We start from the raw sequence: 994,077 nt of genomic DNA, 5'->3' as shown, positions 1-994,077 counted from the left end.
TGTCCCACCTTCTCCACAGTCCCTCTCATCTACCCCCCTGTGCCACCTTCTCCCCAGTCCCTCTCATCTACCCCCCTGTCCCACTTTCTCCTCAGTCCCTCTCATCTACTCACCTGTCCCACCTTCTCCACAGTCCCTCTCATCTACCCCCCTGTGCCACCTTCTCCCCAGTTCCTCTCATCTACTCCCCCCCATGTGCCACCTTGTCCCCAGGCCCTCTCATCTACTACCCCCTCTGTGCCACCTTGTCCCCAGGCCTTCTCATCTACTACCCCCCTCTGTGCCACCTTGTCCCCAGGCCCTCTCATCTACTACACCCTCTCATCTACTACCCCCTCTGTGCCACCTTGTCCCCAGGCCCTCTCATCTACTACCCCCCTCTGTGCCACCTTGTCCCCAGGCCCTCTCATCTACTACACCCTCTGTGCCACCTTGTCCCCAGGCCTTCTCATCTACTACCCCCTCTCATCTACTACCCCCTCTGTGCCACCTTGTCCCCAGGCCCTCTCATCTACTACCCCCCTCTGTGCCACCTTGTCCCCAGGCCCTCTCATCTACTACACCCTCTGTGCCACCTTGTCCCCAGGCCCACCTTCTCCCCTGTCCCTCTCATCTACCCCCTTGCACCATCTTCTCCCCTATTCCTCCTACTTGTCATCCTGCAGCCCACTTCCAGCACTGGGTTTATATGTATTTAAAAATCCAAATTTATATAGTGTATGTCGTGTAAAGTACAGGAAATAGAAAATTTGTCATTTTCATATTCATAATCTATGATTTCTATTTTCCTCCACATAGTGTCTATTGCAAAAAATACAGGTGTAGCCAAGGGCTCTTATATTTCTTCCCTATAGTGAGAGAAATTTGTATAGGTTACACCTGTATTTTTGAGGCTACCAACTACACAGCAATACAAAAGAATTCATTCAGTAAAGTGCTAACCACACCCCCACATTAGGTTGGCCACACCCACTTGGCAAATGTCACTCCCACTTAGATGGGGGGCGCCGGTCCCCTGTCTCGCCCAGGGCACTAAAATGTCTAGTTACGGCACTGAGTATTGTTGATGCCGTGGAATGGATTGGATGTGCTATTGCCATAGTGGAACCTTTAAATAAAGGTGACGATCCAGCTCCCTCCCTGGTCCCCTCTTCCGTGCTGTGCTCGCAGTGAATATCGGGTGTGACATCACGCCCAACATTCTCTGCGAGCACAGCATGGAGGAGCGCAGCACGGAGATTCAGTGAGAACCCATAAAAAAGAAGAGAAGGGGATCGGAGGCGATTGAAAGGTAAGTTAAGGGGGCCCCTATATATATGTAAAAAAAAGTGATTTTTATATATATATATATATATATATATATATATATATATATATATATATATATATATAAAGCCACTTATTTTTTTTACACACACATATATACATGTTTTTTTCTGGACACCGTTACATGACATGAATTTGTTACATAAATAAAGTAAAAAAGAAGTGATAACATAAAATGCAGCTGGTTAGGCCTTGCCAAGAGTTACGTTTATTTAAAGGTTCCATTATGACAATAGCACATCCAATCCATTCCACAGCATAAACAATACTTCTGTGTGTATCATATGCAGATATGTCTACTTTCAAAATTACATCTTACAAGTAACACTGGATTATAGTTAACATTTCTCCCATTCTTCCACCAAAGTAATAATGACACAATTTGCATAACCAGAGATATATATATAGGGGCCCCGGTGCACTGCTTTGCCCGGGGGCCCATGATGTTGTTAAAATGGCCCTGCATGTGAGCGTGAACTCTACATTTGAAGGGGGGGGGCACTTTTTGTGGGTTTGGTAGAAAAGCTGGGTAAGTTTTGGGTGTGCAACTGATAACAGGGGGGATTCATCCGTGCAAGTGGCTTAGGGCAGGGTTGGATAAATCCCAGCAGACAGTTAGACATTGCAATTAATTACAATAAAAAATACATAAATAATTAAAGACTTTTGTCACCTAGATATTTTTAGCAGGGGCAGATCTAGACTTTCAAGAGCCTTTGTGTAAACCAGGTAAATAAACAAGGAAAGTAAGGGAACACTCTGCTACTCACTTATTATCATCTCTGCTCCTCACTGGAAATTATTTTTGGCGGGTTCTATGATATGTAACCAATGAATTCCTAGGAGGCCAGCTACACATGCAACTTTTAAACTGTACTGCTTGTCCGAGAGGGAGAAACTGGTTACAGATCCAGGGGGGGGGACTTATTTTTTTTTAGGGGGGGTTAGTCCCCACTCTATCAGTAGTGGGCCGCCTGCGGCCGCACACTGTGTACAGGTCCGTGTCTGCAGGGACAGGCAGGCAGAGTATGTCATACTTGCCAACTCTCCCGGAATGTCCGGGAGACTCCCGCATTTTGTGAGAGTCTCCCGGACTCCCGGGCGAGTGTGGCAATCTCCCGAATTCTGCCCACTTCACTAGGAAGTGCCCCACTTCCTAGTGAAGTGGGCAGAATTAGATCCCAAACGCCGCGATTCCCGGTGAATCGCGGCGTTTGGCCCCGCCCCCGCTGTCAAATGACGCAATTTGCGTCATGACGTCACAGGGGGCGGGGCCGAAATGACGCGATTTCGGCCACCCCGCCCCTTCACGCCCCCCTCCACTGGCTGGCTCCCGGAAGGGAGCTGAAGAAAGTAGGTAAGTATGGAGTATGTGTTGAAACACAATCATAGGGCAGGATTGACTGTCTGCCTCTCAGCGGTCACGGACCTGTACATAGTGTGCGGGTGCAATTATGAAACAAGTAATTTATTGATTTCCAAAATGTTTTGTGTGCTCAATACAGCATTTCAGTCATAATATGAAACACAATGAACTGTTTATAGTACTTGTAATACCTCTATTTACCACCAGAGGACCAGGCTTTCCTCCTACGTCAATAAAAATAACAATAATATTTGTTTTTGTTTATATAACGACAGCATACTCTGCAGAGTTTCTCAATTAAAATATTGCAAAACAAAGCCTATCTGCTCTTCCATTAACTGAAGATAAAATGATAATACACTTTAAAGGATATAGTATTTATGGTTTCTGCATGCCTGTACAACTGGTAATAATTATCTTTGTACTAAATATTTAGGTAGGGGGTGCAGATCAATTTCCTATATTCAGGCGCATATATAACAAAAGCTTAGACCATCTATGTGGTAAACTACAAAGACATATTTTCCAGATGGCTTTTCTTCATTAATAAAACAAGGGCTATTTACTAACATTGGTGCAAAATTGCACCATACTATAGCCATACTTGCCTGTTTTCGGACCTCACCCCAAGAGATCCCAGAAGGGAGGGACAAGTGTGAAGGCCAAGATTATTATTATTATTATTATTATTATTATTATTATTATTATTATTATTATTAATTTTTATTTATAGGGCGGCACAAGGTGTCCGTGGCGCTGTACAGGGACAAAAATGAATTACAATACAAGGTGAGACAGCACAGTACAGTAAACATAAAGCACAGTAACTCAGTAAGCTCAATGCACAGCTAGTGAGGGCGGGGGGAGTATCCGCAAATGACGGGGCCCAAAAGGAGGGCGCGGAAGACAGGGAGACCCCCAGAGGGGGGAGGAGGGCCCTCGAGGAGGAGGGCAAAGTAGCTGGAGAGCAGAGTTAGAAGTGGTGGAAACGGGAGGAGAGATGGCCCTGCTCAGAGGAGCGTACAATCTAAGGATGACAAGATGATGAGATTCGCATCATTAGGACCCGCTTTTCACTGTGCAATAGCATAATACGCATCCTCCCACAGCAGGGCCGTAATGACACAATTTGCATAACCAGAACCCACCCACCACTGAAATTCAGACATTCTGGGCCTGATTCATTAAGGAACAAAAAGTGAACGCAATTTGTGTTTTTTGAATTGGACGGAATTTGCACTCAGGTGCGGCCGTATTCAAGTACAAGTGGATCTGAAGAAACGTTTCCAGTTGACTACGGGTATAAGTACGCTCTGGCTCTACATTACTTGCCGTATGCAGACAGATAGAACAGGCTGCAGGATACGCACAATTCAAATGTGTAATATAAAGTCACACCAGAATGCATGGGAAAAAGAATATTAAATACATTAATACCAGTTAATACTATGATCCTTAATAAAAAAATACATTTTAAAAAATGTTATGTTGTTTTTTACATGTAATACATATATCAGGATGTTCTTAAACATGCACCCTGCCCCCCATCCCAGCCTGCCCCTGCATAGCATCCAGTTTCCCCGGTGGTCTAGGAGGAAGTGAGGCAGGAGGTCTGTCCAAAAAACCCTACAGCACATGCGCAAACAGGAAGTTCATGGACGGTGATTAGGCTTGACGGGGGCGTGGCTTATTTGTCCCTCTTTCTGACCTCCAGATGTTGGGAGGCATGTCCTAATGCCTACTGTACATAAAAAGAATGTTTACAGTTCCACTTAATTACAAACACATGTTCTAGCATGTATACACTACTGTCATCACCGTCACTCGGTACTTACACCTGCCCTGTAGCTGGTGCAGGTGATACGGCTAAAAACCACGTACCACAGAAATACCCAGAGCTTGAATCAGACGGATGTGTGTGCACTCAACCATGTCACGTCTTTACTGCACATTGCCCACGTGCATACGCCCCTTCCCTGCCCCCCTTCCACCCTTCACATAATAGGCTGTCAAAGTGTCTTTTGTGTTTGAAGATGAGTTGCATGCACTGGCGTATAATCCGTTTGTGAGCATTTTTACACAAAGTACAGCACGTAACAGCATTTACGTCCCTTAATGAACCAGGCCCTGTGTAACTACTATGTGAACATGCACTAAACTGATCAAAACTATTTGCTGGTTGGTAGCTACTGTTTAATGCACTGCACAAGTTTGCATCTATGTTAGCAAAACCTCCACTGGATGTAAATTATGTTGTGGCTGCACGTGACTCCCCAAGATCATTCCATATTTATTTTCAGGTGATAATAAATACTACACCGATTCCTATGGATGAGTCCAATGCTGCATCAGCCTCTGGCTTTTTAAAGACTGCTTTCTTGGTCTATACAACAAGGAAACTGTTGACTCTTAAACATGCTTAGTTCAAATGTTTTCTTAATATATCCAAAATTCCATTTTTACCCATGATGATATATCTATTATCAAGAAAGTATTCTACAATTTCCCAATAATTTGCATATTACAGTTTCATTGTAATCTACGGCTGATATTTTAATTTAAATGGACAAATCAGTCAATGTCCATTCTGCGCAACATTGTCCGCATCCGGCCCTTCCTCTCACAAGACGCCACCAAAACTATCATCCACGCACTCATCATCTCCCGCCTCGACTTCTGTAACCTTCTCCTCACTGGCCTCCCTCTCTCCCACCTCGCCCCCCTTCATTCTGTTCTGAACGCGGCTGCCCGACTCATCTTTCTCTTACGCCGCTCCTCCTCTGCCTCCCCTCTCTGCCATGCCTTACACTGGCTCCCCTTCCCCTATAGGATCCTTTTCAAACTCCTCACCGCCACTTACAAAGCTCTCTCCCAGTCTACTGCCCCCTATATCTCTAACCTCCTCACCATTCACACCCCTGCCCGCTCCCTGCACTCGGCCTCTCCTCCACTCTGATTACCTCTTCCCACTCCAGTATCCAAGACTTCTCCCGAGCTGCTCCCCTGCACTGGAACGACCTCCCTCGCTCCATCCGTCTCTCACCCAGTCTCTGCTCCTTCAACACTTAAAACTCACCTGTTCCTCAAAGCCTACCAACCATCCTCTTAACCCTAACCTTCTTGCTCCTTCGCTAACCTCCCTCTCTCCCCTAGCCCCGCCTTTCTCACCCTTACTTTAATAGCTCCCTCTTGTGCCTGTTTGTTTACCCTCCCTTAGGATGTGAGCTCGTATGAGCAGGGCCCCTCTCCCCTCCTGTCTCCATACCTGTTCTTCTGCTCCGTCTTTACCTATATGTCTGCCCGGAGTTCTGAAGTATTGGTACTTTGTGTTTATTGTTCTGTACTTTGTCAGCCTGTATGGTCTACTGTTTGTACTGTGTACGGCGCTGCGGGAACCTTGTGGCGCCTAACAAATAAATGATAATAATAATAATAATAATAATAATGTGGCAGTTCCTACCTATGCAAAATAAATGCAGATAAAAAATAAGCATCTATTTTATGACTGTATGTATTAAACACTGACATAAAAATACTTACTTAAATGGAATCTGTATCCCTTTGAACTGTATACATTCTAACGCAGTTTAATTTGTTTCTTTAACTAAGCTTGTTATACTTTTATTTTTGGAACATTTAACTTGATTAAGGTAATTTGCTAATGAAAATCGCAACGCGCACAGCTTTGCTGAACCTTTCTCAATAGCAGCTCATTATCTAAATGACTGCAGAGAATATATTATTGCGGTACCTAATTCCTCAACAAAACAGGAGCACAGAAACATGGGATAACCGTACCACCTGCGTGACGGATGAATGCAATACTGCGCCAACCATTTGCCATTCATCTTGAGCTTAATGCATGTCATAAATAGATCCTAATGAAAAATTCATAATCGGTGATCAATTGAGATTGACAGGAACATGGCCAGTCTCTGCCATGAGACGTTCCTGCTAATATTTCCATAGAACAAGACACATTTATTTGGAAAGGTTAATGTGGCCGTGTTCGTTGTCTGCTAAACTCTAATTTCTCACCCTCCCCCGTATTACTCTTCATTTCTCCAGACCATCCACAGCTGATGCATAAAAATTTCATTAACCACTTAAACTATTATCGTACGAGCTACAAAACAATAGCTATTAATGACCTGATCTTCATTGCTTTCACAGTTTAAATAGATATTACCTCCTGAAGGCAATTGCAATATAAATGCCTAATTTGTCTTCCTTTATATCCTTTTATTTCTGCAATGGTTTCCTTCCAGTCTCTCGTCCTGATTTTTTTTTTACAGTCTGCAAATGTATTTTCTCTTCTACTCTAAGGCCTTGTTTTCATAATATGTTACATATGTATGCACAATATATCCTGTATGTTATCTCCTTTCAAGATTCAATACAAGATAAAAAAAACATCCCGAAACCCATTTGTTTTGTTGCTCTCTAATGTGACCTAGAGGCTCCCACCTCTTATTTCAGTAGTGCATGTTTTATGGCCCTCTCACAGGAGTCGTAGGAAAAATAATCAGCGTCCCAACGGTCCGATATATCCACCTTTGTTCCCGTCAGGAGATCTATAAAACATGCACCAAATTGGCCATGTTTTCAGGATTTTTTTGTATAAGACAATTTTAGATCATTATCTATTAACCCAGTCACATGGATGAAGTTACCGCTGTAAGATTAAGTATAATGCAGGTCTTTTGAGGGTACTTAGGGAGGGGTTTACAAATGTTGCTGTAGAACCAGAGTCAGTAATTTTAAAAGCCACTTTTTCAGCTATCGTGTAACCTATCAGATTAGTTTAGCTGTGAATATCCCAGGATACATCAGTTATTGGCAGAAAACATTCAGTGCCCAGGCACATGGTTCATGACAATAACCTGTACTGTACTATGCTGTTGCTGTAGTTCTATTTTATTAGAACTAGATGTAATGGGGAAAATAATAGGCTATGAAAAGCAATATCTATTTATTTTTTTATTATTACCATTATTAGTATTATTAAGATTTCTATGGCCCAGCGCTTTACAATTAGTAATAATCACAGCTATTAATCAATACTAGGTATCCTCTGCCCCCCCCCATGCCATGGTATTTCTATTTCTAACCCCTTTAGCTGTGTACAGGCAGGGGGGGCGGGGGCTGGCAGATTTTAGCCTGGGGCAAGACTTGACTCAGCAGCCAATTAGGAACATGTTAAAGAAGAAAAAAGAGCAGGTGGCCCAGTGACCAAGCCCAAGGTAGCCAACTATGGGACTGGACTGGAGGGCAGCCCAGCCTGCCCCTGGGTGCGGGGGGGGTAAAGATTAAAGATGTGACCTTTGCCCTCCCCTCTCCAAATGCCTATATAGGGGAATGATTCTTATTGATGACTCTATTTTCAGGTGACCTTTTCTGCAACATGAGCTGCTATACGTGTGATTCATTATCCAAGGACTATATCTGTACAGTGTCAGCTCCAAATTGCCTATTGGGCTTTCTTGTGCTTTTATTTACATGTATTCTACTGACTATGACAAGAGAGGCACTGAAGCCGAAGACACTTAAACTCATGAAGTTCATGCTCATGTACACAGAACACTTAAAGTCAAGTTTTTTCTGAGGCTCCTTCTAGCCAATGGGATCCATTGAGTGGGGTGTTCTGGGATTTTCAAAATCCCTCTCTGGCTGTTGTCCTGTCTCATTCGTCTGCACATAATCCCTGCCTTCTGCCCTTCTGACCGTGCACATTAGTTTTTATGGTTTTTAACCTGATACAGAGCAGGCACAGTTGGCAGGAAAGTACTGCGATCATTGACTGATACATACTGTGCTATCGCTGATTGGCTGCAGGTCACTGCCCCCTTCGAGGTATAGGTGTCTCTTGGTCCTTTTGTGTGGGTGAGCCCTTGACGTGCTTTGTGGGGGCATGTCATTGTGAGGCTAGAGGGGCTGTAGTCACTCTTAGCACTGGTCATTCAGTAAGGGAGGTTATCCTTGCCTTTGTGGATTTGGGGTCATTTGGCGATCCACTTATTTGGTTCCGTATTCAGTCTGTTCCACATTTTACTTTCTATGCCACAAATTTGCTTTAATAAACCTGTAAGTAATGGTTTGTGCGCTTCCTGACTGTCAGACACAGAAGGTAATTCTGGATTTAATTCCATTGTGCCCTCTAGATGTTCAACTACCGGCCTGCCATCTGATGTGATCACCGTCACAGTCGACCAATGTGGTGGTGTCTTTTCTATCGCTAATTTGCACCCTGTAGTAAACAGACCATGTATCCTCGTTCACTGTAGCAGAAACCCACTGTGGACTTGCCCCTTAGTTCCTTGCATGTACTAGATTCAAATACATAAAGACCAGAGTGATGATGAGAATAAGAACGAGTCCAGCGTCTGTTGTTGTTGAGGTTTCTAGTGCAAAACAATTCTTCAGACAATAAAGTAACACGTTGTGGCAGAAGGAATCGGGCAACATTTGTTGGCCAGTCACAACACACATCCTTCTTAAGCACCCTTGACTGTTTCACCCATCCACTCTGTTTGGCCATTTGCCTGTGAGCGATGATGGGCAATAGTGACAGCTCATAATAGTATGGTAAATTCCTCTGATACGAAGGCAGCACCGTTGTCTTACACCAGTGGTCAGGGAACAGGGGTAAATTACCACAAATGGAGTAAAAATGAAATTCCTGGGGGTAATGCTGCCGATTCACATGCTGTCAGTTGGATTGTAGACCCCTTTAAATGTGAAATTGCTGTTGTATCAGAAGAGCCTCAATGGTTGGCAGAGGCACTTCTTGAGCTTCGATACAATAATGAAGCACGTATTGCATTTGAAAACAAAGCAGATCTGTCATAATTTTGGATGTCAACAGCTGCAAAGGCATTCAAAATTGCACATGAGGAGGCAGTCAAAAAGTTGCTGCCTTTTGCAATAACCTACCTTTGCGAACAAGGATTTTTCACTCTAACGAACATAAAAACAAAGCAGAGAAATCGATTAGACTCTGAAGACTGTATCCAAATTGCTCTGACATCAAAATGCCCCAATATTGATGCTCTTGTATCAAAAATGAAGCAACATCATTTCTCCAAAACCTGAAGTTTTGAAGTTGAAGATTTCAATTTTTTTTTGAATAGATTCAATAAAATATTGAATTCCAATAATTAATAATATATGATTTCCTTCCTTTCAAATCAAGGGAGTAACTCCGGTTTCCTCCCACACTCCAAAAACATACTAGTAGGTTAAAATTGACCCGTCTCTCTCTCTCTCTGTCTGTGTGTGTATGTTAGGGAATTTAGACTGTAAGCTCCAATGGGGCAGGGACTGATGTGAGAGAGTTCTCTGTACAGCACTGCAGAATTAGTAGTGATATATAAGTAGATGATGATGATGATGATAGTGGCAAATACAAAAAAACGCCAATGTAGCCTATTAAACAAATCGGGCCCTCATCAGAAGTTCTCATTATGAAGAGCAAGAAGTGACCCCTACCAATCAGATACTGGCTGTGGATACATTCTTTTTATAAAGCATAATCCTTAAAGTTGATTGGTCCCTTAAGCAAAGAAAGTTTTCGAGGTTGGAGACAATTATCAGACAATTATGGCCTGATTCATTAAGGCACTCAAACTAATCTATTGTGCGTTTTTTTAAAAAAGCATGTTAATCGGGCATGCGCACATCCATGTTCAACAAGGAGTGGATGTAAAGATACGACTGTTGATGAATATGGGTCTAGGTTCGCTCTGCTCTAACAGACAATACACTGCAGGATACGTCTGATACAAATGTGGAATATAAAGTCCCAAAAGAACGCAGAGAATAAAAAAAACTATTAATGTCACGTGTTAATAATATTAAGAAAAGGCTTTTTTTACTCCCCAATAAACTACATTTATTAGGATGTTAGTAATGGCTACTGTACATAAAATGCATTTTTACAGTTGCTCCTGATTTCAAACACATGTCCTAGCATGCATACACGACTGTCATCACTATCACTGGGAACTTACACCTGACCTGTAACTGGTGCAAGTGATACAACAGAAATACACGTACCTTAGACTTGCAGAGCTTGAATTGGAGGCCACCGCATGCCCTCGTGCTTGGTACGCCCTTACTATACATGTCTACATGCATATGCCCATCTCCTCCCCATTCCACCCCTGACATCATAGGCTGAAGCAAGGGTCCTTTGCGCTTGTAAATGAATTGGATACACTTGCGTTCTCTGGCGTATGGTTAGTTTCTGGGCATGCGCAGAGCAATGTAACACAAAATACGTCACGTATCAGCATAGGCTTTCCTTGATGAATTAGGCCCTTAACATCTTCATGCCATTGGAACACTGTAGCATATACAGTACGTCCTAAATCTATTTGGATTTCACCATCGTAGAGGTGCTGTTTCTATGCTTCGATTATGGAGAATGTTACACTTATGATGGAGTGCATCTTGTGATCTATTCTATGTTGTTATTACCCATGAACTATAAGTTCTGAATGCCTTGTACGTTCCTTTATAACAATTGATAGACAGTTTTAAAGTACTAATTTGTTTCTAATATGGGAAAAAAATACGATATTAACTTGATGGTCTCTGCGATTGGATTTCAGAAAGTAACAATTACGCTAACGAATGAAATAATGAGTGATCTCATAATATATACAATGTATAAATGCATTTGCCTCTTTTATTATAAAGTTCGGCAAAGACAGAGCGTGTATTTTACAAAGAGTTTATATAGCGAGAATTATCTTGATTTAACATTTCATTAATCTCTAATAAGGAACAGGGTGCTTCTTCATCTGCTTCCATCCTGATGAGCAAGAAAAAAGGAACATTAGCCCTTCGGATTAATTAAAATGATGAATAGCTAATAAGAACGCTAATCAAACGACAACGGAATCAAATTAAGCAGTTTGTAAATTTACCAATTTGGTTTAATCCTGATTAGATCTCATTGAGGCTACGGATACACATTGGGTTCTCCCCTGCTCATTTCATGCAACACAAATGATGCTGGTACTTTGGGAAAAGATAATGAACTTGGTCACAATAATATATTTTCTTGCTGACAGCGTTGGGCTCTCTTATAATAATTACCAATCTAGCAGACAGATAGAAACTAACATACTTTTTCATTGAACTGCTGACAACGAACGGGAAAACATATAGAGCAGAGGATTAATTTACTAGTTTTGTTAAGTTAAATCATTGCACATTGTGGTTGTCATCCGTTATTAGAAACTTGAAGGGGTATAACTCGGGGGTATTGTAGAGAACGTGGCGCTGTACATTTAATCTAACTCAATAGCAAATGATGCATCTAGGGCCATGTTTCAAGTCTTCATTCAGCTAAGATAAATTTTCGACATAAAAGTCGACAGCTAGAGTGGAGGAACGAGAAAGTGGATGTAAGTAGAGGACAGGATCATTCATGATCAATATCTTTACCTGTAACAAAGAGAGAAACAGTAACCCTCTTAGAGGCATGTGGAACACAAAATTCATTGTATTATGTTATGTGGTGTGGTACAAGGAATTCATTCAAACATAGATTAAAATTTATCCCATGTCGTGATTAAGATGCAGTAATAGCACTGGACAGTGGGGAAAACAGGACATGCATAAAACAAGGACATACAAGGTAGACAATATAAAAGGAGACATGAAAACAAAGGGTAGAGAGGACCCTGCTCATTAGAGAGCTTACAGTCTAATTGGAGAAGGGCACAGCTGAAACAAAAGGAGTGAGTGTGCCTCGGAGTGAAGATTGGGACAGTTGTGAGGGTGCTTTAGTGTGAGCATTATAGGTTGGAGTAGGATAAGTGCTGCTATAGAGGTTTTCAGAGAGCATGTATAGGTTTGAAAGGCTGGGGGAGTGTCTGATCAGGTGTGGTAGGGAATTCCATAAGTGGGGAGCAGCACAAGAGAAGTCTTGTAGGCTGGAATCAGAGGTGGTTACTAGAGAAGAGGTGAGGCTCAGGTCATATGTAGATCTAACAGGGCGGAAAGGAGAGTATTTTAAGACTGGATTGAGGTATATGAAAAGGAGAAGTTGTTGAGGGCTTTGTAGATAATGGTGAGTAATTTGAATTGGAATTGGATTCTAGAGTACACGGGGAGCCAGTGTAAAGAATTGAAAAGTAGTGCAGCAGATGTAAATCGCTGAGAGACAAAGATTAGTCTTGTTGTGGTATCTAAGATGGATTGAAGTGGGGATAGATGGGTGAGGGGATGTCAAATCGAAGGAGGTTGCAGTAGTCAAGGTGAGAGATGATGGAGGTGACAGGACTGGGAGAGAGACAGAACGTGAGGAATAAAACAGAGGGTGGAGTTAAGTTGAGCAGAGCAGTGTGGGAAGAGGTAAGTGGGGAGAAGGTGGGGGTAGTGTAGATAGAAATTATAGCTAGGAGAGAGATCAGAGGAAAGATAATTATAGCAGGACTATCCAAGGGAGATGGCTGGTGGAACGGGCATTGGTGTATTCAAGTGTTAGAGGAAGATGACTGGGGCAGAGGTATTCAAGAGTCAGAGGAAATGTTTTAGGAAATTATATATACTGTATATCATGAATGGAAACCCCCATCTAAAAATCCTGTATTTGCCCCGGGACTTGTTTAGTAATTTTCATTTCAATAAAAAGTGATGTGTTGGAAATATGAAAAAATAAAACATGGACAATAAGCCAAAGGAAGTTGTTCTAGAACAGATGTGTTGTTGAAACTCTGACATGTTAAAACTTTGTAGCCAGTAAATTCCACACCTATAATCTGGCCTCCCCTGGGCTTTAACTAATCCCCTGGGCAGGATGTCTGTAATTAAACTCAACCTATCTATTAATCAAGCATCACATATATACACTAAACCTGTGCAATGTTAATATATGCATTATTCTTTTTTTTTTAGAATAGGTGTCAGTATTATGCTCCTGTAAACTCTACTATTGCTATCCAACTTAAAGGGCCATCTAGCCTACAATTAGACGTGAGTTATATTTTCAAAACTGTTACCTATTTACCTCTTTGCATTTGGACAAGAATGTGTGGATGTTGCAGTAGGAAATGTGTGTTAATCCTAATACAGCGCATAGTGTTAATGTCTTTTGTTTCCTGCACATGAAATGACCCTCGTGTGTATATGTGTCACTTTAACTTAACCTAAAATAAAGACACGGACACATTAATAACTTTGCCAAAAAGGTCTCAGTTTATTATTCATTTCAAATTATTTCTCTTTCTGGTGGCGGCGAGAGCAGGACGGTCAGATAACAACCAATCCTTAAACCAAAACAGTGGGAGACAAATCCTCTTACCACTGGACCAAGACTAAGGGCTAGATTTACTAAGCTGCGGTTTTGAAAAAGTGGGGATGTTGCCTATAGCAACCAATCAGATTCTAGCTGTCATTTTGTAGAAAGTACTAAATAAATGAAAGGTAGAATCTGATTGGTTGCTATAGGCAACATCCCTACTTTTTCAAACCCGCAGCTTAGTAAATCTAGCCCTAAATCTTTACTATTGGCTAGCGTTAAACTCTGTCATCAGCGTGACTGCTTCCCTGCTGGACTCCAACATTGACGTGTCCACACAAAGCCGCAAAGGGGTCCTCCCCACAAACGGACCAAGAGTCATGTAACTTCGAAAGGGGCAGTGATGTGCGGACAATCAACGGTAGCACCTTTGATTAACAACTGACTGCACCGCTCTCCCTCCTACTGCGCCTCCCCTGGTTAAACCAACCAAAAAAAAAGTGCCTGACAGAATACATAAACATATTCTTTAAGTGCCTTCGGGTTAAAGACCTCACTTGTCATAATAATATATTTTACTAATAACTAATTACATTAACTATATTAGGACATAATGTTTTTTTGCTGCTTATCTGCTATTTTCGTCACATCGCAATTACCTGCAAAACCCAGGACATCTCAGATGTTCTAAGCAAGCCTCCTTTTACTCAACCTTTTAAACATTCACCTTGTACCACTACAACTATAGACAGGGGGTCCCAGCTGTGACACTAGCGCGTCCCAGATAAGTGTCCGTGAGAGCTACTCACCTGATTCCTTTGTTTGACGAGGTTGCCCAGGTATCTCATATCCATTGTCCTTCACACATATAATTCGTACATACAGAACATTATAGTTTACCAGGCAAGGTATTACAAGATGTTACTAAACCACTCTCAGAGGTGAGTGCCGTTTAAATCCCAGTAATGTGTTGCTCCATTATGTTACTAAGTTACCTCCATATTTTATTAATCCTTAATTTGTGAATACATGTAACCAGTGGATGAAGTGAAGGTGTATACGGAGGTATGCCATACTGCCTTTCATTGTAAAACTATCAAATTCCATTCATTCACATTCCCCTTACATCTTTCATGGAACGCACTTGACATGCTATCAGGGTTTTTTACTTTTATGTTCCTGTTAGACCGACCATAGATGTCAGGATGAGCCCCAATGTTATTCAGTATGACTGGTTGACAGTGCTATTCAGTATGACTGGTTCGCTCTTGGGAAAGGAGGAACGTATGTTTTTTACCAGCCTGATTCCCCTAGGGAACTATGCTCCATGCGAACCAGGTTGGGGCTGGTATTGCGTTGTGACCTTACTCTACGGTTCTCCCTGGTATGTGATCACCCCAGCCTGACTGGGTTTTCCATGTGCAGGGAGTACCCATGCTTGTTGTGCTCCCGTTTTAGCAGTCCCAAGCCCAGGCTCTACTAGACGAATCAAGGCGTCCGCTTAGGGCGACAAGGTTCAGAGGGCGCCTAAAACACAGAATGACCGACGTAATGTCACTCATTTAACGTTTTTATTTTCCCCCTAGTACCCCATGCAGTGGGAAGGGCATGCATAAAAAAATCAAGGACTTTTAAGACACCACTAATAGAGACCATAAAAATTAATCTGTTTTATACAAATAGGCGCGTGTTTGTTTATCTGCTTGTTGTCTTTTTCTAGTAAGTGTTGTTTGTGTTATAAACATGCTACAAAAGGTATAGATCTGTTATAATCCACACCACACACTCCGAGCTTTTCCTTCATTAGTCTAATGACAGCCTTAAGTCTGCATTCTCTGTCTGGAGGTGGATATGAAGAACAGAGTTGTGGCTTATTATTACTGCCCTACTGAGTAATCTTAGACGAAAGACAAATGTAAAACGGATGCCTTCAGTTACAGGACCCTGCAGAAGTGTTTATTAAACCATGCCAGAGAAAATCTCCTTTGAAAGGTGAATTGTTCTTTTCAGCAAGCTACGTTTATAGTATAACATACACTTAGCATAGAGTTCACTGACAAACTTAAGTTATTATTACGTAATGGTCATGTATTTTTAGAATAAAATCTCTTTATCCAGTCTCTGTATACTTAAACCACTTAAATGGTGCCGGTCCTTATACTGTTTTAATGTTTGATTTGTGTTAACACACTCTTACATATTATTTGTATAGTATAAGTATATATAAGTTTATAGCTCTAAATATGTCTCCCTTGTTATGTGAAACTTTTATTTTTACTATATCAAAGATGGATGAGTCAAGTTTTTAAGCATTTGAATAGATAGGATAAGAGACCTAACACAACCTACAGTATTACATTATACTAAAGCTGTAGTTTTAAATCTAACATTGCAGGCTTTAGTCCATTTACTGGTAGTCTAAGAGCAATAAATATATCAGTCATTGCTATCAATACATGTGATTTAAAACAATAACAACATAGATTATGAATAATACCACTTTCCAACCTCACCTCTCCGCATTTAAGTATATTGCGAGATCAATAAGAAGCCATCAATCGGCGTCAGATAAATAATGTAAGGAAAGATGATTTGTCAATTGGCGTTCTGCTTCCATAAATTAAATATGAAATAACACAGGGCTGTGTGCCAGAAAAAGGAAGACGGATTTTTAATAGCGGACCTCGATGCTCTGAGAAGGAATGCAATAAAAAATGAATTATGTTTTTATTATGTCTTTCATTATGTCAGAATTGAACAAGATTAGTTAAGAATACAATATATTCACAAATATGTCTTAAAAATAGTTTGGTTTCTACAAGTAATGTAAAACAGTGTAGTGGTAGGATAAGGATTCTATGCTATTAGGCATACCAATAGGCAAACGCAGGATTTTTAAAGGGAGGTGTGAGCAGGCCCGGCGCTCCCATTAGGCAACCTTAGGCAGTTGCCTAGGGCGCCGGGACCTGCAGGGCGCCGCTGCCGCTGACTAGATTTGAAAATCTAGTCAGCGGAGAGAATGGAAGATAGGTGCAGCGGCGAGGTTTTTCAATGTCCGCCTCCACTGTCAAAAATTCATTCTGATGCGCCCGGGCTGCCCGGCGCATCGCACACCTGATCACTGACGTCAGTGATCAGGTGATAGGTCTTTACCCGGCGGCGCCTGCTGTATTATCACACTGTCTGTCAGTGACAGACAGTGTGAATAAAGTTCTTTCCAGACGCCCCCTCCTCTCCCAGCATGCATCGCTCTGCCTCCTGTGTGAAGAAGGTGAGGAGCAGCAATAGAAAAGAAGTGAAGAGAAAAAAAGAAAAGAAAAGAGAAGAGAAGAGGTTTGAAGAGCCCCCCTGCATCTACAGACCAGGTAAATAAAATCTAATCATTTATTTAATTATTTATTTATTTATTTATTGTGTTCGGCTGGGGGGGGGGGGCAGAGGCGGGTTCAGGAAGGGGGGGGGGTGTTTTGCCTAGGGCGCCGAAAACCCTAGCACCGGCCCTGGGTGTGAGGATACCACCCTTTGGCGGGAAGGCAGTTACCATCTGTGGGATTCAACTCACTCAGGTAGACCAGAATATATCCAAAATAAGGCTTTATTACGACAGTACAACACCACAAGTCGTTCACAAGATACAGGGCAAATGGTAACATGTATCCTCCAGCAGCCTCTTCCAGTCAGCACCCCAAAATAATAATCTCAGTCTCTTTCAGAGTCTTATCCTCCCGCAATATTACCACTACTGATGAGCTAGACAGTGACGGTGTCGCCCAGCCTGAGTTACTGGCTCACACAGACCCTGTCCTGCTAGGGTTTCCTTCAGTGGCACCACGATGCCCAGAGTCGTTTTCGCTGATGTCTTGTACAGCAGGATCCTACAACCTAGAATAGCTCTCTTGGCATTCTCCTCTCCCTATATTCTTTGCTGTATACACAGGGAGTCGGGTCAAATGTCTCAATCATCCCCTTACAGCAGGGGTCTATTAGTGGACACTTTAACTGTCAGACATACAATCTCTGTTACCTTAATTATACAATGGAATGGCTTGACTCAATTAGCTATTTGGTTGAATACACTAAACAAAGGGTTACACTATAATATCAAGGAATGACACTTCACGCTTGCGTGAAACAAAAAGACATTTCACACATGGTATCTGCAACATTACACAATCTGAGTCTGTGATATATTTTGATACAATAACATTTATATTGATACAAATTAATACATTTCCCAATGCTATTTCAGCCAGTATACTACTGTGGAGGCACATTGCATATCATCTAGATGTTTTAACCTAATTACCTCTCAGATTACCTGTTGACTTAGCTAATTAACATGGGCTGCCAGCTAGCTATGTCAAGTTACTCAGACATTGTTCTGGTCACAAACTAGATCTAAACCACACCTCTTAACAATGGGCATTTGAGACAAATGGTAATTACCTTAGCTATATACATATATATATATACACTAGAGATGTTCACTGACCCCTGTGTTTTGGTTTTGGTTTTGGTTATGGTTTTGGGAAAAAACCGTCCTTGTGTGTTTTGGTTTTGGATTTGGATCCCAATTTTTTCCTAACATCTCTATTTTTGCTTCTAAAATCAGATAATTTGGCTCTTTTTTTGTTCCTACATAATTATTAACCTCAATAACATTAATTTCCAGTCATTTTCAGTCAATTTTTGTCAAGTGACAAGAAAACTGCTACCCCTCCTGTTTCTGTATGAGCAATGGCACTGAGCAATGTCACTGGAGAATGGAGATGACAAGAACACTGCTACCCCTGTTTCTGTGTGAGCAATGGCACTGAGCAATGTCACTGGAGAATGGAGAGTGACAAGAACACTGCTACCCCTGTTTCTGTGTGTGCAATGGCACTGGATCTCCTGGGGAGGGAGGTACTTATGGAATCCAAAACCCGCAAGATCCGACAACTCAACAATGATGTTTTGCCTCAATTCAGATCCGAGTTCGAGCGAAAGTACAGAGCCGGCTCGTGAGCCTACTCGGATCCCCTAAGTTCGCGTGGATATGGTTTTTAGAAAACCGAGCCCGACATCTCTAATATACACCCATATAATGTTCCCCTCATATCACACCTCTTTTTCCCCTCATCGCACCTATGCCCCCCTCATCACACCTCTGCCCCCCTTCATCACACCTCTGCCCCCCTCATTCCACCTCTGTTCCCCCTTATCACACCTCTGTCCCCCTCATCAATCACACCTCTGCCCCCCACTCATTACACCTCTGTCCCACCTCATCCACCTCATTACACCTTTGTCCCCCCTCATCACACGTCTGTGCTCTCCTCATCAATCACACCTCTGTCCCACCTCATTAGTCACATCTCTGCCCCCCCTCATCACACCTCTGTTCCCCCCTCATCAATCACACCTCTGCCCCCTCATCACATATCTGCTCCCCCTCATCACACCTCTGTCCTCTCCTCATCAAGCACACCTCTGTCCCCCCTCATCACACCGCTGTCCCCCTCATTACACCTTTATCTCCCCTCATCACACCTCTGCCCTCCCCTCATCACACCTCTGTCCTCTCCTCATCAATCACACCTCTGTCCCTCCTCATTACAACTTTGTCGCCCCTTATCACATCTCTGCCCTGAACTCATCACACCTCAGTTCTCTCCTTAGCAATCACACCTTTGTCCCACCTCATCAATCACACCTCTGTTCCACCTCATCACACCTCTGTCCCCTCTCATCACACCTCTGTCCCCAGTCAATCATACCTCTGTTTTCTCCTGATCACAACTCTGTCCCACCTCATTACACCTCTGCCCCCTCTCATCACACCTCTGTCCCCAGTCAATCACACCTCTGTTTCCTCCTGATCACAACTCTGTCCCCCCTCATCACACCTCTGTCCCCCCTCATCACAACTCTGTCCCCCCTCATCACACCTCTGTCCCCCCTCATCACAACTCTGTCCCCCCTCATCACACCTCTGTCCCCCCTCATCACGCCCCTAACCTCCACCCAGCCCAAGCGGCCCACTTTGGCCATGCACGGATGCCAAGCAACCAGTTGTTTTTTTTACCTACAAACTGTTTAGAAACAAACAGGTAAAATATAATACGATTATACTATGTGAAACAATAAGAATAATAACATGGGTGTGGACAGCTTAAGCCAAACTATTAGTCAATTTTCATAATAATGTAGCATTCCAACAGCACAAGTAACGGTGTCATATACAGTGAAGCTAATGATCAATGTCAGTGAAATTTAAACAGAAATTCCACAGATTCCAGCTGTCCTTAGTGTGCAGAATGGGAAATTGGATCCCTAAAAATATCGCTGCTCCGTAATATTAATCATCTGCAGATAATTCCATATTGTTGTCTGTAGGCTACATACAATTCTTAATATACTATGTATGTTGTTCATCATGTATTAATGAGTGGAGGGTAGACAGCAGAAGGGGTTAAAAATATTGTACATTGTTTAAAAAATGCAATTGTTGGGAAAACAATCATAATTTGTTATTAGTATCCCTCATACCTTTCAATAAACAAACTGACAATAATGGCCCAGATTCATCACAACAGGTATTCTGAGTGATCCCACGTTCAGAATTATACTCACATTTTTAGGCTTTATGTACTCCCAGATTCATCAAGGTGCAGATCTCTAGACACATGTGCTTTTGAAATCGGGGTCAGGTCTGTTGTGCTACACAAGACGTCCAATACCTATGTGGATTATAACCTCACAAAATAACGCACAGGAAAATAATAAAATTATTGAATTAATGTCACCTTTTAATCATAAAAGCATTATTTTTTTTCCTTGAAATACATTTATTAGAATGTTGTTAATGTCTACTGAACATAAAATAAATTTTTGCAAGTACATGTAATAGCATGCATACCAGACTCATCTGTACTGATCAGGGCTTAGACCAGCCCTTTAGCAAGAGAAACGGCAGATGAACAAGTAGCTTTGAGACGCTGAGAGCTGGATTCAGACGTGGCAGCGTGCAGTTGAGTTTGCCTCGCCCCCACTATACAGTGACTAGGACAAAACGCCACTTCCCCGCCCAGTTCACTCCCCGAAATCGTAGGCTGTAGTATGTGTCCTTTGCGTATGTACTCGCAGTGGCAGGGCTTCGTCCTCTGACCTACCTCCCGGATCTGCTCATGCAGTGCGCAGAGTGATTTCGGAACAATACGCTCCAAATCAGCAGATACGTGCTTGTTGAATCAGGCCCAATAGCTTTTAAAAAAATATTAAAACCTGGGGCTAAACACACAATCTATAATTGTTTGATTACTTTCAGGATAATTGCAACATTTTATATAGTTATTAGTGAGGAAAATGTCAGGAATCCTACTGCTTACATTACAACAGAAGAATTATTTGTGAGAAACACTCTGTGTGTTGTAAACATTTTTAAAAGGCAAAGGAAAAAAAAAAAGATTCAGCCCCTCCCCCACCTTTGGGGCACATGTTCTAATTCAACAAGGTGTCCTTTCCATTCCTTTAAATTTACTGAAAATAAGTGGTGTATAAACAGGATCACTGGCGCCTCCTTGATCAGGTTTAATCCAAGTGCTGTAGGTTTCAAAGCTGGCAAGCCTTGCCCCTGAGTGACATATTCTAAAATGGGATTGCCAGTACTCTTCTCTTCCACCTTTTACCAGTAATAAAACAGAGACTGTGTTTTACTGAGGTAACAACACGAATCCAGGTTGTGGTACACGGTTTAGTTTTTTATATAGAATTAACATCCTGAAAGACGAGGGTTTTTTTTTTCCTTACAGACAATTCCAAATTGATCCCAAAGTGAGGGATTACTTGTCTAGAATACACACGGCTGAGCGAGCTGAATTTCTGGTCTCTCTTAAGTGTTGATTATAACATTGGTCAGCGTCTTCTGTGGATGTTCCATTAATAGAGGGCACTTATGACTAAATGCCTGATTTATGAATGCTGTGGGACGAAGTTCAAGTAGTTATATTGATTTAGAAATGTAGAATCATTGCGGGTTATACCTTTTAATAGAACACCAAGGGATTATTTGATGTATAAGGCAGACTCTACAGAACTGCCCTGTATTTTATTTGATGGGGGGTTGCATTTAACCCATGGAAAATGTATACTTGTAAGCTCTCTATAAATTAATAAATCTTTTTTTTTTTTATTACAATTGAAATCGCAATATATTTTTAAATCCCTCACTTCTAACAATATTTCAACACACAATAAGTGTAATTGATGTAATACCTGCGTGTAGCGCATATAACGTTTCTTTACATCATGTGCCTATGTTTGCGCTATAGCACACGTTTATACAGCTGAATTGTGGGGTCGAGATGGTGGCAATTACCAGTTTAGGAATTGATGCAGACGTAGGGAAGACATTTATCTGCTAGTGACAAACATGTAGTTATGTGTGATATTGATTTTAAACTATACACTTAGGGGCTTATTTACAACTGGATGTACATCAGTTGTTTTAGCATGTGATTTCCGTAGTGCGCATACACACCAAAAATGCATAAGCCTACAGCCTTATATACATCTTTTGCGTAGTTTTGACTTGCAACTAATTTCAGACAACAAGACGTGAATGCACCAGCAGATACGCCTTTTAGTTGGTGTAACTAGATATGGAAAATAGATCCCAAGGAATAACAATAGGCTGAAAAGTAAAAATTATGTGGGTTTGACCCCTTATTCTCTAGAGCTATTTGGCGTCATTCTACATGACCATCCTACTGAATATTTGGAACTGAATTGTACTTGAAGAGCAATTCACCGCTCTACGAGAACAGAGAGCAGTATTCTATAATGGGGAAGATAAGGACATTAAATATCATAATGTCAGCCCGGGTCAGTAGTCCCATATAGTAAAGAGAAAATTAAAAAAACACGCACACACACCAATTATAAAATATTGTGATATAAATAAAAAATCAATCATGCAATCCTTGCCATCTATAGTTCACATATAAATCCATAGGTATCCTCATCTTCTGATCTTCTACCCATAGGGATTTTCATCATCTGGGGGTAAATATATCGAGCTGCAAGTTTCTGTCGGGTTTCAAAAGTGGAGATGTTGCTTATAACAACCAATCAGATTCTACAAAATAATAGCTAGGATCTGATACATTTACCCCATGGTTTATAGCTGCCTTCATCTTCTTCTTTGTAGTCCACAGGCCTGAGTAAGGGGTATATTTACTAAACTCCCGGTTTGAAAAAGTGGAGATGTTGCCTATAGCATCCATTCAGATGCTAGTCATTATTTTTTTAGTACATTCTACAAAATGACAGCTAGAATCTGACTAGTTGCTATAGGCAACGTCTCCACTTGTTCAAACCAGCCGTTTAGTAAATATATCCCTTAGTCTCTGTGTTTCCAATGAAATATCAGCTGTTAAGCAGACATCACGTGCTAGAATAGAGGTAAATACATTTTATTCTTCAACACAAGGGCGGATTTCTGTAGCACAGTTTAGGGAGAGGACCCCAATGTGGTCTATTGTTAAACCGTGGAAATGTTGGTTAAAGCCTGTTTGCATTAAGGAAATCCACACACTGAAACTAATCTTTACTATTTTGTTTATTTCTGGTAAACCAAAGCTTGTGAGAGGGTTAACTGGAATAGGTTTGTGTCAGTGCCGGGTGCAGACGTCAGCATCCAACATCCTAATGTCTTTATTTTATTGATTTCCTTGGCATTGTTGCAACATAAACATTGTTTGTAGAAAGTGAGCGTTCGCTTTGTCACTGAGCTGCAAAAGATACGTTGTAGCACTTTTTAACATGTGTCAGTTTCTCCTGTGGAATACCGAGACAGACCTGCCCATGAGTTTATAATCCCCTAAATTGGTCCATTATTTGCCAAACCCATAACCCGAGGGCTCCCAGTTGTGTGATAAGTTTGCTGTGTTCACAAAAAGTAAAATAACTTGACTTGTGTTTTAACTTGCCTTTTACTTCTAGTAAATGATTGAAATATCATTTCGTATTAAAAATTCACGTGGATAAATATTTATTCTGAGTGGTAAAATATTCTGTAAAATTAAATGTAATTGTATTTCGTTTTAATAGAGAAATAGCAAATGTATATTTAATATTTCATTCTGCATGTGTTAGACACCTCCTAGCTGTGAGTGGGTTATTGACATTACGTCTGAGTGTCAGGCTATGAAGACCCAACACATCACATTGGAGGAAAGGCTTCTACCTGACATTCGGGTTTAAAGAGGAACTAAATCCCAAAACATTTTGACACATTGTAATGAAGAGTGAAATTATGCTACTTACACGCATTAGGATCTTTATGTTTTTGGATTATTTCTATTTTCAGCACATATATTGTCTTACGTTGCCCCCCGTACATGGTACACTTTTTCTTGGTGTCATCGGAAATTAATAGGATTACTATAATTTTGTTACTTTGTTATCAAAAAGGTTGCAAGATTACCCCCACACAATAATATTTTTGTCACATAGATCTACTAACTGTACTGAGAATCATGTAGAATCACTCAATTACAACACACTCTCTAAAGTGTAGTTGTTTCTTTTAAACTCCTAGTGATCTTGATTCCATTCAATCTAATCTTATATTTCTGATCAAATTGTATTGTGTGATCGCCACACAACTTTCTGTACAATCTGATTGCAATGTGTGTGGGTATCTTTAATTATTTAAATTTGCCCTTGGTTGTAAGATCAGTTTTATTTATTTAAAAATAATATAACAGTTCCTCAAACAAAACTAACAGCAAATGAATTCTACAGCACAAACTTAAAATAGACAATCAGAGCAAAGTTACTACCGTATCATTGCACTTTCTTCATGTACCGCACAGTCTCCCCCATCTGGAGAAACTCCATTGTAGCAGTCGCTAGTTGTAGAAGTGAACTAAGTCAGTTATTATTATTATTATTATTATTATTATTATTATTATTATTACTATTATTATTATTATTATTATTATTATTATTTATAACTGCTCAACAGTTTTCCAGGTCTGCCCTTGACGCTTATAATGAGACATCACCGTGTGCATCAGATACAGGTGTCTAATTCTCAGGCCCGTTAATTCTTCGGCTCTTAATGTTTCCAGTCCTCTCATTTACAATTCATATAGAAGCTGGAAAGGAGGATGAGCTGTATCATACTGTGTGGCGTATTCAATTGTTAGCGGTAACGCTGATAAACGAGCGCTCAAAAAATCTTACCGTTAATACGGTATTTACTCGCGGAATTTCAGCTCGCAGCCCCCTGAGCGGCGAGCTGAAATTTCGCGAGTAAACTACCGTATTAACGCTTTTCACGCGCTATATTACTGTATAAACGGTAATATTTTTTGAGCGCTCGTTTATCAGCGTTACCGCTAACAATTGAATATGCCCCTGTAAGTTAAAAAATAAATGAAAAGAAAATGCATTAGATCAGTGGTCAGGGAACAGGGGTAAATTACCACAAATGGGGTAAAATTGAAATCCCTGGGGATATTGCTGCCGATTCACATGCTGTCAGTTGGATTGTAGACCCCTTTAAATGTGAAATTGCTGTTGTACCAGAAGAGCCTCAGGGGTTGGCAGAGGCACTTCTTGAGCTGCGATGCAATAATGAAGCACGTATTGCATTTGAAAACAAAGCAGATCTGTCATATTTTTGGATGTCAACAGCTGCAAAGGCATTCAAAATTGCACATGAGGAGGCAGTCAAAAAGTTGCTGCCTTCTGCAACAACCTACCTTTGCAAACAAGGATTTTCCACTCTAACGAACATAAAAACAAAGCAGAGAAATCGATTGGACGCTGAAGACTGTATCCAAATTGCTCTGACATCAAAATGCCCCGATATTGATGCTCTCATATAAAAAATGAAGCAACATAATTTCTCCAAAATCTGCAGTTTTGAAGTTGAAGCTTTCAAAGAAATTTCGAATAGATTCAATAAAATTTTGAATTCCAATAATTAATAATATATGATTTCCTTCCTTTCAAATCAAGGGGGTAATGTTGGCGTATCTAAATATATTTTGGGGTAAAAGGCAAAAAAGTTCCCTGACCCCTGCATTAGATCAAAGCTACAATGTAGAAAGTGAACCATTTTACAAGATGGCCGTGTCTGCAGAGGACCAGAGTTTACCACAGGCCAATAGTAAGAGTTGGGCGGAGAGTACGGTGTAGGCAGATCAGTGCTCTATGTTTTGCAGAAAAAAATTCCTTTTGTGGTGAGTGATTACTGAGGTAAAAGGGTGAAAAGGGATCATTTTAAGTCTTTCCTTGCAGTGTGGAGGAACTCACAACCAGCTTAGCGCTAGCAGTATTTGAACCTCTTCCTCTATTCTATATATTGCACCTCTATTGAGTACTTGACTTCCTTTTTATTTCTGAGCAATTCAATAAAACACTTCACATATACCAGTATTGGCTAACCTGTGACACTCCAGGGGTAAATGTATCAAGATGAGAGTTTCCAGCGGGTTTGAAAAACCAATCAGATTCTAACTATCATTTATTTAGTACATTCTACAAAATGGCAGCTAGAATCTGATTGGTTGCTATAGGCAACATCTTCACTTTTTCAAACCCGCAGTTTAGTAAATATACCCCAAAGAGTTAAACGACAATTTTCTCAATTAAAAAATTTAAAATAAATAAATAAAATAAACTGTTGCCTACAGCAAGGGCCTCCAATGTGTCTTTTTATCATGTAACACATTTCCAGAAAACAAATTGAATTTTAAAATTATAACAATTGCAATTTTGATCATCTCATAAATGTTTAATTTCCCAAACTGTTGGCTTTAGGTCCTGTCATAAACCAATGTCATCCCTGTGTGAAGTTTGGTTAAATTGATGCACTATATCATAGCCACTGTAATGTAATAACTTATTGGCTGCCTGAGCGGTGGATCTGATGAGGCTGTCAGTGACTTGATAAATGATTTGTTAGGCTATCCATGCTTAGCATGTGATTAAAAATATTGTGATTTATTGAAGAGCAGGAATCCGTGGTTCAGTCTTATGTCAAGGGGGGTCGTTGACATTTATGGTCGGTCTGAATATTGATAATTATCATTGCACTCTAATGAATATTTTCTTTAATCTAAATTACACCATTGATTAGACAAATGAAAAGTGACTAATATTGCTAATATTGGTTGTGGTACTTAGCAAAATTGTTAAAAATTGTACTAAAATTTGTGTGTTAGACTACATACTTTTAGTCTGTATTGTGAACTATAGGGTAAAATATTAAAGGGGTTAGGCATGGAAGAGTTTTATTTTGGGTCTTTCCAAATGCCTACTATTTTCTGATCTCTCCTCTGGAACAAATCTTGAAATGCTGACATCATAGACGTGTAAGGACATAGGGTAGATATACTAAAGTTTCTAAAAAGGAAAAGTGGAGGTATTGCCCATAGCAACCAATGAGATTCTAGCTGTTATGTATCTAGTACATTCTAGAAAATAATACCATGGGGTATATTTACTAAACTGTGGGTTTGAAAAAGTGTAGATGTTTCCTACAGCAACCAATCAGATTCTAGTTATCATTTATTTAGTACATTCAACAAAATAACAGCTAGAATCTGATTGGTTGTTATAGGCAACATCTCCACTTTTTCAAACCCGCAGTTTAGTAAATAACTGTTCAAGGCCCTTTCTAGGTCTTATAGTGTCCAGTACAATAAGAAACAATATTGATGCATAAAATACCCATAAATGTCTTCTGATTCGGCCATATGACACATTTTTTCTATAGTTTTGCTAATTAGTGCATTTAATGAAAAAAACATTAGAGGCTCATTTTGAACAAGCCTCGCCCATTTGTGTCACATGACTAATTTTTATATCATTCCATAACAGAATGCTTAGCTTAAAACATACCTAGCTATAAGGAGCACCTCAACTTGTGTTTCAATTCTGACCCAAATACTGTAATATCGATGACACCCCAGCACACAATGGGCTAAATTTACTAAACTGCACGTTTGAAAAAGTGTAGATGTTGCCTATAGCAACCAATCAGATTCTAGTTATCATTTATTTAGTACATTCTACAAAATTACAGCTAGAATCTAATTGGTTGCTAGAGGCAACATCTCCACTTTTTCAAACCCTCAATTTAGTAAATATACCCCCTAGAATCTGTTCAGTTGCTATGGGCAACATCTCCACTTTTCATTTTCAGGAGATTTAGTAGATCCACCCCATAGTTGCAATACTTGCAATGAATACACAAAACTGACACTACTTCAATACCTAAAAAAGTGTTCACCCGCTCACAACAATTGCAGTGTGATGGAAAACCCTCGCTTCTAGTTATAATTAAAAATGTGCCTGGTTAAACGAACTTGTGACATTTCTGTGTGCCTTCTTCAAGACTTTTGTGATTTTCTGCTAACATGTCTCACCTCGAGACAATTTAAAATACGTTTTTATAAAATTTTATTTTTACACCTAAGAACAATTTAAAAAATGTATTAAAGTTCATGCAATCCTAGTCTTAAACAATATTCTATAAATTAGAGTATGCTGAATGAATATTAAGATATGGTCACAAAAAAAACACGTAAAATGAACACTGTGTTTTACGTTAAAAAGTCAGTACATTAACCATTATTCTAAAAAAGTGGGTTTAAAATATTAATAAACTTTGTTTTCAAAAGTCTTTTTTTTGAGTAAATAAAAATCTTTAAAACTGATTAAAAGTTTACAAATTAGCATGTGGTTTATAAAGTCATTTTGCAATATTAATTTTACATGCAGTTCTTATACATTTAATCCTGGCCCTATATGTATATACTGGGCATGCTAAAAACATTGGGGAAATAATTGATTAAGGTTTGTGATACATGATTTTGGTTTTCCTGACGCTATTGAAGTGACGATGGCAATAATGATGGGAAAGAACATTCTTTCACTATTTTTGCCTGTATTTCCCTATAAAATGGCCAATGTTTCAATAAAACAACCTGTCCTGAAAAATATAACACAATTTAGTTGGGTTACCAATAAAAAAATTAGAAAATTGTCTCTGGTTAGACTTGAATGTGGTGTTAAGTGAAGTATTATGAGGATGAGTAAAGAACGAAGGGCCTGATTCATTAAGGATCTTAAATTAAGAAGTTTCTTATTTCAGTCTCCTGGACAAAACCATGTTACAATGCAAGGGGTGCAAATTAGTATTCTGTTTTGCACATAAGTTAAATACTGACTGTTTTTTCATGTAGCACACAAATACTTGATAGCTTATTTGTACACTGAAATTTAAAGTTGATATTTGTGTGCTACATGAAAAAACAGTCAGTATTTAACTTATATGCAAAACACAATACTAATTTGCACCCCTTGCATTGTAACATGGTTTTATCCAGGAGACTGAAATAAGAAACTTCTTAATTTAAGATCCTTAATGAATCATGCCCGAAATCTCTTCTATCAAAAAGTTCAAAACCACATCATATGTAATCTATAGGCTTATGTAATAAAATGGTGTCATATCCTGTTACCCATAGCAACCATAGCCACCATTAAGATACCTGCTTTCATTTTCTAAACTGCACTAGATGAATGTCAGCTAGAATCTGATTGGTTGCTATTGGCTACAGCACATTTGTGCACTCAGGACAAAGTTCTTATATAAGCTTTATCATATTATTTATTGGTAGCGACATCCACTTGCAGGCCTACAGCAGAGATGCATCTATCAGCCATAAGTAGAGGATATATCAAGGTTGCAGTTTATGTGCAGACAGGTCAAGAACTTCCATTGCTAAAAATGCTTAACATGATATCAGTGGTTACAGTGATGTACAATGTATAGTTTAGCAAAATATGAAAGCAAGTGGGAGACTCTGGATTTCTTATTTAATTGTTTTACATCCCAGGATGAGGACATGTTTAATGAAAGCTGCCACCGCTCATTTTCAGCCGGGTAATTTTAACACTTCAGGGCATTCCATAATTGCACCTTTAATCACATACTTAGACTTTTGCAGCAAACATGGAGTTAACTGATAATCTGTACAACCCCCGAGGAATTATTATATCTCATGACCTTTAATGTGCAATTTCATTTTCTCCAGATGCAGCGCTGGTGGCATTTATATAAACACCCGACACTGCTGTGACATTTCATCTCAGGCCATCACAGACGGTGACTGACACTCAGAGAAATTGATTGTCCCACAGGAAGGTCACTCAATAGCTGTACGCTTGGCCCGGTGTATTAGAAACACAGGTCCTTTTCCCTTTAAATAACAAGATGACACTCTGATCACTTCTCCCCAGGGTAATAATCACACAAAAGGCTACAGTCGCTTTCTCCTGGAGTTCAATAGAAAAATAAATAAGGGTGATTACTGCAGGAGTCACGTCAGGGTAAGCTGGGAAGGAGCTGGAGGCTTCAGAGTTCATCTTGACAAGGCTGAAATGCTTTGGAAAAATGCCATCTGGTGGAGAATGTCTCTTTGTTTCCTCATTCGTTATGGGCATCCTCCTAAACAAGCAGTAAATTTTACATTCATAAGCATAACATGTAGCAACCCAAACATCTACTGTAATGAACTGATAGAGAGACTGCCGCTTGATGAACGCTAAATGGAAATGAATTTGTAAAGCAGTTTATTGATCTTGGCCTTTGTTTGCAGACCATTGTGCAAAAGATTAATAACATAGTGTCGGCAATATGTCAGATTGTTGCAGGTTTCATTTACTAGGTGTCCTGCGGTCTATAAAATCTATAAATTGATTTTGTTTTTATGTTATGATGGGGCTATATTAATAACAGATAATGATACCATTTTTATTGTATAATATAGTTCCCTTGAAAAAATCCTTACTTGTGACTGTATATGTTGTTGGATCAGGTCTCTCTACTCTTAACTATATTGATTAATCAGATATTTATAATCTTCAGGCATCACTGCTGCGGCCATACAGCAGTCCGCCATCGTAATGTATCTCACCAACCATGTGACTAATTTAGCCAATTAAAAACGAATCCATTGGACTGGATGGAAAATCCACTCGTTCAATGATGCACCTAGACACATGTATGGAGTCAGCTGCCAGTTGGAACAATAAAGTTTCTTGATGATGTGTCAGATCAGGTTGTTTGGTAAATAACCAGACATGTGCCAGATTGGCCACAATGTGGGCAGGATTCATTAAGGAACACGAGTCCATTTACCGGGTTAATTTTGCATATTATCTGTACCCAAAGAACCCAATTCATGTTCTCACGTAAATGACACGTCCGACTGAACGGGGGAACAGGGAGGGAAGAGGTGTATGCATGTAAGCAATGTATAGTAAGGTGTCACACGTGCCATGTGCGAGGGCACGCACCAACATTCAAGTTTTAGGAATTTAGTACGTGTTTTTCAGCTACACATGTAAGTGCCGATTGATAGTGATGACGGACGTGTATGCATGCCACAACATGTGTTTGCAATTAGGAGCAACTGTAAAAATGTCATTTTATATACAGTACGCATTGAGATCATCTAGATAAAGATATTTGGTGGGGAGAAAAAAATTTCAATGTGTTTTTCTTAATCATTATATTAACAGGTGACAATAATTGAATTTTATTGTGCGTTCTGCTGGTACTTTATATTGAACATATGTATTGTTTGTATCCTGCACTTTGTTGTGTCTGTCTCAGTACAGCAAGTGCCGTATATACAGAGCGTACCTACAGCCGTAATCAATAAGAATGCCTTAATGACTCCGGCCCTATACGTGGCCAAATCTGCCCCATATCTGGCCATTCTGTAAGATATTAGGCACCATACGCCAAAGACAATCCCTAAGTGCCAAGTAATATTGTATATATTGTATAAAAGGACCACTGACTGTACACACAGTGCATCAATTATCAATATTGTATATTATCTATGTCTTTTATTACAAAAAATGTTCATGTTTTATATGTAATTGTGCTACATTGGGTACAGAGGTAGTTAATATGTAAATGCATGTCCCATTCACAACATGCCAGAAAACCCATTACTGCATTGCAGATAACACGTACTGCGTATATAAGTGTGATCAAATACTTAAAAAAGGATAGTGAAATTGCACAAGGAAAAACCCATCAAAGGAAGGGTGACCATCCTCCTTAGTAAATATTCGTAGGTAAATTCCCTATATATGTCAGAGGGGTTGCTCTTCCAACAAAACAAATTATGACATCAAAAAAAGAGAAAAGGGCTGTAATCCCAAAAGAGTAAAGGCACTACAGTCCACTAATCCCATATTTGGCAACTCTCCCGGAATGTCCGAGAGACTCCCGAAATTCGGGTAGGTCTCCCGGACTCCCGGGAGAGCGGGCAAGTATCCCGCATACGGAACTGACTCATCTAAGTCATTTTTGCCCCCCCCCCCCCCCCCGACAAAATAACGATTTTGTCCCAGGGGTAGGGCCAAAATGACGCGATTCACCGCACCCCGCCCCCTCCCGCCCTCCAACCACGCCCCCTGACCGGGATCTCCCGGAATTGCCTTTTAAAAGGTTGGGAAGTAAGACTAATCCTTCAAACCAATTGTATATTCAATAAAATCATATCCAGAGCCAGGTATTTATTTATAGGGTGAAATATATTAAAAACTAGTGATAGTAAAGTATAGAGAAAAGATGTTTAAAGTGCTTATTACAACCAATAACCCTTCTGTAGTAAACGGGCCAAATCTACACAATATTAAGCCAAGAATTGCTCATATCTATATCAGATACTGGTAATTATTATATATCACTGATAACTCAGCCCCTCAGATAACTCAGATAACTTATATATCAGAGATAACTTCTTTGATAAAGACTACGGCAAAACATACGTCAGGGTCATGACATCATTGATGATGTCACTAACCCAGAAGTAGTGACCAGCGCCGGCTGCGTAGCCGCCTTTACCGCCATCTAGCAGTCAGTGTGGTAGTTAGATATTAACACGATTTAGGTATGTGACATCTATGTCGTTTTATAATAGGAGATCCCACTGGGGGGGCTGCCTTAGCTATTAGAGGGATAATAGATTCATCTATATAACAATCATTCTGACAATCAGGCAGCAATCACTAATGCTCCTCATATTCAATGGAGGTGTCATATACATACAGGGGTGTAGGAACCAGGTATAGCTACCAAATGTTCTATAATATAGATGCCTTAGTGTAGATTTAATACAGATTGATTGATTAGTTTATTTAAAAAAAGTGTTGCTTTCATACACATTTAATAAATAACCTGTATTGATGATGAACAACTATTCACTTTACGTTTACCCTGAATTTCGTGCGGTGCGTCCAGTGACAAACATTTCAAATTATAGCACATACCATAACCATCATCATCATCACCATTTATATATATAGCGCCACTAATTCCGCAGCGCTGTACAGAGTACCAGTGAGGCAGTGACTATGGATTTAAAAATACTCCCAATCAAATGAGATTAGGCTGCCAACCAAATCTGAATAAAAACTAGGTTAATGACTATGAAAAATGAAAATTTTTAAGATGAACAATTGAATTTATCTATCTTTTGTACTAATTGGTAATTAATATTAATAATAATAATTTAATAATGTATAAATATATTTTTGACCAACCCCTGAAACACTGACACAAATTAACATAGGATTGGGAGTCTTTGTATAACTACAGTCACTGTTACAACTGTCGTAAAACGAGATACCAAATGCAAGATAAAGGGGCTCCAGGCCCTTTAGTAGTCATTGGCCTTTTGCCCCTCCATGAAAATTTTCGTTCCCATGCCCCTGTATACATAGGCACCCTCATTTAGTGAATGAGATAAATGGTTTTCTCCTCGCTCTTAACCCTCATAGAGGTTTACAGATCTAATATTAGGTTTTGAATTGTCTGTGTGACAGACAGATAATATAATATAATCTGAAGATCCCATCTTATAAGATATATTATTCTTATGAGATATTCCACCTGGAATAACAATGCCTATATGTATACCTCTATGGGTAATACTGATCCCCATATTATTGTTAGAGATTGATAAGACTACAATAGTATATTAACAACAAAATGACAATTTGTATTCATGTACAATAAGACTCTCCTCTGGTCTACAAGCTTTCAAGCGTTCTCTGAAAACCCACCTCTTCAGACAAGCTTATAATATTCCTCAACCACCCTCTTAACCTGACTACATTACCCTATTACCACCCGTTATACTACTACCCCTTGACCAACATTGTTGTGTGACAGGATCATTTAGCTTATGAGTCACTTTTACCTTTTCTGTCTGGCTGGGCCGACTGCAAATGTAGACTTAACCTCATGTGTCAAACTCCCATTGTCCCATAGATTGTAAGCTTGTGAGCAGGGCCTTCTCATCTCTTTGTCTGTTTTACCCAGTTTGTTTATTAGTTTACTATGTTTGTCCCCAATTGTAAAGCGCTACTGAATATGTTGACGGTATATAAATAAATGATGATGATGATGTACATCTCTTCCAAATGCTAACTCAGAGTTATACTAAGAGAATTCTGGTTGCACTGAAACACAGTATGATCATCTGTAATAAATGTAAATTTGAGATATAAACACACACTTCATATGACAAATGTAAATCTGAGATATAAACACACACTTGATATGGTGAATGAGAAGTAAAATGTGTCCTATGCAGGGCCGTCTCTTCCATTGGGCACGATGGACAGATGCCCGGGGTCCCTGCAGGCAAGGGGGGCCCGTCCGAATCCTTAAAAAAAAAAAAATTTTCTTTTTTAGGGGCCCAGTACACTGCATTGCCCGGGGCCCATAAAGTTGTTAAGGTGGCTCTGGTCCTATGAGCATGTATTTGTAATATTTCTGAATTATAAAGATGGTGGTTTAAACACTTGTGTTGATATTATCAATATAGCACCTTTTGACAAGGATCTGAGTTAAGAGTGATATATAATAATCAACAGTATGAGGACATTAAAAATCTGCTACAGATATGAGCAATTCTTGGCTTAATATTGTGTAGATTTGGTCCGGTTGCTACAGAAGGGTTATTGGTTTTAATAAGCATTTTTTAAAGCTTTTCTATATACTTTACTATCACTTAATTGTAATATTTTTTCGCCCTATAAATAGCAGGTTCTAGATATGATTTTAATGAATATTAAATAAAATTGGTTTTAATATAATTTGAGGGATTAGTGGACGGGAGAGCCTTTATTTACCCTTTTGGAATTCCAACCCTTTTTCTTTTTTTGATGTCATGATCAAATACTTATTTTGAAATTAACTTTTAGGGGGAAAAACACATAATGCTAAACATGTAAGGCAAAAAAAATAGTAACTTTTCTCCTAGACAAAACCATGTTACAATGCAAGGGGTGCAAATTAATTTATTATTTTACACATAATTTAAATACTGGCTGTTTTTTCATGTAGCAAACAAATACTTTTATTTTTACACTGAAATTTAAAGTTGATCTAGGACATGCCCTACCCCAACTATAACTCTGTCCACAAATTTTAAATTTAGCTCCCCCTCCAATGCAACATGGTTTTCCCAAGGTGCAAAGTTACTCATTATTTTTGCTTTACTTTCCTTAATGATTCAACCCTGTAATTCTTACAACATACAGAGGGGAGAGAGCTTTAGAATAGCACTGAGACACAGAAATATTAGATACTTTCCATCTAATCAAAACCCAGGGAATCTATATATTCATTTCTGAACATGTTGGACAAGCAATGAATTATCCTTACAGGTCATAAAAATAGTATAAAAAAATAATATAAAAAATACATTAAAAAAAAACCTATAGGATCTGATTTATCATCATAAGTTCCCAGTACTTTTCTGAATCATTTATGTTATGTCATTTCCAAGGTTACATCACTGTATTATATCCTAAACAAAGCAGATGATAGACTTTTAAATATTGTGCATTTAAGGGTTTGTTTGTTTAATTCATGTATCACTATTTCCAGGTCACATTAGTAGAAGAGGTTACAGAATCTGTACTGCTTAACAGTAGCAAGGTTTAAATATTAAACAGAAAGGTAGGACATAATAAAGGATTATCTGAAAGACAACAAAAATAACTTAACTAAAGCTGGGTACACACTACAGAATTTTCCACCAACTTTTTATGCCGATCGATTTTACATGCGATCGATGGTCCGATCGCTCGGTCCATGGACTACATACACACTAGCCTTGTTTAGGACGATAAAGGGAAGATCGACTTTTTACAGCCATGTTGTCGTGAGCAATGACTGTAATTTCGTACTCACTGTCGTGGATCGGTCGGAAGTTTATACACACTACACAGCAGAAACGAGATTGGAACGAAAATATTAAACGGTACGACCAACCAAAGGAGGCGACAATCGTCCATTTGGGCAGACTTTCGACCATCGTGTCACTGCACACACTGACCCCACTTTTGAACGATCGGTCGTATGTCGGCTGATTTAGCCGATTATTGGATGAAAACACTGTAGTGTGTACCTAGCTTAACAAACACTTCCAAATAAGCTGTATAAATAGCCTAGTCATTTATTTGTTTTAGGTTGCCCTCTTGTGGCCAGCATTAGAATTCTTGGTGGTACACTATATTTATAGAGTGCAAATGTAAGGTAACAGGGTCCTATTTATCAAGGTACTTTGAACTGAAAATCCCCCGAAAAACAACCATATTATTAAGTATAGAAGTTATTTATAACTATAGGATCGCAGCAGATATCTGAAGATAGCCATTGAATCTATGGGGAAAGCATTGCGGTAGAGGATCTTAGGATCCCCCACTTCAGCTTACCTGGTCTCCCCTCCGGTCACTATCACCATATATATCTGCACATGCATGACCTTTGCCATAGTGACCGGAGAGACGAGACAACGGGAATGAAATCCTCGGCAGGACAGCATCCTATCAGACGTGCTGCCCCGAGATGATTTTTATCATTAGAGCAATGACAGATGATAATTACTGGGAAAAACTACATTAATTACTAAATTTGGAATTTTACGGCACCTAAGAACCACTTGGATAATCTAGTCTGCCCATTTTTTTTAACCTATGGTGATCTCAAGCCCAATGTAATCTTATGTCTATCCCAAACATGTTTAAATTGCTCTGCTGTATCAGCCTCTACCACCTCTGATAGGAGGCTATTCCACTTATCCACTACCCTTTCTGTGAAGTAGTTTTGCTCATATTTCCTCTGAACCTACTTCCCTCCAGTGTCAGTACATGTCCTCGTTTTGTATTACTTATTTTCCTTTGTAGAATGTTTCCCTCATGTACCTTGTTCAAACCCTTGATATATTTGAATATTTCTATCATGTCCCCCCTTTCCCTTCTCTGTTCCAAATTATACATATTAAGATCTTTTGTGACGCAGGCCATGCACCCATAGTGTGCAATCACCAATAACAGTATAATGCAAGTCAGATATTAGCAACACCTGTTATTACTATATAAGCTCCCCTCCCATTAGTAGCCAATTAACCTACCAGTATGTTTTTGGAGTGTGGGAGGAAACCGGAGAACCCGTAGGAAACCTACGCAAACACGAGGAGAACATACAAACTCCCCACAGATAAGGCCATGAACGGGAATTGAACTCATGACCCCAGTGCTGTAAGGCAGAAGTGCTAACCACTATAGTGCTCTCATTCTATTGAATATAGATCTATTATTAATATGATTTATTTATAAAGCACCACCATATTATGCAGCACCATACAGATAATAATTTGCTTTATGAAGTACCAAAATCAAACTATAAAACTATACAAAAATACCCATATTTTTCTTCAACTGAACTACAAAGTATTATTGGGTGGCAAAACAGTACCAAATAAACAAATAATTAAAATATTGTCTGAATACCTGTTGAATGGAGAAGGAAAGATAATTACAGTTGATTATTTTTGACATTTATTGGTCACTATTGTAGTATTGTATGTGCCGAACACTTTACAACATGCGTCTGTAAGTATATTATACAAAGCTGTGCTACCAGGACATGTCCCAGGGGTGAGGACTGACATTTTTATGGAGGGATTGTTTGAACTAAGAGAAAAGGGAATAGTCGCCAGTGTTAGGAGTGTTTTATGGGTAATTTTTCAGAACAATTGAGTCATTCTCACTGTAGTGTCAGTTTTACACATAATATAATAACCAGCAAATTCCTTGGATATTTTTTTCATGTTTGACGGTTCAATGTTCACCAAAGGAGGATTAACATGTAAGATGATTGATACACCTGCATGCAAACGTTTCAGAAGAAAAAGACATTTAAAGGTTCATTATACTTCTTAGGTGTGCCTGACTAGGGTTCAAATTAATTATTCAAAACTGGGGACACGGGTGCACAGGAGACAAAGTTGACTAGGTTCAAATAACCTGTAGCCAACCAGAGGCTTGGAATGTCAACAGCAGCACAAAGTATTTTACACCAGTCAACTCCTGCATGTTCATGTGTAGGCAAGTTTGAACTGGGAGGGTCTATGTTAGCGTTGACAACCCCGAGCATTTAAATGTAATCCACAGCACAGAATAGTGATCTGAAGATCCTGTCAAACTGGTGTGGGAAGACTGTGGTGTCAAACACAGCTCTTTATTATTATTATTTATAAGGCTTTTTAAAGCTTACCTTATCCCTGATGATATTATTTACACTAATACACCATAATTGCCCACTCTCCCGGAATGTCTGGGAGACTCCCGAATTCTGGGTAGGTCTCCCGGACACCCATGGAGAGCAGGGAAGTCTCCTGCATCCTGCTAGCCAAAATGGCAGGATTCAGAGTGAATTGTTTGGCCCCACCCCCACGACAAAATGATTTTGTCGCGGGACAAAAATGGCACGATCCACCCCGCTCCCTCCCACCACACCCCCTCCCCAGGATCTCCCAGATTCCAACTAAAGAAAGCTGGTAATACACTCACGCAACTGTCCCAATCTCCTCTAAGCCACACTCACTCCTCTTGTTTCAGCTGTGCCCTCTTCCACTTAGAATGTAAGCTCTCTAGTGAGCAGGGTCCTCCATACCGTTTGTTTTTATCTGCTTTGTATGTCCTTGTTTTATGTATGTCCTGTTTTCCCTACTGTACGGCGCTGCGGAGCCCTGTAGCACCTTACAAATCTATGATAATAATAAGGTTCCACGGATTCCGTAGCGCCGGATACAGAAGCAAGTAACAAATAGATGAGGTAATAAACATAAGTAGCACAGATGAGTAATGCTATAGGGACTCAGAGTGCAGCAAGACATGACAGGACGTACGAGGGAGTCAGACAGTAGACAGACATGGGACATTCCTGTTATTTTACATAAACCCAAGTGAAATATTGATTGTTATAAACTCAAATTATTTCAATAATTATCTTCAACTGTTATGATACCTTATTTTACTGACGTTAATAATAATTCAAGAATATAGGAATCTGCCTGATCTGTAATTTGAGCTGTTTGACCTCCATTGTTTTGTTTTTCCTTTAGAACCCGGGTGCTCTCTTATCCTAGTGGTCAAAAACACAAAAAGTGCACCAGAGTAAGGGCTCCTCCTCTATCCCCAAACCTGTGGCCAAAAGGCTGCACTGCGGGTATAGGTCTTTATACCCTTCATCATCATCACACAGACTAGGGTCAATTTGATAGCAGCCAATTAACCTACCAGTATGCTTTTGGAGTGTGGGAGGAAACCAGAGCACCCGGAGGAAACCCATGCAAACACGGGGAGAACATAAAAATTCCACACAGATAAGGCCATGGTCGGGAATTGAACTCATGACCCCAGTGCTGTGAGGCAGAAGTGCTAACCACTTAGCCACAGTGCTGCCCACCCTTCCAACATTTTTGAGGCACTTCTGTGTCACTAGTCTGTGGGCACATTGCAGCTACTAGCTCCCTGGCCAGAGGACTGAGACAACCTGTCCACGATCAGATGGGTTTCAGAACCCTCCTTATTTTTAGCTACAAGGCCCCCATTGTTATTGTGTCTGACTGATTGTACATTGCCAGGTTATCTCATGTTTCCAGCAATGGATGGTTCTCTATAAAGACTATAGTAAAAGAGACAATGACAATGGCCGTCTATGTGTATGTCATAGATCACAAATATCATTATTTCTGGTATATAAAAACAAATACACATTTTACAGAACACAATGTAAAGATTATACATTTATTTCATAGGTAATAATATTTATCAGCTAGGTAGTGATATCACTACCTTATGAAAAGATCATTTATTTGCAGACTTCTTCCTGAGGCCGTCGTCAAGCCGATAGTTTTATCACCTGTTTGTTTTTTTTTCATGCCTACCCAAAGGCTTCCACTGTATTTAAACATTGCTGCGCTCTTCTGCTGACTGTAGAATCTGGTAACTGACCAGTGTGCCGTCAGGAAAACTTATACCAGGGCAGGACTTATCATAATTACACCGCCTATGTGGAGGGGCTTATTGTCAGAGAGGCGGGTCTTGTCGCAACATATTCAATACCTGCTCCATCCCCAACCACCTCTGACAGACACCATTCAGATGTTGAAGGTTGCTGTGGAGGAAGCTCCACGACAATATTACTCAAATGAGTCTCAGCAAAGGGAGTACTGACGTCTGTTATCTCATATTACTGGAGCTGGGAAGATACTTCATATACTTCATAATACTGAACAGAAAATACACAAAGATAGTCCTATAGATGCAAATGTACAGCAGGAGAATATAATTGGATGGTTGTATTTATCTACAAATAAATCTGTCTTTATACGCCTTTACCTTTATAGATCTCATATTTTAGATTTTGAGAATATTGTATTTAAAGATTATTTTTATTTTTTTTAATAAAAGTGTCCTTTAAAGCAGCACTACCACATAGTCAAAGATTTTACTAGGGTGCCTCTCCTCCGAGACGGAGCCCTTGTGACTGCTCTGTGCCACCATTTTCCCAGAGTTTCCTCCATTCCTCTAAGAGCCCGGCCAATGACAAGGGAAGGATGGGTGGGGGGTGGGGGGGGTTCAATCTAACAATCACAAGCTGCAAGTAAGATATTGTAGCTTGTGATTGGTCACTCACTCCCTCTGCTGCCATTTATAGTTGGGTAGCTTAATTGAGTAATCAGTTCTGTGTTACAGCCCGGAGGATGAGGACCTTAAGCAACAATTTAACATAGAAGATAGTACAGTTTAATGAATAAAAAAAAATACTTTCTTTTTTAAGCAAAAAAGATATCTGTTAATGTAATGAAATAACAGACGTCGCAGGATGTGCAATAGTTATGAGACCCACTCATATCTGCTACGCCAGCCCCCCGAAAATGTTATTGTGGATCCCAGGGATTGTGCGTTATGCCCCTGTAATGAAATATTGTTTCAGAGCAAAGTTTTCTATTGCTTTCCAAATGATGTGCTTACGTCAACATTGGGAATTTCCATATACAGTTTGACCCTGTAAATCCTTACGCTGTATTGTATCTCACATAAACATAACATGACTATACAACAACTATGAGAACATATATGCAGGTGTTGTGTGCTATAGAATATTTAAAGCACATTTAGTACCAGAGTAAACAATCAGATTATTTTACTTTAGGGCATCTTACTTGATTCACTTTATATTTTAGTAACACAATTTCCTAGGAGAAAAACTACAAATAGTTGAGCAGCAGAAGTATATTTCCTTGTATATATAATGTGCGCCATATGTTTTCACTTCTCAGCTTCAAAGGCCGATGTATCCTCTTAAAGTATCGCTTGGAAGATGCCACCGGAATGTATTAAATTCGCCAGGAAAACACCAAACCAAAACAAAGTCACCTGAAACTGTCTGGTTATACCTGAGAAAACTGGGGGATATACCCACATGGAAAATACAATGTGTGTTAGCAGCTTATAAAGTGAATTGTATAAACGCCATGTTCATATATAGTCTGCTCAGTAAGTCTGGATTGGATGATCCGGGTCTAGAGTCCTTTGTTGAAGTAAACGATGTCTGTGTTTGGGTTCTTCTCCAGGATGCGGTCACGGACCTCCGGCTCCAGGCTGGATACTTTCATTGAGCTAATAAGAGAATAATAGGAATGTAAGATTTTTCAGGATTGCTCGAGTTCAGGCCTGGCCAACCTGTGGCTCTCCAGGGGTTGTGAACCTACAAGACCCAGCATGCTTTGACAGCTGATAGTCATCAGGGTATATTGGAACTGGTAGTTTCACAACACCTGGTGAGCCACAGGTTGGCCAGGCCTGTTCTAGTTGAATATGGATTATACCAAATCAAGACTAACTGTGCACTTCCTACAGTCCGAATTCCCTAGGAAGTCCAACTGCTGGTTTTGAATCAATGACAGTGTTGATTCCACTGCAGTGTGGTGGGTATAATCAGTGAGGACCTTTGCTATGCATAAGCTGATTGATCACTGGACGTGTACATTTCTCCCCATGAACCGGTATGCCTCTGCCATTCTGTGTGCAATATTGTTCAATGTTATTAAATATATTGCTCTTACTGATTTACTTATTTGCTCTATGAGAAGAGATAATACAGGAGAAGGTGAAGTAGATTAACATGTTATTATTTTTTCCCCCAACCACAGCCTAACAGACAGGATGTGCATACTATCACTTTGAAACATCCTTCTCAGAATGACTAAAGCTCTCCATTAAAGCTATGGATTAATCTACATTCTGTATACAGCTTTATTAGGCTTGTATTCTACAGATATTTACACTGAATACACACAGTACATGTTGATACATACAGACTATGGATGGTGATTTAGAGTTGGATGCAAGTGCATTGACGTGTTATAATTTTACATGCCACATATAATGTGCACCAGCATTTTATTAATCAGCATATATATAACACTTGTGTTTCAAGTGGTGGATTGGGGCATTCCCATGCAGTACAGTAAGGGCGTGGAGATGACCCACTGTATTGCGCATGTATTTAGGGTTATAGTTATTCCTGCAAATATGAACAGATGACAGTTTACAAACATACATACAACTCTAAATCACTTAAAATAAGTGTAATTGGATTTTGGCAACCTGTGATTTTATCTGTCATACCCAGATGCAATGAGTGCAATTCTGCTGCCTCTATGGCTCATGTGATAACTTCTCCCAGGTATTTTCCTGGGCAGGGAAACCTCTTGTTATAAAACAAGGACCAGTCTAACAGGACATTGTACTTACCTGTTCTGAGGGAACAGTGCACAGCAAAGAGGAGTTGCGAAGACCAGGCTAAAACAAGACAGGAACAAATATTTAATGTTTCATATTGTCTAGATCAGAGTTTCTCAACTTTTTTGCATCATAGTAATGTTTACCAAGTCGCCCCTATTGTGTATCAGTTCAAGTATCCCTTAAGGGGTTTAAAGTTATTCCAAGTACCCCCTAACTTGTAAACATAATTGTCAAGTAATCCTTTGTTTTTATATGTCTAAAATAATACCCAATCTATTTGGTTTGTTTTATTTATTAATTATTTTGAGTTTAACTTAGCTGTGAAAGTACCGCTTGAATCTGCCTGATGTACCCTTGGTAAGAAACCGTGGTATAGGTGGTTCATGTGTTACAATGTATAATCTTTTACATATCTAAGTACTCTATAAAATATTCAAGGGTATTTAGGTTAAAAAATGTTATAACATTATAACGGTCAAAGACATTCACAGACCTTTACTTCACACCTTTCTGCAAATTTCACTTTTTTATGGTCACCTTCGTCAATAATGCATCTTGATGGATCCATTTCCCTGATTTTACACAACTTTATCCTGCAGTATGTTCTACTGCAATATTGCTGTAGCATAGTTTTTTTTCAATGTATGTGTTCAGTAATTCATCCCTTAGTAACTCAAATGACTAGACTTTTTTTTTGAGTGGTGATTTAGCATAGCCCTGCCCCTCCTTGACTCTGATTGGTGGGCCCCGCTCCCTGCTTCACTTTGATAGGACCTGGCAGCTGAGAAACAAGCAGAGAATGCCACTAAGCAGGATCCTATGTCTGCCTATCAGCTGCCACTTAGACGTATGTAGGGGCAGCAAGGTTGCTAAGTGGTTAGCACTTCTGCCTCACAGCGCTGGGGTCATAAGTTCAATTCCCGACCATGGCCTTATCTGTGTGGAGTTTGTATGTCTTCCCGGTATTTGCGTGGGTTTCCTCCGGGTGCTCCAGTTCCTTCCCACACTCCAAAAACATACTAGTAGGTTAAATTGGCTACTATCAAAATTGACCCTAGTCTCTCTCTCTCTCTCTGTCTGTGTGTGTATGTTCGGGAATTTAGACTGTAAGCTCCAATGGGGCAGGGACTGATGTGAATGAGTTCTCTGTACAGCGCTGCGGAATCAGTGGCACTATATAAATAAACGGTGATGATGATGTAGTGTACTGCTAAGGTGACGGATGGATTCACCACTGACATTTGCTCAGATAAAGACATTTTTTTTTTTTTTTTTTTTCTGTTAGCATTTAATTTTTCTGTACAGATGTGTTATTCCCACTATAGCTCATATAGTATGTGACATTTTCCTTACACTGTAATGCTCCTACCTCTTAAAATGACAAATGAGGGGCGTGCACTGTATGCTATAAAAAGCAGACTTTTGCAAACTAATTATCACACAATTTGGCTTATACAGCTAGAACACTTGAGAATCATATGATAGAAATCACAGAATGGGTCCAAGTGTAAAAGGAACTTACCAAAGTCCAACCAGACCGACCTGTAGCGGGGCATTCATCCATGGGTAGCGCTGTTATAAGGGTACATGTAACACAAAAGTAATTTAGTGCTACAGAAATAAACATTATACTGCCTTTATTGCAGGTTTCAATGTACATACACTCTGGAATTTTTTTATAGATGATACACAGATATACTATAAATTACCGGTAGTTGCCAAAATATCAATGTGTATTTTAGGTGCTCCATGATTGTAGTATCATGTTGCACATGCCGTAGTTGTACAAGTACTGATTGGGGATTCAATTATCAGTAATTTTATGATTGGTGAAATGTTTGGCATTTGCTTGATCTCTATTTTGCAACACTTCCATGTTTATTTATTCCATATTTCTCTGTTCATGCAGAGCCATAAATGCCACAATTGTGCATTCCACTTCTTTTAAACAAACACAGAAAGAATTTGGCTTTTGGTCACTTTGATTAATAAATGCACCCTGTAGTGACCAATCAATTCCATTCAAACACCAATCCTACTGGATTACAATCATTGGTGTGGTGGAAACTCATTTGAACATTCACCCCATTGCAATTTTGCAACAAATTATTGTAAGTAAGAAGCATTAACAATCCAGCTCTCATTATAATGAGATCAATATTCTGTCTGGTAGAAAGGAGAAAGCAGCATGTGATTAATAGTTATAATAGTGAACATGAAATATAATCAAATTTTAACTAAATCTGAAAAATACTGTTTTGCCATATACTTATGTACACTGATGCACAAGCATAAAAAAGCTGATGTAACACATAGGAAACAATTAGATTATTACTGTTCTTTCTGTGTGTAGTACAGGTTAGAGAATGAAAGAGTTCATCTGACTGGTGGGTTATAGTACCTTTTTTGTTTAGCTACTATATATATATATATATATTTAAGGAAAACCAGAGTTAGGGTTTAGTATCATGAACATGGCAGACCTTTAGTGATATATTTTTATTACAGACCGATGAAAATGTCAGTACATTTATAGGTTTCTTTTAATACAGGCAGCATGTTGTGTTAGTATTTCGTATCAACATCTTACCTTAAGAAATGCTCTCTTCTCCAAAATGTTCATTATCACTGGAGGAATTGCTAAAAGAAAAAGTAATATTGCCTATGGTCACTCTACAATGTTTAGTTTAGATGTTTAGTTATAACACTACCCTAAACTGCTCGCCCCAAGATCCTATCACCCATATCCACAACATCTCCATATCAAAGTTGCCCAGTCGCCCTCACTTAAAACTACACAGATGTCTTTAAAATGGACATGTTTTATCCAGAAAATAATAGTGCAAATGCCCTTTGTAAAGAAAAGTTTTCAATTTTGTTTGACTATTTATATGAATGAGGGGTGGAGAAGGCACCTTTAGGGACACTGTCTCCGTATTACAGGTAGGAGCACAGACTTTTAAACCCAGCAAAAGAACTTGGATTTCTTGGCTGGTCAGATTTTCCAAAGGCTAAAAACCATTCCTATACTTTTCGTCAGGGGCACTTCAACCAATGTTATAAAAACATTCAAACACACAAAAGTGACTCATGTAATTGAGACAGCCTTAATGTCTTCTCAACTATTAAGGTTTCATTGGCTTTGCATTCTACTTGTTACTCAGACCTGCTATGCAGTTCAGGTGTGTCTCCCTCTGAGTGCTAATTGGAAGGCTGCACATTATAAGCTCTCACTTGTCCTGCATTCATTGCCAGTGATAGCGTTACACACTAGCTTCCTGGTTCCTTTATCTGTGTCCTGTGTGCTTCTGACCTTGCATCAAGAAGTTCCTGGTTCTACATTCATCAGTCTCCTAGTTCCTGATATCTGGCTGTGCAACCTATTGTCTCCTGTAGTGATGGGTAATTCACGAATGATTAGTTCAAATGAACTAATCTTCATAGTTCACAGCTCTGGCAAAGATTAGTTCACCAGGAACTAAAACAAGTGGGAGGAGTTAGAGATAAAGCCGAGCAGCCCCACTCACTGTCTCATTCACACTGGCTCTTTTGTTTCTATTCAGCTCTCATTTAATACTCATGAGTCAGTACCTCTAAACTACCAAAGGTGGCACTGCTGTGCTCAGACATTGTGTGAGACTCTGGAGCTGATCACTGAGCTATGAGTCATTCTCCTCACTCAGGAGTTCAATAGTTCATCTAGTTCATTTGACTCTTCGAATCTTTCAAATCATTTCACTCAGTAACTCATACGAGTCTTCAAATCTTTCCACTCACCGAATCATTTCACTCATTTAGATCATTTAGCTCATGAGTCACAGGATACATTACCTTCCCTGTCAGCTCAAGACACACTGCACTGCTGAGTGCTGCATGTTATATACTGTAGTTCTGTTTACTGCACCATATATACAGGGGAGATGTATTAAACCTTCAAGAGAGATAAAGTGGAAGCGTTGCCCATAGCAACTAATCAGTTTCTGTCATTTTATAGACTCTGCTAGATAAATGCTAGAGGCTGATTAGTCATAATTGCCAACATTATGTTGGTTACATCTAGGAGTTCCTGGAGCGGGGTATTGGTGTAGGGGGCGGGGCTTTGCGAATGGCGCAAATTTTGGCCCCGCCCCCAGTGACATGATGCCTATTTGAGGTCTTTTTACAGCTGTAAAAATTCCCCCTTAAGGTTTGATACATCCCCCCTATATCCTGATTGCACTGATTTCAATTTTAAAAGCAAAAAAGTGACACTTTTTTTTATAATACTCTGAATTTGGGTCTTCTTCATTTGCATATTATGGAAATAAAAAATAAAAATGAAAATGTAATTAACTTTGCAGAGCTCAACATGTCACTACTAGTTTATGTATAAGTGATTGCCCTTTTTAAAATATTAAAAATGATCTGACATATTAAACTTATCTGATCATTTTAACAGGACTATAACTCTAATCTAATCTAAGCACACAAATATCAACTTTAAATTTCAGTGTACAAATAAGCTATCAAGTATTTGTGTGCTAAAAAACAGTCAGTATTTAACTTATGTGCAAAACAGAATACTAATTTGCACCCCTTGCATTGTAACATGGTTTTGTCCAGGAGACTGAAATAAGAAACTTCTTAATTTAAGATCCTTAATGAATCAGATCCCTAGTTATTACTGTTGTTCTTCTTATTATTATTGTAGATTTGTAAGGTACCACAGTGCTCCGCAGCGCCGTACAGTAAGGAAAACAATATATACATAAAACAGGAACATACAAGGTAGAAAAAATAAACGTGGATATGCAAAACAAAGGGTATAGATACACAGATACTTCTGAGATACGATCTGTCCTTACCCATGTCTATCCATCTCTTTAAAAAACTACAAAAACCCAGCAGCTTTTACGTCACTTGTTCTCTATACTACTAAAGTCCCTTTTTCCAGTTTTATGGTTTCACATGTTCAATTGCTTCCCACAGAGATCTGGATCCTTTCTGTTTTTGTTTCAGTTTTATATATTGAATGTTATGTACACCTTTCCTTTTTTCCTTCGATTTTTGTGACCTGTATTATTTTATTGCTTTTGATAATAAAAAGTAAAAAAAACCAAATGTGGGCCAGCAGTGTACTCAACAGTGTATAGTCTCTGCATATTCCACCTACTTGACTGTATATAGGTGGCCCATGCGAGCGGTCATATATCAGATGTTGCTACATAACAGCAGTATAGAAGATATTCTTATCCATAAATATCTTGCAGGAGGACAGAGGTGCTGCCCCCCCCCCCCATCCATGACAACAAGTTATTCCTGTTAATGCTGTAAACAGCACCGTTAGCCCCCCAGGGCTGTACCAGCCATACCCAGATTATTGAGAACAAGTTGTTTTTGTTTTGTATGTGCGGATATTTGCCCTTAAATATTTTTCATTACAGGGGAAAATAACAAAAATCAAAAGTTGTATTATAAAGTGATTTGTGAAAACCGTGTCAGCACGCCGTCTCCAGTGGTATTTCATGACCTTTCCAGCAGATTACTCGTTTCATTAAATAAAAATAACCGTGAATAGATATGTACAACTTAAGTAGGTTATTTGAGCAATAATGACAATTTCGCCTGTGAAATGTCAGACAAGGTTGAAAGAGAAGTTAAATAAAGCCTGGACAATTTCTGGAACGTTCCCCATATATTTTAACTATGAACACTGACAGCAATACTTTTAATGCTTTTGCAAAAAGTCTTTATGAAGCTCACTTGTTCACCACAAAACACATGGGGCTAGATCTACTAAACTGCAGGTTTGAAAAAGTGGAGATGTTGCCTATGGCAACCAATCAGATTCTAGCTGTCATTTTGTAGATTGTACTAAATAAATGATAACTAGAATCTGATTGGTTGCTATATATACACTATTTCAAACCCGCCGTTTCGCAAATATACTCCAAGGAAGGTCCTCCCAACACCCCTTAAGGTACAAGCTCTTTACTCCTACAAGGTTATCTGTGTATGCGGAGAGGAACAACATATTTAAGAGATGCCCTGTGCAAAAGTGTAAACGTCACAACCAATCTCCTACCACTTTTGAATCACCATTTCAGTAAATAAATCTTTAACATGTTTCTCCAAAATACTGCTGTGTTTAGCATTATAATTAACTATGAAAGTGATGGAACATTAAAAAGGTTCTTTTGTGTTGTGTGTGTTTGTTTGTGTATGAATGTGTGTGTTTGTGTATGTATGTGTGTGTGTATTTGTGTGTATGTGTGTGTGTGTATATGTCTGTATGTGTGTATGTGTGTATGTATGTGTGAGTGTGTATGCGTGTGTATGTGTGTATGTGTGTGTATATGTCTGTATGTGTGTGTGTATGTATGCGTGTGTATGTGTGTGTGTATATGTCTGTATGTGTGTGTGTATGTGTGTGTATGCGTGTGTATGCGTGTGTGTGTGTGTGTATGTGTGTGTATGTGTGTGTGTGTGTGTATGTGTGTGTATGCGTGTGTATGCGTGTGTGTGTGTGTGTGTATGTGTGTATGTGTGTGTGTGTGTATATGTCTGTATGTGTGTGTGTGTGTGTGTGTGTATGTGTGTGTGTGTGTATGTGTGTGTGTGTATATGTCTGTATGTGTGTGTGTGTGTGTATGTGTGAGTGTGTATGTGTGTGTATGCGTGTGTGTGTGTGTGTGTGTATGTGTGTATGTGTGTGTGTGTGTGTGTGTGTGTATGTGTGTATTTGTGTGTATGTATGTGTGTGTGTATGTGTATATGTCTGTATGTGTGTGTGTATGCGTGTGTGTATGTGTGTGTATGTATGCGTGTGTATGTATGTGTGTGTGTGTGTGTATGTGTGTGTGTGTGTGTGTGTGTGTGTGTGTGGAGCTCTTATTAGTGCTTGGAGTGCACCTAGAAATGACTTATGTTTCCATAGTAACAAATGTAAATTGTACCCACCCATGGCAGGCGCCGCCATGCCAATCCGAGATACCACCACCTGGGCGATTGCTTGCTTGGCAGCTTTTGTAGACTCTCCCAGTCTATTTCCATTCTCATCTGTAATGGGGATTCCATATTTCAGTTCTCTAAAGAGACATCAAGGACAGTAGGATTAGAAAATAAAATCTACTTACTAATAATGAGCATTATACAAAAAATAGATAAGCAGGAACATTATAGAGAACATCAATGGGGGAAGGAAATCCCGTGAGCTCCTATATTATCTGGAAGGAAAGAGGGGGACCTTTGCCGGAAGGAGCAGAAGATTAGCCAGGAGAAAGAGAGATCAACCGGGGGAAGTCCAGAGAGCATCAGACAAATGAGTAATTATGGCAACAGGGACTTCGTACCAAGTGAAGATGATTTCAATGAAATTAACTGAACTATTGTGTACAGCTCAGTGTTCTATATATAACGGACTTAGTTAAGGGATAGCTTAAGACTAAAAGAAAAAATATTCTTTCCAGGATCAAGTATTGTCGTTTTATATTCTCCAACTTCGGTATCTTTTTGTTTTTGGCAAGAAGAGAGCATCACTCGATTTGGGCAGCCTGATCAGAATGATCAAACAATTAAACCAGTCACATATAAAACAGAAGATGCTTTATTTTACTTCCTTCCTCCCACCCACTCAGTGCTTTCCTATGATTACTATTTGCATAACCAATTATTATGTATCCATCAGTTATTCAGGACGTTGTTATAGAATGTCGACCCGCTATGCAATTCGAAGGTCGAGTTATTCAACAGTTTTTTTTGCTTTAAAGACACCTGAATATGGTGACACCGGGTTTGGTTTAGAGTTAAACGTAAAAATGCAACTTTTGCATAGTGGCAAAAATGTCTCTGTACAGTTTTATTTCTATGGCTGTATTTTCAGTTGCATATATCATAAGATAACTTTGAATCCAGCACATAGAAAGATTAAGTACAAAGGGGCAGCCCTCATCATTAACTAAGAAACTTGTACCAGGCCTATGGGACGTGCAATATACATTGCCTTACAGATATGTGTAAGTCACAATGGAACCGTCTCTAAAGCTGGGTACACACTACACTGTTTTTGTCCAATAATTGGCTCAATCAGCCGACATACGACCGCTCGTTCAAAAGTCGGGTCAGTGTGTGTAGTGACACGATGGTCGAAAGTCTGCCCAAATGGACAATTGTCGCCTCATTTGGTTGGTCGTACCATTTTATATTTTCGTTCCAATCTCGTTTCCGTTGTGTGGTGTGTATAAACTTCCGACCGATCCACAACAGTGAGTACGAAATTACAGTCATTGCTCACGACGATATGGCTGTAAAAAGTCGCTAAAGGGACGTCCACTCTTCCCTTTATCGTCCTAAACAAGGCTAGTGTGTATGCAGTCCATGGACCGAGCGATCGGACCATCGATCGCATGTAAAATCAATCGCTCGGCATAAAAAGTTGGTTGAAATTTCTGTAGTGTGTACCCAGCTTAAGGAGCATAGTTAAATGCCCTTGCCCACCTCTTCAAGTGCAAGTGGATGCAAGTATAACATTCACTCAACTCAAAATACAGATGCAGTACGGGAAATCATACGCTAGTTGTATTCTTAAGAGGCGGAAATGAACTAACGTCCAAGTCTAAATTAGGCCATAACTGTACATTGGATAGGTGTATTTTAAGAAACAAGTAAAGATCCCATCAGGACTGTCTTAAAGATGTCATGGAGCTTGGATTCAAGTAATGATTTAAATGAAAATAAATATAAAAATAGCAAAATAAAATTGCCTGTTGTTTGTTTTTAATTTAAATACTGTTTTTATTATTAGATTTGCATTCACTAGAATGATTCAAGATCTGTGTGTCAGAGCAATTAATAACATGGTAGGGCTGTCAATAATGTGTCACATACCTAAAAAGGTTGTAACAGCTGATTTAGTGAAAAGAAACGCCCTTACCGTTGCCTCATAAAGGGAATGTTGATGCAATTAGCAGCTGCTACGGCAGCAAAAGGCACAAATCGTCCAACTAGGGAGGGAAGATGCTGGAGACACAGAATAGGAGAGAACCGTTAGTCAATAAAAGTATACAGGAAACAGCTTAGAAATACAGAATATCACAGATTCACTGACGTATATGATTCTGGTCCCAAATCTACAGTAATGTCCAATAGTAACCCAACCGAGGCCAATTGGATCATTATCAGGAACGTTGGTAAATCTGGTCAGAAGACGCTGCTATTGACCTTGGTGTAAGGGTGACATCCGAATGCGTTACTAGGTCCTAGATGCAATGGAACTGGCTCTTGTCCAATCTGGCCACCTATGTACATGGCCAAATTGGACATTGATCCAGATGATCGATGCAGGGCTCATACGTCAGTACTGGACCTGTGTGGACAGACCCTTCCATAATACTTGTACGGCTACAAATTAGCTCCCAGTTAAACCTATATGGTGTAGCACATACATTATGGTAGAGCATTGTTTGATCATTACACCTGTCATCCAATCAACTCAACCTCCAATCAATAAACTATTCAGTGACCTTGTGACTTTAGCTTTCACTCTGTGTAATCCACAGGGCGGAGCCAGCATAACTAGAGTCCACAGGAGATTTAATTTGGAGGTAATTATTTGAATTGAACTGCAATGATCCATAATACATTACATTGTACACGAAGAGCAAAATACAAATAACAAATGATATGCAGACAACTCGATAATGCAGAACAAGTTATTTACAGGACAGTGAGATATTAATGCATTACTGAATATTTACTCAGGTGTCTGTAGTTAAATCAGTTATATTTACTACACCTCTTTATTTACCTTAGTCAGTGACTTGAGTCCTAGAGCAGTAACAACAGCTCCTGTGGTTGCACTAACATAGGCTGTCCCCAGCTGGCTGCATGGAAACAATAAACAAATATATAATACATACATGTAGAAGTGTCAGGACCTTGCCTGAATTTAAGACATCTAAGATAATTGAAGAAATGTCTTCTATGCTTAACAGACATCCTGGAGGTAAATGTATCAAGCTGAGAGTTTTCCGGTGAGTTTGAAAAGTGGAGATGCTGCCTATAGCAACCAATCAGATTCTAGCTGTCATTCTGTAGAATGTACTAAATAAATGATAGCTAGAATCTGATTGGATTTTCAAACCCGCCGGAAAACTCTCAGCTTGATTTACCCCCTGGAGTACTGAAAGAGCTGCATGGGGACACTCTGGACTGTTATGAAGAAGATTTTCCTGGGCACCTGTTTGCCTACAACTCAGATGCTCCTACATTAAACTGAATTAGGAGGAAAAGATCCTTACAATGGTGTTTCTGCATTTGAAACATGAACATTAATTATGGAGTGGCTTTTGTGAATTGAGAAAATGTCACGCTATAAGGACAGCTCTCTTTTCTGTAACAAATGAGTGGGTATTATTCCAGTTGTCACAGAGCACCTGATTGGACAAGCTGCAACATTCCATAGCTCATCCAATCAAGTAACTTTTGACAACAATTATAAGCCCTGATCAAAAGTCTTAAAGTAAAAAACAGAGAAAACAACAAACAGGGCTACACAGGGATTGATTAATTCAGCAACAACAGGATTCCTGGGAAAGGAACACTCGTAGTTTTACTAGTTGAGGGAAGAAGAAAATTGGGGCAAAATAATAGGAGAATAGAGATTTAAATAACTATATAACTGAAAATGTTAATTAGGGGTGTTATTTCTGGGTGTATGGCATGGTAAAATAGTTTATAAGTATCACATTTCATAAATAAATCTGAATGTTTCAGCCCTCTGAGATCAGATTGTGGGGTAAATGTATCAAACTGCGAGTTTCTAGGGGGTTTGAAAAGTGGAGATGTTGCATATAGCAACCAATTAGATTCTAGCTATCATGTAGAATGTACTAAATAAATGGTAACTAGAATCGGATGGTTGCTATAGGCAACATCTCCACTTTTCAAACCTGCCAGAAACTCTCAGCTTGATACATTTAACCCTGTGGCTCATTTGTGAGACCTACTTGTGATCCAACCATCTACTCGAGATACAAAGCTATAAGTCACAACTAAGCTTTGCCTGCCTGAAAGTGCCATAATTTTACTGTTTCTTTGACCCGTATATTGTTATTATATAACTCAGGGAAGTAACTGGAAAAAGGGTCTATTACTTATGAATGTTTAGCTGAAACCTATAAAAATGCAAAAGATATGCAATTCCAGTTTTTCTACAATGCTGCAAATGGTTAAACCAGATGAACTAGTACTAAAATCCAAAAGAGTAAATGCATATATTAATCATTAATCCCCACGTTAGCAGCATCTAGGTCTGACTTTGAGCATATAAACTAGCCGTACATATTGCTATATTAATTCTACAGTCTCAACGTTTACTGATTGGGAGCGGCTATGACGGTCTCTGTGAAAGTGGTCTATGCTCTGCTGTGCATGCTATGTTTCAAAGGTTTTTGGTTATTTAAATTAATGGGCACAACGCCTGTTGAAGCATATAGTAAAGCTGCTAGAAAGGCAGTTTGTATGTTCAGCAGAAGTCTGTGATTTAATTGGGATAGACTTTGCACGCTGCTAGATGGGAGTTATAATTAATACCTGAGAAAACAGTTGTTCTGCCAATAAAGTAAATTCATCCTCTGTTGTATCAAACTATATTATATAATACCATGTAACACATTTTAGCTAATGATAAATTTACAGTGAATTTTGAGGACTGTTTTACCCTGTTGTGATAGGTGCATCTCCACTTCTGTTGGTGTAATTCACAACAGCATTAAAGGACTGATTCACCCACTGCCAAAATATAACCGCTGGGGTAGTTCTGGAGGAAAAAGAGACAAGAATAGACTGTTACCCTAGCCAGTAACATATAGCAGTTTATACTTTTATGCTACAATTTCATAAATAATTTTTAAGTGAATGTATTTATTTTAAGAGACGCGGTCACCAAACAATTTCATGACATCATATATCTATTCTATTTTCAGTGAATAACAGTTTACACACTTAATTTTGGAATTAAACGTAACAATTTTGTAGAGCAGTAGTTGTGCGGAGCACTTTGACAAGGGAATTGCTCTGGTTTTTACAAGGAAACCACTCTGGTGTGACAAAGGAATCGGTCTAGTGTGACAAGGGAATCGCTCTGGTGTGGCAAGGGAAGCGCTCTGGTATGGCAGGGGAAGCACTCTGGTGTGGCAAGGGAAGCGCTCTGGTATGGCAAGGGAAGTCCTCTGGTATGGTAAGGGAAGCGCTCTGGTGTGGCAAGGGAAGCGTTCTGGTATGGCAAGGGAAGCGTTCTGGTATGGCAAGGGAAGCGTTCTGGTGTGGCAAGGGAAGCACTCTGGTATGGCAAAGGAAGCGCTCTGGTATGGCAAGGGAAGCGTTCTGGTATGGCAAGGGAAGCGCTCTGGTATGGCAAGGGAAGCGCTCTGCTGTGGCAAGGGAAGCGCTCTGGTATGGTAAGGGAAGCGCTCTGGTATGGCAAGGGAAGCGTTCTGGTATGGCAAGGGAAGCGCTCTGCTGTGGCAAGGGAAGTGTTCTGGTGTGGTAAGGGAAGCGCTCTGGTATGGCAAGGGAAGCGTTCTGGTATGGCAAGGGAAGCGCTCTGGTGTGGCAAGGGAAGCGCTCTGGTGTGGCAAGGGAATCGCTCTGGTGTGGCAAGGGAAGTGCTCTGGTATGGCAAGGGAAGCGTTCTGGTGTGGCAAGGGAAGCGCTCTGGTGTGGCAAGGGAAGCGCTCTGGTATGGCAAGGGAATCGCTCTGGTGTGACAAGGGAGATGCTCTGGTGTGACAAGGGAATCGCTCTGGTGTGGCAAGGGAAACGCTCTGGTATGGCAAGGGAAACGCTCTGGTGTGGCAAGGGAATTGATCTGGTGCGACAAGGGAATTGATCTGGTGTGACAAGGGAGATGCTCTGGTATGGCAAGGGAAAAGCTGTGGTATGGCAAGGGAAAAGCTCTGGTGTGACAAGAGAACAATATTCTCCAGTCACTTTAGTGTTACACTGATTGAAAGTATCATAACACTGTGGTTTCTTCATTAGAAATCGCACCAATCCGAGTTGCCCCGTGACTCTGCCCACAGGTAGCCAGAGTTCCACTTTTTAGCCACGCTGTGAGACGAACCATGAAGCCCCTGGAAAAACTGCAGCTTTAAATAAAATAAAACATTGAAATAACAACTTAACTTGACAATGTGTTTTCTACATTGATACAATTTACTACCCAATGGGACTGCTACATACAGTATGTGACTGGGCTGTAACTCTTTTTGTGTCCTAAAATATGTTACTATGTTAAACCCTGTGCATAATAAAGATCTGAACTTACTGAGACTGACATTTTCTGTTCCATCTGCAAAAGCCATAATCTTACTCTGCAAACTAATGCACTTTGGCACAAACCTAAGCGCACTTGCATTAATCTGGGCACACATATGATGATATTGACTGTGCAGTGGACATTTTGCACTTCATAAATGACCTCTTGTATATTTATAATAAGAAAAGAATGGCACAATATAAATGATTGCATTACAGCATTCCTAGCTTAATGCTGGGTATTTAGTTATTTGATAGGTAACTCTTCTATCCTAATTCATATGACAACAATGTGATGCTTTATCACTCATCTGTTCATATACTAGTACATCCTTAATGATATCTTCACAATTTTGGCTACTCCACCTTACTAATTCTCTTGATTAAATCAACAGTAAAACTCTTCACAAGAAAAAAAAAGCAGATATATTCTCCACTTATAGTACTATTAATTATACAATGGCTATTTGTGCAAGTTTCATTGCTTATCACCAGGAAAGAAGGCACATTGTTATTGCTCTGTGGTCTTTTGTTGGTTACTTAGATGGACGGAGACATACCTGTAAAATGTCAGCATGCAGCCGGTGATTGTCATGTTCATGGGCACCTGAGCAGACATCCGTCCTATCAAGACCATCTTCTCTCCGGTGTCTGGGTGGAAGGCGGAGTCGTAGATGTATTTTGCTCGCCATAGCTGGTCTTCAGTAAGGCCTGGTGTGGGTATTCCGCTTCTGTAAGTCGATTACAGTAAGTTATATTTGTAACATGCACACTACTAAGGCAACATGTAAAAAATAAATAAAAACAAAACTTAACATTTAACAACTCTGAAAAAAATCAAATCTGCACATCTTTACTCATTTATTGTGATGGTTCATTAATAAATGTAACACAATCGATTTTACACCGCACCAAGCTTTTAACCCCTTGAAGGTCAATTACATAAATAATGTTTAATCATATAGGGGAGGTGCTCCAATACTATGTATCAACTATTTGTTATTGGAAAAAGAAAGAAAGAAAGAGAGGAATAGTATTTTGTGGGCACTCTTTTATACAAATGGTTGTGATATATTGATATTATAAAAACAAATAAACTTTATTGTTAATTATGTTAAAAAATTGTCACAGCGAAATATTAAAAATGATGAATGTAATGTTGAAACCTGTAATAATTCAGTTAAAAGGTAGATTACTACCAAGCTGGCTTGCTGCTATTGATCTATGTAATTAGCGGCTAACGAGTATATTGAAGTACACTCAATTGGTATGAATCTTTAACTAGGAGTTCCTATAGTGGGTCTCTGCTGCTAAAATATCAGCAGGGATCCATGATTGAGGTTGATAAACAAAGAAATAGATCTATGATTATGATAAACTATTTGGCACGAATAAACCCTTCAATCCCTTAACTGGTGTCTATAAACCAAATTACTAGTTGTCACTTTGATAGGTTTAGCTTGATGATATATGAGAGCTAAAAACTTGTAATTGTCTATCCAATATATAATTGTAAAAGGCTGGTTCCTAAATGCTCCTGATAGAATCAGCCTAATATCTGGCTGCTAACGGAACCTAATCCTAATCTCCTAGCTAGAGGTGTACTAACTCTCAGCCTATATTGAATTATTTATAAAAATAGAGCAGCGAGCTCAGCGTAACGCCGACGCGCGTTTCGCTTCTGAGCTTTGACAAGGCAACCCGATGGACGGTTGTGGTAGGCTCTATAAAGGGGAAATTCCCGCCCCTTACGTGACGTACATAGGTCAGCTGAGCCGAGGATTCAGAGGCTCGCTATTACTATGAGTCTATGAGTGGTGCTATGTATCACATGATACATCATGTGATCCTATGACGTCATTTGTTGATATCACCATGGAAATAAGGGCTTGTTATAAGATTATTCAGCTGGTTTTCCGTATCAGCCACAATAAGATATTTAAAAGTTGCATAAAATATCTTATTGTGGCTGATACGGAAAACCAGCTGAATAATCTTATAACAAGCCCTTATTTCCATGGTGATATCAACAAATGACGTCATAGGATCACATGATGTATCATGTGATACATAGCACCACTCATAGACTCATAGTAATAGCGAGCCTCTGAATCCTCGGCTCAGCTGACCTATGTACGTCACGTAAGGGGCGGGAATTTCCCCTTTATAGAGCCTACCACAACCGTCCATCGGGTTGCCTTGTCAAAGCTCAGAAGCGAAACGCGCGTCGGCGTTACGCTGAGCTCGCTGCTCTATTTTTATAAATAATTCAATATAGGCTGAGAGTTAGTACACCTCTAGCTAGGAGATTAGGATTAGGTTCCGTTAGCAGCCAGATATTAGGCTGATTCTATCAGGAGCATTTAGGAACCAGCCTTTTACAATTATATATTGGATAGACAATTACAAGTTTTTAGCTCTCATATATCATCAAGCTAAACCTATCAAAGTGACAACTAGTAATTTGGTTTATAGACACCAGTTAAGGGATTGAAGGGTTTATTCGTGCCAAATAGTTTATCATAATCATAGATCTATTTCTTTGTTTATCAACCTCAATCATGGATCCCTGCTGATATTTTAGCAGCAGAGACCCACTATAGGAACTCCTAGTTAAAGATTCATACCAATTGAGTGTACTTCAATATACTCGTTAGCCGCTAATTACATAGATCAATAGCAGCAAGCCAGCTTGGTAGTAATCTACCTTTTAACTGAATTATTACAGGTTTCAACATTACATTCATCATTTTTAATATTTCGCTGTGACAATTTTTTAACATAATTAACAATAAAGTTTATTTGTTTTTATAATATCAATATATCACAACCATTTGTATAAAAGAGTGCCCACAAAATACTATTCCTTTCTTTCTTTCTTTCTTTTTCCAATAACAAATCATTAATAAATGTGTCAGCTATTTTGCTGTATATGACAAGAAACTTATTCTAAGTGAGTGTTATAGAGATGCAAAGGAGTCTAGTCTTACCGAAGCATTCTAATGCTGTAAATGTTCTACATGAGCATTGTAATATTACACTTCTCCTATGGAAGCATTCTAATGCTGTAAATGTTTTATATGAGCATTGTAATATTACACTCCTCCTATGAAAGCATTCTAATGCTGCAAATGTTCTACATGAGCATTGTAATATTACATCCCTCCTATGAAAGCATTCTAATGCAGCAAATGTTCTACATGAGCATTCTAATATTACATTCCTCCTATGGAAGCATTCTAATGTTCTAGCACTGTAAAATGCAAACAAGACTTTGCCTAGTTTTAATCCTGCGAGAGAGTCTTATCCTACATGACCGTTATCACGATCTGAGGGATGAGTCTCTCATATGCAGCAGGGTTGTGTTTGGTGTTTATACACCTAGTTAAAGGGTTTGACACAATGTTTACCCAATAACAATGGGACTTGTTTTTATATATCTTCTCCTAATGGTAGAGTCTGATTTAATATCCAAATGAGCAACACAATTTTCTTTCAAGGATCACCTTTATTTCTAATGGGGTCTTATTGCAAGATTATAAACTGTATTCTCTACAATGCTGTCAAGGACTAGAGAAATTTGAGAAACACCCCGAGTTAAAAAGGGCGGTGGTAACATCAGACAAAGGGCGCTATGTGTTCCATTTGTGAAGCAAAGCAGCGCCTTATTGACTACATATAACGCAGCTCTGGTCAAAAATCCTCCCCAGGATTTAGGCACATGGAAGAGGGAAAGAAGCAGCACACCCCTTAGCTTGGTGATGATTAATCATATTACCAGGCGTGCTCGCACTTGGTCCGCCATAACTCCTGCTATGACCACAACCATGAGGGACAGCTGCACAGAGCGGCCTTCTGGTAGCAATTATAGAGGAAGGAATGAAAATGGACCCTTCTTCTCTCCATATTTACTTTTATACACCCCAATAATAATATTTAGGTTACTGCTCTTTGTGAGAAAGACCACTCTGATAGGTCAGTATATAAGAGGGACCAGTATAATCTAGACACTATTACTCGGTGATACTACATGCTTTGATATCCATATACAGATGATTTAATGTCCCCTATCAATATTATCTTATTAAAGAGGCTGACCACAGGAGAACTGCAAAGCAGAAAGACAGTGGAAAGATTTAGCTGCCAGTTGGTAGACCTGTAGTTTTCCACTACGTTCTTTGATTCCTCCAGCACTTTCGGTCCAAGAAGGATATTGCGCGGATCTGTCACCATGAAGAAATGTCTGGCTCTGCCCTCGAACGTGCCCTGATCCCATCGCGGTTCCTTGATGTTAATGTTGAAAGGAAGCTCTTCAGACATTGTCTGTAACAGGAAAAGAGGACTGTTTGAATCATTACAATCTCAATAATACTCAAGGCCAAGGTAGTAATCAATTCTGATTAGTTAACAGTGTGTGTGTGTGTATACACATATATATATATATATATATATATATATATATATATATATATATATATATATTAGAAGCGAAAATAGATATAATATGGCGCTCTTTACCACATTGATAACACTAAAAGAAATATGTCACTGGTGTGTAGTACATACACACAAATTAGTCCCCATTAGAAATGTCCAGGAACACCTGTAACCAGATGGTCAATCTGCAGATACACACCCGCAAGGTTTGGTTTTGGAATACACGCTCAACACAAGAAAGATCCTTGCCAACCATTTGAGACGTTCTGTTTTTCAAGGGACATCTGGTACGCAGAATATATATATATATATATATATATATATATATATATATATATATATATATATATATATATATATACACATGTGTGATTACATTGGTGTCCTGTTTGAAAGGTTTACTATCATATTGGAGTTACATCTGGGTTAACACCTGAATTACTATAAGGAGTTTTGGTGTTGAAAAACTGTGTTGTCACTTCCACGTGGTGTATCTCATAATACATTACAATATTACACTGTGTTTGCCTTTTTCTGCATTATCCTTACATTGGGCTGAGATCCAGAGGAATAGTCCACCACATTCCAAAATTTCTTACCCTAACTTTACGGTACGCATATAAATACACTTCTTAGTTATATTACATATCTGGTATCACACTATGAGGCGCCCCGCCTGTCTCTTGTTGCAATATATATATATATATCTACTATATAAATGCCTAGTGGCGTGTGTGGAAAAAAAAACAAAACAAGCTGCAGCGCCACCTGCTGGGCAGTTATACACTGACCTATATATTTCTTGAAGGAGAAGTGACAGTTGGGAGTGGTTGGTGGTTGCCGGGGGTGACAGTGGGGAGTTTTTAACACCTTAAGTAGCTTGATGAAGGATGTGGCGATGAAGATGAAGGATGAGGTGATGGAGAAAAATGATGAGGTGGTGACATGTGGACAAAACCACGTTAAAAAAGGGCGCTTGCGTCGGGAAGTAACGCTCTTCCCCTGAGGAGGCCTGGGCTAGGCCCAAATGCATGACAAGAACCTTTTTAACACCTTAAGTAGCTTGATTTGACTAGAATGTATGAGTATCATGCACAGGTTAACTTATATATATATATATATATATATATATATATATATATATATATATTTGGATATATATAAATATATATTAATTGGTAAAATGGTAGAGCATCATTGGCTACTGGCAAGCCGAAAACGAGTATATGAAAATTTGGATGCAGCGAATCTATAAGTCTTTTTCTCATTCAACAACTGGAAGTCTTCTTTTCTAAAGTAGTGATTAAAAGGACACACTTCTATCAGGTATGATCTCTGATGCAGCTTTCTTCATGTAAATAATGGCTTGTGCACTGTAAAGTACTTTCATTCTTGTGATAGAAAAGCCTTATATTATTATTACATGGGCTTAAGGCTTGTTCCAACATAACAGTTCCTTGACCCTTGACACTCCATCAATATAGGAATATTCTCACAGACAAAACTAAAACTACGAAATCTTTTCAAATGAAACATTGCTATGTTCAATTATATTTTATTTGATACATAAAATAATACTTTGCTGATAGCTGCAATGTTGCTTTCAGGGGCTAGATTAGCAGACGGGTTCTTATAGGTAATATCTGCTCCACATTATAATAGGCTTCAGATTTCACATGAAGCCTAAACTGCAGAATACCTAAAGAATATTTCTGCCTTTTACCAGCAAGAACTGGAAATAGAGGCTCTTACTGTAAAATGTATCGTGTTTTTCCAGGTCTCAGCTATGTGCCAATCCCAGCCTGTTGACACAGTGCCCAGATAGTTTACACTCAAACTTTCCATTTAAATATGTAACCCTTTCTCTCTCTTTCTACTCACTAGTTGTATATCATCAACAGTCATATACACAGTTAGAGAAGAGTGATTTGCTGTTTGTTACAAACTCCAGTACAGGGGCAGGCTGGGCTGGGGAGCAGGGGGCATCCAGTGGCGCACGCAGGGGGGTTCTGGGTGTCCAGAAACCCCTCCCCTCCGCTAAAAAAGTGCCCTATATAGCTGCACTGTACTATACAGCAGCCGCGGCACTGTCAAAGAAGCGTCCGCGGCGGAGCTGTATTGTATACAGCACCGCGGCTGCTGTATAGTACAGTGCTGCCTAAATGCGCGGGCGCATGCGCGGCAGCTCTCGCTTTTTTTAAAAAAAAAAAATCGGTGGAGGGGAAACCCCCCCTTAAAAATGCTCCATGCGCCCCTGGCATCTGCCGGTCCAATAATGGGCTACCTTGGGCTGAGTCACTGGGCCCTCTGCATTTTTTTTCTTTAAAATGTTCTTAATAGGCTGCTGAGTCGAGTCTTAAATTTGCCAGCCCTCCCCTGCTCCAGTCACATTTTTGTTGTGTTGTAACAATCAATAATAATGAGCAGCAAGACACTATTATGTTTTACTTTAGCAAACTTAGTTAATCGCTGCTGCAATACGATCACTGTCTACATCCTGTGTTTCCATGACAACTACACAACTGTGATCGCTCACACACTGAGGGCGGTAACATATATAACATAACATAATTCCCTTGTTTGTACAACAAAGCAACATCATCCTCCTGTCCGATGATTAACATCTCTCCAGACAACAAACAACTTTCTTCATTAAACTGTTAACAGCAGAAAGTCAAGGGTTACTTTCTGGAGGCTGCTTTTATTGATCTGACTAATGCTGATAAAATCAGAAGAAATGCAGAAATCTGTATACACAGACAGACTAGGAGGTCTAACACCAATTGACTTTCACACATGTGAAATGCAAACCCCTTTTCTGCTGCGCTGAGAGCATACTATAGATGTCAGTGTGTATTGTGCTGACCACATTTTTATGAATAACTGTTTTTTTCCTTCAGATAATCTCACTCAGCAGTGCCAAGACCCCACCCTAACTGCTGGTACAATGCTGAAATATCTTTCTTAACACATTTCATCTCACAGCATTGTACTGTCTGGTAGAGAGAGAATCTATATATACTGTATATTGCACAGATGGAGTCAGGATTATTGCAGCACATGGGACCCAAAGGCACAATAGTAATTGGAGATCTGTCTCCTCTTAATCTTTAGCTATATATGTACTGTATGTGCCATGCATATGTACAAATGAAGCACAGACCAGTTAGCCATTTTGCCTGATAGATTTATTAACATGCATTTTTTAACAGTTATTAATATAGCACCTACATATTGCACAGCGCAGTACAGTGACTATTTAATAACTCACATCAGTCCCAATCACAGTGGGTCTTACAATCTATGTGCCCTACTACATATACACTAGGGTTAATTTCAATAGTAGCCAATGAACCTAGATAGAGATAGATAGAATGATAGATAGATAGATCACACAATACATTACAACAATTATGCTTACTATGGAAGTCTCCTTACATCTCATTGCCAGGGCTTTACATACAAAAGGTAATGTTTGTGTACGCCTAGGGGCTGCTAAACTGCCCTGGTTAATCCCTTCATTGAGAACAGCCCTCGCTCTAGGAAACAATGGATAAGAGAGGTGCTTTTCCAAAAATAACACTATTAGTTGCTTTAATCACTAGCGTGCAACCACGGCTGCTTAATCCCCTTCTCTGTTCCACCTATAGCGTAGCCCATTCAAAACTGTAAAAGCTGCTGTCTGGAAATTGATAGAAAAGCTAATAGAAATATGTCTACAAAGCATTAACTGTGCTGTTATAACTAGAGCCAGAGCCAAAACCAGCTATTGCATACAATGATATCTGTGCACTTACTCTGTTCTACGTCCTTGCTCAGAAGTCAAATGCTGCTATACAGTGACCTCTCAATGACATCACAAGCTTGTACTGGGAGGGAGGACAACCTAACCTGTAAGCCCTCCCTGCTGTACTGGCAGCCAATACATTAATAATACAGCACAGATGAACAAGAGCTGCCTGTGACTGGCTAAGCAGGTTTGCACAAGACTAGGTGGGAGTATAGAGGAGGGAGGCACATGGGTTGGCTGTCTAAGAATAACTGGTTCACATAGGGGGAGGAAAGCAGGCTAGGGCCAGTTATTAGCAAGCAACAGCAATGTCACCATTTTAAAAAGGAAGTTTTTTCCAAATAAATGACATGCTGATACATAGAGGACTCTTATTGATAAGTAACACTTCATACAGCAGTCATTACGGGCTACAATATTTGTATTTTGTGTGCTGTGTAGTAGCCTATTGGCAATGACATTGTCAAACAGAAATCAGCTGCACATCTTGGACGCAAAGTTCGTTTAAGAAGCGTGGGAGTGGGAGTGTGCCACAGCTTGGTAGGGTATTACGAGTGGCAAGCAACCTCAGTTACGTCTCACTCTTAATACCCTATGGAGCTGCGAGCAGTTCCTGCAGCTAGCTAACGCTTGCGCCATCTAATTCCTAACGCACAGCTTTAGCCCTGTTTTGACGTGTGTTGCGTCTCCGCCTCACTGCGACTAGGATGAATTTACATGGTCAGGCCTTCGCAATTCCGCATTCCTTCCATTCTCTGGTAGTGAGTCGCAAGTGTTAGTTGAGTCCAAGATGCAGTCGGATTTGGTGCTTTCTGCACATGCGTGGTAGTGTTTTTTTGTTGGATGTGCCTAAAACGGACTTTGCGTCCGACTCTCTAAATGAGGTCCCTTATCTACACAAATACAGCCAGTAAAAGTTGTAAGTCTTAGTAACTTTGCCCTGACTGCAGAAATTTCAGTGCCATTGTTGTATAGGATGTTGTATGTGAACAAGTGTTGCTTGCTATATGCTCATATTCACATGTCTCATAATGTATTTATTAAGGGAAAATAATTCAAGAACAGTGACACCATGAGAGTAATACAAATAGCTACTAGTTTAATATTAATCACCCTAAATTAATGTAAAACACTGTAGGTTGAAGAAAATAACCTTTGTAACATATTTAGTACAGGCAAAGTTAATATTAACACCCTGGGGTATATTTACTAAACTGCGGGTTTAAAAATGTGGAGGTGTTGGCTATAGCAACCAATCAGAATTTAGTTATCATTTATTAAGTACATTCTACAAAATGACTTCTAGAATCTGATTGGTTGCCATAGGCAACATCTCCACTTTTTTAAACCTGTAGTTTAGTAAATCTAGCCCTATGTGTTTTGTGGTGAACAAGTGAGTTTCCTAAAGACCTTCCTAATGCTGCGTTTACAACCGCCTTAAAAGTATTGCTGTCAGTATTCATAGTTAAAAAATATATGGGGAACGTTCCAAAAACTGTCCAGGTTTTATTTATCTTCACTTTCAGCCTTGTCTGACATTTCACAAGCTAAATTTTCATTATTGCTCAAATGACCTACTTTCTACAAAATGACAGCTAGAATCTGATTGGTTGCTATAGGAAACATCTGCACTTGTTCAAACCCGCAGTTTAGTAAATATACTCCTCTGGGTTTGTTCATTTGTAGATAAGACGGATTATGGAAATTGTTGTCCAGGACAATGGAGAGCACTTTCATCTGCACAGAAAGATGTTTGCTGGATCTTCTGTTCAGTTACTTATATACATCACTTGTCCTTTTCCCTCACATGTTCTGTGGTTTCCTGTTTCATAGCTAATGTCCCCTGACTGCTAAATCTGAGACCGGCCACTGCAGACATACGGATTCACCAACACAGTCTGTTTAGTAGATAATGGAGACTGCACCTCTGAATCTTGGTGAGGGCATTGTGCAGATGACCTTGTACCATTCTCCAAATTTATGTAACCCCCTGTCACTGTGTGTAGTGTGGGGTGCAAAGGGTACACAGTGCACCTCCTTCTCAAGCCCTGGCTAGCTGATGGGCATGGGTGTAAATGATCAGGGGGTCCCTGCACATGCAGGTGTTTCTTTGTAGTTAGTGGGACACAGGTAATGTCACTTTGGTGCAGTGTAATAGAAGTCACAATAATTTGGGCGCCAGACCATCTCTATAACAAACTCAACTCTTTATTTACACTCTTCCTCCAGCACGATAATCATAATGGTTGCAGCAATAAAGAAATATATGTACAGCTCCTTACTCTCTTGCACAGTTCTTAATGTTATCCAGATGTTATGTAACATAAATCATTGGTCTCTCTTACACTCCATACTCACTGCAGATACCCTTTCTGCAGGGGCACATGCATGGATGCTAATAGGCAGGCAGCCTCTCCTCCATGCAGCTCTGACACACTCTGTGTACCTCTCAACTGCAGCTCATCCCTCCTCTGCGGGGATGATGTCTCCTGTGCTCTGACACGTCACTCTGTGTACTCTCAGCCTCAGGATCTGACACTACAGCTACCAGGCCTCTTGTAGCAGCCCTCACTCCAGGGCCTCTTCCATGCGAAGTGTCCCCCTCTCTCTTGGGTTCTCTATAGTGGCATGGAGTTCTCCCCCTCATCCAGGGCACACATTCCTTGCCCTGGCTCAGTCACCATGCTCAGACTTCCAGGCAATGCTGGGGGAGCCTGGGAGCTTCCACCCCAGGTCCCCAGCTACAACTCTCCTCTTGTGTCTCCCTTCTCAGTTCCTATCCCCCCTTAATGACAGCCCCTCCTTCCTCTCACTTAGTCTCACAGGCTGGGCTGGGTTATCACCATGGTAACCAGTTTATGTAACTTTTCAGAAACTTCTATCTTACCCTCTAGGTGACCCCTCCTCTATTCACTGAGGTAAAGGTTTAACTAAAAAACCACTAGGGGGGTGTTACATTTAGAAAGCATCTTAATATTGCTAGAGAGAGAAAGAAGCACTCCAAAAACATACTAGTAGGTTAATTGGTTGCTATCAAAATTGACCCTAGTCTCTACCTGTCTGTCTGTCTCCCTCTCTATGTGTGTGAGTGTGTGTCTATATTAGGGAATTTAGACTGTAAGCTCCAATGGGGCAGGGACAGATGTGAATGAGTTCTCTGTACAGCGCTGCGGAGTCAGTGGCGCTATATAAATAAATGATGATGATGATGATGTAGCATATTCGGGGTCGAAGTGGAGCCCCGGAGTCTCTGGGCCAAAGTGTGGTCTCTGGGATGGAACCAGGCCCAGCGCTCCCATTAGGCAAGGTTAGGCACTTGCCTAGGGCGCCGGGCTCTGGAGGGCGCCACAGAACTGGAAATTAATTTTAAAACTGTGTGGCGACCGCTGACCATACCTGTCACGGCCGCCGCACAGCATTCAGATGCATGGGGAGGGGGGGGGGAAGAGGCTATTGCTCACCACCGCCGCCTCTCTGCTCCGTCTCCTCCCCTCCACTCCCTAGTGTCAGTGAGTGGAGGGGAGGAGACGAAGCAGAGAGGCGGCGGTGGTGAGACAAGGTAAGAAAAGACGGGGGGAGGGGGGAGGAGGGCGTCGATTTTTTGCGGGGGGGGGGGGGGGAGAGGACGCCGATTTTGCCTAGGGCGCCATGGACCCTGGCACCGGCCCTGGATGGAACCCAACATGTAGGAAAATCTTACTACGTTCATCTATGCGGTATACATAGAGACTCAATTTATAAATGTACAGGGCAAACGTTTGCATTCATCATAACATTGTAGCTATACAATCTAACACTCATGTTAATATACATTGATGAGACGCTTCAACTGCCCATTTCTTTTATTTCTTAATCGTTTCCACTGTCAGATTTGCTGTTGCACCCCAACAAATGAGGATGTTACCTGAGGAATACTGTACCATCCATCTCATAGGGAGAGCGCAGGACTGGCACTAAACAGTCAATAGAGAGTTGCAGGGTTTTGTTCATCAATGTTAGATAATAAAATAATTGTTTATTGTACATGGACGGAAAATTGTGAAAGTATTACATTCTAGAAACTGTTGTTGATGATTTAAGGTCCCATACAGAAATTACATTGTAAGGTCACTTGTAGACTCTCTTCCTTACCCTAACTGTCATGTACTGTCTGTCGAGGATGTGTGAAGGATACGGTGTGGAATTTATGCTATCATAATGGGTGTATTCTCATAAAAGTCTTCTCCAATGCCTGCACCTCCTCTCAATTTTTGCTAGATTATTCTTAGATGAGCTGAGTCCTTTTTCCTTGGGAATAAAGTCTATTCTGTCCCAAAGTAATCAGCCCTGGAAAATGATTTTCGTTGTGATGGTGAGATGCTGGCTATCAAACCTGGATGTGGAGCCTGTTTGATGGCTCCACATACATCTATAATAAACACAAATGCCTTTTGTATGTGACCATTTCTCATGGCTCTAAACACTGTAATGCCAAAACGCTCTCTCACTCCTTTGATCCCAATGACCTTTGTTATCAGCCATTCTTGTATTGTGGTAGCTATCTAGAGGAGATAGAGCTATTGATCCAGTGAATTTAACTACTAGTATTTAAAAGAAACAGGCCTCTTGTTGTGTAAGGGTAGGTACACACTGGAGGTTTTTCAGCCAATCAGCCGATGTACAACCGTTTGGTCAGATATCGCTTTAGTGTGGATACTTACATGATGAACGACAGTCGCTCCAAAGTGACGATTGTCGTTTTATTTGGTTGGTCGTACTGTTTAATAATCTCGTTCCAATCACCTTCCGATCCCGCAGTGTGTATTTACGATCTCCATAGAGTTTACAGAGTCCTGGTCTTTTCAGCTGCTGCCAGCAATTAACATGTCCCGGTGACTAAATGTAGAGAGTGCTGTAGATGGAATAATTCTTTCTGAGACTGAATATTTCATTTCAGAGTCACAGCAGCTAATGAAAGGACATGTGGATAGCTATAACAAGGCGGTTTTAATCAGTGTGACAGGAATGAATGAATGAGTGACTACTATGCTGTCCTTCTCTAAACGACTAGAGGACCAGATGAAGAGCACAGATCTGAAGGTAAATCGTGTATAGTGTCTACGCATGAATCGCCCGACTGGTCGGAACTTCAGTTGAAGGTACAATCATTGTAGATTACATGTCAGTCGGAAAATTCTCCAGTGTGTACGTAGCCCAAGCCAGATTCAATTCATAGTACAGTATGTATTCTTATTATCCATGCTGTATCAGGTAAGACTTACTGAAAACTTTTTTTTTAATAAATATGTTTCTGTTGTAATGTTATGTTCTGAAGTATATTGTGCGTTACCCACCTACACCATACTTGCCCACTCTCCCAGAATATCCGGGAGGCTCCCGAATTTTAAGGAGTCCATACGGACTCCCGGAAGAGTAGGCAAAGCTCCCACATTTGCCGAAATTCATGGCAGTGAATGGAGGGGGCAGGGCTTAATCTTGTCATTAAGCTCCACCCCCTCCTTTCAATGCTGCGAATTTCGGCTTTTTATAGTGTGGCCGGGGTTTTGGTAACGTGACAATGTCACCACGACCTCCTCCTACCCCATGTCACATGACTTGACCACCAGATCTCCTGGGGTAGAAATCTTAAAAGGTGGCATGTATGACCTACACCCACCTATACATGTGTTGTCTATAGATGTCTGCCCACAAAATGTCCACAAAATACTAGATGTTGCAAACGATGCATTTATATAGTCTCTGTAAACATTGATCATGTACTGTACATATATGCTATGATGGCAGACTTAGGGAAATTATTTATTATTAAAAGCCAACAACTTAGAACCATGTAACAGAAGAAAAATAATGCTATCCAATGTTAATCTTTAATAATCTAATAAACAATAGAATCATCTACACCATGTTGTTAATGCACTGCAGGCTTCTGCTATCCCACAGTTAGAGGAGGTCTTAACTTTTTGAGAACCCCTCCTCTTTATTATTCATCCTAGATATATGTAATAAGTTCTCCTCACTGTGCACACAGAACATTGACTAGAACCCTAATAGAATCATTACAGGAAAATCCAGAGAGATCAAAGAAGGACCATTTCATATATCAGAATAAGGTAAGAGAACAATTAAGACAAGCTTGTTTCAATTACCATTATTGCTAAAACTCAAATATATTCCATAGTGCTCTACAGCCGAAAGACAAATCACAGTACTGCTACATAAAACTTTTAGCTGATTAAATAAATGGTTTACTGACATTTAAATCTCTTGTAATTTAATTATCCTTATTAAGCCTGAAGCTAAGAGGGTTTTATCAGATTTAAAACAATTAATATCGCAATTCTTATGATGGAATTTTGCTCTGTTTCTATTTGAACATGATGTTTAGTGTGTATATGTTGCAATATAAAAATCCTCTATATTAGGATTTATGGAAAACTTTCTTCCAAACTATTGTATTTTACATAATGGGCACTTAAAGTATATATGCTGGTATAATCTGCCTTTAACTGTCCTGTCATGTGGAAAAGATGATATTTCTGTTATTATTTTTAATGTATCCATATAGTGTGTGTTTATCATATCAAAGGATAGAGTATTTTAGTTTTACTTAATGTGCTTTTAAACAAGCATATCTCTGCTAAAAATGCCTGTCAGTTCATTTATGTTACTGAATGATCTGGCCACTGAAGGAGCAAAGGGGTAACATAATGTGCAAGAAATCCATTATGCTTTAAATATATAAATAATTGGGTATCTATAAGGCCTTATACAGTAAGGCATATGTGGCCATAATACTCAGGGTATTTTAAAACGCTACTAATGGTCAACAAATGACACCCTGGACAGTTATCTGAAGAGACAACATATAAATAAAAATATGTTACATTTATTGTGGGTTAAAACTTTGTAGTTTACTCTTTATCCACACTTTTACATATCTGCATAAAGTTATCCATGATCTGGGAAGGCAAAAATATTCATCAGTATTAGCGAGTGTGCGACCATGACATGTACTGGCAGCAGTATGCTCACTATACTGCTGAGAAACATCCTGTGACATCATCAGGCTGCCAGCTTTCAGTACATTGGCTCTGTGAAGGAGCGACCGCGCTTCCGACGCAAAATGTTTGACTCAAAACTGTCCTTTGTTTCCTTCCCAGAGCTCTAATCTGTGTCCAGATCCAGTTATGTATGTCTGATAAAGGTCTCCAGAATACCCATGCATCTCTTACACGTCACTACACAAGTTCTAATTCCTGCACTCGTAATCTATTGACTTTTGCAATTCTCTTCTTATTGGTCTTCCCCTAACCAGAATCTCACCCCTACACTCATTCAATCTTGAATGCAGCAGCTAGACTAATTCTCTTTACAAAATGTTCTTGTACTGCTGCTCTGCTCTCTCGGTCCCTACATTGGTTGCCTGTACTGTACTGAATCAAATATACTGTATAAGATTTCTAACATACAAAGCCAGTAGCAAACTACACTGTCACGAACGCGCTCCCAGCTGCCGTGACTTTGGGGTGTTTGCTGTATGGGGTCACACACGATTTCAGCCCGCAGTCTCTCTCACCTATCACACAGGTTCTTAGACCTACGGAATCGCCCCCAAACACAGCGCTCTCACACCCCCAGACACTTCAGGTACAGCCACCACCTATTGGGTACGGGCAATAGGACCCCAATATACTATCCCACACTGGCACACAGGCTTCTAGTTCCACAAACTAGCAAGACTCCCACCAGCACACACAGGGTTAACTCTTCACACCTCCAGACTGTTACACAAATGTACATACAAGCACACACAGCTTGTTAATCAAATGTATCAACAAATCACACACTGGCATTCCAAGTGTTTACCTGGACGAGCAATCTCCTCTACAAAGGCTATGGATTATTTAGAGTATCAAGGACGCAACTTATTAAATTTTAGATTTAATATACAAAAGGTACAGGGCATTCAGATAAAAAGAAAAATAAGGAATAAACAAATAATTAATTTGACATAACAAGCAAAACAGTTTAAAATAAAAGAGATAACCTACAGAGCATTACTTACATATAATAATCTGTATGCCTGGGGCAGGCAGAAATAATGGACAGTCCTTCAATTAGATTGATCCCCAAAAGTCTGACAATTTGTTCCCTCAGAACACAGATTTTTAAGCAACCTCAAATGGGTGCGGCATTCACAGGGGCAGGGTTAATGCTAATCGGGGTTGTGTCCTGGGACACCTTTTCAAACCAAATTTACCTGTTGACTGATTTATTAACCAATTCTACAATGTGATATATTTGTCCTGGACAGCGTTACATCGATCCAATTTTATCATTTTTCTCTTTTCATCTTCAGGTATGTTCATCCATGCTGCTACTACTGCTCTGATCATTATTCTGTGAATTTCATCCCTGCAATCTGTGTTTAAGTATGTTCATCCATGCTGCTACTACTGCTCTGATCATTATTCTGTGAATTTCATCCCTGCAATCTGTGTTTAAGTATGTTCATCCATGCTGCTACTACTGCTCTGATCATTATTCTGTGAATTTCATCCCTGCAATCTGTGTTTAAGTATGTTATAGGAAACTGTTATCTGTTTAAACTTAGGTTGGCACAGTCTTTTATTGCTGCCTAATTTATGATAGGTATCTGGCCTCTATCCTTTCCCACAAATGTTTTCTTTTCCTTTGATTAGCTGACCAATTAGCACATCTGTAGTGTATTCCTAAATTAGACTGACTACATCTTAGCTTCATTCTATGGGGAGACGTATGTGGGGTTAGACGTGTGTGATTTCTACACTAAGTGGACGAAAATGCACAGTTAGACAACACAGTTGGACAACATTTGACTTGATTTAACTCCCAGCAATAAGCAACATCTGCCACAGCCTATTTCAGCACTACTTGTCTATTTATATGGAATACTGCTAAGAGGTAATTCTTAAAATACCCTTGCTTTTTGCTTTTACCCCTTTTATCACAATGTTTCACAAATTGCTTTTCTTAGTCTCATTTCATGGCATGATCTTTAGGACTGTGTCATCTTTCACCCCTCCACCAACACACAAATTTGTTCATATTGCACCTGCATTACTCCACTCACCTCTATTTAACACCCATGAACTGTTGTCCTATTTATTATCTCTAACAAGTACAGCCTCCACCTGTCGCCAGAAAATAAAAGGCCACACATCTTACAATCCCCTTGCCTATCTTTCGCTCACTCTGCTTCTATTAGCTGGTGATATATCACCTAATCCAGGTCCCCCACACTCCTCACACACACATACATCAGAACACTACCGTTCTATAGCAAACCTCAAACACATCACCTGTCTCCCCTCTCTTCCCAAGTCCTTTAAATGTGCCCTTTGGAATGCACGCTCTGTTTGTAACAAACTTACCTCCGTTCATGATCTCTTCCTCTCAAAAAACCTCAACCTTCTGGCAATAACAGAAACATGGCTTATGCAATCAGACACTGCCTCACCTGCAGCACTTTCACATGGTGGCCTCCATCTCACCCACACCTCCAGACCTGAAGGCAGACAAGGAGGTGGGGTTGGACTACTTCTCTCCCCACAGTGCACATACACAGTTCTACCAAATGTCCCATCACTCACGTTCACATCTTTTGAAGTACATGCTATTCGCATTTTTAATCCATTCTCCCTACGTGTTGCGGTGATCTATCGTCCCCCTGGAGCACACCAACAATTTATTGAGGATTTCTCTGCATGGCTCCCTCACTTCTTATCTTCAGACATCCCCACCATCATCATGGGTGACTTCAACATCCCCATTGATAACCCACCTTCCAAAGCTGCTTCCAAACTACTCTCTCTAACATCCTCACTTGACCTCTCCCAGTGGATTGAATCATCTACTCATAAGGATGGCCACTGCCTTGATCTTGTTTTCTCTAGACTATGCTCAGTTTCTAATTTTATTAATACACCCTTCCCCCTCTCGGATCATCACCTTATCAGCTACACTCTCACCCCCACTGCTCTAACCTCTCTACTGTCTGACTCAACCAAGCCTCCTCATACTCGTAGAAATCTTAATTCTATTCTTCAACAATTTTCCACCTCTCTCCAACACCTTCTCTCCCCTATCTCTACATTCTCATCCCCTGAGATTGCAGTACCTCATTTTCACCTAACCTTAGCAACGGCCCTTGATCAAGTGGCTCCAGCGACACTTCATACTACACGTCGACTTCGATGTCAACCGTAGCACACCAAAGCAACACGAAATCTTCAAAAACTGTCCCGTAAAGCAGAACGTCACTGGCGTAAATCTCGAAGCTCTAATGACTTCTTCACATATACTTCTGTCTACCACTCCTATCGAAATGCTCTGGACACTGCAAAACAAACATACTTTCAATCTCTTATCTATGCTCAGGCTTCTAACCCCAAACGCCTTTTCAATACATTTAATCATCTTCTCAATCCTCCCACCCCGAACCCTCCATCTACTATCAGTGCTCAGGATCTTGCTTCCTACTTCAAGGACAAGATTGACAAGATCAGACTAGAAATGGTATCCTCTTCCTCAACAAGCCATCAGCTCATTTCCTTCCCACTACCCTCTGACACCCTTTCTTCATTTGACCCCACAAATGAAGAGGAAATTTCTACGCTCTTCTTATCTTCCTACTCTACCTCCTGTCCTCTTGATCCTATTCCCTCGCAAATTGGTAGATCCCTGTCTTCTGTGCTCATTTCACCTCTAACTCAAATCTGTAATCTCTCACTCTCTACTGGCATCTTTCCATCACTATACAAGCATGCAGTGATTACTCCTATTCTAAAAAAACAAAACTCCGACCCAAACTCTCTCTCAAATTACCGTCCCATCTCTCAGCTCCCTTGCCCCTCCAAGCTTCTAGAGAGACTTGCCTACACTCGCCTCACACGCTTTCTTTCCGCAAACAACCTGTTGGATCCTCTTCAGTCTGGCTTTCGTTCTCAACACTCCACAGAGACTGCGCTGACCAAGGTTGTTAATGATCTGATCACTGCTAAGACTGAACGCCATTACTCTCTCCTAATTCTCCTTGATCTCTCGGCTGCATTTGACACCGTTGACCACTCTCTTCTCATACAAACGCTGCAATCCCTAGGTCTTCAAGACACAGTTCTATCCTGGTTCTCATCTTACCTCTCTAATCGCTCTTTCACTGTTAATTTCTCTGGAGCCACCTCTGCTCCGCTTCCCCTATCAGTTGGAGTACCACAAGGCTCGGTGCTAGGTCCTCTGCTGTTCTCTATCTATACCGCTTCTCTTGGAAATCTAATAAGTTCCTTTGGCTTTCAGTATCATCTCTATGCGGATGATACCCAAATCTATCTATCCTCTCCTGATATCTCGACATCTGTGTTGTCCCGTGTAACTGACTGTCTTTCTGCCATTTCATCTTGGATGGCCTCTCGTCAACTCAAACTTAATCTTTCTAAAACAGAGTTAATAATATTCCCACCCGCCAACAAGAGCATACCTGACATTTCTATCTCTGTTGATAACATGACCATAAATCCCACCCCACAAGCTCGCTGCCTAGGTGTAATCCTTGATTCACGCCTATCCTTTGTTCCCCACATTGACTCTATATCTAAATCATGTTACATACATCTAAAGAACATTTCCAGAATCCGCACATATCTCACACAAGACACTGCTAAAACCTTAATTCATGCACTAATCATCTCCCGCATTGACTATTGCAATTCCCTCCTTACTGGTCTTCCCAAAAACAGACTCAAACCCCTAAAATCTATTTTACATGCTTCGGCAAGACTGATTTTCCTTGCAAATAGCTATTCCTCTGTTGAATCACTCTGTATGTCTCTACACGGGCTGCCTGTCTTCTACCGAATCCAATATAAAATACTTTTACTAACCTACAAGGCCATCAACAAAGCTGCACCAACATACATCTCCTCTCTTGTCTCAAAATATCTCCCAACTCGGCAACTCCGTTCTGCAAAAGATCTGCGTCTCTCATCCACCCTCATTACATCCTCCCATTCCCGGTTACAGGACTTTTTTCGGGCTGCACCCACTCTATGGAACTCTCTCCCTCGCACAATAAGACTCTCCTCTGTTCTACAAACTTTCAAGCGTTCTCTGAAAACCTACCTATTCAGACAAGCTTATAATATTCCTCAACCACCATCTTAACCTCACTACCTTTAGCCTGTTACACAATTTCACACAAGACAACTACCCCCGGAATAACATTGTTGTGTGACAGGATCATTTAGCTTATGAGTCACCCTACCTTTGCAGTCTGGCTGGGCCAAGATGCAAAATGTATACTTAACCTCATGTGTCAATCTCCCATTGTCCCATAGATTGTAAGCTTGCGAGCAGGGCCTTCTCACCTCTTTGTCTGTTTTACCCAGTTTGTTTATTAGTTTATTACGTTTGTCCCCAATTGTAAAGCGCTACGGAATATGTTGGCGCTATATAAATAAATGATGATGATGATGATGATGATGATCATTAACCAATCCCCTATGACTTTGTACATCTTTTCATATCAAACATGCCTAAGTACAGGGCATTCGCAGAGCTTCCACTCCTTTTCTTCATTTTTCTGTGGGGCAGAATTCTTAATTTAACATATGAGCTGCCCTTCCTCATGCTATTGAGGAATAGGTGGTTGATCTCTGCTTTTATTGATTTTAAGTGGCATATTTTAAAACGGAATTCTTTCTGTCTATACAGTATTACATATAGGCTATGTTATCCCCTGGCCTCATTGAGCCAGACCACATGCTGAGCGGTACCTACAAGTCTATTCAAGTGTCACAAGCAAACAGTGCTATGTCCTGGAAGCTGCTAACAGTGGCAGGCTTATCTCCTCACACTGGGATGTAAAAACCTCCAAACACCATTACATCAGACTCTGCGTCTTTTACTGTTACACTAGCTTATCAATGGATTCATTTGATACAACCTATTTACCCTGCAGTTATGAATTATCCCTTGTAAATAACTGCAAGCTCTCTAATTTACACCTAGGGGTTAGTTTGTGTTTATACTACCTATTGAAGGGAAGTAAATTAGCTAGGGAAATACATGATCAAATACAATGGATGTCTGATCTGCATATCTAAAGCTGGTCTCTGCACAAAGGGTTTACCTAACTCAATTACCTGTTCCTGGGCTCATTCGGTCACACCTTTATCTGAATTGAACATCAGGTGAATTTAGGTATTCATGCAAAGATTTATTTGGGTCCTGACATCCAATATTCTATTTCAGCATATCAGATCTATGCTTTATCCTGACATACACCAACATACACCTCACAATATCTCCCAACTCGACTCCTCCGCTCTGCCTGTCATTTACACTGACTTCTTGCTCCCATTCTTGGTTACAAACGTTATTCAGGCTGCACTCACTCCGTGGAATTCCCTCTCTTGTACAACATGACTCTTCCTTAGCCTCCAAACCTTGTTCGCTGGAAAATGCTCCTCTTTTTACAAGCTTATGAAATGCCTGAGCCACTTTCTTAATCTCTGCTATTCTACCCGATTACCACCCCTGTACACACTTCTCTCAAATTTACTTCTATGCCCCAACAACTGACCCCCAAATCAACATTACTGTGTCTTACAGCTCCACTAAGCACTTCTTCCCATTGCAAACTAGATGGACCAATATAGGACACTTAACCTCCTGGCTCAAACTCCTACTCTATTTTCTTATAGATTCGCTTATAGATTGTAAGCTTGTAAGCAGGTAAATCTTACATCTTTGTCTATTTGTTATTATACAGTCTTGTTTTATTACTGTTTATGTTGGTACAAAATCTAAAATATTTTGCTCAGCTCTGCTTGTGTCAATCAGAATGGTACACATACATATGGGAGAGCAAGTTCAGATGTTGCCTTGTTGCCTGCTATTGTCCATTGTACAGAACATCAATTATAATAAAGTTCAGTGTTCCCGTTCGTCTTTGCTGTCTGAATGCCGATCACTGCTCTGCAATTAGAACAAATGTCCCATGGGGAATAAATGGCCAAGTGTTGCGTTGTTCAGCATAACTGGGTTTGTTTCAAGGGGCAACTTACCTAAAACTCTTAATGAATAGGACCATGCTGGGGTTCCCCACATTCCCAAAATCTGGAAACTTCTAATTTTGAATTCTCCAGATGTTGTTACCTAGACAGTGCTCTTTAATGATTGGTTGGTAATGTTGCAGAGGGCATACAACCAATCAAGTAAATCTATCTAAAGAAACAGACTGCTTCCAATTCAGAGCTGTCCAGGCAGCAGACTCTTAACATTTGGGGGTCCAGATTTCAGAGAAGGTGGTATCTCAAGGACAGGTCTCTCACCAAGAAGCGATTTAAACTAATTACAAAGGGAAACAGGTTACAATCATGTGTTAAAGAACATGGTTATGCTAATTGTTAAGCTTTATTTGGATATAGAGACATCCTGCTTGGATTATTAAAAAGTAACCTGTTTCTGTTTGAATAGAAATGATTCCCCATGAAACGATGAATGCACCAGTGATCTCCAATGGAGGGAATTCCTTCCAAGTTACAGATGTCACCACTAGAGATACCGCTCTCTCCCCGGATTCCCTGTTCTCCAGTCTTAGTATCAGCAGCCCAGAGAACGAGAGGGAGCCCTGGCACCACTCTGCCAACCCCAGAACCACCATTCTCCTCTCTCTACTCTACTTGGCTCTTCTGACATTTTTTGGCAGCGCAGTGCTACTGGCGGAGATGCGTCACCACAGCCAGCAAAGCCACAACGTACACGGCTTTCTCACCGTGCTCATGCTAACCTCCTCCGCCTGGATGCTTTGGTTTGGATGGACGTCCGCTAAAAATAAAAATATCAAGATGTACCAGGATCACCAGGCTGGAGCTAGCTGGTTAAAAGGTATGAATTGGCCCGTGCACCCTTCACTCTTATTTTCAACATGGTTAGGTCTAGTTTTTGTAACATTTATAAATACAGGTAGTAGACAATCCAGGAGAGTAGACAATTGGAATATATGGAAAATTGTATTGGAAATCACTTTATTTAATTTAGTTTTCAAACAGTGTACAGTGAGAAAAGATAAAGTACAGATCAAATGAAGGGATACATTTAGTATAAAGTGAACCTGATTCCCTTGACATGTCAATTGCTACCGTAATGTGGTGACCATGCAGACGTGAGTGGAGTATATAAGCACCAAGTACCCCCTGGTGAAGATCTTACAACAGTTGTCTCTTATAGCCACACTAATCCAGGTTTTGGAAACTGATGTATGGATTTTATCCCAAGTTTCTTCTCCAAGGGATATTCCTATATGGGTGTCTAATTCCGGCTATTGTGGGGCTAGAACTTTGTGGTAGAACAGGTATTTTGGACCTCTGCATCTGGGATTATAAGTGCAGGTGAGTTCAATTTGGGAATGGTGCCCCCATGAGTGACCTGGTGGGAAGAGGGGGTGTGCCCAAATAGGTGCAAGCAGCGAGTGACTTGACAGACAGAAAGGTGAATGGTTTCATTCAACCACTTTGGAACCTTAGGCAAAGCAGTGGAGCGTGTGTAGGCCCCTGCAGGTTAAGACCTTCTGCTTGGCATCCAGGCTGAGAATGAGGGAGAACTTAACTTGACTTGTCTTTCTGTTGACATTGGCAGCATTGTAGTGCCCAGTAATAAAGTATAAAAGTGTTATAGCAGCTTTAGTGCAAGAACTTATTATAAGCTGTAACAGATACTCGCTTGGTCCTGCAGGTGGATTGTGTCTCTTTGCTTTGGCCACATTGGTACTAGACTGTTTAACACTTGGATATTACCATGAACTGCATCAATGTACACCAGTCCTGGTCACCTCCTTTCCCATTGTGCAGGCTGTCTTCACCGTCATACAGGTGAGCGATAAGGAAAATGCAGGAAGACGTTAGGCCTGATTCATTAAGGAAAGTAAAGCAAAACAAATGAGTAACTTTGCAACTTGGCAAACCATGGTGCATTGGATGGGGGAGGTAAATTTAAAATGTGGGGACAGATTTATAGTTGGGGTAGGGCATGTCCTAGATCAACTGTAAATTTCAGTGTAAAAATAAAACTATCAAGTATTTGTGTGCTGCATGAAAAAACAGCCAGTATTTAACTTATGTGCAAAATAATCAACTCATTTGCACCCCTTGCAGTGTAACATGGTTTGTCCAGGAGAAAAATTACTCATTTTTTTTGCCTTACTTAATGAACCAGGCCTCTTGTGTTCTTCTTTTACTATTATGGTCAGTTTATTTTGAGACAATAAATGATGGGAAAAAACAAGTATTTAATCTATCTGATTTTTTCATGAAAACGGTGATGTGCAATTTATTTTAAATTATTACGATAATTTATGGAGCAGATTCCTTAATTCAGGACTCTATAAAGAGTGTTTAGGCTCTTGTCTTATAGAACCGTCAAGGTTTGATGCCTGAGGTACAGTAAAATTAGATTTGTAAAAGATGTTAAAGAGCTAAATCTGGGACCTAAGCTGGGGTCCCTGGGTTGTTGGCACTTATAACCACTGCACTTATACAGTAAATACGGTAAATAAAGACTTGACCTTGCAACTCTTTTCTCTAAGGCTGGGTACACACTACAGAAATGTTCTTTCTATGTTTTATCTATAACGATTTTACCAACGACTGATAATAAAAAGTCCCGATCAGCTTGTTGATTCCTGTGTACACATTATACACGTTTTACAAAATATACCTTCAGATCTGAGCTCTTCATCTGTCATAAACATCAACTGAAAAGATCATGACTCTGCAAACGCTATGGAGATTCTGACCTTGAGCGCGTATACACACTGCAGGATTGGAACAACATTGTTCCATTGTTGAACTTGATTTTTAGTTAAGTTTAAAAATCAAATGAAGTGATATGATAAGCTTTGGAATGATAATCGTTCATCATGGCAGTGTACACACTAATGCGATATCGGGCCGAACAGTCGTTTATCATGTGATTGGAATGATATTCAGCTAAAAACCCTGTAGTGTGTACTTAGCCATAGGGCCAGATTTGCTAAATTGCAGGTTTGAAAAAGTGGAGATGTTGCTTATAGCAACAAATCAGATTCTAGTTATCATTTATTTAGTACATTCTACAAAATGACAGCTAGAATCTGATTGATTGCTATAGGAAACATCTCCACTTTTTCAAACCTGCAGTTTAGTAAATATACCCCTTAGTCTCTTTTTATAAAATGTCTTGACTTGATGAGATTTCAGACACCTATACGCCTTCTCTGTTTTCTTTTCCTTACAGGTTTCTCTACTTTCATTTTATGCCAAAGTCTGCATACAGGAGAAGCAGCATTTGAATAGGTAACTAGCATTGTTTGTCGATACCCAAAATATTTATGTTTTGCATTATTATTATTATTATTATTATTATTATTATTATTATTATTATTATTATTCCTTATGGATTGGAGGCACCATAGAAGGACACATTGATTTAAGCCTCTGCAATAACACATATCCTCAATGTGGTCTCTGTTTCCTGCTACAGCTTTGCTCATTGTGTGGAGCAAAGATTACAGCTTCATCGTTCACAAAATAAGGAAAACTGAAATAATAAAATAAATGTCACATTTTATTGTTAGTGCACCATGAACACTCTGCAAGAAAAGACTTAATATATACTTTGGTGGGCCCAAGACAGAGGTCCCATTGTAATTTGGTAGTCCTGAGACTAAGAGATGCTGCACTAGTGCAATGCTTCTTAAACCTGTTCCTTGGGACCCCCAACAGTGCATGTTTTCCCTATCTCCTTGCTTTAGCACAGTTGTATTCATTGTATTCATTACTGACTGATTCATTTTAACAGGTCCATATTTGGTATAATTATTTTCCTTGTCACATGGAAAACCTGCACTATTAGGGGTCCGAGGACTGGGTTGGAGAAACACTGCTATAGAGCAGAACCCCCACCCCCCCCCTCCCCCTCCATCTGTTGACAGATCAGGCAAACTAGAGCAGTGGAGAAGATAGGATGCACAAGGATATTCTCCCAATCAGTGTTAACGCTGGTTTAGCAAGGTGCGCAGTCTAACGGCCTCCCTGGTCGTCACCAAGAACCTCCGCAAGGCGGGATGGACTTAGTGGCTGGGAGACCACACTTGGTTCAGCCCACTGACGTGAGAAACAGATAGGAGAAAGCGACTACCAGAGACCAATGAATAAAGAACGGTACCTGAGAGATGTGCAGTAGAGCTGTGCGGTATCCAAACTAGCCGAGGTCCGGTACACTTAACCAGAATCAGCAATGAAGCAGGCACGAATCTCAGGGAAAACAAGCACCTAATAGGCACAGAGGAGTCAGACGCTGGATCACCTGTTGCTCTGACACCATCCAAGTGTCAAAGTGATTCTTATATAGGAAGGGGAAATTCAAATTCCCCGCTGGAGGTCACATGACCACCAGAGCCGCAGACCCATATGTCCCCATGCGGCATACAGGACGGGAACAGGAGTGTGGATGTGGAGCAGGCAAGTCTCTTACAGATAGTGGGAGCAGTAGGCAACAGATGACAATGGCCTGAGGATAGGTGACCTTTTGCTGGCTGTGTATGTGTTTAGAGATTTGTGTGGACACAAAATGTTTGTTAAGACTCAGTATCATTGGGATACCCATGTACAGAATCTTCTGGCCACAACAGCAGACCCTCACATCAGTCCCTTCCCTGCCCCACTGGAGCTTACAATCTACATTCCTTAGAACACACACATAGGGTAGATTGTATCATAGTCAAATAACCTTCCAATATTTTTTTCTGCTGTGAGAGGAAACAAACACAAGGGGGTAAATGTATCAATATGCGGGTTCTTCAACACCCGCGTGTTCAGCCTCTTCCGCGATTAAATTTCAAGCGGCGCTGCATTGTAAAGGGAAGTTAACCCTTTACAATGCAGCGCCGCTTGAAATTTAATCGCGGAAGAGGCTGAACACGCGGGTGTTGAAGAACCCGCATATTGATACATTTACCCCATGGAGCACATATAACTCCACACATATAGTGCACTGGTAGGAATTGAACTCATGACTCCAGTGCTGTAAGGCAAAATTGTTAACCAATGTGCCACTGTGCTGCCCACGTGTGATGCCATTTAAAACCATATACTAGTCTCTTCTAGTCTCTTACATTGGGCAGTCTTTATCAGTGTAAGATTAGGCCTAGTCATCCAGGTGCCAATGCATAATGTATATTATTCATCTATTACAAGCTGCCATAGATGGTTGTATTCGTTTACTGTATAACAGACATATGTTGCCACTATATATATATATATATATATATATTTGTATTTACATTACTAGATTTACCAACAAGGTAGAATACACTAATTTATACTTTTTCAGCAGTACATATTTACATTTTAGCTGGTTATTGAGGAATTACTGGACAGCGTTCTAAACAACTATAACAAGTCACCATTGGGGCTAAAGTTATTAGAAATCAAGAGCCAATTTAAGACCACACAATAATTTTAACATTTGTTGCTAGATTACAAGTATCTAAAGCTACTCCACCAAAATTGTGTGAATGTTTCTCCAAAGACTCCTATCACCGTGTTGTAGTCTGCCATTTTGTTTTGGTTTTATGTCATAATAAAACCGATGTACAGCGCAACTCTTCTCTTCCTCATAGGTTTGGTCTGATGCATACACTTGCTACTAATATATTAATGTGGATGAGTGTTGTCCTGGACGAATCCATGAAGCAGCTGGAGGAAATTTATGATATCCAAAAGAAGAAGATGAACATCTTAGAGAGTAAGCTCTGTGTGCGAGACTAGGTTATATATAACTTTGTGAACAACACGTTTGTATTTTTATTGGTATAACGTTTTCTTTGCTCATTACTGTTGTTCTTTGGTTTTGTCTGTCAACTCGCACAGTAATACATTGGATCTTGTATTGACATGTGTAGTCACCTCTGTTCATGTTCCAGCTTCTGGAGTACATACAAACAGCTGTGTCTGCGCCACAGACTTGTGCCACATCTTCTATGAAGGAGCAGCTTACTTACATCCCTTCAATATTGAATTCAGCCTCTTCTCCTCCACCATGCTCTATGTCCTATGGAAGAATACAGGCAAGGTAACATGTACGGCCACAGTGTCAGGACACAGCAGAGGCACTCTTCACATCAATGGGGCCTTTATAGGTCTGATTTTGGGAGCGTTTGCCATCTCGGCAACTTTTGGTGTTATGATTAGCTTTGGCGTTCTGGCCAAGTCTCCCGGGACAGTTCCAGAGGCATTGCGTATCTACTACCTCTTCAACTCGGTGCTCCTATCCGCTATGTTCATTGCTTCTGTAATTGGAATTGTAACATGCAGACTCCAGAAAGGATTCCTATTTGATGACAAGTCTAAGAGTGTGGTTAGAAACCTGGACATTACGCTTCTCATGGGAAGCTCTTGTGGTCCATTGATGGTATCTGTGTTCTCATTAGTGGCCATATTCTTCTTGCACATTGAAGGAAATCTCTATGTCCTGGATCTCTGTTTTTCACTCTGTAAAACCGTTCAGATACTTGGCCAAAATCTCTTTATCACCGAGGCACTTTATTCTGGACCAGCTCAAAATAAAACTGCTACAAGAAGGGACTGGGTCTTTTCTATATCTCAAGGTTCAGCTAATGAAACCATAAAACATACGATAAGCAATGTGTCCACAGAGTATGAGAGCAGTTCAGAACATGGGGCCAGTGTAAGGAGCTCTAGAATCTTGATGGACATGCCTAAGAATCTACAGTCTAGAAGCAGTGTGACGGACCTCCTTCATACCAGGCAGGTATCAAAGGAAGAAGGGAAACAGTCCTTTATTACAACCAGAAGAAAGATTCTGCAAAACATATCAATCCTCTTAATTTGCTACAATATATCGGTAAGTCGATTTTTAAATAGGGAATAATATATGCCATACTGTTAAATAATATGGATATTAGTACTAGAGATGCTCACTGACCACCCGTGTTTTGGTTTTGGTTTTGTATCTGGATTACCTTTGGGTTTTGGTTTTGGTTTTGCCAAAACCGCCCTTGCGTGTTTTGGTTTTGGTTTTGTTTAGCTATTTTTTTTACAAAATTCAATTTTTTGGGGTAAAATCACATAATTTCGGTATTATTTTGTACCTATATTATTATTATTATTATTATTATTATTATTAACCTTAGTAATACTAAATTCCAGTGATTTGCATTCAATTTTTACCATCTCACAGGTCACAATATGCTTTTCATACACTTTCAGCCAAATACTGCAGCTAGCTGGCTGGATGTTAAGTGACAGAACAACGACACAAACACACTGCAGTTTATATCACATTAGGAGAGGTAGCATGTACAATTTATCAAGCCAAACAGTTCATCCACAAGGAGTGCCACTTTTGTGGCTGAAGTGCAAATCCAACATGGCCCTCCCTAAACAAGCTAACAATGGGCTTGTTAGAGTAATGGCAGAAACACACATCAGTGCCAGGAAAGATTGATGGTGCAAGATGGAATTGTCCTCCCACGCACCCATATGTTGGAAGTTACAAAGGACATGTACATTTTAACAAACCAAGCACTTCAGCGACAAGGGCTGCCACTTTTGTGGTTGAAGTGCTTGGTTTGTTTGGGCCCCCACTAAACCAGCTATCAATGCCCTGAAAGCAAGTTAGATCAACAGTGCTGCAAAATGAATTCTACACTGTCAAGATGTTGTCGTCATCATCTTCAGCATCATCCTCACCCTCATCAGTGTGTACATCATCATCACAGACTATTAATTCATCTCCGCTGGAATCCACCATTAGAGAAGTGTCAGTACTTGGATGTAATTGCCGGTAAAGGCTTTCCTTGTGGAAGATGTAGTTCATTTTGATGAACATCATCTTTTCCACATTTTTAGGAAGTAACCTCCTACGTTGATCACTGACAAGGTTCCCGGCTGTGCTGAAAACTTTTTCTGAGTACACACTGGAGGGTGGGCAGCTTAGGTATTGCAAAGCAAGTTTGGACATGGGTTTCCAAATTGCTAGTTTTTCCTCCCAGTATGAAATGGGACTGTCTGACATTTCGATTTCAATGAACTCTTGAAAATAATCCTCTACCATCCTTTGAATATTAATAGTAGGATCGGATGGAGTTATGGCCGAGGTCACACTTTTTTTGCTAAAATCTTTATAAACCAGACCAGATGTCAAACTGTTGTGGTCTGTCACCTGCGTCATCCCTGAGAAACTGAAGGAGGAGACGTCGTCAAGCCAACGACCAGTTGAGCGGTCAACTTGCTGACCAGGAGCTCCTTGCATCGGTTCAGATCTCGGTCAGCTGGAAGCAAAGAATCTACGTTGGTCTTAAACCTAGGATCAAGCACAGTCGTCAAAACATAGTCATCCAACTTCAAGATTTTAATAGCTCTTGGATCATTGCGAAGCGAATTAAGTACTTGATCTACAAGGCCAACATACTTTCCGGAATTACTTGCTTTCATCTCCTCCTTCAGTTTGTCAAGCTGCTTTTCCAAAAGTCGAATTAAGGGAATGACTTGGCTCAAGCTAGCAGAGTATGAACTCACTTCACAGGTCACAACTTCAAATGGTTTCAGCACCTTGCACAGCACAGAAAGGATTCTACACTGTGCAAGACTGAAATACATTCTCCCTCCTTTCCCAATGTCATGGCTTGTGCAATACACTTGTATGGCTTTGCGCTGTTCCTCCATCCTCTGAAGCATGTACAGGGTGGAATTCCACCTTATTAACACCTCTTGCTTAAGTTGGTGGCAGGGCAAATTAAATTGTTCTTGGAGCTGCTGCAATCTCCTACATGCTGTGGCAGCATGCCGGAAATGTCCAGAAATTTTACGGGCCGCTGAAAGCATCTCCTGCATCTCACGGTTATTTTTCAAGAAGCTCTGCACCACCAAGTTTATTGTGTGAGCAAAACAAGGAATGTGATATAATTCACCCAGCTGTAATGCTCGCACAATATTGTTGTCAGAAATTATATATCCTGGGGAGAGTCCAAGTGGCATAAGCCATGTATCAATGACATCCCTTAGTTTTCGTAAAACAAATTATCAGCTGTATGCCTGTTAGTGAAGCCGGTGATACAAAGAGTAGCCTGCCTGTGAGAAATGTTACTTAGTGGTGTACATGCTGCTGCTGTTCCTGCTGGTGAAGGCGAATTACCAACCCAGTGGGCTGTCACAGTCATATAATCTTTTGTTTGCCCACTTCCACTTGTCCACATATCTGTGGTTAAGTGTACAGTGGGTAGAATGGCATTTTTGAGCCCAATTATTACATTTTTATGAACATTATGGTACAGTTGAGGAATAGCTTTTCTTGAAAAATGGTGTCGCAATGGAATTTTGTAATGGTGACAAAAAACCTCAATTAACTGTGAAAAACCAGCTGCGTTTATAGTGGATATTGGATGCAGATCTAACACTAGCATAGTAGCCATGGTGTCTGTGATCCGCTTTGCGACTGGATGACTGCTGGAAGGAGTGTATGCACGTAGTCAATGTACAGTAAGGACGTTCCAAGCTTCAGCTCACAAAGCAGCATCCGATTCAAGCTCTGGGCATTTCATAGGTACATGTTTTCTGCATATCACTTGCATCAGCTACAAGTCAGGTGTAAGTGCTGATTACTAGTGATGACCGTCGCAAAATAGTATTTATTATTGTAAATTATCATTATCTACTATATAAATGCCTAGTGGCGTGTGTGAAAAAAAAAACAAGCTGCAGCGCCACCTGCTGGGCAGAGTTATACACTGACCTATATATTTCTTGAAGGAGAAGTGACAGTTGGGAGTGGTTGGTGGTTGCCGGGGGTGACAGTGGGGAGTTTTTAACACCTTAAGTAGCTCGATGAAGGATGTGGCGATGAAGATGAAGGATGAGGTGATGGAGAAAAATGATGAGGTGGTGACATGTGGACAAAACCACGTTGAAAAAGGGCGCTTGCGTCGGGAAGTAACGCTCTTCCCCTGAGGAGGCCTGGGCTAGGCCCAAATGCATGACAAGAACCTTTTTAACACCTTAAGTAGCTTGATTTGACTAGAATGCATGAGTATCATGCATGGGTTAACTTGTAATTATATATATATATATATATATATATATATATATATATATTTATATTATAATTCCATGTATTATTTAACGTGAAGTAAGTATTTGTAATGCACAAATATGCTGTATTTCTTGTATAGTGAGAGGCTACAAAATAATAAAACACCAGTAGAGGGCAGCAATAAATCACTAACATACCACTAGAACCACTAGATATTTACCTGCATTCACTCCTTAGGCCTGTCCTGTCTTTACCAATTGCAGGCACCGAAACGGCCTTTGGGCTACGTTTTTTTCACAATGGTCCTCTGACAAGTATTGTATAATTTTTTCTGCTGCTTTTTAATTATGGATTAAAATTTAATATTTTTTGCTACATTTTGGAGTGCTCGTTCCTGATCTCACACACTTGGTTGATTTGTTCTTATTGCTTGGACCGGACACTCTAACCATTGTAATATGCGGCTTTTCTATAAATTTACAGATAGATAAATAAATAGATAGATAGATAGGTAGATAGATTTTTTTATTTATTTTAAATAGTACCTTAAAGTAAAATATCTACTACTGCACCTCAACAGAGACATCAAAATCGTGTTTGACATGGTTATTTTATTGGAGTTTATCATTACATAAAAACATGTCTCAAGATGCTAGGCATACCTGGCCAATGATCTTGTCCCAGGACAGGATGTGAGCCGTCACATCATCAGCTTTAATCCTACACTGGGACGACACGGTTGGCCAGGTACGTCCCACTGCCGTCCATACTTTGTCTTTATTAAATATTTCACTTTTTCATTTGCTTCTTTCCTTTTATCACATTTTACGTTTTTAATTTATACGGAGTTATTTGCAAATGTGCAGTTAGGCATAGCAACCAATCACCAAGAGCAGAGATCAAAATAATCACAGGGGCATGGGGGAGGGCACATGCACAGTGATGGGGCTTCACTGCCAATGCATGAACTTCAGCAGGGACGGACGCTGGAGATCCCAGCACCAGCCCTGGTCATATTGTTTACTGTGGGCTACTGAATATGTACACCTCTCTCTGCATAAATAACTTACCTGCCAACATTTCCACCTGGAAAACTGGGACACAATAGGCCACGCCCCCAATCTCCCTAAGCCATGTCTAGATCCAGGCGTGCACTTAGGGAATGTTTTCTATGCTCAAATCCCCACCTCCTATGTGCTGATGGCTGTAAATTGACCTCGCTGGAGGACAAGGGACCACCAGATGTAGGCATTTTTTTATTATTAAATAGAAAACTCTGTGAATCCCTCCCAGTTCGTTCACTCTGACAGAGAGAGAGTAAAGTGATTTAGGGGTCTGTTTATTACGATCTGGCGATAGGGATGATTTTCCTTGACTATATTGGCTCAGAGCTGTAAGAGATAACTTACCGCTTCACCGGGTTAGCCGGCTCACACACGCGCAGTGGAACTGAAAACCCAAACTTAGACTTTCAGTACCACTTTGTGCACAGAGAATTATCAAAAGTAAGAAGAATAAAATATTTTTTCATTGATTTATTTTCTGCCATCGCCATGCTGAGATGGGGAAGCTTTCGCTGGTGAGACCCTGTGGTTATTACCACGGTGGAAGCTCTCTCTAACCATCCTTATATTGGTGAAGCCCTATCTCCAGGATAAACACCCATTGTTATCTGCTTTCAGTTACACTAAGGGGGGATTTTGTATTATTAGAGTTTGAATAATAGATTACATTGTTTTTAAAAAACTACGAATATTTAAAAAACAATTAATTAAAAAATGTATTAAAAAAATAAAGCATTTTTTATAAATGATATTAATCTGTTGACGCCATCCTGAGATGATGATAAATGAGCAGATATTGCAGCTGTATCATAACTAGAGATGTTCACTAACCCCTGTGTTCTGGTTTTAGTTTTGGATCTGGATTAACTTCATGTTTTGGTTTTGTTTTTTTCAAAACCGCCCTTGCGTGTTTTGGTTTTGGTTTCGGATCCCGATTTTTTTCTAAAATCCCTATTTGCTAAAATCACATATTTTTGCTTTATTTCCCCATACATTATTATTAACCTCAATAACACTAATTTCAAGTCAATTGCAGTCAATTTTGACCACCTCACAGATCACAATATTATTTTCATACACTTTCAAACAAAGACTGCAGATTTAGAAGACCAAGCCTGCCAGAACTATTATTTGTATTTCAGCAATCACAATTAGCAATGGAGCAATGGAGCTCTCCTGAATGTCACTGGAGACTTTGAAGAACACTGCTACCCTCCTCTTTCTTTTCTACCTATGACGCTGCCCAACTGCACTAGAGACTGCCAAAAACTGTGCTACCCCTCCTGTGTCTCTCTGTGAAATGGCGCTGGATCACTGCGGAGGGCGGTACTTATAGAATCCAAAGCTCGCGAGATCCGACGACGTAACAATGAAGTTTTGCCTTGTTTTCAATTTTGAGGGCTCGCGAAAGTCCCGAGCTGGCTCCAGGGCCATCTTTTCCATTGGGCATGATGGGCAGCTGCCCGGGGGCCCCACGGGCAAGGGGGCCCCATAGGCACAGCTCTTAATGAGAATAATAATCCTGCAAAAGAAAAAAACCTGCAAAAAAAAACTTCAAGGGTCACTGAGCAAGTACATCTATCTATCTCTATCTCTGTATATCTATAACTATATCTGTATCTGTAAATATCTATATATCTATATCTATATCTAGGGGCCCCGGTGCACTGCTTTGCCCGGGGGCCCATAATGTTGTTAAGATGGCCCTGGCTGGCTCGGCTCGATACTAGGATCTGCTAAGTTCGGGTGTGTTAGATTCTTGGGGAACCGAGCCTCAGCATCCCTAATCATAACTTACTTGTCAAACAGGCCTCCCCATGCAAGCATTTGGAAACCCCCCTCTAGAAATCGTGTTCTCCCCTGGGCGCCACTACAAACACATCCAGATCCGCCCATTTTCCTGGCATCTAACGCACCTTTAGTTACCTGTGGGAGACAGACTGGTGATTGCCCACAATGTGAAAAAGATCTTGTAGAACAAATACACGCAGACATTCTTACTCCTTTACTGATCCATAGTGGGCAAATTTAATAACAATAAGGCAGAGCAGCAATAGGGCTTTTTGTTTCAACAAGCGGTCCTATTCCTTGCAAGACAATATAGTAATGTCAAACAGCTTCTATCAATGACATGTTCCTGTATTTCCGAAACATTAGTTATTTATATGAAGTCACTTGCAACTTTAGTTTAGCTTCCTTTTATTATATATTTTGAATGTAAAATTAAATATTGTCTTATAATCTTCACAGGTTTGGATCTTATACGCCTATGGAACCCGGCCCCATTTGGTGAGCCAAATTGAACAGTCTTTCTATGGCTTCACACTCTGGGTGATCATTGTAAAGATCTCTCTTCCCCTGGGAATCTTCTACCGTATGCATTCTGTGGCCAGTTTGTTTGAAGCATACTGTAACATATGTGAGGCAGCTGCCTGCTAGGAAATTGCTGAACTCTTTGTTTTCAACCCTTGACAATCCCATCAGTGAGTGGTTCCATGTCACAGCAATGCCATCCGTCCCATGTACGAGATGACTGCTGCTTACATCAGTAATAATCGCTTTGTGAGAAAAACACGTTGATGCCAGAAACTGACTCCTCTGTTCTTCTGTATCTAACAAGAACTTACCATCATTATTTTAATGAAAAAACAAGACACCCATAGAGTTCGCTTACAACCTGATATGCACCCTATACTGTTCTACTTTCAGGGCCCACAGGCAAATAGTTATAGGTCCGCATACCCAGTTATACTGTAAATAAGACCATGGTATTGCATATTAACATGCGATATACTGAAAAAAGTATGACAAAATAAACAAAACGACGTTTTACATATACTGTATACATTTTATTAGGAGCGAAAACATACACCCAGCATCCAAAAAATACTAATCCTGTTAATATTAGAAGTCACGGAATAAAAGAAGTGCTGTACTTTGTGGGTTGCATTTCATGAGAGGAGATGTAGGAAGACTCACTGAAACCTGCAGTTCTTAGAATTTATTCTAATTTTTTTTCGCCATATTACATTGAAAACATACTGATTTCACTGTTAGAAAAAAGTTAGCTCTATCGAGCGTCTTGCAAACTCTGCAGAAAGGTGTATATTGCCTTTAAAGAGTCCTTGCAAGATGGTATTCACTTACTATACTTCATACTTGCCAACTCTCCCGGAATGTCCGGGAGACTCCCGAAATTTGGGTCGGTCTCACGGACTCCCGGGAGAGCTGGCAAGTCTCACGCATCTGACCCATCTGCCCACTTATATAAAACTAGTGCAGGAATGTACGAGCGGAGGGGGCGGGGCTTCGCGATTCGCGTCATTTTGGCCCCGCCCCAGTGATGTTATGTTTGTTTTTGGGTCTTTAAACACTGTAAAAAGACCCACAACAGGCATTACGTCACCGGGGGCAGGCCCAAAATGATGCGAATCGTGAAGCCCCGCCCTCTCCACCCATACACCTCTCCTGCCCTCCAAAAGAACGTACAGGAAAGAAAATAAAAGTATTCCATGTTTGTCACCTGTTACTAATGTAGTCATTAATGACAAAACATTAAAAAAAACTTTTTTTCCCATGCAATACATCTGTTATGATTTTCTTGATGTCTGTTGTACATAAAATGCATTTTTACAGTTGCTCCTTACACGTGTTCTAGGCTGTCATCATTAGTCGTTCCGCCCTTTAAATCGTAGGCTATCCTAAGTGTACTTTGCACTTGAAGGTGATTTGGATGTTGCTGCACTCACTGGTGGATGGTCATTTTATCATTTACAAAGTAAAATAAATGATCTATTCCTATTCTCATGTGGGGAAGCTGGATCCAGCCACAGAACATCAGTTGATAGTTTAAATAAAGTTTTCCTAATGTATATGGCTGCTTGCAAGGAATACCTTACTTCACTGTGGTATATACAGGCTTTTAATAAAAAACAATTCTACACAGAGTATTCTTGCTTCATCAAGCATTCTTAAGTCATGCAGCTACACTCATAGGCAAACCGAGGGGGGGGGGGGGATCCTAGTGCCTGGAAACCCCCCTCCAAGTCTGGGGAACTGTATAATTGAGGTGGCTGGACCCTGCTCCCGCTTCACACGGCTCTGCTTGAAAAGGGAGAGCTGCGTGCACCTAACAGTAGTGCATGTAGCTTTGCCCATGTATATTATAGGGATAGGAAAAGTTGGAGAGCAGCCAAGCACTGTCTAAAATTATAGCCACGCCCCCATGCATGCTGGTCACGGCCACCAGTGGCGTAGTGTAGAAACCCCCCTCTACAAATCCTGCGTTTGCACCTGACACTGATACAGTGAAATCCTAGATGTTCTTTGTTTCTGCCTTGTGATTGTGATTTGTTAAGTAAAGTTTGTTAGAAGAAAAAAAAATTTAACTTTTCAATTCCAGGAATGTAAATGATCCATTACAACTTAACAAGAAAAAAAAACATTTTTTTTATCATATGATTGGGAAATAATAAACTTGACATCTAAATGGTACCTTCCCATTAGTTTGATATTAATAGCCCATTGCTTTCCTGAATAACTTGTTATGTTGTGCATTGTGTGTTTGTGTCTGAGAATGTAATGCACTTTAGATCTTATTGGGAGTATGATGATTAATTCATTACCAGAGTCACTCATCCAAGACGCTGTAATCCAACTAATGGATAGGAAAAGTTAGTGACACGGTGCTTATATTACCATTACTTCAATGATATTTTACATGTCACAAATCTTTTTTGCCTAATAATAGACCTGGAGTTGCTATCCAACAATTAGACCCACAATGTGTTTCTGAACTTGGTACATTCTATTCGGGTGATGGATGTCTGCTGCCGAATTTAGCACTGATTATCTAACTGAATTAACCTGGGTTCAATTAATTAACATAGAAAATCCTTTTACGTCTCCTAATACACTGAGCACAGGTTCACTGTGGAAAAAGTCAGTGCTCAATTCAGAAGTAGACAAATAACTCCTGGGGTATATTTACTAAACTGCAGGTTTAAAAAAGTGGAGATGTTGGCTATAGCAACCAATCAGATTCCAGCTGTCATTTTGTAGAATGTACTAAATAAATGATAACTAGAATCTGATTGGTTGCTATAGGCAACAGCTTCACTTTTCAAACCCGCAGTTTAGTAAATATACCCCCTGGATTAAGTGGGTCATATTGACACATATGCTACTACATGCAAGATTAGTCTGTCATTGTCCACAGGGCCACCAAGAGGAGTTTTGGGCAAGTTCCTTCCGTAGCTGTGGAAAGGGGTGGGGCCACTACAGGTTGGTGGCTTCTCCCACTACACTGGCAGGCCTGTGGCCCCAATACTTTGTACCTGCTCCCCCACCCCCTCGACACCCCTGGTTGCCTTTACAGCATACAATCTAATGTGAGGTTTGAAAACTACTGGGATACACAATAACAGGGCTGGACTGGGAGTAAACATGGCCTGACATACATGTACACCAATGACACACAAAATGCATGTTGCCTAATCAATTTATAAGAAACAACAGGTGCTAGAAAGGGAGGGGTAATCCAGAGAAAAAATCCACACAGAAATTCCCCCAACACCCAGATATAAACCTGTCAACAAAAGCTGCCATTTTATTTGTGCATAACATGTAGAATTCTCAGTTACACATATTTGCAAATATGTATAAGTCACCACCACCAGGGGCTCATGTACTGTACTTTTCAGCAGCCGCGGCACTGTCAAAGAAGCGTCCGCGGAGGTGCTGTATACAATACATTTGTATAGTACAGTGCCGCTATGTGGGGCACTTCGTTAGCGGAGGGGAGGGTTTCTGGAGACCCAGAAACCCCCCCTGCGTGCGCCCCTGACCACTTCACAGCGTTTCTGCTAAGATTGGCCCTAACTCTAAACAATGAGAGTCGCTATATCACATCACACATTTATGTGTTTTTAAATTAGATTAAGGGGAATATTTATGACCCCAGCACAATAGCCATAATCATGCATCGCTGCACGTCGTAGCGATGCATAATAAAATACTGCTGTGATTTAGGAGCCTGAAGATGGCACCTCTCCTTCATGACGATATTGTACTACTCTGACACTGCCAGCGAATAGATGATGTGCTATGTGTATGGGAGAGAGATCCAGCGAAGCTGGAGAGGTCTCTCCTGGATCCCATTATAAAAGACAGGTAACCCCGTCTCAGGATGAATGACTAGTGCTGCTCTCCGCATAGATGACTTTGGGGACAGCAGTAAGCTCTGAGAATGGCACTAAGCATTTCTTAAATAACTATAGGCAGTGAAAAAAGCCTTTTCCTGGTTGTTGTGACGGCATTTTGATCTTCACCGCATACAAAATAGACCCCTAAGACTTCTGCTTTTTATGTACAAACAGAATGTACCAATCCACTGCTACCAGTGCAAAGTGCCCTCATCAGTAGAATTAGCAAATGGCTACAAAGTGTCACTTGTCTCTTTAGCTTCTTCCCTATATTGATATTTATGGATTATTCCCCCTTACCAGCATAAATATCCTTCAGTAATAACATTTAATTAGTCATTTACAAAACCACTGAACGCTTGTTAGGTCAGTTTCATCCTGATATTAAACACACTGTTTAATAACTGCACCCAGTCCTCTCCCACAGGGAAACCTAAACTATATCAGCAGTGGAGCAACGACAGCGCTGGGACCCTGGGGTGACAGAGCAGGGGGGTGCAGCATAGTAGAGCTGTGTCCACTGTGGCACTGGGTTACCAAAGGTGACAATGCAGCAGGTGGCAATAGAGGGCTGTGGGCAGACTACAGCTGTGGTAGCAGGGGTAGGCATTAGCAAGTAACAGTGGTGCAGCAGGATAGTAGGAGAGAAATAGGAACATGAGAGATGTATTGGCTGCAATAATCTCATGGGGAATCATGTGTACCCACACTACAACAAATTTATGGGCAGTACTGCCTCCTAGATGTTAGGTAACTCGGTGTGTTAGAAGTAGAGATGCTCAGGCTCAGTTCCCTGAGAACTAGAGATGGGCGGGTCCGGTTCTCCGAGAACCGAACCCACCCGAACTTTGGGTATCCGAGTACCGAGCTGAGCAGCTCGGTACTCTCCCGCCCATTCCGAATCCAAATCGAGGCCGAACGTCATTGTGACGTCGTCGGATCTCGGGGCTCGGTTCTCGCGATACTTCAACTTTATAAATACACGCCTCCACAGCAATCCATCGCCATATGACAGAGGGAGAGAGCAGGGTGTAGTCATAGGCTAATTAGAGCAGGGACAGAGAATACAATATTGTTCTTGCAATTGCTCTAACCAAACTCGCTAGTGCAGAGAGGAGGATAGAGGTTTATTATTTTTTCTTCATATTTGGCACTCCCCAGCGCTTTTGGGGTGTCCCCCATAATTGTGCATAAATATTTCTGGCTGTCAAAAGTCATATCTGTCAGCAGTATCTACTAAATAATTTTTAGCACTCCTCAGTGCTTTTGGGGTGTCCTCCCTAATTGTGCATTAATATTTCTGGCTGTCAAAAGTCATATCTGTCAGCAGTATCTACTAAATAATTTTTAGCACTCCTCAGTGCTTTTGGGGTGTCCTCCCTAATTGTGCATTAATATTTCTGGCTGTCAAAAGTCATATCTGTCAGCAGTATCTACTAAATAATTTGTAGCACTCCTCAGTGCTTTTGGGGTGTCCTCCCTAATTGTGCATTAATATTTCTGGCTGTCAAAAGTCATATCTGTCAGCAGTATCTACTAAATAATTTTTAGCACTCCTCAGTGCTTTTGGGGTGTCCTCCCTAATTGTGCATTAATATTTCTGGCTGTCAAAAGTCATATCTGTCAGCAGTATCTACTAAATAATTTTTAGCACTCCTCAGTGCTTTTGGGGTGTCCTCCCTAATTGTGCATTAATATTTCTGGCTGTCAAAAGTCATATCTGTCAGCAGTATCTACTAAATAATTTTTAGCACTCCTCAGTGCTTTTGGGGTGTCCTCCCTAATTGTGCATTAATATTTCTGGCTGTCAAAAGTCATATCTGTCAGCAGTATCTACTAAATAATTTTTAGCACTCCTCAGTGCTTTTGGGGTGTCCTCCCTAATTGTGCATTAATATTTCTGGCTGTCAAAAGTCATATCTGTCAGCAGTATCTACTAAATAATTTTTAGCACTCCTCAGTGCTTTTGGGGTGTCCTCCCTAACTGTGCATTAATATTTCTGGCTGTCAAAAGTCATATCTGTCAGTAGTATCTACCAAATAATTTTTAGCACTCCCCAGTGGTTTGCGCTCAGAATGGATTCAAAGCAGTCCACATATGATCTGAATGAGCAACCAGGTTCTGTCACCAGTCCTGATGTTAGTGTTCCCAGTACGTCATCTGGCCAAGGCGATGTCAAACAACACAGTGTTTCCAAATTAGTGCAAAAAACAAAACCCCAAAAAAAAATTACTGTATTGAAGCGAAAAAGAAGTGTAACTGAGCAAAAGTTAAGTGACGATAAAAAAAAAATTGCAAGCATGCCATTCTATACACGCAGTGGCAAAGAGAGAATGAGGCCTTCACCTTTGGGTATTAGTGGCAGATCCCAAAAAGTTACCCAGCCTACAATTGGTGCACAACTACTGTTACGCGTCAAAGCTGAGCTGCAAGATAACAGTGAGGCATTACAGGAGAATATTTGCTCTGATTCACAAATGACAACAATCCCTGTGGAGAGTCCATCCAACAGTGGGATGTCTAATCGTGAGCATTCTGCTGATGTGTGCCTTAATAGCCCGAGTGTAGCCGGTGATACCCAAATTGAGAATGCCACTTTGGAATTAGAAGAGGATGAGGGGGAGATTTGTGTAAGCGACGAGGGCGCTAATGATGATGTTGATGATTATGATGCAGACAGATACCAAATTGCCTTTCTCAATTTCTATTTATATTCTAGATTATATAACGGCTGAATAGTTTTCTATTTTACTCCTAGTGGAGAGAGGATCTGATGCAGACAGATACCAAACTGCCTTTGTCCATTTCAATTTATATTGTACAGTATATAACAGCTGAATTTATTAGTATTTTATACAAGTGGAGGGAGGCCTAGAGAGACAGAAACCAAACTGGCTTTCTCCATGTCAATTAATATTGTACAGTCTATAACGGCTGGATTTTTTGGTATTTTATACAAGTGGAGGGGGGCCTAGAGAGACAGAAACCAAACTGGCTTTCTCCATGTCAATTAATATTGTACAGTCTATAATGGCTGAATTTTTTGTTTTTTTTAAAAAGTGGAGGGGGGCCTATAGAGACAGAAAGCAAACTGTCTTTTTCCATTTCTTTACATATTTAACTATAAGTGTAGGGTGTAATATACATCCAAAGACGATGGCTGCATTGCCAATATGCATAGATGGAGAGGAAGACAATCTGTTTTGTGTGTAGAATAAATGAAGGCCTACCAACGAAGAATTAAACAGTTTTTTTTGGATGATTTATTACCTCAACAATTAGATTACTTATCTCTAAAACAGTTGGAGCACTAAATTGGGTTATTTTAGGCACAAAAACATGTATTTTCCAACAAAATAGCAAAACAAAACCAAACAAAACCAAAACCAAAACCAAAACACGCAATGGCGGTTTTGCAAAACCAAAACCAAAACCAAAACACGACGGTAATCCAGATCCAAAACCGAATCCAAAACCAAAACACGGGGGTCAGTGACCATCTCTACTGAGAACCGAACACACCCGAACTTAGCATATCCGAGTACCGAGCCGAGCCGGAATTGAAAATGAAGCAAAACGTCAGAGTTACGTCGTCGGATCTCGCAAGTTTTGAAGCCTATCAGTACCGCCCTCCACGGCAATCTAGCGCCATTTCACAGAGGGACACAGAAGGGGTAGCACAGTGTGTAGAGCAGTTGGGCAGCAACATAGATAGAATAGAAAGAGGAGGGGTAGCAGTGTTCAATAAAATCTACAGTGACATTCAGGAGAGCTCCATTGCTCCATTGCTAATTGTCATTGCTGAAATACAACTCCTAGGGCTGGCAGGCTTGGTGTAATTCTGCAGTCACATTCTCCTGTGTTATATAGGTAACACACAAATAGGGCAGGATTGGTCTTCTAAATCTGCCGTCCCATGATGCGCAGTGTTATATAGGTAACACACAAAGAGAAGAGCTCCATTGCTGAAATAGAAATAATAGGGCTGGCAGTGTTGTTCTTAATCTACAGTCACATTGTACTGTGTTATCAAAATGGATTCACAGCAGTACACAGAAGAGCAGGAGCACCAAGCAGCTGCTGGCACCAGTCATGATGATAGTAATCCCTCTACGTCATCTGGTAAAGCCTATGTAAAAGTATATAGCGTTTTTAATTCAGGGAAACAAAAATGTAAAAAAAACACCTTTCACCTTGGTCAAGAAAAAAAGACCTGTAATCCAGGCAAAGTTATCTGCAGAAAAAAATAAAATTGCCAACATGCCATTCTACACACGCAGTGGCAAAGAAAGAATGAGGCCTTCGCCTTTCTCTATGAGTGCTAGTTCTGCAACTGTCACTGAGGCATCTTCTTGTAAGGTCAGTCGTGACCAAGCAAGACCTTGTCATTCGGATTGCAAAAGTGGTGTCCAAATACTTTTACGTGTAAAAGCCGAGCTGGAAGAAAACAGTAAGGCATTAGAGGAAAATGTATGTTCAGATTCAGAAATGACACAAATCCCTGATGAGAGTCCATCCACGAGTACTATGTGTAATTGTGACCATTCTGATAGTGTACCCATAAAGAGGGCCTCTTTCAGCATTTCTGCAGATGTGTGCCTGAACAGCCCAAGTGTAGTCGGTGATACACCAATTGAGAATACCACTTTGGAATTGGACTTCTGTAATGGTGGATTCCAGCGATGATTAATTAATAATGTGTGAGGATGATGTACACACTGATGAGGGTGAGGATGAGGCTGAGGATGATGACAACAACATCTTGCCACAGTAGAGTTCTTTAACAGCACTGTTACCTTAGGTGCCTTAAGCCCATTGTTAGCTTGTTTTGTGAGGGCCCAAACAAACCAAGCACTTCAGCCACAAGGAGTGGCATTTTTTGTGTCTGAAGTGCTTGGTTTGTTAAAGTATGCATGTCCTTTTTAAGATCTACCATAAGTGTGGGTGGGAGGGCCCAAGGACAATTCCCTCTTGCACCACTTTCTGCCACTGCTGTGTGCCAATGTGTCCTAGATGTGCCAGGAACTGCCATGTGTTTGAGTCATTGCTCTGTCGCTTAGCATCCAGTCAGGTCGCTGCAGCATTTGTCTGAAAGTGTATGAAAATAATAATGTGACCTGTGAGGTGGTCAAAATTGACTGCAATGACTTGAAATTAGTGTTATTGAGGTTAATAATAATGTAGGAACAAAAAAAGAGCAAAATTATGTGATTTTAGCATATTTTAGGAATTTTTCTAAAAAATAAAGATCTAAAACCAAAACCAAAACACACGAGGGCGTTTTTGCCAAAACCAAAACCAAAACACAAAGCTAATCCAGATCCAAAACCAGTTCACGGGGGACAGTGAGCATCTCTAGTTAGAAGCATGCACCAGTCTATAGTCTATATGTCTGTGATCATATCGCATGTGATCATTATTATGAAATCAGAGTTGTCGCATAACACTTGCAACTGACTGTCAGACTAAAGGTATGATTTTTACGTCAGTTTAGCCGATCTGTGTTTGCTTCCAAAGTAATTTTGTAAAATGTAATCCTAACCTGAATGGGAAGTGAGCACCAATCCACCAGCCTGGATAGTAAATCAATTCTTACATTAAATATGACAGCTCAGAATCCCCATTCATTCTAGCATTACTTTAGCATGGTTAGTTGATATGTATGGTGGCACAGTGGTTAGCATTGCCGGTGTGGAGTTTCTAGGTAATGTAAGGTAATCTACCTAATGTTTTCATCTTTCTGAATGTCTAGCCATCAACCGCATATCCTGTTGGGGGACATAGCAATTACTTGGAGCATAAGGCTTACTGACACAATATGATCATACTTGCCAACTCTCCCGGAATGTCCAGGAGACTCCCGAAATTCGGGTCGGTCTCACGGACTCCCGGGAGAGCAGGCAAGTCTCCCGCATCCCGCAACTGTCCCGAATCGCGTCATTTTGGCCCCGTCCCGTGACAAAACGGTATTTTCATCGCAGGGGGTGGGGCTAAAATCACGCATTTGGCCACGACCCGCCCTCTAGCCACGCCCCTTTCCCGGACTACACTTGCCGAAAGTAGGCAAGTATGAATATGATGCATGGCGGAAATGAAATAATTATGAGTGTTTTAGTGCACAAACAAGCACTTTATTATTATTATTATTATTATTATTATTATTATTATTATTATTATTATTATTATCTTTTATTTACAAAGCTGCACAACTGGTCTGCAGCGCTGTACATGAAATTTACAGTAGTATACAATACACAGCAATCCATAATACATTGCATAATACATTATTAAACTAAACATAATTATACAAAGACAAAACATCTACTAATTAGCAGGTAACACACAGATAACTTGGGAACGCAGATCAAGTTATTTACAGGACAGTGAGTAAGACTGATAATAATGTCCAACATATACTAGGCCTGGGCTCACGAGACAGAGCTAGGCCTAGAGGTACAGAGGGTGATGGAATAGTAGAAGGAGAACACAATGAAAGAGGACAGAGAGCGTACATCCTGAAGGGGAGACACACATAGGGAGGCATCGAGTGGAGGTGATAGCCGAGGGAACGGAGTAGGAGAAGGGCTGATAATTGGGTAGAAGCCTATGGCTAGATCATTCCAGAGTCAATGGTGATTTTTTTATTTTGCCACTGGCTTAGATCAGTCACGTATGGTCTGATACCCTGGGGCTGATGCAGAGTTGTTGGAGAAAGAAAAGTGAGTGCAAAGCCTATATGCAGAGCCGTACACATCTCCAGATGTGGGCTTATCTGTGTGGAGTTTGTATGTTCTCCCTGTGTTTGCGTGGGTTTCCTCCGGGTGCTCCGGTTTCCTCCCATACTCCAAAAACATACTGATAGGTTAATTGGCTGCTAACAAAATTGACCCTAGTCTCTCTCTCCCTCTCTGTGTGTGTCTTAGGGAATTTAGACTGTAAGCCCCAATGGGGCAGGGACTAATGTGATTGAGTTCTCTGTACAGCGCTGCGGAATCAGTGGCTCTATATAAATAAATGGTGATGATGATGTGTCAGGCTCTGCGTCAGCAGCATATGCACCTGCTTAAAAACTGATCATCATCAGCGTGTGTTTGCACCTGCCCTCTAACAGGTGCTAGAGATACACCTCCTAACATGTTTTACAGGTCTGCATGATCTGCAATGGTGTGAACACCCCCTTACTCTATTTCACCTAAATCAGACCCCTCCCCCCGCCCCCTCCTTTCCGCTTCTCCAGTTGTAAGATGGAGCAAGTCTGCACTGGCACATAGGGGTCTATTCTCTTTACAGACAAGCAAACTGGCATAAATCCAACTCAGCTTCAGGCCCCTTTCTCAAGCCTTGTTTTCATGCCTAATTGCAGTATCCCATTAGCAGAACATTTAAAATAGACTGAAGTTCTCCCTGAAATATAATCCATTTTCTTGCCACAATCAGAAAAAACATTCCCTTTAATCACAATGGTAAAAGTGAAGAGGCATAATACATTATAAGTGTATACACACCAAGTTGTATAAATGTTGCACTCATTTGTTATACTTTTTATTTGCATCTATATATTTTTTATTAATGTTTGCACTGTGTCTATTTTTCAGAAGTGTGAATTGACCTTAAATGTATATGGAAACGTCTCCCTTCATCCCTGACACAAAGAAACTTCCCACTAGGGACCCTTCACCTTCCTGACTGTCCTCACCCTCTATCCATCACTCTATCAGTATAAAACATTAGTACAAACCTTCCCATACACTTCATGTATTGCCATTAGCCTGGTACAACAGGGTTCTCCTATTGGCTGACAGCAGCCACTAGAGGGCGCAAATCCTGACAAGTCATCTGACACACGCACTGTGCAAGCTGGTGATGTAACAGCTCATACCGTGGATGTAGCACAGCGTTAGATTATCCCTCTGCAAGGACAAAAGTACAGTAAGTCTATGTTCTACGTGCACGGTGCTGATATAACTGTTTATTTACTTGTAGGTAGGTTTGGAGTATTTCCACCTAAGGTCGGACATCTGTCTACCTTTGGTACCTGAGTGCTGACCTGGCTGCAGTGCTCATGTCTTCATGATTGTGCTACAGGTTGCGTCCATGTGATGTCTGTAAATAGCAGATCTGTAATGCATAGATTACATGTACATCGCTTAACTCATATGTTACCTTGTTACATGCAGGCTGCTGGTATTGTCTGTAACTTAGTATCTTACTAACATTTATTGTGTTATGTTTGTACTATATCTATTTATCTATTTTTTTTATCAATCCTGCTTGTCCATGCGGCTAGTTAGGGTGGGTAAAGGTAGCCAAGATCTCCTGTCTTATTAATTAAGAGGACTGAGAAGCGCAGTACCATTTGTTGATGGATGGGGGTTTACCAAAAAATAGTCACCAAAGCAATGAAAGTTCTGGTTACATCCCTGTCTACACAAGAGTGATATAAGCAGATTTCAATATGTGAATGTAAACTATTAATGGTATTTATGTATATGAATATAGCCCGTTCATCTTTGCTCTATAATTTTCAGTAAGTGGGACTTGTGAGTTAGTTGTGATCATGAGATTGGGAGATATTTTGCTACACACAATAGACTTCCTGTCAGGGATAATAATGAAGGATGGGACAGTCAGACCCCTATAGCCTCTCGGAGCCAAAGTTGGCTGACAACCAGGTGCAGGCTGAGGGGCAGGAGGCATCTGGACCCCGGGCCGGTCCCATAGTGGGATACCTTGGGAAACCTGCATTTTCTGTCCTGTAAAATGCTCCTAATAAGTTGCAGAGTCCAGTCTTGCCCCCGTGCTAAAATTTGCCAGCCCTCCCCTGCTAATAACAGAGCAAAATTAAATGCAATGTCAAGTTTTTAAAGTTCTGTTACGGTAAGGGGACATTAACCTGTAAGCTATGTGCAAGATATTGGTGTCTCTTTTACCTAAGGGAAACTTTTTTAGGTTTAGTGGCCTTTTAAAGATCAGTGAAAACTAAAGAAGTTGAAAAGTAATTGCTTTATGCTATATGTAAGATTCCAGCAGCCCAACAACCACCATGCATAATATTTTTTGTGAATTTCGATCTGACTTCTGTATTCAACAGTATTTGTTTCTTACAGTTTAATGTATACATAGTCTATGTATTGTACCGATAACCCTTTGTTGCTCCTCTCTTCGGAGAGTGAGAGTAGAATATCTTATGGGCAGGACAGTGGATATTTTCATATTGGCTGGCTTGAGAGGAACAGGTTAATCAGCATGCACATCCTTTGTGTCTGTTATACAGTGCTATGAAGTGTAACAGCAATCTGTCATATGATACCGCTCTATCATTCTGGTGAGATGCGAGTTTGCAGAACACAAAGCTTTTAACTTCAGCAGACAGAGCTATATGCGGCATGTGTCTGGTGTCCGTGCTGCTCTTTCTGAAGCTGATAAATATTGGTTGTTATGAGCCTTATTAGTGTATTTGTTATTTGTGTCCCCTGTTGATTTGCTGAAGGGAGTACTAGTATTTCTAATCCATCTCTTGTGCCTATATTACTATTATATTTTACTTTATTTTCTCTATACAGCAAGAAGTCAGGTTAGGATTAATCCTGTCACCCATGTGAATTGTAATGCACATTTTGGGACCCGATGAAACAGGTGCTTGTCAGCTCTGCTTACCAAGCACGCTGAGAAGGCCACACTCACCTGTTAATTATTCATGTAGCCAGGTATATCTTCCAGGAGTGCCTCATATACAGGTGACCCGGCTATTCTTTCAGAAGTGAACTCCGAGCACCTTGCAACAGATATCTGCCAGCCGAGATTGAATGAAAATATTCATGGGCAGGTTCTTGCAGCAACAGGACTGGTCCAGTAGAAGTCAGTCAGTTTTTTGCATTTTGTCTGGTGTCTTGTAAAGGCAACTGATGCTTCACTGGAAAAGTTATATGTGTCCTCTTATGGGTCCAAATGCCACTAACGAGGTCCCTGAATAAAATTTTGCTGCTCATCACTGCCCTAAAAGAATGGTTACAGGTACATAGATATAAGAGGTCAGGGGATAGCTATTGTGGACAACCTACTTTAGAATCAATTGACTGTTACCCAGTAGGGTTAAATGATTTTACTTTCTCTTCTATTCAGTGATCAGGCCTAATTGGCCTGTGTGCCCACTTGTGGCAAGGTGGAAGGGCTTCAGTGTCAGGGTTAATGGGGGCTACAATAGTGTCAATAACAATACTTTAGTGATATGCTTTTAATAGGTGGACAAAATATAGCTGTCGTGTAACAGTGAGCACTATCACTTCAGTGTAACCACCTGTCACTGTGTGTGGTCCTGGGGTGCGTAGGTGGATAATGTACATCCTCACTTGCACTTTCCTCTGCCCTGTCAAGCTCTCTGGCGTGGGTATAAATAACCAGAGGGTCCCTGCACATGCAGATGTTCAGCAGTGTCTCTTTAAGGTGCAGTACAAACAGAACGCCAGACCATCTCTAAACTCTTTATTTACACTTCTGATCACTCCAGCACGATACTTGAGTTACAAATAACACTACAATAAATATGTACATCTCCTTTCTACCCCCAGCACAGTTAATCACCCCTACTCTGTGGGGGGAACATTCCTTGGTCTATAACACGTGTTGTGCTCTTTCTGCCCCTCCTGGGATTCTCACACTCACTGGAATCTGCACAGGCTCTGACTCCATCTAGTGCACTCTCACCTTGCTGGTAGATCTGACACTCTCACTAGTGTCCTCTTGCAACCTCATCACTCACCCCTATAACACCTGGGGGTAAATGTATCAAGTTAGAATCTGATGACAGCTAGAATCTGATTGGTTGCTATAGGCAACATCTCCACTTTTCAAACCAGCCGGAAAACTCTCAGCTTGATACATTTACCCCCTGGTGTCCTCTCTGCCCCTCTGGGTCACATTAAACTCTGCAGCATCTCACTCTTACATGCTCTCTAGACATGAGTACCAGGGGCAGGCTGGGGGGGGGGGGGGGGGGCATCTGCCCCCAGGCTGGTACCATAGTGGGCTGCCTTGGGCTGGGCCACCTGCATTTGTTTCCCTTTAAAGTGTTCCTAACAGGCTGCTCCCCAGGCTAAAATTTGCCAGCCCTCCTCTGATGGGTACACTATATGGCAGAGCCTCAATGCTGCTACAATTAATTAGCTCCACACTTCTTTGGCAGTGACCCCCCCCCCCCCCCTCCCCTTTCTTTATTGGTATCCCCCTTTTTTACTCTCAGGAGTTCTTCTTTATTATGGGGACCCCTCCTCCTTCTTGTAGTTCTGTGAACTTAGGACTCCTTCCCCTCTTTATACGCAGCGACACTCTGAGGTAATTTCTCCCACAAATCTGTCCCACGTCCCTCATATTCTCTCAATTATGATGTACTTTTACTCCTCGTGGCAACAAGTACCAGGGTCCTGCTTCCCAGACTGTCAGGGACTCCTAGGACCTCCTCCCCTCTGTCCTGGGTCCCTGGCTCTCACCCTCTCCCTACACAAGTTACCCCCAGCTCATTCGAGCCTTAATAACTAAGCAACTCTTCCTGGTGAGTCTCCTCTGGGTCCTAGTGCTAGGGCCACACATTCCATCACTGGTGCGTTACATTAGTCACAACTTGTGCATCTATATAACTGTTCATTTGGGGCACCAATTGTAAAACACTACAGAATATTCTGGTGCAATATAAATAAATGTTAATAATAATGCCGGCAAATTCTGTTACATGTTGCACAGCCTGTACTGAAACACCCTGTCATAAATCCAGATAATTCCTCCCATGCCAGACAACATATTTGTTAACTATAATTAGTGTATTGCAATTGGCAATAAAATTAAGGTTAAACTAGACACTCAATGTCTTTGTTATTATTATATAGTCCTATAATTAAGGTGGGGGATGTCAAGAATGTGGGCGATGTTCTTGGTGGCATCCAGGGAGAGGAAAGGGCTAATCCTGGCAAGGTGGAGGTGACCAGATTGGGTGAGAGACTGGATGTGGAGAGTGAAATTGAGTGTGGAGTCAGTGATGACCCCCAGGCAGCGTCCATGGGGTACAGGGGCTAGGGTGACCCCATCAATCTTAAGGGAGACAGGAGCAAGGGATCTAGCACTGGGAGGTGCAAAGATCATAAGCTCAGTTTAGGATATGTTGAGCTTGAGGTAGTGTCCAGCCATCCAAGTGGACATGGTAGAGAGGCAGATGGATGCTCAGAGAGGAGAGAGATGCACGGAGGAAAGGTATATTAGTGTCATCATCATAGAGGTGGTATTGGAGCCCAAAGAAGTGGATAAGTTGACCAAGACAGGAGGTATAAAGACCTACAAGTAATGGAAGAGAAACTTGGGGGACCCCAATAGATAGAGGAAGCATAGGGAGAGAAGGCACCAGAGAATGAAACACTTAGGGACAGTCACAGAGGTAGGAGGTAAACCAGGAAAGTATGATGCCATGAAGGCCCATAGATTGAAAGTGCGTCAAGGAGGAGAGGATGGTCAAACGTGGCAGAGAGTTCAAGGAGCAAGAGCCGGGAGAAGTGGTCACCTTGGTAGAGTGGAGAGGGAGGAAGCCCGATTGTAAGGGGTAAAGGAGACAGATGGTGAGAATAAATGCCAAAATACTATCACAGAATACCAGAAAAAAATTGGTCAAGTTTGTTATCTTATTATCTCACAGAAGACGCCCTTTGTTCACATACAGTGAAAAATCAGTGACTTTGGGGGCGAATCCAGGCTGGCCCATCACAATGTTCTACATACCTTTAGTAGACGTAAAATAAACACACAGGAGAACTTATGCTTCTAAAAATCTTCCCTTTATTTTTGTTTCCGTTTAGATTATGAGCCTCTGTTGAATGGGAGTTAATACAATGGAGAGCACAGAATTCCCAGCCATGGCCTGAAGAGATGCTTCTCCTCAATATGTCCAGTATACATCTCTTCTGGTGGGAGATGACATGAAGGATATTCCCTTTTGAAAGCACAGAGGGATTTCTTCACCACAAGCATTTCTGGGACTCTAGAATCCCTATGACTTGGCCTCACGTTCCGCCACCATGGCTCACGCTATTGAAGTGGATGACAGTGAGATGACCAATGCTGTCTCGCCCGGGACTTCCAGGAGAGACTCTTCCGTCAGAACTCGGCACTTATTCCGGAGGTTGAACAGACAGGGAAATGGTCACCCCAAGGGGCTTCGACACACTTCTCCTATGGGAAGGGTCATCTTGATAAACTCTCCCTTAGAAGGTAAACCACAGGATATGGAATAATGTATTGTGCTGTTGGGTGTGTGCAGGGCTGTAACTAGGGCTGTACGAAAGGGGCGACTGCCCAGGGCACACAGCTGGAGAGGGGCGCAGGTGTAGGAATATTTTAGCTTAATTTGGCAAAAAATTGAGGGCTAGAGGGCGGCAGTGTTCCTTCTTGTCCCAGACACTAACACTTTAAGTTATGGCTCTGGGTGTATTTATACGTACAGTATAACTGCCATGGATGTGTAATGTGTATATTGGGCCACAGAGCAAGTGTTTTATGCAGTACAGCATGTTGGAAGCAAATACCTAAGTCATAGTTGCCTACTCTCCTGGAATGTCCGGGAGACTCCCAAATTTTTGGAGTTCTCCCAGACTCCCGGGAGAGCAGGACAACATCCCGGGTCCAGCTCACCTCGTTCGTAAAGTGGGTGGGGGCAGGGATAAATGTGTCATCCTGGCCCGCCCCCACCCACCAATAGGCTGAAATGGGCAAAGATTGACAGGGCGTGGCCTAATGGCGCAGTTCACGTGGCCACGCCCCCAAGATGGAGCCCCAACCCGGACAGTTGGCTGCAAAAGTTGCCAAGTATGACCTAAATCCTAATTAAATATTAAAGTAAAAGACTTGAGTCTTTTACTTTACTACTCGCAGCAGAGGTCGTCCATTTTGTGGGCGTAACCAATTTTGATAGGACGCAGACTTAATAATGACCACAGAGCTAGTGACATCACTCTGCCCGAATACCTCAGTGATGTCACTTGTTCATAATGAATTAATAGGCCCCTTAATGTTTAAAAGAAAGGCGGGGGGGGTGGGGTAGAGGTCAGTGCTATGATAATCTTAATAAATCAGATTAAAGGTAATTTTATACTTAGGTATATCCAATAAAAACATAATGATGTGTTTATTAATAAAATATATAAATTAAATAGAATCAATAACCAATTCATCAAATGAGATTAAAACATTACCATAATCATCTTGGTTCGCAGTAAGCTTAACTAACCCCCCTGGTGGTAGAAGACAGTTTGACGCTTCTTCATCTATATATCCTGAATAAGGGCTGGAATCGATGTGGTGGTTGAAATATGCGTTTTATGAAACTTTAGAGCACTTTGTTAGTAACGTTGACCACTTCGGTACAACATGTTGACATGTGAGGACATCCCCACCAAATGGGACACAAACATGTTATAAAAAGGGACACCAGCGGCTGCCTACACAAAGACATAGAGACAGCTGCACCGTGTGTCCGGTAAAGACAGCATCTGATTTATATCTTTTATCCATTTGTGGTACAAGGACCATATTTAAACATTATCATTTGCTTGTATCATTCCATTAGTATTTTTTGATGGCAGATCTGCTTTAATGATTGGAGAGGTGTATATATATCATATACATGTGTTTGATTGTATAATGTATATGTCTCACTTGCTGTTTTGAACATTTTGATGCATCAGCCATTGAAGATGTCTAGGGCCTCATGTCCTATGGCCTTGTATCTTCTACACAATGCATGCTAACATGGTAGTTTTTAGTGGATGGAGAGCTGCTGACCTTGGATATGACATAGCTGTGCTCCGCATTGGATACATTTGAATCCACAGAGCAGTTTTGTTCTGTATCTGAAGACAAGTAAAATTCCAAGGCTATGTAGGCATGGACTTTGAAAAACAACACTTATTAAGTATAGGCCATTTGACCTTGTCTTAGCTTTGGAACAAGTTAATTAGCGTATAACAGTAGGGCTGCAGCATAGTGTTCTGTGTACGTTACCTAGTGCTCTGACAGGACTTCCTTTAGGACTCTGTTTTATTTTACCTAGCGATTGTGAAAGCTGCAAGCAATATCATTAATGCAAGGTAAACTTAATGCTTGTCATAGACCATGTGTGTGCGGGTCCATTCTCTTGCGTTATTTTTTGAAGCCCCAGCATTTAACGCGGGGGTACAAACCCTTTGTCTGGATAAAATTGAGGCTTTGTTAGAAAAAAATAGGAGTGAACCCAAAAGTAGAAGTTGTACAATGTTCATACAAAGCAATAGAATAAAGTCATCTGAAGGTACAAGGAAGAGAAATTATTTCGCAAGTAGATTTGTGGGAACTGGTTTACGTTTTAACGTACATTTATATGTTCATAAACTATCAGTGTTATCACAGTACAAACGTATCTATCACTTTGCAGCCAACAGCGATGAGAGTGATTCCATCCTCGCTATCACAGTAGACAAAAGTCCTGATGGAAGGTTGGGGTTCAGTGTTCGAGGGGGCTCTGAGCATGGACTTGGGATATTTGTCAGTAAAGTGGAAGAAGGAAGCAGTGCTGGTAAGATAAACATTATTATTATGTAACTGACAGATGTGCAAATCTAACAGTGCGGCAATATATAACATATCAGTATTAAATAATGCATTTGTCTGTTGCTCGATTCTAACCCTGCACTACCACCAGGACATTCAGCACAGAGGGGCCAGTGTGTTATATATGAGCGTGTGTCCGGGTGCTGCTGGGTGAGCGTGTGTCCGGGTGCTGCTGGGTGAGCGTGTGTCTGGGTGCTGCTGGGTGAGCGTGTGTCTGGGTGCTGCTGGGTGAGCGTGTGTCCGGGTGCTGCTGGGTGAGCGTGTGTCTGGGTGCTGCTGGGTGAGCGTGTGTCTGGGTGCTGCTGGGTGAAGGTGTGTCTGGGTGCTGCTGGGTGAGCGTGTGTCTGGCCGCTGCTGGGTGAGCGTGTGTCTGGATGCTGCTGGGTGAGCGTGTGTCTGGCCGCTGCTGGGTGAAGGTGTGTCTGGCCGCTGCTGGGTGAGCGTGTGTCCGGGTGCTGCTGGGTGAGCGAGTGTCCGGGTGCTGCTGGGTGAGCGTGTGTCTGGGTGCTGCTGGGTGAGCGTGTGTCTGGGTGCTGCTGGGTGAGCGTGTGTCTGGGTGCTGCTGGGTGAAGGTGTGTCTGGCCGCTGCTGGGTGAGCGTGTGTCTGGATGCTGCTGGGTGAGCGTGTGTCTGGGCGCTGCTGGGTGAGCGAGTGTCTGGATGCTGCTGGGTGAGCGTGTGTCTGGGTGCTGCTGGGTGAGCGAGTGTCTGGATGCTGCTGGGTGAGCGTGTGTCTGGCCGCTGCTGGGTGAGCGAGTGTCTGGATGCTGCTGGGTGAGCGTGTGTCTGGATGCTGCTGGGTGAGCGAGTGTCCGGACGCTGCTGGGTGAGCGTGTGTCTGGGCGCTGCTGGGTGAGCGAGTGTCTGGATGCTGCTGGGTGAGCGTGTGTCTGGGTGCTGCTGGGTGAGCGTGTGTCTGGGTGCTGCTGGGTGAGCGTGTGTCTGGGTGCTGCTGGGTGAGCGTGTGTCTGGGCGCTGCTGGGTGAGCGTGTGTCTGGGTGCTGCTGGGTGAGCGTGTGTCTGGGTGCTGCTGGGTGAGCGTGTGTCTGGGTGCTGCTGGGTGAGCGTGTGTCTGGGTGCTGCTGGGTGAGCGTGTGTCTGGGTGCTGCTGGGTGAAGGTGTGTCTGGCCGCTGCTGGGTGAGCGTGTGTCTGGATGCTGCTGGGTGAGCGTGTGTCTGGCCGCTGCTGGGTGAAGGTGTGTCTGGCCGCTGCTGGGTGAGCGTGTGTCCGGGTGCTGCTGGGTGAGCGAGTGTCCGGGCGCTGCTGGGTGAGCGTGTGTCCGGACGCTGCTGGGTGAGCGTGTGTCTGGGCGCTGCTGGGTGAGCGAGTGTCTGGATGCTGCTGGGTGAGCGTGTGTCTGGGTGCTGCTGGGTGAGCGTGTGTCTGGGTGCTGCTGGGTGAGCGTGTGTCTGGGTGCTGCTGGGTGAGCGTGTGTCTGGGCGCTGCTGGGTGAGCGTGTGTCTGGGTGCTGCTGGGTGAGCGTGTGTCTGGGCGCTGCTGGGTGAGCGTGTGTCTGGGTGCTGCTGGGTGAGTGTGTGTCTGGGTGCTGCTGGGTGAGCGTGTGTCTGGGTGCTGCTGGGTGAAGGTGTGTCTGGCCGCTGCTGGGTGAGCGTGTGTCTGGATGCTGCTGGGTGAGCGTGTGTCTGGCCGCTGCTGGGTGAAGGTGTGTCTGGCCGCTGCTGGGTGAGCGTGTGTCCGGGTGCTGCTGGGTGAGCGAGTGTCCGGGTGCTGCTGGGTGAGCGAGTGTCTGGGTGCTGCTGGGTGAGCGTGTGTCCGGACGCTGCTGGGTGAGCGTGTGTCCGGACGCTGCTGGGTGAGCGTGTGTCTGGACGCTGCTGGGTGAGCGTGTGTCTGGACGCTGCTGGGTGAGCGTGTGTCTGGACGCTGCTGGGTGAGCGTGTGTCTGGACGCTGCTGGGTGAGCGTGTGTCTGGATGCTGCTGGGTGAGCGTGTGTCTGGACGCTGCTGGGTGAGCGTGTGTCTGGATGCTGCTGGGTGAGCGTGTGTCTGGGAGCTGCTGGGTGAGCGTGTCTGGATGCTGCTGGGTGAGCGTGTGTCTGGATGCTGCTGGGTGAGCGTGTGTCTCGCCGCTGCTGGGTGAGCGTGTGTCTGGCCGCTGCTGGGTGAGCGTGTGTCTGGGTGCTGCTGGGTGAGCGTGTGTCTGGGTGCTGCTGGGTGAGGGTGTGCCTAGATGCTGCTGGGTGAGGGTGTGTCTGGATGCTGCTGGGTGAGGGTGTGTCTGGGCGCTGCTGGGTGAGGGTGTGTCTGGGCGCTGCTGGGTGAGCGTGTGTCTGGGCGCTGCTGGGTGAGCGTGTGTTTGGGCGCTGCTGGGTGAGCGTGTGTCTGGGCGCTGCTGGGTGAGCGTGTGTCTGGGCGCTGCTGGGTGAGGGTGTGCCTGGATGCTGCTGGGTGAGGGTGTGTCTGGATGCTGCTGGGTGAGGGTGTGTCTGGATGCTGCTGGGTGAGGGTGTGTCTGGGAGCTGCTGGGTGAGGGTGTGTCTGGGCGCTGCTGGGTGAGCGTGTGTCTGGGTGAGCGTGTGTCTGGGTGCTGCTGGGTGAGCGTGTGTCTGGGCGCTGCTGGGTGAGGGTGTGTCTGGGCGCTGCTGGGTGAGGGTGTGTCTGGGCGCTGCTGGCTGAGCGTGTGTCTGGGCGCTGCTGGCTGAGCGTGTGTCTGGGCGCTGCTGGCTGAGCGTGTGTCTGGATGCTGCTGGGTGAGGGTGTGTCTGGATGCTGCTGGGTGAGGGTGTGTCTGGGCGCTGCTGGCTGAGCGTGTGTCTGGGCGCTGCTGGGTGAGCGTGTGTCTGGATGCTGCTGGGTGAGCGTGTGTCTGGCCGCTGCTGGGTGAGCGTGTGTCTGGCCGCTGCTGGGTGAGCGTGTGTCTGGCCGCTGCTGGGTGAGCGTGTGTCTGGCCGCTGCTGGGTGAGCGTGTGTCTGGGCGCTGCTGGGTGAGCGTGTGTCTGGATGCTGCTGGGTGAGCGTGTGTCTGGCCGCTGCTGGGTGAGCGTGTGTCTGGCCGCTGCTGGGTGAGCGTGTGTCTGGCCGCTGCTGGGTGAGCGTGTGTCTGGACGTTGCTGGGTGAGCGTGTGTCTGGCCGCTGCTGGGTAAAATTGCGTTGGGCGCTGCTGGATAAAATGTGGACAAAATATTTTGTATCATCTGTCCACAGCACTTAGCCTCCAAAAATGTCTGGATATTAACTTCTTTAACGTCGTAGGAAAGGTTTAATTCTGACAACTATTCCGCACATTCTTCTCCTGCTTTATAACAGCCAGTTCTCTCTCTTTTCTACACCTGATTTACCTGCTTAGAGGAGCTCGTGCTGTCTCACCTCAGGCACAACCTCCTGAGAGATTAGGGACAAAATATTTTTCCACCGGAATGATCTTCACCTGACTTAATCTAAATACTAACAAGTCAATGAAGTTTGTAATAAGGAATTACTGGAATGGCGCTCAAACATATGTCTTGTTTTGTATTTCAGTTTCTTAAAATTATTGAGTAAATAGTAATTGGACATTAAAATGCTAGAAGTGTAGACCCTAAGTCATTAAGGAGAGCAAGGCAAAAAAAGGTGTAAATTTAATCCTGGACAAACCATGGTACAATGCAAGGGGTGCAAATTAGTTTATTATTTTGCACATAAGTTTAAATACGGGGCTTTTTTTTCATCTAGCACACAAATACTTGATAGCTTTATTTTTATACTGAAATTTAAAGTTGATCTCTAGGACATGCCCTACCCCAACTATAAATCTGTCCCTGCATTTTAAATTTACCTCCCCCTCCAATGCAACATGGTTTTGCCCAGGTGCAAAGTTGCTTCTTTTTTATGCTTTGCTCTCCTTAATGACTCAGGTCCCTAAGTTTGTACTCCACTTAGGTTGTTTTAGCTGTTTTTTGCTTTCACCAAACATTTTACATACAAGTGTATTACTGTATTTATGCCAGGTGTTGTGGGTATATTTGGTTGGCATTGTTGATGAGTGTTGAAAAGATAATTGGGTGGGCAGGTCCAGTGACACTACCAATACATGTTGGCACTGCCGTTACATAATGCCAGACCATAATGTCCGGGAGACTCCCGAAATCCGGGTAGGTCTCCTGGACTCCCGGGAGAGCAGGCAAATATCGCGCATACTGGAATTTACTTCGCAAAATTTCCCGCCGCGGCGAATCGCGTCATTTTGGCCCCTCCCCCCGCAACAAAATGATCTCCCGGAATTCTCTTTTCAAAGGTTGGCAAGTATGTGCCAGACACTGCAGGTAAATGGGTTGGGCACTTCTAGTAAATGTTGGTTCCTGCTGGTTTGTGTTTGGCATTGTTGGCACAGGCTGGGCACTGTTGGTTTATTCCGCTGGGTACAATGTGACGGGTAATGTTTGTAGTGAATTTTACGCTGCTTATTGTTAGGAGTAATTTGCTAAGTATGTATTGTACAGTACATGGATGACTATTCATGTAAGTATGTAAGTAAGTGCAGGCACCACATTACAGCTATACCACCCAGTGTACATGACATATAACTATTTACTTTTGAATCTTTGACACATACATATTATTCTCAATGACTATGTTGGTTCTGCTTCTGTGTTCTTCAGAGCAGGTTTGGTCTGGTCATTAAACGTAACAAGGGATCCATCAGGGACCTAAACTGAAAATATGATAAGTTACTGAATGTTCCTTTTGCTTTCTCAATAAGGTGGATTTGTATTTTTATTTATTTTTCGTATACCCACTGTGTATATAACCTCCATTTACATAGGTCAGGCTGTGTATAAATAACAGCATGAAACACATATATGCAGCTGCTATCAGCCAATATTAGCCCGGACTGACAGCCTGTGTCATAATAGTGCCATAGTGCTTTCCAGGACACCATTACGTTTAATGAATGGAGTCCTGAGGGGTAAATTTATCAAGCTGCGAGTTTCTGGCGGGTTTGAAAAGTGGAGATGTTGCCTATAGCAACCAATCAGATTCTAGTTCTCATTTTTTTAGTACATTCTAAAAAATGATAGCTGGAATCTGATTGGTTGCTATAGGCAACATCTTCACTTTTTATATCCGCCAAAAACTCGCAGCTTGAAACATTTACTCGTTGTTCAGTGCATCAAAAGGAAATGAAATATACATGTCCCTGCGCATTTGCACCTCAGTAGTGAGAACACGTGGACATCAATGACCTGATAACAGTCACACAAGGCATTTTATCCTCTAGCGTAACTGGCTTTAAAATAGCAATTGCCATTTTGTTTGCCAGCCCCCTTTGCTCACAAGTCCACCATGTTTTTATGCAAGGACTGTCTTCCTATTTGTGCCTATGAGTCCTTTGTCCAGCTGATTCCGCTAAGTGCACATAGATGCTATCTTGGTGTGCATAACAATGAGCACAGCACAAATGTTTGATTTTGATAATGCATTACAAACATGCTTGCATCTGGATTCTTTGAGTCTTGGGGGCATATTCAATTAAGCACGAAGTGCCTCTGGAACGGACACAAAGGCACTTTGTGTTACCACAACAGCGTGGATTTCCGTTTGCACCCCATAGGGTTGTGAAGGGAAATCCGCGATATCGCGGTACCGTAATAACAAAGAAAAATACGCAGCTGCGATGTCGCGGCTTAATTGAATATGCCCCTAAGACTCTAATGCAGACGTAAGCAACCTGTGGCTCCCCAGCTGCTGTGGAACTACAGATACAAGCATGTTTGTAATTTTTGGAGTGATACTTATTTTTATGGCACCAGAACAAGTGGCCTGGATCCACTGACTGATAATAATATATAAAATATACAAACACAGAATGCTCTTTTGCACCCCATTGTATTTTAGCAATAGAGCAGTAAGTCCTACAAATCCACATGGTGTAACATCCTTTGTTTCTCTGCTCACAGATCTAGCCGGGCTGTGCGTCGGAGATAAGATTGCCGAGGTGAACGGTATCAGTTTAGAGAGTATAACCATGGGAAGTGCTGTTAAGGTGCTGACCGGAAACAACCGTCTCCGTATGATGGTGAGACGCATGGGAAAAGTGCCAGGGATTAAATTCTCCAGAGAAAAGACCACATGGTAAGCAGAGCCGTACTCTTCACTCACCTTCTCCAAGGCATTGTCAACGGTTCTAGGTAACCAAAAATCACAATGTGTCACCTCTATGGACCAAAGAGAGCGTGTCAGGTTCATTAGAGGATCACAGTATCTGCTTTCATCACAGTACAAGGACTCCTGTGACCGTGAACTCTGACCAGAAAACGCAGATACACTTCTAAGGCTGGGTACACACTACAGGGGTTTCAGCCAATTATCGGGCCAATCATATGATAAACGACCATTTGGCATGATATTGGATTAGTGTATACACTATGATTGTTCCAAAGCTCATCGTATCATTTCATTTGTTTTTTAAACTGAACTAAAAATGTCGTTCAATGATGGAACAATGTTGTTCCAATCCTGCAGTGTGTATGCACTCAGGACCAGCAGTGTCCATAGAGTTCTATAGAGTTTACAGAGTCATGATCTTCTCAGCTGATGGTTATGACAGATGAAGAGCACAGATCTGAAGGTAGAATCTTATAAAACATGTATTATGTGTACACATGAGTCTGGACTTTTTTTTTAATCAATCGTTGGTAAAATCATTATAGATAACACATCAGGAGAACATTTCTGAAGTGTGTACCCAGCCTAAGTCATTGTAACTCTTTATAACATATACAAACTTATTTAATCACATGACAATCAATCAGTAGCATTGATCAGAACACTGGAATATGTTGCGGAGACTTTGACAAATATTATCATTCCTAAAACTGAAAACTCCTAACAGTAAATTCACTGTGACTGTGCACTAGACTAACACATAGATTACTGTCTGAGTCTTCCTTGACTAGCAGCTGCCATAATAATGTCTTTCATAGTAGGTGGTGCAGTTCTGTATATACTGGGAACGAATGGAAATGCTGTTTCTGATTCTGAACCACCTTGAGGTATAAACGAGAACAATGTAAAGAAAGCAGATTACCATATACACTATACACATGCCAACAAGGTTGTTGAATGACCAGTGATCACATTGACACCCGGATAAAGAGAGGAAGTTATGGAATAGGTGATTAGAATTGGAAATTAAATTAATTGTTATTCTATTATATTTGATGTTTCGCCACCTCTGTGCTGCAGTAACAAAGCTAACAGGGGATGCGATCTTATAGCGAGCCTGCATTTTTCCCACAGCACAGAACTAACGACACATGTGATGATGGCCACACTTATTTTATAGTTTCGGGGACTTGAATGCTATTTTATCACTGCTTACTGTAGTCCTGCATGTAGGACGTTTTATTGGGCTACATTATTACTCAATCTGGATAAAATATTTCCTGTGATTTAGAACGTTGATGTTTCCTAATTAGGAAGCCCTTTACATATCTGTGGTCTAGATGTCCTAGATGATATATGAATGATGTACATCCCCGATTAGCTCAGTCTCTAATATTCTCTCTCAAACGCAATTATTGGATATTTTTATTGATATTATTATGTGTGTTGATCTATTCATTCGGTTGTGTTTTAATATTTATTTAAATTACATTTTGAATATTGTAAAAGTCAATTCTATGCTGTTTTTCATATGACTTCAGCCATGTGAGAGATACTTGTAGTTTAAGGATGAGTTTCCTGAGCACATAGTGTAAGCTCGCACCTTGATATTTGCTGGACGGACCACAGACTAGTGATAAACCAAGCTGTTTTAGACGGGGCATCCTGTGCACTTTATAAATGAGTTCCAATGTAGACACTGAGGGCTAGATTTACTAAGCAGCGGGTTTGCAAAAGTGGGGATGTTGCCTGTAGCAACCAATCAGATTCTAGCTATCACTTTGTAGAAGGTACTAAATAAATAAAAGCTAGAATCTGATTGATTGCTATAGGCAACATCCCCACTTTTTCAAACCCGCAGCTTAGTAAATCTAGCCCTGAGGGTCTTTTAAGAACCACATAAAATGTGGGACCGCACTGCCTTTTTATTTGCAATAAAAGAACATTCTTTCTTTTTTTCTAATGTTGAATGATGCTCCCTCTTTTATACCACTAGCTTAGAACACAGACAGAATGTGCATAATAATATGAATGTCCGGGTACTTTTATGCAGAGTGTATACCTAGCGGTACACTAGGATGGCTTTATAAAGTAGGGTATTCTAAAGACAGTTTACAGTAATCTCCAATTCATAGAAAATGAATTTCGTACAGCACATGTTCATGGTTTGATTGTTTATTCTCACATTGTCTAATAACTGTCTTCTTACTTAAGGGTTGATGTGCTGAATAAGAGACTGATTGTAGAGAAGGGCGGTTCTACGCCCTCGGACAGCAGTTCTGAAGATGGAATGAGAAGGATTGTTCATCTCTACACGTCCTCCGATGACAGCTGCTGGGGCTTTAACATAAGAGGGGGGAAAGAATTTGGACTTGGGATCTTTGTTTCCAAGTAGGTACAAAAATAATTGAAATGGCCCAAAAATACTTTTTGTCTTTTGGTTGTTAGAATTTGAATGGTTTGTATTTTGCTGTTGTAATCTCTAAACCTTGCTCTTTGAGCTCATTTGTAGACGTTTCTGGAGCTGCGGACAACCTGTAGACAGCTGCCAGCTCTTTAATCAGTTAATAGCTCTGAGCCGCATGTTTAGTAAACTCTGGTTGTCATGCACTGCATTGAGCTGCACACCTAAAAGTTTTTCCAAGTCTAGAAGCATTTGCATCCTCTGTATTGTTCGTCTCTGTAGTTCTAAAAATAAAACAAAGATCACTGTAAATAGTCCAGTTTGTTATTGTTGGTATGTTTCACCACAATGAATTAGCATTCATTTGTTTTACTTCTCTCTTCTTTTCAGAGTTGACCCAGGGGGACTAGCAGAAGAAAGGGGTATAAAAGTCGGTGATCAAGTTCTTGCAGCCAATGGAGTCAACTTTGAAGACATAAGCCATAGCAAGGCAGTCGAAGTGCTAAAGGGGTTAACTCATATCATGCTAACGATCAAGGTGTGTAGAATCGTGAGCGGTCAGAAATGCCGCTGAATTAGTAACGGAAACAGAAATTCTTTACAATTTCTGGCCAAAAACAGGATTAGGACAGCTGCATATTACTCTACCATGGAGAGCAGACTGCACACATATCATTGCTGCTTTTCACAGTAATAAGGGATGAAGTCCAGAGGCCATTTATCATATTAAAGTCATGCCGGGACAGCGCATCCAATAAGAGGCTGCCCCGGTGGTATTTCATTTACAACTCCGGGATCTGACCCGGAGACTTTACTTGGTGCAGAGTCGCTTTTGTTAGTCAACGCGGAGAGCGCGACTGCTGCCGGAGATCTTTCTGAAGATCCCTCTTCTGTGATGCTCTCCTCATAGGATTGGATGGCTAGCTATCTTTAGATGGCATTAGCCATTGGGGTCAATAATTTGCCCATACCACAGTCCCCATTGAGAATTATGGTGACTGCGGTATCCTGTGATACTTAGCCTAATGCAGGAGATGTATCCGATATCTCCTGTTTTTAGGCTTTTGTTAAATTGCTTACATACTTAAACATGCGGAAACCAGTCTTAATAATCCAGCTTAAGGTGGATGGTGACTGTGCTAGGAGGTTGGGGAATTGGGTGGTATAACTGTAATATAATTTCAGAGCTACTGTACTGAACCCATAATAAGAACCAATAAACAGTCCACCAAACAAGATTTTATTCTAGGAAAATTCTGGTCTAGTTTTATTATTATTATTATTATTTATTAACAGTAGTTTTATACTCTTAGGAAGGAAGCAGTTTTGCTTTTAAACAGCACCCCCGGTGCACCCACATTATGTATGGTTCATCAATACAAAGGTCTGTAGGCAGCTCCTCACTTGACTTTGGAAAATCTCTAAAAGTTGTTTGTTTTTTTTAAAAAATATGTGACCACTGCAATACTATGTATAGAGTAAAGTGTATATAGGTAATTGTGACACCTGCATCATGTAACTGACACTCATCATAGTAGGCTGCAGTTTAGGTTTCTGTTTGTATATATGGACTGCCTTACATACCATTTGATGAATTATTTTTTCTAAGTACGTTGAGGTGAGACAGAGGGCAGAGATCACTGATGCCAGAGTTTATGATTTTGAGTTGATCAGAAACAGAGAACAACTGTACCTGCAAAGGATGTTTGGGTGTAAACATAACTTATATTGCATTGTGATGGTAGTGGGGTTGATTTATGAAGTAGAGAAAGAGCTCAGAACATTGTGTATGTGTTGCTGCTCCTATTTTTTTGCTCAGTGCCGAAATATGTTCGCTCTTAAAAGGTAATTTTCATGGTCTGTGTGTGCCGTCATTTTGCAGATTACTTTCTTTCTTACTGTTACTCAGTTGCTCAGTTTTGCAGAACAGAATAACTTTTCCTGTTTTTCTCCCAATGAACGGCTTGTTTGATATTCTATGACGGATGACAGCAAAATCGAGAACATGTTTTACAAATGTCACACTTTTTACATGTTTGCCCAAGATCTTACTTCCTGTTTCAAGGATAAGATTGACAAGATCCACTATGAAATGGAATTATTGTCTCCAAACAACCATCTGCTCAATTCTTTTCCTGCACCCTGTGATACCTTCTCTTCATTTTATCCCATAGATTAAATATCTAGCTCCTCCTCCCATTCTATCCAATCAAACCTATCCCCTTACAAATCAGTCATCCCAGTCCTAAGTGACACATGTAATATCTCTCCATTGAAAGCCATCATTATTCAAACATGTGGCTTTTAGTCCTATCCTGAAAAAAAATGATTCTGACCCAAACAATCTCCCATGTCCTCCAAATAAAATCGACCACCTTTTGTGCAACTTAAATATTATATGGTCCTGTAAAATTGGAACATTTTTAAATATGAGCTCCCCCCCCCCCCCCCTTCTTAAAGGATAACCGAAGTTCTGCCAAATATTCCTTGTGGCATTTTTTTCTATATAATCAGGTTTAATAAAACCGTAGGTTCCATTGGTGATTAGCCCTCGTTACATAGGTTACACAGCTGGCTGGATGTACTTTCTGATAGAGTGTATATAATGGGACCTCAGTCTGTTAAGATCGACCAGTAGCAGGCTTAGTATGAAGACATGTATACGTGTCTTCCCGTCATCTGCCCCATGTCAGCGGGTTTGAATTTCAAATAGTGTATTCTATATCTTTTCTCACTGTAGAGTTCAGTCCCACTGACTTCTATATGTACACAATGTCCAGTGTGAGGAGAGATGACAGATGCAGGTTCTGCCATCTACACTCTATAAGTGAGCGTATCTAACCAATGGTGGAAGTGAGGTAAGGAGTTACGGCTGCAAAATATTCTGTTATAACATTTATCTATAAATAATGAAAGTCAATAAAGGTGGACTATTCCTATAACTTCGCCTGTTGTTTCCAATTCCCGTTGGGATACGAATGATGAGGGAAATGTTAAGTAACAACATATACGGTATAATGGTGAAAAGCGAAATGCAGAGCATGTGTCCGGGTAAGTGACTTACCACTAATTACCTCTGCACAGCAGGGACTGGATAATCAAGCATCACGCAGGCTGCGTCTCAAGGCACTGCAGGGTCACTTACTTAAGGCTCTATGTATAGTGTTTCATCTGTGAAGAGGGATGTATTATTCATCACACAGACCTATCAGGTTTTACTTTCTGAAGTTCATCTTGTATTTGCAGGTGTATTTTTGTTTTCTTTCTTTTCAATTCTTTGTTCCCACCCATATTTTTCAGGAGACTGGAATGTACCCTGCGTTCAAGGAGATGATTGCAGAGTATTGTTGGTTTAATCGATGTAAGTACTGAGAAGCAGAGCGGGATGGCGGCATTCTTAGGGAATCCCGGGACACGGATATCTCTTAGAAAATATATACTGCTCAGATATAAGGTTTCCTATAGCGCTACTGAATATTCACAACCCTTTCCAACCTTATTAAATGTACAGTCTAAAGTTTTTCAAAGGACAGTAAAAACAATACACAGAACCACAACAAAAAGAAAAAAACAAAGTACTGAGGTGTCTTAAAGACACTTTATTCCAACGTTATTTGGGATTATTTAGTTAGGAAAGGCAAATATGATTTAACCCATATTATTATCCTTCATTTATAAAGCGCCAACATATTACGCTGCACTGTACATTGACGTGATCATGAATGATGCAAATCAGTATCATACAATGACATGAAACAGAAGGTGAAGATAGCCCTGCCCAACAGAATTCAAGAATATAACAAAGCATCCCAAAGACAACTTCAGCACCCCCACATCACTCATCCCAATATTTACCTACTGGCCCAACTGCTCCAAACTTCCACAGACCTGCCACTTGTTCCCAAATAGCCCCACATGCCCTCAGACCCTTCCTTGTCACAAAATGCCTTCACATGCCACATGTACACTGAACTACCCACCTCTCCCCATGGCACTCAGACCTCACCACATGCCACTCAGACCTCCCTGTATGCCCCTCACATGCCACTCAGACCTCACCACATGCCCCTCACATGCCACCTCACCACATGCCACTCAGACCTCACCACATGCCACTCAGACCTCCCTCTATGCCCCTCACAAGCCACTCAAACCTCCCTCTATGCCCCTCACATGCCACTCAGACCTCCCTCTATGCCCCTCACAAGCAACTCGGACTGCCTCCCTTGGCACATAGACCGCCTCTGTGCCACACTCATAGGGACGGTTGTTCCTATGAGTTAACCAGCAGTTAGCAGCCATTAGCTGTCCAGAGGTTTTGCCTGCCCAGCTCAGCATCTATACTATCCCAAAATATGTTGATTGGGGTTCCTGGTTATTTTGAGCTCAGATGTGCTGCTGTTTGGGTCCAGTTTGGTCTAATACAACCAAATTGTTGTCCAGCTCATTGCAGGTGCATGCAGCTTTATTTGGTTATTGCTCATTTATTTAGAAATGATTGATTTATATTTGTTTCCATTCTCGCTTTACCAGTAACAAATGGCCAATTGCAGCAACTTTCTCAAGCCTCAGAAACCAGCTCTTCCATTTCTTCCTATTCCTCCGGAGCTCATCAATGTGCTATTAATGGGTATCATCAAGCACTTATATCCAGTCCAGCCTTGTATGAGCCAGGGATGGTGGATGTGGGCATTTCTACTGAGGCTTCACTTGAACCCAGGTCAGAGACTGCCATACAGGCAGATCTCCATGTGTCTTCGTCAGGGGTCTCCGAAGGACCTCACAAAATGGGAAAGATCATAAGTGAAACCCAGAGGACTGTGCACCCCACTCTTCTTCTTCAAGACACGGCCATACGAACGGAGAGCTTCCTAGAATCTCAGCTCAAGAAGAAGCAGAGGAAACCATACGGATATGTCCCTGGCTCAGAATCTCCAAAAACCGCATTACTGTTGGCACTTAGCAAACCCCGAAAACCTATCAAGAGGTCTCAAAGCTATATTACTCTTTGGGGTGAGGTTTTTTTTAATATCAGTTATATCCATGTTTTAATTATTTATTTTATAAAATATACCATACTATATTTATATATCTATCTATATATATATATATATATATATATATATATATATATATATATATATATATATATATATATATATAGTATATGTAAATTCATCCATCTGCGTAGAGTCAAGCTGCCACTTGAATAGTCAGATTCCCAATATCTTCTCTGTTTTTCCCTGTACAGTTGACCCAATGCTCTCAAAGCACCAGCCAGTATGTGGAAAATGTTTTCTCTCAAACAACCCATATCCCTACTCTGACATCTAGCACCTTCTCACTGAATATATTTCACAGATGTACAAGACACAGCTGCACCCTTTTGTACATAAGAAGTAGAGACAGGAATCCTCAATATGAAAGCTGTATATGAAGAGTAATGTTGGACCTTTGCCCTGTACCCATACCGGGCCTCGGAATAGGCCCTTTACGGGTACTTTGTGATCATCCTTGGCACTGATTTAAGTAAAAATACAAAATGATTGTGTCATTTGTGTCCTGAAGACCCCCTCCTGATTGAGACACATAAAAGTAATGTACCATCAGTGCAAATTGAAAATACTTCATTCATCATACACCTACTTATAGTCTAAAATATCCAGGACTGTTACTCACATACTAGCACACTATACTATACTATACTATACACCAGTGGTGGAAGTTAGGTGTATACTGTGGTATTGCCATACTGTCACTTCTCCTACTGCCTGCATTGTCAATCTATCAAATTCCATTCACTTACATCCTCATTACACTTTTCATGCCGCCACTTCTAAATTTCCACTCCGACCACTGCTATACACTAAAGTACGGTACCAATATACAGAAACTGTGCCAATGATTGTTTCTCTAGCAATACATTTGCCACCATTGATGTACAGTCTCTTCTGTTCCCCAACTCTGTTGCCTGGGCCGTCACCCTTGACTCCTCTCTCTCTTTTGCCCCCCACATTCAATTTTATGCTGTCGTTTTCGAACTGCGCAATATTGCCCGCATCCAGCCCGTCCTATCTCAGGATGCTGCCAAAACCATTATCCATGCACTCATCATTTCCCGTCTAAATTACTGCAACCTTCTCCTCACCGGCCTCCTCCACTCCCACCTCGCCCCCACTTCGCTCTATACTCAACGCGGCTGCAAGATTTATATTCTTTTCACACTGCACTTCTTCTGCCTCCCCTCTCTGCCTTACACTGACTCTCCTTCACCTACAGAATCTTTTTCAAGCTCCTTACCCTCACTTACAAGACCCTCTCAGTCTCACTGCCCATTATATATCCAACCTCCTCTCCACTCACACTCCCTCCCACTCCCTGCCTCTTCTCCACTCTGATCACATCATCACATGCCAGAATTCAAGATTTCTCCCATGCTGCCCCCCCTACTGGAATGACCTCCCTCACTCTATCCGACTGTTGCCTAAACTGTGCACCTTCAAACGGGCACTTAAAACTCATCTGTTCTTCAAAGCCTACCAGCCTTCCACCTAACCTTCTCCATGCTTGATGTCCTCTCTCTTCCCCTGTCCCTGTACATTCTCCTCTTGCGCGTGATCCCCTACTGACTCCCCCTTGTACCTACAGTCTGTTTCCCCTCCCTTTAGGATGTAAGCTCTTATGAGCACGGCTTTGTTCCCTCCTGTCTCTATACCTAATCTTCTCCTCCAACATACTAGCTATGCTTGGAGCTATTGGAGTCTTGGTTTTATTCATTTATAGTTCTGTATTGTCTTACCCTGTATGGTCAACTGTTTGTACTCTGTACGGCACTGCGGAAATATTGTGGCACCTTATAAATAAAGGGTAATAATAATAATAATACAGTTTTTTTTAGATCATTAGACTGGGTAAGAAACAGACCAGAGTGAAGCTGCTCAATTATGATTGAACAGATTGTAAATTCTGTTTTGATGATGAACCCTTTAGGATTGTGTGGTGATATCAGTCAATCCTATTTTATATGCTGTAATCAATACCTACTGACAGAACTCTCATAACAGATTGTTTTGCCTGATTCAAAATTGATAGAACCTGTATAATCCGTCCCTGCATATATGTCACCAAGTTGACCACAGCCATTCGCCTGTCAGGCCCTATGTCCAGATCGACCAGTGTGTGGGCAGCTCTCAAGGCATTGGAAGTGAAGTATTAGCATATGATACAAACCAAAAGAACCTGATTAGAGTTACTATATTTTGGAAGACAAATAAGAGTTTGCATTGTACAGTGCACAGATAAATGTAGCATTATGAGAGGAGAACTTCACCCAAAACTAATTGAAGGCATTAGAATTAAAACAAAAAATAAAAAAAAAGTGGGTGCCTTCCAGGTACTCTTCACCATATGCGCTGTGATCGCCAATGATCCCGCACTACGCTCCTTTCTATGGCTAACGCTTGGCTGTTTTAAACAGGCCCATAGTTTGTGTTGATGCCCCTTCCCTGTGAACTATCCATTCACCTACATTCTTTTTATATATATTTAAAACTTTTATAGTTCCAACCCAAAATACATTTTTAATTGTGGTGTTAAGTTTTTCTTTAAGCTGTGGACATTGAAAGGGAAGGATCCAAAACTTAATTTCAAACTATTGTTTTTACTCAGAATAATATAAACAAAGTACTTAATTGCTTTCTTTCAAAATGTTTTTTTCATGTAGAAGCCAGAAAGAAGAAGAAAAAAGAGAAACCCTCCTCTCCAGAGAGCGTTGGCTTACAACGGTCAAAAACCTTCATGAACTTATTTTTCAAAGGCAGCCGTGGAAAGCAAAATGGAGAGAAGAGTAAGGAAACCTCTACTCCGGATTCAAAGAGAAGAGCCAGATCACCATCACAGAGTGAGCCAGAGAAAGGTAAAAGAAATTCCCAAAAGTTCCTTAATATCGCCACCATACTGCTTATTGTCTTTCAGTATTTTTTAAATTGAAAAGTCCAAAGGGATACCTGAGTGGCTGGATTTGTCGTACTTGGTCATACACTGACATAAACATGTGTGGCCCAGTTTGAAGGATCTAGCTGAATCTCCAGATCCAACTGGGCACCATTAACGTGGTTGGTTGATGACCACATACGTGGTCAGATGCAGTCAACATCTGACCAAATGTATTGTTCATCCTTTCCATCGTCTGATAGATCCTGATCAGATGTTGATCGGGATTGGTGGTCTGTATCAGCCCTTACTTTGTGCCATATGAAGCCATTTAGGTTTGACACAGCCTGAATGATGGTTAAAATTGCATCACTTGTGTGCATGTGAACTTTGCTGATGTTGAATAGTAGCAACTCAACTGGGATCTCCATAACTGTTGTCATTAGCTGGATGAATTATTTTTCTATATAGCTGCCACCACCACATCCTATCAGGTGAAATCTAGTAAAGGACACTCCACCTACTTAGGTATTCTCAAGCAGTAATGCCTGGAGAGTCCAAAGATCGGAGAAAGATCGGCCCATAAAACTGAGGGGAAGGAAAGAAATTAGGAAATCCTCTGGGGGCATAAGTTCCCTCCTTTTGAGGATACTGACCACAATATTGCTATAACTATAAAGGCTACACTTTAAAAGAGAGCGTAAAAATAATTACCTTGCATTTATGCTACTTACTGGATGCATCTAGTTCTGCCTTTCTAAGTAATGCAATATCAGCAACTACGGTCTGTGCTGTCACAGTGTACCTTTAACAACATACAGCGGTCTTAAAATACACCACAATACTGTCACATTGACACCTTACATAGTGCTAAGCCTGACGCTAGTAAGAAGGATTTCGAGACCAATCCAATTTTTGTCTTGTAATCTGATCCTATATGTGATTGGCTTCCAAATCCTGTTTGGTTTACCTCTAGTGAACCTGACCTGACCAAAATAACATGGTTTCAGAATTTGCATAAACAAACACATTATCATCATCATTATTATTTAGATTTGTAACGATAATATTTAATATTAAAATCATAATCCAAGCATGACAATGGTAAATGAATGAAAATTATTCAAATACAACCCAAAGTTTTATCACCTATAATAATGAACATTTTGTTGGGATTTTACTGTTGGAATTTTACTCTTTATAGGTTTTAGTATGTTTTGTTTAAATCCTTTATTTTGGTTGGTCAACAAGAAGAAGATATTACAGTATGAAAACAGAATTAAGTGATTAAAGTCTATTAAAGTATATTTCAACACAGTGCAGAACAAATAGTCAAAGTAGAGGTATTTTTAAGTGGGAGTATTCATTAATGTGATAATTTTTAGAAAGGAATGGACTAATAGTAGGAATACAGTCTTCCTATGTTCTAAAATAAGGGGAGAGAAGGTGCCCATCAAGGCTTTTGGAGTTAAAAGGTATGTGTTTTGGGAGATTAGGAAGAAATATTCTTAAGTTGGGAACAAAAGCAAGGGGTAGACTCTATCATCAAGCATGGTCCAGGAAGTTGGGTCAAGGATTTGAGGAGGTGGGCAGGGGTGCACGCAGGATTTTTAAGGGGGTGTTTCCCCCAGCCAAAAAAAAGCAAGAGAGCTGCTGCGCATGCACCCGCGCATGCGCAGCAGCTCCGTTTCGGCAGCACTGTACTATAAAGCAGCCGCGGGGCTGTCAAAGAAGTGTCCGTGGCGGTGCTGTATACAGCACCGCGGCTGCTGTATAGTCCAGTGCCGCTATGTAAAGACACTTCTTTAGCGGAGGGGAGGGGTTTCTGGAGACCCAGAAACCCCCCCTGCTTGCGCCCCTGGTGGGCTGAGATCTGCTCTCAATGAAGTGCCATGGGGTCCAGACTTGTTGAAATATATGGCCGGTGTCGTTTTGAGTAGTAGACTGTTGAGTATTTTTTGGGCGTAGTTTTATTTGTATATATTTTTTTAAACCTACATGTCAATCATCACTAAACCACTCCTGTTTTGCAACATTTATGGAACCGGACATGTACAAGGGAGGATCACTAGATGAAATTAAATAGATTTTCTACTATTACTATACACCCTCCCTTCCCAATAACAGTACTTTGGTCGGGGTCTCTCCCTCAGGACGCCAATACTTGCTGTATTTAGCAGGGAGAGCTGAGTAACATTAAAGGTATTTAGAGGTCATAGGTATGTGGGCCCCAGTGCAGGGATCCCAGCAAATGTATATTATTGGCAGTTAGCAAGCTCCTTAAAGACACCGCCTCTTTACTGATACATCATTTAATTTCTTATTGTAGCTGCTGGATTCCCTGACTGGGGAAACCATCAGAATAGGTTGTGTCATGAGCAGGACCATCCGGCGCACTTCTCTTGCTCGCTCATGCGGTGCAGGAGATCTCCTTTTCTAGCGCTGCTGATATTAGAGAGCTGGCCACCACCATCTTGATTCTTTGGGCATGTGCGGTAGCATTCCTGTGTGTTACTGGTTAAACCATCTACCGGGGGCTAGTGTACTTGTATGGAGGGCTGCAACCTACGTTGGGGTAGCAGGCAAGTCCATACCTCCTTGCAGTGGTCCCTGGTGAAAACCTTCCCTTAATTAGACTCTGCGCCTCTATTATAGGTAGACACAAATCGGACTGACTGCTTGAATCCAGAAGTTCCTCTGTGATCCCTGACCGGCTCTGCTTGGCTCATGCAATGAGTCTCCCCACTGTTATGCAGGTTTATACACTTTACAAAGATTGCACTATGAGAGGCAATCCTTTTACATTAACTCTTGTCCCCACTTTCCGGCTCGTTAATAATGTTAGTTTTCTACTGTGGGTGATATTACGCTTAGATTTGGTTGAAATTCCTTACTTATGCTGTTCCTGTCCGTCGTCTGAACTTATACATGTTTATAACAATTGACTCCATGTGATGGCGGCTAGTAGTTTTGCAGTGCGCAGCCCCTTACCAGGAATAGTGTTGTCCGTAACAGACTCTGGTTACTTTTGATTCCTGGTTGCCATAACATTCCATGTGAACGTTGTGTACAGTTCAGTAGTCTGACATTCCATCCTGGTCAAGTGGAATTCTGTGTGAAGGTTGGTGGTGCTAGAGGCAGTGATTGTGTCACCACCTAAAGGCGGTACTTGTAGAGTTAATATAAACCCATTCTAAGGGTAGTTGGTCTGTTAGTTACTAATACATTCAGGCTACACTGAATTTACTGGCATTAGGGGAGAGGCTTATCTCAGTGTCTCCTGTTTAGGAACAAAGACAGTGGGAGAAAAAAAACAGTTGCAAAAAAGATTGAATTGTAATGTTAAAAAATAACTGCTGTTGAATCATAACATTAATGTTTTATAAATGACTGATGACACAAAGTCTGTTGAAAGATGTACACATTACGGACACTATATATTTATACATTCATAATCTTACTATAGTAGTGAGATAAAAGGTTATTATATTTTAACTTGAAGTAAAGTCTGATTATCTCTAAATCCAATTTTTTTTTTAGAAAAAAGGAACCTACTGTAGTTCAGTTATATAGACTTCTGTAGGCAAATTGCACACACTGTTTACTACTGCACTGTGGGTTGATACACTTATGTCTCACAACTGACTTATTCCCTGCACACAGATTATCATCCTTGTGATCTAAGGTTTCTCTGTAGCTCATCCTCCTTCTGTATCAATCGCTATCTTCTTAATCTGTCACAATACTCTCATTTCATACTTTATTGCTAAATTCTCCTCAATGTTCCTCTTCCTCGCCTCTCACATGTCCTCCTCCTTCTCTCTTATTCTCCACCTCTCAACTAACTGTCTGACCTTTTATCTTTTCTTCATTTCTAATCATACTCCTTTTCATTCCTTATCTCAACACATTCCTTAAACAATTTCTGTAACACTGGTAACATAAATAAACATTTTCATTAACACGAGTTACATAGATATATACTGTAGAAAAAATACATAAATAAAATGTAACTTGGAAAAAATTATTTCTAAACATAATTGAAGTGTGATCCTTGGCAGAGGATGCCAGCAAGCGATTTGTATTATATGTGGCTGTAATATTCTTTCCTCTTTTTTTGTAGTTAACATTGTTCAGAAATTTATGATCAGAAGCCTGAAAAAGGGTAATTGAGAAATGCTGTGTGTGGTGAAGATTTGTGTTGAGAGTCCAACATTCACATAAAGATGCATCTATCATATTCCTAGACTGCCAGCAGAGGGATACAGTGAAACAACAGAAATCAGAGAGAAATAGATGCGTGAAAATATAAGATGTTGTTTAGGTTTCCAGGTATATAATATATTTGCCCCGTTTGCTGAGGTAATAAACATTTGTGTCTATACTGTAGGTGCCCAAGTTAGAGCACTTTTGACTCTCTAAGCCAGTGTTGGCTAACCTGTAACACTCCATGTGTTGTGAAACTACAAGTCCCAGCATACCCTTCCAGCAATAAGCTGCTATATATTGGCAAAGCATGCTGGGACTTGTAGTTTCACAACACCTGGAGTGTCACAGGTTAGCCAACATTGCTCTAAGCCAACCCAGCAGGGGCACTCCCAGGCATGGGTTTAAAAGCAAAAAAATGTTTTTTTAAACTGATTGACTTGATGTATTAAACCTCCGGCCTTATGAGAACCCTTCAACGCCCCCTGCGAATCATCAATGAACAACTTTATAGGTCCAGTTTGTATACTGACTGTATAATGCAATAGATGCCATTGACAAAGTGGGCGAGAATAAAAGCGTAGCAAGTCACCTTGTCATCTATAATAGAGGTCCATCTTTGTTCACATTCGTTTGTCAAAAGCTAAGGGGGTGGATCACTGCGATCAAGAATGGTTTGAAGGAAAAGACATTTATATATCCAAATCCCAATAAAAAATAACTAATAGCACTATAGCAAAATAATAGACAACATTAATGATAAAACACAGACACATTTGGAGAACAAATATAGGGTCTGTGTGACTTTGCAGACCTTGATCCAACAAGGATTCACAATGAATTAAAAGGATTTAAGTCTTTGTAATAACACAAATATATATTTTCTTTTATCACCTTTATGCATCTCTATGTGGGTTGGCTACACTCTTTAACATTTTGTTTTAAAATTTTGATTCTTCTAAACTAACATATTCTGTGTGGGTTTGACTATCTTCCATGGTATGTCGAGATGCGGCTATGAATACAGTGTACAAATAGAATGATAATAGAATCTGGATAAAAAAGAGTTGTTAAAGTCTGACTTTTAAGTGCATGTGTCACCTACACACAGAAGAGGCAGACATTTTATGAACTGATCCAGTATCCATGAAAATGCAGCCTATTAATTTGCTAGGAACAAGTGATGTGTGCTTCAGCTATGTTTCTGCTTCTTAGGGAATTGATAGGCTGTGTTCTCAGTGATGTCACTGACTCTCAGAGAATTGATAGGCTATGTTCTCAGTGATGTCACAGGCTCTCAGAGAATTGATAGGCTGTGCTCTCAGTGATGTCACTGGCTCTCAGAGAATTGATAGGCTGTGTTCTCAGTGATGTCACTGGCTCTCAGAGAATTGATAGGCTGTGCTCTCAGTGATGTCACTTCCTCTCAGAGAATTGATAGGCTGTGCTCTCAGTGATGTCACTGATTCTCAGAGAATTGATAGGCTGTGTTCTCAGTGATGTCACCGGTTCTTGGTGAATTTATTGACTGTGTTTTCATGAATATAGATTCATCTCACGACATGACTGCTTCTGCTATTTGTAGGTGATATTATTTTTGCCAGTGCTGATAACGAGTGTTTCTCATCCTTTTTCTGAAATACCCCCAGTCTGCACATATTTTAAAAAATATCACAAATTACGATTACACAATTAATTAAATTATGTGCATGACCTGACTTATATATGTTCGTGTGCATGGTCTATATATTAGAAGATGAAGTCTACGTTGACCATCTGTTTTCTCTTAGGTAAACGGCGTAATCAGCCATTTTTCTTTGGGGCACAGAGGGATTTGAATGCAATCTATAATGGAGACATGTCTATGGAGGATAGGCTGGCTGTGACTGAAGATATGGCCCAGAAACTGCTAAATGAGGATGAGGTAGCGGCGGTCCTGCGACACTGTAGAAGGGTAGGCGTGTGATTTCTTCCTCTCTGCAAAGACAAGAGAAACAACAGAAACATGACAGATGTATGTGAGGGCGTACCTGTGTTCCAGAGCTAGATATGAACATAAGACACACTCAGCTGTGTTCGCCTATAGCAGTGTTTACCAACTCTGCTCCTCAATCCCCCTTAACAGCCCAGGTTTGAAGAAATCCGTGCTTGAGTACAGGTGACTTGGTGGTTAGTGCCTCAGTCATTTTGATTCAACCACCTGTGCTGAAGCATGGATGTCCTTGAAACCTGGACCGCTATGGGGGTTAGAGGACTGGAGCTGGGAACGACTAACCAATGGGTTTATAGCGCATCTAGTTATATGACTGCCTTCAATACTGTTTACAGCTAACTACTACTAAGAAGCATGGGAAGAGGGAGGCGACCTGTGGACAGCACAGGTCATCTACAGTGTGAATTCACCTTGTTGTTGCTTTGCTGCAAAATTTGGTAGACGAGGTTTTCTCACATCTGGTCAGGATTCAGGATTTTCCTCTGAGAATAGATGTCATTATTAGTGAGCCGGTCACCTTTGCAAGATTAAAACATGTCTTCACTTGAAAACCAGAGTTGAGAAACTGCAGCAGATAACATGTAGATTACATACACATGTATGTAAGGGATGTTCAACTTATTACACACTGAAAATCTTTTTCAGCTTGTTATGAGATTAGATTTTAGAATATTGCATGAGGGTTATTGGGGGGAAACAACCTAATAAAGGCGATTACATATCTGCAGTGTAGATTTGCAAATACACAGCTGGTGGATATTAACATGTTAAAGTGTAGAGCTTGCAAGCATCTTACATCTTTCTGTCTGTATTATCCAGTATTATTTTATTTCTGTGTCTGTTCCCAACAAATATTGATGAAAGTGAGTCGCAATCCAAAAATATTAAAAAAAAAAAAAAATGCTTTAAAATTCCATGTAAAAAATATCTATTCATACCAATGAAAGTAATAAATGGGGTTATTGTAGAATGGTCTTATCTATACAGTGTCAGCCACAATAACACCTTTTAGCAAGAGTGATATTGTGTTTACTGTAAAGTATAATGTTTTGCTCTGGGTATCTAATTTTTAGCATACATTTGGGCCAACACAACATTATCATTAGATATATATAACAGCATCGAAAAATTGGGTATACATATATTAGTTATATGGCCAACTTTCACTGTATGTTGAGATCAATTTGACATTCTGTCATATTGGATAATTATAAACGACATACTTCATTATGACCAGTAGGTGGTGCCAAACAACAGGCAACAATATTTAGATCTCAGGGTTTTTTGTCCTCTAGTAATCTCTTGCACAGTTGTGCCCAATCCGGAGTGGAATGTTTTCCACCTCTGTTATATATAACATAATTCTTGTGTCATATATATAGATATAAATAAAAGAAATTTAAACCAACACACGGACAACAGAATATAATAATGTACCTGCCTATCATGTCTAAAATTACAATTCTGTAAATGATCATCTTTACTGGTATAGCAAACTATGCCCCATTATTCCTATCCATACTGTGTGCATAAACAATCTGACGGACTACACATATATGGATCACTGATCCCTCGGTGTTACTAAAGTATGATGTCGTCACGGTCCTTGACATCTTGGCCAAGGAATGTTTCTTCATCTGCAACATTGCTTTTTCCTGGGATCTTTGGCCACCAGGTAGGTCCCAGATAATCCTAGGGCCACGTGCAGCCCTCTAAGCCTTCACCTGTGACACCCAGCTCTTACCCGCTGTAAGACTAGTCAGTCCTTCTCTCTGCCTGTCGGCCCTTGTTCTTATTCTCTGCTCTACTAAGAGCTCGGGCAGTGGGGGAAACAGAGGATAAGACTGAACTTGAGCTTATTCTGTGCTTTTTAAACAGATCCTTTATACACCAGTGTGGTACACAACTGGTGTCTAGTTTTGTTTCCACTTAGACATGTGAATAGATATTCTTTAGCTTGTGTTTAATTAGAAATAAGAAGCGCAACAGGTTGATAGATGGATAACTCCCTGCACAACTGATGTCTGCCTCTTCCAGCCTTACTCCGATCTTTCAACAGCTGGTGGAAATTCTGTTCACCCAGATGTCACATTCAGTTGTCAGATTTATTATAACTTGTGACACTTAGGTATCTTACATTAAAATACCTGCTGATATGTTACAACAGATCGGTGTTTCTTTCTTTGATAAAATGTATTGTTTTAACTGATTACTGAGGTTGTATAATAAGCCGTCTTTGACATGTATAAGGTTGCCCACGTCACAGTCATTACATTTTTATTGATGTCCCTAAATAAGGGACTTGTGCCAAATGTGGCTAGCTCCACTTAGTAGTAAGTCATGCCTCAGCCAGTGCACTAGTTCTTAGTAAGATTATAGAATGCTCTCTCTTTACTACTGGTTCAGCCAACAACATGGTCCTCCATTCCTCCGCTCTGTGGAGATGACACCTATACAGACCTGCACATATTAATGAGCTCGTAAGCCACTGTGTGACATCATCAAACTGCAGGTAGCCTATCGGCTTTCAGCAAATGGCTGGGAATAATCACATGAGGCTGTATCTCAGGAAGTTTAATCCACAACAGCAGCTAATTGTAATGATACTAGAGGCATTTTAGCAGGAAGTATAAAAGATAGAGAGGGGCACATAGTTATAATGGTTTGTTTACAAATAAAGTGATAAGAATGAATTAAATTTTCTGAATTGTCTTTATAGTATATCCAGGATGGAGGGATTGAAGATCTAGTTAGACCATTGCTTGCAATACTGGATCGTCCAGAAAAGCTGCTTCTTCTGCGAGATATTAGGTGAGAGTACTGACTTAATAATATGAATGAGAATGCAGCTTATAATGTAGAGGGTACAATACTCTTTGTTAAGTAATAAAACATGCACATACATCAATATAAATCATTGTAGGCTTATCTGGTACACTTGTTTTTAGAGTCCAAGGGCCTGATTCATTAAGGATCTTAACTTAAGAAACGTCTTATTTCAGTCTCCTGGACAAAACCATGTTACAATGCAAGGGGTGCAAATTAGTATTCTGTTTTGCACATAAGTTAAATACTGACTGTTTTGTCATGTGAACAAAAGTAAACATATGACAGGTTATAGTCACCCCTCTATGCTCTATATTACTTTATAGTCAGTGCTCCTGTGTTTTGTTGTTGGTATTATTTTAGGGATTAATAGAATTAGGTAACCAACTATTGTGTGGATGGTTTCACATATTAATTATCTCTTACGACTAGTTTATTTCAAGACACTACTGTGAAACCGCTTTAATTCAGGAGATTGACAGGAGCCTCACATCAGTACTCTGCTCATTCCCTCTATCTATCTCCCTGTAGTCACTGAAGTGGACAGATCACTGCCTCCCAAAATCAGTACACTCCTCTCCTGATGCTGTGAACTTTCTGATGATCTGATTGGCCACAGGTTGGCCTACTTTAAATGTTAAACCATCCAAGACAAGCAGGAGGTGAATATTGAATACAGGAAGGTGCTTTGGCCATAGCATAACGCATCTTAAAAATTTGTGTATGTCTAACCTCAAAGATTTTCCAATGCAAAAATACATTACTGTCCTGAAAAATAATGATACGGTTCCTTTTAAGCCTATATGTGTCGGATCTCCATAAGAAGCGGTAATCTTTATTTTAAGCCATTTTATTCGCCTTGGTTCTACGTCTGGTGAATGGAGCAGTGCTGAGACAACTGTCATGCACCCGCCTGTACTAGGTCAAGGAGGAACTTTTAGCCAAAGCTAAACCTCATGCACAGTAGTATCAACACAGGTTATACAAAAAAACTGGTTAATCAGAATACTGAAGGGGAGAGCATCATGGCCAAACAATATATTTAAAAAAATGCAATGATCATTAGCTTTAATGAACAATAACAATAGGTGCATAACACTTGGGGGATTTATGTATTGCACTTTGTGTGTACCTTGCAGAGGTTTGATCGCACTCACTGATCTTGGCCGGTTTGACAGCATGGTTATATCCCTGGAGATGGAAGCGTATGATGCCCTCAAGAGCAGATCAGGTAAGACAACTGTGACTGGATCACTGATAAATAACTTCTGGTATAAATTCATTTAAAGGAAATAGCGCAGGGCGCTTATTTATATAATTACACATGCACTTATTTTTTATATTGTGTATACTTTGGTAAGGGAAATCTTTAATTTCTGAGACCAGGAGAAGAAATTAGTTTCCTGTTTAACCTTGCTAGAAGAGATGCATTATTTCTTGAGGTATATATCTGATACAATAAGCCTATGTGGATGGAAGTCTTTTGCGTGTTGTGATGTTGGGAAGTGGCTTGTTTGGGGTTTGTATCTTTCTTTGGGAATGTGTATTCTGGACTGTCTGAAGAGGGGGCCCATGCTAATTAGATCTTTTGATGTGTGAAGGTCCAACATTGAAGGCAGGAACTTTTAATTAAGACCGGCTCCTAGATTCTCTGCATCTGAAAACTAGATGCAGGACATCACAGCATCTCTAGAATTTCATAGATAAGTGTAAATATTGTTGGCTTTGCAATGCATGCAAATCCATGTTTGTGTAAACACAATGCGTCCTGATTCTAAAAATAGCCTGTGTCCAAATCAGTATAAAAGCATTGTCTTGCACACTAAAATTTTGCTCTTGTTTCATCTGACCTGATCACTGGTACCTTCAACCAGTGTGAGAGCAAATAAACTTCACTTGCTTCAAAGACCTGCTTGAAAACATCTTCAATATTGCTGTATTCCTGTGACCTGCAGATTAGACCCTAAATCTAATCCATTCTTCGTCTGTTTCTGAGGTTGGACCCAGCTTTTCCGGTACCACCGCTCTGCCGCTACCCTGCAGCTCTGATCAGTGTGATGGGCCAGTGGGGATCCATCCACAGCACCCCTGATCCATAGTAAGAGGTCAGGAGTACCAGCCTAGGTACGCCAGTAACGGGGTACACTCGCAGCGTCAGTTACCCAGAAGAAACCCGGTACTGGATGCCGGTACGGAGTCCAGTGGTGGCAGCATTTGTAAGCCCCTCCTACTGCGGAAAGAGGGCGCATTTGGGATAACGAGAGGGAATGGAGGCAAAGTAAGCCCAGCCGGATCTCAGCAGCAACAGACAGGGTGGCATAAGTTGTCCATCCTGTCACAACAACATTTTATAATGAGTTGCTGCGTCACACAAGGGGCACATGGTCTACTTGGCACAATTAGGGAACATGTTATACAAGGCTGGAGTGAAAGCTGACTAGATGGACCACAGAATAATTGGATCTCTCCTCATCTTCTGCCTTGTTAGACCAGGTCCCCACCAGAGGTTCTCACTACAAATGAGTACTAGGGACTGCTGTACCTCACAGTTTTTTGACAGTCCCAAGGGCGGGAACCCCATCAGTTTAAGTCTGGGGTAAGGGAGGAGCTTACTATGAATTCCACCCATAACGTTATTCTGCTCATTTTTCTACGCACCTCTATGTGATACTTGGCTCTTCTCCATGGTAACCATATTGTAGACTTTATAATAAGAATGTTTTACTGAACAGCTGCCTCAGAGAGGAGTCCTGGTAATACATGGCACTGTATCGTGTAGCATGGAGACAATACATAATAGAGACAGAGGGAGGGGACACTTGGATTATAATGTGGGTCTACAAGTGCTGGGTAATGATTCCATATCGGTGCTATAAACCTTGGAGCTACCTCTGTCTTCATATTTGACCATGCATTTTCCTTGCTCACCATTCTCATTGCTAGATACACCTTTTACATCACACAGTCGGCCCCTTATGTTTGATTAATGTGAATCCTCATTCCTCAGTGATGTCACTAGTATCTGTGGAATTGATGGGCTGTATTGTCAGGAAAATTGATTCAATAAAATATATGTATGAGGGGACTGGCCCACATTAATGCAAAATTAGACACGTTTTTCTTTGCTCATGTATTATATTTACGTGATACCGTATTGTGGGATTAACCCCTAGTGTGTACATAATCCGACATGGTTAGAGTGTGAATGGAACGGAATGTACAACACCCACAACATGTTCCAGGGCCAGAATGTCCCATTAATGGCAGAGGTGGTTCCGGAACAGTCAGGATTTTCCACTTTGGCTTCTCACAATGTGTGCACAGCTGTCCGTGGCACTTACTACTCCTGCTAGAACATTAAGGTGAAATATCAGCGATGTGTCATAATTTCCATGCTGGCTAGTAACATAAACACACAGGTTTCTCCCTTATAATGTCAGTGAGCTTCGGAGGTGAAATGACAAGTGAAAAATAACAGAAGGGGGAGGGTGATTCCAATGCTGCAATCTGCAGAGATGTCCTGTGCATAGGGTGGGGCAGAGGCTGATAGGGGGAAAATGCACCTTTTTTGGTTAAATCTAAGAGGACCTATCACCAGGACTTTGGATGTTGTTTTTTACTTTACTACATAGTGCCTTATGTACCTTATTGGTGCGAGATAGATGTTTATGCGCTGTGATGTCTCCCGGGCAGACTCCCTCCAGACCGCACTGCAGGACAGCAGAATGGGACTGGAGACAAGATTTCAGACTGCACTATACTGAAATAGCACGAAATAGCTCTGCACATTCTCAGAAATGGACCTGATGCCAATGACTGCAATTCATGACTGAAAGCAGATGACACTTACGACTGCCTATAACTTGAGAGGCAGAATGGGGGAGGGGTGGATGAATGTCCGCCATGTTCAGTAAAGGGCATGCCGATGTAGATGCGGCTGATTCAAGTCCTGGGTTTTTCATAGTGCGCCTGGTTTCAGCCGTATCACTTGCACCAGCTTACAGGGGAGTGTAAGTGCCGACTGATAGTGATGACTGGCACGGCATAGTCTTTGTATTAAAAACTACACGTATGCGTGCCACTAGCTAGCACAGAACATGTGTATACAAGGAAGACAGACTATGAAAACGCATTGTATGTACAGTGCGCATTAAAAGCATCTTAACTTTTATGTATTTAATGTAAAACAAAAGTTTTTAAATCCACATTATTATTAATGATTAAACTATTAAGAGTTGTTCATTTATTTTACCATTTTATTTTCTTAATGTTTCTGATGTGACCTTTTCATGAACAGACGTTTGTGTGTATATTACACTCTGCTGTGTGCATAACGCACTCTGTTGTGTGCATACCGCACTCTGCTGTGTGTATACCGCACTCTGTTGTGTGTATTTTACACTCTGCTGTGTGCATACCGCACTCTGCTGTGTGCATACCGCACTCTGTTGTGTGCATACCGCACTCTGTTGTGTGCATACCGCACTTTGCTGTGTACATCTACATACGGCAATGAGTACTTACACCCAGATTCAAATGAAACGTATCTTGAATCCTCTTGGGTTTTAATACATCCGGGACTATGCACAAATTCTGTGCTCTTTTGTTTAAATGCTGGTTGCGTGTATCGGCTCCTACATGTCTAGTTTTAAACACGTGTTTGCTTCCAAACCAACCAAACTTATAGGAATGCAAAATCTTAAACAGGAAACTTCCACTACACCATGATTCTGCTGTTTCTACCCAGCATTATCCTAGAATTATACCCTGAAATACGTTTATGGACATACTGAAGGTGGCAAATTTATTAGAGGTTTTGTGAGGAGGGATGTTTGGTAAATCCTGTCCCAGGTTCTGCCTCCTTCCCCATTTAGGTGCAAGGCTAAAGTATTGACAGACCCAGGGAGTGTTGTCCTTTCACTTCCACAGGGTGATCTGGAAGACAGGATTGCAGACATAGCCCCCGACCATCACATAACCATGGTCAGTCCACTGCACAATGTACCTAGCTGGTGTCTTCTGGGTAGTGCAGGAAGTGATTCTTACGGCAGGCCATCAGCTGCTCCTGCAACGTGATTCCAGATGCCTCCCCTTCAGTTTATACACACAAATACTGTCCTGATCACCATTGTACATTTACTGAAAGGGTCAATGTAACTGTCGGCAGCTAGCTGTGATCAGTAGTACATCAACGTTACGTTAGGTATAATTTGTGTGGGATACTGCTGTTATACTCTACTACAGCGATGGTGAGTTTATCGAATGTTCTGTACAAAAAGAGAAAAACAGTACACACATATATAATGTGTCTGGAAGATGGTAAGGGTTATGTGAATAAATATGAGGGTTATGTGAGTAAATCTGAGGGTTATGTACGTAAATCTGAGGGTAATGTAGGTAAATCTGAAGGTTGTGTAGGTAAATCTGAGGGTAATGTATATAAATCTAGTTTTGGGTAAGGAGGAAATATTTAAACTAAACAATTCAATCTCTCAATAATATTTTATTGTTTATATCCATTCCAGTGACCCCTCCTGCTCTCCGGCCCCCCAGATACGACACCCTTCCCAAGAAGCATCTTGTCACTCCGGTTCCTGGTCAGTACTTGATAGAGAACAGAATTAATATTAAAAAATAAAATTTTCTTGGATATCTGTTTATAGTTAGGACACATTGATGATTTATCTCTGCCTCTTTTTTTTATTATTTTTAACTTTTTTCTATCTTGTTTTTTCCTCCAACATTGAAATCAATGGAAACAGTTCTAAAGAAAAACTGTCTTCCAATGTAATAATGTTGATGATGCAACGGTTACAATAATTAAAGGTTATGTCCTTACTTTTTTTTTAATTGAAATTCATATCCCTTATTTGATAATAAGATGATTTGCAAACATTTGTTATTTCATTTTCTGCTCCCTGTAGGGAGTGTATCCAGCCTTATGGATGGAAACTAGATGGAAAATGAATATCCAGTAAGGATGTACAGTTCTGCAGAGAATTGAACTGTGCTAGCTGCCTGCTAACTTCACTTGTAGTGGACAGGGAGGTGGTGTGACTATTTTTCCAAATTGAACTGAAATCTTCAGCTCACAAGTACATGGTTTAGAGCAGGATTTCCCAAATCCAGTCCTCAGGGAGCTCTAACAGTGCTGTTTTCCAGGTCACAAGTGAAATAGTTAGTATCAGACAGTAGTGAATACACCTGTTCTCCAAACAGGAGAGACAGAAAACCTGCACTGTTATGGCTTCCAGAGGACTGGATTGGAGAAACCCTGGTTTAGTCACAATGGTTTATGCAGCACCAAGATCAATAAAAGTAATTTGCAAATCATCTTATTATTGATGAGCGACTTTAAATGTTCAAATCATAATCAGTAATGTGTCCTATTTTATCTAATTTCTACTGAGTAGATGTAAAATGATGGTGATCATCAATATAACTTACATTATGAAACTTTTATATTCCCTATGATTGTAATTTATAATACATTTGACACGTGGTCATCCCCTAAGGTTAGAGGAGAGGAAATTTCACAACCAGCAAAGGAAGGGGTTCTTTACAGTAAGGGCAGTCAAGATATGGAATTCATTGCCAGGGAAGGTTGTGATGGCAGATTCAATAGATATGTTTAAGAAAGGGTTAGACAAATTTTTAGCGGAAAGGTGTATCCAGGGATACGACCGTTAATTTAAAATAAAGGATAGTAGTGGATATAGGGTAAAAATTGGATTGCAATATTGAGTCTGGGGGGATTTCCACAATTGAAACAGATTGGCGGTTGCTTACTCTGGATTAAATTCAAAAATAAGTGCAGGATCGCAGGAGATCCAAAATAGGTTGAACTTGATGGACTGATGTCTTTTTTTCAACCTCATCAACTATGTTACTATGTTATTATTCATTGTCTTAGATCACAGAGGAACCTTTCAGCTTAAGCTAGTGGATGATGTGAACAGTGAGCGGGTGCTACTTGGGGAAATGGAGAGGTTGCAGGTTTCGGATACAAAAGATGTAAAACGGACACATTCTAAAAACTTTACCCCACTTGAAGATGTGCCAGTCGATTCCTATGATGCCCAAAATATAACTTTAAAAAAGCCTTCCTCTAGGCCCGCAAGGCCAAATTGGCTACTTACCGAATCCACAAGGTTGTCTTCTGATTTATCCCAAGCGTCCGGTGATGGCTCCACCTCATTGCCCGGTGATAATACCTCTCTGCCTACAAGGAGTAGAAAAGATCAAAAAGACACAAGCGACAACTCAAAAGTATCCAGAACTACCCGTAGCAGATCAAGAGATAAAAAGGACACTGCTTATTCTGTGCTCAATAAACCCAAGAAATCCCGGCCAATCTTGTCTCAGATATTCCGAGGAGTTTCTCTCAGTCCATCAAACCTGGACATCAAGCTAAAGCCTGTGACCTTGGAGACAAATCACTTAGAAACTGGTCAGGTTTCCCAGAATGGCTTCAGCGATGAGAAAGAGGAGGAATATGAACTTGTGACAGTGACAATCTCCAAAATGAAACAATCTTTGGGTGAGTTATAATTCACAAGTTTATCGCAAACATTTGGTGCAATAATCCAGTTTTCTTCAATAGAAGTAACAAGGTATAGTTTCATCAATGTGAACGTTATACACATAAGTATTGGTTAAACAGAAAAGTTTTGCTCTGAGAGTTTATTATTTTGTCATGAATTGTAAAACATGTAGAAAACAATTTTCCTGTATTATATTTTGTTGTTGAGATTATGTGAAGGAGTTTCAGGGGAGGAGAAGGTGCAGATTCTCTGAGTGGTCGGTGGTGTTGGAAACCAAACTTCATTCTTTATACTTAGTGGAATATATTTTGCACCTTTTCAATTGCACTTTTGCAGGAAAATGCATCTTTCAGTTCACTTTAACCAGCATTATTTAAAACATCTAAACACACAAAGGTGACAACAAATGTAATAAAGACCATTCCAATGTCCTCTCAAGTTTAGATATGTGCCACATTCAATTAATGAAGATGGTAGTCCTTAAGGCATCAGTGGCATGAACTTTGTATCAACGTTTCTACGGTTTCCACCAACCACGTTTTCTGGAGTAACCACAGAACCACAAATGTAGGCACAGATTTGTTTTTTTTAAAGACTTCTGTTTTTAAGAGGGTACTTTCAAAGACCAGGTAAGTGTTTGTGCAGCACTATATATATATATATATATATATATATATATATATATATATATATATATATATATATATATATATATATATATATATATGTTATTTTTTTCTCAATATGTCCCAGCCTTATTGCCAGAGGGTGGAATTTGATGGCAATAAGCACTCAGTGACAGGTGTAGGCTGTCATCTGGAAAGCCGACAGTCTGCACATAACAGTCCGTGTCCTGGAGCGTTACTATTATGGAGAATGGGCTGCTGAGCATATCTCCCAACATTTGAAAACCAGGTATTAGAACAAAAGAAGACCCCCCCCATCCGCCCCACCACTCCGCCATTTTACTGAAGCCACACCCCAATCTTCGTAAAGAATGTCCTGACAAAAACTGGACTGTTGGGAGGTATTTGTGAACTCATTTCAGCCTATTGTCAACGGGTCTGACAGTGAAAGTCTGGGAGGCTTTAGGGAGGAGATGCGATGGGCATTAACAAGAGTGCTGGAGGCAGGGACCCAGTATCATCTCTTACATAACTGTAATGTCTCAAGTACTCATAGAAAAATGTTTGCTGACAAATTTCCTCCTAAAACAAGTTAGGTTTCAGACATGGGAAAATATCACAGGACAGATACATTAGGTCACATGGGCCGGGAGCTGAAGTGTAATTGGGTTATTGTTGGTGCTGAACTGGTTTTACTGTGGTCAAGCTGCCAATCGCAGTTATGTAATAATGGTTAATGATTTGCGCAAGAATGAGTCCTTTCCCTTCTCAGTAGCTGACTCGCCAGCTAAATCAGTCCCACAACAAAGGTAAGGCTTCTTTGTATCAACATGTTCCCTGGTGTGTGGGTCAGGTTTTTTTCAAGGGCATTTGGGACGTTTCTCATTTACACTCAGTAAGTGCGGCAAGTATTCTGTTGAGAGAAGAATAAAGCCTGAGATGCCGACTTGCAGTCGTCCAATGGATGTGATGTCATCCTATTATTTATTGCAAAATACTTGTATTATTTATGAGTTAGGTCTGTCTCAGTTAGTAATCAGGTTAAATAAATGATGTGAAGAGAAAGCCCATAGTTGAGCATTACCCAAGGACAATCCTGGTCTAAATCTGCTATTGTTCATCCTTATGTAGATCATAATTCACCTGTTTCCATTTGTTACAGGAATTAGCATTTCTGGTGGAATTGAATCCAAAGTCCAACCAATGGTCAAAATAGAGAAGATCTTCCCAGGAGGTGCAGCTTTTGTCAGCGGTAAACTCCAGGTAATAATAATAGGTCAACTTTCTCCTTCACTCAAGACATATTGACTTTTGGCAGCCGATACAATCACCCGGCTCCATTCTGGCCCGAGCGCCTATCAGCGCTGCCTGACAGCTGTTTGACTTCCTGTCTTACACTGAACCCCGATAGAGTATTGTGCAGGACAGGAGCCACGCTAGTAGCCCACGCTGTTTGCTGCTGTGAGTGGAACCCAAAAAATTGGATGGAATCATCGCAGGAGAGTTTGGTGCAGCAGATAAGTATACTTCCAGATATGGAACTAGCTATATCTCTGCACAGTACTTTTAGTAACAGATAAGGCTCTATGCATCAGTCTTGCCACTTAATCCTTATTATACACACATTTCAATGTTAACAATGCAAGATGCTTGTACAAGATGCTCCTCATACACAGTTGTGTTTTACCTTCACTAACAGTTACACATTCCAATTACCAAACATCTCAAAAATGAGTCGTAATAAGATTATATATCAACCTTTTTCTATCAGTGTGGCAGCAAAAATCTTTTCAAGCCCAGGAGTGCCAGTTGTACACACACATATAATAATAAAATATATCTATATATATATATATATATATAAACTGGCTCTACTAAATTTCCTCCTTGCCCAATGTGTGTATATATATATTTATATATTATTTTATCATGCTAATTTCATTATATTAATAATAATGTTACCAAGAAGTAAACGTCTATGTTATGCCACATAATAGTGCCCCCAGTTCATAATTTGCCACATAGTTGTGTCCCGTATTAGGCCTCAAACCTCTGCCCCCCAGTTTTATTCCACATAGTTGTGCCACCAATTCATGTTGTCTTATAAATGTGCCCTCATTCCTGTTAGCCCCCATAGTTGTGCCCCATTTCCTGTTATCCCTCATACTTGAGCCCCCAGTTCCTATTCTCCCTTATACTTGTGCCCCCAGTTCCTGTTGTCCCCCCGACTTGTGCCACCCCAGTTCCTGTTGTCCCCCAGACTTGTGCCACCCCAGTTCCTGTTGTCCCCCAGACTTGTGCTCCCCAGTTCCTGTTGTCTCCCAGACTTGTGCCCCCCAGTTCCTGTTGTCTCCCAGACTTTTGCCCCCAGTTCCTGTTGTCCCCCAGACTTGTGCCTCTCAGTTTCTGTTGTCCCCCAGATTTGTGCCCCCCAGTTCCTGTTGTCCCGCAGACTTACATCTGGAATCAGTATCTTTCGTTCCATGGGAGCTGCTTCTCTAAAGCAGCCGATGATGACAGACCCATCTTCGATATCTTTAGTTTGCGGAACTCGGCACCCCAGACAGAAGTGGCCCATATGCCACGTCTGCCACGCATGCTGGGGGTTGCCGACCCCAGTTCTATATCATAATATATATATAAAATACCTTCTAGCTGTCCTGATTTAAAGTGATAATGGAGAAGACTGGGAGCTGATGAAATCCAAGTAATAATTTGATTCTCCACCTACTTCTATTAATTATGTTTTGTCAATGTCAGCAATAATCTATAATCAAATTATATTGGTGCCTCACACATATTTTCTAATATTTCTAGGCTGGCTATGAACTGGTTTCTATTGACGGAGAAACACTAAAGAACGTAACGCACCAGCGGGCAGTGGACGTGATTCGACAGTCCTACAGCAATAAACAAAAGGAGCCAATGGAACTTGTAGTTAAAATTCCAAAGAAAAGCTGAGCGGAAGTAACCATATATTTCACATTATGATCACTGGCGCTAAAAGTTTCAATAAACAGATGAATGGCAACTTAGAGAACATGTATTCCACTTCTAGAACCAGTACTGTTATCACTACAAGTGCCTAATGCATTTTCTTCAGTCTTCCTACTAAACCCATGTGCTTACTGGAATGGGCGAACCTTTCTATATCTGCACCAAGAGCTATGCATGATTGTTTGTATATAGAAGCAGAACTGAAGAAAGACCATGATGACTTTTATTTTTGTTATTCATGTAAATAATGCCTTTTTTAGAATGTAACAAAGTTTTTATTGCACTAAAATTGTCAAAAAACAAACAAAAATAAATTAAATGTGACTTTGTCTATATGATATACTTTAGCTTTCTTGGTCCTTTGTTAGAAAATAAATCAACTTTGAATAGACATATTAAGTTGTATGACCAGGTAGAACTTGCTATATGATTAGTAGTTAATGTATATTAAATCATTACTAATATATATATATATATATATATATCTACTATATAAATGCCTAGTGGCGTTTGTGAAAAAAAAAAAACCAAGCTGCAGCGCCACCTGCTGGGCAGAGTTATACACTGACCTATATATTTCTTGAAGGAGAAGTGACAGTTGGGAGTGGTTGGTGGTTGACGGGGGTGACAGTGGGGAGTTTTTAACACCTTAAGTAGCTTGATGAAGGATGTGGCGATGAAGATGAAGGATGAGGTGATGGAGAAAAATGATGAGGTGGTGATATGTGGACAAAAGCACGTTAAAAAAGGGCGCTTGCGTCGGGAAGTAACGCTCTTCCCCTGAGGAGGCCTGGGCTAGGCCCAAATGCATGACAAGAACCTTTTTAACACCTTAAGTAGCTTGATTTGACTAGAATGCATGAGTATCATGCACGGGTTAACTTGTGTGTGTGTGTATATATATATATATATATATTATATATACTATATTTACTCATAATTCCTATTGCAGGATCAACTCTAAATATGGCCATGACTGGATAATACATTTTGGAGCCTGTAGATGTCACTGTTGTCGTCTATAAAAAGCTTTAGTTTGAAAAGTATGTAGACTTATTAGATACACCTTTCTAGTACTGGGGAGGATATTGCCCCCCCGAACAGCCTGAATTCTTTGTGGCATGGATCCAACAAGGTGCTGGAAATATTCCTTTGAGATTCTGGTCCATGTTGACTTGATAGTTTCATGCGGTTGCTGTAGATTTGTCAGCTGCAATTCATGCTAAGAATCTCCTGTTCCAGCACATCCCAAATGCTCTCTGTTGAGTTGATTTCTAATGACTGTGGAGAACATTGGAGTACACTGAAAATCATTGTCATCTTTGTGGAACCAGCTTGAGATGACTTGTGTGCTTTGTGACATGAAGCTTTATCCTACTGGAAGTAGGATAAGGCTTGGACAACCTGTGGCTCTCCAGGTGTTGTGAAACTACAAATCCCAGAATACCCTGCCAGGTATCAAGTAGCTATCACTTGGCAAAGCATGCTGGGGCTTTTAGTATCACAACACTTGGAGATCCACAGGTTGTCCAGGTCTGCGTTGGATGATGGGTATACTGTGACCATAAAGGGATGCACATTGTCAGCAACAATACTCAGGTAGGCTGTGGTGTTTAAACAATGCTTAATTGATATTAAGGGGCCTAATGTGTACCAAGAAAATATCCCCCACACCATTACACCACCACCAGACAGGATGGATCCATTGATTCATGCTGTTTATGCCATATTCTGATTGTACCATCTGCATTTTTCAGCTGAAATCGAAAGTTGTCAGACCAGGCGACGTTTTTCCAATCTTCAACAGTCCAGATTTGGTGAACCTGTGCCCGCTGTAACTTCCATTTCCTGTTCTTAGCTGACAGAAGTGGAACCCGGTCGTTTGCTGCTGTAGCCCATCCACTTCAAGGCTCAATGTGAGGTTTCCGTGGAAATGGAAGATATAATAAGATCCTTGGTGAATGTGGCAGCAGCACAGGAGGAGAATATCTGTCTTAACTGCGAGGAGATTGCTGAGTGGAAATGATATAGGGGAGCTCCACCTGCACCCACGCTGCAGAAATTAACTTCCTATGATGATGTGGAAGCTGTTAGTGTTTGAACGTGCCACCACCCGAGCCAGTTGGCCACTTAAAGGTTGGGCTGAAAGTCTAGCTCTTAAAAAGTGGTTGCAGCCAGAAAAGAACACTGCTGTCCGGATGATCGACATTCTCGCTCATTGTATCCGAGGTATGGACAAAGTTTGTGCATGGGCCAAAACCTGGTATATGGAACAGCAGACCGGGCATTGGTGAGTAAAGTTTTTTCAGGCCAACGTGCTTTGAGTGCGGAGAGCCTGGACATATGCAGGCACAACGTCCAACATTATTTAAACATATGTATTGTTCACTGACGCATGTAAAACCAATCTATCCGAGCTGCTGTACCATGAGCCCAGTTGCAGAGAGGTATTCCTTATTTTGCGTGGCCATTTTTGTGAATCACCCTCTGGTGCTGGCTCAGGTAGCAAACTAACCTTGGCTCTATATTACCAAAAGTTCTGGCTCACAAACTGGCCAAAGTAAAGGACCTCTGTGTCCACGGAACTGCAAAGGAATATGACAGAACCCTTTTGCTTGTTACTGTAAATAGAAAAACAGTAATAGCTTCAGTTGCCCCAAAACTGACATACCCTTGAATACTTGGCAGAGACTTTCCGCTGTTTAAACAGATCCTACAGGAGTGAGTCCAGCTGGACACCTCAGAAATTGAATCACCGGTCGAAGGTCCGGCTTTGAGAGACGAGCTTGAGGATAAGGTAAAGGATAAGTGTCATGCTTTGCTACGAAACTTGGAGCAGAGTGCAGTTCAGGAGAATAAAGTTCTGCCACCGAAAAGGATGGGGAAAAGACAATGGCAAGATGTGCAAGTCCATGCGCAAGACTTCGGGTGAAGGTGCCATGTCTCCTGACAAGGACTCAGATTATATAGAAGTGGAAGTTGCTCAATCAATTTATAGGCTCATAGCAGGTGCTTGAGAGGGTGGGATTATCCTGAAAGGTACAAACACAGAGAAAAACCCCCAGCACACTGCTATAGCCAGCACAAGAGCTGCCATTTCCACTTGTACATACAAATGCAAAAGTCTCAGTTGCACACATTTGCAAATGTATGTTCAAGCCACCCGCCACTGCACAGCGCTTTTGCTAATAGGGTGATCCTGACTCAGATTAGTCAGTGTTATCTAACTTGTTTCCACTGAGTTTAGTCGAGACCAACTTGGTGATGCTACATTACTGAATGTCTATGAATATGTCATTGAGGTAAGTGGTGTAGAGAAGGCCGACAGATCTACAGAAGGTATTGCTTATTATATCTTGTTGTTACCTCTGTCTGTATTACCCAGTATTGTTTTATTATTGTGTTTGTTCCTAATTGTAATGCGCTACAGGATTTTCTGGCGCTACATAAATAAATAAATGATGATGATAGAATTGCTAAAGTTCAAGATAAAATTGTAGAGTAATTGTTGGTGCCACAAATTTATGTGTCACTAATTTAAAGCTGCACAAACACATCTGTGTGTGGTACACTTGGGAAAATACAAAACCCAGGAGCGTATATTACTCAGGTTTTATTGGCCAGGGATGTTCATGGTGGTAAAGAGTTTTGCCGGACATGTCCGGTATTTCAAAGAACATGTCTGAAGCCAGACAACAGGTCCACGCTAGATCTCATAGTGCAGACCCATATGAGCGTATTGGTATGGATTTGGTAGGTACATTACAAAATTCAGCCCGTGGCCATCAGTTCGTGCTGGTCCGAGTGGATTATGCCACCAGGTATCCTGAAGATATACCTTTGCGTAATATAAAATCCAGGTATGATGGCAAAAGAACACCTCCTGTACTGCACCCGATTAGGTATACCCAAGGAAATCTTCACTCATCAGGGTACTCCCTTTATATCCGATCTCATGAAAGAGCAGTGCAGTTGTTAAAGGTAGAGACGTTGCACACGTCAGTATACCACCCGCAGACTGACAGGATAGTGGAGCGTTTTAGTAGAACCCTCACGCAGATGGTGAAAAAGGCAGTAGCATTGGAAAAACAGGACTGGGAAGCCTTTTTTCCCCATTACCAAGCCCATTTGTAGGTCTAAAAATAATTGTGACATCCAGTAAAAACAGACATACCTTCAAATATACAGAATTTATACCACCTCATTTACAGATCTAGACCCATGAAACTAAATCTTGTCTCTGTGGCTCTTTGTATGTTACCCAGCAGATACAAGTAAGATCTCCTATGCCCGTACTCCTGTCCTACCCATTCACAGCTGTAGTACTTGCTCATCCCATAACAGTAGCATCTTGTACTCCAAATGGATATGCAGTTCTTTGCATCTGGTAATTCTCAGTCATGTTGCCATTTGCAGGTCATCTTCTTAAATGACCCCCCCCCCCCCCTTCCTTTTCTAATTTGGCATGCTCCAAAATGACAAATATACTGCCTCGTGCATAGGTGGCATAGACAATAACTGGTGGCCTTTGCATGAAACTGATCATCTTCTTATTAAGACATGCAGGGCCTGAGTCATTAAGGCAAAAAAGGAGTAAATGTTCTCTGGGACAAACCATGTTATAATGAAAGGGGTGCAAATCAGTTTATTATTTTGCACATAAGTTAAATACTGGCTGTTTTTTCATCTAGCACACAAATACTTGATAGCTTTATTATTATTATGAAATTTAAAGTTGATCTAGGACATGTCCTACCCCAACTATGAATCTGTTCCGACATTTTAAATTTATCTCCCCCTCTAATGTAACATGGTTTTGCCAAGGTGCAAATGTTACTCCTTTTTTATGCTTTGCTCTCCTTAATGACTCAGGCCCGCAGTGTGCAATACTAACACTATACGTGGTATATCTTTAGTGAATAATGTAGGCTTAGGTGATCTGTGGCTCTCTAGCTGTTGTGACCCATCATGCCTTGCCAGCCTCAGTCTGCGAGGGCATGCTGCAAGTTGTAGTTCCAGAGCTGGAGAGTCTCAGGTTGTCTACATAAAAGGCTCTGGTAGAACATTGTGTGAGAATCTGTACAACAAATATCTGTGTTAAATATGATTTTTTGTTAAGGCCTCATAAGGCCTTTGTTCAGCCATTTTATTGTAACTTGTATAGAAATATTATTTGCTAGAAGAGATTATTCATTTTTCTGTTAACTTGCAGTTTTGCAATATGTGAGCCTATGGCCTTGAAGTTGAACTAATAGGGAACACCTGAAGAATGTAACCAGTTATGAAAACAATAATGAGCTTCATATCCAGCTGGTAGTATGGGAGCTGTATCCATGGTGTTACACATAGCATATCTCCAACTCCCCTTGAGATAAGAAATAATAGGCTCATCTGTCCTTAGAAGGGGGAGAAAAGTAAACACCTCAAGAATACGTGAGAAAGTTAATCAGTAGCGCTTCTCATAAACTAGTGGTATAAACTATTGTATGCATATGACGTAGGATTCATTTATACAGTAGCCTATAAAAACCTGTATCTTTGTATCAATAAACTAGAGAATATTCCTTGCATACAGAACTTGGTCTGTGTCAATTCTCTCCAGCTGATTGAAGCGCTTCCAGATATACTTGACACCACAGGCTGACTTGGGTCAGAATTTTAGATTTAACAACTTGGAGGTCCCACCGAGATTCGCTGTCCAGCAGGCTACAAGACAGACAACGGAGGTTTCCCAGCACATTGAACCCCAACATCCGCGGTCAGTAGATTTCTACTCGTTGGTCTTCCTAGTCTGGGTCACCTCATGTCTGTCTGAGGCACCTGACACGCGAATTTGTGAGTCTCAAGTATCATCTGATTAATATAATACAGTATTAACCCAATTTGTTTACTGTAATTGTATTGTTGATTAGATTTTTGAAAGATGATTGAATTTTGAGTGCATGTGTTTGTACCTATGTATGATGTATAAAGCATAAAAGTCACATAAGACATTGATCAAAGAAGCATGTAATGGAATAGAGGGATTTAGAGAGTTATTGTTTTGAACATTGAGTGAACATTTTAGACACCATCCCCAGAGGTATATCAAAGAAGGGAGATTCTGTAATCTGCCCAAATTGTGTAAGAGAGATTTCCAAAAGACCTTCGTCCCAGATACTGTCAAAGAAGCTATTTAGCACGGACATCCAGTACAAGGAGTCCACAGAACGGGACGTCCAGTGCAAGGACAACCCACAGAAACTAGATAAGAGTCCCGATTTGGACTCAACAGAATACTGTCAATACGAGTAATATAGATAGTAAACAAATGACAGCAGCTCCCTCATAGATATGATGCACAAAGACTAAAGGAAATGGGGGAGTAGAAGGTCTGCAGGGAATTTTTCAAGAAAGCGGGGATAGCCAAAGATATGTGTGGATGGAGAAACAAAGGTGTTGCAAGTGGTAATGTGACAAGAACAAAGGGGTATTGAGATCAAACCCCAAGAGATTGTTTGAGGTGGCACAGGAAAGTTAAGAGATCTGAAAAGTCGAAATATATGTGGATATGCTAAATGCATCGGAAGCTGAATAATGAATCAAGTAGGTTGTATATTATAAATGTATGTTTGATCCTGTGCAGCTGAATAAGTGAAATGTGCCCCTCCCTTATTCTGTGTAAATGATTTCAGTGTGTTGAGATAAGAAGCACACTGTTTTTTGTTTTTTGACAATGTATGTAAAATTTAAAAAAAATGTGTCCGGAGTGCTGATTGATGATAACATGTTGAAGCTAACTTGTATTTAGTGTAATGCTGGGACTTGTAGTTCCACAGCAGTAGGCTGGAAGATGTCAGTTAAGTTTTCTTTCTCTGTATGTGAGTTTTGTCTCCGTCTTACTGCGTGTGAGAGAGATCCGTGATAATTCACATTGTTTGTTCTCTGTCTTAGTGCTCTATAAGGGAGATGTTTGATTTACTTTAAATCACAATGTTTGTCTGTCTTGTCCGTTTTTTACAAGAGACATGTTTCAAGGTTGAAAAAGTTGTACATTCATTGCTTAATGATAAGCTTTTAAAAAGATACAAAAGAAGTTTTAAAATGTTTGGTCCGATTGCACGGACAAGATTGTAAATAATGTACATTATCACTATAAGTACTAGTGTCAGAACAAAGCTGGCTGGGATCCAACAAGCCGTTTCTGTATTTGAACAAAATAATTTTGTTTCTGAAGTTCAGAAATATAGCTTTCTCTTTAATGAAGTTGAGAATTGTGGGAGTGAGCTTACATGCTGTTTTTATCTGTGTTAAAATGGCGCTGATGAATGTTCTCAGAAATCAGGAGGGTTTGTTATGCCTTTAAAGAAATGTTACGAGATAAAATGTCGTCTGTGAGCGAGACTTAAGTGAATATATTTTTACTTTGAACACGAAAATCACAGAATCTAGAAATATGTGTGAATATTTGGTCACGGGAGAGAGATTTTGTTGAGAAAATGTTGAATGATTTACAGACACAATGTATTGTGTCTAACGAGAGTACTCTGATTTATGAGACAGTGCTGCTTTTAAAATGGTTGAATACTTGGAACCAAGATTCCAGATTGAATGTTTCTAAACCCGGAAATTTAATTAGTGTCATTTAAAAGGGCTGTACTAAGAGATGATAAGAAAGGAGTGGCTTTGAACACTCGCCCAGGTCTCGTCACTTTGACATTCTCTATTTGTGAAATTAGGGACTGCCCCTTTGAGGAAATCAAGGCATGGAACGCATAGCGTCACAGTTAAGCTTTTAGCAGCTGTTCACTGGTTACCTGATAACAGTATACACGCATGTTACAGTTACAGTAATTCCTAGTAAATAAATGTTAATCTCTATGCAAAAGTTTTTTTATTCACAGGTCTCCAGCTGCAAAGACCCATTAGGCAATCCAGATTGCATTGATTTAACTTCCAATGCACCATCTTTGCACCACAACAAACATAAGTATAAACTAATGAAGGATTTAAATAACGTAAACTCTTCTGAGTAATGATTACCTTGTTTTGGAAGAGATATTAGAGTTTATGTGCTATTCACATAGCAAATGCATGAACTAGGTGGTTTTTCTGTATGTGCAGAAAGCAAAAGGTTTTTATTTGTATCCTCATTACAGTTTTGAGTAAATCAGTGTTTGTAAAGACATTTATCATCATCATCATCATTTATTTATATAGCGCCACTAATTCCGCAGCGCTGTACAGAGAACTCATTCACATCAGTCCCTGCCCCATTGGAGCTTACAGTCTAAATTTCCTACTATAGACACACACTCACACACATACAGAGAGGGAGAGACTAGGGTCAATTTTTTGATTGCAGCCAATTAACCTACCAGTATATTTTTTGGAGTGTGGGAGGAAACCGGAGCACCCGGAGGAAACCCACGCAAACACAGGGAGAACATACAAACTCCACACAGATAAGGCCATGGTCGGGAATTGAACTCATGACCCCAGTGCTGTGAGGCAGACGTGCTAACCACTACGCCACTGTGCTGCCCTTATTTACTGTGCTATAATTGTCATATACTGTAAATAATTCTTTTTATTGTGGGTATGGTAATGCATTGATGGGAATTCTATATTTTTACAGAAATGAAAAAGATTTAAGACTTTAAGAGCAATTGTATGTGCTCCTGCATTAGCACTTCTGGATCATAGCAAGCCATTTATACTCTCCTCTGAGCAGAACCAAATGTTTAACCAATTTTAAGCTGAAATAACTTCAGCGCCAGCACTGGCTTTGCCAGATTATGACAAGCCTTTCACATTATTTTGTTATGAAGTCAGTGCACATGTACAAGGAGTACTGACACAAATACATGGTCGCAAGCTAAGGTCACTTGCATACTACTCTGCTTTAGTGCTTGAAAAGAGTATAGATATTGTGCTAGGACACCCAGTTACCTTAACGGTATCGTACGTTGTGACAGAAACCAAGCACAAGCAAAACATTTGTTACCGGCCAGATTTACTAAGTATGAAGATATACAGCACAAAGGACATTCCCTCCTATTGTGAAATGAGTGACATATAACACTTGCCGAGCGCACTGTGTATTTTCTTCCTCCCTTTCCTTTTTTATTAGAAGACAAAAAAAAAAAAAAAGGAAGCACAAGAGGCCCCAGAGCCTCTCATGTTCACAGATATATGTTAAGACCTTCAGACAAGGGGAATCTGAGTAAACTGTATTTTAAGTTTTTTAAAGGTCCAAGGGAGACCAGAGAGGGGAGTTCATTGATATTAGCAGGAGGAATATAGATTGCACGTTATTTTCCTTTGCTGTGCGCTGTAGATGTGTACTAGACTAGAAAGGAAAGCCAAGTTTGGAAGAACCAGACTCAGGCCCATAGTAATGTATAGATCATTATACATAATTAGAAAATTCTAATATGAAAGTTTAACCCAACCAAATAAAGAAAAGAGCAACCCATGACTACAGGGGTTTACACCCAATGCAGGAATGTGTTTGTGAGTATTGTGGCCCAACACATTATTATATACACTAATAGAACTGATGATGTGGCTTATTAACAGGTTATTTAAGCTAAGTGTTTCTCTTCCAGAAGAATTAAAGTTACCACATCTGTCTTAACCGTTGTACTGTACACTCCATCTAATGAGTGTAAACTTTGTGGAACTCAGAAACCAAGAACCTTTTCCTTGGATTCCACATGCTCCTTACTGAAGCCTATCCTAATGAAGTAGCACTGCTTACTCCCAGTAACGTTACACTTAAGCAGTGCACAATGTTGAATCCTGCTGCCTTATTGCAGCAAGTTTCAAAAGATGGGAGAAGTACCTGTATATATTGGGGTTACCCTAGGGATTTGGGGGAATTCCATTCCAGCTTGAACAGAAAGAAAGGAAAAAAAAAAAATGCAAACAAAATTTTTCTGAACATGATTGCATAGAACTAATGAAACAAGAATCTCTGGTTTTATCTCACATTAAAGATAAACCATTACCAGATGCAGACATCACTCTTTTTGTAGATGGTTCACACTATCACATAGATCCTGTCCCGTATACAGGGTGTGCTGTAACCACACACACAGAAATAGTGATTCAACAGACTCTACCGAGTCACATGTCAGCACAAGAAGCTGAACTAAAGGCCCTGACACTTGCATGCATATATGCAAAAGGACAAAGAGTAAATATTTACACTGATTCAAGTTATGCATTTGTAATTGCGCATGATTATGGCCCTGTATGGAAAAGTAGGGACCTTATGGGTTCAGCAAGCAAACCAGTCAATATGATGAACATACCAGGGCATTGTTCACTGCATTCCAGCTGTCCTCCAAACAGTGATGAAGATGAAGACACACACAGAGATACTACCCCCGAAGCTAAGTGAAATAGACCAGGCCGCACGAGAAGCCGCCATAGCCCCAGTACCCCAAGGGGAGTCTATTTACATGGTGACCCCCTGACCCCTGTTTGACCAGAGCACACTCCAACTTATGGAAAGACAAGCAACAGAAAATAAGAAAAAGACTTGGGCAATACATGGAGCACTAGAAGTGCAAGGAGTGGTGTAAAGGTCAGCGTTTGTGTCTGCCAAAAGTAGTTTATCCCATTATGGCCAATATAGCACACGAGAAAGTGCATCTGGGAAAAGATGCTATGGTTGTACTCACTAGCAGCTTATGGATAGTACCAGGGTTCGCCCAAGCAGCACAGTCGTTAGTGGCAGAATGCCTAGTCTGTGCACAAAGTAACCCGAGTAAGTCTGTCCTATGGAAAAGCACACCCCAGACATAATATCCCTATAAGAGGATACAGATAGACTTTATAACTTCCCAAATGCTCGGGCTTTGAGAATGTGCTTGTCTGTGTCAACTTCTTTAGTCACTGGCTGGAGACATGGCTGTATAGAAAAGCAAATGCTAAAGCATTAGCCAAGAAAATTGCGAATGAGGTAATCTGATGATATGGTGTACCAGAGGTCATTGTAAGTGACAGAGGGATACACTTTACGGGGCAAGGATTCCAGAAACTATCACACCCCCTACAGATCCCAAAGTTCAGGATGTATGGAGCGCCTTAATGGTACACTGAAATTGAAAATGCAGAAAATAATGGCTGAAACAGGTCTGCCATGGATCTCATGTTTACCTGCACTCAGTAAAAAATACTGCTAGGAAAGACACAGGTTTAACACCATATGAGATATTGTTTGGCACAGCAAACAGAACAGGCTGTTATTTTCCATAGCAACTACACCATGTATATAGTGATTTGTTGAATTATGTTGCCTTATTATAGAAACAACTAACTGAAATACATGGTCAAATATTCTCCTCCATTGCAAACCCTAATTTTGATACAGGTACCCATAAACTGCACCCTGGGGGGCTGGGTGGTCGTGAGAAAGCACATCAGGAGAAGTCTTGAACCCAGATACAAGGGTCCTTATCAAGTCCTGTTGACGACTCCCATGGCAGTGAAAGTACAGGAAAGAGACACCTGGATTCACGCATAACACTGCAAAGTCTTCAAATCAGGGGAGTCTTGTTCTGATAAATAGAAATGACTGTCTCATTGTATTGATATGTCTTGCCAGAATAATTGTGACTGAAGTAGGGATTAAGGCCTCCCTAACCCAGTATGAAACAGACAGTTAAGTGACATATTGCCTATGCCACTGTGAGAAACATATGGGAAGGAGTGCTCAACAATTTGCACTCATAGTAGAGTAAACTCTGAAAATGTCTTTGTGCAGATGCATAACCTCATTGGTAAAGTTGTCAGTAATGATTCATGTTGGATATTGGAAATATTGGCATTAGTAGCAAATGGTTTAGCAATCCTGTTGATCGTATAGGTGATAATGAAACTAAATATATGGCTGATTAAGAAGTTACTGACACTTGATTGTTGTCTCTCCAAAAAGGGAACCACTGAAAATCCCGAACCTCTGATGATCACAGAAATTACTTCTGAAACCTGACCAGACTATGAGTGTCATGAATTATTTGGACTAGCAAAGCCAAAGAACTGCAGAGTTTGCAACAAGAAACTACTAAAGATTGAACAAAGGACATGCAAGGCCTGCAGAACTACTATAGACTCATTAACTACCTACTAAGAAACCATCTTTTAAGAAACCATCTTCTAAGAAACCATCTTTTCTAGACATGGACATTTGCCAAAATGCATCTCCTCATAAATCAAGTTAGGACAGGGAGGATCACAGGCTTATTAGTGGGGGATGAGTTGACAGATTCCTAAGGGGACCAACTCTATGCATGTGGCCTCCTACATGTGTATAAGTACCTGCTTATTAAGAATGTGGTTCTATAGATAGGATTAGGTAGGTAGGAGGAGAAAGGGTCGAAAATTGAATAAAAGATGGGAAATGTTAAATATGATTTTTTGTTAAGGCCTCATAAGGCCTTTGTTCAGCCATTTTATTGTAACTTGTATAGAAATATTATTTGCTAGAAGAGATTATTCATTTTTCTGTTAACTTGCAGTTTTGCAATATGTGAGCCTATGGCCTTGAAGTTGAACTAATAGGGAACACCTGAAGAATGTAACCAGTTATGAAAACAATAATGAGCTTCATATCCAGCTGGTAGTATGGGAGCTGTATCCATGGTGTTACACATAGCATATCTCCAACTCCCCTTGAGATAAGAAATAATAGGCTCATCTGTCCTTAGAAGGGGGAGAAAAGTAAACACCTCAAGAATACGTGAGAAAGTTAATCAGTAGCGCTTCTCATAAACTAGTGGTATAAACTATTGTATGCATATGACGTAGGATTCATTTATACAGTAGCCTATAAAAACCTGTATCTTTGTATCAATAAACTAGAGAATATTCCTTGCATACAGAACTTGGTCTGTGTCAATTCTCTCCAGCTGATTGAAGCGCTTCCAGATATACTTGACACCACAGGCTGACTTGGGTCAGAATTTTAGATTTAACATCTGTCAGCTCAGGACCCAGACTTCTTGGCTCTCTGAAGAATAAGCAGCGTAAGAAAGTTTATACAACTGTGAGCGCCAGTTCTATTAAAAGCCCTGAAGATTTCAAGTGCATGTGTTAAAATCTACATAATGTACTTAAACTAGTTTACTTACTCAGCTCATATAGCTAGAAGCAGGTCTGTCTGCTCCTATTTCCCTTACACTAGCTGTCACTTACCAGATTTAATTATGTTTTTCCAAAAGACACACAAACTGTACGTTACAAAAGGCATTCGCCAATTTCCAAAAATAGCCCCATCAGCCCCAAGTAGAGAAACAGTTCGGATGAACTTGCGAGAGGAGCCCACTCCTGAGAGACAACACTGACTCAATATTTCCAGGGTCATAATAAAGAATAACAAGGCATGATTGTGGCTTTATATAACAAGGACACAGTAGAAAGAATCTTCATAGCACAAGCACAGCAGAAATGTATTAAAAGCTTGAGAACTTTTAGGTACTCAAGACTGTGACTTCAGTATTATTGTAGGATAACACGGGAGTCACGCTTGACAATTTTAATTTATTTAAAGAGGTATTTGTGACTGGATCACTTATAAATAACTTATGGTATAACTTAAGTTTATTTAAAGGAAATAGCGCAGGGTGCTTATTTATATAATTGCAAATCTACTTATATTTGATGTGTGTATTTGGGTAAAGGAAATTATCTTTATTTCTGAGACCAGGGGAAAAAAATTAGTTTTTTTGTTTTAACATTGCTAGAGGAAATGCATTATTTCTGAGATATATACCTGATGCAATAAGCCTTTGTTGAGGAAGTCTTTTGTGTATTTTGGTAGGGAAATTACTTATTTGGGGTTTTCTAACTTTTCTTTGGGAATGTGTATTCTGCAACTGTCTGAAGAAAGGACCCATGTTAATCTCATGTTAATTAGACCTTTTGATGTGTGAGGATCCAGCACCTGAAGGCACAGGGAGGTTTAATAAGACTTGCTGTTAGAGTTCCTGTGTCTAAAACAAATGCAGGAAATCACAGCAAGTTTTAAGATATCACAGATAAGTGTAAATATTGTTAGCTTTGCATTGCATGTAAATCCATGTTTGGGTGAACAAATTGTATCCCGACTCTAAAAATAGCTCAGACCTCAGGGGGCTGGCTTACCCTGTGAGGCTGTGTCCAAAACTGTATAAAAAGCACTGTTTTGTATTGAAAAATGTTTTTCTTGTTTCATCTGACCTGCTCACTGGTATCTTCAACCAGGGTGAGCAAATAAACATCACTTGCTTCAAAGACCTGCTTGGAAACTTGTCTATCCCGGTGACTTACAGATTAGACCAAACTCTAATCTGTTCCCGGCTGTTCTGAGATTTGGACCCAGCTTTCCTGTACCACCGCTCTGCCCGCTACCCAGCAGCTCTGGTCAGTGTGATAGGCCAGGGGGGATCCATCCACAGCAATCCTGATTCATAGAAAAAGGTGAGGGGTATCAGCCCAGGTACACCAGTAATGGGGTACACCAGCAGCGTCAGTTACCCAGAAGTAACCCGGTGCTGGATGCGGGTAAGGAGTCTAGTGGTGGCAGCATTCGTAAGTCCCTCCTACTGCGGTTAGAGGGTGCATTTGGGATAACGAAAGGGAACGGTGGCAAAGTAAGCCAAGCCGGTTCCCAGCAACAACAGACAGGATGGCAAAGGCAGTCCATCCTGTCACAGTATTAAACTATAAAAATTATTTTGGTATATTGTAGAATGTAGATGATATTGAACTCCAATCCTGCTTCCACTGAATATCAGACCAGTTCAGATTTCTCATACGTATTTGTAGAAAAGTCTGTCCCACATGCCAAATCAGTTACTAGGATGAGCAAATATGTTGTACTACTCAGTGCCAATTCAAATGTGAACTTGCCCTTGTCAAATACAATCACGGGGTAATGGGTGGATTGAGATACTATTTAATTAAAACTACACAAAAAACTTTATGTGCTCTGAACCCCTAGAACAGTGATGGCTAACCTGTGACACTCCAGGTGTTGTGAAACTACAAGTCCCAGCTAGCTTTGCCAGTAGATAACTAGCTGATAGCTGACAAAGCATCATCATTTATTTATATAGCGCCAACATATTCCGTAGCGCTGGGGCTTGTAGTTTCACAACACCTGGAATGTCACAGGTTAGCCATCACTGCCCTAGAACAATGCCCGATTGTGATGAGCACATTCCCACTATCTTACTATACTCTTCTAAGTCTATGGAATTAGAACAGTCGCAAGAAAATTAGGAGTGACAACAGGTATTCAGCCGCAATATACAGAGTTTTGTGCAATGTTGGAGCTTCAGTTTGGTTCATATATGTATCTAATAAGAGCTGACAAGCTTGTATATGGCTGAATGTGAAAGTTTTTTTTGCAAACACACACTTCCAAATAAGTATTTATTTCCTGACTGAAAGAGATCACTTCCATTGAATTGGTAGCAGAGTATTCTACTTATATTGGTGTTTATTTACCATACCTGGTAAAGTGAGGGTTGTCCTCTGAAACGTGCATGATTTTGTACTCACAATTGCTATTATATCATACACATCTTGAAGCTTTCAAATCCTTGAATGTTATTTTCTTAAGCCCAATAATATTTTTCCTATTATTTACTTATTCTATTATTTACCATATGAAATAGGACACTTTCAAGTAGGCCCATCTTCTAGGAGTGGAGGCAGCCACTGTGTAGACTGAAGCTAGTATTCAGTTTACAAGGGACTAGTGACATCATTGGAGAATTAAGCCGCTCCCACTGTGTGTAGCCAACAGATCCACTTTAGTGCTCCGTGTCATCATCACCATTTATTTATATATAGCGCCACTGATTCCGCAGCGCTGTACAGAGAACTCATTCACATCAGTACCTGCCCCATTGGAGCTTACAGTCTAAATTCCCTAACATACACACACACAGAGACAGACATAGAAAGAGAGAGAGACTAGGGTCAATTTTGATAGCAGCCGATTAACCTACAAGTATGTTTTTGGAGTGTGGGAGGAAACCGGAGCCCCCGGTGGAAACCCACGCAAACCGCGGGAGAACATATAAACTCCACACAGATAAGGCCATGGTCGGGAATTGAACTCATGACCCCAGTGCTGTGAGGCAGAAGTGCTAACCACTGAGCCACCGTGCTGCCCCACATTAAAAAAAAGAAATATAAAACAGTTCTACACTTGTCTTTGTTTAACTATGTTATTGTTGTAAAAATAGAGTTTGGCATTTGTTCCACAAGCCTCTGCCAGATCCAATATCTTGATGTGTTTGATGACTAAAAAGAGTTTATTGACCAAAACCCGATAAAAGTCTTCACAAAGCAAGATGAAAGGACAGACGTCAGATACAATCAACCGTTTTAATGTGCCAGGACACATGCTTAATGAGAGTGACTGTAAACACGAGCAGATCATTTGGCACGATAAGAGAAATTGTGTTCATCTCTAAATTTATTCTTGCAGATGGGAAAACGTGAGCGAAGTTACTTCAAACCATTACTTTCTGCTCCTGCGGAGAAAAACGCTGGTACAAAGTTGCTGTTTGCTGTAAACTACCATCTAATGGTTATTAATATTCCTTCAAAAGCTTTAAAACAATTAGTTTTGCTTTCAGAAACACATTCCTGCAATAGTAACTAAATGGGGTTTCCACTTAAAGAAGACTATTTTGTTGGTTTGTATATGTCATACTGCAACTTTTACTCATGTGCACTGCTTTTATGGTCTTTTAGGCTTTTCAGTCATGCATTTATTAATTCCGAGCTGTTTCGTTTAGTCACACCATTATAAAGCTGGTCTCTAAATACAGTTGTACAGTATATACAGCTCTGTTATGTCTGGAGCAACTTAAAGAACAACACAATACCTGATGAAATAAATACATGGCTGAAAAGCATAAATTAAAACAATAAAAAGATTAATCAATGTACTTAGAACTTGTATCACCAGCCCTATTGCAACTTTTACTTTTTGAGCGTCCACGTATTTTGTCCCCCAGGAACTCTTTGCTGTCCACCCGACTACCCCCTAGTTGCTATATGCATACCAGACCCTCTTTCACTACAAAATTCTGAGCTCTCCTGCTAAAAACAGACATTCCCTCTATTCCCTTCCGGGTTTCAGAACAATTAATATCTCCATTATGATAATCAAGATTCATCTGGAGGCTGGTCTATGAAAATAAGGCACTGCAAAAAAACGCACTATGAAAACTAGGATACATGGTACCAATCAGCATCACTACGGTAGAAGCGTATATTAATTTACATTATTAAACACCTCCCTCACCCCAATTGTCATCCAATTGTGAAGGGACGTGTATTTAATTTAAATCTCTGGCTGGCGCTCAGTGCAGATAAAAGATAAACACTAAGGGGTGATTCAATTAGCTGTGATGTTCCTCGGAATATCCCTGGCTCCATTTGTGCCAGTTCTGTCTACCCTCCTTTAGGATGTAAGCTCACATGAGCAGGGCCCTCTTCCCTCCTGTCTCCATACCTGTTCTTCTCCTCCGTGCTTATTGCATCTGCCTGCCTGGAGTTTCTGAAGTATTGGTATTTTTGTTTATTGTTCTGTACTGTTTCACCCTATATAGTCTACTGTTTGTACTGTGTACGGCGCTGCTGAAATCTTGAGGCGCCTAACAAATAAATGATAATAATAATAATAATATCGAGGAGAATTCTGTAAAAATAGCCGCGATGTTCCTCAGAACATCGCGGCTAATTGAATCCCCCCCTAAGGAAATGTAAATCCTGATACATTCCGTATTTTTGAGTAAAATTGTTCTGCACATGCTCAGAAACTGAGATACTGACTACACCAATAACTTGCGAGTTTATGCAATTGATCTTCGAACGCAAAGGACACCTCCGACAGCCTATTATTTAATGGGCAGAACGGGGGATGGAAGCGGCTAATGTACAGTAAGGGCGTGCCAAGGTGCACGCACATCCGTCAGATTCAAGATCTGGGCATCTCTGAGGTATGTGATTTTTAGCCGTATCACTTTCACCAGCTACAGGGCACGTGAAAGTGCCAAGTGATGCTTAACATATGCATGCTATGACATGTGCTTGCAATCAAAAGCATAGTTGCCTACTTTTCCGGAATGTCCAGGAGACTCCCAAATTTCCCGGGAAAGCACGCTAAGCTCCCGATTCATAAAAACCACAGCAATACAGTGGTGGGGGTGGGGCTTATTACGTGAATTTTACATCATCATGGCCCCTCCCTCTGTTCCATATGGTCCGAAAAGGCAATTAATGTTTAGAGCCAAATGATGCAGCCCGCTGGCCCCATCCCCACCTCCCACCGATCTCCCGGAGCAAGCCTTGCCAAAGTTGGCAAGTATGATCAAAAGCAACTGTAAAAATGCATTTTATGTAGATTAGGCATTAATAACATGCTGATAAATGCAGCGGTGGTAGGGAGGGGACTGGCTAAAGTGCCGGTGGAGACTGCAGTATTTCCCTGGATGCTGCTAGGAAACCCTGACCACCAATCAGATTGCTGGAAACACCAGGAGCCACCTGTGAGGTATTTTCAGTTAAAATGGAAAACTGGAATCACTAAATAAGGAATCATGTTTTATACTGTAAGTTCTACAGAGTTCCATAACCACATAAAGGCACGAGGCCGCATGTCGTACGATTTTATGCAGGTCATGGTAATTCAAGGTAACTTCTAATATGTGTAATCATTTATAGTAGGGCTTTGTTTTCCTTAGAATACACAAGTTTTCCTAATGAACAATTATGTGAAGGGCTCAGTTATAAACAATGATATCAACTTACATAGATATCATTTACAGGACTTTATACCTATAGTACCATCATTTTCAGAGTTGTACGTCACCAGCCACGATTCCTACAAGCAGGGATTAAATCGCCATTGTCTGGATCTGCTGTGAGATAATGCTTTAGTCATGTGATTATGTTGTGGTCTATGGAGGCTGTTTGTATTACTTGATGGTACATTTGTAAGACTGAATTCTTTCCAACACATCAGCATTTCTCGCCGGCTGTTTCCCTGTTCTGTTCACCAAAGATCCCGTACATGTAACCTCACAGCCATTACTTCATCACTTTAACTAAACACTGACGTGTATGTAACTTCAGATCAATTATCCCATATACCCCAGTAACCAAAGAATCCCTGAGGGGTAATCACATCTGAGTCAGACACTCGGAGGAGTAATAAGTGACTCGTATAGTGTATTACGTCATTAGAGCTTGCACCCACAATCCTGTCCAGCACATTTGTCTATTGTCACCACAAGAAAACAACATTTATACCCAAAGGCTCACAAAGGCGGAGTAAAAACATACATGTAAATACATCGCTTAGAAAGAACATTTTATCATCCAGTATTTGATTAGTCTGTACAACAGGCACGAGATCAATCATGGCATATATAACGACAAACATAGGTTGAACCAGGTTTTATTACGCTCACAAACAACCCATAGAGTATGTGGGATAAGTCACTCTTATTGGCTTTGTAAGAAAATTATACCTTTTTGAGATACAATCCAGTCCACACATTGTCTGTGTTATCATGTGATTACAATGGCATGTGTGCAGGTCCTCTATAATTCAGATACAGAAAAGTGACTGCTACTCATTTTTTTCACGTTTTTTCTTGCACAGTTTGGGCACTAGGGGGCGTAGTCATGTAATTAGTTCTTCTTTCACATAGGTGCAGTTTTCGTGGTGTTTCCTTGATTTTGGATTCAAATGTTAAAGGTAATAATACATTTCATGTAACACTTCTAAAATGCTATGCTATTGTAATGACATCAGGTAAATTAAGGAGGGGGGTCCACAAAAAGTTGTAGAACATTCTTTAATTCTCTCGGCTGCCAGAGGGGTTCTGCATGCGTCTCTGCTACGGTGTGGTGAGTTGTAGCCCTTCCAGGAACTAAGAGAATGAACAGTCTTTCGATATTGCAAAGGGTATTATTTGAAGTATTCTATGATTGTGCTCTAGCAAGTTGCCTACCTGAGATTGAAAGCGACTATTTTCGTCAGAGAGGAAGAGAGAGAGAGGAGAAACTGCTCGTCATAGTTTGTACAAAACCATTTCGCTTTGGGAAACAAAATTTCTTATTTTACATTATTTACAGGAGGTGACCTAAATGTACTGTGAACCTAAGCAAATGGCAGCTGTTATCCGTGACAGAAAACATTCAAAAATATGGCTACACTATTATTCATAACAACAAATTGAGAGAGAGCAATAGAACAGGTTTGCAGTGATATTAAATATAAAACTATTGCAGCTTTTATCTAACGGAAGCTTTTTTTTTGTTTAAAAAAACCCAAAGGTCTGTCCTGAGTATGGAACGGAAACAATACACAAAAGCTATAGTACGGTCTATGTTCCTGCCCCATGACACGTTGCTTTGGTCCTTTAGACAAGTGTGTGTGTCTGTGTGTAAGTTGCTTTTTTGGCAACAGCTGGAATGTCAAAGGTCCAACAAAAGGCATATGTGGTACGTCATTGGCTTTAGATTTCCGTGGCTGTAATTTCTTCAAACTGAATCTCTGCACCGTGCAGGTCAAAGTCATCCAGCTCCCTCGCCTCCAGCTCCAGGCTCAGCTGTTTAATGTCTCTCTCCAGCTCCCGGTTCTGTTGGTACATCTGGATATAGTTGTGCTGTAACTGCTTTTGATATCGAATCACCTTCTCTTTTTCCTCCTGCCATATGCGACGTTCTTCCTCAAAATTTTCCATTTGTTCCTGATTTCTCCTGCGTTCGTTCACCAGGGCCTCCCTGAGCCTCTCCATGTACTGCGTTAAGCTGTGCAGGTTTTCCGAATTCTGCCGCTGAGCTTTGGCCTCATCGCTCTCGTAAAGCAAGAATGGATCTTCCTTCTCTTGGCATTGGCACAGCCCGTGCCGAAGGTTGGCTACGGCTGCTTCTCTAAGATTAGCCACCTCTTGGTCCAACTTACTGGCCTTTTCCCGTAGCAGTTCTGCCTCGTTCTTCTTACGCTGCAGTTCGTTCTCGCAAACCTCCAGCTCCAGCGTCTTTGTATGAGCGTTGTCCTGAAGCTCCTGAACTTGGTCCTCACTAACCTGGAGGTCAGACTGAGCATCTCTCAGCTGGGAACGAAGCAGCAATAGGTCATTGGATTTTTGAGCCAGTTCAGCCTGGGCGTCCTTCAGCTGCTGTTTAAGTAGAGATATTTCACCAGATTTCTGACAAACCTAAAAGTTAAAAAAAAATGACCTGTAAACTATGTCCATGTACTTCTCTGTCCAGTTAAAGAAAATACTTTAAATAGGAAAAATTGTTTAAATTAAAGTAATAGGATTTTTTTATAATGACTTCTCCTGGTTTCATATGCTTATTGCTGTTATCATGATTTCTTAATGTTATGTTTGCTGTATCAGTTAAAATGTATTGAAATAAATGATTCATTATCATACTGGTTTTGCCAGTAACTAGGGAATTAATGATTATGCTGTGCTCTAATAAGTAATGTAAAAGTTTGCTCCGTGATTGCTAACGTTGCAGAACTGTCCCAACATCTTTATTATGTGATTCTAAACACAAACTTCCCAACATTTGTACATGTAAAATCGGGACAAAATAAGGGACCCAAACCCCGCCCCTAATCCACCCACTGTGACAAAACCCCACCCACTTCTATCTAAGTACCGTCACATTCAGGGTCTGTCCTGCGGAAACTGTCACAGTTTGGAGGTTTGCTAATCAGCTTCTTTAAAGGCAGAAATATTTTTAGTAACCTATAGTACATAGAACAGTGTTGGCTAACCTGTGACACTCCTTGTGTTGTGAAACTACAAGTCCCAGCATACCCTTCCAGCAATAAGCTGCTATATATTGGCAAAGCATGCTGGGACTTGTAGTTTCATAAACACCTGGAGCGTCACAGGTCAACCAACACTGACATAGAATAACACAACTGCTGACATTGTGTTGCTGATCTGCTGTCCCATGCAGGTCATGTGCTGCACATAAATAAGAATGCAAATGGTAATATATAGTAAGAATTGCATCCAACATACAGAATAATAGGAACTGTAATCTGCATTTGGTCAGTAATGAAGTTAATGTCTGAAAAGTCCTCAACAGATTGTTTTATTTGGAAAATTGCTTCATAGTTCATTTCCAGCTTCCCCCCAAAAAAACTGCAAGGATGAGTAATCAACTCAGTGAGACAACACTTTTTACTGAAATTATCCAACCCCCAGCTTCAGTGTATGAAACTAGTTGACTCTTTTGAGATGTTTCATGTGAGGAAAGCAATTCCAGTAAGAATAAGTAAATCAATGTCAATGTGTATAAGAACTTTCACTCAAGAGGTCTCCTACCCCCCCCTCTCCCCCCAAAAAAAAGACATTTGTAGACATGATTAAGTGATTATATGTAAAGTACCTCCCACTTTGTCTCCTCCAATCGTGGCCCAAGTTCCGTTTGTTCCCTCTCAAATGAGGCGCAGCGTTTCTCCAGCAGCTCCCTCTCCTGGAGGAGTTGGGAGAAGTCCTCCTGCTGCTTTTTCTTCTCCTGCTGCAACTGGAAAATCTGAAGTTGTAGAACCTGCTGCAGCCGCTGAGCCTTCTGGGCGGCCTGCTTCATTTTGAGGGCACAGGTTTGGCGGAGATCCTCCATTTCCTGCTCACACCGCTTCTGTTTTTCTTCATAGACCTGTGGATAAAAAAAAAAAAAAAAAATCTAATAAAAACTTTTCAGGCACATTACAAACTCAACTCCTGCAAAATGAAGTATATGTAATGTGTACTGATAGTCTTACAGATTGTGGAAGCAGACAACTGTAATATCAGACACTGACAACAGGGGGACTGTGAAAGCGTCACCAGCAAGGATGTCATCGCCGGTGACGCGTTCAAGAGCAACCATTATTATTTATCAGATTGAAACATCAAGGAATAGAATGTTGGGAGGTAACAAATCAGCTCTATGTCCAGCTTGACTTATTGTAACTGAAAGGGACAGGAGCAACCAGCTGCTCCATCATGGGATCTCGGGCCTGATTCATTAAGGATCTTAACTTAAGAAACTTGTTATTTCAGTCTCCTGGACAAAACCATGTTACAATGCAAGAGGTGCAAACTAGTTTTCTGTTTTGCACATAAGTTAAATATTGGCTGTTTTTTTATGTAGCACACAAATATCAACTTTAAATTTCAGTGTACAAATAAGCTATCAAGTACTTAACTTATGTACAAAACAGAAAACTAGTTTGCACCCCTTGCATTGTAACATGGTTTTGTCCAGGAGACTGAAATAAGATACCTCTTCATTTAAGATCCTTAATGAATCAGGCCCCTCTTCTGCACCACACAGGGAGGTCATGCAGCCCGTAGTCAGAGGAGTGCACAGTCTCCCTCCTTCCGCTGCGTACTATGGCCTGAGTAACAAGGTGAGTGGGAGGTCGGAGTGTCATGTGTAGTAAGTAGGGGGCCTGAGTGGCATGTGGGGTCGTTTTATGGCAAGATGAAGGCAAAGTGGCATGTGGGGGCAATTTTTGTACCAAGTGGGCGATCCAAGTGGCAAGGAGACAGTCTGAGGGCCCTGACTGATTTCTAGTTTATGAATTTAGATAACATTTTATTTTATTTTTGTTCTTTTTAAAATATAAAACTTTTGTCATTACAATGCTGCACTGTTTGTATGTTGAGTTTTGAATATCAATTTCAAGTTATTAAAGTAGAACTGAAAAGTTCCTGAAAAGGGCCAAAAACCAAAAACATGTCAGCCTGTATTAGATCACTAATGCAGGTAAATTACAGGAAAACTTGTATATTGTTCTAAAAACCCTGGTGCCTTAATCTGATACTGCCCCTGACAGCACATGTGCACAGTTATGAAAGTCACTGGTAAGTGGGAACATATATGAGACTGAATGTGTTGTACAAACAATATCTAGCATGTAAATTATATATCTCCATCATACAATGTCTGATACAACTCTACCCCAGACCTCAGCATGTGTGACACTTCTCTCCTGTCCACAGTAATGTACTACATATATATTTCACTAAGTGGCTGCATTATGGTGAATCCCACATCACAGCTAATGACCTATCGCTTTACACATTAAAATAAATGGTTGTACAACCGATTCTGCAGTCACAAATCTGTGCAATAAAAGAGGCGCTGCAATAAGACTGAAAATAGATCACACAAAGCATCCACCCATCAGTTCCTGCTGGTCTCTGACCCACACCACAGTGGTCCCACTTTCAAACACAATTGGCCATATTTTTCAACATGGCAGATTTCTCCTCACACCTCTATGGGGGATGGGAGGGGGATGGTTATGTTACATGGTGGCAGAGTGCCTTCGCGACCATTCAGGAGGCAGTCCACAACTAACTGGATATGCCCCAATGTGTCAAGGGGGTCGTCTGAACTCAATGAAGCGCTTGTTACTCTTGCCAAACTATGTTGTGCTTCCCATCAAAATTGTCAAGTTGTGGATAATTGTTCATCAGAACTATTGTCATAACCAAAGCGTGGTCCACTCATCACTGCAGGGTCACGGTAACGTACATAGCACATTTCAGGGGGTGCTAGTTGCAGTCTGTAGACAGGGACAACTACTAACTGCAGAATATGCAGCCCGCAGAGCATCGCACTATGCACTAATGCTTCAGTTTGTCCTTGCACGCACAGAGGTGCATGAAGACACTGCCCTTTTGGTAACTGGCCAATAAGAATTCCACGTGTAGCCTATTGTAGGTGAATTTGGAAATGGCCATAGAGGAAAAGCTTAGCAGCTTTCATTTCTCTCCTAACATACTGTTTATAGGAGCATGAAATATGTATTTAATAATCCATGTCAGTAAGCGCACTTCATCTTTATTTTGTGTGTTACACTTCTATACTCCAGTTCATTTTATTATGCTGACAGCACGGTGGCACAGTGGTCAAGATTGCTGCCTCACTGCACTGGGGCCATGGGATAAGAATAAAAACTATTATAATAATAATGCAGTGGAATGTGTGCCTGGCTTGTGGAAAAGCCACTCACTGAAACAACAAGAGGACATTCAAGTACTATCACCTCCACACCAGCCTAACCTGAGAATGTCCCTTTAAATCCGTAGGGTTTACCCGTTGAAGCACATTTCAATATTTTCACCCAGCACCCAAAACCCTTGTTTTTGCCCACAGCGGCAATACGCGGTGCAGTAGTGCGTCCAGCCCGCATTCAGCAAGGAACGCCCCTAACTGCCTGGCTCCTCCCACCAGAAAGCGCAAAATAAAAGAGTATTGGTATAGGTCACTGCTGTAAATGATTCTTAGAGAGCGGGCCCATATTTGCCATTTATTTATATACCATTTATCTGCAAAGATCTGCAAAGGAAAACATTTGAATATATCTCTAAAATTCAAAAAAGACATGGAAAAAACAGGGTTAAATAACCACACCAACATCTTCCCCTCTTGTTAAGTAGCACAAGTGGCACCTATACAGCACTAAGCGGGTGACTCTTAGTACGCAGTGATCTGCTCCATGGTGCGTGCACAGAGTGTTGTAATACACCACAAACCTCCCATATAGGATCTCTACTATTAATGATTCATTTGTTATTATGGCTGTGATTAATTCTTCCTATGCTGGCTAGGATTGCATAGCTCTATACGAGTCAAAGGTTCCTAGTATAATGTTTGCCTTGATTATTGACTGGAAATCCATATGTCTGCTGGTACAGCGTTTCAAATAATTTAAAAATAAATACAATTGTCTGTGAAAGATCCCACAATTGGTTAGAGCATTCCCAAACAAGAGCTTCATCGGGAGGATCAAAGACCATTCAAAGTAAATGTGAAGAGGGGGGGGGGGGGGGAATTTAATAGTAATTTTATATAATCTCTGCCCCTTTGGTTCTCTCCATTGTTCTCTCACCTTACCCCTGCAGCCTACCTGAGCCTAACACTGTGTTTTGTCTCCAACTGAAAGTCAACGCCAGTGATAATATGGTGTAATAAAGCCAGCAGTGCATAGGGTAAAGTGAAGAAACTCTGCATTCACTTACTTTTACCTGAACAGTTTGGAATAAGTTGGTCATTAGAAGAAATGTATTCTGAGGCTTTAATCATGGAACCTGACAACTAGCTTTGCCCATGTACAGTACTGAGCACGTGAACAATTACACTCCTCCCCCCATGTGTAACACCTGCTAATAAGCAATACTCTTTAATAATGCACAAGCCCTGTAGTAATGGCTGTATTGTGAGCAGCAGATGTGTATGGAGCTGTCATAGCTACAGGCTTCTTCAGCACTGTACAAAACAAACAGGAGCAAAAGTGATTAAATCTAATCTAGTTTTTTTTCCAATTCAATAATAATAAGAGCTGCAAACAAGTTAATAAGGCTAGATATAGTGCAATAAATGAGGACACAACCTAGAACGGAAAATTCTGTTTCGGGTGAGACTCAATAAGTTGAACATTAGTTCAGCATATGATTTGCTTGTCTACAATGGTTCAGTGATGCTCTCCTCACTCACTTGGTATTGGGTGCATCGGCCTTAATAAGTAGGGATTATTTTCAATTTATTTTCTATATTCAGTAAAACGTGTAAAGTCAGCAAAGGCTGTTCTTTAGGATGAAAAGTTTTTTCAATGCAATTTACTCTCTCAATGTTACATCCATTAAACTGGCTGGATGCTGGAATTAGGAATATGAATTATTCTAACCTGGCAAATAGCCGCCTCATTTTCATCTAGATTTTCTTTAAGATGCTGCAGTTCCATCTCCCTGTCTTTTAATTTATCCTCCAGCTCCCGGATGAGAATCTCTTCATTGATGGGGGACCTGTCACACGAGCCACTATCAGACGAGGGGTTCCCCCTCCCACTTAACGACCCTGTGCTCTTACTGGACGACGAGCGGCCACTGTCAGAGTTCGAAGGACGTGTCCGAGCCCTGGACGCTCGGTCAGAATACCCATTCATGTTACTGTGATTATCCAGGTTAATGTGGCTCATGGATATGCTGACTGGTTCTAGCTGCTGACTGCAGCTGGTGCTGTAGGTGGGAAGACTAGACAGCGAATTCCGCCCAGAGTCTGACATAGTTCCAGAGACGGAACTGTTGCGGCAGCTTAATGAGCTGTGCTTGTCACCTGTCCCCATCGAGTTTCCGTTGTAAAGGAGGTTCAAACTGCCCTGGCTGTCAGACAGGCTCGGACCTCCGTTCCGCTGAACCAGATACTGCAGAGAGGAGTTACGTTTTTTCGGCACCACTGGTTTGAAAGCTGTAGGTTTTATCAAGGTCTTCTCGATGTTCTGTAAAAAGAAAAAAGGTGGTGTAAATTTACAATAACAAAATACATGATTTGCACATTCTAAATAGCTATTCTCTTACTTACAAAGCATGATTAGGGAAAGCAAAATACAAGACATAGTAGCAATGCCACAGTGGGCTGAGGCGTGTAGAAACTTTTCCATAAACACTAAGGGCCTGACGTGCGTTTGCATCTAAAACCGCAGGAGATGACGCAAACGTGCGTTCGACGCCCCTCCCTCGTTCATTCCATCTCTCCAATCATAAGGAGACACATTTGTCGGACACTACCGACTCTGCATACGACCATATGTGTTCACTATTGTGTGTGGGCGTGCACACAGCAAATTAGCGGATTTTAAGATAATCCCATATGACCAACTCCGCACCAGTCCCTAAGTGTCCAGATTTTATTGTTATAGAAAGAACTCTGATTTTTTAACTATTATTTTATTATTACCGGAATAACTTCTGCACAGATAAGATTTACAAAAAAATTTCAGAAAAATAAAGTTACGAAAAATCCCTGTGACAATGAAAACAGTTCAGTATACTCCCCTTATAGCTGTAGCAGTAACTATGAGAAGCAGAGGCCTGTTTATCACTTAACTATTCAAGATCCCCAATTTACATGTAATAACAAATTTAAACAAGATCCCCTATGACAGGTGTCCACTAAAAGCTCGATGGACGCGCTACCAGATGCCTGAAAATGCCTGTCAGTGTCATGATGATTTGTATGGGGTAATTATATTTAACGAGGGAGGTTGAAATGACTGACTCGTCTAGACTAATGCACGTCAATACACAACGCAGCTGCCGACTACAGCATATGGTTATATGTATCGATAGAGCTTCTATGGGCAGTTATGTACCCCAGACCCGCAGGGGTTCACCTAGAGGAACTGCCAAGGTCAAGGTCAAGCTTGAAAAAGATTTTTAAAAGCTGGGTGTTAGAAAAAAGCGATTATCAATCACTGACATCATTTTATTGTTAGCTCTAAAACTGACGCACATCCAGTGGTTTCATGAGTCTTAACTGAACCAATTCATTCATAAACACATTATGGCTGAACGATTTGTACAAACAAATATTTAGTTCTAATAATTCTGTTCATTTGAATGAATACTTCAGATCTTGAGCATGCACATAACACAGATCGCTGAACTATATTTATTCTATCTAATGCAATTACAATTTAGGAAATGTTGAACTCTATAGACCTGTGTTTTCTCTTTAACAAGAACGTAACTACATAACTAAACCTGCCACACACCACAATCCAACAATGTAACTACATAACTAAACCTGCCACACACCACAATCCAACAATGTAACTACATAACTAAACCTGCCACACACCACAATTCAACAATGTAACTACATAACTAAACCTGCCACACACCACAATACAACAATGTAACTACATAACTAAACCTGCCACACACCACAATACAACAATGTAACTACATAACTAAACCTGCCACACACCACAATACAACAATGTAACTACATAACTAAACCTTCCATACACCACAATACAACAAAGTAACTACATAACTAAACCTGCCACACACCACAATACAACAAGGTAACTACATAACTAAACCTGCCACACACCACAATACAACAAGGTAACTACATAACTAAACCTGCCACACACCACAATACAACAAGGTAACTACATAACTAAACCTGCCACACACAATACAACAAGGTAACTACATAACTAAACCTGCCACACACCACAATACAACAAGGTAACTACATAATTAAACCTGCCACACACCACAATACAACAAGGTAACTACATAACTAAACTTGCCACACACCACAATACAACAAGGTAACTACATAACTAAACCTGCCACACACCACAATACAACAAGGTAACTACATAACTAAACCTGCCACACACCACAATACAACAAGGTAACTACATAATTAAACCTGCCACACACCACAATACAACAAGGTAACTACATAATTAAACCTGCCACACACCACAATACAACACTCTTCAAGTACCAGGTGATTAGAATGATAAAACCTGGATATTTCATTTTGAATGAATCTTTGGATCACACTGTACAATTTCCTATAGTCAGTGTGTCAGAGGTGGAACTAGTGGGCTATGGGGCCTGGTGCAGGGAAGCGGGCCCCATTATCTCCACGGGCCCCGTTGCACCACATCTGCTGCAGGAATGTTAGTTCCACCACTGCGGTGTACCACATGCACAATGATAATTGTATGAGAAAAAAAACATAAAAAGGCATTAATTATCTCACACACACTGACTGGCCCCGCCATTGTGCTAACTGGGGAAGAGGGGTTTACAGTTACACTTTTAACAGGGGTGGACATCAACAGATAAAAAATAGAAATAAAAAGAAAACGACATTGTAATACGGGCCACATAACGAACACAGTGTCAAGTTAAAGATGTGATCTGTGCTGTAATTATCAATGTGAACAACTGCTGAACCTGTACTTAGCCAATAAAGCCCAGTACCTTGGCTCTGCTACTATAGTGGTATAGATAAATTATAGTGCTACAAAGGTGTATGATCTTTGACCCACGGCCCCACCGATCCCATAGGGCAGACCCATGTATTGGCTAGTCTTTGGTGTCCTTTGGACTGCTAGGTAAGAAGCACAGGAACTGTACACTTTAGACCACTGCTGCAAAACACGTGGGATGTATGTGGCCCGAAGGACAGTGCAGGGACAGAAACACTACAGTAGTAAATTTGTCCTGGCTCCCCCTGTAGTCATCCCACACATACCGAATGTCACTGTGCCTGAGAGATCAGAATTACTGAGCTTCACTGACTGTTACCATCACAAAGGTGACAGTGTACTCTGTATAGACTGTACCATCTGTAAGCAGCAAAAGTAATATATATCTATGTTACAGGAGTGAGGGGGGACGACAACAATGTGTTACTAGAGGTGAAAGGGTGTTACTAACAGAGCTGATGGGGGATTGTTACATGGGGGGGCACAAGGTGTTACTAACAGAGATTGTAGGGGCGATGTTACAGGAGTCGGGGGAGGACAAGGTGTTACTAACAGAGGTGATGGGGGAATGTTACATGGGGGGAGGTGTTACTAACAGAGGTGGTGGGGGGATGGTACAGGAGTGGGGGGAGGACAAAGTGTTACTAACAGAGGTGATGGTACAGGGGAGGGGCATCACACACACTCCTATGTTGCATGTCCACACCCCCTACATGGGATGGCCACACCCCCACTAGTGGCCCACTGCCAAAAAGCGCACACACTTTTGCCTCCAAGGAGACATTGTAACAAGGATGAGAGGTATAGCAAGAAGCAGAGAGGTTTCTCTAAGCACTTTACATGTTTAAGCTCGTTAAAATACAAATTCCATTGTTCATGGGGGTTGACAGTGTTTACCAAAATCAGAAAACTGTAGAGAGTGAAATCTCAGATTAATATCTCACAGGGGAAAATCTACATTATATGGAAGTTGAATAAACGTTACGCCGATATGGAGATAATGTCACTAAGGAACAACACTACTCGTCTTTATGCTTTTCCTTCCTTACTAAGGTGCCTTAAATAGAAACCGCCATCAAAAGTGTCAATTGGTCGTCACTAAAAAAGTAACAAGTTTCAGAAACAAAAGAAAGGGAACAAGGTGGGAGGAGGGGGTATATATATATATATATATATATATATATATATATATTTTTTTTTTTTACTTTTGCTGCTTACAGTTGCTATAGATGGTACAGTCTATACAGAGTACACACGTAAAGACAGGGCATGAGGGAATAGGGTGAGAGGACAGAAGACGAATAGGGAGAAGGATGTTGGTACTGGGAGATTATTCGTGGAAATGAAGCAGACAGCTAAATGCTGCCCTTTTCAGTCATAATAAATACATACATTTCACTTGGAAAATACATTTTAAAATCTATATTTGGCAACCAGTTTGCTTTCAACTTAAACATTATTATCTTTTTTGTGTTTTGGAACATTTTGGGCTGCCTTCAAATATTCACTTAGCAGTACCCAACAAATAACATACAGAAGGGGAATGCTTTATCTTCAGTTGCTTCATCAACAACAAATAAAAACACCTAATAAATAGTATTTTAAGAATGACACTGCGACTAATATCTACTGTGGGTGATCGGGATATTTAACGCAGACATTGTCCCCACTAAATGGAAGTACCCATTTTAGCTTTTCTCCATTGTACTGCTAGAGATATCTCTGTGAGAATCTCAGGTCTAGTTTACAGCGATCTAACTTTCATGTGAATCAAAGATCTCATTGGCCAATAGAAATCATTATATTGAGGAAGATAATTGTAGCTCGTTACACAGATCATCACAGTCTTCGCATTTTTCATGGGCTGACCAGATATTTTGTAAAATGTATTCTTACTAATATGGGGGTTTGTTTACTAAACAGTGGGTTTGAAAAAAGTGAAGATGTTGTCTATAGCAACCAGTCAGATTCTAGCTGTCATTTTGTAGAATGTACTAAATAAATGACAAGTAGAATCTGATTGGTTGCTATAGACAACATCTCCACTTTTTCAAATCCACAATTTAGTAAATATACCCATTGATCTCACTAGAAGAATATGTCCTGCTACAACAGGTTATTGTGAGAAAAGTCCGGGGAAAAGCTGTCTGAAAGCTTTCCAGCCCTGACGCGGATGAGTGCTCCTGAAAGGATACTGTTGTACGTCCAGGAATATGGTATTAGTATGCTGAGTTAGCCATGAAGGCACTTTTTATTATTATTATTAATTTTTATTTATAGGGCGCTACTAGGTGTCCGTAGCGCCATACAGGGACAAACAAAATTAAAATACGAGGTGAGACAGCACAGTACAGTAAACAATAAGCACAGTAACTCAGTGAGCTCAAAGCACAGATAGAGGGGTGGGGGAGGGGAGAGGGGAAGGTCCGCCTACGACGGAGTCCAAAGGGAGGGCACGGATGACAGGGAGACCCCCAGAGGGGAGAGGAGGGAGCGAGAGGGGACGGGGGGGAAGAGGGTCCTCGAGGAGGAGGGCTAGATAGCTGGAGAGCAGAGTTAAAAGTGGTGAAGACAGGAGGAGAGATCACCCTGCTCAAAGGAGCGTACAATCTAAGCATTCTTCTTTAAAAAGCTCTGATTATGTAATGTGCACTGGCTATCGTTATGTGGACAATGGAAGACGCAAGCTAAGAAATGGAATCTGATTGCTGTTGTGAAGCATGCCACGTCTTCCGTGCCTTGTGTGTTTCAGGAGAGATTTGTAATTATGAGATATTAATATAATAGCTGAAACATTGTCTGTTCTGCTTGCCTTTTGTCCTGGATTATATTACAGTTCTGCTAGATTGGATGTCTTAGTCAAAAAGTTTAAAAAGCAAGCACGATGACGGAAACCTTTATAATATAATGTCACAGTCACTTCCTGGAGGCTGCAGGTCTATACATTCAGTTTATCAGTGTCCAGTTGGACAGGACAAAGAGAGCAGTCTATATATAGGTGGCTCACTAAGATTCCTATGTGGCATAGTGCATTCACACAGCCTGTAAATTAGGGGGTACCCCATGATTACTAGGGACCAATGAGCAGCCAACCGTAGATAAGTATGTGGCTACACTTAAGTGAACATGTGTGTACAGACTAGGGTGCTGCTTACTTATATAGTTGCCTCGTCCCTCTCCTATTTACCAGTGACAATGAATCAATATACATATTAGAAGATAACACGTAAAGATGGCCACTAAACCGGAGTTCCAATGTAATTGTGGAAGTTTTATCCTGTTTTAAATATAACATCAGTGAGATGAGCCCTTATTTGAATTACTAAGACATTATATTTGAAGTGGGGATGGTAGATATATAAAAACATCCCTTGCTAGACCTATGTCATGATATATACTTTGGTACCAGCTCTTTCAATTGATTCCAGTGTTGTGTGATACAATCTAGTGACATCTATTTTACTGTACCGCAGTCAGTAACAGGGCCTCAGCATGACCACTTTCTTATCCCAAGCTCCGATGGGAGGTGATTCCATCTATCCCAATTATCCGCTGCCCTTCCTCTGAACCTACTTCAGTTGAGCATGTCCTTGTGGTTTAAGAGAAGTATTAGAACACGAGGACATGCACTGAAACTGGAGGGAAAAATGACTTCACAGAAAGGGTAGTGGATAAGTGGAATAGCCTCCCATCAGAGGTGGTAGACGATAATACAGTAGAACAATTTAAACATGCTTGGGATAAACATAAGGACATCCTTACAAAGAACTAAGGATCAAATAGGGCTGGAGGTTACCATAGGGTACTAAATGGGCAGACTACATGGGCCAAGTGGATCTCATCTGCCGGTCAAATTCTGTTTCTATGTCATGCACCTCAGTTGATAACAGAATAAAACACTACCTTTTCTAGTTTGCCAGAAACAGGAATGAGTTTGGGTGGAGGTCCCCTTATGTTCCCATTGAGGGACCTGTCTTCCCGCATATCGTCCACGTCACTGTAAGGGCTATTGGGAGCTTTAGGTTCATGCCAGTCCTCTTTAAAGTCCTCATTGACATAGGTATAACTGCCGTTACTCCCAGTGGTAGCAGCGCAGGGTTTCTTTGTAGGCAGTCCGTTAAATAGTGGGTCCTGGGAGTTATAATTATTTTTCAAGAGTCCTTCCTGCTGTTTGAAAAAGTTTGGCATGCTAACAGGTTTACGGCACTTGTTAAATTCAGAGGCCTTGCACTGCTTGTCATGGTAAGGTCTACCAGAGATTAGACTGCTCACGCTTCCCATAGTGCCCTCCGTAACCGGTGACCGTGAGCCTGGCTGGCTTTGGAGAACGTTGACCTCGGCGTTCTGGTCAATGGACGGGGGAAAAGCCTGCACTGCAGCCATTGTGTAAGAGATTGGAAGACGTAGGTCTACATAAGCCACCTAAAGCAAGAAAAACAAAACAAAAGAATATGTTACATTTCTTAGTACTTTTAATCTCAAAGGAAAGTATTTGCTGTCTGGAAGCCGTCTCCAACAGATAACCACTGAGCTCGGTTTCACATGGCTGAACATCTCCCTACATTCCTTTGGCTCAGTGTGTGCTACTTTTTTCATTCCCGCTTTTCAGGACACAGATGAAAGCACTGAAATTAAGATTTAAAGTAGTTCATAAAACAAGTTCGAATGGTTGTGTTCTGAAGGGATGTGTTCCAATTATGTTCTGTGGGAGGGCAACAGCATTTTGCAAAAGAAAAATAAACAACATGGGAAAGAACATTAGCTGGAAGCAGTATCTTCAGTACTACATTTACTGCAACTTCTCTGGGCTGTTACCCCTACACAATAAGGTGGAGGCTCTCGCAGGGGCATGTAGCTCTAAGATGTTGGGTCCTACGGCTCTATTAATTAGGGGGAAGTGGGACACTGAATAAAAGAATAATAAATACATTAAAAAAACTTGCTGCAAAGTATGCGCAAATGAAAAATTATTTAAGAATAAAAAATAAGTATCTCAGAAAATGTGCAATAGGGGTGTATTAGTCATAAGAGAACTCACCGGTTATACAGATATTATTTAAAGGAGCTTATACAAATATTAGCATCACTTGTGTAGAATACCACATTATATTAAGATTACACTGCATAATATGCAGCATGCCTGCATTTATTTATTCTTTATTTTAATATTATAACCTTTTATTCATATGGTGTCAGCACATAACAATCTGTAGCGCTGTACAATAATGGATTACACTACTACACAAAGATTCAGACCAATACGAACATTAGAGGGCCTCATTTAGAGCAAGACAAAATTAGAGGGGGGGGGGAAGCAAGTCCTAGCTCAACTCTGAAGTGCAGTGTAGAAATAAGCAGACCGTATGCTCCCTGCATGCAAAAATAAAGCAATAAACTGAATCCATTTACATCTCTTGCATTGCTACAGGATTTGTACAGGAGTAAATTTGCACCTTTTTTTCCCCAATGAGGTGACTTACTATCCAGAGTAGGACTGAGCAATCTGTGGCCATCTGTTGTTGAACTGCAAATCCTTGCATGTGCTGATGGCATGCTGAGCCTTGCAGTTCCACAACAACTGGGGAACCACAGGTGGCCTGAATGTGAGCTAGAGGGAGGAAAAACTCTATGTTTATTTCCATAACTGAAAGCAAAAACAATAAGAGAAAAACAGACAGAAGAGTTTGAGGGGAGCAGACAATCCCAATCTCTAACATTCTAATGATTCTAAAGATATTTCAAGAAGAAAACAAAGGTAACCAATGGCGTAAACAGAGTCTACAAGCATTTTGTTATACATTAATAAATGGAACTGTAAATATTGTAATGCATTTGGCTTTGACAGTCGTAAAATAGTCTCACAAGTTACCACTCTTGAAAATTTCCATAATTACACAGGAATCTGAACTGCAGATCACAGTCAGACATTTCAATAAATCTTTTAACCAAACAGGAAAAATTGGTTTTCCAGAAATATACAATTTACTGGGTTATGTGCCAAAATAAATGGAAGTAATTGAATAGTAATATATCTATAAAGAGAAAGATTTATGTAGTGTCACTGAATACGAGATGCAGTAGGCAAATGTATATTCATTCCCAGGGAAGAAAAACAGAAATCTCACCTGTACAAAGAAATAATTATTGTCATTTATACACACACTAATTAACACAGTCAACTAATTAAAAGACATAAAAACAAAAGGAAGTTTGATACAAGATACTAGGACCTTATTTTTGCTATTTAAAATACAGGTAGATTTTTTATGGGCTTTACCCTTGATTTCCACAATAAATAAAATGCTAATTGTAAACAAATGGAAATATGCATAAAAAAGACAAGACACAAAGAATTATTAGCTGGCAATAGGACACACCCATCATCATCATCTATTAACGCCACTAATTCCGCAGCTCTGTACAGAGAACTCACTCCAGGCCCTGGCCCATTGGGGCTTACAGTCTAAATTTCCTAACATGCACAGACAGACAGACACAGACTAAGACAATTTGTTAGCAGCAAATTAACCTACCAGTAGGTTAATTTTTGGCGTGTGGGAGGAAACCGGAGCACCCGGAGGAAAACCCACACAGGGAGAACACACAAACTCCCCACAGATAAGGCCATGGTCGGGAATTGAACTTATGACCCCAGTGCTGTGAGGCAGAAGTGCTAACCACTACGCCACCGTGCTACCCACAGTCTCTGGGAAACACCAGTGAAATCATTCTGCTCCTAGATTTTATGTGTTAGATTAAGAGCGAGGAGACATCAGGATGCATTAATAATGTGTCGCTTTTGTGTGGTTCATTGTTTTGATTACATTGGTCAAGGTATGTGCCTAGAGATGCACTTGGCTGCAGAAGTACAAATGGAAGGTAAGAAATGGACAGGATTATATGTATAGGAATGAAACCTTGTGGTAAATGCAAAACTTGCCTTGAAAGCCATAACCGTTGTAAATTTCCCCTGCAAAGTTGCCAAATATCAGTGACTTGCAGAATCCGCTGATTAGTACATTCACCCCCTGATCTCCGAGATCTCAGAGGTGGTGGAGAATTCAAGGAATTTTGTGCTGGGAAAAATGGATGTGCAATGTTAGTAAATAATATCGCGTCCAATACCTAGGCGTGAGAAGAATGGGGAAGGGGGGTCTGCTTCATCCTCTATACCGATTGATGGCACTACAATAGCTTTTCCTTTTATTTCCATAAGTAATATTTGCTAGGGGGATTCCAGACACCTGTAACTCTCCAGCTGCTGTGGAAATGCCCCAGCATGGAAGGATCTTACTTGCTAGAACACTTTCTGGCGCTGCAGTATTTCCAGTGATAAAAACAAGCTCCAGCAGAGGGAACCAGGACAACTCTGGTCAGGAGTCATCTTTATTCAGCATGGATTATAGCTTTCAGCTGTTGGAACGTTATGCGAGATGTAATTAGACGGCCACAAAGAGACAAAACATACTAATAGGTACTCTGGAGCAATTACCCACATGTTTGGGAGGAAGAGGTGGAGTTTTACAGAAATGATTGATATAGTAACCGTAAAATATATGGAACAATATACTAAAAAACAGTACAACTGTAACTGCCAGAAGCTTGCTTCATTGATAAATACTGAGTATGGGATTTGTTTTACCCAGAATGCTTAGGACTTAGATTTACCTAAAATATACAAAATTACAGTTAATAATTAGCTGGGATTTTCCGACACTGTCCCTGGCATACCCCTAATTATTACCTTGTCTGGCATAATTGTGTTACCCAGCAGGTATGAAAGTGTTAAATCTTTTTCAACAAAAGACTTACATCCCATTTCTGTGCTGATACAGTTTATCTATCATCACCTAAAGTCTCTGTTAAGCAGCACAATACAGTTTATTACAAGTAAAAACATGTTACTCACCTGAGGTCACACAAGGGAAGTATGAATGGTTTCTCCTTGCTTATTATTAATACTACTAAACCTTTTATAAAGGAACAAGGAAACATTTTTTTTTAAAAAAAGGCAAAATACCTGTTTACTACTCCTGTGGTTCATAGAACGCCTAGAAAGTGTATAAGGCCATTGTTATCCCAATAACTGACCTTTTATTTTCTTTGTTTTTGCTAATGGTAAAGAAGCATCTCCTTGTATTCATGAACGCAAGAATACGGAATACTTAAGAAAGAACCTCCCCCTTGTGTCACATGATTTGTGTCATGGAAAAAGATAGTGTTGCCCACAGCAGCTTAACATTTATTTTGTAAACTACAGTATTTGCGCCAGTTTTCAGTTGCGCCCTACCATTGACTTGAAAAATGACATAGGGTGATATTCATAAACTGACATGCAAGCCCCAGCAACCAGATTCAATTTGTGTTATACCTTGGGGTGATCTAACTGTGGTCACTTGCTATAGAAACCTAACTAATGCATGATTCTTCAATGAAATAAATTGTTAAATTATATTTATCTTTCAAAAAAATATGTTAAAATCATCTTTTCACGGGAAACCTCCGTCAGCCTTCATATCACTGGTTTACCAGCATTTCTAACACTAGCAGAACAAATGGAAACCATTGTTTTCAATGACCCCGTACTCACCAGGGGGTATATTTAAGAAAGCACGGTAGTGCACTATCGTGCACTTACCGTGTAACTTAGGCCACGATGTGCTCTCCGCAAATTTATTAAAGGTGCATCGCAGCAGATATCATTGATATCTGCTGCTTTGCACACCTGATCGTTTTTGTGAGCAGTCACCATTCAACAGAATGGTGACTGCTCCTGGCCGCAATCTAACAAGTCCTGAAAAAAACATTTTTTCGGGAACTTGTTGTGTTAATGTACCAGCTGAGGCTGGCATACATCATCCGAAATGCTGGTAAAACTTTTTCGTTATGTCCAGCTCTGCTCCGGAGAGCAGAGCTGGACAGCGCATGTGCAGGGAGTGATCTTGCGATCCCTCCCTGTCACAGCCTCAAGCTCTCCGGACGGCACATGCGCAGTAGCAAGAAGATAAAGTAAGCCGAAGAGGAGGAGATCGGGAGACAGCGCGACCGAAGAGGCAGTGGTGAGTATGTTTTTTTTTATCACAGAAACAGCAGTTTTTCGGAACTGCTGTTTCTGTGATCCATTTTTCATAAATTTGAGAAATACATCAATCCTTATCCATGCGATAAGGATTGATAAGTATTTCTCGTTTTGCCCGATAAATGATAAATGTGCCCCCAGGAATGTTCCTCGTTACCGGGAACTTTGAGGCAGCATAGCGCTTTTCTGAGCTCTGGCTGCTCCGGTCACTCCACTGAACAGAAATTAATCTAATTGAGGTTTATAGGGTGACTTCCACTGACCTCCTGAACGTAAGTATTTATTCTACTTGCGTTCCTTTTGCATTTGACATGTGCACGCCTCTACTATACATCCGATCTGCCTCTACTGCTGTGCAAGTTGCACTTACCTCCAAACGCGGCTGCATTCTACCGCACACACACAGTGGGCCAAGTGCATTTTCCACATCCAACTCCACATCAGGCCCAATACAGTTACAATAACAAATCAGAAGGAAACTGATTCTCACAGTCTTCCTAACCAAGACCTGTCCCAGAGACTTCAGCTTATTCCAGTTTTCTGGGATCACAATTACAAATCAAATCCAATTAAATATCAGGGAATACGTATATCTTGATACTCTTTCACCACTTCTCGGAAACCTGGAACACATTATCTTCTAATGTGGTATTAAAATCAAGTTCTATCGCATCTCAAAGGATGAATCGACTCTCTGGCTTTTAACCTCCTCAATAAACATTCTGCTGCTGTCCAACTTTTACATCTGATTCCTGTACTAATCCCCCCTCCGCCTTCTCCTCTTTCATGTCTAAAGATTCCTTGGTTCTTCTGACCTCACTGTTGCTTTGAATAGGGATTTCTTTACCTCCTTTTCATTTGCTACTCTCTCTTTCTGAATGTTGCCAGGAGTTCAAGAAGCCTTTGCGTGACTAGTTCACATTTGTGGAAACACTAGACGCTGGGGCCTTGCGCTAATGAAAACCTTTGCTGCCAGTGACAGTAAGCCGAGAAATAACACAGACTCCTTTAACACTATACCCTTGATAGCAAACACCTGCCGAGTGCACCAAGGGCATCTGAGCCATTCTTCTCCTACGTCTTCACTGCTACGGCAGGGTCAGATATCACAGGCTGGGTAATGAACCTGGGGCAAAACAAACAAGTGAGTGCTTTTCTCTTCTCTGCCTGTTAGGTTACTATACCCATGCTGTGTGCAATAAAATGGAAGAAACTATAGTGGGTTTTATAATGCAAAATTATTTACTTTAATAACAATATATTATTTTGCATTACTACTTTTTGTGTGTGCTTCTTCGTGTCTAACAGATGCTTCATCCAAGCAGGTGTTCCACTATTTTACATGATAATCTGACCACTAGGGGGCACTGGGTTACTGCTGTCTGAAGATGATTTAATTGTATAATAGCAACGCTAAGTATGTTTTTCAATAATCTGAAGCAGTATATACTAAATTTAATTTTAAAATGACCACTGGCTTTCCCTACAATATCATTGACATTAACTGCTTCATTCAGTTGTTTAGCGGTGCTCCTCACAGTGACAGAGTATAGAAAGAGGAACCTGGTGATCATGTCTGTGTATGACATACTCACTAAGCATCAACATCTGTTTTTATTTTTTTCCGGTTTATGGAACTTTTGATTATTTGGGTTTCTGGATTAAAGATCTCATACCTGTAACTTTTAAATACTTATAGGGAATATTTTTGGTTTCTGAACGGTTATTAAACTTTGACGGTCCTGAGTCACTCTGAGATTGACATAAGGATGTATCAGCTTCCTTTGTCTTTCTATTCCTATGATATTGAAACAACTTTAGAAGATATTTTGAAACTAAGCTTCTTTTATAGAGTGGATCACCGAGTACTGCACAGCTAAGAAACTGTGATGTCACTTCCTGAATACGAAGCGCATGAATCCAGTTTAAGAAATAGTAGGTTGTCCACCCTGACAATAGTCCTTCATTCCCATGATGCACTGCAGCTCTACACACATGAATGGGAGGTAACAAAGTATTGCGAGGGAAAGGCTATAGTAGTTAGCACTTCAAAGTTGATAAACATTTCAGATAATTTTGTTTGTACACAGACAAGTAAAAAATGGATAAATAATAATTTCATGTTTATTTCTCCTATACAACGACATTATTTTGCCAAACCATAAGTGGGGAGGGAACTGAAAAGAGAAGATGAAGCAGAAAATACAATGAAGTAATCCAGTATAATCCACCTGGTATAGAATTAGCTTTATTTCCTGTTACCTGACTATACCTTGCATTCAACTAAATGTGAATTACCTTTCAGAACAAAAAAATAGTTGTTCTCCACAAGACCAATTAAATAACACAAGGGAAATCCGCTTTTCCCAGCATCGGTTTATCTGTAGTTTTTTTAAAAAGTATTTGGAGAAACGTTGCAGAAGAATTTAAAACTCAAATTACCAACAATTCCATGGACTCTATGCTGCTGGGCAGGTGCAGGGTAATTTAGGTGGTGCTTGGTGTACTACAATTCCTATTATGGAATGTTCATTGAACAAAGTTCTAATCAACTTTTTTGAATTTGCTCAACTTTAATAAATATTGGGTAAAGCTGGGCACACACCTATGCAATCATACTTCAGATGCAATGTCTAACGATTTCACCAATGATTAAAGTCCTGATCAGCATGCCGATCTATGCGTAGACACCTGCACAATTTACCTTCAGATCTGCGATTCCGCTCTCATAACCATCTGTTGAGAATATATCATTGCTTGCGATATTTAGGAAATTTATAAAACCAAATCAACAGATGCGATGTGCTTTGGTAGCATACACACTCTTTCAATATCTGAACAAACGGTCGTGAATCGTGTGATCTGCAGGATAATTGCATATATGTATACCCAGCTTAACTCGAAACATAGAAATACAGTCATGGCCAAAAGTTGACAATGACACAAATATTATTTTTCACAAAGTCTGCTGCCTCAGTTTTTGAGGGCAATTTGCATATACTCCAGATTGTCATCAAGAGTGATCAGATGAACTGCAATTAATTTCAAAGTACCTCTTTGCCATGGCAATGAACTTTATCCCAAAACATTCCCACTGTTTTTCAGCCCTGCCACAAAAGAACCAGCTAACATCAGGTCAGTGATTCTCTCGTTAACACAGGTGAGAGTGTTGGCGAGGACAAGGCTGGAGATCACTCTGTCATGCTAATTGAGTTATAATAACAGACTGGAAGCTCGGGGATCAAAACAGCGACATTTTGGGTCCATGGCCAGGAAACTCCCAAGACTTTAATCCCATTGAGAATTTGTGGTCAATCCTCAAGAGGCAGGTGGACAAACAAAAACTCACAAATTCTGACAAACTCCAAGCATTGATTAGGCAAGAATGAGAGACCATCAGTCAGTATTTGCCCCCGAAGTTGATTGATAGCATGCCAGGGCGAATTGCAGAGGTCTTCAAAAAGAAAGGTCAACACTGCAAATATTGACTTTTTGCATAAACTTAATGCAATTGTCAATAAAAGCCTTTGACACTTATGAAATGCTTGTAATTTTACTTCAGTATACCATAACAACATCTGACAAAAAGGTCTAAATACACTGAAACAGCAAACTTTGTGAAAAGCAATACTTGTGTCATTCTCAAAACTTTTGGCCATGACTGTAGATTGCATTTTAGAGGGACAAATCTTTAAAACCTAGGGGGTAAATGTATCAAGCTGACAGTTTTCCGGCAGGTCTGAAAAGTGGAGATGTTGCCTATAGCAACCATTCAGATTTTAGCCATCATTTTGTAGAATGTACTAAATAAATGATAGCTAGAATCTGATTGGTTGCTATAGAGAGTATGTTTTCCAGTGGGTAGCACACAAATATCAACTTTACATTTCAGAGTACAAATAAGCTATCAAGTATTTGTGTGCTACATGAAAAAACAGTCAGTATTTAACTTATGTGCAAAACAGAATACTAATTTGCACCCCTTGCATTGTAACATGGTTTTGTCCAGGAGACTGAAATAAGAAGTTTCTCAAGTTAAGATCCTTAATGAATCAGGCCCAAAGAGACTTACTTCAGAAAAAATGACCATGATTGCAGTGATTATGATATTTCATCCAATATCAGGGAGATAATATTCTGCCTGACAAATTTCCAGAACACATTTCCGACAGTACGGTGTTATGTTTTACAATGATCTCAGTTATCACCAGCACTTGTTTTGTCTCCATCCTGTCCTGTTTTTTCTGATGTATAGCGCAGCATTTATATTCACTCAGCCTCCAAATATTTCCATGGGGAGATCACTGGAGCAAAAGGTCATAACCCCCCCCTTCCCCCCAGGACAAGTCGTACAATACTGCAGGGATATGGTAACCAAAAACTGACAATCAGCCATAATTATCGGTGTATTATCACAAGACCAGTGAGAGTGTGATAACAATGTTTAGTCAAAACCCTCGCTATGGTCTCTATAGAACGGCATCATTTACATGTAGAATGTGATAGATTTATATTTTATATGTTGTTTAATAGTAATAATCATCAATTACAGCTACCTGTGATCTGGAATACTTAAGTTTTGCAGGGAAGTTTTTTCCAACAATGTGGAGTATTATGCCTAAAATATACAAGATTCATACTTAAGGGAAAAAGGAGAGTTGCGCATAAGTACCTAATAGGTTTTTAAAAAATATCAAACAGCTGTGGTTCTCTCTATATATAGGATCATATTTGTTTTCTAACAGTGACTGTGACAAGAGATTCCACTTTCTGGATAATTAACAGCATTTTCATTATTCCCTTGCACTGTTTGATGACTGGATAACATCTTTATTTGATCCTTATAAGGACAGTTTTTTGAAGATCTAAACTCCAATAAGAAACATCATTTGCATGTACATGTAATAGTTCAATTTCAACTGTATTTATATATTTGAAGAGCAAAAAGGGAAAAACAATTTCTCTGCCTTCCATATATCCTGCAGGATCCAATTAAATCTGGATATCCCAATTATATTTACCAGCTGGTGATAGATAGGTGTATTGGGTTGCATCACAATATATGTATGTATATACATGATTATGAGGTCATGTGATCTGTTTTTTATTGAGATCTATTTATATCTTTACATTTTTATTTTATTTGTTTCTTAGAAAAGCCAGTGTATACATAGTATACGTTCCACCTTAACTTTGTGGTTGTCAGCATGCGATACATGTATTTTACACAGCTGTTTGATATTTTTTTTATTAAAAACCTATTAGGTACTTCTGCACAACTCTCCTTTTTCCCTTTTGTATGCTTTGTTGGGAGGGTTAACACTACCTCCTTTTGAGAGCTGCTGCATTTGTTACCTGGTCAGAAATTGTGTTCCTTTACCTATACCTGTGATATTCATATTAGCGCCAGAGATTTCTTTCGTTCTGTTGAAGATTCATACTTGCCTAATTTCTGGACCTCCCCTCCACGGATCAGGTCATCAAGGCCCTGTCCGGCCTCTTTACAGGACCCAGGAAGGTAGCCTACTCTCCCAGGAATCCAGGACGATTCGCCGAAGTTGGAGAGTAGACAAGTATGACTAAATTACATTTAAAAATCACCCGTCTTTCCCAATAAACCTTCTGTATAAATTTAGGTGGAACGGTCTTGAATTCTGCACCTAAAAACGAATGGTCAGGACAGCATGACTTAGAGGCGGAAACCAGTGGTCGGATTGGAAATTTAGAAGCGACGGTAAGGAAAATGTAAGTGAATGGAATTTAATCGTTTTGCAGTAATAGGAGCAGGAGAAACAACATACCGCTGTATACACCTCCAATTCATAAAACAACATAAGAAAATCTGAATCAAATAAAAACAGTAAACCCAGGGTACAATAATAAAGTTAGTCTGGAACACGTTTGACTTCCATCTATTTTCCCCCATCTGTCGTGTAGAACAATGACCGTTATGCACACGTGTTGTTACAGGTGCCGCCGGCATCCAGGATAACATCTGTACGCACATTAGATGATTAGCAGCTACAAAACTTTGGACCTTGTGAGGGAAAATTATTTATAAAATTAATAACACGCTCTGTGATGTTCTCAGAAAGTCTGTAAAAATAGCTGAAGATTCCAAACATCATCAAAAGGGAGAGAAAGATAAATAACTATGTACTGTGGTCACACACACCTTGTGCTTCCTGCTCTGTCATTTCCTGTCACTCTGCCATTCTCCCTGCTTACTCAGTTTCCTTCCTAAATAAGAACCAGGCTACAAGGGTGTAACTAGAAGCCACAATGTACTACCCAGCTGGACCCAAATTTCCCTGTCCCTCTTCCCTTCCAAACTCTCTGTCATGTGATATATAGACATGTATAATCCAACCAATCAATGCACTCGATAGGTGGTGTGTTTAGAATGCCTCAACCTGACCAAGGCAGCAAGTTTTGGGAAAAAGCCAAACTCTTGTCAATGGATAAATTAGTGGTATTGATCTTGTTGGTAGGTCCACTAGTGATTAAATAGTGTGACAGACCTGTGTTAAGAGTATAGTTTTTATACTATGAAAGAAAAAAATAAATGTATTTTAATTTTACCTTTTTTAGGTTAAAGCAGGAATTCTGGAACGGATAGGGTTGACATTAATAATATTATATAATGCATAGAAATGATGTAACATAATGGTTTAATCAGCAATACGTATAATATTTCTAACTAGTTTTTGTGCAGGTCAAAGGCCTCAAAACAGCCCTCATGAACCTCATCTGGCCTGCAGCACAGCTGGTTTAGACAGCCAGATACAGCTATATAATAATATACTCACCAGACTGTACTGGACCTGCAATATATTATAATCCCCCACTGAACACCGTCCAGTAACGGCCTGATACCTGAGCAATGTTCTTGTTTATTCTCTTTCACGGTAGCTTGTTAGATGGTTAAACTTCCAGGAGGTTTGAAAGAGACAAACGCAGTTTGTGCTATTAATACCATTTGGCTGACACACACTGTAATGTAAAGACTGTAATTTGTGCTCTAATAGCTCTAACGCTTCCTTAACAGACAGCTTTTACCCTCCTCATACAAACTCTCTCTCACAAATACACATATCAAAGTTTCCATACCTTGCCAGAACTGGAGGAGTTTGGCACAATGCTGCAATACACAGTCTGATTGTGCAACGCATGCAAAGCACCAGCATCACTTACCAGCGTCTGATAGTCGGTCAGTGGACAGTGGACATCTGCTGCCCGGCTATAGAGGTATGCCTGAAAATTATCTCATTACTTCAAATATGATTTTTCTCAATCATTGCTCTCATTGGACAATAGCAACCACATTTGTCGCCAGCTTTACATTTTCTGTACAACTGGGTGTGTTACTGCTCTCTGGTATCTGTTATTTCAGACAGAGGGAGGATCGCTGATTGTGTCCTACCAGTGTCAGCGTAAACACCTATCCAGATTGACGCACCGCTCAGAGAAAGACACTCAACATTTGCTATAAAAAGATGCAGTTTTTACACAAGTGTATTCGCGGCAGCAATCAAATACATGATAAATGTTATTACATACTTGCCAACTCTCACGTAATGTCCGGGAGACTCCCGAAATTCGGGTCAGTCTCACGGACTCCAAGGAGAGCTGCCAAATCTCCCGGATCCCGCTACAGCCACCACTAAATGACGCGATTCGCAGTGAATTTTGCCCCCTCGACAAAATGGCATCTCCATCACGAGGGGGGCGGATCCAAAATGACGCAATTCATCGCGCCCTTCCCCTCCCGCCCTCCATTTACGCCCCTCTCCCGGAAAAAGATTCTTCAAAGTAGGTGAGTATGTGTTATTATGAATCTAGGAGCCAACCAGACACACCTAGGGGCTGTCTGAAATGACCTATTGGTTTTGCTGGAATCCAGATTTGAGGTTTTAATTGAATAAACCTGATGGAGGAGAAAGTGGGGGCCATTTATGAAGAAGTGTGATGTTGACCAGAGTAAATTATTCTGTCATTTTCTGGTTAGGTTTACAAAGTGCCCCTCAATATGTGTTCAAATGTAGAGATATTCACTCTTTGGCTCCACATGTGTTACCTCAGAGCAAAGTTTAATGGCGGCAGTCATTGCCATGATATAACTCCATTTTCTTCCTTAATGCACAACCACTGATAGCAAAATGGAGAACCCAGCTAAAATGAAACGGCTACTATTGTTTACCACACATGTCAAGACTATCATTATAGAGCAAATAACACCACCACTATTTGGCATTATCATATAGCAAAAGCTGAATAACATACATCAAATAATTAAACTAAGTAAATATGTCCAACAAGTTCATCCCTCTGCAGCAGGTTGCCATGTTGGAATGTAGGTGCTTCTCTAACAGAGCAGACAGAGACTGTCGTGCAGAAATGCTCTCTGTGGATTGTTAGAATTATACACAACATGAAGGTTAGTGATGTCACAGCAGCTTAAATGACAGCAGTCTCATTTTTTTTTAACCTCTATCAGTTCCTATCCTAATGGTGCGGCAAGGGATTAATTTCCTTTTTTAAAAAGCTGCAGTGGACTCTCAGGATGACATTGAAAATTGGCTTTTATTAACATGATACATATCTGAAATGTTTAATAGCACATACAAAGCATAGAGGATTTAATAGCACATATAAAGCATAGATCACTGCCTTTTACAATCATTTATATTTCCAGAACATGACAAAGATTCATGAAAAAAACGAAAAAACTACGTTTTGATCATAATTGTGACACTTCACAGTTAATGGCATGATACGGACATGTCTAGTTTCAAAATAAAAAGGGGGGATTTTGTAGACCATTTTGTGAACATTATTATTATATTATACAGTGCTTTACAGATAATATTTAATCATTCACGGTCCCTGCTCCCATTAGAGCTTAAAGCCCTAGGGGTATATTTACTAAACTGGGCAATTGAAAAAGTAAGGATGTTGCCTATAGCAACCAATCAGATTCTAGCTGTCATTTTGTAGAATGTACTAATTAAATGCTAACTAGAATTTGATTGGTTGCTATAGGCAACATCTCCACTTTTTCAACCCCCTGTTTAGTAAATATACCCCTAAATGTTCTACCACACAAACACACTAGGATTAATTTACTCACAAGTCAATTTTGGATTGTGGGGGGCAACCGGAGCACCCAAAGGAAACCAGCGCAAACAAGGGGAGAACATACAAACTCCACAGAGATGGGGCCTTGGTCGGAATCAAACACCAGGACCCAGCTGTGAACCAGCAATGCTAACCACTGTGTCACAATGCTGAATACAAGGCAACTGTACAATCCACTCAACATAAACAAGATGTATACATACAAATTATGCATTTTACTTCAACAACAACATTTACTCCTTGAGAATCATAGCAAACACTATGGTTAAGTAAATTATCAATAAAATAATATTCCTTGTGAATTCCCCCCCCCCCCCCTTTAGGGAGAGAGTCCTCTATCTTTTGGACAGATTTAGTTTTATTATAGTTAATTAAAAATAAAATTCAAAGAAAGAGCCTGAGAAATGACCCATGAGAAGTGGGTGAAAGGACGTAATGTATAACATGACAATGGCGCTCATTGTACCATCCAGGCCTCGTACAGGACGCTGGGGTCCTGTTACATGACAGCACTGTAGCCAAACAAGACAAACACACACACAAACGTCTGTCACGTTAGAGACATAAGTGCAAAGCCATGTATAACATAAATCCTATTAAGAAGTAAAACCCTCAAGAGATAGTCCCCACAAACATCAACTTTTCAGAAGGTTTCAATTGGCCAAGATCTGTTTCCACAGCAGGGTTCACAGCCAATAGGAAGTCTCCAAACCTTAACAATGACAATTCAAAAATTAAACACGAATTGGGGGAAATTGTTTTGTAAGTGTAAAAGTGAAGTAAAAGTGATATGAAAAATAGTTTTGGAAGATTCCTATAATTCGGTTTCATACATCCTCTTCTCAAAAGTCTTTTGACAGAAAATGCAGTTATTACAATTCAACATGTTTATAATAAGGGTCTATGACCCTTATTATAAACATGTCACGTCGGTAACAAAAATTAAATCAGTAAAAAATATGACATTTTGCACAACATTCACATATTCAATGCTTTTGGGTCATATATATTATACATATATATAATGTTTTACACACGATATTCAGCACTTTAAGTCCCCTGACCTGCCTAACAATGACAGTTTTCAATGCTGCAGATTGATTTCTACAACTCAGGTTTTTATCATGGTTTACAGACTGTTTATACAGCATGTATGTCCTCTGACCACCCAATCTGGTATCTCTGCTTACAATGCTTTTGCAAGGCCAATTTTTCTTTCTTTTCTTTACCCAATCTCCTGTTTTTGACTTTTGTGTTTATAACTGGTTGGTGCAAATCTCCCAAACAGCCACACAAACATGTCTGGGGAAAGAGCTCAGCAGTAAATGTTAGAATATATTATGTTACTGAAAGAGTAGAAGATGCTTAAAATAGACTTGTAGTTTAAGCAGCGTGAAAACCAGTAGGACAGGAATGTAAACATGCATAAGATACACACAGGTCTTTTCATTTGCTTATTAATCGATTATTCTCAGAACAGAGTAGATGGAAAAATTGGTCCTTATCTGCCATTAATATTTTAAGTTTCTGTATATTTTTCTATATTTAAATATACGACCAGAGGATTGCGAGGTATCCTCCTAAATGCATGCGTTTGTCTAGTCCTGTCACTCAGAGTCCAGGTGGGTCGGACTGTGAGGATGTATAACAATGGGCTCACAGCATTACTCTGTGGCACTGGTCTCCCTGCTCCTCCTACCATATAATTCCCAGTCTGGGCTTCTTGCTTGACACTGCCCTCATCCCATGCAGCCCTGACCTCTGTAACACACCAGTGGACAGGTCTCTCCCTCCCACTCATTCCACTCAGGTATGAATGCTGCTCGCCATAATAAGTGCCGTACTGTCCTAGGAGGGCTTAGAAACCCCTCCACAATGGACAGGTTACCTTGGTTGTCCGGCCAGGGGGCAGCAGAGCCCAGGATGCTTGTGACCCCAGAGTACTGATTTGAGGGTGTATGAAACACATATTGGCATGGAGAACGTAACCGTCTCAGTTGGGCAATATAGAGGGGTACCTGCGTTAACCTTCTTGCTGAGCAGAAAAATATCTATATTCCAGCCAAAGGCTGGGGACATAGGTCACAGCACTATTTATTTATTCACTGTTTATGTCACATGCGCTTCTTCATGTTTTTTCTCACGTATTGTAGGATGTAGTTGACCATTATGGGCTCCTTCCCATAGATCTAAGGGAGGTGGTGTTGCCCTGAAGCTCCCACCTCACTGCATTTTTGGAGGCTCCCTCTTAGGGGAGAGGTCTTGGTTCACTGGATGAGGCATTGGTAAATCCAAGGGTAAATACATTGGGCAGCACGGTGTCTCAGTGGTTAGCACTTCTGCCTCACAGCACTGTGGTCATGAGTTTGATTCCCGACCATGGCCTTATCTGTGTGGAGTTTCTATGTTGTCCCCATGTTTGCGTGGGTTTCCTCCGGTTTCCTCCCACACTCCAAAAACATACTGTAGGTTAATTGGCTATCAAAAAAAATAAATTGACCATACTCTGTCTGTCTGTGTGTGTGAGGAAATTTAGACTGTAAGCCCCAATGGGGTAGGGACTGATGTGAGTGAGTTCTCTGTACAGCGCTGCGGAGTTAGTGGCGCTATATAAATAGCTGATGATAAAGAGACCCACCGCTACCCCTGTGGAAAAGGTGGACCCCTGCTACTACTGAAGTCCTTTGGCCATGTGGCTCGGGCATAAGTGGGTTTTTCCTCTATGTAGGACGGCCCCCAGGACCACACCCCAGTGCGCTTGTGTGTTTTTACACTTTTTGGGCACTGGGTGTGACTGAAAGCATTTATCTGGGGCTTTCATTGGGGTGGGGGGATCTCCTGATGTGAACATCCTGCTGGTTAGATAATTTAATGGGTTAATAAACTGGATAAACAACGAGATACGGACTGAATAAAATAAGGTGGTCTAGTCACACACACACCTTAAAAAATACAAAATGCAAAAGTAGCACAATGACAGTAAAGATAAAAATCTATATTTATATATTACAGCAGAATCCACATGACTACAGCACAGGATTATGTTACACAGAACACTCCAGCGGTCGTAGCTTGAGTTTCACCATGACAAAAAAAATGCAGCTTGTCAGAAACACCAAAGTGGGAGAAAGTGACCAACTGGAACATCCCAGCTGTATAATTACTCTCTCCATCTCCTGTGCTTACTTCCCAACACAATTAAATACCAAACAGGCCATTAATCACCTGGGAAACACTCTGTTTACATTAGGCGAAGCCTGCATATACAGTACAGTGCCTTGCCGTGCTCAGGCCCTTATATAGTTGTCATTTGTTTCTAAACAAATAATTATAGTACCCTCAACATTTTTAATCAAGATGCTGAAACTGGAATTTATTTAAAAATCAGTTTTATTTCAGCAAGAATGGAAAATGCAGCTTGTCCTTCTAAACCAGGCTCCCGTATTGTGAAGCACTGCTTTTAAAATAGTATAGAGTACATGCACATGTCATGTGAAAGCAATTGGGATTCGGGGGAGGGAAACCAGCTGAAAATAAATCCCATAAAACAATGCAGTAAATTGGTGACCAATGACTCACGTCTTCCATGACTACTGACATAACACATTACTATCAATTACAGTAAGTGCCAGTCATATACTATGTAAGAATTGTGTATACAGCCAGTAACAGCAAACACACCAGATTAACAGGGGTTTGAGCATTAAATATGAATTTTGAGCTATTTACTATATATATAGCCGAGACCTTTGTCCACTTTTCAGAGCTCGGCAGGTTTCCCTGTAGCAGCACTGAGCAATGATCAGCAGAAGTCCAGGAACCTGCTAGGTAGGGACGGACCACCACCAATAACTATTATTGGGAGCAAAGGTGATTTAGTAAAATATCTACTGTGGAAAATCCCCTTGATGACTTAAAGGAGATACTTAACTAAAGATACAGCAAATAGTGGAACATTTATAAAAACGGAGCAAATAAAAAAAATATATGGTGTTGCCCATAGCAACCAATCAGGCACTTGCTCTCATTGTCTGCTCTGATTGGTTGCTATGGTCAGCAGTGGAATCTTTCATAGTGTCTTTTCTGTCAGCGCAGCAATTCACCAAAGAAATTATTTATTAAACGATCTTTGGATGCTGCCATTTTTCTGAGAAAGACAGAGCAGTTTATAAACTGCTATAATAGCAGGGATGTGTGCTACAGCAGACCTTGTATTACTAATCTCTAAACAAATTATAATTTGAGTAGAACATTTCCATATATATTTCCCAGTCAGCAAATGCTGTGATTGCAGGATAGATGCAAGTCAGCAGGACTCACTTACTAATACTGCATGTATGTGCAAACTTGCACTAAAACATCAACCAATCAGACGCTTGCTCTTATTATTTAACTTGTGCTAGTCAAATAAAAGTGAGATGCTGATTGGTTGTTGTTGTTCAGGGTAAATTGTTCACCTAAATGCAATATTAGAAAATGTCTGTTACTTATATTGAAAACCTGAATATATGAATTGCCAAATGTCTGACATGGAAACAAATAGAATATCATAATTTCATCTTATATTTAAGGCAAAGCAATATGTTTCCTGGTGCCTACTCGGGTGTACCTAAAATTGTGCATTAAATACCTTAATGGTGGCTGTATGTGGCAGAAAGAGGAATCCTCATCGCCACACAAAAACAAAAAGCCAAATTGAGACACCTGTCACAAACTGATTTACTGTCCAGACCACAGTAAAACAGACATGAACTTTCTGGTACTAAAAGGGAACTTCAAATATCACAGAAAAAGATCTGGATAGAAACTTCTGGGAATATTTGGCAGACTAAGAACAGGCCTCAGTTTAGCCTCTGTATTTATATAGTATACTAAGGAAATCTGCCCACACAAATCTTCTAAGGTCATTACCTCTGTGGGCCAAATCCAAATTAAAAGCCTCTAGACCTTCACACTCCTTGGGGTAAATGTATTAACCAGTGTATTTTGCAACTCGCCGATATTCATTGAGTTTGACAGCTGATTTTAAAACGCCAATGTGTTTAACGGCAAGATTTGCCTTTAAACACATTAGCAGTCAAAGTCGCCGAATAATGCGAGTGTCAAAATGGGCTGGTTAATACATTTACTCCCTTATCTGAGATACAATCCTGGTCGTCGCTGCTTCAAATTCAATATTTGGCTGGTTTAAGATTAATTACTCCACATTATTATCAGCTTTTATTTTTTGTATTGGTTAAACAAAGAAGTACATGTTCAATCAGTGTGTGTGTGTGTATGTATATTAATGTGATGACAAAAGGTAGATGATTTTGCCTCTTTGTGTTGAAAAGATGACCTAGAAGAGAAAGTCATATCAATTATTTTGCTGTGTATACCTCCTCTATAATGTCATGCCAATATTTCAGCCATATATTTAAACACAAATTCATAGTATTAGATCATTTTCACACACGAACGATCACCACAAGTGAAATACAGCCAGCCACATAGGCCTCTTATTTAATAGGATTTTTCCCACCGGATGATGACACACATGTTCCAACACAGAAGACGCGGTCATCTTGTCCGAGCTCAGATCATGTGACTTCTATACTGTCAGCAAGAGATCGGTAAACAACAATATTACAGCTGATATTTGGGAGCACACCAGAGAATCCTTTCACTTTGCTCTATAGAAGAAACATAGATATAAATGTACACAAGATGGATGATGTTTTCTTTCCAGCAGTGCCTGCAGTGAGTCATTCTAACCCCTGGCTCCGAATCCTTTCATCCATTATTCACGTGTGGGATTTTTTTTTATATAAGAGCCCTCATGTTGGGTCTCGGATGGAACAAAATAGATGATTGCAATCATGTCATGTGACTTATCAGCGCCACTAAATACCGATCATATCGTCAAGTAAGACCGCCATAAAACACAACTTGAAATAAGTCAAATGAGATCTTAAAAGGTTGTTAGAATACGGCTTCCTCTATTACAAAAAAAAAAAAGTAAAGTGTTATCTGAGAAATGATTACAGGAACTGCTGGATACAGTGGGAATTCCAGCATTCTCTAAGGCCCAGCTGCAAAACAAATCTGCAGAAACAGCATTTAAAGGCAAATAGTGGCGGGAGAGGAGAAGAAAACTCATAACAGGAAATGTTAATCAAGACAGGGCCAGGAACTTCAACGGATATCGTTTCAAATTTTAAAAAGAAACATTTTTAGAGCCATTTTTAAGACAATAGGAATGACCCTGGAAGACAGGCATAACGTCATGTTCATTGTACCATGTACAATTCTATACACCAATGTTTTGTAATGTGCCACTTTCCTTTAGCATCAATAATACCCATGAAAAGTGTTTTTTTTTTCTTGTTTGACTTTCATTCCCTTTCATCGGTGACCTCAATACTGGAAAATAATGAACACTGTGAATGTTTTATTCCCTGTGGCAATCTCATAATACAGTAGCCTAATTAGAAGCATACATAGAAATATGGGATTCTGGCTATGGGGCAGATTGCGTAGACGTGAGCGAGTGGAAAGAACGGCAGGAAATGGTGTTCCCACAAATCTGGCCAGTGGGTCAGCGTAGAAAGAGCCTATGTAACCTATAAATCTGATCTATTGCTCAATCTGTCGCCGCAAGAGCTCAACTACGCGCTTTGAACTAACCCACCATTGGCTGGGTCACATTTATTTGGAATGCCATGAAAAACACGAGTATGAAACAGGAGCCAAGAATAACTGATCACATGTGATATAAAATACAGCCCGTGAGCAATCACCAATCCAATCTAGTCCTATTTTAGGAGACTAGCATAACCCTAGTGTCAAATAAGTATTAACAGCTGGCTGATTAAGTCAAGACACAAACTGCACCAAGGAGCTTGCAATCTAGCTCGCAGGTGGGTGTCAACTTATGATATATGAGTTTCCAATTTAATTTCAGTCAAATGTTGCTCAGACTGGGCAGGTTACTATCAGACTATCAGCCTGCACTGCATGTGATTAACTGCTGGATAATATATGGGATGGACACACCTAATATAAAAATATTAAATACATATGAAGGACTGAAAATGAATCATACACTGTTAAACACAGACAGAGATAATTAACTAGTAAAATAAATATTCCTTCCCTAGTTCCATCAGTTACAACAAATATATTAGATAACAAAATGTAACGGTGGTAAAGAGACCAAAATTTCAACTATTTTCTAGCTAAATAAGTGTAGGTGAGCCAGGGACAGAAATCTCTCATATGTACAGTGCTCTCAGCGAAACACGGTCTCAGAATGGAAACTTGAGACAGTAAATTACTTTCTAATATGTAATCTTCACATACATATGCCCCCGACTCACATTTTCCAAAGCCAGATGACTTTCTTTGATTTGCACTTTTCTTAAAAGCTGCAAAGTTTGTGTAAAAGTCTCAGTCTGAAGGAGTCCAACATAAACATCCGGAGTATCTGTGTCTGGGATGGACAGGGGGAAAATGCAGACATTTGTGCAGGCTGCCTGTACACTACCCCCATTCAGTGGTCAATCTCTATGTCCCTGTATCCCACACAAGCCTGCTATCCTCACATGTACATGCAATGCTCTCTTACCTTTCCTTTCTTCCTCCATGGTGTCAAATATTTACCAAGTTCACCCAATGAGCAGACAATGCCTGACTGTACAGCTCGCAGATCCACAGCTTCTTCTCCTTGCAGATCAGAGGACACACTTTCCAGATAGCAATAGTCTTTGGCTCAGGGTCTTGTTGAACTGATCAAGTTTGAAAATGCTGCACTCCTCCTTCACTGCTGGCTCACTCCCACCCCATCCTCTTGTCAGGACATTCCCTCCGCCTCCCAGCACTGACTGTATATCCAGCTCACTGCCTGGATCTGTCCCTGCAGTGGCCTCAGAGGAAAGAACAGACGGGCTACTAAGACTAGTCAGTGACCACCAACAGTCGTGGCGCTGCGACATACTGTAGAACACAGCACATCTCTTGTCTCTAGTGACATAACAGTATGATACCGGCCTGCAGGGATTTCTAGTTTGGAGCTAAGTGTTGCACTGTGCTGAAAATCAGTAAAAGAATTAAAAATGTTGTCAGTAATATTTTTTTAACCATTTGGCAACTCTGGTTGTCCTACAACTATAGCTGGTTAGTCACAAACTGGATGAACAATAATATGTACAATTATTTTTATTTTTATTTTAAATTTGATCTAATTACAACAAAGACACCAATGTAGTATGACTCCTAGTATCAAGTATAATGATAGAATTGTACTGAACCATTAATACATACCTGCATCCTGAACATAACGCAGTGGCAGACCGGCTCTTTGTTCGCCAACGTCATCATCTTTGAACAGTGTGACACAAAAGTGCATATAGCAAACTGCTACAATTATGACGGGGGTTATATTTGCAAAACTGACCCTGTGTGTCCATTTTGCACATTTAACAACTCAGAAAATCCAGTCTAGAAAGCAACTTGTAAGATTCACAAATTCATATGGCAATGTTACTGTACCTTGATAGGCAGGGGAGGGCTGGCAAATTTTAGCCCAGGGGGCAAGACTCATCTCAGCAGCCTATTGGGAACAATTTAAAAGAAAAAAATTTGCAGGTGGCCCAGTGACTCGGCCCAAGGTAGCCCACTGTGGGACAGGCCCGGGGGGCAGATGCCCCCCAGACCAGCCTGCCCCTGATGATAGGAGAAAACTGCTCTGTCAGCGGCCATTTTAGGTTCCCCTGCTTTGTTCTTCAATAACATTACTGAGCAGACGCCTGGTATGCACAGAGTAAACAAGTTTTTATGAATGACATTTGCTTCCACATTTGTGCTCCTTTCACTGACTCTCAATCTGTCGTTCCGACACTGCCCTGACACATGCAGCCCTGTCCTTATTAATGAGTGGAGAGGCCATTGTCTCCCACAAGATCAGCACATTTATCTCTTCACACATTTTATGCTTCTACGAAAAGTCCAACCTTATGGCTACATGTTGTTCTGTGCCACCAACTCTGAAGCTGAGGACATCCTAGGCGTGATTAAATACAATAAAGTGCTCAGACCTAGCACCCTTCACCTCAAAAACTCATCCTCTATGATCTGTATAGGTCTAATGGCGCTTTAACAGTGCAATAAAAAACACTTGGGAGCTAGATTTGCTAAACTGCAGGTTTGAAAAAGTGGAATGTTGCCTCAGCAACCAATCAGATTCTAATTATCATTCATTTAGTACATTCTACAAAATGACAGCTACAATCTGATTGGTTGCTATAGGCAACATCTCCACTTTTTCAAATCCGCAGTTTAGTAAATATACCCCTTGGCCTGCAATGCTGTGCTTTCATATCATCTCAGAACACTGATGCAAAAGTTTGCTATGTACCTGATTTGTAGTATAAAACAACACAATTCTAAAGTGAATGGATGCAAGATGTATTGTGAACAAATGGTAAAATGCATCTGTTCCTATTCAGTGCACAGCAGGTAAAGAAAAATACATTGTTGTGGGGCCCAAAGCAAAATTTGGAGGGGGAGGGTGATGAAGGCCTTCCTCCTCTGCTCTCCTGAGCATGCCTTCTTTTGGCTTCACTGCTCTTGTACTACTATGATGGTGGATGCAGGCACTGGCGTAACTGGCGCCGTTGCACACTGGAATCGTCACAACTCCACCTTATGCAACAGCGAAAGTTTTGCCAGTGCAGGTAAGTGGAAACACAATGATTTACTCATACTTGCCAACTCTCCCGGAATGTCCGTGAGACTCCCGAAATTCGGGTCAGTCTCACAGACTCCCGGGAGAGCAGGCAAGTCTCCCACATCCCACAACTGCCTAGCCTAAATGATGCGATTTTCGGTGAATCGTGTTATTTTGGCCCCGCCCCCTGCGACAAACCGGTATTTCCGTTGCGGGGGCGGGGCCAAAATGCAGTGTTTCCCCGCGTCCCGCCCTCTAGTCACGCCCCTCTCCCGGAATACACTTGCCAAAAGTTGGCAAGTATGGTTTTACCGGCTACCACAACAAGGATCTATGGCAGTTCAGCTCACAATGATAAAATACATTCGCAGAACAGAAAACTCTGTACACAGCAACACATTAAAAACTCATTTAAAGTGACAGTCACTCCCATGCTGTGGATGCTGCTACGTTCTGAGGTGAACAGTGTCTCCTGCCTCGCTGATATCACTGAGTCCTGGTAAATTGATAAGCTGCATTCTTACAAACACAAAATAGTGGCCTTAAGCCTCCACTGTGTGACTGTGACAGGTGCTCTTTAAAATCAACACCAGGAAAACCCTTTTGTGTTATTTCAACTAGTCAGCCAAATAAATCATTGGATGCTCTTTGTACCATGCGTTACCTTTAGTTCGGTGGAACTGCCAGTTTCCTGAGAAATAACAGAGTAATTAAAATCATTAAAGCAAGTATTCAATTTTAAATGTATTTTGAAACTCACTTCGAGTTTAGTGTCGCACAGTTCAAATAAAAATTTACATTACAAATTTCTATTGTCTGGAAAGATAGTGCTCCACTTTTCAAAATTATCCTTAAAAACATAAATGCAGACTAAATGCCTATGATTACATATGGCAGTAATTACCCATCATGCCAAGATGTGTTATTATCTAATCTTCGCAGTGCGGTGAAGCCGTCACTTAACTACAGTGCAGAACATCTATTATTCATGTGGCCTAAAACACAGGAACGTATAATATAGCCCTGACTGTTCCTCATGATGGTGAACAACTATCACACACTGCAAAACAACCCTACAATCCATCTTTAAGTGTAAAGTGGAACTAAACATGATAAAAAATTAATAGACTTCGTTAAAGACATTTAAGGGCCTATGTATGAAGCTCTAAACCTTGCTGAAATGGCTTTTTCGCATGGTTTAGGCATTTGTAAGTAAAATGCTCATTTAAGAAAAGCCTAACGTAGGCGATATCTCTGATATCTCCTGCATTAGGCAAATTACGGCATTAAACCTCAGTCCCTATAATAATCAATGGAGACTGTGGTCTGGACAATTTGATCAAGGTTCGAAAAGCTAAGATGGCGATAGCCATTCCATCCTATGGGGAGAGCATCGGAGGAGAGGGGTCTTCGGATCCCTCTCCGGCAGCGTTGCTGCTCTCCCCTGCGCTGGTTACTGCAAGTGGCAACTGGGCATGTGTAGTAAAGACTCCGGGCCAGAAGCCAGAGTCCTCCTTAGAAAACAGTCATCTCCTATCGGACGCGCTGTCCCGACATGACTTGTTTATTAAATTGCCCACAAAAGTCATCTGTCATCATTGTGAGGAAAGATGATACTTAACAAGGCAAAAACCTGATAATAATTAAACAGGACCCTTAGTTATACCATATATGTTAAGCCGCATATGCACACCTATTATATCATCTTTACCCGTACATGCCCACTTTCAAAATTTCTCCCCCGGAAGTCATGTGACAGGGGTAGGAGGGGGCCATAGCCATAGCCCCGCCACCACTACAAAATGCTGAAATTCACGGTATTGAATAACGGGGTTGGGGCTTAAAGACGCCTCCGCCATTCAATGCCGTGAATTTCAGCGAATCCGGGAGGTTTGCCTACTCTTCCGGGAGTCCAGGAAGACTCCCAGAAATTCGGGGGCCTCCCGGGAGAGTAGGCAAGTATGTCTTTACCCTCATAGCTTTTGATGTCACATAGCTGCCAAAATGACGCGATTGGCCTCGTCCCGCCCCCTCCCACCCTCCAAAATGACGCGATTCTCGGTGTGAGATTGGGATGCGGGAGAAATGCCAGCTTGCCCGGGAGCCCGGGAGACTGACCCGAATTTCGGGAGTCTCCCAGACTTTCCGGGAGAGTTGGCATGTATGAGTATAGAAGTGATAAGAATGCAGCCCACAAGTCTCATGACTTTCTTTTTCCATAGCAGGATCTTTTATAATTGAACAGTCCCACAATATCCTTCCGACCTCCCAATACTGAAATTATTTGATCCTGAGGTATAGAACTAAAACACATATGTATAGAGCACCTTTGTATTAACATGTATTTTAGAACCACACCTATGTACATTTTCATGGTGACTGTATACCATACTTGCCAACTCTCCCGGAATGTCCAGCATTTCGCGTGAGTCTTACGGACTCCCGGGAGAGTGTGGCAATATCCTGCATCTACCCACTTCCTAGTAAAGTGGGCAGAATTAGGTCCAAAACGCCACGATTCACTGGGAATCGCGGCGTTTGGCCCCGGCCCCTGCTGTAAAATGACGCGTTTGCTTCATTACGTCACGGGGGCGGGTCCGAATTTTGGAGCCCCTCCACCCATCACGCCTACCTCCCCCGGCAGGCTCCTGGCAAAAAAACTTCAGAAAGTTGGTAAGTATGATGTATACAGACATTTAAGCCAGCTTCTTGTGTCTTAATTGGATGTGATAGTTGGGACAAATAAAGCAAACAAATATCCACACGTGACACTCGGTTTAACGTACAAACTAACATTCCTCCTGTGTTCCATTTATAAAGTTGTCTCTGTCTAGTAAGAGCCTGCAGGTGAGCGAATATACCCTAAATGAATATACCCCACATTGTCACGTCTCTGTACCCTGCGCGCCATTGAAGACTTACTCGCTTACTTCTTTTATTAACGCACCACTACTTTCATAATACCCAATGTTTAGCGCTCTTTCACTATTCTGTTAATCGTATGTTTATTTTTCTCCTGTATTTTTACTCTGAAAATGTAAAGTGCTTGAGTCCAATTGTGAAAAAAGTGCTAGATAAAATATATATATATATATGATAATTATGATGAATATTATTATTCTGCATGGTTAACAACGGCAAAGTAAGAAAAAAATAAAATAAAAGCTAAGTAAATAAAATGAACTCAATGGACATTTTAGTTCTGGGCCCTAGTAATATGTCTGGTTGGCCTATAACGCATTCTTGCCAACTCTCCCTGAATGTCAGGGAGACTCCCTGAAATAGGGGTGATCTCCCTCACTTCCTGAAGAATCTGGCATTCTCCCTGATGCTGAGCCAGTACAAGACGTGGTTGGCTTTGCCATCTGTGACATGATGACACAGTTCAGAAATTGTGTCCTATGTCCATGTATTGATGACTATGGAGGTGGCCATTTTCATGGAGACCAAGAAATAATCAATGACTGACAGGTAAGAAAACATGACTTCAGTAATGGAGACAGAAATGTAAATGACAGTTCAGTCTCTAGAGATTCATTGGCTGCTTTTCTTTAACACATAGTTGCCTACTCTCCTGGATTGTCCGGGAGACTCCCACATATCTGGGCAACCTCCCGATTCTCGACCCCGCAATAGATAAGTGGCAGGGGGCGGGGCTTAATGACGCAAATATCGCGTCATCTTAGCCCCGGGGGGCCAAAATGATGCGCTTCGTCAAGCCCCGCCCCTGCACGCCCACCTCCCCTGGGATCTCCCTGAAGCCAACAAGGAAAAGTTGGCAAGTATGCTATAACGTAAGTAGAAACCTACAAATAGTTCTTTTAACTGCAGGTGTAATAAAGCACTAACTATCACATAAGCACTATGGTTCTGTCACCATCACAAACATGTCACTGTACTTATCACCATGACAGGTCAACTCCTGACAGCGAACAGGAGGAAAGATCATACTGGGAAGCACCTGGTGTTGTTATTGGCGACATCAGCCATGGACTAATTATTACTGCTAAGAAAACATCTAGTTGGCAGACGTACTGCAGTAGAAATATCTGGAACAACGTTTCAGATGGGCTTAAAATGTATTTCACTATTTGGGTGTATTTTACCTATTAACAGTTCACAATTCAAGATTCACGGGGCAGAAAACGTATCAGTTTGGCTGTCATCGATTAGAAATCTTATAAACCATAAATAAATGGATCCTGCGCAGCCTAGCACCGATGTTTCAACTGTAATATCCGGAGCCACAGGACCTGCTCTCTCTTTCTCTCTGGAGGGTTGTAAGAAACACACTTGGCACTTGGAGTTATGTGTGGGATGTAAGGATGTAACGTTACAACCTAAACACTGCAGACCTGATGAAGGGAGGAGAGCAAGTTATGGAATTTCCGAACTAAAGTTTAATTAGTGAGGGAAAAAGTTCAAGGACAAGAAGGAGGTGATAAGAAAAAGAATAATAATAAAAAAAGTTAAGTTCATTCCAGCGGCATAGTTTTATACTATCCCTCTGCAAATTGCCAGCAAATTCAGAGGCTAGTGTCCGATATCGCTTGATCCCGTCATATTTGGTAATAATCATCATCATCATTATTTATTTATATAGCGGTAACATATCCCGTAGCGCTTTACAATTGGGGACAAAAAATATCTCATGCTCCACCTCGCACTATGTCAAATATTTCACTTGCTGCTAGTTATGCCCCTGACCTTGTATTTTGTGAGAGGATCACACCTCAAATTAGATTGACAGGATAGCTATGGGAGAAGATAAATGTATTTAGATAAAGAGAAATCAAACAATGGGAACTGTACTGAACAGTGAGCTCAGTAAGCAGACTTTCAAGCGTCATTACAGCAAGTCCTATAAAAAGAGATATTTTAAACAGTAATTTCTTAATATTTGCAATAGACTAAAAAAAAGGACACTAGAAATATAGGGTAACAGACTCCTTAACATTTGATTTTCAACCATCAGAAAAGTAAATTAAAGGTTTTCAATCGCTTTATTGTGAAAAAAGCATTTTTTTAAAAAAAAGTAGTGTAGACATGCTTAATTCTACACAGGAAACACAATGTTTCATCCTGTATGTGCTCTAATAAACTGATCGTCCAAGCTGATATTCTGCTTACGCAGCAGTTAAAAAGAAGTTGTTTGCATAATTCTTATTATCCGAATGATACAAAGAAGATGTGTAATACATTGCTAATTGTTCTGCTGCGCGCTGCAATTATCCAGGGTCATGCTGGACGTCATTAGCGTAGAGAACATCAGTAACTAGTTTTCTCAGTGACTTAGGAGAGTTATACTGTAGCAGACACAAGTGTGCTCACAACGGACTCAGGGCCGCCAGCCATTGCTTTTGCTTTTTCTGCAGATGTAGCAGCAGAAACGTGTTCCATTCATCAGGGAGGTGACTTCAAAGCATGGCAGGGTGGATTGTGTTGTGTTTATTGTCAGCTCCTTGGAGACAATGAAGATTTCCCAGGCTCTGCTGAGCTGAAAGGAATGATTTCTTTTCCAACCAGCACCAAATAATCACTGCCATTCTTCCCTTCACATTTTCAATTTAGAGACTGCTGAGAAATAGAAAGCAGATGAAGGAAGGGGCCTGGCAGCCTAAACCCCCAGTTTATGTGACCATTCTGGGCATTCATGCTCAAAATTTTGGTTCACATGAAAGATTTCCACACCCTCCCCCCAAGTGCTCTTTGCATTGTATAATAGACCATTTTATTGGAAGACGTTACAGCTAATCTGTTTATGCCACCAAGTTAATTTAAGACAGATATTATTGCGCACAATCCAGGCTTCACTGAAGAGTAAAAACATTTCCTAACAGAGAATCGCATGTGCCAACATTTCTGCCAACTCGATATAAAGATGCAAAGTGTCGCTGCCACTAAATCAGGAGCCTGGGAGGGCCGGCAAACCGAGCTTTGGTCCACTCTGGTCTGTATAGATGTGCTCTGAGAGGAGTATCGGGCTTCGTTTGATACTGTGATTAGTGCACTTGGCAGTATAATCACATATACCGGTAATTTATATAGCTGTGTACTTATGGTCTGACTGACCCCAGCAGACATACAGGAGATTTTCCCACAAGTCACCAGGAGAAAGATATAGGATTATAGAGCAGGAACACACGACTGCTCTCATCTGTGCTCATTCTTGTAATCACAAGTTATTGTGGTGGTACGGCTTCTGTGCCATCTGTCCCTACTTTCCAAGGACAGTCCCAGGTTTTTGAGATTTATCCCTGGACATGTCCCTAATTTTCAATATTGACCAACTGCACAATAAATTTCCTCTTTGTAGGCCTTAGATGCAAACCTTAGTCTATTCTCACTTGCTGGCTTTTATGAGGGGATTTTTTAACGGAGAGCATTTAAAATGCAAAAAAAGTATCAAACATGACATGATGGGTATTGTAGTGCACCAGGGATCCCCGTACAGGGGATGTGACCACCTGCAGATACCCAGTGCAGACCTTCTACTGAGTCATGGTGAAAAGCACAATGCGATCTGCCAGTAACAAAATCTATGCACTTTAAATGACATGAATACTTACTGCTTCCCTCCAGCCACCATTTGCACACTTATCAAGATAGGCAGTTATGTGTCCTCCATACGCTGTTACGGTTTCTGTATCAAAACTGCTTAATTGACTATTTAGTTTGTGGCATCTGAATAAAAAGCAGGGAAGGTAATTTTATACTTTATTCAACACAGCTTCCCCAACAACCCCATGCCCCCCCCCCCCCCCCCCCCCACACTCCCAAAATTCGGGTCAGTCTCCTGGGCTCCCGTGAGAGCTGGCATTTCTCCCGCATCCCGGAATTCCCTTGGTAAAATGACGCTATTCACAGAGAATCGCGTCATTTTGGCCCCGCCCTCCACAACAAAACATAATTTTATTTGTGGGGCGGGGGCAAAATGTCGCGTTCCGAGACGACCCACCCCTCCCGCCCATTAGTCACGCCCCTCTCCCGGACGTCGCCTGAAAGTAGGCAAGTATGATATTATGCATTTTGGGCAGTGAATCCAAATAAGAATGATGTTCATTTAACATGTCCCACATATAATGGGGAGTGAAAGGGAGGAGCCCATTATATATATATATATATATATATATATATATATATATATATATATATATATATATATATATATATATATATATATAATATAATTTTTTAAAATGCAACATTTGCCACAGTGGGAATCCTGTGAGGTATACTAAACGGAAGCGTTAAGAGTCCTGAAAAACATTAGTACATGTATGGCCAAAATTAGATCTAGGGGCTCATTCTTTCATAGGGGGAAGTGGAGCCTCAATATCACCACACCCAATATACATTATATTATCTTAAAAAGTATTTGTGTCTAAAACTTAACTGGATAAAGACACTATTTCCCCCATGCCTGAGAGATGTCTCTTTAAAGGTTATTGTTGGTAATTTGCTACTGTGAGCATTGTCCTGTTAAAGGCATCTATTGCCTCAGACATGCAGAGACACGAGGTGCAGAATGATTGGCTCCCTTATAGTTCACCGAACTTTTACAGAGAAATTATAGTCAAGCAAACCGCATCCTACTATAAACACAGCAGACTTTCCCTGGACGGCACTGATCCAGCTCCCAGGATACTACATCAAAGTCTGATTTTTTGGCAAGTACAGGATATATGAAAGTACAGTATATAAGCCCTTTCCATATGTTTTGGGACTATATTAGTAATGCAGAAGTTAGCTTTGTTTCCCTGCGATTAGCAAACACTTTAATCATTCTGTATTCTGCCAAGTCCGCTTTATGGAGGCACTTTCCATACACAGGCTGTCATTCATCAAATGTAAGTGGTCCTGAGTCACTCCAGGCTGTGTCTATTTATACACTATCTGCCATAATGCACCAACGCAAGTCCTTCAGCTACTTTTACCTCAGCAGACCTTCAGCGTCTGTTTAATATAAAACATACATAGCTGTAATGTTCCTGTAAATGTGTTATTCAATTTTAATTTACTTTATTTCTACAATTTAGGGAAGATACAAATAATCATAGTGATATGATAAGAAATAAAATACGGATACAATTGTAATTAGTAGACTAGTCATGTGACTATAGAAGCTCCTCCCCCATGTTAGCTGCACTGCCACATCTGCTAATTTATTTTAACACATGTTTTATTAACATACTGTAAAGCAATGGTTATATATTATTAATCTTGAAGTGTGACAAAGACTTGTAGTATGTTTGTTTTCATCAGCAACCTAAAATTCACTCCTGACTACAGTTTTGTATATATATATATATATATATATATATATATATATATATATATATATATATATACATATACACATATACACATATATATATATATATATACATATACATACATACATATATATATATATATATATATATATATATATATATATATATACATATACATACATACATATATATATATATATATATACATACATCTATATATATATATATATATATATATATATATACATATACATACATACACACCATAATCATCACCATTTATTTATATAGCGCCACTAATTCTGCAGCGCTGTACAGAGAACTCCTTCACATCAGTCCCTGCCCCATTGGGGCTTACAGGCAATATTATATATACTTTAAATATAATCATGGCCTTTGTATACGACTACTTAGCAACCAAGACCTATGGTAAACCAGTAGACTGTAGTAGCTGCATATTTTCGGAAAGTTGTCATGTACCAAAATGGCTGCACAACATATGGGCAGTTTAGAAGGTTACGCTTTTGGAAGATTTAAATAAAAATGCAGAACTGATACTCACATAATACAGCAGGCCTAAGAAAAAGTTTTATACCTCCCAAGAGTGGAATTATTAAAACATTACAATGGATGCAGATATAGTGACAGATGCAGTTACTATGTCAAATAGATTTCTAAGGTGTACCACTTCAGTTCTAAATATGAATACTTAAACAAAATTGTAAAGAAACACTGGACTATCCTAAAAGGTGATACAATTATTTCTGATCTTCTTTCAACACATCCTATATATATCCTAGTTTGGATAACTGGTTGTCTGACAACACAGAAGACTTTTTTCAGCATGGCAAATGTTATTGCTGCAAACGCGCACAGAAAACACCAAGTGGTAAATGTATCAAGCTGAGAGTTTTTCGGCGGGTTTCAAAAACCAATCAGACTGTAGTTATCATTTATTTAGTACAGTCTACAAAACGATAGCTAGAATCTGATTGGTTGCTATAGGTAACATCTCCACATTTCAAACCCGCCGGTAAACTCTCAGCTTGATACATTTAACCCCAAGTGTTGCCTCTTTTCCAATTAACTAGATTGTTAATGTTTTTAAAATCAAACAAAGAATCACCTGCCATGATAAGAGTGTAATTTAAAACAGCGCATTGCACATACAAAAAGAGTCTTAAAGAAGCAAATATATGAACATATTACGAACATCTAATTGTCTCCTTACTCTAACCCATTTATGTTTATAGGCACAGAATCTTGGACTCCTTTTACTGACGGTTGTTGTACGTCAGATTCATCCTTTTGGCCTTTTGGCCTCACAATCCATTTAATTCAGGAGTTTGCGGCTTTTGATTGGTTCTCCCACTCACAAACCCCTTCCAATAAGATATCAGTAGTAGTTGTGTTACCCAGTTATATTAATGCCAACTAATAAGCCACCATTAGGGGTAAATGTCATAGGCAAATGTCTAGTGCCTGGAAACTCCCCTCCATGCCTGGGGCACTGTATAACTGGGATGGCTGGACCCTGCTCTCGCTTCACACGGCTCTGCTTGAAAAGGGAGAGCTGCGTGCACCTAACAGTAGTGCACACAGCATTGTCCATGTATATTATGGGGATAGGAAGAGTTGGAGAACAGCCAAGCACTGTCTAATATTATAGCCACGCCCCCATACATGCTAGTCACGCCCACTGGCGACATGGTGTGGAAACCCCATCTACAAATCCTGCGTTTGCCCCTGAATGTATTAACTTTTGATTTGAGCAAGTTGCCGCTATAGTTTGCAGTGAAAATTTAAAGTGGCAATGGCTTTAAAGGCATTGTTTTGTAATGTAACAAAACACTTGTTAATATTAATTGCAATTAATACATATAAGTGAAAAGTGTGTTTGGTTAAAAGATGGAAGTTTCTCATTTCGTTTAACTTGCTTCCTGTTTAAATTTTAAGCACTTTAATACTATTATAACGAAAGATAGCAATACATACTTAGGCATGTTTTGGACCTCCATCTGCTGCTTGTAAGCATACTAATCCCTCTGCGATACTGCAATTAGTGTATATTTGTTTTATAAGCATACTGTAAAGCTTATTAAGCAATACTAACCTTCGCTACGGTGTTGTCTCAATCTGAACACTACAGCAATCCAGAGCCTAAGAAGGAGTAAGGTTTGCAACACTGGACCATTCGATTGGGGTTAATGCCAGACAAAAGACAAGGATAATTTTGTTTATTATCTTAACTTAATGAACTCCACCCAAAATGAAGTTTTTTATTTTGGGTGCAGTTATCATCAACATTTATTTATATAGCGCCAGCAAATTCCGTAGTGCTTTACAGTTGAGATCTTGTAAAGCCTTTTTAAAAGTTGTAGACAAGAGAAACATCCATTGTACTGTATTTAAGTAAAAAAAGAACACGATACAAACGTTTATATTTTGGTTGGGGTTTATAAACAATTAGGTGGGGATGTTTACGACATTTTCTACTTAAATCAGATACGTGTTTTAGAATAAACAGACACACTGATTCTTTGTAGGACTGCCCTCACACATTAGGACAGGGGAAAACAAAACACTTTAGTTTCCTATGATCACTAAGCATGCTTCACTTCCTCTAATTACCTTCTACAGTAAACGTACAACTAGAAAGTTATCAAATAGCCAAGGGTTGAATGAAAATAAACTGCCAAGAAAGACCAAAATGAGTCTTATCCCTAGTCCCAGAGAGAAGAAGAATTACAGCTCTGCAGAGACTTAGGGGCCTGATTCATTAAGGATCTTAACTTAAGAAACTTCTTATTTCAGTCTCCTGGACAAAACCATGTTACAATGCAAGGGGTACAAATTAGTATTCTGTTTTGCACACAAGTTAAATACTGACTGTTGTTTCATGTAGCACACAAATACTTGATAGCTTATTTGTACACTGAAGTTTAAAGTTGATATTTGTGTGCTACATGAAAAAACAGTCAGTATTTAACTTATGTGCAAAACAGAATGCTAATTTGCACCCCTTGCATTGTAACATGGTTTTGTCCAGGAGACTGAAATAATAAGTTTCTTAATTTAAGATCCTTAATAAATCAGGCTCTTAAACTGCAAATTGATAGGGTAATTAGTGATGTTTATCACATGACAAATAAGCTTGGAATATAAAATGGTCATTAGATCATAATGTGTACTGATATCACTGTTTCCGATATGATTTGTGTCCTGGCTTTCTCAGATGGAAATCTTGAGTCTGAGTATACCCATTTTCAGTTGGGGTAAATCCAGAGTGGATATAAACAGACTGTAATGGAATATAATCCGTAAAACATCACATTTTGAATGGCAGTTAACATAGATGTAACCAAGTAAAAGGTTTTCAGCAAAAGGGAAAAATGTTGGCTTGCTTTTATTAACCCATTGTGCACCAAAGCTAGTTTTTTAACTCTATAAAGCTCTGAAGGTGCAAGTGACGCGAAAATTACATATTAAAGCCGTAACAAAACTATAAACACAAAACTACTTAAAAAGATCCTTTTAGGCCTACATCATTTTACATTTTAATTTTAACTATAAAAACACCTGAAATATATAGATGCAAGTGAGAAACATAGAAAAACTGAAAATACTGCAAATCTAGCAATTAGGAGCCCTTTCCAGCTCATATATGGTCTGTCCCAACCAACTAAACAAATTAAACTTTATTCTTGTGTTTAAACATAATAATAATATATCACATACATATTCAAAATAACAGGTGCACATGGGTAGATGGTTAGTTTATTAAGTATATCTAGACACCACACTTCTTAAACTAAATAGCCTATTTGTAGTGGACATAAAACATTTTTAGGATTACCACATTGTGACATTACATCCTCCTATTGTTTTGGTGACTTATGAGCCGTTAATATTGATCTGTGCTGCATAACTGTTGTTTTTGAATAAATAATTGGATAACAGTGGTGCACAATAGGGAAATAATGGGGAAGATTTACTGGAAAGTTCTATGGTAAAAATATAGAATTAACACTGGACACTGCAGATGGAGGTGACTGGAAGGAGCGCTGTAAAATCCAACTTGTTTCCATTTATGACACTATGCATTCACAAGTTTATCCCCTCTATACAGAAACACTTTTTAATTATATTTCTTTGAAAAGAATAGGTGGCTTTTAAATAAAAAACAAAACAAAAAAAACAGCGAATGAAACCAAAAGAGAACAGAAATTATATTGTTTTTTGCCGACCCACCTCAGCCTAACTACTAGAACAATGGGGTCCCATGCCCAGGAGCATCAGAGTATGCAGTATAGTCAGTAGGCCATGCTCCTCCAGGTATAACAAATCACTATGTATTTTGTGAAGCTCTTTTGGAAAAGTAAATGCTAAAAATCAGTCGATTTGACCCATATATTTTTTGCTTTCTTTTTTCCTCATGAAATAATGTATGGTTCTCGTATTCATTCTCTGCCCTCTCATTTTTTTAATCAGTGATTTAAAAAGACAATCACTGGATCTATAAGCAACTCTTATTACAAGGTCCAATACACGTCAATGGTGGCGTGGGGCGGCTTGCTGCCTTTAGAGGAGTCACACGCACCCTTCTTCTGACTAGGGATGTTGGTCCTCTAGTAACTTTGACAGTGTGAGCAGGGAGCATTTATACAGTCAATGTAGCAGGTTAGGCTCTGATTGGAAGCTGTTATTTTTTTTGTTTAAATTAGCTTGACCAGTCCACTGTAGGTTAACCTGCAGCACACTGCTGGTTGTATTACTGTTTATGGGAAAGTGTGCCTGATTAATATTTAGGTTCATTACCAAGCAATATTCAGCAGAAACTACTGTCTTACAGACACAAGAAGCAGACAGGGCCAATGTTTGATGCTAATAAAAGTGATGGAACACAGTAACATGAAAAGAAGTCATTTATATCTATCCATTAACACGGATTCTTTTGTCTCTAGAGAACCTGGCATTACCAGATAATACCTGCTGTCAGTCACACTTGACTGACCAATCAGCATCAAGCGAATCAAACTTTATTAGCACATGAATTGTTGACAGCATACATCTGCAAAACGATCACAAAGGCCACTATTATGAGCTCATGGTAATCCCTGCATTTACCGGCTTTCCCCATTCATGCTATGTATCCATGGAAATGGCATATATTGATCAGAGTCTTTCATTTTGCCAGGTCATGAAATACTCACAGCGTTCACCTCAGCAGGCGTACACTTATCAATGCCATTCAATGTGAGAATGGGAGGCTAAACAAGCCCTGAAAGCACTGATCTGATAAACGAATTGCTGACCTTTACCCCAAAGTGAGAAGGCATTGTTGAAAAGGCAATAATATACAGATACAAGTTATATAAGTGTTGGTGCAAAGGAAATATAGCCGTGTACTTGGAAAAAATGTGTCTGCTGTGTTTAAAATATATTGCCAGGCCACATAGCAAAAACTCAGTTTAGGGCCAGCAATGCTGTTCTGGCCCCCCGATCTACTCTCTTCTGGGCATGCATACTCCAAGGGTCTCGTAGGGCTGCTGCACCCCCTATAGTTACACTCCTGGGAGGGGCAAACAGGATTTCCAGAGGGCGATCTGCAAATGCTTGGTTTCAGAAACACAAAAAAATACCAACTACTTGCTTCAATAATAATAATATAGAAAGAGCAATGTATATAGATATAATAATATAAGATAAATAAACAAACTGAGGTATAAAGAAGCTGTATAAAAAAAACATTAATATTATTCTCCTTTAAATAAAATATTCTTGGGCTTCTTATCAGAATGATATAATGTAATACCTTGTAAGGTAACAAAATAAAAACTAATCTCACACTAACTTAATGCATCACATCGCTCTTATCAGCCAAGAAACTGCAGAATATCAAGTAACTTAATTTTATTGCATTTTCCTTTTATCTAAAGTCACAGAAACACTAGAGCCAAAAGTGAGAACAATCATGGCGGCCATTTTTTTTAAGTCAAAGTGCATTAAAACATAGGCAGAGCCCCACAAAAATGGGTCTTAGACTGCAGACTATTATAGTGGTTTTTAAATACAGGAGAAGGAGGTTTCTTAGAAGCCATTTCCTCCGTCCAAACCACAGAACTGCTGTCATTCAAATGTAGGGGGTTTTCTCTGCAACTGTAAAACCCCCTTCCCTAAGGACGCCCTGCCCTACCAGCTTATAATGGTCACACACATTACAACGTGATTTATTATTTATTCAATTAGTCGCGATGTTCCTCATAACATCGTGGTTGCACATTTTTACCGTTATTATGGTAAAATTACTGCAAATTTTTCCTCACACCTCTATGGGACACGAGGAAAAAATCAGAGCCCATTTCTGTAAAGATATTGCGGCCGTGATGTCCCTCAGAACATTGCGGCTAATTCAACTACCTTCAATCCATTTGTTTTTTATTGAACTGTTAGAAAGAAAAAAAGATGAAGTTGTGTGTAGCTGATAATCCACCCAGCTTGAATAACAGTAGAAGGGCAAATCAACTGATACTCAAATATTCCACTCTGCACAGCTTGTCAGTGCTATTATAGAATTATTCAGTCATTGCTGCAAACAAGTAGATCTGCTGCTGTCTACAAGCAAAAATACATGGAACAGAAGCACCTTGGAGCATGAATAAACAAGAGCACAGGAGCAACAAGTGCACAATTACTGATTTAGGGTATATTCAATCATAGTCCCTAGGGCGGTGTCAAGAATGGACCTACATGTATTGGCAGTTATGGCACAACTAATCTCAGCTGCAGTTTTTGAAAGGAAAGTACAGCTTAAATGCAGGCATGAGACTGCTGTCATAGAATGTGAATGTTATTTATACATATAAATTAACTGTTGCAAGTGACGGTAATATAACTGCGTCATTCAAAATGGCTTTCAGACAAAATATAAAATGTGCATACCTTGTACATAGGTATGGAACGCTCATTGGGGTAACGTATCAACACCTGTGTGGTTGTTTTTAAACAGGCTGCGAGTGAAGAGAAGAGTGAGATTTGGAACCAGTATAGAGAATATGGACCCACCAGCCAAGAACATAGAGGGTAAATAATATTTCTTGGGTTTATTTTAATCTCACTGAACTCCACCCAAAACTACTTTTTTTTTGTGTGATGTTATTCTTTAAACGAAAACATTATATCTAATGTAATAATATGAACTACATTTTCCATTTTAACGACTTAAAAAAGCAAAATAGAGCCGCGGTTGAGGAGTCACTGGATCATGTGGAAGACAGCACTGGCGGTAAAGAAAGAACATAAATCCCAACTACAAAGTCAGAGGAAACAGGAGGAAAAGGTAACGGAGAGTTTATTAATGGAAAACTTGTCAAGCGCATTTGCTTTCTCTATCTGCATGGCTGCCTTCCAATTAGCAATGGATTTAAAGAAGTGTTTAGAAGAAGACACAGGGAGCAAATAACGTAGAGGAGCCAGTGGAAAACCAGCGAGCTGGCAGGAGAATACAACAAGCAGCTCATAGACAGCTCTGTGAATAAAGGGTTGTCAGGAACTCCAAAGGCGCCTTCGCTAGAGAATAAGATCCCAGAACCAGAATCAGAGCTGGAAAACGTCTTTATAAAGATCATTTTATAATTCCACATTTACTGGCACGGATGAGGAGTGCCTTGGTTGCAGCTGCATACAAGCACAGATAGATCTCCGCTGTGAGAAGAAAGTCCGTACTGTTCATCGGGCTAAGTGAGGTCTATCCATTTACTTGTGGTCACCCCGGGCAACGTTCTGCTCTTTTTGTGGCAAATGCTGTTCACAGAGGGGTCTGATCAGGAAAGCTTTCTCCCAGAACCATGTTCTTTGTTAGGTTAAGTCAAGTAAGCAGACCCTTGGCTTCTCCTACCCTGTGTCAACTATTCACCCCGCAATGTTACAAGATCAGACAGAGGCAGACAAAGAGCCCTATGACCTTTAAACCACAATTACTCTGCAGCTCTAGAATTCATATGAGAAGCGCTCAGCACCTAGTGCCTGAGTGGCCAACAGGACTTTTTTTCAATTGGACTCTTAATATTTAATAAAGGAACAATGGGTCTGATTCATTAAGGAAAGTTAAGCAAATAATTGAATAAGTAGTCTCCTGGACAAAACCATGTTGCAATGCAAGGAGTTCAAATTAGTTTTCTATTTTGCATATAAGTTAAATACTGTCTGTTTTTTTCATGTAGCACACAAATATCAGCTATAACCTTCAGTGTACAAATAAGCTATCAAGTATAGTTTAAAAAAATGGTTTTTAACCTATGTGCAAAATAGAAAACTAATTTGCACCCCTTGTATTGTAACATGGTTTTGTCCAGCAGACTACTTACTCAATTTTTTACTTAACTTTCCTTAATGAATCAGGCCCAATATTACTAAGGTAAATTACCACAGACTTCCATGATAAACCTGCACCTTTCTTCATATGGGGTTATCGGCATGTTAGCCATACTTTATTTTTCTACTTTACAAATGTATTTGTCTAATGGTGATATTAATGGATGAATGTATAATAATACATGGTTTTAATCAGCATATGTTTTTAAATGTGCAAAAAAGTGACAAATTTTTAACTTTGGAAGAATATAGCAATTACAGCACTGCAATAACTCATTGGAACACCTAAAGAACACCTCAGAAACACCACACATTTTGTTGAGAACGACAGTTTAAAACTAACTCAGCACCACAAAATGTTCACAGTTTCTCTGTGCGGCAAAAATATACCTCACTAACAGAAGACAAACTACAGCAAAAGACAGCAACAAATGTAAATGTTAGAAATAAACCGACAATTTAGTAGCTGTATGCTACATGCACATGGGCTATTATATTGTTATATTTTTTTTGCTTTGACAAAACAAAGGAGAGTCGGATACGAGAATAAAGATCAATGATCTGTGTGAAGTAACGGTCTGACGGACAGGGAAAAGTGAAAAAAGTTGTATCTTCCCCACCCTGTATTGTTGTTCATCTCTCTAATCGCTTATATGCATGGTCTGTCCTTCACCCTATAGAGATCAACGACCTCTATCCAAGTATCCGACTCTCCTTTCTTGCACATGACCTCAGAATACTATTGGGCGACAGTTAGTCCATCTAATGAAACTGATTGGCCATAATAGCTCCAACGTCTGAGAAATGCGATTTTGCTAAGCTGACGCCATCTTGTTGCCATTTTGTTCTATTATAGCTTAAAGACTGATTAGGTGCACCTGTTTTGTAGGAGTAATTCATTATTTGCAAGGCTATGCTTATAACCTTGGACATGGCAGACAGGAGATAAGCCAACCCCCCCTGGGGAGTATTCCTGTGTGATAATGAGAGAATATAGTAACATCTGTGTAAAGGGAGCATTTTCTGATATATGTTATTTTTGCTATATAGATATGGACTTGTAACTAATAAAGCAGAGTTTAATTTTACACTCAAACCATGCAGTGTATTCAATTCTCTCCAGCTGATGAGCTCATAACTGATAAACTGACATTTACAGGTGAACAATCTGATTTAGATTCGACAGTCATTTAAGTACCTAGCATATTAGGCCCCCACCTAATTTTATACATATTTACACATACACCACCTTTCTCGATTTTAGTAAGACCCGTGTGTATGAGATATTGACAACATCCATAGTGTCAGTGAACACATTGGACTAGAATAATATTTGAATCAAACTTTTCACAAAGTAAAAGCTTGTAACGTGCATTCCATACAGAGTAGCCCTGCTTAGCAAACATGTCCCTATTTCCATTTAACCAAAGAAATAAAAGGGTTTTCGTTCCGCAACTGAGCCATCAAAATAACCCAAATTAAATCTGAAAATGCAGTGGAAAGTTGCTGTGATATTGTATGACCTGAAAGATTATAATTTATTTATGAAAACATCCCCTGCTTCCTTTGCTGGTTAGATTCCAACCACAATAAAAACCAAATTTATCATCTAGTAAAGGATTCAATGCCAGACAAGGGGGCCCATCCGGCTCATTAAGACGAATATACTAGACTGATTTCAACAGACGGATGTAAAAATAGAACTTGTATATGTGCTGTCGGCCTACGAACGTCTCTCTTGTTCTGCTTGTCTGGAGAGAGCCGAGATTTTCCCTGCGTCCTATGAACTGACCCCATTGCTGTTGTACAAGGACTATTCTTTCTCAGAGAGCAATATGGTCATGAAGTGATTTATGGGTTGTGATTTTGTTTTGCTTACAGGGGCTACTTGATCTAATTTTCTACAAAAAAAAATAAAATGTGTTGCCTGTGCGGCCAAGCCTGGGAGAGCTTTCACTGTTCAGCTCTATGTTTATGTTTCAATCAGACAAAATATCTGAAAAGAATATAACCGAGGGCGCTACTGTTCAAGTCAGATTTATGCTAACAATACCGTTTCAGCAGATTTCTTTATTTTATTTTATTTTTTTTACGTCCAGAGGATACTGCATTGAGTTAATGGTATTTAAATAGAACTGTGTAAGTAAATGGGTGCTTACTGAAGTGAGGCTAATGTTTTCAAGGCTCTAGGGTTCATTACGTGCACGCAGTTACACAAGATGCTGATTGCAAAAAAAGTTCCCTACTGGAAAAGGGAGTGCTTTTATTCTGGGGCTTAACTAGAAATGGCTGGGTCCCTGACCCTCGAAGCCAGCCCCATTTAAATACATTCTAAGACCATAAGACATGGAGCACAGACGTTAATGACCACTCAGAAAATCAAAGCAATTATCAGATGTATGTTACAAATTTTACAAAAATAAATTTTGTGAAAAATACAAAATACGATTCCATAAAGGGATTAAAGTTTATAAATAAATATAAAACAGAAACATCAAATGAGATACTGAAAAATGAAACTGCTTAGCAAGAGCCTTAGATAGAGTATTGGGTCCTCTCATTCCTTCCACAGCAAAATACAAACATCGATCCCGTCGCCGGATCAGAAACATATGATTATAAAGAAACTTGACTTGGATGGAGCCAATAAGAGGTAATCGACTGATTGTTACAGGAGTGAGTTAGTAATGGAACACATTGAGCCACAATAGCCGTATGAGTAGCCACTGCAAAGCCTCTGCTCTGATCCCTTCCAACTTGCCAGGAGCGTATGATGGCAGAATGGATGTTGTTTTGGCTGATGCACAAGAGACTTTATCCAGAGCTTCAGACTAAGGGACTCAATTAGAGTCAGACGCAAAGTCCATTTCTGGCGCATCCTGCACATTTCCACTGATGGGCCTGCGCAGTAAGCAACAGTTCCCTGCAGTTCCGTCTGCTTTTCAGGCACAAGTGTACACTGCGACAGCTTGCGTCTCAGTACGAGGGAAAGGGTGGGGCATGGAGTTATGTAGGTGCGACCATGAATAATTCAGATACTACGGGCAAACTACCCGCAAAAACTACCCTAGTGGAATCAAGACGCAGGCGGAACACACGTCAACACAAGACTGAAAAAGTGCGGCAGGAATTAGGTGGCGCAAGTAGTTAGCTAGCTGCAGGAACTGTTCGCAGCTTGGTAAGGTATTACGAGTGGGACGCAATTGGGGTTACATGCCACTCGTAATACCCTACCAAGCTGCGGCACACTCCCACTCCTGCTCCTCCATGTAAGTCTTAGACGCACATTGCGTCCGACTCTAAATGAGGCCCTAAATGTGGACTTCAAGACATACAATATCATGTGGGTCTTGTGCCCCCGTTCTTCTAGTAGTTGCATGGTCACAATGACTATAGTATGTCCTTGCTTCTACAGAACCAACAAGGTAAGAGGTGACAGCACAATCTACTCATAGCAGTGACTCATGGACATTTTGTTACCGATATCCTAAAAGTACCCACACATATAATGATTGAAAGATCTTTTTTAGAAACAGTCTTTTCTTTAACATGAGCAAACTTGCACTCCAGCTTTGTAGCTACAACAAAGTAGCCTACACATCTACTCCTCATGACTAAACAATAGGTGACATAAGAGCAGGGAGACAATGCAGCAAAGCTATGGGGATGACCAACTATATGCTAGGTTGCATAGCAACAATAATTAGTAGCAGAAAAGAAGAGGTGGTGATGTCACAATTTCACAATATAGGTCATTGATGAGACCACACCGAGAATACTGGGTTCAGTTCTGGAGGCCATATCTCCTGACGGACATACATAACATAGTGTGGACAGAAGGGTTACTAAAATGGTGCATGGACTTTATCACACCTCCCACAAGGAAAGAATCCAGAACCTAATATAAAGATTGGACCAGTGACACCAGATATAATAGAAGTTTTCAAATATATCAATGTTTTTAACAAGGTAGAGGAGGAATCATTCTACAGAGGAAGAGAAGCATTAGAATAATACTTTGGGGTAGCAGGTATAGAGGAAAGCTGAGGAAGAATAACTTTACTGAAAGGGTTATAGATCGGTGGAATCCAACAGAGGTGATAGAGGTGGATACTGCAGATAAATGTAACCATGCCTGTGACAGACATAAGGCTATCCTAAATCTGAAAAAACTAAGGATTAAATAGGGCGAGAGGTTTTTAAGAATAAAAATAGACAGACTGTATGGACCGTGCGGTTCATAAATTTCTATGTTTCTATGTAATAAGGTAAGGATTGAAAGAACTTTGTCCAGCTTCAGATTGCGAATTTAACCTATATTAGCGTTGATGTTTCTCAATGATGGACATTGATCTAATGATCCAGATACACAGTGGTTGTGGTGAGAGAAAACGCCCTACATGCAGCACACCGTATATTGAGCTTATAGACAGCTATTCTGCTTATACACAGTGTTCTGTTAATTGTAGACTGACCAATGCACGACAACAAGAACATTGAAAATAGCAACATACTGCAGAAAGAGAATTACTTACAGAGCTAGATGCAATATCCTGCAGCGGAAGAATTCTGTTAACTTTATCTCACTTGAGGCATTGAGAAATGAAGTCTGCAAAAGAAAAGAAATAACAATGATTACAAATTAGAATGATTTAGGAATGCATCTTGGGTAGGACCCCAGTATTTCTGAAGCAGAAGCTTGGTCAGTCCATAAAAGACCCCACATGCTTCCTATAGGTGCCAAGGAAAACAGTTTTAGATTTACGTAGCAGAATCTGATCACTGAGATTCATGAAAGGAGTAAGACGCAAAAAAGATGATAAGTCAGGCACAGAGCACACTTGTGATAAAAGCACAAATGTATTTAACGTTAAGGCCTGTACCTCAGTAAACAAAATACATACAGGTAAAACATAGAAACAGGATAAATAAATAGATTTAATGACCATGGTCTGGAGGGAGATGATCTTGTTAGAGAGATAGCTCGCATATGTGTGTCCAATGGGCCAGGCATTGATGTGCTTGACTATCTATTATCTGTATAGCGCTGTGTAACAAGATTGGCGCTATATAAACAATTATAATAATAATAAGCAACCTTGTGATTGGAAACGCTAGTCCTGAACAATTTTTCAAAAGCTTTTTAGAGCCACAATTTCTCATATGGGTGGAAACTTCACTATCCGCTCCCAGCGTTACTTTGTGGTAAACACTCTAGCCCAATTCTCCAGGCTATTTCAGTTTTGCCCTCCCAAGTTTACACCCCTGACCCCCCGTCCTAGGACACACTCAACAACTGGGAAAAAGCCCAATCAAGCATTTCAATCATTCCTTCATACACTATTAATCACATTAACATTGAGGTAGAAAGCACATCAGCTATCATAGCACACCTAGACATTTCACTAAATAGTCAAACCTCTCTCACTGAATTTTAGGGGGACTAAATTCCGCCAATAAAAGATGGCTCTCTCTCTACAGACTACAAATATAGGAGGAGATGTGGTGGCTTAGTGGTCAGCACTTCTGCCTCTCAGCACTGGGGTTATGGCCCAGTGCTGTGTGGAGCAACCATGACCTTATCTGTGGGGAGCTTGAACGTTCTCCCCGTGTTTGCGTGGGTTTCTTCTGGGTGCTCCGGTTTCCTCTTACACTCCAAAAACATACTAGTAGGTTAATTGGCTGCTATCAAATTGACCCTAGTGTGTGTGTGTGTTCGTGTGTGTGGGTGTGTTAGGGAATTTAGACTGTAAGTTCCAATGGGGCAGGGACTGATGTGAGTGAGTTCTCTGTACAGCGCTGTGGAAATAGTGGCGCTATATAAATAGGCACCACCTCTTTTAAGAAGTAATAGATATTTGATTTGTTATACAGCCAATTTAAATGCAATGGGGGCTGCCATTCTAATCAGTTTGAAACTCTCTTTCCTCCTTCAATCTAAACTTGAAGATAAAAATGCTAGGTAAAAATAACAGGTCTGTTGGAGGACAAATGTGCAACTGTGGCCATGTCCCCCACACCTGCAACATGGCCAAGATGACTGCTGCAGCATCAAATGGGTTAATACCTGACGCTGCTACGCCTAATGGGTTTAACCTCGGCACTAAGAGATTAAAGGTGTATTAAAGGGTCTAGTTAGTAATGTAAATATTTAATGTATTGGCGCTGTGGTGCTAGTTAGTAAGCGGTGCGCAGTGCCAGAAAGTGCTCGGTCCCTGCCCAACCCAAAAATCTATCCATAGCACCTAAAGCACCTGTAGCATTACCTGTCACACAAACAATGGCTGCACATTTTATATTAGTTTGTAAACTTATAGAACTCAATATATGTTTATTGGGCTCAGAGGAGCAGTTTGTTTTGCTAATGACCCCAGGTGCTTATTGGCAGTGTTTAGCACAATTTTCTAATTTGATAATTAAGAGGCTATTTAAGTAAGGATAAAATGGAAAGAAAGAAAAACCTGAATAGAAATAACACTTTCTTTTTTTTTTTTTTTGTGATTATGTGTTCGACAACCACAATGATCCCATTTGGGCGCTGGAGGGGGGAGGGTATATGTGCATCTATATTTCATCAAAGTCCTGCCAACTCACACCTTAGTACCATTCCTTATGTAATGTGAACCTTAGCATTATTCATCTAAAATACTGCTCATTTAAGTCATATATTAGTAATGATAGTAAGCATCACTCCCAACATTTATACATGAAAAGCAGGACATACCACGTCCCGATCCGCCCTGAATGACTCCTCTGTTAATGGTCTGCCCATTTCTTCATAAGCTCCACCCCTTTACAGGTCCACGAATCAGGACAGTTAGGAGGTATGCAGCAAGGGCCCAGGGACACAGGAGGATATGCTGAGAGACCCCCACTCAGTGTAACATGTAGGTTATTGGGGAACACTGTTTAATCTTTCACACCATAAGGATCTCACTGTCTAAGCTCTGCATTAGGCGATGTGACAATAATAACACCACGGTGTGACAGGGGAACAGCATTTTTTGTTCTCTTCCATGTTACACTGAGTAAACATATCAGCGATGCAAAACCTGGACTGGTCCCACTAAAATAGGGGGACTGCGAGATGAGAGTATATATATATATATATATATATATATATATATATATATATATAAACCAGACCAGACCCAGGATTAGTGTACACTGAGAAGCCAACAGCAACTTCACATTCTATTTACATGGACTTGGCTAGCAGCCGTGACTTGGTTCTGCACAACAGACCTGACTTTCGTTGGGCTTTCCGACTCTTGAGGGGCTATTCTGCCACCAAAGGGTCTGATCTGATGGTTCATCAACAGGATAAAATTCCTGGGTGTATACAAGTTCTGTGCCTCAAAGTGAACAATTATTTTTATTTTAAAATTAGCCCAAGCTGGACTCACCTTTTAGTGGAACCACCAACTTATGACTTTGGTGCACAGGTGCAGGAACGCACCCATTTGTATAAGTGCTTAAAGCATCATGCAACAACCACAAATATACCGGGACCCGTAAAAAACAATCACACATGTAATTCCTCTGGTCAGAATTCCACTAAACTGACCAAGGCTCATATCTGACTGGTTGATATGGGTTAAGCCACATGTTTGACAATTGCACCATATTATAAAGTAATCCCTTTCCATCTCATGGCCTGATGACATGGCCTGATGACATGGACTGATGACATGGCCTGATGACATGGCCTGATGACATGTACTGATGACATGGACTGATGACATGGACTGATGACATTGCAATATGCCAAGACATCACCGGCTCTTCACAGGCTAAACGTTGCCAGTTATATTTATATCCGGAGAGGAGAGGAAGCGAATTATATTTGTTGCTGTCTGATCTTGATGTCTAGATGTCAGATACAGTGGTGAGTGATGTTAATTCTCTACTTAAGACGCTCTACATAACTTTGCCTCTGTCTTCGCCTTACAGGTTACATGTCTTGTTCTTTTTATTAATATCTGTATTCCATGCTGTGATCAATAGGGGATCTACCCTTAGTACCTCTGCTGAGTGTTCATCCCTTCATTACTGATCTGCCAGGTTTATTGGAATTCCATGTTTTATTCCTTAATCTAAACAATTAAATGTTTTGTGGGATCAGAATGTACTAGATAAATGATAGCTAGAATCTGATTGGTCGGTATGTGTAACACTTCCACTTTTTTTTTTTAGAAAGACATTAATTTATCGGGTAGAGAATCATATATATGGTATTCCTACTTAGATCATGAAAATATCTCCCAAGAAGCATCATTCACTACACCATATTTCACACTCACATACCAGTCTGTCATAGACTTCAGTCCATCCATTTGTTGTCATATCTCTGTGTTCTCTCTCACCACAAGATGGCTGCCCTCACCACAAGATGGCTACTCTCACAAGATGGCCGCTCCCTAACAAACACCGTACAACCTTCATCTGCTTCACCACCTAAGGCTTCAGATTGTGAGGGAGACTTAACTTGCCTAAGTTGGCAGTATAGTAGGCTTCCCATCACAGGACAAACCCCGGCAGTTCTGTGGATACTCACTTCTGCCAGTGCTGGTAACGGTCACGTCTGCAGACTGTCAGCTAACTTCTAATGAGTCCACCATTTGTTACAGACAGATTATTAAAGCTGATCTGACAGCTGCCGTGGCAGCACCCTTCCTATTAGCTTCATTGACACTAAACAGAGCAGTGTATTTATTAACAGAAGTTACAGTGGGCTTCTGCACAATTCCAGGGTCATAGACAAGGGCCACCCAGTGTGCTGCCAACTGAGAGGAGTTATTCTCTAAAATAAAGTTTGGACGCCTGCTTTAATATATAATACTTTCCCTAAATGTACTGCAGTTACCTTCTCAGTGAGATCTCACACTTATATGCTTTGATTGGTTAATACAGCCCATTGTGATTCCTGTCAAGCAGTTAGCAGCATTAATAGTTGGAAGGAATTATTGATTTACTAAATTCGATAAAATGTATTAAAATGCAGCTTATCTGCTTTCACAGAAGTTTGAGAAGGAACCGTGGGTGACTGCCTCATTAGACTGGTGCCTCAACCGTATCACGCGTGTAATCACCAGGAACATGCTGCAGAAACTCACGCAAGTGCCACAGAATTCTGTATCTCCCCTTTTCTTCTTTATTCCTGGTTTTTATATTGTGCAATGCTGGAAAGCTTGGAGAAAAGCAGTGCTGAGCCAGTAACATTACAGGTCACGAGCAGACAATCTGCTCCTGCACTGATGAGCCCTAACAATGGCGGAAGACCACACCCTAGTGATTTTTTTTATGCATCTCAGAAGTTTGTTCTTCTCAATAGGAGTCACTCCCCTGGACACTGCCCTCAGAGATTAGTCCAAAACTCTCCCTAACCCATTTGTTGTTTAAGTAAGACGGTCTCCATAGCCTTTCACATGCAGTCTGTTCTTCTTTCTAGCGTTTGCTACTTTTTAGATGTGTTTAATTTACATTATTCTCCTGCCACAAACATCTATTTTCCTTTTGAATTCCTCAAACTTTGGACCTGCTGGGATTCTGCATGAGGGCTTGTATGCAGGTATGTTAGGAAATGGGAGGAGCTTCAGTTATATATTAAGAGGTGGAGAGGTAAGACGTTACTACGGAGCTGCAGTAGAATGTGTGTTTGAAATAAACTGCTGTGCAAGATATCTTTCTTTGTCACATTCTGGCATTGCTAGTCATCAAACATATCGAACACATGTCACAGCGACACTGTGTTACAGCAATACTTACTGCTTCTCTGCTTCACTCCTCTCTTCCTCCATCAGACCTGCTCACATTACATGAAGTACCTCACTTGTATCTGGCCCTAGATCCTCTCCCAGGCAGTAACCTGTCACATAACCTTGCTGAACTATCTGACAGTTTTCCATTCTCTCATTAAGAAACACATAAACAACCCCAACATTCATCCCCCCTCCCGCCCCTCATCACACAGAATTAATTACTCCTCAATAAATGGAAATAAAAATACTAACTCTACTTTGTCAAGAACTACTGCTCATGTACTAAAAGGAATAATGTTAATTACCATGGACTGCTATTACATAGGTTTTGTTCATACCAAAGCACGTTGCTAATCAAATTGCAATGTACAAACCCCAACATGTAGCAGAAATGTAAGAAGAATGATTAGCAGAGAAATATATAAAAGAAAGCATTTCATTTTCAAAGTTTGGATAAAAGCAATGCTTTGTATATTGTATCAAATAAAACAACTTGAAACATTCCTGCATCAAACCAGTACAGGGTTCTTTCCCCCATCATGATACATTTAATAGAGTGAGATTAGAATTCCATCATGTATTTGTCTAAAGAACTGATACTTCATTTGACGGGTCATGGTTTCCAGCTTGCTCTTAGTAATGAAGAGGCCGCGTAGAGAGAGCGCCTGTAAAACGTTATGGACAACACCATGAGGCAGGCACAGAAAGATCGTCAGGCCGCAACGATCGTTTCCTGACCAAGCAGGCAGAGCGGGATAAAAGGAACAGGTTTTTAAGGAATATAGGATCTTTTCTAAGCCAGATAACAGCAGGTGTGACAGAGTATTGATGTTTGTGTGCAGGTCATCTAATTGTCCTCTCTGAAAAAAATTCCATGCCAGAGTCCAGCATGAAATCACAGATAAGAAGATAAAAAAACAAAGGGAGAAGACCAGCCAGCTGAAAAACAACACTGCTGACCTGAGATACCAGCCACCACCAGGCCTGATGAGGAAAATTAATCACCTGCTCGCCCCCCTTTGTGCACAGGACAAAAGGAGGAGTTTAAGCACATAGGCAAACCAGGGGGGGGGGGGTACCTAGTGCTTGGAGACCCTCCCCCACAGCCTGGGGCACTTAATGCTTGAGGTGGCTGGACCCTGCCCCCAGGACCAGTCACTTTGCAACTTGTGTGCAGATCTTTTTTATCTGCACTGTTCACAGCCCTCTCTCCCCCGCTGTGTGTCCTGCCCCCCTCTCTCCCCTGCCTGCATGTCTCATGCGTGTAGCAGGAGGGCACAAGACACAGCAGTGTGTGTGTGTAGGGTGGGTTATTATGTGCTTTTAATATAAGTGGAGGATTTAGCTCATTCGTTAACATAGGCTTGGAGGGACTTATAAGTGTGTGGGAGGGGATTTTAATGTAAGTGTAGGGGGGGGGGTATTTTATATGATGTGGATTGGGTGTGAAATATTAATTTCATAGTAGGTTGAGAGTGGGAGCTTTTAATTTATTGGTGGGGTGCAGGTTGGGGATATTTAATTTAATAGTGGGGTTATGGTGGACCTAGTAAGGGTGGGATGATGGGACTATTCATCTAATGCTGTGGTGGTTTGGGTGCTATTAATTGAATGCGTGGCTAAGTTTGGGGAGAAGGAGAGCTATTATTTAAAAGCAACAAATCGCTTAAAGTATCACAGTATCTCCTAAGCGATTAATCTCATGGGGTGTAATTGCAGAGACTGAAAACTGTGTGTACTTCAGGGCTTACTCTTCTCGTTGTTCTAGAGCCCAGAACAAAGGCTGACACATAGGTACTTTGCCGTGTGGTGTGCAATGCATTAAAATAATATTCATTTTGGCAGCAGGTCCCCTCTGTTACTATAACAAAGACGTGTCAATGTCTTTCCCATAGTGGGTCATTCTTCTGTTCAGCAGAAAGTGCTGCACAGTCTGTGAGTCACTCACTGACCTCAGGTTCACGCTGCCTCCATCCTACAAATATTTTCATGATTTAAGCAACGTCTTGGCAAGAATCTCTTCTCTTTCTATGGGCATATTTGGCTGCATAGTGTGCAGCCAAAATATTACTAATCTGTAGACTGTAAATGGGTGACTGCTAGAGAGACCATTTCTCAGAATGTCCCTCCAGTACTGTAGCTCACAGCCAGCGGGGATGGGGCACAGAGAGCAGTAAGCTACAGGCACCAGGACACGTTGTTAAGAATTAGCCTCTGACTGTCCTATACTTGCTGAAAAACCTATATGCCTTTTCACCATGATTCTCTTAAGTCTATCCTCAATGCTGCTGCCCGCCTCATTTTCCTCTCCCGCCGCTCTCTGTATCTGCAGTCTCCCTCCAATAGTCACTACATTGGCTCCCCATGGCCTACAGAATTAAATTTAAACTTCTCATCCTTACCTTTAAAACTCTTAATCAATCCTCCCCTCCCTACATCTCCAATCTCATATCTACCTACACTCCTAGCCGCCCCTCCGCTCTGCCTGTGACCGCCGCCTCACTGCTTCACTGATCACCTCCTCTCACTCCCGTCTCCAGGACTTTGCCCGGGCTGCTCCCCTGCTGTGGGACGATCTTGCACGTTCCATCAGGTTAGCATCTACTCTCAAAGGCTTCAAGCGTGCCCTTATGACTCATTTCTTTATTCAAGTCTATCAGTTCTCCTCCTAACTCCCTTGTCCAGGCTCTCTCCCCCAGTTAGTACCACCCTATTTGTGTCTCCCCCTTTCCTTTAGGATGTAAGCTCTCAGGAGCAGGGCCCTCTTTCCTTGTGTGCTCCTTCTACTATTCCATCACCCCCTGTACCTCTTGGCCTGCTTCCTTAGCCCTGTTTTCTTAAGCTTCGGCCTACTTCTCGCTGATTTCTACCATCATTTTCACTCATTGTCCCAATAATAATTTGATTTGTATTACCATGTTACCTGTGTCTGTGTACATATTTCTGTTCATTTTTGTTCTTTCTGTATCATGTTATGTCATGGCTCACTGTTTCTGGTATGTTATGTACGGCGCTGCGGACCCTTTGTGGCGCCTTATAAATTAAAGATAATAATAATAATAACTAAGCATTGTTATAGGGGATGAAGTCAGGCCACCATACTGGAGACTGTTTTGTGACTTCCGAGTGTGAGTCGGCAGCAGTTCTCACCATACAAAACTGTCTGATGGGCTGACTATAACAGTTCTGTTACACTGTCATGTCTATGGAGGTCAGGCAGCATGATTAATGCACCTTCAGTGTTCTCCACAGCACCTATTTCCCAAGTGCTCCACCCGGCTGTTTTTATTTGCCCCCCGGCTCTTGGAGCCCAACAGAGTCTTATTATAACAGAATAAACCATTGTTTCTCCTATTACAACACGCACTATGTGAGCACTACAGCCAGCAGCGTGTGTTAGACCACTGACCACCAGTCATAGCAGGTGTTGGCAACATTTAACAAATACTATTGCAAAGTTTTACATCGCCCCCACCTGGCTGTCAACATTTTTTAGGGAAAACACTGACCTTGGAAATAATAAGGTCCCACAATTGTAATGGGCCCTGTAAAGAAATTGGATCATAATCAAGCTATGAATTTAACCAATGATCTTCACTTACAGTAACACATCTTATATTAACCATCACAAAGATAGACCACTGTAAATTATACTGCATCTTAAACAGTTAGTAGGAGTCACCTTCTTCTTCAAAGGAAATTATGTGTGGAATGGAATATATCAATACAGCATATACTGATTGTGACACAGATAATTACTGTATCTAGCAAGAATTAAATCATACAAAACAAAGTTTGATGGGAAAGCGGAATTATAGCTCCAGAAATTGATCCAGTAAAGGAGCGCCACCTAGTGGTCCTGGAGGGTATAATTTCCCACAGAGTAATGAAACTGAAAAACTACCAGGAGGAATAAACCAAAGAAAACTGGAAATTTTGTGATAGGGAACTAGGAATAATGTGTTTCAGAGGGGACACAAGAAGATAAATCTTGTTGTAACCTTTTAAATACCGTTTGAGTTACTAAAAACAGCGTTATTCACTGTCCATTTAAAGTATATTTCTGCTATATACAGTTTACTGTCTCCTCTTTTCTTGTATTTCTTTTTACTTGATACTTTTATTCTATAGATCGAGAGAGACAACACAGACACCCAAAGTATATAGAATTTATTCAGCTCATTAAAACAACCTTATTACTTTCCAGTGTATAACGGTATAAATACTGGATTCTATTCCTGCGATTTCTCTTAATCTGTGTGAATCAGGTATCTGAATTCTAGGAAGCGCAAGATAAGTAATCACTCTATGGCACAGATTCCTCATGGGAATAAAAACACGGGAGCCCAGTGAATAATATATATTACATTTATAATCCTCATGAATTGGATTCTGATCAACTAGTAAACAAGGACCTCCTCTAAGAGAGAACTATGACGATTGTGCTTTGTTGCAATAGCAAAATATTTTTTGCACTCATCAATAGTTTTATGAAAACTTAACAGAGAATAAGAATAATATTGTTGGCTTTTTTCTGTTTTTTTTATTTTTTATTTTTTGTTTTGGTAAAATAGGATGAATCAGAAAATGTAACTTTTAGTTACCTCTAGCAATCCATCAGATATTCTCCAACACAATAATGGGCTGTTGAGAAGAAGGTTGTGGGATCTAGGAAGTAACTGTGAAAATAATGCAGTATATAAAAGAGAAAGAGGGGGGAGAGGTAATAAGCAATCAGATAAGGTAGGAAGATTTAGAACTAAGCAATAGTGACAAGTTCAGGTTTGGGGATTGTTGGGGAAAAACACTTTTTACATTTTTAAATTAGCTCAGGATATCGCTTTTCTCAAGCAATTCACTGGAAAAAGAAGAAATCAACAAGGGAGTCTCTTGTCTTCACAGGAACGCATGCTAATGGAGATCAACTCTATTTGGTCTTTTGATAATCATGTCCACCTACTAGGAAGAAGTCTGTTAGTGAGCTCATTGTCCTGGTGGGAGCAGGAAAAATACCCCTTTTCCCCTTTATTAAAACAGCATGTAATCTGATAGGTTGGGGAGCAACCTATCTATTGCTCAGTCAATCAGAATTGAATATCGCTTGCTGACCAATGGAAAAACAGAGCTCGTTGAACAAACAGTGCACAGCGTGATCTCTGATTGGTTAGGAATGGGCGGCTTCACACTAAGCCCTAGAGGCCAAGATCTTTTCCTAGCAGACAAACACGTCTGTGAGCATGGTGTGATTAGTTAGCTTCTGTGCGTTTGTTGTGTCATTGTGATGGGCATGAGTGTCTGCCTTTATGTGTAGGATCAGTGTTATTGTGTACGTGTTTAGGCCTCATACCCACTGGTTTTCTGGTCCTCTGGAAACCATAAAAATGGAGTTCGACTGTCCTCCATTTTATATGCATGTTTATGTCTTTCCTCCTAGAAAGCCTAGGGACTGCTTGCTTTGTAACTGGATCCTATACCTAGCCGTGAACCTGAGCTGAACCTGGTGACTTCACTGCACCTGCCCTAGATAAACACGGATCCTGGATCTACCTGAGCTCCTAGCTACCTTCTTATGAACTCTCTGTAATCATGACCCTGCCCAACAGACAGATAGCATCATACAGGACATGGCTCTCCGGGAGAGCGAGTCTGTCACCGGCCAGACAGAGTAGTACATTGTACTTTATGCAGTGGTGTACAGCTCACACCTATTACATCTACATCAAATGGTAACTTGGGGCCTGATTCATTAAGGATCTTAACTTAAGAAACTTCTTATTTAGGTCTCTTGGACAAAACCATGTTACAATGCAAGGGGTGAAAATTAGTATTCTGTTTTGCACACAAGTTAAATACTAACTGTTTTTTCATGTAGCACACAAATATCAACTTTAAATTTCGGTGTACAAATAAGCTATCAAGTATTTGTGTGCTACATGAAACAACAGTCAGTATTTAACTTGTGTGCAAAACAGAATACTAATTTGCAGCCCTTGCATTGTAACATGGTTTTGTCCAGGAGACTGAAATAAGAAGTTTCTTAAGTTAAGATCCTTAATGAATCAGGTCCTTGGTGAGGTAAAGGATGCATTAAAGACTGCTCTACTTGAAAGGAAGAGGACCCATTATACATCACACTGCACGTCTGAGATTATGGAGCAGAAACCTTAAAAGTGAAAATCTGAAATTTGTCTAAAATTATAAATATTATGCAAAATCCAATCACAAAATCAATTTACCACATTACCATATATATATGCTAGGAAAGTATGAATGACAGTGACTGAAAATGACAAACTAATATTCCTATAAGCACACATTTATATATCACCCTTTCTCCTACACACCCTATTGGTTATACCTTTTGATGTTTGTGAAAGGTGTCAGCGATGTTGGGTGGATGAGAAGCCACAGACGCTTTTAACATAACCATGGTTGCTGGTTTATTGAACTTGGTAACAAAAGCAGTTGATGCAGGTACTCACAGATGTAGTTATAGTACAGGAGTAGCAGCAGGCAGGTGTACAGCATTATGCAGGTTGTATACATGCAGGTATACTCCTATACATATATACAGATGCAGATTATTGTAATATTATGCTGCACGTCCATGCAGGTTATTGTGGTGCTCAGACGCTCCTATACTCATAGGGAGCTTCCGGCAGTGGCGGATCCATCAGGGGCTTGCTGCCGGCGGCTGCACACTATGTGCAGGTCCGTTCGGCAGTGACAGGTATGGACAGTGTGCTGCCCGGCCGCTCCGATTGTGTTTTAAACACAATCAGAGCATCCGGGCAGCACACTGTCCCTACCTGTCACTGCCGAACGGACCTGCACATAGTATGCAGCCGCCGGCAGCCTCAGATGTCAAAAAGGGGGCGGGGCCTAAATCGCCCCGGGTAGAAGAATTCTCTAGATCCGCCCCTGGCATCCGGTCAATCTTACTGGCACTTTGAGGAACTTTTATATCATATACAATACACAGCTATCACTGATGCATCCGTCTCTCACAGTGTCTGACAGAAAAATTGTCACACAAAGCCGAAGTTTTGGTTTGCGTTGTTCGCACATGCGCAGTAGCGCATTTCGGACATAGGCGCCCTGCCCCACTTCCTCCTACACTAGACCACCGGGGAAACAGGTAAATAAGGAGACGGAGCGCAGCACTCCAATTCTAACACACCATTGTGACAACATTCTTTCCTGGTCCACTTCTTACTTATCCAATCGCTCCTTCAATGTCTATTCCTCTGGCACATCCTCCCCTCCACTCCCACTATCTGACAGCCCCACAAGGCTTTGTCTGCAGCACTCTGCTTTTCTCACTGTATTTACTTGGTGAACTAATTTGCTAATTTGTTATCACCTCTACAATGATGGCAACCAAATCTCCAACTCCACCCCTGAACTCTCCCCTTCTCTGCTGCTTCATGAAACCAATTGTACCTCAGCTACCTCCACATGGATGGTCCCACACTACCTAAGGCTCAACATGACCAAAATATATCTTCATCCTCCCAGTCACCACCTCTCCTCAATTCTCCACCACCCTAAACACCACCACAATTTGATCAATCTAAGAATTTGATCAGTCTTCCGCTGCCTTGGTGTCACACTTGACTCCACTGACGGCTTTACTCCTCACATCCAGTCTCTCTCCCAGTCCTGTCAACGCACCTCCGAGAAACTTCTAGAATCTGCCCTTCTCCCATCAATACTATTCACATTAGAAGATCCTCACCGCTGTCCCAATCCACACTCCCTCATTTTGTCATACTTGTGCCCTTTCTCATCAGACTATAACCTCTCTTATGTGCAAAGCCCCTACCCTTTGTTTTCACATCTGCATTTATTTTGTCTACTTTGCATGTCCCTGTTTTATGTATGACGTTTTCCCCCACTGTCCAGCGCTGCAATATTTTTTGTCCTTAGTCATGTGATTTTACAAGAAGTAAAATTCTGATGTAGAAATGTGTTGAAGGGAAGTGAAGAGAGTCCAGCCTTTAATTTTCAACATAAATGTGAGTGCACCATAGTCATGCCTGCCAACATTTAACATTTTCCAAGACTGTTCCTACTTTCGATGTCTAACAGGGTGGGGCTTAATCATTTGGCGCAACCATCATATATAATGGTGAGGACCTGCACATTAGTTTTAGAATCAGATACATTACTGCACATTAAACTTGGCACCAGATATGTCTCTACTCCCACCTTAACGAGGCTTCCAGGCTTATTACATTAACTATACCTCATTCTTCCTTTTGTTTACCACCACTCAATGAACAGATGTTTTTTTGCTTGTGTCTCTTTAAATAGCAGCCGAAGCATCATCCATTACTGTGATGTAACCCAGATGGTTCCTGTTACTAAACACGGGGTTACTGATTGTATAACTTCATTTTATACTGAGATCAGAAGTCATCTGGTCACCATAATGAAAAAGAATCTCAACATAGTTCATTCTATTTCCAGACACTCACTACAACTGCACTGGAGGGAATAGGACCCTCTTCTTCAAAAGGCTTTTAGACTGTTTACTAGACTAAAGGACTGACATGGACACTAAGTAATAATCACCAGAAACACATCTGTTATTAATAACACAGTCTAATAGTTTGCAGAGCAGCGACCTTCAGCTATTACATGTAACTATATGCACGCTCAGGAAACAACAATAATTGAATAGAAAAATAAGCAGGAGAGACAAACACGTTTTAGTTTGCGCCGGTCTCTGTACAGCTGTACTGGAAACCGTTCCAGATTGCATCACTTACAAGTCCATTAACATCTTGGTGTAAAACACAGACGTATGACAGAACCAATAATATGTCAACACACAAATATAACAAGAAAAGTAACATGGATAATTATTGATGTCATACACACATCCGAATATACTACAAATCTGTGAGATCTAAACACAAAAAAATATCAAAATAAACCATTAAGGGCCTTATTTAGAGTTAGGAGTATATTTGCACATGTCATGTCTGAGCTAAACTCTAAATTGGAGTATAAAAAAAATAAAGCTGTACATCATTTGTGTACTATAAGCAGCCAGTTTTCCCTGCCTTAAAAATAAGGAAGGAGGAGTAAAATGTGCCTATTTTTTGCTTTGCTCTTAACTTTAAACGAGGCCCTAAATATGCATTAGCCCTATGAATAGTAAACTCTGTTATTGTTATTAGTAAAGCTAATTTCACTTGATTTAATTTAAATACATGTGCAGATAACCTTAATTCTCTGCATAACTTCACCCATTGTCATGTGTGGGGGACAGCTATGCTTATGGATTGCAGCATTAAATATCAGCCACAGACTCCAAGAGAACACCACTCAAGTGGTTACATTAACATAAATTGGACCCGCAGCCACAGGGCTACAACAAAATGACGCCGCTCATCGACTACAACTAGATGGTGGCATGGGGACTGCATGTCTGCTTACATCTCCCGGTCTAGTCTAGGCTGCTGAGAGGTGGAGAGAACAGCAGTGGAGGGTGGAGGAAGTTGGAGGAGCCCGTCTGCACCAATTACAGGAGGGGAGAACATAAATGGGAGGGGACTTTGTAGCCAATGGGAATGTGGATGGATGAACAAGCAATTACTACACCCAGGAGTTAACATCTGTACACAAATTTGTCTTGCCTGTCTACTACCCATATCTGATAGCAGTTCAATTACTCAATTTGGAGACACCATTTTTTTTTTTTTTTAATGTATGCGTTTGCTATAAATGCACTATTTGATTTTTACTTGCCCCCTTAATAGTTTTTTCATACTTCTACGTATTCACAGATTTAAGTGTTATTTTTACGATATTTCATTATGTGAAGTTGTCCTTGATTTCATACTTTCATGATGATGTCACTGAGAAATTCCATTGGTGACTCTGTGATGATGCCGTTATCCAGAAGGAGGACTCCACATTGTTGAGTTATGAAAGGCTCACACATTCATCACGTCACGTGAGCGCAATTTTATCACATTTTTGTGTTCATTTCAATTCATCACAGAATGTTGCTATATATGTTTTTATTTGTTTTTTTTTGATCAGGAGACAAATGTATATTGACTATATATATTGATGAATTTGGAAAAACATTATTTATGGTGTCATAAAATGCTGGTTTCATTGATGTGATTTTATACATATTAGAGGTCACGATTTACAATATCTCACTGTTGATACCTTGTGGTTAGTGCCAGTACCAGGACTATTTGGTTTATTATTGATGATTTTACAAAGGATTGGTACCTTGGTTCCTGGTAGGGCAGCTTGCCACACGGTTGAGCACCTGAAGTTTCCTTCTTTTGCACTTTATAAATAGGAGGCGATACAGAGAGACTGAGAAACAGCCATTTTGGAGGAGAGTCCAGCCCTTGTTTACGGGCAGATCACATGATTCAAGCATGGGGGATTTCTGGGCACCAGAAAACCTCTCCTAAGTGCGCCCCTGTTGAGCACAGTTGCTACATCGTCACCTCCTTCACAGAACCCTTCTGTTAATGGCAGAGGGGGGGAGCGGTCAGTATTGTGGCCAGGCTCCACGATCACAATACACAGCGTTAATACAAAATGTGAGGTTTATAATGCAGAAGAGCAGAGTGCATCCACATTCAATGAGGGAATGCTGTGACATTACTGCAATATATTAAGTCTCCAATCATTTTTAAATGAAAAACCGGAAGGCCCGTGTGACCTGAACTTTGGTCATAAAACTCTCCCTTCTTCCACATAAACCACCCCGATGGAGGTGCTATAGCACCAAGACATTGGAGAATAAATATTATTCACAACATTGATACACTGTGCCTCAATGTCTATTTATCATATGCCAAGCAAAGTAAGGAACTCTCCCCAGCCATCCTGTTACATTGGGGGCGTCTGCAGCATGGATAATGGGAGAATTATCATTGTCAATTAAGGATTTTTAGTGGAAAGAGAGGGCACAATCCTGAGTAAACTATAAGACATAGGAGCACTATATCAGACCCATCTACACTGAATATATGAGTGCTGGAAACAGGGAGGTCCATTGGAGTCTGCTGCAGTTCTGCAGTGAATTCCCTGGTATAATGAAAAGTAATAAATATGAATACCCTTTACTTCTGGCCCTGAGAGTATGCCATAGCAAAACTCCACTTTTCTGTTATCGGGAGAAGATATTAATTACAATTTTGGGGTAAAGTAGTAGAGATGTGCTGAATGACAGTGACCTTTGGCAAAATCTTAAACAGCAATATTTGTTCCTTATCTGTGTTAATTTTCCTGTACTTTAAAATACAAATTTGTCTTGTCTGGTATGTAATGTGCTACCGAAAAAAGTCTCATACATGTCGTCCCACCACCCAAAAACTTTACATTTGCCTAGAGAAGGTCAAAACTAAAAATGCACCCATACACACTGCCGTAATATAATATATATATATATATATATATATATATATATATATATATATGTACACACACACATACATTGCATAATATATATAATTATACATAGATATATATTACAAAAGGATTGCCGGTTCTGATGATACATATGAGAACGATTCTTTCAGATGTTCAACCAGGACAACTGGTCCTATCAGTCCATGAACGCATCTGACCGTGTATGAGGTCATTGTCTCACCACAATCTATGGGCTGGATTTACTAAGAATCTAGTTTGGCGGCGATTTTAAACCGTCAACATATTTTGTGTAGTGGTCCAAACGGCCACATTTACTATAAGGCGGTTTGAGTCTATCATGTAAAAAGGATGGCGACGTGTGGCGGATTGAAAACAGCTAAACCGCAGGTGGTTCTGTCCAAACCAACGGCGGTTTGGTTAAAATCACCATCCAAAAGACAGGACAGTACCGTTTTAATACTTGCTTCTGAATGGCTTGATAGCTCACACAGCACGCCATTCAGAACATAAGAGGAAGCACAATTGATATTTAAATTATTGGGGCAATCAATATTTATTGATTAAGGGACAAAATTATTTTAAAATTAACTTATGGGGGGCAAATTAGAATTTTCATAATATTAAGGGGACAAAATTATTGAATTATTATATTATTTGGGCACTATGTAAAGCCAAATTGTGCAACATAAATAATTATATCCGCCATTAACAATCGGTTAATATTATTATATATTCACATTTTCCCCATAATATTAAGCAATAATAGTGTCCCCTTAAAATAAAGAAATAAAATTTGCTCCCATGAGTTAATTTTAAATTATTTTTGCCCATTAATCAATAAACAATGATTGCCCCAATTATTTAAATGTCAATGGTGCTTCCTCTAATGTTCTGAATGGCAAAATAGCTCAAACAGCAGCACTTTGAGCAATCTCGCCACTCACAACCACCTCTTTTATTTGGCCGTTTGGATGGCGGTTTTGCGGCTTAGTAAATCTGGCAGTTTGTATGTTTATCATTGTTACAATTGGGATGGCAATTTGTTTAGTGGTGGTTTTGTATAATGCCAATTCTAGCCGTTTTAATGGTTGCTTGGGTTTTAGTAAATCTGGAAAAATGGCAGAAAAATGGCGGTTTCACCAAACATCCCTTTAGTAAATCTAGTCCTATGTGTCCTCTGTGACCTGGACCTATTAGGTTTATCCACAAATGTATGTGTATGCTTAAATCGGACAGGGACCCAGGTTCTGGATGGTCCAAACCAGATTGCCCTGTACATGGGTGAGGGCACTGTTGAGGTAATAATTGGACAAAGGTGGTAATCATTTTCTGTACACTACAATTGGTTGCAATGCGATTAATATGCAACCTAATAGTTATCGTAGCAACATGTAAATAAGCTTAATGTACTTCTATCATTTAATATAAAATATAATGTGGTGAAAAAGCTAATTAATGTTTCAAACATATTAAATGCACAGAGTTTGGTCTCATTCTGTTCGCATTCAAACATTTCCGGTATTATATATGTGGCGTTCGCACATTGCTAACGCTAGTTATAACTAATATTACTTTTACACACCAAATAGCATCTCTTAAACGGGTCCAGAGGAGGAAGCCTGAGGATGGACACTTGGCCACATATGGAAAGATGACCCCCACCTCAAGGAACAATGACCAGAGGGGCGCCAATGGGGCGTTGAGTACTTGGGAGGTCATGACCCATTGACCTATGAATGTGGACTTTAATGCTGTTACTGTGCATCTTTGTGATGTCACTGCTTTTTATGACTGTACAGTGCATAAAGTGTTCACCTCTGGCTTTGGAAGGCAAAGCAGAGAAGCTTGTTGTTGAAGCCAACCGCGCAGGCGTATGCATGCAATACTTTGCCCTGTAATATATTTGTGAAAATAAAACTTTTGTGCTTTGGAACCACATCGATCGCATCAGAGAATCTTTATTTCAGACGACACATCCGGACGTAACAATACTTTCAAATATGGATCACAATTAAACTCATACATTTGTTTAATGAGGGGATTTTACATATTATAAGAGTTTACTTAATATTAGTAAGGGGTAAAGCACCTCAGTTCATTAAAGGATTTACAATGCTGTTTTTGTTTCCATTCCTTGAACTACAGTACTGTCCTTAATTCACTGTGATTAGACACTTCAAAACTAAGTTTCATTCGTTCATTGGTTGAAAAAAAAAAAAAGAAGTCGCCTCTACTGATTACTGAGGCAGAATTTAAACACAAGACACTCTAAATGAACAAGATCGTGTAACTAAAGAAACAGATGTTGATCCTTCTTCTAGTCTTGCTGCAGACTCTCAACTTGAGTAGCCAACTTGGAAGCCAGGAAAAAAAAAATCTTTCCAACCTATTCAAGATGTTGAAGAGGGGGGAAAAAAAAGTCTGTGTGTTTTCAAATAGGAACCAGACTTAGGGGAGAGGCAGAGGAGGGGGAAGTAACTGAACCCCCACGTGCCCTCCCTTCCTCCAAGTATCCAGATGTTTCTGATACAATCTTCACAGAATTCTTTCCACTAAATTATTTCCCTCAACTGGAAATCTTAATGAAATGTGGCTGACTATAGCAAATCTCCCTTCAGTCAAAACTTGACAACGACAAAGTGTTAAAAAAAAGACGTTCTTACAAGACATGAAAGGACGGGAGAAGCCAGAGCCGGATAGGTCAGGGGAAGGTCTTCTCCACAGTCTGAGCTACAAAAACTAGACAGTTTAAAACACATATTAAGCGCCTCTATTGAATTACCACACTGACTCAAATAGCAGTACGTGTTCCTGAAAAGTATTTAACTGAAGAATAACCCCACAAGTAGTAATATATCCCTCTGTATTACCTTAAAAAAAATTAATCATTATTAAAAATGTATCATTTGAACGTTGACCTGTAAGATTATTCCCAAGTCTAAGACATGCAGTGTTCAAAAGCTATTGGAAGACATCAATGAGAATTGCTGCACAGGAGAAACAAAGACACAGACATAAGGTGACCTAACCCATAAGCTTGCACTTCAATGTGCTAAACACTGTTCCTGCTGAATCAAATGGTTATTTGACTGTTCACTTGGACCACTGTCTGTCGCACTTCCCAAAGTGACTGAATAAAATATAACAATAGTTTACTACTAAAAGTGGCCATAGAAAGTTAGAACTGGTAATTTGGCCCGATGGTCAGAAGATCAGATACGTGACAGATAAAACCATACACAACATCACAGAGTGATCTGATTTTCCATCCTGTCCGATATATGTAAACCCGATAGGACTTGATAGCCATCCACATAAGCGAACTTCACCCATAAGTGTTCCTGGCCACCTCATTGGTTAAGGGGCGGGGGTGGGGCTTAAGACGCGATCAACATGTCATTGTGGCCCCGTCCTCTGCTGTAATAGGCTAGAAATTGAGATGTCCGTTTAGGGGGCAGGGCCAAATGACGCGATTCACCGAGTTCCACCCCCACACGTCCACCTCCCTCAGATCTCCCTGAGGCCAACTTGCCAAAGTATGCAGTAGCATGAGGCATATTGCTTCTATAACAAATGACATGCATGAAATGCAGCTAGTGTTGTATATAATAAATAAGAAAATGGAAATATTAATTAATTATGATAACTGTTGACACCTCCCATATAAATAAAATAAACTATTGGCAGTTTAATAACAAATCTCTCCCAGCCACAGTTTCTCTAACCGTACAGACAGCTTTCTGCCTTAAAGTTTAACAGGAAAAGTCCTCATTTACAGCAGTGCTAACCAGTTCCGTATGTCGTCATACAGTGCTCCCTGCTGCTTTATTTCTTCACTTAGTAATGTGAAATCCTATATAAAAACCATTTTTAATTGCAGCTGGGCAATTTCACTGTTCATTCCCAACATCTGCTCTTCTCTCAGTCTGCCAGGTGCATCATATTTTCCTACCCAGTTTGCTCGTTAAATAACATTGAACGTGTCCAAAGGACATAACACCATTGTCATCCAATATAAAAAGCTGCAATATTGTGAATTGGGTGCATGTGTAGTGGAAGAGTGAAAGGAGGATTATACTATATACAAGATTACAAACAAACCTTCTCAAACGGCTCAAAACACTAGAGGGGTATATTTACTAAACGGCGGGTTTGAAAAAGTGGAGATATTGCCTATGACAACCAATCAGCTGTCATTTTATAGAATATCCTAAACAAATGATAACTAGAATCTGATTGGTTGCTATAGGCAACATCTCCACTTTTTCAAACCCACAGTTTAGTAAATATACCCCTATAAACGTATATGATATCACTGTTACTTGCCTGAGAGAAGAAATACTTCACTTAGAATAGCATTAAGTTGGCAAGGGTTTCAAAAATAACTGAAAATCTATCTACAACTTGGGAAAATCTAAACTTGTTAATTTTAACACTATTTCCTCACTTATGTTATTAAGGGGATCTCCTCAGTATGCAATGAGGAACAGACAAACCCCAAAGCATGACAGAATATAGACTATAAATGATAGTATGAGAGGAAAGAGATCTCTCACAGTGATACAGTGAAAAGTGTCATTTTCATTTTTTTTTAAGACGGTTCAAACTGTACTACAATATTATGAGAGCCAATGTGACTATGGGCTACTACAGAAGCTATGCATTTTTTTAAAAAAAACTTACTAAAATGACAGATGACGCTAAAAAAAATAAAAGTTGCTTTACACAAAGAGGCTACTAATAACATTCACAAATATATAAGTAAAAATGATTTGCACCTTGACACATTTATGGTTTAACAAGACTAGCTGCAGTCCTCCAGTAGATTACTGACAGGAAATTTGCTGTGCATAGAGAAAAAAATAATCCCCCACAATAACTCCAGGAAGCAAGCATTCCGTTTACTGTTATTGTCAACAAGTCACTTCTCAAGTGAAATGTACAATCAACAAATTGAATGCTCAGATTGACCTTACTTTTATCCATGTTCTGGTCCCTTTGCTGATAGATAATAATACAAGTCACGGGGATGGCATAAACATGGTATAGAGATATGAAGTAGCGAGACAGATTTTGTCCTGGTTTCAATCATGTTTTGTTCCATTGCTGTCGGTATCACTAGCAAGGGCGGTTTATGTGGACCGTGAGAAATGTCACTAGGCTCAGCTTGATGTTCTCCATGCCCTGGAAGCACAGAGATAGCCAACACACATACAATACCACATGGACTGGTTTGCATCTCTTTGTAGGGTCCGGAACATATAACATTCTGGTACAAGAAGTTCTTTCTTGTTGTAAACATGTGTCACACAATTGAAAACATTAAGGATTCCTTAATACCAAAGAGCAAATTTGCAGCAACTCTCTTTGGAGTGGGAAACTGAATGGACAAACTGGGATTTACTTATTCAAAAAGCTTCCCCAACACAGTGATTGGCAGATGAAGCCTGTAGAATGGTAGAATTGTTGTTCTTCTAAAAATGAAAAAAGTGGAGTGTTGTCCATAGCAACCAGTGTCTGTTTGGCTGCTTAGGGGGAAACTTCAACTCTATCTTTTTAGAGGCTTTAGTAAAAATACCCCAATATCTTTTGCCTTTTCTGGAGGTTGTCTTTTTTCTTTTTCTTTTTATTAAAGGTGTTGCTTGAAGAGTCTAATGCCCCCCCCCCCCCTGCCATTTGTGGGCCCAGTATAAAATGCACATATTAAAATCAGCAATGCCCAGTGGAACACATATCACTGTCGTATGGCCCTAGGGCAACAGAAGACTTAGGTCCATACATTTTGATGCATTGTAACTAATTCTTCTCTACTTGACTATCACAATCGCAAAATGTCCCAAGCTGTTTATGGCCTTTGCAATTCTTACCATCTATTTTTATAGAGCTCCACGGCCCACCATTACCGGTGTGGATGCCTTGGTTCAGCTGCAAAGTATCTGTGGAAAATATTTTCAAACGTTGATAACTATGTAACATGTCTTCCTATGCAGGCTATGAGCAAACTCGGAGGTTGGGTCTACCATCTCTTTGACTGCTCTCTATCACATTTTCAGCTCTTGACCCCAATTACATCATATCCCATCCCAATCAAGTCAAATACATCCTTTGCCACTAAGCCAGGGCCTCAAACTATGGTGTGAGAGGATTATCACATCTCAATGACGTGGACAGGAGAGTTATGGGAGGAGATAAACGGAGAGGTCTCTGCAAGCAGACTTACTAGCATAGGCTTACCAGCATAGAAACAAGTCATGTCCCAAGCAGCCCAAATCACATCCATACCCAGCCAAAACGAGCCAATGTCAGGCAATGCCAATAGGTATGAGTAAAATCCAATAATAAGAAGAATATTTTGTACATTCATGCCTTGATATTTGAATTAGACCAATACAGATGGGAAAATATAGCACCTTCATGAATAAAATTAAACAAAAGAGATGGTACGCAGAACAGCAGGATTTGAATATTTTTACTGGTATATTTAACTTTGTCCAAGTGCTCACAAAAAAATCGGTCTCTTCAGTGACAATTTATCACCAGCAAAATAAATCAGCCGTGTTCTCTCGCAGACCCCAAGATTCTGCTTCTGTATTCCTGACCTTGATGGGTGAGCCAGCGATGACTTCATCCCTGCTTATGATCACATCACCGAAAGATATGTATAATCATTCCCTTGTGACAACATTTATCTCTTCAGCCTTCCTGACAGATCTCTCTCTCTCGAATATCTGTCTTCATTACCACACACACACACTTAAATGTAGTTTACTGCAACAAAAACAAGTCATGTGGTCCAAAGGAGCCATTTTATATATATTCTGTTAACTTAACAGATTTTTTGTTATTTTTATTTCTCTGGCTAAAAGCATGACAAAAAACACACAACCAACCAAGTTGTAGATCCATTCCAAGCATAAGCTGCAGTGAAAATATAAACCTGGCCCCACACTACGGTATCAACGGCGTTTGAGGCCACTTGGCAAGACGAGTGCTTGGTAACAACCTGACCACCAACAGACTGTGCTTGAGCAGTCAACTTCCCCACGAGACCAGAAAGTGATCCCATCGCTCGGTTCTCGGCGGGGCAGCAGGAACGAAACGTGTGCTTCCCCATCACCATGGACAAAGATGGTCAATTCATTCTGCTATGTGGTGCGGTTGGGGGAGGACTGAGAACAAATTCCGTGCAGTAAAACGTGGGACATTTGTGGCCAAATTTGGAATCTGATATCTGTTGACAAATCATAAAAGATTATCAGTGGTGGGAGTGAAGTTACTCACTGATAACTCATGGGAGTATCTATTTCTAAATATGTACCTTAGTCTTTATATATGTAAGCTAGACACTCAATTCTATTCTTCTTATTTTGCCCTAAGCCAAATGGTGCGACCAAGTTCTAGAATATTGACGAGTGTTCTCAGCGCAAGTTCTAAGACGAAAAATGATTTCCAAATGCTATAAAGATGACCCAACAGACCTTTGTATGTAAGAAGTGTCGTACGGCCATGAAAAACCTCTACAGATGTCAGTGAGCAGCATATCAGGATGATAAAAGTACAAGTATGGCTTTCCAATGACCAAAAGTCCTGGGCATCTTCTTCTTCTATAACACCAGCATAATAAAGAGTTGCCCAATCAATTTCCTCAAGTTGCAGTATGGAAAATGTAAGTGAAATGAATGTGATAGTAACCAAATATTGCAACCAGCGGAGGAAGTCGGGGTGTATAGGGTGAATGCCACACCACCACCTCTCCTACTGCCTTCATTGTACAACTATCACATTCCTTTCACTTACATTTTCCATACCGCAACTTCTAAATTTCCCCTACGACCACTGATTGCAACTAAACGTATACAAAACACTCTTGATATTTTTATTTGTAGAGGATACCTGAATATTAGAGCGAGACGGACCAGCAAGGTCAATATATTCTTCTGGGACACCACTAAATAATGTTTGAGCAAGCTTATTTTAGAGTCAGAATACGGACATGTGATGCAATGTGTACAAAGAAAAATCAACAAAGTATTGTGCCCTGTACTACTTACAGATGGGTGGACAAATGTGCGGGAATAATAAACTTTGTGAGAACAAAGCATCAGACAGTTTTGTACAGCGCTGAACCTGGAAAGAACACAAATACAGCTGAGTACAAAACGACTGCTTGGCTTACTGACAGTGCAAGTAATTTGAAAGCAGCATGAGAGATCACAGTGTATAAGATATCCACTTATTACAGTAATAGGAATACCATGGGCTAAACCTGCTTCTTAAGGACGTCATGAAGCGAGACAATCTGCACAAGATTTATAGTGTAAAAACAATAAAATACACTCAAATTCTAGCTGCAGTCTTTAAAAAGAAACAAAAAAAAATTGCATGGAAATGCTCAAACTCTAGCACAACTAGATGTAGTTCAATGTTGATCTTATTTGAAAGTGTACTTAAAAAAAACATAGCAGCTGTTTAAGAAACAGTAATAACGGGAGAGAGGTCTCTCCGCTGCGTCCCTGGGGGCGTGGACATGCGATTCGCATCTTTAAGCCCCGCCCCTCTGTTAAACGTTACGAATTGCGGCAGGGAGCGGGGCCAGGATGCCGTGACTGCCTCACCCACTTTACTGACGAAGTTGGCAGAATGTGGGAGGTTGCCCTGCTCTCCCGGGAGTCTGGGAGAACTCCCAAAAATGTGGGAGTCTCCCGGATATTCTGGGAGAGTAGGCAACTGTGAATAACCGTCAAGTAACTAAAAGTATAATCCCAGTGTTTAATGAGAATGTTTCCTGTGTTCAGCTGTAGAACTCCCTGAACATTTAATATCTTCAGCAATCACTGTATCTGAATCAGACAGTGCGCGTCTGACAGACATTCCTTACTGTACAGCCCAGATAAAATCAGTTGTTAAGCATTTAAGTTCCTCTCCGCTTACAAGTACAGAAGAAGGAAAAATTGATTAACTTATGGGAATAATTTTGTTGCCAATCAATTCATGATGCTGCACATCTTCCGGGTCCAAGATGTAAAGGAACAATGTCAGAGATGATAGCATTGCTACTGCATTTGATTTTATTTCAAAACAAGCAGAACATATGTCTGAACAGAACTGATTAACACGAAGAGGAGTATTTTAAGCACTGGATACTGCATTGGGTGGTATTATTTACATTTATTCTTATTATTTTTCAATAGATTTTTCTCTGTTTTTGTGAGAGTGATTTTCTGATTGTACTTCCATGAGGGTATCTGAGATTTAGCAGTCATACACAAAGGTGTTGATAGTACCCCCTTCCCCAAAATTCCATCTCCATTTGGGATTAGCGGACAGGCCTTCCTTCTCTACCAAGAAATAAAGGTTCCCCCCCCCCCCTCAATACTGGGGCACCCATTTTTTCTCCCTGACAGATTTTAAACAAAATGCATTATCCTTTGTTCTAAGACAGGTGTTGTTCCTTCTAAGCATGTAACAAGACTGTCACCACAAGATGTGCCAAACATTAAATATAACATACATAGAAAATAAATGTATGTGCACGAAAAGCTGTTTTGTTCTACAAAAATGACAAAAATGATAATTGAGCCTCATTAATTGCTTATAATGTACACAAAAACATGTACAGTTTCCTCATATTTATGTAAATACAGAAAATAGTAACATATTAGTAATCCAGAATTGCATCAAAAGACAGGAACTGCATTGTGGTGTAAACAGTTATAGAGATCTATGAAACCATTGTAGGTTACAGCAGTGTAGTGGTCCTGGAACCAGAAAACAATGGGGTCCTCTAAGGGCCCCTTCAGACTAAAATATGACCTGTGTCATATGGACAAAACTATTAATAAACTTTTATAAATTACTTGTCATAACTTTATTAAACCTTTTCAACCAATCATCATCATCAACATTTATTTATATAGCGCCAGCAAATTCCGTAGCGCTTTACAATTGGGAACAAACATTGATAAGACAATACTGGGTAATACATACAGACAGAGAGGAAAGAGAACCCTGCTCGCAAGCTTACAATCTATAGGACAATATTACCAATGTCCTGTAAGTTAAGACTGGACTATGATTCGGCCATTCCAAGATGTGATATCTCTTCACTTGTAGTCCTTTTGTTAAAGAGGGACTTAAAAGTTGCACAGAGGCCCCAAACCACTGCCAAACTATAGCTGCTGTGGTTCATCATTGGGGTGATGATACATAGTTGGAACGCGAGGTTCTGTTATCTTCAAACCTAACATTTCTCAATTCAATTGATGTCTCATCTATCCATCGAATACTATTCCATATATTGTCTGGATCACTTTTTAGTAAACGTGTGACTGTCAGCAATGTTCTCTTGAAAGAACAGTGGTTTCTCCTTCAGTGTTCTCCCATTCACAATACTCTTAATTGGTGTGTTCCTGACGGTGGACTCAAAAACAATACAGATGAGTCAATCAATTCAAGTCCAGGAGTCGATGGATTTTCAATCCACAAATCAAACCATAGAACATTTGCTCATAGGGTGATATCTGATAAGTGGCATTAATAAAAAAAAACTTGTAGATGAAAATAGTGGATTTTGTCCACAAAATACGGTCTATGGAAAGAGTTTAATTCCAGAATCAATCTGCTGAATTATTGCACTTCTGGCCCAAAGTCCTGAAAGGCACAGTGCAACGAACTGCAGGAGATTTGCTTATCTGCTATGAACAGAAACAAGCCATTCAAATTATTAGCTGTTAACATTGGACACTGAGTGCTATACACCTGGTTCTTGGAGTGATTTTTGACTCCTGGGAGCACAAACAATGATTTCTCTGCATTTGTGCACATCTGCAAGACAGGGAGTCATTAACCCTCAGGTGTCTTCAAGAAGTTCTTTAGAGTAAACCACGATTCATTTCCACAAACCCATATCGTGATTGTCATCTCATTGACTTAAATGACTCCCTGAAAAGAGCTGATTATCTAAGAAGTTCACATTCCTTACTGTCACAGGATGGACCACCTATGCCACACTGTCTGTTACTTCTGAGGACTGGCTGGGCTTAATTTGCCACCGTTCCCTTTCATTATCCCAAATGCCACATTAGGAGGAGCTTACAAATGCTGCCACCACTGGACTCCTTACCGGCATCCAATACCGCGTTTCTTCTGGGTAACTGACGCTGCGGCTGTACCCCATTACTGGTGTACCTGGGCTGGTACTCTTGACCTCTCACTATGGAGCAGGGTTGCTGTGGATGGATCCCCCCTGGTCTATAACACTGACCAGAGCTGCAGGGTAGCAGGCAGAGTGGTGGTACCGAAAAAGCTGCGTCCAAACCTCAGAAACAGCCGGGAACGGAATCGATTTTGGGTCTAATCTGTAGGTCACAGGATTTTCAGCATGGAAGATATTTTCAAGCAGGTCATTGAAGCAAGTGATGTTTATTTGCAGTCACACTGATTGGAGGTACCAGTGCTAAAGTTCAGATGAAATCAGAAGAACAACTTTTAATACAAAACAGTGCTGTTTTTATACACATTTGGACACAGCCTCACTGGGTAAGCCAGCCCCCTCGAGGTCTGAGCTATTTTTAGAATCAGGATGTAACCTGTTTACCAAAACATGAATTTACCTGCAATGCAAAGCTAACAATATTTACACTTATCTGTGATATCCTAAAACCTTGCTGTGATTTCCTGCATCTTATTTCAGAGGAAATCTACTAGCAAGTCAAAGGGTCTAATTAACATGAATCCTTTCTTCAGACAGTCGCAGAATACACATTCCCAAAGAAAGGAACAAACCCAAAACAAGCCATTTCACCACATCGCAATACACAGAAGACTTCCACCCACAACGGCTTATTGTATCAGATATATACCTCCAGAAATAATGCATTTTCTCTAGTAAGGTCTGAGAAATATTCCTTTTACCAAAACACCCACAATATCAAAAATAAGTACATTTGCAATTATATAACTAAGCACCCTGCGCTATTTCCTTTAAATAAATGTATACCATAACTTACTTGTAAGTGATCCAGTCACACTTACCCAACACAGACAGTGAATGTGGGATCAAGGTATTCAACAGACAAAAGATAACAATTTGTTTCAAGTGATTCTCGTTTAATTGTTAGGTCAAATTAATAATTAATTGCCAAAATACAGACAATATTACAAGATTCACAAACTACATCACAACTGTATGATAGGCAAAATACTAGTGTACTGCAAGGTTATACATATAGACCACCTCACTGAATGCATTTATTCAAGCTCAGCATACTACTGAAAATAAATTAAGTTAAGTTGCTATGTTTTATATAGAGGTGCGTTTAACACCATAATCTTCCTGCAGCAGCATAACAGAAGCCTCACAACATTACTACACTTCGACCCCCTAATATAATCACACAAGTGGACAGCTTGCTGCTCCACACAAGATCAGCACGAGTCTGCTGAAATAATATGTGCTGCTGTGAGCATTCCAATGATCTGATTGGCTACAGGTTGTTCTATCCTGCTTACCTCAAGACTGAGACTGGTTGATTACAAACGCCTACATACATCCTTATTAAATACACATTTAGGTGTTTTTATACACTTTACTAATACAATGAAGTCTGAGGGGACAGGTGAATGTTTTTATCACCATCTGCCCAAAATAGTGTCAAATAAAGCAGCCCACACTCAGGAGCCATGTGACAGCTATGCACTGCCGATATAAACGATCAGTACATTAAGGCCATCTTTACCTTCTCTTTCGTGTCAGTGTATGTAACCTCTATGACGATCTCCTCAATGTACAGCTCTGCTTAATATGTTGGCGTATTATAAATAAAGAATAACAGCTACTAGACTGGGCTTCCCAGCTTAAGCCCTCCACACAAACATTTCTACATGTACATCTACCCATTGCCTACTCATAGCAGAGGAAGTCATTTCATAAACTGAGCCAATATCCGTCACAAGTTCCTAGTGCCACCACTGTATGCAGGTGATCAGAACAAGATACACTGAGCTTACAATATACATGTACTAGAACATCCTATACATCAGGGCTGTCAAACTAACGGCCCGCGGGCCGCATACGGCCCACATGCATGTTTTTGCGTCCCCGCCAGGGCCCAGCATTTCTTTAAAAAAAACAACTTATCTGACTCCGCCCCGCCAAATATCTGATGCAGCGCCCTCCTCCCTTCACACTGAACGTTGGGCGAGACGCCATCACGCCTGACATTTGCACTGAGGAGTGCACAGGGAGCAGCCACGAGAAGAGAAGAAAGCAGGCAATAGAAATATAAGTGAAGGGGAGCAAACGCAGCATGGAGGGTGCAGTGTGAAACAGGGGAGACAGGGGAAGGGGAGCAAACGCAGCATGGAGGGTGCAGTGTGAAGCAGGGGAGACAGGTAAAGGAGATTAAAAGCAGCATGAAGAGCGCTGTGTGAAACGGGAGACAGGGGAACGAGAGCAAACGCAGCATGAAGGGCACAATGTGAAACAGGGGAGACAGGGGAAGGGGAGCAAACGCAGCATGGAGGGTGCAGTGTGAAACAGGAGAGACAGGTGAAGGAGATTAAAAGCAGCATGAAGAGCGCTGTGTGAAACAGGGGAGACAGGGGAAGGGGAGCAAACGCAGCATGGAGGGCGCAGCATCAAGCATTGGGAAGAAAACATTAAACTTTATATTGTTTTTACTTAATAATAAATTGCACGAGATTGTTTCTTTTTCCTGCCGTCCACACAATCTTAGACTTATGATTATTTGGCGAAACTGAGGTGTTTTAGTTTGACATGCCTGCTGTCCTACTGGTGCCTTACAGTGAAGCTTTATAACTACATCACCTTCAGGTCAGAAATGTCAGGGCTTGAGAATGAACACAACAGAAACCACACACCAATGTTTGCAGTAACTAAAGTTTGTTTGACCTGGAACAAATGTTAGAAAGTGCAGTAAAACTCCAACTAAACAGGTCCATCATCCTACCTTTTCCCAGCCGTTCAGATTTATAGGCTACTTATTTCACAAGGATTCCAGAGCACTGAGGCAATGTTTAATAAATGAAACAGAAAAACACCCAGCTGGAATGCACACGGAATGCAGTGTAAACAGAGGCAGCTTAAGCCTATAGTATATACTGGGATCACTATGTGTCCTCTCACATGGAGTCCAGTTATAGTTACCCTTCCCTTACTTGGTCATGAATGGGGCCTTTTACCATTCAATCAGATTTCAAACATTAAACAGTTTCCTCAACATAATCTCCACCTACCCGGAGTTTAAATACAGGCCTGCCTGCTGCAGCAGGGCGGACGTATGATTCTCCAGAGATGTACACTGTAAACGTTGCTTTTCCAAGTCCCCCTCCAGCCGTCTATAAGTCGCATGGAAGAAAATGTCAATGGTGCCAGGCACCCAGGTCTGACACTAAAATATGAGTCGTCTGGCTTCATGTATGACACATCTGTGTACAGTACTATAGGTCAGTAATTAAACCCTGCCAATAGAATAAGGGACTGACATGTGGAGATGTACATATAAAACACAGAGGAAGCAAACTTGGGATAAATACTGTGCAATCTTAAAGAGAATAAGGATGAGTGAGTGCATGGCTTAGAACGTCAAATTAGTGGTGGTTTAGGGGTGCCAGATATTACTCCTGCTGACTGGGGCAAAACAGTGCAAGGCTCGGTCCCATAGCAAAATTTAGTAGGAGCCAAGAGATGCTGCTCCAGCCTCCTCAGTCCCCAACGTTGCTCTCAAAACAGCAGCGTGAAGGTGGGTCTACTGAACATGCGTGACCAGAAGAGGCGCTCAGCTCTGCTCTTCTGAGAGCTGGGGCCTCAGACCGGGTCTCACCATAGCAGCTGAACCTCCCTGCACCAATTATAGTTCAACCACAGCCCCCTGATGATCCTGGATGGATCAGGGTGTTCCTTACTGAATGGAGACCAACCCAGGCATGCCAGATACTGTGCCTTAATGTAAACGTGACATTTTGTGTTGTGAGATAACATCTTCTAAACAAATTCAGGAATAGGAGACTGCACATCAATAGGTCACAGTGATCAGGACTAAGCCATAACTTTCACCATGAAGCCTGTTGTGCCATCCTGGCACAGTTGGTGCTGGAGAGCACCCTTATATGCACACAGAACCAATGCAACTCAAAGAGGAATATGTAGAAATGTGACACGCCAGGTCCCCTTACTCTCACCTCTTAATTAAGACATAAGTGAGGCTCCAATGAGTAGTGTTTTAAGAGAAAAATAAAAAATCTGTAATTAACAAAAAGTGATAGTGTGAAGACATTTTTCCTTTTGCCTGCATGCATAGTCCTATCCTAGAACCTTACCCTGCAGCCACGCAGAGCTTCTGCATGAACGCACTTCTGAAAAGCCCAATTGCCAATTGTGGCAGACACAGCTGCCAAAGGGCACATTCATGCACAAAATATGTGCTGCTTACCTGCATTTAATTGCACTTTAAAAATTACCCTTGTTGTGAAAGAACTACCACCAGTGGGAGTACCATCACTTATCACAATCACTAGACCCGTTATAAGTTCTGTCTACATGTGTTATTTAGCACAAAATACTGGATTGTGGGTATTTACCAACTGAAACAAGTTATCTGGTATAACAGAACCGTTCTACCATATGTTGGCGTGATTATGAAATGATATAAACCAGTACTGCAGTGAACACTAGTATTACACCTGTCCAGTCTTTAGGGAGTCCGGTGTGGTTATCTAATGAATAAAAAACTAGACACATGAGAACTATGTCGTTATTGTCTGTATCAGAGTCTGAGTGTAATTAACTGGGTCCAGATGCATCAGTATACTGTCTAGCTAGGGGTTGATGTACTTCCATTCATCTACTGGACACTGTGGCTTGAACAATATTCTTGGGCAGCATTTATAAAGCAATACAAAGAAATAGGTAAAAAAAAGCTGACCTGAAAAAACGATGAACCCATATAAAGCACAGACCGCTCCGATCGACTGGCATCAGCCGTCAGGACTCCCAGGACACATGTCTATGCTCTCAGCACATAATCTGTTCCTGGATTCATTTAACCAAGGATAACGTGTGAACAGATCTAATATCGCTTAATACTGCAATGTGAATAAAAAATCCTATGTGCTTTTAGACAAAGCCGACAAGTTCATTGAATAATCACACAAACCAGTAAGTCAAAGCTATATTTCTAAAGCTATATTTATAATACACAGTTACCAACAAGTAAAGCAACTTGCCTGAGACAACAGAGCGCCAACAAGGGAATTGTACCAGATGCCACTTCTGTCTTAATCAAGGGAATTAACCAAGGTGATTTTATATATACCTACATGCAGTGCAATAAGACATTGCACTGTATATTGTACATTATTATTATATGTTATTAATATAGTGACACCATATTACATAGTGCTGTACAGAGAATATTTAGCCCCTGCCCCATTGGAGATTAGAGTCTAAATTCTCTACAACTTTATGTTTCTGATCAGTAATAAAGGTAATTAACACATCACACCTCCTGATTCACTACTAAATAATGCATTTTAATAAATAAGCCACCCTGCACCTGACTATGGGCACAGTGAACACTGGTTTATATCCCCCATCAGGTCCACTGTACTCTATTCTGACCCAGCGTAGGGTGTGGGCATTGCTAGTGGGGTAACTGTGGTGGACCTTGTGAAAGAAGAATACTCGTCTGCGTCTTAGAAGTTGTAACGCTTCTCGTGTAAACTTCCATCCCTTTTCATAGAAGTACACAGCACGTTTTGTGCATTCTGAACTGAAAAAAAAAGAATGTGTTTTACTAAATTGGGATTCACTGTCAGAGACACTTGTAAGTCTGTAGGGAGTATACAAGTCTGGCGTCTAACGAGGCAGTAATTTACAGCTCTATAAATAGCAGAGAACATTGCTTACATTCATTAATATGTCAGTGCTGTCCAAGTAATTACATTAAATATTATAAATATTTTAAAAGAATGATGTCATACAGTAAAGTCCACAGAGAAGGTGGAGGTCACAGAGAAGCCTCAGAGAGCTGCCGGATAATCAGGCTTCAGATGGATGGATCTTGTCTAATGGGACTGTGGGAATGAAGAGACACTCACAATGAGCTGGGATGAGCATCTCTCTCCAGAATAAGGGTACACATTGCAGAAAACAACATATATTTGTACCAAACACACAAATTCATGATATTTATATAATATATATATATATATATATATATATATATATATATATAAATATATATATGTGTGTGTGTGTGTGTGTGTGTGTGTGTGTGTGTGTGTGTTATATATATAAAAAAAATGAGCCCTTCATTGTGTCTCAGTTACACATTATTTTATTCTTTTCTATACTTGTAACAATGAAAAATATATATATTTTATTTGATTATGCTGTGTGATAAACAATAACAACAGCATACAATCATTGTGATTATAAATAATTGTCACCATATTACTGTAGAATAAAGAACAAACTGGAAGGAATAATAAATAAACTTAATACTGGCTACACATGATTAAAGGGTTATCAAACATTTTAATATTTCAAGTGGGCACAATAGTGCCTTAGCCATGTTCTTATACAAACATGATAAGCTTCATCAGGAGATACAGAGAACATTAGAAAGTAAGCAGCAGTGAGTGCACAGCGCAAGTGACCTTCGCTGAAGAGCTCCTGCAGTGTAACACACATCCTTAGTGCTGTCCAACTGGACATGGTGACAGGTAGGTTATTCCTCAGGAGCTACAGTACAACAGGCAGAACACACACAAGGTGTTTTTGTGACTGCCCTTGTTTATTGCTTCTAGGTGCCCTGACGAAAACTAAAACAGACATCAAACCTAAAAACAGGTTCTGACTGGTGACTAGTGACCACATCAATAAATAATATCGCTTAGAGGAAAAAAATCAAATTTTTTTGCTTTGTTTTCTCTCCATGAAATACATTTATTAGGATAAATTAGGTCTACTGAACATAAAATCAGAGGTGGAACTAGCGAGCTGTGGGCCCCGATGCAGGGATGAGGGAACCAGGTCCCCCCACCCTCTACATCAGACATGCAGCAGGCCCCATGGGCCCCGGTGCAGGGAGGAGGGAACCAGGTCCCCCCACCCTCTACATCAGACATGCAGCAGGCCCCATTATCTCCATGGGCCCCGGTGCAGGGAGGAGGGAACCAGAGGCCCCCACCCTCTGCATCAGACATGCAGCAGGCCCCATGGGCCCCGATGCAGGGATGAGGGAACCAGGTCCCCCCACCCTCTACATCAGACATGCAGCAGGCCCCATTATCTCCATGGGCCCCGGTGCAGGGAGGAGGGAACCAGAGGCCCCCATCCTCTGCATCAGACATGCAGCAGGCCCCATTATCTCCTAGGCCCCGGTGCAGGGAGGAGGGAACCAGGGGGCCCCACCCTCTGCATCAGACATGCAGCAGACCCCATTATCTCCATGGGCCCCGGTGCAGGGAGGAGGGAACCAGGGGCCCCCACCCTCTGCATCAGACATGCAGCAGACCCCATTATCTCCATGGGCCCCCGGTGCAGGGAGGAGGAAACTGGGGCCCCCCACCCTCTGCATCAAACATGCAGCAGGCCCCATTATCTCCATGGGCCCCGGTGCACAGTCGCTGCCGCACCAATGGTAGTTCCGCCACTGCATAAAATACATTTGTACAGTTGCTCCTGATTGCAAACAGACATTACAGCAGGCATACCAGGCTGTCATCACTAGCAACCAGGACTTAGACTAGCCCTGAAGCTGGACCAAGAGATAAGATAGAAAAACAAGTAACTTTGAGATGCCCAAAGCGGACCTGGTTCCTTACTGGACAATGACTAGGCCCTTTCCTCGCCCCATTACCTTCAAGAAATAGTAAACTATAGTAAGTGTCCTTTGCGTAAGAAGATAAATTGAATGTAGCTGCGTTTAGTTGTGTGTGGTCCGTTCTGGGCATGTGCAGATTAAATTTGCGGATTATACGCACAACATCGGCATACCTTGATTATTCAGGCCCTATATGTATAACAATAGAATTGAGAGACTTCTCTACTATGGAAACAGCTTTTTGAGCATTAAAAAAAATTGTGTTGTGTGTGAACAGCTTCAGCCTCTCTCCCAGTTCTCATGTTACAAATAAGCCTTTATTCTAATAGGAAAGATCTGTGCGTTGCACTCATACATTAAAAATAGAAAAAGGCTCATTTGTAACATGAGAACTGGGAGAAAGGGTAAAGCAATTGGATTATTCAACCTGATTTTTTAAACCAGACTGTTAAAGAACAGACACGTGTTGGTGACAATCTACAGAAGGGATGTCCAACAGGCGGCCTTTGGGCCCAATATGGACTTAATGTGCTTTTCTGGCAGCCTGGGGCATAAGAGCAGGGGAGGGCTGACACATTTTAGCCCAGTGTGGAAAAACTAGACTCAGCAGCCTATTGTAAAGGTGAAAAAATGCAGGTTGTCCAGTGACCCAGCCCAAGATAGCCCAAGGGGGCAGATGCCCCCTGCCCCCCCCCCCCCCAGCCACTGCATTAGAGTGACTGGTAGACTTCAGCATAAAACGTATTTTATCCCTTCCTCCTATGAGCAGGTAAAGGTAGGAGGGAGAAGAGACAGAGGGAGTAATACCCGAGTATCCAACCTATTTATAGTTAGTATCAGAATATTCAGTCTGTGGTGCTCTTATTACAAGTGTAGAAAAGGTGGGAATAAAGGCTAAATAAAGGCTGAGGATACTTTTACAGATTGGTGACATCATGCAATAGTTTTCACTTTCATCTGTCTGAATACAAATGAGTAGTCTAGAATTTCAAAACAACCTTATCCTATAAGAGTGCTCTCTCTCTTTTTATTCCTTAACTAGTGATGTAATCACCTTTGTGATGATCTCACAATACTGTGGTCACTCTGTATGTGCTGCCTCCGAGCGTGTCACCAGCTCAATAGATGTGGGAGAGGCTGAAAGGAAAGCAGTGGGTATATAGCACTGCAGTCCAGTACATGGACTAAGTCATAGATCTACATGTGTCACGTTCCTCAAAGAGAATTTTTTGCTTCAGAAATCCTAAACTTCAATTGTTTTCTTCAAATTCATATTTTCCTATAAATATATCAATATGGATTATGGGACATTGTGCGGAGAAAACATTTTTAATAAATTACAAACAAACAACGTCCTAAGTGCAGTGTACTTCAACTTACTATATAAGTGTAATGCTGGCGACACACCCTGCGATATCACAAGCAATTTACTCTTTGAGTACAAAGATTTCATGTGTAAAGCTGGGTACGCAGTACAGAATTTTCCACTAACTTTTTATGCCGATCGATTTTACATCCGATCGATGGTCCGATCGCTCGGTCCATGTACTGCATACACACTAGCCTTGTTTAAGACTGGTGATGGCTAACCTGTGACACTCCAGGTGTTGTGAAACTACAAGTCCCAGCATGCTCTGCCAGCTATCAGATAGTTATTATCAGATAGTTATCTACTGGCAATGCATGCTGGGGCTTGTAGTTTCACAACACCTGGGGGTAAATGTATCATACCCCGTTTTTCTCAACTCGCGGGAGACCTGCGTCTTCGCAGCTTAAATTTAAAGCGGCGCTGCCTTGTAAAGGGCCCCCCGCATCACCTCACCTGCCAGTTGCTGTGAAATACGGCCCCCTTACAAATGCGAGCACTCCTTAACCCTTGGATGATCTCTAAACATTTGCCAGTAGTACAGCAGCACCGCAGCTTGTGTACTGTCAAAAATGTCCGAAATTGAGCTGCTGCGCATGTGCAGCAGCTCCTCCTAGGCACCAAGAAAGTGAGCAGGTGAGTCGTCATAGTTTCACTGGGCAGTGGGCACATATTTAAACTGTGGAAAAACAAATAAATCATATATAAATAGATATCAAGAACACCCTTAATATGCAAAATGTGAACTGAATGATGACGCATATCGTTTATATGCGTTTTAAACCTGCATTTTTTTTAACACCATTGGTTAACAGGCCTTAGGTGGAACAAGGATTTGTCTGTTGTCATTTGCTTACCTAACCATTCCTGCCTTGTCAGTGAGAATAGTCAGTTCCATCGAACCTTTAATATCACTTAGAATTCAGAGAGCCTAGTTTTGATATTATTGTTACAACAGTGCACAAATGTATATATATTTGACAGGAATAAGAAGCAGGGTTTTTTGTGGTATTTTCAAAGATTGTGGCGTATGCAGATTTTTTTCTTTTCCTTTTTTATTCAGTGCTACTCTCCATAGCAGTGAAGGATTTATTTACACTGCCTTATGTAAATGGCAACAAAAAAACAGCTTGGTTTTATGGGCAGCATGGTGGCTTAGTGGTTAGCACTTCTGTCTCACAGCACTGGGGTCATGATTTAGATTCCCTATCAAGGCCTTATCTGTGCGGAGTTTGTATGTTCTCCCCGTGTTTGCGTGGGTTTCCTCCCACACGCCAAAAACATACTGGTAGGTTAATTGGCTGCTATTAAATTGACCCTAGTCTGTCTGTCTCTCTCTCTCTGTGTCTGTCTGTGTGTGTGTGTGTGTGTGTGTGTGTGTGTTAGGGAATTTAGACTGTAAGCTCCAATGGGGATTCTCTGTACATCGCTGCGGAATTAGTGGCACTATATAAATAGATAGATAGCGTGTGTTATCAATGGCATTTTTAATGTGCAGTATCATTGCTAGCATTATTGTGCAGTATCATTGCTAGTTTTAATGTGCGTTATCAGTGGTATCATTGCTGGTTTTAATGTGTGGTGTCAATGCCCATTTTAATGTGGGGTTTTGATGATTGTTTTAATATAAAGTATTTTAGTTCGTGGAAGTAATGACTTTCTTGTGCAGACAACCTAGGCGAGCCCTCTGGTGAGATCTGTAAATGTTGTACTTCTGGCTATAGGTGTTGTAATGCAGGATATGTCAACGCTTACAGCCTGATACCCAATGAAGACACTATGCTCTTAATTTGAGATCTTAGGGGCCCCCCCTGTTTTAAGTGCCCCGGGCCCCCCAAAGCCTTAATCCAGCTCTGGTTGTAAGTATCTCTCTCTCTCTCTTGACGTTATCAAATATGCCACAAGCTGTCAGAGGTGCACGCTGCGCAGTAAGCATGGCCCAGTTCAGAATACTTCACTGCATGCTCAACCCCAACTAGAGTCTACTCTGCAATCTGTACTGTGCTTGGAGCAGTCAGGTCAGTACATTTTTTTGTTGCACACAACTGTTCTTTATTCTGTCAATTATTAATGAGCTAAGCAGTGGCACAAGAGGTCTAGCCTTATTTTTCAAAAAATAGAGGGGGACTAGTACATCAATGAGGAAGTATAGGAAGGGTTACAAAAAGGGAAATGGACACAATATTAATACAGATACATTAAAATATGCAATAATTGATCAAAAATGGTCATAGATTTAAGTTGTTCCTAGCCATATTATGTAGATGCTGTATGTTGAGGTTCCATTAAATTGAAAGGTGTGGGGTCTCAGTATTTGCCAACATTTCTTGTTTACCTATTACACTCTGAATTAGTGGTGAACACCTGGAGTTTACATGACTATTGTAAAAACTGATTTTTATATACTCTGTACATTATTCAGGTCTTGTGAGTGCTTCATATCCTGTCTCTCTCTCTCTCTCTCTCTCTCTCTCTCTCTGCGTGTGTGTGTGCATATATATTATATATATATATATATATATATATATATATATATATATATAGAGAGAGAGAGAGAGAGAGAGAGAGAGAGAGAGAGAGAGAGAGAGAGAGAGAGAGAGGGAGAGAGAGGGAGAGAGAGAGAGAGAGAGAATTCTTTCAGTAAAGTGCTAGCCACACCCACATTAGGTTGGCCACACCCACTTGTCACATGCCACTCCCACTTAGTTGGGGGGCGCCGGTGCCCTGTCTCGCCCAGGGCACCAAAATTTCTAGTTACGGCACTGGGGACAGGCATCACAAATTTACATACACACGCTCCCATTGGAGCCCAAGAAAATATTGAACGGTTCGACCAACCAAATGAGGCGACAATCGTTCATTTGAGCAGACTTTCGACCATCGTGCCACTACACACACTGACCCAACTTTCGAATGAGCGGGCGTATGTCGGCTGGTTGATTACTGGACGAAAACCCCGTAGTGTGTACCCAGCTTATGTTACGCTGCATAGTGAATAAACATCATCTATAATATGAACGGAGACCTGCGGGTATGTTTACTAAACTGCGGGTTTGATAAAGTGATGTTGCCTATAGCAACCAATCAGATTCTAGCTATCATTTATTTAGTACATTCTACAAAATGACAGCTACAATCTGATTGGTTGCTATAGGCAACACATCTCCACTTTATCAAACCCACAGTTTAGTAAATATACCCCCTGGTGTTTTGTATACATATAAAGCTAGTTACTTGAACATTAGATTTTTTTTCTGGCTGAGGGGGTAAAAAGGGAAAAAGCAACCAGTGTGGAGAGACTTTATTTTCTCTAATGTGTACAGACTATTTTGTTTAGGTTGGAGCACATAAAGCTCACTGCAGAGACAAAGGTCTGTTATGTTATCTCAGGATATTACTGCAGACACACCCAGACTTCTATCACAGCCTACCCCAAATACAGCCAGCTTTCATCCTGCAAACCCATTACTACCGTCTGCTTTCTGACATATATGAATATATAGATGGGCTCGTTCATACCTATCCGGTGATCTTGTGCTTTTCAGCCGTTACTGCCTGAAAATCGTATTAAAAATAGGATGAATAGTTTGCTATGGGCTCATTACCACTATAGTGTTCTAAAATGTTAATGACATTTCCATTTTTAGATTAGTATTTCAAATGCAAATTACACTATAATCAAATTCAGTAAACATAACAATGGGGCTCCATTATCGCACATCACATGGATGTACAGGCTCAGCAGCAAAGTGTCCTGAAAAATATTTAAGAATTTGGCAATTATGGAAATTCTTATAGGAGCAATACAAACCAGCATTCAAGTTGCTGGTTTAAAACTGCTGCTGATAAAATTCCTAAGTGTGTATATACAAAAGTTACAGGAGTCTATTAAAACTGAAGACATTTAAGACTACGAAGAAGGATTTTTTGAACAGCCTTTCTATAGTGTAACTGACATTGTTCCGTCTAAGCTGGCTACAAAGTTCAAATATCCAACATCTACATAGTCACAAAATGGGCCCGATTCATTAAGGAAAGGAAAGCAAAAAAGTAACATGAGTAACTTTGAACACTGGTAAAACCATGTTGCAATGCAAGGGGTGCAAATGAGTGTATTATTTTGCACATAAGGAAAATACTGGCTGTTATTTCAAGAAGGACGCAAATACTTTAGAGCTTTATTTTTACACTGACAACAAAAGTTGATCTAGGACCTGCCCTACCCCAATTATAAATCTGTCCTCACATTTTAAATTCACCTCCCCCTCCAATGCAACATGGTTTTCCCAAGGTTCAAAGTTACTCATTCTCTTTTGCTTAATTTTCCTTAATGAATCAGGCACAACATTCCCCCCCCCCTCCTGCGCTCCCAAACAGATTAACCCTAATGCTGCCAGTCTAGGCTGACAGTAGCTAAATGGGGGGGGGGGATAATAAGAGTGGGGTCTCCTCGATGTAACAGCACTAGGCTTAGCCAGTCGAGGCTGGTGGCACTAAAGAATGGGAACCTACCACATGAGGTCCCCCACTGTAGTGACAAACCAGCCACAGTGCTATCGACACAGGGCTGCATTCCTAGGGAGTTGAGGTTGACTTGAATGTGGACGCACAGGAACACCTGTACTGTATATTGCCTACATGAATCTGCCCATTCCCCAGTCCATTCACTCCCCTAAATCATAGGCTGTAGTAAACGCCATTTACATTCCTAGATTATCCAGTTCTCAGACTGATTTGGCAGACAATATGCAAAAAAATGTCAGTTACGCTCCTTAATGACTCAGGCCCCCGGTGAATATCTAACAAACCGAAATAAAATAGTGTGTATAAAAGTTCTTGCATGAATTCCAAAACAGTTAAATGAAGCAGCATGTATACAAAGAAACACAATGAACACCGTTCACATACACAATTCATTGTGTAACTATGTACAATGGAGGGTACTGTATGGATCAGCATATAATGTATTGAAATATATACAGTATGTATGTCAGATGCACTGTCAGGAGCATTTATGGAATGTAGTGCAGAGGAAAACTCTGGTGTTGCTCATAGCAACAAATCCGATTCTAGCTGTCATTTATGTAGTGCAGTGTAGAAAATGAAAGCAAACATCTCATTGGCTGCTATTGGCAACCCAAAGTTTTCCTGTGTACTATTTTTCATAAATACTGACAAATGTACAATAACTCTTGTCCACCCTCATGAAAAAGTACCATGATAATCCTTATTAGAAAGACACAAGCTTACTGTGGTCAGTGACCATGAAAGTAATGGTACTTTATTTTGTAAGGGCAGAAGATACAGTTATATTCGTATATCACAGTAATACGTTTAGAAAAACATTAAGAAAACCAGCATCACGTACTGTGTAGGCCAAGTAAGTATTAAACAGGTAAGGCTCTTCATCACTTGTAGCAGCAGAAATAATTTCACAGACTTCTAGCAGAGTCTCCATATAAAGTAATAAGCAAACCAAAGCCAGACCTCGCAAAGACTGCTGCTAAAGAGAAAGAGAACTGATGTCTCATTCCACAGTAAATAATCTTTATGTCTCCCTGAGCTCTGGTCTAAATCCAATATAACAATCCCAAACATGGCACTCTCCATTGGTGGATTAACAGTGAGGTATCACAGTGAGGCATAACAGTGAGGCATCACACTGAGGCATCACACTGAGGCATCACACTGAGGTATGACAGTGAGGCATCACATTGAGGCATCACAGTGCGGTATAACAGTGAGGCATGACAGTGAGGCATGACAGTGAGGCATGACAGTGAGGTATCACTCTGGTCTTTGTTGGTGGATTAACATTGAGGTATCACATTTTACACCAACAGTAGCCAGTTTGGTTTCTGCTACACAGATTTCAATGTCTTGTAAAACTCATAATATTTCAGGACTTCATGTATCTCTACCGATCTCTGTGCTGGTCACGTGACATGGATGGAAAAGAAAAAAGCTTTAGCTTTTTTCCTATATCATTCACAAACCACAACAAGAATATATATGCACAAGATAGTACTGCAAAGATCTCAGTAAATAATGTGACTGAAGAGTAAGGAGAGATGAAAGAACATATGTGATTAGTCACTGATTTCTTGTTTTCCAGATTCTGCCCATTCACTTGCTGCTCTCTCTTGTATCACAAGACTGTTTTAAATCGATTTACAATGTAGTGTCTTAGGCTGCGTACTCAGTGTCCGTGTTTTATTTTGTCTAACAGTATTGGATATTGCTTAATAAAATACATGCCTCAATCCACTAGTGCCCCTGTGGTCTGGTACTGACAGACATTGCTTTCTAAGCCTATTCCTGTGAAAAAAGGAATTGACTCATATTGCTCATATTGCATGCGTGACTAGCTGGGCACTAGCATATGTTAAGCACGGCATGTATGTAAGATAAGCCTATCCAACTTAGATTATCTCAAGTACTGCTGATCACAGATCATCATGTAAAATATCTTTACCATTGACTTGGGCTTCCAATTCTAGATTCCATTAAAAAAAAACAAATGATTTAAAAAACAAACAAAAAAAAAATTAAAGAAAAAAAACCAAAACAAAACTACTTTATTTGAAAAAAAGTTAAAGCATTTTTCCCTTCAGTGAACCCCAGGTAATGGTATCCTGAGATGGCCTTAGCAACTGCAGGACAGTGGCGATACCTGTAACGTCGCTGTCCAAGCTTTGTATGGGGCAGCATTGCTGGAGGTCCTTGATGGAGACTACCGCCGTTGATAGTCTTCACCTGCCAGGGGGCTTTGATAAATCTGAAAAATCCCTAAATCTGGGGACTATTCCTTGTATGGCTGCAGCTAAGTAGCAACAAACATATTTCTGACAAAAAATACAGAAATGTGATAAATGAGATACATTGAATCTTTACACAGCATATGTCTTACTAGAAACACATGTTGTTGAGAAAATATTTAGTGAGAGAATCTATCTCAATAATTAAAACAGAAATGTTTTGCTACAGGAGATGTTAAATGTATCGAATAACTCGTAACAAATCTCTGAAGCAGAACCATGACATCTGCTGGGCAGAAAGCTATCTATGTGCAGTCTAGTATGTTGTGTATATGCTGTAAAGCTCCTGCTATGAGGCTGAGTACATCCTGCTTTTAAGATGTGTTAATTACATATAAACTACTGTAACAATAGAAAGATTGCACCAAATATAATTGCATATTTGCATATATTTGTGTAGCAGTGTTTTCTGATCGCTTCTTGTTCCATTCAGTGTGTCTGATGCACATCAATGCAGTATCTCAATGCCCACTGTAAACACATTGAGATGTGGTAAACAAGTGTCTATTTGCATCATCATCATCATCACCATTTATTTATAAAGCGCCACTAATTTCGCAGCGCTGTACAGAGAACTCACTCACATCAGTCCCTGCCCCATTGAAGCTTACAGTCTAAATTCCCTAACACACACATACACACACACACACACACACACACTAAGGTCAATTTGTTAGCAGCCAATTAACCCACCAGTATGTTTTTGCAGTGTGTGAGGAAACCCGAGTACCCGGAGGAAACCCACGCAAACACGGGGAGAACATACAAACTCCTCACAGATAAGGCCATGGTCGGAAATTGTACTCATGACCCCAGTGCTGTAAGGCAGAAGTGCTAACCACTATGCCACCAGCATCACCACATATGTTTGAATGGAGCAAGATAAGAACTGTGTTCTATCATAAACACACTTGTAGATGCATATCAAAAACGTACATAAATACTATTATATATTCTGAGTTTTACTTGCGTTTTAATGTGCAATAAAAAGCATTTAAAATGCCAGTGTGTATATAATCTTAATATTTATAATAATAATATTACAATTAATATTATTGTTGATTTGTAAGGTGCCGCAGTGCTCTGCAACACTGGACAGTGAGGTAAATAGTACACACATAAGACAAAATAAATGCAAACATGATAAAGGGCATGGAGGAGGCCCACATGGAGGGAGCAGACAGACAGTTGGTCACTTGAGACAGTGGGGAAGGGGAGAGGTCAGGGGACAAGAGGTTAGATATGGGTGTCAGCAGCGTAGAGGTGGTATAGGAGGCTGAATGAACAGATAAGTTCATCAACAGAAGAGGTGCACAATGAGTAAAGCCCAGGGATGAGAACAGAGCAGGGTGTGCTAAAATGCAGCTGTTTGACTGAACCTTTTCCTAACCTTTGACTGTGTCAGCTGGTGAACCAGTGCTTTCATCTCTTAATGATCCCATGTGTATGTCTACACTACTAAGGCTGGGTACACACTGGAGAATTTTCTACAACGATTGTACCTACTGAAAGTCCGATAGGTCGGGTGATTCATGTGTACACACTGACATAATTTACCTTCAGATCTGTGCTCCTCATCTGGTCCTCTAGTCGTTTAGAGGATGACAGCACAATATGCATTCACTCATTCCTGTCACACTGATTAACCGCCTTGTTATAGCTATTCACATGTTATAGCAAATTTTGTTAGGTTTTGTGACTCAAACGAAATATTCAGTCTCAGAACGAATTATTCCATCTACAGCACTCTCTACATTTAGTCACCAGGACATGTTCATTACTGGCAGCATTTGAAAACTCCAGGGAGTAAATGTATCAAGCTGAGAGTTTTCTGGCGTGTTTGAAAAACCAATCAGATTCTAGCTATCATTTATTTAGTGCATTCTACAAAATGACAGATAGAATCTGATTGGTTGCTATATCTCCACTTTTCAAACCCGCCAGAAAACTCTCAGCTTGATACATTTACCCTAGGATTCTGTAATCTCTATGGAGATTATGAACATGAGTGCATACACACTGTAGGACTGGTACGACATTGTTCTGCTGAACAATCAAATGGAACGGTGATCGGTACTTTGGAATGACAATCGTTCATCAGTTAAGTATACACACTAATGCGATATTGGCCCGAAAAATCGTTTATTGTGTGACTGAACCAATAGTCGGCTGAAAAACCTGTAGTGTGTACCCAGCCTTAATGACATGGTTTTACCACCACAATTTGAAGTCAACATGCATGTAAATGGTGGAGTACTGGGATACAGTCTACAGTTCTAGATTATAGTGCACTTGTGACGTACAAAGGACTGAGGCAGACCTATTTTTGTGCCTGAACCAAAATTCACGAGATTGCAACCTAATAATTCACTGGTGATGCTGTCCCTCCAACAATACCCAATTCAAGAGGTACAAAAATTTCTGTTCCTGATTTTCCCACTTAATTAACACAGCTCAATTATTGCAATAGAAAATTAACTGATGCATTTTGTATCAAGATAGATAGTCATGTTAAAGCATCAAGTGATGTCACTGGTTTTTAGTGAATTTACAGGCTAATATTCTCCTGAATGTTGGTTCAGCCCACTAAAAGTCTACATACACTGGGTTAAGTCCATGGTTGCACTTGAAGTACAAATGTAGTGTTGTAACTATTTGTAATCATATCCCATATACTCGTGAAGAGAATCATATAATTCATTTACAAGTAGCAATCTATTTAAAGGAAACTAAACTTTAAACAGGATTTTTTCTAATTTTGCTGCCTTCCAAACCTCCTTTGATCCTGGCTCCTTCGGTCATAATCCTCAATTAATGCCACCCTTGGCACCAAATTCCACTTCAGAGAGAGCCAGCCTGCAAGAACCATAGCCAATCTTTCCCCACCCTAACAGTCATGTGACAGCATAACCTTTCTCCTTGCCCAACCCTACAGGCAAAAAAAATGCATATCAAGCAGACATAATGATTTGGCCCAAAGTTGCTGCACTTATGGGCCCAATCCCTATAACATCTGGCTGGCATTATATAGGCATTGATAGAAAACACCAGAACATCAGACAGGTTGATGACTGTGATTTGCCAGCATGTGGTATCATCAGACATCTGCACTCTTGGGCCCCATGTGATCTGCAAGCTTGGAAAAAGCAGTCTGATCCATACAATCTGATCCTCTACATAGGTGGTCAAACTAGACAAAGATCTAAACGACCAGGTCTAGCAAATGGATCTACCCATGTATGAGCAGCTTTAGACTATACGTTCTGTAGACTGTACAGTAGCTGCACTGGACCCTCACCTACATATCCTAAAAATGATTTAGGGCAGGAGGTAAAAAAGTTTATGTGTGGGGGGATGGGCAGGTATAACATAATTTATTCATTAATCATTTTTAAATTTTAAACCATATGGTACAAATCCATGATTGCAAAGGTTGGAATGTAATTCACTTTAAAATAATGTTTTGACAGTGTGGGGATGTCCTACATTTAAAGTTTATTACATAAGAAATACAAGTTGGTCCTATATGAAAGGGCATCTTTTAAAATTTGCAATAGCTATGTACAATTTCTCATACACTGACAGAGCTGTAAATATTTATTAATGTAAACTTGTTACTGTATGTCACTTTTATGCCTTGTGATCCTCCTGTGTCCTTCAAGACAAAGCAGAAACAATGCCATGATCATAGAATTAACTTGAGGGACCCCTAACTTTACATTAATTATTTTCATCCCACTGCCCTGGCATAACCTACCCACATGTTGTGCAGGGCTTCAATGAAAAGCCCTGCTGGAGAAACACGGTCATCAATTTTATTGCAAATTGTAAATCTCTTTAGTTCTAAAAGTTCCTGATTCTTCTAACGCCCATTTCATATACAGAAATTTGTTTTTAAACAAGTGTTTTACAGAGTGCACACATTACATAATGAAAATGCCAACAAATGACACAATTGGTTTATCATGATTACTACTTTAAGCATTTAAAATAAAATAAATACTATTTGTGAGTACTCCCTAAATGATCAATATTATCATTGCTTGCTGTCTATTTGCAATTTATATCTGGTTACTGAATTCAAAACAAGCTCTGGAGCAATGCCACCTCCAGATATATTGTACTCACATTACACTCTGCTCGGAAACTGATTCTGATGTTGGTAAATTTCTGCATTCTTAAAGCCTGTTACCCATTATTTTAATTGAGGTGGCACAATACAAGGTCTCTTTTGTACTAAGCTCTGCAGAAATTGAACGCTGGTTTCCCACAATATTAAATGTTTATGGCTTAGAACAATCTCTGAGGTGCAAAATGTTTTAACAACTTGCAATAAAACAGCTACAAAAAAAAAATGAGCATGTGTAAAAAAATGTAGTAAAGACAAATGTAGGAATGCGGTTTCTTGGTGAATGTAACAGAAAAATATGAGAGGATCGCAAGTCATATATATATATATATATATATATATATATATATATATATATATATATATATATATATATATATATATATATATATATAGTGACAGAGTCACTGGAATGAGGCTAAATGGTAGAGATATGTTTCCAAGGCTTTCTGCCTTGTGTGAGTTAAAACACCAGGGAGAGAGTGTAGGTGTATGGCAGGGGTGGGCAAACCAGTCCTCAAGGGCCATATAACAGTTCATGTTTTTAGGATTTCTGTCTGTAGAAACAGCTGGGATAATTACTGACCCAGCCAAATAGATTAACTCAGCTGTGCATGATTAAAGAAATCCTAAAAACATGAACTGTTATATGGCCCTTGAGGACTGGTTTGCCCACCCCTGGTGTATGGGAAAATCTTCCCAGAGGGAGTTTCCCTGCTGTAACATAACATGGTGAGGGTCCCTGGTGTTATGTATGGAGAAAGAGAAGGGTGGGCTCCATACATAAGGCCCAGTCCGGGTCTTCTGGTCTGCCAGTCTCTAAGCAGACTGATCAGGAGTTGCACCTGTGAGGTGCCTGTTAAAATGCAGCTAGAATGTGCAATCACTGTCTCAGACCTGGGGAGGAGGTTGGTTGACTTTTGAAAGACTCTGCTGTGGTGAGCAATAATATGTGTTTAATTTGTGTGTGGGACATGAGGTCCTTCCCACGTGAGAGAGGGTATATGTGAAATGTGTAATGGGTGCCAGACAGGCAAGGCTTTGCACGGGCACCCTTCTGGTGGTGCACACATGGACATCAGTCACAGACAACTTCTTGCTGAAGACAGGACTTTTATTGTTCCTTCACAATAAACAGCATACTTTCATCAGGATGACACCAGTAAACAACTTCGAATTGCATACAACTCCTTGTGACTCTAATGCCAACTAACACAATTCAGCTGTCTAGCCACTGGCCGACTTGTTCAGCATCAGTCACAGCTTTGCACTGAAAAGACGGACTTAAATACACAAAGCTCCTCCCTTTGATCTAATTACACCATTAGATCCCACTCTTCACATGCCACATGTGTGTATTATACCTAGGGTTCTTGGTATGAAACAGCCTGACCCTTTCTGCAGCCTGTACCTGCAGATGATAAATGTAGTAGAAACATGCGGTGATGCATTGTATCATTACCCTTTACATTGTACCATAATAAATGAATAATTGTAACCTAAGGTCATTTTATTAACAAGACAGTCCCACTCTAGCGCAGAATTGCAGATCTGTCCAATCAGATACTGCTATTTGTATACAAATTCTCCCAGATTGCTAAAAGGCTGGAATGCCGTTGGGACAGAAGTCTCTCAAGCCCCATGGGTCCCTGGCATGATCCCTCACATTTCTGCTATGGGGACGTTTGTTAAAAAAAATAAAAAAAAATAACTTCATTAAATTATCTTTTAAGTTAGAACTGTGTCACGGGCACTAGGAGTCTTTACCCAGGGATCACCAGGTGATAGGCTTACCAGAGCAGTATAGGTGGTAATATGGTACTCTGGTAGCAGGGTGATCACGGAACAGGAAATAGCAGATGATGAGATGCTCAGGAAAGTCTATGACTAGCAGCACTGGCAATATGGAGGTAGTAATACACGAGGAACTGTATGGACAAAGGACACGTGAAGGTAGTCAGTGGTCTGCGGTAGCAAGTTGTACCACTGCTATAGTGAGGAGGAATGTCCAACAGAAACGAGGAGGTGATGAGAGTCAGCGGTCTGCGGATAGCAAGTTGTACCGCTGTCTGAGTGAAGGAATGGAATCCAAGTGGAGGTATCCGGGGAGTCAGTGGTCTGCGTTAGCAAGTTGTACCACTGCTATGTGAGAGGATACTGGAACAGGTGAAACTGTAAACAGGAGTCCGTGGTCTGCCACTAGCAAGTTGTACTACTGAATATATATGTGAGGAGGTGCACGGGGAGAGACTGCAACACAATATATACACGGGCACCTTGACTTTGATCCACAGTAATATGCACAATATAAATGTATAAATGACTGAACAACACTGCCAATATAGAAAGTCTCTTGAAGTAATCCGGCATGAGATAACACAGTCAATGATGGCAGTAGAGTCAGCAGATAGTACACTCCAGAGGAGAACCAACACAGTCAATGATGGCAATAGACTCAGCGGATAGTACACTCCAGAGGAGAACCAACACAGTCCAGCAAGGTATGCAATACACAGCACAGTCAATGGGAAGTATGCATACCGTGGTTCAGGAGAAGGCAGTCAGACAGGAGTGCAGAGATACCTGAAGGGCAGGAGGCCGGCAGGATACAAGTCCCTGGATGGGTGAAGCAGGGGTCTAGCAGGTGCAGCGCACAGGTAGGTAGACCAGCAGGGAACACAGGAAGGCGTGGAGAGCGGATCAGCAGTAGATGGATGAGTAGCGCTGAGAAGTAACAGCAGCGGGTCTCTGCGGGAACACGGAGGTAACCAATAGCAACCAGCAGGTGCAGTAACGATGGGACACCGGAGCAGAGTTGAACTGGAACAGATGATCACGGAGAGTAGCGGGTAGCAATAGTGGCAGCAGACTCAAGGAAACACGGTAGAGTAGACAAGGACTGAAGACTGAAGCGCACAGAGGCAGCGGATAGGAATCAGCTAAACAGTCACGATGAAACACAGACGGGTTGCAGGTTGAAGACTGTAGTGCACGGAGGCAGCGGATAGGAATCAGCTAGCAGTCACGATGATGAAACACAGACGAGTTGCAGGTTGAAGCCTGTAGTGCACGGAGGCAGCGGATAGGAATCAGCTGGCAGTCACAATCATGAACAGGTGAGTGGATGTGGTTGAAGCCTGTAATGCACGGAGGCAGCGGATAGGCATCAGCTAACAGTCCCAATGATACATGGTAGAGTTGAAGTGATTAGAAGACTGTAGTGCACGGAGGCAGCGGATAGGAATCAGCTCACAGTCACGATGATATAGTAGATGGTAGAAGTGGTATGGGAACCACAGTAGCAGAAGTGGTTTGGAAACCACAGAGGTAGAAGTGGTTTGGAAACCACAGGAATCAGCAGGGCTGAATGAACAAGGAAACACAGGAACACCTTCAGAGACTCATGGGGAATGAGACTCCAAGATCAGGCAACGTGGTGTTGACCACAGGTGCTTAATATAGGGAGGTTGCCTGATCTGCCAATTAAGTTAAAGGAACATACACTGAAGGTTTGGAAAGGGCTGCGCATGCGCAGTCCCTCAGGATAGAGGACGTCCACGGTTCCTAATAGTCCGGGAAGAAGCACTCACCGTCCGGTGAGTGACAGTACCCCCCCTTTTAAAGGTGGGCACAGAACGCCTGGAACCGGGCTTGTCCGGATTTTTGGAATAAAACTTCTTCAGAAGGGCAGGAGCATTAAGATCTTCAGCTTTGATCCATGAACGCTCTTCAGGACCAAAGCCCTTCCAATGAACGAGGAAACGGAGGACTCCTCGCGAAATTTTTGCATCCAATACCTCAGTAATCTCGAAATCCTCCTCCTGATGAACTTGAACTGGCTGCGGTGCTGAGGGAGGAGTCGAGAAACGATTGATAATAAGAGGTTTGAGTAAGGACACATGGAAGGCATTGGAAATCCGAAGATTCTTAGGAAGAAGAAGTTTAACACATACTGGATTGATAACTTGAATGATCCTATATGGACCAATAAAACGAGGGGCGAATTTCATAGATGGAACCTTCAAACGAATATTTTTGGTAGATAACCAAACCCGATCTCCAATTTTTAGTGGTGGAATAGCCCGCCTCTTCTTATCTGCGAAAGACTTATATTTGTTAGATGTCTTCTTTAAACAGGTTTTGACCTGAGACCAGATATTTTTGAAGGTCTGACAAGCAGTCTCCACAGCAGGAACTTGGGTGGGTGGGAGGGCAGGAAATTCCGGAAAAGACGGATGGTGACCGTAGACCACAAAGAATGGAGTTTTGGATGATGACTCATGGTACATGTTGTTATGGGCGAATTCAGCCCAAGGGAGCAATTCTACCCAGTTGTCTTGGTTGGCTGAAGAGAACATCCTAATAAAAGTCTCAAGATCTTGATTGACTCGTTCCGTTTGTCCGTTAGATTGCGGATGGTAAGACGATGAGAGTGCTAATCGTATGCCCAAGGTTTTACAAAGGGCCCGCCAGAATCTGGAAACGAATTGTACTCCTCTATCTGACACAATCTCAGACGGACATCCATGGATGCGGAAGATTTCTTTAATGAAATGTTCAGCCAGAGTAGACGAGGAAGGTAAACCGGACAGAGGGACGAAATGAGCCATCTTCGAAAATCTGTCTACCACTACCCAAATAGTATTGTGATTCTTACTTGGTGGCAAATCAGTAACGAAATCCATACTAATATGGGTCCAAGGCTTGGACGGAATGGGTAGTGGTCGCAGCAACCCTGCTGGAGTTCTGCGGGAGGATTTGAACTGAGAACATAAATCACAGGAAGCAATAAACTCTTTGACGTCTCTCCTCATTGAAGGCCACCAGTAACTACGAGAGAGAATCTCAAAGGTCTTATGTTCACCGGCGTGTCCAGAAAAACGAGAGGCATGGAACCACGAAAGGATTTTCCTCCTCAGAGTAGGAGGCACGAGGGTCTTCCCAAATGGTAGCATTTTGGTGGATGACGCAGCCAGAGAAATACATTTGGGGTCTAGAATAGCATGGTTGGGAACCTCTTCTACATCAGAGGACGTCACAAAAGCTCGAGATAGAGCGTCAGCTTTCTTGTTCTTAGCAGCTGGTTTGAAGGTTATAATTAATTCAAAACGGGAAAAGAAAAGAGACCATCTTGCTTGACGAGGGTTCAAGCATTGAGCAGATTGCAAATATGACAAGTTCTTATGATCCGTGAAGATCGTCACAGGATGGCGAGCTCCTTCCAACAAGTATCTCCATTCCTCTAATGCAGCTTTGATGGCCAGCAACTCCTTGTCCCCGATAGTATAGTTTTTCTCTGCGGGCAGAAGACCCCGAGAGTAGAAGGCACAAGGATGTAATTTTTGTTGCTCCGAGCGTTGGGAGAGAATAGCTCCTAAGCCCACATTAGAGGCATCTACTTCTAGGAAGAAGGGGAGTGTCACATCAGGTTGTCGCAGAATGGGAGCAGACGAGAAGGACTCTTTGAGGATTTGAAAGGCTTGGAGAGCCTCAGATGACCATTGCTTAGTATTAGCCCCTTTCCGAGTTAAGGCCACAATGGGAGATGCAATGGATGAGAAGTCTTGAATGAAGCGTCTATAGTAATTGGCAAAACCTAAAAAACGCTGGATGGCACGAAGAGTAGTTGGCTGAGGCCAATGTAGTACAGCATTTACTTTGTCTGGATCCATCTTCAGGCCAACTCCGGAAACTATATACCCCAAGAATGGAATCTGGGGTAACTCGAATGAACATTTTTCCAATTTACAGAACAATGAGTTTTTCCGTAGTCTGGAGAGGACCTCTGCCACATGTTGGTGATGAGAAGGCAGGTCCTGTGAGAAGATCAATATGTCGTCCAGGTAGACAACGACACATACATATAATAAGTCCCGAAAGATCTCATTGATGAAACCCTGGAAAACCGCGGGGGCATTACACAGCCCGAAGGGCATTACTAAATATTCGTAATGCCCATCTCTGGTGTTAAACGCGGTCTTCCATTCGTCACCGGAACGGATTCTAATTAAATTGTAGGCACCACGAAGATCCAACTTAGTAAATATCCGAGCTCCCTTGATGCGATCAAATAGCTCAGTGATCAGCGGAATGGGATACCGATTCTTGATAGTAATGGCGTTGAGTCCACGAAAATCTATACAAGGGCGTAATGATCCATCCTTCTTTTTGACGAAGAAGAACCCAGCTCCAGCGGGAGAGGTGGAAGGTCGAATGAACCCACGCTGGAGATTCTCCTGTATGTACTCAGATGTGGCTTGAGTTTCAGGTAACGAGAGAGGATAGACCCGACCCCTGGGAGGAGTCTTGCCAGGTAGAAGGTCGATCGGACAATCCCAAGAACGATGAGGAGGAAGACGTTCAGACTGAGCTTTATCAAACACATCGGCAAATGAAGCATACTGAGGAGGGAGTCCCGGGGAGGACGATGAGATGGAAGATTGCTGTACTTTAAGAGGAATAACTTGAGAGAGACAACGATGGTGACATTCAGGCCCCCAAGACGTAACTTGAGGGGTGCGCCAGTCAATCTGGGGAGAGTGACATTGAAGCCATGGAAGGCCTAAGACAATCGGACTTGTCGTAACAGGAAGAATTAAAAACGAAATTTCTTCATGGTGTAGTACACCAATCTGAAGGGTTACTGGAGACGTACTCTGGGTGATGAGACCATTGATGAGACGTGATCCATCTATAGCCGTCACAGTAATGGGTGTTTTTAAAGTGATCACTGGTAGGGACCATTGATTCACTAGTGATTTAGAAATGAAATTTCCTGCTGCTCCGGAATCAATCAATGCCTGTGACTCAAAGGATTTGGTAGCAAAGGAAATCGTAACATCGAAAGCGCAGACTTTAGATTTCATAGACAATGGAGAGGACTCCAGGGACCCTAACTTCACCTCTCCAGAACTAGTTAGGGCCTGGCATTTCCCGATTTCTTAGGGCAAGAACTGAGCATATGTGTGGAATCAGCACAATAGATACAGAGTCTATTCTTTACTCTTCGTTTCCTCTCTTCTAAAGATAATTTGGAACGTCCTATCTCCATGGGAATCACAGAAGGTGAAACTGGACGAAATTGAGGGTTTAAACGAAGAGGTGCTTTAGCAGAAGTTGTTTTCTCAGATTCTCTTTCACGAAATCTCATGTCTACACGATGGCAAAGAGAGATCAAATCTTCTAGTGACGAAGGAAGCTCTTGGGTAGTCAGTGCATCTTTAATTTTATCGGAGAGCCCCTGCCAGAAGGCGGCAACTAATGCTTCAGTGTTCCACTGAAGTTCAGAGGCTAAGATCCTAAATTGAATGACATACTGTCCTACTGTATGGGAGCCTTGTCGCAAACGAAGAATGCTGGAAGCAGCGGAGGTCACACGACCTGGTTCATCGAACACACTTCGGAACGTGGAAATGAATTTGGCACTATCTTGTAGAATTGGATCGTTTCTTTCCCACAGAGGGGAGGCCCAAGCCAGGGCTTGTCCAGAAAACAATGAGATAAGATAGGCCACTCTGGAACGATGGGTAGAAAAATTTTGAGGTTGGAGTTCAAAATGGACTGAACATTGGTTAAGGAAACCTCTACAAGTTTTGGGGTCCCCGTCATATTTTGACGGAGTAGGCAGGTGAAGCGTAGGAGCTGTAGACACCTGGGATGGCACTGGGGAAACGGAGGAAAGCACAGGAGCTTCAATACTAGCTGTAACAGTCTGTCCAGATGTTCCTTGGGAGGTTAACGATTGGTAACATTGAAGTAACAGCTGTTGGCGAGCATCCTGTTGCTCCACACGGCTGACCAGATGCTGCAGCATCTCTTTAGCAGTAGGTTCCGTATCTGGGTCTGTCATGGCCTGATCTTACTGTCACGGGCACTAGGAGTCTTTACCCAGGGATCACCAGGTGATAGGCTTACCAGAGCAGTATAGGTGGTAATATGGTACTCTGGTAGCAGGGTGATCACGGAACAGGAAATAGCAGATGATGAGATGCTCAGGAAAGTCTATGACTAGCAGCACTGGCAATATGGAGGTAGTAATACACGAGGAACTGTATGGACAAAGGACACGTGAAGGTAGTCAGTGGTCTGCGGTAGCAAGTTGTACCACTGCTATAGTGAGGAGGAATGTCCAACAGAAACGAGGAGGTGATGAGAGTCAGCGGTCTGCGGATAGCAAGTTGTACCGCTGTCTGAGTGAAGGAATGGAATCCAAGTGGAGGTATCCGGGGAGTCAGTGGTCTGCGTTAGCAAGTTGTACCACTGCTATGTGAGAGGATACTGGAACAGGTGAAACTGTAAACAGGAGTCCGTGGTCTGCCACTAGCAAGTTGTACTACTGAATATATATGTGAGGAGGTGCACGGGGAGAGACTGCAACACAATATATACACGGGCACCTTGACTTTGATCCACAGTAATATGCACAATATAAATGTATAAATGACTGAACAACACTGCCAATATAGAAAGTCTCTTGAAGTAATCCGGCATGAGATAACACAGTCAATGATGGCAGTAGAGTCAGCAGATAGTACACTCCAGAGGAGAACCAACACAGTCAATGATGGCAATAGACTCAGCGGATAGTACACTCCAGAGGAGAACCAACACAGTCCAGCAAGGTATGCAATACACAGCACAGTCAATGGGAAGTATGCATACCGTGGTTCAGGAGAAGGCAGTCAGACAGGAGTGCAGAGATACCTGAAGGGCAGGAGGCCGGCAGGATACAAGTCCCTGGATGGGTGAAGCAGGGGTCTAGCAGGTGCAGCGCACAGGTAGGTAGACCAGCAGGGAACACAGGAAGGCGTGGAGAGCGGATCAGCAGTAGATGGATGAGTAGCGCTGAGAAGTAACAGCAGCGGGTCTCTGCGGGAACACGGAGGTAACCAATAGCAACCAGCAGGTGCAGTAACGATGGGACACCGGAGCAGAGTTGAACTGGAACAGATGATCACGGAGAGTAGCGGGTAGCAATAGTGGCAGCAGACTCAAGGAAACACGGTAGAGTAGACAAGGACTGAAGACTGAAGCGCACAGAGGCAGCGGATAGGAATCAGCTAAACAGTCACGATGAAACACAGACGGGTTGCAGGTTGAAGACTGTAGTGCACGGAGGCAGCGGATAGGAATCAGCTAGCAGTCACGATGATGAAACACAGACGAGTTGCAGGTTGAAGCCTGTAGTGCACGGAGGCAGCGGATAGGAATCAGCTGGCAGTCACAATCATGAACAGGTGAGTGGATGTGGTTGAAGCCTGTAATGCACGGAGGCAGCGGATAGGCATCAGCTAACAGTCCCAATGATACATGGTAGAGTTGAAGTGATTAGAAGACTGTAGTGCACGGAGGCAGCGGATAGGAATCAGCTCACAGTCACGATGATATAGTAGATGGTAGAAGTGGTATGGGAACCACAGTAGCAGAAGTGGTTTGGAAACCACAGAGGTAGAAGTGGTTTGGAAACCACAGGAATCAGCAGGGCTGAATGAACAAGGAAACACAGGAACACCTTCAGAGACTCATGGGGAATGAGACTCCAAGATCAGGCAACGTGGTGTTGACCACAGGTGCTTAATATAGGGAGGTTGCCTGATCTGCCAATTAAGTTAAAGGAACATACACTGAAGGTTTGGAAAGGGCTGCGCATGCGCAGTCCCTCAGGATAGAGGACGTCCACGGTTCCTAATAGTCCGGGAAGAAGCACTCACCGTCCGGTGAGTGACAAACTGCCACAAGAGTTTGTTTGTGGACAGCTCTATAGATATCAGACTTCTATTTATAAAGAGCTCTGATTTCTGGAGAAGCTTGTCTTGATATATACATGTGTTCTATACGCTTGTGTACAATTTGCAGGTTTGGGCATGTATTTAATAACAGTGACGGCAGTCTTTACACTATTTATTGCATATGGATTTGAAGACTAACTGCAGAACTGATGAGTTGCTGCTGTTTATAGCATAATTCAGCCTAATTCTAAACTTGGATCCTTATTAGAGAGTCAGGGCCTATAAAGAGAGGGAGACAGACTGTAGATTTGCAGCTGTTTTCAAGCTGCATTGATCTCCAGCAGAAACCTTACAAAGCTGAGCTTTTAAGTACAATTTTCTCATGCTTACATAAGCATCTCCAGACACTTCTGAAATACACCATTTACGGTGCAGTTTTTTAGGTTGAATAAACAGATTTTCACCCAGAGTCTGCTCTGTACTATGGGGGTCATTATTGTAGGGGAGATGGTTCTGCTCAGTCTGTGAAATTCTGCAGTGACCAACACTGAAAACGTGTTAGTGAGACTTTTAAATCTTTCCTAGTAAGTATTTGGCAACAGACATCTCAGAACATCATTAACGTGGTAATGCACAGGTGTCATGTAAGTGGTGTTCTCCGAAATAATAGTTACTACAATGGAGTGGCTTATTTGCATATGATCAATGTGTAGAAGGTGAAAAATTAAGACAAATTAGTCCACTCCGCAGATCTGCCCAAATTACAACATGATATTTCATTCAATATTTACTATTGACGGGAAGAATGTCAAGCCATAAAAACATAACAATAGTCTACAGACTCTGTGACGATTGTAACGTAAAGGCTATATATATATATATATATATATATATATATATATATATATATATATATATATATATAAAGGCTATAAAGTACAATATTATAAAGGCTATATATATATATATATATATATATATATATATATATATATATATATATATATATATATATGGGATAATATATCTGTCAATGTTACATATGATATTTAATGAATGAGGGAGGGATAAGTGAATAACTATTTACATAAAACAATATCATATCAAAACAATACATTAGGATTTTACAATGATTTAAATATTAATATAAGTCCTGTAGGACTGGTTCTGCAGGACTGGCCCGGTTAGATGTAACACACACAGTGCTAGTAATCTCCTATTGTAACTTTTTATAAGGAGGTTCCCTTTGGAACCTTCCCATTTTACTGAGACATCATTCTTTAATATCACTCCTATGAAACAAATCTACTGTTACAGACATATGTGCTAGTCAATTAAACATGAAGCCTCAGTTAGTTCGTATTCTTGCATTTACTGCTAAAAATCTATTCGATAACTAGATTAACCACTTAATGACCAGAGTATTTTTAAACCTTCGGGACAGCCTATAGTTCAGAGTTTTCCTCAGTATTGGTTAAACCAATGAAAAAAACAATAAATAAAAAAAAAATCAGGTCGGTCAATCAATCAATGTACCCTGCAAAGTTGCCTAAATTAAATTGATTGGCCACTTTCAAATGTGAACTTTATGTGTGGAACGATTTAGTTATAGAGCCTATGAAAAAAGTACATGAGGTTTCTCCAAGTGTCCCCACTGATAGACATGCCAACCAATGCTAGATCCAGGTTACACCGGATCTGTCAGTGCTGGCAGGATGGAGAGATTCTGAAGTAGATGCCTCACCCCATGCAACATAGTCGCCAACATTTTAAAAAGCTTTCAAGGGACAAATGCTGCTGGGTTGGTTTATTCACACACGTGTTACTCGCAATATTGTCTTGGCAGACTTTGGATGGCTAGAATGTTTTGTTTTCTGTATTTAATAATAATATTGTACTTCAGTGCTTATGAAATGCTCTTTTTCAACTAGCCTAAGAACAAATGATAAGAATTGCAGATGAAGAAAAAGAGGCATTGTTTGTGCAGTTGGTCAATATTGAAAAACAAGGACATTTCAAAAAACAAACCATTAAAAACTGGGGTCCCTGGAAATTGGGGGCCATTAACATCTACGGAAAGAGCGATCCGAGGACACGTCCACATGCAGCCCAACTGGATTGTCCTAAACCCTATTGTGACAGGATGCGGAAGTAGCTGTTCCTGGACGCATCAATGGGGCCAGAAGCAGTCACTCCAGGTAAACTCGCTGTGTGCTGAAGCAAGCAAGCTTAATAATGGGAGGTTAAGAGCTGATAATGCATAGGAACAGGTTAAAGGGGATGTCAAACTTCAAAAACTTATGACAACTGAAAATAAAATACAAAAACCATGTACGTTTTCTAGCTTTTTATCAAAAACTGCTTGAACCAGTCAGATTAATTAATTAATGATTAATTAATATAGCATCTCCTGTTGTCACATAGCCAGAAGCTTACGCAGTCTTCATTTGTGAGTGACTGACCGTTAGGAATGAGATATTGGCTTACTTACACCACTACTTATTTGTGAATTAAATGCTGAGTATGCAGCTTCCTCGTTGCCAGCTGTCTGTCGTCTACAAATATCATGAATTATGGAGGCAATGGCCATCACAACTCTATCCTCTGGTTATTCTATCTACAGTACTACAGAAGATACTACATAACTAGGAATGTGTCAGCCTCAAGAGATTGTAGCTAAAATGCACTACACACACTGACAGAAAACCTTATCTTGCACTGAAGAGTCCTATCTATGATGTAACAGTCCATCTCTAGATGAATATTCTGCACCAACAAAAGCAGACAGTGGAGGTTCCTACCGAACCTGGAGTTACTGTGATATCATTGGCTCTGCCCCTGTGTATGAATCCACCAATCCACACTGTGCATTTCTATGCAGCAAGAATGCTAATGCTATCACTCACACTAAGCTCCTCCCACCGAACATGGCGGCCTGCTGCAGATGAACACAAGAGAGTAGGGTGGACATCTCCTTTAATTAGTCATTAAACCTAATGTTCAAGCAAATCCAATATGAAAAGGCAGATTTCCTTCTGAACTCCTCCATAATGCTTATTAATATGTCCATCAATATTCCTACACTAATTCATCCTGACATGCAGGATAGGAAGTCTGGAATGCAATAACTGCTCTTCTATAACTAACATAATTGTCCTTACTTGTAGGACTTTTAATTATGTGAACATGACTAGTTCTTTTTTTCATAAAGTTTTAAATTGTTAGTTATAAAAATTAAAATGCATGTAGTCATTTTTAAATAATGACCTTACTTTCATGGGACTGTAAAGAAATGATTTAAAAAAGCCATAAATTTTGAGTAATCTCTATCAACTTTACAGAGTGACAGTCAAATAACAGTCATAAAAGTTGTTTGTAGCAATGCATTAAGAAAAAAAGTAACTAAGTAATAAGCAAAGTATTCAAAGTGGATGCCCAATTTCATAAACTCCAGTCCCTCTCACAGTCTTGTTGTCTCCTCATCTGCAACAATGCTAAATGATGCCCATTCCTCACTCAGGAAGTAAGTAAAAACATGGTATACTCACTCATTACTTACCGCCTGGACTACTGTAACCCTCTCCTCACTGGTCTTCCCCTCACCTGCCTTTCCCCTCTACAATCCATCCTCAATTCTAGACTAATTCTCCTCTCCCACTGCTCCTTATCCACTTTCCCACTATGTAAATCCCTTCACTGGATCCCTAATGTTTCTCCTCCATACATCTCTGACCTTGCCAGGAGATACACCCCAACTCGACCACTCCACTCTGCTTTGGACCTAAACCTCTCTTCTCCTGTTATAACATCCTCTCACTACCATCTCCCAGACTTCTCCTACACCTATGGATCCCTTTGCCTCACCCTACTAGACTCATCCTAAACCTACAATCCGTCAAACGTTCCCATAAAACTCACCACTTCATGCCTGTCTACCCTACGCCATCCAAGACCCTCATGTCCACTCCCTTTTCTTCCTCCGTCCACCACATCCACTTGCATCCTATTTGCACTTGCAATTGTTTCTTTATACACCCTTCCTCTAGAATGTAAGCTCTTATGGGCAGGGTCCTCTCTACCCTATGTCTCAGGTCTGTCTACTTCGTACAACCCTGAAATCATGTCTTATGCTGAATCTTCTACAAAAAGATGTCATATGTGTGAAATAATTGTCTGACACTGCGGAATCATATAAATAATGATGATTATAATTAACTCCCCTCCTCCCATCTCACCAGTCCCCCTATATAGTAAATGGAGGGGGCACGCTCATGAAATTCCCCATCATCTGAAGGTGTGAGCCACTGGGATGTGACTGATCTGTGAGCAGCATAGAGAATCACACCCCCCCCGCCCATATCTCTCACACAGAGTTCAATAGAAACTCTAAGTTTAGTTTTATGGCAGAAGCATACAAAAAATAAATAAATATATGCAACTTAAAGCCCGTAAAATCAGGCAGGTGGATCGTGTCACAAATGTGTGGTGTTCAGTAAGTACATAGCTCTAAAATTAGATATGGCTGCTACCTGTAAAAATAAAAAAAATAAAAACAATAAAATAACATTTATAAAAGAGGGAGATATTTCCTTGGTGGTGGTTATTCATTGAAGAAACAGTTATGGATCGGCATTTTGTGCCAGAACATACAGTAACTTTCCAGTTGTTGTGGAACTCAAGTACTACTGTTCTCTGTATCTCTATTTTACCACAAAGCCCAGATCTATATTAGTTCCTGCAGTGGATACATAATCATATTTTCAGTCTGTAAGGGTATGATGGGACTTGTAGTTCCACAACAGCTGAGAGAGCAACGATTTACTTAAGCCTATGTCAAAACCTCTTCCTTAAACAACTCAAAACAAAACATACATTTAGATTTTTTTTAAGTTAAGATATCGAAATCAAACAGCAACACATAATACCTTGCAGTGCTCCTACAAAAATGCCTGAATAATAGAATAATAGGTCTTTCATACTGAAAGAGGTACAATCCTGTTTCCAGTCGATACAATAGTATAACTTGTAAGTACATAATAGCAGCACAATTATTCAAACTCACCCATGAGCTAAGGCAAATTAGTGCTATAAAGTTGGAAGTCACATAAAGCTCATTCACAATACCAGTTCATAAGCAGTTATGTTTTATGAAGCTGCACAGATTCCATAGGCTGACATTTAAAATCACATAACATTAGAATTTACAAAATGCCAGGCCAAAATTATAAAGTAATCTAGTAATGTGTCTGTGTCCTGAAATTTATAGGGGACAAGGAGGTATGCTGTATGGGTGGAAAGTGTTACTGGCTGTTGTAGGCAATCTGGTTAGTTACACTTATGCAGGAAAGCAATGGACTGGCAGTGAAATTTGTACTGGTTCTGCCACAAACATACCCTTTATACAGTAAAACCTAAATGAAACGTTTCTACCTGTTTTGCTTTCCAATAGAATCTCCAGCAATTGTTTCACAATTCTACAAGTTGTCCTCTGGACCAATGGGGCGGCAGATCAAGGTCAGCGGCTCTTCTCAAACTTTTTTCATTGCCAACTTTAGAAAACAATTGCTGATAGACAGACCTTCCCTTACTGACTGCCTGTTACGCTATACCAAAATGTTTCCAAAAGAGCAAGTAACATCAGATAAGATAGCGGCTTACAGACCACCAGTGTATCCCACACCGATCATTAAGATCAGTCAACAGTTAACAACCCTGAAGACAGAAATATGACATCCTATAATTGGCTGTTTGATGCTCATTTTAGCAGACAAGCAGAAAGTGTTTTATATTCACATTTAGCACAGACACTTGCATGTATAAATCACACTTATCACAGCCTCTTTAGCATAACTTGGCTTTGAGGAAAATGTTACATAATCACTATGTGAAGGCGGTTTCCATTCAATATAAATACATTGCTTCATAGTCACACCCTGAGCTATAACACTGGTGTGCTGCAGGACTGGTGTATAAATCCCATTCACAACAGAACCTTCCCAACAAACCAACATTCATTCTACTATTGTTATTGTCACTCATGTCATTTACACATCCTGTTCAACCTTATTACTGTTTGTTCCTGCAAACAGGAAAATGCCTCTTAATATTTAATGTACATATATTAGTCTACAGATGACTCTCATACAATAACCTTTCAATTAATACTTCATTATTCAAAGACAAAACTGAAAAATGTTTATTAAATGTATTCTAACACAGATACATATTTTAACTGTGATCGCACTCTTTCATATGTGACAGGATGGGCTTACATGTGGGGGGCTGGTTTTACAGATTGTCTTGGGGATTTCTTACAGACGATAACCTGCCGTTACTGTCCACTCCTACTGTGGCTGCTTGGCCACCAAACGCTCACTGGGCCTGAGTCATTAAGGAGAGCAAAGCAAAAACAGGAGTAACTTTTGCACCTGGGCAAAATCATGTTGCATTGGAGGGGGAGGTAAATTTGAAATGTGGGGACAGATATATAGTTGGGGTAGGACATGTCCTAGATCAACTTTAATTTTCAGTGTAATAATAAAGCTAGCAAATATTTGTGTGCTAGATGAAAAAAACAGCCAGTATTTAACTTATGTGCAAAATAAAAAACTAATTTGCACCCCTTGAATTGCAACATGGTTTGTCCCAGAAAACATTTACTCCTTTTTTGCCTTAATGACTCAGGCCCACTGACTGTGTCAACTTCACACTATTATTGTGCCCCAGCTGTAGCATAAAAGTCACTGCCACCCCCAGGGTCACCAGCACCTGAAACTGCTTGCTTCAGGGCGGTATCTGCTGCAGCACCTCTTTGCTGGTTACTCTGGCTAGATCCTCCCGACTGCATACCTTGGAGTGCTGGGCTTCCATCTAAAGTATTTCTATAAGTCAATCGGTGGTAAAATATGTCTAGCCCAGAACATTATTATTATTATTTATTTATAAGGCATCACAGATTCTGCATTGCCGAATACAGAAGCATGTAACAAATAGATGATGTAATACACATAAGTAGCACAGATGAGTGTGAGTAATGCTGGGGACTCACACAGAGTGCAGCAAAAGACATCACAGGATGTAGGAGAGAGTCAGACAGTAGACAGTCATGGGGCAATAGATCTGGAGGACCCTGCCCATGAGGGCAGGGTGGTGAGAGACAGCAGGACCAACTGGGAGAAAATGCAGATGGCAGACGAGGAAAAGGAGGTGATGGATAGAATGGTTAGAAGGTGGTAGGATAGGCAAGCTTGAAAAGGCAAGTTTTGAGTAAGCATTTGAAGAACTGAAGGTTGGGGGAGAGTCTAATGAGACGGGGTAGGGAGTTCTATCTAAAGATAAGGGGCAGCACGGCAGAAGTCTTGGAGGCGAGCATAGGAGGAGGTAATGAGAGGTGAATTGAGGCTGAGGTCAGAGGCGGAGCGGAGTGGCTGGCTAGGCATGTACATCAAGACAAGGTCATAGATTTAAGGGAAGAGGTGTTTGTAAGGGCCTTGTAAGTTAGGGTAAGGAGCTTGAACTGAATTCTGAAACGGATGGGGAGCCAATGAAGGGATTTACGCAGAGGAGAATCGGAAGAGGAGCGGTGGGAGAGGAAGATGAGCCTAGCCGCAGCATTCTGTATGGTTTGAAGGTCAAGAATGTGAGAGTCAGAGACGTCAGTGAGAAGGAGGTTGCAACAATCGAGACGAAAAATGATGAGTGAATGGACCAGGATTTTGGCTGCTTCCTGTGAGAGGAAGGGACAGATTATCGTGATGTTACGGAGAAGGAAGTACCAGAAAATATATGTAAATGCATTTACAACCACACTATTTTGATATATCTGTTAGGTAATATTCTGAATTATGTAGATGTAGGAATAATTGAGAATTGACAACTTTGTGGAGATTCAGTAAGGAACATTAGTTTTGACAAATCTTTATTCATTACATTACCAAAAGTACGTGGGCACCCGAACATTGTATTCATATGTGCTTGCTGAACATCTTACTCCAAAACCATGGGGGTTAACTTGGAGTTGGTCACCCTTTGCTGCTATAACAGCCTGCACTCTTCTTGGAAGGTTTTCCACTAGAGTTTGTATTATTGCTACAGGGATTTGCAACCATTCAGCACTAAGATCATTATTGTGGCCTGGCACTAATTTTGGGTGATAAGACCCGGCTCGCAGTCAGCATTCCTATTTATCCCAACGCTGTTTGATTTGGTTGAGGTCAGGGTTCTCTGTTCAGGCTAGTCACGTTCTTCCACACCAAATTTGGGAAACCATTTTTTAATAGACCTTGAGTTGTGCACAGGGACAATGTCATGCTGAAACTGCAAAGGTCCTTCCTCAAACTGTTGCCACAAAGTTGGAAACACACGTTTATTTGAACATCAGTGTATGCTGTAGCATTAAGATCTCTCTTCACTGGAATGAATGGGCCCCACCAAACCATGAAAACAGCCCCAGACCATTATTGGTCTTTCACCAAACTTCACAGTTGGCAGTATGAATTCAGGTAGAAAGCGTTGTCCAGGATTCCTCCAAACACTGATTTATCTGTCAGACTACCAGATGGTAAAGCATCATTCGTCACGCCAGAGAACGCATTTACATTGTTCCGGAGTGTAACGGCGGTGTGCATTACACCACTCTTAACAATTTGCATTGCACATGGTAATCTGAGGCTTGTCTGCGGCTGTTCAGCTATGGAAACCTAATTCATGAAGCTCTGACTAACAGCTCTTGGGTGCTTGGCTGCTTCCAGAGGCAGTTTAGAACTCGGTAAGTGAGTGTAGAAACTTAAGACAGTTTGTACGCACTACGTGCTCCAGCACTCTGTGAGCCGGTGTGGCCTATCGCTTTGCAGCTGAGCTCTGTTATTGCCCCTAGACGCTTCCACTTAACATTAACGGCACTAGGGGCAGCTCTACCAGGGCAGAAATCTGACATATTAACTTGATGGAAAGGTGGCGTCCTATGACAATGCCACCTTGAAAGTTACTGAGCTCTTCAGTATGACCCATGGCTATAGGCGTAATATTATACACCTGTTCGCATCGAGTGAGTCTGAAATGGATAAACACACTAATTAGAAGGGGTGTCCACATTACTCTGTCCATGTAGTGTATAATATGTGGTTACCCATGTTCATTCCAGAATAATGTAGCAAAGTATTTGTCAATCAATGTTGGTTAATGGCACATTGGTATACACCGAGATAAGTAAACCCACCAGAACTTCATTACTTTAACTCACTTTTTCCAGATAGTTTTGCAAACCAAAGAAGAGATGTGGAGAACTTACTGAACAGTCAATTTGTGCTTAATATTAATTATTTTTTTTAAAGCATAGAAATGAGTGGCCATGTATATAAAAGAGTGACATGTCTGGCTTTTATCGCTAGTTACATACATTTTCTGTATTTAACGGCTTCTCCTTACAAACACCATGTGAGCTGCGGAGTAACGGATATACAAGCGCCCCCCTGTCTGTCTCTTGACTTTACTACACTTTAAAGCAACTAGTGAGGAACAATTGGCACTGCATGTTTAATCACCTACTGATGCAAAACAAAGGAGTGTCCTATCTACTCTTACAAAGTCTGCATATAGGTCTACAATGATCTTAACCTGAAATGTCAAAGGAGATTTCACACTCACCCTAATATAGTGCGCATTTAATGATAGGTAAGCAGTTCTTTTATAAAAGATTAACCTTTTCAGTCTGAACTTCTGGTGAAAATAGAATCTAAAACACTAAAGCTGGGTACACACTACAGAAATTACGACCAACTTTTTATGCCGAGTGATTTTACGTGCGATCGATGGTCCGGTCGCTCGGTCCATGGACTGCATACACACTAGCCTTGTTTAGGACGATAAAGGGAAGAGCGGACGTCCCTTTAGCGACTTTTTACAGCCATGTTGTCGTGAGCAATGACTGTAATTTCGTACTCACTGTTGTGGATCGGTTGGAAGTTTATACACACTACACAGCGGAAATGAGATTGGAACAAAAATATTAAACGGTACGACCAACCAAAGGAGGCGATAATCGTCCATTTGGGCAGACTTTCGACCATCGTGTCACTGCACACACTGACCCGACTTTTGAAGGAGCGGTCGTATGTTGGCTGATTTAGCCGATTATTGGATGAAAACTGTGTAGTGTGTACCCAGCTTAAGTTAACACTATTTAGTACATTTTACAAAATGACAGCTAGAATCTGATTGGTTGCTAAAGGCAACATCCCCACTTTTTCAAACCCGCATCTTAGTAAATCTAGCCCTAAATGTACACAAAACAGACTCTACCATATCTTACAGCAGAAACCATTTGTCAACTGTATGTTTCTAAGAACAGGAGACCATGTTAATCTGAGACCTCTGACCTCAGGAAATTAAAATCCATAATATCTGGCTGTGCAGAGATGCAGTGATAACTTACATAACTGCATCCCTGATATATCTCTTCTATAATGAGCAACGTTACTGGTGTAAACAAGAGACAAGGCGGTTTCCCTTTCAGAGCTGGCTCTAATATATTATATCATAGTTTAGTATTGAATCTTTAACAGAGCCGACATGTGGTTTATCCAAAGTGCAGTATATACAATTTGCATACTGCAGTCAGATCTAAATTCCCACCCACTGCAACTATAACAATGTGGACACTGTTCTCTGAATTATATCAGAGCAGCAATTAGATTTCTCCTCCATAACTAGTTACAGTGGTCACCAACTCATCCAACGTCACCAATCTATCATGTTTTACCTGTCCGCACAGATGTGGTAATGATCTATTCTGGTGCTGTGCACAATCTCCGAGGAACAAATTCCCAATCACTTGAGGGATAAGCACCAAAAGCCACTTGTTGCCAACTGACAGAATAGATGGCTGAGAAACATAACTAGTAATAATCATAGGGATCACTGTTCCCTACAATACTACATACCTAAGGCTGGGTACACACTACAGAAAATGTCTTCTGATGCGATATGGATACCGATTTTACCAACGACTGAAAGTCCCGATCAACATGCTGATTCCTGTGCACACACTATACACATATTACATGATTTACCTTCAGATCTGTGCTCCTCATCTGTCATAACCATCTGCTAAAAAGATCATGACTCTGTAAACTCTATGGAGATCTGGCTACACTGCCGGTCCTGAGTGCATACACACTGCAGGATTGGAACGACACCGTTCCATCGTTGATTGAGATTTTTAACCTGTTTATAAAATCAAACAATACGATGAGCTTTGGAACGATAAAACATGATCATGGGAGCATACACACTAATGCAAAATCGGACCCGACAGTCGTCTATTGTGTGATAAGCACAATAATTGGGTGAAAAACCTATAGTGTGTACCCAGGATAACAGGCACTAGGGTCTGTCTGCATAACAGATCAACATTTTACACAATACAGCAGAACGGGACCAAAAATGTATATAAAACAAGCCTGATAGTTCCCTTATAGCTTAGTGCCCCAGGCCTTTTATCTGCATTCATTAGCTGGTCATTTTTATTATTATTATTATTATTATTATTATTATTATTATTAATAAGAACAACTTATTTGACATGTTTAAAAGTTGCATGACAGCATCACCAATACAGATATAATAAAAACAGGTGTCACCTAAAAATTAATAACAAGCGTTTGGTTGTGGGGTCTTTTGAGAATGTAGTTTTAAACCTTACTTTATCTTTTACCTATAATTAAATATTTTCCAGCACTCACATCAAGATAAGCCGTTTTGAACTAAAATGCCTATGCTACCATTCATAGAGTACAGAGCAGATATCTATAAGGCCACCTATGATTTCTGTTTACAGGGAATAAATGCATAGTAAACACCTGAGACAAAGAGACACTCTTAAACTATACAAATATAACCTTTTAAACTTTCCATACTCCATGTAGAATACACAACATTAATGTGTTCATTCACTTCAAATGGGTCATTTTTGGAGGGTTAACAAGTTAGTTGCTGGTTCATTTAATTAAAAGACTAAAGACAAATTAAGGCAGAAAAACTGAAAAAAACAACAAACCACATTGTTCACGTCACCATTAGTAGGTAGCGGCATCAATATTACACAAGTATTTCTCACCGAAACTTGTGCTGTATGTGAACCTATGTCTAAGTGAACTATCTGTAAACTATTTTGTTTTTTTAAGAAACATGTAAAATTTTACTTTGAGTACATGTTGTTCAATCACAAATATATATTTAAGGTAATTCTTCAACGATATTGTCCAGCGCTGCATCGCTCAGATTTTGGAACACACAGAGAATCGGCAGCGTATAGATAAAGTGTGACCAATCTAATCCTTAAACCTTAGGTGATTGCCTGGTTTTTCTAATGGTTGTACCAGACTCATTCCAGGCAGCTTCCCACTGATTTCAGTGTAATTAAAATAATTAGTCGCCAATACCTCTGAAGCTGCACGACCATCATAACAATTACCTGTATCAAGAGACAGTTATACATTTACCTGGCGGTTGCTTGGGGACAAACAGTACAATATTTACCCTCAGATTAGGAAGCTGCTTTAAATATAAAGATATGTTCAATGCATGAAAATGTTTTGGGGATGGACTGCCAGGTCTGACAGGTAGGTATGCATTACTATTAATAAGGGTCATTTTTGTTTTTAACTAGCCTTGGTAATTGGTTAGAAATCCACTGTATTTAGCAGTTTTATTTAAGTTTAATACTTGCTGTTTTATACATTAAAGCTGTCCCTGGGCCTTATAAAATAAAGAAAAGGTATACACTACAAATGATTAAACAGATATTTATGTATAGTAGGTATATATTGCATTTTGTGTTACCTGTACCTAATTAGTAATAGTATTATAATGAACATCTAAATGAATATATAGGTGTAATTCAGGGGCGTAACTTACACCTCTGTTCTGTCATCTGTACAGAGCAAAAGGAAGGGGGGAGGTGGGTCAAGTATATATCAGGGGAAACTTTTAATTGTTGTCATTAAGGACACTGCAGCTACACGGTAGTGTAATACACCCAGTGTGTGTACCAGCGGTATGTCACCCAGGGCTAGATTTACTAAACTGTGGGTTTGATAAAGTGGAGATGTTGCCTATAGAAACCAATCAGATTCTAGCTGTCATTTATTTAGTGCATTCTACAAAATGACAGCTAGAATCTGATTGGTTGCTATAGGCAACATCTCCATTTTGTTCAAACCAGCAGTTTAGTAAATATACCCCCCAGTGTGTGTACCAGCGGTATGACACCCAGTGTGTGTGTGCCAGTGATATTACACCCAGTGTGTGTGTCCCAGACACTTTAGGGAGTCGCATATCTGTATAGCCCTGCAAAGGAACATGGTTGGCCTGCCATTTGGGGATTATAGGCTGCTATTTTGCACTCTGTATATTTATAGAAGTATTTCAAACCATTCGTATGATCGAAAGTAAAGCACAGTCTGTGACCAAGGAACCGATTACACATTCATCCTCCCCATGCTTTATGTTTATAAATTAAACAAGAATCAGAGGATTTTTCTCTGTGAACAAATAAAAAAATAGCATTTTTACATCAGTAAGCAATTCCTGCAGCAAGTAGGATCAGATCCGTGTAACTGCTGAGAGGTGTTCTGGACTAACAGATTTATATTCCAACCTTAATATTACAGATTTAATAAGCAAGAGTATACCCCCACTGCACAATATTGTCCAATTTGTTGTTGTTCCGATAAATCTACTTGTAGTTTAAATGATTATAAAAGTGCAGTTTAGTATATGCTCACATACTAAAAAGAGTAGCAGGAAATAAACAACAAAAAGCACTTGGGTATCATCATATAAGACAATATGTTGCCCCAAAAGGTCATTATATGGCCCCCAAATATCCTTAAAAACATCAAACGACACTCTAAATAGAAAACATGAACAGCACTGATCTGAGCCTAATAATGAACAGTCATTTACATTGAGAGACATGCCCAATATCACAGACACACACTTCTATTGTGTTACAGTCATAAACATGAGACTGTAGGTGACAACAGTTCCCCTGACAATCCAGAGGTTAAAGGGCCTATACTGCAGAATTAAACACGCTAATATGTCTTTGTTTAGGATGTCATTAAAAATGTCACTGTCACCCATTCATGCAGCTGAGCCCAAAATGACATGTCTTGCTTGCAATGCAAATCCACCCTGTAAATAGAAAACAGCGGTTAACCCTTTGTTGGTTCAATGATTGCTAAAGTGCGTTGGGACTCCCAAAGGAAAAAAACCGCATAGAGGGTTTAAAGCTGTGATGGGCAACAGGCGGCCCTCAGCCTCCACCTGCAGCCCTCAGCTCTTTCCTACTTTATTGACAGATTTGTAGGTTAGGGCTTGTAACAATTCCTTAAAATGTCTGCTGACATTATTACAGATGTGGGTGTCTCTGTCTGTGATTAGATGTATTGTTTTAACTTATCACTGAGATTAAGGGTAACGTGTGGCCCTTTTGAAGGCTAAGAGAACCGCTCATGCGGCTCATGAAGTGTCAGGTTGCCAATCACTGGCTTAAAGTAAGGGGACAAAAACACCTCTGTATGTATAAAATGTCTTTGCAAATAGGGGCATTTGTCTTGCAAACAATGAGGGTGTCCAAAAACCTCTTGGCAGCACTTTGACATAATGAAGAGCTATAAATGTAATGAAGATCTGCCGCACATGATGTGTAACATGTAATACAGTCATTTGTGCACACTCAGCATAACAGTACTCACCACTGAAACACTCACTACTAGGCAGATGTGACCCCCAACTACAGCGGAACTTGGTAAATAACAAAAATCTGAAAGTGTATTGCACCCCACAAGCAGGCAGTTCGCCTCCTCTTACATAGCATGTAAATTAAAATCAGTTTACCCTACTCTTAAAAATCTGATCTTCAGCTCTATTCACTGTTGCATAATTATGTTGTAAACAAAGTGCTTGGTACTGTTTAGTATTACATATCATACAATGCACTGTACATTTTAAAACTCATTGAGCTTAATTGCTATATATATATATATATATATATATATATATATATATATATATATATATATATATATATATACATACACACACATTCATTTTGATCATTTATGCCATACAGAAACTATGGCTAAAAAGCTAAAGGCTCATGTTTATACTTTAACAGATTTTAAGAAATGTAACTGCTGCAAAGTCTATTGGAAAACGAGAGCTTTCCAATTGCCAGTTTGCGTTGCCTTCCCAAGAGGTTCTGCAGCAGCCGTGGCTTTATTGCATTATTTTCAACTGCCACCACAGTTGCTCCACATATGCAATTCATTATAAAGTGAAGCCAAACAAAGTCTGACACTGACCTCCCCGGACACAACGTATAAAGAGACACCAAGCTTACTTAGCAGGAGGTCATCTCCCAGGCGTGGAGTCCAGGAGCAGCGATAATCCAGCGGATCCCCCGGAGAGTTCCCCTGCTCAGTGTCCCCGGGACCTCACACTTTCAGCCGGTCTCGTCTTCGCCAGCGCTGCGGGATCAGTCACACAGCAGACAAAACCAACCCCCCTGTCTCCTCCCCACTGGCTGCAGCGCAGGACACGCCCTCTCCCGGAGAGCCCGCTCGCCAATGGGGCTCTGAGGCGGACATACAGCGGAGGGGGCCCAGACAGGGGACTGAGCGACAGCCGACCTCAGCTGTCCATAGATCACTACATCTAGAATTCAGACTCCAGAGTGTAATGAAAATTCCACTGAGAGACGAGATAAGTCTGCCCCGAGCACAGCAGACGGGTGAGGGCACCCAGTACATTCCTAGGGGGACTTTTAACCTAACGTGTGAAATAATCACTTTTTATGCACAGTTCTTAATCGTTCTGTCTTGTCCTGTACAGCCCGGAATGGAAACCTATATGAATGAACGTTTGCCTTAAAGGTATCAAGTAAGTAAAGAAAGCAGGTCTGTCACATGCTAAACATACACAGTCTTATCTATGGGCCATCTAGGTAAATGCCTTTGGCACTACTGTTAATGGTGTCAGCACAGAAAACAAGTTATATTAAATGTATTACTATTATATGTTTTTATGTGCTACGTAACCTTTACCAACTGCTCATTTTTTTGCAGTAAAATCACAGAGGAGGGAGTGTGGGACAGAGGGTGATGAGCATATAGGGTGTATAAATTAGGACATATTATCTCACAATGGACAATATGCCAACTGGAATTATGGCCCTGTCCACATACCCTTCCATTATGTCAAAAACTGGCTGCAAAAGCTACCATTATCTTGTTGTTAGCTTTAAAATTGAAAAATGTTATTATTCATGTGTTTCGATGTACTTATTGCCAAAAGTTTCTATCATCATAAATCGATGATAGGCAATATGATATTGCCTATCATCGATTTATTGCCAATATGATACACTACAGGGGCCTCATGAGTAGCTCTCTATTCTTCAAAAGTACAGACGATTACCCTTAATCTCAGTGATAAATTAAAACAATACATTTAATCAAAGAAAGAGACATCTGACTGTAACAACATATCACCAGGCATTTTATAGAAGTGTTACAAGCTATAACAAACAGATGAAGTCTCAGAGGGCTGCCTGTTGCCCATCACTGCTATAGAGAGTATGGCTAGCAGTATTCCCAACAGAAGCAATATAAAACTCCCCATAATTTATAGATTTAATTATAATTAGCTGAACTATAAAAAGCTAATCAGCAGCCAATACAGTGTTATGCTGAAAAGAATGTAAAAAAAAATAGCCTGCTACCACATTGCATTAGTCATGAACTTATCTATAAGGCGAACATCTAATAATTGTGAAGTATATCTATTGTGCTTATTCTACTACACACATAAAATATCTATAACCAATCACTTAATTGGAAAAGGTCATCAATAATCTGGCGAACCAACATCTACTACAGTCAATAAACAGCTAATGGTAATCGTTAAAAATTCTGAATCCTCACCTCCGAGCAAGATCTGACTGACATTTGTTCAGTTCTTATAAAACACTTGGGGCTAGATTTACTAAACTGCGGGTTTTAAAAAGTGGAGATGTTGCCTATAGCAACCAATCAGATTCTAGCTCTCATTTATTTAGTGCACTCTACAAAATGACAGCTAGAATTTAATTGGCTGCTATAGGCAACATCCCCACCTTTTCAAACCCGCAGTTTAGTAAATATATACCCTGGGGGTGACATTGGAATCACACTGAAAATCTGGATTAACTAAACCACCATTCGCCTCATTGCTATTCAAATATAGGTATTGATAAAGCTACATGAGTAGTGAACCAAGGAAGCCCATGACAAGAAGCATCTAAGGGCTCATGCATATGGGTAGTACTATGGTCCTGTGCATTAACCCAATATGTACACGGACACCTGACTGTATCGTTGTGGTCCATTTGTAACCAATGGAAAATGCCCCACAAGTGCACAGACCTATATGCAGCAGGGGTTAACACACTGGTGCATTAACTGAAAGCAAGAGCGCTGCACTACAAGGTACCCCTACAAGCTGTAATCCAGCCATTACACATGACTGCCAATAGACCAGATCAGTGAGCAATTTGGCAACTTCACCAGAGTGCAAGGCTGTAATGATATGTTGGTTCAGGTGCCAAGCCAAACAAGTGTTTCACAGTGTTTACTTTGCCACCTGTTCTTCCCGGTGGAATGATAGATACACACAGACATCGGTTGAAGGCCAAAATGGCACCGGTGTGGCCAGTTTATCAGTCCGTCCTTAGTTACATTGTGATGTCATTGTCTATACTAAGCAAGTATGGGACTAGCTCCCATAGAATATACCAGCCTTGATACCATACCAATACCATGGTGGGTCTGTCAGGGCATAGCTTGCAATAGGAAAACAGAAGACTTAAATTAAATGAAAACCCCCAAGCCATTCCACAATTATATCTATATTATTGTGTACTATATTATACAGTTAGCCTGTTACAAAAAACACAATACTATAAATACACTTTATTTATTATTCATTAACAGTTTTTTATATATAGCTCCTACATAGTACGAAGCTCTTAACACAAGATGTTTAAGTGATCAGTCCCTTCACCAGTGGAGCTTCCAATCTATACTCTCTATCACACACACTAGGGTTAAATTCATCAGAAGCCAATTAACCATCAGTATGTTTTTGAGGGTTAACTAGAGCTCCCGGAGAAATCCCAGGCAAGCATGGGGAGAACATACAAACTCCACACATACAGGGCTCTTTTTGCAGTTAAACCCCTCATCCCAGTGATGCAAGGCAACAATGCTAACTACTGTGCCACTGTGCTACCCAAAATACTATAATAATAAAATAATATACTATAATAATATTTTCATACAAGCAGTGGGACCTACATACTCCAGTCTGTTTAGGGATATTCTAACACCACATTAGTCAAATCATTTTGTATGCATACCCGAAGCTCCTGATTAAAAAAAAAGTTTTTGGGGCAAGTGACTGTTCCCAAATAACAAATAAAACAGTTTTGGAAGAGATACTCTAAACCAGGGCTGTCCAACCTGCGGCCCTCCAGATGTTTGTGAAACTACAAGTCCCAGCATGCCCTTCCAGCTATCAACAGGTTGTCTACTGGCAAAGCATGCTGGGGCTTGTAGTTTCACAACACCTGGAGGCCCGCAGGTCGGACAGGCCTGCTCTAAATGATGACAACTACATTCACTCCCTATTTAGTTCCAACTATAATCTCCACAGAGATGTGGTCACCTTCTAAAAAATTCTGCCACATGCCCCCATAGACAGATCACACAGCACTAGATTAATGGAAACTGCAGCAATATTTTAAATGGGACGCGGAATAGACATGCAAAGCATCTTACAGACGCTGTTACATAACCAGCAAGAGACAGCCAGCCTATATGAGCAAGTGATACAGGAGCAGGATTATCAGCTATTACATTACTAAAAGATTAAACGGTCTCTGGATGGCAGAGCAGACACAATGTGATTATTGAGAGTGAAAAAGAGAAAATTAAAGAACACAGTTCCCAAATGCAGAATATATATCTCTCTGATCCTTATCAAATTTTAATATGATAAATGTGGGATCATACTCTAAATAGGAGTCACCTTCGTATTATTATTTGGAGAGCATAATAATAGTAATAACAATTATGATATTTATCTAATTAAAGACATGAGGTTAAGTGCTACATACTGCATATTGGTCCAGCCAGATTGCAAAGGTAAAAAGTGCTTAGTGGATTTGCAAAGTAGTCTGGCAGATGTGGAGAGGCAAGAGAGGAAGATCAGTCTTGCTGTAGTATTTAAGATTGATTGAATTGAAGTGTGTTATAGGTAGGTGAGGGGATGCCAGATAGGAGGAGGTTGCAGTATTCATGGGGGGAGATAAATGGAGAAGAGTTTTGGTAGCAACTTGGGTAAGAAAAGGGCATATTCTGGCAACATTTCTAAGGTGGAGACAGCAGGACCGGGAGAGAGACTGATTGTGAGGTATAAACCCAGAGGGTGAAATCAGACTGACATCAAGGCAGCAGGCTTCAGAGACAGAAGAAATTTGGGTGGTGTTGATGGTGATGTAGATTTAAGGGAATGTGGGAAGAAAGATGAGAAGCTCTTTTTTGGGCATGTTGAACTTTAAGTAGCATTGGGGCATCCATGTGGAGCACAAAGGCAATTGGTTGGACAAGATAGTACAAAAGGGGGAGGTCAGGAGAGGAGCGGTGGATTTGGGTGTTATTATGAGGATTCACAACACTAGCTCCAGATGACAGCTGTCAGAAGACAGTTCACCATTTGGTGGACCTTCCCCAAGATAACTTTATTTTGGGAAAATATCTATAAACTTCTCAATGCAATGATTAAATACCCAGTTCCAAAATACCTGTGGATATTCCTCCTTTCTTATCCCCCACAAAATCTTTCTAGACACTCCATAAAACTGGTCTCACACATGTTGGCCACAGCCACGTCGCCTATTTCATCTTCCACGCCTCTCTGCAGGCAAAAACTTTATTTGGCATGTTGCAGGTATGGAAGAATTACCTATTACCTCAATGATACGAATTTAGAAAAGTTCTAGGTGCCAGGGTTTTATTGATAAAATAGGAATCACACTTCTGAAACCTAGAATCTTTCCCTGTATGGCGTCTTCTTGCCTTTACCCTTCCTGCCCAACCCTGCCAACACCACTGACCTCAGGGCCCTCTTAAGAAGCTCTTGGGCCCCCGGGCACAGCAGTGCACCGGGGCCCCTATATATACAAAAAATAAATAAAAATATTATATATATATGGGCCCTGCAGCCCAGGGGGGCCCTCCGGAGGCAGAAAAAAAAACAAACCTGCAAAAAAAGAAGAAAATACTTACCGTGCTATCAGCTGGCGATCCGGCTCCCTCCCTGGTCTCCTCCTCCGTCGCGCTCCGCAATGGATGTCGGGCGGGCGTGATGACGTCACGCCCGACATGCACTGTCAGCGCGACGGAGGAGGAGACCAGGGAGGGAGCCGGATCGCCAGCTGACAGCATGGTAAGTATTTTATTCTTTTTTTGCAGGGTTTTTTTTTTTTCTGCCTCCGGAGGGCCCCCCTGGGCTGCAGGGCCCCCGGGCACCTGCCCAGGGTGCCCAATGGGAAAGACGGCCCTGACTGACCTAGCAAATAGGTCTCTTCTTGTCCTGATCTTCTTCCTCTTACACAACTTTTAATTATCCATGACCCCCCCCAAACTTGAATTTTTTTTAACCTTGTACTTTGTATTCTTTCCCTAATTGTATAGCAAAATATGTTTATCTGTTACTTGTGTCCGTTGGAAAAAAAAAAGAAGAAAAAAGAATGGTTTACAATGACAGCTACAAACACCTTCTCTTCAGCTGGACAACTGAGCAGCTTTCATTACTCTGCAATCAGCCCTTCAGTGAAAAGGTCAAGTCAATCAGAACAATTTATCTCCCCTATTTGTAGCTTTTATAAAGCCCATCAGTTCTACCAAACCTTTGCAGGAACAAAAGCTTTGTTTTGTATTTCTTCGCTTGTGTTTTTAAAACTTGTCTTGTTGGACTGTACACCATTATCATCATCATCTATTTATTTATATAGCGCCACTAATTCTGCAGTGCTGCACAGAGAACTCATTCACATCAGTCCCTGCCCCATTGGAGCTTACAATCTAAATCATACACAGACCAAGAGAGACTAAGGGAAATATAATAGCAGCCAATTAACCTACCAGTATGTTTTTGGAGTGTGGGAGGAAACCGGAGCACCCAGAGGAAACCCCACACAAACACAGGGAGAACATACAAACTCCTCACAGATAAGGCCCTGGTTGGGAATTGAACTCATGTCCCTAGTGCTGTGGGGCAGAAGTGCTAACCACTAAGCCACCATGCTGCCCTACAATTCTACCTTCTCAAATCCCTCAACCTCATTTCTTCCCCCACTGTTCTACCATCTCCAATCCCTTGCATTTGGCTTCCTCCATCACTATTCTACATTCTGCAATCCTTTGACTTCAGCTTTGACCTCACCACCAGTCCTCTCAGAAGCAGCAGAGAGGTCCAGGATGGCTAATTGGGATATAATGAAATGGAATAGATGGGGTGTTTAGGGGGGCAGTGGGGATTATAATGAATGCTAATTCATGTTATTAAGGTTGGGACAGTGGGAATTATAAACAGGATTATCAAATTGACACACTTGGGGCAGTAGGGATTATAAATAGCACACTTGGGCTAAAATAGGAATTTACATGGAAGCATCGCAGAGATTAAATAGGGGTAGTATAGGGCATTAGATGTGGTATCAAAGGGAATAAGTATCAGACAGGGGAAATTGTAATAAAGGGATATTAGGGGTTAGTGCTATAAGAAATTTGTGAGGGCAGTGAGCAATAATACAGGATGTGAAGTTGGTGGGGGAGAAATAATTCCAATCATGGGCATCTACATGGATGTGTGATCAGCACGGTGGCTCAGTGGTTAGCACTTCTGGCTCACAGCACTGGGGTCATGAGTTCAATTCCCGACCATGGACTTATCTGTGTGGAGTTTGTATGTTCTCCTGTGTTTGCGTGGGTTTCCTCTGGGTGCTCCGGTTTCCTCCCACACTCCAAAAACATACTACTAAGTTAATTGGCTGCAATTAAAACTGACAGTAGTCTCTCTCGGTCTTTGTGTATGTATGTGTGAGTGTTAGAAAATTTAGACTGTAAGCTCCAATGGGGCAGGGACTGATGTGAGTGCGTTCTCTGTACAGCGCTGCGGAATAGCTGCACAACAGCCAATACAAGATAGAAACCAGAGAAAACCTTGTCCTGTCATCCCTATAATGTGGTAAGACTATACATTTTTACAGAAAGACAATTTATTCAATACCACCTTTATTAATTCATCTAATATCATTTTACATTTATTCATTATTTACCGTTTTATTCGATTTTATTTCTACTGGCTGATTAAACGTCCGGTCTGCAGAAAATAATAACAGAGAGAAAATGTGTTTTGTATTCCTGAACAGGAAGTCATTCAAACTACAGAGCTCCTATTATTTCATTAGATGAACATTGTATTTAATTACCTCTTATACACTGTTTCCAGAAAATAAGTATATAGTATATGACTATAGCGCTTTCACCATCTGGTGACAGAAAAATAGTCAGCTTCCTATATACTTATATTTAATGTAAAGAAAATGAGTGTGTGAACATGACAGTTAAATGATCCGCTATTCCCAAAAGCTTAATATGATAGAAACAGTTGCAGAATTATAGACAAACTGGAATCCATATTTATTTTCTTATATTTAAACTACAGTCTGTTAATCAGATCTATTGCAGAACCAGATCTATTGCTGAATCTAATTGGCATAATTAAAAACATATTTTAAAATAATTGACATTGAAAACATATTTTTGTAGATCTCTTCATGATGATTAAAATAAAGGTTTTCTTAATTCTAAGATTAGCAATAGGTAAACGTTGAAAATAATCACGTTTTTTTTTTGACATTGCCTCTGGTCATACATTGGTAAATGTGCACATCATATACTCATGCCTTTTGACTGGGTAATTTAGAAGGTTGGTAATAACCAGTGCTTCTTTTTTTTATAGAACTCACCGGAACTGAGTTCCGGCACCTTTTTTCAATGAATTTTCCAAGTTTTAAAAGTAACTTTTGAACATTTGATGTTTGGTCCACGTGGATTTGAATCACCCTGTCGAGCGTAGCAGGTCGGCGGCAAAATCATTATAATGGTGCATACGGGCTGCTTGTGTGTCGAGTCTGATGCATGCGCACATCGTTCACGCTGGTTGTGATGACACTGCTCGGCTTGTGACGCTGCTCAGCTTGTGATTGGTTGTGTGGTTGTGCGCTGAGAGCTTACTGCAGGCGGTGACCATTATGTTTCATTACACAACTCACGTGTGTGGGCGTGTATACAGTGATTGACTATGTGATGTGAGTTCTGGCACCTTTTTTCTTACAAAAAGCACTGGTAATAACCAAAGTATAAAAAAGTAAAGAGCATTAAAAGTGCAAAGAATTATGTATGTTGACTTTTTTTATCATAATTTAGTCTAGTTAACTGTTAGAATGCATATCATTGTATTCTACCTCCCTAAGCTGGCTACACACTGATACAATTATCGTGCAGATCACACGATAAACGGTCATTTGGTCAGATATTGCAAGAGTGTGTACGCGCCCACAATCATGTTTTATCGTACCAAAGCATATAGTATTGTTTGATTTGGTTTTCTAAACTCCCTAAAAATCACAATCAACAATGAAACAATATTGGGAAAATGTGGAAGGGTGTATGCACTCACGACCAGCAGCGTAGGAAGATATCTGTAGGGTGTACAAAGTCAGGATGAGGGGGTAACTGGCAGACTTTAGCCCGGGGGGGCAAGCACACAGCACAGGCCCATAAGTAGCGGCCCATCCTTAAAGGGTGTTTTTCGCTGCAATATATATTTATCAATATAAAAGAGGCTATTTTAGAGTTGCTTGACCCAGCAATACTTTATTATTATAAATTATAAATCTTAAATATTGAAAATAAATAATGCAACAAAAAACAATCCTCACTTTATTTTGCATTTTATTTTGTACATCTTCTCCCTACAGAACCATTTTTTACATATCTAGCTGTTTATATATATATACATACTAGGGGCCTGATTCATTAAGAATCTTAACTTAAGAAACTTCTTATTTCAGTCTCCTGGACAAAACCATGTTACAATGCAAGGGGTGCAAATTAGTTTTCTGTTTTGCACTTAAGTTAAATACCGACTGTTTTTTCATGTAGCACACAAATACTTGATAGCTTATTTGTACACTGAAATCTAAAGTTGATATTTGCTACATGAAAAAACAGTCAGTATTTAACTTATGTGCAAAACAGAATACTAATTTACACCCCTTGCATTGTAACATGGTTTTGTCCAGGAGACTGAAATAAGACGTTTCCTAAGGTAAGATCCTTAATGAATCAGGCCCTAGATAGCTATAAGATCACAACAGTAAGAGCAACAAATAACATATATGTCTGTCCCATTATCACACTGTGCCCCTCTTCACACGCCCCCCTCATTAATGTGCATCTCATCACACTGTCCCTCTCCATAAACACAATTATTTAATTATCTTCTGTTGTCTTCTCTGCTCCAGTCCATCATCACACTGTCCCCTTCATTACTGTGCATCTCATCACACTGTCCACCTCATTGCTGTGCCCCTCATTACTTTGCCCCTCATCACACTGTCCCCCTCATTGCTGTGCCCCTCATTACTTTGCCCCTCATCACACTGTCCCCCTCATTGCTGTGCCCCTCATTAGACTGTCCTTCATCACACTGCCCCCCTCATTACTGTGCCCCTCATCACACTGTCCCCCTCATTGCTGTGCCCCTCATTAGACTGTCCTTCATCACACTGCCCCCCTCATTACTGTGCCCCTCATCACACTGTCTCCCTCATTACTGTAGTAGTCTGGGGGAGGAACCCTGTAGCACTGTCATTCCAGACATGCAGACTGCATAGGCAGCCTTATCGCATATTTCTCACTGCGGCTACATCACCCATTCATAGAATATTGTACTACAAGTTGTAGTACAATATTCTATGCATGAATTATGTGGCCGCAGTGAGTAATATGCGATGAGGCCGCCTATGCATGGACTGCTTAGGCTGCCTGAACCACATTCCCACTGGACCACCAGGAGGCCCAAAATACATTTTTATTGTCCAGCCTAGTGGGCATATACAAGCCTGCCAAGCCTGCCTCTGGTCACAATCTTTTCAGCAGATGATAGCTGCAGATCTCAGCTCTGACGGTAGATCTTGTAGGTATGTACGCATGAATCGGCATGCTCATTGAGACTTTTAGTTGTTGTTAACAGAAACCGCATCTGTAAGATTGCGTTAGTGTGTACCCAGCTTTAGTGTTTATCTTCAAGCTGCTATTAATGATTTACTGATTGCCAAGTGTCATGCAATTACCATTTTTATTATATATTATTTATTAGGTGTCACAATGTATCCGCAGCGCAGTACAGAGAGTACAGATAGGACATATATGAGAATATTCAGCACAGTCATGGGTACTTATAAGAACAGTAAACAAAACATATGAGAACAACAGACATAATAACAGTGGGTACAGGCAAGCAGAATAATAAATGCATGTATGCAATTAGCAGAACAAATCACAAGACATACAAAACAAATCAGCATAAAACATGACAGGGACATATGGGATGAATAATGGACAGATATTAGACATGGGGTTGAGGGACCTGCTGGTGAGAGCCTATATTGTACAGAGAGGGGTAATGAAAGACATTAGGAGCAAGTGGGGCAGTAAACAAGGTGCAGATATCTGCAAGTTACTGAGGCCCGGGTGGTACAGAGGACTAGATGGGGCCATAATGGTGTAGGGCCAAGATGGAAGGTCCAGATGGTGCAGAGGTCCACATGGGCCAGGTTTAATAGATGGTGCAGAGGCCCGGGTGGTGCAGAGTCCAGGGTGCTGTGGAGGCCCAGATGGTGAAATAGGCCTGAATGCAGAAGTCCAGATGGCAACCACAGCCACATAACATATGATATAGATGCAGATTGTCTTTGGAGTGCCCCTCTTCTCAGCATGCATGTTCATAACACAATCCCCCACACCCTCTCTCTTTCCAGTGCTATCATATGGCTACTGAAGAGCTTTACTGACTTACGGTCTCTGACTCAGATACCAGGTTACACTCTCTTCTGGAATAAGCTTGAGAAATGACACCAAATGTGCTAGTTATATTGCAGTAGTAGCCGTAAAGCGATTTCGAAAAAAAGACTGAGTTATATACAGTGCTTTGTTTGTAAGTAAAAATGTGCCGGAGCTCACATCACGTAGTCAATCACTGCACACACACCCACACACGTCAGTTGTGTAAATAAACATAACGGTCACTGCCCGCAGTAAGCTCTCAGTGCGCGACCACACGACCAATGACAAGCTGAGCAGCGTCACAAGCCGAGCAGCGCCATCACAACCAGCGTGGACAAGGCACGCATACATCAGACTCGACACACAAGCAGCCCGCATGTACTGTTTTAATGATTTTGCTGCCGACCTGCTACGTTCAACAGGGCGATTCAAGTTCACGTGGACTAAACATCAAATGTTCAAAAGTTACTTTTAATACTTGGAAAATCCTTTGAGAAAAGGTGCCGGAACTCAGTTCCGGTGAGTTCTATGACAAAAAAAGCACTGGTTATAGGAGAAAGTCCTGGAAAAATTAGCTCCACGTTACAAAGGTGCAAAGCTTGTTATGGTTTTTTATGTGTTTTTTTGCACTGTATACAACTTTAATATAATACAATTTTTCAGCTCCTCCATGAACAGTACTGCTCCTGCCACAGCGTAACTTGCCCATATATGATAAACAGAGCACCAGTTATAATAGTGCCACATAAAATTTGTCTCTGGACTATATTTTGAGCAAGCAAGTGATAAATGGATATAGTGGTACATTTTTCGTAAAAATAAATCAGTTATTACATGATTAGTAGTATTTTTGGAAATGAGGTACCGTTACTTCTGAAATGCACAGGTAGCTGTGAAGGCACGACCTCTCCTGTGCTCTCACCACACACACTTGTGGTACATTTGTCCACGCCCCCACAGTGACATCATCATATTATGCATGCACCATAATTGCCCCCTACTGACCACTCTTGCCTCACACCATGAACCCTAACAATAAACATACACATAGTGAAAACAAAGACAAAGGACTCACAAAGAGCTAAGTAAGCAAAGGCGAAGGACACAGAAAGAGGAAAAGCAATCAAGGAATAGCAGAACAGGAAAAGTAATTAAATGGAAAGAAACATAAGCGGATAGCAGCATAGATAAGGATCAGTACACATATAAAACAGACATACAAGTCATAATATACAAGGGACAGTCTTGAACTGGAAGCTAACTTCTGGGAGTGGTTCGTTAGTATTATACATATACTGTGTGAAAGACTTTATTAGCGATCTATAGAGGATATTCTGTCATTCTTCTTTGCCTTCTTTGTTTAAGACTTTAGGGTATATTTATTAAACTGCAAGTTTGAAAATGTGGAGATGTTGCCTATAGCAACCAATCAGATTCTAGCTATCATTTTGTAGAATGAACTGAACAAATAACTAGAATCTGATTGGTTGGAACATCTCCACTTCTTTAAACTCGCAGTTTAGTAAATATACCCCTTTGTCTCCCATCTGCCTCAATCATTACTTTGGAACTAAACATTTTTATGTGATTTTGATTCTGTTCCCCACTGACTTTGGCTTTTTTTTTTACTACAAATTGTCTGTTCCTGTTCAGTTTTATGGTTCCTTATTAAACCTACTAGTGAAGATGTGGGACTTTGTGATTAAAACCTGAGGGCATCTGACTACCTGTAAACCTGCTTGCCTAATGGGAAAGAGGGATACTGTAGGTGAAGACGGTGCTAGCCTAGCTCCCAGGAGTTCATGTACAGGCCTGTGAGCCCAGATATTGCATTGTGTGTATGTTTTCATTTAAATCATCTATTGAGAGTACACATGGAAGAACTAAAATGAAAATACAGCTTGCTACAGCAAAATTAAGCAGTATGCACTTGATTAGACAGTTGACAAATGAGTCTAGAGAGGAACTTGAATGCTGGAGTACGTCAACTGGAAGAACAGCAAGCAGCTACTCACACTGAATACATTTTATTCTAAAATTAAACATGTTACTATAAATGTGGTTAGAACAACACCTATCATGTATAAATAATAATATAGTACAAGCTTCTTAAGTATAACAGAGTCATTAATATTTTGATGATTATATAAAATATATTATATAAATAAATAAATAAATACAAATTATTTTGTGGATTAACAAAAAAGCACTTGGGGAAGGCGTAGTTAATCAGTCTGAAATTAATTTAAAATACAGGAAACCCCTACTAAATTACATCTACCACACCGGGCTCACCTCCGGTGCAGCATTGTATTTATTTACTGTAGTAATTCTCACTTCCCAGGCTGATACTCCTTATACAGAGGCCTTCTGTAGCGCCACCTAGTGCTGAAAAACCAAGGGGTCCAAAAGCAATGTGACACATTTTATTGTACTCAGACGTGATAACAAGTCACATTGTACATACAATAGTATAAAAAACAGTATAAGTAGCAACACATGCCAATATCTCTAAAATACAGTGCATTATTAATACATTCACAGCCATTATCACCCATCCCAAAATAGGAAGGAGGACATACATTTTTAGACCACATGGGACTCGCAGCTCTATGTCTCATCCATCTCAAACACCAATAATTATTGTCTCAAAACTATAGGAGGGACGTATCAATCAACAATAGGTGGGTCTGTAGCTACCACCCATAGTTCGTACCAAGTTGTGTGTCTCTGAGCTTGATATTTAAGCTCAGCTGCTCACAGAGAAAGTAAACTGAGCATTGGCATTGAAACAGGCCACAAGGCCACACGGCTTAACCTAATGGTGTCTGATATTGTTAATTAGCCTGCAGAACCGACGGCTTAACAATCATCATCTTGAGCCCCTGCAAGAAATATATATACCTAGCTCAATGCAGCAAAGCCTAGCTGAAGAACCACTGACAAGAGAGTATGTTTTCCAATCCACTGTTCGTGATACCTACTCTTGGTTTATGCCCAGGTACAGAAAATTATAAGGTTGGACAATGCTCCTAACTCGTCTGACACTTCTGATCTCCTTAGGTCAACATGGACAATTAATGAATCTCTCTTGCTTGAAACTATGAGATATATTTATCAGAACTTCTAAAAGGTAAAGTGAAGATGATGCCGATAGCAACCAGATTCTAGCTGTTATTCTCCAGAATGTACTAGATAAATAATAAATAGAATCTGATTGGTTGCTATGGGCAATACCTCCACTCTTCCTTTTAGTGAAATTATGTCCCTCATTCAGTGTTTTAGGTGTCCCTAAACCTCGGCGTTATAGCCGCTAATAGGTTCACCCAGTGGTTGCACTGGCCATGCCCATAGCTTTGAAAAAAAAAATCCAGTACACCCATGTAACCTGAAGTTTGCTCAGGATATAAAACCAAGCTAAAAACAATTTTTCCAACAAAAAATGCAAGTGCAATACACATGCAAAATGCATATAAACGCTATACATGTGCAAATGCGTCAGACTGCAAGATGCACAGAGCTTTTTCCATTGATTTTCAAAAACCCATTAATTTCAAAGTGTTTTTCAACGTGTAAAAATCCATTGAAATGAATGGGCTGTTGAAATTACTGCAAGAAGCTCCGCTAGTAAATCATTTTAAAAATTGCCAGCATGGACTTCACCCACTCAAATTCCTCAAGCATTTTTTATGCTACCAACCAGTTAATGCCGGTGCTAACATTAGGTGAACCTATGGGGCTGCATACAGCGCCAGTGGTTAGGGGGTGCCTAAAACATTGAATGAGTGATGTAATGTCAGTCATTCAGTGACTTTACTTCCCCACCCCAGCATCCCCACATAGAAGCAGCCAGCAACTGACTTCTACTCCTCCATGTCAGTGTTACGCTTAGAGTGTCTGTGTGTGTGTGTGTGTGTGTGTGTGTGTGTGTGTGTGTTAAGGAATTTAGACTGTAAGCCCCAATTGGGCAGGGACTGATGTGAATGAGTTCTCTGTACAGTGCTGCGGAATTAGTGGCACTATATAAATAAATGGTGATGATGATGAGTGTGGCACGTGGCTATGATGTCACAGAATGAAAACCAACCTCAGACTAGACAGCCTGGCAAGACAATGTGAGATATCTATAGCGGACCCCTCCCATCCCACTAGAAAAGGCGTTACTACTGTCATAGGGGATGTGTCTAGACTACGAGAAATTAAATGCAATTTTTTTTATAGTTTAAATAAATGTCTATGCGGTCAGCAGCAAGGCCAGTGATTGTTACTCACAATGCTACAACAAGCAGTAGCAGTGTGGGTGGTGCAGTAACATGTTGCAAGCACCGATGATGAGTCTTAATGACAAAAATGCTGGCACGCTGAAATCTGACTGTAAACAAAACTGTTGTCCCTGTATGGAACACATAGTACAATAATAGATTATAATGGTACTTTACTATAAATATTTCTATATTCAAGTTACTCAGTTATCTCCTTTTTTCCCTACATACGCATTAAGCAGGCTTTGATTAATATTTTAGAAGTTAGGAGCCAGACACATTTTTATATGGTTTCAGCTAATAAATAGAAGACTGTATGCAAAGCCTCTCTCATTTTATACACAACACACTCTTACAGACATTACACCTCCTTCAGTCCACATCCTATCCTGTTCTATCTCCATCTTAATCATCTCTTTCATCCCACTCCTCCCCCCTCTCCCCAGTCTATTCTCTCTGCTCCCTTTCATTCCTCAAGACCATTCCCCTCCAACTCAACATCTCACGCTCAATCCCCTTCTCCTTCACATTGTCCCATCATCGTCCTCTCCTCCCTGTATCATCATGTCCCCTTCATCACTACCATTCTGCCCCTCTCATCATCACCTCCATGCCTCTATCGTATCCCCTTCATCACTACCACCATCCTGCCCCTCTCATCATCACCTCCATGCCTCTATCGTCTCCCCTTCATCACTACCACCATCCTGCCCCTCTCATCATCACCACCTCCATGCCTCTATCGTCTCCCCTTCATCACTACCACCATCCTGCCCCTCTCATCACCACCTCCATGCCTCTATCGTCTCCCCTTCATCACTACCACCATCCTGCCCCTCTCATCATCACCACCTCCATGCCTCTATCGTCTCCCCTTCATCACTACCACCATCCTGACCCTCTCATCATCACCTCCATGCCTCTATCGTATCCCCTTCATCACTACCACCATCCTGCCCCTCTCATCATCACCTCCATGCCTCTATCGTCTCCTCTTCATCACTACCACCATCCTGCCCCTCTCATCATCACCTACATGCCTCTATCGTCTCCCCTTCATCACTACCACCATCCTGCCCCTCTCATCATCACCTCCATGCCTCTATCGTCTCCCCTTCATCACTACCACCATCCTGCCCCTCTCATCATCACCTCCATGCCTCTATCGTCTCCCCTTCATCACTACCACCATCCTGCCCCTCTCATCATCACCTCCATGCCTCTATCGTCTCCCCTTCATCACTACCACCATCCTGCCCCTCTCATCATCACCTCCATGCCTGTATCGTCTCCCCTTCATCACTACCACCATCCTGCCCCTCTCATCATCACCTCCATGCCTCTATCGTCTCCCCTTCATCACTACCATCATCACCTCCATGCCTCTATCGTATCCCCTTCATCACTACCACCATCCTGCCCCTCTCATCATCACCTCCATGCCTCTATCGTCTCCCCTTCATCACTACCACCATCCTGCCCCTCTCATCATCACCTCCATGCCTCTATCGTCTCCCCTTCATCACTACCACCATCCTGACCCTCTCATCATCACCTCCATGCCTCTATCGTCTCCCCTTCATCACTACCACCATCCTGACCCTCTCATCATCACCTCCATGCCTCTATCGTCTCCCCTTCATCACTACCACCATCCTGCCCCTCTCATCATCACCTCCATGCCTCTATCGTCTCCCCTTCATCACTACCACCATCCTGCCCCTCTCATCATCACCTCCATGCCTCTATCGTCTCCCCTTCATCACTACCACCATCCTGCCCCTCTCATCATCACCTCCATGCCTCTATCGTCTCCCCTTCATCACTACCACCATCCTGCCCCTCTCATCATCACCTCCATGCCTCTATCGTCTCCCCTTCATCACTACCACCATCCTGCCCCTCTCATCATCACCTCCATGCCTCTATCGTCTCCCCTTCATCACTACCACCATCCTGCCCCTCTCATCATCACCTCCATGCCTCTATCGTCTCCCCTTCATCACTACCACCATCCTGCCCCTCTCATCATCACCTCCATGCCTCTATCGTCTCCCCTTCATCACTACCACCATCCTGCCCCTCTCATCATCACCTCCATGCCTCTATCGTCTCCCCTTCATCACTACCACCATCCTGCCCCTCTCATCATCACCTCCATGCCTCTATCGTCTCCCCTTCATCACTACCACCATCCTGCCCCTCTCATCATCACCTCCATGCCTCTATCGTCTCCCCTTCATCACTACCACCATCCTGACCCTCTCATCATCACCTCCATGCCTCTATCGTCTCCCCTTCATCACTACCACCATCCTGACCCTCTCATCATCACCTCCATGCCTCTATCGTCTCCCCTTCATCACTACCACCATCCTGCCCCTCTCATCATCACCTCCATGCCTCTATCGTCTCCCCTTCATCACTACCACCATCCTGCCCCTCTCATCATCACCTCCATGCCTCTATCGTCTCCCCTTCATCACTACCACCATCCTGCCCCTCTCATCATCACCTCCATGCCTCTATCGTCTCCCCTTCATCACTACCACCATCCTGCCCCTCTCATCATCACCTCCATGCCTCTATCGTCTCCCCTTCATCACTACCACCATCCTGCCCCTCTCATCATCACCTCCATGCCTCTATCGTCTCCCCTTCATCACTACCACCATCCTGCCCCTCTCATCATCACCTCCATGCCTCTATCGTCTCCCCTTCATCACTACCATCATCCTGCCCCTCTCATCATCACCTCCATGCCTCTATCGTCTCCCCTTCATCACTACCACCATCCTGCCCCTCTCATCATCACCTCCATGCCTCTATCGTCTCCCCTTCATCACTACCATCATCCTGCCCCTCTCATCATCACCTCCATGCCTCTATCGTCTCCCCTTCATCACTACCACCATCCTGCCCCTCTCATCATCACCTCCATGCCTCTATCGTCTCCCCTTCATCACTACCACCATCCTGCCCCTCTCATCATCACCTCCATGCCTCTATCGTCTCCCCTTCATCACTACCATCATCACCTCCATGCCTCTATCGTATCCCCTTCATCACTACCATCCTGCCCCTCTCATCATCACCTCCATACCTCTATCGTCTCCCCTTCATCACTACCATCCTGCCCCTCTCATCGTCACCTCCATGCCTCTATCCTCTCCCCTTCATCACTACCACCATCCTGCCCCTCTCATCATCACCTCCATGCCTCTATCGTCTCCCCTTCATCACTACCACCATCCTGCCCCTCTCATCATCACCTCCATGCCTCTATCGTCTCCCCTTCATCACTACCACCATCCTGCCCCTCTCATCATCACCTCCATGCCTCTATCGTCTCCCCTTCATCACTACCATCCTGCCCCTCTCATCATCACCTCCATGCCTCTATCGTCTCCCCTTCATCACTACCACCATCCTGCCCCTCTCATCATCACCTCCATGCCTCTATCGTATCCCCTTCATCACTACCACCATCCTGCCCCTCTCATCATCACCTCCATGCCTCTATCGTATCCCCTTCATCACTACCACCATCCTGCCCCTTTCATCATCACCTCCATGCCTCTATCGTCTCCCCTTCATCACTACCACCATCCTGCCCCTCTCATCATCACCTCCTTGCCTCTATTGTCTCCCCTTCATCACTACCACCATCCTGCCCCTCTCATCATCACCACCTCCATGCCTCTATCGTCTCCCCTTCACACAGGCACAACAGGTCTCCACCAATGCTCTTCCAATCTCTCACTATTCTCCCCCAATGCTTCTCTATCTCCCCACATAGTTCTCTCTCCCCCATGATTCTCCTCCACCCACATTTTCCATCTCTCATGCTCCTTTATCCCCGAAACCATGGTTCTCCCCCACATCCCCACCACAACAAGTTTCTCTGTCCTTCCTTCCCCAATCCAGGATGGTATTGATACAGCCCCTCAGTTATCTCCCACACCCTTCACTGTTCCATCCCCAATGTACTCCCCGTCTATGGTTTTACCTCCCCCTATTGTATTCTTTGTCTGCACACTTGGGTTTCCCTGTCTCCAACTCCCCTGCCCCCAATCCCAGTTCTCTCTGCATTTTTACTATAGGTCCTACTCAGAATTACTGTACTGGTGGGACCTTGGGTAGACTTCCTATCTTCAGCACAAACACAGATAAGCCTGTCTGTTTATTTTAAATGTGAATGTGATACCATCCGTTTGTATGTGCATTAAATCTTTATACCAAAGATATTACACTATGTTGGTTTCTATCTGATATTTATATTCAAGAATCAGCAATGAATATGTGAAAATACAACATTTATAAACAGATAAACGATAAAGTTCTACTATCTGGTACGCATTATCACCACTGGAGAGGCTTGGTGCTTTTGGGGAATGCATGAAGGTTTTTTTCACTCTCTGCTTTACTGTGTTCACAACCACACTGTCTCTGTTATGAGATTTGTATATTTGTATACTTATGATATGTGTGAAACACTTTTCTATTGGTACACGTATGTACGATTAGTATTGTTTGTTGATATAACATTACTACACTATTGTGGCGCCCTATATATATATATATATATATATATATATATATATAAACACATTTGTAAAAATAAAGAATAATTAAATAAAAACTTCTTGATACCCTCGTTCAAAACTTTATTTTTTTAAAAATTAATTCTTTCCTTTTCTTTCCATCGGGAACTTTTGAGTATTTAAAATCAATGGCAATCTTGCAGCTTTTAATCCAAGTAGAAATGTCCTTAATTTATAAAATAAGAGGAGTCACATTCTCCCTACTTTGATCACACATCAGCAGAGCTTAATTTAATCACTATTGATGTGGGGGGAAATGGTGCTGTGTAGCTCCATTGATGTCTATGCACCATTCATATTAAAGGAGTTTCTATATGTGTGGTTCACAAATCAGTTGAAATGAATGGGCCGTAGAAATAAACAGGATATATGCACCACAACTCTGGTTAAACCTCTTGTGTTAACCCCTAGAGTAAGTACACAATAGACATGTACAAAAATAGACTCTCGCAAGTGCAGCGCCATTGCTTTAACGTACTGAAATGGAACAAACATAGTCCAAAAAAACCTAACTATAATGCAAGCACATGCAGGTGCAAGTCTGAATGTAAATGGATAATATACTCATAAAATAGAAGGGGTTGTACTTTTAGATGATTATTATGTTTTATTTACAAAACTCGGACACATTTCGCAGCACTGTTAATTAAGGGGATCATGACATGACACAAACTACATACAATAACATGAAACAGAAGGTAAAGATAGGCCTGCCCAAATGAGCTTACAGTCTAAAAGGTGTAAGAGAACACATCACACAGTAGGTAGCGGAATAACAACTTGTGAGGGAAGTGAGGATGGCTATTGTTAGCAGTCAATTGGCAAATGGCATTTCTGTGCCAGTGGTGCAGTTGGAAAAAGAAGACACAGCAGATACATGAAACATGAACCAGTCACTGCAGAAATCCCAAAACAGTAATCTGCTGGCAACAGTCCCCCACCATCTATCACAGCTGAGCGTCCTTCATCTTCAGGCACTCCAGTGGTTGTCAGTCAGTTTGGAGTATCTGTGTAAGTAGCCTGGTATCCATTATCTTCACAGGCCCCGCTGCACGGCACCACTGACTGCAATCATTTCCCACTGCCTTCACACATTTATAGATGTTTAATATATGTATATGATTACGCGGGACGTGGGGCACAGAGCTGACCTAAGTTGAGCCATCTCCAGCTGCAGTCAGCGTACCACAAATTGAATGGGTTGTACTTTTATATCCATTACACTTGTGTTAAAAACATAAATCATATTCAGGATTTTAATGCCAGTGGGTAACCACCATAACACTTCCGTGTAGGTTCCAAGTATGATAAATCAGTTATAGGGACCTACTCATACTTCTCCTTTTAACTTGGATTCATTAGAATATTAAATCATTCCTCTTTTTGTTATCAATCGCATATAACCGTGCCATGCTGTATTTCATAGACCTAATGTACAGATTGAGGACTAAAGATGAGCACATTGATTTAGTAAATTTAAGGGTCATCCAAGATTTTTGTTTCTGTGCTTGAAAGCAAAACTTCACATAGCTCACTAATAAGTAAACAATCCTTCCAGTATGTGCCTGTCTGCGCCACGCGCTGCCACAGGGCACCAAACCATTACACACATCTAGTCTATTCAACACAGCAGAAGTATTCTGCTTTAATAGTGTCAGGCAGTCTGCAGTAATTCACAATTGTTCTGCATGTCAGGGGGATATAATAGTTCATCATTGATTAACTAAAACTTCCTATGCTTCCCAGCTGATGAATACGGTGAAAATGGGGAAAAAAGACGTTTTATGTTGGCACAAATAGAGCAGTGTGTGTGTGTGTGCGTGTGTGTGTGTGTGTAAGGTCAATGAAGTGACTGTGTAGTACCAGATAACCTGCATATGTGCATCTTATTAACACCCATTATAATACTAGTGCTGCTACAGTTATGTGAATTCTGTAAGATTTTAAAATAACAACAATAGTTAAAAATCATAGCATAATTTGCATGATACTTTAACTATGAATCATTCCTTATCACATCAGGAGCTTTGCCGGATCACAAAATATAAAGTGGATGACACTGTGTGCTGTTAATTGTCTAGGATCCTTGAAATGTATTTTATTTAAAGAATATTCATACACATCCAAACTGGTAGAAATTAGGGTTACTTAAGAAAGCAATGAAATGGAACTGAAACTTGTCTTTCAGCAATTTTTTCATTAAAAGATGGTCACAGTAAAGCTGGACGCCAGCGCTATGGAATTTGCTGGCGCTATATAAATAAATGTTGGTGATGATGATGATGATTGTTTATTACAATCAGACTTGAAGAGAAATAGGTGGCAAGCAGAAGAGAAGAATGGTTTAAGAATGGTTTATATAGTAGGAGAGGAGATGGTAAGCAGAAGAAGAACTAGGTGGCAAATCAGTAAAATAAGCTGGGAAGGTATGAAGCTTGCCCTCCACCAAGATATGGTAAGAGTGGTGCTGAGTCCACTACTTGGACCTACAGCATGTTCTAATGAAGCACAGGTGTTAAGTTCAGACTCAGTAACACATTCAGTTGTGTCCTGTGCAAATATATAAATCCCCAGATGGCTTCTTGATCTGCACAGATGCATTGCAGATGAGACAAGTGACAATCGCAGAGTCACACACGAAGGAGATGGTACCTGAGGATCGCTACCTATGTCATGGTGCACGTTCAGGTTCAGAGACAAGAGCAGTCCAAGTACTACACCCATCCATCCAAATTGAGAGGTCAGCGACAGGGGAAACAGAGCTTCATCCTCTCAACACTAGAGTGCTAGGGTCAGCACAACTTGACTGGCATCTCTAACACTTATGGTTCCTTCACCGTCAGCCTTATGCCTGGGAAACAAGGCCTCACTGTTTATAGACCTGTCCCATGTGTAGGCCACCACCATCTGTCTAAATAACAGGTACTAATATGTCACACATTGCATGTTTGCATCAGGCACAGTTGACAATGGCATAATAAATTAATTTATCAAGCTAACAGTTTGTTTTGCTAGTTATATATCCTGCGATGCTGTCACATCTGCCAAAAGCAGCACTACCTGCAGCAACTACTGAGAGGGAGGTTGAAGGAGGCAAATCTGCCACCAGTGGCCGAATCACTGTGAGGGGTGCAGTGACTATGGGGTCCAGAGGGGAAGGGGGCCTGTGCAATGCCAGGTCAGCCTCCCAAGGCCCTCGCTCAGTCCTCAAAAGAGCAGAGTGGGGGCTTCTTCTTAGCATGTGCAAGAAGAGCATAGCGGAGGCTTCCCTGAGCATGTCCTTGATCCACACATGCTCCGAAGAGGCTCCCGCTCTACTCTTCTAAAACAAATGGTGGGACTGCTGCAGAAGCTTTTTCCTACGTACACCTGCCAATGACATTTCTGCAGATGCCAAAGTCCATTCTCAATCTAAACCACCTGCCAGAGCTTACCATTTTAACATATAGGGGACAGTATTCTTTTTTTTTTACTTTTTATTTGTTTGCTTGGGGTTCAGCCTCCCTACCTCTCTCTTTATCCTTTCCTTGCTCTCTCATTTTCACTCTCTGTCTAAATCTGCTGCCTTCTTACAGTAGCAGTTAGTGTGACTGAACCTTTTACAGTGTGTTCCATGTGAGCAAAAGCAGTATGTCATAAGACGGAACTGACCAATAAAGGAGAAATCAGATGTGTAATGAGTCGATTATTCTATGGAACAATTTTCCTGACCTCCAGTGTAATAAGATCTATGAAAATGTATGTCACCCTATTATTTGCATATCTGCGTATTCTCTGCTATGAGCCATTTTAGGGCCAAAAAGAATGTCCGGGAGACTCTTGCAATCTGAGTAAGTCTCCCAGACTCCCTGGAGAGCAGGGCATTCTCCCGCATCTGCCCACTTCCTAGTGAAGTGGGCAGGATTTGGAGCCTCCATGACGTGACTCTCAGTGAATCGCTTCATTACGACCCGTCCCTCGCGGTAAAATGAGACGATTGCGTCACTAGCGCTGGGGCCAAAATGACGCAATTCACAGAGTCCCCTCCATTATCACACTCCCACCCTCCCAATGGGATCTCCCAGAGGGCAGCAGGTTGGCAAGTATGCTTATAACCAATGATTTATAGTCTGTAAGTTCTGATATCATCACTTCAGTGTTCTTTAGGAAAAAGGTATATATTATAAGGAACAATCCATCATCTACCTCTTTCATTTGTACTGTGCCCCTCAGTTGGCAGCCCTGGTGACATCATAGCCAAGCGCCACACTCCCAGAATAACACTAATGACAGAACAGCAGCCAGCACCAGTCTTTACGCCAGGGCCTGTGTGGGGCCCCTTCAGGGGCATAAAAACACTGGATTAGTGTCAATCGCCAAAGATCGTCTAATGGTAGCATCAGCCCTGAGGCCTAACCTGCACTATCAAAGAATTCCCCACATCTCACATTGAGCATTGTGCTCAATTGATCAGGGGCAAGAGGAACCAATCCTGCCTGCTCCCTGAGCCACTGAGTTGTCTCTGACAGACTGGCAGCATTAATTATCATTATCAATTATAGCAATAGGCTACAGGAACGGTACAGAAAGGCAGTGAGCAGCGGTGCAATAAAAAATAAACAACTAAGTAACCAAAACATAATTTAACACAAAAGTATTTAAAACCTAAGTAACTAAGTATTGTGAATATATAAAAGTAATAGGAGTCACACTGGGGTCTGCGATTCAAATATTTTGATATTTCATAGTAGGGGGTGTATTATATATATTTTTCTGATTGTGTCACTGCAGATATTTAACAAATATTTCAAAAGCAGCTGTACATTTTTTATAAACAACAGGAGATATTTATTGAGCAGCATGTTCCGTTTTAAGGAGCTCAGTACATACCAGGGGATGTAATTAGGAACCTTTCATGAAAGTTTCATGCAATTATTGTTCAGCAATGAACAGTTCACCAAAGGTACAGTGTTCAGTTAGGAGCTAGTAGTAATATCTTTGTTTTCTGAAAATAATCAGCACTTAAGTTCACTGTAATCATGATAGTACTGTATAACTGACAACTGCAGGGAAGAGTTTTATAAATTAGCACATTACAGACAATTTACTATAATCTGTGCTAATTATCTTGTATAAATGTTACCAGCAAGGAGATTTCTGCATTTAACTATATTACTAGATTGTAAAAAGACATATAGCTTTATTCATCCTGAAAACCATTCCTCCCAACTCTCCCAATTTAGGAAGGACAATTTGATGGACTGTCCCACGAGTTGACATGTTTGTACTGAGTCGCCGGGAAGTTGACATGTATGTCTCCACTCATGCCGTGACTAGGGTTGTGCCAGAGGGCGCAGGATAAATTATATTACTTTAATATAACTAGGGTTGTGCCAGAGGGTCTGAAGAAGGGCGCTGGATATATTATATTACTTTAATTACAGTTTAGGGCTAGGGGATGTCATTTTTCCTTCTTGCCCCCGGCACCAACATTTCTAGTTATGGCTTTGTCCCAACTCACCATGGTGGGTGGGTGCCAATTGTGGCAATTCAAGTAAGTTTTGGGGGGAGAGGAAGGGCTATAAGGGCTGCTCTAGTGGATACACCCTGGGAGATGTGGCCATGCCCATTATAACATGAACAAGCCCCCACGGTAACACAGTCACGCCTTCCTTTTCAGTAGGCATGCCCGTGCCCCAATTTAGGAAGCTTAAATGATGGGAGGTACCTGTAACATTGACACCTTTATTTATTCAGTATGTCTGACTTACTGTGCATCGCTCAGATAGCTATGTGTAAAGGTGACGTCTAGACAAACTTTATCTATATAACAATTGTCCTCCTGTAGACGCTGCCATCTTGACTCCCAGGTCCATACATTTCCAGTAAAACTGCACATTTATGCAAAAATAGGTGTATAACATCACAGAACAGCACTGTGGAGAGAATTGTTGTACATTGGTAAATTACCCTTAATTTCATGAGTGCTAACAGTTCATTTCTCATAGTAATCTGCTGATCACTAGATTAAAGATTGTGGAACTGCAAGACCCAGCATGCTATGCCACCTGAGGCTTACAGCCATGCTTGGACAAATCATTTATATTACATTTTTACCAGTGCTTTCCAACTTAAACAGCTCCTACATATTTCATCACTCACTCAAATGGCATCATCCACCTCTAACAATGAAGTGTTCTAATTAATGCTTTGGATTAGTAGATGTTCTGTCATCACCCTTACTTTGAATTTCAACAGTTCTGTAAAGCAAATGATACATTACTTATACTTGTAGCCAGCAGTGGATCTACAACAGCAGGGGGTGCGGCCCATATAGGGCCAGGCGTTGAGGGGGCGGGGCATGCCTGTGCATGCGCTGGCCAGGGGCATGCTCAGTAGAGCAGAGCAGGAGCTACTTGGAGGGAGGACCAGTATAATGTGCTGTATCTGTGCATCTGGTGGAGGGCAGTGGAGTTGGAAGGGGATATATTTGTGTTACAGTTTGTAGTCTCTGCAATATGTGGTTTGCAATAAGGCTATTTCTCTGCCATATTATATTTGCAGTGTGGTGTATTGCACTGCAATATGTGACTTGTAGTGGGTGGTATGTCTATGTAATATGTGACTTGTAGTGGGTGGTATGTCTATGTAATATGTGACTTGTAGTGGTGAATACTTCTCTGCATTAAGTGGTTTGCGATGAGGGATATTTCTCCACAATATATGGCTTACATGGTATAAATTCCATATATGTGAGTGAAACAGCGGAATATTCAGCTTAAAACATAACATCTGGGTGGTACGAGGTAGACAGACATAAGACGTAGAAAGCACCCTTCCTTTGAGAGCTTCGAGGGAGGGGGAAATGGGAGACAGTAGGTGCAAATAGGATATGGGTGGATGTGGTGGATGGAGGAAGTAATGTGAGTGGATATGAGCGTCCAGGTGGGGGTAGGGTAGGCAAGCATGAAGAGGTAGAGGGAGCATTTGAAGGATTATAGGCTGTGGCAGTGTCTGGTAGAGTGAGGCAAAGAATTGGTGGAGGAGAAGTCTTGGAGACGATAGTGGGAGGAGGTTATGAGAGGACAAGAGAGTTGAAGGTCAGAACAAGAATAGAATGGTCGTGCTGTGGTGTGTCTCATAACAAGGTCAGAGATTATGGAGGGGAAACATTAGTGAGGGCGTTGTAGGTGAGGGTGAACAGCTTGTACTGATTTCTGGAAGCAAGGAGGGCCAATGAAGGGTTTTCCAAATTGAAGTAGTGGATGAGGAGAGGAAGATTAGTGTAGGTAGCAGCAGCATTCAGGATGGATTGTAGAGCGGAAGGTCAGTAAGGAAGAGGTTACAGTAGTCAAGGCAGGAAGTAATGAGTAAGTGTACCATGATTTTAGTCCTGAGTGAGGAATGGGTGTATTTTGGCAATGTTGTCGAGGAGACAAGACTGCAGGAGGGAATGGATGTGATAAGTGAAGCTGAGAGCGGAGTCGAGGTTGATACTATGGCAGCGTGCTTGTCTAAAAGGGGGTAGGGTAAATTTGGCTGTGATGGATATGTGGCGTCGGGTAGTGGCATTAGCAGGGGGAAAGATCATTTGGACATGTTAAGTTTGAGGAAGCATTGGGTCATCCAGGTGGAGATGGCAATTGGAGACACAGAGTAGGCAAGAAGGTGAGAGGCTGGGGAAGGAAATGTAGACGGGGTCATCTGCTTAGAGATGGTAGTGGAGGCCAAAGGAGCGTATGATTTCATGTAGAGAGGAGGTGTAGATAGAGAAGAGTGGAGGGCTAAGAACAAAGCCTTGAGGAACACCAATAGAGAGAGGAAGAACAGGGAGCATCAGTCAGAATTAGAGACACTGAAGGAGTGACCTGAGAGGTTTGAGGCGAACAAGGAGAGTACAGTATCTTGAAGGTCAAAGAAGTAAAGAGTGTTAAGGAGAAGAAAGCGACAGTTTTGAAAGCAGTGAAATGGTCACTTTTGTGAGGGCAGTTTCGGTAGAGTGAGGAGGGCTGAAGCCAGTCTAAATTGTCATCATCATCAACATTTATTTATATAGCACCAACAATTTTGTACTACATTACAATTGGGAACAAACAATAATAGAACAATACTGGGTAATACATACAGACAGAGAGGTAAGAGGACCCTGCTTGCAAGCTTACAATCTATGAGACAATTGGAGTTTGATATACAAGGATAACTGCTACATCATATTGCATATTGGTCCAGCTAGAATGCAAAGGTAAAAAGTATTGAGTGGGAGGTATGTTAAGTCACACATCAGATACTCTAGGGAGATTAAGATGGTGGTTGAGGAATATTATAAGCTTGCCTGAAGAGGTGGGTTTTCAGAAAACAATTGAAGGTTTGAAAACTAGATGAGAGTCTTATAGTGCGAGGGAGGGAATTCCACAAAGTGGGTGCAGCCCAAAAAAGTCCTGTAACCAGGAATGGGAAGATGTGACGGGTGGAAGAGATACGCAGATCTTGTGCAGAACGGAGGTGCCAAGTTGGGAGACATTTTGAGACAAGTGAGGAGATGTCTGTCGGTGCAATTTTGTTAATGGCCTTGTATGTTAATAAAGAGGAGAGAAAGTGGGTCAGATGTTTGAAGATAAGTTTTCCAAGAATTTTGGAAGCAAAGGGGAGCGGAGAAATGGGGAAGTGGAGTGAGAGGAAAGATCAAGTAAGGGTTTCTTGAGAAAACAGAAAATAAGAGCATGTTTGCAGGTGGAGAAGACACTGGTGTCTAGAGGTTAAGGAGGTGAGGAAGATACAGACAAGCAATGGGGGAGAGAGAGCTGAGGAGCTTTGAGCAAACAGGGTCAAGGTGACAAGATGTGAGTGAAATAAAAGAAAGGAGAGTCAGGATCTCTGAATCAGTTATAGGAAGTGACCATAACAGGGTGGAAGCTGGAGATGGTGGGCAGGTTGATGGGGGTCTGGTGAGAGGAGATTTTAGGGTGAATATATGTCCATCTGATCTTAAAGCTTCACTACCACCTATAGTGGTGTTCACCGATAATGTCCACGGAATGACAATGTGACCATGAGGACAAATGAGAAGTTTCAGTATTGTGATTGTGGTTCTCCTTGGTCCTCCTGCTAATATCCTCCTTCAAAATGTCACACAGCCCCAGTTTGCAGCCTTTTGAAAAACTAACCGCAAAGTCTGGGGAAAACTGCTGCAGATTTATAATGCTCCACTTCCTACTTAGGTGGTGGTTTAGCTTTAAGGGCCATAGCAACTTTGTAGCCTTTATCTGCCTGTTTCTCCTTACACTGTACAATAGCTGTAATTTTTGCTTCAAATGTTAATAGCTCATATTGTTCTTCAAAATTGAAGTTTTGCAATGATCAATTTATTTATGTGATTATTCTTATCCATTTATATTGGGCTGCCATGGTTTGTCTGTACCTTGTACCCTTTATTGATGTCTGCATGTTTTGTCACTTCACCCACTGGGACACTGCCAGCACCTGAGATATATTAGATGACACTAGCTGCTTTGGTGCACTACAAGTCACATTGTTCTGCTGCAGTGGTGACAACTAGTGACTCCGGTGTTTGCGCTTGCTCTACTAGGTACCACAGGAGTGATTCATATGGCAACACAGTAGCCCATTTGCAATAACAAAAATATCTTTACAAGCAGTCAAATAGAACTCAGATACAAAGGGGTAGATTCAATTTGGGGCTGGGTGACGCAATGTGTCTCCGGACCAGTCCGTGGGGTCGCATCGCGTCAGGGTTTTTACAGAAATTATATTTTTCCTCGAGTCCCAAAGAGGTGCGCAGAAAAATGAGCGGAGATTCCTTACCGTAATAACCACCCTTCTATACAATTAACTGTTTTTTATCCTAAAATACTTCCTGGTTTAGAATAATTTATTGTTTAAATTAATCATGAGCATAAGGGGACATTGTCACTACTTCTATTACACGTGGCGCTTTTATGTGGTTGAGGCTTTATATTTGGAAAAAGAATATCTAGAAATGCGCTTCTCCACGGAGTCTTCTCTAATTGTTCTACATGGCGCAGTGGGGGGGGAAGCTATGGTGGAATATATAATTATTTAGGGAGAAAAAAAGCTCATGGTAGAAAAGAAAAAGATCTGGGGAAGAAAAGTGACATAAAAGAGAAAAGAGTGTGTAACATTAGATAGGGGTAGAAAAGAGAGCTGGGGGGAAAAGAGTGAGCTAAGAGGAGAAAGATGTAAGGATTGACTGTTGCGGTCTTATAGCAGCAAGTTACTTGGTTCTGAAATTAATCATTTGAAAACACCCCCTCTAGAAATCTGCATTTGCCCCTGCTATACGGTAACTTTTAAATAATTAATAATTAATCTTTTGGACATAATAGCAACCTGATATATATATATATATATATATATATATATATATATATATATATATATATATATATATATATAATTTAACAGCAGAAAATAAATTCAAGCTGTGATAAGTTTAAGTAACAATGTATCTATTACAGATCAAAGAGATTTTCACATAGCATTGGATATATATAATATACATTTTATCTCACAAGCACACTAATACTGCACATTCTGTGCTGTCTAATAGCTTACACAGTAGTCCTCAGCATCTCTCATGGTTACCAACTGCTGCTTACCAATACGTGGGCCCCTCTTTATTTGCATTGTCTTTTAAAAAAAATAAAAATAAATAAATAAATGAAATGTAAGGTAGGTCCCCAAAGAGAGAAGGTAAAAATAGGCTAGCCACATGGCTTCTAATTAAGGCAGATTTTGTTCTAGACTTGACAGCTAAGAATGGAAGTGGTTATAAAGAGAACACTAGAGATTCTGATTAATGAGAAAATAAGAATGTAAACCAGCAAAACTACATTGTACTTTCAGTCAAGCCTAAAGGTTAGTTACTAATACAGATGTTGAGTGGATTTTCAGAAATAATGGCATGGATTTGTATTTAATTTAAAGTTTAAAATGAACATGACCTACTGTAGATAAATCAGTGGTCTTCATAGAGTGATCTAAATAAAGAGAAAGCATTCACTCAGCACGGAGACATGTAGATTTAAAGACACAAATTTTAGTGTGATCTAGGTCTTATCGTGGAAGAACAATTTTACAATCGCTAGAGATGAACTAAAGATCATGTTTGAGATATATATATAAAATATTATTGATTTCATTGCAACACTATAAAATTCCATTCACATGCAATTGCCATTGGGCCACTTCTAAGCTTCTGCTTTGACCTATATATAAACTGCACACACACACACACACACACACACTAACACACACCAACTAACACATTGGTGATCTATGCTTTTAAACCCCAGGGAGATTGCTTTGTGTGGAAAGAAACTTCCCTAAGAGTCTGTTCAGTCTTAGTAAAAAGCTGGCAAGGGTCCTTGGGGTGGGTCTTCTTGTCTGCCAGCCTGACAGCAGACTGGTTAATGTGAGAGGCATTTTAAAAACCTGCTAGCTACTTTCCTCTCTCTCTCTCTCTCAGACCTGGGGAGGAGGTTGGTAGGCTCCTGAGAGACTCTGCAAATGGTGACCAATTACCTCTATGTTTTGTATGTGTGTGGGACACAAGGTCCTTTACAGTAGAGAGGGTGTTCCTGTGTGTTTAAATAGTACCAGACAGGGAAGGTGTTTACTTTGAAGTTTTTTACTTTTCCTGTTTAATAAAACTGTCTGAGGTCAGTTGTACCAAATCCCTAGACTTGATGATCTTTTAACTCCTTGATTTGATGTACGGGACAAAGCCCTATCGCTGGGGAAAACACCCATTTTTGTCAGACATAGGGCTTTTTGCTCTCTGATAAATAGTCCCCAGAGTTTTGTGCCTCAGAGTCGTCACTGGTTCCTAGTGAATCCATAGGTCATATTTTATGAATATTGAGCCCACCCATTAAATGACTGCCACAACAGGGGCTTTTCAGTGAGATCAGAGCCTTAGGACAGTTTCTTCCACACAGATTCCTGACTTGGATTATTCTGTTAGTCCAACTTAGACAATTGATGCATTGTATATGGGATATATACGCATAATATAAATTATAAGGATATTGCAAGTACCAGATGATTTTTGCAACCATACATTCTACTTAAAATTCTGGAAATGTATAGGCTTATTTAACATTTTAAGTCATTCAAATCAATGCTTTAATTTAACATCTGAAAAACATTCAGAATCAGGAGCTGGTCCACTGCCAATGTATTACAGTATTTTACCGGCTTTAGGAGGAAGACAGAAAGTCTATCACCAATGTTATGTATTTTGGTACAATTACTCATATTAATTGCGTTTTAATGGTTCTGTTAGTTCCACGGAATTTAATTTAGTGATGTAATGAAACAAGGGAAAGTGAACAGCTTTATGTATTCACATTGTCCTTATGTATATAATGTAATATTTTTTTTGTTTTGGTTTCTTAAAGTTGTAAAAGTGATAATTATTAAAAATTAACCACATCTTCCTAGCTATACATCCAGAAATTAGGGGGAAAAGAACTATACAACTCTCCCTCCTAGAATACTGTTTTACATTACAGTATTGGACTATCTTAAGTACAGTACTTTATTGTACACACAACATTGATTGTAGAGCTTAAGAATTTACATATAGCAACAAAAGTAACAATATTGTAGTAAATAGATAACATTACTTTTTTTTGTTTAAATCTTTTTGTTTAATGTTTTACAGAAAGGAGTTATTACTAGTACAAAAACTATTATCTGCTACTACTAGTGAAAATTTTGCAATACCAATGGTCAGCTGTACATAGACTTAAGATGTAGATACGTAATATTGTTTCTCGTACTTTGTTGTTTGCAGCATATTTATAATGACCACAAAAAATATTTTTATAACTGCAATAAGTTTACATCATCTTGTGATGTGGATACATTAATGTAGTCATATCGCATTGGTTTGAGAAGGGGATAAGAAAGTCTGGGGATATAGAAGAGGTGCAGAGAGGAAGAGGGGAAAGGTATGATAGGAGGGTGGTAGGGTAAGGGGGGGGGGGGGAGGAGGGGGGGCAGCCATGGGATGATTATAGTGTTGGTACTTATTTCTTTATGTGAAACCCCGTATCGGCCTGGAATGGAATTATATATGTACCAGGGATTCCAATTTTTGTGAAATGTCTTTATAGTGTTATTTTGGAGTTTGTTCTTTAGCACTAGTTATATATTCTATATTGGATATAAACCAGATGCAATTTATCAATATGTTGTATGTGTGTGTGTGTGTGTGTGTGTGTATGTGTGTGTGTGTGTGTGTGTAAGGGAGGGGGGGTCTAACTTTATTCAAATGCGTGCAATCTGGTGCTTGAGCTACTCAGCATATGTGCATTATAAATTTACCTGTGTGCCTGTCAGTATGATCTATAGGTGCACATATTAATAGCATAAGTACTGTCTAAGCAGGGCACATCATATATCAAACTAAAGGTCTGTAGATTTGCAGAAAAATATTGGCGTTATACTTGGCTGCATCATTTTGGAGCTATTTTGCAAAATGTCTGCTCGCCATTTACAACTATGCATTACCATTATCCTCTGGAAAATGTGACAGTTGGCAACACACAAGTGCAACTGCGGGTTGCTTTGGAAACTGTGACATTTAGTGAGCTCAACCTGTGCACCTGCTGGGTGACCTGGAAGATGTGACCTGCTGGGCGGTCTGGAAACTGTGACAGTTATTTGCAGTCACATATATCAGCACGTCTTGCAGGGACCTCAATCACCAACTTCTGTGTTATTTCATTATTCACTTATCCTCGCTTTGTTTCCAACAAACATGCCAACAAGGCGCCCTCTATTAATAAAGTAAATTAGTCATTACATTTCAGTTTAAGGCGGTTACCGCCGGGTTTCGCTAGTTTAAATCATATTTTAAAAGAATGTATATGATATTCAGTGGGGTAAACCCTAATCCTTCTCTAGAGTAGCATAGAGATCAGGGTTAATTCTTAACTAGATAAGCTAAAAATCCAGAACGGAGACTTCACTGACACGGCAAAATGCTGTACCCGAGCCCTTACCAGCTCAGCAGGGAGGTCAGGACGGAGCCATTAGGCCTGAGCTTAAGTTTAGCAAGCTCAGCAGGGAGTTGAGAGTTGAGTGTTCACTAAACAAGGAGAGAAGTCGGATGCCAATCTTCACATTGGTCACAAAATCAAAATCAGCAAATTTGCCATCTGCTCAAGCTCTTTTCAATGTAAAGGAGAGCTGTGTCTTTTTGGCTACAATGACAGCATCCCTCTAATACAATCCAAAAAACATGTTTTACCAGGGACAACAGCACAGAGGTGCATTTCCCAAATTGTTAAAGATCAAGTTGTGAATGTTACCTTTTAAATCATACATCAATATCCACAGGTTGTTTATACGGCAGGATTTGTAATTACTTGATAATTTCTGTAACATTATCTTGGTCATGCGTCAGTTACATCCTTCCTCTGTTAAATATCTTTGATCTGCTGTTCCTTTATTTGATTTATCGAAATCATAAAAGTAATAATGTTATGTTATTTGTCCAGGAATATTCCATTCAATCCTCATGTGGAAGATAAACTTGTAAACTGTAATTAGATTCATATTATTTTTTCTGCCTTAGAAGAAAGTCAGGAAGTGGTGTCTGGCGGGTGTGAATGCCAGGAAGACACTCGGAATTAGGGGAACATCTGTATTTTCTATCTTTGCAACCTAGTCAGATGTTGCTGTATTCAACAAATCCTAACATGCCACAGAAATGCATAAAGAAACCCAACTTTTCTGATTTTCAATCAGACTGAAATGGTTTTAAAGATTAACTTAAATTCTTTTTTTACTATGTTTGTACAAATTAAATTTAATGGGACATTCAATAGAACCCCCCCCCCCCCCCCGCACCTGTTTCAGAACTGAGGCAGTTTACTAAAAAGTGATGAACATGAAATTAGAAGCAAGTGCAAACCTGGAGGTGAACATTGATAAGCGCTGGTGAACAGCGATTAATACTTGTACTAAGCATCCTTCTCTGTGATGTCGCCTCTTACTAAAGTAGATGCACGGACAGTTTGACTCACCATGTGTTTCAGCCTCAGTGAACCCACAACATTTGTAGAAAGTGCAGGGGAGGACTTAGACTTTATTTTTAGGGGGGGCGATTTAGCATAATCACACCCCCTTCATTCTGATTGGCTGGTCCTGGTTGGCATCTTGGCAATGTAAAAGGTGCTGCTAGGGAGAGGATGTGATTGCCCTGATCGCCCTGCCCCCCTCCGGATCCGCCACTGAGAAGGTAGGTGGTGCAGATAAGCGATTTTCAGGTGGAAACAAGGTGTTGGGGCTTAGAGGAGGTGTTGGGTGGCTATTACTGAAGTGTAGTAGGATTGATTGGCAAGTGAAAGGGAAGTTTTGTAAGATGAAATGATCATCATCATCATCAACAATTATCTATCTATGCGCCAGCAAATTCCGTAGCGCTTTACAATTGGGAGTAGACAAATGATACATTTATATTGGTGGGAGGTATTAGTGAGGTTTACTCCAGTGGTGCTTAGCAGTACAGGACCACTTTCGCAGGTGGCGGGCCTGTTTGGTGTGCCGTGGCTGAGATGTGGATCTGTACGTGTTACCTGAAGCTGCATTGTCTAGAGCAAGATACATTTACATCTAGATACAAAACACATTTGCTTCTCTAGATACTCTCTTTATGCAACTACGCTGAAACATACTTGTCTTCTGTGTTAGCTTAACAAGCATTAGGCTGAATACAAAATAAAGCTTTGAAGTGTTTGTATTCCACATACAAAGATGGAAGAGCCTGAAAAACCTGAATCTTAGTTACATTTATGGAATATTAACATCTCTCTTGAGCCTTTCTATGCAGTGTAATCAAATCATATTCATTATTTCTGAGCATGTTTGATTACTTTGTTTAAATAATATAAATATGTAAACATCCACTTACATCTATTTCACATGACACTTCAGATACAAAGCGCAATGTCTAAGTTTATAGTGGTATCAGTGGCTGTTATTTGACTAGGTGTCAGCATCTTTGTGTGCCCACCTGATTTAAAGTGAGCCTGTCTCCTACATGCAGCAAAGGCAGCCATTTTGTTGGTTGACCCAATACACATATGCCTTAATACTATGCCTAATTTTTAGTGAATTAATAGACTGCATTTTGATGAATGTTGGTTAATCTCACAAAAGGCTGCCTCCACTGTGTGTAAGAAACTGATAAATCATCATCATCATTTATTTATATAGCGCCACTAATTCCGCAGCGCTGTACAGAGAACTCATTCACATCAGTCCCTGCCCCACTGGAGCTTACAGTCTAAATCCCCTAATATAGACACACAGATACACAGAGAGAGACAGACTAGGGTAAATTTTGATAGCAGCCAATTAACCTACCAGTATGTTTTTGGAGTGTGGGAGGAAACTGGAGCATCCGGAGGAAACCCACGCAAACACAGGGAGAACATACAAACTCCTCACAGATAAGGCCATGGTCGGGAATTGAACTTATGACCCCAGCGCTATGAGGCAGAAGTGCTAACCACTTAGCCACCGTGCTGCCCAAATAAATTTTATTACGTTTTAAAGAATATCTACCTATTTTAATTATCTTATTTCATATTTCTCTGAAGTTGGTCCTGTCATCTTCACATTTAATTACACAGGTGCCTTTAGAATTGCAAATAATGATTTGTCTACATAACTGTGCTAAAACATGGTAGGACTATACCTTTATGGCTGTCAACCATACCTTCAATCCTAAAGCTTAGAGCAGCACGGTGGCACAGTGGTTACCTTTGCTCCTTTACAGCAGTGGGGTCATGGGTCCGATTCTGGCCTGGGCCCTATCTGTGTGGAGTTTGTATGTTCTCCCTGTGTTTGCGTGGGTTTCCTCTCACTGTCCCAAAACATACTTGTAGGTTAAATGGCTTCTGACAAAGTGAAGCCTAGGGAATTTAGATTGTAAGCCCTAATGGGGCAGAGACTGATGTGAATGATTAAAAATGATCTGCACACCATTGCGTAATATAATTGGTGCTATATAAATAAACAGTGGTGGACATGGAAATTTAAAAGTCACGCTATGAAATATGTAATGGGAATGTAAGTGGATGGAATTTGATGGTTTTACAATGAAGGCGGTAGGAGAAGTGACAGTATTGCGTACCACCGTATAGACCCCACTTCCACCACTGTAAATAAATAAATAATAATACAAGTTTCAATGGACTATTGTTAATGCAGTGCAATACTTACTACGTCTGTCTCTACCATCTCCGTTGCATACATATGCTGTAGGTATTAGCTGGAAAATAGCACCTGGAAAGGTTAGAGATGGATTTAAATAAATGTAAATAGTAAATATGAAGGAAACCAAAAGTAAGTGATTAAACATAAACACTGACAGATATACTGAGACATGGGACCACTGCATGTATAATGAGATTATCAAACTGTGCGCCCTCTATTGTACATTGCACAGGAGACACCTTCAAAGGATGCGAATTTCCAGTAAATTAATCTGAGGAGCACAGGGAGCTTCAATCATGTAATTTACTAGAATTCTACTTACACCGACATTGTTGTTCTAGGGACAGTGGAAGATTAATTCTACCATGGACCCTGGGTGATGCTTAAACCAATGGGCCCAACACTACAGGTTCCAGAGCATAGTGTAGGGCCCAGGAGGCTAGAGTGGCATCACCGTGCCCTTCCCAAATTTTGCTATGGGGCATCGCAACAGATTGTTCTGCCAGTGTCTGCTGCGAATCTCGATTTGCACCATTTTTTGCAGTGTTTTCACTCATCACTAGGCTGGGAGAGATGTAATGTGGGGTGAATACCCAAAGCTACATGTAGTTGTTATCTGATTGATTGTGAGTTGTTGACGCCCAATGTGATGCTGCATCTACGTTATCCTGGCTGATTGGCGCCACCTGGGTGTACAACCACTTTAAAGAAGACAAATCACCTTCAATTAAAATTGTACAACTTAACAGAATTATATGTACCATCAGTTTCAGGACCACTTGTTTTCTGGAATGGTATGTAATGTAACTGTGTATGGTACCTCTTTGCCTGCTCTTTGACATATTTTCAGACATTTCTGGACTTGGCCTAGCCGCCTATATTACATAATCACTTAACCCAAAGATGTCACATATACCCTTTAGGCCATCCCCATGTTGTGAGAGAATTATTATACCACAATTAGGCTGGGTACACGCTACAGGTTTTTCAGCCAAATATCGGACCAAACACCTGTAAACCGAGTGTTCGGCCCCATATCAGTGTGTACACCTACACGATGACCGATAGTCTGTCCAAAGCACCAATTGCTGGTTCATTTGGTTGGTCGGTAAAACTAATAAACTCGTTCCAATCACCTTCCGATCCTGCAGTATGTATGCACTCATGATCACCACCTCCATAGAGTTTAGAGTCATGGGGCTAGATTTACTAAGCTGCGGGTTTGAAAAAGTGGGGATGTTGCCTATAGCAACAAATCAGATTCTAGCTTTCATTTATTTAGTACCTTCTACAAAATGACAGCTAGAATCTGATTGGTTGCTATAGGCAACATCCCCACTTTTTCAAACCTGCAGCTTAGTAAATCTAGCCCATGATCTTTTCAATTGATGCAGACAATGAACATCAGCTGCTGTCTTGGTAGAGTGCTCTCGGTGTAATAATTCATCCATCCGTTCTGAGACAGAATATTTTGTTTCAGAGTCACAGAAGGTAACCAAATTTATAAAGACATTGTGGAAAAGTCAAAAGGGTATATTTACTAAACTGCAGGTTTGAAAAAGTGGAGATGTTGCCTATAGCAACCAATCAGATTTTAGCTGTCATTTTCTAGATTGTACTGAATAAATGAAAGCTTGAATCTGATTGGTTGCTATAGGCAACATCTCCACTTTTTTAAACCCACAGTTTCTACAAACCCACAAACTCTAGTCCTTAAAAGCAACCCACACCAATCAGAGAGCTGAGTACTGCAGAGTATTATTTTTAGTATTTAGTATCTTTTAAGGTGCTACTGGTTTGTGGCAGAACAGTTCTTGATGTGGCTTGGGTTTCTATACCCTTTGATTTCTTCATCTACAATACAAGGAAATAAAAAAATGTTTACCATTTAACTTCTATATCTGTAATTTATATACAACAACATAAATACTCTCATTTTCTCACCTTTCACACTGCTATAGATCAGTTTATATTTTGGTCCCTGTGGCGAAATCGCAACAATAGCGGGCTTAACCTCCGAGCATTCTGGAAAACAGGCGCCATTTTGGTTATTATAACGGTACAGGTATGTGCCCAAAGCATTTAGCTTTATGTGACACTAGAATGAAATAAAGTCCTTCTAGCAGGTACACTACATGTGCTACTGACCTTTTTTAATGTCGTTGTCGTCCTGGTCCAGTACTTTTACCATCATCTCCACCTCTCTTGGGCTCATTGGATTTGCTCTTTGCTCTTCTTGAGCATCTCCATCCCCCACCTTAACTTTTCCAACATTTTTGGGCCCTTCCAGCACCATCTCTGACTCTATCTCCGTCTCCATAGCTGCAACCCCCGCTGACACCTTCTCCTCACCCGCAACCCCCACTGACATCTTCTCCTCACCCGCAACCCCCACTGCCACCTGCTCACTCGCCATCTTTTGACGCTCCTCGGCGCCAAACAGGTTCCTCTGTCATATTATACACTCAGACATGGGCGTTTGTTTCTGCTGTGGACCAATCAGCGATGATGCCCGCCGAGAATGGAGCATTCCATTACATACGAAGGGATTTTATTATGAGGGAATATTCATTGCATTGCACTTTAGCAGTTAAATGTTATTTCTAAATTAAATGTATATTACTAAACTTCTATTTTATAGAAATGAATGAAGAGACAGTGTAGTCTTCTCTTTTTATGCAGCTTTGGGTGTTAACTATAGTGAAAGCTCTGCCCCTTTATACTAATGCCTTTGGTATCTCGTTACATTTCCCGCAAATGTCGCTGCAGTGTGTACGAAATTAAAATCATTGTTCACGACAACATGGCTGTAAAAAGTCGCTAAAGGGACGTCCGCTCTTCCCTTTATCGTCCTAAACAAGGCTAGTGTGTATGCAGTCCATGGACTGAGCGATCGGAACATCGATCACATGTAAAATCGCTCAGCATAAAAAGTTGGTCGAAATTTCTGTAGTGTGTACCCAGCTTAAGCATGAATCACCGAACGGTCCCATCTTCAGTCATAGGTACAATCGTTGTAGATAACAGATTGCTCTGTATTGTGTACCTAGCTTAAGACTGTCTGGAGAACTCTGGGAGAAGATAAAGGGATTATGAGGAAGAGATCTCAAACACAACCCTATGTAAGTGTGAAGTTATATTACAAGAATATTTTATACAGTCATCCTTAATATTCATATTATACAAATACACATGGAATATAAAAAACATAGGGTACAAACATTTAAGCCAATGGAAAAAACTTCATACAAGTGCATTTATGGTGTCAAGTCAATGGGATGAATTTGGCATACGATCAATAAGCCCTGTTCACTTCTTATTAATAATAACAATGTAATTTCATATAAGAGGGGCATATGGAGATAGGGTAAATCTTTGTATTACCTATAAGGATAAGTAGGGCAAAGGTAAGGTTGGAGTTAAGAGGACACATGTGCCTAGGTGCCCCTCATAGACAATAAAATACAGAACTGCCTGGTGGTTTAGTGGTTAGCACTTCTGACTCACAGCGATGAGTTCAAATCCTGACCATGGTCATATCTGTGTGCAGTTAGTATGTTCTCCTTGTGTTTGTGTGCATTTCCTCTGGGCGCTCCAGTTTCCTCAGACATTCCAAAAACATACTGGTAGGTTAATTGGCTGCTAACAAATTGACCCTAGTCTGTCTATCTGTCTGTCTGTGTATGTGTGTGTATTATGGAATGTAGACTGTAAGCCCCAATGGGACAGGGACTGATGTGAGTGTGTTCTCTGTACAGCGCTGCGAAATTAGTGGCGCTATACAAATAGATGATGATGAACTGCGTATGAAAAATAGACAAAGCTATAATCCCAGATAGATTCATATAAATAAACGTGTTATTTTTCAGTTTGGCTTACTTCCGTATAGTCCACATTCAGATAGGACAGTCAGGGCTGCCAAGAGGAATTCAGGGCCCGGGTACAACAAATTCATGGGGCCCCCCTCATAGTCGACTAAGCGCAAAAAATTTCGGGGGTGTGGTCATACATTTAGGGGCGTGTCAATGTGCCGTTGGGGCGTGGCTAGCCTACCGACGGCGCAAAATTTTTCGGAGGTGTGTTCATGCATTTGGGGGCGTGGTAAATGCGCCATTGGGGCGTGGCTAGCATCAAAATCACTAGGCTCTCAATTCGCTGGAGCGTCACATATGTCCAAGCACTCCTGACTTTCAGGACATCTAGCACCACAGTGTAGTATACAAAGAATGCAGTGTGTACACAAACAGTTCAGTCTTGGCCTGCACCTTACATTGGGCACAACACTCACCAAAAATTGGTATTGTCCCTACTAGAATCACAACATTTCACACACTGTGCTGTTCTCTCCTACCTGTTCTTCTCACTTTCTCCACCTGTGGCTGCTGCTTTCTTTTGTTGCGGCTTGTCCGGATCCTGCAATGTTGAAGGGCCTATTTGGAAAAAATGGCTACATTTAGAAAATTACAGCCAGCCCCGGCGTTAAATCAATAGCACCCACAATTGATAATTAGGTCTTCCTCCAGCCCCAACATTAAAATAATAGTATTCACATTTAATAAATAAACCTATTTCCCTTCCTGCAAACAGCCCCAGCAATACCTATTTCCTGCAACCATCACTGCCATTAAATAATTCATAGTCACATTTAATAAATAGACCTCATTCTCCCTAAACTCACCCCAACATTCAATAGCCCCCAAACCTCCCCATCTTAAATTAATAGTCCCCACTATTAAATTGCCTCACCATCACCCTACAAACAAAATAGCACCTATTAATTAGCCACCACCTACCTCACACACTACATTGCAACAAGCCCCCTGTGCCATCACACACATTACTGTGCCCCTTCATTACAACTACACTGTGCCCCCTTATGCTCACACTGTGCCCTCCATGCTGCTCTCCCCCCTTCTTTTTCCCTCTGTGCCTTTCTCCCCCTTTTTTTCACTCTGCGCCTCTCTCCCCCTATTTTTTTTCTTTGTGCCTCTCTTCCCATTTTATTTTCCTCTGTGCCTCTCTTTCCCTTTTATTTTCCTTTGTGCCTCTCTTTCCATTTTATTTTCCTCTGTGCCTCACTTCCCCTTTTATTTTCCTCTGTGCCTCTCTTCCCATTTTATTTTCCTTTGTGCTTCTCTTCCCCTTTTATTTTCCTTTGTGCCTCTCTTCCCATTTTATTTTCCTCTGTGCCTCTCTTCCCATTTTATTTTCCTCTGTGCCTCTCTTCCCATTTTATTTTCCTTTGTGCCTCTCTTCCCATTTTATTTTCCTTTGTGCCTCTCTTCCCCTTTTATTTTCCTTTGTGCCTCTCTTCCCCTTTTATTTTCCTTTGTGCCTCTCTTCCCCTTTTATTTTCCTTTGTGGCTCTCTTCCCATTTTATTTTCCTTTGTGCCTCTCTTCCCATTTTATTTTCCTCTGTGCCTCTCTTCCCCTTTTATTTTCCTTTGTGCCTCTCTTCCCCTTTTATTTTCCTTTGTGGCTCTCTTCCCATTTTATTTTCCTTTGTGCCTCTCTTCCCATTTTATTTTCCTCTGTGCCTCTCTTCCCCTTCTTTATAGTACTGTCCCTTTCTGTTCTTTCCTCCTCTTGCCTCTCCATTTCTTTGCTTACCTTTGTCAGCTTCTTTCTTTTCTTCTCTTCTCTTCTGTCTTCATGCTGCTTTCTTCATGCTGGCTGCGGCGCTCCTCACTGACTGACGGGCGTGACTTGATGACATCACGCCCGACAGTCAGTGTGAATGGTGCAGAGAAGAACGAGGAGGGACGCGGCGCCGATCACGTGAGTATTAATTTTTTTTGGTTTGTTTTTTTTGTCCCAGCTCCCCCCACCAACGATCTTGCCGGACCGACCCCCGCCCCCCCCCCCCCTCCCCCTCCCGCGGAAAAAAAAAAATTAAAATGAAAAGACGGAAGATGAAAAAAAAAACCAACAAAAAAAAACAAACAAATTTGCAGCGAAGGCCCGGTCCGGGCCCCCTGGCAAGCCCGGGCCCGGGTAAAATGTACCCGCTCCCCCCCCCCTCTCGGCGGCCCTGAGGACAGTCCCTATATGAGGCGTCTATCCTGACTGTCAAAATGTTGGACGGGTGACCGCTTCAGCGCTGCTCTGCAACTGGTGCGCAGTAATGCATGTGAGTCGCCGAGAGATGACGTTAGGTCCTCACCAGCTCCAGCCATGTCCCCAGGAATTGGCCACACACCCATTGTGGTGCAATATCACATTCAAATGTAAAACCAGGCATGAGATCACGGGTGTACAATATAGAGGATAAGAGTCTGATGGCACCATGGAGCATAGTAACACTGACAAGGGAATCCCAAACAAGGCTATAGTCAAGTACAAATATGTAAGGTAACAATGTAGGGCACAAGCTCAACTATGTCAGTCTGCGCACTTCTCATATTTTCCCTAATTTTGACCAGTGCATTATTTTTTCATACAGTCACATGTAAAATACACGTTACACGGTCTCCTAGTGTAACTAAAGACACACAGCATGTATGTAAACTGCACTGTCTTTACATGACTGATCTGATAACCCTACCAAAATAGAGCCTACACTGGTGAGTTATGTCCGCCACAAACATCTCCGTAAGGTTAATCATTACATTAGAAACACACAAAGGTTTTGCAGTCCTAGCTTACTGTCTAGTAATAGAGGGATATACTACATGCTACATAAAAGTCACAGCCCTTGAAAAAGAGCAAAGTGAAGGCAGATGTTAGAAGTCAGATGATTAGGTTGTGTGAACAGAACTGGAAAAGTGCTGTTTTGCATTTCTTTTAATTACTTACATTTGGGTAAATTACCCAATAGTCTCCTCTCGCTAGCCATGTATATGAGCATGGAACTGGCATTTCCAAATGTTTAACTCAATATGTCTCCAAAGAACATTTGCGCAGACATAATCTTGCAGAAATAAAGCAAGTCACGGGGTAAAAGGTAAATTCCGCTTTGTAAATTGGTAATTTTAAAGTAAAAAGCAGCAACAATTATGACTATCTGAGAAAATGTTCTAAACATCCTCTAGTCCTTATTTCCTATACCTGCAGACAGCGAGTTATAGGCTATTTTATTTTGGTAGTGATGGGCCTGATTCATTAAGGACAGGTAAGCAAAAGTAAGTAAGTAATAAGGCAAAACCATGTTCTATTGGAGGGGGAGGAAAATTTAAAATGTGAGGGCAGATTTATAGTTGGGGAAGAGCATGTCCTAGATCATCTTTAAATTTCAATGTAATAATAAAGCTATCAAATATTTGTGTGCTAAATAACAAAACAGCATTGTATTTTCCTTATGTACAAAATAATAAACTAATTTGCACCCCTTGCATTGTAACATGGTTTGGTCCAGAAAACTTACTCAATTTTTTGCTTAACTTTCCTAATGAATTAGGCCCAATGTGTTTATATTATATGTATGCTGAACATATGTGAATGGTAAAACTGTTCTGTTGTTGTTTGAGAAATTAAGAAGGTAGAATATCTCTTGCACATCCAATGTTGGCTCCTGGCACACAAAAAAAATTATTCCGGGACAGCGCATCCGATAGGAGACTGTCCCGGCGGTGACTTTACTTCCCTAACAACTTAGGTTGTACAAGTGCTGAGCCATTTTCCGTTAAGTAATGGAGGGGAGAGAAGGAAGGCTGCGGAGAGGGATGTACCCTGCCATGCTCTCCCCGTAGGGTAGAGTGGCTAATGCCATCTTCGGGTGGCATTAGCTATTGGGGTCAAGCTCCGAAAAGGTAGGCTGGAGCTTGTTAAATTGGCCCAGACCGCAGCTCCCATTGAAAATTATGGGAACTGTGGCTTAATGTGATACTTAGCCTAATATATGATATCTCCTGCGTAAGGCTTTTGATACAGGTGTTACTTTGAAATGCCTGAGCCATGTGGAAAAAGCTGTTTCCGCATGGTGTATGACTTAATAAATATGTATGAGATAATAAATAGCCCCCTCAGTGTATTCAGAAATACATACACCAGACACCTTTTCACAGTGAAATCTTTACACACTTGTTTTCTAACTGAACTCCCCTATTCCCAGTTAATTATCTGGGATTAATGTCATTTTTAAGTCAACAAATTCAACACAGATTATTGCAATTGTAAAGTTAGTGTGACAAGCAGAAAACAAAGTATTATACCTCTGTGGAGTGGAGGCAGGTATGAGGCAGTCATATTTCAGGACAGCCGCAAGTTGCCTACCTCTGCTTTAGAAATTGTGTGTTTGCAGGACGCAAAGCAGTATCCATTAGTTGGACTCTGTAATTGATTCCTTTTGCTTCTTTCCTATAGTTGAAATGTTTACTGTCTTATACAGCATTTATATGCAGCAGCACAGATCCGCTGGCAGTGCAGTTTTCTAAAGAGTTCCACATTCTATGTTGGAATGTTGGCTCTGCCAGGGACCAATGAAGTGTTATTTCTGCCTGCAGAACAAAGCTTTATTACTACTTAATAGACACTGCTCTCTGATAGTCGAACATGTTAATTCATTCAGAGTTCATTTATAATGTAGATTAAGATTTAAAGAGGAACAGCCTAAACTAAGATTAAGAGATTACATTAAATATTTTTGAGTTTTTACATTTAAGCAATTTGATATAATACTGTAGGAACAGCCAATATGCTTTATTACAAACTATATTGTTTAATGCATAGTTACATCCAGGTCTACTTTGGGTTAGTGTCACAAGGGAAGAGTCTGTGTAGCATTTAAAACTAGATGTCTAATAATTTCTACATCTCTTTCACATAGCAATGGACAGGTGATTAAAACGTAATAACACAATGTGACATTAATATATCAAAGGCAGTGTAATACCGAGCTGAATAATATACATGAAATACTTGGGAGTGTTTATATATAACTAAACATGTCTATCATCCTCCATTACACTCTTCCTCCGCAGGAGGTTGCCTTGTTTGGAGGGAAGCGCATCTATAACAGAGCAGGCAGAATGTGAGTGACAGCTTGGCAGACTTGCCACACAGAAACAAATAGTGTGGTCTATCCATCCATCCATACATACATACATACATACATACATAGGCACAACCAGTGATGTCACAACTCAAAAAACTGCATTCTCCAATTTGTTTTTTAATGTGTATTAGATTTCAACAGGACCCCATCCTAAAGATGTGGGAGGAGCTTCAACTCTCTGTTATGAAGTATGGAGCTAACAGCTGTGCGTATTTCTGGACATGGTACCCCAATATTGTGGATTTTCCTGCGCGCCTTTGTGGGGTGTGAGGCAATATCTGTGATGTTGCATATCTGTGGAGCCCCCTAGACTGTTCTGGAGACACTCTGAGGCTCATCGCTGAGAATTGTATCCACCCCTATAACAGAACTGCAGTGCATCAGGGTAAAACTGAACAATATAAACATTACTTGTTACCAAGTGTTAGTTTACTAGTCTTATTGTAGTGCCTGGTAACCAGGGAGCAAGAGAACAGGAAGGACACACACAGTACCACACCACTGTGTCCAACATTTTGTAGACAAGAACAGTTTCTGTGAAATGGAAGAAAAAAACCTAATATTTAAAGCCCTGGAGGACACACCCTGGAGAAAGGTAGCCCTAAATTTAGTGAATGAGTTAAGAAATTGCAAGGTGTTGGGGAGACTCAAATAAGTACAATTATAGCTTATATTTTCTGCTGTAGTGTGCTATCTAACTAAGATCACCTCGTGTGTACAAAAATAGTGAAGGCAGCCATTTTGTGGGCTAAACCAAAAGCATATGTAATGACAACCTATAAATTCACTCTGTGCACACATGCTAGGTTCAGTCCACAAAATGTTTCACAATGTGCTCACTCATGTTGTAACGAGATGCTCTCCTGAAGCCAAAATAAAATATAAGTGGGGTGTATGGCTGCAAGTAGCCGCAGGGACTGGCTGTGCTGGGTGGCAGAGGGGCATCTGCCCACCAGGCCAGTCCAATAGTGGGCTACCTTCGGCAGTGGCTGATCCAGGGGGGCGGGCGATTGGGGCAATCGTCCCCCCTAGCAGTACAAGTCCTTTAAATTTAAGTCGAAGACAACAATCAAAACGGGTGGAGGGGGTGATGCCAATCACGGTTGGTGGGCGGGGTTTTCCTAGGCCAGCCAATCAGAATGAAGGAGGGGCGTGATTATGCAAAATCGCCGCCCCCCCCCTAGAAATTACGTCTAGGTCCGCCCATAACCTTAGGCTGGATCACTGGGCCTCCTGCATTTATTTTCCTTTAAAATAGGCTGCTGAGTCGATTCTTACCCCCCAGGCTAACACTTGCCAGCTCTTCCCGCCGCGCGCACTGTGTTACTGTGCACAAAACTGCCAATTACAGTAATGAAAACTTTGCTAATTTTTTGCTCGTACCTCATAGAGAAAAGATCATTACAAATAGATCACGCAGAAACACAATACGTGATGCAACTACGGGACCACACTGCTAATTGAACCGGCCCCGTAGATCTAAGTCAGCTGCTGATTATATTAAACAGAATTTATAACCTCTATCTCGTGTCTTCTCTTTCACTTCATCAGTCCGTCTTCCGCTTCTGGGGATAATGTGATGCTCACATCTCTGCCAATTTTCTGTGGGAAAATCTGCTGTACTTCAGGCTCTCTAGAGCCCATATGTTTTGACTAAGACAGCAGAGATTCCTGGCACAGGTTGTGTTTATTTTACCCTCTCTAGTCTATGCCGTTTGAAATTTTCAAGCCCTCATTCTGCAAGTACAGTCCTCACTACGCTTCCTGTAGCGGTGATAAAAAATAAATATGCATGGACACTGAATAATGCTGCTATTTTATTTGAAACTATCAAAGTTCTTTTAACACTGGTTACAGATAACATATTAACAAGTTTATCACTAAGGAGTTTGTCAAACGTTCTGCAAACTATAAGTCACAGTGGTGGACAAAGTCAAAAATTGCACTATTAAGATCCCAATTATTATTCCATTGAAATTTTGGAATTTATTATGGAATTAATAGATACAATAGCTATGAAAAGTATTCAACCCTTTGGCTCTGTTTACATTTTGTTTGCTTATATCATCAAAATTATTTATTTGGGGATTCTTACCACTAATCAAGACAAAATACGCGGTAATGTCAAGTAAGTGAACTTTCTTGAGAGCAAATAAAAAAACCGATTACATAAATTATTCAGTAGTTTTGGAGTCTGTCACATGTGTACAATTAAAAAATTAAAATGTTTCTGCAGGTTGTTAGGAACCCCTCCAGCCGGCACAACACAACCTGGAATCTACTCTGCCAATCAGGTGTTCACTGGAGCCCCTGATGGTGGGGACAGACTGGGCAGCAGACTGACAGAGGGTCGTGAAGTGTGTACCGGCTGGGGAGAACCCAGGCAAGCGGAGTGAGGTCCAGGCAGAGGTCAAGGGCTGGCAGCAGACAACAGTATCAGTAAGCAAGCTGAGGTCAGGGGTCACAGACGGATAGCAGAAACGGTAAACAGGCCAGAGATCAGGGTCACAGGAAACACAAGCGAAGTCCAATTCAAAGCCAAGCGTCATACACGGGAAATCAGTAGCGGTATCAAAATACAGGAACAGGAACAAGCATGTCAGCAGACTGGAGCACAGAAGCTATAACCGGCAATGAGTCAGCAGACCTCATTGCCTTAAATACAGACACAGACCAATCAGCAGTGGAACACACTCCTGCAGAGTAATTACAAGAATCCAGCAGGACTAATCAGGGCTTGTCCCTGAGCTACACAGTTGCAGTGGCTGTTAATCAGCCCCATAGACTGACTATTTATGCGCATGCACCCGGCTACCAGCACCGCCGGGACGCAGCGCTAGTGAACTAGCGTCCGGCCGTTGCCCTGGTGACGGCCGGACAGGAGGAGGAAATGACGTCCCGGTCGTCAAGGTGACGGCCGGGACGCTGGGGCGCATGAGAAGCGAGCCGTGGTGGCTGTGAGTACCGCCGCGGCTCGTGACACAGGTAACTTAAACACATTCATTCTCCTTACATCTTCTCTACGTTGCGTTGCTTGGTTATGTTTTTTGGATCAAGTAAAAATTCTAATATCTGACCTCTACTGATTTATAAATGAATACACCGGTCTGCAAAAGGTCCCAAAATTGGTTAAAGCTATTTTTCCCAAATCCCGTCCTCAGTCACAACATTGCATGTTTTCTTTTCAGAATCTACACATACATACATACATACATACATACATACATACATACATACAAAGAGTGGCATATCTACCATAGGAGCATTGTATGCCGTGTACACAGGCCCATGAGTAAGGCCGCCCTGTGACTTATAGGACCACCATACACACACAGTTGTACTGCTAAGGAGACAGGGAGTCCTGGGGCCCTGGTCAGACCTCCTCAGACTTATGGGGGCCAGTACTGGCATTGATAACCTTCCCGGGGATCAACCACCATATTGAATGTCCTGCTGCTATCAGCAGAGATCAGCCCCCTGTCCTGACTAACTCAGATTCCTGTCAGCTTAGTGCAGGAAGCCAAGGCTAACAGACAGGATGCACAGCCAGTCAGGGCAGAGGGCTGATCTCTACTTCTCCTCCCTGATGTACCTGGCTCCCCTCCACTTCATCTCTGCTCCTCCCTATACCTCAATCCTGTTTCACACCCTCCCCTATGCACCCCCCCCCCTCTGCTCCTAACCTTCCGTCCCCTTCTCTATATTCCTGTTTCACACCCTCCCCTCTTCTGCTCCCAACCTTCCTTCCCCTTCTCTATATTCCTGTTTCACACCCTCCCCTCTTCTGCTCCTAACCTTCCTTCCTCTTCTCTATGTTCCTGTTTCACACCCTCCCCTCTGCTCCTAACCTTCCTTCCTCTTCTCTATATTCCTGTTTCACACCCTCCCCTCTTCTGCTCCCAACCTTCCTTCCTCTTCTCTATGTTCCTGTTTCACACCCTCCCCTCTGCTCCTAACCTTCCTTCCTCTTCTCTATATTCCTGTTTCACACCCTCCCCTCTTCTGCTCCCAACCTTCCTTCCTCTTCTCTATGTTCCTGTTTCACACCCTCCCCTCTGCTCCTAACCTTCTTTCCTCTTCTCTATATTCCTGTTTCACACCCTCCCCTCTTCTGCTCCTAACCTTCCTTCCTCTTCTCTATGTTCCTGTTTCACACCCTCCCCTCTGCTCCTAACCTTCCTTCCTCTTCTCTATGTTCCTGTTTCACACCCTCCCCTCTTCTGCTCCCAACCTTCCTTCCCATTCTCTATATTCCTGTTTCACACCCTCCCCTCTTCTGCTCCCAACCTTCCTTCCCATTCTCTATATTCCTGTTTCACACCCTCCCCTCTTCTGCTCCTAACCTTCCTTCCTCTTCTCTATGTTCCTGTTTCACACCCTCCCCTCTTCTGCTCCCAACCTTCCTTCCTCTTCTCTATATTCCTGTTTCACACCCTCCCCTCTGCTCCTAACCTTCCTTCCTCTTCTCTATGTTCCTGTTTCACACCCTCCCCTCTTCTGCTCCCAACCTTCCTTCCTCTTCTCTATATTCCTGTTTCACACCCTCCCCTCTTCTGCTCCTAACCTTACTTCCTCTTCTTTATGTTCCTGTTTCACACCCTCCCCTCTGCTCCTAACCTTCCTTCCTCTTCTCTATATTCCTGTTTCACACCCTCCCCTCTGCTCCCCCTTTACTGCTCCTAACCTTCCTTCCCCTTCTCTATATTCTTGTAGAACAAGCCCATCATACTGAAATAGACTTGTTTTTTGGGTACTCTTGTAGCTAGATTAGACTGCAACTCTCCTGTGGATATCAGTTGCACAAGTCTCTTTCTCCCAGTTAAGTTGTTCCTGAAACAGGTCCAAATCCTGTTAGCACAATTGGTGCAGGTGATAGAACCACTCTCTTAAAGTGATGTCATCAGGATCAGCCAATCACAACACAGTAAGAAAGGAAGCGGTTGTCAAGGCATGAGACCTTGCTTTACTGTAAAATAAACCTACATCTGGGTGACTCGGATACTGTTCAATATGGCTTTGAGAAATGACTGACTGGAATTATACATCATTTTCTCCAACCCTGCATTAGGTAACTCACAATATTAAATATACAGTAGTCTCCTAGCACATATATAAGAATGCTTAATTGTAAGAGAAACTAAAAAGCAAACAGATCAATTATTTACACAGTATTGATTTCCATGTTGCACCTTCACACAGAATATTCAAGTCCATGAAACGTCAATCTAACCTATCATTTATTTATTGACATCAGCATAAATCCTACAATGCTGCAGCAGCACAAAATATTATGCACATGGTAGTCAGCAAATAATGTTGGCTGTTAACCAAATTCTAAACATAAATTAGTGACAACAATGTAAAAAGTAACCCAAAGCTGTACGACCAACACCACCATATTTTACTGACCTGCTGATTCCCCTAGTAGGATCCCTGAGGGTTGATTCATGCAGCCATTTTCCGTGGGGCTTCTTCTCACAGACCCGTCTGAAAACTGTGGAGTGGGTTGTGTGGGAGGGAGGACCAATCAGAATCCGCAATCCAGAAAACGAAGCTTCTGATTAGACCTCTCATTCTCAGTCCCCTCCACCACCATTTTTACAGTAGTAAAGTAAATAGATTTGCTGATTCTCTATGGCAGATGAGGAGCAGCCCGGAAGTGCCAGCTAGGGCTATCAGTAGATTAGTAAAATGTTGGTGATATATGCCAGTGCATCTTTAATGGCAGTACTTTATTTTTATATTTTTGCATACAGGGGCAAACGCAGGATTTGTAGAGGGGGATTTCCACACCACGCCACCAGTGGGAGTAATCAGCATGCATGGGGGCATGGCTATAATATTAGACAGTGCTTGGCTGCTCTCCAACTCTTCCTATCCTATAATATACATGGGCAATGCTGCATGCACTACTGTTAGGTGCACACAGCTCTCCCTTTCCAAGCAGAGCCGTGTAAAGCGGGGGCAGGGTCCAGCCACCTCAATTACACAGTGGCCCAGGCTTGGAGGGGGGTTCCAGGCACTAGGAACCCCCCCCCCCTCAGTTTGGCTATGGCATATGATATATCCAAAGTAGTTATGAATATAATTTAAACAAAAAACACATCAAAATCCTAAGCGCTACTAATTTATCCATAGATATTCTTATAGAACTCCAAGCTTATACAAAAAATAAATAGAAATAGTCACACCTTAAATAGGAGGGTGCCACCTCTCTTGATACAAAGGCAAACTACTAAACAAAGTAAGAAGCGCCAACTACATATTAATATGATATAAAACTGTAAAATAGTTCTATTACGTAGAACATATTGAATATGGCAGAAATAACATTCAACTCATTTGCAACATAATATGTTGATGCACAATAAAGAAAAAAAAATACTTCCCTCATTTAGTTATTTTCATAGAAATATAAACCTGTTTTGTAGCAGTACTTTACTATAAAGTCTTAAAATTATGCAATTGTTCAAAACAGTTTAGCTAAAAATAAATGCTTCAGGCACATGGCTAGCAGTTGTTTAAATCCCAGGCCTTTTAGACTTCTTGTATCATGGAAAACCAATAGTAAATGGCTATTTTGCAGTAAATATAATATTAATTCTTTGTATGTTGTTATATCTATAATACTATTATTGCCGGTGTTCTTTTAATTTGCATACACTCCTGTCCCAACCAATACTATGTAGAATAAAATATTCAAGTCTGACACATACCGTATATACTCGAGTATAAGTCGACCCGAATATAAGCCGAGGCACCTAATTTTACCACATAAAACTGGGAAAACTTATTGACTCGACTATAAGCCTAGGGTGGAAAAGAGGGCTAATTTAAAAACCTAAATAAAAATGATAGGTTCAATCTATGAAATAATTTTTAGCTAAACCATAAATAAAACAGTACATGACAAGGAACATTCATAAATTATTATAAAATCATTGGGTACAACCTAACCTAAATAAAGGGGTATATAAGGGGTAGGGATATAAATGTATGAACATTTTATCTAAAGTGCTACATAACATGGTGGCTGTATTGTTTGTTCATTATCTAATATAAGCTATGCAAGTTTGCGTTCCAAATGCCGAACTTCCTGTTGTTGGAACGCATATGCTGACGTTAACAGACGAGGGACCGGACACCAGGTAAGTTCACCCATGTATAAGCCGAGTGGCCTTTTTCAGCATACAAAAATGTGCTGAAACACTCGGCTTATACACGAGTATATACGGTAAATAGCCTCCTAAAAATGAGAAATCTGTACAATGTTATGTCAGGATATTGGTTTGAGAGGGTATCTTCCACATCCGGAATTCGTGAAGAGGGTGAAGAAAAGAAGAAAGCAAGAAGTAAAGAAAACGCACCGATTCCCGGATCCAGCAACGGAAAGTGCTTCTCCTCTTTTTTGGCAGGACCCGACGCTGATTCGCCGTCAGCCAATCAGCAGCCAGACAGGTGAGCCAGTCAGGACTCACCTCCGGCCATTCGGCGCCGTTTTTAATAGAGCGGTGTAGCCAAAGAGAGCGGATGACATATAGTAAGAGGCAAGTGGAGAAGACAGCCGGGTTAACTCAAAAAGAAGACAGCGGCTGTAGGGGAGCTCTTGTCTAGGCTAAGAGTGCACCTGCCAGAAGAGAAAAAGCACCAAACAGGAGAAGAGGCGCCACCGTCTGGAGGATCTGGAAGAGGCCCCAGCAGAAAGGCTGGTATCCTGCGCGGAGCAGGTAAGTATAGCTCCTGCTAAGTAGGTTGGGCACAAGGCCTGTGGCACCTTCTGAACAGTAGGCCAATGGACAATAGTGGGCGCAGGGCCCTTGCAATTTAGGGAAGTAGATAGGATTTCTTTTGGCCACAAAAAATAATTTCATGCTTTAGGCCTGTAGGGTAACTTTAGCCAGGGTCAAGGCCTGTTGGCAAAATTAGGTTTAAGCTCTAGGCCCGAGGTGAAAATTAGGTTCAGTCAATAAGCCTGAGGGGGCAAGTCATTCCTGATCAGTCTGTGGCAGCAGGACTACCCTGGGGTCCCAGTAAGGGGAGTCCGTAGTTCTTAGGGGGTATATCTCGTAGTGAGACGTGCTCGAGCTGTTTCTCCTGGTGAAAAGCTAGTGGCCATTTGTGTGGTGGTCACTGTATGTACTTTATAGCATAGCACTGGACAGTATTATGGGTGTTTTCTTTTTCTAATTTTTATCCAGAAGTCAGGCCCCATTAAAGGTAGGCTTTTGGTATCCGTATCCGTCTGCATTTTCTTTGCATTGGTGACTGTGGGGTTTCGAGCGAGGGCACCACACCTAGTTGTAGTAGCAGTAAAGTGACGCAGCCTCTGATCACGTACTTTGTTGTTAGTATCAGGGCATTGCTTTGTTGTTGCTGTAGAAAGTGCTAGTGTGAGCGGGTAGACAGCTCTGTGGTTGGGCTGTGTCGTGTCTCACGTTTCCTAGGCACCGGTTTGGAGGGTTGCAGATGAACATAGAGAGGAGGCAGTGACTATTCCCTGGTGAGTACCATTTTCTGATTGTGTCCCACTCTTGGTGGGGCCTTCACCCGTACAACGATGGGTATGGTATTCGGGGTGGCATTCTTCCCTGTTCCGAATATCCGTAGTCCCACACCTAGGCCCAGAACAAAACAAGATGTCGGCAATCGGGGTAGAGTGAAGTGTCTTTGCTCCATGTCGTAAACTCCCCTTCCATTGGTTATCCCTACCTTTCAGCAACCGGTCTGAATTCTTCCCTAGGCTGAAGTGCTGAACACTGAGGTTGGACCACGCGGTTCCTGGTGAGGAGTGTATGGTTTGTCCCACAGTCATCCCTCATGATCGGGTAAGTACCTGGTGCGTCGGGAACAGAATTACAGTTGGTATTGCCTTCATCCCTAGGCACCCTTCACTTTGTAGTAAATTTATAACTCATGGAATGTAAGACTCTGCCTATACTTTGTATGTGGCAGCAGTATCTCAAATCCACCAGAGGTGCTGCTGTTCTGCCTCTGAACTTTAACCATGCCTGTAGCTAATCTCTTTATCGGATTAGAACTGCACCTGTCTCACAGCTTCAAATACACTGCCTCAATCTGTGCTCTGTGCGGTGCATCGTTTATACCTGGCTGCTGCTTGTCTTTTATTTATTTCATGTTCGTTTTGATTTGCTGCTGTCTGATCTCCTGTTGTGACCCTTTGCCTGATTACTGGATTAGGCTTGTTTGCTTGTGACCCTGACCTCTGCCTGGCTACTGGATTCTGCTTGAACTCTTGTTGCCCTGACCTCTGCCTGGTCACTTAACTCAGCTAGTCTGTCTGCTTCCCTGGACTGCCTTGTGCCTCTGGCAATCTGGAATCCTGACCCCTGCCTCCTTAGTCAGAAGCCTCGTCCCTCCTGGCAATTGGGTAACTCATTATACTTGTCCCTGCATTTAAACTGTATTTTTCATTGCTTCAACCTGTTGCTTCTGCGGACTATTCCTGCCATTCATCACACCTGTTCATTATTGTGTATTGGAGTATACCTGTTTATTCTGCTACCTGAAATCTGCATATTCTACAAACTCAATCCTTCTTTATATATTTTGTCTAAATAAAGACACTTGGGGCTAGATTTACTAAGAATCGTGTTTGGTGGCGGTTTGAAACCGCCACTCATCGCCGGCGGTTTAGTGGTTCAAACCGCCGCATTTACTATAGGGCGACTTGAGGCTTCAATTTAAAATGACTGGCGATGTGTGGCGGATTGAAAAAGCTAAACCGCCACAAAACCGCCAGCCAAAAGACAGGACAGGACAGTTTTAATACCTGCTTCAGAATGGCTTGATAGCTTAAATATGCTGTTTGAACTATTTTGCCATTCAGAACATTAGAGAAAGTACCATTGACATTTAAATTATGTTGGCAATCATTATTTATTGATTAAGGGGCAAAATGAATAAAATATTATCTTATGAGGGAATAAAAAATTTTCATTATATAAAGGGGATAAAATTATTTAATTATTACATTATTTGGACAATATGTCATGACAAATTGTGCAACATAAATAATTATATCCACCATTAACAATCAGTTATTAATATTATATATTCACATTTTCTACAAAATATAATGCTATAACAGTGTCCCTTTAAAAAAAAAAATATAAAAAAAAATTATTTCATAAATTATTATTACATTTATTTTGTCCCTTTAGCAATAAATAATGATTTTCCAAATGATTAAAATATCAAAGGTGCTTTCTCTTATGTTCTGATTGACCAAATACCTGAAACAGCACACTGTTTGATCAATCTCGCTGCTCACAAGCAGCGCTTTCATTTTGGTCTATTGAATGGCGGTTTTCCGGCGGCTTTATAAACCCCCTAATAGTAAATCCGGCTGTTGGTATGTTGAACATTGTTGAAACCGTCATGGCGCTTTATACAGAGGCGGGTTTGAAAACATCATTTCTGGCCGTTTGGACGGCGGGTTTAGCCTTAGTAAATCCGGCGATGGCTAAACCGCCGCCAAACCCGCCGAAAGTCGGCGGGTTTACAAACACGCCTGATAGTAAATCTAGCCCTTGGTTTTTCTACTGCTATTGCCGTGTCCTAAATTCACTAGGAATCATAACAGATATATACCCCTATCAAAAGAAAAAATATTATTGCTTACATTAATAAGTCAGATCTCATTTTTGCAGTAAACACACGACTGATAGAGAGCATGATAAACAAATCATGCAGAAACAAGTGGTTGTTGCTTCTTTAAATTCAAAATCTAAAAGGAGCGTCTATATTGAGGGAAAAAAGCTTCCATGTTACTGCTTATTCTAGCATAACAGACTCTGCAGGCAGATAAATCAACCTAGTTACCGCTGTTAATGGATAGACATATGTATTATGCAACATATCTGCTCCTAATACTTATGATAAATCCTTCTTCCAGAACATTGCGGCCAAACTCCAACAATATAAATGACCATTTTGGTTGTAGGAGGGGTCTCCTAAATTGCATAGAAACCCCCACCCCCTAAAAATAAATGGCAGCCCTGGTCAGTATTAATCCAATTTGTAAAGCAGTTACATCCTGTAAATGTATGGAGCCAATGAACCCTACAGGCTTAGAGTATTCTTGTATGTCTACAGTACATAATACACTTGCAAGAACAGACTACTTCCTTACTTCATACTATCTGGCAACCAAGATGATTAACTCAGACTGCACATTTTGAAATAGAAGGTACAGTTAAAGGTTAACAGATCATTCAGCATGATGTCTCCCCAGAACAGTCCGCATAGGGACAGAAGCGATATCCGGCAAGGAATCCTGGCCCATTTTTCCTCATTCGCCATAGGGGTGCTCAGAAAACTTAGCAGAGATTCCTTACTATAATAGGCAGCAATGTGCGCAACCGGACATATATTTGGTGATATGTGGCGGCACTTTGCGATAATTTCAATCTGCCTCTTAGACAATGGAGATTTCCAAGTTACTTATCTGCTGTAATGAAATTTAGAAAACATGGCAGAAAATGCATGTCATTTGTATGTTCAAAATAATCCAAAGCACCAAGGGGTACATTTGCAGAAAACAGTCATTTGTACAGTACCAGTACCGCAGGTTAATACATGGACCCCCAAGACTACACGGTTTTGTTATGGCAGGCTGCTACAGCAGTGCTTAGAGGGGAGATTATTAAGTTTGTGGGATACCACAATAAAATATCACAATATTATTCTTATATGTACAGAGGGAACGGACAGAAGCATAACAGAAATTGAAGGACTTAATGCCAATTAACCTACCAGTATGTTTTTTGGAGTGTGGGTGGAAACCGGAGCACCCGGAGGAATCCCACACAAACACGGAGAGAACATACAAACTCCTCACAGATAAGGCCATGGTTGGGAATTGAACTCATGACCCTAGTGCTGTGAGGCAGAAGTGCTAACCACTGAGCCACCGTGCTGCCCCACTTTGTTAACCAATAAATTCAGAATCTGATACAGAGATCACAGACCCCTCTGTAATATTTTGAACAAACAATGAAATCTTTATTTTCCTTCTCCTATTTACAGGAGACTTTTCTGATACTAATCAACAGCATACATCTTCCAGGCACAGGAACCATATGGTAGATGCTGGCCCTGACTCTTTGACATGTAAATCTACGGATGCCGATTTTTATAACTTTTTTCTGAGGTGTGGTAAGATCAGGAAACTGTGGGACAATGTACTTATGTTTATAAACAATATATTCCAAATCTGACAACGCAAGAAGCAGGCTGCGATATTATTTTGTAATTTTGATGATCGCAGCGAACGCTTACCTCCTATTAACATTATGCATCTGACAATAATGGACCTTACCAAACACACTATTTATAGGGGAGTTAAAATGTGCAATCTTAGAAACAATGTATTTTGATGGGAGAGTGACTCTACCTGACATTGAAATGTTATGTTAGATGGGGAACTTATAGAGAAATTCTGCATGCTAAGAAATAGTAAGGGGCATATTCAATTGTTTTGAATTCCCGTGGCGTTAAAACTATTACCGTTATTATGGTAATTGTAAGCTGAAATCCAGCGAGAAAACTACCGTAATAACGGTATTTACGCGCACTATAGTGTGCGCGCCGCGAGATTTTTGCCGTTTTCGCCAACAATTGAATATGCCCCTAAGTCTCTGATGAATATCTGAAAATACTGAATGGTTTATCAGGTAGGTTCCTACCTCAATCCTGCCTCATATCTATGAAAATGGCAAATGCAAACACATTTCCCCATTTGCAGTTCACATATGTACTTTACATGTAAGGGACATGGGTAACTGTTATTAACTTTATTCTTAATAGAGAACACTGCTCACTGACCTGTGAGAGTGGAGCTGATGGAGAGGACAGGGCAAAGAATGCTGTTAGGACTTCACATAGCAAGTAAGGCTGCTATTTGACATAAATGTACTAAATCATTAATGGATTATTGGATTTATACACAGGTATAGAATACAGTGAAATCAGAACAATTCACTTTTAGCCTCATGGTTTGTATTCAGCATAACAAGTGCCCGGTGATAGATAGTTTCACGGTACTGACTACCTCGACAGAGAAGACAACGACATGAGGGGTCCGACTGAATAGTGCCAATGTTGAGACTGAATCCCATCTCAGCATGGAAGATTCCTGCTCAGCATGTAAAGCACTGATTAAGCCCAAACCAATAAAACATTCGGGATGTAGGTGGGATTCTGTTCCAGCAATAGCCCCGTCCATGTTCTGAATATCCTGTGAAATAATCACCCACTAAGGGCAGCCATATAAATGTTGTTCCTAGGTCCTACAATACAGTTGCTTATTTGACTATTGTTGAAAGATAAAAGGTTTACTAAAGATTAACTTGTGCTTCCAGATATCACTATCCATAGGACTGATCTCTACATCCACTGTAGCCAGATACCTCATCACCATCAGAGCTCTTGAGAATGAGCGTGATTTTTTAATTACGTCAATGCTTTTAAGTATTTTTTTTTAACAATTGAAGAAAGTTACAATTTCAGACAAACATGACAATACCAGTGTTACAGAACAGTCTTGTAGCAACATACAGTACCTACCTATATGCTTTAAATCCAAAAATACCTCTATGAAAAAAAAAACATTTGAGAAGACATTTTGTTTAGTTTTTCTTCTTTTTATTAGGGGAAAGGAATTTGGAAAATGTAGCAATGTCCTTCAAAGGCAGAGTTGGGTCCTGGCCAACTACACCCTTCTCACAGGTTAAAGGTTTGTTATTAAAGGATAACAAGATGGCAGACTAGGTCTTTCAAGACTTAGGGGTAAATTTATCAAGCTGCGGGTTTGAAAAAGTGGAGATGTTGCCTATAGCAACCAGTCAGATTCTAGCTGTCATTAGGTAAAATGTACTAAATAAATAACTAGAATCTGATTGGTTGCTATAGGCAACATCTACACTTTTTCAAACCTGCAGCTTGATAAATTTACCCCTTAGTGTAGGATAATATGCAACTATAAATTTAAGATAGAGGGCATAGCAAATAATGTAGGTAGTGGACAGTAAATCACAATTGTATTAATAAGCAATACCGCTCACCCGCAGTAGTCAATGATGGGCCCATGTACCTGAAGCACATTGAGGGATTACTTTCACTTGGTCAGATTAAACAATTCCAGGATTTACAAAATATAAAAGGCTATTTAGGATGTGGCAGTGTGTTGATAAAGATTGCTTTATTGCTAAAATTAGAGGTGGTCCAAAAGTGATCATTATCTCTAACCTCCTCTCCATTCACACTCCTGCCCGCTCCCTGCGCTCAGCCAATGATCGCCGCCTCTCCTCCACTCTGATCACCTCTTCCCACTCTAGAATCCAAGACTTCTCCCGCGCTGCCCCCCTTCACTGGAACGACCTCCCTCGCTCCATCCGTCTCTCACCCAACCTGTGCTCCTTCAAACGGGCACTTAAAACTCACCTGTTTCTTAAGGCCTACCAACCATCCACTTAACCTCTCATCTCTTCGGTTCCCCCCTTTGCCTCACTGGCTCTCTTCTGTGCCTGATTCTGTCCACCCTCCCTTAGGATGTAAGCTCGTATGAGCAGGGCCCTCTTTCCTCCTGTCTCCATACCTGTTCTTCCACTCCGTCTCTACTGTATTTGCCTGCCCGGAGTTTACGAAGTATTGGTATTTTATGTTTAATGTTCTCTACTGTTTTGCCCTGTATGGTCTACTGTTTGTACTGTGTACGGCGCTGCGGAAACCATGTGGCGCCTTACAAATAAACGATAATAATAATAATAATAATATCAGTCCTGATGAGAAATGCGGTTGTACAATCAGCTGTATTGGCCTGTGTGTGTATGAGTGTGTGTGTGTGTGTGTGTGTGTGTGTGTGTGTGTGTGTGTATCTTTTGACTGAAACAATAGGTTGTAATGGATCAAAACAGGATCGGCCCATGTGTGTCCATAATTCCTTCAAAGGGATTTACAGGATCGGGAACAAAGGTGTTATTCCATTATACAGGGTGGTCCATAAGTGTGGAAACATCCTTTTACAATTTTATAAAAATTAGAGTTGCATTCAATACGGCTGCCATACTGGCCACATACCCTAAATGTTTTCCACCACACCCAGATCATATGTGTAGACACTGGATTAATATTTCCTTATTAATTTCCATTTTAAAAGGGTGTTTCCACACTTATGAACCACTCTGTACTTAAGAGACATTTCAATGCATTCACTTGACATACTACACAGTGACGCAGTCTCTACAATATATTTTAAAATGTCTGTCCTACAGTTAACGCTCGTCTACTACCATACCCAAGGCGATTTTAAAGCCCTAAACCTACATTAGCCTCCATTATACCTCTATATGAATGTGATATTACATGATGCAAAATGTACATGGAGCAAAGAACAACATGGAAGACCTATGATAACCAGCTGACGGCTCCATAAGTCAAATGGTCTCTGCTGGAGGAGCAGGATCAAAGACAGGCTGGTGGAGAGGCCCATCTATGGGAACACATAGGGCTATATTCAGAGGAATGTTTAGCCAAGGTCTGTGCTTTGAAGCTTCTTATTTGCAAATATGAGTTGCTACTGTATGTGAATTATTTGTATACTAACAAATGGGTTACATGATACTATGGTTCAAACAGCTGTTACTACACACGGCTTTGTCTGTATATTGTGTATGTGTATATGTGTACATGTAACAATCAGGAACTCAGGTAACCGTCTACTCAAACACACGGATAAAAATCTCAACTTGCATTTTAATACCAAGTTTATATAAGTGCTATCTTATTAGCAACAATCTTCCAAAACTGGGAAGATAAAATATTACAAAAAATACATAGTATAGTCAACGATAAAGTCCAACTCAAATCAGGGACATCAAACGGCCAAAAAGGCAGAACAACACATCCCAGACAATCATTATCAGTAGTGTAGTCGTAGATTGAAGTGTTCACTCTGTAGCGTTCACCTGGCACAGGGCACTGCCCAGTTTGCCCAAAAACCTATTGAAATGTTACAAAACCATTAAGACAAATCCAGACAAAGGTGTTTTAGATTTTGTTGAGATAAAAGTGATCCCAGAAATGTTGCAGTCACACTTTCCTAATATTAACCCACGCTGGCTCTTCCTAAACAACATATAAAAAGTAAAGGAGTATAACACATGGCCTTCTAAGGCACAAATGGATGAATGTGTTAACTCAGAATTGACAGGTCCACAATTGTTTGAGATATAAAACTTCACAATCCTCGGAGAACGCTAGGCAGCCTGGGAGAACGTACGCCGTGTAATACAACAGGTCAGTCGTCTGAACCATTCTGAGAGGAGAGTTTCCCCGTGCCTGGACGTGTGTGTAAAGACGTCGTCACTCAAGTACAAATAGAACGAGTGAAATTAGCAGCAAAACAAAATGATTTCTCAAGTTTTATTTTTTGGAAGGAGTCTCCTCTGTCCCCTCATTCTCTTTGCTGAGTCTCTTCACTTTGGCCTTGCTCTTGGAAGAAGAAAAAGTCAGAGTAGACTTGTTGAATTCCAGGGAGAAAACCCCCACATCTCCGTCAAATCTGTTCTTAGCCAATTGTAGATGTCTCTTGCCCGGGCCGCTGGCCAGCTTCCTGTCCTGAAGGATGAGGACATTATCAGCCTCCTGGCTGGCCTGGTGTCAAGAGAAAAGAAATGCCTTGTAAATTGGCTTGTAAAATAAAACAAAACTAGTTTGACTACTAGCAAGGTATTGGATAGATAATAAACCTACTTTTGCAGAGCCAAAAATAGAAGATGTCTGCAACTCCTTGTCATCATCTTCTTTCCGCGGATGAATAACCAGAGTCACGTGACAGCCGCTATCTGTGGCAAATTTCCTGAAAGCCCCAATGATATAGTCCTGTACGGCAAACCTGAAAGCAACAAGTTCTTAAGTCAGTGGGAGTGAATGATTAGAGAAGCATTCTTACACTTCTGCTCTGTAGAATACATCCGTAACACGTTGTTTATGGAAAGTGCAACTGTGTAATGTACAAGTAGAGTAACATACAGCAATGTTATTATTCATAATGAGAAACAGGCAGGAAACACAACACCATGGACCTTTTGATTTGCTAAAGTGCATTTTGGAATGGAATACGATGCTGGATGTTTACAGCTGTATTCAGGTGAAAAGAATGTTTTCAATTCCAAAAGATCTTCCACCGGATTAGTAATAATACATATGAACTGGTCATAAAAAAAGATCTTTTCCTACCACAACAAACCTAGCTTCACGTACATGACTGTCAGTTTGAATGATTAATGGGGTGATAATTCATCTAAATACTACACATACTGTAAGCCAGACTTGTACGTGAACAACGTGACAATGAAACTTCTCTTACTTATCTGTAAACAAATGTTCCTGGCCCATCATGAACTGCAGATTATCAATGATCACGTGGTTAATGTCGTACATGTACGCGGCATGCTGCATGGTATCCAGCACAGACCTGTGGTGGGGAGGGAAAGGGGGAAACAAGCAGTAAATAAAAGCAGTTAGCATTGGTTATACACAGGAAGCCAGATGCAGCCAGGATAACGGAGCCAGATCTGAACTACATTACATAATGTTTATGAGAAGAATACTAGAAAGTAAGCTAAGTGGGGCTCACTATAAACCACAGTGGGCCTGTGACTAACATTAGTAATGACTGAGAGGCAGATCTCTAATGTCTCACTCTGTATAACCTTGTTCCCCTTTTAACAGCAAAGAAAGAGCTTTACTGTTACATTGTCGGAACCTGGGGTGGGGGAATGTTACATTAACTGGGGGAGGGATAATCCAAGGAACATGATTTCATTAGGAAGAGATGTATTGTGCAGGGTAGGGCAGGTATAGTTTGTTCTCTGCCAGTATCAGCCCCTGTTATGGAGATTTGTGAAATGTCAGTTAAGTCAACGACAGTTCTAATGTAATAAGTGACCAAGTGCACAATGACACCATCTATATTCTGTAATAGAATCTATTTGATATTCACTGAGTTCAAAGCTGCTCAGTCTACACTGAAATCTACACTGGTGGGTCATAAAATAAGATAAGAGACAAAGGGGAACTTAGATGCCCCTACAGTAAAAATATAAAGAAAGCAATTTTTTTTCTTTTAGCAGATACAACAGATTACAAGTGGCTAATGTAAGAGGACACTAAGGTTGAGTACACACTACAGTGTGTTCAGTCGATTATCAGGCCAATCAAATGATAAATGACCGTTTGGATTTAGTGTGTACGCTGCAGTGATGAACGATTTTCGCTCCAATGAACATCGTAACAAGTCTCGTCCAACGATCTCGTTCCAATCCTGCAGTGTGTATGTACTCACGACCGGCAGTGTCCATAGATCTCTATGGCGTGTGCAGAGTCACCATCTTTTCAGCAAATGGTTATGACAGATGAAGAGCACAGATCTGAAGGTAAATTGTGTAGGTGTGTGCACATGGATCTGCATTCTGATCAGGACATTTTTGTTTTTTAACTCGTTGGTAAAATCGTTAAAGATATCACAATTCTCTGTAGTGTGTACCCAGCCTCAGCCTGTGTGTGTAAAGCTGGGTACACACTACACTGTTTTCATCCAATAATCGGCTCAAACAGCCGACATACGACCTCTCGTTCAAAAGTCGGGTCAGTGTGTGCAGTGACACGATGGTCGAAAGTCTGCCCAAATGGACGATTGTCGCCTCATTTGGTTGGTCGTACCGTTTAATATTTTCCTTCCAATCTCGTGTCCGCTGTGTAGCGTGTATAAACTTCCGACTGATCCTACGAAATTACAGTCATTGCTCAGGACAACACGGCTGTAAAAAAATCGCTAAAGGGACGTCCGCTCTTCCCTTTATCGTCCTAAACAAGGCTAGTGTGTATGCAGTCCATGGACCGAGCGATCGGAACATCGATCGCATGTAAAATCGCTCGGCATAAAAAGTTGGTCGAAATTTCTGTAGTGTGTACCCAGCTTAAGGTTTGTAGTAACTAGCAGGGCCAAATGTGGGGCATTCCTGAAGGATGGATTTTTTTTAATTGATTCGGCTGTAAATGGGAAAAAATTAAAAGTGAGGGACCTGGGTCTTTTTTTCATTAGTGGGTTGGTGATGAGGGGTGGCTGGATGATGGACATATGACCCCATACAGACCCCAGTGATGTAAGTTTGACCCAGGGATGGAGTCACAGTTTTACCATGTTAGATGTATGGCAGCTGAATCCCATAAACCTGACCAAATAGTTCAATAAAATGATTCAGTAAAACTCGTCAGTATGTCACCGGTATACCTGGTTCTCCTTGTGAGTCATTAACATTATAAAATGAGCTACACCTAATATACATCGTAAGCAATATTAACAATTTTAAAATACCAGGACATTTATATAAAAATACATGTAAAATGTTACAGTATGTAAACAGCTTTTATTAAGCAGGGGATGACTTATTAAGCAGGAAGCATAATAAAAGTATACAGGACTATTCTACTTCATTGTACCTGTAAAATATTAGAACTGGGCATGACAACCATTATTCATATCCTGAAATATGATTTTAAAAGTCATGAAACTACACTTCCATTATAGTAGAACTGAAATACGCAGTTGTAGGTAGTGAGGTTCTACACACTATATGTATCTACACAATATAGAGTTGTCTCTACTGGGAGATTTTATATATATTTCCCAGTAGAAAGTGTGTATTATGTGACTGAAAAATATATATGAAATAACGGAGGTGTTTATATGTCCACCAAAGCTATTTTACCACTTTGCAGCAGCATGCCATAATAGTAGGGGGCTACTTCTCTAATTGAGCAGTCAGAGTGTGAATGGCAGGCTTGTAGCCTTGCTCTGTAGAAACACTGTGTTGATTAATGGGTTCATACAAAAGGGACAGAGCTAGTCATGTCACTGCATTTTAACTGATTTTACTGCAGTTTGAGGTTTTTGATCTGTATCTGACCCAAAAATGTGGCAAAGTGGTCTCAGCTGCCTGTGGAGGGGATAGAATACTTTAACATTTTATCGGGGCTGCAGCGGAATATCAGGGTAACTATATACACTGTATATTTCCTTCCACACATAGCTCTAGATTTAAATATTAGGGTCAGGGGTCCTTTAATGTTACCTTTTTAAGAGTCTTCACTTAAACTCTCTAAAACACATTTTTTTCAAGCTACAGTCATCAATGAATACTTATCACTTACAATGAAACTGCAGCAGTCCAGCTTCTTCTGCAGGCTTGTCTATTATCCAGCCTAACATTGCCTTGGCATTTCGTAGAAGGTCCCCTTTCTAATTATTTTGAAATCCACAGTAATGAGGGTAGCAGTCAACAAATGTACTGCTTGTCAATGCAAAGTTGTGCCAATTGCCGGACAAATATGCATAACAAGAGAAGGGATCCATATTTGTGGAGACTATAAATGACATGTCACAATGCCATTTTGATTGAATAACAGAGCTTACTAGGAGTGGAACAAGGCTAAATACAGTGTTATTTCTTAAGAAAAGCGAACCTCTCTCTATAGAAATGAGCCGGTATGAAAGTCAGATAGAGGAAATTCAATCCCCGTTTTTTGGTTTTAATTTGAACAAGCTTTTGATAAGAATGCAAGATCACCACACAGGTACCTCAATCCTGCAGAAAAATTAACATGTGCCCTTCACTTTACGGAGGCAGACATGTGGAATAAATACTTATAAGAATGCAGACTATCTATTCACTGGGAGCTAGCGACACCACTGAGACATAGGGGGCCACACAGCAAGGCTTCCTCTTGCCTCAGTGATGTCACAAGCTCCTAGCGAACTGATAAGCTGCATTTTCATGGGGGCGGAGCAAAGCTCACGCTGCAACCACTGTGCGTGGACAACGGGTACGATTTCTAATGTGAGTTTGCAATATGCTACTAAAGCAGCAAAACACAATCCTATTTGTGTAACTGGAGCAGCAGCATACAACATAGCTAGAAGTGGTTTCATAGTATGGCTCCAAGAGAAACCAGCCACCATCCACGCTTAAACTCACAGTTCTGGTGTCTTACTTTATATTTTGCTGTCCGTGGAAGGTCATGAAATACAGAGGCAGCTCTTCGAATCTATCCGCCCACTCGTCGTACTTGTCCAGCTGCTCCTCCAAGCGCTGCAGAGAGAACTGGGTCAGCATGATTTTTGCCAAGCGCACGTTGTTGAGCTCAAAACTCCCCCACATGGTGTTGATCCCTTGCATGCACAAGTCCAGGGCATATTCACTGATGAATGTTGTTTTTCCACTACCAGTTGGGCCTTGAAAGAAAACAGAACGTTAACAATAACAGGGTCAGTAATATACATCTGAGCGCATCACAGCTAAATATGACATCTGTACAGCGCCACCTAGTGATGAGACTTAACCCTGTACGAGATGGCAGGATTTCATCAGGTTTGGGCTCCCTCATATCCTACTGAATTATAAAAGAAAAGTAACAACTTGCGAACAAAATTAAATTTACTATAAAATTCAAACCTGAAAATTGTTACAATTCTAGAGTTGTCCATAGTTAGTGAATGCAAAAAGATGTGTATATATACATATAGCAATGTAACCAGTATTACAATAACATAAAGAAACATCTGTAAATAATATTATTATTACCATTTATTTATATGGCGCCATTAATTCCGCAGCGCTGTAAAGAGAACTCACTCACATCAGTCCCTGCCCCATTGGTGCTTACAGTCTAAATTCCCTAACACACACACACACACACACACACACACAGACACACACACAGACACACACACAGACACACACACAGACACACACACAGACACACACACAGACACACACACAGACTGACAGACTAGGGTCAATTTGTTAGCAGCCAATTAACCTACCAGTATGTTTTTGGAGTGTGGGAGGAAACCGGAGCACCCGGAGGAAACCCGTGCACACACAGGGAGAACATACAAACTCCACACAGCTAAGACCATGGTCGGCCTTAACTGTGTGGAGTTTGTCGGAACTCATGACCCCAGTTCTGTGAGGCAGAAGTGCTAACCACTTAGCCACCGTGCTGCCCCAATATCTGTATAAACAGCGAGTTCTGATGTCAACGCTTCAGTGAGCGTTAGAAAACGTTGTACAGCACAAGAAATAAGGCACTACCAGAAATGGCGGCCTCCCCTAAATGTAGGTAACTTTAAGTCAATCTCAGGTCCAGAGTCAGAGTATTTACAATCCACTCTCACAGTAATATGACCAAAGTGCTTCCTCTGACTCAGTAGGTTTACTAATCGGGTGTACATAATGATGAACAGTCAGCCTCTGTGCAATTTGTAATATATATGATCATTCTGATTATATGACAGTCACATACTAACGCTGTGCATAATTAAAATGACATTATAATCCAGCTCCATAACACATGGCTGTGCTAATAATGAGCATTATCAGATACTCATGCGATGGATATACAATGACTGATCCTATTGTGGAGCACGTGCTGTGATTCTGGTTATTAAAAAAAAATGAATAAAAGAAAAGAATCCGCATGACCCACATTGGTAATAATTACAGGGGAATAAAAAAGATAAGCTACTTTTACTGGCTCATTTACTGTGAACGTACATCAGGTTGGCTAACAATAAATAACTTGGATATTAGCACATTGGCTTACAAACCTCACTAGAAAGATAAGAATCCATGACGAATTCCTTAACTTCACACTAAAATGCTAAGTGTCATGCATTAAAATAATCATCAGCTATTTATATAGCGCCATTAATTCTGCAGAGAACTGGAGATTGTGTCCCAGGGAGTAGGGTAGCATCTAGTAAAGATACAGGTTTTGACAGAGTAATTATTTGAAGGCTGGGAGAGGGTCTGATCAGGAGTGGTAGGGAATTCCAAATGCAGCACAGGAGAAGTCTTGTAGGCAGGAGTAAGAGGTGGTTATCAGAGAGGAGGTGAGATGCAGGTCAGAAGTAGATCTAAGAGGGCGTGAGGGAGAGTATTGTCACATGAGCTGTATGAAGGGGTGGTGTAGGGGGCATTGTAGATGAGGGTAATAGGAATTGGATTCTGGAGGAGATAGGGAGCTAGTGTACAGATTTGTACAGTGGATGTGGAGCAGTGAGAAAGGAAGGTGAAGCTTGCAGCAGCATTTAGGAGGGGACAGATGGGAAAGGGGAATACCAGATAGGCGGATACAGCAGTTGAGGTGGGAGATGAGAGGATACAAAAGAACTAAAAAAAAAAAAAAAAAAAAGAGAGAGAAACAAAAAAATGATATTAATATTACCATCTGACGACCCACTTGACTCTAATTACTTAAAATCTACTTTTAAACCTCATTTAGACTTACATAGATTTACCTAGTGGACTCATTCACTCACACATATAGACAGTCACTTACATGATCTCGTCCTCACCTGCCTTTATCTCTATTTCTAACCTCACTAAACACTCAGGTTTCCTCTCTCAAGTCATCATTTGTATTTTTAAAAGTATATAACCTCTTAATTCAATCCACAATCAAAAGATAAAACTACCTGGCACTCATGTACAAAGTTCCACTACTAATAAATAAGGATTCCACGGCTAAAGTATCATGTCCGATTCATTTACAGCACGAGGTTCGGCTCAGGGAACTGTATCCCAAAAACTGGCATGTTGTGAGGGAGCCAAGTGCCTTGTATTCAATCACCAGAAACAGATCACTGAGTACAAACATACTTTTAAAAGGTGGTCTTTATTGGATCATTTGTACAATACATACATAGGACAAAAAGAATCGCAGCAAATAACCAAACAATTGGAGATTACTGGACTCATCTGCATGATATGATGAAGGCAGGAGCAGCCACTAGTCACTACTGACGTAAGTCGTTCTGTGTGTGGGAATCTACTACTATTTTCATACAGCTCTTAATTCCACAGGTTTATCAAAACCCGTCCGTACTCTCTCTTGTCTTAACCAGGCCACAGAACATCATAACCAAACATTCACATATGGTTTATATCAAGTTGCCCTTTCCACTCACTGGTGATACTGGTACTGCCAACTGCAACCTTGGCACAGCAAATATCCAAGTAAAACATATTCAAAATGCTCCAGGTCTGCTAACCCCCACCAGAGGAAGTCATTCATCATAAACACATTCTCAGTTTCTTCGCTTACATCCTTAACTAAGCAAAGCAGACCTTCTTTATAGCTTCTCATTTCCTCCTTGGCCACTAATGCTAAACATGCTCAGTACCTTCAACTTCATTAACACTAAGGTAGTCACACCCCACCAATCTCCCTGCTTGCGAACAGTTCTTACCAGTGACTTAGAGGGGAGAGGGGGGAAACTGCCTGGATATATTCTATCATTCTTTTTTCCCTATTCCCTGAAAACTATTATTTTTTTCTGCATCTACCTGCTGCCTTCCATAATGTAAGCCGTCTCCTACCCCTACAAACTCATAGCTACTTTGGCCTAAAGGACAGTGTGCTATCCTAGTTTCCATCACATACTTTATATTTTACATCATCAAAACACAAAAAGTGAGAAGAGTCAGGGCACTGAGGTAGGTGGTGTGACCATGATTAAATATTCCAATCTTTATTCATCAATGATTAAAATAATGTTCATCACCTCAACTGTGCACGTCCTCACTTGGAACACTCTCCTGCTATTTTGAATAGACAGCAGCAGTCTCTCAGCCGTCTCCTCCATCATGTACTTTCTACCTGAAACCTGGGGATGTATTTGATTCTGACCTGTCCTTCACTCCCCATTCCATAAGAAAACCATTAAATTCATGGTCTCATTATTTCCCATCTTGACAACTGTAACCCATTAATCACTGGCCGCCCAATAACCAAGGTGGCACTTCAACTTGCCCTGAAAGCGGCTATATGACTTATTATCTTCACTATTATATAAATGCCTATCATCCTCCCTAATAACCATATCCCCTTCTCATCTCCTTTATCCTCTCCTCCTACAGTTCCGACCTGCCCTTGCCAAACAGTCCTTCTTTAAGTCCATCATTTACACTCGGTCATCCATCACCGCCGCCTCCTTGCTACATTTAATCCCCCCACATCCCGTGCTCCCCCTCTCTGCCACTGACTTCACCTCCTTTTTCTCCTCTAAAATTGAGACCATCAGACTTGATATCTCCTCCTCGTCTCACCCTCAAGCCACCTTCATGGTTCCACCTTCCTCCAACAACCAACTCCGGCCCACCTTCTGCCCTACATTGAGCGATGAAGACCGCTCTCATTCTTTCCTCTCCCCCATCTACCTGCCAAATGGATCCCATCCCCTCTCACCTCCTTCGCTCTCCCCCCACTGCCTGCTTCCACCTTACACACCTCTTCAATATGTCACTCTACAGTGGCACTGTCCCCTCTTCCTTCAAACACGCACTTATCTCCCCCCATTCTTAAGAACCCCAACCTTGACCCCCACCTCTCTCACTAACTACCTCCCCATATCACATCTCCCCTTTGCCTCCAAACTACTCAAGCGTATTGTCTGCAACCGCCTCGCCAGTCACCTCTTGGTTATCTCCCTCTTCGACCTACTAAAATCTGGATTCCGCCCCCTCCTCTCTCCTGAAACCGCCCTGGCCAAAGTTACTTATGACCTCCTCTCTGCAAAATCCAGAGGTCACTTCTCGCTGCTCATTCTCTTGGACCTCACTGCGGCCTTTGACACTGTGGACCACCTCCTTCTGCAGACCCTGCTTTCTCTCTGCCACTGTCCTTACATGATTCACCCATACCTTGCCAACAACTCCTTCTTTATTTCCACTCCTGACTCATCCTCACCCCCCTCCGCCATCCCTGTTGGAGTCCCTCGGGGCTCTGTTCTCGGCCCTCTTCTTTTCTCACTGTACACTACCTCCCTGTGTGATCTAATCTTTTCCTTTGGTCACCAGTATCATCTTTACACCAATGACATTTAACTGTACATCTCTTCCCCTGAACCCCCCTCTCGTGTTTGTGACTGTCTTTCCACCCTTTCCTCCTGGATGTCTTCACTTTTTCTCACAATCAACATTTCTAAAACTGAACTCAATGTTTTTCCTCCTTCTAAATTTTCACCCCACCTCAGGGCCGGACTGGCCATCTGGCACTTCTGGCAAATGCCAGAAGGGCCGATGGCTATATGGGCCGGCCCGACTCCCCCTGTCTTCTTGGTGGCTGGAGGAACCAGCCACCTCTGCTGCGCGCTCCCCAGCTCCCTCCCCCGTTTTGCTGTGCAGCCAGTTACACTGGTGAGTTTGCTGTCTTTTTTAATTTGTTTTTTTTTTTTTACTGAAGACGGGGGGTGCCGCGATTTTCGGGGGGGGGGGGGGGGTGCCGCGATTTTCGGGGGGAAGGGGTGCCGCGATTTTCGGGCGGGGGTGCCCGCGATTTTCAGGGGGGGGTCGCGGGGGTGCCGCGATTTTTCGGGCGGGGGTGCCCGCGATTTTCAGGTGGTGAGAGCCAGGGAGTGCTGGGAAAGGGGGTGAGAGCCAGGGAGTGCTGGGAAAGGGGGTGAGAGCCAGGGGGTGCTGGGAAAGGGGGTGAGAGCTAGGGGGTGCGAGAGCCGGAGGGGGTGCTGGGAAAGGGGATGAGAGCCAGGGGGTGCTGGGAGAGGGGGTGAGAGAGCCGAAGGGGGTGCTGGGAGAGGGGGTGAGAGAGCCGAAGGGGGTGCTGGGAGAGGGGGTGAGAGAGCCGAAGGGGGTGCTGGGAGAGGGGGTGAGAGCCGAAGGGGGTGCTGGGAAAGGGGGTGCTGGGAGAGGGGGTGAGAGAGCCAGGGGGTGCTGGGAGAGGGGGTGTGAGAGCCGAAGGGGGTGAGAGAGCGGAAGGGGGTGCTGGGAAAGGGGGTGAGAGAGCTGAAGGGGGTGCTGGGAGAGGGGGTGAGAGAGCTGAAGGGGGTGCTGGGAGAGGGGGTGAGAGAGCGGAAGGGGGTGCTGGGAAAGGGGGTGAGAGCCAGGGGGTGCTGGGAGAGGGGGTGAGAGAGCCCAAGGGGGTGCTGGGAAAGGGGGTGAGAGAGCTGAAGGGGGTGCTGGGAGAGGGGGTGAGAGAGCGGAAGGGGGTGCTGGGAAAGGGGGTGAGAGCCAGGGGGTGCTGGGAGAGGGGGTGAGAGAGCCGAAGGGGGTGCTGGGAAAGGAGGTGAGAGAGCCGAAGGGGGTGAGAGAGCCAGGGTGGTAGGGGGTGCAGGAAGAGGAGTGAGAGAGCCGGGGGGTAGAGGGTGCAAGAAGACGTGTGAGAGAGCCAGGGGAGTAGGTGGTACAGGAAGATGTGTGAGAGCCAGCGGAGAAGGTGGTGCAGGGGGTTAAGTGAGAGGGACAAAGGAGAAGATGGTGCAGGGGCATAGGTAAAAGAAAGTGTAAAGGGAGAGACATCTTAAGAATGGGAATGTCAGGGATGCAGCCATCATAAAACACAAGTAGTAATGAAGAATGGAAATGCACAGAGGGGACAAGTGTTAAAAAAAATAAAAAATCAATCCTTCATACTCCATTCACTTATATTTTCTATACCCCCACTCCTAAATTTCTGCTTCGACCACTGCCCTCTATTCCTGCTCCCGACTGCCTGTGTGAGCTGACAGCTGCTGATCCCTCCTCGCCCAGCGCGCCCACTAGGAGAACAGAACACAGGATGCCATAATCAGGTAAGTTCATATATTTTCTCGTGTGCAATATGTTTTTAACCATCCTTTCTTGAACTGGGGACACTACAGCGTATCCAATAATGTTTAACACTATGTATTGCTCATTATTGCGCTGTAATGTTTTTTGCATATTTATCTGTACAGAGATTTTTAATTAAGAGGAAAAAACATTGCTTGTCATAAATTTTATCTGTAATTGTGTCAATATATCTATTTTTGTTTGCATTGTAAATGATGTATTAAGCTGCTCTTGGGACTCACACTCAGTATCTGATATGCTGTAGCAATTTTTATTTGTGAATGAGTTTTTATCTGAGCTTTACTAATGATTTGGGGGCACTACTATGCCATAATATGATTTGTGGGCACTTCTGCATGACCAAATATGAATTGAGGGTAATACTATGTGGCATAATATGACCTTGGGGCACTACAATGTGGCATAATATGAACTGGGCACACTACGGTGTGGCATCATATGAACTTCTGCCAAAGGCAAGTCTTTCATTGTTGAATATGACGGGAGCCCAAAGAAGTTGCTGTATCGGGGCCCAAAATTCCTCTTGTCAGCCCTGCCTGTGAGTCAAGGGGGTAGACGCCTCCAGGTAAATAATCTAAATGTTTCCTATCTAATCAAACTGATGGATCACATCCAATTATTTCTCACCCACCTCCTCTATCCCCCTTAATTTATATACTGTGTTATTTAAAATGAATAGAAAAGACGCATATCCAATTACTGTAGTAAAACAAAAATATTTTTCTCTGACATTTTGCTGTAGATGGAAATACTTTTAATGCGGCCGTGTGGATTCAACTGATCATTCAATAGTTATGTTTTTTTTAGATATATGTTAGTTTTATTTCATGTGGAATGATTCATGAAAATTCTGCCATTACTATTTAATTGAGGGAAAAGGGTACCTGTTACCTATATGTGTGTAAGTACTCTGTTCGTTGTTGCTATTTTGTGGGAGATTTGAAAAAAGCAAAACATTGTTTCCTACAGTGGCGTCTGTATAATTGGTGGTATTGCTGTAGTATGGGGTGGCGTGCTGGTGGCAGTGTTGTAGTGTGTTTGGTGCTTAGTATTGCTAATAAGTAGGAGAGGGTATTGCTATAATGTGGGGGTGATGCTGGATACTGTAATGTGAGGGGTGATGCTGGACGCTGTAATGTGGGGGGTCATGCTGGATGCTGTAATGTGGGGGGTGATGCCGGTTGCTGTAATGTGGGGATGATTGATGTAGTATGAGTGTGTGTGGGGGGTTATTTATTGCTGTAATTTGGGTACTAATAATGTATTGTCATGGTGTTTATTGATGTAATTGGGGTGCTAATAATGTAATGTTGAGGGTCATTAGGAGAAATAAATACCCCCCCCCCCCCACACACTCATACTACATCATGTTGTACTGCGCCAGCATCAGTGTGCAACAATATAGTGCATGGAGCCCACAACACGTGGGCCTGTGTGCTTTAAATGCCAGGGCTGATTTTTAGTCCCAGTCCGGCCCTGCCCCACCTTGATCTCTCCATCACCATTAATAACACTACCATCTCTTTTGTTCCCCAACTCCGCTGCCTGGGAATCACCCTCAACTCTTCCCTTTCTTTTGCCCCCCCCCCCCTTTTAATCCCTTGCCCAATCCTGTCACTTACAACTACAGAATATTGCCCACATCCGGCACTTCCTTTCTCAGTATACACCAAAACCATTATCCACCCATTTCCCGTCTCGATTACTGTAACCTTCTCCTCACTCCCATCTCGCCCCTCTTCATTCTAGTCTCAATGAGGCTTCAAGGATTACCGTATTTTTCGCTCCATAAGACGCACTTTTCCCCCAAAAAAAAGTGGGGAAAAAAGTGTGTGCGTCTTATGGAGTGAATACTGCAGAAACTCTCCGTTGAAACACTATTTTGATTCAATCCGGCACCCTTAGACCGGAAGTGGAGAGGTTTGCGTTCCACTGTGGAACGCAGTGTATCTGCAGATCTCCGTTTTGACGAGCTTGAACGCTGTGATCATCCCGCCCGTTCTGAAGGAGGACACTCGATCCCGCTCTTCTTTTGCCAGGCTGCATTCTCACGCATCTACAATCATATTTAGCGTGAGTCCATGTTTGACATTTACACCCGGAACACGGTCTTATTTTCTGATGCATTTGTATGTGTTTTTATGTTTTTATTTGTGTATCTCTGGTCTGTATGGCCATTTTGTTCAGCCATTAAATTTTAGATTATTACCTTTCCCTATTTCCAGTCATTTATGGGACATTCCCATTATCCCCCACTCTGTTACTATTCTAGTATAATTTTCATTCGTGTTGCATTTTTGATTATTGCATCCTATCCATCCGATTTAGTTTATAGTTTTTTTCATATTGCAAATCCGCTGACTGCCACCCCCCCCCCCCTTTTCTCTTTCCCTTTCCTTTTGAGGTTTTATCCCAAGCAAGTGTGGACATATTGAGACTTTCTGATTTGAGCTCCAACTGCCATTTCAGAGACCTATTCATGTGAACCACATGCTAGAATTCAAGACTTCTCCCGTGCTGCCCCCCCCCACTGGAATGACCTCCCTCGCTCCATCCGTCTGTCCCCCAATCTGAGCAACTTCAAATGGGCACTCAAAAGCTATCTATTCCTCAAAGCCTACCAGCCATCCACCTAATCTTCACCATCCTTGTTCTCCTCACCTGCCTGTTCACGCTCCTCTTGCGCTTGATCTCCTCCACCAACTCCTCTAATGCCTGATGTGTTTCCCCTCCCTTTAGTATGTAAGCTCTTATGAGCAGGGCTCTCTTCCCTTCTGTCTCAATACCATTTCTTCATCTCCAACGTCACTGTACTTGCTTTGTTTGGAGCTTATAGTTTTGGTTTTACTAGTTTTTCTCTGTATTGTTGTACCCTGTATGGTTTACTGTATTTTATTTTGTACGGCGCTATAGAAACCTTGTGGCGCCATATAAATAAAGAATAAAAATCTCCAAAGCTTCTCCAGTGCTGCAGCTATACTTTATATGAGGTAATGTATAACAATCAGGCTAGCCTTAAAAATTGTAAGTGTAACACAAAAATATGTATTTTAAGGAAAATATATCGGCTTCCCTAGGCACTACTCTATTATATCACTTAATTTAGTAGATAGTACCATCTCCTCACACCTAGACCTGCCCTGTACCTCTTATTTACCTACAGCAGTCCCACTTCACCGTCCATTTATAAACAGCTCTTTATATAGCGCCTACATATTACACAGCACTGTACAGAGAATCAGTCCCTGCCCTGGTGGAACCTACAATGAACACGCCTTTACTGTACTCAGTCCACATTGGACAGCTCCTCTCCAGCTGCAAGCAGGCACACATGTAGATATGTGCAATTCTGCATATGCGTGTAGCTGGTTATGTGGGCATGCACAGTGCAAATTTGCGGATTTTACACTATGCAAGCAGGGCTTACTTCCAACTCTGCATCAGCCACTGTGTATAATATTATGCTTTACATCTGTGTATCTGCATTTTATTTATGCAAGTTACATGAAAAATGATCTGATAACTATATTTGTGCTGAGGAATAGATTAAATATTACGTTTACCTGTAAATATTGTCAGTTCTCCTTTCCTGTGCCCCTTAAGTAGTTTATTCAATTCAGGGAATCTGGCCCATTTCACTCCAGCGACTTGTTCTAGATTTTCCAGCTGACCAAATACTTCATCCCTCAGCTGACGAAATGAAATAATAGATTTGTGGCTAGCTGGGAGAGAAGCCTTGAGAATTTTATTTAAGTTAAGCCCAAGATTTAATGCCTGCAAGGGGTTAGGTTGTTTGTCCCCTGGGCGTAAAAGTGAGCATCTCTTAATGTTTAGTTTTCGAGAAAACGATTTGGAAGCTTCCCAGGCACGAAGGTCGTCACCAAGCCACAGGGTGATGCGTTTAAACTGCTCAAGATATGGCAACAGAACAGGGGGCAAACAACTTATTCCACGTGGCAACGACACCGTTGTTACACCTGTTGCTTGGTGCACAGCTAAACTATCCACTTCCCTACTGGTGATCACCACTTCTGTATCCTTCTTGCCCGGTACGATGAGCCCAAATAAATTTTGGTACCGAGAAGGCCTAGGGTAAATGGTTTCAACGTAGTTGACAGTGTCCTCCTGGCACTCAGCCGATAACAACTTTAAACCATTCATGGAAGAATCCCTTTGGCTGTACCATGGAAACACTAAGCTTTTGGTCGGTTGGAAACACTTTACACCAAACTTCTTCAGTGTATTGTTGTTAATTTTAGAGATGCTGAACATGGCTTTAATTAGCTGGACATCCTCCTCCTCCATATCATGAAACCAAACAGCTCTGTTCCAGATTCTGCTGACCTCCAGGTCACACAATTGTCTTTCTCCATCCTCAGTGTCACTGTCCTCCAGGTAGCTGGCCATGGTATCGGGGCTCAGGAAGGCGCACCCCTCTTTGATAAGCAGCTCCATGCTGTCCTGGAATTCCTCCCAGGTGCCCTCTAGCAATGTATCCTTGCACAGAAAGCGCCCAGTGGTCTTGTCAATGAAGAGTCTGTTGTCCTTGTTGGGGGTGAAGGGGCTGGGGACATGGAGGCAGCTGTAGCCATCGTGGAAGGAGATGTTGTTTGTCCGGAGGTACTGCCGGATTTCTGTCACGGTCACTGGGGCAGAAGAAGAGTCCAGGCTGGATAAAAGGTCCTTCTTGAAATGTCTGCGGGAAAACCCTGCAAGAGCCAGATCCCCCTTACAGGCGGCGCCATAGTCCAGCCTGGCCTGTCTCCTGGCACCCGGGAAGAGCCGGTGTCCTCTGGCCGGGAGAGGTCCCCCAGGAACCAGCCTGTAGAATAAGCGCATCATCCTGTAGGGCGACATGTCCGCAGCTCAGCGCGCTGCACCCAGGGTCAGGCCGGCTCTGTCATAACATTACACATGTGTCTACCCAGGGCGCCGCCATGACACCTGTGACATGACCCACATTGGCGCCCAGATATAACTTCCGGTCACCCCGGAAGGTAAACAACCGCGTGAGAGTGGTTGCGGCTAAGGAATACGTGGGAGACTTCTAGTTACGTACATATCAGTATATAACCAGTGTATGTTATGTACACAGAGATGTGCCGTAATGTTCTTTACTTGTTATTCTATCTTATATGGGTTCGGGCACCTTGCCCATAATAAAAATGTCCGCCGCGTAAAAGCATGCCTGGCCGTTATGGTAGGGTTATCATCCGGGTCACTGGAGGGAGCTCTGGGTCACCTCATGACACAGGCTGGGACATAGACTAGGTCGGCAATGACAGCCCGGGGCTCCCCGAGCCGCTTCCTGCAGAGTGTGCTGCACAACGGGCTGGGCCGGTACGTGTGTCAGCTGAAGAGACTCACCCTGACCTTCAGTAAGGACGCCCAGCCTGCCCGGGGAGCCAGGTACTCGGCAGCACTCTATAGTACATGCAGGGAGGGGGTATGGCAGGGTGTACAAGTTACCTTTCCTGTCTAATTCTCTGGTTTCTGTAGTGATGGCAGAGATAAGGATGGGAGTGACGATATCTGTGTTATAGACAAGTGTCCACATATGTCTCTGTCAATGAAATGTGATGTTCTGGAGTTTACCTCTTATACTCAGCTTTTCCTATTGATTACTATCTGTGACAGGAGAGTGCTGTGATACATGTAGTGCTACTTGTGTAACCGTATCCAAATTACTGCTCCAAACAGGTATCAAGATATTATTTATATTTATTTATACAGAAAAAACTCTGATGAGCAATCTGATACATGTCAGAGGATGCACTGGTAGCCCTCTAACCTTATAAAAAGCAGTACTTTAACCATAATCTCAGTAATAAGTTAAAACAAAACATTTAATCAAAGTGTTACAAGCTATAATGAAAAATGTAACAACAAAGCATGAAGGAGCTAAGGGCCACAGGTGAAGTCTTGGAGATGGCCTGTGGTCCTAGGGCCTCATGTTGTCCAAAGCTAAACTAACATCTACTGCAGCAAATACATTGTTGCTGCATTTCATTGACTGGACAAGTACAGCTTTGAGAAATGCTTGTCGTCAGCCATAGTGTGCACCACGCAAATATATGTTTACATTGATTTGTTACAAGATGGCGTTTCATATTAAAACATCAACGCTGCCCTCCCACCTAGGAAAATTGCCACAACCCTGCCCTGGCATTCCACCAGCTGGTGCTCTGGATGGTTGCTCTGTGCATCCAATTTTTACAGGGCTCCCCCATTCCTCTTGTGATTTAACCTCCCACTCACTCACTCACCCCTCCACCGCCATCTAAAGCTTAATTGAGTTGCTGGTTCTGTTTTCCAGAACTGGCAGAGCCCCAGGTGGGTCCAAATGGCTCTGGTTAGAGGGAGGGATACTTTACTAAAATATGTTACTTATGATAAAGCTAAACATTTTGTTGTTGGAATGTCACAAGGAATACTCTATCCTAAAAGTTTACTTACATGTGTCTAGTGTTCTTGAGGACTGGTGTGCCCCCTTTCTTTCTGTAAATGCATTGATGCTCCTACAGGCAGTGTTATTGCACAATGCCTGTTATGGTGAGGAGTGTGGACTCTCCTCACTTCTGCCAACCAAGTCTTTTTTTTTTTCTTTTTCTTTTTTTCAGCCAAGCAGTGTGTTTTGTGTTAAGCACATAATAAACATCAAGTTCTACATGTGAAAAGCACCAACAGATGTAGGGGGCACAACCAGAAAGGTTCATTTACTAACATTGAATTTAGGTGTAAAATTTGCATTAAACCATTTCAACCAAACAACTTGTTTTCATTGTCTAACTTGCACTAGGCAGAGAAAAGATCATTGATTGGTTGTTGTGGCTCAGTGCAAATTGTGCTAATAAATGCAATGTTAGTAAATGAGCTGTAAAGAGTCCAAAATATTCAGTCATACACATGGCGTGCTAAAGAGGGTTTCAACCTTTGATTACTTTAATTGACTTACAAACACCCTCCTGCAACTTTTGATAAATATATTGCTTAATCTTTTCTGGCAGGTATTTAGATCATTATTATTAAGGTATTTACATATCATCATCACCATTTATTTATATAGCGCCACTGATTCCGCAGCGCTGTACAGAGAACTCACTCACATCAGTCCCTGCCCTATTGGAGTTTACAGTCTAAATTTCCTAACACACACACACACACACACACACACACACACACACACACACACACACACGTACGTCAATTTTGATAGCAGCCAATTAACCTACCAGTATGTTTTTGGAGTGTGGGAGGAAACCCACACAAACTCCATACAGATAAGGCCATGGTCGGGAATTGAACTCATGACCCCAGCACTGTGAGGCAGAAGTGCTAACCACTAAGCCACCATGCTGCCCACAATATTATGCAACTTTATGCAGAGAATATTTAATAGTTATCTGTCCTGCTACATTGGAGCTTAGAATATCTATTCCTTAAAACACACACAGACTATGGTTAGAATTGAACCTATGGCCCAAGTGCTGTGAAGCAGCAATGCTAACCACTGTGCTGCTATTGAGCAGCGTTTATTTTTGTGCCTTGAGATACAACACAAAGCTGATATCTGGGTACAGATGTATCCAATGCAGATCACTCATCACAGTGTCATATATCTGGTTATGTTATGGCCACCCCCTGCACACGGTAGCCTGTTGTGCTGATTGGCTCAAAGTCCCTTTTCTTTGACTTCCGCAATATATTTACGTGTTTTACTTATTACGCTTCATTTATATTAGCATGGATTTTTAGAACCTCCGTTGTGCAACATGTGTGGTCCTTAAACATTGACGCCCAGTATTCCAGTGTGTATGCAGAGTCTTCGGTAGTAAAGATGGGTATGTCATTTTGGATTGGTAAATAGTCTTCAAATAATGACTTAAATGTTTTTTTCCTCTTCTAATTTCAGAGAATTTATTGAAGAGAAAATAGTTGACTTTGCCAAGCAGAATCCCAGTATTGTTGTCTATGTCAGTCCCAAGCAAATCGCGGTACCCAAACTGGTGGGGGAATATTGTAAGTACCTGGTTATTGCAGACTATGCTGTAGTCTATTTCTGAGAAACGCCAACACTTGTAAAATCCTCACGCGGCCCCGTGGTGGATATAGGCTCTGCTATAAAAGGATTCACAAGAGGCTAGATTGTTATTCTTTATTTCAAAAGAATCACTTGGCCAATTACATGTTACTGCAAAGTACTTAGGATTTTGTCTCACCCGCTGTCTGGTCTATCTGTTGTGTGTAGCTGGCACTGAGCACCATCAGCTGATCATCATGATCAGGTCGGGAAGGATACAAGTAGATATACTGCGTTGTGTTAGCAGTAGTCGGCATTGACAGATCGTGTCTCCAGTAGTTATTGCAGAGGACAACTAGAGAACAGTGTATAAATCGGCTTCTAATTCTATGGAAAACGATATTTTGCAATAACATATATTGAAATATTTGGATAGACATCCTCTGTAACAAAGAACATGGGAGAGAAGCTGCAACTTGTATTGATACCCATATACCCGCCTGTGTCTCCACTGGTTATTTAGAGTACTACATTGACTCTTAGGATTTATTTGGGATTTGTCCAGAAGGAAAACTGTAGGCTGCTGTGTTACTATTCAGGTACAGCAGCGGAGAACAGTCTGAACATAAGTGTACAAGTCTGGGGACAGTGAGGTTCACTTTAAAATACTCCCTTAGGAACATCTGTAATTTACTAAAACAACATCTTTTGTTTTGTCAGTTGGCTAAATAAACAACTGCCTTGCAGTTACTTCTACGAGAACTATTTTCATACAGCGCTATAAATTCTGAGCAGAATACAAAAATACTTCATTGATGAGCTCCAAACAGGGTGACATGGGCTTCTCTGTCAGCACCTGTCTGCACTTAGAGGGCTGCCATTTAAATGGTTTCAGAAATGAGACATCGTCCAGACGAAGATGCTTATTTGCATTTAGTCTTGAGCATCCATTATTTTGAAACTGAAAACCAGGACACCCGTGTGACGGAGGAATGATAAAATCCCCCGAACCACTATCACTTTTTCAGCGAGGTTGTAGTAATGTCACATTACAGCAGGGGGCACTGCACCCTTATTTTAAGGCCATAGCTGATGCACTGTAGTTGTATTTCTGTCTAGAAATTATGTTTTTAAATTGTACATTTAATTTGTTTTTTCTTTGATCCCTTAATGGCTTTAAAGGAGAAGTCCAGTTTTAACAAAATTATAATTAGTAGTCCTAGTAATTTAATAATTGTACACTAAAATTTACTTCCCTGTTTGTAACTTTTCTAGCTGGTGTTTCAAGCTTCTAAATGTTGTAATGTTTTACTTATTGCAACAAACAAACATAGACAGTGCACAACTAGCTCCCTATACGCCAGCATGCTGATGGTGTGTTACCAATCACACTGTGGCACATGATGATGATGCATTCTAGTTGCATGCAGTGCTACTATCCACCGCACTACTGATGTACACTGGGTAACCCGGGGCCCACGCAACAAACGGGCTTCTTTAGCACCACGTCCTAGAGCACATTGCCAATGACTTACCCTGACACAATACTGATCTGATGTCTAGGAGGGAAAAACTTAAGACACCCATATATATGTTAACGTGATTTCTACACTCAAAAGAGATTACCTCCTATTGTGGACATTTTATAATTACATTTCCATTAGGCAGATGTAATCATTTGCTAGAATATAAATATTTTCATAGTAGTTCCTTTGCCAAATGTACTTTATACATAAATGGTGTACAGTAAAGTTTGTATACCATGTAACACATGATCTGATGGCCAAAATTGGTCTGATAACGCAACTCGTATGGACTCCTCAAACATTCATTCTGTACAATCAAAGCCCTGTTGTATTTAATGGGCCAGAACAGAAAATCTATCCTGCTGATGACAACTCCAGACACGTGCAAATGGGGATTATCTTGTAAAAGGAGCTACTTGTTGTTGCTTCTAATGGAAAGTCTTAATGTATTAACCATGTGTTGTATATAAAAGTAATTCTTTTTATGGTGTGTGGGTATGTTATGAGTGAACTTTGTTTTTATCATTCAGGCAGAGGAATATTGATGTGTGTCCAAACGGCCTTCGTTCCTGACGTGACTTGATCACAGCTCTGCGTGTCATGAACAATCTATTTGTTTGAAACACATTATGGCAATAAAGTGACAATCAATCCACTCAAATGGAACCACAAAGCAACATGCCTTATAGTTAGGCAAGTTTTTAAGCTGTGGGCAGATATATAGAGAGATTGGTTGTCATTAGATTTACACATTTGCCTTATCCAATATGATCAAATATAGTTGTTCAAATTAATAGATACTCTAAACTTCAGTGGAAAATTTTCAATCAAAAATTGTATTGTAATTGTACAATTAAATTCCAACAAGTCTGCAACTGTCCTACATTGTGAGTGTATAGAGGATGTCCTTCTGCTCTGCAAGATCAAAATTGTAGTGTGTGTGTGAAGTAATCCTTCATTTTTCGGCAAGCTATCTTATTAAAAATTATGGCACTGAGGATCTTGGGGTGTGTGTGACTGAACTCTATATTGTTGTGATTGTTCAGAATGGGAAAAGAAAAGTGATTCGGAAGCTTCAGTGGTTGTTACAACAAAATAATTAATGTTCTAAAAACTTATGTGAAAGATGCATTTTCCAGCCCTACAGGTTTTATCTGATAACAGGATAATACTAGATGGATATAAAATAACTGCTACTCCCTGTTATCTAATGCCTGCCACTGTCCACGTCTGATGTGAACACTTTACCTTTAGTAACCACGCACAAGGCTGGAAAGTACAGTGAGGGGGATTAGTTGCTGTATCCGAGCCGGACACAACAATTGCCCTGTGGCAGCAGAATATCAGAAACAAGACCCAGGGGTATATTTACTAAACGGCGGGTTTGAAAAAGTGGAGATGTTGCCTATAGCAACCAATCAGATTCTAGCTGTCATTTATTTAGTACATTCTACAAAATGAAAGCTAGCATCTGATTGGTTGCTATAGGCAACATCTCCACTTCTTCAAACCCGCAGTTTAGTAAATCTAGCCCCCAGTGTCAGACTGACCTGCAGTAAAGCTTTAGGTTAAGTCCATGCTCTAACTCCCCTAGCTCTGCTTATAACCAGAACATTCAGTGTTATCACAGGAAGCTGTGAGTTAAATGTCTTCCCGTGGGCTTCATTGTAGTCTAAATGGTTTTGTTGGTTAGTTGTCTGTGTCTCTTCTCTATGAAATCCCAGCATGAAAAACCTGTCACAGCTACTAGCTGTAAGACACTTACTAGCCTTTCAAATAGAGAAAAGTAAGTAGAAGAAAAAGGCATGGAGAAGCCAGTGTGTGCTGCCATGACAGGAATTATTTTGTAGTATTTGGAGCCTTATCTACTTCACTGCAAACACTTGTTCTCTTATCAGACATGTTGGCCTCTGAATCCTGGCCTGTACACAGCAATGGCGTCCGTGTTATAGTTACACCAATATTCACTTCCTGTCAGTTCACTGGAAATCTGTGCCTCTGTGATTGGCTGCATTCTCATGATTATTGGCCCCTCCCACAAAATGGCTCCCCTCACTGTGTGTACAGGTGCTCTTTTATAGGCTTGCGGACAGGAATTTTAATGTGTACAAAACAAGCCTTTCTAATAAAAAAAAAAAACCCACTTATTTTAAGGTTGCTGGTAACTTAAGAATATGAATATGGCTCTTCATAAATTGCATAGAGTATTTCTGATGTTGGGGAAAAATATACTTCACTTCCAAGACTTTAAGTCCACCCACACCTGCGTTTTCAATAAGGGAATCGGACTAGTTGTTGAGCAAGTGAGCCCTAGGTGAAAGGCACAACACGCTGGGAGTTGTAGCTGCTCATAGCGCCAGAGCCACCTCTGTACTAGAGAAATGTGTATTTGTACAGTTCATGAACGTTGTGTTTAATGATTTTCACTCTGGAGGAGATATGGTTCTGTGAAAGGTCATGCGAGTTTTATCTGTAAAGAAAGGTATTTCTGTTACCCACATCAGCTTTGAATCTTGTTTTGAAGTTGTAATTTGATATTTCACCTATTCTAGAAAACCCCACATTATCCTGTATGTCTAGGACATGACACCAGCTGTACGTGATCCAAGCTTTTGTATTCTATAAACCATAGTTTCTGTTTGTTTTAGGCGTATTTTATGTAAGAAAAGCTTAGAGATCAACTTTAAAGCTATAATCCCACAGAATTATTTTTATTGTATTTTTAAACGGCATGTTTCGTGCCTGATTAACAAGAAGCTAACTGTACATTTTATCGGATGTCCACCCATAACTTCCTTTTGCAAAATCTCTCTCTGAGGGAGGCGGATATGGCTGAGAGACTGTCTCGTGGAACGCATTTCAGCACTCAAGCTCATTCCTGAGGAGAGGGTCACCTGATCTGAACCACATCTCTCCCTCAATGTACTTTATGGAAGAGGAATGGGTCGATGAGGGGTTGTGCTACGAACGAGCATGCTGACAAGAGGGACTTTCCAAAGAGTATATGAATGTTGACTACATCTTATGTCATGTGACTGTGGTTGCCATGGTAGTAACTTAATTTAGTGATCTGTAAATTATTAATAGCTGATTAATGGTAAAAAGCAAGAAACAAAGATCACTATCATCTATATTTTGTACCATAAGACAGAATCCTGTTATGTTTAAAATAATCATGGGATTGCAGCTTTAATTGGACAGTTCTGTCTTCATATTGTAGCTTTGGTACCATGACTCTTTGTGATCATTTGAGAATCTGTTGCGAATACACCTGGTAACGTGTGTCATCTGTTGTATATTGATTGCATAGAGTGACAGACAGAAAGGATATTGGTGTGTAAATGATCTCTATTTGTGTTCTGCCTCCAGTGAATGGAGCTATCAGAGAAGAAGACATCAACAGCAAAACTGCAGAGGAAATAACTGAGCTGGTGCAGAAAATGGCCAACCAGTCTGGTCTGGATATCATCCGCTTACGCAAACCCTACCACACAGACAACCCCAGCATCCAGGGACAGTGGCACCCCTTTACCAACAAGCCGTCCTCTATTAATGTCAAGTCATTTGATGCTCTCAGCCAGCAGAAAGAATCCTCGCTGTGACACTCTGAATTGGAGAACACACTTTCTATTACGCCACACAATTAGCTGTGTGTGGTCATCTCTGTTTAATGCTGGGAAGACCAGTCTAACAGAGGAGACACCTTTTTAAGGTCAAATTCTCAATACTTCATATCTCTTGGTATTTGTAATCCAAACCAAGAGGATTCATTTACTTATGTCAGAATATTCTTAATGGACTATCTTGTGTTGTGGTTAGAAACTAAATAAAAAAAATAATTTTGATAGACGCTGAGGTCTTTCTGTGGATTAAAATGTCTTTGTTTAATCTGAATGTATCAAATATAAGCCTAGGCTAAAAATGTGACTCTCTCTATACAATAGCTGGTATATCTATATGGAGTTTATGTATGGTTTTTACTTTTCAGTCTTAACTGCCGTCATACTGATTACTTACAGTAGGTGTAACTCATGCCAATAGGTGTTTACAAAAAAAGTGGATGGGATTACCTCTCATCCACCCCCCATGGAATAAAAGGAGGGATGGGGGGGGGGAGTTTTCAATCCAGGACAGTCCCATTTAAAAAGCCGTAGTAGAAAAAGAATTGGAGGATGTGTGATAACAGATGAATGCTTCTGCTGATTGTCTAAAGGACCACTAAATCTAAAATTGTCTTCTATAAGATAGCTAGGAATATCAGTCACACACGTGCACTCAGGGGCCACTTTATTAGGTACACCTGCTTGTTAATGCAAATATCTAGTCTGCCGATCATGTGGCAGCAAATCAGTGCATAAAAGCATGCAGACATGGCCAAGAGGCTCAGTTGTTGTTCAGACCAAATACCAGAATGGAGAAGAAATGTGATGTTGACTGTGAAATCATTGTTGGTGCTAGATGGGGTGGTTTTAGTATCTCAAACTACTGATTTCCTGGGATTTTCACGGGTAACAGTCTCTAGAGTTCGCAAAGAATAGTGTGCAAAACAAAAAGCCAGTAAGGCACCATTCTACGGGGAAAAATGCCTTTTTAATGGGAGAGGTCAGTGGCGAATGGCCAGACTGGTTCAAGGTGACGGGAAGGTGACCGTAACACAAATAACCATGCGTTACATCAGTGGTATGCAGAGGAGCATCTCTGAATGTACAGCACGATGAACTTTGAAGTGGATGGGCTACAGCAGCCGACGCCCGGGTTCCACTCCTGTCAGCTAAGGACCGGAAACTGAGGCTACAGTGGACACAGACTCGCCAAAACTGGACCGTGGAAAAACGTCACCTGGTCTGACCATTTTATTTCTGCTGTGACATGCAGATGCTAGGGTCGGACATGACAATGAGTTTACTCTGTTGGTCTCTGCAGTCGCCAGATCTAAATCGCGAGCACCCTTTGGGGTGTGGTGAAACGGGAGATTTGTGGCATGAATGTTTAGGTGACAAACCTGCAGCAACTGTGTGATCCTATAATGTCAGCATAGTCCAGATTCTCTAAGGCAGGTCTGTCCAACCTGTGGCCCTCCAGATGTTGTCAAACTACAAGTCCCAGCATGCCCTTCCAGCTATCAACTGGTTGTCTACCGGCAAAGCATGCTGGGGCTTGTAGTTTAACAACATCTGGAGGGCCGCAGGTTGGACAGGCCTGCTCTAAGGGATGTTTCCAGCACCTTGTTGAATTTATTTTATATAAGCCAAATAGGTTTAGCAGTCCTTCCTTCATTTTTTGGGAGTAGGGCTTAGAATTGAAACCTGATTCATGCAGGAGGTTAAATTAGTCCATTACTGCTTAAGGCTGTCGCAAGCACAATTATAGTTACGTTGAGCGTAAATATAACTAAAAGCTAAACTGGCTTTTCTCAAGGTCCTTTTACATGTCCCTACTTATAATATTACTATGAAAGGGCTGCTTCTCATAGCCGTTCTTTCCTGCTGCGGATAAAATGTACGGGCTGGAGATTATCAAACAAAAGTTAAATAAACTACATCACCTGCAGATGCTGCTCTTGAATTGAAATCATCCTTCTAAAGAGAAGAACCTTTTAATATCTATGCTGCTACTTGATAGGGCTCATTTACGTAAGCATTAAATATCTTCTTTTTTTTTTTTTTTATTATGTTTAAGCAGATTTTGAAATAGAAAATAAAAGCATAAATTATACCAATACACAAACATAATGGCTTACCTCAGCCTCCCCAATACACAAGTATCCGTATAGTCTGCGTATAGCCCAGCAAAGGGTTAGTTAGGCCAAATGGAGCTCTCAAGCAGTACCAGAACTACAAGTCCCAGCATGTCCTACCTACCATTACTAAAACACTGTTTGGCAGAGGCTGTCATGATGGGACTTTTAGTCCCAGCAATGCAGGTGAGCCACAGGTTGCATTAGCTTTGTTAATACCATATTATAGCTTATATCCAAACAATTGAAACTAATATAATTCAATTAATGGTAATTCAGTAGGGCAACATTTATTCCTCTGTCTGGATTATAACCCAATCAGAATAATCATGAAAATAATATTGTAGTAATGTGGTCAGGTTATATACTACTTTCTGAATTTACTTTAGTCAACATAGTTTCCAGCAAATCAATATGTGTGATCAAACAATTGGTGAATGCTTTTTGATGAAGGAAACAGACATACATCAGAGGTCTAAAGTTCCTTTACCTTGGTAGAAAACATACTTGATCAAAGCAATGATTCCCCTAATACATGTTTGTGAAGAGCTCCGTATACATATGAAACCTCTGAAAGCAACAAGATAAAGGGCTAGATTTACTAAGCTGCGGGTTTGAAAAAGTGCGGATGTTGCCTATAGCAACCATTTAGATTCTAGCTTTCATTTATTTAGTACCTTCTACAAAATGACAGCTAGAATCTGATTGGTTGCTATAGGCAACTTCCCCACTTTTTCAAACCTGCAGCTTAGTAAATCTAGCCCAAAGTGTCCATGGCATATCTAGGGCCCAGCAGGAATTTATAAGGATTATGTATATGTTTTATATGTATATGTGCAGAATATCATACCATGTTTAGTTTAGTTTAATTAAGGCCAAATATCTGCTATGTTCTGGAAGAGAGTTATGATGTATTTTTGGGACCCTTTAATAAAACTGTTATAACAAACTTATTGTGAAATGGATTGGCATTCCAGCACACTTCTTTGGGTGAAACTTCAAGACTTTTTCCAGGTGGCAGCTTACATAAAAGAGTACTAAGGTTTGGTTCTTCTGTTTGTGTTTTATTTCTGTTTTATTTGAACAAACTGTTTTGCATTTATACTTACGTATGTCAATTTAGCACCATTTTGTTTTGTTTTTTTAAAATATTTTCCTTTTCTCAAAGTTACCAGGTCCATAACAGAACAGGTAATAACCACAACAATGAGTAAAGTCTATAACATACAATTGTAAAATCAACTATCTCCTTTCTCACGAAGGGTGCCCAACGGGGCCTGTCAATCAGGAATTTCCAATTTTAAAGGGGAGGGGGCATGAATGTCTTAAGTATGTCACATTCTATTTATGACCACAGCGAGAGTGGAAGCCACTGGCAATTTCCAATCTGTAGCGATCTGGCAGAGATCTAATAGGACAGATTAGCTTGGACTGGTGGCTAGTTGCCTACGCAAACATGAGTGGAACTAATTAGAACGTGGGGGTGATCAGAACATTGATTTGAAGGATTTTTTTACAAAGCGTCACATTCAAAATCACCATCCCGGTTATTTCAATTAAAAGAATAGTAAGTGCTACATTTATCAATGTGCGCTGTGTCAGACCAGCAGATAAAGGAGATGGTTGTGAGAGATGAGAGCTCAAACTACAAGCAGCTGATGTCATAAAATGCATGAGATTTAGGGTTTTTGAAACCGTTGTACATTTCCAGTGATTTGACTTTTCAGCCTCCAGACCACTGCATAGTAAATCTAGCTTGGACAGCAAAATTGCCAGTGATCTGCAGTGGTTTCAAACCCGCCAGAAAAATGACGGGTTAGTCAAATTACCCCCTAGTGTTTCATACACCAGATGTGGAGGAAGGAGCCTGGCGCTGGGCAAACTCTCCAGCATCTCTCTGATACAGCTGGGAAAATACTAAGAAGTCTGATTGGAACATAGTACCAGCTATATAACAACTCGTTTGTCTTTTCCTTGATTGAAACACAAATACTGCTAGTAGAGGAAATCTAGCACCATTTTCTCACGTGTAAATAGGCTTCGTTATTATATATATATATGCAGAGAACAATATGTTAGTGGTGGCAGGACTTAACAGTGAGATTTTTTTTCTTTTTTTTTAGATTTTTATTTTTTTTGGGGAGGGGTGTCATAATTTTTTAACACATCAGATGGTTTTGTTATAATGAAGCCTTTGACACCCACACGTGCCCAGGTGGGTTTTGTTGCGACGTCCATATAACTATTTGCTCTTGGCATAAAGTACTAGTGGACAATAAAACAACCAGGGGTGTCACATATGAATAAAATTATCTACCAATAGACAAACAGAGTCACAGTAGTGAAGAACCAATTTTCCCTGATAAATCTAATGTTAGATCAGTAGGTGACAGTATCTGAGGCTCATGTCCAAGGGTACGATACCCATCTTGTAGAGATTTAAAGGAGTGAAATGCAAAGAACTGAAATACTTTAAGAGAAGTTTAACATTAATAACAATATAAGAGTAGGGGCATATAGACCTTCTCCCTGTTATCAGTAAACGTGCAGTGTCCATAGATCTACCATTGGATGTGAGATTTGAGATCTAAGGAGCTCCAGTGAGGATGGCTGGTGAAACATTTTGAATGTACATGAGCAGCAGCCAGTAGCAGGAAATACGATAGTCTTCCAGATAGGGGTCCATCCACCCAGGCCAGACACGCTGTCCATAATAAATTCTAGGAACGTTTGAGATGGATCGTATGAATAGGCACCAAAATCCAACGGGGGTATCCCACTGGCTCTTCAGAGACTAAATATTGGGCTAACTAAACCAACAGAGGTCTACTTATAAAGAGATAAACGGAGGCAGATGTCTCGAGCATAGATGTCAACGTGACTGAATCCATCTGGGTGACGTTTGCCTGCACCCAAACCTACAATGGGCGAATCCTGAGCGAATTAAATTGGCTCCTTTAATTCATTGATGTCATTGTTTATAGCTAGTAATTGAGACCAGATTTATATCAGAAAGCTAGCACAACGTCCAGGAGCAGACATATATCTTGCAGATGAAATAAGCCAGGCTGGCAGCAAATCTTTAGGGGGCAGCACAATGAAGAAAAATCATTTAACAAAAAAATCCAATTTTCTTGATACAAATGTCTACAATAGTGATCATAAGTCTTATACAAATGTTTGTTATAGTTTGAGGGGTGGAAGGGAACCAATGCAACACTAGCTCAGACAGAAAACCAGTCATTTCAAACTCCAGTTTTGTTAAGGTCACATACTGGCTTTTCCAGTCTGGCCCCTGGCCCCCTCTCATCATCATCATTATCACCATTTATTTATATAGCGCCACTGATTCCGTAGCGCTGTACAGAGAACTCATTCACATCAGTCCCTGCCCAATTGGAGCTTACAGTCTAAATTCCCTAACGCACACACACACACAGACACGCACAGACCGAGAGAGAGACTAGGGTCAATTTTGATAGCAGCCAATTAACCTACTAGTATGTTTTTGGAGTGTGGGAGGAAACGGGAGCACCTGGAGGAAACCCACGCAAACATGGGGAGAACATACAAACTCTACACAGATAAGGCCATGTGGCTCCCATTTTTAATCTGTCCTATACATCCCTATTTTCCCTACATTTTCCATTATTTCGCAGTTGAGTTATCAATTCAAACAACATTTTTATTTACTATTGTGACTAAAATGCAGCGCATTTCACTCAACCAGATTATAAATGCAGTAATTAAAAATATACATTTAGTCTATAATAAACTACTAATTTATTGTTTGCAGCCCACGGTGGTTTTATCTGCTTAATTTGAATTCTGTGGCATTCGAGTTTGACATATTTTGAACTACTCCTTCATGTGAGCTTGATTATCTAGGTGCCTACAATATAAAGAGGCTAAAATAGATGTGAGTCCAAAAACTATAGGCAAAAGTGAGGCCGTAAACCAGTAGTTCCCATATGAGAATTTATCATTTGTTTGAATTAAATGTATTCAATCTCACACTGTTGAAATAAACAGGGATTTAATATTAGTTTTATAAGTATCTTATAAGTAACTAACAGCAGAAAGTTGGTGAAAAGCATGAAGTAATGTACTCTGAGCTGACTGACTGTGAGATATTGGCCAATAAACCTGATTTGTTCTGAGACATGAGTTATGCCAACCACACGTGGTACGAGCCTGGCGCTCACATATGTACGTGTACAATTGAGATGAGATCCGGCCATTTGGTACTTTGACCAAGCAGAAGGATCCTTCTGACGTCAATGGGACCTGTTAGCGGAAGATGATTGCACACAGGCCAATATTAGTTATGTGTTGTCATTTTCCGACTCCATTTTTTAATACTCCAATATACATCAATATGTCAAACTGAGTGATTTCAGTTGAACTGGATTGTTTTGGGACCAGACTAACGAGCATTTGGCAGATATTGCAGCATGTGATTAACATTAAACACAAGTTAAAAAGGTCTTACAAAGAGCCCACAGCAAACAATCTACAAATAGTAATATATGGCCGGCCCGACAAGTGGTAGAGCGTACTTCAGATATTGATCTGAAGTACGCCCCTCCCCCTCCCCCCCCCTCCCCCCCCCCCCCCCCCCATAATCTTGTTTCGGGATTTTTTTATTATTATTTTTAGCATGGACTGGCTGGAATCTTCTCTCCTAAAAGAAAGACAAACAAACCTGAGAGAGTTCCGCAATTTAGTCTGAGACTTGCAAGACCTGACAGTTTCCTTCTAGATTTTTCACTGATGGGAGATAGGTCCATTTTGGTCTCCATGTGTCTCATGATTGTACCAGGGGAACTACAAGCCTCACCCCTTCGAAGTTCTTTGAGTTAATACATGTGCTGTCTTTGTATTCTTAAATATTTAAGGACATCGATATCTTAGTGGTTGTGAGATTGTAATGAGCTTTTTTTTTTTATCTTGAAGAGTTCTGTCTCTTCTCTTTCCCTGTGTCTTTACAAACTAAATATGTTCTCTAATTATTTACAAAAGAAATCTTATTTTTCATAGATTCCCCTCCTCCTCCTGTGTTGTTTGCACTTTCATGTGTGAGATTTATCTTTGTAGTTGACATTGATTGTTATGAAAAATGCATGATGTTACTGTAATGTTGACTTGCTTCAATAAAGAAAAAGTGCAAAAATAAATGTAATGAAGAAAAGAAGAATAAGAACACTATGGCGCTGGTTTTTCCTTTTTTAACAATAAAATGAACTTTGCTCAGTACACAAGGCAACAATGGGTTTTAGAGTTGTGGAATGTTATCTAGAGATCTTGTAACTGTAAACTGCAGTACAAAGGTGGTTACAAGGTATACTAACAACGACTAAATGTACTGAGCAGAGATCCACTTTATGTTTTTAATAGGCAGTAAAATGAAAACAGAATGTTTACTGGTTTGGAAGAAGCCTGGGGCGCACGATTTAAATGAGAAACAGATAAGCTTCATTAAAAGAAAACCACAAATAGTTGCACTGCTGAAAGTCTACAGTTTAATTTGCTGAACACTGTCGTAGTGAAGTTATAGGCATCAACTTCCAAATTGGGTCATCCCAGAGCCCTGTAAACAAAAGAGCATAATTCAGCTTTTGTTTCCCCTTCAGTTCATTATTGAAGCCATTTATTCTTGTTTAACTAAACAAATCTTTTTACCTTCACATAAGCAATAAAATTGAATAAGGACTGAAAAACATTCTCCAAAGCTAAAGCAGCTCATCCATATATGTGAGGTATATAATGCACATACTGATCTGTAAATGTGATCAGCTCTGTACTCGTGTGGGAATTATTAATGGGATCCATTCCTTTACTTTTTAGGCAATTAGGAGTCTATTACCCATCATATTTTACCTCACGTTACTTATCATTTCTTATCGCATTGATAAGAAATGATTTAACGTGTCTATTTATTAACATTGTTCAGCTGGGATGGCAGCTCCGATAGTAAAAGTGCGATGACTTTACTTACCGGTTCCTATCGCCAGACAGAATTTGCAAAAGGGAGAACCCGAAGCCTGCCCGGGGAGAGATCCAAGGATTCCTTTCCTGCGATGCTCTCCCCATAGACTACAATGGCTAACGCCATCACCGAATTTCAGAGCTTGATAAATAGTGCATAATCACATTCCCCATAAACACCTATGGGGACTGGATTAGCAAATGATGAGGTTGGGACAGCAGCATAAATAATAATTAATTCTATAATCATAAATAACCTTGTTACGAATTAATGCAGTAATCCCCCCCCAAACATTGTTGTGTATGGGGGATTTTTCTCTTCAATAGTATTTTTATTATTAATTTTTCAGAAATTATGGGGTACAGAAAGTAGAAAGAGATTGGGGGGGGGTAAGGAAAGGACACAAAGTGTATGGGGGATTTTAACCTCTTCAGAGGTTGATAAATAGGCCAGTTAATTAAATAAATGAATCTATTATGCCCTGTCAAAGTTATGAAGAGTAAGTATATCCTTATGTTCCCAACAGACTATGGGACATAATCAATGAAGTCACAATATCGCGAATACACGCAGCTGCACATTTTTTTGTTATTACGGTAACGCAACATCGCAGATTTCGCTTTGCAACCCTACGGGGTATGAACGTAAATCCGTGGTGTTGCGGATGTGCCTTCAGATCCATTAACAGAGGCACTTCACGCTTAATTAAATATGCCCCAATAAATTAAATGTATGTACCTATTTAAACACAGGCAAGTAAGTACTAAGTACATTTAAGAGGCACATTTGCACAGCTCTCATCCATTCAAAATGGCCGAACAACAAATAAGTTGTTCCAACTTTTATTTTAAACAGGAACATAAAACACAGCTTACTATGCACAAAACACCCCCCTAAAATGTATTTTCTGGTGTAGTATCGCTCTTGGGATACCTGCTAGTTACTCAGTAGGGTCCTGCTGCATACAGGTCTAGGGGCATTTGTGGATTAGCCATAGTAATTATGTGTCAGTGCTTGAAGATGGAAGACAGGGCTAGAAATGACAGCCAACCTCTGACAGAGTGGCTGCAGCGCTCTTTTTATTTGGAGTTGGCCGTCTATTCTAGCCTGCTTCAGATCGCTCTGTTCTACAATGCTCAGATACTATTATGAAACCTGGCTAATAGAGGTCTTCCATAATTTTAATAGCCAGGAGTCTGCTGAAATGAACAAACGGAAGTAGTAATAGGGGAGGGAGATTTAAAAATACTTAAAATGGAAAACCTTTTCTCTTTAGGAACCAGACAGACGATTTTAGTGACAAATGATAACTTTATTCATAAAGGTTTATTAACAATTGTGACCTAGTATATATTTAGGTGCTCTTTCTATATAGGTCTCCAAGCATTGACTTCAGCAGCTAGAATCCATATTTTATACTGATGAGACCTAATAAGGGGTAACAGGATATGAGGTGGAATGATGTAGACTCTCTGTCTCTCGGCGGCAGGGGTGGAACCCCCTGGGAGAGCTGGACTCTCTCAGACTGATATCCCTCCCTTCTTCACAGTAAGTCAGTCAGCAACCAGAAGACAAGAACCTGGACATTCGTTGTTCCTAGCGAACTGTGAAGAGAGGGAGGGATTTCCATCTGACAGTGCGTGGTTCTACCAGAGGGTTCCACCTTCTGCATCTGTCACCGAGAGACAAAGAGTGGAACCCTAAGACTGCCATACACACCGCACTTGACCATTCATAAACACTGCATAAAGAACCTGGATTATAGAGACTACCATACAACTACCAGTAACATACAGTCATCGCCAAAGGTTTGGAGAATGACACAAATATTATTTTTCACAAAGTCTGCTGTCTCAGGTTTTATGAATTGCAATTCATTTCAAAGTTCCTCTTTGCCATGACAATGAAACTTATCCCAAAAACATTTCCACAGCATTTCAGCCCTGCCACAAAAGGACCAGCTGACATCAGGTCAGGGATTCTCTCGTTAACACAGGTGAGTGTGTTGGCGAGGACAGGGCTGGAGATCACTCTGTCATGCTGATTGAGTTAGAATAACAGACTGGAAGCTTTAAAAGGAGGGTGGAGCTTGAAATCATTGTTCTTCCTCTGTTGACCATGGTTATCTGCAAAAAAATGTGCCGTCATCATTGCATTGCACACAAAAAGGCTTCACAGGCAAGGATATTGCTGCTAGTAAGAGTGCAGCTAAATTAACCATTTATCGGATCATCAAGAACTTCAAGGAGAGAAGTTCAATAGTTGTGAAGAAGGTTACAGGGCGCCCGAGAACGTCCAGCAAGCGCCAGAAAACATCAACATTTTGGGTCCATGGCCAGGAAACTCCCCAGACCTTAATGCCATTGAAAACTTGTGGTCAATCCTCAAGAGGCGGGTGAACAAACAAAAACCCACAAATTCTGACAAACTCTAAGCATTGATTAGGCAAGAATGGGCGGCCATCAGTCAGTATGTGGCCCAGAAGTTGATTGACAGCATGCCAGGGCGAATTGCAGAGGTCTTCAAAAGGAAGGGTCAACAAAGCAAATATTGACTCTCTGCATAAACTTAATGTAATTGTCAATAAAAGTCTTTGACACTTATGAAATGCTTGTAAGTTTACTTCAGTATACCATAGCAACATCTGATAAAAACACTGAAGCAGTAAACTTTTGTCATTCTCAAAACTTTTGGCCATGACTGTATTTTTTTTAAATCAAACTGCGAACAGTACTATGCTTGAAGTTTGCTTCATGTGCAAACCTTCTCGAACATGTTTGAACCTGTTAGATTATCAATTTTTTAATGATTCTGAAATCTAAAAAAATCAAGAAGTCGACCTGTTCAAAAAATGAAACATGGCAGGGTTGAGTATCTCTACTGACAGCTCCAGCTCATCAAATGCTGAAACTGGATAACGGATATAAGTCATCATAGTTCTTATATTATTGTTACGACTGCCTTTGTTTTCTATCTGGCAGCAGTACCTATAATCCATCAAAGGTGCTGCTGTCCTGCTCCTGAACTCTGCAACATGCCTGAAGGAGTTAATCTCCTTGTCTGATGCTAATTAGAACTGCACCTGTCGCACTGCTTCAAATACCTGCCTCAAGCTGTGCTCTGTGCAGTTCATCCTGTTTGTTCCTGGCTGCTGCTAACATGCGCCTGTTCTGTTTGGGATTTACCTTCTGGATTAAACTTCTGTGTATGACCCCTGCCTGTACCTTGGACCTTGCCTGAGACCCTGATTCATGTGCCTGTACCTTGGACCACTCTGTTTTGCCTGTTGCCCTAATCTTTTGGCCTGACTTCTGGACCTCGCTTATTCGCTTGATCTCTGCCTGGGTATTTGGATTTGTTTGTCTGATCTCTGTTTGATCCCTGGACTCTGTCTGCTTTCCTGGACAGCCTTGTGTCTTCTGGACTAGGGTAAAACTTATAATACCTGTACCTGCCATTTATACTATACAGTCTCCTTATGAACCTGTTCTTATCAGTGGATCTGAGTTATCTTTGTGTATTTACCTAAATAAAGACACTTTGCTTTACACTTCTGTTGCTCTTCGTGAATGCACTGGGATTCATAACAATTATAAACAGTTATTCATATATATTATTGTCACATGAAAGAAAGAATAGATGCTTCTTACATGATTTTTTTTTTGTGTGGTTAATTCCACTCTAAATCTATACCCTAAAGCAGGCCTGTCCAACCTGTGGCCCTCCAGGTGTTGTGAAACTACAAGCCCCAGCATGCTTTGCTTTTAGACAACCAGTTGATAGCTGGAAGGGCATGCTGGGACTTGTAGTTTCACAACACCTGGAGGGCCACAGGTTGGACAGGCCTGCCCTAAAGGATTCATGTTATATAAAAATGTGTAAAAGGGGATCAAATCAGAAGAAATAATAGCAAAACTATTTGCGTTGCTTTGACCTACAGACCACCATCCCTTTTCCCTAACGTTTAAGAGAAGACGGAGTATTCAATATCCATGGCCTGGGACTGCATATCAGAAACAATGAGCATTGGAACAAATTTACCTGTTATGCAACCTAATTATTGACTACCAATTGTTGCTTTATTTATTTATTTTTTTCTTAGAAAAGGGAAAGGATGAAACAGAAAAACTCAATTTGCAATGCAAATACCTATATACTAAATAGCCACATACTTTCTATAGATCTAGACCCAATCTGCTCTAGGCAACTTTTGACTGTTGCCTGCACTATAGTATTCAACGCTAACTCAACGCCAATCTCTCTTTGAAATCATATAACCAGTGCCAGGACAAGGGCCAGGCAGGAGAGGCAGCTGGATACAATAAGTGCAAGAACTACTTTAGAATATCTGCTTAGAAATCTGCAAATGATTACCACCAGCAAGGGGGATTCATTTCTGTTCCAAGGCCATCAGAATACGCAGATGAGAGAGATGAGTAATTTTCTCTTTGCCTTGGATGCCGAAACATCTTGTTCCAATGCTGCATAGACGAATTGATGAGGACCCCATTGTAAAAGTTGCAAAGTAGTTCTACAGCTGTCTTATATTGAATTATGACCTCAGATGTATAGTATATTGCATGTCACTGTTCCCTATACCTACTGATAGTGTGAATAGCTGGTCTAGCGTGTCTACATACAAATGCTTGTGCACCGTCACTGATACAGAAAACTGAGAACAGGAAACAAAGCCACTTTCCACGACACTTAGTGTGGGGAGCATTGGTTAGATTTCCTGTACAGGATGACCGCAGGGCCCAGGCTCACCCCAGTGTGTATAGAATATGGTAAAATACATAATCAGCTGGATCTTGTCTCTGTCATATCCTTGAACTTTACAGTCATCTCAAGAGCGAATTCTTCCTTTAAGTCAGTGAACAAAGGAGTTTGTAAGAAGGGAAATAGTTCTGTTAAACTATGGCGACTAAAAGGAGGCTAAAAAAGGAAATATGTGCCTGTGTTTTGATTTTAACTTGTGCTAAATCTACTTTTCCTAACTCTGGATGGTGGCTGAAAAACAGCACAAAATAGTTTTAGGAGCAAGATGGAGTTTATGGAGTAGCAATGGCTGATGAGTTGGGTGCAGTGAGGGCATTCATTGTCAAGTAATGGCTCGCTGCACCTAGCTTTACAGAGCAGCGCAATAACCAGATTTTATTTTGCAGGGAGAGAATATTTAAATGTGATAAAGATAAGTGTTCTCCTTCCTGTGCAGAGGGACACATAATGTTTTCCAATCAGGATCAGGCATCCTCAGGGGCTGACCTGACCTTGCTTCTTAGTGTGGGGTGTGGCCCCGGGCTGTGACATCATAGTTGCGCACCACACCCCCAGCCCATTACAAACATGGAAGTGCAGCTGCTGCCCCTTAATGTCAGCCATGGCACTCAGTGTGAAGGCACCACGGTGACCATCAAGTCACTGAGGGACATTATATCACACATTCAGGGGTCTATTTATTAATACATGACGATACAATCAAAAATCACCTATTGCCAGAATTTATTTATTAAATTAAGATGCTGACCCAGAGCAGTAAGAGGGGATATGCGTATGCGTGATCTGAAATTAAAACCGTAACTGATTTAATAAAAAAAATAACAAAAAAAAAGTAAAAATAGATTCAAATATTTAATTTTTAAAAAAATATATTGGCCATTGTAAACGTATTTTATTCTAAAAATAAGGCAATTTTTCCATTCATTTTCTTCTCTTATCTCCTTATGGAGAAGGTTTCTTTATTTTCGTGATAAATAGACTTCCCCATGCTTTGCATGTTACCACCTACTATAGCACTGTTGGCGATACCTCGATGTACAACAGTTTTCACTGAAGTTAGGGCTTTTTACCCTATGATAAATACATCCCTCAGTGCTTTAAGAACCCAACACACTATGGTGCCCTAAGCGGCAGCCTAGGGTCTCCTAGTGGTAACGTCGGTTTTGTTTTCAGTATGCAAAAGGACTTGATTTCGGCAAAAGCTGAGATTGGGTCTCACCCTGTACCTATAATGGGATGCATTGTGTACCTTTTTAGTTCGGTGGAGAAGAACAATTCCAGACATACTTAGCCCAATGCAAAATAAAGATTCAAACATACAAAAGTGCCACACGTCCTGATGTCCCCTCACCCATAATTAATGAAAGTCATAAATTATATTAAATGTCAATATTTAAGAAGAGCGAAAATGTTTATTTTAATTAAAGAGGTAAATTCAAAATGCTAAGAGGATGAACTTTTAATGTGACATCTACACATATGCACAGTGCACCTCTTCTCCTTCAGGAGATTGTTCTGCCTCTGCGCACACCAAACTATCTAGATTACATTTTCCAAGAGTGGATGGCAGGGGTGCACCTTGACATAAGTAGAGTGGAGTGGAGGGCATGGGTGCACTTTGACATGAGTAGAGAGAAGAGCAGGCTTGCACCTTGATGTAAGTAGAGTGGAGGACAGCCGTGCACATTGATGTGAGTAGATTGGAGGGCAGGTGTGCACCTTGACGTGAGTAGAGTGGAGAGCAGTCATCCATCTTGATGTCACTAGAGTCGAGGGCAGGCGTGCACCTTGACGTGAGTAGAGTGGATGGCAGGCGTGCACCTTGACGTGAGTAGAGTGGAGGGCAGGCGTGCACCTTGACGTGAGTAGAGTGGAGGGCAGGCGTGCACCTTGACGTGAGTAGAGTGGAGGGCAGGTGTGCACCTTGACGTGAGTAGAGTGGAGGGCAGGCGTGCACCTTGACGTGAGTAGAGTGGAGGGCAGCCGTGCACCTTGATGTGAGAACTAAGAAATGATGAATGATAAATAATGAGCAAATTCCTAATTTCAGCAATTACTAGATAATGTGATTTTAAAACGCTTTGTTGACATTTTGCCATTTTTTTTTCTCATTCACTTTACAAAAAAAAGGCAAAAGCAAAAGATTGCCAAAGTTATCATGATATGTAGTACTTGCTTAGTAATTACATTAGTTTTATACATCATTATAAGGACGAAAGTTGACATTGATGAGGGCTGAATTGAGGACAAACAGGACAGAGAAAAATAAAGATGTGGGTCATTAAGGTATGTATCTGCTGGTTGTGAGTGTATCTTACGCAAAATCACTCAGCGCATGCCCAGGACCGGCAGAAACGTCTGAGCACATTCCTGTTCCGTGCACCTGTGAGTGCAAACGACACTTACTACGACCTACGATTTCGGGCAGTGAACGGGATGGGGAAGGGGCGTTTTGCTGTAGTCAATGTACACTAGGGCCATGCTAAACTTGAGTGCTCGCAGCCATGTCCGTTTCAAACTTTGAGCATCTCAAAGTTACTTGTTTTTCTGCCATGTCTCTCGCTCCAGTTAAAGGACTAGTCTAAAGTCCTGATCAGTAGTGATCACAGTCTCATATGCATGCTATGTGTTTGCAATCACAAGAAACTATAAACCTGTATTTTATGCTCAGTAGACATTAGCAGCATACTAATAAATGTATTTCATGTGGAGAAAAAAATAACAAACAATTTTTTTACTGTTATAACATTGATGCCTTTATTATTAACAGGTAACAATAATGCAAGATTTTTTTTTTTTCCTGTTCTTTTGCGAATTTATATTCCACGTTGCTATTAGAGGCATCCTGCTGCGTTCGGTGTACTGGAGCACAGTAGACCTGCCCACGACTTCAAAAGCACACACATCTTGAGATCTGTGCCTTGCTGAATTCGGTAGGAAGCAAGGCCTAAATACGTGCGTATAGTGAATTGAAACAAGAGAGGTATAAAAGTGAAAACTCCTATGTGAGTGTTTTTATCTTCTATATAATAAACCGGACTTTGATATATTACACGATTGGTTTCCCTCTCTTCCCTTTTTGTCTTTTTCCTCATATGTTTTTCTTCGATCCATGTGATGGTGGTAATTGAGAGGAAAGGACTAGGTGCATACAGTGTTTGGACTGAAAATCGTAAGGATCATACATGCCCTATGAACTTATAACGAGACATTTTTACAACAGCTCCATTTTAAAAAGCATAGCTTTCAAACCTGAACATTTTGCATTCAAACGAATGCGGTTATAAAACTTGTCATTATTATTAATTATGCTTATATTGCCATCGTTATCTATTGACATATATACACTTTAGTATTTTTTCAGTTTATTAGTGCAAACAAATGCATCATTGTGTTCTGTATTAGTAGTATTTCATCATATCCATTAACAAAGGTACTGGTCAATATAAGCATATATTTATGGGTTTTTTGCCTGTTTGCAATATGGATGTAGTTTTATACCTCTCGTTTCAATTCACTATCCTAGTGTATCATTATTCCCTTCCCTTATGCGCCCATTCCATACCTTGTTTTCTATTTGGAATTGTCAGGACATTCTCTATTTGGGACTAGTGGCAGCATCCCTCCCCCCTTTCCCCTACTATGATTTACGTCCACTAGGGAGCGCTCACCGATTCATGCATGTATGTGAGTTCATCATTACATGTTTTTTCTATATACGTGTGTATAGTACTGAACGTGGGTTGCTCTCCGAATACGTGGCTTGATGACTAGGCCCGTGGTGTTTTGACAAGTTTCAACAAGTGGGAGGCGTCACCAACCTGATGTGACTCTGCCCTTGTCGGAGGTTATGGAAAGGGCCCCAAGACGGTGCTGTACCAGGGCCCGAAATTTCTCTTGGCAGCTCCGAGTGTGAATAGGTACTTCATGATACAAATATCATCATCATTTATTTATATAGCGCTAATTATACCAGGTAAGTTGATGGAGAAAGTGGACACTAATATGCTTAACAGCCGGCAAAGAGCTGGTTATGGAAGGCATCTGAGGACCAACCCAGCCGAATAGAGGAGTGTTTCACACCACTCAAGTAGTAATTGTAGTTCTAGAATGTAGATAATGGGTAGAAACCCTGAGGGTGGTGCTGCCTCCTCCATGTTTCAAAGTTGCTCCCTCAGTACTAGGCTGCGATTTAGCACCTGCTCCACCCCAAACCTGGCTTCCAGAGGTGGTAGGGTTTCTACCATTACTCTGCCCCATACTCCATCACCATGGGGAAGGAGAGGACCCCCAGCCTCCTGCCTCCTCCTTATCTTATTCACTCTGACCAGCTGCCTCCAGGGTGAATATGGTAAATACCCCAAAGGGCAGAAAGGTTTTTGGTATTATTTCAGCTCCTCACTTTTATGCTGCCCCGCCAACACAAGAGGGGCAGAAACACTGATAATTTTTTTTTTATACATTTCCAGCCTCCACCTCACTGAGATGCTGTATCCAAGAGACAAATACAAAGCTGGTTAGTAAGAGGGGTTTTTGGGCCAATCACAGAGTGGTAAATATGCTTTACAATAAACCGGAATGACGACGCCAGCATCACATTTTTATTAAAGAAAAAACTATTTATTTATACTGCAATATAGTGATGATCCACCATGACATCTTAGCTTAGTAAGAAGACACCTAAATGTATGGACAATTGTACTGTACCAAGTCTCTTATTTTGCATACTTACTCTAAACGTATGGTCTCCTACACAGTATACCTTCTATTGTTTTCAATGCAGAATACAATACTCTGTTTTTATTTTAAATAAATGATAAACTACATTGTTTTACTTCACTTATTCTGTATGGTGGGTTGAATTCTCACTTTATTCTGTATATTTAGTGAACAGCACAGGCCACTTGTCTTCTTGTTATGTAGGATTTATTGTAGTGGCTCTTTTTATATTGTATCCTATATAAAACGTATTACAGTGCATGCACAGGACTGTTCTGCTCAAGGTACCTCCCTGCTTGACCTACATTCTGTTCAATGTTGAATTCAACTTATATAGAACTTTAAAAAGGGATCATAGATCCCTATGTTGATCACAAGGGCCGTTCACATGGTAACACAGGGTGAATGTTCTACATTAAATAGGCACAGCTTGCAGGAGTTTTTTTTTTTATCTATGCTCCATTAAGCATTCATGCGGTGTTGCCCCCAGTAGCATTTTGTGATCACCAGAGGGATCTATAATCCATTCGGTTCCATTTAATGCAAGTTAAAATGTAACACAGCTCAAGCAGAGGGGCAGCAAGCACCCTTAAATGAGTGTATCTGAAACACAATTATATTGGACTGTGATCATAGGCAGTGTGTGTGGTGAGGGGACATTAGTTTTCTAACTAGAGGGTGATTAGATTCACATCGCAAACAGAAAGACCCCTTGGTTGTTAAATCATCTGTTGATAAGCATAGGATTTCTTCCAAATACTCTGCATTCCCCCTGTGCCTCAGCAACACCAAGAAAAATGACACAAACATTATCAGAGCCAGTACCTCTTACGACCATTCATTATAGAGCAGGGTACATATTGTGCTGCGTGCGTATCAGATGGCATGCTTGATATACCATGGGAGATTTCTAAACAAAACTTTTGAAAGCAACAAATAAACTGCATCTGGAAGGCTGGAATAAAGATCTGTCAAATGCTATAGATCATTGAGAGCCGTGTACTGTTCATCAGGGATAAGCACAGCATATAGAAACCTTGGGTCTTGTGTATGTTCTTTGTGTATATTGTAGAACAGCACATACATCAATTATAGTCCCAACATGCTCAACCAGCCTCTATCATACTGCTGTACAATTTAGCCATTAAGCATACAATTTGACGGCAGATAAGAACCACCTAGTCTACCCATTTTTTAACCTATGGTAACCTCAAACCCTATTTGATCCCTAGTTCTTTTTTACAGATACCTATGTTTATCCCAATCATGTTTAAATTGCTCTACTGCATTAGACTCTACCACCTTTGGTGGGAGGCTATTCCACTTATCCACTACCCTTTCTGTGAAGTAGTTTTACCTCAAATTTGTTCTGAACCTACTTCCCCCCCAGTGTCAGTACATGTCCTCGTGTTCTAATACTACTCTTCCTTTGAAGAATGTTTTCCTCCTGCACCTTGTTAGAAACATTCAAATATATCAAGGGTTTTATCATGCCCCCCTGTTCCCTTCTCTGCGCCAAACTATACATTAAGATTTATTTTATTTTTCCCTATAAGTTTTGTGCTGTAGGCCATGTACCATTTTAGTTGCCCTTGTTTGTACAGTCTCCTATGTATTTATATCCTTCTGGAGACATGGCCTCCAGAACTGAACACAGTATCTAGATGAGGCCGTACCAATGACCTATACATTGGCATTATTACTTCTTTCTGCTACTGATTCCTCTCCCTATGCAACAAAGCATCTGACTTGCTTTTCTCATTGTTTTATTACATTGCTTACCTGCTTTTAAGTCACCTGACATTGTGACTCCTAGATCCTTTTCCTCCTCAGTAGTTTCCATTATTGTACCATTAATATTATATTTAGCCTTTGGGTTTTTGAGAACCAATGATTTTGCATTTTTTTACATTAAACTGTAGTTGCCACACTCTTGACTATTCCTCTTGTCTACATAGATCATCAATCATTTGTTTTACCCCTCCTGGTGTGTCTACCCTGTTGCATATCGTTGTGCCATCTGCCATTTGCAATGCCACCAAAAAATATATTAAAAAGGACTAATCCAAGTACAGATCCCTGGGGTAACCTTTCCCGCCTGTGAATGCACTCCATTTACTATAACTCTGTGTTTTCTATCCTGCAACCAAGATCTTATCCATTCAACCATTTTATAATCCAATCCCAAGCTTTCGAGTTTATTTAACAGTCTGCGATGTGGAACAGTGTTAAATGCCTTACTAAAGTCTCTAGCTAAGCTACATCTACAGCCCCTCTTCCTTTCATCTATTACTTTAGTCACACAGTTAAAAAAAGTCAATAAGATTTCTTTGACATGATCTCCCCCCAGTAATTCCATGCTGTTTGGGATCCTGTAAGTTACTGGACTTGAGATATTCTACAACTCTTTCTTTTAAGAGTGTTTCCATCAATTTCCCTACTACTGCTGTAAGGCTCACTGGTCTGTAGTTGCTCGCCTCTTCCTTGATTTCACTTTTGTGCAGTGGGACTACATTTGCTCTTTTCTAGTCCTGTGGAATTACTCCTGTAGCTAATTACTGGATGAATACATCATCATCAATTTATTTATATATATATATATATATAGCGTCACTAATTCCGCAACGCTGTAACAGAGAACTGACATCAGTTCCTGCCCCATTGGAGCTTACAGTCTAAATTCCCTAACATATACACACACACACAGATTAGGGTCAATTTAATAGCAGCCAATTAACCTACTAATATGTTTTTTTTTGAGTGTGGGAGGAAACCAGAGCACCCAGAGGAAACCCACACAAACACAGGGAGAACATACAAACTCCTCACAGATAAGGCCATGGTTGGGAATCAAACTCATGACCCCAGTGCTGAGTGGCAGAAGTACTAACCACTAAGCTAACGGAGTAAGCAGCACCCCTTCATGCATGCAATAGAAACTCTGTGCGATCCTATCACCATGAACAGTAAGTGCCCCACTGTACTTATCCACCCCTAACTGTAAGACACATTTATTTCCATATTTTGGATTTACAGACATAATTTCCAGCATTTGATTTGGCTAGAATGATATTTAGAAATATAACTTTTGTTAAAAAAAACCAAACACATATTTAACATTTCTTGAATTCAAACAAATGTATAAAACTTGTAAAAAATAAAAAAGTCTTTAGAAAGCTCACCATATTATACTAATTTACAAGTGTACAAATAAGTTTATAAACATTGGCTGTTTATTATCATAAGTATAAACAGGACTAACTACTCAACTCTATTTCATGTTACCAATAATCAGACTATGTTGTCAGAGACATTGTACAATCTCCTGTGTTGAACATTAGATATTTCAATTGCGATTATGAACTTTGCTTCACCCATTAGAGACACATTTGTTAACTCTGTTGCATAGTGTGTTTTTATTTGCAAAAGAGATCATATTTATATCATTTATGTTCTGGCCAGGATATTTGTTTGCCTATACTTGATTACTTTATGATTAAAATAGTTTACAGAACTCTGCCCTGTAAACAAATGATCAACTACACACCTCCCTTTCTTTCCCACATTCCCCCAGCGCCTACGAGTTTACTTTTACCATTTGTCTCCAATATTTATAGGAACAGGGGATCACCTGTACTCTACTCCATTTGGCAGCTTTTCCCCACACAATACATAAATGGAGCGCAGATAATTATACCATTTTTTTTATGTTCGATTACAGATTTTAGTTAGCGTTGGGAAGAGCCCAGGAGCCAGGGATCTACAGATTTGTGAGGATCATAATCATCATCACCATTTATTTATATAGCGCCACTGATTCTGCAGCGCTGTACAGAGAACTCATTCACATCAGTCCCTGCCCCATTGGAGCTTGCAGTCTAAATTCCCTAACATACACAGACAGACAGAGAGAGAGAGACTAAGGGCAATTTGTTAGCAGCCAATTAACCTACCAGTATGTTTTTGGAGTGTGGGAGGAAACCGGAGCACCTGGAGGAAACCCACGCAAACACAGGGAGAACATACAAACTCCACACAGATAAGACCATGGTCAGGAATTGAACTCGTGACCCCAGTGCTGTGAGGCAGAAGTGCTAACCACTGAGGTGGTAGAGTAGGAAGATAAGAACACAGTAGATACTTCATCTTCATTTGTGACATCAAATGAAGAGAGGGTGTTAGAGGGTCCTGGGAAGGAATTGAGCTGATTTCTTTTTGAGGAAGAGAATTCCATTTAAAGTCTGATCTTATAAATCTTGTCCTTGAAGTAGGAAGCAAGATTTTGGGCACTGATAGTAGTAAAAGGGTTGGGCGTGGGAGATTTAAATAGGATTTAAAAGGGATTTGGGGTTAGAAGTCTGAGCAGAGATAAGAGGTTGAAAGTATGTTTATTTAGCAGTGTCCAGAACATTTTGATGAGTGGTAGAGGGCAGTATATGTGAAGAAATCATTAGATGTACGAGAATTACGCCAGTGACGTTCTGACTTGCCAAAAAGTTTTTGAAGATTTTGTGCTGAGTTACTGTGCTACAGCTGACTTCAATGTTGACACGGAGTCAGATAAGTCACTGGAGCCATTTGATCAAGGGCTGTTGCAGGGGTTGGGTGAGAACAAGGTACTGCCATATCAGGGGAGGAGAATGTAGAAATTGGGGAGAGAAGGTGTTGGAGAGAGGTGGAAAACTGTGGAAAATTAATAGAGTTAAGATTTCTGCTGGTATCAGGAGGCTTGGTAGAGTTAGACTGGTAGAGTTATACAGCAGAGAGGTTAAAGTACTGGGGGAGAGCTTGTTGCTGATAAGGCGATGACCCAAGGAGGGTAAAGGTGTTAAGGAAATCAGAAACTGTTCATAGTCTAGAGAAAACAAGATCCAGACAGTGGCCATCCCAATGAGTAGAGGATTCAATCCACTGGGAAACATGGAATGTGGATCATCAATGGGGATGTTGAAATCACCCATGATGATGGTGGGGATGTTGGAAGATAATGAGACAGCCATGGAGAGAAATGTTCAAGAAATAGTTGCTATAGTCCAGGGGGGAGATAGACCACAGCAACACGCATAGAGATTGGGTTAAAAATCTGAATAGTGTGTACTTCAAAAGAGGTGAACGTGAGTGATGGGACATTTGGTAGAGCTGTGGATGTGCACAAAGAGGTGTGGATAAAATGGAGGCACCCACGTGAAAGGGCTGCAGGTGAGGCAGTGGCTGATTGAGTAAGCCATGTTTCAGTTATTGCCAGAATGTTGAGGTTGTTTGAGAGGAAGAGGTCATGTATGGAGGTAAGTTTGCTACAAAGAGTGTGTGCATTCAATTCATACTTGTAAAGAGAAGGGAGAAAAGGTGATGTGTGAAGATACCGGGTATTCTAGCCCAATTATACCCACTTCACTCTGGCTGGCCACCCACGGGTGCCTCCCTAGGTCAGGGAAGCCTACCCAGTACCTTCTAAGGTTCTTATTGGTCGCTCCGGCAAATGCAGTTAGAAAGTAAAGCAATACATTTATTGTGATACAATCACTAGATTATTATGTACACACAGTATATAAATATAAATATATATAAATGGCAGGCAAGTTTACCACATCATCTGTCCCTTACCCCACTAGCTTAAGGAGCTACATTCACCTGGATGTCCATGAAGTTCTTCTCTTAGCTGTAGTCCATTGGTAGAGAATGAAAACTCAAAACCAGCTACACTGCAGCTTCCATGACTCAAATCCCAGAATGAATATCACTTCCCCCCATGAAGCGGCTCCTTATATCTGGGGTCAAATTGCCACAGTGTTTTCCCCTCCCTGGGCAAACCTCTAGGCCTCTCCTTGTTAAACATTGGTGAGTCCTGGACTAGGGAGGTTGAAGAGGGGAGTGGAGATTAGCTGTACTTTCACAGAACCTCCCTTTCTAGATTGTAGACCAAATGTCTGGAGTAGTATTGAGAACAATGGATACTAATTAGCCTTCCCCCTCACCAGTATTTTGCAACTTGAACCCTACCCATAAACCCCCCTGGCTTCACTTTAAGGACAATGAATAACAACCTCACTGCCACATCAACAATATACAATAACCAATATACATATTTACAATGAGCTACAATGTCCCCTTATCCACATATAATTAGACACTGCAGTTATACTCTGTTGAGTTGGGGAACAAAAGCAAGGGCTATAAAAAGTACTTGTTATAATCCACATTATGTGAGAATGAGGGACAGGCCGGTTAAAGTGTTATCAAACTCATTTTGTCACATGATATGTTTTGAGGTTTGCTGGATTTCAGAAGTGTTCCGATATATGTGTATGGGGGATGTAAGGGGGACCTGGATTAGGTAATATATCACCCACTATTAGAGACACAAAGAGAGAGAGAGAGAGAGAGATAGGAAAGATTATTGTAAGATGTGTGACCTTTCATTTTCATAAATAGGAAAAAAGTTCATGAGTGTTAAATAGTGGTGAGTGGAGCAGGGAGGGGGCAATGTGGACAAAAGAGTGTGTTGCAAGAAGGGTGAAGGATGATTGGGATTTTGGAATAAAGGGCAAGAAACTGAGGCAAATAAAAACTAAACTAAACAAAAAGTGCAGAGTCAGGTTGTATGAGATGCAGCTTATGTTTAGAAGTCTTTAGATGTTGTTCAGTGTAGCAAACCCCAAACACCCTCCACACACTACACCTACAAAATAACAACGTTTAATTTTGGGAGAGTTCAATTAATTACCATTAAGCACACTTCTAAACCAATCACTGCTTCCTGGATTTGAATAATATTGAATAATAGTAAATGTAATTACTCAGCAGAGAGAGAATGGTAACTACAGACCCTTGTAATGGGAGAACAAGCAGTATCCAGTCTATTAAAAAAAAAAAAAAGAATTGTCAAATGAAAAGATGTAAGACCACATGGATTTACTACTGTCAGATCATGTCAAACAAATCTAGTTGAGTTCTGTAACTGGGGGACTAAAGTAATAGAAAGAAAAGTGGATATTACTTACTTAGATGTTAACAAGGCATTCAATACTGTAACAAACAATAAATTAACTGAGAAACTGCAAGGCTTATGACTTAGTCAAGGGTAGTGGAGCAGATAAAGTGTATCTGAAAGACAAGAGAAAGCATATTGATATAAATTAAATTACATAAATTCAGAGGAAGGTAAAGTTACTCTGGAGTAACTACATGGTTGAAAGGGGTTTAAAACAACTTAATTGGCTATAGGAGACCTTTATTGTCCGTGTCAAGAAGACTACCTGTCAATAGAAGAATTCAGTCAACTAGTTTAGCATTGATTTTCCCATCCCCCTTTTCCTATTATCCCTTACATGCAATAGAACATGATATACAACCAAAAATGTTACCACACTCTAGAAAAGAGGTCAGGACCCAAAATATGGTCTCTGTCCTAGAACATAATTCCTTGGTCCCTTGATCATCAAACACTCAATATGTTATATTGTAAACCAATTCCTTTGTTGCAGTTCCAGTGCAACGGCAAAATGACGCTTGGGGTCCCAGTTAATAAAAAAAAATGGGCACCACTGCTCCAGAAAATAGTTAAACTTTACAGCTGTAGAGAATATGATATGTTTTAACATTTTTAACCATAATGCAGTAATTAGTTTAATTCATAAATTGTTGCAGGCTTAGATATTTCATTTTTGGCATGTAGCGGTTTGCAATAATTTAAAAGTAAATACACGTATAATATCTGTTTTATAAACACTTTCTGCTGAAGCTCCTGCTCTCTTCAGGTTGCAGGCCGTATCGAGCCCCCTGTCTATGACAGGCCCCAGAGTAGCACAACTGTGTTAAAATTCAATGTTGTTGGCAAGATGGCAGAGGGGGCAGCTATAGACAGAGGACTCACTAAAGCCGGTCCCTGAAATGGCAGGAGCACTGAAACAGGAAAATGTCATATACTCTATTGTAGAACATGTATATAAAACAGTTAGATAGGATAAGGGGTATATTTGATAAATAAACAATCAGGGTCTATTTAGCACTGATAGGGCCTGATTCATTAAGGCTCACATTGTGCATTTGTTTTAAAAATACATGTATATGGGGTATACAAACGCCCAACAAGGAGAGGATGTGAAAGGTACATGTGGTGATGACCATGGGTGTAGGTCCACTCTGCTCTAGACAACACACTGCAGCATACGTCCAATATAAATGTGGAATAAAAAAAAAAAATCACAAGAGAATGCACAGGGAAAAAAAACTATTCAATTAATTTCATTTGTTAATAATATGGGCATTAATGATAAAAAAATAAAATAAAATGTTTCAATGAAATACATTAGTATGTTATGTCTACTATACATAAAATACATTGCTCGTGATTGCAGACACATGTAATAGCATGCCGTCATCACTACTAATCAGCACTTAGACAAGCCCTGTAGCTGGAGATGCAGACCTTGAATGGGGCACTACTGCGTGCACTCCAGATTGGTACGCCTTTACTGTACATTGACTGGACAGACCCCCTACCCCACCCTGTTCCCTCCCTGAAATCGTAGGCTGTAATAAGCTTCCTTTGCTCTCGAAGATGAATTGATCTTTGGTGCGTCCTGTGGGTTATTGTCCAGTTCTGGGCATGCGCATTATATGCACAAAATCGCCATCTGTGCGCCTTAATGAATCAGGCCCAGAACCGGCAAAAAAACTCCACAAAAGTGAAGTTATCCTTTAAAAGCTTTTGAAAAAGTTTAATTAGTGGTTCGAGCAATATTGGTTTTTATGGCCTTTGCACATCATACTCGTGGCTTTCATTGGTGTCTGTTGACAGCGCGTTATGTATTGAATTAACTGCACTTGTTATTTGAAAATGTTTCTAAAGCCACAATTCATTTTTAAGGATATGTTATTCAAGCTGGGTGTTGTTGTGTAATCAGTTGCTGCATGGTTTGTCTTCACTCGTCACTCTGAGAATCCAGATCAATGCCCTGTAGTACACACTTGAAATGTCAGCTGCCAGGATGAACCAAGGACAATGTCAAGTTGATGTTAGGAGTGCTGTATCTATACTACATCAGAGAGATAAATGTCAGGGAACGGTGACAGAGTGGCCAGTGACCTGTGTTTATGTTACACATAGTGACAGCCCGGTGTTTAAAGGGATGATGCAAGTACAGACAAATAAAGTTGACCCATTCAACATTTACAGCGCAATCAAATCTGTTACACAACACTTACAGACAAACAGAGTGTGCTTGGATCACCCCCTGAAAATTGGGACTTCATCTTCCAAGTCCTGTCGAGTGTCTCCTCCTCTTTTCCTTGTGTAAACAAGATTTGATGTATGGCACCTAGGCAGACCGATGCTTTGGATAGTCTTTATAATCATCTATATTAAAATGGAGAGTTACAGCCAATCAGGATACAGGCCTATGCAATGAAAGAAACAATGTAATATGTAGACTATAATCCAGACAACAACTGAAGTCAACCAGAGTATATGTGGGCTGTGAGGACAATCGCTGCTCCCACCGTATCCACATAGATGTAGACCCAACATCAACCAGTGATGTTCCTGTCTCATCAGTAATCACTGCAGCTTAAACATCCTCATTATGCCACATAAACCACCAGCATTAGCTGCTGCTCTCCAACTTTCATTAAAATCATTAAAATCCTTCAGTCCTCCTCTGCTCTTACATAGCTGAACAGTTACCTCGTTGTCCCATTTTTGTAAAACGTATTATGGTATTTATTTGTATGGGTACAAGAGTGCAACTGATTCTGTATCTGAGAGTGGGAATATAGATTTGTAACTGTGTGTGCCCCAATATCTGGCTAAGGAAGTATATGTGAACAGAAGATGTTGTGCACCAGGCTGTAGAACAGTGTGTGTGTGACAGCTGATGATAGTATCAACTAGCTATGTAGCTTTCTGAATCTGTGAATTTGTCTGCATGCCCTTGTGGTCGTCTCTCTTCACCAGTACACGTGTATCAGCCAACGATGGCATCATGTGCAGAGATGCATATGCTTGCAATGTATCATACAGGAGTTGGAAGCATTCCCTGCGGAGTGCGAATTAAGCAAAACTGAGATTTTGTTTTTGTGGGATAAGATGGTGTAACTAAGATAAAGGGGTGGAAAAGGCACTATTTTCTGGAAACTGTTTTCTAGCCCATCCACCAGTATTACACAGCAGTCTCCTGCGGTGTGGGATTCGTACAGTAAGTGAACACTAATTGGACACAGCCAGGCTATTGTAATTTAATTTATCATAACACTGGTTTCCACTCTTCATTTGATCTGTGTAATCATGGGTTTATTAATATTTAATACATTAAATAAAAGTCTATGAAACATTTAGAATGCTAATTTAGATTTAATTAGTGAGAACAGCAGCTATGTTCATTACAGTAGGACTGCAGCTAGTGAGTTTGTGCTTCTGATCATCCCAAAGAATATATCTATCTTTATAATCTGTTGTTACTGGAAAACATTCGGTGTCTGTAACCACTTAATAGCCTTATCACACCTGAGTGCAGTGGTGGACAACAGACAGCCCAAGCTTCACCTGTGGTCCACAGCAAGCTGTGCCTGATTGGAGTTATTTTCTAGTTTGTTATAAAGCAAAGAATGAGTGAATGGAAGCAGACGATTTCTGAATCACATTACATGATCTCCTCTACACAACACAGGGAGCTCACGCTCACGCAGTGTAGCAGGGGAGGGAGTGCAGTGTGCTCTGCACCGCGTGATCTCCCTCCCTGTGCGGGTAAGAGGGAGAGCAGTAGCTAGTTGAACTAAAATTGAAAATGTGGGATGTTTGAGGGACAAGCGTGTAAGGCGTAAAGGGCATGCGATGGTGTGTTGATGGACATATAGGGAAGGTGAGGGGCATGCAGGGGAGGCACGAGGGGCATGCAATGGCGTGTTGATGGGCATGTAGGGGAGGTGTGAGGGGCATGCGATGACGTGTTGATGGGCATGTAGGGAAGGTGTGAGGGACATGTAGGGGAGGTGTGAGGGGCATGCGATGACGTGTTGATGGGCATGTAGGGGAGGTGTGAGGGACATGTAGGGTAGGTGTGAGGGGCATGCGATGACCTGTTGATGGGCATGTAGGGGAGGTGTGAGGGGCATGCAATGACGTGTTGATGGGCATGTAGGGGAGGTGTGAGGGGCATGCAATGACGTGTTGATGGGCATGTAGGGGAGGCGTGAGGGACACGTAGGGGAGGTGTGAGGGACACGTAGGGGAGGTGTGAGGGGCATGCGATGACGTGTTGATGGGTATGTAGGGGAGGCGTGAGGGGCATGTGGGGGAAGCTTGAGGGGCATGCGATGACGTGTTGATGGGCATGTAGGAGAGGTGTGAGGGGCATGCGATGACGTGTTGATGGGCATGTAGGAGAGGTGTGAGGGGCATGCGATGACGTGTTGATGGGCATGTAGGGGAGGCGTGAGGGACACGTAGGGGAGGTGTGAGGGGCATGCGATGACATGTTGATGGGCATGTAGGGAAGGCGTCAGGGACATGTGGGGGAAGCTTGAGGGGCATGCGATGACGTGTTGATGGGCATGTAGGGGAGGTGTGAGAGGCATGCGATGACGTGTTGATGGGCATGTAGGGGAGGTGTGAGGGGCATGCGATGACGTGTTGATGGGCATGTGGGAGAGGTGCATGTGATAGCATGCTGATGGACATGTAGGTGAGGGGCATGTGGGAGAGGTCGGATGGACATGTGGAGGTCTTAGTGCATGTAAGTGTTTTGTGACAAGTGCTGGTTTGAAGCCATGTGGCACTATTTTGTAGGAAGTGGGAGGTGCTTTGGACGAATGACATGGGCGTGTCTAAGGTATTTTGTAGGCTGTTTTTCTTTAAATTAAGAGTAATGTGCACCCTTTTGAAGGTTTGAGATAAAGTAAATCAGGTTGTCCATCACTGCTTTAGTTTCTAAAGAAGTTTGAAATTTATTACCTGACTTAAAGGTGGAGATGTCTCTGACACAAAGTAGAGGCAGCGTTATTTTGCCTAAGTGTCCCTATACACCTATGGGTTTGGACACATTTTCTATAATGCAGTGAAACACAGGTAGATATTGAATGCAACACAATCCACTTCAAAGAACGCACTGAACACTGTGTATGGACACACTGATTATTTTCACAACCAAATTAATAAAAAACTCTGATCTCATGTGTTTAGCATGCAAATAACACATTTAAATGATATGACTAGGTATGGAATCTTAGTGATGGGCCTGGTTCCTAGTAATGCTTCAACATGCCAATATCACTGGCTAGATTAGCAAATTAGCCCCAAATCTCTGTGTATCATCCAGTATGTAGCTGAAAGCTGACCACGGACATCCATGTATTCAATACTTGCTCTATACAAGAACATGCCCATGTGATCTGGCCACTCAGAGCGCAGAACGGCAGAATCTGTCCAATGCGAGCACAGCGACTGGGCCTAGATGCAGGTTCAGGCTGTGCGACTATGTGTGACCAGCATAAAAGGTTAGATAGCATCACAAAATGATCACATTTGTGTGTGTAGGGCTGGTGTCATGCCACCCTTCCCTAAAATTAAGGCACAGGATTCAGATCACACCGGTGGGATATTCAGTGTACAGCAGGTATACCTAATAATGTGATCATTTGTGAAACTAAATAAATACTATTTATTTGATGTTAAAATATTATAAAAATATGTTATGACAAAATATCCTATAGAAACAATAAGGAAAAAATACAAATACATATATGCACTTTTGAACGATCACACCTGTTAAAATTAATTTCTCCTGCATTTCCTCCTGGAAAGGACAAACTTGTCCCCATGCCTTCAAGCTGGATAGACACTAGAGAAAATTTCTCCTGATGCAATATCTACCAAGAACTGAAAGTCTTGATCAGCATGCTGACTCGTATGTACACACTATATATACTTTACACGATTTACCTTCAGATCTGTGCTCATCTGTCATAACCATCTGCTGAGAAGATTGTGACTCTGGAAACTCTAAGATCTGCCTACACTGCTGGTCGTGAGTACATACACACTGCAGGATTTGCCCGGCATCTTTCCATCATTTAGAGAGATTTTTTTGGCCAGTTATAAAATCAAATGACATACGATGTGCCTTGGTATGAGAAAACATGATTGTTGGTGCGTACACACTAATGCAATATCAGACCCAACACTCGTTTATTGTGTGATTGGCACGATAACGGGGTGATAAACCTGTAGTGTGTACCCAGCTTTAACCTCTTCCTAATGGATACAGCGTTACGGATAGCAGGGTTACCATTGGAATAAAAAAATGTACTTTGTGTTTATGACGTATTTTTTGTTGTTTGGGAAATTTATTTTTACAGATCTGTGAAAAAAAGGCCTATAGCCAACAATAAATAAATACACAAACATTTACCAAACTTCTCCATTGATATAATTCACACCAGCAGAAAAAAAGCTACACAGACTAGTAAACAAGTATCTGAAATGGGCTATTCATTCTGTCACAAATGCTATTCATTCTGTGAAGATTGCATTTCATATCCCGAAGGTTTTGCTTTTTGCTACATAGAAACGCTATTGTTTAACAGTCCTATTTATAGAACCATTGTATCTCTAGAACAATTTCTCGTTTGTCAACTTCTGCATGTCAATTAATTTACTGCTTATAGTACGGCTGAGTGTTTGTAAACTTGTATAATACCACATCTGCATACACATGCAATGGAACACATAGTTCAAATTGTGTGACTGTTGGCAGATAGACGTTTTGTCAAAGTACCAGGCAGATAAGTTTTCTTTAGAAATTTCACAGGAAAATATCAGGCTTCACTGAGGTCCCAACATTCTGATTTTTTTTAAACATTTCAATAATCATTAGAACATTAGAAACCCATCTCTTATTTATAGGTATGCAGATAATTATGATGGCACAACTGAATAGCCATAGATCCTAGTGTAATGAAATTGCAAACTGGTGGCTAATGGTGTAATTATATAAAGTGTACACCACAAGAGGGCATCAAAGCAGTAGATGCTTAGGGGTCTATTTATAAAAGTGAGAAAACTCATTTTAATATTTTCTCACTAAATGCCTGCTCCCATGTGCTCATGTATGAACCCGTTGAGCCGGGTCACATCATCGCAGATGAACTCACACTGACAGCTTCCATGTGCTCATGTATGAACCCGTTGAGCCAGGTCACATCATCGCAGATGGACTCACACTGGCAGCTTCCATGTGCTCATGTATGACCGTTGAGCCAGGTCACATCATCGCAGATGGACTCACACTGGCAGCTCCCATGTGCTCATGTATGAACCCGTTGAGCCAGGTCACATCATCGCAGATGAACTCACACTGGCAGCTTCCATGTGCTCATGTATGAACCGTTGAGCCAGGTCACATCATTGCATATGGACTCACACTGGCCTCTGGAGTATCACTCAGTTGTTCCGACGATATTTTAACGAGAAATTGCAGCAATAGTAGATTTTCTATCGCTGTTAAAAACATACTTGCCCACTCTCCTGGATTTTCCAGGAGACTTCTAAACTCCAGATAGGACTCCTGTGAGAACGACCTCCCAAGCAGGCCGTTCTCCCGGGAGTACGGGAGACCTATCAGGTCATTATCCCCTTCCTAGTGAAGTGGGCAGGATAGGGGCTTCCACGACACGATTTGGCAAGTATGTTTATAAGCTACAAAAGACAATCTCAGCATAGTGATATACCCGCTAGTAAGGGAATATGTCTATCATTTTATCAGTCTCCATATTCCCACAAATTAATTTCATTTTTTAAGAATTTTTGCAGTAATTTAAGGATATTTTCCCCCAGTACAGAGCTAGACAAGACATATATCTGATAAGTACTGCTGATATCTTGACCCCTTTCCTTTGGCAGCTGATTACACCTGACGACAGACCTTTATAGTCTGGAAATGTGTCTAGACTGTGTAGACTGTGGGTAAGAAATGAAAAAGTACATAGGAAGATAACCTTGCTCTTTGTATAATCAAGTGCACAAATATTTGATTGATGCAGTTTTAAGGCACCAACATAGTTTAACATGCTGATTACATTTTAAGTTCATTGTTCATTCACACTTTGTAGATAACACAGGTTCACCAACTCCACACCGATATACTGTATCTTCAATGCAGTAGGTATAAGAAAAGAAAAAAAAAAAAAGATACTGGACATAGTTACTGAAGAAAAACACTTCGAGTTACATTACTTAAAAATAAATATATTTCAGTTAAACTGTACATATCACTTTACAATGGTAATGGGGGTCAGTCTTATTACAGTTCACAGAATGCAAGTAAGTGCATAATGAATACTGTACACATAGGGGGATAAACATCCAATACATAATATACATGTGGCCATAGATTAAACAATGTGAATATTTCTATATATATATTTTCTAGAAGAGTAGTTAACAAATCAAATGTCATTCTAAAGGGAGCCTACTACAGCAAGAAACACATACTATTTAGGTGGATTTATCAAAACTATACAGGAAAAGTGGAGGTATTGCCATAACAACCAGATCCTAGCTATCATTTTCTATACTAGATAAATGATAGCTAGTATCGGATTGGTTGCTATAGGCAACACCTCCACTTTGCTAATTAGAAGGTTTGATAAAAAATACCCCTTAGTGTTAAATTTACACATACTTTTAGCATAGCATTTGTTATGTACTTTGGCTTTTATTGCATTCTGTAACAGCCACTGTCAGACTTAAATGTCACATGTAATTTACTCCAGTCTATAGAAATGTGTACCTTACAAGTACTTAACACCTACACACAGTAGAGGCAGCCATTTTGTAAATTCGGCTAATATGAATGAGATTACAGCCTATCAGTTTATTACATACTTACCAACTTATGAAATTTGTTTTCCAGGAGCCTGCCGGGGAGGTGGGCATGATGGGGGGGGGGGGGGGGGCTCCAAAATCGTGTCATTTTGGACCCACCCCCATGACATAATAAATATATTACCGCGATTCCTGGTGAATCGCAGTGTTTTGTATCTAATTCTGCCCACTTCACTAGGAAGTGGGCAGATCCAGGAGATTGCCACACTCTTCCAGGAGTCCGTGGCCACACTCTTCCAGGAGTCCGCAAAATGCGGGAGTCTCACGGACATTCCGGGAGAGTTGGCAATTATGGTTTATTAGGAACTAATTGCGGATTGCACATCATGGCTAAGTGAAGCTAATAGTAGACTGAAATCTGATGAAACGGCTGCTTGTGCTACGTGTGGGTGACAGGTAATGGGAGAAAAGGAAAATAGAACAGACCTGTTCCCTTATTTTAAATACAGAGAATCATGTCAGGCTGCAGGAACTGATCCAAGCAGAGACAATTGTTTCAGTGACCTTTTATGGATGAATACTGTCAGTCTGCATTAATCTGGATAGTGGACAAAAAAACCCCTCAATTGTTCTTTATTCTCCATCAAGAACACTGGAAAGTTTCAGGCTAAAATATGTGTTAACCGTTCCAAACTTTAGGACACATTCACATCTATGTGTCAAGTGAACATACCAAAAACGCATAAAAAAGTATTTGTGGTATTGAGTTATCTAATGGAAAATGCAGCTTGATGCATTAGAAACAGGGCAAAGCAATGTATTATGCGGTTAATGCAAATATGTGACTGGTGCATCAGAAATTAAAGTATTACATTTTTGTGTCAGTTGTATAGCACTGCTGAATACCAACTTTAAATATGTAAGTATTACAAAACCGCACCATCTACACATATATAGGAAGTAGGCTTTCAAACTGTACAATAATGCTTCTGGCGGATAAGATTTACTGACACAGGCTGAAAAGTTTAGGATATGTAAATCCATAGGATTTATTTTTTTAAATGTAATATTATATTCAACGTACAATATCACATATTTGAAAGCATTAAACAAGCATTCTCAAAGTCTATTTGACACATTTTGGTAAGTATAGTCCAAAAACTAATGTAAGCGAATTGACCTGTATAAAAGTTATGTCAGGCATTCACTTTGCATCAATTTTGACTGTGGCTGTAGCGTTCTGAAAAATACGATGGAGTTTCTATGGGAACGCTCATGAAGAACATTGTACAGTACTCACCAGGGAAGCCTTGAGACGGTAATAAACATGCTTCAAATACTCTGTTAAAAGCAAGACAGTTGTCCATGTAACTTGTGTGGTTTTTCAATGCCCTTATGAGCCTATGGAAAATGTAAATGTCACTGATAATACTGTGTGTTAGCTGTTCCATTTACTAACAAAACTAAGATCTTACAAAGTTTTATATTCCAATATTAAGAATAGGATTAAAGCTGCAATCCCATATATTTTTTTTCTCTCTCGTAAGGTTTGTACTTTTATAATATGAAATTGAGGATGTCCTCCTATATCTCAATCTTTCCATTGCAAAATCTCTGTAGTGGAGATTGATATGGCTGTCAATGCACTATACTGCCTCTCAGCTAGAAGCATTTAGTCATGCTCTCCCTGAAGAGCGTGTAACCAGGTCACTGAGTCAGCCAGTCTGTCAGGAATCTCCTCAGTGGTCACATGATGGCAGAAGACAATGATGGTTGTGGGGAGGTAAAGTTGGTGAGCCAAGAAAGTGCATGGTGAGCAGATGGGCATTCCAAACCCTCTCTGCTCACTATATCAAATGTTATGTGACTATAGCTGCCATACTAAATCATATGACATTTAGCAAATTTTAAATCATTAATAGAAGCTTGAAGAAAAAAAAAATGAGGTGTCCTCTAACAGACAGCCAGAATGATTACTTTATAAACACAAAATCAAAACATGAATCCCTTTTTTGTGGGATTGCAGCTTTAGAGGCAAAGAGGATTTCATTTTGACATGAGAAATTCATCCCAGGTGGCACCATCCTATGGATGGCAGAGACAAGGTTCTCACCTTGCTACACTGGATTCCAATCTGTGTTTCTCTACCTTCCTTCGAACTGGTTTGATGGCCACAAACATGTTTGTAGGTAACTAGTAAGACCCCGTCCATGTTTGATGATGGCCATTAAAGCATGTCTTGGAGCATATCCAATGGTGACTGCCAGGGAGAGAAAAGCAGGAAAGGAAGTACTCTTCTGCCCATAGAGATGTCCTCTCCTCTCGCTGGGTGAGTCACATTGCTCACTCCTGCAGTGAGTGGCTTGTGAACTGAGTGATGAGATTGGAATGTACGTGATGCCTTAGTCAGTAGGATGCCCGTGGATGTTTCTGTTGAATGCGACTTTTACAACCATCAGGCTGAGGGAGTTGCTGAAATAAACTTGTGAGAAACAAGGGAAAACATGTTTTTCATGTTCTATGTGCACATAATTACATTAGAAGCCAAGAAAAATAACTTGAACAGCACAAATGTTTAGACAACTGATTGCATGTCATCATACCTAGGAAGGGAATATGTAAGTGTCAGTGAAGACAAAAAATATACTTATTTATTATATTGATGCTGATCTATCAATATGATATCGACTTATCCATGCTAAGATCTGATTCAGCAGCAACTATAGATTATAGGTACACTTTACAGTCAAAATGTAGAATTATTCTATATATTCCTGCAGTCATCTGTTATTACAATCAGATGTTTTAAATGTAAGTCATTAGGGTAAGAGGCAGATTTGAAGCCGGCTCAGGCATAGTATATATTTCTTTTGTAGGGGACTAGCTTAGTGTAGGGTTAGGGTGGATTTGGAACTAGTTTAATCATTGCAAACCCAATGTGAGACTCTGACTATAACCCTAACTCTAACCTACCTCCTGAGTACACCTAGTGATTGGGAAGAGGTGCTAGGAGAGAGGGATTAGGGAATGTGATAAAGCTATCACACATTTTAATGTAGTAGCAGTGTTTTTCATGGATTATGAATTTCATATGTTCCCTACATCAGTCCAAGCGCTGTCTGGATTCTACTTATTTCCATGCAGCATAAATATTGCTCAGAAAACAATTGTTATATTGTGAAATATGCAGTTTGTTGGGTGCAGTATATAGAGTAACAAGTCGCGGTGTAGCATATGCGATTGGTTGGGTGAGACTTTATCCATGGACGAATGGTTTGCAGGGATGAGTGTCTCTGTAAAATAAAGCTAAAGCAACACACCCGATTTAAAATTGAAAATAATTAAACAAAAATAAAGGTGTACACAAAAAAACAAATTGATTAATATTCTCTGATACTACTCTTCGTACTTGTGAGTTATTTACTATTCAATTTATAGCAATTTAAAACTATTAATATTTTTGCATCATTTATAGAGAAAAATAAATATCTGGTTAAAATTATTTCAAAACTCTTTTTTGATTCAATTGTACATTCCTATAAAGAAATATATATTTGTTATAGATACATTATTGTTTTGGATATGTATAGTCATTTACTCCATTTACAGGGCCACTATTGTGGAAAAAAAAAAAGTTATGATCCTAAAGGATAGGGTAAGATAAAAGGTAAATAGAACATTTTCCTCTTTCTTCTATTGATTTGGAAGTCACTGTATGCTTCCGGTCCTCAGCACCTACGTACAAAGTTAGTAAACAAGTCCTTAATATATAATGTGGTTCACTTATAGAAAATCAGACGACCTTAGCAGGTAGTCACTTTATAAATACAGTTGCACGGTGTAATTTTTGGAGGTTGTCCATAAAATATTCATTGTGAATTGCAACACTGTCACTACATCTTTGTTTTTAGAATGCCAATCTCTTGCTCACTATGATGCTAGCTAAAAAGTCTGGCGTTCTTTACTAGTAGTTGTGAAAAGCCTTTGTGGAATAAAATTATGATGGTCTGAAGATTACACGGATACAAAAACAACGAGATAATGCCTAATATATATTGTGAAACATATAAAGTGTTGATATTGGTAAAACAAAGTGAATTAATCTTGTACAGACATTATGTACTACTATTCACCGTTATTTGAGGTTAGGTGTAAGAACACAGAAACATAAATCGTTATTAAATACAACCTGTCGGATGCAAAAATTAAAAAATGCTTTTGAATACAGCATACCTCAAATAAATGTGTTTTTAAAGTTAATGTATGTCTATTTATTAATAGATGCTTCAGAAGAGAATGCTTGGAATAGCTTGGCTACACTTATACTGGCCCTATCGCTAAGATTCTGTTTGGCACTTTGGCTGCAGTTGTGAAACTGCTTTTGTTCTATGGTACTTTGCTACACTTGCTATTGAGTCACGCTACAGCATACTGTGTCAATGTCAGAGGTTCCGAGAAGATAGTGTAGCGCTTCCTATAGAGACTGGCGTCTATAGATGGCCTGACGGGTCTCATGCCATCATATGCTACAACCGCAGAGCACTGTCACAAGTGTAGCCTTAGCATAACTCCCATGACTTTAAGGCTTGTCTGGGGCAAATGAGCCCTGTAATTCAACAGCCACCACTTACAAATGCAGCATTATTTTGGCAAAACTATTAAAAATAAACCAAAACAGTCTGTGTGCTGAGAAAGGCTATGGTAAACAGAAGTTAGATCTTTCCGAGAGTACTTGGATGCAGAGACACTAACATAAACAACCTGTGGTTTCCTCGCAAAAAATAAAAGGGTATCAGACACCAAGCAGAGAATAGAATATTGACTCAACGTGCAAAAGGTTGACAAGCAGGGACCTCGCTTTACGAGTGACAATACCGCTGCACGACGGTGCTCAGTCGTGGTAATGCAGATGCCAGTGACACGGGGTGATTAAAGGACTGCGTGTTCGCTTTAGTAGCAGTATCGACAATCTAGTTCTGTGACATTTTTTCATTTTGTTTCACAGGAAGGTGCAATCATTATTCAAAAATCCATCACTCCATCTAAAGTGCTTTATTCAGCATTTGTGAGGTTTTCAAGCAAGCTGAAAAAAAACCCAGCAGATGTGTTGTGGTCCAGGGGCATTCTGGGAGATAATTCCTGCTTGTGCGTGTACGATTTTCTGACTTGCCATTGTCACTGGAATATCCTCGCATTAAAGTGTGTGCAATCACCCCAGAGGTATCAAGAGGACAGCTGGTGCCATTAGCCGACCATCTTGAATAATTAGCTTCTAAATCAGCAGATGCAGTCATTGACACTTCGTTCAAGTCTAGATTGTTTTATAATCACCACCACATTATAAAAAGCTCCGCTGCCACGTGCTTCCAATCCTGCTGCCATCTCCGCTTTTCAGTTTCCTCCTCTCGTGGCTGAATACTGTATGCATGTCCTTGAGTGAAAACAAACCCAAATCATTAAATCATCAATGCTATTAACATTTGTGAACATAGACTAATGCAAGAATGTTGTCTGGATTATACACTGCTTTTTCACTATTTTATTAACAACTTGATGACTGGAGGGTTTCCCTTCATGACAATACCAGGCTTCACTTTTTGGGATGTGTCAATTTAAAGTTTGCTAGTTTTGCTTTTAGAAGATACAGGTTTCTTTTGGCAGCTAATTGGAACAGATATACATTTTTATTCCATTGCATTACCTTGGAGAAAGCAGAAAAACAAAACAACCGTTTAATTACAGTAATCAGAGCAGCCTCTGAAATTACCAAATAAATGTACTTTATTCAAGATCTGGAGGTATATTTACTAAACAGCAGGTTTGAAAAAAATGGAGATGTTGCCTATAGCAGCCAATCAAATTCTAGTTATCATTTATTTAGTACATTCTACAAAATGACACCTAGAATATGATTGGTTGCTATAGGCAACATCTCCACTTTTTCAAACCCACGGTTTAGTAAATCACAGCCTGGGGCATTGTATGGGAGTGGTCAGTTGTGGAAGTGAGTTGATATACGGTGGTTTGCCAAACTTCCACTTCTCCTACTGCTTTCATTGTGAAGCTATCAAATTCCACTCAGTTATATTTTCCATACCGCCAATTCTAAATTTCCACTTTGACCAACTGGGAGTGGAAGGAAGCTACTGAAACTGGAGACTAAAGTTCTCATTTAAAGGGAAAATAAACTTTTGGACAACCCCTGCTGATTTAAGCATTCATCCCCATATAACCCTTCAGTGGTTTAGCCCATTTCCCAGCATTCAGCTTCAGTTTTGACAACATGCAGCAGAGAGCCCTGTCAGTGTTGGCGGATTAAACTTGTCTCAGCTATTTAAGCAACTGGGATGGGGTATGTGTATTGTACATAGCAGTTGTTTAGATTGCCCATGGCTCATCTGATTTAAACAGATATGCACCCTCTCGGTTGTCCTCAACTCTGTCCTCAGCAAGCTGTCAGCAGTGCTGGACCTGGAGCCAAACAACACAACAGTGGGGGACCCACAAGGTGGAATGGGGGATTCACAGAGGGATTTCACTGGATGAAGTGGGTTGTTGTACAATTACCAGAGGATGTCTAAAAGTATAACTCCTTTAAAGTTTCATAAAAAAACCCAGCAAGTTTCTATATGAACATATACAGTAAAGGCAAAATCTACAACAACCAACAAAAAACTAATGTTATATTTACACCACTCGGATTGGACAGGTTAACTCTGGACCCCCCAAACATCCCTGGTCAGGCTGCAGCCTCAACCATATCAGCTCCTGGTTTGTAAACCAAGTTTATTTGTCATTCCCTTTGAATACAACCACAAACTCGCACATTTGTTATCCCAAAGGAGTCAATTGTTGAGCAGGAAACTTTTGGCAGATCTAGTAGAACAAATTCTCTGGTTCTCTTAATCTCAAACAAACCCCAAGAACTGGAAGAAAACATTAAGCATCATTGGCATTCACAGTGCTATATAAAGATCCTGTTTTGTTAAGCTTTGGGCACATTTCTATGGAATAGTGATTTGTTTTCATGGGGTGAATCAGTAACAGTTAAATAGCGTTTAAATGCAAATGATTGTGCTAAGCAGAGTACAATAAAAGTGTATTTGCTGCCAAATACAGTGGTCAAAAAGGAAATGTAGAAGTGGTAGTAGGGAAAATATAAATGGATGGAGATTTTATTATTTATATATATATATATATATATATATATATATATATATATATATATATATACACATACACATACACACATAAACATGTACAAGTAAAGGGTCTGAGTTATTTCTAAATGTAGTCATTTAATACAGAGAATCTTATTTCTTTACATGTATTAGGTTTAAAGGGAACGACCATCAGGATTAATCCCTATTGAAAATTAATGTGACGCTCTTAGTGCTGTGGTCAGCATACAACATACATAGCATTATACTTAATGACCAGCATATGTATACACAATATATTATAAATATAGCAGGCAATTCAGTTTCATTGACTTCCTTTGCTGCTACCTACAAATGAAAATGTGTTTTATATATTATTGTTAAAAACCATAATAAGAAATTGGAGGCTTAATTTATAGTACACAATAGATAAAGAGAAGTTCATGGAGCCCACCCCAAATGTCTTACCCATATTTTGCATCCCAATCCATAGGTTGGGAATATGCAAGTGTAGACAAGCCCTAAAGAACAGCAAGCAAGTAACAAACATCTGAATTCGCTGGAGTGATATATTTCCCCCAACTTTTGCATAATTTAATTTCAAATAATTAATGAGAACATTTAATATGGATATGTGACTCTTACATACGGATCATGCATGTAGGAGTTACTTATGTTTAACAATAGTTTTGCCAATAAGCAATAAGTGAATTCAATTGTCTTTTTTACAGTGAATATTTGAATGAGCCAGCACAATGATTCGATGGATCTGTCCAGAGCGATGGAGTGAGCAATGATTTGATGACCTGAGCAGAAATGACTCATCTAATTTGCAATAAAATCATTCTGAGAGATAACTTAGCTTGGAAGATGCCCAAACTGGAAAGCAACGCTCACAATTTATATTTCACTGCAGTTGTTTCATAGGTTTTGGCAGAAAGGGAGCTGCTGTAACACCAAGTCCTAATCAAGAAGGGAGACCTTAGAGGACGCTTCTCACATTTTAATGTAAATTCAGCCTTTACATTGAGCTACCAGAACTTTATCTGTCAGAGGCAAACTACATTGAAGATACTATTCTTAAAGGGTTTATTCACCATGGAACAATATCCTAACTAATAAGTCTTCCCCAGCACAGCAATTCCTCTGGGACCTCACAATTACCAATATCTATTTCCGAGCCAAGAGAAGGTTATAAAACAAAAAAAAAAAAAAAGGATAGGATAGGATAGGATAGGATAGTGGTTAGCACTCCTGCTTCACAGCACTGGGGTCATGAGTTTGATTCCCAACCATGGCCTTATCTGTGTGTAGTTTGTAAGTTCTCCCTGTGTTTGTGTGCTCCAGGTTCCTCCCACACTCCAACAACACAGTAGTAGGTTAATTGGCTGCTATTAAATTGACCCTAGTCTCTCGGTCTGTGTGTGTAATTTTAGAAATTTAGGCTGCAAGCTCCAATGGGGCAGGGACTGATGTGAGTACTCTGTACACCGCTGTTATATAAATAGCTGGTGATGATTACAGGATACAGTAAAATTATTTTAAACATGTTATTTAAACTTGGAGAAAACTGAACATTGAAATTAATTTCATTAAAACAAACTTGGACAAATGTAATTATAAATTAGTGTTTTGTTATGTTACTCCGACCTTAGTTATGCTGTGATTTGTGAAGAGCCTGCGTTGTGGACTTGCAACAGGGACACTGGCAGGACAGAAAAATAGCCTGAAACATACTATAACATGGGTAAAATGGAAGGTTCTAGAACATACTTACCTACTTTCTTCAGCTCCCTTCCGGGAGCCAGCCAGTGGAGGGGGGCGTGAAGGGGCGGGGTGGCCGAAATCGCGTCATTTCGGCCCCGCCCCCTGTGACGTCATGACGCAAATTGCGTCATTTGACAGCGGGGGCGGGGCCAAACGCCGCGATTCACCGGGAATCGCGGCGTTTGGGATCTAATTCTGCCCACTTCACTAGGAAGTGGGGCACTTCCTAGTGAAGTGGGCAGAATTCGGGAGATTGCCACACTCGCCCGGGAGTCCGGGAGACTCTCACAAAATGCGGGAGTCTCCCGGACATTCCGGGAGAGTTGGCAAGTATGTTCTAGAATCTGGATTATTGGAATAAATAGGAAGATGTTTAAGTACACTTGGCACCCACAGGGAAGTGGCAACTTTATGTCAAATGAATATCCTTGTTTTCTTTTTTGATAATAAGAAACCTATATCATAGCAGCAGATACATGCACTTGCAGCAGGGGAGGGCTGGCAAATTTTAGCTCAGAGGTCAAGACTCGAATTAGCAGCCTATTAGGAACACTTTAAAGGGAAAAAAATGCATCTGGTCCAGTGACTGAGCTTATGATGGGACCGGCCCATGCAGCAAACAAGGCTGCTGCATGAAAATGTGTGATTAATATATCGCCTCCCAATAACCTGCTCTGTGCACAGCCCTTATTATCTAGACGTACTAAGAGATAAGCAGCTTGCTGGATTATCATCTTTTATATAAAATAATATGAAAAAAAACATTTTGGGTCACAGTCAGAGTTTCACTTTGGGTTTGAGCCAACATAAGTGGTGGTCAGTAATGACAGCCTAGAGTGATGGGTGTCATTAATGGAGCCACACTGTCAGCATCATCCTATGGGTCCAGCATGGGGACAGGAATCGGTTGATTCAGTTCCTGCTCTCCTGATCAGTTAAACACAGCGTTGAATGCGATGCCTGAGCGAATCAGCGTTCAGTGCTTGATAATTGCTAAGGAACCTGATCTCACTGAGAGGTCATTGGGATTCCTTGATATGTAGGAGTCAGTTTAGGAGGTACAAGTCATATCTCACCCCAACACCAAAGGCTATTAGATCCAGTGAACTTGCTGTGAATCGCTGCTTACATGTAAGCTGTTAGATCTATATAACAATCGATCTACTGGGGTGATCCACCAGACCCTCCCCTCCTCTCATTATAAAGTGTCTCCCATGTTAGAAAACTATAAAAAGAAATAAAAATAATTAAAACAAAACAAAAAAAAAAAATCTTACATTTTTAAAAACAAACTATACCCCTTCCTCTGCTAAAACCGCATCTGACATATTTTGTGATACTCGCTCATTTCACGTCATACTCGCACAAAACTGTTTGTGTGTTGTATAATGATGATTGCCCCAAAACCCCCCAATGGAGCCAGATCCCCAATACTGGGCCTCCTAATCCTGGATCTATCTTTACTTATCTCCACCCTATATATTTGTACATGTAGGTAAATTGTACCCGATATGCAGCGGCATTATAGCATCAACAAGACAAAAACATTAACATATACACCTCTATCCCCAGCCTTTTAATTGTATCAGAATATGTATATGTATAATGTAGACCTATTTGGTATTAATATTTCAGGTGAAAATATTTGGGATTGCATCATCTAAAATTTTTATCTAATAAAATATTAAAGTAAAATTTGCTAGTTTATAAAACCCATAAAAACAGATATACACAAATTTTCAGCAGCTTCAGGTTTTCCCTCGAACCAACATTTAACATTACATTTTTCTTTCTATAACAAAGAAGTTGGGTTTTGCCGAAAACGAACGTTAAACTGCTCTCTGGATTTAAAAATGAATCAACCTTATTTTAATCCCAGAGGGAAAAACAGACTTAGTCTATTGTTACAAATGCGTAAAGTACTTCTGTAAAATATGATGTTCTGCAAATTTCACTGAAGACAATGAGACAAGAGGTTCAGGGATTTGGCGTTGCTGCAATTTTACAATATATGAATTTTATAGCTTATGATTTATTTTAAAATATAGAACCACCTAGTGATTAAATACTGGCTATCTCATGGTACTAGAGTGGGTGAGAAGGCTCCTGAGGGTGAATGTCTGAGGTCAGGAAGTATTTTTAGGAGAAGGCGTTCAATTAATTTGCAAGTGAAGGATAATATGGAATTTTGCCATTTAGAACAGTTTGGAAGTTGCCAAAAGAAATTACAAATGAAAATGCTGGTTTAGTTTATTGGCTTGTCTTGGAAGAAGAGATACTGCAATGGTATTTAAAATAAACTGTCAAGAGAGATTATTTCCTGTAAAAAACCACTATCTGTATGGCCCACTATCTTCAAAATGTGGTATAATAAATTACATTATGGGCGAGTTCACACTTTAGTCCATTTGGATGACTCACTAGTAACCGCTAATCAACTATCGCCACCCTCCTCCCCATGCCTCTATTTAAGTACTACAGTCCATGAAGCATGTATGACTCAGCAGATCAGAGCACTCTCCACACTCGGCAAAAAGACAATAAAAAAAGGGATAGGTTTTTATGTAGCGTTACCATATATAAACATGACTCCATACTATATACTTTGAGAGATGATACAGCACCATTAAAATATACAAACATACATGATTCTAAGACTGTGTTACTGAATCACTTTGGAGGGACACATTATTTTAGTATAATACCCCACACCAATTATAGTCTCACTCATCACGTTGTCATTGTCAAGTAAAGAATATCTCCAGCCACAAATAATTTTTGCTCACCAAATAGAATTACAGGGTCATTTTCTAAAAGAACACACATTCAAGAAATGCTGCCCTAGATCTCAGTTGTCTGTATTGTCCAGCGGTAAGGCTGGGTACACATTACAGGTTTTTCAGCTGACTAATGGATCAATTGAGCGATAAACGAGCATTCGGGCCAATATCGCATTTAGTGTGCATACTTAAATGATGAGCGATAGTCGTTCCAAAGTACCGATCATAGTTTCATTTGATTGTTCAGCAGAACTAGAACTCTCGTTACAATCCTGCAGTGTGTATGCGCTCACAATTAGGAACTCCAGAGAGTTTACAGAGTCATGACCTTTTCGGCTGACGGTTATGACAGATGAAAAGCACAGATCTGAGGGTAAATCTTTTAAAACATGTATAGTGTGTACACATGAATAGTCATGCTGATCGTGACTTTTTTTTATTTTTTTCAGTCATTGGTACAATTGTTGTAAAAAATACATTGGTCAGAAAATTCTGTAGTGTGTACCCAGCCTGAAGTTGGGTACACATCTATGCAATCTTGAAAGTCCCGATGACCATGCTGATTCCTGTGTACAAATCTATACAATTTACCTTCATAGATTCCAACTTCGCAATATAGCCCGCATCCGACCCTTCCTCTCACAAGACGCCACTAAAACCATCATCCATGCACTCATCATCTCCCACCTCGACTACTGCAACCTTCTCCTCACTGGCCTCCCCCTCTCTCATCTCGCCCCCCTCCGCTCTGTACTCAATGCGGCTGCTCGACTCATCTTTCACTCATGCCGCTCCTCCTCTGCGTCCCCTCTCTGCCTTGCCCTTCACTGGCTCCCCATCCCCTACAGAATCCTCTTCAAACTCCTCACCACCACTTACAAAGCTCTCTCCCAGTCTACTGCCCCCTACATCTCTGACCTCCTCACCATTCACACTCCAGCCCAATCTCTGCGCTCTGCTACTGACCGTCGCCTCTCTTCCACTCTCATTACCACTTCCCACTCCAGAAGCCAAGACTTTTCCAGAGCTGCCCCCCTACACTGCAATGACCTCCCTCTCTCCATCCGTCTCGCTCCCAATCTGTGCTCCTTCAAACGAGCACTTAAAACTCACCTGTTTCTTAAAGCCTACCAATCATCCACCTAACCCCTCACCTACTCTGCTAGCTCTTCCCTCTCTCCCCTACCGCTCCCTCTCGTGTCTGTTTTGTCCACCCTCCCTTAGGTTGTAAGCTCGTATGAGCAGGGCACTTCTTCCCTCGTGTCTCCACACCTGTTCTTCTGCTCCGTCCTTACTCCATTTGTCTGTCCTGGAGTTTCTGAAGCATTGGTACTTTGTGTTTACTGTTCTGTACTGTTTAACCCTGTATGGTTTACTGTTTGTACTATGTACGGCGCTGCGGACACCTTGTGGCGCCTAACAAATAAATGATAATAATAATAATAATAATAATAATAATAATAATAATATCTGTGATCTCTCACAACCATCAGCTGAAAAGCTTGTGACTCTGTACACACTACAGATATCTGCATACACTGCTGGTTGTGAGTGCATACACACTTTTCACATTTGCCTGACATTGTTCCGTCATTGATCGTGATTTTTAGAAAACCAAATCAACAGTTTAGTTGCGTTTTGGCGCAATAAAACATGATGGTAGGACCATACACACTCTTGCAATATTGTGTGATCTGCACGATAATTGCATCCGTGCATACCTAGCTTAATGCATGGAGGTTAACTACAGCTGAATGGACAGCTGCCGAAAGGTGACTGTCTCTTATATATGTTCTCACGGCAGTTCTACTAGTTTATTTAGCAAAAAAAAAATTTGTGGCCGACTATATTCTCTAAACTTTGCCCGTGCAGATATCATTTCATGGTTCAATGCTACAAATCTATTAATAGCCTGGGAAATCGGAACCAGAGAGTGACACCTTTACAAATCAGATCACTGTGTATACAAAGTAAGAATGGGTGCTCTGACTTGGGCATACAAACCTACCTGTTTATGCTTTGGTCATAGTTCTTCCAAAACAGAACAGAGCAGAATTTCTCCACTAGGAGGACGTGTCCTCCTTCTAGTTGTCCATTTTATGGTCTAAATACCATGGCAGATGAGAACCCTGGAGCTTCACAGATAAAGGTGTCTAGTATAAGAGTTGTAGACCTTCACAGCGCTGGTTTAGTATAAATAAAACTATGTGGGAAGGCATGGGAGTAAATGAAAATATTATAAAAAGTAATTAGTTACAAAAAATATGTTCATTGAGGTAGCATTGTGATTTTTGTTCATTGTCTATTAGCAGTTTTGACTAAACAGAACTTTCATCCAGCTTTTCAACCAGCTGTGTGTGTTTCCTCTTCTCTAGGATCTTGCTAAGCTCTTCTGTGAAAGAATTGTACAAGGGAGAACTCGACTCCTCACTTTGTCTTAAAAGCATGTAACTGTTACCATTAATTTTCCTCAGCATGTTGGGAAGGGTGCTGATCCCATTGGTGAATTCTGAGGGCAAAGGAGGAGGTGGAGGCGGGGGAGGAGGATTTAGTTTTCTCGGAGAAGCTGTTGGCGCCTCGCCGGGGATGATCTGAAGACAACCATCAGAATAATTGTTGAGCTCCTCTGACTTGTCTTTGAAGTTTGAGGATACTGTCTGAAGCTCCACACTGGTGATCCGGGAGTTGCCCATTGCATATTTACCCTTTCTTTTCTGCTGGCAATAAACATACAGTAAAACAATAGAGAGTACTAGGCAGAGTCCACCCAGAACAGTAATTACTGAAATGTACACAAACTCCAGATTGGAAGAAGAACGTTGCGCTGCTGTTGGCAAAGGGACAATAGGAGTGGGGTCAGAGTGCACCACTTTTGGTAGCTCCAACAGAACAGTGACGTTATATGATGCAACTATGAACTGTAAACCACTTTCTTCAGAGTAACAACTGTATTCACCGCTGTGTTCTAAAAGAGCATCCGTGATGAGGAGTCCATCGACACCCACTCGAAGGTGACCTTCATCACCTTCCAATGGGTCTGTGCCATTTACAAGCCACTGTGCACTTGCCAGGTTAGACCGGAGGTCACACTGCAGTAGTACATCGTATCCTTTCAAAACTGTCTGCAATTTCATCACAGGAGCAGCTGAAACACATAAGGGAAAATATAAGTGGTGGCCCACAATCATTCTATTGCACAAGTATATAAGACAGAAAAATGTCACAATGCATTAATAGACTTGAGATAGAAAAAAAAATCAATAAGAGGTCTAGGGAGGCCATAGATATTTACTGTTCAATGAAGCATGAAGAATGTGTTTGGATTCTCTCTTCTATCCTTAACCTTCCTTCTCCTAGGCCTAATATTGATTTGTCAGATTTGATTCAGAAAATCACAGAAGGAAAAATTTGAGATGCAGAATTGTGCAATGAATAATAATAATTGTCGACTACTAATACACATAGTGTAAACAGTTTAAATTAAACAAGGCTGATATTTTACCTTTTAATCGAGGCGTGGACAACCTGTGGCTCTCAAGATATTGTGAAACTACAAGTCCCAGCATACCTCGCCAGCTATCAGCTAGCCATCTACTGGCAAAGCATGCTGGGGCTTGAACTTTCACAACACCTGGAGAGCCACAGGTTGTTCAGGCCTGTTTTAATCAAGTAGGGGTAGTGCTGGGTGGTCACATCACAAATAATTCTCTTTAAATCCTGACTTTGAATGGTGTTTTGGGCATTTTTGCATACTTGATCACAGGGTTAATCATCCATTACACATGGTTACACATTACACAGAGCTTATTTCAAACAACTCTCTCTAGAACTGAACTCCAGATTTATTTATTTTTACATTTTTGGCTATTGTGTTAAGACTTCAGGTGTAAACATGAATCACTACATATTTTATTCAGTGGTTTTAAAAACAAAACATGACTGTTTCAGCTAAGCACTGAAATAAGTCCATGGGGCTTCATGTGCATTGTCAAAGGCCAAAATGTCAGACAAAACAATGCAGCAATTTTCTTAGTTAAAAATAAGCAAACTCTGGGTACACTAAAAATAAAAAGGTCTCCTTTCTCCTTCAGAAATCTCTCACTTCAACAATGCAAGTAACCTTCACCTAGTTTGGATAATAACTTGGGAGCAATACAATATAAAACACAATTATTCATCACTCTCGACTAAAAATAGAATGCACAGTTCTATAAAACTTGCATGTACAGAATACTATTTTATTTCTTTATGAAACGATCCCTTAGAGATTAGTGTGTTATGTTATTACATATGTGTTTCCAGTATATATATATAAAACAGAAAGCTGTGAACGTTTCTATGTATGCACACCATTAAGGATTCCTGCTCCGATGTGTATTAGGACTTCCTATTTCTCCTATAAAACACTGCAGTGATTGTTCAGATGGTTTACACCTTCAGATTGTGATGTTTGTTAAAAAACTTTGACAGTATAAAGACTTCCTTAGATAGGAAATTTTAGGTAATAGTTCCCATACTAGCACTTTTTCTGCTTGATATTCTACCAGCTAAATCCCTACACAGAATGCATAAAAAACAATGCAAACCCCCCCATCATTAATTACATAAAGTGGGCAGAAAATCTAAGTGCACATTAGGTTTTAACTAGTGTAGCACAATACCACTTTCTCAGAGGCCTAGCGGTACACTCATTAAGTACCATTTTCATGCTAGCATGCAATACTGAAGTTGTAAAACAAACAAAGCATTTACCGTCGTCTGTGTTGTTTAAACATCCTCCGTTACCATTCTGCATATCCTGCGTCATCTGTACCCTGCAAGCAGCCAAAGACAACAATTCATGCAGTAAAGTGTGATGACAAGCTCAGACCTCAAGTAAATGGAGAGTTAGACAACTTAATAAAATAAAAAGCAATAAAAGAACCACAAGGGGGGGGGTGGCACAAGGTTGGGCTGAACACTTGATGACTTCAGAGGTAGTGGATAGATTTTCTCCCACATGAAACAGATTTTTGTAACAATTAAAAAACATACCTCATTATTTACACTCAAGTGAAAGCATCAGCCTGAAGTTTTACATTCCAGTTTTAATGAATTGAGTCATTCTCATTGTTCATTGCCAACTCGTAATTAGTCAATAACTTTCCACCGAATTTTGAGTGCAACAAAGGATAATGAAAAGCACAATACTAGTGCATTGAGCAAGCTATTCTTTTGAGATACAGGTTTATGTTTATAGAGATTTAAGGCTCCCATATTAAAATGTAGTATATTGTTTTAACAGGCCTTAAAGTGTACCTGTCACCTTCATAGAGTGGAGGCAGACATGAATTCCCGAGAGTCCGCAGTTAAGCATAGCTATTTGCAGCAGCTTGCTAGTAAAATGATAGTGGAAATATATATATAGACCCCCCCCCCCCTCCAAAAAAAATAATAAATTACCAATCTTGTGATGTAAGGGGTTCCCGACATGAATTTCCATCCCATCCACAATATGGGTTCCTGGCTAGGTGGCAGTCATAGCAGGAGGTATATTGGTTACAGCTGGACAACGATAACTGCAGGACTTCACTCTGAGCTCCAATATACAAACTATTCTGGAAAACAAGTCACCAGATGATGGTTACAAATCCTGTATAAATTGTTATTTCTAATTATCATTCTGGTAGAACAAGATTGCAATTTGCTACATGCAACAAACATCTCACTGACTTCCACATCTGCCAGACCTCTTATAATTAGAAGGGTCAGTGTGAATCGCGGTGCTAGATGTCTGTACCACCTTAGAATGGCTTCAGTACATTCCATCTACAATCTGATTGATAAAAGCAGTCTTCTCATAACTGGCTTTCAAGCAGTTAACAGGCCCTGAGAGAAATTCTTAGAAACGACTATTTTGTCTCACAGAAGGAAGGAACAAAAAAAATGATGAACCAATTCTACAAGCACATTAAATGATACGTGATTAGGAGACAATTAAGGTGTACATAAACATGCTGACATTTTGTGGGAAGGGAAGGATACATTGGAGCGACAACTTGTGACTTCCCCCTGATCACCTCCTCCCATGCGCGTATCCAAGACTTCCTCGCGCTGCCCCCCTCCACTGGAACAAGCTCCCTCCCTCTATCAGAACTTCCCCTAATCTGTCCAGTTTCAAACGGGCTCTAAAATCCCACCTTTTTCTTAAAGCCTTCCAGTCTCCCACTTAATTTCCTACCTTTTCTTCTACCTCTTCCCCTTCCCCTTCATTCCCCTTCCCTTATACTTATCTCTCCCTCGCTCCCCCGTCTGTCTACCCCTCCCCTTAGATTGTACGCTCCTCTGAGCATGGTCTTCTCTCCTCCTGTCCTCACCACTCTTAACTCGGCTCTCCAGCTACCTAGCCCTCCTCCTCGAGGACCCTCTTCCTCCCCGTCCCCTCTCGCTCCTTCCTCTCCCCTCTGGGGGTTTCCCGGTCATCCGGGCCCTCCCTCTCGGGCTCAGCCGTTTACAGGACCTTCCCCTCGCCCCTCTAGCTGTGCTTTGAGCTCACCGAGTTACTGTGCTTATTGTTTACTGTACTGTACTGTCTCCCCTTGTATTGTAACTTTGTTTGTCCCTGTACGGCGCTACGGACACCTAGTGGCGCCCTATAAATAAAAATTAATAATAATAATAATAATAATAATAATAAATACAACACCTATTTGGAGGCAAGATGTGCTCAGAGCTTTTTTTTTTATATATCATATGTTATATGTTTTATCTAGGAATAAATATTTTTTATTACATTTGTATTATTTATTGATTGTATCCCAGTTCAAGGGAACAAGTAATATCACAATTATAAGTTGATCCAGCGCTAGACATCCTTGTATATATATGTGCTCAGAGCTTTAGCCTAACAGCAATTATAACCTACAGTTTGCTTCATTGTGTAAAACAAGTGCTTAAATCTAATACAGAAGGGTGAAAAATAGAAAAAGCCAATCAGGTTGTGAATGTCAACAATCTGCCTGTAAAGTATGGGGCAGATGAGAGTGAGAATAATGAAATGAGATAAGGGATGAAGAGGCCACATTTTAGAGAAATTCCTTGGTGTGGAGAGTACCAGTTCAAAGCTTTGGAGTCTAGTTTTATAATTTTAATGGAAAACATTGTGCGTCTCCGTGTTGCAACTACAGCTGAGAACCACATTTCCAGGAGCACTCAAAGCAAAGTAAGAAAAAACTTCATACATGTAGCAACAGCAGCACCATAGCTCCCCACCCTCATGATTAAGTTAAGCAGAGTCTAATCCAGCAGTATTTTAGAAGTAATATGGAAGAGTTTATTTTATTGAAAGTGGTTGCACTAAAGTGGTCGGAAGTTGGACTTCTATACTGTTGCACAGTGCTCTTCTGGAGAGAGATCCTCCGATCTGCACACCTAGGTGCACTTCTAGACTACAAAGACCTCCCAAGATCAGAGGGTAGGTGAGCCCCTTTGATGTGGCTCTGGTCGGACCTTGATGTGCTCTGGTCGGACCAGGCACACTGTGCAAAACCAAGGCGTAACCTCCTTACCTACACTAAAACCCAGAAACATTTAATTTGCACACATGTTAAATTACTGTGGAAGATCACTGTTTTCACTCTATTCCTTGGAAGCCCAAAAATATTCCAGCATGATTCCAAGAAGTCATATAGTTAAGACCATTTCCTACCATATATAATTTTACTGTAAGATAAACATTTCTTTCTTGATACATTAATTACACCAGCTCTCTGAATTATAACTAAACATTTTTTTTCCAATCTAACATTCTGTCCCAGACTATCACAGATGTATGACCAGGCCTACAACAGCAATTCAGACCTGTGACTGCTGACCTACAATTTTAGCCTGCAGTCACATGCAAGCAATCGAGGTCTTCTATAAATTGGATGTGACCAGCATGTTTCATATAAGCCCTCCATTTTAGACTACCAGGGATAGTCCATCCCCTTAAATTTATATACTATCATCAAACACACAACGTAAGGATTTAAGGATCCTGACAATCTCATGCAGGAATATTAGACACCAAACTTGTTCCATCTGAGCAGGACTAAAGTCTAATCACGTATAGAAAGCCTATAATAACATGTAGCAACCTTTGAAAGGTAGAGACTCTAGCTCTAACAATGCAGCAGAATATACTTTATGGTTTCCGCTTAACATTGGAAATGGTCTGGAGAGATTACATTGCAGTAGGGCATAATGTATAATATTTACTGCATGTTCTCACAAAAGTCACAAAAAGACAGATGATGTAAAACAAGTAATATCCCCTCTAGCATTGAACTCAAAACCATTTTCTGGAAAACCAAATTACTGCATCTTGTAGACAAGACCTTGAGTTTGGACAGATGAAAGGCAAAAGGACGGAAGGCTTTTGTTGCGTTTTAGAACCCGTGTGGAATTGTATCTAATTCAAATGCTGTAGCAAAAATGTCTAATAAATAAAATATAAGAACCAATGTGGTGAGTTCAGTGACCATGTCTAGGTATATAACAATCCTATTCTCAGCACCTTCTGTAGCCACAGTCCTCACAGTGCCTATAGGAGAAGAGCTCAGTGACCACGTCTAGGTTATAACATTACTTTTCTCAGCACCTTGTGTAGCTGCACTCCTCACAGTGCCTATAGGAGGAAGAGCTCAGTGATCATGTCTAGGCATAATACAGTCAAGTCCATAAATATTGGGACATCAACACAATTATCATATATTGGGCTCTATACACCACCACAATGGATTTGAAATGAAACTAACAAGATGTGCATTAACTGCAGACTTTCAGCTTTAATTAGAGGGAATTTACATCCAAATCAGGTGAACAGTGTAGGGATTACAACAGTTTCTATATGTGCCTCCCACTTTTTAAGGGACCAAAAGTAATGGGACAAACTAAACAATCCTACATCAAACTTTCACTTTTTAATACTTTGTTGCAAATCCTTTGCAGTCAATTACAGCCTAAAGTCTGGAACGCATAGACATCACCAGGCGCTGGGTTTCATCCCTGGTGATGCTCTGCCAGGCCTCTACTGCAAATGTCTTCAGTTCCTGCTTGTTCTTGGGGTATTTTCCCTTCAGTTTTGTCTTCATCAAGTGAAATGCATGCTCAATCGGATTCAGGTCAGGTGATTGACTTGAGCATTGCATAACATTCCACTTGTTAGCCTTAAAAAACTCTTTGATTGCTTTTGCAGTATGCTTCGGGTCATTGTCAATCTGCACTGTGAAGTGCCGTCCAATGAGTTCTGAAGCAGATAATATTGCCCGAAACACTTCAGAATTCATCCTGCTGCTTTTGTCAGCAGTCACATCATCAATAAATACAAGGGAACCAGTTCCATTGGCAGCCATTTGGATCATGAGTAGTTCCTTTCCTTCTCCATACTCTTCTCGTCCCATCACTCTGGTACAAGTTGATCTTTGTCTCATCTGTCCATAGGATGTGGTTCCAGAACTGTAATGGCTTTTTTAGATGTTGTTTGGCAAACTCTAATCTGGTCTTCCTGTTTTTGTGGCTCACAAATGGTTTACATCTTGTGGTGAACCCTCTATATTCACTCTTGTGAAGTCTTCTCTTGATTGTTGAGTTTGACACATATACACCTACCTCCTGGAGAGTGTTCTTGATTTGGCCAACTGTTGTGAAGGGGTTTTTCTTCACCAGGGAAAAAAATTCTTCTGTCGTCCACCACAGTTGTTTTCCGTGGTCTTCCGAGTCTTTTGGTGTTGCTGAGCTCTCCGGTGCGTTCTTTCTTTTTAAGAATGTTCCAAACAGTTGATTTGGCCACACTTAATGTTTTTTGCTATCTCTCTGATGGGTTTGTTTTGATTTTTCAGCCTAATGATGGCTTGCTTCACTGATAGTGACAGCTCTTTGGATCTCATATTGAGAGTCGACAGCAACAGATTCCAAATGCAAATGTCCCACCTAGAATCAACTCCAGACATTTTACCTGCTTAATTGATGATGAAGTAATGAGGGAATAGCCCACCCATGTCCATGAAATAGGTTTTGAGTCGATTGTCCCATTACTTTTGGTCCCTTAAAAAGTGTGAGGCACATATAGAAACCGTTGTAATTCCTACACTGTTCACCTGATTTGAATGTAAATACCCTCAAATTAAAGCTGAAAGTCTGCAGTTAATGCACATCTTGTTAGTTTCATTTCAAATCCATTGTGGTGGTGTATAGAGCCCAAAATGAGAATTGTGTCGATGTCCCAATATTTATGGACTTGACTGTATATTTCTCTTCTCAGCACCTTGTGTAGCTGCACTCCTCACAGTGCCTATACGAGGAAGAGCTCAGTGATGTCTAGGTTATAACATTCCTCTTCTCAGCATATTGTGTAGCTGCACCCCTCAAAGTGCCTATAGGAGGGAAGAAGAGTTCAGTGACCATGTATAAGTATATAACAGTACTCTTCTATGCACCTTGTGTAGCCACACTCCTCACAGTGACTATAGGAGAAGAGCTCAGTGACCATGTCTAGGTGGCTAAACAAGGTGCTGAGAAAAGGAATGCTATACACACTCCTCACAGTGACTATAGGAGAACAACTCAGTGACCATGTCTAGGTAAATAACATTCCTCTTATCAGTGTACTGTGTAGCTGTACTCCTCACAGTTCAGTGATCATGTCTGGGGATATGATATTCAACTTCTCAGTACATTGCGTAAGTGCCCTCGTCACAGTGACTACAGGAGGAAGTGCTCAGTGATCATTTCTGGGGTTATGACATTCCCCATCTCAGCACATTGTGTAAGCACCCTCGTCACAGTGACTACAGGAGGAAGTGATCAGTGATCATTTCTGGGGATATGATATTCACCTTCTCAATGTCACAACCCTAATCTCAGTGACTATAGGAGAAATTGCTGTGTAATCAATTCTGGGTGTTCTACATTTCCTTTCTTCATACTGTGAAGCAGCACTTCTGACAAAGACCACAGTAGGTGGCACTCTGTGAATGGGACTATGACATTCCCCTCCTCGGTACTTTGCATAGCGTCACTCCTGACAGTGGGCTCTGCGTGATCATGTCTCTATGTCTGATTCAATCACTGAGTAGCAGCAATTATTTTTTTCTTCACCGTGGTTTTTCGAATGTCCTAGATAATGCGTCTCCAGATAAAAAATGTAATGCCTGAATACCACTTACTGTAGTCTACCAGTCAGAGCATGTGATCCTCTTTCCAGCAGACCTTATTTTGGGATGTTAAAGCCCCTAACCGTGAATCGTGAATGTCTCATTTACTGTATTTTATTTTAGGTCCTCAAATACTTTACATATGCCTACATTAAAATGAAGACATTTAGATTAAAAAAAAACCTGAAGAGGACTTCTATGAATTTCTAATAGGAGATTTAATATAAAATATTCTAGCATTCAACTAATCAAATATTCTATTTAACACCATATTCCCATATACTGGAATTAAATCTGGAGGTAATGTTCACTAATCAGTTTTAAGAAAAGCAATATAATTGTTACTCATTGAAAAATATTCCTTAAATATTCTAGCATACAGAATTTAATTTCAAAACCACAAAGCAATAACAGTCATGTGCTGTCAGAGCATGCTGGCACTTGTAATGCTACAAGTACACTAGATTTTTAGATTTTAACCCGGATACCCACCATCCAGGGGGAGCACTGGACTCTTATATGCAAGTGTAAAACCAGATGTTTTTAATCCGATTTTACCATGTAGTTTAGCTTAGATGCAACGCATCTATTCTATTTGGGAAGAAAAGACGCATCCGAAGTGTGCTGGTTTGCAAACAGCATACCAAACCGCTCTTTAGTATATCTACCCCTTAAGGCAGTGAAACCCAAACTTTCTCAGTTTGAGACAATTTTAGGGTCTCCATAACTTTATCAAGGCACCTCTAAGCCAAAATAATTACCAAGTAGTCCCCCCATCTTACATACCATCAGCCCTGGCCAGGGCACCCCAGTGAGATCACCGCAGTACCCAAGGAAAACGCAGCACACAGTCTGGGAACCACTGCCTTAAGGGTTGTTGTTTTTTAGCAACAAAATGCATGGGTTATTTTGAACTGATATTCAGGATCCTGCCTGTCTGAACACAAAGAAATGTTGGGCCAGAAAATTAAAGTTCTATGTTGTAAGAAATCATGCTGAAATTCCTGTGAATTTATGTGCAAGAGATTACTGTGAATTCCAGTCGTCAGACTACAAAATAATTACTTTCTTTGACATTTCTTGAGTCCAATATATATATATATATATATATATATATATATATATATATATATATATATATATATATATATATATATATATATATATACACATATATATATATATATATATATATATATACACACACTCACATACATGCATAAAAACACAATAAAACAGTGGACATTTGAAGTGAGCATAAAAATCAATTAACACAAATATTACAACACAACTGCTTCTTTTTTTTTTTATGAGAGTCCAATATGGAGATAAAAGCAAGAATGAAATCCATAATTGTAAAATGTAAGATTAGCGGTATGTATCCATACAAGTGAATGCAATAAATGTGTAACACTCTCTGACTGAGTTTTAGGGAAGAATTATCCTATGAAAAAAAAACATCCCTCTTCTTTACAATTAATAGAACTGTCAGGCCAACCCGCAGTTTGGGTCAGCACTGCCAGCAATCCAAATCTGCTTCTCCTGGAATTGACAATACAAATGGCAGGGAGCCACTTTCTAACATGAGTGCAGCGTGGACACAGACACAGCAATCAGCATCTTTGTTAGACAATAACGCTGTGCTGTTTTTACCATCCTTCTGAGGCTTGTTAGCAGGGGAACAGTGGTTGGAGCATCGGTAAGTAAGAACACTCTCAGATAGCGTGGTTTCTGGCACTGGACTCCCTCAGTTCTGCTAGTTGGTGAGAGTAGGGATGTTTGCTAAAAATTATTTTACACTTAAAATATCCTTTAAATAATTACCACAACCTTAACTTTTGTTGCCAGTGGTTTTCCAACCCAAATTATATCGGTGGTAATCTACTCCGACATGGACAAGCCCTACAAAGAAATTCCGAATTTATGAAAAACAGATTTGAAAATAAACAGACTTACCGTCAACCGGACGCTGGAGATGTCCGATGGGAGCACCATGTTGACAGCAACTGATTCCGAATGGAGAAGTGTTCGGCAGTGCAGGATGACGTCACCGCAACGTCTGTCAATAGAAATTTAAAGCGGCAATGTGGGGACCCATAAGGTTAAGTGTTTAAACACTTAACCCAACATTGCAGCTTTAAATTTCTAATGACGTTGCAGTGATGTCATCCTGCACTGCCGAACACTTCTCCAATCGGAATCAGTTGCTGTCAACATGGTGCTCCCATCGGACATCTCCAGCGTCCGGTTGAAGGTAAGTCTGTTTATTTTCAAATCTTTTTTTTCATAAAAACGGAATTACTTTGTAGGGCTTTTTCATGTCGGAGTATTGCTCATCGGTGAAGCGTACCCAATCCAATTATATATGGAAGACGATATGTAGCCTATTGTTTCGTTTTTTATTGAGACATTAACATTTTTCATTGCATTAAAGTTGTATTAAAATTAAGTTTATTATGGCTAAAAATAAATCGGAAAATTACCATAGAGCAAGATACATGTGAAATGTGCAGAAACACATCCAATCAGTGGTCAAAGTTGACAATTAGAAGTGGCGGTATGAAAAATGAAACGGGAATGTAAGTGAATGGAATTTGATAGCTTTACAATAAAGGCAGTAGGAGAAGTGGCGGTAAGGCATACCACCGTATACTTCCCACTTCCACCACTGCATCCAATTGTATTACTACAGCACAAATCTGCATTTTAAGCTCTACGAAATTTGTTGGCACTATATAAATATTGATGATTATGATTTTCAAAGGAGAGAAGCTACAATGATATGCGTTCAAGTCAAAAAGTTAGTGGTCACAATCTTCTTGGATAAATTATTCATGTAGGAGTTAACATGAAATATAAAAATGTGCAAAATGGCAATTATGGCTAAAATAGAAAAAAATAGGCTAATTACCAAAGAGAGTAAGAATGACGGAAAATTCTTCAGGCAGAACAGTAGCAAAAGAAAAGTTAAAAAGGACTGAATGGATTTAGCTATAAGATAATTGAACCAGGTGCTTCCATCCATGAGTCCTGAGGGAGCTTAATGCAGTTATTGCCAAATCATTAGGAGAGGAAACAAAGTCACACTTTCACTCAGGAAAGAGGTTCTTTATAGTAAGAGTAGTGAAACTATTAAAATCACTCCCACAGGAACTAGTGTTGGTTAACACTGTATATAAGATTAAAAAATGATTAGACATCTTCCTAACAAAATAGACAATGGACTACTGGCATTCAACACACACATATATAAATGAAAGCATCTGGAAGTACTGGAAATATGATAAGATGTTTAAAACTATGCAACTTACATATTACTTTATGTTATTGTAATGTTAACCATAGGTGTAGGTTAATGTTAATATATAGATATTTTTAGATTCTCTCTTTGATCATTTTGACTTGTATTGTAATTTCATGAAAACCATAAAAACAAATGTCCTCGTATATGATAGTGTGTTGATTTATGGAGTAGTATAATAGTCAGTATGGAGTCAGAAGGCCGCACAGCATTTAACAGCTTCCTTGTTAAGAACACTATTGGTTCAGAGCAGGAAGAATTGCAACACTATTGGCTAGATGGAGAGGGGACCTTCTTCCTCCCTGCAGCCTATAGGGCTGCTCTGAGCCAGTCATGATCAGAGCAGGGGAGGGGCAGAGTTACTGCCTAAGTGACAGTACTTGTTTTCACCTATACTTTCCCCACAACAGTCAGTGCATGGATCCTTTGGATATATATATGGTTTCCACGACCACGCTGCCATGCCACTTAGGGGGAACACTGACCACAAGATCTTAATATGTAAACTCTTATGCAAAGCTCCTTTTTCTGAAAAACATTTTGCTGAATGATAATTAAATGCAGTCCTTGATATGTGTTTAAAGCAATATTTCAAAACAACATCTACATGTAACTATAGATAGGTTCAAAAAGTAACATATCCTACCTCTTTCTTTGATATAACTAGATTTTCAACTGGCTGTGGCTTCTTGAAGACCTGGATTTCTTCTATTATATGAACTTTCTCATTGACGATTACAGCCTTGTGAATCCAACCATTATCTACATGAAAACAAATAGAGGGAAATCAAAAGTCTGATCGGAAGAGCATTAGAAGATTTTAACAGCTAGAAGAAAAAATGGACAATCATACCATTAGCGCACATCCAAATATAGCAAATTTTACTGTCGAATGTAGTATATTAGAGATATTGTTGTACTGTTTTAGCTTCAATTCCACATCACATTTTTGCTGGACAAAGACTAAATTATTTGAGAAAAGAAATTCTAGAGGAACGTTTTTTCCATACAGACCTGTCCCTAAAAACAGCACATCATATTTTTCCTTATCCAGAGCGGTGACTCTATCTACAGCGATCCGCGTGTATATTATATTCTTCTTCATGAGGAGTGGCAGCTCACCATCCGGCTTTACCTGCTCATACACTAGAGGATGGAGCTTCACAAAATCCAGGACATTATTGGGGAGATCCTGGGAAACGTTGTAGCCACTATTTCGGAATTCATTTGTAATGCACTGTAAGGACACAAAAGCCACGTAGGATATTACAGATTTTCAATTTATGATTTCCAGGAATATTTTCTGCTGAAGCTTTACATCAACAGCTCCTACTCAGACAACTAAAATAGTCCTTATATGGCAAACTCCAAATAAATATGAACAAGATGGAGGTGTAAAACTGTGGAATGTTCTGAAGGATCGGAAATCACAACTAAAAATAACTACAAGACAGCAACAGTTTTCCAACTTGGTTACAAAATAGACTGAAAGAAGAATGTCTGCATAGAACACAAAACTATTTTTATACATTCAGTTCTATTTTAAGGTTTCTACATGCAAATGAAGCCCTTTCATAACTACTCTAACTGCAATAAGAATCGGGCACAATACCAATGCAGAACATTTTTGTCATTGTTGTTCTTTATTTATTTGCTTTTTTCATCCAAAGGAGACCCAGATCAGAGTAGACGAGATGGGTCTTTTATTTTGTCTATTGTTAGAGAAGTTAAATTAGACAAAGATTACATCCTTGAATAATTAGCATTAGTAAAGATCTTGAGAGCATATTAATGGCCATGATGTGATGGCAGGAAGCAAGGTGAGGTCTTCATCCCTGGTAGCATTTAAGAGAAGTGGCAGATGGCATTTCTAGATGAAGCGCCATCTCTGACCATTCCTCTGCCAAGCGTTGGTAAGCAGAACAGACACAATGCAGGGAGATATAATGCATCTGAAGGAAAGAGGGCAAGATCCCTACTGGGTGGAAGACAAAGCAGCATTCTGAATAGAACTAACCCTGTTGCCAATACAGTGAACTGCATGCTTAATAGTGCACTTATCGCAACTGACTGTGTTAATCGGCCACTCGGTCTGAGCATTGCATCTCGGGAATTTGCACATCGACCTGTGATACAAAATTGGACCCTGTCGCTCAGTGGACAGAATCAGCCTCTGCGTGACCATTATTACACATACGCAATTTCTACAGATATAGACACTTACCGAGCCCAGCCTGGGCTTTGTATCTTGGGAATTTGGCCACTGGTTGCTTAGTGGCTAGGATCGGCCTCTTCGTGTCCAACACTACACACATACAGCTTCTACAGATATAGACACTTACGGAGCCCAGCCTGGGCTTTGTATCTCGGGAATATGGCCCAACATTACACACATACAGCTTCTACAGAGATAGACACTTACTGAGCCCGGCCTGGGCTTTGGAACGTCTCCTTTATATCTAGCCCACTTCCTTGTGGAATCTTGATATTCCATGTATGGCCCCTCAAATACTTTCCGGATGACAGATATGCTGTATCGACAAACAGCTGAGGCTTCCAGATTTCTCCTAAGCACAAGAGAAATGACAACAGTAAGTAACTAAGTGGCTCCACTAGTGGGCAACAAGTTTTTCTGACCATATTGACCATATTGAACAATACTATGCTACAAAAGGGAGCTATGACTTTACAGTAGATGTAGCCAGACAGAATGACTACACTAACATTCCCCATTCCCAGCTGATATAGGAGGATAAATAAATAAAAAGCACTGTGTGATGGATAACAAAAGCAAATAAGGCATATACACATATTGTAGAAGACAACAGAGGAATAACTTAAAACCAATATGTATTCATCAGACCACAGTGTAAAACAGCCTATTATTTTTTACCAGTGTTTCTAGAACTCTGCTAAAATGGAGTAATGTACATGGATTTGTTCTGATTAACAGAGAATGTAGCAAACAAGCAATTCTTTTGAGTGATTTTGTGTCCTGCATCTCTAATTCCCATTAAATAAAATTTACATATGTGTGAGCCAGCTTGTGGTTAGATTAGGAGAGAAATGAATGAATTACAAAGGTTTCAAATTCTGCATTATTGTGAGACAATTCATGGGCCGACTGCTTCAACAGACTTGAAAATGATTCCGATTAGTATGGACACATCAGGACATTGCTAACCATCACACTACCACCTGTCCCTGAGTTGCAGAGAGAGTCCAAGTTATTAAAGAGAAATCATCATTAATTTAATCTGTGTAATAAACACCCTCTCCTACTGTGATCGCTGGTCATGGTGTAACAAATGTTGTGGGTATCTGTTTCTAATGCGATAATGGACACCTCTGTATATATTCGATCACATATTACATAGTGGCACAAGACAAAACCAAGATGGTATCATGGACAGTAAGGGTCAGATTGAATTCAACGCGATATGACTCTGAACATCGCATTGATGGTAAGAAATCTCTGCTCATTTATCTACGCACCTCTATGGGAAAAGTGAGTGAAAATTTATGTAAAAACTCTGAAGTTATGTGTCTCCGTGGACTGTTCCGGGGACATCGCATCACCTCACACCGAACTGGATCTGCCTCTATGGAGGGAATTCAATAAGCCACAATGCCACTGGGTTTTTACAGAAGTAACACCATAGTAAAGGAAAAAATGTGCAGTAATTGAATTACCCTTATATGTCAACATAATGTATATTATAGTGGGCATACTTGGATCAGAACTGCAACAGTAAGATTAGTCATTGGGTGTGGTAATTGTAAGAGATGAGCAGGACCCATTCCTTCTAAACCTGCCATTTCTAGCACTGTGTCTTTAGGGGGAATTCAACAGACAGCGTTGTGTTTGAGAGTAATGCGGCCCGCTCACTATTACCATTAGTACGGTAATTGCAGCGCTGATTTTTGCTCGCAGATCTGAGAGCCACGGGCAAACATCAGCATTGAAATAACCGTATTAACGGTAATAGTGCGCGGATTGCATTATTCTCAAGCATAACGCTGTCAATTGGATTCCCTAGTTTGAATCATTTCTTTTTAGTTTATTCATTTGTTAGACTAGAGCAACATTTAATCAATGACAGATTTATACTGGGTTAGAAATATAGGGGCCCATTTATCAAGCCGTAAACCATGCAGAAACGGCACATTTAATTATCCAAGCAATTTAACAAAACCATAACGCAGGAGATATCTGAGGTATCTTCAGATCTAGGCCAAAAATCACATAATCCCACAGTCCCCATAATTCTCATCTGTAGATTGAATTAGACGTTCTATCTTATGGAGAGAGAAACACAGGAGAGGGACCTTCTGATCCTTCTCCAGCAGGATTTGTGCTCTCCCCTACATTGTCTAACAAAAGTAACTCTGCTACATGTGCGACCTATGGTACTATGGTGTGCGCAGAAGACTCCCAGAGTCGTAAATAAAATCACAATCATCACAGGGAAAGCCTCTTATCGGATGATTTTTTTGAAAACATGGCCCATGTACTTCATCCCATACTGCTGCGAAAAACGGTGATACGAAATGATAATGTATGTGACAATTTTGCAGTGAGTCTTAAATAGACCCCATAGTTAGGGCAGGAGTACAGCCCAGCTTATCTGCCCACTGCGAGAAAAAAAAAACGAAAATATTTTTACACTGTAGTTCACATTAAAGCAGTTCTACACAGACTACTGGATAGGGTGAAAAACACACCCAAATCGCCGCTCTCCTTACCAGAGCCTCCATGCAGCCGGTTTTCCTGGGGCTCAATAGTTCATTGTGTGTAACTGCGCAGAACAATACATATCCACAATCATAGAGACTGCAGCTTTTGGTCCTCCTGCTCACATCTCCCTTAACAACTATTTTAAAGTGGTGACCATTACAGAAATGCTGGAGCCCCGGTAATAAAAAGGTTCAAATTTAATTTCAACAAAGTGAAAGCTATTCCATTAATGGGGAACGCTCATTTAAAATAAGTGACAGCAGATATTTCTTTTCCTAAGAGGTTCTTCTAATAATCAGCGCTCCCTTTGTCTCACATATGCAAGAATTTGCTTTCTGTTTCTTTCCAACAAAAACTTAGCTCTCCATTAGAGCCAGGCAGTCATGTACCTCCTCAGTGATCATGTGATGGCCGAAAAAGGAGAGGGATGCATGTCTGCTGAGAAGAGAGGTGTTATAAAGCCTCTCCGCTTACTACATACATTGTTGCTGTCATGGTAATCACATGATATTGAGCTAATTCATTTATAGCAGCTTGAATCTTCATACAGGTAACCAGAGTGACTCATGCTACAGAAACACACCACATTTTTAGAGGGGGTTGCAGTTTTAAGCATTTGCTAAAGTCTGATTTTATAACCACGGATAAAATAAATAGTTGCTTTTTGTCTAAAGTGTCATACAATACTGCTATGTAATATTGCAATAGGAAAGACATGTAATAAGAAAAGAAATCAGTGCCTCTTTCTTAACACATATAGCAATCCCTCCAACAGTGTATTTAATTTTACTGACATTGATCTTCTTTACGGAGGTAGAATGAGAGAATATCTACAAGAGAGATTAGAACAGCTCTCTGTGGATTTTCATGCAAGAACGGTTACATGCAAAAATACAAATATAATCATCCTAAATTATTTACAATCTAACCTAGTGGAGACGATGTAATGGGAAGAGGTAAAACAATGACAAACATTCCCAGTATTACAAAGAAGACACAGATGCCATGAACAGTACGTGAGTACTATAACTCCTAATATCTCTGAAATCATGACAGTGTAAGGGAAATCTAATGATTTTATTTATTTAAATTTCAGAGGAGTATATAATGTAGACCGATTCTACTAGACCATTACTGCTGTCTTTAATATGCTGGAACATTAAATTCCGCCTTCACAATGCCATCTGATGGGTTTATCTCTCCCCACCTGGACTCTGCATACAAATATTTGCTATGTAATATTTCTTGGCTCATTTTTATATTATTAGCAAATTATTTGGTAAATAGACCAAAAATGTTATTTAGAAAATAAGATTTGTTAGTTTGTTGTGTTGTTGCTATATCGTGCCAAGTTTTCCTTCCAGCAGTCAAACAATTGTTTACAAACTAAAAATTATGTTTTCAATATTTGACTCCGTCGCATTGTCACTATGTGGTCTGATAGTTATTTAGTATCGAAAAGGTAACCTATGTAAGATTTGGCACCTTTACCTTGAGAGCTGTGGAAGATATTCACCAACAAACAAACATATAAATACACACACAAACATATATATATATATATATACACACACACACACACATTAATATTTTTTTTTAAACCTTATGCAGAAGACAAAGAAAAGTCAGCTAAAGCCAACCAGGAGACAAGATGAGACAGGGCATGATCCGAACATAATGTAGTGCCAATGAGAGCGCATCCCTCTCTCCACACTTGACCTGACATGCAGCCTATCCACATAACAGCGCTCCTGCATTGCTGAATATTACTGCTCCACTGTTGATATCTATATCCAACACAAAGTACAGCAAACAACCCTCATGGCCATTTCACAAAATTGCTAACAGGTGCATAAAATCAAGCACACAGTCATATAATCTCCATATTGAAACATTAGGAGTCCACCAAATTTGTGCCTTACTAGAGCTGCCCCGGTGCACTGTAAGTGCTGTTATTTTGAAGTGGAAACGTCTAGGGGCAACAACAACTCAGCCGCAAAGCAGGAGCCATGGAATCACCTTCTCTGGGTTAACGAATCATGCCTCACCATCTGGCAGTCTGATGGACGGATCTGGGTTTGGTGGACACCAGAAGAAGGCTTCCTACCCAAATACGTACTGCCAACTGTAAAGTTTGGTGGAGGAGGAATAAAGGTCTGGGGTTTTTGTTGTTGTTTTATAGCTTGGCCTGGGCCCCTTAGTTCCAGTGAAGGGAATCTTAATGCTACAGCATACTATGACATTCTACAGTATTGGGTGCTTCCAACTTTGTGTCAACAGTTTGGGGAAGGATCTCTGCTGTCTCAGCATGACAATATCTTCGTGCACAAAGTGAGGTCCATCAGATCATTAGAAATGGCACTATAAATGCATTTCTTTGCCAAAAACGTAAGTGTTAACGCATATTATTTTTGATGGAGCTCAAGCTTTCTGTAATGCAGTGGCATGGTAACACCTTACTTTGTAACAGAGCGGACTAACACTGAACAATATATTTTTCATTGAAGGTTCATACATGAAAATGTCAATATTCTTATTCTACAACAAAAATCTAAGTCATAGCTTCATGAATTGTTTAATCTCAGAACTCTGCCAGATTAATGATGCCAATTAAGAAAAACATTTCTTTCACACTGTTCCTCAATATTTACTTGAAAATTCACTAGATATCAGAAAACAAACCACCTACTGGCCAGACATCGTTCTCTACAATCTTGGCCGCATATCACATTGAGTTTTCTATCCCAGTAATTTTGTGTATCTTAACAGCGGCAGCTCCTATTCACCCACTCGCCCCCCCTCCCCTTTCCTGTTTCACGAAGAACTGAATAGTGTGTCACACAGTCCAGGTCCTTACTGTGCCTTTAACAGGCATACACCAGTAGTGGAACCATCCATATGAAAATAACACTAATCATTAGTCTAATCAATTATAAGTAATTCATGTACTCTCTAATGAGAATTAGTATGCTTTATATAATTTCCTATGTATGTTATCCAACTGCATTCTTAAACAGACCACAACTCCTTAAATACAAATTGATTTAGTATAAAAAGACATCATGTTAAAAATTATTTTGTGAAATGACAATTTAAAGTGTCCGAGTCACCTACAAAAATATTAGGCTGGGTACACACAACAGGTTTTTAACTCGATTATCGGGCCAATCACACGACAAACGACCATTCGTCCCGATACCACAGTGTGTAGGCTGCAACAATGAACGATTATCGTCCCAAAGCACATCGTATCAGTTCATTTGATGGAGTGTTGAGAGTCACAATCTTTTCAGCAGATGGTTATGACAGATGAAGAGCACAGATCTGAAGGTAAATCGTGTAGGTCTGTACACAGGAATCTGCACGATGATCTGGACTTGCAGTTGTTGGTAAAATCGTTAGCAATATTGCATCGGGAGAAATTTTCGGTAGTGTGTACCCAGCCTTAGGCAGCCAATATGTGGGCTGAACCATTATTCAGTCCATAATTTATACGGGAGCACACAAAGACCTCGGGTAATATATGCAAGCCTGTTTATATAGTGTGTTGTACAAGCCATTTTATTGTGGATTATTTTCGGTTCTGAAAAGATCAATGCAGGGCCACATATTAGACCTATCGATATACACATATTGACTTGTTTAGCGTTTGACATAAAGATGCATGTTTAGCATAAGAGTAAAGATGTACTTCCACACTTGCATCTTCAGGTCAACATCAACTTGCAAATCGGTGTACAGAAACAAATATACACCTCTTAAAAAGGCTCATCTATAGATAAATCTAACCCATCTAAATCTAATCTTGCATCAAATCCCCCTTTCTGTACTTTACTGCAAGTGAATGGTCCCTGACATGGCTCAATATATGGACACAAATTGTGCACGTGCACAGTGCCAAAATTTATTTAACATGCAAAGTTACGATGTGGAAATGCACTTATGTGTAGGGGTAGCCCATAGTGTTATATCAAAATGAGTTTTAGAATATTCACAAATGTACGTTCAAAGATTCCTATTCGAGAACGAGTTGTTTGGCCTGAATGGCAGATACACCCAATTTTATCAATGAGGCGTGTGGCTAAATTAAATACAGATCCAATCACTTAGCCATATACAGGCAGCTTTAAAATCAGCTTACTTCCCTTCTATATTTGAAAATCAAATATTTTAAAGAAAAACTACAACTACAATTAGAAAAAGTATATGAAAAAATATTGTGAACCTGTCAGAACATCCTTTTATCTTGCAGATATCATGTCCTGCAGAGAGGAATTATACATTTTAAGCAAACAACTGAATGACACAGCAGTGAGACACCCAGGGCCACCGGAAGGGGGGGAGGGGCGGGTACATTTTACCCGGGCCCGGCCATGCCAGGGGGTGGGCGTTCGTTGGTGGGGGGAGCTGGAAAAAAGAAAAAAAAACAAAAAAACAACAATACTCACGTGACCGCGGTGCCGCGTCCCTCCTCTCCTCTTCTCCATTCACACTGACTGTCGGGCGTGACGTCATCAAGTCACGCCCGTCAGTCAGTGAGGAGCGCCGCAGCCAGCATGAAAAGCCAGAAGAAAGAAGAGAGAAGAGAGAAGAGAAGACAGAAGAAAAGAAGAGAAAGAAGCTGACAAAAAGGTAAGAAACGGAGAGGCAAGGGGGGAAACAGAGAGGGACTATAAAGAAAGGGCACAGAGGAGGAAAAAAAAAGTGGGAGAGAGGGGCACAGAGGAGGAACAAAAAGTGGGAGAGAGGGGCACAGAGGAGGAAAAAAAAGTGGGAGAGAGGGGCACAGAGGAGGAAAAAAAAGTGGGAGAGAGGGGCACAGAGGAGGAAAAAAAAGTGGGAGAGAGGGGCACAGAGGAGGAAAAAAAGTGGAAGAGAGGCACAGAGGATGAAAAAAAAGTGGGAGAGGCACAGATGAGGAAAAAAAAGTGGGAGAGAGGCACAGAGGAGGAAAAAAAAAGTGGGAGAGAGGCACAGAGGAGGAAAAAAAAGTGGGAGAGAGGCACAGAGGAATAAAAAAAAAGGGAGAGAGAGGCACAGAGGAATAAAAATGGAGGGCGCAGTGTGAGCATAAGGGGGCACAGTGTAGTTGTGATGAAGGGGCACAGTAATGTGTGTGTGTGATGGCACAGGGGGCTTGTTGCAATGTAGTGAGTGTGAGGTAGGTGGTGGCTAATTAATGGGTGCTATTTTGTTTGTAGGGTGATGGTGAGGCAATTTAATAGTGGGGACTATTAATTTAAGATGGGGTGGTTTGGGGGCTATTGAATGTTGGGGTGAGTTTGGGGAGAACGAGGTCTATTTGTTAAATGTGACTATGAATAATTTAATGGCAGTGATGGTTGCGGGAAATAGGTATTTGCCAGGCTGTTTGCAGGAAGGGAAATAGGTTTATTTATTAAATGTGAATACTATTATTTTAATGTTGGGGCTGGAGGAAGGCCTAATTATTAATCGTGGGTGCTATTGATTTAACGCCGGGGCTGGCTGTAATTTTCTAAATGTAGCCATTTTTCCCCCCAAATAGGTCCTCCAACATTCCAGGATCCGGACAAGCCGCAACTAAAGAAAGCAGCAGTCACAGGTGGTGAAAGTGAGAAGAACAGGTAGGAGAGAGCAGCAGAGTGTGTGAAATGTTGTGATTCTAGTAGGGACAATGGCAATTTTTGGTGAGTGTCGTGCCCAATGTAAGGTGCAGGCCAAGACTGAACTCTTTGTGTACACACTGCATTCCTTCTATACTACACTGTGGTGCTAGATGTCTTAAAAGTTAGGAGTGCTGGGATATATGTGACGCTCTGGTGAATTCAGAACCTAGTTATTTTGATGTGCTAGCTACGCCCCAATGGCGCATTGGCACATCCCTGAATGTATGATCACACTTACAGGGCTTACTCGACTATGAGGGGGGCCCCATGAATTTGTTGTACCCGGGCCCTGAATTCCTCTTGGCAGCCCTGGAGACACCCAAGTGAAAAAACAATTGTCTGTACGGTCAAACTATTGCAAATGTCCCATATTATTTTATGGAATAGAACCCATTAACAAATATATATGTGAATGTTAAAGGATTTATTTTGTACATTTGTATGTTACAGCAGGACTAGTTTAACTGACAGATACAACTAGTTGTTGTAGAACCATATAAGGGCATATCTGAGACCAGGACCATGTTTTTATGTAGGCCTGTATTGTAACAGACAAGGAGACAATATTGTAGGTCTCTGCAGAGTTTTGTTGTGTGATAAACACAGCACATTGTTTAAGAATCTATCTATTTCCTCTATCCCAGAAAATTTTGTTTGACAGGTCGCACATCTGGAATATTTAAAACTGGAGGATGAGTAGTGAGATTTACACTGTAAGGAAAACAGCGTGCAAAAACAATCTGGTAACCAGTCACTGATTAGGAAACGTTGACAATATGTAGGACTGCAGGCAGTTAACCATTTGCAGCAATTAGTGACGGAGTTTAGCTTAGTCACAATGCACAATTCAAGTTTCTAGATTAGTGGCTGACGTATGTTTTATTTCTGCAGATTTAAGAAACAATAAAACAGCAAAACAAACAGGGAGGAATTGACCTATAGGAAGAGTAAAGAGAAAAATAAATCCATATGCTCAGACTTTATTCAGAGCTTCTGTCAAAATGGAAACTATATGGACAGCAAGGTTAGTGCGAAGTTTTAGAGATTTTTAGTTACAAATACATTATGGTTGTACTTTTTACCTATTTACCAAGTCCAGGAATAGCGATCGCCTAGTATCACTGGCGATATACGGCGATAGCTTCCCCATGTAAACCAGTTTTTTTTTATTCTTTCTTTTCACTTTTTTTTTTCTTTAATTTTTTATATTTTCTTTGAATCTGCTATTGGAACCCCAAGATCAGGTTTCCAGAGCAGTGGTCACGTGTGACCGAGCAGTGTCTGGTCACGCATGCACAGAAGGGACAGTGACTGGCCAGCAAGTGTCGCCGGGGAGCTGAGCTTTTATGATAAATAGCAGTGATATAAGATTTTCTATCAATACGAGATGCAGCAATAGAAAATATCTTCTATCACTGCATTTTGTTAAGTAGCCCCTGTGTCTTAAAAAGGACTATTCAATTTAAACCACATAATTGCCTTCCCTGGGATGAATGCTGCTCACTTTTGGCGCTGTATGGTCTCTGTTACAAAGGAGATCCAATGCAGCAGCTGGAGGTGAAAGCAGCTGCTGATTGGGCAATCCCTGAAGATGGCTGGCTATGATTCCGGCTATACGCATGTGTCACAACCTTGCTTAATACCAGAAATGGTGGGGTCCAAGACTAGGGAGCCCCACCAACGTACTACTCTCGGGAATGGAGAGCAATTATTTAAATAATTAACTGCCATGTTAGTATTGTTTTTGTCACTGTAAGAATCTTCTCTCAAACCTCCCCCATCCCCTAAAAAATCTGGCAAAATATGTAAACAAAGCATATCATGAACAAACTTAAAAAAAGATCAAATGGAAAATTATTTAAATATTTTTTAAAAATCTGCATTCTGGGGAAGTCTTCTTTGTATTGTTAAAGTGTATACGTCTCCCATGCACATTGGAGGCAGCCATTTTGTATCAGTGAATTCACTGGTTTCTAGTGACTTGATGGGCTGCGTTTCCATGGATACTGGTTCAGCACATAAAATGGCTGCCTCCAATATAAGTAGGTAACAAAAGCAGTTTGACAACAGATACAACAATTTAGCATTGTAGTAGAAACAGAAAACATACCACTGTAAAATAAAGGCACCATAGAAGACTGTTTTGTCCCAGCTCCCGACTTCCAGTGTGTACATGCTCTTTAAGGTTTCATAGTACGGCATGGAGCAGACTAATCTTGCTTTTAGGAATGATGTCCATTTCTTCTGCAAAATTTTCTTGCCTCCCATATCACTCTGAAATGGTAAAGAAACTGCTATGTTATTTTTTAATACATTTCTTGCAGAAGGTGAAGAGTATTCGCTTCATGGTTGATGACCCATGTATTCTAGTTTTTCCAAGGCAGCTTAGTTTACCACAACCAATTTGTCCAGTGATCAAAGTGGAAATCTAGATGTGGTAGTATGAAAAATGTAAGTGAATGAAATTTGATAGTCTTACAATCAAAGCAGTAGTAGAAGTGACGGTATGGCATATCACCGTATACCAACCCACTTCGACCACTGGGTATGCCCAAATGTTACTAAACAGCAAGAATGCAGGGCAAAGCAGGGAGTGTTCCCTGATTCTGGCTGCATTTCCAGGATAAACAATGACACTCTACGCATAATAATGTGTGTATACACTTCGCAAATTAACACCCGTATACACAACACTAAAAACTGCACACTAAACTTTCCTCATTCCCAACAGCAATCCTCCCCTCCTACACACACACTTTTAAAACACATATATTAGGGGGTGGATGGTAAGGACGCAAGGTGCTGAGGCTCTGGCAGCAAAAGGAAGCTACGGGTAGGGTGGCTGTGAATAGATTGGTGCGTTTTGCTTGTGGGCCAGTCTCTCCACCGGATAAACAAAATCACCAGCAGTGGCTTATTCACATAAGTGACCTTCACAACAGAGTTTCGAAAAAGGCCCAGGAACAACAACCAGAAAGCACTGATGAGGACAACAACAAGTCTGTGACATCCGAAACTTTGAAACCGGTGGCGACAACTACCCTCTCTAAGAGCTGGCAAAGGTGGCAATAAAAAAAAAAGGTTTAAACAAGAAGTCAGATCTAAAAAATAGTATACACAGAATCAATGTCAGAATAGTCACTCTACCTAAGCAGGCTGAAGGGTCTGACCAGCATTATGGACGCCAGGTTGCAGGAATGATATGGTCAAGACTTTTACTAAAAGTTCTAAAACATTCTTAGTGGAATGTCCTCACAGAGTATCAATTGGTCCCCATCTCCAGGCTCCCTACACAAAGAATTCTCAAGGACTTGGATTGAGATATTCTCATCAGGAAAGCAAGAGAAGTGAAACGGGTCATAGCTATTTTTTGCTATACTACAGAAGACTTCTGATTGATGTACTTATTAGTAATTACAACTGGAGGGGTCATTGAGTGGTGATATACAATAGGCAATTTTATATGTTCTGCTCAGTGAATATTACAATAGTTTAAAATCTACTTGAAATGACAAGTGCACATTGATCACTTCTCCTACTGGTTTGAATCTCCTTCGTATGCCGTTTATTCTGCTTTCATTGATAATGTCCTCCTTGTAATTTTGGTACTTGGAGTACATTTTGATACTTCTATTATGTGATTGGTGTTATGCTTTCCCTTGTTGTGTCAAGCTGTTGTATTATTTTTACCCTCCGTTGTTATTGTTAATTGTGTTATGTTTACCCTTGCTGCGCTACCACTCTGTATGGCACTGCAGAATTTTGGGGTGCCCTATAAATAAATTATAATCTTTTAAACTATAATTAAACCAGGGGGACCATAAAGTCCTGAAGGATCCAACCAGAGAGTCCTTTAACTTTTTCTACCATTTATGGACTTCATTGGACTTAGTGCTGCATTTTCTGAGTTTCAGCTTATTCTTATGCCATTTTTTCACAATAATGTTTACTAGTATGCATCACTAACCCCATGGCGTATGTGGCCCTTACTGAGACTGGTAGGATCTGCATTTTTCTCCTGATTTTATTGATTTATGTGAGTAATGGCTGATAAACACAGTTTATGATGTCTTGGAATGCTACGGGCTTGGATGATAAACGTGAAAGAACATTTGTGTTTAATTTTGTTTCACAACTATAATATTGATAGTCTGTGTTTACAAAAAAGCCATGGTGATTAGGAGCAGATTAAATACTTAACGAAACCTCCACCCCACCCATGCACAGTTAATGTATGTTCACCATATTCTCCAGGGGTGTCTATTCTAATTAGGAAAACTGTTGATTTTCAAAAAAAGGAAGAGGAAGAGAGATTTATTTTCTTATATGTGATGATGTCCCTATATAATAGCTGCCATTTATTTTCCACCTCCTTTTACCTTTGCAGTTTTACAAGCCTTTGCAACGTATGTTGCTTCTTAACCATTAACTCCCATATTAAGCAAGGATGACATGCTCAATGCTGACCTAGAATAGCCCAACCCTTCCACCCACAGACTGCCTCCCTACCGCACTCACATCCTCTCTCCTATGGGTTATTATCTACAGATCAAGCGCCTCTTCACATACCTAGATGCACAACCAACAAGGTTTCAGAGGCCTCCTTATACATGTCTCTCCTTACCTTACTCAATTTGTCAAGTGACTACCATACCAGTTTTAAGAAAGGTCACTGTGAGCAGCAGCTTACTGGCAGTCTTTGCATTGCTTTAATCCATCCAAGCCCATCACTTTCCTCAACCTAGGAAACCCACTGTTCCGATAACTCAAATCTCTCCTAACATGCCCCCTCTATCCCATCTTTTAACCCTTATTTCTGTTTCCCTACCCCTTCCCACTTCCCCTCATTCTTCTTGTTAAGTACAACATGGCACTACATCATTTTTTTAATCTTTTTTTGTTGTATACTTTCTATTGCACCTGTTATACCCTTTGTCTTTATGTATAAAATTTTCACTTGCAATGCCTTGAGTTGAGTAAGTGAATATCTTGTTGTCTTGTGTACTTTATCTGTGCTCCATTATATCATGTGCTGTGCCATATGAATACTTTTATATTTGTAACTTTGCACTCCCCAGATCATGCCTGAAGATAGACATCGTTATGCCTAGAGCTGGCACCCATGCAACAAAAGCAAATAAATAATGTACTACATACATCCTGTGACAGGTTTTTCCATCAACCAGAACCTCACAACTAGTCCAGGTGACTTTTGGAATATTCTCAGAAGAATTGGGTCTCCTAGATGCATGGAGAACATTCTGCTGATAGACTTTAATCTCCTTCTAAGAATCATACATACTTTATTAGAATGTCCAGGACTAACGACTGATCAAACATTGACACACAATCTATTACAAGTGGACTATGAGACCATAGGGATTTCTGATCTCTCCCTGATATTTGTCAAGTTAGTTACTTACTGCTCATTATAGGGCCCTTCAAGTAAGTGAGACCACAGAGGCTCAAGTTGGTATTAGCCACCATCTTATGTGGTAAATGAATACAATGCTGCTTATTTCAATGTGGTTTGCGACACTGTTCCAGCATACCTCATGGAGACTTTCATTAGCCAAATCGTGGATACGAAGTATCACAAACTACAGGAGATGATATGGCCAAATGTGTCTCTGTAGAGGCAGTGTATGTAGCAAACCCAACTAGAATGTGTCTAGGAAATTAGCAACATATGCAGTATTTAGGATATTTTACAACAAAAATCTCTATATAAACTGTTTTTCACACAATAGAATTATGAACATGGTAAAAATACTGGCACTAGAAACTACACTGCAAAATGCCACCTCCACAGAATGCTGCACCTCTACTTATTATATAAAGACTTGCTGCATCAGACATTTAGAGAGGTGAAGCGGTGGTAGTCATTACTGAGATGACTACATTTCCCCACATAAGTGTGACAGAATAATTCCGATGGCTGTAATGTTTTTTAACAAAGGCTTTCGCAATATAGAGCCAGCGGGTCCACACATTACCCCCTTAATACTAGCAATATAACTGTCGCCCTTTAAAGTGAAGTCACTCTGACTGCCGGCTTCTTCTACAGTCAGGGTTCACAGCGTGGTTGCCGGAACTGATGTATTTCACTTTCTGTGTAAGTCCCTAGTTCCAAACTGTCTATATTACTGCCATTGAAATTATTTTGTCGCTCTCACTTCTGTCTCGACATTCCAGCATTGCTGTTGTGTATCCCACCCAAGTGGAGTCCTAGTAAGAGATAAATGGCAATCACAGATGAACAGTTGCAGAGTGCGTGGAGCAGCATGGTGGCTCAGTGCTTAGCACATCTGAATCACAGCACTTGGGGTCATGGCCTTATCTGTGTGGAGTTTGTATGTTCTCTCCATGTTTGCGTGGGTTTCCTCCGGGTGCTCCGGTTTCCTCCCACACTCCAAAAACATACTGGTAGGTTAATTGGCTGCTGTCAAAAATTGACCCTAGTGTGTGTGTGTGTGTGTGTTAGGAAATTTAGACTGTAAGCTCCAATAGGGCAGGGACTGATGTGAATGAGTTCTCTGTACAGCGCTGCGGAATCAGTGGCTTTATATAAATAGATGATGATGATGATATAGATTATATATATATATATATATATATATATATATATATATATATATATATATATATATACACATATACATATACATACACACACACACACACACACACATACATACATAGATATACATCCATCGATATTAATGTATGTATAGTGAGCTTAGAATTCAATTATACTGTAGCACTGTAAGTAAGCGGAGGGTGTGATCTATGACTGCGGTCATGTGACCATAATATGTACATATAATGTGATCAGTTATAGGCAGTTTGTGCCTGCGGTTATGTGACCGCTTTGTTTATATCTGCCCCACACTGACTTCCATTTGTTTGAAAGCCCGCAAATTGGTCATATGATCACCCTGTCTACAACCAGTCACGCTTGATGCGCACGCAAGCTATGGTGTGATCAGCTCCATTGCGCATGCGCCAATATGGCGCTGGATACTATATCTAGGATGCCATTTAGCATTGTCATATAATAATTACTCCTGATGAAGTCTGATTACGAGACAGACGAAACGCGTGGAGGATTTGTGTGTCCTTATCTTTGGGACTTTGTTGAACCAACACTTTACTATCATGACTGGGTGCAGTTTCTGTGGCTGAGGATCAGCTGATTATAGCAGCCGAGCTAGACAGACTCCACCACTATCTAAAGGTCGCTACAAAGATACTCAGATAAGCATTTTATATTCTTTCTTATAACAAGATACTACAGAAGCATCACTAAGCCAACAGCTAAGCAAAAAGTTTTTCCACCTAATTCAGCAATGAATTTATGAAGAATCAACTGAATATACAGATAAGCGATAAAGATTTTATATCTGGTACGCATTTGCACTTTTGAAAAGGATTGGTGTCCTTGGGAATGCACAAAGGCTGTGTTCACTATTTGCCTTATATGTTCACCTTATCACTATACTGGCTATGAGATCTATATTTTTATATAATTACTTATTTGTGAACTATTTCTCCATTCCACTATCTGTGTGTATTTTATAGTATTGTTGATATAACGATACTACACTATTGTGGCGCCCTATCACATTTGTTTTACTATATTATATATATATATATATATATATATATATATATATATATATATTTAGTGTTACCGGGTTGGGGGAACAGGTGTCATTTACTGGGCAGACGATAGTGTACAAAAGCAGAGAAATCACACAAGTCCAAGGTTTTGATACAACTGACCTCAACCAGTTTTATTAAACAGAAAAAAAACAGGAAAACTTCAAAATATACACTTTGCCTATCCAACACTAACTAAACCCACCTGAACACCCGCTCTCCTGTGAAGGACCTTGTGCACTACCCACATACTGTACAAAACATAGAGTTAATCAGTCACCATTTGCAGAGTCTCTCAAGAGGCATCCACCCTCCTCCCCAGGTCTGAGAGACACAGAGGGCACTACCTAGCAGATTTTTAAAACACCTCTCACAGGTGCAACCATTAACCAGACTGCTGTCAGACTAGAAGAAAAGAAGACCCAAACTGGGCTTTTGAAATGGAGCCCAGCCTTCTCTCTCCATTTACACACCAGGGACCCTTTTCAGTTTTTCCTGAAGCTAAATTATACTCTTTGGAAAGCTCCTTCCTATACAAGACAATCTCCCTTTTTAGAGGAATCTTAGTTAACAAATGAGAGAAAGCCTGTGACATATACTCCTGCCACTCACCTCTTGCCTAGTGCTTCTGTCAATGTATATATATATATATATATATATATATATATATATATATATATATATATATATATATATATATATATATATATACACACATATACATACACATACACACACATATATACATATACATACACACATACACACACAAGTTAACCCGTGCATGATACTCATGCATTCTAGTCAAATCAAGCTACTTAAGGTCTTAAAAAGGTTCTTGTTATGCATTTGGACCTAGCCCAGGCCTCCTCAGGGGAAGAGCGTTAGTTCCCGACGAAAGCGGCCTTTTTAATGTGTGTTCATGATGTAAAATTACCTCACAAAAATGAGTTTGACCCCTCAACTCGTAAATTTAGCCTTTACTACCCCTCCCACGGGGGGAAGGGGGGAAGGGGGGATGATGGAAGTTAACTGACTTGACTATTCTAATTTTTTTTGTCAAATAATGTCAGTATACCAAATTTCAGGTCAATTGGATGAGCCCTTTCTGAGAAAATAGTTTTTTCCACACACACACACACACACACACCTCTACACATGTGTGTTCATGAGGTAAAATTACCTCACGAAAATGAGTTTGAGCCCTACCAAATTTCAGCCCTTTTTGAATTTTTTTCCCCACACACACTAAGAATTTAGTAGGTCAGTGTATAACTCTGCCCAGCAGGTGGCGCTGCAACTTGGTTTTTTTTTTTACACACACACACAGAGACAGACGCCACTAAGCATTTATATATTAGATATTTATATATATATATATATATATATATATATATATATATATATATATATATATATATATATATATATATATATATCTGAATTAATATAAACCCATAAAATGACCCAAAGTTTATTTACATTACATCCCCTGCAGGATTTCAGGATTTTTATAGCTCAAATATGGACTGTGTTAAATGTTATCTAGACATTTGAGTCTTCATTCACAAGATGTGGGGATAGCCCCTGACACACAGAAGGACATTAGAACTAGATATAGGATTAGGAACCCACTTACATGCAATGCATACTAGGGAGGTTACATTAACTCAATTCAGACAATGCAAAATTCAGATGTTGGGGATTCCTAACTGTTAATTATATAATGTTAGCAACTGTGTTTCTGTAATCTGAATGAGTAATTGTATTTGGCTGTACTGGTCTTTGCATTTTCAGTATAGCAGATACGATCTGTGTTACTCTAAGCTGCACTTGATTTTATTGATTTAAACATAACTATTCTGGTACGTACAAAGCCCTGGACTACATGGTGGAGATATTGGTCCTTATCTTGCACTAATTAGATTTTTTTAAGACTGCTGTCTGCAAATAGGATTTATGTTTCTGCATCTTTGGCTGTGTTTAGCTTAGTAAATGGCAGATCCAGATGCACAGTCAGCCAATAGGAGCAAGTAAGGAGTGATCTGCATGTTTCTACACACAATTCCCAGGGTGAAGTATAATCTTTCATTCTCTGGTTTTGTGGGAAAATGCTGTTCATTAGAAAAGAGATATAAGCCTGTAAATACATTCTGTCAAAAATACTCTGTTTTGCATTATTTACAGTCAAAGCTTCCCAGACTCATTTTAGCAAATTACATGAGATTTAGTTGACATATGAAAATACCCAGTTAGCAATTACTATATGATCTCATTAGTAAACGGAGTCATTCTGTGCAAACTGTTTAATATTGTGCACTATAAAAGGTACAAGTCACATTTCTAAAATTCAGTTCTACAAGGAATATTCTAAATAGTTCAGTGAATTGTACCAAGCTTGGCCCCAACATGTAATATTCTTATCTGACAATTGAGCTTCTCCACTTTATCCATAATTCTGCTCCAATCAGATATGAGACCGTTGAAGACATTACAGTGAAGCTCTAACTTGAACACACATACATTCCTGTCATGCCTCTATCTTGGAAAAGTATCAAAAACAAAAATAAAAGCTGTGAAGCTTCTTTTAAAATCTGTACAGGTAGAATTTACAAAATATTTAAATACTGCTTCAAAATATTTCTTCAATAAATCATGAGATTACTGGAAGATTTATTGTGCCACTATTGTACACCTGAATGCTTTTATCACACCTGGATGCAGAGGAGGGCTGGCACCTTTTAGCCTGGGGGCAATACTCCACTCAGCAGCCTATTTTAAAGGGAAAGAAATGCATATGAACCAGCCCATGTTAGCCCACTATGGGACCAGTCTGGGGGGCAGATGCCCCCTTGCCCCCAGCCCCTGCCTAAATGGTGTAGATTAGGCAGCCGTCTGGTCTCTTCCACCACCAAGGACAGGCAAATATTAGGTTGTTTTACAGGAGAAAAGGCTTTGTTCTCAGCTGCTAAAGTGGGAGTACACCCATAATTCTCTGCCCCTTGGAGCTCAATAAAATATCTTATCCTGCAATACTTATTTTAAATATAGGGATAAAGAGAGGTACTTCCCACATCTATCCCTGCTTTTAGTACTACTTCCAACAGGAGCAAAATCTTGCATCCATGCATTTGCCACCATCTTCACACATCTTTCAAGCTTCTGTATATTAATGTTCAATAAGCGGGTTATAGCGGTAGTCCAGCAGGCTGGGAAGAGAACAGAAGCAACCTGAACGTGTACGTGTTAGGGAATTTAGACTGTAAGCTCCAGTAGGGCAGGAATTGTGAATGACAAATATTCTCTGTACAGCAATTTGGAATTGGTGGTGCTATATAAATAAATGGTGATGATGATGAGTATTACACCAATATTTCCATACCCCACCCGGTAATTACCCAAGCTTAGTAACAAATTATAGATACAAAATTATTTTCAGGATAAAATGTCACACTCCAAAGCCTGATTGACTACACCACTTAAAGTGGGAGCGCAGTAACCACTATTTAACCCACTAAGTGCTGCAGTCCAGACATTGATATCAATCACTGGAATAAATACAACAAAATGTTTCTGGTGCCCAATAATCTAATCTACAGTACTGCAATACTTATGAGTAATCAGTGACTGTATCCATTGCATTTACACCAAAGTGATAAATTAGACAAAAGGTCACATTGATAACCAGAGAACAGGACATTTACTTCTCAACCTTATCACAGAATTCCTTTATGCCACTCCTTGTGTGGTGTTTGTATAGGGTTAATCTTTACAGAATGAATTGCTATAGCTGCCCACCAGTCCAGTGCCACCCCTTATTCACTGATATTTCAGTTCTCCATCATTTCTATGTACAATTTATTTATATAGCGAGACCAGTGAATACATCACTCTTCAAACACTCACAAAGGAATGGTGCAGAATAAAAGTGGAGAATTCATGTCACGGTAACAAGTAGAAATAGGGATTCCCTGTCCTGAAGAGCTGACAGTCTATTTCAGTTCAGAAATGTTTTAAATTAATTTGTTCAGAAAATATGTTGAGGTGCAGGTGACGGTTTACTTTTACAAACGTTACTATTCCTTTATGGTAATATGAACTTTTGACAGGTGCTGAACAAATGCAGCAAGGATTAGTGTAGTTATTTCAGTTGTGGTTTAACTTGGCTAGTAATGGATTACTGAAAAGGTAGAACCCCAGAGGTCCAAGTTGCCGAAGCCTAACCTGCGACAAGCAGAAGTGCTAGACACACAAGGCATCGCACCCACACTCACTGCAGAACTGCCAGCTCCCAGGCCTCCGCTCGTTTATATTAAATGACTATTCTGTGAGGAAGGGGTCCAATATCCCAAGTTATGTTCTGAAGTTAGCCCAAACCTCTGCAGGATTGTTAATGAATATCTGTTAGTCATCCTGTGATATGCCCTTAGAGTGTAAGCTCCCTTGAGCAGGGCCCTCTTTCCTTGAGTCCTCTTCCTCTTGTTTACCTTTACCTTCGGCTCCCCGCCTCTTATCTCCATATCGTCACTTGACCCCCCCCCCCCCCATCTCCAAATCTCCTCTTGCCCCGTGCCTCTGCTCCTCCAAATCTGCCCTGACCCTGTAAATGGCGCCCTCACTACTGGGCACAGGTTCAACTCCTCACTCACTCCCCTCTTCCCCTTCCAAAGTTCCAATTCTATCTGTACACTGAAATTCACTTTTACCTCTTTGCCCTATGCACCTTGCTCTGAATAGTTGGCACTTCAACTTATACTTATTGCACTTTGTCTATATACTTACTGCACTTTGTTTTACTGCACTTTGTTTTTGCACTACCCTGTACGCCATGTATTGTATCCCATGATCTATGTACGGCGCTGCGGACCCTTTATGGCGCCTCACAAATAAAAGATGATAATAAAAATAATAATATTAATATTATATCTCTGGCTTTTTCAGCCCATAAGCTTATACACAATGCACATACTGTGTGATGGGACCAAAGAAATAGCAAAGGAGTGCAGCACCTCCTATTGTACAGAAAGCAGGGGCAATAAGATGGTTGGACTCTGTGCTGTCTGACAATGTGTTGTGTGCAAACCCACTGACCAAGAGATCTGGTTTATATGGAGAGAGTGCAATACATGGAGGGTGGTCTTTACAAGGTATTATGTGTAATGCAATAAGTGTAAAGTGTCTCTCAAGGGAATAACCATTAGGACAAAGTTCTGGGATAAAAATACACAGGGGCACTGAGGAGATGGGATGGTCTGGCGAGATTGCTCCCCTGACTAGGGCTCCAACTGCTCATAATCCATTTAGATTTTAGCAAAAACTATACACCAGACACTATGGGTACAATCCCAGCCCACATAAGGCCATTAGCTCCAGCTATAACATAACATCTCTTCCTGATGCATGCTCCACTAATGTAGCAATCACCCTGTGAATACACTCAGCATTGTATATAAAGTATAATAAAGTTCTAACATATTTCACTTCCTACTTCCTTCCCAAGCAGGGTTAAGTTTTGGCCAATGAACACCATTCCCATGTAAAGTAGATTATCTCGTTATCTTACTGAAACAAGGCTTGTTACCAGAGTCACATGACTGCAACAACAAAAGTTCAACATACATTGACAATGTCTAAAGAACTGTTATGAATTCCATTTTCAGCAAGAGGAAATGTTTTATAAATTGATAAGAAATTAAGCCATTTGCCATCTGTTCACATTGCAAAACATTTTATCTGATAGTATGTAACAGAATACAAATGAGAATACAGAGAAAACATGTTCTGCACTAGTTTTTTTCAGATAAGGATTACACATTTATGACTTGTTTTTAAATTGGGCTAATGTGTGCAATTCTGTGATGTTTTAGGACAGCGGAAAAAATGGCACGTTTATTGCCTTCTGTTAATACAAGAAACAAGTTTGATAAACTGATGGTTTGAGACCATTTAGCTAAATATAAGAAGCACTTTAAATTCAATTTAAAACATCACTTTCAAATAACGGCAAGGACAGGAAAATGTACAAAAAAGAACCAGAATAGGAAGAAGGTTTACAACTTAGGTTTATTCCAGAAATCAAGAAAATAAACAGTCAACAAACGAGCTGATGCTAAAAGCATCTTTCTCAACTGTCCCGATTTACAGATGGCACACGGTGCAAATTGGTCAGAGCCACCCTCAAAAGTGGGCGTTTCTGGATGGATCAGGGTGGGACTTAATTCTGTCCCGATTTTGTATGTCTAGGGGGCAGATTGAACTCGACGCGAGGTGCTGGCGGATATCGGCTTGATGTCCAGCTGCGCAGATTGCTTATTCCTCGAATCTCTATAGGACGCAAGGGAAAATTACTGGAGATTTCAGTAAAACTCTGCGTGACGATTCTCCGCGGGGGCTAACTGAAATCTGCACCTATATGTTAGGAGATACATATAAATAGACCTGTCGTCTACACAAAGTGGGAGTAGTCGCAATGCAGTAGGATTTAATGTCTTGTAAATTTTATTATTAAGGCAGCTCCTCAGAGATGATTTCTAGAAGACTAATGCATATTGGCTCAGCCCACATAATGGATATCTCCACTATGAGTAGGTGACAGGTCCACTTCAAAGATGTACACAACAAATGTTACAATATATCTATGTCTGTAGGCTTAAACGACAGAAACTGAGTGAGGAAATTCAATTGACCGCGTTACTCGTGAATGTATCGCACCCCGCACACTATTACCGTTAATACGGTAATTTTATCGCAGATTTGTAACGCGGCTCTCAGATCTGTTAATGAAATCAGTTGAAATGACCGTACTAATGTAATAATGTGCAGTATTATCGTAGTAACGGTAATAGTGTGTGGGCCGGGTTACTTTCACGAGTAATGCAGTCAATTGATTCCCCCCCACCCCCCCCCCCTGAGAATACAAAACTAAAAATTCAATACATGTAGAGTTTAAATCCTCTATTACCTCCTAATAAAGGATGGTGGTGCTCCTACTCACAGAGCTTCCTGAGGAAGGGGGTAGGAAACCCCCTCCCAAAATGATGTGCATCTTTTTGTTACCCTCTATATCAATCTATAATAAAGCAGCTCCAATGAACATATAAGAAAATTTCTCTCCAGCGTTTGACATACCATCAAACACAGAGACATGCATAACCGAGACAAAATTAGGCCCGCCCTGATCCACCCAAGTGCCAGCCATTTTTACAAAATAGTTACTTTTTCTAGTAATTGATAGGACTGCATCATCATGCAAACGGACAACATTTCTTAAACGTAAACTTTACTTTATATTTTAGTTTCAGGTTTGCAGTAACAACAGGCACCGGTCACGGGCCCAGGCACTGGTCATGGGCCCAGGCACCATTCAAGTAATGTTGGGAACCTGTTTGAAGATTGGGCTGTCAAGGACAGCCTGGCTCAAGTGTGGGTGGATGGGAAATAATTCTGGAGAGAGAGCACAGGGTAGAAGTTAGGCAGAAGGTAGAACATGCTCTGAACAAGGGCCCATCACTAAACGTTTATGCCATAGTCAATTCTTGGTGACAACTGTGGATTTGGTCTGGATATTTCAAGTCTGGATGGCTCAAACAACTTTACTCAGTTAATATCTCTCCTTTACAAGTTTTAGACAGAACTAATTACAATGCAGGGACATCATATGCTCATGTTTTATAATACAAAACCGAAAATAATTAATTTGGAAAGGAAATTACTTTAGTAGATTTGACTATTCTGCCCAAAATAGCATGGTCCATACTGTTAATATTACCTGTTCAAGATCAACCTGAACAATGAGTGTTAAAAGCAACTAACCAATTTGCAAATAGATTTTTTGCAGCTTCACTCTTTTATCCAGTCTTTTCCCTATTAAAGAGTCACCCACACACAGCAAATCATTATGTGTGTTAGTTCACTAAAAAGCAGACAGATCACGGATGCCCTTCAAAATAGGAGAGCCACTTGTGTAGGCAAAACATTTACTCTGGATTACTCTCTAGCATTGGCAGATATGGTAGAGATGACTGCATTGCACAAAGCAAATAGGTGTGGAGTCATAAAACCACCCACACAAACTTTGATAAATTCTTTCCCAAGCATACACGAGTCCTTACTAATACAATGTCACTACCTCATAAAATGTTGTACAAACTCAGAAAAGGGTCCATAGGACATGATATTATTATGTGCCACAGAGTGCCTCCGGAAGAGTCATAAAGACACTCCGTGGTGATGTAACTTCACTGATTCACTGATTGAACGCAGTAAAACATCAACATGATGTCAGGCACCTAATTGCAGGGAATAGATTTCCCTTTTATGTGGTAGAAGTAAAAGGTTACAAATGTATGATGAACAGAAAAGCCTGATGGGTGCAGCGAGGCTTAAGGGGTGCAAAACCAACATTCAAATCTAAAATAAATTTCCCTCCAACAGTATTGGAGCAGCAGGTTCACAACCTTCCTTAGTTTACAATGTACTATCAGGACAATGCAAGGATGACAAAACACAAAGACAAATAAAATGGTGGTTGTCTTACGGTACTTATGTCCTGGATGACAAAGAATCTTATACCGCGATTGCGCAATACTCATACTGTCACCCAAGCCTGAATAAAAAAATTTTTTTTTTTTTTTTACATTGGTGAAACTTATGAGAAAACTGTGAAAAAGAGATGCTGTGATATAGCCAAACATTCAAGAAAACTTCATCATAATAAAAGGTTCTATTAGATGTAACTTGTTAGGATGAAATGGCCTCCTTTTGTGATACTGTTAGGTGTATTTGATATATGTTTTTAATTCTTATTTTGTATACTTCTAATATTCAGATTTTTTTTTTCTGCCGTAGTGTTTATTATAACGATATAAATGGTATATATTTAGAGAGAGATATGGTCATATATTATTGTATTTATCCAACGACTTCATACAGATAAATTAATTGAACACACAATATATGTGGAAAAATAAAATATTAAATCATTCACTTATGTCTTTTCTGCCTCTCATTATAGTCCCTTTAAGATTCTGTGTGTGCATATAGAGCTCACAGCTTTGCAATGGTGAACCGGTTTAGTGTAGGAGGAAGCACCCTGTGAGTTGCAAAATTAGTAAGGCAACCGGCTGACCAAACTTGCTTTTTACTAGTAAATGTCACTGATAAAGTTATCTACAACTTGAGTGAAGTTTCTCAGCTGTCCCCATTGGATACAGTGCTGCCTGGTGGAGGAGCCTCTACTATAGTGCTAAACAACCAGATATACTTCAGGGTCCGCATGGGCAGACCTTTAACCCTCAAAAAGGATGCACGTTACCCTTCATCTTGATAGTAACTTAAAACATTACATGTACTCTAAAAAAAATAAAAAAAATAAAAATGACAGCTATCTGTGATAACATATCAGCAGGTATTTTAAACAAGCGTTACAAGCTATAACAAACAATTCTGACATTAAAAGCAGGAAAGAGCTGGGACCCGCAGGTGAAGACTTGAAGATGCTGTACAAGTCAGTCTCCTTGTCTATTGATATACTCAAAGTAAGTTTATGATAACCAACTTTATTCCACAGAACCAGACAGTGAAGGAACAATCCTTACTATAAGAATTCTCAGTAGAAAAATGCAAACTGGCACTCCAATATAAATAAAACCATAGATTCAGAGTCATCAATCAGACTGGCAGACAGCTTGTCTTGAACGTATTAGAAATAATCAGCGCAAGATATGGACCAATGGCTTCAGTAATATAGGGCTTATCAGACAGACTATTTAGTAAAGTATTAACCCTTACCTAAGGTATTCTGGGTAGAAATATGCAAAAGCAAATTGTTGGTCTATATGAGCCAGTAAAAGAAGAGATTTACAAATGTTTGCACTGTAAAAGGCTGTTTATTATAAAGTAGCAATTCAATTGTGTTTTGAATATCATTTGTTTAATAAAAATAGAAACCATCACTACAGATGCACAATATAAGTAGCGACAATGGAAGCATACAAAGTTATTACCTTGCACACGCGGGCAACTCTTGCTACTTGAGTCTTGTCTAGAAACTCTGAGCTTTCTTCCATTACTCTTTCATTGAAGAAATAGTAGATTTTATCGTCATCTCCTACTGTGGAATTTAGACTTTCTCGAACCAGAGCAGAGGTCACAAACTCAGCATCTAGAGGAAAAACACAAACAATGGTCAGTGAGGGTCCACCATGAAAGGTATGTGCGCGGAACTAAAAGGTTTCAGTTTATAGCTCAGGATTACCTACGGAAACATGGGGAACGAGGAAAAAAGATTTACTCCGTTTGTGACCAAAAATATGTGAGGAATGGAGCTGATAAGAAGTAGATTCTGTTTGAAAACCATGTCAACATGTGTGATATGCTGTCATTTTCGCCCTTTCTCTGACATAATAAAGAATTTAATATAAAGTAATTGACATTCATAAGCAACAAAGATATATGGGATAACACACCCATACTGTGAGATTGCTGACAAGTTTTGTGACTGTAAAGGACTGCAGGAGTGGTGATTATACTTGTAAGGTCCACTATTGGCGTATTGTGGGAAAGGTAACCTGACTGCAGTAACAAAGAAGGAGGGGTTATATATATACTGTTATCTTTATCACTCTCTGTCATCAATGACGTATGTCTGATATTGGACACTGTAAAGAAAGAGGTTATACCCTTTGCCATACCCAATCATCTCTGGTCACCAAGATAGGGATATAGTTCACAGCTGTTTATACAAGTTCTAACACAACTCGTGTATGGCTATGGAAAGCACCACAGTGTAAAATATAATGCATATCCAGACTTCCTTCCCTACTGTAAGAGCTAAGCTCATTCTTTGTTAGTTTGGACAGTAGTGATGTTGGGGGACAGCTATGTGCTCACTCTATGAGGGGCAGACTGTTAGTCACACCAGATAGTGGCCAATGATGCATTGTAGCGTTTTGTATTCTGGGCTACATGTCCTGAGTAATTGGAAATTGTTGCACAGCATTTAACTGTGTGCCTGTAAAGTAGAGTAGGGCCTACAATCATACTGAGCTGGATGGTGTGATCTTCAGCACACCAAAGGGAAGACATACAAATAAAAGTTAAGTATCCATTCTGAATGGTTGACAAAACTTTGGACTGTTGTGAATAGTTGTGTTCATATTCTATAGTGAAGCTGAAGGTGCTGATAAGCAAATCACTATGGGCCTGATTCATTAAGGAAAATTAAGCAATAAATTGAGTAAGTTTTCTTACTTAAGTTTTCTGGTCAAAATCATCTAGCTATGCAAGGAGTGCAAATTAGTTTATTATTTTGCACATAAGGAAAATACTGGCTGTTTTTTCATGTAGCACACAAATATTTGATAGCTTATTTGTACACTAAAATATAAAGGTGATCTTGGAAAAAAAGCCAGTATTTTCCTTATGTGCAAAATAATAAACTAATATGCGCCCTTTGCATTGCAACATGGTTTTGTCCAGGAGAAAACTTAAGTAAAAAAAATATGAGAACTTTCCTTAACGAATCAGGCCCTATTTAATGAGAGGAAAAACACTACCCATCCCAAGTGGCATTACTCATTCATTGCTGTGCATGAGGCATATATTGGAGAATGACGTTGTATCGGTGTCCACAGGCTGTGTCCCATAGCCAAGTAATACGTGGTTTACTAGACCACTAGTATACTAGTTCTAGAAGGATAATCCTACTGCAAACTTTACCCTACATACTCTGAAGGGTTAAATAGCAAGGTCCTATATGCTTGTATAAAATTAGGCCCCTTGATTAAATAAAACCTATTCTAATTGCGTACTACAGAAGTGTTATTAAATAAACTTGCAAAATAATAATATCCTTTTTTTTTTATAAGAGATTCATACAATCCCATCTGGAAGCAAAATCTCTAGGTCACAGGAGAGAAAGGGATGAGAGCAGAGCTGGGAATCCAGACAACCTCACAGAGACAACAACAAGCTGCCTGCCATCTTGTGAAATGCCAAGCTGTTCCAATATCTGTGTTTACTGAATGTCATAATACAGAACGTCAGAGAATAGGCAGAAACTATTTCATATGTCTGCTGTGAATTATTTACAACTCTTCCTAAAACATGAACAAAAAAAAAAAACCAAAACGTTACTTGGGCACAGATTTTCAGTTTAGTAAACAAAAGGAGAAAATACATACAAAGACAACTGTGTGTATTGATGAAAGCCAGGATGCTTGCTCTGGGCATAGATGGATGAATTAATGACAAGATACTGGCATAACCTACCAAACCTAGAGAACATGGAATCAGCAAGGTGTAGAACAACAAGTGTATGAAAGTGATGCGGGTTGTAGTCGCAGAAATGACAAGGCGTTGGAGAGTAGAGACGCAAGAACTGTCCGCAAATCGTATATATCTGTCAGATTGGTACAAAAATTTGACCATCCACAAGAATTTTTCACATTTTAGAACAATTAAAAAAGTAAATAAAATTAAGCTAATAAAGCTAAATTCGAACAAGTCTTTTTGACCTTGTTTTAGCCTGTTCCACTGTGTGCAAACCGGCTAAAGAACATTTTAGCTGATGCACAAAACGGCTTTAATGTGTTTTTTGAATTTTAGTTGATGTATTTTTTTTTTTTTAACTTCAATAGTATTTTTATTATTAATTTTTCAAAAAATTATGGGGTACAGAAAGAAGAAAGGGATGGGGGGTAAGGAAAGGACACAAAATTAAAAGGGGAGGGTTGAGGGGGTACATAGTGGGGGGGAACACATTAAACAATTCTGCTGTTAAACCATATTGAACACATGAGGGAGGGAACCTAATAGGTTCCCTTCCAATTCGTGAAAGTTACACTGGTCGAATGGTCACCATGGAACTACTAATAGGGACATTAGGGAGCTTCGCTAAGTGTAGGAGATGCAGGTAGTAAATCAGAGTCTATTCGGTCTGGACGCGCTCCCTCTCCGTCCGTAACATAAGTTGATGTATTTTAAGTACTAAGGGGGAACAGCGAACCTCCAACTGCGAAATTCAAAATGTGAAAACTGTAGCATTTGCAGTTTCAATTAAAATAAAATGCTACAATAGTTTTTCTTATTATGTAAAAATATTATTTAAATAGTGTTTAAAAAGAAAAATATTTAAAAATACAAATTGTTTGTGGCCCGGTGAAATGTGAAGAATTATGAATCGGTTGGAAATTTGAGCATTTATAATGGAGAATATCTGCACACAAATGGTGGAACAGGAGTGACTGAATGCAATCATAGAACAGATTGAGACAAACAGGTCTCCTGTGTTATGACAGCACATGTAAATGTAACAATAGCAAACAGAAAGCATTGCATGGTCTCTTCATAACAGTGAAAATGGGACACAAAAATAATTGATGAAGCACTATAGTCTTATTTCATCGATATGTGATGTGCACTCAAATGTAATATATAATAATATTTAGGTGCTCTGAATAGGGATAGATCACCTTCTGTGTAATTATTCATGAGCACACAAAGACAGGCAACAAGTGAGGAAGGAAGTCAATCAAATCATTAGATAACATACAACCAGTAGCCAGGTAAGGCATTGGATAACATAGAGGCTTTCAGATCATCCAACTCCTGTGTAAGGCTGAGTACACACTACAGGTTTTTAAGCCGACTATTGGGTCAATCGAGTGATAAACGACCGTTTGGGCCTATATCGCATTAGTGTGTACGCTCCAACGATGAACGATAGCAGTTTCATTTGATTGTTCAGCAGAACTATAGATCTCGTTCCGATCCTGCAGTGTGTATGCACTCACGATCAGGATCTCCACACAGTTTACAGAGTTGTGATCTTTTCAGCCAAAGTGACAGATGAAGAGCACAGATCTGAAGGTAAATCTTTTTAAAACATGTATAATGTGTACACATGAATCGGCATGCTGATCGGGACTTTTTTTTTCTTCAAGTCAGTGGTAAAATCGTTGAGATAACACATTGGTCGTAAAATTTCTGTAGTGTGCACCCAGCCTAAGTTGGAAGCAGGCGCTGAGCTAGGCCAATACATAGTTAAACCAAGCTTCTCAGCATGAACAATAAATAGCTCAGAGTGGCGATCTGAGGCCCTGTTACACTGACACTATAAGACACTATATGTATGAGCTTCACTTTTTGTCGAAGTATGAAAACTAGAAGCTAGTATTTAACTGCCCGTGTGTATGAGTTCACCAACCACGCCAAGCAGCCAATCTGTGCCGACCTGTTAGAGAGAACCCTAACATTACAGCCCTCTGATGAGAAATGAGAGGGGACATTGGTGGACATATTTAGTGAAGGACAATTATTCAGTTATTATTAGACATACGTCATTGAGGATATTATCAGTATATTATTCAATACAGTATACTATACATATATATTCATGTGAAATATTTGCTTTACTTGCTCATTAAACAAGCCCTAAATTGTTCTACTGAGCAGTTTATACAGGTTTAATGATGCAAACTGTCCACTCACTTAATTATCTCATACTTCTACATAGGCTTAATATGTATAGAAACATACCTCTGGAATAGGAGAGCATTTAGTAAAATAAAACATTTATTAATACTGGTGAATAATACCATCGACATTCTCATGGAATTTAGAGAATGAAAACAGACATCTGGATGCTTGTGATGGGCAGTTGTACATTTTACATACTCATTCCATTATGCACATAATTCATAACGTACCAATAAGCCAGTGCAGGGGGGTTGCTTCAGTTTTTAACGTGGGTGGAACAATATCTCTCCTTATATCTGGTACGCTGTGGAACCCATAGCCGGAGGCTGTGTATAGAACGCCATCTGGAACCAACAAAACAACAAATACATTCACAGTGAACAGCTCTTACATTGAAAAAGTAAATATAAAACACATTACATTGATTACTAAGATTACAATAATTATACTTTCCTGTACAGGTGAAAGAAGCACCCACTGTAAGTATAGGAATACTCCTAGTTACTGGCACCTCTCAAGTATCCATACAATTCAAGTCCATTTACAGGGAGGAAAAATGACCAGTGGTACCTTATTAAAACAGGGAACGTTCCCCTAAATATGTCTCCTCTCTGCACAGATCTCACTTCTTGCACTCCCCAAGGGACCTCCTCGCATCCAGATTACCATCAGAAGATGAAGAGTTTTGCAACTCTGGAGATGCCATTATCCTTGCCCACCAATCCATACACTTCCCATAAACATTGGGTCATGTACACAAATGTAGGTATGCAGCAAAACAAAACAGCAATTGTGTTGCACTTACATAAATGATCCTTAGTAAACTAATGGGCCCTGACAGAGGTCAAAAAGCTGAAACTTCAGTCACCTGAGTAGTTGTAAGTTCACTGGCTCTGCCCTGCTGTATGCATTCACAAATACAGCGCATTTCTGTAGAAAAACCCGTCAATCTCTCTTCGCCTGCTCTATTACATAAGCACTGCCATGCTAGCATTCTTTAGTCAATGCTTTAAAAACAAAAACAGTCATTTCATATATAGTCTTCAGCTCAGTAACACATAACCACTGATACAGTATAGATTAATGTCAATTAGTGGCTTTCCTTGATCTTTAACTTGAATTCACTATAATGCCACCCAGCGATGCAGTTAGGCTGTATAACTTCAATTAGAAGTCCATGTGAGCCACGTTTAAGTTACTCTCCATTTAAAAAAAAAACAAAAAACACCCAGAGAAAATTACTATAAAACATATTTGCACGCTATATATGAGTCTTACCTATTAGAAGTCCAGTGTATCCTATGGTTGGATCATATGGACACTTATCCTTTTCATCTTCACATGGTTTGGAGAAACGAAACGTCTTGACATCCTGGACATAAATAAATACGTTTTAAGGTCAGACACAGATGGATTGGGCAATGGTACCAGATAAAAGCATACCTATGAAGTGCCATAGTAGAGTGTGTTATCGGAACACAAAAGGATTGTTTCATAAATAAGATTAAGATTCAATAAAGAGGAAAGCAAAACACCCTAAGCTTTGTAAAGGGTTTACTTAAAACACTTCCTTATATAATACCGTAAATTCCAAATGTGTTCTGTAAAAATCGTTTGTTTCCTATAAAAGTAACAGCAAGCAGATTGCTTTTCATTAAGAATAAGATGCACAGCTACAGAGGATGCAATAAAATCATATTAATTTCAAAAGTATAGTAAGTGACTTAATTTGGGAACATGCTAACACAATGTATGTCCCGGTTGTTGTGGCATTTTGTGCAAAAATGGTCAGAGATATGGAAAGTAAGCGCTCCTGTGTATATTATACCACTCAGCCTCCTCATCCCACATATATAAAATATTAGAAGAAATGAAAGTTTAATGCATAGTGAAATACTTGGAAACATGGAGAAACATGAAAGCAGATAAAAAGTACGCAGCTCATATAGTCTAAATATTTTTATTCCTAAAAACCTAAAATACTTGTTGATACTTAGTGGGTTTGTTTTCAGATACAAAGCAGTTGCTGACCACTGACAGTGGAGGTAGCCATTGTGTTCTCTGACCCAATATTTATGAGAACACAGTCCTCTATCAATTCACTAAGAACTTGGAAGGGGGCCTAAGTGGTAAGTTTGGGGATTGTGTCAACACAATTCTCATCATCACAGCCCCCACCTTGTTGTGCAATGATTCAACGTCCATCATCGTGCATCTGGGTCAGGGCTATGATGAGGTTGTTCACAGAGGGTGCGGGAGGCTGACCTTCCCTCCCAGGAGTCCATGACTACGCCCCAGAATGTGTGAGACTCCTGGATGTTCTGGGAGAGTAGGTAACATGGAATACTTGCTTGGGTTTGAGCATGAACAATAACAAATTAAAACTTGCTAATCCTACAGGATATAAAAGTCTTTACATCCTGAACATAACTAAGTTTAAGGACACATATCCAAACCGTGCTTTGCTTATTCTTGCCAAGTGTTTTATCTGAAGATACATGAACTAAATGAACAACTGCAATCAGTAAGAAATGCAATCGTGAAAGCATTTCCATAACTGTTAAAGAGGAGTTGCTAATGACATTGCAGATCAAACGAGGTAGGAGAACATACATCACAAAGAATTCCTAAAACCTTTAATTAATAAGCTAGAACATATTTACAGGTTACGCTAAATGTGTGGCTATAAAATGATATTTGCATCCCCACAGGCTGCCTCTTAAATGCAGACACTGAAATTCCAGCGTATTTTTGGAACTGATTAAATGTTTTGCTCTTTGACCAAATGACATATTAAGCAATGCTGGCAGGAGTACTAAAGTTTACAGAGCAACTAAACAGCCATGATATTTGTGACATAGTGCAGACCGAGAGATTTAATTCTGTACAAGCATTAAACTGTGATACAGAAACACTCTGACATTAAAAAAATGTGCCTGGAATCTAAGGACCTAAGTTCCCATTCTAGCAGAGGTTATGCAAATGGTAACTATTCAAGATAATGTGCCAAAAAGGATTTATCTCAAAGTGCAATTCTATCTTGATTTAAGTATACTTCATTTACCCGCATTAACCATTTTGGCACTTCTGGAACTAAAAAGCCACCATTAAGCTGCATCGACTTGACAGCCTGCGCAAAACTATGTACTGCATAGGCTTACTGATTTTTCTCTTGAATGCTGCCTGGTTGCATAGGATAACCATGTACCAAAACCTATGACAAATCTACTCTCAAGAGTTCAAGGAGGAGCTATTTTATCAGCAGAACTATTTAAATAGGTATATATTTCTGTCTGTGTAGGGAATTTAGACTGTAAGCCCTAATGGGGCAGGGACTGATGTGAGTGAGTTCTCTGTACAGCGCTGCGGAATTAGTGGCGCTATATAAATAAATGGTGATGATGATGATGATGATATTCCATACATAGTAGAACACTTTGCCCTGCAAACTAGAAGAATTTGGTAGGGGTCTGCTGTGCAGGGCACTATCCAATGAGGATAAGACATTACTAAATTGCCAGAGGGATGAGAATCTCCTGGTACCCCGGCCTTTCTGCCAATTGGGGGATAGAAGTATTGCACCTCCTTTTCTGTGTTCCTGAAGCATTTCTTTAATGCAGGGACCTATGAGCCTAATAAAGTCCTCCACATTTCTGCAACCTCCAGCTTAATATGGAGCGCTACGCTCTGACTCCCATCTTGGTAGTGGTGTCCCCAGTTATCTAGTGAAGACAGGAAGTGGGTCAGTCTCCAGTTGTCCTCATTGCTCTACTGAACATGCACAGACAGGAAGTTCAGCTCTCAGCAAGTTCTTCCAGTGTGTCACGTTACTGACTTTTGAGGATGCCTCTGACTGATATTGGCGCAACTAAACAGGGAGGCGTGGAGTCTAGCGGTCCCCCGGTATTCTCCAGGTATCCCCGCAAGGAGCTATGGGCTTGGCTGCGTGAGGTGCGCAAGTCGTGGTTCTCCAAGTTAGTTATCAGTGCAGCGGAAGAGAACAGGAATGGTGGTACGGTCCGGATCAGATGCCAAACGATAGTGCAGTACACAGGGGAAATCCAGAGGGACTGTCAGAAGCAAAGCCAGAGGGCAAAAGACTAATGGAAGGAGGTGCTTTACGTATGATTGTGTGGGCCCTGATAGGAGTCCGATTTTGGCGGTCAGATGGACCTGACCGCCGACTGCCAGGCGAAAGAAGCATCCTGTTGCCTAGCAATGGGACGCAGACCTACTGCGCATGCGCGCGCAGCGTACCCTGAAGATGTTTAGTTGCTAGGCAACAGGACGCGGCTTAGTAGAAGAGACAGGCGTCCATCCTCGGCACAAAAGGACAATGCGGGGATGGCGCCTGACACAGTGACAGTTGAACTGTAAAAAGATTATATATATATATATATATATATATATATATATATATATATATATATATATATATATATATATATATATATATACATATACATATATACATACATATACACACACACACACACACACACACACATACACATAGTTGCATCCTTTTTGAGTAAACTTAATTATAGATATACAAAGTGAGCGGAGGCACAAAATATATATGAGCAACCTGTTCTTTGACATTGCTCACAATACAAGCTTACTACCATCTGGCATATATTAACTATAATAGTGTTAAATATATTACCTGCATAAGCTTGTCATACTACCTGTCTGTTGCAGTCAGTATCAACTGTGAGCAACTGTGTATATATATATATATATATATATATATATATATATATATATCTATCTATATATCATCTGTTATGAAATAAAACCATCAAATTGGTCTAAAAGATTCTTCTGCCTTAACAACTACCACCAACGCCACTAACGCGTTAAATATAACTGCACAAGTGTCCTGATAATAGGTTTTCTACCAATAAAATGAATCTCAATTTCAAAAGATGTTTCACAAACAAAAATGGCTGCCAGACACAGGGGCATTGCACTCTGCTCACCACTAAATCATGTGACTGTGGTTGCCATGGTAATCCAGAATCATGAATCTTTAATAGCAGCCAGAAGGAAAAAACAAGGAAAATGTTAAAATTCCAACATTCTTCTTATAGCCTGCCACACTGATGTTAAAAAACAACAACAAAAGCACACACCTGATTTTTTCATGGGATTGCTGCTTTAACATCTAGAATTTATATGTTATTCAATGGCCCTCGCAAGCCTTTCGAATCATCCAAATCTTAATGCACCCTCCTCTACGGTAGTCCTGTATTTAATCCAGCTGTGTCACTCTTCACTAAACATCTGTTGCAAAATAATCTATTTATTAAACTAACAATTTAATTTAGTGCTACGAAGAAGAAGACTGCACTGAAATTTATAAGACAAATTGTGAAGCGCAATAATTTTTTACATTTTATACAAATATCAGTTTAACATCTTGAGCTGATGTTCTGGGAATACCAATTCCTTTCTGGTTCTACCAACAGACTTACAATCCAATAAAGAAAGAATAGTAGAAAATGGACATGTGCAAGTCATAATAAAAAGAAAATAGGTGAAACATCTGCAATTCATGGTTCATTCAGGTTTTTTTCAAATCTCAAACGGTGTACTAAGAGCTTCGCACATAAATACTGCAATAGGCACATACAAAATTAAAGCACCAGTCACTGACAAGCTGCCTCCCAAAAAGTACTGTATACAGCTTACATTGTGAAAAAGAAAATAAAGAATTCTTAATAAAATTGTAAGCATCATTGTGCTGACTCCGTACAATTCTATCATGAAACCGTATGGAGTAAGCTGACAGAGCAAAATTCAGCTCCACAAAACTCAGCGTGGTTACAGTCCTAAGAATTATTGGCAACGTTAATATTTTAAAAACCGAATCTAACAAAATGCGAGTGATGGAATAAAAATCTACAAATGTAGCAAAGTATTGGTTCTTTACCGTATATTACAACCACTGGGACAGTGACTGATGTGTATAATTAAACTCTCTCTTTAAAATCGGTGCATGATACTTTCTATAAAAGGTAAATAATACATTCTATGAACTCTCCTGGTTTTCAAACCACTCATTATTCTCCCTTCTAACGTTGTTACCAAGATTCCCCGGTTCCTCCCTCCTCAGTCCCCAACACTTAGACAGTATCTCTGAATATTTCAATGTTCTTTTACTTACCAATTTTGTACTGTAAAATTGTTTGTTGTTGTTGTTGTTGTTGTTGTTGTATAGTTCAACTCACCTTATGTATATTTTATACTCAAGTAGACAATGTACATCCTCATGGCACCACCCTCTTCCCTTCTATAACCACAACCTCCCCCATTGCATATTGTTGCAAAAACTTAGTAAAATAGGTTTATTTGGTTTTTGTTTTTTTTTTTAAAAAAAAGGTAAATACTACATTGTACATTGAAATTAGTTCAGACGTATGCAAAGAGCCTGTAACTGCTACTATGTCAGCATACAGCTGAATTAACTCCATTGCAGCACAGTAGCACGTGTATTAGTTAAAGTGACAAATTATCTGACAAATCTAGTGTACTGAAGGTCAAAATAATAGTCCGTCTCTTGAGATCTGAAACTTTGACTATGAATATCCATTGCACATGGTCTCATCGCTGAGTTGTAGCTGGTATTAAGAGCAATAAGCCAGCAGAGACGTGTGAACAGAACAAGCTACTTCATCAATTCGGTTCCAAAGTTAAACCAAAGAGAGATGAAGACGAACATCGCGGCTGTGATAATACATAGAAAAGTATTGTCTGGATATACAGCCTGTGCACATTTACAAAGCCATGTTTGTGGCATCCGTAAGGACTCTGAAGGGCAATGTAACCAGACAAGCAATAAATGACTGCGATAAAAGATAAATGACCTGAACAGCTGCACAACAGATATAAAAGTTTGCTTCTGCTGTAAGATATTTTTTTTCCTGCTTGACAGTGTGTAAAAACTAGATTAGGGTTTTACAGACACTGGAGATGACTAACATGGTGCAAAAATGTAGCAAGCATAGCGGGCATTATGTTGGCGACACACACATGCAAATATTGGCCAGTATGGCCAGAATCTATAGATGTGCCCAGGAAGGCCTGGATCAAGAACACCCGAAAATCTGGCTAACAGCTGACCAGTTGTGACTGGTATGTGCGGTCAAATGAAGATCGCACTAACTGGACCCCGTGGCCCTATTAGTACCGTTACTGAAATGTGTAGTTTTACTTGTACACAGGGCCATCTTAACAACATTATGGGCCCCCGGGAAAAGCAGTGCACCAGGCCCCCTACATATATATATATATATATATATATATATATATATATATATATATATATATATATATATATATATAGATTTATATATATAGATTTATACAGATACAGATATAGATATATAGAGATAGAGAGATGTACTTGCCCAATGGAAAAGATGGCCCTGCTTGTACAAACACAATCCGCTGTTTGGTTGCTATTGTTACATTTGTACCATGTTGGCAAACTATCTGCTTTTAAACAATTTTCTATAAAGAATGACCCCAAGGTGAATGATTTCTTCTCAGAAACTCTATTTGTGGTCTTTCTATTTTCAGACATTTTCCACCCAATTATCCTTTTCTGATCGCCACTTTATTCAATCAGCACAAACCATCCATAGCCAAAAGTCTGACATCTCCCTCAGATGTGGTCTCTGCTTTCACCCAAATTGTAAACAATCTAACAAGAGGCACAACCAGAATGCAAAAAGCACATTACAACTACATTGTCTGGCTGTAAATTGTACAAAACACTATAATATTATTCTGGACATGTGTATCCATGACGACAATCCAACGTAGCTCCCCGAGTTAGATTAATACTGTCATATTCACGTTATAACAAATACGCTGCCAGACATCAATTCACATCTCCCTGAACTACATTGTTATTGGGAGGCTTCTGTTAAAATGATTATACTTAAGGCTTCAATGTGTCCTAGTTTTATTTCCAGGCAGACTTGGAATTCTTAGTTTCAGAGAATTAAGATTAGTCATTCACCTAGATTTATATAATATATTTCTATAATAAAAGGGAAACGTTTGTTAAAAATAAACATTTCAGTAGTGTTTCGCTGGGGTGCTAGGTGTATTCAGCACAGAGGTAGACCAACCTCTATCCAGTAAGAACATTAGTGTAGAAAAGGAAGCAGACTCAATTGCAATAGCAAAATAATTGCTAACCCTTTTAACTGGGGAAACAATTATGAACGAATGCACTGCAATGTAGCATCATGTGATAACAGGTTCATTCAAGAGATGATATTATGAATATAATGTAGGGACTTTACCCCCCTATTCTATATATTTATGGTAGATAGGGTGTGTTTGGATGGATGGCATTAACAATACAACATCATAAGAAGTGTGCTGGAATCGGCTTTTCGGGTAGGAGACTTGCATAACGACTAAGCATATCCAGCGAAACGCGCGTCGGTGTTTCACTGGATGCTTTTTGCCTATTGCTTTAATTTTGAATGGAGGTTTTTCCCATGGACTTGTGAATTTGCTCAATTAAGCCCAGAGTTAGTGGAGCAGTGTTGAGGTAGTCAACAATACACCCCCCATAATTTGATTGAGCCGGGTGCTGTTCCTCCACTTGATTAACAATAATAGCCAAACATCATTTAGTTTGGTGGTTTATGATTATCCAGATAGAAAGGCTGTCTGGTTTCGTATCAGGATTTTTCTCCAATACTCTATATACAATTGAAGGAGGCTTATTATAGCGGTTATCCATCCATGGTTCTCCTTTATTATATATAGCTAGGCATGCATCCAGTTAGTTTTAATTATACATTGGTTTTAACTTTTGATATTTTATATATCTCGCTGTTTTAGTGGACTAAATAAAAGTTATATTTTAAGTTATTTCTGAACCCACTCTCTGAATTGGTGACATCTTAGCGAGCTTCAGTTGCACCCCAATTAGTTGGATATCAGGTTGTTTCCTATTTTTCATTTATATATTGGGTTGATGCTCAGCACTGGTGCTATCGAAATACTTTTTCTCCTCTCCTCTATCTAGCTCATCCTAATGGACTTGCATAACCTGTAAGAATAACAATACACATTTTAAAGTTTTTTATGCGAGTGATGCATTGAGTGTAATAGTGATTATTTTTACTATATGGTTTTATGTGAAATGAAAGTAATGCACTAGAAGAGACCTATTTTTATTCCTGTTTTCCCATTTATAATGAATTGCAGAAAAAAAGAAGATCTGCCTTAAAAGAATAAAGAATTTGTTTAGAAACTTATTTGGAGAAGACTGACGGGGATTTATATGAAGGGCGTTCATAGATTGTACACAGGAGTGTAATTTAGTGACATATTGTAAGCACATAAATTTTTCAACAGTATATGTCACTGTTCACATTATTTTTTTTAAGGGGCTATTGAACACGTGTGAGTGGTACTGGAATCAGGCTTCAAATAATCCATTCTGCAGGAAACAGAAGATTGTTTTCTGGAGAAGAGGTTCTGATCCAGTATATGGAACCCACTATAGCACATATATGTAGACTGTGTGTATATTAGGGAATTTAGACTGTAGGCTCCAATGGGGCAGGGACTGTTGTGAATGAGTTCTCTGTAGAGCGCTGCGGAATTAGTGGCGCTATATAAATAAATGGTGATGATGATGATGATTGTTTAATTATATCACACTATGTTGTTGTTTCTATTATTTCAAGGCTGTTTGCTGAAATTTTAAATCTTGAATTTCGGGTGAAAAAAAAAATAATTAAGTATGAGTTTCTCTTTATAATTTTTTTTTTGTTTTGGTATACATAACCCTTTGTCATGGAATAAGCACATAGTTCATTTTGTGTATGATAAAGCACTTTTGCATGATCACTGGAAGCAAAAGGGAGCACAATAGGTCAATTACTTTACATTTATTGTGTCTTTCTTTCCTATATGTGTGCATTTGGATATAGACACGCGGACCTGACTACAAGAGGTTTCAAGCTTGGAATTCCACCCAGTTGGAATTTCAGGTGACTTAAGACATTGGACATTCATCTGCAAAATATTGGTACCTTTTAAAATTGTGTGAATTAGAAGTGGATGTGCTTACTAAATTTCATCACAGATGAACCTTCTTTTGGTTGTCCTAATCACAGAGTCTTAACATTTATATAGGGGCTATGATGTGAGCTGCCACGTTGGTCTTCTAAGACACTCTTTATCATTTGTTGGTTTATGCCAATCAAAGCAATGCCAATATCTTGACCCGCAGGATTATATACAAAGCTGCCTCAAATTAAATGAAGATTTGTCTAATCTACACTGGAGCTGGATGACGTGTTGTGACAATCATGTATTTGTATTCTAAATTACTACCTTTAGCGGTCCATATTTATGAATACACAACCTGACAACAATGTTCCTATTTTTAATGTCTTAACAATCAGATACACAAGCGCAATGTCACACTATCTTAATAATAGCTTAACCTGCAATTTACACTGCGTGTTGTGAGGTTTGTAATGCTTCAAATGCAAACAAATGCATTGATGGAAAGTCTGATAGAAGCACCCAATTTCAGCTGTCAGTATTGCTTGTACAGTTTGTGGTGCTTACATTGTAGAACTAATTATACACTCGCTTTTCAGAAACACTGATTTGTAAGCATATACCCCTAGTACGACAGATGTGGAAACAAGCTGAACTGATTGATTCAGCCATATTGCCATCACTCAGTGAGGTTTGGGGTGCTGCCTTTCATCGTATGCACGGAACACAGCATTTGAATAGTTTACACATATAAAAGGGCACGTCCCTTATCAACCACCTTTGTTTTCATCTTAAACGTGACAAATTGCGGAACCTAGACATAAAATTAGACAAAATACAGACTGTATACACAGACAAGATGACAGGCGATTTAAAACAATAACTTACACATGCATGTTTTGGAACATAACCCAGAGTACATAAGGTATATTCTTACATTAATCAAAACCCCTTCTATAAGTAGGGTACATTTTACCCTTATATGGGCACTAGCACATCTGGCCGTACTTCTATACAAAAGAACATCTCTATACTTCTATTTATGTATGGTGCAATATCAGGATAAACAAGTTCTAAATGGAGTTTTATACCCCCCTCCCCCCCTAAAGCAGCAGTGATTATATTTCCCTTGAAACAAATCGAAACCTTAAATGCCACTGGCATCAGAGACAGGCTTTCAGCAAAGGCGCAAATAAAATGTTTATTAAAGTTAAAATGGAAGAGTTTCTGTAGAATCACTGGTAAGTTTTTTTTGTAGAACACTGTAGAACTGGATCTCTAAATAACTTTACATGGTCATTTATAAACTGGTGCCCATTGTGGACCATGGCTGTGCCTCAGGGGGCCTTTTTAAGAGCGGCTCCAGAATGAAGCATAGGTAACTTAGTAGATATAATGATATATCTCCCAACACTGCAGCTATTCAAATTGGGACAGAGAGGGCGATGGGGCCTGCCTACATCTCAAGAGGGGCGTGGATTGGTTATTTGGGAGTGGGATCTGGGTGCGTACTTAGAGCTTCTCAAGCACTAGGCAGCCCATTACTAACCACCCCTCCCTTAAATGACCATATAATTGCTGCGCGCATGTGGTATCTATTCGCTGCTGCTCTGATATGCAAGTTAGGTCTGTCCCGCCTTAATCGGGATAATTGGGAGATATGATAATAGTGACTGTGCCCCGTAATTTTCATAACCAGTTCTGCTGTATGGGAGACTTGTCTAAGGAAGACCATGGAATCCAACGATGGCAGCAAGGGCATCGGACCAGTGTTTTTGTAGGAAGATAATCATTCAATTGCCTCTAACAATGGCTTGTAGGGTTTGGCTACATGACAAAATTGCCACGATAAGGATGTCGGTGGGGGAGATCTACAAGTTTTTCTACTCTTCTCACATATTTCTTTGTGAGCTATCCAGGTAAGTAACAATGTTATTTTGCTTCCTTGGCTTATCTTGCTACCCCTGCTACCTCAGGAGGTATAGGAACTCCCACACCAGCCTCCTATTTTCCAACCTCCTATTTTTGAATAGTATGAGCACTGTGCAGGCAATAGAATAAAAAGCTGCTTCAACAACCTATGGCCTGTAAATTCTATTTAACCCTTCAGTGACATCTAGACATCCACAAATCACTGGTGCTAAATAGCTTGGTGCAGCAGGATTCAATGTGGGAATTGGGGGCTCTGATCTACAAGTAAGGGGATACCGGTGCTACAAATGTTTAAATCATTTATCAGTAGTTTCCATCTGTAAAACCCAAAAACGTAACTTAGGTGTCCTCTATTTAATAAAAGTTGAACTTAATTGCTGGATGTATGCTCTGATTTTAGTGCCAGATTTGCAGGGTTTTTTCACCACTTAAATTATATTTAATAATAGCCAGCATTTAACTTATAATAGTTGTTTTAATAACCCCTAATGAGAAACTGCAAAAGCAGTGACCCAATCAGCAATGCCTTTATATGGTCATGGACCATATAATATCCTTATAACTTAGTGTAAGGGATACATTATTCCATATATAAACTCTGATTAGAAAGAAAGAGGTTAAAACGTCTGAAGATAGTGTAGCTCTGATGCATTTAGATATTGATCTAAACTGGCACGTAGCCCAGGAGCGTACAATGGCAGTAATAAACCAAAATATACTTTTCCTACAAACAACTCACAGCACTGTGCCCTTCGGCTAATCTGCTCACATCACACTCTAACAACGCTTGGCTGGTTCTGTCACATTCTTGTAAAGCTCTGATGCAGCCCTGTTATTAGATGCAACAGCTTTGATAGCAGTGAAAAGGTTAATATTTGTGGAAAATACGCAACAATAAAAAATTGCCGTTCTCGTTCTTACGTCATACTGCTCACAATGACTCTCACTGACCATCTGGCTTTCAACAGATACACCAAATATTTATTGTTACCTGAAGGCACTGTGTTATGTCTGCAACTCCCTAGATATGTGTTTAACAGCTGCTAAAGACAACATCCCCAGACTTTGAAATCCATATCTCTAAATGTTAGCAAGGTGATAGAGAAAGTATCAGCTGGAAACAAAAACATTTTATAAATAGTAAGCAAATAATTGTATAGAATTTTGAGGACATGAAATTTATAGCAATAATAATAACAATAATAATAACAACAACAACAACTTTCAAAATTAGTCATGTAGCTTTGGGTTCTGTTCTTTTATTTGGAGGTCTGATGCAGGACAAGGTAGAAGAACATGATTTGTACCAAATGCAGGAAGAACGGAGAGGGAGAAAAGCTACCGATGAGTCATTATTGCTGTGTTTCAGATTCAAAAGACAAACAAATTTACTCTATCACTTGTCCATGTCAACTGCAATATCAACGCCGATGTCTGCAAATTGTCCAGATACTGCATGAAGTGTTGCTGAAAAACAAGAGTGATGCTGATAATCTGATCAGAATCTTTCAGATTGTTATTGGCCATGTCCGTAAATGCGATAGAAAGGCGCTCTGTACATGGGGTCATTTTCCGAGCACGTTTAAACACCCCACGGTGATCCACAAGTGATCCAGTTACTGCCTAAGGCTGGGTACACACTACAGAAATTTTCTCCCAGTGTGTTATCTATAACAATTTTACCAATGAATGATTAAAAAAAAAAAGTCCCGATCAGATATGAAGGTAAATAGTGTAGATTTGTACACATGATTTGGCATGCTCATCGGGACTTTCAAAATTGCACAGATGTGTACCCAACTGTAGGCTGGGTACATACTACAGAATTGTCCGACCAATGTGTTATTCACAAAAATTGTACCAATGACTGAACAGAAAAAAAAAAATCACGATCAGCATGCTGACTCCTGTGTAAACACTATACATGTTTTACAAGATTTACCTTTAGATCTGTGCTCTTTATCTGTCATAACCATCTGCTGAAAAGATCATGACTCTAATCTCTATGGAGATCCTGATTGTGAGTGCATACAGACTGCAGTATTGGAACAACATTACTCCATCGTTGCACAAGATTTTTAGTTCAGTTTAAAAATCAAATGAAACGATATAATGAGCTTTGGATCGACAATCGCTCATCGTTAGTGTACAGAATTTCAAAAGCCTGGCTAAAATGGAAAATAACCCACTACTGTAGATCAGACCAAGACCACTCTTATCATCAATTGTCCCTTTATCCGTGAACAGGCTGATTACCTGACCACTTTGTTTCAAATCATTTCAACCCCACCTACTAAGATATTGGAGTGAAAAAGAGGTTTTAAAGTCTGAGTGAGCAGAAAGACAAATATTTCTCACCACAAGAAGGGAGAAGTATAAAACCTGTCCCAAGTTTTGTCCAAATCAGGATAAAGTGTGAATTTTTTTGTTTAACCAACACTAAGAAAATGTGTATGAATTTTAGCTTTGGTTGGGCTTAAAAAGAACAATGCAAATCTCAGCAAAAATGTTCAAAGACCCTTCAACAAGTACAGCTACACAGGCCCACTGTTACTGGTGCTCTCACCTTAGAGGTCTGGAGAAAACATAATTAGGGGACAGAGAAAGTATTTGTCGGGTAGCAGAGGTCTTGGTGCAGGATCTAACAGTTTGGGGAAGCCTACCTTTTATTTCTGAGGCTAGATATCTCATTTGAAGTCTCATTAGGTGAGGCAACCAGATTTACTGATAGCTGTACAATATATTGAGCTGTAATTTCCAGGGTTAAAGCCAGAGTATAACAACCAGCTAGGATACAAATGGACAGATAGAGGTACAAAAACAGCAGATTTAAGAGCAGTACAAGCATAGCTAAGCTTCCTAAGCCTAGCAGCACTTCAATGTAAAGATTAACAGTATGATAAATTACATTATATATCTATGTTGAGTCTGAAGCTACAAGTATTTCATACTCATGGTATTTTAACTTTAAAGAAAGTGGATACCATGAGGTTAATCTTCCTAGCACACAATGTATGATGTTTTTAGGTAACTAACTACATCTGTGTTTACATCTACAGAGGCCAAAGTAAATGCAGCTATCAACCATGTTATCTGAGCATTGTCTATACCAATTATTTGAACCCGCACTGTTATTAATAAGCTAGTTTCTGCTGGAGAGGTTATCTGACCAAAGATAAATGGCACAACTTCGGACCATTCACTGTTACAAGTCATGTGGGCAGGCTGTCTGGCACTCCCATAGCCATTACTTAACTCTCCCACTTATTTTGACTATTTTACAGCTTTAAAGATTGAAACACAAGTGAGGATACAGCCTAGGAATACGAACATGTCATTAGAAATTGGTTAAAGATACAGAAAACCTAAACTATAGCAGAATGTCAATGTAAGAAGGTTTTAGAATATTGCTAAAAAAAAAATACCAAACTAAACCAAAAATTCAAGTTGTCTCACATATATAAATCCAAATGTTTGATTAGAAAAACTGTAGAAATTTGAGATGGAGGAGTTTCATTTTCCTATCCGTGTCTATCAAAGCAAAAGGGAACGTTAAAGAGCTTAAAATGACTAATAAAGGAGAATGTTTGCTACATAGCAAGTATACATATACATCCAATGTTAAACATCTTACAGTCGCTATATCATGGTGTATCTAAAGGATTGTTACATGCTTATTAGCAAGGTATAACAAAAAATAAAAGTCCAAGAACAACATATATGGTCTAGCACTGTTAATCCACAGTAAGATAAAACAAATCCCAAGAGAGACAGCTGCAATTTATCCTCACAGTGGGTTACAAATGATTTCCTGATCCCACAAATGGCAGTATGATTATTTTACTGGAACAAGCACCCCAATAATGCATTCTAATATTTACAAGTAGAAATAACGTTTCTCGTAACAAAGGAATCCAATGAGTGTAATAAATTGGACATTGCCACCTCCCTTGGTAAACACTTAGTCAGACTATCCTTAAATACATTTTTCTATATACAGTACCTCATATATATTTAATTGTAATACTTAGGTCACCTCTAAAGGCACTTTTTCCAACTTGGACAAGTTAATTTTGTCTATTTTTTCTGTACAATGTGAACTGTCTCAAATTCTGCTGTGTCCTTCTTTTAGACTGGTGCTCAAAATTGTACCCCATAATCAAGAAGTGGGCTGACAGACGCATGTGATTTAGGCAGAATATTACTAAGATCCTTTTAAAGCAACCCTGGATGTTATTCGCCTTATGAGCAGCAGAATGACACAGAGTGCTGCTGTTCAGTTTACCTAAATGATTTTCTATCCCAGATTTCCCCATATGTGTTCCAATTAAAAATGCAAGTACGCTTATATATTTAAATTCATTAAACGCCATCTATATAACAAAGGTCATTCATTACAAAATATTAATAATAATTGAGCTCAATACTAATGCCTGTAATACACCGCTAATAACTGTAACCAAGTGAGAATACGTTCCATTAATAACAAACCCTCTGTTTCCTTACACCAGTTATCTATACATGTACATATATATGATTTGAGGCCAGTAAGTTCTTTGAGCATAAAAGGAGAACAAAGTTTTGCGTGAACAGTGTAGAGGGGTTGTAATTGGTTAGAACAGCTTAGTGAGGTAAAGAAGGACAGTGAGGAATATGACAAGCTTGGCTAAAGTACAAGCAGCCAATGTACTGACTGGCCCAACATGGCTCCTTTATTGGGAGATATTCAGTATTAGTATAAAGGTTCGGGTTATATTGCTATAGCGAGCCTTGTTCAGTGACTAGGTGCCAATAGGAGACTGTGCCACCTTACAATCCGGACAATGATGAGCACAAGTGTTCAAAATAATATTTCAAATGTACTAACTGAAGTGAGCAATGACAATGACCTAATTTTGTATAGCAGGAACAGCCCTTGCAAATAGTTTTTTTGTAGTAAAGAAAAAAAATATTATTCCTGACTTGGAAGGAACGGTTTATAGAATGATAGAATGAAAGATCGTTGTCTGTACTTACAATGTAGCAGCATTTCGGGGCAAAGGCATACGTTCCACAGACATACAGGTGGGTTTGATTAAACCTCTGCAAGAGCCTTATATGGTTGAAACACTCAGTCTGCAGGCAAAAGAAAAATGAAATTATATTCTAACACTAGAGCACTAAATTCTGCTGGTTAGGAGACAAACTAAGCTTACATTAAACAGTAACTGGTTCACAGACTGATCTCATCAGAACGTTCAGTTCTGTGATCCACCTTGAATGTGGAAAAACTTAAAATAATTTTCCAGATAGTACATGTTCCTTAGACAGTAATGTGAATTCTTAAGCCATATACTCTAATAACATAGCTGAATAGGTGGGGGCGTGAGGTAGCAGTTTATATATTTTTAAAAAATATTGTACATTAAACATTTTGTAAAAATATAAACATTACATTAGGCAAAAAATAATGAGGGTCACTAACCTTTACTGTTGCAGCTATACAGGAGGACAGTTTCTGCTTTATTGAAAGGTAAAACATGCCTGGTACCTACACACTATTCTGTGTGGTGAACCAGGGTTCATGTGAATGCAGTTTATTAATCCAATGGGAACCAGGGATAACACTTCGGCTTTCAGTTAGGCACAGTGGAAGAAGGTCTTTTGAACTAAATTATTCAAAATGCAGTAATATCACTGGTTCCTAGTTCACGGAGACGCTGCATTCTCATGAAGATTTTGTACACCGCCTAACCTATTGTGCGTTTTAGATCTGTCTGGTATTTGAGTCTGTGGATTTTTTACATTACGTGAAATTTTTAATTACTGCTGAACCTGTATGCCTCCATGATTAATTTTGAGCAAGATACAGCTGGGTTTGGGTAAATAGTGATCAGCTTTAAGAGCGGTGGCAGAACTACCATTGGTGCAGCAGGTGCAGTGCACCGGGGCATATGGAGATAATGGGGCCCGCTGCATGCAGAGGGTCAGGGGCTCTGGTTCCCTCCTCCCCGGGCTCACAGCTCGCAGTTCCGCCTCTGTTTGAGAGATTCACAGAAGTTTAAGCATTTAAGGAGCAGCTGGAAACCAAATCAGATGCAGCCTCCTATAGTCTGTTCCCCACAAATGTCAAACCTTCCTTGACAAATCACTCCATATTTACCTTGAGGTATCTGTATAACTCCTTCAACCTGTGGCTCACAAACACTATGATCCCCCTTATTGAAATAAAATGCAGAGGCTGCTGCCTAGAACATTTTCCACTATTGATAAGCTGTAGGTCCTGTATGATGTAGAGGCCCAGGAGAGATCACAGTACAAAATACCAAAATAAGACAAATCTGAGTACCTGATTGTTTTTTCCTTTTAGCTGACAACTCTTGCTGTCATTATAGTTGACCTCCCAGGGTATCTAAAATAAATAGAAAAAGACATTCTTTAGATTTCTGACAAATATATTCAGGCAACATAAAATACATTAGTAAAGAATCAAACATCTGGCTAAGGCACAGGTGCCAATAACCCACTAATGGTGTCTTCAATGCATTGTGAACACTCATTAAATTAGCGTTTATTAAACCCTTTGGTGAACACTCACTATGCATGGTTACTTGCTGTGAATATGAGGCAATCTTTGGATTTGTGGCTACGTTGACTGACATGAGACACTTATAGAACTAGTTAGCTAGTTAGGACATTTTAGACCTAATTGGATGCAAATCTAATCATATGTGTTCACCAAAAGTACCGCAATCAAGGTCAACATCTGATGGAGAGCGATTAGATTTTGGTCAGTGTGAACGGTAAATTCATTCGGAATATGACTATCTGTGTATGTTGGCCATCATCAGACCACAGAAACGATGCCACAGCCGATCCGGTCTGAGTGCTGAAATGCAAGATCTTTCAGATATGGCATCACACACGTATGACCAAATCTGACAGTGCTCCTGCTGCCCAGGAGTCTAGCTATGTGGACAGATCAGACAGATATGAAAAACTCTACTCAGATTGTAGAGAATGAAGACTGCTTTTTCAAATGTAGAACAATGAGACATTGTAACTTCTGAAATCTTATTTACAGAGAGAATTAGCAATATGAACATATGAAAAGTAATCAAGGTCATCTGCGATACAGCACGTCATCAAAGTTGTAATTGAAGAAGATCTTTGATTTAATATAAACATAAGATGACAATTACATTTATTTTGATTAATATCAACAACATATGCCCATAGCTCATAATTTAGATAAGAAACTTGTGTTTAGAACATATTCACAACTACACTTACTACTCCGTTTTACACTGGTTACTTCTGGAGTGAGACCCATCACACAGCACACTAACACTGCAGGATGCAACTATTTTATGGGCTGAACAAATATTCAAACGTAGCCTAAAAGTACACTAGGTGAAGTCACTAGTTTCTAATTAACATTAAATATTGGTACTGCCCCCAAAACGTCTGCCTTCATTGTGTAAGGTAACATGTCCACTTCACTATACTCGCAGATGCCGTTAAAAATCACTGTAGTAACAAATTGGAACTTCTTTTGCAGATTTTAATCTGCCTTTTATTCGTCGTCATTCCTGTGAATTACACCAAGTACAATATTAAATTAAATTTATATAAACGCTATGCTTTATACTAATCATTATGCTACTATGTGTTTTCACTTGAAATTACACTTTTGCCACAGATCACAGAATGGTAATTAATAGGACACAATATGCTTCCAAACCATATTCTAGTCAATTAGAGGACATGAATTTAATAGATTTAATAAAGTCTCACTCAGAGACGAAAAGCATTAGGAAATCACCCAGTGGAAGGTGCACTAAACAGTGGGGAAGTCTCTCTGCTCCGGGCACATTGTAGGCTTTGTCCAGCAGAATTCATTTGTGCTTTAGAAGCATATTAATGTTACCCTGCATGAGACATCTAACGTCAGCTAGGTATTATGCTGGGTTATACTGCTTGAGGCTTAGGATTCAGAACCAGTATCGAACTGGGGCATGAAGGGCCCACCGGGGGACTGCAACGCTAGGGGCCCACCAGAGGAGGGTGTGGCCAACCATCATAGAGGTGAGACCAGACACTAGAGGGGGAGTGGTCAGCCCACGAAGGACAGCTAGCACCATGGTGTAGTATATAAAGAATGCATTGTGTATATAAAGAGTACATAGTCTTGACCTGCCCCTTAGATTGGGCAGAACAGTCACCAAAAATCAGGATTTCCCCTGTGGCTGCTGGTTTCTTTAGTTGCGGCTTGTCTGGATCCTGGAATGTTGAGGGCTCTATTTGGGGGAAAAAATGGGTACATTTAGAAAATTCCAATCAGCTCCGGCATTAAATCAATAGGACCCACAATTAATACTTAGGCCTTCCTTCAGCACCAACATTAAAGTAATAGTTTTCCCATCTAATAAATAAACCTATTTCCCTCCCTCCAAACAGCCCCAGCAATAAATTAATAGCATTTACGCATAATAAATATACCTATTTCCAGCAACCGCCACTGCCATTAAATAATTCATATTCACATTTAATAAATAGACCTCATGCTCCTCAAACTCAGCCCCACATTCAATATCCCCCAAACCAATCCATCTTAAATTAATAGTCCCCACTATAAAATTAAATTGCCCCACCTTCAACCTACAAACAAAATAGCACCCATTATTTAGCCACCACCTACCACACACACATTACTGTGCCCCTTCATCACCATGCTGTGCCCCCTTATGATCACACTGCACCCTTCATGCTGCTTTTGCTCCTTGCTTCTCCTGGCCCCCCTTTATCACACTGTGTCATTCTGCTTTTGCCCCCCTTTATCACACTGTGCCATGCTGCCTTTACCCCCCTTCACAGTCTGCCATGCTGCCTTTGTCCCTCTTCACAGTCTGCCATGCTGCCTTTGTCCCCCTTCTTCCTGTCATGCTACCTTTGCTCCCCCTTGGTTTCGTTCCTTCACTTACCTTTTCTATTGGCTTCTTTGTTCTCTTTTCTTCTCTTCCTGTTTTCTGTCTTCTTGCCGACTCCTCTCTGTGCCGCTCCTCACTGAACGTCGGGCGTGATAACGTCACGCCCGACATTCAGTGCATTCGGAGCAGAGAGGAGGGTGGAAGGGCGCTGGCGCCGCGGTCACGTGAGTATTTATTATTTTTTAAGGTACCCGCTCCCCTCACCAACGAAGAGGGGAGGCATCAGGGTCGGGGCCTACCGGGGGATACCCCGGCTCCCAAGTCCGACCCTGTTCAGAACAGGCGTGGGTGCTTAGCATGTTAGATTGGATGGGTGCATTGGCCCTAATTTAGCAAGACTGAGCCAGAAAAAAAAAATAGTCTCTTTTGCCAAAAAGATCACCACTCGGCATGAAGCCCACGTTCTGTGCAGTATTCATTAGAGAAATTGCTTATGCCCTCATCTTGCAGGATATGTTGTTTCCTCCTAAATCAATCTGTTTTAAATATATTTACATATGAGTTTTTCCTTTAGGAATATATATTGTTAATTTGTATTAAATGCATGATTCAATCTTATGATATAAGCTAATCCTTTACAAGTGTGTTATTCTGTGATATTGATTGTATATATATCATACATACTGTATATATTATATGTTATGAGATTAGTGCTGTTCCTGTGTTTCTTTCTAGGAAACATTTTTTAATGAGTATCTCCTTTAAGGTTGCTTCTTGCAGCAAGGTGAGCTTAGCATCAGAGTGACCGCAGCAGCAGAGATAATTAAGGACTTGGCATGACGCTATATGGCAGCGTGAGGCTATATGGCAGCATGAGTGAGCTATACAGCTACACATTTGCCATGTACATTGTAGAATATGTAGCTTTTAAGTAGGCAATGTGTATGTGGGGCACTGGGACTGTACTTGGTGGAACATGGAAATGCACTAAATGCACTGGACACTGCACTTTATGGACATGAACGCACATAATTTAATGAACACTATAATGTGCCCTATATTAACAGCAGTTTAGAAACTGTCTAAAGGCAGCAAGATGTGGCTTTAGCAGTTTGTTATAAAGGACTTAGGAAAAACTATCGCACTTGCCACTAATGGGCTGAAAAGTTGAGAAAAGCTAAAGCTAACACCCGCAACAACTGTGCTGAAGAAAGCAAGTACACACTTTATTAGTAGCATGAAGCAAAATTAGACCAAATATAAGACCGAAACATTCCCTGACCAACTAGACTACAGTCCCAGTACATTAAATAGGTATCTAGGGGTCACTTTCCCCCCAGCCAATATTTTATTATTTTATATAACCTACCAATATGGAGTGACCAGTAGCCTGTCAAGCTAAAGAACGGAATGCCCACATTCTGCTTAAGAATGGCTTTATCTAGGAGCAAGATCATTCCAGGCTCAATAAAACTAATGTCCTCATCTTCTTAATGACATATTAGGGATGATGAATCATGCTTGTATTATTCACAGTAGATACTGGATACTAACCCCCTTCCCCCACCCACTTTGCCAACATCAAGAGGAATGCCATAAGTCATTGTGTTTGACTTCTGATTCATTCCAACCGGCATACCAGGATGAGGTCCATGGGTGTTTACATATTATATATACACTCAGTGACTACTTTATTAGACACACCTTTCTGGTATTGGGTAAGACCCCCTTTGCCCCCAGAACAGTGTTTATGGCATGGATTCAACAATGTGCTGGAAACATTCCTTAGAGGTTCTGGTCTATGTTGTCACATCACGCAGTTGCAGTGGATTTATCTGCTGCACAGTCATACTACAAATTCCCTGTTCTATCACATCCCAAAGGTGCTCTGTTGGATTGAAACCTGGTGACTGTGCAGGTCATTGAAGCACACTGAACTCCTTGTCATGTTCGTGGAAGCTTGAGATGAACTGTGCTTTCCGACCTGGTGCATTATCCTACTGGAACTAGCCATTAGAAGATGAGTCTGTAGCTATAAAGAGATGAATATGGTCCGCAACAATGCTCAGGTTGGCTGTGGCATTTAAAATGATGCTCAATTGGTATTACGGGGCTTAATGTGTCCCAAAAAAACATTCCCCAAACCATTATACCAAAATGCACCGTTGAAGGCAGGGTGGACACATGCTGTTCACACCAAGTTCTAACCCTACCAGACTTTAGCAAAATAAATCAAGATTCATCAGCCCTGGTGATATTTTTCCAACCTTCAGCTGTCCAGTTTTGGTGAGTCTGTGCCCACTGTAGCCTCAGTTTCCTGTTTATGTTGACAGGCATTGAACCCAGTTATTATTATTATTGTAGATTTGTAAGGCACCACAGTGCTCGCGCAGCGCCGTACAGTAGGGAAAACAAGGACATACAAGGAAGACAAAATAAACGAAAACATGAAAACAAAGAGTATGATGGACCCTGCTCATTAAAGTGTTTACATTCTAAGTGGAAGACCCAGGGCTAGATTTACTAAGCTGCGGGTTTAAAAAAGTGGGGATGTTGCCTATAGCAACCAATCAGATTCTAGCTGTCATTTTGTAGAAGGTACTAAATAAATGACAGCTAGAATCTGATTGGTTGCTATAGGCAACATCCCCACTTTTTCAAAGCCGCAGCTTAGTAAATCTAGCCCCCAGTGTAATTCTCTGCTGCTGTAACCAATCCAATACAGAGATACTCTTTTACATACCACTGCTGTAAGCACGGTTATTTGAGTTCCTGTCTCTTTCCTGTCAGATGAACCAGTCTGGCCATTCTCCTCTGACCTCTCTCATTAACAAGGCGTTTTCACCCTCACAGCTGATGTTCACTGGATGTTTTTTGCTTTGTGCACTATTTTCTTAAACTCTAGAGACTGCTGTGCGTGAAAATCCACTTTTTCCGAGCTACTCAAACCATCCCCTCTGGCACCAACAATAATTTCAAACAACAACTGAACCTCTTGACCATGTCTGGATGCTTTTATACATTGAGTTGCTGACACATGATTGGCTGATTACATCTTTGGATTAACAAGCAGCGGAGTCGATAGGATAAATAATAACATGAAACAAATAATTTTGTAAGTAGCTTATATTTTTTAGGTTATGCTATTTTAACCATTACTTTTCACATTATAATGACACTTTCCAGGGATTGTAATTTGTACTCTGGTTCACCAAAGTCACATTGTATGAGTCACATTGTAAACAATTTGTAATCTGTCAAAATATTTTCTTGCTGTGGTTAGTTATTAATTTCAAGAAAAGCATAATCATTTACCCTGAGGCGACATTGAAAGATACAAGAAAGAGATGGAACCCAAAAGAAACTTAGATGGTCAGCAATTTAGTGCAAAGTGTCCCCTAATGAACCGTCTGAATTGGCAGAGAAAATAAAAGCAAGAGTTGGTTGTACAGCTGCCCTGAAGATACAAGGAGGAGTACCGTACTATCATCTGCTTAGTCAGAAACAGGTTGAGATCAAGGATCAAATACGTCATTACTGGTGTCAAAGATTAAATATCTTGTTGACAAAGTACTGATATTTCAGTCTACGTGTGTGTTCCTGACTCACCAACCTGCTTCAGGCTTCCACTCAACAAAGAAACATGTTGCAGTGTTGTGCCCTCCTTCCTTGTGTTACTCAGAGCACAGAACCTACATGGCAAGTTTCTTTATAGAAGAGCTACTGGCAATACCCTCAGATAAATAAATATGTGAAATGTTTGAGGAACTAATCAAAACTAATGAACAGGAAATGATTTTGTAAACATAGGGGGAGACTACTTATCTTACATATATCAAACTTCCTGTAAGCCTGCACAGAGCCTTTCTGAGCCTAAGATGACTGACAGCGGAGGACAAGTGCAGGTTCAATAAAACTAGTTCTGAGAGAGTACAGTAAATGTAATGGTAGGATGGGTAAACTGCAGATGTGGGTACTCTGTTGATTAGCACCCCCAACCCCACCAAATGTTAATTTTGTTTCTCACACTTTGTCCCAAAATCTCTCTGACCCAACAAAATTCTATTACTGTAATAGAACTTCAGACGACCTTTATTTTGATGGGCCAAAGTTGTCCGCAGACATGGATTTGCCCCCAGTCAGCCACGAACAGTGTGCCCCATGACATCACCGCATCACATCCTATTTGTAAATTCAAATCATTCAGCCAATGAATAAATCTTTGCAATATGTAAATATGTTAGAATTGATTTGCAGGGAGCTGGTCATCTAGCACTGTCACCATAGACATGACCATTCCATAAATCTAAGCCTGGCTGTTTATATCTGCAGGCTCCTCATGGCTTGCACTGCACTTAAACAGTGCCACCATCTAGAAGCAACTACCCAGTGGTGCCCAGCTAGGGCGACACAGAGTGCACATTGCTGGACACCTTCACAAAGCCCTGGAACCTAAATGGAAATCAGAGTTGTGCTACAATAACAGAAGGTACGTTGGGCATGGGCTGAAACGGCCCCTCAAAACCTTTTAACATTATGTAACTAGGTTAACAAGACAATCTGCAACATCGTCAGTGCAGTGTAATATAGCAAATATACAAAGTGAATAAACCACTCCTGCAACTGCAAATGGTAAGATTAATAAAGGGGATTAAAAAACAATACATTCAGCACTGTGAATAGACTATCTAGCCCAAAACTTACAGTTTTCTTGGACCCATGAGAAATGTCACTAAGGTTTAGAGAGAAGATGGCACCTCTCGCCCCCACATAGAGTATTCCATGTTCATCCTCCAAGAGTAATGTGTTGTAATTCTTTGCATCATCACTAAACTGCTTCACTTCAGAGAGTTCTGGGAAAAGAAAACAGCAAACGTTTGAAATAAAGTTTTGCAGATAACGCAGGCACTGTTCTACAATAAGCATGTAACAAAAGGCCGGGCAGAGGGTTGAACAAGCACCTAGGAGGTTTCAAATGCTGCAGAACCTTGTTCATTATATGCATTTTTATGCAATTTATTTTTTGATGGAGTTATGTAAAACTGAACAATTTGTTAATATGTTCTGCAATAATGATGCATGAGTATTTAACACACCAGCACCATGTATAACCTAAAACTGCTCCACATTTTCACCTCTATAAGACAGCATGAATAGAGACGATTTAAGAATAATATATAGTACAATAGAAAAATAATTTGCTGTAACCACTTAAAGCCGAAAGTGGCTGAAAAGAGGTACTACAGCTTGTGCAGAGAGAAAATGGTTAATACAATTTCATCTTAAAGCAGCGATCCCACATAGAAGTTTTTTTTATTTAAATAGCAAGCGAAGTACCTTTTAAGCATGCATGTAAACTAACCATCTACAAATCATTATCTCCTTATCAAAATCACTCTAGCGGGGAAAAGAGGTATGGCTCCCAGACACAGACTGTCAGCATGTCATGAGAAGGCAGAAGGAGGAGAAGGGGGAGTATGTCACAGTGAAAACAGAGCTCAGAAGGGCATTCCAAAGCCTCTCTGCTCACTACTTCATGTGCCATGTGACTACCTGGTAGTCAAATTACACTCAGGGAAGTCTGCATAATTATAAATCATTAATTGCAGTCTGAAGAAGCATAACAAAGAAAAGGGTAAATATCAAGTTGCTTCTTATAGCCTGCCACAGAGATTTATGTAAAAAAAAAAACAAACACACCTCACTTTTTAAGCTTTGTCATGGGAAAGGTGTGTAATAAAATGTTTATTTAAACTGAACAAACTTGTATTTTGGGTTTGAACCTATAAAGTTAAGTAGAACTGTTTAATATATATATATTGGCCCATGCTATTAAACCAGGTGTAATTTTCAAAGCTTTTAACAGCACTGTGTGTAAAAATCCCTGTCACGCTAAATAAAAGCCACATTTCTAGTCTTTGAACAGGTTTACTTATTTACTCTACTACTTATTTACTTACTTACTGTGAAGGTTATTCTTTACGTGACAAAATCCATATTGCAACATAACCTGAACTAGTTTACAAGATTGTTAGTGATGCTCATGCTACAGAGAGCTTTAAAGGTACACTGAACCCATGTTTTTCAGTTTGTATTTGTCCAACATAAATATTAAGAGATTAATGTATAATAATATTCCTGCTGCAGAACTTTACCAAACTTGCAGATCTTACAGTCTCAAATAGTACAGTCATAGTATAACTGCACACTGTCAGTTCTCAGTTATTATTCAGTTGAAATAGTAGTATGGATTTGCAACAGTTCTTTATTATTTAATTCTATAATTGTATTTGTTGTTTAAATATAAATGTTTTGCTTACATGATATCAGTGGCATTCTCTGCAGAAGAAATGGAAAAGGCAGACTAGAGTTAATCAAGTAGTTAAGAAGAAAAATTACATTGTTTCTTTCGAGGGATATATGAAAGTACATTATTATTACTTTTATGTATAAGGTGCCACAGATTCCATAGTACCAGATACAGTAAGCAAGAAAAAAAAAAAAAAGATATGGTAATATACATAAGTATCACATATGAGTGTGAGTAATGCTGTGAGGACGCACCCAGAGTTTAGCAGAAGACATGATAGGATGTACAAGGGAGTCAGACAGTAGACAGACGTGGGACAATAGGTAGGGAGGACCCTGCCGTGAGAGCTTACATTCTATAGGGAGGGGTGGTGAGAGACAGAAGGAGCAACTGGGAGAAAATTAAATTGGTGGGTGTAGGAAGAGAAGGAGATGGATAAAATGGTTAGGAGGGGGTAGGATAGAGGTTACTTTCCAATAGTAATATAATATGGCTGTGGGCTGAAAAAGTATTTACAGTCTTTGTCAAATTTGACAAGAACCTCACATTTGTGTACTGTTGCTACCAATTAGATGTATGGTTACATGTTGGTGTAGCCCCTCCCTGTTGCCTACACATGGACATGCAGGAGTTAGCGGAGCTGAAATACTCTGTGTTGCTCGTAATGTTCAATTGTTCTAAGTTGATCTTGGCATGCTCCAGTACAAGGTCAGTGATAAACAAAGTAATATATGGCTTGCAAACCATGAGTGAATCTGGCAACACAGGGAGAACAGCAAATACAACTAAAATTACTATATGGGTTTGATTTCTACTGTACACACAACAACCAACACTCTCAGAAATGAAAGTATTTCTCTAGTAAAGGGAGAGGTGCAGCTCAGACATCACAGCCACTGCCCAGAGGCTCACACAATAATGGTTGCTAAGCAATACTTCACTGACATATAGCCAGAGATAAAACAGCGCTGCTCTTTGTGCTGCCTGTCAGTCGCCATGGTGTGGCCGAGGGATACAAGACAGGTTATGCATTCTGCTCATCTGCTGACTAAGTATTAAAATCCCCAGGGGTGATTTACAAAGTAGTAACCAGAGGCTGCTTTCCTCTACCACAAAACCCACATCCAAAAAGCCAACTTTCCTGGCATGGCGAGGGAACTACTGTGACATTTTACAATGAAGGCATTTCTCAGTGACTGTGAAGATCAAACTGAAAAATTATGGTGGGGAATATATATATTGAATCAAATATAAAAGGGTATTTTGGTCAAACCCTTCCTCTTCTATAACTGTGTGTGGTTGAATGACACTAAAGATCATTTTACATCTTTATGGTGTTTACATGGTTTCAGCAATTTTCAATATCCGAAATATTAGAAGCTTGTACTGACCGACTCAGTGGTTGAATTTGGAATTCCTTGTTTATATAGGTGCATAGTCCCTACCCAAAGCTGCATCAGTCAGCTGACGTCACCAAGATAGCTGTGCATGCTGGGACTTTGAACCCTGGTGACATTGGATTAATTATGTACCATACAGCGATGTCCAGAATGGTTTCCCCTGGCAACCAGGGTAAGCCATGTGCCACCAAACAGTCACACATCAATAATGGATACAGGATACAAGCAAATTAATTGCTTCAGTCGGAAAAAATTACCTTCAGGGTTTATGTAATTCACCCATCCGCGTTATTAAAAATCTAAATAGATTTATTAGGGAATGATTGTATATTTATTTATTAGTAAATTTATGTAGCGAACTTGAATTTAGTTTGTAGATGAATAGGACAAGAAAGAAAAAACTTCTCTCTAGATATACAATAACATAGATTGAGACAAATAAATAAAACATGCTTTTCTTCATTCTTTAGACATGAAAATAGAATGAAACTGAAAATAAACTGTATTTAACATAATTAACGTTGCTGAAATTGGTCTTCATTACACATGTAGAAAAACCTGGCTTGAAATGATTTATTGCACGGAATGAACGAAAAAGTGATTGATATTTATAAAAACTGTTATATAATTACCAAAAAACAAAAAAGTGCTAACATTTAATAAATCAACATTAATCAGATATTTGCTTTAAATTTTCAAATTGTAGTAGAAAAATGAGTAGAAAAATGACAAACTGGTTATTATTACAGCAACAAATTGACTCTGCAAAGTAAATATTACACTTAGTTATTTTGGTGGGAAATTAAAAGATGTCCGAGACCCCAGACCCCACCAAAAACAAGTAATACTGCTACAGTTTCACAAGTTAAAAACTGATGGCGCTACAACAAAGCCATTCTTCCAGTGCTTATTTAACATAACCTTGTACACACTAGTGGGGGTCTTAAAGGAAGTATGCACTGGATATACTTCATGTCCTAAATTAATGCTTGTGTTGGCCCTGGGCATACATGTTTATGCGAATATTATATGTATACTCTGCATATATGAGGAGTTTTAACATGGTAGTTTTTTTTCCTGAGAGATTTAGAATCTCCAGAAGAAAAATTAGTTTGCTCGTAATTTAGTCAAGGTATGGGAGTTCTTTAATCACTTATAACGGAATATGTTTAAAACTAAATATATTTTCTGTACAGTATCGCTTTAATCAGAGCTGGCACCACTAACTCAGAAGTAGGCAAGCATGGCATGCTGGAAATTACAGTCCCACAGTAGCTGTAGAGCCACAGGTTCCCCAAGTCTGCTCTGACCATGTGTATTTATACCAAGGACACACTTGGAGAGCAGCACAGCTGGCTGTCATTTTGTGAGTGTACCACAATATGTGGAAAGATGAATAACTTGTTTGAAAGGGCAGCACGGTGGCTCAGTGGTTAGCACTTCTGCTTCACAGCACTGGGGTCATAAGTTCGATTCCCGACCATGGCCTTATCTGTGTGGAGTTTGTATGTTCTCCCCGTGTTTGCGAGGGTTTCCTCTGGGTGCTCCGATTTCCTCCAACACTCCAAACACATACTAGTAGGTTAATGGGCTGCTATCAAATTGACCCTAGTCTGTCTGTGTGTATGTTAGGGAATTTAGACTTTAGTCCCTGCCCCATTGGAGCTTAATGTAAATGACAAATATTCTCTGTACAGAGCTGCGGAATTGGTAGCCCTATATAAATAAATGACGACATCTTTACAAAATACCAATACATAAGCAACCGTAGAGAGCTCTGCAGATAGCAACTAAAGGTGTATTAAGATTTATAGCTGCAGGACAAAGCAATTAAGATAATGTAAACCGTTTCAAATGTGCTGAATTATAGATTCATGAGGGCTCTATTTCTCATCCCCCCTGTAATCCACTGGAGGGTACTTGGATAAGAGGGAAATGAGTAGAGATTTCTTCGGAAATCATTCAATTTTATGACGGCAGAAAAAACACAGTGGTGGATTATTGATAAATGCCCCAGGAAACAACTCATCTAATGGATACAATTTGTAGCAGAAAACTGTTGATGGTATGTAACAAGAATTTAACATACATTACTATCTTTCTCTACATTAACAAAAGAAGAAAAAAATTACAATGCAAACATATTGGACTGATTATATTATAATATATAGAAGGTCAATCGTGATAAACCTGTACACATTTCTTTTAGGCATTAAACGGGCCACACAAGTTAAGACCCAGTCACTAATTTGTATACTTTTTGGTGGACTGATGCACTGGCAGCCACACACACACACACGCCTACTGCATTATAAAATGGTTTTGATTACAATTTAGATTATTTCAATAGTTTTCCACCATAATTGTTGCAGGGTGCAGCCTTTGAGGACCGTCTTGGCCTAAGTTGCCCAACTTGGCTGACAAAACAGCCATGACACTTCTGAAAGACTGGCTACACACATGGTTAGAATGCACAGCGGAGGCAGCAATGTGATGAAAAACAATATTTATGAGAAAGCATTCCAGGGGGTAAATGTATCATACCCCGGTTTTGTCAACTGGCGGAAGTTTCCCTTTACAAAGCAGCGCCGCTTTAAATTTAAGCTGCTTAGACGCCGAACTCCCGCCAGTGATGTAATAGCTCCTAGCATATGGCTAAGGTGAAATTATACAAATTATTGCAATTATTATTATTGACAGTAATAAAAAAAAAAAACACACACACTTGATTGAAACAGACATATTACTGAAAATGGAAAACTTAAAGGTTTACTTTTACAAATTTTACATACTGCATTTTCAATAACCACCCACTGTAATAACTCTACACATTGCACCTTTTAGATACTATTTACACTACTCTTATTTTATGGTGTTTTGACACAGCTCCAGCGAATCAGAATTAGTCTCCATTGTAACAGAGATGCTGTAATGTGATTAGTGAACACATGCACACCTAGTTCACGAGAGAGGTGTGGTCTGAGCATGGCCTGAAGAATAGTCTGACACACTCATGGTATATTATGGTCATAGCATGTGAGAGTAGAATGGATGGAAAATATGCTGCAACACCATTTTAGGGGAAGGAAAATAAAAGTAAATGTAAAAAAAAGTCTGTTTAGCTCAATTTTAAGTGAATTCCGGGTTGCTACTGGAATTTACATGAGCTAAAGTTGCACAGAGTAGGTAACTGGGAGCTCTACTAGTGCACACTTAAAAACTTCACATACTGCTCGGCCTTCCCAAGTGTACCATCCGCTCCTCATTGTGCAAGATACAGACATACCTCTAGGCATAGTCTTTCATCCTGCTACACACTAGCTCACTGGTATTATAAGGGGACTTCGTAAAAGATATACCCCCACCCCCTCCTTAAGGGACCAGGGGCATCATGTACGGGCTGTTGAGAAAATAACAGGCAGCCCACCACCGTATTACAGCGATGTTGGAAACCTATTTTTAATCCCTCCGTCCAACTCCACCCCTCCCCCGATAAATAGGAAATTAATTCACTATAAAAAACACTGTTTCCAGAACAATGCATCTATATTCATGACTTATTATGCACTGGAATCCACACGAGAACGATCTGTAGTCCAGTGTAAAAGTCAGCCCTTGTCCATGCTAATCACCAGGGAAATACCTTCTGCTGCTACACTCAAATGAACCGGACCGGCTACCAGATATTCCCCAAGTGGATATCAGGAATTGGGTCAACTACTAGGTCAAAACAATGAAGTATTCCATGATACCGTTTGCATTAATTGGATCATTTTAGTAGAATTTTTTTTTTTTTTTTGAAGAAATAAAAGAAAATAGCAGCCCTGTTTTCCCAGACTGCATTTACTGTGTATGATTTGTAAAGCTTTCTTGTGGAAGGAATATAAAATAACAATATAAAATAACAATATATATATATATATATATATATATATATATATATATATATATATATATATATATATATATATATATATATATCTATCTACACACACACATAGCTTCCACATATAGAAGCACTCATTTACACACAGCAGAAGAAACAAGAGCACATATTCTAACGCACAGAGGGACTCCTACATACATTTGCAGTGCTGACGAGAGACAACACAAAAGCGTGCAGACATATTTACATGGTCATCCACAGATTCACAAAGCTGCATTGCCAGTTGTATGCTAACAACCATCTCCATAGCCAGTCACACAAACTTCTACAGCCAAATGTACAACCACTTCCTCTTTCAGTCGTCCGCTGTAACATTACACAACCTGTCAGTCAGGCAGGCAGATATGAGCGTACACTTCCACAAACCATCACATTTGCTTGCACAGTCACTCAAATACTTGCAAGGCCAATCATACACTCACACACAGTTACACGGCCAGTCACAAGCTCACTGGCACAATTTGTCACACAGTGGTCCACTTATGAAGAAGTTCTATAGTAAGAAAAAGGATTACCATGGTGCACATCAATGGTAATTTGATTTACTAATGTACATTTCCCCTTACGAATAAAGGCAAAGGATTACCATTTTCATTATAATTTGGTCATTTACCATTTCCAGATAAACACAGTAAAATAAATTTCCACAAACGTATACCCAGACTTATCACACTGAAGCCTGCATTAAGAAGCAGTGGTATATGATGATATGTTGCTTCCAGCGTACTGCAGCTAATTGCCCTAGTGGCTGCTTTTTATGTCCCAGAACATTCACCTTAGTATAGTCATGTGACATTTCTCTGCACCACAGGCAGCGGAAGTAGAGATGGTGGACATTGGGTTTTGTATTTCCTTTACCAGCACTCCAGAAATCACACGCATTGTGGCACCAAATAGTGGTAGATATACTGCATGCAATAGGCGATGTACAATAAGGGTGTGCAAAGATAGAGCGCACGCATATTTGTCCGATTCAAACTCTGGGCATCCCGCAGGTATGTGATATTAAGCCGTATCGCTTGCAACAGGTACAGGGCAAGTGTAAGTACAGACTGACAGTCGCGTATGCATGCTAGAACATGTGTTTGCAATTAAGAACTGTCATTTTATTTTATGTACAGCAGGCATTAACAACATCTTGATAAATGTATTTTATATTAAAAAAAAAACAACACATTTTTCAAAATGTATTTTTATTAATGATTATAATATTAACAGGTGTTAATGAATTGTTTTTGTATGCGTTGACAGGACTTTAAGTTGCACATATGCATTGTGTGAATCCTGCAGTGTGTTGTGTCTGTCTGCACTTTGCGTTCCTTGATGAATCAGGCCCACAATGTCTCTGAATAAGGCTACCAGCACCAGAGACAATCAGCAGGATTGCTGGGAACTTCTGGCCGCAAGAAACATCCATTTATTGGCCAGTGATTGAGAAAGAGGTAAAGAACCCAGGAGAGAAGGTTTTCATGAAAGCAGGGATCTAGTAAAAAGGGAGTAAAGAGAGCTGCTGTGTTCTTTATATGGGCTCACGGTTCCATCAGTGTAATGTGGGTATGTAAGGGAAGGGTGTCTCTAGACTTAAGTGACTTTCTCCTAGGCCGGATAATAATATGGTTGACTTGCTGTCTGGCTGCACAGAGTGAGGTGATTTTCCCCTGTGATGTAAAAACGGTTTTGTTCCTTTCCGGTCTGTTTCTTGTTTGGCCCTAACTGCCTTTCTGTTTGCATTCAGCAAAACTATTTTGGTGTATTTTCCAAACACTGAATCTCTAAGTATAAAAGGAGGTACCACAACCTCTACAGAGTACTGTACAAGACACATTTTTGCACATTTTAATGCATCATTATTGTTTATTTGCTGAATATAAGATAAAACCCTGCAAACTGAGAGCAAATGTGCCATGTGTAAAAGTTCAAGTACCTTTCCAGTTGAGTCATGAACACCCTTTTCTTGTTTTTGATTGGCTTAAAAGAGGATTGACTTGTTAAGCCTGGTGAAGAGAATTACAGAGTTGTATAAATACTTAGCCTCATAACCTCTCTGGATATGGTGCCTCCTCAACCATGGACTCCTCTAAACAGCTGTCTGAAGACTTACAAGGCAGGGGAAGGGTATAACATAATATACTATCACCATCATCACCATTTATTTATATAGCGCCACTAATTCCGCAGAGAACTCACTCACATCAGTCCCTGCCCCATTGGGGCTTACAGTCTAAATTCCCTAACACACAAACACACAGACAGACAGATAGACACATAGACTAGGGTAAAATTTTTAGCAGCCAATCAACCTACCAATATGTTTTTTGGAGTGTGGGAGGAAATCGGAGCACCCAGAGGAAACCCACGCAAGCACGGGGAGAACATACAAACTCCTCACAGATAAGGCCATGGTCAGGAATTGTGCTGTAAGGCAGAAGTGCTAACCACTTTATGAAACCCTTCCAGCTTGGAATTTCCACTGTCAGAAACATCATTATGAACTTGAAGGGGAACTGTTGAAGTATAATATGGAAGACTCAGAAAAATCTCTGATAGAACTGCTCGAAAACTGGTCCAAAATGTAAAACGGAACCTAGATATCACTGTAAAGAACCTGAGGAAAGATTCCCCTGACTCCTGAATACTAGTCCACCGCAGAGATTAGCTTACACAAAAATTATCTACATGGCAGAGTTGTCAGTAGGGAAGTTTACCTACAATCGCATTACACAAGCCAACGTCTGAAGCATGCAAAACAAAACATAGATAAGCAGTTACGTTTTTAGAACAAGGTGCTGTAGACTGATTAAATAAAACAATTATTGGACACAGCCACAAAAGATACATTTGGAGAAACACAGAAAACATATGAAGGAAAGAGCACCTTGCCAACCATTAAGCATTGAGTGGATCTATTATATTTTGGGGTTGGGTGGTAACCAGTGGAGCAAAAAATGTTGTCTGGGTGGAAGGAAGAATGGATTCAACTAAATAACAAATCCTAGAAGCTGAGAGTCTGAAGAAATTAAAGCTGAAAAGAGGTTCAATATTTCAGTAAGACAACGATACATAACATACCTCAAAATCAACCATGAAGTATTTACAGGAGCAAAAGGTGAAGGCTTTGGCAAGACTTTTGCAGTCCCCAGGCTTGATTAGGCAAGATCTCAAACATGACCTGCATGTAAGAAGACCTACGAATGTTTCTGAGCAAGAAGAGTTCTGCAAGTATAGAAAGACTGACTACAAAAAACATTTGGTGCTGTTAAGGAGGCTAAGAACTTGGGTACCCAAAATTTTACACATGCCACAGTCAGTTTAATGTAGGTTAAGCAAATCATCTTTTTGTGCAGAAATCAGTCATATAAGAGTCTCAATGTAACAGTATCTCCTATCCACTTAAGAGATCATGAAGCATGCAATCAATCAGACTGGGGGTGTTTAAACTTTTGAATACAAATGTATATATGCACACCTTATTTTCAGACACCAAGTCCCGTTATGCGTGCAGGTGTGTGTGTGTATACATACATATATATATATATACACATATATATATATACACATATATATACATATATATACATATATATAGTAAACACAGATGCAGAGCAGTGTAGTTTGTCATCACGTTTATGTTGATTATATTAGTTTCTTATTTCAAACAACAGGCTGTGAGCTCAAGATTGCAATAATTGGGTACATTATCCTAAAAAATTACAATAATATGCCTAATTACTTACAAGCCTTTAAAATGTGTACAGCTTAATAGGAATTACTTTTGTAATCTTTGCTGATCTGTTCTTCTCTGCTGATCTCTTACTTTCAGCACAGATATCATCTGAATAACCTTCTCAATTTGTTTCCATTAGGAGCCAGCTTACTATTTTTGTTCTCCCTCCAGGAAGAATTTGCCCTTGGTTGAAGTAATATATATTTTTCTATTAAGAATAGCAGTTTTTCAGAAGATGGATAGAAGACTTTTGGAGGGCACATATCTGTCTAATAACTGCCATTTCTCCAGAACCTTTATTTAGAAATCTTAGCAGCCTATGAAACACATTTTTTTTTTCAATCCTTTAAAAGAGCCACTAAACTTAAAGAGGTAGATCCATTATGAAAAGTCAACATTTAATATTCAGAAATGTATTTGTAAAAGTAAATCACCACCTCCCCCTTTCTCCCTGACAGAACAAGATATTTCACATTCTTGTGTACCCAATTGGAAGCTATTGCTTTCTCTTAGCAGCATTAAGCTCATGTGTTGCAACGTTTCAGAATCTTGTTACATTTGTTACTTGTAGATTCCTCCAGCCAAACTGTGATAAGGATTAGTAGTTTGTCAGCTCTACAACAGCAACTATGATGGTCACTATAGTGACCATTAGATATGCTCACAGTGCTTATTGTATTTGTTTGTTTCGGGAGCCAGAGAAGGAATATAAAACAGATTACCTAGTTAGTAGAAGAAATAAAGATGATATACATATATACATACATACATACACACATATATATATATATATCTATATCTCAAAGGGTGATAAAGTCTGGAGAGACGAAACACATCAGGAAACGACGGGCTGACTTAAAGCATTCACCATTCTTAAACTTTCCCGATTGGATGGATGTTAGATAAGCTGTTTATTATTATTATTATTATTATCCTTTATTTGTTAGGCGTAACAAGATTTCCGCAGCGCCGTACACAGTACGAACAGTAGACTAAACAGGGTAAAACAGTACAAAACAATAACAAAAATACCAATACTTCAGAAACTCCAGGCTGGCTGATGTAGTAAACAAGGAGAAGAAGAACGGTTAAGGAGACAGGAGGGAAGAAGGCCCTGCTCATGTGAGTTTACATCCTAACAGAAAAACAGACCGGCACAGGGGGGGCCAGATAAGGCAAGGGGAGAGCGAGTGGAGTTATGTGAAGGGGTTATGTGGATGATTGGTAGGCTTTAAGGAAGAGGTGGGTTTTCAGCGCACGTTTGAAGGAGCACAGAGTAGGAGAGAGCCGGATGGAAGGAGGGAGGTCATTCTAGTGAAGGGGGGCTGCACGGGAAAAGTCTTGGATTCTGGAGTGGGAAGAGGTGATGAGAGTGGAGGAGAGGCGTCAGTCATTGGCTGAGCGCAGGGAGCAGGCAGGAGTGTGAATGGAGAGAAGGTAGGGGGCAGTAGAGTGGGAGAGAGCCTTGTTAGTGGTGGTGAGGAGTTTGAAAAGGATTCTGCAGGGGAAGGGAAGCCAGTGTAAGGCGAGGCAGAGAGGGGAGACAGAGGAGGAGCGGTGTGAGAGGAAGATGAGTCTTGAGGCCGCATTGAGTACAGAGCAGAGGGGGGAGAGATTGGAGTGGGGGAGGCCGGTGAGGAGGTTACAGTAATCCAGGTGGGAGATAATGAGTGGATGATAGTCTTGGTAGCATCCTGAGAGAGAAAGGGACGGATGCGGGCGATGTTGCGTAGTTGGAAGCGACAGGCTTGGGGCAAGGGAGTGAATATGGGGGGCAAAAGAGAGAGAGGAGTCGAGGGTGACACCCAGGCAGCGGAGTTGGGTGACAGAGGAGATGGTGGTGTTGTTGACGACAATAGAGAGGTCATGGTGGGATTACATATTTATTTAATGTACGGGCAATTGCATAATTTGATTTTATTCACTTTTTATGATTAAATGTTATGCCTTGGACTCACTAGTCTGATTACTTGGCGTTTGATGATCAGGTGCGTATTACACTATTATTGGCTCTGTCTCTAAGTTACCGTTTCATTTGGAAATTTGCTCAAGAATTACCTGCAGGGGGGTGGCAGCCATGTCAGATTCTAACTAGCTGGGCAAAGGGAATTTAAGGTAAAAATTTGATGACGGGCGTTCTCCTGTAAGAAAAAAATCCATTCAGTTGCTCTGAAAATTACAATACTCTAGACCAGCAATAGGCAACCTGATACACTTCAGGGGACGCACATTACCCTTAATCTCGGTAAGAAGTTAAACAATACATTTAAGCAACGAGACGCCTCTATGTAATAATACATCAGCACGCTCTTTAAACAAGTGTTACAAGCTATAACAAACAAATCTAACAATAAAGCGGGAAGGAGTTGGGGCCATGGGTGAAGGCTCAGAGAGCCGCCTGTTGCCCATCACTGCTCTAGAAAAACATCTCTCTCTCATCTAGATATGTTCTATTAAAGAATCATTCAATCATACCCAGCAGAGGCACGAATTCATATCTTGTACTGATGAGACCTATTAAAGAGTTTTCCAGTTTCGGTAGCAGGAATAAAGTGTGTCCCGGGAGAGGGCCCATCCCGATTTGCTACAAGGGGTACATGTAAATATTCTAAAATATAGAGTATTAGAATTAAGGTCTACAAGTATGCTTAAACATAAAATGGACACATTTTTTTTATGTATTTGAGCAGCGCTAAATAAATTTAATTGTGAATATTTGCATGTCTCTACCCACAGTCATGTATACAAACTTTTAATCCTTTAACTGCTGATTCTATGTGGAAATGTTTTATACTAGCTGGAGACGGGAATTCCTCATTCATCCGGCATCATGTGGAGAGTGTGCAGTCACCTTTCATCTCTCCATAGCCTGTAGATGCCAAGCATAATCCTAAAAATAACACACACTGATACAATCTTGTCTCTTGCTGACAATACCAGAAATACTGATCAAATGTGGAAGCTCCAAGCTTGTTGAACAAGTCGATAGGAACCACTAAGCCTGAGGCAAAATGCGAATGAAATACTCCATGTCCATTTATTAAGCTTTAGAACAAGGTTTACACCAAGTCTTCTAACCTTCCCAAGAAATAAATTCCAAAATAGAACACATACAGAAGATGACACAATTGGGGTTACTTTTTTATTAATAAACAGTTAACTGCTAAAAATGTAGTGACCAGACCAAATTGTTAATGGGCTAACAGCACCCATCAACATAGCTCTAAATTGTACTGATGACACCGGATAATTAATTCAAAGTAAATCGGATCCTGTCTTTTCCTGTATCGCCTATTTTGGATTCCATTAACTCCAATTGCCCAATGAGCAGTAGCCCAGTATGTCTTGAAGGCTCTGCTTAAGATCTAACGTTTATGGAGTCGGAATTAACCAATACTTGCCAACTTTGGAGATCACCCCTCTGGGAGATCTGTCATTAGACCCCAGCTCCACTATACAATATCCACTTTGGCCCCCACCCACTTTACCAACGAAGCGGACAGAAATCGGGAGGTCGCCCTGCTCTTCTGGAATTCTAGGAGAGCTCCCAAAAATTTGAGAGTCTCCTGGACATTTTGGGAGGCTAGGCAGCTATGAATTAACCACTACATTATCAATATGAGTGAAGGTGTTCATTTTTGGGGGATTTCAAAAACACCATTTTTTTTATTCACATTGGGGAAATTTCTGAAAATTGGAGTTCAATTCTCCCCATGTGTTCATTGATTTTGAAGCAATAAATTACTCTTCATTCTCACATATCAGGAAGAAACACTCTAAAATTAGACAACGCATTAGTATTTAAAATGTATTTTTCAAACTTGATTTCCCGCTTATTTCCAGAAGCCAGTTGGTAGCAAAAACCAAAAGATGGGTTAAAATCTTTAGAAAAGTATAGTAATTATGCACAGCAATAGCTCACATTTTTTCAATAATCTGTAATTTAGCAGACAGGAGGTTGAATATCTGTAACTCTGCTACAAATAGAACTGTAATTCAAAGAAATCACATTATACTCCCATCAATATAAATATATTTATGCTGTGTGCATTTATATAATAATGATTCATTTCATAAATAAAACACACTAAGAAATAGAAGCTGCACCAACATAAAACAGATGGCAAAAATTATATAAAAAAAATAACCTAAGGGTGCTTAAAAAGGAAAAAGCTGAAGACCAGTGATAGGCAAAATGATACATTTAATTTATTCTTAGTAATAAGTTAAAACATTTAATCAAAGAAAGAGACACTTATTATTACTCTTATTGTAGATTTGTAACGCGCCACAGTGCTCCGCAGCGCCGTACAGTAGGGAAAATAGTACATACATAAAACGGGGACATACAAGGTAGACAAAATAAATGGAGACATGAAAACAAAGGGTATGAAGGACCCTGCTCATTGGAAAGCTTACATTCCAAGTGGAAGAGGGCACAGCTATAACTAGAGGAGCAAATGTGGTTCAGAGTGGAGAATAGGACAGTTGTAAGGGTGCATTACTGTGAACAGTGTTATCGGGAAAAAGTTCACCTCTAAAAAAAGAAAAAAAGAAAGGGAATTCCATAAGTGGGGAGCAGCACAGGAGAAGTCTGGTAGGTGGGAGTGAGAGGTGGTTACCGAAGACGAAAGAAGGCGCTTATCTGTAATAACAGATCAGCAGGCCTTTTAAAGAAGTGTTAGACTGGGTACACACGACTGTGTTTACAGCAGATTATCGGGCCAATAAGACGATAAATGACTGATTGGCCCCATATCACAATAGTGTGCATCCCGCAAGGAAGGTCGATTAACGTTCCAAAGCCCATAATATGGTTGAACATGATTGTTAAACTGAACTAAAAATCTTGTTCAATGATGGAACAATGTTGTTTCAATCCTGAAGTGTGTATGCACTCTGCAGAATTGGAACAGCAACTTAGCAGCATTGGACTCACATTTGACGGTGGGAGTAGTTCCAGGTTTTCTTCTGCAAGAAGTGGAGATTAACAGGTTCACCCTCCAATCACAGCAAGGCCGGCTACATCCTGTGCTCTCATTTTGTGCTGCGAACAGATCTCTTCCCCAGGACATCCCGGGCCCTGGGGATATTAACGGTCCTCTCCCTACCTGCCGCTCAGAAAGGACATGGGGCAGGCAGGATGTGCATAGAGGTACTAATCATCTTAAAGTGACATAAAATAGAGAGGGAGCAGCAATCAGGAAACAGTGCATCAATCAACACTGCAATTACTGCTCTGTACTAATGCAACGTGCTCTGAGAAATTGGACACCTCTACATAGATACCTTATGTGTGTGCATATAAGCTATACATAAACAGCCTGACATAAGGCCTTAATGGGGAATCCTCCTCTGGAACCTCCTGAATTGTACTGGCTTTATACTACAGGTACAAATATAATTTAGAGCCCGAGGAACCTGGCACTCATACTTATGCCTGCAGGTCATATAAGCGGCGGGTTCTGATGGCCAGGCTTTGGGCGCCTTCGTCAGTGTGACAGAATACAGCAACAGGAACCCAGAGATTACTCTGCAATGTGCAGCCATAAGTAGGAGAGAAATGCAGGCTCCTGGTTAGAGATATGGACGATGTGACAGCCCCGTAAATAACGTAAGAATGCCCTTATGATAATATATTTTTCAATAAAGTGGTAGCTATCAACTTTAGAGTAGTACTTTCTGTATTAATTATTGTAAAGTTTACAGCACTAAGCTTCATTATTAACCATTTCCCTCTGCCATTCTCACATCCTACCGATGAATTACCGACTGCACCAGATCACCCACTGGATTTATTACCTCCGTTTCTCAGGTCAAGTCCTCTCCCACTTCATTTTTTTTTTTATCCAGAACAGAATATGAGGAAGAATGGCCTTGTCACAGCTTCTCTCTCTCCATTCTCTTAATCTTTTTCTTCTACTTCAGTCTCTGAAAACCTGGCTCTTCTGCTGTGTGCTTTGTGTCACCTTAAGTCCAGTTACGGTCACGACATACATCCCAACATTTCTGTACCTGGAAATAGGTCAGGGCTCGTGGCTACACCATCAGAGGGCTTCCTAGCGCTGTCATGAACTAGGATGCCCCTTATAAATCTCCCTTCCTCGCCGAACACTACTGCACATGTTCACCGCTGAACGAAAGATACCTTCCACCATGTCCACAGGTAGAACAGTGGGGCAGAGCCCTAAAATCAGGACTGTCCCGCCGAAATTAAAACAGTTGCAAGGTATGTCAGGAGTAGACGACATGATTACCAAAGTGATAAATGAACCCCTATTTTCAATGTATTACAAGCAAATAAAATTTAAGAAAAACAAGCCCACACTAACAGCTACATGACCACAACCATTAGCATTTTATTTTCACTCAATATTCCACTACGAAAAAAAACCCTAACTCTCTTCTAAAAACCACTCACAAGGAGGGCACGGCCTACATTCACAGGTCACAGTACACGATGGGTATTGCTTTATTGTAAATATTGCAATACAGCATGAGAGATCTCACGTCCTCCTAGATTCAATTACCGCTGATATAAACGATGATATAAATAATGCACAATCCCCACACTAAATACAATACCTGCAAGGGCATACAGATGGCAGCGATATATTAAATGCCAAGTGACATATTTTATAAGACATTAACTTACAGAAAATACACTGTGTCTATAAAATGTTCAATGACATACTAGTTCAAGAGATGGAACACAAGTTAGCAGCTGCTGGAAAAATAAAACCGTAAGCATTGCCCAAGGAGTAAGACAAAATTTAAACATCCCCTACAAAACTGTGGAGGTGAATTAATAGTCCCAAGGAAGCTGATTTTCAATGCAATAGTTCCTAGTTGCATTCTCATGAACTTTCTTCAGTCCACAAAATGGTTGCCTACATTTTAAGTACACTTCAAAGCACAGATATTCATTTCCATTACTTCTGTGCCATGATAATAATTCAGATGTTCACTTCAACAGGATATACATAATTTTAATGATCTTATTTTCTTTAAGTTAGTTTGCAAGTTAGCTATTACCATCTTATAGACTACAAAGTCACTGTTGCTACTACGATCAATGGAGTAATACTTTCCAAATCTCCCAGAATTTCAAGGAGACTCCCAAAAGTTTAGAAGAGTAGGCAATTCTCCCTCATCCTGTCCACTTCCTAGCGAAGTGGGCCAGATGGGGCCTTCATGAAGCGATTCATCGTAAATTGCGGCATTTTGATCCCCGCCGCGTGCGGCAAAATGAAACAATCGTGGAATGGCGTCACGGTGGACAGGGCCAAAATAACACGTTTCCCGCCATGCCGACCCCCCTCCATAGTTGTGCTTTAATCACAGAGGGGACAATATAAAACTTGGGAAGAATAGCATACATAAGATGGCCATATGGACTCATCCTAGACTGGATGAATTTCTAATTTGGCCACACATGTAGATGACCAAGTTGAACAAGGCCGCCCAACCCTTCAGGATACGTGGCCAGATCCCAAGACGACAACACATACAGGCCATATTTACCATCATGCCTGATAATGATCAAATCAATTTCAATTCATATAATCAGACATTTTCAGGCCGCGACAGCAGGCTACCAGTCCAATATTGCATCGCTTATCCAGCATAAATTATTAGCTAAACATTTTTATAGGGACTAATATTATCAGCAGGTTATGAGTCTGAAGATGATGAGCTTCCAGCTCAGTTAACAATTTCCTCAGAGTGAAGATATAAATCTTAATATGTTAAGGTTCACTAAACCAAAAAGAAAGCCCATATGAATAAATGTAAATATTCACAATAACTGGTGTAAAAGTCTCAGGAGCCTATTAGGGCATCCATGTTTGTAATAATGCATTTACCATGAAAGAAGTTTTTACAAATGTATTTCAGATGTTCAGATATTCATTTTATGGGAAGTTGACCTAAAAAGTAAGTTACTTTAGAGAATTACCAGTAACACACAGAGAATCGTCACTTGCAGTCTGCTGGTAAAATGTGAATGCATGTTTCATGGAAATAATGTTTCCATAGTGACCTCTACATCATGCAGGTCCTAAAAACAATAGTGCCCCGAATGCTCACTACACAACTTTGGGCCTTGCAATACAGCGTGCAGAGATGTCCTGCTGTCTCATGGGTGGAGAGTCTCTGAGAGGACTCGGGAGTCTTTTGCAGTATGCCCTAGAGAATAGAGATATCTATTATCTCCCTCTACCAGGAACAATTAAATATTTATGTGTACTATATGGAAATACCGAATGGATACCGCTCAACTGTACCACGTTAGGCTGGACAGTTCCAATTTTAGGGCTCTGCCCTGCTGTCCCATCTGGGGACATGTTTGTCCTGCAGGTGGGAATGTTGGGAGAAGGGAGGTATCTAATGGGCAGCCTAGTCTTTTACTAGGCAGCCCTCTGGGGGAGTAGTCATGCCTTTTTATTACATAACCATGCCCACAGACAAGGCCACACCCACATAAAGACAAGGCCACGCCCCATATCCCTCTACCAGGAACAAACATGTTGGAAGGTATGCGAATGTCTGTTGCGGAGATGGTCACAATTGGCACTTGCCCTCCAGCGCAGGATGTTAGATGACTTCTCCCAGTCTGAGAGAACTTCAGGCGACTCTTGTTTTAGGACATATACAGTGCACTGTAAAATCTCCTTCAGCAGCAATACAAGTTATTCATAGTAATGATAAAAGGAATGATTTTTACAGGTTCCTGCCTTATGCTCAAACTAAACTTCTACTTAAAAGGATAGTCATGCCACACCTACAGGGGCTATAAAAAAAGGTTTGGTTTTCTTTTATTAGACAATGGCTTATTCAGGAGTTAACAATGATCAAGAAAAATACAAACAAAACACAATTATAGTGTTGAAATTGGTTTACAAATAAGAGGTGAGAGCTCCCACAGTTCCTACATTTCAAAATAAAAGAGCTTTTTTTCTGAAGATCAAAGAACATTCCAAGCAAATAACGATATAATGATATTGAAAACAGAGTTACATTCTTCAATGGCAGAGGAAGGTGACAGGAGAAAACCACTGTTACAGAAAACTCACACAGACTTTGGCAGAAAGTATACAGGAGACTCACATACCAAGTGAAGGAAGAGTCTATGGCCTGAATGAACCAAGATTAACCTTTCAGCCTAATCACTTGGCGGTATATTTGGAGCAAACCTATCACCACCCATCATCCCAAGAACACTATCCCTACCATGAAGCATGATATTAATGATATAGAGATGCTTCTCTGCTTCAGGGCTAGGAAATGTTCCATCTATTTTACCATCTAGAACAAGTTCTAAAAATTCTTGGGATGAAAACTTTCTGCAGTTTGCAAGTATCACATACCTCCCAATATTGAGACATTAGTACAAAATCAACCAAGCCCCTTACCATTGCCCTAAATTCAGCCTAGATCCTCTGGCAAAACTCCACACATTTATGAGAAAGCTCCACTCCTTTCTAAGTCCACAAATAAGGACAGTCTGACAAAAATCGTGACACTTGGGAGCTATGAGTAACATATAACATATGACTTGTGAGAAAATTTAGATGCCATTAGGGCAAGGACCCAAAGCATACAGCAAGCACACGTTAGTTATGCTTAAATAAATAAAAAATGTCCTGGAGTTACCCAGCCAAAGCCCAGCTCTCAGTCTCATCTGAATGGTTTAAAATTTGCCGTTCATCAACATTCTCCATCAATGCAAACAAGAATGGGTAAACATTGCAGTGTTCAGATGTGCAAATCTGGCAGCACAAATAGACTAAGGTTAGGTACACACTTGGGGTTTTTCAGCCAATCAGCCAATATATGACCACTTGGTCAGATATCGTGGTAGTGTGTATACTTACACGATGAACGACAATCGTTCTAAAGTGCTGACTGTCGTTTCATTTGGTTGGTCGGCATGTTTGATAATCTCGTTCCAATGACCTTCCGATCACGCAGTGTGTATGCACTCATGTTCACGATCTCCATAGAGTTTACAGAGTCATGATCTATTTGGCCAATGCCGGCAATGAATATGTCATTAATCAGTTTACATTACATAGTATTTTGGGTGAACTATGGTAAATTTCCAAATAAATCCATTTTGATTGCACAATGTAAGAAACACCAAACGGGGAGAAAACTTTTCTAGCCAATGTATTTCATACTTGCCTACTTTTCAGTTTGTTTTACAGGAGGTCCAGAAACAGGTGGGCGTGTGGGGTAGGGCTCGGAGAATCATGTCAATAAGCCCCACCCCAAGTGATCATCACAATTTTGCCCTATACCAGAAGGGGATGGGGCCAAAATGACATGTGAATTGCATCACTAAGCCCCACCTCCTCCATTTCACTTTCCAAACTGGCTGGGACCCGATAGGTTGCCCTGTTCTCCCGGGAGGATTCCCAGAACTTCGGGAGTCTCCCGGACATTCCAGGACCGTAGGCAACCATGATTTATTTCACATCCCCACAATGTTTAGCCTTCCTACATCCGTTACAGATATTTTATCTGTTTAATTACTTTGTACAGTATCTTTATATTATCTGCACAAACAGATCTTAAATCTCCCCATAAAACCAAATAATAAAGCAAGCAGGATTATTTATTCTGTGTACAAAATGGACATATTGAGTCATTAAGGTGAGCAAAGCATAAAAAAGAAGTAACTTTGCACCTGGCACAAAACCATGTTGCATTGGAGGTGGAGGTAAATTTAAAATATGAGAACAGATTTATTGTTGGGGTAGGGCATGTCCTAGATCAACTTTAAATTTCAGTGTAAAAATAAAGCTATCAGGTATTTGTGTTATACATGAAAACACAGCCAATATTTAACTTGTGCAAAACAATAAACTAATCCGGCGGTTCCCAAACTGTGCGCCGCGGCGCTGTCACTGGGGTGCCGCGAGCCAGACATAAAAAAAAAAACAAAGAGCACATAAACTTACCAATCCGCCGGGCGCCGGGACCCAGCAGCCTCCTCTCTCCCGCAGCAGCTTGTTACTGACGTCGATATTCAGTGACAGCTGCAGGAGAGAGGAGGCTGCTGGGTCCCAGCGCCCGACGGATTGGTAAGTTTATGTGCTCTTTGGTTTTTTTTTTTATGTCTGGCTCGCGGCAGAGGAGTGAGAGGAAGCGTGACAGCGGGGCAGAGGAGGGGCAGAGAGAGGGGCAGAGGAGAGTGACAGACAGAAGGGCACAGGAGAGGGGCAGACAGAGGGGCACAGGAGAGGGGCAGACAGAGGGGCACAGGAGAGTGACAGAGGGGCAGACAGAGGGGCACAGGAGAGGGGCAGACAGAGGGGCACAGGAGAGTGACAGAGGGGCACAGGAGAGTGACAGAGGGGCAGACAGAGGGGCACAGGAGAGTGACAGAGGAGCAGACAGACGGGCACAGGAGAGTGACAGAGGGGCACAGGAGAGTGACAGAGGGGCACAGGAGAGTGACAGAGGGGCAGACAGAGGGGCACAGGAGAGGGACAGACAGAGGGGCACATGAGAGTGACAGAGGGGCACATGAGAGTGACAGCAGGGCAGACAGAGGGACACAGGAGAGTGACAGAGGGGCACAGGAGAGTGACAGAGGGACACAGGAGAGTGACAGAGGGGCAGTGGAGGAGGACACAGCGTGAGAGGGGCAGTGGAGGGGAACACAGCGTGAGAGGGGCAGAGGAGGGGGGACATCGTGACAGAGGGCAGAGGAGGGGGGACATCGTGAGAGAGGGCAGAGGAGGGGTGACAGGGGGCAGTGTGAGAGAGGGCAGTGTGTCTGGATGCAGAGGGGGCAGTGTGTCTGGATGCAGAGGGGGCAGTGTGTCTGGATGCAGACACTTATTATAATTTTTTGACCCAACTACTTCCAAAACAGGACTGCTCAATAATTATTTTGGAGGGGTGCCTTGAAAAAATTTGGAGACTCTAAGGGTGCCGCGAACTGCAAAAGTTTGGGAACCACTGAACTAATCTGTTCCCATTGCATTGTAAGATGGCTTGTCCAGGATCAAACGTACTCAATTGTTTTTTTCTTTGCTCTCCTTAATGACTCGGCCATACAGTTCAGTTTGGAACCAAATAAAGCCATTGAGCTTATTTGTATTGTTCCTTTACAGCTGCAGGTTAAACACACCAGTCTGCCCAGCGGAGATAGACATTTTGGACCCTAATGCCGAGCTAATCTTCCTCTAGTTTGCGTGATGTAAATTGAGCAAATTCAAAACCATGCTCTACCATAATCTACTTATATTTGTTATGCTGCTGTGAGCTAGCTATAGCGCTCTCATGAGCCAATTAAGCTAAAAAAAAGTTGGCTGCATTGTTTGCCAATGAGATTACTGACAGGACATCTGCTGTGTGCTGGACAATACCCCCAACCTCCATGATCATAACTTGATCTAAAATATCTTTTGGCTCTTATAAGCTCGTACCCTCACCCCTAACCCACTGCGACCCCCCATACCCACTAGGTTTTCCCGTTGGGAGCTTGCAAGGTCTATTTTGGGACGCTCACTGCTCAATTTCCAACACATTTAGGACATAGGAGAGGTCTCTTTTGACCCCAAATCTCCCCCGACCACAAGCTCTTGTTACACTCCTGTTAAACACTATATCATTTGGTGTGTCTCTAGCGTTAAAGTTAATTTTTTAATGGAGTATCTTTCCTTTTAATTCAATGCCAATGTATAATTGGCCTTCTGTAACCCAATTTGTATTTTAGGTTTCAAAGGTCTTTAATATGTATAGCACTGTACAACTAAAATGAAAAAAAAAAAAAAAAACAAACAAACTATCATTACTTCTGATAACGAACTTGAAGCCTGAAGCCAAATAAATTGGCTACAAGCCACCTCTGTGTTTTTTATACACACAAAACAGGCCACTAATGGAATAATAATTTTTAATTGATTGTACAGCTGTCTAATGAGATAGAATAAGCAGCATTATTAAAATGAATTTATAGCTCACATCATAAGAGGCAGCAGGAATAATGTGGCTTTGCGGACGCTGATCTCTTTCCCTCCTTTGTTAGTGAATGTTTCTCCTCCACCTCCTTCCCTACTGGTTTGAAATTGGCATCATTACATCTTGATTAAGTGCTCAAAAACTGTTGGAAATGTTGAAGTTCTGTTATAACAAAGCAGATCTTTAAGCAAATTACAGGTCTCTGCAGCGTTCCACTGCTTTGGACGGCGGCCAGGAGTACATTATATTGTGCTGGAATGCTGGTCTTCCAGGAGACACTGGCCATTCTCGATTTCAGCTAAAATGATAAGTCATCTCCCTCTGACCCCCTCCTATAATGTAATGAGAAATAAGAAAGAAGATCACTTATCCCAGCAAGAAACAGATTTGTGTCTTTAATTACCTCACACCAGAGTAGATGGATCAGCCACCTTTATGCCAGATACACAATATTCTTTTTTAAATAGCAGTGATTAAAATGTCCTTGGTAGTTTAATTCATTTTTATATTACCAGTGCGTTTATTTGGCCAGTATTTAATGCCTTTTCAATTTAAAAGAGAAGTAGCAATTTTAGGAACATGCACGGCCTGATAAGCTGAGTACACACTAACGCAATCTTGCTTCAGATGTGATTTCTTTAAAGATTTTACCAACGGCTGAAAGTCCCCATGAGCATGCCGATTCATGTTGCATACCTACACCATTTACCTTCAGATCTGTGATCTTCATCTCTCATAACCATCTGAATAGATTGTGACTGCACACTCTGTAAAGAACTGCCTATACTGCTGGTCACGAGTGCATACACACTTCCGATATCGTTCCATTGTTGATTTTTAGGAGGTCTATAAAACCGAATCAACAGATGCGATGTGGTTTGGTGCAATAAAACATGATGGTCGGAGCGTACACACTCTTGCAATAAACGGTCGCTTATCGTGTGATCTGCAGGATGCATCAGTGTGTACCCAGCTTTAGTGTGGTGAGAAGCTGACTTTACTCGCGGGCGATGTCGGCCATTTTTCAATCATATTTACCAAAATATTCCATAATGATCAGATTGATTTAGTTCAGAAGTATGGATCCTCAAGACCACAGCATCAATTAGGCGAAACCTGGCAATAAAACCCTATAGCTAATCATGTCCCTACTTACCATCATATAATTTTGTGAGCAATTCAAATTTAAAAAAAACAAACAAATGAAACAAAGCGTTATTTATACTTTCAGCACAAAGGGTGAGCAAGTTCAATTACTTTAAAGAAAAATAAAGAAATCATCTTTCAGAAGGAACTGTTTGTATTTTTATATGTCCTAAAAATTGTGCATGTCACATGTTTCTTTCTTATTATTTCCTTCCTACAGACAAGTGGAAAATTCCAGTCTGCCTCTATAATAATTAAAATGATACGGTTTACTGCAGAGAAAGGCAAAAAAGGTCTACTAATTAAAAAGAACTCTTCATTAACCAAGCACAAACCAAGGACAGCTCATACAGAGATTTAGAAGGCTGCATAACAGATTCATTATTTAAAAAAAATGAAGGTGGTGTATATCCATATTTAATATAAGGTGACGTGGACTATGTCACTAGCAATTAGTCACCACCAGTGCACAAAGTTAGGGATGTGAGCATGACACTGCACACTAAATTATACTAAACACAACAAGCCTATCAATTCACTAGGAACCAGAGACATTGCTGTGGTATACAAAATAGCTGCCTACACAGTTTATAGGAGACAGTTAGACTTGATAATAGCTGCAAAAGAACAATAATATATTGAATACCTAACAAAACTGCACAATAGACAGAAATGACAAACTGCTGGCCTGGGATATATATGCAACATGACAACCTGCTTTCTTATGTGGTACGATTATTAGGAGCAAGAGAGTTTACAAATTAGCACACAATGTATGAAGGTCAACTCGCATCTTATAAGTGAACCGGGACAGTCCATTCTCCACCAAGGGGCTCCGAGATAATGCCCCTAGCTGCTTGTAACATCTAAATGGTGGACATCACTGGGTGCAAACAAAATGTGAGGGAGGAGACGTAATCTGCTTAAAATGAAGACTGCCATAGTCTCCTAGTTAAAAACAAACAAAACAAAAACAAAATAAAAAAAACTTTTTTGTGCATTTAGACAAATCCTTATATTATGTATTGTGTGGTTTTATGCAAGGATAAAAAGATAATAAGTTCACATTAAATTAAGTAAACCTGCAAATGATATATGTGTATTAGATCTATGCATTTTCTATACAAGTGTCAAGAGTTTAAACACCTTTAAATAAGGAATTCTGAGTAACTTGCTCCAGGACATACTGTATTACCTGCCCTAGAGGAGTAAAACAAGGCACCATTTAGGAATAGCACATATATTTGCAAGCAGGAATAACCATAAGTCAAAGCCTTTGAGGACTGGTTACACAGATTATATTTAATCTGATAATAGACCTGCAAACTGCATGTCCTAACAATCCACAACAATTTGTATTCTGACCAGGGCGAGCCTTGCAGATTTTAGATATGGCAATAAAGGTTTGTATTCCAGATGAAATGTACACAATTCTGTGGGCACAAATACAGCCATTAGTAATCTCAGCAAAACGGCAATATCCATAGCCTTTATATGATGATTTTCACATTGTTTTATTATCGGGGGTTGAGGGAAGGGGGAAAGGGACTGGTAGGCAAATCCATTTCTTTTATAATAGGAATAAAATATATCAGAGAACTGATAACAAACCTCTAAAGATCTACAGAACAAGGACCCAACTAATCCTTTAACATATAGCTAAAGATACATTTTGCAGGGAATCTCATAAAGCATGGATTCATGCTGACCCCTTAGGATTTCCGTACACAAGCAGTGTGGCCAAATAGAACAGATTCAGCTGCATCCTAAGAGCCGAACTAGAAATGATGGCCGATAACTGCAACAACTGTATTTCCTTCCATTCCCAATCAATTACTCCTGTCACATATTAAATCAGGATTAGCAGTTGTTCAGGACCGCCATGTGCATCGATCTGGGGTCATTTTGGCCTTAACAGGCAAAATAAACCACAAAATATGCTGCGTGTGTGGGCAGTTTTACTCTGTCTACATCTTCCCCTCCTTTTTACATTCCTAAATAATAACTCCTCTGTTCTTGACCATTTCAGCTTACTTGTGCCACTGGAAATACATTACCAACGGCATCTGCAGGGAGCCGATCTTATGACGGATTACACAATCCAATTTCGGTTCTGTCAGGGTATGGGCACCATCGGCACATATATTGCACGCGCCTTTGATCTTGTATATTGTAATTTGCATGAAATGTTCATAGGCTATATTCACTGATGAATGAATCTCATCTATTCTTGAGTAAATCAATATTATCTAGAATCTGTTGGTCTCAAAATTTGAATGATAAATATTTAATAAAAGTATACTGACCTTAGCTACAGATGTTTATTTAAGTGGGATTTTCTTTTTGGCATGAAACCACCACTATGAATAATCTTAGGGTCAGTAATTGCAAACCAGTAAATAAGTGACAATAACAGCAGAACACCAGGCGTAACATGTTTGTCCATTGATGGTGAAGATGGGAATTGCCACATATTGCACTGATGACAAACAAACAGAATACGATCAAGCAGCAAACTATGATAGTGCGACACTCAATATTAGAACTTCTGGGCCCTATTATGCTTCTACTCCAATACAGGTGGAGCATTAGTTATTCAAAATGAATCTACTAGGACTGCCGGAGCTAGATACCTCAGACACCATGCTGATCTGTAGATTAGATGGCACAAAATCTAATTTGGGATAACCAATATCCTTTTTTTATATGAATTCACCTTGCCCCCATTTTTTGTTCATCCTTTTTCTCATCTTCCTTAGTTCATATGCAGATAATATATTCTCTATTTCAGGACATCACTATAAAGCATCACAATTGATGGCTAATTTCTAAACATTATTGTGGAAAACGGAATAACTGATTGTTCCCAGGTAAAGATACCGGGTTATCGCGCCACAATTGTTATTTTATTCAACTTTACCAGATTACAAATAAATGCACAACTTTCATTGTCAGTTAATTATTGTTAAAAATAAATAAATAAGGAGACGGAAATGGCAATCATTCTCAGCTATTTAGTAGAATACAACTGAGAAACTAATTGGCCCAAGAAAAAGAGCATGGATTCATATGGAGATATATTACATTCTTTATCTAGGTTTTTCGGCTGCTATCACATGTGAATGAGTATGACAATGGAATCCACTGTTCTCGATGTTACCCAGTGGCATTTTACTTGTCTTCTTCTGCGTTACTTTCTTTTTCGTTGTGGTTTTCCGTACATTTCTTGCTCCATTGTATGCATTTAATGCAAGTTATACTCAATGCGGTCAACTAAGTAGCCTCCAAATGAACTCCCAAATGCAAGTAAAGGGGCACACAAACGTGTTTTAACCGTGTCATGCGGCTTCACTGGATTCTGAACTTGCATTTTAACCACGTAACAAGCTCCAGTGGGATAAGCCCTACACGATCATAACAAGCACCAGATATAAGGAATATAAAGCAAAAATCTCACCAAACCTAATAAGGTGAGAATGGAAAAATAGATTTAATGCAGGCACAAAACATTACATTAACATTTCCTATTCAGAAAATTCTCATAGAAAAGTCTAGAGGGTGGAATAATGAACACAAATAGCAGCATTTTGCGTTGAGACTCAACTTTATCCCTGCAAGAGTTAAAACAGCATCATGTGACACAGCTTTGTATCAGATAACGCTGATGACTTTGAGGACAGAGGCTGTGTCACCCTTTGATTGTATCATCTAATGGTGTTTTTGTTAATCTTGCAGGAAAACGGGAAGAGCCTGATAAAGCTTGTGATTGTCATGTGCATTTGTTTTATATAACTTCTCAAGCATCCTTTTTTGTGCAAACCACCAAATCTATCTAGTTCAGAAGCAAAAAAATAATTTTTATTTTTTTGCTTCATGTGTCATCTCCAAAAATCCCCCTTGTTAAGCCTTCCAAATAAAATGATAATGTAAATAATATAGGGGTATTCTAGAGTCCATCTAAAAATGTTCTCTGAAACACCTTTGATGGAACAACGATAACATTTCTGTCATGTTCTTTATTTAGGATGTAGAAGTGTGCTTTCTTTGACCCTTAGTAAATACAAAGCAGTTTCTTTGTGTGGACAGAAAAATATTAACAATTACATAATGTATGTTTTATTAAAATCATGTGTTATTGTGGCTTTAATAAATGCATGTACAAATTTTACTCCTTAAAATAAGAATTGGTAGAGGAATAAAAATATATGATATGGAGCGCACAAAGATAGACAGACAACCCACACATATATAAATTTGCCTACTTTTTGGAGGTATAATGGACAAATGTAGGGGTAGAGATGACGCAATTCAGGTCATCACAGCTCTGCCCACTTTACGAGGAGGAGAGGCAAGATCTAGGAGGAAGGCGCACTCCTCCTGGAAGTCCGGAAGGGCTCCCCAAAATTTGTGAGTTTCCCGGATGTTGCGGGAGATTAGACAACTGTGACACACACAATATTAAATATTTACACTCTGCCCTCTAGAAGGACGGGACATGACTATTGCACAGTATAATAACAAATCTTACATACTTCCTTCAATACACACTACAATAATGAGAACTACGTATAGTATAAAGAAAAGGATCTATTCATCTGGTACAAATTTAAAAAAAATTATGAAAAATTATACAAATTTTAAAACAAATAAGAAATGTCCATTTTAACCATGTAATGTTGGGAGATGCATAACGGCCTCTCTGTATATTATAAATCTACATATATATTTATAGCATGAAATATGAGTCCAGATGCACTATGTACAGACATGTGGATAGTCTGGAAGTTGCACAAGACATTGTATTACATGATTTATGGGGGCTGCTGCAAAATGTCTACAACCACAGAATATGCTACAATTTTTACTATCTAGAAACAGTGGAGAATGGGGGTTTGGTAGCAACAATGGATTCTGCAGAAGTCTTAGAATAGCAGTCGATATAGAGAGCATACTCTACTATCATATGTCTCAGCTGCTAGATTCGGGTCTATTGTTCGGTGTTGACTAATTATAGATCTATTACATCACTGTGACACAGCAGTGGTGGAAGTAATCAAGAGAAGAGCATCCTTATACTTTCGTGATGTCATTAGTTCCTAGTGAATAATTATGCTGTATCGTTATGTATATATTATACAATATTAAGTTTATCCAGTTCACATGTCTCCACTGTGTGTAGGCTACTGGGGTACTTTGAATGATTACCTATTCTATCCGAGATATTAGGTCAGTCACATTTTAAAAATGGAATAACCATGTGGATATGAATATAGATACTGAACATACCATAGGGTAGTAAATGTAGAGGTTATGCTCTGTAAAAAACATCTTTAAAGTGGACATAACTTGCAGCCTACAAGGTAATAAGGCCGACTCTGTTCTTACAGGTAACTGTTGTAGACTTGTAGACTGTCAAAAGTGTCCACTCAATGGAGTAATAATCACATAGAAGATATATATCTAGAGAAAAGAAATTGTGTCCAGCAATAAATAATTCTAGCGGTAAAGAATCAGCACACTAATTCACAATGAGATAATTCTTGATGAGCAACCAATCAGATTCTAGCTGTCATTTATTTAGTACAGTCTACAAAATGACAGCTAGAATCTGATTGGTTGCTATAGGCAACATTTCCACTTTTTCAAACCCGCAGTTTAGTAAATCTACCCCTAAGAGTTTGAAAGTCTCATATTATGATGTGTGTTTCACAGATTTATTATTGAATAGCGCTGCACGAGTTTGTTTTTATTCTTGTATATTTTATTGAGGAGGCTGGCAACCTCCTTTTGCAGCAGCTTAACTAGAGTCATTCATCATATCATCTATTATCATTATAGCGCCATTGAAGGTTTCCAAAATAACTCATCTGGAATAATTTCATTACTTTCAACTAATCCTGAACATTTCATGAATAATGTGAACAACATAGACCGGCGCAAGATAACATTCACTTAAACAAATACAAATGAAAATCCTCATTTCATATATACAAAATACCTGCTTACTAGCAACACTTCCCCTGAATTCATACGGAATTTGTTTAACAATAATTATGAAAGTTATTTATACATAAATGTTTTATTCTTTTAATAAAGTGTGTGGGTGAGAAGGCTTTAAAAAGTTATACTCTCCTCAGTGATCCTGTAATGTTCTAATTTCACTTATTTCTACAGCCTGTGTGCGTAGATTTATAACCTATATTGTTTGTCTCATTTTTGTGTCATCTTTTATATATCAATGCTGCTACAAAAGTATATAATACTATCTGTCTGTTAGCACTGCAGGGAAGGAGCCTGTACTAGCAGTCAATAACTCTTGCCTATGGAATAAACAGGACTTCATTTAATCTCATAACGCTTCACATTTTGAAACCACACAAAATCAATAAGTGATCTATGGCTATGTGCTACCATAATAAATGGAAAACAAAAATGCCACACACTTTCTCTATGACACGTAACCACAACATATTCTGTAAGAATCCCAATTAAACCACAATATTATCTATGTTTATTTTACGTAGAGGCACGAAGGATCCAGGATATGTAGCAGCTATGAGCAACATAATATGTTACATGGGACTTTTTGTTAATAAAAATGAACCGGGGGAAGTTTTTCAATATACCCACTGGAATCAGATACTATAATACAACAATTTGGTTACATTGACTGACCAAAAACTGCAATTTTAGGACGGTGCAATCAACTTATTTTAGCATACTTCTTTCAATATATATTCAATATATACTTTATAATATTTTACTTATAACTTTCAAAAATGAAAATAATACACACCAGCAAAGTACAATATTGCTATATATGCCAGTTCTAATTAGTTACCAAAGCAAATGCCTAATAACAAAAAACATATTACTGGGACAGTACAGATTAGAAAGTATTTCCTACAACCGCCTTCACTCTGAAATGAGCCATTGTATTATGTGAGCTCCGGGCCTCCCGGTTATAATCAGGGTACACGTTCCTCTTCCTCTACTTGCACAATTCTGGAAGCCGCGGCGTCTGAATATACATTCTCCATTGTTCGGACTAGTGACACCTTCTATAATACATGTTTATACAGCGATTTGGATTGTTCTCAAAACTAAAAATTATTAACTCCTCTAAATGAGGCCAACTATTTTTTCATTGTTTGTCATGATGCTGTAAATCATATGTACATTGCTATGAAGATTATAAGGACATCAGGTTACCATGAATTACAATTTCATTATTTAAAAAGTACAAAACACACGATTAAAGGGGAACAAGCATGAAATTGAAGACCATAGAGGTCTTAAAATGTTGCTGATGACTGAATTACACTTTCTATATGATAGATAGATATAGGATATTATTATTATTCTTTATTTCTAGGGCGCCACAAGATTTCCACAGTGCCATATAGAAATCAGACAGTGAACCACTCAGGGTAAAACAGTAGCGAACAGTAAACAAATATACCAGTACTTCAATAGCTCCAAACATAGCTTGCACAGTGGAGCTGGAGGAGAAGAATAGATAGAGAGACAGGAGGGAAGAGGGCCCTGCTCGTAAGAGCTTACATCCTAAAGGGAGGTCAGACAGGAGGTATAATAGGGAGTCAGAGAGGATCAATCACAAGAGGAGCAAGTAGAGGGACAGGGGAAGAGAGTGGCGAGGCGATCAAGCATGGAGATGCTTAGGTGGAAGGGTGGTAGGCTGTAAAGAACAGATGAGTTTTAAGTGCCCGCTTGAAGGTGCAGTTTAGGGGACAGGCGGATGGAGCGTGGGAGGTCTTTCAAGTGGAGGGGGCAGCCCAGGAGAAATCTTGGACCCTGAAGTGGGATGAAATGATCAGAGTGGAGGAGAGACGACAATCATTGGCCGAACGGAAAGGAGTTTGGAGATGTATGGGGCAGTGGAGTGGGAGAGGGCCTTGTAGGTGAGGGTAAGCAGTTTCAAGAGGATTCTGTAGGGGAAGCGGAGCCAGTATAAGGCATGGCAGAGAGGGCAGGAGAGGAAGAGGAGTCTTGCAGCCGAGTTAAGTATAGACTTGAGGGGAGCGAGGTGGAACAGGGAGAGGGTAGGATAGGGCATGGCAAAAATGTAGGCAGGAGAGGACAACAGACAGCCTGTGTTTGTGGTCATCTTCAGACCGCAAAGTAGCCGAAAGTGATCCGCATATTAGATTTCATATTAAACGGATGCCATCCTAGTCAGAATTCTACATAAATATGGGCTAGCCATGTTGCTCATAAGAGTTTATATATATTTTTTTTTGTGATATTCCATAGCTATCAAATTCAGAAAATAAGTTATTTAGCTGTAATAAATGAATAGTTTTTCAATATATTGCCCCAAAAAAAAGAAATCAAATGCTGGTCTGGAAAACCTGATGACAGCCAGTAGACAGTATGAGAGATCATCAGCTTATTACATTAATTGGACTCCATAGGATTTGGCCATTCGGCCCCCAGGTCCTGATCTCAAGCTACTAGAACTGCCGTGCGTCATACAATAAATTAATTACTATTGCGCAGAAATCAAATGGCAAAAATAAATTAAATGGTAAAAATAAATAAAACTAAAAACAGACCACCTGTGAAGGTGACCAAAAAAAAACGGCACATAGAACAGAGAACAAAACGTCCGTAGAGCTGTCTAAATATTGAAGAACTCATATTTCATTCAAAAATATTTTTGAGACACAATTTAGCTACTTGACATTTACATCCGGCACCAGTTCTTTAATGCACTGAACTAAAAAGAAAAAAAAAGTGCTTAAAAGGAAAGCTTGAAAATGGTTTATAAGCCTTTCTTTGTTGCTTTGATGGTTGTAGTTGGTGATTAGTTTTAATGGGCCGGTTGTTTACACATGGAGGAGAGAGCCTGATGTGACAGTCATTCAGGAGTGATCTTTGATCAGTTGCAGAGCTGTTACATTAATTCCTTATTTTCTATGTTCTGCTATTATTAACATGCAGAGTGACTTCATCATACCTGTGATATGTGTTATACATTTTAGCATTTAAAGATTTTATATTCATTTGTGTCTGCTGCTGTGAACTTTGTAAATTGGAGGTATGGGATCCATTATCTGGACTACTTGGTTTATGGTTTTCAGGATAAGGCATTTTTCCAGTAACAAGGAGTATAAATGCCTCGGGTATAAAACATTTAATAATTACCCCTATCTTCACCCACACTGCCCCTGGTATTCCCACCTCCTTGGCATGGTGATCACATCTGTATATTTGTACCGAGAAGCAGCATTTAATAAATTATGCCATTCAAAACTCTCTGGAAAATGGATTTCAGGGTAAAAGATCAGATATCTGTACTGTGTATTCAGCACAATATTTTAATCAGTAATAACTTGTTTTACTTCTGTGTGCCAAAATCCACTCTTCGTGCCGCTGGAATACAGATAGAAAACAATTCCAAACGAGTACATCACTCCAACATGTTATGCACATAAGGCAACTGGTTTTCTAGTCTACGGGAGAGGGAGAAGGAGAAGCACTGACCAACTTTATTTTGCACCTCTAGAATGCCTGCTGAATCTCGCTACACCTTTGATGCAGTGGAAAAAAACAGCAAAGCCTCTCTGGAAAAAATAGTACATCAAGAAATCCCTATGCAACTTACCTAAGTTTTATCGCAGAGTACCAAATCGCTTCCCATCTGTGATATACAACTAACCACCAAGCTCGCCCACACCATTACAATCAAAACAGAATTGCAGATCACTAGAAAACAAGCTGGCTGCTGACTGTACTCAGGATGCGGTCATCCGCATAAAAAGTTTCCAAGTGCTGGACCGGTACAGAGACATAAGACGTAGCGCTATCGCCATCTTTCAGGGCTATTCCATACATGTGCTTGGAGAATAGGTAAAAAACGCATGAAAATTTAAGCGTGCTTTAGGAATGTATTTTTTAACATGTTTTCCATGCACTTGTCATGCATTGGTCTTTCCCCAACAGTCTACTGCCCTAGTAGAGTGTGTTAATGCATGAGAAATTAGGTCCTGTAAAATGTGTGGTTAAAGTTTAAGAAGGCCATAGTGGAAACAGGGTCTTTGCTTCTTCCTAAAGGTTAAAAGTGCATAAAGAGCAGATAGTTGTGAATGAACCCTCAAGTTAGGAAAATAACAGTAACGTATCAACTAAAAATGTTATTACAGTTTAATACAATGTAAGATAAACAAGAGGCTTAGTTTTTCCACCTGTGTAAAATAGCTCTGTGCCAAGTCTGGAAATCACTGTTTGTGCGAGGGAACTTTCACTTTAATTTACTACTGAACTGGGCACATTCAGCAGGAATCTATTCCAGTCTTTATTGGCATTATAGGATAGAAGGAATAAAATATTGCCTAAAAAGGCAGAAACATTATCACAGACAGAGGGGATCTTTTATCACAAAGGTAGAAAATGCGATTTCTGCCAGGTGTGTGTTTAAGTGTAGGCTGGCGGCCAGTGACAAAGACATAGGCATTCTTGTAAGGAAGGCATGCACAACCTTTTGTGGGTTGAAAAGAGCATTGAGACATATTACTCATTTGCAGGGGCCACAATAAAACTTAAAACTAGTTTAAATATGTGAAGTACATAGAATTTACAACAGGAATTGCAGTTATGCCACACCTCTCAACATTGTTAAAAAGTCCCCATAGAGACATAAGTGTGTGTGAACCACAACAAACTGTTAGAGGGGGGGCACGACCATCCCATGTAGTGAATGTGGTCACATGACATAGGGTGCGTCCTAAACCAATAAGATTTCATAATCAATGGACAATACAGTCAACAATCTTTTTCACCGACATGTAGCATCACATTCACCTGTTATTTTCTACATAAGATACAGTGACCCTATGTACCCTTCCTGAGAGTATTAAGGAGATTAGAATTTCACACTGTAACATCATTAAAAGGTATAGCTTGGTGCTTTATAATTAGCTATTATGATTTGCAGTTTTAACCAAAGAAACTGAAGGTTTTGCTGTCCAAAAAGTACCCAAAACCCAGTTCCCCAGTGAAGCCTGAATAAGCCCGTTTGAGGAGCAGATCAGCATAGGAACCACCATAATGCTTCTTACCCCAACTCAGCTGTACTTGTAGGGCAACGGAAGCAACACTCCTGAGCTGACCTGTCACTCTCACAAGGAGGCAGAGAAGACACAGGCGAGGGAGACAGAAACTGAAGAGGAAATGTCACAGGAGGTGGGAAATTACAGTGGTAGACGGGGATTCATTGGGACTGCATTTTATCCTTCCACCTGACACCCTGTTATCGCCTCATGGATCTTGTTACCTGGCACAGACTCCTCTCTTCTGTGGGTTGTTTAAAATAAAAACAAGATAAACCCCAAATTATAGGCAAGTTTGAATTTTGCATGGAATATTTATTTAATTAACACTGGAAAACACAGATTGTTTGCTTATGGAAAAACAAAACTAAAATATTAAACATTGAATTGGCCATAAAACAAACATTAAAAACCAGAAGCCCTATAATAACAAAGGACAGATTAAAATATACATCAGAGCCTCTAACATTTCATCTTAAAGTCAACCAAAAAACGCTTTCATGAACAAATCATTCTATATGGAACAGTATAACCATGCATATGACCTCCCTCACACACTCTAATAATAGTTTTCATAGGTGCCCTTGGCAGTCTTCCTCCTTGGACTATATATTTCTAATCCGCTAAGTACTTGAGCATTTTTCTGTAGTATTCCAATTGGTCATATTTACTTTGTAGCGAAGGCTTTAATAAGAAGAGAAACACATCAGAAGCAGCGAGGACTAAAAGATTGCATCACAAAGTACTTAGTACAAATCATTGGTTACCAAACACAAGTATCTGCTAAATAGGACTCTACAGCAGTAGAACCTTGTGATTTGAGAGACTCGTTATTGTCACTTCACTAAACGTCTCTGGAAATGTACAGAGCAGATTGGATGATTATTACAAAATGATGGTACTACTGGTGTAACCAGCCTTTCAGGGGGTGTAACAGAGGACACTACATTCAGCCCTTTCCATTCAATTCAGACAACTTTAGCAAATAGAAGAGGTTATGGCAGTGGTTCCCAAACTGTGCACCTGAGATCTCACAGGGGTGCCTCGGCCAGGACCACTGCAGGAAAACCAGATAAGGTCTATTCACAGAGTGCATGTTTGAGGCTGGTGAGCGAGTCATAGGTCTCCTAGCAGACCTGTCTATCAGTGTCCTCGTTGTAGTAATACCCTCTTCTCTCCCACTCTATGAAAGGATAGGAAGCCATGCAGTCCTGAAACTCTGGATTCCCAAGTAGAGGAAGGTGACCAGAGACATAGGGGTTGAGATGAAACATATGGCGGAGCAAATGCCAAAATTTGTGTGTGGACATCAGCAAAGGAATATGGATGACATGATCCGGTACTTCTTGATCACAGAGGTGTAGAAACGCTATCCAATTGAGATCAGGGATAAAACTTTTTTCTAGCGAGGTACAAGTATAAATTTCGGTATTTTCTAACCTCTCAGGTAGCACAGGAGTGACATATTTTGAGGAATGATGCATTTCAATGGAAGCAGCAGAAAGATATTGGAATGAAAGATTCATGCCGTAAAATAGGTTCCTACAGAGCTCTACTACATAGTTTTTGGCCCATATAAATTTTCACAGGAAAAAATACTTTAATGTACATATACTAAGAACTGTGAACTAACCGATTATGAGCAACTCTTTGTATCTGAACATTATTACTGAATAACCCACTCTCAGGGATGGATTACATGTGACAAGCCTTTTGGCACCATGCTGCCATGTGTCTGAAAGAGATGTCACATCAGATTCACATGGCTGCAGTGATCTCAAACCATGTTTGTTTAGGCAGCTCCTGGCAACATGACCAGCAGAGAAAACCCTAATTTGTATGCAGCCCTTCAAAACCTGTTTACGGTTTGTAATTGGAACTATAGTTATCTCCATTCTAATGATTGATTGTGGTTAACTCACAATTCTACACCTACCAAGAATGATTCATGTGACTCACACTTGCATCTTGTTCAGATCCAAAGCTAAACTGAAAAACGGTCACACGATAAGGGAAAAAAATCATCATTAATGCTCACTGTACATTAGTCCTCAATTATATGACATAAGAAAAACAATTAGAACTCACTGCTGTAAATAATAAAAAAAAAAAAAACAAAACAAACAAACAGAAGACACAAAGAGACTTCTCTAAAATTCAGTGTTGATAGAGGAGTGATACACAATTTTCAATAAATATATATCACACACACATACATATACACACACACACACACACACACATTGTTTCTTTTATTTTATTTGTAATAGTCAGTTATTTTATTTGACATAGTTTGATTTAGGGAAACCACACTGGCCTCTTCTACTTAACTCTTGCTCCGCCTTTACAAATATTTGAAATGGTATTCAAACCTAATTTATACTTTTTCTATCTTTCCTCAAACATTGGTGAAGTATGCAATGCATACTTGCTAAATTTCTGATGCTCCCCCTCCAGGAGTGGTGGTCAGGTGGTAAGTGTGTGGTGCAACTAATAGTGTCATCTTCACGTGGCGAAATGCGTGATGACAGCATTGCATCACAGGGTCAAAATGGCGTGACTTGCCCCGAACTGTGTCTTTGAGGTACCCCAACAGCCCACTTCTCCAGGCAGTGGGTAGGATGCAGGAAGGTGGGCTGCTCGCCGGGTGAGGTACCCAGAATTCAGGAGTCTCCTGGACATTCTGGAAGAGGGGGAGTGGGCAAGGATGATGTAATGTGTACAAAGCGCTTCCTCATTTGTTAAACTGTTATTTTGTCTTCTGAAATCAAATATTTGAGTGAATGATGCAATGAAAACAAAATTACTGGAACAATGTATCCAATTCATTTGATTAATAAAACATGGGAGGTTCTATCAACTTTAACTTAAATATTTCTGCAGAAGCTCGTTATGAATTCAAACACATAGCTAAAACTGCATGTACCAGAACCAAAACTGACTATATATCACCCCCCTCATAATCCTGGAATGCGTTACCCTGTAAATGCCCTCCTGTCTTGTACAGCTACCAAGCCCTGTTATGTGGATATGGGTTACAGATTACTCAATACCAGTCTCTGTTCTAAAAGCTGAGATGAATCTAACACACTGGTAATATTTAATAGCAAGTAGACAGAACACTACATCTAAGTGGAAGCCATCATAATATTGTAACTCACCTTGACAGCTTTATATAAAAGATAATTATATATGTCAGGTGTTTGATATTGTTGAAGAGAAGACATATTTTAGAACGGTGCTTGATCAGTTTTCTGTCAGTAAAGATAAGCATGACCGACCGCATGTATAGATCTAACTTAAATTTTAATAGGCATCACTTGGGATACCAGACAAGTGGCCATGCTACTGGAGAGGGCTGGACCTCTGAGCCTCTATCCCTAAAAGGTCATAGGCAAAAACATATGTACAGAACAAAACACAGCTCACCTAAATACTGACAAACTGAAGGGAGTTAGCTGATTCTCCCATACACAGTGTAAATGAAATCCCAGTGTTTGACCTTTTACTACTACTAAAAAATAAAATAAAAAATAAAAAAAATAGCAGAAATAGATAAGAATAGGAAAAAATATATTTTATGCTATTAATGGGTTTGAAAAGATGCATTATTGATATAATAAAGTATTTTTTCCTGTTATCACCATCCTGAGATTGGCGATAACAGAAGGCTTGACTTTTACCACAGCGATCCTTGTTGAATAGGATTGCTTTGCAAGGGGAAGTTTCACTGGCAAGACCCAGTGAATCTTTACGCTGACGGGGGTACTGCCATCGCTGGAGGTAACCTCATGTTGATATGATGAAGCACCTGTTTTTGCCAGAGATAGGGTGTTCAAAAAGAGCCCTTATTCCCATTTTTTCCTTTAATCTGTATGCATGTGGATTCCGTAATCTGTGAACCAAGCACTGGAAATAGAAGAGGAGTGAAAAATAGGAGTACTAGAACAACCATTATGATACAATTATCAGTAAAAACAAGTAAAAAAAATAATGGCTAGAAGATAGAGGGTTCAGGGGAGATAACAGAATAATATAATTTTCTTTCTGGGCAATAGATTAGACAGGACAAGTTGCAGCATAATGTCATTTTGGACAATGGTTTATATAAAATGACCAGTGAAGCTGGAAAGAGCTCAAAATCAGCAATACAGTCGATAAGGAGGATTAAAGAGCTTCACTATGAGTTAAGGCTGGGTTCATTAGTTTTGTTTACTTAGAAAAAAGCCTAGGAAAATATAAACTAATTGTTTCTATAGATTCAAGGTCAGCAAGAGAATCTCCATCCACAATCTGTATAGGTTACATGAGATCAGTTCTTCACATAAAGATACTGAATTCACTTCCAATTACATTGTGCTGGTAACACAATCAGAAAAAGGTTAGACGCTACAGGGAAAATATACCTTGTTAAAAAAGGACCAGTCCAAATGCAACTTAATAAAATAAAACTCATCTTATTAAAGCAACAATCACATGAAAAATCAAGGGTGTTTATAACATAAATCACTGAGGCAGGCTATAATAAGAACGTTGGTATTTACCATTTCCCGTTTTTATTTTCTTTAGGCTACTATTAATGATTTATTATTCTGGCCTACCATGGCAACCACAGTCACATGGCACATGATGTAGTGAACCGAGAGACTTTGGAACACTCCTCTGAACTCTGTCTGCACTGTAACATCTCCTTCACCATCCTATGCCATCACCTGACATGTTGAAATCTGTGAGCTTGTGTCTGTGTAGTAGACTGACTCTGCCTGGCAGCCATTTTTGTTTGTCAACCAGAGAGCTTTTGAAAAGGGAGAGAGAGAGGGAGAGAGAGAGGGAGAGAGAGAGAGAAGGAGAGAGAGAGAGGGAGAGAGAGAGAGGGAGAGAGAGAGGGAGAGAGAGAGACAGGAAGGGAGAGAGGGAGGGAGAGAGAGGGAGGGGGGCAGGCATACACACATATATACACGCTTTCTGCAGTCATCACACTTTAAGCATTACAACTGTATTAAATATTTCTACAGTGATTCATCAACTATTCAAACTAGAATGATTAATGGCACACATTTAATTTGGCATACTTCTGTGTATTCAATCTTATCACATATGTACATACACCTACTTTCCTCCCCCAACACAATGATAAAACACAATAATGTAATGTATGTGTCAACAACTTGTGGTGTACCTGGAATGATCAACCACTTTATCACAAAGTGCAAACAAATAGAAACAAACATGAGCCAAGTGAATTATTATGACCTGCGTTAACCTGAAGAATTCACCAAGACTACTAATTATATAGGACAGGGTTACAGACATTCAAGAAAAATTGGGACGTTTATATACGTCAGTTAGGAAAAAAGTAGACATCAGTAAAATGTTGTGGTCCACCCAAAACTACTAAACTGATTAATGAGACACTAATAGATTGTTATCCCCACCTTTGCCTTGCTGGTTCCCCTTCTCCGCTGGATAACGTTACTACTTTTACTTTTGGTATAATACAACAATTTATTGGTAATAATCTTGTCATGTGCCGTGTACAATAATAACACCAACATCTTATGGGAAGTTAGAGGTTATAGCCCCTATTTCCCATTGATATTCTATACTTTTCTTTATATTGTCATGTTTCCTTGAATACCGATGTGATGAAATCACTATACATAATTAATATCGATGTACTTTCATCAGTTTAAGCATTGTAAAGTGAAATAATAAACACAAATACCTAATATACCCAACTTAAAAAACAAAAAAAAAACAGAAAAAAAACAAAGTTCTTTGTAATAAAAAAGAAAATCCAACCTTAACTTGACTATAATTTTTAATTTCATGCCAAAATAGAAGCTTATTTAAGCAACCAAATATTCCTTATAGCTCTAACCTGATTTTAGATTTGTCAGTAGCAATAATTACTTGGCTCCCTGCTTCCCTTTGGGAGACAAGTCTTAACACATCATTACCAACGGTGAAGAAGCTTTCAGAAAATAATTTGCAGCCTTTACATTGGAAGATCATCACAGCTCCTTTCTAGATAAGTGATCTGCATAAGGACGCTCATCATCATTAACAGCGACAATTCAATCTCCACAAACACAAAATGCTGTTTCAAGCAAGTGCCATCGCTCCGATGCTCATTAACCAGTCAATAGCGTCTGATGGATGCGACTGACAGAGGTCTATCTATAATCAGCATATCGGCTCTGTCTGTCTGTAATGCATAAACAATGCCAGGATTTCACTGGGTAAATGATTCTCAAAAACACCTCTCAACAGAAATTTAATAAACACAACATTACCATTATATTTTACAGTTATCCTGGGAGTCGCTTCCATATCCGTAGTTGACCTCTTTGATGAATATCCAATAATTATTGCGCAAAATACCACAAAGTAACAAATCACGTGTTTCTTCATCTTCTCTTGCAAGATCCCTGCATTCACCGACCACAGCTACCGAGATTTGATAATGAGCCACTCGGTGCTAGTAAGTTCATCCTGAAAGATAAAATCATGTACGTGAGAATATGGATTATTCTGCAATTCACCATTTTTTCATTGCAACTCGCTCGGAAAACTGTAATAACAAATGGCAATACTAACATATAAAGTGACAAACAGAAATACAGCAGTGTATAGTGCAAATAAAATAATAAACACAAAGAGCAAACAAACATGTCATAATCAGAATAGATACACACCGAATACATCACTGAAAGGCTACTTTACTACGAAAACGTGAGCTGCATGCTTAGGCCGGTGACCAGGTCGTTCAACAACTGGTTTGTACGGCAGATCTCAAGAGCTCTCGTGCAGCCTGATCAAATATGATCATGCCATTAGATGGCTTAAATACTATGGGCCCAATTCATTAAGGAAAGTAAGTCAAAAGAAATGAGTACGGGTTCTCCTGGACAAAACCATGTTACAATGCAAGAGGTGCATATTAGTTTATTATTTTGCACATAAGTTAAATACTGGTTGTTTTTTCATGTACACTGAAATTTAAAGTTGATCTAGGACAAGCCCTACCCCAACTACACATCTGCTATCACATTTTAAATTTACCTCCCCCTCCAATGCAACATGGTTTTGCCAAGGTGCAAAGTTACAAAAAAAAATTTAGCTTTACTTTCCTTAATGAATCAGGCTCTATATGTTCGGATGACACATGCAGATTTTGGGTCAATTGCCACTTCTGTGCCTAGGTTTACATTAATGCAATTTACATCACCACGGATTGATATTTTACTTGTTAGGGAAGACTACATAGAACCTCTCTTTTACTACCAGTGAAAATTTAACTGTAGAATGCCAATCTTACAGTGTCTTACAGAATATTGAGTCACGCCTTTCTGCGGGGATCACATTGCATTGTGGAACCCATATGCAGCTAGCTTAAAGACCATAAAATCACATCTGTGGCACCCTAGAGATTTGACGCTCCTATTGTATCCAAGCCATTCACTATTCCACAAGTTAATGGTTTCAGTTTAAAATTTCCCAAAGTGCTTTTCAAAATTAGAAGCTATCAGAAAGACATTCTGGTTTTAACAGATATGGATGATCTGTGATTTATCCATGCACAGTAAGGGAAAGTTTCTCCAATTTGTATTTCAGGATTTTCTTGTTGTTTGTATCAGGCTTATTGGTTGTGTATTGTAAAAAGTGGATACAAACCAGAAATGAAGTTAGTTGGTTAGGAATTAAGCAAGCCAGTTGGAATAGGCCAAGTATGAACATAAAGTTGGTGATGGTGTTACATAGAGCACACCAAAATGTTCATAGGATAAGGGGAGATAGAATCAACCAAAATGTACATCATCAATTATTTTCTTTGCTGGTAAAACGTTTTATTGAGCATTAAACTGCTTTTCTCACTCATCTTCTAAAGTGGACATAAAATACACTGCTCTTAATGCCCATCAATTTTATTTACATACAATTATACGTGTCGGAAATTACAACACATAATTATAGTATCTAAAGACTGAAAATACATTATTACTTTACTTATACCACGGCTGGAATATCCACAGAGGATCGTGTGACTATAGTACTTATTATTTTGTGACTCGCATACTATATGTCTACCCCTATAAATCCCATCTTTGGCTAGTTAAAAAAAAAAAAAAAAAAGCCAACTAGCTATTTGATATTTTAGACTGAATCCTACATTCTACGGCATATTCTCACCTCTGAGACATTACATAGAAGCTGGAATTGTTGGACTGTTACTGGTTATTTCAAAACAAGGATTTGTCCTACTGCAACATGTCGTAGCTATACTTAGCATGGTACCTGGAGGAGTGGTCTTGTCACATCCGCTACATGACTTAATTTGTCCATACACAGGCCGATCCAAGCACTCAGCCAATCTGCCAGGCCGCTGCATCTCACAGCTGGTCGTTGTAAACGGCTGGATCATGCAAGGTAAAATTACTGTTCAATGTCAACTAACTGGATTTATTAGCTATCCTGGCTGACATCTGAACAAATGTTTATTGGAATTGTCAATCTCCCCTCCCCCCCGTACACAAAGAGAGCTGCAGACACTTAGCTATAAAAGAGTCATCAAAATTAAGGCATCTATGGGCAGAACAGTGGCAAAGTGATTGGCAATTCTGTCTCATAGCATTGAGGTCTTGGATTCTGACCAGGGCCTTATCTGTGTGGCGTTTGTATGTTCTTCCTGTGTTTGCAGGGGGTTCCTCCAAGAACTACAGATTCCTCTCACAGCCCAAAACCATAAATGGCAAAATGTACACTAGAGTGTGTGTGGTAGACTGTAAACACCAATGGGACAGGGACTGATGAGAATGATTACATATTCTTTACACAACACTGCGCAATATGATTGATGCCATATAAATAAATCAGTAATAATGGGCACCATAACTGTGTGCACGTGGTGGTAACTTTTGCACAGTTATGGTAATACGGTAAAATTTAGGTACTGCAATGTTGGTGTTACGGTCAAACTGGAAATTTGTCAGTGTTTACATATCTGCATCTTATAGAAGCTAAACTAAATAAAACTAATACATTGTCACATGCAATATATGGGAAGCTGAAGCAGACCAAAATGGGGTGACTAAAGGATATCAATGGCTCAGCATAGAGATAATATAAAAGGGAAACCGTAGCTTGTTATTGTACATGAGATTTACGGTAACACGTTAAGTTTGAGTTGACAGGCATCTATATGCAATCTGGTACACTATTTACCCCAAGTTCCTCTGTCTAGAATGTAATGAGTCAGAAATATACCATTGCATGCACATGATTACTGAGACTGTCACATTTTAAACTTTTTTTCCCCTTTTTTAAACCACAGAAAGAGAGACAATACTTGGCAGGAATGAAGTAGCATAAACCTCTCTAGCTAGCTTTTCCTGTGCATGACATGATGTTAATAGCATATATTAAAGATAAAATCTCACTTTACAAGAAAACTCCTAATAATATGCCATAAACCAGCAATAAAGAGAGCAAATTTTACCTCTTCCACCCATAAACTGTCCATGTAAAATTCACATGAGGGGCAAATGTAATTTTTAAAAAAAGACTGCTAAACCCCAACATTAACAAGGTATGTAGGTAAAATAAATTGTTCAGCGATAAACTAACATTATTTTGCGACTGTAGTGAAAAAAGGGTGTATAGCATTATGTCCTCACTTCATTACTGCCAGCTGAAGTCCCACCCACATCTTAAGGTCAGTGACCTAATGGGATCAGAGACCGATCAAAAAGCGGACACTGCACTAATTTAAGCTACTGTGACATCATTGTCCTGCTCCAGTGCATGAATCCACACAGCGCATTTCTACAAAGAAAGAAAGTGGCAGTCATTGTGTCTGCTGCTAGAGAAGCATCTCCCTCATAACAAGCCAACCTGCTCCTTAGGGGTAAAAGTATGGTGGAGATAGTTATAAACAGAAAATAAAATGTATTGCTGGTGCTGATGCATCATGGAAGGCATGCAGACCAAGCAATATACTATGTAGGAGGCAGCAAGGACTAATTATAAAGGCGATCACATGGCTACTTAATAGGGCCTCAAAAAACCTCCTTATACTAGGCTGTTCTATTCTAAGAAGAAACATTCACTGGACTAAACTAGTATTTTAATTAAATGTACAATATTGCAGAGAAAATAATTGCAATAGATTTTAGAAAGCGCCATTTGCTTGAAATATATGGCGTTGGGCTCATCTGCATTCTAGACATGTTTTCTACACTCCATAATCAAGTGTTCTGCTATCTTAGTTGCTAAAATGTCAAGAAGCTTTTTAATGGTGATGTAAAACTACCAAGTATTCCACGTGGTCTAGAGCACAATCATCAGGTTAAGTTTTATACCCCCCTTCACAGGTTTCCTGCTCTAGGAGATGTATGTCCCCATTAATGGAACTTTATTAAGCCAATCTGGTGCATGCATAAAGCACAATAAAATAAAGCGAAAAACAGAGAATTAATAATCCATGTTTCATTAAGCAAGCTAGAATTGGAAAACGTTTAAAGACCTTTAACTACAAAGAAATGCAAGTTGGAGAAATAAAATGTGCTAGCCGCCTCTAAGCTGTGTATTATTAGAATTAGTCATTAAAAGAAAGTGAAATCTAAAATGATCATTAGATAACACAAAAAGGTGAGCTGCAGAACACCAGCTGTGAATGGACTGCAAACACCAACACAATCTGCAATTAGCAGGAAAAGCATTCTGGGAACTGCTGTTCAACCACCACCTACCGGTGAACGTACTCATCGCCTACACACAGTGGTTCCGAGTAAACTGATAGGCTGCTTTCTCATGGATATTCGTGCCTCAGTTATATCATTGCTTCCTAGTGAATTAATGGGCTGCACTCTCTTGAACATTAGTACAGCTGACAAAATGGCCACCTCCGCTGTGAGTGACAAATACAGTGCAATGGAAATATTGGAAGTTTATATATGTGATAATATTCAGGAACACCTAGCGCATCGCCTACTACTGGCAAACAATTAATCAAAGTGCTCTATATCCAACATTTTTACAATTTAATATGTTAAAACAGCAGTGAATGGCTACGTATTAAAAATGTACAAATCTTAATCTTCCATTTTATTTGTATAATGGATATATTGTGCCCTTTAGAAAATCACAGTAACCAGATAACTGTAAAACAGACTCTTGAGGGGAAAAACAAAACAAAACAAAAAATTAGGCATACTTCCTAATTCCTAAACATGTTTTCTGACAACAAAAAAAGTGATCTTTATGCTTTATTATAAATCAAACTCATTCATAGATTTTAGTGCAGCTGGGGCTATCATGATAAACATTCAGAACAGCCTACATTACGCCTCAGTAGTAAAAGTTGTTCAGCTTGTGACTGCATGGGTAATCGCTCTATGAAACGGCATGTATTTGTCACACAGTAATGGAAAACAAAGAGCTGTATGTATTAGTGTACTCTAAGGAGAACTACATAACATGACACTTTCCCAAATTTGGCCTTTTTAATGCAGTTGTAACTACATGGATATTATATATATATATATATATATATATATATATATATATATTTATTTTCTTTATTTTTATAGCTCTAGTCTAAAAGTCATAGATCTATGCAACATTGTCTGTCCTTAAGTGTCCCCAGTGCTACCCAACCACATAACAAAGCAGCAAGCATTAGCCCAAATTTCATAGACTGGAAATTCTACAAAAGGGGAACTTACTAATACAGCGATGACCATTATGTGTATTTGTGAAGCATAAGTAATTTAGGTCAGACAGTCACGACTCCCATTCACCCCCTGCTCTTTCATGAACGGGTGGTGATAATAATGGAGAGGTGTCTCCAGGAGACAGGAGTTGTATTGGGGGTGGCCTTTCAGAAATGATAAATAACCCTGCCCCCACATATGGCCACATCCATTATTGCGCAGACACACATTAGTGTGACAGTGGCACACCACTTTTAGGAGGGGACCTGGACATGTAACGATTTTTAAAAGTTAAACGTTGGCAGACGTGGTATTTTTGTAACTTTGCATAGCTGCGAAAGCGTCTGTGCTGTAGCAAAATTTCATAAGTTTGCTCATCTCTAGCTAAAGATATCCTTAGCCGATCTGAGCATACAAAAAAAATAGATTCTGCTAAATCTCGGGTATTAAAATATTCCAATTTCATACCATTTTGTAGGCTGATGAATTAGTCACAAGAATGCAGCATATCAATTTACCTTATTAGTTTAGTCACCAGCCACATGACAGAGTCACAAACAGGGTAATTTCTACTTTATGCAAACATCTGACTGCCCTGGTATAATCAAGTCATCTGGAAAGTCAACTTTCTTCACAATGTAAGGTATTATGCAGTCTTGTGAGTAATAACAAACAAACAAAGTTAAACATTCTCAAGACAAAAAGTAAAATGAAGTAGTATTTACGTTTTGTAAACTGGTAGACGTTACAAATCGGCTGATGTCAAAATTATCCAGCAGAGAATAGCCAACTAATTTCTGCACTAACCAGTTTTAAATGGTATAATTAGGTGTGCTTCTCGGCTAAGATCAGGTATAGATGCCCATGTACACAGAGGGGCTTAAAGGAGCCCCCTGTAGGCGATGGGCCGCCACCTGGTCCTCTGGCCATGTGTCCTCTGGTGGTGTTAGGAGCCTGAGGTACTGATGTGTCCAGGGTAAGTGCAGGATCAGGAAGTGCCTAAAATTTCACTGGTGATGGATCATGTGGACACCACGAGCACTAATCACTGGCCTTTTCAGCATCATCATCTATTTATATAACGCCACTAATTCTGCAGTGCCGTACTGAGAATGCACTCATATCAGTCCCTGTCCCAATAGAGGTTACAGTCTAAATTCCCTAACACACAGACTAGGGTCAATATGATCGCAGCCAATTAACCTACCAGCAGTTTCATGCTTTTTGTTGGTGTATCTCGTGTGGCACATTTTTTGAGGGGTTTAGTTATTGACCCTTATGATCGACCCTCTTCCCAAGTCATCAGAGGCTCCCCCTCCTTCTGGGGGGGGGGCTTTCTCACATCGGTAGGCCTTCAGAGGTGTGAAAGGGGCCTACCCGAGTCTTGCGGAGGAGGCCTGAAGACCCTTGCCTCTCAAGGAGTATTTTGGCCCCAGACGTCAGGGATGTTAAGGGGCTGTTTGTATCATCTGGACACTCCATTCTGTACACCGCAATCTATCAGCGGGACCGCTACGAGTGACTGACACCATTATCCACGGTTCACATAAATCGCAAGTATTAATCCCACCAGTGTGTGGGATACATATGAACCAAGTACAACTTCTCCATTAGGTATATTATTTATATTATACCTCCCGTTATCGTTATACTACTTTAACATCAGGACGTGACTATTCACGTCTATCCCTAATTTAGGATTCATTCGAGACATCATGCAATTGTGATTAAACCGTGGGCAATACTTCTGTCAAATAGGAACACGTTTTAACATCCGAATATCCACCCATTGGACTTTTAGACTGTATCTCTGAAATACGAATCTTGTATCCATTCGGCTGCACCACAAACAATTATCTTGGCATTGGACTCTTTTTAGCTCATTCAAGTATATGTAATTTTAATCCTTGGAATTAATTTATTGTCTCGTCATCTCTGACCTTGGTCTACCCAGGGCAGCACATGTACATGTATTTATATGTTTTAGAACTTATTCCATTGTCTCTTATCCTTTTCAGCTTACAATGTATAGGGATCAATAAAGAAGTTATTTTACGCCATAGAGTATTGTTCAATTAGTAGAGGCTACCCACTACCATACATCTGGTACACCATACAATACATATTATTATTACAATCATTTAGTCAGTGAGCGCACAGGAAAACCTTTGCTTCTAAGGGGCCCTCCCTAGCTTTAGTGAAGGGGGGCCCTCCCTAGCTTTAGTGAAGGGGGGCCTGAAGACCATTTTCCCTCTCTGGGGCCTTCTGGCTCATGGGGGATGGGGAGAAATAAGGCTCTTTCCCTTTAGGGGCAGATCCACAAGTCCCAAGCCCCTAGCACAGTCACAAACTGCTCTGGGTGATTTGGCGCACACACCTCAGGCTTCAATAATAATAATAATTATTAAAAAAAAATGGTGTGCCCATTTGAAATCAGGCATATAGTCTATACTGAAAATTACATACCTCCCAATGGCCTCTATTTTATGTGGGACAGTCTCTATTTGTCCCACAGATCAGGACTATTCTCCAGATTTGAGGTGTGTCCCTTCAAAGCAGCACATACTAGCAGCATTGTAGGGAAGTTTTTAGGGGAGGATAATAGGACTAGGCGCAGCCAACGCTTTTGGAAGCGCTGGACATTCCCCCTGGTGACATAGCACACCCCAACAGTGATGTGCTCTATAGATTATTTGCCATTCCATGTGCTATTCTGTAATCAGTGTTTTACTCATATAGCTATAAGTAACATATGTTTCCTTGTACAGCTACGAGAGCACCAGTTTAAATTCATGTCCCCAAATGTATTTACCACCATCAGTTCCTAAGTGCAGTACAGATCTACTAGTAAACATTCTTTTCTAGTAAAAGTAAATATTGCACAACTGAAAGCCCTCTGACATATACACAAGGATTTTCTAAATATGCACATTGTAAAATGTTATTACAATGGGTAAACATTCCCGCCTCATGGTTTGGGCACTTACCATTCTGGATTCAAAACATGCATGCATAATTATATATATATATATATATATATATATATATATATATATATATATATCTATCTATCTTTAAGTATACAAAGTAGACCATACATACAAACTTAGATAGCCTTAATTTAGGCTAAATATTTTGATGTGTGTGTGTGTAAGAGAGGGAGTTTTGGAAGGCCCCCTATACAGCATACATGGATTGTGGTCTGAATCTCCAACTTTCTTCCTTCAAGTTATTACATGTTTTCCAGAGCCGCAACACAGGATTCTTCCTGGAATCATCCCTCATTCTCAAATATTTTAGCATGTACATTGCAACTCCTGCCATATATAAATTTAAGATTTAAGCGTTAAAATTCTACGTTTAAATTTTAACGCTTAAGGCTACGTTTAAAGTGCACATTGCAGTGCACTTTTTAAAAGCCTATTTTCACTTTAGTACTTTTGATGTACGTCAACACAATTGAATTTTACATTCATCTCAATGGTACACAATAAGATGCAGTTATGAAGCGTTTATACATATGCACTTGGCTTGAACGAAAAAAATTCTTGTTTTGTCACAGCTGCAGGTTTAAAAAAAGTTGATTGAATACAGGTTTGTATACATATCTAAACACATAAAATACATACATCGACAGCTTATAGACGTTTTTACTTAGTTGTTTTTTTTAATTGCAGGTTAAAATGTAATTGCATAAGCCGATATGTGTATACGAACTCATAAGGTTTTAACGGTAGTTTAAACAGCGATCAACATATCATTATTCTTGTTAACTGCAGCCGTACACACAGGAACTAGAAAGAATATAGGTGTGCGAAAACACTTTCTTGGTTAATCTGTCTGCACAAATATATACGTATGAAACAGACATTAGAGCACACGTGAATAAAGAAGGTACTGCGCAAAATATATATGTAATAGTGTTCATACAACGCTAGAGGTTTTTCATTTATTTCTTCAAGGCCCTACAAGGAATTTGTATGTTTCGACCCTGTGTTTGTGTGGGTTCTCCATGTACTCCGGTTTCCTCCCAATGACTACATATCCTTTATACAGCAATGCACAATATGACTGTCACTAAATAAATATAATAAATTAATAATTATGACAACATGAAAAAAAAAAAAAATGCTTCATGGAAACCATAACAACATTTTTCACTCATCAGTGTCCTATGAAAGGAAAAGTTTTGGAATTGTCCACTTTAAATATACGTTCTGGGCCTGCACATTAAGACATAGATGTCTGCGGCCACAGGGGACGCCTTCAGCTGTTAGGACAAGGTGCATTTTATTTCAGTGAATAAAACTGAATCATCGATTTGATTTTTACAATATACTAATGATAACTTTAGGGCCTGCAACCTCAGGAGAAAAGTGACTGATGCGCAAAATTCCTAAAATAGAAGCACACTGATGTCACACTTGATGCAGGTTGCTATGGCAACAGTATGCTCCCTCTGGTGCTTAGTGATGCCCCTGAGCAGCATCTGCAATCTGTGTGTATATCCCTTCAGGCTGCCCCTGCAGATGTCCTCCTCCTCTCTACCTCTACAATGTGCACGTGGCATGTGGCATAGGAGGGAAATAAAATAACAGTGGGCAGTCATGTCACCATACAAAATTTTGTCTACAGAAAATTTTATCACTTGGCAGTAGGCAAATATTCACTGCTCTGTCAATTCCATGACTGTATCATTGTACATAAAACACTAGGGAGAGTTGATGGTGCTAGTTTAATTTCTGTGAGCTATAAAATACAAATTCTAATAATAAAAATAATTAAAAAAGCAAAAAAACAAAAACTCTCTACCTTACCGACAGAAAGCTAGATTATGGAAATATTTTGTGCGTCTGGGATCCTCAGGTTAAAGGAGCAGTGTCAGACAACATGGGATATGTAACATCATTCTGTGACTCTGTAGATGTCCATTGACTCTACAATTCCAGAGCCGCGTGTCGTCCAGATAGGACAGGTTCTAATGAGTTTGTGGTTTCCTGCTAAATGCTCAGAGCTGGGGAAGTCTACACTTCCTTACTACATGGTTTAATGCTATGATGTTGGGAGGATATCCTTACCCTCATGATTTGGCTTGGAAATGTGCAAAACTAAGGAGATGAAGGGAATCATGGGACTGAAGTTGAACCTACCCCAATCGTTCATTAGAACTATTTCACTCTCTCATTAGTATATGATTTTTCCCACAATTATTTTCCTCTCAACAACTAATAAATTCACTGTCCAAAGATTATACTAATTTCCTAAGAAAAAAACAATCTAATGTCTATAGTACCTGGGTTAAACCATATTTTGACTTTTACGAAGACCAAAAGTCCTTCCCCCAAGCTTCAGTCAACAACCCATTACACTTTATTTTGACTTTCGTTGAAAACATTTGGCCAATTTATGCCATTAGGATGGAGAGTCCCAGTAACAGATTATGGGCCTTATAAGAATACAGGAAGTAAATCTGTATTTCAATGTCATAGCTCTATCTGTAGTCTCGTTCAAAATAATAAAATTAAGTAAATAAACATGAGGTTCTTAGTACACATTATGAGGAAACTGTGGATGCACATGGGAGAGACGGTGTGAAGAAAGTCCTAGTGAAAATAATAATAAATCTCTCTTTACCATTATAATGTTCCCCCTTGTGTGCTTGTCTCCCTTACCCATGCTCAATGTGTTTCTTCCCTCCCTCCCCGTGAGAGCAGAAATAAGCTCAGGAACCCCCACCACGCATTTCTTAAGCTAATCTGTCTCTTGCACAAAAACTCTTTAAAACTTAATTTACAATCAAATTTCAGGCTTTTCCACTTTTAACTGAAAAAGTCAGTTGCATTACTGATGAAACGCGTCGATCTTTTCACATCTACCATTGTTGCAATACACATTGGTTTTGCTTAGGACTGGATTTTATTCTCAGCTTCTCTTTTTGCTCATCATCCTATTATTTGGATGCCATTATCCCTCATACAATATATGATGCAGCGACCCAGATTGTGGACATTATCTTTGGCTGCCAAGTTTTCCAACAAGGAAAGATCCTCCCTAACAGCCACCACAGCATATTGGGCGAGATTGAATTTAAACTATCTTACAGAACGTGCTCCCCATCAAGGGTTTATGATTGTGGGTCTCACTTTTTGACTGTAGACATCAGGAAGACAGGAACCTTTTCACCTTGACAGCCACTATGCACATTTGGCGAGATCGAACTATATTTTCAACTACAGAACAAGGCAACCATACATGAGAAGCTCATTTCCTCTCTTATTTCAATCAATTAGGACCCCTTTTATGACCACCACACAACGCAATAGCAGACTTTTGCACACTTAGTGGACTGGCCACTCACTGCGAGTTTAATCAACTACCATAAATGGTGTTGTGTACATAGCGGAGTTACATATGTATTCATTGGTCATGACATTTGATTATCTACTTAGCGGTCCACTGTGATATATAGTGTATATTTTATACATGTCTTTCATTTTTATTACTCATATTGATTTTGTTTTGCTATTTTACTAAATAATTTTAATTTGATAATAAATTATTTCAGACTTCATACAAGCATCCTGCAATTACATATTTTTTTTATTATTTTTGTATTATATATTGCTTGGCGTACCTTTCTTTATTCACTTTTAACTGAAAACGTCAGGAAAGCCCTCCAGGTGGGGGTTCTGGCTTTCCAATTAAAACAAAAACAGGAATCCCTAATTATAATGTGCCTTCTCTATATTGGAAGAATCTAGAGACCCTTTAATAAACCATTAAGATGGAACATTCAAAAACTTTACAGAAATCAAAATTACACGTTAATATTGGCTGTACCATCCACGGCCTGATCATTTCCGGTCTTGATTACTGCAACCTCCTCCTTACTGGCCTCCCCGGCACCCACTTCACTCCTCTGCAGTCCATATCAAATACTGCAGCAAGACCAGTCTTCCTCTCTCGCCGGCCTACATCTGCCTCTCCTCGGTCAAGCACTGCACTGGCTCCTCCTCTGCTACAAAATCCTCTTCAAACTCGTCACCCTCACCTACAAAGCTCTCTCTAATTCCACTGCTCCTTAGGTCTTCAACCATTCATTTATACTCCCTCTCGCCTCCTTCGGTCAGCTAATGATCGTCGTCTCCCCTCTCATCTGCTCACCACATCTCACTCCCGCATCCCTGATTTCTCCCGTGTTGCCCCAATTCTGTTGAATTATCTACCTTGTACCACCAGGCTATCTCACAGCCTGCTTAATTTGAAACACTCCCTTAAAACCTACGTGTTCAGGAAAGCCTACTCTTCCTTTGACGAACCCATCCCCTGCGCCCCACAACCTTCCCCTTCTTGATCAGTCATAATATTTCTCACCCTCATCCTCACTCAATTAATCTTACATCCATGACAAACTCCGCTTTGTGTCTCTTGTTAGTCTGTCCCTTCCCTCTAGATTGTAAGCTCCCGCAAGTAGGGCCCACTTATCTTCCTCCTTCTGCCACCTTTGCCCCCAGGTACCCCTACATCATTTTTACACCTAGTCACTAGGCTCCTGTCCTTGGTCTCATCCTCTTCCTTGCCTTCGCACTTGCATGCTCTGATCCTATTAGCTGCAGCCACACCCCAGGGCACAGGTTCAGCTTAAGACACCCCCCCCCCCCCTCTCCCTCTCTAGTTTCTTAGTGTCCTGGTCATCACAGATACCTCCGTGCCCGGTGTACATACTCTCAGCTGAGTTAATAATTTACTTCACTTTGTTTTTGGATTGTCCTGTATGCTGTGTACCATGTTCTATGTACGGCGCCGCGGACCCTTTGTAACGCCATATAAATAAAAGATAATAATAGTAATAACCATTAACAACAGAAAATCTATCCAGTATAATGTCTCATGCAGAAGCATGTTTACCTCCATGGCATGTGAGAATTATATTGCACAAATAAATGCAATTCACGCAGCTGTTTTATGATCTCTGTAGAAATCCTGGCTACATGACAAGTAACCGACACTGAACTTTGTATTTGCAGACATTGCTTTAACTCTTTACAAAAGAGTCCCTAGATATCAGGAAACCAACACACAGCAATATATACTTATTAAGGAAGGTAAAGCAAGCAAATGAGTACGTTTTCTCCTGGACAAAACCATGTTACAATGCAAGGGGTGCAAATTAGTTTATTATTTTGCACATAAGCTAAATACTGGCTGTTTTTTCATGTAGCACACAAATACTTGATAGCTTTATTTGTACACTGACTGACATTTAAAGTTGATCAAGAACATGCACTACCCATCATCATCATATATTTATTTATATAGCGCTACTAATTCCACAGCGCTGTACAGAGTACCCATACTATAAATCTGTCCCCACATTTTGAATTTGCCTCCCCTCCAATGGAACATGGTTTTGCAAAGGTGCAGTTTCTAATTTTTTTTTGTTTTACGTTCCTTAATGAATCAGGCCCATAATCTGTAATACACTAGCACAGGACCAGGGTATCTCAGCAACAGAAGGAGAGGGTACTCACTAGCTACAAAGAGGCCTGTCTTTTCAAGGTTAGCCAAAACTAACCAAATAGTGACACATTGCCCAATCCTGCCAAAGAGTGACAGAATCACTTTCTAACTTGACCACGTGTGTGACCACGAAGAGCCATGGCCAATAACAATCCAATCGTATTATTAATCACAGTCAGTCATTTTGGGACCACTCACACAGTCATCGGGACGAATGGCCAGGGATGTTGTCAAATGTGCAGTCATTTTAACTATGTAAAAAAATGGCGTAAAACGTGACCTGGACAGAATGTGGACAGTAAAGAAGCCATAGCGCAGCACTAGAGTCACTGAGTCATGTGAAGAGTGGGTGGTGCCTATATGTTGCATACAAACAGACTGACAGTTTGCACATGTATTTACAAACCATACCTGGGTGATGGCAGGGGTAGGGAGTATTGCTAGAGGCAAGGGCACTTGCCAAAGTTACCTACACATGGTGACATGTACTTCGTGGGCTGTACCAATCGTCACTGAGTCTTAAAGGCTGCATGCAAACTTTATTTTTCTCTTTTTGCCAACAAGTCGGGTGACTTTTGCACTAGAATTAGTGAAGAAAAATAACAAGCTATGCTGAAAGCCTTTTCCTAGCAGGAAAAAGTTATACCAAACTTTTACTAATAAGAAGGGATTAACACACTGGAGACGCTGACGTCTCAGTAAGAAACCAGAATGGCTGGACTGTACTGTAATATTTTGGCATTGATGTGATAGATCTAAAGCAGGAACTGAGACACAGCGCAGTGCCATGGTTGCTACAACACTGCTTGTAATGTCTCTCTCATACTGCATGTTAAACCTCGGCTTTGATCGTGAACATTTTTCCAGTTCATGCTTAATAACCCGCATCTGTTCTAGGTCACTTGTCACAAGAAAGGCTGCTCAAACGAGCAGGCACTTGTAACATTTACACATTCACTTTGCATGCACAATGGATGTATATACACTGGCTTTAAAAATAAATGATATAGAGGAACAAACACTATAAAACTCGTCAGGGATCCAAATGGCGACTAGGTGACCTTTATAGGCAGAAGGGCTGGGACATTAAAATGAATAATCATTTCTATGTGGTTATTTGCCAACAACGTTCTAATGTCCAGTAAACAAGAGCAACAATCAGTGATTGGCTTTGGTCAATCTAGTGCAAGTTAACTAAATAAAATAAACTGGTGAATGATATTTATGGGTACTGCACATGTGATCTGTGTTTGTAAATAACTCCTGTGATTTATCATCAGGTTTTTGGGTAGAACAAAATATACTCATGCTTTTGCAGACATTTTTAGCTTTGCATAAATAGAATTTGTCCATATGTCTATAGTTCCTTAACCACTGCTTGGTGAACTCGCAGCTAATAAAAAAGGTATTTAAAATCTAGCTCATATATTCATATTGCCATATTGTACATACAGACTTTTTATTGAGCCTGCTAGACCAGAAGTGCAGCTTCTTCTACTATTAATCTGTTAAATGCCAGTATATAAAGACGACACATGTACTATAGCAGATCTGGTCAACCTGTGGCTCTCCAGGTGTTGTGAAACTACAAGTCCCAGCAAAAGCATGCTGGAGTTTGTACCTTTCACAACATCTGTAGAGTCATAGGTTGGCCAGGCCTTTACTATAGAGGTCAGTGATCCCTATTTTTACCTCTGTATTTCACAATGAAGGATACAAGCATCAGCTAGAGAGAGTGAGAACAGATAACAAACCCAAAATCTGGGCCCAGCCATTGTGCAACCAGCACATGATTTGCAGTAAGAAAACTGCAACTTCACAGAAGGTGAAGTCAGGATAACTTCTGGTTCTGCTTTCTTGCAAGTTTAATACAATTAAATGGATTTTACAGTGAAATAACACTTGTATTATTAGTTGCACTCTGTTTTAATTATTAAAAGTACATTTTTAGATATGAAGCCAAACGCACTGATTAACCTTGCCCTAAATTTCCACTGTAGTAATCTTAACACATAAATTGAGAACCCCCCTTCCTCCAATGATAAAAATATAAAGTAACATTGTACATATCTTAATGTAGAACGATAAATAGGATGCAGGATAAAAAGCTGAAATGGCAAAGCATAGCATGTCTTTTGTGTGAGATGTAGAGAGAGGTAACTAACTTACATGAATAAGCAGCTGTTCGCACAAAGACTTACATTTTTTTGGGTTTGTTTTTTTTTAAAAAAACACCGCTCTCAGCATATAATCCACAGGACCAGCCACTTTGAGATATATTGTCATGGCAGCTCCAGCCAGAAATTGTAGAATTGATCAATTACAACTGATTACCCCTTTATCCATTGGACATGGCTTAACGCATGTCTCTTACACAAAGATTTAAAATATTTTTGTTTTGAGCTTAGTCCTCCCTTACAACGTTATATGCAAGAAACTTCTAATGATAGCCTATGTAACAGCACTGTGCATATATTCAAAAAGAACATAAAACACATGACATTGTTTACTCAGAAACATAATTTCACAGTTCAGATCGTTAATCAGCTAGGTAAGATATCAGCAAGCCATATAGAAAAACATTATTATTATTAAATCAATAACTGTCCACACATCTACATTAAGCCTTAAAATTAAAAGGCTTTAATAATACATTGGCGTTCTCTGTTCACTGTCCCATTACAGGTCTTTATTTAAACACCAACATATTGACAGATACACTATAATTTATGAAACGCTTGTCAAGAGATTTCCCAGTTGTTTCACTGTACTTAGTGGAAGAATGAGTAAAACAAATGTGTCTTATAAGAAAATAAGCATAACACATTTTAATTTCCTGGAATATTCTAGTTTCAAAGAGTAAAAAAATAATTAAAAATTAACTTTATATATAAAATACAAGACAAAAAGTGAGCAACACAAAAACCTTTTCAATGTAAACTAATGAAAAAACAAACAAAACAAAAAAACAAGAGGAAGGGATGATCCATCCGTAATATTACAATGCTGTATATTTACAGGTGAATCCATTAAATTGTAAGCTCCTAATGCCACGGAAACAATGTATCCAGCACACACAGTTATAGTTCTGGGGAACTTATTTGCAGTTTATAATGATGCTATTATTATATGAAATGAAAATGTTCTAATAAAACCCATATCAAATTTCTTTTTAAAAGTGTGAAAAGTGAATACGACTCACATTAGTGATTCCTTCACTTCTTTAAACGTGATAACTTTTAAGATTAATGGCATAAATAAATACTGTACCTACCTTAGAAATGTATCTGGGGATTTTATTTCCAGTTTATCAAGTTTCCTTTGCACATAGTCCCTGAATATTTAATTCAGTTTGAGGTTCACAGGAGAGTCGATTAATCTCATTCAATAACAAGATGCAGCAAAACCACCATCATACAAATTAGATATCTGAGGAATAATGTTTGTCATCAACATAATAATGTCATCATTAAGTGCAGTGTTGAAGTGGCCTGTCTTCCCAGCAGGACTAACATATACACATGTAATACTGCATAGCAGCTGGTCGTGTACATGTATTTCAGCACCCACTGTAATAGTAATTACATTTTAACTTGCCAAAATTGGAGATTCCCCATGAAGAGCGAGTCCAGACATAAATACAAAATGAAGCAGAGTTCTTCTCTCCCCCTGTTGTGATGACCACTCTCATATCTCCATCCCATAGACATGGCTGCTCTGGCAGAGGATTAGCTTTGGAATGCACTGATGAAGGGATTCTAGCATGCAACATTTCTAGATGAGAGTTCCCAGCATGCAAGGAGAAAAGTAGGAGTTTTGAAAGTATTTGGTGGGCTGGATGTGTCAATAATAGTAGTGGCTAAAAGTCATGAGGTGGCTCCTGTGCAAAAGTAGTTTTGGGCCCCCTTAGTGATGAAACTTCAGAGAAATAAAATGCAGCCACAACATTACTGGTTGGTTAAAGATGAAACAACAAGGGATGAAATTTTAGAGAATGTCAAAGGTTTACAGTTGTCAAAGTATGAATACTTTATTAAAAATGCTGCTTGTGATAGAGAACTTATTAATCTCAACATCCCAGATCAATTTCATCTGGCTGTGAGTCATATTGTACTTAATATACAGTAATACTGCATGTGTCTGGCCAGTACCACCCCAAACTGTTTTGTATGCACTAGGCCTCCTGTACCTCCCTAGCAGGATTCTATGCACTATGCCTCCTGTACCTCCCTAGCAGGATTCTATGCACTAGGCCTCCTGTACCTCCCTAGCAGGATTCTATGCACTAGGCCTCCTGTACCTCCCTAGCAGGATTCTATGCACTAGGCCTCCTGTACCTCCCTAGCAGGATTCTATGCACTAGGCCTCCTGTACCTCCCTAGCAGGATTCTATGCACTAGGCCTCCTGTACCTCCCTAGCAGGATTCTATGCACTAGGCCTCCTGTACCTCCCTAGCAGGATTCTATGCACTAGACCTCCTGTACCTCCCTAGCAGGATTCTATGCACTAGGCCTCCTGTACCTCCCTAGCAGGATTCTATGCACTAGGCCTCCTGTACCTCCCTAGCAGGATTCTATGCACTAGGCCTCCTGTACCTCCCTAGCAGGATTCTATGCACTAGGCCTCCTGTACCTCCCTAGCAGGATTCTATGCACTAGACCTCCTGTACCTCCCTAGCAGGATTCTATGCACTAGGCCTCCTGTACCTCCCTAGCAGGATTCTATGCACTAGGCCTCCTGTACCTCCCTAGCAGGATTCTATGCACTAGGCCTCCTGTACCTCCCTAGCAGGATTCTATGCACTAGGCCTCCTGTACCTCCCTAGCAGGATTCTATGCACTAGGCCTCCTATACCTCCCAAGCATGATTCTATGCACTAGGCCTCCTGTACCTCCCAAGCAGGATTCTATGCACTAGGCCTCCTGTACCTCCCAAGCATGATTCTATGCACCAGGCCTCCTGTACCTCCCAAGCATGATTCTATGCACTCGGCCTCCTGTACCTCCCAAGCATGATTCTATGCACTAGGCCTCCTGTACCTCCCTAACATGATTCTATATAATAGGGTTGGACTTGTTTTCTTTTAACAAAGATAGCAATTTCATATATCAAAAGCTTCTAAAGCTCAATTACACCTGCTGCTCCTTCTACAGGGGAAATCTCTTTGTTCCTTCTCCTGAACCAACAAGAGACTTCCTCTGCTTGCAGATTGTCAGAGGTACCAGTGACAGATCCCTGCTCTTGTCTTGACCCACTGGCTGTCTCCTATCCGATGCTTTATAACCTAACTCATAACATGACCATCGAGAAATCCAGCCAAAGATGCCTCTAAGAGAGCTGCCAGGTCACAATGACCAATGTGGCTTACAAAGTAAAGCTTTATAATTAAATATTTTATGAATATACACTATGTAATAAAACAAAAATCCATTCTACAACCCAGTGACCGGATCTCTTTAATTATGATTTGTGTATCAGGAAAAACTCCACTATACTAAAGTTAAAAATTCAGACTGATTGATGATGAAAACACAAATCAACTGTGGTGTTAGCCAATGTCTACATAGTTATTTTCAATCAAAAGAATAAAAGGTAAAAATAACATTAATCCACTCATTTTAGAGACTTTACATACACATAATGGAGGCAGCCATTATGTGGGAATGAGACTGCATTATATCAATTTGCTAAGAGCCAGTGATGCCACTGAGACAATAGGCCCTATGAACGACTGGCATTCTCATGGATATTGGTTCAGCCCAGAAAGGTGTACCAGTAAGGGACAGACTCAAGCAACATCCCATTATTTTGCTTAATCAAAACTGATATATGAGAAAAGTATAACAACCAGTATGAATTCTAGACGCAGGTTTAATAAAGTTACATGCACATAATATCAGGAATGAAAATAAATAGGACATCCTGACATTTGTTATCATTCCTCTACCTGAACTGTCATTTCCACCAAGTGTTAACAGCCTGGTCGGAAAGTCCCAAACTTTCTATAATGGAAAAAAAAAGCACCTGAAGATAAAAGAAAATTTATGGACTAATTTCAAAAGACACAGGGGACATTAACTCTATTAAAGCCTAGAAAAAGTAGGACAACCTCTGTAAATAGGTACAAGACTGCAGATTACAATCCTTATTTAGCTACATTAGGACAGGTTACTTTTCTATTTGCTATGAAGAAGACAATAGCACCTGCCTTCAAGTTCCTGGTTTTTGTATTAAAGTGTTGGGCTTCTACACAAACATGGCTAAAGTAAAAAGTATAGGAGAATACTCAAACAAGACTTATTCATAAGTTCCAGCTCATGAATTTGCCCTTTCTTGGTACTGGTTCTGAGAACTACAACAATGTTTCATATTAGTGGAATAGTTATATGCCAACAATTGACCAAATGAAAGACCACTAACAATTAAGCTATCAAAAGCCTGAACTCCAGCTAGCAAGGTGCACTCCTAGAGCTAGCGTTATTCCCTTGTAGTCCTCCTACACTTACTCCATTGACGACTGCCTCTTCCTTCCTCTTCCACCTCCAATGCGTTTTTCTCCCCCCCCCCCCCCACCCCTCACTGCTTCTCCCAGTCCTACTGCTAAAGAAGGGTTTGCATGGTTTTCAAGTGAAGTAATCCAACCTGTTTGTTTAACCTCATGTGTACTACACACACTTACAACACAAAATTATTTCATGAATTTTGATTCAATCTAATCCGTAAGAAATCACAGAACAATCTAAATACTTGTTCACAACGATCTCAATAATGTATACTTGAAATTGTGAGCAATGACAATGAAAAATGGGGTCACTGGTTCTTTTTTGTGAAGGATTATATATTCTCTGTACATGCTAATATTAGTATTGATAAAAAATTCCCACGCATTCAGCAAAACAACAGTTTTAAGATAATGAGTGATAAAATGTATCAACTGTGGCCAATCACATCTCTGGATACTTTTTGGAGTTTGATTATATTATTTTAGACCGTGTCACTAATGTCAATGTTTGTGGTGCAATCATATTTGAAGCATTTTTGCAAAGCACATCCGGGCATCTTTATCTCAACATCTGTAAGCTGAAGTGCAAAAACACAGATCTGTTTAGAACATGGCATATGCAATAAAAAAACAGGAGATCATCATCTCTGCATATCTGCAAAGTAATATTACACTATACAAAAAATGCCTCGATTCAAATCAGTAATAACCAGATGGCCACAGAGTTCTGCAGTCGGAATGGGGAGCTGAGCCATAATAAACAATAATTGCCAAAACTGCTCTTCCCTCATTAGCATATACATTAGAATAACCTAATAACAGTAAAAGAATTTAACATGAATGACCTACCAACATTCATAACTACATATATACAGTAAATGAGAGGGGAATCATTTTTTGTACACTGTTCCTTAAGTCAACTGAAGCACACTGCACAGAATCACTCTACGAAAGACTAAAATGCAGCTTGCACTATATGTCGGCTAACAATATAGCCTCTTCATATTGAATGAACGTGAATTGTCAGTTGCAGGACATATAACAAGTTTCAGCCCAGTATTTTGCAACACCACAAATCACAGTGATAGAGTACAGATAGGAACTGGAACTATTTACAGCTTACTCAGAGATCTGCTCACCACGATTCATTCACTGATGCTTGTGTAGTCAGCAAAGCTGCCAAGCATGACTAGTGAAATCCTATCAGGGGTGACTACCACAGCAGTAGCATGGCAGAGTCCATCAGATCTCTACTACAAATGTCTAAAGGAGAAGAAAAAAAATGGTTAAACAGCAAAAGTATTTAATTATTTTTATCCTTTTACTCCAATTAGTGTTTACATTTTCTTTACACACCATCACCCCTTTCTAATGGGAAGCTTATTGGAGTGGAATAAGAATCAGACACATACAATTGTTTTTCTTTCTAGTCGACAATGCTATAACTGAAACCCGAAAACAGCTCACCCAAACACAACTGTTTTAACAAGAACAATTATTATAAGTAATTGTATCATCATCATCAGCTATTTATATAGCGCCACTTATTCCGCTGCACTGCACAGAGAACTCATTCACATCAGTCCCTGCCCCATTGGAGCTTATAGTCTAAATTCCCTAACACACACACACAACCTAATTGTATGTTGTGCAGGCTGCTCTTCTCTCAGGCTTATTTACTAACCTAGATGATATACACAAATTTGCATGAAAACAATAGTAGACCTCTCTGGTCAATCACAATACTGCAACTGATCAGCTCAGATATTATTGCTTTCTCCACTTCCAAACGTGGCTAGTAAAACGTCTGTCAGACAACCTGGTGGCTCCAAGCTCATCCAGAGTTAAGCTGGGTACACAATGCAGAAAATTTCTCCCAATGCAATATCATTAACGATTTTGCCAACGACTGCAAGACCCCATAAGCATGCCGGATCCATGTGTACACACTATACACGTTTTACACAATTTACCTTCAGATCTGTGCTCTACATCTGTCATAAATATCTGCTGAAAAGATCTTGACTCTGAACTCTATGGAGATCTGTCTACACTGCTGGTCGTGAGTGCATACACAGCAGAATTTGTCAGACATCATTCCATCGTTCATAGTGATTTCTAGTTAGTTTATAAAATCAAATAAAATGATACAAAGTACAGGGTGATTCAAAAGTCGCAGTACACCCTTTTATTTCAAAAACTCTACAGGAAATTGGAAAACCTAAATACTGGTCTATCTTTTACGGTATGTACCAAACATGGGCGCCATCATGAAATCGGCCAATCGGCCCAATTCCTGTAGAGTTTTTGAAATAAAAGGGTGTACTGCGACTTTGAATCACCCTGTACTTTAAAACAATAAAACATGATCGTGGGAGTGTAAACACTAATGCGATATCAGACCCAAGTCATCAGGAAATATACAGAGGGAATTCAATTGGCTGCGTTACTAGTGAAAGTAAAATGGCCGGCGCACTATTATCGATAGTACGGTAATTTTAATGCGGATTTATACTTGCGGCTCTCAGAGCTGCGATCAAAATTCAGCATTGTAATTACAATACTGCAACTGAATTCCGGCCAATTGAATTCCCCCAACAGACGCCCAAGTAACTGGATTTATACAACTCTGCAGTCAGTGCAAGCTCACTGCAGTCAGCCAGGAAACCTTCCTGTCTAAGCAGAAGGTCAAACAGCTTTACCAGGGATCAGCTGTAGAAATAAATGTAAAAAGCCGTCTCTGATTATGTGTAACATACATTCAGATACACACAAAATACAAACTGATATTTTGGAACAAATATCTGATCCTAAAAATGGTCATAATAAGAGAGACATCTATTGCTATTAGCTTAATGAGGGTCTAGAAAAGGAATAAATGTAGTAATAAATAGACAGACGCCAGTAAATTAGAGTGGAGCAGAAGGCATAAGTGAACCAGAGACTTTCTGCCAGATGAACATGCAACGTGTGGATTTATACTGGATGTTCCTAACATCTTTATTGCAGCAACAGAGCCTGGCATCCAACATAACATGTAAATCAAACACTCAGGACTTGCTAATCTTTTTAGCGTTCCAACAACAAACCCGTAACATCACACAATTAATTATACCACCATACTTACATGTGACTGCATGAAATGCAATCCTTGAATCACATTATTTACTCTATAAATTATGAATCTGTTCAGCTATTTATGTACTTTCTCAGTTCTCTCCTGGGAACCCAAAGCTATATTCAATACGTATCCAACTGAGTGACTTAATGCAATAAATAGCACGGTCTCGAAGGGTTGCCCCCTCTGTTGCCTCTCCTATTTGCACTTTTCATAGAGCCACCAGCAGATCTTATAAGACGAAATCCAAAACATTAGGGAAATAGGTGTGATGAATGAGGTTTATAAACGGTCACTCACACTTCTTACTCTATCATTCCCCCACAATTCTCTCCAAAAATCTATAAAGTCCCAAATTCATACTTGCTATTTTTGGATATAAAATAAATTACTCCAAATCTAATAAATATTTGGGTATATACCTTCTATTCCTCTCAGTGTCAGGAACATCTCCTTACTCTCTTCTCTTTAATTGAAAAGGATCTACATGCACGGGCAGCATTGGGCAGCATGGTGGCTAAGTGGTTAGCACTTCTGCCTCACAGCACTGAGTTCAATTCCCGACCATGGTCTTATCTGTGAGGAGTTTGTATGTTCTCCCCGTGTTTGCGTGGATTTCCTCCGGGTGCTCCGGTTTCCTCCCAAACTCCAAAAATATACTAGTAGGTTAATTGGCTGCTAACAAATTGACCCTAGTGTGTGTGTGTGTGTGTGTTAGGGAATTTAGACTGTAAGCCCCAATGGGGCAGGGACTGATGTGAGTGAGTTCTCTGTACAGCGCTGCGGAATCAGTGGCGCTATATAAATAAATGATGATGATGATGCACGGAGTGGGTACATTAACTCCTGGTTTGGTCGCATTGTTTCTTTTAAAACTAAAATTCTCCCTTGAATTACTTATTTCCAACAATCCCAGTCCAAGTTCTGTGAAGTGTTCTTAAACAGGTACAAAACTTTATCAACAAGTTTATTTGGAAGAATAATTTACCTACGCTAAAGTTCTCATAAAAACTTAATTAGGTCAGCTGGTGAATGTGGTACGAGCCTCTTGAACATTTCTATATGTTCGTTTGCATTTCATTTGGCCCAACTTGTGGCCTGGTTCTCCCCCATTCCCTTTACCCTGGTTTCAAACTTAAAATTCTAACACCCGAGTTACTGATGCAACACTCAAACAGAAACTTCATACTACATTTCTGTATGGTCTGCTCTTTTGTGCCTTAACAATCCCGGATTAGAAGCACACTCTAGTAGACTAGTTTATCATATTTTAAATTCAGCCAAACCATCTAAAGCTTAATATTGGATAGGTTCATGTCCACCCCCCCCAAACATTATAGAAATGTAATGTAAAAAAAACAGGAGATATAAACCATACTTGCCAACATTTGTTTTCTGGCTTCCGGGAGATGCCGGCTGGGACATGGGCGTACAAGGGGCGGGGCGCCGAGATTGCGTCATTTTGGGGCCAAACGCTGCGATTTCGGGTGAATCGCGGCGTTTAAACCGAATTTTGCCGATCACACTCGCCCGGGAGTCCGGGAGACTCTCGCAAAATGCGGGAGTCTCCCGGACATTTCGGGAAAGTTGGCAAGTATGATATAAACAGATGATCCTTTTCATAACAAGACATTGCACAGAACAAAACAACAGGGGTATAATCTCCCAAAAAGAAAAAAAGTTGTATAGCATGCTATAAGGTTGCTCTCTGTTCAACAGTGTAAAATATTCTGTCATGTAAATTTTTTCTGTGGTGCATTTGCAGCCAATCAACAAGTATCAACTCTCCTCCACCCAGCTGTCAATTTCAAAAGCAAGGTCAGGCTGAAAACAGCAGGTGATATTACACAAGATAACAGTGACAGTCCACTGAAGTTCACTGATATGGATATTTTGCACCCAAAAAGAACTTAAATATTATTGTTTGCATGAAAGATCATTCACAATCACCCTGTGGGTGCAGGACAGGCTGTACCTTATACTGCATTGCAAAAGACACACTTCATGCACACACATAAAAAAAACGAAAAAAACAAACTTATCAAACCGCCAAGTAAATACCTGCCAAATTTTAAAGAACAGCAAAGCACTTGGAGGACTATTAGCTGGTAATGTTGGCATAAGAGGCAGCCATTTTGTTTGCTGGATCAATATCCAGCCTCCATCACTAGGTACGTCGCTGAGGCATGATTCTGCTTTCAGTCCACAAAATGGCTGCCTACGCTGTGTGGAAATGGATCCACTTTAAGACTGCCTTTATTTTTGATTGCTTAGTGATCAAAAAAAAAAATGCGTGCAACTTATGCTTAGTATATTCCGGAGCATTATAGAACAACACAAATTAGACAACTAACACGTATATGAAAGTATGCAGCTATTACCCTTAAAGGGAAGAGCATTATTCATAATGGAAGACAAACTGCTCGGCTATGCTCCAATCATTAGTGGGTATTTCGCCAACTCTTATACACTAAATCAAATTAGAATCAGATTTCAAGCTACACAAGCAGTCAATGTCCATTAAATCGCACAAAGTGAATTTAAAAAAAAACAAACAATAATTTTCTATGAGGATTTTACCCCAAATTACCAGTGCTTGGGTTTGGATTATATCCTCCAATTCTTATCCCCTGATCATGTTTTATCGCAACAAAAAACATATTGCATCTACAGAATTGGTTTTACAAACTTCCTATAAATCAGGATTAACGATGGAACGATGTCGGGCAAATGTGACCGTGTGTGTGCTCTGACGACCAGCAGTGTAGACAGTTATCTGTAGAGTGTACAGAGTCACTATCTTTTCAGCAGATGGTTATGAGATGAATATCACAGATTGGAGGTTAATTCGTGTAGGTGTGTACATATAAAATTGCATGCGCATCGGAATTTTCATTGTTAAAGAAATTGCATCTGAAGTAAAATGCAATAGTATGTACCCAGCTTAAGTCACTTTATAACTACAACAAGACAGAGAATAACACTTTCACTTTTGGGTTCACAGAAGCCAGAGCCCAGGGTTTAAACAAGTCATAAATATTAATTGAAAGTAAATAAGCTCATGTTACATACAGTTAACCTTGTCAAAAAGCAAAGTCAACATTGATGTAAGAAAGCCTGTTGCTGGCCGGAATAAATTGTTTTCTGTGCGAGGTTGTAGATTTTGTGGGGTCTGAAAAGTTCTTGGGCTTCCTCAGTACCATACAACGAAAACATAAAGACCGGAGGTTCCGCTATTCAGTACACAAGCGCTAAGTAGAAGTTGGAATATTCTCCCAGCGCCGACAAGTTTAGAACATGTTGTGTGAACCAGCTGAGAAGTTCACACAGGAATATAAGATTTTAATTGATACCGCACAACTGTTTTTGGCCAGTTACTTAATGGTGTTTGATTCGTATAACAATGATTCTGCATTTTTTCCAACTTCCGTTACAGGTGACTTCTTGTGTTCTAGTGGGATAAATCAATCAGACATATGCATTGAATAACATTTCTCTTCACAAAATAGTCTTCGCTATGTACATCTCAACCACTATATCATCATTACTTCCATGTGTCAGTTCATAACCTTGGGCCTGATTCATTAAGGATCTTAATTTGAGAAACTTCTTATTTCAGTCTCCTGGACAAAACCATGTTAAAATGCAAGGGGTGCAAATTAGAATTTTGTTTTGCACATAAGTTAAATACTGACTGTTTTTTTCATGTAGCACACAAATATCAACTTTAAATGTCAGTGTACAAATAAGCTATCAAATATTTTCTCAAGTTAAGATCCTTAATGAATCAGGACCCTTGTCATTTTTCTTTTATCCACTGGATTCCAGGAAGTCTACCAAAGAAAAACAAAATCTTGCGCAAAGCATGTTTTGATGTCTTACACAATGTGGTGCCATTTGCAAGTGTGTAACCTGTCAATCTTTTTATACATGCTTCCAGAATATGTTACACACTAGCTTGAAGACACTAAACACACAAGATCAAGCCACTAAATACATAATGTGCCCTACAGACTCCCTTGTGTACGGTAACTGTATAGGCAAAAAATTAAAAATCCAACCATATGACACAGCTGAAAAGCAAACTAAGAAGGGACAGATATTAGGGAGCAGACTTACTAAAACTTCTAAAAAGGAAAAGTGGAGATGTTGCCCATTGCAACCAATCAGATTCCAGCTATCATTTTCTAGAATGTACTAGATAAATGTTAGCTAGAATCTGATTGGTTGATATGGGCAACATCTCCACTTTTCCTTTTTAGAAGTTTTAGTATATCAATCCCCAGGTAATAACATTCACCAGTTACCGCTACGCATGTTTTCAACACATGGCTGTAAATTACATGATGCTGTGTAGCTGCTGTATTCTACACCAGAGGTGAACAAAATGTGGGTCCTTAAATTGCACACTTAGAAACTTTCTATTTCCCCCTCAGGGAGACCTTCACTACCCCGAAATCAGGAGCCGCCAGGGCCGATGCTAGAGTCGTTGGCACCCTAGGCACATTTTCAAAATCGGCGCCCCCCGCCCCATTTTCAAAATCGGCGCCCCCCCCCCCTCCTCTTTTCTTACCTTAACTTGCCTCCTCTCTGCTCCGTCTGCTCGGTGCCCTAGGCAAGTGCCTAACCTTGCCTAATGGGAGCGCCGGGCCTGGGAGCCACCCAGACATTCCGGGAGAGTGGGCAAGTATGCTAGTTTGTCATATGGGCAATTGCTGCTTGGTGGCACACAGACGCTCGGGGTGAGAGTGAAGTATTTTACTCAATGTAATAAAAGAAAACCGCGGTTCTACGGATGGCTGGAATGCCTATATACAGTGGACATTTCCACTTTGTGGGTTGAACCAATATTCAATCAGTTTACTAAGATCTAACATCACTGAGTTCCACTAGAGGGCTACCTGCAATTTAACAAGATTTTATAAAACCAAGTTTTATTCATGAATAATTTAATAATTCTTAATGTGGACACAATAAAATTCAATAAATCGCTCTGCAAAGCTCTAGAACTACAGCTGACCTTACATGGTGTGGTTTGTCTAACCTGGAAGTGAAAGGTGACCATGCAAGTACAGGCTGCCTGGACTATCACCATTTAACAGGTAGCTCTTGAAGTGCTATAATCTGCAGCAGCTATTGCAATGCATATGAACAATCTAGTACTGGAGTTAATACTTCTTCTGTAGGGTTCTTTCAGAACAGCGCAGTAACAGATCTGTCACAATGAAATATGGGACTCTGTACAATAGCATCATGAAGTCTTTTAGGAGAAGGTCAAGTGTCAAATGAAAAAAAAAAAAAAAAGACTTTTGTAGCTTTCTATTATGGGAAGGAAACATTTAATTTCATACATTACTTTAAAAGAATACAAATGCACACAGCTAATATTGTAGCTACTGTATATATGCATCAAATTATTAATGTGGACCAAGGTATGTACATAACTCCAGGTTTAATTTGTTGCTCTTGTTTTTTGTTGTTTTTTTTTTAAACAAACAACGCCAATGATAGGAAAGTGTTTGCGATGTCAGAAGATTGTTCTTCTTGGACTGTCCACCCACTACTAGAAACACCCTGGCTGCCTCCAATCAACAGCTGAGATTTAACTTACATGCAAGTTTAAATACTGATCTATCTATTTCACATATGAGAATAGATGCCTTTTACATTCAGCTTTAAAACCAGTCATTTCAATTTTTTAGTTCAACTTTAAGGCTTGTTAATCTAGTGCTTTGCAGTAATGCTGGTACAGCTACAGAATCTGTTATCCATAATGCTTTATAAAGTTTTTGAATAAGTGGTTTTGTAAACCTAAGCACCAGGTCTAAAATATAGTAAATAAAATGTGCATCCCACACACTGCTCCAGGCACTCCCCTTCTCATTAACCTCATTAGCAGTGCTCCTCACAGTGACTGTATGAGGAAGCGCTGCTTGATCACATTTGTTTCTGAATAAAAGGTCCCACACCTGTAGAAAAGTGCCTGGGGCATGTGTACATATTTTTTTTTATTTTATTTTACTTACGCAGAAAACACTAATACCAAAGAACACGTTTGTCAGCCTACGCACAGAGATTCTTACACTCTCCCAGGAGCAAAAGGATTTTCATTGAAGGTTAGTTCACACCTGTGCACTTTCACACACTCATAGTAAATTACAAAATTGCCGTCATTGCGTCTAAAATGGCAACGCTGTATGACCCATTTCTCAGGATTTGGTCAAGGCAGAACCTGTAAAGAACATTATAAAACTTGGCTAACGCACAGATTTGTTTTTATGTGCATTAGAAATGAGCCTTTAAGAATGCAATAGGTTAATAGTGGGGTTAAAGCAAAGCAAACTCTTAAATATGAAACATTTTCTGAACTTGAGAACCCCAAATTTTATGTATTTTGTTTTACTAGCCAGGCTCTACTATGATTGTTTATATGGCACACTCCTCCTCATTGAGAGATCCCTACCAATGTTTAATTAATTATATCTCCTGTATTGTTCATGTGCTCTCTGTACCACATGGTACACTGAGCCCCGCACATACCCAGACGCATTTTACCAGACAGGTATAATTTAACAGAAAATGCTGCACCTTTCTACACTCTGATGGTGTTCCTAAACTTTCTGCAATCTCAGACACACATTTCACCAAGACAATTTATTGCAAACAGCACTCTAAGAAAGGAGAGAGAAATCTTTGCTGGATCTTCCTGTACAAATCACAGTTCTTGGTACAGCACACTGGCCACCAGGCATAGTTTATAAGCAGGCTGATGTCTCTGCATTTAGCCCATGAATAAACCCTGCACTTAATAGAATTCAAAACTATAGGTTGACACATTGTGACTTAAGTTAAGTAAACAAGGAGCCTGGTTCTGTCATGTAAGATACAATACTAGTAGAAATAAAACAGCAACCTTTTGTCTCCTGTGAAACAAATTATTCTCCATGCAGTAAGATACACATTGATGCCACAAACATTTCCATTAGAGTACATATCTGCATCCTGTATCCATGTACAACTGCTCAATAAATACGGAAGCTACATGGTCCAGAGCTTCCCCTCCCCGCAAATTACAGAAAAAAAATGATTTCCAAAGATGCTGGTTGAGGCTATAAGGTTATAGGAGAAGAGTGACCTGCATGTTGCATTACTCAGCCACAAGCAAGGTACAAAACATGCACTCTAATTTAAAGTGCTATTAAAGCCACTATTTGTCATTAACATATATGAAAGGTTGTGTATTACTGAGCGGAACAATCTATATTAAATGCCTGGAGTGTTCATAGTTTAGTAAATAAATTCTACTGTTTCATACGTCCCAACTTAGGCAGGAGAGTCCCTCCATCCCGCCAGAGCAGTGAACGGGTGCCGTGTGCACTGGGGGCTTGTGGTAATGAAGGTGTTTGGAGGGGAGGGGAGTACGGGCAGCCTAGCACTCCAAAAAAGTTAGGCATGTCCCTGGGGTGTATGACCATGCCTCCATTGAGATGTGGCTACACCCCCTGGCCCAATACCAGATTCCCAAATGTTGGGAGGTATGCTGTCCAGCATGTCTTTGTCACTCATCTGCAGCAGGGTGCCATGTTAGAAAGGAGATACTTCTCCAACTAAACATGCAGACAGCAACAGACAGCTTGGCAGACTTGCTTTGCAGAAACGCAAATTGTGGATTGGTGGATTCATTCAAAGGGGCGGGACCAGTGTTTTTATAGCAACTCAGTCTAAGCTTTTTGACCTGCAAGAGATCCCATCAGGACATTGTCCTAAAGACAGGGGAAGACTTTCAGATGTCAGTAATGGAGGGGGAAGATAATTTACTTTTAAGAGAACTGCAGCTCATTAAATAATGTATTTTATTTTCATGGTTCCTATCGGAAAATTTCTATTTGGGGGTTTATTAATTATATGCAAAATAAACAGTTACCAAAGGTGACCTGCAATTGCTGGTTATCTGACCCGGGTCTAAGCTTCTTGCGGGTTTTCTGCTTACTCTACACAATACAACAAACTGTCTCCTACAATACTAAAGTTGCAGTGTCAACATAAATAATCAATTAGAAACTTCTGTTTGAGCCAAGAAAAGTTCAGATTAAACTCCTTCCACATCCTGTCATTCACAAATTTGCATCTCGGAGCACTATTTAGCTGGACATGAAGTTTGCCAATGTAACTTATGCAGCAGATGTGTTTTCTAAAATATAGGATAATAAATGAAAATGAAGCAGGATATTTAAACAAAATATAAAAGGATCAAATTATCATATAATGCTTCAATTATACAGAGCTATAAAGCATTGAACAGAATGTCTCCAAAAGATCAGAAATGGTCTGAATAGATTTTGCCTTCTAGGCCCCTTGTTGCCACCACGTCACATTGTATCTATATAAAACAAATTCTGCCAGTAATTTTCAGTAATTAGCATTGCTGCCTCACAGCACGCGTTTGATTCCAACCAAGGACCTATCTGTGCAGAGTCTGTATGTTCTCCCAATGTTTGGATGGGTTCCTTCCATGTTCTCCGGTTTTCCCTCACAGTGAAAAAATATACTAGTAGGTTAATTGGCTGCTAACAAATTGGGCCATAGCAAAGGTGTGGTAGGGAACTTAGAAAGTAAGCAAATGGCAAAAGATCACAAATTTTCTGTACAGCGCTGTGCATTATGATTAGCACTATATAGAAACAACAATAATAATACTAATAGATTTTTTTTGCTTTGCATACTAGTAGACATATGTGCATCAAAATACCATCTCACCCATCCCAGTTTTGTACAGATAGATATAAAATAAGTAAAAAAAAAGGAGCACAAACTGGTGGGAGAATCATAAACCCATGTAGGGACAAGTAGGTGATAAATGCTATTATTCCTACTATATAGATGATACATGGGAAGTAACGGATGCAATGCACCACGAATTTCACTAGTTCCTAGTGAATTCATATACTACATTCTGTTCTCATGAATGTTAGTTAAGCACATAATATAGTCACTCCATTGTGTCAATGTGCCGGTCCTCTCTCTGGTTAAGAAATTAGCATTATTGAAAGACATATTAAAAGTATTTCAGAGCTTGAAGATATGAAATTGATTTATTATGTGGAAGAAAACAATCTGGCTCTGTGCTCCCTTCTCTTCCATAGAACGGGAATCCCTACTGATTGCTTTCAAAGGCACTGCAGGAAGCCAATAAAAGTTAGCAGTAGAAAGTAAAATTGCTTGCAGTCAGCTATAACAAAAAGAAGAATTTCAATCAGCTTGAGAACACATCTAAACGTGCGAATGCTGGGTGACAGTAACTGAACAGACTACAAATTTAGTTGGTTCAGCCCCAACTTGAGTTAAAAATAAATAAATTCAATATGCCCAACTCTGAAACAACGTGTAGGATTTGGATGAATTCATCCTTGATGGAAGTTGCATATAAATAATGTTATGTCCTCTCTTAAATGGTGGCAAATGAATAATGGTTTTACAATGAAAGTTAACCTACTTGGCAATATACACAAATGATTAAGCAATTGATATTATGAATATATAGCTGATATGAATAGCAAATGGCCTGTCCTTCACAAACACATCAATAAGCATGTGCCACAACAATGAGCACAGCATTGCACTGCAGAAAATTGGACGCTATGTATCCTTATTGGCAAGCTTGCTTAACGAGTACACTGAAGCAATACTGGAACCTGAAGTCTGATCCAACAAAGTTAGCCAATGTGCGTGTGGTAACGAATATATAAACAATTATTAACAGTGATTGCATTTCCCCTAGTAAAGTGGAGGCAACGCTTGGTACACCATATTGCAGATTATAAAGGATCCAGACAGTGAACATGTTTGTGTGTGTGTGTATATATATTTTATGCTGCCTGTGTGTATTCATGGTATTGGGATCATTTCATCTAAACAGTACACGTGCTGCCATGCACAAAACAGGCCTTAAATTTAAAAAATAATAAAAAAGATCCAACATATTGTAATTATTTTTTTCAGGGCATATTCTTTTTATTAACCACTTAAAAAAATGAAACAAATCCCCTCAACTTCCACCAATCTAATTATACCTTAAAACCCAGGATCTAATTATAAGGCCAGTGAGGGTGGAAGATTGAAAAGAGCTTAACACTTTCACTGCTGCATTAGAGCCCTAGTGCATAGACCACACTGTGTGTACATTGTCTTGTCTTGCAGCAGTTAAAATCTTGTTCTCATTTGAGATTGGGATAGAACCTGACAGGTCTGAGCCCTGTAAGGGAGATTGCTCACCCTTTGATCTCCTGTGGAACAGCTAGTAGATGGATTTTTAACACTATCCTCACCATCCAGTGTGCTGTTTACTAACTACTACTCCTGGAAAGATTTGATCCTACCTAAACATATCATTTGGAGAATGCAAATGCATAAGCTGCACATGCAAATTAATTGTTGTAAATTATTAAATGTCCTCTGTAAAGTGAATACTGGTGTAAATACTGCTGTGAATCACAGTGCAGCTATACTGCCAAGAAATAGATTATACATTTATTGTTAATAAAGAGGTGTGACTAAAGCCCCCTTATTAGTATTTACTAGAGACCTAAGGTTTCCAGCACAATCATTTACCATCATTTCGCTCATATCTATAGCAAAGACCAGTTTTAACCCCTTTGCAGCTAGTAAGCTTTATAGCTCATGGAGGTCCTCTGGCATTTTGACAGGTAAGCACAGTCCTCCCTGGGTTATACTCAAGGGTTAATACGGCGAGATATCACAGTGCGTCAGAACCGGCACGTTGCTATAGCTGGATTAGCTCTAAGGTATATAACGCATGTTATGGGAATACATTATAAAACAAAGCAGCCCTTCATAAACCATATAGAGCATATGGGCTTCCATAACCACTAGCCTATATAGCACTGAGAAACATACAAAGCAGAAGAGCACGTTACAGCCTCATTGTGTCCAGCCCCCTTCCCAAGTGTTGCATGGAAAGACAGGAGAGGAGGAAGGTACCTGGCACAGGAGTAGCCTGATAGAATTCAATCTGAGAGCCACATATATATTACACAGGCAATTTGATAACAGCAATATTGAAAGGGTTACATGCCCAGCCAGGTAGAGCTATATAACACAGTGAGGCAACCAGGGAAAGCGAGATTTTAGCAAGCAGGGTTCAAAGGACACAATACTAGGTGAATGGTCCAGTGCACAGGTCAGTAATAATGCTCCATACATTGCAAGTGGCTAAACCCTGCTGCCACCTGGGCAGTGTAACCTGTTCTTACCGTGTCAGCGCAGGTAGCCCTCACAGCCTATATTCAGCAACCAGCCGCCGCCGCCAGGGTATGTCCACAATAAATCCTGTATGTACTCTCCACTCTTGCTCCGAGCTTTCTCTTGTCTGCTCAGCTACAATATGTGCGCAGGTTCCACTGTACTCACAAAGACAGCGCGCTGCTGGGAAGTGGTGAGCACACATTAGCGCACAGGTAGTGTCTCGCCGACTCCACCTAGTGGAATAATATGATACTACAAGAAGTTGCTGAAATACAGGCCCATATTTCCAAACATCTACAAGTCTATAAATATGCTTATAATCTGGATCATGATTTTGGACGAGATCTATACATTTGGCAAAGTGGATGTATTGCCTCTAGCATCATTGGGGATGGTTAGTTGGTTGGAAGATGAATGCTTGCACAAGCTGATAATTATCTCTTGACTGCATTTATTAACACTTCAATAGAATAATAGGCATTACTGTTGTTTTTGGGCCACACCTGACAAAATTGGACCAATTTTCCAATATCACTATCAATATCATAGCACCTGTGGACAGCATAATTGTTAGATACATTCTGTAGTAGAGCGTATGTAACTAGTGCTTTCTGTTGCAGATTCTCACCTAACTCGCATACCCAAGATCATCAGGTTTGCATGATTTGTTACTTGTGACACATCCATAGAGGAAGGGAAGCGTAGTAGCCAGGGCCAGCGCAAACATTAGGCAAATTTCGGGGGTTGCCTAGGGAGCTTAGGGGTCAGCTAATATGCAGCTTAGCTACATTAGACATATTGTCCAATTATCTAATTGTGAGCAAAGGTCACTGTGAAAAAATATATAACATCTTGTTTAAATTAATTCTAAGCTATTTTTTTTATTTTTATCTAACTCTAATAGTGTGTGTTTGGGGGTGGTTATATCTCTTAAGCATTCCAGGTTTGCACCATCAGAGAACCTCACATGCTTATATCACAGAGACCCTGGAGCTTCAAATCAAAACAACAAAAAAAAAGACAAATGAAAACTCTACTTGCAGATAGATGGTTACCCCGCTATCTGAAGCCGAGAGTTAGGGTGCACCTCAGTTCTTGACCCTGGAGGGGAGTCTATTTATAGGTCTACAATGGAGCTTTATAAAAGTCTTTCCATAAAGCTATAGTGGGAACCATGGATTAATTTGCAGTGTGCCCTTTTTGTCTGCCTAGCCTGCAGGGAAAGTGAGCGCTATTTCAAGCACTCCACCTCATAACTTCAAATAAAGCGGGAATCTCAGAAGGGAGACACAGGCTGACACACACTCAGACACATATATAGATGCAGAGTCACACACAGACTGGGGGCATGAAATAAAGTGGCTCCCTTGTAGAACCCTCTTTCTCCTCTCCAGCCTATATATAGGACAGTCCAGCTCCGCGGCTGAACATAAATAGCTGGGTTGGCATAATAAACAACTTGTAATTTGAGTGACCTGGGTTGTAGTTGCCCTCCTGCTTTCCGTGCCAGCCCGCCCCTGCTCACTTCTTACAGCATTTCATGACAACACAGAATTTCATGGTAAAGTTTGATTTCTGGCAGACATGGGGTGTGGTTCACTATGGTGGGATATGGACTGATAGCTTGGGTGCCATGATTTTTTTGGAATAGTGGGTAGTATGTAGAACAAATAAACACATATCCCAAGATTTAAAAGAGCAAAATCAGGACAAAATAAGCCTCTCCTTATTTTCCCACAATTCCCCCACACAACACCCATCCAAACATGCCCAGATTTTATTGAGGCTACACCCACTTTCAATAATGCCCACTTAAATCCATAAATAGACACAGTGCCACAAGAATTGTGATTACTGTGAGGTATGTAAACAAAGATTTGTATTAGTGATATATACACTATAAAACAAAGATTTTAATTATTATTAGACACACCACAAAGGTAGAAAACTGCTAATTAAGTCCTGTAGCAGAAAAATGGGAATTATGAATTTGCTACATCTAAAAAATAGTTACCTGAGACAGCTACTCTGTCTCCCTCTTTTACAGGTGCGCCCCTGCGTGTAGCAACAATTACCCCTAATGCTTCATGTAGGACAAGGTTCCAATGTACTAGAAAAACATCTACAAGGTTTTCCATGTCTTTTTACCAGCCTCTATTCTAAATAGCTTTGTACTATTTGTAAGGTTATCTCACATGTGACCTCTTGCCTACAGTACATGTAATGTTTACCAACCTTCTGCTTGCTTAGTACTTATTTGTGCAAATAAGCCAGTAACACAAACATTGAATGTTACTGTGTAGGCGATTGCAAAGGAAAACGTACAATTAGAAATATAGCCATTTGTCCCAACTGAATTACCTAGTATACTGCTTAGATCTTATGTAGTTCAGATATTTTACCTACAAATGCACTGAATCTTTCATAAACAGTTTTAAAGTGTTCATGATACCTACAGCATTGACCCAAACTGTACATATAGTATAAGTATGATTTAACAGGAGTTTGTTATTTCATTTATTGGTGTGTGCATGCCCTCCTGCAACTTTTACTAATATGCCATTTTTTTTCCTGCTTCCTTTGATAGTTTTTTAACTATGTATTTATTTAATTCGGCAGAGTTGGTTATTTTCGAGGAAACAACCCAGTAACAATTTAAAACTGCTACTGTCCAAGCCATGGGCCCACACTCCAGATACTGTTTCCTTGCTGGATCACCCTTTGCATCACTGTTTAATTTGTATTTGCACAGCACCAATTTTTGCTTGAATTGTTATTATAATTATTCTAAAACACACTTGCCTACTCTCCTGGAATGCCTGAGAGATTCACGTATTTCGGGGAGTCCATAGGGACTCCCTGCAGAGTGGGCCACACTTCCAGATCGTACTTCACTTTTTTTCTAAAGTGGTCAGGACATTGATAAGGTGATTCTATGCAAAACATACCCCTCAACTTGAGGGGTATGTTTGCCAAAACTACATTTAACTGAAGTTGTGCTTTGAGAGTTTGATGGCAAGAACGATCTTTGTGTGGTACTGTCCTTATTTTAGAACAAAGTTAATTAATAAGAAAATGCTTTGCCAAAATGCAGCCATGTAAAAGAGGTAAATATTACAGCTGAACAGTAATAGATTAATAGATAACAAGATTTAGCCTGACAAAAAGGATAAGGTAAGACAGTGCAGTTAATAATTTGATTGTTAGTAAACAAGGGTGGTGCTTCTCTATGTAGTATCCCTTCAAAATAGTTTAAAATATGATCATGGTCCGGTGGATCTAGAGTGGGGGTGTGGCCATGTTTGTCCCCACTTTTGGGTCTGGGATTGTGGTATTTAATGCTATCAACAATTAAAGGTTATTTCCCATGTATCCATCACCTTCTGTTTATCTTAATATTGGTGGTGGATTGTAAGCTTTGCTCCTTACATGCTGCATTGTCACTCATAACCGTTATGTTAAGGAGATATCCATTCCCATCAGCTTTTGGACAAGGTACGTCAAAGAACGTAATTTGTCATTTTATTTGATATTTAAAATACATTTTTATATAACTAAATTGAAACAAATATTACCACAAACAATATAAAGAAGACAATGTAAACCAATAATTCAACAATAAATGTGAATTAGCACACCCAAAAGACACCAACAGTTACTATAACTAGTGTCCTTTAAAGTTGAGTTACTTGATTTTTGGATTCTAAAGAGTGTGAGGCTTAAAGGTAAGTGGGGGTTGTTCCTTAAATGTCTATCCTCTACTGTCTCTACTCCACTAGCCCAATTTATGTGATCTTTTATGGCTTTTGGAATGACCTGGAAACTGTGTTTAACAGTCTCTCAGTGACTGAGTGATTTTTAAAGCAGAATCTCCTAGTTATTGTGACAAATTCAGTCTACCCAGGTGGATTCACCAGGACTCTGGGGATTGCTCCAAGAAGCTGTATTTCCTGGGGACCCCTGCTTTGTCTTGCAGCCATGGCTAAAAACTCTATGAAGCTGCAGAAGGGAGGTGTGAGTGAGAGGGCCAATCAGAAGCTGCAATAATGGAGACTACGGTTTCTAATTGGTCCTCCCTTTCACATTACCCCTCCCCAGCTATATTGAATTGGTGAACTTAAGAGTTTGCTGGTTCTACATTACAGAAACAGATAGGGGAGGGAGGGGTGGGGGGGGGTGCAGGTAAGTAAAGTTTAGTGATTATATGGTAATGCTGCTTGAAATACCAGATAAATAAAAAAAAAATTACACTGGTTTCTATAGGACTGTGAGCCTAGGTTTGATAAGCTATTCTCACTACAGTCTTTTCAGTATATACGTGAAATAAGGAAGGTTCTAATGTTTTTATCAACCATTGTAATGAACCCTTGTTGAACCAAATATTTCCTTGATTAAACCAATTATTATGAATGTTTCTGCTGTATAATAGATGAAAAACAAGACTACCTAGCTTATCTGCAGCACTAGGTCAGGGCCGTAACTAGGGCTGTGCAACAGGGGCGACCGCCCAGGGCGCAACAATGAAGGGGGGCGCAATTTAGGAATATTTTAGGTTAATTTGGTTAAAATTGACGGCTAAGGGGGCAGCACTTGTCTTTCTCGCCCAGGGCGCTAGAATTCTAAGTTACGGCTCTGCACTAGGTATTAACTGTTTTGAAGTGTGCAGCACCATTGTTTTAAAAAAAAAAATCAAATGCAGTTAACAAGGAAGAGGATATGTGAGAGCTCTGACTACTATATTTTTAAAGCAGTATTTCCACATAGAAGGTTTCTTTATTTTACTTTAAATTGCAAGTTAAGTACCTTTTAAACATGCATCTGATTTTTCTTAAGGGGGAGGAGGATTTTACAATCAGACAGAGCTCAGAGGGTCTCCCTCCTCACTACATCATGTGCCCTGTGACTGTGGTTGCCATGATAGTCCAGAATTATAAATCAATAACACAAGCCTGAAGAAACAAACCAAGGAAAATACCAAGATTCTTCTTATAGTCTGCCACAGTGGTGTATGTTTAAAATCATACACCTCATTCTGTCAGGGGATTGCTGCTTTAAAGTGAATTGATACATACAAGATAAAGGACCCAACTCATAATTGATATGACTAACTGCTTCTTTAGATAAGCTACTAGAATCAGACTGGCACAGATCTTTAATAGAACTGGTTTGTTTGGAGGTACTTGGATGTCCCCAGGACTTGGCTCTAAAGTAGTAGTAGCTTATCACAAACTAACCGTAGTGCAAGATGGAGCAAACCAGAAAACTGGAGGCGGGATTCAGCGACAGGCAGAAGGTCGTGGCTCCGTAGCAGGCAGTTATACCGAAAAACAGGCCAAAAGTTCAGGACATGCTGCAAACATGGAAAACCAAAGCACAGGAAGCACAGAAGCACAGGAGTTCTAGCGGGGTCCAAGGAAAAGCCAAATGTCACAACAGGAGATCAAATCAGGAATAACAGGATATTTACAACAACAGGAAAGCTGGTCAGCACTTTCTGCAGATCAGGAGCGCTATAACAGGTAGGGAAGCTAAGCCCTCCCTGCCTTAAATAGTAACGGCAACCAAAGAGAGTCTCAGGGTAACAGCCCTGTAATCAGCCACAGGAGGCTGATAATTAAACACGCCCCTAAAGGCCAATGAATGATAATTTATTAATCTGTCACATGCCCGGCTGCCCCTAAAGCCGGGACACGGTGCTTCTAAACATTAAAGCAGCATCTCGACCATTGCCTAGGAAACCATCGAGACACGGGAAGTGATGTCCCTGTCGTCATGACGACAGACGTTGCTGGTGAGTGAGACGCAGCGGCTTGGGGCACCGCGCGGCTCGTGACACTACCCCCCCCTCTTGAGGAGGAGTTAAGGAACCCTAACATCCTGGTTTCCTGGTAAATTGTTTGAAAAAGTCCCTGATAAGTGTGTTAGCATGTAAGCGCCTCCACAGAATCCAATATCGTTTTTCTGGACCGTAGCCCTTCCAGTGCACCAATAAATTAATTTGGCCCAGGACATTCTTGTAGTCAATCTTCTCCAAGAAATTTGTGGCGCCCATCCATGTAGACTGGCCAAGGTTTTTGTGATTTGTGAAACCTGAACTTGTTAGACTAGACAACGGGCTTCAAGAGAGAGCAATGGAATGTGTTCGGGATTCTTAATGAAGATGGAAGCTTAAGTCTGACAGCAACAAGATTAACCTTTTTGATAATAGCAAAGCATCCAATGAACCTAGGCCCAAGTTTCTTACATGGTTGTCTGATCCTAATGTTCCGGTGAAAAGCCAGACTTTATCACATACTTTGAGGGAACAATTCCTGCGTTGGCGATTCGCAAACAATTTTGACCGAAAGGAGGCCTGGAGCAAAGTGGAGTGGACTTTCTTCCATATAATAAGTCGAGAGGGTGTAGGACGTATACCAGGAAGATCAGAAGGAGAAATTGCAGAATTAGTCCTGGGATGAAAGCCGAAATTGCAAAAGAATGGAGACATGCGGGTAAGGAATGACAAGAATTATTATAGGCAAATTCAGCCCATGAAAGAAATTAAGATCAATTGTCATAAAATTTGGAGATGTATAGCCGAAGAAATAGTTGTAAGGATTGATTAACCCTTTCTGTCTGTCCGTTTGACTGCAGATAGCATCCAGTTGATAGGCTGATGTTGATGCCAAGGAGTGTGCAGAAAGATCTCCAAAACTGAGCGATAAATTGAGAACCATGATCTGAGACAATATCTTCAGGCAAACCATGGAGATGAAAAATATGGCAGAGGAACAGTGATGCCAAGGTTTGGGCATTCAGTAGCTTTGCCAGGGGAATGAAGTGGGCCATCTTGCTAAACCGATCCACCACCACCCAGATGGTATTGTGACAAGATGACCTGGGTAAATCTACTATGAAGTCCATTGAAAGATGTGACCAAGGTTTAGTTGGAATGGGCAAGGGCATAAGTTGGCCCGATGGATAGTTTCTGGCGGACTTGTTTCTGGCTCAAACCTCATAGGAGAGAACAAAATCTTTGGCATCGGAAGACAGAGGGCCACCAGACGGTATGCAAGAGGACTGCAGTGGTCTTGGAAATGCCTGGATGTCCAGCGACTTTATTTACGTGAGTGTCACTCACCGGACTGTGAGTGCCATTTCCCGTGTGTTCAGGAACCGTGGCCGTCCGCCATCCTGAGGGTCTGCGCATGTGCAGCCCTTATCAAGCCTTTAATACCTGTTGCTTTTATTTGATTGGATGATCAGGCAACCCTCCCTATTTAAACCACCTGTGATCATTACCTGGGGGCCTGATCTTGGAGTCTCATTCCCCATGAGCCTCTGAAGGTGTTCCTGTGTTCCTCGTGTATTCAGCTTCTGCTGATTCCTGTTTACTGCTATTGTGGTTGCCAGACCACTTCAACTCTCCTGTGTTCATCGTGCCTGCACTCAGCTGATTCCTATCCGCTGCCTCCGTTACTACTACAGAGTTCCTGCTCACTTCAACTCTCCTGTGTTCATCGTGCCTGCACTCAGCTGATTCCTATCCGCTGCCTCCGTTACTACTACAGAGTTCCTGCTCACTTCAACTCTCCGGTGTTCATCGTGCCTGCACTCAGCTGATTCCTATCCGCTGCCTCCGTTACTACAACAGAGTTCCTGATTGTCTCAACTCTCCTGTGTTTATCGTGTCAGCTCTCCGCTGCCTCCGTTACCACTACTACTGGATACCAGACCGCCTCAACTCTCCCGTGTTCATCATGTTTCCAGTTTCACTTACTACTGCTTCCTGAGTATTGCTTCTTTGATTCTGGATTACCTGCCGTGCGCTGCACCAATCTGATTACCGCTTCCACCCTCCAGTGGTCTCTCCTCCTGCCGGCCTTCAGCCTTCAGGTATCCCTGCACGTCGCTCTGACAGCCTGCTCTCCTGAACCGCGGTATGCATACTTTCCATTGACTTTGCTTTTGTATTGCATATCCATCTGGACTGAGTTGTGTTCTTCTCCGGAGCCTCCTATCCACTGAAGCTATTGTTACCATTGACTTTGTTTTCTATTGCCTGGATTGCTATTGAGACTTTGTATACTTCAAGCAGCGCTGGTCAGTTATTGTTGTATTGTGGATATCATCGTGGGATCAAGTTCTGTGTGCCCCGTGTATACTCTGCTTTACATTCATCTCCTCGTGCCCCTCCTCACATATATATAGCAGTGGTACAACTTGCTGACGCAGACCACTGACTTCCCCGTTACCTACCTTCACCTGGATTCCATTCCTTCACTATAGACAGCGGTACAACTTGCTATATGCAGACCGCTGACTCTCACTACCTCCTCGCTACTCCTGGACATTCCTCCTCACTATAGCAGTGGTACAACTTGCTATACGCAGACCACTGACTCTCCTTATGTTTCCTTGTCCATCTGGATCCTCGTGTACATTCATCTACTCATTACCAGTTGCTGCTAGTCATAGACTTTCCTTGAGCATTCTCTCACCATCTGCTGTTTCTCCTGTTCCGTTGTCACCCTGCTACCAGAGAACCATAATACCAGCTATATTACTCTGGTAAGTCCATCATCTGGTGATATCCTGGGCAAAGACTCCTAGTGCCCGTGACAGTGAGCTTCAGACAATATGGCCTTCCTGAGATGGACGGCTACGAACGACCTGCCTTTAGAGGTTTCTGGAGGTGCCAGTTTTTGGAATTGTTGGAGCATTTTACTGATATATGGGCTAACCCAGCATGAAATGAAGAAGATGGGAAGATGGAAGAGCTGGTGGAGAGTGGCTAGAAAAAAAATCTTCGGGAGAATGCATCAGCTTTGATGTTCTTAGAACCAGGTCTGTAGGAAATTATGAATCTGAAACGGGTGAAAAACAATGCCCATCGTACCTGCCTGGAATTCAGATGTTTAGCAGATTCATTGAATAACGAATTCTTAAGATCCGTAATTCCAGAAATCGTTTACACTGCCCTTTCAAACCAGTGTCGCCATTCTTCAAATGGCCATTTTATGGGCAGGATTTCACGGTTGCCCACGTCGTAGTTGGCCTCGCCAGAAGAGACTTTCCGTGAGAAATAGGCACATGGATGCAACTTGTGGTCACGAGGGTCCTTCTGAGACAATATGGCACCCGCGCCAATATCAGAGGCATCTACTTCCACCACGACAGTAGATCTGGCTTAGAGTATCTCAGGATAGGAGTGGAAATGAATGCGGCCTACAAAGTAGGCGATAGCATCAGGCGTCCAGTTAACTGTATCTGTTTCCTTGCAGTTTAAGGCCGTTATTGGCGCCACCAAGTCCGAGAAGGTATGAATGAATTTCTGATAATAGATTGTAAGGCCCAGGAATCTTTTCAAAGTAGCCTGAAACTTACTAGGATCCATGGAGAACCCAGTGAAGGAAATCACATACCCAAGAAAAAGACCCATTATGGACTTTAAATTTGCATTTTTTTCCGTCTTAGCGAAAAGTTGGTGTTTAAGAGGACTTGCTTGACATGAAGACGGTGCTGAACAAGGGTCTGTGAATAGAGTAGAATATTGTGAAGATATACCACAATGAAATGACCCAGGAATTTATTAAGTATGTCATTGATTAGGACCTGGAAAACCGAGGGGGCATTTCATAGGCCAAATGGCATTACCAGATATTCATAATGGCCTGACTGGTGTTAAAAGTGGTCTTTCAATCGTCGCCCTCTATGATGCGTACAAGGTTATATGCCCCGCGTAGGTCTATCTTGGTTAATACTTTGGCACCCCGGAGCTGATCACACAGAACTGATATGAATGGAAGCTGGCAGATCTTTTTTTTTTTTTTGTAAATCTTTTTTTATTGTACAAAGAAATAGGCAAGTTTACATCACGTCAAATAATTGCAACATAATTTCTCAATGTACAAATAACATTTTTCTTTTTCTATCACAAACATAAATGAGAGAGGAAAATAAAAAATAAAATAAAAGAAGGGGACAGAAATAGAATGGAAAAGAGAAAAGGGCAAGAAAGGAGACAGAGGAGGGGAAGAGAGAGGAGACTGAGACTAACCGAGTCACTGAAAAGTGTGTTTTTAAAGGTGATCTTTTTTAATCCACCATGACTAACGGCTCGTTTAGATAAGCTACTAGAACCAGACTGGTACAGATCTTCACCTATAGCAACCGCATTTCCTGTAGAACCGGTTTGTTCAGAGATACTCTAATGCCCCCAGTACTTGGCTCTAAAGTAGTAGTAGCTTATCACAAACTAACCGTAGTGCAAGATGGAGGAAACCAGAAAACTGGAGGTATCAGCGACAGGCAGAAGGTCGTGGGTCCGTAGCAAGCAGGAATACTGGGCAGCACGGTGGCTTAGTGGTTAGCACTTCTGCCTCACAGCACTGGGGTCATGACTTCGATTTCCAACCAGGGCCTTATCTGTGTGGAGTTTGTATGTTCTCCCCGTGTTCTCTCCTGCGTGGGTTTGCTCTGGGTGCTTTGGTTTCCTCCCACAATTCAAAAACATACTAGTAGGTTAATTGGCTGCTATCAAATTGACCCTAGTCTCTCTCTGTCAGTCTGTCTGTGTGTGTTAGGGAATTTAGACTGTAAGCTCCAATGGAGCAGGGACTGATCTGAGTGAGTTCTCTGTACAGCGCTGCGGAATTAGTGGCGCTATATAAATAAAATGATGATGAATACAGAAAACAGGCCAAAAGATTAGGACAGGCTGCAAACGTGGAAAACGAGATAGATACAAGCAGAGGTCAAGGAGTACAGCAGTTTTGGCAGGGTCCAAGGAAAAGTCAATGTCACAACGGGAGATCAGATCAGAAATAACAGGATATTTACAATAACAGGGAAGCTGGTCAACACTTTCTGCAGAACAGGAACAATATTACTGGCAGGGAGGCTAAGCCTCAAATAGTCATGGCAACCAATGAGAGTCTCTGGGCAGAAGCACTGTAATCAGCCACAGGAGGCTGATATTTAAACATGCCTCTAAGTGTTATAAATCGCAGGGCTCTCTGTCAGAATAAATAGATAGATATATACAGTGCCGGACTGGCCATCTGGCACTTCTGGCAAATGCCAGAAGGGCCGATGGGTATATGGGCCGGCCCGACTCCCCCTGTCCTCTTGGTGGCTGGAGGAACCAGCCACCTCTGCTGCGCGCTCCCCAGCTCCCTCCCCCGTTATGCTGTGCAGCCAGTTACACTGGTGAGTTTCCTGTCTTTTTTAACTTGTTTTTTTTTTTTTTTTACTGAAGAGGGGGGGGTGCCGCGATTTTCGGGCGGGGGTGCCCGCGATTTTCAGGGGGGGGGGGGTCGCGGGGGTGCCGCGATTTTCGGGCGGGGGTGCCCGCGATTTTCAGGGGGGGGGTCGCGGGGGTGCCGTGATTTTCGGGTGGGGGTGCCCGCGATTTTCAGGGGGTGAGAGCCAGGGAGTGCTGGGAAAGGGGGTGAGAGCCAGGGAGTGCTGGGAAAGGGGGTGAGAGCCAGGGGGTGCTGGGAAAGGGGGTGAGAGCTAGGGGGTGCTTGGAGAGGGGGTGAGAGCCGGAGGGGGTGCTGGGAAAGGGGATGAGAGCCGAAGGGGGTGCTGGGAGAGGGGGTGAGAGCGGAAGGGGGTGCTGGGAGAGGGGGTGAGAGCGGAAGGGGGTGCTGGGAGAGGGGGTGAGAGAGCCGAAGGGGGTGCTGGGAGAGGGGGTGAGAGAGCCGAAGGGGGTGCTGGGAGAGGGGGTGAGAGAGCCGAAGGGGGTGCTGGGAGAGGGGGTGAGAGAGCCGAAGGGGGTGCTGGGAGAGGGGGTGATAGCTGAAGGGGGTGAGAGAGCAGAAGGGGGTGCTGGGAAAGGGGGTGCTGGGAGAGGGGGTGAGAGAGCTGAAGGGGGTGCTGGGAGAGGGGGTGTGAGAGCTGAAGGGGGTGCTGGGAGAGGGGGTGAGAGAGCTGAAGGGGGTGCTTGGAGAGGGGGTGAGAGCGGAAGGGGGTGCTGGGAAAGGGGGTGAGAGCCAGGGGGTGCTGGGAGAGGGGGTGAGAGAGCCAAAGGGGGTGCTGGGAAAGGGGATGAGAGCCAGGGGGTGCTAGGAGAGGGGGTGAGAGAGCCCAAGGGGGTGCTGGGAAAGGGGGTGAGAGAGCGGAAGGGGGTGCTGGGAAAGGGGGTGAGAGCCAGGGGGTGCTGGAAGAGGGGGAGAGAGAGCCGAAGGGGGTGCTGGGAAAGGAGGTGAGAGAGCCGAAGGGGGTGAGAGAGCCAGGGTGGTAGGGGGTGCAGGAAGAGGAGTGAGAGAGCCGGGGGGTAGAGGGTGCAGGAAGACGTGTGAGAGAGCCAGGGGAGTAGGTGGTACAGGAAGATGTGTGAGAGCCAGCGGAGAAGGTGGTGCAGAGGCATAGGTAAAAGAAAGTGTAAAGGGAGAGACATCTTAAGAATGGGAATGTCAGGGATGCAGCCATCATAAAACACAAGTAGTAATGAAGAATGGAAATGCACAGAGGGGACAAGTGTTAACAAAATAAAAAATCAAGCCTTCATACTCCATTCACTTATATTTTCTATACCCCCACTCCTAAATTTCTGCTTCGACCACTGCCCTCTATTCCTGCTCCCGACTGCCTGTGTGAGCTAACAGCTGCTGATCCCTCCTCGCCCAGCGCGCCCACTAGGAGAACAGAACACAGGATGCCATAATCAGGTAAGTTCATATATTTTCTCGTGTGCAATATGTTTTTAACCATCCTTTCTTGAACTGGGGACACTACAGCGTATCCAATAATGTTTAACACTATGTATTGCTCATTATTGCGCTGTAATGTTTTTTGCATATTTATCTGTACAGAGATTTTTAATTAAGAGGAAAAAACATTGCTTGTCATAAATTTTATCTGTAATTGTGTCAATATATCTATTTTTGTTTGCATTGTAAATGATGTATTAAGCTGCTCTTGGGACTCACACTCAGTATCTGATATGCTGTAGCAATTTTTATTTGTGAATGAGTTTTTATCTGAGCTTTACTAATGATTTGGGGGCACTACTATGCCATAATATGATTTGTGGGCACTTCTGCATGACCAAATATGAATTGAGGGTAATACTATGTGGCATAATATGACATTGGGGCACTACGATGTGGCATAATATGAACTGGGCACACTACGGTGTGGCATCATATAAACTTCTGCCAAAGGCAAGTCTTTCATTGTTGAATATGATGGGAGCCCAAAGACGTTGCTGTATCGGGGCCCAAAATTCCTCTTGTCAGCCCTGCCTGTGAGTCAAGGGGGTAGACGCCTCCAGGTAAATAATCTAAATGTTTCCTATCTAATCAAACTGATGGATCACATCCAATTATTTCTCACCCACCTCCTCTATCCCCCTTAATTTATATACTGTGTTATTTAAAATGAATAGAAAAGACGCATATCCAATTACTGTAGTAAAACAAAAATATTTTTCTCTGACATTTTGCTGTAGATGGAAATACTTTTAATGCGGCCGTGTGGATTCAACTGATCATTCAATAGTTATGTTTTTTTTAGATATATGTTAGTTTTATTTCATGTGGAATGATTCATGAAAATTCTGCCATTACTATTTAATTGAGGGAAAAGGGTACCTGTTACCTATGTGTGTAAGTACTCTGTTCGTTGTTGCTATTTTGTGGGAGATTTGAAAAAAGCAAAACATTGTTTCCTACAGTGGCGTCTGTATAATTGGTGGTATTGCTGTAGTATGGGGGGGCGTGCTGGTGGCAGTGTTGTAGTGTGTTTGGTGCTTAGTATTGCTAATAAGTAGGAGAGGGTATTGCTGTAATGTGGGGGTGATGCCGGTTGCTGTAATGTGGGGGGTGATGCCGGTTGCTGTAATGTGGGGGGTGATGCCGGTTGCTGTAATGTGGGGGGTGATGCCGGTCGATGTAATGTGGGGGGTGATGCCAGTTGCTGTAATGTGGGGGTAATGCTGGATGCTGTAATGTGGGGGGTGATGCTGGATGCTGTAATGTGGGGGGTGATGTCGGTTGCTGTAATGTGTGGGGTGATGCCGGTTGCTGTAAATTGGGGATGATTGATGTAGTGTGAGTGTGTGTGGGGGGTTATTTATTGCTGTAATTTGGGTACTAATAATGTATTGTCATGGTGTTTATTGATGTAATTGGGGTGCTAATAATGTAATGTTGAGGGTCATTAGGAGAAATAAATACCCCCCCCCCCCCCACACACACACACTCATACTGCATCATGTTGTACTGCGCCAGCATCAGTGTGCAACAATATAGTGCATGGAGCCCACAACACGTGGGCCTGTGTGCTTTAAATGCCAGGGCTGATTTTTAGTCCCAGTCCGGCCCTGGATATATAGCTAGATAGTTAGGGATAGGTAGGTAGTTAGATAGCCACTGGGTATTTAGATAGGTAGTTAGTTTAGTTCTTAGATAGATTAGATAGATTAGTTTAGGTAGATCAGATAGATTAGCTAGCTAGATAGATTAGATAGGGTCAGTTAGATCTGTTCTCTGTCAGAATCTGCCCTCAATTCATGCTATCATTTCTATATTATGCCTCACCTGGCCAGCCTGTTTTTCCTAGCTCATTCACATGGCTTCCTCATTATCACCTGCAGCCTATTGGTTCTGCTCTCCTTAAATAGCCGGGTAATCCTCTGCAGGATTAGTGTTCTGCTCCCTTGTGTTTGCCCTGTTTCCTGCTCCTGTTGTTTCCTGCTGGCTTAGTGTATTCCCGTGTACCAGACTGTTTCTGTTCCTGACTACTATTCATTGGATTTCCCTGTGTACCGACTCAGCTCTGCTTTTGACTCTTCTCCTGTGTTGATATCCTGTGTACGAGACCTAATTCTGTTCCTGACGATTCTACTATCTTCTCACAAGTTCCAGTCAGCTATCTCCTGGACCCCGGTAAAGTCGTGCTCCCAAGCATGGCTCCAGCGTGAGCTGCAGCTCTTCTGCTCATCCTAACCTATACAGAGACGCAGGCCCTGCAGCATCTCTGTGCTCAGATTTCAACAATCTTCCTTTGGCTAGGGACTCAAGCTTGCCACAGGTACTATTGACTGTTTACATATATCAGCCTATAATTGTAGTTACCCCTGGCAACCGCCAAGGAACTATTTTCCTTCAATCTCTGGACTCTCACTGGTACTGTGGGTTGTAGTTACCCCTGGCAACCGCCTAAGAATTATTTCCCTAGAATCTCCGGACTCTCATAGGGGCAACAGTGAACACCGGACTTTTGGAGCAGACTCCGGGTTTTGCTGTTCTGGCTGGAGGGGTTCCTAACACTAAGGACTGATGAATGATTAATTATTAATCTGTCACGCAACCGGCTGCCCCTAATGTCGGGACGCGGGGCTTCTAAACAATAAAGCAGCGTCCCGACCATTGCCTAGGAAGTGGTCGGGATGATGTCGCATGCAGTGATGTCCCAGTCGTCATGACGACGGTAGGGGCATGGTTGATGTAAGTCACGGTGGATTGGGGCACCGCCACGGCTCGTGACAATAAGTAGATAGGCTAGAATCAACCTTATTAAGTTAACTTTAATATATGCTTAATTTTCCACTTGGAATCTTCTTAGTGATTAGGGAAGTGACAAAATTAAACTGTATTGTTATTGCAATGAAGTGCATTGATGTTGGTATGTAAATAACAATACACTATGCTATGAAGTTGTTATTTTAGTTTACCTTTAAGTCAACAGATTATCCAATGTCTCCTGGTACAGATGGCTCAGTAACACAACACAGGTAACCTCTGCTGCCAACGTACTTGCCCACTGACCTGGAATTTTTTGGAGACTGCTGAATTCTGGGAAGCACTCGAGGGAGAGCAGGCCATTTTCCCTCACCCTGCTCATTTCTTAGTTTGTCGCAAATCGCGTCATTTTTGCTCTACTCCCCACCCCTGCGGCAAAGTTATGTGATTGGGTCTCGGGGGCCAAAATAGATGATCCGCGGCTCTCCGCTCCCCTCCGTAGTTGTACTTTGCATCTTCTCTGGGATCTCCCAGAGGAGACAATTAAAAAGATAAGTATGGCTGCCACCGACATTACTCGGGGCATAAAGTCTGGGGTGTATATATACCTCCTGTATGCAGGATGCTGGGAGGCATGCAATCTGATCTTCATCAAGTAGCTGCTTACCTAGCTGGCAGTGAACGGGTTTAAGACAGGTGAGAGATGAAGATTGTTGCCCGTGCAAAAGATTTCTTAATGGCTTTTAATATTAGTAGTGACACAAGTGAAATTTTGCCAGGAAAATGAATAATGACTCAGCTGTGAAATATATTATGTTACAGGATAAATTAGCTGTCACACGAGTGGCTCACAGAAGACAGTCTCCAAATTATAGTTTATCATCCTGAATGAATTAGGAAGAGAGTATAATGTGGTCAGTTTGTCTAATTTACCAATTTATTCCATGGCTGGACATTCACCTTCCTTCCATTGGTCATCATTGCTAACAAAACATACCAGAGTTTTTATATAAATTTTACTGTCAATTAAAACAATATTTCACAGCTGTATGTGCCTGGTAAGGAACTTGTAGGAACACTAAATGAATGAAACCTATCTGTAGAATAAACATAGGTACTAATGATGAGTACTTGATAATGCTCCACTTCATTATGATAAACCAACAGCTTGTTGAGGAAACAAATGATCCTTTTTTTTTTCTTCCATTGTTTTATTTGTCACTGATGATAACAATATCCTTTCCAACAGGGAGATGTAATTCTGGTTTTAAGGATTATTACATGCAAATTGGTAGCTGTCATTCACGAAATGTGGTTTGTGGTTACATGCATATCTTGGTGTCATGTGATTATTTCAAAGGATGGGGTTTATTGATGGGAGGGGGACACATCCTGGGCTATCTGGGCTGGATCAGTGTTTTGTCAACACAGAAATATTCTCCTTTAGGTCCCATCCAGCGGCCATGTGCACAGGAAGAGGCTTCACTTACCTGACTGCCAGCTCCAGCAGACCTGATTTTTCTTTAAAACCTTTCCTAACTTCCTATTGGTCCTCTTTTGCTCTCCTACTATTTAAGTCACATCCAGGGACATGTTTGTCCCACGGGTGGGAATGTTGGAGGAAGGGAGATAGCTAATGGCGAGCCTACCGCTAGGCAGCCCTCTGGTGGTGTGGCCATGACACCCATAAAGACGTGGAACTTTTACATCTCCGCAGACGCTGCCTTCTGGATCCGCAAATCCAATGGTCTTTACTGTGTAAAACTAGATGCACTTCACCAGAAGTAAGCATGCGATTTCACAAAAGGGCAGTTTTACACTTGCAGTTAGTAAATTAGCTTTAATATCTGGTCTTTCAGCAGGAAAAGTATTTCACGTACACGTTCACTTTCATGTTGCTCTGTTACCTTAGTACTTATGTTTGCATATAATTTGACTGCGTTTATGAGGATTAGGGGGAAAGAACAAAGAGCCATTTAATTAAATACACCACAGCAGATGGTTTTGTTTTTTTGCTGCTTTGCTTTTGCCCTAAACAAAGATTTTGTTGTGGAAGTTTCCTAAATTAAAACAGCAGTCTACCACAGGGGCCTCATTAAATCCCCCTCCCACCAAGCAACCATGCTGCCCAGTTTTACTGTAGAGCAGTTCAGTGATTTTTTTGGAAGGAAAAGAACATTTCACATAACGACATTGATCATTTCAAGTGCAGCTCCTTCTCAACATGGGACCTCTTTTATACGTTTTACCCCACAGTTCTTTATTGAGCCCATAGTGAAGAGCGTTGAGCTACAAGACAACACTCACTTAATTTACTTTTCAGGCTAGTTCATGCTAGGCTCAGACTCAGAGACAATGGCATCACTATGACTTCCATTGCCCTAATAAAAATAGCTAACAGATACTAATAACATTCATAAATCTGTATGCAAATACTGCATGAACTTGTCAGAATTATGTATAGTCATGTAAAAGACTAGTAAATATAAAAATGATACATTTTTATCTACGCCACTTGTGCTAATCTGATAACTGCCTATGCTCCTCACTTGATGCAGGGATCTATTGGAAAAACGCATTTACCGTACACTAACTCTTATCAACACTTTGCCTGTACAGATGTGCAAGCACTACTTACACTGTGCAGTAGTGAAGCACTGCCATATATGTTAACAGTCCCCATTTTTTGGTGATTTTTGGCCTAGTTTCTTCCAAAATAGGTGGTATTAGCACCTCCAGCCCCCCACCCCCTACCTCCCCAGCCCTGTACCACAGGCTCCTATTTCGATCACTGTACTGTTCATAGCGAAGACTTGGATATTAAGGAGGCAGACACCCACACAGAGGAAAGACAAGTTGCATGCTGGTGGGGCGCCCATGTAAGTGCGGCCCTCTACTGCCACACTTACTGGGCTTGCTGTGTTCTGCCAGCCCTGTTTGGGAGTTTGGCTTATTTTGTTCCAAATTTCCACTTTTATAATCAGTGGTACTCCCCGGATGACCAAAACACCGACAACACTTACCCCGCCAACTTGAGGGTGACGCTGTCATTCCCAGCTCACTTGTAATGCCTACTGTTTGTAAAACTGTTGTGAAAGTAGTGCGATCACTGAAGATCCTGGCACGAGTAAATGACGTCACTCTGCGACGTAAGGGGGTAATGAAAGCAGTCTGTGGCTGTACAATGTACATGCTTTTGTCAAACAATATTGTACAGCCGCCGCCTGCTTCCATTACCCACTTAACAGCAGCAATAAGGGGTAAGCAAGGCGGAGGGCCTTACCGCATTCCACCAGCCCTGCTTCAGCCTCACCTTACTTCATGCCTCCCCTTCCCCCCTGCACCAAAATCCACTCGCACAGCAATGCCTAAATCCTCTTGACCCAATCCGCTTCTCATTTTCACAAATACTTTTTCCTATGGCTAAACTGTCCTGTCCTGATAAGGATGCCTCTTCCTACAACAAAACACTCGCTTCAGACAATGCAGCTCCAGCCACCACTTAGTCTCTGACAAACCAAATTCCAACCATGGCCCACCAAACAGGCCCACTACCTACAAAATTGCTCCCACACTGCTGAATGCCACTGGAGGAAATCTCATTTCTATCCCGATATCGTGCACCATAAATTCATCCTTTTCATTTTCCAGATTGCCCTTTCAATTGATAAGCAAACTTACTTCAAAGCTCTAATATCCACCCAGTCTTCTAACCTACAAAAAACCTTTTTGCCACCTTCAACTCTCTTCTCTGCCCACCTGCATATTCTCACCCTCCCTTTCCTTTCCACTTCCATGATTTTGCCACCTACTTCAAAGACAAAATTGTGCACATTTTTCCTCATTCCAAATTCCATACACTTCATCCACCTTCTCCTACACTTCCTAATCCACCCTCAGTACATTCTCAAAGTCACTACATTCATCTCATCTTCTCATCCTACAACCTGTCCCCTCGACCCTATTCCCTCCCAACTTCTCCATTCTCTCTCCCCCACTGCATGCCCACCTCTAGCTGACCACTTCAACCTGTCACGCTACATATTTTCATCCTCCTCTAAACATGCGCTCATTACACCAATTATAAAGAAACTATCTCTTAACCCAGCCTTTTTCCCCAACTATCTCCCTATTTTTCTCTTTCCATTTGCCTCCAAACTAGAGCGAATTGCGTGCAACCACCTATTTCACTTTCTCTCCTCTTACTCCATTCTTGACTCTCTGCAATTACGCCAACGTCCCCAACATTCCACTGAAACTGCTCTCACAAATGTGATCAATAATCTACTTACACCAAAGTCTGAGTCATTTCTCCACTAGATAACTCTACTGTTTTTGACACTGCTAATTACCCTTTTGTCCTACAAACCCATTTTTTCCTGATTTACTTCCTACAAATCGCTCTTTTTAGTGTCTCTACCTCTGGCACTTCCACTCTTCCACTACTACTATCTCTTGGAATACCAGAATGCTCTATTCTTAGCCCTTTCCTTTCCTTACCGTATACTGCTCCGCTGATTAGATCTCCAGTACCACCTCTATGCTAACAATGCCCAAATCTACCTCTCATCCCATTCTGTGCTATTTCATGTAACCAACTGTCTCTATCTCCAAATGTATGTCCCAATGCTACCTCAACATGTCCAAAACAGATGTTATCTTCCCTACTCCCATAGTCATCACCTTTCCTCAAATCTCCCTCACTCACTGACAACAAAATGTTCTCAGTCTCCAAAGCCAGTTGCCTCTGCTTTATTCCTCACATCCAGACTCTCACCCAATCTTGTTGGCTCCACCTAAGAAATATTACCAGAATACTCCATTTTTTCCCCCAAGATGCTAATAAAACTCTTACCTATTGTCTCACCATCTCCCACCTTGACTACTGCAACCTCCTGCTATCTGGTATTCCCCTCACCCATCTTCCTCTCTCACCACTTATGCAACACCGCTACACTGGTTCCCTGTCTCCTCCAGAATCTAATTCAAATTACTCCCCCTTGCCTACAAACCCTTAATAACACCACACCTTAATATATCCCAAATCAAAATACTCTCCCTCTCGTTCTCTTAAATCTACTGTTGACCTGCATCTCATCTCTGGTAACCACCTCCCATTCCCAACTACAAGGCATCTCCTATGCTGCTACCCATTTATGGAATTCTTTACCATACCCAATCAGGCTTTCCCATGGCCTTCAAATCTTTAGATGGTCCCTGAAGATTAATCTCTTTGTTAGAATTTACCATACCCCGATGATAATACTGACACTAATGCGCCCTCACAACTGTCCCAATCTCCACTCTGAGGCACTCTTTTTTCTTGTTTTAGCTGTGCCTTCTTCCATTTAGATCTGAAGCTCTCTCATGAGTAGGGCTTTTCATAATCTTTGTCTTCAGGTATGGAGTTACTTTTTCTACCTTGTACAGCCTTGTTTCATGTATACCATGTATTCTTGGAATTTTCATATAAAATAGACTTTAGAGGGTCCTTCAGTCATGGATTTGCGTCAGAAGTAGAGATTAATAACTCGTCACAACATCATGTTGATAGGATAGGGAAATAAAAAAATGTAGAAAGGATCTAATGCGATGTGTTTAGTAATCCAATAAATGCTTTATTTTTGCACTAGACATACATTCAATGAAACACTAAAAAAAAAGTTTAAAAGATATCTGAAAGATGTAGATACTCCTACCGGATACAAAGGAAAAGCTTGCATGTAGTATATAGATGATAATGCCTGGGGTATCGTACAGCGGGTCGCCTATGTAGATGTTGTCCAGGAAGAATGATCTGTCTCTTTTAAGATACACCCGCCGACACATTTCAACCCTTCTAGAGGGTCTTTTTAAATGAAGTGTACATTAGGTATGCAGGCTTCCATTTATAGTCATGAGTACCGATCACATGACTTTTATAGACATAAATTAACAAAAAAACTAAAACAATATAATTTCACAGTGAATATCATTCTATTCATAGAATTCCTAATACATAGAGCACCATCAAAATAATAGATTCTCACAAATCAATGGCAGATAATATCACAGCAAAATATATTTAATACCTGCATTTCATAAATTGATAAAAAGTAAATATATTCTAAATGCTAGAAATGACAGGGATGATCTAAAACAAGGTATGCATTATAAGGATTCCAAATAATGGGGGCGCGTCACTTGGCTTGCGTCCCAAGCCTTGATTTCGATCCTGTCCCATGCCAGACCTTGTTTCCAATACGGAGGTGTAGCACAATTGACATTTGCATACCATTTAAACTTGTGTTTAGTTGTTGTTGGGAATCTTCTAGCAACAATTGATAGTGAAGCGCTGAATAATAATTTACTACTTTGTTTTATAACTTTTATTCTACTGGAACTCTGCGTCCCCGGAAGTTTCTGCCAAAATAACTCTTGTATATAAAATTGCATAACATAACCCAACACAGTATAGATAGAGATGTCAAAATAATTATAAGATCCCGTTTATAAGCATATTACTGTGCAGTATCTATTCACCTAGACATTTATTCCCCATGATATAGTTCATTACTTTTTCTGTAGAATTGGTGCACATGAGGAGGAGTTCCTAATTTTTAAGTTACCTAGCGTTGTGCTAATTGCGGGTAAGTAAAACTCTGCAGCTTGCGGTGAGTTTCCTGTACACTTTAGAACTGGTTTTGTATTACACAAATTAGATGCTTTCAGATTACAAAATTTATTTTTAGTTTCCTGGGGTAGCTTTCTTTTTTTAAGTGGATGAGAAATGTGCAGTTTAATATTTATAGGCTTAGAGAGGAAGCCTCTTTACTGCAGGTGTTAGTGAACCGGGGACTTGGTTGCAATATCTGTATTCCTCAATTCTGACAGTTTTCATCCAACTGCATAGAGGTTTTTAACAGTTCCGTCCTTACTTAGCATGAATTATCTATAGTGGTTAACAGTTTTAATTGTCTGCCTGGAGTTCCCCTTTTCTATAAAGATTGGAATGAGTTATTTAGGGTCAAGTCTGGGTCATTTCATTTCACATCAAATCAACACACTTTCAGAAAAAATTCTACCTTACATTCTTTAATTTCAATTAAATTTGGGATAATAAATGCTGCCATGGGTGTAAAGAAAACCCCAATATCTTAGGCTGATATGTGCGCTGGTTTTGTATTTAATACCTTTAACACTGCAATTTTTTTAATGAAAAATTTGCTTTTAACATTTTCTTAAATTGCATTTGCAGCTCACCTAATTGAGCTAGAGCGTTGGACAAGGTCTCATTGTAAACCTCTTTTTATGGGATTCCATATGATATATAACACATCAGTATGTTTCAATAAAAATAAAAATGTTAACATTTTCAAAATCAAAATAGATTTTATTTTTTAATGTATGCACCAACTACTGCACAATAATCCTTGTCACTGGGACTAATCTGCACACTTTCCAGTTAGTGAATCCGTGTACAGTAAAGCTGTCAGCTGGGAGTATAAAGAAGGACTGAAATCTGTGATGAGATTGTTTATTACAGACCTCTCTGGATGTCTTCCACTCCTTACAAGGGCACCTTTCAGCAGGGAATCCCCTCTTCTCACTCCTAGCCCTGGGGTGCAGTCTGTGTCCCCCTGCAGGGTTCTCAGCACATCACACAAGTCCCAGTGCTCTTGTTCTCACTGCTGGGTGTCCCTGTGCTCTCAGCCTCTCCTCAGGCATCCAACATGGCAGTTTCCCCCCTCAGATTTTAAACTCTGAACTTTCCCGCCAAAACTCAGCTGCTGTCCAGTCGGCCTCAGGGGGTCACATGTCCAGTCGGCCTCGGGGGGTCACATGTCCAGTCGGCCTCGGGGGGTCACATGTCCAGTCGGCCTCGGGGGGTCACATGTCCAGTCGGCCTCGGGGGGTCACATGTCCAGTCGGCCTCGGGGGGTCACATGTCCAGTCGGCCTCGGGGGGTCACATGTCCAGTCGGCCTCGGGGGGGTCACATGTCCAGTCGGCCTCGGGGGGGTCACATGTCCAGTCGGCCTCGGGGGGGTCACATGTCCAGTCGGCCTCGGGGGGTCACATGTCCAGTCGGCCTCGGGGGGGTCACATGTCCAGTCGGCCTCGGGGGGTCACATGTCTAGTCGGCCTCAGGGGGTCACATGTCCAGTTGGCCTCAGGGGGTCACATGTACAGTCAGAGCCCCTCCCCCCTATTCTTATGTAAAGACTTCTAAATCTAATGTTTTAACTGAATTTTTTAAGCATTTTCTTCTATTGACAATTAGGTTAAACATACAATATTAAACTCAAAATCCATTGGCTATATCCCTGTTTCTTTTAAAGTACCACAAGTCACTTAATGGTGTATGTGTCATACCTGCCTACTCTCCCTGAATTCCCTGGAGGCTCCCGAATTTCGGGGAGTCCTCCCGGACTCCCAGAAAAGCAGGCAAAACTCCCGATATTTAGTGAAATTCACGGGAGTGAATGGAGGGGGCGGTGCTTAATTGCGTCCTTAAGCTCCACCCCCTCCATTCAATGCCATGATTTTCGGCTTTCCCATAGTGGGGGCGGGGCTATGGTGACGCGAAATGTCACCACGCCGTCCTCCTACCCCATGTGGTACCTCCACACACAATCAGTTTACATAAGCAATTACAACGGATAATAGAGGTAATTACAGCAAATTATGCAGTGAGATAAATATAGCTAAGTGTACACACATATATTTCTATATGTTTTTCATATATATGATTTTTATATATATATATATATATATATATATATATATATATATATATATATATATATATATATATATATATACATATACAGCCCGAGGGTCCTCAGGGTTTGGTTGGGGTATCACAGATACATGAATATAATTAAGCATAAATAACACATGCATAGATAGTCATGAGCTAGCAATAACTGTATGAATACAAGAATGACCTCCATACGTGTGAGTGTATAAACAGCAGAAGATTCAGCATAAGACATAAACCCAGCATCGTACGAAGTAGATAGGAAATAAAAACTAAAGATTTTAGAGTGTCATCTAATATACTATAACTAACAAAAATATTATTGAAATATTTGTTTTGCATAAATGGCTATAATTAAGGAAGTGGACAAACAACAACTATATACAATACTACATGAAAAGCAATTGGATGCAAGTTGCAGATATGATGAAGCAACAATAAGAAATTCATCTCGCTGTACTAGGAGATAAGCAAATAGCTGAAGCCTGTAACATACAAACTGAGATTTCCCAGCAGCATCTGGTAAATAATTTATACTAATATTTTGTTCCTCGCATAAATATTTGCAATCACAGAAGTAATTTTATTATTTGGGTAGTGGACAACAATGCTACATGTGAAACAATTGGCTTCCACCAATAAAATAAACAAAACTGAGTTTGGTGATATTAATGAAAAAATAATACAAACTTGTTACACTCAGTTTATATTGAATTGTGTATCAAATTTATTACTATTGATGTCTTCAATAAATAAATATCAGAATAGTATTGCATAAGTACAGTCATCATCTTTATCATTATTTATTCATATAGCGAAACCAATTCCACAGCGCTGTACAGAGAATATTTGCCATTCACATCAGTCCCGGCCCCATTGTAGCTTACAGTCTAAATTCCATCACATACTAGTGTTAATTCTTTTTTTTTTTTTAAAAAGCATAGGATTATGTTTTTGGACCATGGGCAGCAGGGTGGCTTAGTGGTTAGCACTTCTGCACAGCACTGGGGTCATGAGTTCAATTCCTGACCATGGCCTTATATGTCGAGTTTGTATGTTCTCTCTGTTTGCCTGGGTTTCCTCCGAGTGCTCCGGTTTCCTCCCAGACTCCAAAACTCCAAAATCATACTAGTAGGTTAACTGGCTGCTATTAAAATGATCAGAGTCTCTCTGTCTGTGTATGTTAGGAAATTTAGACTGTAAGCTCCAATGGGGCATGTGAGTGAGTTCTACAGCGCTGTGGAATTAGTGGTGCTAAATAAATAGCTAATGATGACTGGAGGAAGAGTGTCCAGGACCAAAATTATAACAGAGAGCAGGCAGATACCACACCCTGATTTTACTCATAGCTGGCACATGATAAAGTCATACATGTCTACTCTCCTGGAAGTTCCACGGAAGAGTAGGCAACCGGACACTTGTAGAGGCGGGGCTTAAAGACTTGATTGCGTAATTTAGCACCACCCACCGCTATTCAATGGAGTTTTGGCAAGTATGGATAATGTCCACCATGTACATTCCCCTGTGCTAGTCATATTTAAGACATGTTTTTTAGGCTAGTGTTCCTTTAAAGGATTACCAAACATATACGGTAAATAAAGGTTTTTACATTTCCTGTGCACTTAAATGCAAACACTTTTACAAGACAATATCTGCAAGAAGAAGCTGAGTGCAGTGCTCCTTATGAAATCACTGGCAGGAAGTCTGCTATGTGCAGAAAAATATCTCTCTGCTTTATCTCAAATATCTGCAGTTCTGATCTCTCGCTCTTGTGCTCGCTCTCTCTGTGAAATTAAACTTTTTAGGTAGAATCAGTGGTCGAAGTGGGGCTGTATACGGTAGTATGCCATACCGCCACTTCTATATTTTCACTGGGTAAAATTCTATTTGTTAAGCTGCACTGAACAGCAGATTGTCAATGCAGCCTTTCAGGATGGAGTTTGTAATAAAACACACTATTAACCATAGTTGTCTTGTCTCCCGGCTTAGGGTGAGACCCCCAGATTCCCAAGAGAGCAGGGAATTTTCCTGGAAGTGTTCTTACATGCCTGCAAGTTGAGCAGGTACATACCAAGATGGTGCACATCGGGTCATCAAACATCCTGCCCCACCCACATCCTTTTTTTTTTTACACCTCATGGAAGGGAGGCATTACAGGAGAGCACACGTTTTACATGGAACGGTGGTGCGAGAGGCTTTCATAGAAACAAAAGGAAAATACATGGTGTAAAACTTGGTCATTTTAATTATATAATAATCTTAATCCTTGTTGAAATTATCCAGTTAAAAAATGAGATCATCAGAAGGGGTCAAATAAATCTATCCACCTGTCTTGTTATTTAGGCAAGAACCACAACAACTCCCATAATTACCTATACCGGATCCTATGGAATCTGTACTTGAACAGTTAAATAGAACTAGGCCAGCATAATATATTTAGTTTATACAATCGCAGAGCTAAAATGCTTTCCTCTGTGCTTATTCACCAGACGCCGTCAGTGAAAGAAAATAGAAGTTCATTTTCCATTAAAAGTTATCAAGTAGACATTATTTTAACAACAACCAGAGTGGTCTTTGTAGAACCAGTATCATTGGGTCTGTCCTCTACATGCCATAAATGCCATGTAAAGTTGGAAAAAGTTGGCGGTATAGTGAGTGTATGTTATTAGATGTTTAATACAATGTTCTGGAGACCAACTTTGAATTCTCCTAATAAAATTTCTTCTTCTGCCAAGTGGTTAGTGTGACTTCTTATTTTTGCTTTTTGTATTTAATAGAAACACAAAGTGAGACAGTGAAACCCTTTCATGCATGCAATAAAAGATAGAACAAATAGAGTATAAACCTCATTTGTAACACCCGTCCTTGACATATCATGTTTTATTTCGCCTTCATAACGTGTTTTGTGAGTCGTAATCTCCAAAGGATCAGTTATTGCATTCACTTTTCTTCTCACAATCCTTCTTCAAAGCCATATAGGGATACTAAAGATTTGACACACAATACAATACAAGGTAATGACTCTTTCACAATGTGTAGAACATAGTGAAGCAGCTGGGTGCAGGGGGGGGGGGGGGGGGGGCATTTTTAGTTGCTATCACATTCACTGCCAAAGACCAATATCACACATTGAGCTATTGAGTACTCCTGGAGTAAGGTACAGACCAGTTATAACAATAAGCTGAGATGCGTCTGACAACGTAGAATACAAATAATATCAGAGCAACAAAATGTAATTCAAATATTGATAACTTAATTTTAAAGGGCAGTCAACAATAGCGGAATGGAGCTGAACAAGAGAGGAACTGAAATATCTCTCAAAATAATTAAATAGAAAACTAGGAAATAGTTTGCAAGAAATGTTCAGTGTACTTATCTAAATGTAATTAACAGCCAACACCCAATTTAATCACATCAAATTCATAATATTTAATAAAAAATATAAACCTCAATCACATCATAAAACACATTAAACACATGGGCAAATAGATTTAATTGTTAAAATATCAATAGAGTGCTAGGTACCTCAAAAGCCTATTGACTAATCAATGTATAATAAGTCTCTTGAGCTCTTGTTGAATAATGAGCTGCTATATAGTGGTCCAACAAACAAAAAAAAGACATGATCAAAAGCCAATGTTCGATTGCACCTTAAGACCATTGAATTGTTCTTAAGGGCTCGTAATAGCATATAGCACGGCCTATGCAAACTGTTGGCGCATGCTAAAAAGGCTAATATGGGCTTGGGCATTGCGTCATCATTGCTAACTCAGCGCCTCAGCAGCTATACTTTTCAATCAGACTGGTTCAGATCTTGCCAGATTATTGCATTCATGTGCCCTAGTCTCATGTGCCCAATCCGGCTCCAGACTACCGATGTACTGAATCCCGGACATTGTCTTTGACTAGGAATATGGACTAATCCCCGGCTTCTTGTAACTGCTACCAGCTTGCTCACTTCTGCATTGAAGTTTTGGCTATATTCCGGACTACAATTTCTGAGTACTCTATGGTCACCAGCAATTGAGTTCCATAATGCACATTAAACTGCAGCTAACGAGTTGCAGCTATCATGACATGTCAACTCTTGAACGTAGAACCTATAGATTGCATCATCAGAACTTCTCACCATGGCTTGTTCCAATGCAAAGCTCCATTCTTGTGAAATATCCCCACAATCTAGTTCATCCATAATATTAATAAACAATTGATACATCAAATATGTGGAATTCAATATGGGAGGTTTTTTTTTAGTGTATTGCAAAATCGTTCTCCTAGGTGCACAATAAAAAAATAAATAGGTTGTATATCTTGTCAAGCAATCAGTAAGATGCACAGGCTCACCATAAAAAATATTTCAAGGATTACTCTCAACCCCCCCTCCCCCTGAGTCTCTTTAATCTGTTTTGTAAATGGTATAGAAATACTGTTCACACCTCACTAGCTTTCCTTCCATCTTACATTATCTGCATTCCTGTCATTTATTTCAGAATCAGGATGTGATTCATAAAACAACGATCGCCCACTGATAGTCTTTGGGCATAAGATATCGCCTATGTTAACCAATGAATTTATTTTTAGCATCATTGAGCCTTGGAGGATAAATTACACATTTTTAGGCCTTTTTGATCTTGAGATATGTGCATTAAAATAATTAAATCATCAAACATTTTAATTAAAGGATGTTTTATTAAAAAAAAGTTACCCCAATATCTGGGATCGGACTGGCTTTTTAGTACTGTAAGTGTTTGCTGTGATCTGTATAGAATTTGTGTTATAATATTAAAATCTAGAAATAGGAGGGGTGGCTTTTGAGCAAGGGAGAAAGGACATTTGCCCTTGGCCCCCAGCATTCAAGGGGCCAATAAAAAGCGTATTTCCTCATTCCAATGTAGCTCCATATTGTTAAAAAAAAATGTTTTAATTAGATATGCTTTTAGTTAATTGTAATGTTTGACTTTTTTTTTGTTTCATAAATTAATCACACAGATTGTCAGTATTTGAAGCCCTTATTTTGTTTCTTATAACTACCATTCTGGGAAGTGGGGAAATGCTTGCCATGACATACAGTTTATATAGTTTTACAACAGAAGGTTTATAAGTTTTTAATTTATCATATTTGGAATAACAGGTTATGCCCGATGGAATAATATATGAATATGAAACTGGCGCTCCCGGTGGTTTAGGAAGCCTGTGGCGCTCCAGCCGTTATACAATACAAGACACAAATTGGCTGTAGCGAGCCCAAAAGAACATGTTTGGAGTGGAGTATAGTCTGGGCATCGCTGTAATTAGATGTCCATACAAGGAGAGCAGAATAAGAGGAGAAGGTGTGTTTGCTGTGGCTGCAAGTTACTGATCATTTCCACTACTACAATCACTGGGCCTACTACCTTTATTGATGGACATTACCACAAATAATTAACGTTTTCCTAGGCATTAATGGCAACTATCGGCATCCTATCAGATATACTGATAATCGGTATCTAATTGGGCATTACTTTTACTGGTGGGCATCCTCCTGGCCATTACTACTGCTAATGACCATCTTAATGGACATAACTTCTACTGATGGCATCATTATTATGCATTATAGCTGTTAAGGGTCAACTTTTGGGGCATAATTACCATTAATGGGCATCCTACTGGACATTAATGCTACTTATGGCTAATTTACTGAGCATTAATACTAATAGGCATTACATCTACTGTACTTTAACATTATTGGTATCACTAGCATGTTTGACCTGACTAGGCATTGTCAATGGCATATTAAATCTTGCTAGGTGCGCATTAATCACTGCATATTGTGAGTTGCTGGACAATAACACTCCATATTCAATGTGCTAGGAATTATAGATCTCAATGGACATTATAACCCGCATATTCGATTGGGCAGGAATTATCTCTGCTACATTGCAGGCTGATGGGAGTGATAGCTTATTCATCTTACTGGACACTCTCCCCGGCACACTAGATTTGGTGTGTGATCTATAAGTATTGTGTTTTACTTTTGGGGAATTTTATTGTTCTTGACTTTTCTTTTATAGGTGTAGCACCATCCCATAATTATTCTCACACTCCTACTTTTCCCCTGACAGGGCTGGACTGGCCATCTTGCACTTCTGCCAAATGCCAGAAGGGCCGTTGGTCATATGGGCCGGTCCCGGGCAGTCAGTGACAGGCTCCGCAGGAACCAGCCACCAGATCAAATGTGCCGCATGCAGGGTCCTGCACGCTGTCTGAGGAGTCGACAGAAGAAGACAGAAGGCAGAGTCAAGAAGAGAAAAGAAGATGAGAAGGTAAGTACATAGAAAACAGGGGGGGGGGGAGAGAGCAGGGGATGCCAGACAGAAAATGGGGGAGAAGAGAGAGAGAATGCCACACAGAAAATGGGGGAAAGAGGGAGGATGCCACACGGGGAGGGGGGGTTTGGGGCGGGAGAGAGAGAGAGGATGCCACAGGGAGGGGGAGAGAGAGGATGCCACACGAGGGGGGGCTGGAGAAGAGAGGTTGCCACACAGAAAACGGGCGGAGAAGAGAGAGAGGATGCCACACGGGGAGGGAGTAGGAGAGGGAGAATGCCACATGGGGGGGAAGAGGGGGACACTAATTGAAAGTGGGGCTGTCTGGGAAAAAATAACGCTAATTTATTAAATGTGAGTATGAGTTACTTAATGGCAGTAATGGTTGCGGGAAATAGGTATATTTTTTTAAACGTAAATGCTGTTTAATTTATTGCTGGGGTTGTTTGGAGGGAGGGAAATTAAATGTGAATACTAGTATTTTAATGTTGAGGCTGGAGGGAGGCCTAATTATAAAACATGGGTTGTACTGATTAAACAGCAGGGCTGGTTGGAGTTTTTTAAATTACATGTACAGATTTTTTTTTTAAAAAAATAGGGCCTCCAACATTCCAGGATCCAGACAAGCAGCAACTAAAGACACCAGCAGCCACAGGTCGTGAAAGTGACAAGAACAGGTAGGAGAGAGCAGGACTGTCTGCCAACTGTCCCGAATTTTGGTGACTGTCTCATTTAGTGAGATTTGGTCCAACTACAAGGACAGTTGGGAGGAATGCCCCCACCTTCATCACTCTGTGCCATGCTGCTTCCCCCCCTTCATCACTATGTGCCATCCTGCTTCACCCCCCCCCCTCTCCATCACTATGCACCATTTTCCCCATGCCTCCGTTCCATTTCTTCTCTTCTTGTCTTCTGTCTTGCTTGCTCCTCTCTGCACCGCTCCTCACTGAATGTTGGGCGTGAAGTGCAAACGCAACAGAGAGGATGGGCGCCAGCACCGCGATCACGTGAGTATTATTTTATTTTAGTCCGACCCTGACTGTGCCTACTACAAGAGTCCCTTGGCGTCAGGTTGGCTGACCAAAATGAACAAGACATATAACTTTGTATATACATGTGCTCCTGAATCCATAAGTCTATTTGGATTTACTTTACAAATAGACTTTCGTTGGCAGGACATGCAGGGAATTGTAGTTCATCAACAGCTGGTATGGCACTGGTTGACTAAGGCGTCTAGTAATATATATTCCAGCCTTGGCTATGTGCATTCTGTGATGGCACTATAATCCTTTCTAAACAACGGCAGAATCAGACGTATTTGCTGAGGTAAATGATACACTGTTTATATTCTTACCAGATGAATGAGCTATTTTTAAAGCATTAGTCAGCTGAAATAAACTTTAAACACACTTAAGCTTCAAGGGACATTATAGTAAAAGATTACTTCTTCAGAAAGTGATGCATGCTGTGTATGCCTCACTGATTAAGGCAAGGACTCCCATGCTCTAAGTGCAGATTCGCCTAAGGGAGGTATTCTACAGAAGGCATTGTTTCATCATGTTTGTGCTACTTAGTTATCCTCCATCCTGTCCAATAAGGTATGGAGGCAAGACGCCCCATTTGCACAGGACATTTTTATAAAAAATATTTTGAATATATACCCTAATTAATATTATCATATAATTATATAGTGGATGAAAGGATTCATTTACAAAGCTTTATGCTGTAAGTTTTTTAGCTTTTCTTTCCCATTAACATTTCCAAAATATGCTCCATCAACCCAAACATGCACAAAACGAAACCATACTGTTGGATGCAGGCCCGGCGCTCCCATTAGGCAAGGTTAGGCACTTGCCTAGGGCGCCGGGCTCTGGAGGGCACCTGGAGAATGAAAATTACTTTAAAACTGTGCGGCGACCGCTGAACGTACCTGTCATGGCCGCCGCACAGCATTCAGATGCCCGGGGGAGGGGGGGAGAGGCTATTGCTCACCACCGCCACCTCTCTGCTCCTTCTCCTCCCCTCCACTCACTGACACTAGTGAGTGGAGGGGAGGAGACGGAGCAGAGAGGCGGCGGTGGTGAGGTAAGGAAAGACGGGGTGAGGGGGGAGGAGGGCGCCGATTGTTGCGGGGGGGAGGGGGGCTGGGGCGCCGATTTTGTAAAAATGCCTAGGGCGCCATGGAGGCTAGCACCGGCCCTGGTTGGATGATTTAATTATATGCCACAAAGCTACAAGCCTAAATTTTAGTAGTTTGTACTAGAACTTGTAGTATAGTTCCACTATAATTAGATCATTTAAAAATGAAATTCTCACCCCCAGTTTCCCCCATAGGACTTACTTCCTCTATGCTGGCCAGAACCCAGGTGAAATTGGATCTCCACAAAAGGATGACCCGATGTGTGGAGCGCAACATCATTGGGGCATTTCAGTCCAACAACGTCATAAAAGTGTGGTAACTTTTGGAACTAAAACTTTAACTTTTTTATTAATTAAGTGGACTAAGGAGATGGCATAACGTGATGGAGAGCTGGTTTACTTGTGGCCAGCTCTCCATGCCGAATCTGAATTCACTCAGAGGGTATATGGTTGAAATCTGTATACAGCAAGCGTAATCAAGCAGCAAACAGGATGAAGCTGTATTCACATGAAGGGTTGATGGTTGAGATCTGTGTACAGCAGGCAGAATGAAGCAGAAAACAAACAGCAACTGTGGTAATCTGTAACTAAGAATGTGTTGCACTGGCAATTTGCTGAGTGTAGGAGGAGTCTCTTATAGTCTGCAGAGGAAGTTAATTGGTGGATGAGATCAGGTGTTCAGACTCAGCAGGATGTTTTTCAAATGTTTCACCAAAGATGGTAGCCTCCTTGCTCAATGAGGAAATGTTAAACTTACTATGTGTAGTAAATTTTTAGTCAAATATTTTCATGGTCTAGAAACAGTGGGCTTTTTGAACAAACATAAATGGATAATATCATATTTAATCTTATGCTCATCCACGTTATATATGTGTAATGAGGTACATATATATAGGTATATTCTATTTATTAACCTGTCTGTTCCTGCCCACTAGAACATAAACTTCTTTTATCAGTTCCCAGTTAGCCACTCTGTATTACCCTTAACGTTGCATATGTTATATTGAAAGCAGGGTGCGACAGGCCTATCAAAATGGCCACTGAGCTCCATTTTGTTGTTTTCATACTTTTGTATGTGTATTGTAATATGTTTATCTGATCAAAGGCTGGGCCGAGATAGCTCCACATATTTTGCTATGGTAGTGGCTTTCTGCATATTTGCAAAGAATGTATCTTTCTTATCAGTAGTGTACCAATAGAGAGTCTGAAAATCATGTTCATATCCTTAAATGTAAGTTGATTCTAAGGGGGAAATTCAATTGGCTGCGTTATGGGTAAAAGTAACGCGGCCTGCGCATTATTGTGGTAATAATGCGCACTATTACCGTTATTACGATAGTTTCAACGCCAGCTTTTTTGCTCACAGTCGGGTTAAAACTACAGTAATAACGGTAATAGTTTTAATGCCGCACAAATTCGGGGGGAATTGAATTCCCCCCCAAAGACCTTTTGTTCTCTGAGTATAAAAGCTGGAATGCAGCCAGAAAGACCATTGCCTCAGACTGGACTTATATGATGAAAGGTGCCAGAGTTTATCCTGATGTTTTTTACAGGTTTCATGTGAAAGTAGCGGTCCTGGAAATGGGCGGTTATTTGACCATATGAGATTCAATATTGGAAGCTAAGTATTGATTTACTTTCACTTTTATATTATGTTCATTGTAAAAATAAAAATAAACTTTTCAATAACTCTTGCAGTCATGAGTCATTAATTCTTTAAAATCAAAAGAACATTGTTCAACCTGAAACACAGGGCCATAACGAAAATGGAATAAGTGGAGTAGAGTGTGAAAGTGAAGGTAGGAGCAGGGCCGCCATCAGGGGGGTACAGGGGGTACCCTTGTACCAGGCCTGGGCTCACCAGGGGGCCCGGCGGCACACACTTAACAGGGGCCCCGCTATCTTCAGCCTGGCTGTCACTGTGACAGCCAGGCTGAAGACAGCAGCGAAGATGGCGGGACTGAAGGACAGCGGGCAGAGCCGTTACTGTAGCTTCAGCCTTAACTTCCGCAGTGGAACGCATGCGCGTTCCACCAACAGGAAGTTCGGCTTTTGGAACGCATTCCAATTGCCTAAGTCTGACCCCCTTCATGGAAGAAAGGACCAGGGAGGGAGCCGGATCGTGACCACAAAAGGTAAGTTGTTTTTTTCGGGTTTTTTCTACAGGATTTTTTTTTCCATTGCCTTGGGCCCCCAGGCACCTGCCCATCGTACCCAGTCGGAAAGATGGCCCTGGTTCATCGGGGTGGGGGGGGGGGTCATCGGGGGGCCCTGCCTGCTTCATTGTTTTACTGGGCCCCATTTATAATGGCGCCCTGGGTAGGAGCATGTCGTCACAAAAAAGCAGCTTACATTTTGGAAATGAATCCTAATGGAATTCAGTAAAATTCATTATTGCCAAAGAAAACATAACTAAGAAACTGTGCTCTCACCAACAGTGTTTGACGAAGACAAGGAAGTTAAAGACATCCCTGCCCAGATGAGGGAGAAGATCGTGTGGTGGTCTATGGTCCTACAACTGTGTTCCCATTACACAGCCTACTCTACTTTGGTCAAATCATTTTTTTTTTTCTCTTTTTTTGGAGCTACCAATATGTCACTAAACAATCTGATTTTTTTCCTTTGATAAAAGATAACTTTGAGTCTGCAGTTACATGACCCTCACAGACTGTGGTCAGCATTAATGACAGGAATGGTGTATTCCATAGAAAAATATATAACTCCAAAATCTTATCTCAAATATCTGATAAGATCCTAACTACTAGTATTAGGACTTTTATTTAGTTGTGCAGTTCTTTTACATTGCATTGCCCCTACACATCTCCAAGAACTCTGACTAATGTTCTTTAGTTTCCTTATGCACTTCTACTTGTACTTTGTGTCCAGTTTGTGGAGTATCCACTTTCTGGCACCTGGGAAATCAATTACACGTGAGAGTGACAGTGTCTTGTGTTTCTATCCCAAATCTAATGAAAGGGGGTAGATCAAGTGATATCCAGGCAGAGAATAACCTGCATTAATATTGTTGTAGAGTTCCTGAGTAACACCCAGCTATCCAAAGAAAGATCCGTTTTAATAGAAGAATATAACATATACAGTTCTTACATAAAAACAACATGTGACTGTATTAAAGCTCATGTTGCACCGGCATTGAAAGTATTGCAAACAAAGTAAAGTGAGTCAATGAACAGTATTAGCCATCATATTAGTAGTCTTAATTAGAGCACTGCAACAGGGTTCTCTATAGATGATGTCAACTTAATTTCCATTTTACTGAGAAATAAACTGGACTGTCTGGGATGTTGTTCAATCATTAAAGTCCCCAAACTTCCCTTACAGTAAAACAATTATAATCAAAAAACAATTTTTTTTCACTAAAGAGAACTTCCTTGGAGAGGGTCCAGAAAGACACTTAATTTGTTTTCTTTATAAGTAGATCTAGCTATCGAACCAAACGTCTCTTATATGATGAAGTAGGAGGCAGAGCTTGGCATCACTAAAACAATAATGTAAAATAATGACCTTGTTTCATCAATGTTCCTTAAATACCTGACTATAAACACATTACAAGCTACTAGATGATGATGATACCATAACTAAGCTGTTTTGAAACCTATTCCGTTTGTCCCGATTCCAGGACAGTTGGTAGATGTTGGGAGCCCTATCAATGAAGGGATGTTTTTAGGGGAGAGTCTGGTGGCCCAGCGTTACATGCCCCAACATGATGTTGCCATGGCGTCATGTAGCATGACACACACTGTCCCGATTCCAGGACAGTTGGTAGATGTTGGGAGCCCTATCAATGAAGGGATGTTTTTAGGGGAGAGTCTGGTGGCCCAGCGTTACATGCCCCAACATGATGTTGCCATGGCGTCATGTAGCATGACACACACTGTCCCGATTCCAGGACAGTTGGTAGATGTTGGGAGCCCTATCAATGAAGGGATGTTTTTAGGGGAGAGTCTGGTGGCCCAGCGTTACATGCCCCAACATGATGTTGCCATGGCGTCATGTAGCATGACACACACTGTCCTAATTTGAAACAACCACAAGTTGGGAGTCATGACTTGCATATTGGCATTGGAAGCAGGTGCTGCAAGTGCCACCTGCTATACACTGCTGTTGTATTCAGTTGATGTGGTGGACTGGCAGCATTCTAAGGTAGAACACAAAAGTAGAAGTTGGGTACAATGCCTAAGCCAGGTCTGGCCAACCTATGGGCACAGGTTGGCCAGACATGGCCTAAGCGATAACCGAGGTTGACTTGCGAGTATAACAGCTCTGTTAGAAAATAAAAAGGAATGACTTTGTAAAAGGACCTGTGGTAGCGCCTCACATGCGCACGCTACCCTCTAATTCTGTTCTCAGATACACTTGTTATAAAACTCGCACTTTTATGCACTTTTCCTTACACAGTGTTGCCTTACTCAGTCTTTTGACCACACTAAATAACACAAGCTTTACAGAATTATTTATCCAACAACCACTGTATCTCAGCAGTACTTCACAGTATATATTCGTTATAAATAACCAATACTCACAACATATGTATGTATTTAAATCAAAGTATTTTACTGTTAACACAGAAAAGCTTATATCATAACGTTAGTATATCAATATAAAATTGACCCTAGGTTCACCACATTTTTCTTTACGCTATCCTTGCTTTACATATATATCCTTGATAAGAATCAGTATTTATAATATTGATTTAACTATCACAGATATCAGATTATAGCTACACGGTTATATGGATATAAATAGTTAAATCCACATTACATACCCACATATAGCTTTATAGATGTATATTATCAATGATACTTATCAAGTCCTTGTATCCTGGATCCAATTCTTTATCTGCAAAGTAGGGAACGTTCCTGTAGTATAGAATCCTTTCCTGTAGCTTAGCATAGATTTTCTGTAGTATAATGTATTCCTAATGTAGTGTAATATAGATCCTTTGCTGTAATATATATATTTTCTGTAGTGTAATGTATCTTTTCTGTAGTGTAGTGTAATCCTATAGAATAGTATACTGTCTTTCCTTTAGTGTAATATATATCCCATAGTGTAATGTGTTCCTATTAGTGTAGTGTTCCTATTAACCCTTTCCTGTAGTGTAGTGTATTTTCTGTAGTGTAGTGCTCGTTGTCCAGGGGCAGGCAGGCAGCAAGAGAGAGAGGGAGGCCCAGGTCTGGCTTTTTATAGTCCAGACCTGGAAACTCCCAGCCTCCCCAGCAGCAACGTGTGTGTGGTGATTCACCCCACACACATGGAGCTTGTGGGTGTCCAGGGGTGATGATGTCATTACCCCTGGTGATTCTCCCCACTGTGTATGTGCCCACTTGAGTCGGCAAACACAGTGGGAATTCTACTATGCAACTGCGCATGCGCAACTCGCGCATGTGCAGTTGTACCCTGCATGTGCGCTCGACGCGCACGTGCACAGCGACTCCCCCTTCACAGACTTTAATTGGTTTGATTTTTTTTACAAGTTTTTAACATATCAAAATGAAATGATCCATTTCCTTTCAGCTCCAGGATCCATAAAGGTCATTGGGTTACAGGTATTTTTACATATGGAAACTGTTACGTGTTAGTGAACATCTAAGCAAACATGATCCAGACTCCTTGATACAGTAAAAGCTTATGAATGTCAAAGTCTATCAATGAATGTGAGCAACAAGACATTTGTCAAGCAAATATTTGAGTCTCATCAGGGAAAATGACTGACAACACCATTCAAGAGGCAGCTACACTACGTCTAGACTAATAATAAAACATGTAAAGAAGATGATACAGCGAATTCTCCAGATTACTGTAACACAGACCTTGTTGTGTTTACATGAAGTAAACCATTTTAAGCCCATCCAAATAACAAGTTTTGTCACCAAAGTACCAGACAATTCAGTGCTATTTATATGTCTGTAATATGAACTTCTAACCTTGGTTCATTTTTCTAAAAGGTCACAGGAAGCCAGTTCGCTTATAGGATGCAACTGAAGAGAAAAAGTTATGTAGCCCCTGTGCGCAATAAATGACTACAGCCATGTGAGTTCTCATGGAGGACATACAGTTCCATGTACAGACAAAGTGCCGTCTCCTGATGTGTGGGTGAGCCCAGTGTTGACTTCCAGTTGGAAGGAATCTGCACTGTTTCAATGAGGAGATGCAGTAAGGTAAGCTGCAGCTATGGATACATCCTAGGGGTCCACGTTAAAGATCTATGCACCTTTGTGGACATTCTCTTTATATAAATACATGTAACAGACCCACCTGGGCAAGCGTGACATGGGTACGATAGGGTTAATAAAACAAATCCACCTTGTCTGTCTGTAAATCACTAAAAGTCCTCAAAAACAACTTGTACTCAGTACTAAAGCCAAACTCCTGCCACCACTAAAATGTATAACACTACATTAACTGCGCAAACAACTTTGCCATAGAATAAGTCCTAATATTATTATAAAGGTACACTTCCTGAGATCTGGATTTTTTGTTTTTTCTTTCTAACACCAAATACATCCAGATCTCTGTGTCCTCATCTTCACATTACCCGATCTCCACAGGGACCAAACGCATATAAAAGTAGATAAGACACTTCCATGGTATAAAGTCACTTTCCATTTTTGTGTTTAATAAAATGTTACATGTACAAAATTGTCAGAAGTATGCAGGCAAATCCCAGCTCTTCAACTGTATAATCAGAAAGTCATTTTTGTCTTATAAACCTGTAAGGTTAGGACACTAAACTAAACAACTACAACTAAAAAATGTCAGACACAGACCCAATGCGTTTTGTCGGATGATTCCTGATGAAGACATCTGGCAAAACGTGATGGGGGTGTGGCTGACTTTTCTAGTTGTATGCTGTGTCCTAACTTCACGGGTGTATAAATCGAAAAGGATTTTCAGATTATACAGTTGTAGAACTGGGATTTGCACTCTTAGGAAATCTTCCGTTTACTTCCTGACTGATCCCAGAATGTAATTACAACCTAATTTAATCAGAGTTACTGTAAGCCAAAAAATCCCCCTCCATAGATGTAGATTCTTTAAAAATACAAAGACAGAACATCATTGAATGCGACTTCATATAAAAATCGCAATGCTTGTTGAGTAAAAATGATAACAAATTGACATACAGAAATATAAATGCAAAACACTTTCTATAAAGCAGAAATAAAACACAGAAACAGAAAAACGACACTCACATACATCTCAGGTAATCTGCCGACTGGGGCAAGGCTAGAAGGCAGATCGTTCCTCAGTAGCAGACTGATCCCCAATAACTGACAATTTCTAAAATATTTGCATTATTTTAAGAGGACCGATCTACAAATAAATGCCTCTTTTGGAACATAGCAGTGATATGGCTTTAATGCCACCAAACATGGTATCATTTGTCACATATATATATATCAAATATGGTTTTGTGGCATAGATTCATTGGGGAGATTCATTATTCTTAAAGGTTCCTTATAGGATCTGTATATTTTATTAATACATATTACGTGGAGAACATTGATGAAAACTGTGTTGCAGTGGGTGGAGCATAATGACGTGAATCATTAAGTTCCACCTGACTTCACAACGCTTCCTCCCTCATCTCCCGGACGGAAGCACAGAAAAATTGACAAGTTTGTTTCCCCGAGTAAACTGCCTTGTGGCTATGATTAAAGATGGTCAAACAATTTCCTTGTGTTAATTTTTCACTTTAAACCAGCAAGTGAACCAGGAAGAAGGAACTTGCTGATCCCATTCTTTTGTGATTTTTAATTCTCAGGACAGATAGATATTAAAACAGGTTTAACGGGAAGGAAAGAAGTCAGCTTGTTATTTGAAACCATTTTTTAGCTAGTATATTGCTTTATTTAAATTCACCACCTTTAATTTTGAAACCGCAAAACGGACTTCATCCCATAGACAACAGCAGTAGCTTCAACATATAAATATAGTAACGTTAAGTGCAAAATGCAAATCTATTCAGTATCTGGTAACACCTCAGAAATTAATTAAAAATAGGTGGCTACCTACCATTCTACATATCATCATCATCATCATCATCATTTATTTATATAGCGCCAACATATTCCGTAGCGCTTTACAATTGGGGACAAACATAATAAACTAATAAACAAACTGGGTAAAACAGACAAAGAGGTGAGAAGGCCCTGCTCGCAAGCTTACAATCTATATTACATGGGCCAGCCATGCCACATAACAAACACAGTTGAACATTTCACGGTGGCTCAGTGGTTAGCACTTCTGTCTTAAAGCACTAGGGTCATTAGTTCAATTCCCGACCATGGCCTTATCTGTGAGGAGTTTGCGCGGGTTTCCTCCAGGTGCTCCAGTTTCCTCCCACACTCCAAAAACATACTGGTAGGTTAATTGGCTGCTAACAAATTGACTCTAGTCTGTGTGTGTCTGTGTGTTCTCTGTACAGTGCTGCGGAATTAGTGGCGCTATATAAATGATGATGATGAAGTGTCTGTGGAATTTGGCTGAATGGATCCTGCACCTGACAACCATTGACAATCCTGCATCCTTTTAAAATTGGAAGCAGAGAATCTTTCTCCTACTTCCACTGGTACAAGTAATCTGCAGTGTCAGCGATCTACTATAGTATATCCCTAATCAACATATAAAAAAGTCTTTGGGGGAAAATTTGTGCCTCCCTCACTAACCTTGTATCACTTGTTTTGTTAGTTAATCTCAATTATAAAAAGGTGTAGTAGGGTAGCAATTGTTCAGTAAACAAAACATGTTTGGGTAGATTTCACAAACCTCTAATAAGGAAAAGTGAACGTGTTGATGATAGCAACCAATTAGATTCTAGCTAGCATTTAGTGCATTCTAGAAAATGACCGCTAGAATCTGATTGGTTGCTATGGGCAACACCTCTACTTTTTTTTTTTAGATGGTTTGATAAATCTACACTTGTCTGGATGTATTTTACATTACTTCACATCTTCTCAATATGCAATTATCAGTAATAACTCATAATTTACATAGTTTGTGAAAACTCGTTTCACCCCCCCCCCCCCCTGTAAATCTGTTTCTCACAAACTGCTAATTCACTAACAATACAAGATTTAAGTCTGCCAAAATAATTTGCCTCAAACACATAGAGCAGTTGTGATTAGATACCCTCTTGTGGCTAATCAGTATGTGAATATTAAAAGCACAGAAGAGTCGGGAGGCAGTGGCGTGGCCTGAGGCGTGGCCTGGTAGCTGCCATGTTTATTTCAGAAACTGGAGGATTTTTGCTCTACGTAGCACAGAGTCTAATGTGCCTCTGGTCTTCGCAAGGGAGATTGGGCTTAGCTGCGGGAGACACACAGGTCGCGGCCCTCAAAGAGAGTAATCAGCGAAGCAATTAGATGGAAGAGAGTGTCATGCAATCCGGGACAAAACCACACTGACAAGAGAGGAACTGAAGGATGATCCACAGGTGTAGTCAGGCAATCTGAGGTCAAACACAGAAGTATGTATAAATATCACCAAAGCCAAGAGGGATGTATCCGAGGCCAAAACACAGGAGCAGTCAGAATAGCAAACACAGGAAGCGCTGGAGTAAGGGACCCAATACTCTGGCACCTGTATGGTGTATGGTGTCAGAGCCGAGAATAAATAGAGAGGGTGAAGGACGTTATTACTGGCGGCGGTGACGTGGATTACCGCCGCCGAGACCAGGAACGGAGTCCTGTTGTGCTGAACCGTTCAGCGAGCCGCCAGAGGTTGTGCGTCTGGTCGCCGAGCAACCAGACGCAAGGAGTCAGACGCCTGTCCCTGTGTGGAGATGAAAACACAGGGGCGCTGCCTGATAGTAGCCAATATGGCTGGACGCACATACTGACAGTTCCTGTCACTGTGAGCTTGTTTTTGGGCTTAAAGTAGACATAGCCTTACAATTACCATCTGAGCGGTACCCATCTGGACCATGGACCCCTGGTGCTTCAATTTGAGACCAGTTTGACATCTCTAGGCAGTATTTACGCCAGTCAGTACCTAGAAGAGAATTTTGGTGCAAACTAGATGGAGCCTACCTGACTGTGTATAGACTGGCCTGCATTGTCTTTGGACCCGGTACCCGGTGCAGTGCTTTTACAGGCATACAGATGCAGCACAGCATCAGACCACACTGTAGGGGACCAACCAAATCCCCTTACAGTGAGACGCGGAGCAGGCACACTTCAGTGAAGCTCCAAGACGTGACGGAGTTCTGGTGCAGCCGCCACTACAGTCTGATCGCGGACAATCCTGTAACCACCGCAGAGAGCTGGATGCTGAGAGCGACGTATCCTCGGGTCAGTAGGATCATCATACACTGCCAGAGCGAACTGTAAGAGAGCAGGGTGTAACAGCTACTATATTCATGCCCACTCATTCATAGCCATCAAAAATGTGTCTGTAAGCTCTGAATTTTTTATCTACGGTGGCTTAGTGGTTAGAACTTGTGCCTCACAGCACTGGTGCCATGAGTTTGATTTCCGATCATGGCCTTATCTATGTGGAGTTTGTATGTTCTCACCGTGTTTGCGTGAGTTTCATCTGGGTGCTCCGGTTTCCTCCCACACTCCAAAAACATACTGGTAGGTTAATTGGCTGCTAACAAATTGACCCTAGTCTGTGTGTGGGTGTGTTAGGGAAATTAGACTGTAAGCTCCAATGGGGCAGGGACTGATGTGAGTGAGTTCTCTGTACAGCACTGCGAAATTAGTGGAGCTATATAAATAAATGGTCTGTATGTTAGGGGATTTAGATTGTAAGTTCCAATAGGGCAGGGACTGATGTGAATGAGTTCTCTGTGCAGCGATGATGAGGATGATGATATCTACTGATTTACTCAGTATAGTGACTCAAACTATAAATATACAAAGCATGTCTCTGACACTGGGGGCTATAAGATGCCCTTAAAATGTTGAAAGGATAAGTTGTATTGCCTTAGTACGATTTTAGCTTGTTCCCTCAGCAAACTATGGACTTTGCTGCCACCTGGTGGATATTTTGTAGAGCGCAACCACATTTTCCTAATTATTTTTTTTTTTTTCCGCCTCCTGATATTGAGTCCTATTTGTATTATATCAGGTGTGTTAACAATAGATCTGGTACTTGGGCGCAGCACTCTAGTCACCAGCCAGAGCTCCTGCTCTTTCTGTTTCCTGCCTAGTGCGGCTTACATGGCGCTCGAATCTCTGGGTTTGAGTTTCAGCCTCCTGGTCCTCGGATCACTTTCAGGCCCCTGCTTTCGGATTGCAGCACCTGGGACCACACACAACGCCCCGAACAGTGTGGGGGCCTACTGCACCTGAATTGGAGGCCCCCAAGAGCAACAGCGGTCTTTTTCTTTTACTGTATGAAGAGGTGTGGCCACACTAAAAGCAGCCATTGTGCAAGCCCCTCTGCTGGCCCCCAGGACAGCCTATTCTGCGCAGAGGAACAGAGAGTCTAGCATGGTTACCCATGCGACCTACGTGTGAGTAGATAACTATTCTCATACTCTCCAGCGTGGACAGTGTTGTGGCAATCTCACTACTATCTCCTCTGGGTTCCACTACATTGATGTGCCCACAGACTAATACAGAAGTGCAAGTTGCTCAATCAATTTATAGGCTCATAGGAGGTGCTTGAAAGGATGGGGTGATCCTAAAAGGAACAAACACACAGAAAAGTTCCCCAGCAGACTGCTATAGCCAGCAAAATATTTTTACTGTAGATAAAAATGCAAAAGTCTTAGTTGCACATATTTGCAAATGTATGTTAAAGCCACCCACCACTCCATGGCGCTTTTGCTAGTAGGGTGGTCCTTACTCTGTATTTTTATAACTGTGTGTTTGTTCCTTTTAGGATAACCCCAACCTTTCAAGCACCTGCTATGAGCCTATAAATTGATTGAGCAACTTCCACTTCTGTATTTGTCTGAGAGGCAAGTTGGTGTCAGTAGCTAAGGGGGAGTACTGGCGCTGATTTGCGGTTTGGAGGCTACCGAGGTACCTCTTTGGTAAGTTAGCTGTCAATTTAAAAACACATATCTATGGCCCAAATATATGGGACTCTCACTGTTTAGAGTTAGGACCACCCTATTAGCAAAAGCGCTGTGGAGTGGCGGGTGGCTTTAACATACATTTGCAAATGTGCAACTAAGACTTTTGCATTTTTATCTACAGTATTATTATTATTATTATTATCATTTATTTGTTAGGCACCAACTATACAGGGTGAAACCATACAGAACAATGAACAAAAAGTACCAATACTTCAGAAACTCCGGCCAGTCATATGCAGTAAAGACGGAGCGGAAGAACAGGTATGGAGACAGGAGGGGAGGGGGCCCTGCTCATACGAGCTTACATCCTAAGGGAGGGTAAACAGACCAGGCACAAGAGGAGCCAGTTGAGGCAAGAAGAGAGAAGGGAGGACGAGCTAAAGGGAGGAGATGGGGGTTAAGTAGATGGTTGGTAGGCTTTGAGGAAGAGGTGAGTTTTGAGTGCACGTTTGAAGGAGCACAGAGTAGGAGAGAGATGGATGGAACAAGGGAGGTCGTTCCAGAGAAGGGGGGCTGCACGGGAAAAGTCTTGGATTCTGGAGTGGGAAGAGGTGATAAGAGTGGAGGAGAGGCGGCGGTCGTTGGCCGAGCGCAGGGAGCGGGCAGGAGTGTGAATGGAAGGGGAGCCAGTGTAAGGCAAAGCAGAGGAGGAGCGGCGCGAGAGAAAGATGAGTCTTGCGGCCGCATTGAGTATAGAGCGGAGGGGGGAGAGACTGGAGTGGGGGAGGCCAGTGAGGAGGAGGTTACAATAATCGAGGGGGAGATGATGAGTGCGTGGATGATAGTTTTGGTGGCATCCTGAGAGATAAAAAGGACGGATGCGGGCGATGTTGCATAGTTGGAAGTGACAGGCTTGGGCAAGGGAATAAATGTGGGAGGCAAAAGAGAGAGAGGAGTCGAGGGTGACACCCAGGCAGCGAAGTTGGGTGACAGAGGAGATGGTGGTGTTATTGACGACAATAGAGAGGTCATGGTGGGATGGAAGTCTGGGCGGAGGAAAGACAATACAGTAGAAATGGCAGGTCTTTTGCTGGCTATAGGAGTGTGCTGGAGGAATTTTCTGTGTGCCCGCAGATTGCCTGCCCCCCTTTCCCCGACCCCAGCCTTCTGCTGCTGCTCATTCCAGTGCTCAGGAGCTGGCCCCTCCTTCTTACCTGCTCCCCGCAACCTGCTAGGGCGATTTCAGTCAGACCCACACTGAACTCATGCATGGACTGTACTGCCTTCAGGTGGCTCCTATTAGACAACACAACACATCCTATATGTGAAACTGTCTGGTGCATACTTACATAATCTAGTATCAATACCTTAGAGTGCTGCAACCTTCTTTTGTCACTCTCTCTCTTGATACATAGTGATTCCTCCCTACCCGAGAGTTCTGGACCCTTGCTATCCACACCTATCCCACCAGTCGGCGGCTCTCTGATCCTCACCATACCATGCTGGAACTTCTCCTAAACATACAACAGACCCAGCCACACCTTATATAACAGTCTTCTCCGGCATGGACCTGGACGGACAACGCTGATATGTTCTAAGACCAGTGTGTGGCCCCCTTCCTTCCTTCTCTATACCTCATCGCATCCTCTTTTGAGTCTTCCAGGATGTGGGTGACTCCCTTTGCATCCACAATGTCCAACAAACCATAGAAATCGACTCAGGGAACTTCTGCTAATTTATTTAGAACAATATCCAAAATTCCCCTTCTTAAAACTGAACACAATGAGGTGTCGAATTCCCCAGCTCCAATTGAGGTTGAGCTGGACCCACAAATCCAGGCTGTAATGACTAACCTCCTCAAAGGTGTCAAAGCTGTATTCAAGCATGAACTCTCTAAAGCCGTCAATGAGTTAAAATCTGAGCTGCCCTCATTGGGAAACAGGTCGGATGTGTTAGAAGCCGCAGTGATCTGCGGCTCGCCTCCTCCATCGGTGTTCACGCTGTCATGGCAACAGCCGGGATGTCACTTCCGGTTTCCGTCGTCCCCGACCATCTCCATGACAATGGTCGGGACGCTTTCTAAGGCAGCGCCATGTCCCAACAATGCTGACAGCCGGGAGCGTGCGCAGATTGGTTACAGCCTGCGGTCTAATCAATAGAGTAATTAATTTGTTAGGCAACCCCTGGGAATACTTGTAGGGAAGGGCCCTGATTGGCTGCCTTCTGTGTTTAAGGCAGGAAGGGCTTAGACTCCCTGCCAGTTACAGCGTTTCCAGTCCTGTGCTGTTGCTGACCTGCTGTTGGATTCCTGTCTGCTTGATCTTCCGTTGTGACCTTTGCTTGTACCTTGGACTTTGCGTGTTTGCCTGTGACCCTGACCTTTTGGCTTGTATTCTGGACTTCGCTGTTTCGCTACAGACCTTTGACCTCTGCCTGCTACTGACCACCCGCTCCAGTCTGGGCTAGCGCCTCTGGTTCCATCTGCGCTACAGTCATCATTGATGAGTTTTAACTACTCTGAGCTTAAGACCTGGGGGCATCGGAGTACCTTTAAGCATATAAAGCTCTATGGGAAAAGTGGCTGCTAATGGTGAAGACCTCTACTCCAATTGTTCTAAAAACTCATCTTGGTGGTCAAGAGCCCTAACAGGATGCCCTGAAAACAAAACAGGCGACTTATGTCGCTCACAGACTGTGTTGGATAATGAACTCTCTCGCCTCCATGACAAAGTAGAGGCCTTTAAGGAAAAATAAGAGGACTCTGAGAATCGCTCTTGAAGTAACAATGTCCACATTAGAAACGTTGCAGAGGAAATCTCTCCACTCTGTTAAAGATTTATTTCGCCATATTTTGCCTGATCTCTCCGACACGGACTGCTTCATGGACAGTGCACATAGAGCCCTAAGTGCTAAGCCTGTCCTGGTCAACTTCCATGGGATATAATTGTCCGTCTACACTACTTCTGCACCAGAGAACGGTTGTTAGTGGCTAATAGAGACAAGACGGTGAACCCTTTTAGAGAAATAGACATTCAACTGTTTGACCCTGTGACTTATTAATGGTCACAGCAAATGCCGCCTTCAAAGGGAACTGCCGCCGTCTTAGCTTAAACGGCAGTCCTGTTTCGGATGGACATAAGTCAATCCGAGGTATCATCACCTTCTCTCCTTCAGCAGAGCCAGTCAAAACTTCTGCTTGTATCACATTCGTTTTCAGTGCTGTCACTACTAATCGGGTGCCATTGCACAGTCCTCTCTTAACATTCAGATTTCTCAATAGCATAATAATGCTTCCAACTTTCAATCTTAATCTGTGCCTTGGCATTACGGAAGGAGCCAAGAGTTTGAGCCCTCAACTCGTAAATTTAGCCTTTACTACCCCTCCCACGGGGGGAAGGGGGGGATGATGGAAGTTAGCGGACTTCACTTTTATAATTTTTTTGTCAAATAATGTCAGTATACCAAATTTCAGGTCAATTGGATGAGCCCTTTCTGAGAAAATAGTTTTTTTCCACACACACACGCAACTAGGCTTATATATATTAGATAGGAAGAGTAAAATTGTAGACTATCACCTAAGTAAAAAGGTGGAAACAGGCAGGTAAAGAATATATAGATATCCAATATCTGAACGTCTACAAACATTGCATAATAGCGCAATTGAATATTAGGCGCTCGTGCAAAGTCTCACCCCACAGTGCTGTCAAATGAAGTCAGTATCCAATGTAGAATTAGCAATAAGAGTACAGTGAACACAATTACTAATAAGTCAGATCTCAATAATCTTACAAGAGAGAGAACACAATGGCTAGAAAATATCAGCACTCAATGACCCTGGAGGAGGGAGTACAGAGACAGAAACACATGGCTAAACAAGGTAAGCACTCTCGTAATATAAGGAGAGTACAGTGAGCAGTGCAAAGCTAATCAAGACCTTGCTTAATAACCCAGACAGGAGATTACAGAGATAGGAAACAGGGGCTAACCAAATCAGCATTCAATAATAACACAAGAGATTACCACAATAGAGCACAAGATAACCAAGTTAGTACTCAATAACCGTAACTTCAGAGACTATAGAGAAAGGACACATTAGCCAGAAGTCAGTACTCAATATCAATCGCATGGGTACAGTGACTGGACACAAGGCTAAATAATTCAGTACTCGAAAACCATATGAGGGAGCATATGCCATGGCAGGTGGACTTAGTCAAATTATATTACAATTTATTCATAATAGTCTGTACCATAGAGTCTGCGTAGTACCCCAAGGGTGTTGCAGCATCGGGTTTCTGGTAACTGTGGTGACAAGGACCAGTACTTTCCCCGGGGTCCTTATTATCAATGAGACGTGTTCCCCGTTGTCCAAATAGTTCACCCAGAACATGACTTCAGGGTATACAGAATACATGCCTCTTGTTTTAATTATTCACAGCTTCATAGTGCATGTAATATTGGAGATACACTTGAATCAAAACAGTTATTGGCGTAAGTCTTCACCTGGACCAGGCCTTTCTTGGGTTGGTCTCACCTGCAGCCTGTCTAGTCTAGCGGGAAGCCTGACAAGGAAGAGGTGCTTCGGCAGCATGGGGATGGACCTCCCTCCTGGGTCCAGCACTAAAGAAACCCTCCATCCCCAAGGCCAGAATCCCCTCTCACCAATGCCTAGTGAGGGCTGTCGCAAGGCACCCACCACCTCACCCGCCGCCCAGATGGTCAGCCCCCAGACTGTGTAGTGTACCCAGACTTCAGCACTCCTCTTCCCCAGCCAGGAGGGGGAGAAACTTAGTGTCTGCGGCTGCTGCGGTCCAGCGCTGCGGCATTGGATGGTGTATGAAGCAAAGGGGTTCCGGGCACACCTATGGTGGCATTGGACAGAACCCTCTGGAGGCAAACCCACGTTGGAAGCTGGTCACAGCAGGAAGCGGCAAAAAAGTCACCCACTCATTGTACATTCTAACCTCAAGCTGTCTTAATCTTGTAGTTTAAAAAAAAATAATATTTTTTTTAATGACATTGACAGACTAGGGTCAATTCATGGAGCATTTTATGTAGTGCTGCCAGTGTGTGTGTTAGGGAATTTAGACTATAAGCTTTACTGGGGCAGGGACTGATGCAAGTGCATTATCTGTACAACGCTGCGGAATTAGTGGCGCTATATAAATAGATGATGACAGTTTAAAAAAACAAAAAAAGAAGAGAAAAGAGAAAATATGGATGGAGGGGTATAGAAGGGAGGAGCTGGGATACAAACAAGTTTATAGGTTAGAGAATGCTTAATCCAGCACTTCATGAATGGGAAACTTGTTTCAATTGATTCAGGTATCACCACAATCTACATGGTTCTCTCACTGCAGAACACATTTTCAAGCCGAATTGACAAAAGACAGCATTTGTGGATTTTTTTTTCTTTTTTTAATATAAATAACCAACATACAAAATGAGGTATACTTAAAGTGCTATATTCTTGTAAGAATTTTTGTAAAAAAAATAACATAGTACAAACCTGGAAAAGCAGTTTAATACAGAGGACACATTGATTGCCTAAGCCTTGATATAGTTGAGCAATGGAAAGAATAGACAGATATATCTTTCAATTAACCTGCCAATAATTAACTTTAGTTTTGCTTTGACAGGGTTAAGTTGTTTAATAAGGGGGCTTCATAAATAATGGCTGTGGTCAGTAGTATTTTTGCCAGTGGTGTCTTGTAGCTCGTTTTAACCCAGTGCCAATTACAAACAGGTATAGGACTAAAGCAATCAAGACCCATGCTATAAAAAGTTATTGACAAAACAGATTAGGGGCTAGATTTACTAAGCTGCGGGTTTGAAAAGGTGGGGATGTTGCCCATAGCAACCAATCAGATTCTACCTGTCATTTTGTAGAAGGTACTAAATAAATGAAAGCTAGAATCTGATTGGTTGCTATAGGCAACATCTCCACTTTTTCAAACCCGCAGCTTAGTAAATCTAGCCCTATGTCTATAAAGCTAAAAATGTAAAATGATGCACACAGTGTGTTTGTAGTGCAAATTAACCATCCTAATAAGGATAACCATAAATCACTAAAAATATTTGTTTTTTACCAGTATGGTTCAAGTAGCGGTTCTATTATACCATCAGGGACTTTCAATCGGTTATTTTTCTATTAATCTAAAACATGTTTTGTTAATTTCTTAATGCAAAGTCTTCTCTGTAATCACATACTTGATATCATTATCAGTAATATAAAAAAAATGACATTTGAATTGTAAGAAAGCAAAATTAGAATGAAAGGTTTCGGAACAGCATTTTTAATATTATAGAAAAGATAGGGCTGTCCATTTAATTTTTGGGATGTCGAATGTCTGTTATACTAATCGAAATGTTTACGTCATTCACAAAAATGTTCCTGTGGTGAATTGCTGACAGTGTCTGGTGAACTGTCTTCAAATGAATCATCACACACTGGCTCCCAGTAATCGTGAAGCTTTCCCTATAATTAAAAAGGAAAAGAAAACATTTGTTAGAAATAAAGTATAGAAAATCCACAAACACCAACTTTCAAGACATCTGAACGTGCCTTTTAGTGTCAAGGAAATCGCGCAGAGGAAGCTTTACAAAAAGTTTGAGGAAGTTTTAAACTACACAACTGTTGTCTGCATGAATCACCTATAAGTATCAGTGTCTCCCACAATCTATGAAAGAGTCCTTGTTATAGTACTCAAACAAGATAAAGATCACCTCAACGTGGATTCATACCACCTGATCACTGTTACTATGTGATGTTAAGATACTAGGTAATATGACTTGGTTACGATAAAGGAAAATAAGATTTACAGTGCATCCTAACCAGATTGGTTTCATGCCGAATAAACCCACCAGCTTGGATATCGGGAGGGCATTTACAAGTTTTGCAGTGGCATATGAGGACATTGGCATGAGGGTGCTACTCTCACTTGATGATGCCAAGGGTTTCGAGTCTGTGAAGGGGCTCTACACTCAGCTGCTCTCAGGTTATGGTGCTTCCTCCATGTCCTGGAGGAGGCTCTATACCCCATGGTCCAGTGTCCCCCATGGACAAAGAGAAATGGATTTAATGAAAGTATAAAATCTAATATTTGCATTTCTCTAACTCAGCCTTTACCTGGTTAGTCATTATCCTATTTACTAATAAGCTATGTTCATATGACTGCTCAGACCTCTGTACAAAAGGGGCTGTCATGTGATGGCTACAATCTGGAATTTTAGCAGCAAGTTATGCTGATCCAAGCTGTTATATGCCCTTAAATGGGTGAAAGCAAAAGGAGAAATAGCTGTGACCTCCCTCCCAAAGCACTTTTAGAATTTTTCCCTTTGCTACTTTCACAAAATGTATCTAACCCATTAAATAGACCCTTTATTTTATTCTAAAACTTGCAATCTTACAAGGTTTGGTATATACATACACATTTTATTTATTTTTTTCACTTTTTTTTTTTCTAAATACCTGTAAGCATTTTATAAGCTTGTTACTTTTTTTGTATAGCATGTAAAATGTAATACCATACAGGCTGGAATGTCACACCCTAGTATACATTAAAGCATGTAATTGACTACACTGGCAGTGGCCTCCTGCATCGGACAGGCATAGAAGTAGATTCTATTCCATTTTTATTTTTTTTATTTAAAATGTAACAATTACAGAAAAATCTAAGATTGAAATAATTTAAAAAGGACTACTAAAATATCTCCTATCCCCTCCTCTAAAGGGGTTATCAACCATTCTTAAACTAAACTTTCCCTTACAGGTTAGCCAATAGGGGGAATAAAACAGTTATATAAAAATAAACATTTTTCTCATTGAAGTAAGAGATAATTACATTATTGTTTATGGTCTGGCTTGTTACCATCTCAATCGTATGAATATCTTTCCCTTAATCTATGACACCACTGCTCTACATGTGCAGGATATAAATAGAGACTGAGATCTTATTGCAATAATAAACTGATCCTGCTCTGCAGAGAGAGAAGAGCAGACAGAGTGGAGAAATTTTATTTTGTTTATGTGACCTGCGGCCTTTGGGTAGAGTATAACCCAGTCTGTGAGGTCTGTGGCCCTCAGTCTGGAGGAGACAGTTTTAAAGGGAAAAGATATATTAATAAATGAATTAGCGTACCTGATTAGGCCGAGAATAAAGGAGAAGCTCTTGCCATCTTCCGTGTATTCTTGCAATTAGATCCTTTACCTAAAAACAAAAGCAGCATATATACACACAAACACAATTATTATGCAGTTAAAACAACAAAACAGGAACACACACAAGTACACACACACACACACACACACCACCCATGCATGACTAATATCTGAAAAATGCCAACCTGTGTCAAAGACACAATGGACTAAATTAATAAACCCTACAAAAAATGATAACTGAATAGAAATAAACATTGTACCTTTGTTCTGTAAAATAACCTTGGATCCTCCCGTATATCACTCTTTATGTGCTTCTCCAGTTCGGCACACATCTTAAGCAAGTGTTTCTGTAAAATAAAACAAAACTCCACAAATTAAGGGACTCGCGGGTGGTTTTCACTCCATTATTCAATTTTGAGCAACACAGAAATTTAAATCATTAATCCACAGGAGTTTAAAAACAAACAGAGATAATGGGGTTGATGCAAGTGGACGCAAAATGAAAGTAAATTACTCCTTAAAATAAAAGAAGAAAGGAAAAAGAGCTAATTTCAGCTTATATGCATCATGAGAAGGAGTCAGCAGCTCACGAGTTTCTGCTGGTCAGCAAGAGCCGTATTTTCGTGAACAAGCCCGTCCCCTCCAGGCTCACATGGGTGAAGATGCCAGAATCATGCAAGTGGCCATAGCATATGCATGTGCTCACATTCTGTGCATGCAACACTATAAAAAAAAAAAAAGTTAGGTATGAGCACTCCTAAAGCTGGAAAAACACTGGGCTTTAAAGTGTCTTTGGGACACCACCATAAAGAGGGAAAATCCATCTTCTGAGATGCTGTGGTCCGGGAAGATTTGCTTTCTAATACAATTACACATCTGCTGGGTAGATCCAAATTGTATAAAAAAAAAAAAGCAACAACATGAACAAATATATAGCTGAATAATATAATTCTCTGAAGGTGGAACTTTCCCTTTCTCTAGCATTATCCATATTCCGAAAAAATGTAAACATTGGAGGAAAAACTAAAAAGATAAAAAAAATAAATCAGTAGAAAAACAGGATTGATGGACTTTACGGTCAGCATTATGCCCTGCCTGGAATTTAAACTGCCGTTTTGGGTGGTTTAAGTTAGGATAGAATGCATAATTCTACTTAGTGGAGATCAGGTACCGTGAGGGCTCCTACATTCCAGTGCTGCAACCCTCTTTCCTACTGAGCCTATCAACAACCATTCCCAATCAACTTTCCATTTGTTAGTGCAATTAGCAGTGGCCCTAACAACACTGCTGTATAACAGTACACCTTTGTAGCACTCAGGGAACCCTCCGGGAAAGGGGAATGCTGGTCCTCAGTTATACAGGATTATAGGTGTAGTTCTATTGGTTGCATTCACATTTTCACAATGCCTCCAGATTAGGAGGATACTTTCAGGCTCTGTCTTACAAGTGCCAATTTTCAGGCAGATCTGATGCCAGGTCTCCATTGTGCAACAAATAGAAGAGGGGCTGTAGCTCTCCCTCTACTGTCCGCTCCCGGGGTGGGATCAACTCCCACTCTTACTATGCACAGTTTGTCATCAAAAGTGAAAGAACATAAAGGAGAAGAACGGTCTAATTTTCCCTGTTTCCCCTTGCTACCATAATCGCATCTGAAAACCCGTACCTAGATTAAAATACTCATGCAGCCTCCTCAAATTTTTCCTCGACTAAGCTGCACTAATCAATCCAAAGAACAAATGATGGGCATGAACTTTTATTTCAAGACTCAAGTCTGCTCCAAAATGGTTGGGATTGGCCATATCCCAGTCCGTCGGAATAATTCCAATGTTTTAACAATTGCACTAGTCCCAAAGAAGGAACAGACTAAGAAAATGGTTCAATGTCCGTCACATATTTTTTTTGTGGTGCTTGAAGATTTTCAAACGTGGACCAAGAAACAGACCCTACAATGGATTAGACTCTGCTTCCGAGGCCTTTAAATCCCTAATGGAAGGTGATGGCACAGAGGAGAAGGGTTCATCTCCAGAGTTTTCCCAACCTACCACAATGTCTAAAGCAGGGGTAGGGAACCTGTGGCTCTCCAGGTGTTGTGAAACTACAAGTCCCAGCATGCTTTGCCAGTAGATAACCAGCAGATAGGTGGCAAGGCATGCTGGGATTTGTAGTTTCACAACACCTGGAGAGCCACAGGTTCCGTACCCCTGGTCTAAAGGATCTGTGGTCACTCTGGTTAAAGCAGTGCTGTGACAAGTGATTCAGACAGGAAGAGCCCATTCCCTGCACCAAACAAGTGGAAGATCAATTCTCACTTTTAATATTCTGACTATTAACAAATGGCCTGGTGGCCACATGATCTTACTCTGGAAGTAGGAGCAGAGTTCCTGGGTACACATCATTGAGTTTTGACAATATTTCCATAAACCTCAAAATATCCCCCAAGTTGTAATTTGTCAACAGAAAATACTGCACAGAGATAAGGTTAAACCCCTCATATGTGAATAGATGTATCAATATACTAAACATGAGACAAAGGGGAGGTGATCCCACACAGCTAAAGGTCTAGCATCACATCCTGAACATAGAGAAAGAAGAAAGTGTGTTGCTGGCGCACACTAATAACCCAAAAATGAATTATGTAATTAAAATAGTAAAAATTTATTATTTATATTTTTAAACATTTTTGAAGCAAAATATTAAAAAAGGAAAATAAAAAATTGACTGAAAATTCAAAATAACTGTTAAAAGGGTAAAAGAGTTTCTACCCAGCTGGCTGGCTGTCTTGTAATTGTATAAATCAATAAGATTCGTGGACTTGAAAGGAGTTATAAGTCTCTAAAAATTTTTTAGAATCAATTATCCTAGTGGAAACAAAGGGAGGAATTCTATTAGGCTGGTATAATAATATTATCCTGTTTATAAAGTAAATCCTGAGACTAATGTACATACAGTCTGAGTGCTATACTCCATTATAGTATCAATTGCTTATTCATAAAGCGTACTGGGTATCTCTGGAGAGTTAACAGCTAACTTATATGTTACAATGTAGCAAGGGACTCAATCGAATCTTTAGTTATATCATAATAACTTTCATCTCCTATATTCCCCTAATATGCGCATGCAACAAGAGGAACTAAATTAATATCACAAAGCTGTCAGCTCAATGGCTATATGTAATCATTAGATTATAGCCTAATAGTTTTAATCCCCTCTATTACCCTAATCGGCGTATGTAACACAGTGAGCCTCGTTTATATCACTCAGCTTACAGCCGATAGTGAAGTCCCTTAGTATAGCTACAATACTTTTCCCTCTAACTGAGACCAAGTCTGTGATCGTACTCCTTTATATGAAATCAGTATCGTAATTTAATTAAATTTATTCCACGAACACTCCTATTCAGAGTCTGAAATAAGACTCAATTTTCTTTAAATTAGATTTGACAGTCAGCGAGCACAGCATCCGCTGACGCGCGTTTCGCTTACTGCTTTCACAAGGCAAACCGAAAGCAAGCCTTCGTTCGTTTAAATACCGTGAAGAGACATACCCTCTAATCCCGTTGTTATGGCAGCAGCCTATCACAATGTTCGAGTCACATGACATGTGCGCAAAACTCTTAAGCCAAAGCTGGGATCTTTGGATACAAAGACATTGAATCTGTATAATTTAGTTAAGGTAAACTGTTAAATGAGTCTCCATCCTACGTTGTACAGGAGGAGCTCACTGTTAGAGTGATAGAGTGGGCTGTAATGTTAACAGTTACCTGTGTTCCTTCTGAGCTATGAGAATATCGTATTGTAGCCTTAATCCATATTGCACCTGTTTGTTTAGCTAATGGCCTTCCTCTCTTGTGCAAGTCATAAAGAACAATCAATGATTATGTAAAACCTCAAGGCTTTGACAGAATCCAACAGGTGGAGAGAGTCTCCACTGCCTAAGGCTATCCTAGGGCAAAGATAATTTCTTGGCGCAGATTTTGATACAACCTTGGAACGAAGGCTTTATCATTGTGAAAAACCAGATATGGTGACCTGGCAAAAGAGCGCAGCCAATTCAGACACCCATCTCGCCAAAGCAATAGCCAAAAAAAACAAAAAAAAAACAAAAAAAAAAAAAAAAAAGACACCTTTCAGGTTAGGAATTTCAAATAAACAGATTTTAGAGGCTTGAATTGTTGTCTCTGTAACCATCAAAAGGACCAAGTTTGGGTCCCACTGAACTCTCTCTCTTGGCCTTCTTTAGGATCCGAGGAAGCATAGGGATTGGAGGGCAAAGATATACTAGTTGGTACACAGTTATGGAATCCCACTATAAATGCTTCACATCCCTTGTTCTTGCACAGTACCATGATGATGCCTGGTTCAGTCAAGAGTATTTCATGTGGACCACCAGTTGATCCCACTTTCTCCCTGGGATGAAGGAGACATACCATACCAACCACTGTAATAGCTTGGCTATTTCCTTCATTGCTAATGGGCTCCTGGTCCCCTCCATGGTGTTTTAAGAATTCAAAAATTATATATACAAACATAAACCGCACAATAGCGCAAACAAATTTTTAGGGTGCCTGGAAAGCCCACTAGAACTGTCAATCAGAAAAGCCCACCAAGAAGGAAGTGCTAGTACTGGGGAAAAGCACCTCCCTCTGTTGGCCCAGTACAGACCTGGCGCTGCCAATGGGCCAGTTCCCCCTACTAAGTCTTTCTCTAGAGTGGGGATTCCCTTGAGAGTGGCCCCCTAAGGGATTGTGCTTGTTCTCTTACTGATGTAGCAGCTCCCAAAGTGCGTTCCAGTGCAGCAAGGTAGATGCTCATTGCCATGTCTCTGTTCTCCAAGCTGAACACCCCCCAGGAGCCATTTCACAAAGAGACAAAAATCGTCAGATTTGAAATGCTGAACTAGCACTTATGCCTGCCTCTATCTGACAGTGTTCTCATATAGAACACCCCTATTGCTACTAAATGTAAAATAAAAAATAAATAATAAAAAGTGTTCCTTTCTGGCTTAGCAGCCCCAAAGAGGGTGCACAAACTATTGGTGGAGGGGTATAGGTGGGGAGGAGCTTGAATTAAAATATCTTTATAGTTTAGAAGAAGAAAAATAACCTGTCACATTCCAGGGAACAAATGGTAAGAAAAAAAAATGTAAGAAATAACACAAGAACAAAAAAAAAAACCTGTGCCCACCCCAAATTCAGAGGAAGGGCAGAGAAGCAGGGGGTATTTAATAGGAGTAAATGTATTCCTTTCCAGTCAAACACGCCTCCTAGGGGGGGAAAACATAGTCCACTGTTTGTGTCCACATACTGCTAAAGATACATGTGACATACAAACACTATGACACCATGCCTACTAGACAGCTCTGATAAATACATACAACAGATTGAAGACAGATCATTCAGAAAAAAAACCACTTACTCTCTGAACAGTGGGAGAATCTTCTGAACTACTTGCATCATTAACCAAATGTAAAAGGCTGAAAGTCTGATAGTAAACCTGGAAAAAAATTTGAAAAGTTATTAAATTACAAGCTCCGAACACAAATCTAACTTTAAAAGTGCAATAGCAAATAAATGTAATAATCAATCATAAAATGGTGCAAGACCTTTGGCTCTAACAAAATACAAACTGAAAATCTTCTGCATAACTGTCTTCTGTCAACGTAACCATGCATTACCTCTGCATCCAGTTCAAAGAAAGTCTTTGACTCATTTTCAGGAATTCTTTCCTTGTTCTTTACCAATGCTGATGGCTTCATTTGAGACATAAGTTGGCACAGCATCATCATCTAATAAGCAAACATATTACAGGAATGTGTCATGGGACAGCTGGTATAAGTCACACTATGGGACAGTGATGTCCCTGGAAAACAAGTAGGAGAAGAAGTTTGAACTTCTGCCAGTAGTTACCTACCCGAGAGTCGTAGTCCAGAGGTAGATCTGTATAGTTTACAGAGAGGGTATTGCATATGCACATGAAGCTGACAAGTCTTCTCATCTCTCTAAAAAAAGAAAAGAAATGAAACCGGCGTGTTACCAATACTAATAGACAAGTATGGCAGTTATTCTGAATTCTTTAAAATAAAACCACAAAACAACTTTTTTCTTTTTAAAACCAAATGGTCATGGTCTTGAACCTCATAAGTATAAATAGGAGCAATTTTAATAATATATACACACACACACTATACACATTTTATTATAACAATCTAGATACATTCATGAAAACCACACTTATAATGAGGGGTTTCTCTATTCACAGGCACTCTAGTAACACTCCCTTTCAAACCAGCCACCTGATAACTATTCAGAACAATCCAACACTCTTAGCGGCAGTACATACATATAAATAAGGGTACCCAGTGTATCTACACAAATGCCTATCTAAATCAAGCGGTAAGAATAAAATCTGTATGTGCGTGTGTACAAAATATATACACATACATATATATATATATTTTATGAGGTTGAACATTATGGTAATTTTTGTTTGAAGATTTATAACAGGTGATTTTATAAGTCCTATTCAATGTGTAGAAGACATAATGGAATGTTAAGTAAAATAATAAAAATATCTACAAGCAGAAACGTCAGCTTTAGAATAAGATATTAAACACACACACTTTATAAATGATACATTTTCTAATTGTACTTGCACTCTTGTTCTAATATTGCCAATCTTGGTTTTCACCAGAAAATTTACACACTAAACTGCTCCACTAGAAGAAAAAAAAAAAATACACAACAGAACATTACCTTCCATGAACCTCATAAGTAGGAATGAGCCGTACCAGCTTAATAAAGTTGTGATGATGAGTGGAAAGCTGGCTTACTGCAATGCACAGTTTCGGCATCTTGTATAAAAAACAAAACCCGTCTGTTTAGTATTGTGAACATGGTTCAGTCAGTAAAGTATATACAATATTTCATGGTCTCTTACTATTGCTTCCCATTCTTTGATACTTTGAAGCAGGTTTTGCATGAGACACTGCAAATCCACCACATGAAAATCTTTCAGTTCCTTTTCTAGATGTATCTTTAAGAGTAACACTAGGAGTTCCAAGATCTCCAGATCACAGTAGCCCTCTCGGTAGACTCCTGTGCAAAAGCCTAAAAACTGTAAAAACACACACAAATTAATACATTAATGGTCAAGTACACACACAGATAATACACGTGTGCAGGGCTGGATAAGTCTGATCAAAATATACTTGTTTAGCAGTCATTATGCAGCATGAGAGTGTGGCTCATATTACCTTTGTCCTGGGTTTTGTACATGCATTCATACATACATACATACCTTAGAACTTAAGATTTGCCAAGGTAGCAATGAGGATAAAAGGAATGTATATATAGTTTAGGCACCTGTACCAGACCGTTATGGACGCAATTATTAAAATGCAGTGTTCAGGCCCCATAAACCTATGATATTTTAAACATTTTCAATGGAACACTGAAATACTGGCAGTTTTTGATAATGTTTACACTTGTTTACAATGTACTTCTAACAGGTCAAACACAATGAACACATTGGTTATTATCTGAACAACTCGAGTTTCATCCTTTCATAATGCGAAAAAAGGGGGTATTTTGTTCTTGCTGACAAATACTTTTCTCAGATACTTTGTAGACTTGTTCAACCTAAAGCTCAGAAACAAATGGTCCAGTAATGGACGACTACACTTGATGAAACAGACCTTAAACTCTTTGAGCACTGTTTCTCCCACGGTGGACTAAGATCGCCAAAACAAGACTAGAGCAGAGACATGCACATGGATAGAGGTCACAGCTAGCCCCCTTTCTAAGGCCACCATGCAAGGATCAGTCAGTAAAAGCAACCCGGTTCTGGATAGCCAGTGAAGGTGGGCTGGCAGTTACCTGGGTTTAAGTCTCACCAGAACATCACTCAGATAGGACACAGTGAAGCAGGACAGCTATGGAGATCATGATCTTTTTGAAAACTGATGTGGTCAACGAGTAACTGAAGAGGGAAATCTTAAATTGGAAGTGTGCCCTCTGGAAGGTATACATGAGGAACTAATGCTGGTATCCCAAGGGATGGTGTATGCATCCGGAAATTACTCTCCCCCCATCATCTGAACAACAATGACTCCATTTAGAGAAGTGGGAGGAACGTGTTGATGGACAGACACTCTTAGTTGCACTGATATGTTCTATTTGTATAGAAGATGACTTAAAGCCGCCCGTCTCCACTTTGCTATGGTGCCATGTGACATCTAGTTCTGCGCCTGGGCCTGTGTGTGCGCCAAGGAAGTACACACGCGTCAACCAAAGACGCTATATGAAATAATAAATAATACAGTACAACGTTTAATTGCGGTTGTGGACAAACCCTTTAATATAAAAGGGAAAAAAACTCCAATTAAAGCTGGCTTTCCATAGAACAGATCAAACCTAAAGAGAGCAAAGAAAGCTGCTCTAATTAGTGGAAACTGGAATATTTGGCAATAATGGCTAATGTAAAGGTTTGAGGACCAACAGCAATCCATGTAACAGGCATCTTTCACATCCCACATTACAACCATTGTTAGATCACCCCTTACTGTTTACTCTGGAATAATCCTCAGTCTCCCTTGTTAGACCATGGAAGGAAATCATAATTTTATCATTCTATAAGCCCTGTTCCACTGCTATATTTACAGGTATCTCACCTTAATCACATGAGTAACTTGAAATTGTGGAATCTGTTGAAAAATTTGTTCCGAATGCCTGTGTTCTGCCAATACTGGTGGTCCAGGCCCTGCAGATCTGTTAACAAAACATAATATTTATTGCATCATATATTTTCTTACATGACACACAATGCACTCCAATGTGGCTCTTGCTGTAAGCTCTGGGCCATTCTCCAGCTGGAATATAAATCTTGTCCAAAGACCTAGGACTCTTACAGACTGCATCATGTACAGTTTGCTCTCTATTTTGACAAGTTTTTTAGTCCCTGTGAAGCATCATAGTATTATGCTTGTTCCAAATACTAGATAACTTGTCTTATTGAAAGGTAATTTCTTTGCTGGAGACATGTATATTTATAGGGTGACAACTGTTTACAACAGAACCTCTGATTAATTCCTCTGTGGGTCATTCATTCTTATCAGCTTCGTTACACTTCATGCAACTTTACACATTAGGAAAAACACGCTGCAGACAGATCTAGAGTTGGGAGAGGGCCCCCGAGCTTAACTCTAAACCGCTGTGTAAAAATAATGCTCCCCAGTATGTGTGTGCTATAAACAAAAGCAGGCAATGCTTCCTGTATGCAAATAAAAATGCACCTTTTAGGTGGATTTGATTATTTATGGGCTCATCTACAACTTATATACTTTTCTCATTGATCATAAAGTTTTCAGCCACTGCTCACATGGCATCGCAGCAAAAGATCATTAAGAGAACCCGGTCACTGGCCCTCTGCGTAACTGGACTAGTGGAGAACTCAATCTTATTACTCAGAAGGAACCATAACAAAACCCTCCCAAATGAATGCACCAATTTGGCAATTATCCATAAACATGTGCCTGTGAGTTGTTATGGATATTACTGAAAGGGCATTCATTTTTCAACAAAAATATCAGTCAGTATGGAGAAACTAAAATAAAGTCCAATAATAGAATTGATAGAACAAGCAGTCTTTTGTTATGTGCTCCTAAACAGGAGGATCATTCCATGGCTCAACCATCTAAGCATCATATCCAGGTATCGTTCTGTGAGAAGTAGGATAAAAAGTGCAGGTTCTGTGGAGGCTGAATCCCTTCACGACCACCAGCAAGGGGGGGGGGGGGGGCGCTCCTTAAATGAGAGCTGGCCACGTCTCAGAGCCACCCTGATTGAGCTAGGTGGGCGACTCTCTCATACCCCTGCAGACTGCTTAACTATAGAAGAAAGGTGGCCTGGTTTGGACACCATTGTGAGCAGCAGCACTTCTATGGGGCTTTTTTACTCCGTTCTAGGGGATATATTGGATCCAATCCTTCCCTCATCACCACCCTACAACGTGTGATACTACCCCCACCACCCTGGTGTCGCTCAAAACCCTCTCCTTGTCTGCATGCAGCTAGGGCCTACAGTGTACCATGCGGCGGAGCATTGATTGGTCTGGCTGTAGCTCAAAAGAAGACAAAGGAAAAACCCACCTATCATAAGCTCTTAGTCTTGAGAGGTCACCTAAATTAACTGCTCTCCAAAACTGCAGCAAACACATTACAGTGGTTGAGACAACGATATTATGAGAAAGGCGATAAGATTTTGGGACTATTACACCTCTCTCTACAATCTCCCAATCCCTTCAAGTGACTCTGCTCAACACAAAGCCACATTAAATGTATACCTCCGTTCAGGTCACCTTCCCAAACTTACTATTGCCCAACTGGAATCCCTACACACGGAAACATCAGAAGAAATAACAGAAGCTATTAAAACTCTCAAGTGTCGCTCCGCCCTTTACTATAAGAAATTCAAGGGTTCTCTAGTTTCCATGCTTCTAGGCCTCTTTAATGCCATGCTTTTCAGTGAGAAATTCGACAGGGCTACCACCAGAGCGGGGATAGTGGTGATCCCTAAACCGGATTGAGATCCCACAGACCCTGGCAGTTACAGGCTGATTTCGCTTCTAAACACCGATCTAAAACGCTTTGCAAAAATACTTGCTACTAGACTCGGTGGGGTTTTGCCCACATTGGTTCATCCGGACCAGGTGGGGTTTTTGCCCAATCAGCAGGCCTCGGGTAATACGAGAAGGCTTATAAACTTACTACTTACTTTACATCCCGCTCATCTCTCCCTGCTCTGGTGGTGGCCCTAGACGCAAAAAAGGCGTTGGACAGAGTGGCCGGACCGGTCATGCAGCGCACCTTAGTAAACATGGGAATACAGGGGGCATTCTGCAGAGGAATTGCGGATCCAAGGGCCTTATCTCCACCATATACAAGATCGAAAGAATGGGCCAAATTTAGACAATCTGGCCAAAGCATCAATATCGGTTTGGGTCAAAGAGAACGTTCACAAGATCTTCTATATATGGTACTGGGTCCACACCCGCATTCGCTCAGTTTTCCCCACATCAGACTTCTGCTGGCAGGCCTGTGGTCAAAGAGGCACCCTGCTGCACATATGGTGGACCTGCCCAAAAATACGCCTCTACTGGCCTGAAATCCATTCACGCATATTCAATGTCACTGGAATTAATATGCCGCCTTCTGTATTGTATACATTGCTGCCCAGGCCACTCTCAGACACCCCTCGCCGTTTATAGAAACGGATCCACCACATAATAAACGCGCGCAACTTGCCTCATGGACGCAATCTGGAAAAACACCTCCTCACGTTCTCTCTCCAGCACTATTCCGAGCATATGGGTCACTTATCGCCAAATTGCACGATACCCCTACTACATTCTGGGTGTTCTGGTCACCTTCGACAGATCACTATTGAGCTACCCCTCTCTTAACTGCAACATACTCCCATTTGCTACAATCTCCCCAGCTGCCTCCATAACACTTCAGAATCATTGTGGTGCTCCACTTCATCTTTTCTTGCTTATGATATAGAGGTATAGTGGTATCTTATTATACATATTTGGCTGCACAATAAGTGAAGTGCCATACTGATTGGTATATTTTTTGCCTGTAGTTATACTTCAGAGTCATTGCTGCCTACCATCTCCCCTCCACAATTACCAAATAATCCCCTGCCCTTTGCTTTTTCCCCTCTCCAATGTTTGCCTTTGCATAAACTTACCCCGTAGTATAACTAGGTCTCTTACATCTAGTTAAGCACTATTTTTTGTACATTGATATTGTCTTGTTAATAACCACTGTACCACAACAACTGTTGATTTACTATTGGTTCTCATTTTTGTACCTTGACTAAAACCAATAAAAATGTTTAAAAAAAAAAAAAAAAAAAAAAAAAAAAAGAAGAAAAAAGGCGTTTCCTTCTTTCTTATTCCTCACTGGACAAAGTACCTGGGCAACACAACACAGGAAATCAAAACAAAAAAGCACCACCTTGAAAAATGTAGTAAATTGTTACCACTTACACTAGATCACTGGCAGCAAATGAAGGCTGGATATTTGCAAGAGGAAAGAGCGTCTCAAAGGGAATTCCCATATTGGCGAACACAGTCGATATGTCCAATAATGATGGAGTCCAGGGATTTTCTTTCAGGTTGGTAACTATCAGAACAGAGTAAATTGTGTTAGAACAATTAAAAAGGAAGACAACTGCCTCTCTAGATCTGCCCTGATGCCCCTCAACAAGAAGCCCCTTTGGCCCCAACAATGTGTCATAAAGCAACCAGTCTCTAACCATGGTCAAACATGATCTAATATGGTACACGGGCTAGATGTTTAGTTACTACAATAAATTATTTAATATTATAGTAACGTTTTCATTTTCAAGGTGGTAAAGGTCAATTAAATTTTACTATGCCTACTGCACACACAACGGTGCTCTCAGATCAATGCAAGCACACATTCACAGGCACCTGTACTCCGCACGCCCCACTAGGCAGGAAAGCCAATTATGCCAATGACTATACTTACTATTGTTGCACGTAATTTGAATCAAGGTGTTCAAAATTTTCACTGACACATTGTAAGATGGATGAATAGAAACCATCTGTAAGAAAATAGTTTTGTTTAAAAGACCGAATGTAAAACAAAGTATAAACACATATTTATAAAATAATCACAAGTATGTTCAGTCCCGCAGAATAAATATAAACTTGTTTGTTTTTTATTCACATCCTCCAAGTTACATTTTCTGTGGTATATATTTCAACTCTTTGTAACCTCTCTGCTGGTGAGATGGAGAGTTTAGTCAAAACTTTCACTCTGTTCCACTAAACGTTCCCTATTTCCCGTAATAAAGACTGTCCAGGACTAGGGCTACATGTCACCCTTTCCCTAAACCACTTAATGACCGAGTCAGTGTTTTAGGTTTGGGATGTGTCCATTTCTTTGCAAATAAATATCAGTAAACTTTCCATATTTTTCTTGTCCGGAATGATGGAGCTTTCTTTTGATAGCTTAATTTCTAGTCCATTAACGTGAAAAAATAATTAAGGGAAAAATATACAAAAACGCTGCATTTTGTAACTTGTACAGTTAGTGCATATATCACATTTAGCTTACAAGATTCCAATAGCACTACCAGGCATGCGAGACCTCCTACTACACTGTCCTAAGACTGCCTTTTGCTGGGGGAAGAATACGAGACATCTCTGCAGCGCAAAATCACAGGATTTCCTCTCCAGACGAGGAAGCAGAACATGGCGTTCTCCCTGCAATCAGGGTGCCAGGAACCTTATGAAACCGTTCCCGTCACCATCACAGAAAGCTAGGGCTAGTGGCATCTGCGCTTAAAGGAAGGCAGAGATGCCATTTGCCATCTGCAGATTTAAAATATCATGCAGTTGTCAATTGTTTAAAGCATAGATATGTTTAATACCCAAGAAACCCTCTCACCAACGAGCCAAGACACCAGTTATAAGAACAAGGAGTATAGTGACGCTCACCTGAAACATCCACCTCATTAGAACTTCTGGGCATTTCTTAAACCGATACACCATAGTAAAATACCCTTCCGTGGCCAACATGAGCTGATATTCTGAGTCACAGCTGTAGGATTGAATGAGATTAGGTGTAGGATCATTAGTAATTACAGTCCAAGATATATAGATATACATATATCAAACACAAAACATAAGAAACAAGCACATTTAAGCTTGTGAATAGTTGAGAACAATTACAGTAGACACCATCATTTTGATATGTACAAGATTGGTCTAAACCATTCTTCAGACTCAAGCAGCTCAATGCCATCACCTGTTTCACAATTACAGCCACCTGTTACATGAATTCATACTGTAGACAAGTGAAAGGGAGGAACACTAACAAATACCTGCAAACAACTGTGCAAATCAAACTCAAAGTACAGTATGAATATTTTATACCTTTTTAAACACTTTTATGAGCAGTCACATTCCATTACATTTTGTACCAGCTTGTAGTTTATAAACAGTCATTTAGTGTCAACAGCCTTTAGTTTAATGATTATATATATTTCAGTCTTGTAATGGAATTGACAGCAAAGATCTCTTCACCAGTAAAAGCATAAAAAGTTATTAGTGAGTGTTATTTCTAGGTATGTTTTGGAATAAACTACTTTGCAGTCTCAGTCACAAGCCTAGATATTTCATGTATTTTACCTGAAGTCGAGACTTTCCTCAGAGCTCCCACGAGATAATTCTGAATGTTTCAGGTGAAGTGTTTGGCAATTGAATATGGCTCCAGATTCAGACAAGTGGAAGATGTCCTCTCCCGGAGGCTGATCTGGTATAGCATTGGTGACTAGCGTAAATTTCTTTAAAAAGGCTCTGTTAAGTGAATTACAGAACAATGTTACAATGTAAAAGTAATACAATAGAAGTCTTCACTGAAAATGGGATCTTTATACTTGCATTAAATCATTTCTCAGAGTCCAATGTGACACACTGGATGCAGAGGTGCAGTACAGGTGCTTGGTCACAATAAATTCTCATGCTCCTCCCCCTCTATACTTATATAGTCTGCCAGTAATTTAGAATGTTTCTATTTATTTTTAAAACCGCCCCAAGGACATAAACAGGAGTAGAGAACACGAGAGGAGAGAGCCTAGATTTTTGAACAACAGGATCAAAAACCTAACAAGGAGAACGATGAAGAACAAAGACCAGAAACAAAAACAAGAGAGTATAAAAGGTGGGTGTCCAGTGTCCCCTATTGGAAAAGGATCTAACACAAGTATAAAAAAAAAATATCGGTACTTGTGTACTTTACGGACTCATTGCAGAGAAAGCAACAAATGTTTTGTCGTCTTTGTCCCAAACCATTCAGCATCTACTCTCCTCCACATTATTAGAGAACGGAGCAGCCCTGGCACTACAATCATATCAGATTGTTGGCGAGCTTATGCGGATATCGGTAACAGTGGTTTCCAGCATCTAAGCGTGAATCACACCTTCAACGTCGTGGTTCCCGAAACGCTAGCAAATACACAGAAGATTTAAAGGATGTGGGGATATGCTAAGTGGGGAAACAAAAAAAAGAAGAGGGACGAACAGGAATTTCCTTGAGTCGTACATGGCCGAGTTTATGTGGAGGAATTGCCTAAATAACCGTGATCCTTGCAAAGTGATTTTAGAAGATATTTCCCATTTTTGGCTGGAAAAAAAAAACAACAAACGAAGATCCAACAACCAGAGAATCGGAAGCAGAGCCGGATTAACATATTGGTCTTTCTGGGCAATAGCCCAGGGGCCTTGGGCAGCCGGGGGGCCTACCAAAGATTTTAACTTAATGCTGGCGATCGGGTCTCATTCATCCAAGTTAGGCAGGCACAGCTAACAGCAACTCTGATGCTGTTAGCTGCCTTGTTGTCAGTGCGGGCGCTGTGCATAGCGCGCTGCTTAGCGAAGAGGTCTCGTGAGACTATGACAGTCTCACATAGCCCTGCTGCCAGTGAGGTGCGCGCTGCACACCTCACTGGCAGCAGGGCAAGAAAGAAAGAAGAGGTGCCGCCTGGAGCCTGCAGCAAAGAGTACCAGGTAAGTTTCAATGTATGGGGGAGTGGAGGTGATACACTGAGGCTGAGGGCGGCCTTTACAAAATTACTGGGGGCCACTTAGCCCAGGGGCCCACATTGGCTTAATCCGGCCCCGATTGGAAGTAGCAGTGGACGTCACCGAAAGTTCTATATAATAAAGGTAATGAATCTGGAAAGTACACAAGTACCAATTAATCTCAAATTCATGTGGGGGACACAGGAAACACTGGGGGCAAGGCTGCACCTATGGGAGGGTACACTCACAAGTAGAGGTGTGCATTGTTAGTTTGTGACAACCTATACAAGATGATTTCTTTCACAAGCTAGTAGACTGCTTCTGGTCAAATTTCTGGGACTCTGCATTTTGGAGTTTCTCAGATTTAAATGGACACGATCATAAATGGTTTACAGTTTTTATTTATGTCCAAACACATACTTAAGGAACATACAGTTATCTATTAAGTAGACGTGCTGTTGGATTAACATGGTTTGTCCATTTACATTCAGCAGTGGTGGAGCTTGCTCTGGGTGGACATAAATTGTATAGGTCAAGTTTCCAATATTATGGCTGGAAACATTTTCATAGTTAGAAATGGGCACGATGCGACAAGCATAAAAGCCTAAAAGTTTTGTGGATTTGAACAATTACTTTGCACTCTCAAAAGCTGTGGAGGGATGTCTGGATTTAAATTAAAGTGTGAATGAAAATAAACAGTCCTGCTATGTTTTGCCATTTGTCTCAAATACATTTAGTCCAAATCTGCAGGCAGTTTGTTATGAAGGAGACCATAAGTATCAGTTTACACGGAGTATCTAACAGAACACAATCTAAGGACAAGCAGATCAGGTTTACCTGTGTTCATCTGTAAGTTCTCCGTCCATGTCCTCCATGTCTTCATCAGCGATTCCAAATCCCATTTCTATGTCCGCATTTAGTCTCTTTTCCATCTCATCTAATTTATTACACAGTCTGTAACACAATCATGAGTAAAAGCAAAATAAGTGTCACAATAACACAGCCTGAACAACTTTACAACCCTAAAAAACCTGATTCATTACTTTACTTACTTTTATGGGGAACACAAGAAAAGAAAAACACAAAAAAATAAGTCCGATTACATAAATTCTCAACAACCAGCAACATTCTATTGTGGGAAGGTCTGTGCCCAACGTTGGAAAAGAAAAAGACTTGTGAGAACCAAAGTCACTATACAGTAAAAAAAAAACAAAGAAATCAAAAAGAATAACAAAACCCTGGAGGCCACCTGTTTCTCAATAGACTATAGAAGTGGTCCCTACATCCAGTCTTTCAGCAGTTTGAGAGTCACTGGGGCATCTGGACATAGAGCCAATAAACTCAAGATAAGGTATCAATTCACTCCCACTCCTTTCTCCCGAACTGGCCAAAGCAATGCTTTCTGTTTATGCTTTCAAATAATTTGCTGTGGCTTCCATTTCAACAGAAACTTATTTCTCAGGGCCCTATCCATCACCACAATCTCAGGGCCCTAGCCTCTTTGGCCCCAATTCAGAAAAATTGGATATTTTATATATATATATATATATATATATATATATATATATATATATATATATATATATATATATATATATATATATATATATATATATCTGTTACAACATCAACAAAAATAAAGTGTCTATGTATCCTCCTACTGACACTAAAGCGGATTAGGAGGAAGTTTCTAAAACCGATTTCTACGTTCTACTGCTTATACCCCATGCGGTCAGTCTCCTCAAGTGATTCTTATATATGAGAAGAGAACATAAAAAAGTAGGTCATATTCTACAGACCATGGACTAGCCAATAACTGTGACCACTTTAAATTAAAACACAAATGAACAAATGATTTCAGGAAGCTACACAGAGAGTACATTAGTCAGCTATAGATAAAGGAATGAATGTTGGTTAGTAAGAGAAAAGAAAAAAAATTGCCCTTCGTTCACTGAACATCAGATACTGTGCAGCTTTGGATTCTTTCACTTTATCGATATTCACTGGATATTTAAAAACAAAACTAAACTAAACAAAAAACCAAAACAACACACACACACACACACACGATGGTCAATGTTTAGAGTAAGGATTCCCTTCCACTAAAACAACATTTACAAAACACAAATGTGCAGAACCCATAGCACAAATGCCCTTCTGTAACACCAAGCACCTACTTCTGCACAAGTACACCTCTGTTTCACGACAAAGTGTATGGACCTCACTGTTCACTCCTCTGCTGCAACCACTCTGACTGGCCACTTAATGCAATTCCCATTGATTGCACCAAGGATGACACTGTAGAATCCTAGAAAGTCAATTAATTACTCTTTCACACTACACATCCTAGAGATTGATAACTCCTCTAGTCCCCTGTACAGCGTTTGATCCAAGGGTCTCCTACTAACTATAAAATAAAAATATATTTAATATTTTATATGTGATAAAGCCCGCAGTCCCTGTATGCCACCACCAGCACAAAGAATTTCTGGGTTCTGATTTTACATCTACTTAGCTCCCATGACTAGATTTCAAAAAACTGACTGTTACAAAGACTACATGTTTTTAACAGAGAAAGACAAATATTAAAACTATCAAACATTTATATGCTTTCTCCATAGTTTATATTTTCCTATCTACAGATATAAACAGAGTTTAATTTCCATGATAATTATCTTTCTAATGAGAAAAGCTGTCCTCTCCTACCCTAAATTCCTCCCCCTTTGTCAGTCTTTTCCCTATTACCTCCTCGTATGTATTAACACTCAAAAATTTGTCACAAATTACATTAAAAAAAATAAAAAAAAGTATTGAATTATATTCATTAATACAATTGTTTCAATATATATATATATATATATATATATATATATACACACACACACACACACACATATATATACATACACACACATATACAATAAAAACAGTTTAAACAGATAGGTCACCGTGCCTCTAGATGAGTTTGTAGAGAATGGGCAGGGTGCTTTTAAGCTGGGACAATGAGAGCAGGAGGTCATCCGCAAATAATGAAATCCTTGAGTTGATGTCCCTGACCTGCCCCCCTTGGATGTTAGGATTAGATCTGATGTGTGACGAAAGTGGATCAATCACCAGGGGAACAACGAGTAGCTCCGTCTGGTGCCATTACGGATAGACACTTTGTCAGATGGATGCCATTGACAAACACTTCAGTTGCGGGACCATCAGAGAGGGCGAGGATGCTATTCAAAAAGTCTCCAGTAATGGCAAAAGACCAGAGAGAAAGCTGCATGAAGCCCTAGGAAATTTGATGGAAATGATTTTTCACCATGGAGTGAAAAAATAATAATGGGGATTCTCCAGCAACTAACAATATGGCCAAGGACAATGGCTAGTCTTCTGCATAACTGGTTTACTGCCAAATGATCAGTGTCAAGCCTCCAGAGACTGATCCAGAAGAGTGCCAGGGCATGTAAAGGTGTCAGACGCATGTACTTCTGTTAACTAGGATGCTCCTTTATGCAAGGATTACCCATTTCTTGTGATTTTAGCTAAGAATTAAAATTTTACAGTTTTATAGTTTACAATCGAGCTAGATGACCGATATCTAGAGGACGTCTGACTAATTATTAGGTATAACCTGCAGCTCTTCTCTTTATTACAACCCCAACACAAGAAGTTGCAATTAGTAAGAACCTGCTATTACTTGACTCCAATTTGCATAATTGCCACCATCAAAGACTAGGGGGTATATTTACTATGCAGCGCTTCCATCGAACCGCCTATTCCCGACGCTTTGAAAGCATTTTTTTTTTTTTAAAAAAAACCAGCATGGGTTTTGTCTTTAATAAAAGTGGCATTTTCAAAATTGCCTTCAAAGTGCCGGGAATTGGCAGTTCAATGGAAGCGCTTCATAGTAAATATACCCCTAGGACTCTCTCCTCTCACCTATCCCAACTTCTTCTTTCTCCCCCAAGTTTTGTTTTTGGTTTATACTTTTCTCTCTCCTAAAACAATGCTCAATGTTCAGTTGAGAAAGGGTCTCCTTTTACTGTGCCAGCTTATTAGAGCCAAACGGTTTATTTCTGAATTTACGATGCTTTTATCCGACATGGCTGTTAGGGCTTCACATGCCTGTTCCCTTCTTGTACTTGTAACTGTATGACCTTGTTATGATGCCCTTTCTTTTGATTGTTATTCTGTAATAAAAAGCTATTGCAAATAAAATACTGGAAAGAGAACACCAATCACAAACTTGTTTCTAGATATGAAAGTCTTTCAGACTTTGTAGTTCAAATAAACAAAACAAAAACATCCAACACACTTAATACCAGGTACTTGAAAATAGGTTTGCAAGATTTCTTCAAAATATGGAGGTCTCTATTACATGTCTTGACTTCCATCGCCTATTACACTGGCACACAAATGGTTCGACATCCTAGTTTTATAATATATATATATATATATATATATATATATATATATATATATATATATATATATTAGTTTGCAGGACAGAAGGTATAGTTGTACCTTTTGCTCTCCTCTTTCTCTTTTACAAGACGATCCAGGCTGTTAATATATGGAGAACTTGTCTGCAAACCATTTCTGGTTACCTTGAAAATGGAAACAAAAACAAAAAACACTTACAATGGACTCAAATCTAAAAACAAAAAACAACAAAAAAAAACAAAAAAAACTTTAAAAACCATTGTTATTAAAAAGACGCACAGTTTCCATCAAGAGACTGTATACTTACTGGCATTTCTGGTACTGGAGACTGCGATAAAGAATTGAAAGACAGGTTTAGGTCTTTCTGTGGGGTTCCTGGCACTGGCTGTGCTGCCATCTGTAAAAGCTCATCCAGGGGTTTGATTAACTCCTCTTCTTCATCGTCACTGCTTAAAGGTATAGCATGAAAAGAATCATCACTATCCAAACTATCTATAGCCATTCTACAGGGAGTTTCTTTCCTAGATATCTCCTTAGAACTGTCAGATGAAGGTCCGTCAAGATAAGTTGAAAACTTATTGAGTCCTGGAGATAAAGAAATTGCATCCAAAACTACATTCAGGTTTGGTTCTTTTTCAGAAAATGGAGAGTCTGACCTCATCAGACCGAGCTTGCTTTCATTTTCTGCAATTGTCAAACGTGAGCCATAAGCAAACAAATGTCCAGACCTTGCAGTATGCACCGGAGATATGGATGTCTCCAGGACGGAATGTCCGGCTTTTTGTTCCATCAAGCCACCATTTTGTATCTGGCCATTTTCTAGCCATTTGGTTTTAGTAGAAAGTGAGTGGTTAAGGCCTATAGAAATCGGGGAAATACGAAGATCTCTCTTTTTCGTGAGCGAGTTTTTGTTGTCAGAAGAGTCTGAACAAGTTTGTGAAAACAACATGCGTTTAAAGGATGAATTGCCATTTTCAGACTCTGCAATGGTACAAAAATTTACAACGTTACACACTTATTCTTTGCAGATTAAGTTATCATTTTACTAATTTAACTATTCATTCTTTAAAATGTAGAACAAGCAAGTGTTTATAATTGTAGGCAATCTTGCAGAAGAAATCAGACACTGCAAGATAACAAAAAGAATCTTAAGCTGTCTCATCACCTATTAGACTTGAAACATGTGGATTACAGGCTATAAAGCAACATTTTTTTAACAAATGATAACCAGCATAAGAAATTGCTCTTAATCAGTAACATGTCATCTAGATAAAAAAATTAAAGTTAACCAATTATTACAAAAAGGTTGCACTTCCCCTTCTACTTTCTATATCCAATTGACACATGGGGTGACATGCAAAAGTACACCAATTTAAATGCATAGCTGCCCCCAGTGAGCCATTTTGTGGGCTTAACAAATGTTCACAAGAAAGCAGTCCATCAACAGGAACCAATGCCTCAATAATCTTAGTTGTGAAGTGGCGCAGGTATGTTACTATTGAATTCATTAATTGCAATCGTGTCTTGGTTGATAAACTGGCTGCCTCTACTATGGGGATCGTCTCAAAATAAGGAAGTCCCCTTTTCATGGTCTACGGTACAATAACACACCTCACCGTCTCTTTGTACTATAGAAAATGATGCTAAAATAGCAACAACTGATGATTCCGTAGCTTTGCCTTTCTGCAAACAAACTTTTGCTAGGAATCAAAAATTCCTGTGGGGAAACCCGATTAGTGATGGCTGGTATGGGCTAGGACACAGCCATTAAATCTATAATGTTTACCTGAATCAGGCGTCAACGTGGAAGTGGACTTATTACTTAGTGATGTTCCATTGACCTACAAAAAAAAGGCAAAGAGACTTACCAAAATGGTATTATTTCAAGTAAAAAAATTAATTAAAGATGAATACACTTATAAAAGCTACAGAATAGGTTTAGGGAAATACACAAATGCAACAAATATTGAGACCAATGCTTTTCCAATCCCGTTAAATCCTTTTTACATGACATAGGAAAAGCTTGTGTCATAAGGCTAAATATTAAAGGTTAGTCCTCATAAGAGAAGAAAGGAAATTATATGACAGTCCTTACTTCCCAATAAAAGGATACAGTTAGCCTTTCCAAATAGGTGGGAGAATTTTTTTATTATTATAAACCAGAATTATTGCAGCTGTGAACCTGTTTCAATAACTGTTGCAAATGTGTTGTGTTTTCTTAGGATGGGGTGATCTTCCAATAAAAAAAAATTAAAATTAAAAAGGATGCAACACCATAAGGCATGAGTGATGAGAAGAAAAAAGAAAAAAGAATGGCATTACCGCTAAGTTACACACACGCCAATACCTGTGGTACAAACTCATTTGAGCCTGCTTTCCCCATACCAAAGGTCTGGTGCATGGCTTTCTTCTGCATTATTCCTTCCTGGTACAAGTCAGATGGTGCCTGTAAATCTGAACCAACTAAGGTAAAGGATTTCGGAGAAGAGTGTTCTTGCCCACTTATAGGGATCTGACCCTTAGTGTAAAACAATTGGTCACTCAGTGGAGACAATCTCATAGTTTTAGAAAGTGAAAAGCACTCTATACGTGGTGTATGTTGCAAGATATCATTGTTGGAACTATAAATAGCTTTAGAATAATCTGAACATACTTTATATACTCCATTGTCTTCTAATTCACCCTGCGAGTTGATTGGTAACTTTAGCCTCTTGATAACTACTCTTGGAGACAGTAAACTCATGCCACATCTTGCACAGAAATCTTGAGCATTTCTTACAGTTGCCTTAATCTCTCTCCTCCTGGACCTCCTTAGAAAGGCCTCCTTGATGGGGCTTTTGTTGGGGGTCCGTGCAGACCTCTGCCTCTGCAGTTTAGATGGGGTTGCTTTTATACTCCCACAACATTCCACACCTCCATTCTGCATCTTAAGGAACGGATTGTGGACACTTCCATTTAACGTAGAGTTGAATACATCTCTGTCTGTGGGAAGAATAGTCTTACGTGAGTCTGCAAAACTTAAAAAGCAATGACATTAAAAATTCAAGAGTGATACTGTCAAAGGCTAATCTGTAGGATACATCGTCCAAATTCCTGAGCACCCACTGTCTACAACATGTTGTTAGGACCCAACTGTAAATAACTACATAACACGACTGCAAGGTTAAAATGGCAACAAGATACAAAAGGACTCTAGCAATCGTTAAGAAATTCAAGTACATGGGGTTTTTCATCAGAATCACCGAATTTCAAAATTCTCCTGCAAAGTACAGCAGAATTAGCCACTGAGCTGCCAGAGGCGAATATGTGCCACATGACAAGGGTCCCAGACATCAAGCACTTGCTGTGTTTTTTTCTTCCCTTTGTGCCGGAAGGGGGTCTGATTTTCATTATACTTGAGTGTACACACCCTTTAAGATAAGAACTGAGCTTAAAAAGAAAAAACCCTCACAAAATGAAATTTACAGCCAAGGTTTAAAATTCTTTTATCATCATTTATTTCTATAGCACCAGCATATTAACATTGGAAGTGCTTTACAATTTTTGCATGTAAAATACTTTCAAAACAGAGCACTTTCCATGAAAAGCCAAACCTCTACAGTAAAATAAAACTACATTAAGAAAACAGATCTGGACAAACATCCAGTCCTATACAATATTTAGTAATGTTTAAGAACACTGAAGAGACTGTCCACTTTTAGCACAAAAGATGGTGATGCTCTGCTGGAAGACTGAGAGCTTATCAGTGGGATCCAATGATGGGGAAAGTAGCATCTACAACATTACAGAAATAGCAATTCAACTGAACACTAATTGAAGAATTTTCTATTTTATAAAGGCGAAATAAGACGCGTGAATAAATGAAAATATTGCACAGAGACAGATATACTTTAGCTTGACCTTGATTCCCAGAGGAAACAGATGTGTTATCTATTTCAATGTTCTTGTTTATATTCTTCCACATAATAGTAGCAACACAGGACTTTGTTTTTATAAACATATTGTACAGTCCTTTGTGGATTCAAATCTTTTCTCACTGGCAGCTCACAGGGTGGCTTTAGCACACACATGTACACCCAGTGGCCCCATCATGTAGCATTCTACAAGAATCTCTATCTCAACTGTCCTCTTAATTGCAGTATACATACTACCACTAGGTTAAAAATAATTAAATAAATCAGACACCATGGCCTGGATTACCACTGTTATACGTAACTTCACCTTTCCTTTGCATAAATTATTCTTAGAATACATGTAGCACTGGCGAACCAAGCAGGCCACACATGCGCTTTAGATACCTCCCCTGCAGGCAGAGAACTACATCTCTCAGCATACAGTGGGGAAGAGGAGCTTGTGAAGAAGCAGTTGGGATTCCGAGAGGGACTGAGAGCGAGATGCACAAGTTGGAAGAGGGGAAGAAGGAGCATGGAGGAGAGGAAACAGTACTGAGCAAGGGCTACAGCGGTGATGAGAGAGACCAGAGCTGTATAGGCAGAGGAGGGTGACATAACAGGAGGACTTAATCCAGGACACTACTCAACAAAAACCTTGGTGCGATTAGACTAAGGTGAAGACACTGCGCTACTATTTAAGGGAGAACGTTCAGACCACCCATAGACAGGACACGCGCACTTATACACCTAGCACTACAAAGCGGTGTTACATACATAATTGTAGTTTCTACGCAATCATGTACTGCACATATCAACATTTTTCTCCAATTACGTATCTAAATAGTCTGGAGGGGCTTAAAAACAATTTACAATATATAATCAGGGTAGAGCCATTTGAACTGCATGCGATCACTGTGTAAAACTGCTCTACAATGAAGTCATATATGCTTTGTTTTAATAAAGGAATGTCTTATGATTCAAAAGGCTACATTGACTCATACTGCCACAACTCGTGGCAGATTAGTGTACCAAAATGTATAATGGTCAGTATAGTTTTTATAAATGACCCTCACTGTATTTTGGTAAGCTTTGACATGTGTGTGAAATGTGAACAGCTCATGTAGCTGATGCTGAAAAGGGCCTAATGAAACATTTAATAAGAGGATCATAGAGGGGGAAACGGTCAAGTAAAGAAAGTAAATGATTGGAATTGAAAATAACTGTATTAACACTCATTTTTACAAATGTTAACTTCTAGTGAAAAATAACAGATACCATAATAAATAAAACATGCATACCTGGCTTGCAAGTTGGTTTGAAGAAGTCAGTAATATGCTGATTTCTAAAAAGAAAAGTAGATTATTAATTTGGCAAACTCTATACTATTGCCTGCATGCTAAATAATCATTCATCCAAAGTCATTTTTATTTTTTTTACTTCAATATTTTTTATTTAAACTCTTCAAAAGTGTATGGGCTACAGAAAAAGAAAACAAGGGAAAGATAAAAACAAGGGGAAACACATGGTGGTCACTATGTTTGGAGTCACTCAATTGAACCAGTGGCTCCCAAAGTTATTTTTGATTGAAAGTAAAAAAAAAAAAAACACAGAAGAATATTTTAGCAAAACGTAAAGAAGCAAAAACTTTCATATTAAGTTATATTCTCACTATTGTTCGTGCTTTACATATTTTTCCTTTTTACCTCTTCCCTCCAAAGGCATTATATGCTATTGAAACAGAAGTTCTAATAGTTCCACAATACAAAATGAAGAGAAAGAACATATTATACAAATTTCTATCATACAGTCAAATAAACATCAATATGGTTTTATATACAGATGACTAGTCCACTTTAAACCAATGATTTTGTGTTCAGCGACAGCTTACCGGAGTTAAACAATACACGTTAAAGTCTATAGCTATCGAAAAATAAATTAAAAGTCTGCACCAAAAGAATAGTCAATTAAAGTAGAGTATGAACAATGTTAGCATAAATTGTAAAGGAATTAAAGGAAATTGTTATGAAGAAACAAAGATAATGCACCAATTACAAACCCCCAAGACGAAATCAATTATTAAACTGAAAAGGTAAAGATGATGTATTATGAAAGAGCTGGCTGTGCATTATACAGCATATATAGCCAATACTTTCACCGTAAACATTGAGCCTTTAATGGCCCCTTATACTCACCAATACAGAACCAGCTTAGCGTGTTTAGTCCGTGGACCAATCAGACACTCTCACAGCTGAAAGAAAACACTAAAACATAGCAGGTGCCGGGCACTGTAGCAACAAGTTCCAGAATTATAAGCATACAGGGCTCACAGAATACTAGGCTGAGTTTATAATACAGAGGCATTGTCAATACTAGGCTGTGTTTATAATGGGCGATGAAATTACTTCAAACCCTTCAGCTTACCCAATCACGATGTAAACCTTTTCAACAACTGAAGTCACAAGAATAGCAACCATCAAACAAGAGTTTATTACGTATACTGAAGACAAATTTTAAGTGAAATAAAAAAAATGCATACGCTAGGCATTAGTTTCATGCTCTGCACATATTTTGGGCATGTGACAAATTAAATTAGCCAGGCTGTATATGACAAACTACCACTTTTACAACAGTCCTACAGACAATTGCAACAGTCTGACAAAGTTGCAGCACACAAATTAGGTAGACAAATGATTAAAACATTGTATTTTCTTTTAAATACTCCAATTGTTCACCCACCAGGGGTTCAACAAGCTATTTAGAAAGTACCACACACTAAATCAATGATCCCTCTCAGTCTAAGGCATTGCACACACTGTGTAAAACTAGAACATTTTATCTTTGGTCAGCTTTGTCTACCTCAAGGTGATCACACCAAGAACTCCAGTCACTATAGAGATCATCGATCTCTATGGTGAAAGTCACATCTGGGGGTAAATGTATCAAGCTGAGAGTTTTCTGGCGGGTTTAAAAAGTGGAGATGCTGCCTATAGCAACCAATCAGATTCTAGCTATCATTTAGTGGAATGTTCTTAATAAATGATAGCTAGAATCTGATTGGTATTTCAAACCGGACGGAAAATTCTCAGCTTGATACATTTACCCCCCTCACTAAGAGCAGGTCACACCTGAAATGCAGCATGTTCTAAGGAGTGATCCCTGCTCCTTAGCAAGTTTCAGGGTGCATTTACCAGAGAGATCACATTTGGACACAGCTGACTGCACCAAAGGTAAATCCCTTTGATGTTACAAACATCAACCTCAACACATGGAAAGGGAGGGTGAGATCAAGCAGACGCAAACTGCTATAGAAGTCATATTTTTCTCTCTTAGCGATAGCTGCACATAACTTAAATTTCTTTCTGATATATTCAGACTGCAGTGTTCCTAGGTGAATGCTGGCTAGTCACACCCCATATTGCATACAGGACTGTGTTATGGGACAAAATATTTAAATGAGCTTCTAGCAGAGACTCTGTATTTAGGGAGCCCATCCCACTAGTGGGTGGTTGCCAAAGCTTTTTACCTCCCACAAAATAACTATTTTAAACCTCCTCAGACAGTCAACAACTGTCTTCAGCCTAGGTTCCCAAAGGGATCTCTTTTGTATAATACAGGTGATCACATTTATTCAAGTGAAACAAACATTTAAGTGTACACATGAAATTAAATCAACCTTCTTCTCTTGATGAATTTAAGCTATAATTGGGTATCCTGTGGCATTGCACTTAAGTGGTTCTAATGGAGGTGTCACACTGACTTTTTAAAACCCATTAGAATAGTGTCTAAAATTATATATTTTTTGTCAATGACTCCCAACACCCACGTAGGCCGAAAGTGGCCAGTTCATTTGTAAACCAGCAACACATTTGATTACGAATCGTCATGCTAGTATTAATTTCATGCGTTCCAAGAGTCTCAGCTACCCAAATAAAACTGTATACAATCTCAACTGTGCTCCATTGAAGACCGCCCTCAGTATTCCATCCGTACATCACAAAACGTAATATACATTGTAACAGTTATATAGAATGCTCTGTGACAGAGGTGTCCAAGTTCAGTCCTCAAGGGCTACCAACAGTTCATGTTTTCAGAATTTCTGTCTGTAGAAACAGGTGGGATAATTACTGACCCAGCCAAAAATAGATTTAACTCACCTGTGCATGATTAAAGAAATCCTGAAACATGAACTATTGGTAGTGCTTGAGGACTGAACTTGGATACCTCTGCTCTATGAGAAGAAAGTTATTTTCAATAAAACTTATTTAAATGCCACAAATGCTCTACTCCCTGCTAAATTACACAACAATTTTGAAAATTAAGCTTCCTAAACAAAAACTCCAGTCGAGTCTCCTCCAGTGTAGCTGTCAAGTGGGAACACCTCCCCCTTGTATACACACACCCCAATTACCTTACAAACACTACTGAAACAGCTCCATTCAAACAATTGTCAATGGAGTGTGTGCGCTGAAAACATTTAAATTGGATTTCTGTGGCACTTGTCCAATCAGATCCAGTGCACGCAGGGCTCAGAAATGGCTCCTGTGATGATTGCAGATGCTTCTAGGAGAACAGGATGGTAAGGAAAAGACTCTCACTAGAACCTTATAATACTTTACCCTCTTGACGCTCTTTAAAAAATTACTGTACTTTAAAGAGAGTTTGACTAGGGCCAGAACCCCTATTTGGTTCAATCTTCAAATGAAGTGACACACAGAAGAAGTGGGTGCGGATTGCATATCTTGTAGCCAATCAGTATTTCAGTTTAGACAAGTTTGAATTGGACAATTAGAATAGTTTCTACCGCACTAGGTATTCAAAATCCCGATCTTAATTATAACTGCCACCAATGTAGTAGTACCTAATATCAGGTGGTACACCCTGTACATGTGTAATTAATATGGATACCAAAAAAGCAAAAGAGGAGAAACATGTTTTAATGGCGTGCTCTGTGACTTGTGTTTTTATACTTTGGTATTAAAAAATTATTTTTATTAAGTTATTTAAAATAAATATGAAGAGTGTTCCCAATATTGTCCTGAGTATTACTGGTAACAAAATAATAAAAACAAAATAATGAAAATGATAGACTTAGTTAAAAGATTGTCATAAAATGGCAACTATGCCGCCAGGCCTCTCTGCATATGTATTCAAACAATATATTGATTTATATAAGCATCAGTGTTACCTATTAGTATCAATTCCATTAAAGTCCTTAAGCTGTGATCAAATATATCTCCAATAAAGATTTTTTATCCATCTAAGTAGTCTTGTATCAGTTCTTATTTCAATGCACAATTTATATTAGGAGAATGTTAGCATAAATAGCCCATAAGTATATTGGCTTAAACAAGATACTCCTGAGAAATGTCTATGCATAGGATCTGACTAATATCAGGTCCATACACTGATATATTATCAACCTATGGTGGACAGATTCCCACCTAGGTAGATATCATTGATGGTAATACAGAGGGTATTAATGATGACTGAACGTCACTCAAAGGGTATAGGAGCCAGTTCTATTCAGCTAATGCTATATGTATTAGAAATGGCTGGCATACAATAATGACAGGCTCTCTATCTAGCTTAGCAAGCTGGCAGCGAAGACAATGTGAGGCTATCGTTCTAAAACAGCAGACGCTTAGAGTGGTTAAATCCTCCTCTACCTATTATTTATCAGACCCCCACATAGCTATTAAAATATTTCTCATGAAGACAACATAGGAAATCACATTCATACACATCACTTTGTTTTTATTATTTCGCTACTAGTAATACTCAGGACAATACTGGGAACACTCTTTTCATATTTTAATTGACTTACTAAAGATAATTTTTCAATACCAAAGTGTAAAAACACAAACCACAGAGTGCCCCATTAAAAGATGTTTCTCCTCTTTTGCTTTTTTTGGTATCTAAGTTTGAATTGGAATAGACTAGGTCAATAAAGTTAACACAGAGCCATTTCCCACACACATTCATCCATCACAGGGATTTCTGGGTTTAGAAATATGCGTGAAGGACTTACAGCTATAAATATGTACGTTAACAGATGTACATTTTCTGGATCTGTATTTGTTTTAAAATACTAGTTTTACAGGGACGAGAGTTGAAAAACCCACATCACTGACTGTATTGTATTGACATATGCACATTAATCATGAAGTGAGTGTTTACTCACAATTAATGAATATAATTTACAATTCACATTTTTGAAAAAAAATACATGTGTTAATTAACTGTGAAAAGGTTCATAGAGTAGTTATGTCAGGCTCTTGTCAAACTGGTGCAGCACTATTATTGCATTTAAATACCATTACATGAAACAATTTTCATACCTACTTTTTTGGCTACAATTTTAGTAACTTACTATCCTTCAATATCAAAGCCCAATTTGACAAAACAAGTTACAGTATTCCACATAAAAATATGTTGTACTAACAATATCTATTTACATTGTTACAACTGTATTTGTGCTTTGCATATGTGATGATGCACACAGCCCTTTCTCTGCAATCCTTTTCACATTATTTCCCAAATTCAATATGATGGGCTTATAATTAATTTGTATAAAACACATACAAAAAAAACAAAAACAAAGGATCACAAATTCAGCCAGGCTCTTTACAACTAGATAATAAGAGAGAAGGCAGGTACACAATATTATTACAAGAACAATTGGTGCGGGACAGCACTGGGTATGGTATACACCAGTAGATATAAGCGATAAATTACAGTCCGGATTACAGCAGGTACAGGCAGTGCTCCAGCTGGTGTGGGACTATAAGTCTCAGCACTACAGGTACAGGGGTCTCTGTGTCCCTCTCCCCCACAGATGAGTAGTAGTGACATACACCGTCTGTACGCCATGCAGGGGGAGCCTCACCTGTCATCACACGCTCTCTTTGTGTTTGGAGAGCGCACCTTTCGGAGCTCCATCCTGGGATACCTATAGACTAGGAGCACATCGGGTCATCCCCAGGTGTACCCCGGCCACAGCTGAGGTCCTCTCCCGCGCTGGGACCTAGCAGGGTAATGGCTAAATCTCCTACAGCCCAGTCACTCTGTGACGGCACAGAGGCTGCAGTAGGTCATGTGACTCCAGCAGGTCACATGGTACACAGTGCGGGCGGGCTGTTGGAAATCTTCCTGTTCCTGACTGTCCTGTGTAGTGGTGGAGAAGGGTTGATGTGATGGGGAGGGTACATGTATGGCTCAAGCATGTGGGCAGAGAGGTGCATGTGATTAAATCATACGTGTGACTAAAGCATGAGGGCAGAGGGGGGGGCATGTGTGACTAAAGCATGTGGGCAGAGGGGGGCATGTGTGACTAAAGCATGAGGGCAGAGGGGGACATGTATGATTAAAGCATGTGGGCATAGGGGGGTGTCAGGATAAAGCATAGATCTGATATGCTGAAATAGAATATTGGATGTCAGGACCCAAATAAATCTTTGCATGAATACCTAAATTCACCTGATGTTCAATTCAGATAAAGGTGTGACCGAATGAGCCCAGGAACAGGTAATTGAGTTAGGTAAACCCTTTGTGCAGAGACCAGCTTTAGATATGCAGATCAGACATCCATTGTATTTGATCATGTATTTCCCTAGCTAATTTACTTCCCTTCAATAGGTAGTATAAACACAAACTAACCCCTAGGTGTAAATTAGAGAGCTTGCAGTTATTTACAAGGGATAATTCATAACTGCAGGGTAAATAGGTTGTATCAAATGAATCCATTGATAAGCTAGTGTAACAGTAAAAGACGCAGAGTCTGATGTAATGGTGTTTGGAGGTTTTTACATCCCAGTGTGAGGAGATAAGCCTGCCACTGTTAGCAGCTTCCTGGACATAGCACTGTTTGCTTGTGACACTTGAATAGACTTGTAGGTACCGCTCAGCATGTGGTCTGGCTCAATGAGGCCAGGGGATAACATAGCCTATAGGTAATACTGTATAGACAGAAAGAATTCCGTTTTAAAATATGCCACTTAAAATCAATAAAAGCAGAGATCAACCACCTATTCCTCAATAGCATGAGGAAGGGCAGCTCATATGTTAAATTAAGAATTCTGCCCCACAGAAAAATGAAGAAAAGGAGTGGAAGCTCTGCGAATGCCCTGTACTTAGGCATGTTTGATATGAAAAGATGTACAAAGTCATAGGGGATTGGTTAATGATAAAATTGGATCGCTGTAACGCTGTCCAGGACAAATATATCACATTGTAGAATTGGTTAATAAATCAGTCAACAGGTAAATTTGGTTTGAAAAGGTGTCCCAGGACACAACCCCGATTAGCATTAACCCTGCCCCTGTGAATGCCGCACCCATTTGAGGTTGCTTAAAAATCTGTGTTCTGAGGGAACAAATTGTCAGACTTTTGGGGATCAATCTAATTGAAGGACTGTCCATTATTTCTGCCTGCCCCAGGCATACAGATTATTATATGTAAGTAATGCTCTGTAGGTTATCTCTTTTATTTTAAACTGTTTTGCTTGTTATGTCAAATTTATTATTTGTTTATTCCTTATTTTTCTTTATATCTGAATGCCCTGTACCTTTTGTATATTAAATCTAAAATTTAATAAGTTGCGTCCTTGATACTCTAAATAATCCATAGCCTTTGTAGAGAAGATTGCTCGTCCAGGTAAACCCTTGGAATGCCAGTGTGTGATTTGTTGATACATTTGGTTAACAAGCTGTGTGTGCTTGTATGTACATTTGTGTAACAGTCTGGAGGTGTGAAGAGTTAACCCTGTGTGTGCTGGTGGGAGTCTTGCTAGTTTGTGGAACTAGGAGCCTGTGTGCCAGTGTGAGATAGTATATTGGGGTCCTATTGCCCGTACCCAATAGGTGGTGGCTGTACCTGAAGTGTCTGGGGGTGTGAGAGCGCTGTGTTTGGGGGCGATTCCGTAGGTCTAAGAACCTGTGTGATAGGTGAGAGAGACTGCGGGCTGAAATCGTGTGTGACCTCATACAGCAAACACCCCAACGTCAAGGCAGCTGGGAGCGTGTTCGTGACAAATTGGTGGCATAGCGGTGGGATGATTTAATTTCTTAGAGTATTAAGTGCATGGTTTAAGCAATTAACCCTTGCACTTATAAACTGATTGTAACCTTGCGAGGAATACAATAGTTTTACAAGGACGAAACTCAGGGCTATAATTTTTGAAGACATACGTGCAAAGCAGTTCCCTTCCCTTCTCTCTTGTTTTTCTTTTCTATCTTTTATTTTGCAAAGTGACTGCAAGGATGGCAGCTGCTTACAAGAAAAAAGCCAAAGAAGTTTTAATTGCCCTGTGTGAGCAGCGAGGTCTCGACTGGACAGATAAAACTAAAAAGGAGCTGGTTCACGCATTATTGGAGGATGATGCAAAGAAGCAATGTGATATGGAACCTGAGCTGGGGAGCAAGACAGACCCAGAGGATCAAGGTGTGGATAATGTCACTGAACCAGAGGATCCAAGTAGGTACATTTTCATAAATCCAAAGAATCCACTTGTCATGATGAGTATGGCAGAGCTAATTGAAGAAGCTCAGCTGCGAGGTTTCTCCTGCCACAACAAGACACGCAGGGAGATCATCGAACACCTCGACTGGGAAGAGGAAAGCCCGATACATCCTTTCAGCGAGTATCGCATGATGGTCCTTATTCCGGGCTACACGATGAGTCTTATGGAACGGCTGGACTACCTGGAGGAGAGTTTTGAATACGCTCAGGAAGAGGTATCTTTCAGGGGTGGACTTCATACCCCATTCTGGCTAGATCAGTGTCGCCGGGTGGCTGACGAAAGGCAGCACCTGCAGCAGCTTCTTTCACAAGCTGGAGCAGTAATCGCCCAGCCTGTAGGGGTGGCCCACGAGGAAAAGTTACCCCTGCCAGCTACAGATAACATGGAATATGCTACCGAGATTTTGCATCCAGAGGCCCCTTTTAATCTGCTGGGGGAAGGTGATGATGCTAGCAGCATACTACCAGATGCTGCACAGAATTTGCTATTGGAGGAGGCTGATTTTAAAGAGGACATAATTGTTGAGAAGACTATTTCTGGGGGAAAAATGGAAGTGCCTGAAGATATTCCCACAAATGTTTTAGTAGTTACTGATCTTGGATGGTTAAATTCTCAGTATGTTCCCGCAAATGTTGTTCCTACTATCTCTAATTCTGTTACACCGTGTGACTCAGCCCAGGTAGTATGGGATAATGCTGAACCTGCCAATGATGTGACTTTGTGTAAAGAACCTGAACTGTTCTGTAATCATTTTGCATCTGGTGCTGTGCGAGTGAAATGTGATGATGAGAAGCTGATACGTGCCAGTGTTAACTCTGGCAATTATGATGATTTACGGGAAGAACCCGAGGTGCCAGGATGTGATAAGGAAAGAGAATGTCTTATTGGACCTACTGCCTATAATAAGGATAATGTCAATAACAGTATTGTGTTAGAATCCAAACCTGTTTTTACACTGACATCTTGTCATGGGATAGGGACAGCGGACATTGTTATTGCAGATGTTGGCATTAATACTGGTGTAGATAATATGCTTATTAGAAATGGGACAGATGACAATGTGATTAATTCTGTTGTGCTAGAGAAAGACAATGTTTCTACCCAGGTAATGTGCTCGGAAGATGCTGTACCAGGTAACTGGGAGGGAGGGCAGAGTGAAGATGTATATTCTGTGCCTGAACCAGCTGCATACAGAGCGATTGAGCATGTGGGGGAGACACATAGTCCTGACCAACGGGAAGTAGCGAGTGACAGCAATTCTTACTTTGTTGCTGGGACCTGTAGTTCGAATGTTCACCACTCAGATCTACATCTGAGTTCTGACCATTCGTCTGAGTTTTCCATAGAGACAGGGGGGTCAGTTGCTAGCCCACACTCACTTAGCCAGCCGTCTAACGGCTTAGAGGAGATAGATGAGGGGCCCATACTCCCGGCTACTCTACATCCCCAGATAGATGAGTCCAAGGGGGAGGGGAGTGTACTGTTATGTAGGCCCCAAGATAAGAAGTGCATAGGGTGTCCCACTGACAGGGAAGGTTGTAACTGGGGAGCAGGGCAGAGTGGAAGTAGGTATTCTGCTGTGCCAGCCTTAAGGGGTTCCCACTTAGAAGTACAGTATCAGGAATTCCTGGCCATTTTTTCCCTCAGGCTTTCACTTAGAAGACATGAGGATTAGAGACAAAGTGCACACTGTAACAGGGTTGGTACATGAGAACGTGATGCAGGCCCAGACCAGCCAGAAGCAGTGGTATGATTCCCCTGCCAGGATGATAGAGAGAAATTTTCATGATAATCGGTTGAAGGCTCATAATGACAGTGAGAGCCAGCTAGCAGCTATTACAGTGGACCCAGGGGGAAATTAGATGAGATGATCTTGGGCACTGACCTGTCAGTCAATGCCCATGCCATCTCTTGAAGGGGGGAGATGTCAGGATAAAGCATAGATCTGATATGCTGAAATAGAATATTGGATGTCAGGACCCAAATAAATCTTTGCATGAATACCTAAATTCACCTGATGTTCAATTCAGATAAAGGTGTGACCGAATGAGCCCAGGAACAGGTAATTGAGTTAGGTAAACCCTTTGTGCAGAGACCAGCTTTAGATATGCAGATCAGACATCCATTGTATTTGATCATGTATTTCCCTAGCTAATTTACTTCCCTTCAATAGGTAGTATAAACACAAACTAACCCCTAGGTGTAAATTAGAGAGCTTGCAGTTATTTACAAGGGATAATTCATAACTGCAGGGTAAATAGGTTGTATCAAATGAATCCATTGATAAGCTAGTGTAACAGTAAAAGACGCAGAGTCTGATGTAATGGTGTTTGGAGGTTTTTACATCCCAGTGTGAGGAGATAAGCCTGCCACTGTTAGCAGCTTCCTGGACATAGCACTGTTTGCTTGTGACACTTGAATAGACTTGTAGGTACCGCTCAGCATGTGGTCTGGCTCAATGAGGCCAGGGGATAACATAGCCTATAGGTAATACTGTATAGACAGAAAGAATTCCGTTTTAAAATATGCCATTTAAAATCAATAAAAGCAGAGATCAACCACCTATTCCTCAATAGCATGAGGAAGGGCAGCTCATATGTTAAATTAAGAATTCTGCCCCACAGAAAAATGAAGAAAAGGAGTGGAAGCTCTGCGAATGCCCTGTACTTAGGCATGTTTGATATGAAAAGATGTACAAAGTCATAGGGGATTGGTTAATGATAAAATTGGATCGCTGTAACGCTGTCCAGGACAAATATATCACATTGTAGAATTGGTTAATAAATCAGTCAACAGGTAAATTTGGTTTGAAAAGGTGTCCCAGGACACAACCCCGATTAGCATTAACCCTGCCCCTGTGAATGCCGCACCCATTTGAGGTTGCTTAAAAATCTGTGTTCTGAGGGAACAAATTGTCAGACTTTTGGGGATCAATCTAATTGAAGGACTGTCCATTATTTCTGCCTGCCCCAGGCATACAGATTATTATATGTAAGTAATGCTCTGTAGGTTATCTCTTTTATTTTAAACTGTTTTGCTTGTTATGTCAAATTTATTATTTGTTTATTCCTTATTTTTCTTTATATCTGAATGCCCTGTACCTTTTGTATATTAAATCTAAAATTTAATAAGTTGCGTCCTTGATACTCTAAATAATCCATAGCCTTTGTAGAGAAGATTGCTCGTCCAGGTAAACCCTTGGAATGCCAGTGTGTGATTTGTTGATACATTTGATTAACAAGCTGTGTGTGCTTGTATGTACATTTGTGTAACAGTCTGGAGGTGTGAAGAGTTAACCCTGTGTGTGCTGGTGGGAGTCTTGCTAGTTTGTGGAACTAGGAGCCTGTGTGCCAGTGTGAGATAGTATATTGGGGTCCTATTGCCCGTACCCAATAGGTGGTGGCTGTACCTGAAGTGTCTGGGGGTGTGAGAGCGCTGTGTTTGGGGGCGATTCCGTAGGTCTAAGAACCTGTGTGATAGGTGAGAGAGACTGCGGGCTGAAATCGTGTGTGACCTCATACAGCAAACACCCCAACGTCACGGCAGCTGGGAGCGCGTTCGTGACAGGGGGCATGTATGATTAAAGCATGTGGGCAAAGGGGGGCATGTATGATTAAAGCATGTGAGCAGAGGGGGCATGTATGATTAAAGCATGTGAGCAGAGGGGGCATGTATGATTAAAGCATGTGAGCAGAGGGGGCATGTATGATTAAAGCATGTGAGCAGAGGGGGCATGTATGATTAAAGCATGTGGGTAGAGGGGGCATGTATGATTAAAGCATGTGGTCAGAGGGGGCATGTATGATTAAAGCATGTGGTCAGAGGGGGCATGTAAGATTAAAGCATTTGGGGAGAGGGGGCATGTATGGTTAAAGCATGTGGTCAGAGGGGGCATGTAAGATTAAAGCATGTGGGCAGAGGGGAGCATGTATGATTAAAGTGTGAGGACAGTCAGTTTTGATCACCTCACAAGTCACATTACTATTTTCATACACTTTCGGACAACTACTGCAGTGACCCTGCTTATTGGTAAGCGACAGAGCAATGACTCAAACACACGGCAGTTCCTACCACATCTGGGACACATTGGCACACAGCAGTGGCAGAAAAGAAAAGTGGTGCAAGATGGAATTGGCCATAAGAGGTGGATTTTGTGGTATTTTGTCCAGGCATGACAATGGCCTTCTTATCACGTGCAAGAACTGCTTCCACCGATGCAGGACTTACACAAACAACATCATCCTCATCAATATCCTCATTAGTGCCCTCGCGGCTACACAAATATCCCCCTCATCCTGTTGCAATTCCAAAGTGGCATCCTCAATTGGTGTATCACCGGCTACACTCGGGCTGTTCAGGCACACATCAGCAGAAATGCTGAAAGGGGCCTTCTTTATGGGTACACTATCAGAATGGTCACGATTACACATAGCACTCATGGATGGACTCTCATCAGGGATTTGTGTCATTTCTGAATCTGAAGATACATTTTCCTCTAATGCCTTACTGTTTTATTCCAGCTCTGCTTTTACACGTAAAAGTATTTGGGCACCACTTTTGGAGTCCGAATAACAAGGTCTTGCTTGGTCACGACTGACCTTACAAGTCGATGCCTCAGTATCAGTTGCAGAACTCGCACTCTTAGAGAAAGGTGAAGGCCTCATTCTTTCTTTGCCACTGCTTGTGTAGAATGGCATGTTGGCAATTTTATTTTTTTCTGCAGATAACTTTTCCTGGATTACAGCTCTTTTTATCTTGACCAAGGTAAAAAGTGTTTTGTTTGTTTTTTTGTTTTTGTTTTACATTTTTGTTTCCCTAGCTTAAAAACGCTATGTACTTTTACATAGGCTTTACCAGATGACGTACAGGGATTACTATCATCATGACTGGTGGCAGCAGATGCTTGGTGCTCCTGCTCTTCTGTGTACTGCTGTGAATCCAATTTGATAACGCCATACACTTTGACTGCAAATTCAGAAGAAAAGCCTGCTAGGCCTAGTATTTGTATTTCAGCAATGACAATTAGCAATGGAGCTCTCCTCTTTGTGTGTTACCTATATAATACAGTAGAATGTGACTGCAGAATTACACCAAGCCTGCCAGCACTAGTATTTGTATTTTTCTGCAATGAGAATTAGCAATGGAGCTCTCCTGAATGTCACTGTAGACTTTGTTGAACACTGCTACACCCTTATCTTTCAATTCTATCTATGTTGCTGCCCAACTGCTCTACACACTGTGCTACCCCTTCTATGTCCCTCTTTGAATGGCGCTAAATCGCCGTGAAGGGCGGTATTTATAGATTTCAGAACTCCCGAGATCCGACAACGTAATGATGATGTTTTGCCTCGTTTTCGATTCCGAAAAAGCGCGAAAGTACTGCTAAGTTTGGGTGTGTTCGGTTCTTGAGGAACCGAGCATGAGCATCTCTACACTGACACTGACCAGCTGTTTTCTGATATTCCCCATGACACATGCTCATTATTTTTTTTTCCTCAAAGGGCCCCTGCCCACAATCCTGTCTCGCATGCCACTGCTGTCCACCAGCTTTTCCCTCACATGCTCTGCTGCCTCAATCCCGACACCTCTCTTACTTCAAAATGAAAAGAATCACCCTTTATGTGAAAACCACAACATCTATTTGCTATAGATGTTGTGATTTATCTTTTTCTTACTACAGTAGCTAGTCAGATGTTGTTTTCATTACAGGCTGCCTTTTTTTCTTTCCAAGTTATCTCCGCACTAAGGACTACAACCCTTCTTGAATGCTGCCCCTGGAAATCTTCAACAGAATGTCTGTCTGTCAATTTTTGTCTCTAACTGCTGGACCCTGCTGAAAGCTCACCTGTTTAAGCAAGACTTCAAATAGTGCTTGTGACTTGCCTCTCCCATGTCTGCGCTCAATGGGTGAAAGTACACGTGCTGGAGGACTGCTATGGGTTTTCTTCTTTAAAGCTCATCAAGAGATATTCGCGAAAGAGAATGCAGAAAACATAATAATGCAGACAGTTTATGAATTATTTTATTTGTACTCCAGAACTTCATGTTATTATCCCATCTGATAATGCCTGATTAAGTTAACTATCACTCTTGGCGTTATGTTGTCGCTTGTTATGACAAGGACCAGCAAGTGGAATTTATTGTCTGATATTGTAAATGGACATTATCAGACATTTGTGTGTGCTGTTGCATACTACGGACAGCTGAAGTTTGTAATATCTATTTGAATATTTTGTAAAAAGTACATAATTCGAATGGATTGGATAGAGACTTCCTTGCAAAAAGAGTCTAGAGTAAAACAATTTTTTAACACATGGGAGAGTTTTATAGACCTTTTACCTCACGCTATACGAACACAACTCTGGAACAGTTTCCATAATACTGAATGGTATGAGTTGAGAATGGTTTCTGCAGACCCCCCAATCAATATATCTATATCTAATGACAGTTAAGTCCTGTGGAAAGGGGGATTTTTGGAATGGAATGACATGTAATGGTGATTGCACATTGGAATGTTAAAAAAAAAAAAAAAATTGTGAATACTTACTTGTACTTTATAATGCATTTAATTGTACTTGACATATTTTTCTTTTTACCGCAATAAAAAAATTTTGAAAAAAAAAAAAAAAGTACATAATTTAATATGTGATGTAAACAACTTACTGAAAGCAGTTTTTTTGTATATTTGAGGGGTAAGAGTTGTTATAAAGTAGTTATTTATATCACCATTAAAATTACTACATCTTTATTTTTGGTTTGCCTGCTATACTTTCCTAAAAACCTCTTCATTTTTAGCATATCAAGTAGAGTCTACTTGATATACGTACATTGATGTATATTGATGTAATTGCTATGCCAACCAAGGTTTTCTCCCCGGCAGTGGAGGAACCAGGAGCGGGGGTGAGTGATCCAGGCAGTTGGTGCGCTCATTGTCTTGCACTGCGAGTGAACTAATTATTTCAATAATCTAGTTAGTGCTGATATCATGCCTCTCTGTGAAAATGGTGAAAATAATTCACAATGTACAGTAACTTGGTAGGACCACTGACCAAAACTTTAACAGAGACACTGCTTTTTATGTAGCACATTTTATTTTGTTTACAAGTCACCAGACCTGGAAGACAACCCCCTCCTCGTTTATATTAGATATTTGTTAAATGTCTATATGTGACCTGTGTGGAAGAGACCTTCACGCTTTCTTCTTCTGTCCTAAAAGCATGTCAAAATATTAGATAAATGCATAAAGTATAGCCACTCAACCAATCATTGTAAAACAAAGAATATACTTCTATATATTCTCTTAATTATCTTTTAAAAAAAGTCATGACATAATTTGCCAATATATTATGAGAACCATGTGCCGCATATTAGGATTGTTTATTTGAATTCCTACATTTTTTAGCCTGATAATCATTACATATAAAAAAAATTACAAAATGTCCAAAAACAATAATGTGTCTATTACACCACATCTAATTACCAGAAGGGTCCATGCATATTTAACTTCCATTTTGCACCTATATCAGGAAGAAGTACTGCATTTTGCAACTGATCTATAATAATCCCATTGGCCCACAGGCGCTTATTTGTATAGTGTACCACTAACTACATCTCTTTTCAGTGCGGGTAATTTTAACTAGTTTAATGTGCATCTCAGTGTGGTTAATACATCTCGACATCTGATGGGAGGTGGTTTATACAGCTTCCCATTGCTGCGGAGAGAGAGAGATTAAGATCTGACTCCCAGAGTAGGAATTGGAGGTACTGTTACCAGAATGTTATCCCGCCCCTATTGGAGACTTTTGTCAGTCTATCTAGCAGCGGGTCTGGGGGCAAAGACAGGGAGTGGGGGGGGCCTGGAGGCCGCTCCCAGCCAATGGCCAATTTGAGCATATTTAAATATGTCTTTAGAGGTTATGTCAAAACATTCCTGGAGGAGGGCGAAGAGAAGAAAAAGATCCTGAGCGTATAGGTCTTTGAGAGAGACCAGTCCCCTGGAGTGCCAGGATGCAAGATTAAGGTCCGGGATAAGTTTAGAAAGGGCTTGGAGGGATACATTGCGGGTAGGGAGTGAAAAATCTTTATGACGACCCGTAAGTCGGTCCCAAATCAGCAGAGCATCCGAGATGGAGAGGAGTTGGTGAGTAGGTACTGGGCGAACACCCCTGGGAGTCCACAACAAGTCTACTACGGTATAGGCCGGGGAGCAGGCCCGTTCCAGATCCACCCATGATTTAGTGTTGGAGAGGTGGGACCAGTCCCTGAGGTGTGACAATAGACATGCCTCGCTTCTCTGCCTTTTGGCTAAGATCAAGTGCACTTGGTCCTCTGGCTAGGGGGCTGGAATGCAGCTTTGAAAAGCTGGGACAATTGTGCATCCGAAGTGGCAATCCGGGGGGCCATAAATCATGGGTCAGGAGACCTTAATACAGATATAACGTGATTATGTTGTCACCCACACACCTTTGACCACTTTCTCTAAAGCATCGCTATATTTTTTGGCTGGGCAAGACATTCTTTATGCCCAGCCCTGGGTGAAGCTTCAGTGGATCCCAGGGGCTAAAGGGCCCCACCTAGCCTTGCAGCCCCCTAAGGGACCTTTTGGTTCCGGGGGTCGGGAACTAGGGCCCTTCCTCTCGAGGAGGGCCACGTACTGCATCCCTTGTGCATGTTTTTTAGGTTTTTACCTATTTTTTTCGTGCACAAGGGTACGAAAGTACTGATTTCGGGCTTTCAATAAAAAAAAAAAAAAAATTGACATGCCTCCTGGTATATTGCCAAGTTGGGAAGCATTAACCCTCCCTGCCACTTTGAGAGGGTCATAAGATGGCAAGCCATAAGTGGGCGTTTCTGTTTCTAAACATATGTTATCATTAGTTTGTACAGAACCATGTATTTTTTGGGAACAATATAGGATATAGTACGAAAGAGATACATCAGTTTTGGGAGAAGCATCATCTTAAAAGTAGTAATACGACCCAGCAAGGAGACCTTGTAATTGATCCAACTCTTTGTCAAAGCAGTAAGGTGCTCAAGTAGCGGGTAATTTGGATTCAAATATATCAGCAGAGGTGACAGGAATGTGAATGCCCAAGTAGAGCAGGGATTTTTGTACCCATACAAAAGGGAATTTCTGCTGTAGAAGCGTAAGAGTGGGTAGGGGAATGTTAATGGGCAAAGTCTCAGATTTTGGTGGTATTAAGTTTATAAAAGGATGCAGCAGTATAGAGATCCAGTATGAGCTGGAGGGCCACCAACGAGGTCCCCGGGCTGGTGACAAACAAGAACACATCATCTGCAAACAGACATAATTTATGAGAAGATGAGTATAGAGTGATCGGGTGCTGATCTAATTGTTTGGGCCAAGGGTTGAATAGCCAGGGTGAACATAAGAGGGGATAAAGGGCAGCCCTGTCTAGCACCATTTGAGATAGAGAAGGGAAGTCCGTACTAAAAATTCTAGCTGTTGGTCCTTGGTAGAGGGTTAAAATAGAATAAAGGATGTCCCCCTGAAAGACAAATTGAACTAGGACTTCTTTCATGTATAGCCAGTGAAGCCTATCAAATGCTTTTTCAACAGCTAGAGATAACAGGACTAGTTCTGTTGCAAAGTTCTGTACTAAAGCTGGGTACACACTACAGGTTTTTCGTCCAATAATTGGACAAATCAATCGACATCCGACTGTTTGGTCAGATATCATGTAGTGTGTATACTTACACAATGATCTAAAGTCGCCCCAAAGTGCCGATCATCGTGTCGTTTGGTTGGTCGTACTGTTTAATTTTTGCCGACCAATCACCTTCCAATCCTGCAGTGTGTAGGAATTCACCCGACTATCAGCCAATAATGTATCTCAGAGTGACAGGTCTCATTCACCTTGTCTGCCTGCTACTGATCTTGTCATGATCCACGGTTTCTGTCAACTGTCTGCAGCTGTTTTTCTTTAGAGAAAAGACTGATATTGATGGTACGGGCTGCTCCCCCCCTCTCCACCTGCATATATAGTCTTAACCCTCTGTGTGCTGGCTGGAACGGATAAGATTAGTGCAGTATGAGGAGATTAGAGCAGCATCCGTTCCTGGGGTTAAGCTTCAGCTGCTGGAGATAAAGCTGTCACACTGAATTTACAGCCAGCTTACAGTTCTGCACTTGGCACAGTGCTGTGTCAAGACAGGCTGCCCAATACAATTGCCGGGCTGAATGTCTCTCAATGAATGAAGACCTGAGCTGTCACTTTCGCCTTTTATGGACTACCTTGCAGTCGATAATTTTGACAGATGAAGAGCAGAGATCTGATGATAATCGTGTATAGTGTGTACACGTCAATCGGTATGCTGATCGGGATTTTTTTTATTTATTCTGTCATTGGTATATCGTTAATCGTTTACGTTTCTGTAGTGTGTACCTAGCTTAAGTCTATCACATTTAAAATACGTCTAGTATTATCTGATGCCTGACGACCAGGTATAAATCCCACTTGGTCCGGATGGATGAGGTGGGGAAGAAATGGGTTCAGCCTTGAGGCAATTAATTTGGTGAAGATCTTTATGTCTGTGTTGAGTAGGGCCTTAGCTCTAGTTTTAAATGCTTTTTAACACTATTTGAATGAAATGCAGAGACATATTAAGTGATAGCACCTACATTAGAGCTCTGTGTCCTCCACCTCTCCCATGGCACACATACATATACATATAAAATATGTTACGTTATGATAACTTTCCACCCCTCCCCCCTGCTGGGTACCATTAAAGGTTTACCAAAGTGCCAATTAATTAGGGCCAGGAGGTTAATTTCAGATTGTGTGCAGCTTGATGTGAGAATTAATGAGCTAAAATAGTGCTTGGCCTACATCACAAAACTTACCCGGATCAACTAATAAAAAGATATGTTACAGGTTATAAAGGAAATGAAAATGTTTCCGAGGGCGTCACTGTTGGGTAAAGACAGTTAATGGAAGAATTACATTTGTAAGTTGATAGTAAGCTTAAGTCTGATCCGCAAGATTGTAAATGAATAATGGCTCCTTGCCGAGAGAAGATACTGAGTCGTCTATTTATTAAGACCCCTCCAGTAACTATATTTTCTACCGTTTCTATCATTACAGCCACCTGTATAATGTAATGCAGGTGGTGGGTCCCACCATTGCCACTTTAAAAGCGCCGTTTTCAGTCTGACCATTACCAGTGATGTCATTTGAAAGTATAGATATTTGTCCAAGTCGCATTTTACAGATGGAAGTAATTAAAGGTGGCGGAAATTCTCCCTGTTTGTTAAATAGTATGTCGATATCTCTATGTTGTCAGTCTTACAGTAATCGCTATTTTTCAGTCGTTGTAAAGTGTGTCGGCATTCTCAGTGCCGATGACACAACTACCACCGGATATGTCTGTCTATATATATATCTTTCTTCCAATTGATTCAATTCATTCAGCCCATGAAAAAGTACGATGGCAAAACGTGTGTCAGGGTACACACCAACAATGTGTTTTCCACTCTAGTTAGTGCCCATTTCCAACAATGCCACTTTAATAGATTAGGTCAGAGAATGCTAGCTTTATTAACATATAGGAAGTGGAGAGTCAAATAAGGGAATTATTATTATTATTATTATTATTATTAATTTTTATTTATAGGGCGCCACTAGGTATCAGTAGCGCCGTACAGGGACAGACAGAAACACGATACAGGGTGAGACAGCACAGTACAGTTAACAGAAAGCACAGTAACTCAGAAGCTCAATGAACAGCTAGATTAGAGGTGAGAGCCCCCAGCGGGGGGGGGGGTAGAGACAGGGGCCGGAGGACCTCACGGAGGAGACAAGGAGCTGGAGAGCAGAGTTAAGGTGGTGGAGAACAGAAGGAGAGGAGGCCCTGCTCGGAGGAGCGTACAATCTAAGGGGAGGGTAGGAGGTAGGGTAGGGAATGAGTCTGTAGGATGACTAACAATCCCATGAGGATATGGTGTGTGAATGATATAACAGACTAATAACTGAATGGAGGCAGTTGCTTATATTGGTATACTGAATCCAAGTACATTTGACTATATTGCCCTCAGGTGGTGGAAGAAGAGAATAACATTACCATGGAGTGACTGGGAAATAACTTGTCTTATATAATACTATCTGTGATAACACACATCCACCAAGATATCATTCATTGCCCTGATAAGAAGCGTATACTGTAGATGCCATATTTGGCAGAGTTATATGATGATGATTTAATGGTATTGAATTGATCTTAAATTAATAAAAACTCAGTAAACATTGTGCGTATGACCTTATTATAAACATTCAACAAATGGAAACATACTAAAATTATTCCACATAAAGCGCGATAAGAAGTTGGATATTACAACAAATTAACAAGGCGCAACAGATCATTATATTTAAATTGTCTTTATATTAGAGTGCACAGAGCGTTTATTACAAGTTTTAATTTCGCTCTAAGTCTAATAGAAAGTTCGGGACATAAAAATAAAATGTTTTAAGAAATTAAATAACAATGTTATTTTAAAAGAATGTGGTCTGGATCAAAGAGTGCCCCAATCAGAACCTTCTTTCTTCTTCTTCATTATTTGAGTGATTAAATTGTTACCAGCCAGTTCAGCTATTTACAAAATGTCTTTGTGTTTTCCTACAGAAATAAAATATTCTTATTCTTCGCTGTCTGAACTTCAAGAAAAATGGCGAGCGCTTTCATAAACGGGGACAGGTGTTGTTGTACATTAATTATATTAATTTTTTTCCTGTACTTTTCCCTCTAAATAATTGATCTCTCAGATTGTCCTGCATATAAAGTAGAACAAAGGAAATTCAGTGGCGTGTTCAAAGTGATTGGCAGACTGTGTTGAGAGTCCGGGAGATCACCCACTATTTTTTGGGAGTCTCCCAGACGTTTCCGAGAGATTTGGAAAGTATTTTGCGCCCCCCTCAGTCGCTTCAAAATTGAACCGCTAATCCATTCACAAACCAATAGAAATTTGCAGCTTTAATATATCCACTTTCAACTCAACTGGAAGCTAAGTAAACAATACTCATTTTTGTTTAGTGCTCCTAATTCTAAACTAACACTAATACAATCAAAACTATAATACAATAGTTTGATATTTTTAATTAAGCTATAGAGGGGTCATATATAAGAACCTTCATTCACAGCCTTTCTATGTTTAGCAGTAGACTGTATTTGTTCTCAGTGCCCCTCCCTGGTTACCAGAGTTTGCGGTGCTGAATGATTAGCAGACATGCTAACATTTACTTTATCTTCTATTTGGTTAATGTCATTTATCTAACTTTGTTTCATGAGCAAACACCAGGCTGCTATGGTAAAATAAAAATATATGTGCACAGTTCACTACCTGAGATCAATCTAGACGGTCTTGTCTTAAGGGAAAATTCATATTTTATTCAGATACAATAGTAAAATACAGGAATTTTTAATTATGAATTGCCACATCACTGTTATGCTTTTGTTGGACTTTCACTAAGGCTGGGTATACACTACACAGTGTTTTCAGTCGATTATAGAGTCAATCACATAATAAACAATCGCTCGGCCCGATATCGCATTAGTGTGTACGTTGCACCGATGAAAGATTATCGTCTCAAAGCTCATCATATCGTTTCATTTGATTTTTAAACTGGACTAAATATGTTGTTCAAAAATGGAACAATGCTGTTCCAATCCTGCAGTGTGTATGTACTAACTACTAGCCGTGTCCATAGATCTCTATAGAGTGTGTAGAGTCACCATTTTTTCAGCCGATGGTTATGACAGATGAAGAGCACAGATCTGAGGGTAAATCTTGTAAAGCGTGTACAGAATGTACACAGAAATTTGCATGCTGATCAGGACTTTTTTTTCTTTTTATTGTCAATGTATCTACTTATGCAATTGTTTAATGCCTATATATAATTGTTAAAGGACATGTCCACCTACAGGGGTCTTATCTGTCAGCAATAATGCACAGCAATCATCATCATCACCATTTATTTATATAGCGCCATTGATTCCACAGCGCTGTACAGAGAATTCATTCACATCAGTCCCTGCCCCATTGGAGCTTACAGTCTAAATTCCCTAACACACACGCACACACACGCACACACACAGAGAGAGAGACTAGGGTTAATTTTTATAGCAGCCAATTAACCTACCAGTATGTTTTTGGAGTGTGGGAGGAAACCGGAGCTCCTGGAGGAAACCCACACAAACACGGGGAGAACATACAAACTCCACACAGATAAGGCCATGGTCGGGAATTGAACTCATGACCCCAGTGTTGTGAGGCAGAAGTGCTAACCACTTAGCCACCATGCTGCAATGTGATATTCCATTAATAGTTCCACCCAGCAAGATTTAATATGCCAGTGACAATGCCTATCAAGCCCTAATGCTATTGTTAATGCCCAAAAATATCTAAAATACTAGGGATACCGTGCAGCAAGCACTAATATACCAGTGAAATTGATATTGCCCAATATATGTAATGTCCATTAGTAACTGCAATGGTCAGTAAGATGTGCATTATTAGCAGTAATGCACAATAAGATGTTCAGCAGTAAAATGTCCTTACGTGCTCACAAGAAGCAGCAATGTCCAGTTAGATGCATATTATATTAGTAAAGGCCACTAATCATTAGCAGCAGTAAATACCCAATATCATGCCCATTAGTTACCCTTTAGCTGTAGTAATGTTCAGAGGAATACCCATCAGTAAATGTAGAAGGCCCAGTAGTAATAAGAGCCAGCATGATGAGTAACAGTACAGTACTCACTCCCTTGAGAGCGTGCACTATCACCTTCTAACTGGACATCACCAGTGGCAGTAGGCGCGCACTCAACTGTGTGATTTTGAGTGCCGCCAGCAGTTTGTTCCCCCCTTTCATCCCCTGGTAAATTATTCCAGTGGGTTGGAGTAAGGAACAAAGTAAGATAAATTAAGAAAGTTTAAAACAGTTTATCACAAACCCAACTCATAACACTAAAATAAACCTTGAAAGTAGTGATGAAGCACCAACTGAACTCGAGGGGCCTGATTCATTAAGGATCTTAAATTAAAAAGTATCTTATTTAAGTCTCCTGGACAAAACCATTTTATAATACAAGGGGTGAAAACTAGTTTTCTGTTTTGCACATAAGTTAAATACTGACTGTTTTTTCATGTAGCACACAAATATCAACTTTAAATTTCAGTGTACAAATAAGCTATCAAGTATTTGTGTGCTACATGAAAAAACAGTCAGTATTTAACTTATGTGCAAAACAGAAAACTAGTTTGTATCCCTTGCATTGTAACATGGTTTTGTCCAGGAGACTTAAATAAGATACTTTTTAATTTAAGATCCTTAATGAATCAGACCCCAGATTTTATTGCCATGTGTACCGTATTTCATCTACTACTCTTAGTTTTGGCAATGCAAGGGTAACCAATCATTATATTACCTACCCCTAAAGTACTATGTACTCGCGTTATATCAGCTGAAAAGACGACCACTAAATACTCGCTATGCAGTGGGACGGCTAATCAGCAGAAGCGCAATTAGATTCTGAACAAAATAACTGGTGTCTTTTATTTCTTTCTTCCGTGTCAACAGAAGTTGCCATTTTTTTAAATAAAATTGTTGAACCGGTATTGCTGGTCTTATCATAGTAACCTGCTGGGAAGTTATGTTAGTGAGATACACTGATGACTGGTGTCAAAACACAGGGCCGGACACAGACTCAACTAATGACAAACAACAACAACTCCAGAAGCCTGCTGAAATATGTAGAAAAATAAAATAACAAACAGGAGTATACTTAGTTATTTGCCTTCAATTCCAGGTAAGTATTCCACTCCGTTGACCATCCGTCTGTGATCGTTCGGGTAATACCATTTGTCTGGTTCCATAAATATCTATATCATTGTACATATTATTACATTATTATATATATTATATAAGATATTAATATTAATTGATGCATACATATGTAAATACACTTACAAAATAAGATAACTGAATAAATTACTGTAATACATTATGTGTTTGGGGAAGTATAGCAGGAACATGTCAAAAATATAGTACCCAGATTTGTCAGTGAGGTTTGGAGATGCAGAAATGTGCAGTTAACTTGGCTTATAACAATGTAGGAAGATGAGCAGGTTACGTATTAATGATCTTTTCTGCTGCGGACGGTGGAGGTGAATTGGACTGCCAATTATGTATTTGTAGATTGAATTGGTGCCAAAAGAATGAGTTAGTAGCCCAAAAGTCCAATTGTCATATTACTGGGAATGATTAGGACAGTGTGTGCAATCATTAACTGGGATTGTACCGCCAGGAGTGTGACGAAATTGGAATCAGATCTGGTCACGCAGCTCAGAGGCCAAGCGAATGTATCTGCCTGTGCATAGGCAGTTTAAATCAACATGACAGCTGCTATATTTGATTTTAGACTGGTAACAGTGTCTGGATCTATTTGTAAACGAGGAGAACATTCCTTAAATCGTGTCAAGTGTCCAGGAACACAGGCTGTTTTATAAAGAACTGTATAACTCCACCTTCACTGACGACTGGCCATGAAATATTACAATACCACAAACGGTGCACGTTTAACAATAGAACACTTTGATCATTTTTACACAATGCAAAACACGTAAAAAATGTAATTGGCGTCAGTTATATATGCTTAACTGATCATTGGCAATGGGGTCATGGAATTAAACTCTGGTATAAATGTCTGTTCCCTGTTGAGGTATTAATGAACAGTTTCAACGCCTGGATTTTCTCTTTCTTCTTCTGTTTTCTTTCTCATCCCTCATGCCATCTTCTGAATCTGTAGGAGTCGGCTCCCTTCGGATCACTTTCTTTTCGATAGTATACTCCTGCTCACCCACCTTGGGATCTCCCTTAACAATGTATTCACCATTCTGGTAGGTTATAGCAACGAAAGTCCTTGGGTAAGTACCGTAGACTCTACGAAGGTCGTCCTTGACAAAATCTGGGAGCTCACGCTTTATACCAAAAACTCTCTCCAGTTTTCCCCACTGAAGTTCTCCCTTCATAGTGAAGCCTTCTGGCCATACATTAGAAGCCGCTTTATGGTGAGTGTGAGGATTACTGTTCATCCATGGACCATATGCGGGCATTGCATTGAAACTGGGGTAATGCCAGCTTGGCAGAGAATATAAAGGGTTAACGCCATAGAAATGATGATATTCAACATGTCCGTTAGAAGAACTCTGAGGATAGTACGGTTCTCCAGAAAGGAAAGAGTATGGCCGGCTGCTAAAGTTGTGCATCTGTATAGGTGGAAATACAAATCCATTGTGCATTTCCGCATACGGTCCATAAGAGTAAGGCACTGGGGTATTTGGCTGAAGAAACATTATCGTATAGCAATCCTGAGGCCGAAAACCATAATGGTACATGCTCTGCAGACTTCTTACTGGTCACTCATTGTTACTCTAGAGGTTTCCAACCTGTTAATAGAAAAATAAAAAGTGTCAGGAGCTTACAATATTTCAACTAAGGTTTTGATTATAGGAGATGTTTTTGTACAGACCATCGGCCTGTAATCTCATGGAAGATGGCTGCGATCGAACACTACACTTGACGTGTATTTGTGAAGAAAAGGGAGGAGAAGGAAGGTGCCTAGTAGCATGTTGGGTAGTTGAAGTTAGTCTGCATGTAAATGCACTATACATACATGATGTGAACGCTAAGGTGGCTTATCTGTTGGAACAACAATATTCCAGCTAGTAGTAGATCGAAATGCTGTGACTTTTTTGCTTTTGTGTAATTGCTTAGTAAATCTCCGGCCAACTGACTGGCTTCGGTGACCTCGCCCACAAACAAACAGTCTTTTATTCTTCCCTCAAGCAGTAATTAACCAGTAAAGAAAATAACAAACTAATTACGCCCATGTGGTGCACCTGTGTGCAGCATGAAACATGAAAGCATGAGTGGGAATTTACCCGTCTGCAGCCTGTACCTGCAGGCTCTTTGGGATTTCACCTGTCCTTATGCATGAGAGGAGTGGCAAATAAATTTTTGTCACTATATATATATATATATATAAATAACATTGATTATCTCGCTACAATGACACCTGTCAAGGGGTGGGATATATTAGGCGTGGGTAAGCGTAAGGATCTGAGCGACTTTGACAATGGCCAAATTGTGAAGGCTAGATGACTGGTATCTAGTATCTCCAAATCTCCAAAATGGCAGGTGTTGTTTTCGGTATGCAGCGGTTAGTACCTACCAAAGGGGGTACAAGGAAAGACCACCAGTGAACCAGTGACAGAGTCATGAGTCCATGCCTCGATGGGTCAGAGTTGTTTTGGTGGCACGAGGCGGACTTACACAATATTAGGCAGGTGGTTTTATTGTTGTGGCTCATCCCTATATGGACTCTCCTACAAGAGATGCCTTGACGTTGGCAGGTGAGCTTATCCCCATAAAGCTATATAGTGCACAATATCCTCCTATATATGTATATGTGGATACATTGTGATATATAAATTTTATGCTATAGAGCACTGGACAACATTTTCTTTTGTTCTCACATACACAGAGGTCTTAATTGTCCTGGCTGCACTTTTTTATTGATTTTATTCATTTGTACACATTTAATTAACTTAAAGAAGTACACCTTCTTCTTTTTCACTAGTTTGTAGTTTTTTGGGTGCTGACCACTCAATCCAGGTGCTGCATGCTTTAGAAATTGGAAGTTCAGGGAAGACTTTAAATGTGACACCCTGAATATATATTTATTTCACGAGCTATGTACTCACCTACAGGAGATGACTTGACGTTGGCAGGTGAGCTTATCCCAAATATCTATTCTGTGCACAAAATCCTCCTACGTTTGTATATGCTGACACATAGTGATTTATATATTATATAATCTTTGCTTTAGAGTGCCAGACAACATTTTCTTTTGTTCTTTATTTATATATATATATATATATATATATATATATATATATATATATATATATATACACATACACAGACACAAATCTGTTATGTTTATAACAGTAAATAAGATATAGGTGCTGACATTGAGTACTAATAACAGCTTTCTATATTATACTCTGTGTGTTGTCCATTAAAGGAGACAAATTAAACATGTAGTGAAACACTACAAGTGCATGCATGTCTACATGTCTACAGCTTGCAATACACTTTCCATATAAAACAGTGCCACAATCTATAACACAATGACTGCCATGTGAACACATAGGACACCCCAGCATTCATGTGAATATGCGTATATAAAACAAAACTTCGCAACATATGGGTCTCCAAGCCATTTAGGACCAGTTCCCATGATCCTCCCTATGCAAACCTATTATATTCTACTAAGTAGTATGCTATTTACAAGTCATGTTTTAGTGTCACTATTGTAACATTTACTACTATTAATATACTTAATCTTAACATACTAGTTCCTAGGAGCCTTCGGGGGACCAACAAGATCACAGGAACTTTGCACCACCGGTAAGTTTACCTTTGCATTTTAGTGTAAGTCAAAACTAAAAATTTTGAGTTCTACTTGAGTGTGATATTTTATATTTTATGATGACCAGCTGCTGCTTATTAAAATTAGTGTTGCTTTATAGGAAAAAAAGTATTCAAAACATTCACAAATAGATATTTAATATAAATTCATAAATTTAATATAAATATTCATAAACTTACTAGAACAGAAGATATTTGAGACTTTCATCTAAATGGAAGCATTTTTCATAAGCACACCAAGCTTCTTGTTAGTAAGTGTATTGAAGAACAATGCTGGTAGCCTTAAAGCTCCTTAAATAACTGGGATAAATAGCTTGAATACAATGCCCAGCACATTGCCTTTTATGATGGTAAGGATATGTACCTATATATCTAAATCATATTGGATTAAATTGTACTTTATGTTTTGTGACGCTTAAATTATCACTTATAAATTTAAAATTGCAGTTTTAATGATTTTCATACAGCACACGGCGCATAAAAGAAAGTGCTAAAATACTGCAGTATTTCTTTTCATTGTAAGTACAATAAATATACACTATGTGACATTGGTTTAACCAAGTCCGGACTGGGACTGTAAAGCAGCGATGGCAGAAAATTCACACCAACCCTACATGGCCCTTACAGACATCCATTGGTCAACTCATAATTGTGTCTATCTATTGCCACCAGTGCTAAGTGCAATAGTACAGAGTGTGCACTGACTGCAACTCAAGGCCACATGATTTTATTAAAGGCAAGACGAGGAGACTGACAGAGACTGCAAATGTCATTTACAAATCAAATGTTTTTTGTTCGAGATGTATCGGGCTACTTTTGCACAAATGCACCAGTTTCGAGAGCCAAGAATGTGGCTTGTGCAGGGGTATAAATGTTTGAATTGTCAGAGAAAGTTCCAAATATCTGAGGAAACGTGTAGGGTCCTGTAGCATTAGAGAGCATTTTCATTTTGTATGCATTCCTCTCCATACCCTTTTAATATTTTGATATTCTTAAATTTTATAATTTTCTATATGCAGGCGCTTCCAGGGTATTTATATATTTTACTTGGCCCCTACAATTCAATATATCTTTGTCTTATTTTATTAATTTGTATGTAAAGCCCACACCTATGTATTGCACCCTCTTTTTGTGCCTAATACTTTTTATTTAGTAATCTGAGGCATGGAGTAGGACCATTGTCATCATCGAGTATGGATAAGGTGCATGAGTGCATCAACTTTTGCACCATCTTGTAAAACGAGAGTTTACTTTGCGGACAAGAATATTTAATTGAAATAATAGGAGCACTTGTACAGGGACAGTCCCAGCTTTTCAGGAGGGCAATTCGGGGTTTTTTCTGGCACCTCTATGTGCAAGAGATCAGATCTTGTCCTATACTTTTAATTAAAGGCATTTTGTACTTTACACTTGGGGGTATATTTACTAAACTGTGGGTTTCAAAAAGCGGAGATGTTGCTATAGCAACCAATCAGATTCTAGCTGTCGTTTTGTAGAATGTACTAAATAAATGGTGACTAGAATCTGATTGGTTGCTATAGGCAACATCTCTACTTTTTCAAACCCGCAGTTTAGTAAATATACCCCCTTGGACTTCTGCAGGAGTGCGCATTTCTAAGCACACTTCAACCAATGTGATAAAAATGATCAAAAGTGACTCAAATAATAAAGATAGTGTGAGGTGACATTGGGACTAATAAATAAACTGAATTAAGGTAAACTGCGCTATAATTTTGGAGAAAAACTGGAGAGTTTAAATGAATGAAGGGTGTCATCCTAATGTGTTATAAAATAGTTAATTAATTAACCAACAAACAAAATATATATCTACAGACAAACATGTTTCATATGTAAATGTACACTGCCCCCAATAACATCGCTGTACAGCAGGGAGTTAAATTACTGTAGCCACCTGTTATAGCTCTTCTGGTATAATGTAATATAAAAACTGATATAAACAAAATAAAAATTCACTATAACAAACATAAATCTTTCCTTAATATTGTATACCAAAAGTATCCCTACAGTTATTTTACTGTAAATGCACGGTGTGTTTGTATCATATTATGATCATACCTGTATTCAGCGAGAGATCTCATCTTCTGCCTCCAGTCTGGTAATAACATTATAACAAGCAGCAACGTGACTAGTAAACAATGGTGTTCAGCTCAATTGACTTCCAACTGCACGATGAAACTAGTGCCCTGAAGTGGTCAGTGCTCTAGTGATCCTGTCCAGTGAAACATGCTGCATTAGTGTAAGCGTCACACCCAGATAAAGCTGACATCCTCCTCCCAACTGACACACGGTTACCAGGAACACAAACATGTTCAGTAGCAACTGCCTGCAGCCATGGCAGAGCTAGAGATTTAACGGAGACTGCATTGTACCCATTAAGTTGTCATCTCACTTTTCTTATTATTATTAAATACTTGGAGAGTGCATACTAAGCTCTCACATAACATTCTAATTCACGTATGTGGGTGGTTCCAAAACAGTTAAGGTCACTAAGATAAATATGAAAACCTCTGTTTCTGTTTTCTTTTTTTAAATCTCATTGTTTAATTAAGCAAAATGAAAAAAAATAAACAAAAACATTAGTGACTGAATAAGGTACAAACATTAAAAGCAATTAATACAAGATTATAACCCCCAGTCCTTTGAAATTTAGCTGCATTACAAATGCGCGCAATGAGCTGTCCAGTTTCAAACGGGCTTTAAAAACCCACCTTTTTCTTAAAGCCTTCCAGTCTCCCACTTAACTACCTACCTTATCCTCTGCCTCTCCCCATTCTTTCCCCTTCCCTGCCTCCGTCCCTCTACTCTCCCTCTCTCCCCTGCGTTTCTCCGTTTGTCCACCCCTCCGCTTAGATTGTACGCTCCTCTGAGCAGGGCCATCTCTCCTCCTATTTCCACCACTTCTAACTCTGCTCTCCAGCTACTTTGCCCTCCTCCTCGAGGGCCCTCCTCCCCCCTCTGGGGGTCTCCCTGTCTTCCGCACCCTCCTTTTGGGCCCCATCGTTTGCGGATACTCCCCCCGCCCTCACTAGCTGTGCATTGAGCTTACTGAGTTACTGTGCTTTATGTTTACTGTACTGTGCTGTCTCACCTTGTATTGTAACTCGTTTTTGTCCCTGTATGGCGCCACGGACACCTTGTGGCGCCCTATAAATCAAAATTAATAATTATAAATAATAATAATAATAATGAGCTTATTCTGGTATTAGTTGATGGATTTCAATGGTTTATTCAACAATATCCTAAGGAATCATGGAATGTAGTGTATTAGACCAGATATGAGAAATTATTGGACATTCTCACCAGATGAGGAGAAAAGTTCCATCCTCGCCACAATTTTGTCAGCATAGATTGGAGGATTGAGGCAAGATATTATGGATTTTAGCAGAAACGAGTTACCATCCGGAATATATTTTAAATCATACTTGCCATGCTCCACTCTTGTTCAGGAGACCTTGCAGGGGAAGTCAATTGGCAAATGATGGGAAGCGTTGCGTTGCGATGCACGTCACTTTGGCCAAACACCCCGTGGGGCAATGTCACGATCGTGTCATTATGATTCTGGGGATGGGGCCAAAATTATGCAAATTAACGCAAATCGCGTCATCAAGGCCCCCATCCACAGGATTCTGGGAGCACTACCTGAAATCCAGGAATCTGTCAGACATTCCAGAGTAGTAGGTAAGTACATTTTGTACTCAATGTGTTGAGGGCAATAATCTAGACATACACTCCTTTCCCCTTTCTTCCCTTACTAACACCTTCACCAGCCCTGTCCTTACTTACTCTCCTAGACTTTGCTTACTGTTCTTTGTTGTTGTTCTGAGCTTGTCCTCATGTCCACGACCTTATTTGCGCTCTTCATCATTATCTGCGATTACATAATTGATGCTCAATTACTGCTCTCCAACTGGAGCAATTCAGGTGATATTGATAGATTGCTGTTATCCCCTCCTCCATCTGCTTACCCCCCACTTGCCCCTTCCCTCTTATCCTTTGCTCTCCTTTCTATTTCGTTCTATTAAGTTGTTGTTTTTCTTTGCATTTTGTAAAACTCTCTAAAAATGAATAAACACATAAGTGTTCAAATTGCGTTGGGCGATTTAATCTGAGTGTAATTGTGATTGTATGAAACTAAACAATTTTAAGCCATGAAAGCGGAGTGTACATGGTAGCTGATATTTTTCATGCATCTCTGTAAAGCAAGATGGTGCAAATTCTCCTAAAATGTTTTTGAATCAGTCAATGACTTTCCCGGCCCAAGGCTGTGCAAATTTAGTAGTATTTCCTGACTGAAATAATGGATGTTTCCATATTGGGGAAATCTTCAGTTGATTGTTAGTTTTGTCCCAAATTGAAAGTGTGAATTGAATTGTGGGCACTACATTGAATTGTGAGGCTGGCCTGTGAACCTTAAAAAACTTAAGCAGAGTCATTTTGTTGCATCGTTAATGTCCACCCATTTTTTAAGTCCCGGTTTATAATTCCAGGATTTAATATGACTTAAATGTACACCTTGGAAGTAATTATGAATCTATGACTGGTTTCTCTAATTTAGATATAATCAACCTAGGTTTTCTTTCCTCCCCAAATAAATTTATTACACAGTGTTTGTAGGGAGGGGAGTGCTTGGTTTGGAACAGGTATTAGAAGCGCCTGAAACAAATATAGTAACCTGGGTAAGATTTTTATGAAACAGATATAGTAATCTAGGCAAGATATTCAATTTAATTCAATGAATACTTTCAAACCATCCAATATACAAGGAACGCCACTTAGGCAGATCATGATTCATAGAATGAACTAAAGGAGTGTAGTTTACTTAATAAAGTTGGGCATATTCTTTGGTTATAGCCCCTCCAATATATTGTATTGCTACATGGCACCATAGAAATTTGACTTTCCACGCTAGTCCTTTTTGAACTGGATGGGGGAGATGGTGCACTAGAACTAGGGTTTAGACAGGGTTAAACTACATCATCATTAAATAGAAATGTTTTATATTGCAGAGAGCCATGAGGATTCTGTTATTATCCTGCTTGGCTCTAATTTTAGCTGCTAGCGGCTCAATACACAAAGTGAAGACAGAGGACACCCATGTCTACTGCCCTTACCCTACTTGAATGAGTCCAAGCTCAGAATCTTTGTCATGATCATAGATGTAGTATTAAAATATAATGCTTGAATAGCTTGTAGGAACTTCCCCTGAAACCCATATAAATTCAATGTACAGAACATAAAGGACCAAGACATACGATCAAATCATCCAGCGCTAAGATGAAAGAGCGAAGCTTCTTTTTGTTTATGTGATGAGTGAGGTTATTAGTTCTTCTAGATGTATCTGAAGTTTGCTTCATGGGGATACATTTTCTTTGGTCTGGATCAATCCAATTGGTCAATAGCATGCCTATTAACCAAAATGTTAGCAAATAGCTTCCGCTCTGGGTTCAAGAGGATATTAGACAGTAGTTAATATTCAAAGTATACAATCCATACATTATCTAAGAGGTCAGCCTGCACTGCAAGCTGAATATTGGCAGCTGAAACATTTTTCCATAGAAACATGGATAACACTGCATTGACCAAGTATGTAGTAATGTTTTAAATCACCAGGGTACAAAGTAAAGAATGTTATCAATCATTAAATATTCCCATTGCCCCACCTTAAACTAATCTGCAACACAATGGCTGCCCACACTTGCCTTCCTCTTTCCAACAACACCCCATAATGATTCTCTCAACTACCCATCCCTCCTTGGTTCTCTCTGCCAGTATACCCCCTCAGACACACATCCTCTTGGTTCTCTCCACCTTCACACCAATACATATAGCATATGCAAAAATAAAATACACAAAACTGGCCAACTATATCCGGATACTGAAAAGATCATTATCTACTTGCACCTGCAGCTTTGCTTAGACATAGCTTTGTTTCCTCCACAGCCTTTTATAATAGTGTCTCTCTCCATAACCTGCAAGAACTCACAAGCTGTCACCTCTGCTTAGGCAGAGGTCTGCTCATTGCCACATATACTGTCATAGCTAGGCCACAGCTATCACAAGTACTGTAATTCTGCCTGGGACATGAATGAGTATGGACTTGACTATGGGATGGATTACTAACGCCAACCTTTCACATGTTGTGTTCAGAGTTAATTGGAATTAATTAAATCCTTTTTCTGTGAGTGTTGCATGTTCTGTATTAAAGGTATTTGTTGGACTATCTGGGCCTATAAACAATACGTGGTGCTGTATATTTTTACGAACTGATATTGTAGCGCCCCCTCTCCCGATTTTCTATACCACCCCTACATTATTTACCTTACCATAGGGCTTCTTCACTCCTCTTAACTTCTTCTTCAGCAGGCTCCTCCTGGCTCCCTCCACTGATAGTGTCTAAGACGTGATCCAAGCATTAAGTGTATATTGACAAGGAAGCAGCAAGTGTTTAGTGATATGGAAGCAATAATGGTCTATTAATATGGAAGCAGTAAGGGTTTAATGATAAGGAAGCAGTAAGGGTTTATTGATACGGAAGCAGTAAGGGATTATTGATACGGAAGCAGTAATGGTCTATTAATATGGAAGCAGTAAGGGTTTATTGAAAAGGAAGCAGTAAAGGTTTAGTAATAAGGAAGCAGTAAGGGTTTATTGAAAAGGAAGCAGTAAGGGTTTAGTAATAAGGAAGCAGTAAGGGTTTAGTGATAAGGAAGCAGTACAGGTTTAGTGATAAGGAAGCAGTACAGGTTTAGTGATAAGGAAGCAGTAAGGGTTTAGTGATAAGGAAGCAGCAGGGCCGGATTTACCGCTAGGCAACCTAGGCACCTGCCTAGGGCCCAACGGCTCTCGGGGGGCACAGCTGGGGAAGCAATTTGAAAAATAAAAATAAAAAATAAAAAATTCGGCCTCTCCCCCGTCACTGCTGATCATCACCGTGCTGTACTCACCTTCCCCTACCGCCTCTATGACAACATTTTACCAGTGGAAAAGGAAGAGCGCTCCAGACTGCGTTACCTGACAGTGCTGTAGACCCATTGATAAAACTGACTAATATTACCCTGCCCGCCACCAGTCTATTGCCTGACATGTGCATCATGAAAGGACTACACATTCCAACGTGCAGTGCAGCATACTGAAGTGGCTTTTAACTGGAGAGTACTACATGTCCCAATGTGCAGCGCGACATTACAGTCGAGGGAGCGGATAGCGCTATTGTTCGTGATGGCGGCAGGATAGTCCTGGATGGAAGTCGCGCTCAGCGCTCTTCATCTTCTCGATCGGTAAATATACAAGGCGTCTCCTGGTAGCGGACATGTTAATGTCCTTCACATACCTTCTAGTGTCACTTCATGTGCCTGTCACTAGTGTGTCACTGATTGTCACTATTGTGTTTCTGTCCATTGTGGGTGTGTTATTGTGTAGATCATCAGTGTGTTACTTACTGGTGTGTTATTATGTGTTACCGGTGTGATTTAGCGCCTTTGTGTTACTAACAAGTGTGTGTTACTGATTTGCTGTGTGTTACCAGTGTGAGTTAGGAGTGTGTCAATGTGTGGATCACCAGTGTTAAGAACATATATTCTTAGCACACTCCTTTTTCACTGCTGGTGCAATAGGTACATTATATTTACTCTCCATACTACACATGATTGCGCCTGGGCCATTTGTTTTACATATATTCTGGACATGGAACTGGGAATATCAGTATACCCCTTTTGACAGCATTTGATGTGACATAAATTATTAGACATAGGGATAATTGGTAGAGGATGCACAGTTCCCTTCTTTTGCATTTATAATTCTCTTAGACATCGGCCTTTGATTCCATAACACCCCCTGATGAGTTGCTCAACTTTTCAACAGCTTGCCAGGAAATAGCTTTACAACATTACCAGAATAACTGTATGTAGTTTATCACACAGACATGAAATACATATATCAGGAAATGTCAATAGTCACTGTGTCGTGAATTTTCTGCCACTCACAGACTGTTTCACAGCCTGGCATGGAAGGCGAGGGGGCGCTGCGGGCATATTAGCCTAGGGCGGCCTGAACCCTTAATCAGGCCCTGGGTGGGGTAGTGTATTAATAGTGTGTCTGTGTGTATTATGTGTGTGTGAGGGGCCACTGTGTATGTGTGAGGGGCCACGCTGTGTGTGTAGGGGGGGGGGCCCAAACCGATATCTTGCCTAGGGCCTCATGAGGTGTAAATCCGGCTCTGGGAAGCAGTAAGGGTTTGGTGATAAGGAAGCAGTAAGGGTTTAGTGATATGGAAGCAGTAAGGGTTTATTGAAAAGGAAGCAGTAAGGGTTTAGTAATAAGAAAGCAGTAAGGGTTTAGTGATAAGGAAGCAGTAAGGGTTTAGTGATAAGGAAGCAGTAAGGGTTTAGTAATAAGAAAGCAGTAAGGGTTTAGTGATAAGGAAGCAGTAAGGGTTTAGTGATAAGGAAGCAGTAAGGGTTTAGTGATATGGAAGCAGTAAGGGTTTAGTGATAAGAGTCTCCATATATTTTTCAAGGCACCCCTAAGCCAAATTAATTACCAAGTAGCCACCCACCTTGCTTACAACCGGCCCTGGCTGAGGCACCCCTGGGAGATGGGCACAGCACCCCAAGGAGCCGCGGCGCACAGTTTGGGAACCACTGCAGTAAGGGTTTGGTGATAAGAAAGCAGTAAGGGTTTACTGATATGGAAGCAGTAAGGGTTTGGTGATATGGAAGCAGTAAGGGTTTACTGATATGGAAGCAGTAAGGGTTTACTGATATGGAAGCAGTAAGGGTTTACTGATATGGAAGCAGTAAGGGTTTACTGATATGGAAGCAGTAAGGGTTTGGTGATAAGAAAGCAGTAAGGGTTTACTGATATGGAAGCAGTAAGGGTTTGGTAAAATGGAAGCAGTCAGGGTTTACTGATATGGAAGCAGTAAGGGTTTACTGATATGGAAGCAGTAAGGGTTTACTGATATGGAAGCAGTAAGGGTTTGGTGATATGGAAGCAGTAAGGGTTTACTGATATGGAAGCAGTAAGGGTTTACTGATATGGAAGCAGTAAGGGTTTACTGATATGGAAGCAGTAAGGGTTTGGTGATATGGAAGCAGTAAGGGTTTGGTGATATGGAAGCAGTCAGGGTTTACTGATATGGAAGCAGTAAGGGTTTACTGATATGGAAGCAGTAAGGGTTTACTGATATGGAAGCAGTAAGGGTTTACTGATATGGAAGCAGTAAGGGTTTACTGATATGAAAGCAGTCAGGGTTTACTGATATGGAAGCAGTAAGGGTTTACTGATATGGAAGCAGTAAGGGTTTACTGATATGGAAGCAGTAAGGGTTTACTGATATGGAAGCAGTAAGGGTTTACTGATATGGAAGCAGTAAGGGTTTACTGATATGGAAGCAGTAAGAGTTTGGTGATATAGAAGCACTATTTATGGAAGCAGGGGTTTATTGGTATTTTTCACACATGGCTTCTTCATGTCTCTTATTTTTTCTGTTCAATAAATAATGACAAAAGTGAAATCTGTTATTTACAGATAATTTTAGGACTTGGTAAAGATTAAATGACTGCTCGTTAAATATTTCTTATATAATTATTTTCTTAAATAAATTTGAAAAAGTATGTACCTTCTTTTTCACATAACTGTACACCTAATTTACCTTTACTAAAACATTCATGTTATATATACTTGCAAAAGTGCACTGAGGCCAAGCCTGCAATTATTTTATATATATATTGTGAGAAATAAATGGAATTAAAAGACCTATGTAAGTATTGTATAAAATAGTATGTTGTCTGGTGACTGAAATCATGTTTACAAGCTGCTGAAAGTGGAACTGCCGATAATGGAAACTACAATTAGTGCAGTTACCCAATGCCCAGTTATTACCTCTCTGGCCAAGATTATTAATGTAAATGGATGGCAGCAATCCAAGTGCACAACATGGCAAGAGTCATTCTCTTCTCGCTATCATTACTGCTAGCAGAAGAGAAAACAAACCCATAGCAAAGTTTGTGACACGGAGGCCGACCCATATGCAGTGAAGCCCCATTTGGCCTTTCAGTCCTGGAATTGAAAGCCCAAACAAGATTTTAATGTGGATGCGCTGGCTCCCACACATGCCCAGAAGAGTAGAGTAGGTGTCCACTGGCATTGTGGGCACCTCTTCACCTCCCGGACCCATAGTCACCGTACCCTCTGCAATGGAGATAGTTCTACAACAGGGCTAAATTGTCTCTGTGGGCCCATACTTGCTGTAATTTGCAATCAGCTAGCATTAATTTAAACACCATTAAAATGCAGTTAAAATCAGTTGCACTCACCTCCCAGGTATAGGGATTTACATCTAACAAGGGCTGGCTTGTGAGCTACACCCAAATGAGCCTTACGTAGGCTTGATAGACAGCTGTTAAGGCAACATAAGGCAATATTTTGAGACAAAACCAGAAAAGAAATAAGACCACGCTTGGTATATCCCATATTATATATGGTACCAGCTGCATGGTATACACAGATATGCAGTGTTACGGATAAGTGCTGACAACTGTCTTTTTTGTATACATATATGTGCATTTATGGTGTAGTGGTTAGCACTTCTGCCTTACAGCACTGGGGTCATGGGTTCAATTCCTGACCATGGCCTTATCTTTATATATTATATATTATATTATGTTGAGTTTGTATGTTCTCCCCGTGTTTGCGTGGGTTTCCTCCGGGTGCTCCGGTTTCCTCCCACACTCCAAAAACATACTGGTAGGTTAATTGGCTGCTAACAAATTGACCCTAGTCTGTGTGTGGGTGTGTTAGGGAAATTAGACTGTAAGCTCCAATGGGGCAGGGACTGATGTGAGTGAGTTCTCTGTACAGCGCTGCGGAATTAGTGGTGCTATATAAATAAATGGTGATGATGATGATTTATATTGCCAAGGAGCTGTGAGGTGAGTGCATCTGATTTTAACTGCATTTTAATTGTGTTTTAAGCAAATAGGTCAGTGTAGGACCTGCATACAATGAGTTGCCCTTGTCACTGGAGTGCAGGCTTAAATGTTTTGAATGAAATATGAACCAATACCTCGTTTTCATTATTGCTAGATACACACAGATATGCAGTGTTACGGATAAGTGCTGGCACCCCGTGCATGATACTCATGCATTCTAGTCAAATCAAGCTACTTAAGGTGTTAAAAAGGTTCTTGTCATGCATTTGGGCCATAGCCCAGGCCTCAACCACCAACCACTCCCCACTGTCACCCCCGGCAACCACCAACCACTCCCAACTGTCACTTCTCCTTCAAGAAATATATATATATATTTTTAAAATCTTTATAAACACTTTTAACAATTAACAAATTAAATTAACAAATTAAAAACATCTTAGTATACCAAATTTCAGCCCTTTCTGAATTTTTTTTCCCACACACACTAAGAATTTAGTAGGTCAGTGTATAACTCCGCCCAGCAGGTGGCGCTGCAGCTTGGTTTTATTTTTTCCACACACACACAGACAGACTAACACACGCCACTAGACATTTATATATTAGATGCAATATACCGAGAGTGGGTTCATTTGTTCTCTAGTTTTAATTTGCCTTATTGACTGTGAAAATCGCAGCATTTATGGCCACCAATAAATGTAGCAGCCTTCATATTCCATATACAGTAACAGCTCTTGATTTATGAGCTACTATCTTTTGTCTCTGGCACCTGGGTGTTATTGCTATTTCCGTACAATGTAAATGGAAAATGATATAGGTCTACACTACTTGCCCTGCTAAATGTTCCACTAGATGGTGAGTCTCGGTGATTATTGAAAGGATTTTTGAATTTGAAATGACATGCAATCGGGTCTATGGGGAACAACATTGCTGTGTGAAATTGCATGTTTCTGATGACTAATTACCCATTCTGATGCCTGGGAAGAAACAGATGTCATACATTGCCTTTCCAGATCTTTATTTTTAAAACAAAATATTTTATGAATTTTTGCAAGTCAACATATAAAATACACACCATACAATATGTTATTGAAAGAGTGAACTGACAATTAAAAAGAAATAAATAAACAATGATGGAAGCTCTGATTTGTTACAAGAAAGTAGTATGTTACTACAACAGAGACATGTATTTTAAGGGAGACAAACGGGAGTAGAAAAGGGTAGGGGAGGAATGACAGGGAGATGTGGGAGGTTTTTTATATTTGGAATGATAATGTTGAGGAACGAATGCAGTTATATTCAGGAATGCAGAAGGCTATGTAGGTAATGTGTATACACCCTTCCAGATCTTAAAGCAGCACAGGGACAGTAAATAGTCCCACAGCACTTGAGTCATGAGTTTGACTCCCGACCAGGACCATTTCTGTGTGGAGTTTATATATTATTCCTGTGTTTGCATACTGGGAGGCTAATTGGTTGCAAACTAAACTGGACCCTAAAGTGTGTGTTGGGGAATCTAGACTGTAAGCTCCTATGGGGCAGGGCTGATGTGACTGACACATATTCTCTGTACAGCGCTGCACAATATGGAGGTGCAATTCAAATAATAATAACAATAACATCCTCCTTTCAATAGATACAGCGAGGTCCAATGAGCAAGAAGGAAATGCTGCTGAACACTCTGCAGGATATGAAATAGAACAAGTTACGTGTGAAAACAAACAGAAACATCTTCTAGAGGAGCAGCTGCATCTGTGTTCAGCTGTCACTCACAGAAACATCTCCTTGGCAACCACTGTCCGAATATTACTTTTTTTTTAGCCTGTAACAGATTTACATAATTGAAGTTTGTGGACAAGGCACATAAACATTGCTACCTTATGTGCCTCTCTATCCACAATCCACACCCCTACTCAGTTCTTGTTATTATTACCATTTATTTATATAGCGCCACTAATTCCGCAGCGCTGTACAGAGAACTCACTCACACCAGTCCCTGCCCGGCTCACAATCTAAATTTCCTAACATACAGACAGACAGACACAAACAGACACACAGACTAGGGTCAATTTAGTTAGCAGTCAATTAACCTACCAGTATGTTTTTGGAGTGTGGGAGGAAACCGGAGCACCCGGAGGAAACCCACGCAAACACGGGGAGGACATACAAACTCCACACAGATAAGACCACTCAAGACCCCAGCGCTGTGAGGCAGAAGTGCTAACCATTGAGCCACCGTGCTGCTGTTACTCAGGTGAACCCCCACCCCACCACTTAATTACAGGGAAAGAAACCTGCCTAATGCCATATCTGGTCCTGTCTGTAGCCTTTTAAAGCCTGCTTGGAGTTTATTAGTATTATTATTTTTCACTTTTATTATTACATGGTTACGTTGTATTGTACTGCCACTCAGTTCTCAATACTTTCTATTGACCTTGTTCCACTGCTTATTCGTAACATTTTAATCCTGCAGATTACCTGCCCGGCTGACTGTTTAAACCTCTTTTCTTGTTTCACACATAAGATCACAGCTGAGGCATCAGACAAACCTGGATTCAGCACTATCTAAATCTCAGGTGGTTGGTGATGTCAATATAATGACACAAACACTTGAGGTTGCCAAGCAAAACTGTTGTGGTGCTAATGATTTCATTGTTCTTCTCACAGATCTGTCAGATTCCTTCTTCTTCCAGTAATAAAATGGGAAAGGAATGGCAAGTAGTGCAAACCATACACTTACCTTAATACAAAACATGGCCTACCCCATGATATCTTAGATGGTACTGTGCCAAATGACATAATCAAGGTGACAAGGGTCAGCATCTGTTAACATCTGCTTCATTCCCACTTTGATTTGTTTCAGATCATTGTAAATGGCTATCATTCCACCATCCATGGGTTAATAATGGTATTGTAAATTCCTCTTCTGTTTTTTGCATGGTTACCCATTTAAAATAAGCACCACAGTGTGCTAACTGACTAATTTAAGAAACACTGGTCTAGACGCAATTCCTGTTCCCTTTTTGCAGAAACCAGATCCTAACAAGCTCTCCATATTGTAGACCTGCTTTGGGCATTTGTGACTATTTCAGATGAAGACATGTCAATGCATTTTTATTTTTTTTAAACAACTTTTTATTTGAGTTTTGTTTTTGTTTTTTTTTAAAGGGGAGTATGGGTACGGAACAAAGAGAAGGGAAGGGGGAGGGAGAGGGATCAAATCAAAACATCACCCCAAAGGAAAAAAAGAGAAGGGGAAATAGAAAAAAAAAAGGGGGTATAGGAGACATCCCGTCACATGCAATATTAGGGGGAAAAACAAAAAATGTAAAACATAAAACAAGCATTCACATGGTGTCACACATGAGCCCCATATCCTAAAAAGGTAAGAAGGGCGGGGGGGGGGGGGGGGGGGGGTTAAAATGAGGTAGCCAGGGTTCTTAAATCACCTTAAGTCTCCATTGAGAGTTATTAAGAATACATATTCTATGTTCCATTTTGTGTACAAATCTGATTTTATGGAAGAAAGGATGGGGATCTTGATTTTTCAACAGATCACAATTTGGCATTTAGGGGCTTATATAGAGTTGGAAGTAGCCTTATTTTTTGGTGTAAAATACACATTAAATTTCAAGCGGCGCTGCATTGTAAAGGGAAGTTAACCCTTTACAATGCAGCGCCGCTTGAAATTTAATCGCGGAAGAGGCTGAACACGCGGGTGTTGAAGAACCCGCATATTGATACATTTACCCCCTTGTGTCTAGAGAGGCGGATAGGGAGAGGGAATGGGCGTACAAGCATAGGTCAATTACAGTAATGGCGTATTCACATAAACGCTAATAAGTCTGTGCTAGACACAGATGAATCTGTCAGGAGGTGGATCATTTGCACCTGTTATAGAACTAATGGTAAATACACATTTATGATGATGAGAACATCATATGCTTTTGAGGCAGACCAGCATACTGCACAAATTATGTACGCGTTTTTATATAAATTGCTTCCACCTCTTAGTTGTTGTGTTTGTTTAGGAATCCTGAGGACTGAGCGAGGTAAAAAGGGTGAATCCAGTTTGTGCGCACTAGTTCTTTTATTAATCAGTGGGTTTATCTCAACCCACAAAGGGACCAGTTTTGGACATTTCCACCAGAGTGTTCTCCTTTCCACAGCCCCTTCAGCAGAGATTGGAAGTAGTAGGGTAGATCCTATACAGCCTTGAACGCATAAGGTACAATCTTAAAAATATCTTTAAGGCATTTTCTTTTATACAGACACATATCAAACACTTTGGGCTAGATTTACTAAGCTGTGGGTTTGAAAAAGTGGGGATGTTGCCTATAGCAACCAATCAGATTCTAGCTATCATTTTGTAGAAGGTACTAAAGAAATGAAAGCTAGAATCTGATTGGTTGCTATAGGCAACATCCCCACTTTTTCAAACCCGCAGCTTAGTAAATCTAGCCCTTTGTGTCATTCAATCTAACTCTGTCCCATTGAGAAAGCCAGTTAGTAAGATGCCTTAACTGTTCCTTTGGCGGTTTGCAGCCTTGTTTATTAATTATTCTGAGGGCACTTAGAGACTAGTTGCAAATGGTTCCACACCTCCTAGTCTATAAGTACAATTCACAGACAGGGTGTCAACATATACAACACAGGGGTGTCAACATATGTCTTTGTTCTCTTTAAAGCTTATATTTAACATTGAACAAATCAACTAACTTCTCTGTATACATTGGTCATGGTTGGTATACAAAAGATCCATGGAATCATACAAATATTAAATAGAATTACTGTCAACATCCTTTAAAAAATAAGATACCATGAGTTCTCAATCTGTTTACTTATTGGGTGTAACACAAACACAGGTGGTGTGTAATTTAAAGGCAATGCTAATCTTATGATTTAGATATTTAATTAGGCAAGTACATCAATCTCTAACACCATATCCTATTAACCCCTGCATTACAACATGCATACGAACAGTTCACAGTCTGAAGTAAACTTAATATGAGTACAAAGAAAAGTCTGGCTTCATAGTGAACAGCCTCCTAGCAAACCCGGTAAAGGTTTATATAGTGAGAATGTTTTTCTTGTTCAAAAAAGAGGAATGAAACTACAAGCAGTTTGGTTTCATAGTCTGCATCGGTATTTTGTCACTTGCTAAAATCAAGATCTTTGAGGTTTGTATAGATGATATATTGGCTCATTGATTGGCAAGATACACAACAGCTCTTTGATACTTATTAAACTCAAGGTCTAATGAGAAGCATAGATAATACACCTGCGTATTAGCGATATTTCTAGAAATACATTGAAATATCATTATACCCATATCTAATGTATTTTTTCTCTAGTCTACTTAGCCTTGAGATATGTACTTTGCTATTCGTTGGCATAATGCTATATATTATATGTATGTGCTATTGTGAAATGTCTACGAAATCTGAACTTCAAAAACTGATATCTTTGTCTTACTAAACCAGAGTTTTTGCAATACCAGACCTATGTGTGTTTTACTGACTCTCCAGCCGGCCTTATTAATCGGATACACCTTATCTGATTACTGACCAATAATCTGATACACCTTATCTGATTACTGACCAATAATCTGATACACCTTATCTGATTACTGACCAATAATCTGATACACCTTATCTGATTACTGACCAATAATCTGATACACCTTATCTGATCACTGACCACTCAAGAAATATCGCTGACCATAGTGCATTTCTATATCTTGCAATCCACACAGCACGTCACCTGAGATTGCATGTACATACTCCGTATAGCAAGCTATAATAACATTCAACAAAAAATTGATCTGGAAATTTTAGCAATCCTGTAAAGATATGGAAACACTTACCTATTTCTTTTCTTTTTCCAATGTTTGTTAGATTCTGATGAACACATGTTTAGATATATTTATGAGGCTTTCTAAATATGTAATCACCTGCATTTTAACAATAACTTGCCTGTAAAAAACCTTTTGCCTAGCCTATAAAAAAAAACTAATTTTATCTAAAAAAAATGCAGAGGTAAAAATCTGCTGGAAGAAAGGTACCATTATATACTTAGTCTGAGTTGTATGTATCCTAAGTTAGTATTAAAAATCAAAACTCTTCAAAGGTACACGCTATGACACCATGTTATTTGGCAATCTGTTAGAAAAATAATAATTGAACACCATTGTAAAGTAAAAAAAAAAAAAATCATGATTACAAAAGGAGCCAATTGGAGCTCCTCTTGTGATGTTGCCAGGGAGACCCGAGCAGACCCGTGTTCCGTTCACTGTGAACACCGTCTACCCGGGAATTTGCTGGGGTCCAAGGTGCAGTGTGAACGGGGGTCGCTGAGCTGGGATGCTCTGTGACATGGCAAAAACCCAGGAAATTGCAGGGGTGGCAATCTGAAAGTGGTATAATATGTGCTGATTAGATATAGCCTTGAAGCCCAGTGTAATCCTATAGCAAACTTGCAACCTGGGTAAATAGACTCTGAATGAGAGATACATCATTAGGGGCTCGATTTACTAAACTGCGGGTTTGAGAAAGTTGGGATGTTGCCTATAGCAACCAATCAGATTCTAGCTTTCATTTATTTATTACCTTCTACAAAATGACAGCTAGAATCTGATTGGTTGCTATAGGCAACATCTCCACTTTTTCAAACCCGCAGCTTAGTAAATCTAGCCCTAGGTGTTAGTAGTTTGCTAGATTATTTGTTTCTGATCACCCCTAAAGGCAATTTGCCAAAACATAAGTGGTGGAAAAAGCTGAAATTCATAGAAATTACAATCTACAGACCACACTAGGGACATTATACAAAACAACTATTATTACTCTACAAGAATTTAGGATGAACTAAATATGAGGGTTGAGTTATATTTATTAATCAATTGAATAATGGTGCAATAGGGACATAAACAATGAAGAACTGAGATGCACTAAGGGATTTTTATCAAGTAATAATCCTCTCATGTTATATTCATGACATATCATATTCTACATCATTCTGTAAGAATAGAGGAGGAATTTCATATGAGGGCTCAGTGATATATATGAATTGATTGAAAAGTAATACTATAAGTATACTACTGTAATACTATAGAGACACTAAGACCTACAATACTATATCACACAAAGGGACTTTCATCCCAAAGATATTCTTCTCATAATATGTCAACCAACAATAGATAATTAAGGTGCATGCATCCTTAGATTAATCATACAAACAAAACATCCATTGGTTTAGTCTTTTGATTCACAACATGGTCACATTTAACTTTGTTTTCTATTTCACTGCACAGTAATTTGGGCAAATTGATTATTTAAAACATATATAATAACGGTTATGTTTTAAGTTAGTAGACTCCTGAGTGCTCCGATTAGAAAATTCTTTCCTTCTTTTTGTGCTATGTTAAATGCATATGTTGCATGAAGATACATACAAAGCATATCGTAACTGGCGCTTGTCCTTTATTGCCATAAAATGGATAGAATTTAGGTATTTCTCCTCCAGAGTATCATATTCGCCAACTGGCCTGTTTTTCATTGGACCATTTTGTATATCAATGGCAAAACATAGGTGGGGTCTAATAATAAGTGGGAGTGTTTTAAAGATTAGGGGTATGGCCTGAGTAGACTAGGGGTGTGGCCAAAGTATTTCGCTTTTTACTTTAGAATGTTGAAAGATCTCCTATACAAACGGCTGAGTAAAAAAGTAACTGGCTTATTCACAAAGGTTTGATGTTTTAATTAGATTAGATTAGGGAACATCTCCTGGTTTTAAGGATTGACTAACAGTGGTTAACTCAAGACCCCTGGGCAAAATCTAAGCCAGGTACCTTAACCTTGCAAAAACATCACCTTGACCTCTTTAGTAGTCCTGAAATATTGAAGAAATGCTGCGCAGTGATGTTATCCCACACTATTCCTAATTTATAAACCTCATAACTGCTAACCAGGCCGTGATGGTGCTTCCAGAGTAGTAAATGGACAGAAAGAATCAAGTCTGTGTAGAATATTTGGGATACAGCGGGGCCCGAACATTCCTAACCCCAGTACAGTTGCCACTGCAGAGAATTTGTAACTTGTATTATTTGCTTACATAACATGTAACATACTGATACACCTATGTTAAGAAATTAGCCAGGAATCGGTTCCTATAAATGCTGATTCAAAATAAGTTGCTTTTATAGACATTATTAAGTTGTGTCCTGGCAAACTAGATTTACATCATTGTAACCTGCAGTTACAAAACCTTTGGCATCCTAAGTTGGACCCATCTGCTAGGCACATTATCTACACAGAATATACTGTAGCTCTGATGGTCTTACCCCAGAGCAGAATATACTGTTATTACCCAATGCAAATCATCACTACCTCATATAAACTTACATTCATTTTTCCCTTTCCATTAGTTAATTTTTGCATTGCTGAAAAATAAAAATAAAGTTTCACTCGCAGGCTTTGCAAGAACAGAGTTAAGTTCCTTCTGTATCTGGATTTTCTCTTTCAAGCAAATCGTAGTCCTAGTATGCAGGTCATGAGGGGAGGGTGGTTTGAATATCTACATTTTGATTTGTATAGAATTTTAGAGGATAATAATATGTAATGTCTTTGTGCAAAGAAGTGAATAAAGTTTATAACAATAAGGTGGTTATATAGGATTCTGCTAAACCAATATTTACACCCAGTTACAGGAATGTGTATTAGTGAGATGTACCTTTGTTTACATTACTGACTGCAGATTTAGATTACCCTTCAGCAACCAATATGCTCAAATGCAGTTTACCCCATCAACTTAAAAATTCACACTTTTAGTCCAATACACCACTTGATTTCCCGATTCATGTTCAACTGGGCCGCGTTATTCTAGGATTAACGCGGCCTGCGCACTATTACCGTAAGTACAGTAAAAGTGTGCAGTATTACCATTAGTACGATAATGTTACTGGTGATTTTTGCTTGCACCTCTCTGGGCCGTGAGTAAAAATCCAGGTTAAAATTACCTTATTAACTGTAATGGTACTAACACCGCGTTAATCCTAGACTAACGTGGCCGAATTGAATCTGCCCCTTAGGCTCACAATTGCTTTTATAATTATGAAGGCACTATGTTGGAAGTTTGATAAAAGTTATTGTTCATAAACATCTGCTGGGTTGGCAGTTGGTGTAAGACAAAGAAAACAGAAGGGTTAATACATTGTGTATCTTAATGAGCAGCAATGTCATACAGGTTCAGGTGCGCGTATCTGCGGCCTAAAGATCCAGTCAGTGAAAGGATACTTTGCCAGATTCTTGAGTCTTCCTGACCAATGTACCCGTGTTTTGACCCGGTTTAGTATTGACCATGGTTGTTTGCTGCTTGCCATACAGACCTTGATATTTTTCCTGACCACTACTTGCCTTTAGCTTCTTTTAATTTGGTTTTCTGGTTGCTGATCACCTGTGAATTTGTGATATTGTGTACACTATTGCTGTATAAACTATCGTCAATACTAAATGTTGCATGAACTATTGAAACTCACTTCTGATTCGGAGTGAATGTTTTACCTGTTTCCAGTGTATTACCTGATCACCTGCTGTATACATCGCTGTTCCGATGCTGTACTCAATTGCCGATTTGGCAACCCCCTGTGTCCAGACTTACTACTGTGTTTCTGGGTTCTGTGAGTTTACTAATGCAACTTATTGGTTAATCAATAGTGAAGCCAGTTTCTATTTTTATCTACTGTCACCTGTTCACCATTGCATAGCGTTATTCTGGTGCTGTATGCACTGACAAGTGAATGTTCAGTGATATTGTGCTCAGGATATTTCTTGCTGGGTTCAGGTGTATGAATTGCTATATGCATTTAACCTTGACACTGTTTAGACAACTCTGTTGCTGCTCTTTTTAAATGAAACTGTGACTTTATCCTGTACTTGAGCTGGAGATTGGAGATTCTCCCAGAATCCTTTGGGAATTGTATTTGAAAACAGCTGGCCGCTCTTTCTATAAATATTTTAGTAGGCTACAAATTGATATCTATAACCTATGGAATTTCAGTCCTACCTGCAACTGTGAACCAGACCTATGGTTCCTGTTCTTTCAAAAGTATTACAATGTATATTACTGCATTTCTAGAGACTGGTTAGTGGGGTTTAGAGGTTACTAGCCATTGGGGTCTTATCCAGCATGTATATCTTTTATATGTCCTGATTTTCACCCAGTTCAACAGGAAGACTAAACAAGGTACTGACGGCACTGGATGTCAGGTTAATGAGGAACAATTTATTTTACTTACATGGTTCAAATCTGAAAATGTAAATTTTGGGTTTTACTGGTACTTTAATATATGTCCAAGCTGGAGTATGTTTCTGCACATGTAAAATCAGGATTGTCAGCATATGCAGCATCCAGCTCTGCCAGTTCTATAAATATCTCATCATACAAAATTAAAATTCAAGTTTACAAATTTTGCACATGGCTAAGTGTATAATTGTGCCAATCCATTGGCAGTGAGGAATGACCCCAATCCAACCAGCGTCCTGTGCAATTCTCTGCACAAATCTATTACCAGGTCTGTAGAAATAGGTACGTAACACAAAGGTATGTAAAGCCTCTGATCTGCGTAGCCATATGTAAGACCTGTTTCTTAATACAACGCACCTCTGCACCAAGAGTTCCCCAGCAGATGACTGGATACAGACTGGATGCAAATATAAAGGGAAAGAGTGGAAACTTGCCTTAGCACATATTTAGGGCATTTATCCTACGCCTCTGGTTCACAAAATGCCCTAAAGAGGTGTCTATGCATAAGAAAGTTAATATTTTCAAAAGAAGACTTATGTGCCCCTCTTTGCCCTTTGGGAGTTGATACTGTGGTGTGTGCTGTGTTCATGGCTGCAATTAGCAGATTATTGCCATGATGGGCTCATGCACCAGGCATCACAAATGACCACTGCTGACAATAGCAGACATTTTCCCACTGTCCCCAATGCACATTGGACAATCCCTTAATAAGTTATTAAGCTTATTTAAGTATAATTTAAAAAAGCGTTTGCAACTTAAAAACATAAAAGAGCATCACAAATGCATATTACAGGGAATAAATTCTGTTCATACAGGTCTGCAGTATGTACCGGTATATATCAGTTCTGATCAGTGAAGTCTGAAGAACATGGCTGGAAGTTGCCAATGATTCCAAGAGGTTCTGCAGCTGCTGCCAGTCACACAGAGACCATCACTGCCGGTGACATTACTACACTAACACAGTGATTGATGGATGACTAGGTCTGAGTACGTGACAAGTAACCGGTGTCAGAGTGAGCACTATGCCACCGTGGCAGCCAGCTGTGCTCCGTGCTGAGCTGTATGTGAACACTCCGCCCCGCCCGCACTAGGCCGCAGCTCAGCGCTGCTCTATGGGGGCTCTGCTGTGTGTGTAAGAGAGGAGGAAGTGAGGAGATATCCGGATCCCGTGCTGCTGCTGCTGCTGATCCGATCAGTGCCTGGACCTGATACTAACATATGACAGGTTAGTGTCCCGTATGTTATATATGTGTTATATAGATGTTATGTCCCTGGGGAGATAGCTCTGATGTCCCTGTATCCCAGTGTGCTGCTCCCACCGGCTGCCCTGTACTCCTATTGTCTCCATATGGCTCCATCCACTACCAGGCTACTGAGTGTTCTCATTAGGCCAGTGTGAGATAGAGAGATAGATATAACAGTTCCTGTGAGGTTAATATATGTACAAAAACAATAAGAACAACGGGGGAAAATTATATATATAATCTTCCCCCCCATTGTTCTTATTGTTTTTGTACATATGTAAATCTCTCTTCTCTCTTTCTCTCTCCTCTCTCTCTTCTCTCTTTCTCTTTCTCTCTCTCTCTTCTCTCCCCTCTCTCCTCCTCTCTTTCTCTCTCTTTCTCTCCTCTTCTCATTATCAAAATGAATCCAAAATAATAGAAAGAGTATTTAGTTAAGACCACTGTGCAGGCTTCATATCAATAATTTGTTTTCATATGTTCAAAGTAGAACAAGCCAGCACTAGTGCACACAATATCAAAAGAAAACACAAATGTATTGCAAAAATAGAAAAAAAAAATACAATTTATATGTAAATGGGTTCTGCTTCTGCCCCTGAAACAAGTCAGTACTTCTGAAACAGCCATTGGGCTATGTCTCTGTGATACTTACTCAGTATGTATTCTATTTTTGTAATAAGTTTTTTCTTTTGAAATTGCTGGTTTGTTCTATATATGTAAGTTTTTTTTTCAGTCATAGTTTTTTGTTGACGCTTTCGTAGGACACAATATATATATAAACCTCACAGGAAATGCTTTTTCCAAATATTGCCACATAAAAGACAAAATAAAGTACTCGCTAACTGTTGCTGCTTCTAAGGATGTGTCACTGAAAGTGTCCCTAGTTCTGAATATTGATCATCTGTACAAAGTAATTTCTCCACTTCTGTATGCCTTATTATCATTGCCCTTTATTTATAAGGCACCAACATACATTGTAATGCTGTACATTCAACACAGAATGATCTTATAGAATGTAACCGCGGCTCTGCCCAAAGGAGTTTAAAACCTAACTAAGAAAGCAATACTCTGTTAATATTATTATAAGTACAGTTTTATTGATGGTAGGTGGCTGAAATTCAATAGAAATATATGATGGTCCTGTCCTGTTATATTAATGGGTGTGTAGTACTCTGTATGGTGTGGAAATTTTAATAAAGGCTGTAATCTGTCAGATTGTGACCTTTATGTTGGCTCTTGAGTTTTTTAATAATTGAAATGATTCAGTATTAAAATGATTGTTAGTAAGATAACTAATATTCCGACACTGATTTTATATTTGTATCAAAATATATTCAATCGCACCCATAATATGCAGTAAACTGTTTATTGCACAGCGAATGATTGATATGTGCTTCAGACAGATCAGCGACTTGTTTGTTGGTAATCCATAGACGTTTATGCGGCATATCTTCAGCTGCTACACTGAATAGAGATCTGAATACAGTATTTTGATCATGAAATAAGTGACACATGAATGGCAATCTATTAGAATTGTAGTGCCTAGTAATTTGCACATTATGGTTGCAAATTAATATATTTTGATAAAAATATAATATCACTATCAGAATATTATTTATCTTCCTAACCATCATTATATATTATCTAGCTCTTAATCCATATAGGGATGTAAGAGAGGATATTAACACCTGCTCTTTCTGGGGAGATACATTATTGAAACTCATACATTGTGATTATTAAGAGATAGGGTTCATTGGCAAATGAGAACAAATACAAACTACCAAGAACAATACACATTGGACCTGATTCATTAAGGAAAGTAAAGCCCAAAAATTTGTAACTTTGAACCTTGGCAAAACCATGTTGCAGTACAAGGGGTACAAATGAGTTTATTATTTGGCACATAAGGAAAATACTGTCTGTTTTGTCATGTAGCACACAAATACTTGATAGCTTTTTTTTACTCTGAAATTTAATCTGTCCCAACGTTTTAAATTTAGCTCCCCCTCCAATGCAACATGGTTTTGCCAAGGTGCAAAGTTACGCATTTATTTTGCTTTACATTTCTTAATGAATCGGGCCCATTGTGTCTTACTATTGTTTATAATTGAGAATCAAATATATAAATACAATCGATAGTGCATAGCAGTAATACTGCTATTTTAAATTCCGTTTGCACATTTAGCGCACAATACACTTGTATGTTTTTTAATATTTCGCTATAACAAGATTCATGTAGTTAGGAAGTTGATGTATACTTTTGAATGCATTACTAAAAAAATATTTTTAAACCTGATTTCATATCCCAGAGCCCCCCTAGCTTCTGTTCTTTATTTTTGTATATTGTAGGCATTGATGTGTAAACATGTATGTAACATGAGCCCCTGCCCAGAGTGCAAAGCCGAGGGGGGCGCTGGACACGGTTGAGGAGAGGGTTGGCCATTCCCCCCTCTGTCGTAGACTAGTGGCTGGAGCTTTGCCTAGAACAGGCTTGGCTAACCTGTGATACTCCAGGTGTTGTGAAACTACAAGTCCCAGCATACCCTTCCAGCAATAAGCTGCTATATATTGGCAAAGCATGCTGGGGCTTGTACTTTCACAACACCTGGAGTGTCACAGGTTAGCCAACACTGGCCTAGAATTACAACAACAGAAGGATACCACTTTACATAATGCATAGCTCTTGGCAGTTTTAGGTGACCTGTATATTAGAGATCAATCATGTTACTGGAGGCTTTGAAAAATGGATTGTCCTGACATGCAGGTGGCTGACTACGTTCTCCTACCTCCAGGATGAAGGACAGTGCATTTCTGTCAGGAAAAAATTCTTAGATGGCTGAATATATTACTTTAGTGTGTGGACACCCACATGTTATATAGCTTCACAGAAGTCTCACATCATATTAGCGGTCATAAATGCCAATGTAACATATCCGTAACCTACAATTATACAGGACTTTTTGAAATGTGTCTTGATGCTTCCTAAAACAACAGCACTCAAAGCACCTCTTAAAACGTGCATTTTGATATAATTTTCAGCCTCCGCATTTGAACATGGAAAACTATCTCTGCATCATTTTGTACATCCCTTAACACCTTAGGCACCACTTTCTATAGTCGTAAACTGTCTAGAATCAATAATAGTTCTGGAGCCTGAAAGTAGCATATAATATTGCCTGTAATCACCAATTACCCACAGCCAGCAACTAGCATCTGCGTGTAATCACCATTAATCTGCCAGGATCTAGCACATTACCTGTAATCACCAAATAACTAGAACTAGGGCTGTGCCTGTAATCTGCAACTGTCCAGAGCCAGAAACTGACTATGTACCTGTAACCATCAACTGCTAGATCCAGATAGCATAGTGCCTACATGATAGAGAAGGATGCCCTTTAGACCAGCTATGTGCACTATTTCCCACAAATCATCTTCTTACAAAGATCATCATCATCATCATTTATTTATATAGCGCCACTAATTCCGCAGTGCTGTACAGAGAACTCATTCACATCAGTCCCTGCCCCATTGGAGCTTACAGTTTAAATTCCTTAACATACAGAGAGACAGAGAGACTAGGGACAATTTTGATAGCAGCTAATTAACCTACCATTATGTTTTTGGAGTGTGGGAGGAAAACGGAGCACCCGGAGGAAACCCACGCAAACACAGGGGGAACATACAAACTCCACACAGATAAGGCCATGGTCAGGATTCAAACTCATGACCCCAGTGCTTTGAGGCAGAAGTGCTAACCACTAAGCCTCTCTGTTCCGGCTTTGGTCATTTATGGTCCTAGCTTCAGCCACCACAACTTCTGAAAACATGGTAAACAAGTGTCCTGCCTCTGTGTTCAACAGTGAGCATGATGCCAAATTCCAGGCACACAGCTATGACCTCTCAGATAACTACAGGAGTGCCCACACAGAACAAGAATGAAAGCAGAAGAGGAAGGAGGTTCAATTGAGATAAATGGAGGACAGTCATGTTTGCCAGCAGCTGACTTTCTTGACATTTCTACAGTGACATCTGTCATGTCTCTACCTCCCACTTTCTTTCCTCATTTCAACCTTATCACACCACATATAGCTACACAGAATTGCCAGTCGCCATGACTGCTTTAACATCGGTTGCTAATAATGCTTCTGCCTTACGTCAGTCATACACACTTCCTTAACCCCAAGCTACAGTTCTTGTCCTTCTACATTATGTATCAATTGTTCCCTGCACCTTACAGCAGTGTAAGCTCATCAGAACAGGTCTACCTTCACCTTCTTGTTCATATCATTGTATATTATGTATTTGTATCACGATCCCTCAGTGAACAGCACTAAGTAATATGTTGGCACGTTATAAATAAAGGATGTTATTTAATGTATCCCCACCAACAGCTATAGTTATTATTCCACTACCCTTTGTATCAAGTCTACCCTACACCTCTTAGAAGAAAAAGATCAGAAACGGGTATTAGGGACAGTTGTAGAGTTTAATGCACAATAAACCAATCTATATATTATGACCACACTTAGACACCATGCAATCTTTTCTTGATGGGTCTGTGATCTTCCAAATCTGTACTTGACTACCTAGATTATAGGTTATTGTTAAACAGTCTTCCTCTCATCTGTTTATAGTGTCATTGTTCAGTCTCGCGAACAAACAATGTTCTAACATATGCTACCTTCCGTGTAATTAAAGAGTCATTGGACTAAAAATAGAAGCTGATGTATTCTGAAACATCATCTTGATACTCACACGTTTTTGGAAATATATTGGCACTTTATAAATAAAGGATGATAATATAATGTATCCCCACCCTCAGCTATAATTATTATTCCACTGCCCAATGAATTAAGTGTACTCCACACCTCTTAGATTTTAAGCTCATTTAGGTGGGGCCATCTGTACCTTCTGTTTTCACCAGAAAATGTTGCAGGCCTGGTGGCATTAAGAAACAACCAGGGGGGGGGGGGGGCAGTTGTAATATTGGAGGCTATTATAAAGATTATAATACTTGGCATGTCTTATACTTGTGATTTGTTTTTACTATCAGTATTTTTTTAACTATTGTCTTCTGCAAATATGTTCATTCATATAACAATGCTTACGTTTTGTGTAAATGGATCCGTCTTTATGTTGGCGGCGTTTTGATTTCTCAATATGTGACCATGCTGCACGATACTTTTAACAAGTGGATCATCAAGAAAAAGATCATAAAATGGTGTTAGGACCAGTTCAAGAGTTTAGTGTAGAATAAACCAATCTTTATGTTATGATCACACTAGATTATAGGCTATTGTTAAACAGTCTTCCTCTCATCTGTTTATGGTGCCATTTTTCTTATGAACAAACAATATTCTAACTTCCGTGTAATTAAAGAGTCACTGAACTGAAAATAGAAGCCGAACTGTTCTGAAACCTCATCTTGTGACTCAGATATATATGTAATAAGTTCCTATAACAGAATGGGGGTTTAAAGGGGATTTTCTACATCAATATTTAGCTCTAAAAAAAGCAACTAAAATTTTTACTTATGTTCATGGAAATTATATTATTCGCTTCTTTAGATAAAGAAACTTTAAGTTTGTCTTTTAAATGTGTTTTAACAGCTACTGAGTGTAACAATGTACTGTGTTGGAATTTCACAGAAACACAAAAAGGGAAACACATTTGTTCCCACTAGCAAAATATTGTAACACTGTAACAAAGTGAATCACTATGAACATATATACACCAGCTTATCTTCACGGTTTTTCCAGGCAAGGACATTTATTTCACATTCTAGGGTTCTTTTTCAAGCTGGAAAGTTCAGCCTTTGTATTGTTCACCAATATGATATGCAGATGGGTGGCAGAGGAATTTGAGGCAGTTACATACTTTTTAAAAAATGTAATAATGCAAAACTTGCAATCTTGTGCAACTGGTCTGTACGTGTTCTTTCTCTGGTTGCTAGTTGGATTGCTAGAGCTCTTCGGGGTGACATATATTCTGTTCCAATAAGTGACAGTGCTGTCGTAATCGCCCATTATTGATTCTAGGGTTCATTCACTTCTCAGGTGATGTTTGCTCTTTTGATTCTTATAATCTGTTAAGTACTGAGCTGCCAGTGGTAGATCTCGGCAATCAATTGTTTTATGATATTAACAAACTTCTATTTTGTTTTGTTGTTTTAGGACGACAAATGTTGTGGCCATCCTGTGACAGCAGATGGTACGGATGACTGGATATGCTGAATAACTTAACATGGGCTTGAGAATTGTTGCAGCGGTTTTTCACCTCCCCACAGCTGTCCTCTATGGCTCATTGTCCTTCTTCCTCTCTGTCCTGCACAATGTATTCCTTCTATATTATGTGGACACCTTTGTTTCCGTTTACAAAATCGACAAGCTGTCCTTCTGGATTGGAGAGGTTAGTTACAAAGATGGTCTGTGTATATGTATGGTGTGAGATAGATAGAGATATATATATATATATATATATTAGTGCCTTTAGCCTTTTCATATGTTGGGAGAAAGTCAAATTTCGTTATAATTGCTTTGTTTTTAGGTAAATTATGCAGCATGAAAAATGAAACCGTGTATAGTAAAGAACAGTGCTCCCTGAGAGAGTCTGAGAGATGCCCAGTTCAAAAGCTATTGTGTGGCAGTAAAACATTACATTGTGGTAGTACCACGGAGGCACCGTGATACAGTGGTGGCACAGGCATTGCTGTCTCAGAATGCTGTACGGGTTTGACCCCAACCAAGTCCTTATCTGTATGTTTTCCCCGTGTATGCGTGAGTTTGCTCCAGATGTTCCCGTGCCCCTGCGTTTGTGCATATGCACCCATTTTTCTTGGTCAGGGCATGGATTTGTGGGCCAACAAGAGGGGCACTTTCCCATGGCCATATAGGGGCGTCCGTTTCTAAGTGTAGATTAGGTGCACAATTGTGGCTATGTTTGCACTTAATTGCAAAACGGTATTATTTTTAAAGATTAGTTAAATGATCTTGCTTGGGGGGGGGGGGCATTTTTGGAGACATTACCAAATTTACGGATACTGGAATTTCCCAACATTACCCAACGGATCAGAGGTGCCAGAGACCCAGTCTATACAGTTTATAGATGACCTTTAATGTATCCAGTTGGCGGCACTATTTGTATGAGAACTCCTACTACAGAGACAGGAGATTTCCTATCCATGTGATTTTAACGTATATCCAGTTTATAAGCAGGGGTTATATCTGTCCCTACAGAGAACTGTCATCTACTTGCATTTCCCACTTTCAGTGTAGAACACAGGAGATTGTAGGTGTGTCTCGCTGACTTGCAGAACAAGTATTCTGTCTCTAACGTCATCAGTCAGCCAGGCAGGTTCTTTTCATACACAAATGGTGACATAGTGTCTGTGACGAAACTTTGTCCCACTGGACTGGGGACTCTTTATTCATCACCCGTTTCGCACAGTTTCATGTACTTTTTAATCCTTGGTCCAGTCTAAGTATATACTGCAGAGCATCGGTATATTATGCGTATTGTTATTTCATGTTATTAGGTACATTTCGTCTTTGTTATTACCTGAAATATTGTTTGTATTAGAAATATAAAAACTGTTGCCATAGTGTGTGAAATAGCAGGACATCACATGTCATTTTGCTTGTGTTAGCTAAGGTAATTATCTAAATGTCCAGTGTTATGAGGTGTGGCTTAGATCTGGGTTCTTAGTAATGTAATCAGAATGATGTCTGAGTGACTGTTAAGATAGCTAGCTGGCAGCCCAAGCTAATTAGCTAGGTAATCTGGGAGGTAATTAGGTTACAACTTCCAAATAATTTACGGCACAGTACTAAACTGGCTGAAATAGCATTGGGAAATGTGTTAATAGGTATCAATATAAATGTTATTCTATCAAAATGTATCACAGGCTCAACTCCTGTAATGCTGCAGATACAATGTGTCAAATGTTTTAAAGTTTCATGTATATATGTATCTAGCCAAATAGCTAATTCAGTCAAGCCTTTCCATTGTATAATAAAGGTAACAGAGAAGGATATGTCTTAAAGTTAAATAAGTGTCCACTGATAGACCCCTGCTGTAAGGAGGAGGATTGAGACATCTTGACCCTACTCCTTGAGTAGACAGCCAGGAATATAAGGAAAGCAGTATGTATTTGGATTCATTCTATTTTGGAGGATCCTGGTGTACAAGACATCAGCACGAAACCTGCAGGGCCAGGAATCGCGGTGCCGCCAGAGGAAAACCCTACCAGGACAGGGTCTGTGTGAGCCAGTAGCCTAGGCACAGAAGCGATAATACTGCGGGAGGTTAAGACTGTGAGGGATACTGAGATCGTTACTTTAGAGTGCTGACTGCATGAGGCTGCTGGGGGAACACGCTCATCGCCACTGTGCATGCGTACAGCAATGTGGGGATGTTTATAGGGTAGGTATAGGGAATAGCCTAATGCTTCAGAGGGGCAAGACCTGCTGCCATTATTTAGTGACCAATCATGTGGCAACACCACTCATTGTTCATAATGTCATGATTGTGAAAAGTATGATTGTGGGTGGCGTGTAAATCTATAGTGGAAAGACAGACGAATACTATCATACAGTATGTTTTACCCTTTAGGTCTATATATGCAAATTCAAATTCTGGGTTTAGAAGTCCCTAGGTCCTTGCTATAGTGTGTGCTGCATTTTTAATGAGGGAAACAGCTTTACATTGTACCCACCACCGTCAGACACTAACTGCTTCCTTGTCCATGAAATGTAAGTTTAAATTTCTGGGGGTAAATGTATCAAGCAGCGATTTTGAATTTCCAGCGATTTTCTCGGGTGAGTTTAAAATTGCTGATTTATTATTAACCAGCGATTTGATGTAAAATCGCCAAAGATGTGTTCATTTCAAAATCGCGACAAATCACGCTCTCAATTTTTTTTTGGGGGACGCTTTAGCTATACAAATTGACAAATGTATGAAGCTGCAATTTTGCAAACTCGCCCGAGTTTGAATTTAAAATCGCCAGATGCAACACGCTTCTTCCTATAGGCGAGATTGGCAAACACATCACTATTATACTGCAGGCAGATGTTAATATAACAGGAGGCACAATGCAAGTTTAAATAAGACATCTTTTTTGTTGTAGAGGGGCAAAAATAATTATAAATTTTCATATAGGGGACAATTTATTTTAAGAATAAATTAGTGGCCCAAATGTAATTATGGATTAAATGTAACTGATTTTATATATATATATATATTTATTACTATTTCATCAGCATTGAGGCAATATTTATATTTTTATGATATGGCAACACTTAAAATTTCCTGTGTGTTTAATCCCTTGTGAGTTTGACTATAACATGGGAGAGATAGGTGTTTTAAATTTGACAGAAATCACCAGAGATTGGCTTTAGGAAAGTCAAAATCACTGGTTAACGCGTATGGCGATTTTCCACTTCAAATCGCCGGTTATGTCTCGCGATTTGCCGCAATTTTAAATCGCCCAAAAAAAATCGCAGCTTGATATATTTACCCCCTGCAGTTCCTAACCGTATTTCAGGAGCCTCTCACTGCTAACCAAACCCTGTGGATTTATCATATACTGTCTGCAGCATCTCATCCCTTCCTATCACATTGTCATTAATAATTCATTTGATAATGTTATGATTATTGTAACGATTCTTAGTATGGTGGAAGACAGATCACAGTTTGCAAGCAGTCTGTGATCCCTGGATCCAACTTCATATGATTTTATTCCTCTCATTACTTATGACAGACACCAGCCTAATCCTAATCTCCTTTTCACCCTCTTTTTTTTTTTCTTTTTCTTTCAGTTTGTGATTAAGTATTATATTTGAAATAAAAAAATAAAATGGAAACTGTTTGCAGCATAACATCCATTTAAAAGTGTTTCCCAGTAAAATGACTAAAAAGACAAATCACACTGCGATATGAGGAGCTCACCATCAAATTGTTAAAAAAAAAGTATTGTTCCTTTATTGCAGACCGTTTTCTTAATATGGAACAGCCTGAATGATCCTTTGTTTGGATGGTTAAGTGACCGCATCTTCCTTAACACAAAACAGTAAGTCTAACTGGTTCAGGAAAGTTGAAGACACTCAGATATATTAAAATGTATTTTTTTCAATATAGGTGCACTGTTTGCAAACTCTCCAAGCTCGGTATAGCAGAACGGTTAATCTATATTCTTCGCTGATGAGATCTAACAAGATTAAACCAACTATCTAAGTTTTATTTGTACCTCTGTTTTTTTTCATCATGATCAATGGTGGAAAACCAGCAATTCTGAATGCATGCTTGGTTGGTAAGCAGACAGCAATCTGTATGTCTTCTGTGTTAAAATACTATTATTTTTTTTTATGAACTACCTGTAAGCATGTCAATGCTATCTGTTAGTTGTAGTCTTTCTTGCATCATGTATTATGCAAAATTGTATTGACAATATATTTAATTAGAAAATAATATAAAACATCTAGTTTATGAGTCATTACGGAGAGCAAAGCATAAAAGGGAGTAAGTTTGCTCCTGGACAAACCATGTTATAATGCAAGGGGTGCAAATTAGTTTATTAAGTTAAATAGTAGCTGTTTTTTTTCATGTAGCGCACAAATACAAGATAGTTTTTTTTTTTTTTTTGGGGGGGGGATGGGGGTTACACTGAAATTTAAAGTTGACCTAGGACATGTCTTATCCCAACTATAAATCTGTCCCCACATTTCAAATTTACCTCCCCCTCCAATGCAACATGGCTTTGCCAAGGTACAAAGTTACTCCTTTTAATGCTTTGCTCTCCTCGATGACTCAGGATCCTAATGTTTTTTGATTTGCTGTTTTCCAGGTCACGGATTTGGAGAATTGTCAAAGTGAGTGGGACGGAGACTGGAGGTCGGTCACAGCCATCTTTCAGCTGTTTGTCCAATCCCTACACTTCAGTCCCGCTCACTACAAAACAAATCTACAGACTTCGAGGCCGAACAAAGTTTTACCTAAACCTATTGGGAGATTGGTCTTTTTTAGTAGATTATCCAAATCCAATTTTTGAAAACTGCTGATGTAATTGCTAAAAAAAAAAAAAATTTATTCTATATATAAAGCAAAACACGGCCACTATTTTGCCTAAACATGTTCACAACAAACAGTATTTTTAAATGACGATATCGATGAGTAGATTTTCTTTTTGCAGGTCCAGTGTTGATATCTCGACTCCCGAAGTGGTGCTAAAGAGGCTCAGCGCTTTGAGCAGAAATGGACCATTGTTTGCACTTTCATTCCTGGCATTCTGGGTATCTTGGGCGCACCCTGGTTTACAGTTCCTCATCTGCCTCTGCCTGTACGACAGCTTCCTCACTATGGTAGACCTCAACCACAACGCCTTGCTGGCCGACCTCGCTGTATCGGCCGTGGAAAGGACAAGGCTGAACTTTCACTGTTCACTTTTTAGCGCTATTGGTTCCCTATCGGTTTTTGCATCTTACACCGTCTGGAACAAGGAAGACTTTTACTCTTTTAGGATATTTTGTGTCATCCTAGCAGCAGTATCTGCCCTGGGTTTTACAGTGTCAACATGGCTACTTAGACAACGTTTTCAGACAGAAGGAAAAGCCTCTGGGGGCCAGGACTCCATATTGAAAGAGTAAGTGATGCATTATTATTGTAGCGATGCAAACAGTAAAATGTGGTTTCAAAGTCCAACTGATACAGTCCAAGTGGGAGATTTGGATCAGTGCAATTTAAAGTTAATCCATCTCTTAAGCTCAGTGGAGGAGGCTATTTTCCCCATGCATCAGTGTTTTCCCTCATCATCATCATATATTTATATAGCGCCACTGATTCCGCGGCGCTGTACAGAGAACTCGCTCACATCAGTCCCTGCCCCATTGGAGCTTACAGTCTAAATTCCCTAATATACACAGAGAGAGAGACTAGGGTCAATTTTGTTAGCAGCCAATTAACCTACCAGTATGTTTTTGGAGTGTGGGAGGAAACCAGAGCACCCGGAGGAAAACCACGCAAACATGGGGAGAACATACAAACTCCACACAGATAAGGCAGAAGTGCTATTTACTAAGCCATCGTGCTTCGTGATCCTAGTGAAACGTTGGCTCCATTCTGCTCAGTGTCAAATTTGAGTAGTCCAAATGCCACAATGCTGTGGAGAGCAAGTGTTTAATGATAACAATTTAGTTGCATTGTCATAGAAATGGAGATTGCTGTCTGCATACAACAAATTGACGCTTATTGAATAACATGGTGTACTGTACACAAATGTACTGTAACACATAGCAGCTACATCTTAACTGTCTATTTTTTCTAGTTATATAATACAAGTAAACATCTGATTAATTGCTATGGGTTACATAGTATTTGTGCACATAACACCATACTGTTACATAAACCCAAATGTCTGTCACTCATAACTCACTGTCACGTAGATTTTTATGGCATCTACTACTTAAGATAAGACAGCACTAGAGGTATGAAATGAATAAAATATAAAAATAAGCGTTCTTCTAGGGCTGGCAATACCATTAGGCAAAAACAACTTTCATTCCAATGTTTTATGAAACATTTTTGGAAAAAGGCGAAGTAAACTTTGGGGAATATTTCCCCTCTAAATGCCACCAGGTGATGTATGTAATAGTCCAGAGGCATTTTGTATTTTGTTTATAGCGCTAGCCGTTGGGTCCCTCTCCACTATCGCCCAGCACCACACCTTGGGGTGCACCTGAGGTGTTACTGTGAACCGCTTGACTGCAAAGCAAAGGATATTTCTTTACTCTACTCATCCCCACACTTGTCTATAGTGTTGTATAGAAGATCAGTCGTTTGTTTGCAACAGAAATGGCAATGCTTGAGTGGCAGAGCACACAGACACCTGGTTGCGGGAACATTCCCTCCCATGCCATTACCTGTGCTTTGTGCTGCAGAGAGGCCTCTTCACCAGGGTTTCCGCAAGAGCCATTATTTACAGCTCGCAAGAGAATAAAGCGGTTTCCAAGAGATTATAGCAACGCACACATAAAAAAACATACTTAAACTTTTACAATGTTGTGTTTGAATAAGGAGTTAAGCTTAGATTTCTACAACCTCCCCTAGAACCCAAGCTGTCTGTTACGGCTACCTATAAGTGACAGCCTAATCCTAGCGTATCAGTTGAACTGTACATTACACTCCTGCAAATGCCATCTCAAGAGCTTATTGATCTTAATATTTCAGACTTGTTTAAACTTACTCTTGCACAACAGAGGAATCCTACATGTATTAATGTGTGTGTACCCTGGCCACTTCTCCTCTTGAAGCCTATAGGGGGTATATTTACTAAACTGCGGGTTTTAAAAAGTGAAAATGTTGCCTAGCAACCAATCAGATTCTAGCTGTTAATTTGTAGAATGTACTAAATTAATTATAACTAGAATCTGATTGGTTGCTATAGGCAACATCTCCACTTTTTCAAACCTGCAGTTTAGTAAATATACCCCTAGATGTTTTTTTTATACAGTCAGAAAAGATCTAGGCCAGTAGTTGTCAACCATTTAATGCTCTACCACACTGACAACATGTTAACAGTGAAGCTGGTTAAAATTTTAAATTGTAGGAGTAACTTAGTACTAAGGCTTTCTGGTTTTTGTTTTTTGGGGGCGAACAAATCACAGTGCCCAGCCCTATTGGTATGTTTGGTGTATAATACTCACCTCCCCTCTGGTAACAACGTCTCATTGCCACCTCCAGTGTTTCTCCTGTGCTGCTCCCCATCGTTCTATCGGATTATCTCCTAGCTTGCAAAACTTCAAATGCTCCCTAAAAACCCGCCTCATTATAGGCTACCCAATCACAGCTTACCCACTCCCCGCCCCCCTAATACTTCCCCTTTGTTTCACGTCTATATAACCACCAGGGGTAGGCTGGGCAGGGGGGCATCTGCCCCTCCTGTTCCGGTCCCATAGGGGGCTACCTTGGGTTAGGTCACTGGGCCACCTGCATTTTTTTTCCTTTAAAATGTTCCTAATAGGCTGCCGAGTCGAGTTTTGCCCCCTGGGATAAAATTGGCCAGCCCTCCCCTGATAACCTCCCCTCTTTGTGTCACCCATTCTTATTTCAACCCCACTGAGCAGGGACCTCCCTGAACTTGTAGCTACCCCCCCTCCCACTTCCACTGTGTGCACATACACTAATATCTCATGCTCTAGATCTCACTTGCCCCTCCATTGATCTTTAGCATGTCTGCACTCTACTTTGTAACCTGTTACCCATGATTTGCTGTCTTGTCATATTATGTCTTGTGTCTTGTGACATGTCATGTTTTGTTATCGGTTTTGCCCTACCAATTGTACGTCCTAGTAATAACAATATCATGGACTGTAAGGATGTGGTTTTTCTCCCTTAGATTATATGTGAATGAACCCTCAGTTTCTCCTGAGAAAAAGATCACTCTTTTAGAATACCTCAAACAGCTATCAAAACACCGGAATTTTCTTTGGTTTGTCTGCATGAACTTGGTGCAGGTAAGATCAAATATTCTGTCATGTCAACAAGTGAAGTGTATGCTCTATATCTTCATTGTGTATGTTTTAAAAGTGTAAATATACGGTAATGTTATATACATAGTTTCCAGCTTTGTTCACTATCATAACCTATGTCAGATTGATGATGCCCAAGTCGCAGAATATGACAAAATGTGTAGGGTGAACCAATTATCTTCGGACATCAAAGATGCACTGATTTCTGTCAGACACAAGTGAATACGTGTGGTCAAATATGAATGACTTGTCCAATGGCCCCGAGCACCATAAGGCCTGGTGTTACGTTGTATGGCCAGACCGTGACTATATATAAGGTCAGCTGTAGTCATTGATCTCATTTACTATCCAACAACCAATGTCTGATAGATCCTGATCAAATGTTTTTTGGCCTCAGCAGCATTTTTATACCCATGTGTGCTGTAATTTGCGTTCACTTATGTTTAAAGTGACCTAATTGGCATCATAATTAGAGCACACATGGATATATACTTTTAAGTGAACTTTTGGATTTGTTAGAGAAATGTTGGAAATTCTGATTCGTTCAGCTAGCAAGATCCAGAAAGTTGGCTACCAGGTTTGGGAAGACACTGCCTTTTTATAATTTGTCAAAAATACACAATGTGCTGTATCTTATTCACAACCTATTTGTTAAATTGAAGCAACAGTATGTTTCTGAAGTTTCAACAGTTGAATTCATGCATATTTCAAACATCTGCAGTTATTCCTAAATTCTAGGGCCAGCGTAAGGATTTTAAGAAGATAATGTCCTTTTTTTTTATAGAAACCCACCCTAGTTAACTTCTTCTTTGTGAGCAATACAGCTTGGGGCTTTCAATGCAGCATCTGGCTAAACTGACCAACTAAATCATTTGAATAACTGGACACTTAGGACATGGTTTGCAGAGAGTTTTTTTTATGGTCTTTGCAGTACCTTATTGAAATCTGATGACCTAAGAAAGACTGCAGTTTCATTTGTAAATTAAGTAATATTTACATTGCAATTCCTTTACTAATCAGCTGCCAACCACTGCTTGTTTACTTTGCAGTAAGCACATGGGATTTAATTAGCCTGCCCTATTTCTGAATGAATATAAGTGAAGCCTGTGAAGATTGTTCTCCATTAAATGTAGGACTCGTTACTATAGATTATAGGCATCAAACTTACCTGGAATGACCCCATTTCCTCTCCTTTCCCTACAACTGTATCAATATAAAGGTTGATATTGTTTTCTCTATTGCAAAAGAAACTCTGATTTCCAATTAAGGAGTGTGTGCTTGAGCTGGTGTTTAAATTTGTTCTTTGTCTGCTTCTTAAAAAGACTCAATCAGTTTATTTAGTGTAAGGGAATATCCACAACCATTCTAGAATGGACTCTCCTCCAACACCTACAACTAGATTCCTATAGTGTCATATCTGCAGACACTACAATAAAACATCGGTGGAATTGCATTGAAGCTTATTAGTGTACAGTATCCATAACGCTGCTATCTGAAACACTGTAATACCATTATATACACACCTTGTTTACTTCTATCCCTGTATCTCTTTACTCAGGGTGTGTTCTGTTCAGACTCACTCTGCAAAATGCAATAAATGTGCTGTAATAAGGGCTGTGTTGCTAAGTTTCTTCTTTGTTTCACAGGTTTTCCACTGTCATTTTAACAGTAATTTTTTTCCGCTCTTCCTGGAGCACCTGTTGTCTGACAGAATCTCTCTTTCTACTGGGTCTTTTTTACTTGGTAAGTTTAACCTGCCCACTTGACTTTTTGATGCCGACCTGTATGGCTAAATAGAGGCAATGGGGCATATTTAATAAACTGCGGGTTGGAAAAAGTGGAGATGTTGCCTATAGCAACCAATCAGATTCTAGCTTTCATTTATTTAGTGCAATCTACAAAATGACAGCTAGTATCTGATTGGTTGCTGGCAACATCTCCACTTTTTCAATCCCGCAGTTTAGTAAATATACCCTAATGCCCTGTAATGGATAACAACACTTGCTGTTAGCGGCAGTTGATTTAGTTGTATCATTATATTACAGCACCAACATTTTATCAATATAAGTAAACATACAGTACAAACCCACTTCCCCATGAAATACATTCCGTCTCCAGATATTTTGCTCTAAAGAACTAATGCAGTATTCCAGAATAACTATATTTTAAAGCATCAAATTTATTCTGATCCAAAATGAAAAAATATGAAGTAAAATGATCATTAGGTCTAAAACAGTCCATTATCCCATATTACACCAAAGAAATGGAACCACATTCATCGAAACACTTTCAGTCCTATGTTACATTCTGTTTGCCATTTTGAAATGAAGACAAATAAAGCCGCCACTTAGCAGCAATGTGCCCGTCTTTATAATTTGGAGAACCGTAGTTACACAATTCTTTAACTTTGAAAATGGTTCCTGTCTTTTCCCACGCTAGCCCTGGCCGTGCCCTCCTCGTTGAATTGTTTTTAGGAAGAATCAGCGATTAAGGCTGTTCATTACATTATTACTTTACAGCAACAATTATTTTCTAGATTTTCTTTCTAGCTGGTAGTACTTTCTGGATAAAGTGTACCATATCTGTTTATTAATGCTTATTAAATGTTAGGAAGAGTAATAGTTTTTTTTTTATCTTCTCTTTTTAGGTATTTCTTATATAGCCCCCCATCTAAACAATATGTACTTCCTCTCGCTGTGTCAGAAATATGGCGTCTACAGTGTGGTGCGCTGCCTGTTCATTCTCAAGCTGGTTCTTAGTGTGGTGATGCTTCTAGCTGGGCCTGACCAGATATACCTGCTGTGTATATTTATAGCTAGGTTCGTGCCTAATATTTGCTTGATATTTGTGTAGAATCCAACATATAACAATCATCTTTTTTAAGAGCTAGTTTGACATAAAAACACCTGTGGCGCCTGGTTGACCCGTGAATCAGTTCATATGTACTGAATAATGACAGTTGTAGAAAACCTGAAATTGAAATAGGACCAAACTGAATTAATGCAGAATGTCATTGGAGGATTACAGTGCTGTCCAACTTTTTCATAGTGAGGACTATATAGGCCTTATATTTGCATGTGTGTCACACACAGTGTTAACACACTGTAATCTCAACAATTTTTTTTGCTTTATTGTGACCTGTATATGTTAGACATAGTTATATGCCGTCCTTCTCTACAGGCAGAGAGCGAATGAAGGGGGGTGAACCTGTCTGACCTATTCCTGCACTTTTTCATTATTGGTGAAATAAGGGGATTATGGGCTTTCAGAAAACTATGGGCTCTGTCAGAGCTGCAACGTAAAATTTTAACACCTGGGTCGTGAAACAAAAATGCCCCCCCCTCCCTAGTCCTCAAGTTTAACCAAATGAACCTAAAATATTCAAAAACTGTGCCCCCTTCAGCGTTGCGCCCAGGGCGGTCGCCCCTATTGCACAGCTCTACTTCCGGCCCTGGACAAGCTAAACTCTGCAATTACGCTTAGTTACACTTTTATTGATAAATAGGTGATAAATTCATATCTTAGAATTTATGACATTGAAAATAAAAATATTGGATTAGTGTGTCTTTCAAATGGTCATGTAATAGATGCTATGGATTTAACAGGGAAGATTAATAAAAAATCACTTTACTCTATGGCGTGTTTCCTGAGGGAAATGTGTTACAATGGGTTATGTACAAAGCAAGAAATCAACCAAAACGTATCCCTCTTCTGTTGCAGCAACCGTGTTTTCACTGAGGGAACGTGTAAACTACTGAACCTGGTGGTCACTGACTTGGTGGATGAAGATTTTGTGCTGAACTCCAGAAAGCAGGCGGCTTCAGCGCTAATGTTTGGAATGGTTGCCTTGGTTACTAAACCCGGACAGACTTTTGCTCCACTTTTCGGCACATGGTTGCTTTGTGTCTACACAGGTAAATGGTTAAGAAAGTTAAATGTTTCGACTTGGGGTAATTTTTATGTAACGCTCTATCACTTTATGTGGTGTTAAAGTGCCTGGATTAGGTAGTGCCCTGGCTAGCCCTTGGGCATGGGTGTAATGACCAGAGGGTCCCTGCACATGCAGGTTTTACAGCAAAGTCTCTGTGAAGGTGTTGGGACTTGGGTGTGCAGTACAAACAGATGTCTGAATAATGCGGGTGCCAGATAATCTCTATATTGCAATATGATATAAAAATTTATTTACACACCTAATCCACCTCAGCATAATATTTGAGCTGCAAACAGTAAAGCAAATATGATCAGCTCCTGTCCTCTCCAGCACAGTTCCTAAACAGGCAACATGGATAGTGGTGTATAGGACAGTCACATTTAAGATGGTGCCACAGCACACACCTATCTCTCAACAGAGTTTGTTACCCCTCCTCTGCAAGGTTGACATCACTTGTTTGAGCTCTGACACTTACTTGCTAGAGTTCTCTCAGCCCTGCACACCTCTCCTCTGCGAGAGGTGACTAGTCACAGGTTTGCTGCCCCTCTGCTCCCAGCAGGATGTCTTTGGTTTCACTCACTCAGATGCTGTGTCTCTCGGTCATACCGTTATATTCTGAGGTAATGCAGTATGTTCCACGACTCTGCTTTCCTCTCCTCTCTATACAGCCACATTCTGAGGTCCTTTCTCCCTCATATAGCAACTAGCGGCTCGAGCTTTAAACAAACTAATATCACAACGTCGTAATCGTAACTGGGTAATAGAGGTTGTGATATATACTGTGTATTGGCGGGTGTACTATTCTATTACATTGATGTCTTTGTATTGTAGGATATGACATCTTCCAGCGGGATGCTATGAATAATATAAGTACCGAGCCACAGATGGATTCCAGCCGTGTACTGACAGCCACTCTCCGGCAAGGGTGCTTTTATCTCTTAGTATTCATCCCAATAACTTGCGCCCTCCTCCAGATCTTTACCTGGTCCCATTTCTCTCTACGTGGAAAACGCCTCTTAGCTGTGAAATCGTATCGCCAAGCTCAGCCTCAGAACATACTCCCTCAGGACGTCAAAACTATATGATGGACAGCTGCATTACTATCAAGGCAATGATTATTTATTTTTTTAAAACCTTTGTCGGGCTCAGTGGTTAGAGGTGTCGGCTCTATATTTGACCCAGTAACTTCCTTACTATGGCACAAGGCAGAATAATACAGCACAGCCTTCCATGATACTATGTATCTGGCCTCCTTAAGGCAGATGAGCTTAGTAACCATTTCGCCATGTAAGCAATGGACTGGTCGCTATCCCGTTTTATATGCTACATGTTTTTAAATACAAAAATGGCAGAAAATCTGCCATTCACTCTATTTAGCAGAGTACTCTGCTGATCGGCAGAAGAGATCCGAGACAGGATCTACTGAAAAGCTAAGAGGTGTTTTGTCAGATCCGTCCTGTTACCGAGACACTCAACCGGCGCCGGAAGTCATCGGCAGTAGTCCTGGCAATTTGTGGAAACCAGGACTCTGCTACATAGAGTGAATGAGGAGGGTCCCAACAAAGTACAATTAATGGGAAGGGAGACGTTTTACTACAGGGGTTACTTGGAAGTGTAAAATCCCTTTAAGAAACCGCGTCTGTCAGTTACAAAATTATAGAACAAGTTGCCAAAACCAGAGCTGATATCTATCTGCTGGTACAACGTTCTCTGCCTTTATTAGATTCACATTACAGCAGACACTCGTGTGGGCCAATGGGGAGAACCAACGTTTCCTCTGGCACATACTGTATAATTTTTCCATTCCAAGGTTTTAGAATTTATACTATGTAACCTAACGCCATTATACTATTGCAAATAGAAGTATGAGTTCCAGGCAGGGAGCGAGAGATGAGGAACTGAGAGTTGGTGTTCAGCACGATTATAAAGATATAGACTACTTTGTATAACAAGTTGTTTTGTAGTAAGGACATTCCAGAGGTCACGTGTGATGTATCTTACTTGCTGGCAAGTAAGATGTCTGCATTGTGTGAATGATCACAGTGGAGGAACGTCAGCTAGGATTATGTTGACAAGGGATAAACCACTTGAATGGCGTTGTGATTATTTAACATGCACCTTAACTGTAGCCACTGCCATTATATAAGGATCTGAATCACCGGCTCATAGTGTGATACTATGGAGACTATCCAAACAGTTACCTGAAATCACCTTTACTAATGTGAGCAACAACTGCAATGTGGCTTCACCAAGACTATAATTACAGCATTCAAAGTCTTTTCTTATCTGGAACTGGACTTTCCACCAATGGTGCAGATTTCATTTTCTGTGTTTCAAACATGATCTATTGTTGGATAGATCTGCCTTAAAGATGAATGTAGGATTTGATGTTTTTATATTCTGGTACTAATATCAAACAGTCTATTCTACTGTGCTGCATTGTATGTAGTTACGTATAATAATTCACTACAACAAAATGGTTATCTCAGCATGGATTGGAAAACGAATCACCAGATCTGACTTATTATTTATTTTCCTACAGCAAAGTTTATGTAAAGTATTTACCCCTATTATGGAAAAACCCCAAAACATACTGATTGGTACGTTTGGTGCCACCTTACAGCATGTATGTTTGAAATGCATCATTTACTGTATGAATTTAATTATGACAACAAGAAACCTATTTCAAGATCACACTTAGGGCTAGATTTACTAAGCTGCAGGTTTCAAAAAGTGGGGATGTTGCCTATAGCAACCAATCAGATTCTAGCTTTCATTTATTTAGTACCTTTTACAAAATGACAGCTAGAATCTGATTGGTTGCTATAGGCAACATCCCCACTTTTTGAAACCCGCATCTTAGTAAATCTAGCCCTTAGAGTCCATTCAGACATTATCCAGAACGGAGGACGTCATGAACAAAGTGCTGTGAATATCACAGACATCGGTATCATTAAACCCACAATATTCATGTCTACTGCTCTGACAAGCAACAGTGAAATCAGCACTTATTTAAGGTTTGTACCTTAGGAGACAATAAACTACAGTGACATTGTGAGACTGCACTGGGTAAATCCTGCCAGAACTAGTAGTTTAATGACAACATTCAAGTTTTTAATACTTCCTACTCAAGTAACCAGTCTTAGACGTGTGTGAATGTATACCTCATTTCATCTCAGGACTCCCTTATTCTTATAATGGACCAGCTTCATCACTGCCATGTTCTAATGTGACCATAATTTACCATAAAAATAAAAGTATATTTTCTCCTCGATATTGTTGTGTCAGTAAATCCATTAGGCACGCGCTAGAACTCATCACACGACAATGGTTGAATAAGATTTTTTTTATTTTAGGATTCTGAATGTGTTTTTGGAGTCACCAGCTGACAGTTTTACTTGTGCACGGTACAGGGTCAGGCAGATATTACAAATGACAGAACTACAAAAAAAATAAAATAATAATAATTGCGAGCTGATAAAACGCTACTGACGGACATTGAATAGAGATTACTAGGGAAGGGCTCAACTGAGCACATGGAGTCAATTTAGGATCTAGATTCACCATAGCATGGATTTCACCTATAACACAGCGTACTGCCATTTCTTTACAGAAGCCCAGACAGTCATTCAATTTTAATCTTTACATTAATAAATAATAAAAAAAAAATTCTCTATCACCCACTGTCTAAAATAACTGGAGGACCTGCTCCTGGGGAGCTGTTGCGGCACCTGACAAATGTTGTTTCAAAGGGAGTCTACAGACAGCGTGTGTTTGGGGAAACGGTTCGGACGACCACTCTGAACAATGGTCCGGGCCCTGGCAGTAGAGCAAATGGGTTCCAGTGTTCACCTACCCCATTACTTTATTAATCCCTTGCTTTATAACAAGGGATTAAATAACATACCACCTGGAGTTATTCTTTATTAATGTGATTTCCCTTAACCGGTTTGAAATCAAAAACCAATATAATATACAACACAGCTGAACTAACATAAGGAAAGTAGATAGATGATCTCATTGAGATAATGAGTGACAGCAACACCTTCCCCGATGCTGCATTGTTCGTATGCAATATTATGACTAATATTAAACTGTGCTGTGCACTATGGATCATAAAGATCTGATCTAGTTCCGCAAATAAATTAAATACAGACATGAATATATTGTTTTTTTAGAATTACAATACAGAGGAGGATTTTGGCATGTACTTCCTTTTCCCATCTTAGATCAATATTACTTAAAAACCATTGAATATAAGGGTAAATAGCAAATTTATCACATGACACAGCTACGCCATAGGTAATATAAACCTTGCTGATTAGCGGTACTTTGTGTAAAGGTACAGGCATAAACTGGTGAACGCATTCCACGGGGTAAATGTATCAAGGAGAAATTTCTGTCGGGTTTGAAAAACCAATCAGATTCTAGCTGTGATTTATTTAGTACGTTCTAAAAAATGATAGCTAGAATCTGATTGGTTGCTATAGGCAACATCTCCACTTTTCAAACCCGCCGGAAACCTCTCAGCTTGATACATTTAGCCCCAAGTCTTAGTGCCGTACCACAAACCTCAGCATGTTCTAGTTCCACTGGGACTAATGGCATGTGTAAGCATCTCTTTACATCATAGCTTGCGTGGCTGATAAATGCTTGATGCCTACAATACTTAACACCATTAATACTGTTACATGCACAGAAATATTTAACAGGTCATGCTGGATGAGACTCCAATATCCAGAGAGCCAGCGACTTATTCTAAAACGTGAACAGGGGAAACCAATGTTCTATAAAAGGTGACAACAGCTGCTTGATATTCCATTTACTTCAACCTGACGTAGACAGGAAATGCACCTGAGCTCATGTGTAAAACTATAAAATGACCTCAATCTCTTAGGTGACAAGGCAGATTAATGTCCTGTATATCCTGTGACCCCATCAAAGTATGATAAATTATAAAGTAACCACTACAACTATGTACAAGGCAAACTGTAACTTAGCTTCAATAATATCCGTATTTAGTGTTGGAATATGAATGCAGTAGTTGGGTAATAAATACAAACATATGCAGTTACAGACACAGAAGGACATTGCTATATTATACAATTTAGTAGCATTACAAGATCACTGATGTAGCAGGTTTTGCTGGCACCTATTTGCTTTACAGTAAATTAGTCATTGGGAGAAACCAAGATCCCTCGGAGCAGTATAATATAAACTCTGCTGCTAATGTTAGGGAGAATCATGGTGCATGCCAACAGGTTATAATGCTCAGAAGCCTTGCTGGATTTGTGTTTCAGGAATATATACAAGAGAAGCTAGGGTGACGTAAAATAAAGAGGTGTACTAAGCGTTGCAGATAGCGTGTATGCTGAAGGGTCCTGTGTGTCAGGAGTCTGTATAGTGTCCTTATAGTTATATAGTAATGAACTACATTGATGTTTGAGGATTAAACTGTGGCTGAGACAATACAGTGAATGTGCTCTTTCTGTAGATCTGTACTTTCAACATACCACCAAATTACCCCTCACAGAGTTAAAAGAGATCAAATAAACAGTGATAAAGGCAAAGAGAATAAGATAAAGGCAGATATGTTAATAATTAAATTGTACATTTTCTAAATGGAAAATTTGCACTAAATTATAGTGGTTTTACTTATGTGCTTTAAAAAGAACAGAAAAAATAAAAATCCAATAAAGACACTAACTCAGAGCTAGGCAGTCTGTAGAACTACAAGTCCCAGCATGCCTTGCCAGAAGCCAGGGAATTCTGGGAATTGTAGTTCCACAGTAAGTGGAGTTACCAGATTTATTTATTTTTTTAGATCTGCTTTAATTACTAACAGAAGCAACAGATAATTACACTTTCCATCTGTATGGTGACCTACGTTGACCCGCAGAGGCTTTGTGACAAGGATTCCCCTTTATAACAAAAACAAACTCCAGATAACTATCTATATAACTATATACTGTGTTCTTTTATTATCATGCAATAGAAACATTTCCAAAAATCATGTCCCTAGTATGACATGTTACAACTTTGAGAAACTTTTCTTTTCTTTCGTAGAATCAAGTAAATGCAATTCTGGAGGCCTGTAAGGCAACATTAAGTGCAGGCTCACGTAACGGGACAGATCTTAATCCACCGCCACTTGGATCCTTAATAGATCCTATGTACGGTTATCTGTTATGGGTAAATTGGCTACAATACAATAAAATATTATCCGCAACAGACCATGTATGAACCCTGGTGCAACGTAATACACATAAATAGGAATGGGATAAAGGCTTTCCTCTCCAGGGATTTCTCTCATGGCCTTTACAATATCAGATCTTTCCCCCTGGTTTGACCACTTCTTGGCATGCTGGAGAGCGCATACAGACACATACATACACCCACCCACCAGTCACCTCCTGACGATACTCTCATACTCAAAAAGCGAGTTTTAAACTGAAGTGGACAGATAGAGACTTGGTCTTTCGGGATGTTAGAAGGTTTTCCTGTGGATCGCTCTGGGTCCATCCTCTTCATATTCCTTCTTTGAGACCCACATTTTCTTGAAGGTGTCCAGTGAAGCCAAAATAGATCCACTAGAAGAAGCAGAAATGTTTATTGTTACAAAGCAGCATTAAAGTGTTGCACAGCTCTGAGATACGCTTACAAGATGTTGGTTCGGATATTCCTTAAAATGTGTCGTACCCTGAGGTAGGTACGGTGCACACCTCACACTCAGTATTGTCACGGATTGCTAAGCCGCACCCATACATTAAAAGAGAACACAATGTTGGCAGCAATTAAAGGGAACCCAGTGACTGTACACGTGGAAGGCAGTCATTCCTGACAATGTAGCCTGTCCATTCACTACAAACCAGTGATATCACAAAAAACAATTGTCAATGTTCACAAGGTTCTGGTACCATGGATAGGTTGGTCTCATAAATGCTGCATCAGCTCACAAAATGGCCCGATTCATAAAGGAAAGTCAAGCAAAAAACTGAGTAAGTTTTCTTACTCAAGTTTTCTGGACAAAACCATGTTGGGTGCAAATTAGTTCATTATTTTACACATAAGAAAATAATAAACCAATATCTGTTTCTGGGTGGAGATCTATAAGCACCTACAGTGTGGAGAGACTGGACGACCAGCTTTACAACCACGGACCCACGTATTACCCATATTATGCTTAGTGGATATTACACAGTTAATTCTTGCTGCTTCCTACACTCCGGGTTACATTTATAAATGGTGGGCCTAAAAATCATGGTGGACTGGAAAAAAACAGTTGCTTTCTGTTTAACAAATCATGCACCATTTCCTCTGTTGCTGACCCCCCCCCCCCCCACCGGCCACAAGCCATTTTGTGGTGCTTCCACTAGTGCAGTTTTCATTAGCCGTGTATTGGTTCAACACATTTATTGGTGGATTGGAAACAGTTTTTATAACAGAACTCCAGAAAACTGGTCAGTGTTTGTTCGAATAAGAGAAATGTTCCCACTGAGCGGGAGATAGGAGCAGATGAACAGATTGTACTGATTACCACATACATTCACCTACAGTAGGAGAACGGCCAGGTAAGAACTCGACATTTATAATATATCCATGTTTTATGCCACTAATGCACCAGAGGTTTAGACTTACGGTAACAAAACTCCTTTTACGTGTTGCTATCCCAATCAACCTATTGCCTCAAGTTGACAAGAGGCTATATATAAATTGCTAACAAAATCTACATTATTTCATATTTAATATAAATAAATAATCATTAAAAAAAATATTAGCTTCTCCTTACCCGATCCATGTAGAATATAATCGTTCTTGCGGAGCAGATATCTATGGCGAAGAAAGAAAACACTTATGGTACAAAAAGACCAACTTCCAAGGAAAATATTAAACGTTATAAGTAAAAGTGGATACCAGAGAGATGTATGACAAGGATAAATCTGGCTATTGTTGAGGCCACTGGATACGAAAACAGAAAAAGCTCATCACAGGGTATGTAGCTTTGCGGGAGAGGGACAATGTCACATCTTCTATAATAAAACGCAATTCATTTCCAAAACTACATAAATAGGACTACATAAGACTGCTGACCGGTATGTTACACACTAAAACCATCAGAGAGCCAAGCTATTGAGAACATTTGAAAACACAACATACACAAATCGCACAACATACCCTTATTTTTACATCCTTTGGTGCTAATTTTTTCACTTCACTTAGAAGCCGGTCCCCGAAACCTGAAACAAAAATATCGTTATGGTGCAGTGCAAGACCTGTAGTTGCCGGTGTAACAGATGTAGAGGTTTTGTTCAGTTTTGGCAAGATTTAGGTTTTACATTTTGTATTTAATAGTATATGAAGTGGGATTGGTCTTCAAAAATGTATTATGACTATAATCCAATAGACAGCCGACTACAATGTGTACATTTCTGTAAACACCTATGTCATCTGGGGCTAGTGACACTCATGTCATTAACAAACGGCAAGAAACAAACAAATGCCGATACTGAAGCTTATAAACATCATATGACTTTCTGTAAAAGTACAAAAGAACCGTCAGAGCCCTTCTAATAACTCTCACTATCCCTATAACTACAACTCTTCTATACTCTGCATCAATGAATGTCCCACAATAAAAGTACATGTAGAGCAGCACTGTACTAATATAGAGAATAATGTACAACAGTTCTCAGTGCACCTTTAAATAAGGTGGATCCCCCAGAGAGCACTATGTTGGAGAATAAAGTTCGCCTCAGGTCCATGTCTGACTTCTGAATGGCAAAGACTAAGACTTCGTGGATTCCCTCACATTCCTCCCCGATTAGATCTGGCCGGAACAGCAGTTCAGGAGCTCGGAATCGGGCTGGGCCAATCTGAAACGATAAAACCATTGGAGCAATTTACAGGATTGGATATAGCAACATCTCCTATTTCATAAAAGTGCATCTGTCCTTTCTACCACACCCATTTATTACAAACAGTTCAGATGTCCACATCTTGTCCACGTCTAGAGGATAAACACTTCGGTGTTCCATTACAATTTCAACATTAGATCAGACTTGGAGAGCTACAACCCAAAAAAGCTGCTTTATGTAGAAGTGCTACTTAGCAAGATCCACCACAAATAAATATACGTAAGAGTCCCCAAACCTTGATAGGACGTCATATATCCAACACTGTATTTACATTTGCAATGCAGCCGACTGCAAACTATTGTTTTGTTAACAGCTATTTCAAACAAGAGGCTGAGCACGTAGCCTTTATTATGGTTACAACACAAAGCCTGGTATGCATTGGAGGATGAGAGAGGGGCGTCTCCAATATCACTATTATCTCTCAAACATCGTCATTTGTGATAAGGTGCTGAAATTATTACATATAGACGTGTAGATGTTACTTGGATGTTTTGTAAAGTTTGGCCAACATGCCATTTTATTTGCGTATCACCTGACTGCAAATATTAGCGCCTCAGGGTAATAAACGCTCCAAGATATGAACTCAGGTGTATGAGGGGAAAATACATACATTCATCAACGCACTTCTGTGTGTGTTTAATTGTCCACAATTTCACTAAACAGATGCAGCACTGTAAGACAACAAGGCAGAATAGAACGCAGACTATAAAAAAGACAAAAAACAAACAGCACAAAATATTCCCACTGATACTTCCATGGATCATCCAAGCACTTTGTAGATCTGCCAGTGACAGAAGCCCTGTTATTAGTCATTCTATAACTGCTGCAGAAGAGGTTTCTCTTCGTACCCTTTCAAATCTAAACTTGTAGCACAACTTTCATAAGTCATTCAAGAGGTGCAATAAAGCCGGATTTAAGAAATGTGTCAGTCTGCACAACGATGTACATACCTCAATAGTGCTTCCATCAGGTAAGTAATACTGAGCTTTTTCTGTCTCCAATGTCTCATCTTTTTGTGGATTTATGGACAGGTAACATGCGCGCTATACAGTTATAGAAAGGAGAGAGAGACAACAAAGTCACAACCTAATCAGTTCTTCTATTGTAGGGTCATACACCAATAGGGTGGTAAACACGAAGTATATTGAGGGCAGAAATATCCCTTTCCATTACTCTGTCTACCAGGCCTAGAGGAAGAGAAGGGCGATTCACCAGTAGCTTCAGTGGTGAAGAATACTCAGCTGCTTGCTGATGTTTTCTAAGAAATAGTGACTAAAGTGAGATTAATCAGAGGGAAAGACATTATCAACTAGAGCAGCGGTTTCAAACTGCTCCCTGCGGTGCCGTAGCGATCTCACGGGTGCCGGGGCCAGGGCTGGTGATAAGTGGGGTAAGCAAGGCAAGCTTATGGGTGCATCGAAAAATTATGGAGACCCTACAAAATTAGTTTTGGGAACCACTGAACTAGGGGATAATGTGGATGAAATAGATTTTGGGGCAGTGAATTAGGCAGCATATTCCACTAATATTAATAATACAGGGTGATTCAAAAGTTGCAGTACACCCTTTTATTTCAAAAACTCTACAGGAAATTGGGAAACCTGAATACTCCAGTAAGGTATGGGTGACGTGGTCTATCTTTTACAGTATGTACCAAACATGGGCGCCATCTTGAAATCAGCCAATCGGCCCAATTCCTGTAGAGTTTTTGAAATAAAAGGGTGTACTGCGACTTTTGAATCACCCTGTACACCAAGCGATTAATTTCTTGCGGAAGAATGGAGTCACCTCCAATGCAGTTCCAGACCCGTGTAGAATCTAGGCCAATGTCTCCAGGAGCTGTCACAGTGGCCAAGTGACCTAATGAGGCCCTTTTCTAGATTAATTTTTTTAGTAGTTACCTGTAGAACTTTTCATTGTACTGAATAAAGCACACACAAGAACAGAAGAAGACAAAGATCTGCACCTCTTTGATGGTTTTGACAATTTCAAACTCTGCTGATGTGTGGAAATCGTAGCCCTCCTTCCGAAGATAGAGACGGAGGAAGCGAGAGACGTCTCGGCCAGCAATATCAATCCTCATGATGGAGTGCGGCATGGCAAAGCCTTCATAAATTGGAACTGCATGAGTAACTCCATCCCCAGAGTCTAACACCACACCTGTTGTTCTCCCTGTTGCGTATCTAATTCCAAAACAAAGAAAGCCTGAGTTATATTTACTGACTGCTGTCAAATACAAAATGGCCAAGTGAGAAGGACATCAGTTATGTCATACACGAGAATAATGGAGTGTTTTCTAGGGGAATGCACCAGGGGGCGCTACACATTACATTTTCACAGCTGTATCATGCAAAGCGGACTCTTTCTCTATTTAAATAAGAATAAATAAACTTGTGAGCCTGTATGAGCTTGAGATCAAAAGGTAGGCGAGGAACTCATGTGTATTTATAAACTACCTGCTTGTTAGGTTTTATATTCTAGCAACATTTTTTTGTGACCAGACGGAGCATACACGCTGCAATATCAGTCAATATGAATTAATTAACCTGATACTGCAGAAAAAAGCAAAAACCTTAATGTCTGATGGTGACCCTAATTAGGTTGATTGGTTCATTATGTGGCTTGGAAGATATATAATTATCTTTTTATCCACCTAAAAGGGCAATGAGGGGGAAAAAAAACCAACTAAAATACAGAAAACAATAACCTGGGTATGGAAAATCATAACTCCAATAGCGAAAGCGGACTCATAGGGGAGCCGGACTGGCACTGTGCCAATGCCAGCTACACCAGAGGTCCACCCAGAAGACCCTATTAGACCTCAGACACGTGGCACTGAAGACAAGGGCCTACAGTATTCCTGAGCCCAGCTGAGATAAAGCACCATTGTGTGTGATCAGTTCTAGTTCTCTCAGTGCTACAACAGAGTAGAGGAATCCTTGTCACAGTTTATACTGTCTTTTGGTAAGTGCACTTAAATTTCATCCACTGCAATAACTAAATATAATTACAATTGAAATGGTCAGACTAGTTGTCAGTGGTAGAAAAACAAGCTAGATATCAAACAGCTTCACATAGATCTGCACTGGTTACATTAGACATATGTGCACATTTACTTATGGGTAAGTAAGAGACGCTGTAAAGTACTGACCCCTAGTGGACCTAAGTGTTTCCAAGTCCCCAGTCTTAGCAGCATGTCCGTGTTATTTACAGAAGTAAACATATATTTTACTGCCAGTAAAAGGTGCAATATTGGTTTTAGTGAAGCAACTACAAGAACAGAGGGATGCACCAATATTTTAGGATTTGGCCAAATCTTCAGAGATTAATCAATCTGAAACCTGAACCAAATCCTTTTAATGGATAAATGCAAGTATGGGGACAGCATCATATATAGCACACTACACCCAACAATGACCATGTTCTTCTTAGTTATTCCCTTATGCAGCAAATATCAGACATATATTGCACAGGGATAATCATTGTAAACTACAACTACATATTGCAGAGAAATACCTACTCTAATTTCAGACACCCTCGCCCCACGTCAGGCCCCGCGGGGCAGAGACACCCTCGCCCCGCGGAGCAGAGACACCCTCGCCCCGCGGGGCAGACCAACAGTTAAACATTAAAACTACATGTGCAAAATACTATCCACACCATATAGCTCGGCGGTTCTCAAAGTGTGCGCCACGGCTCCCAGGGGTGCCGTGGCGCTGTCTCTAGGGTGCCGCGGGCCAGCCATAAAAAAAAAAAAGAAAGAACACAAAAACGTACCAATCCGCGCAGCGCCGGGACTAAGCATCCACCTCTCTCCCGCAGCTGTCACTGAATATCGACGCCAGTGACAGCTGCGGGAGAGAGGTGGATGCTGGGTCCCGGCGCCGCGCGGATTGGTACGTTTTTGTGTTCTTTCTTTTTTTTTTTTATGGCTGGCGCGGGGCAGAGTGAGAAGGATCGTGACAGCGGAGGGGGACAGCGGGGCAGCAGAGGGGGGCAGAGTGAGAAGGATCGTGACAGCGGGGCAGCAGAGAGGGGCAGAGTGAGAAGGATCGTGACAGCGGGGCAGCAGAGGGGGGCAGCGTGACCGAGGGCAGCAGAGGGGGGCAGCGTGACCGAGGGCAGCAGAGGGGGGCAGCGTGACAGAGGGCAGCAGAGGGGGGCAGCGTGACAGAGGGCAGCAGAGGGGGGCAGCGTGACAGAGGGCAGCAGAGGGGGGCAGCGTGACAGAGGGCAGCAGAGGGGGGCAGCGTGACAGAGGGCAGCAGAGGGGGGCAGCGTGACAGAGGGCAGCAGAGGGGGGCAGAGTGCCTGGGGGCAGAGGGGGCATTTTTGTATACAACTAAATAAGTTTTCTGTCCTGACCTAAATACTTATTACAATTTTTGGACCCAACTACTTCTAAAACAGGACTGCTCAGTAATTATTTTGGAGGGGTGCCTTGAAAAAAATTGGAGACTCCAAGGGTGCCGCGAACTGCAAAAGCTTGGGAACCACTGATATAGCTATTAAATATACAAGTTTCTCAAGATTATGTTTACAAATACATTGACATTATATGATTTTGATGATCGTTCGTTACAAAACAAAAACATGAAAACCAAACAAAACATCTTGTAAACTACTAGTTTATATACAGACAAGCGCAGGCTGGGTAACGCTCCTTTTATTGCCCACGGCCACAGGTAGGGTGAAAAGGACACTCCCAGCCTGGCTCATCAGCGCACCATACTGTCAGTTTTTAAGATTAAAACGAAACTGTACAGAACATGACATTTTGAAACAACAGATGGACCCTGTAAGGAGTTCACTAAAATAAAGTAGAAATGTAGAACTAGCAAATGTAAGCTGTCAGTATAGTGACAAAATCTTTTGAAAGATGGTAAAAAATATAAAGACCGTGAAACATAAGGAGTTTGAATGCTCATTACCCAGTATATCTGTCACCATTAAAAGTTATTTATTTTGAAATTGGTGTGATTTCACAAAAGGGTGCAGTCATTTTGAGCACAGTGAAAATTTATATATCTGCTGCTTTAACTTACATTTTTGCCAAACTAGTATCCGAGATCAGGTCCCTTTCTATTTACTTTATCCCTCACCCTGCACTGTAACCTTCCACTAGGTGCTATATCCCTCACCCTGCACTGTAACCTTCCACTAGGTGCTATATCCCTCACCCTGCACTGTAACCTTCCACTAGGTGCTATATCCCTCACCCTGCACTGTAACCTTCCACTAGGTGCTATATCCCTCACCCTGCACTGTAACCTTCCACTAGGTGCTATATCCCTCACCCTGCACTGTAACCTTCCACTAGGTGCTATAACACTCACACTGCACTGTAACCTTCCACTAGGTGCTATATCCCTCACACTGCATTGTAACCTTCCACTAGGTGCTATATCTCTCACACTGCACTGTAACCTTCCACTAGGTGCTATATCCCTCACCCTGCACTGTAACCTTCCACTAGGTGCTATATCACTCACCCTGCACTGTAACCTTCCACTAGGTGCTATATCCCTCACACTGCACTGTAACCCTTCCACTAGGTGCTATATCCCTCACACTGCACTGTAACCCTTCCACTAGGTGCTATATCCCTCACCCTGCACTGTAATCTTCCACTAGGTGCTATATCACTCACACTGCACTGTAACCTTCCACTAGGTGCTATATCACTCACGCTGCACCGTACCCTTCCACTAGGTGCTATATCTCTCACACTGCACTGTAACCCTTCCACTAAGTGCTATATCACTCACACTGCAGTGTAACCTTCCACTAGGTGGTATGTCATTCATACTGGCACTGTGCCCTTCCATGAGTTACTATGTCATTCATACTGGCACTGTGCCCTTCCATGAGTTACTATATCACTCACGCTGCACCGTACCCTTCCACTAGGCGATACATCACTCGCGCTGCACCGTTACCTTCCACAAGGTGGTACGTCATTCATACTGGCACTGTAACCTTCCATGAGGTACTAGAACACTCACGCTGCACTGTACCCTTCCACTAGGCGATATATATCACTCATACTAGCACTGTAACCTTCCATGAGGTACTATATCACTCACACACTGAAAGACACTCACAGACTCAGGACGGCTTGCATGGAGATGAACAGCGCTGGAACATTGAATGTCTCAAAGAAAACTTCTGCCGCTCTTTCACGATTTTTCCGAGGATTCAAGGGGGCTTCTGTTAGCAAAACCGGATGCTGTTGAGAAACCAGCAAAACAAGTGTGAATCTTACAGAGTACAATCTGTTCACATTTCCTGTATATGGCTATAATTAAATATTAAAATGCAATGATTCTTATGTTTTATTAGTAAGTTGTGTATAATGAACCATAGGTCGACATATGCGGTAGAGTGAAGGGTGAGAAGGGTGACTATTAGAACAAATCACATTTTCTTGCTACCATTATTTGCATTATTGGCTCCTTTATTCATGAACAATACAATAAACAAACGTGATACTTTTCCTCTTTCACTAAACTATACAAATCGGTTTGTCAGGAAAATTAACAGAATTATTTCAGAGAGCTCCCAACAGATGCAATGTAAAGAGTGAGCTTAATACAACAACATTACCTATACCCAGGGCCGGATTAACCCTAGGACTAACTGGGCTACAGCCCAGGTGCCTCGGGCATCCAGGGGGCCCTTGAAGGTGCTGAGCAGCAGTATTGATCGGTCGGGGCGCCCCCGGCGCGATCAATGCTGCTGAGCACTTTCACTGCGGTCCTTCCCCGGCGCGCTGTAGTCTCCTTACTGAGGAGATCTCGTGAGTCTCACTCTCACAAGATCTCCTCAGTAAAGAGCGTACAGTGCGCCGGGGAAGGACTGCAATGCCAGGAGAAGGAGGTAAGTGCCTTGGGGGCGGCTTGGCTCACTGGGGGAGGGAGGAGCGGCTCGAATCACGGGGGGAGGCCCTCACGGGGGAATGGAGGCCCCCTTAGCCCAAGGGCCTCCATTCCCTTAATCCGGCCCTGCCTATACCTAATGTTTAAGACCAGTAAACATCATGAAATTAGAAAGGTTTACACTATAGATATTACATGATGAACACAAAATAAAATTTACAGAGGATAATTCCTATAAAAAAAAATGAATTACTTAAACAGTAATAGGACAGGCCAGGCCATGTAATAGCATCACCTACGTAGACAGTTTACATTAAGAAGCTGTTAATAGTTAGCTGGTTGCAAATACGCAAAAGCCAACAAACCTACCATGTATGTCTATGGAGTGTGCCAGGAAACCCATGCAAGCACATGGAGAACATGCAAATACCACACATAGGGGTCCTCGTCGGAATCGAACTCATGACCCCAGTGCTGTGAGCCAGCAATGCTAACCACTGTGCTGCTCTTATAACAGCTGAATAAACAAGTCCCAATTGTTGAAAATAAATGTTTTCCACTAGTAATTCTAAGTAAGAGAGACAGGCTTTTACTGCATATAATTATGGTTAGGCTGTAGGTATCACCCTCCCAAGCCTTACAACTGGTAACATTTCTCATTAACAGAGGCCAGTAAAACTGCAGATTTGGCATGCTACAACCTCAAATAATGATAATGCTACATTTACAATGGATGGGTGGAGAATGTAGTTCCTGAAGCTGCTTAATTGCCCCCTTCTTTCCTAATCTCTCCTGGGTGTAGGAATTACCCCTGGAACAAATGCAGTGGATGAATTACTTTCACTTATTAAAACTAAACCTTATATGAAACAAAATGTTATTCAACCCACGAAAATACAGGAATGATTTGTGTGATGGCAAGCTGATTATTTTTTCTATTAATTATGTTTTCAAAAACAACGTATTACACAAGTATGAAAATAAACCACACACACCTCTTCAGAGAAAGTCTGGAGCTGGTCCTTTGAATAGACATATTGCCAGATACGTTCCATGTCATTCCAATCCTTTACAATGCCATGTTCCATAGGGTATCGTATAGACAGCAGGCCCCTGTGTTCCTGAAGGTAAAATGTTTATAAACAACAATATTGCAATAAAATCTCAAAATACACCATGTGACTAAACTGTCGACAACATTTACCTCAGGTACATTCACTGCATAACTGACTAGATCCCCCCAACACACACCATTTGTACAGATATTAGTGTATGCTTCACATAAAATTATGTTATGGATAATGTTTTTATAAAATGTTGCTACTTACACATTAAATCACAGACACTGTGTTACAGCAATACAGCGTCATACAATATAAGTCAGCTACTTTCATCCTTTAGAAAATAGATACTCTAGTGTAGTAAATTGTGTCAACCTGCTTACTGCCTCACCTCTGCCTTTGGTCCGATAAATAAATCTCCTTCCAGGGCACCAGCCATGACTCGAATATGCTTAGGCCGCCCCACACTAAGGGGAAACACAAAAGAGTGTTAAACACCCTTCAAACAGCGCATAGACAGTGCACAAGCCAGCAGTGAATCAGTACTCACTAGTTGGGAAAACAGTATTTTGGTATCTGATCACCAGCAAATCCAGCTTTAATGACTCCGGAGCCCTAATGAATGAAAAAGTCACAATATAAGTACAATAGTTAAGTAAATAAAATACTATGTTCCACATAAATTTATTTTATTATTGTTTATTTATAAAGTGTCGCCAATATTAAACAGCGCTGTACAGAGGATATATAATCAATCAGTGCCTGCACCAGTGGAGATTACAATCTCAATGTCCTACCACACGCAGGTTTATTTTTGTAATCGGCCAATTAACCAACCTGTATTTCTTTGGAGGGTGGGAGGAAACCAGAGCACCCGGAGGAAAACCAGGCAAACACAGGGAGAACATACAAACTCCACACAAATAGGGCCCTATGTGTAATAGAACTCATGACCCCAGGTGCTGTGAGACAGCAATGCTAACCACTGTGCCACCATGCTGCCCTGAACGTTGTAAATTACAAAAAAGAGCGGCTCACAGGAATAAGGTGCACAATAGCTGTAAACGAAAAGTCTACTGATCCATCGGTTACTATAGAAGCCTAGTAGTCAAATAGTGCAAAAGTGTGATAACTAAAAACAATGCAATTAGGATATTCCTAAAAATAACTTAGTATTGTGATGTTGGCATTATGTGTATAGTAAAAGTGGTACAGAGGTGACAAGTCTCAACCCATGAGTAAGGAATTAATATTTTAGTCTAATAAATAAAAATATATAATTTGTAATACATATTCCAGACTGGAAACTAAACTACTCAGATGATCAATAATAATGTTATTATTACTAGTGTAATATTATATTATATTATTAACAAAGGTATGCAAAGCTGTATATAGATTAATCATCGGGGGGGGAATGTCCGATTTAACCAAGCAGCACCACTATTTAAATGAGCTTCCAAATTGGTGTTTGCGTGGATAAATAAAGAATTTGATTAACATTATATATTTTTATGGGGCTTATGATAAATTGAACAAGTTGACAACTGGATGCAAGCTGTGAACTCCAGTTACAGTTTATAGATCTTTCTAACATGGGAATGACATCCTATTAGTATGGAGATAATATGAGACACAAACAATTTGTTCTTTAAGCTGCCCCCACACAATAAGACATTGCTTGGTTAATTTGTACAAACGCTGTACGGGGTGTGGGAGCATCATATTAAATCAAAATCCTATCATATTTTGGTCCCTTATATAAAAATCCAGCTCAAGTGGCAATTCCACTATAATGTGTTTGGTGGTCATCAGTCAACCCGGAAACACAGATGTGAGCACTGTGCTCTGGTGTTCAGCATGGTGCACGAATGAACAGATCACCGCAATCTGGCCACAAATATAAAGCTACATTGCTCAACCAGATGACTGTTTGAGTTAGACAGTCAGACTAACGATTACTCAGTAATCTTCAGGGCCTGTACACAAACATTAATAATTTCCACGTTTCGGATATTCTGTTTTTGCCAGCAGAACGGAGGAGAAATGGAAACTCACAAAGATATCACTGATCTTTAAAACATATCAGTCAGTGCATGTGACTGTCTTTCTAAAACAGATGAGTAAAGGTAAATCACATTCCACATCCCTGCTCATTCATCCCACTTGCAAAGTATGGGTTGCACGATGCACCAGCATCTCTCCAAAGAGATCAATGATCTCTATCCCTCCATTCTGCTATCAAAAACATAAAGGAGGAGCGATGGAATTAATAAATATCCACATGCAGTCATTATGAAATGATACTAGGTCTCCAATTTTTTTACCCAATATTCTGCCGTCAATATTAATTATTCTATTTACAATTTGTCAGTATACACATCCTACATGTTGGCAGGTCTCATACATATAAAGAAGCAATTAGATTACTACCGGTACCTTTAATTGGTCCTGGAGATCACCAACCTCTTCACTGCCATGTTCAGTTAGGAAGCTAAATTGATATGGTGGTTCAGCCTTGGGAAAATGGCTGCATGTAGCAGACCTGAAGCTCAGGTTAGTGCAAAATATTTCACCTAGGTGGTAGTGCAGCTTTAACTACATATCTACCAAATAGAATATACAGCATTAATGGTCTGTCTTCCATTTACGTTAATGGTGTGTGCATTCAACAACTGTCTTGCACATACTCAATAATTGCAATGAGACCTATCTGGGCATCGTTCACAGTAACAAACTCTACACAGCCTGGATTGAACCACAACTGCATAAACCAACCAGAGATAGTCATAATTTAAATGGGATATTGCTACTGAATGTTTCTTCAGCTGCCAACTGTCCTTAATTTGCAGGGACAAGCCTTGGTTTGCTCCTGGAAATGTATATTTTCCAATATTGCCCAACTGCATAATAAAATATTTTTCTGAATGAGAAATGGGGCCATGAAAATGCTTGAAAGATTATGCAATCAAATTCAGTAAACATGACAAGTGTTCCTAGAGGCACAGGCTCAGCAGTCCTGTAAACTAAAATAACATTTTGGGGAACTATGGGCTTTATATTGTAAAGCATCTCAGGATCAGCTTCTTTACAAAGCTTCCAACTCCATCAATCAGGACACGTTATTTTGAAGTCCAAAGCATAGCCATTATGATATTGATTAGCAAATTCAATCTCCTAGTGTTGGCTAACCTGTGACACTCCAGGTGTTGTGAAACTACAAGTCCCAGCATACCCTTCCAGCAATAAGCTGCTATATATTGGCAAAGCATGCTGGGACTTGTAGTTTCACAACACCTGGAGTGTCACAGGTTAGCCAACACTGTCCTATCTGCAGCCAACCAAACCCATAGAAATAACAGGCTTGGCCTATTTACACCAGTCATCCCCATCCTTCCACACCCAACCAACATCTCCTCCCCACCCTAAAACGCACCTATCAGCCATTACACATCAGATGTCAATCAAACCCCTGTCCAATCAGCACGCCGGGTACGGCTAGCTGAGATCATCCAGATCCAGCCCTCGTGCTCGCTTTGAGTGACATTCATAGCGTCCAATCGGAAGACAAGAAATGCCGTCTGCCACGCCTTTTTGGTCCTTGAGGCGTTCTCAGTCACGGCAGCAGGTTAGGTTGCGTTCTCACAGCCTCATCCTCCCTAAACACCCGTCAAAAATAATAAACTGAATCTATATGTGTGGCTCCCGGGCAACGTGTCAGTCGCTGCCCGCGGTCCGCAGGCCCATGACTCTACGGAGCTCCACAGACGCTCCCGACTGTGTGACAGCAGGGGCGCGGTTGTAATGACAAAGGGAAAATTAATCCCCGTACCGCAAATCCGCCCCGTTCTTAGGAGGGCACGGCATAGGGACGGGTGCACAGCTATGTGGTACTGGTGGGGTCCTGCAGTTTTACTCACATTATCAATTACCACGGGCTGGTTCGCGATCACATCGTAGGACTCCATGACGGCTACCTCCTGATCAGGAGCTGTCGGGCCGGCTACAGCTGTTTCTGCGCCTGCGCAGCCAACGAATTGACGGGACGACGCTCGTAATCACATGAACATGCGTGAAACGCTTGGCATAGGCGAGCATGCGCAGAAGGATAAGTGACGTTAGTAATACTTCATGGTCACCGCCAGGCCACGCCCTCTCACGCTCATTGGCCAATTGGCCCGGTTATTGCTGGCTAACGCGAAAGGCAGTGCGTGAAGTCAGTCTGTACTGATGACGGCGGGTTCTAGTGCGCATGCCCAGGAAATATGTGATGTTGCTGCAGTGTACAGAGTACTGTGCATCCATAGTTGCCAATTGTCCCGATTTTCCAAGAACAGTTTTTGTCCCGTTTTTTTCCACTAAGTGAACAGAACAAATCCTTCTATTTTATATGCTTAATATATTTCACTGTCATTTTTATTAGAGCTCTGTAAGTTAATATTCATTTACTGCAGTATTTGAATATAATCCAGGTCTGTTCTTGATGGGGCGTGTAATACACGACTGCCTATCTGCCTAGACAATAGTGATTCTACTTAGATGTTTGTAATTGTAGTTAGTCAATCTTTAAATGCATATATAAACAAGAAGACTTTGATTTGTATTTAGCACCGGACAGATGAAAGGTATCCAGCATTATCTTATACACTTGGGGCTTGATGCTAAGTTAGGAGCAAAGAGAAGGAGCAAATTTGCACCCTGGCAAAACCATGTTGCATTGGAGGGGGAAGTAAATTTTAAAATGTAGGGACAGATTTATAGTTGGGATAGGACATGTCACAGATCAACTTTAATTAAAAAGATAAAGCTATTGGGCAACTATGTGCTACATGAAAAAGCAGCCAGTATTTTCCTTGCCTGCAACAAAGAAATCAATTTGTATCGCTTGAATTGTAACATGGTTTGTCCAGGTGCACATTTGCTCGGTCCTTTGCTTTTCTGTAACTCAGCATCGGGCCCTTATTGAGATGCATTTTGGTGCTTCCAGTTGCAGAGTGGTGAACTTTAGATTTCCCACTTTTACCCATACCTGCCTACTCTTCCGAAATTCTCGAGAGGCTCACAAATTTCGGGGAGTCCTACCGGAAGAGTAGGCAAAACTCTTGAAATTTAGTGACATTAACGGCAGTGAATGGAGGGGGGGGGGGGCTTAATCGTGTCACCAAATCCTCCTCCTGCCCCATGTCACATGACTTCTCCCCCGGATCTCCCGGGGGAAAAATCTTAAAAGTGAGCATCTATGCTTTTACCTCATGAATGGCTATCACATAGTGGTACTGGAATAATTTAAGGCACTTTGACCACTATATAAATACTCCAGTATGGGAGTTCAGACCCCTGATGAAGTTCACGGATGAAACGCATTGGTAGCTGTGTTTCTTGAACCTCTGGACTGCTCTTGCTTGGATGGAAGAGCTTCCACAGCAGTCGGAGATGCCACTCAGGTCTGGACCTGGGATACAGCAGTAACACAGTGGAGTTGCCTATATCAGTGTTTCTTAAACCTGGTCCCTAGGGACCCCTAACATGTTTGCCATAGCTCCTTGCTTTAGCACAGATGTATTAATAACTGACTGACATACATCACAGGTGGTATAATTATTTCCCTTGTCACCTGGAAAACCTGCACTTTTAGGGGTCCTGAGGACTGGGCTTGAGAAACCGTGCTCTATATAACAATTCATCATTGTCCAGCGAGTTTTAATATTTGATGAGCTTCTAAAATTAAAATCTGTGTTTGCTAAGTATGCGCATTTTAAGTGAAATTATTTAGCTTTTTCAAGTCTGGGGAAGGTACAGGTGTGGAGGGCACAGGACTGTGGGTGTTAATACAATTCCAATGTTCACACTCACGCTCCCTTTATACATTTAGGACAGAGTCTTCTATTTCTGGACAGTCTTACACTAAGGGGTAAATGTATTAAAGTCAGTTTTTTTTCAACTCGCCGGAAATCGGCGAGTTGACAGCTAAAATTTAAAGTGCCGCTGCCTTGTAAAGGGAAACTTGCCTCTACAAGGCTGCGCCGCTTTAAATTTTAGCTGTCAACTCGCCGATTTCCGGCGAGCTTCTGGCGATATCATTATCGCCACCCCAGTACAGGGTCCCTCTATCTTGGGCTTCCAGTTCCAGATTCAACAAAAAAAAAAATAAGTTATTTAAAAAAAAACAAAAAACTTTTAGTTAAAAAAATGATAAATGCCAGTTACCCTGTGGGCACCCATGGCTATTGGCATCCTGTGATGGCATTTGCAATCACAGGAAAATTTGTGTACTTGTGCTGCTGCTCTCTTGTTAAATATGCTTCCACATAGGAAGCTCTGCTAGACAAACCAGGCAATAGGTGGAGAAAGTGATCTCCCAAAAGAAGGACTTCATAAATAGGAAGAACCCCAGAATCTGACGAAAATGTCTATTTTTGCTGGATTTAGGGCCTGGCTTTTCACATACTTGCCAACTTTTACTAGCTCCCCTCCAGGATCTCCGGGAGGGGAGGTTAAGCACCAGAAACGGTGGGCATAGGCAAACCAAGGGGGGGTTTTCTAGTGGCTGAAAACCCCCCTTCAAGCCTAGGGCACTGTATATTTGAGGTGGCTGGACCCTGCTCCTGCTTCACACAGCTCTGCTTGAAAAGGGAGAGCTGCATGCACCTAACAGTAGTGCATGCAGCGTTGCCCATGTATATTATGGGGATAGGAAGAGTTGGAGAGCAACCAAGCACTGTCTAAAATTATAGCCATGCCCCCCATGCATGCTGGTCACACCCACTGGTGGCGTGTTGTGGAAACCCCCCTCTACAAATTCTGCGTTTGCCCCTGGTGGGGGGCTCAAAATTGCAGCATATGGTCTCACCCCCTGTGGCTAAATGCTGCAATCAGGGGCAAACGCAGGATTTGTAGAGAGGGGTTTACATGCCACACCACCTGTGGGCGTGGCCAGCATGCTGCAGGGCGTGGCTATAATTTTACACAGTGCTTGGCTGGTCTCCAACTTTTCCTACTTCCTATCCCCATCATATACATGGGCAATGCTGCGAGCATTACTGTTAGGGACACACAGCTCTCCCTTTTCGAGCAGAGCCGTGTGAAGCCAGACATATCTCCCAACTGTCCCTACAATCAGGACAAGTACTGATTGAGTGTGTTACAACAGTTGACAGACTGTCCTGCTCTCTCCTACCTGTTCTTGTTGCTTTCAATACTTCATCATCATCATCATTTATTTATATAGCGCCACTAATTCTGCAGCGCTGTACAGAGAACTCATTCACATCAGTCCCTGCCCCATTGGAGCTTACAGTCTAAATTCCCTAATACACACACACACACACACACACACACACACACACACACACACACATACACACGGACAGAGAGGGAGACAGACAGACAGACTAGGGTCAATTTTTGATAGCAGCCAATTAACCTACCAGTATGTTTTTGGAGTGTGGGAGGAAACCGGAGCACCCGGAGAAAACCCACGCAAACACAGGGAGAACATACAAACTCCACACAGATAAGGCCATGGTAATACTTGTTGGGGAGAGATGGCTGTGAACAGTGCAGACAGAAACGATCTGCACACAATCTGCAAAGTGGCTGGTCCCGGGACAGGGTCCAGCCACCTGAAGCATACAGTACCCCAGGCGGGGAGGGGGGTTTCCAGGCACTACCCAAAATGCAGGAGTCTTGACATTCCAGGAGAGCAGACCCCCTTATGTATGAATTGCAAGAAAGGGAAGACTTAAGTGAGTTGTTCATCTTAACGTGTATTGAAATAGGTAGAACTAACATTTTCTGTATTTAATACGGAGTAAAGTTTTAATACAGAGTATAATTTAAAGTAGCCATAAAAGCAGTGAAAATGTTTTTGGTGACTGTAGAGGATCAGTGTCTTTGTGTGACACCAGGTGGTCACACTCGCACCTCTTTTCAAAATCTATTCACATCCCTTTGCAAAATCTATCTATTTTGTCTTTTATTAAGAAATTCTGATGAACTCGTGAAAGTATTGTTTTTAATATTTCTGATGCTGCCATCGAATAGAACAAACTAGTAGTGTCTGTGTCTTCTTTGCCAAACAATATAAACAAGCGCTCTGACCGTGCTAAATTGAAAACATACATATTTTTTTATCAAACCATAAAGATGTCGCTGAGCCCCCTCAGTGGCGACGTTATTGCAGGCTCTCTCTGTGTGCATTGATTCGCTGAGACGTCGGCCAATGAGCAGCAAGTAAAGTGCGGGCGAACCAGTGAGCGGACCTAACGGCGCTGGTTATTGGCCGACCAATGGGGAGAGTCTCGCAGTACGGGACCACCGTCCAGCAACAAGCTGCGGCCGCTTCTCCGGATACTTCTCGCGGGGGCCGGCGGCGCTGCGGCTGCTGCTCACCCGGTTACTGAGCAAGAAGGACGGGTGTAGTGTTCTAGAGCGGGCCGTCCCCATCACTCTGTGTCCCGACGTTCTCTCCTCTCTGCTGAGTGTTCGGAGGGGATGGAAGAGATGCGGCCTAGCGGCGGCCCCACGCCCCAGACCTTCCCGGCTCTCTTCCCCCCTGGGCTGCATGCTATCTACGGCGAGTGTCGGAGGTTGTACCCAGACCAGCCCAACCCCCTCCAGGTCACCGCTATTGTCAAATACTGGTAAGATCTGTGCTGTCCCGATTTTATCTGCCCACCTCTTCTGCTGGAGAAAGTAAAATACAAGTAGTATCGTATATACCTCGGATTACCTGCACTGTGCTCCCACTCTGCACCGTGCTCCCACTCTGCACCGTGCTCCCACTCACGTGAAGGGTAATATATATGTATGAATGGCTGCTGGTGCTTTGTGTATTAACAACTTCCATCTGTCAACTCTAGGCAACCTGTGGCTTATTAATTGTAACATGCCTTACTACTGCCTTCCTGCTGGGACTTGTAGTTCCACAATAACAAGATCACAAACTGCTTGCAGCTTCCCGACAGCCATTGTTTTCTTCATTCATATGCGATATTTTTACATTGAAATGAGTTTTTGGAAAGTATTGCTGTAACTTTTCATTTACAGTGAGCTCAGCCTTGCTGGAACTTACTGTAAATGAAACTGAAAAACATTTCCCAATTATTACTACTGAGTGGGGGAGTGTTAATTGGGAAAGGTGGCCAAATAAGTTTCCTGTGGGCTTTGTTTTTATTTTTTGTTTAAAGCATGTATCTTTAGCGCACAGTTATATCTGGCTGTCCCTTTAATTTTGAGCTTTTTTTTTTTTATATGATATATGTGTCTGTCTGGCTATATTCCTTAATTAGTTACCAGACATTCTCTACATGGTTTCTAAGTTTAAAGTGTGAGGTATTATATACATGTTGTTCTGTGGTAGTTTGAAATGTTGGGAAGTATTCATATTTAAAGCATCTGGAGTGGCCATTTCTTATTTGACTATGTAAGTGGATGGTGCCCAAGTAACACCTCTGTTTATCTGGAATATAGGAGTACATACATCTACTTCTGCTTCCGACTGTGGACCTAATGAGGACCACTTTCTATTTTATTTTTTATATTTCTCTTTTTTTATTTAGACTCCGGGGAATATTTACCACTGAAAAGAAAATCTACCTAAAAATGCAACACAACTCTTTTTTTATTCACAATCTACCTGTTTGCAAGACAGTTTTGAGCAACAAACAGTATTTATTCTGTTTCATGAAATCATGGTTGGTTTATATGCAGAGTGCAATGATCTCTGAGACAAATGTTGTTACTAAAACAACTTGACATTAATGTGCTAATTATTAAAGTTGTGAGAGTTCAAAAACAGTGGTTCCAAGGCACAATACAGTCGTTTGCTAAGCAACTCTGCATAATGTGTATAACATATACTCAGAATGAGTAATTGATTTAATCCACATAGATATTTAGGGAAGGCCTGTTCTGTTAATGGTATGTGAGAACTCCTGTTGAGAATCTTGCCCCAGGATACTAACCAGTTGTACCTTTTGCATATGTCCACTATTTGAAATTTGAGCTTCTTAATTGTCACAGTTGGAGATAAATTGGCCCATGGTGATATATTTTGTGGCCAAACATAATTGAAAATCACATTTGTTGGATTCAGAAGTCTAATTGCAGCCAAAGTATATACGGATTTGAGCATTAGGGACTGACTTTCCTTATGCAGCGTAGGCTGCCTAGCTGTAAGAAGTGTTTAGGATTTATTTATTTATTTTGCCTGAGTAATGGAAAAATAATACTGTTTAGTATAATAACATTGTGGCATAAAATGTGTGTAAAGTAAATAAAATATATTTTTTACCCGATTTTAAGGATTCTTTTATTTTATTTTTTTATTTTTAAGAATTTCAATCACATTTCACCTCTTCTATGAATAAAAAGTGACAATGGTGTTCCATCAAGATGTGGCCTAATTGACCTTTCTGATTAAAATATAGGTAAATAAACGTTTAGGAGACAAAACAGTGTTCTACTCCAGTAAGGTGAAATAGTAGCTTTAGATCATAAGGCTTTTTTTTTTTTTGTATAATTTAGTGATGATTTAATTCATAGCTAAATATAGTTTTCAAACAAGAGGGCGTTGTCATGAAGATTTTAGATTATTTCTTTAAGTTTCTATTTTTTTTTAATATAACCCAAATAAAATACTGGACATGTTTAAGTTCCAGAATAGTAGATTGCCTGCCTCTCTGTCCTCCTCTCTCGATATCCTCCTTTCTCCCCTTTCCTCCCTGGCCTGCCCCAACCAGGCGGTCTCCCTCTACAATCACACCCTCACCTCCGCTCTGGACGCGGTCGCCCCTGCCCACTCCGTCCACCCCCGCTGCTCCAAACCCCAACCCTGGCACTCCAAATTTACCCGCTTCCTCCAAAAATGCTCCCGTTCCGCCGAACGTCACTGGAGAAAATCCCGCTCCCTGGCTGACTTCCTCCACTTTAAATTCATCCTTTCATCCTACAGCTCTGCCCTCTCACTCGCTAAACAATCTTTCTTTAAATCCCTCATCTCTTCCCAGTCCTCTAACCCCCGCCGCCTCTTTGCCACCTTCAGCACTCTCCTGGCCCCCACCCCCTCCTCCCTGACTGCCTCTGATTTCGCCTCCTTCTTCTCCTCTAAAATCGAGGCCATCCGACTTGAAATCTCCTCCTCCACTCTCTCTTCCACCCCTCCCACTCTTCTGTCCTCCCCCCCCAACCGCCTTCCCCTCCACTCCTTCCGTCCCACCACCGGCGAGGAAGTCCACTCTCTCATTTTATCCTCCCCCCCCCCCCCCCCCCACTACCTGCCCCCTGGATCCCATCCCCTCCCACCTTCTTCGCTCCCTTTCCCCCACCACCTGCTCCCACCTCGCTCACCTCTTTAATCTCTCCCTCTCCACTGGCATCTTCCCCCTCCTCCTTCAAACATGCTCTCGTATCCCCCATTCTTAAGAAACCTAATCTCGACCCCACTTCTCTCTCGAACTATCGCCCCATATCTCTTCTCCCTTTTGCCTCCAAAATTCTTGAGAGGCTCGTCTGCAGCCGTCTCACCTCCTACCTTTCTGAATACTCCCTCCTTGATCCTCTCCAGTCTGGTTTCCGCCCCCTCCACTCCACTGAAACTGCCCTGGCTAAAGTCACCAATGACCTCCTCTCTGCAAAAGCCAGGGGCCACTTCTCCCTTCTCATCCTCCTTGACCTCTCTGCAGCCTTTGACACCGTTGACCACCCCCTCCTCCTTCACACCCTCCAGTCTTTCGGCCTCTCCGGCCCAGTCCTGTCCTGGTTCACCTCTTACCTTACTCACCGTTCCTTCTCTGTCACCACCTCTGGGTCTCTCTCCCCCCCCCCATCCACCCTTCCAGTCGGGGTCCCTCAGGGCTCTGTTCTGGGACCCTTACTCTTCTCTCTATACACCTCCTCCCTGGGTGAACTCATCAGCTCCTTCGGCTTCAGCTACCACCTTTACGCTGACGACACTCAACTATACCTCTCCTCTCCTGATCTCTCTCCCTCCCTCCTCTCTAGGGTGTCCGCCTGCCTCTCTGCCATCTCCTCCTGGATGTCCTCTCGATTCCTCAAACTTAACCTTGCCAAAACTGAGCTCATAGTTTTTCCTCCCTCTCATACCCCATCCCCTTCTGACCTCTCCATCACTGTCGACAACACCTCTATCTCCCCTGTCCCCCAACTTCACTGCCTTGGTGTCATCCTCGACTCCTCTCTCTCCTTTGGCCCCCACATCTTCTCTCTTGCTAAATCCTGCCACTTCCAGCTGCGCAACATCGCTCGCATCCGGCCCTTCCTCTCCCAAGATGCCACCAAATGCCTTATCCACTCTCTGATCATCTCCCGCCTGGACTACTGCAACCTCCTCCTCACTGGCCTCCCCCACTCTCATCTCGATCCCCTTCGATCCGTCCTTAACGCTGCAGCTAGGCTTATTTTCCTCTCTCGCCGCTCCTCTTTTGTCTCCCCCCTTTACCTAGCCCTTCACTGGCTCCCATTCCCCTTCAGAATCCTCTTTAAGCTCCTCACACTCACCTACAAGGCCCTCGCCAACTCCACTGCGCCCTACATCTCCACCCTCCTCTCTATTCATGCTCCATCCCGCCCTCTCCGTTCTGCCTCTGACCGTCGCCTCTCTTCCCCCCTTATAACCTCCTCCTACGCGCGTATCCAAGACTTCGCCCGCGCTGCCCCCCTCCACTGGAACAAGCTCCCTCCCTCAATCAGAACTTCCCCTAATCTGTCCAGCTTCAAACGGGCCCTAAAAACCCACCTTTTTCTTAAAGCCTTTCTGTCTCCCACTTAACTTCCTACCTTATCTTCTGCCTCTGTCCCCCTACTCTCCCTCTCTCCCCTGCGTCTCTCTGTCTGTCCACCTCTCCCCTTAGATTGTACGCTCCTCTGAGCAGGGCCATCTCTCCTCCTGTTTCCACCACTTCTAACTCTGCTCTCCAGCTACTTAGCCCTCCTCCTCAAAGGTCCTCCACCCCACGTCCACTTTCGCTCCCTCCTCCCCCCTGGGGGTCTCCCTGTCTTCCGCGCCCCCCTTCTTGGGCCCCGTCGTTTTCGGATCCTCCCTCCCCCTTCCCCGCCCTCTCTAGCTGTGCATTGAGCCTACTGAGTTGCTGTGTTTACTGTACTGTGCTGTCTCCCATTGTATTGTGATTTTGTTTGTCTCTGTACGGCGCTGCGGATGCCTTGTAGCGCCTTATAAATAAATATTAATAATAATAATAGATTATCTTGGTCCTCTGTCTTGGAGCTATGTACGTTGCTCTCCAATGAAAATTGCATGTATGATGAGTACAAATACCGGCTTTCTCATAGGTTAGATTGCCATCATATATGTACCTCCATACTAGTTGTGTGTTTTTGTTTTTTTGTTTGTTTGTTTTTTGGTGGGTTATTTGATTGTTGAGCTCTTTTTTGTTTTTATGTTTGCACCTGAGTTGGGCTGTGTACTATCCAAAGAGTTACTGTATGTTTATATACTTTGGCATGAAATATCTCAACACACAAACGTTGTTGCCTACATCTGGGTTAAACTGTTTTTTATACTGCATAGTTAATAGAGCTCTAAGAGACCTAAGTATAAGGAATGCTTTATATAAACAGTAAAACCTGCAGTCCGTATACACTTTGTAGCAAAGTGGATGAAAATGAAATATCATCTACTATTTATGTCCATGGTGCCTTGTTTTAATATAGGGATCTGTGGTCCTTGATTTTGCTGGCTTAACACTCCGTTCACTTTGCACAGGGTTAATGAGGGTCCAAGCAAAGGTTTCTTGTTATGTTCTTTTTCTTGGCTATCAAAAGCATGTTGTGTAATAAATATGGCCTATTCCTTTAACAGTGTACATGACGAGGACCTGTTCCGTGCACCTGTAGTTTACATGAAATATGGTAAATCATTTTGCATAGCTAATTTGAAAAACAAGAATAATGATGGATAATCATTAAAGTGGGTCAGGGGCCAAGAGTCAAGGCCATGTTTGGAAATGCAGATTTATTTATCTGGCTATGGAATAGTATCCTATGTTGAACTGTTTGTCATACATCACAGTTGTTACTATGGCTTTTGTGTTGTTTTGCGTCTCACTTAAAACTTGTTTGGAATGTGACCAAATTCTGGGACCTCTTGACGAAGTCTTGTGCAATAAGCACACAGTTTATATTTTATTTGTGACAACCGTTGTTAGGTCTTAGTGCATTATCCTATTGCATTGAAAGATATGAGGACTTAACTGTTACTAAATGTTTATAGGGTTTTGTTGTATTTGTTTCTTTGCTATTTAAGACTACAATACCGACTTCTCATATTTGATAAACAGGTTTGCAGATAAGAGAGTATATAATGAATAGGTCAGTGTGGGAGATTGAGCTTTAGGGCAATAGATAAGGAGGTGACAAGTTATGTACTGATGGAAGGAGACTGGGGAGAACAGAGAAGGTAAACTTGCATATCAGTGGTGGAAGTATGGTAGTATATGGTAGTATGCCATGCTGTCACTTCTCCTACCTCCTTCATTGTACAACTTATCAAATTCCATTCACTTACATTCCCATACCGTCACATGTAAGTTTTCGCTTCAACCACTGGGAGTCAGGCAATCGGCAATACACTATGGGAGTTTGGCAGTGATGGTTCTGTAAGAGGTCCAGCCTTGGATGAAGACCAATGATGTAGTGTAGGACTCTGTGGTATAATATGTCCAACTTACCAAGGTGTGAAGTAGCACATTGGCTGTAAATAAAATCAGCATAGTCAGTTAAGGAAAGGAGCATGGGCTGAACTAGCTGTCTGACTCTAGTTAGTAATTAGTTTAACCACTACTTACTAACTACAGAGCCAAAAGACGGCTATCTGCGGCATCTGCTCTTCTTATAGGTTCTCTTCCAACCAGGGCCCAATCTGTGTGGAGTTTGTGTGTTCTCCCCATGCCTGCGTGGGTTTCTTCCCACAGTCCAGTAACATACTGTTATTATCTTTCCATTATATGGCGCCACAAAGGGTCCGCATTGCCGTACAGAGAGCATCTGACGAAATAGAACACTGCATACAGGGCAATACAGGAACAAAGCTTAATTGGCTTGTAACATACATGGAATCTAGTTTGTGTGTGGTAAGCTCCAGTGGGGCAAGGGGGACCTTGTGAATCATTACAAAGCAGCAGCTGGCCGCTTTACCTTCTGCAAAATATTAAGTGACTTGAGACCTATTAGGAGTAAAGCTCTGTATAAATAATACATTTATTATTAAGGCCCAGCTAAAGATAATTTCTTCTAGTCTACATTTTATTATGAACCTCATTGTGAATTTATGTCCTGTGCTATTCCGGTCTTCTGTTTGGCTATTCATTCTCACCCTACACTATGTCCCATTCTCCATTTCACTTTATCTCTCTGCTTTCAATCACCTCCTGTTCCTGGCTGCTGACATTCTCTGCTCCTCCTTTATGAGGATTTCATCCTCTCTAGGAGAGACTGCTTGCACCTGATGGCCTTTTTCCTTCACTTCTCTTCCACACTGTATGTGTCACTTCCCTTCAGCTGTTGTAAATAGTTTTATATTTATTACTGCAGAATAATAATTTTTTTTTTTGTAAACTCTTTATTTAAAGAGGAAACAACTGGAAAAATACAATCAACATATTGAACATGAGTATTAATATACAAGAAGTCTCCTCTGTTTTATACATTATATCAATAGGGTAAGGGGGCAAGAGGGAGAAGGGGTGGGAGGGAGGTAGAGGGGCACAAATACTATTAACGATATTGCTAATAAGTATACATGGAACATAGCTAGGAAGAACTAAACCAAACCATTAAATAAGTGATTAAATAACGAACATGTACTACTCGCCAACAGCGCGCCGTACCCAGCCTGGGGGATCCGGATGCGGCCCAAGAACTATATCCCGACTGCAGGAGGGCAGAATAAATATTTTAAACAATAAACTGCAGCTATTATAGCCAAATGCCACCCTCAAAAAGGTTCAAGTTAAAATTCTGTTTGCATAGCAATTGACTGGCTTTGTAGAAAATGATGTAGGTTGGGCTTGGTGACCAGTGTTCCCTACATCTATGGACATAAACCTATCTGTAAGACTGTGACTGCTTATGTTGCTGATATATTCTTTAATTTGTCTTGTTTTTCAGGTTGGGTGGACCAGACCCATTAGATTATGTGAGCATGTACCGGAATCTTGGCAATCCTGCGCTTGATGTTCCTGAACACTGGCATTATGTCAGCTTCGGACTAAGTGATCTGTATGGAGACAACAGAGTGCATGAGTAAGTGCTTAGAGGTTTTTGTTTTGTTTACGAAAACCACTTGGAAATATATATTTTTTTTATTTTGTGATTGGAAGTATACTTCCAAATTCTGTATTATATACCTTTATTACAGTAGAACCTTGCCATATGAGCCCAACAGAGTGTACTTTAAGTCAAAACAATAGGTGGTGTTATGTGTTTGTTCCAACACATTCTGCATTTTCAGGGCTGTCCAAGTGTTTCCTTGTGGTGGTCTCATATTTTAAATGAAATCTCAAGGGCCAGACTTCCGTTATCTGGTATTTTATCTATAGCTGTCTACTTCTATTAGCTGATCTCTCCGTGGTTGTCTTTTCTTCTGGAATGTCTGGGACACAAGGGGTCGAATACAAAATGTTAGACTAAACAATGTGTCATTTTACAGCAGAGTATATGCTGGTTTTCATTAAATTAATAATTTGCCAACTCCAGTGTGCTTGACTTCCCAAGTTGAAATTGTGCTTTCCTTTTGCAATTTTTAACCCAGAAGAGGGGGTGTGAGATCTGTGTGATGCTTTGGGACAACTTTGATCACGTTCTGCAGTATAGAAAAGACCCATGCTAACATTGTCGGTCTGAGTTCATAGTAATCATTGCCAACATTTAATATATGTGATGTTAAATACTTTTGTGTCAAAAAAGATAAAAGTATTTAACATCACATAAAGTGTTCTGGCTAACACTGTATTGCAAAAATAATTAAAAAAAATATATATTTTTGCTACACATTTCAACATTTAATAATAATTTGTAGAGATGCGTTTCTGCTGGACTTCTGTATAAATATCTAATGCATCCCTAGATGTAATAAATGTAACTGGATGTGATTGCAGTCCTGTTTCGCTTCGTTCTTAACTAGTACAGAAAATATTTCTGGGATAAATCTTAAACTCTTGGGGCTGTCCCTGCAATTAAGGGACAGTTGGCCACTGTTGCATATACAGGGATATGCATGATTATGTATACAATGTAACACAAGACCATTCATAATTATTTTATGTTTTAACTCTTAATACCCATTTCACATTAAGCAATGACTGTTACCTTTGCTAGTAGGAACAATAGTGCTACTGTTTTAATATACAACATTTTATATAATTAGATGCAGGCCTTATTTCTCTGATAGGGAACTGTGGGCGTCCTGAAAGTGAATAGAGAACCATGCAATCCAAGCCTGGGGATCATATTGCAGCTCTCCTCTTACTTTAGACCTCCTTCCCTTTCTTCTATATTGCCAGTACAAGTCTCTGTAGAGTTTATCTAACTGCTCCTAATTATGCTGAAATTGAAAAGCCTCTTCTGATAGCTTAGGGCCTTCATACATGACCATTGCATAATCTGTTTACCTTAAGTGGTTTTGAACACTCCTGGTGAGAATAGCGTTTTGCACTCGGAATTTGAAAGCTGCAAACATCAGCAGATACTGCAGCAGTGTGAGCTGGCAGATATTTAGGTCTGTGTGCCATGCCAGCTCCATTAAGAAAGGGTGCCTGACTATAGAAAATGAGGAGCCCTATTAGATACCGTCTGATGTGTGTCTAGACCACAATATAGGGTACCCATATGGTCTAATTTTCCAGTACAGTTAATTCAGACGAAAACAAATGTCCACAAAGGTGGGCATGTCGTTTTTAAAACCACCTGCCCACCAGCTTCTGGAACACCGTATTATTAGTATAAAAATGGTGGTCTCCCATCACCTTGTGTACCTGTGAGGACACTTCTTAGCTGACGAGACGTTTGGAAGCTGTGTTTTCTGTCAGGAGTTGTTACGAAGTACTGGCTGATCAGTTGCCCGAAGCTTAACACATGAAGCATTCAATGTTTGTACTTCTTTCAATCTGTGCAGAAATATGTTGGGGTTTAAGTTTGTACTCTGCGGATGTTGTTTTCCAGGGAGAGATTTCTAATTTTATTTTCACACTTGAATTCGTTTTTAAAATTAGACAGGCACTGTTACACACTGTGGACTTCACTCTGCTTCCCTTTCTCCCAGTGACATCAGACACAGTCCTGCCACCTGGTTACACCCCAAAACATTTTGTATTGCGAGAGGATTATCAGACGTGGGATCTGGAAGGGCTATGGAGGTTATGGGACAGATAAAACAATGGCTCTGAAGCATGCGTAACTCTTCAAGCAAACTCTGTAACATTATAACATTATACTTTCTCCCCATAAAATAGTGCACCTTCAGAGTTTAAAGGGGTTGCCCATTTTGTATTCAGTACTGCAACATGCTGGTAGTGATATTACCACATGTATATATCGCTTCTCAATGGATCACAGCCTTTCCTACAAGAAATAACTTATAATTAATAGAGGACATTATGGGGGAATTTATTAGATTGCCAATATTTGGGGTCAGGAAGGAATCTTTGGGTTTTTATTTTTTATTTTTTTCTCCGGGCTGTGCAATAAGATTTATTTTCTTTATTTTTATGTGCATAGTTCTATATAAAGTGGGAAAACCTCTTTTAAGGGAAAATCCTTCATATAGACTTGCTTCAGCTCAGGTTATTCCATTTAAAAAATAGCTGGGGGAGTATTGGAGCAAATCTCTGTCCTGGGTGAGATGTGACGTATTAGGAGGGATATGATCTTAAAACATGTAATGTTATGTCTTACAGCAGGTAACACAGTTGTATTAAGTTATTGATAATCATGAAGGTTAAAGTCTTTCTAATTAATATTTCAGATTTGTTGTATGTGGGCATCCCCCCCATCCTTTTATCTTATAGATATTTCTATACATGTGAATGCTTGTGTAGTTTAAACGTTGGCCGCTATTCCAGAGGTGTCTGCAGGGGGGAATTGCTGGGCGTTGGCTGCACCAGGTTCTTGTGTTCTGCAGTGAGTTGCTCCGTGTGTGTCTCTCCCCCTCTCAGAAACCTGGCACTCCTCCGCTGTCAGCTCCTACACAAAGCTGAAGAGGGGGTGTCAGATGTTCCTGTGCATTTCATGTAAATTGTTAGGGCTGCATACATATTGTAACATGATGTTTATTTTATGCTAAAATTTTTAACCATTAAATTATTTATATGCAGAACAGTAGTTGATCTGTTTTGCTTACAACCTGGTGGAATCAGAATAATGTAGCGTTACACCTTTTAGAAACAGGCAGCAATATGTTTCAACTAGCCCTTTTTGGAACATTGACCAATATGCTATTTCATCATCAGCAGCTATTTATATAATTCTGCAGCGCTGTACAGAGAACTCGCTCACATCAGTCCCTGCCCCATAGGAGCTTACAGTCTAAATTCTAGCACACAAACACCCTCTCTGAGGTCAATTTGATAGCAGCCAATTAACCTACTAGTATGGTTTTGGTTTGTGGGAGGAAACCAGAGCACCTGGAGGAAACCCACACAAACATGGGGATATTCCCTCCCAGCAATATCCCGAGTTCATATACCCGGAACGTTGCCTGGGCGGCAGTGTGAAAGTGGTGTAAACCACCGTGCTGCCCATAATTTTATCTGTGTGGAGTTTGCATGTTCTCCCCATGTTTGTGTGGGTTTCCTCCGGGAGCTCTGGTTTCCTCCCACACTCCAAAAACATACTGGTAGGTTAATTGTCTGCTATTAAATTGCCCTTACTCTCTCTCGGGGGAGTGTGTCTGTTAGGTGATTTAGATTGTAAGCTCCAATGGGGCAGGGACCGATGTGAATGAGTTCTCTGTACTGTGCTGCAGAATTAGTGGCGCTATATAAATAAATAGATGATGATGAGCTATGGTTGGGAATTGAACTCATGACCCCAGTGCTGTGAGGCAGAAGTGCTAACCACTAAGCCACAGTGATCCCCATTTTTTAATTTTATCTGTTTTTGTCTTTGCTTCATTTTAATTGCTATTGCTACCATTAATAGTAAGCACACTTAGTATTGGGGTTGGTGATCCCTATGCTTACAGCGATTTTTAGACGTTTCCTTGGTGTGTAATCTCTTTAGAACACGACATTGATGTAGGGATTCATTCTGTGGGTCTGTTTGAAAAGTTGCTTCGTCAGTCGCCCATTAAAGCCGTGATGACCTCTCCTGTTACTCTGTATCATAAACATTTTTAAACAAAAGCTGTTGAAAAACACAATATATAGTCTAGGGCTCAGGATTGTTTAGTGTGTGGTTTTGCTGCACATGTAACTGGACTCGTGCATAAAGACATACGTGTAGTGTTATCCAGGAGACCTGTGTGTCTGGAGTGTTAAGCACATGTTTTGAAGCCTTTTAATTACTTTAGGTTATTTTATTTGCCTTGACTGGAGTGCTAAGTTGTGTTTTGTTAAGGTGTTTGTGAATGTGAGCGTATTACATCAATAAGCCCCTAGTAAATGAAAGCTTTATCTTGGGAAGGTTTGGGAGGGGAATGCCAGGCACTGCAGTGACTCCTCTGTGCTGGAGGTAGACCTCCCCTGAAGAAATGGGTAACACATGGAAACCTTTTCCCTACAGTGTATTTGGTTTCAGATTGTGATTTGTTTGAGCTAGTTAACACCATCAATAACACTGAGGCCACCAACAGACTAAGACTGGCTTTTTATTCTGCAAAATGCTCTAATCTCAAAGGATAAGCGCTTTTCAGATCCTTCACAGAGCACATTTCTTCTCCCAATCCGTAATATTTCATGCACTTTTCAGCAGTTCATTTATTTTCTGCAATCCCAAGTGAATGATTAAGAAAACAAAACTTAGAATTGCCTATGTGAGGGGATTTCCTTCCCATGTACATATATGAAATAATACAACTTAAATCAATGGTTGCGTATTGTTTTGATCTTACAGAGAACCACTTCTTCTGTGTCTCTACCTGCATCACCGCTATCACGGTAACATGCACCACATCTGACATGACCTGTTATTGATTTCCATTGAGAACGGAATAGTCTTTAGACATTGATGATACTGAAAATACACTACATACTTTGTTTTTACTCTGTGTGGGGAGCCTTTGATTCTCACTGTCCCAGTAGCTGCACTATGTGGTACATACCGAGTACCAGGAACTGTGCAGTAAACAAGTTATAAAGAGAATAAAACGGCCTGTGTGTGTCCTTATCCACTGTAAAGGTTCTAAAATATTTTTCCTCTAGGGGGTCTAATACCCCCCCCCCCCCTTTTTGTTTTTTTAATTAAACATTCCTAGCAGCAATATATAATCGTGCTAAAGCCGAATGTCCACCCTCTTTCCAATCTGTTTTTACGTATTGAAACATAATTATTTAAGTTTCAGAAATCACATTTAACAGTAAAAAATTTTATGGGTTATATTTGTTATTCTAAACACCAAGTATACTCTTACTGCTCCTATAGGTATAGATAGTAATTGAAGCCAGGTGCTGCCACTCTAGTACACTTTTATTTGATTGTCAGGAAGTTCCACCACTATGTAGAAGTAGAATCCTAAGCTGTGCAGTCTGGTGCATTCGGGTTTGTCTCAACTCCATCCCAAGGGGAAAACACATCTCCAATGTTCTTAGAGCAGCAACTATTACTGTTTATCAATCTGAAAGGGAGTAAAAGGTAACTTCCAAACAATTTAAAGTCCATCGCAGGGTCCTCCTCAGAGAATTTTGCCAGCTGGTTGGCAGTAAGAAGTAGCTGGGTGGAGCAGTGTAATATTTTGCAGTAATATTGAAAAATGTTGGAGCTTATAGCCCACACCTGCTAGGACTGGTAGTCAGTGGTCTAACACACACTGCTGGCTGTAGTACTCACATAGTGCCTGTTCTAATAGGAGAAACAATGGGTTTTTCCCCCCATTATAATAGGACTGTATTTGGCTCCAGAAATCAGGTAGCAAGTAAAACCAGCCGGGTGGCACCAGCGTATCCAGATCCAAGCCGCCCCCCCCCCTAGCAGCTGCATGTTTTAAACACTATCAGAGTGGCTGGCCGGCAAACTCTGTCTGAATTGTGTGGCTGTCAAAAAAGGGGGTGGGGCACTAAATCCCCCCTCCGCCCTATCAAAATAGTCCAGGATCGCCCCTGCTGGGTGGAGCACCTGGGAAGTAGGTGCTGGTGAGAACACTGCATTGCTCTACAGCGGGAATATTTATTTGGAACTAAAGAACGCTAAAACAGTGGCCAACTTCGGTATGGCTCAGGTTGGTTAAGCTACATCTGAACAGAACACAAGACTCCTCTGGACAGATGAGACCAAAATGGAGTAATTTGTACTTAATGTAGAATACTATGTATGTCAAACAGGGTGTCGCCACAAGACTCTCATACCAAGCGTCGAACACTGTGTTGGAAGAGGTTTTGGAGTGTTTGTGTTCTAAGGTGCAGTGGGCCAAAATTACTCATATGATGTAGGAGGCTGATAAATTCTTAAACTGAGATTACTTTAGGATATTGCTGCTAATGGTGGTTGCGCAAGTTATTGAATCATACGGTGTAATTACATTTTCACAGATGGCTGCTTTGTGCTGGCTTTTATAAAGACAGTCAAATATTTTGTCTTTATTATTTTAGGACTTGGTGTGCACTAGATAATTGTCAACGGTGTCCTGCTATGTAAAGGCACAGGTTTGATAGAGGATGTGTTGTTGTTAAATTGTGTAATATATGAGGGTGAATGGTGGTGTTCCATACCGCTACTTCTCCTACTGCCTTCAATGTAAAACTATCACATTCCACTCGCCTATATTCTTTTTACATTTTTCATACTGTGACTTCTAATGTTTCTCTTTAATTATATTTATTGCACATACTCTATATGCCTAGATTGCAATGTTTTTATGTATAAATCCACCTCTAGGTGGACTACAAAACAAGCTGGTCACACAGGCTCTGGTTTTGTGTTGCTCTATGGTGATAAGTTAGAGAAGCACCAACCTCTTAAGCAGTTTATTTTTTTCCCATTTCAAGTGCAGTGCTATGCGCAATACAACATAATTGTAAATGCTTTAGCTTACAGACACACTCTCCACTATAAACAGCCCTGTGCCCACCTTAAGGCTAGGTACACACTACAGTGTTTTCAGCTGATTATTGGGTCAATCGGACAATAACCGACCGTTCGGCCCGATATCTCATTAGTGTGTACACTGAAGAGGTGGACGATTCTCGTCCCATTGCAGATGAGATCATTGAGATTTTCAAACAGACTTGAAAATCTCATTCAGTAATGGAACAATGTTGTTCCAATTCTGCAGTGTGTGCAGTCACAATCAGGATCTCCATAGTGTACAGAGTCACAGTCTTTTCAGCCAATGGGTATGACAGATGGAGAGCACAGATCTGAGCGTAAAATGTGTATAGTGTGTACACATGAATCGCTATGCTGATCGGGACTTTTTTTTTCAAGAAAATTCCTGTAGTGTGTGCCCAGTCTAACAAGGAGCGAGTAAATGAATCCGTCACCGAGACCGCTTCTCTTCAAAGTGTGTAGGACTAGGCAGCATTTGTTTTGTGTGTAATATTTAGCTTAGTTACACATGGGCTTTGGTCATATAGCAGTGGTGACATGTGACTTTATTCGGCTCTGTAAATGGTCACTAAACCTAAACAATTTCAATATGAAAGTACATTGTAACATATATTAAAATATAAATAAATTTGAAGTCACTGCATCCACTTTTCTACAGGTCAAGGTCCAATTTATTCATTTTACTATTTTCAATGATTTTTATTGCGGCTTAAAATTTGCTTTGGCAAGACATGAATTTTTTATATATATATATATATATCTCATACCCTTACCATATAATATTTAGGTCTGTTACTTGATGGTTTTTAAAATGACTGTCAAATGATACCCCCTGTATAATTAGCTACGCCATCAGATTACGGTATAACACTTACAGACTTTACATACGTTGGACACAAAGCAGGGAAGAGTAGCTGCAACAGTGGAATCTATTGCTTACATTGTCTAAATCTCAAAACTTAATTACTTTTTAGATACACAGGAGCGGATGGCCCAAGCGGTTTTGGTTTTGAACTTTCCTTTCGGCTGAAAAGAGAGCCAGAGGAATCGGCCCCACCAACATGGCCGGCAGAGTTGATTCAAGGGCTTGCAAGATATGTTTTCCAATCGGGTAAATATCAGTTGTTGTTGTTTTGTTTTTGGTTTTTTTTAGTTTCTGCTGGCTAAATTAAGACTGAGTGGTATGTACTTTGTAGTTTTCTTTGTTTTTTTTTTTTGCTTGTTTTTTTTTTAAAGAACATACCCACCTTTTCATTACCAGAAGCTTGATTTGTACTGGGTGCCTTAAGTTTGTATTCTCATGTTTCTGAAGTCTGTAGTCACAACCACCATGTGGTTCTACTGAACTGTAATAAGGCAACAGTTCTACATACAAAAAAACTCTGTGTCCTCACTTGTAGGACCTCTGCCCTCCACTTGTTACTACCTGATAACAGATACCGTCTACCTGTAAACTGTGCAGAATAGTAATGATCATCTAACTTGATTAGTTTAGACGTGAGTAAAATCACTGAAATGTGGTATGGAGTATCATAGTTAAAGCAGAGACATTAGAAATACAAATAACATCTGTCCAGTTTACAGTCTTTATACCCAAATTGGAGCCTAATTAACATCTGCTTAAAACCTTTTTATAGTGTAGACTGGGTATAGACTAACTTGGGCAAAGTTTAGACTGTGTTAAAGGGGATACAGAACCTATCTGGGTTTGAAAATACTCCTCCAGGACCTTCCTAGAGAACAGCAAGCAAGGCGGATGGTGTTCCTAGAAGTGTATAGAGTGGTAAGGGGAGCTGCAGTAACACTATTATTACTATTGTTTATAATAAGTGGTTGAAGTGGCGATATGGAAACTATAATAGGAGTGTAACAATGAAGGCAGTAGGTGAAGTGGCGGTATGGTATACCACTGTATACACCCACTGGTTTATATAGCACCCCCATATTACACAGTGCTTTACAGAGCTTAGATCAGTCCCCGGCCCACTGGAACTTACTATCAGTGTTTTCTACACAAACCCATGAAGAGACTAAGAATATAACAAAACTCCCCAGCGCTGTGAGGCAGCACTGCTAACCATTGTGCAACCGGGCTGCATCTGGTCATCAAATTTTCTGGAAGCTTGCAGCTCTGGCCTGGGTGCTAGCAGTAACTGTGAACGGTCTGTCGCCCTGTAGCCTCTTATTTAGAGCTTTCTAAGCTGGTGCTTGTGTCACATCAATAAATGTGACTGCTGTATGGGGGTCTTGGGCATTACACTTATTACATGTTGAGGTTGCTTAGTAATTTACTACACTTTAAGTCTGCGCCTGGGCTACTCTATTCCTTGTAGTATTCAGCATTCAGAATTCCATTAAAAATACACTTATCATTGTGTTTAGGATTCTAGATTTATGTGTTTAAATATAGCGTTAGAGATTATGTGGTTATTTATTGGCAGCTTTTTGCACATGCTACCTGTTCACTTGTTGAAGTGTTCTTCTGTAGTGTAGTTGTAGGTTTTTTGTTTGGGTTGTGCCTTTAATGTCTTCTCACTATGCTCAGGAAGACTGTACTGTCCCCGATCAGCTGATAGTGGAGTCTGCAGCAGAACGTTTTAATGATTAGAAGGATATCTAAACGTATTCAGGGGGGATTTGCATGCAGGTTTTATGAGTAGAAAGATCCTCGGCACTCGCTGTATTTTTTTTTTTTTCAGAAAACACCTTCTGCAGTGGAGATCATGTATCATGGCATAGTCCATTGGACAACAGTGAGTCCCGCATTCAGCACATGCTTCTGACAGAAGACCCTCAGATGCAGCCAGTGCAGACCCCGTTTGGTATTGTCTCATTTTTACAGGTGAGCATGTCCCATGTACACTTGTGCACACACTCAGACACCCCAAGCTGTTAACTCCTATTGTAACAATGTAGTTTAGCAGTTGGGTCTGCCCAGTCATAGTCGGTAGGGAGTAATTTTAACTTCCTTGGATATATGAAGTATATGGGTACAGTCACGTATACAGATTTAGTCATCCGTGTTTTGCATCATATGTGTAGTGAAATTTTGTACTTCACGTAATGGAAGTCCATAGATATTTGTCTCTAGATCCGACGTTGATTTTGTTGTCTTTAGTGACTTCTGATCCTCAAGACTTCTTGGAGTTAAACTTACACTTATCTCTCTGACACCTTCTTTGGACCCACTACCCAACACTACACAGAGACTGCACCGACTAGGGTGGTCGCTTCTAGTTTTCATGGACCCCTCTGCTGCATTTGACCATTATCTTCTCATAAAAACTATTTATTCCCTAGGTCTCCAGGAGACTGGCCTGTCCTGATTCACACTCCTTCAGTGTTTTGTTTCTCTAGATCCACCTCCTCTCTGCTTTCTCTGTCAGACTACTGTAAGACTCGGTCCCTCTGCACTTCTCTGTCCACGTCACTTCTGTTGGAAAACAAGAGAACCTTCTTTAGATTTCATTATCCTTCCTCTGCGGATGATGCCCTAATTTATCTATCCTCTCCGGATCTCTCGCCATTTGTGTTGCCACACCTTGTCTTTGTGTTATTTCACCTTGGATGTTATCTCATCACTTGAAACTCAATCTTTGAAATACTAAGCTAATAATATTACCACAAACAGAAGCTGCCTGCCTGACATCTCTATTTTTGTTGAAAACATAACCATAAATCCTAGCCCTCATGCTCGGTGTCCTCCTTAACTCAGAACTGTCCTTTATTTCCCACATCCAGTTTGTATCCATACATCTAAAAAACATTCCAGAAAATGCATCCATCTCCCGTACGACACTGCTAAAGCTTTAATTCATGTACTCCTTGTCTCCCGCCTTGACGGCTTCAATTCCCTCCTTACTGGTCTTCCTTAACTAAACTAATTTTCCTCACAAATCGTTCTTCTGGTTTGCTCTGTCAGTCCCTACTTTGGTTGCCTGTATTTTACCAAATCCAGTACCTCTAAAATACAAGGCCATAAACAAAATTGCATCTACATAGATCTCTTCACTTTTTCCAAAGTATGCCCCAACTCCACCCCCACTCTGAGCACAATCTGTGTGTCCTACACTCTGTGCTCTGTACCCACTCTGTAGATTTCCCTCCCTCGACCACGAGAATTTCCCGTTACCTCCAAACCATTTAAGTGTTCCAAGAAAACTCCTCTACAGACAGCTTATCAAGTTCCAGAGCCACCTCCTTAGCCTCCCTAGCTATCCCACCAGATTACCACCACTCTACATATTTCACTAAAACTTACATTTATTCTCCATCTGTACTTCAGACATCCAACACATCTGTAAGACTGGATGGCATAACACCACTTTACCATGGCTCTCTGGTTGGACCAATATATAATATGTGGCACTTTCCATCGTGTATCAAATCCCTATTGTCCTATAGATTGTAAGCTCTCGGTCTGTAATACCCAGTCTCATTTTATTACTGTTTGTTCCACATTGTAAAGTTTAGCAGAGCATGCTGGTACTGTAGAAATGCATGGTAATCCTTAGTTTCCTCCCATAGTAACTATATTAAGTTAGTCAGTCATCACTTGGCTTTACACATCCCATTTCCTGTTAGGTGTGGCCTCGCCCCCCCCCCCCCCCCCCCCCTTCCTACCTTCCAGCGTTTGCAGTTGGGAAAGCTTGGATAGTTTAGGTCTCGTCCCAAGTCTGGCTAAGACATGCCCAAAAGTATGGAGCTGCCCCTCAAATTGTAAGACCAATGCCCTCCCATCACTGAAATGAGGACTGTCCTGTGAGCAGGGGGTATCCTATTAATTTCTGCTTTATTGTCTTGCACTGGAGAGATTGTTATCCAAACTTGTAATGAAATCTCCATCAGAAATTAACTAACATATTGGCATATGGCTCAGTATGTTTGGTGTCTGTTCATGAAGTACATGCTGGACAATTGAGATATGTTTATTGGTGTAGTGTGATCAGAGGAGGACAAGAATACTGGGTTGGTGCTGCGATGTATGATCATGTCCTCTTTGCATGTTGGTTTTTCTGTTAGATAGTCGGTGTTTGCACTGAGGAACTACATGCGGCTCAGCAATGGAATGGACAGGGCATCCTGGAACTTCTGCGGACTGTACCTGTGTAAGTAAAATGTTCTGATCCGGAGGTACATTTTCAGGCTCCAATAATTGTTTGATTTTGCGCTACAATGTGTCCTTAGCTATTTAAATAAAATAAAGTACTTTTTTCCTTTCTCCCAACACATCTGTTTTGCGGCATTGTGGGTTTTTCGTGTATGTGCACATGTCTGTATTGATAGATGGGGAGAGAGAGAGCTCTCGCATTGTTTTGCTTACATCTTGTGGTGTTTGTGATGCATTCAGAGTGTTATTGCTACTTCCTTTCCCACTAAACTGAACTAAGCCTTGGCTGTAGTCACTAAGTCGGTGAATATTAAATCATGGTGACGGATGTACAGTCTGTGTACACCTAGTTATACAGTCTACGTAGTGCTGGTGTGTGATGGTGAAGGTGTACAATGGAGCACTACAGCTTGTGTGTTTTCTTTGTTAATGAATAGCTGGTTTTCTGATGTTGTATTAATGCAGATATATTATAATTATTTCCTTCACACATTGTACTGCGCACTGCTAATGATAAAATATTTTTCTCTTCAGAGCGGGTGGACCTTGGCTGATAACAGATATGAGAAGAGGGGAAACCATTTTTGAGATTGATCCTCATTTGCAAGTATGTTTACCTGCTAAGACCAGAACCGGTGGTTGTTTAGTTCTTTGGTCTGCGCGGTATGGGAAATCGCTGTCATCCCCTAGTGGTAATTGTAATATGTAACTGAACCTATCATTGCTCTTTACAGCATCTTGAATGCTCAATTCAAACTGTGTATATTTTAATGCAAGTTTCAATCAAATCTAGACCCCTTGAGTTACACTCCTGAAGTGATCATGAACCAGATGGGGAGGGGAGGGTAGCTTATTTGGATAATGTTATTGTTTTAAAAACATGGCCCTGTGACCACACCTGGCTGTGGCATCATGGAGCTGACATTGGTCTAGGACAGTGTTGACTAACCTGTGACACTCCAGGTGTTGTGAAACTACAAGTCCCAGCATGCTTTGCCAATATATAGCAGCTTATTGCTGGAAGGGTATGCTGGGACTTCACAACACCTGGAGTGTCAGAGGTTAGACAACACTGGTCTAGGAGAGCAGTGTGCTGTTCCCCATGTACACTCCCACAAAGGTATGGTTTTATTCCCTTTTATTTTTAAGCAGGAGAGAGTTGATAAAGGAATTGAAACAGAAGGCTCTAACCTCAGTGGCGTCAGTGCCAAATGTGCATGGGATGATTTAAGTCGCCCACCAGAGGATGAGGATGACAGCAGAAGCATTTGTATTGGAACTCAACCACGACGGTTGTCTGGCAAAGGTAGATATAGAATACTGTGGTGCCATAAACGTCGCCACACTCTGGCTGTAGAACACTGACCGCTAAATAATCAGTGAACTGTAAATTTGAGACATTTTCTGATAACTGGTGCACAGGATAAAGTGCTATCTCTCCAGCGGTCACATTAACCATGTTTCTAACACCGTCTATAAAATGAGTCGATTGCGGATGATTCACATAAGTTTCCCCTGTTTTACATATTTGCGTTGGTCTCTAAAATCTATCTCTTTAATTAGTTGTTTCTAAACTTGTACAATAATTTTCCTATTTTGTAAATGGTTGTGTTTTTTTTAATTCTATTACAGATACAGAACAAATCAGAGAGGCTTTGCGAAGAGGCCTAGAAATAAACAGTAAACCTATCCTACCTCCAATCAGTACACAGCGACAGAACGGCATGAACCACGACCGGGTGCCGTAAGTAGGCTCTGTAATGTAACGTCAGATGGGCTGTCTTTTTGTATTGTTTTTTTCCTATCCAATCCAGATGTGATTTTTATGGGTATCTACTAAATTGTATAAATCCCCAGCAGTGATATTTGTTGTGATTTGTATCAGAATACGCGTTTTGCTCCGCCCAATTTTTATTCTAAGTCTTCCTGTCCGTTTTACAATTGCGGGGAGTGGCAGCAAGTCAGAGTACGGGCGGTGTTGGGCAGGTGTCACTACTGACACACTGCAGCGGTGGGGAAAAGCAGCATAATCCCCCCCCCTTGTGACAGGAGGAGTGTTTTCCCTTTACTCTAGTGTATCAGCAGCAGAGCCCTGAACCCTATTATTACGAGGGCTGGAAAAGCATTTGTCTTGAACCCATGTGCCCAACTGTCAATGCAAGTAAATCGGATATTGTAAATCTGGTTTGCAGCACTCGGTGTGTTACTTTATAGTGAGGAAGAGACACGAGAATTATTGCTCTACCTCCGTACACCTCTAAAAATGTGTGCTCTCCACCCCTTATTTCAGTAATCCAACTCTGCAAGCTGTAATCTCACTTCTGCACTGCTATATAAATGTCTGCACACTGCAGCACCTACTTTGCAAGGAATAACCACACTCCACTCAGCTCTTCCCCTCTGCCCGTGCATATTCCTGTTCCTCCATAAACACTCTCCTATTGTCCCGCAAACTATTTGGACCCATATGCTTCAGTGTTGCATGCACTAATTGCACTCTGGATAGATGGACAGCTTTCAATTTGGCCAAAAAATCTCTGGACAGCTGCTTTTGTTCAGTACTGCATGCATGTGAATGGGCACAAAGAGCAGTAGCTGTTGTTTGGATTTGCCACTCATGATGAAGCAATGCTTAGATGCTGGTGACCTTTATTCTCCCAACCTGAACATTTTCCAGTGATGATTAAAGGCACATCCCAAATTATTCACTGAGAAATCGTTCCTTGGAAATCGTCCTTATTCAATAATGGGCAGCTTTTTTCACCATAAATTACTGATTCGGTTACTACGACTGCTTTTCTTCAAAGTATTTAATAAAAATATATACTTTTATTATCACAACTTATGTAGTTTTGTGTTTTGCTGATTGATCTAATCATCATATGTTTGTTTCATCTTAATTTGTCTGCTTACTAAGGAGCCGTAAAGACAGCTTGGAAAGTGAAAGTTCTGCGGCCATAATTCCTCATGAATTAATCCGTACACGACAGCTGGAAAGCGTACATCTTAAATTTAACCAGGAGTCTGGAGCACTCATTCCACTTTGTTTAAGGTGAGTTGCACCCCAGATTTAATATGTATGAAAGACTCATTATTCTGTTTTTATCAGCAACAGGAGCTGTATTTATAGATTATCAATTTAGTCACCGAAAATGTGGCTCTAGGCACATATATGAAGGTTCTAGTAATCTCTTCCCATCCTCCCATTGGTTCTCTCTCCTTACTCCGCCCTCTTATCTGCCGCCACATTTCTTCCTTTGCATATCTGTCCTGTTGTCCACACACAAGCCCAGGTACGTGGGAGGTGAAAGGGGGACTCGGGGGTCGTAGAACACAGAGGAAGGGGAATGAAACTATCATCCACGCACTCATCATCTCCCGCCTTGATTATTGTAACCTCACTGGCCTCCCTCATTCCTCCCTCTTCCCCCCCCCCCCCCCCCCCCCCCCTCCGCTCTATACTCAACGCGGCCGCAAGTCTCATCTTCCCCTCACGCCGCTCCTCCTCTGCCTCCCCTCTCTGCCTTGCCGTACACTGGCTCCCCTTCCCCTACAGAATCCTTTTCAAACTCCTCACCACCACTTACAAGGCTCTCTCCAACTCTACTGCCCCTTATATCTCTAACCTCCTCTCCATTCACACTCCTGCCCGCTCCCAGCGCTCGGTCAACGACCGCCGCCTCTCCTCCACTCTTATCACCTCTTCCCACTCCAGAATCCAAGACTTTTCCCGTGCAGCCCCCCTTCACTGGAACGACCGCCCTCGTTCCATCCGTCTCTCTCCTACTCTGTGCTCCTTCAAACGTGCACTCAAAACTCACCTCTTCCTCAAAGCCTACCAACCATCTACTTAACCCCCATCTCCTCCCTTTAGCTCGTCCTCCCTTCTCTCCTCTTGCCTCAACTGGCTCCTCTTGTGCCTGGTCTGTTTACCCTCCCTTAGGATGTAAGCTCGTATGAGCAGGGCCCCCTCCCCTCCTGTCTCCATACCTGTTCTTCCGCTCCGTCTTTACTGCATATGACTAGTCGGAGTTTCTGAAGTATTGGTACTTTTTGTTCATTGTTCTGTATGGTTTCACCCTGTATAGTCTACTGTTAGTACTGTGTGCGGCGCTGCGGATACCTTGTGGCGCCTAACAAATAAATAATAATAATAATAATAAATGAACTGTAGACAGATTTATTACTTTTTTACTTGTATATAGAAGAATAATACATTATTATCCTTATTATACAATATTGTAAGTTATATTGCCTACTGAGCTTCTTACTTTAATTGTTTTGCAGGGGTAGACTATTACACGGACGGCACTTTACATACAAGAGTATTACTGGAGACACAGCCATCACTTTTGTGTCTACAGGGGTAGAGGGAGCATTTGCTACAGAGGAGCATCCCTATGCAGCGCACGGGCCTTGGCTACAAGTGAGCAATCTACTTAATGCTTTGCTATAGAAGAATAAACCATTACAACATGCGCACCGTAGGTGGGATGTGAATCCAGCAGCGGAAAGACGCCACTTGCATAGGCTGTACAGAGACGTCTATAGGGCTCCAGGCTCCCTTTTTGTGGTACATTGGTCATGTTACACGCACATCCTGTATTCTCTTTCTCACACTCCATGGCAGCCCCCATGAATGAGTTAATCCGTAATCAGCTGAGTAGCGACAGGAAAATGTTGACACCCCCGGAAGGTAAATAGTGTGGGCCCCTTTCCTTCCTGGTTTTTTTTTTTTGTTTTTTTTTTTTACTTTTTTAGTCTCTCTTCAAAAGCCGAGTAAGGCAGTATAGCAGTACGGTCTTTATCGTTTTCTAACACAATAGCGAATATCCGGAATGGTCCAGTTTTGCTTCCACCGGTGCATAGGTTGGCTGCTCTCAATGTTACCCACCCCCCCTCCAAAATAAATAAATAAATCACCTACTCTCAGTGGAGGCAGCAGTTTTATGAGCTCAATGTTCTTGAGAATAGAATTAGGACCCAGTGACATCAGACATCTCTTCATGACCAATATACATGAGGCAGCGAGTAAGTAAACTGATAGGCTGTAGGCTCCATGAATATTGTCCAAAACATTGCTACCATCACCGTCCATAGAAAAAGGTGTTTTTTAATAAAATAGAGGCCTTGTTGTAAACCTACTGGCATACTTCAGTATTCTATAAACATCCCACTATATGTAGAGTTATTATGCAGTTTTTACTCCTGCCGACATTCACAGTGATATAAAATCCTCTCTGTCTGCAGAAAGGGAGAGGAAATGCCAATTACCTGGAAGACAAAATAAAAGGCTGAAACTATTTTCTCTCCTCAGATTTTGTTGACAGAAGAGCTGGTGGAAAGGATGCTGGAAGACTTAGAAGATTTAAGCTCTCCAGAGGACGTAAGCGCCAGCCTGTGTGAGGGGTTGTGGGGGGTGAAGGTTTCTCCAAACTGCCACAGCCCAAGGCTATTACATCAAACATGGGAACTTGCTGCAGTGTCATTTCCTGTATTCAGTAACCAACAATGGTTCATTTATTAACCCAACTTAAAAAAGCAATCTAGCTGGAGTCACAATCCTGGGTATTTTCTGAGCAGTCATGTTTAACAGAATATCTGACTGCTTAGGTAGCTCTTTAATGTAATCCAGCCAAAAATATACTGTATAGTTACATATCAATATATATATATATATATATATAACACACGCACTCATCTCCCGCCTGGATTACTGCAACCTCCTCCTCACCGGCCTCCCCCACTCCCATCTCTCCCCCCTCCGCTCTATACTCAACGTGGCCGCAAGACTCATCTTCCTCTCACGCCGCTCCTCCTCTGCCTCCCCTCTCTGCCTCCCCTCTCTGCCTCCCCTCTCTGCCTCGCCTTACACTGGCTTCCCTTCCAGAATCCTTTTCAAACTCCTCACCACCACTTACAAAGCTCTCTCCCACTCTACTGCCCCCTATATCTCTAACCTCCTCTCCATTCACACTCCTGCTCGCTCCCTGCGCTCAGCCAATGATTGCCGCCTCTCCTCCACTCTTATCACCTCTTCCCACTCCAGAATCTAAGACTTTTCCCAAGCAGCCCCCCTTCACTGGAATGACCTCCCTCGTTCCATCCGCCTCTCTCCTACTCTGTGCTCCTTCAAACGTGCACTGAAAACCCACCTCTTCCTTAAAGCCTACCAACCATCTACTTAACCACCTCACCTCCTCCACTCTCTCCCTTCTCTCTGCTGGCTCCCCTTGTGCCTGTTCTGTTTTCCCTCCCTTAGGATGTAAGCTCACATGAGCAGGGCCCCCTCCCCTCCTGTCTCCCTACCTGTTCTTCTGCTCCGTGTTTATTGCATTAACCGGCCTGAAGTGTCTGAAGTATTGGTATTTTTGTTTTTTGTTTTGTACTGTTTCACCCTGTAGAAAGTTTGTACGGCGCTGCGGAAACCTTCTGGCGCCTAACAAATGAAGGATAATAATAATATCAAATAGTCTATGCCAAAAGTCATTACACCTCTGTTCTGAATATAAAATTTAGCTAGCTTCTACTTCACAGAAACTCATTGTTATTGTAACCTGGCCTGCTGAGATGATTGGCAGGTAGTGTGTCTACACTAAAGCGATCTTGCATACATTGTTTTTCCTGTTAATATAATACTGAGAGTTCATAAAGATAGTTAATAATGAAGAGTGTTCTGCTGAATGAATTCACTACTTCTAAATTGTTCAAGCTTCTACAAGATTGTTTTTGACTGCTTGAATTTTTTTTGCCGTCCCCAGATGAAATTGCCAAAGGAATATAGCTGGCCAGAAAAGAAGCTAAAGATCTCCATTCTCCCAGACACAGTGTTTGATAATCCGCTGCATTGAGGACAGGGCAAGATGATTTTCCTGCTATACAAGAGCACCATAATGTACTCTCCAACGCTCAGCACAGTTTATTGCTGTAAACCAAAGGAAAGCAATTACTGCACAATCATGGCATCAAGAGACCAGCACTGATACTTGACATTTCCACTCTGATTCTGAATATTTAGAGTTATTGATGATTTGGGTATCCGCAACCTGTAGTACACAATGAATTAGAGGAACAATGTTCTTTTTAGCCTTGCAGGACTGTCCGACGGTTAATGGCTTGTTACACAAGTGCCATTCATTTGGGTTTGTTGTTAGCCCCTGAGTAACAGGTTAGTGTTCAACAAATGCTGTATTCCCAGAATACATGGTTTTATATACTACTTATGACACTGGAACCCAGGAGTGGCTAGAATGCTAACTGCAGAAAGGTTCCTTCGCTTTGTTTTCCACGACCAGTGTTAAATTACGATGGGTTTTGTTGAACATTTAATATATAAAGTGAGCGTGTTGTGGCCAATAGGGGAGTTTTATCAGTATTTTCCCACCCCTTGTTCTACTCATGGCTAGATTTTATATTTAATAACCCTGTTCTCTAGTACTTGTCATTTGCAGTAGAGATAACTTTTCTCAATATGTTTTAATATAAAAAGAAAGCTTCAAGATTTTTTCATTCCTTTTTGTAAATTGAAAAGTGTGAAATCTATTTATCAGGTATCCCAGATCGCAATGTTGTTTTCTATCCAGCAGTCATGTCACATAGCCAGTAGAAGCCTATGTGTGTACATGGAATGGTAATACTGTCCTCTATAATGGTGAGCTGCTGCCTTCTACAGCATCACATTCTATTGTCTAATGAAGCAACTCTATGGATCTGCTTGTTAATGTTTGGTTGGCAGCAGGGAACTTGCTGAACTGCATAATGTTAATTGTATGTGGGTTAGTGGAAAGGACCAAAGCTGTTAATTGTCCATCCAAAGTCCCTGGTTGATCCTCCAGATTTCATTACAAATACACACATGTTGTAGGGTATTGCAGGAGTGCCTTGGTGACCTCCCCTGTGCTCAATAGGCAAGGCAGCGGTGATGCTGGACGAAGCCACCAGGGGGCGAGTGTTAGTCGGTCTACGCAGCAGACATTCAGCATTTACATATCATTCATGTGCTCTGTCGCCATCTCTTTAGGTAAATAATGCAGAAGCCATAATTATAAAAATGACTTTTATCCATTTTATAGGTCCTCTTTACATCTACCACTCACAGGACCTCAGGTAACGTCCGCACAGTCCTTTACATGAGAAATAACCTACCCCTGACGGTGTGGGTATGTAACATTTACAGATGCCATTGTGGTACATGTTCAGTCTAGGTGACGTCATAATGCAAGTTTAGGGGAAGAAAAACACCTGAGACATCAGTATTATCTGTCTTGGAAGTTCCAGAGACCAGATGATGAGACATTTAACCTGTTTTCAGTTACTAATTTTTATAATAGAATGTAAATCTTTCTGTGCAAGACCAGCAACATTCATGACGTAGTTATATTTATTATGATTTCTCCTAACAGAACTCTGTATGTATTTTTCCTATAACCTCTTTATCTGCATTTGTAAAACTCTAAAATCTGACTATATTTGTTTACTATTTAAATCCAAATGCAATAGAGACCCCCCACAAAGTACTATGTTTTTATGGTATTAGTTTTCATCAGTGTGTAGTTTTATTTTTATTTTTTTAAAAAAAAGTGTGTATAATAGACATTATACTCCACGGACATGTTTAGTGCCCATTATATACTGTACTTCCAGGAAGAATAAATGGAGTATTAGTACTGTATTTTAGCTGGGCAAAGAATAAACTACGTCATAGTATAAAGGTTATGGAATGTATCTATAGTAAACTGTAAGAATGACACGCTAAAGAACTGCATACACCTGGTTAAAAAGTAAAGGAAGGGCTTTTATACACACATGATAAAAAGCTCTGTGTTGCAGAGGTTGGGATTGCTTTCAGTCACACAAAGGAACGCAGGACCAGGCTGCCTGTCTAGTATGGTGCCCTCTGCTGGACAAAGTGCAGTACAGATCAAAATGACCTTGCAGTTAATAATCATGATTTTATAAGCAACCAAGAGTAGATGCTGTAACTTAAACAATGAACCATTGCATTAATCATTAACTCCCTATACCCTGACACTAGGAAAGCCCGAATTGTTTGAATATGTGACGCTAACCTGCAACTTGGTGCCTATTAAGAAAGCTGAGCATAAGGTCATAGAGTACTCTTGCACTATAAGCATGACTTGGTTTAATACAGACTTAAATTTATGTAACATTTGATACCATATACTAAAACGTGCTTGCTACAAGAAAATGTAAAAAAATAAAATAAAAAAATTACTTGTAAAGTACTGCAAAATCTGTTGGTGCCATGTAAATAAGGGTAGTGGCAATCTAATCTACATAGTATTTAGTCTTTGGCCAGACCTGTAAACCATGGGAGACAGACGGGCACAGTTGCTGGAGCCTGCTTTTTCGTGCTACTGGCAGAATGATTGCAGCGTCCTAAGTATTGGCCAATTATCACAATTTTCCCCAGTTGCGGACTGTAATTTATTTGAGGCAATATGTTATTTACATGTAGTATTTCTCCATTTTTTTTCTATTTTTTTTATTAAAATTGTAAGTGTTTCTTTAACACGTAGGTGAACTGGCAAGTACAAGTTGTCTTCATAGAGTATTGCTGGCGTCACACAGGCTGAGTGACTAAATTGAACAATTCCAATAATCACGCGGCTTTCAGTTTGGGTGGATGGATCTTATTGGGACCTGTTAGTGTGGTAGGCAGATTACTGCACATAGTTCAAGTAGTGGCCATCTGGCATTGGATTTTCGGGCACACATGAGTATTACCTGGTCTCTTTCCATTGCATTATTTTAGGACATGCTGATCTTTTTGGGGCTTCAAACCCACTAATATCTATGCATGTGACTTGTGTTGTTAAAGTATATACAAGGGTTTCAGGAGTCTCCAGAAATAAAGATCTTGAGATAAAGTTCTGTTTTTGCTATACACAGCAGACAGCCTGGCGGTAATCTCATTATAGGACCTGTAGGCAGCATTATTTGGGTGAAAAATGGCTGATAATAGCGTACATATCCTGTTATATCAAGGTACAGAGGGTGCCTGTTTTTATCTTCGTAGTAGCTTTTAGGTAATGCTGATAAGTGTTTTTTTTTAATTGCCAAGATAACAGCGTTTTTAAATATATAGGATGGTTACTGTTTGTTTTGGTACATAAGGTCATAAGATGACCGCTGATGGCCTGTGTGTTCTAACCACACTAGCAGGCCCGGTGACTTCTAAAGGAATCCAACTGCTTGGCCAACTGTCCCGATCGTCTCTATTTTGCAAAGCCCTTCAGTGGGAAAACATTACTCTCAGTCATGGGGATACTGTTGTTTTTTAGTCCTTTTTTAAGATGAGATGGTGACCTCCTATGTTTAGAAAATAATTCTCCAGTAATAATTGCATTAAAAGTGCCCTAGGTACCAGTTTCCAGTGAATCGATAGGCTGCAATCTTATGATTTTTAGGTTTTCCCAAAAATGTCTGCTTCTGCAAATGTCTATATATAAGCGGGTTAGTTTTAAAAGCTCTTTTAGACAGATAAATTGTGCACTGTGTTCTACTAAAACGCAAGACCTTGGTATATTTCCCCATGAAGAGATAAAATATGAGCAACTTTGTCTGTACGTGGATATCTTGGTTATTCATGTCAGTTGTCGGCCTGCGTAATGTGCAACAGCTAGACGAGACAGATGAAAGTAATTTGCTGATTTAGAGCCAATTTTGCATCTTACTGCATTGTTGGTGAATGAGCCGTACTGACCAGCAAATGGCATTTCTGCTGTTTTTAACGGTCTTGTCTTCAGCTGACTTCTTTTAAAATGTGACTGCAAAATAATTTAGATAAAATGAATTGTGTGTTTTGTTTTGTATTTTCTTTGTCCTATCCATATGTGGATAACCATTTTTGAATGATTTGATTGAAAGGCACAATTGTTATTTATGATGACAGAAGACTGGCCATGTCAGCAGCCCATATTAGAGGGTTCTCCCAGACACAAATGTATATTGTGCGTGGTAGCTGTGGTTATTGTGGCCTCGGACTGCAGCTGTGGGTGACCTGTCCATTGAATCACTGCACTGTCAGATAAATGCCCCCAACTTATTAGTTAGGAGGACCACACTAACCTTAGCACAGCCTTACACTTGTATCACTTCATTGAATTAATTATGTGAAGGGTCACACACATTGCTGCATCTGCTGGCCTCTCTATATTAGTCAATCTGTTATCTATGTAGACTCTTCTTTCTTTCCTTGACTGTCTAGTATTGGCAGTTGAATATGCTAGACATAGTTCTCGGCTATCCCTCTGTACAGGATGGTTTGTGACTGCTTTCCCTGTCCCTCTCCTTACTACTTTATTTTCTCACCTCCCTCTATAGACTCCCACATTGTGGATTATCAGATGTGAATAATATGGATAGGAAGGATTATGGGAAGAAATGGCACTGTGCTGGCTGAGGTTTTAGCTTGGTCAGAGTTTCTAATACTGTTTTATAGTAACTAGATAAAGTCCTGCAGCATAAACCATTATTTATCACGTGTTGACAATTCAAAGGGAAGGTACAAAACTTACATTTGAGTGCCTTTATTTTCAAGTAAACACACAAGTGAAATTGGTAGTAGTTGCTGGGTAACAGATACACCCCTTAAAGGAGAGAGAAACAAATCCCAGGAACCGCCTCTGTTCTCTAAAAATCAAGGTCAAGTTTGTAAATTGTATTAATTGTATTTAATATCCTATCCTTACCTAATGGTATGGACCTTTCCAGCACACATAGCACTGTCTATGCATACATAATGCTGCTCAAGAGACTGACCTTACTAACATTGTCATAGTATTTTGATGAGACAACAAAAAAACCAAACTGACAAATGTAAAAGATCTCTGAATCTTTAGTATGACCTAATTTGGTAACTTTTTGTTTTGTACAATTTTTTTGTATTTTCGTTACTGTAGTTTTCTATTGTACATTCTCACTGGTTTAGACTGCAGGTAGATGAGCTTGTAAATTACTAATCTGTAATTTGCAAACCACTAAATTTATTATCTTGTTTGTAACCTAAATGCATTAAAGTGTATTTGTATGAAATATCTGTGTCTACAATAATATACTTATGTTTATTTCATAAAGAGTCGGAGAGCCATTTTTGCCGGACTTTAGACTTTTTCATTCATTTTTATTAAGTCTATTTATTGGGAGAGCCACATGGCTATAAACTGATGCATCTTTCAACAAATAATATGTGCATAGTAAACAAAAGCAGGTCGTTTCATACTTTACAACTTTCATCCAGAACATGGTATATTAACTGCTATGCTGAAGAAATATTCCATTTAAACTGAAGAACCAACGCGCTCTCTGTGATTTTAGACTTTCTACGGCATTGGTTGAACATCATGTACTCTTTCATGTAGCCAAGCTGGGGAGGGGGGGGGGGGGGGGGGTAGATATAGCTCTGTGGGTGGTGCTGGACATATTTAATTCAATTTAACAATTAAATTGTAAATACATTTGAAGAAAAAAATATTTTGATACATAGTAGATGGATTACCAATACAGAAACTTTGAGAGAAAGTGTGCACCTGTAAAAAAGAGCTCTAACTCATCTGACCCTACTAATCCATCACACTCCCAGACCTGGAAACAGACAAGGTGGTGGAGTAGGCTTTCTGCTTTCTCCAAGCTGCACCTTCTGAGTCATACCTCTGAACCCTCCCTCTTATTCTCTTCCTTTTGAAGTCCACAGAATCTGTCTATATTATCCTCTCCACCTTCATGTTACTGTCCCTTATCACCCCCTCCCTCAGTTCAGACTTCAGCCCCCAACATTATACTGACACTGTTCTTGTAAAAGTGATCAATAATCTACTTACTGCACAGTTTAAGGATCATATATCCATACTCCTTCACCGGGACCTCTCCTGCTTTTGACACTGTTGATCACCCTCTTCTCCTACACACCCTTCACTCCATTTGTCTTTGACACAGTTCTTTCCTGGCTCAATTCCGACCTATTGAACTGCTCCTTTAGTGTTTCTACCTCTGGCACATCCTCCCCTCCACTCCCACTATCTGTTGGGGTTCTACAAGGCTCTGTTCTTGGCCCTTTTACTTTTCTCATTGTACACCTCTTCTCTTGGGGAACGAATTCACTCATTCAGCATCCAATACTACTTCTACACTGCATACACTCAAATCTATATCTCTTCCCCTTTACATGTCCCCTTCTGTAATATCTTATGTAACCAACTGTCTATCTCCACATGGATCTTTTAATGCTACCAAGGCTTGAAATGTCCAAAACAGATCTTATTATCTTCCCTCATTGTCAAGAACACCACTATTTCCTCAGTCTCCCCAGGCTGCTGCTTTAGTGTTAAACTTGACTCCGTCCTCTGCTTTATTCCTCACATCCAGACTCTCCCAGTCCTGACTCCTCCACCTTAAATACATTACCACAATAAGTCCTTTTCTTACCTAACGTACTGCCAAAACTCAATAATTCGCTCATGTCTTGACTACTGCAACCTCTTGCTATCTGGCATTCCGGACACCCCTGTATCCCCAAATCTATCAAAATACTTTCCTTCCCGCCCACTTAGATCTACGTCTGATCTGCATATTGTTTCGTCCCTGGTACCTCTGCCTACAAGTCTTCTCCTGTGCTGCTCCCTAGTTATGGAATTCCCTAACCAGCCCAAACAGCCTTTCCTACAGCCATCAAAGCTCTGAGCTACACACTCCTATTTATTTTTTGTTTTCAGCTTTTAAAGTGTAAGCTCTATTGAGCAGGGTCTTCCATACCCCTTTTTTTTTTTTTTTTTTTTTTTTTCTCCTCCATGGCTGCATTTATTTTGTCTACCTTGTGTCCCCCCGTCCGTCCGTCCCCTACTCTATGAGGCGGAGCCTTACAAGTCTGCGATATTAGAGGTGTTATTTATAAAGCACCAATATATTCTGCAGCGCTGTATGTTAATGGGATCATGATATAAATAAATTACATACAATTACAAGGTAAAGGTGGCCCTACCCAAATGAGCTGCTGATTGTAAGAATTGCCTATAAACAGCGATTGTGCTCTTTGCTGCAATAGGTGTCAGCAGTGGTTGTGGTGGATGTTAAGCGTCAACACTTTTTTTTTTACGTTCTTATTTTTTTGAACAGTTTTAACTGATCAGAATTTCAGGTACTTACAGATATTAATAACAGTCAACAATTAGGTAAACACTTTTGTACATATAATATTGGAGAGCTTAAAGGTGCTTCTGTCTCCTCAACTGTCTCGGAAGAACAATTGGGAAAGCCAAACTTCCAGTCCGCGCATGTGTAGTAGCGCAATGCAGACGGCCGGCGGCTGCTCCACTTCTTGTCCTCATTAGACCACCAGGAATACCACCAAGGTGTGAGATGCCTTTCTTTAAATGGCAGAGCAGCACTGGCTCCTTACAAAAACATAGATGGAGGAAACCACGTCTATTGTTGCACAATGTTCTAGACTCTGCTGTGTAACAAACAGCACCACCACCACTTTGAGAGCTGTTGTTTTAAAGGGGGCTTTTCAGTATGGGGTCACTCACCCCCTCCTCCATTTTGCGCTAGTACGTCAATGTCTGTGTCACCCCTGGGCCGCAACTACTTTTGATTTGGTTACCAGGCTGGCAGTACATAAGATGAGCCGGGACCTCTGCTGGCCAGGAACTACGTAGTGAAGTGTATGCACTCTAACCGCTAGATTCTGGTGTCCGCACACAGACATCCAATTACAATCTGTTCACTCTCCTGTGCCATAAAATCACTGATGTTGATTATATATATATATATATATATATATATAATCTCACACTTATTTACCTTTTAATAAAGGGACATGGCTGGGCCCACCAGCCCATCACTGCCTTTATAGCAGCAGCCCCTGAAAGCTTCTATCTCTGCCCTATGGTGTCACAGGAATAGAAGAGACAACTTGTTCATACAAGACAGACCTAACATTAACTCAAACATCGCCTTGTACTACTTTCTGGAGAAGGCTTTATAAGCACTGCTTATTGTATACTGCTGCACGCTCTCTGTGTGGTACGGGGGCCCCATTGGTGCCATAATCAAATATCTGTCCCCTCATATTAAACAGTATTTCACATTGTGTATAAAAGTTTCCATAACTTGACTGAACCTTTGTTGGAAGGTATATCACAATGTCCTGGAATGTGCTCACAGAAAGCATATTACCCCCAAACTGGTTACTATACAGCCAATGTTGACCTACCAAATGCTGCCCCCACACTGCCATTCTGCTGGTCAGCCTGAGAGCTGATTGACAATTCTGCACCCAGACATAGGTTTCCCCCTCAGATCCGCTCCTAGGTAGACCAGGGTGTGTGCCACAGATATGGCCAGAAACCAACAGTAATGGGAGAGCTCTGTTCTTGTAGGGAAATCCTGTGATCTGATGCACAGCTGCCAGCAGCTTAGAACTGAATCATATGATTAGAAAAGTTTAAAATAAACCCTATAAGTATGTCGAAATGGTCATAAAGTATACATATTTGGTACACTCAGAAGTAAAAGCCATTACTTTTGTACAGGTAACTTTCTGTGATTGCATTACTAAAAATTACTTTGTGGGGTTGGGGGAGGGTCCTTGGAGAGTGTATTTTGGTTATTGTCTGTATACTGCTCTTTCAATAAAACAATATCAATATCTCCCTGTCACTTACATACACAACATAGTACGTTACTGGTCACATAGGCAGTAGCATGAATCTATCATAACATTACAGGATTATACATGTGGACCAAAGAAAATCAGACCTGATGCTAAGGTATGGATTGGTCCTCACAGCAGCCTTATAAAGCCACAAAGCATTCACTCCTGATCATCTTGTTTGCCCATAAGCTTGACATCTACTGGTGAAATTGAGGAACTGCTCCCCACTGCCTACCCTTTGCCGAGGACAGCGTGTGTTACATAATGGCCTTCTAAAAACATTAAAAAATATGTTTTGCCCTGCCAGTGGTATTCCTTGGAAACAATTGTGCTTCAGCCGGGGAAAATTGGGGTGCCCAGTAATGTGACCCTAAAGGTACCTCTTACTGTGGTCTGTAGCAAGAGTTCTTAATACTAAGCAAAGAATGACATTCCACATCCCTTGTTGTATTTGTAGAGTGATTAAAGCATGTGCCTGTCAGTTCCTGTCTGTACTAGAGTATTGCTATGCTCCATTAAATAAAGCATTTCTGAAACAAACATAACTGTACAGACATAACTTACAAGCTGGTAATATGTGCTTCAATCTAGTTTGCCCCCAGCTTTCATACAATGGTAGCTTTTCTGTGTGTAATAAATAGATATATACATTTCTATATTCTTACATATTAATAAAAGTCTCGATAACATATGCTCCATGAGTTCAACGACTGTCAGTAAATGTGATGTGAATAAGATAACAAATGCTGTAGGATTGTTAATAAGGAATGCCTTCCCTATTTATTCATCTTCCATGCAACGAATACTAATTACTAATGAATCCCTTCATTAAGTGAGCTGGAATGTGCATTCTTCTCTCTTTCCTGCCCAATGATGACATCCAGCACAGTATTCCCCATCGGGTCCTGCCAAGAGGAGAAAACAAACGTACCATCCAGTGCCCGGCCGGAGCAGTCATGATGACTTCACTTCTGGTAAATGTAATGAAAATGTATTCTTGTAAAAATAAGTACGACATTCCACTTAGCAGGAACCAAGAGACCGTGATGAACTTGGCTGCGTGAGCCCTCCCGTGTTATTTTATACAGGCCCTTTTTCTAAACAGTCTGGATGTTCTCCTGCTTCTTCTAAAGACTTGATAGAATCACAGTGACATTTCTGAGGTTTATTACTAACTAGTACATGATTATGTCTTATCAATCGTGTTTACAATCTTGTATATTTTTGCCCACGCTTTAAATGTATTGAATCCTTTTCCACTTTATACCTTTATCTCCAGCTTAAAATGGACCTATCCTATTGCGCTCCATCAGTATCTTACAATTTATGTTGGTTGAGGTGTAGATTCTACGCTATACTCGCCTTTTTCATGTCTTCGTGAAGTTCAGTGATGGAATTATAGTTTGAACCTGCTGTATAATGATGGGGGGGGGGGCACGTTCCCTGTGCTTCTATGGGGCCTTTAAATCCAGTTGGGAGATGATGATTATTGGCCGGTGTGTAGAAGTCATGTGGTATAGTAATGATCTAGTCGTGCTCTGGGGGTGTCACAAAAATATATCTCATCCAAGGTGGCCTCCTATGAACAGCGTAAGAGGAGGGAGGAGCATTGTTTTGATAATTATTTTCCTAAGAATTATTGCAATCAGGTTATTAATCTGTATTACTAATTTTGTAATGTGTGGCGTATATTCTAAGATTTCATAATGATGTAATAAGGTAAGTGAGCATAAGCTGTTCTGTTTTGCTAAATGCATTGATACATGAGAGGCCTTTTTTCCCCACATGTGTATGTATATCGTACATACAATGTGTACACAGACATATGAAGGTAAGGTACCTGGTCGAAAGTATTGAACGTAGGTAACAGTATTATAGGGTTAGGGATTATATTGTCAACCTAATAATACTGTCTACGTTTCACTTATCGACCTAACAATACTGTTTGTCATTACTGTATAGTATGGTGTTGACCACATAAATGTCGATCATGTAACTGTTGAACTTATGTATCACAGCCCATATGAAAGCCAACTACACTTGACATTAGTGTTGTACAGTATGCCATGATTCTTCACTAGGATAATCATCAAACCAAAGAGTCCAAATTAAAGACAATGGTTTGGAGGGTTCGATGCAGTCATTATAGAAAAAGGTTTTCTTTATACCTTGTTTTAGCTTGTGGGAGGGCGGTTAGGTACCTGTAATCACGCAGATCTGTCACCTACCCAGAACATTTCTCTACTACAATGTCCGTTTATTTATCCTGTTTATTAAATGATCTGGCCACTGAATGAGCAAGTGTCACAGACCACCAGTCCACTAAGCTTCAATGATATAAGTAATGGGGTGTCTAGAATACCCTGAAAGACTAACCTGGTGCATGGGGCAGAAGGTGATCTGAACAACCTATGAAAATCAGGAGTCATTTAATTCTTTAGTCAAGGTTCACTCTGTATGTACAGACACTCACTTTGAGTATGGGGCTCTCTATGGGCACAAAGCATTGTTACTTGTAACCTGTAAATTGAAAATGTCTTGTATTTGGGGCACCAGGAATGACATTCAAAATGATCACAGATTTTATCAAAAATGTAATTTTAATATCGTATATCCACTGATGTATCCATACCGAAATTATGTGGGCCATTGATTTACTAGAGAACTGTACAATTAGAGAACATTACTGACAGCGATTATTATTATAATTATTATCTTTTATTTATAAGGTGCCACAAATGGTCCGCAGCACCGTACAGTGAAGCCATTTGTAAACTGATAAATCAATACACCTTGTTACAATGGTTTCTTAATCATCAAATTGAACTGCAAAACTAGTATTCACAACTTATTTTAATAATACATAAGTATTTATGCCACTGAGAGGGAGGGACACAGTTTAGTACCTGGGGTTTTTTTCTGGGGGGGATTCGAGGAATCCCCGGTTTGAGAGCGCCATCTTCTCGCTTAGCACCAAGGTGCAGCCGCAGGGGGGGTTAACAATGTTAAATATACAATATATTTACCAACTCTCCTGGAATGTCCGTGAGACTCCTGAATTCCAGGTAGGTCTCCCGGACTCCCGGGAGAACTGGCTATTCTCCCGCATCTGCCTACTTCCTAGTGAAGTGGGCAGATTTTGACCCTCCATGATGCGATTCTCTGGGAAATGCATCACTTTGGCCAGCCCCTTGTGGTAAAATGTGTTTGTGTCATTATGTCACTGGGGCGGGGCCAAAATGATGTGATTCACGAGCCCCACCCCCTCACACCCAACTCCCCACAGAGACTCCAGGAAAGGTTGCCAACTATGCCTTACATTGTAATAAATGCTAGGGTTACACTGTAAGTGACTGAAACAGTCATCAATGCAACTACAAAATTCAAATCTAAATGGCAAATGAAAATATAAGTTTTCAACATCTACACAAATATATTTCAATATAAATAGTACATTATATTATGCAATCAATACAAGATCAATTTAGATTAAATCACCACTGAACTGTTCCTGTGATCTTGTTTTGTGCTTCTGTTTCCTACCGATAACAACTGTGACTTGAAAACCAGTGTAATGCATTCATGTACTGCCACTCTCATTGTGACTATTCATAGATGACATAATGTGGGAGTTACTTCCTGTTCTTTGTCTGATGTGAGTGACCTATCAGTACTGATTAGCTAACTCTGCATTTGAACCTGGGGATAACAACTACTTGGGTGGAGTTCTCAAACTCTCAAAATAAAACAAATGACAAATGGAATAATGAAAAGGACAGGTAGACAATGGTACAGCTTGCACATGGCCAGCAATTAATTTATTTCCCATTTGGTTTTAATGTGCTTCTCAGTATTTCCTATGTGACTTCAAAGGGCTAGTTTGCTTTCTCCTTACAAAGGCACATCATCATGTCACTAACTAAACATGCTTGTGCCACTGGCACTGTAGCAAAATGTAATATTATCAACAAAAAAAAAACCTGTCAATGCTCTAGCAACAAAAAGAAACATTTAGGAACAATTATCTCCCTGAAACGTGCACTGCAGAATATACCACTGGAATGTGTAATACTGCTGCAGTACCACTTGTGACCAGCATGCTGCAGTACCTGCTATTTCATACTGCAGAACTACCAGAAATGCTTTCCCTTTATATGTTTGAGTGTATTTAAACATTGTGCAGCACATCTCAAAGCAATGTCGCAGAGCGTGCCGCTGAAATACTTTTCCTTACCTATTGTATTTTAGTGAGCATTCATATAAGGATACAGATGGCACACAGATTCTTCTGTATGTCCTATTTTTATGTGCATTAAGAAAATAATCTTTTTTCGGGGCAGGATTAGCCAAAAAATATGTATCCTTAGTGTAAGGGTCAAGATAGCAATGGCAGCAGGAAAATGTACCATTTTAGATGGATTCCCATCTTTGCCTCATAGCATCATCCCGGAATATATAGATGTGAGTAAATCAGTTGTAGAATCTTGGCCTTTGTTGACTGGTTGCCGTGACAGCGATCTCTGTGGATGTGTGGGGTGGCTGTAATGTATTCTGAGAGCACAGAGGTTTAATGTTCTGCTCTAATTATCTATGTTTAGAAGTGTGACATGAAATCTGTAAATGAAGTAAAGGGTTTGCTGCAATGCATAACATTCTGCTCAAGGCCAGACAAAGGAAAGACAACTAAAACCTATTTACTAGAAAATATATCCAGCCCTTATCAAGTAATAATAAAAACTGACAAACCTTTGATTTTAATGCTAACTCATGCTCCTAATGAGTCTCATTCTGCAGTGTGTACAAGCTGCACTGTCATCAGTGTAATAGACGACAGCTGCATGAAAATAAACTGTATATATAATCTTGGACAACCAAAATGAGTTAAATTTGTACACCACCTAATAAACGTCACTCTTGAGACCATGTTACAATATGAAGGGAGCAACCTTCTAAAATATAACACATATATTAAGCACATAGAAGTACAAAAAATACACAATTATTTTAAAAGCATTTCAAATCTGTTTTGCTCATGTGACTCTAACATCATAAATGAATGTTCGTAATTGTGCCTAGCACAGGGGAATGTATACAGGGGGTAGCTAGAATGGGGGGCATGGGAGCATATGCCCCCTAGTCCGGACCCATAGTGGCCTAACTTGGGCTGGGTCACTGGGTTAGATGCATTTATTTTCCTTTAAAATGTTCCTAATAGGCTGCTGAGCCGAGTCTCGTCCCCCAGGTTAAAGTTTGCCAGCCCTCCCCTGAATGTATACATAAGATTCAACACTGGCCTGCTGCAAATCAGGACAACTTTTGTGACGGCGCCTATAAAAAGAGGTGTGTTCACACTGCATTGGGGGCTTAACACACGCTAGGCTGTCACCTACCCAGCCCCACCCCTGAATACAACCACAAACTTCTGTGTACACCCCTACACTGGTGCCGACTGGTGGGATGAATGGATGGTCCCCTCAAATTGGGACATTTGGGAAGTAGGTGTAAATGATAGACAAAGCACAATATTGAGGGAGGAAAGCCAGGCAGCATCTTGGAACAGGGAGTTTCCAGTGTCACTATATTGATGTTAAGCGGAGGTGAGGAGGAATCCTGCGCTCTCCCGCACTACTTCCTATTGCGCTCTGATGTGAGTAGAGCAGACAGGTATGGATGGGGTCACAGTTCTATAATTATAAAATGAAAGACTATGGGCGTACCTCCCAACATGGAATCTGGACAAAACAAGCCCCGTCCCGCTCAGCACAAACCCCGCCAAGAAACGCCCACTTCCCATCCAAGGAATGACCACTTTGGGGCGACAGTGGGGAGGAAGAAATTAGTTTTAATGGTTTTAGTTTTAGTAATGACATCTAGCATAAGCTCACTGTGAAGCCCTTCACAAAGTTTATTGACTTGAGATAGGCAGGAAACATATCAAAGTGAATCTGTCACCTACACCCAGTGGAGACATCCATTTTGTGGCCTGAAGCAGTATGCAGCCTGCCTGTTTGCAGAGAACCAATGACATAACTGAGGCCCTGTATGACTAAAATTCATGAGGCCAGACCTATATCCATGAGGTACTGGTTTCTAGCAAGCTGATAGGCCGCATTCTCATACTTGTTGTTGACATGTCCACTTTTAAGTGAGTACACAGGGAGCACAATATCTTGATAATGTTCAACAATACGTTCTGCTATTATCAGAAACACATTGATTTCCATTTTATTAGTATACAAAGTATTAGCTTAGTACATAATAAAAGTGGTTGACTTCCCCCACCAGGAAATTGGTGCTTTATACAAGATAGAATAATTCATGTTGGCATACCTCCGAACTGTAGAGATATGAGGGCGCTGTCCCTCTATCCCGATTTGGACAGCTTTGCTCTGATTGGTGGGAGAGTTGGTAAGCATTCTCTGTTCACTGACACTCTGCCTATCAGCGCAACAGTGAACAGGGGCAGCGCACACTAGTGCGCAGGGGTGGGGAGAATAGCAAGCCTGGCACTTCAAAAGTGCTAGGCAAGCCCCCGGGGTGCTTTCACGACCCCTGTCCCAGGGTCACCTTCCCAAATTTGGGAGGTATGATGTCAGTGCACCTGCCATCTAAAATTGTAAAACTTGTATAGTGAATAAAACCTCATATATATTTGGTCTCAATGGCTGCAACAACAAGCCAAAGAGAACAGGGATGTTTTTACCAATAGAAAGTTGTAAGTGCGCTTAGTGTTAGAGACTTGTGTCTCTATTTAATGGCCAAAAAAAGGGCTGGGCTACAAAGGGGCATGGCTATAGACCTGAAGAAAAACACTTGACTATGGAAGACACAAAATAGTATGTATATATATATATATATATATATATATATATATATATATATATATATATATATATATATATATATATATATATATGTTTGGAGAGTGCAGAGTATCCCTGTTTTCTTGTCTATACAATGTGGGCAACCCCCTCTTGCACTATGTCTGTTTTTGTTTATACAATGTAAGTCCCATGACTCTTGCACCCCATTCTTTACATTAATTAATTCCAACTTGTGTCAGGTGAGTCCCAGGTCTCCGATGGCTGCTAGTGCTAGGGAAAGACTTGCCTTTAAAAGCTGTGTGCAGGTAAGCCTTAAGCCCAGATAAAATAGCATAGCATTTGATCATGTTAGGACTGACCAGAATGGGAAGACTTTGGCGTGAGTTGGTCAGCTTAACATATATTGCAATATGTGGAACTAACATTCCCTGTTTTTAATATAGAACAGTACTTGATATAGCATTAATTATGTGTTTGGAGAGTGCAGAGTATCCCTGTTTACTTGTCTATACAATGTGGGCAACCCCCTCTTGCACCCCAGTCTGTACATGGTGAGTGCAGAGGACCTATGTCTGTTTTTGTTTATATATATATATATATATATATATATATATATATATATATATATAATATATATTTCTTTAATTTTTTTTGCCTCTTTCTGTGCTCTAAAGTTTTCCTTTGGGTTGTTTTTACAACGGTAACTCCCTGGCTGAGCCTACCATGGTTAAACTGTCATGGAGTGAGACAAGCGATGACTTGCATGCTGTTTTGTTCAGTAATGTAGGCTGTGTAAATCAACCATGGCCAGGATCCTAATGAAAAGAAATAACATGCCCGGATAGGTTCCTGTGCTTTGATGTGTTCAGCTAATAGTGTGCACAATTGATTTCTACTTTATTTTTATTTTTAGTAGTGTATTTCTCTGTCTTGAGTTGTCTAATAATGTGTTCCACTCTAAAATTCACCCACAAACTCCTTGTTAGGGTTTTCATCTCAGGCAGATTTTAAATGCAAAAATATACATGTCGGGATCAGATGCTTTTTTCATAACTGCATAGGTTCAAATGTGGGTATGAAGCAATGCATCTATATGACTTCCAACACTGCCATGTAACACGTATGTTTCCTGCGTGATTGTAAGTGTAACCTCATAACAGCAAAATTGCAATTAAAGTGCTGTTTAATGACATCACAAAACTAATGATCACACAATTGCTCCGGTGTTTATGGGAACTTGCATAGAATTGTAGGCCAGACATTTGTGCCGTCTCATGAGAGGAGTGGCACTGGGGTGGGCAGGAGGAGGCGCTAAGTGTGGATTAATCACATGCGTGTAATCATCTTTGCTCTGAAATAACAAAACGAGATTTCATTTTGCAGGATCTGATTATTTAAATGAGATGAGAGAGGACACATTTGCATCCCTGGTACATGCACAGCCTTTTCTCTCTGCAAAACAACTTGAATTTCCCCGCACTTCCGAGGTCTCGGAGAATGCATCTCAAACCCGTGCTTTAATTTCTTTGGGAAAGCATGTTTCCAAGAGCACCTCAATCAATGTAGTAAAAAGTATCAAACACACAAATGTGAGACATATGAAAGACAGCCGCAAGTGTTCCCTCACTCTCTCTCTCTCTGTTTATTAGACAAATGTGAACACTTTAATGAACAATGGAGTTTTCACCATATGTTTTATTTATTTTTTTGCAGCATCTGCCAAAGATTGTGAAGTGGGTGTGCAGTGTGAAATGCGCTGTGCTGTGCACAGGTTCACTTACATATCTTGCGGGTCTGCATTTTCTGTGTATAGTAAACGAGATTTGTTTTGTGTGAGGCACACAGAACTTTAATCCGTGAAACAGATTTGTAGTAAATACTATAGTACAGGAATAAAGGAGTGACAAACATCAGGACATGTATTGGTCATGCGCCTCATATGCCCAGCCACCCTCTCAATTCACCCAGTCACACCCCAACTTCCCAGCTCGGCCCTTGTTTTAGTAAAACCACACCCCTAAATCTGTAAAGCTGCTGACTTTCAGTCGTCAGACCTTCTTAGCATAAGGTGTTATTTACAAATTTGCGTAAAGTTTGATTGTAGACGCACAAAACAGCTTTTGAAGGAAAAGTGGTTGAGGCCTAAACACTGTCAATCAAAACTGAATATCTGAATCTAAAACAACAGTAAAAATGGTATCAAATTTAAATTGGTAAATAGACAGACGCTATGATACATTTGATTATTTTTGTGAAGAATTGTGTGACAGCAGCTTTTCCTGTATGAATGTAGTACAGGAGGGAGTCCCCAATGGTTCTACTTTGGATCCATTACATACTCTGCACGGACCAATAGGAAGTTCTGTAAGAAAGTTATTCAGTTGGTCTCAGTATATCGGTGCTCATTATACTCTATCGTTATGTGAGGCAAAATCTTCTCTGAATGCTTTCTACTTTCCCTGACACTGGAAACTACTAGATACTTGTTAATTAAAGTTTTAGCACAATATATAATGGAACAGCAGCGAAAAGCTACATCCTAGCTACCACGTTACAGATTAATGCTTACATTAATATGACACAAAAGGCAAAGTACTGCTGTAATATCCTGCACTAGGACACACCAGTGTGGGGGATCGGATGATTTTGTGGTGGGGGGGGGGGAGTGTGAATGTTAGAATACAATGCAGAGAATGGAAGAGATGGGTAGAAAGCATTTTTTGAGATTGGTGGAGCAAGAAAGAAACCAATATAGTTACAAGGAAGATTTTTTTGGAGGCTTAATAAACTAATAAATATTGTAAACTTTAATGTCATTTAGAAGCCGAATGTTGATAGAAATATTATTTTGTCAAGTAATATATATACTATTACTCCTCAATTTACCAGTTGGCAATATCATTTTATCCTGGGAAAACTCTATTCTGAACCTTGTTGGTGTCCTTTACGTTCTTCAATGTTTCCATCATGTCCACTTTAACCTTATTTTTTCTAAGCTAAAATATTACTGCTAGCCCCCCCCCCCCCTCCCCTCTCCTCTAAAAGCAACTACCACTGTTCAGCTTGATATTCTGATAGTTGGGTCCCCCCAAATCATGGTAGCTAGCCCAGGAAGGATTGTTCAGTGTATGGTTATAAGAAGTCCACACTGCTATTTTAAATTATTGAAATATTATTATTATTATTATTATTATTATTTTAGTATATTATTATGCACATATAAGCTGCTCATACATTTGTCATGCATTTAATATATTACAATTCTGTATGAAACAAAGTCTATACATTACATTACACAAACTTGCTAAAGATTGTGCTAGAATGCCAAACCACTAAATATTTTCATAAGGTGAAAGTAATTGCATTCTAAACTTTTTTGTTTAGTTTGGATGTTAGGAGCACTCTAGTTTGTTATACTTGTTTTCCCCTTATATGTGATTCTAGCGTGGGGAATACTTAGCAATACTTTGCTGGTTGTGACTGATGTAGTCTGACACGTATGGTATGTGGATAACGAGCAGCTGTAGAGATGATTTCAAACGCGTTGGTTAACTGGAAATTAGTGCATGTTCCAGCAATGTGGTGATCTGGCTACTAGTTATTCTGCACTATTGAAAATTGCCTGCATGCATCTGGGGGTAAATGTATCAAGCTGAGAGTTTTCCAGCGGGTTTGAAAAACCTATCAGATTCTAGCTATCATTTATTTACTACATTCTACAAAATGATAGCTAGAATCTGATTGGTTGCTATAGGCAACATCTCCACTTTTCAAACCCGCCGGAAATGTCTAAGCTTGATACATTTACCCTGATCTGTTTGCTAGGTAAAACCAATGTGGATGGAATTATAATAGTTCAATTTAAAGCCCCCAAGAGGGAATCCTGAAGGTTTTTTTTTAGCTGGAAGAGGACTTGTCACAAAGGAAAGTAACATTTCTATTTAAGAGCAGCTTTGAAATGCATTTGAGTCCTAACCCATTAGACGGCATGTTCACAGGTATGTAGGATAAAGATGCATAGTTTACAATTGCTGATTTATTTTTTATTTTTGCTAATTTATTGGGAGGTGGCAGCTTTGATTTGTTCTGTTTATATAACGTGACACACTAAAGATTTGCATAGGGTGAAGGGGGGATTACACAGTCCTTTAGCAACCTGGAAAACACCTGGGACCAGTAAAATACAGTTGCAGAGATATAAAATTAAGAAATACCAGGAATTGTTTGAAGGCAGATGGGAAAAGAGCCCGAGGACAGAGCAGAGTGGAAGGTAGATGAAAACAGGTATAGAGGCAGGTGAGGAATTTAATTAGCTAATAAGGGAAAATTAGTATTGCCCATATTTTATCCTTCTATATCATGTTCCTTGTACTCATGCCTCAAGTCTGAGCAACAGTGTGAATGTAAAGCTTTAAAATGTGTCAATTTAGCAGAAATTCCTGAGGATGACTTGTGTTCCAGCCTTGAATACAGATATTGGGCTAATCTGCTATGCAGAGAATGTCAGTTACTTACTTGTCATGCCTTTGGCAACCCGTAAACTCATGCATATGATAATTAAGACTGAGTCTCCTTAATCAAATTAATGCACAAAACATGACTACGTAATTGTCATTTTAATCACATGAATTCTCAAAATTTGTCAGGAAAATTATGTAAATGATATTAAGATTTATTGTTGCTTATCTCTCAAAAAAAAGTCTTCCTCCCAAAAAATTCTTCTCACAAGATTGTCAAGTACAAAATCAAAATAAGATATAGAGGGTTCTTGTATTGGTGGTATGTTGTGTGAGTTGTAATGATATAGTATTTTAAACCTCCTTACCTTCTGTGGTTTTATGGTGGCCCACAGGAAAATTAACTAATGCAGTGCTTGGCTAACATTGGCATGCGCTGGTCTTTGTACATCTGCATACAAGACCCCCCCCCCCCCCCCTTCCCCTGGTCACTACAGTCCCCCACAGAGGGCCAAATAACCATATACACTCTAATCAAATAGGCCCTTGTCACTCAAAAAGGAAAGTCTATATACCATGTCTATCCTACTAGGTAAGGTCATGTATGGACAATGTGATAAGTCTTGAGAAGTCAGAATGAGAGACCTAGTTGCACCAAAGTTGCTTTTCATCTACAAGAGTGCGGGGAGGGTGTTTGCGGCATGTGCTAAGTATTAGCTTATCTGTGCTAGTGTGACACAAACCCAGTACTCATACTGCAGGTTACCACAGGCTTCTGTGGCTGATGTGCACAATATGCCAGCCTGCCACTACCCTAGGAGTCGAGTATTACTTTCTCAGCGGCTGCAAATGCAACTGGCCCATGGTTCTGGGAGACCCAGGCCTACTTATACATCATCCATGCAGCTGCATGGATGATGTCAACTTTTAGATCCCGTAAGGGAGGTCATATGGCAAGTGCGTGAGGGTCGCCGTGGTGTAATCGCGTCACCCTGCTCCCACACCCTGATGCGCAATGCCACGATTCATGGCATCACACAACAAGGGTGGGGAATGATGATGTGGATTGTGTCATACAGCCCCGTCTCTGCCCAGGGTTCGGGAGGGTGTCTGCTCTTCCGGGAGTCCAGGACATTCTGTGAGAGTAGGCAAGTATGCCATTAATACCTTTTGATATATGTTTTCTATCATGTACATTTTCCCTTCTAAGCTTGAAGTCTATCCTAAAAAGTTTTGTTGTGCAGCACATACACCATTTTAGTAGCCCTTGTCTTATTTTTCTTCTACTCTTATTCAATAATAACCCTGCTGCATATATAATAAAATCATGATCTGACACTGGAATACCATGGATGCTCACTGCAAAGTGTTTTGGTTAGATTGCACAATGTGGCAATATGGTCCATGTAGAGAATCATTAGTTTATTTTATTTTAGAATGTTATGGTACTTTTGTTAAAAAAAAATAGAGAAACAATATATTATTGCCTTTACAGCAGTGTGCGTGGGATGAATTGTTTATAGGTAAAAATAGTTTGTATCACATACTAAAATATTTAAAAGGGTGTGTAAATTAATAAATACCCACAGGAAATAGGTTATTTTTTTCTGCAACTGGTAGATGCATTTAGAAATTATTAATTTGAATTTAAGCAACTTGAGATACAGAGAAGCATGTTAAAAAAAAAAGTGCCAGGAGGTATGTCGCGCTCTGATGAGTGGGCACTGCCTGCTCCTCACAATGGTTTATGTGGTAATACAGTTTTGTTGTAGTGGGTGGCCTAATGCTTTTTATGCACTAAAGACGTCCCCAAAAAGATGTTTACACGCCCCCAATGTTGTGGCCCTACCCGCTTTGGTGGCTCAACCCTGCACAGCGGCGTTGCATTAATGTATCGGAGGCAACTATGTAGGGGGCACCAAGCAATTGCTGTACCAGGGTCTAAAATTCCTCTTGGCAGCCCTGTGTACTGTATGCGGCCGCAGAGCTATAGATCCATTTATCTCCTACTCCCATTCTCTCTGTCCCTCTCGTAAGCGGAGGTATAGAGGGTTCACTCTCATTCATTGCTAGGATTTCCATATTTCATGGGCCTATGCTTTTTTACAAACAGGCCCCCAACATTCCAGGATCCAGACAAGGAGCAACTGTACTTAAGACACCAGCAGCAACAGGGAGAAAGCTGCATTAACAGATAGGAGAGAGCAGGACAGTCCGCCAACTGAGTCCTAATATTGGGTGACTTTCCCGCTCACTCAGGACTTTCTGACTGCAAGGACAGTTGGGAGGTTCGACCCGCTTCATTTGGCTCTGTTTGTGAAGAGGAAGCTGCTCACACTACTGTTAGGTGCATTGCGATGTATTTGTACTGGATGGGAAGGGGTAAGAGAAGTACCTAGCACTGGGCAAAATGAAAGCTAAACCCCTGACTTGATGATCATGCCCACACTGACAGCATGTCATGGAGCCCCCCTCTGTTTTCCTCCCTGTATTCAGTCGCACGAGACAATCAAATGATCCTTTGGTGTCTTCCAATTATAAGATATGTATAACCAAATACCTACTGTAGACTCTGTAGAATTATGTATTTTCTAGTACCAGCAGATGACTGACTACCGAAGACACAGGGGTTCAATTAATGAGCAGGGGTTAAACTGGTGCTGTATTCCATTTGAAAGTTAATTCCATCTAATTAGCTAAGAGCATTTTTATTTTCTGATTTGGAGATGTACAATGAATTTTTATGAATTTTAGAATAGAGTCTGCAGGGAGCCATTAGTACACTCTATCTCTGTAGTGGTATGAAGGAGTTTGGGAGCTGTCCAGGGCGGATCAAGAATTTTTCTTGGGGGAAGGGGGGCGTAGATTTAGTCCCCATCCCTTTTTTTTTTTACCTCTATCAGTACAAAGACGCTATGTACAGGTCCATGTCGCCAGAGACAGGCAGACAGAGTATGCTGCCCGAAGGCTCTGATTGCAGCACACCCCTGCTAGGAAGGGCGATTGCCCCAATAACCCCTACCCCCCCCCCCCCCCCCGGATCTATCCCCTGGGGACTAGGAACTTACCAGAGAGTGTGGATTGGGTGTAGTATTAGGAAGGACAGTGCTCTCCCAGCAGGGGTCATGGTGCAATCCAATTGGAGTCGAGCCTCACCATTGGGATTTCACAAAAAATGGAGAATTGGCAATGGAGCAAGATGAGCAAATAAATAAGTTAAATAAGTCAATGTATATGATTCTGTTTATTGAATTGTAATTAAAAGGGGGCAGACAATGAGGTTTTTCGGTAAGAGACGAGAAGGGTAACTGGGTCTTGATGATCACCTTCCATGGCACGGATGGTGGGATCTAAGGACTTATCCATTGTAGTGGTGAGGAGAGATGATCACATGTGGTTGAGAGAAAAGGAGGCTGGATTTAGGTACCTCGGGCAGGCGAGTAGCTGTTTGGATACGTAAACCATTCTCAGGTGTATTCTGTGTGTCCTTCCCATGATGGAGTGGGTAGAGGAAATCTATGTAAAGTGCAGCCTGTGCTTAGGCTGCAAGTGTGACTGTGTATGATATGGCCGTCACTTGGATGCTCTTTGCATTGTATTGTGGTCACTTAGATGCTCTCTATATTGTATAGTGGTCACTAGAATGCTCTCTGTATTGTATGGTAGTCACTAGAATGCTCTCTGCATTAGCTACAAGTCCCTACAGTGCTCTCTGTATTGTATGGCTCTAACTATGATGCTCTTTGAGTCGTATATTGGTTCTCACTATGGCATTCACTAGGATGTTTTCTATTGTATATAAGCCATTAGGATGCTCTCTGTATTCGGTGGAGGTCAATTTCACGGTACTGACTACCTGACAGATGACAGCACGACATGAGGAGTCCCACTGAAGAGTAGGCCGACCTGCAAAAAAAAGTACTTACCGGAATGCAGATGTGTTCAGATGACGACTCGCTGTGTTGCAGGCTTCCGGAAATGACGTCATCCTCAAGCGCGACTTGCCTTTAAGGCGCCAATGGACGGAGCCGCCTGTCATTTATGACAGGTAAGTACTATTTTCAGGGTTACGGGTGTTAGGGATATTAGGGTTAGGATTAGGGTTAAACCTAATGATTAACCCTAATATCTCTAACACCCCTGACTCCCTAGAGTGGAGGGAGGAGCTACACATGCCCTCCATGATGCTGGCCACACCTCCTCGGTACAGCTCACAATAGGACCTTCATCATTTTCAGCTCCAGGCCAATGTGGCCCTAAATCTACCCCTGGTTTAGCATCATTTATAGCTTAAATGAATCACAGGAGTGAGATGACATCAGAACTATCTTTATTACATGTGACGCTTTTATGTGTTTGAAGTTGTTTTTTAATTTTTCTCAACGTGTGTCTAAAAATACATAAAGTGTGTCTCTGCTGCATTACATACGGAAGATGCAATATCTGACCCAGTTCTGAGAAAAGGTTCTTAGGCCGTCTGCGATTGTGAGTGGGAGGTTCACCGTGGTAGCTGCTGCCTGATGGAAGGTTCAGCGATTCTGGTCCTGTAGAGTTTCCGTGCTCCAGCGGTATCGTAGCTGTGAGTGTTGTGTAGTTGGTTTTCCTGTGAAAATCCCAAAGACAAGGGGGTTGGGGATGTGTGCTTACCAGTTGGGTGTGTTGACTTAGGCTGGTCGTCTCTTATGGAGCTTCTTTGTATGTTAGTCAGGGTCTTTCTGGTCTGGTTGGGTGAACGATTCTGAGGAGAGAAGAGAGGGAGGGATGGGAGAGAAGAAAGGGGGACTTACCTTGTTGAGGTCAGTAGTTTAGAAAAATGAATTGGTTATCTTTGTGGGTAAGTTATTGTGCGTTTCTTTCTGGATAAGTATTTGTTATCCTAGTAACCAAATACACAACACTCACAGCTATACTACCACTGTGCCACGGAAACCACAGATCTACTATTTCTCAGGTGGTGCAAATATCAAGTGTTTTTTTACGTGGTGAAGTTTTGTTTCATCTTTGTGTGGAGACGGCACTAATTTGTCTTGCAAAGTGCAGAGAAGTCTGCTGAAATCTCAACTCCAAGGTAAGTGTAGTTTCAAGAGGGGCATACAAGATATTTAATAGAAATCAAGCAATCGTATAATAAAAAACGACCCCCTCCCAAACTAGCTTAACCAGTGAAGTCCCGTGTCTTTGTCCTCCACAGATGAAGAGAAACACACCCCTATTGACACCATATAGTCTTCCTGTAACACTGCATCCTCAATCTCCATCTGCATCTGTTTATATGCAAACTACAGGCTGTGAGTCCTGGGGGTAAATGTATTAAAGTGCGGATTTTGCAAGTCGCCGAATATCAGCAACTTTGCAGGGGAAAATTAAATGGACTTTAGTACATTTCCCCCCTGTGGCAGAGCATGAGCCTACAGGCGTGACCTAGCTGGCTTACTCCATCTCTCTAACTAGCACACCTGTCTAGCATCCCTGCAGGCAGAACAACATGCAGAGACTTGCTCACCTTGTCCTCTGCTTTTGGTTTGGTTGTCTGACCAGACTGAAAAAAATAATGGAAATAGTTGGTACACAAAAGAAGGAAGATTCTGACCCTCTATATTTTTCACTGTAAGAAAGGGAAAAATAAAATCTAGTTTTACATATGCAGTATATTCTAGGCCAACAGTGCAAATCAATGAGAATCTTTACTGTAGATTATCCTGATGTTTTGGACCCCACTGGGACTTTTTTCAAATATACAGTAGATGAACAGTGGGCCTGATTCATCAAGGGACGTATTCTGAGCGCAACCCGCATTCCGTACTGTACACAGTATTTAGGCTTTGCGTCTGCCAGAATTTAGCAAGGCGCGGATCTCAAGATGCGTGGGGGTTTTAAATCAGGGGGCAGGTCTGCTGGGCTGTACTACACTGGACACAGCTGGATGCATCCAATACCTATGTGGATTTCAACTTCGCAAAAGAAAGCACCAGGGAGGAAAAACTTTGCATTATTGTTAACTGTTATTATTAATAATAAAGGTATTAATGTTAAAATAGTAGGAAAAAAAAAGTGTTTTGTTTTTTTTGTTTTCTTCCAAGAAATACATTTATCAGAATGTTGTTAAAGTCTACTGTGCATAGAATACATTTTTACAGTTGCTTGTGATTGCAAACACAAGTTACAGCATGCATTCAAGACTGTCATCACTGCTGATCAGGACTTAGGCTGGCCCTTTAGCTGGAGCAAGATATACTGCAGAAAAACACAGACGCACAGAGCTGGATTCGGCTGTGTTTCGGACGTTGCTGCGTGCGCTTGGGTTTGCCACGCCCGTACTGTATATTCACTACAGCAAAACGCCCCTTCCCTGTCTACTTCCCGAAATCGTAGACTGTAGTAAGGGTCCTTTGCGTGTGCTGGCGCATGTGGCAGAGCTGCGTTCAGGCCATATCTCCAGGTTCTGGGTATGTGCAGAGTGATTTTGCTTATGATACGCTCAAAGTCGGCAGATACACGCCTTGATGAATCAGACCCAGTGTGTCACATTTAAATAACATCTCCACCAATTACTGACCAGAACCTATGGCTCCAAAATGATGTGCTCATAAGAGTATTTGAATTTCTGATGTCATTTGGCACCATTGGTTCTATTGTCAATTACTCTACAACTTGAAAAATATGGAGGTTATGTACACTGCAATATCACATTGATTTCCATCATTGCCCTGGAGTGCAGTCTCTACTATTAATCTACACCATTGGTAGGGGATGGATTTAAACACAAACGTCACATCTGGTCAGGGCCTGATTAAGGGTTCTGGCCGCCCTAGGCTAATACGGCCGCAGCGCCCCCCCCCCCTCCTCCGAATATATAGGTGTATAGGAACACTCCTGAATATGAATGTTCAGGTGTATTCTCCAGCATTCAAATTTAGACAGATTGTGCCATTGTCTCTTACCTGTCCTTGCTCTTCTCTCTTGCAACTTTGTTATCCTCTCGCTGGCTTCTGGAAAGTTGGCGTCCTTTTTTGAAAATGCAAAAATGTATTATAATGCAAACCCTGAATGATTAGGCCCTTTAGTTAAAACAAAACACTCCATTATGGCCAGCTAAAAGTACCCCATTGGACAGGCATATATAAGCAATATCTGAATATTTGTTGTCAATCAAATACAAACCTCTACCAGCCCCATCTCACTAATATTTAGTATTCTAGTGATTGCTGAGACCACCCATGTGACCACCACACAATCATGAGATTCTGCCCCCCAAAGCCGTTCTATTTTTTAAATACCCCCTGCAGCCATTTTCCTTAACCACAACCCCCCCCCCGCACAGCCATTTTCCTTAACCCCTGCTGCAGCCATTTTCTTTACCTCCCACCCTGCATCCATCCCCCTTGCAGCTATTTTCCTTACCTCCACTCTGCTAGCTAGCTATCCCCCCCCATCACATCAAAACACCCCCAGTCACATATATCAGCCCCCCTCCTCTGCCCTCCTTCATACATATCAACCTCTCTACCTCCCTATAGATTTTCATGGCAGCCCCCCCCCACCCTATAGATTTGTATGACAGTCCCCCTCTCCCTCCCTATACATATGCATGACAGTCCCCCCTCTCCCTCCCTTTAGATATGCAGGGTAGTCCCCCCCCCCCTCCCTATAGATATGCAGGGTAGTTTCCCCCTCTCCCTATAGATATGCAGGGTAGTTCCCCCTCTTCCTATAGATATGCAGGGCAGTTCCCCCTCCCTATAGATATGCAGGGCAGTTCTCCCCCTACCTATAGATATGCAGGGCAGTTCCCCCTCTCCCTCCCTATAGATATGCAGGGTAGTCCCCCTCTCCCTCCCTATAGATATGCAGGGTAGTCCCCCCCCCCTCCCTATAGATATGCAGGGCAGTTCCCCCCCTCCCTATAGATATACAGGGCAGTTCCCCCCCCCTCCCTATAGATATGCAGGGCAGTTCCCCCCCCTCCCTATAGATATGCAGGGCAGTTCCCCCCCCCCTCCCTATAGATATGCAGGGCAGTTCCCCCCCTCTCCCTATAGATATGCAGGGCAGTTCCCCCCCCCTCCCTATAGATATGCAGGGCAGTTCCCCCCCCCCCTCCCTATAGATATGCAGGGCAGTTCCCCCCCCTCCCTATAGATATGCAGGGCAGTTCCCCCCCCCCCCTCCCTATAGATTTGCAGGGCAGTTCCCCCCCCCCTCCCTATAGATATGCAGGGCAGTTCCCCCCCCCCCTGCCCTATAGATATGCAGGGCAGTTCCCCCCCCCCTCCCTATAGATATGCAGGGCAGTTCCCCCCCCCTCCCTATAGATATGCAGGGCAGTTCCCCCCTTCACTTACCTGTAGTTGTGCCAGCGTCGCTCCTCTCCTCAGATCAGCAGATAGGAAGTGAAGACGTCCTGCTTCCTGTCTGCTGCACAGCAACAGGCAGCCTGGCGATTGGCTGTGTGTTGCTAACCACTGACCACCAATGCTTTTGATCGTCGAGCCCTCCACCCCCCCGCGGCGATCCCCAGCGGCGACCTCCCCCCCTCCCCCACCCCGAAAAAAAAATGAATGAAGAAAAATTTTTTTTTTTAAAAAAAAATAAAAAATACCCACAGTGCAGCGCCCCCTGGGACCCAGCGCCCCAGGCTGCAGCCTGGTCAGCCTAGTGGTTGATCAGGCCCTGCATCTGGTATTCAGCTCAGGGAAACATCTGTATATCTAGAACAATAAACCTTTTGGTATGGCACTAACATCTTGTATATACATTAAATAATGTGAGGTTACAAAGCCGACAAGGGTCTATTAATTAAAACTACAGCATAGTTGTTTTGTTTAGATTTTGAAGTAATGTTCTCACTTTTCACAATATTAGGATGAGGGAGTCTTGGTGCAGGGCCGTAAATAGGGCTGTGTGATAGGGGCGATTGCCCAGGACGCAATGCTGAAGTGGGGAGCAATTTAGGAATGTTTTAGGTTCATGTGGTTAAAATTGAGGGCTAGGGGGGCGGCATTTGTCTTTCTCGCCCCAGGCGCAAGAATTCTAAGTTACGGCTCTGTTTGGGGTGAGTGATTATATGTAGAGAGAAACAATTATTTATCAGTCTAGCTCAGGGGGAGGGGCTTAATGATTGACAGCAAATTGTGTCACATCCTGCCCCCCACACACACTACATTATGCCTGAAAATTGCGTCATTGAACAGTTTGGGGGGCTTAATGACGCGCACTTTGCTCTATCTCACCCACGCAGTCAGGCCTAGGATCTAGAATGATAATGTCGGCAAGTATGCTGTGTGCATTTGGGGCCTGCCGTAGGCTTTTTTACAGTACTAACAGTAGTTGTGCAGGGTTATTAACCATAGCCATAGTACTTGTGGACAGTCTTCCCTAATACCTCCCAACTTATCAAGTGGGGGAATTGGGACAACCGAAAAGGGTGCATTCAGTGCTTCCAAGAAGAGTTGGCTTGACCATGTCATGTCGTGTAAGGAGTAATCACTCAGCTCAGTAATCTCGTGAGTGATGGAGTGTAGGCATTCTTAGTGTAGTATTGAGTAGACGCACTGATGCAGCACATTTTACAGAGCATTACAGAGATTTCATTTTGCAGAGTGAGAGTATTGTAATGGGAGAATCGAGTGGACACTGCACATATTCAGGGGCCTCATGTTACCGGACTCTCATGAATAATATAAGCCATAAATGAGTCTAAACTGAGTATTATTTTAAAAGAAAAAGGAAAACGATCTAGTTTCCGGAGGCATACAACTTGCTGGGTGGACCATCAAAAAACCATTTTGGCTGCCCCTTATAAATGACCTTAAGTGAATTTTATCAATACAATAAACCTCTTCCAAAAAGTCACTGGTAATTTAATGGGTAACTACTACTCAAGAGAACATGTATTATTAAATGCTGATGATCTGTATACCAGGAAACATGTAATTCACTGAATCCAGGAAACCAGCCCTCAAATAGTCAGAATAATCAAGAATAGTCCAAGATAACTTTATTGATACATAACGATAGCCAAGAGTACAAAGAGCAGGCAACAATCATTTCAGTTTGTCACCATTATCAAGGAAGGTTTTTTTTTCTAGCCCAACTCAGTGAGAGCAAAGACAAATCGTAGCTCAATTGCTCATCAGACTGCTGGATAAAAATGATATTTAGAACGCTGCACAAATGCATCATTAGGATGTAAAAAATTGCAGAGATTATTCTAAAATAAAAAAAGTAATACTAATGCATTCAGATTTTTTTTTATATAAAAACAAAAAAATCAGGACCATGATTTACAATTCAGACAGAGAAAACAATATAAACCCCTTGAGATATGAATAATTCCTAAATTACACTCAGCAGATATTCAGACTATGACCAACATAGAGAGAGAGCAACTAACTGACTTGTTTTCTTTAAAGTATTTTTTTTTAACACAATGCTAAAAGCAAAATGCAGATACCAAAGACCAGCATAATAGACGTTGTACAGACTACAGATCAGACAAGCTGAAATTAGTATAGCTCGTGTAAACAATGCAAAAAAGAACATAAACAGCAAGTTGTTGTCGATATCCAGCAACAGTGAGAAGGAAAAGCACATAAAACTAAATAGGGAGAAATGTGCAACAATATATGGGGGAGGGAGGGGGTAACTGAGGCCAAAGACTGGACTCACAGTGCCCAGAAGGCTACTCTGGGGGGAACAGAAATGGTTATATTTAAAAACTAAGCAGACAGTTGGCTAAGACCAAAGGAAAAGGTTCGAAAAGTCTTGAGAAGGAGCTTCTTTTTTTTTTAGGTATTGTTTATTACATTTTTTGCATAAATGTATAAAAACAGTAAAAATTAAGCTAAAATCTAAGGGAGAGGAGAGAGGGAAGGGAAGAAAGGAAGAAAAAGAACAGGAGGAAGGGAGAGGATACTAAGAGCCAAACTATTGGGTAGTAGTTAGTGGGAAGCAAAGTCATTTGAAGACTGTTGTAATGAGAAGCAAAGGCACAGATGTAGGTGAACAAAATCAAAGATATCCAGAAGCGTGAAATATCTTACAGACACCAGAAAGCCGATGACCAATTTGTGAGAACGTCGGGGAGGAGCGTTAGTAAGGGAAATTATGGGGAGGGCGAGTTTCCGGATTGGGTTAGAAGGGTGTCTTAGGGTAACACTGTTTTGTTTTTTAATGTCAATTGACAGCAAAGATCATAGAAATGTGGATTACTTTGATATAATTGATTTATGCACTGAAGACCAGGGACATTCCTGTTTGATTCCAAGGGCATCACTTAGAATTGGATGAATTCTTACTCTTGAATCTGTCAGTGCTTCCTCCTGCTCCTTCACTTACCATTCAGCTGGAAATACATTACTCTGTAATATGCCACCAGCCACGCACAATCTATAACCTACCTAATGTATTCTGGTGATTCTAAGCAGGCCAATAAGTACACGTGTGTAAGGTGTACTGACACAGAGGATTGCAACACTCCGACTCTGCAGTGACATAGTAAACAGCTTAGGTCTGAAAATAGAATAGAAATAATTCCGTGGGTTAATGCACCCTTTAATATATGTTTATTTGGTTACATTGTATTTTTAATAATTCTATTGTTTTTATGTTATCACTCAAAATTAAAAGAAAAAAAAACCACAAACTGATCCAAAGGTCAACAATGCTGATCTGTCTGTCATGCCCTAATCTAACAAAGGTAAGGCTGAGCACACACTACAGAAATTTTCGACCAATGTATTATCTATAAGGATTTTACCAACAGTAAAAAAAGAAAGTTCCAACGAGCATGCCGATTCTTCTGTACACACTATACACAATTTACCTTCAGTTCTGTGCTCATCTGTCATAACCATCGGCTTGGAATGTTTGGAACTTTTAAGTACGTCCAAAATGTCAAATAACTGCAGTTCTCTGAAGATATATGCGACTGGATCACTTATAAATTACTTATGGTATAAATTTATTTAAAGGAAATAGCGCAGGGCGCTTATTTATATCATTGCCAATGCACTTACTTTTGATATTGTGAATATTTTGATATAGGAAATCGTTATTTCTGAGACCAGGGTAGAAAATGTTCTGTTTTAACCTTGCTAAAGGAAATGCCTTATTTCTGATGGAAATATCTGATACAATGAGCCTTTGTTTAGAAAGTCTTTTGTGTATCGCGATGTGGGGAAATGAGTTGTTTGGGGTTTGTACCTTTCTTTTGAAATGTGTATTTTGCAACTGTTGGATGAAAGTACTCATGATAAATTCATATTAATTGGGCCTTTTGGCTTGCTAGTAGACTTCCTGGCTCTGAAATAAGATGCAGGAAATCACAGCAAGGTTTTTAAGATATCACAGATAAGCGTAAATATTGTTAGTTTTGCAATGCATGTAAATCCATATTTGTGTAAACACATGGCATTCTGATTCTAAAAATAGCTCGGACTTCAAGGGGGCTGGCTTACCCTTTGAGGTTGTGTCCAAACTGTATAAAAAGTACTGGCTTATAGTGAAAAAATTTTCTTCTTGTTTCATCTGACCTGATCACTGGTACCTTTAACCAGTGAAGAGCAAATAAACATCACTTGCTTCAAAGACCTGCTTGAAAATATCTTCCATGCTGAAAATAGTGTGACCTACAGATTAGACACGAAATCTTATCCGTTTCCGGCTGTTTCTAAAGATTTAGACCCCGCATATCTGGTACCACCGCTCTGCCTGCTACCCTGCAGCTCAGATCAGTGTGATAGGTCAGGGGGGATCCATCCACAGCAACCCTGATTCATAGTAAGAGGTCAGGAGTACCAGCCCAGGTACACCATCAAAGGGGTACCCCAGTAGTGACAGTTACCCAGAAGAAACCTGGTACTGGATGCTGGTTAAGGAGTCCAGTGGTGGCAGTATCGAACAGCGTGTGATGGGCACATTTACTGCAGTACAGACATCACAATGATGATTCTCAGAGCGTTCCTGAAGGTTTAAGGACACTGACCATAGTGTAGAGACGAGTCCACTGCAAGTCTGCATGAAGCTGCAACTATCATACTAGAGTTCTATGGGAGCAGGGAGAATGCGTGGGAAGCGCAGAGTTTGCTTGGCTCCCATGGAAACATCAGAGAGTTACGTTACTTTACTAACCCGTGTGGAACCCGCTCTCAATTCTGGACCCCGGATCCCACCAGTGACATCCTTCCATTCTTGATCGAGATTTTAGGATCAGTTTAAAAATCTCTTTCAACAATATTATGTACTTTGGAATGATAATCGTTCATCATTCCAAGGTACACACTACTGTGATATCGGGCCAACCAGTCATCTGAACAGCCTGATTCCCAGCCTAATGTCCTAAGTCTACAGACCACACTGTTTTTGATGAATTGTTACTGCCGTGTAAAACAAATTGGGACTATCGGGGATATGGCACTCAGAACATATTAAACATGCCTGTGGCAAACCAGTAGAAAACGAGCTTTTATGCTTTTGCCAAAATGTAATAATAATATCCAATTTCTCGTTGTACTAGACATACAGCATGTGCTGTATATACAGACTGGACAAGATTTGACTTCATCTTTTTATCAGTGTTTCCACATAAAATTGAATACTACAGGGTTAAATCTGAGGAATGGTGGTATTAAATGGACGAGATTTGCCTTCTTCATACAATACTATGCCACAAATATATCTGATGTAACTGAGGGTTTGGAAAGCAGAGATGGGTGTTTGTATCATCTGCCCAGAGAGGGTAACAAAAGGTTATCAATTAATTAAAAAAAAGAAGTAGTTACGTCACAACCGATTCACAATGCCGTGTTTCCGAATCCTCCAATTTAATTTCCAGTTCAAGAAACCTGTGCCAAATGAAATAATATAAAATCCTGATTTTGCAATAAAAAGGAAAAAGAAAGGGAGCAGACCATATTGTAAACGGGAAAATGGGTCACACAGGAGGTTATGGTAAAACATTAAGGCTGAAAACATGAGGAACTTTAACAGAAACAAGAGAGCGTGGAGATATGTTAGGACACATTGGATAGAGCGGTTGTGTGTTGTTGAGGAAGATAAGACCCAGGACAGGACTTTTTCACATTTTACCAGCACAGAACCAATTGTGATGGGGGAGAACAATAATTCTTATATCTCCTGTTAGTTTCTTCTGTCTTTCGCAGTGTCGGACAAAGAGCCAACGTCTGTAAAGGAGCCTAAAAAGGTGCCATTGAAACCCAGTGGCTTTACATGAGGACCTATGTATATATAAATAAACTTGGGGAGATATTATTGCTGTTTATTGCAAAACTCAGGCATGGAAACAAGCATGTAGAGAGACCCCATCATTTGAGGACTGTCTAAGAGGCTTAACTCACCACTTGCCTCTTACCTGCATTCACATCAAATACACCAGTTGCTGGTGTTGATAGGAAATGGTACATGAGGCAGTAGCAACTTACTAAATGGGTGATTATTTTTGCTTTGCACCAAAAAAAGAAAACTGTGTTTCAAGAAGCAATCCCATGAAATGAATTACTCTAGCAGGCTATAAGAAGAATCTTGGTAATTCCGATTTGCCATTGGTTTAATTCTTCCGGCTGCTACTGATTTATGATTCTGCAGGGTTTGCATAGTGTCATGTGACTACCATGGCAGCCACAGTCAAATGGCACATGATATAGTGAGCAGAGTGGCTTTGGAACATTCACCTGTGCTCAGTCGGCTATGTGTAGTGTAATATCCCCTCCCTCCTTCTCTCCCCTCTGCCATCAAATTAAATGCTGTAAGTATTTCTTGGGATCATATTGTGTTCATTCGGCATTGATATGTGACTTGAATTGTATCTAATTTTCCATATTAGCTTCAATAAAAATATTTATTTAAAATAAAACCGTACAGAGATATTTTGAAAAGGAGATAATGATTTGCGGGAGGATAGCTAAGAAACATCATATGCATGCTTAAAAGAAACTCATAATGGCAAACGTTACTCCTCTCCTCTCTGGTGGGTCCCGGAGAGGAGGTCTGGTGACCAGTGAGGAGGGGATGGGGGAACGTGGCACCACAATGCATGTTATTTTGGCCCTGCCTCCCCACCCGTGGTGGAATGCCATGACCGTGTCATCATGCCGCAGGGGTGGGAATGCTGCTTTAAACTGTTGCCATAAATGCTGGTATTTATTTGTTCTTCTTTTAAATTAGCATTTATATCCATGTTAAAAAAGTGTAAATAAAGATATGCCTACAAAGAAATATGTTTGCAGCTATGGGCTCTGAATTTGTATCTTAATTTGTGTATAATATTGGAAGATATGCAAGGGAACTTTGAACCTTGAAGTTAAGCCTCTCCTATTCACAATAGACTTCTGGGTTATATCTTTTACATCATAGTACAATAAACAATGTCTGTGATTCTTCTCATTGTTTCAGTGACTGTCTCTATAGCGCACCACATACTGGATATTACATGTGGATAATCTGTGTCACCACAATTCTATGTCATGCTCTAAATACCCAGTAGGCATTGGGCTGCTGTGTAAAAGGCATTACCCAGAAGACTATTTTCCTGAACAGGTGAGGTTAATGTACAAACAATTCCTGGGAATAGTAGTTTAAAAATGTCTTCCTTGTCCCTTTGCATTGTTTTTGTTATAATACATAGGATATAAATACAGAATAAAAGAGACATGAAGAAAAGATCTGTGTCACAAAGAGCTTGTAATCTATGTGGAAGAGGAAACACATTGAGGCACATAAGGAAATCCTTTACAAATGGTATGACTCCTAAAGTGGAACTGTGCATTCATAAGAATTCTGCCAGCAACTATACGATTAGTTCTGGCAGTGAAAGGGTTAGCGCACTGTTTTTTGTAGTCGCTGGCCGTAGCCAGGAGCTGAATGGTTCAGTTCCAGGATCTAGATAGACGAGGGGGAAATGCAGAGAAACAGTGCACTGTTATGGATTGAATCATTTGCTGAACTAGTCTGACCATAACCTGACACTAGAGCAGGAAATGACTCACTGCGCTCTGCAGCTGCCTTCTCATTTGCATAGAAAGAGCCCAATGGTAATAAAGGCCATTTAGGAGTGCAGGGTGCCATTCCCAGCGTCCCTGGGAATTCATGTGAAATGTGGACTATGTATGTAATTGATAGTTTCTATGTACGTGACAGAGTAATAATGTTATGGCAACAGTATTGTATTATAATTCACATAATATTTATTGAAGTGAGCAGAAAGCAAAATAATGGGCAATATTTTAGGGCTATATCCCTTTGTAATGCCCTCCCTGATGGCAATGTATACTATTGTTACTACGGATCGGGTTTCTAGGTACCCAACTGGTGATCTCAGCGCCCCTCTATTTATGGAATTGTACTTTCTAGAGATTGGACTCTCCCATCTCTGATTTATAGTGTCGGACTACAGGCAAGGAAGATGCAAGACCTATATCAGCAGACCCTTCACTCACTGCTGCAATGGAACACAGTGACCACATTCTAACCCAGTGATACAAACATTCTGCAGGGATTGGTGTCTGGGCATCTTCAGACAGTCAGACACAGGACAATCCTGATATTCTACGCCAGCGACTAGATTAATGTTCAATTTGGACCTACCCATAGATGGCCAAAGTAGACAAACTCCAGCTGTTGGGCCCTTGGTTGCATCAATTCCAGTGTCATTGGGGCCTATTAGTGCAGTGGGAACTGTATAAGGATTCTATTGTAACTTTATAAGGATTCTATTGATTATTATTATAGAGCCTGTGTTCTTAGTCATCGTCTGGCCGCATCTACATAGTGGCTTTAATATAGGTAAGATTTTATGGATACAAAATAAAAGCTAATTTTTATTTTCTATAATTTGTGTCCGGGTTGGTCATTAAGACTGATTGTAGACTTAGCATTTGATCTCTAACTATATACCTCTCATGTTAATACATTAGGGATACTTTGAGCTATAAGTAGTTCTTTTTCTTTGTTCTTGATATCAGATTATACTACTATGAGGGCACCCAAGTATATTGATAGACAAACAAGACAACATTTCCTGATAATTAGGGGTTATTATATTGTTACTACTGACTTCTAGTGCGGAGGGATTTTCTACACTTTTCTTGCATTATCTACAAGCTGATTAAGCTGTTTGGGCTGAGGGGTAGGGGGGCTGCCATTATTTCCATTTATTGCCTTTTTATGGTTTACATCTATTTATTTATGTCAACATTTCAACCATGTAAACATTTTGTAAATGTGTAAACATTTTGCATGTCGACATTTTGAATGTGTAGACATTATGAACACGTAGACATTTTGTTGGTTGACGTTATAACAGTGTAGACATTATCACTGTCGACATTATAGAGCATATTCAGTTAGCCACGGTGGGCCTCCGAACATCGCGGCAGCGCACATTTGCAGGTACTATGGGACCTCATCATCACAGCTTTCTGCTTGCACCTCTATGGGGGGGAAAGAAGAGAAATGTTACATCGCTGCAGAGTATCTTCGCGTCCTCTCCGGGGGTACGCTGCAACTAATTGAATATGCCCCTAGAAATGTGGACACTTCATAACCAACCAGTTATTTTCAGTGTCACAAAAATGTATCACATTGCATCTGTGCATGTCTATAGATTGTAAGCTTGTGAGCAAGGCCCTCTTACCTCTGTGTCTGCTCACAGTATCAAAATGTTTAGGACTCATTGGACTTATGGTAGGCATGAGAACCAGACTGGAAGTAAAAGCATTGCCATTTGGAGGCTTTTTTGGGTACCTCTTCATAAGTTAGATCTCAATTTAAAAACACATATATGTATGGCCCAAATATAGGGACTCTCACTGTTTATAGATTGTGAGCTTTTGAGCAGGGTTCTCTTACCTCTCTGTCTGTATGTATTACCCAGTATTGTCTTATCAATGTTTGTTCCCAATTGTAAAGCGCTACAGAATTTGTTGGCGCTATATAAATAAATGTTGATGATGATGATGTTTAGAGTTAGAACCATCCTATTGGCAGAAGTACCGTGAAGTGGCGGGTGGCTTATCATGCATTTACAAATGTGTGTAACTGAGGCTTCTGCATTTTTATGCAGAAGTAGAAATGGCAGCTCCTTTGCTGGTTATAGCAGTACACTGGGGGATTTGCTCCTTTCAGGATAAGCCCACCTTATCAAGCACCTGCTATGAACCTATAAATTGATTGAGCAACTTCCACTTCTGTATTGGAAGTAAAAGCCACCCAGACACTCAGCGCACACCTGTCCATACAGATGAATCCATCATTTACTTGGTACCTGCCAATTGTGTCTATATACTGCGCAGTGCATAGGTGATTACAATCGCTTTACTATAGGCAATTTTCTGGGACAGGCTTGTATATTATTATTATTACCATTTATTTATATAGCGCCACTAATTCCACAGCGCTGTACAGAGACCTTACAAACCTCACGCACATCAGTCCCTGCCCCATTGGGGCTTACAATCTAAATTCCCTAACACACACCCACAGACAGACACACAGACTAGGGTCAATTTGATAGCAGCCAATTAACCTACCAGTATGTTTTTGGAATGTGGGAGAAAACCGGAGCACCCGGAGGAAATCCACACAAACATGGGGAGAACATACAAACTCCTCACAGATAAGTCCATGGTCGGGAATTGAACTCATGACCCCCAGCGCTGTGAGGCAGAAGTACTAGCCACTTAGCCACCGTGCTGCCCATGACACAATTGACAGAGTTAAGTCATTTCTTACCATTGCATAAGAAATAACACTTAACTGGGACAAAATGTGAAGGGTAATAATATGCAGTCCTTGTGTTTCACTTCCAGACACTGACCTAGGCCCGTCGAATGGGCAGCAATGTATCACTTACCATATCCCCGCCTGTACACTCATCCTACCACTCCCATGAAGCAGATGGACTCTGTTATGTCCGGTCATGTTTCAAGTGTGCACTTTATGAAGGATGTTTACAAACCTTTTGTTCTAGGAACATTTGTGATCTAAATGCAATTTTTGAGCTTGGTATTGACTAGATTAGCTCTTTAGGGACTGGGATCTGGTTATCTCGCAGCTAAGTAATTTAATTGTCACAGTAATAATTCTTTCAGTGTTGATAGTGCTTCAAAAGGATTACTAGATTATACAATATGGGTAATGCAGTCAAATTACCATTTTAATGTGGGACTCATTAAGAATGCAATTTACATGTCAGTAATTCAGCGGTTTGCAAACCGGGCCTTGAACCCCCAACAGTACAGGTGAGGATTGGTTGGTCCATATGCATTCAGGTCATTTTAAAGACTCTGCTACTAAGGCTAAGTACACACTATAGAAATTTTCTCCAGATGTGATATCTATAATGATTTTACCAATGACTGATAAAAAAAAAAAAGTCGCGATCAGCAGCCGATTCATGTGTACACATTATACACGTTTTACAAGATTTACCTTTAGATCTTCATCTGTCATAAGTAACTATGGGTTGAAAAGATCGTGACTCTGTAAACTCTATGGAGATCCTGATAGTGTGTGTATACAGTCATGGCCAAAAGTTTTGAGAATGACACAAATAATGGGTTTTCACAGAGATTTCTTTTTTCAGTGTTTTTAGACCTTTTTGTCAGATGTTGCTATGGTGTACTGAGGTAAAATTACACGCATTTCGTAAGTGTCAAAGGCTTTTATTGACAATTTTACATTAAGTTTATGCAGAGTCAATATTTGCAGTGTTGACCCTTCTTTTTGAAGACCTCTGCAATTCGCCCTGGCATGATGTCACTCAACTCCTGGGCCACATACTGACTGATGGCCGCCCATTCTCGCCTAATCAATGCTTGGAGTTTGTCAGAATTTGAGGGTTTTTGTTTGTCCACCCGCCTCTTGAGGATTGACCACAAGTTCTCAATGGGATTAAGGTCTGAGTAGTTTCCTGGTCATGGACCCAAAATTTAGATGTTTTGATCCCTGAGCCAATTAGTTATCACTTTTGCCTTATGGCAAGGTGCTCCATCATGCTGGAAAAGGCATTGTCTGTCACCAAACTGTTCTTGGATGGTTGGGAGAAGTTGCTCTTGTAGGATGTCTTGGTACCATTCCTTTTTCATGGCTGTGTTCTTAGGCAAAATTGTGAGTTTGCTGTAGATGCGATGACATGATTATATGATCAAGGAGCCATGTAATAGTTGAACATGCAAAAATGCTAGTAGATTTTTATATGTACCAACCAAACATACTTATCCCATACATAACCTCATAATTATCCTTTTCAGAATTAACCATTTAATAATCTATCAGTTTTTTTTAAGACATCAGGGGGTAAATGTATCAAGTGGAGAGTTTTCTGGCGGGTTTGAAAAGCCAATCAGATTCTAGCTATCATTTATTTTGTACATTCTACAAAGTGATAGCTAGAATCTGATTGGTTGCTATAGGCAACATCTTCACTTTTCAAACCTACCGGAAAACTCTCAGCTTGATACATTTACCCCCAGATATCCATGTTTATTTTGTAGGGAAAACACATTACAATGCTAGCAAAAATACAGTACAATAAACAAAATATGTTTTTAGTCGTTCCTGTAATAGTTTTTTTTTTTTTTTACAGGAACTGTATTTGTATCCCTGTTTGCTGTAATTGCTGATGATATCTGTTTTAATAGGATAGGAACAAATGCACAATATCTCCCCTACAGAGGGCTGGAATTACCACTTGCCTATTCACATTATTACAAAATACAATATCTTCCTATCAATGTTTTTCTATTGTGAGAGGGTTTTGCTGGGTATCAGACATGCAGAATCTATGTTTAAAGCAGATTTTTCATTAAGAAAGAGCTAAAGGTCTGTGTCTGTTTATTAAGGTGGGGGAGGAGGTGCAGGGTTACACATAATCAACCAAGCTATCCCCTTGGGGAAGGGGGGGGGGTGTTCAGTTTCCTTTGTATTTTACTATCGCTCCTTTACAAATTTCGATATATTGCGCCTCTCTAAGCCGGCCCCTTTATTTTAAATTGCATTCTTGAAACTGCCTGTTACCAGCAGTGACTTCCACTCAAAAGAACCAAGACCATTGTGTCAATATTGGGGTTAGGCCTCAGTGTTTTTCTTTACACAGAAGGAGGCATTATTGTCTGATTCTTGTCCGCAATCTTATACAATACAGCTCACACTCATTGCTTATATCTGAGAACTTCAATAATTGTACAAAGTGCCTCAGAAAAATGTGCATGATCTGCTTTTCTAGAATCACCTAAGGGCCTGGGGGTATTTTTACTGAACTGTGAGTTTGAAAAAGTGGAGATGTTGCCTATAGCAACCAATCAGATTCTAGTTATCATTTTGTAGAATGCACAAAATAAATAAAAGCTAGACTCGGATTGGTTGCTATAGGCAACATCTCCACTTTTTCAAACCCGCAGTTTAGTAAATATACCCACTGATTTGTTTCTTTCATTTGAATTCCACACGTTTTGCCTGCATGAACTCTGAATGAAAAATAAATGATATAAAGGTCAATGGGAATGTTCACACTTGTGTGGTTACAGGTGAGCGGGTTGGGATTTGTTTAATTTAACTCTTCACACGTTTGCTGGTGGAGAATTTAAGTAATAAACATTTGTTCCATCATGGAGGGGGGGGGGGAAGTTTCCTGTTTTCTTGGCTGATTTGTTGTGTTTGGATCCAGTGTCAGCTCAGGTTGCTCATAATTTTCTTTTCATACTGTGCCAACAAGGTAAATATATTTGATCTGAAACATATTACCTGTAATAAAAGAGCCAGGTTAGCAGTGAGTATAATAGGTGGAAGAAAGAGACAGATGAAAGAGATAGATAGCTAACATATTTATTATAGAAATAAACCATTAGTCATGAAAAACTATAAATGCAGCAGTCTTTTCCTCCCCTCAAAAATACATGAATTATTTGTCTTAGAGATCCCGTCTCATCCCTATTGCTATAATGGGATGCACTTTGACCCTTTCTGTGGCACTTCTGTGGGAAAGCGCATTTCTTGGCATAATTCAACCAACGCAATAAAAAGTTTTAAGCACACAAAAGTGACACCTGTAATAAATACTCCATAGCTGCCTACTCTACCGGAATGTCCGAGAGACTCCTGAATTTTTTGGGGTCCCGCCCCCTGCTATAATAAGTCAAAAGCGGTATTGTATAGCAGGGGGCGGGGCCTAATGGAGATCTCTTGGAAGGGTGATCTGCAAAGGTGGCAAGTATGAAATAGTCTCATGATTCATTTAATAAAGGGGGTAGTTCTACAGTGTAGTAGATTAGTCTTCTATGTGATGTTTTTTAATCATTCTACCCTGGCATTTTCCAAAGTATCCACCAAAACGAAAAACCTGGCACAGATTGCTTTTACAGGCTGTATCCAAAGACCCTGAGCTGAACAGGTGGACAGGTTACACACATGCGCACTGAAAGAAACACAACCGGTTCAGATTTTGTGGTTCATATATGACTCTTAATAGCTGGGAATGACTAATTTAATACATACTTGAATACTTTTTACACTTCTCCTCTGGAAGATCCTGGAGGAGAAGTCATGTGACAGGCGGTGGGAGGGGGTGTGGTCACGTCATTGTGTCACCGTAGCTCCGTCCCTGCTAGGAAAAGTCGTCATTCATAGCATTTCATAGCAGGAGGCGGAGCTTAGTGATGCAAAATCGCATCATTAAGCCTCACCTCCATGAGGAGGCCTGCTCTTCCGGGAGTCCGGGAGGACTCCCTGAAATTCGTTAGTCTCCCGGAAATTATGGAAGAGTAGGCAAGTATGATTAATACAACAGTAAGGACAGCTTATATTTACAAACATGCGTCTCCTTTGGATTTTTCTTAAGGTAAAATTAATCAAAACTAAAGTACATTTTGAAAGGCTCAATGCATTTTTAGCACACAGATATGATACGGCTCTTCAACTAAGAGGGTCACAGAAATGAGAAACATAGCAACTCTGCCACAATTGCTCCTCAATTTGCATGAGAAATTCATCCATTGTTCTAGAATTGTTACTGCATTTAGTGCATGAAAAAAAGCACCACAAATTATGAGCAAGCCATTATCGAACAGCATAATAATTAATTATCGTGGTTTTTTTTTTTTTTAAAGACGGCGCTCTTTTTTGCTTCGGTTCGTTAATGACGGCGCCTCCTCATCCTCCATTGCACTTAGGGGCACCCCTCCCCCGTTGTCTGCGTATCTTTTCCCTCAGCCTCTACTTGGAGCTGATAAAATTCTCTGGGCTGGTCCTCCCACCTTCCTCATAATGCACTTATCTCAGGTAGCTCTGCAGTGTTTGCCCTAAACTAGTAAGCAACACTCTGCTGTATAATTTAACTGCTCCTATGCTGGAGAGATTAGCAATGTCAGCCCCAACAGTCCTATTAACATATGTGCACGCAGACAGACCAGCGCGTATGGATGGTAAATAATGCATTTATGTAAAACGTCTCCGTTCCCTAAGGAACTAGGGTCAGTTTTATTTCCAGTTACCGGCCTCCGTAAGACGAAACCCCAAGCTCCCTTCCATCTGCTACTCCTGAAATAACCTGTGGTCACCAAGCGATGTTCTTTATTGCACTGAAAATTCAAATTTATAGGTAACTGCCAATATAATTTTATATATAGCAAAGAGTGTTTTATAGTATGTTATTTGTGGTGGAACAACAAACATTTAGCTCTGTCAGACGCACATTATACTGCTGTACAGATTTATCCCCTTGTTAGTCAAATGACACCAGCCAATAAAATGCACATTAAACTCATTTTTTTTTTAAGCGTTGCCATATTTATTTGATGGAGTTAGAAGGAAATATATTTCTATAATCATTAGTACAGAAAATCTTTCGGTAAAGATATCTGCTGCTAATAGTAAATTTGAAGAAGCACCTTTGTCTCTGTGTGTGATAAAAATTCCCAGCATCACCTCCATCTGCAACACTCCCCTTTTCCATATTGCAGATCTAAGTACTTTACTTTCTCATAAAACATTTGTTCAGAGGGGAGGAGAAAAGCAGACAGAGAATATTGGGAGGAAGAAGAGGCCACCGAGGACCACTTGTGACATTCTGCTGTACGTAAACAAATTATCTCCAACAATAATGTAAAATTAAACATTAAAACAGTCAGTATTTTTTTACATTTAATTTCCTGAACATAATACAAATAAAGAAAAATATTTAAGTTAGTTTACCCTTAAAACATTATTATAATTATTATTATTATTATCTTTTATTTATAAGAAACCACAAGGCATCCATAGCACTGTACATAGCAAAGCGACAAAGTAACATAAGTACATAAGCAATAAAATAACAAAAGTACAGAAAGCAAACTTACATAACTACATAGTAAATAAAATAGACCCAATACTGTAAATAATGTAGACCCCAGTCTAACCAACCCATAATATTTATCCATGCTGCAATATACCTAAGGTAGAGGATGATTAGGTGCTGTTAACTTAATGGTGTCTGGATAAAGTTGAAATTATCCAGTTACTGACATTATTGTTGACATACTGTATATGCAGTATAATAGATTGTGAATCATGGCCGGCATGACTCAGTTTATAGAGAGGCGACATTTTCCATTTCAAGATAAAGGGAAACACATTGAGACAACAGCTACTGACGAATGTGCTTATACTTATTTCAGGCTTTAGATCTTTCACTGTAATATAGCAAGAAGAGGATGAGCTGCATATGGTAAGAGGACAGACAAGGACTTTGATTATGTTGGCAGTCAGTATAAAAACCAGAGCCTAAGGGTGTCAGCTCCGGATTCAGAACAAAAGCAGCATGGCAGAAAATACTAAAATACCCCTGTATATAAGAGTTACTAAGATCATTCACAAACCTATAGGTTAAGGTCCCCATACCTTGGCGGAACTTATATTTAACGCTATATTTACTTTTACTGTGCATCTGCAAATGCTTTCAGTTCTCATAAGCTTCGTGGAGCTTTTACCTATATATTTGTGAAGGTTATTGTTGTGAAAGGCAACCAGTCCTGCACATGTTTAAAGTGGTTACTTCTTGTTTGTATGGGCAGGATCTGTGGAGTCAAGTCAGCAAGGAACCAATGGGGAGAACAAGGTGATCCTGAATACCAAGAACCACTCCCTCCAGATAAGGCCAAGCAGTAGGAATCATTTTCTGGGGAAGCTGAGCCTGTTATCCAGGGAGCCATAACATGGGAATCCCAAGAGGTATAGGAACCTCAGCTCAGTGGGAGGTGTTTAGGTGTTATTCATTCTCTCCTGCTTCATATAAAAGAGGTAGAAGAACTCTACTCGTTGGACATCATCATCAGCTATTTATATAGCGCCATTAATTCCACAGCGCTGTACAGAGAACTCACTCACATCAGTCCCTGCCCCATTGGAGCTTACAGTCTAAATTCCTTGACATACACAGAGAGAGAGAGACTAGGGACAATTTTGATAGCAGCCAATTAACCTACTAGTATGTTTTTTGAAGTGTGGGAGGAAACCGGAGCACCCGCAGGAAATCCACGCAAACACAGGGAGAACATACAAACTCCACACAGATAAGGCCATGGTCGGGAATCGAACTCATGACCCCAGTGCTGTGAGGCAGAAGTGCTAACCACTGAGCCACTGGCCCAATTGGATTACACTGGAACAAGATGGGAAAAAGGTTTTAGGTAAATATTAGTTATGCAGGGGCCCAATTGTTTGTTCGTGTTCTCCCCCTAATAGAGAACTGGGCCAGTGCTGAGTTGCACTGTGCTTTTAGAAAATGGAAAGGGTAAATCAGGATGTTTTTATCTGATACACACACACACACACACACACACAGACACGATGGGACTGAAGAATGGCATGTGTAGGCATAGTAATGGCTGAAATAGCACAAATTCTGGGAGTGCTCAGCAGCCCTTGGACTATGTAGTGTATTAGCCTAACTGACAGAACTGCACGTGAAAAATATATATTATTATATAGTAATGTCAAGAATATAAAGAGGAAAATTGAAAAAGATATAGGGCCTCATGCAGAGTTCGATGTAATTGAAGCGCAAAATGCACCAAATCTTTCATACTGCGCATACGCAGTAAAATGGCGCACATCTGTACGTATATATGAGAACCAATCATAGTCAATAATTAAACATGGCCCTTTTCTCCAATAGCGACTTCTATGTGGTGGACGCCATCTTTCCTCGTGCGAGTCTTCAGACTCCTGCATTCCCTATTGCCAGATTATTGCAGGCACTGGTGTAATTTTACTGTTGTATTATGGCCGGCTGTAACCAGTATAGTGCAGTGACTAAAGTCTTGTGGCCAGATCCTTCTATTCATATAGCCATAGGACCATTGTGTCACAAGGTCCATGATGTTAGCCCATGGAATGGGTATGACACAGTATGTGAAATGGCGTGACATTGGTTGCTTGGTGTGACGTGAGTGTAAAGTGTTGCCTAGCCAAACCACATAGGTGGAAAGACAGAGACTTAGGGGCCCATTTATCAAAGGTGCAAAGCTCTGTTGCCGCCAAAAATGGTTCTTTAAGGAAGGATACTACTGGCGATAACTCTGCTGGTGTTACGTATCACCAGGTCTCGCCAGTGAAGGCACTCCCATGCATTTATTAAGTATCGCAGCAGTACTTGTACTGCTGTTACGGCTCCCACTGGAAGTCAGATAAACTCTTAGAACAAGACAATGAGAAGTCTTCATCTATAGCAAGCCGCCTTTCCTGTAGAAAGCGATATTCTCACAGTTACTCAGATGCCCCCCAGGACTTGTATTCAGAGCTTATCTTAGAAACAAGGTAGCAATGGAAAATGGAGCCTGGGAGTAGTAGTACATCAGACGGTATACACAGAATAACTAGTACCAAAGTCAAGGACAGGCAGCAAATAGAAATAACAAGGTCAAGTCAGAAGGTCAGGGCAGACAGCGAGCAAGAAGAGTCCAAAAACAAAGTCAAGGGTTGAGGCGGCCAGCAGACAAGGAGAATCCAGGTACAAGCAGGGACAGTTAGCAGGCAGTCAATCAGAATCTCAGGTTTAGCAACACAGCAGGCTTCGCGAGTCATGCAGGGCAAGAACACTATAACTGGAAGGGGAGGCTAGGCCCTACCTGCCATTTAAACTAATGAGGACCAATCAGACGTCTCATTGGGGTCGAGCCCCCCCCCCCCCCCCCCCCCCCCCCTCACAGTACTATGTGATTTTCACATGACTGCAATCGCTGCATAGAGCGTCCCAGCTGCTTGGCCACCACTGGGACGGAGAGGCAGAATTGCGACAACCGGAGAAAGAGTGCAGAGTCCAGGCTGCTTAGCAACAGCTGGTATAAAGAATTAGTGTGAGCCATCGCGGGTACTGCTGCGGCTCATTTCAACCGCCACAATGCCTGTTCTGTTATCGCCATCTCAGGGTTAATTAAATAATTTCTCTCAGTGTATTCAAATTAATAGGGTTTTTCCCCAGACCCACAGAAGATTATAAATAAAATATTTCCTGGGAGGGGGTAGATATAACATCATATTATATTATTAACAATATAACAATAATAATATGTGCAGTATTTTGTAACATATACATCAGTGCTAATACGCAGGGGTTATTGCAGACTGAACGGTAGTTAAAGAACAAAGTTATTCTCTTAATGAGGTTGTTTGGATTTCTGTGTTATATATTCTCGGGTAACCAAGGTTCTAATAACTGGTACAGAGCAATTTAGGGACCAAATTTTTGAAATGATTTCGGGTACTCACGTTTCCCCCCTTCAACATATGACTGAAAAATGGCATTCATTGATATAGTTAATGGAATGCAGCAGCACGAATATTGGGAGTGCTCAAGAACCCAAAGAAATAGCTCTTATGGTCTAAATTCCTTTCATTAATTAACTAGGCTGACTTTATATAGTCAGCCTGATATTTCAGCACAGAGCCCTCCGCTTTATGACTGGAACACGTCTCCCCTTCTCACACTGCTCTTTATATGTGCCATAGGTTGGTCCTCTCGGCAGTACAGACAAAACAACAATGCAGCTCTCTGGAGTTATCACTGACAAACTTCCAAAGTATATTGTTGATTGTCTGTTCCCCAGTAGATGTCCTCAGAAGCTCTCCACTGGTTCCTCTAAAAGTGCCCAAAACTTCTAATGCGTTTTGGGAAAGTTTCCATACAATTCTTGTTACCATTACTCTAGAATGTGCTACAGAAATCTCAGAAACTAATTACTCCTGTTAGTATTGTTGTGTTTACTGTGTCTAAAAGAGCACACTTAAGTTACATTATAGAAGTCTGTGAAAAAAACTTCGTAGTTTACCACAACACCCCTGATTTTTCCATTTCCCTTTCTTCTTGCTGCACTGGATAACTTGTCCCCTAGGCACCTACGTATCTTTTACCCAAATCTCATTCTCCATTGCTTTACCGATTCTTTGTATACTTACAGCATCCCATGCCCTTTCTTACTAGTATTATACCAACATCATCATCATTATTTATTTATATAGCGCCACTAATTCCGCAGTGCTGTACAGAGAACTCACTCACATCAGTCCCTACCCCATTGGGGCTTACAGTCTAAATTTCCTAACACACACAGACTAAGAGAGACTAGGGTCAATTTTGATAGCAGCCAATTAACCTACCAGTATTATCGGAGGAAACCCACAAAAACACAAGGAGAACATACAAACTCCACACAGATAAGGCCATGGTCGGGAATTGAACTCATGACCCCAGTGCTGTGAGGCAGAAGTGCTAACCACTAAGCCACCGTGCTGCCCACTACCAATTACAGATACCTCACCCCCTCTTTTCCCAACGTGTTACCCAGTTCTCTTCACACATCTCATCCTCTGTACTTCGCTTTGGTCCTTTTAAACTGTACATATTTCTTAGTGCTCTTGCATCTACTGTATATTTGTCTGTATATTAATGTATTGTTACTTGACTTATAAATGAGCTTGCTCATTGGACTTTGCCTGGATAAAGAATTTGAAGACACCCCATTAGACACACCAAGGTCATAGTACTTCATCTAGCCCCAACATAAATATGCCAGGCCACACGTTATAAGCAAGAGTGAGCCAATTACAATACAGGGAACTCCTGTCTGTATTGTTATTGGTCAATACTGGCTGTTTATAATCCAATAACAACTAGCTCAGCAATGTCTCATGTGCCAAGGGGAGGGAGGAGAGAAAGGTCCTTGGACCCATGACTTAGGCCTTTTATCGAAATTACTATTAGTGCTCAACTTTGAGTTTTAAAAAATGCTATGCATCGGGCATGCCTAACTTTTTAAAATTATATTATATGTATATATAAGTGACTGAATGCATATTGTGTCCACGTACACACTATGGCCACATGCCCATCAGTGCTCACATACATGCTGTACTCAGAAGTGCCAACAGACACATCATGCCCAACAAATGTTATGGTTTAAACTGCCAATGGAAAATTTGAAAAATGTACAGTATATTTTAAAAGGCTGTGATCAAATACAAGACAGGCACTTATTAGTACAGTATTCAATGGATATCCTATTCTAATGATCAATAAAAAATACAGAGAGCATTCTGGAACATCACTTGTAGTTTAATCTGCCAAACAAGGCAGTCACATGACAAATGAATAATACTGAGAGCATTCTAGTAACCAATCTGCAATACAAATAGAATTGTAGTGACCAATATACATGTCAGTACAGTGTATAGAGTGTTCAACTCTGGCTTTGGAAACCAGAGCGTTCTAATTGAAGCTTGTGTTGGTGCCAACATTGCAAGTGTATGCATGCGATACTTTGCTTGTAATCTATTTTGCAAATAAAACGTTTGTGCTTTGGAACCACAGCGATCGCATTGGAGAATCTTCATTTAATACAATATATATGAACATATCATACAATACACAGAAAATATAAGTGACCATTATATCCTCTAAACCCCAAATCTCTGGTGACTAAACTGTACTAATCTCCAAAGGGCTATGCAATTCAAGACCTCAAATCTCTGGTGGTTACAGCCAACGCCTAAATCTAAATTTATTCCATATATGGTACTAGACATTAGCAGTATTTGTCTCATTCTGTATTTGGAAACAAAATTTTGCATGATACCCCAGCATAATTTGGCTACACCACACAGCAGAATGATTTGAAAGTTGTCATACCAGCTCTATTTATAGACTATAAATTCAGTGAAATGTAAATTTACTAATACAGTGGAACCCAAAGATTGCATTGCTGCAAATGGCCCTTTCCTTTTCCAACGCAAACTTGATTTACGTGTAATTTCACAGCTATTTCACCCACATGTACTTACATCAACAAGCTAATTTAAAAGAAGATTATATAGACACAGTACTTATTAAGGCTCCTTTAATTAGGACCACAGCTATCACTCTTCATCTCCTGCACATCCATGTGATTCTGCAGTTCATCGGAATGTTCATAGCAGTACAGATGACTTTAGGAGCTCAGTGTGCTGATCTTGTCGGAGGCAGTGTCAACACGTGTTCGCATGAAGCTGCAGAGCTAGATATTGGAAGGAGCAGGGTCCTCCAACTGCATGACTAACTGCCCCTCTGTCCTGAAAATGATCAGAATAGTGTCAACCCATAAAAAATGACACAACACCAAGCAATGGAGAGAATTCGCCAAAGCCTTTATTTAAATTTCCAACCTTTTAGCCTTGAGGCGAGGGGTGTACTGGGATACCACGTGCCCCCCAAATGCCACAGATCCCTTAGCCAATTTTCAAGGGTTGTATACGTCATTCCCAAGCAGCTGGACACTTGATGCTCTATCTCAGTGAGCATGGTTAAATGTCCACCATCCAGGACACTACATTTCTTCAAGGACAACCAGTAAGCTCCCTCCCTCTAAATGCAGAACAGGCTTTGACAAACAAGGAATGTTTTGTTTGATTCTTTGGCAAATTCTTAATTTTACTTTGGCTGAGTAAGCAGAATAACAACTCTATTTACATTTAAGTATAGCCCAGCTGTTTGGGACATCTTTATCAAAAGGGTGAAATGCCCCATGGCTGGCAAAAATGGGTATTTTTGCCAGTGATAGGGCTTTACCCTATCATGGGGTAACCACCAGAGATAACACTGCTTTGCATGGGGAAGCCTACTTAACAAGCATTGAGGCGGTACATGGATACCCCGGAATAACATTAACACAAGAAAATTAATTGAAAGATCCTTTATTCTTCAAATAAAGTAATTTTTTTAAACGGTCAATATTTTTTAGCCCAAGCCTGGGCTTTCAGTTCTACTGTGCATGTGTGAACCGACAAACCAGTCAGTAAATCCTTACGATGATAAAACATCAGCCTTATCACCGAATATTGACCAATGGGCCCTAAGAGCTGGAGAACAGGCTACAGTTTGACTGCAACCTCCACGAGTCCTTGATTATAACAAGGGTGCTTTGTTGAGACTTCATGGGTATAAATTGAAAGCCCACCCACAGAAGGGGTCTTGATGTTGATAAGAGTTGTGCTATTGGAATGATTTATTACAGTCATATATGGTAGAGATCAGAATTATAGTGACAGATCCTGGTGCAAGCAGAACTAACACATCGCTCAGTAATAGTCAAAGCTGGCATCTTGAGTAAACCAGAATCTGAACCACTGGGAACCAAACATTTATAACACGAAATAAGCAGCCATTAAGGTTAGGGCGAGGTGGACCTAAAGAAGAAGCCAAAACATTTTCCCTTGTAAGAAATATGATAAAGCTGCCAAGTAGTGTCTCCAGTAGGTTATAACCAAAATATAGCCAAGCTATAGTGTACTACAATGTACTGATGTCCCTCTTTGGTACACATTTTGCTATATATTTTCCTCCTGTTCATATGGATTTCTATTTTGATTCTACAATTTACATTTACATAGATACACTCAATGGAATAGTCTATCATAATGATTAAGGAGCACCTTTCTTGGCCCAGTCTGTAGTATTACTATTGTTATTCTGCTACCTTATGTATCAAGTGTTCTCCGCACCTTTTAGATTGTAAGCTCATTTCGATAGGGCCATCTTTACTTTCTGTTTCATGTCTTTGTATGTAATTTGTTTGGGTCATGATCTTTTTTAAATAAAGATAAAAGACAATAATAATAATAATAATAATAATAACTCCAATTGTAATGTTTTTGATGGGGCAGTCACTATTTTCATCTAATCAAAAGGTGGAATGGTTGAAAGATTCATAGCGGAATGTTTTGTTGCCTGGAGAAACAGAGGTAGTGTCAATATCATCCTAAATTTTTAACATTTTGAAAGGTTTGTTGCTTTCTCATAAGTTGTACCACTATATGTGTTGTGATGCTATATACAAACCCTGAATTGTCCTGTGCCATTACATACGGCTAAGGGGGCTCCACTGTGTGTTGCACTGGGCCCAAAAACTCTTGTTATACCACTAACTAGAACAATAGGATATAATGAGAGAAATCCACAGTGAATATTTTAGTCTCTGCTACACTACAAGCTTTATGAGACATGAAAGCTGGATAGCAGAGTGAATACATAGTAACATCGACAGCATATTCAGCAATTCTCTCACATTAATTTCTTCATGGAGAATAAATGACAAAGGTATACTCTATGTCAGCTAGGGATGATATGGTTTGAATGACAGATGAAAGTTACAGAGTCTGCCTCTGGGGACACTTTCCGTTGCAAATGCTCTCGCCAAACAGAATGTGGATGTATCACAGCGAACTTGCTTGACGTACAAATATACATTGCTGTAATGGAAAGTTCCAGATAAAATAATAGAAGTATCGAAGAGCTGTTTGTTGCATTCACAAGTATGTGTAAAAATCTTCACATAAGATCTTTGCATATGGCATTGCAGAGATCTTCCCTTTTGTTGCTGGGGATCACGGGGCAATCGGAAGCACCATAAAATTGGTGCAATCTACATAATTTTATTATCTGTTCCCAACAACGCAAAATGTCGAAAAATTCAAAGGTTCTAATGGAGTGGATCTGACCAGAAAGAAACACAAAATAGGAAATAATTAAGTTTATATGAAAAGGTTTGTACACTTTCAGATGACTTGAACTACCTGTAACTTACTATATACATAGAGGTCTATGTATTATGTCAAATGTGGAGAAAAGTGTGGCGCATTTCCACTGTTTGTTGATAACTGCCTCCTGTTAGCCTCTTTGTTCGGTCATCCGCCAGGGTGCCAGGAGGAGGAGTTGGGGTTGAGCTAGGGTGCACCCGCATAGTAATGAGTTTAATCATTGCCATATGGTGTGTGTGCCTCTCTCCCCTCCTGATTCAGTGTTTTTAATGCCCCTGCAGCACACCCACACTGAGCGCCGGATGCCGACATGGAGAAGCAGCAAGAACCGACAGTTTGTGTGTGAAGCAATTGGCTGCTTCTCCACCATGTCTGTGATAAGCTGGGAGTGTGGCGCTTGGTTATGATGTCACAGTACAATGCCACACTCCCAATCTGAGGACAGACGCCTGAAAAGAAGCAGCAGGGGGGGCATGTTTGGGGGGTGCAAGGTTCAAGTGGGACACCGCACCCAAAGGGGAACTTCCACCAGCCAAGCATATGGGCCATTCTGCTCCAAAAACAGAGCACTGAGACTGGTTTCCTTTTGTGCTTTTCAGCTATGTCTTATTAGGCAGGGTGGATTTTCATTGCACTTGATTATAACAGAGATCAGTGTGGTTTCCTATTTAGAGGCAATGAAAATAAACAACACTATCTGGTGATATTAATGCAGGGCCGATAAGGACAGAAGGAAGATACAAATAAATTGAGACCTGTATTTAGTAAAAGGTGTAAGATGGCCTTTACAAGCCAATAAATAAAAGTAATTTAAAGATTGAAATCCTGTTTATAGCAACTCAATGTTCTATAAATTTCTTTCCATTATAAAAGCAGATTATTTTTCATTCAGAAGTCCAGTTTTGTTTGTGTCTAATACTGAATAGGGACAAACATGGCAAAAAAATTACTGAAGCAACTTTATTATATGGGTACGACCATAGTCGGATCATCAATTAGACAATCTAGGCTTCTGCCTAGGGACTAGTGGGCACTCAGTGGTCCAGGATACCCTAAATCATTTTTATGTGCTGTGTTTTTGTGACAACCAGAGAGGAAAAGGGGTCCCAAACCAGTATGTTGCCTAGAGCCCCCATGTGCAACGGAATATGATGGCACTATGTAAATAAATGATGATGACTTTTATTTTGTTTATTTTTTTTCTCTGTGCTCTGATTATCACTATACTTTATTTATATGACATTAATATACAACACTGGTGTACGAGAGAATTTTATTTCCCTACCACAAATATACACACATCTGGGCCAGTTTAGGAAGAGTCAGTTAATCATCTAGTCCAGTGGTCAGGGAACAGGGGTAAATTACCCCAAATGGGGTAAAAATAAAATTCCTGGGGGTAATGCTGCCGATTCACATGCTGTCAGTTGGATTGTAGACCCCTTTAAATGTGAAGTTGCTGTTGTACCAGAAGAGCCTCAAGGGTTGGCAGAGGCACTTCTTGAGCTTCGATGCAATAATGAAGCATGTATTGCATTTGAAAACAATTTTTGGATGTCAACAGCTGCAAAGGCATTCAAAATTGCACATGAGGAGGCAGTCAAAAAGCTGCTGCCTTTTGCAACAATCTACCTTTGCGAACATGGATTTTCCACTCTAACAAACATAAAAACAAAGCAGGAAAATTGATTGGACGCTGAAGACTGTATCCAAATTACTCTGACATCAAAATGCCCCAATATTGATGCTCTCATATAAAAAATGAAGCAACATCATTTCTCCAAAACCTGAAGTTTTGAAGTTGAGAAATTTTGAATAGATTAAATAAAATTTTAAATTCCAGTAATTAATAATATATGATTTCCTTCCTTTCAAATCAAGGGGGTAACGTCGGCGTATCTAAATACATTTTGGGGTAAAAGGTTAAAAAGTTCCCTGACCCCTGTTCTAGTCCCTTCAGCATGAGAATGAGCCTAAATAGGTACATTTGCTAACATTGCTTAATAAAGCAGATCTGCATTAAAGCCATAGCAACCAATCAGACATTTGCTTTCATTACAACTTACACTAGACACAAAAAAAGCTAATTGCTGATTGGTTACTATGGTTAAATGCAGATTTTATTTCTTGGCAACCGGTCCTTAAAGGGTTCAATACACTGCCACATGCAAATGTTATTATACTCCAGTTTTGCTGAAAGGGTAAAATAATGTGAAGGTCCGGTATGTTTCTTTTGTACCCTCTGCCATAATGAATAATGTAATCCTCACACCTTCTTCCCACAGTTTTCAAGGTTATACAGGAAATAACCTGCTCTCATTGTCTTGTCAAGGGCATGACTATGAGTGATGATGCCATTTTTTCTGATAGTGTCACCATATACCATGCTATACAAGGACAGACGGGCACCGTAAATCAATGCTAGGCAGTCACTTAACCCAAGTACAACACCAGGGGGTAAATGTATGAACCTCCGGATTCTTCAACTCCGGCGAGTTCAGCGTCTTCAGCGCTTAAATTTGAAATGGCGCTGCCTTGTAAAGGGAAACTTCCCTTTACAAGGCAGCGCCGCTTTAAATTTAAGCGCTGAAGACGCTGAACTCGCCGGAGTTGAAGAATCCGGAGGTTCATACATTTACCCCCAGTGGCGTAATTTTAGGAGTGAACCATGGCACATCTAGAAATGAACTATAAATAAGCACATGGGGGACAGGGGGGTTTCAGCTACAGCAGAACAGTAGAGTGCTAAATGGTACATCTGGTTTAGCACCATTGCGCCAACCTTTGTGCCTAGCTTGCGCTGTGCTTCATGCCCCAGTGCACATAAAATTGCGCTGGACACCCATTGCGTCTCGTGCAATGGGCTTCTTCTGCGCGAAAGAGGAAAAAGGTGGAGAGGACGGACCATGCATGGCCTATTTCTCTATTTGGAGGCCCCCTTCATTAAACTGAACTTTTACACATTTCTTTCAACAAACTACTCATATGACTCTCACTAAGGGACAACAAAACCTAAAATACAAATAACATGTAAAACTATATATGGAAATGTTTCAGCAGCTAATCAGATAGGAGATATTGGTAGTAAAAATGTAATCATGGGGAGGGGGAGATACATTTTTCTAAACTTCCCATCAATAATCCCTTTGTAAAACACAATCAACCCCTGTTACTCCCATTGGGAAGAACAGAACTGATAACAGAGAACAGTGGCATACTCTCAACTGCACAGCAAATGTGAATAGATTGTTAAACAACTCCAGTTGTATAAATGTGTGGGAACTTTTACCTATGTATTTGTGAATACTACAAGTGGCTTGTATTTTAGGTTTAGTGCGCCTTTAACTTAGAAAATTAGGTGAAAACAGGGCTGTCTATTTCAAGTGTCATATTTGTAGAATTTAAATATTATATATACTGTTTTATTTTATAGTGCAAATGGCGTCTCATTGAAAATAGTGGTTAAACATTACACTTGACATGAACTGGAGTAGACATGAAAAACGTGGTCTTGTCTTGCATTCGATAGTAGGGATCGGACCGATATCCCCACCTCTTGTAGCTCTTTTCAGTGGCAGATCCAGGGGGGGGCGATCGGGGCATTCGCCCCCACTAGCAGCAAAAAGCTAGGTCCCAGCCGCCGATCAAAACGGGAGGGGCGGGGCTAAGCGCGAGCGGGGGGTGGGGGTGGGGCTAAATGTGGGCCAGCCAAATCAGAGTGTTCCCAGCCGGCGATCACAACGGGAGGGGGCGGGCCAATCGTGGGCGGAAGGCGGGGTTTAATGCGGGGCAGCCAATCAGAGCAAAGGAGGAGCGTGATTATGCAAAATCGCCCCCCCTAAACATAAAGTCTAGATCCGCCCCTGGCTCTATTAAATATCTCAAGTATAGAGATAAAATCATTTTGTAATACGCCTATTGTACAATTATGAATAGACTATTATGCATATGGAATGCCATGTCTAAAGAAATGCTGTGCGCTTCAGCAAAAGTTGCCATATTGGTTCAACATAAAGATCCACATGACATTATAAATAAGAATATAGCTTCTGCACTCTGCTGCACTGTGGTACTCCACTAACTATTCTGTCCAAGAATGGTTCATTAAAACAACAAGCACAAAGAGAATACAAAATATGCAATATTTTATAACAAATGTGTAATTCATGTACTTTGCTAGAAATATATATATATATATACACATACACATACACATTGTGACAAAGCCTCTAAGAGAGGAGTTACTTGTTACATCCACAGTCTACAGTTAAAGGCTGTAAAGTATTTAAAGCTGTATTGTGCACTGTTGTAGGGTGACCGATGCTGGATAGTGGCCGGTGTCTAGACAGAAGGACTATGTGTAGTTAGAGTTAGGGTGCCTGGTGTCATCATGATGGAAGGTGTGCGCTTTATCTCTGTGATTGTGACTTGAACAATGAATGTATATATATATATATATATATATATATCTATATATATATCACAGTGCACAACCAGTCATCGCACAACTATCTGAGCTTTCCAGATTTTAAAAAAAATGGCTGCAGCCAGAGGTGACCGTGGTCTGCAAAGATGGGTGCTGCCGTTGGACCCACAGACTTATGAAGCACTTGCCACCATGGTAGAGAGATTTGAGGCTTTAAAGTAAATGACCAAAGCACCTACATTCATGCCAAAAATGGTGCCACGTCAAAAGCCAGGCTTGACAATTGTTGCCATGGCTCTCTATCTCTATCAATAGCAGTTTTACCGTTGGGCCAATGGTAGAACTGCTATTGATAGAGATAGAGGGCCGGTTACAAAGTTGTCTAATCCAAAGCTTCGAGGGGAAAAAGGCTACAAGGGGAAAAAGTAGAACAGTTAATGGTTCCTCAGGTTTATGTAAAAGTAGCACATACACATGTCTGTGGGGACATCTGGGGGAAGATAAAACATGAGACGAGTTCTGCTCAGGTTTTACTGGCCTAGTTACATATTTTGAATTAGTTCAGAAGTATATTTTTGGGGATGTAAAATACAAGGGAAGAAGGTTTCATAATAGAAACTTCATAATGGTTGCTCCCTTTGAAGGGTACCACCCTTCATTGCATCAAAAGAAAATCATCAAAAGAAACACTGTACAAGCAGATAAAGAAGCTTTACTGATGCCGCCAAATAGGGAGCAACATCACACAAAATACTACAAACATAGTAGGCTGATCCAGGGATGCCCTCCAGCATCTCCAGGAAGTGTGGTAGGAAAAATAATGTGTCTATGTGATTTATTTGCTTGTAAAATGTGTGTATGGTTCTTGTGTGATCATTTGGAATTGAGTGAAAGCCATCTAGGTCAGTATTTATCTACACTAGTCCACCATGCAGCATCTCCTTGACGTGAGGTAGGACAGGAAGGCATGTATCTGTTCATGTGATTTACTTGTATGCGAAATATATACATGGTTATTGTGTGATAATTTTGAAAGCTGTCTAGTTATTATTTAATTAGTTATTAGTCTATTATTTCTTAACACTGGTCTCAGGACCATTAATAGTACATGTTTTTAAGATCTCTTCATGTGCAGTGCAGAAGTTAAGAAAGCAGTAAATGAGGCCAGCTGAATAATGGTTAGCCAGAATGGTAACGGTAGGTATAGATACAGAAGACTAGTCTAGCATAAGGCAACCTGTTCCTCGGGCACTGTGCAGAAGGCTTTAATTAGCCAAAGCAAGTGATGACAGAAAGCTTGCACTCAATGTCACACAATGCACCTTGATTGGCGTTTTTATAAATCAGAGAGATGCAGATATGAGCAGGCCTATGGCAGGGACATGTCAGATGACAGAAAGACCTGGAGATGTATGTGACACAGCTTTACTTCAGATAGGAGATATAGAAAGCCTGCACTATTTGCTGGCCCTAACTGATGTTGTTAGATGGGTTCATCCTATAGAGGTCAAGTTTATTGCAGTTCAGTCATGGTTGTGGTCACTTAAGTAGTCAACTTTCACTCAGGTGTTTGACCAAAGGCATAACTAGAACTTTGTGAGTCCTACAGCAAAATATTGAAGAGGCCATCAAAGTCTCATGTTTAGCGCCACCCAGTGTCTAGTGCTGTTATGCTCCTCCTCCTTCACACTTGTATTATGCTTCTTGTACAGTGGCTGAACTATCATTGGTGCGGCAGGTGCTGTGCACCGGGGCCCATGGAGATAATGGGGCGCACTGCACAGCAGATTCAGAGGGTCAGAACTAGCGAGCTGTGGGCACTTGGGCCCCTACCTACACAACCACACACAGGAATAAAAATGTAAATTATCAATAACATCAAGTTTATATTTATTGGTACCTGCAACAAAAATCAGTGCTTAAACATTAAAAAACATACTGTACAGATGTGCCTTCATACATGGGTGAATAGATTTTTTTTCTATTGAGTCCTGTCTATGGGGCCCCTGGGCAACTGAACAGTGTGCCCAGGGGGAAAGACAACCCTGGGACCCACAGCTCACTAGTTTTACCTCTGCCCACTTGTATTAAGCTCCTCCTCTCCCCATCTGTATTATGCTCCTCCTCTCCCCATTTTTATTATGCTCCTCCTCTCCCCATCTATATTATGCTCCTCCTCTCCGCCACTTGTATTATGCTCCTCTTCTCCTCACTTGTATTATGCTCCTCCTCTCCCCATCTATATTATGCTCCTCCTCTCCGCCACTTGTATTATGCTCCTCCTCTCCCAATCTGTATTATGCTCCTCCTCTCCCCACTTGTATTATGCTCTTCCTCTCCCCATCTATATTATGCTCCTCCTCTCCCAGTCTGTATTATGCTCCTCCTCTCCCCACTTGTGTTATGCTCCTCCTCTCCCCCATCTATATTATGCTCCTCCTCTCCGCCACTTGTATTATGTTTCTCCTCTCCCCATCTATATTATGCTCCTCCTCTCCGCCACTTGTATTATGCTCCTCCTCTCCCAATCTGTATTATGCTCCTCCTCTCCCCACTTGTGTTATGCTCCTCCTCTCCGCCACTTGAATTATGCTCCTCCTCTCCCGCTTTTATTATACTCCACCCGCACCCCTCTCGCTTGATATTAACTTACTGCTGCCTGCCTCGGGCTTCCCTCATTGGCAGGCAGCTGTGGGTGACACATCCTTTCAGGGCAGTGGCTGCCCACACCCTCTGCCCCAGTGCTCACTCTGCCCCTAATGTCATTTTTCTTACCACTTGCTTGATGATTTATGTCAGTAAATAAGACTTTATCGAAGGTAAGTGGCTGAACCATTCACACAGTTTTCCCACCAGGCTCTACCACAGCAACCACAGTGCATATTGTAAAGTCATTGGCTTTGTGTATTACCTCCTTGAAGTTGATTATTAACAAATGACTGATCCATTCACTGTGTATGAAGATTTTTCAGTCACTTGATAGCAGCCAGCTTTTGTTATTGTTCCTCTACACTCCAGAAACTGGTAGAACAGGCTGCAGTGCTGACAGGTGAAGTAGTGAGGCACTGCACCTGTGTGGTATGCTGGAATAGTCCTAGGTCAACATGCAGCTCACATTTCAGTGGCTGCAAGTCATTTTCTGATAACTAAAATTAAAGATGTAAATGATGACAGATAGGGATGGCCCTTTGGGGACTGAGAAAGGAGAGAGCCCCACCTACATCCAGACACTTGGGACTTATGGTGAAATCACTAGTTTCCAGTGAATTTATAAACTATATTTTAGTACCACCAACTAAAAGACTGCATTCACTGTATGTAGGCGACAGGTACACTTTAAAAGCTTGTATATTTTTCCTACTTATAAAATAGATAAATTTGAAAGTAAGGCCATAAGTTCTGACATCTTCTAGCTTACATTACTTGGATGGACAGAGAATATAGCAATTTTGTGATAAACTAGCAATATGCAATAAAGCAATATGTGTGATTAAATTCCAGACCTGACACTACACATGCAGTACAGAAAATGTTAATTATCATGTTACAGCAAAAAGGATAAACTAATTGTAACAAAACAGTGAAAATATAAACAATAACTAATTGGGTGATATGGCTAAAAAAGGAAATATTATTTGCTGAAAAGAAAATACAGTACTATAAATCTTAATCCTATACAGATCAGTTATTTTTGTTTTATTTTGTATAAATATCAAGGTTTATACCTTTTGTAATATGGAGCTGTTGGCATTTTTCGAAGATGTTCTACTCTTACTTAGTTACCCATTGGCAAAATTGATGTGTGCCGCTGCAAACAATCTATTTCATGCATACTGCTCCCCAGGAGCGTGTAACCTGATCTCTGAGTGATAGCCAGTCAGTCACACAGGTACTCATGGGTCATGTGATAGCAGAGGACAGAGAGGCCTCTGTCTGCTGAAAAGAGGGACGTTCCAAGACCTCTCTGCTCATTACATCATATGTCATGTGACTGTGGTTGCAATGGTAATCGCATGACAGTGAGCAAACTACATCGCAACTTAAATCACAACTCAAAAGAAAAGAAAACAACATGTCTTCCTATATTTATGTTAAACATACACACTAATTGTTAGTAAGAATTGCACCTGTATTAAAAACCCCATCTATACATAAAACAACATAGGGCTCAAAGCAACTGTAATACACAAAAGGACAGCATTAATATATTCATAGTTGAGTACATTTATCAGATACATGCCTAAGGTGTAGATAACATGTGGTACATTTTAGCCGTCAAATTGTGGCTATGTCCGAACATTTGGGAGGTACGTTTTCTTCCCTGATCCACAAGCCCCACCCATATTTATGCAACCCCCACCTATTTAGCATTATATCACACCCCTTTTTTGTGGAGCAGACCATGCTAATTTTGGATGCTGAAATTTGGGACTGTCCCATGAAAATTGACAATCGACAACAGACGTTATTTTTAACAGGTGGAAGCTGAGGCGATTGGGCTATTTGACAAGAAGGGGGAATGTGGGACAGCAAAAACAGGCTAGTGGGGGAACACTGATGTAACACCAATAATTATGCATGGTGAAGAGGAGGATGGTAGTTACTGTTTTATCAGCAGCGGAACTTATAAGGGGTTATTAAATGAAATCCCTGTGGGCCTCAGTGTTGCTTGGAGATACGACTTTTTTCCTCTACAGCTCACCTATGGGGGGGAATTCAATTGGGCACGTTACTGCCGAAAGAAATGCGGCCTGAGCACTATTACCATTACTACGGTAATAGTGCACATTATTACCGTTACTACGGTAATAGTGCACATTATTACCGTTACTACGTTAATAGTGCACATTATTGCCATTACTACGGTAATAGTGCACATTATTACCGTTACTACGTTAATAGTGCACATTAGTACTGCTACTACGGTAATAGTGCACATTATTACCGTTACTATGGTAGTAGTGCACATTATTACCGTTACTACGTTAATAGTGCACATTAGTACTGCTACTACGGCAATCTTTAACGCTGAATTTTGCTCGTGGCTCAGGGAGGCGCGAGCAGAAATCCAAGTTAAATTTACCGTATTAACGGTAATAGAGAGCAGGACACATTACTTTTGGCAGTAATGCGGCCAATTGAATTACCCCCTATGAATATTTGTAGTAAAGCAATATATATGTAGTAAAGTTTTCAGTTTAAAGGGCTGCAGAGGTGGGGTGTGAAGGACCAATAAGAAACCACAATCTCTGGAATTGCGGCTTCTGATTGGCCCTACCAACCCCCACTACAGCACAACCACACAATCCCTGGAAAGAGCAGCCCAGGGGCACAGATAAATGTGGCCTTGGGTAAGATTATTTTTTCACCCTACCTTTGAGTGCTGCTTTAATGCAGGACAGACTACTTAAGATATATTTGCAGACTACCCCAGAGGTACTTAACCCCACTAAAACCAATTCCGCTGCCATGACGAACCTAGAGATTTGAAATAAGCTCTCGTTGGGTAGCTGTGAGCTGTTAGATTAACAAACAACAAAATGTCTGCATTAAACATTACAGTAATTATTTACAAAGTGCAAGAGCCAACCAACTTTAAATTTAAAGCAGCGATGGTCAACCTGAAACACTTGAGAGGCCATAGGGAGTGGCCCTCTAACCTTCAAAAAGGACCTCACATTACTCTTAGGGGTATATTTACTAAACTGCAGTATTCAAAAAGTGGAGATGTTGCCTATAGCAACCAATCAAATTCTAGTTATCATTTATTTAGAACATTCCACAAAATGACAGCTAGAATCTGATTGGTTGCTTTACACAACATCTCCACTTTTTCAAACCCGCATTTTAGTAAATATACCCCTTAATCTCAGTAATAAGTTAAAACAAGACATTTAATAATATAAAGAGACAACTATCTGTAATAATATATCAGCAGGCATTTTAAACAAGTGTTACAAGCTGTAACAAACAAATCTGACCAGGAAACAGCTGTGGGGGAGAGATGCTGGTGAAGGCTTGTAGGGCCACATATTGACCATCATTTATCTAGAGGTTTACAAAATTAAAGTGAACGTTGCTGTGGGGTACCTGCTGTTTTAATAGACACTTTTTACTTACATTTAATAAACTCTTAACATATATCCCAACATTTACCCAGGCAAAAACTGAACAAATTCAGCCCAGCCCCAAAATAATCCACCCAAATGATGCATACTTTCAAGCAAACTCCGCCCATTTCCCCTGTAAGACCCGCCCCTTTTGTAGGAATCCTCTGTACCAAAAAATCTAGACTATCAGTATATCTTAGGCCTTGATGATGCCATGTTTTTTTTTTGCATGACTCATTAAAATATGTTGCATCTATTTCTGTGACGTCAGGTTTAAGATAGAGAGGGGGGGGGGTTCTTTTATAGAGTAAAGTTCAGTGTATTATTTGCAATGATTGTAGTCTACAGGAAATTATTTGCAGACTAAATAAACGTGGCTGTCAGTATGCCTTTAAGATCACGCAGAGAAAACTGGCAGCTGAACTAGGAGCTCTGGCAGAACTGAAAGTAAAGACAGGGGGCGCTCCAGAGCCATGTTCCAAGCCTACAGCCCTTTCATTGCATGAAGTGGGGGGGGAGAGAGGAGGCTGTGACGCAGGCAGAGGAGGGTGGAGCTGGCTGGGAAGCAATCTGCTGCTGGAGAGCTCAGCTCTCTTTACAGACAGGCTGAGGCGGTGACACTGGTTCGATCCCCCCTCCCTCCCTTTGGATCTATCTGCCCCTGGCCTGGGGGGGCACATCGTGCAATCACTGGCATCTCACCGAGGTCTGCAGACTACCCCCGATTGTTACCAGGACGCTGCAGTCTTCCCCTGGAAGGAGAGGTGCAGGACTGGCTGGGGGTTTCCTATGTGACTGGACTGGGGGGCATTTAAATCTAAAGGAATCAAGGTGGCTGCAGGCAGGAAGCAGATGTGGATCCCCCTTCAAAATCCAACAAGGGAAGCACAATAACTGGGACTAATTGTCTTTCTGATCGTTTGGATGGAGGAATTGGATGGTCTGATTTTTACTCTCCTGACATTGCAAGAACCATAAAATACTTCTTTCTTTTTTCCTTTTTCTTTTCCAGATCTCGTTTTGTAAAAACTAATTTCTTTGGAATTGAACACAAATTACCTGCTGCAAAAGGAGTCTACAGAAATATAAATCTATAATATTGATCATTTTACATGAATCAGGAAGGGCGTTGTGCTTGTTTTTTTTTTATGTTTGCATGCTCAACCTACATAAATATTTTATATTTAAATATAATATATTTTTATTTATGATCTAGCCTGTTTTTATACAGCCCCTCACACGCTGACAAGCTCTGTTCAGTTGTTCGTCAATTGAGACGGTGACTTAAGAAGGCTCTTTTTTTTTTATTATTATTATTGTTATTAAACAAGAACTGGGAGGTTGGAAACCTTTAGATACTTTTTATATCACTGGGATAGGGAAATAGATATATTTTATTAAACGAATTAAGAAACAAGATGGCTGAAGGTAGCTGTGTGTTTTTTGTGATCTGGTGATAATGCCAAAAGACTCAGCAGCTGTGAGATCAGTTTGAAGTTTCCTTCATTAAACAGATTTAATCTATAAAAGGGGCAATAGAGTCTGAATTAATCCATTGATTTAAATATATGCATTTTTTTTTTGTCTTTTAATTGAATTTTTTTTTTTTTTTTTTTGCATGGTGCATTTTATAAGTTCATAACAAGAGCACTTAAATATTCATGGTAAGGATCAGTCTTTTTTGAGAACAAAATGTGCTAATTTTTTGTGTCTGTCTCTCTCATTGGCCCCACTGACACTGCCCTTGCAGATTCGATGTAAAATCAGAAATAGCTTTCATGTCAGGAGGGGGGAAGACAGATGGGGGGAGGGCAGTGATTAGCTGTTGAGAAATTCCTTTTCAGTTTGATCAAGGCATGCGTAGCCTAATCCACTGATCCCTATCCAACTCTTATTTTTCTCCTTTTCATTTTGCATTTTTATTTTCTATTAGGCTTGGTCTACAAGTGCTAAGAAATAAAAGGTATATAGTCTTTTATGGCCAGAGTTTCCTTCTGCGCAGAGCATAAAAGCAAATTTTGTATGCTTTTTTTTTTTTTTTTTTTTTTCCTCTTATTTGCGAAACAAGGAAGAGGTGGGAGGGTGTCTCTGGCTCTAGGCTGGAATTTGATCTGCAAGACTGAACTGTCTCATTCAGGATCACTCTCTATGGAAACAACCTCAAGAATCTGGTTGCTTGGTTAATTTTAAAGAAGTCTTATTAGATTTTCAAATGAAAATCTATGGTCAATGAACGGCTGTTCTTAAAGCAACGTGGCTTACATTTGTTTCCTTTCCTTTATGGGTACTTTTATATTTTTTTTTTCTATATTAAAAAACATTAAGTGAAGAGTCGGTTAAATTCTGAAAAATTCCCTATGAATGGAATATGCGCTGTTAAGTTAAAATATCCTAAACTGATTATCTCGCTGCCCGATGACTTTTACTGTCAATGATTTTATCACTGGTTGAACTTCTGTTAATGATCTGTGATTAAAGAATAATATATATAAATTGCCATCCGTTAGAATAGGCATTGCTATATAGGTTTTTGTTTTTTTTAAGGGGAAAAAAAACCCCCTCAATTTGCTTTACCCGACCTTGATTGGCTTTACCTGAATCATTGTGTTCCAGTTCGTAAGCAAATAACGTTATAGCGTTAGACTGCCAAGCTGGAAATGGCGGAAAATTGGAAAAACTGTTTCGAAGAAGAGCTGATTTGTCCCATTTGTCTGCATGTGTTTGTAGAGCCCGTTCAGCTTCCATGTAAGCACAATTTCTGCAGAGGTTGTATTAGTGAGGCCTGGTCAAAAGAGACAACACTTGTAAGGTGCCCTGAGTGTAACCAGGCCTACAATCAGAAGCCCAACCTTGAAAAGAACCTTAAACTCACGAACATTGTCGAAAAGTTTAATTCTATTAATGTAGATAAGCCGCCCTCTATCCTGCACTGTGTGTTCTGTCGAAGGGGGCCTCCGCTTCCTGCCCAGAAGATCTGTTTGAGATGTGAAGCGCCCTGCTGCCAATCTCATGTGCAGACCCACCTACAGCAGCCCTCCACTGCCCGAGGGCACCTCCTGGTAGAGGCCGAAGAGGTTCGGGCCTGGAGTTGCCCGCAACACAACGCTTATCGACTGTACCACTGTGAGGCTGAACAGGTGGCGGTGTGCCAATTCTGCTGCTACTACAGTGGTGCCCACCAAGGGCATTCGGTGTGTGATGTGGAGATACGCAGGAATGAGATCCGAGTAAGTACTTTGATCCAGTCCGCATTCTGTTAACTAACAATTATTCCACATAACATATTTGAAGTGGTGGTAATGTCAGTTAAAATAGAATATTGTCAATTTTTATACAGTGCCAGCAAATTCTATATCGCTTTACAAATAGCAACACACGCAGGAATAAAATACTGTATAAATGTTATTTTACATATTCTATAAATCAATCCTTTTAATTGTCCATATCTAGGTTTTCTTAAATCCTCCCAACTAAGAAGGAAATATGATTAGAGAAGTAAAAACCATATGGCTTCCATATTGTATTTTCTATATAGGCTTTGGTAGCACTGTTCATTGGTCAGCAAACTAATGGTTTTTAATTTTGCCGATTGGTTTTGGCCAGCTACCTTTCGGTCAAGACTATGGAGAAGGTGTTGTATCTCTGTCCATCAATAGCCTTTAGGAGATGTTTATTTGCAAAGACCTGTTTCAGCACAAATAGTAAGTACATTACTGGAAAACTGCCAATTAGTCTTGAATTAAAGGTAACCTAGGAATGGCTGCAGGGATGTGATTTATTAACTTCCAGTACACACAATGATACACAGTATTGTATTGCAAGATGTACTCTTTCTTTTATATCCTCTGTAAAATAATTCAGAAATGGTATCACAAAGGCACCAAGTAGTCATTTTATATGGAATTTGCTCAATTTTAAGCCATCCCCTCTTTGATCACTTCAGTGAGAAGGCCCTTGACAAGACTAGATAACCTATGCATCTTCTGCCAATTGTTGAGCTATAACTTGGAGCATGCTGGGGCAATCCTTTCTTTGCTGCTCTTTAGGCATATTTCTACCTTAATTGAGTGTAGTGGAGGTTTTATTAATTTTGTAGTCCTTTTAATTTAGTATTGTAGTTGCCCTTGAAGCAAATTATAGCACTTATCATATTGCAAAATAGATACTAGTATAGAAGATAATGGGTATATTCTCATCTGTAGGTTATAATCTGTTTCTCTGGGCATTAAGCTGGCCAGTTTAACATTCGTCTACGCAGCCTGATTGCTGAAAGACCAGATCTCTGCCTGTTTTGGCCACGTGGGTAGCTTGGTTGGAAAAGTCTGGTTGGTGGTCAAGTTTCTGATGGTTCCCCATTAGTGTAGTCTACCTTTGACTGCATTTTGAGCCAAGAACAATTAATTAGAATAGATATGTTTTTCCCTACTTGTAAAAATCCAAACAAATGGCGATTTGGGGCCAATTTAGTCTTCAGCAGACAAAAACGGCCTATAAACATCAGCTTATGGCTACTGTAAATGCTTGTACATATATACATTCTACGTGCTAAATGTATAGCCACGTTCTCTGGCCTCTCCTCTAGTAGTGTCCAGAAATCGTTAATGCTTCAACATATATTGATGTAGTAAAACTTTTCAATAGGCGGAAAATGTTTGCCCATAGATTGTCATAGCACTTTGCACATTGAGTTGAAATAAATAAATAAGAAAAATCCTGAAAGCCTTAAAAAGTACTGTATTACCTCAAGGATCCACTACACTTTAGATTGCTAAAGCTCCTCCCACCTGTTTAGCGCAGAGTCCTAATGGAATCTCGTACAGGTCAAAAAGCCGATTCTACAGGCGTTTAAGTTACTGTGACATCACCGGCCCTGCCCCTTTGTATCAATCAACCAATCCACACAGTGCATTTCTGCCCAACAAGTCTGTCACTCAGTCTACTTGCTCAGATAGAGAAGCACCTCCCTTCCGGCCCATTAGCCTACCACTCACCAATAAATATGATTTCATGTCTGTTATTCAGTTAAGTAGTACACAGGCTTTGCTCATTAACTGAAAAGTTCAGAGAGCATATAAAACACAAAGCTAATCGTTTTTGAATGTGCCTTTTTTATGATTATTTTTTCTTCTTTCATATATTATTAATTGTGTTTATAAATGTTACTTAGCCTATTGACCAATATTCATGTTTGGGTGGAGCTTTACTGTGTGTACTGGGGACAAATGCTCAAAACAATGCCTGTTTGTATGAAGCCGTCTCGGTGCAGGCTCCCAGAGGGGTACAGTAGGTATTATTTGTATGGCAACTGAAAATTTAACCTATACACCTCAACTATCCAGAATCTTGATTACCTTGACTACTTAGAAATCTGCAGAATATTACCATGTTCCGACTATCCTTTGACACATACGTATTGAACTGTTCTGCAGAGCATCCTGCTTAGACACTAGGAGCTGCCCCAAAAAGTTTATTTATTGTATCCCCCTTGGTTCCTGAACATCTGTGTGTTTCAAGGGAAGTTTGTTCTTGCCAGTAATTTGTTTGTTTTGAGCCACTTTATTTAGCTCATTCCCTTTTACTCCACTGGAAATAACCTTACTGCCAAACTGAAATTTGTTGTGTGAGTTGTCTCTCCAGCCTACATTACTCATACATATGGCTGAAGATCACATTAATGGGGGGGGGTATTTTCATTGTGTCAAATATTGGTAGGTTATGGCAGAAAGATGCACATAATTCCAGCTCAGAAGACTTTTTGCAAAATGGGTATTTGAAAGTAGACAGCAGTTTGTACTCTGCCCACATTGTGAGGCCTAACTGCTGTGCAAGAGCCCTTTACAGGCACAGTAGATCCTCCCTCACACAGTGTTTCCAAGTCAATAGCCAATTGGTTGTTGGTAACATTGATCTAGAAGTTGTTAAAATGAAAAAAAAAACTGTTTTTGTTTTTTTTAGTTTGTCTAGGGCGGTGATGGGCAACAGGCCCCAGCTCCTTCCTAATTCATTGCCAGATATTTGTGTTGGAGCATGTAACACTTGTGTAACATGCCTGGTGATATGTTGTTACAGATAGATAGGTGCCTCCTTCTTTGATTAAATGTATTTTATGTTGTTACTGAGATTAATGGTAATATGCAGCCCTTTATGAAGGTTAGAGGGCTGCGCATGCGGACTCTGAAGTGCATCAGATTGCCCATCACTGGTCAAGGGTACATGCAGTATGGATTAAACGATCCGTCCTACAAAAACTAAAGACACGTTCGATAGAATTAGGTGAGATTTGTAATTTATTTTACCTGGGCTTCCCTGATCCTGATGCTCCTGCGATGCCTCTAATGTATTGAGCAAGAATTATTTAAGCATTGTCATAGTCGTTTCCAATGCCTCTGATGGGTTTTGTTTTTGTTTGTTTTTTTGTTTCTTATTTTTTTATTTTTTTTATAACTTAAAAAGTGAGCCAGCTGGTCACAAAAAAATTGCACCTGAGGATTAATTTGTGGTGAGTTCTTGTTTCCCCTACTTAACTGTCATCCCTGTGCACCCTGCTTCCACTCTTCCATGCTGACTTAAGCATCAACACATGTCTCCTCCTCCTGGCAGCATCCTCCTTCAACTTTGTTACAAAATTCTTGCAAGTTCGCCTTTTATTAAACTATATCTAAATTGCTTAGACCCTTGGAATCATTTTAATCAATAGAAAGTCCTACCTGACCCCTTGATAAAGGGATTGGAACCTAGAATGTTGGCGTTGTCTGCAGTATGTTCAGCTAATAAATGCTGCACTTATATTAGGTGTGCAGCTGTCCGATCGTTAGTACAGGTTTCCCCGACTCCTCTTCTTTCCAAGAAGCACTGTTATAGAGTGTTTAGTCACTGCTTGTATAACGATGTTTTCAATGCGACCGTTTAAAGTGTTGATGCGCTCCATATACAAACCATGTTTGTGAAAGCTTTTATTACATTGGATGAAGTGTGCCTGGCAATATGGCCTTTTCCATATAAATCTAAAATAAATCCTTTTGTTGGGAAAAAAATGCTCAATGGCCTGTCGCAAAGCAAGAATTGACACCCTAAATCACACCCCACCCTTTGAGTCAAATTTAAATAATATAGTCCTGAAGATTGAAACCTCATTTTTGCATGTGGCTGTGTAGCTAGGCTCATCCATACTCCTGGCCTAATTCTGTGTAAGGGCAATAATGACGCACTGATCTACCCATCAGAAAATGCAAAACGCTCTATGCCTGGAGATGCTGCCATATTCATGTGTAAAATCGGGCACAACAGGTGCACATTTGCATTGTAGGAGACGTATCTTTGCACTTTCCTAAATGACTTTCAATAGGCACATGGCGTAGCTGGGGGGAGCTGGGCAATACTCTGCGTTCACCCACCTTGGAAATTCTTTTTAAAATAAAAATTAGGTATTTTATGACCGTTGGGGTCTCAACGTTTTAAATGTGTTCTTTAAGTAAAAAGTCTGAAGAAGCAGATAACACCGTCTCTTCTGCTTCTTACAGCCACTGTCACACCACTATGTAGTAAAACTAACTTGAATAGGGTAAAGGTAGAAGCCAACAGGTGACACAATATTTATTATGTCAATGTGTGTTTTTTACAATGCTGGTTATGGTGACATTACCACAATTAGTGAGTCTACAGAATCCCAGCTACATCACAGATACAGCTCATTTCCATGACCTGCCCCCCCCCCCCCCCCCCTAACTAGGTTTCCCATTTTCTTGTAAATCACGGTGATTGCTAAGGAAAGAAATTAGTTTTCCCATACCTTCGTTTGCAAATCTTGTGCTCTCTGAAATCTTTCTGGCTTTCCCAGAAGGGAGTTTTTGATTCCAGGAATATAGCGTCTCTGTTCTTTTTAAAAATGTTTATTTTATGTATTTTTTTTATCTTGGCTGTGGTCTGTATATTTCACTAGATGAGGGGCCTGTGAATGTAAGTATTGGAAGACATTCTACTTTTGGATCTTTTTAAATTCCCACACAGCTGTTAACCTTAATATCTCTCACTGCTACATGCTATTTAATGTTTAGGGCAACGGTTCCCAAACTGTGCGCCGCGGCGATCTCATAGGGGTACCGCGGCCAGGGTTGCTGGGTAAACAAGGCGAGGGACTACTTGATAATTATTTTGGCTTAGGAGTGCCTTGAAAAACTTACGGAGACCCTAAGGGTGCCTCAAACTGAGAACGTTTGGGATCCACTGGTTTAGGGTTCATTTTTGCGATGGAGTTGTCATGTACCATGTAACTTCACCAAGAGTTAGAAGTTGTATACTGGTATTTTTGCTACGTAAAAGTAAACCAGTGAAATATTTCTATTAGCATAGTACACACACACAATACAGTGAATATGTTGGGGGGGGGGGGCCTCTGGTACCCGAATACTTGAAAAGGTCTCTTTACTACCCTAGGGAGGTGTTGATAAATATAAGGTAGCAGTGTGTGCGCCAGGGAAGGGAACCGAACACATATTAAAGAAAAATGTTTCAAAGCTACGTATAATACATTGTAAGGGATAATTAAATATTTTCTAGATAAAAAGGCAAAACTAATGCCTATCAGTGTTTTTTAACTAGAACTTAATGTGGCCAATAGCAAATCCAAATTCTGTTGTTAAATCGCACCCACTCATTTAATCCGTCCAAAAATAATACTCTGCGCTGCAAAGCACTGAGAACATCTGACAGTTGTTTGAATAATACATATATATTGTGTATCCTCCGGTGCTGCTGCTTTGATGAATCCATATTCGGCCTTATGGAGGAGAGCCTTAGTTGCCTGTTGTTTGTCTCTACCTGGGCCCCTGCATGCTGCCAGGACTAATGGCAGTGGCATGCCCTGTTCTGCTTGTAGCTTTCATTAAATCCTATTCTGCATGAAAGCAGTAAGAAATAGTCAAAGCTCACAACCAACCGATGCACTTAAATGTCATATTTACATCCAATTCAAGTTCCCTGTTCTTACATGTTCTCTGCTGCTGGAGCTCGGGGTGAAAGAACGACCCCATTCCGACATTATGGCTCTATTTTTGTCCAGCACTTGAAGCTTGGAATGTGCTCGCAATATAGCAAGATTAGATCTTTTGTATATTTTATTTCCAACCGTGTGAACAGACATCTCCCATTGATATTCTGGCAGTGTCCAATTATGAAGCGTGGACTAAAATCTCAAGATGGACATTTTCTGTCCACCTCCGTCTTCGCCACACTGATTGAACTTCACTTTGAAGCCATAGGCTGTAGCTTCTGTTTCTTCTTTTGTGCTATAATATGCAGCCGGATTCCTGTAAATCTGAGGAGAGACTCTCTTTAGCATGCCGCCTGCTTCTTTATTCCCCAGAAGCCGGGGAAGCTTTGTACCCTGTGGAGATATTTGATTGGAGATTGCCATTAGCATTCTCTGTACAGCTGACATTGTGTGAAAAGTACCATGTATGTGCCTCACCGAGAGCCGACTACTACTGTCTGCATCTTGCATGTTGAATGTGAAATAATTTCCTCTCTGCCGTAACCCCAGAGAGAACCACAGTATGTTCATAAATATTCATCAGGATTAAGTTATTGTCCTTTCACCTAAGGCAGAGACCGTGTACATTTTTTGTTAATAAAGGTAAAAAGTACCTACGTGTTTTTTTATTTTTGTTTTCCTTTTATTTGTAATCCTTAAATGTACTGTAAACTACAAGAAACCTCATTGCTAATTATTTTCATGACTAAAGAGCACCTGTCACCCACAGGTACTGCAGGCAGCCATTTTGTGGCCTGTCACGCTTCAAGAATATGCAGCTCATGAATTCAGTATTAGTTGTTACTGGACATACATCTGTTTGTGTGACCCACTAACATGTTTATCGACCTGTGTTGCATGTGGGTGTGTCGTGTGTATGAATCTGTATGTATGTTTAAAAAGGAGTGTGTGTGTATATGTGTGTATGTATAATATATATATATATATATATATATATATATATATATATATATATATATATATTTATATTTTGGGGAGGGGGGAGCAGTACACAAGTACACTCTTTCAAACCTGTGTTTTTACATATCGGGGTGCGTTTAACAATCCTTCAGCTGTCGTCCATTTATAAAAGTCCAATGTTGTGTGACAGATAAACCATAACAGATATTACTTTGTAATTTATTGAACAAATCATAAGTCATCATGAAGAAGCTGTATGTGCGAAAGTACGTACACCGTATAATTCGGTTAGCATGGAGTCACCTTTAGCGGCCATAACTTGGAAAAAAGTGTTCTGTATGAGCATCACTTCTTCACCGTATTTGAGTAACTTTGGCCCACTACTACTTACAACATCGCTTCAGTACATTGATGTTTGAGGGCAGAGGTTTATGGATAGCTAGCGCTCCTGGGGTTGTGTTCTAGAATTATCTGGGGTCATGCCAAAAGCTTGAAGTTTTTTTTTTTTTTCCTTTTAACTCTTCGGTTATAGATTTGTTGGTGTGCTTAGGTTCATTGTCCTGTTACATGATCCAATTTCACCCAAGCTTCAGTTGTCAGACAAGCAGATGGGCGCACGTTTTGGTCTCTAAAGTGGAGTTCATGGCAGACTCAATGATTGTGAGGCATGTAGGTCCTGCTCCTGCAAAATAAACCCAGATCACCACATTTCCACCACTGTACTTCATGGTTGGCATGAGGGTCTTGTGTTGAAATAAGGTGGGTTTTTTTTGTTTGTTTTTTTTTAAAAATGTCATTGTACAGTAAGACCAAGCAACTCCACTCTGGTGTCCAAAATACATTGTTCCAGGAATCTTGTGTTTTTATGTTTTGATGCAACTTTGCAAACCTAATGTGTACTATGATTGCTATTTATTTTTGGAGAGGATGAGCTTTCTCCTGGCTACACTGTTGATGGTAATCTAACATTTGCTGTATTGTCAGCGGCCTGTAGATCTTTGGATGTAGTTTTGGGTTCTTTTCAATTTCTCTGAACATCACACAGTCTTTGGTCTATGATCTTTGGGTGAATCTGCTGGGATGCCCACTCTGGGAACATTGGCAACTGTTTTTTATTTATTTTTTATTTTAAATTTGTAAATCTTTCTCCGTGTAGGATGATGGACTTCCATTTGTTTGCAAATGGCCTTAATCTTTCCAGAATGATGGATCAGCAACAATTGCTTCCCTGAGATCATTACAGATGTCGTTTCTCCTTGGCATGGTGCTAACACAAACCTGAATGCTCCAGACCAAACTGCTAAAGATTCTGCTTTTATATACAAGTGGTGGCACATTCTGAGGATCAAATAGTGAAGCGCACTAGATTAGCAGCACCTGGCTTAAATAACATTCTTTATCGATGGAAGCATTAAGGGTGTACTTACTTTTTCACACGCGCGTTATTTTATGTTGCATAAATAATGACATTTTAAAACCTGTTATGGATTTTGGGTTTTTTCTGTCCCATCAGATTAGGTTTATGAAATTTTAAGACTTGGAGTGAACTAGATCAACCAGATTGCGCCCTAGTTTGTAAAAAGCAATATTTGAAAGAGGTTTTTTTTTTAAAGCCACAAATAATATTTTTACCTATGCATTGTTCTATCTTGACCCCGGGCCCCAACTGATACACACAGGAAGTATGGCTGTGTTTCAGAGCATGACGCTGCATCTTTTATACTTGCAGTTCAGTGGCAAACAAAACGGTTTTTGGTGTTTATTCAACCTTCTTCTGTTCACTTACATAGAGACCATCTTGCAGTTTCTACTCCACGTAGGCTTAGATGCAGGAATTTTAAGACAGGAAATTTCATTTGTGAGATGGAAGGAAGCTGAACCAGTTGCTTAACAGAGGCCTTGCAGATCAAGCAGTGGAAATTCTTCTCTGTGAGCAAAACAATCTCCACTGTACAGCTGTGTTTCAGTTAACCCTGTTTAAACAAAGGATATGGTCAGGGTTGTGGCAGTGTCCTATTGGTGGACAGCACACAACAACAATCCCTCCTTTGTCTGGATGTTAATGTTTTGTGCAGCAAGATGTCTCCGGCTGTATTGTGCTCATACCGGCATCTTTACAGTTTGTTTTGTGTGTAATGTTTTTGTAAAACGGTGACTGTGTCACATGTGTCGAACAATGACCCATGATTGAGTGATAACCATCAGCTATGTACCGTGAGTGGCAGTGGATCATGGGAGGAACAGTTGGTGATCCTGCCCTGGTAGAGAAGTTGCTTGTTTGCTTAGAAAAACATAGCTCCTTTCCCACTATATTATACCTCCAAATACAGCAAATGTTTTTTTGTTTTTTGTTTTTTTATATTATTTTGGTTTTTTTGTGAGACTAATACAATTAAGTTTTATTCAGTGTTTTAAATATTTTATTAGAATAAAGTCCTTGCTTGTTTTTTCTTGTAACATTTTGTTATTTTGATGCAATGTTACTCCTTTTGTACACTTTTATGTTTTGTCTCACTCAAACATGCCTGTCACTCAGTACATTGCTTCCGTCAGGGACAAAATATATATATATAATCTATCATCATCATTTTATATAGCGCCACTAATTCCGCAGCGCTCATTCACATCAGTCCCTGCCCCATTGGAGCTTACAGTCTAAATTCCCTAATATACACACACACACACACAGAGAGGGAGAGACTAGGGTCAATTTTTGATAGCAGCCAATTAACGTACCAGTATGTTTTTGAAGTGTGGGAGAAAACCGGAGCACCCGGAGGAAACCCACGCAAACACAGGGAGAACATACAAACTCCACACAGATAAGGCCATGGTCGGGAGTCGAACTCGTGACCCCAGTGCTGTGAGGCAGAAGTGCTAACCACTGAGCCAATATGCTGAGAAATTTAACTCCTTATAGATAATCCATTGTGTGGAGAAGTGCTAACCAGTAGGCCACTGTGCTGCCTATATATATATATATATATATATATATATATATATATATATATATATATATATATATATATATATATATATATATAATTTTTTTTTTATGAGAAGGGGGTGTCCTCAATGTTCAAAAGACTGAAATGGTGCCTAGAGCTGGTATTGTACCGCTATTATTTTCACAACGGCATAGTCGCCACTGTCGCATCCAAACATGTTTGTGTCTTTTGTTATGTGACCGTAAGATTGAATCCCAGTGTCATAGTTATCTCTATTCCTAGATGAAATTCCTGTGTAAAGGCTTATGCAGGTGAGTGTCACTTAGCTGTCCTGTTCTATTATAGCGGGAGTACATGGACAAAGGACTGTGCAGATTTGGCCCGTTTTCCAACCAGTCATGGATTCGTTACCCGCCATATTGACAGAACGCAGACCTCTCGTGTAACTGGCGTATTCGCATACTCCCTCAGTGCATTGCCCTGTTTGAGTTGAGTGCAGATCAAATTGGAATGAAGCATCATTTTGAAGGGGCTCACATATCAATATTTTTTTATTTTTTTTTTTAACTCTAGGAGTATAATATAAATTGTACTAAGCTTGGGTAGTTACTGTGGGGGGCATATCTCTAGGGCAGTTAATGAATAGACAGTTGGCTTTACAGAGTGTACAACATTTCAGGGGCTCGCCCCTTTCTTCAGTTGCCAACAGGGCCATCTTAACAACATTATGGGCCCCCGGTCAAAGCAGTGCACCGGGGCCACTAGATATAGATATAGACATATAGATATAGATATATAGAGATAGATAGATGTACTTGCTCAGTGACCCTTGAAGGTTTTTTTGTAGGTTTTTTCTTTTGCAGGATTATTTATTCTCATTAAGAGCTGTGCCTATGGGGCCCCCTTGCCCATGGGGCCCCCGTGCAGCTGCCCATCGTGCCCAATGGAAAAGATGGCCCTGGTTGCCAATAATCTATTAAACCCAACTGTCATGTAAACCAACCTGTAAGAGACCTTCTGAAACACAGGCTGTCTGAAGGTGTGCTGCCTAAACTGGTTATTTACATTGGTTTGCTGTTACTTGTAGTACCAGAGACACCACTTCTAAAGGAAGTATTCAACATCATCATCATTTATTTATATATGGCCACTAATTCCACAGCGCTGTACAGAGAACTCACATCAGTCCCTCCCCCTTGCAGTCTAATATCCCTAACAGACACAGACTAGGGTCAATTTGTTAGCCGCCAATTAACCTGCTGGTATGATTTTGGAGTGTGGGAGGAAACTGGAGCACCCGGAGGAAACTGGAGCACCCGGAGGAAACCCACGCAAACATGGGGAGAACATACAAACTCCACACAGAAAAGGCCATGGTCAGGAATTGAACACATGACCCCAGTGCTGTGAGGCAGAAGTGCTAACCACTGAGCCAATATGCTGAGAAATTTAACTCCTTATAGATAATCCATTGTGTGGGGAACATATAGTGTATTTATTGTCTATGGGTGATAAAAGGAGTGGAGTATATGGTGTAAACTGCAGGTGTTTATTCAGGGCCTTCTTTTCCATTGGGCACGATGGGCAGCTGCCCGGGGACCACACGGGCAAGGGGGCCCCATAGGCACGGCTCTTAATGAGAATAAATAATCCTGCAAAAGAAAAAAACCTGCAAAAAAAACCTTCAAGGGTCACTAAGCAAGTACATCTATCTATCTCTATCTCTATATATCTATATCTATATCTGTATCTGTATCCATCTATATATCTATATCTATATCTAGGGGCCCGGTGCACTGCTTTGCCCGGGGGCCCATAATGTTGTTAAGATGGCCCTGTGTTTATTAATGTTTGTAGAAGTATAGGGTGATGAGGACAGTATAATTGGGTGTCATTGTAAGGAGTTTGAGAGAGTTTAACCTACTGTTTATAGCGGTGTGTGTGTGTGTGTGTGTGTGTGTGTGTGTACAAGTATTGGTGGTGTAAGGTATAGAGGAAGTCTTCAGAGGTGATCTTACAGACTTCCTCTATACCTCACAGCTTTCCTGCTGTGCTGACTGAGGAAGCCTGCCTGGAGAGCATATAATGCATAAGCCTCTTTGAATGGAAAACTACCCTCCTGTGCTAACGAGGTTCCGGCACTAAAGAGGAAAAAAAAAAGTAACATTATACAACATAGCGATAGGTCTAATTTACAGTGTTCACAGGTCAACAAAACCAAGAGCGGATATATCACTTTTCAGTACATACCCTAAATGACCATACACGAGCCCTAAAGCAAACGTAATCGTGAACACAAGTAGCATCAGGCGTTTTGTTTTTTGTGCCGCTGTCCCAGTCATTCCTAATTCCTCCATGCTGTCTCTATTGTACCTTAAATACTCAGTTAACCTAAAATGCCTGTTTCAGTAGGACTTGTGAGTTCTCTGTACAGCGCTGCGGAATTAGTGGCGCTATATAAATTGATGATGACTTGTAATGGTCTCTCAACCTTGCAAATAGTGCAGTCCACTGCTGTGTCCTCCACTAAACATGAGGGTGGGCACCAAGAATGTAGGTGGAGATATTAGGAGATCACAGGGTGAAACAACTGTACATATTTTAGCCATGCGTCATAGCGCCCTTCTATTAAGTATAGTGACCGTCATACCTATTTCAAGCTCGTCTTGCACTCTTTTTACCCTGCAGAGTGTGCACTCTAAGGGGCTTATTTAATAAAATGGTGCTGTGTGTACAAATGTGTTCTAACCCTGAGCAGCCTCAGATGTTTGCTTTCAGTTCATAAACTACACTAGAAAATGTAAAATCATTATACAAAGCATTCACCTACACATTAATCTGGGGGGGGGGGGGGGGGGGGGGAATTGTTCCACTCATAATGCAATCCATTTTTTTTTTACATTATACATGGTTTCCAAATGGCTAATTTGACATGGAGGTCTTTGCACTTTTGAGTTAAAAAAAAAAAAAGCAGAATAGTTGTGCGATTGTACACAAAGACATGAGTAGGTGTAGGTAGAAAATAGTTAAATAGAGGAAAGATATATTTAGCCCTGTAATTTTAAGCAAAATGCTTTGCATGCGGGCTCTATTGCTTTCCCGGAGCTGGATCTCTAAGCAGTGCTGTGTTGGCAGATGTATGGTCTTGGACATGCTGTACAACTTGCATGATTGTACAAATTATATACCTTGCACAAGGTTTTGTATACGTGTTTCAAAAAAGGCGATAAACATTTTTCAATGATCTTCACAGTCTTTTCTCCAAAGCCACCACAAAACAGTAGCATGATGCACAGATAGAATTACAAAGAGCATGCTCAGGAATATATTATGAATGTCTACCAGGTTCGAATAAACAGGTGATGGGCTAAAGAAATGAAGAAGCTCACACACATCTTTAAAAAAAAAACAAACAAAAAAAAACCAAGCAGAAAATGTTATACAGGTAGGCCAGTTCTAGAATTAATGGAACAGTGACCCAGCTAAGAATTTTGGGCTTTTTATTTAATTTTATGTTTAGAATAATTAGAAATAGTCGTATTTTCCGCACTATGCATTACCTGAAATATTAAATCCTAATGCAAACACTGTACAAATGAAGTATTTAGAATACACAGCACTTTGAACATTGCTCAGTACAGGAACTTTTCATAATACTGAAACTGCAGAGACTTCCTGAGCTGTATACGAAGTCATGAACCTGTTAAGATCACTGTCGAGTTAGTATATTACTAAATTTTGTATTGTTTTGGCTGAATTGATTCTTATGTAGCTCCTTAGCATCTTATCAAAGGGAAACAAATATATTTTAAGCTGATAAATCAGCTTGTGGCAGCGGGGTTATATAAAATCATCCTTTCTGCAGTTTAGTACATAGGTGAGGGCTCATTTCCTTATTACACCCTTTGTTTGCACAATGCATGCCCTGTACCTACTATTGGTGAAGACCTTTTATGGAAGGCTTCAGTAAAATAAAAGATTGCCAAAGGATCACATGACCTTGTCCAATTAGTAGCCAGCTGGCATTTCTACCTGTACTGGACCCTCCCTCTTCTCCAGTGCTCATGTATTAGTACTGAGATTTGCCAACACAGTCTGCACTAATAGTAAGTATAGGACATTGCACTGTATGGAATGTTAATGCCTTGTGTAGAATGCATTGCACTTGCATTTCAGGATCACCTATTCAGATGTGCAATTTCCTATATGGAAATCTTACCTACTAATTAATACTACATTTAATGGCAATTTCAAATGGATACAATAATATGAGGGTTTTTTTTTCTTCTTTCCTTTTTTGCTTTCTCCCCTCCTCCTACATGAAGGTTAAAAGCTTGTAATATGTTTGTAAGTAGGTCGAATAGCAGCTAATCCTTTTATTTTCCTGCCTCGTCCATTATTTTGCAGATGGTAGAACTTGAAATTACCCTTAATTTGGCCTCTAGAGTGATGCTTGTTCCCGAGAAGCCACCAGTGACCTTTGTATGCTGAAGAGGGACGGGGGCAGGCTTTGACCCTGCTCTTGCATAAAATATTAAAAGCATTCAGCTCTGGTCTCTAAATGACCCCACCACATTATTATTCGCCTGTATATGCATTTTCCTGGCGTCTTGCACAGTGCAAATGAATTCATGGATAGATAGGTGTATAATAAAAAAAAAAAAATGCACATTCTGTGAGTCTTGCTGGAACAGCCAAATGCTGTGAAATTCAGACAAAGAGATTTGTTCTGTGCTCCTGTCCCTTTGTTCTTTGATACCAGCTCAGTGTTTTGATGGTGAAGTTAATTTGGCTTTGCTTTGAAAAGGTATTTTTTTTTTTAAAAAAAAAACATTAAAAGAAATAAGCATTTTTTGCTACTTTTTATATATTTATTATTATTTTCTACTTTCCAGGGCTTTAAGCATAAAACAAAACAGGGCTTGATGGAAATATCTTTTTGTTAATAATTAAAGGTTTTCTAATATGTAACTGTTATACTAAAGCATTGCTTTGTAGTTAGGTATCTGTATAGAGAGATCTGAATTCATCTGTATATACTGTACATGTATGTTTTAGCATGCATTTTAAATGACAGTCAAACTGGGACCCTCTTATGACTTACAATTGGTATTATAGCTTGTGATTGTACTAAATTCTATTCCTATATTCCTAGAGCCGTGTATACAGGAACGGATCGCAACAAAATAAAACCTGTTACATAGGTTAGGGGAGAATGGTGTTTGCTCCCGTGAATTTGTAATGAAGTGTTAATTATTACATAGTGCTGTACATTCACAACATCTCTAAGGGGAAGGTGGGCGTGTAGGGAGCGGGGCTTCGAAATTCGCGTCATTTTAGCCCCGCCCCTGTGACGTGATGACGCAAATCGCGTCATTTTACAGCGGGGGCGGGGCGGTGTTTGAACCGAATTCTGCCCACTTCACTAGGAAGTGGGCAGATCAGGGAGATTGCCATACTCTCCCGGGAGTCCGGGAGACTCTCGCGAAATGGGGGAGTCTCCCGGATATTCCGGGAGAGTTGGCAAGTATGGGTAACCTTATAGTAATAATTCAGTTATTCGTTTTAGCATTTTCTAGCCTTGCGTGTAGGTGCAAAGTTTACACTGAGCCACAAACGCACAGTTGGCTTTCATCTGCCAATGAAAGCGAGTGCCTGTTTGTGTAAATTTCCCACCTAAATGCAATAGAGGGCATATGAAAGACAACATATCCGGCAGCAAAAGCAGCTGCAGCGTGCCTCCATTTGTGCACGTGTACCCATATTTCCGCCGAGGTACATTGGTTTATGGAGAAAGGATGGTGTTTGAACAGCAGAGGGGAGGAGTTGAGTAAAGAGCAAAGTACGCAGGGGGCGGAGCGTGTGGAATTCTGGAGCAGTGCAGTATCAAAATTTGCTGTTCATTGCTGAAGTGTTCACAAGCTCACAGTTGGCACACTCTGGTCCTGTTCTGTACTTGTAATGGGCCCATTTACGGCCTCAATGTTGTACTTTGACAGAGATTATGTTCAGGCACACAATGAGCAATGTAAAAAAAATAGACAAACCCAAATTACGCACGCACACGCACACGCACGAACACGCCTCACGTAAATAAGACAGTTCTGATTCTCATGAAATTAATTTCGGCCATTAAAGAGACTATTCCCAGCAGTATTTTAAGAAAAAAAGGAAAGCTTTTGTTTTAGTAATCGGTGGTTTTTGTAAAGTGCTTGGCGGTTGGACTTTGCCGTGATGATTACACTTTTTGCACTTTTATCTTCTGGCGCTGTTTCCCGAGAGCAGAGGGTAGGTAGGAAGTGTCCTGATTGGGCCCCCCAGTGGCACCTATACAACTGTCAGGCGTTTCATGGCACACTTCGGGGAAAAATGTTTTCACTGGTTCTAATTGAGCCTTTTAACCTTTTGAATGTGAAAACGTAAACAAATATTCCGTTGTTGCTAATATTCATCGGCAATAACAACGTGTGACTCCCATACCCATCTGTTTGTGCACCTTTTGTCAATTGTTCCTTTTAAAGTTTTCCGCTATGCCATGTTAAAGAGTTAAAAGTTCCCTGTTCAGATGAAAGTGGGAAAACTGCTCAGGGCTAAAGAGTGAGAATATGAAGAGTTTGGGTTTGGTCTCTTTGTCTCTGCCAGAATTCTCTCCCTCCCACGACCATTGGCTTACAAATAATAAATAGCAATGAATAAGGCACCCTTGTTTTCTCAGACCTTGTTGTTCCCTTAAAGGTGGCGTTTGATTTTCCTAGAGAGGGGGTGGGTGCAACCTGCGCTATATCATGTACCGTAAACAGTGCCTACCTTAATGCTCAGCTCCCAGAATGCCGTCTGGGGAGATCAGGGTAGAATTGGATCGGATTCATAAAAACATTCTGGTTTTTGGTGGGGGGTTTTTGCGTGCATTGTTCCATTGTCTTCACCGAGTATTATATATGGCAAATATACTCATGCCATATAACTTAACTTTTTTTTTCTTTTAAGTGTTTTATATACTACACTTTATTTCCCCTCCTTATCCGTGTTTCAGAAAAGTAGGAGGTCGCCAATTTAGATCAAATGAAAACAGCCATAGTTCTAGTTGATTTATAGAACACCCGAATCGTTTACAAAGTAAGTAAAGTTTCTGTGAAAATATCTTCATCAAAATATGTCCATGTGCAAAATTGTAGATCACTAAATGTGGATGTGTGAGAGAATGCAGGAATATGGCTTAGAGGTAGTAGATATTATGTGGAGCACTTCATTTTACATATGTATCTGATATATTCTGTTGGGTATTTTGCGGGACACAAAACTGTCCACTTTCTCCAATAATTGGTTCTGTTTAGGGTAGAGATGGATTTTAGAATGGCTCCTGAATTCTACAATTGGAGAACTTTAGGAGCCAGCAAGATATTTTTAGGAGCTAGGGAAGATGTGCATCCAATGACCTCAATAGAAATTACTTACAAAAGTTTACTGTGAGCAGTAATTTTCTAGGCAAATTTGTTACTTGGCTCTTAGTTTGAGACCACACAGCAGAATACATTTACTGTCATTGTCTCTCTTCCTATTCATAGATAATGCATTCCACACAATGGGGAAGCAAAAGATTGTATTGTCAGAACTTTGCATTTAGCAGTTAGCTTCATGACAAATTGCTATTCATTTTATCTCTACTCTAAGGCAAACTATATAGAGTATATATTTTTATTGAATGGACTAATATTTTAGAGGAGCTTTTTTTTTTTTAAATTGTGTTAAATAAGGGAAATTGTAATATATAATGATTGATTCACTATGATAGTAAATATTTTTTATCCTGTAGCGAAGTCTAAATATCTGAGTTGGAGCAGGAAAAAGTCAAGTTAAGTAATTCCATGTGGTATTCATTTATAAGTTCTTCATTTAGTTGTGATTCAAAATGACCCCTCCTCTGTTTCTTTGCTTCCCCCGATCTTCCAAGCCTTTTATTCTTTCCTTTCTTAAAAATGGGCGCACCAACAAAACTCCCCTTGATGATGTCACCCCTAACATTATTTAGGGCACAGTGGTGTTGTTATGGTTATCCCTTGTCCAATCTCTAACGGCAGAATATCGGGAAGTGTCTGAACTGCAGAGTAATTCTTAGTGACATCATAAAAGATCTGCTGTTTCCTGAAAGCTCGGACACAGGGGAAATAATGTCATTGTTCATTTCAGGAAAGCTTCATTATTGCAACATAGCCAACATGGACAGTCAGAGTAGGAACTTGTAGCAACAAAGTCATATTACCAGGGGAGGGGTCAGGTGGGTAGCCGGGAATGGGTGTTCAGGGCATTTATTTAAAATTGAATGTATTTTATGATGGCTGTGTCCTATCCCAAAGCAGGAATTGGGAGTGAGTGCTGACTCTGTGAGACGTAGCCTTGTTTTGTTACAGAACATTGTCAAGGTTAATAATAAAAGCCTTTATCAAGGGCATGACGGTGTTGATGTTTTTCTATGCCTTGCATGAATGGCTGGTCTCTGCTTTTTATTGCTTTTAGCTGACTAGGCTGTGATTTATTTTGTCATAAGGGTAAAATAAAGGACAAATTAAAGCCTAGTTTTGGCAATATGAACTGAATGACATTAGCACTTTGTTCTAGAAAGCCAACGGCAACGTGTAGTCCCTATTTTAGTAGACAACAAGTATGTTTTAATTGTTGGGCTTTGATTTTTGCTACAGACCCCGGCGGGTTTAGAATTAAACATGTGGGGCTATGTTAATATTGAAAACACTCCCAATATTATCCCTTTTACTTGTAACTATTAACATTTAGCAGAACAGAGGCAGTAGCCATAACAAAGAAGGGGGAGAGACATTAAAGCAGGCCAACCTGCGGCCCTCCAGGTGTTGTGAAACTACAAGTCCCAGCATGCCCTTCCAGCTATCAACTGGTTGTCTAAAAGCAAAGCATGCTGGGGCTTGTAGTTTCACAACACCTGGAGGGCCACAGGTTGGACAGGCCTGCATTAAAGCATCAAACTTACTGATAAGGAAACAAATGATTGGTTGTGAGGGGTCACATGATAGCCTTACATCAAGTCACGTGATGCTCTCTTTGGCCTGATACACCTGCTGCTTGAATATTGCCCAGCTAATGGTATCATTACTTGGACTGTCTTGGTTGCAATGCCACAAGGAAAGTCAGAAGGTAGATATGCATATGGATTAATATATCTTGCTTACCTGTTCGACAACCACTAAACCTAACATAGATCAGTGTGCTAATATAGAGTTACTGAGAGGTCTTTTGTGTAGTAAAATGCCTCTGAAGTTTGGATAGGCTCTTAGAACTTTTAAATATATGTATGTGAATGTTATTAGTAGTTATTTTATACAAGGCAACTTGTTTAGGCTTAGTGATCATTAAGTATAAAGATGTATTGTTTTATATCGGGGATTGCCTGTATTTCTCTGAAAGGAAAATAGAGCATACGCATGTACATAGTTCTGGTTTTTCTCTTGGGACGTTATTACCTAAACGGGATACTGAATAAGAGTTGAGCAAAATGGAATAGACTGGACACATACTACTCTAGAGCTGCTAGAGTATTATTTGGCCACTCTAGAGTGGTGTTTTATACATTATTACTTATGGGTTCTATACCTTCCATAGAGAGTGCTTCTTTCAATATTCTATGGATGTGCTGTGTGCTGCCTAAAAGTTTACAAGCCCTTAACATTTTTAAATCAACCAGTTCACTAAATTAACTTGATTGCAATAAAATTATTATATTTTTAACATTTCAATGTTTTATGTTTTTCACAAAACCTTGTAAATAGCTCTCAATACAATGTTAAGAAGACTATAGAGGCATATTCAATTAGCCACGTTACTCTCAAAAGTAACGTGGCGTTAAAAGTATTACTGTTATTACGATAATTCTAATCCGGATTTCAGCTCCCAGCAGAAAGCCAGCCGTAATAACGGTAATAGTGCGCAAGCCGCGTTACTTTTGACACTAACGCGGCCAATTGATTGATTGCATTTTAGAATTCTTTAGGAAGAGAAGTTTTGTAAGTCTTGCTCACTATTACAACAGCAAGCGGTCACGGTTTGGTAACATTTTAAGCAATATGATTTCATTTCTTAAATTTTTTTTTAAAAAAAATGTAATACTTTTTTTTGTTTTTGCAGCATGTTAAAACTCTAACAGTCCCCTCCTCCCATCTAAAACACTTTGCCGTTTTGCCTACTGTAGACAGATGCAGTTGGCAGTGTTACTGAACAGCTGCTACATTGAAAACTCTCTTCAGGGCCCTTTAACGATGGGATTCATGAAAATTATAATCTATCTCTTTTGGAATTTTCAACAGCCAATCAAAATAAAATGAAACGAGAAAATAAAATTGCTTTATCCAAGCAGTTTTAGGTGCCAGCTGAAATCACTTATAGGAAGTCATAGGATTTTTACAAACTTGCTCTTTTTTTGTATAGTATTAACATGACTATTGTGTTGCATGTTTGTTTTTTTTCCCCCCACTTTATGCTCTTGCCTTGTGCATTTACATGATTTTTGTTGTGGGAAAGTCTGTATACATTCTATTTGCATAGTAATCGAGTAGGACACCTTACTAGTGAACGTTTCAAAGGTTATAGTAAAATCCAGATGCAGGTTGTGCAATTCACAGGGCTTTATGCAAAAAGAAAAAAGGTTTTTCTACTGAGTTTATTTCAGCAAATCTGGTCATTTGTTTACACTTAAGCTGTCAACTCAAAATGGTCTATTTATTATTCTACATCAGTGATGGCTAACCTGTGACACTCCAGGTGTTGTGAAACTACAAGCCCCAGCATGCTTTGCTAGTAGATAACTAGCTGATAGCTGGTAGAGCATGCTGGGACTTGTAGTTTCACAACACCTGGAGTGTCACAGGTTAGCCATCACTGTTTTACATGGATCTATTGGTGGTTGTTACAGAGTGTTATTTTAGAGTCAAGTTATCAAGATCAATAATGAAGCTGACAATTTTGTCCTCTCTTCTAATTTCTTATTTTTGTTTTTGAACACTTATTGATAGAGCTTGGGCAAAGCCTTATAAAGACCAAATGGGGCTTGTGGGCGCACCCTCCATCGAACCCCAACCACCCATTGAACAAAGCCCCCACCACCTGCCTATATTACATGTAGGTTCTAGGTCATTCAGTGCTATTAGATGTGATCTATGCAGATGATAATTCACTCTAAAAACTCCACACAACACATGGGTCCCATCACAGTTCGGGGCAGAAGTATGTTACCACTAGGCCTTCTGGGCCAGACCCAGAATTCAGCACTGCGTCATTTTAGTTGAGTAAATTAAATATTCTGCACAAAGCAAGTAATCACACTGTTGGTCTTTGCTACGCATCAGAGTTACTGAGCTGAATCATAGACCTTGAGTAAGTTTTGTGGTTTTGTCCAGTCTGCTGACTGATTCATGACATTGTTGGCTGGAGATGTGTTCAGAAAGCTACTTTAGTATAGTGTAGTTATTAGTATAGTACAGTATTTGGCTTTCACAGATTACCTTGAAATGTATCAATTATCGAAGCTGCAAAGTCGATTGATTTCTTTTGACACTTGCTCCACCGGCACCATGTAAGCTTTTCCTCCTTTGCTCCACTGATGAATAGGATTGGAACATCTTTTACAAAGGATCGCTGTGGATGCAACCCGTCCATATCACAAATATTGAAGTTGCCACCTCCACACACCCCATTTGCCTCATGTGACACTTGTACATAAATAAGGTCATCTTTCTTTGCAGTATGACCAGTAATGAAAACCATGCCACCCTGTTACCTGTCTCTTCTACCCGCAGCTCCGGTGGACAGAGCAACTGATTGTGCTTGGCACATGCCAAATGTGTCTTCAGCTGAATGGGGATAGACAAGAGAGCTGTGAGCTGCCAAGCCAACAGATGCAGCAAGATTAATAGCAAACTTGGCAGGTTCCTATGATAGGGAAACCTGCATTAACAGATAGACTTTCTCTGATCATGTGCCTGCAGGCGCCAGTAACATAAAAGGGTAAATAGACGGCAGAAACTGGGGCTGAGCAGTGCAGGGCCACAGTATTACGTACGAGTTCTACTTGCGGTGTCCGTTACTGGTGCCCATCAAAACAATGTACTCGTATAATGTCTTGTTAGTGTCATAGAGAACTCCGTTTTGCTTGTCCTGTTTAAACAATTGCTCTCGATTACATGGACGTTATAATGGAGCATTCATTATTTTTAAAACGGCCTTTTTTTTACAAAACTTATGATGAACAAGACATTTGTAGTCCGCCACTTGACTAATGGCAGGACCAACTGGGGAGAAAGAGGAGGTATCCTGCAGTCACCACTCTACCCCTAATATCCAGGAGGAAGCACATGGGGATAAGTGTGTCTGGGCACAGTCAGTCATTTATGGAAAGGAGGTGACTGCAGTGCCGCAGCCACTGAGAATGGAGGGTTAGGTGTGGCAGGGGCAAGGACGCAAGGTGAGAATCCCCTATTTGCTGCCCCTTAAATAGTGCTACCTCAGACAAGTTTCTGGCACAATGTGTGTGTGTGTATGTATGTGTATATGTATGTGTGTGTGTGTGTATATATGTATGTATGAATGTGTGTGTGTGTGTGTGTGTGTGTGTATATATAAATGTGTATATATATATATATATATATATATATATATATATATGTATATGTGTGTATATATATATATATATGTATATGTGTGTATATATATATATATGTATATGTGTGTATATATACATACATACATACATACATGCATGCATGCATGCATGCATGCATGTAATCAGGTGCTTGGCACTCAAAAATACATGTGTACATTACCCTGTTGCCTTCCTCGGTACTTCACTTGTATGGATAGTACAATAGATTCCAGGTGAGGCGGCACTCAAGGAGTTAAGACAAATTGTATTTTGTATTTGTATCAAAAGGGTGTATTTAATCCGTTCCAACATTTCAGTATAATAATTTCCTCAGGGATAGAGATATATATATATATATATATATATATATATATATATATATATATATATATATATATATATATATATATATATATATATATATATAGATATATTATCTCTGCTGCAACCTATGCTATGCAGTTTAAGCAGCAAGGATAGTAGGTGTGTAGAGACTGAGAAGGATATTTTAGCTCCTTCCTGTAAAAAGAAAATGCAATCTGGCAGCTGGAATCTGTTGGCTGTGACAGTCCATAGGGTGGGGCCCCTTCAAAGTATGAATGTGTAATAAAAATTGAGGGGTACAAAAGCTTTAATATAGGGTGTGTTTTTTTTAAAATGGGATATGGCTTTACATGTTTTACCATTTGAATTTATTTTCTGTAATAGAATATCTGTTTTGAAAGTGTTTGTACATGTCTGTGGATATTTCATTGAAACCCATTATGGTGTCTGTTTCACGGCTGTTTTCTAAGAACGTGTGATACGTGAATTATTGTAAACTGTAACATTAGACTGCATAGATCCTGCTGGATATTGCAACACTTGGGTTTAAAGCTGAGCTGATTTTATGGCAGAATCTCACTTCAGTTTGCAAAATGCAGACCGGAGATAGGTATAGTGCAATATCCACTTCATACACACGTAGATATTAATGCTTTCTTCATAGCAATGCAGTAAAGTTTTTGGTTTAATTTAAAAGTTCCCTATAATTTTCCTGTTGTGCTGCTCTCCTCTTAAGGTTGTCAGAGGCAGAGCCAGGTTGTCAGGCACATCCACTTAATGATTGACAATCTCAGCCTGCAATAATAAATCTGTTATGGATTCTGTCTACATCTGGTGTTGGAACCATGATGGTTTATCTGAATTTACACATTTTAAATGGAGAGTTTCCATCAGATTAGCCGTGAGACAGTAACTCATAGGTGGGAGGAAGTTGGCTGTTTCTGGAAATGCTAAAATGATTATTTATCTCTCATTTTGTTTGGACATTAAACAATGACCGGTATATATCTGGTTCCAAAACCTACTTAAACTAGTGACTGTAGCTGAAGGTTAACTGTGTCCTCTATTTTAGATGCCTTCTGCATACAGACGGCTGAAATGGGGGGAAAAAACCCTCGGGACCCTGATTCAGACAGCAGTTGCTTCAGGATTCCAAGAATCGTAGTTCAGCGACAGCTGCTATCACCAATGTAAAGGAGGAATTGGTGTAGTGTTTATAGTATTCACTACCAAGTAGTGTTGGTGTGTAGTACTGCTGTTAACTGGTTGTACAGATGTGAGAACCTTTTTATATTAGAAAGCAACATAAACTGTCACAATCAGATGCTCAGCTGATAAGTATTTCATTCTTGTGGCCATTAGCAGCCCATCCACACTCTTGCTCCATGTGGCTTATAGCTGGAGTAGAGAAGATAAAGGAGGCTGATATTTCCTACCTGTCCTCAGTACCTGTATACTTCCACTGTATGTTCAGTAATTAAACTATAAAAGTTGCTTACAAACAGTGAAATGTAGCCGTATTCTGAGTATTCATGAGTAGAGATGCTGAAATCCGTTGTGGTTCAATTCTGAAACTGGTTTGACTAAATCTTTCTAAAATTTGTCAGGCCAGGTGAAAATCAATAAAGTAAAATCGATTTCCATAAAATGTAAACATTTTTTTAAATATATTTTCTATGTTATGTAACGCAAAATTATATTTTATATATTTTAATTGTTTACAATAACCCCCCTCCCCCCTCAAAGGCCACTTGTATTAATGCGCATGCGAGGTGCACATTTTGAACTGCAAGTGTCTTTAGCCGATTGTACCACGTATTGCATTGTTTGTACAGTTGTCAGTGGTCCCTAATTTTCATGTTCTGTCAAGACTTGCACAGTACAATTCCTCTTGTTCTGCATGCGGTCTGCAATTGTTGTTGGGCCTTAATTTGTTAGACAATAACTTTGTGTTTAATGCCTGTTCATAAAGCCTATTAATTTTGCTTTGATGCTGATCAAAAAAGCAATATAAGTGAATCTGCCTTTGGACACTTTTCTGACAACTGTTTGCATTTTGGTATCGCCAGCAGCGTTCAAAAGCGTTAATGCTGGGTAAACTACAACTGGGTACTATGGGAATGATCGTTTAAGTGCATAGGGGGTGATTCAATTGCTGGCGATGTGTGGGGGGCAACATTGCAAAATCCACTGTGAACATTGCCAGCCATTTCATTAGGAATCCCTGCTAATTTTTCTGCCCCCTTCATGTTACAGGAAAGCTTTGAGACGCGTTAATAAACTTTTAACACTGTTAAAAGCAAGGACAAATTACAAGGTTAATAAACATGATTCTAATACTCTGTTAAAAGCAAGGACAAAGTAGAATTTATTTTTAACGTCATGTGCCTTTAGACTTAACTGTTCAGAATTAAATAACCGTTTATTGAAACCCAGTAGAATTGTATCGTGATTATATTCGTTGTGGAGCACATAGGCGCACCTGCCTAGCAAGAAAGTATTCATAGTATAACATATCTTTTCAATATTGTTAAACATGTCTTTGGCAGTGGTTGCAATACTGAAGGCTGTTCAGCCACTTTATGGAGGTAGCTTTGATCTGGGCAGTAATGGCTTAGGATGCAAGATTTATTAGTATGGGAGAAGCTTGGCTTGGTGGGTCTGGCTGCCTCACGCTCCCCACTGTGGAATGTTTCTCTTGTGGATTAGCAGAAGAGACGGTCTTCAGATGAGAGGCCAGCTGAGGTGTCTGCAAGACAATTCTGTGGCTGATTAGGAATTCAGATGTGCTCTGTTGGCATTCTGAAAGGGAACGCGTCAAAGCGTTGACATTGGCTGTGGCTGGTTTCCAGCGCTCCCAGCCCTTGCCACTTTCTGTAGGGGAAGATTGAACACCTGGGAACCCATTGCTGAGTGTGCTTTAGCTCCTAGCGCACAGTGTAATTATGGCAGGAATGTACAGAGGACTTGTAGTTTTTTTTGTATGTCCACTATTCAGTTCACAGACCCACACAAAATATACACCTTACATATACGTCTTATGGAAGACATTGTGTAGCAGATGGGAATTGTAAATAAAAAACGCCCAACTTGATGGAAAGATAGAGGTGGTTTTATGTGCAACTACTGTCTGTGGTCTTCTAGCTGTGCACACCTGCCCCTGTTAAGAAATAATATATATTGTCTGTGATCTTAGCTGCACAAATCCATATTTTAGAATTCAGTTGAATCACATTACAAAGGATTTTTCAGAATCGAAATCCTAATTTGTATAATGACACATGAGGATCCCTAATATTTAAAATCTTATTTTTATTTTGCTCAGCAGGAAGTAACTCTGTACTAGACAGTAAGTCAGCATTTGCATCTTAGGTATTCAGCTGAACCCAAATCTTTGCTAAACACTTAAGGTATTGAATGCACCTCACTCTTCAAGCACCACTATAGTGGTACCAATACTGCATCCAATAAAGGTATGCAGATGGGGCCTATGCTGTGATTATTCTCTGTAACGCTCTGTGTACAATTCCTTTGTGACGCAGCATTACCATAGAGAACAGCAGAGTGGGAGAGACGGCCTGGTCACATGACTTGTGCTTGGCAGTGCTGGCAGCTTGATGTAACCCTTGTCATGCTGGTAAAGCCGGGCAGTCATTCCTTTGCTGACATGATTTATCGCCTGCTTTTATTTGGCATCCTATTCTGTATGTGAGGGGAATTAAGTCTCATAACAGGGTGGAGCATTTTTTGGCTTCTTTCTTGAACTGTTCTCTTGCTCTTTGATATCCTTGGTGAGAATGTTTTTTAGCAGCATTATCAGTCTTATGCTCATTCTGCTATTTAGCATTTAGTAAAACAGAATAACAAATGTTTAGATTAAAGGGGCTTAACATTGGTTGGAGTTTTGTTAATCTAGAATACTAGGAACAGCTATGTAATTGTAATGCAGGGGTACTAAACATTGCATGCAAAGTCTGTTGTATAATCTACATTTTCCTTTGGAGACTGGAACAAAGACCTTCTACATACTTTCTGCATAGCCCTTGTACCCCTTGGTCCTGCAAACATTACCATGGTTACAGATCAGGTGACTAGCTCCCATATATTGGGGGCCGCGGGAACAGCCATGAGAGGTTAGATGCAAGATGGGAAGCAGAGGCGGAGCTAGCCAGCTGTGTTCCCCGGTGCAAGGAAGTAGGGAGGAGGGAACAGGGGCCCACAATTTGCTAGTTCCCTATGCAGCGACCCCCATCATCTCCATGGGGCCAGGGTCGGGCTGGGCAGGGCAGCAGCGCCCTCCCCGGGCCGATCAGTCTTACCGCTATTAGGGCCGGGGGGTAGGCCTGCCGGCCGTCCCCCGGATGCAATATACACATTTTCACTGGCGGCCGCATCTGATGACAGGGGATGCGGCCGTGTCAGCGCACAGGCGGCCGCATCACATGACAGGCGATGTGATGCGGCCGCCTGTGCGCCGCCCGGGCTGACATCTCCCAGCCCGCGCCTGCATGGGGCCCCATTACACAGCACCTGCTGCACCAATGGTAGTTCTGCCGCTGATGGGCAGGATTGTCCACTAGTAGAGTCCCTGAATGTCGTATATGCAGTAGTTTCCATTGCAAACAATCTGTTTTGGGGTTCCAGAACAATATCACGCAGACGCTTGGGGTCCCAGCTTAAAAAAAGCTTGTGCACTGCTGCACTAGTGTGTTTGGTTACGTACTTCTTTGATAGATGGCTTTCGGTTTCATTGTTCAGCCAAAAGAGGACCGTGCGTCTGCTGTGCGGTATGTGTGATGAGGTTTGTTAAGACAGGAGGGGCGAACCCTCTGATTACCACTGCACTGGTCATTACAAGGCGCAGTACTCTGGAGGACTGAAAAACAAAATTGAATTTTGTTACAGCAAAATCGTAGTCTCAAACATTTCATTATTCTCCAATATAAGCTTTCATATTTGTAGGCGTCCGAAAATGTAATAAAGGACCACTTTTTATTACCAGACTATAGCCTTTTCTGTGCACACGATTGATTCTATTAAATATTCTATAGTATTTTAAATATGCTGTTGAATATTAATGCAAAGATATTCAGCTGAATTATTTATTGAAATACTGAGAAAGTATTTGATGAATAATTGGAGAGTAGATGGTGCCCAGTCTAGTGATAAGGAGACCCTCTCTGTTTGTGTAGATGGAAGAAATCTCAAGTTCTTTTAAAACAAATACCATTGTTCTGTAAAAGAATATTATTGCAAATTTTGAAACTTTGAAGCATCTCTCATCAGTTCATGATATAGCTGTAACAGAGATGAAGCATTAATTCTAATTTTTTTTTTTTAAATCGCCAATTTTGGTTTAAAATAAATAAAATATCCGGGCTAAGGCTGAGTTGAACATTTGCTATAGCTGTACTGCTTGTTTGATTCCTATGCTATATGTTCATTAGTTTTTCTCACAAGCATATCCGGAACAGTATTGCTGATCCAAGTTGAACAATGTGGCCCATGTGTCATTATAAAATCCTCTTTTCTGAGAACAGACCCCTTATGGGCCATACCACACCTATCATATAGGCCTCCACATAGTCACATAAATTAAAATCATTTCCAGGAACATTTTGATGCTGAGCAGGTGAATTTAATCTTGTTACGCTCTGTACCGCCTTGCCGGACCGCGTGGAACGACAACCACATAATAACATACTTATTAAGCAAACTTTGTTACAATGTATTTTTTGTGGATTTTAGATATCCCTAAAGATCACATTATAAAGACAATAGAAAGGTATAATTCTGAGTCACATTCTCACAGCAGCTAGATGCTTAGTAGCCAAGAATTGGGAACAGCCAGACCCCCCAACTCTCCCAGCTCTAATTATCAATATTTGGTAGATCAACAAACTAGAGCATATAACTAGTATGATAAATAAATCAACCCCAACCACTTTCTATCGACCTGGTGTACTTATTTCTCTTCTTGATATCCTGCTCTTATTTCCTGACGAGTAAATGTTTGGAGTACTTGAACTCCTCTACTGAATATCTTCCTCCCCACTACTCATCTTCCCTACCACCCCCGCCTTTTTCTCTCCTCTAGTCCTCGCCCCTACTGCCCCCCCACATCACATGCACCAGTCTACAGTTTCTCGTTCGCAAAGACATTTTTTTATATTTAACTTCTCTGACTTCCACATAAATGTGCTTCTGTTTAGATTGCGGTGCTTTTCCCTTACTCCCTTGTTCCCATTTTACCTTTCTGTCTCCCCCCCCCCCCCCCCCCCCCATCCCCCTCATTTTTCCTGAAAAATCTTAATAAAACTTTATTTAAAAAAATAAAGACAATAGAATGGAAATAGTGAATATTGCATCTGCCTTATATATTTATATTGTACAGCGGTCACCTTTAGGTAATGGCATGGTTGCTGGGGATTGTATTTTACCTTTCTGTGCGCTGTGGTGACCTTAAATAAACACCACAGATAGCATGTCTGATGTTTGGCAGAGGAAAGGGTGCTGACCATTGTATGTTTGGTTTCAGCTTCATTACATGCTGGGTGAATGCAGCTCAACTTGTAGTATAAATAGAGTTGAAGGAAGTCCTGACCGTACACATGAGCATTCAGTCAACACTGGATGGACATGGATCCAACACGTCTTATGGTCTTACATCCATGTTCTTTCCAGCTAGCACTCTGCATTGTGTACTGTCTGCGCTTATTTCATAGTGCTCAATATGAATTTTATTTGCATTGTGACGTGCCACAAGTCACCAAGCGATGGATTCGGCTCAGACTGAATGTACCATGGCCACAGGAGACCACCTATCAGAGATGTGAGCGATATATTATTTCTTATAATGCACAAGCTCAGGACCTGTATAACATCACTCTGTCTGTGGCGTTGTGCCTTTATATACACCTGGAAGTCCTTGGTGACCTATAATATCATAAAATTTTCCTGTAGTGGCAGTACCTCATTCTAATTATAGTTGACATTAAGTTTGTTTTGTATAAAGCCACACACTCTCAGGTGCGTTGATAAATGATGCCGAACGTTAATTTAAAATATCCTTTTCTGGTTTAGATCGGGTGTATGTCTCTTATAATATTGGAGCGGTGACCTTACCAAGTACTAGCAAAGAGATGTTATTTTACTTGATTCTACTTTGCTAAAATAAAGTGTTTTGTGTTCTAGTAATATCAATTATTTTATCACACAGCCATCACTTGTACATAGCTATGTATGTTTAATTAGAGATATGTTGCTAGGGCGACAATCTTTTTACTCTACAAACGTGAAAAGAAAAAGAAATTCAATGTGGATATCCTAATGACAGAATCCCCAGTTAAAGAGCATTGAATTGAGGATTTATTTTTTTTTTCTCCTCAAAAATCTGTCCTTTATGTAATCTTCCAGAGGCACCAATTTTTTACTGGAGATATAAAAAAAAATCTCTATCTTTAAATATTGCATGCTGAACACTGTCAGCCTTGTGATGTATATTTATGCATTTTTATTTTTTAATAATGACATTGGGGCATTTATGCAGTGCCCAGCATTTCTGTGGCCCTTCTTTGTTCTAAGGCTTTCCTGAGAATACCTTGTTTTTTTGTGTTTGTTTTTGTTGTTGTTGTTGTTTTGTTTTTGTTTTTTTATATAATGTTATTGGAAATGAAAACATTGACAACAGCAATTGTGTTTTTGTGCTAATGGTTCAGCATTGATTCTAGAACACCCAGTGACACGCTTTAGGTTGTCAATGTGTTATTCATGGACACTTACAATATCTTGTGTGATACATGATCAGTTCTGTTCTACTTGCTATATTACGTAGACATCGCTCATCCAGCCACAGCTGTATCACTTTTATGTAACTGGTGTTCCCCCTCCTACATACAAGAGTCATACTGCGTAGTCCTGTACAGGCAGTGGGCGGTTGTTCCCATGCTTTTACTATTATTCATCTATGTGCAGAATTAAACAGTTGTTATTTTAGCCTTAGCACATGCCCTTTTCTTAAATAAACCCATTAACTTATCGTCTCGTGGCTCTTAACCCAGTACTATAGGACCTGTGTGCCTCAGTTTTGTTTCTGAGGCTCGAAATACTCATCAGGTTCTCCTTGGTAATTCTGTGACCTTTCCACACCCCATATGGAGAATAATTAGCAGTGAACTATTGGGGTGGGTAGGTATGTATGGTATGTATGTATGTGTGTGTGTATATATGTGTGTGTGTGTGTGTGTGTATAGAGATTGTTATTAATGATGGATATCTGATAAGTGGAGCAGTAAATAATTTAGAATATTTTAATTGCAAAATAAAAATTAAAAAGTCACCATGGCACAGTGTTCAGTGCTATGAATGCTAAATATTCTGTAATCGCTCCGTTAAACCAATTTGTGCATACTTTAAAGGGTGACAAGTCTACTACGCTGCTACAGTATTTTTGAATTATTCTTATGTAGTTGTCATACATTCGGCGCCACTTTCTTCTTGGAATTGTATTAAGAGAACCTGATATTCAGAAAGGGAGTAATTCAATGTAATGAAGTTATGGTATGACTGTGTCTGTCTGTGTGTAGACACATATATTTCATATAGTTTGAAGACCTGTAATGATAAATGGCTTGTGGCTTTATATCTGCCCATCCGGTGCCCTATTTTTTCAAGCAGAGCCAATTACAGTTATTATACCATTGTAGGTGTTGAAGAAGGCACAACTCTCGGTTCTATAACTAGCTGAAATCTGGAAAGATTTCCTCACAATTTTCTGTATATTTAAAATTGTGGCCTTCATGTTATTGAAATGCATAGTTGTCAGAGGTCTCTTTCAGGGCGCAATATTCTCTCTTGCAACTACACACGTTAAATTGAACAATCTACTAATATAACATATTTAAATTTTCCTTCGTCCCACTAAAGCTATTTCTTCACTTCTCTTGGGTGTTACTATCTTTTTATTCTTGATGGGGGCAGATGTTTACTTCTGACTGTAAAAATATCATAAACCCGCGCAATCCTTGGAGGTCCAAGTGGGAGGGGCCTAATTCTCACACCGTTCCCTCTATGTTTGACAGAATGATCCAATTTTATCTTTCTGGCATAGGGTTTAAGGTATACAATAATCTGAAAGAAGCAAACGTATAGAACAGGGAAGTCTTTCACCAGCCATTTTAGCTTCTGTCACATTTTTGGTAATACTTGTATTACATAGTGCATATGTGTGTGCAAAAATGGCGGTTTATCTATATTACCTCTTCAAGAGACAAGGAAGCTGAATGAAAGCCATCCAGGAGTGTGGGCCAACATTTATTTTTCTTTTTTAGTGCACTAGTCAATATATAAATGAATATTCCCTAAAATATCTGTTACCTGATTTCTGGAAACTGCATTTTACAAGAAAATACAGAATTAAAAATCAAAACCCATCAGTAGTTTGTGGAGCCAAAATGAACTTTTCATGACATCCTTTGCTTGAATGCCAATAACTCCGTTGCAATTTCCATCAGTGAAGCTTTTCTTGGAGCTGGAATAATTTACTGTCGTTAATAATCTCCTCAAATTTGGTCTCTCCCTGTCCTGCTCTCCCCTCCCCAGTTTTATTTATTTATTTCACTGTGCCTCCAAGCGGGTAACATCCGGTGCAGGCAGCAGCTTTCTGAGGGATTAATCCGAAGAACTTTATAGCAGATCTCCTCAGAATCTGCTGTGGGCGCTGTGCCGTGACAGACTTTGGCTGCGGCTGAAGCTGATTCTGAACCATGACCGAGGCCTACATTTTATTTTCATACCAGCCGTGCTGTAAGCCAAATTAAATGGAAGCTAATGAAAATAAAGATGTAGAGCAATGTCATGAGCTTATTCTAAATCCCTTTGCCCTATGCCAATGCATAATACCGATATTAGTGGCTGTGTGTGCAACGTTCTCTATACAGGACAGTTGTGTTTTTGCCTGAGTATTGGTCGGGATCTCCCTTGTGTCCTACTGAGTGATTGTATTCCTCAGTCATGTAAAGCACATTAGTCCATGTTTTGCACATTGTAAGTGATTGGAATGTGTCCGCACTGCTGTGAGGGTTTGACTACGTCGTCGTATTAATGGAGAAGCGCGCACGTCGCAATCAGAATGTTTGTTTTGCTATTAAAGGAGTATAAATGAGATGGCCGATTTTTGGATTCGTTTTAATATTTCTGTGTTAAATGTCTAGGTTGTATTGTCTGGTACTGCAGCCTTGTGTCCTACAGAGCCCGGCGTTAGAACATTGTGTGATCCTTTAAATAGAACTTATAATGAAATATTAAATTTAGCAGTGATAAATATGGGTAAAACAGTACTTCAAAGGTATTGTCAAAAAAAAAAAAAAGCTGGCTACCATTTCCATGAGACTAACCATACGTGTCCCAATGCCTGCTCTTATGAATAATGTAGGACTACTATAGTAAGCAGCCTTATTACATTTTAACCAATGTTTTAGCCATTGTAATGAGTAATGCATTTATCATATAGTTGTTCTATTTATTTATTTTTTTAAAACTATTTTTACCATGGTGTTGGTTTGGTATTCAGTTGGGCTGACCTTTTTCTAATAATTTTTTAGTAGCCACCTCATAATGTATTTCACACCTCTCCTTATCTCCCACACTGATCCCTTCCATATTGGGGGACAGCTAATGACTAGTCATCTTGTGGTTTAACGGCTTTCCAGAAATGCCGTTAGTGTTTCGCGCTCTTACGTTCTGACTAGAGATGGGCGGGTCCGGTTCTCCGAGAACCGAACCCACCCGAACTTTGGGTATCCGAGTACCGAGCTGAGCAGCTCGGTACTCTCCCGCCAATTCCGAATCCAAATCGAGGCCGAACGTCATTGTGACGTCGTCGGATCTCGGGACTCGGTTCTCGCGATACTTCAACTTTATAAATACACGCCTCCACAGCAATCCATCGCCATTTGACAGAGGGAGAGAGCAGGGTGTAGTCATAGGCTAATTAGAGCAGGGACAGAGAAAGAATACAATATTGTTCTTGCAATTGCTCTAACCAAAATCGCTAGTGCAGAGAGGAGGATAGAGGTTTATTATTTTTTCTTCATATTTGGCACTCCCCAGCGCTTTTGGGTTGTCCCCCATAATTGTGCATTAATATTTCTGGCTGTCAAAAGTCATATCTGTCAGCAGTATCTACTCAATAAATGTTAGCACTCCTCAGTGTTTTTGGGGTGTCCTCTCTAATTGTGCATTAATATTTCTGGCTGTCAAAAGTCATATCTGTCAGCAGTATCTACTCAATAATTTTAAGCACTCCTCAGTGTTTTTGGGGTGTCCTCTCTAATTGTGCATTAATATTTCTGGCTGTCAAAAGTCATATCTGTCAGCAGTATCTACTCAATAATTTTAAGCACTCCTCAGTGTTTTTGGGGTGTCCTCCCTAATTGTGCATTAATATTTCTGGCTGTCAAAAGTCATATCTGTCAGCAGTATCTACTCAATAATTTTAAGCACTCCTCAGTGTTTTTGGGGTGTCCTCTCTAATTGTGCATTAATATTTCTGGCTGTCAAAAGTCATATCTGTCAGCAGTATCTACTCAATAATTTTAAGCACTCCTCAGTGTTTTTGGGGTGTCCTCTCTAATTGTGCATTAATATTTCTGGCTGTCAAAAGTCATATCTGTCAGCAGTATCTACTCAATAATTTTAAGCACTCCTCAGTGTTTTTGGGGTGTCCTCTCTAATTGTGCATTAATATTTCTGGCTGTCAAAAGTCATATCTGTCAGCAGTATCTACTCAATAATTTTAAGCACTCCTCAGTGTTTTTGGGGTGTCCTCTCTAATTGTGCATTAATATTTCTGGCTGTCAAAAGTCATATCTGTCAGCAGTATCTACGCAATGGATTCAAAGCAGTCCACATATGATCTAAATGAGCAACCAGGTTCTGTCACCAGTCCTGATGTTAGTGTTCCCAGTACGTCATCTGGCCAAGGCGATGTCAAACAACAGAGTGTTTTCAAATTAGTGCAAAAAACAAAAACCAAAAAAAAATTTACTGTATTGAAGCGAAAACGAAGTGTAACTGAGCAAAAGTTAAGTGACGATAAAAAAAAAATTGCAAGCATGCCATTCTACACACGCAGTGGCAAAGAGAGAATGAGGCCTTCACCTTTGGCTATTAGTGGCAGATCCCAAAAAGTTACCCAGCCTACAATTGGTGCACAACTACTGTTACGCGTCAAAGCTGAGCTGCAAGATACCAGTGAGGCATTACAGGAGAATATTTGCTCTGATTCACAAATGACAACAATCCCTGTGGAGAGTCCATCCAACAGTGGGATGTCTAATCGTGAGCATTCTGCTGATGTGTGCCTTAATAGCCCGAGTGTAGCCGGTGATACCCAAATTGAGGATGCCACTTTGGAATTAGAAGAGGATGAGGAGGAGATTTGTGTAGGCGACGAGGGCGCTAATGATGATGTTGATGATTATGATGCAGACAGATACCGAATTGCCTTTCTCAATTTCTATTTATATTCTAGATTATATAACGGCTGAATAGTTTTCTATTTTACTCCTAGTGGAGAGAGGATCTGATGCAGACAGATACCAAACTGCCTTTGTCCATTTCAATTTATATTGTACAGTATATAACGGCTGAATTTATTAGTATTTTATACAAGTGGAGGGGGGCCCAGAGAGACAGAAACCAAACTGGCTTTCTCCATGTCAATTAATATTGTACAGTCTATAACGGCTGAATTTTTTGGTATTTTATACAAGTGGAGGGGGGCCTTGAGAGACAGAAACCAAACTGGCTTTTTCCATTTCTTTACATATTTAACTATAAGTGTAGGGTGTAATATACATTCAAAGACGATGGCTGCATTGCCAATATGCATAGATGGAGAGGAAGACAATCTGTTTTGTGTGTAGAATAGGCCTACCAACGAAGAATTAAACTGTTTTTTGGGATGATTTATTACCTCAACAATTAGATTACTTGTCTCTAAAACAGTTGGAGCACTAAATTGGGTTAATTTAGGCCCAAAAACATGGATTTTCCCAAAAAATAGCAAAACAAAACCAAACAAAACCAAAACCAAAACCAAAACACGCAATGGAGGTTTTGCAAAACCAAAACCAAAACCAAAACACGACGGTAATCCAGATCCAAAACCGAATCCAAAACCAAAACACGGGGGTCAGTGACCATCTCTAGTTCTGACTCACGTGGTTGGTCATAAACTGGTGGTTTCATGCAAGCCACAACGGTTATAAAGTGTGAACGAATGCAATAAACATTATTGCAGTTTGTTTGTGGTAAGATAATAGAAGTGACTTATGACTTAATGTGTTGTGCACTTATGACACAGCTTGAATGGCAAGTCCTAGAAATGATTCCCGCTTATTTAATCCTGTTTTTTTTTCTTTGTGATTTGTAGAAGATGCTCATGAAACAGCAAGACCGCCTGGAGGAGCGTGAGCAGGACATTGAAGACCAGCTGTACAAACTGGAGTCTGATAAGAGACTAGTGGAGGTTCGTACAATCACACAGGGCAGCCTGACAAACCGTAACGTGCATCCATCTCCTGCACACACTGAAGGGAGACATTTTGAGATTACATAGCTATTAAACCAGTGACATCACTTCTGGCTACTCACAAGATGGCTGCCGACACAAATTCCTTGGCAATATTACTGGTTTCTTGTGAATTGATTGGCTGCATTCCCATATATATGTGTTCCACCTGCAAAATGGCAGCCAGCATTGGCTGTCAATGACACATTACATTTTTAGAGTATTTTTAAGACTGCTTGAAATGAAATTGGTTAATGATATTCTTCAAAGTTATTTTTATAGAGTCTCCCGAAATGTAACGGCTTACGATGTCATGTGATTAGAAGCCCTGCAGACTGAACCTCTGGTTTATTCACTGGAATTTGCTTTGTGGTGGTTTTGGCTATTTAGGGGTGTTTTGGCAAACTACAGACAGCTATTGCACGCCCCTCCTTTGTAAATACATATGTAGGCCTAATCAATCTGCCGTATGAAATTAGTGTGAATGTGCTTCATGGAACTATGTTCATACTGGTAAAGCTAAACACACCTAATTATGAGGGTAGATACATTTACACAACTTTTTTCCTTTCTATAAAGTTCGATTAGATTCCTGGGGCTAAATGTATTCAGGTCTAATTTCTGAAAATCGCAGATATTCGACGACTTTGAAGGCAAAATGTAAAAGGACAATGTGTTTAAAGGCAAAACTTGCGTTTAAACACATTGCCTTTTTCTATTTCTTAAAATGCCGGTAACCTCAGTTTTTATACAATTGCAGAATACAGTGTAGTGTTATTTTCCTTAGTTACTAAGCTTTGTAGACTAGTCCCTCTTTTTTACTTCTGCACTTCCCTGACTGTATTTTGTCTTAGCCCCTTGCTGGATTGGGAACTGCAATCTTGTTTTAGTCTTATAAACGAACCCTAGAAAATAACATTTATTTCAATACTTCTCTAAACACACATTTTTCTTCAAAACGTATAGATTTACTGTAATGTCTAAGTCCTATAGAACTAGACTATTATTGCATATAGCAACAAAGGTGTAGATTTATTAAACCGGCTAAAAAGAAAAAGTGGAGGGGTTGCCCACAGCAACCCATCAGATTTTAGCTATCATTGTCTAGAACAGCGGCAGTTAACCTTTTAGTGATTGACTCCCCATTGAATCTCAAAAATAGGTTTTCGCACACCATTGAAAAATGTGTTCCAATTTTTTATATTTTTATTTGTCTGTTTGTGTGTCTACCTGCTTTATTGACGTTTGTACTCAGAGGGGGGTTTTAAATTGTCAGCGAGTTTTTAGTTTTTTTCCCGCAGCGTTAAAAAAAATAAAAAAATAATCTCCCGCGGGTTTTTAACTGCAATACCAACTGTTTTTAGTTAGCGCAACGTGAAAACTTGTGCAATTCAGTTGAAAACACTGCCCCCGCCCATTAAACATTGTGTTTGCGAGTTTTTAGTGGAGTGAAGGGGAGTTTTAACGCGGTCATGTATAACACAATAAAAAGGTTTTGCATTAATTTTCATACATTAGATTGCATTACACATTCATAATCTACATTACAGTACTTTCTTTAGCATATTTTTTAATTGAACTAATTTTTACCATGGAATCATCTATACCATGTCAAAACACATTACTACATTAATATTTGTACCAAAAACATATATAAATATAATTAGTGAATTTTTTTTTATGTTTATTTTATTTCATTATTTTTTCACAAGAAAATTAACTTTTACATGTTAAACATTTAGTGATAAACATAAGTTTAACTTTTTTTTCACATTATTACATGAATTCAAATACTTTTCAGAGGTTTTTTTTTAACACACTCCAAAGAGGTGCGAGATAAAACAGCATATTGGCCTGTTTAAAAAACAATTGAAAAGCTTTTAACGCGGCTGCCTCTCGCACACCCTATACTTTCAATGGACCTTCTACCGGAGCGCCAGAGGACCGTTTCATGAAAAAAACTGAGCGTTAAAAATGGAATTGAATCGCGGGTAAAGTTAACCCACTGGAAAATGATAAAAAAAACAGCGTTAACATGACAAAAAAAACCTCGTTGACAATTGAATACCCCCCAGAGTACGCAAACACGTTCTCATTTCTCACCGCACTGGCTCAGTGGCAAAAGTAGAGAGAGTAGTAGTGGGGTCATATTGTAGCGTTTGCCAGTATATCGTGGGTTCCATGAGTACATAGTACAGTCGAGTCAAATTTTATAATTTTATGTTGTAAATCTAAAAGCTATAAACCTATTGTTGCCACTTGCACCCCTAGAAATGCTTTCTTGCACCCTTACCCCTGGTTAAGAACCATTGGTCTAATACATGTTAGAATGAGATAGCTAAAATCTGATTGGTTGCTATGGGCAGCACATCCACATTTTCCCTTTTAGAAGTTTAAATAAGATTACAACAGTAGATATTGCAGTTTCTACATCATGAAGCTATTTTTGCTTTATTTTATGCAGTCCCTGGTCATTTAATTTAATAAAATGGTTGACCTTTAACTAGGTTTGATGGCAGAACTGTATACGTCGGCTGAGTTTCTGTTTTGTGTGTAGTTATAAGTGTTCAGTGACACGTCTCATTGATGTAGTTTCTGCAATTGCCTATATATCAAGACAAAAGTGCATGAACTAAAAAGTACCCTTCAAATAAATATCCCTTATTAGAGCATTTCTTTTATTCTTTCTAATGGTTTGGTCTTCTGTCATTATCATCTATAATTGATAGTGGTTAGCGCTGCAGACTGTTGTCTATGGGAACAGAAATGGGGCGTCAGCAAATTTGCTATTGAAATAAATGTGAATTGTGAAAAAGCAATTAATTTAACCTGTCACCGTTTCAATCGGGTGATTGCAATGGACAGATCTGTTTCTGGAAACCACTATACACGAGTTGTGAGGATGGGTGAGAAGAGCGTGGTGGGCCAGGGAAATGGTGTGTTGCTTGGGTCCTGCCCTCTCGGCAGTCATTGTCTATGCTTTTCTACATCTCCATTGTTCTATAGGCAACTGCTTCTTAGCAAGGCCCAGGATCTATCATTGTCTGTCTACAAATCTGTTGTCTCCCCAAATCTAAGAGAAAGATGACATTGATTTATTTAGGAATACAAATAACATTAGTGCATGTTTGCTACAGAACCCTCTATTCTGCATGTTACTTGGTGTGGAACCTGATGTAACTTTGGTTGCACACAGAGAAATTATACAAAACATGGATCATACACACATACAGATCATGTGACCACATTCATCCATCTGACACTGTATCTACAGAGAGAGCATCAGTCTGAGTGACCACATCTCTTGTGTACCATCTCAGCCACCATGAACTTCATCCCCAGCAATCCATGTCTTTGTGGGGTCTTACAATATGACAGCATTGTGTGCAGGGAAATTCTTAAGGCTAAACAGACTTTTATCAATTTCTGCCACCTTACTGCTTGGTATACATTGTAGTAGGGACATATACTGACGCAATTCTCCAGAGCTCCGACTTCTGTTGATATATTTAAGCTTTTCTAATGTTAGATTGTGTGGCTGACGGCGTATTGTCATGTGACAGGAGTAATGTTTATAATTGAGTCAAACCATTGCCCAAAAACTGTTGTTTTACTCCCAAGGTGAGTTGTTTTATAAAATAATGCAATGAGCACATGCAGTAACCCCATGCCTACCAACTTGGATCCAAGGGCCCACACACATGAGCGTTGAAAAACACGCTGCTTGAGCATATATGGCCTCACTTTACAAGCACCGAGACGTGTTCATTAGTGTATCTCAAAGTTGTGCTGCAGCACAATGTCCGTATTTTAGACCATATATTAACAGGTATTCCCAGCGCACTCCATTATAGTTTATAGAGCGCAACCGATTGTGTAAGCTGCAGGGCACATGAAGCTTCACGGACAGCATTGAGTGGATCGGTCCACTCAATGAAATACGTTTTTGCAGCCCTGATGTCAGAGAGCCTTTACGGGACTTTGTTGATACGTGGTTTAGGTCATTGATGCTCAACTTTTAGGGGACCCCCCCAAAAAATAAGATCCCTGTAGTATGTGTTGCATATCTGACAATGAGGGGACAGGAAAAAACATTCTGGTTTTGGTTGCTTTGAGTTGCGGCTAGTCTGAGAACATTGCATTTTATTTTTAACAATAAACTCCTGGGTTTATTTTTAAAAATACCCTTGTTTAATATTTACTAAATACATTGCTTCCAGCTTCCTTGTGTACTTTTCATGAAGGCTAATAAAGTTGTATCCACAGAGAAGTTTTGCCCAAAAACAACCCTCTCTGATTATGTGTTATAATGGCTTTGGTGAAAAACTCAGAAGGAAGTCAGGTGGCTAAAGCAATGTTTTGGTTATGGTTTTTTTCCCCCCAAGTGGGCATGTAACATGTAACAGTTGACTGTAGGCTGTCATTGTGCAATGTGCGGTACATCGATGGTGGTTTTATAGCGACAATGATTCCGTCCCTAGCACCGAGCAAGAGATTCTATGTTGAGTTCTCTTCCGCAGGAGAAGGTAAACCAGCTGAAGGATGAGGTCCGGCAGCAGTACGAGAGACTACATCAGATTCTGGATGAAGACATGAGGAAAACAATGGATATTTTGGATAAGGCTCAGGCCAAGTTCTGCAATGAGAATGCAGCCCAGGTTCTGCAACTGAATGAACGTATGCAAGAGGCCAAAAAACTACTGAGCTCTGTGCAGGTCATGTTCGACAAAACAGAGGACATTAACTTCATGAAGGTACGTGCTTGTGCCTCTTGGCTTTCACATAGTCGTACATTTATTAGCATAAATGATAACTGCAATAGGTATGTGTATCTCTTCAAGTGGCCTCTGGTACTTGAGCTGTTCCCGTGATTCTAAGTCGGCCAATGAGAAAGGTCTTCAGCTGTAAATACAATGTGTGTTGGAGCAAAACCGTTCTATCGCACATCTCTGTGTCTGTGTGCAATATTTGTTATTTCAAGGAACACTATATGTACACATTGTTCATGTATTTTCTCATATAAACCATTAGGGTAAACGAAAGTTTCAGATATTTCCACTGTAAAAAAAAAACCAAAAAAAACTAAGTATAACCCCCCACTCCATTACAGCTTTAGGACAGACTTGATGGGGGTTCTATAGGTCAAAAAAATATGTAATCATTCACCTCTGCCACATTGTACATTCTCTAACACACGCTCTAGGGTCCAGTTTTTGTCAGAAGACAATTAACCTACTAACATGCAATGTGGGAGGAATCTAGAACACCCAGAGGAACCCATGAATGCTTTCTACACAGCAAGTCTGCCAACCTGTCACTCACACTCTGCTTGCTTAGCTAGAGAAGCACCTCCTTGCTGCAGAGTGACAGAGTGCATGATGGTCATATTTAATTCGATATAAATACTCCAGTTTTTCATGTTATTCAGCTCTGTAGTATGCAGCCTTTGCTATATTTATTAATGTCAAATAGTGTCTTAACTTGCTCTTATAGTCATTAATAAATCAGAACAGCTCTTAATTTTTCATGTTTTACTGTATAATTTAACCATAAATGCTACTTTTTTTAGAGGTTTGATTTAATAATTAGTTACTAAAGCAACTTATTATGTGGTTTAGAAGAAATGTGCAATTAAATAACGGTGAAAATGTTGGTTTTAGCTCAATGTAAATCTGAAAATCGTTTTCACCCTAGCAAGATTTCATTGCATTGTTTTCTTTCCTTGTTACATGATATTATTTCTTACAACATATTCTGCTTCCCCATTAATTCCTACACACACACACATAACACGCACACAATCTGTCACTGCAGCAGAAGTTCTTTTGGTAGCACTCAGATTTGGCTTCCATCAGTTAGTCCATAACCATTAGTTGCCAAGCTTAGAATGTATAAGGTATTCGCATTGGTGGCCTGAAGCATCTTGATGACCCAGCCAGTAACTGGGCCAACAGAGGCTCTGCTGCAGCCCACTCGGAAATGTAGCCCCAATAGCCCAGATATAAACATGTCAAGTAAACAGGGCTGTGGGGTTGGTTTAAAGAAAAATAACAGTCAAGTGAAATTGGCCTTTAAACTCTGTAAATAAGAATACAGTGGTTTATTCCTGAATCAACATCTTATGAAAGCCGGTTGTCGCTGGCATTGGACTTCATACACCATGACATCACTAAATGGATTTTGTATTTTCTTTCCTAGAATACAAAGTCTGTGAAAATTTTGATGGACAGGTAAGATTAAAAATTCTAATCGGGCTGTATTGTCTTATGCTCCGCATGTTGTTTCCTAGGTAGAATGGTTTGTTTAGCCTGGGGGATTAAAGGATGTAAGGGAAAGCAGGAGGATTGCAGAATGCTTTGTCTAGGTTTGTGTTTTGAATTGCGAGTAGAGATTTAAGATGAAGTTATTGTGTCTCTGATCTGCACAGTACAATACACAACAACTTGTATTTTTTTTACTTTTTTTTTTTTATTATTATAGTATAAAATAATTTCCATGTTTGAAGTATAAATGAGGGAGGATGGTCACTCCTGCCCCCAACATATTAATTTACTGTTAACGAAGGACATTACTGAGTAGCTTCTAGTGAATTCATAGCCATGATTTTTGGTTAAGACTACAATATGGCTGCCTCTACTGTGTACGGAAAAATAGGTTCACTTTAATCTGTTTAGCTGTTTGTACAAATCATTAATAATAAAATGTCTTCACTAGTTGGCAACACATTGGATCGGTACTACGGTAATCTTTATGTACTGAGACTTTGCAGCAGATAAACCATTTTGTTGTAGAGCAGTGAATGTAGAAATGGCTTCCACATACCATATGGTAAGCGGAATAACAGACATATTATGTTTTCTGTGATGTAACAGGACTCAGAACTGCACCGGGGGAAGTCTTCCTCCACCTAAAATTGGACATCTGAATTCCAAGCTCTTCCTGACGGAAATTACCAAGAAAGAGAAGCAGATGAGGAAGATGCTGGAAGGTATACATTGGCTTATTTGACCTCCCCTCCCCAGGGATCACACAAGTCCCCTCATTGTGTTTTCTTGTAGAAAGCTCTAATTTGTTTGATAAAATAAGAATATAGCAAGCTATGTATTAAAGCACTTGTGACTTCTAGACAGAGTTGAAAATACTATTTTTGCTATCAGATTTTACTGTCCTATTGATTATGCAATGTGACAATGCATCTAAAAATGTAATTTGAGGATTTTTAATATCGAAGGACCTTTAAAAAAAAAAAAAATTCTGAATAGAGGCTTTGGTTTTGTGCATGTTCTGTATAATAATCTTTACTGCTCACCTGTTTAATGGGGCCGTTCCTTTCACAAGGGGTGCCTTCCACCAAGCCAACAATCATACTGACAGTTTCCAGACACATGCTCGGCACACTATCTGCTGGTGTGCTTTTCTTGGCACGTAAGGACTCCTACACCATGTTCTGTCAGGTGGATTTCCAAACAGACCCAAATGGAGGGTGAAGTGGAAATCACTAATGGTCTTATGTTTGGAACGTATGCTCTGTGAGCACCCACTCCTGTGTGCGTTGCCTCATCTGCTATGCTGTGTGTCTCTCCTCTGGAACAATGAGAATCGAATTTCAAGGCCATTTTTTTTTTATTTTGCAACATGAAACATTTTTAAAGTTTACAACACAAATTTATTTAAAAATATATAGGGCTCCAGCCATTTCCAAGATATTGATAAACATTGTTTTTTGGTCTCCTTCCTATGTACACAGTTATTTTTACATATTAAGTGTAAATAGCGTACACCACATAAATGCGGCTGAGAGGCAGACAGAGGTTGCTGCCCATCGTCTCCGTTTGTGTCTTAAACACAATCTGGGTGATCAGAAAGCATCCTCTGCCTGGTTCTCAGCCGCTGGGTACAGCCATACAGTTACTGGGTATAACGGGGGCATAACCAGTAGCACACTGATTGGTGCGTGGCCCTGGCCCATTCAACAAGCAGAGTAGTGGGAGGTCTCCACATTATCCACCAATCAAAGTGCAGGATGCTGTCACATGGAGGGACCACAGATGGGGTAAGTAAAGTGATTTGGTTGCCCCACAGATTGTTAATCAGATGCCAGGAGTTGATGATTGCAGCATCACAGACCTGCTCAAGTGTAGTCAATGCATGGGGGGGAGGGGTAATAGTTATCTAGGACTGGGTATTTCTTTCTGTTTTTATTTTAAATAATTTTGTAAAATTCAGTTTGTGTTAGTGAAGATAATGACCAAATAAGTTAAGCGATTTTTATATTGTGCGTTCCTACAAGTGCTGCTGTCGTGGTATTGATTCTTTTAACTGTGAGAATGGCAGGTCTTTTCACTATTGATAAAATGACAACTATTGTATTAAAAGGAGTGGGGCTATTTATACATAGGAAAGCTAGAATGAAATGGGTATATTTAGCATGAAAACTCCACTTTCCCTGATTTAGCGCTTCAGACCATTAACTACTTAGTTTAAATAGTGAAATGATGTTGCATCCTGTTATCAGAATATTCTTCTTCTAGAACATATCTCACACTATATAAGCTTTAATGGCATGAAAGGTCATAACCAGACAGTCAGTCCACTAGTGTGCATTGTATTTATATATGTCATATGATTAGTGTTTAATTGGTTGTTCTTCCTACACCTTTTTCTCTTTCTCTGTAGGCCCATTCAGTACCCCTGTGCCATTCCTGCAGAGCATTCCTATGTACTCCTGCAATGTAAGCAGCTCTGGGGCAGAGAAACGCAAACATTCAGCAGCCTTTCCTGAAGGCAGCTTCCTAGACCCAGCATCTGGAACGGTTAGCAGCCAGTACATAAGCCAGGGATCTTCCACAGGTGAGGGCCAGTCGGCGCAGGCTATGGTGCCTTGCAGCTCTACCCAGCACATCGTAGGACTTCCTAGCGGCCCGCAGCCGGTCCACTCCAATTCTGTCTTCAATCCCTCCCATTACCCCAACAGTTCATCATCTCAGCAGTCCGTGCTCTCCCAGTATGGGGGGCGCAAGATATTGGTCTGCTCTGTGGACAACTGTTACTGCTCTTCAGTGTCCAACCACAGTGGGCACCAGCCATACCCTAGGTCTGGCCACTTTCCATGGACAGTCTCTTCCCAGGAGTACTCTCATCCTCTTCCACCCACCCCTTCAGTAACACAGTCTCTTCCAGGACTCGCTGTCAGAGAATGGATTGATGCTTCCCAGCAGCATGGGCGTCAGGATTTCTATAGGGTCTACGGGCAGCCGGCCGCAAAGCACTATGTCACTAGTTAACTTCTAGAACAAGCCTTGTTAAATATGCATTCAGAAAAAGATGCCCCCCAAACTCGGAACAGAACAACGTTTACCTTGTTTAGTGGTGGACAACTTAACCACTTCTGAATATGGTCAACATAGGATTGTTTTATATTTTTTTGCTTTAATTCTGATAATTCTGAACAATGGTGTATGCCTTTCCCATATCTAGTAAAACAACCAGTTATTTTCCGTTTTGGATTTTTTTTGGGGAGGGTTTGTTTTAAGTGCTTTTGAAGCTTCTGCTGATGTTTTATCATTTGATGCAAACAGGTTTTATTAGTGTGGGTTTTTTTTTGTTTTCGTTATTGATTTAGTTGCCTTTGTTGCTTTAGAAATAAGCTGTTTCATGTGATAGGCGTTTTAAGTTAAAAGGCCACTTATCATAAAGACGCTGTTTTTTTTTTTTTAATTGTATGTTTTAGATATGTGTAAATACACAATGATTAGAAACTAGTGCAAAGTACACAACAAAAGGGAACGATAAAGTTTTGTTTGCAGGGAGAGAAGCTGCCGGCTCCTAGGCAGGATTATAATCATGCAGTAATATGATGGACATTCTACTAAAATGGAGCTGTGAATGGCACATTCTAATCTAGAACACCAATGAGTTCATGGAATATGATGTCTCTCTCTTCTGTACCTCTACTTGAAGTCTAACCTATCAAATAAGACTATTTCTATATTTTTAATATGTTGGAAATTAAAAAAAAAAAATGCAGGGATGGGGAGATGTGTTAAAATGATTCATGTTGTATATAAAGTAAGAAGAACAGGGTAAACATTTCTTAACTTTGATCCTATGTAACTCATCACATCCTAGCAAGACTATTAAAAACACAAACTTTTCTTTCCTCAATACTACAATCTCATGGACCAAATATATATATATATATATATATATATATATATATATCTATCAATACTCATTTGTAAGCCCCCACATGGTAAATGGTCTTTTAGCTTAAAAGGTAATTTCTTACACTTTTTTGTTTAAAGTTGTTTTTTTAACATTCCAAATATATGTTAAAAAAGTGCAATTCAACATTTCCTTCACTTTAAAATTAGAAAGTTTTGCTTTACAGATGAAAAGTATAATTTCTGGAGTGTCACAACCATAATAATAATAAAAAATACAAAAAAAAAAAAGTGTATGTATGTACAGTGTAAGGTCCAGGCACTTTTCTCTCTTCTTTTTTTGTTTCCTGCAGCATTAATTAATGAACCATTTAATGCCATATTGTAATATTACAGCAATAAGACTTTGTACTGTATGTTGCTAAGGGACTCTAATGGCGAAAAGTACATTTGCTTGGAAAGGCACTTACAAGAGGGGCACCAATTGGACATCTGAGCAATGGAATCAGCAAGGCCTGCATGACGGCAGATAGTGCGGTAATGCGCTCCTGTGTTTTTTTGCCTCTTTCTATATCAGTGTTGGATCTGGAGGTAAACTATCATACCATGCTCAACTAAAAGCAGCAGTCCCGCTTACTTGGTCAAATCAAGCAAAAATTAAATAAAAAAAATCTTTTTATGAACTACATGTTGCCTTTTTATGGTCCTCATAATTATTTTGTGGTGGGGTTGCCTTATTTTGATTTAAAACAAAGACTGAAAAGATGTTGACAAATGTTGGAGAGGGATTATATTTTAATTGTATTTCATGTCTCCGTAATGTCCCTAGTGAATGAAGAGGCTGCATTCTTCTGAATATTGATGCAAGTTACAAAATGGCTGCCAATGAGCATGGGTGTCTAGAACAGTGTTGGCTAACCTGGGACACTCCAGGTGTTGTGAAACTACAAGTCCCAGCATGCTTTGCCAATATATAGCAGCTTATTGCTGGAAGGGTATGCTGGGACTTGTAGTTTCACAACACCTGGAGTGTCACAGGTTAGCCAACACTGGACTAGAGTGATGAGTTAAAGGGTGCATGCATCAATGCTAGACAGACCATGGTACACCGATGAGAGCTAGTCATGGTATTGCCAATGTCTGGACAAAGGTAGAGTTTCTTTACTTAGAAGATAATACTATTTTATGCTCTCACACTATTAGTCACCCTATTCTGGTCTTTATTTTTTTTTTCTGTGGAAAGTTACAGTAAATTTTAATTAAAGTATACAATGCATTTAAATTTTTGCTATGTGAACCCATGAATCTGAATTCTCCATTCAATTGTGAATGAAAAATATTGGCTCTATCCTTCAAAAACAATAAACTTGCTCTAGACCCTCCACCATGACATAGTCCTACATGTAGGCGATTAATGTTTTATGCTGCCATATTTATTTTGCTTTTTGTATATATTTTTCAGTCGAATCTATGGTACTATGGTATAGAACAGAGGCCATTTTGTGTAGCAGTTCAGTACATGTTGTAAGAGGGTTTTTTTGCTAAATTTTAGTTCTATAATTTGTTTTTATACTTACAATGAAAGTTAAAGAAAAAAAATGCATTTTTTAAAAAAATTCAAACTGAGTATATGAATAGTTTCTTGCAAAAAGCACTCCCTAGAACAACATATGAAATTTAGGATGACGACAGACTGACTCCCACCTTCAGCTGTTCACATAACGCACATGTCTTTCCAAGGTATCCGTAATAGGGGAAAAAAAAATTAGTCAGACTCCTGGGACAACTGGACATTCCAGGAGTCGCAGAGGGCCCCTGTGAATCTTTGGTGGCATGTAATACACAGGTTTTATTCCACAAACTGTCCTATTTTGGTTTCAATAAAAACAAAAAAGAATGCTTCCTTTTTCTATTATGAATTTGCAATTTGTTTCTACTATTGTATTTCAGAATTGTATGCATCTACTCACGTGTGTAATGTCTGTAATCCACACATGTGGTGGACAGGCACCTGTGAGTTTCATTTAGTGTTTTCCCACATGCCTTTTTTTTCTACCTTGTTGAGTGCCGTCTGTGTTGCGTTATTGTGACTATGGACTGCACTGGGGCGCTATTTAATAGAGCTGCATTGATCGCTGTAAAGGTAAAATTGTCTTTTCATTTTGTGCCGTTTTGGAAACCACCAATCCCCTCTTGCGGATGAAAAGACTAACGGTCAGTCGTTCAGATCTGGTTTAGTGAGGTAATCAACACAAACTGAAGTCAGCCATTTTGTGGCCTGATCTAATGATCATAATTCCGGAGGATAGATTTTTGCGTCGGCCCACAAAATGGCTGTTTGTTGGTGATGACTAATTATTGTTGATAAGGGGGGCCCTGCTTCCAGGTAAAATTAATTACTTAATCTCATTTTAAAAGAAAGATATATGTGACATTCATTTGGGGAGGTTTGTTTATTTTTACATGCCTTTACGGGCCTTAAAGATATTGTCTTTAAACAGCTAATGTGGACACTGGGTATAAACACCCATGTCCTACTTTATAATCTGTGCATCCCTTATATGCCTAAAAAGACTCCTATCGTCAAAGGCACACCTCATCTCTTGCATTTTTGTATATGGGGAGTGCTGAATAGCGTGACTCCGCCCCTGACACCCCATTTCTTTGACACACCCCTTTCCCCGTGTGCCAAGACTCCTATTATCCAAAAGCTGACTAAAGTCTATCCACAGCTCTTCAGTGGAGCTCATTTTGGGAAATGGCACAATTATAGGTCATCCAGCTGTCTGTTTCAGGTAAAGGTCCTAGAGAGGGAACCTCGCCTATTTCCTGAAATGACAGAGGGGGGGGGGATGTTTTATGACAGATGCATCATAGCTAGTGTTGTCCTTTAGTTGGAGAATGCAATAAATATGAAATATCAGTCTCTGGTAATATAAACATGATTACGTTACAGAGCATGCCAGTGTCTGAAAAGAAATTCCAGTAATTATAAATGTCTAGACAGATTACTTTGTTTGTTGCAATAAGACTTGCTCACTTCCTGCAATCAAAAACCCTTTATCCTAAATGCATAATCACGCTTGCAAGTAAATGATTTTTGAAAAAATGTACATTTACTTGACAGGTACCCCGTAAGGTGTGCAGAATATGTACACCTTTACAGTTTTTGCTCCTTGTACAGTAATCTCCTGAATCACTATATAACCTCTTCTGTCAAAAGCAAAGCAAAATAACTGGTCTGAATATATGTTCCTGAAGAAAAATATAATTTTTTGAGGGTAGAATGGCTCCTAAAGCATGTATTTCCATAACATTGGATGCGCTTATGCACGTGGACTTTAAGTGTGTGCGTTTGCTAAAAAATCTAAAAAAAAAATGATGTACTGAAAAACAGGAAACTCTTGAAATGAACTCTGACCATGGTGATGACTCGTGTGGGATAGATTTTCTCAGAAATACATAATACTGTGTTAAATGTATTAGCAGGGAGGTAAAATATTTCCCTTCTATACAGTTGTTTTGGCGATCAAGAAAATGTTTAGTTTTTGTTACAACACAACAAAAGTCATGTCAACTTTAATACCTATTTAAAATGACATACATTTTTGTTTCATTGATATGGAGGACAATAAAATTGGTGGTCTTGGTAATGGTTTACATCCATATTGTGTTTCTAAGAAATCTGCCAATAAAAATGCAGCTCTTCATTTACACCTCTTTAATGCAAGGGAAAAAGCAATCTTAATGGGTCGGTGTGTCCAAGACCTCATCATCATCATTTATTTATCTAGCGCCACTAATTCCACTCATTCACATCAGTCCCTGTCCCATTGGAGCTTACAGTCTAAATTCCCTAATATAGACACACACATAGACATATACATACAGACAGAGAGGTAGAGACTAGGGTCAATTTTTGATAGCAGCCAATTAACCTACCAGTATGTTTTTGGAGTGTGGGAGGAAACTGGAGCACCCGGAGGAAACCCACGCAAACACAGTGACAGGGAGAACATACAAACTCCTCACAGATAAGACCATGGTTGGGAATCGAACTCATGACCCCAGTGTTGCGAAGCACAAGTGCTAACCACTAGTCCACTGAGACCTTATTGTGTTACTGTAATGTTACTTTGCTTGGTCTATTACATTGGGGCTTGTGAGAACATCAATTATATTATCAATTGACCTGACTATCTAACACTTAAGTAATAAATTACTTTGATGTTAACTTTGTTTTAAAAACAACAATTTATTACATTGGGTTATGTTTCTATGTAAAGGTGGAAAAAGGACCAATATATTTAACCCTCATTAATCCCAACTTTCCTCTCATTTGATGGGCAGACACTCGTGTGAGTCCGTTGTGAGAGTGACATGAAAGTGTTCAGGTTGTGTCACAATATACTGTAGTGTGGTTGTGTGAGTTCCTGCTGAGACATGACAACACTGCGGGTTCGGGGTTCCCGGTTTTAGCACTGTTACTAAATGCTTTGCTTTAGACCAGGATTAGGCAACTTTCATATTGCAATAATCATTTAAAATATAGATTATTGTATTTGTTTTTAAAGTTTTGTCTCCCATTTTAAGTTTTTGAGACTCATCCTGCTAATGTTCCGTTGTGGTCGAGTATAAAGTAGAGATGGTATAGGATTATTAGTACATTGTGGGGTGCGCAGGTATGTTCAGTAATGTCCTGCCTCAGCTCTGGTTGTGGTATTGTCTTGAGTGACGAGTAGATGGACTAGTAAGAGTGGCAGTATGCTTGTATTTATTGTATTTGTAATCACTGCTGAATCTACCAGTTGTCTCAAAATCCGACATAATCTTTCTGCATCTTTTCACTTATCTCTGTGGCCGAGGCTGACAGATCTTTAGTAATTGGCGGCAATTTAAAAGATACTTTCACTTTTAAATGTTTTTGCTTTTTTTTTTCCCTCTATCCGTTCTTCGTTATTTGAATTGTGGAGATTCTATCCCTGCCCCACCCCGTCTGCTGCTGGCCCAGGAGTAGGCCGCAGTAGAATCTCACCGCCTTGCAGCATCATTATGCAGCTTCCTACTGCTGATGATCAAAATTCCAGCCCAAATTGTTATTGTGCTGGGACTTCAGGCAGCCGCTGTAATTACATTGTGAGTTAATGAGTGATCATTATTGGCATTGGCTCTTTGAACGTCTGCAGCTAGAGCCTATTTCATGGCACGGCAAGAAGTGGGGGAAAAAAGGCTCTGCTTTAGCCTATACCAAAATCAGGGCCCTTTGTCATCAGGACCCTTAGAGTGTGCATAGGAAGGGGAGGCCAAGGGTGGAAGCCGCACAATTCAGGTAAGGGGGAGGTTCATAAATCCCCCCCCCCCTTTTTTTTTTTTATATCCTTTAATCCTGTCGCATGAGGTGAAACTTGCTTTCACTTATGACTGTCTTTTGTGTTTTTCCCCCTCTTAAAATATGACATTATAGTCATCTGGTGGGGAAATAGAGCATCCATATTTGATCTGAACTCTACATTAACCTGATACTGATTTTCCACAAGCCTAAGTAGATTCAATTAGCATTTTTAACACAATGAAACATAGGATTCCTACACATACTATGTACGTCATATTACCATATGTGTATAATTTGTATTCCTTCACTGATTTGTGCGCATGCTTCTGATTCTTAAATAGAGGAGACAGGTTCAACAGGCTTTCTAGTGGTTTACAAATAGTGAATGTCCTGGTCATTGTAGCTTTGTTAACCTCTTCAAGACTAGTTACCATCTTTTCATACCAAGTTTTTGTAATGCATTAGCTTCACCAGATATAACCTTCTCTTTAATGTCTAAGTAACCATATACTTATATTATATATTTCCCCCTCTGATGATATATGGCTTTCATCTAATAGCAGAATGCACAGGTTTTCCAAATCCAGATCACAGGGAGCCTAACGGTGCAGGTTTTTCATCTCTCCTTGCTGGAACACAGGTGTTGATCTCATGGTACTCGTTATTTCACTGGTGACCTGGAAAACATGTACTGTTAGGGGGTCCTGAGGACTGGGTTAGGAAAATCATAGCATAATTGATTAAGTGTATCTATTTTATGGGCATTAAAATGGAAAGGGAGGAAGCAAATATGGACCAGTCACAATCCCATAATTTTATTGCAGTGTTCTACTGGTTACACTAGATACATTTTTTTTTTTTTTTTCAAGGTTTCAGTAGTATGATTTGCATGTAACCTTCCCTGTAGTTGGATCTCCTTTAAACCAGGAAACATGTAAAGCTGATTTGTGTGCATGTAACAAAGCACATTAATGGTGTAATTTTGGTGTCACACTTGTGAAACAATTCGGCATACAAAGGGGGCATCCGGCAACTGTGTAAAACGGTGTTGTCTGTAGTAGCCAATTAGACTGGCATTTCTACAGTACAGGTTAAAAAAAAACAAAACAAAGTTAATGTGTTGCTATGGGCAACATCATCTTTTCTACACTGATAATTATAATTGTAGAACAGTTTTCATAAATGTCCTCCATTAATGTTGCTTACAACCTAGCTACTGCATTGGGAATTAAATTTATGTATATTTAAAAACAAAACAAGGACCTTGGTCATTCTAAACTGGCTAGTACAGCTCAAGAATGTTGTCTTGTGGAAAATGTGCGGTTGAAACAAAGAGTCCCTGTTGTGTATGAATGATGAAAGTTGAAAACCATTCAACAAAATACAGTGGCTATAAATAGTATTCACCCCCTTTGGCATTTTTTACATAATATTTTCTTACATCATGGAATTAAAATGTTTTATTTTTATTTTTTTCATGAATTCTTTCCACTGATCAACACAAAATACTTTGCAATGTCAAATAAAAACAAAACAAGTAAAGCATTTTTTCTTCTGAATAGATAAAGACAATTGACTGCAACCGTATATTGCTAAGGTACATATGTAAACTCTAGAGCAAGTGGTTGAAACATTTTCATTGTACACAGACTCCAATCAATTACGTGACTTCTGAAGACAATGGATTGAAAAAAATATATACCCTTTTCTGAAGGTCACACAGTTGGTTAGTGCATATCCAAACAAGAGCTTCATCATGAAGCTTTCATTCAAATCAGATCTGGAAAGAATAAGTTGTGGAATAGAATTTCAGATAACTGTTATGAATTTCCAAATAAATCCATTTGTATTCTACCGTGTAAGAAAATAAAACATCAAAAATCTCAAAGGGGTTGAATACTTGTTTTTGCTATTTTGTATACTTAATATGCATTAGAAAGGAAATGGTCTACTTGTATCTATGTACATGAAACCTCCCTTGTAACCTGAATAGTTAAATTTAAATAATGCAATAGGTGACCTCAAAATAATGCATACGCAATATTCTGTTTCAAGGGAATGAACAATCAGGCTTGTGCATAATAAAATGATAAATATCTCCTTGGTGACATACTGTTTCCAAACAATAGATGCAGAAGATGGTGACAATTCAAGAGTTAAGTTATATTGAAAATCAATAGTTGAGGTGAAAATTTAGAAGTACTTGTATGTGGAAACTTCACTTTGAAGTGAACGGCCTGGGCAGAGGCGGAACTAGCGAGCTGTGTGTCCCGGTGCTGGGAGGAGGGAACCGGGGCCCCTGGCCCTCAGCATCTGCCATGCACCGGGCCCCGGTGCACCGCACCTGCAGCACCAGTGGTAGTTCTGGGTGACGACTAAAGCCCCCAACCTCCCAACCCCCCCAAGGTTTAGGGGTTTTGATAGTGAAATTGACTTTAACTTTAGATGCATCTTAACACTATTGTATAATTAAAACATTAAATGATGCCTGTCTGTCCACCCTCATCATCATCATCAACATTTATTTATATAGCGCCAGCAAATTCCATAGTGCTTTACAATTATTATTATTATTATTAATATTTATTTATAAGGCGCTACAAGGCATCCGCAGCGCCGTACAGAGACAAACAAAATCACAATACAATGGGAGACAGCACAGTACAGTAAACACAGCAACTCAGTACGCTCAATGCACAGCTAGAGAGGGCGGGGAAGGGGGAGGGAGGATCCGAAAATGACGGGGCCCAAGAAGGGGGGCGTGGAAGACAGGGAGACCCCCAGGGGGGAGGAGGGAGCGAAAGTGGATGTGGGGTGGAGGACCTTTGAGGAGGAGGGCTAAGTAGCTGGAGAGCAGAGTTAGAAGTGGTGGAAACAGGAGGAGAGATGGCCCTGCTCAGAGGAGCGTACAATCTAAGGGGAGGGGTGGACAGACAGAGAGACGCAGGGGAGAGAGGGAGAGTAGGGGGACAGAGGCAGAAGATAAGGTAGGAAGTTAAGTGGGAGACAGAAAGGCTTTAAGAAAAAGGTGGGTTTTTAGGGCCCGTTTGAAGCTGGATAGATTAGGGGAAGTTCTGATGGAGGGAGGGAGCTTGTTCCAGTGGAGGGGGGCAGCGCGGGCGAAGTCTTGGATACGCGCGTGGGAGGAGGTTATAAGGGGGGAAGAGAGGCGACGGTCAGAGGCAGAACGGAGAGGGCGGGATGGAGCATGAATAGAGAGGAGGGTGGAGATGTAGGGCGCAGTGGAGTTGGCGAGGGCCTTGTAGGTGAGTGTGAGGAGCTTAAAGAGGATTCTGAAGGGGAATGGGAGCCAGTGAAGGGCTAGGTAGAGGGGGGAGACAAAAGAGGAGCGGCGAGAGAGGAAAATAAGCCTAGCTGCAGCGTTAAGGACGGATCGAAGGGGATCGAGATGAGAGTGGGGGAGGCCAGTGAGGAGGAGGTTGCAGTAGTCCAGGCGGGAGATGATCAGAGAGTGGATAAGGCATTTGGTGGCATCTTGGGAGAGGAAGGGCCGGATGCGAGCGATGTTGCGCAGCTGGAAGCGGCAGGATTTAGCAAGAGAGAGGATGTGGGGGCCAAAGGAGAGAGAGGAGTCGAGGATGACACCAAGGCAGCGAAGTTGGGGGACAGGGGAGATAGAGGTGTTGTCGACAGTGATGGAGAGGTCAGAAGGGGATGGGGTATGAGAGGGAGGAAAAACTATGAGCTCAGTTTTGGCAAGGTTAAGTTTGAGGAATCGAGAGGACATCCAGGAGGAGATGGCAGAGAGGCAGGCGGACACCCTAGAGAGGAGGGAGGGAGAGAGATCAGGAGAGGAGAGGTATAGTTGAGTGTCGTCAGCGTAAAGGTGGTAGCTGAAGCCGAAGGAGCTGATGAGTTCACCCAGGGAGGAGGTGTATAGAGAGAAGAGTAAGGGTCCCAGAACAGAGCCCTGAGGGACCCCGACTGGAAGGGTGGATGGGGGGGAGAGAGACCCAGAGGTGGTGACAGAGAAGGAACGGTGAGTAAGGTAAGAGGTGAACCAGGACAGGACTGGGCCGGAGAGGCCGAAAGACTGGAGGGTGTGAAGGAGGAGGGGGTGGTCAACGGTGTCAAAGGCTGCAGAGAGGTCAAGGAGGATGAGAAGGGAGAAGTGGCCCCTGGCTTTTGCAGAGAGGAGGTCATTGGTGACTTTAGCCAGGGCAGTTTCAGTGGAGTGGAGGGGGCGGAAACCAGACTGGAGAGGATCAAGGAGGGAGTATTCAGAAAGGTAGGAGGTGAGACGGCTGCAGACGAGCCTCTCAAGAATTTTGGAGGCAAATGGGAGAAGAGATATGGGGCGATAGTTCGAGAGAGAAGTGGAGTCGAGATTAGGTTTCTTAAGAATGGGGGATACGAGAGCATGTTTGAAGGAGGAGGGGAAGATGCCAGTGGAGAGGGAGAGATTAAAGAGGTGAGCGAGGTGGGAGCAGGTGGTGGGGGAAAGGGAGCGAAGAAGGTGGGAGGGGATGGGATCCAGGGGGCAGGTAGTGGGGGGGGATGATAAAATGAGAGAGTGGACTTCCTCGCCGGTGGTGGGACGGAAGGAGTGGAGGGGAAGGTGGTTGGGGGGGGAGGACAGAAGAGTGGGAGGGGTGGAAGAGAGAGTGGAGGAGGAGATTTCAAGTCGGATGGCCTCGATTTTAGAGGAGAAGAAGTAGGCGAAATCAGAGGCAGTCAGGGAGGAGGGGGTGGGGGGAGGGGAGGGGGCCAGGAGAGTGCTAAAGGTGGCAAAGAGGCGGCGGGGGTTAGAGGACTGGGAAGAGATGAGGGATTTAAAGAAAGATTGTTTAGCGAGTGAGAGGGCAGAGCTGTAGGATGAAAGGATGAATTTAAAGTGGAGGAAGTCAGCCAGGGAGCGGGATTTTCTCCAGTGACGTTCGGCAGAACGGGAGCATTTTTGGAGGAAGCGGGTAAATTTGGAGTGCCAGGGTTGGGGTTTGGAGCAGCGGGGGTGGACGGAGTGGGCAGGGGCAACAAGTAAAGCATTTTTTCTTCTGAATAGATAAAGACAATTGACTGCAACCGTATATTGCTAAGGTACATATGTAAACTCTAGAGCAAGTGGTTGAAACATTTTCATTGTACACAGACTCCAATCAATTACGTGACTTCTGAAGACAATGGATTGAAAAAAATATATACCCTTTTCTGAAGGTCACACAGTTGGTTAGTGCATATCCAAACAAGAGCTTCATCATGAAGCTTTCATTCAAATCAGATCTGGAAAGAATAAGTTGTGGAATAGAATTTCAGATAACTGTTATGAATTTCCAAATAAATCCATTTGTATTCTACCGTGTAAGAAAATAAAACATCAAAAATCTCAAAGGGGTTGAATACTTGTTTTTGCTATTTTGTATACTTAATATGCATTAGAAAGGAAATGGTCTACTTGTATCTATGTACATGAAACCTCCCTTGTAACCTGAATAGTTAAATTTAAATAATGCAATAGGTGACCTCAAAATAATGCATACGCAATATTCTGTTTCAAGGGAATGAACAATCAGGCTTGTGCATAATAAAATGATAAATATCTCCTTGGTGACATACTGTTTCCAAACAATAGATGCAGAAGATGGTGACAATTCAAGAGTTAAGTTATATTGAAAATCAATAGTTGAGGTGAAAATTTAGAAGTACTTGTATGTGGAAACTTCACTTTGAAGTGAACGGCCTGGGCAGAGGCGGAACTAGCGAGCTGTGTGTCCCGGTGCTGGGAGGAGGGAACCGGGGCCCCTGGCCCTCAGCATCTGCCATGCACCGGGCCCCGGTGCACCGCACCTGCAGCACCAGTGGTAGTTCTGGGTGACGACTAAAGCCCCCAACCTCCCAACCCCCCCAAGGTTTAGGGGTTTTGATAGTGAAATTGACTTTAACTTTAGATGCATCTTAACACTATTGTATAATTAAAACATTAAATGATGCCTGTCTGTCCACCCTCATCATCATCATCAACATTTATTTATATAGCGCCAGCAAATTCCATAGTGCTTTACAATTATTATTATTATTATTATTAATATTTATTTATAAGGCGCTACAAGGCATCCGCAGCGCCGTACAGAGACAAACAAAATCACAATACAATGGGAGACAGCACAGTACAGTAAACACAGCAACTCAGTACGCTCAATGCACAGCTAGAGAGGGCGGGGAAGGGGGAGGGAGGATTCGAAAATGACGGGGCCCAAGAAGGGGGGCGTGGAAGACAGGGAGACCCCCAGGGGGGAGGAGGGAGCGAAAGTGGATGTGGGGTGGAGGACCTTTGAGGAGGAGGGCTAAGTAGCTGGAGAGCAGAGTTAGAAGTGGTGGAAACAGGAGGAGAGATGGCCCTGCTCAGAGGAGCGTACAATCTAAGGGGAGGGGTGGACAGACAGAGAGACGCAGGGGAGAGAGGGAGAGTAGGGGGACAGAGGCAGAAGATAAGGTAGGAAGTTAAGTGGGAGACAGAAAGGCTTTAAGAAAAAGGTGGGTTTTTAGGGCCCGTTTGAAGCTGGATAGATTAGGGGAAGTTCTGATGGAGGGAGGGAGCTTGTTCCAGTGGAGGGGGGCAGCGCGGGCGAAGTCTTGGATACGCGCGTGGGAGGAGGTTATAAGGGGGGAAGAGAGGCGACGGTCAGAGGCAGAACGGAGAGGGCGGGATGGAGCATGAATAGAGAGGAGGGTGGAGATGTAGGGCGCAGTGGAGTTGGCGAGGGCCTTGTAGGTGAGTGTGAGGAGCTTAAAGAGGATTCTGAAGGGGAATGGGAGCCAGTGAAGGGCTAGGTAGAGGGGGGAGACAAAAGAGGAGCGGCGAGAGAGGAAAATAAGCCTAGCTGCAGCGTTAAGGACGGATCGAAGGGGATCGAGATGAGAGTGGGGGAGGCCAGTGAGGAGGAGGTTGCAGTAGTCCAGGCGGGAGATGATCAGAGAGTGGATAAGGCATTTGGTGGCATCTTGGGAGAGGAAGGGCCGGATGCGAGCGATGTTGCGCAGCTGGAAGCGGCAGGATTTAGCAAGAGAGAGGATGTGGGGGCCAAAGGAGAGAGAGGAGTCGAGGATGACACCAAGGCAGCGAAGTTGGGGGACAGGGGAGATAGAGGTGTTGTCGACAGTGATGGAGAGGTCAGAAGGGGATGGGGTATGAGAGGGAGGAAAAACTATGAGCTCAGTTTTGGCAAGGTTAAGTTTGAGGAATCGAGAGGACATCCAGGAGGAGATGGCAGAGAGGCAGGCGGACACCCTAGAGAGGAGGGAGGGAGAGAGATCAGGAGAGGAGAGGTATAGTTGAGTGTCGTCAGCGTAAAGGTGGTAGCTGAAGCCGAAGGAGCTGATGAGTTCACCCAGGGAGGAGGTGTATAGAGAGAAGAGTAAGGGTCCCAGAACAGAGCCCTGAGGGACCCCGACTGGAAGGGTGGATGGGGGGGAGAGAGACCCAGAGGTGGTGACAGAGAAGGAACGGTGAGTAAGGTAAGAGGTGAACCAGGACAGGACTGGGCCGGAGAGGCCGAAAGACTGGAGGGTGTGAAGGAGGAGGGGGTGGTCAACGGTGTCAAAGGCTGCAGAGAGGTCAAGGAGGATGAGAAGGGAGAAGTGGCCCCTGGCTTTTGCAGAGAGGAGGTCATTGGTGACTTTAGCCAGGGCAGTTTCAGTGGAGTGGAGGGGGCGGAAACCAGACTGGAGAGGATCAAGGAGGGAGTATTCAGAAAGGTAGGAGGTGAGACGGCTGCAGACGAGCCTCTCAAGAATTTTGGAGGCAAATGGGAGAAGAGATATGGGGCGATAGTTCGAGAGAGAAGTGGAGTCGAGATTAGGTTTCTTAAGAATGGGGGATACGAGAGCATGTTTGAAGGAGGAGGGGAAGATGCCAGTGGAGAGGGAGAGATTAAAGAGGTGAGCGAGGTGGGAGCAGGTGGTGGGGGAAAGGGAGCGAAGAAGGTGGGAGGGGATGGGATCCAGGGGGCAGGTAGTGGGGGGGGATGATAAAATGAGAGAGTGGACTTCCTCGCCGGTGGTGGGACGGAAGGAGTGGAGGGGAAGGTGGTTGGGGGGGGAGGACAGAAGAGTGGGAGGGGTGGAAGAGAGAGTGGAGGAGGAGATTTCAAGTCGGATGGCCTCGATTTTAGAGGAGAAGAAGTAGGCGAAATCAGAGGCAGTCAGGGAGGAGGGGGTGGGGGGAGGGGAGGGGGCCAGGAGAGTGCTAAAGGTGGCAAAGAGGCGGCGGGGGTTAGAGGACTGGGAAGAGATGAGGGATTTAAAGAAAGATTGTTTAGCGAGTGAGAGGGCAGAGCTGTAGGATGAAAGGATGAATTTAAAGTGGAGGAAGTCAGCCAGGGAGCGGGATTTTCTCCAGTGACGTTCGGCAGAACGGGAGCATTTTTGGAGGAAGCGGGTAAATTTGGAGTGCCAGGGTTGGGGTTTGGAGCAGCGGGGGTGGACGGAGTGGGCAGGGGCAACCGCGTCCAGAGCGGAGGTGAGAGTGTGATTGTAGAGGGAGACCGCCTGGTTGGGGCAGGCCTGGGAGGAAAGGGGAGAAAGGAGGGTATCGAGAGAGGAGGACAGAGAGGCAGGGTCAAGAGCATCGAGGTTGCGTATGGACAGAGTAGGTTTGGGCAGGGGGAGGGGAGCAGGAGAAGAGGAGAGAGAGAAGGAGAGGAGATGGTGGTCGGATAGAGGAAAGGGAGAGATGGAGAAGTCGGAGAGATTACATAGGTAGGAGAAGACAAGATCAAGGGAGTGACCAAGGCAGTGGGTAGAGGAGGAGGTCCATTGGGTGAGACCAAGGGAGGAAGAGAGGGTGAGCAGTTTGCTGGAAGCAGGGTAGGTGGGGTTGTCGATGGGGATATTAAAGTCACCGAGAATGATCGAGGGGAGATCGGAGGAGAGGTAGTGAGGAAGCCAGCTAGCAAAGTTGTCAAGGAAGAGGGAGGTGGGGCCAGGGGGGCGGTAGATGACAGTGACGCGGAGATGGATGGGGTAGAAGAGGCGGATGGAGTGAGCTTCAAAAGAGGAGAAGGAGAGGGAGGGTTCAGGGGGAATGACACGAAAAGTACAGGTGGAGGAGAGGAGGAGGCCAACTCCACCGCCAGGGCGGGCACCAGGCCTGGCGGAGTAGGTGAAGGAGAGGCCACCATAGGAGAGGGCAGCGGGGGAAGTAGTATCAGAATCGGAGAGCCAGGTTTCAGTAACGGCAAGAAGGTTAAAGGAGTTGGATAGAAAGAGGTCGTGGATAGCAGTCAGCTTGTTGCGGACGGATCTGGCATTCCAGAGGGCACAGAAGAAAGGGGGAGAGGAGAGGGGGGAAATGGGGATGAGGTTAGCAAGATGAGCAGCGCGCGGGGGATGGCGGGGAGGAACGGGAGAGGTAGGGCGGGGGGAGAGTATGGGTATGGAGTGAGAGCGGGGAGGCATAGTAGGGAGAGAGAGTAACAGAACAGTGAGATAGTGGGGACAGTGAAAAACAGGTAAGAACAAAGGCAGGAAGACAATGAAAAGGTGGAAGATAAATTGGGAACAAACATTAATAAGACAATACTGGGTAATACATACAGACAGAGAGGTAAGAGAACCCTGCACGCAAGCTTACAATCTATGTCCCCCACCTCTCCTATGTCCAATTACCTTTCCTCTGTGTCCCTCCACCTCTTCCTCATGTGTCCCTTATATCTTCCATGTTACCCTTTATCTTTCCCTTATCTGTTTCTCTGTTCCTGTGTGCCCCTATCTTCATTGCAGGTATCTCCCTCCCCTGTGCCTCTCATCCAGCTTATCTTGTCCCTCCCTTACTACTTTATCCTCTCTATCCCTGTTCCTGTGTGCCCCTATCTTCATTGCAGGTATCTCCCTCCCCTGTGCCTCTCATCCTGCTTCTCTTGTCCCTCCCTTACTACTTTATCCTCTCTATCTATCCCTGTTCCTGTGTGCCCCTATCTTCATTGCAGGTATCTCCCTCCCCTGTGCATCACATCCTGCTTCTCTCACCCCTCCCTTACTACTTTATCCTCTCTATCTATCCCTGTTCCTGTGTGCCCCGATCTTCATTGCAGGTATCTCCCTCCCCTGTGCCTCTCATCCTGCTTCTCTCACCCCTCCCTTACTACTTTATCCTCTCTATCCCTGTTCCTGTGTGCCCCGATCTTCATTGCAGGTATCTCCCTCCCCTGTGCTTCACATCCTGCTTCTCTCACCCCTCCCTTACTACTTTATCCTCTCTATCCCTGTTCCTGTGTGCCCCGATCTTCATTGCAGGTATCTCCCTCCCCTGTGCTTCACATCCTGCTTCTCTCACCCCTCCCTTACTACTTTATCCTCTCTATCCCTGTTCCTGTGTGCCCCGATCTTCATTGCAGGTATCCCCCTGTCTCCCTCACTCACTCCCTCCCTGCTCTCCCCTGTGCCTCTCATCCTGCTTCTCTCGCCCCTCCCTTACTACTTTATCCTCTCTATCTATCCCTGTTCCTGCTCCTATTCTTCATTCACTAGTTTTTTGTTCTCCAGTCTGACCAGAAGAATATTAGAGGCTGACCTCTAGCCTGTTGGGACTTCCTTGTCTTGAATTGTTGACTGCGGAATTGTATAACTGGGTGAACAGAAGCAAAGCCACAATCCTGACTTGGTGACCAGATTGATTCTTATGATACTAACTTGGTAATCACAGTGAACTGGTTTCTTTCTATATTACAACGAGCCCCATGAATAAACAGGTGGCTGCTCTCAGGGCCGGAGCAAGGTTTCTCTGTGCCCTACACAAAGCTTCAGCCTGCCGCACTCCTCCCCACAAATACCCACCTCCCAGCCTCTCACACGTTTGAAAAATAAAAATAATAGCTCTTGCCACCTATCTGACTGGAGAAGCTGCAGTCCAGGTGCACTGATGTCTGATGCAGAATACTGTCCAGGCTCCAATGCTGCCCAGGAGCAAACGCAGTAGTTCAAGAGGGAATGCTCCAAACGGTAGATTTCAGAACAAAGCAGCAAGCTGGCAAAATACACTATTTACTTACCGTATACCCACTGATCACTATACACAAGTCACACTGACATCACACCTGTTACACACAAATGACTATACACGTCTCTGATACTGCACACGTTAGACACTGACGTGTCCTAAACTGAACACCAGCTATTCTCACAAATGCCACCTACTGCCCATCAGCTTTTGTCACACATGCCACCCCCATTCCACCAGACTGTCTCACATGCCCCCTGTCCACCAGCTTTTATCAAGCATGTCAGCCTGCCAACAAGCCTACCGCTCACATGCTCCCTTGTCTACCAGCTTTTTATCTTACATGCCCTCATGGCTACAGGCTTTTAATAAATAGCATATATATATTATATATATATATATATTCTTTATTTATACAGTATGGGTGCACAGTGCTACTGCTGTCTATGTAAATGTCCAGTGGCTACTTCTACTGCCTCAGCTGAGCCGCTGCTACTCACAGTAGCTATTGCTCTGTCCCCCACTCCTCCTGGGGTGGAAAGTATCCGTGCGGGAGTGAAGAAGCGGGGCGCCTCGCAACGGCGCAGTCGGCTTTTAGTCAGAGTGCTAGCTGTGTGACTTTATCAATAGCTGGGACGGCCCTAGTAATATACAAGATGTTTTGGCAATTGAGACATTATTAAGTTTTGTACCTGGCCTCAGTACTGCCCCCCTGATACAAAGGTGACCTAGGCAGCTGCCTAATGGTGGTTCTGGCCTGGTATGCTGTTTTTTGGTTTTTTTTGTTTTTGTTTTTGTTTTTTTGTTGTTTTTTCATTTTTCTGATCAAAAATCTGTGTAATTTTATAAATGAGACATTATTACAAGTATGTGATTTTGTACATACATAGGTCTGGTATACGCTGGTGTGCTGTACCACCACTTCTCCTGCTGCCTTCATTGTATATTTCTAAACTTCCATTCACTTACATTTTCCATACCTCACGTTCTAAATATTCACTCTCATCCACTGTATGTGTGTGTATGTATATATAAAATTAGTGAAAAGCAAACAAATGACCAAAGGAAACCATGTATTTTCAAAGATGTGGTATCACTTACTTATGACTTGATTATTTGTAAACCCCAACAGTCCCCATGTTCAATGAACAGTCCCGATTACCAGTGGGGAAAACTGTTGCGGTCTCGCAGCTTAATGTGTAATGGCCCGTGTATCAAGGTATGGCTTGTGTGCACAGAGAGTGTGATTTATGTTCTCCCAATCTTTCCTCTTGGAATGTTAGGAGTTTAAAACTTATTTAGACAAAGAGTTGCACCAAACTCAAATGTTGAGGATTTTTGGTCAAATATATAAATAATAAACCCAATATTTACTGTCAAATATTAATACAAATGGGTAAAATAAAGATGTGGATTGTTTATTCAAAGTATAAAAAATATTTAATCAACATTGGACTTTATCTTTGTCCATGGGCTTAACTTACCGATATGGAAAATACAGCCATACTTGTACCCTGAGGTGTTTTTTATTCTTATTGTAGATTTGTAAGGCACCACAGTGCTCCGCATCGCCGTACAGTAGAGAAAACTGCATACAAAATAAATACAGAATTTAATGAGCAGGGTCTTTCATACGCTTTGTTTTCGAGAGCTTACATTTTAAGTGGAAGAGGGCACAGCTAAAACAAGAGGAGCGAGTGTGGCTTAGAGTGGAGATTGGGACAACTGTGAGGATGCATTGGTGTGAATAGTGTTATTGAGGATAAGGTCACCTCTGAAAAAGAGATGGTTTTTCAAAAAGCATCTAAAGATTTGAAGGCTGTGGGAAAGTCTGATTGAGCGTGGTAGGGAATTCAATAAGTCGGGAGCAGCACGGGAGAGAAGTCTTGTAGGCGGGATTGAGAGGTGGTTACCAGCAGGCTCGGACTGGCCTGGAGGGCAGCAGGACTATCCACCGGTAGGCCCTGCCACATTATAGCCACGCCCCCTCCATTGTTAGGGAGGAGCTAAGAAAACAGCTGACTCCCGACTTGCATACAGTTCATCTTTTGGACATACGCGAGAACAGGAAGGGACAGATGCGTTCCACAGTGGAACGCAGGCACCTTCCTCTCCAACAGTAACAAGCACGGACCACGAGAAACATCCTCTGATTTCAGCACACTGGGTACCCGGCCACCATCTCTATATACATCGAAACTGCAAGTAAACAAAGTTAAATTTGAAAGCATCGCAGCAATAACCATGTGATATATGTGGACAGTGATCTGAATATTTATATTGCACTAGCAGAGACTTAAAGAAATACCAATTCCCATCTACTGGACTTGTATGCTATGAACATTATTTTATTGAGATATCAGTGACTGTGTTATATCTGGATCAATGCAGCATTTATACCCACTGCCATTTGCCTCCCAGTAGCTAGACTAGTCCAGGTCTATATACCTAGGTTTGTCTGATTTTTTATGTATGTTCAATTGATGCCATACCATATGTATGTATATAGAAATCAATGCCTCATAATATAAATACTGTGGTTTAATTGGAGTATTTTATTTGTCTATATTAATGTATTTTTATGTATTTTAACCAGGATTCAATAAATTGTGATAAAACTAACATTAAATGTTATCCCACTAATTGAACCGAGCCTCTTGCTCACAGCCTAATACAAGATATAGAAAAATACGAATTGTATTCAAGATAAAAGAATACAAATTTTATTATTAGCATTACACTTGGAATAATACATAAGTCAATGAGCGCTTAACTTTCAGTATATTATTAGTTCGTAGAGAGGGATAACCTGTGTTAATGCTGCTCTTGCAACAGTATGGGTAGTGCGCAACTCCCCCCCCCATTTTTGCCAAACACTCCCGTTAAACACACTACCACACAGGTGCAGAGAGTCGCGTCTGGGCTCTCTGAACCTGCGCGGTAGTGTGTTTTTCACTTTGAGCAGGGCAGATGAGAGTAGTCGTTCCGGATATCCAACTGCCAAGAGGAGCATGAGCAGGTTAGTAACTAAGTGCGCAGTCAGCCTGTCATTTTAAAAGAGAAGGATGAGCACACTACATTCTTTATATACCACACTATGGTGCTAGCTGTCCTTCGTGGGCTGACCACTCTCCCTTTAGTGTCTGGTCTCGCCTCTATGATGGCTGGCCACATCCCCTCTGGTGGGCCCCTAGCGTTGCAGTCCCCCGGTGGGCCCTTCATGCCCCAGTCCGACACTGGTTACCAGAGACGAGACAAGGCGCAGGTCAGAGGTAGATCTAAGTGGGCAGGAGGGAGAGTATTTTGTTATGAGATTTGAGATGTTTGCATGGGAAGTGTTGTTGAGGGCTTTGCAGGTAAGGGTGAGTAATTTGAATTTGATTCTGAAGGACACAGGGAGCCAGTGTAGGGATTTGCAAAGTGGTGCAGCAGATGTGGAGCGGTGAGAGAGGAAGGTCAGTCTTGCAGCAGCATTTAGGATGGATTGAAGTCCCCCCCCCCCTTATCTACTGTGGTACATTCCCATTTAGCTGTGGACAGTCTCACAATACGTTATACAACCCCCATTTTATTTACAGAATCTGTAACTGTGATATGTTTAGCAAACAGATGGTAAAGATAATATGAAAGAGTTTAGTAGAATAGCTTCAATTATGTTATTTAACTATATAATATAGAGCCATTGGACACAGATGTTCAACAGTAGGTTTGTTGGCCTCCTAACTTTGTAATGGTAGGATTATTGTTTATAGAGGTTGACAGATTTGGTAGATAGGTCTGATTCAGCTGCATTGCTCATGTGTTTGAAAACATGAATTAACATTTCACCTCGACTTAATGCATGATTCTGCTCTTGCCTCTGCTGCACATGTTCCAAACTAAAAATTCCCAATTCCAAACTTCCCCATTGAGTCTTATCTAGATTTTGTTTTTAAAAAGATTTTTGACATTTTAAAGGTCTTTGTGTGTGCACAAGGTGTGTCTCCGTTCTGGCATCGGCTGAGTTTGCTGCATTTTGAGAGTGTTTACATTCTGTCTGCTTTGACAATTGACTTGAAAATATGACTGATGGATCTGCATACAAGCTTAGCTAGCCAGGCTTGCTGAAAGATAGAATGGGCACAGTAAACAAAGGGGAAGGAGTGGCGAAACCAAACGTCATTACAGCTGAACGCTGATTGATGGGAGGTCATTTCTGAGTGATGGTGCAATAACATGTTTGAATAAACAAACAAATGGTGTTCTGCAGCCTTGTAATTCATCACTATATGGTTAATTCCAATGTCCAATACCAAAAGAACCCTGCATTAGCACACTGTGGCTTTAAATTTCTCTGCTACGCAAAATTCTCCTTGTTTCTATTGCCAGATTGCAGGAAAATAAGAAAGCTCACACACATACATTTTATATTGCTGAAGAGAGACGGACAGCACAAAAGCCGACAAATTCACATGAGCTATAGATTTGCAAAGCTACATTGCAATTTACATACTAACATCCACCACTTTTTATTATTATTTTACAAGAAGGCTTCATGTTTAAATTGGATCTTTTTTTGTTGGCTGGCAATTGAGTGCTGGGAAATCCTGGTACTTTGTATTGTTTAGTAAACCCTTGTATCAGATACAAGCAGGGTCACCCGAAGTTGCGCAGGTCTGATTTGTAATGTGTAATAGTTTTTATGTTGGCAAACTATTTGGTAAATAGGCCAAAAATGCTATTTAGAAAATCCGATTTGTCGTTATGTCATGTTGGTGCACGGTTTCCTTCCAGCAGTCAAACAATTGTTTTTGATACAAATAACTATAAGATTTGGCAGTTCCACTTTGAGAGCTTTGGAAGACAGATATATATATTCTATGTTGTATCATCCACCCCCATAGCCAGTCAAATACACGCAACACTTCCAGGGCTACAATCCCTTCCATTTTTGCTACCAATAGTTGAGTTAAATGCACATTCGCATATACTTCCACAGCCGGTCATAGACGACATCTCATGGTCCAAAGCATGTTCTGTGATTTAAGGGCCAAATGAGAACTCGGGGGCATCAACCAAATAGTCAAGGTCTGCTCAGAAAGACGAGGACTCTTATGAAGGGCAATACAGTAGGACATAGAGGCAAACAAGAAACGTCATCTACAATCAACATGGTTTTTCTCAGATCGGCTGGCTCAGAGGTATATTTGAGGGCCTAGTGCATTATTCCCTAGGGGCAAGGTCTAGACTTGGGGTCAGCTCACGTCATCTATATATATGTACTAATTGTTCTGTTTCTGCCATAATAATGATGAAGAATCTGACAAAGCAGAGTGAAGGATTCTGATGAGGAGAGTCGAGAAGAATGCTCTAATGGAAGGAGGGTAAATGGGGAGATGCAAAGTTGCTGGTGCAAGTTATGGAAGCTTGGTTGAGAGGTCACCATATGAAGGAGAATATAACGTTCACTGAGGAATAAATAAAACCTGTCTCCGTAAGCTTATTTATAAAAACAACAGTATAAGTTGCTGAATACACAGTTTTAAGGTGCAGTACACACCCGCAGGGCAAGGTGTAATATTATTAGACAACCCCACCACATTTATATGGTAACCATAGCAACCCATGAAAAACATGGAAAGCACAACCTAACCTCTAAACATCGCTCAGTAGGAGCTAGTGATGCATAGAGGGACCTTGGACTGAGTAATGATTTGTAACAAAGATCAGACTTCATGAATATGTCTCCGCTTTGTACATTAATATGCCAGCTGCGCTTCCAATTATCTAAAGGAAGGGAGGTTTATGCCCACCTAAGAGGTCTCTGCTCATGACCCAGGCACTAACTGCTTTCTGTGGTGACAGAACACGAGTGGAGACACGTAGTGAATTATTTGGCCGGTTCTGCTGATGTAGATCAAATCGGCCTGTTCTTGCCATGTGGGTAAACCTGCACTGATCACCAACATGGCTGAGTACAGTTACAATCAATTCAGGTTTTCTTCATCCTTGTGTGAAAATGTGGACAACAAATGACCACAATTGTTTGGTACAACCGCCAGATATCTTGTAAACAGATGCATGTGGCCACCTTAGACACATAGGCAGCCATTTTATGATCTTAACGTGTGTGGCCAGCTTTAGTATGATGATCTCTGCAGTGCAGTAAGTGTCTGATGGCTCATTTTGGTCACTCTTTGCTCTGACCAGTAGTGAAACCTAGGCCACAGTTGCAGCACTCACTGAGGACTCAAGAGCTAACAATTACTGCTGATGTTAGAAGAGAGTGATCTGATCAAAATCAACTGGATAATATTGGACTTGCCTGAAAATCCATTTGACAGATGTTTGCTGTTTGCATAATACAGCTTTGCATAATAGTGCCTGGAACTCTCAAATAAAACCTCTTCTCAGGCACACATGCGATTTGTATTGACTGCATTTTGGTGTTCAATCACTACCAGTACTGGCAGTAATGCTACTGTTACATCCTCTACTAGTAGAAAAAAAAAAAAAAAGGTAATGCGGGAAGAAAGTTGAAAATACAGTCCTCAAAACGAAACCTTATTTGTCAAATTCATTCTCAAAGAACGAATCAGCTCTTGATGTAAGGAGGAGGATTAAGAGGGAATTTTCTGATGAATGTGGTGATTTGGCAGAAGAAAGGAAAATCGTTAACATTCCATACACCACCCGCAGGGGCAAGACAAGGCAAGACTGTGCCCATTTTTGGTAGTAAGGGTCCTGCTACTACTGATATACATACTAGAATGGCCATTCCAAACAGTGGCCAACGCAGTCATGCATTTTCCTCAACTGTCCATGCACCACCTTGTAGCTTAGAGTGTACGTCTGTTACTGACACTCCAAAACAGCCAAATCCGTGCCTGAAGAGAACACTGAGGTTGAAGAACAACTTGGGCAGTCACAGAATTCTGAGGAGAGTCTAAGGAGGATATCCATGACTGCTATATGCTACGCACCCCAAAATAGTCTAAGGTTTCAGATTCAGACACTTTAATAATAGAGTAGCCTCCTTCGAAAAGTCCTCAACCATTTGTAAATGTGAGGATGGGTAATAGTAGTATTGGTGTTAATGAGGATTTACCCATAGAAATTGAGGAGGCTACTATGGAAGTTGCAAATGTGCAAGAGGATGAGGGGGATAATTGTGAAACTGAAAATGAATGTGTTGTACATGGATGAGATAATGAGGTGATGAGGATGATTGCATTGAAGTAAGGCAGCCACCAGTGTTATCACGAGCAGAAGCCCTTGATAAGTGCATTATCATGCTAGGGCAGAAGACGGTAAAAGGGACCTCTTTTGTTTGGGAATATTTTTATCTAAACCTAGACAACATTTGTCATGGCAGCTGTAGCCTTTATCATTTCAAACTAAGTAGAGTTAGGAATAATAATCATCTAGGCACCTCCTCCCTCATATGTCATTTGTAGCAATTTCATTCAGGTCGTGTTACCAAAAGTGCCAAATTGTGTATAGCAGCAAGTAGCACAGCATCAACTAGCAGCTAAATGGATAGACAGTTGCAATCCTCACTGGCGTCAACACCTTTATCATCCTCAACCTCATTATTAGTATGTAGTACTGCATCCAATTTTCAAATTCCAAATGTCTCCCCTAATGCAATACATGATTCCTTAGAAACATCCTTGCACACTAAAACTGTTGCTGCTGGGGGTGATACATTGACACAGACGATAAGCAAGAGGACTATGCATAATTTTACACAATTGTTTGTGAAGCGTGTGGAAGAGGAAACAAGTATGACAGTCAGCATCCTGTATGAAGAATACCGCTCTTGCTGCCAATTATCAACAGAATGTGTAAATTCTAGTGGGGATGAATTAATATTGTGTGGTGATCATGACATCCGTGATGAGGATCATGATTAGGCTGATGGAATGGTCATCAGCAGAGAGGAAGATGACTACTGTTAGCCAAATGACCATGGTGGGTGGGTGGGCCCAAGGACAATTCCATCTTGCACTCTTTTACAATTTTGACCTTGGTCTATCAGCTTGTGTAACAGTTGACAATTCATGTGTCAACAGTATTATTAGGTCACCAATTCACATGGTGGACAGTATGATTAGGTGGACAATTCAAATGTCAACACTATTGTTATAGTGTTAGAGATACGGCTAGGGATATGGTTAAGGACAGGTTTAGGGACAGGGATAGAGGTAGGGATAATACTGTCTATATTTGAATTGTACTGTTGAACACATGTATATATCAGACGCAGGTGGGTGGCCCCAAGTACATTGCCATCTTACACCATTTATCATTGTCTCATCATCTGTTAAATAATGTCTACTGATGCAGATGCTGTCTGTCTAATGAGCTCTGATACTGCCACTGCTGTCCCCTCTCCAATGCATTTGCTGCTGATGCTCTCCAATGTATTTGCTGCTGACCTTCTCCTATGTGTCAAACATGATGCCTCACAGGTACCTACTTGGTGTATCTTCTATTTGCAAAGGAAAATGTAATTGATGTAGATATCTTCAATGAGGGTGATGATTAGTTACCATTAAGGAAGATGGCCATTGTTATCCAAATGCCCATGTCCATGATTCAGTTGTCAGTTGAATAACCAAATTCCCTTTTTTGATGGGCTTTCTGTAACTCTGCAATGCAATTGCAGCGCCTAACTGTTTTCAGTATGTTATTAGTGCAACTGTCAACTGACTGCTAGTTGGGTGACTAATATGCCAAATTCTGTATCTTAGTTTCTCAGAATGTGGACTTTCAAATTCAATTCCATTGTCTTGTCAAGACAGATGTTTAGCATCTAAACCTGCATCAATGTGAGCTATACATACTTGTGTGGGAATGCCACCTATTGCCCAATATAAACTGTCAGGTTTACATATTTTTTACACTTCACTACTATAACATGTATTATTTATACATTCAATATGAATAAACTTGACATATTTTATACTTGAAAATATATACGAGTGATGAGTCCCCTTGTTTGATTCACAAGAGCAGCATTACGGCACATTCTAATTTCTGTTCAGCCAGATCTGTCGGTAATGATTTCTCAAGCCTAGGCAAATATGTTGAACAAGAGCAACTGTTTATTTTTTAAGTAAAACTATAACAACTTCACTGCAATTACTGTGTTACAACATGCCAGGGTACACATAACAAAACATATGCCATACCTTATAAGTCAACTCTTAGGGTATCCTGATCGGCAAACTCAGAATTCTTTGGCTTCCAGTTTTCCTATTGCCAGCAAGGCAGCTAATGAACCTAGTCGTCGCCCTACTTTTAACAGTAAAACACCAGTGCAGGATCAGTAGACCATTGGAGATTTAGGATACAGTCTTTTCCAGTTTCTTTATCCTCTTTAATGCTTTCTGCTCCTGGACAGTACTGTCTAACAAGTCTCCATGTGTTCCACTCTTTTATTTCTGCTCTGGTTCCCATGGTGGTCTCTGGGTATCAGGGGTGTCAGTGTTTCCTGCTGCTCCAATTGGTGGCCTCAATCTTCTGGGAGTGGTTTCAGCTCTCAGTCTCTACCCCGCGCTCTCTGGGACCCCTATGGTCCACAGCTCCCTGAGCACAAGAGCACCAACTGTGTTCAAGAAAAGGAGCATAGACATTGCAGATAGGGGAGCTTGGTGTTCCCCTCCTGAAGTTAACCTCTGTATTTTTGGTATTTCTCCGTGCTCACTTCTTTCTGTCACTTCTGATTGACTTTTGTGGTATGAAGTCCTGGAACCTAGAGCAACAGGGGTCATGTTTGTGGCCATGGCTCGAAAAGAAATATATAACAATTCAAGGGGGCATTTTACAGTCATAGAATACATTATACTCACATGGCTTTCTTTAAGAAATATAGGTGACGTGCTATAAGCAATATTCCTGAAGACAAGGGGTCCCAGGTGAAATTAGCCTTAATTACTTATTCCAGGCACCCTACTCTCTTCTCACAAATCGAATAGTCCAATGGAGAGAATCAATATGTTCCTCTGATGGCATAGACAACAGAACCGGAAGTAAGTTATGTGTTCCACTTGTGCTCATCCCAATTCCAAGGGGCCGATTCAATTCCGCCGCGAATAGCACGACGTTAACAATATTACCGTTAATACGGAAATTTTAGCCTGGATTTCATCTCGCCGCTCCCCGAGTAAAAATCAACCGTTGAAATTTCCGTATTAAGGGTAATTATACGCAGTTTTAACGTTTTACCGTATTAACGGTAAACCTGCCAACGCCGCGTTATTCTCGGCAGAATTGAATTGGCCCACAAATGTGTTTCACACAGCCCAGAGCTTTGTCAGTGGTATCTTGGTAGTACTCATTCATTAGGCTATTTATATTGCCCGAGAACGCTTGTTATTGTTGCATTGTCATGTGCTAGATTCAGTTAACATCCTCATCTAGTTTATAATTAAGAACTATGGGCCTGATTCATTAAGGATCTTAACTTGAGAAACTTCTTATTTCAGTCTCCTGGACAAAACCATGTTACAATGCAAGGGGTGCAAATTAGTATTCTGTTTTGCCCATAACTTAAATACTGACTGTTTTTTCATGTAGCACACAAATATCAACTTTAAATTTCAGTGTACAAATAAGCTATCAAGTATTTGTGTGCTACATGAAAAAACAGTCAGTATTTAATTTATGTGCAAAACAGAATACTAATTTGCACCCCTTGCATTGTAACATGGTTTTGTCCAGGAGACTGAAATAAGAAGTTTCTCAAGTTAAGATCCTTAATGAATCAGGCCCTATTTTATTTAACAGATAAACGGTCTCATACTCTGATGCCAAGTGAATTGATATTTGATTTTTGCTGTTACAGTGGACCTCAAATGTATTTAGAAATGGTTTTCCTGGCTGCTGCATTTATCAGGGATAATTTAACTGCTGTTAAATTCCTTTTAAATGCTAATTTGACTTTCAAACACATATCTTTCATTAAATACACTGGGATCAAACATTACATATTTGCCAATATGTGTGAGCTATTGTTTAGAAGCTCATCAGATAATATTTGTATGTAGAATTGTTCTTTTAATTTTGGATAATAAACCTAGCCCAGGTTATCGCATTTGGAAAACAAGTGTAAAAAGCAGAAATAGAGTATTATCAAACACCTTTGACTTCTTACTGTCTCATTCTGCTTTAAAATATACTGCAATAATCGCATAAGTTTACTTAGAGTTCCTATGGCCAAAACACACTAGGGGTATATCTACTAAACTGCGGGTTTAAAAAGTAGAGCTGTTGCCTAGAGCAAGCAATCAGAATCTAGCTGTCATTTTGTAGAATGTACTAAATAAATGAGAACTAGAATATGATTGGTTGCTATAGGCAACATCTCCATCCGCAGTTTAGTAAATCTAGCCCTAGGGGTTTTTTGTTTGCTGAACCAATATTCATGAGAATACAAACAAGCTCTCAGCTAAGAGCCAGACCAATTCCTGCCTGAGGTTAACTCATAATCCTCTCCTTTGAATGTATGTGCCTGTGTTACACCCTTGATTGGGGCAGGTATGTGTGTAGTGGTGGAACAGGATCATGGAAATGTCCCCTCCGGATTCTAGGGAAATAACATGACCAAGTGTCAGGTTCGCAATTTGCTACCTAATCTTTTGACCCTAAAATTTCCCTTTTGAGTTTGAACTCTTGAGTTGGAGTTAGTGCCCTTCCCAGTGGCTGAACTATCATTGGTGCAGCAGGTGGATCGCACCGGGGCCCATGGAGATAATTTGGCCCGCTACATGGGGAACTAGTGGGCTGTGGGCCTTGGTTCCCTCCTCCTCACTTACCTGCACTGTAGCCCACAGGTCGCTAGTTCCGCCTCTGGCCCTTCCTCCCCTGTACACGTCTGATATTGCATGGGGTGAGCATAGTAATAGAGGAGAATGTCTGTCCACTTGTGAGTATTGTTTAGGGCAGAATGAAGCTAAATGGGAGAAACACCCTGTAGTGATGAGAACTCAGGGCAAGAAAGGAATTCCCTTATCATTTAAATTTACTTCTTACTCATCATGCAGATGGTGGTGAGTGGTTTCAGCCAGTCACTGATTTGTCATTGGGAACCTCCTGCCTGTCCCTAAGGAGCTCATTACTGTCAGACAGCAGGAGACAAGTGAGCAGTATTGTGAGCTGGTTATAGACTGGTTGCATAGTTTCGAGCAGGCCAAAAAAATGTGATTTTTATTTTTTCATGAAAGAATCATGACATCCGCTGATGACCCTTAGGGTCTGACTAGAACGGACTTAGGAAAAATGAAGTGTCTAAGTGATGTCACTGGTTCCCGGTAAATTTATGAACAGCTTTCTCATGAATATTGGTTAAACCTCCACAGTGTGTAGTTGACAGGTGCACTTTTCTTTTCCCAATAAGTACGCGCTGCTCCTGCTTAGGAAACATAGCGGAATAGCTGTGTCAAACAAGAGACAACTTAGCTTGCCTTGATTGCCTAGTCCAACTATTGCTCATGTGGCTGCAGGTAATATGATCATAAATAGCATCAGTTAGTTCCCTTTACACATGGCCTCTCTAACTCGGCAGGATTCAATGAGATCTGAAGGAACCCAGGGAAGGTGAGACACTCTCTGACTCTACGCTTTTGAGCATGGATGTCACACAGATTTAGGAACTCAGACTGAAGAAAAATCAAATGCAGAATCCCAGTTGGTTCTGTACCAGGAACAGTTGGTAATATCATTTAGGAGGTGTCGGAGGCTTAAGATTTAAATGTTTTAGTGTAGAGGTTTTTTAAACTTGCTTTTAAAAGTTTGATTTCAGGCAATGCACTATTGGCTGATCACTAAAAACTGTCAGAAAATCCCACATAACTGTGTCTTTCTTTAGGGCATAATGATAGAATCCAATCTAGGAGTGAATGATTGGAGGAAGTGAGATGTGTCCTATTTGGTTGGGAAATTAGTTGATTCAAATTTAGTGATTTGAGTTGGTTACAGAATTTGCCATGTTTAGGCTCAAGATAATTGAGTCTGACCTCCCCAAGGACTATAACTACTCTATGTATTCAGGCAGAGAATGTTACCCTGAAACGTGACAACAGATATAGATTGCAGACTTGTTTTCGGGTGTGATAGATGACAGCATTAATGATGGGTTTAGAAAAAGAATGAAAATGTATCAAACTGTGGTTTTGCAAAATCGCAGGTGGGCAAATTTTTTGTCAGTGTTTAAAAATCCACTGAGGTACGAAAAGAAGAACTGACTGGAAAAAGCTCTTATTTCAAAAGCAATATATTACAAATTGTTGTCCCACCTTTTAGCCATGAGAAGAACACAAAGTGTGCAATGTGTCAAGCAACGGTTTTGTAATCTGCTGCAAATACCGCCAGAAAAATAGAGATGGTGCTGAGAGGCAAGATTGCTAAAAATGCCCATGTGGGACTATGATGCCTTTATAAAGGGCCCCCATCTGATACTGTGGGATTCTGTGGCAATCTATAAACAGATATGGGGCCCACCATCAATATACCTAACCACAGCCCTCAACTTCCAACAGAACTGATCTATAAAGTACCACATCCGTTCTAAACAAATAGGAATATTCTACTTTCAACAAGGGGTGAGGTATAGCCGAACCCCCCTGTTCACGGACAAATTTACTGGCTGACTGATTTACCTTCCTAATAACTGATGCTACGGCGACAGCGGGGATATTCGACCTCCATTGCATGCGTTGAATTATATATGACCAGCACAATCTCATGCTAGGTCATTTGCGGGCAACAGCTGATGTGTCCTTCCGCATACTAATAATGAGATCCAACGATTTACTCCGGCCCACATCATTACCCCCTAAATGTATGACCAGAATATCAGGAATCCCATGCCTGTTAATTTCTCTAGAAAGGAGTGGAGTAGATTGGGCCCATTTCATGCCCCTCTTTCATATCCATCTGACTTGAGCATGGGCAGGCAACCAAGGGCGGTTCTGAGCCATAACGTGTTTGCTTGCCCAGTACACATAAGAATGTCCCAAAAACCAAATAATCATCTTCTTCTTGTCCACACCTACAACAGAAAATATGAAAACATGTGTAAGGTTTAAACTGTAAACAGGATTAAATTCACCTACCCAACTGATTACCAGAATCTATTGTACAACAGAAACTAACACATCTAAGCCAAACAAAGAGCGACTAACTGAAAAACCAAAGAGGGAAAGGGATGACTTTGAGACGGGGGAACTACAACCCCCGATCTACGACCCACCTGAAGAAATTTTATTTACAATACACAGCATTTATAACAACACACAGTATAGTAATGGAAATGGAAAAAGCAGCAACCCAAGTGAAGGTAAAAACCTTTCAAACCCCGGAAGGCTCACAGTCAATCAGGCCCACCGTAGAAAGAATAGGAACAATCCCTTCACGCCCCCACTAAAAGCGGTGAGCAGCATAGCCCTGGGTCCACCACTAAGAAATGAAAAAGAGGTAGAGCAGGGCTGCGGAAAAGGAACAAAACAAAATGTTTAAACATTGGGTCTCATGTAACTTTTATAACTGTTGGACTTCCACCTGCCTAAAGCATGAATGGATGCCACAGGTGCCCCTCCTGATGCTGCAGCCGTAGCCGCCCCAATACGAAAAGAATGAGTCCCGAAATCCGAAGGAGGTAAACCTAAAGAAACTAGTGCACGCTTGAGTAACGCGTAAAATTTAAATTTAGTAATGGGAGATCCATCTCTGTGCACAAACCAAACATCTACCTGATTGGGACGTAACCCCGCTAGCTGATGACATAGATTAACCGGGCAAATTATCTTATCTTGTTGACTGAGCAGAGAAAACCAATGACCTATCCCCCGATCTGATCTGTTTTGGAACAAGTTATTTTGCATTGAACACTATTGGGATATACAAAAAAAATTTTTTGCCACCATTGCTGCTCCTATCCTATTTTTTGATTGCGCCGCCAAATCGCTAACTCTAAGGGCACCGTAGAAGGCCATAGAGAAAGCCGTGCTAAAAAGGGTAACTTGGTAGTAATCTGCGGACACCTGAGGCAAAGCTGAAATGATACCAGATAGCAATGATGGATCTATCGGCCTCCTATTATCCCGGGGAATAGGGTGAAGTTTGACCCACACTTTTAATGCTTTACTGATAAGGAACGATTTTGTGTGATCTGGATGTCCTTGCATTTTTGCCATACAGGATATACCAGCCACGGTCAATGCCATAGCTGTTTTACTAAGTAAGCCCTTCCTGGTAGCACCCTCACATAAAATCGGCGATACCGTGATGTGTCCCTGGGGGCGGTTGTTACAAGAGAACATAAAGTTTTTCCACCGCTTCCATGCCAAGGACTTTCAAGTGTGCGGAGCTAGAGAAGCTTCATCCAGGAATCTTATGCTGGCTCGCTCATCTGCCAAACATAAGATGGACATGATATACTGATGGGGTTGGCATGCGGAGCTTTGGCTCTAAAACGCATCCAATTGAAAAGGGGAGGGCATCTGCTATATAATTATCTACCCCAGGGGCATGTTTGGTGCGAAAATTTATGACGAAGTCCAGGCAACGAAGCTCCACAAAAGTGCACTAATTAACCGCAGGTATAGAAGATGCACTCTGACGATTGATTGCCCGAACCATGCCCAAATTGTCGCACCAAAATGAAACATTGCGCCCGCTAAGCAGAGGAGCCCATAATACTAAGAACACAATAATGGGGAGTAGCTCTAATACCAATAAGTTTCGAACCAGGCCATTCTCAATCCAATGTTTCGGCCAAGGGGATGAACACCACTCGTTCTGGAAATAAGCTCCAAACCCTTTGGACCCTGCTGTGTCTGTATACAAATCTAACGCCCTGGTGGAAATAGGCGGGTGTGGCCAGATTCTGGAACCTTTAAATTTCTTTAGAAAAGAGGCCCAAATGATCAAATCTGCCTTGAACTTGTCGTTTAATGTAATTAGGGAATGAGGTTTATTCCTGCCTGTTGTGCTAACTGAAACTTTCTACAAAATATTCTACCCATGGGAATAACCCTGCACGCAAAATTAAACAAGCCTAATAAAGCTTGTATCTGCCGTAGTGTGTGAAAAGGAGAGGCCAGCGTACTGCATATCAGACTTTCCAATTTCGCATTCTTATCTGCTGGCAATTGTCAACAACCTTCTACTTTATCTATTTCTATCCCTAGAAAAGATAAGCACATTGAAGGGCCCTCCGTCTTGTCCTGAGCTATAGGTACCCCCATAACAGAAAAGAGTGTGTGCGCTGAGTATAACATATCTAAGCATAGAGTGGAATTGGAAGGACCCACAAATAAGAAATCGTTGAGGTAATGCGCTATTCCAGGGTGACCCGTCCCCGTCTGAATCGCCCACTGTAAAAAAGAGCTGAAGGATTCAAACAAAACACAAGACTCGTGACTCTGCTCCCTGGGCTGTAGTATAAAGGGGTCCGATAAGAAGGGGCACCGGATGAACCGGCCTGTGATATCGGTCTGTGATTAGGAGGAGGATAGAGAAGGTTCCAGGGAACAATAGGGTCTGGAAAAGTAGTTGTAATGGTAAACCTGGTGAGATTAATAGCAGGCCCCACATGTGCTGAGGATAAGGGCTGTGAGTCCGGTAGAGCCGAACCCCCCGTATTGAAGTTAAATGTTAAATGCCGGCCTAGCTGAGGTCCCCACGGGGAAAGGATGGGACTGGGCATTCGCCTCTTGCGAGAAAAGCAGCTGTGACATAAACATCAGGAGAACATTGTCTGGCCCGACAGAAACAGGGGGAAGGGAAAGGCTGCGCTGCAAAGCCCCGTTGCCGACAGGAGGGCGGAATTGTGAAACCACGTTGGGGGGAGGGGGAAGAAGGGGAATCCTGTACTGTGTGCTCACAAGGTCCGCGCAGCCACTTGGGTGTGTAGATTGGAGGGGCACGGGGCAAAGCAGCAGGAAAGGGGGAACTGCTGAAAACAGCGTGCAGAAAGGGGGACAGAGTGTGTTCTGGGGGGAGTGTGTGTGTGTTATGCAGGGGGACAGTGTTTGTAGTGTCTGATTCAGGCTTTGGTAATCTCTAAGGCATGTGTTTTTCTGTCGCATCACTTGCACCAGCTACAGGTCGGTTGTAAGTGTCAGTTACTAGAGATGATGGTCACATATGATGCTACAACATTTGTTTGCAATCAGGAGAAACTGTAAAAACACATTTTATGTACAGTAGACATTAATAACATCCTAATACATGTATTTTATGTTGAAACTTTTTTTTAATGTTTTGTTATTAATGACACTATCAACAGGTGACATATTTTTTTTCTGTGCATTCTTTTGAGACTTTATATTTTACATATATATTGGAAATGTCCTGCAGTGTATTGTCTGTTAGGGTAGAGCGCACATAGATCCATATTCAACAGTAGATGTTCCTTGTTGAATACAGACGTGTGCATGCCCAATTTATGTGTGCTTTTAAAATAACGCACAATGCGTTCGTTTTGTGTTCCTTAATGAATCAGGCCCTCTGTGTATAACAGAACATGGAGGTGACTGTTGACTAGTGGTGATGTCATGCTGGTGCTGGATGTACATCTGTGACTATAATATTCAGTCAGTGCCAGGTGCTTTTCCTGACCACAGCTTCCCTGCTGCCTTCTATACTGACTCGGCTTCCAGTTTTACCATTGGCATCGCTTGCTACTTGTATCCCTGATCTGCATTCTTCTCTTGGTCTCCACTGGTGATCCTGTTCAATACTGTATGTTTGATTGATTGCCATTTGACTACAGACTCTGGTTCCTTGCAAAAGCAGTATTAGTTACTATCAGATACTTGCCAACCTTTGAAAAGTGAATTCCAGGAGATCCCAAGCAGAAGGCGTGGTTGGAGGGCGGGGCGCGTTCAATCGCGTCATTTTGGCCCCACCACTACGACAAAATGACGTTTTTGTCGCGGTGGTGGGGCCAAAATGACGCGATTCAACGTTGCCGTATGCGATAATCTTGCCTGCTCTCCTGGGAGACCTACCCGGATTTTGGGAGTTGGCAAGTATGTACTATCATGCCCAGTTTGTACCATTATATTTTGTACTCCGGCTGTAGAATCTGCGTTTGCTTACACTCGAGCCTGGAATGATTACTGCAGCTTCAGAACAAGGAAACTTACCAATCTATTTTATTCTATTATTATGCTAATACTAGTACTATATGAATATTGTGATTGCTACTCTAGCCTGCATACTGGGCCTCAGTTTGGAATTTCTCCCAGAGTCCTCTGGGAACAATGCCTGAAAGTTACTGTGCTGCATATTATTAAACTTTACATCATCCTAGAAGATATGTTGCAGACAGTCTGGATGTAAGGTTGGCACTGATACAGCCAAACTTCAGTCTTCAGACCAGGTTTGCATTTATTTCACACTTACTACATAATACATATATTGTTAATTGTACTATTGTGCTATACTAAGATGGGTTATGGGACATCAGGGGTTACCAGCCATCAGGGTCTTACCTTGGTGGACAAGAAATTAACAGTATCCTTACATGTTGACTATCTTCTATAGGTGGAGATCGGCCTGTAATTGTGATATAATTGCATGCTATATTTGCCCAGAGCCAATGTTAGAATTGGGCTCTCTGACAGCACTTGCTAACTACGGTAATTAATGGCTGTTGTCAACTGGACTAAACTTCCATCAATGAGGTAGAGGGTGTTTTGAAGTTGTATTTTGTTTATTCTCATGAGAAGACAAATATTTTAGACCATTCCGCATATACAGACTGTTGGAGCACAAGTGTGCATTTTTTATGTTGTTGAATTTATTTGCACCTCACAAAACTTATATAATGCTAAGACCATTTGTATAGCATCATCATCATCATCATTTATTTATTTATATACGCCACTAATTCCGCAGCGCTGTACAGAGAACTCACTCACATCAGTCCCTGCCCCATTGGGGCTTACAGTCTAATTTCCCTAACATACACACACAGACAGACGCACAGACTAGGGTCAATTTTGTTAGCAGCCAATTAACCTACCAGTATGTTTTTGGAGTGTGGGAGGAAACCGGAGCACCCGGAGGAAACTCACGCAAACACGGGGAGAACATACAAACTCCTCACAGATATGGCCATGGTCGGGAATCAAACTCATGACCCCAGTGCTGTGAGGCAGATGTGCTAACCACTAAGCCACCGTGCTGCCCAGCAGCTTGTGCAGGCATAGGCGCGTACAGGTGCGGCCTGTTGATTGCCTTTCCTTTTCCCTTATGCAGGTGGACTCATCCTCAACAAAATGCAGGATTTTTTCTTTGTCTTCTTGTGTCTCAGCTACTGTTTCCTGTTGTCCGGGATCATGCTGGCGAGCATGACCCACATGCAAGTGAGAGGGTCCTGTATCGAAAACCATATGTGTAAGAGGCGTTAATAGTTGAAAAGCTTAACTTGTCACTACTTGGCCTACAAGCAGACCATGTGTCACACATCGGGATCTTAGCTGCACTTACCTTATCCGCCGCTGTCATATCACGGCTACCTGGGTCCCTTATGGTCGTCTGCAGCATTCGCTACACCTCCGTTTGTAAACAAACACATACTGTTTGTTCTGCTGGGTGGGCACGGCCATCTTGAATGCAGTCAGGTGATCTTTCCAGACCAACCAGATTCAGTAGCTGTGATCACATGAACTGTACAGCCAATAGTTGTTTGTGACACCCTATTTAAACCTGATCTGTTCATTGCCAGAACAACACATTTCTGTCCAGAGGATAGTTCTTGGCGCCAGTGTTCCTGTCAGCATTACCAAGTGCTCTGTTCCTGTCAGCAGTTTCAGACAGCTCATTCCCCTGCAATATTCTACATTCAGCAAGAACATGAGCAGGAAGATCATCCAGGCTGCTAGGTTCTGTTTCAGTCCTGTTCCAGCTAGTCCCAAGGGTCCCGAATCGGGTCAAGAAATGCAGACGACTGTGACAGTAAGCCCTTATCGGAGAGGATGTACATCAGAGAAGACGGAGCACCTCTTGATCCTAACTCAGCAAGCTGCATGCTCCTTCCATCTTCACTTCATAGCCATTTCCACAACACTCTGGTGACCTAGACATATTAGTGTGTTCCGTGGTGTGCAAAGAAAAAGGTAATTGAATTAACACTGACACATTGCTATCCTGCTTTTTAATAATTGAAGTTAGTTGGATCCTACTGTAATGGTTTGTATAGTACATGCAGACGCTCCTTTATCTGGTTTAGCTTTTATTTTGTTTCTTTAAACAAAGAAAGACATGGGATAACTGACACAGGCCAATAAAACACTGTCCTGAAACATTTTTGAGCTATTAAAGTAAAGGAATACATTTTTCATATAGAAATGTAACTTGACTTCTGAACATTCTGCTGCAGATGTGTAATATAGGACTTTAGCAAACAATAACGAGTCAAGCCTTTCGCCACTGGGTCATGCTGCAGCCTAAGGACAAGCCTGCGTTATCGCCAGGGCTCGCCAGCCAGCGATTAGCGGCAATACCGAATGTTAGTTCTTTTTTATATACACACATTGGGCCTGAGTCATTAAGCAATGCATCCCGCGAATGCATGGGTATCGTCAGCACAAAATACACTGCTCGTGCTCAGGACCAGGTGATACCGATAGAACGCAGCCACCTCCAAGTCATCTCCCACCGCAAAGACACTACAGCCTACGATTTAGGGGAGTAAACAAGGTGGGGAATGGGCGGAGTCATGAGGGAATATACAGTAAGGGCGTTCCTGTGCAGCCACATCCAAGTCACACTCAGGCGCACACAGACGTACGCTGGTTTTCTGCCGTATCTCTTGCTCCAACTGGGGGGGGCTAGTTTAAGTTTCAAATACTAGTGCTGATGGCCGAGTATGTATGTGAAAACATGTTTGCAATCAGGAGCAACTGTAAACATGTATTTTATGTATACTACATTAAGCGCAGCCTAATAAATGCTACAATCATAAATGACTTTTATTCACAGGTAATATTCATTTCTTAATATTTTGTTTTTCCTGCGCGTTCTTTTGAGATTTTATATTCCACATAGGTATTGTACATATCCTGCAGTGTCTGGTCTAAAGGAGCAGAGTAAACCAACACCCGCAATCATCACCGCACGTATCTTTAGATCCGTTCCTTGTTGACTTCGGGACTACGCCGAGTCGATCTACGTGTGATTTATAACAAACACACGATGCGTTCAGTGTGTGAGTCTTAATGAAACAGGCCCATTATGTGCCCTGATGCTTTGCACAATAGAAAGCCGCACATGCTCCAAACACAAATACATAAGTAAATGTAAAATAAAACAAATAAAAACAACCCACAAGATATTTTGCCCTCCATTAGTTTCCAGATAATGTCCATCAAGTCTATTTAAGGCACATTTATTTGGGTGTGGCTCACAAGCCAGCCCTTGCTAGATGTAAACCCCTATACCTGGGAGGGCATCTGTTTTTAACTGCATTTTAATGGTGTTTAAAGCATATAGGTCAGTGTAGAACCTGCATATAATGAGGTGCCCTTGATGCTGGGATGCAGGCTTAAATGTTTTGATCAAAATATGAACTAATACCTCATGTTTTCATTTTGCTAGACACACACAGATATGCAGTGTGAAGGATAAGCGCTGACAACTGTCTTTTTGTTTTGTATAGATAATCCCACCATGGCTGACAAAGTGGCTGTTCATACATTTAGAGTGTAGAATCGCATATGACTGAAAAACAGCGTTATTCTACTAAGCATATTTCATTTGCCTCATGCACGGTTAATGGTAGAAGATATTGGCTTTCCTGGTGTTTCCTTGAAGATTTTAACCAAGGATATAAATTAGCCAAAGGCACCGAAGGTTATTTCACGCTGGGTGGATCTCACACTAATTCATCCTTATGCGAAAATGCAATTTTCATGACTAGGTGTAACAAGCATGCAGTAGAATGAAAGGCCTGGTGTCATTATGCATAGACCGAACTAATCTTTTCACATTCCAGCATGTAAATAGAAGACTTGCCCTGTTTAGCTAATAGTCTGCTATGAGTAGTTTGGTTATGATTAATATTTTATAGAGAGCATGTTACACACAGCTATACAGACATAATCAGACCACTCCGTGTGACGCTTCATAACAAGTTTTGACGCTTTGTAAAGCCTTGGAAGCAGAGGTGATAATGTAACAAGATTTATTTCCAAGCCAGTTACCTCAAAGTGACTTATTTTATTGAGTCTGATACAAAAATTCTATTTATTTGCAGGTTTTGATCTGCAATTACCTAGAAATCCTTTGTTTCTTGTATTTTACACTAGATGGAGGAGAATAATATGCTAAAAGGCGAACGTTTTATACACCACGAAATGTAAAAACAAATTACACAATTATAATGATCATGTAAAATTTTCTGTTCGCACTCTAGTACAGCACAAATTATATATCTAGTGCATGGAATGTGAAAATGCATTTAATGCAGTTAAAAAGATTGTAGCATATAGACTGCAGTAGGGAAAAAAAAGTTTGTCTTTTTAAGGACATAAAACATGTAAATACGTAATGTACATGATATGTCAAAATAAATATTGTGTATATCAAACCCACCTGTCTCCTCATATGCTTCTATATTGCCCATACATGCCACTATATTGCCAAAATTCCTCCGCCATAGTCCATGTTACTTATCCCTACTACTGGACAGGGCAGGTTGGGGTGAGTGACAGGGCCCTCTTAAGAACCTCTTGGGCCCCCGGGCACAGCAGTGCACCGGGGCCCCTATATATACAAAAATAAAATAATAATGATTATATATATGGGCCCTGCAGCCCAGGGGGGCCCTCCGGAGGCAGGAAAAAGAAAACCCTGAAAAAAAAGAAGAAAATACTTACCGCAATGGATGTCGGGCGGGAGTGATGACGTCACGCCCGACATGCACTGCCAGCGCGACGGAGGAGGAGACCAGGGAGGGAGCCGGATCGCCAGCTGACAGCACGGTAAGTATTTTCTTCTTTTTTTTCAGGGTTTTCTTTTTTTTCCTGCCTCCGGAGGGCCCCCCCTGGGCTGCAGGGCCCCTGGGCACCTGCCCAGCGTGCCCAATGGGAAAGACGGCCCTGGTGAGTGACCTTGGAGCAGTAGCAGTGGCAGTATGTACACAACATTGGAAGTGCGGGGACATTAGGAGTGTTGCAGTGGTGAAACAAGAGCCATAGCAACCAGTCTTGTAACTGGGTTACGTAGTTGTGCTTAAGAATAGGTTTCTGCGGGGAGACACTCTCATAGCCATATCACTACTCTTAAGGTATTTAAAAATGGAACCACTCCGAGCCTCTTAAATATAATTTTTGGTGAAAGTCAACTTTTCTCTTAGATGAGTGCAAACACAGAAGTTTAGTGTATAAAAGACTGCAATACCTGCATGACATCATGAAGGAGGATAAGCATACTCCAGCCACACTCCATAACTAGATATTAATTATTATCTCTCAAAATCCTTCACAATAGCTGTTCCAGGTCTTAGGCGCTGGCCTATGTTACCCTGAGAATAATTTATGCCTGCACTTTACTACAGGGGAGTGTATAAGAGTCATTCTGAAGAGCTCAGTGACTTCAAGCGTGGTACTGTAATAGGATGCCACCTTAGCAATAAGACGGTTTGTGAAATTTTATACCTGCTGGATATTCCATGGTCAACTGTAAGTGATATTATTAGAAAGCGTAAATGTTTAGGAACAACCGCAACCCTGCCACGAAGCGGAAAACCACGTAAAATCACAGAGCGGGTTCAACAACTGCAAAGGCACATGGCGTAAAAGTTGCCAATGCTCTGCTGATTCCATAGCTGAAGAGTTCCAAACTTCCACTGGCATGAACATAAGTATAAAAACTGAGCTTAATGGAATGGGTTCTATGGCCATACAGCTGCATCCAAGCCTCACATCTCCAAGACCAATAGTCGGATGGAGTGGTGTAAAGCACACCGACACTGGACTGTGGAGCAATGGAAAAGTGTTCTGTGGAGTGACGAATCACGCTTCTCTGTTTGGCAGTCAGATGGGCGAGTCTGGGTTTGGTGGATGCCGGGAGAATGTTACCTGTCTGACTGCATTATGCCAACTGTGAAGTTTGGTGGAGGAGGGACAATGGTATGGGGCTATTTTTCAGGGTTTGGGCTAGGGCCCCTATCTCCAGGGAAGGGCAATCTTAATGCTTCAGCATACAAAATCATTTTGAACAATGCTATGCTTCCAACTTTGTGGCAACAGTTTGGGGAAAGCCCTTTTCTATTTCAACTTGACTGTGTACCAGTGCATAAAGCAAGTACTACAAAGACATGGTTTGATGAGTTCAGTGTGGAAGAACTTGACTGGTCCGCACAGAGCCCTGACCTCAACCCCATCGAACACCTTTGGGATGAACTGGAACAGAGATTACGAGCCAGGCCTTCTGGTCCAACATCAGTGCCTGACCTCATAAATGCTCCACAGAATAAATGGGCACAAATTCCCACAGAAACATTCCAACATCTTGTGGAAAGCCTACCAAGGAGAGTGGAAGCTGTTATCGCTGCAAAAGGGGGAATGACTTCATATTAAAGTATATGTATTTGAATACAATGTTATTGCAGTCCCTGTTGGTGTAATGGCAAAGCGTCTGAATATTTTTGTCCATATAGTGTATTTTATGCTTCGAATCGTTCCGCCAGTCCACGAGCCGTAGCCTCCTAGAAGTGTGCTTCGTTAGCGACAAATGAAATACTACTACCTAGTTTGCAACCCAAATAAACTGATTAAGAGCAGATTTTTCAGACATCATTTAACTGAGGCTTTTTTACTTCATTAAAATCTAAAGTATGGGCATTATATCTGCACTGTTTTCATACTTTATCTTTGTTCTGCCTGTAAGCCGGGTACTGTTAACCTGTACTGGTATCCCATGCTCTATGTACATCGTTGTTGACCCTTTGTGGCACGTCATAAATAAACGATAATAAATTATATCTATTGCATTGCATTTATCATTAAAATTCTGACCCTGCCCAGGAGAACCCATAGAACTCACATTGGATAAGTCTGTTCAAGGTGTTGAGCTGAAAATATAACTCATGTCAGTAAGCCGAGTCAACTTCAGAGACTTCTTAATCATGTTCCTACACACACTTGTCTTGAAGAAGAGACTCATTTCAAGTCAACTTATTTATTTAAGATCTATGTGGCCATAAGGCTCATTTTTTATTGATGCTTATCGCTTTGATAAAAAGTAACTTTTATGATTAAAATATTGCTGGGTAGCTGAGCGATATTCAGCTGCCTCAGTGATACTGGCCCGAAGTGCTAAGGGTTAGACTTAGTGGCGGAACTACCATTGGTGCAGCAAGTGCTGTGCACCAGGGCCCATGGAGATAAGGGGGCCCGCTGCATGGCAGATGCAGAGGGTTGAGGGCCCCGGTTGCCTCCTCTCCACCTCTCTGCATCGGGGCCCACAGCTTGCTAGTTCTGCCTCTGGTTAGACTTGCTAGTCTGTTCACGCATGCACAGTGGACTTGAACATTCAATTCCACAGTGGATAAAATAAATGAATACATAAAAATGGTCACAAATATAGAAAAATAACAATAAATTTCCAAATGTTTGCACTTAGAAAATTGTTTTGTTTGAAGACTATTTTTTTAATGATTTTCCTCTGTTGTCACCAACCTGCAATTCTTGATAAATAGGCTTCCTTATTAATTGACAAAACAAAATACTGATGAGCTCTGGTTGGAGTAAATAGATAAATATGTCTTAAATTTATTTAATATAAAACAAATAAAAATCACATATAGTGACACATATATTAAACAAGCTAGTATTGGCAATAACAGTACAGATACAAATAGATCCAGATACCTGCCAATTGTTAATATTGAGACGGCTCTTATTAATTAATCAACCCTGTGAACCCAAATATACATTTCTTATTTTCCAAACGTTCAAAAACAATTCCTCTTGTGTATCCAAAACCGGATTACTGCTCTATTTTGTTGTATGATTGGATTTCATTATCTCAGTGCAGATCCACATAGAAGTTTGATCCAATTATACATAGGAATTCACAGTACCAATTTAATTAACCTTTAAACTGCTGGATCCAAATCAAAATGTGCTCTCTAAGAGGCCTCCTCTATTCAAAAAGGTACATAGATATAGATTCGATACATCACTGTTAGGGAACACAATCCCACCACTATTTGAATTGACAGAGTCAGTTCATTTAGGCAACAAATCAAAGCCCAAAAAAATACCACTGTCCACAGTTGTATTCAGTATTGTACCTTACTTCCAAAAGTGCATCCGACTTGTATGAAGTCGAAGAGGATCCATATACCATAGAGTCCACAGTAGAAGTTGAAAATTGAGGAGCTGGAAAGGTTTACTCTTCGTGCCACCAGCATACACCTGACGCTTTTCTCTGCTTCTTAAGGGACGGTTTCATCAGAGGTTAAAGAGATATACCCGCTAGCGCCTAATTGTTTGTTTGGTGTCTGTTGTTCCTTATCAATTCCTCTTTTCATGGAGAATCTTGTACTTGGTTGGTGGTAATTGTCACGAGCCGCGGCGGTACTCACAGCCGCCGCGGCTCGCTTCCTGTCGGCCCCAGCGTCCCGGCCGTCACCACGACGAAAGGGACGTCACTTCCCCTTCCTACGCCTGTCAGGTAGCGCTGCGTCCCGGCGGTGTTGGAAGCCGGGCGCATGCGCAAAAAAGGACACAGCCTGGGGGCTAATTAAAGGGACTGATAGTTACAGGCATTAGCCTGCATCTGTGTTAATCTATCAGGGACCAGCCCTGATTGGTCTGGAGCCATATGGCTCATTAGTCTGCAGGGGTGCATGTAAGTTCTTATTGGGCCAGCTGTGTATTTAAGGCAATGAGGTCTGCTGCCTCATTGCCGGTTATAGCTTCTGTGCTCCAGTCTGCTGACCTGCTTGTTCCTGTTCCTGTATTCTGATACCGCTACTGATTTCCTGTGTATGACCTTTGGCTTTGAATTGGACTTCGCTTGTGTATCCTGTGACCCTGATCTCTGGCCTGTTTACCGTTTCTGCTATCTGCCTGTGACCCCTGACCTCAGCTTGTTTACCGATACCGTTGTCTGCTGCCGACCCTTGACCTCTGCATGGACCTCACTCCGCTTGCCTGGGTTCTCCCCAGCCGGTACACACTTCACGACCCTCTGTCAGTCTGCGGCCCAGTCTGTCCCCACCATCAGGGGCTCCAGTGAACACCTGATTGGCAGAGTAGATTCCGGGTTGTGTTGTGCCGGCTGGAGGGGTTCCTAACAGTAATGATGTATAAGGCAAAGCTATATTGTCAGGTGAAAATACCCGTTTTGCCAACCATAGGGCTTTCACAGATATTTGTGAGGGCTGAACACCCTATCAATTCTAAACTTGGGATGTAGTGGCATTATTAAGGCACGAGGCACTTAGGGTGGAATTAAGTTGCTAGCGATGTGCCACAGGTCATCGCCTTGATGTCCAGCTGTGCACATTGCCGGTCTATATGTTACAGCAGTGCTCTTAATCCAGTGTGCAGTGGCACACCGGTGCGCCACCAGATTTTGCTAAGTGTGCCGCAGCGCAATGCCTCGAACAGGACAAAAAACACAAGATTTATGACGGTACATGTGTCATACTATGGTAAACTGGAAGATCTTGCCTTAAGGAAATAATTCCACCATTTGTTCTACATGTTTTCTTTGTAAAATATTTTAGTGAAATAAAGATTTCAATTTTATTATTATTATTATTATTATTATTATTATTATTATGTTACGGGGTTGACACTTATGAATGTATTACGTACGTGTGACGTTCCATCAAGCGTTTTCCTTATCTCTCCGCTGCTGTCACTGCCATAGTTGCCAGTTCCGCTTATAACAAGTGGAATTGGGGTTGGTTATTTTTGAAGTTGCGTTTTGTTTTTGCAGGTCGCTGGCTGTGGGTTACACGTGTCGAGCTCAGGTCTCTCTCGCCCCTTGCTTTAGGTACTGCCTGAGAGTCAGAGACACTCCTAAATTTCTGCCCCTCCACGTATGTTCCTTTCCTAGCTTCCCTTACCACTGTACCCAGAAGTCCTGCCCTCCTCCCTACTTATCCTTTCCCTGGGTATGGAGCTAGCACGGTCCCTTTCCTGTTACTTGCAGTCGTTATCCTGTTATGATGAGTTTATGTTTATATAACTTTCTCTCTTTTAACCACTGACCTTCGCAGTCTCTGTCTTTCTCTCCCACATTAATTCTAAATCGACAGCACAACAGCAGCGTCTCTCTCTGTCCCCGGGCTTAAAGTGCTAGCTCTCCGGAACAGGGATGTCTGCAGTCACTTCCTATAGAACGTTTCATATTATGCAATGAAACTGTTGTACTTATCAGAGTTCACGGAAACAGGGCTCAGCCTGAAATAACCCACGAAGTTCATCATCATCATTTAGGCACTAATCAATATTATTGTTTTTGGGAACCATGTCTTTTACTTTATACTGCACAAATAACCCAGTGTCCAACTAATTAGAATGTACTGTATTTATGCTAGCTGTAGAATATCATTAAATCTTTCATGTATTTTTGTAAGTAATGGTACCACAAGCAAGGAACTTATGTCTGAAGACATGGCAACCACTGGGGCATGTAATATTCATGTCTTACCTGTCAGACAGGTATTACATTAGTTGTAGGCAAAAGTTAATATTAATTCTAGTTATAAGCTAACATAGTTAATACTAAATACAAAATGTTATTAGCTGCGATGTTAAATTTATCACATAAAAAATAACAATTAAATGTAATTTCTATGTTAGCACTTTGTAATTCTTGCTTTTTTTTTTTGTATATTTTTGCTTTTGATGTGCTGCGGAATTCTGGGAAGGGATTAGGTGTGCCGAGGGTGAGTAAAGGCTGCGGAACACTATTACAGAAATCTCTGACTCTTTTCCCTCGCATCTCTGTGGCACACAAGTGAAAATGAGCTGAGAGTTTAGTAAACTCTCCGTGAACTGTCCCAGAGACACATCGCGTGTAATTGAATTCCTGTTTAGTGTCTGTTACTCCATGGAAACGGTGATATAATCATCATCATCACCATTTATTTATATAGCGCCACTAATTCCGCAGCGCTGTACAGAGAACACACTCACATCAGTCCCTGCCCCATTGGAGCTTACAGTCTAAATGTCCTAACACACACACACAGACACAGACTAGGGTCAATTTGTTAGCAGCCAATTAACCTACCAATATGTTTTTGGAGTGTGGAAGGAAACTGGAGCACCTGGAGGAAACCCACGCAAACACGGGGAGAACATACAAACTCCACACAGATAAGGCCATGGTCGGGAATTGTACTCATGACCCCAGTGCAGTAAGGCAGAAGTGCTAACCACTTACCCACTGTGCTGCCCGCTATGGTGTAGTGTCACTATAGAAAGACAATCACTGCAGTACCAATCATTAAATAATGAAAACCCACAGAGCGGAATATATGCTAAATATGGTGATTTTTTTGGGGGGGAGCAATAGAGTTTGCAACAATTGTAACAACTGTAGTGCAATTAACCTCATAGAGATAGGACGATAAAATAGATCTGATAGACTAAGTATACAACAGTGCACTGTGATACATTTATACATACTGGTGAGATTTAAATGAACAACAAAGTTTCTGAATATTCGTATATCCACAGATCTAGTAGCTTGGAACACTGGAGATATAATGTTATAGTGTTATTAAAGAGAGGCAATTATTGCAACACAGAAAACCTTGGAGTAGAATAACTACAGGAGACATTGAATACTTGAGCAATTTATTTAGCAGTAATTGTAACGATTAACAAGAAACCAACCTCAGAGAAATATGAGGATAAAATCAAATCAAACCTAATACACTAATTATCTAGTAATGTGGTATAAGAGGAACATAATATTCCTTGCCAATGAAAGAATGATGGATATTGCTTACACTCTACTGCATATATGATCTGAAGTCTTATGATATAAAAGACTATACCATAAATTCTATATAATATAAATACAATAATATCAGTTGAACCCTGTTAGACATGACTGCTTATAATTAACAAATTGCCAAGGGAGTTTGAAAAAAACAATATGAAATAATAATAAACTTGGATATAAATTTTGGAAGTGAAGACGTGGCCATATGTGGGAAGAAAAGTATTTCTAGCTAAAAGAAGGGCCAATAACAAAACTATGAAGATTAAAATAATTAAATATAGTAATAATGTGTAGCCAAACAAATTTTTTCATTATTATTATTGCAGTACCGTGTTAGCCAGAAAAGTCTATGTAGTGTTAAATACTTTTGTGTAAAAAAAGACAAAAGTATTATAGGAGTGATACCTTTATTGGCTAACAATTTTTTTTTATTATATTTGCTAGCTTTCAGAGCACAGAGGCTCCTTTATCAGGCAAGTTTACAAATGAATGACTCAGGAAAAGGGGCAACATTTAAGAGCTGTTACATCAAGAAATTTGTACAGGGGGGGGGGGGTACATCATTAAGATGAGCTACAGTAAAAAAAACAAAACAAAGGTTTTCGTTACGGATGGAAGAGTAAAAGCCCTAGGAGTTCAGAGATCTGGGGGTAAATGTATCAAGCTGAGAGTTTTCTGGCGGGTTTGAAAAACCAATCAGATTCTAGCTATCATTTATTTAGTACATTCTACAAAATGAAAGCTAGAATCTGATTGGTTGCTATAGGCAACATCTCCACTTTTTTTAAACTCGCCAGAAAACTCTCAGCTTGATACATTTACCCCCTGGAGTTGCTTTGCTGTGGGGTGTGAAGTGTGTCCATGTAGTGGGTCATAGATCCAGGTGTTATATTGAGTCCTTGAGTTAATGACTGGAATGTTCTTATAAGTTTGAATTCCCATATTTTTCTCTCCCTGACACTTTTAAAAAGACCCTTTAGTATTAAGACTTTTAAATCTGTCATACTGCATCCTGGTCCAGAGAAGTGTTTACCCATGGAGGTGTCCAGAGACTTCCTTATTATGTGTCTGTGTAGATTCATCCTGGATTGCAGTTTCTGCTTGGTCTGTCCAATGTATATTCCCTCAGGGTACCTTGTACACTGTATCATGTACAACACATTGGAGGCTGTACATAAGAATGTGTTAGTTATTTTATAGTACTGTTGTGTGTTGGGTATGTGGACTGTGTTTGTTGATAGGACATGGGTGCATGTTTTGCATTTTTTGTTTTTGCAAGGATAGTGCCAGTCTCTGATGGTGATGAGAGGGCACTTCTAGCGAGGAGATTTATTTTATTTGGAGGCTGTTTGTATAAAAGGAGAGGTAAATCTGAGAATATTTCCATCAGTCAATTGTCTTTCTGAAATATGGGTTGATGGTCAGCAGCAATTTTCCATGTGGGGATTGTAAGTGACCACTAGGGGCACCCTGCTGATAACCTCTTTCTGTTTGTAATCCAGGAGGTTGTTCCTTGGGATCCTTGTGGCTCTGTGGATCTGTTCATCTATAACTATTGGATGGTATCCTTGTTGTAGGAACGTATTCCTCAGTGATAGCAGTTGTTGTTTTCTGTCTTCACTGTCTGAACAAATCCAAATGTAGCTCAGAGCTTGGCTGTAGGTTTATGGTAGACTGATGTTTGTATAGTATTGTTTTTATTGTATAGGGTTATGTCCAGGAAATGTTAGATTGTGAGTAGTTAAGAGTGAGTCTGACGGTTGAGTGAAATTTGTTGAAGTTTTTATGGAAAGTCAGCAGCTCATCTTCAGAGCCCGTCCAGATTAGTAGCAAATCATCAATATAATGGAAGTATGCTAGAGGTTTCATTGTGCAAGTTGATAAGAATTCCTCCTCTAGTGTAGCTATGAAAAGATTAGCATACTGAGGTGACATCTTTCTACACGTGGCACTTCCCATACACTGCAGGTATAGGTCTTTCCCAAAAGAAAAGTAATTATGATTGAGTACTAACCTGATCAGCTGCAGGGTCGGCTCTGTGGCTAGACTATTTATTTGAAGGTAGTGTTGGCATGCGGCTATGCCATCCTTGTGGGGTATGTTAGAGTACAGAGACTCCACATCCGTATTTGCCAGTATTGAGCCTTCTGGTAGTGGACCCAGGGCTGAAAGTTTGCAGAGAATATCCGTGGTATCCTGGATATAGCTGGGTATTCGTCTCACCAAGGGTTTTAGAACATTCTCTATCCAGCCAGAATTATTTTCCGTTAAGGTCCCAATACCAGAAATTATTGGTCTCCCAGGATTACCTTCTTTATGTATTTTAAGTAGCATGTAGAAGGTACCCATTTTGGGATTGTCCGGTTGAGAGGATGATTTAGGGTTGAAACCATTTATGATCTTTATAAGTTCTCCTGTGTATTGTTTGGAGGGGTCTTCCACAATCAGAGTATAGTATTTTTTACCCTAGAGCTGTCTGTGTGCTTCCTGAATGTACTCTGATGTGTTCATAATTACTACAGCTCCCCCCTTATCTGCTGGTTTAATGATGATATTGTTATTAGATTTTAATGATTTTACAGCATTCCTCTCCTCCACATTGATATTGTGTCTCCCTTTGTGGTGTTTGTCCAAAATCTCAGATTTAACTTTCTTTCTGAAACAGTTTATATAGTGATCCATAGTTTGGTTGTGTCCCGGCTGTGGGGTCCAGTTTGTCCTCTTTTTCTTTCTAGGATTTTCTTGCTGCTTATCAGTTTGTGATGTGATATCTGTTTTGTCATAAAATAATTCCTTCAGCCGCAATCTTCAGGAGAATCCTTCCACATCACTGCAAAACGGAGTCGTGTCGAGTAGTTTTGTAGGACAGAATGTAAGTCCTGTCCTCTGGATAAAACACTCTTTTCCACTGTGCTTGGCTCATACTGTGAGAGGTTCACAACAGATGACGATGTGTCCAAATTGTTATGTGAATTTTGCTTTTTGTCTGGCACATTGAGACCAGCATTCATCCTTAAGGCTAGATTTACTAAACTGAAAAAGTGGAGATGTTGCCTATAGCAACCAATCAGATTCTAGCTGTCATTTGTTTAGTGCATTCTACAAAATGACAGCTAGAATCTGATTGGTTGCCATAACTTTTTTCAAACCCGCAGTTTAGTAAATATAACCCTTAGTCTGTTGAGTTTCTTTTCCTTATTGATGATTAGGTGATGTTGTAATTTATAAAATAAATCCCGTAGTACTTCCCTGGTTGGATATGACACAGGTCCCTGTATTGTGGCAATTAGGGAAGTAATCTTATCTTGGATAGTTCTCCTCTTGTAATAGAAAAGTCCAATAAGGTGATTTTGCAGTCGTTCAGATGATCTGTAGCAAGTTTTTGTGAGAAGTGAGTATTGTAGTTGTGTCAAACTAGATTCCTAATCATGAGGCCTTTGGGAATTAGATTCTCTTTTTTGCATCTGGATAGGAAGAAGATGTCGCTGTTCAGTTGTGCCAGTTTCTTCAGTAGGTTTTTAAGATCCCTCTGTGTTCGGTACATTGGGGTATCTTCCATAATCAAAACGTGTAGCAAAAAATATTTTTTTATTATTATTATTGCAGTACCGTGTTCGCCAGAAAAATATATGGGATGTTAAATACTTTTGTGTCAAAAAATAATAAAATTATATAAAGGAAAAAGAGTGAAATAAATACCTTTTATAATATATACTGAAATACAATACACTTACTCTGCTGAGTAATAGTCTTGTATTTTACAATCTTTTTAGTTCTAACTACTATTTTTAAATTCACTGTTTTATTCTTTTAAGTTAAATTACATTTTCACAATGCACGTTTCGATTTAATTTTATAAATAAAAATAATCATAAAGTATGACATTTCTAATAAATGAATGTGGTCCTAATAAGAGTACCTCCACAACAAAGACATTTCTCCTGTTTGTAGTCTTATGACATGACCTTTTGTCTAGTACTGCCTTATGGACATCTATCTGGTAAATACACATTGGAAACACAGTGAGTTCCATTAATGTTTATAATTTTCCTGTGCGAATTATATTAAAAAAACTCTAGACGTGACGTCCCATAGAAGTTGACACAAAATCCCTATTGTTTTGCTTTTAAATCAATATGTCTATTCGTATTTCCCCAACAATAAAAAAAACACCATCACAACATGTGACCACATAGGGGCTTATTTAATATCAGGATCATTTTAAGCCATAAGGGTGTATAGGGACGTTAGAAGCGCACAGTTAAAACGTCCTCAATAGAAGGACATTCTGTGTAGTCACATGACTGTATCTCTTCTAATCCTGGGAACATCATTTTACAGACAAAGAATTATTGTGCTTTACACAGACATGGATGATTTGGAATATTAGTTAATTATAAACTATAAATACTACATGACGTCATTGACTTTCACAATGAACACACTTCTTAACAAGGAGTGCATGTCCAGCATCAGCGTTTTATGACATTCAAAGGCTAAATTTAATAACCTTGGCGTAGATTGTGACTTAATTGTGTTTACCGGTTATAGCGGTCTGCAGATAAAACCAATAATTTTTAGCGTCACTTGTTATTAAATATAAAAAAGCTCAATATTAATTGCCATGTTGTAATATTTCCAAATGTAGTATTATTATTATTTCTTATTTTTTTTATTATTATTATTATTACTATTAATATTATCTTTTATTTATAAAGTGTCAAACATATTACATGGAGGGGAACATGATACCAATAAACAACCTACAATAACATGAAACAAAATGAGCTTACAATCTATGAGGTGTGGGAACAACTGTTACATCAGGTAGTGGAATATCATCTAGTGGTGAGGAAGGTGTATGAGGATACTGTAAGACCGAAGCATTATCAGCCACCAATAATACAGCAGCCATTGTCAACTGGTATTTCTGTATAGCTACTGGTGATGTGGTAATGTAGAAATTAGAAGAGACAATAGATGGTGGAGACATGAAAGATGGACCAATTAATGTAGAAGTATCAAGAAATTTATCTGCAGGATACTATGACTACCCTTCTCCATTTATCTCATCTAGACCTCCGTCCTTTCCTGCTTCTCGAGAAGGCTTTCTTCCTTGTGCTCCATGGGCAAACCTGTGGTCATCGGCCAGCTTGGACAATATTGTCCATAATATTTTTCTTTGGCATCATGGTCACTGTTGGATACAGAGCCCAGACACTTGTTCCACGTTCGCCGAAGTGGTGGGGCGGAAGCTGCTGTCACCAAGGAGAACGTGGAGATTACCAAAGGAGGAACATAAATGGGAAAAACAGTGGCAGACGAACTCTCAACTAAGATTATACTCCTGTAGATCTTCAAAACCACATCGTGTGACCACACTGTTTGGTGCCACCTTGTAATTTCTAGCTACCTTTGCATATTTTGTGCTTTTTTATATGTGTGAGATGATGATTATGTGGACGTGATGACAAAGGGCAGATCAAAATTGCAGCCATCACTGACTGTTGTATTCATGCTATGTTAAAGTTCTCTGACAGATTTTCATATGTTTAACATTATGTTTACTTTTATTATGTATAGCTTTTTATTATATATAGTTTTTCACCAGTTCAGTCATTGAAGCTCACTATAAAGTCTTTCAGTATGCTTAAAAACAGAAAGTAATAAGAGAAACATATCTCACCCTTGTTGAAACATTTATATATCTGATGGGGAATGGTATTAGTAGCTCATTGATACAGGGCAAATGTTATTTTAAGATTAGTGGTCCATAATCATGGAGTTTAGTATTACGTTCACAGTAGCAGTGTTATCACACAGCCACTATTTTCTCATTCCTGGCTGACCTACTTAATCTTACCTCTTTCAAGTCTCTCCATCCTATTCTGTTCTGAACAACTGCTGCTGCCCTGATTTTATCCACTGTTCCATCATCTTCCTTGTCCCAAACTCCTGCTTCAGCCACATCCTCTTCTTCTATCCGTAGTGTCAAATGGATAACGTCACCCAACGTTTTCTTCTCACCTGTTATATGTGACTTAATCGCAATAAAAGACAGGAAAAGATGATCGAGTTACAGGGCAGGAGGAAGTAGACCAAGGCGCTGGGTTCTGAGCTGATGACTACTCATAGGTGGTGAAAAGTCAGGATAGGAGCTAATGGAGCCTATTTATCAAGCCTTAAACCATTTGGAAGGCTTTTTGGATAACGCCACCTGAAGATGGTGTTAGCCATTCAATCCTATGGGGAGAGCATTGCAGGAGAGGGATCCCTCTCCGGCAGCCTTCCTGCTCTCCCTTGCGCTGTTTACCAAAACTGACAACTGCGCATGCGCGACTCAACGTTAGCTCTGCCGTCATATGCGCTGTCCCGACATGACTTTAATAGTAAATTGCCCAGTTAAGTCATCTGTCATTGCTGCAATGACAGATGCTATTTAATGGGGCAAAAATCCAAAGATTGTGGGAAGAGCATTGAAGAACGTTGATTGGACATTAATCATTATAACTACTCCAGCAGCACTGCTTCATCAGGTATGATAAAAAGTGTTTGATGATGATGTTTAGTGTATCAATATGTAAAACTAATTCATGCCCTATGTATGAAATGGTCATGTTCTCTGGGTTATATCCGTCCAACATAACTTTCATTCATTAACATTACTACTTCTCATGATTATACCACTGTTTTAGATTTGACTTGTGCTCACTGAGTCACATTCAGTCACAGAGATTGCCCCACAGCTTTGGAATGTATGATAAGCCCTCATGTGTCACTTGTTAATGAAGCCCTTCAGCAAATGCTGCCTGGTAAAGAGTATAGGACAAAACATCCAGTCATTGCTCTCACACTACGTAGGCCAGTGGCCCTAGATCCTTCCTGCTTTATTGTCTGATTTGTTTGTTCTAGCTTGTAACACTTCTTTAAAATGCTTGCTCATATATTATTATATTAAATGTATTGTTTTAACTTGTTACTGAGATTAAGAGCGATGTGCAGCCCTTTTGAAGGTTAGAGGGTCGCCCATATGGCCCCTGAAGTGTATCAGATTGTCTATCTCTGACCTAGACCATCCAAGCGGACTTCTTACAATTAAAAGAACATTTAAATCATTGAATAAACAATTACTGGTATTCCTTTCCTTGACAATATCAATTATACAGCAACGGTTTAATACAGATAGAAATCCAATGATGTCACTATGAAGTTTACTCTGTTTATTACTGGGCTAAAATACCTATCTCTGGCGAATACAGGTGGTTTTGCTTGAGAAAGTGTTTCGCCTTTACATCCAGGGGTCACCATCGGCGACGTATGGGAAAGGATATTGAAGAAGTGTCGTGTTATGATCAGCGGTAGCAATGACAGCAGTGTGCCTCCCTTCTGTACGGATGTCGCATCTTACCTTTTCCAGCATTTCTCTCAATTTGCCCACCTGTACTACTCAGGAAGCTTTGCTGCCATGGCCTGACATCTTAGGCAGCACTGACTCCTGTTCAGATCTCCAACTGTTGCTCTCCGTTGTTCTGCGCATGCTCAGACTTCTGGATTTCTTTCACAGCTTGCTGGCGACATCAACCAGTGTCTGGCTAGCGCTCTCACTTCAACAATTGCTAGGTAATTGTGTTCCAGCTCCTTGATATATATTTACGTGCTTACTACTCACCTGTGTTCTGACCTGACTCTTGGACCACGCAATTGTATTAACCCTTGGAATTGTTTGCCTGTGTTTATTGCTCATCTTTATAACGACCTGATTGTATTCCTGGATAACGCTACTGTAGTACTAGTAACTTCTGAAATTTACAATCATTCTTTTTCTTCCTGTGCACCAACTTGGGTGTGAATTATGTTTCTTCTAGACGATCCCTTCAACTTGACTTGTCCCAGCAAAGGACACAAGCAGCCATTGGGTGTCTTTCAAACACAAGCTACACTCTGCTACCAGCCGTTGGGGTCCAAACACTAGAGAGCAAGTAATTAAGCTAACTTTCCTAATTATCATGACCAATAGCAGCAATACAGGTACCGCCACAATCCTCCTTCAGTTATCACCTTATCTTACTGTGCCAGGTCAGTAGTGCTGAGTCAGTTGGAGGATCAGTCACAAGCTTCAACCTCTTGATTGCTGTATGTCATTGGTCCTCCTGTTCACATCTCAGTGGCTTTTGGTTAGGGCTGTAAGAGAAACGATGGAGCTCAAGGGAAAAACAGTTATGCAGGGAAGACCCCGGAGCTCCTGTTGGGGGAAAGGGGCACCTTAATAAAATATTTTACTAGGTGATAGTGCAGCTTTAACAGTGCTCATTTTTAAATTGTATGCACTAGTTAGCTGTTATAAATGTTGCTTTGCTCTTGCGCTAATGAAGCCTCACCCGTTTTCTGATTTGTCACGCCTCTTTTTCTTGTCAAGGCGCTGGAAAGTAATTTCCATAAACCCTGTCTAAAGATAGCCACATATAGAACACAAGTAGCTATTGCAAAAGGAAAGTTAACTATTTGGATAATTTGCCCCAGTGGTCGAAGTGGACATTTAGAAATGGTGGGATGAAAAATGTAATGGGAAAGTAAGTGAATGGAATTTGAAAGTTTGACAATAAAGGCAGTAGGAGATGTGGCGGTATGGCGTACCACCGTATACACCACAGTTCAACCACGGATTTGTCCACAATAAGTCAGACTTAGTAAGTTGAGTATTTTGCCACAGTTTTTTTACTGGAGTTTTTTCACAGATATATATAGGGTTGATACTATTTTAGACATTCTGGCTCTGACTCATTAACAAAGGCAAAATGAATGTAATGTGCGTCTTTTTCAAAACACATATACATTAGGTCTACGAATGTCCATATTCAACAAGGAGCAGATCTGAAGATACTTCTGTTGTTTAATACAGGTCTATGTTCCCTCTGTTCTGATAGACAAGACACTGCAGGATACGTCCAATATATATGTGGTATATCAAGTCACAAACGACCACATGAACAAAAAACTATTCAATTAATGTATCTTGTTAATAATACATTCATTAACACAACATTAAAACATAAAAAAAAGTTTTTATTTTTTTCTTCATAATATATATTTATTAGGATGTTCTTAATGTCTTCTGTACATTAAATACATTTTAAAAGTTGCTTCTAATTGCAAATGCATGTTATAGCATGCACACACATCCGTCATCATTAATAATCCACACTTACACCCGACCTGTAGCTGGTGCAATGGTTACAACTGAAAATCACGTACCTTTGAAATGCCCAAAACTTGAATCTGATGCTGCTGCATGCGCTTGAGCTTGGCATGCCCTTACTCCTTACTATACATTGACTAAGTGCATATGCCTATTCTCTTTCCAGTTCCACCCCTGAAATCATTGACTGTACTAAGGGTCCTTGGAGCTCAAATATGAATTGGACATTTCTGTGTACTCTAGTGTATGGTCCACTTCTGGGCTTGCGCAGAGTACTTGTGCGCAAAATATACAACATATCGCCATTTATACTACTTAATGAATCCATCTATACACTATTTTTCTATAGTATTTGCTTTTCCATCCTGGATTATGCCAGCTGTCCATTTTTGCAGTCAAAACAATGCCACAGGTACACAATTTTTAGTGCAAATATGAGCCTTTCTTGAAAAGGTTTTTACTGATTGATAAGAGCCAAAGCAATTGTGACACCTCCAGGCTTGAAGAAGGTACTACAGTCTTTCAAATAAAGCATTTATAAACTTATGCATAATATTTAAATTATTTTCAAACAATGGAATTGTGAATGTTTTAATCAACACCTACTTCAAGTATGATATAAATAAAAATAAAAAAACTATAGCTCTTGTCAAATGTTTGTAACATCCTTGTATTGCATGGTAGTTTTGATAGTGTATTTCTCCCAGGAAACTTTCTCCCAGAACTCATGTGACCACAATAATTCCTTACAAACAAATATGCATGATAGTTACAATATACTACAATAAAAAAAAGTCATGAGCTTTGTAGGTTTTCAGAATGGTGGTGAAACATCAAAAGGTGGATAATATTAAAAAGTCCTATGTTACTGCAAGAATTTAAAGTGGACTTTTTGATTGACGCCTTGATATTCAGTCACGACCCTTATCACATGACTTTCCCAGGATGATGAACAGACTATCTGGCTAGCAGAGGTGAATATCCTCTCCGTATGCCTAATCACATGTGTCTGGGAATGCATTTTACAAATCTTGTGCTGATCGAGGCAAAGGAGAAAAAAAATAACACTTGGTGCTGAAAAAAGCAACCAACCATTTCTTAGTAATCTTCGGGAGTATTATATAAGACTATATTAATATATATATATATATATATATATATATATATATATATATATATATATATAAATATTGTATATTGCAAGTACAGGCTGACATTTGAGGGTCCCAGTGCATGCTTAGCAGTCTACAGTCTACTGAATGATTTTAGTAGTAATATTATACTTGTTTAACTCAAGTGGCAATTACAGCTGGTTTGCATCTTTAGTAAGAATACAGAAAGTGTACACTAAACTAGAATGACCACTATTGAACAACCTCCTTAGTTTGGCAGCCCTGCACTTAGGTACGCATCCTGTCCTATCTGTTCATGAGTGTGCAAATTGTATGTAGCACATGATTGGTTAGCAGCCATGGCCAGCCCAATCGACATACCTCACCACATTTCTAGTTGGAAAATCAGGGCAAATAAAGCCTTTTCAATCGACCAACGTCATTCCCATTTCTCATCGGTCCACAAGACTTTTGGAGTAGTTCACGACCCTTTTGACTTCTAAAAATTGTTATTCTTATATGAAAATAGGAACTGTGGGTGGTATGAAACAGGTATCACAATCAGTATGCACCTATGGCATGCAGACGGCAGTTGGAGTAAGTTGTACACTGGGTCAGCTCTTTGCCCAAGTTACCACTTTTCCTTATTCTCACAAATATAAAGCTTTGGAGATTTCTGAATACTGTTGGCAAACGTCACAGCAGCACTGAGAATCGACATCATACCAAGAGACAAGGCTGTTTTAGGATTTACTGTTTGGCTGCTGAACCCTCTGCACCCAACTGTCAGTATCCTGGACTTTGTTGTGCCAGAGCTACAGAAACTGCCTTATCTATAAACCCGTGCCATGGGGTGGTAAAGTATCCTTCACCTCTTCCATTGCCCTGCACCATTTGGATCAATTGTTCCTGTACACTCTCTCACATTCATTCACACTTCTTACAACTCTCCATCATACACTTACTCAATTTACACTCTCCCCTATTTACTATCACCACACTTCTACTCAAACTCCTCTTATTTTTACATCATCCGCCATCATTTCTCTTTCCCCTATTATGATTTCCCCTCCACTACTTCCTTCCTCACTAGTCTGCACACATAAACTGTTTTGTCTCCTGCACCCACCACACACACCAGCCTACATAAACAGAAATATACCTCACACCCACAAAACCACCTTGCATATCCTCTTCCTCACCCTGCTTCTTCTCATGGCTACTGGTGACATCGCACCTAACCCTGGACCCTGTACAATCCACACTTACTGCTTACGCTCCTCGCTCCAACCTAAACCTTTCCATCTTCCCCTCACTTGCAATCCCGCCAATCTTATCCACATATTTCTACTACCCTCTCTCTCCTGCTAGTGTGCACTATGGAATGCCAGATCTGTTTGTAACAAACTTGAATTCATTAATGATCTATTCATTTCTAAACCCCTTGTGCTCACCTCCTCTGACACTACATCCCCTACAGCTCTCTCCTATGGGGGACTCTCTCTCAGCCATACCCCCAGATCTGGAAAGAGACAAGATAGTGGAGTAGGCATTCTACTTTCTCCAAGTTAGACCTTCCAAGTCATACCCTCTGAACCCTCACTCCCATTCACTTTCTTTGATGTCCACACTATCCATCTATTTAATCCTCTCCACCTTTGTGTTGCTGTCATTCATGGCCCCCCAGGTCCAATTTCCCAATTTCTTGACAACTTTGCGGCCTGGCTCACTTATTTCCTATTCTTTGACCTTCCTAATGTCATACTAGACGATTTCCAAATTCCCATTGATAATCCCACTGTCTCTTTTACCACCAAACTTCTTTGACTTACATCCTCCTTTGGTCTCTCGCAGTGGACGTCATCTCCCACCCACTGTGATGACACACCCTTGACTTTGTCTTCTCCCGCTACTGTTCCATTTCTAGTTTCACCATTTTAGCATCCTTTTATTTTACAGCTTTGCCCTTTCAATTGTCAAACATTCTATAAATCTCTAACATTTACCCAGTCTTCTAACCCACGTTGCCTCTGTCACCTTCAACTCACTTCTTTGCCCACTTGCACCTCCTCCCTCTTCCTCCCTCACAGCCCATGATTTTGCCACCTACATCAAACAAAAAATGGACACCATTTGACAAGATATTTTCTCATGACAAATTCCACACACTCCACTCACTCACTCCACCTTCACATACACTCCCCAGTCCACTCTTAATTCTTTCTCTCCATTAACTGAAGGCAAAGTCTCTTCACTCATTTCATCATCTCATCTTGCATTCTGTCCCCTAGACCCTATTCCCTCCCATCTTCTCCACTCTCTCTCCTCCACTACATGCCCACCTCTAGCTCACCTCTTCAACCTGTCTCTCTCCACTGACACATCTCTATCCTCCTTTAAACATGCACTCATCTCACCAATTCTTAAGAAACCATCTCTCGATCCAGCCTCTCTCTCTAACTACCGCCCTATTTCGCTCCTCCCCTTTGCCTCCAAACTAATTGAGCGTTTAGTGTACAAATGCCTGTCTCACTTTCTCTCCTCTCACTCCATTCATGATTCTTTGCAGTCAGGCTCCCATCCCTAGCATTCCACTGAAACTGCTCTCACAAAAGTGATCAATGATCTACGTACTGCAAAATCTAAGGGTCATATATCCATACTCATTCACCTGGACCTCTCTGCTGCTTTTGACACTGTTAATCACTCCCTTCTCCTACACATCCTTCACTTCATTGGCCTTCGTTCTTTCTTGGTTCACTTCCTACCTATCGAACTGCTCCTTTAGTGTTTCTACCTCTGGCACATCCTCCCCTCCACTCCCACTATCTGTTGGGGTCTCACAAAGCTCTATTCTTGGCCTTTTACTTTTTCATTGTACACCTCTACTCTTGGAGCACTAATTCGCTCATTCAGCATCCAGTACCGCCTCTATGCAGATGACACCCAAATCTATATCTATTCCCCTGACCTCCCCTTCTTTACTATCTTGTGTAACCAACTGTCTCTCTGCTTTCTCCACATGGATGTCCCAACGCTACCTAAAGCTCAACATGTCCAAAACAGAGCTTATTATCTTTCCTCCTGCCAGAATTACCCCCTCCCCTCATATCTCCCTCACTGTCAATAACACCACAATTTCTTCAGTCTCCCAAGCCCGCTTCCATAGTGTCACACTTGACTCCGCCCTCTGCTTTATTCCTCACTTCCAGACTCTCTCCTAGTCCTGTCGATTCCACCATAAAAACATTGCCAGAATGCGCCCTTTACATATGCAATATGCTACCAAAACTCTTATCCATTCTCTTATGATTTCCGATCTTGACTACTGCAACCACCTGCTATCTGGCATTCCTGATACCCATATATATATCCACACTTTGATCCATCCTAAATGCTGCTGCAAGACTGATCTTCCTCTCTCACCGCTCCACATCTGCTGAACCACTTTGCAAATCCCTACACTGCTCCCTGTGTCCTCTAGAATCCAATTCTAGATTTCTAAATTTTGCTATAAACCAGTGAAAACAGACTTTTTCACAGGATTTAAGGACTGCAAGTACTTGATAAATAGACCCCATAGGATAGAGTGGACTGTTCGTGAGCACTTCCATTCTAGAAGGATGGGAAATGAGGCACAGTAGGAGTATAGGGGCATAATATACCCACACAGAGGTGCTGATAGAGATTCCAACTCACTTGTGTCAGCGCAGCTAGACTAGTGGTTTATTAGAGGTGACAATGGATGTCCCAGGACCCGAACTGCTGTGTCCCACAGTGGGTCTTTCTAACTAGGGATCTTGTCCAAACGTGGCAACCCCTTGTAAAGGCAACAGTGTTAAGTAAGGTTTATTTTCTTCCTCTACAAAATGCAGGGCCAAGCTATTCTACACAAAGGAGTATTTCTCTGCATGTTTTCCTTTGCAGTGTCCATTATATTGGGAGCTACCAAAGTGCTTAATCAGCAGAGATACAATGAAAGGACATCCATAGACTTCAATTAAACAGTGCCCCTTGTTGACAAAAACATTAGTAAAAGGAATTCTTGCTTAGTATTATGAAGCAGATATTTAGAAAAAAAAGGGAGCACCAATATCAGACTTGGAACTGCCCTTGTGTTTTTTTTTTATCCAAAATAAGCATTTTTTTAAAAAAAAAGTTTCTTTAAAGAAAGGGCCTTTATAGCTTCTGGCCAACAGTTTCTATGCACAGGCTGCTCTGTGTTCCCACCACTAGGTACAAACTCAAACAACCCTGATTGTAATTTTGTTTACTATAGTTTCCAAAGCACATACCCTGCATTAATAATGACCTCATTTTGATGATAAAACCCAATTCAAGGTGTCTGAATGAAGCTCTTTTGATTCGATCTATTGCATGTTCCCGTCTGTCAGCTGCAAATGGCTTGGTGAGAATTGATCTTTCCTGAAATCCACAGATAGCTCAGTAAATGAGAGAGCTGCAGATACATCACTCATTCACAATTCATTTTCACATGGGGCATATTCCTGAAATATCTGAAATTCCAATCTCTGTGTAAGTAACATATTGGAAGCATCAGTGAAAGGGATTCTGCAGTTTGCCAAAAGAACACGGACACAAAAAACAACACCATACTGGTTGATTTATAGGAGTTTCTGTTTTTTTCCATAAACCTGCTTTCTTATCAGTTTTTGACAATATGCTCCTTCCTCAATCACTTGCTAGCACACCCAAAGGTATCCTTGAATTAATACACTGCCGTTGTTTGTTTCTTACCCTTCACAATAATCGCACTAAGTGTAAAATAAAAAGTGCGGAAAAGCTCCTTTACAGTTTTATACAGAAAAAAACAAGAGTCAGACATTGTTGTTACAAGACCGAGCTGCAGTGAGGTATATTATTCTATTTTTTAATTTACCTTTTTAGAATAAAAAGGTACTGGTTCTAAAAAACAAATTAAATTAAGTATTTTATTTTAATATTTAAAGATATCAGGGGTTGCTTAATATGCATTTATACACATTAGGGGGTATATTTACTAAACTGCAGGTTTGAAAAAGTGGAGATGTTGGCTATAGCAACCAATCAGATTTTAATAATCATTTATTTAGTACATTCTACAAAATGACAGCTAGAATCTGATTGGTTGCTGTAGGCAACATCTCCACTTTTTCAAACCCGCAGTTTAGTAAATCTAGCCCTAGGGGTACTTGAAATAAATGAAAACACTTTAGGGGGATTTAAACACAAAATACTTAGTAAATATTTTATAAAGTTATGCTAAGTCTGTGCTATGATGAAATACATAACAGTAAGGGAAACCAAACACTTAGATATGGAAAGAACCTGATAAAGGTATTTGACCGTTTCAACCCTTTAATTCTTTATTAATAAAAGCTGCAAGGTGTTGCTTGATTTCAGAATTCTATTCTACTCTCTTGACTCTAGTGTGTAACTACACTTCAGTCGTCCTCCTCTCCTCTCCTTCCTTCTATTCCCATAGTAACATAGCCATATCTCCCAACTTCCCCACCCATTCTTCAAATGTGATATCTCTGGCAGTGTCACTAGGTTTAAATATTGTTATGTATCTCATAATGTACTCACCATGATTTTTGTTAAAAGACCTCAATGCCTTGTTTGGACTACCCTCCCTCTCTCTCCCTTTTTTTTCTTTCTGTACCCCTACCCTTGGTTATGTTACTAAAAAACAAATAAAATAAGATAATTCACATGACAATTATAAAACCTGAACTGCAATCAGTCGGACCCCAGGTAGCAAAACATATATAACGGTCCTTTAAACTGCTCTGTGATAGCCCCTTAGAGATTACAATGCACGATTACAGTAAAGGAAATACAAAACAATATTGATAGCAAATGGGAAAAAGATGCAACAATCATGCAAAGGTCCAAGCATGACTTGTATAGGGCATGTCTACAATACCGCAGATCATATTCCTGATTTTAGCATTTGCAAATTGCACCATCCAGAGAAGTACCAGAAACATATGCTGTCTTTTCACACAATAAAATTATGTGAGAAAGTGATAACACACTCCTTCAATCATACAACACATATTTAATATGGAAATCATGCACAGGAACACATTGACAAATGCAATAACCTGTCCAACAAATAATAGCCATAATGTTTTAATTGCAATGAAAATTTTGTCACCATTACTCACTTGAGGCTGTAGAGAGTGACAAATCAGAAATGCAGAGCTATATCTAGACTTGAAATAACAATACAAGACACCAATTATTGGATGGAGGTCGATCACAGCTTTAATATAAACATGTCACAGTAACAGTAAGAAAAATAACTGTGGTACCTTACTCCGGCAATGGATCCTGATAGCTGGAAGCAGGCTGGTCAAAGAGGAGTTCCTGATGAAGCTGGGTGAGAAGTGATCTGAGTGGCTGCTGAGACAATGGCTCCAGGAAAGTAGTTTCTTGTACAGATACAGACGTGAAGGAAAAATGGGAAAATTGATCTTTCACAATTATAGAGACACAGTCCAGAGTCGTGGACGAGTTGGCCTACAAGGTGGTAGTGTAAGAAGGTGAAGCTCTAAGAGGTTAAACATGCAAGTCCAAATGTTCAGAGCTAAAGAGGTACAGTATATAGCAGCGGTTTAGTCAGGAGAACTCTCAGGGGCTTTAACGTTAGCCATTCCAATTGTCCAGAGCTGAGTCCTTAAACGGTATAGCACTGTCATTAAGCAAGGTTCCAAGAAATTAAACACTAGCGAGTCCAATTGTCCAGAACCAGGTTATTACCCTTTTTAAAAAAAGTTAGTAAACGAAATTCCAGAGGGTTAAATTGTAGCAAGTCAAATTACTCAGAGCCAGGTCAGTACGGGGTATAGCAGAGTCAATAAGCAAGATTCCAAGGGGTCAAACAGTAACTGGTCCAAAAAGTCCAAAACCAAGGTCATTAACATAGAAGTCAGTATCAGATACAAAGGCTGGATATTAACACAATTACCTAGCAGGACCTGCTCTTTTTTTTATAGTACTTGTCGGTACCCCTTAATGACATCAGCAAGAGAGTTTAAAGAATGATGACTGGATAAAGTGCTAGTCAGCGTATGAAGCCGGACATGTCCTGGAGTGCAGAGCCTGTGCAAGATAGGTAAAAAATGGAGACTTGTAGCACGGGCAAGCCCGGAGAAGAGGCTTGCCCGGATAGGTAAGGAGTGGCATGTCCGGATTGGGGACGGACATGCTACTACTATGTACTCCGATGACTGTGACAAAACAGTAATATGTCATATTGGCTTTCAATTGTCAAGTAAAGTACACATTAACATAGTGCATTAACTGTTGGCAATTATATGGCCTCAGCTGTGACAAGGAAAACAAACAAAATAACATGGCGGAAGGGTGGTGCCAACCACAGCACTATTTAATATTATAAAAATCAATCACTATATACTCAATCAATGGAAAGTTGGTGACCTCACTGGAGAAAGCAGGCCTGAATTATTTAGGCTAGGGACAGCTGGACTACAGAACTAGAAATTATTTTGTTGTTGCCATCTTTGCTCTGGTTGTTCTCCACCCCTATGAAAATACATAGTGTATAATGTTTAAAACCCACACCATATAGGTTACTTTAAAGCTGAAAAATTGCTTTCTATGGATCATGTAACATCATCTAATTTTTGCTTGCATGATTATGGCATAATCAAGAGTTTATAAAGTGTAAAATAAATATATAAATGTTCACTCCCCAAGATGGGAGTTTTTTCTATCCTGTTACAATCATTTATGTCAGTAAAACAAAGGTTAACTATACTGAAACTTCAAAGGCCTATGGAATGTTTATATTCGGAGAAGTTTGTTGTAAATAGTGCCTGTGTCTTGTCACATAGCAGTATAGTCAAGATCTGGCACTTGTAGAAAACACTGACTTTAAGCCAAGGAACCTAAAATCTGTTTACCTGAACATGGTGTTCAGAATTGGCAATGCCTAGATTTGTGGAAAAACCACAAAGCCCCTGTCATAGGATGACTGAATATCAGGGACGGCAAGTTGTTTTTAAGGACCAACCAGCACTTTCGAATTCCTGTGAAAGGAGCAACTGGAATATGGAAGATAAAGGAGGTTTGACTAGTGATGAGGTGTGGCTTAAGGAGCTAAATTTCATATGCTTACATGCTCCAATGAGATAAATGCAACCTGGGCCATAATTATATTAAGTTTCTGTCCCATGCAAAGGCATCACTTGCTTTCGCTTTTAGCTCTCTTCATTTGCAATCTTTAATGATGAAACCCTTGTTTCAAATCAACCAAAACATAAACCAGTATACTGCAAGCCAGCCATGCTGAATTCTAAAGTTTCAGATGTCCATTTCCTCCCACTCCAGATGCCAGAGGAAGACATTACTTCCCCCATAGACACAGATTTTTAAAATTATACTGTCATAGTTCAGCCTAATCACAAGTTAATAAAATAAAATATGAAAATATAAATGTTCAGTTTATCGTGAGAGGAGTACCTGTCAAGTATTTTGATGTATGTACATTGGGGGTTAATCTATTTATGCTGACATCTCCAATGGTCATTTTCTCTCACCTAGAATTCTGCTGTGTCTATGTCCTGTTCCCGGCAGGGGATGTTATGTTCAGGAGATTTCTTAGCTCCATACTCAACACCAGCTCTCAAAGATAAGATTTTATTGCCCAGTCTTCCTATAATATTTCAAGTAAGGAAATGTATATATCAAAGAAAATTATTTTATCCTTCATATTTATAAAACTGTACAAATGTATGATTAGAGCACATCTTGTATGTCAAACATAAAAACTAGGCTTCAAGTAAAACCTTTGTAACCTATTATCTCCCTAATAGATGTATATTTTATAGTGATATTTCATATCTAAACGTAGGTACATTTCTAATCTGTTGATTGCATGTATTATTAGATTCTGTGATGTTCGAGAGGAAACTTGTGATGTATATATAAGAATTTTTGTCTGTTCTTGAATATAATGTGTTTTAAACTCAGGTGAAGATCCCCTATTATAACATATACACTGCCTTTCTGAGTGACCTCAGAGGGAGGGGAGAGGGGCTGATGGGGGACACGCTTATCTTTTAAAACCACCATAAGTGTAAAGTAACTTCATTCATTTCATCTGGAGACCAATCTGATTGGGGCTATGATCGATAATTCGGTGCTCTCCTGCGTTAGAAATAAGACATTGAGTACGTGTTTCCTGTTTTTGTATTTTCTCCCTTTTATTTTAAGAAACTGTTTCGCATAAAATTATTGTATGTCATTTTCTTTTCTTATTTTTTTTAAACTTTTTATTTATAACAGCAGGTAGAACCAATACAGTTCATTGAAATCGTTAAATATGATTAACAAGAAATGCAAGGAAGGAGCATGAACAAAGCATACATAGTATATGATGTTAAGAGTAATGTAACAACAATGTAGATCTCTAGTGAATGCTAGGTGTTCGTGATCCAGCATTATCATATAACGAAAAAATCCAAAAAAACACAAAATAGAGAGACCGTGTAGAGTTGGGGAAACAAGGGAGACTACTGTTTTTTGTGGGTTTGAAGGGAGGGTAGCAGGGGAAAGTGGGAGGTGGGAGTTAGTACTAGGTTGGTATATTTCCATCCAGGGGACTGCCACGCCCGTATGAGTTAAGAGGGGGAATGTCAAGTAAGGGAAGGGGTAGAAAGGGGGAAGTATCTACCGCATTGTCGAGAGTAAAAGTGGAGAGCAATATGAGAGAGTGGTGATAGTCAAAGGATGGAAAGCAAAAGGTGGAGACAAACAAAGAGGAAGCACAGGGGACTTAGAGAGTGCCAGGCATGCTGCTGCCATTATAGGAGTACCAGGGACCCCAAACTTTATGAAAGACAGTAATAGTGTCATAGAGGAGGCTTGTTTTCTAATTTTATATATACCTTAAGCATTGTGGCTATTCTGGAATAATAAATTCAATTTAATAATGTTATGTCTCTATGTTCTTAACAAATTCATGTACTAGTTAAGTTTGGTCATTTATAACGTTATATATAATTGAAATATAGGGTATTATTTGGTTAATGATAACTAATTGATTTAAGTTTTGATTATCATTTGATATAGGTCAGGGAGTAACTTAATACTTCGTCTAAGAGTTTAGCTCTTGAAAAAAAACTTGTTGATGGCAGAATTTTGGAATTAATAGTCAGCGTGTGATATAAAAAGGGGATTGTAATAATTTCTGGATATGCCAGGTGGATCTAGCTGTGATTAACTTTTATTCACATACATCATGCATGCTCAGGAGAGTGCAGTTTTTGACAAATTGGAGGCAAGTACGTGGGATATATTTTTATCTTCTTAAGTGAATAAGGGCTGAGTGATTCCTATGTGAGTAAATACAGACTAGTTCACCAAAGACAGAACTTAAAACATTATAAGAGATACAGTGCAAGCAGTCCTCTTCACTAACTCTCTATTTGACATTAAACTTTGTGAAGACGGCTGTTGCATACCAGCTGCAAACAAAGGATTTGCTTTCCACATAATGTGACATCATGACATTAATCAGGATGTCACGAGCAATACAGAAATTGAGGATCTCAGTTATCAGCAAGAATTAGCAGTAGCAAAGGCATGGAGTCTATTGAGATCCCTGGTTTACACCAAGAACTGCTGCAAGTTGACCTTGCCTTTGCTGCTGAGAGCTTACAGGGCATTGCCCACTGCACTGCCTTCTGTCATAATGGAGAGAAAGAAGGGGTAATACAAGAGTATAAGGCAAGGTCAACAATCCAGGGTCTGGTACATGAGCCGACTAGCGAGATGCCAAAAGGGCAGTCAAATTTCAGGCCAATATCAAAACACAAGAAACTCAATAGGGTGGGGGGGGGGGCAGGAAGGAAACTCTGGGAGTAGGGAGCCAGAAGCCGTGGTTAGAAGCCACGATGCTCTGACAGTGAACAGTGTTTAGAGCCTGTTCAAATAGAGAGGCAGATTAAATCTTTCACCTATGGACTTGCGATGATATGACCGTTGCACAGTGAGTACTTTCAGTAAAGGAGAACCCATCACTGGAGCCTTGGAAGCGGCATCTGAATAGTGCTGATCGGTGGGATCCGAAGGTAAGTTTATGACACAGGAATGTGGTCCAATTGTGATTGGGAGGAAGGGAAGAGGGAAAATCCTTGCAGATTTGCCTATCTCTAGACCTAGCTTATAACTACAGTTTCTGATTTTGTATCTCCATAACCCTATTAGGGAATACAGGCAACAATATCCTGGGAAGAGATACACCCATGAGAAGCTGGGCACTCTTTTAACTTGTAGTGATAAAGGAACCTGTGAATGTTAATCCAGTGTATAAAGTACCACTCCCATCATCCCAAACCAGCCAAAGGTATGATCAGTGTAATATCCTGACAAGAAGTAAAGGACAGAAATATTCCTGCCTTTAGAATGAAGGGCAATAGACCTTGCAAACATTTATTACCAAAGTATCTCCTCAGTATTAAAAGTATTAAGAATTCAGAAACAGCTATAACCATGTCTCTTAATTGGATGTCAGAGAATGACCTACAAAAATCTATTTCCATGGTTGGCTTTTAATGCACAAACGTTCAAATTTGCCATAAAATGAAGATGATTATGCCGTTACGATCAAAAATTTGCTAGCACAGGGGAAATTCTGCTGGTTTTATCATCCTAAATGAATATTATGAGTGCATCTCTCCTCTCACATCTCTCCCAGGATCACATCCTCATATCTGCCTGGGTGAACTTAACTAAACTTGCTGGAAAAACTTTCTTTACTGCAGACAGTATATTAACACAATCTTAACCTTAACAGCTGGAGGTGATGTGCAGATCTACACACCAGGAACTCCGTCAAATTAAGGTTATTCTACTGTCTATATCCCACACAGATTACTTATGATATAGAGAAAGGTATAGGAACAGATGCTAAATAAATAACGTTACATTAATGTATTCCCAATATCTCTCTAAATACAAAGCTGTTGTGAATTTAATTTCTGTAAAGTTAAGTTTCTAAGTTACAATGCAGGCAGCCATTTTGTGTGTGAGGGGGGAATCTATATTTAGTCTATCAGTGTACTAGGAACTATTGACATCACCAAGGTAGGAGGCACAAACTGCCTCATGCCTCAGTGATGTTGCTAGGTCCAAGTGAATTGACTCTACAATTGCTTTAAGCAGATACCCCTCTAAATATATTTATGATCATAAATGTTGCTACAACTGCTGCCAAATGCTGCTTTGTTTCTGTGAAAGTCTGTAGAAATGGCATGCTATAGGTAGTAATGTTTGTTTACATGTATTGATCACACCCCTATACTATGTACCCATCAGTAAAGGTTAATCCCACCGTGACCCCCTCTTATTGGGAAGCTGTCAGAGACAATTCTCCAGTTTCTTAAATGTTCCATGTGAGACAATGTTTTATGATGTATCTATTGCAGATTTACCATAAATGTGCTCTTATGAGTACTACAACTATATCAGTAGTACTAGGCACCTTCCTGGCTAAACCCAACCTTACACGCCTTTTTCCCTGATGTGGTCCCAAGCCTGTTGTCTCAGCGCAGACGAGTGCCAAAAGACAGTAAATAACTGTTTTCATGATTTATTTTGTAAAATATTTTTTTATTGAGAGCCGCTCAAATAGCATTCAAAATCAAGTCATGACATGAAGTGGGTGAACGTCGAAAAACCCCAGTCGATTATAAGAATTCAGAATACAAAGTAGACAATATAAAATAAATGCTAGTGAAGCTTGACATCAATAACGCCACCACATAACCAGCTAAAGCGAACCCCAGCAATCTCAGGGGTAAATGCTACTCAAAGTCAGTAAACTGCAGTAAATTACACACTGACACATGTGACTAACAAACATTTTAAGATGAAGAGAATTATAAGGACTTGCATAATGCTGAGTCAGTGAATTCTAACTAGCTACACCCCGTAGCAAAATATGCATCAAATTTGTCATTTGAGGAGAGGATAATTTCGTCCAGACTTCAATAGTACTCTATCCTAGTAAACCATTATACCTTTATAAACCTTTATAGTAGGAGATGTGGGGGACTGCCAGTAAACAAGGATTACCTCCTTAGCAGCACAGTTGAGTCGAACGAGAAGATATTTTTCATATTGGGATATTGGTATAGTGGCCTTTTGTAGAAGCCAAAAAGATGGAGATTCTGTGACTTCATCTCGCAATATAGTTTTTGTGCGACAAGAAACTTTCCTCCAAAAATCGCACAATTACGAACAGTCCCTCCAAATATGAAGAGGTGTGTCCATTGCTACACCACACCTCCAACACAAGTTGGGAACGCCAGGATAGATTTGTGCCAAGAGACTTGGACAGCAGTGCTATCTAGTCAAAACTTTATATTGAGGTTCAAAAGCCAATACACTTGTTGAGGACACTTGGGTAGCACCAAGGATGTTTCACCAGTCATTCTCTTTAATAGCCCCATCTAGGTCATGTTCTCAATTCCTCATAAATTTCAAGGGAGATTTAAAGATGTTTTCCAAGAGCAATTTGTAAATCTAGGATAATAAGTATGACGGGCAAGCAGAGGACCTACACATAGATTAAAAATTGTGAGCACCCTTCCCCTATCCCTACGGAGATCGACATACATCAGAAAATGTTTCAATTCAAGATAGCACCAAAGTTCTGAGTTACTTTGCTTGAATATCACCAAATTAGGACATACCTGCTGAAGACACCAGCTGGCCAGCAAGCGCGATCCTCATCTGTTTCCAATGTACGAAGCTGTGTTCTGGTAGACCCAGAGGGAAATCAGGGTTGACAAATAAAGGAGTTAAAGACAAGACTAGGGAAGAGATAAGATCTAACTTTCTCAATCTGTTCCAAATAATCATGATAGGGCCTATGGTAAGATGTTGTAGGGTGGGTAGTTTGCGGAGCCAAAGGACTACTGCAATGGAATGCTGAAGGACGCCACTCTCAATAGACACCCACTGTTTATCTCTTTGTCCAGTCCACAATTCTACCAAGCATAATGACATCTTAGTAAGTTGCAAAATGGGGGAGTTGGAGTCCTCCCAAATGTTTGTGTCTATATGGGATGTTGTGACGAAAGCAGGGCTTCCCTCTGCACAACACAAGACTTTTATGATTTGGTGTAAAGTTGAGAACCAGGAGTGCGGAATATAAATGGGCAAGGTTTGAAGAAGGTACAAAATTTGTGGGAGAATATTCATTTTAACTATATTAATCCTCCCTATCCAGGAGAAACCTTTCTTTAACCGCCCTCTTAGATTCGCACAGATCTTGTTTAACATGGGGAGCAAGTTGTTCTGAAAGAACTGTGAAATATCTCTATTAATGATCACCCCTAAATATTTAAGATGGGTTGGATGCCAATTGAAAGCGAAGATGTGTTTGAGACCTTCCACCATACAAGGAGGGAGGGGGAAATATTCAGAGCCATAGATTTAGAATAATTAATTTTAAAAGTAGAATATTTTCCAAGTTTCTGAAACGCATCCACCAAATGTAGGAGAGCATAAACCGGATTGGGAAACACTTTGACTCCAGACATATTAGGATTTGCCCTGATGGCCCTCTCCACAACCTTCATACAGTGGACAAAGATAAGAGGAGAGAGTGGGCTTCCTTGCCTGGTCCCATTTGTAATCTCATCAGGCTCCAAGGCACCTTTAATTTTGATCATAGCAGTAAGGGATTTATATAGGGACAGAATCCTATGAAGTGATGATGGACTCAATCTCATGTGTGTTAGCATACCTTGTATGAACCCCAATCTATCCTATAAAAGGCCTTTTCACTGTCTGTAGAAAGTAGCATGGATGGGATAGTGGAATGTGAAGCTACATGTTACAACTCTATAACTCTAGTGGTATTGTCCTGATCCTCACTACCCGGGACAAAAACCACCTGAGTGGACCAATTTAGGGAGAAGAATCTTCAGTCTGTTAGCTGATAGGTTTAGCATATAACTTCACATCCACATTGGGCAAAGAGATTGGGTGGAAACTAGCATACAGGGATGGATCCTTCCCTTCTTTGGGGATTACTGTGATATGTGCCTCCAAAGATTGCTTAGAAAAATGGGTGTCCTCACAGATGGCATTAAAGGCTCGAACCATCAGGGGGATCAGTTGATCTTAGAACGTTTTGTAATAAGCGATGGCAAATCCACCCAGCCCAGGGCTCTTCCCATTTGTAGAGGACTTAATGGCTTCCATTAATTCTTTTGATGAGAGGGGTTGCTCTAGGAAAGCTTGGTCGGCATCAAAGAGGGTGGGGAATTTGACCTCCGCTATGTAAGCGGTCACCGCTTGTTGTCGAAATGTAAGGTCCTCCTGTGGGAGGTGTCAAGACAGATTATACAATTTGTTGTAATAAGAGTGAAACGCAGTCGCTATGTCAGTAGTCATATTACACTCTCCACCTTGTTCATCCTTAATAGAACCTACTCTTTGTGTGTATTCATGTATTAAATTTAGTTCCCCTGTAGTAAGTGTTTGTTCTTATGTATCCCCCTTGGTACACCCACTTACGACATAACTGTATTTGGAAATGTGTTCTATGATGGGAAACATAAGAAAATTTGATGATGGTAGAACATACATGATATAGATATACTTGTAATTGTAATTGTACTAGTGCTACTTCTTTCCTGTTTTGCCAGTACCACTGTTAACGCATTTGTGGTTGACTTTCGATGCATGTTGATAGCTAAGCATCTGTAACAATCCCTGCCTCCGTCCCCCACTAAATATTTTGAAATGTTGCAGAGAAGAGTAAAATGTACATCACAGTTTACCTCTCTTGATTATCAAAAGATCTACATTTTCTCCAAAAATATTTCATTTATTTTTCTCAATAGGGTGTATTAAATAAGTGCTTTCGAAAATTAATCTTTCCTTTCATGCACTGGTTCCACTGGTGTTGTTCAAGTCACCTAAAAATTTTGAGTAATCAACCAATATTCTGTATTTCAATAACAGCTGTTGTACAGCTGCCTGCCTCATAATATTCATGCATAACCTGACTGTACAACACCTCCAAGCATTTATGACGTCAACAGCGTTCCTCTCAAAGCTTTTACGGCCTTGCAGCTGCCAGCCTGTCTTAGAATGGTGCTAATGGGGGAGCCCCTCAGATTTATATCCCCATTAATTGCAGCCTTACAGCTGAATTTCACCTGTGATTTGAGGGGTTATAGAGTGCTGGTGCCTCTCATTTAGTAGTGCATGGATCTCATGCTAATCCCAGCCCTCTTGCTCAGCCTCATTCATACATCAGATATGAATTAGTCACACATAAGAGTCAGGAGTGAATTATCAAAGTGTCTCGTTTTAGTATGAATGCTTCCAGATGTGGCCAATTATTTGTTTGCATTACTTCAATTATATTATTTGCTTCCTGTCATAAACTCTTAAATAGAAGGCTTTTCTGTAATGCCACCCGATTTCCCTTGATGCTTTATGAATGCTTCAGACCTTTTTTTTTTTTTTGTAATGTGCATTTTATTACTGTTAGTAATGAAAAGGAAACAAAGGGCTAGGAGTCAGGATTGGAAGAGAAGACTTTCCACATAGGATTGGATCATAATGGGGAAGCTCGGTGGTATCATTGTAATGGTCACTTTTAAAGTGTACCTGTGTACCTGTAACCTACACTCAGTGGAAATAGTATGTAGCATGTGTCTCAAGCTACAGTCATGCAATTGGTTTCCAGTGAATTGCAAGGCTGCATTCTCAGGAATATTGGTTAAGCATCCAGTGTGTGTAGGTAACAGGTGCATTATAATAAGAAGTCTGCTAACGGATGTCAGTAATAAAGTCCTAAAAGGTGCTTTAGAAAATAGCTGTTGTGATTTCTATTGAATCAATTGCATTTTTAAAATGTTTTTGTGCAAGAAACATTATTAAAACATATTCATATATTACAACAAATTGAACTTATTTAATTACAAAATGTTTTGTTTAATCCTTAACCCGTTTTAAATTACTTATTTTTGTTTCAAGTGCTAATTAAAGATTTGTGAATTGATTAACCAAAAATAGAACTAATGCCACCAATTGTTCAGCGAACTGACCAGCAATTGGTTCACTCATCTTTGGTGGATAGTCACATAGAGATCCGGTCGTCGAATCTGCTTATCCAACAATCTGTCCATTGTGACGTTATGGCCATTTGGTGCATCGGATGAACAAACATTGTCTCACACATCGAGGTGTTAGTCCCACTTACTTGGTTTAGAGATGTCACCTTATGACCATTCATGACCCTCGTGACCGCCTATGGTACTCCTGAGTCCTGTGTCACGACCTGTAAACAAATATTCCTTACTGTTCTACTTCATGGGCGTGGCCATCTTGGATTGCATAACAGGATCCAGCAACTCCGGTTACATGATTCAGTCACCCTATCAGTGCACAGGATGCCTTACTTAAACCAGGAACTGTTCCTGACTGCAGTATATCAACTTTAATTTCAGTGTAAAAATAAAGCTATCAAGTATTTGCACCTAAATGAAAAAGCAGCCAGTATTTTCCTTATGTGCAAAATAATAGACTCATTTGCACCCCTTGCAACATGGTTTTACGAAGTGTCAAAGTTACTCAATTTTTTTGCTTTACTTTCCTTAATGAATCAGGCCCTGTGTGTCATGGACAAATGGGCCAAGAGCAAAGAGGTCGAAGTGGGGAAATGATCAGAGCTCAGACAAGGCTGCAATTTACCTTCATTAAACAAGTGAACTTTCTTATCACAAGAAGAACAGCTTCACATCTAAACAACACACTGATTTTCTTTTTTTAAACGACGAAGAGAAATCAATGCAGATTCTCCTAGAAGGGACATACAGACACTAAGCTGTGGTTCTCTTCACTACCAATTTCCATATCACAATCTTAGCAAATAAAACATTCAGGAATTCCGGGCTCTGCACAGGGACAGGAGGAGAGGGAAGATTTTCTGTGGTGTCGTTGTTGCAAGTCTATCAGTGATATTATTGTCTGTGTCTTGGCTGGACATCACAGAGGCCTAGTCAGAGGAATATTTCTTATCTTTCTTTTTGATCCTGACATTGTTGTTGGCTTTTGCCCAGCGAATATAAAGCCTTTCTAATGGATCATTTCAGACTAGGATTTCTAAAGTGACTATTTCAGTGATGCAAACCACACCATCTATCTACACACCAAAGAATGAATGTGTGTCTGGCATTGCACTGCCGTAAATTGTTGGGGTCTCATTGGAATGAGGTTTTTATAATCTAATGTAGGCAACAATAAATGCAATTTTTTAATAGAAAAACATTTAAAAAATGATATAGAACATACAAACAAATCTATGCATAGTGACAACAAGCAACACATAGCAACCAATCAGATTCTAGCTGTCATTTTGCAGAATGTACTAAATAAATGACAGCTAGAATCTGATTGGTTGCTATAGGCAACATCTCCACTTTTTCAAACTCGCAGTTTAGTAAATCTTGCCCATAGACTTAACAATAAAATCATTTCTTTCTCTTATTTGGGGGTAAATGTATCAATCTGCGGGTTCTTGAACACCCGCGTGTTCAGCCTCTTCCGCGATTAAATTTCAAGCGGCGCTGCATTGTAAAGGGTTAACTTCCCTTTACAATGCAGCACCGCTTGAAATTTAATCGCGGAAGAGGCTGAACACGCGGGTGTTGAAGAACCCGCAGATTGATACATTTACCCCCTGAAGTCAGATTCATCAATGGTTTTGCCAAAGTTTATTTTTTTTTAGCTCTGTCCTTTTCTATAGGCCACAGTGCCAAAGCACTTAGAGGTTTCTGATCCATAGAACTATGTAGATCATTTTTGATCATTTTCAATCTTGAAAAAGATCTCTCTGTCTTGCTATAGTCACAGGAATGGATAAGCACATAAAACACAATGTACATACATCTGTATAGCTTGATGATGTTCGTTTAGTAACATGTGTAAATGTGCTTGTCCGACCTTGTATGTCTCTACAACAGTCTTCATACCTTGGAGTCGGTTATACAATTGCAAACAGAGAGTGTCGATCATTGGATAAAACACAGTTAGTCTGAAGCAGCACATTTCCAAGAAGATTGTATTTAGATATTGGATATTAAGTCTGTCGTCTGACTGCAGTGACTTGGAGGCAATATTTATTTTCTCCAAGATTTTACATTGGTTGACTAGTAAAAGAACAAAGATAAAGTATTCAGTTTTTTAGTTAAGTCCCATAGCTTCATTCCTCTATCTTGACTTTTTGCCAGTGATAATTATACATGACAGATATCTAATAACGTCGCAGAATCTTTCTTTGAGAGCATATATAGCATCATATCTCACAGCCCAACATGTTGGTTTCATTGGTTTTGGAGTCGTTTTTATCAAGTTGAGTGGTCGGATTCAGAGAAATCTGACAGATCCGAGATTTCTCGGTTCCCTGCGCCAAAATTGTATCTGAAAATGTGGTAAAAGAGTAATTTCTGGGAAAATCACGAATTTTGGATCTCTATCTTCTATATATAGCCCTTCCTGGTGTTCTCATCTGCCATTTTACAAGTCCTTATTCTGCTCTCCCTTCAGATTTCTAGTCCACTCACTACTCTAGTCCGCCTTTCTGCTCTTCATTCAGATTTCTAGTCCCCTCAACCCGACTTCCCTAGTGCTTGCTCTTTAGTCTGCCCCTTCCCTTAGATTGCAAGCTCTCTCATACAGGTCCCTCTACTCCTTGTGTCCTCCTCCTGTCACCTTCCTGTTGCTTCTAGCACCCCAGCTTCATTCATCAACCTTGACTCTGGGTTCCTGCCTCTGTCTCCTCTTCTCCCCTCCCCTCCCCTCCCATCCTCTCCCCTCCCCTCCTCTCCCCTCCCCTCCTCTCCCCACCCCTCCCTTCCCCTCCATTACTGGCTCTGGTCCTGCTAGTTGAGCCCAAATTCCTGGGCTCACCATCCTACTTTAGTTCACTCCCCACTTCTCTTCTTTCCCCTTTCTTTATTCACTCATACCTCTCTGCCTGGTCTACCTGTCCTCAGCCGGACTGTCAAATTAATTGCACTTTGTTTTGTATTTTTGCACTTCCTTGTGTGCTGTGTTCTGTTTTCTCCTTTGCACTATGTACAGCTCTGTGGGCCCTTTGTGGCACCATATAAATAAAAGATAATAATATTAATAATAATATTATTATCAATAATAATAATAATAATAATAATAATAATAATAATAATTGCATGGATAGTGATATGAATACATAAATAGATGAAGGCCTGCACCCAAACTAAAAAATTTCAAATATTATGCACAGACTAAATTTGGAACATAGTAGGGCATCCATCATAAACAATGAAGCTACAGAAACAGGCAGAGGTCATTGGATAGACAGTGGTATGAATGAATAGAGTTAGACATTTATAAAAGTAAATATATGAAGGTGGCCTGCACCCATAATAAAAAGTTCAAAGACTAGTACTATGCACTTCTTGATGGACAGAGCATTCATTGGAGGCCAAGAGCAGAGCTTTCAAATACCTTTTTTTTAGTTATAAGTGGTTGTTTGCTAGGAGTAAGTTAGATCTGGCTGAATAGTAATGTGTTGCTATTTATAATAACACTAATAATAATTCAATACATTTTGAATGTTGCAGGACATCCATCATAGACAGTGAAATGTCTGTAACAGGCAGAGGTCATTGGATGGACAGTGGTATGAATCAATGAATAGACAAGTAGTCAAGTAAATAGAAGAAGGTGGTTGAACCCGTAATAAAAATGTTGAAAACTATGCACTTCTTGTTTGGCAGAGGCAAGAATGGAGCTTTCAAATACCTTGTTTTACTTTTAAGTGGTTGTTTATGCTACAAGTAAGATAGATCTGGCTGAATAGTAATGTGTGCCATAATGCTGCCCTTGTGACTCAAACAAGGGGACTCTCTCTCTCTCTATGCTATATGCCAGTTACCATGTATAATTATCTGCATCCTATATTGAATACTGAAGGGTTGTTATTTGTTAATTTCAGCTTATTTGCATAGTTTTGTAAGACTCTTGCTCATGTTTTGTAACTAACTAATGTCCAATTGGAGCTTAAAATATCAATTTCGATCCTTCCTTTTGACTAAGCTCAAGTGTAGTATCTGACCTAGTACGGTTGGTTCGGGATGCCCTGAAAGGTGGGTCTCCTTGGTCTAATGCAGTAAGGTCGGTGGTGTTTGGAGCCCAAGGTGACTCCCTCCTTATGGGGAGGACTAAAGAACCAGGAAGCTTCAGCCAACTAGCGACGGAGACGGTCCTGAAGACTCATGTATATAAATATGTAATGTGTAATTATATTAGTGAAGTGTAAGAAATATGTAAAACAGACAGTACCGATAGGCCAATAGTTGGCCTTACCACACAAGTAAATATGTATCACTGACATTGATGCAGATTTGGTTACCAAAAACATCTGTCTTGACAATACAATGCAATTGAAAGTCCACTTTCTGAGAAATTAAGAGGACATCATTTGGTGCTGGCACAGAATACATGTAGAAATGAAGATATGATGGCTGACAATTTACACTATGTGATGGAGTTAGAGAACCGTATTGACTGGTTGATTTTTTTTTTTAATTGAACCAAAGAAAGCAAATGCATCGATGGCAAGTTACAAAATGGATAGTGGGCACAATACCTCAATAGATCAATAGACATTTAAAAGATAATGATAGACAAAGGGCACAATGTTAAATTGTGCACAATGGCATTAAACCCTACACACTTCACTACACAACACACCCCAAACAACTTATGCTTCACTAATATAACATAAATATATTATCTATACATTCCATATTTATATACATAACCATATTTTGTATACATTACATATTAATATATATGGGTCTTCGGGACTGCCTCCTCCAAAAGTCTTGGGCAGTCCCCTTTACCCAGGTGTTGTGCAAGGTGAGGGTTCCAGTCCCACCACCACTGCATTTTCAGGTTGCTGTCACCCAGAGGCACAGGTATCAGGTATCGTGGGCTCCAAACACCACCGGCCTTCCAGCTTCAGACCTAGGAGACCCTGTAAATTAATGGGAGTAGAAATATGGAACAGCAACTGGAGATGTAGGGTCGGGAGATGGTTTCTGGACAATGGGAGTGATGAGTGTGTGAAGGTAGAAGGGAAGTTGCCTATAAAGAGAGCTAGATTGAAAAGGTGAGCTAGATGACTGCAAGCGTTAGAGGACAGAGTGTTGAGAAGGCGGAAAGGAGCAGGGTCGAGAAAACATGTTGAGAAGGAAGAGGAGGGGAGATGTGAGAGGACCACAGAGTCTGTGAACTGAATGACAGGGAGCTTTAAAATGGGCTAGGGGGAGGGAAGGGAGAACTGTTAGGAGGAGAGATCATGGTGCATGGAGTCAATTTGCTCGTTAACGTAAGTCATGGGCGGTGAGGGTGGGCAGAGGGGATGGAATGTGTGTTAGGCAACAGTAAATGGAACTTCAATAGATAATAGAAAATGTTTAATTACTTAAGGACTCATTTCTTGATGTAGCCCATTTGGCTATTATAAAATAGTTACAAAATATTTTCTTACCTTTTATTATTGCTCTCTACTTCAGATGAAAATGTGGACTGTATAGGCATGGATTGAAATGTAGCCAAATGAATGGAACGGCTTCTGCATCTTTTCTCTTCTTTTCCTGTCTTTTTTTAGCACCACTCTTATATGTTTGTTTCATGATTATGATCAAAAACGTATCACATCCAAACCCAGGAAATGGTAACAGTTGCTAAATTCTTAAAAATTTACAAAACCGTTTGCTTTCAAACATAAATAACACATGTAGTGCATTGTGCCTACTTGCTTAAAAAGTGCTTAAGGAGTTTAAAGCGCTGCCTATAGTGGAAGCCTTTTGGATGGTGGCCCTAGGGCACTGCCCCTTCCGTTCCAGCCTCAATACGGCCCTGGTGTCTGGAGGAGGTTATTCATAGTAATTATCTGAGAAATCTGGAGCATTGTATTTTATTTTGTCCTAACTAGTAATTGCACCTGTAATAGACAGATTGGATTTCTGTATGTTCGGATTGACTAGATTTTGGCCTAGCCCCTCCAACTTCAAATGCTTTTCATGCCGGAGGTGGTAATATTCTATTGTTCTCCACCCCCATCACCTTCTGCTTGTCTAGTTTTAAAGAATGACAACAATAGTTGCCTATATCCAGTATGAGTGTCAGACTCACAAGAATCTTATCTCCCTGTCCTTCTTGGGGTCTGATATACACATTTCTATGGGTAAACTCAGAGGCGTAGTGTGGGCAAAGCAAATAGAGCAGTGATGGGCAACAGCCTCCCCCAGCTCCTTCCTGCTTTATTGTCAAATTTGTTTTTTTATAGTTAGCAATATTTTTTTATAATGCCTGCTCTATATATGTTAAATATGTCATGACTGCAGGGACAGTAGAAAGGGCCATGTAGAGCTATATCCAGCTCCTACGTGTGCAGGCTTTGTCCTTTTCTGCCTGCTGACCACGGCTCTGCTTCCATTTACTGGTGGTACACCTTAGTACTGGAGGAGAATGGGAGCTGTACCATTAGCTCCAGGTGCCATGGCTCCCTGCTTCACTCTGCGCATACTGCTTCATCATCTCCCAAACATGACTAATCAGCTATTGGTTGTATAATAACATCCACCCTGATGTTCAATGTTATCATATTTGCCAACATTTTAAAATAATTTCCAGTAATGCTCGCTGTTGAGACTGTTCATATAAGCCCATCGAGTGTGATACAATCTCTGTGGGCTCCGAACATTCCAATCCCCATTATCATGTTTACGGGAATTGATTCTAATGTATTTGTTACATACTACCGTTCTATTAAGTATAGCTTTATAAGCCTTAGAGAATAAAAAAATAATTGTTAGAATTATATCTAACAAGCAGAGAAAACCTTTTTTGTGTATTTGGTTGTTTGTGAAAAACAAGGACATTTTCAAGGACAAACCTTTAAAACCTGAGACTAACCTTGGAAATTAGGGACAGATGGCAACTAAATATTATGTATATTATATCTCAGAAAACTAATATCTTTGGAATATAACAGGAATTTGGAATGTTTCACAAATGGATTTAGGGAACATATTCTTTATCTAATTATTGTTGGTTTTTATATGTAAGTTTGTAGATGTATAATATATATAGTCACAAGAATAGACAGTTAACATTATAATTCTAAATAAATATCATGACACCTGATGCGCACCATAAAACGCCTTGCTTTTGTGCCTGTGCGCATCGATGATCCGCCCAGCGCATTGAAGGTGATGCCTACCTCCTGCACAAACTAGAAGTTTGTAACTATATATAATCACAAGTATACACAGTTAACACAAGAATTCAAAATATTTATGTAATCAAGCCTGAATTAGCACCCAATACTCACTGCAAAATGTATTGGTTTCATATTAAAGTACTTGGATAGTACACCCAGCGCAGTTCAAGGTGTGCACCTACTCTTTGCTCTTGGGTTATGTCTCCTGAGTCTAGAATGAACCTAGGTGTGTGGAGCAATGGAGAAATCTCCTGAGGTGCACTGTGCAGAAGTGTTAATGTCACATCAAAGCCCAACTTCCTACCACCTTCGCACCACCCCTTTCAATCAAAAAAACTGTTCACCTTTTTTTTTTACAATATAATGCTTGATTTATCTTAAACTGATAAATAGGAACATCCTAGATGTGCCTAATAGTAGCCCCTGCCCTGCAGCCACAAAACAATAATAATTGTCAGTCTTCGTCCCAACTCTATAAATTCCATGACATGCAAATGTACAAGTGCGGAAGGGCATTCGGTGTAATGGGGAAGCAGAAGTGGAGCCTGAGGATTGTATCACTGTAAGCATTGTTTTGCAGACAGTTCACTTATATCTGCCCTTTGCCCATGATACTCATACAATTAATGAAAATGAAACTTAAACTTCACATATAACATAGAATAGTTTAAGATTTATTCAATAATGTAAGGTTTTGTTTATCAACATTTAACATTTCCTTGAATTTCGTCTTGTGGTGTAGAAGATGATTGGGATAGTTGTCCCCTCATGTATAGACAAGAATTGACTTATAAAAACCCAGTATGCTGTTGAATGAGTGGCTTGTTGGGCAATTCACACTCACACAGAATCGAGGTATATGCTAATCTTACTGTCCTGCGGAGCATGCAAAAGGTGGAACTAGGGAGGCTTATAGCTGTCTTTGATCTCTGTGGCCAGAATTGCTGACTTTTGAAGCTCTCTAGTGGGTTAGAAGGTGAGGTGGGGGGGGGGGGGTAATTAGTTGGTATGGACACCAGACATTCCATTTTCACTTCAATTTCTCTGGATTCTGGAACAGAGCTCCCTCTAGACACCTGGATACACTGGACATGGGATCAGGACAGCTTCTGGACACCACGGAACATTGTCTCTTCTCCACAATCAGGACAATATATCTGCAGTCCCTCTGCTCTTCACTATCACTGACATCCAGCCCTCCTGGATTTCTCTTCCACTTCCTGACAGCCCTGCCATGCTCCTCTGCACCCAGGGAGATGGGCTTCATCCTCCCTCCCTCTCCCCCACCCCAGTTATACTGGTGGACGTGGTTTTCTGCACATGGGACCTGTCTGACAGTCCTCCAGCCCAGGTGAGCACAGGGACTATTGTTTACAATCATGACTCCAATGTTATCTAATTGTGCTGTAGAAACTAAATGTGAGACATTAAAACAAACAGTCCCAATGTCACCTTCTGCTGATTTATTTAAGACTTGTATGAGGCTCCACATAGTAATAAAACCTTGTGTCTCCAGTGTCTGTAGAATTTTTAGATGGAGATTTTACTGGGTTTCACTGCTGCAGTCAAAGTCACTGTTCAAAGTTTGAGCTTGAGGTTCAAGTTCGAAAATGACTACATTTTATTGTATCTTTACTGTGTTCGAGTGTGGTAGAGTAAAATCAATAATTTCCTTAGTTTCAAATTCCACTTATGTTTACGGGAAAATGAGGCATTCACTCTGCATAAAAAAAGCTGGCTAGATTTGTTTTTTATTCATCTGCAATTTTTATACAGAATATCAACAATGTTTTTCTTTTATTTTGCATTTTAAACATATGCACAGATGCATATATAACATATCTAAATAATACTGTAAAAAGATAATGTGCAAACAAGACTAAGCAAGATTGGTATAATGAATAAAGAGCCAGAGCTTAATAATATTGTCCCTTATCGTCTACAGCCATCTGGTCACCTTCACCGGAGAAGACTGTATTCTTGTGCTTGATGATTACTGCAAGTACAGATCTGCAGGAGCCAATCTGTAGCCGAACTCTTCACAATTGTCTATCCCCTTACACTTATTGATGGGAACACAGGAACGATATGCAGGTATTCATTGGCATTCAGTGCTTTAATAAAAGCCATTATTTGCAAATCTTAGCTTTCCATTTTACAGTGAAAAGGCCTCAAGAAAAATAATAAGATTTGATTTTCTTTACCTTGTGCTTATTCGCATTTCTGATATTCTACTTCAGATATGGTTTACATTGTTTTTTTTGTACACAGTTAAACCGGCCATGATGCATGTAAAATGTATCTATTGAGGTTGGTAATCGAATTTCAAGATACAATAAATAGTGTAAATAGCCTTTATGAAATATAAATTGCATACAGTTGTGGAAGTAAGTCCCATGCTGGGTATTGCAGATAATCTGGATACAATGAGTTAAATTTGTTTTTTGTAAGTAAGATTAGGGCTGATTGTGGGAACTTTCTGCCACAGCAAGGGCATAACTACCATAGGTACTGGGGAGCAGCTGATATGGGGCTCATAGCTGAAGGTGACCCATCTTCCCTGTAAATGCCCCATGAGTATATGTGACTTTTTCACAATTTGGGGGTTATTAAAAAATGTTGCTATGGGGCCCACAAATGTCCAGTTACTCCCATGTATCATGGCATAGATAAACATTATAGGGGCAGAAATGCTAGTGAAGACCAGAGACATTTCCTTTCTATTGCCCTACACTGTACATTCATCAGCTGACCGCACTAATAGGCCTCTATATGGTCCAGTTACCTAGCCCGAGCATGGAGCACCACAATCCATTATATGTGGATTTCGATAGGGGTGACCAAATCGGACAAAGATCCAAACACTTGAAGGTATTGAAGGTAAAGCTGCCAAATGACAGTAAGATCCTTGTTGATCAGTTTGGTCAATGTATAGATCAACCATTGTACAGTGTCTGACCCCATCCTAAATAATCAAAATCCACTTGGACTGAATCATGCCAGAGTGGGTTTAGGCTGACAGGAAGGTCATTCAAGATTTTTTCCTATATTTTTAAAGGTATTTTGTGCTGTCACAGGATTTCCCTTTCTAATGTGGAAGCAACATGTGTCCGTGATTGAAACACACACTTTGAATGCTGCCTGTAGCCATAGTGGTGCCAGGAACCAAACTAAGGGCCTTATGTAGAGTTGTACAAAATTTCAGTTTAAAATGGAAGCGTAAATTGCATCTGTTTAAAATACATAATTAACTCACGATTAAGAGCTGCACATAACTTACTGTATAGTACGTGAAATGCTTACATTTCAGTAAGATATACTTAAAGTGTATCATACATTAAAAGCCCCCCCCCCCCCAATAAAACAAACCAAAGTAACCCTAGGGCTGACAGCCTACTGGCCAGATTGCGGGGATAAAAAGAGTGGAAGCCCCATAATTGCCAATACCTAGATTATGCCAGCCGGGGATGGTGGCACTAGAGCAGAGACACTTGTAGAATCGGGTTCCCTCATATAGTCACATCACATTTGCATGACAAAATAGATTTTGTGCTAAAGTATTTTGTGGTCCATCTCCAAATTTCGCATACCCAACAATCAAAATTACCTTCAAGAGTGTTCAAAATGAATTGTGTTATTTTCACAAAATTTTTCACATAATTGATTTTGTAGAGAAAAGATGCTTTTGTCAACCAATACCTCAAAGTTCTGGGGAGAAAATTAAATGACACATGTCTGCAAGGTTCCAATTCCAGAATGATCTAAACACTAAAGCTGCATATTCTCCGTGCAGCGCTGTGTAATATGACTGGCGCTATATAAATAAAGATAACAAATACATAAAGCAGCACATCACAACTTCTCTTGCCCTTCCCCCCAATATGGAACAACACTTATCATTAGAGCATCTTATACAACCATCCACAGCTGATGTTAAGTGACTGCAATCTAGCAAAGCTTTATTGATTCCTTGCCATACCTAATGCAGCTTTGGATTCATTTTCATCTTACAGACCTAGAATACCGCACACCAACACATTTCCAAATCTAAATCTTGTTATTTTGTTTTAATTTAATATTTCATTGAAACGAACTTTTATCTTTTTCCCTTTTAACACCATTATTCGTATCTAAAAATAACATTTTTGATATGAAGATAAAGAGAAAAATAGAGCCTTTGCTGAAAAGTATTTTTTTTTTTTAACAAAAGCAATTACTAATGATTTCCCAGAATGCTTCGGGACAGCTGACATGCTAAACTAATTATTATTATATTGATGGACTACCGGGGTGAAAAGGGATAGAGCATCAATAAGTAACTGGAGTTTTAAAACCGTGGCTTGTGGAGAAGTATTAGGAGTTTGGTGAAATTGTGTCAGAAGGGAGGAAGATAAATTAGGAGCTGGTAAAAGGAAATTGGTGTCTGCTGAAGGACAGGAGGGTTTATGGATGGATACGGGGACCTGGTGACACTTATCAGGAAGAGATGATGAACAACATCTGTGCAGGGCTGCAGACATCTGGAGAGACCGGGAAATGAAGCCCCGCAATGTTTTTTTTTTCAAGGGCGGGAGACTGTGGCCACCCCTTGCTTTCATTGGCACTGAGGCTCACTAGCTTGTCATGAGTCTTCAGCATGCATGTGATGTGACTGAGTGCTGGCAAGTCATTGGCAGGACTTGAACTTTCCCTCACACACTAAGCAGATCCAGATTCCAATTCAAAATTCTTTCATTCAGCTTGTGCAAATGGGCTATGACCCTGAAAATCTTCAGATATCCAGTTCATTGCACATATATAAACAATCACTGAAAAGTATTAGAGTGAGCATCACACCCAAATTAATCTCGTTTTAAAAACTATATTATGTAGAGCGCTTTAATGGTTATTGATGGTAAAAGTAATCCCATCTGTTTTAAAGGAAAATTGAACCTTGTGAGGGCACTGTTCCATCACAGTCTATAATTGTTGTTGACGTTTTCTATGCACATACCCATGTGATTATGTATAGAATAAATATAGGTAAAATTAGCATTAGTTTGGAGATTTATGATATGTTCCTTTAAATGGAAAATATAATGAAAGTAGAAGTGTTTGTGCTTGATTAATCTGCTTTAAAGTAGACTTCTTTAGGAATGAGGATTGGTGGACACCTCTGTATACTGAAAAGTGGCTGTAATTTGGTAGCAATATGTGGTATGGCAGTAAGAAAAAAAAAACTTGGGTGTCAGCAATTTTAGATAACATGGATTACTTAATGAGTAGTGGATGATAGGAGTGGACTGACCAGCAGGGCCGCCATCAGAAATCAACGCCCCCCCCCCCATTCCTGGGAAGAGCGCCCCCCAAACAGAAAAACCTGAAAAATAAAATATTTAAAATATACTTACAGTTAGAGGTGTTGCAGCTGCTGCTCCGCTGCTCCTTCTTCTTCTTCTCCTTCCTCTTCTTCCTCCTCTGCAGCGGCGGGAACAGTGGTGTGACGTCAGGTCACACCACACCATCAGCAACAAGGGAGGATCGCATGATCGCAGGGGCGGAGCAATGATTCCCCTGCGATCATGATTGGCAACTGCCTGGCTGTCACAGGCAGATCACATGTTCGGAGGGGAATGATTCCTCCACCCCTGCGATCGCATTCTGGTGCCTGGCTGTCACGCTGACAGCCAGGCTGAAGACATCAGCGGAGAGCAGAGGAGACCAGATGACTACAAGACAGCGGGCCCCCAGGTAAGTTTGTGTTGCGGTGTTGTACCGGGCCCCCTGGTGAGCCCGGGCCCGGTACAACAGTACCCCCTGTACCCCCCTGATGGCGGCCCTGCTGACCAGACATGTTGTGGCCACACACTAGTGTTGCAACCAGTTTTTACCCAGACAGTCCAGTTGTCAGGTTTACAAGCACCTGCATTCAGGAGTCCCAGCGACCAGAGATGCAATTCCTGGCTTGTTAGCAGTATGATCTCTGCTCCAGCTCTTTGCACAGGCTGTCCCTTGGACATCCAATTGAAAATGAACAAGGGCAGGATCAGGGAAGGGCTAGTAAATTTCAGCCCGTGGAGCAAGACTCGACTCAGCAGCCTATTAAAAGGGGAAAAAATGCAGGTGGCCCAAGTTAGCTCACTATGGGACCGGACCAGGGAGCAGATGCCCCCCCAGCCCAGCCTGCCCCTGGGCAGGATTACCTCAGAGGACTTAAGATGAAGCAGACTACTGAACTACTGCAGGGGCAGAACAGTGCATCACCGTGCCCCATAGCAAAATTTGGATTGGGACCTTGTGATTCCATTTTCACCTCACTATGTGGGGAGCCTGGAGGTGAGTGGGGGCCTCTTCTGAGCATGCCCAGTTCAGCGCATGTGCCAGCTGTCAGAAGTGGGGGTCTTAGGTGGGAGTAGGGGCCCTGGAGGTGGGGGCTGACCCGGCATTGCTCCCAAATATTGATTTGAGAACCTAAAGTTACCCAAAATTCAGTTGTGATGAATAACAAATTACTTCACACATATTTCCATTTAAAACTGTGGCCACAAAGCTGGTTTTCTGTCTCTGCGATAAACATGGCGAAAATCTGTTATCACCGTGATTTACCATTAAAATATCACTTAGCGGCCCCATGATATTGGCTGGCAGCAATAAGAGTAATCTTACCACTTTGCCAGGCAGTCCTGAATGCATCTGCACATGCGTGATCTGACTTCCCCTATTTTTGGCTTTCAGTTCGCTTCCAAAACAAAACAAAGTGAAAAATAGAAAAAGGTAATGTTTCAAAATGTTTAAAAATTTGTAAAAAAAAATAATTATACTGGCATTTCTATTTGAAAATAATACTGTATTTTAATTAACAAAGCATTTTTTCTATGAATATTACTTGCTATTGCCACCCTGGGATGGCGATAGCTATAGGAGCATTGGAGAAGCACAGCAATTCTCTGTTTAATAATAGACCCATATATCTGAATCCTGTTCTCAGTGGTTGTGTGTCTCAGAAAATTCTCAGTCAGTATTAGTTTTTTTACTTTATGATCGTGATTTTGTTCATTCTCAATGTTCACACCATGCAGTAACATCACATTGTACGAGCACATGTAGGTGGAAGCACATGACCTCAAGACATCACATTTTCTTGTATACTTATAGGTATTCTTTTTACTTGTGTCACTGCTTAAAAGTAGCATAACACTATAGATCTCTCCTTTGGTATGAAGGGCTAGACCAGTGGTCAGGGAACAGGGGTAAATTACCCCAAATGGGTGTAAAAATTTAATTCCTGGGTGTAATGCTGCTGATTCACATGCTGTCAGTTGGATTGTAGACCCCTTTAATTGTGAAATTGCTGTTGTACCAGAAGAGCCTCAAGGGTTGGCAGAGACACTTCTTGAGCTTCGATACAATAATGAAGCACGTATTGCAATTGAAAACAAAGCAGATCTGTCATATCTTTGGATGTCAACAGCTGCAAAGGCATTCAAAATTGCACATGAGGAGGCAGTCAAAAAGTTGCTGCCTTTTGCAACAATCTACCTTTGCGAACAAGGATTTTCCACTCTAACGAACATAAAAACAAAGCAGAGAAATCGATTGGACGCTGAAGACTGTATCCAAATTGCTTTGACATCAAAATGCCCCAATACTGATGCTCTCGTATCAAAAATGAAGCAACAACATTTCTCCAAAACCTGAAGTTTTGAAGTTGAAGCTTTCAAAGAAATTTTGAATAGATTCAATAAAATTTTGAATTCCAATAATTAATAATATATGATTTCCTTTGTTTCAAATCAAGGGGGTAATGTCGGCGTATCTAAATATATTTGGGGGTAAAAGGTAAAAAAGTTCCCTGACCCCAGGGCTAGACTAAAGCCAGGCTATAGGTGCTCATGTCTCAAGCACAGAACCATTATAATATTGATTTTACAGATATATATATTTTTGTTTTTACTAACTTATTTAGGAGTGAATGTTGTGACCTTGGTTATTGGGCCAGACCCTTGGGAATATATTTACTAAACTGCGGGATGGAAAAGTGGAGATGTTGCCTATAGCATCCAATCAGATTCTAGTGATCATTTATTTAGTATGTTCTACAAAGTGACAGCTAGAATCTTATTGGTTGTTATAGGCAACATCTCCACTTTTACAAACCTGCAGTTTAGTAAATATACCCCTTGGTCTTTTGAGAACATAGCAATGGCACCACCACCACTACCGCAATGTTGTAAACCCCAACGTTTCTCTGCGTATTTTGGTGCAAGGTGGCTCCTGAAGCTTATACATTACATCTAGTCAGCTCTACCGGACAGGACAGATGCCAAAGATTGGCAGATACATTTGATGTCACCCAAACTAAGAGAATTCAGTAGTCTTAGGTCAGCATCATGGAAATGGTTAGTCACTTTGGGATGTGATCACCTCCATCCTGTTAATCAGGGGAAAATAGGAGATTAAGAATGGTGTTGGTTCCACCTCTGACCAAGGCTACAGTATATTAGTCATATTATTTGACTATAATACTTTATGGAGAGTTTGCTCTCCAGGTCTCTGGTATTGATGCTCCTTGGCATGATGGATAAATCCATTTTACAATAGTGTTCTCAATTCCATCTTTCTCTAACCCTTCCATTCCATGTTCTATTCCATCAAGCATGAGATTGATGCTGCTCTGGGTCACTTAGAAGACCCTGCTGTGCACTTATATTTGCTTTATTAGATACTTTATGGTTCTTTCAATACTATACACTACATATTTCAACATGTGCAAGAAAGTAGTTAAATAATAAAAAAGCAAATATATCTGAATTTAAATCATGTTTTGGACATGTCTAGCAATGACCGCTTTCCCATGGCACAACCTACAATCTAGCCTATAAAGCTTGCCAAGACAATGTAACATCATAAAAAAAAAATAATTGTTATATCGATGGTTTCAGCAGTTTTTACTCCAGAACATTTCAGAACAGATTTAATAGCGATTTGTGTGATATGTTTAGCTCCCTCCCCCCCCCCCACCGCCCCCCCTTATCGAACAAAACAGAAGGCATATAAATACAGCTATTGTGCTGGGGGTTGCTAAGGGGAGAAGACACTAATGCATTTTTAGATACAAGTTTGCGTCGTGGCACACTATAGTGACCTTTATGAAATGCCTTTGTTTGTGCCTGAGTTTTTCAGCAGAGGCTAAAAAAAATGCGAGTCGGGATGATGGCTGCAGAATCTCAATGCAGGTTATTGTTCAGCCTTCCTTTGAGTGCAGGAATGGAAACACAGGGGGCAGACATGTGATAAAATACAGCCTTCTTAACCGCAGCTCTGAGGACATTGTGTCATGAACATACTGCCTTTTAATGCCAAGGTCCTTCTTTCATACAACATTATAGCTTTTGTTGGCAACTTTTTGTTTTTCCAATAAATCATTGTCAGGCTGATTTATGGGATGATTTGCATTGCTTTTGCATAATTCCAGCATCTTATCACTTTGCACCGGGCTCCTTGATCAAAACTCTCAGCCGGGAGGCTGAATTTCCAGACATCACCTGAAAAAAAAATAAAGTACATTTTCATATATGTTTTATCTCAGTAGTATCTTACATGAACAAATATTCAAAAAAATAATATTATTGAAGAGAAGAACATTAAAAAGCACAAATCCTAGTCACTGACCTTGAACCACAAGCATTGAAGGACATTGCATTTTTTAACCATCTGTCTTTTTAGGTTCCGGCAGCACAGAGATTGCAACTTTAGTACTTCTACATTTTAGATTTGTTCTATGCACAAATCACTGGGTTTAATGTATTTACGCTACTTTTGCTAAAAAATTACTCTAAAGCCCAAGGCCCTGAGGGTATGACTAATTCCAAAAGATAAGCTGCATATAGATATTTGTCCAACACTGGCTATAAGGATGAATAATAGACTCCAAGGGTTTTTCCCTATAGCATAGCCGGCAGCCATGTCAGATTAGATTTAGTGTAATATTCGGCGAGCATACATTGAATCTGACCAGTGCTATCTGACATGACTTACTGAAGGTTTGGGAAAGGAAAGATGCTCAGATTTAGTTTTTGTTTGTCAAAAGTGAATCTGTGACTGTATGTAATAAACTCTCAAAAATTGGAACATCACTGACATATACAAGTTCTATATTATATGAGTTATGTTATACTGTATATGCTCAATATTTATTTCCATACTTCTTCTCCTAGGCATTTCTTGCAATACCTTCAACATATGGATGCAAATCGATATTAAAAGGGTTTCAACTTTTTCTCTGTCTCCTTCATTCAAAGAAACTTATTTTCAGTACAACATGGTAACCATACTTACTTTGCAATGGTGGTACATCGCTGATCATTGCTGCTGATAGATTTGCATTGCTGTATTTAACGTCCGTAACTATCGTCACCAATAAACATTGTCCGATGCGATTAGCGTGGTTTGAAAACACAAAGAGATTTAATAGCAAAATATAGCAAAGCATAACCGATACATACGCTTGCGCACTGGATCCAGTAACAGCGCATCAATTCTCAAGTATGTGATGATATCACAATGTACACAAAGATAACTCTTCATTGGTTCAGGGTTTAAGATGGTCCAGTACAATGCAGGTCATAGGTCAGTTCAAGCGATGCTTCTCCAAAGGTGGGGGCAACTCACTCCAACAGCAATGTAAATGTCTTGTCTCAGGGAACCGCCAAAAAATCTGGTTTAAAATAACCCATTAACTGAGTATTGTTGAGTTTTAATCTTATACTAATCATAACTTGCGATCGCAATGTGTGATCGCTTATACGATGATACCGAATTCCTGCTGGTGAAATGTGGATTAATATAAGACCAAACACAATACATTTCTTTTGACCTGAACCATAAATATAAATAATGTAGGTTAACCATTGTGTAATAAATCTCTAAATTATTTTATATGAATAATAAAAGAATGTGAATTGGAAACTTTATTAAAAGTGAACTATTTACAAATGTGAGTGTGAATGTAAGTGTATTTACTGTGTTTTCTTATGTGATTGCGTATTTAACTTTTGTACACCGATGCGTACGAATCGCAATCGCACAGGAAACTATAAACAACCAATATTTATTAATTATCACACCAGCGATTTTCCAACTTCAGAAACGCTTATGTCTAATTTTTTATAGCGTTTTTATTGCAGCTGGATAAGTGCAGCATTTTTAAATCTCATTGCTTAAAATGCTATATGTGATGGGGACTGTTCAAATATTTTTCAATCAGAGAGCGCCTTAATTGAGCGCTTTGGATACTTGTTGAAAACGCTGCTGACAGCCTATTAGAAACCGCTGAAGTGATTAAAGTGCCTGTCTGACATACTCTGTTTTATTGATAGAAATGATTGCTTTTAACTTGGAGCAATGGAGGCACTTCCACGTGACACTACCATAAAGTAAGGGGCTGTAATATCTGCAGGGGTAGTCCAACACCTTTAAAATTGTCCAGGTTCTAGAAAACCAAAATAACATCAGTTATGAAGGGGTTAAGAGGAATTCTAACATTGGGATTTCAGCAAGCTTTCCGATTGGTTGCAGAAATGAACACGTATTCTGTACCTATACAGTGGCTATAAAAAAAACTATTCCCCCTGTAGCATATTTCACATTTTATTTTCTTACATCATGAATCAAAATTGATTTATTTTGGAACTCTTATAACTAATAAGCGCTTAATACTTTGTAATGTAAAACAAATAAAAGCTCAGCTCTTTATTTATTAACTACAAATACGACACAGTTAATCATTATATTAAGTATTCATCCCTTTTGCTGTGAAACACCTAAATAAACTGTGGTGCAATCAGCTGCCTTCATCGGTCACATAATTAATTGATAGGAGATTGCAGAGATGGGAAAACCAATCAATGGGACAACAATAGATCAGGTACATCTCAATCTGATCTGTATGAGAGGGTGGTAAAAATAAATCCATGTTCACATGAAGGCTCATCTACAACCTTACAGAAAATATGGGGGAAAAGAAGATACCAAGTGGAGAAAGAATCTATGGTCCCATGAACCCAAAAGTGTGTGCCCGACCAGTATTTTTCTATGCGGCACTACAAATTCCTTTGGTCCATGTATGCCCTGGCATCCTGGCACTTGTAGTTCTACGATTGCCATTATGCTAGGGTGGTAGCAGCCATGGGTATGGTGGTACTTGTGGTTCAACACACTCCAGCATACCCATGCAATTTATGACTGCCTAGGCTTACTTACCCCAGTAGTGCACAAACTAAAATGCTTTAACACCTCATTATCAGTGAATACACCATACTGGGTTGCACATATATATATATATATATATATATATATATATATATATATATATATACATATATATATATATATATATATATATATATATATATATATATATATATATATATATGTGTGTGTGTGTGTGTGTGCATCTCAGAATAAACACTTAAATGAGCCATTTTTGCAGCACCTTCCGTACTGATACTGCTCCTCCTTGTCAGTGATAGGCTAGGAGTGTGGCTCTGAGACATGACATCATTAACGACATAAGTACAATAGGTAGGGAGTGGTAGCAGGCGCCTGAGGGGTGTCCTCTGAAGGGGAGAGGCGTTATCTGCTCCTACCTATCAAGCATTAAAACAAGGGGGCTGAATACTAACGTAATCAATTATTGTCGGTTTAGTATTTGTAATTACTTAATAAAAAGCTTCAGAGTTGTTGTTTTTTATGTGAGAGTTTTGTGTTAATCAGTCGTAAGAATTCCCAAATAAATCTATTTTGAATTCATGTTGTAAGAAAATATGATGTAACAAATGCCAATGGGGTGAATACTTTGTGTAGCCACTGTACATTCAATATTCCTATCCCGTCATCTACTTGCTTCTGCTGACACGACTATATAGAAGTCATAAAGAAGGGTAATCATATCACTCACTGAAAGTTTGTCATTTTGTGAAGAAAATAAAACCACACAAAAGTAATGACTGGCGTACAGAAGCAGACAAATCATAGAGGGAAACAGTTTCCATTGCGTGGTACAATCTACTTTTTAATAGGGCTTTGAAGGAGGCATTGGGGAGCTGAGGCCTACATTTTCCAGCTCCGATTAGCTCTATTTTTATTTTTTTTCCCCTCTTGACTAGGTGTGGGGGTGTGAGCAATTGCTTCTGCAGTGTGAGTATTGACAGCAATGCGAAATTTACAACACAGATGCAGTCAGCGTGTTTGTTTCTGTGTTATTATGTTGTATGTTGTTCTTCATCTTAACCATAGTCCCAAACATATTACACATAGTGACAGGGACAATTTGCTGCTGAGCAGGTGCATACTAGCAGGTCATGTACAATATGGTCAATGTACAGTATTATGTTATAAAACACAGAGAGTAGTGATAATTATTTCCAGTGTATAGAATAACAGGGATCCTTTTGTGTGGTTGGTCAATATTAAAATATAGGGACATTAACATGGATATAATACAGAAGTGTGACTCTGGAGCATACTATGTAGTGGAGGAACCACAGTGGGTAGGGAGTCCTGGCAATGCCACTGCCCATCTCCTTTGAGGCCCCAGCAGCAGCCCCAGCTCCCCCAAGTCCCCCCTTCTCCGAGAGCAGAGTCCTCTTCTGAGTTGTGCATGTACAGTGGGTGCATACGCTAGCAGTGCAGGCTCAGAAGAGGCCGACACTCTGCTCCTGCCCCTGCCCAAACTTTGCAATGGGGCCCAATGATGCACTGTCTGCCGCTGGCACTATGCTTTCTGCAGGGCCAGTGCAAGGTTGCTCTGCACCCTAGGCAAAGCTTCACCCTGCAGTCCAGATGGGCTGATGTCTGATACAAACTGCTGTCCACACTCCACTGTTACCCAGGAGAAAATGCAAGATTTCTAGAGGGCAGTAGGCAGATGTAAGATTACAGAACAAAGCAAAAAATAACTTGTCATAATATACTTGTTACACATTGACATGGCCCCTTCTGTCTAACAGCTATTCTTACACATGCCCATCAACTCACCAGCTATTCTCACACATGCCCATGTGCCCACCAGTTATTCTCACAGATGCCACCTGTACCCATCAGCTTTTGTCACAAATGCCACCCTTAACTATCAGCCTTTCTCATATGCTTCCTGCCCACTAACTTGTCTTTTACATGCCCCCCTGCCCTAGGCTTCCTAACCAGATTTATTTCACACGTGTCCCCCTGCCCACCAGTCTTTGTTGCACATACTGCCCATACCCACCAGCTTTTCTCTCAAATGTCCCACCTGCTAAACATCTTTTCTCTCACATACCCCTTTGCCAATCAGCTTTTTTCTCACATGCCCTCTTACCCACAAGATTTTTTTTCATTTTTTAAATTTATACCCTTTGTTTTCAACAAAAGTTGCACAAGAGAACCATAGAAACAGGTTACATTCATAAGATAACATTGTGAACAGTATCATGGTAACCAGTAAAATACTACAAAATTTAAACAACATTTGCATATTTTGTTTAAAGAAAACAGGCAGGGACAAATGGACAATGCACAGAGAGGGGTGCGATAATGATACAGGGAAAAAATTGTGCCTCTATCACAGAGAGGCTGAGTGAACAAGCATGGGAAGTCTGGAATATTTTTACCTATTCACTGTCAGTCAAAGGTCTAGACAAGTCTCTAGTCGAGGCCTCTATGATTCATGACATGGAATAAGATATGTCATGCAGAAGTAACTTATAAAGAATGGCAATGGAGTACCTTGGGACAGGGCCAGTCAAACAAAGTAAATTAAATACTGTAGGATCTCTCCTAAGTTTAGCAAGTGAATCCGAAGTTAGCACGAAGTGGCGGATTTGAAAATAGACCCACTGCTCATGAGAAGTGAGAGAAAACTCCTTTCTAATTACGGAAAAGTGAAGTACGCCCTCTCAGCCAACCAGATGACCCACACGATTCAATTCCTGGTCCAAGCCTCCAGTGAACGTTGTTGAAGACCTGGGGGGAAATCAGGGTTGTGTGTGATGGGGATAAGAGGTTCTTATAAGTGCGCAGGCACTTCCAACATTCAGAGTTGGACCAACAGTACAGTGCACAACTCTGGGGAGTCAGGATAACCAGGGCAAAATTTGGGTCATAGGAGAGTGAAAGATTTCTATCATCGTCAACTGCACTGCCCAACTGAGCATTGTGGCCTGATAATAATGGGAAAAAAGTGGTAGGTGCCGACCTCCTCTGTCCTTACGTCTATTCATCAAATCATGCCTACACCTGGGTCTCGTACCTCCAAAGATAAAGTCACAGATCATGTTTTGTAAGTCCTTCAGAATCTTTTGGGGGATCTTTATCGTAGCCGCTTGCATAACATAGAGAATCCTGGGGATAACATTCATTTTGACAGCATTCACTCTGCCCAACCAAAAGAATGTCTGGGATCTCCATTGTTTGAGGTCATTGTGGACATTGTCTAAGAGAAGCAAGAAGCTGAAGCTAAACAGTTTGGAGACATAAATACCTAGATATCGAACTTGCAAAGGATGCCAGGAGAAACTGAAGGCAGATTGGAGTCTTGCAACCACTCTCTCTGGAACCGAGAGGTACTGACCTAGCATAATTTACCTTAAGGTTGGAAAGATTGTTCTACAAGGATAGTTAGTGTAGTAGTGTGGCTGGTGGTCATGGCCAGAAGGTCTCCGCAAACAACGCCATTTTAAATTCCTTAGAGCCCACTTGAATACCCTTAATATCAGGGTTATGATGAATGGATCTAGCTAGGGCTTCCATGTAAAGTAATAAAATCAATGGAGACAAGGGACAAACCTGTCTAGTATCACTGGAGATGTGGATGGGATCTGACAGGCCCCCATTGAGCCTAATTCTAGCTGTTGGAGACCTATACAATGCTAAAATTCTGTGGAGACAGGATGGGACCAAACCCATATGCTCCAGTACCCTAGTCATAAAAAGCCAATTAATCTGGTCAAAGGCTTTTTCCGCATTAGTTGACAGCAACAGAGCCTGGATACTATTAACTGAGATGTGGTGAAAAAGGTCTTGTCACATGCTTCATGTCCAGGCATGAAACCCACCTGATCACTGTGAACAAGGGATTGCAAGAAGGGTTTAAGTCTATTGGCGATCAATTTCACATAAAGCTTAATATCTGTGTTTAATAAGGATTTGGGTCTGTAGCTGGAGCATTGGCAGGGGTCCTTCCCTGCCTTTGGGATCACCGTAATATACGCTTCCAGATATTGCTTAGAGAAGCTTAGAGCATGCGAGAAACTAAATGGTCTTTAAATACTCTATAATAGGAAATGGTGAATCCGTCCGGGCAGGAGCTACTAAATCTTGAGCAGTAAAGTGTTGCTCAAAGGAATTATGTGCTCCTCAGAATCTTAGGGAAATCACAATCGTTAAGATAGTCAAGTAATTTACGTTTCTTAGATTGTAGATTTCTTTCTGAGTGAGAGGACCTAGAACATTGTATAGCTTTTTATATAGTTACAATGGAAAACCCAGGTAATCACTCTGTCTAGGTGTCAGATTTCACCTGAAGTATCTTTGATTGAATATAAGTCAAATAACTTTGAGCTACTATATGTGGAGTGTACTTGCGAAAAGAACATGTAATTTTGGTGGTCATGAAACAACTGTCTTACCCATCTGGTGTCCCTGTATCCCACAAGATTTTAATAAATAAACAAGTTATTGCTGTATCTTTGTCATTTAAATGACCTTTATTTATGTGTTAATGTATTCTGCAGATGTAAAATTAATTACACTAATAGACAGCAACAGAGAAGACCCAAAGAGTGTGCAAATACTAAAAAAAGCAATGGCCACTCAACCCTGAAGTTCCTTTAAATTAATAGTCTAACTCGGGATTTCTGAACGCACCACCATCCCCCCACTTACTCCGTCAACTCTCCCCTGATTTCCTGGTATGGATGTGCTAGTGATGGCTTTGCCAAAAATGTATATATTAGTGACTTATTTCCCCTCATTCAATAGGATATTTAATGACATTTAGTTTTTAGTTTGTTACAGCCTTATCACGGAGGAATTTTTAGAAGGGATCTAACAAATAATTAATAGATAATAAATAGAAGATTTGAGCAAGCAAATAAGTGAACTGTTTCTTGTAACCTGAACTAAAATCCAGGAACAAACTTTTTCTCCACTATCATCTACAGTTAATTAGTTAGGGTAAAACAAAGAAACAAATGTTAGTCTTTCATTTCCTGTGAGGAGTGAAGTACATTTCTGTTGTTGACACAATCCTCAATGTGACCTTGGTTTAGACACTTTCAATGGCTTCCTCTCAAAAAAACTTACTGGAAGGAAAGTTATTTAAATCATACACAAACTATAGTGAACTGCTTCCTGCTATACAGCTGGTTCATGCCCTCCTGAAACTTTTATTGAATACACTAATATATTAAACATCATAGAATTCTTAAACATTGGTTCTATAGGGTATCCTGTTTAAGAATTCTATGATGTTTACCTAAAATATATGTTTATCAGATAGACCTTAGTGATTACAAGATAGTAAAAAATAACTTTTCTTACGACAGGAACCCAGTTATTTTTGTAGAAAAAAAAGGGAACATTCAAAATAGACAATTGTTTTTATTTAGTTATTTTTTATATTTGTGGATTTCTCATCAGCCTGATTTCGGCTGTGTACACACTACAGTGTTTTCAGATGATTATTGGGCCAATCAAATGATAAACGACTGTTCAGCCCGATATCACATTAACGATTGATGAACGATTATCATTCCAAAGCAAACCGTATCGTTTCATTTGACTTTTAAACAGGACTAAAAATGTCACTCAAACATGGAACTATATCCTCTGCAGTGTGTGCGCACTCACGACGAGCAGTATCCATAAATCTCTATGGAGTGTGCAGAGTCACAATCTTTTCAGCCAGTGGTTAAGACCAGGGGAGGGCTGGCAAATTTCAGCCCGTTTTAAAGGAAAAAACATGCAGCTGGCCCAGTGACCCAGCCCAAGATAGCAGTCTATGGGACCGGCCCCCAGCCCAGTCAGCCTCTGGTTATGACAGATGAAGAGCACAGAAGGTAAATCATGTAAGACATGTATAGTGTGCCAGGAATTGGCATACTAACCGGGACTTTTTTTCTTCTGTTGTTGGTAAGATCGTTAAAGATATGGCATCGGGGGAAAATTTCTGTAGTGCGTACCTAGCCTTATATTGATACATTATCATTATATACTTTTAGGACTGACCTTTTCTTTGTTTTCTCTATTTGCTATATTGTGGGGCTAGCAGTATTCTTATTTTTGATATAGCAGTTACAATTGTTTATATAGTTTTTTTAGGGCCATTGTTGGAATCTTTTTACATGATGTTAAGTCTTAATTTGACTGTTTACTGCAGCAATTGTAAATAGTAAAGTGTGGTGGAGTACTTCCTGCCTGCTCCATCAATAACAGAGCCACATTACAGATAAAGCCACATCTGACAGCCTTTAGACAACAGCTACAGGAGTGCTGACATAGGACAAAGAGCTTACTTAGCATGCCAGTTACACGTCATGTAATATCCTTCCTTCTGTGGCTGCAGCAATCTGTACAGAACATGATTGTTATGGAGGAGGCTACACACCTATCACTCAGACTTTGGCTAATGTACTGACCCTACACATGCTTCCCTATTTTAGAGCGAAGCAAACTGAAGTAATGCCATGCTCTTAGGGATTTTTATTGATCTTTGATATGCTTTCTGCAAGGGGATAGGACAGATCTAGTAAGGCTTACCACTTCTGGGAGAGGACAGCGGGAAAGTAGGATCTTGGTATAAAATGATTGGGATTATGCATAAAACTTTAAATCATTAAAGAAACTTATGTTAGTCAAATATCACAGATAAAGTACATATAGGAGCACCTCACTGAGTGATTTTGAAGAAGCACATTGATTGCCATTTATGAACCACAAGGTAATAATCATTTACATTTTACAGTAATTGCATGATCCTAATTATGGTTAAAGAGAAATGAACAACAAAATCAAAAAGATATAATGAACAGTTTAAACATTTCATGGAAATGTCATGCTTATCCTACTCAGTTCATATTATTGTTGTATTTTTAAAGCTGATCTTTTATTGACAGTGCAGGATATTAATCAAAGATTTAACATTTAATTCCACTATAGAATTGTGGTTGGCAATGATAAATAGGGTTTATATTCTGTCTTGGATCAGAGAGAGCTAACCATAAATAACATGTATTTGGAATGGTGACAGCAAGATTAAAGACCTAAATCAACAAATAATCAAAGCTTGATTAAAATAATTCTAAAATGCTGCTGCATTAATTTCATACCTTATTTCAGCAAGGAGAGGTGCAAAATGTACTACAAGTACATCAGATGAGTTCCT

At 40.5% G+C, this 994,077-nt stretch overlaps 12 protein-coding genes and 1 long non-coding RNA gene across 25 annotated transcripts; 7 read left to right on the top strand and 6 right to left on the bottom strand.

Moving 5' to 3' along the window:
* Positions 1 to 40,117: 40,117 nt before the first annotated feature.
* Positions 40,118 to 64,765, bottom strand: SFXN3 (sideroflexin 3). Its single transcript, XM_075216266.1, has 11 exons — positions 64,673 to 64,765; positions 60,595 to 60,761; positions 56,999 to 57,169; positions 54,841 to 54,939; positions 52,927 to 53,002; positions 52,054 to 52,139; positions 50,082 to 50,209; positions 45,733 to 45,782; positions 44,665 to 44,714; positions 43,152 to 43,199; positions 40,118 to 42,014 (listed from the first exon to the last, which is right to left on the bottom strand). The coding sequence occupies exons 2-11, from the start codon at positions 60,756 to 60,758 to the stop codon at positions 41,918 to 41,920; spliced, it is 969 nt and encodes a 322-aa protein (XP_075072367.1). The 5' UTR covers positions 60,759 to 60,761; positions 64,673 to 64,765; the 3' UTR covers positions 40,118 to 41,917.
* Positions 64,766 to 69,614: 4,849 nt separating this feature from the next.
* LOC142161047 (proton channel OTOP2-like) lies at positions 69,615 to 92,825 on the top strand. Its single transcript, XM_075216265.1, has 8 exons — positions 69,615 to 69,744; positions 70,694 to 70,775; positions 79,180 to 79,590; positions 80,437 to 80,573; positions 81,976 to 82,034; positions 84,362 to 84,486; positions 84,665 to 85,605; positions 92,106 to 92,825. Exons 3-8 carry the CDS (start codon positions 79,182 to 79,184, stop codon positions 92,292 to 92,294), a joined length of 1,860 nt encoding a protein of 619 aa, XP_075072366.1. The 5' UTR covers positions 69,615 to 69,744; positions 70,694 to 70,775; positions 79,180 to 79,181; the 3' UTR covers positions 92,295 to 92,825.
* On the bottom strand, positions 74,838 to 581,885 carry SEMA4G (semaphorin 4G). 4 transcript variants are annotated; one of them, XM_075216263.1, is made up of 17 exons: positions 581,726 to 581,885; positions 568,477 to 568,600; positions 546,897 to 547,095; positions 504,732 to 504,880; positions 497,447 to 497,509; positions 496,135 to 496,233; positions 480,418 to 480,511; positions 479,370 to 479,483; positions 474,666 to 474,823; positions 459,110 to 459,273; positions 449,036 to 449,180; positions 447,628 to 447,850; positions 447,260 to 447,375; positions 437,581 to 437,735; positions 436,891 to 436,952; positions 434,147 to 435,283; positions 74,838 to 75,043 (listed from the first exon to the last, which is right to left on the bottom strand). In XM_075216263.1, exons 3-16 carry the CDS (start codon positions 547,012 to 547,014, stop codon positions 434,457 to 434,459), a joined length of 2,487 nt encoding a protein of 828 aa, XP_075072364.1. In that variant the 5' UTR covers positions 547,015 to 547,095; positions 568,477 to 568,600; positions 581,726 to 581,885; the 3' UTR covers positions 74,838 to 75,043; positions 434,147 to 434,456. The 4 variants fall into 4 exon arrangements, with proteins under 4 accessions (XP_075072364.1, XP_075072361.1, XP_075072363.1 ...); XM_075216260.1 differs by lacking the exon at positions 74,838 to 75,043 and adding an exon at positions 421,245 to 425,862; XM_075216262.1 differs by lacking the exons at positions 74,838 to 75,043; positions 581,726 to 581,885 and adding exons at positions 421,245 to 425,862; positions 575,029 to 575,060.
* Positions 103,855 to 148,634, top strand: PDZD7 (PDZ domain containing 7). Of its 3 annotated transcripts, XM_075216258.1 has the most exons (17): positions 103,860 to 103,988; positions 108,896 to 109,307; positions 111,505 to 111,645; positions 117,580 to 117,754; positions 120,002 to 120,178; positions 120,582 to 120,729; positions 123,492 to 123,552; positions 124,725 to 125,204; positions 127,915 to 128,106; positions 132,247 to 132,288; positions 134,120 to 134,283; positions 137,042 to 137,133; positions 138,288 to 138,379; positions 142,674 to 142,745; positions 144,062 to 144,688; positions 146,481 to 146,581; positions 148,136 to 148,634. In XM_075216258.1, exons 2-17 carry the CDS (start codon positions 109,115 to 109,117, stop codon positions 148,277 to 148,279), a joined length of 2,901 nt encoding a protein of 966 aa, XP_075072359.1. In that variant the 5' UTR covers positions 103,860 to 103,988; positions 108,896 to 109,114; the 3' UTR covers positions 148,280 to 148,634. The 3 variants fall into 3 exon arrangements, 2 of the variants coding, with proteins under 2 accessions (XP_075072359.1, XP_075072360.1); XM_075216259.1 differs by lacking the exon at positions 132,247 to 132,288 and having other exon boundaries at positions 103,861 to 103,988; XR_012693342.1 differs by lacking the exons at positions 132,247 to 132,288; positions 134,120 to 134,283; positions 142,674 to 142,745; ... (1 more) ...; positions 146,481 to 146,581; positions 148,136 to 148,634 and having other exon boundaries at positions 103,855 to 103,988.
* On the top strand, positions 156,637 to 161,180 carry LOC142161043 (uncharacterized). Its single transcript, XR_012693341.1, has 2 exons — positions 156,637 to 157,177; positions 157,892 to 161,180. It is a non-coding gene; the product is annotated as an uncharacterized LOC142161043 (long non-coding RNA).
* Positions 167,753 to 300,330, bottom strand: LZTS2 (leucine zipper tumor suppressor 2). Of its 2 annotated transcripts, XM_075216256.1 has the most exons (6): positions 300,183 to 300,330; positions 227,247 to 227,320; positions 182,043 to 182,561; positions 175,029 to 175,619; positions 170,735 to 171,004; positions 167,753 to 169,539 (listed from the first exon to the last, which is right to left on the bottom strand). In XM_075216256.1, the coding sequence occupies exons 3-6, from the start codon at positions 182,520 to 182,522 to the stop codon at positions 168,835 to 168,837; spliced, it is 2,046 nt and encodes a 681-aa protein (XP_075072357.1). In that variant the 5' UTR covers positions 182,523 to 182,561; positions 227,247 to 227,320; positions 300,183 to 300,330; the 3' UTR covers positions 167,753 to 168,834. The 2 variants fall into 2 exon arrangements, with proteins under 2 accessions (XP_075072357.1, XP_075072358.1); XM_075216257.1 differs by lacking the exons at positions 227,247 to 227,320; positions 300,183 to 300,330 and adding an exon at positions 203,963 to 204,145.
* On the bottom strand, positions 361,883 to 378,849 carry TWNK (twinkle mtDNA helicase). Its single transcript, XM_075216254.1, has 5 exons — positions 377,405 to 378,849; positions 367,204 to 367,444; positions 363,518 to 363,625; positions 362,902 to 363,043; positions 361,883 to 362,802 (listed from the first exon to the last, which is right to left on the bottom strand). The coding sequence occupies exons 1-5, from the start codon at positions 378,696 to 378,698 to the stop codon at positions 362,572 to 362,574; spliced, it is 2,016 nt and encodes a 671-aa protein (XP_075072355.1). The 5' UTR covers positions 378,699 to 378,849; the 3' UTR covers positions 361,883 to 362,571.
* Positions 379,038 to 387,765, top strand: MRPL43 (mitochondrial ribosomal protein L43). The gene is made up of 3 exons (XM_075216255.1): positions 379,038 to 379,250; positions 381,754 to 381,860; positions 386,757 to 387,765. The coding sequence occupies exons 1-3, from the start codon at positions 379,120 to 379,122 to the stop codon at positions 386,987 to 386,989; spliced, it is 471 nt and encodes a 156-aa protein (XP_075072356.1). The 5' UTR covers positions 379,038 to 379,119; the 3' UTR covers positions 386,990 to 387,765.
* Positions 581,886 to 631,750: 49,865 nt separating the features above from the next.
* On the bottom strand, positions 631,751 to 665,541 carry SLF2 (SMC5/6 complex localization factor 2). Of its 5 annotated transcripts, none has more exons than XM_075216248.1 (20): positions 665,327 to 665,541; positions 659,739 to 659,782; positions 657,201 to 657,556; positions 656,334 to 656,388; positions 654,855 to 655,528; positions 654,629 to 654,711; positions 650,951 to 651,067; positions 648,722 to 648,889; positions 648,029 to 648,131; positions 647,055 to 647,130; positions 646,550 to 646,685; positions 643,170 to 643,266; positions 641,438 to 641,614; positions 641,254 to 641,351; positions 640,412 to 640,499; positions 640,176 to 640,286; positions 639,917 to 639,994; positions 634,763 to 634,849; positions 634,483 to 634,551; positions 631,751 to 632,819 (listed from the first exon to the last, which is right to left on the bottom strand). In XM_075216248.1, exons 1-20 carry the CDS (start codon positions 665,377 to 665,379, stop codon positions 632,718 to 632,720), a joined length of 2,772 nt encoding a protein of 923 aa, XP_075072349.1. In that variant the 5' UTR covers positions 665,380 to 665,541; the 3' UTR covers positions 631,751 to 632,717. The 5 variants fall into 5 exon arrangements, with proteins under 5 accessions (XP_075072349.1, XP_075072351.1, XP_075072350.1 ...); XM_075216250.1 differs by having other exon boundaries at positions 657,327 to 657,556; positions 665,327 to 665,540; XM_075216249.1 differs by having other exon boundaries at positions 657,201 to 657,529; positions 665,327 to 665,540.
* Positions 665,542 to 709,589: 44,048 nt separating this feature from the next.
* Positions 709,590 to 731,681, top strand: SLC68A1 (solute carrier family 68 member 1). 2 transcript variants are annotated; one of them, XM_075216246.1, is made up of 9 exons: positions 709,590 to 709,938; positions 716,128 to 716,362; positions 719,944 to 720,023; positions 721,143 to 721,592; positions 724,344 to 724,461; positions 726,123 to 726,219; positions 727,124 to 727,295; positions 728,197 to 728,390; positions 729,239 to 731,681. In XM_075216246.1, exons 2-9 carry the CDS (start codon positions 716,198 to 716,200, stop codon positions 729,490 to 729,492), a joined length of 1,530 nt encoding a protein of 509 aa, XP_075072347.1. In that variant the 5' UTR covers positions 709,590 to 709,938; positions 716,128 to 716,197; the 3' UTR covers positions 729,493 to 731,681. The 2 variants fall into 2 exon arrangements, with proteins under 2 accessions (XP_075072347.1, XP_075072348.1); XM_075216247.1 differs by lacking the exon at positions 709,590 to 709,938 and adding an exon at positions 715,772 to 716,010.
* Positions 731,682 to 731,738: 57 nt separating this feature from the next.
* ACTR1A (actin related protein 1A) lies at positions 731,739 to 749,307 on the bottom strand. Its single transcript, XM_075216245.1, has 11 exons — positions 749,182 to 749,307; positions 745,812 to 745,876; positions 745,653 to 745,728; positions 745,196 to 745,321; positions 743,427 to 743,551; positions 739,289 to 739,505; positions 738,273 to 738,365; positions 737,106 to 737,280; positions 736,583 to 736,644; positions 736,197 to 736,237; positions 731,739 to 734,997 (listed from the first exon to the last, which is right to left on the bottom strand). Exons 1-11 carry the CDS (start codon positions 749,227 to 749,229, stop codon positions 734,895 to 734,897), a joined length of 1,131 nt encoding a protein of 376 aa, XP_075072346.1. The 5' UTR covers positions 749,230 to 749,307; the 3' UTR covers positions 731,739 to 734,894.
* A 4,231-nt stretch (positions 749,308 to 753,538) lies between these two features.
* Positions 753,539 to 785,718, top strand: SUFU (SUFU negative regulator of hedgehog signaling). 2 transcript variants are annotated; one of them, XM_075216244.1, is made up of 12 exons: positions 753,539 to 753,903; positions 761,408 to 761,542; positions 769,471 to 769,607; positions 771,196 to 771,338; positions 773,519 to 773,604; positions 774,141 to 774,213; positions 774,759 to 774,912; positions 775,239 to 775,350; positions 776,524 to 776,658; positions 777,894 to 778,032; positions 778,924 to 778,992; positions 780,368 to 785,718. In XM_075216244.1, the coding sequence occupies exons 1-12, from the start codon at positions 753,755 to 753,757 to the stop codon at positions 780,455 to 780,457; spliced, it is 1,422 nt and encodes a 473-aa protein (XP_075072345.1). In that variant the 5' UTR covers positions 753,539 to 753,754; the 3' UTR covers positions 780,458 to 785,718. The 2 variants fall into 2 exon arrangements, with proteins under 2 accessions (XP_075072345.1, XP_075072344.1); XM_075216243.1 differs by having other exon boundaries at positions 753,540 to 753,903; positions 774,756 to 774,912.
* A 59,002-nt stretch (positions 785,719 to 844,720) lies between these two features.
* Positions 844,721 to 894,457, top strand: TRIM8 (tripartite motif containing 8). Its single transcript, XM_075216237.1, has 6 exons — positions 844,721 to 847,380; positions 883,471 to 883,566; positions 888,129 to 888,362; positions 889,807 to 889,838; positions 890,481 to 890,596; positions 892,285 to 894,457. The coding sequence occupies exons 1-6, from the start codon at positions 846,811 to 846,813 to the stop codon at positions 892,890 to 892,892; spliced, it is 1,656 nt and encodes a 551-aa protein (XP_075072338.1). The 5' UTR covers positions 844,721 to 846,810; the 3' UTR covers positions 892,893 to 894,457.
* Positions 894,458 to 994,077: the final 99,620 nt, after the last annotated feature.

The sequence above is a fragment of the Mixophyes fleayi genome, chromosome 6, assembly GCF_038048845.1.
Source record: "Mixophyes fleayi isolate aMixFle1 chromosome 6, aMixFle1.hap1, whole genome shotgun sequence".
Lineage (NCBI taxonomy): Eukaryota > Metazoa > Chordata > Amphibia > Anura > Limnodynastidae > Mixophyes > Mixophyes fleayi.
The sequence above is the reverse complement of the archived record's forward strand: the minus strand, read 5'-3'. Positions and strand labels throughout refer to the sequence as shown.

What these genes read in the sequence shown, in the direction of transcription:
- TWNK (XM_075216254.1), bottom strand. Translation starts at nt 378,698, where the DNA reads ATGTCGCCCTACAGGATGATGCGCTTATTCTACAGGCTGGTTCCTGGG. An exon ending in AGAACTGACAATATTTACAG is followed by an intron (nt 367,445 to 377,404) that starts GTAAACGTAATA and finishes TTTTCTTTCAAG; the next exon opens with GCCCAACTGGTAGTGGAAAA. An exon ending in GAACATTTGTTTACAGATAA is followed by an intron (nt 363,044 to 363,517) that starts GTAAGAGAAGTT and finishes TGTTGCTTTCAG; the next exon opens with GTTTGCCGTACAGGACTATA.
- LOC142161047 (XM_075216265.1), top strand. Translation starts at nt 79,182, where the DNA reads ATGATTCCCCATGAAACGATGAATGCACCAGTGATCTCCAATGGAGGG. An exon ending in TGGAGCTAGCTGGTTAAAAG is followed by an intron (nt 79,591 to 80,436) that starts GTATGAATTGGC and finishes TTGGTCCTGCAG; the next exon opens with GTGGATTGTGTCTCTTTGCT. An exon ending in TAATTTGCTACAATATATCG is followed by an intron (nt 85,606 to 92,105) that starts GTAAGTCGATTT and finishes TAATCTTCACAG; the next exon opens with GTTTGGATCTTATACGCCTA.
- SFXN3 (XM_075216266.1), bottom strand. Translation starts at nt 60,758, where the DNA reads ATGTCTGAAGAGCTTCCTTTCAACATTAACATCAAGGAACCGCGATGG. An exon ending in GACTCAAGTCACTGACTAAG is followed by an intron (nt 52,140 to 52,926) that starts GTAAATAAAGAG and finishes CTGTGTCTCCAG; the next exon opens with CATCTTCCCTCCCTAGTTGG. An exon ending in ATTCCCTTTATGAGGCAACG is followed by an intron (nt 50,210 to 52,053) that starts GTAAGGGCGTTT and finishes ATGTCTCTTTAG; the next exon opens with AGAACTGAAATATGGAATCC.
- ACTR1A (XM_075216245.1), bottom strand. Translation starts at nt 749,229, where the DNA reads ATGGAGTCCTACGATGTGATCGCGAACCAGCCCGTGGTAATTGATAAT. An exon ending in AGCCCGTGGTAATTGATAAT is followed by an intron (nt 745,877 to 749,181) that starts GTGAGTAAAACT and finishes TTCATTCATTAG; the next exon opens with GGCTCCGGAGTCATTAAAGC. An exon ending in TTATCGGACCAAAGGCAGAG is followed by an intron (nt 745,322 to 745,652) that starts GTGAGGCAGTAA and finishes TTTTACCTTCAG; the next exon opens with GAACACAGGGGCCTGCTGTC.
- SLF2 (XM_075216248.1), bottom strand. Translation starts at nt 665,379, where the DNA reads ATGGAGCTCCGAAAGGTGCGCTCTCCAAACACAAAGAGAGCGTGTGAT. An exon ending in GAGGAAAGTCTCGACTTCAG is followed by an intron (nt 648,132 to 648,721) that starts GTAAAATACATG and finishes TCAATCCTACAG; the next exon opens with CTGTGACTCAGAATATCAGC. An exon ending in TTTATTCTCGGCCTAATCAG is followed by an intron (nt 632,820 to 634,482) that starts GTACGCTAATTC and finishes TTTTAATTATAG; the next exon opens with GGAAAGCTTCACGATTACTG.
- TRIM8 (XM_075216237.1), top strand. Translation starts at nt 846,811, where the DNA reads ATGGCGGAAAATTGGAAAAACTGTTTCGAAGAAGAGCTGATTTGTCCC. An exon ending in TACGCAGGAATGAGATCCGA is followed by an intron (nt 847,381 to 883,470) that starts GTAAGTACTTTG and finishes TGTGATTTGTAG; the next exon opens with AAGATGCTCATGAAACAGCA. An exon ending in GTGAAAATTTTGATGGACAG is followed by an intron (nt 889,839 to 890,480) that starts GTAAGATTAAAA and finishes GTGATGTAACAG; the next exon opens with GACTCAGAACTGCACCGGGG.
- LZTS2 (XM_075216256.1), bottom strand. Translation starts at nt 182,522, where the DNA reads ATGGCTGCAGTGCAGGCTTTTCCCCCGTCCATTGACCAGAACGCCGAG. An exon ending in ATGAGGCGGCTATTTGCCAG is followed by an intron (nt 171,005 to 175,028) that starts GTTAGAATAATT and finishes TTTTATCCACAG; the next exon opens with GTCTATGAAGAAAAACAGAA. An exon ending in TGGAGGAGACAAAGTGGGAG is followed by an intron (nt 169,540 to 170,734) that starts GTACTTTACATA and finishes TTTAACTTTTAG; the next exon opens with GTTTGTCAGAAATCTGGTGA.
- SEMA4G (XM_075216263.1), bottom strand. Translation starts at nt 547,014, where the DNA reads ATGAAGAAACACGTGATTTGTTACTTTGTGGTATTTTGCGCAATAATT. An exon ending in GATAACTGTAAAATATAATG is followed by an intron (nt 504,881 to 546,896) that starts GTAATGTTGTGT and finishes TTCTTTTCCCAG; the next exon opens with AACTCTCTGAAGTGAAGCAG. An exon ending in GAGTTGCCCGCGTGTGCAAG is followed by an intron (nt 459,274 to 474,665) that starts GTAATAACTTTG and finishes TTACCATTTCAG; the next exon opens with AGTGATATGGGAGGCAAGAA.
- SUFU (XM_075216243.1), top strand. Translation starts at nt 753,755, where the DNA reads ATGGAAGAGATGCGGCCTAGCGGCGGCCCCACGCCCCAGACCTTCCCG. An exon ending in CTCATTCCACTTTGTTTAAG is followed by an intron (nt 776,659 to 777,893) that starts GTGAGTTGCACC and finishes ATTGTTTTGCAG; the next exon opens with GGGTAGACTATTACACGGAC. An exon ending in CGCACGGGCCTTGGCTACAA is followed by an intron (nt 778,033 to 778,923) that starts GTGAGCAATCTA and finishes TTCTCTCCTCAG; the next exon opens with ATTTTGTTGACAGAAGAGCT.
- SLC68A1 (XM_075216246.1), top strand. Translation starts at nt 716,198, where the DNA reads ATGGGCTTGAGAATTGTTGCAGCGGTTTTTCACCTCCCCACAGCTGTC. An exon ending in TACTGGGTCTTTTTTACTTG is followed by an intron (nt 726,220 to 727,123) that starts GTAAGTTTAACC and finishes TTCTCTTTTTAG; the next exon opens with GTATTTCTTATATAGCCCCC. An exon ending in CTGTGTATATTTATAGCTAG is followed by an intron (nt 727,296 to 728,196) that starts GTTCGTGCCTAA and finishes CTTCTGTTGCAG; the next exon opens with CAACCGTGTTTTCACTGAGG.
- MRPL43 (XM_075216255.1), top strand. Translation starts at nt 379,120, where the DNA reads ATGACAGCCCGGGGCTCCCCGAGCCGCTTCCTGCAGAGTGTGCTGCAC. An exon ending in CAGCCTGCCCGGGGAGCCAG is followed by an intron (nt 379,251 to 381,753) that starts GTACTCGGCAGC and finishes TTCTAATTTCAG; the next exon opens with AGAATTTATTGAAGAGAAAA. An exon ending in CAAACTGGTGGGGGAATATT is followed by an intron (nt 381,861 to 386,756) that starts GTAAGTACCTGG and finishes TTCTGCCTCCAG; the next exon opens with TGAATGGAGCTATCAGAGAA.
- PDZD7 (XM_075216258.1), top strand. Translation starts at nt 109,115, where the DNA reads ATGGCTCACGCTATTGAAGTGGATGACAGTGAGATGACCAATGCTGTC. An exon ending in ACAGAGTGAGCCAGAGAAAG is followed by an intron (nt 128,107 to 132,246) that starts GTAAAAGAAATT and finishes CTTTTTTTGTAG; the next exon opens with TTAACATTGTTCAGAAATTT. An exon ending in GATCAGAAGCCTGAAAAAGG is followed by an intron (nt 132,289 to 134,119) that starts GTAATTGAGAAA and finishes GTTTTCTCTTAG; the next exon opens with GTAAACGGCGTAATCAGCCA.